Raw genomic sequence first — 970876 nt, forward strand, 5'->3', positions numbered from 1 at the left:
AACATGAAGCCACCTCTGCCAAAGTTTCATAGCTAATTTTCAGGTAAGGAGATAGTGGATGTGCCTATGACTTTTCCATTATTCATGCAGTATTGAAGCTTATTCAGACTGTTTTGAAGCTCTAAATTTCATTGTGGTCCAATTATTGCATCTTTGGTTTGTAGTAAGGTATTTCTAAGCACTCAATAACGATGCACAGGTAAATATGGTCATCTGAATTGGTTTGCGATTTCTCCCATTGACGATATTTCATTCTGCTTTATTAATTGCCCAGATTCAATTATGCCTGACAATTAGCCAACCATTATATTCTGGTCTTCTTGTCAGTTTAAAGAAGGATCATCCAGAGACTGAGGTCAAGGAAGATGGACAGTACCTTAAGATTCTAGGTTTTTGATTGGTTTTTTGTTTGTTTGTTTTTTTTAAAATGAATAATACAGAGTCTCCCATGGCAAAGAAAATAAAATTACTTGAGTTAGATAAATGCAGAAAAAATTGTTCAGGATCAAGCTAGTGTTTCTGAGATAGGCCATGCTACCAGTCAAATGCAAATCAATATTTGACTGTTAAGATAATGACAGAAGTGAAGGAAAGATAAATGCCTTATTTTGTAGTCACCGGATGTTAAATTATAATCTTGAAAAGGTTCATTTAATAGTTTGTAACAAGGTATAATTTTTATTTTCTATATGGTAACAGAGTACACATTATACATACCCTGTGTATAGCTTGATATAGTTCAGAAGTCTGTATTGCTCTTATATAGCTAAAACAACATACACTTTATAAGTAATTAATACCAACCTATGTTAGAAAGAGGAACTTTGGTGCACAGTTTGAGTGCGTGAGATTTTTTTTATGGATAAAGTATCATGTCAAGTTACACGCCAGTAGAACCTTTTCATGGCCTGGACTTGCACAATCCACTTTTCAAAGAAGCATGTTTCTGCTAACACCAAAGTGTAGGCAAAATGTCTTGATTATTATAATTGTATATGTTATTTCCATCTTCGCTAAGGCATTTTCTCTTTTGGTGCCCTGGAAGCTTGTTCTTTCAAAAGAATTATTCCTTTCATTTGAAAGGGGCTTATTGCATTTTGTAATTGTAGCAAACTCAAATGGAGGGGCCCAGCCAGAGATCCAGGCCCCATCGTGTTAGACAGAGTATTAGTGTAACAAACAGTCCCTACCCTAAACAGATAGGAAGATGATCTAATTGTTAGGGCAACTAGCCTAGGGCTTGGGAGATCTGGATTCAATTCCCAGCTCTGCCACAGATTGCCTATATGACCTTGGGCCAGTCACTAAATGTCTGGGTTCACTTTCCCATCTGTAAAATGGGGATAATAGCACTTCCTTGCCCCACAGAGGTATGAGAGGAGAAGTACGTTAAAACTGTGAGGCACTCAAATACTAGGGAAATGAGGGTCATAAATGTATCTTATGTAGAAAGAAACTGTTTACAGTCTAAGTGTACAAGACACCAATTATTATCCCCATTTTATAGATGAGGAACCAAGGCACATAGCAACTATATGACTGGGCCAGGAAGTCAGAGAGAATCCAGACTTCCTCCGCTCCAGTCCAGCGCTGTCTCCACAGGGCCACCCTTCCTCAAGGAAGCTGTACAAACAAACACTCACCTTACACCCTGAAAAATACCATTGTTTGAACAGCACTGTTGCATTAACAAGTATAAATTTCCTATAAGAATTACAGAAATGTTTCTTGGGAATACAGTTGCCATTTCTCGCTCCGCTCTACCACTGAATCTCTATCAAAATTAGTAAAGCCCAGATGTCAGTAGGAGAGCAGAAACTCCAGTGCTGGTCTGAGGGCTGAAGCAGATGGTTGGTAGAGGGGAAAATCTTCTGAGAGATCCTGCCTTCCACTGCCTTTTTCCTTTCCTTCAAAGGCCCACCTTGACTGTCCCTTCTGGTTGCAAAGGGCTGGCCGGGTAGCTCTCACCAGAGCCCATCAACATTGTGCCTCAGTCAGCCAGAGGGAGTAGCTCAGATGAAGTACCCGCATGGAGAAGTCTGATGTGTTCTCTGCAGTGCTCTCAAACGCTGCCATTTCAGAAAGCTAAGGGACCACACCTGAAAACCCCCTGGACCGGTCATTTAAACAACTGGGCCAGGCTAGATTTTCTGGTAAAAAAGATGGTCTTCTCTTCGTGATGGCTCAGGTTTGTCATATGGTTGCATCACATACTTCTGTCTGCATTGTAAAGTAGCTGCAGGCTGGGTTACAGCCCCATAGTTCCAGTGACATTAAGGTTGCTGTATTGTTTGAAGGTTAGAGCATGGGAGAGGGAGTTGAAAATCCTGGATTCCGTTCCTAGCTCAGTATGTTGCCTTGTCAAAATCCCCCAACTAATCTCTGCCTCAGTTTACCCATCTGTAAAATGGAGATAATCATCTACTGCACAGGGTATTTGTAAGGCATGTTGAGATCATGGGATGAAGGCACTCAGAGAGACAAATAAACCCTGTTTTTAGTAGTGTCTGGCAGGCTGAATAATTTGCTCTGACACTTCACATACCAGATCCAAACCCCTCCAGGCACATTTTTGTAGGCAAAGGGGAAACGTGTCAAAATTCTTTTCTCTTCATGAAGATGACAAAAAAACCCACGCATCAGTTAAGATGGAGATTCCACAAGCAGCAGTTGCAAAGGAAAACATCCAAGGAAGGATTTACTGCAGTTAAACCACTATGCCAAAGATTATAAATGGGGGAGGGCTAAGAGAACTGGACCAAAGCTAGATTTAAAAGGAATTAATACAGCTGGGACCACTGCTGCAGAGTTCAGGAGATTCCAGCTAAACATTTGTCAATACCAGTCAGACTGATCTGATGGAGAGCAACTTCCTTTTCGGTAGTAAAGGCTCTTTTCCTCCTTTTCACCTGTTAGGTGAGCAAGGAATGTACTGTCCTTCATCAAAAGGCCAACTTGCCTGTTCCACACCACCTTCCTAGACCATTATATTGGGATCATAGCCTATAGACCCAAACTAAAATGTTTTCAGCTAAACAATCTTTTTTGTTTCTACTTGATCTGAACACGTTTCTACTTAGGTATTTACTCTGGGCTATGAAGGCGGCTCCACACCATGGAAATATTTATGTTTTATGAGCACATCCTATGTCAATGTATTTTACTTCCAACACTTCATTTATCACATTTGTTTCACCCCTTTTTAGTTCTCTAGGGAAGTTGCGTGTGAATGTATGCAATTCCATAGTCACCTTGAGGTTTTAATCCACACCCTTCCAGAAGGAATATATCTTTCATCACTCACATCCACCCATACCATGATTACATTACAATGCTCAATTTGTCAGTTCAGAACGTACCGGCTCCTTCTCAGGCAGCCAGATAAATTAGTGAAGGGAGGATGAAAGAAAAAGGTTGTGGACCAAATTCATCCACAGGCCTTATAATAGGGATGGATTTGGAGCTGCCTATTTAAGAACCAATGAGTAACCTCCTGTGAAATAGCAGGGAGGAGGAGGAGGAGGAAAATAGCAGGTCCAGCAGAACAGGACTCCGCATTGCATTAACAACAAAACCACTTTGCATTGCTCTGGAGCCTTCTATCTCAGGCTAAAACTGCCACTGTAGCACTGCAGTGTAGACATTACATATACCAACAGGAGGGGTTCTCCCATCCGTGTAGGTAATCCACCTCTCTGAGACACGGTAGTTAGGTCGACCGAAGAATTCTACACGCAGTCTACGCTGGGGGTTAGGTTGGCTTACCTACATCTCTTACACCCCAGAGAAATGAAGTTATGCCGCTGAAAGTGCCCTGTGTAGACCACCCTCAACAAATGGTGAATTAAGTCTCAACATGTGATTATCCTCATTTTACAGATGGGGAAAAACTGTGGCACAAATGGGTTAAATGACTTAGCCGAAGGTGTGTAGCAAAATGTAGCAGAGACAGAAACATGAACCAGCCTTGAGATTTTAAGTTCATTGGGGCCGAGGCTGTCTTCCCTGTATATCTATGCAACATATAACACATTTCGGATTCTACTGTAGTAGCAATCATGCTTTAACAACATCCTCCCTTCCTTGGGGAAATCAGTCTTTGGAACCAGCCACTGCATGAGCTAATAGAGACAAGATGTCCTGGTTATCAAACAGTACATCCCATCCCAAACCAATCTTGTGTAGGTGCATGCACATGACACTAAATACAAAAACGTAGGCTGCCTCCCAACTCCGAGTTCGTGCTCAACTACACTTCCCAAGAGAACCAAAACAGGGCCGGTGGGCCTCAGGCAGCATTAATTTACTAATTGCTGTGACTAATGCAACTCCAGCACCATGCTCCACCTTGCCATAACATGTTCACCTGCATGGTCTCCAGTACAGCGGCTTCTTCACATTCCAGTGACTGCACATGCAGTCACCTGCTTCCATTTGCTGCCATTGTCGTCACGAGTTTGGCGACATGAACAATAGGAGGCGAGCCCAGTTCCAAGCAGCAGCATCGGAATGCTTTGATAGAGGAGAAAAGAGGAGAGTGGTGGGCAAGTGGAAAGAGAGCAGCAACCCCCGATAACATGACATCTCCAAACCTTCATCCACTTGCTGAACTCCTTTCCCCACAGTAGCAAATTTGGGGTAAGACCTTCTGGAACCTTTCCTTTGTTACTAGCTGCATCAAGCTTTGAGAAGCCACATTGCTCTGCTCATACATGCACATCAGAAAACCTGTCCCACCTGCCAGACTGAAAAAGCTAGTGAACCTGTGCCATGGGGGACAAGAGAAAAAAAGGGAACAGGATTTATTCCCGCTACATCTGGAGTCCAAGAATCCAGAGCATTCCTACCCATCTGAAATCTCAGAACCTCAACCAATGGGTTACAAAAGAAGAGTTTTAAACACCGTGTCTGAATAATCCTATTCTTGTAAAATGACAGAGGACTTATGAGCTCTGGATCGGAGGGCCACTTAAATGCCTATAAGGATGAATCCATATAGGATGACCAGGTAGCACGTGTGAAAAATGGGGACGGGGGTGAGGGGTAATAGGTGCCTATATAAGACAAAGCCCTGAATATCAGGACTGTCCCTATAAAACCAGGACATCTGGCTATCCAAAATCCATATTGGACAAGAACGTGGGTGTTGTTCACATGTCTGGATAGATGACTGATCAAGGACAATGCACGGAGGAATTCAAGGGTCTGAGTACAGAATTTGCCATACCAAGTCAGCTACTTATCTGTCAAGTGCAGTTCATTATAATTCAGACTACTCAAAATAAAACAGCTTTTTCCTAAGAAGATAGACCATGTAGGAGTCCTGCTAAACTGATCCCAGACAAAAGCCCTCCTTCCCTGTTTAATAGTTTGAAATCTATTGGAAAGAAAACAGAGTTCACTACGATCAGGGGACATTGATATTAATGTTGGCTCTCATGGTTTTCATAGGCACACCTGGCACATCTCCCTTTGTGGCATCCTCAAAGGACATTTGCCAAATCACAGACACTCTGGAATCAATAGCCCAACACATGGACTCTTGGAGAAGCACTGGCTACATGGGAGTCCAAGAGAACATTCAGAATGAATTTCCTAATTCTCTTATTCAATATTGTAGTAACTATATAAATGCAAAGCTTAGGAGACAGAGAAAGGTCTCACACCCAGCATACTCGCTCACACTAGGAATCCAACCACCACAGAAGCATCTAGGAATTGTAAATCTTATCTGTATTTCAGGTTTTCAGAGAACTCTAGGCAATTTAAAAAGGATCTGATGTTTTGTAAGAAAGGAGAAAGCAGGTTGTACCTGTCAGAAAGGGCTTGTAATATGGAACTAGCAAAGGAAAAAATTGCAGATAGACTCAGTAGATTCATAACAAATAATAAAACTGTCAATGATCAAGGAGAACAGTTCTCCAAGTAACCCCAATGTAGGTATGTTTTCAACATCCCCAAGCAAAATGTCACCAGAATTTTGCACAAAAAAGAGCCATAAGGTTGCAGTAGTAATGGGTGTTCTCTCCTTTAATTTGGGAGGAGGGAGATGGGAGGAGAAATGGACACATGGGGAGAAGAAGAGTATTTAAAGTGCACTTTCCCCTTTAGAGCAAGGGTTCTTTCCCAAGCTCAGGAGAAAAATACATTACATACGATAACCACTAGAGGGCTATGAAGAAGGCAAAATCAGGTTCCTACCACTGCTGGAGATGGCAATGGCAGATGATATCCAGGTAAGAGTTGTGCAATGTCTGATCTCACAGACCCAGGGCAGTCCAGTGCATGAACTTTACTGGTAGGATCAAGACTGGCTAGTTTAATATCTATGGCATGATATCCCGCTATTCAAGCTGCTTGAAAGGAAATCTACCAGAAGAACGTAATTTAAAATGGGAAAGTATCACGGGGATGGTGTGAAAGGGTAGGCAGTGCACATCCTTTTCGTGTGTTCTCCACCAACTTGATTACCCACTAGATCTGTCACATTCTGGGTAACAGCCAGACACTTGGGGGGGGGGGGGGAGGCATTTTTTGGTATTTTGCTATTCTATGATTTTAAACTTTGAAACCAACCAATATTTCTGCCTCTTTCCTTGCTCAAATTATAGATTCCAGTGATCACGGTCACGATCATAGTGGTGGGATGGGGGATTGAGGTTGTTTAGCGTTATCTTGTTCAAACAGACATTAAAGTGAAAAACAGTTTCTTAAGGTACCTAGAGGCTAAGATATTCTGATCCTAGACACTCTCACAAACATGGAAGCAGGGGGAGAAATGAGATAATCGTGCCCTCTCAGAAAAATAACTGCAATGTAGTTTTCTTATACATCGTGAGGGGCCACGCACATGACCATGATCTCTGGGTGTCTCAAGAAAGCCAAGGTCTCACCTAATTCTGAGTTTCCAGCATGCTATGAAACAAGAACACAGTTAAAAAGTTCCCCACTGTGTCCATCTAAAGACAGGAACAAGGGTGAGCGTACAATGGATACTCAGAGAAATGAGCGGAGAGGGAGCCTAGCAAAGATAGCAAGCATGTTGTGTTTGATACGGAATGAGTAACGCATGGCTTCTACATTCAGATACCAAAAAATCAGGTACGTCTGGCTTCTTTATCAGAGGCCATTAATCCCACTGTTCTCAGTGCCTCTGGCAGGGAGTCTCCCAAAGCTTCTTATGAAATTGATCAGGAAGAGTGCCAAACTGACAAGCAGCAACTTGTACCCTTTCTGGTTGGGAAGGGGGTTTGTTTTAAAGGTTAGCAAGAGCTAGAGAGCGCGCGCAGCGATTAGAAAGAGACATATAATACTGCAGGCAAGGGCTGTGTAGGCTCGACTCTTTAGAACTACTTACTAGGGAAACAACTGCAACAACACTGTTGCACTTGTAACTGGAGACTGACTGTCCATTAAAAGGAGGAAGGGCTCAGTTTGGTGAACTTTTACGATTTTAGAAAGGAGGAGGGGGCGGAGTGGAATCAAGCACACAAAAGAATTCTACATCAGTTCACCAAAAATAATAATTTATTCAGATGACATTGATTTGACATTATCAGAATCAAAACATTTCTCATTGCCACTGCTTGGGGAAATATACCAGCCAAAGAGTCTAGTGTAAAAATAAATATATTAAGACTTGGTAGGGGAAAAAATGCATAGCCAATCAAGTATTAGCAATAAATATACTGTTCGCCAAAATACTCTCTGAATAGTTGCACGTGCTCTGCAGGTCAGTGTGTAGATGGAGTTTGCAGCCAGTCTGACACATCTCAGAAGGGGGTGGTACTGTTGACATGAAGTAATTTGCACTGAAGACTACGATCTTCGTTTCCATCACTACTTACTTGGCATCTGGACAGTCAAGCAAAGACTGGAATCCAAAATCTCCATTCTCCAATGCATGAACAACAGACTGGGCAAACAGTGCCACCAACAATTTCAAATCTGAACTTCAAGGAGTTTGCTTCTGTTTGGAAATGGACTCAGGACTGGGTTGGGATCTGAACACTAAGCTAAGTGCCCCAGTGAGTTGAGGGCACAAGGGTAGGTCCCCCAACAGTATCTCCTCAGGAGCCTCCCAAATTATAATGGCAAAACTTGGAATGGGGCAGGAAGAAGAGACAAGAACACGGGTCCCTCATATGATTGATTGTGCCTTCTCCCTAATCACTGAACTGTTTGGAAGTTAACTAAAAACACAGAGGAAGAGATCTAAAAGCAGAAAACATCTCAGACAAAGACGACAAAGGACTTTCAGAAAGAATAACAGAAATGCAGCAACCATGTTTTCTCCGTTAAGTGAAGCTGTGAAAACAGCTGGCGCTGCAGAAGTAGCCAACAATCTTTGAGCAACAATTCAATACAAAAGAGCCATAAGGCACTAACAATATTCCACATTAATCACATGATTAAACATTTACATTCAGACATTTAAAAAAAGATCGCTGTACACTAAGCTTAAAAAAAAAGGCAATTTTCCCCATTTTAAAAAGTCCCTTTTTTCAAATTGTCAGCTACCTAAGAATTTTTCCATCCAGGCAGCAACAATAGATTGGATGGAATATTTGATCAGAAACCTTGTCAGTTAAAAAGCGTCTGTGTGAAGGTAAGAAAGGTCACCCCAGGCAGCAGACAGAAAAAAACATAAAAAGCAGCTGAGAGGTTGTAAAACCACTTCAGTAAACAACTCAATGATGCAAGTAACTTCATTAACAAACAGGTGACGGATGTTAGTCACCTTGCTTAATGCACTAGGAGGTGTTGAGATATGACACTTACGCGTAGAAGAGAATGACATGCTTTTGTAGCTGGTTTACATCTATTTTTCTTATGAGCTATCAGACTGAGAGCCCGGGAGCCCTCTGTCTGTCCAGAACGTCAGGAAAGCATGGGCAACGGTAGCCCCACTAATGTGCCTCAATCCTAACCCATAAGGATCACATATAAGGGCAGCGGAATAGATCAGACTCATTTCATTTAATCCTGGATCTGCTCTGCCGAGGAAGGAAAAATGGACAACTGTCCCAAGAGAATAGGACTGATGACACTGGTTTCTTTCAGAAATGTCAGCCAAACAGCCATCAAATGCAGACAGCAATGACTTAGGGTCACAAATGATCTGACAGCCACCTGGTGAAAGAACTTGTATCCCAGTACCAATCCTCAAAGCCATCTAAGTGGCCTCTGTTCTATCTATAAAGTTTACCACACTCCTTGAAAATTAGTGTTAAAAGATGATTATCCCACTATTCTACAATATTTGGCTACTTAAATATTCAGAAATCACAGGGTTTAGCAATAATAAATAGATCAAGCATGGAGTTAGCTTCTGATGGAGAAATTATCTGCATATGAGAGGGTTATTAACCAAGGATAGTAGAGGTTAATCTGTGTATGGATTTAGCAAAAGTATTTTCAGGACATCTGGACAGCACAAATACATCCAGTTCCAAAGAAACTTTTTGCCCATTCTTCTAAACCAAAGCAACAACGAATTTAAGAATGTTCATGAAGTGGACTTATGGCTTTCCCAGCATAACAAGGTCTCACCATTCACTAAGATTAACTCCCCATTTTCAGTTTCAAATATCTGATGCTTGCCAGGACACCCAGAAATAATTAGTAAAGATTATGGCAATGGGACCACAACACAGGAGGCAAGAGAGCACTTGCTGAATTGAAAGGCTCTAGTGGGACTACAACCATGCTGATTAATTCCTCTATCTTGGATCAGGAGCTCCATGGTGCAGATTGCCTCAATCCATTTGGGTATTTGGTATTCCAACAGCAAGTTCTCAAAGGCTGTTCAGCAAAAACCTTTTGGGCCATTCTGAATTTGTCCAAACTTGCAAGGGATAGGGGCAGGGAAAAAAAAAACAAAAAAACATAAAGCTCCCAGAATTTTGATTGGTCTCCCAGTTGTTGATTTTCCTTGGATAGTTCCTCTCAAGGGAAGCAGCAGTCACCCAGTCAGCATACGCAAGCGTCTCTCATGCAGGAGCAATCTAATTTCCCTCACTATTAAGGGTGAGATGAACAGGATTGTTGAACTTGTCTGCGGAAAGAAACAGCAGGAAGGACAATTAGTACATGTGCACACCGCTGCAATTCTATCTTCCCTCCAATGCATTTTAGAGGCATTTGTAAGCACAGAAAGCTGGAAGTAAAACACAGGAAAAGTCCAACTTTGCCGATCAGTCAGAAGGACAAAAGAGGGCTTTAGACTTTCAGGAAAGTTTTTGAGTAAGCTACGGCTCTTGACTTTCCCCTTGGCCACTGCTCTCTCTGGAGCCTACCAAAACAGCTCTTTCAGTAATTCAGAAAGGAGTCAAAGAGGAAAGCAAAGCATGACCCCAGCCCTAAGGGAGAAGCAGGTGAATTATGCAACACTCTGAGCCACTACCAACCTGAGCAGCTCAGGGTGTGAACTCTGATCTCCTAGACAGAAGCAGTGTGCGGCCACTGAACTGGGCCAGACCTATAGAGCCTGGTCACTTCGGCCCCTCGATGTCTGACTATCCCACCCACGAGCCCAAAAGAAAGGGCTGAACAAATGAACAGTTCAACATCAGGATAAAACAACAACAGGATAAAAGCAAGTGAAACACTGGAAGCCATGTGACCACACACTTGCACAGAGTGGATTTTGGAGGGGGCAGAAGCTTAACTTGGAAATCAGAGTGAAATTCAACAAAATGCACATTGCAGGCCAGACACACAACTTTTTAAATGGGTAATATCAAGTGCATCACTTTCTATCACTTATGATAGCTTCTTCACAAAAAATTAGCTGCCTACCAATCTGGCCTTGTTCATTTGGCAATCACAATTCAACCTCAGTTTTTTGATTGGTGGAAGGAACGGATATTAACATGACTGATTTAGATCACTTCCTGGCGTGCCCCAGCCTTATGCCAGCTCTATGGCTGCTGCAGAAGCAGTTTAGGATGTGAAAGTCATTACGTTAAGACTCTCACAAAAACAGTCCTATTAGTATTCTAGGGTTCAGAAATTCTTTTCAGCTGCACACTCAACATGGGTGAAAAAGTTAAAGAAGAAAAGACTTCTTACCATAAGAATGAAGAAATAGAAAACCCACATCCATCCCAGATTGTCCTGGATCAAAGAAACTAGATACTGTAAAGAAACAAAATAGGATATTTAGATCATCAATATGTGCACAACTGTGCAGGGTGTGTTTTTGGTATCACTCTTTCATTTGCACCTCCGTAAGTTTGTGGACAGTTATCACTTAAAAAAAAGCCAATCACAAATCCTTTCTCTCCGTATCTAGTTGTTCCTTGCCTGGCATAATAGGAAACTTGTTGGCTTAATCCTTCTATATAAACCCATACAAGATAGGTGAAATAAAGATGCCAGCCTGAAGCTTTATAGGTAACTAGGTGCAGTGAGGAGAGAAAGACTTACTACAGCTTCAAGGGGTGACAATTTGACTAGACTGATCACAAGATTTTATTGCACAGAACATACCATTCCGTAAGTGAATCTAAATACCCTGAGAAAAACTGAACACTCTGGGAAGATGTACACAGGGCATGCATCAGCAGCAGCTATACGAGCATTATCTAGTCAATCCTTCCAGTACCCTGTGATGTAGATAAGATGCTCAAGTTTCTGCACTGATTTACATTCTGAGCTCAACAGCGCCATGTAAACCTCAAGTAAAGGCAGAATTTATCCCTCACGTGATATTTGAATACAACTCTATTTAAAGGACCTCTGTACCTCTCTCTTACTGAGCACACTGGCACAAAAACAGGATCTTCATTTCTGAAGCACTCTTTGTGCTTCTGCTGCTTATTCACCCACCTGGAGTGACATCACAGCTATCTCCACGGAGATGACTGACTGCATGACCAGGCAGGTAAGCAGTGGCAGGCAGAACTTTTCAGAAAGAAAGACCCCGTTTTCGCGATGCTCTACTTAAGAAGTGGGTATGTGTGTGGAAAGGGGAAGATGCAGGGAGCATGGTACACTGGGAAATTTGTTTCTAAATAAGGTTTGAAAGGGGGCCATGAGGTGTTAGTAGCCTGTTAAATGTGGAAAACTAAGACAGCATCTCAGAGAGAGACAGAAAGAACGAACATTTCATTTAGCAGGGGAGAACCAGCTCAGTCAGCAGCTGGCAAATTCGTCTCTGCCTGCAATCAGCACTGCTGAGATTCACAGGCATATTCCCACAAGTGCTAATTATGAACCCTAGTCCCTTGGGGAAATGAGGATGTGGCCTCCACTCCAATCTATTCCTCGGTATTTCCTGATGTTACACTCACTCACTAGCAGTATGGGGCCCATTACATCACAGAAATGCTCATGTTCCTGCCACACCCAAAAATCAGAACTCTGTGCTTTCATGTGCATGAATTTTGGTATTTGCATAACAAGTACGTTCCTATTGCCAATGCCCTCAGCTGCCTCTTCAGTAACGGTCAGCCATCAATTCCTATAATGGCACATGAAGTGGAGAATAAAAGCAAGTGATACCAGTTTTACAGGGGGTGAAGTCTGCCCTAGATAAAGAGAATCACACTCAAACTAGCCTAATTTAAGAATCGTTATAAATGTTCTATCTAAGGGGACATTCATCTTACAAACAATATTTTGTAAATACCCTTCTTTACGTGGGTTCCTACGACCACCTTAGATTATTTAAAAACTGAAAATAATTTAAAAATCCAATTTTCTTTTCACTATTTATGGAGTTTACATTTTTTCCATTTCTCACAGCTCAGGCTATGGAAGAGTCTAAACCCCATTTCACTGTGAAAGTTCGGTGCCACGATATTTGCATTACAAATGCAGCAGCAAAGGTTTGTTTGTTAGAAAACACACACACAGTTTTCAATGGAAATTAAAAAAAGATGAATGGAAACATTTCAATTGGTGTTGGACGCTTTAAAAAAAACAAAACAAAAAAACCCTTAAAATAATCTAGATTTGGAGTAAAATGTGAATCATTGCCTCTTTAAATCGCAGCTCCTCCCAGTCCCGGAGTCACTCCCATGTAGAATTTTAAAGGCATGCTCCTTATTTCCTCAGTTTCTCTCTTGTAATCTCACCTGGCCCACTGCAGCTCCAATGCTCCCAGTTCCGTCCACAATTCCTGTGACTGTTGCCAAAGCCTCACTGTTCCCTTTGACCAGTTCCTGACGTCCCAGGTCCGCAGAAATTGCAGAGCTGATCATGTTAGAAGGGCCTCCAATGAAAAATCCTGAAAGCACCAAAAGACCATCTTCCAATGATAGCTCTACAAGGAGGCTGCCTTTGGCACAGCCTAAGTGTTTCACAGCGCAGGGATTTTCTGCCATCCAATGTCAAGGGCTGGGGATGCTCTGGAAGTCTCAGTTATGGGAACAGGTTGTAGTAGGGCACAGAATGCATTGCTCTTTGATGGGTTATTTATCCCTCATAACTGTAAATGTAGTGTTGTGGTATGCTTCTCTGTGCGTCTCTGGGGGAAAGTTGGGGGAATTCACAGAAGCCCTTAAAATAAGGGTGTTTGAAACCAAGGACCCTCACTTCTGCTGGTTAATAGAGAGTCCACATCACAGTGTGCTGCAAGGGAAGCTCCCAGGAAGCTTACAGCTTCTCGTAGTATAAAGAACGCAAGACACACTTGCCATCTGAGCTGTTCTAGTCTGCAGTGTAATTCCTTATTCTACATCTCAGCTTGTGAAAGCTTCTTAAAGAACTGTTCTAAAGGAAAAAAACATAGTAGGGTCTTCACGATCATTCCAGTTACAGTACTGGCATTTGGCTGAGACGGCAGCACAGGTGCATACATTAACAAGGTTTTATGGCAGCGTTGTGGTTTCTTTTCTGTTGCCAAGCTATTGGGGTGAAAGTGGCGTTTAGATGACGTACCTGTAATGGCCATTATGAATGCATTGATGGGTTTGCTGTTTGGAGAACCTGTCAGGGGACAGACAGGTAACAGAAGTGTTAATAAAATAATTAAGAATAATACCTAACTCTTATACAGAGCTTTTCATGCATAGATTTCAAAGCACTTTACAAAGGAGATAAGCATCACCACTCCCCATTTTACAGATGGGGAGACTGAGGCAAAGAGTGGCGAAGTAACCTGCCCAAGGTCACCCAGTTAAAGGATTCCCTTGGTGCAGCAAGAGAGCATACATGAAGATGTGAGATCTTCAACCTTATGATAGCTCCCAAATCCATTGTTTCGCTGAGCCTAGATGTGTCCTTTAATTAGTTATCCTAACAGATTGTTTCCCAATCCCATTGGTTGCTAGATGCTGGAGTGTTTCTGTAAATGGTGTGACTAAGAGCTTCTGACTTCTCATTCTTTCCTAGATCTAATCTCATTCTTTGCCTCCCCCACCAACAGCCTTTTCCTTTTTCAAGATGTTTGCACACTTCTGTGTTATTGCTTTATGGGCTGTAACTCTCACATGCTGGCCATGCTATAAAATGCAGCCAATGCAGCAGATCTAATGCCAGCTTCCTCGCTGGCATAAAGAAACCCAAGCACTCAACCCACATCTTCCCCCACTGTTAACCAGAATCTGAAAAAAAGGCTTCTTCCCAGATTCCACGATCCCTTGGCAAGTGCGACTGGCCAAGAAATATACTCTGTAGGGCAATATCCTGAACCAGAAATAGGTTCAAGGCAAAGAGACTGGCAAGTCTACATATGGCTCTTAAAGGCCTCTCTAGCCACTCCAGCCCGTAATACAATACATACTCACGGCTGTATCCAAAGAGAGACCCTATAGCCAGAAGCAAGCTGATGGCTAGCACTGGAGCTCGCTTCTGTAGCATATCGGAGATCAAGCCTTGGACTGTCCCGCCTATAGAAAGAAAATGAAAGTTTTTCATGTCCTTCAAATTAAAATATGGAAAACACCCTCTGCTGCACTTACTGAATTTTGGTCTTTTGTTCTCTCTTTACCTCTGCCCTTCTATTGCGGACAAAAATCTCACAGCCTGAGACACACACAAGGCCATATCAAATCAGGGTACTCAGGACACAGTAGCGCGGAATGTTAATGGAGTTTTTCCATTACTATGCCTCGCTCTCTCTGCATGTTTCCCCACGTACCCTTCCCGCAATCGCTGTTCAGGTCCGTGCAATGTCACATTTCGTGGCTGTCTCCTAAAATTTCCTACTGTTCCTATTAATGGCTCTGCTTCACGGATGGCAATAGCACAGCACCGAGTCTAAGCATCCCACCAACACTTTTAACACTGTTGTCTAACCCTGCTCAGCCTCGATCTAGACAACACAATGCTTACAATTCTGGCAGCTGCCAACACATTGTCTACATTAGCGTGCCCATCATTGCAATCACCAGTGGAGCTGCACTGCCGGTAATGAATTAGGAAATTTTAGGGAAATAATCCTAAGGTAAACAAGGCCACAGAGCAGCAAAGCAGATCGAGAACACATCAGAGTGTCTTGCAGGAAAGCAGAGTGAACTACTTACCCAGCCAAGAAACAGTGAAAGCAGAGCTCTAGCCCTAAAGGGAGGCTTTCTTTGTTCTGACTAGGAGGCACAAGTACAGATTTTACCACTGGCATAAACAAACAACTACATTTGACTCCACCGAAGTCAATAGAGTTGTGCCCGCTCACCCGAGTGCTGAACTGAGCCCTTTGTTTGCAGCAGTAGGGGAATGGTTGCTGGGGTATCGTCTACCCCTAATCCAGGCCTCCCTTCTCACTCAGGGATTCTGGTGGGATGTATTCCGGGTTTCCTGTCCTACATTTGTTTGAGTGGGATCCTCTAGAGTTCATAGCAAGTGAAGATTCTTATTGCTGGAAATGTACAAAGCTAGGAGAGTATCCCTTTAAACAGTCTATGAGCTCTAGTGGTACTCACTGCGTCCTAGGTTTTATCAATGCAGCCAGAGCAGCATTGTATGTAATCAGGCCTGGCATGTTGGGCAGATTTAGTCAACCTCATCGTTTAGATGCCTATGTCATTCCTCCATTTTACGTGTGTTCAGTAAAGAACAAGAGACAGCTGGGTAACCAAAAAAAGAAGAAGTTATTTGCTTGCTGTACCTACCTATGATTCCTCCCACATCGTACCAAATAGAGAGCTGGTCAGCTTCCGCCTCTTTCCATCCAAAGTTGTTGCTGAGGTAGAATGGCAGCCAGAAGAAGAAGGAGTAATTCACTAGCTTCAAGCAGGCATACGCCAGCGAATACTAAGACAAAAACAGCCAAAAAAACAGCAAGCAGTTAGCATTAGAAAAAAACACAAGCAGCAACTCTTGCTCTTCCCAGTAAGCCATTAGCTGAAACTCCCATGTTAAGTGCTTCTGCGTTTCACATGACAATGCAACATCAGGAAAACCCAATGCTAAACATCAAAGGGACAGATTGGGGGGAGGAGAAAATCAACCAGGATGTCTATTTTTAGTGCTCTTTTCATTGGACACAATGGGTTGAAATGCCAATTCTTCCACCAGCTTCACTCGAAGCATACGCTTCTGAAGAGGAAAGCAATCAGTTTATTTCCTAGATAGGAGGAAGTTAACCATGTGACACTAAGCAAGCCAGGGCTCTTCATTATTTGTGCACTATGTTGAGAAAGACTATGTCAAGCACCATAGCTTATCTGTATCACCTTGTGCCATTAGGAATTCTGCCACACACTCAAAGCACCCTACAAAGAACTCTTCGTAACACCCAAACGTTTGTATCCCAGAGCTCAAGACACAAGCTTTCGGCATGCTTGAGAGGGCACCACTACTCCCTGCAGTTAAGACTCTCTGCGGGTTCTTGCTATAGCTCTGGGGAGTGAACTTGCCTTAGCTCGTAGGAAGGTTCTCTCCATGGAGTCCTCACCTGGGGAAATGCCTCCCGTCTGGCAGCTCAGAGCCCAGTTTCAGCAGCTTTCAGGGCAGGTGTAAGGTACGCTTATTTTGTCAGGCCTTTGGCTGACCATATTGTGGCAGTAGAAGGGAGCCACGTTTGCAGAGAATTACATAGATGAGTTGCAAGAGCCATCGCTTTTTAAGCTACCCAAGACAACAGACCATGTATGTGTAATTATCTGCTTGTTTTAATATGGTAAGAGACGTAGGTGATAAAGTGATTAGCGCTAAAGACATTTTGATATAAAATAAATACTTCCGAACACATAAATATCTTTAGCAGGCTTTTGATTTGCAAGCAGAATGGTGGAGGCTTGCCTCCCTTTTAGCCTCATGTCTTACAGGGCCTAACCCTACCTGCCTCACACACAGGATTGCCACTGAAGTCAGCAGGAGTGCTGCAGGCAGGGATTTGGCCATTACCGAGCCCAATGCTTATTACAAAGCACTTCAGAATGGTAAACCAGACTGCTTGAGAGATTAGCAATTCTTAATCTTCAGAGACCTGAGAGGAAGTATAAAGACCATAGACCATCACTCATCCACATCGGGCTCCAGCTACCCATCATTCAAAGTCCAATCAACCATCACTGGAATTTTCATAAAGCAGACTGGGAAAAGATCTGCAACGCACTGGAACGCAGTGTGGTTAACATTCCATTGTGTTGTATCCCAGTCGATGAGGCGTACCGCCGATTCCAAGGACCCATTTACAAAACTGCAAGTTCAGCTATACCACAGGGCTATCGACCAATTTACACTCCCTGCCTGAGTGCATATTATCAAGCCTTGCTCAGAAAATTTGAATTATTTAGCGACCCAGACATTGCAGACTACCTGATTGAGTCTCTGGAAACTGTCAGGCTCACTTGGTGGAAGGAAATTATGGAGAAGCTTGACTTCACTCATTCTAGCCAGAAGTGCTGGAACCTGATCTGCCAGCTGAGTGCTGCTCAATGCCCTCCAGGGGAAAATCGCCCACTGGTTAAGCCCAGTGAGGTTGCAAGCCATCTACTGCATGTAGCAAAGGTTCTGTTGGAGAAGCAATCCATCAAATCAGGCACAGTGGCGGGGCATGGTAACATCTTGCCAGAATTCCTTAAGCACCTTGGAACAAAGGCGTCACAGTGGCTCACTAATTTCTAAGTACGGGTCATTAATGAGAAGAAGCTACCACACACTTGCCATCAAACAAAGATTATTGCCATTCACAAACCAGTTAAGGACCCCTACAACATGGCGAGTTACCACCCAATATCCTTGCTGTCAGTGTGTTTCAAGATGTTTGAACATTTGATCCTTCAACAAATTGCTCTGGAGGTGGATGACGCTTTGCAGGTTGAGCAGGAAGAGTTCAGGAAAGGACATAGCACCTGAGATCAAGTCTTGGCCTCGACCACCTTTATTGAAAATGATTTTCAACAAAAATCTAAAGACAAGAGGCATCTTTCTGGATTTACCTGCTGCTTATGATATGGTTTGAAACAGAGGCCTTTTGTATGGTCTCTCTCAAGTTGCCCCGTTTTGAATGGTTGACATAGTAGAGCTCTTGGTTCAAATTAGGCAGTTCAGGGTACACATGGGCAATCATTGCAGTTCCTGGAAGTGTCAGATTAACAATCTTCCTTAAGGTTCAGTTCTTTCACCAGTACCGTTCAATATGCACATCAACGACTTTACAGCAACACACTTGTGCAAGTTTATCTATGCCGACGACATCTGCTGCAGTTATCAAGCTCAGTCCTTCTCAAAAATTGACGAGGTCAATGATGAGATGAAGCTCATGGCAGACTGCTTAGTAAATGGTGCCTGCAGCCAAGCATGGTTTCTAGCATATTTCATCATTTGTAGCATGTATCATCATTGCATAATGCAAGCACGAGCCACAAGTTTAAGTATTTTCTTAAATGGACAACGCCTGTAGCATGACCCAAACCCAGTTTACCTCAGTGTGACGTTGGATAGGTCACTGATATACTGTAACCACTTGAAGAAGAGAGCAGACAAAGTTAGCGCTCAGAACAACTTGCTCAGAAAACTGGCAGGCTCAACCTGCAGTGGGACCGCCTGGATGCTTAGAACATCAGCCCTTATCCTCTGCTATTCAACAACGGAGTATTGTGCTCCTGTCTGGTGTCTCTTGTCTCACACAAGGCTGGTCGATGTGGAACTTGACAAAGCTATGCATACTGTTATTGGGATTTTATGTGCAACTCCATTGCCATGGCTGCACTACTTAGTAACGCAACACCGCCCCATCTTCACCATGAGGAGGCCTCCATCATGCTCCTGGCCAAGAACTGTGAGAACAGTGACTTGCCTCTGTACTCAGCTTCTTCAACCACCTGCCAGTTCACCTGTCTTCTAGATGTCCTTTATAGTCACTCATGCCAGCACAGGACGTGACGGTGGAATCTGCTTAGCGTAACAATTGGTCAGCGACAACAGTTGTTAATCACTCTCGTCACTGATCCAACCAACTGTCCACCAGGTTTTGACCTGCCAAGGCGCCTGTGGTCATCCCTGAACCAGTTTCGAACAGGAAAGGACAATTGTGCAGCCAACCTTTTCAAATGGGGTTTCTCTAATGATCCGCAATGTAGATGCGGTCAACTTCAGACTATATCACATATCCTTGTCCAGTGCCTGCTGGCTGACTTAGACAGCAGGCTACAGGCTCTTCACCTGGCTGATGATGATGCTATCAAATAGCTTGGCACTTTTAAGTACTCTTAAATAAATAAATAAATAAATCAGACCCTAGGCATCTCAAATTGGGCACCCAAAATCAGTGGGCACTCTTGACCTGAATCTCTCTGTGCTTCAGTTCCCTATCTGTAAGATGAGGATAATACCACCCCTCACCTCTGTGGTTCTTATGAACAAACATTAATATTTGTGAAGCACTCAGATATTGGAGTGATGAATGCATAGGAAAGTCCAGGAGAAATAATAATTCTATATTCAGAGCAGGGTTTGAATAGTGTGTAGTAAATAAGGCCAGGGACACTCATTGAACAACAAGGATAACATAAAATATTGAGTAATTGCTCATTAACTGAATGCTGTCCATCCTGTGCACTGAAAGACACAGGGGTCCTGTGGGAAAAAAGTACAATCATGTAAAGTCTATCATAATGAATACACACAAGGGCAGTACTGCCAGCCCCAAAAGTTCGACATGTATGACTCAGAGCCCGCAAAATCATGACTTCTTTAAAAAAAATTAGTGTGGTTTTTGATCTGTCTTGAGTTTTTTACTCCCTCTGCCAGCTGTGTATGCGTGTAAGGGAGGGAGAGAGTGTGATCATTCTCCCAAATTCATGGGGAAAGATAATTATGCCCCCCCACTCTCCCTACAGGAGCTCTCGCTGATTGCCTGATGGTGCGGAGCTCCCGATTTCTCCCCAAATTCTCATCAAATCTGTGTCCCCTCACCTCCATATCCTCACCTCCACCTGTGCAGCAGTCAGTTCTGGTTGCACAGGCAACCTTATTTATGACATTTCCTCACAATTATTTTACCACAGTTTTTGTGTGTGGTAATATAAATCATTCTCACCAACAACAATGCCGAGGCCTTACCAGTAGAACACCGGGTAGACAACAAGCTTGGAAAAAGCCAATGGCCTTGGGCTGGTTGCTAGTATCAGGTGCCTGAATAGAGTAATTTTGATCATCCTCATCCTCCTCATTGCTGCTGATTAAGGGTTTGTTTGCATCTTCTTCAGCACGGCCCTCCTGTTCTTCTCCAAGCTCAGGGAAGCCTAGAACACATGAGAATGTACACTAGTGACAAAGGACATCACCATCCGCTCCCCACACAAACCCCATGCTCACTCCTTTTAAGCATTTCTCCTTCTGACACCCCACTTGCTCTCCCATACCTCCATCCTCCTTTGGCTTAGAAACTCTTCTAGATGGCGTTCTGCAGAGTTGCCAGTTTCTACCCCTTGTCTTCTAGCGCTCTTGAAAGTATTCTGTCTGATCCTGGCGGCGGCTTTGTCTGTTCTGAGTGTCTGGCCATTAGTTGGAAGACACAACAAATTAGTGCATTTCCCCCTATTTGGCGGCTAGACTTCCTGTGTGTGGGTCCTGCAGACATCACCTCAGCCAGTATTTGAACACGGATGCTCAGTGTACCAGCAGCAGTTCTGACAGATGAACTAACAGAAAGCCTCCATATGGTGGATTTGCTAGAAGCTATCCTAAGCTTTCTGACCTGCAGGATATCCTTATATATATATAAACCAGCACTTCAATAGTTACCTCCTCTGCAACCTCCCCAAAACACCTGGGAGACTCCACCGGGTCCCTGACAATGCCCTGAAGATCTCTTTTCTTCATGTCACAGCTATTCACACTGGAGACTCTACCTTGCCAACCATCTTCTTAGATATGGACTGTGTCCTCTTTAGAGCCCATATGCCACTCCTTAATCAGCTGGCAGAGTTTGGCATACATGAGGCATTCTTTCCTCTCATGCAGAGGAGAGGATTCTGAGCCTACAGTTCAACACTATTTACTCCCACGGTAGCCCCTTGCAGGTTCCTCTAGTAACACCTAGTTTCCACACGAAGGGTATTTGGGAACTGGGTGCATTCTAAAGGATGGGGTTTGCACACTAGTTGGACCCCTCTTTGATACTCTGTCCATGTGAATAATGTTGACTGCACCTCGTGTGTGGCAGGCCAGGCAGCCACTGCTGGGCTACGAGGCAAGTTTAGAACTGTTTTGATTACGCGAACTTTTGGCAGTCAGAGTTGGGCATTTGATGTTACGCGGCAATGTTAACCACATTTTTAATGCCACATAGGCAGCTGCAAACCTGCTTGCTGATTAGGGTTTAAGAGGACAAGGACCACTTCTACTTACCCACTTCTTTCGGGGAAGTCAAAAGTCCAAAGAAGACAATGATTCCTCCAGCAAACTGCACCGATGCGGTCACCAGGAAGGCATACTGAAGAGAAGAGAGAATAAGAGCACTAGCTTTCACATTGTTCTTTGGCATCTCATTCTAAATTAAACATTCATCTCCATTTCGCCAACCACTCTCAGTCACACAGTGCCTCCATGCAATGAAGGTTTCTCTGGACCCCAACTTTGTGAGAGAGGCTAAGATGGCATGGCTTACTATCTCCATAAAACCTAGAAACACAGTCACTGGAATAGATGCTACTCTGTCCACCTAGCTGGAGGGGGAGCACTGGAAAACATCCTCAGGGAGGTGATGGTGGGGAAGGAGCTTAGACAATGAAACACCAGATTTTATTCACTTTTCCTTTAAGACAGGCAGATAACGAACATTATGTCTTGCAGTAACAGCCACAGCTGGCACTCACTGCTCTTCGTGGTTAGAAAGCAGAGTACATGCAAGTATCTACCATTCAGAATAAAGAATGTTCCCGGATCTTAAGCCTCCTGTTGGCAGAGGGGAATAAACTAAAATAATAAGCTATTGTATTTCTATACTATTTTTCAAGTTTGTGCAATAAGGACCTTCAAGCACCTGAGCAGACTGTTACATTTAAGTTTTCCATCAGAGTGAATATTAGAGACATGTGTAGTTAGTCCATAAATATTGCCTTGTTCCCAGGTTATTAGCTATGTAATATTGTTCTGCAAGGAGTAGGTGCATGGGGGGGAAGGAGTTGTACAGTTTTATTGGTCAAAAGGTGAAGACTGGAGTTGCAGTCAGTGGACATGCTTGAGCTGGAGCTTCCTGGGTATGAGAGAGAGAAGGCTGCCAGCAGGGGGTTCTTCCCCAAACTTGGTCCGAAACAGCTCATGTCTGACCTTTCAGCCATGATGCAAAACCCTTTTCTTTTCTCCCTGGCTTTTAGTGAGGCAGGTCTAACAACGTTTTTTGATCGCTAGACCATGGTTGGGTGGGAAAGGGCTAGTGACTAGTTGTAACTTATAATACTTGTATATTTCAATATTTTGTCAAGAACACAGAGCCAGGTACAGAAGTTCTTTCATCCTGTATAACCCGAAATAAGTAAATATGTCTACCTGAAGGAACTATTTTTACCCAAGTAAGGGTTGGCAGCTGGGGGAGGAGCTTTGTTTTTAACTACATTACTACTGTTCTCAAGCACCAGACGGCACCTGCTCAAGCCAGGCACGTATAATGCACAGGGATATCAGAAAAGAGGCACAGCTTTCTTAGACTCTGCTAAAAATCTTACAAGATGCTCGCCGAACACAGTCACAGTGACCTTACCACTGATTATTTTTATATTCCTCACCCCCACATACCCCCCCACAAATGAAGGAAAGCACAAACTCCACAGTGAGAACTACATTTCAAATTTCAGCCAATTTTGTCTAGCCCTTCAAAGAAACATTTTTTTAAATAGCAGGAAGAGCATTTTTTACTCATCCATAACACAGAAACAGCTGAAGGGATTTCACTCAAACTTTCAAAAAGCGTTCACTTTCCGGGAGAAGTCAAGAATAGACAAGTCCAGCCCAAAAGGTGATGTTTTGGGAAGCTGTGGGTGGCTGAAAACGGGGTTATAGCGAAAGTTGTTTTGCTACCTCATCTATATGATAATTTGGGTCTATTTCTATAAGAAGTCACATTAATGGCTAATCCTTGTTACGTGCTCCCTGAAACAGCAGCATGTCCATCCCCACACCTCGAAGGATGTCAGTGCTTCACCACTGCTGAACAGCAATGTCTGTCAGCCAGCTGACGGGCAGTGTTCGATTTGCTCCAAACAGCACTTTGTCCTCTCCAAGTCAGGACGATGGTAGGTCATGACGACACAGGGGAGCAGCAGAAATGGGTAAGTTTTAAAAGGATCAAATCCACCCAAATGGGTAAGTTTTAAGAGAACAGAGTCCCTCCAAAACTCATGTAATGCTCTGCACTCTCTGTCCCTCTAGAGTTGGGAAGGAAAAGAGAGGATTACTATGTTCTGTCTATCACTTGTCACCATAAAGATATAGGGAGTAGATTTCCCCCACAGATATGGGAAAGGAGAAAAACACATTGATTCCCTGCTCATCTGGTCTCAGTGGGCCAGAAATAGGGAAAGAGACCCTGGAATAAGCGAGCCCCTATGCATAATTCAGTCAGACAGAAACTCCTCACCTCATAGCCATAGTGAAGAACACAGGAGGCGAGGAATGCTCCCAGAATGTTCCCCACTGATGCACAGGCACTCCAGAGTCCAAAAACAAAACCCCTCCTGAAAGAGTATAGCAAAACGGAGGGGGGAAATGTGGTAAGGACATGGGGAAGAAAAGAGAGAGCATTAGAATCAGCTTTACTTTACATGTAATAGTATAAAATTCTCCACTCCCTCCCCACACAGAAGCAGCTTCATTTAAAATAAAATATACTGTAAAACAATCAGCTCATAATAGACATGTTTGTATATCATGTCTCATTCCATTACATGGTCGGTGGTGTTAAGACACCAGCCCAGATCCACCCCACAGGACACTTAATACGCTTATACACGTGACAGATTCAGATTCTACAGCAGGGCATAGTTTCTATCTAGCCCTTATGGCTGCATGGAGTACCTTCTGAATGGGACCAGCTGTTGCCCTATCTTAGGTGGTCTGAAACAGCCTTCAGAGATGTTTGAAAACAAACCTAATGACAACACTTTATGGGTCAGATTTTCCAATAATCTAGATGAGCAATTGTGCACTTAAGGTGTGCTCACAATTATTGCAAGTGTGTGTTCAAATTGAGTTTTATATATATCAATGGCAGAAAACATAATAATGACACCCAACTCTATATAGCATTTTTCATCCATAGATCTCAAAGCACTTTACAAAGGAAGGTCAGCATCATTATCCACATTTTACAAGGGGGAAAACGAAGCATAAAAAGCAATGCAAGTTTCAGCACAATACAACAACCTTAACTTTGACCCAAAATGAAAACTATCTTGTCAGAGTTAAAGTTGTTATATAGTGAAGAAATGTGCATTACTTTATATCTGATAAGAGTAGTTCGTTTATTATTTATTTGGGACGTATAAGATTTATATTATTCACTATTCATTTACTGCTTCTCAGTGCTTGGGTTACAATAGGTAAGTAATTGTCATCATTTAGCAGCCACCATCACAGGATTTGCTAGAGAATTTTTGGTTTGGGAATTTCAGCCAAGATTTCTGCTCAGCATCACAGATAAGCCACTAAACAAAGGAGAAATACGACGTACCCAGCTTTTCCAAACCAGTTGCCCATGATGGCAACAACACAGGGCCAGCCAGTGGACTGCAGCAAGCCATTCATAATCCATAGGCAGCAATAGAACCACTTGTTGTAGAAATGCAGCCATTCTGTGACAGTGCCAAAGACAAACTCCTGTGGGGAAAGAGGAAAACTGTGAGGCTGCTACAACTCCATGATGCATATACATCTTCAAGGCTGACCACTGGCATCAATGGAAAATTGAAAGGGAAAAAAAAGATGGGGGGGGGCAGGGGGAAGTGGATCAAGGCCTAAGTTTTACATTTAATTCAAATGACAGCATCTCCAACAACTCTGTGTTCCTAACACCATGTTCAGGCAATGCTTGGTGATGACTCAGACGCAACAGCACTACCTGCTGAATCACCAACAGCACCACCTGCTGAATCACCAACAGCACCGAAGCACGCCTCCCCCATGAGTGCGGTACCCGGCTTAGTTACAGCCCATCAACAATGATGGCTGCAACTAATTTACCATATTAAAACTAATCAGAGCTCTATGGACAAAACCCCTGTAGCACCAAATATTAAAATACAGGCAAGTCTCACTAATTCCCACTTTACTGATGTGTAAAGCCCCACAAAAAAACCTACAGTAGTTTCACTGTCTTTATCAGCGAAGACTTAATAGCAAAGGGTGCTAGGTCTCAAATTACAAAAACTTCACCAATGTGACAGACGACGACTGTACCTTTACCAGAACACGAGGGAGCATAACAAGTATAGAATCTTAAACATGTACGGCTGAAAGGAACCTCCATCCCCCATGCTGAGGCAAGATTAAGTATACCTAGAACACCCTTGGCAGGTGTTTGGCTCACCTGTTCTCAAAAACCTCCCCAGGCAACCGATAACAGATCTTAACTATGCTCATAGTTAGAAAGATTTTCCTAATATCTAACCTAAACCTCCCTTGCTGTGAAGTAAGTTAATTACTTCTTGTCCTACTCTCAGCAGATATGAAGAACAAAAATTGATCACCGTCCTTTTTAGAATTACCTTTCACTTATCTGAAGACTAACAGGTCCCTGAGACATCTGGTCTTCTCTTCTCTAGCCTAAGGCTACGGCTACACTCTCGGCAGCTAAGTCGCCGCTGTCAGATCGATCGCTCTGGATCGACTGAGCGGTCAGTAAAGACCCACTCAGTCGATCCAGAAATCGACGAACTAAGACCACCTTCGCAAGTGGCGTAGCACTGCATCAAAGGGAACATGGTTCCCGTGGGTGCAGTGCAATGAAGACAGCGTGCAGAAGAGGAGCCCAGAAGTCGACAGGAGTTATGCAAGTTTTTTGCGTAGCTTGCGTAACTGCTGACGACTGCCGCCGAATCCCAGAGGTGAGTGTAAACAGGGTCTAAGGCCCGGTCTAAGCTTAAATCTTAGGTAGATCTAGCTACGCTGCTCATAGATGTGAAAAATTCACACCCCAAGAGACATAGTTAAGATGACCTTAGCCCTAGTGTAGGTATCGTCAGATCAATGGAAGAATTCTTCTGTCGACATACCTACCATCTTGACAGGATGGATTAACTGCAGCAATGGAAAAACCCCTTCCATCGCTGTAGCAAGTGTCTACACTTCAACATCGTAGTTGCTGTTGTAGTGCTTGTCGTGTAGACATATCCTAAACATGCCCAATTTTTTTTCATAGGTCATGTTTTCTACACTGCTTTTGTTGCTTCCTCTGGATAGTGAGTCAGTTTGCCAGTGAACCACTGATAACTATTCTTTGAATGTGGTTGTTCATACAGTTGTGTACCCATCTTACAATAATTTAAAACCATTTTATTTCCCTAGTTTGCTCAAAAGAACGTCATGTGGTCTGTGTCAAAAGTCTTAGCCCTAACATACACTATCTGGGAAAATAAAGCACACTTTGTGAAGCAATATACTTGATCTATGCATGTGTTTTTACCAAACTTGCAAAATGTAATAATTCACCAATGGGTCTCTCAGTCATTGGGATGAATCAGAGGCATATTAATGTAATGTTAATGATTAAAAATCCAACAAGATAAAACACATTCACTGTTTATCCATGGAATACTGAAACTGAAGAAGTCTTTCTTTACAGATATTCCCTTCTGGCTTATTTCACCCACCACCAGCTGCAAACTCAAGCAGGTTAATACTAGTTTATTAATGTTAGTGTTTTCTTGTAAGAAAAAAGGAAGGAAGGATTTGTTTGGAAGGAAAACCATTTTAAAACATTATGTGGATTTGGAAAACAGATCTGATACAGAGAAAACAGACTGAAGAAGAAAAAGCATAGAGGCCCAGATCTGGGCCCCTCACCTTTTAGCAACTCTTCTTCAAGTCTTAGTGGGTCACAAAATCTATGTTTGAAGAAGTGTCTCCACTATCCTTACACAAATGCATACTGCCACAAAGGTTTAAGGGGGGGGAGGATCGGGAATACTCTTCTGTAGGTCTAAAACTCTGGGCATGATAAAAAAATATAGTACGTTTGGCCCAATGACAAACTTCATAAACGAACAACTATTTTTTCCACAAAATTCCAAAAAACAAGGCACTCAACAGCTTAGTGTGACACTCCCCTAATAACACTAGTTAGGAAGCACTGGGGTGTAGGGCAAATACTATTACTATACCAACCCCTGCACCCACAACCCCAGGTCAAGGTCAGACTGAGACAGATAAATTCTGCAATTCTACTCTAAACAAAAACAAAAGCCTACTGTTTTAGAGGGGAGGAGAGTGTCTAAATCACAGTAATCACTGCTCACCAAAGACAGAGACATTTTTCAACTTACCACTAACGCAGAGGAACACATGCCGAAAGACAAGACCCATCGTAAATTCAAGCGATCTCCAACTATGCCACTGACAAACAGACCCTAAGAACACAGATGAGTATGTTAAGCAAAGCCATACACTTTACATTTGTTTTCAAAATGTTTGTAAGAAGAGTTAAAGGAATGCTGAGAGCTCAAATCTGACCCCAAATACAGGTGTGTAAGAGTTTGGTGATGGTGTATGTGTTTGTTTTTACAAGATCTAATACAAATAAGTGTTTCCATGAACTTATGCTCCTTACATTTCAATGACGTTGTTTTGACAGAGGCCCTCCTGCAACATTTGCAATCCAAACATGACAACACGGTGCTAGTGCATTAGATCCAGTGATACTGATTGAATTATGAACAGAAGTGAAAATTACTAGTGTGGTTTTGGTTTAGATAACTGTAGATAAATACAAAACAAGCAGAATCGTGAAAGCTTAGATTTCTAAAAATTCGGTCTTAATTATCTAAGGTGTTATTGGTAACATAGGTAAAAATATTTGCCTAATTTTAGAAATAAGTCTTAAAAGGATGCTGTCAGGTTAAGAAAGTCATCCACTTTAGAGTGATACAATGAGTATCCCAAACAGCAAAGATAAATGTATCAGCAGAATATTTTACTTTTAATCTAGGCTCCCCTTCTCCCACATTTCTTTCAAGCCTCCTGAAGATCAAATTGAATTGCCATGCAGGGAAACACACTTCAGCATGTACCACATGCATATGGTATCACATCCACTGCTACAGCAGACTTCAGTAAGGGCCAGAGTTTTGGGCAAGGTGGCCTGTAAATGCCTTTTGCAGAGTGTTTGTTACCCTGCCTGGTACAAAATCACTTGAAAAAGCCTCCCTAAATCTGTGCAACATACCAGTGAAAAAGGCATTTATTTGATCCTACAAACCCTCCTCCCTAAACTCCTCCATTATCTGGCTTCTCGCTATAGCAGACTTCAGTGGTGGGTGTGATATGCCGCTAATGCATGGTGCTGGAAACCATGCTGGACTTTAGGAGAGCTGAAAGAGGTTGGGAGGGCAGAGAAGGTAAATTTAAAGCAGATTGTGTCCCAACTACCTCCCACCATTGCTATTTGGAGCATGTAATTCTGAAGTAGATAGATTTTTCTTAAACCTATTTGCAGATCCCTTCATAGACGTAACTCATTCAGTGTGGGGTGAGGGTAGAAATAACATAGTCAAAGGGAATCTGTTCACTTCTCAAACCCTTAGTATTAGCTAGGCGCAGAGAGCAGATCCCGCCCCTCACATGTGACGGATCATGGTCACCATCCTTCCCACACAAACTTTGGCAGCTGCGTTTAAGTTTTACTCACCACGGCATAGGAAAAGAGGAAGATAGTGTCCAATGTCCCCAGGAAAAGAGTGGCATCTTCGGCACTGGGAAATAAATGGCTACTGTTCCAGAGCTACAAAGGGAAGCAATTGCATCATGAGTCTTCCAAGGAGACAGATCTCATCCTACAATATGCAAGAAGATACCTGGCTCCAGTAACATCTTATCTTTGAAATGTTTTAGCTTCGTGATGGAGTTAGGACCAACTCTGACTTCAAATTCTATGAAAAGCACTTATTTCATGCTAGGCACCTCAACTCACCTCTCGAAGACACACGAGCTCACCAGAAGTGATCAATATTTAAGGTAACAATGCTACTGAGCTACATGCTGTTTTACATATAATGCCTCTGCTCTCAGGATCTTGCAATCTAAATTAAATGGGCAACACAGAAAATGACAACAGACCACAGATAGGGAGGAAGGAGATAAAACAGAAGAATCAAGGGGAAAAGATATCACTGTTCTTGAGAGAGAGTGATATTTACAAAGAAATCAGGTCACTTATTTTGTTCCAATTGTGTGTATCACCTGGAGTTCCGTTTTATTTTCAATGGGATCTAATATGGGGAAGGAATCAGTAGTCCAGGAGCTGAGATTTGTGACAGAACATAAGCTGAAAGCAGCAAGCTTTGAGGATGGATTTAAAGGAAGAGTAGAAGGAATTAAGGGTGTGTGGGGGGGGGGGATGTGTGTGTGGGGGGGGGTGGAAATCAACCTTAAGGGTGAAATATCCTATGTTCAACTTTCATCAACTCCATTTTAGTTTCTGCCATAGATCACGTTTTTCAGAGTAGGGCCCACATTTTAATTATGCATTTGCAAAATGGTGCTCTGATCCATGACTAGAGCCCGTAAGCACTATTGTAATAATAAATGATAAATGTTCTTCCACACATCTCATAGCCTACAGTCAGGTCAGGGCTGGCTGTATTTGGAGTGCCTCCACCCAAGTACTGGTCACAACGAGCCTTACTCAGCGTAGATGATCTGACCAGGCAGCAGCCTACCAATGTGGCTTCCATTTAGTTATGTTTTCCAAAATATGCAATGGGGGAAAAAAAGAGATGTAATAATAAAGATAAAGCCACTGAAGAAAATTATTGCTGCCTATAGAGGTCAGTAGTATCCATCTGTCAGTCTACTAATAAACTATATTGCTAGCTCTTCTCAGAACACTGAGAATATCAGGAAAACAAGGTTACTTACCAGTAACTGATGTTCTTCGAGATGTGTTGCTCATGTCCATTCCACTATAAGTGTGTGCACACCTCCGTGCCCAGTTACCCAGAACTTTTTTCCCCTTAGCAGATTCCGTAGGGCTGGCTCTGGCACCCCCTGGAGCCCCGCGCACATGCCACGGTATATGAGGCGCTGCCGGCCCTACGCCCCCTCAGTCCCTTCTTTCTGCCTACTCCGGCAGCGGGGACGGGGGGTGGGTTGTGAAATGGACATGAGCAACACATCTCGAAGAACTTCAGTTACTGGTAAGTGACCTTGTTTTCTTCTTCGAGTGCTTGCTCATGTCCATTCCATTATAGGTGACTAACAAGCAATACCTCTGGAGGTGGGTCGGAGTTACCAGTGAATTGCCCTCAGCACCGCTCTGCCGAACTGCGCATCCTCGCTCGCCTGCTGGACGATGGCGTAGTGGGACGTGAAGGTATGCACCGACAACCAGGTGGCAGCTTTGCAGACGTCCTGCACGGGTACTCTCTCCAGGAAGGCTACAGATGAGGCTTGAGCTCTGATTAAGTGCGCTGTGATGGTTCCCGGAAGCAGCACCTTCGCCTGCTCATAGCAGAATTTGATGCATGATGTAATTCACGAGGAGATGCACTGGGTGGAGACAGGTGAGCCTTTCATCTGGTCCGCCACTGCAACGAAGAGCTGCGTCGATTTTCGGAACGGCTTTGTGCGCTCGATGTTGAAGACCAGGGCTCATCTCACATCCAGCGAATGCTATCTCCTCTCCTACTCCGAAACGTGAGGTTTGGGAAAAAACACGGGGAGAAAAATATCTTGATTACAATAAAATTGGGAAACTACCTTGGGTAGGAAGGTTGGATGCGGCCCCTGCTGAACCTTGTCCTTATAGAATACTGTATAAGGTGGCTCCGAGATCAAGGCCCTAATCTCGGAGACCCTCCTGGCTGAGGTAATGGCCACCAGGAAGGCTACCTTCCATGAGAGCATGAGCAGAGGGCATGAAGCCATGAGTTCAAAGGGGGGCCCCGTGAGTCTCAAGAGGATCAGGTTGAGATCCCAAGGAGGCACCAGGTCATGGACCTGCAGATAAAGCCTCTCCACCCCCTTGAGGAACCTGACCGACATGGGATGGGAGAACAGCGATCTCCCCTCTAGTGGCTGATGGAAGGCCAAAATGGCCACCAGCTGAACCTTCAATGAGGCCAGCGCCAGACCCTGGAGCTTTAGCTGGAGCAGGTACTCCAGGATTGCCTGTATAGGCGAGAGGCTGGGCAGAATACCCCGGGACTCCGCCCAACAGGTGAATCGCCTCCACTTAGCCTGATACATGACCTGTGTAGAAGGCTTCCTGCTGCCAAGCAGAACTTGCTGGACCTGCACCGAGCAGGCTCTCTCTCCGTCAGCCACACAGCCTCCAGGCTGTGAGGTGCAGGGAGTCCAGGTCCGGGTGCAACAGGCAACCGTGGTCCTGGGATAGAAGGTCATGTCGCCTCGGGAGCTCCAGGGGTGGGGTGATCGAACGGTCCAGCAGCATGCTGAACCAGTGCTGTCTCGGCCAGGCCGGAACGATGAGTATGACGTCCACCCTGTCCCTCTTTATTTTCATCAGGACCTTGGGTAGGAGTGGAATGGGCGGGAACACATACATGAGGGCCCCTGTCAAGTCCATGAGGAATGTGTCAGAAATCAACCCAGTCTCGTGACCCCGGAATGAGCAGAACCTCGGGCACTTTGTGTTCCAGGCTGACACGAATAGGTCCAGTTGGGGAACGTCCCACTTCTGGAAGATCATGGTCATCACCTCTGGGTGCAACGACCAGTCATGGCGGGGTAGAAACGACCTGCTGAGGCGATCCGCCTCGTCGTTCCTCACTCCCGGGAGGTGAGAAGCAGTCAAGTGGAAATCGTGCCTCACGGCAAAGTCTCACAGACGGATAGCTTCCTTGCAGGGGGCCAAGGAGCACGTTCCCCCCTGCCTGTTTATGTAAAACATGGCTGTGGTGTTGTCCATCAGCACCTGCACCACTCTGCCTGTCAGGAATCGGAGGAACACCTTGCACGCTAGGTGAATGGCCCTCAGCTCTTTCACGTTGATGTGCAGGAGCCTCTCCTCTCTGACCAGAGCCCTTGAGTGCCTAGGTTGGCGCTGATGTGGACTCCCCAGCCTATGTCTGACGCGTTGGAAATTAGGGTGACCGACAGGACCAGTTCCCTGAACAGAACGCTCTTCATCACTGCCCTGGGAGTCTGCCACCAGTTTAGGGAGGTAAAGATGGGTGGGGGAACTGTGACCACCTCGGCACATATACCAAGGTCAACCATGCATGAAGTGATCTGAGCCTCAGGCGAGCTAATCTGACTACGTACACGCAGGCTGCCATGTGGCCTAACAGCTGTAGGCAGTACCTGGCTGATGTTGTGGGGCATCGGTGCGCTGGAGATGATAGAGACCATTGCCTCAAAACGTGGCTGAGGTAGGAAGGCTCTGGCCTGGGAAGCATCCAGGTTGGCCCTAATGAATTCTATGCATTGCACTGGGGTTAGCGTGGACTTCTGCTTGTTTATGAGCAGTCCCAGCCTGCTGCACATGGAGCAAGTGAGGGTCACACTCTCCTGCACTTGGGACCGGGACCTGGACCTGCCCCTGATCAGCCAGTCGTCCAGGTAAGGAGAAATTTGCACATCCTTTCATCTCAGGTGGGCAGCCACTACCGCCAGGCACTTGGTGAACACCCTTGGAGCCGAAGATAGGCCAAAGGGCAGGGCTGTAAACTGGTAGTGGGAGCCAGCCACTGTGAAACGGAGAAAACACCTGTGGCTGAGGAGGATAGACACATGAAAGTATGCGTCCTTGAGGTCGAGGGCGGCATACCAGGCTCCTGGATCCAGGGAAGGGATTATGGAGGCTAGGGAAGTCATGCAAAATCTGAGTTGTTTGACATGTTTGTTTAGATGATGCAGGTCTAATATTGGTCTGACCCCCCTTCGCTTTGGGGATTGCTGAGGAGCTGAGGACGGGCTGAGGGGCTGGTTTCTCCTTCTAAACCCCTTATTCCTATCCCTATAGGGTTGAAAAGGCCTGGGCAGAGGCCTTGGCTGCTGCTGCACCTGGGGCCATGACTGACACCTGGAAAACTGGGGCGTGTACAGGCCCAGGGAGCGAAGCGTGGCCCTGGAGTCCTTCAGACCGTGCAACTTTGCATCGGTCTGGTCAGAGAATAGGGCCGACACACCAAAGGGGAGGTCCTGAATAGCCTGCTGCACCTCCGGGGACAGGCCCGAGGATTGCAGTCACAAGCACCTTCTCATACAGATGGTGGAGGCTATGGCCCTACCCGCCGAGTCAGCAGCGTCACAGGACGTCTGGAGCGCTGCCCTACCTACCGTGGTTCCTTCCTCCACTATGGTGCTAAAGTCTGCAGCCTGGTCCTGGGGCAGGGCCTCAGTGAACCATCTGAGGGAGTCCTACAGGTTGAAATTATATCTACCCAGGAGGGCCTGATGGTTGGCAATCCTGAACTGCAGACCTGCCATGGAATAAACCTTTCTCCCAAACAAGTCCAACTTTTTATTGTCTTTGTTCTTGGGAGTGGACCCTGGCTGACCTTGCCTGTCTCGCTGGTTAGCCGCGTCTACCACCAGGGTTCCCGGGGTGGAGTGAGTGAACAAATACTCAAACCCTTCGGCCAGGACATAATATTTTTTCTCGGCCACCTTTGAAGGGATTTGCCACAGGGCCTTTACAATCTTAAGGACCCTTTCGTGGACTGGGAGAGCCACTCTTGCTGGGGCAGGCACCGCCAGCACATTAGAGAGGCTATCTTCTACCTCTTCTAACTCCTTCACCTCCAGCCCCAAGTTGGAGGCCATACTCTTGGGCAGCTCCTGGTGCACCCTGAAATGCTCCAGTGGCGCCAAATGGTCCCAGGAGACTGCCTTGTCCGGTGAGGAGAAAGAGGACTTCCGAGGCGCGTCCTGGCGAAGGGTTGCACCAGTGGAGCAGGAACTGTCTGAGCACTGCCTGACAGACCTCGACCGGTGCCGCCTCCTGGCATGCGCTGCCTCCGGTGCCGGGGATCGATGTTGGTGCCGAGAGGGGAGACTCCATGTCCTGTGCCGGAGCAGGTTGGCTCGATGATACTGACCTGGAGCAACTGCTGGGGGAGCGGCTCTGCTCTACCCTTGGAGACTTTCCGGCAGGAAATCTTCCTCCCCGTACCAGGGATCTCTACTGCCATTCAGGGGGACCCAATGTGGGTTTCCCCCATGACACCAGCCCCTTCTCCCTTGGGGGACGGAGGTGGCATAGGTAAGGCCAACAAGGCTCTTGCCGCCTGAAAAGCCTCCGGTGTTGACGGCATCGGCAGGGGCACTCTCCTACTCCCAGGAGTCGGGGGAGGCTCCCTGATCAGAGATGCAGGCACCAGAGAAGTCTCGACATGCCGGGTTCGGTGCATCTCGGTACTTGATCCTGCCTATACCGACGGCGCAGGGGAGTGTCCACGCTCCGCACACTGCTTCTTCCTCTTCAGTGCCGGCGATGTTGCACGGTGCTGAGTCGAAGCTGGTGTCGGCAGTCACGCTCGGTGCCGAGGTGAAGCAGGCCGGCTCGGACACCGGGCGGAGTGCTGCCTCCATCAACAGGGCTTTCAACCAGATTTCTCGGGCCTTTTGAGTCCTCGGTTTAAAAGCCCTGCAGATCTTACACTTCTCTTTTCTGTGTGCTTCCCCCAAGCACTTAAGGCAGCGGTCATGGGGGTAGCTGAGCGGGAAGGCCTTCCCACAGGAGGCACATGGCTTGAATCCCGGCGACTGGGACATGAACTACCCAGGAGAGAACTGGTCAGTGTGGAACACAAATGTTTGGGAAAATTAAACACTCCCCTCAGGTCCCTTCCAATCCTACACTTCTATGATTCAACCTTTAGCCAATAATTCAACATAGGAATGGACATTTCTATGGATAATAAGAACATTCAGAGTTACAGTATTAAGGATTTAAAAAAAAAAAAAAACCACCCAAGAGGTTTGGAAAGGTAATATTCAACCTCTAATTAACAGGGTTAGGAAGTTTTCCTTATGTGCAGGAATAAGGTTCCTTCCACCTTCCTCTAAAGTATCTGGTGCTGGCCACTGTTGGAGATAGGAAACCAAATGGACCATGGGTCGAATCTAATATGGCAGTTCTTGTGTTCCCAATACAAGTAGATCTATCCTGCTTGTGTTGTACATTAATGGGAGTTGCACGTTAGTTTGGAAGGGAGAACAAAGATTTTTTCCCCAAATGAGTCTAGAAATGGCAGTCCAAGAAATGTGGAATCTGAGAAAGAGAGTCAGTCAAAATCCCTCTTCCTGTCAGCCTTACCAGCCAGCTGCTCTAAAAAACCTACACCTATCAGAATAAATATTTAACTGCTCAGGGCTACCTCCTCACACTCAAGTAAGTCATTGTAGAAGGTAATAGGCCATGTTCTGTGCTCATTTACCCCTCATGGTACTCCAGTAAAACTGCATGTAAGAAAGTACAATACATCTACCTCCCTAAGGCCAAATCCTGATCCTAGTGACCACAGAGGCAAAATTCCCATTCACGTCAAAGGAACTGAGATTTTAAGGGCAATAGGAGCTGCTGGTAGTTCTGCACTTTTGAAAATCAAATTGCTTACTCAAGCGTTTCAAAGCATCTAGTTTTAGGCACCTAGATAGGAATATCTTGGCCTCTACACGTTATTAGCTTGGATTGTAGCATAGTTTTCTTCCCTCTCATGTCAGCCGTCCTTTCCAGAAGGAGATCAAAAGCACTACCACTGACATAACCTAGCCATGATGTTACAAACCCCTCTGCTTCTGAGGCGCAACTCCTTCCATTGCTTCATGCACATGCACCGAACGTTGCAGTCGATCAGTGGGTTTATTTTGCATTCTGTTAACTACCATACACAGATGTTCCTGTGGACCCAGTTCTTATCCCAATACCACAACTCCCAACTTCTCAGAAAGTTTCATTCCGTGGTGCACTACGAAAGGCTCTGCTGACCACTAGTGGTCCAGAGATTATAGTGTGGGAACTACCCTTTTAAGTCACTTGAGACTCCCCCCATGGAAGTATTCAAGTAGTAAGAGGCATCTCTGGCAAAAAATAAATCTCTTCCACATCAAAGTCTTAGATGGCCCATTCACATACTAGTATTCACGTGTCTGTATTAAAACTTGCCAGACAGGCTGATAGTCCTGACTGTTCTTACCTCATATGGCTGGAGCTCAAGGGCTGTGGTATTTAGGTAAGAAGGTGTCCATTGGCTGGAAATGCTGACTTTGACATTGCTAAAGGTCTTTCTGGAAGCATGGAGCAGGGAGTAACTGCAAGACAGAGAGTGAACACACATAGGTTTGCCAGATCTTCACTGGAGCAGAAAGCGAAAGGGACCCAAAATTCCATACACGGTCTGCTTCAGGGGACAGCCAAGAACCTATTTTTTGTTGGGAATGGAAGCACTCTAATTTGCAGTTAGATACTCTGATTGTTACTAGTGTGGGGAGGAATGCCAGGCCGAGGAGTGAGATCAGGAACTCAATTTGGAAGGAGTTGGTTTGGTTTGGTTTTTTTAAAAAGGGGGGGGGGGGGATGACAGACAGACAGACAGACAAAAACATTTGTCCAACTAATCACCACCATAGGTTCTCATCTAAAGACAGATCAGATATCCTCTCTCCTCCAGAACTCTGCATGAATCTCTGTCCTCAGAATGCAGAGCGGAGAAGGAAGCTACCAATATTAAAGGCAGAGCATTTCCCACTGGTTAGCTCTCTCATTAAATGTGCTCATTCTTGGGATTGAGGGTTTATTCACACAGGGGTGCATGCATTTTGTTATTTCAATAGACAGGAAACCCCAGCACAACACCACTGACACCGTGCCTGCCTCCACATATCACTATTACTACCTGGCTTTTTATAAAACCAAGGGTCAGATCTTCTATTTATCCTCTCCTCCTTTCCCTCCACACATCCACCTCCCATCCCCATCCCTCAAACTCAACTGGATGAAAGTCATGCAGAAAGTCATGCAGTCATGGAGCGGCCAACCTACCTGAAGAAGGTAAGCAGGAACACAGCAATGTGATGATGAGTGCAATGGGACATAAGGGACCTATTTGCAGGCTGTCTCCGCAAAAGCCCAGGGAAAGCCATCCTTTTGGCCTTGCCCCCCCCTCCAGCCCTTGGCCTCAAAGGCTTGACGACAGTTTAGATCATTTCTCTTCTCACTTAAAAGGAAGGAGGAAAAACATTTGAAGAAAAACTTAGGTACAAAACAAGATTCAGCAAGTAGCTGGAACACAGCAAGTGGTACAACGCTATTCCACTCGTTCCCAGTTAAGTCTCTTTGCCTCACCTTCAAGGTTCTGCACATCTCTGCTGCCATCTCATCAGCGTCTCCTTTCCTGGCACCAATAATGCCCAGAATAGTCTTTCTCATGCACCGAGCACCTTCATAGTCCTCCTGCAAACCCACTGCTTTCACATACACTTCCGATGTCCAGTCTGTCTAGGACAAAAGGCGCCCATCAGCTGACAGACACCCCCAAGGGTCTCTCCCCACCCCCGTATTCATATTTGCCCATCTTAGATTGCTCAGTGAATAAACACTCTTAGCACCACACAGTCTGGTCATAAGTCTGATTTGCTACTGCCATGTGACTGCCACAAACAAGTGACCTTAAAGCAACAGTTCAGCATTCAGGTATTTGTCTCTTGCCCACATCTGCTGGAGTCAAGGGTGTGATTTTTGGATTTAAATCTCTCTTCCTTCGCCAATAAGATGTCAACAAAAGACCATATACAAAAGAGCGGACTTATACAGTTGGAAAAGAGAAAGCTTAGCTCAGAAATTATAGGGTGGTGGGGTCCAGGAGATGGGCCTCCTGCCTACCAGTCCTGTGCCCTACATTCTAGTCCCTCCTTGGCCATGGTCATGATGTACGGCATTGGACAAGCCACTTAACTTCTCTGCACCTCCCTGTCCCCTGCTGTAGATTGATGCTCAGACCTGCCCAGCCTTCTACAGTTGCAAGGTATTGTTAATGAAAGGGTTCGGACCCAAAGGTCAAGTCAAAGAGTGTAACAGTTTATTTAGAGAATTACGGCTAGATTAGAGAAACCCCAGGACAGGAGAAGCGTGCCGTCCTTGCTAAAAACCAAGGGGATGGACTAAACTAGTGGTCCCCAAACTGTAGGGCACGGAGGAATGTCTGGGGGGGAAGCGGGAGGAGGGGCGCAGAAGGGCCCTGGCTAGCCCCCACAAGGGGACTTGGAGGGAGCACTACCCAGCCCTGCTCTGGCCCCAGCTCCCAGCTGCAGCTCTGGCCCCGGATCTGCTCCCAGCCCCCAGCCGTGGCCCTGCTCCCAGCCCCCACTCTCAGCTGCCAGCCATGGCCCCCTCCCCCGCACAGCTCCTGCCCGATGGAGTATGGAGGCACAGACTCATTCTATTATTGGTATGAGGGGGCCCAAGAGGAAAAGTTTGGGGGGACCACTGGACTAGACTCTTCTCCTTCCAACCCTGTCACTGGCCACGCTTGCAAAGGCCTTCACTCAACTCAATAGCAGTTCTGTGTTTGCCTGTCTGTATATAAGACAATAACTTCTGAACACAACATCCAATCAACTCTAAAATTTCAGGGAATAGTCTAGGCATCAATGGATGGACTCCTATTGATTTTGGGAAAAATCAAAAAACCAAAGAGAAGAAATGGGGGACAAATGGAGTCCCTGCCATTTGATTAGCACAGCCACAGCTTCAAGCACCTCTGCAATTGTCTTTAGATTTAAAATCAAAACCTGATTAATGGCACCCCCTAGCGCCTTCTCACATAACTTTCCTCCCCTCAGTCTCTCAATAGAGCCTAACATGTCGATAGCCTGAATGATTTATCTCCCAGAGAAAAACAATGAGGGAGGAGGGGGAGCATGTACATAGCCCGTCATGGGGGCGAAGATGTGAACAGGGAATGGGGGCAGCCAGAGCTCCTGGCATGAAGGGAAGATGGCAATGGGGGGGAAGGGAGTAATGAGGGTTCACACAGAGCCATCGTCATGAGGGAGGTTGGGGGAGCTGGTATGGGGGCAAAGGATGGTTCACACAGAGCCCCTATCTTGGAGGAGACTAAAGCGTTGTGCAGAGAGGAGGAATGGGGGGACACAGAGCACCTGCCGTGGGGAGAACGGGGAACTCTAGAATAAGGGCTACACAGTGGTCCTGGCATGGGGAGAAAGGTGGGAATGGGGCACAGGCAAGGAGTGAGATTGGGCAATCTGGTATGGGGGAGAGGGGAAGGGGAAGAGGAATGGAAGGCGCACACCGCCCCCGCCCCGGATGTGTGTGATGTGGGGTCTGAACCCCCAAGGACAGTAGGGCCTAAGCATCATGCCACCCCTGTCCTGTGGTTTAGTACGAAGGAGTCTAGGAAAATGACAGAGGCAGGTATGGGGAGAGAGGAAGTGATCCTGGGGGAACAGTCTGTGTTTGGGGAAAACCTGTGCTGTTATTCTTTTAAGGGGGGCAAGATAGCTCCCCTCTCTCCCAAGCAACCAGAGTCAACTCTGGGAAAGAGAGCTGTATACGTACATCCTGACAGCACAGATACACCAGCAAGAGGCAGCCTTCTCCTTGAGCCTGGGCTGCTTAGAGACAGGGACCAGCTGAAGGAGGAGCTGCTGGAAATTCACAGCTGGTCTGAGGGGATGAACATAGCCCAGCCAGGGGAGCTGTGAGCCTCCTGTCCCAAGGAAAGCACTGCCTGATGGAAAACCCCAGCCTTAGGAGAGTGGTTCTCAAACTTTTTGTATTGGCAACCCCTTTCAGCCAGCAAGCCTGGACTGCCACCCCCCTCCTTATACATTTAAAACATTTTTTTTATATTGAACACTATTTTAAACACTAAGTTTATAACCCTACATTTAAAACGAATTTACCTTTTCTCACCACTTCTAAATTAAAACTAAAACCCATTTTTATCGAATTATTATTCTAAGCAGAAAGGTTATTTTTTAAAAATAGTTCCTGTTCACACTGGGGGAGGTGCAAAGAAACGTCGTCAATATCACTTTTCACAGCACTTAGCACCCCATTGCCACCCTCACTTCGGTGCTGCTGCCGGTGGCAGGTTCTGCCTTCACACCTGGGCAGCAGAGAGCAGCTGCTGCAGGCCGGGCACCCAGCTCTGAAAGCAGCGCTGCCTCCAGCAGCAGCGCAGAACTGCAGTAAAAAGGGTGGTCATGCCATGCCATGCCACCCTTAGTTCTGTGCAGAACTGCAGTAAAAAGGGTGGTCATGCCATGCCATGCCACCCTTAGTTCTGTGCAGAACTGCAGTAAAAAGGGTGGTAATGCCATGCCACCCTTACTTCTGCATAATGTGTGACCTTTGCACTGTGAGGGGTCGCTCTGGGGAAGCAGGGAGCTAAAGCAAATTTTGGGGTGGCGATAGCCCCCACAATCCCCCCCACCCCCACAGCGCTGCCCTGCCTGTGTCTGATAATAAAATTATAAACTACTTTTATTTTTTGCTGATCTGTGTTCTGATTGGTCTGCAGTTTAATGCCGCTCTTCAGCTGATGACCAATCAAGCCCTCTAATTTTGTCCCAGTTCCACCTTTTTTAGTCTCAACACAACAAACCTGCACACATGATACTACAATCTCCAGAGTCCAATTTCCTTAAAGTGGCGATCATACAAATATATATTCTGTTTAGGAACACTGATCACTGCATTATACGTTTACACTGCTTTCTGAAGTAAATACATGACATTGCGACGGAAAGGGGTGTGTAATTATCTAAAATGCTAAATTTAAATTATATATTTTATAGCAGTTGCTCTCTGTTTCATGCATGTACTCGCAACCCCCCATGTAATAACCTCACGACCCCCCCAGTTTGGGAACCCCTGCCTTAGGAGGAGGGCTGGGAAGATTCCCAAACCTAAGAGAGAATCTATGAGCTAGGAAGGCCAGGTCTGAAATCCCCCAGCCCCAGGAGGGAAGGCTGGGAAGACTCCTGACATGAAAGAGGTGCTTTTGGGCAAAGCTGTATAAACCAAACCCCAGGAGAAGGGGTATATTGTGTAAATCCTCTGGAGGCAAGCGGTTTATTTCTGAAAACCTCAGTAGAGGAAACTGTGTTTGCAGGGCTTGTTCAGCCAGCAGGAGGCACTACAGAGTAGCCATCTCCTATGAGAGGGGAGCATGTGGAACTGCAATGGGGTACACAGCTCCTCATAGGGGACTGGGGTAACCTGGCATGAGCCAAGGGGGTCACACACAGCACCTAGCACAGAGAGGGAAAGGGTGTGCACACAGCGCTGCTGGCAGTGGGGAAGTTGCAAAGAGCCCATGAAAGAGGGGATGGGAGAGTGGTGCACAGGGAGCTTGTGGTTGGGAACTGAAGAATGCAAGGAGCCCCTGGTGGGTGCAAAGTTCTTGGTCTATAGAATCCATGAAGGATGAGACTCCCTAGCATAACATCCCATTTACTTCCAGCTGCAAAGTCAAACATGAAGAAAAATCCCTCTGAAGTAACTTTTAACTAAGATCGACGAGCTCTAGTACAACCCCTCCTCCCCATCAGGGCTGAATTGGTCCCTAGATCAGTGGTTCTCAGCCAGGGGTATGCAGAGGTCTTCTAGGGGGTACATCAACTCCTCCAGATCACTGTTTCTCAAGATGGGGGTTGCAACCCCCATGGTGTTGTAGGATGGGGGAGGAGGGTCACAAATGCGGGGCCAGTCTTAGGGGGTGGCAAGCAGGAGAACTGCCCGGGGCTCCATGTCACAGAGAGCCCCACGAAGCTAAGTTACATGCTTCAGCCCTGCTGCCTGGGCCTCCAGCTTCAGACAAGGCTCTCAAGTGAAAAACAAGCTCAAAGTACAATATTTACATTGCAATTGACATTTGATAATATATGGTAAAAAATGAAAAAGGAAGCACTTTTTCAGTAATCGTGTGTTGTGAGACTTTTGTATTTTTATGTCTGATTTTGTAAGCAAGTCGTTTTTAAGTGAGCTGTACGCAAGACAAATCAGACTGCAGAAAGGGGTACAGTCATCTGGAATGGTCAAAATAATATCGTACAGCCTGCAATACAGCTGGCTCTAGGAGTATTAACAGTAGCTATTGGCAGTACCTGTCAATTTTTAACTAGCTAGCACTCCCTTTCCCTCCCACAGTTTGTTTTATGCAAGTTAAAAAAATAGTGTCAATACACTGTGCCATGCAAACATTTAAAACGCAGCTGATACAAAGGATGGGTGGGGAGAGCTACGATGTAGTCCCGTCAACACCGGCTAGCCCAATCAAATTAGAAAACCATTTAGTGGGAGCAGTGTTGCAAAACAACATTCAAACCCAGCAGCACGCATTTTGAATTCCAACAATGGTTATGGAAACATTCCTCCTTTGGGCTGTGAGCCAGTTTACCAAAGAGAGTATAGTTGGAGAGGAGAAACATAGAAATCCTGTCTTCCTTGACGTGTGCAGATGCCTTCGTGATGCTTTGCATATTTGACACGACTAAAATAAAGTGGACACGTCTCAGATTTTCAGCCACACAATCCAATTTGGAGCACTTAAAACTCACCACCCAGTCTCCCTCCCTCTTTTCTGGGTTACTGGCTGCTGAATTGCTTCTCAATCCAGCCCTAGGGCAGAAAAGCAAAATATTTATGGAAACCCCACTGTCACATGGTTACGCCGCAAGTTGTTGTTCTTCTCTTCCTTCCAATAAAAGGTTCCATTAAATTAACCTCCACCTTACTTTTAAAGGTCTCCCAAGGAGACGTGTCTGGCACTAAATATGCCATGGCCACTAACTGCTGATGAATATCAAGTGGCAAAGGAGTTGGGATTATTTTTTTTTTTAAATAGGCAAACCACCTACCCTGAGAGTAGTGTAAGAAGAGAAATATACAGGGCCAACCATCTCTGATGGCAAATCCTAGCAGCAGGTTATAACTAGGGTTGGTTGGGCGATGTAAGGATACAGACAGAGTATTTATGTGTGTGCCCTAGAACAGTGGCTCTCAATCTTTCCAGACAACTGTACCCCTTTCAGGAGACTGGTTTGTCTTGCGTACCCCAAGTTTCACATCACTTAACTACTTGCTTACAAAGTCAGACAAAAATTCAAGAGTGTCACAGCACACTATTACTGAAAAATTGCCTACTTTCTCATTTTTTATCATATAATTATCAAATAAATCAATTGGAATATAAATAATTGTACTTACATTTCAGTGTGTAGTATATAGAGCAATATAAACAAGTCATTGTCTATATGAAATTTTCATTTATACTGACTTGGCTAGTGCTTTTTATGTAGTCTATTGTAAAACTAGGCAAATAGCTAGATGGCTGACGTACCCCCTGGAAGACCTCCGTGTACTCCCAGAGGTACGTGTACCCCTGGTTGAGAACCACTGCTCTATAATAGCCATTAGCCTAGCAATTAGTGCACTCACATAGGATCTGGGAGATTCATGTTCATCTCCCTGCTCTGCTGGTGCAGACCACACTATCCTGGGAAAGGGAGTCCTGGTCTTTCATTTTTTTAAAAAATAATTCAACAGGTTTTCATTCCATATTGGAACAAAGGCAAATAATGAAACCTCAAAGTTTTCCATGAAACAGAAACCGTGCTTTCTGGCCAGCCTTAGTTATAACAGCATTTAGACTGTAAGGGTCCCTTCCATCAAGGATCTCAAAGTGTTCTTCAAACATTAATGAGTTATGACTCAGCACTTGTGATGTTCAAGCAGTACTATCCTCATTTTATTGATGGGCAAAGAACACAGATCTCCTGCTTCCCAGTACAGTGGGATTATATAATACCTAGCTCTTACATAGCACTTTTCTTCATCAGCAGTTCTCAAAGTGCTTTACAAAGGGAGGTTACTATCATTAGCCCCATTTTATAGATGATGAAAAAGAGGCAGAGAGAGAGAGAGAGAGAGAGAGAGAGAGAGAGAGAGAGAGGAAATGACTTGTCCAAAGTCTCCCAGTGGGTCAACAGCAGAGCCAAAACTAGAATGTAGGTTTCCAGAGCCCCAGTCCAGCACCTATCCACTGGACCATGCTGCCTATCCCAATACATGACTATAGAAGCATATGATATGCCAATACAAAATCAAATGATTGCTTCATCAAATCAGATAACCTGCCATCTTTGTCCATCCACACCTTCTCAGCACCAAGCAATGGAAAATACCCAGTTCTTTAGAGGAAAGCTAAGCACCCCATAATGCAGCTTGCCAATAGTACTGAGTGGAAATAAAAAAACCTTCCTGACATGATCAGCTTACACTCTGAAACAGGAGCGTTACTTGACACTGCTTTAGCATACATCAATGCAAATCTTATTGCTCAGAGTTGCCCAGCCCTTTTCAATATCTAGCCAGTTTTTTTGACCCTGTGGCCTCTAAGGTATTTATAGAGCACATATCTATACCACAGTGGTCCCCAAAGATTTTATCCCATGCCCACCCCCCGCTTCAGAGAGTGGGCGCCACAGTGGCCAGGGCTGGACATCACAAAAGGTGGGAGAGACGCCGCAAACAGAGGCCGAGCCTGGGGTTGGGGGGCACTCTCTCCACACACCCCCATTGGGGCTGGCCCAGGCCCTGACGCGCCCCCACAAATGTTCCTCCATGGCCTCCATCTCCCATTTTGGGGACCTCTGCTTTACTTTACCTAAGGTGCCCTTCTCTGGAGCTTTTCAATCCCAGCTTCCTTTCTTGAAGGTGACCCGCAGTGATATGGGGAGGGAAACATACTTAATGATGTATTGAAAAAGGCCTGAGTTTTTAAAGTTTTTTCCTGACTTTTACACCTTAGGAATGAATGCCCTGTCTAGGCTGGAAGATACTATGATGACTAAAGAACTAGTGAAGTGACAGGAACCCAGTGAAAGTTAAGCCTTTAAGAGGGGATGGTATTTTAGTTAAGTATTTAAAAGTGTCCTCAGTCTATTTACACCTATTTAACTTCAACTAATTAACATTCTGAATAAGCCTTTGTTAAAGACTCAACACCCTCCTCCACCACCTCAATTAAGGTATTAAGAGTTCACAAACATGCCTGATACCTCTCCAGCCCAGCCAGTGTCCTCCAAAGCAGCTAGGGAAGACCCAAGTTAATATTCTTGATATTTCTAAAGGTGAAAAACTAGTAGAAAAGGCTTCAAAAAAATCTTTTCTGGCTCTCTCTACCTTATAAAGAGCTGATCTCTCTAAAGCCAATTGCAGGTCAGCTCTAAAGCGAGAATATTTTCTATTTATTAACACATCCAAGCTATCTAATTGCTTTAACTGCTATTGTAACAGGGAAAGATTTCTTCACATATCTACAGTGACTCCTACAGTAGAGACGAATAAACGCTAAAGAGCCAATGAATTTTCACTGCAACTTTCGAACACTTTCTTTTAACTGTATTCACTGTTCTTGACTAGTCTAACCTGAATTTACTGGGAAAAAAATCTTTCCTGAAAGACTCACGGCTAAGAAACTGGGGCAGATTATAAGTGATTGGCGTTTGAGTGCCAATATTTGCATAGCATCGTCACCTACTGTTAACTTTTTCAATAAACAACATCCATCTAGCGCTGGCAACTCCTGCCTGCCTGCCACAGGACACTGAGGTCAGCAGCCAGAGGATCTGGCACTGTCTCTGGTTTCACCCCTGCAGCCGAGGGCCTGCATTTCCGCACACAAAGGCTCTGGCAGGGCGCATTCGGAGCAGAATTGGGGCTTTTTCTCCTCAGAGAGGCCCACTCACGACGCAGTCCCCTTCTTCTCGCTGCCATTTCCAACGTGGCACACGGCTGAAGCGCAGGGCACAGACAAGCTGGGTTTTTTCCAGAAAGGCCCCCAGCCCTCCCCAACCCTTCCTGACCCGAAAACCAACCAACACACGACTCCCCGGGCGTACAGACACTAACCCCCAGAGGGGGAGAGCAAGTGACACGAAGGAAGACAGCTGGGCGCTGCTGGCTGGAGAGAAGGCGGGCAATGGAGGCCCCCACAGCAACACCCCAGCCTGGGCGAAGGAGCCCATGACCACAGCCAGGGAGGCTCAGCCAGGGGGGGGGGGAAGCAGAGGGTCCACACGGCACCTGCAGGCAGCCCGCTCCCTGAGCCCCTCCACTGCCATGGGAGGGGGAGGGGGAAGGGGGGGAGGTAGGAGTCTCTCCTCCAGCCGGGCCCACCTCCTTTTTCCAGGCGCGCCAAAGCCTCCCACCGACCCCACGTCCCCGCCGCTCACCTGCCAGCATCCCACCCTCCGCCGCCAGGCCGAAGAGCAGCGGCGGCGGCGCCTAGGCGGGAAGTCACACATGATCCCGCCTCTTCCGGGGGCCGCCCCACTCCTTCCTAGGGCATGCTGGGAGTTGTAGTCCCCGTGCCCGGCTGACTCGTCGGCCGCAGCCCGCGCTAGGAGCCGGGTCGGGTCAGCTCGGCTCAGCTCCCGCCGCCCCTCCCCCAGGCGCGCGCTGCAGGTTGCGGCGGCGGCGGCTGCGCCGAACAACGCACGTGTTGTTGTTGTTGTTTTGTTGTTGTTGTTACTACTACTACTAGCCCTCCTCCTCCTGACACCGGCCCCTCCCGCAGCCTTGCACAGAGCGGGGCCGGGGCATCGCGTCCCCCGCCTCCACTGAGCTCCCAGGGCAGGGGAGAGACGCTAACGGCACGGCACGGCACGGCACGGCAGGACTCTGTCTGCCGGAGCGATGGACAAAGCTGCCCGGCGGCCGGGGCGCTGCAAAGGGCGAAGCCAGGGTCTCTGCCCCGCGGGGTGGGGGGTTGTTTTGTGTCTGCTCGCACGGGAGTCTGTGTCGCAGGGGGACCCTCAGCTCCGCTTCCCAGGCTGGGTTTTCAAAGGCACAGGCACCCCCATGCCGAAAACCAGCAGCTCCTGCTGTGCTGCGGGGGTGACAGGTTCGGTCACCGGGCAGCCTGTGCGCCAGGAACAGAGAGCGGGTCGCAACATCTGTCCGGCCGCAGCGTTCGGCACAGCAGCTGGGCGCGCAGCGCGGCGATCTAGCGCGGGGGGGCTGCCCGGGAGGCTCCGCCCGGCCGGTGTGTGCGGTCCGCCCAGACGTAGAAACATCCCCTGGGCAGAGGCTTCCCCGCCAGTATCGGCGGGGGGGTGTCGCGCGGGGCTGCCCCAGGCTGGGCATGGAGTCGCTCTGCCGGCCTCGGGACTACATTTCCCAACAGCCCGCGAGGAAAAGGCTCCGCCGGGGCGGGCCGGGGTACAAAGGGAGCCGTACCTGGCCCCACAGGTGAGAGCCGGGGTGAGTCACAGGTGAGTCGAGCCGGGCGGGGGGATGCACGAGGCGGGGGATGGCTGCACCGGGCGCGGGGGGCGCTGGTCGCGGCGGGAGGCTCGCTGCCTGCGGGGACGCGGCACCTGGGCTCGGCCCGGCGAAGTTGGGCCAGCAGGACGCAGCTCGCTGCGATGGGCTCGAGTCAGTGGGGGAGGGAAGGGGGCAGGGGAGCCACGTGGCTGCCGTGCGAAGCTCTGGTTCGGAGGGGAAGCCGCGGGTGGGCGCCCGGTGTTTGCAGAGCCTGCACATGCAGCACGCCAGGAGCGAGCCGGGCGCTGTTCTCCGGTCTGCAGCGCTTTACGCTCGGTCAGTCCCCGGGAGCGGCCCGGAAAGAGGCTCCTGGAAAGCGGCGGCAGCAGCCTGTGGCCGGAGGGCCATGCTGCCCCCTGCCAGGATGCGCCTGGCTCTGGGCGGAGAGCAGCGCCCCGCTCTCGCCCTGGGTCTGCCGGGTGCGCCGGGGAGCTCGGCAGCGTGGATGACGGCTCCTCACCTGCGCGGGGCGGGAAGCCGCCGGCTGCCGGGTGTCCCTGCGCTTGGTCTCTGAAGGCCGGCCCCGCGCTCTCGCTCGCTCTCTCCCGTCCCCAGGCGGGGAGCGGCCGAGCCCGGGGGGAGGATGATGCCCTTCTCCAGCGCCGGCGGCTCGGAGGAAGCCTTCGATTACTTGTTCAAGATCATCGTGATCGGCGACTCCAACGTGGGGAAGACCTGCGTGGTGCACCGCTTCAAGTCCGGCCTGTACCACGAGAAGCAGCAGAACACCATCGGGGTGGACTTCACCGTGCGCTCGCTGGAGCTGGACGGCAAGAAGGTGAAGGTGAGTGGCTGGGGCCGGGCCGGCTGACCGAAGCCAGGGGGCAGTTTAAGACTCCGCCTCCTGGTCCGCAGCACTGGGGGGGATCGGAGGAGACCAATCGTCCCCTCTGAGGGCCAACCGAGCTGCGCCCCGTCCCTGGGGGGCAAGGGGGAGACAGGAAGACATGAGCTGCAAGGACTAGGAACATGGAGTGAGGTTGCGGCGAGGGGTCCCCACCCTGCACCTGCCTGACACTGACCTGCAACAAACTTCCCTGCTGCTGTTCCTGCCCAGGGCAAAGCTGAGTGCCTGCTGCCGCTTGAAGCCGTGTCTGTGCTCCTCTTGGGATGCCAAGACGTGTCCTCTAGGGGCCAGGGGCAATGTGCATAGGTGGGGTGCTGAGAGCTATTGAACCCCACTGTAAACCCTACATATGATGGAAACCACTTTAAGGCAGGGGGTGCTAGTTCCAGCACCTTTATGGAGGGCGACAGCTCTGCTCATGCCTTCGGAACCAGGTCACAGCACTTACATGGGGGGCGGGCCATCCCTGTGCCTGTCAACCCCAGTGGGTGGGGGGAAGCTCTGTCTCCTAGGTAGCGGACTAGTTGCTCATTGTCCCTTGTGTACCTCTGTAAAGTGGACCGGACTCCTCCCCGCTAATTCTGCTGCCGATCAGGGAGAAATGTTCCCCCTTCCCCCCCCCCCCCCATGGCTGTAAATATAATATTCTAATTTGCTCTAAAAGAACAGCGGGGTAAAACCTTAGTGGTGTCTGCCCGCATTACTTGTGCATGTATTTTGACTTGCATGCACAGTTAAAAATAATTTATAAATTATTTAAAAAAACATTTAAAAATAATCTTGAGGATTAATGGAAAGCAGGGGTGGGGGAGCTATTTGAAGGCTGTTTTTGGCTTGGGCCTCTCCAACTTCTGTGGTGAAGAGGATAGCACTCTGAAAGCTGAATCCAGTGACCTAGCTCCCCAAGATCGCCAATTCCTTGAAGGGCAGCACACTTCACTCTGAGAAAAGTTGAGGGACTGGGGTACTGTGGTGATGAGCACTGCAGAAAAACTTAGCACCTACTGTGCATTGAGCTTCCTCCCAGCTCAGCCCCATGTTTGGCTGTAGAACAGACTGCTTAATTTCATCCTTTTCCATACCTTGGCTGCACAAGACACAGCCTCTTTTCTTCCCTCCTGCTCCGAAGGCCATCATTTAGCCCTCTCCATAATAGTTACAAAACAGTTAGGGACCCTAATTCCTCCAGAATAGTTTCCAAGCCACATTCTAGTGTGGTTTGGTTCTGTCTGCATAGACCAGCCTGAATTGTGTTATAACTATACTGCACCTTGGTTGTAACCCAGTTTGTCACGTTTACACAGGCAAAACCAAACCGGGCTGTCAGTAGGTTCACTTAAGCACTTGGGGCCTTAGTATAGACAAGGCCTAGTAGTACTGAGTATCCTAAATTCCAGTGCAAACTCTAATGAAGTGGCATTCACTAGACATCATTGGCTTTACTTCTCTTTCTCTCCTCCTGCAGATCCAGGTGTGGGACACAGCAGGCCAGGAGCGCTTCCGGACGATAACTCAGAGTTACTATCGCAGTGCTCATGGTGCGATCCTTGCCTACGACCTCACCAGGAGGTCCACATTTGAATCTATTCCTCATTGGATTCATGAAATTGAAAAATATGGAGCTGCTAACTTGGTCCTGATGTTAATTGGTAGGCATTAAATTTGAATGTTTATTTTTGATATATAGCCTTGACCACTCCCATCCCACTTCATCTCAGGCTCTAGCTACATGAATTTTTCAAATTACAGACAACCGAATGAGTGTAGTAACTTGAGCTAAGGTGTTTTGTTTTGAAAGGAATGTCCCATCCCTGTCTATACAGCAGAACCAAGCTGGAAATGGAAATTAGGTGATTGTCCTCACAATAATTATTCAAGTACTGTTCCTTGTTTTTTGCCCCAATATAATGGAACATGCTTACTGCTGGTCTAACCAGGGGCAACTCTCTTGAGGTCAATAGACATGTTCCCACTTTCAGAAGTGGTGAATATGGCCCAATGGTTCTAACACAGATGAGTATACAAGTTGTCAATGGGCAAAAATGCACCCATCTCAAATCCCTCTCACATTCCATATGTTCTCCTTCCAGTGTCCATTCCCTATGTGCCTTACTGATGTACCCATCCTTCTACTTCCCAGGGGCACTGACCCTAGGTGGAAACATGCTGACAAGGGAAACCCTCTTCCAGTGTAGGAAGGCTGCTGCCTGTGTCTCCCCCCTTCTTCTCCACAGACAAGAAGAGAGAGGTGAATTAGTGCTGGAGAGTGGTTGGTGGGAAGCAGGGTTATTCCTTCCTTCCCTTCTCTCCTGCAGTCAGAAGTGGTAGTTACTGCTCCTTTCATCCCCAAGGGAGTTGAACTGGCAAAGTGAGGGAGCCTGCTACTTTTGCCTGTTCTGTTATCAGCACTGTGCTGACAGCAGCATATTTATACAAGCAGCAGAACACCAATATGACCTGGTCCTGTACCTTGGCAAGGCTGGGCCCTCTGGCATGCTAGTTGTGCGATCTGAGCCCATTGCTAATGTACCCTTTAACATAATCTACTCCTATTTATGAAGAATTAGGTAAGTCCTTCCTAGTACTCTCCAGAAGTGACATGAAAAACAAATTCTGACTTGCGTGTAGCTGTAGATCTTCATGTGAACAAGGGAATAGGCATCACTTGAACTCCATAGTCCTTAGTCTGTTTATGCTTTCTTTCCTGAAATGGAAACACAATCTACTATGTTCAACAAACAAATGAAGAAAGCCCTAAGGTGGCCAAAATAAAACCTTTGAGAAGTATCCAATATAGATTCATTGTCTCAGATTAAAACATTGACTCTGTATTTCAAAGGTAGGTACTGCTTAGCTTTTACTTGCTACTCAAGTTGTCTGCCTAAATCTTTACCATCTATTCAGTGTTCTGTTTCATTCTGGTGCAAATTTCTAATGCAAAATAAGCTATGATTCCTACACTCCCATTTGGAATGGGGGGTGGGAAAGAGCGAACAGACATTTAAGAGAATAAGCAGATTACCTGTATAAAGGTATGAAACTGGGGGGTGGTTTTTGTTTTGTTTTTTAAAAAGCCCCACTAGAAAAGAGTTGGCACTTGACATATGAGTTTTTAATTTGTTGAAAAGACTACTTTCAAATTGTTCAAGGATGTTGAAATTTATCACTAGCAAAATATCCTACATGCCAGGAGAACATGGAAGTTCAGGCAGGGAAAGAAAATAAGAAGCCTCTATGTATGGGTAGGTCTTATTAGTAGGCTTGGCAGAATTATTAAAAAAAAATATTGACAGATAAAATCAATAAATAATAAATATTAAATTTTCACAGTTATGGGAGGGTCAGACAATTGAGGTGTCAGACAATTATTTAATGACAGACATTGAGATTCCAAAGTTAAAGCTTTATAACCATTAAAACACATTGTCAATGAGTCAAAATATATAAATAGCCTTAAATCAAATTTTAATAAGATCTCAAGCAGTGTTTTTCTTACTCTGCCTCTCTATTCATTTCTATTATCAATGGAAATATTTTTTATTGCTGTGTGTGTGTGTATGGTGAAATTGATGTTTGACACTTACCAATAAATCTAATCCTTCCAAGCCTAGGTATTAGCTAGAGGGACCTTCTGATTTTGGACTAGATTTTTATTTATACTGATAGACTAGTTATACAGTCAATTTATATTTAAATTGTAGTTTATATTAGACTGACCAATAACGATAGGTTTGTCTCTTCTAACTTTACCCAAAAACGCCATAATTTTAATACTGGATGTTAATATCCAAGGCTGGGAAGGTAGTCTCTTACCAGAGATGAAGGCTATCAACTTTCCTATTTTCCCATAGGAGATCTGAATTAGTCCAGCAATATACACGCATTACTGCTGGGATCTCCGTATCCACCTAAAGATATAGGCCAAGGTAATTTGATAGTAGCAGAATATATATAGTTTCCATTAACGGTCTTCCAAATGTGAGAAAACAATCACACATGCGGAGACATGTTTTATAAGGAGCTATATTGTATGCCAGGTCCTCTTGGCATTTTTGTGTGATCACTTTAACAGCTAATGCTACCTAGAAAAAAAGTCACTTTAGCAATAACACCTGTATAGAACTGAACTCTAACTCACCAAAACCTCTGATAGATTCACCTACCATTTTGTAATTTAATTCTTTCCAAGTCAGTGCTCCTGCACCATTTCTTTACCGCAAGTCCAGGAGCAAGAAAATGTATTACCAAATTCATGCTGCAAATTGTTAACCTTCACCGCTTGTTGTAGTTTCCATGCATGAAACTTTCTTGGTTTCAGTATTATATATTCTGCTCTCTAGTAATCTTGTTTGGCATAATTTTGTTCCTTGGCACGAAATCCCTTTAAAAAATATAAATATAAAAAAAAATTGGGTAACTAAAGAACTGCATCATCTGCATGTTTTTTATTTAAAGGGAACAAATCGGATGTAGCAGAGAACCGCCAGGTCCTTTTTGAAGATGCCTGCACGCTGGCAGAGAAGCATGGGCTCTTGGCTGTGCTGGAGACTTCAGCTAAAGAGGCCCAGAATGTAGATGAGGTATTTACATTGATGGCAAAGGAGCTGATGGCCCGCAACACCTTGCAGCTTCACGGGGAGCATCCTCCAAACAGCGTCTATCTGGACTCCAGGCCGGTGATTGTTAGTTCGAGTGCTGAAAAGTCCCAGTGCCTTTGTTGATGAGATATCTCGGTTGTAAGAGATGTGGCGGTGTGGCTGATGATTTCATGTTTCCTGTTTGGCCTCAAGCCATCATTCTAATGTATCACTGCCTTGCTATTTTGGCCTGTAACTCACCAGGAGATAGGGGTCGCTCTTGTTGAAATGGTCAAAAGTGCTGGGTCCCCTTGAACATGGCAGCTGTTAGTACTTAAGCAAAGTCTTTGAGCTGAGAGAAGGCTCTAGATGTTGCTATCCCCACTGAAGAGAACCATGAAGACTCTGATTCCTAAAGGGGGAGCAACTGCTTTTGAACAGACTCTTTGAAGAGAGTCTTTCTGGCTATGCCAGAGGGTAACTATGACCAGGTTTTGTGCTAACTGTTTCCTTGGGGATGCACAACCTGCTGCAGGTCAAGTTCTTTGATCTTCATAAATAGCTTTACAAGACATGACACGTACTTACACTTCTGTTCACGGCAGTTTGGCTTGCAATACTCATAGGTGTTTAGATCTCCATTGGGGGAGATGCTGCCGGCAGATCTACGGCAGGGATCGCGATGTAACTTATTACTGCTATTGTGATCAGGTAGGGCATACTGCCACAGTTACCTTCCTCCTCTCACCACGCAGTTTAGCCAACATTCCTATTGCGTGCGCAGCAGCCAGAACAATGACAGGTATACCCCTGTGCCTACAGCTACCCCCAAGACCTTGTCCTAACTTCAAGGGGTGAAATGAACTGCCTTAAGTCTCCTTCTTTGGTCTTTCTGCTGACAATGACTAGTACCATAGGGCCACTTTTTTTTTGCTGCTGGATGTAGTCTCTAGTGAAGCACCTCCCCAAGCTACTAGTAAGGGCCTGAATCCAAATTAGAGCTGAAAGGCTCCCTATTATTTCTTACCAATCCCCTGCTTAAAATGAAAGACTTTTGACTAACAATCAGCATAGCTAAAGCACCTGCTGTTTGGAATGTGGCTATAGCACCACAGCGTCAGCCTTAGAACTCACAAGAGAGCTTGCAGGCATCTGTACAGTGGGTTAGACAGGTAGAATGGCTCAATCAAGTAATTGTCGGATTGTTAGACCATTAATGAAACAGGCTGGGATGCCCTTAGTACTGCAATTGGGCTGCATTTTTCAGTAAGAGATTGGCCACAAAAACTGGCCCCAATACTGGTTTCAATCAAGCTTTTGTCTTTGAAGCTCATCCACAGTAAGTGGGTGTCAATATTTGTCATGACCTTTCAAAACTGGATGCTTTGTAAATTGCTTCTGGCTTTCTCCGTCGACCCAGTATTTCTTCATTGCTTGGGGAGAAGTCTAATGAGAAATTCGCCGGGCGGGGGGGGGAGCCACTAAAATGTTCAGTCAGATTAAGTGGATACACTTCTACCATTCCTGACAGCTTTTGCTAACATAGCTCTCACTAATGGATAGGAAGTCTCCAAACTATTCCCTTTACTCCACAGTATCAAACTTCTGGTTGGAGGAGGAGAAACAGTGCCAGGTTGTAACCCTTTCTGAGGCGGTTGCTCAAGGGAAATTCTTAAACCTTGGCTCTAAAACAAACCTTAGCTGTGTCCCTCTGTACTCCACTCATGTACCTCTTTAGGTATGCTGTCATTGATCACTTAAAAGCTAGAATTCCCACGTTATTACAATCAAATACAGCTCTGGTTGTAACGGCGAGGAGTCCGAGAAGTATGTTTGACGGGGTGGTCACTGCCTTTGGAAGCTTGAGGTTCACGTTTTCTTCCCTGCTTTTGAGTACTGTGGCTGAATCTCTCCTTTACGAAAAAGCTTTGTCTGATTAAGTACGAAGAACATTAAAAGTTGGGTGTGACTAACCTGTTTGACTGAAGGCTGGTGCTTTGTTGGGTGTATACGTAAACTAAAATTTCCTTTCGCCCAATTTCTTCTAAGGTTTGTCAAACAGAGGTGTTAAAAGGTTCCTAATGTTAGCCCCCATGTCTGTCTACTAAGAGCTGAAGTAATGGGGAATTCCCCCCACTCCCTGAAAACAGGCTAACCAGGTAGCAAATATGACTGTGCTATGTTTACCTCATCAGCCCAATCCCAGTCTGCATATTCCCCATGAACGGGTAGACCTCTTGGAAAGTTACATTCTGGGTTGGTTGTCAGTGACTCTAAACACGTTGCTTCAATCAATCTATCCAGCCCCTTGAATCACTTATTCCCCCTCCACCCTTCCCTCCTATTTACCTTCCTTGTGACTAGGCACCTAGAGTCAAAGGCAGAGTTAGTTGAACTGATGGGTAATACTGCTCCCTTTGCTGTAATGTGGTGTTTTAACAATCCAAAAATCACTTCAGATTTTGGGCTGCTATAGCGCTTTCTGCCTGCCTCTCTCCCATTGCTACTTAAGAATTCAAAGGCAGGGGCACGATGTTTTTTAAATCATTCCCCCCAAGTTCTGCATGTGAGATTCCACTTACATCATCTTCCGCCTTGAAAGCAAATTTTCCTCTTAAAAAGGCATTAACACTCCTCCTCCCCCCAACCATTTACCTTTGTGCACGTTCTGGCCTCTTTATTTAGATAGCCAAAATTGATGAGGCAGTCCATTAAGGTTAACATCATACTAGAATAGTAGCCTTTCCCAGTACTTTTCTTGTGCTGATAGAGCAGCTGGAGCCTGGGTACCAACACAGGCTTCAGGGATGATTGGAGAAGCCCAGTCCCTCAATGTTCTTCAGTCCAGTTGTTAGGCTAATTACATGCTCCTACACACCTCCAGCATCGCTGCATCTACTGTGATTTCCCCAGCCAATGATTGTCCAGTGCCAGCAGCTTCTACAAGACTAGTGCTACTCTGCCAGAGTGAATAGAGCTGTCAAGGGTGGTGTCTCTTCTCATCAAGACGTTCTGCAGCATTACACCATGTACCATGGGGAGAACTCCCTGGTCTGCAGCTGTGCTTCAGCTGTCACAGATCCCCTTCCCTCTGCCTTGTAGAGGAAGGGGGGAGGAGTGCCTCTCTGCAGACTCAAAAACAATGAGTCCTATAACATCTTAAACTAAAAAGTGACATCATGCATCTGATGAAGTGGGTTGCAGCCCACAAAAGCTTATGCCCACAGAAGTTTTGTTAGTCTTTAAGGTGCTCCAGGACTCTCGTTTTTGTTATATACAGACTAACACAGCTGCTCCTCTGAATCATTGTAGACTGAGAGCATGCCAGGCTTGGGGGGAGGGCTCTTGGCAAGAAGTCTGCTGTAGCTCAAGCAGATAATCCTAACTGAGGATTCAACCTGGCATCATTTTCGGATGATCTTAAAGGCTACTCTTCCCAGGGATTTTTCAGAGTGTGATCCCCTCTCCCACACTTCCCCTGAGTCCCTACTTTTAGACTCTCTTGAAATCTCACAAGCCCTCAAGTAAAGCAATCATGGCAGGCCAGAGGCCAAGGGGCAATGTGTTTAACACCACTTTACTACACTACTGTGTGAGACTGCACAGAAAAGTGCAATAGTATTGCTAATACAGAAGCTCTACTATCCTAGGCAATATTAATGATTACAGATAGTATTTTCCACTGTAAATGAAGCCATAACCATGAAAATCTTTACTGAAAGTGAAAGCTTAGATGCTGGGCCATAAAATGGTAGCCACTAGAGGGGGAAAAAAATACTCATCTGCCAACTTAACACCATTTAGCAAGCGTCTCCCTAAAAATCATGAGTATATAGCTTGTGCCAAGGCAAGTTGATTTATTTGCTCCACCTCCCACACCTACCATCTGTAAACATAGTGTTTAATTTAGTCATTAACAAGCTGGTCGAAGGTAAAGCTAGACAAGCATGGTGTCATTTTCACAAGCTTGCTGATATTCCATGTCCTCTGTTTAAAAGCACCCTCAGCTATTGAACATATAAAGGGAGCCTAATTGTGGTAAACACCTTTAAAAATCACGTAGGACTACTTTCAGCTGGCTGTTACACTCACTAGCATCAGGCCTTTACATTGTCAAATGACTGTTTGAAACAAGCCTATGGCTATCAGTAACAACTCAACTGGAATATGGCCAATTGTAAGCATTTAAAAGTATCAGGCCCCCAAAATATCACAACTAGCTTAAAAACACAAATACTAAATGTGGAGTCCTTTTACTTGCCTTCTGGCTTTTGACGTTTTCAAGCTTTTCTCCACAACTACAAGGGAGAAAACTTTTTTGGGAGGTGGGAAGGTGGGGTTTATAATGAAAGCTGACATTCTCATGTAATCACTGTAGGACCTGCGGGCTGTCAAACATCAAATATTACAAAACTTAGAAACACTGCAACTGTTTCTGCAACAATCAGGTAAGATCAGTCAACAGGAGAGCTCAAATGTTATCCCAAGCTATGCTTTAAAAGGTTCTGTGTGGAATGATAACACTTTTATATCCCCCTACAGACATTTTTAGGGCCTGTTACACAGGGAAATTAACTAGAACAGATTACACATGTAGCACAGAGCATGAATGACCTTGAAATTATTTTCTGTAAAAACAGGTTAGGCCACAAAAACCCAGTTCTACATTACTGCTCTAAATGTTTTAGCTGAACTGGTTTTAAAATTGGGTAGAAAGTTTCCCTAATGAGAGCTGAAGGGTAATATTTTTCAAAAGCATGTAAGTGACTTAGGACCCTAAGTCCCTTTTCAAAAGCAATTTAGGAGCCTAAATCTCATTGAAAGGTAATATTTTAATTTTGTTACTAGGCAGTAACATGGCTTTATAAAGTATGATAGATCATGGGTAAACACCACCTCCAGTGAGATTTAAATTGCAATACTGGCAACTTCCTGGAAGAAGTGTTTACAATTTAGCTCTAGTTAAGGCTGTACTCCATTACAGCTGCCTGCATCAGCCTTGTCTACCGTATGAAACTGAACTATTATTGATTGGACACGGAATGCAGATTGGCTGCACGCCAAGCCGTGTTCAGCACGCCACGGCTCTTAATACCCGCAGTGTCAATTTTATCTCATTAAATCAGTGTTTGGGTTGTTTTGTTTTTTTTTAATTTAAATGAAGCGGCCATATAATTTCCTGTCTGCCACACCACAAGTGTCAAATGAATCTAAAGATTTTGCCCCAGAATGACGTTTAGCTTGCTGCCGAGTAGTCTGGGCTTTGAGTGTAATTCAGCTCGTGTTTGCACACAAAACAGATTGCCATGGTGCACAAGCAGCGTCATCCCTGTTGCCATTTTACTTGCTTGGAAGAAGGTTCACCACAACTGTGTACGTGCCTGAGGTCACTACATCATTTGAATGCAAAGAGGTTGAAAGAACCGGCACTGCAGCTGCACTGTTGCAACTGGTCCTCACAGCACAATCCCACAAGGCTCCGTCAATGTCTCAGAGTGACTAGTCTCTGCATTATCTCCTATGCTGATCATTTTCCCAGGTTTGAGCTACTGCAGTATTGATAAGTGAATGTATGCATTGCACTCTCATGCCATTTTAAGGATTATTGCTTACACAAAGATTATTATGCAATGTCATTTCATCTTACGAAATGTATGACATTTTAACATGCTAAAATGCTATTTCAAAAGAGATTAGCACCTGTCCCACTGTGGATTGCTATGGCACACACAACCCTGCTCCCAGGACCTGCACTGGAATAGGTACCCATATGGAAAAAGATGCAGGAGTGCTGTGTGCGCACTTTATACCAAGTGGGGTAGGTTGTGGGGACCCTTTGCATGATCACAAGATTCAAAAGTCAAGTGAAGCTTTGTACATTTCTATCGCATAATTCTTTAGTACAGGCAAAATTTAGTAGGGGCTAATGCCATCTGCCAGAAAGAGGAATATGGCTCTGGGATTAGTTTTTCTAATTGCAAATTTTTATTGATGGAATTATGCCTTAAAATGAGAGTTTATAACCTCTTTCATACATTTTTATCCTGACGTTACCCTGGATGTTATTAGTCTAATCTATTTCTGTATCTTAAGCTTTAAAAAAAAAAAAAAAACACTCGTAGCACATTTCACAGATACATTTTGCTTACAAGTATTTTCTCTTACCATTTCAAAATTTGTTGCCTTTCAAGCTTATTGAACTTCCTCTTACTCTTGTATGATGAGAAAGGGTACATAGAAGCCAAGGATTGATCATACCATTCATTTTTTGTATACTGCTCACCTGTTCTCTTAGCTTCTTCTCTAACATTTAATCTGTTGCATCGCTGACCAGGTCAGAATTAAGTCAGACACAGAGTTGAGTATAAACAAGTCTAGTTCTTTATTAATAATCAGATCCATAGCCAGCCAAGCTCAAGTGCAATGATACAGGAAGGCACCTCCCCTGGGGAAAAAAACTGGTGCAATTTCTTGCATTAAACAAAAATGTAGGAACTTTTTATAAGAAAAAAGTTCAGAGAAAGGAAGTGCCTACCTTGTATGGAACTGGAATTCTGCGGAGAATCTGTCTGTGGCCAGCTAGAGTCTGTTGATACACCAATAAACGAGCACCCAAAATAATCCAAGTACCTGACTGCATCTCACAGATGCAGATGAACAAACACAGTGCATGAGACTATTCAAAAAGCCAAAATCATCATCTGTCAATGCACATAGCCTATCCCCAAAGAAAAAGCATACTATTCCCTCCCTACCCCCTACATGGAACATTGGGCTCCCCTGTCCATTTCCTATGCATAGCCAAGGACGCCACCTCCCCGCCTTTATTCTCAACTCTTCCTTCTCCCCCACAAAATATCCTACAGAATCACATTTTTTGTGTTATTTTTTGAACAATAGGTGCATGTTGTAGGTGATTTGGCACCTAGCTTTCTACAGGAAAGTTAATTTGTCCATCATGTTTGGTTTTTCCTCCTCTCTCATTTCCTTCAAAACTGTTGTTAGTCTCCCTCTGCATCCTTCCCTATTTCTCCTATTCTTTCATCTCCCCCACCTAGCTCCATATCCTTTTCCCCACTCTGCCTGTCCTCTACCACCCCTACACTTCTCCCCATTTGGGTCTGTGCATTTTAATAGCTACCTCATACCTTATCCTGCACACAGACATTAACTGGATAGTTCAATGTTATGTCTACACTACAAATTACTTTATTATAAACTATATTGCTCAGGGGTATGGACAATTCACACCCACGAGCACCAGTGTAGACAATGCTAAGTCGGTGGGAAAGCTTCTCTCTTTTGGGAGGCAGGAGTTCTTATGAACCGATGGGAGAGCTCTTTCCTGTCGGCTTAGACTAGAGTCTCCACCAGAAGCGCTACAGCAGCGCAGCTGTAAACGATGTAGTGTAGATATAGCCCAAGACCAGTTTCAACTGTACTCATCTCTTCCCCTACCAACTCCCCCTCATGCACCCACCCACCCACCCAGTAAGTTTGAAAACATTTTCAGAATGGTTTACTTAAATATCTCCTGACTGCCAGTGACAATGGCACTTTACAGCATAATATGCACAGAGCCCCATAAGGAAGGAGGGTGTGGTCTACCAGGAAGTAGCACGCCCACAGTAGTGCTTTGAGTTGTCTGGGCAAACAGTACTAAGTACAAGGTATTATATAAGATGTTTACTATCCACTGGCATCATAAGCAATATTTCATGTGCATGTTGTAAAATACCCAGCTCAGCACAAACTCACAGAATTGAGCCAGTCTTAGAACTCAACTCTGCTCTGTTACCACTCAATGGTAATCCCAAGAACCCTTTTAATTTTCATAGTTTGGTGGTCTCAGAGTATTTTATGAACAAAGACAGCTCTCTTTATATATTATAGAATGTCCTGTTTTGTATAAGGCTGTAGACAAGATACAATTCTGTATTAATACTTCAATATGACTATGGCACTGCACAGTACTCCGTAATCAGTAGTAACCAGACTAGTTTACACTAAGGCCATATAGACAGAGGCTGAGATCTAGAGACTCCAAGCTTAAAGAAAGAACAGACTTCTTGTTTAATGGTTTTTGTTTGGTTTTTTATTTGGGAAAAGTGCTTCTTACAAAAGGCAGCTGCAAAACAATACATCATAGACCTCAGCAACAATTTCTTATTCCATTTTAAAAGTGAAAGGAGAGGCTGCCTCAGGGCAAGAGCAGCAGCAGAACAGATCATGGGGCATCCATGAGTTATTAAAAGAGCAGCAATAATGTAACGCAAGGTTAAAATTCCTGCATTGGAGCTTTGGTGGCAAAATAAGAGTTCTTCTCAATGGAATTCTATCTTGCTACTGCATGGCTGCTAGTTCTTCTCTAGGTAACCAGTAACTCACAACAAGTTACGCAGCTCTTCCAAGCAACCTGCATAACTCAGATGGGACATGAGGCACGAGTGCATTGAACCAACTGAGAAGTACAGTGATTTCCTGGGTAAGTTCATGGCTTGAGTGGTTATCGATGGTATAAAACTTTACGTGAGCAATGCAACTAAGGAATCCCAACTTGATGTTCTGCTGGATAACAAGATGGTCAGAACGCTCATTGGCTAACCAGATTACTACTTTTAGCCAGCCCCTATAATATACATTAGAGAGCTGGTGTATTAAGGAGTGCCAAGTTATACCCGACAGTTAAGACCACTGCCATAGACTGGGCTGAGACCACTAAACCAGTTTCATGTCCAATTGGAGGCTACACTTCATGCACCAAAAAGGGGAGGAGGGATGGTTTGAGGTTTTTTTTGTTTGTTTGTTTGTTTTTAAACACACATACAGAGTCTCCCAGCCCTTGAGATCCAACTCTGCGTTTATTTGTTTATACACATAGAAAGTTCTCCTTTCACGTACAAACACATTTTCCTTTCATGCTAAACACAGTAAAAACCTGGAACATTCGCACCTGATTCTGGTTACACAGTAGTAATAGTAATGTGCAAGTAAACAAGAGACCAAAACCACAAATGAAGATGTGTACATGAGGGGGTCGGAACAGAGCTGAAGCCAGCAACAAGTATGCATGTCTGGCCTGAAATCGGAAGTATTGATTTGAAGTCCACAGCAGAAAAAGGCCACTGGCCAATTTATATCCCCCACTGCATGGCCACTCCTCTCATTGTTGTATCTGGGCTCTTCAAGATGAGTGTGGAAGTCCTGTAAACACTTTAACCCTGGAACTGGGTGAATCCTGTCAGGAACACAGATGAAGCAACAAACCTAAGCTAACTGTTTGACAGTTAATTCATTTTACAAAAACTAACGTTTTAAAGATTTGTTATTTGTTTAAACAGAGAAAAACAAACACTCCTGGGGCAGAGGGAGGAGACAGACCCTGGGTAAAAGTTATTACAACAGCACCTGGAATTGATAGGCCTGCCTAGGAGAAACACAGGCACTGCCACAACACCACAGGAAATAGCTACTGCCTGATGCTGAGCAGACAGTCCAAACTCCACTGACAGGTGCTATAGATCCAAGTCATAATAATCTTCCAGCTCGTCGTGAAACAAGTCCCACTCGTCCTCGGAGTCTGTCAGCTCATCGTCACCGCCTGCTGCCAAAAGCATGAGCAACATCTCGCCGAGCTCAAAGGTCACCACCTCATCCTCGTCGTTCTCGAAGGGATCGCTGCTCTCCCTCTCCTCAATGAATTCCCAGAAGCGATTCCTCCGCTGAGCCTGCAAAGGGAACAAAGTTATTGCTCTTGTGTGACTGAGCGGTCCAAGGTACATATGCTCCTGGGGCTTACAGTGATAGCTCCCAGGTGTATAACATGCAAGTAGTCATGCTTCCTAACGGAATTTGCATTTACTCCTGCTACAGCTGACCGCCAACATTTCTGCCTCAAGATACAGGTGACATTAGGAAATACAATTTAAATGACTTCTCTTCCACTGTCTGCCCTCCATCACTTCCAGTCTTTGGACCACTGTCCCCTCCAATCCACTATGCATGTGGCTTTCTACATAAGCAAATCTAAGGCATTCACACTTTTTCCTTCCCTCTTCCAAAAAAGTCCACCCATTTTTTTTTTTTTTTTTTTTTAAAAGAAAGCAAAGGCAGGGAGACTTACCCGATATCTACTCGATGGTCCCACTTTCTGTCTCTGTGGCTCCTCTCGGCGACCATCGGGATATGCATGTTTGTAAAAACAGTTCCCTCCAAATGGACAGCTCCCACGGCCTTCATCAAAATACCTGCATGGCTTGTTGCTGGAAAGGAAAATATCGCAACCCTTACTCACAGCAGAGCCAGTCAGAATTCAGTATTGCATTTGCCTATCGTCCAGGGGGTATCTTTAAGTATGCACCATTTGCTGCTGACGTCATTTTATCAATAAAATACATACACAGAAATGATGTATTACACTATGTGCATACCCAACAGATGTGTGCGTGGGCAGATTCATGCATAGGGAAGCTGATGACTCACACTGCACAAGTCTACCACCTTATGGCTGTATCAATCATGTATTGGGTAGGTAAGGAAAAAGCTTGTGAGGTCAATAAGTACATAGGAAAGCTAGGTGACTGTGTGGATGCATGCATCTGTGGGTGGATAAGTAAGGATGCACTTCACACGTGTGGGGGTGGAAAGGAGGTATGAGAGGGCTTTAGATACACCGTTGTTCTCCAGGTGTGCCCTTATCTCTGCAGTCTTAACCTGACAAAAGGCTGCAGCACTCGTACCTCATTGCCTCCTTGTATTTCTGAATGAGTTTCTGCTTCTCTTCCTTCTCCTCCACCCAGTACTCACTTGGAATGACAAAGTTAGATGTGATCCGACATTCTGGGCAGGACCTGGGGAACGAACAGACTGCACTGCAAAATTCCACATTACAGGGGCACTCTGTCCTATTATAAAACATTCCATGGAACATATCCCATCTTTAAAGATGCATCATATTATACCTGGCCACTTATTGCCAGGACTTTGTACTTCTTTTTCAATCTATGTTCTCTTTTGCACAAGAAGACACCCTAAACTCTTCCTCTTCTTTCAGAACTCAACTCAGCAGCTGATCATTTTGTCTCCAAAGAACTTGGGGAAAAAAACATTTCACACAGACTCCTTTTTCTTTAGATTTAGATAAATTTATTTTTTGTAGTTTGGTTTTTGTATTTGTTTGGTCGGGTTTCTTTAGAACGCCTTAAAGAGGGAATGAGTCGTTGGCTGGCTAATGAATTAGGGCAGTGAAAAGTTAAGAAACATACATTCAGAACTGGTTAATTTGTTTTCACCATCTAATCTGGGTGCCTGAAACCTTTAAATGGTATCGAATTGAAGGCAGAACATGACTGTCATCCAAATAAGTGGATTTTGCAAACTAATCTAGATTGACTAGGTCAGAGTGTAAATACAAACAAAATGCCACCCCTGGAAGATTACTTCAGTTCTGGATTAATGTTAGTTAGGACGCATTAAATACAGTCTTTGTGGGGGGACTTGGTTGCAAGTTGTCACAAGATACTAAATTCTTCCCAAGTAACAAAGCACAATCAAGATGGGGAAGTGCCTCACTTTATAATCTTGCTCTCAAATTGTTTGGCGCTCCTCCACTTGCGGATGCATTTGAGACAGTAAGTATGGTTGCAGTTGGAGAGGATCCCAAAGCGGCGCTCACTGGGGTTGGCCTTTTCATATACCACCTCCATGCAGATTCCACACACCATGTCTTTACTACGTTGGACGGCAAATGAGAGCTCCATGTCCTTCTCATGAGCCTCAATGCAAGACTGAAGAGGAGAGAGAGAAAACCAGCTTGTAATCTTATGCATTATTAATAGGTTTAACTCATTAGATTAATCACATTTATTCTCCCACGTTCTATGCCAAAAAGGACATGAAGAGGTCTAGGCCCTCAGAAACAGTCTTTCAGGTAACAGGAGGCAATGGTCGTCTTTAAATTCAGGCTCTTTTCCAAAAACAATCTGAACCCAGGCAGAAACAGCTGAACTAAAACGTCATGAAAAGTGACCTCACTTACCCACATTTGAGTGTTTGAAATGAGTATTAATACAATTATACAGACTTTATCCTCAATGCAGACAGAGTTCTGCTCCTTTTAAACAAAGTGCTTTGAAAACAGCACTTACAGGAAATAGTTCAGTGTGCAATGCGAATCTTCTTGTTAACTAACTGACTTGCATGCAGTCAATTTCAGAAGAAAGGGAATGAATGCCAAGTGATTGCACAAGGCAAGGGCGTAATTTGAAGCTATTCAATATAAGTTGCTTGCACGCTTACCTTTATGTGTTGGGATCTCTGTGCAGCATCAACTGGATGCAGGACCTGCAACCCACACATGTCACACACATCCCCATGGATATACACGCAGTTCTCTCCATAACGACATTCTCCTACTGCAGCGTAGGGGCACAGTTGCTTCTTCATCTCCACATTTGCTTGCTGTTTCTCATACTCTTCCTCAATTACCATTCCCTGCAAGGGTGTTTCAATGCAGGAAGGGGCAGCTGGGGGAGGGAAGTTAGAGATAGTAAATGTGTTAAATTTGAGTGTTAGGGTCTGCAATGTATGGTTTTCAGCTATAAAAACTTTGGGTAAACCAACTCAGTTTATCCAAGGAGCATAAAAATGCACAAGGTTTGTGTCAACAAATCCCACAAAACCATACCCTGAAATGACTTAGTGATTTCTTCACCCTAGCAGCAAGTGAGGACATAATTTCAACTCTGATTTTCTCAACTTTCAATATAAGCAAGGCAAGGCTACCAGTGCATTAGTGGTGAGATTCAAACTTATTCAACAGAACAAGATCAACACTAAGAACACTCACCTATTCTGTAAGTGGGTAAGTACTCCTGTGGTTCAACCATATTTGTAACAACGTTTGATTCAGCACGTATGAACTGGAGTATGTCATGTTGAAACTAGATTAAAACTGCCCCTTTTGCTTTTTGAACCAGTTGAAATGTGATTTACACCAGCTGAAACAAGCTTCATTACCGGGTGGTTAAACTCTTGTGTTTCAACTACTAAAATTGGTGTTTTGTCCCTATACAGCCAATGCCGAGGCCCTGTAGAAGAGGAAGGATACTTACCAGGAGGACTAACATGGAGCTCTAAAAATATTGCCTCAACAGATTCCTATGCTCATGAATCATGTTAGCTAGCATGCTGTTGCACAGGCTGCAGTTCTTAAGCAGTTAGTTGTTGGGGTGGCTTTCACCACTGAACTCACGTGAATGTTCTAGAACAGAGGGCATTTGAACACTGCCCGTGTCTCTTACTACTTGTCTGGAAAAAAAATCTCAAATCCCCCATCTGAACTGTAAGGAGGGACATGAGCGTGGATTTGTTGAGATCATACCTTCAGAGAACTTTCATCATAGGTAAGTAACCTTTCTTTCCTCTTCATAAATTGCCTCAGCTGTTCTTCACTCTGGGAAGAAGAACTAGCAGTTTTAGCCCCCCCAGGAGTTAGCTGAAATAGTGATTAAAGTACTGAAGGACTTCTATTCCTAAACAGCCATATGATTTGTCCTTGTCATCAAGAGAACACCAAGTAAGTTTGTGAATTACATTTCAAGAAAATGCTCTGCAAGTTCCTAGATATTTCTACAGACAATGTCGCAGCAGCCCTGGTCCCAAGAGCTTTTGATTATCAGGATCCCGGCCTGGTCATAAATTGAGCTGAAAACCTTATGTATTTGTCTATTCTCTTTGGGCTGAGATGGATTCCTCTTGGGATTTCTTCCTATATATCAGGAACATACAGGGTAATTTGTGAAATGGTATAACTAAATTTCTCTTTATCATCCAAATTATGGAATAACCTCACCAATTCAGTCCTGAGGCAAGAAAAGACAATGGGTCATTTTAAATGGAAGTTGGATACCGCTTTGGTATGAGGACAAAGCCTAAGTTTATTCATACTGAACACTAAGGGGGATCAGCAATGGCATCTTGCACTTCACTGGCATTTCTGATCAACGTTAAAAGGTAAATAATGAAGACCATAGTCAACTATAGGTTCAAATGGATCTTCTGTTAGCCTAGTGAACACCAGGTCTGGGTAGGTGAAAAAAAATACTACTATTGAAGCTTAATAGATGCTTACTTTAAAGGGTTACTTTAATTGTGGAGAAAGGTAATCCAAGATTTGATATGGGAAAGAGAAAATAATCCAATAATAAATTAAGAGGACAGGATCTAAGGCTCTTTCCTTAAAGAAATGAGAAATATTTCCACTTTAGGGCACAAGATTTCCAATGGAAGGCTTAGGAGATTCTTATGTAATTTGTTGGGTTTATTTCAAAAGCAGTCTTCATCTACTAAACTTCAAAATGTAAAATGCTAGAGGAAGGAATTATGAATTTAGGTGCAGGTTCAATCGTCCATTGTGAGATAACAGATCTGGAAAAGAAGAGAAGAATCAGCTATTGCCCCTCCGCTAGAAGGAGATCCCAGAACCAGAACTATTTTATAATCTGGAACTACAAGAATTGTGTGTTGCCTCTTGCATCTCCTCTACAAGAGCCAGAGGAGGAAAAAAAAATAAGGCCTCCAACCCCATGAAGCAGAAAAGTAGGGGACAGGCATTACTGTGCTTTTGTGCAAATAGGCATTTGGTATTCTCTGCAGAAGCAAATAAGTATTCCTGGATGCCCCCACTTTAAGGTAAGTTGAACCACAAATGACTTAAAGACCAGTCACGTTGATCGTGGCTCAGCTTGCCTGCTATGGATTTATTTTTGCCTCAGGCAAGTGAAAGACAAAGGAATGACTTAATTCTCAATTCACTAATCCCAAAGCATTGCTTCTCAACTTCAAGAGCAAACTCTCCAGTTGTTCCCCCTATTCAATCCTCCATGCATCATGAGACTACATTGGGATGCAGGGACCTCCATTGGTGTGTCTAGTTGCCAGACTACATATACTCTCCTAGCTGAGCAAAATAAGAAAAATTTGGGCCAGCAGGCTGTTGAGTGAGCCTGCAAGCTGTTCTCTCACCTGCATCAAGGGAAGGAAGCAGCTTTTAAGATGTTTACAACTGAGAAATGGGGTAGATCCTGGATAGTGAAATTTTCCCCTCCACTGCTTGGTTGCCCTTCTCAGCCACCCCACAAACCAGTCTGGCACCCCCAGTTTGGCTTGCCTCACAGATTAGGAAACACTGGGTTATAGTGATGTACCTTGTGCTGGAAAATTGCCAAACTTGACTCTGAAGAGCCTTTCCTGTGAGTTTGCTACACCAACCATACACAAAGCATACAACTCAAAGATCAAGGCTTCCAAACTAATGTTGAGGAAAGGCATTACTGCATTTTAAGATATTGTGCATAGTTTTCCATGAAAGCCTGAATCTGAACTTTACAGAAACAACCTGGAAGCTCTGAGGTAAAGGTGCCTTCTCAAGTTCACTGTCAGAACATCACATGTATCAGACATATTGTTGGCAGCACATCGAGCACTATCTTTAGCAGTTTCCTGACACTCCCAAGTAACAGCTTTCATTTCTCTTGGCTAATAGTAATATTCAAAGAAGGGCAGGAACTTGGACTAAAGATGCAAATCATAATTTTGCCAACGGTCTGATAAATGGAAATCTTCATTAACAACAACAAAGGGGAACACAGCTGCCTTGACTCTTATCCATTTGACCTAGTGTCCTTGAATTACTGTCCAGAGGAGCTGATCTTATAGCCTTGAAAGACCTGATCTTCCAGTCCAAATAATGGCTGTCACAACCATTTGAGAACCAAATCAAGCAGGTCCCTGTGGCCTTGAAAAACCACATCAGGCTCTTTGCTACTGAAACTAATGACTAGCTGCAACAGAAGCTTGTTTGTAGACTCCTACACCCTAATACAATATAAGGCACCCTAATACAGTACTATTTCCTTCCTTAGATTCCCAGGGCTAGACTTTTAAAGCTATCATGGCACCTAAAAATGCAGATAAGCATCTAGTGGGATTTTCAAAGAGGACTATCTGCATCTTTATGTGCCTAATACTTTTAAAAGTCTCCTCCCAAGATGCTAAAGATTTTGTATTTTCCTGAACTGCATATACAAAAAAATCCAAAGATTGTAGTGTTACTAGCTATGTATTAAAACGCACTACTATCATTCAACAGGAAGAAACTGAGATATGTTCTCCAAGGAACATGGAAGGCATCTCCTCAGTCATGGGTTCCTCTTTCCCTCCATTTCTAAAGTGTCATTTTAATATGTAGATATTCAGGAGAAATCTCCCCTGGAGCTAGTATATTTTTGTTTGTTTGTTTGTTTTTCAAGTATTGCTCAGAACCCAGTGATTGATAAGCACATTTATAAATTAAAATAAATACCCTGAAAGAATTCCAAAGACTAGAAAGTATTCTTTTTAATAAAAGGATGGGGAAGGAGACTGGAAGAATAGAAAGTTATTTAAGAACACAGAACTAGGACGGGGCCTTCTGGATCGAGTCCAATACCTTGCTATTGCAGGCAACCCCATCATATAATTCCGTCGAGAAATTACCAAGCTCCATCTTAAAACTAGTTAGGTTTTTAGCTCCCAACTGGAAGGCTATTCCAGAACATCACTCCTCTGACGGCTAGAAACCTTCTAATTTCCAGCCTAAATGTATGACCAAAGCATACCCATTTGTTCTTGTGTCAACGTTATCCTTTATCTTAAATAGCAATTCTCCCTCCTGATGTTCACCTCACCTAACCCCCACAATGTATTTATACAGCAATCATAACCCTGGCTCAGCCTTCATTCTGCTAAGCTAAATAAGCCAAGCTCTTTCGATCTCCTCTTATAAGTTAGCTTCTCCATTCCCCTGGTCATCCTGGTAGCCCTCCTCTGTACCTGTTCCAATTTGAATTAATTTTTCTTCAACATGGGTGAGCAAAATTGAACACGATAGTCTAGATAATATCATTTAGAAGCGCTGGTAAAATCTTAATACTTCCCATCTCTACTGGAAATACCTCATCTGATGCAATCCTACGATTGCATTTGCCATTTTCACAGCTGCATCACACTGGTAGCTCAGTCATCCTGTGATTAATACATTCAGACCCCTTATCATTTTCACCTGAGGACACCCCAGTTTATAGCAGAAATTCTTGTTAGTCTCTAAGTGCATGACCCTACATTTTATACTATTAATTTTCATTCAATTTCTATTACTCCAGTCCTGAATGTCATCCAGTTCTTCTATCATCTTCCTCTGCATTGATGAGGTCTCTCAACTTTGCTAGACTCATGCTCGGTTGACTCCGAGTCTCCATAAATTGTGTCCCCTGACCAAGCATGAAGAGGACCTGGCCTCAGTAAGACCAAGCGGGTTAAGAGCGTTGGCCAGACAGCATTCCTAAACATCAAGGCACTGAAGAGGAAGAAACATCAAAACACAGCTCTGATCTTAGACTGTCAGATCCATAAGTACAAGATTATTTTTTTTTAAACTGTGTGCCCCTTTGCCCCAGTGAAAACAGACAGCAGCATATTGTCACTGTAGATAAGCACTATAAAGGGAAAATAGGTGGATTTTTATTCCTGTGGATTAACTGGTATACCCAAGCTACATGGACCAAATACTTATCTGTAGTCACCACTTCTGAAACCTCCAGAACAGAATTCACCCTGGAAGATGACTGCCTTCAAACCAAACAACACCAAAAGATGTCCTCTCTTTGGAGTCCTAACTGTGAAATGATTCTCTGTTCACACTAGCACTAGAAGCACAGTGGACTCTGTATGCAGATCTTAGGACATCAAGGGTTGCCGCAGGAACAGAAGGGTCAAAGAATCTCAGAACTGTAATGACTCAACCTCAAAGTTCCTCCCACCTCAGCCATGATGGTGTGGTGTAACACAACTACTTGTGCTCCAAGGTCTTATTTGGAGTTTTTAGGGCCCTGATTCTTGGATGCTCTACATCCAGGCAGCAAAACCTTTTCTAAGTAAATGTTTTAAGCCTGCATGTTTCCTCCTGGACCCGAGAATAAAGGCAACACAAAGATTCTCCAAGGCAGACCAGACAACAGAGGTATTTTGGTCACAAGAGGGGCACTCTCTTGAATTCTGATTTTTTGCCAACATTATCCACGGTATCCTACAAAAAGTCAATTATAGAAAGATAAACACTAGAAAGACAAAGAACCTATTATACAATTAAAAAATTGTATATGGACAACACATAAGCACCCCTTCTCTAAGGGGACAAAGAAGGAACTTAAAGGAGAACGTTCTGCAATCTACTTAGACCAATGGAAAAGAAAAGAGGAACTGAGGGACTACAGGGTCAGTCCTTCATTATATAGGTTCTGGAACATTTAGTTCTCTGCTAGAGATGCTCCATTGCCCCCAATAACTGCTGTGGAATCATTGTGCTGCCCATGCAAGAGAGTGCAAGCCAACTCAAGAAGAGAGGGATTAAAAATAATTCATGAAGAAGAATATATTCCACTTTAAAGAAAACACAAGCATTCAGACTCAATACAGCTGTCTTAAGAGGACAAAAAAACAAAACCCAATGAACAAGCATTTTGCACACTGCATGTAATTTGTGAACCCACAAAAGAAAATTACCGTTATCCCATGATCAGCTTACCACGTCCACAGTATGGCTGCCCAGGGACAAACTCTACAGCATTCACCCAGTCTTCAGCACCTGCTCCTGTAGCTGCCAGATCTGTATCTTCAACTTCAGCCTCACCAGTGCTTGCTTCGAGGGTTTCAGGGAGAGACAGGAGGTCTGAAGATGCTGAGGGATAAGTTTTTGCAGCTGGATTCACAGTAGTCACTTCTTCCCGTTTCAATGGCTTGGTATGTTCATATCTAACAAATTAAATGCAGCATGTGAAATCAGTCAGAAGTCACCAATACAATAGCTTTGTACAAAGGATTGATATGCAAGCATAGGGAGATGGAGTCACTGAGACATAATACCAGATGCACCCCTTCATATTCCAGAGCTAGGTTAGAGAAGTGACCCTTTACACAAACAGGAACAGTTTACCAACACTGCTTAAGGGGACAGTAGCTATTGTTGATTTTCCAGGAGATGAAGCAGTCCATAGCAAATTTGTGTGCTTCTTACAACAGTTTATTTCAAACATATCTGCAGCTGGCCTTTTCAAAGTATACACACACATGCCACTATTGAATATTTCCTAATTGCGGAGCATTTCATCATTTTGCCTCATTAAAAACCAAACCGCTAATTTGATTCAGTAAACATACTCCTACCCTCCCCATCCAAACTCCTTGGGCTTACATCCATGATGAACACAAAGGGTGTCACTATTTACTAATGAAAGTCTTTAATCCCCGATCCACCAAGAGACTGAAAAATGTTGCATCCTTAGAAGTCCAAGTCCTGATAGCCCTCAGGAGAGATTCTTGTTAAAAGAATTTGGCAGTTTCAGTGGAATATAGGAAAATATTGTTCAAATTTTGTTATTTTATTTTTTTCCTCACTTTAAGAGACATCCTCCGCAGAGTCTTCCACACTAGAACTTGAGGATGCAAGTCCCCTCTTTCAAAGAAGAAACATTCAGCACTATGTCCCTACCTGCAACGATCTCCGTAAGCACAGCATCCTCGCTGATAATACCTACACACCATAGCAGACTGACTTGTGGAGAGATCATGGGAGTAACGGCAGTTGTTCCCTTCCTTGCAAACCCCATGCATGAAATACCTGCAAGACAGAAGATTACTCAAGTGAACCAATGGAAAAGCGGAAGCTGTGAAGACAGAATTTTATTTTCAGATTTTACCATCCAAAGTACTAAATTAAATGAAAGCAATGTTGAATTAATAAGAACTTCAATATTAAAGAGTAATGAGCTCTTGGACCACATGCCATTGTAAAACTATAAGTAAAATTTAAATGAAGGTGATTAAAATGAAATCATAGTGAAAGGTACCCCCATTTAAAATGGACCTGGGTTGTACTTTTAAATTTAAGGTTATGTTGAGAGCTTGCAAGGTTTGAATGCCAAGTGAAAAAAAAGCAAGTGAGCCACATGCTACCCCGACACTCTGGTACAGAGGGTAGCAAAACCCAGGAGGAGGAAACGAACACCAATTCTGTGAGGAAAGTAGCAATTTCTTCTCTCAGTTTGACCCAAGTACCACGTAAGCCCATTCATTGATGGCTCTGGGCCAGGGAAAAGCCAGAGCCTGTTCCCCAGGGGGCTGAACTCTACCTGAAAAGGTACTGTTTGTTCAACCAGCAGTAACATCATCTCTAATAACGCAACCTCTCTCTACCACTGAGGCCTTCAGTGCTGTCACTGCCAAGGCTATGTCAGCAGAGTTTCTGAAGGAGCTAAACTGCAATTGGGGAGTCAGGAAGCTTGCACAAGTACTCTGCCTCAATAGTATGTTTAGGCTGCCTGTGAGTGTCATGAAATCAGCACCAATTTTGGGCCACCAGTGAATTTAAGATCGCTGAACTCCCTGGCAATCCTGCTTGTTGCTGGATGACTTGGAAAAAACTGAGTTTCCTACACCATATAGATAGCATGTGCCGGAGTGTCCCTATTCTTAGGGAAGCTCTTCAGTCAGCCTTTAAAGATAATGTTCAAAGCTAGCTTTAATATCATAAACAAAATTCACTTGAATATCATGATTATAATTAAACGCAATTAAACTTAATGCAACATTGTTCTTGAAATTCATAAGTCAGGAAATTCAAAGTTCTGACTGCGTAATAATCACATCGCACATATTTTAGAATACAGTATATATGTTACTGACTTATGCTTACATATGTCCCGCAAAGGCAACCTCATATAACATTAATGTTCAAACTGTAAACACAAGTATAAATTCATGCTCAAGATACTAGCAATTAAGTCAAAGTGAGCATTTATAAGTTTAAGTTAAGATAATCTTTAAATTTAGCTGAAAGCAATAAGCAAAACAGAACACATTATTACATCTTGAGAGACTTAACTGGAAAATGTAGTGACTCAAAATTCTTCCACTTTATAAGTAATGTTGCTTCTCAAATTTAGCTAATAGAAAACTCTTGAAAACTACACTAAGGTCAATATATTCAATATTTTTGAGAAAGTCAATAAACCAGAGATGTTCAAGAAAAAAAAGAGAGGGTGTAATCTGAGACAAGATAAGGAACCTCTCCTTCCCCACAAATTTATCATCTCATGATCGAGATGTACATGCTGGTTTGTAGCAATGAACCGTCATATGATCCTTCACCGAAGGTCAATTTAGTCATTTTACCCAGGGTGCCCAGGAATTCTAAGTTAGTCTACTGACACACTGCCTTGTACCAACAGTTGTTTCTGAAGGGTTGGAATTACATGTACATGGAGAACTAAATAATTTGGTTGTAACAGGGTTCATGATTCAAATACAGATTCTTGGCGTCCTTTCAAGTTTCAGTCATGTTCTATGAAACTTGTGTGGTCATCGAAGTCTGTGGGAGATTTTGCTGATGTGTCAAATGGAAATTAGCAGTTGGAATTAGTAGTTGAACCAAGCAGATTTATTTTGGAGCCCACCCCTCTGATTCCCAGCACAAAGGCCAGACTCCATCTTTGAGCCACTCTTCTGCCTCCCAATAAGAAGGATTGGTTTGAAAACCTGCATGACAAGAGGACAGAGGGAAAAACTGAAAATACATTCAAAACTCAGCTGAGTACAGTAGAACCACAGAGTTACGAACACCAGAGTTACAAACTGACCAGTCAACTACACACCTCATTTGGAACCAGAAGTACATAGTCAGGCAGCCGCAGAGACAAATAAAAAAGCAAATACAATACAGTATTGCGTTAAAAGTAATCTACTAAAAAATAAAGGGAAAGCAGCATTTTTCTTCTCTGCACAGTAGTGTTTCAAAGCTGTATTAAGTTAATGTTCAGTTGTAAACTTTTGAAAGAACACCATAATGTTTTGTTCAGAGTTATGAACATTTCAGAGTTACACCCAACCTCCATTCCTGAGATGTTCATAACGCTGAGGTTCTACTGTCATTTGGATGGCTAAGACTGAGGCCAGAGTGGAAAATGTGAAATGACTTGAGTCCAACTGGAAGAGGTGACCAAGAAAGGTTCTGTGTTTGTACACCTGTAACTGTTGGTTCTTCAACAACTCCATGTTAAGCACCAAAATGATTCAAGTTGTGCAATTCATCTTGTTAAGCCAGGAAAGTCCAAGCCTGTGAGATGCCAAACACCCTCAACTCCCATTGAAATCAGTGGGAGCTGAGAGAACACAGTATCTTGCAGAACCAAGTGTCAGGTTTGTACAGAAGTTTATTTAAGTTTAAGTTTTTTTATATTGAATTTTAAAAGTGATCCCTTGCGCACTGAAGAGGGCCATTTAATCCCAGAAGATAAGGCATGGCATATAGCAGAGGTCAAGACTCGTGTCAGCACAATTTGGAACAAGGAGGATGTAAACAGCCAGCTCATTCAAACTCATCTTCTGAGACATTTGTTTAGAAATGAAGATATGTCAATCAAATATTTAGCATAATAAGATGGTCCTTCTGTATTCTACAGCATGTTGGACATGAACTCTGTAGGCATTTGAAATGTCTGCAGCAATGTAAAATGAAAGCATGAGAAAAAACCAAGCCCCACCTCCCCCCCCAGTGAATGATTTTGCTTACAAATTTTGAATTGTCGGAGATAGAGTATTTGTCACAATTTTTTTTTTTTTTTTTAATACAATTATTTTCTCATCTATCTGCCACTTTCTCCCTTTTGCTTGGATAGTTGGACCTTTCCACCCCTGCTTTTGAAAGGAACACATCTTAGCATGTTAGGGCAGAAAAAAGGGTTCCCCCCAAGGGGTCTCTCTTTCCAGGAGTGAGGCCAAAGAGTGGAAATCTGCTAAAACAGGACACCTTCAGAGAACTTCTTTTTGTTTCCCTTCATTTGAGAAGTTTCTTATGCGGGTAGATATTAGCTTGCCATGTGTAATTCTCAGATTTGGTGAGGCCTATTACTTCAGACCCGTATGATCCTATAGTCAGCTCTGTTTGAGTCCAGGCAGAGAACCAGTCAGTGTTTCTTGTGGCTAGACTTTTGAGACTATGGTAGAATTCTGTGGACAAAGGTAAATTCTCAGAGGTTACCATGGCATACATAGATCCTTGTACACTGATGACAAAAAGAGGTCTAACTGATGGCTCAGTAGTTTTGCATCTGAACCAAATATGTCATGATACCAAGTGAAAGAAATTGTTCATCAAAAACCAAATGACTGAAGTCTTGAATAATAGTCTATTTACAGGTACTTTAAAAGGCTTCAACAGATAAACACTAGGGATAAAATCCTCTTCATTTCTCCCTGAATTAAACAAGAATTATCCCCCAATAAAAATCAACTGAAGGAGTGCTAAATCTCTAATCTGAAATAGTTTTGAAATATACTGGTTATTCCAATTCTCACTAGGTATCTATGACCTTAAAGCCAGATATATTCCACTGCAGCTCCCTTTGGGAGACTACGAATAGAAAATAGAGAAAAACTAAATGACTTGCCTCAGATGGTAATCTGGTCAAGTGGATTAGGCATGAGACTGGATATCTAGGATGTAATCTGTGCGCCCTGGAGTACATTCCAGCCACTGAGCCTCTTTCCCTGTGCTATTATTGCCTACCATATAGCACAAATCGAGCAATTAAAATAAATGATTGAAGTACTAACCAAAACTGAAACTCACATACCCACTACTAGATGCTGCAAGTGAAGAAACAGAGGCAAAGAAAAATAAAGAAATTGGAGAACAAACATTGGTGAGAAATGATCTAATAATGGTTACAAGTATCCATGTAGAGAAAAATGCATTCCTGCATCTGAGAAGGCCATTATCATGATGTCCAGGTTGCTGAAGTGCACCCCAGAATGCAAAGTAAGGAAGCCTTTGACATTTGCTCAAGACATGTCTACACTACAACACAGATTCAGCTCTGCTGTTGTAATGCCATATTGCAGATGCTTTCCACATTGACAGAAGAGTTTTTCCCCCATTGATGTAGGTTATTTATGTCCCTGAATGGTGGTAGCTAGGTCAATGGAAGAATTCTTGCATCAACTGAACCATGGCTACATTGAGACTGTAGTCAGCATAACTACAGCTCTCAGGGGTGTGAATTTTTCCATACTGCTGAGCAGCATAGCTGGGTCCATCTACATTTTAAGTGCAGACCAGGGTTCAGGCAATTGAATCAGAAAGGAAAGAACATTTCAAGTGCAATCACCCTAAACTTCTGAAGTATTGGCTGTTTATAACACTACTAAAAGCATTTTGAGAAAAAAAGTAATATTCAACTTCCTAAAACATACTATAGGAGATCAAGTTTTTCTCCACATCTATCAACTTCATGGATGGTTGAATGAAAGGTTAAAAGACTGATGCCCCAGCTTCACAGTGACAGTCTGCTGAACTCTCAGGAAGATGCAAATATAGAGACAGACTAAGTCCTGTAAATGTTAAGTTTGCACTAAATTTAAGGAGGACTGGTGAGAACAGCATACGTTTTACACAAAGGAACTCTACAAAAAAGGTACTAAAAACTTAAAAGCATTTGAAGGAGTTCTCAGAGGAACTTGACTGATCACAAACTGTAGCAATCTCAATGGAAATCTGAATTGAACTATGTAAACAGAAGCCACAAAGGGTCAAAGTCACAAAATTATAAAAAGATACTATGAAAACCTTTCCGTGCTTCGCCAACATGAATCCAAATACAAAGGTCACAGGTTGAATAGAAATGGAAGAGGCTGCAGCACAGCCAGTGGAACCAGTCCGGAATTCCTTCCTTCTCTTCTAGCATTTAAAATTTTTACCAGAAATCTGTACTTGCAAAAGAGGTTGTGTCACAGTTCACAACATCAAAATGGGGGAAACTGTCAAAGTAAAATCACAGAAGACAGAGTAGCTGAATTTAGTTGTCAGTTTTCAAGATCTGCACTCTTTTCCAGCCAGCTCAACATCACTCAAGCATGTTCCTGCACATTCAAATTAGTTTGCCCAAGACTTTTCTAATTTGTGAATATCCAAGGGCAGATACAAAAAAGCATTAGGCCTAATTAGTTAGTAGAATGAGGACTTTAATTATTGTGTTCTTGGGTTTTACATACAGAATTGCAATCTCTTTTGAACAATTTATGTCTTTATGTTTGAAGAATAAATGAGCTTATGAAACCTATAGCAGAGTATATATTTTATGCTGGGCAAGACCACAAGAATCCTGAACAGTATGAGCCAAATGTCCTCCTCGTCCTCCTCTTCTCCCCCCGATGCTCCAGAAGTATTTTACACTCCATCAGCAATCCACATGTGTATCACCTATCGAATCTACCTCAGCTTCACCCACTTTTCACAAGACAGTAAACACCAGCATTTTGCCTTTGGGTAAAGAAAGAATGATTGTATTATTAAAGTGCAAGGCTGAGAAAGACCAAGTCAACTAGCTAATACTCCTTGTGGATATGTATCATATTTATTATTAGGAACATCCCAAAATACTTTAAAGCAGAATAAATGCCATTATCCCCATTTCATAGATTGTGAACGTGGGCCAATACAAGTTATGCCCTAAATTTTCTGAAGTGTCCACTAATTTTGGGTACCTAATTTAAGACATTATGACGTGATTTTCAGGAGGTAGTAATAACCCACAGCTTTCACTAAAGTCAGAGTTGTCAGTGCTCAGAACCTCTGAAAATCAGGGCCTAGATGACTTGTTCTGTGCACCAGAATTTAGTGGGCACTTCTGAAAATATATAACTAAGAGAATTACCCAAAGTCACACACCTAGTCGGATCTCATGACTCCTAGTCCAGTGCCCTAGGATGACTAGTTTCCAAAGGCAAAGTTATAATTTCATAAGAACATAAGAGCTGCCATACTAGGCCACACCATGACCATCTTGCCCAGTATTCTGTCTGACAATGGCAAGGACCAGAGTTTCAGAGGCAGTGTATGGAACAGGGCAATTCTGGAGTGATCGGCCTGTCTTCCATTCCTGGCTTCTGGTAGTCAAAGAGGTTTTGGAGCATCCCAAGCATGTGTTTGTGTCCCTGACCATCTTGGCTAACAGGCATTGATGGACCTATCCTCCATGAACTAATCTAGTTTTTTCTTCAATCCAGTTATACTTTTGTTATGGGATGTTGTGAAGGCCAATACATTCCACAGGGTTAACTGCACTTGCATGAAAAAAATACTTCCTTTTGTTTGCATTAAACCTGCTGCCTATTAATTTTCTTGGGTGACCCCTGGTTCTTCTATTGTGGGAAAGGGCAAACAACACTTCTCTATTCACTTTTTCCATATCATTCATGATTTTATAAACCTCTATATCACTCTCAGTTGCCTTTTTTTTTTTTTTTTAAACTGGGCAGTCCTAATCTCTTTAGTCTCACCTCATATGGAAGCCGTTCCACACCCTTGATCATCTTTGTTGCCCTTCTCTGAACCTTTTCAGCTCTAATATATAGTTTTTGAGATGGAGCGACCAGAACTGGATACAGTATTCAAGGGTGTGGGCACACTATGGATTTATATAGTGGCATTATGATATGTTCTGTCTTATTTTCTCTTGCTTTCCTAATAGTTCCTAATGTACTGTAAGTCTTTATGACTGCTGCTGTGCAGTGGAAGTTCTCTCAGAAGCATCCACATTGACTCCAAGATCTTTTTTGGATGGGAAGAGCTAATTTTGGACCCATCATTGTATAGGTATAGTTGAGATTATGTTTTTCAGTCTGCAATACTTTAAGTTTATGAACAGTGATTTCATCTGCCATTTCGTTGCCTAGTCACCCGGTTTTGTGAGATCACCATGTAACTCCTTGCAATCTGCTTGGACTTGCTTATCTTGAATAATTTTGTACCATCTGCAAACTTTGCCATTTCACTGTTCAGTCCCTTTTCCAGGTCATTAATGGATGTGCTGAACAGCACATGTCCCAGTACAGGTCCTTGGGGGGATCCCACTGTTCACCTCTCTCCATTGTGAAAACTGACCATTTCCTATCTTTTAGCCACTTACTCATCCAGGAGAGGACATTCCCTCTTACTTCAGGGCTACTAAGTTTCCTTAAAAGCCTTTGATGAGGGACTTGTCAAAAGCTTTTTGAAAAATCAAGTATACTATATCAGCTGGGTCACCTTTGTCCACATACTTGTTGACTCCTTCAAAGATTTTTAACAGATTTCTTTATTGTAGTTTCAACCAAAGAATTATCAGATAGATAAACTCAGTCTGTTGGAGAAGGACCAAAATGACTTTTTTAAACGGAAATTATGCTTTACAAAATTGCCCTGTCCTCAAGTTAGGCTCACTGGTTGGTAATTGCCAGGATCATCTCTGGAATTCTTTTTAAAAACCAGCATTACATTAGTTCCCTTCCAGTCACCTGTTACAGGGGCTTGTTTCAGCGATAGGTTACATACTACAGTTAGTAGTTCTGCAGTTCCATATTTGAATTCCTTCCAAAGTCTTGGATGAATACCATCTGGTCCTGATGACTTATTACTTTTTAATTTATCAATTTGTTCTAAAGCCTCTTCTACTGGCACATCATCGTTGGATAGTATTTTAGATTTGCGGCTCAAGAAGTATGTGGATATCTCCCGCACATACTCTGCAGTGGATACCGAAGCAAAGAATTCATTTAGCTTCTTTACAATGACCTTGTTTTCCCCAAAGGCTCCTTTAAAACTTTGGTCGTTTAGTGGTCCCACTGCCTGTTTGGCAGGCTGCCTGCTTCGGAGGTTATTAGTTTTTGCATCTTTGGCAAGTTGCTTCTCAAATTCTTTATTGACCGGTCTTATTAGAGAATCATAGACTCGTAGGACTGGAAGGGATGTCCACAGATCATCTAATCCAGTGGCTCTGAACCTTTCCAGACTACTGTACTCCTTTCAGGAGTCTGATTTGTCTTGTTTACTCCCAAGTTTCACCTCACTTAAAAACTACTTGCTTACAAAATCAGATAAATACAAAAAAATGCCACAGCACATGATTACTGAAAATTTGCTTACTTTCTCATTTTTTACCATATAATTATAAAATAAATCAATTGGAATATAAACATTGTGCTTACATTTCAGCTTACAGTGGATATAGAGCAGTATAAACTAGTCGTATGAAATTTTCGTTTGTACTGACTTTGCTAGTGTTTTTTATGCAGCCTGTTGTAAAACTAGGCAAATATCTAGATGAGTTGATGTACACCCTGGAAGACCTCTGCGTACTCCCAGAGGGTACATGTACCTCTGGTTGAGAACCACTGATCTAGTCCAGTCCCCAGCACTGATGGCAGGACCAAGCATTATCTAGAAGACCATCCCTGAGAGGTATTTGTCTAACCTGCTCTTAAAAACCTCCAATGATAGAGATTCCACAACCTCCCATAGGCAATTTATTCCGGCACTTAACTACCTTGACAGTTAGGAAGATTTTCCTAATGTCCAACCTAAACCGCTCTTACTGCAATTTAAGCCCATTGTTTCTTGTCCTAACCTCAGAGGTTAAGAAGAATAATTTTTCCTTCCGCCTCCATAAACAACCTTTTATGTACTTGAAAAAACTGATATATCCCACCCTCAGTCTTCTCTTCTCCAAAGTAAACAAACTATTTTTTTCAATTTTCCCTCATAGGTCATGTTTACCAGACCTTTAATCGTTTTTGTTGTTCTTCTCCAGACTTTCTCCAATTTGTCCACATTTCTCCTGAAATGTGGTGCCCAAAACCGGGCACAATACTACAGCTAAGGCCTGATCAGCACAGAGAGGAAGAATTACTTCTCGTCTCTTGCTCACAACACTCCTGGTAATAACATCCCAGAATGATAATTTGCTTTTTTGCAACGTTGCACTGTTGACTCAGATTTAGCATGATCCACTATGACCCCCACATCCCTTTCTGCAGCACTCTTTTCTAGACAGTCATTTCCCATTTTGTATGTGTGCAATTGATTGTTCCTTCCTAAGTGGAATACTTTGCATTTGTCCTTATTGAATTTCACCTTTTTTACTTCAGACCGTTTCTCCAGATCATTTTAAATTTTAATCCAAACCTTCAAAGCACTTGCAACCCCTCCCCACTTGGTATTATCTGAAAACTTTATAAGTGTGCTCTCTATGCCATTATTTAAATTATTGATGAAGATATCAAACAGAACCAGACCCAGACCCTGCAGGACCCCATTCGATATACCCTTCCAGCTTGACTGTGAACCACTGATAACTACTCTCTGGGAATGGTTTTCCAACCAGTTATGCACCCGCCTTATAGTAACTCCATCTAGGCTGTATTCCTTTGTTTGTTTATGAGGTCATGAGACAATATCAAAAGCCTTACTAAAGAATATATCACACCTACTGCCTTCCCACAACCACAAGGCTTGTTACTCTGTCAAAGAAAGCTATCAATGTATACATTTACACTTAACTTGCCAGAGTTTGTGAATCTGCTTATCCTCACTAGAGTTTGGCATCCTTTAAAATTTGGGAGTCTTTTTGCCTCTATTGGCCTCCATTATGCAGCTGTTTAGCCACGGTGGGATTCTTTTGGTCCTCCTACTATCTTTTATGATTTGGGGTATACATTTAGTCTTAGCCTCTATTATGTTTTTAAGTAGTCTCCATGCTGCTTGCAGGCATTTTATCCTTTTGACTGCTCTTTTAATTTCCACCTATCTAATGTCCTCACATTTGTGTAGTTCCCCTTTTAAAACTTAAATGTTGTGGTGATATTTATTGGTATTCCTCCTGCCCCACCAACAAAAGGATGCTAAATAAAATGTAACTACATTATGGGCACTATTACCGAGCAATTCAGCTAGTTACCTCTTGGTCTAGACCAGGGGTTCTCAAACTGGGGCTTGGGACACCTCAAGGGGTCGTGAAGTTACTGGGCGGGTGAGGGGAATCACGAGCTGTCAGCTCCTGCACATGCCAGGGCTATGGCTATCAGTCCTGTGCATGGCTGACAGCCAGAACTCTTCAGAGGTGGGTGGCCAAAGAACAGCAGCTGCTGGCCAGATGCTCTGAAGGCTATGCCACCCCCAGCAACAGTGCAGAAGTAAGGGTGGCATGACATGAGGGAGGGTGGTATGGTATGGGGAAGTTTCATCATTTTTTGGTGTGGTGGGCTGTCACAGCCTGAAATATTTTCAAAGGGGGTCCCAGCAAAAAAAAGTTTGAGAACCCCTGGTTTACACCCTGTGCTCCACTTAGAACTAAATCAAGAATTGCTTCTCCCCTTGTGGGCCCAGGACTAGCTGCTCCAAGAAGCAGTCATTTATGGTGTCTAGAAATTTCATCTCTGCATCACATTCTGAGGTGACATTTAACGAGTCAATATGAGGATAGTTGAAATTACCCATTATTATAGCGTTTTCTGGTTTTGTAGCCTCTTGAACCTCCCTTTGCATTTCACAATCACTGTCACCATCCTGATCAGATGGTCCGTAGTAGATTCCGACTGTTATCTTATTATTCAAGTATGGAATTTCTACTCAGAGATTCTATGGTACAGTTCGATCATTTAAAATAGTCATCTTAACTATGCCTTTTTTTAAAAACAGTGCCACTCCTTCACTAGCATGACCCACTCTGTCATTCCTATATGTTTTGTACTCTATTTCCATTTTAAATTTTAAGTGTACCCAGCTGTGAATTGTCCGGATATAAAACAGTATCCTACTGAAGATTTTCACTTAATAGAATTATTTACAACCTTATCTCTAACTTAAAGCTCACTTGAGTAGAGAGAACAAGTATTTTTGTAACAGTGTTCCAAAAAGCAGTCAGCTCCACCTTTGAGTGCAGATAGTCTTGAATTATACGCTTGTATTTGCTTTTCCAGTAGCTCCTTTTATATAAATCAAATGTCTTATCATTAGTCAAGTTAATATGCAACATTTCCTTTCCATGGATTTGGAATGTCTTTCTAATAGATTTGCCTGTTCAAGTATATCAGTTCTGACTTCAGTGTACTTCATTCTGTTTCCAAGTAGCTCCATTTTGTTTATTCAGCCACTGCCTTCCCCCTTTCACCTCTAGAGTGATGTTGACCTCTATGAGGGCCCTGTGAAAAATGGATCTAGTTCCTCTTCTGAGGCTGTGCAATTTTCCAGCTAAGGAGAAAAAATGTCTACAATTGTTATTAGCACCTTTTGACATTTCAAGTTGCTACCTGGGGACTGTACCAATCTTAAAATTCAGAAAGCCCCACACAGCTGTCAAGTCATACTTGTTTGTATTTGTTTAGTGTCCTGGAACTCAAAGAAATTTGCAGGTTTGATGTCAACTAAAAAATAACTCAATTTCTAAATGTACAAAGTTTTAACTGAAAAATATTTTTCTTCCATTTTTTTTTTTTCTTATCCACTTGGAAAGAGATTTTTTCTATTTGTTTCAGTTTACGTTAACAAGCTAACCAAGCTCTATAGCCATTTCACTGTGCTCCAGTAAGAGATACCAGGGACAGAATTTGTTAGTTAAATTGAGTTCCCGCTGTTGGTTGGGCAGATGCTTCTAAAGCATAGATAAATGATTTAAGTTCTCAGCAAAGATGGTGAATTGAGAAGTGGGTGTATGTGCATATATGTACATACAGATAATTCAGAAGACATTACAACCCAATTCATATAATTTTTTACAGGTAGATGTCACTAGGATCAAAGCAATTCAGTTAGTAGTCCAGTGGGAACAAATCAAGTCTGAGAACACACACAAAAATTTGAAGTTAACATTACAATTCCTAAATGAAAGAATCCAGGTCACTTAGGCTTGGTCTACCCTTCAGAGTTTCGTCAACAAAAGTCAGCTTTCATCGACAAAACAATGGAGGTGTACACACTACAATGCTCCTCCCACCAACAAAACTCTCCTGCTTTGCTGGCAAAAAAAAATCACCTCGATGAAAGGCGAAGAGCTTTCTGCGGCAAAGTTATATGGACAAAGTGTCAGTGCAGAAACTGCACTTTGTTATGTCACCATAAATGGCCTCCAGAAGGTGTCCCACAATGCCAATCCTGACTGCGTTGACCAGCAGCCCTAACTCCGCAGCCCTGCGCCCAGGTACCCGTCTACCCTCTTTAAAGGCCTGGGAAGTTTTGAAATTCCACTTCCTGTTTGCTCGGCTTGGATAGTTCACATTGTTTGCTGTGTGGAGCCATCATGGTCAGCTGGGAAGATGCAATCTCCAGCATACCAGAACTGTTGGATCTGCTGAGTATATGGGGAGAGGAGGCTGTGCAGTCCCTGCTCCGCTCCAGCCGTAGGAACATCGAAGCCTACAGATTTCTCAACACATATTGGAGAAAGGCTACGAATGGGATACACATCAGTGCCATGCAGAGATCAAGGAGCTGAGGCAGGAGTACCAGAAGGCTAGGGAATCAAACGGTTGTTCTGGGGCTGTGCTGAAGACCTGCTGCTTTCATAAGAAGCTGGATGCCATCCTCAGCAGTGATTCAACCTGAACTGCCAAGAATCCTGGGATACTTCGGCAGGGCTGGAGACAGCGAAGAGTGGACTTAATCCCAAGGACAAAGTCGTGGACAAGGAGGTCAAACCAGAGGATGAGATGGGACAGGCAACAGGATCGGCGGATACCGTGGAGAGCCAGAACTTCTCAACCTTGGAGGGTTCGAGCCCGTCCCAGCGCTCAGTCTCTGGTACGCATGATGCAGGAGAGGAAAACTCTGGTAAGTGATCTTTTTGAGTTGATGCTGCAGGGTTATATGAGGTAGAGCTGTTCTTTGCTTTGTTATATTCTAGAAGAGGATGAAGGGATAGAAATGTACAAGACTGTTTGTGTGCGCCTCACACGCCCCTCTGCAACTAAGCATTGTGACCGAAAAATGTGTTAATGCACAACAAGATTTCACAGGAATGCTCCAGAGATCTCTAGGAAACTTTCCAAGAGGTACTCACCAATCCTCTGCTGAAGGTTCCTTGGCAGAGCTTTGTTCCTTCCCAGTCTTGGGAAGCTTTCCCATGCCAACTGGCAATCACTGTGCAGGGACCAAAGCGGCCCACAGGTGAGCAGCATATGGACCTGGTCTGAAGCCACACACATGCAGAAAATGTACCCTTACATCCTTGCTTACCTCAGGAGTGAGATACTGGCTTCTATAACCCCCATCCGTGGAAAATGGTAGCAGAATTTACAATTTTGTCCCTATTCACTTGCAGTAATCCCCTTAGAAAACCACCAAGACCCTTTTCCCCATCTTGAGCACATCCCCTCCACCTCCAGGCTGAATTCATTTTTTAGGCTTTCTCCAAGCTATATGCTTGCCAGGGGACAGTGAGAAAGAAGTATTTTACTATAATGATTTGATTCTGTCAACACACTAACAATCATGCTTCTGTTTATTGTTTCTTGTGCTTCCGCAGATGTGGCCTTCAGGGGAACCCCCCCCACACACCGGTTTAGTGCTTCCGCTTGATAAGGAAGCAACTGAGGAGGAGCAAGGAGGACATGTATCAAGAGGTGCTCCAATCCTCAGAGGTCGAAAAACCAAGAATGCAGGGCATTGAGACACTTTAAATGAAAATGATAAAATGGACAGGCAGAACAGAAAAGAGAGCCAGAAGCAAACTTTAATGGGCCAGGAGCGGATGATAAAAAATGATGGAGAACCAAACAGATGTTGAAATCCTTAATCACGCTGCAGGCAGAATTCATGCATGCTTGCCCCCTCGCAGTCGACAGAACTGCTTGCCATGCCCTCCCCAATCTCCTCCCACACATTCCTTCCAGCCTCTCAGCCCGTCTCGGTACCCTGTTCACTCCACCTCTTCAGACAGCTTCCAAAACGATAGCTGGACTTACAGACAACTATAAGAGCATATCTTGCCCGTCACTATTTTCTCCATTCCCACCAAGTGTTGTGTGTGTGTTGTTAATAATGATAAAAACATTATCTTTCAGAATATCAATCTTTGTCTCTTACATATGGTGGTGGTTGCTGCTGAAATTAATACACAATGGCAACTGGTTCACTTGCAGACTACAAATCACCATCAGGAATCATCCAAATTTTCATGCAAGGCGGCAAGTTAACAAAAGCATAGCAGTGTTGTATTGAAAGACACATTACTGGCGTTCATTATCAAAATGGTGCCCCAAAGCCACCCTGATTTGAATAGCTGCCCACTGTGCCTCTCTAATAGCCCCAATATCTGGTTGCTCAAAATCAGGTGCCAGGCAATCTGCCTCTACGCTCCACCCGGGGGAAACTTTTCACCCATAGCCTCAAATACTGTGCAGCACACAGTAGGCAGCTACGACCATGGGAATATTTTCTTCATTTAGCTCTAACCCACCGTAAAGGCAGTGCAAGCGTGCTTTTAATCTGCCAAATGCCCATTCTACGGTCATTTAGCACCTGCTCAGCCTGTTTTTGAAGCACTCCTTGCTACTGTCCAGGTTGCCTATGTAAGGCTTCATGAGCCACAGGAGCAAGGGGTAGGCTGGGTCTCCCAAAATCGCTATGTGCATTCCAACATCCCTCACTGGAATCTTCTGCTCTGGAAAGAAAATCCCTGCTTGCAGCTTTCTGTACAGGCCAGCGTTCCTGAAGATGCACGTGTCATGCACCCTCCATGACCATCCTGCATTGATGTCAGTGAAATGCCCATGGTAATCCACAAGCGCCTGCAATACCATAGAGAGAAGCACCCCTTTCTATTGATGTACTCCATCGCAAGATGGTCCGAGGCCAAAATTGAGATATGCATGCCATCTATTGCCCCACCACAGTTAGGGAATTCCACTGCAGCAAAGCCATCCACTATTTCATGCACATTTCCAAGAGTCACAATCATTTGTAGCAGAATGTGATTAATGGCACTGCACATTTGCATTAACGTAGCCCCAACGGTGGACTTCCTGACTCCAAACTGATTCGCAACCAACCGGTAGCAGTCTCGAGTTGCCAGCTTCCACACAGCAATCACCACGCGCTTCTCCACCAAGAGGGTAGCTCTCATTTTGGTGTCCTTGCACTGTAGTGCTGAGGCAAGCTCCGCACCCAGTTCCAGGAAGGTGGCTTTCTGCATCCGAAAATTCTGCAGCCATTGCTCATCACCCCAGACCTGCATAACGATGTTATCCCACTGAGTGCTTGTTTCCCACACCCAAAAGTGACGGTCCACCATGTGCACCTACTCTGTGAATGTCAAAAGTAATCCGGTGTTGTTTCTTCCCATGGCACACAGCAGGTCAGGCACCCCTGATTCCTGTTCATATTGGGAGTTCATGATATATGACCATCTGCAATGTGTTCATAACAGGGACCACAACGGTGAAGAGCAGTGCAGAATCCATCCTTTCAGACAGAGATGGCGGGCACACAGTAAACAGGGGCCATTGAAACAATACCACAAAATGCATTCAGAAACCCATGACATGATGGGACGTTAAAAAATTGCATCATGGGATGTTAAGCCTGCATCAATGATGCACTGCAATTCACTCCACCTTCCCACAATTCCTAGCTGGAGAAGATGGCAAGTTGCACAGTGGGATAGCTACCCATGGTGCATTGCTTTCACTGTCGATGCTAAAGCACCAACTGTAGACACGTTCCGCCAATAGGAGGAGTGTTGTGTGAACATGCACAATCGAGGTAATTATAGCGCTTTTTGATCATTGGCGTAACTTGGGTTGATAAAACTCTGTAGTGTAGACAAGATCTTAAAGCGAAATCTATTATAGTCATCACAGCACTCTCCTGGAAAGACTTATCCTTCTAAATATAGAAGGGAAACAAAATGAGTTTAATAAAGACTAGTATTCGCCTTTCAAGAAGATAGCATTCATGAAAGGATCAGGACACTCAGTAAAAACAATCTTTTAAAACAGGGGCTCTCAACCTTTCTACACTACTGTATCCTTTTCAGGAGTCTGATTTGTCTTCAATACCTCCAAGGTTCATCTCACTTAAAAACTACTTGCTTACAAAATCAGACATAAAAACAAAGTGTCACAACACACTTACTGAAAAATTGCTTACTTTCACATTTTACAACATAATTATAAAATAAATCAATTGGAATATAAATATTGTGCTTGCATTTCAGTGGGTAGTACATAAAACAGTATAAACAAGTCATTGTCTGTATGAAATTTTAGTTTGTACTGACTTCGCTGGTGCTTTTTATGTAGCCTTTGTAAAACTAGGCAAATATCTAGGTGAGCTGATGTACCCCTGGAAGACTTCTGCGTACTCCCAGAGGTACACATACCCCTGGTTGAGAACCACTGTTTTAAAACACTATTGTTTCATGAGTTCTCTTTATTAAGAAGCCTAAAATTAATTCCTGAATGGGAGGATTATAGGGTATTCACAAAGAAAAACAAAACTATATTCAAATACCGAAATGTAACTGATAAAATCGAGATATTATAATCTACCACCAAGATACCAAGACATTCACCTAGCCTTTTTGTCCACCTGTCCTCCCCTCCTCCCCACCCAAAAAAAGCTGTCTTTCTTCTGCAAATCTTATTTGGCTGCTTTCTTGGACAACAGAACAGTCAATACTATTATGTTATTAAAAAGAACAAATCCTATATGCTAGATTTGTTCAATTCCATTCCCCTTAAGAACTACCATCCTCCCACAGGGTATGCAAGAATTTACTTCAGGTAGAAATGAACAATTGTTTGTTCTTAATATGCAGAACACTTTGTACAAACTACTGACAGTGATCTAGAAAGCCATCATATCAGCTTCATTGGAAAAAGGACTGCAACACATATCCTTATCTAAAGATTAAGTTGGGGATGCCTCCAAAATACAGGGGGCAAGAGAACTAATATTCATATTGGATTGTGAAAGTGTATTAACGAATGGTGGTAGTTTTCCAGGACAAGTAGAAGAGAAACTTAATACTCTAAATATAAAATGGTACAATTTAAATGCCAATAGCTTTCAGCACAGTTAACAATATTTGTTTCTATATTTCTATCATATGGTTTGACAGTATCTATGATACTTCTTGTAAACTGAGATTAAGGGAAACATTTCATGGGATTTATTAAGAAATTCTACTTTTTATTTCAGTGCACGAAAAGTACCCCTAGATTTATGGTACATTGCTTGTAGCATTACCACCAACAACATGAAGAAACCCCACAGCAGACTTCTGCTTCTGATAATTGATCAAAGCATGAGTTAAAACAATTTTAACCCCTTCAATCTTCTAAATCTTGGTTCCAGAAATAAACAAGTGGAAGATTCACAATAATGGAACAGAAAGGGACAAACTAAGGTTCTTCACCCTGTTCACTCCTCCCTCTCCCCTCAAATCATCCAATACAATGGACACCATACTTTTAATATACATGGCTGAGTAATCAACATATGAACAAATCTCACATTTAAAGGAGAGGTGAAAACTCAGATGAATTATTTCAAACCCAAGTGACAAGAATTTTCTTTCAACCATTCTAGGCACTTCCCAGCTATGCTGATCAAACAATATCATTTACAGTAAGGAAATTCCCTAACTAGCCATAAGGTATGAGGAATCTATATTAGAGGCTTTCACTGCCCCAAAAAAATTAGCAAACGGTACTACAAGAGAATCTGCTTGAAAAACATACTCAACAAATATTCTACCTGAATTCTTGTGACAGAGTCACGCTATTACTAAAAAAGGAAGTTGCTCCAAATACTTGGGTTTGAAGAAATATTCTATCGCTAACAGAAGGTTTTACTGAGACCTTCAAAGGATGGAAGCATGTCTAAAACATCCTTTATTTGATTAGTTCTTGTTCAGTGGCAAACCAGTTTTCCTTGGAGTGCCTTAGTGGCAATTTAAATTCTCACAGAGGTGTTTATGAAAGGCATCTGACTAAATTTGTTTATTTTATGTATTTATTTTAAAAAACAAAAATGTTTTTCTATCCCACTTGTGATCTAGGGCTTGATCCTGCAAAATGGATTACTCTTATGCTTAACGTGAAGCAGGTACTTAAATGCTTTGTTGATTGGGGCCAGAGAGCTCAGCATCTTGCAAGAACAAGCCCCTGGCTGCTGACAGCAGAACCAAAAACACCGATGCACAAACACTTCAATCTCTTCCCAAGACAAAATTGCTGTGGCGCTCCCCCCTTTAGAATGAGTTGGGTGCAGTTGATTATACAATAGAACTTGAAGTGTAACCATTACTCATTTCTTTTCCACCCATTAGCATTTCACTGAATACCTAACATCCAAAAGAACACAAATCAACAGGGTGCACGGTCTTACACAGAGAAGATGTTAAGATGGATGCAATTACACTATACAATTGCGAAGCAACAACTAGACACCTTTTCATAACTAGTTACCACAAGGTGTAAAGTAGAGACAGTCCCCTACAGGCAAGTCTTGAATCTCTCTGGATAACCATGCCAAAACTTCACACAGTACAGAGCTGCAAAAGGAGAGGAGATTCTCCCAAACTGGTGGCTAATACCAGAGTTAGATTCCTCAGCCAGTTACAAACAGTGCTTCTGATTTCTCAGACTGGTTATCAAGAAGCTAAAACCAAAAAGTTACACAGCCCCCTTTACTGGTTTTCAGTCTCTGGCTCCCAGTCAGTAACTAGGTCCAGTAAAGAGGTAAGTTATTTAAAACTCTATTCCTTTTACCCAATTGTTCTCCTGACCCCCAAGGGTCAGCCACATTGCCAGATCAATATAAGTTTGGATCTTACCCAAAAAACCATGCTGCCAGTCAATCCTTTAGTAACTAAACTGAAGGTTTATTATAAAAGGAAAGAAACAAACAATAAGAAATGTTAAATGGTCAAAGCAATCAGATACATACAAATGACTGTAAATTCCATATGTATCAGATTCTCAGTAGAACTGTGGAGTTTGCAGGCTTGTGCAGAGCCTCTAGTGTACATCCAGTACCTGGATGCATCAGTCCTTTCTTTCACAGCTTCAGTTGCAGATGAGTTGATCCAGAGGTAAGACGTAGGAATGAAGACAGGATGGGGATGGTGCAGCTCCCTTTTATGTCCCTTTGTCATGTGGCTTGTCCCAAACACAGCTATGCATGCAGCACATGGCATGGAAAAGCTTTATAGTCTCCTGTCCTTAGGCATGTTCTTATATGCCCTGGTGACTCATAAGGTACAGCCCCTGGTTTTCTCACTACGTTTGAGTCCCCTGGATGGGTCATTAAGCAGGCTTAGTGCTGCCGCCATCCTGTCTGGGGCATCACCCAGAAACACAGCACAACTGAAACACCAATGTATCATACATATTTAGAACTTATAACACCGATACATATATATAAATGTGCTTATCCATTTTAGCGAATTATAACCTTTCCAATAGTGCCTAACATGGCATCTCATCCAAATTATTATAATTTTGCAATATTGATATTAAATAATATTATAAATGATCACCCCCAATCCAAATAGCGTCAAAGCAGCAACTCATCTAGAATATTTCAACCTTTTTTTTTTTTCCTCCTCCTGCTCCTACACCTCAAAATATTAAAACCTTAAGAATCTTCCCTTCTTTGTTTCAATATTACATTTGGTACCACAGATTGCGAACATCTGCCTAATAGCGGATATCCATCTGAGGTTAAACTCTTCAACATGATGCAAGAGATTAAAACATCTGTCAGTGCAAAACTACTCGCTCTGGATGTCTTAGGGTTGTGAAGTATGTCTCAGAGTATTTAAGATCAAATAAACTGCTTCTTGAGGCAAGTCTGTAATCTCCTCTGTTTAGGAAAACTATTATGTTCGGTCACATTTCATGGTAAAGTTTCAATATGTTTTTTACTTCTAGTAGAACTAATTTCAGAGTAAGAACCAAGCCTAGATTACCCCAACTAACAAGGTAAAATAAAAACCTCTTAAACCAATGGCAACAAAAAATTCTCTACTGCTGAACTCTATTTACAAATTAAACTTGGGCAAACTATTCTTTTCACATGTTTGCAACAGCTTGGAAGTGCAATGTAAAGTCTGTGCATCAAGCCTACTGAATCTGCTAGACTCAAGAAATTCACCGGGGTGGAAAAACGTCACAATCAGGTATCTAGAAAGTTACTGAAACAGAACTAAATTCCTGCCCATCACTCTTCGGCTCCACAGCTAATATCAGTTTTTCTGTAAACCCCACATTAGAGCAGATCAGGTTAGCAGTTATCAAAGGACAACTTTTGATAGCTTAATATTAACTTTTGGTTGCATTTGTCTCATAAGTTGTATAACTGTCAGGTCTATTTCTACTATACTCAGCAAAATCCTGTGGGCTTCAATACCTTTATATAAAGTATCCATTAGGTATGGTCATTAGGCTGGGCAACATTGACATTGATAGGTGTGATGCTTATATACTAGGGCAGTAGGTGCTTTCAAAATGACAGACAAGACTAGATAACTCATCCATTCATCTGAGCAAATGGATAACAATAACAAAACACACCAGATTACCAGTTGATTTAATTTCATATAATCAGCTTGGTCTTCAGAAATTAATAGGCTGCATTCTGTACATTGAAGACAAACTGTTTCCTTCTCTTCCAGTCCACTTAGAACATAGCTAGGCATGGTTCTCAGTCATTTCTCCTGCTGCTGTTTCAAATTCAACAGCTCCACACTGAGTCCATATGTGGTTAACTCTCTTTGAGACTAATGGAAGTTTCACTTCTAAATAGATAGCATGGATTATTGGGTCTACTCTAAGAACACACACAAAAATGCACCAGCCAGCCTCAATAGTCCCCAAAAATTCACAATTTGTTTTCCTACTATGTAAGCTTATCAGATCTGGGATTCCTTCCATTAGAGGGATTCCAAAGCATCTAGTACAAATAAGACAACATCTTACTTTCCAAGGAGTCAGGCATGGCTCATATTTTAAATGAGCCAGTTTTCCAGCTTGTTGATTCCCTTATAGGACCTAGCTTTCCTGGTCCAACAGTCACACCATTTTACAGCTCCCCATCATGCAGAGCTGAGATCTCCAATCCTAAATATCAACACGATTTATAGCAGCAGGCTGAAGACACTCCAGACCACATTCAAATGAGCAAACTTCTGAGATATGGTTGGCCAGCTTCCTAGCTAGCTTCTTATTACTTTCAGACAATGGTTTTAATATTTGAGGGTGCATTTTCTCCACTGGAAGAATGTGCAGGAGAAGAGACAGACAGTATGTAATTCAAAACTAAAATCTGTTTTTTATACTTCCTCCCAAGAATAGTTCTCCATTTTATCTCCCCAAGTGGTTTTGGAACATTTTTACCATAGTATATTAAATATGTCTGTTTTAATTCTAATTCAGCACATATTTTGCCTGCAAGATTAGCAGCTCCTTAATTTTACTTCTATATAACTTGACATTTTTACTTTCTAATCGATAGACTTTATTTAAATATTTAGATCAAACTCTTGACAGTTTCTCTCTTGCTAATTTCTGAAAGCCTGGTATCATTACATAATGTTTTCTAGTAAAGAGTGAGAAGTTGACTTTCAAGACAGGAAGTTATTTGTCTCTGTCAAAACACTCTTCAGTTTTTAGTGAGGTTTTTTTTGATAATCCCACTTATCACATTTCACTGTCACTTCTTTAACTATGTATCAAATTGTCACACCCCTACGTTAATGAAATAAATGTTTAGGTTCCATTTAGAATTAGGTTTTAAAGTCAGCAAAGCTGAAAAATTAGTCTCTGAAATGAAATACATTTCCCCCTCTCTTATCATAAGAATTAGAACTACACTAACATCACTCATCTCTTCTATTTTAGGGAATGGCCACACAGCTCCTTTGTCTGACGGGTGTACAAAGCCACAAGGCATATGGTGATGTAGAATGACATGATCTCCCTCTTAATCAAAGAGATGAATGCTTTTTACCTTAGCAATGTCCAACACATTATATGGCAAGGAACTGGAAAACTGAGCCCAGATATAAGCTTAAATTTTCATTTTGCTGTGTGATATTCTAGTATTTGAATTATTGCTGACAGTAGTGTGACCTGTTTTACCTCAATTATTGTCAATTATCCACCAATATTTCATATTTATTTCTACTTGTAAACACCCCTGCAATATATGGTTAAGAAATAGCCCAACCTGCAAATCTTGCCCTGTAGAGTTTACGATCTGCAGCTTTCTATACACTGAGAAAGTCTCAGCAGAATGTGTCAAACCTCTGTATTTCTCATGGTCCTGCAGAAATAAAATAAGCTTGAAGGAAGCAAAATTATATAAAAGTTCAAAGAATCATAGTTTGCCAAATATCTACATAATTTACTTCAAGAGTGAGAAACTTCCTACATTTTTTTGCACGCTATTTCTGTAGTTTTCTCCTGTGTCAAACTTCAGGCAGGTCAGTCATAAATTCAATATTTTAGTAAATTTTACATTAATCATATCTGGAACTGAGAAGGTGACTCTCCAATATTTCACGTCCTAAATTATCATCTTCTTTGGAACATCTTTATGGGTCTTCCACATTGTGTCCTGACAGCTATGTACATCCACTATTGGTGGGACATAATCCCACAAAAAGAAACACTTCATGATATCTAACCAAGCAAGAACCAGCCAACTGGCTCAACTATGGCTATGACTCCATGCAAATGCCTAGCCGCTTCAAAGAGATGCTCAGAATAATGACATTCCCACAGTTGAATCAGGTAAGCCAGTAGCCAGGAAGAATACCTTCTCCACCAACCGGCCCCAACCCTGCTACAGCAGGTTCTAGCTTTCAGTAATTTCCACTTGGAAGAACATGAAATTAAAGTGTATCAAATGTATCTTACATGAGCTGGTATTTTCTGCATGGGCAATACCTATTTTTCTCCGACCATTCCAACCTGAACGAGGTCAGAAAAGATCTGCTGGATTATCTTTTTTTAAAACAAAAACACACACACACACCAAAAACATTGGCTACCATCCCATCTAACAATCTGGATTACTCTGATGTTTGGATGCCCGACTTGATGCCTTTAAAGAGCCTGGTTTTTAGACTGCAAGCACCGTCAGCATTTTCTGACAAGTCAGACCTCTTTAACACAGCTCAGTTTGGACAACTCAAATCTCTAGTCACTTTGGGAAATCTGGGTCATTGAAATGTGTGGGGCGGGGGGAAGGGAGTGTTTTTTAAAAATCGCCTGCCTCCCTCCCCCAGCCTCGGAGTGCAGAACCAATCCCTCACTCCCGTTTACACGGCAGCGCCCGGAGAGCCGGCAGCTCCAGCCGTTTCACACCAACCCAGAAGTTAGAAGGAACCACCGGAGTGCGGGTCGGGCTGGGGTCGGGAGCTGCCCGCTTTGAGGCGGAGCCCAGTCTGGCGGGGGCCCACATCCCCACAGACACGGGGGGTGCGGGGCGACACGGACACGACGCGTCCCCGTCCAGACCGCAGCCTGGGGGGGGGACCCCGAGAGAGGCGACGCGGGGGCGGGGATGGGGAAAGAGCCGCCCCGGCTGCAACCGCTCGGGGACCGCCGGCGGGGAAAGGGGCAGCAGCCCCGAGGGGTCCCCGCCGCAGCTCCGCTCCCCTGGCAGCTCGTTACCTGCAGGTGACCTGCTTGGTCCAGCCGCCCCCTCCTCCCGACCCCGCTGCGGCCGGCGGCGCCGGGGGCGCGTCTGTGGGGCTGGAGGCCGTGGCCGCTGCTGCTCCCGGTGTCGCCGCTGTTGTTCCCGGAGCCGCAGCCTCCGCCATTACTGTTTATCCCACACACGGCGACGGCACCGGAACTTCCGGGAGCACATCCTTCCGGTCAGGCGGGGGCGGGGCGGAGGGAGGGAGGACGAGTCGGGTCGGAGGGCCTGCGGGAGCCGGCCCCGCCCCTTTGTTTTGGTGGCGGTGGCGGAGGCGGGGGGGGGGGGGGTGAAGCTGGAAAGGCGTAGAAGGAAGAGCGCGCCGTGGTACCGCCCACTCAGCAGGACAGCGCTGATTGGTGGATCGCTTCGCTAGTCACGCCCGCTCCCGAAGTGCGACGATGCGGGGGCGAGGTCATGAGTTCGGTGGGCGGGGCTCGCGGATCCACTTGGCCACGCCCACTCGCCAGCGCGTGGAAGCCGGGGGCAGAAGGTGTTCGGGAATGTCCGCAGCCTGCTTCCCCCTGCTGGGCAGCCCGAGCACCCGCCGCCTGGCTGGCTCTGGGTGGCTCTCGGGGTTGCCTCAGTCAGGCAATGGCCCCAGGAGCTGGGGCTGGGATCAGGACAGGAGTTGTAGGGCCGTGGGGTGGCTCCACTGTGGGGAGCAATTTGCAGCTAACACCCCTGTGCCCCCATGTGTCAGCTCAGTGCACGTGCTGTACAGCAACACCATGCACCCCCCAGTGTGGTGATGCCATGTTACCTCACCACACACCTGTGGCAGCCAGACAGGGACCTCCTCCCACAACATCAGGGAGGCCACGGCCTCAGTAGTGGGCACAGAGGCTCCAGGATCCTCTCACCCTAGAATTGGGGAGGCACACTGGCCTGGCCAGTGGGGAAGCTCATGCTGCTGCCACCCATGCTGTACCATAAATAGAGGCCTTCAGCCTCCAGGGCTGGCAGGCAAGCCAGTAAAATTGTCATGAGCAATAAATTCCTGCACTCAGTGAAACACTCTTGGTCACACACAAAATGTCCGCATACACAAGACACAACTGAAATGCACTCAGTGACATGCACACAGCTAAAACATTCGCAGTCTCTCTCACACACGCACCTGAAATGACAATGACCTCAGTGACCATGGGTATCTTCATTTCTTCAATGTTTATAGACTTGCTCTTTGAGTTAGCTCATAAGATGTGCAGGCTTCCTGACCTCCCCTCTCAGCTATATAGATTCAGAAACTTGGGCAAATCTCTTCATAACAGCAAGGGGATTTGCACAGCATCCCTAGGAACTGCGTGGTGCCCCTTCAGAACCTTTTTCTGACCTTTTATATTACATAAGTAATTGGAAATGTCAAAGGTATGAAATGGCTTAAAAGAAAAAAATAAAAGTTTGGCTAAAAGTTCAATAATTTAATGGCATTTGCTATTTTCAGTTACATTATTGATATTTTAATCTACAGGCTTTTTTTTCCCCCAGGAAAGGTTGCAACACTGGGGATGCCAATTCCTGTCTGCAATAAATATATTCAATTTATTGAGTCCATTTACTTCCAAGTTTTATTTTTGAAATGTGCATTGGCAATTCTGTTTCCAAAGACATCCATAAACACATTCATTTAAGACCACAGAAACAATCTTATAATCCATGATAGTTTTATAGTGCCCAAATGTGTGCTAAATTCTGCACAGAAGATATAAGAAAACATGGTCCACCCCACAAACAGTTTACTAAGTATCAAATGCAACCTAAGAAGTTCAGGTGACAAACAGGAAGGAACAGGGTGAAGAAGGATAAGAGTTACAATAATACAATTATGTGGACATGTTGTTTATGTATGTGAAAAGATTTCATAATTTGAAAAATGTGCAGCTGCAAGAGGGAAAATACTTAAATCAGGGAAGATAACTTCTTTTACCCCAATTATGCTTTGCAAGTTAGCCAACCCAGAAAGAATCTGAGTGGCCACTCACTGAGTAAACCTTTCTGCCGCAGTCCATTTATTAGTATTATTTATTATTTGTATTATCATGGCCCCCAGGTGCCCTAGTCCTGGACCAAGACCCATTGTGCTAGGTAATGTACAAACACAGAACAAAAAGACAATCCCTGCCCCCAAAGAATTTAAATCTTAGTATAAGACAAGAAACAACAGAAGGATATAGCAGATCAACAGGGGAGCACATGAAAATAATGAGACAATATTAGTCAGCATTATAAGCAGCGATCTCAGCACACTAGTAGTCTAACTGATCCCTTTCCCTAATGCAGTAACTCTAGGAACTTGAAGAACAATGAATTTCAAATTGTGTTTCCAGCTTTGCAATTTTATTGTGAGTCTTACAATATTTGATGTTTTGCTTAAAAGCCACAGCTTCTGGAGACAAATATTTGAGAATCTCAGCTTTTATTTTTTTTAAATCCCAAGTTTCTAGCCCTGGTGGCTGTGCTGAATAGCTCAAACATGTGACCCAAGTGTTTCCGAAAGACCTCAAAAACCAGAAAGCAAATAGAAACAACACCACATATATTCTTTGGTTTAAACCTCATGATTTTTTGGCACCTGTCCTATGATTTTTTATTATTTAGGGTTGGCAATACTGCCATCTCATCTTTCTGTCAAATATCTTGTTCAGGGCCAGGTTGTAATTATTCTGTGGAAAGGATCCCTTAAAATTGGTGCTGAGTTGTCAACCTCTGATTTATACACCCTCCATCTGGCACTGGGAGGGTGTCAAATTTAATTTCACTCCCTGAAGACAACAATGACCAGATTAACCGGGCTCTAACCTGGTAGGCTTTCTGTTTTAGTCATTTGATGATAATATAGTATCATGCCACTTTATTTTTATAGTTTCTTTTATGTAAGCTGTATCTCAAAGCATATGCAGAGTTAAACAATTCAGTTACAAAGTGACATAGCTATAACAGGAGAAATTAAGAGATACAGTCAAGGGAGAAAATGTTGAAATGAGACTTGAAAAGAGGAGAGTTAGTGGGATAGAAAAATGCAGGAGGAGCTGTTCTAGATATTAGGAGCTGCAGAGGAAAGGTTCTTGCATCAACAGTAGTGAGTTTGTACAAAGTGACAGAGAAGAATTTAGTGCTGAATAAGCAGAGGAGGATATAGAGAAATACAAGAGCCATTTGCTAATGAAAGTCTTTAAAAATAAGAGTCAATTTTGAGCTGGATTGAGAAATGAATATGGAGTGTGGCTGATCTGGAATTGCCTGTAATGATTTATCAATGTTATGTGTTGAATGGATTATTGTGATATCTACTGTATGTGTATACAGAGTCAATGCTTATAGCAGGTTGGACCGGAAATGCAGGAAGGAGGACAAACACAATAGCCTAGATAACAGCATCTCAGCGAAGTCCCAGGACTATTGACTTTAATGTTGCTGTTCCAACACCCCGCTAAGTCACCTAACCAGTTTAACCAGGGTTCAGAAAACACAGGAGAACAAAGAACTCATACTGGATTAAAAAGGAGTCCCTAAAGGCATGGAGGATTGGGGGGGGAGGGACCCAAAACAGAGACTATTGGGAATTTGCTGATACCCAAAGATTAGAGTGCTGGGTTAAGATAGGCCTACCTAGTGCTGCCAACTCTCAGGATTTTGTCATGAGTCTCATTTTAATCATTGTTTTCCTTAAAGCCCCACGTCCTGGAGTCAAGTGGATATGTGATGGTTTGAGTTCAGGATGTGATGATTTCAGTCTCATTCTTAAAGAAAAAGTAAGTTTCTAGCCCTTGGGCAGTGCTGAATTTGTGTCAGGGCTTGCTGGGGCTGAGCCCCGGCACCTGCTTGGCAGTTCACATCCCTGGCACCTCTGGGCTTGCCGCATCAGTTATGAAAGTAAAAAAAGTGCTTGATCCCCAGAACCTAATTGCTTGAGCCTGGCACCTCTTTCATTACAAATTAAGTACTGCCCTCATGGCTGTGGAGAAAGCTTCAAAATGTGACCCCTAAAGGCTCAAAAAGTAGAAGGCAAATAAAAAGAACACCACATCTATTATTTTTACATAATCTCATGATTTTAAAGCCAAGCTCATGCTTTTTGGTGAGCCCGACTCATGATTTTTGAACCTTTGGGGTTGGCAATGCTGAAAGTGTTCTTTTAGAAATCCTTTTCTCCAGTTATTAGTACTTTGTTGACAGCTGCAATTTCCATTCTGCAGGAAATGCTGAAGAAAGATTCTTTCTGCTTCTGAATCAAAAAAGTAGAATTTTCAAAATTTCCCATGGAAGGGGAAGTTTGAAAAAAAATCATTTAGAAATTTTGGAATCTTGCCATTTTGAAAATTTTAAAACAAAATTCATCCGGTGGGACCAAGCTCTGAGGCTCCTGGCTCAGTCATGGCTTCTGGAGCTTAGAATCATAGATGTGTAGGACTGGAAGGGATCTCGAGAGGTCTTCTAGTTTACTCCCCTGCACTCAAGGCAGGACTAAGTATTATCTCTAGACCATCCCTGACAGGTGTTTGTCTAATCTTCTCTTAAAAATCTCCAGTGATGAAGAAAACACAATTTTACTACGCAGTTTATTCCACTGTTTAGGTACCCTGACAGTTAGGAAGCTTTTCCTAATGTCCAATCTAAACCACTGTTGCTGCAGTGTAAACCCATTGCTTCTTGTCTTATCCTCAGAGTTTAACGAGAACAATTTTTCTCTTTCTTCCTTGTAACAACCTTTTATGTACTTGAAAACCGTTATATCCTCTCTCAGTTTTCTCCAGACTAAACAATCTAATTTTTTTCAATCTTCCCTGATAGATCATTTTTTCTAGATCTTTAATAATTTTTGTTGCCTTTTCTGGACTTTCTCTAAATTATCCACATCTTTCCTAAAATGTGGAACCCAGAAATGGACACAATACTCCCGTTGAAGCCTACTCAGTGTGAAGCAGAGCGGAACAATTATTTCTTGTGTCTTGCTTACAAAACTCCTGCTAATACATCCCAGAATGATGTTTGCTTTTTTTGCAACAGTGTCATATTGTTGATTCATATTTAGCTTGTGATACACATTTGTGGATCCCCCACATTTGTTTCCCTAGTACTCTTTTCTAGGCAGTCATTTCTCATTTTGTATGTGTGCAACTGATTGTTCCTTCCTAAGTGGAGGACTTTGCATTCATCCTTATTGAATTTAATCCTATTTACTTCAGACCATTTCTCCAGTTTGTCCAGATATTTTTGAATTTTAATCTTATCCTCCAAAGCACTTGCAACCCCTCCCAATTTGGTATCACCTGGAAACTTTGTAAGTGTACTCTCTATGCCATTATCCAAATCACTGATGAAGATATTGACCAGACCCAGACCAGCTTCGATCCCTGCGGGACCCCACTCCATATGCCCTTCCAGCTTGACTGTAAACCACTGATAACTACTCTCTGGGAATGGTTTTCCAATCAGTTATGCACCTACATTATAGTAGCTCTAAGAAGGTTGTATATCCTTGTTTGTTTATGAAAAGTTTATACAAGACAGTATCAAAACCCTTTCAAAAGTCAAGATATACCACATCTACCACTTCCCCCTATCCACAAGGTTTGTTACCTTTCCAAAGAAAACTATTAGATTGGTTTGTCACAATTTGTTCTTGACAAATCCATGCTGACTATTACTTATCACCTTATCTTCTAGGTGCTTGCAAATTGATTGCTTAATTATGTGCTCTATTACTTTTTCTGGTACTGAAGTTAAATTGACTGGTCTGTAATTCCCAAAGTTGTCCTTATTCCCCTTTTTATAGACTGGCACTATGTTTTCCCTTTTCCAGTCCTCTGGAATCTCTCCTATCTTCCATGACATTTTGAAAATAATCACTAATGGCTCAGATATCTACTCAGCCAGCTCCTTGAGTATTCTGGGATGCATTTCCTCAGGCTTGGTGACTTGAAGACATCTAACTTGTCTAAGTCATTTTTAACTTGGTCTTTCCCTATTTTAGCCTCTGATCTTACCTCATTTTCACTGGCATTCATTAAGTGAGATGTCCAATTGCCACTAAAGTTTTCAGTGAAAACTGAAAACAAAAAAAAGTCATTTAGCACTTCTGCCATTTCCACATTTTCTGTTATTGTTTCCCTCCCCTCACTGAGTAACGAGCCTAGCCTATCCTTGGTCTTCCTTTTGCTTCTTCTAATGTATTTGTAGAATGTTTTCTTGTTGCCCTTTATGCCTCTAGCTAGTTTAAGCATCCCAGCTCCCTGGTAGCGTGAACTGATGGAGAGCTGGAGCCTAGAAGCCCAGCGAGCCATGCCTGAGCCAGGAGCCTCAGAACTTGGGAGCTGGGACTCCCAGGGCTTCCAGGTTTCCTGCTGTGGAGCTGAGCCCCAGCTGGAGCCAGGGTGACAAGGCTCCCATCTATATGGCAAGGTTCTCAGAGCTTCCAGATTCTCTGCCATGGAAACAGGGTCCTGGACGAATCGGGGCGTCCCTGACCTTGGGGCAGGCTGCATGGCAAGGCTGCCCTGGAGCTGCATACCCTGGATGCCCTTGTGAACTGGCAGGAAACCGATGGACACCCTCCACGTGTTTCGTCAGAAGTTGATCAAAACAAGAACATTTCAGTGAAACATTTTGGTTTCGACAAATCCTCATTTTCACCAAAAACCTTGGAAAATTCCCAGCTCAGTTCTAGCTATGCATTCCTTTTCCCTAGGGTTTCTGGCAAGAACTTCCTTAGTTTAGAGTCTGATCCACTGGCTCCCAACTGACAGTCAGTTTTCTGACTGACTCCAGCTGTCACAGTCTTTTAGACTACCCACCCCACTCCTGCCCCTATTTCTGGTCCTTCTAACATTACTCACTGTATTCCCTATTCCAGAATCTTCTGTTCTCTCTGTCTAGAACATTGCTGCCAGTCTGCCTCTTACATGGGGGAGGGAGTATTCAGTACCAAAGTCATTTATTTTCCTTCAGTGATCATGAAGCCTAATGGCGTTATACTGAAGTGAGAGAGGGACTGGTCTCTGCATATTGCTCACAAAAGTACATATGTCCTCTGTGGCAAACCTAAAATATGTACTTCAGATATCTGAGGTGTAAGGTTACAAAGAGGTGTACGGTTACCAGCACATGACCAGGGTAGTATAGTGACACCTGTTCTGTTTCAGAGGCTTATTCTTCTACATGGTTTAGTTGCAGAGCTGAGCTGCAGTCCTGACTACCACAGAGAGAATAGTTTTCATTTGGTTTGGGGAGAAAAATAAGAGAAAGAAAACCACACACCAAAGGTTGTATTTTCTTAGGAATTGTCACACTTGGGTTTCCTGATATGGTGAACTGCATGCTGAGTTCACACTGAATGAGAACAGACTCAGCTATCTTTGGCTGAAGTGTCAATTTACTAAAACAGGGGTCAACAATTGGATAGTCAGCTTGGTTACTAAATTGATTTGTCTAGTAGCCTGTAAAGATTGTGGCTGTGACACTCTGAGTACCTTTCCCAGACTTGAAGAAGAGCTCCGTGTAAGCTTGAAAGCTTGTCTCTTTCACCAACAAAACTTGGATATTATCCTCACCTGGTGTCTCTAAAAAAATAAAATGATAGCCCAGATAGGTTTCTACAGTCTTTCCAAGAAGATCTTACTGAAAATAAAATGAAGCAATTGTGCCCTGTATACTCCCATGAAAGATTACATTCATTCAAGGAAAGTACAAAGCCCACTTACTGAATTTGTGGGCACACCCTGTATTTCCCTGCAGAGTGTGTACAAGTCAGAATTGGATCATGTACATATTTTTGCAGGCTCTGCATGGTTTCCTTGAGGTGTTTTATTGAAAGCAGTGGGAGGGAGAAGGAAATATTACTGCTTTCACTAATGCTGAGCTTAGCAAAAATTGTAGAAAGCTCAGTTTGGAAAGGGTAACTGCAAGGCACAAATGTTACTTTCCAAAATAATCTTCAATGATTTACTGATTACTGGGTTTTGGTGGAATCTGTTACATATTACTGATAACTTTGGTATAGAAATACCAACTGATAAGTAACTGATTACTTTAGTTACTTTTGTGTTATGCATGGAAGTTGCACAGAAAGAGTGGGGCTGTACTGGATCCCATGATATCATAATTCATACCGAATGAAAGGATTGCCAAGCAAAGTAATGGATAGTAACATGTTTAACCCTAGGCTGCAGACTAATGTCCGCTTCAGAAAAACTTACAGAGAAGAAAGAGATTGGTCCAGTGGTAGGGCAGCTTGTGTAGAACTTCCTCCAGCCTAAGAGTTTGGGATTGGATCAATGATCATAGGGGACTCTGGTAAGGTGCTTTTGGTGGTTGCTAATAAGAGGAACCTGTGATATGGATGAATAAGGTTGACTTAGAGTCACTGATCATTCTCAGGAAGGTTCGATAGGGCAGAATTTGTGTGGGCAATACTGTATATTTGTATCCTTCTATCCTTTGTTTTGCTTTTGATCGATTGTTTGTTTTGTAAAGTGGAACTTTAAATTGGGATTTAAATTGGATTTAAATTTAGATTGGAATTTCCAGACTAAAATTCATGTTTTTTGAGAAACTATAATGTCCCCTTAAGGATTTTGATGACCTCTCTTTCCCACCCTTTGTTTGTTTGTAACCTCACTTGTTTTGCCAAATCCTGATCCTTCACTGAGTACTAGATGGATGGAGCCTTCTGCCTGTACAGAGCCCAGTTGATTGCAGTGGAGCTCCATGCAGGTACTCATCTACACAGAGCTCAGGTAGGATCAGGGCCTTAGACTGTAAGATATCTGTGGCAAACTAATTCCTAGCGTAAGTGGGTGCAACTCCAGTTGAAATGAATGGGAGCTGGGACTGCTTATGACAGAATTTTAAATTCCACTGAATGTAAAAGTTTTCTGCTTCTTCTGAGTAGATTTAAAAATCTTGACACCAAAACCAACATTTAACCGATGAAGTATCAGTGTGAAAATGCAAGAGATGGCCGGAGACACCTGGACTACCGTTAACTATGCCTTTTGTCTTTAGAAAGACAAAGGGAGATGGAAGGAAAAAAAGCTGCACCTTCAGTTTAAGGGAAGAACATTTCTTTATACACAGGATGCATGTAAAGACATATCGCTGATCAACTCAAAGGTCACCCGGAGACGTTTGTAGAAGATATGAGATCCTCGCCGACCTTAAATTTGATATAATCTCTTTTGAAAATATGACGTTTATTTTAATTGTTTAGTTCTTTCTAGAGGTTTTTATTTGATTCATTTAAGATTACATTGTATTCTAGATAGATACATGTAAGCTTCTTTTTGGTAAGGGGATAATTTCATTTCTAGGTCCAAGACTGAGTCCAGCTCAGATTTATAGTGTCTGAAAGTCATTATAGATTAAGAGCTATTCAGTGGCCTTTGTGAAATGAGTTTGTGTTCTCATTAAATGTCCCAGTAGACAGGTACCCACATCAGAAAAAGCATGACCAAAACTAGCACTAACTCCAGCAGCATTCCTTGCAGAGCCTCCAAGGACTGAATGGGCATTGATACTGAACTACCTGCTCTCCACCATGTTGGCAGGGCCGTAAGGGAAGCTTGTACTGCTACTTTCTGTGCTGTCTGTGGATAAATAAGTAGAACTTAAATCTCCAGGGCTCTCTCTTTAGTGGCTTTCCTCAGCACTAAGTTCATGTTTAAAACCCAATACAAAAAACACAGGAACATGAAAAGGGAAAAAAGTGATGGGAAAAAAGGGGGAAATATCTGGCACGGAGTTAGCAAAAGAATTCTCCGGCCAGTTGTGAAATTCTCTCCTATCCCCTAGTCAGGGACCAGTTCCAGAGCCCCAGCTGCTTATGTTGTTAATGATAGACAGACTCCCCCAGCATGGAGCATGTGGCTGGAATGCAGGACAGCTCAAGCCAATTCTGTTGCAAGCCCCAGTTGTCCCACCTCCCCGCAGAGCTGCTCGTGTGACAATCCAGTGCAGACAGCAGCCCATGTACATCAGACAGACACCCAGAGGTAAGAGACTGACAATATGCCAGTCTTCCAGCACTTAATGAAATCAAATGCTAACAGTGCACAACAAAGGGCTTCTGACTGGGAGGGTTTGGGGGAGGGTTATCTGGGGAAAAGCCAGTTTAAACTAGAACTGTGCAAAACCTTTGCAATGAAACGCCATATCTTTTGTTATGAACCAAAAGGTCAGGCAGGGTTTGTTAAAATGTCTGCCAAGTTTAAAAAAATCTCTCAGTAAACCTAGGCTGAATGGTAAGTGGATGGTGGCTGAGTTTCTAGTGAACCTGAGCTAATTTAGGGTTTTTTAGCTGGTTTTGATTCACAAACAGGTGCAAGTTGACAATTTCAGCTGATGTCACACGTTGGGTTTGGGGGTTTGTTTCAAACAGGAAAGTCAGCACAAAACTCAAGGGACCCGATACCCTACTATCTTCAGAGGAGTTAAACCAGGGCTGAATTTGGCTTGTGGCTGGCAGGCTCACACAACTCAAAACTAGATAGTTTGTTCAAATCCGTGGGGATCCCAAACTGCTGAGTTTAGCACAGATCTAATAAAGAGCACATATATATTGGAGGGGGGTTGCTACCTATGGTTCATATCTGAGTCCAAACATTTAATGAAATGAGGTTTTGTTTGAGTAAGGACAGATTAAAAATGGAGTATGGACATCTGGGATTGACCCATTGTTTAAGTCAGGAGTGTCTTATATCTCATGGCAACTGCCGTTTGGTGGCCTGAGAGAGGATATCTATAAGAACTATTCCCCCTATTTGTATCAAACAGGCCAGTTCCTCCCTTACAGGTGGATTTCTGAGATTCTAGCAAAAATCATCTGCCGAGTGTGTGTGTGTGTGTGTATATATATATAATTATTATTATTAATTATTTCTATTATAGTAGTGCCAAGAGGTCCCAGCTGAGAACAGGACCTCACTGTGCAAGGCACCGCATGAACACATAGTAAAAAGACACTTCCTGTCCTGAAAATGTACAGTTTAAATAGACAAGACAGACAAAGGATGCATTATCCCATTTCACAGGCAGGAAACTGAGATACCGAGGATAAAGAGACTTGCCCAGGGTCACACAGGAAATTTGTAAGGGAGCCAAAAATTGAACCCAGCTCTCCTGACTCTCAAGTCACTGCCTTCGCCACAAGCCCAATCTCTCACTATGTAATTTGCTTTCTATTTATACATAGGATTTTTTTTAGAGTGAAGGACTAGTTTAACAGACATGAATAGAAGTTGTCAGAGAAAAGAATAGCTTCTGGAGAAGGATCGAAGAAGCTTTTGCTGGAGTTGAACTGAGACTCCCAGTCTCCAGGCCTTTGTACGTAGTAAAACAGAGATTACATAAAGTGAGGGACTAGTCAGACTTCTTGTTTCTGAGGAAGCTAGTCTGTCTCTCTGTATTTACTGTCTCTCCATCTGGCTTTCTGTTTGTCTGCGCATTTCTTTCTTTGAACATTTTAGCATACCGCTTAATACCTTGTCAAAGGCACCCAAAACCCCAGTTCATCTACACGCAGCATTTATCTGTCTGTGTTAGCCCATCCTCTACAACACATACAAGGTTTCCCAGTCTGGAGATCACAGGGGGTCAGGCTGCAGTTCATGATTAACAAGCAGTTTGGGAAATGATACAGTCACCACCTTCTATGCCACTTTCATCTGACATGTCATTGCTCTCCTGACAGTGCCAGCCTTGCACACAGAATGATTGCAAACCTGGTCTGTACCTTGGGAAGACAAACAGCTGCTGTGGCTTGTAGGATCACCCAGGTGAAAAGATTCCTGCATGGTGAGTAGTGTCCTCTGAAAAAGTCCCTGTGATGACACTGTGTTTTCTCCATCAGAATGCAGCTGAGATCCTGAATGGGCCATGTCTGGAAGCAATATAGAGCTACGTAGGGGAGCCTGAGACCTTTTAAAACTCATTTCACAGAGAGCTTCTGCTTTATGGCATTTATAGGAAAAAAATATTGGGCAAGGGAAGTTTGATGCATGAAACTGTAATAATGTCTTGGCTGAGATGGTATTTTTGGCACTGACAAGCATCACTCTTTAATATGTGCATCCTCTCAGATTATGGCAGATTTGCAAAGACCAGTTCTCCTTTCACTTACACCAGTGTAAATTGGGATTGAAGTCCATGGAGTTACACAGCTGTAAATTGGGATTGAGTTACACAGCTGTAAATTGGGATTGAAGTCCATGGAGTTACACAGCTGTAAAACTGGTGGGAGAGGCTAATGAGGCTATAATGTTCAATGTGAAATTGATTGACAATTGATGTGATAGTTCAGATTTCAGGAGAGGTGTGTGCACATGTTAATATATCAATAAGCTTTTACTACTACATATTTAGTTAAAGTAAAAAAAGTAAGTGCTAAGATCCAGGCAGAAATAAAAACCAGATTGAAACAGGGACTGTTTTTTTTTGATATATGTGTGCAGTGCCTAACACAATGGGGCCCTAATCCGTGATTGGGACCTTTAGATGCTGATGCAATACAAAAAATAATAAATAATAATCCTAGGTCTAATAGGATCCTAATCACTCTTCAAGATCTACATTACTCCTAATAAAAACGAGAGTCCTGTAGCATCTTAAAGACTAACAAATTTCTGCGGGCTTAAGCTTTCGTGGGCTGCAACCCACTGTCTGTAAGCAAGGATAGGAGGACACAGGAGGTTCTGCAGTCATCATGAATAGGTCGGATTATGAACAGGAGGCTGCCAGACAACTCAAACACCACATTCTACAAGCCACTACCCTCCGATCCCACTGAGGAATACCAAAAGAAACTACAACATCTACTTCAGAAACTCCCTAAAGAAACACAGGAACAAATCTACACGGACACACCCCTGAGCCCCAACCAGGGTTATTCTATCTGCTACCCAAGATCCACAAACCCGGGAATCCTGGACGCCCTATCATCTCAGGCATTGGCACTCTCACAGCAGGATTGTCAGGCTATGTGGACTCTCTCCTCAGGCCCTATGCCAACAGCACTCCTAGCTATCTTCGTGATACCACTGACTTCCTGAGAAAACTACAATCCATCGGTGATCTCCCAGAAAACACCATCCTAGCCACTATGGATGTAGAAGCGCTACACCAACATTCCACACAAAGATGGACTACAAGCCATCAGGAACATTTTCCCTGATGATGATATGGCACACCTGGTAGCTGAACTTTGTGACTTTGTCCTGACCCACAACTACTTCAGATTTGGAGACAATCTATACCTTCAAGTCTGTGGCACAGCTATGGGCACCCGCATGGCCCCACAGTATGCCAACATTTTTATGTCTGACCTAGATCATCGCTTCCTCGAAACTCATCCCATAACACCTCTTCTTCACCTACGCTACATAGATGACATTTTCATCATCTGGACCCACGGGAAAGAGTCCCTTGAAGAATTCCACCAGGATTTCAATAATTTCCACCCCCTCATCAACCTCAGCCTGGACCAGTCCACACAAGAAATCCACTTCCTGGACACTACAGTACAAATAAAGGATGGTCACATTAATACCACCCTATACCGAAAACCAGCTGACCGCAATACATATCTTCATGCCTCCAGCTTCCACCCTGGACACATTACACGATCCATTGTCTACAGCCAAGGCCTAAGATACAACCGGATTTGCTCTGATCCCTCAGACAGAGACAAACACCTACAGGATCTCCATAAAACATTCTTAAAACTACAGTACCCACCTGAGGAGGTGAAGAAACAAATTGACAGAGCCAGACGGGTACCCAGAAATCACCTACTACAGGACAGACCCAACAAAGAAAACAACAAAACACCACTGGCCATCACCTACAGCCCCCAGCTACAATCTCTCCAACACATCATTAAGGATCTACAACCTGTCCTAGCAGATGATTTCTCACTTGCTCAAGCCGTGGGAGGCAGGCCTCTCCTTGCTTACAGACATCCCCCCAACCTGAAGCAAATACTCACCAGCAACTGTACACCATACAAGAAGAACACTAACCCAGGAACCTATCCCTGCAACAAACCCCGTTGCCAACTCTGCCCGCACATCGACTCTAGTGATACCATCACAGGTTCTAACCACGCCAGCCACACCATCAGGAGCTCATTCACCTGCACATCTACTAATGTAATATATGCCATCATGTGCCAGCAATGCCCCTCTGCAATGTACATTGGCCAAACTGGGCTGTCACTACGCAAAAGAATAAATGGACACAAATCAGACATAAAAAATGATAACATCCATAAGCCAGTCGAAGAGCATTTCAATCTCCCAGGACACACTGTAGCTGACTTGAAAGTTGCCATACTTCTACAAAAAAACTTCAAAAACAGACTTCAGTGAGAAACTGCAGAGCTGGAACTCATATGCAAACTTGACACAATCAGATTGGGTCTGAATAGGGACTTGGAATGGTTCTCTCATTATAAGAAGTAATTGTCACTGTTCACACATTCTCACCTTCTAATCAACGGTTGTGAATAGGCCTCATCTACTCTAACTGAACTGACTTTGTTAGCACTTGCCCTCCCTACTGTTTTGTTTCTGACCCTTGGATGTATATATATACCTCCTATCTGTGGTTTTCACTTCATGCGTCTGACAAAGATCTGTAGCCCACGAAAGTTTATGCCCGCAGAAATTTGTTAGTCTTTAAGGTGCTACAGGATTCTTGTTGTTTTTGCTGTATACAGACTAACATGGCTACCCCTCTGGAACATTACTCCTCATGAAATTGTTTCTGTCTAAATTTGATCGCACCTTGGACATAGATCTCAATTTGGGCTATCTGAATTCCTGCCCATGGTGAGTGCTGGGGGTGCTGAGCTGATATTGAATAAATTCTTGGTATTCTCTTCTCAAAACTCTCCCTAAAATTGGTCTCAAAATGATTAATTCTTTTCTGGTTTGTGGCACTAAGTAGTTTATTTACTTGAAAAGTCTGAATAATTTTTTTGAAGCATTTATCTTAAAAAAATCCTGCAAATTCCATACTGCATTATCATATATGCAAAACAATTCTACATTTGCTCTTTTTACAATCTGATATCACTGAAAATATGGAATGAAACTCTCTTTTCAGCCCTTTTTGATTTTGTTGGGGTTTGGGTGTATGCAAGAGAGGCAGAGAGTTCAGGATTCCAAAGGCTGGTGTGTTAGCACCTTTCCAATCTCGTTCTGCAGGAAGAGAAAAACCCTCTGATTATGTGATGAAACCATGTTGCAAAGAATAAAAGCTTTTTTTTCCTTTCCAAATGATTTAATACTTTCAGGAGTTTTTGCTTCATGCATGGCTTTGCAGGACATGGGCCAGATCCACAAAAATTGGGACTGTCCCATAAAAATTAGTTTGGGTACTCATCCTAGTCTGATCCTCGAATTCTCTATACAGCCATTCCCACACTGCCTAATGTAGATCAGTTCAATAAATCAAGAAGTCTATTGTCTCCTTTAAATATAAATGATTTTCTTGTATTTTATTCCTAGGGGCTCATTTCAGGGTTTCATCTTCTGTGCAGGAAGCTCTGGCTGATGGGAGACCGATTGTAGCCTTGGAGAGCACCGTCGTTACTCATGGCATGTCCTATCCCCAGAATTTGAGGTTGTAGATTTGATTATTTGATACTCCTAATGCAGGAAAATTTTAATGTTGTGTCTGATGATCTATGGGCCGGTTTCTGTATTTGTAGTACACCCAAAGTCACTACAATTAGTGGGAACTGAGGGTGAGACAAGCATGCAGATTATGTCCTCTGATACAAAACAACTCCGGGCTTCCAAAGATAGCAGAACTATGTGACAAACCCAGATTTACCTGTACTATACATATCTATCTGTAGCCTCAAATCCCTGGCTTTCTTCAAAAAGTGGCAGTAAATGATGACATTGCCTTGTCTGGAGAGAGATCTCAGGCATTTGTGACTGGATGGCTTGTGGATTCCTTGCAAGTACTCACAAATTTCTTTAGCTACATCTTTTATAATGTAAAAGTTACTGGAATACAGGGATGACTTCTGCTCATCCGTACGCATCAGAACATCAACGGTAAATGCCCCTACAATGTTCCCCTGGACTCTCTCGCTGGCCGATGCTAAGACAGCACTGTGCTAAGGAATCCGCTCTCTGCAACCAATCCTTTACTTGTGGGTACCCTCTATACCTGTATTCTTCTGAGTGATAGTGCCAAAAAGGGAAGTAATCACCCATGTTTTGCTTAGCTGCTGAGCGACTGCGTAGGAAGGTTACTGTACGGAATTTTCTATTTATTTCTTATGCAGACATTGTTTTTCTCTGATGCTGTTCCTTAGAGAATGAGATCTGGCTTTGTGAGAAGAAGGCTTGAGGCAGTCTAGGGTAGGCACAAAAGCCCCAGGGGCAGAAAGACCTGCCAAATTACCATTCTGCTCAACAAGAAATGAAGCAGTCTCACAAGTTAGTACATAAAAAGCCTGCAAAGATGAAGAAGCCCCAACTTGTAGCCCTTCAGTCTCCCGCAACGGTCACTGTCTACATCTAAAGTCAGCATTATGAGGGTAGGAATCTGAGTGTCTAATGAAGACTTGGCATATGTGGCTATCCAGTAAAGGTGTATGAGCTGTGTGACTCATTAGCCAGTTGATACAAAATGTTTTATAAAAAACAATCCCACCCTTCAAGGGGATCATTTATACTAAATGCCCTCACTTTTCAGGTAGCTGACAGCACTTGGCCAGCTCCTCATGTCTCACAAAACATGGCAAGTATGGAGGTACCTAGTATAAGCACGTACCAGAGTATGTGTAATTGCTTCCTTAACATACCAAATCATTGCTCTTCATTCCTCCATGACATTCACCTTCAGCTGTTTGGTGGAGAGAAAAGCTGGCAGGGTACAGTAAATCAAGTTAATGGAAACAAATGCCTTCCACAACCTGTTTGCTTTGCCATGTGGAAAACCACTTTAAAACAAATAATCTAGTGCACAGTTTAGGAAGAGTTCTCAGTCTCCTCCACCATACCTGCCCTGGTTTACCTTTTAGGATGAAATCAACGCTGATAAATGACTTGGGATATACCGTGCTTTCTAGCTCTCTGGCTACAGAATAGGCCTGGCTGGATATTAGTGAGGGAAGATTAGACTTAAACACCTCCACCACAAATCATATCTCCTCTAATCTGTGCAAGAGAGCCAGGCAGGTCAGACCTTCAGACACCCACTGAAAACTAAACATAAAAGGGCCTGATTTTCAGAGCTGCTGAGCCTTGCCAACTTGGTAATGGGAGCTGTAAGAAGATCTGCACCTCTGGCAATGAGGTCCAAAGACTGCTGCTAGTTGTAAGATTGCAGGAAAAGAACCAGATTTAGCAGAAGTTGAGGGAATGATACAAAGTAGAACTGGAACATGGTGGCAGAGAGACCTGAATATCTTACCCACTTGATCATTTTTCTGTTGCTCTGTCTGTATTATTTCAGGATGGCCAGACAGGTGGAAGAGATCGTAAGGACAAATGGGTCAGTACCTGCAACCGTGGGCATTTTAAATGGCAGGATACACATCGGCCTCAATGATGAGGAACTTCAGTTTCTGGCAAAGAGCAAAAATTTAGTTAAGGTATCTCGGAGAGACCTTCCCTACGTTCTCAGCCAGGTACTGTATGTAGATCTTCATTGCCATCAAGTTTTCTGTATAGCAACATTATGCTGCCCCAGCATAAAGCTAGGTGGGAATAGTACTTCTCAGTGTCTTGGATATATCATATACAATTTTCTATTATTGTTAAGATGACGTGCACAGAACATGTCCCTAACGAGGTTCAACACCAGCAGAGCTAGGAAACCACAATCTGACAGCCATTTCCTCAAAGGAAATCATCCTGTGATGGCTCACAGCATGAAAAATGAGGCTTGGCTAAGACTATTCACATTACAGTGATAAAGCACTATTGTGTTGCAAATGATGGCCAGTGCAACTACCGTGATAGGCCATACACTTTAAACATGCACACAACTGGTAAAGTGACTTTAACAGCTCAGGAAAGTTGCCAGTTTGAAACCCCTGGTGACTGAAATCTGCTTATCAGCAAAGCAAGCATGGCACAAATGGCAGCAGTACAAGACTCCTTTACCGACTTGCCAAAATGCCTTAATCTTGACATAATAGGAACACTTCCAGGAATGAAGGGGAGTTCATTATTTGCCCCCTCTGCTGGGATTGTTAACAAGGGTGCCAAATATTATGGTGGTTTATTGGGGTTTTTTTTTGTTTGTTTTTTTTTTCATGATGTGGATGCCTGTCCACTAGGAATTAGACTGACATCATCTGCTCATTTCACATAGGCCAATGAACAGCAATAAGACAGCAATGACTTTAGGTTGTTATTTGTCTGGACTGGGGTCAGCTGGTGATCAGACATTACAAGGATTTTTTTAAACAAATATTTACAGTACAACCTCATGAATTTGGGGCTTCCTTCCCAATATCCTGGACAAAGATTTGTGACACAGATGCTCACCAAGATTTGTGACGCAGGAAGACTCAAGCGACTGCATCTCCATTCATGATGGGAGACTCCCTTTTCTCTTCCTGGTATTATTATGGTTCATGTGTCTGGTGCTGATCTTCTCTGGAGACCAACACCAATGCATCTGCCTGCATGAGAATCTAGAGACAATCACACCACAGTACCCATGGATAGGAACACTGTGCTAAGGAAAGGAGGCCTGATAGAGAAATGATGGATCAAATTCTCTGCTGGTGTAAATGGGCACAGCCCCGTTGACTCCATTTGGCCTGATACCTCTGGCAACAACAGCCACATAATGCTATTCTTTAGGGAACCATGTCATTTCATTACTCCACATCTCCTCAGCAATATCTAACAGCCTCTTACTCATTCTAGTCACAATCTTTCCTTTTCTTGTATGAATCATGCCTCATTAACCTTTCTATTACCAGGTAATCACTACCGCTGTCTAGAGCACAAGCTTACCTGTTACCAGCATAACGAATACATCATGAACATGGTAGCAGATGCATCACTCATAGACATTACAGATAGAAAAGTCCCATTAGACCACCCTGTCCATACACTGCACTACTCCAGTGAAAAACAGCAAGAGCCAGGATGCATTAGTTATCCTACGTTTGCAGCTCAGCAACTGTGATTTGTTCGGTGTGCCAAATGTAAGATGGTGTAAGATAGACTCCCTTACACTCAGTTAGACTTCCTCATAATCTATTTACACGCACTTACTGACATGTTGAGGAGCCCAAGTGAGTGTAATTCCCATAGTGAGAGGCCGGAAGATACAGCAGAGATCATAGTATAACTGTCTGGCTATACAAAAGAGCGGGCTCTTTTGCAAAAAAAAGCAACAAGCATCAGGGTGCAAGAATGTGGAAGTTAAGACACCCTCTGCAATGGGGAAGTTACACCAAAATAGTTTCCCCTGCACTTACTTTTCCATACCAGCTCTTGTACTGCACACATGCACACACATGCACACGCACGCACGCACACCCTGTGCTATTTGAGTCAAGCTGCGTAAGGGAATTTAAGGTATGCCACCTTACTCAGCATCTCTGAATTTCGCTCTGTTGTTTATTACTGCAAATGAATGTTTTTGGTTTTCCCTGCGTGTTTGTTAAAAAGATGACGGTACTGGTACTCCACCACCTGCAAACTGGTGGCAGCAGAATGTTTTGCAACTGCTGATAGTTCACCTATGAACATACAGTTCCCCTGGTCACACAGTGCATGGATTATGACTGGCTGTTCCATGACAGGGTTTGTCTGGTGGTACTACTGTTGCAGGGACCATGATTGCGGCACACAAAGCCGGAATCCCCGTGTTTGTGACAGGAGGGATTGGAGGGGTCCATCGCGAAGGAGAAAAGAGTAAGAGGAGCATTGCACTCCATATTCTCTCTTTGTTGTTGAATTAATGTTAAAGTTTCTTTTCTTTAAGTCCACCTTTTTCCTCTTTCCTGCTTAGTCTGTATAGGCCCATAGTATTCTCCTGCTGGGAAGAATAGAATAATCACTCCTGCCTCACTCCAAAGACGGAGATAAGTCTGCACTAAGGCTCTGACACACTAGGCTTGGTATCTGTAGCACAAAGTTTAATTAGCACACTTCTTAGAAAAATATCCCTGACTATAATGGCCAGGGAAATCATACAAGAACCCTGCTAGGAACAGGCCTGTAGACACAGAGTTGCTGGTAGCATGGTTTCAGCAAGAATGTGGTCCGGGCCTCTGATATCTCACCTGCCTTTCTTTCCAATTCTTCCTCTCCACAAGGCTCAAGCTCTTCCTCTGGAACACCTCCTATTTCTCAAGGGGGGTGGGAGCTTCTCTTGAACTTTCACATCCACCGAATGGTGTGTATACCATTTGATGTTGCTTGCTATCTACTAATTCAGCCCAAGGGGAGCTGGCTGCACCTTTTTCACTTTGTAGTAGCAGGCTTTCCTGATACAGACTATCAGGGAAGCTGATGTTATTGGAGATACTGATAAATATGCTTGGCTTTCTTTAGTCAGGTCCCTATCTTGCAAACTAAGCAGAATTGAACCCTGATCAGTGCTTAGGATTGGTGACCCATAAAGGAGAACCTAGGATGCTATAGGAAGATTAGTTTTTAGTGGCATTCTCCCTTCTGAGTCAGTATTGAACAAAATGCTCCAGCATATTGTTGGAAGCTCTGTGTTGTGCTGCTGAAATTGATGTCTTTCAGATGAGATGTAAAATCAAGACCATGATCCCTTGCAGTCAGGAAAGATCCCACAGCACATTTTGCAAGTGAAGGGGTGTGACTCATCATGTTCTGGCCAAAGTTCAAATTTAGAAAATTATATTCTGCTTATATAAAATGTGCACTTCCATTTTAATTGGACACAATATTCTTCTTCACTTCCATCTACCCAGGCAGTGGGGAGAGCATGACAGTTAGGAATGCAACTCTGTCACTAACACAAAGGCGACTTGTTCCTTAACAGGTATGGATGTGAGTGCTGACCTGACAGAGCTAGGACGTACTCCAGTTGCTGTGGTTTCTGCAGGCGTCAAGTCTATTCTGGACATTGGTAGGACGTTGGAATATCTGGTAGGTAGCACAAGTGGCTATGTGGGGTGCTGAAAATGAAGGCAGAGAATGTTGAACACCGTATTCTGATCCCCATTTTGCCAGTAAGTCACTGTCTGGCCTTGGGCAAGATACTAAGACCAAGAGCTTCAGAAGTGACTAAAGAAGCGGGGTGCTTTCGTTTTTGGGTACCCAGCTTGAGACACCTTAGATAGGCCTGATTTTCAGCGTGTGGGTTCCCAACATTGTCTGAAACTCTTAACACCCAGATCCTGAACTATGGCTGAGGAACAGACGCCACTACTCCAGGAGAGAGGAAGCAAAGCCACCTTTACAATCCTCTAGACCAGGGGCTATTTGGGCACTAGCCAGACCCTACTATAAACTAGAGCAATGCTGTCCATCAGTAGCCCCAAGGAGCTGCTCGAGCAGTTGGTACCATTGAGGCCTAAGGGAGTCCCAGTGATACCCCCTTTCGCTGGCCAGCTGAGGATTCCTTTACTCGCTTCTGGGAGAATCCTCCAGTAGTGTGGCAAGCTGGCTTTAGCAAATACTCAAATAAATTCAGAATTAAAATAGGAGGATGGGAGGCAAGGTGGATATCTCACAATCCACCAGGGTTAATATTTTATAGGACAGCTGTCAGTTCCTGAATTTTACCTCCAAAAAGATCACCCATCCCTTAAACCAGGCAAAAATCCAGACCATTTACCAGACAGGGTAGGATGCTTTTAGCATTGCTGTCTCAGGGCTAGGTGCACCTCCAACCCCATTCTTTGTCCTGATGAGTGCACCTCTCAGGTCTCAGGTCTTGTTCCTTCACTTCTGTCAGCGTGGAATCCCATGATTCCACCAGTCCTAGAACGGGCCCTGAGATACAGCACCCTGTGTATCAACTGTGCTTACCCAGCAGGTCTGACCGGGGTTAGTACCTTGCGTTCTTCCCTTCAAGAGCTTGTGACCAGTGGAAAATACAGAAACTAGATAGCCTTCTCAAACCAAAGTATCGTTTAATCCTAACAGTAGGGGGAAAAGGCATAACATAATCAAAAAAGAATTTTTAAGAAACAACAAAAAGTCTACACACATGCATACCTTACCTAAGCCCTATCCCATTTGTGTGTAGAGCTTAGGAAAGTCTAATTTCTTTAGATACCCAAAGCAGATGTGTGTGTGTGTGTGTCATTCTGTTCCCTGCAAACAGCTCCCAAGCAACTGCCTCCCTCTTTTGACAGAGAGTTTTTAAACAGTTTATAGCCCTTTGGATCTGTTGGGTCCCAGTACTGACAAATAAGCTGTATAATTTGGCTAGAGACAAGGAAGTGGGACCTTCCCAGTTAATAATTCATGCGTTGCCTCTTAACTCTCTGCAGTGTTGACCCAGAGGTGTCTTATCTATGCTGTTTCCTGCATGTTTTTCCAACAGCTTGCTATTAAATTAAACCAACACATTCATACAGTAAACATTCCAGTAACAAGGACAACACATAATATTAATAAACTTGTTACAGGCAACTTCACAATCGCAATCACCCTTGACCAGTCAATCCTCGATAGCCCCATTGTTCTTGCCAACATTGTCTAACCAAGCCAGGTTCTAAGGCCATCGCATTTGCCTCCACAGTTATGGCATCTGACTCCTTGCTTTGCAAATTGCTGTGCAATATCTAGAGCAGAAAAGAGGATGTGTAAAACGAACCAAATTCTATTCTACAGTGAGGCAATTCTCAGCTGGGTAGGTGGGAAAGTAGCCATTGTTAGTGGCTCCACCCACTGATTATTTGTTCACTTCATCTTCACTGTTGTAGGAGACTCAGGGTGTCTGCGTGGCTGCTTTTGGAAGATCAAAGGAGTTCCCAGCCTTCTTCTCCCACCAGAGTGGCTTCCAAGCACCGTGTCAGGTGCAGAATGAGGAGGAGGCTGCCAGACTTATTGGTGAGTTTGCAGTGGAGAAAGGCCCAAGCAGTGAAGTTCAGATTTGGATCAGGAGGCAGAGATTTATACAGATTGCTGTGTTTTAGTGATGTACTTTCTGTGTTAATTTCACCTGGAGAGGTGGCTGTCCTGGAGAGCATCTTTCCTGTCCCCCTGCTTTGGAAGCAGAGGAAGAGAAAAGGTTCGGCCTTTAGCTGGAACCGACTCAGCAGAAGTTACATATGGCCCTGAGTTACACAGAATTAGTGGCACTCACCCTGCATGCTCACATACATGCAGTTTGTCTGCTCTGAGGACATGGAGGAATTTCAGGTGAGCCCCTTATTAACAAAGCTGGCCTCGGGACCCCAGGAAGGACAATCACAGCTTTTCTTAAAAGGTCTCTCTGTCCCTTTTCTTTGCAAAGATGGACTTGAAAACATAAGCTGATGCAAACCGGTTGCTAGGACTGCAGGAAACATGCATCTGGTCTCCACTTCTGGAGCAGGTTGTGGAAGACAAACGGAATTCTCTTTATCTATGTGCATGCACGCACACAATTTTTTTTTTCCATGAATAGGAAAAAGTTTGATAGAGCTGCTGGAAATTTTCCAATGGAATGTTTACCCATTGATTTGCTGAAAGTAAAACGTTTCGCAGAAATGCGTCATGTCACCATTGAGGAAAATTAGTTTTGAGACAAAAATAGAAAAAAAGCATTTCAATAAGGTTGAAACATGCCATTTTGATCTTTTCAGAACAGAATGTTTCGATTTTCTGTTTCAAAATGACTTTTTGTTTCAATTTTTTCATTTTGTCATATGAAGTACAATATAAAATAAAAAAATTGAAACAAAAAGTCACAAAAAAGTCAAAATCAGAACAAAATATTTCTGTTTTGTCAAAACAAAATGGTTAAATTGATCCCAAACACTTTTTTTCATCTTCTTTTTTTGGAACTTTTGTTCCCAGGGAGTGTTTTTGTTTTCAATCCTTTCTGGAATGCAGGAATTTTGAAATTGTGAAACTCCCCACAGAATGAAATATCTGGGTCCAGCACAGCTCTGGAGTTTAGTTTGGATGTATCCTGAAGAATCATCTTACTAACTTTCCCTCCAGATCCTCGATGCAGCCCTGTCTATGATATAATTGTGGAAAGAAACTGGTTACATTGGTTACATATAGGGGGACAAGAAATTTTTTCACAATCTGCCTAGGAACATGAAGTTGGCTCTGCTCATTAAAATCTTCAGCCCTTTCTGAATTCAACCAGGATTGCTGTGATCACTGCAGCTCCTGCAAAGGGAATTCCATCCTTATGTCCCCTGTCATGGGAGAGACACCACATGGTCCCTGCAGCCCCTCCATGCCTCCACCAGCAGTGTGTGAGAAGAGGAGACAGGGCCAAGCTGCAGCAGCACTATGTGGGAATCCCGTGGCCACGGCAACTACTGTTCTGGTTAGGGACTGTGTGTCTGCCCAGCCCCAACCTGAAGTCAGAAGAGTTGGTCCTAGGAGGGAGTGTGGAGCCACATTCTCCCACTCAGTAGCCAGACGAGATTTTCTCTCCCACTCATCCCAATACTTCACTATCTTGAGGAGACCGTCCTCCTTACATACACCCCAGCTAGGAGGGCTCTCCAGTGGCCAGGGAGACCTGCCCACCTAAAGAACCAAAGGGGAATCATTCCCCAACTGACCACCCAGCCCACTGCCAGCAGCAACCTGCTCCCCACCCACCCACCCAACCATTCCACAACCAAGGCCACAGGAAACCAGCCGCTGGGTCTGGGTCAGGCCTAGGCCGCAGCCTCCGGGAAGACACATCTGCCTCCAGCAGCAGCTTCCCCCCTACTGAGCTGCTAGGCCAGCCTTTTATAGTCCCCTTTCCTGCCTTGGCTCCGCCCCTCTGTTTCTGAGCAGTTTGGCCTGAAGGGCCCTTTTCTGCCCAGCAGGGGCGTCGTGACCCTTCCTCGGGCCCAGGCTCCAAGGAAGGCCCAGCGCCTTGCTAGATGAGCTTTCTCAACTGAGGACTGGGCCTGATGGAAGTTTGCTCAGAGACCAGATGGCTCTAGCTATAGGCAAACTAGGTGAGAACATGGCTATAAAGAGGGCTGCCTAGGTGGCAGTGCCAGCAAACTACTACATTGGCTCTTATGTCCATGGAGCACTGCCAGTAGATAACCCCCATCTTGATAACATGGCGCTTGGGAAGTATGGTGCCTTAGTGATCTGCCAGACATCTGAGCAGAGCCAGAAGTCAAACCTTGCTGATCTTGGCCAGAGGCTGAGTCAGCATGTAGTGGGAATGGCCCCTCTGTCGGTAGGGTCTCTGAAGGATGAATCTGGCGGAGATATGGAAACCAAAATGCTTGCCCAACCTTTCTTGCTGGACCCCAGCATTACCCTGGGCCAGTATGTGCAGCCCCAAGGTGTGTCTGTGGTGGACTTTGTGCAGTTTGAGTGCGGCGAGGACACAGAGATACCAGAAGCGGAGTAGACACAACGTCTGGTACAGGAAGAAAACTGCCTAGTCTCACGTCTGTGGCCTTGGGCCTGGTGTTTATGTACTGGACCAGTAAGGAAATAATTATGAAAGTGGATCAATAATGCATTAATCTTATGTGCTGAACATGAAATTAAAATTTAATACAGGAAAAAAAAAAAACCACACTCCCACTGCTGCAGCACCACCGTTGGCACAGGTGTTACTACCACTCGCTCATCTAACCCTGTTCAAAGCAGGTCTGCACAATAAGGGAGCTCTTTGTGAAAATGTTGTCTGCATAGCACTGCTTTCATCACACGTACACCCCACATGAACACACACCTCTCTCCCCATCAGAGTTTACACATGCAACCTACTGGCTTGTGTAACTTACGTGTCTCCAGCCACAGAGGATGTGTGTGTTACAGCCCCCCACTACGAGGCTTGACTCTTCTTTAGCTCAATCTGCAGAGACTTGTGCTTTCAGCTCTGGAGGTTGCTGATGGCAGGGGAGATAGTTGCCATCACACATATGCGCACACATACACACTCTCTCTCACGCCCCTTGGTGCATCACAGTTTGACTTGATTATTCAGCTCACACAGACACAACTAACACCGGTCTCTCCTCGCTCAGCCAGCACCTTGGCACTGGGCCTGGGCAGTGGCGTGCTGATTGCCGTGCCCTGCCCTCCGGAGAAAGCTGCTTCAGGACGGGTCATTGAAGATGCCATCCAACAAGCTCTGAGCGAAGCCCGGTGAGAAGCACTCCAAACTCTGTCCTTAATTCAGTCTGTAGTAGTGTTCAAGTAAGGGGATCCAGGGTTTATCATAAGTACTGAACTCTTGGGCACAGCCCAGGGATGGGCGTTTTAAAAGAGAACAGCATTGCCTTAAAAAAAATTAAATGCTCCCATCTCCTCTCTTAAATCAGAAATCATAGAAACTGTAAATACATTTGTATTTCAAAAGTTAGCTCCCCCTTTCACTTTTCATACTTTCCCCTGCAACTATTAATTATGTGTGAAATTCATCCTTGTGCAGATGGCCAGAACAAGATCTATGTACTTACCTGAGCCCCGTTCTCCATAGGAGTGAATTTCACTTCATATCACTATTAACTCCTCAGGGAAGCTAAAGAAGTGCAGAAAAATACTGTTCTTTGGGGGCGAGGGAAACCCAGAACACAATTCTTAGCAGCTAAGTAAAAGGAGGAGATGACTGTCTAACTACTTTTCTTTGAAAAAGGAGTAGTAATTTAAATCTATATTTAAATTATGGTGCAGATCTCTGGGGCTCCAGACTACTCTTGCTGTGCTCCTCTCTCTAGATTAGACTGCCACAAGGATATAGTGCAGATTATCTCCTTAATCTCAGGCCTGGATGACTCCCTGATATGATTTTAACTATAGTTCTGTGTCTACTGACGCTTATTTACTCGGCCTCAGATTGCATGCAGTTATATAGGTAGATTATCTGTTAGTCACCAGTGCCGTCCATTCTGATGCCCTGCTAGCTCACTTCTTATCAAAGGGTATTTTCTTTTTGTTTGCAGGTCAAAAGGGATCACAGGAAAAGAGCTGACTCCCTTTATGCTACAGAAGGTCAATGAACTGACTAATGGAAAATCACTGGACTCCAGTATCCTTTTACTAAATGAAAAAAATATATATATTCCACAATCCCTCCCAAAAGTTTCATGGGACAGGCTGGTCACAAAATACTGTCACTGTAGTGCCAATCTGGAAATTTACAAGGGCAAATACTTTAGCATTTCAAAGCAATGTAATGCACAGAAACCGTTGTTAAGCTTGTTAATAACACTCTGTCTCTCAATTTTTGCGTTAAAAACTGGTGACTGGCAAAGAGAGGAGATGACTGAAAGCCAAGGCTCTCCTGCAATTTTCAGGATAGTACGCCAGCCACCCAAGCTGCCCAGCTCCTTCTGAGAGAAGGTGGGCCTTAGAGAGAAGACTCTGGGCATCATTATTAGATGTCACTTCAGTAGCATTTGTGCTTGAGCATACTGGAGTAGGCACATGGGGCCCAATTCCTCACTGCTTTGTGCAGTCAGTTACTCTGAAAGTGAGAGCTGAAATGCTAGCAAATCAGTGTGAGTCTACTTTGCACAGGTGAGAGAAAGGATGGTCCAGTGGTTAGGGAACGCACTTAGGAGACATGGGTTCAACTCACTAGTCCCCTGGAGACTTCCTGTGTGACCTTAGGCAAGTCACTTAAGGCCAGATCCTCAAAGGTATGTAGGCACCTAACTGTTAGGCTCCACATCTGTAAAATGGGAGATGATAGCAGTTCCTTGCCTCAGAGGAGTGTGCTAAGGATAAAGGCCTTCAAAGATTGTGAGGTGCTCATGCACTATGAGAATCTGACACACATACAATAACTAAAGTGATGTGAATCGGGACGATGAAGTCTCCCTGTGTCCTTGTCCCAACCTGCACTTCCTGTTCTCTCCGCCTTACGGAAGGGAAGTTCCCACACAGGCGTCTCCCACACCAGGCTCTTGCTGGCCTTTCTTTTTTTTTTTTTTTTTTTTTAAAAAGAATCCATTCAGACATCGCTCTGATCCAGAACAATGCCAGAGTGGGCAGCCGCATAGCTGTGGCCCTGAGCAAGATCCAAAATGCCAAGGGGAAGAGCAACCTGCCTCGGAGTGAGAAAGTAACTGCACTTAGGCCTGTGAGTCCTCTGCTCTTTTGTACATAGTGCCTATCTACAAACAGCAGTATAGATAAGTTCACAGCCAGCCTCTGACATACAAGGTAACTCTACTGCGGGATGAGGACCATCCATTCTGCTCTAAACAGCTAGAGAGTCTCTCTAATTTCCCTCAGCTGCTTTTTCAATCCCCCTCATTCTTTATTTTCATTCCCCCTTACTAAAAGCTTCTCTGAGCTGGAGACCTCAGTGATTAGCACAGTTACATTGGCCTTATTCATCAAAGTGGACTCCTGGGAGAGCACCTTGGGTTCCTACAAATCCCTTAAAGATCCTACGTTGTTTTCACATTTCCACCCTTCCTCCCATATAGTTACCCTTTCCCAACACGTACGTCAATGCAAAGTAAGGTCATGTCTGCACTACAGACTCTTTGCCAGTATAGCTATGCTGGCAGAGCCCCCTAGCATAGGCACAGCATAAACTGGCAGAAGGAGTTCTGCTGCTGGCACAGCTACACCCCTTCCCCAAACAACACTAGCTAAGCTGACAGAAGCATTCTTCTGTCAGCACAGCTTCATTACACAGTTTGTCTGGGGTTTTTCAATTGTTTTTTCCCACACTCATAACCAACATAGCTCTGCCAACAGAACTTTGTATTTTTGGTGTTGTGTGTACACGTGTGTCTAATACCCTGCATATCCTATGCAATTTTTCTTCTTCTTCTGCAGCTGGGTATAAATAGGAGTATTTCAGAGGGTAGAATTCAGAATAGATTTTCTTTTCTTTCCAATGGGGCTCTGTGGAAGGACTGTCTGGTCTGGCCTAGCCAGATAAGATCAGGCCTTCACAGTATGATTTTCATCTACTTTGAGAAGGTGGTGGGGGAGCTTGAGAAAAGCAAAGAAACCTCAGCTCTTCTTCTGTCCATTTTTTTCCTCCACTTCTCCCCCTCTCCCCCCACCATTCAGGTTGTGATTGGAGGCATCAATGTGGACTTCATAGCCAAGGCGAGGAATCCCACTATTCTGGTACTGTACCTAAAGCATTCTTAGGCACTACCATTCTCAACTACTTTCACACACATTCCAAGCCAGAGGGTGTGTGTGTGTGTGTGTGTGTGTGTGTGTGTGTAGAATATCTGTCTATGGAAGTGCAGAGTGGGTGCATAATGTGCCTTTATAAATGGGGACAGCACAATATTGTGTGTTGGTGCAATAAAGGGGTAGTCAATAGGCAAACAATACGCAAATTTCCAGGTACACCAGCTGAGGAAGGTTTTGGACTTTGTGCTCCCAAACCAAAGGGATGCAAAGCAATGAGAACAGGAACCAAAATCTGGATCAACATCTTTATGTAGAGTAAGGAGGGTTGGTATATTTTTATTTATGTGTATAGCACATGAGTGTCTCAAACTGTACACAATAGAGTGTGGGGAGTGAGTGTATAATGCAGTTATGAGTGTGTACGTGGAGAACATTCATGTAGGGGGACCGCCTGTCTGCGCAGCAACAAATCTTAAGACGCCTTTCACAAAAGCTGCGGTGTTACAGTTACAGCCAATCTGCTGAACTAACTTGCATTTGGATGGGAAACAACTTTTAGCTATAAAATAATATGTGAAGTTATAAGTCATCAGCCACTCATTCTCTCACTTTTTGCTTTTAAAGGCAGTATCTTGTAAAATCTCTGTGTGTCTCAAGAGGTTTAGCTGGAACAGAACTGTGACGTCTCCATTTCAAAGCACACCTACTTGTCTTTTAAATGTATATGTAATTTTTCATTGTTGACTGACGGGAGGTAGTGTACGGTATAGCGGAATGTGGCTTTATGCATTGATGTGAGGTTGAGTGGGACTGCTGGTTGGCCTCTCTTAAATTACAATGCACCGATTACCAAATTAGGGACTAGGAGCAAAATCCTGCTCTCAGATACGCTCCCAGATTTGTGCAGGGGAGTAATTGCTGGGGGGGGATCCAGCATTCATAGCTAGGGAGCGTGAACAAAGAGGTTATATTGCACATAAAAATGGTAAGATGTGGGCCGTGCCAGATCACTGCTGAGAGTGATTTCGAGAGCTGAGAACACACTGTTGCTGGTCCCCAGGAGTTTTATCTGGGAACTGACAGCAGAAACAGCCTTACTGCTAGCAGCTGTGAGAGGGCACAGAGGAAGAAGACATTTGTAAAATACAAGATCCCTAGTCTATTTAGGCTTTTAGGGCCAGATTTTGAAAAGAGCTCTCATTGTTCTGCTTTGCCTGTTCGTATCAGAGCACTTGCGTGATGCACTCTCATCCTGCTGTCCCTTTTAACAAGAAGACAGCTGCATTCTGTACTGGTTGTAGCTTCCGAGTGGCTCTCAAGGGTAGCCCAAAATAGAGTGCTTGAAAAATAAAGTAATCTAGCCTGCAGTGGAAAGGGCACAATTTCTTGGCCAGCTAAAGATACAGGAGGAGGCAATGCAGCTACTGTGGTATGTGGAAATTCAGGACCAGAGAAGAGTCTATTCTTTCCCCCAGGAATGCACACCGCCTTGACAAGAGGTGGATAAAGGCTCTGAATAGCAATGCAATCACAGTCGCTATCAGTTCCGCAAAATGTTTTCTCCTGCCAGCAAGCACCACCTCTGTTGTGTCTTGAATGAGCTTAAGTGAGTGGGTTTTAATCCAGTTCCTATCTCTGAAAAACGCAAGGAAACAGCTCTGTCTGGGCTCAGTGAAAGAGAGAGAGAGAGAGAGCTGAGTATCATTTGCATAATGGTCCAAGGAGATCCAGAACATGTTCCGCACGGAGTTATTTCTTTTTGCTTGTGGGAGCAGGCTGCTAGTGTTTCCATAAAGTAAATCACCTGCTGCTTTAAAAAGATGTTTCTGTTTAATTTCTCTCAGTTGCTGTACTGCTGACCAACAGCAGGGGGTAACCCCATGCTTCAAGTTTTCTGATGATCTAAGCACAAGATGGTAAAAGATTTGTAGTAGCCACCTGCTGTTTCATGAGACCAGGAATTTGAAGGGCTTGCTGTGATGAGAAGAATGAAGTAGTGAGTGAAGAATGGGGAGTGTGAGCACCTTTCAATATTCTTACTGGAGCCAGTTTTGAAATAATCTGTGTGATTGGGATTTCTGTAAAATGGATTTTTTTCTCTGCAGTGGACTCACACTGTTAGCAGGTTGCTTAACGTTAAGATAGGGGAGAGTTTTCAATGCAGTGCCTTTGACTCACTCAGACAGGTACCCTGGCTTTTAACTTCTTGATAGGACTTTTTGAGGCTGCATCTATTCCTGACAGTGGATGTCAGAGTTAAAATAGCCACACTTGGTGCTTTGAAAATCTGCTGCTGTCAGACGGGGCTATGTAAATTTGCAGCAGTCATAAAGGCAAGCACTTAAGGGAAGTAGAGGAGGGGATCCTCTACTCCTGGCTGTGCTGAAAGCAAGCAGTCATTCACAGGTAGCTTTGACAAATTTAACCTATGGGCCAGGAAGGTCAATGCCAGAGGCAATAGTAGATGAGGGGCAACAGTCAATGGTGAGGGGAGAAAGACAAAAGGGATACCCAGGTGCTTTGTTATAAAATATTTCCATTTTGATTTGGCTCAGCTGTGTGCTTCCCTATACTAACCTTTGGAAGCTCTCTGATCAGTGGGACAGCATCCGATGCATCCTTGTCAATATGTGAAGTTTTGACGGTTTGCCAGACCCGATGCTGGTGCTCACAGGGGACAATCCTTTTACATCCCAGCCTTACATGTGGGATGGGGCAGAGGAAAGGAGCAACATTTTTAGACTATGCCCAGTACAACTGAACAAATGTAAATCTCTCATTGATGGGCCCTGAGTTCTGACACCATTTCCCAGCAGGAGTGAAGTGCCAGCACTTTCTTTCAAAGTACCATAAAACAGTTTTATTTCAAATAGAGTTGAAATAAAAAAAAAAGATACAAAGATGTAAAAGATGCCAAAGGATTAGATCATTGGGGGTTGGTCATTGCAGCTAAGCAAAATGAGTATTTGCTGTTAAGTATGTATTATGGAAAAGGTAACCCAGGATATTAACAGTTTATTGTTACTGGGTTTTTTCCAGCTTCCGGTATACATGGTGCAATAGAGCATGAACTGGTAAACAAGTAGCAGGCAGAAATGCAGGTGACTAAGAGCTTGTGAAGGTAGGCTAATCTTCTGATTACAGCATTGGCCTACAATTCAGGAGATAGGGTTTAATTCCTTGAGTCTGCCACAAACAATTTCTCAGTGCCTTATTTCCCCTGTACCTGAAATGGGGATAATAGTAATTCTTTCTTCCTGCTTTTTTTTTCTCTCCCGTGTAGATTGTAGTACAATGGGGCCTTGATTTCTGTTGGGATATTTTTCCTGGAAGGCTGTAATTATTCTGTGTCAGTGTTTTAGTGAGAGAGCACATGTTGTGAGTAGCAGATTTTATTCAAGCCCACGTTTCTTTGTATGTTGTCTAGCCTCACCTTCAATCATAAGATTCTTTTGTGAGCTATGGCGTAGCGATGCATTTCTCAACTACTGTTGCTATTTTGAATAGGTAGCATTCTGCAGTGGGAACTATTCCAAATTACATTCTGTATTTGGAAATATTTCCTTGAATACAGTAAGTTGGATCTGTATTAAACCACATGTTGAAGGTGTAGCACACTGGCTAAGTTTTGTCCCTCTCTAATGGCTGATCCACACAGAGGATGAGTCTACTGCTCCTTTACCAGTTAAAGGAGTAAATCTGGTAGTTGATAGCAGTAAAAGGCATTTACTGATCTACATACAAGATACAAGCCTTCTTGTCATATCAGTTAATGGTAGGGGGCCTGGTTTTAGGTGCTGATGCTCCAGGTTCAATCCATGAAGCTGACCCAATGAGAGGATTGTTACAAAGGTACGTTGCAGGCTATTGTGTGTGTGACATCAGAAAGTTTGGTTCGGACAGTAATGCCAGAAAAGGTGGCTAGTAACTTCTCTGATTGCAGCATCTCCAGCAGCCACTGGGAGGCTGTGTGAGTTCATTTTATTAGTGATCACAGCTGTGATAGAAGAAATAGGTGGTGGTGTTCCACTGGAATTTTCTCTAAGGTGGCAAAGACACGGTGGTATGAAGATGACTGTCCGTGTATTTTCTACAGCACACTGGAGCTCTATTGCTCATGTCACTTTTATATGCAGCAAACTGCCTGTCTCTGCATCATTGTGGGTTGCATAAAGTCTGGCTATTAGTCCTTCAGTTCACCCTGTTTGTCTGTGCCTTTGCAGACCACATGTTTCCCCACTCAGCTCAACAGTATAGTTACTAGAAATATTTATGAAAGCATGACCCTTCCAGTCTGTTCTGTTAAGTCAGATGTTTGAATGAGTTCAAGTCAGCAGCCTGAAAGGGTTTTGGATGCTCTGTGATGCAACGTGAATCATTTCTTGGCAATTTTCCTTTGGAACAGCACATGATGTCGGGGACCAAACATTCTAAAGGGGAATGAAGGGAGAAGAGGTCCATGGCTCTCCTTTAAAGACGGTGGCTGTACGAGGCCCTGCCACCAGGTCTTTCAGTCAGCTTGTTGAGCAGTTTACATTGCTATGTAAGCACAAGCAGCGGTCACAGATTTTGGAGTGCCATCCTCCATTCGGGTGTGCAGAGAGAGAAGCAAATCCACTCTCAGTCGGGGTGCGGGAGGCAGCACCACAGCAGCATGTCCCAGTTTTTGTTTCATGCATGCAGCTAAGTATAACTTAACCTGGTTTCTGAACACAAGCATTCCTTGCTTCCTTGAGATCAGCAGAGTCAGGACCTGTTAAGCTACCTCATCACCTCAATTTAAGCCCATTGGTAAGGCGGTTATCACATCAGCACTATGCACGAGCGCTGGGAGGCAGAAGCAACGCTTCTTGAAGAGAGGGCATTAGCATCAAAAGTCACGGCGAAACATTTGGGAGCCCAGACGTGAGCTTCACATAGATACTACAGATGTTTACCTCTTTCACACCTTTGCAGGCTATGTATTTAGGACCAGAACATTCATTTGAAAGGCAAGAATCCAATCCACCACCTGTCCATCCCTCAGTACGTTCTCTTCCTCCACGTAATTATCGTACTGATTTTTAAAGCTATATCTTTCCAGTGCTAGGCAGAGTAATGTAGACAGATTTATTGATGGCACCAAGTGTGCGGAGTCTGAGGGTATTTGGGGATGCATGGCAGCAGTGGTGTTTCGATGGTGGGGTCTAGGTAGCAGGACTGGCAAGGAGGAAGAATGTGTGTGTCAGAGTGGGCAGAGATTGTCTTGGTGGGTGTGGGGCAAATGTGTGTCGGATGCCACAAGGACAGCAGAAGTGAGGAGGCCAAGCAACCACAATGTCTAGACATCCCATTCCACCAGCCCAACCCTCCTGGGACTCCGACTCCCTGTGTCTTACCTCCCCCACCCCCTTGCTGGCAAGCCCCTCACAGAACAGGACCTGGCCAGTATGCTGCATGTTCCCACCCAGCCAGGAACAGGGGCATTTCAGATTTCAAGGAGGGTCCAGGCCCCTAGAAGCTCTTGGATATTTGAAGGTTAAAATGTAAAAATCAGTCTATTTTGGGACCATTTGCTGGGATTTTTCCCTTTACCACCCAGCAGTACCCCCATCCCCATACTTTCCCCAAATCACCGGACAGTGCTCCCCAGCCAGCAGTACCGCCTACCCCCAAACGTCCCCCCTGAGCCCCATCTGGCAGTGCTCCCCCACACAGCAATACCTCCCACCCCCATACTGTCTGCAAATCACCTGGCAGCCCCTCCCCACTGCCATACGCCCCACAAAGGACCTGGCAGTGCCCCTCCCCACTTCCATACGGGCCCCAAAGCACCTTGCAGTGCTCTCTGCTCTCCCACCTATACTGCCCCCAAATCACCTAGCACCCTGCCAGCAGTACCCCCCATCTGACTGCCTCCCTCTCCCCACCAGGCAGCTCCTCCTCCTCTCAATCACACATTCATGGGGCCATCTGCAGAGAGAGTGGAAGGATCAGAGAAAGGGATTCCCCAAGGGTTCCCCATTCCATGCCCCACCCTATTCTCTGGGCACCCCCCACCCGGGTTAGCAGTGCTCCCTGCTGCAGGCACGTGGGGATCAGGAAGGGGAGCCCCCCTCCCACCCAGAGGTCAGTCCCGGCTCTCCTATGAGGGCAGGGCTTTGAAACAATCCTGGGGTCAAGCTTAGAGCGCTAGCTGCAGCCTGTCCTCTCTGCTCAGGCGGCCTGGCACGTGGTTCATTTGCAACCCAGGGAAGCAACACTGCAGCTCAGCTAGGGCTCCCCAGGATCACGGGACGGGGGACGACTGCCCCCTCCCCTCAAATGGTGCCCCTGGCTGTGAGCATTTCAGGTTTTTAAAGACGGGGGGATAGTGACCCTTTTGCCCCCATCTCTGGTGCCTATGGGGGCTGGCTGTGGATGTGCGTGCACGCGTTTTGGCATTCTGCACCCATGTGTTTAAAAGTGTGGTTGGAAAATAGTCCTTCCCTCCTTGAAATCTCTGGGATTTCCAGAGCAGTGATAATCCTCCCAGCCGCCACTGAAAGCAGCCTTCTGCAGAACAGGGAAACGTTTCTCTGGCTCATGAGCGAAGAGCTATAAAACCTTTTGATAATACGTGATGACACCCCAACTGACTTGAGCGAGACAGATCTTTCACCTGCTGGGTGGGGCAAGGCAAGTAGCCTGGTCTATTTCTAGCGGGAGGATTTGGAGCTGCTGTGTCTCAGCAGGCGTCAGGTGAGGTAATGGACCAGTGGGGGGAAAACAGAGTTTGTTCCACAGCCCAGAAGCCGGCCATGTCTGTGACAGGTTACCAGAGGGCTGAAAAGAAAAAAAGGGAAAAAGTTGAAGGAATGGGGAGGAGGAGAACGAAACCAGCAGCCAGGCAGATGGGAAAGAAAAGTATTCATGAGGACAGAGACATTTAGGAGGAGAAAGGAAGGTGAAAGGATATATAGATAGTTAAGCAGACACTTCTGTGGACAGAGAGAAGGATGTACAGCACGGGCAGACATTGCAAAGCAGAAGATTAATCTAACAATATCTATTACATGATTTAAGATGAAAGGATATTCCTACACTGCTTAACTGGGGGACCGAGTGGCCTGCAGGCTGGTAATGGAATACAGAGCCTTTTGCCCAAGGGCCAGTGTTTCAAGTCTGGTCTGAGTTGGTGAGCTCAGTCAGTGTCTTAGTACGGAGTTGCTTAGATCCCATAAAGAGGTCTCAGCCCAGAAGGCTAAAAGATTCAATGAACTAGGAGTGTGAACTGCCTTTCTACCTCTGCTCAGAGTTGAAGTAGATGGTAGGAGAGGAAAGCTTGCACTGCTATCTGTTCTGAAGCGAGAGGACTTCAGTCTCCACAGCTGTCAAGCCTGCAATTTCAGAATAGTCAATTCACTTTAAACATAGGCAGAGAAATTCTCTCTGTTTCATTCAACTTTCCCCATTCTACTGACTTCTGATTTACTCTTGCAGGCTGGCGGACAGACAAACGCTGGGAAAGTGAGACGATCTTTTGGAGGTGTGGGGAGAAACCTGGCAGGTGCTTAGTGGTGGGTTTTGTTTGTGGGGGCATGCAAGTAATGGTTAATTATGTATTGCAGGAGTGACTAAGCCCCAATCAGGATCAGGGCCCCATTGCGCTAGACGCTGTACAAACACACAAGTGGACACAGTCTCTGCCCTGAAGAGCTTAACGATCTATTAAGAAACAAGATGCAACAAGTGGGCATTACAAGCAATAAAAGGGAGGGCAGGCAAGGATAACGAAAATAAGGTCTTGCAGTTACACACAGTAACTATCACACAGGGCATGGCTCCAAATGAGAATTAAACAAACATCAGCCTTCCCCCAAAACTGCTGCAAACCTAATGAGCATTGCTTCGCTGACTTCCTGCAGGAGCCGCTGCAGTGGTGTGTCTTGAGGAGGGATCTAAAAGAGGAGAGGGTAGTAGCTTTAGAGATTAACTCAGAGAGGACAGTCCATGCATAAGGGGCAAACATGGAAGTATTTGTGGGAGAAGCAGACAAAGGGGCCTTCAAGGCTCTGATCATTAGGGTGACATAATCAGATATCTCCTGCAAAGTCATTGGCACCCGCAGCCCAGAGTATTTGAATTATTGGTGCCATACTAAAAGGAACTTGAAAGTTTGTTTATTTGGGGAAAGAAGAGACGGTTTAAAGAAAAAACCCTAACATGTCTCATGTAGGAGCAGAGAAGTGATTTCATCTCTGTGTTTGGCACTGGTGCGACCGCTGCTGGAATACGGCATCCAAAGTTCTTGTGCCCACAATTCAAGAAGGATGTTGATAAAATGGAGATGGGTCAGAGAAGAGCCACAAGAATGATTGGAAAACATGCCTTACAGTGATTGAGCTCATTGAGTCTATCTATTTAGTTTATCAAAGAGAAAGTTAAAGGGTGACTTGATTACAGTCAATAAGTAGCTACATGGGGAACAAATATTTGGTAATGGGCTCTTCAATCTAGCAAAGGAAGGTATAACACAATCCAATGGTTGGAAGTCGACAAATTCAGACTGGAAATAAGACAAACGATTAACAGTGCGGGTAATTAACCATTGGAAAAACTTACCAAAGGTCTGAGTGGATTCTCCACCACTGACCATTTTTAAATCAAGATTGGACGTTTTCTAAAAAATCTGCTCTCGGACTTGTTTTGGGGAAGTTCTATGGCCTGTGTTATAAAGGAGGTCAGACGAGATGAGCATAGCGGTTCCTTCTGGTCTTGGAATCTATGAACCCTGGAGTTGAGGCTTTGCTGTCAGTCCCCAAATCTTGCTAATGTACATCTGCCATCACCTCGAAACTAGGAATGGATGGCCTTAAAAAACAGTCCATACACGTGAAATATTTGCGATAGCTTGGAAAACTCATTCTCTTCCAGGAATCAGTTCTAGTCCACTGGGCTGCACCCAGGTAGCCCAGCTGGAGCAGTGGAGTGGGAAGTCTAGCTGTGATAGGCATGTCTACACAGCATTTTGGAGCAAGTCTCCCAGCTTAGGTTGACTGATTCAGGTTAGCAGGGCTCACGCTAGTGCTCTAAAAATAGCTGTATAGACAGTGATTTGAAGGTACAGCTGAGGCTGGAACTCGGGTTCTGAAGCCCATCCCCTTCCATAGGCTTCAGAGACCAAGACGCAACTTCAAAGTGCTGTCTACACAGCTATTTTTAGAGCACTACCCCAAGTCTATCGACCCAAGTTGGGAGGCTCCCTCCAAAATGCTGTGTAGACATACCCACAGGGTCCATGCATGGAAACAACAGGGGGGAAGTCTGGGTTGCACTTCTGCAGTTGGGATCCCAAGGAAGAAAGGTGGTTTCTTCTGTGCCCACCTCTCCACTTCCCCCACTACCAAACCAAACAAGCCACACAGCCAGATGTTTCTGTGGCAGAAGACCAGCATATCAATTTTTCTTTTCCCCATGCCAGACAGACTAATGGGCAGCCACAGGGAGCCCTGATAGAGTGTTCTGCTGAAGAAGTACTAGAAAGGGACCAGTGGATGAGAAGAAGGCCACCAATTTTTCCAAGAAGGACCTTCCTACAAATACTCAAAGATTTCAGGCTTCACAGGTTGGAATTTGCACTCAAGCACATGGTCCTCTGCTGGGATTATAATCTTGCTCCATTGTCATTTGTTTTTAGATTGTTTAAGCCGTCTCGGGAGGACCCCTCTCTTTATCTCAGCTCTGGGGAAGGATGAACATTCCGAGTCCATCTTGCGTTACTGCCGTCACATGGTAGGTCATGCAATGACAGTTCCTCAGAGGAACACAGATGATAATTAAACTTCTTGTTGCATGTGTATAGTCCCCTACCCTCACCCACATTTATGCAGCTCTCTCACTAGTGCCATCATTCTCCTGAATGCAGGCAGAACAAATCGACCTAGGATAATAGCCCAGTGGTACTTGCTTGCACCAGAACATTGGACCAAAACTGCCAGTACTGGGAGAGGACTGGCTGGCTTTCTTCAACCCACTAACTGTATTGTGCATCAGTGGGATGCGTCTGGCTGATAATGCATATAAATTCCAAGGGATCACTTCCATTCCTCAGGCAGAGCATCAGAAAGAAGCGGGGGTGGGATGGGGGGAGAGGGCTCTACCAAACTCTATTGGAGAGATTTATCACTTCTGTTTAATAAATAACTAATGTAGGCACTCATCTCCAGGGAGCCTTACACACATTAAAAACAAACCACCAACCAGTACTGTCCACACTGGGTGCGATGAGATTCCTCACTGATGTTGCTCAGCCCAAGATAGGGAGGAAGTGGAACTGAGAAGAGGTAGGCGGGCTGCCTGGGGGAAGAGCAACCTCAGGTCAACAGAGTGGGACAGAGAAGGGAAATGTACTCCATTTATGATTCTTCCTCCTGTTCTAGGACATGGGAGGAGTCCTTCAGCTTGAGGGGCACAGTACAGCCACCTACTGTGCAGTGATCACAGGCAGTGGGGAGCTCTACCTGGGCTTGGGCGACATGGACATTCACCAGCAGATAACAGAGGAATATGTAAGGATGCTTATGACCTATAGTCCTTCCCTCATGAGAAGGGGCCTGGATGTGTGACAGCAGCCAGCACATAGTGCACCTGTGTGGGATAATGGGTGCTCCTGCGCGCGGGGAGGGGTGGGGGGAAGGGTGCCTGGATGAGACAGCTATACATTGCAAGTAGCGGCATACTGAAATCAGAACCAAACATGTGGAAGCCTAAGTTTAGCCTCAGCCTTGGGTCAGTGAAATGGCACTGCAGCAAGCTGCTGGCCAGCCAAAGCTACTTACTTCCAGCTAGCAAGATGGAAATAGAAAACGTTCTTCGCCCAACCGAGGGTCACCAACGCTGCCCTACCCATGTCTATGCCACAGACGTCTCGAAAACGAATCCCAGGCAGCCTATCGTTCTTTGAGCTCTCAGGAACTTCATGCCCACTGACCTGGGCATGGCATTTCCCCTTTGGAAACCAAAATAAATAGCATGAATAGGGCCCCTAAAGCCCGTTTTCCTGTCCCACCTCCCTCTACTCACCCATCCTCTCTGTTTCTGCATGCTGAGCTGTATAAACACAGCTAAATGGACTCTGCTTCTCAGCCTGCTGATTATGGAAGGTTTCAGGATACTAATGGAAGTGATGATTAAGGATTGATTCAAATAAACCCTCCCAATCCCACCCTCTTCCCCCACTAATTCCACTGTTGAAAAAAATAAGAGCCTGTACTTAACAACTGATGGTGATTTGGAAGGCAAGTATACTTTACTTATCAGCAGGACCCCCAGGAGGTTCAGAATTCCTAGGGGGGAAAAAAGCGGTCATTGCACCCACTTCTATCTCCACCCTTCCCCTCCCCACACTTTGCCATCAGAAAGGAAAACAAAACCACTACATGATGGATTAATCCTCATGAGCTTTGCAAAATTATCAAGAAAAAGGCCAATGGAAACTTTGAGCCCAGCTGCTGCTGCTGACAGCTGCATTCTGGTGAGGTTTCCTTCAATGAAATACAGCAAAGGCATGCAAGAGAGAGAGAGAGAGAGTGCTGGAGTAGGGATGGAAGTCTTTGGCACGTGGCAGCAATTTGTGTAACATGTCACGCCAGCCACAACGAGCCACAGCAAGGCTGGGGACACACATTACTGCCGTGTCTCTAAATTCTGCATGTCTGCCAGTTAGGGATGCCAGTGTTGGGAGAGATGGCTATTGTGATAGGATGCATTTGCTAAAGTGGGCCTGTCATACCTTAATATTTCTATCTGAGTGACAAGAAATGCAGCTGGGCTGCTTACTTAAGTGATTTGTCCTCCGCTCTCTGCTGCCATTCACTCCCCAGGCGGTCAAGATCTGGAAGTACCATAGAGAAAGTATCTTCACCCCCTGGGAGAGAGAATGTTTGGTCTCACATCTGTGATCCCTTTGGGTGTTTAGGGAGCAGCAGAGATGTGGCACTCTGAAGAGAAGATGATCATTCAGTTGTCACTGGAGGGAAAGATGATTGCACTGAGGTGAGGCCTCAAACTTGAGAGATAAAGGCAGAGGGGAAATAAGATTCCCTGAATGGATGTGTAAAGGCCAGTTAACTGGCTATGCATAAAAAAAAAACTGGGGCATTTGAAGGCCTGCAAACCGAGTAATAGACATAAACACGGAGGCAAAGGGAGTGATTTGGAGACCCGGGAATATAGAAGGTTAAGTATGAATGTGGGAGTTTGAAGGCCTGTGTGTGGGATATGTTTGGCATGAACACAGGAGCTCAAAGGCCTGTGAACAGGTGAGCCAAGATATGGAAAAGACCACGTTTAAAGTTAGGCTCCTGTGTCTATATTTAGGCCCTTAAAAAGTGGTCTGATTTTCCAAAGTATTGAGCACCCAGAGGCTCCCATTGCCTAAATATGGCTTTTCGAGCCTAACTTTAGGCATCCCACTTCTGACAGTCTTGGCTAGAAAGTTGATCGGGTTTTGGTGGTTTCCCCATGGCCTTTATAGTGTGTAGGCAATTTCTAACTAGCTCTTCTCCCCAGATGGGTTGAATGCTAACCTCGTTTCCTTCTGACATTCAGCGCAGGCTTCATATGCAGGTAATGCATTTGGTAGGATTTCTTGGGTGGCAGGTATTCATTCTGAGAAAGGAATCTGGTGCTAGACTGTAACCATTATATGTTGGAATGTCCTCTTCTAACTCAAATCGGTCTTTTGTAAGTTTGAATGGCTGCTCTACAGGATGGTCCTGCTATTTAGTGTTGGTACCGCAATGGACTGTCACATGGGGATCTGAGAATGAGATCTGGTCCCTTGCTCCCTGATCTAGCAGAGACTGGGAGCTCTGCAGAGGCACCCCACTGGACTTCAAAGGGGAGGAAGCATCTCACTTTGCTCATTAGAGCAGCGGTAAGGAGCTTGAGGGGGTGCCACCAGTCTTCTTCCTCTGTGAGGAGGACAGACTGGTCTAACATAAGGCTTGATGGTGGAGGATGGGAAATAGAAGGGAAAGAATTGAGAATCTGGAAGACCTGCTTTCTTTAGGAAAATGCTCTTCTTGGTTCACGTCAAGCCTGCATCTAAGAGTTTCAGCAAAAATGGGTATTTCAAATACATCCTGGCTACCTGAGTCTATCCGCAAAGTGCGCTAGGTACGCAAATGTCATTCTTGTCCAGTTAGATCAAGTTGGAGCCAGCTGCCGCTGTTCTGAGCGGTTCTGTATTTTCACTAGGTGTCCAAGTTCAAGGAGAGTCTGTGCTTGGCCCCCCTGGTATGTATTGATGGGAACGTGCCAGCTGCCACCATTCAGTACGTCTGTCAAATTGCTGGAGAGCACCAGAGAGCAGGTAAGGAGAACTCGCTGTGGGTGGACCCCTTGGGGCATAAGCAGGTGTGTTTTGAAACATGGACCAACAGATGCTGAACACCCTCAGTTCCTGCTAACTTCAATGAGAGACTGAGAATTGAAGACACCAACACTATTTTGCATCTCAGGTTATCCCCCTGCCCCCACGTTTTGATTTTTAAACAGATGAAATTTGTTTTAATATGTTCTTAGTTTTTCTTATTCTGCAGCTACACAAGATTTCCATTTGGGTAATATCTAGAGCCCCCAGCACTGAAAGAAAACCAGCAAAGGTTAAAGGTGAACTGAAAAGCTATGCTGAGGCAAGCACCGACTTGTACACTATGTGCCTCCCATGGTTTGAATACTGTGGCACTCAGCAAAGCTATTCATTTTAACTTACCTTTGACATAAAAGGATTTGCCCCCTGCTCCCTGTGAAATGCCCTGGCCCCTTCTTGGTTTGCTGAAGACTCTTCACAATGCAGCCTGAGCTTTCACAATTGCTAGCCCACCTTCTTCAGAAGGAAGCTCTGCAGGGGGAGATGGTTCTCCAGACTCAGCCAGTGAGCAGAGAATACACAGAGAGTTCCTGCTGGATGGCTCACTGGCCTGTCTATAGAACTAAATGCCCTTTCCTGACCATATCGGTCATCACATCACCCGAGAGCCAGAAGCAGTTTAATCATGACTGTTGCGGCAGAAAGGGAGATTGAAGATACTTTATCCTTTCTCAGCTATCAGAGCTACCAAACATTGTACAAACCACAGTGAACATTCCCAGCAGCTGTCTGTCCTGAAGTAGAGAGATCGTTATGTCAGCTAACCAACCCACAATGTTGTTTTGAAGTGTGCTATGAGCCGACGGATGAGAACAAGGCTTCTAAGCCGTTCCTTTCAGACAGCTGGAGAGCGCTGACCTACATCTCCCCCAATCTGCGGGAACTGCGGGCAATAAATCGGACCCTCGGGCACCCTGTGCCGGCAGGTACAGTGCGGTGACGTGGTAGTGAGAGAGAAACACTTTCAGATAATCTAGATGCTGCATGGGAAGCTGCTCCCCTCCTCCCCTGCTGCCATTCCAGACTGACTGCTCCCATTGACCATTAGTCCCTCACTGGGCTGAAGCGGCACTTCCAGAAGCAACCATGCTGTTTGTCAGAGGCAGGGAGCAGAGTGCTGCCTCCAGAAAAGTTAACTTTGGTTACCAAAACAGCTACAGCAACTGGAGGTTTTACAAAGCTCCAAGAAGCTGGGAAGGCCAGCTTTGGGCAGGGCAGTGATGAAATAGCTTAGAAGCTGCAAAAACAATGAGATAGGGGTATATAGGCCTCATCTACTCTAACTGAATGAACTTTGCTAACACCTATCCTCCCGATTGTTGTTCCTTACCCTTGGATGTATATATATACACCCCCTATCTGATTTCTATTTCTTGCATCTGACGAAGTGGGTTGCAGCCCACGAAAGCTTATGCCTGCAGACATTAAATTTGTTAGTCTTTAAAGTGCTACAGCGTTCTCGTTGTTTTTGCTGTATACAGACTAACACAGCTACCCTCTGGAACTCAGAAGCTGCAGTTCACCAAGGCAGAGGAGCTAGTACCCATTGTGTGTGTTCTGAGACAACATGGATTTTCTAGGGCTAATACACAGGCTGGGTTTTAATTTCTATTTCAGTCCCTTTTGGGGATTTTGTTTTTTTGTGTGTTAAAACAAATGCACTGAACCTGAAGACCCTGGTTAATGAATGAGCCTTCCACCTGTGTCCGGATGGAGGTGCCCTGGAGGAACTATATGGAAGCCCAGGATTGGAATAGCAGCGAGGCAGTGGGTTGCACGTCAGGAGTGAGAAGCACACAGCAGAGTGGGAGCAGTGAGTGGGAAGCTTGCACAGTATGTCAGCACTGTGGCTGTCCCTGGCCCATGCTGTCAGCATTTTCCATGCGCACTGTAAATTCACAGCTATACTTTGAAAACCACCCACAAATAGGCCAACATCCTAGTGACATGGAAAGCTCAAGTCAGCGGTTTTGTGGTCTGAAGGTTTGAACTGATGTCACGGTTTTTCTTCCACCGCTGTCTAAAGAGCTGCCGTCCAGGCTGGATGATGTTATCAGGACTGCGATGATGCTGACCCGCCCCTTGCTGACACATTTGCACGGTGTGGTGGTGACACTCGGCATTCATGGCATTCTGTTGTGTGGCAGGAGAGTGGAAGGGAGTGTCTCGCTTTGCTGTGGAACTCACAAACAGGTAGGGGGCACAGAAAGACCAGCTGAGTGGCACTGAGTTCTCAGTCCTTGTGTCTGGAAGCATCGGCACAGTAGTGATTCTTCAAGACTTTGTCAAAAGGTTAAGGCTGCTGTACGCTTACTTGGCCCTGGAGGACTGGATGGCTCTGAAGATTAATAATGGAAATTGAGCCTTCCTTTCCTATGCCACTGTGTGTCGCAGGGTGGCTGGCTCCTGCAAAGGGAGCAGGTCCAGCTCGACTGTGGCAGAGCACGTTCTCCCAGTTAAGACAGCGAGACAGCACCTGGGACTATAAAGGATCAAGGAGAATCTGAAAGAGGAGAGCAACCTGGTGAGCGAAAGCTGTCTTAGAGCACAGGCTGAATCAGTCAGGAAAAGGGCAGGTGAGAGCTTGCAGGCCAGGGGGATGGTGGAAGGTCCTGGAAGGAAGCTGTAATTGGTTTCTTGTGGAGGGCTGGAGGGAGGAGAGCAGCAAGAGGCGTCTCCAAGCCAGAGGGTCGGGGCTGAAGGCCCGAGAGCAGCAGTGGGATTCGCCTGCTGATGTCAAAGCTTCAGCCAAGGGCTGGAGACAGGGGCATAGCAGAGGGACTTACCCATCTCCACACTGGAGAGCTGACCTCAGGGAAACAGTCAGAGGCCAGGGGGAGTGAGTGATGCTCCTTGGTAAAGATGATTTCCCAGCAGAGAGGCTCTGGGGGTCCCTGTTGGGAAGAGTAGGGCTCCCCTCTAGCTGGAAGGGCTGAGGTGGCTGTCCTGGCAGAAGGACAGAAGAAGACTGACAAGAAGCCTAGGTGTGCTGGAAGATTCTGGAGTGTAGTATGCGGGGTGTCATGTTGTTGGATTTTTAAAGACTCTGTACTGGGATGGGACTTTTGTTTTGGATTATTTGAAATATGTTTTTAGTAATAAACCACATTGATGGACTGGATAAGTTTGCAAGGAGTTACTGGGGACTCGAAAAGAGAAACTAAGGCAGGAAACTGTCACAGGAGGGCACTCCAGGCAGGGCCACTCTATCACACATTGATTCACATCTGTGGAGTGATCATGGAAAGCACATTTAAAATTTGCTTTCCCTCAAGTAATTAAGAATGCAAGTTTAAAACTCACTCTCCATTAACCTACATGCTAGTAAAACTCAGTTGCACAAGTTTTGGTGGAAAGTGAACCCCAAAGGGGCGCAAACATAGCCAAAGAGAATTTGATTCACTATTTAAAGCAATATTACTTGGACTTTAAGTATTGGTGCAGCTGTGGGCAAGAGCACCCCGTTTCAAATGTTGCTTCTAGATATTGGTGAGATCCCAGTAATGTCACTCCTTCTCTCCCTCTCTACAGAAAGCTGCAGGAGAGCTGTGTGCCATCCACTACCCGGCAGTCCCCATCTCCAGGGAGGAGATCGTGAATGTCTCAGGAGCAGGTGACAGGTATATTGCTAACTCCCAGAGAAAAGATGCCATTATGGGAATCCCTTTATTTTCTCCAGCTGAATTACAATCCAGAATTTTTAACACTACCACGAAGACAAATTTTACTCTGACACTTGGGAATTAGACACTAAATCCAACAGATAAGGAGTGAGGAACATCATGCCCCACAACATGTACTAAGAATGTGCTCATAACAGCTTAATGTCTCTTGAAGCCAGTTTGGCCACTCGTCCTCCTTTCCCCAGAACTGGCTTGAACATATACTACAGGATCCTAGGTACCAGCAGCACATCTGCAAGTTCTGAATTACTCTGGTCTGGACTGCCAAACTTCTTGAAGTTAGTGGCTATTGAAGTACCACTGCAGTAGTCAAAATAAAGTAAACTACCTTAAGACAAAGCTGAGTCAGTTTCTTTCCAGTGGAAGTGGGACTTAACCTTCATTGTAACGTTTGCTAAAGGTGGGGGCCCACCCAGGACAGGTGGTGTCATAAGGAAAGGAGTTGCCATACAAGCTCAGTTGATCAAGTCCAATATTCTGCCTGTGGGGGTGGCTGGCACCTTATGCTTCAGAAGAATTCTCACCGTACCTTGCCTAATCACGGATGGCATTACTTACGGACCCCATAGTGATCAACTTACATCTTCTAAGAATTTATTAGCCTCCTTATCTTGTCTAACTACATGTGATACAGTCAATTATCCAGCCCATTATTCATAAGCTGCAATAACGGACTCTGATATTTTACTGCAGTGAACTGTCTGGGAATTCTGTCTGAGGCAGATTTTTCCACATTTAATTTATCACTGATTTAGAAGAGTGATTAGCCTCCCCCTTTCTCATGCTGGAGGACCGCATAAAAAGGGACTGGTTAGTTGGTGGAAACCTTAATCATTTTGAATACTTCAGTCAAGTCTCCTCTAACTTCCTCTTTCCAGACTAACTAATCGCAGTGTTTCTGATCACTCCTCAGATGTAAATCCTGCCACATCTCTAGCTCTCAGCATTGCACTTCTCTGGACTTTTTCCAATCTCAGCCTCATTGTGACCATGGTAACTGAATGGGCCACACTGAGAATGCCACACTCAGGGCAAACTGCAAGGAATAGGGCAGACAATTCCCAAAACTGGTGGTTTATTCTATAATTAGATTCACTAAGCCAGTAATAAAACAGCTTCTATAATACCACACTTGTTATCAAGAAGTCAAACACAATCCCCTTTAAGCATTCCACCTCTTGGCCCTCCTCAGACAGTCAAGTCTAATATAGTGAGTGGTTACTGAAAACTGGATTCACCATTGTTAGGTGCACCAGTCCCAAAGGACTGGACACTGATCCCCAGGTCACCATGAATTTCAGATCTTACCCAACAATCACGCCAATGCCAATCCTTTAGTAATGAAAGGTTTCATAATAAACAGAAAAAGAAAGAAGAGAGTTGTTGTGGTTAAAAGATCAATATACATACAGATGTGTAAAGTCCTTAGGTCAGTTTCATAGCCGAGGTGGTGAGGTTGCTGATTTATAAAAGTCTTTCTGGAATCAATATTTAAAAGATTATAGTCCAAAAGGCATTCTAGGTGTAGAGTTTGTTCAAATTCTTCCATGAGACTTCCAGGGAAAATCCAGAGTAAATCTGAAGACCTCAGTCTTGTGTCTTAGACTTTTCCTGTCAAGGTTTAAGGAGACCTGAGATAAAAAGGACCAGGCCCAAAGCTTCCTTTATAGTTGAAGCAAGATGGGCACTCACAGGTAACTCCACCACGTGGGCTTTGATGAAAGGAAGCCGACAGTTTGATCTCTACTCTACGGGTCCTTTCTCAGACTGTAAGGTCAGCAAGAGAAATTTGAACTATCAAGACAAACTATCAAGACAGTTCACAGGTATTTTACTATGTGGAATTACAAGTTTCGAAGAGTAATGAGGATAATAATAATAATAATACTACACCACATGTCCCACCTAAATGATAATATCCCCTTTTGATCTCTGAATCAATAGAATACAGTAATGAAGTATTATGAAGCAGGAACAGGATTTTAACATCCACAAGCTAATTAGATCACATAGTTACACTTCTAACAAGAAATAGGTAAACACAGACAGATACACTTAACGTCTACCCTAGACTTCCATTCCTACAAATAAATGGGTTAATGATTGCTGGTTTAGTACACTTCTTTGAAATTCACATACAAGTCGATTGTCTTGATTACATTTCAGTGCCTCCTGTTAAGTTTTTATGGGTCACACACAAGCTGACCAGTCTCTCTGCGTCACACACATCTCTAAAGTGGGATGACCACAGCTGGGAAAGATACACTGAACAATGACCTGACCTCCTCTGGAGTAATTGTTATAAGTGGCCTAACATCTTATTATTTGTGCTCTTTTAAAATTTACCTAAGCTTCCTGTTTGCTTTAAATTGCGCCCTGGCCAGACGTTGTCCATGATACGTCTGATGACGACTAAGTTTTTTCTTCCTAGAGGACCCTGAAAGATGGGGACCCATTAGTGTACGTATTATTGTGCTCCCATTCAAGTTACATTGATCTGCTCTCATGAAGCTCAGTTCACCTGAGTCCATTTAGCATTTCTCAGAATCTTCTAGTTTCTACGGTAATTTCCTTCTCCTGCTGTCTAATGGATGCTCCTTCGCTCTGCAGAAATCCTCTATTCCACACAGTCCTGGGTGTAAGAACAGACCCCTTGTTGCTAGGCCTTTAAGACCAATGCTCAGACAGGCTACATCAACTGTGCTGAGAAACCAAAGTTTCATAAACCCACGGCATACAGGTGGCTGGGAGCAGTTTCAAGGGATTGAGCAATGGACTCTAACCGGAAGTAGCAAACACATTCACATCTCAGTCAGTTGCACCATCCACATGTTGTGCTGGGATCCAGCAAGATTCACTGAGCTGCAGTTAAGGGTTTGGGGAAGGTGCTCACAGCTGCTCCAGTCTCAGTCTCTCCCAGCAGGAGCCACTGGAGGGAATGGTGTAGGTAGGGGCACTGGCCCACGAGGAATTGCAGACCATTTGTACCTTACAGCTCTCTAGGAATCCTTACCCAGATGGTTGGTTCCCTTGTCAGTTTGTGGAAGCGGTTTGCTCCCTGCACTCTGGTTGCTATGACAACATAACAGTGCGTGTATGTACACAGCATTGCTAAGGAATAATCCCCCCCAAATATTTTTTTTCCAAGTCTCAGGAGCTGTTGAGAGATTGAAAGGTCATCACAAACCACAATGTTCTGTGCCTTTTGTTACACAGAAACTGAGGTAATCAGCCTAAGAAAGAAATGGAAGTTTTTCCTTTCATCCCCTAGGATGCAGTGCGAAGCACCTGGAAGCTCTTAGCAGGAGCCACTCTCCAGAGTGGAAGGCCATGCTGGGACTGAGCTACAAGATGGAGGGCTCGCCCACACAGAGCAAGGTTAGCTAAGTGCAGCCCCCTCAGGTCCATTGAGGCCCTGGTGCTACAATGCCACCTGCAGCTGCTGTAATCTTGACTAGGCAGATGAGGCCTGCAGAGACCACAGGTCCCAGCTCTACACATGCAGATCCTCAGTGGATTCTCGTACACAATACTTAGGGTCAGCAGAGAGCAGTCCCTTAGATGAATCACTGGCTGAAAGTTTACAGGATTACTTTATCCCCCTACCAACATGGCAGCTCTGTTTTAGAACTCTAAGCCCCTCCCCTGATATTAGCACTATCTCTTGCCTTTCTTTAAATATCGCCTCCATCCCCCCAGGACCTAGGACTTCCCATTCAGCCTCCCCACTCACCATCCCCTTCACTTCACCATCCCTTTTCTCCTCTTACGATCTCCATCACCTTCTCTCTTCCTTATCTTTCCTTTTCCCCTTCTTCTCCCCCCTCTTCTTCACTGCTGTTTCTTCTGTCTCGGTACTTATTTATTTAGATGTGTACAAATGCAAGAACAAGGCTTCTATACATACACCCAGGTGACCTTGATAGAACTTGAATACATCACACAGAATGCCCAACATGCAGCAGTAGAAGTCAATAGAACCAGCCACCAACAAGTCAGGCTAGAAACTCATCCCCCCATCTCACATCTTCCAACTCCAACAGTTCCCTACCTTTATCCTAACTAATCCCCACCCCTCCATAGTTAAGTGCTTGGGTAGCAAAAGACGAGATTTGTAGTCTGCAAAAGTGGCCCTATTACTGTAATTTCTTAATGTGTCACAATTAAGAATGACTTTATCTTCCTAACACCACAGTAAGGTGGGGAAGTATTATCCTCATTGTACAAGACTCAGGAGATCTAGGTTCAAAACGTGACTGTCACAGTTCTTACATGACCATAAGCAAGTGTTTCAGAGGCACAGAGACACAGAGACTTGCTTATGGTCATGTAAGAACCGTGACAGTCACATATTGAACCTAGATCTCCTGAGTTCTAGTCCAGTGCTTTAATCACAAAACAATAATTATAATATGAATGGAGCATTCTGCAATAATAATCATTTTATTCAAGAGAAACTGTTTGGCAGAGCTGGTAGAAAATACTTTCCCCTGTAAAAAAACCTTTGTAAATAAAACAACTTTCCTTCAATGTTTTACAATTTCCTGGTGGGAAATTTCAAAATGAAAAAACATTTTTGAAATTTGTATTTGATTTTGTGGGATGTTCCATCTATTCCCCTCTTTAACGAGAGGGTAAAAATCTGAGTCCATAGGAAAAGCACACTTTTCCCAACATGTTCAAGTGGAGAGAAAAGTTGAAAAGGGAGAAGTAAAGTGTGACAAAGTAGGGGTGGGGGAAAACCTCACATTTTTCCACTGAAAAGGTGTGGGGAAAAAGTACAAAAAAAAGTGAGAGAAAGAAGCACTTTCTTCCTTTTCCAGTTGAAAAGGTAGACAAGTTTGTTTTTCCAACTGAAGGGGGAAAAAGGGAATGTGTGGGAACGTTGGGGGAAAAAGTCAATAAATGGGATTTCCCCCCTTTTTTAACCTGTCTCCCAGCCTCCATCCTTTTTTCCCCCAAATAGCAAAAATGTGGGTTAGGGATCACAAAAGAGTGGAGTGAAAACAAACAAACAAACCCAAACCTTTTCAGGTTTTGAAAAGCAAAACATAACTAAAAAATGCAATTCAACATGTCTGTCATTTTGAAATTTCCCATTGAATATTTTCATCAAGTGACACTTTCCCACAAAAAATTCATTTGATAAAACCCTATTTTTCAGCAGGAAACTTTGTCCATCAACCTTTTGATCAGCTCTGTTTGTTGATGTCTTAACTTACTGCATTGTTTTTAAATTCTCTAGCAGACAAATTAGGATTGTCTCATCAACCACTTCCAGTAAAGATCCCGGCTCCTAGAAGAGTATCTGACCCTCTGAAGAAACGTATTAACCAAATTCTGATCCATTTAGTCAATGGGAGTTTTGCCATTGACTTCAGCAGGACCAGAATTTAGCTTTTTGGCCAAAATTAAGATTTGGGTGTCTTAAGTTATGTACCTGCATAAGAATGGCCTGATTTTCAGAGGTGCTGCAGGTCCTCAATTCCAACTGAAGTCAGAGGCGGCTAGGTGCTGTACTGCTCTGAAAATCAGGCCGTTCTTATTCAGGTGTCTAAAAATTAATGTAGGTGCAAAACTCTGAGTACTGAAATTTGAAAATTTAGTCTGATGTGCATGAACTATTGATAGAGGGATAAGGATCCCTTCCAACCGGCTGTGGCAGTAGTGGGGCATTCCCACTTTCTCTGTTAGGGAACTTGAGTGACATAGGAGAACAAATGCATTCATACATGCTCATAATGACTGAGACTGACTTCTCTGTACAGCTTTACGTGATTGACAGAATTCTATTGCAGGTAGGGATTAAGGATTTCTCTCCCAAACCCCACTTCTCCACACCCAGGATAGTAAATGTTTAAATGAAAGACTATTTTCCACTGACACTTGTGTTGACATCCATTTGATTGCTTCAGATAAATGGCAGTGCCATTATTGTTGCTTGGCTTTTGGAACTGCTCCATCCAATAACAAGGTTGAGGAAAGGAGTGTGGGAAGTTTTCACAAAATGATCACGCCCTATCTGACCTCTCAGTCCTCCTTCGCAAAGGAAACCCACACAACCCCTTCAAAAGACTAGCCTGGAAGCTTAAATCCATAACTTTACTAGACACTAAAAATCATAGACTCACTAAAGCCACTGGATTTTATGACTCATTACAACAGAGTCGTTAACTGCCCACATCACCTTGAACGGTCTCTTACCACCTATATTAACCCCTTATGCTAAACAATTTGTTCCACCTTGTACTTAGCTGTGACACTGGGAGTACATTTCCCAGATCTGAAGAAGAGCTTTGTGTGGCTTCAAAACTTGCCTCGCTCACAAAGAGAGGTTGGTCCAATAAAAGATAATACCTCAATCACCTTGTCTCAGCAAATCAAAAGCAATTCCACAAGGATTTCGGAGGCAGTGCTCTCTGCCTCCAGGAGACTGGGTGTAGCCAATTGTGTGCATGATAGAGGAAGGAATTACTCCTGTCAACTCCTCTGTTATGTAAGAAACATCACTGAGAGTCTCTAAAGGAAGTTCTGTCTATCTCTTTTACGTCCCAGTGGCATTACGAGCTTCTTAAATCAAGGCACTGAAGCTCAATAGTGAGCTACATATTCTGAGCTTTATTGGTCATATCTGCACTGAGTAGCCATGCAGCACTGACTAATCTCCCAAAGCCAGCAGCATGCTGGGACAGCACAAAATGAGGGGGCAATCACTGTTTTAAAGTCTTTCAGGAAGCCGGGAAGGGACCTCTCTAGGAGAGGACATCCTTCACCTTTCAAGGATAATGATTGTGATCAAGAGTCCTGAGGTTGGGCATAAAAAGAGAGGGATCTTTCAGTTTTCCTTAAGGATACCCAAACCCCTTGTTAGACCCTCATCTCCCCCATCCCAGTTTCTGCTGCTTGTAGATTGATTTGCTGTAGGGACCCGTGGCTCTTAGCTTTGTTTTGTGCATAGAAACACTTTAATCTCTCTTTGGGACTACAAGGTCTGCAGACTCAAAACCATTTCCCAGTGTCCAAAGCTGCCTTTTCTTTCTCTTCACAGTTTAATGGCAGGGATAATCGCTGGGCTACTTGCAGGGTACAACACAGATACCTGCGTCCAGATGGGCCTCCTCTCTGCCTACTTCTCCCTCCGTTCATATGAGCCCATCTCCCAGGAGATCAGTACTATCAGCGTGAACCTGGAACAGGTCAAGGCTAGGAGCTGGCCAGAGGTGAAGATGTGGATGATGGATTAGATCTTATGCTCCAGAGCTCTCTCAGATGTTACCTCCCCATTCCAATCACATCTTAAACTCTGTACTTTTTCCTTTCTGACATGGGTTTTTCCTAGACTTCTGTGATGATCTGGGCTGGCCTCTGATTATGCCAATGACGACTAGTTGTGAGTGGGAGGTTGGGTGCAACATGACTTCAGCTTTCCACCATTCATTATCAATCTCCCAATGTCACACAGCCAGTATCTGGTACTACACTTCCCAGAAAGCAAAAAACTCAGAGTGCCTAAACAGCTTGGACTGCACCTTCCTGAGAAGCGTGTATTTCTTCCTCCCATCTTCATAGTGTAGACGCCCATCAGCCATGGCACACAGCTCTATGACATGGTCTAGTGATCAAAGTGGAGCAGGGCATGCTGGGCCTAAATAGCTAGATACTTCTGTAACTTCTGCAATGTCCAAGTGCTTCCAAAACACAAATGAATGTAACCTCAACATCCCACTGAGGTAGGGAAGTACTGCTCTTGTATTACAAATGGGGACTTGAGGCACAGAGATTAAGTGACTTTCCTAAGGTCACAGTGAATCTGTAGCACAGCTGGGAATGGAACCAAGATTTCCCAGCGCCCTGTCTAGTGTTTAACCACAAGATCATCCTTCTACTGGTGGCCTTTCTGGCATCCATCTCTTCATTACTGAGGGTAGTAACAATTGGATCCATTAATATGAATTAGATACAATCCTTCAGCTTCTGGCAAGTTGCAAATGCATCCCGCTTGGTTATGCAAAGTTTGAGTACTTGATGAATAATATCTCCCTAGCCATCTAATGTCATAATCAGTTGACTACTGAGTGAATAAATCCATGAGAAATAGATTTATTCCATCCGGCACGGGGGTGCTCACCTCTCCCCTTCCTTACAAAATGGTAGGAGAGTTTGCCGCTGGCTGACCTGAAGACAGCAGGTCAGAGCCCTCTTTCCTGGAGAGAGCACCTGCCACCGTATTTTCTGTTCCATTCATTTGGAAAAAACCCCGTTTTGTCTCCTTTGTCTGTTCAGTCTCCAAGGCATAATATCAGAGAGTATCCATAAGTTCACCTACAATGTTGTTACAGACATATCACAGTGACATTAATGACCACTGTGTTAGTAGATCTCAAACGATATATTACATCGCCTTTTCTATAAATATAATGACACCAGTGTGAGAGGTGTAGTGAGGTTCTCAGGCCTGATAAGAGTTGCTGAGACAGAAAAGTCTTTATATAAAACAAACAAATAAGTTTATTAAGTACAGAAAGATTTTAAGTGATTATAAACCAGAGGAAGGCAGGTCAGATTTAATCAGGATGAAATAAAAGCAAATTGCATTCTAACCTAAGGTTAACACTTTCAGTAATTTCACAGTTTTAGATCATGCTCACCACAGGCTGGCTGACTCCTTCAGCCAGGCCCTCCCCCTCTGGACAGTCTTTCAGTTACTTGATATTGCTGTAGATGGATTGTAAGAGAGAAAGCTCGAGAGAGCCAAAACGTCTCCCCGGTCAGGTAACAAAAGTATCCATGCATGGTTTTCTCCACATCCTGAGTCAATGAGCATTCCCTTATCAGATGCTTAGGCCGGTCCATTGTTCCTGGAAGAGCTGGGTTGTTTTATGCATGCCTTAGTGAGGTGTGAACTACCTCTCTGCTGCTTAGTGTTTGCCTAGATCTGCCTCAAGCCATGAGACACACATTTGGGAAGATTACATAGCAAAGCCTCATAACCATGCACATGACACTGCAAGAAACATTCTGCCATAACGATGATGTTCAGTATGCCACGAGCATTCCAAAAACATCTTCCCTGCCATACTTTGCATTAAACGATATGCAGTGAACTATACGGGTGAACATGAATGATACACAGTCACACCATAAGAGTGTTCATCTTTATGACATCTCCTGCTTCCTTGCTGCCCTTTTGGGGTGTCTTAAATCAAAGTGCTAGCAGGGGGGCTGGATCCTGTGCTCAGGACTATGATTGAGGTCACCCCGTGTATGTGTATGAGTGCGTGAGCTCAGGGGGGTGGGGGGGAGGGTGGCATAATGAGGGGAAGCACCTTTTCCCACCACCTTTGCATACTCACTCAGGGGGCAACCTCAGCCTAACTGAAAAGTGGATGAAGCAACAGCCTTTCCAGTGGAAGCAGTGAAAGAAACACACACACACACACACACACACACCCCGATACCCCAGTGGTGAAAGTATATAATCAGTCATCTAAGGTATTTACAAATGTCTGATTGTAAAAGACGCCTTTCAGTCCAAATTAACCCCTTCCTCTCATGCACGTCTCCCCACCACCTGTGAATATTTTGCCAGCAGACCCACTTGCTAAGCTCAGTCCTGCCTGCAAACACCAAAACGTTCCATGATCCCAGCTGGGAAAGATTATGCTAGACACACACAGATACCTTTGGAAAGAGGTGGGGTGTTGCTAGTGGGAGGGCTGTGGGAGAGTTTGGAGGGAGGGGGACTTTCCAAGCAGTAGCAGCCAGGTTTGCAGGTATGAAATGAAAGCAAGAGTTTCACTGTCGTTGACACCCAGAAAGAGGGGTAGGCTGGGGGGGAGATCTTGGCTTTATAAATGGTTTCAGCCACCCACACTGAGCAAGAGGCAGCTCTGATCCTCCCTACAAGCACCTGGGCTGGGCACAGGAACAGACAGGAGCTGAGAGGAAGCCAGAGCGCAACGATGAAGGTTTATGCAGTGACCGCCATTGCTGTCCTCTCAGTGCAGCTCTCTTTCCTGGGTCAAGCTGGGGCTGGGAAAGGGATGGCAGCTCCAGAGACGCAGAGGGGGGCTGAGAGAGCGAGAAAAGTACCTCAGCCATCAGAGGGAGGAGAGAAAGTGCCAGATGGGAGCTCAGTGAGGAGTCAGCAGGCTGCCAGAGTGCAGAAGGGGCCAGGAGAAACTGGAGCCAGGGCCCACAGCAAACTGCTGAGCAAGCCACCACGAGAAAGCAGTAAACAGAAGGTCACTAGCAACCAGCAGAGCCCCCAGCTGCCGCCGCCCAAAAGCAAGAGCCCGGGATCCAGCAACCACTTGGAAGGCCACGGGAAATTCAATACTGACACAGTGAGTATAACGCCGCGCCACCACCCTCTGCCTGTGTCTTGCTTCCACTTCAAACGCGGTCCCTGCCTAACAGCTCCCTCTGGGGTGGTGAGGAGGAGACCCTGGTTCATCTCACCAGACGATGAAATTCAAACCAAGGATTAAGGTCTGGGGAGACAACCGAGAATGTCCTCTCCACCTGGCCATCCCATCCTGAAGGAGCCGACATGTTGATGTATGGGAGAGTCGTAGTGAAAGAGATCTGTGGAGGCACCAGGCTCTCTGTGCCTGCCTGTCAACTAAAGCCATCAAGTGGTTTTCCTAGTCTGTCTGATATGTGTGTGTACACAGTTCTGTAATCCAGTCTAGGTAACCTGCCTGCAGGGCTTAGAGTGGTCTCACTGAAGATCTGGGTCTGTCATTCGCTAGTTCATAATAAAATTACAGCTTCTTTTCAACACATTTGGGGAGACAGGGAGATCATCTTTAATACTAAACAGCAGCCATAGCTCAGAGAGCAGCATGAAATGGTCTGTCTTGCCAGTCAGGTACCTCGACACCCTGCTTGTAGGTTAGCCAGGGATGGGTCCAGAGCACTGACACAGCAGAGTCTGTCTCTTCTTAGAGTTCAGCATAAACAGAAAAACCCAGTTCCCAATGGTAAATGCAAGATGAAGTGCACAGAAATCCCATTTCCAGGCCATTTCTTCCCATTTAAACAAGCATGATGATCAGAACTGAGTGAATAATTGATTTTTCGGTTTGGTGGCTGAACCAAAAATATCCCCCAAAAATACTCAGTTTGTTTTGAACCCAGACAGATTTTTTCCCCCCAGTGTTCTGTTCCCTTGTCAAAACAAGACAAAACAAAAATTTTGTTCAGGTCGAATGAAACGTTTTGAATGTTGCTTCAAAACAACATTTCCTAAATGACATGTTGACACGGTTCATTTTGAAAAATGTCAAAAGGAAAACTTTAAACATCTCTGAATTTATTTTTTCAGCTGAAACTATTCGCTGACTTTGCCCCAAATTCATGAACAGTTTTGACAATTTTCAGGCAAATTTACTATTTGTTGAAAAAAATTCACCTAGCTCTAATTAAGTCACCGTTGCTGATACCATTTACCAACATATTTTGAAAACACACTTGCTTGGAGCTGAGCAACTAAATATCAACTTTAGGCACCCAAGTTTGAAAATAGCGTCTTGACAGAGCAGGCTGCGTATAACAATGTACCCCATGGGGGTTGAGCCCCAGTTCCAATGAAGGGGTGCTACTGCAGACTCTCTGAGTACCTGACTTGTATCATACCACACTGCAGTGCTCTCACATCTGCCACTCAGCTTTAAATGTTGGTATCTGTGTAACGCAGCTCATCAAACCTTGGCCCATCTATAGCTAGAGGGCTTGCTTTATACCAGCATGGATTTCCATCAGCGGCTCATCATAAGGCTGGGAGCACAGCCCCTCCTTAGCCCCTATAACATAGGCTGTGCTGTCTATCAATAGATCAGACTTACCCTATTTAGTATTAACAGTCAAAGTCAAATTAGAGTTGCCTTACGCAGGATACTATTGAAGAGAGAGAAGAAAAAGATAAACCAAGAAATACAATAAAGAAAGGCATCATCTCGATCCTTGTCTAGGTAGTGATGGCACAAACCCAGTTACAATGGGTTGTACTTGCAAAAACTAAAGGGTAGTAGATGTAACTGTACAAGCCAGAGTCCCCCTGTCGCCACCCTTTGCTTTTCTCTTTCTGTCCTCACCAGTTCAATAGCAAGTGCCCAGGAAAGAGCTGATCAACAATTTCTCCCAAAAAATGCACGTCCTCTTTCCTGGAAGGGACTCTGTCTTATATAATCCAACCCAGCTCATTGTCCATGTCCTTGCACTGGGTGTTCACCTCTAGTATCTTCAATTCACCGAGGCCTGCTCGGACTTCTTGCTCCTAGCTCGCTACATCGGAGCTCAATTCTATAGAGAAATGTGTGGTTTCTTCCTACAGGTTAATTCCAGCAAATTTCACATGGATGAAATACATACATACAATCGATATGATATACATAGAATGATAACTCCTCAGATAGACACACTGTTTTATCACAACAAACAACACCGCATCACAAGATGTGTTGCTGTACTAGCTACCTAGAGGCACTGGGAGGCACAGTATTGATGGACGAGAGCTACACCACCCGGAGAGAGCAGGGATCTAGCACCACGTCCTTCCTTCAGCCTAATTTGAATTACGGCTGTTTGGATTTTTTGTGCGTGTGCTTATTACGTTGTTTGTAAAAATGGGAACTGAAGCCCCCTGACCTTTCTAGATCCTTGTAATCTACCATATTCTGTCTGTTAAATAGAGTCAAGGAATAATTAATATAGATTGTACAGCCAGACCATTAAAAAAAAAAAACCAAACAGTGAGGAGCCCAGAAAAGGCAGCAAATGCTCATCACATTACTTCATACTCAACTTTGCAGCTTGGCTTCATTTTCTCCTGGATTCATTAAAGATCCCCCCAGCTGTCTGTGAGAGATTAAGTGGATCTTCTGAGCTCATCTAATTTCCAAACATGCTCCTGCTGTCAACTTGCAAGTGCTGGAGACAATGGCCTATGACAAGAGCAATCCCTGAGATTGAATGAGAGACACCGATAAAACTGAATGATGAACTAAATGGCTTTGCGCAGCTCAGTTTAGAAGCCAGCCACAATTAATAACTGCACAGTGGCCATACAACTTTAAACAGAAGCTCCCTTTTGTGGCTTTGGGGTGGATTTTCACAGGCACAAATGGCAGGTAGGCACCCTTTTGCCTCTGCCAAGCACCTTTCCCAGAAAAGTAGTTAGCTTTAAGATACAGCCACAGGGGTGAGTTATTAAATACGGTAGTAGCTATGCCGCCGATACCAGGTAAGATTATTATATAATTTGCTAAAATAAAACCACGAAGGAGCTGGTTTTACATGAAGTCTCTGTGGAGCTAGCCTCATTAATCTCTATTGTTGATTTTCAGCTACGCCTAGAGAAGAGGAAAACTTTATTTGGATGGATGATTATTTGCATTGCTGTAGTTCCTAGGGGCCCCACTGAGCCAGGCACCATGTACACTAACAAAAAGACAGCCACAGCCCAGATCAATTCAGCTTTTGAGGACTCTGAAACCCTCCCCCTTTAGAGAGTTTAAGAAGAAAGCAAGTACCACCAAGGGGGAGGAGGGAGGAATCAGGGGCCCAGCTGCACCTCACAGGGTTGAATTATTAACCTGAAGTGCAGAGATGGGTTTTAACTACGCCTCCAGCTGTGAAAACCCCAAACTTTGGAGTGAAGGGAGCTTCGGAATTGGATCCTGGATCCCGATGTCACAGCTGTCCCTCAGTGCTAGAGCGAGCCAAACCAGATCCAAATTTGGGGGGTGGGGGGGGGGGGGAAATGAAATCTGGATCAGGATCCACACTTTCATGTTTGTGTTGAGAGAGAACCTTCCCCGCCCCCGCCCTCCCCGGCTGTGGGGAATTCAGTGCACTTACTAGTGTAACCAACAGAAACCCGAATTAAAGTTCAGTATAGTTTGAGAGTATGGGAATTACTTGGGCTGGGCATTGGTCGCAGAGGGAGTGTGTTGGTATCATGACAGCCTCTCTCGCGCTCTCTCCTTCCAGTATTCCTGTCCTGGGATTCAATCGAAGACCTGCCAGAAACCCTCAGACTGTGATGGCTGCCTTGGCCTCTACACCTGCAAACTGCCTAGGGGGAAGTGTGGTTTGAAAGCTGTTTCCAGGAAGACAGGTACTGCACAACTCCAGCCAGCCCCCAGTGCAGCAATGAACGCATCAGGGTCCCACTACAAATGGCCGGACAATAGAGGCTTTACGCCCGTCACTTAAAAAAACCCCAACACCATTGGTACAAATGCCACACTGGACTTCTTCAAAACCTCGCCTCATCTTGCACATAGCAACTCCTCCAAGCCTCAACGAGTGAGCTACAGGCAGGGCAATAACGGGGCACCTCTGAATACCTGTGTTCAGACACTTATTACATGCCAAACTAAGGGCTTGTCTTCACTGCAGAGTTAGCTCAAATTAGAACTCAAGCATTGCCCCTGACTCAAGTTCCGTCCACATACAAAAACCCTTAACTCATGTGTGGTGGTGCTTTTAACTCCAGGGAGCTGGCCTCTCAGAGAGGATAGGCTAAAGATCAAGACCTTGTCTTCACTAGCACTTATGCAAGCAAAACTTTTGTCATTCAGGGATGTGAAAAAACACCCCGCGAATGACATAAGTTTTACCTGCATAAGTGCCAGTGTGGATAGCGCTATGTCAACAGGAGACGCTATCCCGGCAACATAGCTACTACTGCTCGTTTAGGTGGTTTTATTATGTTGAAGGGAAAGCTCTCTCCCGTTGACACAACATGGCTACTCAAGCGCTCTTCCAGCAGCACACCCATACCAACACAGCTGTGCCGCTGTAAGTTTTAAGTGTAGACTAGCCCCACATTAACACAACTCGTTAGCTGCTAACACAACCACTCTGTATAACTTGAGTGTTATTTCACAGTGTGGCCATGCTCACTTGAGCTAGCCCTTTTAAACTCAGTAGTGAAGACAAGTCCTGAGTTACCTGGGTTACAAAGTTAAGCACTCACGTTAGGAAATGCCAGAATTAAGCATGGCTGTGCCACCACCATTAGGCCCCCTTGTGCCTATGCTCTAAGATACAAGCTTTTAACTAGGTTCGTATTATTTTTTTCCTCAGGGTGACTGCTATGCTAGCTAACATGATTGTAAATGTGGTAAACTGCATCTAGACTAACTGCTAGTTTGTGTTTCAAATGGGGTTAGCCTGAGGTAAGTAAAACAAAATCCAAAACCAAACAAACCGAACCAAACGCAGAACACCACCTTTTATCCCCGAGGCTGGTCTACACTCAAAAAAATTATACTAGGGCCTGGTCTACACCTAAAACTTAGGTCAACATAGCTATATCGCTCGGGGTTGTGAATAATTCACACCCCTGACAGACATAGCTGAACCGACCTGCTACACTGACAGAAGTGCATTAGCACTTTGATCGGTAAAATTTTTGTTGGTCAGGAATGTGAAAAAACAACTCCCCGACTGACATAAGTTTTACCGACAGAAGCTCCAGCGTGGAGAGTGTGTTGGCAGGAGATGCTCTCCCGCCAACAGAGCTACTGCCACTCATTGGGGGGTGGTTTAATTATGCCGATGGGAGAGAGCTCTCCCATATAGACTGGCTACACAGATGTTACAGCAGCATGGCTGCAACAGTACAGCTGTGCTATTGTAAGATCTCTAGTGTAGACATAGCCTTAGCTACTACCTCTTGAGGATGTGGATTAATTACAGTGATGGGAAAAACCCCTCCTAGCATGGTAGCAAGTGTCTATGCTATGGCGCTATAGTGACTCAGCTGCAATGCCATGGCTGTGCTGCTGTAGCATCTGTACTGTAGACAAGCCAGAGGAGTGATTTTAAACAGATTTAATTAAACCAGTGTGAAACCCTGTGTGGAGGCTCCAGTCCAGACATACCAAAGGACGGACATAATTCCAGTGCAAGTGTTCATGAAGTCCTAGGAACAACAGCTGGATACCTTAAACAGCATATCTAGCTATTGTCATAATAAAATTTGGATATTCTAAAACCTTTTCTGTCTAGGAACAATTTTTCTGTGTAACCTAAGGTGTGAATATAAAGAAAGTAACATGGACATAACATACTCTCCCCCTATGTGGACACTCTTCTTCCAGCAGAAGAGCATCTCTTTTCAGTTTTCTTTTTGTTTGTTTGTTGCTTAGAAAGTGGGGGATTAAGTTAAACAAATAAGAAAGCCATTCCTATACTGGAATAAGAGTGTCACACACAGGGGTTTATACTGGTATAATTATACGATGTAAAACTTTTCCATGTAGACAAGTCCCAAGTAACTGCATTGAAGACTTAACTCCTAGACCACTGAAGCTATCCAGTCCTCACCCTATAACTGAGATTATAGCTAATCCATCCCTCATCAAGCTTATTTCCGTGTGTGTGTTTTCTCTGTAGGTGGATTCTACCGACGTGTATGAAACATGCGAGGTATTTGATTCTGCTAACCCTGGGATGATACAGCATGACATCAAGCTGGAAAGGTTGCACTGCAGCCTGGAGCCCAAAACTCTCTGTATTTCTTTACAGCTCTCACTTTAAATGTTGAACTACAAACTTCAAAGATGTAAGCATTCCACACAAGACACACTTCACACTGCTGCTTTTTAGACTTCCACATTCCATGAGATATAGACGTTTGAATTGCTCTTTTCTTAAGGCTACCAATGAAACCACTTCAGTGACCACTGAGCCCTGGGACTTAGGAGCCCTTTTACATTAGCCTGGCTAAATGTAGGCCACACAATAAGATGAACCCGGCTATAACCATGGCCTGCTTTATCCTGGCTCCTATCAGGGTTGTTCCACTAAAAGCTGCCTGGGTTCACAACACCAGTTTCAGTGTGTTCATACACAAAATAAAATGAATGGAGAACTCACTTAGCATTATGAACCCTTCTGGAAATTTCCCTGATTCTTCCCTCATTATGGCTCCAATACAGCAAAGTACCCAAGCACATGCTTATGTCCCACTGACATCAACTATGCCTTACTCAGCTAAGCATTTGTGACACGTAGCACCCACCCTGGGTGCGTCGTTGGCAGTGGAGACATAACTCGGGACCTTGAGTTCTAACAGCACCAGCTTCTATTAGCTGAGCTAAGAAACCCAGATTTGTTCACCAATGCCCCAGCATGCTCATCAACCTCTGTATGTGGCCCGGATGCCATTAGAGGAGGACAGGACACTACACTGCATGGTGTGGGTTACAGATGCAGTAAAGCATACGGTAAAGTGTTTGGCTGACCTGGAGCCTGTAACACTAGTTTCTCCCCATTTCTCCCTGTTTATCTATCATTACATTTCCCTTACATTTTTTTTTTAAATATAAAGAAACAGCTTTAGGTTAGTGAGGATAAACTTTTCAGTGAAAATCTCCACCGCAAGAGTCCTTCAAGATTTTTGGTAGCTGCAAAGTTCATTTGATCACTGCAGTAATTACTCTCTTTACAAGTCACAGAATAACAGAGTTGCTAGGGCTGAAGAAGACCCATAATCCTGAGCCAATCTCACTGAGGTAAATGGGACTTTTCCAGCTGACTTCAGTGGACATTGGATTGGGCTTCTCATGCCTCATCCCTGCTTTGTGTGTGTTTGTGCATGAATCACTAATATCTGTCAAGTCCTTGCAGTACTCACACACTTTTACTCCAGATCCGGAGTCTGAGCCCCGTCTGCACATGCATACGCACAGTTTCAGGATGTTTGAACTCAAATAGCTGAGGTGTCTCTCTGTGGTTGACTCTATAAGTGAGCACACTGTAAACAATCCCAAGAATGCTTGGTTTCTTTGGTTTATAATGAACAGAGGACTCTCTTCAAGCCTTTGCAAATGATGTTATAGCCAACAGTTGGATCTAACTTTTTTTTCCTGTATTGCATGAGCTGTGCACAATAATGCAAGAAAACAAATAACCAGAAAATAAATCAGTGACTTTAAATGGACCATTCATCCAACCCAATATAAGTAAGTCATCTCTTGCAAATGTCACTGATTTTCAAGTGGCAGGTGGAAGATATGTAGCTTATCTGTCCTATAAAGAATGATTGTAAGTGACACCACGTGGAATCCTACATGAAGACCCAGAGCATGGATTTGGGCAAGTCAATGGGAAAGCTGCTAAATAAAGCAAAACAGTAAATTCTGCGTGCTGGATTTATTTTAAATTAAGTGAATTTAATGCTGGTGAAAGGTGCTACGCTGACAGCGCTAGAAACAGAAATGATTTATCCACAGATCAGAGACAGCAGCAGTTCATACTGAGCAGTCCAAGACTCAACCCTGTTCTGGAGGGACAGCACCCAGCAGTGTGGGGGGAGTTCAAATCTCCATTTTCAATTGGCCCTCCATCAGCCTCTCTGCTGAGGCTACTGAGAAGGTGGGTAACAAACTACAAATGGATGGTGGTGTTCACAATGTTAGCACCTGACCACTAGAAACTGGGCTGTTACGTGACAGAGGTGGGTAAAATAACGAATGGAACAGAAAAGGTCAGTTGTGTTCTCCTATCTACCTGCTTCAAGAACAAAGCACATTCAATTTACTTTGAAACTGATGGGAGGAAACAGGTATTTTTTTAAAAACACAATGCAGAAGTAACCTTATAGTATGCAGCAGGCCCCTCTGGATTTTTGTGACATGCTACTACTGGCTCCTGTGGAAAGCGGGAAATTAAGTAGCACTGAGTTGAAGTGGAGTGTACAGCACTCCTGAGAGCCAGGTGCCGAGAGTCGCAACTTGGACACCCTGAAATGGCAGTACCCAAAGTGGAGGGGGTGATTAAGACGGCAAGTCTCTAGCAGCTTTGAGCCTGGACTGCAGGCTCAGTGGTTTCAAATCCCAGCTCTCCACACTCCACTATATGCAGAAGGCTGATGTCAGTCTTCTCACATGCACAACAAAGCAGAACCATATCATGCTCATCCACAAACAACCCCACAGGCTCTCTACTCCCTTCAAAAACCACCTGCCTTATTTTTAAATCCTCCCACCACACACTACCAGACTTGCTTCAGCCGACCTCATAAACCTGCTACCTGCTCTGCTCCCTTTTCACATCTTGCAACGACCCCCGGCTCGCATTCCTACTGCTGCACGTTTGATGCAAGAGCCTTCTCCTTTGCAGCTCCTATTGTCTGGAACAGTTTGTCTGTAGGCCTCAACTCGCCCTCATTTTATACCTCATCCAAAAACGTATCCCTTAGGCTTGCCTCAATTTCTGTCTCCCACTTCTCATCTAACTCGGTGAAGCATTTTGCGAGAGAGACTAGAATAAATTAAATAGTATTGTACTACATTTGGTAAAAAGTCAGTAACTTTGGATATATTTAGCATTACTAAACTACCCCTGCAAACCCAGTCTCCCAGGGGAAGGCTCTGTGGCACTCTTAAAGGTGCAGCTGAGAATCAGCTGGTCTTATCCCATTTTGCTGCTTCTCTACCCCTTGCTGCCATCCAGGGTTCCACTTTGCTGCTCTTCAGACCTGAATGAAGTTTGTCTGTTTACCACTGTCCCCATATTGATCACACCTGTGTATTATTAACTCACATCTATCTCACTGGGGCTGTGCTGAGAGGCCACCTAGCCTGAGGGCCCAGTTATGCTACACATTGTACAAACACAGTGAATATATGAATTGTTAGGCACCATACAGATATTAGCTAATTAATGCTCTGAAAGTCACTTGTCCACCTTCCCCGCCACTCACCCGTTCACTCTCTGCACCCCTCGAAGAGAGGGGCCAACATTTTAAGAAGTTTTGCAGGCACACCTCTCCAGAACCCAGGAATCAAAGGTCATCAGTTCCCCAGGCGCTGAGAGGGGACTTCCATATGCCTGACTCTGGTGAAATGTAGGCTGCTCTTAAACTGAATATATTAATGATCAAGGCCCTTCCATGGTCAGGGAGGCGGGGTCAGATGAACACCCAGGAATGTGGCTGCTTTTCTGAATCTAGGGCTGTCTCCCTCCCCCACAATCCACCTTCCCCAAATACCACCAACCCCCAAGTTCCCCTTACCTGCACGCATCCTCAGGAGACATCACTGCCTACCTTCTCCCTCACAGAGGGTGGATTGGGGGGCGGGGGACACGACACATGTCTCCTCTTTCCCCTGAGGAAGGTGTGGAGCTCCTCCAGGGTTTGGCCTCTCTCAGGGAGCAGCTGTTTTCAGCTGTTGCCTGGGATCAGCACCCAGGGGAGGAGGAGAGAAGAGGGAATCAGAAACCACAAGCCTCTGGCTCCTGCCCACTCTTCACAGCTTCCCCTAGTGGTGGTGGGGGTCAAACATTTTTTTTTTTTCTGTTAATTGCTGGGCCCGTACTGGGGACCAGGTTCAAAATCCCAGGTGAAACAGGCAGTCACGTGAGCCATGTACAAACCCTTCCACTCTGTCCCGCCAACGAGCTCTAGCCGCTCGGCTTTCTCGACAAGACAAGACAGCCCACAGCCGATGTTATGGATGCAGAGTCCACACAGACGCTGTGTTGCCCTGACTACGCTGGGGCCTTGTCTACACACTACAGAGTGTGGTCGACACACGTTGTGCCGGCGTACGGCCACCGCTGTCATTAAACCGCTGTCACCTGTCCTCACTATGCGCCTTGTGTCAGCGGAGTGCGTTCACCTACCCGCTCGTGCATGGACACAGGGAGCAGTGCACTGTGGGTAGCCGTCCCCCTGTGCAACTGCCCACGGGGTGCTTTGGGAAGGGTTTGTGATGCCTCCTGGGGCAGGCACAGCATCACACGATGAATGTCTCTGAATCCCATCCTGCCATGGACATCCTACTAGATTGACAGCCGCTTTTCAACTGCCCTGGCAGCCGAACTGCCACCGCTGAACACGAAACACAAACACAAGAAGTGTGAGAGTGGGGATGGAGGGAGGGGAAGAGAGTGTGTGACAGGGAGTGTGTGTGTGTGTGAGACAGAGACAGTGTGTTGGGGGACAGAGAGTATGTCCCGCACGCTGTCTCTTTAAGTACAGACTGCAGCTGGAAGCAACCAGTCCTGAGGCAGAAGCTGGTGCAGAGATAGCTGGTGTCCCTCTGTCCCCCCCAGCTCAGTGGAGACCTGTACACCAGCAGGGCGAGGGGACACCCCGACAACAGCCCCTGCCTTCCTCCCTGGCTCTGCACAGCACAGCAGGAGTCTCTCCTCGCTCCCCCAGCAGCAGCATGGCACTGCCTGCATGTCTGCCATAGGAGAGCAGGATTGATTCCCTCGGAGTTCTCCCACGGCTCCTCTCCCCACAGATCCAGAATGATTCCCTGCCCCCCACTCCCTGCAGTCCAGGCAGGATCCGGGCCGGTTTGCTGCCAGGAGCCGGCCTGCTCAGCTGGGCAGTGGCTGTGTGAGCTCTCCACGCGGAGCGATTTCAAAACTTCCTGGGGCTTTGAAGGGGAAGGGGCACAAGCCTGTGTAGCTGGAGTGCAGGGTAGTGCCGCAGAGTTCAAACCAGTGAGCAGAGCGGCCAGGGTGGGCATTGTGGGATAGCTCCTGGAGCCCAGTTACGGTGCACAGCGTCTACACTGACGCGTTGGCGCTTTAACTTTGCCGCAAAAAGCTCTACGCCTCTTGACGAGGTGGTTTTAGTTTGTCGCCAAAGCAGGGGAGTTTTGTCGGCAGGGGGAGCATTGCAGTGTGTACATCAGCACCGTTTTGTTGCCAAAAAGTCAGCTAGTGTAGACCAGCTCTGACATAAGCCTTACGCCCCTTGTGGAGGTGGGGTTATTATATCAGTGTAGTACGGCACTTGCATGGGCTGGAGAAAGTCTGTAGTGTAGACACTGACATAATTAGGTCAGCGTAAGCTGCCTTATGTCGACCAAACTGCGTAGTGTAGACCAGCCTTTAGGTGTGTGGGTGGATAAACATAACTATTCCATTTGACCACTAGATGGCCCTGTTGGCCTACATACAAAATGAGGCAGCAGGTCAAAAAAGAAAAATCTGTAGTTCTCAACAAAAATTCCCAACTCATTTTCTTTTTACATTACTCATTTTTAATTACATTATGAGAAGTTCTCCACTTACACTATACAAGGAAAGGCCTCTCCATGTGGTACAGCCACCTTGCAGAGCATAGCGGTCGCTTAGTTGGCTGGCACATCAAGTTCTCAGTAGATTTAGTGGTTCTCCCTCCACCGCCTTCCCTCATTCGTAAGCACAACCTGCACACCTTCTTCGGCAAGATCTATTTTCATATGTTTCCTCTGATTCTCCCCGGCCTCTGTCCTTCATTCTCAGCATCGCCAGCTCAATTCAGGGGTAATATGACCTTTTCCGCCAGTCCCCATTCTCACATCCAGCAGTGCCACTCGGCAAGGAGGCAGGGCATGTGTCAATGGTTAATATTTTTCCTAACCCCAATATAAATAGAAAAAAAAAAGTTTAATAGCTAAGAAATCAAATCCATTTGGAGTTCTGCAAAATGCTAATGCAGAGTATAGAGTGCTTGGTCCAGTGCATGTTACTGTAGGAGTCCAGAGGCCTCTCCAGGCTGCTCTCTTGCCATCTGTTCATCTCACGGGGCCACTTTCACACAAGAGCAAACCCTGGCCTTTCTGCCTCCAGCGCTTGGCTCCCAGGGCTGTCACCTCCTTGGGAGTTGACTAAATGGGAATGGTTGGTAACAGTTCGTTGTGTATCTGCTGAATTGTAAACTCCTTCATTTCTATGGATCGATGGCGCTCGTGACTCTTATTTCTTGTGGAGGAATTTCATTTTGCTACCTGAAGGAGATGAAGTGAGGAAAACAGCCTTTACCTAGTGAAATATACAATGGAGAAAGTCTTAGCTCCATCTCTCACCCCAGAGCCAAGTGGAGCAAGGATGGAGGTGGAGTTGCTGCCCTTGAATTACGCCTTCCCTCTCCCCGCAATACTGGACCTTGTTCCAGAGCCTCTCTCCTCTCCCAGCCCCTCCAAGGAAGGAAGTGGCTCCTCCTGGAGTCAGTCACAATAGCACTGCATGTGTCAGCCAGACAGAGGTGATTTGAAAGGCCTTCTCCCTCCTTTCCCCTTAGCTGGGAGTTAAATGCTCTGCTTTCAAAGGGCTTCCAGCCCTCTTTCTCTCTGTCCCCCTAGGTACTTATATGGCCTACGCTATTGCAATAGCTGAGCGCCTCAAAACTGTTCATAGATTTATCTTCACGACACCACTGGGAGCTCAGGGCCCAGACTTTGATCCCCCACCCAGCCATACAGCTCCCAGTACCACTGACATACAAGTGCATTAATATGTGGCCCGACACTGACCACTAACTAACTGAAGGCCCCATGACAGATCACAGGAACATACTGGGGGAAACCAGATTCAACCCTTTGGAGAGTGGCGCCACTTCAAATAGCATCTTTGTTGCCAGATCACTGAACTGCTGTCAAGAGTAACGTGCCACACAACCACTGTGAAAAGACAATGGTTGCTCTAGCATCTTACCTAGTCCTTTCAGGAATTTATTGACTCCACTCTGCTCCCCACTGGGGAGCGTTTCCAGGTACTCCTGGGCACGTACCTCAAACAGACCTGTCGGCAAAAAAACCCCACAATCCTTTTGGTTCCAAATACATAATAATACCTTGTTCTTCATTAGCAGGGCTAAAAGCACTATATTAAGGAGGTCAGTGCCACTATCCCCATTTTACAGATGAGGAAACTGCAGCTCACAGAGCAGACATTAACTTGCCCCAGGTTACCCAGTAGACCAGTGGCAGAGCTGGTCTCCTGAGTCACAGTCCAGTGCTCTATCCAGTAGGCCACACTGCTTCCTTGTGCAGACATGACTAGCCAGACTGATCATCTTTGCTTCATGGAGGGAATGGAGGAATCTTTTCAAGAGGAATCTCTTGATCACTCTGACATGGAGAGATCAGAGACTAGAATACGGGGCTCTTGGGGGAATTAACATTTGGGGGCCACATTATCACCATCTAGGAAAAACGCCTGGGTCCCTTTGACCTGTCCAATGTCCAGTGATCATTAGATCTTTTGAGGAGCTTGCTCAACCAGCACTGACCAGAGATTTGGATGAGACAGCCCCTCAAGTTAGTGGCACCTTAGAGGCCATGGGACAGTAGTTAAGACTGAAATGATAAAAGCAGCTCTGAGAACGATGGACATTTACACAAATGTCTGTATTTCCCCAAATAGCCACAACAGTCACATCCAACCCATCCAGCTCTTCCTCTACTCACCTTTCCCTTAAATGCCTATCCCTAGAAGAAGGCATTACGATAGTAAACACATATACATCAATACACTGGAGTTAACGCTAGTTCTATAACATCCCTCACGTAAACTCGACATGGAATTGAAGGGCAACCAGCTACTTATGCTGCTTAACGCATCATGAGAAGGTGTTCACAACCTAAGAGAATCCGGTGAAGCACCCCTAAATGGCCACTATTTCCCAGCATTCATTAACAAAGCTCATCATTTCAAACACTTGACAAACACTAAAAGCAAAAACAAACAAAGCACTCCTGTCAGGTAAATAATACTTTCCCCAGCTTTACAGATAGGGAAACTGAGGCAGTGAGAATTTAAGTAACTTATCCAAGACCAGAGAGAGAGAGAGAGGCTAAGAACAGAACCCAGGAGTTATTGGCTTCTAGGTCTGTATTCAGGCCACATCTCTCTCAAAAGGGGATGTCACTGCAATCTTTCAAAAGCACATGATCATTGCCTCACTCCAGAGCTACAGCCAGTGCTGCTCCGGGAGATGACGTTGTCTGATGCTATTCTCACCGCTCCCAGGAGACTGATGACAAAGATTCCACAAGCCTGCATGGAACAAGAAGAGCCCCTAACCTTTGACCACCTGTTTCCGCAGCTCCCGTTCCTGAATGAAGCCCCCAAACATCTGGGTTTCCATGAAGACCTCCAGGAAGCGTCGAAGGCTCTTGGAGGAGACGGACTTACGGAAGGCCTCCCGCTGCAGGGTCCGCTCCTCTCGCTCGCTGGGGGTCAGGAACAGGGAGTAGTGGCCCATGATCTCCACAAAGAAACGAACGAAGGCTTCAGATACCACTTCGTTCAAGGGGCTGGACTCTAAGGAAGAGGAGTGGGGGGAGAAGCAGAGGAGAGAGAGAAGAGGGAGAAGAGAGGTGACGGTGGTGCTGGTGGTGGAATTATAAGGAGGTGCGGGGCGGGAAGGGTCACACACTGGTTTACTCTGAAGTTGCGTTCCTGGCTGTGGTTCCAATCCACACCACCTTACCAGCCCTGTTTCTGATGCCTGCTGGCCTCTTTAGAAACTGCACCCTGCATTGGCCTGGGTGTGAGGAGCAGCTGCAGAGATAGAGCAGGTTAACAGGTACTTTTCCACTAAAAAGCTGGAAGTGAGTTGCCAGTGCTCCCATACAAGCACTACGTAGGTTGCAGAGCCCTGGCTGGTGATTCCACACGGTGCAGATCCTCAGTGTGCCCCTCATCAACCCCCACTCTCAGGTGCTGTTTGAGTGTAGCAGTTAGTGACGCACACTGCCAAGTGGGAGACCTTATCGCATGTTACCGATTCACCCCTGCCCACGCTGGCAGTACTGCAGGGGGCCCGCAGGCTCCACCTGGCTGGAGGGGAAGGCTTTACTCACAGGACTGATACCAAAGCGACATCCTCAGCTAGAAGGAGTGTGGCAGCTACCCTGTGGATAGGGTGGGGGTGAAGGAAGGATGTACAAGGCAGCAGGCAGAGGTGACACCATGGCAGCTAATCACATAGTCAGCAAAGGTCACTAGTGTGCTGGAAAGTTTAGCAAAGCCTCAGATAGTTCTAGCCACTGAACTGTATCTTCACTTCAAACTGGGGCCAGGAGATGAAAAAAGAGTCCCTTTTGGGGAAGTGGAAAAAGGGCCACCAGACCCACCCGATGCAAACAAGCCAACAGGCTATGGGCTTTACCATGTTTGCCATTCAGAGGGCCCTCCTCCCTGTCGCTAGCCAGCTGGTTCCTCTGCTCCAGGATGTGCTCTAGTGCCGCCTGCAGCTTCCGAGGCAGGATGGAGTCCTCGTCCTCCATCTAGAAAACACAAGCACACACGCGGGCACCTTCTTAGGATGGGGCTTGCGCTGGCTCTGGGAACCTGCATTTCTCTCCTGCATTTCTCTCTCATGTGGAGTCAGGGAGAGATTGGGCAAGGACACAGAAGGGCACGCTGACGTTTATCTGTTACGAAACCCGGAGAAGAATAACAACAACACTGGGCACTTACCCAGCACCTTCCATTCAGGGCTGTCAAACCCTTCTACAAATATTAAAGGGGTGCCTCTCCCAGCTACACACCTCGCACTGGACAGCTCTTTAACTTTTCGTTGCAGCTGTTCAATCTGAGATCATGTCTCCCAGGCTCCCACCCCTGTCTCCACTGCCTCTCTGGAGGTTAGGTGTTGCTCTGATAATATCAGGAGCAAGAGTCATCTGGTCAAGGCCAGCAAGCAGTTTGGCAGGCACAGCTGCTGGGCTGAGATCTGCCTGTGGCTCAGTGATTTCCAACCCCTCCCCGCCCCCGCCTCAGACAGTGACATGCAGGGGGCAGTGGGAGACGGACTGAGCAGTAACAGAACTGGGAGTCAGAAGGGAGGGGTTTGCCACACTCTAGCTGCTGGGCGTGGGCAGAGATATTTAAGGGCTATGTAGCCAGGGCAGCTGACAAATGAAAACTGTACTAAAAGATAAGAAACAGCCGTTGTCCTCATAGCACCTCTGTGAGGGAGGGAGGTGCTAAAATCCCCACTTTAGAGATGGGGAACTGTGGCCCCAAGAGACTAAGCCTCTTTCCCAAGGTCTCACAACAAGTCTGTGGCAGAGATGGGAGTTGAACCCAGCACTCGTGAACCAATCCAATGTCTTAACCAGAAGATTGATTTCCTGCCCTAGCCTGAATTCTTTGGGTTGTGGTTGTGATTCAGAGGAATTGGATTCTGTTTAGAAAACAAACAAAGCCACCTGATAATCAGTCCCTGGCTTCCAGGTCTAGGAATATGTTCCCGGACTCCCCAGAATTCATGCTCCTCTGCTCCAGATCAGAGGGAATCAGAATCCAAAGGCATATTAGCCTGCAAACTGATGGCCAGATTCCCACTGATTGGCTTCCCACTACGGTCCGGTAATGCAAGACTAGAGGGAGGAACATGAGAGGGACTGATGAACACAAACACTGAAAGATCCAGTAAGACCAGTCCTCATTGGACGTTGCAGATATGATCCTAGGGTGTAATGCTGACCAGTGCTTAGAGCACATGACTCTGGAGTCTATTCTCAGCTTTGCCTTTGTCCGTGGCTTTGGACAACACACTTATACGGGCCTTGTGCCTCAGTTCCCCATCTGTAAAATGGAAATGATACTTCTCTACTTCACAAGGATTAGGGAGGGTTTAATACCTTAAAATTTAGAAAGTGCTTCGAGATTCTTTGAGGTGCAACGTGCACAGAGCCCAGTGACATTACTGTTAAACAGCACCTGCCATCAAATCCTGCCTCCTGACCTGTGTCAATGCAGGTGCTCCTGGTCCAGCCAGCCAAGCAGAATAAACAAATACAGGTCAAGGCAAAAAGATATCAAGGAAGTGGAAGAAAAATCCCCATATGGAACAGCTCTACTCACCTGTCTTAGGAATCGGTTATTAACAAGATCAACCACAAGGACCTACCAAGGAGAGAATGGGGAAGTATTATTTCCTGTCACTGGAGATAATCCCAAGCCTTCCTGGCTCTCAAGGAAAGCTTCTCCCCTCTCACAGAACCACAGCAGCAGGAGGCGATATAAAATACTGGCCAACAGCAGGGCCCTTGCTGTGGTTTTCTGACCACTTCACCACAAGCCACAAAATGACAGTTTGAACTGAAAGAAGCTGTCCTACAACCCTCCTGAACATATTCTGCCTTCACCTCTCCCCCAAACATCCCAAACCCTTAAACTAGAACACAATCAGATCTATTGTCTAAGCTAAAAACCTTACAAAGAAGCCCCAGACTATATTATACAGCCAAGGATGAGTGAGTGACCAAAATAATATGGGGATTTATCGTGTGCTCCTATTCAGAATTTACTCTATCTCACAAAACAAACAATACAACGTTTAAAAAAAATTTCAAATTCATCATGTGTCACCTGTGGAACTCATCGCCCCAGGAATATTGGAAGTAATTGCTTTGCAAAGATCAGCTCTGTATGAACAGTGTTGGTAGTTACAGAACAGGTGTGAAGTGGAGAGGAAAACAAGGTCTCTGATCTAAGCTCATCTTTAAAAGATTATTTCCTTTACCACCTCACCACCAGCAGTGCCATTAATGGGCAGAAGGTCGTAGCCCACCAAAGGGGCTCCATTGTCTCTTCTGCACTGGAGTCTAGGAACACTTTGGATGCGAGGCTGAGAATGTTATGACTCGTCACTCTGTGTGTGTGTGTGTGTTTGCCCTCACACTCCACTCATCAGTCCTTTTCGGAGTTATTCATTTATTACGGGTCTGCTTATAGTGATTATTTATTTACTTATATTGTGGTAGCATCTGTGAGCCCTACTTCACAGACTAGACCCCATTGTGCTAGATACTGTACAAACACAGAACAAAAACACGGTTCCTGTTCCAGAGAGCTTGAAATCTAAGTATATGATAAAAGACAACAGTTTAATACAGTCAGTCAGACAGAAGGTCCCAGGCCCTGGACAAACTCTAAAAAAACAATTAAAATATGACAGACTCAGCAACTGACTCACCAGGTGTGCTATCCTGGCAGCAATATAACTATAACAAAACTTTTAATAATAAACCCCACCAGCAAAAATCACCACTGCAGCGATTCTACCAACTCCCTGTGGGACAGGCAGCAAAATGAAGGCCATTACGTCAGTTCCCCCTACCAGAATGTGGTACCGTCACTGCTCACTAGGTAGCAGCCTGTGTGTTTTGGAGCCCAAGGTTACAGGTTCTATTCCTGACGCAGTTCGCTGGCAACTGGAACAGCTGTATTTCTACAGCCACAGGTAGTTACAATGCCACCCTGCCTTAAAGCAATGACACAATGTAATGGGTCTAAGTGGCAAACCTTCGGGGCGAGAGGACGACACAGTGCAGCAAAGGCCATGGCTTTTAAAAACAACAGTCTCGTATGAGTTCATGGCTCACCTCTTCCACTGGTAGCTCCTTGAGGCGGGACAGTGAGCTGGAGAGCAGGCCAATCAGGAAGGGGGTTGGTGAGCACACAATGTCAATCATGGAAGGTGGCAGGACGGGGATGTAGGTGTGCTGCCAGGTGAAGGGGTAGAGGAGAGCCACCATGGCATGGCAACATTTTGACAGGGTGCTAGAAGACAACACAAAACACATAGCGGTAGAGGCAAGGGAGAAGGTGGGCGCTCAGCACTTGCAGAAAAACCAGGCCCCTTTCAGGTGTCTCAAGTTGGGCCCCCACAACTCTTCTCCCTAGTCTTTAGTTCCTGGTCTAAAGGCACATGACATGGGTTAGGATTACCAAAAGCTATTCCTCTGTCACATGACAAGGGGCAGTTTTCCACTGACTCCGGTGGCTGCTGTTACAGTGCATGCCTGGCAAGAACAGGCAGAGGTGGCTAACTGTGCAGCTTTGTTTTCTTTAGAGAATAAAGATACAATGTTGAAGGCACAGCTTCTACTGATGCTTAATTCTCTCCCAGCCCTGGGACACCCCTTTAATTAACACCATCTTCGCTTTCTGACACTCGGCGTACACCTCAGTGAAGAACAAGGCTTCAGGGAAAAGGGTATCAACGCACGTATGATGAACGGTTCAGAGAAAACGGGAAACAGACCAAAAACCCTATAGAAACCAGGACAAAATAGTATCCTATCATAAAGATCCTGGTCAGGACAGTGCCCCAGAAGGCTCAGCTGAGCCAAGAGGAAGGTGGGGAGGGACTAGAGATTGCGAGTATTGTCTACACTGCAGTTGGGAAGTGTGACTATCAGGAGTAGGCATACCCAAATTGCCTTTATCTAGCTAGATCAATAACTAGCTTCAGTAACAAAATCACTGTAGCCATGGCCGTCGGGCAGCAGCATGGATTAGCCTCCTGAGTGCAACCCTGTCCGGGACCCGGAGCACATATTCGAGTGACCAGACATGCTGCCGCAGTCTCACTGCTATTGGTTCTTGAGCTAGCTTTGATCTAGCTAGATGCGTACATGTGCTGAAATCACACCTCCTGATTGCAGTAGAGATAAACCCTGAGGGGCTAGAGTAGGGGATATATAGTTTATGCTTTTCCCATTCAAATGCTACCAGTGACTCTGCTGAAAATTCCTTCATGGACAAATTCCAAAAAGGTTTGGCCAGAGAACCCTTCAGAGCGCTGGAAAGAGAGGTGGGCGGGGCATGCGGTCAGTTTCACGGGGATATGCAGAGCATGCAGCGGGACGCTGGCTGCTCATCTGTTCTTGGTTTTGGAAACGTTTGTGTATGTCAGGGGATAGGGAGGCTCGCCATAACAAGCTGTGTACATAACGTCATTTCGGTTTTACTAGCATCCAGCTCTTGAAAGAATGGGGGAGGAGAGAAAGGCTAGTCTGGCTTGAAGGAATCACATGGCCAGGAATGCACTCACAGCTGGCTTGTGTTAAACTCCACAGGGAGAATTTACAGTGAGAAATGTGGCTCTGGCAGCTGTTGCTGACTTGTAATGAGAGAGAGAAGAGGGTTTGGTAGATGTGGCCTTGAGCTCACTCAGAAAGTAAGTAAGGCCTGATTTTTTCTCCAATTAAGTCTGGTAAATTTGAGTCCCTCCAGCATGACACTAGAGCAGACTTAGGAGAATATCATGGTTGGTCCACAGGTTTTGGCTGGTTTCCACTGGATAAATTCAATTTGGCAGAGTGTGACTTCTGTTGTTGGGCTATCAGGTGAAGAAGGACGCTGAGCAGTTTATCCAGAGGCACATGCCAGTCAGTCAGGGGATAAGTGAATTCTGATGCTTGGGGAGAGAGAGGAATCCATTTAACACTTCAGTTTAAAATCGGGATAACGGTACTGACCTCCTTTGTGAAGCACTTTGAGATCTACTAATGACAAGTGCTATATCAGAGCTAGGTTTTTTATTATTATTTAGGCTTTACCTGTGACTAGCAGGTGAAGAGCATATTCTAGGGCATTACTTCCAGGGACTTCCTTATGGAGGGAGCCTCTCTTTATAAAAGAGGCCCAGAGTTCCACTTCCTTGCCTAAAGGGACACTGTCAACTTGATTTGTTTTTAACTGACAATTGTAAAAAACCCAGACATTTCTGATGGAGCACCCTTTAAATTATGTTCCTGCCCACTTCCCGCGCTCTGTGCACATTCCAGCCTGCTGCCCCTTCACCTCCTCTTTTCCTATGCTTCTGCTGTCACTAGCAAGTCCCCTGTTGCAAGGCCTGCACCAACCATAGATAGCGATACTGACTACCCACAGAGTCCTGTCGATTGCACAAGGCAAACAATGTGAGAGAGAAAAATTGTCGTTGTTTGATCACGTTCATTCACAGCAAACTTGTAACAAGAGCATGTCTACCATTTTAAATGGGAATATAAGGCTGACTGGATGTATTTGGGGAACTTCAGCCTTTCAACTGCAAAATGGAACCTCGGTGCTTTAGAATGATTAAAATCTCGTAGGAAGACACTGGGGTCCGTTATTTGCGGAGACTGTCAATGCCTCCCTGTTGTGTGGCAGATTAGCAGCACGTCACGCTGAAATGATACTCATCCCCATTTCCAGGCTGGGAATCCTATCAGTTATCATCTGTTCACTAACCTTCTGCTTCAGGTTGAGGTTAAGGAGAAGAGGGAAAAGCAACTCTTGAGTGCTCAGACTGCCCGGGCCCTGATCAGTCTGATTTTAGACCTGGATACAGCATGGAGCATGTGCTGCTCTTTTTGGTTTGTCATCTCCTGCTGGTGTCCGTGCTGATTCTTTTAGATCTGCCTTTGACACCATTGACCATGAAGCATTGTTCACGCAGCTGCAGTCCCCAGCAGGGACACAGGAGATTTGTGACGAGATTGTCCGTCCCTTAAGGGTAATGGTGTGTAAAAGTCAGCCCACCCTATCCCATGGAGTGGCCCTTTAAGAGGGTGAAAGGTCTGATTAAATATACAAGGACCTGGAAGACACTTAGAGAAAGGAAGTGGTCCAGGAATAAGAAGCGTTTGGGAGGACATCCCATTACAGTTTATTTAAGGACACAGAGCCAGAAGCCTTGTAGAGAGAGCGGGGCAAGGCTCCCCGCTCCCCCAAGCAACTGACATGAGCTGAAAGAAGGGGAACAGCACAAAAGCTGTCTCCTTTCTCATAGTAGAGTAGACAGCAGGAGACGCCAGTGGGAAAAGGCTGGTCCAGCAGCGGATAAAGCTGGTGAAGGTCCCACAGCTGACTCATCGGCGGTTCAGTTCCAGAAGGGCGAGCTGAGGAAGTCTGCTTAGGCAGGACCACAAAATCTGACTAACAGAGCCCAGCTCCAGGGAAGAGAGCTGGGGCGGCTCCTGGGTAAGGAGAAAGGGTGGAACTAACTCATGCAGCCCTGTTCCAAAGAGCAGAGCTGGGGATTCCAGCTTAAGGAAGGACTGAAAAGGGGGAACCCTGAGAAAGAACCACAAAGGGTTGCTGGACCAGAGGCTGTTTTCAGGCACAGGAAAGAAGAGTCTCCTGGAGGAAGGAGCCAGAGATGGCTGGTTGGACTAAGCCCAAGACAACCAATATCCCTGCATGTAGCTGAATGAGCTTCTACTCGTGCTTAGGGCAGGGGCACCATTTAGGAAGGGCAGGGTTTGGCATTTGTCCTAATCACTTTGCTGGCTCCTCTTCCCTCATCCCCTCACTGGCCTCATCTTTGCTCAGCCAATAGGAATGCAGCAGTGGCAGAGCCAATAGCAGGGCTGGATGCCGTGCAGCACTTTTCAATCTTGAAAAAACAAAGAGGTTCAGCAGGTGGAAGTAAACTCCAAGCAGGTTCTGTGCTCAGTCTGCAGGTGCTGCAGCTTTCACCATGATCTGTCCCTCACCTTCACACTAACACGTTAAAAAGGCAGGAGCAAGCTCCTTATGACACTAATAGACAGCACACTAACAGCAGCCTTAAGCACATTCAGGGGATAATTATCCTCACAGACAGCCCAGTTTTGAAAGTTTCAGGCGGCAAGAGCAGCACTGAAGACAGAATGACCACCTGGAATCTTCCCCTGCTGTGAAGAAGTAAGTAAATGCTGCCTCATCATAAATATTGTTTAAATTACACTTTAAACTTCCCCATTTTTTCCAATGCTCTAATTTTTTAGTGAAAGGCAGTATCCCAGTGTGGCCATTTATTCTTCCATTTAATCCCACTTGTGAGAATCTTTCCTTTGCTTACAATGGATTTTGGTTGGGTCAAATTACAGGTAGGTCTACATAGGCTGTTACATACAAATGCTGTGAATGCCTTGATCTTACCAAATCTCCCCAGGGTTGCACTTTTCTAGGACCTATTTCCCAGAATACCTTCTGAGGAGTTGCTGGTCCTTTGTAGGTGGAGATCCAAGCTACGACTACCCTCAAGCAGCCATTTTGTAGCTGTGTGTCCTTTTCCAACTGGTAAGTAATATTAGCTCCTTTTGTACTTACTCTTTAATATTTCTCAGGGGGGCAGAGTCTCATAAACTTGAGTACCTCAGTGAATTTTATTGAAGTGATGTTTACTCTCTCAAATCCTTACAGCTACACACTAGAAACCTCCTTCCAACTTAGTTATGATAAATAAAAGAGATCCTTCAGTGAACATAAACCCAAGCCAGTCTGAACAGTTTGCAAGATTTGGCTGCCAAAATTTGTTCATTATAGATCCATGCTGCTAAGATCCATCATTTAATTACACACTAGATAGTGATTTATGAGTTTTTTAAAAGTTTGGTATCTCAACTACTTTTGAACCATCATTAATTTATTCTCCTTCATTTGTTAATTAATGCACATACTTTCTCTCTAATACTACTTTCCACCTTGACAAACTTTTAAATGTTCATCTTAATCCTGTAGTTTAGCATCAGCTCATTTATGTTAGTGGTGAAAGATCAAGTTACAACACACAATCTGAAATTTTCTTTCGTGATGGATTAGAAAGCTCTCAAAAATATCATGCCCAAGATTAATCTAGAGATCATGCAGCTACTGTGCTGGCCCTGTATATAAGAAAACCACATCAAGCCAGAGGTGCTGCACCCCCGCACCCTTAGTTCCAGCACCTATGACTTCTTTTTAAAAAAAACCCAGAAAGTTATAAAATCATAGACTAAAAAAAGATTCCGAAATCTTTTTAAATGGCTGCGTATCGACTGAAAATAGTTCTTAGACCAAGATTCCTGTGTTTGCAATCCAAACATTGGAGCACTTACTAAAAGTGAAATGAATCAAAAGTAGGCGAACTGATTGTTTTTCATTGTCTACACTTAGAGAAATGCAGAAAGTAAAGCACATAAGTAGTTACCACCTACATTAAATTTTTAAAATTCTTTCATTTGTAGTGGCCTGAATCAGTGTTGTCATTATTATCTGCCTATTCAGATTTGGGATTGGGAATATTTTGCTGTATTATCTCCTGATTGCTCTAAAATTTACAAATAAACTTAAAATATGGCTTTAAATTGGTGTTTATTTTTTCTTTATATAGGAATTAGGTACAGTGCTCCTGTCAGCTAAATTTCTAACTTATTACTTGCAAAAAATTCTAGAGTTTTCAGTTGCCTAAGATAGCCCCTGAAATAATGTTTAAAGTTGCTCACCCCTACCAAAATCTGAAATGGCACCCCTGGCTTACGGCTGCCACTAATAAGTGAGACCTTTGGAAGGAGGGTGCTCTTTGATTAAAAAGATCCATCTGGACTGGTTTATGACCCATCTGAAAGAACGTGAGACAGGGCCCACCTCTGGTACCAGGCCTGACTGAAAGGGGGCGCACCAAGGTGACCTCCATGCCCCTCACAGGACTTTAGACCAAGATTTTCAAAACCGAGTACCTGAAAGGTAGGCTCCTAAATCCATATTTAGGCTCCTGAGTAAGTGTAAGTGCTGAGTACCCAGCAGCTTCCACTCAGGACAAGGCTGCTGCTACATTCTTAGCACTTTGGAAAAATCATCCCACCTATTTAAGAGCCAAAATTTGGGTCTAAGGAATTTGACTCTGAGACATCTTTTTTTTGCCAGTTGTGGTTTTTAGTGTCTAGGACTGTCACTCTGATTTGAAAACAAAATCTCACTGCAAAGACAGTCTAATACACAATCCATGTGTGTCACTTAGCAGCCCTTAAGTACTGGTGGTTTCCCCATTCCCGCATTAAGGCCTGCACAGGCCTGAGCAACGCTGGGGAAAGATTATCTCAATAGATCAACAGATTTTTTTGGGCGGTCATTTTCTTGGGTTGAAAAGCAATGTTTACTCTTGTTGCTAGGGCAAGGAGGGTGGGGGGAGCTAACAACCAAATTCTCTCCTTTTCCACTGCCAAGCTTTGGATTGACAGATCTTTAAAAAACACACAATATTAATTCCAAACATGGAAGAGACAAAAGCATTTCACTTGCTTTACACTTGTTAGATGAGTTTTTGGCTCAGCTTAAAAACATTTCATAATTCACACAGTACTTGGCAAGAGTCCTTTCCACTTCCTTTCACGGGGACTTCAGATTTTGTAGCAATTAAAACATATAAATAAACTATATGTGTATCATTCTCTCTCTCTCCCCCTCTCACCCCTTTACATTTACACACACCCTCATAAACAAGTATATTACAGATAAACACAGTAGTGACATCCACATGATAAATTAGAGACGTGTGATAAATGCAATTTACCTCACACTTTTCAGCACCTCACCTGCACTCTGACCATTAACCCGTCTCTTCTGGACCAGTGTTTCTCAACCTTTTAAGTAGCAAGTACCCCTAACTTCTGAAAATTTTAATAAGTACCCCAACACCCAATTTTCCACTCTGAGAAATACAATCTTTTTCCCCTTTACCGCTGGATGACTGTATTTCTCATGAAGCAGTTGAGTTCTGAGTTCTGAGTAGCAGATCACAACCCCCCTGCTGTTTCTCCCCTCCTTCCCTCTTTCCATATAGGAACAAAGGTCAATGCCAGCCAATCACTATGGCCAGGTGGGAACTTGTGAGGTATGAGCGGGCACCAGCAGCCCACCAGAGTGCATAGCAGCGCTCCCCATGGCCATCCCTAGGGGCGTACGGGCCTGGGGCAAATCACACTGTGTGGGCCCCTCTTAACATTTTTATACTAGTAAAATCTGGGGTTGTCAGTTTCACTGCTCAGTTAGAGCAGTGAAATTGACAAGTGAGCCTGGCTCCAGGACTGGGCAAGCCGCTGGGCTCTCCGCCTGGCTTTCTAGGCACCAGGCTTTCGGTCAGGGAGGGGGGCTGCCACCTGGGCAAGTTTCAGGCAGCTGCCGCTTGGCTGCCAGCCCGGGAGGTGGGTGTCTGCCACCTGCTCTGAACTGGGGCAGAGGAGACTTCCACGCAGGCTGGGACCTGGGGATGTGGGCAGGCGGCAGGCAGCTGCTGCCCATCTTCAAGCCAGGGCGCGGGAGGCTGATGGCAGCCCCTCAGCTGTAAGCCCAGCTCGCAAAGCGCAGGAGGCTGCTGCCGGACTCCCACCTGGGAGCTGGGACTGGGCAGGACGTGGGCGGCTGCTGTCTGACTTCCCAAAAAGCCAGCGGCTGCTGCCCAGCTTCCCAGGACTGGGATGGCTGCCGTCCACCTCCCAGCTAGGAGGTGGGACCAGTCAGGAAGCCAGTGGCTGCCATCCACCTCCCCCAGAAGCCGGCAGCTGCCACCTGCCTTCCTTCACTGGGTTTTTTGCCACATACCCCCTGCCTCTGTCTCACATACCCCAACACGTACCACAGGTTGAGAAACTATGTTCTGGATTATTACTAGCATTCCAAACTCCTGAGCAGCTTCTACTAGCTGCTTTTTTCTACTTTTTTTTTTAAAAAAAAATCTATTTGCCAGATAAGCATTTGTTTTCTTTCCCCCAAAATGTGCAATTCCCACTCCCAAAGTAAACAGTATTTCATACTTAGTAATTTCCTTGTCCCCTGTCCCAGGATGAGTGACATTCAGCTTTGAATCAATGACAGATTCGAAGTCCAATATCTCAAAAGCTGTCACGTAATAGAAACAGGAGTTTTCCACCAATGGATAGACTCCTCACAGTGTTGCCAGGGCCAAATGTTAAAAAATCATGAGTCAGGTCCCAAAAATCAAGAGATTGGCTTAAAAATCATGGAATTTTTTGTTTCTAGTATTGCACTGGGGTTATTTTCTTTGCCTTCTGGTTTCTGAGCCTTTAAACTACTCTTGGGTCATGTTTTCAAACTTTTTGCCACAACTATGTTTTAAGCTTATCATAAAAAAAGAAAACCAAGATCCTCGTGAAATAACTGACTCCAGGAGCTGAGGTCTAAGAAAAATACTAAATATTGCAAGATTCACAATAAAATCAGGAGTGTTGGCAACATGGCACATAGTACTTGATTCTAGCCATTTTAGATTCATAGATACTGGATGGTGCAATATGATATAAGCGTTTTATTGGCACTCATTTGGGATGATCTGCCTAATAATGTGCTGATTCCAAACTTATACCAATAAAACCCTTGCATCTCACCACACATCCTCACTGGCTAGAATCATGTAAAGGTTAATCTATGCCTATGTCCCTACTGAATCCAGCCACAATGCTGCACTTATCCTACATGGGAGGAAAAACCTCCCAGAGAAAACCTTGTCATTATAAACGTTACCGAAATTATCTGTCTAATTTAGACATCTGGAATTGTCACCGGTTAAATGCAGTGTCAGTGCTTCATGCCTTGTGTAGGAATGTACTTTTAGAGGATATGAAAAAATGTATATATGTACCATGTCAGTGAATGTAACTAAACAGATCCTTCCCTCCCTGACCCAAAGATGCTGTAAAGGAACGGAAGTGAGGAGCTGCTGCCTGTATGCTACAGCCCACCCAGCTTTCCCATTGGTGTGATGAATTTGCATGAACTCTACCCTTAAACATCCCTGGACCCCTGCAAGGTGACTTATTCCTTTGCTCCCCTATAAAAGAGGCCTCTCCACTTGCCTTCCCTCCCCCAGTCCCAGGGCTGTAGCCCGGCTGGCTGGGATCTGTGAAAACAGACAGCTTGGAGATATTGTACACTACTTGAAACCCGATCGCACTCATAAGTGTCATTACTCATCTGTAGCTTTTCCGTTACTGAGCTTTGAGAACTCTCCTCTCTGAATCCTCAAGCGCTTAAGGACTGGATTGCTGCCAGGCACCAGCTGCATAAAATCTTAGAGACCTGGAATCCAGTGCTGAACTTGTGGGAGTGAATCAGTTTAAACCCCAAACCTCAAGAACCAATACTACAAAATTAGTCAACAGCATTTGAGAACCTCAGCGAAAGGGCCAAGAGACACTGAGTTCCCCCCTGAGGCTTGGCTCCTGTGGGCTAGGCTGAGAAGGGGACATTGCTTCCCTCCCAGGCAACAGGAGGGGTTCTGCTTCCTTATTGCAAAGGACTCTGCTTCGGTGAGATTCTGAGCAAAGGAACTTGCTTTCCTTGGGGCACCAGAGGAAGCTCAGTTTTTGCAAGTTCCAGAGCTGGGGTTGAGGAGTTTGGTTGCTTCCAGCATGTCCAGTAGAGGGCAGGTCACCTTGTCAGAGCTCCTGCCCTTTGTGGGCATTTGATGTACTTGTGTTGGGTAAGAAGCTGGGAAATAACAGAGAAGAACAACACTGAGGGGCCCGTACTTGCTCCTCAGTCTCTCCTGAACTATCCCTTTGTTTAAGAGAATGCAAGAGAAAGATGCGAAGACGGGTACCTGAGTTTGTCTGCTATAAAGATCACTCTTCTCTCCAGGAGCAGGGATGCAAACACTCGGCTCAGGTGCCGGATGCTGAGAGACGAGAAGAGGGACTCAAAATCAACATGCTCAAGTCTCGAGTCCAGAGGCCGCCGCAGCTCGATTACCTACCAGAAGGAAACAAAGCACAGGTCACGGCCTCAATCAGGACCCTGGCAAGCCAGGAGCCAGACTTCACCAGGACAGGAACCAGGGACCCTCACAGCCAAAAGAAACAGCGTTGGTGCTTGAGCTAACGGGGACTTTATGACAGGGAGTGGCAAGCCTTCAGATCTCGTATTTCCACAGGACCCACAAATGCATCCGGCAGATGAAGCTGAAGGCCAGCACTGGCTTGCCATCATACTTTCCCCATCCCCCTTGAGCAGTGCAGATGAGGAGGTTTGAACAGATGGATAGTTTCTCCCCGTGTGAGGCTCAGCAGATAGGGTTAATAACATGCCAAACACAAGTAGAACCAGTTCAGTAGAACCAGGAGTTCAGTTTGGGCAAGAGCCTATGTTCTAGTAGGCCACAGGAACAGTTCAGATTTGACTCTCCCAGGGCTATATCCAGAGTCCATTCCAGGTGGGTGCACAAATCCATTGCAGATTCTCCCACTGAATTAGGCACAGGGAGCTCCCTCCCTACCTCTGTGATACCCAAGTAAACTTTTATTCTTAGTCATTTGACATGGGACAGTCCCAGGGACTGGAATTTTGTTTCCATCAAGAATGGACACTGGGCAGCCCTCTGCAGGTGCCTGGGGAAGGATGGAGTCAGGTGGTATTTCTAATTCTTCAGTCACTTCAAGCAGCCAGGATCACTTTTACTATGAGAATCTGGACAGGAAGTAAAGGGAAGCAAGGTCTAACTTGTAGATTATCCACTCTGGTATCAATTACAAAGCAGACTACCTGGTGTACTTTTTTCCTTTGCTTCTATCTACTTATATGTTCCTTGCCGTAGCACTTCACTGCCATTAATGTATTTCTCCTCACAACACCTCCCCGAGAAAGGTAGTATGATCATCCCCATTTTACAGAGGGGGAACTGAGGCACAGACAAAGTGGCTTGCTCAAGGTGACACAGGAAGTCTGTGACAGAGCAGGGAATTCAAGCCAGGTTTCCCATGTCCCAGACCAGTACCTTCACCGCTAGACCCTTTTTCCTCCTGTCTAACCAGTTTCTCAACTTTGGACCTGATTCTCAGGTAGACTAAGGCCCCTTTGTGCCATTGTGGGAGCATAAAATGGCCTTAAAGTGGGTAGAAACAGCCCCTAAGAATAACTCCTGTGCAGTGAAGTTCCCTGGTACAGACAACAGACTAAGGGTGGGGCTGGGGCATGCTCCACAACAGATATCCTATATGGGTTCCCCAGAGCTCGTGAGACCACTTAAATTTACCTTCAGGGCCAAGCAATCTGTGCTGAGGTGTGTACCCCCCGCAGCACTGAATGGGCTAATGTGGCCAATTAACATACCAGACGGCACCTGGAGGGAGAGCCAGGCTTAACTGATCATGAAGCCTGGCTGGGCAGGATCAGGCTGGCTAGCATGAAGAGAGGAAGCTTGTAGCAGAAGGGGGCTAAATAAGCTTTGAACTGCTCCAATACCTAGGCGATGAAAGCCTGGGTGTAATACTAAAGTTATAGACTAGCATATGGAGAAAAGGGGAAATACCTAGGCACTGGAAACGTGTGATTATTGCCTCAGTGAGGAAACCCAGCAAGATGCACTCTAGGCCTGAAGCACACAGACCAATTGCCAACAGCATGTTTAGCTAAAGCCACGGAAAGAAGGAAAGACTGGGGACTGGGAGATTAGAAACACACTAGGCTGAGGTTACACTAGAGAGCTTATCACGGTACCGATGCAGCTGCACTACTGTAAGCCATCTACACCGACAGGAGAGAGCTCTCCCTTTGACTTAATGAATCCACCCCCAACAAGCAGCGGTAGCTAAGTCGGCGGGAGAAGCTCTCATGCTGACAGAGGGCTGTCCACACCGGCGCTTAGGTTGGTGTAACTTATGTCTCTCAGGGGGGCGGCTTATTCACACCCCTGAGCGACATAAGTTATGCTGACAAAAGTGGCAGTGTGGACATAGCCTTAGAAAGAAATAGGCTCACAGGTGGAACATAAAGTGGGGTTCCAAAAGTAGGGGTGTGATTGTCACATTGTACCGATAGACACGGAAGCACAAAAAAGCCTGAGAATGAAAAACTACATACAGTAACCTTCCTGGACCTAGAAAAAGCCTGTGATGTGAGAGAGGAACTATTATATAAAGTCGCATCCACGAGTACTGTAGGAAGCATATACAGATACATACGGAACTTCCTGCACAAAAGAACTATACAAGTCCGGGTAAGGAAAGTGTTTTCCACTGTATATTCCATTACAAATGGAACTCTACAGGGGGTTGTCATTCACCCAGCCCTTTTTAACATCATGATAAATGACCTTTCAAAGGAAATGAGCGCAGGAACAGGCATCTCATTTTTTGCTGATGACTGGATTGTATGGACCCAAAGCAGAAATCTTGGATGTGCCACCGAAAGCATCAATGATGCACTTTGGAGGAGTACACAATGGGGAAACAGCTGGGGCTTCAAGTTCTCCATTGACAAAACTAAATGAATGATCTTCACAACATGGCAGATTCAGAAGTTGTACAAATATATGAGCAGCGGATAAGAATTTTGTCCTTTTTCACTAAACTTAGGTGTGATATTTGATAACAAGCTCACCTGAAGGGACCTGTGATGGGCTGTGCCTCCTCTACTTGCCCTGAAGGGGTTCACGTAGACCAGATGGGCCAATGAACCCATTAGGCTGCAGACCAGGGGACATTTAGGTGGACAGGAAAGCCCTAATGAAGGGAAGTTCACCTATGCAGGAACAGGTGGGGCTTCTATAAAACCAGGGAGCTGGTGGCAGAAGGGGGTGCTGCCAGGAAGTGGGCTGTAGTCACTTTCCCTGGGACCAGGGAAAGAAAGAGATTTAGACCCCAGAGGAAGGGTTTGTCTAGCAGACCCAGGGGAAAAAGGCTTGGCTAAAACAGTGGAGAAGGAAAGCCTGGGAGAGGCAAGGTAGTAAGTAGCCTAGGGAGAGGTAGGAAGGTTTGGGGTAGTACAGACTTTGGCTGCCGGAGAGAGGGCCCCTGGACTAGAACCCAGAGCAGAGGATGGGCCTGGATTTCCCTACCAGCCACTTAATTAGTGGCCCAATCCAGGCAATGATTTTGAGGGCCGTCCAGAACTATTCACTCCAGTCACTGCGAGAGTGACTTAGCCAGGGCAGGGGTGTTAAGGACTGTCTGAGACACTGTGGAAGACTGTGATAGAACTCCCCGAAGGGGAAGACTGTTGTGACTTGGCCGGTGGGGTAAGCCATGAAGACGAGGCACTGCAGCTCCTGAGGAGCAGGAGAGTGGCCGCATGGCAACAGAGCGAGATGTTAAGCTGAGACGCCACAAGAAGAGGGCCTCAGGCTGAAAGTGCTAATCCCCAAACCAGCCAGGAGGAGGCGCCCCTAGCAATGAGTAGGGCCCGTGACAGGACCATATTAAAAATATTATAGATAAGTGCAAAAAGAAGACAATGGCGACAATGCTATACAGAGGGCTAATCGGATCTGTTGTTGAGTATGGCTGCTGGGCCCTTAAGTCAGCATCAAAAACAAACCTGAGAAAACTAGACTATGTCTAAGGGCAGACATTGCATATAACATGTGGTGCCTTCCTCACCACGCCTCTGCGTGTAATGCAGATAGCAGCTGGAGACATGTCTCTCACTCTGAGAATGAGGCACCGAGACTGAGCCCTTTGGGCCAAAGTAATAGGCCATCGTGAAGATTACACTAAGCTAATATACATTAATTGTTGGGAATTAAGTAGAGAGCAGGTAGAACAAAAACGCAAAATTCCTCATGTAAGTAGGGTAAGGAAGTGGATAAAGGATCTCAGTGAAAAGAAAGGCTTAACAAAAGATGCCAAAATCTATAGCTAGGTGGAAGCACTCTATCACTGGAGAACCACCTCCCTGAGACAGACATGGAACAATTTGATAAAACAAACAAAAGGAGATGAATGATTAATTTACAAGATATAGCAAATCAATACATATATGATAATTCAGGTCACTATTGTCAGATGTATACTGATGGTGCCAAAGAGGAAGGAACAGATAGTGGGGGAACAGTTTTCTGGGCGCTCACATTTGGACTCAAGAAAGCCATAAGACTAACTAACTTTATCTCCGGCTGACCTAACCGGGATATTGCCAGCACTACCTTGGGTCCTAGCTATGTGGCCAGCTGCCATCGCCATCCTGTCTAATTTCTTATCAGGGTTGCAGGTATTATACAATGGCAAGTCTGACAGCAGAAAGAATATACTTAATGAAATATTACTGCTAACAGTAACTGCGAATTGGTGCAATTGCATGTGATCATATTAATAGCATGCATCTTGATAGGGATCGCTGGCAATGAATTGGCAGACAGAGGCAAAAAATGCTATTAAGCACGAACAGATCCCCTTAAGCAAACTGGAATTTAAGCACTTACTCAAAAATGAGCTAAGGAAGGAATGGCAAGAACTGTGGGCCCATGAAATGAAAGGGAAAAAATTCCCTGAAGTTATGCCCAACAGTTGAAAATGTTGGTATAATCCAAGGCAATGAGAAGAAGAGGAAAATGGCTCTATTCAGAATTTGTGCGGTCATTGTGGATTAATTAGTAATCTATTTCCAATAAACAAACAAAAGGATGGACTATGTGAAACATGTAAGGCCCAGCAAATGATGGATCATCTCTTATGGAATTGTAAAGACTGTACCAGGGAACGGAGATATTTATATGGAAAACTCAGAATCCTTAGTATAAGATGTTTTTTGCCACTCCTGTCCAGAATACAAGGAAAATGGAGCCCAATGAAATAAGCTATTTGGCAATTCTTTAAGAATACTGGGAAAAGTGACTGACTTTCAGTCATAACCTACCTATGAAATCCACTGCGTGGCAGTCATACACTCAGAAAGTGAGTCTGCTGTGCCACAAAACCCAAGAAGATGAGAAGGAGGGGGCTGCAAGGAGAAAATCTGGGACTACTTTCTGGGAGTGAAGAGAGCAGAAGGCTCAAGAAAGAAGCCTAGGAGTGGGGAACTGGCTCTGGGATCCTCTCCTAAACAGAGAGCTCTGGCAGAGGCCAGGAGAGAGAGAAACCAGCCACGGGGAGTGAAGCAGGCTCCAGTGGTAAGCCCTGATAAAAAGGCAGGATTTGTACTACCAGGGAGAGTATCCTAGGAAGTGCTCAGTGGGGAACAGAGAAGCAGAGAGGGATAAAAGGTGAAGCCCAAGAAGGGCAGGAATTGATTTGGGTTTGTATACATTTAGTTTGGAAATCAGAGGAGAGCCCTGAGCATCCTGGCTCCTGAGAAGGGGATAAGGACAGTGGAACACCCTGAGAGAAGGGTGAGGGAAACAAGCCCCAGACGTGAGACTGAAGACCTCATTAGAAGGGCAGTACACTGTTTCTTTGTGGGACTTTGATATCCCCGAAGGGGAGAGACTTTAAGGTGACCTAGCTAGAGGGCTGAGTCATGGGAAGAGGCAGACAACCAGAGGTCTAGAGCGGTCATGGGCCCTGAACGTCCCAGAATACAGGAGCATGAATGAGTTTTGAAGACACCTGCCCCAAGCTCAGGAACAGAGGAACTGAGAACCAAACCCTTTGACTCTAAACTCCAGCCTCCATTTCACAGGAATTTGCACATTCTCACAGCCCTGCACTACAGGCCTAGGCCTAATTTGTTATCTCAGCAGGGGCTTGCTGGCCTGTCCTATCATCCCATCCTCTTCCTGCTCTGGTGTTATCCTTACTTCAGTCCCTGAACCCGGCAGAAAATTCTTGACTGTGATGGTCCGGCCCAGCGCTGGGAAAGGAGCCTCCATGACGCTCCTCATGAGGGGTTGCACCAAAGCAGGGGAGATTCCCCGTCTTTTCTCAACCTCGTCCAAGATCTGGAAGAAAGTACATGAAGCTACACATATGTATAAACAGAAGGTGAGAGGGAAACAGAGAATAAAATACAAAGGCATTTACCTTCCCTCCTTCAGCTAGCGTGTGGGGAGGCCACCAACATGCAGCATCATAATACGATGGAGTGAGCAAGAGAGATTAGCGTGGAAACCTTGGGTGAAATCCTACCTCCATTGGAGTCAATGGTAAAACTCTCCTGATGTCAATGGAGCCAGGATTTCATCCATTAGCTCGGAATTTCTTTGCTCTGGTTGTTTTAATAAAGGGACAAGCCAATGTTTCCTGGTCCATATTTTTATGTAATTTTCTTTTTAACAGTATGTTTGCAAAGTTCATGTAATTAGTGTGTATTCCCCTCCCAACACCATCCTCAAACCCCTTGACTCTGAGCCCTCCACTTTACTGATCTCCATCCTTCCAGCCTTGATTTGGCTTTCAGCTTCCCTTCTGTCCAAAGCACAGTTTCTCTCTCTCTCTTTTCCCCTCACCTTGGAGAAGAGGTTGAAGCATCCAAGGCGGCTCACGATGCAGTACACTTCAGGGAGACGCTTCCCTTTCCCACTGGGCTTTCAAGAGAGAAACACAAACGTATCAAAGAAGGTTGTTGGTACAACCTAGGCAGAGAGCAAGCAACTGCATTCTCTGTGCCGGCCATTGTGCTCAGGGCCTGATTGCTCAGGGACTGGCTGGCGAAACAAAAGAAGCGCTCATGAAATCAAACACCAGTCTGAGAAACATGAAAAGGGGCTGTATTTTGGAGTCAGGAGGTGGATTTTGAAGACAGACCCTTAAACTGAGCAGCACAGGGAAGCACAAAGCTGGAGTGTCCCCTCTGCAGGGCCTTCTGCTTCTTCGCTGAATAGATCAGAAACCCTCCTCTCTTTCCAGCAGGTGCCAGCAACAAAACAGCACAGAGGGGGGGTTTCCCCTTATAGACCCTGTTAGGAAACAGAAAGCTGAATAATTACCAGTAGCCTTCTGCAGTATCCAAACCGTCTACTTCCATCTTCACCAGTCAGGACAAATGAGAAGGTCTCACTGCAGTAGGGCGAAAGAGACCAGAAGAAGAAAACCTGTCACATTAGGAAACAGACCTTACACACGCCCACTCCACCACACAGAGAACACTTTACTCCTTTCAGATCTCCACTTTTCCCCTCTCAGGATCTCAGTTCTGTTCCCTTCTGGACTCTCCACAAGTGTCTCTGCCCCACTGGGTTTCTCTCTCTCAAAGGCCATAGTGTTTATGGTACCTATAGGGTATTTTGAGAGAGAAACACTAACAGCTCCCACATGGCTAATTGAGTTGTACGTACAAACCCAGTGTTCACGTAGGGAGAGGGAGACACCTGCCTACCTGGCAAACTGGTAGATGGGTGCCCAATCCTTAGCATCAGGGAAGCAAAACTGGGGAATGGCTTTCAACTGGTCCTCTGCTTCTCGCATGAATTTGAAGGAACGCTCGAGCTAGTGGAGAAGAGAAGGAGGGAATGTTTTCAATTAGTCACGTGGGGGATGGAACGGCTTCAAATATTTGTCCCGTGACAAATGAAGAGGTGATGACAGAGACTAAGCCTCTGCCTGGAAGATATTAAAATTGCTGCTCTACTAGCTCACCTGACCTTAGGATTTTTTAAAGTAATTTCCCCCCACCCCCCACACACCCGGTACTTTTGCATTTGTCTGTCCCTGTTGTGTCTCACTTCCATCCTGTGCTATAGCTAGGAGCTCGGTAAGGGGAGGAGGCTATCCGTGCAGGGACGTGCATGCAAAATAAAGCCTGCAGTGAACTCCTGTTACGCCGTGCTGGAAAATGCACTGCCCCATGTTTTATTTGGTCCTGTTTCTCATGTCTCATCCCAAGAGAGACCTATTGGTAATAACTTTGCTCTCCCTGCAATTACACTTTTCCATACCCTGAGAATCACAGTCCCCTGGCAATACTAGGTTGCTTCTCTTTTTTTTTTTTTTTTTTTTTTTTTTTTTGAGATAAATGGTGGAAGAATTTTTTATAAACTTTATCCCGGGGTGGGTAAAGGATCAAAGTAACCGCTTCATCTGCATTTGAGAACATCATGGACGGCAGGGGCAACCTCCAGATCCTCTATCCCATTAAACAACGGCACAGCAGGGGATTATCTTGCATTACGTTATGGCTAATGTGCCAGCTCTACTTCCCCTGAGAGTCTTCTGTTGAATCCTGCATCCTGCAGCATACCAGCCAGGAGAGCAATGGCTGCCAGACGGGGATTAACAGCCTACATGATGAAACTGCTATACCAGCAGGCCTTTCCCCATGCACCGAACCTTTAATGGAAACTGCTGGGTGACTTCAGGGACATATGCAGCCCCGGCCTGTTTCTTGTGCAGCGATACCACGACAAAATACTCAAACAGCTGCCTCTCTTGATACTCGATCAAGTCCCGCTCCAAGGTTTGGTACCGGGGGGCTTGCTTCAGGCGAGACTTCACATGCACCAGCCGTTGGCTGTGAGCTACAAAGAGAGAAAGTCATTTGAGATTGGCATTTGGACAGAGCTCCCACCATGCTTTGGAATGACTTAGCGTGAGGTCACCATCACCAGAGTGTGTTTCCTTTCCCAAGGACTGAGTTAGAGGTGGAAACATTTGGAAGCTGTACTATACAACTTCCAAGGAAAACCTGTAATGGCAGACAGCACGTAATACGAGCATTGTTTCAACACAGGTGTAGCACTGGCCAAAAGCACATGGGAGGAGGGGGCAAGCGTGCAGATGCCCAAATTGTAGCCTCTGGGGTCTATGTGGCTCAGTGATTTAATAGATAGGCTTTACAGCTGGGAAGCAAGTGACAGAGAGAGTTCCTGGGGGTCATCCTTGTCCTTATTCATCTCTATGTCAAAGCACATCTGTGCTTGATGGATAGAGATCTCTGGCAGCACCTGAAGCCCAGAACTAGAGTAGCTGGGGATACTGCAGGTCAGAATGCTGTCTGGCTGAGTAATGGTGTGATGGAGGGAAGCTGTAGGCCAGGAATGAAATGCGTTGGCAGAGGGATGAGTGAAAAAGGTTGCCTGGTGCCAGCCCATATTATTCATGAAGCTAATCAGAGCTCAGATTACGTTTTTTAAAAAAAAACAAGGGCCAAGTTCACCCAAAGATACTGGGAAAAGAAGAAAACTGGCCAACAGCCTGAAACTACCACAATGTACAAACTGTGGGACAATAAACACTCCAATCGGGAAAGCAATGAAAAGCCACCCACTGGGGAGAGACCAGACAAGATTCCCTCAGAACATTTTCCCCTTTAGGTTTATAGTTCAGTTTAAAATGAATCTCCAAAAGTTCCACCCATAAAAATAAAGTGATAACACAACTGCAAACTGAGCCTGCAGGACACTTCACAGCCAGCCATCCTGGCAGAGTGATGCCCCCGAGTTTGACAGGGGTGACAACCCTCGGTGTACTGGCACTGATCAGCACCAAATCAAGTGAATGCAAACAAAAGTTCTGTCCAGAAAGAGGCAGCCCTTTGAAAACTGTATAGGATGAATGCCTTGGACCAGATCCTCGGCCCCTCAGTTGGCTGCTTTGTGCTTCTCATAGATTCTTGGTGACACAACTGAGAGCAGCCCTATGTCTGCTCTAAGTTACATCAGGAAGTGAAACAAGGCTTGGTCAGCCTCAAGTTGGAGGGACTGGAAGTGTAACTTAGAATCCTCTTTTACCCCCACCCCACCTGCACCAGTGAGGGCCTGGCTACAGGTGGGGTTAAGGTCCTTTATTGTCTACGGCAAGGATTTTCAAAAAGCACTCAGTATCAGCCTAAATCTGCTCCCGCTGAAGCTAAGGGGAGTTTTATTACGGTCTTCAATAGGAGCAGAGTAGGCTGAGTGCTTAGTTACCGAAACCTCTCCTGAATTGCCTCAGTGCCCAAGCCAACTCCCAAGGCAGTCAGTTTAGAAACTCCCATTGACATCTGTGGGAGCTGGAACAGGCTCCAGGTTTGTTTGGGGCCTTCATGTGTCTCAGACTGAGCTTCTTCTGTGGTTCTGTGGCCTTTCTCTTGTCTTTTTTCGGAGTGGAAATGAGTCTCTTCTCAAAGTACATCAAAGAGAAGAGGAAAGAGCTAATGCACAGAAATACATAGAAATCAAGTGAGAGTTTATGAGTAACTATCTCCCATTTATGTGAGAATGGCAAACTTTTCTTACCTTTCAGTTTCTCTTCAGTGTCACTGTCCGATTCACTGTTCTCATCTGTAACTATCAGGAAACATGAAATAAAAGACTGTCTAAAAATAGTGCACGTCTTATGGATGGCAGAATTCAACTGGGCTTAACCTCTTCAGGAGGCAGAATGTATAGCACACAAGGGCTCTTTCTTCCCAGGGGTGCACAAGACAATGGAGTCTTAGTGCACCATTGTTGATATCTTCCTGTCCATTAGAGGGGATTCAGAAAAGAGCAACAAAAGTAATTATGTGCATAGAGGGATTCACTTAAGAGGAAAGCTGCAGAGCACTTAAATTGATAAAATCCTACCTTTGGTTACATGGATGTAACAAAGGGCAAAATTTTGATTTAACATGTTTTGCTTGGCTACCCGATAACCTGAGGGACATGGGGAACACAGTTAATTGCCATATTGGATCGGACACATGGTCCAGTATCCTGTCATGACAAACATCTACAAGTATCTGTGTGAATAAACACCAATAAGGGAAGGAAGATTATCATTAGGAGTGATGGAATGAAACTGAGTCGGGAGGAAAATGTCCGTATAGTAAGAGTTCTTAGACAGTGGAATAGCCTGTAGATTCACCAAGGAAGTGGTGGAAGCCCCAGGCAGTCCTTTTACACTGAACCAGACAAAGCATTAGAAAACACACGGTACATTACAGTAAAAAAAATCAAGCCAAGCAGAAACTCATAAAAAGATTCAGCAGCAACATGCTTCGGTCAATGTTCATTTACCTTTCCCTGAATTGCTCTCCGTAGACTGGGACAGCCTCTTGACGCGCTTTTTTCCCCGTCGTGCCTCATAAATGGCATTGATTTTCAACACCAGCTGTTCGGAAAGCAGGAGAGAGAAAACAGGGTTAGTACTCTTTGCCCAATAGTGGAGATGAAAATATTAACATTCCAGAGAGAATTTTCAGTGTCCTAATCCTGGTCAACAACTTTCCCACCACTAGACCCTATAGGTACTATAAACACGATGGCCTTGTCTACCCTTTGCTGACAATGAGTCCCCCTGGGTCTTTCCCTGGACCAGCCCTTCCCACTCCAGTGGATTTGAGAACAACAGATCACCTGCAAAGGTTCGAGTCAAACCGTTCTCAATACCTGTTACAAAAAGCGCATACCTAGCATTTGAAAACCTACTTAGGTTACTAAGAACCTTATTCAAAAAATGCTTTAAACACTTTATACATTTTCCACATGGGGGGAAATCAGTGCTAACTAAAGCTACTGGTAAAATGAGCATTTAAAAAAATGTTTTTTAGCACTGTCCCTTTTGTAGAGCAGGCAAGGTTGTTGATTCAAGGGGTCAGCTCGTCATCTCCCTTTGTATTGCAAGCAGAGAGTGACCCTAACAGCACAGATGGGGCTTCCCCTTGAGCAGGGAAATCCCCAGGTGGTGTGAAGTCAGCATAACCAGTTCTAGGCCATCGGCTCCTGGCAATCAGTTGGTCCAGTTGGTGTCCTGGGAGTAGAATGGGGCATGATCAGATCTTGCCAGTGGCTCCTGGAGTGTATAGGGCACCTGAGGCTAGTCTACCTTGGTTCAAAGCATTCCCGGGGTGTGGAATGGCAACAAGGTGGCAGAATGCAACTTACACACAGGGACACCTGAGGATCCAGTTCAGAGAGCTTTTAAAAATAATTTCAAACAAATCTCATCTCATCCCCACCAGCAGCACAGCTCAGTTATTGATATCTTTTCATTTTAAATGGATGCCTAGCATGACAGAACATACAGTGCAGATGGGATCTTGGGGGAGGCAGAAGAAGTGGGCAGGCCATAAGAAGCAGAAACGCTTTACATTAATAGTTTGGCTTTGTTACTATTCTAGTACATGCAAAGTTATGAGTGACCATGGAGAACAACCATCGTGTACTCAACAATGATATAGAGATGCTGGACTTACTGGCTTAGTAACAGTTTGGTCAGAAATGCTTTAAACAGAAGCCTTTAGGATAGATCATTTATTTCACATCTCCAGCTGTCTGCCTGGGTTCTCATGTTGGTGCCAACATCAATGTATCTAGTAAATCTTATTCATGGGCACATAGCACACTATTGCTCCCAGACACTCACCATAAGTTCACACCCCACAACTTCCCCGTCCATACCACTTGATATGAAATTATGTACACACATGCACATCCTGACTCTCTCTCTATCGCACACACACACACGGAAAAAATCTGCATCTCTTTTTAGGCATGAACACAAACATTGTGATGACACAATATGTACAACACAGGCATGCAAAATTAGATTTGTACACATGAGAATACATGATCAGAAAACGTAAATATATACAAGCACATGTATTTCCAAAGGAAGGGTGTCTGGTCAGAGACTAGTTACAGCCTAGCACTGCTAACCTTTGCCAGAGCCTTGCTAAGAGCAGGAAAAATAACCATGTTTTGCAACATTCAGTATGTAGTCCACAGCCTCACTTGGACTGAACCCAACTGCTCCCTGATCTAAATCTAAAATAGTGTCACGATATATGAAATCACAGTCAATCTTAAACAGGAAGTGTTGTAATAGAAAACACCTCTAACTACAGACAAACAGGATTCTACACAGCTTGAGTTCCAGCTTTGTCTCCTTTGTTTACATGGGAATCATACCCCTGCTTGGAACTCTTACAGCACATTGAGACATCTAGTGATTGAATAACATCTTGAAAGGAAATATATATTATCATCATCAAGTAATAACTATTGGACACATGGCCCTTTATGAGATCCATTGCTCTCCACGTCATTCACTAAATGTGATTGGAGAACAAGACGTAATCTTTGCAAAAAAATTCATCAATTTTCTGTCTACATTGTAATTTCATCAAAAAATCTAGTTGAAATTTCTAATTCTGAAATTTTGTTACTTGTTTTATCCCTCACAGTAATGTGGGACACGTCAGAGAGAAAAAATACGTTCTTCAGACCTTGCAGAGATCTTTGAAACTTTTTCCCATGAGAAAAAGGATGGGATGTAGAAAATTTTAAGTACTAACTGTGAAAGGTTAATGGAAATCAAGTCATACGTTAGAATTCTTGCTAAATGTTATGGGCATGACATTGGAAATTGCACCATAAATTCATCCTTATCAATGTAATAACACATGAGAAGCCAGGCTAAGGGGAAAAAAGCTTGAAGTTACCTTGGGAATCTTCCTTCTCCTCTTGCCATTCTGAGAATCTCCCAGGGAGAAGAAGGTATCATCCGGGCTGCTGGGGGTAGAGGGAGGGCTGATTTTGGAAGGGGACCCAGTTCCATCACGGCTCAGTTTCCGTATGTCCAGCAGTTTGAAACTCCGGCGCTCTGAGTTTTGTCGAAAGAAAATGGGTTTGGAAAGCAACTGAGGAGGGAGACAGAATGGAGGGGAGGAAATAAATTAACAGAGCACTCCATATAACTATATTCCTCAAGGAAACATTGTATCAACACTAATTTCAGTGAGGTGACCTGGAGCACCTGGCTAGCACATAGGCAGACATGGGTTATGAGTATGTGTTGTAGATTCTCATAGGCTCAAGAAATTTGCATGGCTACCACCCTTTATTCAGAACTATCCTGCAAGACAATTAAAGGGTCCAAGATTTCTTGTAGATTGTGACAGAATCTCAGAGATTTGCTAAGAGGCCTCACTCCAGTGTGCAAACAACTCCCAAGACTTGAGCAATCCTGAGACTGGGGTTTTAAACAAAATGAAACTAACCAAGCAATTCACCACAAACAATAGGGATAAGGAGCGTGTGTCCTGTAGGAACCTAGGAACTTGCATACCAGATCAGAACTGTGGTCCGTCTAGTCCAACATCCTGTCTCTGACAGTGGGCAGAACCAAATATTTCAGAGAAAGGTGCAGGAAACCCCATAACAGACAGCTATGGAAGTTAGTTTCTTCCTAACCACATTGGTTAGTGATTGATTAATTCCACTGGCAGAACAACAGGCTGGTATATTGCAGTATGAATGTTCAGATCCTAAATTCCCCAGACCAAAGGAGCTGGAAGCAGTGCCAAAGCAGCATACTCAGCTACTGGGGGAGGGAATGCTTCATATATCCTAGGGATCAACTCCTGGACAGTACTGGGAGAAGCTCTAGAGACAGCTACTTCAGCTAGAGATAGGGTCACTGTGAAATGAAACTGCAGGAATCATGGAGAGGAAGTAGAGGAGGGAAGACAGAAGGAAGTCATGGAAGACTTTCTCCTCACCAGTTATAATCCCTCCACTATTTTATTTAGAAAAATTACAGGGACCAAGAACTTACATGTGGCTGTGATGGTGCAGCTTTCCTTTACATTGTCAGATTTGGCCAGTGCCTACGTTTCCCCTGTTGGTATGTCACAGGGTGAGGTTGGGCCTTTAAGAGGGTCAAAGTTCAACTTACTCCTGTGATGGCAGGATTTTCAAACACACTCATCACTGGCCTAATTCTGCTCTCATTTGAAGTCAATGGGAATTCTGCCATTGATTCGACAGGCACAGAGTTAGGCCAATGCTGTTTAGATAACCCTCTAGGGCGGTCAGTTTATTCAAATGTATTTCAAATTCAGTTCTCTGGTTAAATCTGAGCAAGCTGCTTTTCAGGGCAATGAGCCCCGGTAACAACTTTTATCGCCTTCTCCTTCTTTATATTACAGCAGCACCCTGAGGGCCCCAGCAGGATCAGCTCTTTATTGTGCTGGGCGCTGTACACTCACAGAGACAACCCCTGTCCTGAAGAGTTTACTCTTCCCCCATCTCCCAGAAATGGAAAACCTTCCAGGAAGGAAGGAATTGGGGGCCAAAAGGAGCCTCTGCTTCTTCATGGCTTCCAAGAGAGTGAAGAAACTTCTCCTTTGGAGACTGGTCTCCTCTGGATCCTCCATCAACCCAATAATTCAATTTATTTATGACAAGTCTTCAGGATGGGGAGCTCCTGAGACATTCCTAGTCAGCTCTGGGTTGAGGGAATGGGGCGGGGGCAAGGCTCCAGCGTGGTTTGGGTCCAGTAAGGTCCACGCTAGAGTTGAAACTATGCTGGCTACCAGACAGGGTGCTAACGGCACATTTTTCCTGACCAATATTTTTTGTTAAGAACCTCCTGGCCATATAACCGTGTTATTTCAGTTCTCAGATACTACCTCGACAGGGGCTCCATAAGGATGAAATTCATCCCCATGCAAAGGGCCAGCACAAGGCCTATGCAGTAAGTCAGTCCCATTTTGAGAACTTGACTGGGACTTAAATGGTGGATAGGCCTTGGTATGTGCCCTTTGCACATGTTTGAATTCCACCCCAAATACCTGTGATGAAGAGATTCGATATAAATTCATACTCTGGGTTACCTCTAGGGGCTAGGGAGCTGATAAAAAAAATGCAGACAAATTATTCATAAAAACATTTCATTGACATTTCAAATTTTCTAAAAATCTCAATCACTCTAGAGCCTGGTTGAAACACAGCAACATTTTTGGAGGGAAAATGGTGTCAACATTTTGAACATTTTAAATCAGCCCTAATAACAACTTCTGCAGCTTGGATAACATGGCAAGAGCCATTGGTCTGGAAAATTGTGTTTAGATCCCTGCTATCAACATTTAAGAAACTTGTTACTAGTGTGATCTTCTATTGTCACTTGAGTTGAGTCTGAGGCAGCTTGGTCGTCTAAGGGTGGAACAGGAAACAACTGGAACTACACAGGAGGCAGACAACATGGATGCTCTTTACTGGATCACAAGCTTCCGGAAATGGGCTCAGACTATATATTTGCCTCCTTCTCTGCTCTCATTGCTAAATAGAAAGACAGTGAGAGTTGCAGGCCTTGCATGAGATGGGAAAGTCCCTAAGAAAGTAGGACCTCAAGGGGGTGCACTTGTTAAGGCCGTCTTAGCTGGCAAGGAATTCTTGTAGGAGCCTCTCAGGGAAACCACAGGGAGTTTGACTTAGTATCTGCTACCTTTAACCAATCTGATCAACAGAAATCCAACAGGATCTTCCTAATGGAGGGGGTGATAGATGCTTCACTTCATAATTCTCAGCAGCTGCAAAAACGGATTACATATTGCTCTTGGATACAGAGCCAATCAGATTGCTGGGCTTTGACTGGCGAAGCATTCCGGTACCACTTTAAAGAGGCGGCTACCTTACACGGCAGCAATAAATGGCCTTTCCCTGTTTTTAAATTTTGCGAGTGAATTTAGCACTCACAAAAGTGTGGGGCTAAAAGCACAGTGCTGAGCAAAATACAAAGCAGCCTGGTGCTGGTAAACCTTCCTCCTCATAGCTCTGCCAGTGGTCCCCTAAACCGCAACACCGCCCTGCTCTCTGGTTCTGGAGTTCCACTAGATTGAAACTGAGATGGCCATCTGGTGGGGATTCTCTGTAGACATGGGCCCAAACCAGAACCCCAAATGCAAACACCCCTGAACCTTAGAGGAGTTCAGCCCTGGAACCAAATTTTGCAACTGAGGCCCATCATTAGTTTTGTGCTGGACATGTGTAGAGATTAGCTCAGGGCACAACTCATTTTCGCTTGGAACCTAATGAGAATCTGACAAAAAGCTACCACAGTCCTTAGCATGTCTGTACATATATGAGTTTCCATCTTGGTTAAGATCAAACAGCTGCTCTGATCTGTTTGCTCTCCTCCTGATTGCTTGCATGATGGGGAGGCTACCCTGGGAACACATATTTACATAGGAAATGAATCAAAACAGCATTGTCAAAAAACAAAAATGATCCCTGGTGTCGCACGCCTCTTGCATAAAAATCTTAATGCAGCACTGACAAATTACACACCCTTAAATCTGATCACTGATTACTGAGCGAGTTCCAGATGCATGCTCCTGGCATACTGCTTGGGAACTCAACCCCAATGGGAGAAAAATGAAACAGGAAACCATACCAAAGGGTGAACCTGGGAATTCTTGTGCTCCTGGCTCTCTATTCTCGCTATTGCACCTCCCCTCAATGGTGGCTAAAACCTAAAGGATGAAATCATGGCCCCATTAAAGTCAGTAGCAAAATTCCAATGGCCTCAAGGAGAGCAGGGTTCCACCCAAAGCCTTTTAGGAACTGGACCCTTGAGTCATGCTGGTTGAGCCAGGATACCTTGGTGGGAGTGCCAGGTACAGAGGAAGTGGGGGATGCTGGGAAGGTCAGGACACATTTCTTCCCCAGGCAGCGGCTGTTCGTCTCAATGTCTTCATAGGGGTTTTCCTTTGATGGTGGATCTGCAGCAAAGAGCCACACGCTATAGGTGAGAAACGCAGAAAGTCCTTGAGGTTTCCCACAACATCTCTGATGGGATCTATGGCTTTCTCCACCCACACCCTCCCCCCTACCCCCACCCATCTGGTGGTTTAAAAATGTTTTTTCTTTAACACTCTTGCCATCCCTTCCCTCTCTCCAGCTCTGGGAGTCCAGCTGCTAACTGGATTGCATCCAACAATGATGTATACAGCCAGAGAATTATGTCACAGAAGTTAGAGATGGAAGAGACCCATTAAGTCCTCCAGTCCATTTCCTGGTCAATGGAAAAGTCATAAGGTTTTCATATACAGTGGCCCTTAATTATATTTCCTTCTCTTCATTTTTCTGATTCCTGTTCTCTCCGAATTAAAGGTCTGTGCACCATCAAAGTCCCACTTAAGCCTTCCACATACCATTAAGTGGGTCTAAAGTGGTGCAGAGGCCTGGTGTTGCCTCTCTATCAACACTAATTTGGGATGCCTTGAGTCGTAGGTGCCCATCTTGAGACAGCTAATGCCAGATTCTTCAGAAATGCTGAGCACCCACAACTCCAATTAACTTGAAAGCAAGCTAAAGATACTCCGCACCTCTGAAAAATCAGGCCCTCGGTGTCTCAATCTGCGTACCTAAAATCAGTGATGGAAAATGTAGGCCCAAGTATCTGAACGGGCTGGCAATTTATTATGAGCCTTCCCTTTCCTTATGCATCCTGTCGTGCCACCACAACGGAGAGTCATTCGTTAAAAGCCACAGTCTTTCTCCTACTCTTGTGCACATGTAGCTGAGAATGAAAATAGGAGTTCGGTAATGCTGGGGCAGGAACTACAGATTAGCTTTGGATCCTGTATATGGATTGTATTTCCTGTCTGGCTGTGCAACAGCTTGCCCAGCCAGAGTTCAACAGGAAGGGGGAACGCAGCTGGAGTCATCATACAAGGACACAACACCGCAAGACCGTTTCCACCTCTGTCCCCTATGATACGCCACGATTCTGTGAGTGACCCAGTGTCTGGCGTCACCAAGCTAACGGAGGTAAAATTACTCTGGTCTGTCAAAGAAAGCTGCAAGCAAATGTTCTGGAACCACACACTGCCCCTGAACTAAAGAACTTAGTTTAGGTATAGGTTTTTCCTGGATGTGAATTACTCCAGTTGTAATGATCTGATCAGCATTTAACACACTGGAGAGATAGATGCAGTGAGCATTAGCCCTCAGGACAAAGGGACACAGCAGTTCTCCTCCTGCTGCCAATGCTGTTTTCAGTAAGTTTGGCACCACGTCTGATCTCAATTGGTCTGGGAGGCAGCCAGGATTCCCCCACTACTACCTGCAAATCCTGCCTCCTGTTTGTCCTTTCCAGTGCTTTTCATAAACAATGCTGAGCAAGACCGGAGAGGCATGGGAGATAATCTAAACATGCCTCCCAGCCAGGCTAGACAGACGCGCACTAGCTCTGTTCGAGTGAACATGCTAAAAATAGCCGTGTGGACACTGCGGCAAGAGCTTGTCACCTGAGCTCAGGCCCAGAAGGTCCAGAGTGCAGCTAGCCCACGCCACCACCCACACTGCAACATCCACATTGCTCTTATAGCGAGTCTGTCTATACACGCGGGGAGACATATTCTAAGTGACATACAAAAAAGGGCAGTTCTAATACTGACGGCCCCAATGCCTTGTGTCTGTGTGTGTGTGTGGGGTGGGGGGGTACGTGTGTGCTCTTTTTCATACACATTGTTGTCTGTCGGTCCTCACTAGCATCCCGTGGCAGAAGAACAGACTGAACAGTTCCAAACACCCCACTCCCCAGTCACTGGTGGGGTTTTCTAGCTATATGGTCTAGCTATAGCTGTGTATCCTTTATAAAGGCTCCCCAGTCTGTGCTTTTATGAAATATAAAATTGTCGCTTTGCTGGAGCCATCCCTGTCAGCCCTCTCCTCCTCCAGATTCCATGGCAACCACACCAGGACCGCAGGGGTCAATTAAAGATCATCAACTCCAGAGAGAGCCTAAATACACAGCAAGGAAACAAAAACCCAAGTGTGTCCCACTTGCCAACTATTATCTATAACCCCCCTTCCTTCTAACCTTTTCAATCAAAAGCTAGAGAGACTAGGAATCTCAGCATGGTATTTGAGTTCTTTGCAAGCGTGGGGAGGGAGGCGTGGCTATTTGGGAATGGAAGGATTTGCCAGTGCTTTAACCCTGCAATGTGATCCCTGATATTCCAGCTGGAAGAGTGAGATTTACATAGGGGCTTTGACCAGCAGCTGTTAGGGCATCCTCTGACCTCTGGCTCCCAAACCAGCTGGGGAAAGAAGGCAAGTAAGAGCCCCCTAACTCTCTTGCAAAAGAGGCAGGCAGCTTTAAAATGTACAGCCACGGCTGACTTCTTCTGACTGGGGAAAGGACAGGGCATCTTCACCTTGTCTGTAGCAAATCCCAAGGGGATGAGTATCCTTTGCAGGACCTCTACAACCAAACACCCTGAGAGTTCACTAAGATCAAAATGGCAATGCTTAGCTGGTTCCCGAGAATATGTGGCTCTCTCCCACCCCGAACAACGTGACCCACCTCTGTAGGATGGAGAAGCAGGGCCCCCACATGGGGTGGGGAAGGGTACACTTTACTAGGGCCCAGAGGCCCTGGGGCACCCAGCCAAAGCTGTGACCCCCATGGATATGTGTGTGGGAGGGGGCCCGTGTTACAAGTTTGTACTGGGCCTGAAAAAATTATGCTTGGGCACTGATTTCCTTCCTCCACAGCTAAACTCTGCCAAGAAGTTCACTTAACTCTACCCCTGCAACAGCTAGACTCAAAGCTCTTCAGGCCAGGGGATGTGTTCTGCTCTATCTTCCATCAGTGCTGGGACTAGACGTGCTGGGGATGCTGCCACAGCCCTTGGCTTGAAGTGGTTTCCATCATATGCAGGGTTTACAGTTTGGTTCAATGGCTCACAGCCCCCCCACTACACAAATTGTTCCAGCGCCCCTGTTATGGTCTGTAAAATGCTGGGTCATTCAAAGCACGACGTGAGCGTAGAATAACAAGACAGCACGCCTGGGAATGGTGCTGATGGAATCTCAGCCATTCCCAGGCATCTACACTAAATTTGAGAGGTGGAATAAATCGGAGGGACACAAACACAAACCCAGGGATCGTGGGACCCCATTTTTTAATTTCATGGCCATCCATTCATACACTATTTTCCTTCCTGCTGGTTGATATTCTGTGCGTGATGCACCTCAGTATGCTCTTGCCTCATAAATACACTTTCTTAGGTCAACCCTAGGACTGCGACACATACTCATTGATGGTCCAAAAGTCTTTGTTAGTTATTCAACCTCTCCCCGTCCCTCTCTTGAAGCTCCTACCCAGAATGTCTTCGTAGACGTTTTCCTCAGATAAAGTGCGTGTGAGGGCCAGCTTGGTCTGAGCGTACCAATCCACCCTGCCGTTCTCAGACGACGACTGCAGCAAGTCTTCAAACTCATAGGACTTCCTGTGCCATTCAGGGATGGGGGAGAAATAGGATGGAGAACGATAGAGACAAACAGACTTTACAAGTCCAGTAACTCAATATCATTCACTAGTCTCCAGCATGTCACTCAGCCAGCAAGGTGAGCTACTGAAGAGCCAGGGCTTCACAGATCCATCCCGTACTATGGAGCAATGTCAAGACGACCAACAGTTTATACCAGAATGGGACGCGTCAGCAAATGTCAGGCTTGCAGTGGTTTATGCAGTGGGTAATGATTATACCAATACGGTCTGCAACACCCAGGGCATGTTTCCACTGCAATCTGAGGTGTGAAGGCAGCACAGGTAGACATTCCTGCGCCAGCACAGCTAAAAATAGCAGTGTAGCTGCAACAGCACAAGCCTCAGGGTGGACGGCACAAGCATGGTGGGGGCCCTGGGGACCTACTCACACTATTAGCTCGCATTGCAGTGTCTCATCGGCACTGCTATTTTTACCTCTGCTAGCACAGGTAAAGTTAGTGTGGATGTGCCTACCTGCGTTGCGATCACCTCTCCGATTGCAGCATAGACATACTCTAAGGAGTGCCTTCACGCAGTCCCACTGATCACACTGGTACTGCTCAACATGAGTAAGGGCTGTCAAAAATCAGGCCTTGTCTGAGTGGTGCCGGAGAGCAACATTCATACACTGCGTCATGGGAAGGGACAGCAGTGCGGCACCCTGGCCAGTCGAGCGCGGAGAGGTTTAACGTCCTTCCCTCTCCCAGGCCGAATGAAGTTAGGAAATTTTTATTTTTAAGGTAGATCCTCTGCTGAGGATAGGATAAAAAAAGGACAGGACATTTTTAAGGCAGGTTTGCCCCCACCCCTCAGATGTTTGGATTTACAGCAGGGGAGGAACCTCCAGCAAAGACTGAGTAAACAAGGAACAGACCTGAGCTAAAAGGGTAGTTCTACTCTGAGGAGTGAGGGTGTAAAAATGGCATGATCAGATCTCATTCTTCCTCACTGCTCAGTGGCTCCTGATCAGATGTGATCATTTTGTAAGCCAAAGGATTGTTTGGTTTTGCCTTTAAACTGGCAATATCCCAAACTCATCCTGGGATCTGAAAGTCAAGCTGGAGTCATTCATCCTCACTCCTTGTCACCGGTAATGGGGTCTCCGTGTCAAAGTCATTACACTTGCCGTCAGTGTGCTAGCACGGGTGTAAGAGCAGAATAGAGCCTGCAGGCTCATGATTACTAACATTGCTGAGAAGGAATTCATCCTGATTCACTTTCAGAGCCCAGGGTGAATGTATGGAGTTGACAGTCAGAAAAACATCCTTTTACGTATGAATAATAAACAACCCAATAAACATAGACCCCGATGATGCCACTCTTATGGAGTCTCTTTTCAGAAGCAGAATTTGTACACCAAGAGCAAATTAATCAAGAACTCCAATACCAGCATTAGTGTAATAAAGCCAGAATACCTGTGGTCAGCATTATTCTTATGTATCCCATTCCATAGTCTTCTGCTGACAGCTGATGGAGGAGGAGAAGAAGGGAGAGGAGGGGGAGGTATAGATGGCAGAGGGGGCAAGTTTCTCTTATTTCTAGCTGCCGGAATCCATCCCTCTTCCCCCTCGTGTTTGAAAGTCCGTCTGGGCTTTGGAAGTGGGTTGATGAAGGGTTTCTTCTCTGGTACCCCTGGTTCTGTGTACACATTCTCCACGTTGTGATCCTGGCATTTCACTTGAGATGTTTTCACCTCTTCCAGAGTCCCAAAAATTGGCTCACTGATTTCTGAGTCTAAGCTGAGGAGCCTCTTATTGAGTTCAGAGCCACATACACCTTCCTGGTCCTCTGGGGGGATTTGTCCCTCCTCTGCCTTCTCCTGCAGACAATGCGGGGAATAATAAGTACCTGGCAACTGCGGCTGCAGCTCTGCCGATCCTTCTTTCAAGGCCTGCTCCAGTTTCTTGACCTGACTCAATACTGAAAGATTCTCCTTCTGGACCTCCCACTTCCCACCTTTCACCTCCTTGCATTTTCCAACACTGGAATCAACCTCCTCTTCCTTCTCCTTCATTTCCACTTTCCTCTCTGTTCCCTGCCCCATGCCCTTTGACGTGCCCACTCTTCTTTCATTCTCTTTGCCTGTCCCTTTGCATTCTGACTCCCAGGTTATAAGCCTCTTGGTGTCCACCTTCCTAGTCCTCAAAACTTCCCCACTCATCTTCTCTACCACACAGGGCACCTTGTGCTCCTCTTTAACTCCTTGCTCGTCCTCCTTCCGATTGACCGGAGGAGATGGCGTTTCCTTTTTCCCTTCCCATTCGGAAATTTTGTCCTTGATACTGAAGGGCTTATTCCTCAAACCGACTTTCCCAGGTGACTGTAAGTTCTGAGTGCCTCCTATCTGCCTCCTTATGATTTTGCTGCTCTCCTGGACATTAAGATCCACAGATGGGTCACTGATAATCATTTTGGGACTCAGCATGTTCTGCTGAAAGCAGTCTAGTCTTGGATCCAGCATCAAGTTCTCCAGTGATTTCAATGGGCTTTTCACCACAGAAGAAACTTGTTCAGTTTTAGGTCCTAGACTCAGGGTGAAATTGGCACCTTGAGAATTATTTTCACTTGAAGACCCAAACCAAAGTCTTTCTAATTCCTTCACCGTGTTCGTATTATTTTTACTTGCAAGCTTGACCCTACACAGCAAAGACAAAAGAAAAGAAACATTCACTTTTGCTGATCATTTGAGGTTTGGTCATCAGTACACCAGCTCTATACGCGCTATTCAAGCAGGTGAGGTTGGCTGGGATGCTCCAATTGACGATCCAAAGACGGGCACTGCTGCAAAGCATTCTCAGGTGAGGATCCTGGGCTCTGGAATGCATTCCTTCTCGCTTTTGCTATGACAAAGCCCAATTGGACACAAGACCTGTCTATTACCTCAAGCTTTTCTCTGAGGGAGTGGAATACGGTGAGAGTGGGTGGGATTATAGCTTTTGTGGATTAAGGGTGTTCATACTGAGAACAGGTCAGCTTGTATTTTTGTTTGCCTTTTAAATAGAATAATAGAATTTTTTTACCTACTGCATTAGACAGATGCATCAAACAAAGTAAAAATGGACTCTAGTTTACTTAAAATGTAATAGCTAGATCATGATTATCAAACAGATGGGCAGACTTGGGACACTGTAGGTATTCCTCGAGTCTACTTGATAATTCCTTTCTAAATAAACTATTTGGCTTACTCATCAGGACAAGGTATCCAGTGGCTGGCAGCTGAAGTTAGCAAAGTTCAAACCAGTAATAAAAGGAGGGAAATTAACCATTGGAAAAGATTATCCAGGGATGTGGTAAATACTCCATTATTTGGACTCTTTAAATCGAGACTGGATGTTGTTCTAAAACACCAGGGCTAGTTCAACCAGGCGGTATTGAGCTAGGTTCAGCGCTACTGGGTGAAATTCTATGGTTTGTGTTACACAGGAGGTCAGGCTAGTTAATCATAGGAGTCCCTTCTAGCCTTGGGATCTGTGACAGAGAAGAAAGAACCTAACCCACAGTGATCCTCTTCACCAACAATTTCACCTTCCAAGTTTTTCCAGAGTGCCCATTAACACAATAACATTGTACTTTTATGTTTATTATTATTATTCAGGGATTAGGCTCCCATTGCACAAACACACAACACAGAAAGAGGACCTGCTTCACAGAGCACACAATCTAGGATGCAGACACTAAATGAAGATTATCAGGGCAAGAGATAAGAACCAAACCACTTAATTATACGACACCTGGCTGAATCAAATAACCATGTACTTCTACAGCACCTTGCACCCAAGGATCTCAAAGTGTTTTTATCATCATCAATTAAGCTCCAGCTGGGAAGACATTTACATTTATACATAATCTTTTCAAACCCAAAGCACTTCAAGGCACTTTGCCAATCAGTAAAGACTGTCTATGCTAGAAAGATGGCACCAGCGTAAGCACATCAATTTAAAAACTATTTAGTGACATAGGTGGAACCCCCTTTCTGTTAAACCAATTTAAATGCACTTATGCCAGATTAGTTTCATTCTATAAACTACTGGATTCATGTAAATTGGGTGAAGTATGTCTACATCAGAGACTGGCACTGACAACTAAATTGATTTACTTACTAAGGTGCAAAAACACAGTGTGTAGGCCAGCTCTAGGTTTCATGCAGGTAGTGCAGTGAGCCCATAAGCAAATGATGCACTCAGCCATAGCTCACACTCAGCCTTGGACACTAGAATCTGTGATTACTGAGGGGAAGGGAGATACTAACCAGGATATCATTGTCCCCAAGTTCCATGCTCCTTTAACTTCTGCCTAGCTCAGAAGGAGGGACTTTGGTGTAACCTCTTGGACAAAGGATGATGCCTCTAATAGGGTGGACCACTGAGTCTAGTGCACTGTCGTATCATCACAGGTTATAAGGCTTACATCATGATGTGGGATTTAAACATACAAGCTGATGGCCTAAAGTGTTACTAGCGGAGGCGTATTGATGCTAGAAGCATGCTTCAGGAAGCAATGGAAAGCAATGGCTCCCTCTCCACTCCCCTCCCTTGGGAAAAAGAAAAACAAGAATATAGGACTTTTTACCTCTCAGCTGATGTGCAGACACCGTTTTCAGACTTGCTGCTCACGTCGGCTGCCTTGCTAGCTGTCATCGTGTCAGCACCTGGCACGGCTACAGTTCACCTGGGGGAAGTCAAAGCTTCAATGATTAGAGGTATCGTGACAGACTGACAATATCCTGTAATATCCTGGACAAAGCTTATGGAATGAAAATAAACATTACTGAAGTAAATGAAACCGGACTGAATCAGGGTTAGTACCTTGGGGAGTCCATTGTATTAAAAATGCAATTGTGTGTGTGTTATTATGGCACTGTATGGACCTTCTCTAGAAGGAGGGGGATGCTAATGTACTTCCTCAGTTATCAGTCCTTTGAAGCCCCTCTCCCCCTCCTGCCGAGAGATATGCATGTACTAGTTCATATGGGATTCTCCAGGGACCAAAAGACAAAGCAAGGGAGTTTGGATAAATAGCCTGATTTTAAAGTGGCTCAAGGACTTCCTGATCCAGCAAATGGACAGGACTCCTGGTCTATGGAGGGCTCCAATCCTTACAGTCGGGTTGGAAGGACTGGGCCTACTGCGGCCCCATAAGACTGGGTGCTTGTTGTGAACTGAAGCTGTGATGAACTTGCGACCACAAAGAAAACTCCTCAAGTGCGGTGTGGGAGGGCTACTCCTGTCAGAGCCTGTGTTAGGATAATGCCTGGGGGCTTAATGACATGTGGGAAGGTTCTTCTATTGTTTTTAACATGTTTTCTTGGCAGTGCTTTTACCCTTATAATGACATACGCTTGCATAGAAAGAGCTGTGTGATTTCTATAACCATGGGCAGTCACACTGTGAAGTGTTTCCAAAGAGAAAGCAGGCAGGTGTGCTAGGGTAGCTTGTCTCAGCTGGGAATACCACAGTGACGGCAGGGAACTGTTCAGCTTGCAAATATACCAGTCGGAAGGGTCAGAGACATGGTTCTCCACCCAACAAGGCAACAACTGGGGAGCTAGATGCCTGAGAGTGGGTGCCCCTGGCTACACCACTGAGGGGGAATACAGGCGAACTGTGACAGGTAACACTGTCTGTTCCAATATGACAAACCTCCCCAGCCCTCCTTCTCTCCAAACACATACACAAAGCCTACCCCTGGGGATCCAGTAGGATCATAACAGCAAGTCACTTCAACATTCTGCCTCAGTCTCCCCATCTGTAAAATGGCGATGATAACTTTTACCCACCTACCTCCCAGGAGTGTTGTGAGGATTAGATAGTCTTTGGGGCAGGGGCTGTCCCTTACTCAGTGTTTGTACAGTGCCTAGCACAGTGGGGCCCCGTTCTAAATTGGTCCCACAGGTACTACCATAACTGGTACTAATAATTAGTCAATGCCTATCCAGTGATTTGAACATGCAATACACTATATAAAAGCTAAACATTATTGCTGTAACCCTTGAGTATCTGTCTTCCCTCAGGAGACAGTTAAAAATGGCTTTAAAAATAAAACTGTTCTCTGAGCAAGAGAATTAAGAGCCACTTATGAAGCCACTGTATCAGCAGCTTTCTTGGACTGGCACTTGGCTGGGACCCAGGTTTATTGATTAAACTGCTGTAGACACTTTGTGCTAAGGGTCCCAATCACCTGATATATTCTCACACGTGTGGGTCATTATAGAGTCTTACTGATCTTCTCTGGGGATTTAAGGGGGGAAATTCATCCCTGGGGTATATGCCCTGAAATCGATGGAGTTGTGAATGAAATGCATCCTTAGCCTGAGGTCTTCAAACTGCAGAAGTTGTTTTGGTCACTGCTCACCATTCTTTGCATTGTGAGTTTTATTCTTGGTGGGGCAGAGGTGTAAATTTATCCTCTTTGAGCACCTCTGCAACACATTCAATGTAACAGATTTTTCTCCTTATTGTCTTGTCTTGCAAACCAACGCTGGCTCTTTAAGAACCCAACAACCCCACAAGTCAGTGTCATTACTTCTCAGGAGGACATTATCTGTAGCCACTGAAAAGCATTTCAATGACAGGAAGGAGTTCATTGTCTCTTACACAATACTTTAAAACCCTGAAAGCCTCTGGAGTCTCTCCATTTGGCTGATCTATCAGATGGTCCCCTGCCATGGCTGGAGTTTGGCGGCAAGACCAATCACATCAGTACGTTAGTTGTTCCTAGTACTTTTGCAAGAAAATGAATATACAAAAGCAATTCTTATTTCCCCAGTCCACATATTGTTAGAGAGAAAGGGAGAGAGAAATAGAATCATTCAGTCTTTTGCTTTTCTGAGTTTTCTTTCCTCTCACCCCACACAGGCAACATTCTGTAAGACAGCGTGAACCTTGGATCATTTCAATGAGTACAGGTTCAGGGTAAGTTTGTCACAAACCACTGTGTCTCTTTCCCCAGGCAATAAGCCTCTCTGCTTCTCTTCCACATTTGTAGCTGGAACAACACTCGATTCACATCTAAGGACAGAGCAGCCTTGCAAAATGGTCAGGAAAATTGACCAGCCTAAGGAGAAAATATATTCGCCCCTCATTACCTGTTATGTTTAAGAATAATAAAAAACTAAAGATCATTCAATCCTCTGTCCAAAGAATGACTCACTCAGGCTAGGGCAAGTAGATTTCTGCAAAGCTGTAACAGATTGTAAGCTCTCTGGGCAGGGACCATCTCTTTGTTCTGTGTTTGTACAGCACCTAGCACAATGGAGTCCTTGTCTGTGACTGGGGCTCTGAAGAGCTACCACAATATAAATAACAGAGGCTGGGGGTGTATATATAACAGCTTCATTCAATCACCATTCTGCAGTTTCTCTTCTGGCAAGCCCTGAAATTGATCAAAACAGGATTTGGGGAGGGGGGTTCCTCTTCTTTCCATGCAATACCCCACCCAATAGACTCAGACTGAGTTTTTGCTAGCAGAGCCCCCTGTAGAAAATCAGGAGAAAAATGCCACCCACCCGCTTCAATGGTGGGGGAAATTGGTGGGGCAGGTGGGTGTAGTATCAAAAAGTCTGCTCACCGGCAGTGAAAGGGGGACAGTCCCAGTAGCAAGGGAGGGAGACACTCACTATGGGACAATAGGTAGCGCCTACCATGGGAATCTCTGGCACCCATTGGCCAGCTAAGGGGAAGGGTGCTGATTGGCCAGCATCCTCAGTTCCCAGGATTTAGCCCAGAACAGGGGCCACGTGGAGCCTATTTCAGCTCCATTCCAGCAGCCTACCCAACGCACCCAAACTAGGAAGGGGAGCCCGGCCGGACAGGTGCTGTGGATCTAGTCTGTTTAGGGGTCAGGAAGGAATTTTTTTCTCCCATGGGCCAATTGGAGGAGGACCAGAAAGGTTTTCTGCCTCCCTCGCAGCACCTGCAAGCCATAGCAGGTTAAGTAGGAACGCACATGGCACCTAAGTGAGGTACTGGGTGGTGTTCTTTACTCGTTGCACCATGCGGCCGGTTTCCAGTGAGGTTAGGAGAATAAAGTGAACGGTTCCCAGAGGTGAAAGACCTGGGATTTCAGTGATGGGCCTTGGGCTCATGGAATAGGGTGAGACCTTGTGGGCTGAGTTCCTCACCCTGCTGTACCCTATGTCCCCCCCCCCACGGGGAGGAGGGTGCTAAGACTCAGAGACAGCTGAGTCCTGGGGGGGGGGAGTAGGCTGAAGAGAGCCACCCACGTTACAGGTTATATGGTAAGGAGCCTGTTGCCCCTGCAGTGAAACCAATTAAATGCCTGGTACAGGATAATCTGGGTGATGGGTGGGTAGCCTCCCTCTGCTGTGCTAAAATTTAATAAAAAGGTGCGGCCTGTCGCTTCATTCCATGCATGTGTCTGTCCTCGCTTTGCCACTGCATCCACATCAACTAGCATTCAGCTGTGGGCAGACGGCTGGTAATGCGCAGCGTGGGCCACCCGTCTGATCCGAGCACACTGCTAAAATAGCCACTGTGGGAGGCGGGAGGAAAGGCTGAAGAAGAAATGGATCATCATTGGCGGAGCATACCTGTTCCGCCTCCCACCAAAGCCAGGAGAGACTCCTGTTCGTAGCTGCTTTCTGCACGGTGCCTGCTTTGGAGTATCGACCGCCTGGGGAGCTGAGACTGCCACCATATGAGCAGGCCTGCTCTAGGCAGGAGGGTCTAACCACAGAGAGACAGCCGAGAGCACAAATTCCCTTGCGTATTTGTGACTTGGAGCTGTGGCTAGGGCAGCACATCTCTCGCTGGCCACAGGGGCCCTGCAGCAGTGACTGGAGAACAACAGGAGGGAAGCCAGAGGAGCGGGGCACCCAGCCAGGGGAGATGTCAGGGCCAGCCAGGAAAACAGTGACTCCTGTATTCCTAAAGTTAATTCCATGACGCAGCCTCATCAGACTTCAGGCCTGATAACTAGCAGCAAATGTCCTTGGGTATGTAAACAAGGTGTGTCCATTAATCAATAATGCAGATTCAGGTACTCGGTCATTTGCATAAAATCTCCAGATCTCTGTAACTTCATCCTTGGTAAGGTGTGGTGTGTTGCAAATTTACTCTGGGGTTGTCTTGCAAAATGATGGGTGAGTATAAATTGGCCCTTCCCTGAAGCCCCAGTTCTTACCCAAGCATGTTGTAAGACGTGGGGGCAACGGGGCCACCTCCAGAATAAAAGCAGAGCAGTTCAGGAGAGTGCCCAATAGCCCAACACTTGGATAATCTGCTTGGGGCCAATTCAAAGCCTAAACAACTTGCAAAGGCAAAGAGACTGTTTGATCCTCTTTGTCGTTAACGGGGCCATCACGAGCAACTTCCTGGACTGAACCATAAGAAGGATAGTCCGTTAGCTGGGGCACTAGCCTACAACTAGGGAAGCCTGGGTTCCTGCCCCTACTGTGCCACAGACTTACTGTGTGACCTTGGGCAAGGTCCTTAGCCTCTCTGTACCTCAGAGCCTCACCTGTCTAAAAGGGATAATGCTTCCATGCCTCAAAGGCTCGTTCTGAGGATAAATACATGACAGACTGTGAGGCACTAAGATACTTCTATAGCCCCCTCTGCCGTAGCATCATAGATGAGGTCGGGACAGCGTGCAGTGAAAATGGCCTGCTTAACAGAGAGTAAGTGGAGATCCTATTGAGAGAGAGGCCATCCCTTATGTGCTTAGCACAGCCTAGGAGGACACCAGTCCTGCCACTTCCCCAAGTGAAGAAAGAACTGGACGGGACGGAGAAGAACAGGGTAATATAACGTATCGGTGGACCAAAAGAGCAGCGTGCCCTTGCGCTACCTGTCACAAAAAGAAAATGGGCACGTCCATCTCTGCAAAGAGCTAACGAGGCTCATTGAAGCAGTGAGAAGAGAAAGGTATATTGTTTCCTCCATGGAAGATATAATTTGGCTATAATCTGCAATGGTCTTGTCCTTATTAGATGCAGCCAGTGGATTCTGGTAAGTTCCTGTCTCTCCTGGCAGTGACCAGCTGACAAGCTTTAGAATGAAAGATATCGCTCTCATCACCTCACAGTCAGCCTCACAAGCACCCAGAAACCTTCCAGAGGACAATGAGCAACACTCTGCAAGGCCTAGAGGGAGACACATGGATGAGAGTTGTGTTTATGGGAAGACGGAGGAAGAACATAATGTCAGCCTGGCACATTTCACCAGCACTACAATTATTATCTTTATAAACCAAAACCCGAAAGGAGAACATGTCAGGTGTGGGAACCCGGAGGACTGAACTCAGTCAGCAGCACTCCACTACTGTGTGAACTGGGACACCAGGCGATCGTGGCCCATGGATCGACAAGCCGGGAGGCAAGATGTCAGGTCTCAGTTGGAGATCGTCACCATTACAATGCACTCAGGAGTCTTTGCCATTGTTTGGGGGAAGGAAGCAGCCATCTGATCCTATTTCATAACAAGTCAGGGAAAGGAATGTCACCCATAGGGGGTGGGGAGGAGAGGAGAAGGGGAAGGAGCTCTCAAATCTGTTGACTGGACTGTGGGAAGGATGCAGAGTCTCGGAACAGAAGATTCTCCACATATCGCCTACATGCACATGGCCTCACGATTCCCAGGGTCATGTGATAGGGGCTTCCTGCTGCCAGGCAGAGTGAGACCTGCCCCGACCTCTCTCTTCCAAACAGAGTTCCTGCCTGCTTTGTCTTTGGAAGAGGCGTTTGTTTACTGATCTGTCATTGGCATGCAGGAAATGGCCTTGAAATGAGCTGTAATCATCTGTCACCAGCAGTAGCTGTTTAGTTTTCTTCTAATTTAAGTTTTCCTTTCTTTCCTTTCTCCCCAACCTCCCACTCAAAACACAGTAGTAAAATAAAGCACATGCTTCTTTTGGATGCTGGAGGCAATGAGAAAACCAGGGCTTAACATTTTGAGAAGGACGAATGATTTTTGGGTGCCCAACTTGAGACATCTTAACAGGGGGGTAATTTTCACAAAGTGCTGAGCACCCATCTCTTGAAAAGTCAGGGCCCTCAAAGCAGTCTTGGATTGGGCTCCCAAAAAGAGGTCCCCCAGTTTCACTGGTAGCTTTTGAAAATGTAGCAGAGTATATAGAAACAAGTAACAATCACCTTAGACGACACAGGCTTTTCCCCATCCCCACCTCCTCATGATCCAGCAAGCAATACTGACAAGGAACCACTGGGTTGTGTAGGTGTTGGGGTGATGATAAGCTATGGGCTTGAGTAAAAGACTCACTTCCTAAGCATTCTGACTCCCTCACCATCCCACACTGATCAGCCATGGCAAGGGTCCCTTTTGCAAGAGCAGGGAAGTGTGATCCGTAGGAAGATCGCTTTTGGGCATTCGTTCTAGTCCAGTCCAGGTCACGTGACTAGAAGTCATCACCATCTGTTTGGTTGCCTACTAGGGATGTAAAGGGTTTACCGTTTAAATGGTTATCAGTAGTTTAAATGTTTTGAACAGCTGATATCCGTTTAAACTGGGGAAGGGGGGATGCGGAGCCCAGCGCGAGGGGGTGGCGAGCCCAGCTGCGGCTACCCCCATGCTGGGCTCCGCGTTTCCCCGCCAGCAAGAGCCACCCAGCTGTGGCCACCCTCCACAGTTCTATTTTTAGAACATTTAAACAGATTTTTGATTAAACTAATCTTTACATCCCTATTGCCTACAAGAAATAGTTAATGAGGTTTCAGCCCAGTTCCTAGTGGGTAAGTCTCCACATCCCAAAACACCACAACCATTGTATACCTTAGTGGTAGATTCCATTAAGAGGGCAAGAATTGAGAGGGCACGGAGACTAAGCAACCCTCTTATCCCTAAAAGACAGAGAAATCTTTCAGAGGAAAATGAGCAAAACTTATTGTGAAGGCGGAAGCAAGTCTGGTGTTAATCTGCCCACTCTGCTGTCAGAGCAGGTACTCGCCTTCTGCAGCTTTCTAAACACATTCCTAAAAGCTGTGGGACATTTCTAATTAGCTAAGCCACAGGAGAACCAAACAAATAGTTTAGTCAATGCATCTAATGAAGTCACGGAGTTTCTATTCACAAACATCATCAAGCAATCCAAATAAGATTTTCAGGGCTCCCTCTTTGCTACACTGCTTATGGTGCTATAAAGAAAGCACATCCCACGTGTGGCCCTGTGGTTTTACAGATGTTCACTGTATAATAAACCTTAGCTATTTACATCCTGGAAAGGGATGCCATCCACCAGCATACTAGGGGATAAGGCAATATCTTAGATGACAAGCTTTTGGGGGCAGGGCCTGTGATTTTTGTTCTGTGGTTATACAGCACCTAGCACGATGGGGGTCCTAGGCCATGACTGGGCTCCGAGGTGTTACAATAATAATAAATAATAATAATAATAATAAATATTATCTTATCACCAGAATGATGCCAGAGCGCTTCATCTGTCAGTTTGCAGAAGCTGTTGTCCAAGGAGGGCAAAAACCTAAAGAATATAGAGGGGGCAATCCCCAGTTTCTCTTTTAAGATGCCACAAAAAGGTTCCCTCCCCCCAGTCATTTACATTTGAAGACATCTAAACCACATGAATTTCTTATTCAGGTCCATAAGACACAACAACAATGCACAGCATTTATATAGTGCTTTCAAACTTCAAAGTGCTTTACAGTATAAATATCACATATCGAAGGCAACACCCAGCAGACAACAATATATAAAGAGGAGGAAGGATGCCAAGAAGACAAAATACTAACAGGAAGATCATGAGTAGAGCGGAGCCGACAACTAGGAACTTGAATTCAAACCCCTTCCACCGCACCCTGTATTCTATTTAAAGGCTATTTCCCTTTAGGGGAAAAAGAAGACATACACACAAAGCCCTCTCCATGGCCTGCGTGCTGGTTCTCAGCGTTCAAATGAGTCTCCTTGTTATGCATGTGCACGTACATGTCAGAGAATTCATTTCCTCTGGGATCTCAAACAGCAGCTCGACCTAGATTGCGTCAAATCACAGAGAAACAGAAAGGAAGTCTCCAGAATAGGGTTATTCACTCCCAGTGCTCTAAAGGTAGCAGAGCCTGGGGTGGAGGAGATGGGAGGAAGAACCAAGAGGCAAACTTCCCTTATGGAGCAAGAGCTCTCAATGGGTAGGAACTGCTAACTCTTGGAGCCCAATGCCTCCCTGCTATGGTGCAAAGCAAGGTTAATAATCTCGGTCACAAAGATGTTCCAGGGACAGAAATGCTTTATAAAGGACAGGATTATATAAGGTCCCTGACACTCGATCACAGGATATTTATGGCCGGATCCAAAGCTTATTGAAGTATATGGCAAGACTTCCATTGACCACAATGGGCTTTTATCGGGCCCATAATCAGCAGTAGCTGATCCTCAGAACTACATTGAAGGGGCTTCTCTAAATCACCTTCATTTTCTCCGTTCACCCATTCAGCTTAGCAGACCTGATGATGTGGTAATTCTCATTCTGGCAAGCTGTAAAAACCAACAGCGCTTTTCTAAGCATCAACTCAGTGCAGTTACTTGAGGGCAATGTAAAGCATTCATCTTCTTCCAAGATCTGAATGTGCCGGCTGTATAGTGCTCCTGACCTTCTGCTGACCAGGGAGATTCAAGAAACTCAGAGCAGGACTCCCGTTATCACGTTTCAGCAGGATGTTAATTGTAAATTTCCAACTCCAAGCCATACATATAAAAAAGTGAGTCAATTTATGCAACAGATGTCCCTGAAGTGTCACATGGAAACGCTCCATTTCTAGCTTCACACTCCATTTCACAGCAGGATGCCACATGATCATATCTAATAAAACAGTAATAACACAAGACACTTTTCCTATTCAAAGTGATTTATAAACCTGACAACATCTGGGCATGGTCGGTAAGTACCATTATCCATTTTATGGATGGAGAAACTGAGTCACAGAGCGGCTATGTGACTTACTCAGAGCACACAGAGAATCAGGAATAGAACTCAGGGGTTTCTGACTATAAGGCCTGTGCTCAGACCTTTAGGCAAGACACAGACAGTGTCTGTGTGTATTTATTAATTGTGTACACAAACACCCCCCACACACATACAATTTACAAAACTGACTTTAATGGCAGCTGTAACTGATCAGCACCTTTGCAAATCAGGGCTCATAGGTGTCTATACATGGATTTAGGTACCCTACTTTAAACACCTAAATTTGGAAAACTTGTTAACTTTAGGACTGAGTTAAAGTTGAGAGGAAATATCCACACTTTACTGAAGTCAATGGAGTTTTGCCATTGACTTCAGTCAGGCCAAGATTTCATGCCAGTAATTTGAGGATAACAGAAAAAATAAAACAAACATCCAAAAACATGGTAGTTATTGAAAAAAATACCAACCATTAGAAACCATTATGGTTACATTTAAAAGGAACCCAAATATATGACAGTACAGAAAACAACCTGCCACGAAAAAGGCTTCCTTCATTCTCTCATAAAATGCAGAATTCCCCCCACCCCTCTCAAGTTATACTGCCTTAAGGTGTAGGATGGGCCATATTCAGCTCTGGAACAGTGACTGTTTTAAGGTTTGATACATTGTGAAGCATGTGGGCTAGAAACTGGAGTGCCAGTAGAGATCTTGCAATGTCTTCCTCTAGCGCAGGTAACCCCCAAAATATTAGAGCGTCAAATCACATTACTACATATGCAAAGCTACTTTAGGCCTCAGTTCAGCAGAGCACTTAAGCACATCCTTAGCTTTAGTCACAGACTTAAGTTCCAGTAAAACCAGTTGGCTTAAGTGCTTATGTGCATTGCTGAAATGGGGCCTTAGGTAAAATGCAGATTTCTAAAATGTACTTCTCTCTTCCTTAAAGGCCTGGAGAGTCACCCTCATGTTACTAAGGGAGACTGACCTTCAGCTGGAAATATGAGAAATAAGACCAATAAAATGCTTTTACATTTCCAGAAATGGTTTTCTTTCTGTCAAATAGGTGGCTTCCTTATTGGAGAGTTGCGTAGGAGCACTGGTTTGTCAGGGGGCTGCACAGGAATTCAGTGTTAAATCAGAGTTAATTTTTTCTTTGTATCTTTACATCCCAGCTTCAAGCGGCGAATCTGCTCTCCAGTGTCTTTAAGTTACTGATGACCCACAAGGTGAGGTTCTCTGTGTCCGTTTCATTCTCCTCAAAAGTTGTGCCAGGCTTTGATATCTGAAAGATGGGCGGGGGAATCACTGGGACTGCAAAGGTCTGAGGTGAGGGGGAGTGTCTGAAATGTGCTGGTGGACCATGCATGCTGTGTTGCCTGTGATGCTTGGAAAAGAGCGCCTCTCAGGGCCTGATCCAAAGCCCTTGAAGCCTCTGAGCATTTTCCTATTAATTTCAGGGGGCTTTGGCTCAAGCCTCTTATAGCCTGCATTTAAGAACTGACACCATACCAACTTGGGGGGGAGGGGGGAGGGGAATTCTGCATTTTATGGGAGAATGAAGGAAGCCTTTTTAGTGGCAGGTTGTTTTCTGTACTGTCATATATTTGGGTTCCTTTTAAATGTAACCATAATGGTTTCTAATGGTTGGTATTTTTTTCAATAACTACCATGTTTTTGGATGTTTGTTTTATTTTTTCTGTTATCCTCAAATTACTGGCAGGAAATCTTGGCCTGACTGAAGACAATGGGATGGTATAGAAGTTTATTGCCTTGGCGCTTGTTTTTCAGAGGTGCTGAGCACTTACAGCTCCCATTGACTGCAGCTGGAGTTACGAGCTCTCAGTCACACCTTTAAAAATCAGGACTACAAAGTCTTGGGATGGTCTGCATAACTTATGAGAGGTGTAGCCGTAAGAGAAAGTCAGGTCATCCTAGGTGAAGTAGACGGCTTAGTTTTTCAATAAGTGTTGGTAAACTCAATTTGTAAGATGGTCCATTCTGCCTAGGCAAATTGGGGTCAAACAATAAGAACATAAGAACGACCATACTGGGTCAGCACAATGGTCCATCTAGCCCAGTATCCTGTCTTCCAACAGTGGCCAATGCCAGGTGCTTCATCGGGAATTAACAGATCTTGTAATCATCGAGTGATCTATCCCCTGTCGCCCATTCCCAGCTTCTGGCAACAGAAGCTACGGACACTTCAGAACACGGTTTTGCATCCCTGCCCATCCTGGCTAATAGCCATTGATGGACCTATCCTCCATGAACTTATTATCTAGTTTATTTTTTAACACAGCATAGTCTCGTCCTTCACAACATCCTCTGGCAGCATTCCACAGGTTGCCTGTGTGTTGTGTGAAGAAATATTTCCTTTTGTTCATTTTAAATATGCTGTCTCTTAATTTCATTTGGTGATCCCTAGTTCATGAACCACATCTGAATCTGTTGTGGACATGGGCTTGATAACATCATGTTATTCCAGGCAGCGTATGAGTCCTAAAAAAAGAAGTGCTGGAACGCACCTCTGGTACTTCTAGAACCATCACTCATAAGTGATAGTACCGGAAGTATCAGAATGTCACTCAAGCTTTCCAGAACAGCATTCCGGCGCATTGTGTCATAACTCAAGCCTGATTCCAGTATAGATGGGACCCCTTGAGCGACCCTTCTGGCCAAGTCAGGTTTGTTGATGAATGACCCCATAAAGAACTCCCTGGCTAGAAGGACAGATTGTCCTCAATAAAGAAGGGAAATAAAGAAACAAAAATGTGGTGGACGCCAACTCCTCTCCAAAGTGATCAAAACAAATTCTCATCAGGGAATGAGTGGTAGAAAAGTGAAGAGTACCCTAACTTCATCTAACTTGTCCTGCTACTGCTTTTACCCTACAATGCACTGAGCATTGAAGCATTCCCCTTCTTATCAGGAGTTAATAAACACCCTCCTGAGGGCTCATCCCCCTGGATTCTGACACCATCTGTAACCCATTAATGAGTGTGTGTTACAGGTACCCCTCTGTGCCAATTCACAGAGCATGGGAGCTGAGACAGCCACCACCTGCAGACACATCGCTTTTTAGGTCAAGCTATAGCAGCGCCTGAGTTTTACTCTGGAGATCCCTGGTTCAGTCCCCAGGGTGTTAGCTGCCACACCTCCACATAGATGAATTAAGAAAGGTACTACTGTATTTCCCAAAGCAGGGAACATATGTGCTGCACCCCCTAATCCAACTTTCTTAAAAGGAAAGCAGTGCCAGGAGATAACCAGCCAGGATACCAGTCAGCAGAGGGTCACCCAGCATCATTGTTAGGAAGAAGCCCAAACAATTTACAGCGAGGACTTGAATTTATTTATTTTTAAAGGGAGAAAACTGCTGTGTTTGTTTGTCAAGAGAATAGAAAAAGGATATTGTACTGGAGCGGCCAGGAAACAGTCGACCGTCTGCCTGCAGTTTTCCCCTTTCTTTTGTAATAGAAGGAATGTAGCTCAGAGATCCCCGCCATCCGCCCTACACGAGGGAGGAAATATGAGAGCCTGTGCACTGCAAGGGTAGAGGAAGTGTGGGGGAGGGAGCAAGCTGAGCTGATGTGGTTAAGTGGGTCATTGCACTGATGGCCAATAAAAGAAAGAAAGAAAAAAAAGAGTCTAAGTAGAACACTAGGGGAAAAGAGTCTTTCCTCTCTCTGCTTTCCTCTTTCAACTCTCTCTCTCACACACACACACAGCACAGAGCAATAACTCCAAAGGAAGTATATATCTCTGTTGGAAGATTTCAGCCGAAACCTTGAAATACAGACTTAGTGTCAGGAAGCCGGTGGCCTGTGGAAATACAGATTTTATCATCCGCAGCTATAATTGCTACCACTGCTAAAAATGAAACAATCAGAGACTCTGGGATCTCACACCCAACTATTTACATGCCTCTAAATTCCTCTCAGCAGAGCCCTTCACTAATCTGATCTTTGGCAATTTGAACAAAAAACTGTTTAGACGAAGTGCCTTTAATCTCCTTTCTCTGCCCGCAGTGAAGCATGTGCTTGCATGTGGAGGAGGTGTAGCATGTGTTTCTTGTATTTGTGTTTACTTTTTTCACTGACGTTTTTATAGCTTCAGAATCACACAGCAATTTATAGCATCAAAATAATGAAAGATCTGATCTTCTCATGCTGGTTAATCAATGAATGGTGGAAATACAGCAAGAGGACCATGTCTCGTTCTTTTGACCCACTAAAAGACTTTTGGAGGCAAAAATGAAATGAAATAAAATAAACAAGTTTAAAGGGTAAAATTTTCAGAAGCAACTAAATGACTTAGTAGCTGAAGTCCCATTTTCAAAAGTGACTTAGGGACGGATTTTTAAAGCACCTAATGGGGTTTCCAAAAGTGCCTAGATCCCATTGATTTCCCAATTACTTTAATAGGATCCAGACACCTCGGTACATTTGAACATTCCACTATGCACCTATCTGCATCTTTACCTTTAAAAATCTGATTCTTAGAAGTCTAGGTCTTGTTGATACTCAATGTGATTTAGGCTTTTAAGTGACTAAGTCACCTTTGAAGATAGGACTTAGGTTAATTACTTTTGAAATTTTACTCTAAATAAAACAAACAACAAATTAGTCAGGCTGATTCGGATTCCGGAGTGATCTGAATGCACATTCCAGTGTGTGTCTTTGTACAGTCACATGTCTTGTCACAAGTTCATCAAGGTTTGGAGTGATGCAGAATTACTACATCACAACCTCCCCCTCTAGGTTCAGTGGATTGGTTTGTTTGTTTTCTAAATTTCTCACATTAATTGGCAAGCAAGCAGCCAAACTGATTCCAAAGTGCTTGACAAATCTCACAAATTCAGTCCAAACTGTTATGGAGCCATTAGTCATGACTCCATAATTAAGGCTGCCTTGCAAAATAGTATTAAGGTGGAGACATATTCCATTGATTTATTAGCAAAGAAAAATATTTCCTTCCCCAAAACTCACATCACTTAGTAAGAGAATCCAGATTTAATTTTGTGAAAGTTTTTAAGTGATTCCATGAAATAGATTAAAAGCTAGAAACATTCAAAATGACTCATTTTGGAAATCTTTTTGCTGTTTTATTGGAATATTTCCTTGAGTTCCTCACTGCTGAAAACTTTGAAACTTGAGACTTACCAAGCATGTAGATATTGATCACTTCTCCAGTCAAGGAGATGTGCTGAATTTCAGATGTACACAGTAAAGTATTAATTTACATTTTTTGCCTTTACTTTTATTTAAGCCGAGGTGCTTTACAAACACATTTTGCCCCCAATTCAAAGATTAATAAATGTGAAGGTCAAAAAGGACCATGACCATCTTCTTGTCTGACTCCTTGCATAAGGCAAGCCATAGAATTTCACCTGGTAATTCCTGCATCAAGCCTGTATCTTATGGATGATCTCCAACATATTTTTAGAAAGACATCCAATCTCACCCATAAGGCCATCCTTCACCACATATACTTAAGTGCTGTTCTGTATCAGGCCCAAAGATTTTATTGCGCATGAGGAAGGCATTTACTACAATGAAGCCAATCCAGAATGCATTTCGCCTGGATTGCAGCCAGAACTTACAAGGTCCAGGGCAAAATGTCAAAGCAGGACCCTTCTGTAGTCTCTCCCAGCTCCAGTGATTGTGCCTGGCCACATCCTCTGAATCACCACACTGCCTCAATTCTCCCTGGATTTCAATGAAGCTAGGATTTCACCCGGAGTTTTTAATGTTCCCCTTGCCCAATCAGGCATCCACACCCAACCCATCGTTCCCCCGCGCTGACAGGAATTGCCAGAGAAACGAGCACCCGGTGACGGAGTGCTGGGCAACAGCAACTGATCCAGCGCTCTGACCACAGCTGCTTCAATCAGTTGCTCCCTACACCTGGGCATGGGAACTGTGCCAAACTGATAAGATTGAAGATAGCTTTTAACTCTCTGCAGCCTAATTGCCTCAGTAAGTCAGGAGGTACAATGGCACAGGAAGAAAGTGCCAAGGGAGGAGAGAGAAAGTGGAAGAGCTGTAGGCTGGTAGAGCCAAGGACACAAGAGGTCTCTCTCTCGCTGGGCTCAGGAGTCTTAGAGCCCCTGGATACTCTTCAAGCTGCTGCAGTCAGTAAAGATGGTGGGAATGAATTTAGTAAATAAATCACTAGGTATTTTGCCTGAAGAAGGTCTCGAAACAGTTTGTTTGTCTGGAAAGAGGCAGGAGTGGAGCACACCCCTGCCACACACCCGCACTCAGTTCAATTCAGTAAGGCCTTGTTGACAAGTACCACAAGTGTTAACAACATGTTAACCAGACAGCCCACATAGGTTTCTCTCAGGGATAAATACAATCTGCCCAGGATGAGAGACAGATTACCTTCACAATCCTTCCCCTCTCCAGGGTGAGTGTGTAACCCGCTACTGAGTGTGTGTGTGTCAGTCTCTGTGACCAGTCCACAGAGGATGGGAACCTGTTATAGCCCCGAGGTACAGAGTTTTCACCCAAGTTCTAGCAGGCATGCTTTCACCTCCGAGGTCCTCGGTTCTGTACCACTTGTGTTGGCCAAGAGCACACACTCTCAATTAACAAGATTACATAACAGTCCATCCAATTTGGAGACCCATTTCTCAACATAACTATGCACTTTAATAGGACGAAACTATAGTTAAACTTTATTTCTGCACTGTGTTTTTAAGTTATCTGTGGCTGCAAATAAAGATAATTTTGAGGCTATTGTCTCTATAGGAACTATTAGTGGATTAGACTTCAGAGGAAATTCCCCCATCATCCTCTTTTCACTAGAGGAGGCCCAAAAAGAGCTTTTGTAATGTTATACTTGATCTGCTTCTTGGCTGGTGAGAAATATGTTTAGCATTTAAATATGCATTCCTCCTGCCAGCTCTTCCATAAGTAATAAACATTCACATGTGACAGTATTTTCTTAATAAAAATCTGTCATCAGCTTCCTTTAAGCTGTGTCCACTGCATTAACATTACTCCATTTACAATCCCAAACAAAAGGGAAGGGGCAAATTCCACCATAACATATTGTGTTAACGTGGAGGTAAGTCAATTCCTAATTAAAAGGAACATTAAAAACGCAGAAAATCTTCAGACAAACCTGTTTCACAAACTTGAGAAATCACTTCTTTCAAACAACATTTCACCCAAGATCTATACACTCTCAAAGAAATTATAAATAAGAGGTCAATGTTAATTCTGACAATATATTCATGAATGTTTCTCATAATATTGTACTTTGCGGTAGGGTTAAGAAGCTTCTGTATCAAATGTATTGTTAAGATACTTATAAAATTGTGCTTTACAGAGTACTTTGTGTGGGAATATAAGTCAATGTATCAATGGAAATATAATGTCTGAAATATAATCACAGATTGTCAGCAGTTCATTTCATGTAAGTCATGAAATATCTTTCAAATGGCAAACCATCTCGGGAGCAGAACCCCAACTTCTGTAAACAGTCTTAACTCAATTGCAGGCTGTAAGATGGTGGCACGGTTCAGCAGGGGTGTTACGACCCTTCCTTGGGCCCAGGCTCCGAGGAAGGCCACAGCGCCTTGCTACACAGGCAAATGGAGCTATGACATTTTACGTTAGCGAGGAACTGACCGTGGTCACTATTGGCCTCCTCCATATTCAAGTCAAACATCCTTCCACCTCCATCCATTTTTGTCGTCTCTTTGAAGGAGTTGCTTAAGAAAAGTTGCAGAGTACAACGTTCTGTTTAATTCTGGATTATATTAGTTCATTATAAATCATATCAAAATCATCTTCCATAGAAAGGATTGTCCACAAGCGGGGAATGGAAGAGAGGCAATATAATGCTAACTTAATTCTCTAAGTCCTTACATGAAAGCAGAATAGGATTGGTGTACATCTGTGTGCCAGGCATTTGTGGAGATCACTTCCTGCATGTCTTTTATTACGGGACAAAGAAAGTCTAACATCAAGATCACGCTTGATTTCTTAACGAGCAGATCCTTCACAGAGAGACTGAAATAAAAGGAGAGTCTGAGTGAAAGCCTAACCTCTCTGAATTAGCAGAGGGATCGAAACTAGAAGACAGGAATAGCTCCAGTTCTATGTACACGAGGTCTGGGATTTTTATTTCCTTATTGGATGCTGTCTGAGGTGAAAAACCGTGATGCTCACAAGGAACGAGTCCTTTGTCTTTGATGAAGTCCACAGACTGCTCAAGTGCAGAAACGTAATCTCTCCTCACTGTTGTAAGTAACTCTGACACAAACTGGGTATAAGGCTACGGATTGCACCCAGAATTCACTGGTGTATAAAAATAAACAGCTCCTGAAATGCTGCCACCTTTTGGTTAAATTTGTGGCTATTAAAGCCAATTCCATTTTTTCCTGAGAAGCTCCCAGCTGCATGGCATCTTTGGGCAGCTAAGGAATGGAACAAAAATAGGGATTGGCCTCTCACTGCACTGGTCTACACTAGATTTACTTTCCACCTCAAATTTTCCACTGTGTAGCTCAACAGTGATAGCAATGGTTGGAGTTAGCCACCAGTATTTTTAGTACTGTATTGTCTAGGACTGCTCAGCGCTTGATGTGTTGATGACTCAACGCCAGTGCCCAACTGGAACCATGTCTACATTAGCACCACTGTTGCTGCCACTGATGGAAATGCACCAGTGGGAAATCTTAGAGAAAATAACCTAATGCAGACACAACCCCTGAGTCTTGGTTTCTTGGTAGTGGGACTCTATGCACCTACTCCATGCTTGGCAGGGCTGGAATGCTGCAGCCCTCTTGGTTGAGGGATTCTTATTGGTCAGCCTTGTGAAGGACTTGCACTGAACTGGGAGGCATTTCTTTCATCGGTATGTCTGTCTGTAACATAATAACATCTGAACGCAGCATCCAATCAATCTCAACATTTCAGGGACTGTTCTTGGCATCAATGTCCAGAACCCTATTGATTTTGGGTAAAATTGGAAAACCAAAGGGGGAAAATGGGAACACATGGAGCCATTGCGATCCGCTGAGCCGAGCAACACGGACCCCTGGTGTGTGCAGTAAGCATGGCCTATGCACGCTTAGGGTAATTTAGAATGAGATCTAGTACCCCAAAGCTGCTTCCCAGGACCTTTGAGAATTCAACTCTGGGTTACTGTACACACAGCCTAAAGTGGCCAGGCAGACTAACAGATTCTCAATTAAGGCCTAATCCAAAGCTCATTGAAATCAATGGAAAGATTTGCATTGAATTCAGTGGGCTTTGAATCAGGCCTATGGGGTCTATTTTGGCCGGATTTTGATCTGTGCAGTATAAGAGCAGAACATTACATGTGTCTTAAAAGAAGCCGTTCTCAATTTGGTGGAGGCTTTTACACTTGCTAACATGCAACTCAGTGCCCTGGATAACCCAGCAATTCACTCCTAGAAGGAATAAAATTTCTAGCTGTTTAAACCTTGAAATGTGATGCACTTTTGAATGAGTTACGTGCGCCGTATCTTTTGATTTTTAGGCGTTTTCAAAGTAAATCTCTGACAATCAAAAAATTGAGTGGAAATTCTCTTTCCTTCCCAAGGTATGCATTGGAGCATTTGTAGCACCTTATAAAGTATTGCTTGCTTGACACTGGGTATTAAGACACGTGTTTATGAATTCTAATGTTGCTCCGTGAAATTTGCCATTTTGCACCATGAAAATTGGCACTTTTTGCCATGCAAATAAAACCTACAGCATTATGACCCACCAAGCCTCCTGCATTGTTGCATTGTGCACAAATACATGTAAATTTCCCTCCTCTCCCCCCGCTATTCTGTGCTGCTTTATGGCAATGGAATCTCAACAGCTGCACATCTGTGCAGTGAAAAACTTTTCAGCAAAAGTTGCAGCAAGACATGTTATCCACCCCTTTGCCAACATAAGCTCAGTAGGTTTTTTTTCTGTCTATAGGACACGCTGATGGGTTGATTTAATCATTCACACATGCAGGTCATACACAGTGCTAGCAAAATACCAGCACTATTAGCACATCTTGCCTGAACTGCTTGTGGTAGCATGGCTCATCAGTCCGACCTTGGCAAAGAATCTCACAGGATATTAACAGGAGGGCAACATTCATTCATGTCTCTAGTGTGGAAATGCACATGTGCCCTGATTCAATAAAGTCCTTGAGTACGTGCTTAAGTCCATCCCTATTCGGGATTTAAGCCCGTGTTTAAAGTTCAGTACCTGATTATGTGCTTTCCTGAGTTGGCGATCTAAATGCTTTGCTAAATAGGAATGGACTTAAGCACTTACTTTAAGTTAAACATGAGTTTAAGTGTTTTGCTGAATCAGTGCCATGGAAAAGTGCTCCCCAAAAGCACTTCACTGGCTATATTCCCAGATAAAACGAAGAAAAGCCTTAAGCCCATACACCATAATTATGCTTGCAAATATCTATTAATTTAACACAAAGTGATTAGAACACTTCTGATATGTTAAAAGAGTCAAACATTTAATAGTCAGGAAAGCAAAACACTGTAGCTCAGACCTAAATGCCACAGATTGGAAATCCACGGTTAAGGTTCCAACACCAACCTTAATTCGAACCCCTCCCCCTTGCATGCTAGAACTGGAGCTGAGCAGAGGATGGGCATTCTACTTTGTAAAGGATTTTGACATTTTAAAATGTAGCTTCATTCCGAATCAGAGCAAAACCCCAAAATATCAAAATTCGTTGTGAAGGAAAATGTTAAAAAACAAAAAAATCGAGTCGTTCAACACATTTTGTTTTGATTTCGACTTTTTCGGGTGGAAGTATTATATTAGTGTTTCAAAACAAAAAGCTGGAATAGGCTGTTTTGACATTGTCTGTATTCCCCCTCTTCCCCTCTAAAATTCCCCTCTAAATTAAATTCCAGTAAAATTGACTTGATATTCTGAAGTATTTTGGTTTTGACAAACCCACATATTCCAACAGACTATGGCTCTATTGCGGTTCCTCCAACCAACCCTAGCTAGACCACCACTTGAGTCTCAGTTCAGCAAAGTACTGAAGCATGGGCTTAATTTTAAGCATGTGAGTAATCTCATTGCCTCCAACTCATAAACTTAAAGTTAAGCCCATGCTTCAGCGCTTTGCTGAATCACGACCTAATTATGACACGAAAGGATTTGACTCTTCCCTATGTATATGAATTACAATACAATCTTTTGCTATACAATGGTACAAATAGAAGATGCCCTCCTGACATTTGGGGAGGGTGAAGTGAGATGTTTCTTGCCCTTAGTCACCCAGGATTGAACATTTTGATCCTGACTTAAATTTGATCTCTGAATTTTTATATAAATATTGATACAGCATTTTAGTTGCTTGACTTTCAGATGTTCACTTTTAACCTTAAACTCCACATTTCAGATTTTTAAGTAAAAACCTACATCCTTCTAATAATGTTCTTTAAAATAATATTTACATTTAACATTAAAGATAAAGCTTTAACTAGCAAGAAAGAAAGAAAGAAAGACCTTCTGAAGTGTTATTTCTACATCTACCTTAAACACTATTTGCTTGAAAAGCTCGTTTAGATAAATCATAGACAAACTATTCACCACTAACTTGGGTTAAAAAAAATCAGTTAAAAACCCAAACAAGACAAACACCACCACAAATAAAAATTCCCTTGATTCATATATAAAAATATGAGGATTTACTGTAATAAACCACAATCCAGCAAGCAGGTTAAGCATGTGTTTAACTCCACACCTCGGTGGGATTACTTGCCTATGTAACCTGCATTAGTAACATAAACTACTTGTCTTCATTTTCAAGGCCCTTCATAACCTATCCCCACCCTACCTGTCATCTCTTATTTGGTATCAATAATTCGATTCCCACCTCAGATCGGCCCCAATGCCAGCCTCTGCCATCCATTTGTTACATTTCCCATCAAGCAAGTTTGTCTTTTCTCCAGTGCTGCCCCTCATGCTTGGGAGAAGTTCCACATAAACAGACACAAACCCAGCTGATCCTCCTTAAAACTCCCCTTCTCTGTGATGCCTACAAAAGACTTAACAATGGTCAGGCTGCTGGGGTGCTGGGACCACTGCCTCCCATGCGGACAAATACTACGTCATCGTTTCCTTGTACTCCCCCATTGCTTTGTCTGTATCCCTCTGTTGTCTCATACTCGGATGGTAAGCTCTTTGGGGCAGGGACAGTCTTTTGTTCCATGCTTGTCCAGCACCTAGCACAATGAGGTGCTACAATAGTACAAATAATAAAAATCATGAGCGCTCACAGAATTGAGGCCACAGTGCCCAATCCAGGTCCTCTCTGAAGTCAATAAAAAAGCTCCCATTAATGTTAGTGGGAGCTGCCTCAGCCCATCCAGAGCACTGACTGGAAATTGCTGTGTGGAGCCCTGGCCCTGGGATGCGGAGCAGATGGAAGCTTCATTGCAAACTTTTTTGTAGAGTTTGGAAACTCCACTGTGCAGATGCTGCAATGGCAACCCCATTCTTTCAGCTCAGCGGCCTCTTCTGGTCCTGCAAAGAGTATGCACCGGATTGGAGGTGTCCAATCTCAGGCAGATAACTGAAAGCTAAACAAACACAACCTGCACCCTGGAGAGATGGTCTCTGTACAACATCCAGACAGGAGTGCAGAAATGTAGCCATCAGGCTTGCAGAAACTATCCCGCAGTGCTGTGGAAGTGTAGGGAGCAGGAATAGTTTAGCTAAATGCCCTAGTGCAAAACCCTAGTCCAGAGGTCGGCGACCTTTGCGAAGGGGCGTGCCAAGTCTCCCCCTTCCCTCCCCCGCCTCCCTCCCATGTGCCGTGGGCTCAGCGCCCTGGGCACTGACTTACCGGGTGTTTGGTGGCAGTAGGGAGAGGGGGTGTCTGCGGGCCCGTTTCCTGTTCTCCCCCTTCCCCCGACCCACTGCGGAGATGGCAGGGAGTGGGAGCGAGAGGGGGAAGGCTGCCTGGCCCCTGCGCACCCGGAGTCCCCGGAAAGGGGGGAGCGACCGCCATGCGGCCCTGCTTGGGGCCGGGAGCAGCGTGGCTCTAGCCAGCAGGGCACCACTGGGCCCCGGCCCACTTAGGAGAGGGGTCAGGCTAGAAGGGGGGACCAGCCACCGCGCGGCCCTGCTTGGGGCTGGGAGTGTCGTGGCGTGCTACTCAAAATCATGCATGCCACCTTTCGCACATGTGCCACAGGTTGCCAACCCCTGCCCTAGTCTTATGAAAGGCTTGTCTACACTGGGTAATAACACTGGGTTATAACAGGTGCTAACACTTAATATGGTGTTGTTAGTTAAGGGCAGGCAAGAATCACAACCAGATGACACAGTTTTAAGCATGACAGTCCCTGTCTGCACTATGTGCGGAGTGACATTTAACATCACGTTAGTAATAACTCTGTGGCCTCTGTTACAAGCAGGTCAGACTAAGATAAACCTAATGGCTCCTTCCAATCCACAAATCTATGATGTCATTATAGACAAGTCCCAGAAGATCTCATTGCAAAGCTAAAGTCCATGCAGAGCAAAGAGGACCTTGCTTTTTAAGCTGTCACACAAAAACCCCGCACAACACTGAATTCATCTCCTTGTAATGATGAAGCGCTCAGTCAGCTGGCAGGTTCTGAGCTTGTGAAGTCTGGGTGAAGTCCGGGTACAGCACTGACGTATCTGCACTGAGCCGTCACTCCCGCACACACCCACTACGGCTGATTCAAAGGAGAGTTGCTGTGCGGTGGTAGTCGCTGCAGGCGGGACTAATCTCTCCATTACAATGCATCAGCTCTGCAGCAGGCACTGCAATGAAAGGCAACCGCAGTGAAGCAGCCTCCATGAAACCGTCCTTGTGATTGTGGGGTGGGAAACGCCAGCCTCATGAAGAGCAGCCATGAGCCGGGCACTCGATCATCAAAACAAGGGCAAACTTTTCAATCCTGAATGTCTAATGTGAGGCTCCTAAATCCATATTAATGGTCCTATATGAGCATGGCCTGATTCTCAAAAGCACTGAACATCCAAGTTCCCATTGACTTCCAGGGAATCCATGGGAGCTCACTCAGCACATCTGAAAATCAGGCCACTTTTACTGAGGTGTCAGTGCCAGAGAATCACCCGCGGAGCACCAGCTGAGTGACCCAGGTGGCATCACTGGGGGAGCATGGCATGGGAGAGTGGGACACCAGGACAGGCATGAGAGGGACAGATTGCATTCTCAGCTGGTGAGTCACAGCTGGATTGGTGGCTGAGGATCTGAAGAGCAGGAGACGGCAGAATGGGATAGTTGTGACGGGAGGCCATAGTTGGGGTGTATTTCTGACTCGTGGAGAGATGAAGCCTCTCCTTTATTCTTCTTTCTCCCAAGTCAGATTTCTAACTCTCTGTTTTTTCTGGTTGTATCTACTCTGGTAAAAATTAGATCGAGAATTCACCCCGGGCTGCAGCTCCAGCAGTGTTAGCGATGGTGAAGTTGGAGCACAGACCATGGTAAAAATGTCTGACACTTGTCTACACTACAGCTTCCACCATTGCTACCACCAGTTTATGGATCCCACTGTAGCCAGTGCAGACCAGGCCTCCAACAGCTTAATTTACAATTCCCGTTTGCCTCGTTTTGGCTTTCACTTTGGTTTTCCATCCCACACCGAACCTACCAACTGCTGAAAGTGAATTATTGTTGAAGGGGTATCTGAAGCCACTGATGTGAGAAAAGGCCCATTGGAACACTCAGGCCCAGCTGTTGCAGTCTGATCTGTGCTTGGATTTGTGTTTTTATTTTCACTACCTCTGGTTCCTCTGCTTGTGGGCCTCTCTCTTTCCCTGTCCTCCCTCCCCCATCTCTCTCGGCTCTCGTGAGGAAAGAGTTTCCATCATGGCTGGCACAGGGCCAGTGTGTGTACGGGGAAAGGCAGCACTCAAGAAAAGCCATCTTCTGTTCCCTTTCATTACATAAACATTGCTGCTACCCAGTGCATGAGAACAGAATGGAGCAAGGACATCCACAGCTGTTACGAGAACCTGAGAATCAGTGGAGGGAGGCCAGGCGCTATCCCGCTCAGTCTCCACCGAACACAGCAGCTTGCCCACAGAACTACGGCTCCCTCATCCTCACACCCAAATTGCTTCACTGTGTGTGCCCACACAGTCATGTTTAATGGACCGTCTCAGGAACTAAAGACACTAGCTAACACATGGGCCTGATTCACGGTGCGAAAGGGCCTCACTATTTAAACCTTTCTCTTAACAAGTTTAGTGAGCCTAAAGTGAACTTCAGTGGTCATGTCACACTGTTGACTTTTCTTTTAAGTCCTATGGTCAAAACTGGGCTAGATCTAACCTGGCTTCCCTAACCTCGGTGTAGTGAGCATTTTATGTATTTACTTTTTAAATGAGGATTGTGTTAAAACTGCCTCTCTTTCAAATCCAAGGGATGTCATCCATTTAAATTGCCATAGAGTCCATGTAAGCTTGGCCTCTCCTCAGTTTTGTTATGGAAAATTATTTGCATCAGAAAGGATGAAACAGAGGCTATCGGAAAATATTATCTTCCCTACAGGAAGGAGTCACACAGCATTTCAAATTTCCTGCATGAATAATTTCTTGTGTCCCTAACTTTGGGTCTTGGTCACACATGTTGTGGCAGGTTGAAAGATGTGTATAGCTCGTGCTTGGAAAAATCTTGGGGATATTCCAGAGCACCATTGTTCTGGACAACGCACCACGGCTCTTGCAGGAAAAAAAAATCCTTGTCTGTAACAGTCAGGGAAAGAATGCTAGAACCATGCTATGAACATGGCTATGGCCATCATGGTTTCAATCACAGTGTTGAAATGGCCTTGGATGGTTTGCCCTTGCATTAAAGATCTGTCTAAATGACTTCATAGCATGGCTGTCTCCCTATGAAGCTCTCAGTGAGACACTCTTCATTCTATACCAGACCCTCTCTCGTCTAATTCGAATCTAACCAGAATCCCTTCCTATTTAGCAATATGGGCAGGACAGGGTGATCGTGACCCTGACACAATGCTATGACCCCTCGGTTGACAAACCATGCTTTTATAGGATTAGATCATCCCTCCAGTGCCACTAGACTAGGGTGACCAGATGTCCTAATTTTATAGGGACAGTCCCAATATTTGGGGCTTTGTCTTAAATAGGCGGTTATTACTCCCCACCCCCGTCCCGATTTTTGACACTTGCTATCTGGTCACCCTACACTAGACACACATCTGACCTGGGTCAGAATTTCCAAATTTAGGCACCTAAATCTAGATTTGGGCACCTAAAAAAAAGAGACCAGATTTCCAGAGGTGCCGACAACCCACGACTCCTGCTGAAGTCAATATTTAGATACTATGGCCACAGGTGCTATCGAAAAACCCTGGACTGAATACTCTGTTACGCAAATAGCTAATCACTAGAGACTAGGATGAAACCAAACTCATTTGCACTTTGCTAGGCACAATGAAGGACATGTGGATGAACCCAGTTCAATCCCAGCTGTCACCTCCAGCCATAATTGTTAGAACTATTTACATATGCAAAACAAACAAACAAGCAAACAAACAAAAATCCCACAAGCAAAACTCAATGCATGCTGAACCAATGTCCTCTGACCCCATTAGCTCTCATTCACATTTTCTATGGGAAAAACACCACCTCTCCCCGACTCAATTTCAGATGAAGTATCCTCCAAGTTTGGTAGCATCTGGTGAATATCTAGGTTGGTTTATCATTCAGCTTCTCAGAGTTGAGTCACAATAGGTTGTCAAAGGGAGGAGGGAATTCCAAGGTCCTGACAGTCATTGCCTCCCCAAGGGTAGACTTGCAGTCCTTAAGAAATTGACAAGCAGGTGAATGACCAATCTTATTTCAACTTTCACTCTTTAATGCAAACCCCACCCCCTCCAGGCCTCCTCAAGCCAGCAATTGGGATTCTGGCAAAAGATGTAACAACCACTAAAACTTAAGTCCTTACACTAAGAAATGTTGTCCTGAATAGCTGGTAGCCATGCCCAACTCCGAACAGCTGAGAGCGCCTCTGAGCATCTGAATTCACCTGCTCCGATAACAGAATGAACCTGAAGAAACCTCCCAGCGAGCGCCTCACTCAACACTCATGGATTTCACAAAGGGTGAATAAGCAGACTTATCTCCTCCCAGCTGGGCCTCCATCTGGCATGGTGATGCTTTACTTTTGTTCCACAACCATCCATGAAAGACTGAAAGTGCCAATTGATATAAAAGAAAGAACCACACAAACACATGGCAACGTATCTACAGGGAGCCAAAAAGGGCGTGACATCCTTCAGGTTATTTCAAACTACTCCGAATTATCACCCATGTCTAAGCAGTTGATTTTCTGGCCCCCAAGTCACACTGATGTATTTCTTAGTTTGCAAGCTCCTTGGGACAGAGATTGTGTCTACCTCTATGTTTGTACAGTCCCTGGCACAACAAGGCCTCAGTTCTGAGCTACATAAATAAGTTATGTGCCATCAGAGCCTGATTCAGAACTCCTCACCCCTAACTCCGATTGACTTCAGCTGGAGTTGGACGTGCTCAGCACTTCCGAAAATCAGTGCCTTTAAGTAATCTATGTTTATTCTCTATTTTTTAATACAGACACTGTGGAAAGACCAATGTGACAGGCATGGTGGAAAGGTAAGAAGGAAGCTAGCATCATCGTCTGGGTCTCCCAGTGCATCTTGTGTTGCCTGTTCATTTTAGGCTGTAAGTTCCTCAGAGCAGGAACCATTTTTTCCTCTACATCTAGCACTAAGCCTGCTGTCAACCACTTGACAGAGGATGTAATCGCCCCTCTCTTTTTAACAGAATGGTCAGCATCACACTGTGCCCTTTATAGCCTGGGTATCCCAAAGCACTACACAAGGCAGCGAGCTAGAAAGTGGTAATGCCGCACAGTCATTAGAATCTGTTCAACTGAGAGACAGAGAACGATGTTTGGGACACAAAGTCTATCCCTGACTTCACAGGCAGGACCCTGGGATCTTCCGCAGCTAGTACAAAACAGGCAGAAAGGACCCAGTTTTAAGATCTCAGTTTGAAGAATGCCCTCTCTAGCAATGACCTGTTCTGCACTTGCCTTGTCAGCACTGAGCGTGCAGCCAGGAACCAGTATGATCTATCAATGCAAGTCATCCTGACCCATGGGCAAAAAGTGCTACCCGTTGAGCTATAAACCTGCAGCTTGCTTTCTTCCCTCTTTGGTCATTTTAGTGCTCTTTGTTCTCAGTTCTCAGTCTTCAGTTCCTCTAAGAGCCGCCTGTCGTCTTGGGGAATCTTTGGATTTCATCGCATTTAAATACTTCCAGCTATTCAAAGACTAAATAACCATGATAAGGACCTATCTGACATACCGAGATTTTGTATAATTTTTTAAAATTCATTATTGCCACGACCAGATGTGAAAAGACAAACGATATAATGCTGATGACAACTAAGATTACAATGAGATGCTCTCAGTGTGGAGGAAAATATTCCACTGACACAGCTAAGCGCTGGTTTGAGTAGGTGTTACTCACTTCCTGGCGGTTCAGGGATGCAGCCCACAAGCTTTATTAGAAAACTCTGTGTCAGAAGCAGGGAGATCGCTGTGCAGTAACGAACCACAATCCAGTCACTGGGGAGCCACAGAAATTATCCCAGGATTAAACACAAGTGAATGAGAGGTTCCCTGCACGTCCCCGGGACCTTTGGCTTCCTGTTGGAGCTCTCAGGATCTCCCTTCCATCTCTCTCCTACTCTGCAAAGTGTAACTAGGCTGGTGAGAGCCAGGGTGAGACCTTGTGCTTGGGAGCAAGATACTAGTGTCAGGGAATTGAACTATAGCTGCAGTGCACGAAGGCCACGCCACTTTCCTCCCACTCTCTCAAGAGCCTAGCAACCCCCCTGCTTCAATGGCGAGAGCTGCTACAGAGCCACAAGTTACTACGTTTTGCCCAGGGTCAAGTATTGTCCCTGGGCACTGCCAACCTGACCAGCAATTAACTGTGGTCTCATGAAATGCCGTGCAAAGTACTAACCACTAGGTCATTAAGCAAAGCCTATTTAGTGTTTCTGATTGGGAGATAAAAGAAGCCTGTAGGCTGTTCCTTTGAGCTACAAGTACTGGTGGGAAGATGCTGCTTCCAGATATCACACTCAGGTAGTGTGGTGATGAGCACAGTATAAATGCCTAGACTCTATCGAGGTTCTCGTACGACACCCCTCACTGTGTCACCTAGGCACTTCACAGGTTAGATTAACAGATAGAACCAGAAGCTCTGGGTCTGAAAGGCCGTGCCACTTCACAAAATTTATCCCTTCTGGTGCATTTCACAACATAAGAACAGAGGATCAAAGATAGCTGTAAGTTCTCCCCCACTCTGCTCCCAGCTGTTGTTCTGCCTGAGCCCTATGGCTAATTAATTAATGTCCTTTATTCAAAGACTGTATGACACGGAGGCAAGTTGAGCCTCTCTTCTTAGGTCAGGTGAGTTCTCTCAGGGTCACCAGCTAGGGTAGAAACCAGATGCCATGTTTACTGAGCCACTGAATGTAGTTAGTGCTGATAGCTCCATCTATAGTAATTTAAATGAGGGAGGTTCAAGCAACCCAAGAAACGAAACGCCAGCCAAACTAAAAATTATGGGCGAAATCTTGACCCCATGAAGTAATTTTGCCATTGACTTCAATGGGGCCAAGATTTCACCCTAAGACTTAGTTTAGTGAGCATTTTATTGTTGAGTTTTCCTTTACAGTCAGATTAGCACTCAACAAAGGTGCAGGATTGAAAGTATCAAAGTAAAGTTCCCTGTTTAGCAGAAAAAGACCACCCACAGCTGCCGAGCAAACTCCCCCACTTTGCCCCATCCACCTCCCTCGGCCCTGAAATAGCGACAACCTCTAAGGGTGAGATATTAAACTAGTTATGCGTCCATGTCTCTTCAGTCCTCCACGCCTGTGCTGAATGCCAGGTCAGTAGTGGGTTTTGTGACTAGACACTAGTCCACTAGGAACTGGACTGAGACTAGCAAATTTATTTCACATAGGTCGCACTGAACAACAATGAAATAGATACTGTTGAGAGTCACTGCTCATCTGGGCTACATTCAAACCAGTATCCTACAAGTGACTGGTTTTAGATCTCAATATTCTTTTGAAATTTGTTTTTGTTAAGAAATGCTGATTTAAAAATACACTGCAGACTGGTACAGAGCTAAGGAACTGCCCATAAACTGGGACTGGACGACAGGGGATGGATCACTCATAATTGCCCGGTTCATTTCATTCCCTCTGAAGCACCTGTTCATTGGGCACTGTCTGAAGACAGGATACTGGGCTAGGTGGACCACTGGTCTGACCCAGTATGGCTGTTCTTATGAGGGAATATGGTTGCAACCTTTGTTTTCTGTGTCTTACAAATAGGAACCAAATATTTAGATAAAAAATAATTGAGCAAACAAACATTTCCTTTAAGCTTTTTTCATTTCCCTTCCTTGGGATGATACACAAAACCAGCTTGCATGTTGCTACTTTTACCTAATTTTTCAAGTCCCTCAGCTTTATCCCTTTAAATCATACCTTTATCTAAAATTTCCAGCCGCGAGAAGGCAAAAGTCGTATTGTCTCTTTCCTGTATAACAGTCAGCAGAAATTAAAACAACTTTTCCTTATGCTAAGAACAAACCAAAAAAAAGTTGTTTCTTTGCAAAGAGTTTGTTTGACTCCAGAATAGGTCTTAAAGCAGCAAGGTGAAGATCAGCCATTATTACAACACTCGGCCCAGCAACTCTTTTTTATTTCTTTTATATTCACTACTGCTTCCCTCCCCTATAATTTAGAGGAAAAATTTGCTTGTCAGTTTTTCCACTTGTGAATCTGCTGCTGGAAATTTTAAGCATTATAAAGGCAATGGACTACTTACAATTTCTCCATACAAGGGAGACTGTCTTTGAGCTGGGGAAATTGTTTTCATTATTATTATTTACTTCTCCATTCTCAGAAATTCCAGTGCTGGTCTATTATGAAGGCGAGTGTGCTTTTGAAGTATGATAGGAAATAAAGCGACATTACACAAGCTTTTCCTCCCACACCCTTCTCACTCCCCCAAGTGGTTTTTATATTTTGTTTTGCTTTCAACCTTGACTTTTGAAATGATTTAGGAAACAGCTTGTACCACTCTGCTGCAACAGCAGCATCAATTTTTTTTTTTTAAATGGACAATTGTGTTGAAATGTTCAGGGGACGTTCCCCTTTTCACACACAGAAACCCAAGAGAGGGCCTGATTCGCCTCGGATTTAGACCAGCGTCACGGACGGACTTCCACTGAGTTGCTCCTGATTTACGCAGGCGCGAGCGACAGGAGAAATCGGACTCACAGACCTTTGCTCCCTTCCAAAATTAATCATCTTTCCCCATGGCCTCCACCCCATTCCTGCAGTGCAGGGTGTGCAATCAGGCAGCTCTCTCCATAGCGGCGCCCTGCAGCTAAATGCATCCTCTGGGCTGGGGGGGGGATAGAGAGAACTTTCCCCATGGCAGGTCACTGCTGGGCGGGGAGCGAGTGCAAATACTTCTCCCAGCTCCATCGGAGGGGCGAGCTGGAGACGTGGATGCGGACGTGCACGTCTCATGAGCCTGGGGTTACAATGACACTCAGCAGCTCCAGCCCCCCTAGACCGAGCCCCCCAGCCGGCGCCTTAAAACAACGAATGGTCCCTACAAGGGAAGACCCCATCATTACATTGCGGGGAGCCCGGGCGGCAGCTCTGGGGGGGGGCGGTGCTTTATTCTCTGCATCACTGCCCCCCCCATCCCCAAAGTACCTGAGGACAAAACCCTGGGCTCCGGCTGCGGCCCCCTTTTGTTAGCCCGGGGAGCAATGGCTGCACTGGGGCGGGGGGCCCGGCGAGCGGGCGCCCCCCCGGAGCTCCCAAGCCGGGAGCAGAACGGATGCCCCGACCGCCGCCCCCCCCCGCCGCCTCAGGCCAGGGGAGCTCTACCCCCGGCCCCCCGGTCCTACCTTCCTCAGTGGCTGGGCTGCGGCTCCTCGACCGGCCCTTCTCATTTTGGGTGAGTGCAGCTCCCGCCCGGCGGCGGCAGCAGCATCTGGACGCGGGGCTCCCTGGCGGGCCCCCCCCCCTTTTTTTGTCAGCGGACTGCCTCACGCTCCCCTCGGCAGGACTCTCCCTCACGCTCCCCTCGCTCGACAGCCCCGCGTTCCCGCTCCCCGCAGCGCCCGGGCCATGCCGAGCCAGTCCCCGCGCGCGGGCAGCGGAGCCGCTTCCTGCCCGCAGCTGGTTCCTGCTCCCCCTTGGCTGCTGCGGCGCTTATTTCCCCTCGATCCTTCTCTTACTTCCCCCCCCCTCCCCCTTTCCTGATTCTGTGACTATCTCTTCGAGCTCGTGACGTTCATCCCCCCCCCCCTTCCCCCTCCTGGGTCTTTCTTCCCACCCTTCCCCAGCCTGACCCATCCTGACTCCTTTCCAGTGAGCTAATCTTCAGCTGGCTGGAGACCAGGCCCCGTTACCATGGAAACCCATGGCCCTGAATACTTCACTGACTGGGGGGAACTACAGTAAACAGGCCCTTCTGCTGGGCACTTTTCCTTTTGGGGTGGGGGAGCGGGGAGGGGGTGTTAACTCTTTCAGAGCTGCTGACTTTCAAAATACTTTCTCACCTCTGTGAACTGGGGCCTAAAGTCCCAGCAGCTTTCAAAAGCCACCTTAGCAAACCAGACTCTCTCCTTTGCTGAGCTAGAGGGTCACCCTTATACAAAAATCAATGACCGCTGGCACTTGGTTAGTGTCTTTTCTCCAAGGAGCTCAAGGCAATTTACAAACCGTAACTAATAAAAAGCACTGCCCTGCCAGCTTCCGGGACATGGGACTTGGAGGAGTTGTGCCCAGCAAAATGTGGCAGGATTGGGCCCCAAGATTCACCCCAGCATTTCAGGGCATGGGTCTCCAAAACACTACAGCGCCCCATGATGTCTGCAGTACAGCAGATCACTGCATTCGGGCAGTATTTTATTGTTTTAATTAGGGGAAGTGCAGACTTTTGTAGGGTACCATGAGGAATGCAGGCGGAAAACTGGTTTTACCATTATATAGTGCTCCCCATTGCAAAAGGTGCCCCCTAGCACTTTACAAACTGAAATGCAGCCACTACCCAGAAATCACACACCACTGAAATGCAGCCTCCTCTGGTGTGGAATGGGGCAAATGTTTAGCATTGCACAGGCACACTGTGCAACTGTTTGGGACAGGACGTGAATGATATTGCCAACCCCAAGCATTCAAAACACATAAGGCAGGCCTCAACAATCATGAGACTAGCTTAAAAATCATGAGAAATAATAAAATAATATGAAACTGGGGGTGATCTTTTAATTTGTCTCCTGAGCCTTTAGGGTTCCCTTGGGTCACGTTTTCAAGCTTGTCTCTGCAACCACAGGGGCTAGAAACTTCCTTTTTGAATAAATGAAAGCTGAGAATCTCATGAAATAACAAGACTCCAGAAGCTGGGACTTTAGGGAAAGAACACCAGATATTGCAAGGCTTGTGAAAAAATCACAAGAACAGAAACCCACTGCTGCATAAGAAATGTCGGGAGACAGTATGTCTTAATCCATCCTGGTATTGGACAAAGGCTGAAAGGAGGAATAGAAGGGTAAAATGACTTGCCAAGGATTGCCAGATCAGTGGCAGAGCCAGGAATTGAACTTGACTCTCCTGAAACCTTGTTCAGGACTTTACCTACTGGACCATGCTGCCTCCCTCAACGTTAGAAAATTACCTCTGCCCTCCTGTAGGATTCCAATTCAGGAGCATTTTCCCAGCTCCCCCCTTGCTCTTTTCCAAATTCTTCCATACCGGCCAAAAGGAACATGCCAGAGAGACAGCATGGAGCAGAGGGGCAACACTTTCCCTGCTCAGGAATAGACACAGCGGAGAAGGAAGCTGCTAGCCAGCCTTTGCCCACTAAAGTGCACCAGTCTCCCTGACGCTTTGTTGTTGCCAGGGGGACCTGCCACTCTAGCCTTCAGGTGCTTCATTGAAAACCAGTTAATATAGTATAATGACTTTTTACGAGCAGCTGACTCAAGATTTTTGAATGCTTGAGGTTGGCAATGCTGACAGGATAGGGTACGCTGAGAGAGGTGGTTTCTAAATAGCGAAAATTCAGCCCATAAAGAACTTGAACTGCACCTGGAAAAGAACTCGAAGCCTTTGCAGATTCAGTGTAACGTGCTCTCTACAAAACACGTTCCGAAGTAAGGGCAAATCTACATTACAAAATTCAGTTGACCTAAGTTAGGTTGCCGTACAGCCACTGCAGTAATTATTGTGGTGGTTCAGGTCGACATGACGCCCCCTCTGTGGATGATGCGCGTCCCACCAGGAGCGCTTCCGCCAACTTAACTGGAGCTCCCCCCGCCCTGGGGCTGATAGCTCACAGCTATCAGCCCCCGAGCTGGAGGGTGAGTGGGCTCCAGCTTGAGCCTTGCGTGGTGCTGATAGCCAACAGATGATGTCAGTAATGCAGTGTGTCCATCTCTCATGGAGGTGGTATTTTTAGGTCGGTGACGTGGGTGACTTACAACATTGTAGCGTAGACACTTAGAAGGTTAGGTCGACATAAGCTGCCTTATGCCACTAATACAAAACCCAGTAATAATAAAAAGCCAGAATTTTACCTTGCCAAGTTCAACACACTGTTGCTGCAATACAATGGCATTCTATTAAGTCAATAGCAAGCTCCATTTGAGATACATTTTATGGAGCCGTGTTCCTGTTTTTCTTAGTGCAGCACTGAAACAAACACTCTGAAAAAGCATCATATATCTTACTAGGATGATGCCCACACACAATATTTTGTCCCCATCCCCATAACTTTTAGATACCAATACACTGGCATCTCAAGCACATGAAAAAGAGATTGATTCAAATAATCCTAATAATAATAATAATTCAAATATTTTTTTCTTGAAATGTAATCACATATCTCTGATTAAAGTGTTCCCCCCTACTCTGTGCTGTGATGATCCTGTTGTGTGGGATAGCAAAAAAAGATTCCTCTTCCTTCTGTGTTTGTTAGGATCAAAAAATAACGTGTATAGTAAAAGCAAGAGCAAGAACTGTATGTAAGAAAGTCAGATATAAATATCCTGGGGCAAATATAAACCATCTCCCTTCACAAATAACTGTTGACTTTATATAGAATTGTAATACATACAATAGGGGAAAAAACCAAAAGAGAGAACACTGTATGATTCCAGCTGTTTTTTTCTTTTTACAGGATATTTCAACCTATATAGAATCTTCAGTCTATAGCCTTCTATCGTATTTAAATTGAATTTAGTGATGTTGTATTACACCACCATGAGTTTGGCTCCAATTTCAAGTTCAACAAAGTGAAATTGCCTCTCACGCTTTTCTGAAATTTGGACACACAAAGTCCAAGGAAAATTAATACAGACAGGTACAAAGTCTTATCGGTACTATAAGTTTTATTAAAGCAATAAGTAAAGTTACAATTACCCATCCATATAGAAATCCTATAAAAAACCTAGGCAATAATTATAACTGTAGTCATACTCATGTCCTCAACGATATTCTAGAGTCTGATGGACCTATCAATAGACAATCATCTCTAGATGGATGGTTCCTGCTGAGGTTTCCTGTGGGGTCGTCCCTTGGGACTTCCCACTTTTACCCAACCATGGATCCCTCTTTTTATATTGTAATTTTGATCACACCTAACACTTTATACATGTGCATGACGGGATCAACCCTCTTTCCTTATCTGTACTTCCACACCCCATGAATATTGGGGGTGCCCTGTTTTTCATAGGTTGTTCGTAGTTCCTCTTATTCTCATTAGCATTTACGCATGATATGTATCCTGCAGTCAAGACAGATGTTCAAAGATGTTACAACGAGGTGTCTCGTGGTCTTGGACAAGACACTGTGGTCAATCACCTATTGGCACATCTTTACAGTAACCATGTGACCTTTTGGGCATAGGGTTATTCCTAGGTCACTCACTCATGTTTAGCATTCTTCAGCCTATGGACTAGTATGACTAAGCTAAAATCTTACAGGCCTCAGCCTGTAGACGTTCCATTTCAGCCATGCTTCACTTGTATACCTAATACACACTCATCACTCCTAAATACTTGTCAGTCCCGTACTCTATAATCGTACAACGTAAATGTATTTTGCATGCATTGATTAGATATGAAATAGCATATAAAATGACCATAACATCACCTAACACAATGATAAACGGATGATAAAATGAACTAATTGGCTACCAAACTGAGGATCTCAAAGCACATTACAAACGTAGGTCTCTGTCCTGCCAACATTTACACACGTCACTTTATGAGTTCAATGGGATTATGCATGTGGGTAAAGTTACAGTTTTGTCCTTTGCTCTTAGCACAACACAAACAATATGAAGAAACCATACAGGCACAGTTAACTCCCAGATAACCATGTTTACTAAACAGCTGCTTAGTTTTGCTAAAAAATTGGCAGCTTCTAAAACATAACACACAGGGTGTGCCAATAGAAGGCTCACAAATGATTTAAAGGGATGCTACCCTATTTCTATACACTACTTGCTCACATACATGTTTGCAGGATCAGGCCCTTAACTAGTCCCCACAACACTTTTATGAGGCAAGTATTATTTTCCTTCCACTTTAGTGATGGGGAACAAACTGTGAGGGTGAAATTCTGGTCCTAATGAAGTCAACTGGAGCTTTGCCATTGGCTTCAGTAGATCCTGGATTTCAAGTGACTTGTTCAAAGCCATGCTACAAATCACTGGCAGAGCCAGGAAAAGAATCCAGCTTTCCTGACTGTCCCTGCCAGCCCTGAGCTCTACTCATTAGCCCATATTATCGTGCCCCCCTGCCTCTGGCTGTGTAGTATTATCTTAATGATTTGGATATGGCCAAACACAAGATTGATCATTTGGAAAATGTTAATTTGGGAAATAAACCAACACCACTCTCCTTCTCTGCACACAATCCTTGCATTTTTCCCCGAAGGGACAATTGGCAACCTGAAATGCAGAGAGTGCCATCTAGCTGTGATGCTGCACAACTACAATAGTAGAGGTGGAACCCTCCTGTCCCTGAGGGAAGATGTCCATGGCTGAACGGAAGGGCATTGTGCCCTGAGGAAAGAGCTTTTGAGTGACGTCCTCCAGCCAGCCCAAATGTGGTGTGAAGAGGCTTCAGTAAATGTACCATAACCTAGGAGGAGGGGGACTGCTGGGATTAATGAAGGAGAACAATGGAAGGAGAGAAGGGTTCCTACAAGGCAATTGTCATGTCAGAGGGAGTGAATGGAGCGGTTTAGCTCCAGCAAAATTTGGTATAACACAGTCCAGTGTCTGGAAGTTGAAGCTAGATCAATTCAGACCGGCAAGAAGCTGTAGATTTTTAACATGGAGAGTAACTCACCATTGGAACAACTTCCCAAGGGCTGTGGTGGAGTCTTCATCACTGGCCATTTTAAAATCAAGATTGGATGTTTTTCTAGATCTGCTCTAGGAATTATTGGGAGGAAGCTCTATGGCCTGTGTTATACAGGAGGTCAGAGTACATCACAATGGTCCCTTCTGGCCTTGGAATCTAGGCACAGGACTCATCTTCAAACCTAGGGGTCCACGGGAAGCCAAGACCATCTGTGCAGAAGCCCTTTGCCTCCACACTGTTTCTGCCCTTGGAAAGTCCTCCCCCAGCTCCCTGTTGAAATCCCACTGCCCTGGACTCCCCCTGGAACGTACCAGAGAGCTAAGCATAGGGGCCAAGGTAAGAAGGAGCATTGGGGAGCACAATTCTCATAGCTCTGCTGAAAACACAGGGAGAGCTTCCCCTCCTCTCCCTAGGTTGGGGGAGCTCACTTTCCAGAGCCTGCCCCAGCCCCAACCCCCCGGCCTTTACAGAAGGACTCAGGCAGGAGAAGCTGGAGTGGGAGCAGCAGGAAGAACTGCTGGCTGGCCGTGGTGTTGCTGGGGCTTCTAGCATTTCTTGCCAGTGGTTGGAACAATCAGCAGCCTGACAAGTGCTGAGCCCCTTTGAAAATTCTGGCCTGACTCTCTCTGTGCCTGTGTGTAAATGGAAATACTAATACTTCCCTACCTCACAGGAGGGTGGTGAGGGGTAGAGCTGAGTGAATAACTGATTTTTCGGTTTGATGGAGAACTGAAAAATAAAATTAAAAAATTGGATCCATTTCAAACTAGCACTGATTTCCCCCCCATTTTTTCCCACACAGAAACAAAAAATAAATCCTCCCCCCCGCAAATCATTGAGAGTTGAATAAAATGTTTCAAATGACATTTTCAAAATGAAACGTCAATCTGAAACAAAACGTGGAAAGGGTTCCTTTCAAAAACATCAAAATGTCGAGATTTCTCAATTTTTTTCACCCAAAACTAGTCACCGAATTCAACCTGAATTTGCAAAAAGTTTCAGTGCCCTGAAAAAAATGCACTGTTTAGCTAATTTACTATTTGCCCAGCTCTATTGAGGATTAATTAATGTTTGTATGGCACATTGAAATTCTAATGCAGTGTAATGAGAGAGCAGTCACTCTATAGTGGCTGGGCTGCAGAACAAAATACCTGCTCTTACCACTGACTAAGCTAAAGCTCTGAGTTTTGGAGCTGAAGGTGTCTCCTCCTGGCCTCTGCAGTTCCACGTGATTTATTTGGTAGCGCGTCTGCCGTCCACAACGCACAGGTTTGCAATTTCCAGTGTCCTGGGAACCTGCTGCTCCCACTGACTTCAGTGAAGGTTTTTGGTGTCAGGCTAGTGCTTCTAAGAACTGGGGCACTTCTATGTAGGTACCTCAGTATGGATGTAGGTACCTAACCTAACCTCAGGTGCTCAGGTTTGAAAATGTTGGCCTTCGCTGAAGGCAGAGAAACCCCATCCCTGTTCCCTGTGGTTAATGACAGTGTTAAGGGCAAGAGATTAAAAGTAAACAAATGAATCTGAGATAGGCCTGGAGACTACAACATTCAGATCCAGAGCCAGATTCTCAACTCCCCCAAAGTTGGGGTGGGAGAAAACAGCATTCAGATTTAAGGAGTTTGGTTCCAGACCAAAGTGAGCACCCAGTCACTGTCTGCAGGGCTGTAATATTACTGAGTTGGGAGAGCTAAGTAAACAGCCTTTTTTTCTATCATATGAGATTAGCTGAGCTCCCAAGCAATTTACTGGAGGATTCCCCCAAAGGCTCAGTGCAGCCCAGCTTTCCAATATTTAAAACACACTTTCATAACCTTTTTTTAAAAAGACACATTTTCCTATACCCTACCAACCAGAGAGATGTAAGACTGGTGGCTAATTTCACATAATTTTCTTTTCAATACCTAGCACTTTTCCTCTATTTATTTAAACACAAACCTGGACTCTCTTTCCTACGTTAAATCAGAGGTAATTACATCAAAATGGGAATCACTTTCTCCAGTGAGCAAACAGATTGGTGTATTCTCTGTAACTTGAAGGCTTTAAACCATGATTTGAGGACTTCAGTAACTCAGTCAGAAGTTAGGGGTCCATTACAGGAGTGGGTGGATGAGATTCTGTGGCCTATAATGTGTAGGCAGTCACAACAGATGATCCTGATAGTCCCTTCTGACTTTAAAGTCTATGAATCCCTGCCCTGCTTTTATCTGAGCTACTCCTCTGCAGCAAATACTCCTGCACTTGTTACATTTGTCCAGAGCACCCCTTTACCACCACCACACACTTAAGTAATGCCCATCTTGTCACAGTTCAATCAACTAACCTTCATGTCCATCCATAGCCCTCAGGCTTTTCCAGTTATCTCCCACTCTCACATTTTCAGAGCAGACTTAATTAATTAATAATCAGAGTGTCTGTAATTGATCCAATATATATTAGATTAGAGATTCCACCTATATGATATTTCAGCTTCTTTATGGGGGTAATGACTTTTTGTTTAAATTAACACTGGATCAGTGGTTCTCAACCTGAGGGGTCTGCCAGCAGGTTTCAGGGGGTCTGCCAAAATAAACCAGAGAGCACACAAAAATAAAAATTGTTTTATGTAGCACTATTTGGACATTTTGTGGTTTTATTTTTATCAGAGAGCATGTTAATTTTCCTGCATGATATGCTGAAACCTATTGGCTTCAGCATGGCCAGCATTAGGGAGTAGGTAGCAACCAGGGCAAATGCCCGGGCCCTCACACCATAAGGGACCCCACATGGTGGGCGATGAAGGTCGGGCTTCAGCATCAGCCCGGGAGGCAGGGCTCAGGCATATTAATCTATGAACACAATATTCAGGTTTTTATTTTTGTACCTACATTGTCCTTTTCTTTTTTATATTATATGTGTGTAACTGTTTAACTATCAATTTAATACAGCTTTTAATCTACTGGATATGCAGAAATACAGTTGTTGTCGCCCAGGTGGACTGTGGAATTTTTATAGCATGTTGGGAGGGCCTCAGAAAGAAAAAGGTTGAGAACTCCTGCACTAGATGATTTTAGCTTTCTGCCCTTATGCAAAGCCGTGAGCTGTTGCAATCAGAGCTATAAATACACAATACAATAATTTGTCTTTTAAAAGGAATAAATACTGTGGTCACGTATCCTGCCTCTCGCCAATAACAGTTCAGAATTTTATAAACAACATCTTTCACTAAATCCTCTATTAATGTAAAGCGAGAGGCATCTGATCAATTCTTGGCTTGTTGATCAAAAAGATTGTTTCTTTCCCTGACATAAACCTGGATCAACCAGCAATTTTATACTTGGGCCCCACAAAGAATAAATTCATGTACAGAAGAGCTAGGTGACACTTTTCAGGTGAAACTTTTTTTCAGTGAAAAATGCAAATTCGACAACACCCAAGATGTTTGGCAAAATCAAGTTGATTTTGCTGAATTGTTTGTTGAGAAAAAAATATTCTGAAAAAAAATTGAAATTTTGTTTTAAAATTTTTTTTGAATAAAAAGTTTCCATGTTTTGGTTTGAAATGTTTTCAAAATTTCCTTTAGTTTTGTTTTTTAAAAATAAAAAAAAAGTTTTAAAACAGTTAAAATAAAAACAAAATATTTTGGTTTCGTCTAAACAAAATGTTTTCTTCAGCCCAAAATGATTTTTTCCCCTTTTCAATTGACCAAACATTTAGAAAATTTTTGTTTCCAGTTCCAATCTGAAATAAAACTTTCCCCCAAATTTTCACAGTTGCCAATGAACTACAAAATCCGTCATTTGCCCAGGTCAAAAGGAGCTACTGTGCTTCTACATACTCCCACTCTAGTAACAAGATGAAAGCAAACGAGAGAAATATCCTTGAAGTCAACACAAGATTAAAGAACAAAATAAAATGTCCAACATAAAAGTCACAGATCAGAGAATTAAAACAAAAATTCTTAAAACTTAGACTCAAAACCCATTTAAAATAATGTTTTCTGCTACTAGAAGGAGGTGCTGGAAAAAGCCATAACAGTTTTTGCCTGCAAAACAGCCTTACTCTGGACATGAGAGGCCTATGTCCCGAACTATATGGGCTAATTTCCCCCCTGCCAGCCAATCTAGCTGCCGAAATTAACAAGGGTTAGAAAATGCAAAGCACCCAGGCAGTAGTTCTCCTTTTAGCGCAGGGACTAAGCAGGACAAGGTGGACAGCGAGGGATCAGAACAAAAGCATCATTTTTAGGGACTGACTCCTGTGTACACCACATAGGTGAAGTGGGACCCGGCCAGGAGAGTTAGTCCCACCATATATGATACGGTTAAATGATATGATTAAATCCAATGATAAGCAACAATACAATTAATAGATAGCAGTGCGGGCGGTAGATACACATGTACGGCCGGCTCAACCTATGTCTAAACAGACTAGGTCCTACATTAATAACGGTCTTGAATGTACAGAATTTACTCCCAGCTACAGAGGGAGGGAGCGAAGTGGCTGGTGAAAGGATAACACGGGCAGATGGAAGGTATTAGCCAGCTGTCGCAAAAATACCCCCTGGAAACTTGCGAGCACCAACAGTGTGCTTGGTGTCCTGTAAGCCAGAGAGGAAAACGCGCTGTCTGCAAGCCCCGTAACATACAGCAGGGACTGTCCGGGTCTTCCCCTCTGCTTTGCACAGCGCCCAGCACCACCAGTCGCTGTCTCTTTAAGGGGCGGGGCCCATCGTTCTCCACGGAAGTCCGTGGGCTGCTTAGAACGTTGTGTATCGCCTTCGCTTCCCCCGCGTTCCGCGTAGAATGATGTAACAGATCGGCTCGCAGCGGGGGTTCTGCCGGTCCCTGCAGCCCCCAGCCGGTTTGGATCCGCGGCTGGGCATCGCCGCTGTTCAGCCATTTTTGCCCTCTGCGTGGGCGGCGCCTGGGAGGGAAGCGTGCGGAGCATGAATGAAACTGCCTCCAGGGAGGCAGCGGCGCCGGGGAGACGAGCGAGATGGGGAAGGTGAAGGGGCGAGCGGTTTGGCTGTGAACGGAACGCACAGGCTCGCCTCCAGCACAGCCTGGCCGCCGGGTGCCCCTCCGCTGCCAGCCACCAGCCTCAGGGCTTGCCTGGGAGGGGGTTGCGCTCTGCCTCTGAGGTGAGAACAGAGACTGTTGACCTGATTCTCGGGAGAGGCGGGTCCCGTAAGAGCAGAGTCTGATGCAGAAAGGCAAAGACGCTCACCGATGTTCCCCCCCGGCCCTTTGGTGTGACAAACAAATTCGAACCATGTAAATCCATTTTTTGAGCATCGCCTGCCTGGTTTTGTTCTCCAGTTTGTCACCAACGTTGAATCAAAACAACAAATGACAAAGGTTTGCTTTGGTGGCTGTTATCTTTTATCCCGGCTGCACTGCCCACCAATAGATATACATCTTTCTCTGCCATTTTTTTTATCTCCAGGATTATGACTGCCTGGGGCTGCATTGCAAGGATTTACCTTTTCAGTTTCAGGCCCCTCAATGTAAGGAAAAACCTGGCTTGGGTAAGATGGGGTAATAAATCTGGCAACTCCCCATCTACTGCTAAATACAGCTTGATCAAAACTCAAGCCTTGGCTAAGACCACCTTAGCGTGCTGGGGGATCACAGAATTGTCTGTTGTTGTGAGATGCCAGGAAATACCAAACCAATGTACGTCCTCATTCCCTGAACCTACCAAAGAGAAACAACCTTCAGCGGGATTCTTCTGGCGTCTTGGCTTTGCCCTTCACCTGGGACTCCGGGCTTGTGTTCTCTTGTTGAAGTTTGGCCCCTTGCTGCTTCTTTATCCCATGACCTACCTGTCTTCAGGTTTTGCAGCCCTCTGGCTCCATCTTCTGCTCAAGGCCACAGAGTCCTCGGGTCCCACTTACATCAAACTGGGCCAGTGGGCGTGCACCAGGAGAGATATCTTCTCTGAAGAGTTCTGCATCAAGTTTTCCAAGCTTCATATCAAGGTGACCCCTCATCCCTGGGCTCACACCAAACACTTCCTGAGGAGAGCATTTGGGGAAGACTGGAAGAGAATCTTCAAGTTTAAAAGCAAGGAACCCATTGGCTCGGGTTGTATTGCCCAGGTATATAAAGCTTATGCTGATGCCACTAAAATTGATGACTCCCAGGTGGAAGAACTTGTAAAGAACTCTGAAACAGAGTCTGCTTTTGAAGCCTGGGAGGTGTCTGGTCTGAGAGGTCTCCTGAGGTGGCCGTGGAAAGGGAAGGATGGAGAAACTTTGGAAGAAAGCAGTGCAGACCAGTCACTTCAGGAAGAAAATGTTGATGAAGGTATTAATAGAAATGCTACCTCTGAGGAGCAAATGCCTGGATCTCAGCTAACTACAAACACATCATCAGTTGACAGTTTAGATGGGATGGACCATCTTATTCCAGTAGCTATTAAAGTGAGTAAAATATATGCCGGCAGATGACTGGAATTTGAGATTACTGACTGAACCTGATAAAGAGTTTAGTTCTCGTGAAAAGTTAACAGATGTGGCGAGGGCCAAATGTACTGCAGGATAAGTGCTGCTTAACCTTTCTGCCCATGCAGTTATTCCAGTACTCCTCAGTTCCAACTGGTGGTACTGCTTGCCACAAAACGCTACTAATGCGCCTCAATCCTGATCCTCAACAGCCCTTGCTGTTGCACTTCTGGGACTCTCCAGAATACAGACACTCCAGTAATGCCATGTATGCATTAAACATGACCTCTAAGGCCCAATTTATTTTAAAACTGTGTATTGAGCTAGACTTCGCTCTTGGTCTTCAGTGACAACCCAGTAAATTGTCCAGCCCTTCTATGCTTCTTTTTGAGCATGAAATAAATACTCTGTTCAGGCTCCTCACATACCAATAGGTAGTATACTGCAGATGAAGGGAGGATGGTGAAAGCAGTTGTAAATTAGTCTTGGTGACATTGTAGGCTCTAAACAGAATAAATCTGAGCAGTTTAAAGCGTATTATAAAGACTTTCTTTAGTCAGATTTTGAAGCATGGATCCATGGGAGATATGGGTTGTTATCAGGGCTAATAGCAGCCCCTAAAGTGTGTTTCCATCATTAGAGGCTGGAGTGTCAATATTCAGGATCTATCATAGTTCACTAAATTGAACAGACTGGCTTCCCTATAGCATCGGAGTTATGTCCATGGGAGATGATCTGCTTACATTTGTTTCTCGCTCAGGTCCTGCATCCTGGACTAGTCCACCAGGTCCAGATAGATCTGCTTCTGATGAAGATGGGCAGCAAGATCATTGGGCTTTTCCCTGGGTTAAAGTGGCTCAGTCTGACTGAAATAGTGGAGGAGTTTGAGAAGCTCATGACTCAACAGGTGGGTATAATTCCATGCTCTTCATACACTGAAGCACAGTTGCCTCCTCCCTTTGTCATATATCCACCCACTCATTACTACCAGAAATTACAAAGTGAATCTTGCATATTGCGCAGCATCACTGCATTCTGGTGCACAGTAGTGACATCCGTACTTACACCAGGGATGTCTTCAGCCCAGGGTTTTTAGTGCTGCCTTAGTCAGACAGCCTGGTCTTTTCCCTAGGGTACAAACTGTGAGAGTATCTGACAGACCTGACCTCATCCTGGTTCAGTTCCTGACTCTGCTGCTAACTGCTTGGGTGACCTTGGGCAAGACACTTCTAATTTCTTCTTGCCTCGGTTTTCTGTCTGTAACATGAGGATAACACTTCCTTTCTCCCACCTTTTAGCATGTCTAGTTAGATTGTAAACTCATTGGGGCAAGGAATATCTCTCATGTGTCCGTACAGCACCTAGTGCAACGGGTCCCCATGTTGGCACTACTGTAATACAGATAATAAATAGTAACATGCTTTGTCACTTTTCTGTCTAATTGCAGTAGTTTTAAGGTACCTACCCTGGGGGTGCCTTATTCTGTAATATTCCTGCCAAGAAAGCTTAGCTCAGATGCACCATCTGTTTTTTTTATTGAGGTTCTTGCTTTTCAACCAGTTTTTTTTTTTGATGGAGTTGGCTGAGCCTCATTGGGCTTGAGTGTCAGGCCATGAGAGGATAGTTCATACAGGACCCTCCAGGCTTCCTGTCCTTTTAGTTCTGTAGCACCTGCACACCGTGGTCTCCCCTCTCTCTTTAGCTTGACCTACGCTATGAAGCCAGAAACCTGGAGCGCTTCCAGAAACATTTCCTGGATGTGGACTTTGTGACGTTCCCAACTCCACTTCGCCCCTTTGTAACGAGAAACATCTTGGTGGAAACATTTGAGGTAAGAGCTACAGAGGCCATGAGAAGGGTGGTGGTGCTGGAGGTTTACACTCAGTGATTGATCTTAAGTTCAATACAGAGCCCTTTCCTAGAGGTGGCCCAGGGAGGGAAAGATGAGTGGTTGGAGAGAGCGTCTCTCTATTGGCGTAAATGTGTCTGGGCCCTTTCTTCACTCTTTCCGTTCTTGTTCTTTTTTTCAGCATCCTATTCCCTGGAATAAGGGCGATAGATGTAGTCTCAGCTCAGTGTAGGAAAGGGCACAGGACTATGAGTACCAAAAGGAAACCAACACTGTTCGTTCTCTAGCAATCGTGTGTTTCTCTTTGTGTTTTCTGCCCATAAAATACTCCAGTTCTCCTTTTCTGTGTTAGGGCAGGGTGAATAGTTCAGGAGTCTAACCTGATCTGGCCCACACAAAGGGATATAGTTGGGTTTGTTTGGTCCATCTTCATTGTGGACCAGCTTTGAATCAGCTCCCAAAGCTGTTCCTTCAGCCCTAATCTGTGTGTCAGTTCTAGCTAGATATTTTCTTGTGTCCAAATCCCTCATGGCCTGTTTCACACCCACTTAGCCAATCGCTTCCCAGTCCCAAGGCTTTGCTTCTCAGGCTTCATCAGCCACAGTAAATTCAGCCTGCATTAACCCAGCCCCCCTCTCCGTGGCATCTTCATTGCTCTCCCCAGGATGGACCCTGGAATGCGTGTGGTGGAGGTGCGAGACATAGGGATCCATAGTATCTGTCTGACTCCCATTCTGTCTTTGTTTAAGGAGAGTGAGCCCATATCCCAATACCTGCACGTGGACGCTTCCTCGGAACTCAGACAGAGACTAGCCAAGATGGGCGTGGACATGATTCTAAAGATGGTAAGAGTCTGGGCTGAATATATGTGTGTGCATGCACGCGCGCGCGCGCACACACACACACACACACTGTATTGCTCTGGGAAGCCAGAGAACTGCATTTAATTAATATTTACACATTGCTCTGGAGATGTAAAAATTACACTGTGCTTTAAGTGTCATCTTGGTGGAGGCTGCAGAAGGACTTATAAATGCCCCACGGAAACCAGCTAACCTTCTAGTTCCATTTATCAAAGCATCTGCTGCTACCATTTGACAGGTAGGTGAAATATAATACTAAGCGTGAGCAAAGAAAATAAATCTGGCCAGCGCTTGCTACCAGTGCAACTTATTGTCCTTGGTTTTCTGTTGAGTTGCAACATGGTGAGCCCAGCATAAGTTTCGCAACTGGTAACTATTCAGTGGCTCTCATTCATGGGCCAAGTGAATGCTGGATTTTAAATGGAGGTTACTGGCAATGAGAAGCCTGAGTTCTGTCCAGTTGTGGCTTATTTCAGAGACTAACGCTGTTCCTGGTCTGTGATTTCCCCGTAGCCATCCTAGACTCATAGCAAATCTTCATTTTCACTGCATGCAGCTCTGCCGATGCACCCTGATTTTCACCTGCAGCAGCTCCTGCTATTTCAGCATTGAGCCAGTCCTGAGTGGAAGCTACCAACTGTGTCAGTGTGTACTGGTTTTGTGATGTGGCTAAGAGAGCATTGGGGGACAGGACTGAAACCGCCCCCACTAATGCCATTTACCATCTGGTCAGGTTTTGGATCCAGGTCTCACACCGTGGAAGATTTTATTTCAGTACCTTTGTCCTTTTCACGCTTTAAATATCACTCCCTCCAGGTGTTCGTTGATAATTTTGTCCATGCGGACCTGCATCCTGGGAACATCTTGGTCCAGGGCACTGCCCATTTCAGCGCTGGCCGCAAGGATCAGACGGCCATTGTGGACATGTGTGACACGCTGATCGTGGAGGTGCGGCCGTCCCCCTGCCCGCTCCATCTCATGCTGCTGGATGCAGGGATTGTGGCAGAGCTGCAGCCAGCTGACCTTCAGAACTTCAAGGCAGTCTTCACGGCTGTGGTACAGGGACAGGTGAGGCATCTGGAATTCTCCAGTCATCTCAATTGTCAGCAGTACGTTATGCAACCATTATCCATGCAAGTGCCATTGTGGTTTCCTGTGCAGGGGAAGGGAGGTCGCTGCCTCTCAGACACTCTCACCTGCCCTGATAATCCACAAAAGGAAGTGGGGTCACTGGCTTAGCATGGGCTCTTGTTATGAACGAGTTTAGTTAGCCCAGGGGAACAAAGGAGTTGATTCAGGGGTGGCCGCAGCTCCCCAGAACAGGGATGCCCAACCCCGCTGCCAGTTAGGGCTCCAACCAGATGGCCCTCGTTCACATAGTTTCCATAAGGTCCCTCATGATTTAAGCCAGGTTGGAGGAGCTGGTGTGGTGGAGCTCTGCTCAGCCACACTGCTCCCCTCCTCATCCTCCCATGCCCTGCCCCCGGAACGCCCACGACATGCCCCTTTCGTCTTGTACCAGGGACTGGGGAGAACAACGGGCACAAACAGCGGAGGAGCCACCTCTTCCAGGTTTCATGGAGAGTTCTTCCATGCAGGGGGGATTCTCCACTGCCCGTCTCCAGCTGCTTCATGCCTCTAGGGAACTGGATAATAATAATAATTATTGGTTATTTGTATTATCGGAGTACCTAGGAGCCCTAGTCATGGACCAGGCCCCCATTGTTCTATGGTTGTACAGCATCTAGCACAAAAAGATGGTCCCTTCTCCAATCTAGCCCTCAAGTCTTCTGTTTATCCACAGCACAGGTACAACACACACATCAGCACTCCCACGGCCCTATTGATCCACCTCACTCTTGAGCTGGAGGGTCCACTTCAGTGCAAAAGGATGTATTTTTACCTTTAGACCCAAAGTCCTTGGCCTCTCTTCTGAGACTGCCAGCATACACGGCAGCTAGTGCCAACTGCAGTATATGGGTGTCTGTCGGGAACTGTACTGAGACCAAACTCCTCTCACTAAACCACTGACGTGAAACTGCTTCCAGTCACTAGAGACACAAGCTGGGTTGGAACTAGTGACCTACCGATGAATGGCTTTCACACTATGTCCTATCACCATTCCCATGGGCCAGCCAGTCCTCAGGGTAGATGCAGATGACTGCCACCCTGAATCATCTTCTCCCAGCTGGCCCTTTAAATTACTTCCACTCAGACTGCTTGGATGAACAAAAAGGACAAAACTTGGAACATCCTTCACACCAGAATGTCCCTTTCTCACCAGGTGTCTCTGCTGGGGCAGGATTTTCTCAATGTTCCCTCATTTGTTTTGGAGGCAGAGGGTTTAGTTTCATTCACCCTGACGTGGAAGCAGTTAGTTATCAGTGCTCTTCTTAGCTCTGTCTCCCCTATTATGCAGGAAGAGGCATATTATACCCAGCCTCCTTTCCAGAACTTGTCCTGATTGGCTGAGCGAGAGGGGAGCTCTGCTCCACCCAACACTACAAGGCTCCTTGTCCCAGGTCCTAAAAGGAACAGGAACTTTGGGTTTTCCCACATATCAACTGTCACCCCAGGATCACTTCCTCTCAGTATCAGTTTCTGTCTGCCCTAGAACTTCTGAACAGAGTAGTCTGGCCCTGGAGATCTCCCCCTCTAGCCGTAAAGGGCCAGCATACCCTGTTACAGGAAGCAATTTAATCACGACAGATGCCAGTGCAAGCCTTCTAGTAAGGATATTGTGCAGCTGCATACGGATCTGGTGGTGGTACCGTGGACTAGGATTCTTATGGACATATCTCTTCCTACTTGTTTCATAGGGGGAGAGAGTGGCAGAGCTGATCCTTCATCATGCCAGGGCTAACCAGTGCCAGGATATAGAGAGATTCAAAGCTGAAATGGCGGAGCTAGTGACCAAGGCCAGGATGACCACTATAGCACTGGGAAAGGTGAGCAGACTAAATATGGTACCCAGCGCAGGACACTCCCTCTTATTGAGTACACCCCTGCTTTTAAACGGGCCCAGAAGCTTATGTCAGCCAGTTCATCAGCCATCTCCCTGGTCAGTGCTACCAAATTCAGCTCAGTCTCAGCTGATGCCCTCTGAATTATTTACCAACATCTTGATGGATAAGGCTGTCAATTGAGCATAGTAAATATTGTTCTCTGAGCAATATCTCTAATAATAAAATCTGACACTTAATATTCTTAGACTTTAAACAAACAATATGCCCTATCACTTACTTTGGTAAATCACTCCCATTCCTGCAGGGGGTAGTTTTCATGGTCTCTTGATCAGCAGAGTTAATTTTTTCTTTGTATCTTTACATCCCAGCTTCAAGCGGCGAATCTGCTCTCCAGTGTCTTTAAGTTACTGATGACCCACAAGGTGAGGTTCTCTGTGTCCGTTTCGTTCTCCTCAAAAGTTGTGCCAGGCTTTGATATCTGAAAGATGGTGGGGGAAATCACTGGCACTGCAAAGGTCTGAGGTGAGGGGGAGCGTTTGAAATGTGCTGGTGGACCATGCATGCTGTGTTGCATGTGATGCTTGGAAAAGAGCACCACTCAGGGCCTGATCCAAAGCCCTTGAGGCCTCTGGGCATTTTCTATTAATTTCAGGGGGCTTTGGCTCAGGCCTTCTATAGTCTGCATTTAAGAACTGACACCATACCTTAAAAGGACAGTGTCAGCATCACCATTTATGTTTTCCTTGCTTTTAAAAGTAAAATAAAAACCATTTGCTTTTTTCCCCGCATACATTGCTTCCTTATTGGAGGATTGCGTAATAGCACTTGTTTGTCAGGGGCCACACAGCAATCAGGAGCTGCCAGCACTTACTTTAAAGCAGAAAAAAAGTCATTTTTATTTAATAATAAGTAATTTCCCGGGGCAGGTCCTCAGCTGGGGTCAGTTGTCAAAGCTCCATTGAATTCAACTGAGCTGTGACCATTTATACCAGAGATCAGAAGAGCGTCTAAGCTCAAATGCTGGGCTTTGCAGCCTGGACGCTGTCCCCTTAAGCATTATTTTATTTCAGCTTTTTGTCTGAAACCACATAGAACTACCCCAAAAAACATTAAATGTGATCAAAGCCCCAGTAAGGGCGAATCCTGCCCCGCACTCAGCAGATGCGTAAGGCCTTATAGACACTACGATGTGCAGCAGTTCTCTTGTATGGCTGGAGGAGGCCATGGCAGTCCCTATGTGGCATAGGGGTCTGCTTCTGTGAACTAGGGATCTGTGCTCCATGGGGCTCCATCCATGGCAGTGGGGAGGGGGCACATTCCCCCTCTGATGGATGCATACTTGCCAGGTCCATGGAAGCTACTACAGCTGTCTTGGCACTGGGCAGCACTCCTAGCTCCTGCTCATCCATGGAGGGAGAAATCCTCTCCTATATGGAAGTGCAGAGCATTGTCTAGTGGGCAGACTTAGAACATTTCCTTTGAAACGATCAGCTTCCTTCTCCTCCCTTCCGCTGAATTCCAGCTAGGCTGCTTTGAAACTGAAGGGAAATGAGTGAGCTCCTGTCCCCTGTGCCCCACATCACAGCCTGGGACCTCAGTGAAAGGGGTTTGGAAACACAAAGGCACCCATGTCCATTGCAACCTCTGCACTTGTGCTTTCAGGTGAAGCTGGAGAGTAACTTTGCCGCAGTTGTCTTTGCCATCATGGTTCTGGAAGGGCTTGCCCGTTCCCTGGACCCCGAACTGGACATCCTGGAGGCAGCTAAACCACTTCTCATCAAAACCGCTGCTTCTCTATCCTAGAGTAGCAGCAGCCCCTGCAGTTTGTCTTGCATTGCTGGGTTCTTTGGCATGGACTGACTGTACTCCTTGACAGCAGAGGGGGAAACAGCCTGAAGCTGGGGACAAGCCCTCACTGCTCATCTCTGATGAGAAGCAGTGTGTTATTCCCCATTAAAATTGCTGTCAGCCATCACCAGCTAGGCAACATCCAGGTGTCAAAAACCTATCCAGCTGGCTTCATGGTACTGTCCCCCATCTTGCATATGAGAGAATGCTGTTCTATGGTAAGAAACCTCTACAGTTCGTATTAAAGTTTGAGTAAGACGTATGGACACTGAGCTATGGCTTGGTTTGACTTGTTAGAAATCAGGCCTCCTTATTGATCAGTCCCACTTTGCTGAAAGGCACTCAAACTGCAATGAGAAGGGGTCATATAAGTGGATAGATAGAAAATCCTTGGAAACGCAATTGCAAACTTCAGAGACATTTTGCAGCTGAAAGTGGTGGGTGGATTCGGACTTCCTTAGAGAGAACTTCGCTTTCAGCTTGCAGGCCTGTTAGAATTTTACATGTTTGTACAGTCTGGTGTTCTTTGTTAGCTGGGTTTGACAGGATGTTGCGTTTTCCTTCAGCAGAACTAAAGTGACGCTGTCAAGTAGGCTAGGTTCCCAAGATTGCTATAATCTAATGGATGAAGTCATCTGGGTTCAAAACATTGTTTAAAAATGTTTGTATCTTATCACTGTGGTCAGGAGTTTTAATTTAAAAAAATTAAAAGATGCCTCTCTTGTAGAACAAAACCAAGTGTGAGCTTCCCCTGTACGCTAGCTATCCAAAAGCTATAGTTGGACTGGGCTTTAAAGATCCAGGTCAATTTCAATGTCATTTCAATTCCAGGGGAGGGGATCAGGCTTTGAAGAAATAGAAGCTATAAATATTTTTAAAATAGTTGCTAAGTATCTCTTACTCTGTGGAGCCGGTGATCTTGGGTGTTCTGTGGCTGGAAGCAGATTGCATTCCATCTGACACTGTGTACAAACTTGGCATGGTTTTTCCCAAGCACCAGCAAGTTAAAGATGGATCTTAGTGTGCAAGGAGCAGAAATGCAGGCTGAAATCTGAGGTCAAGCCTGCCATTAATTTCAATTGATGCAGGATCAGGCCCTGTGCTGGTTAATGTGAATAGCAGTGAAACAAGAGTGCAGAGAAGACTCTGCTGTTAGGACTATTTGAACAGGCAATGGAGACCTGGTTTGACCTTCTATCGCCAGCATTCATTTGTCTTTAAACACCACCTTTCCTAATGCTATTTGAATGTTATCCATAAGCCATTCCATAGGCTAAAAAAACAAAATCCATTTTGGAACAGTTACTATTTTCTTGAAAGAGTAACACTCCTGGGAAGGATGTAATTGATAAATGGTGCATTTTAAATCTCCTCTTGGGTGACACGTTTTTGAGTAGTTGATACTGTAAGTACCTTTACATGAAACATGATTTTACAAAAATTTGGTTCCTTATGAGCTGTTGAGTAAAATAACTGCTGCATAACCACCAGGGAGAAGCTGCTGATTTTTATAAGACATAATATGCTGAACAATTGAGGACCAGATCAAATGGCTCATTACATAGTTTCATAGGAGAGCAGGACTGAGAGTCCATTTTTATATTGAAATGTTTGGGGATTTTTTCCTCATTCTCTCCCCCTGTAGATCAAAGTTGTTCAAGTAACTGAGTATATTAACTACTTCATCATTACTTTAGGAGTGAGTAATCTGATTATTTTGAAGGAACAACAACGTTCACCTCATTGTTACTTTTCTGAGCCATCTGGCATGAGTGGCACTGATGACCTGGTACTTGGTGTGGCCACAGAGGCCTGGTGCCACCTACACACGTGATTCAAAAGTTCTGGCTATGATGATTCCCGTGCCTGGATTCACAAGTTCAGAACAAACATTTTTAAAGTTATAAAGCAAAACTTACATATAGACATTACAAATGAGATTAATGCATGCAGCCACTTACAAGGATTTCATAGTCTAAACACTGCATTCTTATAAGACTAATACTTATTTTGAGCAATACTAATATACAGGTGAACTGGTCTGGTCTCCAGCTATGAATTTGTCAATCCTTAGCTAATGCCTGCAGTCTTGGCGAGAGCTGGCACCTGGTCTGTCAGCATCACATGTATTTAACCAATAAATACTGGAAAAACACCAGAAATAGTTACTTGTATGTAATGATTTGTCTACACAGTGCAGTAATGCAGACTGGGGGCAGGGATGGTGATTTCCAAAGCACACTAACATGTTGTGCATTAATTAGTCTGTAGACCCTGCCAACGCACACGAAAGGTTCCCTAGCACGCTTTAATGCAATACTGTTTGAAATAGTACTTTGTTAAAGTGCACTTATGTTTACAAATATTAAATTTGTTAGTCTTTAAAGTGCCACAGAACTCTCGTTGTCCTAACATGTTAGTGTGCTAATGTATATAATATACACTACTCATTGCAGTGCGTACAAAAAGTCCAAAAATCAGGCGTTTTCAGGCTATCTACATGGAACTCAAAAATTGCTAAAACTTAATCCTAAAAAATGAAATTAGTAAAGCCTGAAAAACAGAAGCCCTAGTCACAGGGTTCACTCCCTTGCCAGTGCTGGATTGTTCAAAATAATATAATTCCTTGGCTGGGCCCAGGCTTGTTTAAAATGGCTACAGCGATGGGGCTTCCACCATTCCCATGGGAAAGTAATTCACAGCTTAACAGACTGTGCTTTCAGAAAGCTTTTCTTGACATTCAAATTGCTTATTTTTATGTCCGTACTCCTAAGTATACCTCTTGTAGAAGCCTAAATAATTATTCTCCTTCTTTGCTGTTTACAGCCTGATGTTCCTTTCCCTTGGCCAAGCTATACAGTATTTTTTCTTTGACTCTGAGCGAGTCAGTCCTATAACCCCTTAATCATTATGTTACTTCACTCCCTCCAGTCAGTCTCCGAGGGGCTCAGAATTGAATGCAATATTGCAAATATGCTCTCATTGGAGTCTCACTACACGTGTAGCACATAAGGCACAAGGAAGCCAGGCAGCTGGCTGGGCGTCTTCACACTGGATATTAGGCATTAGAACCTCCAAAAAGAAAGGCCGTAAGCGACAGATACCTGAAAAGGCCCTCTGGCTGTGGTGAAGGGGAGATATCAAATAGCTCTAATAATAATTCTGCTTGTCTCAACGGCATCATTTCCCAGGCCCCAGCACATGGACTTACACAAGATTTACAACAGCTTTGAGACTGTGCTCAGGGGCCTGCTTGCCTACACTGCCGCCTTTTTATGACAGCAGCGAGGCGCGCAGCATCAAAAGGTTCTGCTCTCTGAGGTACTGCTGGAGGTTACAATGGTTTTGGCACTCTTTTTCCAGTCTTCTTTTGGAAATGGTCCTGATTTTGGAATGCTCTCCGTTTGGCATCATCATGCTTCCTCTGCTAAGTGTGAGGCTCCTGGATTTCTCATTCTAAGGTCTCTTGCTGGGATTGCATTCTGCTCCTCAGAAAATCCTACAGAAAAGGAAGTAAAGGGATGTTTAAAGTCCTACAGCCAGCTCTCCGGCTCAGTCCCATCCAGTGCCTGTTACTGGCAGAAGTGGGGAATGGGGTAGCTGTGAATTTGCCCCAGCCAGCATCTTCTAAACAGTTCTCTACATAGACTCCTGCTGTGGAAGACTGGCACACAGCATTTAGAACTAGACCGTATTCTATAGAGCTGTGAACATCTCCAGCTCTCCTTTCATCAGTTTGCACATGTTCAAATCACATTTCATATACGTATCTCCAAATAATATCACTATTTTAGACAATGGGTTGGTGCCAGTGTGGGGAAGGAAGAGTCCAAGAAGGCATTAGTGAAGTAGCCCTCACCTGCCTCTTTTTGTCTTGGTCATAGTTCCTCTGGTTGTATTCTGCCTGCAACTCCTCTCTCTGCAAGCGCTGTGCCTTTAAGAACTGCAGCCTTTGTCTCTCCTTTCTCTTCTCCTCTTCCTGCAAGGAGGACTCCTTTCTGCTCCTCTCTACCCTGTCAGTCTGGAGCTTTGCCATGTGCTGGCAGGCCCTGTTATTGTGCTCCAGCTGCTTCTCCAAGCCTTGCAGTGTTCTGTGAAGAGACCTCTGTCTGTTTCCAAAAGAAAATTTCCAGAAAGCTTGTCAGAAACCAAGAGAAATAAAAGGGAAAAGATCACCCCTGGAGGTGTTGTTGAATAAGATGTAAACCAGAGGTCCTAAAGTTTTGGACTTTGCAAAAAGTGGCATTCTATCTTCAAGGGTTAAGGGGATTAACCCCAGTGTCATGGCCAAATTCCTGCTCAAATAATTACTACAGATGGTTGGAAAATGGTCAAAAATTTGTGAAATTTTGTTTTTGTCTAAAGTTTGTGACCATCACTAACTATTACATTCTGCATCCCTCTGCTCACCTTGTCTTTTCAAGACAACATGTATTTCTTCTTCAATTCATTGCTGTGTACTGTTAAAATCACAGGGTGGCTAAACTGCAATTTATTGCCAGCTGCAGTCCAAAGAAGTCTATATGGCCCATGACTACCTTAATCTTTAAGAAATCTAACTCTGCATGCCCCAGCATATACTATTCTTTCTTTATCAGCATATGCTGAGATCAGATCAAGATGGGACTTGTCTACACAGGGAATCAATTTGAATTAAAGTAGGGTGTGAATTCAAAGTGGAATAACTATTCCTGATTAGCTCCCTGTATAGATGATGTTATTCCAGAATAAGAGTGCCTTCTTCTGAATTAGCATAATCAATGTCCAAAGTGGATTACGCTAATTCAGAAGAAAGCACTCTTATTCCAGAATGAGTGTCCATACAGAGAGTAAACCAGGAATAACTCATGTAGGCAAGCCCAAAGATGAGGACAGCTATGATCTTGCTCTATTGTATGCAATTAGGTGTTGCCCTTGTAGGCAAGTTGCCAGTGCAGACTCCTAAACTAAGTATAATTTTGACTCCCCCACCTCATAACAAAATATGAGAATATTTTCATACTAAAAGATTTCTCTGGTTACATGAGTTACCACTGGACATTCATCAGTTAATCAAATGATTAAGAAGAAGAGCATAAACTTCAGCTGCTGGGGAGGGTGGAAGGAATGTATTTCATAACCATAACGAAACCAACAGTAGTACTTAAGGGCCCAATCCTGCAAGGTGCTGAGTACCGTCTATTCCCGTGGAAATGGATGGATGGTGAGGGTGCTCAACCCCTCCAAAGCTTAGGCTCTAAATTGACAACTGTGACCAGCACTCAGACATTAGGGTCGGGGGACACTCTGTAAACATTTTAGGGGGCGAGATGGTACCAAAGCACTTGCTCAGGAAGTGTGCACTACAGAATACCCAATACCTATAAAGAGATGGACAACTCTCAGGGGTTGCTGAAATCTTTCTTCCACCCCTCCAGTTCCTCTCTGACCTCCCACCTGCACCCCACACCATTACCGCCTGCTGTCATGCATCATCTGACGTTTGAGGTCTTCTTCCTCTTGCTGTTGTTCCCTCTTCTGCTGCCTCTGCTCCTCTTGCTGCTCTCTGTGCTCAATCCTGGCTGTGTTGAAATTCATCTCTCTCGGGTTCTTTTGAGTTACACCTTTGGTGACTGATTTCTGAAAGAAAAGTCCTTAATATCAGTAAAGATTTTTTTCCTAATGTAAGATGAAGTCCTGTATAACCAGCAATGCTTTGTTTTCCAATGCCATTCCTAAGCCCTGAGAGCAACACTTACTGATTGTTGTCACAGCATCATTTCCCAATCGTGAGCATGATGGATCTGACACTAGCACATTTCGGGAGCTTTATGGAAGTGTCAAGCATGGTCTATAATAGTTGGTTGAAGGAAAATCCAGGTACTTCAAGAAATGGTATTCACGGTTCAGTAGGCAGCACTATTCCAACTTAGTCAGTATTGACCCAATGCATGGAACTGCCCTGTGTTGTTGTTACTGCAATTTTTGGATTAGAACAGAGGTCCTGATAACTTATGGATAATAAAAATCCCACAACAGATTTTACAGGAGTTTGGGGTATTAATCTATGTGTGCTGACAAATTCCAGTGTGGGTAATTACATTCTGCCTGCCTATGGCGAAACAAATTTCTCTGTGTAGTTTTGAACAGATATCATATTCTTCACTTCCTGGGGTGTAATGCTGCTATCCAGTGTTGAGCATTTGTCATGTTTCAGACAAGTGGCTGTATTTTAGTGCTGGAGAATGTTTCTTATTTGCAGTTTGTAAAAGCATATCCTTAGGGATGAAAAGCATGAACAATGAACCCTGCACAGAGTCTCTCTCTCATCGTGCAATGTTTACTTTGTCTCCTGAATATGCAGTGTACTCCTAACACAAGTGTACCTGAAGGGAGGCAAACCATCCTGTAATTAATCACTGAAAGTTTCAGATACAAGTTTTAATTTAAATAACAATAAGCTATAGTTCCTTTGCTTTAGGACATTCAGGTGGCAATTGCCTTCCCTATTTTCCTGATTGTCCCTAGACAGCTCATGTAGTGTTTATGCTGTTTTTTAATTAAAAAGTCCATGTCTGTAGCTGTAGGTATCTTTGCTAAATCTCTCGAGTGTTTTCTTATTCTTTGCTGTGTGGCATGTGTGTAAGTTAGTTTGCAAAAGCTACATCCTATTAGTGGTTCATGTTTAATGTGTTACAGCTGGAAAGATTTAAACAAATAAAGTGAAACTTAAAAAATTTAAAAGTGCTTTATAAATGGAAGATGAAAAAGTGGTGTGATCTAGTGGTTAGAACACAGGATTGAGGATTAGGATACCCTGAATTTTCATCCCCGTTGTGACAAGGCCTTGGACTAGTCACTTAACTGCTCTGTTCCTTGGTTTCCTTATCTGTAAAAGAGGAATAATTCTTCTATACCTTGCAAGGATGATTGAGAAGATTAGTCAGTATATGAAGATGAAAAGCTCCACAGAAAGGCTAAGTGTTAATATCAGTTTACAACAAAATGTCCTATTCCTGGACAATGATAGCATGCATTGATGAGGGTTTGGTGTTTGTGTGGGTGTATGTATCTTCTATTGCAGTACATGACATCATAAAATGGACAAAAAATGCTAATTGATTTATAGTAGTACCATGCCATGTGAAAAAATCCTGTGAACCTAATGGCTAGGAACTAATTGGGCAGATTATGTGTTGTAGAACAGCTGCTTTGCACCACACTACCAACATCATGCAGCCCTTAAAACAGCATAGTTTGTTCCAGGAGGATTACACCACTGGACGATTCCCCCACAACAAGGTAGAGGTACCTACACATCCAGCTGCCAGCAAAGAGTGTGACTTGGGAATGGCCAGGTATCCCTGTCCTCTTGACAATCAGCACAAGTTAAGGTGGCCCTCAGGCTATCTAATTTATGCTGGCACAGAGATGACCAAGGGTAGGGGAGTTGGCTGCACCTGAGAATTTCAGCCAGTACCCAACAGTCATCAAAGCAAAAGTGTCACCTTATACTCCTGACACTTAGCCAATCAGAGATGAGACTTCTTTACTTCTACTTAGGCCCTTATGGAAATAACCTTTCAGGAAATTGACAAAAAGAACCTTGTGCCACAAGCCAATCATGAATCTATTCAATTGATTTAAATAGATTTTTGACCAGGTATTGGATCAGCAATAACAAATGTTTGCTTTGTTCTTCCTAGAAAATGTTTGGTAATCTTAACCTGTGTACTCGGAGCGCTGTGGGGTCTCTGTATACGCAGAACTGATTCAATGGTCAAGCGGTCTTTCTTCAGTGATTGATCCACTTGGTCAAATACAGCTTGGAGACTGGAAGTGCCCAAAGCATGTGCTTTCATAGAAGGGTTCCTTGGGGGATGCTGGGCTGGAGCTTCTGTCATGCTGAACTGAAAAAGAGCTTTCAGACAAATTAGAGATAAAACAGGTGATGGACATCTTATAAAATGCTGAACAGGTAGAGAGAAAAATGTATTAATGTAAAATGCATTCAAGCAAAACCTTTCTATTACCAGTGAGTACTAACATTTCTCCCCAAGGAAATGAGCGCTTTGTAATGACCATAGGACGGTCACCACTTTGAAAAATAATCTTGTAGACATAAGAAAGGAGGAGTTTTTACGCAGTAACTGGGATGAAGCATTGACTGTGCTCACAGATACTGAGACACACTCAGTAGGATTTACTGTAGGGAATGGTGTTGGAAATCCTGGCTGTGAGGGAATACACACCTCTGCTATACCAGTTTCTGCCTCTTCTCATAGGAGGTATGACAGGGAGTGGTACTAGGACACTAAACATTTGGTGATGCTAGAGCAGGTTTTTGGCCTTTGGAATCCATTCCCAATTGCCTGCACATCTCATAGATCTCTCTTAAATGAGGAGGCCATTGATTAAAGGGGACTTCATTAAAATATATTTTAGAATGAACCTTTTTTTATAATATGAGAACAAGGGGTTACACAATGAAATTAAAGAGCAGTAATCATAGAACAAAGAAAAGCACATACTTCTTCACACAGAATATAGTCAACTTGTGAAACCCTTTGCCACAGGCAGTCCAGTTAAATACAATAGTCAGATATTGAAAAGGATAGGATAACTTTAGGACTAATAAAATTTGTAGTGCAAGCTAAGATCGGGGCAATCAAAGATGTTTCTTCAGGGCATAAGGTAGCAGCTGCAGGAGCCTGAAAGGAATTGTTCATGTTTCAGAGAAAGGTAAGCAAATCACCATAGTGCACAACCACTAGCACCAAAGCATACCAGAGCACAATTAGCCGGATGCATTATGATGTTTTCTCATCTTCCTTTAAAGCACCAGGAATGAAATACTGCCAAAGACAAGAGACCAGATAGGAAGAACCAATGCTCTCATCTGGTATGGCATGTTCTATGCATGTATGAAACAGCTAGTTGATACAATATCAATACCAGGTTCATTCTTCAGAAGAGACTGGGGATCATCCTCACAGAGTCTGCTGTTTTGTTTGTCCTTGTGCATTGGCTCCATCAGGCAGGTGTCTGGGTGGACAGCAACATCAACCATGGCACAAGCACCTCCCATCAAACCTGCTGAAGCTGTCTCCTGCTGAGAGCTCTGGAAACAACATCAAAATACTGAGTCAGTGGGGAGTAGAATGTCAGTAACATGAATTTACAAAATAAGCGACCGTATGGTCTTGCTTTTATTGCACTAATCCCATTGTTAGTGTAAACTAGCCCTGGCTGATACTATTTGAATGCCTGGGGAGCCTTTAGCTACGGGAAAATGTTGCTTGCAGGTGAAGAGCAGCCATTGTTGACACAGTAGTGACTAACTTCACTGTGGTTTTGGCATGGATAAAAGCATTCAAAACTTCTTATTGAAACTAGGGTTTCAGAAGGATAATAAAACTGATTTCTTTATTCAAGGAATAACTCAAGTCTTTAAACACAGGAGTTTCTGCCCATTTCTTAGGTTTGTCTGCATCCCAAAGCTACTGCACTGGTAATGTGTCTGCATGTGAGGGACCCAAAATTGGAGTAACAGACCAGGAATAAGGTGCATTGGCAGAAGTGCTCTAGTGGGAGGTGAGCTAAATCAGGACTGCATTCATTATTAAATTGTAAAATCTCTTTTGTTGTGTAAATTGTCATAACTCCAGTGATTTCAAGTTACTGAGTGAGGTTCTCTAGCTTGTTTTACGAAGGAAGTTCAACTAAATGATCATAATGGTTCCTTCTGGACTTAAAATGTATTAATCTATGAATGGAGCTATGACAATTTATATCAATTGGGGATCTGCCCCTAACACTCAAGCCAAGGAGTATTTAAACTAAAACCAAAACAAATAAAATACAAACCTGGAAATCTGAAGGACTGTTTAGTATTACAAAGTGCTTGTGTATAAAAAAAAATATCTTCACCTGATTTTTGGTTTAAAGATCTTTGGGGGACCAAATTTGTTAAAGCCAAAGAGGCTCATCAGTGTGCACAAAAATATTTGCATATATTTATACAAGCAATTACCATGATTTACACATGGCCAGTTAAACATGTTGCCTGTTAATTGTACAGACATCTGATGCAATAAATGTTATCTTTCTCTGTATGTGCATTTAACACTGTATTATTTCATATATTAATGCAGGACAACAGTAACCAAGCAAATAAAATGTTAAGAGTGAAACATGCAAGTTACTCTGCAACCAATAGTCAACAGGCCCATGAAACAATAAACATGCCAAAAATACCCAAGTGTGGAAACAATATAGGCCAGATTCTCTGTCTTAGTTCTATCCCCTTTTTTCATGGATGGTACTTCCTTAACAGGGTGAGCAGGGATTTCTTGTATAGGGGATTCCCTGAGTGGTACAAATCCACCTCTGCAACACCCTCTCCTGCCTGTACCCACACTGTACAGAGGGTATGCCAAGGCAGGATGAGGTGCGGCTAGTTTGTATTGTGCTCCAGTGATCCTGAACAGGTGGAATGGCCACTAGGAGTCTGTTCCAGCCAGTGCCAGAGAATTAATGAGACTCCAGCTATCCCCTGGATCAAGGGCTCAGAAAGGGAGTAGAAAGCCATCGATGATTTCCCCATCCTCAGCAGAGCTCAGGTATACATGATAATCTAGCCCAGTATTTCTAATAATTTTTTGCCACAGAGAACAAGACCACCAGATATTACTGCAGCTGTAGCAAAGGATGTTGTAATACCATAATCAGTGTGAAGCATTCTCTACCTTAGGTTTTATAACGTCATTTCCCATCTCCACACAGGATCCTAAATCTTTAGGGGGACTTTCTTTCTTTAGTCTCTTCTTTTCCTTTTTATCTTCCTCTCTGGAGACCCTTTCTGAAATGGAGACTCTCCCTTTAGACAGCTGCTCTTCTATCTTCCTGCTCAGCTCTTCTTTGGTCAGGTTTGTTCCTGGAATCAGGACATCTTCTGGTTGTGCTCTGTTCACTGTGGGCCTCATGGGCATCCAGGCTCCAAGGCAGCCTTGGCAAAGGGAGGGACAACGAGAGCTGCAGCAATGATATGACTGAATCTTTGTGGAACCCTGCCAGAAAACTGGATCTAAGTGATCCTGTCTGCAATGCCCTGAAGCTCTGTAACCAGGTGTCACAATGTAGGGATAGTCTGAGCTTGATTCCACCACCATTTGCCTGGCTGTTAATGGCATCTGAAGTTCTAGGACGATGCGTTCACTCAGGAGCAGAGGGATCCGTAGAGCTAAGTCAGAGGACACCTTCTTAGTCTGACCATTCCAGAAATTCACCAGCACTTCGCTGTTTTCACTGGCTACAAACAGAAACAAATGATGAACAGCATTTTAGAAGCATGCCAAAGCATGTCTGATTAACCTTTTGGAGATGAAACAAGATCCTGTACTACAGAAATCAGGAAAAATCCTGGCCTCACAGATGTCAATACAAAACTCCCACTGACTTCAGTGCGGCCAGGATTTCACCCAATATGCATCTGGAGAGTAGCCTAAATATTCCAGGTACCCAAGAGGCCCTAGAACTCTTTTTCTCTTTATGTCAGAAGTGGCAACACCTGGCTCCACAACAGATTACATTTTTTCAAGTCCCCATTCACAAAGCAGCCCTATAGGTTGATTCATAGAGCAGCACTAAGTTTTAGCCTTGAATAGGAAAAGATTATTTAGCAGCAGCACAAGGAAAAGAGATGGAAACAAGAGAGGACGAGGGAAAGCAAATTACAGATTGTGTGCTCCTTGCGTCAGACACTGTGCTTTCCTCTCTGGAGCACATTTGAAGATGCTACACTAATATAAATAATAATAGAAAAAAATATACTGTACCTAGCCATGCTTCTTTGCTCTCTGCACCCTTTAGTACAGTGCCTGGGCCATATCGTTCACCTTTAGCCTCCCATGGTGCCAAGACTCTGTCTCCTGGCACTAGTGGCCGTCGCCTGGCATCTTCATAGTGGATAATGTCGAAGAGGGGTGTTTCTTGCATGCGAAACTGCACCTTGCCTTTCAGCAACCAACTCCTTTCAAACTCGATTAAAAAACGTTCTCTAGATCCCTGCAGGATTAAACCATGCAGTATGCATGACAAACAGGTGAGTGCCACAAATGACCAAACACAGGCTGGCAGCTGCAACACTAGGGAGAGGGAACTGGAAGAAATTCCATGAAATAGCACATGGTCAGTGAACCCATTGAACCTGGAACACTATTTTTTTTTACTCATGTCCAAATCAGTCTTTAAGGATGGTTAAAGACCTTGAAGATTACAGGGGATTGCCAGGCAAAGCCCTCCCCTCCCTTCGCTCTTGGACCTTTCCAGTATTGTGTTCACTGGGAGAAGTAGCACAACTGCTATGCTAAAGGAAGAACTCTATCACCCCAATGGAAAAAAGGGTAAACAAAACAGACTACTGTTTGCTGCGTGGTTAGTTACATAGAAATAAAGAGACAAATTGGTAAAATGCCCCCAATGCCATAATTTCTACTGCTTTAATTTGAGCAACCACAGTAGGAATGGGGAGTGATTCAGGTAATTCCTCTGCTCCACAACTAGCAAATTGTTTGGAAATCTCAATGTTAAATTCTATAAGTGCCAAGAAGCCAACATCCTTTTCTCCTGTTTTCCCCAAAACAGTCTGCTTCCCTACTGATTAAAATGACAGAGGGCATGGTCTTTCCCACTGTTAGGGGTGGGTCACTGAGTTAACAATACTGATATAGAGCAGTTATTTCAGCCAGCCTGGCCCCTAGGATCTTCATCCTGAACTCAGACACACCATCCTGCAAAATGTTTGATTTCCGCTGGCCCAGATAAAATAACCTCAGAAGAGCTTTGATAGCCTTCTCCCTTTCCCTCACAAAACAATGACTTATATGAGCTTTATTGAAGATTTCACGGGGGTGATGAGGGGGGGGTGAGACTCAGCATAGTGGAATGATACAAAAGGTTTGCTATATTCACATTTGTTTCATTTAAGTGATCCTTAGCTCAAGGCTCAAGCCCTGGTTCTATACCCAGCTTTTTCTTGTATGGCAGGGAAGTATTCAGCTGACCATAAAAGATTGCGGATTACACATTTCCAATGAGAAGAAAGCCAAGGAGGCCTGAGATTATGTCATCTTAAAAACCAAACAGAATTCATACCAATGAAATTCTTCAGTGAGCATTCCCTGCTCCAGAAAACCTGCCTTTAATAGATAATACAGAGATCTGCTCCTTAACAAAAGCACCTTTGTCCACTTGCTCTACAAGCACCATGCAGCAGTTTACAAGCATTCAATAAAATCTAAACACTAAGCACATTTTTATCATTCTAATGCCTATTTTAACAATGCTAGCATACAGGTGAGCCAGACTGTATGTAATGTATTCCCAGCAATGTATTTGTCAGTGTTCCACTGAGGCTTGGAGTCCTTGGCATGAACTGGTATCTGGGGTTTCCTAAACATGTTGCTCTTTGAACAAAGAGCACCATAATGGCATATTCCATTTAGTCTGCAGAGGAGAAGAATGAGGGGGAATTTGATAACAGCCTTTAACTACCTGAAAGGGTGGTCCAGGGAGGATGTAGCTAGGCTGTTCTCAGTGGTGGCAGATGACAGAACTAGGAGCAATGGTCTCAAGTTGCAGTGAGGGAGGTCTAGGTTGGATATTAGGAAAAAACTTTTTCACTAGGAGGATGGTGAAGCACTGGAATGGGTTACCTAGGGAGGTGGAGGAATCTCCATCCTTAGGGGTTTTTAAGGTATGGCTTGACAAAGCCCTGGCTCAGATGATTTAGCTGGGGTTGGTCCTGCTTTGAGCAGGGGGTTGGATTAGATGATCTCCTGAAGTCCCTTTCAGTTCTAATCTTCTATGATTCTATGATATTCTGGCCCTTGTAGGACCGAAGGGGACGTCTTGGGGGCCAGACCACCCCACTGCAGGAGTTCTGCTGCAGACAGAGACCCAGGAACAACAAAGCAGCCACTGAAAGAGAGGAGAATCAAAAAAACCTACCCCAGCAGACATGCTTGTGGAGGAAGGGATTCAGGAGAGGAGCGTTTTAGTTTGTTCAGTTTTATTGCAGGTATTATTTAGCTGATAAACTTTGCTGCCAGCCTGGAGCTGGGTAAAGGTGATATAAAGGACTTGCTGGCTGTGACTGGCTCTGGTGGCAACTTGTTGTGTGCACCAAAAATGTGTCCCTATGATTGCAGGACTCCTTGCTGTAAACAGCTGAGAGTCATTGAAAAGCAAAGAACAACCCCAGGTACCAGTTCATGCCAAGGACTCCAAGCCTCAGTGGAACACTGACAAATACATTGCTGGGAATACATTACATACAGTCTGGCTCACCTGTATGTTAGCACTGTTAAAATAGGTATTAGAATGATTAAAATGTTTGTAAACTGCTGCATGTATTAATCTCACTTGTAACATTTGTATCCCATATTGTAAGGTAATATTTAAGCATTTGTATTATAAGCCTCTTTGACTGTGTAAATCACCAGACAGAAGGTGTTATGTCCTGCCTCAAAAGGAAGATCCATCCACATTAGATGAACTACTGTGAAACATCAAAGAGGACAAAAGACTTTGTTTACATAATTCCCCTGCTTATGACAAGGAATGCACGCAATTTCCTTCCATCCGCTGAGTTTGCAGCTCAAAGTGCATAAAAGGGAAGGGTAAACTGACTATTGCTGTGATCTCTGACCATCTATCACAAAAGTAAGCTTATCTGAGTGGCAAGATAGATTGGGGTATCCAAGGGTACTGTCTGCCTGAGGAATTTACACTTGATAATTGGTTAGTGAAATCTACGTATAGAACTTGCAATCAGTTTGGGGTTTGTGTCTTGTTTCCTAACAGTCCACCTTGAGGTTGATACCCACGATTGTGAGCCACTGCACGGCATCTTGATACCCAGACAGTAATAGAGAGATAGCCAAAGGAGATCCTTTGGGATAGCCAAAGGAGAACCATCCTAGCAAAGCCCAAAGTGAGGGATAGGGAGAAAAATCACACGTGACCCAAGGGGAAATCATTTACAGCCACAGTTTACATTAAAGACTTACCTTCACCTCTTGGGCAATGTGGCCCAGATAATAATATCCATCAGTCTCTCTCCTAGCCAGGACTCGGGCCCCCCTCAGCAAATGGGGAGCTTCTGGGGACCAGTCCATTAAATCTCCCTTTGTCATGGTTGTCAGAGGTGTAGTAGGGGAATTTGGGCTCCATCCACACACAGGAAAGCTGTGGAAACAAGACGGTAAGTTCTAGGAAGGGATGAAGATTCTCACAACAGATAATGCAAATGTCTGCAATTTATGAAAATTAAAGGCAAAGAAAACCCACAATAAACTGTCTTGGTTTCCCAGTTGTTTCCATCACTAGGTTATCAAATTGACCTACTACTCTAATGGTTCTGGCAATCCCATGCTCCACATTTTGAACTTACTGTGCTCTGGGATGATCCATCAGCAGAGAACAAGAAGGGTATTTACTGATAGCATTGCAACAGTGGATGCTTGAGGTGCACCCTGGGTTTACCTGGAAAACAGGGGAGAGGGAAGAAGAAAATGAAACTAATTTCTGAATGAGGCTAAACCGTTATTTTATATTTAAAGACTCAATTAATACTCAGCAAAATTCACTGATCTATCTTGGTTCTTAACCACACTCTTCAGTGTAGTATATGAGCTCTTATAATGTACAGTTGGTTTATCCATTTCAAGCCATCTAAAGGCTTAAAAGGAGAAATGTTAAAAGATTAGAAAATAAATACAAAACAAACCAAGGCTGTGAACATGATAGCTAAATCACTGGCTGTTTCTTTAGTCCGTGTCCAAGTGCACTGCATAACTCCTTTATTAAGATGTGATCCACATGGTGAAAAAAATCTGTGAATACCTATGCTAAACAAATGCTAAGTGTTATTAGTATTTCACTTACTAAATGAACTGCTTAACATTACCATTTTTTTTAAAAGGACAATATTCAATGTTACCAGCTGATGGTGGACCAAATGGCAATGGGAGCTCTAAAAAGATATTTGGACCTACTATAGCTATCACTGCTGCACAAATGTGAAGCATGGTAAATGTGAAATAAGTGGCAGGAGTAAGGTATACTTTTTTTGCAAGGGATTCCTCCAGGACCTCCATCTCCTTCCCCAACATCATGGCTTCTATTTCCAAAAGCTGGAATCAGTTCATTTGAAAGCCTATCTGAACCACTTCACTGGCCAAATTCAGATCTGGTGAAGTCAATGGGTTTGCACCCATGTACATCTGAATTTGATATCTAGTACTGGTCTCAGGTATTGGTGTTCAAGAGCACTGTGAGATGCTCTTTTTCCCCTGAGGTAGAGCATACTGCATGCACTAAACTTCCAAGTATGAGTCTAAAGTTGTGAGTAGTACAGAAAGGGAGAAGGAGAGTACCCGTTAGAACAATTGTGTGTGTGCAATCTTGATATTTCTGATACAATCTTTCACAGAGAATCTGAATTGATTTCCTTTCTTTATTCACAGGCAGCTCTGTTTGCAGATACCAGACAAAATATGTAGTGGCTAGCTTTCCAGTTTTTTCCTCTGCTCTAGCTCCAGTTTTGTGAAATGTTGTTGACATGAACTGGGATTACCAAATATTCATTTAATCTAAAATTGCTGTTATTGATTTACCTCTCCTGAAGCTTCAGAGGGATGGGATGTGATCACTTGAAAGGATCCTCCAAACTGTCTGGCTACTTTCTCCATTGCTTTTTGTGTGCTGCTGTCATAATCACCTGACTTTTCTACCAAGTAAACAGCGTGCACTGGGCGAGCTTCCCCAGTCTCTGAAAGAAGGCTACAGATTTCCTCTGAAGCACTCTCAGAGAGTGTATCGGTGACCAAGTATACCGCCTGGCAGGTGGGATCTTCAAATGCCACAGCCAAAGCACTCCCAACATCTGCACCGTTCCCACATTGCAGAGCTCTAATCCAGGCGGCTGCTTCAGTGATTCTACTGAGCGAACATTTGACCAAACTATTGCACCATTTTACCTCCTGCACAAAAATGAAAATTTTTAATCCAACACAATAAACATCGATTCATTAAGCAAATATTTTATAACACAGAATTTTTAAAAACTTGATAAAACTGAGAAATGGATTAGCTAGTTGAGATTTTGGTAAATGGTCTGACATATGTGAGATCTTGGACTTGATTCCCAGCCTGCTCATTCTCTGGGGTGGAGAAAGGAATTCCTCACATTTCCTGGAAAAGAAATAGGGGTGGCATTCTATGATCTTTAAGGGTGAGGAGAGTTTTGAAGCTCCAAAGAGAGTTGTAAAGGATTTCCTTGGAGGAAGATGGAAGGGGAATAAGAGGAATTTATACCCATCAAGAGCTGTGGTAGAAATCAAGAAATTTCCGTGGGTAAAAATGAAAAGGAAATATCAGGCTTATGATGGTATTTTATGAGAATCTCTATGTAATCAGATTCCAAAGGCCAAGGTCATCCCTGTTTATCTCCACCTCATGTTTTTCTGTGTACCCATCTGTATAACTTAATATGGTAATTGTGAGCTGACTGATTTTAGTTAGTGTTTAAATTATGCTGAATTATTCTAACTCCTTCTGTTCTAGAGTTATTTCAGTCATGGACAGAGAGAAAAGACCAAATCTTAGTGAAGTTATGGCAGGAAAAACAGCAAGTCTTGGACATGTCCTGGATGTGTAGGGCTAGAAAGAGAGAAGTTTCAAAGATAATATCTACATTATGGGGCTAGAATGACAGGAAGGATGGTACTGTAATCAATAGTGACAGATAATGGGAAGAAATGTCAGGAGTTTAGTTTTGGCTATGTTAAGTTTAAGTTGGTGGAGACATCCAAGAGAAGAGGTCAGAGAGATGTGTTCCATGTTCCCTCAACTAAAGGAAGATATGGTGACATGGTAGTGGGAAAGCCATCTTTCACTGTTCTGGAAGAGAACCACGTGGATGAGCAAAGTGTGAAAGGGATGACGAGGATCAGGCAATAAGAAAGCAAGTATAAGGAAGCATGCATGAAAGACCCCAAGGCATCTATCAGTAAAACCCACCCCTTTCCATTTGTTCCCAGAGCTCAGAAGCCAACATTGCTACTGAATAAGAATGCTCTCCCAGATTACAGATTTTGGAGCATTGCCATCCAAATGAATGGACCAACCATCACACTAGATGTTAGAATTCATTTATTTGACACTGCCACAACGATCAGCTCTAAACAGGAGCAGGATTTACCCAGGCTAGCTGTTGAACCAAGTACTCAAAACACAAGAAATTATACAATGGGGAATAATCCTGTGCTGGCAGGGAGAGGAACTGGATAATCTGCTAGGCATTTTCCATTATACTTATTTCACTCCACTGGGGACCATTAACTTGTTACAGCCACCTCACCTGGCAGAGGTCACAATGGTTAATTGCTAAAATTCAAACACAGCAACAATGATGTAAGCATTGTTTCCATTTATGTCACCTTACTATGCTTTCTCATGAAACCTTAACCTTTTGCTCAGCGATGGCTGTGTAGGCATTACCTTGCTGGCAAAGCTTATGATGTTGACCATGGACTCTGTTGGACTGTTGGTCATCAAGAAGAGAGTCTTTATGAGACAGTCCTTCAAAAAATCCTGCTTGGAGGACATACTTTCTAACATACTGACCACAAAGGTGACATTCTGGTCTTGGAGATCACCAAACAAAAGTAAGGTAGCAGAGCAGGGATGAGAAAGCACCGACATGGCAAAAGCACCAAGACCACAAGCTGCCAAAACAAACAGACCATTTATGAAAAGAACTGGCTTTACAAAGGGCTTTTGGTAGAGGGTGAATCCAATCTACTCCCAATACCTGGGCTAAATTAGGAGTCATATGTCACTCAGTGTGTTTACTTTCCCATAGTTCTCCAACTGCTTTAAAAAAAAACCCAACCCAATGCTTTGTCTACATCACAGCATTTGATCATAGTAGTAGCATGCGGTCACTCAGATGATTGAGCTTACACCAATTACAGCATTACCCTGAGAACTTGTAGGGAGTAATTTTCACAAACTGTTAGCCAGCAGACATCAACTGTAGCATCAATTTGTGTGTGGATCAATGTCACTTCCCATTAACTGAGGGACATTACAGTTAATTCATCATTCTCAGGCAAATAAATCCTCTTAAAAAACAATTCCCATTGGTGCTATCACTAGTTTAGCTGCATGGGCTAGTAAAACCAGCAGGAACCTTAGTTAAGGAAATGATCTGGTGGTTTCTAGCATTTTAACAACCCTGTTAATTGCTCAGCAGTTGCCAACTCTCACAATTTTATCATGAGTTTCACATTACCTGGTGTTTTTTCTTAAAGTCCCAGTTTCTGGAATATGACTACAGGAGGCTCCCAGCTTTCATTTAAAAAATAAAACCAAGATTCTAGTCCTCAGGCTTGAAAATATCACCTGAGTGTGACCAAGAGGTTCAAAAAAACATAAGGAAAATAAAAATTGCCCAAAATGTATTATTTTTCTTTAAATCTCATGATTTTTAAACCAATCTCATAATTTTCAGGGGGTGAGGGCCTTAGTAATGACTTGTGAATATCTGGGGCTGGCAATCCAACCTTCTCCTCCATGCCTATGCTCTACTTCCCCCTAAAATTTGCTATCGCCCTGTGACCCCGCTGTTGCCATCGACCCCTGAGCCCTTTCTGTCTGGAGCACCTGGTGGTGGCCATCACTGCCCGGCCCTGCTTTCGGCTCCCCGAACGGCCAGGCACTGGAGGTATTTATGTTTGGGAGATGCAGAGAATGGAGCGCTCTGGGTTCTGCCCCCTTCCATCCATGGATTCCACGGAGCAGGACAGGGGTGTGTCTGTGGTCTCTCTTCTCTCCATCCCCGGGCAGGGGTGTGTGTGTGTATTGGGGTCTCTCACCACTCCCGCAGGGGTGTGTGTGTGTGTGTGTGTGTGTGTGTGTTGGGGGTCTCTCCCCCTCCCACAGGTGTGTGTGTGTGTATGTTGGGGGTCTCTCCCCCTCCCTGCAGTGTGTGTGTGTGTGTGTGTGTATTGGGGTCTCTCCCCCCCGCAGGGGTGTGTGTGTGTGTATTGGGGGTCTCTTCCCCCCCCCCGCAGGGGTGTGTGTGTGTGTTGGGGGTCTCTCTCCCCGCAGGGTTGTGTGTGTGTGTGTGTGTGTGGGGGGTCTCTTCCCCCCCGCAGTGTGTGTGTGTGTGTGTGTGCATTGGGGGTCTCTCCCCCCTCCCCGCAGTGTGTGTGTGTGTATTGGGGATCTCTCCCCCCCGCAGGTGTGTGTGTGTGCGCATTGGGGGTCTCTCCCCCCTCCCCGCAGGTGTGTGTGTGTATTGGGGGTCTCTCCCCCCCGCAGAGGTGTGTGGTGCCCCGCCCCGCCCCGAGCAGGGTGCCTAGGGATGCTCCTCCCCCCCCCTCACTTACCCGGGCTCCCACTCGCCCGCCGGAATCTGCAGTTCAGGGGAGGATACCGTCGCCTGGTAACCAGACGCCGCAGATGGAACCATCTCGGGCCCTGGCCGGGGGGGAGGTGGGAGCCTTTTTTCTGCACGTTCTTTCATACAGACTAAGTTAAAGAAGAAAGGCGCCGTCACCATCCCCCATCCCGCCCCCGGGGGGTTGTCAGGTTTCCTTCACGGCTCTTTACTCGCCTTAATGAAGGAGTTCAGCTCACGGGACCCCCCCTCTCGGGACGTGGTAGCGCCTGGGCCGGTACCACTCGTGGAAAAGGGGGAGGATAACAATAATTATTTACTTGCTAAAAGGGTGGCTTTTCTCCGCATTACTGGCACCGGGCGGGCGTCACTGCGGGGAAGGATCCCCGCCGCAGACCGAGGCGCTAGGCCTCTCCGTGTCTCTCTCGTCCTTCCCTCCGTGGTTACAGTTGGTATGTGCCGGCTGGGGCTCGGGCCAATCAGAGCGGCTGTTGTTGGGAGGTCACACGCTCCCGTTCCCCCCCGCCGGCGCAGGTGACATTGGGGAAGGGGCCGCGGCGCGCGGTGGCAGTAGCGCCATGCTCCGGTCGGTGGTGGGCCGCGCCGGGGGCGGCCTGGTTCGGATCCTCCGCGGCAGAGACGGCAGGGGAGCGGCCGGGCTCCGGCAGTGAGTGGGGCCGGGCCGGGGCCGGGGCTGGGGCTGGGGTTGGGCCGGAGGCGGCGGTGACGGTCTCTGTGTTTGCCTCCCTTGCAGCGCGGGGGGCGGGGCGCACGCCTACCGGCAGGCCCCGACGCTGTCCGGCTGGCCGGTGATACGGGGCGAGCTGCTCAGCTCCTTCATGTGGTTCTGGATCCTGTGGAACTTCTGGCACTCCTCGGAGGCGGTGCTGGTGAGAGGCGGCCGCCCGGGCGGGGGCGGGAGTTCGCGGCGGTGCTGGCCCAACACGGGCGGCATCCAGGCTTAATGTGCTCCGGCCCTGGTGCTACCGAGACCCCGCTGCTGGGGGTGGGGCGTGGCGGCGGCGGTGGGTTGCCCGCGTTGCCTTTCCAAGATAAGGGGCCTGTTTTCTTAGTACCCCGGTCCCACTCTTCCTGATGTTCACAATAAGCAGTGCGCTCACCTACATTTGCCAGCGGGATTTCTTGCTGCTTTTGGCCCCACTCAGCAGCTCCGGATCTGTTGGTGCAGAGATAAAAAATAAGGGCTGTCCCTGGCAATCAGGGACTGTTGGGAACCAGGAGACCCGAGGGTGCTGGATGTGGTACAAACACCAAACCAAACCAATCCCTGCCCATCTTCCATTGCTGAGAGGTGGGGTGCCTAGAAAATCGTAAGAACGTCCTGGGCTCCACAAAGCCTGAGTTAAGCACCAGAACCAGAACCATGAATGGGAGAGCGAGGAGGCACCTTTCCGCAAAAGCCCGCATGCTACATGTTGAAGTGTTTAAATTAGCCGATGGAAAATGCTAACTTCCCTGGGAGTGGTATGTTAAGTCCCACCCCTTTCTCAGCTAGGGATCTGCAGGGAGGCACCTATCTCTGCTTAGTGATCCATGAATGGGAACCTCTCTTCTGAAGTCAAGGGGCTAAAGTGCCTAAACTGTTTCTCATCCGTGTAAATTAAGCATCTGCCTCACTCCACACAAGATGGCCTGAAAGAAGAGGTGGCCACATGGGTAGTTGATCCCACTGGTTAGAGCATTCACTTTGGATATGGGGGACCCTCTGTGGATAATGTTAGTCATAGATTCCAAGGCCAGAAGAGACCATTGTGATCATCTAGTGACCTCCTGTGTAACACAGGCCAGAGAACATCCCAAGAATAATTCCTAGAGCAGATCTTCTAGAAAACCATCCAGTCTTGATTTTAAAATGGTCACTGAGGGAGAATCCACCTTGACCCTTGATATTGTTCCCAGAGTTAATTATTCATGACTGTTAAAAATGTATACCTTATTTCCAGTCTTTGGAATAAGGGGACTTGCCCTCGGGTCTCCCATCTCCCAAATGATGTCTTAACCTCTGGACTGCAGATTCATTCTTACAATTTCTTGTTTCCTGGACCACTGACTGTTCCATTTTAGAAAAATATTTAAATAGTTATTGGGCCAGAGAGGGAATGACCCTGTGGTCTGTTGGTTGTGGCACTTGCCTGGAGATAGGAGACCTTAGAGCTAGTCTCCCTAGTCTAGTCACTCTTTCATTTACCCACTGTGGTACAGCTTCAGCAGGAGAGATGGAGGGAGCCCTACATCAGAATATCCCAGAGCTTGGTGGTTGGAGCGCTCCCCTGAAAGGCAGGAGACCCTCTGTTCAAATCCTTTCTCCCTCTCTGGCAGTGATGGGGAGGGGGTACTGGAGCTGGGTTTCCCACATCCCAGGTGAGTGCTCTAACTTCTAGTCTAAAAGTGAAGGTGTTCACCACCACCTTCAGCTCCTCCTTCTCCATCTGGATTTTGAATGGAACCAGTCCAGTAGACACCCTTTAGGTATGTTTACTAGATTGGGCCCCACATGTGACTGAAGTGCCAAGTACCTATCTGCCCCTGGTTTGTGAATCGCTGTGGCGATTAGGTGTGCAGATGCCTAGAGGGAGGCAGGAATGCACATGCTCAGAAGCAGAAATTTAGATGCTGAGGGAACTTTTACCCTGAAAACTTCGATGCCAGGTGAGTTTAGATGATCACAGGGTTTGGCAGCAGTTTTGTGGGTCGCAGTGGAGCCAAAACTGGGATTTAGGTGTCTAAGTACCTTTGGTGGATCCCACCTTCCTAATCTAAGTAAAGGCAATTTAACCCTCAATCCAATGCCTTTGTCATCCCAAACCACCCAATGCAGGGGGAAATGGATGTTCTAACACCTCAACTTGTTCCATTTGTAGAAAGCATGTGCCCCTAGCATCCATTACACTAATCAGGTATTCAGGCTCCCTTCCTGAGGTAGTATTTCAGCAGTTACCAAGCATTTTCCCTGCATGACCCCATTTTCTCATGTATTGCTTCCTGCGATCCCAGACATTGTGGAGGAGACCATTTCAAAATGGCCACTTCCATGCAGCATGACCTCACACATTGTACATGCAAGGTTCCACCATATAGATTTTGCTTTACAAGATGGCATCATCCACACAGCATGACCTACACACACGTGTGTGAGGATACGCTGTGGAAGATCCCATTTTGTAGAGCAAAATATCCTCCATGTGGGGCAGACCTTGCACATATTGTGTGTGTGAGGTCACATTGTGTGGAGGATGCCATTTTGTAAAATGGTGTCCTCTGCACACTCAGGACTGCCGTGACCCTCAATATGGGAACTGCTGTAGAAAATGAAATATTCACTATTACTTGAATGTTTTTTCCTCTGTTGCAAGGGTCACTTTCCTTATCCAGATCCTTCAGAATGGACAGATGAGGAGTTGGGGATCCCTCCTGATGATATGGAATAGCTCCAGCTACCAACGTGTACGTTTTCTCGAAACTTTCCCTTTTCCAGTTGATCTCTAGACATGTACTTGTGATAGCGTCAGAACTCTGGCCCCTGAATTGATGCAGACATACAGTGAATACTGAGCAAGATTTTCCCATAGCACAGTTATCAAGTTCAAGATGAGTCCTTAGGTGTTTGTACTTGTCCTGTTTGTCTTGCTCACTGTATTTCTGAACATAAAGAGGGATATCTGCTAGTAAGATTTACTGGCAGACTTCAGGAGCCTTTTGCATTCTTTTGTTAATGTATTGACTTACAGAATAGGGAAATTTTTTTTGAATCTTTTCTTAGCTATGCTGTTTCCATTATCCCCTTATGTCTGTGACTTGTGTTGAGTTTAGAGTGCTTTGTGACTACCCTTACATAGTTTTGAGGATATGCTGTTTTATTGAACAGTACCCTTTCAAATTCCTGGTCAAAGACAGCAGTATTTTCACTTATCACTAAATCTGTCAGTAGTTTTGTGAGAGCCATAATCTACTTCAAAGTTTGTCCCACTACATGTATCCTTTGCCACTGCTCATGTTTTTTTAATAAAAGTTCAAGAATAAACTGAAGCTTTTTGCACTGAATTCTCCATCTCTACAACAGTTTCCTGATGCCCTGAGTTAGTGTACCCTTGCTGGTTTTCCAGCTGGAACCACCAATTCTGGATTCATTCTAGTGAAGTAGAGCTGAAAGGTTCTAGATCCCACTCCTAATCCTAAATCCACACATGCCCCTAAAACTAGTTTTAATCCTAAACACAATCCTGTTCAAAGTTTAGTTGTATTCTTATTTAGGATTTGTCTGGGAGGTAAACTGACCTCTCAAGTCTCTTCGAGAGGGCACCTGAGTTCCTAAAAGATAGTAAGAGGTACTATGCACATCGAGCAAGTGCCTTCTGCTGCCATGCCAATGCTAGGAACTACTGATCCATGGGAGAAGGATGTTACTATCCCTTTTTAAAGTGTAATGGAGATGCTGATTAATTTCTCCCCCCCAACCCCTCTATTGAAGCTCTTCAGTTAAACTCTCTTCCCTTCCTTCCCAAGTATCAAAAAGGTGAAAGTATTTGCTGTCAGACCCTTGTTTCCATCTAAGGCTGCATAAAAGACCAATTTGTTTAATTAGAGGTGGGAATTCCAACTGTTGCATTTAAGGAGATCTTTAAAAACCATTGGAACTTTTAATGTAGGTGCTTTTTGCACTAGAACATTATCATGGGAAAGCAAATCCCTGTCAACAAAGGCTTACCTAGACTGTTTGTACACTTCTACTGATATGAGAGGGACTCTAAGAGACTGTTTGCCAATGTTATTCCCATCTCTCACTTGCAGGTTCTATGGTGGGGCTGCTGAAGAAGTTGAGGCTTTGGCACTTTTACTGTGTTCCAGTAAATCACCTTATAAATAAAAACTGAAGTTACAAGCTTGTGCTTTAAGATGTTTTTGTTGACTCCATCACTGTTCTACAGAAACCTTTTGCAAAATCCTCTCTGTATGGGGAAAGGAAAGGAAAGGGCAGTTGAATAAATTCTCTTCTGTATACTTTTTGTTCTCCTGTTAAATATGCTCATGGAGTTGCTTCACAATTTTATTTTGAATGGGTCTGTGCTATGCTAAATAAACTGTGGGTGCAGCTGAAGATGTGCAAATACCATTGAGCAGTAAGTGTAACAAAGACAAATCCATGTTCAGAGAGTGGCTTCATCAAGGGGAGACAAAGCTTTTAACAACTTAGCATTAGTTATATAAAACTATCTACCCAGGTTGCCATCTTTTCTAAAGTAGAGGAAAAAATGTGAAGTATAGAAGGAACTATTAGGTATCAACACCAAAAGTAATTAATCCTAAAATGAGCTGTACTGAAGCTAACTGTGTACATTTTCTACCCTAAAACCAGCCCCTAATTGTGGAAAACTCTTCTGATCTTGAAAGATCATAAGTGGGCTATTTTAAAAATAAAAAAGAACTTCTGATTAGAAAAATGCAAAGCAAGCCCAGAGCAGCTTTCTGCTGCAGGCAAGAGAGGATGTTGCTACCCATCAGACCCAAAGCATGTGTCTAAACGTGAATTGGGCACTAGCCTAGGAAGGAGACTCAGGTTCAGTTCCCTGCTCCATTAGTCTTCCAGTTTAATGTTGATCAAATTATTTAGCCTCATTTCCTTATCTTTAAAATGTTAATACTACACTACTGCCGTGGTGGTGTGAGGATAAATACTTTAAAGACTGCAGTGCTTTGAGATCTATCAATGAAAAGTGCTATGTAAAAACTAGTGCATGTGTTCTGAATCCTTGATTTTTACCTTCCTCAAAGGCAGTGGGTAGATTCTAACCTACATTTCTTGGAACAAAGGCAAACATCTACTCTAGCAGAGGTCAGTAAACAGGAGGGAGAAACAGCCCTTTGGCCCAAGGTAAAATAGAGTTCTCCTGACTCCCACTCCTATGAGTGATTATCAAACCTTAGGGTAACAGGTGAGAAGGTGTCTTGTGGATTACACCCTTAAAAATAAATCTCACCTGAGATGGTTCTTCATGCAGTCAATCTTTATTATAGCAGTTCTCATATTCACATCAAGTACATAGAACTTTTGCCTTTCATATAATACAGAGTTCTTTAAATAACTTTACACAGAAATAGTTTTCTTCAATTTCAGCTATCAAATTTAATGTTTTCTTTAAGTCTCCATGCTCTAACCAAACTGGACAATATTTCCCATTGTACAAATTTACATGAGAAAAAACTTCAAAGTACAAATGAAGGGACTTGAGCAGAAAGGGGTAACAAAAGTAGAGGGGAGGGAAACAAGCAAGAAAAATAATTTGTATTAGCAATTACTGTGGACACTGGGAAGGGAAAGAAGGAAAGTTGCAATGGTGTGTGTAACAGAAAACTGAAAATAAACATTTTCTTATGAGTTAAAAATAAATACAAGTTTTAAAACAATTACTCCATTGTAGTTTTTAAAAGCAGCTAGAGAAATCTAACACAATTGTTTTAAGTAACCAGATTGGACCTTCTACAGTGAAGAGTCAGACCCTCACAAAACGTCTGGTGATAAAAATACAGCTTAAAGGAATGTTGTGTTAGTTAGCACAGAGTTCAAACTGTAGGTTGTACATTTCATTGCACTAAGTGAAAAAAAAATCAGATCTATATATGATTTCCCTTTCCTCTCCTTACTAGAGTATTCTGTTGCTCAAACAAAATATGAGGCAACATCTTTATATATATATATATTTTTTTTTTTTTTTAAGTCCTCCCCCTTGCTTTTCCCTAGGGGGTCCAACTACTGCGTGCTACACTTTCATCAACTTTTTAATAAAACATTGGTATTGAATCCTTTGTGGAGAAAAGACCAGTGCACTAGGGAAAGCAGCATAATCTTGAGTGAGGAAGGGACAAACTGTGCAACTACCGCACAAGCGATTAAACATAAGTATACCTATTCCTTCAAAACAAGTTGGTGTAATAGGAGAAAACAGTGGCCAGCCTGCATGCTTGTTTTAACAAAAAGAATGTGGAGGACTCCATCAGGAACTTGATGGCCATCTTCATAGTTCTGGAAAAAAATCCACTGCCCAGTGCACAGGGTGCCACTCATATTCAGAGGAAGGAGTCTTCTCAATCAGGCTATTCCAAAGGCTGGAGTAGGCTCTGTACCTCCCCTTAAGAGGATCCACACAGCAGATTCCTCAGGGCCCCCTGCCAGTGCTCCACCCTCAAAGGATGTTTGAGCCAGCCCTTCCAAGTGAAGCATAGCAGACTGACTAGTTCCATAGGAGTCTCCAGGGCTGCAGAACTAGGGGCAGGATTTACCTTCTTAGCCCTACCAAGGGGGATTTAGATTTTTTAAAATGGCATGATTTAGATAAGCATATATTAAATCATGACAGTAGATAAGACATGCAGGTTGGCCACTGCCACGTTTCAGGTGGGGGGGGGGGGGTAACAAGGCTCAGAAAGGAATGATGTGCATGTCTTTTTTTTAAAAAACAGTTCACAGCTTTGAATAAAAAGCACATTTATTGCACTTACATTTTATTTTAGACAAAGTTATTTAAATTATGCCCACCCTCACAACCCCCACTATCCCCAAAATACCCACCACCCCAGTTTGGTCCATTTTGCCCCTATCCGCCCCCCTCCCCCCAACATCTCTGCCCAGATAGGCTTCATTGCTTGTCATGTCCTAACGTTTTACTGAACTTCCAAACACACAAAACAAATACATTGGGTCCAAACAGGGTGAGCACACAAATGCAATGGTATTTGTCAAAACAAACCAACCATTATTTAAAACTCAAACAACAATGGTACATAGTTCTTGGCTTTGTGTCTTTCTAATTCAGAAGTAAATGTCATATAGGCTTATTCTAACCTACAATTGCTGCAGGTGTGATAAGCCAGACAGAAAGACTGGATAGTACATGTAGGCTGTTAGGGCATCTGGATGAGTTGAACATACTTCTGCTATGACACTGTAAAACACATGCCTAGGCAGTTTAAGAGTTCCCAGACATTCCCACCCACCCTCTCCCCTTCACAAAACAGGGAAATAGTTGTGGTTTTCATAAAAGTAGGGAGGATACTATTTTTTTTTTTAACTACTTTCAGTGCCTAGGTTGGGGGAGAGAGAAAAGTTCCAGATAATTCCTGGGCATTTAAGGAAAACATTACACCCTGGTTTATAAAAGGAATTAAAAAGGGGTTAAAGGAAGTCTAATATTCTGTATTAATTCTGCATTTAATTGCACCAATTTACATAAATCTGTTATGGCCAAAGTCTTCCACCAACAACAAAGGCAGGGAAAACACTTGAAAAACATTAACAACAAAGACCATTCTCTTTTCCTTATGGACAGGCAGGTGAAATATGACACTAGTATTAAGGTACTGTCAGGAGCAAAGATAAGTTTGAAATACAAACACATCAGATCCAAACATACCTGTGGCCCCTTAATTGACAATATACTCATCTCCCAAGATAAACTAATTACACAATATATGATCATTAAACAGTGGCTGGGGTGTAGAGGATTAGCAGTGTATCAATATGAGTGAGGCCTGACGAAGAACTAAAGAAACCTGCTGATAGTTCATTAAACAATGTAACCCTTGGACCAGGAAATTAACTGAATGCCCTGATGTACATTGGTACTGACAGTCAACCTTCTATTCTAGATCTCACTTTTCATGTACTGCCTCTCTCAGCAGTGCTCTAGATATACTGACTTTAATCTCTCCTAACAGCTCCATATTACATTTCCCTAACAAGATGCTTGATCTTTGGAGGGGACAAAAGGGCTTTTTATTAATTTTTTAAAAATGCAACTCATTTTATTTTCTGCAGAGTAGTTTCAAGTTGCAGATTTACTCAGATGTGCAAATGTCTCATATACACTTTATTTTGGATACAAACACCAGATATTTCTGTAAATTCTCCCCTCCCCAAAGCCCCAGATATCTTTTGCTTAAGTTTACAAACTCCAAAATGGCTAACTTTTGTGAAAGGTCTATATTTGCATCTAAATATGAAGACACTGCATTGGAATTAAACCAAAGCCACTGCTCTAGTTACAAAGCACCTAGTAATGTATATATTTTGTTGTTAAGTCATGAAGGCACAAGATCATTTGGCAAATTGCAAAGGTAACTTCTGGGAATCCTCATGTATACCATTTAAGAGAGTTTCTGGATATCTTTTCTTTAAAAGTATATGCTAGCTTTCACTTCCTTGGTTTGTTCAAAGCAGCATCCCCATCCTGCTATTTTTAAAAAACTGCCCCTTCATTCCACACACTTATGACTATTACTATTCACTGCTCTCATGGTGCTGACTAGCTTCTATATTAGCATCTTTAAAATCTAAAGACAAACAAAATGTTTTTACTCCAACTGTCTCAGCACCTGCTTTTGATGAGTTAATTTATGAGATGGGAACTAATAAAGCAATCAAGAAAGTGTGTGTGAGAGAGAGAGAGAGAGAGAGAAAACAAACAGGCTTAGTAAACCTATCACTAGCAAAACTGTAGTAAATGGAACTTTATATTTTTGATAAACTAGTATTTATAAAGAAAATAAAAACCAAACCACTGAGACACAAAACATTCAGTATCTTCAAAGTGATGCCCTGATAGTCCATTTATGTAACTGGTTTTCATCTGAATCTTGATTCTATCTAAAAGGTTAACTATATTTTACCCTGGTGACATTTTTTCAATGGACGGAAAGATATTTGTCTACGGTACTCTGAATAGTTTGTGCTACACATGCTGCACTTACAGCAAAGAACGGGAATATTCAATAAAAACCTGCAGGCTGGAAAGGTGTGAAATGTTTGCACACTTCAGCTCTTAATTGAGCTCTCCATTATACAGATATCTTCAAGAACTACAGATGCTTCAACTGATATTAGATCATCTTTTTTTGGGGGGGGAGGGGGGGGGCATGGACCTTGTCTTCAAAGTGTAAAGCACTGTGTATATTGACAGCACAATACAACTATATAATCATCAGTATGTTTTTACCACTGGACATTTGCATAAAGATGTGATCTTTGTTAACAGTTCAGACTTCTCACTGTTTATTCACTTCATGTCATAGTAGGCCAAATGTTGTCCTCTAAGAGTACGTGTAGCTCCTACTGACTTAAGAAAAAGTCACAAAATGTGATGGCCGAATCTGACCCAAAATAATATGCATTATCAATAATTGCCAAAGAACTCTATTATGAGAAAGGATGATTGCAGGTAAGGAATAAAGCAAGCAGGAACAGATTAACTCAGTGACCTGCAAATGTTTTGTGAAAAATGAGTGGCAGGACTATACTGAATATAGGGACATTCAGCATTTAACTGATGCTAAGATACCTTAAAAATACTCAGGCCCCTAATGTTCACACCATTTGACTTCAATGCCACCATTATGCTCCAGACAATAATACTACAGGGAAAAATCCTGCACTGACAGGGAGATATGGGACTAGATGGATAGATAGGACAAGTATTCTCTAATTTCTCTGTATGGTGGAGGTGGGGGTGTTTCACAACTAATGTACTCCACAAAAGCATGGAGTTGGACTACAGGTGCTCAAGTGGTGGTTTTGAAAAGGCTTATTATATGCTCATATATATTGGAGCTTAAAGCAGCGTAAGTGCCTAGATAATTTTATATCCCAACAGGTATAAAAATATTGAATAACATTTCCAAACCTGGCATGTGGGTTAAGCCCTAGGGCATTGAGCTGGGGCATCACAGATGAGCTGAAGCTGTGTGGTCTGAACAGAGAGCCTGAACTTATTTTTTTAAAGAGTTAATTATTTCGTTCACACCTTTGCTATCTGGGGTTTTCAATGCATGTCTCGGTTACTGTCTCACTGTTTACCAAACATCTGCAAGGCACCTTTAAAATTGATCCTATTTTCATGCAAAACGTCCTTAGTAATTTCTGAAGGAAAAGAAAGAAAAACAATTATTTAGAAACCAAATTTTCCCAAAGTTTTGCATGAGGATTAAGGTGGTCTTTGTATAGATAGAAAGATGGACACAAATATAAAGCATTACAGCTACTTTACAGGAAAAAAACTTGGAAGGTAACAGAAATGAAACCTGAAAGACTTAACTAAACAACTGTCAGACAACATACATGTTGTTCAGGGGGCGGGGGAAAACAAAGACCATGTGTGACTTATAAAGTGCTTTGCATGGACAAGGATAGCAATTTTCCTTGTGCTTTTCCTAGGGGCTCAAGAAGCATTCTGTAGACTAATCGGTAATGAAGCATTGCAAAATAAATTAATTTAAAATGATGATAAAAATAATTCCTTACTGTTATATTTTAACAAATACTTCTCTGCTAGCATGAAAATATAGAAGGAAACTAGGATTTTTAACCAATACAGTGAAATGATCATTCTTAATCTTCCAATACATACTCTGGCTATAACTTCCTATAGGAGCATATGTAATTTTCAGTGTGCCTTACATTTACAAACTAGGTCACAGACTAAAAAAAGGTAGAAGGATGAGTGCAAAACATTGAAATAGTAATGACTTCATTCTCTTGGAGTTAATGTTTGTAAAATTTCTCAACTGTTGCTGACAACTTGGTTCCTAGTTTCCTTCCAGCTTGGTCTGTCAATTGCTTCAGATAGCGCTGTATTCTAACCATTATACTAACAGGGCGCACTGGGATTTCACTGCACTGTGCACTGCTGCTCACTTTGCTTTCTTCTCCACACTGGAAAGTAGATACTACTACTGAGTATTTTAATTCCTGTCCATCTCAGGAAGGAAAAAACCCAATAGCATCTGAAGGCCCACAGAAGAGAAGAAAAAAGTTGTGCTTTTTGTTTGTTAAAATGCATCCTGTACACAAAATCAATTCTATTCATGTAGCAACATGAATTGCTTCATCCTTGTAGTAACTTTATATCCCGCACTATTGCTGTCTGGCTAATATTTGTGGAATTAACATGAATACACAGTATTTCAATTATATTTCTCACTTCAGATTAATCAGGACCCCTTACCCCCCGTAAATATTGACAAACAGACTACCTGTAATGCTGTAGAAATACATGGTTTTAAAAGCATGTTCTACAACCGATATGTATTCTTTCCTAAACCCATAGGCACCCTTCTGTACACAGTAAAGGTCCCTGACTCAACTAGTGAGGGAGAAGCAATGTGTTCAACCAATGTTGTGTGCATTTATACACATTTAACTCATGTGTCTCATGATTTTATTTACCAAAGATTAGTGGCATCAATTCTCCTGCCTCACGTACAGTGGGATAGGGTAGACATCAATCAAACTCTGAAGACTACCATGTAAGCTTGAATTTCTTTCTAATATGATTGACTTGCCTCTGTGCAAATAATTTACGTTAAATACCACATATCAGAGAACTCTGCAAACAGATCACATCACAAGATATTCCACTAGATGCAGTGGTTCCCAATCTGCAGCCCACGGGCTGGTCACAGCCCAATCAGCACACAACTGCAACCCATGTGACATCCTCAGGGTCATACAGGTAGTACATATATATTGTGTGGATGCAGCCCACATAACACAGAGAGCTGCATGTGGCACACAATGGTAAAACAGATTGAGAATCACTGAACTGGAGATAAACAATGTGCTGAACTTTTATGAATTTTTCTTCTGACTTGGTAACTCATCAAAAAGCTACCAACCATTTGAGGAAGGCTTGGAGGACAGGGAAACTAATGCAGATATTGCCACCTTTATCCTAGTTTGCAAACTCTGGAAAAGGGAAAGAGGGAGGGACAGGAGCAACAGAATCAAACAGAGGGAAACAATGAGAGGAGAAAAGGTCAGCGTGGATCCAGCAAGTACCATTTTTGTAGTTACTGTTTTGTTTTTTTAAATCTAACAACTTGCTATTAGGACAAGATGCTCAGCATTTACACACAAACACTTATCAAAGAACACTGAGTCAACAGGATAAAAATCCTTTTAAAAAAGCTCTCTAAATACCAAAACACAATTTGCAGAACGTCTAATTCTAGGGTGGGTTTGGTTTTTTTTGTTTTTTTCCCCCATATTTTCATTCAATTCAACCTGAGAACTTTTTTTTTCCTGCTATGAAAACCTTATGTATTGGTAAGGTATCTGGTATTAACCTGCACCCTCATTTAAAATAGAACTTTTAAAATAGGTACATACACCATTCATAGTCTGTATTAACAGTTTTACAGACTTCAGATGCAATTGTTGCATCTCTGAAAAATACACTGAATCAGATGATACAAAGAAAAATTGAGAACTTGCTACATTATTTTTTTTGTTAACTTTAGTTTGTTGCTGGACCAACGAGAGGAGCTTCCCAACACTTCTGAAAGATGCCCTGTCTGAGCGCACCAAGAAAGTATTGGAAACAAGAAAAGGGTGGTTTTTTGGATAGGTGATAAAGTAAATTTGAAAAATGGTGCAGCATCCCCTTTTCCTCCGGATTAATGTCTCCCCAAGCCACCTCCCACCCCGCAAAGTATCCAATTTGACTGGGATAAAAGTCCATGACATAGATGGATTAAAATGTTTGATATTTTGTACTTAAATGAAAAGGGGATACTGCATTTTGTCCCATATATCAGTAAGCATGCCAGGAAAAAATAAATCAGAACAGAGGATGATTCTTTTGATTAGCTCTCTCATTAGATGTTCAGCCTCTGATGATTCGTTGTTAGAGGGAGAAAGCCGACTGGCAGACCATCCAAAGCAAGTCTCCTAAGCTGCAGCAGCAGTTCCATCTCTTATGCCTGAGCACCAAAGTCAAAATGCGCATGCCCTCTCCTCTGGAAATGATGCCAACGGTACAGGCAGCCCCTGCGGGTCTCTGAATACATGTGGTATTTTCTGTTGAAGGAGAAACACTGGCAGCAGAGAATTCTGGATCCTAAAAAGATTACTTCCCCCCCGCCCCTTGTGTTGGACCAGCAGTTCCATTCTGCTCCGCTCTAAGCTTATGAATATCTTTTCCTAAATTGCTTTAGGTTTTGAGGAGCAGACTAGAGCTCTGATGTTAAGAAACTGTAGGAACACAAGACTTAAATTATAGAGTGGGTGCTGCCATGGTGCTGTGGCTACTTGAACGCTGCAAATTCTCCTGTAGAGGGAGGACAAGAGGGAGGACAAGAGCTTGGTTTAAAAAGGTGATCTCAAACATCAGCTAGAGATTTCTGCAGTCTAGCTGAACATGTCAGATGTTAAAAAAAATGCAACAGTTAAAATTAAGGCATAGAAAGATCATACTTGTAGTGACAGAACATCAAGTATAGTCACAGCATATTTTACTGAAGTAAGGTTTCCTAAAAGCAAGCCATGCCCATTTTGCTCAGGGCAGAGGTCTAAGTATTCCCAGGAAGAAAATGTTTCATCATGTATTTTAAAATAAAATGTTGCATTAGAATTTAATTTCTAAGCTTCCGACTGTCAGATACGTACCATTTGCTGAAAAATGATATTTGTAATTATGGCAGTTTGAGAGCCCAGTGTCAGTCTGTAAACCAGTTTTATCTTGCTTGAAAACTGTTTTAATAATAAAAAGCATTACTGTGCTTACACATGAGTCTTTACTGGTTACATATTTAAGTCCTTTTGATTATTAAACCAATACTAAAGTACACTAGAAACTGGTTTATAGAACAATGCAGCAATCTAATGGCATAGGAACCCGAGATGTGAGCTTGTCTGTTTTTATTCCTGGGACAGAAAGCAGAGTGGTGGTAGTACATTCACTCAGCAAGGATGGGTGCCTAGCCAGAGTATGAAAGAACCCTAGTGGCCATTTTAGAATTATTTAATAATAGGTAATATTTCTATACAGTGCCTCCTCATGACACGATCTCCAATCACTTCACATACACATTTAATTAAGCCTCAACACCCTGTGAGGCAGATACATATTCCCACTTCACAGACAATGAAGTTGAGGCACAGAGATTAAGATTGTTGCCCAAGGTCACACAGGAAGTCTGTAGCAAAGCCTGGAATAGAACCAAAGCCTCCTGCCCCCAGATACTGTGCATTAGCCAAAAGACTTTCCTTTCCTCCCCACCAATGAATTCTACTTTGGCAGGCTTTTCATGGAGGATTTCTAGAGGTGCCTAAATAGAGGCGCTTGAGTGAGGAAAAGAAACTGGCCTAGAGTCTCCATTATTAGGTTCACAAGTTATGGGACAAGTTATGCCACTTTTCTGCAAGATGATACCTGTCCAGAGGAACTTTCGGAACCCTTTTCTAATAGTGGATGATTGGTAAATGCACAGAATAGAGTGTTTGTTCTGCTCAGCAAAGGTATTCTGTACACTGCTACACTCAAACAACTGCGCACTATCTTGGTATCCTTCTACCTTCTGAAAAACAGCCCAAATCATCTAAAGAAAAAGAAGTACAAGTAGTGTCTTACATTTATACCCCGAATACGGGAAACAAATCAGAAATATAGTCACAAGTAGCATTTAAAAAGAATTACATTAGTTCAATTCAAATTGATACTCAGTCTCCCAAAACAGGTAGAACAGCCTGCTTTACAAAGGAAGGAACCAAGGAGAGTGAACAAAAGTCTCTATGTGAGGAGAAAGTGCACAGAGAGTACTCTTCGGAATAATTTATACAGGAGTGCACGTGCTGAGGAACTCCCTAAGGACACAGGGGCACATAAGGGAGACAGAGTTGGAGAAATTAATCAAGGATCTTGAATAGGAGGAAAGTATCATGGGAAGTAAGTGTCAGAGTGCTTCCAAGGTCTCTAAATAAGGTGGACTGGGATAGAGAAAGGGGCTTTATTGTAAACTACAGAACCATGTTTTTAAGTAGTAACAATGGAAAAAGCATTTCACGTTAGCTTTCTCCAGACTAACCGTTTGCGAGATCAAAAATAATTCCTTTAGCGTGGCTTTTACTTCTTTATATCATTCTGGGAATCAACATTAAAGAATAGCGATAAGCTTGGAGGACGAAATTCATCCGTGAGCAGAGAGCCAGTACAAGTTTGGTGCACTGCTTAAACCCCATTTAAGGCTTATTTTGAAGGCTTAACTGGGATGTGAGCAACGCATAGGCCTTGCACCAGCCCCTCTGCCCAAGGATGAATTTCACCCTGAGAACAGCAGTAGGGACATCATACCAAAACAAGGTTCATTTTCCTCACTTTAAATCTTCCAGCAGCACAACTGTTGATTTAAGGCATTGGGTGAGGGGAGCACAGGAAGAGAATTGTATGGAGAACTTCTCACCCAGTTATGACATTTTAAAGTAGTCATCTCTGGGGCGTGAACAGGTTTACAGTGTCCCTATAATCTTTGAAAATCACGCATGGGAAACTTGCAAGTAAAGTATGCCCTCTGATAGCCTCTTTACTCCATGGAGGCATGTAACTCAAAGGTAATTCTGTTAAATGAAGTGTTTTATCCACATGCTCAGTTTATTGTGTTAATACTCTCTTAACCCTACCAACAGATCAAACCCTTGCTCTCAAACACTCAATATATTTAATGTTCCAGAGGGGTAGCCGTATTAGTCTGTATACAGCAAAAACGAGAGTCCTGTAACACTTTAAAGAAATTCAATTTGTTAGTCTTTAAAGTGCTACAGGCCCCTCGTTGTTTTTGCAATATATTTAATGTTAGCTTTAGCTCTCTCTCTGGCATATATAACAGCATCTTTTAGTACAACTCATGGCCTCATGTTTTTCTACTTTTTTTGAAAGGGAAAAAGGACAAAAGGTTACAAAATTAACCACAATACTGAAGAATGACATTCACACATAGCCACACTTTCTTAACATGTTCTATTTAATTTGCTTTTCAGTCTACTTTACTAAACTGCTGATTAAAGATTAATTTATAAACAAGAGATTGCTCCCTCTTTACTCATCTTGTGCCCATTTCAGCTTATAGTTCAGTTTTTACTTGTTGCGATGGGACTTCAGAAGATGAAAGATGAACTACTCATATGAATGGGCAGGAGATCAGAGCTAGAAGGTCAAAAATATTTCTTCTAGTGACTGATGAAATGCATAGCAGATGCAAAAAAGGTCAATATTGTCAGTCATTTTTCAGTCTGCCTAAATCTATATCTTAGTGAAGTGACATTTATAACAAGCTGGTCTTAGTCTATCCTTATTAACTTTCAGGTGCTAACCTGATCTCAGATAATAAATTTTAACTGAATGGGTGACAAATTTAATGCAGATTACATGCTGGCCCTGTAGCGGTAGGTAATCGAGGTCATTTTATTCTAAAATTTGATAGACTACATGTAAAAAAGCTCTCGTTTTGCAAGTGTATTGGCTCCATACAGCCACACTGCAGGAGTCATGTGTCCAGCCGTGGGGCCACAGAACTCTCTTGAGCAGTAAGTAGTTGGCAGGTAAGAGCAAATTCCCTTATCCCAACATTTCAAATGCTGGGGATATAAAAACTTGCGTCAGCCCATCTTTATCCTCCAGAAGCTCTGTTTGCAGAGTGACTTGACAAGCACACACCTCCAGTTCTTGAAAACTAGCAAATATGCTGCCATGTGAAGTAACTTGAAATGTGGGCTCACTATCCTGCTGGGACAAGAGATCTTGACTCTGAGGAAGAGCAAATGGATGATCTTCAGACAGAGCCATAAGCTCTGAGAACAAGACTGTTGTGTCCAGGCCAGCGTGAATAAGGTCACTCTAGTTCTTTCCTGCCAAATCTTATACAATGCTCTGGATGTGAGAGGAAACACGGAAGAGAATTTTCCCCCTCAGCATGTAAGAAAACATCTAATTGTGGATTTCTGCCTTCCCTCAATCAGAACTTCTGACACTTGTTTTGACTTGCAGCAGACAACTCAATTTCCAAATTCCATAGAGGACTTGAATGAACACTTATGATGGTCCCCATTTGTCTTAAGTAGTTGGCGAAGGCATTTTCATACTTGTTAGGTGCAGAGCAGATGGACCCACTTTGCTTCAAATGCACAATTCCCAAAAACTATTCTAAAAAGAAGCGACCAAGCTCTTCCATGTACGTCCTATAACAAACAACAATCATATGGTCTGCACTAGCTGCCCTCCTCTCTGGGAGGAAGGATTTGAGATCCAACTTATGGATCTTCAACTGTAGCAAATTTATTTGGACTCCTAAGGATTCCAAAGGCTATGCACGGCTCCAAGATCCTCTATGTACTTAACGCAGATTTGATATAGCACTGTCTGAGAGGCAAGCTGAGAAGGGGATGGATGCCCTTCTTGATGCACACTGGCAGTACCCATTGCAGTAGAGAGTATTTGACCTACTGTGAGGAAAACATTTCCACACCAGCTGCAGCTACCTCTACCTGGGTCACATTCATATACTTGCAAAAGAGAAGGGGGGGGGGGGTGACACAGGTGCAGGTCTCCATCAGGCCTCATGCATACAGATAAAAATCTCACAGGATAATCTAGCATGGCCCATCCCACAGGACCAAAGCATCTAGGTCCACTGCCTGGGTTTGATTTTGGAACTGGCCTGGGGGTAGGTAAGCTAGAGTTCCTGTAGAATTTAGGTTGCCATCTATAAAAGTTAGAGTCTGCACAGAAACCAAGGTTGATTTCACTTTGTTTACCCTCAGATCAAGAGATCTGAAGAAGGAGCAAGTCTCACAGGGAACAATTTCATAGTAAGACTGGGCTCTAATGAACTGGTTATCCAGATACAGATACACCTGTAAATTTTGTCAACACAGATGAGTTGCAGTCACTACTAGTTACTTGGGGAATACCCTGCAGGCTGCTACCTTGTACAGGTTGTTTCCCCCCATAAACCTAAAGTAGTCACTGTACTTTTGCCTTATAAAGATACAGAAGTAGGCATGTTGAAAGGATAAGGACCCTGAACCAATCCTGAGGATAGAGAATAGGGACTGGGTTCTCCCCAAAGAAACCATGCATAATTGAACTTCCCTGAGCTTTTTTCCCCTCTGTGCATAGGTCCAGGATAGACGATGGGCACCACAGAAGAAAGCCCTGATATCACTTGGAGGAAAGAAGGAAGCAGTTAAGATAGTCTCATCAGAGGATGAGGTAGAAAGTTACACTTCTGAGGATTTGATTTCACATCAGGAAAATTAGTGATCCCTGGAATTCAGGGGGAGGTGGCAGAGGGATCCCTGCTAAATCCTTCACCTTCTTTGGAGGAGATTTTTGGGAGAGTAGGAAACCATGGCCTCTTGTTACCATTCCTCACTGAAAAGACCACTGACACAGGTGGTTGAAGACCATAGGGTAAAATTCCCCCAAGTGTACAGTATTCATATGGAGAGAAGACTGGGTAAGATTTAAACTTTGGAGCGTCCCAACCTGACACCTGAGGCTCCAAAGATGTTCCTGAACCCATACTGGGCTCCCCTGGAGGTGGAGCTGCAGTAGAATGGCAATGAACTCTCCTTTTTTGGTTCCAAGAAGTCCACTGCACTGAGCTTAGATATAGTAAGAAATGTGGGCCCCACATATCTGAGGATGGTACTGGGTTTTTTCAGAACTGTGGTTCCCATGGCATCAAGTGCTCATCTGCTCAACACTGAGGGGAAGATTGCTCCTAAGAATATCTTGCTTGAACAGATCTGACATACTCAAATATGGAGTAAGCTGGGGGTGAGTACGATCATGATTCTGTGTTCTCTGACAGTTCAGCTCTGGAGCCTTCAAAGGATATTGGCTCCTGGTACTTAGATGAGATGGAAGGGTGCCCGGACATGGATGACTGATCCAGCTGGCCCAGATCCAAGCAAGTTCTACTCGGTCGCCAAGATCCAGGAAAGCAGACACAAATCTGACTGAGGGATCCTTGTCGAAGCACCTTTTTTCTTATCAAGATGCCTCTTGGGTCTGCTGGAGTCACAGCTGCTTACCCTGTATCCTTGAACATTCCTTGCAGGATGAGTTTATGAGAGGACAAGCCCACGAGGATACCTTTTTGCCTGGAATTCTGCACTGTTGCTTGCTTTGAAAGCATGGGAGGCATAGCAGCCACACCGCTTGCACCTGGGGAGGCATCCCAACCTTCAGTTAGTGCCCTTCCCCAAAGCACAAGAGGCACTTTTCTTGACTATCTGAAGCAGGGAATTTCATGGGCTAGAGAAAAAAAACCTTTTAAACTCTAGTTTTAAGATAAGGCTGCCAAGGTGAACTAAAAGCACCAAAAAATGGTTAAAAATGTTAAATAAAAGAAAAGTTTTTAATCCTAATCCTAACCCTCATAAAGCCACAATTTACAACTGGAGTTGTTTGTCTAACAAAATGGGGAGAGAGGGAGATGGGGCTTGTTCTGTTACTATTCCAGCAAGTGGATAGAAAGGAACCAGGGGGACTACCAGAGTGGTAGGCGATTACTGTCAGCCTATGAAATGTAAGAATTGTTCACACCTCTCCCTGCCCTCAGATACCAACTACAGCATTAAAATGATCTGTGATCACATGGGTAGGCACTCTACTCCCACAGCAGGGTCTGGCATGCAGGATAACTTTTTCTGTTCCCCCTCATCTAACAGTAAAACATACTGCCAGCAATACTGCTCACCTCTCTACCAATTATACAACCAGAAGCAGTAGGAAACATTTTCCTTCTCTTGAAGGCCTAACCAGAACAGCAAAAGCTTGTTTCTGACAGAGAGCAATTGATCACAGTAAACAGCTTAATATTTAAAAGAACTATAAAATATGCAAGAACACAGTTGAAATAGGACTGGAATATGACAATGCAGACATTGACAATGTTACAGTTTTAATGACTTCCACCAGAGGTCAGTGTAACGTGACTACTCTGTGATTTACCTGTTCCAGATGAATAATCAAAAAAAAAAAAAAAAAAAGGGCATGAGCGGAGGCTATGATCTTAGCAGGGTTTCTAGTTTGCCTTGGTAGGTACTTGCAGTCAACCCAGTAACTTCTATATAAAAGCAAAAAATTCCCTCCAGAAAACAGACTATTTCAGCAACATTAACTAAAATAAAGTAGTGAAATAATAGTAAGTCTTTTTTTTTTTTTTAAACTGAAATTCATGGTAAAATATTGATTTCCCACCAAAAACAACTTTTCAAGTTTGCTGCTTTGCTTTTACAAAATAGGTTTTCCCATTATGGGTGTTAACACATTTTTGTACAGCAGACACATATTAGGTTATGTTCTCCAGAGTCATCAAGTTTTTTAAAATAAGACTCCTTCTAATTTGCAGGATATGGGGATGATTATTAGTGATGCATCTGCTGTTCAGAGGCAACAGCAGACATCCGAAGTTTATTCTACATTGTAAATATGAGAGATTTGTTAAAGGTTTTAAAGTAGAGCTGGTCAGATCATCTAGACCAAACCCAGATACCCTCTCTGGTAAAAGGTATTTTCCAACCAGCACTTTTAAACCATAAATTTAAAAATAAAAGTCGCACACTGGCAAAGCCTTCCTTTGCATTCTGTGTTGTGTTTGCTCACCTTTGCTGACTACACCAAGTTTTGGTTGTGCTTAGTCCTGCAGCTAAGCTTTTTGCCATCTTCACACATCACCAGCAACATCACTAACTTGAGACGCTAAAACCTGTTGCTCATAGATACTGACAATTCAATTGAAAAAAATATACAGTTTGAGTAGTTTAAACGTTAAGATAGTGCTGACAGATCAACTACCCCAAACAGTAAAAGAAGGAAAGATGGCACAGAAAGCAAAGCAAATGCAAGGTATGATTCAATGACCCAAATAGGTTTTTCATTTTGTTTGAAGTGACTTTTCCCTTTTCTCTTAGGTGACCTTTTAATCCTTTTGTGCTGGCAATTCCCAGGGCATCCATTGCCCACAACAGTCTTCATGCCAGGAACATACAACGCCCACCCTTAACAGTGAGTGTTTACTCTCTCAGTGCACCTTTAAAGAGAACAGCATGTAGGAATTCAGAACATACACACACTTGTGCATGCACACATGGGAACCGACCAGAAATCACACACGCACATGCTTTCAACTCCTTTTCAGTGTACTGGAAACCCACCGTATCCCCCTGCCTGGATGGGTGTTTTTGGAGAAGCACAAGCATACAGACTAAAATCCTCCGTCTGGAAGCCAGCCCGGTTTAATGAGGGCTCAGATGCACTGCGGTGAATTTTTGGCAATGACCGAGCCAGAAGCTCAATGGAGGCAAGAATCTAAAACAAACAGAAAACAAGAGAAGATCAAACCTGGTGCTGCAGAGTGGCAACAAAACCACGAAGTCAAAGGCAGAACACTGAAGAGATACAAGCAATGGGTGACTGAAGTTCAATTAAGCCACCACTTTTTAAACAGTTTAACATTTTGCACTCTAGTTGTTGTTATACTTCCTGACAAGGCTGAAAAAACACATCTCTGGAGAAACTGCATCACTTTTCCCCTTAAGGAATATACTGCCTCTTCCTCAGTGGGTCTGATGAAGGTGACAATATGACTGCCTTTTTTTACCTCCTTGTTTATGCACCAGCATCCATGATTCACCAGGAGTGAACATAGCTTTGGAAACAGTCATTCAAACCACTACTGCAAAGCCTACAGAGAGAGCTCACCTTTTTATATTTTTAAGTGTTGAGCTCATGTACTTAAAAAAAATTAAATAAATACAGCTAAAAAGGTTTATAATCCAAAGATATTTTCCCAGATAGGGATTGGTAGGTCAAGTTTTGCAACAAAGCTACTTGACAATTGCCCTTTCTAGTGTTCTGTGTGATATAAATATTTCAGAGAATACATAGTAGGTACTAAAACTGAGAAGTTAATGCAGCATCCACATGCCTTCTTTAATCAATGCATGAATGTTCTCCCAACTACATACAAGTCATTTTAATATTTATTTGTACTAAAAATGCACTTTGCTAACTACACACACCAACTATGTGCTAAATTACACAATCTTACTTAGTTAAGTCTTCAGATGGAACTCATGTCCTAGTTCAAAGGGAAAATCTTGAAATGGTCATCAAGTACATACTATAGCTGCATTTGTTAGACCAGGATTTCTCAACCCATGAGTTGTGACTCAAAACTAAGTTGCCAGAATGTATCAAAGGGTTGTGTGGGAGGCCAGAGGAAAGGATGGATGTTGCATAGCCCATCTCACACTCATCCCACAGCAGCAGCTCCTATGGCTCTGGTCCTGTGGGGCTGGCTAGGGTTGGTTCCCCTTTCTGGGATTTGTGACCTGGAGCATGGAGTCACAGTGATGATCAGGTTTAGCCTGGCCACCCTTCCATCATGACAGGGAAAGAGCCAGGCCAAATTTGAGTGAGAGGTTCTGTGACCCCATGCAAGAGGTCATAGTACCACTCTCACAAATTTGGCCTGCCAGACCCCCATCAGGGCTGCAATGCCCACAGCAGGGAGCGAAGCCTAGCCAGTTTGTGAGACAGGAGCTGCCACTACGATATACACACCATGCAGTTACTTAATACATGTGTATATCAAATATTGTGGGGTAAGAAATATTTCATAAGTCAGATTTCTTTTGCATTAATGCTATTTACTGGGTCACGGCAGGCCATCAAAGTTTACAAATGAGCCCAATATGGTTGAGAACCACTGTGTTAGACTACGTTTTACCTGCCACCTCAATCCAAAATGGGAACATTTCTTACTTGTGGAAAGAGGGGTCGCTCATCTCTTTTCTTCTTCAAGCACTCTGCCATTAGCCTCTTCATGGCTTTTGGACAGTTACTTCGCACTTTACTGAGATCTGGAGACAGGTATCCTCGTCCCACCATAAAAATTATCTTTTTTTTTTTTTTTTTTTTTTTTAAAAGAAAAAGGGAAAGGGAAAATTCATAAAACAAAACCATGTAACAAATCAGAAAAAGAATTACACATACTTAACTGTCTTTTTTTCTGGAACACGTATATTCCAGCAGTAGTTCTTTACACATATGTAGAAGTATCTGGTATGGTACATTCCACAAAATTTGGGACTAATGACTTTGCTGATCTACTTGGTAAATCATTTCAGTAGAGGAGGAGTTATGCTCTTCCTTCCTTTCCCTTTTTAAAAAGGAATTAAGAGAGAACCATAAACGCTAGTAGACAATACAATTTGCAGGAATATAGATAAGGAACAATTCTTCCACGTCAAAAGAGGTTATAATAAAAAGAATAAATGGCTCTGTTGCCGGACTAAAGGATACATATTCTGTGCCATTTAATGATTTTGGGCTTACCTATTTTATCCAGAAGTCAGTGGCAAATTCACACCTTAGGACAATTAAAGAAACATATGGCACCTCAGACCTAGAAATCTCACCTTATGAAATGTCCCTGCTTTTCCACATACTTTTCCATCATAAATTCTCCTCATTCTCTTTGGACTACTTTTTCTTAATATATTGGGAAAGGAAGATTGCCTCTCTTCTACTGAACCAGAGTGCTATAGGTCTGCTTTGACAGCTTGTTTGGAAATAAGATGTTGCATTTTCAATACCAATTTATTGAACAGGGAAGGCCTGCATTTCAGAAAGAACTAAAACTGAAGCACACAACTCCACCTCCACAAATATCTAGTGGGAAGGCAAAATATAATTCTGGTGCATCATCTTTTAGACATATGAAGCAGCCACTATTATGTCAGGCCAAGGTTAAATATAATGAAGCTTGAACATTGCATCTACATTGCTACTAAAAACCTCTTCAAACTAGTCAAAGATCTATTCATGATGAAACAGACAATCACTATCTTCTCTGAATAACTAACCAGATGGATCCAGAAGAGGTGTTGTGCCTTTACATTTAAAGAAACGTAATTATTTTATGTCTTGTATGGGAGGCAAATACGTTACACGTCAAATTACATATGGAGGTTGCTTATGCTAACATACTCTACTGCTCCTTCTTCAATATTTTGAACCAATGTGCTTCTGCCCTCCCTTTAGGAGATAGCCTGAAGCTCCCCCACAACCTCTTTAGAAATTCCCAAGCACCAACTATGTATCCTATGTAAAGATTTTTCTACTCTACTCCTTGCTTCTGCTGCAAAGACAGAGACTTCTCACCATCCAGGAGACAGCATTCTTTAAACTACAGTGAATATTTAACATTGAAATTATTGATAATTTGTTTTTGTTTTCGAATTTCAATATTAAGGGTTTAATTAACATTAAGGATTTTACTTTTGTAAAAAGTTACGAGTAGGGGAACATCACAAGAAGCACAGTAGTCCGAAGGCCTGCATAATTTATATACAGGCATGCTGAAGTTCAATGGCATGACAGAGCTAATAAGCAGGAGTGACAGATTTTGCCCATTGTCAAACTTGGAATTCACTTTTCATATCATACCTAAACTTAATAATTTGTTTTCTTCATGGCCTAGATCAGTCAAAACGTACAGTGCCTTATTTACATCCTTTCCAGTCAATGGACTGAGGAAGATAAACTCAAGGCATTTCTCTGCATTTTACACATCAGCTGCACCTGTGGTTAAAATTGGTTTCAGAAATCAATAGTCAGCGTCCATGTCATCTATCACCAGGCAGACAAAACAGGATTCATGAGTCAGAGCTGTCAAAAAGTTCAAACGAAACAGTACCAAGTGCAACTTGTAAGTGGTAACAACCTGCTGGCTGGGAATGTGGGCATTTTCTCTTCTTTAAAAGATGTAAAATGCAGAAACAAGAAGGCGAATGAGTCACTTAACATCTGATGAACTCTGAAGCGTTCTGACATATATGGAAGCAGCCTGTCGCAGGGTGCCTCTGTCACTACCCAGGAAACCTTGCTGCCTGGCCAGTTCAGTTTGTTTCTCAGTCACAAACACACACCGGGATTTTATCTTTCACAAGGTATGTATTCGTTCTCCTCTTACACAGTAACAGTGTGCAACACAGGCTTACAGCAAGGATAGGCTTCCTTGTAGCACTCACTCCCCAGCCCAGGCTCACCCTCTGAACTTCCTTCTTAGCTGCCCCTTGCTGACTTTTTCCTCCCTTTATATTCTCCCCAATTACCTTGTTAGCCTAGTGATTGTCACCCAGGTGCTCACAGTCCCCCATCAGAAAGTGTGTAGCTGCCCTCAGCTTGGCCTGAAGCCCTCTTCCAGCAGCAGCACTGTCAGTGATCAGGGTGCTGCTGATAGCATCCTGTCACACAGCTATATAAAATTAAGTTATCTGATGAACATTGCTATGACTGCATTTCTCAAGTACTGATACTATAAAAATAGGGATGTGGACACAAACAATGCAACAAATGGCATAAACCAGACCTTAGACTGTATTCACTAAAGGCCATGACACACATCCCATTTCCACATTAAATTGGAAATTTATGAAGCAAGTAACATTGTTACATGGAGACATATTATATTCCCTCGCCACTGTGTGACTTATTGATTAGTTGTTCACAATTAAGCAATCTTCTTCCAGGCTACACACTCTTTGGAAAGTCATGTGTTTTCACGCATGAGATGAATATAGGACACTTAATCTGTTGGCCACCTTTCCACTTCCTCAGTTCTTTTCCTGGATTATTCCTTAAACCTATGTTAATTCGAAGTAATCAGGAAGGAGGAAGGTGGATAAATGTGAATATATGGATGATCACCTGCCTTTTGCAGAACTATCATTAAAACTAAACTAGATTACTGTAAGTAAAGAGTTCTCTCTTAAATCAGATTCCTGACAGTTTTCATAATTTGAAAACCCAAATCTGCAGTAAGAAAAATAGAAAAGGATTAAAAGAAGTAGAAGAATGGTGCTAGGTGGTTGACGTGGGTCTACACTGAGCAGAAAGGGCAGCTGAAAAACATTAGCAGGTTCATTTCACTAGTCTAAATTATTCTATGTTTCAGTTAACACCTACAACAGACAAGAGAGAAAGTGCAATTAAAATCTCCCCAAACTCATGCTCTCTTTACCTGGTCCCTGTTGTTGATGTTTGAGTACGGTAACTGCCCAGTCATCAGCTCATAAAGAACAATCCCAAATGCATATACATCTGATTGAAAGCTATATGGGTTTTTATCTTGCATCCTAATTACTTCTGGTGCCTGTACCATAAAAGGAAAGAGGATTATTCTTCATTTTACCATATGTCAGGCTGCCATCTTACACACCAAACATGAAACTTCTGCTTTTTAAACTATAAACAAACAATGAAACAACAAGTGAGGTGCCATGCAAAGGTTGTCTTTCAGTTTTAGGCTCCTATTACTCAATGGCCAAACACGTAGACTTCCATACTCTTTCTCCTCAGTACTGACTACCCAATTTTCTCAGTTATTTGCTGTCCCAGAGGTATCTGTTAATATCTCCTATCTTTGGAAATACGTAATTGGATTTGTTCAGGTTCATTGCTGGAAACAGATGCTCCAGAAGAGCTGGGACTAAAGCATTAACATGGTGGATCTGAACATGAATTTTTAAATCCATTGGCTATCAAACCAGGTGAGCTCATTACTGTACTATGACAGGCAAACTGACACTTTACAGACTGAGAAGCAATTTTGAAACTGGAATTACAACAGTGCTAAAACCACCATGACCACCACCAAAGTTTTAAGATGTGTGTGTGGATGGGTGGTGAACCTGGGCTAAACAAAACTCCTTAAATAAGTTTCTTCTGAAAAGGTAATCAATCTGAATAATCTATATGGCAGTTTCTGTACAACAGCTACACTTGAATATATCAAACTTAAAAGCAAATTATGTTTAAGTGAACATGTGAGAACATTTCAGATTTTGCTGATTTAAAAAAAAACATATTTAAATAAGTGTTAGAAGTACTAATTTAGTTGATCTTGACCTTGTCATCTTAAATCAGATTTTATATGTCTGTGCTTGAGGGGTGGTGTTTAGAGACCTTTGGTCAAAATGGAAACAGTTTGAAAAAACAGGAACTGATGCATCAAAGGCCATCTACAGCCAAGTAATTTGAAAGAAATACACCATTCCCCTTTACTTACCATCCATAGAATGGATCCAGACAATTGTTCAAACTGATGGGACCCACTCCATCGCGATTTCACTGTGGCAAGACCAAAATCACCTATTTTTACAGTGAGATCTTCATGGAGAAATATATCTATGGAGGAGATGTAAAGGAAAAGAAGCACTGATCCTAGTTTCCTTTCAGCACAAACACATTAAATGACCCTCTGCCTGCAGTGTTAGGTGTACCAGTTTGTATCATCCACACACAATACAATTTTAAAGTTATCAAGTTCTCCTATAGGCCTACATTGCAAGTAGCCAGCATCTGTGAAGTCCTATCCCCTAAAGTTAGCTATAATGATTAGATTAGTACTAAACAGACTATGGACCAGATGATCATATTACAAAGTCAAATTCTTAAAGAGCTGCTGGAAGCTGTATGGAGTTGGAAGTCTGAATGAGCTGTCAGGATCCTTCCATGCTCATAAGAGGAATTTATCTGAAGAGAATGTTGATACTTCAGCAAAACTTGCTTTTCGTTTGTGACCGTATTACGAGGCACAATGAGTATTTCTTATTTTGCTCTCAGCACTATTCCCCCATCCCCAATGTCAACTCTCCTCTAACATTTCTGAAAAGATTCACATGTGAGCTGGTTTTCACTTGAAGTTCATTTCTGGCAGAAGAAAGAGAATTGGTATCATGTTCCACGGTCACATCTTTAGGAAAGGATACTATTACTCTTGAGGTCTCTGTGGATGATTGATTTGGCGTGCAAGTAACTGAAAAGAAACAAAGAGCATTTTGGAATAGGTGGGCTAGAGGATGTTTCATTCATCAAGAGCTCAAAAGTACACTCTCTAGTCTAGTGAAGCACAAGCAGCTTACGTGTTAAAAATGCATGTATTGTCAAAGCAGTAAATATTCAGTTACCCTTGACAGTCCTCTCAAACCAGGAGCAGTTTTGCAGAAAGAATTGGATTTCCAGTGTCAAATCTGGCATTGCTGAAGAACAACATAACCAGCCATTTTGCAGAAATCTCATTTTTCAATTGTGCTTAATTAATTCAACATTCAAAGCCAGCATCAGGGAAAGTCAACCAAACCTTATGAAATGGCCGTCAGTGTTGAATGGCTCCACCTTCCAGCCTTCATGGTGAAGTTGCGACACCAAGTCTTGACTGAAAGTGTCGTATTCAGCATAGCATCTTTTCCGTTGGTCCTATTAACTTTAGTCATTTTGGCATTTTTCCAGTCATAGGGTGAATCCTCTGCCTTACTAGTATTTTGATTTGTAGAAGTACAGAATATGGGTCCAATAAGCACTTATTTACCCAAATAGTCCTACTGACTTTGTTGGGACTACTCATGTGAGTAAGGATTACTCACACACACATCACAGGAACAGGTCCTGAGCTCTTTAGGGTTGATATGGATAGCTGTATTATTCAAATACTGAATTCTATTTAATTAAATATCTTTATCAGAATTGGAGGTTGATGTGTTAAGTTAACTGTAGAGAACCTGATCGTGAATGCTGGTGAGAAGATCCGCCTTCTCTGTTATACTATGGAGTTCTGCCTCAAGCATTTGGGGTGATAAATGCCAGTAAGATAATGCAGAACCCATATTTACAGCCGTCAACACAAGTCAACACAGGTTTTTCACTGAATGCATGAAAGGTGATTGTGTTCTGAACTACACACAGAAAACTTGTGAATTCTCAAAATAATCAACAGATTTACAGCCCCAATATTATCATCTTACTCCTATTTCAGGTAAAAATCTCAAAGTTAGTAAGTCTCAAGTTAAAGATCATGATGATTCCTGATTTGCTCCTTTGCTTGTCTTTAAACCTGACATGTCTCAGAGTTCACAATTAAACCTCGGCATCCCACCCTTTTGATAAATATTCTTCCTTCAGTCCTGAAACTCTACGTTTTATATTAAAATTGATCATCCACTGAAAAAGAAGTGTTGGCAATAGCCAAAGGGTTTGCAGGATTTGGTTTTAATCAAATACTCTGGATATGGATTTTCAGATTTCTGCTCATTTATTGTTCCATTCTTCTAAGTGCTGCCTCCATGAGTAAGGCTTTCAGGCGGATTTCTCTGTCTTTTTGAGTCCGGGGCCTGAAAGCCTTGCAAATCTTGCACTTATCTTTTTGATGAATTTCTCCCAGACACTTCAGACAGCTATCATGGGGGGTCAACCAGTGGGAAAACCTTCCTGCAGGAGGCACACAGTTTGAAGCCCAGTGACTGGGGCATGCCCTGCTCCTGGCAAAGTCCCAGCCAGGACTATCCTAAGTGCTAACTAACACTATTAACAGTACTTAAAATCCTATCTACCTAACACACACAACAACAAACGATTGAAGTTGAGAACAAGGGGAACTGCTCACTTGCAATGCAAGCAGGAGCAGTTCCAGCAACCTTCATAGGCGGAAAGAAGGAACTGAGGGAGAGTAGGGCCAGCAGCACCTCATATACCATGACGTGTGTCCGGCTCTAGGGGGCGCCGAAGCTGGCTCTATGGGGTCTGCTAAGGGGAAAAAAGTTCTGGTAACCGTGCACAGAGGCGTGCACACACCTATAAAGGAATGGACATGAGCAAGCACCCAAAGAAGAACCAGATTTTCAGATTTCTGCTCATTTATTGTTCCACTCTTCTTAATACGAGAACTACAGGTGTTTTGATAAATAGACTGATGAGACTAAAGTTAGACAGACTAAAGTTTATCTAACTACTTTTAAATTTTGTTAAGTACCTTTATTTCCTGCTGAAATATTACTTCTTGAATCAGTATTCCTTGTTGAGTAACATATCTCCATGCTTCTAACAATAGTACATTAGAAAGCTTATTTTACTCTTTTCCTGAGCTGCAATAACTCAATACTGTCATAAAATGATGTGATACATCAGGATAGTACTCTGGCTGTTGTAAATTGATATTAACTTGATTTTGCATTTCAAGTGCAGAGCAAAAAAAAAAAAGAATGAAATGTTATCTCAAAGTTCATTTGCAAACAAGTGATGCAATACTTACTCCATGCCTTGTGCAGTCTGCCGTGCAATATCAATGAGTTTGATCATCTCAAATTTGGTCTCAATGATATGCAGATGGTGATACAAGCTGGAGCCCTCGCACCACTGTGTAACAATAGCCAACTGTGGCTTTGTTGAATAACCCATGAAAAGTAGGATATTCACATGTCGTGTTTTCCTGTAGAAGAAAATTTTCACTGGAAATCAATGAAAGCACTAATGGAATTTTCACAATCCAGATGTTGTGACTGCCTTTAGATGTACTAATTAACAAACTCAAGTTTCATCAAGGAAATATCACAGCCCGGGTGTGTACTCTTTTCTAAACTTCTTTCATTAAATGGAAGGATTTAAACACTTCTGATGACAGGTCAAGAATTGCTCACTGTCCTTAGAAAGGAAAAACTACGAATAGGTTCAAAATATTTCTGAAAAATGCAAGTTATAATTTCTGCTTCTGAATATTATGATAGAAGGAAAATGTGTGGTGTTCTGAATAAAATATACAGGAGTTTTAACTCCTGAAGTGTGTAAATGCATATTGATGATCTAACGTCAGCAAAAAGATAATTTACACATTCTTACCTGAGCACTCCTACTTCATTTTTGAAGGCCTGTAATTGCTGAGGCGTGGGTGCTGTAACATTCAACATTTTCACTGCCACATCACCTTAAAAATAACCATTTAATAAAAAAAAATTAAGATGCATATAGTTTACATAGAACACTCGAAGAAATGCAACATAGATCATCACTCTCTCACACACACACACTTTTGGAAATCTTTATTCAATAAGAGATGGATACCTCAGGCTCACTAATAATTAGAATTAATCTTTAGCATGATAATTACTTTATTCATTAAAATTAGCAAGAGATTGGTTTCTTAACTTGCTAAAGTTCCAGTATAGCACATTTGATCTACTACTTTGTTCAAACCAAAAATTAAATAAAAGTCACCTAGACAACTTCCTCTATCAAGGCAGGGTACAGCAGTTTGCCACAATGGTTACATACCATGCCACTTTCCCTTGTAGACTGTTCCAAATGATCCAGACCCTATCCTTTGTCCGACTGTAATCTGCCCATCTGGTATCTCCCAATCATCACTTGAGTCCCGTCGACCAAGGGTTTTCTTTAAAAAGAAATGCACTGTAATAATCTTCATTAAAACAGGATTCTTCCTAGCTAAAGGCTACCTAGGTATCTTTCTAAACCTGAAGTATTAACAGGTCATTTATCATCATGCAAAATTTATTTTCATTTGATTTCTAGAACAAGTACTTAGCAATATTTTATTTATAATTTAATCTTTACTCTTAAGAGTTGTGATATTTTCAAGATGAGCACAAGTACCTCTCTGTACTTTGGCACAGAGGTGCACTAAATAATTTCCTATCATGGAGGCATTCATCACTGACTCAGATTTTTGGTAGATGTCACTAGTAAAACTGAGATATTACTAATAAACCAAAAAACTCACGAGTAGGTAGGAATGTGAAAGATAAATAATGGTTAAATTGTGAATTTTTAAAACCCAGTAAATTTCAGGGGATTGGGTTAAATTTAGAATCAGGACGCTAACATTTGTGAAACACTAAGAAATTTTTTTAAAGTTTTTCCCTCGAGAGAGTTTGGCACCACACTATGAAACATATACAGTCTTTTGGATGCACCTAGAAAACAAGTATGATTTACAATGGTTTACAACTGATTCATACATCAGTTCAAGTAGCCTAACGTTGTCCTGTTATCTTATTTTTTGGCTTAATGTGTATGATAGCAAATACCAGTTTCGCCAGAATAATTCTACATGGCTTTGGTGAATGAATAAGAATGCCTAATACAAATGCACAAAAATGTAGCTGATCTGCTCCTTACCATCCTATTCCTGTCTTCTGAGGATGAGGATGACTTCCTCTCTCGTTGTGGTCCAGGGGACTTCTGTAAAGCTTTCACATTGGTAAGGGAACCAGGCAAGGAAGCAGGCGGGGTGGCAGACAAACCTGTGGTGGAACCTAAATTGGAGATTACATACATGGAAGAATTTTTATATAAAAAAATTATAAAGACAGTTCATATATTAATTTATAGTAAAAAATATTAAGTGCAGGAATTGTGTTTAAGATGCAGTATCTCCAAACACAAATGTAAATGTTAAGAGTACAGAAACATGTGCACTTAGGAATACTGTATTAATATCTGAATTAGTACTGAAGTCTTATTCAGAAGCCAGGAAAGGCCAAAATTTAATCTACAGCAAACATCCCTGTATGCTACAAAATCTTCAACGGCTTGTTGCTGATTTATTAAAAGGACAGTCTCTTTGAACAAGAAAAACACCATTACAAATTATTTTTGATGTATCCAGTTTCTTTGATAACAAAAATAAAAATTTAATACTTTAGTTAACAGAGCCAGCTTCCCAGACTTGCTGTTGCCAACTTTTTAGGGACCTGACAATTGCAGGGATGCAACAAATTGGGTTTAAAATGGATTGAGTATAAAAGCTAGGGATGTTTTCTAGTTGAGTCCTCAAGTGCAATCTCAAAAACATTTGGCTGTTTCAAAGCTAGCTGCTAGCACAGAGCACTTATTTCCAAGCAGCATACTAGAGTGCACTGGGGATTCAAAAGAACAAGTACTTCAGTTAGCTACTTGAGTTTTATTCTATTAAATACAAAAACAGCAGTCCATCTGCCTAGCATCCAGTGTATGTAAACAAAGCTACACAGAAAAATGTCACTAATGATAGGACTGCATTTCAGAGCTTCAATGCCTATTTACATATAGAACACTTCAAACTACGTAATACTTTTAAAAATATCCTATAATTATTAGTAGCAAGGTTAAACTGACACTCCCAACGTGAGGGACATAAAACAGGGCCACTTGTTAGTTAAGTTTGTGCTGCTCTGCTAATCATTATATATCACCATGCAAGACCTCCAGTGTTTCACAGATGTTCTCTATTACAGTGGTGCTTAGGGAACTGGTACAAGACACTTATTTTTCCTTACTTAGATTCACGTAGCAGCTCCATTCTTGTTAGAAAGGAGACTTCTACTGAAGCAGTATTAAAATTCCAATTCATAACCGCTGAACTAGCTCAGTGAATCCCACTTTTCAGGGTATATCAGTCTGCCAGACTGAGACCTTGGCTGCTACTGTCCTTTCAATTAGGCTTGATCTCACTGCGCTAAACCCCCGAGTTGAAAAGGGGAGGCAGACAAATGGGACACACAGGCCATCATGAAAACTTATCATAAAGGTTGGGAATGAGTAGCTAGAATATTATCACAAAGGTGTGAAGCACCAGTACTAATAAATGTGCCAGGTGTCTTACCTAAGCAGACATGTACCAATAATTGGAAACCACTGGTTTTGCGAAGGTGGGGTTTTGTTTTGTTTTTAATTCTAATACTTTAATATTTCCTCTTTTTTATATTAATATTATAGTAGCTAGGCTTTGTGCATTAATTTTACCATTTTTTTGAATTACAAATATTTCAGCTTAACTGTCTGACATTTAAAGGACAGATGCAATGTTCCTACAATGTTATTAGATTATAGATTTTTAGCTGTAATGTCAAAGCTCAGCCAGAATGGTTTCTTCCTGAGAGAGATAAATAGGTTCTTCTACTCAACTTTAAACACAAGATACAGAAATATCAACACAATACTCATCCTTCCATGAGAATAAGGCAGAAGGCTTTAGTTAATCTGTTGTAAGTGATCTAGAAGCCCTGTTTTTCCAGCAAGTATAGTCTGACTACTTCAGATTCTGTTGGCCTGAAACTTGTACACCAAGTCATCAGCCTGCAATCTGAGGATATATTTAATACACTATATTTAATGAATTCTGATTTGTTTAGTCATTTCTGTTAGATGAAAACGGGGTTGCAAATGCCTCTTTTCTAAAAGATTATTGGAACAATTTTCCAAGTGTTTAGTCCATAGAATAAATTGCCCTTAATATTCTGAAACAAAAATCTTTGAAACAGCCAGGATAGTACCATTTGAAAAACATATACAGTATGCACTGGACTATCCATTACTATCTATCCATCCATCCACACACACATTAATATTCTATGCTATTGTTTAATACTTGGTATCTTTGGTATATGAAATCCCAGTGAGTACTCTGGGATTTTGTGCAATACCACAACAGATCCACTGACATCCTCAGGCCTGATAAGAAGTCAAAATGAAAGGGTCTTGTTTAGCAATTTTAGTACACAAACAAGTATTGACTTCAATGGGATTATGCAGAGAACTGCAATAATTGCATTAGTGTCTGATCTGGTCCAGTTTATCTAGACCCCCAACTTGATGTCAGTGCAACTCTCTGAAAACATATGAATCATAACAAGTTGACACTGTATGTGATTGCCAAAAGCCTAAGACCTAACAGAATATCAAGGGAAATGTTTGCAATTTGCATTTTATTTCTTACGGTACTTTTTTAAAATAGAGAATGTTAAATATAGAAAACGCCTAGAACATTCAATTGACAGTCAAGGAAATTCCAAGTTAAGGATGTCACTATGTCCTTAGCCTCATTTCATTGCAATCTGAGATCCCTGCAATAAACAAGCTATGTTAGGGACAGTATGGAAACCTTAACTCTGAAATTCCTTGCTTTAGAAGCTTTATGTCAAATTTAACATACAGCAGTTGCATATGTATAAAGGTGGAGGTGAGTATGTGTGAAAAGCACATTCAAAGCATTCCAGCCAGGCCAAGCAAAAAACTGAGGTGTTTTTGTAAACTCACACACTTACATACACACGGTGTGAGGGTGAGGCACAAACAGCATCTGTGGTATTACTTATTTTGTTTTGGGTGAAAACGAGAAAGAAGAGCCCAACTACCTCTGAACACTGGGCCAGGCTCAAAATCAAACACTATTTCACTGGGGACAGAATGTAGGAGGGGACTGGGAGTCCGGGATTGGTATTTCCGAAGACAGCGCATCAGCTGGTTCAAAGGGGCTGTTAGAGAGAAAGAGACGGGCAGGCAGAGACAGGAAGACAGACACACAGAAGAAATGAAAGAAGTTATGGGAAATAACTAGGAGGCTTTGACTCCAATTCATGGATTGCTTCTGTACTTTGAAGGAAAAACCTTCTCCAATTATTAAAAATGTACTTTCAAGAATGGGAATAGCCAATTGTTCTCAGATGCCAAGCAGACAGCTCATGACCAAAGTTAAAACTGACATGATAATACGACATTTAAATGCTGGACATAATGGGCAAAACTTGTTGAAAGCCACAACTACCAAGACATACAAGATAGTCAAAACTGGCAACTTCTTTATCAGTAAAAGTTCATGGATTTAAGGGGAAGTGGGGGGGAAGGAGCGGTACTATAGCCAGCCTAAGGAATGATAGCTTCTGAACACACAAAGCAGTAGCCAGCTACTAGTTAACAGATACAGATGACAGAACCAAAGTCAGCTGTAGCTTACGGTATAAGATCTTATTAGCCACTGAACTACAGAGATCAGGCTAACTAAGACTTTTCTGGGGGTGAAGCAGGTTAACAGGAGATATCAGGCCTGTTCATTATTTGGAGCTGGGTGAATGGTCACAGGCATCTCCTCTTTATTAGGAGTCAGCTATATCATCTCAAGGGACTAAGTACAGCAAAGGAGACGTTTACACAAGGCTTTGACAGCCAATGCTTAGGGTTCTTCTTGGGGAAAGCAGACTTCACAGTAGTGATTGTTGGCTCATGTGTGACACATGAAGAAAAATGATAATTCTGCCTTTTGTCATTAATTTTGCTTTAAAAAAGAGTTAAGGCTGTCTACAGTAGTGCTGTTGAAAGGCACACAAGAGATCAGGCTTTAGTTTGAAGTCATAATTACTTGTTCTCCAGGTTAGCAAAGGCATGCAATACAGCAAAGCAGCAGCTTCAGCTGGGGAGAGGGGAAGAAGCAGCTCAAGTATCTCATGCCATTACGAGACACAGCAGTTTATATGGCCAGTTCACAAAACATATTGACAGACTTCAAAGGAAGTTCCTGATGACTCCTTAGGTGGAAGGGTAGTGGTTGGCATAAGGGGCTTTGAGAATGGGATGGGAGGTTTTAAGTGTATGTTGAGGGGAATCCTCAATGCTCCATCAGGAACAGAGGGGATTCCCCTTCTCTAGAAGTAAAATTATTTTAAAACACTGGCTACTACTTCACAGCCTTTCCTCCTTCCCTCTCTCCTACTCCCAGAATGACTGGTGAATGACTGAAACTCTTATCAGACAGACGCTAAATATCATAGATAAACAAATGTAAATAAATTTCACTGCTCTCTTCACATTTCTCTCTGTGTCTGTGTTTGGAGGAATGAAGTAGTACAAAGGGGAGGGGCTAAAGAAATCATGTAATTACATTTAGTAAGAGAAGATAGTTCTAAGACTACTTACCTCCCTCTCCTCGTAACCCCTGGTCTCTAATCAAGTCCTACAAACAAAAGCACAAGTGTATGTGTCTAGTTCATATGTTATTATTTGTATCACTGTATTGCCTAAAAGCCCCCATCAGAATTGAGGCTTCATCACACTGAGCATTGCCCAAAAACAAAAGGCCAGCCTTTGCCCGAAGAGCTTACAATCTAATAATTACAGTAACATGCAAAGTATATATATAATAATGTATGAAACGTTACAAAAAACAACTTAATTTCAAATAGTGTAGTCCAACACTAACCTGAAGTACAGGCTAGTTAAAATAGATGCATACTTGTAGGTATTGATTTAGGCCTGCAATTAGTCAACATGAAAGGGGAGAAATTGAACCAAATCAGGAATAACCTTTCCAGTTATGTTGTTTGAAACACAAAATGCTCTTAAATGTCATGTCAGAAGCTGGGACACCAATTTCTTAAACTGAGGATACCAATTCACAAAACCTTTGTTTAATCTTTTCCTGTAACAAGGTACCTGATATCTACACCAATGGCACTCAGTTATTTTCAAAGATGTTGATTGATTTTATCACGTCTCCTTAGGTTGCAATGTGGTATGCACTGATTGTGTTTGCTACAAAATATCCAAAGACCACAACTCAGCAATTTTACAAGTAGTAGTAAACCACAAGTTTGAACAGAGAAAAGTCATGCAAATTCTCTTCACACATCACTTTTCACCAATAAGCTTTAAATGTTTGAATCCGGAGACCTAGTGACCCCGTAGGTTAATGTACTAACCTTTTGCTCTCACTTAGATCACAGGTTCAAGGAGTTTGCTTATTTTTATGTTTTGGTAGCTTTGCTGCTAAATCAAAACCATTCAGCTGACAGCTCAGTGATTTTCAGAGGGCAGGCTAACGGACAGGTCAGGGCACTAAAAGCCAGGATTCAGGCGTTAGTACCCCAACACATCACCAAACTCATCCATTTCATCCTCACCTATAACAATTTTAAATTCAACAACAAATGCTTTGTCCAAACCGTGGGAACAGTCATGGGTACTAGAATATCTCCTCAACATGCCAACCTCTTCATGGGCCACTTTGAGGAAGAATTTCTGGATAAATGCACCATGAAACCAATGATATGCCTGGGATACATTGATGATATTTTCATCTTCTGGACATAAACTCCCTCACAGATTTCCACTACAACTTCAACCACCACCACCCATCCATTGCACCTTCTCTAGAACATTCCCACACTAGTATCAACTTCCCGGACACCACAATCAGCTTCAACAATGGAACCCTACAGACAACTACACACGTAAACCCACTCCACCTACCTTCATAGGTCCAGTAACCATCCCAAACACACCAAGAAATCTGTTATCTACAGCCAGACACTCAGATATCACAGAATATGCTCTGAAGAGAAAGTCTAGGATACACACCTTAACACACTTAAAACCACTTCACCAAACCAGTGGTTCTCAAATTTTTTAAATGGAGCCCCCCGTGGACTTCTGTCTCACAATCGCACCCCCCTTCCCCTGAATTGTGCCCCCCTTTCCCACTTCTGAAAAGGGAGGCCCTTTCAGGGAAAAAAGGGGGGCGCTTCCTATGCTGTAGACCCTTTTTTCCCTGAAAAGGGGGAGTTCGGGGGAAGGAGGAGGTGCTTCTTGCACTGTAGGCCCTAACAATCGCACTCCTCCTTTCCCCGAACCCCCCTTCAGAAAAAAACAGGGCCTACAGCACGGGAAGCGGGGCAGCAGCAACACAAGGACCAGTGGCAGCAGGGAGCAGCAAGCACAGGTAGCAGTGCAGGAAGTGGGGAGCGGGTGCAGCAGTGCAAGGACAGAAGCAGTGTGGGGAGTGTGCCTGGCAGTGGCAGGGGGCTGGCTGCTGCTGCAGGAGGTGGGCAGCAGTGGCTGCTTCCGTCTCCGGGGAGCGTGGAGCTGGACTGGCTCTGTTCCCTGCTCCGCACACCCCTATGATCCATCTCATGCGCCCCCACTTTGAGAACCACTGCACCAAACAAGGACACTCCACCAGAGAAGTAGATGGGCCATCCATATACTCTGAGAGAACCTGCTTCAATAGGGAAATAAAGCTCCCTCCCACCACATACCCCTAGTTGTTACCTACCACCCCACACTGGGACCCACACGGGGTATCATTAAAAAGTTACAACCCACACTCAGTGGAGACCACATCCTGAAAGAAAACTTTTCTGAACCCTGTTTTATTGTCTTCAAACACACCTCCAAGCTCCTCGCAGACAAGGACACACTAACTCAAAGCAGCACCAGACCCTGCCAGAACAACAGAATGCAAAACAAGTAGATATCTCCATTGCTACAATGATCAATACTCCTTCCAAGATCCTACAGGCACCTATCACAACATGTAGTGTACCTCATCCAGTACACTGAATGCCTCCATATCAACTATGTAGGTGAAACCAATCACTACACTCTCAAATGAACTCACAAAGAAAAATGATAAAAAGAGAAAAAACACCGTATCACCTGTGGGTGAACACGTCTCACAAAAAGGTCACTCTATATCTGACCTCTCAGTCCTCAGCCTCAAAGGAAACATCTATACCTTCAAAAGACGAGCCTGGGAGCTTAAATTCATGACTTGGCTAGACACTAAAAAATCATGGACTGAATAGACACACTGGATTTATGTATGGCCTATTACAACAATCTGTACGCCATTAAACCTTTGCCCCCTGTCCCTGCATTTTCCCCTCCTTCCCCCCCCCACGACTGGAAAGATGTTAACGGGCCAGTTCACCTTGAATGATCCCTTGAAAATGTGTGTTAGCTACTTATGCTAAACAATCTGTTCCACCTTGTATTTAGCAGTGACACTCTGAGTACATTTCCCAGACCTGAAAAAAAGCTCTGTGTAAGCATGTCTCTCTCACCAACAGAAGTTGGTCCAATAAAAGATATTACCTCATTCACCTTGTCTCTCTACGATACAGGTATGTGTTAGAAAAACTAGCAAGATACTGGTGAGATTAGCAGTTTGCATAGCGCTGGCCAACATTATGCCTACTTCGAATCAATGTACTTGTCCTTCATTTTCATAAGTGTTAAAATTCAGCCTCCAAAATGTCAAAGGATACAGACAAAAAAATTCAAGACAATCACATTGTAGAAAATTATTGGAGGTTCAAGGAGAATGTTAAGGGTCATACATGCAGGGCAATAAGTCATTTCTGAGATTCAAAGCAGCATCTGGTAATTTCATATTCAGTTTATTGCAAAAACCACATCTTCCAATGCCAGAAACATTATTCCCATTGTAAGTGATACAAGAAATCAAACATTTAAAAGAACATTTTCAACACTTGGGAGGTCTTGCAACAGTTATTACTGGCTTTTCAGGATCATCATTATGGGGCGGTGGTAGCAATAATAGTTCAGGCATTGATCTTAAAACTGAGAAATTGTTTGTGGCAGTGTGCTTGCGTGGAGAATTGGGAATATGATTGTCAAGTGGGATTCAACTCTGACTTGTAAAAACTCTTCTCTTGTTACTTAGGATTTAGGAAGATTTGAAGACAAATAAACAAGAATTTCTTTAGAACAATAGCATTTGTGTGTGTATGTTACGAGCTCAGTGGCATATATTAGGAAAGCTGATCAACTCCACTGTTACTGATCAAATGTATATTGATACTTACATCAATATTGACAGGCTCTATTGTATTGATGTGCACATTGGGTGCTGAAGACGAGCGATCTCGTTGCCCAAATTGATTCCGATGGTCTTCATCTGCTGGTCGGAAGGGCTGTGGGATTGGAATGGATTTTGAAGGAGAAGGACTAGGGAGAATTGGTGGTCTGAGAAACAAAGTCAAGGAAAAAGAGGATTTAGGTGTACAAATGGCTTCAAATATCCTATAGTAGGTGTGACAAATCCTTTTCTTTTTAACTATGATATATACAAAATGTCATTTCTTTAGTAGGCCAGTATAAAGACCTGATCAAAACCAATTTATATATAATTGTAACTAATCCCTGCTGTATGAGCTCCCTAATTACAAAATGGCGAAATAAAATGTTCTGGGGATAAAGCATAAACAATCTTTACTGCATCTAGCTACCTGGGTCAATCCCTTGATGCTGGGAATCAATGAGGCCAGATGCACATTGCAGAGGATGGGCTACTCCACAGCTTCTTATAGTAAGAAGCAAATGTGATACCCCTTTTTTAATGGTAACCCAATGAGAACTAAAGTTAATGTACTACATCAGTGTCCTGTGTTTGAATAATCTCACAGAATAAAGTACATATAAGAATAGGATTACTGTGCAGTAGAGATGGACTGAAAACTATCAGTTAGCAAAAGTAACAATTAATGTTACAGCTATCATTGTAATTGGAATTATTAGTAGCAAACTAAAAATAAAAATACTAGCTTTTAACCTCTGAATTCAGTAAATCACTTTGAACATTTAAATATTTTAAAACATTTATAAATGTTACAATTACTGAATTGGAGTTTGGTTTTGAAACATACAGTTCAGAATATTTAGATCAGTTTTTGAGGAAAAATAGCTGTTATGGGTCATTAAAATGCAACTAAACCTTAACCTTTGATTGTAGAGTCCTGTGTCATTTACTGAACAGAGAAAGTATCTACTTGTGCTTATCTTTTTATTAGTAAAAAGTAGGGTTGTCAAGCAATTAATTGCGCTGTTAACCAATAATAGAATACCATTTATCTAAATATTTTTGGATGTTTTCTCCATTTTCAAAAATATTGAATTTCAACACAATTACAATTGTAACTGCAGTGCCATGCGAATGCCTGTTCTCACTTTCAGGTGACATTTTAAAGAAGAAGCAGGCAGCATTATCTCCTGTAAATGTAAACAAACTTATTTGTCTTTGCAATTGGCTGAACACGAAGTAGGACAGAGTGGAGTTGCAGGCTCTAAAGATTTACATGGTTTTGTTTTTGACTGCAGTTATGTAACAAAAAAAATCTACATTTGTAAGTTGCATTTTCACAATCGAGATTGTCCTACAGTACTTGTATGAGGTGAATTGAAAAATACTATTTCTTTTATCTTTTTTACAGAGCAAATATTTGTAATAAAAATAATATAAAGTGAGCACTGTACACTTTGTATTCTGTGTTATAACTGAAATCAATATACTTAAAAATGTAGAAAAACATCCAAAAATGTTTATGATAAATTTAAATTGGTATTCTATCATTGTTTAATAGTGCGATTAAAACAGCAATTAATCACAATTAATTTTTTTAATTGAGTTAACTCAAAACAAATTAATCACTTGAGTTAACTGCAATTAATTGACAGCCCTAGTAAAAGGGCAAGATGTCACTTATCCATCTACTCTGGTTAAAGGTAGTAAATCAATATTTGCCTCTTATTCAATTCAAGGTCAATCACTGCTGGGTCTGTTAGTAAGATTCAATGAATTTAGGAAAAAAGCCAATGAGAAAAGCTTGCTTTTCTTCTTCAAAGGTAACTTTACACTTACAGCACACTTGATAGCAAGTAATAGTCAATTTGAACTTACTGCAAACATGTCTTCTCATAATAGAGCAGTCCTCTAGTCTTGAGACTGATAGATGAGTTAACCACAGTCACAAAGGCTAGGACAAGGAAGGGATTTAGAAGTGGGGACAAAGCAGCATGGAGCACCAATGAGGTCCTATCATAAGTCCCCTTAAAATAAATTCTTTCTAATCTTTTTTTGTTCACTGATGTTTAGGGGAAATAGCACCCTACACAGAGAAGGTGGTGGTCTTTTTTTTTTTTTTTTAACCCAAGGAGGATACTTTGAAGACTACTTACTGGCAGAGCCATATTTATTCCATTTTTCATTAGTGATTGTACACAGTTTAGCACAGGCCCTGGAAATAATTTATTTCAACTAAATTATCATGCACTCACTACCCTTCTCCAAAAGCTAAGCAATGGGGAATAAGGGAAAAGCTAAGCAATAAGGGGAAAAGCTAAGCAAGGGAATAAGGGACCCTGAGTTTTCCCATCTAGGATAGCCTGCATCATATTTACTTTAAGGCAGTGATACTCAGAACTCAGTGGTTCAGAAGCCAAATTAGCAATCAACATTACTGCAGCTTTTTTAGGTAGTGTGAATTCATTGTTTCATTTACTATTTTTATTTTCACAGCAAAATGACTAACCAAGTATTCTACAATCGGTTAATAATACTGGTTAATAACTAAATCACACAATGTTTTAATATCATATACTGCAAAGAGCTGCAGCAGACATACTACAGAGCCACTTGCAGCTCCCGCGCCTCAGACTGAGGATCACTGCTTTAAGAAGATGTTTATTAATATTCTTGGTCAAACGCTCTGGATTCTGAGTTCAAGTCTCGAGGGGAGGAGTGAGGGTAAAAAGAGCTTCACTTTCTAAAGGGGAGTAGACCTCTAAGGAGGCTTAAAGGCTTTCCTGGAGCGTTTTGTTGTTGGGTTTATTTGTTTTAGTTTTGGAAGCCTTTTCTCTGGTGTGGGAGGACTGCAAAGAATCTAAGCAATTGCTTAGATTATCTTTAGGGGGGACTCTGATGTAGATGTAGGAGAAAGAGGTTGGCTAAGAAGAGGAGTGCAGGTGCAGGCTCCTTCCAAGCATGATCTCCTGAAAAGAAGTGAGTAGCTGATTATGGGATGTAACATGACGTCAGCTGTATCTCATTAAGGAGTATCTCCAGGCAGATAGGCACCCTGAGAGGGGCACTCCTGACGGGTCATAGGCTACCAGTGTTGAATGTGGCACTTCTGGATTTGAGTGACTAGTCAGAAGATTGGGGGCAGTGAGTTCTATGGCACAGCAGGTTCCTGGATTCAGGGTGGACTCCTTTCAGCCACGGTCTGGCTGCAAGACCCACAGGCCCTACCTTTGTTCATGTCTGCACTGGGCATTGCTCCACTATCTGTGGGGCCCTGGCCAATTCATCCCCTCAGATGACAACATGAGAAGGGACTTCAGCCCATTCACTTGGCATTGCTGAGGGACCATTCATTAAGCAGTAACGTCTAACAAATGTGGGGGAAGGGGAGAAAAAGAGAAGCGCAGCAGAAAGGATAGTCATTATACTTTGGGGTGTGACCTTATCTGTGTGTGGGGTTGAGGTGCAGCTCTATCCCCACAGCCTACAGTCTGGGTACAGACTGCTGATAGGGAGGGGAGGAGAAAAGCAGCAGCAGGGGGGAGAATGGAGAACTGCTCACAAAATCCAAGGGGCAAGCAGCCTAAATCAAAAGACGAGCTCTTTACTGTGGCGCACACACAGCAGACTGGGGCTGTTATGCACTTCCAGGGCTCATAAAGGGGGGAGTAGTTTGTGCGCCAAATTATGAGAGTCTACGGCTCCTCTGGCCTTTGTGGGTGTGGTTAAACACCTGTTTCCAGGCTGTATGAGAAGGGAGTTCTTTCTGGGCATACTGGGGGGTTTGCCACATTATCCAGCACAGTTTCTTCCCAGGCCCATATACATATCTTCCACTGTAAGGACCTTTAAATCAGTCATAAATAAAATATTCATGGCCTACATGGCAAATGCCTGGCACATCCCTACCCCCTAAAAGACACTACTGTAACTCCTATAATCATAGAAAACAGACTGTGAATTTCTACAGTGCATTTGTGCTAAGATGATGAAGTCCTGTTCTGATTCCTATTTTATTGACATCACCCGTAGGAATTTCTGTTAGCAAGAAAAGTAAGGTTCAATCTCCCAAGGAAGGAGAGCATGCCTAATCTATTGCACTAATGAAACAGTCCAAGATTTAATCTTTTGCTCACTGTCATAAAGATCAACACTCCCATGGACTTCAAGTGGTGCAAGTTGAAAGCCACTAAGAATAAGAAGGCAACTTGGATATATGACTGTAAATGACCATTAGTATTTCACAGATTTTACAGAACCACAACACCCATCCTCTCCTCACACAGCGTCCCCAAAATATTGAGAAGCCTGAAACAATTTTTAAAAAAAAATATAATTGCCTTCTAAAATTCAATTCACCATACAAATACCAAAGGCATTCAAGTCTTAATATGGACTGTCCATGTTTCCTTACACCCATTATTGTGACTTTCCATGTGCTTAAGGCTTTGTCTACCCGGAAAAGGTTATCTCACTATAATTATATAGATATAATAAAAGTGAAAGATTGGGTCCAACACTGCTTTATCTAAAGTGCCTTAAGCCACTTTGTCTGTGAGAAATAGCATCCACACAGAACTATGATTTTTCAAAATACGCATACAGTTTTCTGGGCATATATCTCAGGGTAGAATTTTATGGCACTAAGTTCCGTGCATTATAAAGTTATTTATTATAGCAGATTGTGAGATACCTACTGGAATTTTGGGACTTGGGTCAAACTCCCATGATTCCTTCCACTGTATCCCACAATTAGCCTGTTGTTCATTAGCCAGCACCACTTTTCAAAGTTTCAAACTGATTTTCAAACTACAGCCAGACAGCATGCTGAGCATAGCAACCCTAACCATCATTAACACAAACAGGACACTCCAGATGTATTAGCAATCAAGCAGGTGGCTTTGGAGGACATGGAAGATCATAGAGCCCCATGTTTTTCATAAATACGAAATAACACAAAACAAAACACTGTGTAAACGAAAAGAAAATGAAAAAACTCACCCCGTAGCAGCAGCTCCTGTCCACAGGCGAAGGCCTGGCTCACCACTCTGGGTGTTGTGACCTAGTAAACATAGTCGTAGTACCCCGAGTAGGGAGCCAAGCCCAGCCCCTGTAGGGCAGGAGCTGCCACTGTGGGGTGAGTGCAGGGCAGACTTGCCCAGGGTCTCCCACTCCCTGCGGGCAAGACACACACACACCCTTAGGCCAGACCCAACCCCTCTCCCACCTCCACCCCCAACATGGATAAAATGAATACAACAAAAAATTCCCAAAAAATAAAATGATAAAAAAATAAAAAGAATTTCATGGGGATCTAAAGTGCATCACCGCTACAACCACCACAATGCCATGCAGGTACTACTAGAAAAGGAGCAGCTACTTCCGCAGCTATTTCTTCATGACATTTTCTGGGATAGGTGTCACTCGGGGCAGCATTACTTGTGGCCCCAGCCAATCAGCGCTGACTGGGGCAGGCTGGGACAGTGCTGCAAACCTTCAGGATGCAGAAGGCCTTTCCTAAGAATCTGTGGAGAACTCAACCTGGAGTTGTAGTTCTGGACCACCACAGTGAGAGTCCCCTCTTCACATGGAGAAGTATGTGGCCACCGCCATATGGAAGATCACCATCTCCAACTGTACCTGTCATAGCTAACCAGGTCAGTGTCTCTAAATTGGCTGTACAGAGACTTTTGGAACATTATTAACAACTAGAAAGGATGCCTCAACCAAACGTCCCTGTGGTCCAGGGAACTAGGTCACAAAAGCATTGTGCTCGTACTTTGAGAGCAGGATGCAGTAGAGGAAAATATGTGTAATATAGTGAATGAAATGAATACAATGTAATGTATATGGCTTGTGAATTAATTTTATTAGGAATGGATGTTGTTAGGAAGAGCTGGCTGAAAAATTTAATTGATATAAGTGCAATGGTAAACAAAACTACTGATTTAACACAAAAGAAAGTGCAAACTTAAAAAGAATTAAAACAGTACAGAAGTAACCAAAGTATAGACTGAATGCATGTTTGTTAAGATAGGGCCTCAAAAACGTATAAGTGGGGATCATTGGTGTTCTCCTTGTCTTAGGAGTGGAATGGTGTGGGGAACTCTCTCTTTCTTGCAGTTGGGGAATGAAAGGGGGCTCCCGTCCCAGTACACTGTGTTCTTAATAGGCTGCAGGACAGGATTAGGTTAGAGCTTTACACAAGAGTACAGCACCACATTGGTTTCCAGCAAACTTGTCTCTTTCCACATAATGTCCAACATCCTTTCCTGCAAGTCTCTTTCTCTGGTCAATCAGTCCATGTGCTCTCTTGACAATTTCTCAGCATATGCCCTGTTGTCCTCTCTCTCATTGCTGTCCTGCCACACAAATCCTTCACTCCATTCCCCTAGGGTTTTTTGCCCTCTGCTGGGACTCATTCATGAGGTCACCAAACATCCTTCTTTGTCCTCTTTCTCTTCCCTCAGAGGTTTGCCAGGAGCTCAGCTACTGATAACACCCCATTCGATGTGAGCTGTTCCATGTCACATGCTAGGAGAACAGAGAAACCATATAAGTAGTAACTATACCAATAGAATAACCACCATGCCAAAAATGACGTTATTTCTCTCCAAATTTTCTCACTTTTGGAATTCCATTTCCTTGCGTTCTTCCCAGCCTGGGGTACGCTTGGATATAATACTTTTGTGAAGTCATTTTTCCTCTAGCAGGGGTCCCCTGCAATATGATATAGCAGCACCTTTCAATTAAAACTATCCTTATACTTTGTCTGTGTGTGCATGTTTGTTTGTTTGGGGATGGGAGAATGGAAGGCGTGTGTGTTCTCATGGGACAGGCTAGTAATTGTTTGTACTCCCCTGTAGCCTGCCCTTACATTGGTGGATATTACTCTCAGGCATATCCCAAAGAGGCAAAGTAGGGTCCTGTTCATAAAGCAAAGAGACGACCAGGAAGATATGTAGTACTGTTATTGTTCCCTGAGCTGTTCCTGGAGTGAAAAGGAAGCATTATCTACATGACATGTTTCATACATGTGTACCTACATGCATTACCTACATGATGTGTGTGTCAAATTATATCATTATCTTTGCTTAAAATTCTTATCTGTAATGCCATCTGATAAACACAAAGCACATTGAAAAATAAACAGAATTTTGCAGCTGTAGTGCATGTCCTGCAGTGGCTTTAACAATACAATGTGCTGCAATAAAGGAGTGCTTCGTGAAAAAATTACATGCCTTTTTATAACACCTGCCACCATAAATGCCTTCAAGTTGTATATAACACGAAATGCTTGAAAGAACCTCTAGTGGCCAATTTATCGTGTTTACCTTCACATATGTGAAAAAGGTCAAGGCAATGACTAACCTGTGGTCTTACATGAATTTTCTATTTCTTGCTTTTTCTTTCTCTACATTACCTTGGATGCCATGTGTTCTTGTATTTTTCTCTGCCATCTAGTCACTACCTTGTGTGCAGCCACACGGGTACTGGGGGGTGGGAGTGGAGATGGTTGAGGGGTAGAGAAATTTAACATCAAGCAAAATAGGGAAGAGGAAGTGTGGTGTGTTTCGTCTGTGGGCATGGGATTAAATATTCTGTGTGGGAAGAAAAGCTGCTTTTAACAATTTGTATTTCCAGCTTCCATGCTGTGGGGACCAGAGAAAAGCTGAGTAAGCCAAGGAGTAAGGGTGTTGCAAATTGATGGACACATCTGCCATCTGCTATAGCAACATCCACCTAACATGGCGGCACACAGCCAGATCCAAGAGCGAGGTTTCCAAATCCCCCTTAACAGGCATCCTCCTTAATGGAATGGATAATAGTAATATAGCACTTAATACTTACTGGATGAGCTCCCCTCTGCAGATTCTCACTCTAGCTCACTGGCAGGGTGTCTGGGGGTATATCAAGTTGGGTCTCTGCTAAAGAGATCTTGTCTGCTCAGGGGAATTTCCTCCTGGTCAGTGTCCAGGGTTGCCTGGGTAGTTTCCGAAGGCACGTCCGTTTTATTGCGGGCCACGGCTCAACTTGTCAACATATACTGGGGTTCTGTGGTGGCCTCTTGGGCAAAGATCCAGTCCAGCTCTTCATAGCATGCACATATGATGGAAGCATTAGCAAAGGTCTTGTTTTTGTCTTTAGTATTTTCAGCATTTCTGAATCAGCTGTTTGGCTTCGGCCCAGCACTGACACATGTCCCAGGAGTACCCCTTCTCCTGCATTTGCTCGCTAGCTGATGGTAGAGCTTGGCATTCCGCTGACTACTGGACAGATGAGAGTAAACATGCTCTTCTCCCCAGAGGGCAAAGCGGTATAGCGCTCCCGGATGGGAACATGCAGAAGTACAGGGCATGGTGGCTATAAAGGGTTTGGTGTCTGTGACTATACCACGAGCTGGCATCGCAAACAAATGCACTTGGGTGCCAGCACTTAAAGAAAGGGGGGACATCCAGTCAAGAGGACCCCAAGGCATCAGTAACCAGGCAGGCCAATCGAGATGTGAAGTAATGTGCATGTGGGGATGGTAGTGGGAGGACTGCCTGAAGCGGTGTTGTTCATCTGAAATGGAGATGTGTCCATACAAACCTTACACTTGTGTAACTCATTCTGAAATAAAGTTATGTTGCTTCAAAGCGGATTAGTTACAGCTGGATACGATGCAAGATAAAGCAAAAAGAGATAATGTGCGTGTGGATGCAAAACAATTTATGCTGAAAAAACCAAAAGATATATCAAAAAACTTTCCAGTTTAGACCAGGTCTACATTACTATAGGCAAAAAGTACAACAACTAAGGCCCCTATCCTGTAAACAGTTATGCACATACTTCACTTTAAGCATTTGAACAGTTCCATTGAAATCAATGGTACAACTGGTGAACTTAAAGTTGAGCACATGTGCGAGTATTTGGAGGACGGCTGCCTAATTACTCAGGTGTGCGGAGAGGCTGTGAAGCAATATTCTGAACACCTCAAGGCAAACAGTACTATAATGTCATGTCATTAAACAGCATGAGTAAGGTCCTACCCAATAGAATCTGAAGGGGGCACTGAAGGGTACGATCCAGATGCGCGAGTGGTCTCTCCTAAGGAGGCCTCCTCCTGCGATATTGGGTGGTGTTCAAAGAACTTGGAGACAAACAGCAAACTGTGAGGCAAGAACAAAAACAAAACAAAAACAAACCTAACTTGTGCAAAACCCAGAAGGTTCACAACATAATATGCACAAAAGGAAAAAGCCATGTATCAAATTCTAAATTTTAGAATAAAGAATGCACTGGCAGACTAACCTGTAAAATTTTCACAAGTTGTTAGTTAACTGCAAGGGAACAAGAGTTATTACCTTGGACACCTTTTTGTCTAAAGTTATTTTGAAATCTTTGAGTGCTAGAAATTGTAAAAACCTAGTTTCTAAGCAGTGTAGCATGCAACTTATTCTTTCATGTTAAATCACAGTCATTTATAAAGAAGATTGTGATGTAACCTTATATGGAAGGTGGTGGTATAATATTAAAAAGGGACTTTCAAATGGGGCTATGACTAGGATAAAATGACGCATCCACATCTCTTGGTTCATCATCTAGAAGTCGCCTGGGGAATTGTGATGAATGCAAGCATAAGCAAGAAGTAAAACTATATTTGAAAAACATATGGAAGCTTTCCCCAATGGGGAAGTCTTTTTAAATGGCTTTACTTGGCTCTGTTGAAACTGAATGGTACAAAGTAAGATCACTACAGATTGAGCAGAAACTTTGGTTAGGAGATCAGGTATGGAACAAATTGAGTACAAAAATTCAAGACCAAATGGTACTGAAGCATTCCACACTTTTCTTGATTCTGCTGGACACTTTTTGCCCAGGTATACAAAAACCACCAATAGATCTTATTTTTCAACCAAGCCTGCAGTAAAACAAATGGCAATTTTACCTAATTGATCAAGAAAGTCCAATGTTATTCAAGACCAAATTAACCGTAACTGGTCTATGATAATACACCTGCATCTAAACACATTTAAGTGAGACACTATCCTTCCCCTGATAAGGAATCTTTGATTGGATAATAGTATCTGTCACTGGTGCAAAGTTTATCTTTCTAAATCAAGATTTCAGCCTCCTTTTCATTTTCTAAGAAATAGCACTGAGATAATAAGAACTATATACTCTTACCACAACAGCTTCGCTATTTTATTTTCTCAGACACTTCTCTTGACTTTCTCAAATACATCTGTCAACTAGTTCTTGTGTCATATAAAGAAACTCAACAAAAGTCTGAATTAAAAAAACCACAGGAGTTTTGATTACTTACTCAAGCTGGTCATAATTAACACACATCAGTGGCACCTCTGTACTACAGCGCTGGTGAAATTTATAACCACAAGTCTGGCATCGGAATCCCTGGAAAAGCAGCTTTCGACAAAAGTCACAGAATGCTAAAGTGAAGAATGTCTTTCGTACCTGTGGTGTCAAAAATAAACAGTTAGATAGGACACTTTTGTAATCTGACAGGGCTCTATGTTTCCATTAAAATATTATTGTCATCTTGCCCTGGAACATATACTTACAACTCTTTTTTTTGATCTTGCAAATATAGTTTTATACACAATAAGCAATAAGTTATTTTAAACACAAAGATCTTATATTTGAAGTAATCTTAGTTATAAAGAATTAGGGCCTCCTCTCAACAGCTTATCAGACTAATATAGACACGATACAAAGTACATTGGGTAATAAAAATGGAAAAAGAATTTAGGCTAAAGTTTTCAAAAATTGTGTGGCTAAAGTTAGTCACCTAAATCCATATCTAAGCATCTAGATAGAAGTAGCTAGATTTTCAGAGGTGCACATAACCATGCTTCAGGAGCACAGAGGCATTTGGCACCTTTGATCACATCACTTTATTTAGCTGCCTAAATATGGATTTAAAGCAGCTACCCTTAACATTCAAGTTTGAACATTTTGATCTTTAGCCTCTAAGATTTCCACCATCAGCATTAATATGCATCACTCAATGAGCAATAAAGAAAATTGCTATGGGACTGTGAAGCAAAAGTCAAAAGTACCCTGTGTCAGAACTATAAATAAAGAATCCCTACTTCAAAGATATATGACTCTTATAGGCATTTAACCTTAAGAAAAATTAAAAAATATATAGGTGAAAGAAAACACGTCAAAGATATTTAAACAGAATGCCTCAAAAAATCTTGTAAACAGTGGATTTGAGGCCTGTTTTAGAGGGTTTTGTTTGTTGTTTTATCTTTATCAGCAGCAAGATGACCCTCCTCCTCAAAAATCAGAGGATTGGAAATATTTAAATAGTTTATAATTCGGCTTGGAGGGTTTAGATTTTTATCCATAAACGTCAATGTCACTGCCCACATAAAACGGATGAAAAGCTATTTCCATCAACAATGATCTCAATTTACAAATAGGCAAAGTAAAAAAAAAAAAGTTGCTTGAGAACTTTATTAGAGTTTGATTTAAGGATCTTTACCTTGTATATTTTGACATATGATGTTGACAATTTGTGTCTTAACAGTCATGAAACTTTAATTTTCTGAATCTCAACATCTACTACCATTAGATAATTATTGTCTGACCCATCCCATTGACTGAAGACAATTTCCTGCAACTGTGAAAATTTAACTTGATAAAGATCTAAAAAATAAACATCGCTATTATCCATCAAAATTATTAAAAAAGAAAAATCAAATTCTGCCCAACCTATTTACAATTTTGTTTACTAAAACATGGAAATGTTTGTAGTTTTTAAAAAAGAAAAAGTACACATGGCACCACACTACAGGATACAAAACTTATATTCTATTTTGGCTCTCCACCTTAGAAGCATGACTAGCTTAAAATTAACACAAGAAGGATTTCCTACAAGTAACAATCAAAAGTTTAAAAGGATGCTGTCCAGAAATTTTTATAATAGCTTTTTGCAATCATTTAACAGTCCACTGTTTGCATAATGCATCCTAAGCCTGAAAATAAAATAGCTTTCATTTAGATTTTGCCCTTTTCCAGGTGATAAATGTTATTTCCAAGACCATGTATGGACCTGGAATGATCCAGAGGGGTTCTGTTTAACAGCTTCCACTCATATAGCATCTTATCAGGTCAAAACATATTTGTGCACCAGCATCACTGATGATGTCACCATAGCTCTGGGAATATGGTTCGTTAGTTAATTGCTGCTGCAGAGTCAGCAGGGGAGCACAGAACACATTTTATAGATACAGCTATACAAAAATAGTGGATTATTATTACCACTCTGCAATGCAGTGGTGATTTAAAAACCCTACATTCATAGATTTCAGAGGGTTTCTCCTACTAGAATATGAAAATGTTAAGGAAGGTCAAGTTGTGTTTATTTTAATGTCAATTATCTCAATAAGATTTGGTTCACTTGAGCCTTTTCAACTGAAAACCTCTCATGCAACAACCTTCCCCACCACAGATACAAATGTTTGTTCAAAAACAAAGTTATTTTGATTTAAAATGTTCAAAAGTAGATTTAACTCTAGTGAACATTTTAGACAGTTCATAATAAAGGTACATACAAAATTGTGTGTGGTAAGCGGCACATTCTCCAAGACTTCCACGTGCAACTCCTCTCCTGTGAGCCAGGAAATGTCAGTGTCCCAGCCAATAGGCTTCTTCTCTCTGAAGTGTAAACAAGCCCTTTATGGTTACCAACCTGCAAGCCCTTGCAAACGTTTTGTTATGCTGGAGATGTGAAAAGTTGTTATCGAGGGGATAGTGGTATTGTGGGAGGTTTGCTGTCCAGTCTTCCACTGTTAGAAATTTAAATGGCAAGAAATTAATCTGAGTTTACCCCCAAATAATTGCATCACTCTAGGACAAAAGATGCACTCTTTTCTTTAAACCAGCTTCAGCAAAGACAACGGCAAAGAATGGCTGACCACTTGGGTCCAAATTGATGGGTACTTTTCTATCCAGTCAAAGAAAAAGAATGCTTGTGTGACAATTTGTCCCCATGTCGTATGCAATGTTGTTGTAGCCATGTCGGTCCCAGGATATTAGAGAGACAAGGTGGGTGAAGTAGTATCTTTTATTGGACCAATTTCTGTTGGTGAGAGAGACAACCTTTCGAGCCATACAGACCTCTTCTTGGGAAAGATACGCAGGATGTCACAACTAAATACAATGTCAAACAGATAGTTTAGCATAAGAAGTTAGCACATATTCATCTTGAATGGTCCCTTAGAACACGTGCTAATTACTTACACTAAACAATCTATTCAACCTTGTATTTAGTTGTGACACCCTGAGTACATTTCCCAAGAAGAGCTCTGTGTGGCTCGAAAGCTTGTGTCTCTCACTAACAGAAAATGGTCCAATAAAAGATATTTCACCTCTCTCATTTATCCCCGTAACAGACTTTCAGAGGGCTTACTAATTCAGGGAATGGTAGGATTTTAAATAGAAGTTTAAGGATGGAAACTCATTTTAAGAGCTATTCATGTAAATCCTGCAACCAACTGAGTTTTACTTTGAAACCCTGTTCAAGTAAAACCAATTAAAAGAAGTTAAAAATTCAAAACAACCCTACTTTATAGTTTATAATTAGATGTTTTCACATAGTTTAGCAGCTAAAACAGCCCTCACAGATAACAGCCTGTTGTATTCTGTTAAGTGTATCCTAGGAGGAGTGGTGTTTAAAAGATTTCCCCATAAACTTTTCATGTGTCATAACCGTCTAGCACAGTTTTGTGGCCATCACCCCATATTTTGTGTTGGCCCAAACCATCTTAGCACAAACTAAATAGTTTATTCTGAATTTATTGAGATTGATCTTTACCATCACAGTGTTGGATGGAATTGGCCCATTCCGGTATACTCCTAGAAAGAACCCCGATAGTGTAAAAAAAAAAAAAAACCCACACCACACAAACCATACCCATCTTGTATTCTGTAAACAGCACAGCACTCTGGGATAAGACCCCTCATCATCAGAGCTTTCTTTAGACTGTCCCGGACTGTCACTCCACATCTTGCTGGAACCTGCAAGGTCAAACATAACAAGCATTAGAGGAAGAGATTATAATTTACTCTCATCTAATGTTCCAGTCCCTAAAGAGTATACAAAATGTTCAAAGCGCCACAATTTTCACTTTTACAGAACTTCTCAGAATCCTAAATAATAATTTACCAAAGTACTTTGCACATAGTGGACATTGTGTAAACTGCATACAAACCAGACTATTATGAATTCCATATCAAACCAAGCTCAGCTGGACATGCTTCCACCTAAATTTCTAATGACGTTTCAGAGAGAAAACTTGACCTGACTACGGGTGACCTTCTTTCCTTCTCATTTTGCAATAGAGATGGCACATAGATAGGTAACTAAAAGCTATTTATACATATGATCATTTGAAGAGGTTGTACTGCAATTAAGTGGAGTGATGTGTCATTTGAAACTAAAAATAAACAGGCAATATGATGAACTAGCTTGAACTGGACTACGTGCCATATGTTTATAAAATTCATTATGATAGATAATAAAATAAGATACAAAAATCAAAAATGGAAAATACCAACTTCAAATCTAGTCATTTTAAAAAGAAAAAAAAAGAATAGCAGTGTCAGGTAACATCCGTCCTTGAGACCCAGCCAATGTTTGTGATTCTACAGACACATTTTCCTATTTGTAAAAAATATTTTTCTTTCCCCTTTTGCATTTTGACTCACATGAGCAAACAGGAGTAGCTGAATACAGAGGAAACAGATTAAAACTGACCAAACACAAAGTATTGTGAAATGCACAAACATTGAATATAATTTTTCCTCTAATCTCTTCCAGTCACCATGATCATAGGTGTTTCCAGTTACAGTAGGTAAGCTTTAAAAACCCCCAAAAAACAAAACAAAACTGTGATTTTTAGTTGACAGCGTTGTTTAAGCAATCAAAAAGGATACGATATATTAAGGCGGCTTAACATATTAAATACTGCCATTTTAATACAGAACACAGTGTTTCCCTTTGCTCATGTATATACCAGTTCTTTCCCTTCTGCTCATTCCTGCTATTTTACTTTTTGTACAATGAGCCTTTCCAGACTAGGAAATTCCTCAGCCTTAACCAACCAAAAAACCAGTCAGACCACCTGAAATGTAATTATTTATAACTTCCCAGGGGCCTGATCCAAAGTCCACTGAAATCAATGGAAATCTTTCCACTCACTTTAAAGGACTTTGGATCGGGGTCAGTTAAGCAGCTAACACTTAAAAATTCTAGGTGTCTATAGAAGCCTGTGTCTCCTACTTAAGGATAACTATGACAATCATGTTTCAATTGTCCTTGTGAATGCCACTTTACTGATGACAGATTATATATTGCATGTCTACGACTCTATGTGTATGCTCTCCTAGTAGAAAGAAATGGAAGAGACCTTCTTGGTGATGGTCTCTTAGGGCTTCCACTACTACTTCTGCAGAAACTATTCTACAGACAAATGTGTAAAGTTTCTCTCGCTATTCAGCCTAGACTTGCCCTTCCACAAATTCACTCCATTCTTTCAAAATATACCCTTTCACCAACCTCCCCCTCCATAGTGTTTACACCCCACCCTTCAATTATTTGTAGAATTATGTTCTCCTCCCCAGGCCCCACATAGTTGTTACTTAGCCAAACTGTTACAGGTGGGGCTGGTAGCACAGCCTATTATTAAGGTTGTCAAACATTTTCCATTGTAAGACCCTGTTTTCAGGTGCTTATAACATTGCTAAACTTCAACAGTTTGGGTTGAAATTTTCCATGCTGGGTGTCTGTCTCAGACTGATTCTTGTTGGAAAATTTCAGCCAAAATGGTTTAGCCATTTCCAGCTAGGGAAAAAATACATTGTGCCCACGTTAAAATTTTTTTTTTTGAGACCTCTTCTTTGAAATGCTCTAGCTTTGGACCAGGGACATGAAATTTGGCAGGGAGCAGCCTTTATACCAGGGCTGTGCCTTTTGCCATCCCTGTGAAAACTCACCCAAATTAGGCCAAGTTATAAGCCCCTGAAAAAAAAAATCACAGTTCACACACCCACTCAAGGCGCTTTCCTCACAGTCTTCCCCAGACATGAAGTATCTACATTTTGTAGCAACTATTAATTTTATTTCACTCCTCAGTTCCTTTTGAGAAATTAATAAATATTAACTAAATCTTATTGCAGGACTGACGCACTGCACGGTTAATGTTTTGCCATGATGAAAATTGACGATTTATTCCTACTCTTATTTGAGTTTAGTCATCCAGCACTCTCATAATATTTCATCCACTGCCTTCTTCATTCTATTCAGCATAATGGTAGCCAACGCTTGGCCCAGATTTAATAGAAGTAGCTCTCTCGTTCGTGCACTAAGATCACCCTTTTTTTGGCAAATGCCATGCTGATACCATCTTTCCAGTCTTGTAGCACTTGTCTTTCACCCATATTTTGTTAAGAGATTTGTTAGCTATTCAATCAGAATTTCACCTCCTACCTTTAGTACCTCTGCTTGAATTCTGTCAACCCCAGCAGCTCTCCCCTGTTTGAAACCTTCGATAGCTGCTTTAATTTAATCAGATGTTAGTGGTCCCGCTTCTATTTCTAATTTAGCGTTGGCATTTCTCTCAAACCTGTGCAGCAATCATCCAGCTAGAACAGGTTCTGAACAAAATATTCACTCTTTGACAGATAATTGAAAATGCTACTGCTTGACAAAAGCCCATCTTAAATCAACTTTATCAAATTTAATAAAGAATTAAATGGTGTCCACAGAGAGACTCTGTGGAACATGGCTAAGGGATAACAGACAAGCTGATCAACATAAGGAGTTCATATGATGGAAGTAGACATGCAATTAGATCAGATACAAGCCTGGCTGAGTGGTTCGATATTGTGACTGGTGTTAGATAAAGGAGAGTGTTAATACCAATCCTCTACATTAGCAATAGAGTGGGTGATAAAGCAGGCAACAAAAGGCATGTGTGTGGTGCACAATAGGTTAGCAGAGATGAGTTACACAACCTTGAGTTTGCCACCGACATTACTGTACTAAGTATGATGTGGAACGGAATGATTGCCTTTATACCAGAAGTAGAACAGGAAGCAGCAAAAATTGGATTGAAAACAAAAGCAGAGAAACCAAGATTATGAAGGTAAGAAATTGGATAATAGATGCAAAGGTGTATATAGAAAATAAATCAAACAGGTAACAGAACTCTTCTATCTGGGGAGCATGATGATATATGAAGGTGACTGCGATAAAGATATTCATATAAAATTAGGAAAAGCAAACACCACTTTTAGAAGGTGGAACAACATCTGTTCATACAGAGGTCTCCAAACTAAACTAAAGCCCAGATTATACTATGATTGTACTGAGACCATTATTGAACGGAGCAGACAGGCGGCTAACAAAAAAAGAGACCGGAGGCTGCCCATCACAGATGGCTGAGGAAGATATTACACATTATATGGAAAGAAAATAGCAAAGAAAGAAGTCTCAGGTGGTTGGGACATTTACACCATATGGAAAATGGGAGACATGTTAAGCAACCATTGAATTGGAGAATACAAAAAGGGAGGAAGGCCAAGGAAGAACTGGCAGAAGACAGTGACAGGATACTGAAAGAACTGGCATCACCTGGGAAGAAGTACTACAACTAGTGGGTGACTACAATCAATGGAAGAATTGAACTGCCCCATGTGTCAGTAGCACAGGACACCCTAAGGACTATGGTAAGGTCATCCAGCAATAGCCTGGACAGATCGACAGCATAAGATCTACTGAAGGATTAGTGCAGTAAAATCAATAAGTTACAGGTGCATTCTACCCAGTATGTTCACATTACATATATCAGGCAAATTATAACCAACAGTATTCAGGTCCATTTTACAAGTCTTCATTGCCACAGATTGCCACAGATTGCAAGAGAACTCCATTTTCAATATTTGATTGATAAATATGTGGGGAATTGTAATTGGATTAATCTGATTAGGTTCTGTCAGTCAAAGACAGGGTGGATAGTGGTAAGAAACTAATTTATTCAGCTGTCTGAAACTTCCAAGGAGGAAGAGTTCCTCACACTTGACAAATGAAACTGGTAGGACTACTTGAATGCCTATAGAAACTCAATGGTTACTCTGTAGCAAACTTTGAGGCAAATCAAACTCACAACACAAATTGCAGAAAGTAATATGCAAATGTGGAGTCAAAATAAGACAAATATATCATGGATAACTTAATTATCTAAAGCTTGCTCAAAAAAATTTAAGAACACAATATCAGAAAGGATCCAATTATGTACTGCATAAAAGTAACCTATGCCAATCACTTATACTGGCAAAAGGTAAGATCTGGTTCTCCCAGTTTCCACACCCCTGGAGAAAAAGAGCAGATCAAATGGTCCTTTTACTGTAATTAGAGGGCTGGTGTTCTAATTTAAGGAGAGGTGTGACAAAAGTCAGAACTGAGTAAAACAAGGTTACTTACCAATAACTGATGTTCTTCGAGATGTGTTGCTCATGTCCATTCCATTATAGGTGAGTGCACGCCACCGTGTACGGTTCCTGGAACTTTTTTCCCCTTAGCAGACCCCGTAGGGCCGGCTCTGGTGCCCCCTGGAGTCCCGCGCACATGCCATGGTATATGAGGCACTGCTGGCCCTACGCCCCCCTCAATCCCTTCTTTCTGCCAACTCCGGCAGTGGGGACGGGGGTGGGTTGTGAAATGGACATGAGCAACACATCTCGAAGAACTTCAGTTACTGGTAAGTAACCTTGTTTTCTTCTTCAAGTGATTGCTCATGTCCATTCCATTATAGGTGACTAACAAGCAATATCTTGGAGGTGGGTAGGAGTTTCCGGTGAGCTGCCGTCCGCACAGCTGTGCCGAATCCCACGTCCTCTGTCGCGTGCTGGGCGATGGTGCTTGAGCTGTGATTGTGCGCTGTGATGGTTCCTGGAAGGGACACCCTCGCCTGCTGGTCCCAGAACTTGATGCATGATGTAACCCGCGAGGAGATGCCATCTCCTCTCCTCCTCCGAACTGTGCGGTTTGGAAAAACATGGGGAGAAATTTATTTCGGTTACAATGAAATTGGGAAACCACCTTGGGCAGGAAGGCTGGATGCAGCCTCAACTGCACCTTATCCTTATAGAATACTGTATAAGGGGGCTCTGAGGTCAAGGCTCTAAGCTCGGAGACTCTCCTAGCTGAGGTAATGGCCACCAGGAGGCTACCTTTCCTGAAGGCACGAGCAGGGGGCTTGAAGCCATGGGTTCAAAGGGGGGCCAGTGCATCTCGAGAGGACCTGGTTGAGACCCCAGGGAGGTCCCAGGTCACAGACCTGCGGGTAGAGCCTCTCCACCACCGTGAGGAACCTGACCAACATGGGGTGGGAGAGCAGCGCTCTCCCTTCTGGAAGAACATCGCCACCACGTCCGGGTGCAACGGCCAGTCGTGGCAGGGTAGGAACGACTTGCTGAGGCTATCTGCCTCGTCGTTCCGCACTTCCGGGAGTCCTTGCAGAGGGCCGAGGGGCGCTCTCCCTCCTGCCTGTCTATGCAAACCATGGCTGCGGTGTTGTCCGTCAGCACCTGCTCCACTCAGGCTGTCGGGAATCGGAGGGATACCTCATACACTAGGCGAATGGCCCTCACCTCCTTCACATTGCTGTGCAGGAGCTTCTCCTCCTCCGACCAGAGCCCCTAATTGCCTGGGTTGGCGCTGATACAGGCTCCCAATCCTACAGCGGAAGCGTCAGAATTTAGGGTGACCGACTGGACCAGTTCCTTGAACGGAACACCTTTCTTCATTGCCCGGTGAGTCTGCCACCAGCAAGTAGGCCAAAGGGCAGGGCTAAACTATTTAACTGTTGTCCAACCCCCTGGAGCACCCCTGTTAGGGGACTGAGGACAAGCTGGGGGGTTGATTCCTACTTCTGAACCCCCTATTTCTGTCCCTATTTCTATAGGGTTGAAATGGCCTATACGGACGCCTTGGATGCTACTGCGCCTGGGGCAATCTGCCTGGAAGCCTGGGGCGTGTACAGGTCCAGGGAGTGACGCGTGGCTCTGGAGTCCTTCAGACCGTGCAGCTTTGCATCGGTCTGATCGGAGAATAGGGCCAACCCATCGAAGGGGAGGTCCTGAAATGACTGCTGCACCTCCTGGGACAGGCCCAAGGATTGCAGCCACGAGCACCTTCTCATGGCAATGGCGGAGGCTATGGCCCTACCCGCCGAGTCAGCAGCATCACTGGTTGTCTGGAGCGCTGCCCCAGCCACCGTGATTCCTTCATCCAGGATGGCGGTAAGGTCTGCAGCCTGGTCCTGGGGCAGGGCCTCAGCAAACCGCCTGAGGGAGTCCCACAAATTAAAACTGTATCTACCCAGGAGGGCCTGATGATTGGCAATCCTGAACTGTAGGGCTGCCGTTGAATAATTTTTTTTCCCAAACAAATCCAGCTTCTTGCTGTCTTTGTCCCTGGGAGTGGAACCTGGCTGACCTTGCCTGTCCCTCTGGTTGGCTGCATCTACCACCAGGGTTCCCGAGGCCAAGTGAGTAAACAAATACTCAAACCCTTCGGTCGGGACATAATACTTTTTCTTGGCCACCTTTGACGTACAGGCAACCGAGGAAGGGGTTTGCCACAGGGTCTTTACAATTTTGAGGACCCTGTCGAGGACTGGTAAGGCCACCCTTGCTGGGGCAGCCGTCGCCAGCACATTGAAGAGGGTGTCATCGGCCTCCTCTAACTCCTTCACCTCCAGCCCCAAGTTAGAGGCCACCCTCTTGAGGAGCTCCTGGTGCGCCCTGAAATCCTCCAGTGGTGCCATATAGTCCCAGGAGACTGCCTCGTCCAGTGAGGAGGAAGAGGACTGCTGAGGTGCGTCCTGCAGGTGTTCCCTCACCTGACGAAGGGATGCACCCGTAGAGGATCCCTCCATGGGGTCCAACTCCTCGTCCGAGGAGTGGTGTGTATGGGCCTTCTCCTGAGCCGGAGGCACAGACCGAAGCCCCGCTGACAGGATGGATTGTGGCCCCTGTCCCAACTGGATTCCCCATGGGGCCCAATAAGGCCATTGCTGTAGCTATTGAACCTGGGGCCGAACTGGGGCTGACGGCGCCACTGGCTATGGCGCCTTGTGGGGGTGTCGGCTGTCCCAACGACTGTCCCCCCTGTGGGACCCCGAGCCACTAGACCTGCAGTGCCGTGCATGGCCTTGGTCCCGGGTTCTGCCCGGTGCCAGGGACCATTCTCTTGACCCCTCCAAGTGAGAGGATGACAAGGACCGCCTCCATCGCTGTGAACGATGCCGGTAAGTATAGGTGTATTCCAAGGAGCTCAAGGTACTGGAGCGCCATCTCGGCACCGAGGACTTATGGTGACCTTTGGTGACCGAGACCGGCGCTGCTCCGAAATCCACGGTGCCAACCCTGACTCCGGCGACTGGGTTCCGTGTCGGGGACTGCACGATGCGGGATCTTCACATGGTGACCAGGTTCCGCGCCGCCTCGGTGCAGGGTGGCCTCCCGGTGCCGAATCCTGCGACGGTGACCGGGTTCTGCGACGCCTCGGTGCGGGCTGTGCGGTGCTGTGGATGCAGAGCCGGAGCTGTCTGAGCATCACCTGGCGGACCTCAAACGGTGCCACCTCTTGGCCTGCGCTGTCTCCGGTGCCGGGGACTGATGTTGGCGCCGAGAGGGAGACTCTGCATCCTGAATCAAAGCTGGCTGGCTTGACTACACCGACCTGGAGCGACTGCTGGGGGAGCGTCCTCACTCTACCGCTGGTGGCCGTTCAGTGGGAGATCTTCCTCCCCATACCGGGGATCTCCACTGCCCTTCGGGGGGACCCAATGCAGGTTTGCCCCGGGACACCGGCCCCTTCTCCCTTAGGGCGGGGGGGGTGTGTGTGTGAGGTGGCGTGGGCAAGGCCAACAAGCCTCTTGCCGCCTGAAATGCCTCTGGTGTCGACAGCATCGGCAGGGGCACTTTCCCACTTCCAGGAGTCAGGGGAGGCTCCCTCCTCGGAGATGCAGGCACCGGAGAAGACTCGATGGGTCGTGGCCGGTGCATTTCCGCACTCGACCCTGCCCATACCGATGGCGCAAGGGAGTGTCCACATTCCGCCTTTTCTTCTTCGGCACCAGGGACATTGCTCAGTGCCAAGTCGATCCCGGTGCCTGTGGTGCACTCTGCACCGAGGTGACGCTCGGTGCCGTGGAGTGGGACAGCTTGGACACTGGGTGGAGCACTGCCTCCATGAGCAGGGCTTTTAACTGGATCTCTCAGTCCTTCTGGGTCCGCGGTTTAAAAGCCCTGCAGATCTTACATTTATCCTTCCTGTGCTCTTCCCCCAGGCACTTAAGGCACCGATCGTGGGGGTCACTAAGCGGAAAAGCCTTCCCATAGGAGGCATAGGGCTTAAACCCAGGCAACGGGGCATGGCCCGGCCACCCTATGTCCCTCAGGGACTTCCTATCTAACTACACTTACCACCACTTAACAACTACTTAAAACTAAAGTACTTCGAATAACAAAGAGTTCAAACAAGGGGAATGGCACTTGCAGAGAGCAAGGCTAGTTCCAGCAACCCTCACGGGTGGAAAGAAGGAACTGAGGGGGCATAGGGCCGGCAGTGCCTCATATACCGTGGCATGCACACGGGACTCCAGAGGGCACCAAAGCCGGCCCTACGGGGTCTGCTAAGGGGAAAATAGTTTCAGGAACCATGCATGGTGGCGTGCACTCACCTATAATGGAATGGTCATTAGGAATCACTCGAAGAAGAACTAACAAGCACTGTTGTACCTAGGCAGAACAGAGCTTATATTCCTGTTTAGTTTCTGGAATTCCTAAATGCCTTGGGGATAAAAGAAAAATCTAGGAAACAGTCCCATGTTGTCCGGTATTCTGTAAATATTGCATTGCTTTTGTTGTGATTCACTTGTGTTATTTTAAATACACAAACCTATGATACAGTATTTATATACACACAAAATGGTGGTGATCTGTTAAAGATTTTATCGGTATAAGTGTGCAATGATTACTTTGCAGATCTTCAGCAATATCATAACATCTTTATACACTGGTCTTGAGAAACCCCACTAAACTCTGATGAACAGAAAAACTTTCTGTTCAAGCATAATGTCTGCAGAATCTAAGCTTTCATTATAAAAAAAGTTTCTATTCTTTACGGTGGAAGAAAATCTTCCAAACAAACAGCATATATCTACACTAGAAACGTAAGTCAACCTATATTAGGTCAACTTACAGCCACCGTAACAATGATTGTGATGGTTCATGTCCACCCTAACCTCCTGGGGCCGGTGGTGCACGTCCTCACCAGAAGCACTTCTACCAACCTAAGAAAGGCACTGTGGTGAGCTGAGGGCTCAGACTCTCAGCTCCACTGGCGGCTCCTTGCCAGAGCCCAGCTGTGCCACAGACTCCCAGTGGGCTGTCCCCACCCCTGCTCTTTGGAGGGAGAAGCCACCCCTGGGTTTTTTGCCCCGGGGAGCAGGGTCCAGCTGCCATGGCTTGTCTCCAACCTCCGCTAGGAGAAAGCCACCCAGCTCTCCAAGGAAGCAGGTAGCTTCCTGGCTTTCTTGTCAATTTCACAATTCCTGCTGGGAAATTGACAAGACATCCAACAGCATTGTAAGGGAGGCAGTGTCTACACAGACACTGTGCCGCCCTAACTACACCCGCATAAGCCTTAGGCCACCCATGGAGGTGAAGTTATGATGTTGGTGTACTAGAGTACTTACATGGGCGGGAGGAAGGCTGTAGCATAGACACTGACATAATTAGGTCAACATAAGCTGCTTTATATCGACCTAACTGTGTGGTGTAGACTAGCCCTGAGTGTAAACTGATGTAGTGCTGTCCTAAATCTCCAGACAGCCCAAAAGCCTCGATTCTCTCATAAGGTTTCCCCAAGCAGAAGAGAGTGAAAACTATGGGAAGTGGCAAGGGCAAGCAGCACTGGAGGGATCTGTTAGAGGCCACCACCTCGTTTGGTGGAAAGATGGTAGTAGGATGTCCATGCTCTATCACTACCTTTGCAGAAGTCAAGAGACTAAATGGGGGAAATGGAGTGAGAAAGTATGTTCCTTCCCCCTTCCAGTAGCCAAAGGAGGGTGGGGCAAAAGAGATAGACTTTAAATTCAGATTAAGACCAACAGACAATACAAAAAAAAAAGGAAGTCTCAAGTAAGTTTCAGAGACACCACTGCTGGTTCAAAATGTAGCAGCCTCACCCATTTCCAGCAGCCTGAGGTTGGCAGGAGGAGGGGGAAGCAGTTGGCTTTGACAATAGGGCCTCATGTCTTTCATCTCATTCTGAAGCTCGGGATGTTGATCTGTCCCTAAGTGTCCTGATCCAACAGCCACTGAAGTCAGTAGGTGCCCTTTCACTGTCTTCACTGACTAGTGGATCCGGCTCATGATGTCTGGTAAAGTTTCCAGGCCCCAAGAGTGGATCCCTCAAGGGCTATATGTTAGAATGGAGGTGGGCAGAGTTTGAAGAGATTGATGGGATGAATTAGAAGAGGGACAGTATATATTTCATAAACAATCTATCCAAAAGGGATTAAGGTTAGTTAAGTGTGAGATCCCCCCAATGTAAAAACTGATAAAAAGCAAAAGTCTGCTAAATTACATGACACCTCTTAACCAGACAGCATATTTCCACCGATGAGACTGACTCCATATTTTCACAAGGAACTTCTTTCATCCCCTAGCCCAATACAGCTTAATCTTCTTGGCAGTATAGTACAAAACCTCAATAAGCAAATATTCAGCATTGACATGTACATATGTTAACCATCTGATGGGTCACTAAAGGCATGTCTATAGATCAAGGGAAGGTGTGACTAGCACAAATAGGCATACACCATGCTTTAATTTAGCTTGCGTGGGTAACAGTAAGCTAGATGTGGTGGCATGGCTAGGAACCCACATACATACTTTGGTTCCCCAGCCAGTTTAAACTCTACTCACTAGTCCATGCCACCTTGTCTATACTACAGTTGTTACCTGGGATAGTTAGATCAAAGCTAGCAGGGATATGCCTACTCATGCTATAATTACACTTTGAAGTGCTGTGTAGGCATGTCCTAGAGGAAATATAAGGTCATCACTAAAGTTTTGTTTTATGTGAGGAGATTAATATTAATGTGTAGCACTTCCTTATCTGCTGGAGAGTGAAGAAAGTTTTTTTGTCAATGCTGTGTCTTAAAATCAGTGGGAATATGCTGGGTGGTCATTAGCATATAGCTAAGAGGAATCCCATAACTTGGCATTTCCTTGCTATTAAAATGGGGAGTGGGGGGGATGTCATTTAACCAACCAACCAACCAACCAACCAACCCTTAACCTCTTTTAAACTAAGTTTGTCTATGGAATTTCTTGGCTTTTTAAAATGGTAAGTGTAGGTGGAGTGATAATACCCTATTACAGAATACAGTACAATATACTAAGTGTAGCCCCCACCCCAACGGGGTTGCAAGAATGCTGTGCTACATGACATTTCGTAAGTTACACAGAGTGCTAAGTGTCTTACACTTCAAAAACATGACTGAAAGCATTTCAGCGGCTAGGATCTATAGTCTGGGTCCTCACAAGCACGGAGATGCACAGCTCAAAGAGGATAATTTAGCAGAGCTAGGAAAAAGGTCCTATTCTAGGCTCAATGGTGTAACAAATAGTTCCTATCTTGTCCTGTAAGGGGCATCCCAAGAAGGATTAGGGATACTCAGATTTAGCACCTTCTGTCTAAATCTAAAAATGGGAGACAGCAGTTACCTTTACCAGAAGCATCCCTTCCTTCCCTTCAAGATAAAATGTCCATCTTTACTGAGGACATAAGTACTTCCTCAATCCCCTACTGCAGTTTTAGTCCTAAATATTACAGAGGAATTTAAATTATGGGAAATGGCAGCCAGTTAAGGTAAAGAAAAGCTGAATATGATAGAAGAGATAGGAGAGAACAATTGTTAATATTAACTTTAACTGCAACCTAATTTCTTCAAATGTGCATTCATCACTACCTGGCTATATGTAAAGCCTAAGCAAGCCAGCCTTTTATTAACAACAGGGTGCACTCCGGTTTGGTTCAAACCAAAGTGATTTAAATCACCAATTTTCATCATGATTTAAACCATTTGTTTTAATTGTTTTGCCTTTGTGCTTTAGTTATTTCCCTACCGTTGGTTGCTAACCCTTAAAACATGTTCATTTGCAACTAAGTATACCCTTTATATTAAATTTGGTGCTTCTTTTTGTTATCTAGGAGGACCCAATATATTTATACACGTTTATGTAAGCCAATATATAGTTTAACTTATTCACAGTCTTCATTTTTACATTTTTTATTGCTAGAAAATGATGAATGATACATTTCTTATTTACTACATGATTTTTTTTTTTTTTTTTACTTGTGATGTCTATCAAGCTCTATTTGGATGAAAATTCACATTCAATTAAAAATGCATAAAACAGCATTTTAATTTTTATTAAATAAAACTACCTTATCTGTGTTGGATATATAGGGAAAAAGTTTTACCAAAACACATTTGGATCTAAAACTGATTTATTAAACAAAGGAAGTATTATCTGTAGTTAGTGAACTGAACTGATTGTTTCTGGTCACCATGTCCTTCAAGATTTTAGAATTAGTAGATCTTACCTCCTCACACTTAGTTCTTGTTCATAGATGGGAAGAAGAAAACAAGCTTTCATGGTTTTTCAACTCTCAATCAGTTTCTTAGCAAAGAACTAGCTGAATATACTGAACCTAAAAAAAACAACTCTCTCTACACCTGCAGAAGAGGCTATTGCTATCAAAAGCTGGTTCAGCACATCATCAAACTCTGGTTCCAGATGCTCAGCCAGTGACTTCCAGCAGTTCAGTGGTTAGACTTTCTTTAAAACTTGGCCACAAACATTTACTACTTATTATTTTTGTATTTAATGTAAATCATTTTAATAGATTATAAATTTGGGCCTTAACATAGGTTGTATCATGAGGATGAAGGCAATCAGACCTAGCAGTCGGAGGAGGAGTCGGGCTGAGTCATGTACTAGGAAGTCAGAGTCCACGAGGGGCCAGAGGGCGAACTGAGAGTCAGGTTTCAGGAGGTAAGCAGGGTCAGGTTACCCAATTAGGCTGGACACCAGGTTACAGATAGCAAATAGTGAAGTTGAGGACAAACCAGGATTGGAAGCCAGAATCTAGGATCTATTGCAAGCAGGATTTGGAACAGAGATAGGCAGATGGTCTGTGCTATTGCTCAGATAACTCCCCTTCTTGATTTATATACTGGTATTGGCCAATCAGGGAGTTGCTGGGGGCTGCTACTTCAGTCTTGCTGGGTGGTAATTCCTGCTGAGCCCAGCCTCACAGGGCCTTCCCATGGGAGCCCAGCCTAAGCCTGATGTGGCAATATGCAGGCGTCAACAGGCCAGAACTCCCATAGTCTGAGCCCTACAGGTTCTAACATCAGGCCCCCCTTCAGTGCTGACCCAGGCTTGTCCTGGGTGAACCTTATTCCAGGGGTGCATTAATCAAAGGGATTTATTAGAATCATAGATTAGGGTTGGAAGGGACCTCAGGAGGTCATCTAGTCCAACCTCCTGCTCTAAGCAAGACTAACTTTAGCTAAATCATCCCAGGCAGAGCTTTGTCAAGCCACAGCTTAAAAACCTCTGAAGATGGAGATTTCACCACCTCCCTAGGTAACCCATTCCAGTGCTTCACCACCCTCCTAGTAAAAAACTTTTTCCTAATATCCAACCTACACCTCCCTCACTGCAACTTGGAGACCATTGCTCTTTGTTCTGTCATCTACTACCATTGAGAACAGCTTAGCTCCATCTTCCCTGGAACCCCCTTTCAGGTAGTTAAAGGCTGCTATCAAATCCCCCCTCATTCTTCTCTTTTGCAGACTAAACAAGCCTAGTTCCCTCAGCCTCTCCTCATAAATCATGTGCTCCAGCCCCTTAATCACTTTTGTTGCCCTCCACTGGCCTCTCTCCAACTTGTCCACATCCTTTTTGTAGTGGGGGGCCCAAAACTGGACACAATACTCCAAATGCAGCCTCACCAATGCCAAATAGAGGGGAATAATCACTTCCCTCGATCTGCTGGCAATGCTCCTAATGCAGCCCAATATGCTATTAGCCTTCTTGGCAACCAGGGCACACTGCTGACTCATATCCAGCTTCTTATCCACTGTAACTCCCAGGTCCTTTTCTGCAAAACTGCTGCCTAGCTCGTTGGTCCCCAGTCTGTAGCTGTGCATGGGATTCTTCCATCCAAAGTGCAGGACTCTGCACTTGTCCTTGCTGGACCCCATGACAGGACTTGCTTTAGCTCTAAGATTCAAACAGCTTGGCTTATTTAGCCTAACCTAAGGCTGAAAGGAAATAGGATTGCTCTCTATAAATATATCAGAGGGCTAAATACCTGGGAGGGAGAGGAGTTATTTACATTAAGTGCCAATGTGGACACAAGAACAAATGGATATAAACTTGCCCTCAACAAGTTTAGGCTTGAAATTAGATGAAATTTTCTAATCATCAGAGGAGTGAAGTTCTGGAACAGCCTTCCAAGGGAAACAGTGGGGACACAAAACCTAACTGGCTTCAAGACTGATAAGTTTATTGAGGGGATGGTATGATGGGACTGACTATAATGGCATGTAGCCCATCTGCAACAGCTTGTGGCAGATGTGTCCAACGGCTGGTGATGGGACACTAGATGGAGAGGGCTCGGTGTTACTACAGAGAATTCTTTCCCAGGTTTCTGGCTGGTGGGTCTTGCCCACATGCTCAGGGTCTAACTGATGGCCATATTTGGGGGAAGGAATTTTCTCCCAGTTCAGACTGGCAGAGACCCCGGAGTTTTTCACTTTCCTCTGCGAAAAGGGGGAACGGTTCATTTGCCGGTTTAAACTAGTGTAAAGGGTGATTCTCTGTAACTTGAAGTCTTTAAATCACAAGTTAAGGACTTCAGTAACTCAGCCAGAGGTTAGAGGTTTATTACAGGAGTGGGTGGATGACATTCTGTGGCCTACAATATGCAGGACGTCAGACTAGATGATCATGATTGTCCTTTCTGACCTTAAACTCTGAGTCTATGAGACTGGATCAGGATTTTGGATAACAAGATATAAAACCTTTTGCCTCTAAATTGTATTCTGGCTTATGTATGCTGAAGTGGCTAAAAGGCTAACTATCTAAGGGGTGTTTGATGATTTAAAAACTGAGCTTTTGGTGTTTATCCAATTCCCAATTAACAAGTTTGCGGACGACACTAAGCTGGGGGGAGTGGTAGATACCCTGCAAGGTAGGGATAGGATACAGAGTGACCTAAACAAACTGGAGGATTGGGCCAAAAGAAATCTAATGAGGTTCAACAAAGATAAGTGCAGAGTCCTCCACTTAGGAAGGAAGAATCCCATGCACAGCTATAGACTGGGGACCGACGAGCTGGGCAGCAGCTCTGCAGAAAAGGACCTGGGGTTAACAGTGGATAAAAAGCTGGATATGAGTCAGCAGTGTGCCCTGGTTGTCAAGAAGGCTAATGGCATATTGGGCTGCATTAGGAGGGGCATTGCCAGCAGGTCACGGGAAGTGATTATTCCCCTCTATTCGGCATTGGTGAGGCCGCATTTAGAATATTGTGTCCAGTTTTGGGCCCCCCACTACAAAAAGGATGTGGACAAGTTGGAGAGAGTGCAGCAGAGGGCAACAAAAATGATTAGAGGGCTGGAGCACAGGACTTATGAGGAGAGGCTGAGGGAACTGGGCTTGTTTAGTCTGCAAAAGAGAAGAATGAGGGGGGATTTGATAGCAGCCTTTAACTACCTGAAAGGGGGTTCCAGGGAGGATGGGGCTAGGCTGTTCTCGGTGGTGGCAGATGACAGAACAAGGAGCAACAGTCTCAAGTTGCAGGGTGGGAGGTCTAGGTTGGACATTAGGAAAAAGTTTTTTACTAGGAGGGTGGTGAAGCACTGGAATGGGTTACCTAGGAAGGTGGTGGAATCTCCATCCTTAGAGGTTTTTAAGCTGAGGCTTGACAAAGCCCTGGCTGGGATGATATAGCTGAGGTTAGTCCTGCTTTGAGCAGGGGTTAGACTAGATGACCTCCTGAGGTCCCTTCCAACTCTAATATTCTATGATTCTATGAAATACAAGTCAGAAAAGCCATATTCACAACTGACAGCAATTGGCATCTTGTTGCTGGTTTCAGCTGATGCATGCAGGACTGCACAGGCATAAAGGCTGAACTACCTTCACTTTTAGAAAAGCATTAACAGGCGTGAGGCTTATACTACAACTTTCTCTGTTGTATGTTCTGTAGACAAGAACTTTATTCACCAGAGTTGTCAGTCTAGCAGCTTTCACAAACAGTAAACTCATTTTTATTGAAGTCTCAATGTAAAGAAATACATTTATAAGTGCAATTGCTGAGCTGTTAGGAAAGTGGTGCAGAACTGCATGGGAAACTTCAGACTAAGAGAGTGAGGAGTGACGGTAAGAGTGGATACAATGGACAAACAAAATGCGATCAGCTGTTTACAATACTCAGTACACTAATCAGTTTAGTTCATTGGAGGTCTTCCTGACAGATTTACGACTCATTCGTCATGGATCGGTATTTCTTATTTTCACTTTTGGCCAAAGAAACTAACCAATAAGGATGGTTATTCTATGGTATCATGAATAACGCTCATTAACTCTCAATTGGGCTCTTTTTCAAAGTTTTCCAAATACCAAATGCACACTTTCAGAGGTCCTCAAACTCCTTCACTGTATGGACTAGATTTTAGATACATTTTCTCATGAACCATCGTCCAAGACATTACTCATCATCCTTATGGGCAACTACAGGAGTTAAGAGTAAAATATTTTTAAAAACATTACCCTTAGAATATCTTTTTTAGCTCTCCTTCATGCAACCAAGTTTTTTGTAGGTGTTTTTTTCCCCAAGCATTAAAAGGTTAATTTAAAAAAAAGTTAAAAGTCGTTTCAGGCACTAAAGCAGCTCAAGTTTCCATGCCATTTTTTGTGGCTTCAGTTACGTTTTCCTATTTTTAAAGTGTTCCTCCATCGGTGGTGTGCAAAAGTCGCACAAAAAGCTAGAAAACTAACTACACACAAAAACACTGTTAAATGCACAACAGTAAACAGTTCAAAAAGTACAGAAAATACTTCTCTAATCTTGCATTTTTTCCTCAAATAGTAGATCCATGACCTAGCACAGGTGTCCACCCTCCACACCAGCTCTCACTTCCCCAGGCAACAATCTGAGGAGTGGGATAAGGACAGCAACAGCAGCAGCATGAAGGAAGCAGTCTGAGATAGTGAGCAGACAGTCAGCAGCCTGGAAGAGATGGTGGCCCAGTCACAGGGAGAGAGGTGCCAGCTGGGATTGCAGGAGGGGGCAGGACTAGGAGAGTGAGGGCATGGGGCTGGAGTTAGCTAACCAGGGTAATGATTGGTCCACAAAACAGACAAAATGTAGCTGGGTAGGTCACCTTTGGAAAAAGTTTGGGAACCATTGTTTTAGGTGATACTTTTAACTATCAGACAGACACGGTGGGTGAGGTAACGTTTTTTATTGGACCAACTTCTGTTGGAGAAAGAGACAAGCTTTTGAGCTACACAGACCTGGAAAGCTTGTCTCTTTCACTAACTAAACTTGGTCCAATGAAAAATGTTACCTCACCCACCGTGTCTATCTGATATCCTGGGACCGACACGGCTACAACACCACTGCATACAACTTTTAACTACTGACGTTTAAATTACAAAAAAAAGTCAAGCTTCTGCCTGAAATTTAAGTTGACAGTTGCCCCATAAAGAACAAATGTACATAGTTGATTATTTTCTCTCCCCCCGATCTGTTTTGTTCCTCTGTATCCCATACACATGCTTCCTCCTCTCCCTTGAAGATACTCCCCAGCTACTTACTTTCTACTCCCTTGGACATTTCTCTACTACCAAGCAATTCCAGTTACATTAGCAGGTCCTGGCAGCTGCAGCCTCAGGATAGCCAGTTCCTCACCTACTACTCCTCTGTAGCAATAACCCCAAGTGGATGCAAAAAAGGCTGGCTCCACTTTGTTTCCTTCCTGCTCCCTTCCTGCTTTCACTAGTGCCAAAGCTCTTATTGGTAATGAAGAACCTGGAATGTTTTGTAGAAGTAATTGGAAGCAAAGAGGAACCAGCATTAAGACCTCCATCTGTCTGTAAACCACCAGCAGTTCAGAGACCACAATTTGGAAACCAACATTACCTGCAATACACATTATATAGAAATATAACACTAATCTTCCACTCCCAAAATAAATATACAGTGAAACAGCATTACTCAAAACTAAGTGAGGGAAAAAGCTATGCTGACTATATTTGTTTAATTGACAGCCAGAGGATGTTGTGAAGGTCAAGATTATAACAGAGCTCAAAGAAAGAACTAAATAAGTTCATGGAGAATAGGTCCCTCAATGGCCATTAGCCAGGATGGGCAGCAATGCAAAACCATGCTTTGACGTGTCCCTAGCTTCTGTTTGCCATAAACTGGGAATGGGTGACAGGGGATAGATCACTTGATGACTACCTGTTCTGTTAATTCCCTCTGAAGCATCTCGCATTGGCCACTGTCGGAAGTATAGCTGTTCTTATGTTCTTATGACTTAGATTTAATTTTTGATAACTATTCTCGACATCCATTTTTGTATCACTCTTGAAGAATTAAAGTTTTGTCCCTTCTGTTGCATGTAACAGAATGTTAACACTGAAGATTCATTGTATAAAACAATTCGTGTATCAAAGTTGAAATAACTGGCAGACTTTGGCAGAATACAAGAATTACATTACACTTCTGGCTTTATATGGACAGATACGTTTTTTGGCGTCCAGGTTTGATTAAAACATGGAAAGAGGGAGACAGAGGCACAAAATAATTAAGGTTATGAGCATGTATGCAGGGCTGACTCACCACTGTTCTCTGTTTGTTGGGTAGGAAGACTCTAACAATAGGTTTTTGTGGAGACTTGGGATTATTCCGTGACAGATCTGTGGGGTTCTGATAAACTGAAAGGGATAAAGGTGCTACAGAGAGGCTAGAGGAGGAAGATGATGTAACTGTGTCTGTTGATGCAGAGCTGGAGACAGAGAAATCAGTTCCATTCCCCATGGATTCCAACAACTGCTGTTCTCTTTGTTGTAGAGCATCTAGCTTGCTGGTGTACTCTTCATAGGCCTGTAGAGGGGAAAAGGTTATTAAAAATCATTTAGGTATCTTGGATGCATAAGCTGCACTGAGTGTGAATTTGTAGCCGTAACACCTTAGGCAGTAATTACTGGAGACCCAAGTTACACAAAATTAAGCCTAATCAGTTCTTCCCAAAAACGGGAACTACAGGCAGCTGCTATTGATTTGTTAAGACAAGCTGATACTGAACCAATACCTCATATTTTGATGGGTATAAAACCATCATGACTATCAACTCCAAAACAAAAGCTCCAGAAAATCCTCTGAAGATACTGCTGCACTTAAAACAAAGTTTGCTGGTTACTTCATTGAACTATGCTACTATCTGATTATTCCCTTGGAACTAGAAACAAACATATGCAGTGTAAGAATAAGAGGGAAACAGAAGTTTGCACCTGGAGTATATACATGTTTTAGTATTTCATCATCATCGAGAAATTACAATTTGAAAAGTTGCTAATAACTGTAGAATAAAAGCGTGAAGCTCAAGTTACAAAAACTAGTTGTGCACTACATTAAACATGATTCTTACTTTTTAAACTGTCGAGCAATTTTAAAAAATAGTTCTTATTTTCACTCTACGTTGTTATGCCCCCTCAGGGATTCATGAATAGCATTTCTTTACCTCCTGATTTGGTCTCACTTTTTTCACCATTGCTGGCTGACAAACTACCCTGTTTACTCCTCGGTTTGGATGCCAGCACAGCTCTTAAAACATACTTTAGTTAGAATGTGCATCAACTCAGAGATTTTCAGCAGGACAAACAACTGCAAGGACAGAAGACAGTTTTTAAAAGACTGTATTCGGTAAGCACATGGTGAGTTAAATATTTTCAATCCAGTGCATTTCCACCAGATAATTAAAGCTAGCTCAAAATTTGAATCCAAACTATTTGACAGTGTCCCTTAGTTAAAAAACTGAACACCATCCTTTGAATAGAACAGTTTTTAAATCTGGCTATAAAAAGATGTTTTAATAGACGTGTACAAGAATGGAAAAATCATTCACTGGGCTGTGGATTTTCCAGCCTGATGAAGACAAGAAACCCTTAGAACAAATATGAAACCTGCAATCAGGCTCATTTTCAACCAAAATATGTACTATCATTAGCCTAGCTTGATTTGCAACTAGAATGTTGAACTCTGCAGCCACCTCACTCTGTTGGGTGTGTTAGTTAATACCAGCATTAACATTCAGATTAGTTGCAAGGATTGTCTGAGTTTTGGGTTTTAAAAATGTATACACAAGTGCATGCTCTGCATTTTACAGAGAAACAGAGAGATCTCTGTCCCAACAGCTTGCCATCTAAATAGATTGAAAAGGATAGAGGTTTTCCCCTTCAACCCCCACATCAGATATCAAGACTGATGTCAAGATGCATACTGCCTGCTTTGAATATTAGAGGAGCTTCTTTGTTGTAGAAACATTTAAAAATTTCCAACTATGCCCAGGTGTGGAGAAGGCATTAGCTTTCATTAGAGAGGAAAATTAACACTTTCAATGAGCCTGTCACAAGCACTGCATTTTTGTATTTCTCCTTCAAAGCTGCATTTGCAGGTTCAGCTAACCATTCTGCCTTCGTTGAGCAAACAGTGGTCTTCCTCTTCCTCATTATCAGCTTTTACCAACTGTTCAGGATGGAGATGTGTTCTGAATCTGTAACATCATTCCTGTGCTAATAGACTGACAAAGAATTATGACATCACTGTGGGATTAAGAAGAAAAGCCAATCAAGAGAAAAACCAATCAAATTCAAATACTAAATCTCAAAGAACTCAGAAAAACTGAAAAGGAGATGATATAACATTTATATACTGGAAACGGGTCTAGCGCTTCACAAACAGACTCCAAATTCTGCCCTAAATTATGCTCAACTGTCAAAAACGGTTATTCCAGATTTACGCAGGTGTAACTGAGGGCAGAATTTGCCTCTGTGTATAGAAGATTTACTTTTAATACATGTTTCTCTCTGGCTTCCTGAAAAGTGGAATGTTTTGCCATATATAATTCCAGTAAGAGTTATACACAGAGAATTATCTTAGGCCAAACAAATGTTAAAAATCACAAGCTTCTCCTATTGTTTTGCCAATATACTTTTCCAAATCTATTCTTATTTCCTTTTTTCATAAACATTAGCTCAAATAATGTTTTGTAACACACACACTATCACATTGTTGCAAGATATTTGCGAGCTTAACTTAGTTCCCGGACAAAATTACACATACTTTTGAAAATACGCACACTGTTTATTCTGGCAATCTAAGATGATGATATCGCAAACCCAAATTGCATTCAAGTGAATGAATTACGAAGTATAAGTGACAGACATTGGTAAGCTAACTTTGGGCTCCTTCCCACAGAAGTCAAAGGGGAAAAATACCAATTAACTTGAATGGGAGAAGGTACAAGGCCTGTTAGATTTTAAACTGTTACGAATAGAGTAATAGAAGAATTACCAAAAATGTGGTATAGTAGAACCTCAGAGTTACAAACACCAGACTTACGAACTGACCAGTAAACCACACACCTCATTTGAAACTGGAAGTACACAATCAGGGAGTGGCAGAGACAAAAAAAAAAAAAAAAGCAAACAGTAAAATGCTGTGTTAAACAAACTACTAAAATATAAAGGGAAAGCAGCATTTTTCTTCTGTATAGTAGTTTCAAAGCTGTATTAAGTCAATGTTCAGTTGTAAACTTTTGAAAGAATAACCATTATGTTTTGTTCAGAGTTACGAATATTTTAGAGTTACGAACAACCCCCATTCCCGAGATGTTTGTAACTCTGAGGTTCTACTGTACATGGCTGAATTTTAGCAGTTTGTTTCAAAAGTTTTATATAAGCAGGAAGCAATAACAGGAAGGAGAGCTAATCAGAACATTTTCAATTAAATTTCCTTTTGTCAAAGCCAAAATGTTTTGGAGACATATGGGTTTTGACTGACAGCTACATGTAATAGTTAGATACACAGCTGCAGCATAGTGGAAAAAACACAAACAATCCTTCTACTATACTTCAATTTGGTAAAGATATACAACTATTACAACAGAAAAGCTCACCTATGTTAAACATCAGTTAGAGGAAGAGAATTCACCTCTATTGAAAGTTGTAATAAACTGCACTAATACGAAAAGCAGATTTGCCTGTCTATACTAGGGAGTTCCACGGGTGAAGTTACACCAATGACTGGGCACCAAGGGCCCTAAGAACAACAAATCTAGACAGTCTAGACAAGGCCTTAATAGTCAAAATTGACTTCTGCTCCTTCTTTTGCTTATACTAGTTGATTTAGTTGCTGAAAAACTAATGCTTTAAATAAATGGAGTCTCAGATCATATCTCCACTGTATAATAAGGAAGACCTAGTTAGCTGAATATTCTGTCAACATAATGCACAAAGTTAAAATTGTAATAGGGTTTATAAAATATCAAAAACAATTAGGCTGAAATCTGTTGTCTTTGCTTTTCCATGGAAGCAAGTAGTATTCTACAAGACAATTTGTGATGTTTGCTTTTACCTCCATATACAGCCAGGAAAAATGTAGAACAGTGAAATGTGCAGAATTGAGGTCATGTAGCACTTAAAAACTAGTTTTTAAAGCCTTTATGCTTATCCAGCATCTAGCGCTGGTGAAGTGTGTTCAGATCACTCCCTTTTCACAAGGAACCTGGCACCTGTGTATCTACACCAGCTGGAGTCTGTGGAAAGCCTTATTACGCAAGCTAACCTACAGGGAATTTTAGTAATCTAATCTTGTTATGACAGAAATGTGGATAACCATTTCAGAGTCTGACTGGTCACAGAAATGGATGCAAGCTGTCTATTCTCTGACTGGTAAAAACTAGCAACAGAACTTAAATTTCTCAGAAAAGAATCTGAAGGACACTCAACTTTTTACTGAAGCACAAGATAGAAATCCTCCCGAGCATGGTGTCCTCGGATCTTCTCTGAGAGAAGATTTTTCAATACCGCATGACATTACTGGTATCCAAATTCATTGCTACATGAGTAACTGCATAAGCACCCTTGGCCTAAGTTTCCTCTATCTGTAAGAAAGAGGTAATACTTTCCCGAGCCCTTCAGGGGTACAGCACTGGGAGTCAATTTGTGCTCGTCAAGTGCTTTAGGCTCTTGGATGGAAGGTGCTATGTAAGTGTAAAATATTCCTAAAACTACTTTTTTTTCCTACCCAATATTCTACCATATTTTCACTACATTACTAGTACATAATGAAGGTCACAGAACAGAAATTCAAGCCGGCAGGAACAGACACAAGAAGCAGCCACAGCAGGTACTGAAGGAGGGACTGTTGAACACTAAAGATGTCACTGAAAACTGTTAGAAAGCTGTCTGATCTGTACATTGTTCCCTTTGCTGACTCCAGCCCTCTCCCTCACCGACTTCACCTTAGCCTCAACCCAGCTCCCTTCCATGCTCACTCTCCTTCATCCTCTCTCCTCCCTTGCCCTATCAATCTCCTCCCCAACCCATTCCCCACCCCTACCCCACCCCACCGGTCCTTCTTCCTTTCTCTGTTTTTCCATTTAGAGAATCTCCTCCTAACAAAACCCCACTGCAAAAAAAAAGAATTTTTTTAAGTTATGGAATTCACAGCTATCAGCCTGCTTGTATGTTATATCCCTTTTTTCTACCCTGTGGGTGTCTTGTCTTTTTAGACTGTAAGGTCTTTGGCACAAGGACAGTGTATTATTCTGTACAATGCATAGCATAAGGGAGCCCAGTTTTTGATTGACCCCTGGGCACTGCTGTTATGCTGCTAATACTACTAAAAATATTACTAAATTTGAATTAAACAGTTGTCCATACAAATTAAGTGCATTCGATAATACATTATTCTTGATATATTATGCTCATTTGCTCAGTAATTCACAGCAATGCTCATTTGCTCAGTAATTCACTGAGGATCCCAGTTAGTGTGAATTTGTGAGATTCTACTATATTTTACACAATTAAATGAAAATGTTATAATGTTTAGAATCAGACTTTAAGGCAATAAGGGACTATCATGATCATCTAGTCTTGAACTCCTGCATATTGCAGGCCCGAGAACCTCACCCACCCACTCCTATAATAGACCCCTAACCTCCGGCTGAGTTACTGAAGTCCTCAAATCATGATTTAAAGACTAAGTTAGATAATACTCCATTTACACTAGTTTAAGCTTGCAAGAGACCCATGCCCCAAGCTGCAGAGGAAGGCGAAAAATCCCAGGGTCTCTGCAATCTGACCCGGGGAAAATTCCTTCCCAACCCCAAATATGGCAATCAGTTAGACCCTGAGCATGTGGGCAAGAACTATCAGCCAGACACCTCAAAAAGAATTCTCTGTAGTAACTCAGAACCCTCCCCGTCTAGTATCCCATCACCAGCCGTTGGAGACATTTGCTGCTAGCAGTTGCAGATCGGCTACATGCCATTGTAGGCAATCGCATCATACCATCCCTTCCATAAACTTATCAAGCTCAGTCTTGAAGCCAGCTAGGTTTTTTTTCCCTCACTGCTCCCCTTGGAAGGCTGTTCCAGAACCTCACTCCTCTGATGGTTGGAAACCATCTAATTTCAAGCCTAAACTTGTTGATAGCCAACTTATAACCATTTTTTCTAGTGTCCACATTGGCGCTTACCTTAAATAACTCCTTTCCCTCCCTGGTATTTATCCTTCTCATGTATTTATAGACAGCGATCATATCTCCCCCTCAGCCTTCTTTTGATTAGGCTAAACAAGCCTAGCACTTTGAGTCTCCTCTCATAAGGTAAGTTTTCCATTCCTTGGATCATCCTAGTAGCCATTTTCTGCACCTGTTGCAGTTTGAATTAATCTTTCTTAAACATGGGAGACCAGAACTGCACAAGTATTCCAGATGAGATCTCACCAGTACCTTGTATAATGGTACTAACACTTCCCTATCTCTACGGGAAATACCTCTCCTGATGCATTGAATATTGAAAAATTTAACAAGTGGGCAATGGAGGTTGGCATCATGGATCAATCTGAGACAAACTCTATATTCTGATGGTGAAAGAGGACAAGAAAGGTGAGGACAGGCTACGAAGAGCCTTGAAAGCGAAGACAAGTAATTTATATTTGATGCAATAGAAAAAAGAAGCAAAGAAAAATGATGACATGGTCAAAGTGATAAGCTAGGAAAAATATATTTGCAGGAGCATTCTGAATAGACAGGAATGGGACAAGATTGCATTTATCAAGGACAGAAAAGGATATCTCAGTAATTTACACACAATAAAACCTGGACAAAAATTTCAGCTGTGTGGATGGAGAGGAAACGTCATATTTTAGGTATGTTATGAAGAACCAATCTGCAAGGTTTAGACATACCCTGGTTGTGAAAATCTAAGGAGGTCTGAGTTGAAGATGATGCTCTGAGTAAGGGCTTGAGCAACAGGCAGAATGGTGGTACACAGGTTATCCACATTGTTTTCCATTTTCAGTAGATGTCTCAATGGTATGCATATTTGTTGAGCTGCTTATAATTTACTTATCAGCATTTCCTTATCTCCCTTCTAAACTCTTTCTTATAGGTAAAAGGTTTCCTAGAGTATTTTGCTTAACTCACATGCATTTGCTGAAATTTAACATGTTTGTCTTCCATACTTCGGCAACCATCCTGTTTCGAATCAGACTGTGGAATCCATTTTCTACATTTTTGTACTTTCAACCTTGCAATCAACACCAAGCTGTAGTTTTGGCTACTTTATATCCAGCACTATGACACACTAGAGTCTCAGACCATTTGTGTCAAGGCATGTCTAACAAGCTAGAAAGGGCCAACTACTACTCCTGCACCAGGCTAAAACAAACAAGATGATCAGAGTAACCTTAACATGTTTACATATAGAAATGCACGGTTACGGCAACCAAATAACCTTACCTCTGCAATGCAGTGATTCTGATTAAAGTATTTTAGTGTTTCTGGTCCCAGATTAGATATCTCTTTCATATGTTTAAATATCAGTTTTAATCTCATGTGTCTTTAGACCCTTGAGGCATCACTATAGGGCAGAGTTAAGGTTATCTGAGTGCCTTAAATATGCATTTTCTTACCTTAACAAATTTGGATTTCTTTTTAGTGTAACCTTAACTTCTAATTTCCTGGTCGAATTACAACATCGTGTAATGTTTTTATTCTTAAACTTACTGATATGATCGAGTTAAGGTTAAGAGAAAGTAACAGCTTTTTGGTTTGAGAATTCTCTTAGTTTTTTTAAAAACTTCATATATGAACAACAAGCAAGAAACACAACGAGAATGCGATCATGTGATATTTATGATTTGTTAAAATAGAATATCAATAATTTTTTATTATTTAACTTTTAAGAGCAGTACACCAAAGAAGTGCAAAGCAACCTAAGCGTAATGTTGAATCTAGCCCTTAAACTGCAATGGACTTATCAGAGTGCTGTGTTAATAAGATCAGTGCTACGTGAATAAAGACTGAGAGCTCAATCCCTGAGTCCCAGTGACCATGCCTGAAGGGCTCTCCCTGTGCTCCTACCCAAGGCAGTTTTTCCTGAACATGCAATGGAGCAAAGGCAGATAACTAGCTCAGTAGTCTGAAACTACAGAATCTTTAAAGAGCAACAACAATTGGGGCAAATAATCTAGCAAGAATAACTCACTACATGTCCAATCTCCCTCATACAAGTGAGTCATTACAACCAATAAAACTGTTGCACACAAGTCAGATGTAGAGGAATTCTACTTCAATAAGTCTAGAACTCCTATTTTTGTTCTCCCTAAGTGAATGGTCTTACATTTTGCAGTTTTAGATTCCATTTGCCAAATATCAGTCCATCTCAATTCTTCCATTTCTGTATTGACCTTAACTGCACCATTCAGCAAGTTTACTTACCATGCATCTTACTATAATATATTTAGAACATTTACCTAGATTACGCTTGGATTTTCTAGCATCATGCATTTTGTGCCCTAAACACCTTCTCTCCCAGCTGTTACAGTGATAAAAATTTGGACATTAGTGACTTTTGTGAACTACTGAACACTCCAAATAAAGTTTTTAATGTAGTTTAGCAATTTAGATAAATTTATGTCATGTAATTAATGTAATTTAGAGTGGCACATGAATGTAATGAATTAACCATTTCACCACTGGAAACTTATACTTATTAACGCTTATCATACTACTTTTGCATTTGATTTAATCATAGCAAAACCACACCACAATTGACAGTATCTCCTTATGAGTGGAACAAGCTGTTTCACATCAGGATTGAGGTGCGCTGATACGGCACAGCAAGGTTAATACAGTGACTTGTATTTTGTTCATTATATCTATTTCACACTCCCAAAAAATAACCATGTTCTAAACAGGGAAGACATCGTTTGTGTTTAACTGTAAAGGGCACTGTGCAAATATTTGAATAACTAGCTAGAGACCTGACCCTGAGAAAGAAAAAGATAGAAGTACCTCAACAGGATCTTTATTTTTAATAACAAAATGCCAAAAGGCAACAACTACAGTTTACCATTAAAAGGATTCTAGTTAGCCCATAATGGCTTCAATACCTACCAACAGACCGAAACTGAATGAGTGATACCAGTGCACCTTTTTTGAAAAAGATGCAGCAGGTGTCTGAGGCCCTTTAGTATGGTTTCAAATGGTTCTGCACCCATGCAACTTCAAGAGTGGAGACCGGTGGAGGAGTACACACGAAACAGCAGGAGATTTAGCTTTAATTATCTTGATACTATCTTTCAATTTAAATGTGGTCTAAAAATATTACGAACACTCAGGAAACAGGGGGATGGATTAAATGAGTCCTTTCCAACCCTAAAAAATTTATGATTCTATGTGAGTCTATGAAGGAATATTGTAAGTAAAAAAAAAAAAAAAACTTGAGTGGCTCTTTTAAGTTTTGAGAGTGGTGCTATATACATATCCACACCCACACACACTCAGAATACAGAATGGAATGCTGCCGTTAAAAGTTTATGTTTTACTCTAGTTGTAACAGTGCACCTGCTTCAATGATTTACTGACTTTCCCTCAGTGGTGCATATATTACCCACCAAGCACCCTACAACTTGTCCTGACAGAGGGACAGACTCACTCTAATATGTCTTTTCCCTCTTTAAGGATTAGAAGCATAATTTGTTTTTATATAATCAAAGAGGAAATAGTTCTCTATTAAAAGTATTGCTATTAGTCTTTTAATGGGCAATTACTTTATTCTTGAAAAATATACAACATATTACACTAACTTGACGCTTACCTCCAAGTATATTGATGGTGGGTTATGCTCTCCTCCAAACTTGTCTAGCAGCGCCTCTATGTGTTCTTGCGTTAATTTAATCATCTGTTTGATATTCCACACCTAAAATATAAAAATGTATATTTTATAAATCACAAAAGGGAAGTCTGGGACAGGTTTCTAAAAAATTAAAAACCACGAACTCGCATCTTAGTAGCTAAAAACTAAGTTAATCTCTAAGGCTGAAAAAAGTGAGACTCCATATTTTACTGAAATGACTGTAGAATCTGTCCTAGATCCAAATGAATAATTTTTTGCAGAGCTTTGCTGACAGAAGTCCTTAATGAAAATACTGTTTCACAGTATCAGTAATGTCAATCAAAAACAGTGACTGGTGATTATTATGATCAATGAGGACAGTCTTAGTTCTGTTCCCAGTCAGAAATTAAACTGAGCAAAGACACCTTTTCATTTTGAAATGCAGGAACCACTGAAAACAAACATCTCTCCCATACATTGCTTTTCATAAGGAGATCTCAAAACACTTTACAAACTAGTATCTCCATTTTACAGATGGGGAAACTGAGGCAAAGAGGTGCAGTGACTAGTCTACGGTTACATGTGCTACAGTACAAAATGGAAATCTGATTACACGAGAAAACTAATCTATGTTTTCAAGGTTTTATTAAGCTGTTAGAGTTGCTATAATGACACTTTTGCAAACCAACAAATTTCAAACGTTCAGTGGTAAACTGGTAACTACTGTAATCACATGATCTAGATATTTCTAATGTACCACCACACTATTTGCATGCCCTGATCTTAAACACATTGCACACTTGGGATTCTATGCTGCCTCAGTTTGCAAGTTTTTCCCACTGAAATCAAGGAGTTTGGTCCAGTTCTGTCCTCAAACTATAGGCATTCAGAGGACTTAGGATACCACATTGTGAAATAACTCAGATTGCTATTCATACTCTTTGCAACATCTTGAAAGAACCAATAATAACCAGTTTTAGTAATATGAGATGAATATGAGTGAACTACACACTGAGTGCCACCTTACACTGTAAAAGTCACCACTATGCAACTTTCAGTTGTTGAAGCTGAATCAATACAATAGTAAGTTCACTTACAGAAAAACAAGGTACTTTGATCCAGTAGAAGTCAGAATTTTTCACATGTTGGACCAACAGACTCTGGCCTCCAGAAAAGAGATGTAATTTTTAGAAAAATAAAACTATTTGCTATCAACTTAATGTGATGTAAACTAAGGAAGATTTAATTTCAACAAGCCAGAGGAAACAATACTTATCTGTTCTCTGAAGGTACCATTTATAAAAGCATCACTACTCAAAATTAAAAACAACGAGAGTTCTGTGGCACTTTAAAGACTAACAAATTTAATATTTGTAGACAAAAGCTTTCGAGAGACTTCAGCTCTCTTCTTCAGATGCAGTAATATAGAAAATAGGTGTAACAGAGGCATTTTATAGATATCCAGGTGCATTGAGAGCATTATAGACTAGTAAGAAAGTAATATAACTCAAAATTCAAAAGCCATCAGCTCCAGGATGGAGAATTGCATACTGCTTCTTCCAGTGGAACCTCAGAGATTCCCGTGACCTGTCAGTGAAAGAAAATACAAATCCCTCAGTCTGTAGGGAGAGAGAGGGGTGGTGGTGATTGTTAAAATGTATACCTTTATGGAAAAAGAATTCAACATTATACCATAAGGCAAGAGGGAAAAAATCTTTCTGCAACACAGAACAAACATATAAGAAGTTCAAAACATACCCGAGTAACTCTCATTTTGATAAAGATATCTCAGTTATTTAGCAGTAGCTATTAGGGATGGGGACAAGAGAGTTAGAAAGCCTCTAGTCCAGTACAAGTTTGAAGCACTGAGGATAAATCTTGATTCTTGCCATGAGGCCAAGTTCAAGCAATAATAGTTTGTAAAAACTATTTGTACAGAAATATGTTCTGTATATGTACAGAACTCTGTGGCTGCCTTCCAAATCTTATGAATGTAAACTCACTGAAGGCTGGCGGTAAAGGCCAACTTTTTCTCTGAACTCACAAACGTTTGTTAAAGTGACCATGAAATTGTGTGCCCGCCAAGAAGCAACAATGTGAGAGCTGTGCAATGTATACACATCAAAAGAATCAGAAAGCTGAATATACTCAGTCATCTAATCTGTTCCAGGTAAGACTAGGGACTTTTACTTGGGAAATAGATGGAATAAGATCCTGCTGGTTTGGATGTATGTTGGAAAAGGAGCTGGCAGGATGATTAAGGTGGAATCCCAGCACCACCTATGGAAGATAGTTGGAATGAGTGCATACCACATTACCCTTAAAGGACTATTGGCAAGTGGATCTGTCAACAGAGCCGTAAAGCTCACTCAAGACACAAGCTGAAGTCACCGGTACCAAAGGAGAACTTTCATTTAATAAGTCTGCTCACATATCAAGTGGCTGTAAAGGAGGTTACACCGAAGTTTAATCATCACATTGACATCCAACATGGGCACTTGATCTTATAAATGTAGTACCACAAAATATGCTGATAGGAGATGCACAAAAACTTACCTACTTCCACTGTTAAATAGGGCTTTAGGTATCCTAAAATTAAATAGTGATCACACACTTCACAACCCACACCACACTTTCAGTGAGCATGAGAAATCCACTCTACCACTATGGCTGGGGACCCTACTGATCTATATCTCCACTAAGCTCTTGGGAGGGTCGGAGATTTTCAAGAGCACGTAAGTGACTTAGGAATCAAGTCTCATTGGCTTTCAATGCACTTTTCATTTTTAAGTCATTTAGGCACTTTTGAAAATCCTACCCATGGACAACCACCTCATGGAGTGACTTAGAACTCAACATCCCTCTCCTACATCAACCGTATCACATATATAAATGGTTGAGGAAAGAATCTCCAGCTGACAAAGTGGTCTAATCTGGTTGTCCCCACACTACAAGAAGTTTCCACATTTCCTCTCTGTGGTGGCTGGAAGGTGATTACTTCCTCCCTTCCTACAAGGATAGTTTCTACTTTTCATCCAGCAGCTACTACTCTGAGCTGCTTTTTTCTCTCTCCCTCCTTCCAGCTCTACCGCTCTAGCACTATTATGATAAAAGAAACAGAAACATGAAGAGGAAGAGAGGGCTACTCTATTTAGCAGCTGGGAGGCAAATAGAGAGAAGCCTTTCAGAGCCAAAAACTGGAGTTAAAGCCTTGAGAAAGCCCAAATAGCTGTCAAATGTACTCAAAGGAATCAAGGCAGGTGGGGCACATATTAAGTTCTAAACCATGCCTTTTCACATTGAATCATGGACCTTTTCTATTGGAACTGTTAGTCTCCCTAGATGGTTGGAAGGTGTCTTCCAGAATAATTGACCTCTTAATCTCTACCCCTCAGGAGCATTACTTACAGGGGGAAAGATACATTAACTCCTTCCCCATCCAGTGAGTAGAGAAAGCATCATTCAACAGGGGACCATTAGATGGTTTGTGCAGAACTCCAAAAGTGTGTTGCTTGCAGACAGATCTCTCTGATATGTCCCCATTCATGAAAGATCTAGCCCAGGGTTCTCAAACTGGGGGTCATGACCCCTCATGAGCTTGCAAGGTTATTATGGGGAGGGGTTGGAAGTTGTCAGCCCCCACGTACGCCCATAAGAATGGCATGGCATGGGAGGGTCCATCACCTTGTAAGGGGGTCATCAAACTCTGAAATATTTGGAATGCCCTACCCCATCCCAGAAGAACTGCCTAACATAGGAGACAACACTACTTCTAACTTGCACATAGAGAAACTCCTATCTGTTTGTTTAGTATTCATTTTTGGGAATACTAGGTCAGTGAAAGTTCTGGCCCTTACCTCATGAACCTTATCTCAAAAAGGTGCATGTAGAGACTGTCCTAGAGAGAACAGCTTCTTGAGAATGAAGCCCCAGGTACGTATAACTCAACTCAAGCAGGAAGCATGTGATTACTTCAATTTGGATTTAATTGAGGGAATCTGGAAACCCCTTCCTAACTGCAGCTAGTTCCTGAACAAGTCCTGGAGGCAGGACTCCAATATCTCTTCTTTGCTAGGTCCACATCATCGATACTGCACTGATGCAGAAGGCCTTGAGTCTACTTGGACTTCCATACCATGTACTCCAATCATCTATATGGGAAAAGTTGGAATGTTGGGTCTTTAAGAAGGAAACCTATTGCCTACAGCAGCACAAACAGATGTGTGGGTTCCTTCCAATTGTCCAAACAGCAAGTAAATGCATATGAGCCTCTTATGGCCCTAGCTACCCAAGAGATCATCTCATTCTCCATTACAGCTATCTTCTGCCACAATAATAAAACTGTTGATCAATAAAGGCTACTCAGTCATGGGCGACAGAATCTTTGTAAGAGCTAGCCCAAAACTATAGAACTCACTGCCAGATAGAAGAATAAGCACCAACTTTGTGACTTTGCAGGCTAAATGCAACATACATCTTTGTGCTCAAGCTCTCTTGTAACAGCATCTACACCCCACCACACTTTTTCTAGGGGCTTGTCTACACAGAAATTTAGTCTGCACCAGAGGGGTGTAAATTTTAGTCCTCACTAGCTGTCATATGCTACTGGCTCCTATGTCGGCAAGCACTAAAACTTTCCTAGTGCTCTTTAACGTAGTCTACATTAACTCACCCTAGGGAACTTTTAGTGCACCCCAGCTGGGTCCAGTTAGTGTGTGACATATGAGGATTAAAATTTACACCCCTCTGGTGTGCACTAAAGTACTGTGTAAACAAGCCTTAGGATAATAAATACAACATGCATGCAAACAAGCCCACTTTCCTAGAAGTGGAGAGAGAGATGTTGTTCTTACTTTTGGGAGGGTGTAACGGTTCTTGGGATAAGGAGGACAGAGTCACATTGTTACCCCCCCTGCTTTCAGCAAGAGGGAGTCTTTCTTGAGGTAGCTGGGCATCAAGCTCTCTGACACCACCAGCCTTTCAACCACAAGCACTCACTCTCCCTAAATTTGTAGAGACCTGCGCGGATACGAAATTTGTATCCGCATCCAATCCACGATTCGCAAAAATGGTCTGTGGATATGAAGTGGACATCCATGGATTTGCAGGTAAACAATAGGCGCACCTCAATCCCCGAATCCCTTTGAATCACTCCCCCGTCATATCCAGTCACCGACATTGGCTACTCTTAGAAACTCCAGATTCTCTGCAACCAAAGGTTCAGTGTACCCCAGTTTACCAATTTTACCTTAAACCACCAACTCCTGTATAACACACAGCACTTGGGAGCACTTAAATAAGCTTATTTTGTTTTATTATAAGAATGATGAACTAGAACTAGAAGCAAGCGTGGTAGAATCCACCTTGTGCAATAACGATGGTTCTTCGAGATGTGTTCCCCTATGGGTGCTCCACTCTAGGTGTGCCTGCATCCCTGCACCGTTGATCGGAGAACTTCGGTAGCAGCATCCATTAGGCCTGCACATGTATGGTCTCGCTGCATGCTGCGCCACAAAGCTAGTCAGCACACACGGGCTAACCATCCTCAGTTCCTTTACCACCACAGAGTCATAAACAAGAACTCCAAAGTAGAGTGGAGGAGGGTGGGTTGTGGGCACCCATCAGGTTACGGATCTCAAAGAACCATTGTTCCAGCACAATGTGAGTAACTATTTCTTCGAGAAGTGTTCCTAAGGATGGCTCCACTGTAGGCGACTCCCAAGTAGTATCCCTTTTGGAGGGCTGGGACTTCAGGGTCAGGTCAGTTACAGATGGCAGTACTGTGGTGCCAAAGATGATATCAGAGGCAGAGTCCCCAGTGATCCCATAGTCTTCTGCAAAAGTGTGGACTGATGCCCATGTTGCCACTCTGCAAATCTCTGTGATAGGGACATCCTTGAAGAAGATGACAGATGAGATCGATCTTGTGGAATATGTACATATTGAGTCTGGGAGGGGATCACATTATGAATTTGATAGCACTGTTTGATGCAATTCAAGACCCACTTAGAGAATCCTTGGGCTGATATTACTGAGCCTTTGGATCTTTCCCAACACAGACAGATAAAGTCTAGGAGGCTTCCTGAAGGGCTTTGTCCTATCAAGGTAGAAGGCCAGAGCTCTCATAACATCTAAGATATGTAGTATAGCCTCCCTATTGTCTTGGTGAGGCTTGGGATAGAAAACTGGAAAGTGGATCGATTGATTCATGTGAAACAGGGAGGTTAACCTTGGATGTGGCCTGAGTGTCACTTTGTCTAGAAAGAATACTGTGCAAGGGGGATGTGCCATCAGAGCTGCTATCTCTCCTATTCTTCTGGCAGAGGTAATTGCTTTCAGGAAGGCTATTATAATTGATAGGTATGTTAATGAACAGGTGACCATAGGGTCAAAGTGGGGCCTATACAGGGAGATTCTGATAGACCAATAAAAGGGCCAAAGACCACTTGATAGTGTAATATGGATCATCATAATTGTTGCTAAAAGCCAAAATTGGCAGGCCTTTCTGCAGGCCTGTGCAGCAGCCCTAGCTTTAGCATGACTAAGCCAGGAGGGGCGGGGAGCCTTTTTCTCAATCCTATCTGACTCTGCACCCCCCAATGAAGTCTTGTGGACGTGCTGGAATCCATGTTTTAGGAGAAAAGCAAGAAGCTTATCTATGCGTGCCCTCTAGATGTTTGTCAGGGCCTCAGGACATGCAGATTCTGCAGGGACACATCTAGTTAATTAGTACTCTAAGGCGACCTCTTGGGTAGCTTGTGAAACTGCTTGCCCAACAAGTTTTTCTTGAAGTGTTATTGTCTACTAACCAGGACAAATGGGGGGAGAGCTTTGGACTCTTTAGGATTTCTTCTTGGATAAAGATTTTGGGTTCCCCCCACTGCAGCTGGAAGAATTGGCCAATCAGAAAGCCACTCTTGTGCCACTCAAAAGCCACCCCAAACTTCGGTAATTGAGTGTTGGCTTGGACCCTGCTGGTAGTGAGTCTCATAAGGAGCTAGGGAGAGGAGTACTGCAAGACCACCTCCTCTGGCTCACTGTCCAAACCTGGCTAGATAGCGGAAGGGCATGGCATAGTTGAGGGGATATCCCCTGTGCCCAGTAAAAGCTTGGTGCCGCGATGTTGGTACCAAGACACGGGGATTCAGGTGCTTCCTGTATGCCCAGGTCTCTGGCATGATGGAATTACACTGGTACAGATCATCCTGGTATCAATGTCAGAGGAGACTGAGAGCTTATCTATACAAATCTCTCTGGTGCTGGCTGAGCTGCCACTGGCAGTACCAAGGTAGACTTGCATACCAAGAGCGTCTTCTTGTGCTTGTTCTTATCTCTTGGTACCAAAGGGTCCTCTGTCAACAGTACCAGTAGCCGACGGTCACTGTGCGCTGGTGCTGAACTGTGGTCTCGGTGCCAGAGGTGCAGAGGATACTGAGCAAGATGAAGCTCGCTTATGGCTATTCCTAGGCTCCCTTATGGGACTTCCTGACCTCTTCTTGGAGGACTTATGAGAGGAGTCCCCAGCCTACTTTTTCAACCCACTCCACTTAGAAGTTGAAGGTTGTGGGGAAGTCTCACGTCCTCCGGGAGACTGAGGTTGAAGAGCTGCCTCCATGAAAATAATCTTCTGGAAGAGCTTTCTGTCCTTGTGCTGGCAGAGGGTGCACTTTTGCTGTATGTGACCCTCACCAAGGCAGCAAATGCACTGAGAGTACTTATCCCCTACGAGGATTGCCTTGTTGCAAGTGCAGCACCTCCTGAAGCCCGGCCATACCCTGCTAAGGGGGAAGAGTCCCTGAGGGGGGAAAAAGATGGGAAACAATTTTTTTTTTTAAAAGGGAAGAAAACGAACAAAGAAATAACCACTAGAACTAAAACCAGAACTGGGAAAATTATCTAACTGGGAGCTGCAAACAGAAGAACAATAGCCTTAATGGACTGCTAATGGCTCTGTCTCTAGCAGGGGCTTTTGAAAAGGAACTGAGGACGCACCCGCAGACTAGCCTGGAGGCGCATCATGAGGAGAGACAGCGAATGTGCGGGCCCAACAGACACTGCTATGCAAGTTCTGCGATCAGCAGCACAGAGATGCAGGCACACCTACAGAGACGCACCCATAGGGACACGACTCAAAAAAGATAAAAAAGGTCACAATATAAAACAAAATCATAAAATGCAAACCTGGGTCTAAACTTATCAAAAGTTACCCTTCCTATTTAACAAAGTAGATTCCCATCTCCTTCCAAACTTCATTCTGTTGGTTTCTTAAGAACAACTATCTAAAAGTTCATGAAAACATGCCCACTGCACACAGGATTTTCCTCAGTGAATGGATGGAGTGTTTTTCCCCGTTTTACCAAAACCAGCCTTCAGTTTCTAATCAGACAGGGTGAACACCTGCTTCTTGTAAAGTTTGTTTGTTTTTGTTTTTATCTTTAAGTGGTTTCATTTGCTTGGCTTGCCTCTGGTGGCTTCCCATTCAAAGTCTTAGAACTGCACAATGCCAAACAATTGAGCTTGTATTGCATCACCAGCCAAACCGAGGGGAAGGGAGAGTGGGGAGGCCAATTCCCCCTTGTCCAAATGGGCCATTACAGAAATACATTATCTCCTGGCGATTAATTTTTATTCCAAGTGCATAAAGCATACTTTCAATACATTATTCCTTAAATGATATCTGTACATATACATCTTGCAATGATTATGAATCTTAAGTTACAAGTTTTGTGTAGATACCTTACATGTTACTGTTTACAGAAAAGTTCATTAGCAAGGGGTCTCTATGCCGGAGGCACTCATAATATTAGGGTATTAGGCTAGGGCTGTCAAAATATTTCACAGAAATGCATCATTGATGCCAGCCCAAAAGACAACACCCAGAATTATTAATGTTGTTCTCTTATAAGAAACCTGTGATACATCCAGTGGTTGCACTACATCAATCCACCCCCCACCCCACTTAAATGTTTGCAGAAGTCTAGAGAGCACAGCCAGTCACCTTCCTCAGGAAGCTGCATAATTATAGATGCATTATTTTCAATTTTTTCCTACCAGAAATACTGAATCCTTTATATTCAGGATGCCCTTGCCTTTTATTCAGAAATACCGCAAATGATGAAACTGTTTCTCTTTCACCTAGTGGCATGAGCTGAATGGTATTCTTTGCCAGGAGAAATTAAACTTCTGGTAGTCTTCAAGAGATTATTTAAGATCAATTCTGTAGGCCCACTTGACAATGCTGGAGATCCAGAGCCTTTAGTATGAGATGTCCTTTAAGTCTCTCCTCTCCCCTTCCCTCCCCCTTTCCAATAAGGGAAGTACACTAGCTAACTCACAGAAGCCCAAGGAATCCAGCCCAACAGCTCAGTGACATTGGTACAAGGGCTTTACACCAAAAATGTCTCTAGTGTGCTCCATGCTGAAAAAGGGGACAAGCCGAAAAATTCACTGTAACAAATAAGAATGCTTAAACAAGCTTTTCAGAATGCCCTGCAGGTCACAAATGTTTGTAAATGTTCCACAGAGCTATGCTGGGACTACGAGATAGGTTCTGCAGAAATCCCTTGATATAGGACCATCTGAAATAACTATATATGAACATGGTAAAAGTGTTTTTTCAAAACTAAACTGAAGTGTGGAAATGCTGCACCAATGCAAGGACAACCCACGCAACCAACACTTACATACAACCCATGTCCCTATAATAGCATACTTGCTTAGTACAGATGGAAGCAAAGACTTCCAAAGAGACATGCTGTACCACAGACAAGCCGCAAGAAAGCCTGACAGCCCTACATATCTGAGAATTTGGGATGGGGGAAGAGGAAAAACCATGTTCATTTATGTTGTAGATAATACTTCATGCTTTGTAATGCAAACTTTGTGTCAAACTATCAACACTTATCCTAGTACAGGCATTTATTTACAATTGTTTATTTTGAGATTATTTTCCTGCAGTATGCCAAATGAATTTATTTTAAGACATGTAGAACTGGATTTGAAGACAGCAACTGGAGCAACTGCTGTAGGTGAGTGGTAAAGCCAAAAACTGACTTTGGCCCATATGGGAGGCAGAAACAGGAATGTGGTAACAATCACTCTATTGAGGCTGAATCAGGTTTTGACTCCTCTTCCCAGCTAGTGCTTCAAGGAAGCTGGCATAGGCCAACATGAACATAAGGAGAGCTAGAAGATTCAAGGGATTCCAGACCTGGTCATTCTTATCCATTGTGAATGGTTGTGTTATTTTTAAATTTTGTAAGTAAGCACTTAGGAGCAAGGTAATCAAAAACAACAAATAAAAGGAATGGTCTGCTTTTCCTGAGGCATGGGGCACAATTAGGACACTGAAAGATCTTATAGCAACTCTAGCAAAGACTATGTTCTTTCAGAATGTCTGGAATATAAAGTTTTCTGGCATACCCTCCCAGCTTGCTCTACTGGAGGTATATTCGAGGAAGAATCAACTACTTGTTTCCTTACCCCTGAATAGAATATTTAAATCCTGGAGAATACTGCACACACTAAAATAGTTATTGTGCCCAGGATTTCTGGAGGAAAGGGAAGAGACAGAAGAAACTCTTACTCCATTAAATTAATAGAAAAAAAAATCCTGCCCAGACTGAAGTTTAGAAGTCGAAAATGACCCTAGTGAAAGATGTAAAGGGACCTCCAAGAAGGGAAATTTTTTCCAGTTGCTTCTTCTCCTTTGTATTTAATATTCTGGTGAAGTCAAAAAAAGCCAATTCTTATCCACCTATAATCAGTAGTGTTGCTGATGTCAGACAGCAACTCATCGCTATCCTCTTTACTAATCTCTTTGTCCCCAGTAAGACAAAACCTGACATTTACTGGCTTGCTCACAAAGTTTAAGTATTATAATGAAGTGTGATGTTAAGTGCACAGGAATGCTCGCCAAATATCTGCAAAATATAGTTGTTATACTCATGAATTGTCAAAATAGATTCAGAACATTATGTTCATAACTGTAAAAGCAAATTATGAAATAAGACAGTTTGCTCCACTATCTCCATTCCTCCCCCATCAGATTGAAACAAATGTCTGAAGGGAATGTGATTCACTTAAGAATCAGGAGCCAACAGGAGCCCTACTGAGACAATGGAGGGCAGTTCTTGTGGGAGTCCTAGTTTAAAAAAATTTTTTTTTAAATCTACATATTCTGTAACTAATGATTTGCTTACTCTTGTTATAAGAATTATTTCCTATCAAGGCTCCTGGTGATAACTACTTAGGCTTTTATTTTGGGCGTTATTTTGTTAGATCTCCACCATACAGTTATAGGATCATCATTCAGTTTGTAATTTTGCTTTTTTCTTAGTTTAAATCTGAAGGCAACTGGGGATGAAGGCAACTTGGTGCGCTTTACTCTTAAGCTGGATGTCTACAACATTGTTGGGTAGTTCATAACAGAATTATACCTTTCTGCATATCAGTCTTATGCCCTTTTGTTATTTCCATGCTATTCTTTTTTACAATTATAATATAGAAAAAGTTGAATAAAAAAAACCAGTGAGAATAAAAGTGATCATATTTGCTAAAGTGATAAAATTACTACTTTTGTAGCAGTTTGCAATCTTTACTACCCTCCTCTTATCTGAGAATATCACATTTATTGAAAATGCTAGCATTTATCATTTCAACATATCCAACTAAAGGAATTAAAGTATCACCTCCATATTCTGACATTCTCTTAACAGAAGAGTCTACTTCTGAGTAACATCATTACAGGAAAGGTTACAGTGGCTGAAAACTTTTCATTGTTAAATAGAAGATTGTGTATAGAACCATGAACAGTAGATGTCTATATTTCTTCCATTTTCACCACCCCGCAACCCACACAGTTGTAGTCTAGTGTTCAATCTACTCAGTTTCACTAAATATTTCCTGTATTTCATTGAACATGTTCATTCATTTAATAGGCTCTCCAATAGTGTAATGATGAGAACCACAAATGCCTAGATCAGGGGTGTCAAACATCCGACCCGCGAGCCGGATATGGCCCACCAACCTTTTTGGTCCAGCCCCTGGCGTCAGAGAGTACAACACTGCGAGATCTCACAACAGCGCCCGCTGCCGCCAGAGAGTACAATGCTGCACTGCCACGAGATTTGTGTACTCTGGTGGCAGTGCGTGGAGCGCTGAGAGACACAGCGCTCCCAAAGGCGGGAGAGGGACAGGGTGGTCTTGGGGCATCGTGCAGCGCTATAATTCTTAATCATTGGTCGATTCTTTTAATCGTAAAATAGTAGTAGTTGAAGAAGTGAATTTACTGCAGTTTTTATAGCGCTGATATCTAGCAAATAAAATATACTACTACATAAAAATGGTTGGGCCTAGGATTTCGATTTATGGTATGTATGGCCCACTTGAAGTACATTTCATTCAAATCTGGCCCGCCACAGCAAATGAGTTTGACACCCCTGGCCTAGACAACCTCACCAGAATTTAATCATTTTATTCACAATGGTTTGAATACCACATATTTAAATTTTACTCAACATCTGTGAACTTTAAAAGTCTCATCTACTAGCTTGGGGAGGTGCTCTTTTTAAATAAAGTTATTCTCAACTACTTCAGTAAAATCATACATACGGGACAAAATTGTCAGTTGATTAAGTTTTTCTAATTTGGTTGAGAAAGAGCAGAGCCACAATTTTTGCTCAAGAGGACAGTTGCCAAATGAGACTCAACAAGTGAGTCAAAGTCAAACCTGGCTTCAAATTCACCATTGTAGAGATTATTCACCTGTATGTCCGACTTTCCCCCCACTAAGGCCTGGTCTATGCTACAGACTTTTGTTGACCAAAGTCAGGTTTTTGCATCAAAACAGTGGTGGTGTACACACTGCAATGCCACCCCTATCTCCCTCCACCGACCCAACTCCCCTAATTTTGCGAAAAAATAAAACCACTTTGATGAGAGTCATAGAGCTTTTTGCGCCAAACTTGTAGCGACAGGGAGTCAGTGTAGACACCACTTTTGGTTATGTCACAGTAAATAAAAGTGTCTCACAATGCTCATCCTGACTACTCTGGCCATCAGTTTGAACTCCACTGCTATGCAACCATCTGCCCTTCCCCCTTTAAAGTCCCAGGAATTTCTGCAGTTCCACTTCCTGTTTGGTCAGCACAGAGAGCTCACATCTCATCTTCCCAGCTGACCATGGCTGCTCCATGTACCACACGCTCTCCCACTTAGGGGCATACTGGAACTTCTGGATCTGATCAGTATTTGGGGAGAGGAGGCTGTGCAGTCTGAGCTCTGCTCTAGCTGAAGGAACTTTAAGACATACGGTCAAATCACTCTGTAGTCCCATGTGAAAATCAAGGAGCTATGGCAGGGGTACCAAAAGGCTAGGGACTCAAACCATAGCTCTGGTTCAGAGCCAAAGTCCTGCCACTTCTATAAGGAGCTGAAAGCCATCCTTGGAGGTTACCCCCACCTCCACTGCCAAGAGATCGGTGGATACCTACGTGGGCCTGGAGGCAGTGGACATCGTATTCAACCCCGATGAAGAAGTCATGGACAAGGAGGTTAAGTTGGAAGATGATGTAGAGCAGAGGACAGTGTCATTTGGTGACACTGGGAGCCAGGAACTCTTCTCAGGGTTCGAGCAAGTCCCAGGCTCCAGCTCTGGTGTGCCAGATGCAGGAGCGGGGAGCTTGGATAAGTGATTTTTTTTTTTTTAGCTGATGCTGTTCGGTTACATGAAGTACAGCTGTTCTTTGCTGTATTACATTATACAGTTGGTTGAAGGGATATAAATGAACAAGAGTAACTGTGTTTGCATGCACTTCCCATTCCCCTGTTCAGCTAGGCAGTGTGGTGAAAAAGTGTGTTAATGCACACTGAGATTTCATGGGAATCCACCAGAGAGATCTCTAGGAAACTTTCCTGGAGGTACTCGTCAATCCTCTGCTGGAGATTCCTCAGCAGAGCTGCTTTGTTTCTTCCCCTATTGTAGGAAACTTTCCCATGCCAATCAGCAATCACTTGTGCAGGGACCAAAACAGCCACAGGTGAGCAGCATAGGGACCCAAGTTTGAAGCTGCTTGCATGGAGGAGATGCACCCTAGCATGCCTGCTTACTCTCAGGACTGAGATATTGGCTTCGATGGCCCCCACCTGTGGAAAATGTGGCACAATTTGAAATTTTGTCCTTGTCTACCTGAATCAATACCCCAAGCAACCACCCACAACTTTTTTCCCAGCTTGATTTCCCACTTCCCCCGGCACAACTCACCATGCCCTGGGTTGATCGTTAGTTGGGTGCTTGGCAGGGGACAGGTGAGAAAGAGGTGTATTTTACAGTAATAAACCAGTGCTGTTGTTGCACTCACAATCATGTTTCTATTAATTGTTTATTGTGCTTCTACAGATGTGCCCTCGAGGGGAAATCCCTCCACACCTGCTGAGCACCTGGGGCTGATAACAAAATGACCATAGAGAAGAACAGAGGAGCTGTTCCAAAAACTCCTTCAATCCTCTGAGGTGGAAAAAAAATAAAAATGGGCATGGAGACACCCTCTGTCTGTAAATCATACAACGGATAGGCAGAAGAGGAGGGAGAACCAGAAGCGAGTGATATCAGGTCACAAGCTCATGATAAAAGCCATGGAGGAGCAAAAGGAACTGCTAAAGTCACTAATAATGCCGCAGACCGAATTCATGCATGCTCACCCCTTTCGCAGCCAATAGAGAACTCTTTCCATGCTCTTCCCAAACCTGCTTACCAAACTCCCATCCCTTCTCAGTACCCCGTTTGCCCCACCCCTTCAGACAGCTTCCAGAACGATAGCTAGACTTACACCCAGCTATCATAGTTCACATTGCCCCTCACTGCTTCCTCCCCTCCAGCCCAGCTTTGTGTGTGTATTGTGAATAATTGTTATTTAATAAAGACATAGTCTGTGACGAACAAGCAACGTTTATTTGTCTCTTGCACACGGTGGTTGCAGCTCACATTGATACACTGTAAGCTGGATATCAGTCATAGCATGGCACAGTGCTTTTTTTTTTTTTTTTTAAAAAGACATCTTATTGTTGCTGATTGTCAAAATGGCTCCTCAAAGCCTCCATGATTCGAATGGCTTTCCATTGTACACCTTTAATAGTCCTGACATCTGGTTATTCATATTCAGACACAAGGCTATCTGCCTTTGCCCACTATCCAAGTGGAAACTTTTCACCCATAGCTTCACAAATATTATGGAGCACACAGCAGGTGGCTATAACCATGGGAATTTTTTCCTCATTTAGATCTAACCTGCCATGAAGGCATCACCAGTGTGCTTTTAATCTGCCAAATGCACATTCAACTGTCATTCAGCACCTGCTCAGCCTGTTATTGAAGCGCTCCTTGCTGCTATCCAGGTTGCCCATATAAAGCTTCATGAGCTATGGCATTAAAGGGTAGACTGGGTCCCCCAGGATCACCATGGTCATTTCAACATCCCCCATTGGAATCTTTTTGTCTGGAAAGAAAGTCCAAGATTGCAGCTTTCTATACAGGCTACTATTCCTGAAAATGTGCACGTCATGCACCTTCTCTGACCAACCCTTGTTGATGTCAGTGAAATGCCCATGGTGATCCACAAGCGCTTGAAGTATCATCGAGAAGTACCTCTTTCTATTGATATACTCCATCGCAAGATGGTCTGGGACCAAAATTGGGATATGCATGCCATCTATTGCCCCACCACAATTAGGAAATCCCATCGCTGTGAAGCTATCCACTATTTCACACCCACTTCCAAGATCCACAGTCCTTCATAGCAGAATGCGATTAATGGCCCTTCACACTTGTGATAACACAGCTCCAACGATGGACTTCCCAACTCCAAACTGATTAGCGACCAAGAGGTAGCATACTGGAGTTGCAAACTTGCACATGGCAATCGCCATGCACTTCTCCAGCAAGAGAGCAGTTCTCATTCTGGCGTGCTTGTGCCGTAGGGCAGGGGCGAGCTACACACAGAGTTCCATGAAGGTGGTTTTCCACATTTGAAAGTTCTGCAGCCACTGCTCATCATCCCAGACCTACATAATGATGTGATCCCACCACTCAGTGCTTGTTTCCTACGCCCAAAAGTGGCGGTGCACCATGTGCAGATGTTCTGTGAATGCAAACAGTAATCTAGTGTTGTTCGTTTGCATGGCACACCTCAGGTCAGGCGCCTCAGATTCCTGTTCTGATTGGAAGTTCATGATATATACAGCCGATGCATTCAGAACACTGACAACAACAGTGGAGAACAGTGCAGGATCCATCATTTCAGATAGAGATGGCAGGCGCACCGGAAACTCAGACCATTGAAAAATGCCACAAAACACATTCGGAAACCCATAGAATGACAGGACGGAAATCACTGAATCACGGGACATTGAGCCCACACCCATGATGCACTGTGATCCTCTCCACCTTCCTAAAACTCCTAACGGCAGAAAGTGGCAAACTACACAGTGGGATAGCTGCTCACAGTGTACTGTTCTCACTGTCAGTGTCAGAGCACCAAGTGTGGACACGCTTTGGCAACACAATGAGTGCTGTGTGGGCAGGCACAAGCATTGTAATTACAGTGCTTTTTGATCAATGCTGTAAAACTTGCATTGACAACACTGTAGTGTAGAAGTGTAGACAAACTCAAACTGAAACAGTCATGTCAGTGGTGGATAGCCACCCCCGAACAGCATTTACACACACATTTCAGAAGCAAGAACTAACCCAACGGAACACCTATATAGGGCCCTATGAAATCTGTTTTATTATTGTGGCTTAATGTTCAAAATTGGATTGCAATGGGAAACACTGATTTTACAAAAGAGTCCTACAATTTAAAGAAAACATCCATACAGTATATGGCGAATAACACATTTTAAATCACTTTTTAAAGTAGGACTCGGTAACATGACCAAACTGACATTGTTGAACAGTAACACAAGAAGTCCAGAGAAGTAAGAGCCTCTTACAGTGTAAATTTAACTGAATTCATATTTGATTAAAACATTTTTAAAAACGCATTAAACATAAAACAATTCATCGTTGCAGCAGTCATTGTTGCCATTTTAAACTAAACTCAGTAACTTTCAAGCTTCCTATATTTTGAAGAGAGGCTTAAATTAATTTCAAATTTGATTGAATAATTTCAAATTATCAAATCAACAGTTTATAGCTAAGTGGCATTACAAATTGACAATCTTAAATGTCATTATTTTTGCCATCTCTGGCAGACATCTCTAACGTGGTACCTTATGGTTAGCCTTTTAGTATTTTCTTCAGAAAGTGATTTCTTCTGGTCTGTAAGTAGATTTTTATATTTACTAAAGCTTCTTTCTGTGTCTACAGAGCTGATGCGGAAGATGATGTAAGTTAGGGCATCCTCTGGTATTTAGGCACTTGTCCCTTCATAATGCAGATATACACATTCTTGTGTGTACATGTGTCTTTGAGGAGGGGGACTCTGATACCGCATAAAGGAGCATGAAGAGGTTCTTCAAATAAACCTGTGCTCACTTGGGCACTGAATATTTTTATTGACACAGCGCCCCGAGGGACTTTCAGCTTCTCTGAGACATTAACATCACATTGAGGGAAAAGAACCTCAGCTCCGGATATGAAACTGACACTGCAAGGAACAGATTTCTCAGAAGCTGCCCTTAAATCCTAGATGCTAGCCTTTCTCCCATAACCCCCTGGACACTCCCCTGAGCCCTAGCCCCATGGATCCTCTCCCCAACCCACTTGTTTCTTATCTCCTCAGGCTGCACATAGTTCAGCAGTGTAGTCTGCCTTGCCCACTTGCCACTGTGGCCCTAGTGCCGGAGAGAGCCTGGATTCCATGTTATTGTTTTGATTCTGTGATTCAGTCTGTGTTCTCATTGACATGGATTTCATAGAACCCTACTTATACAGCTCAAACTGTATTAATTATGTTGATAAAAACTAAAATCACTCTCTCCTGAACTACAAGAAGTTTTCTGCTTCACTCTTGCTTCCAAATTGCCAGTTCACAGAACTACAGTGATCACAAAAGTATAAGAGCAAACTTTTTCTAGATACCTTAACATTTAAAGATGATGGGCACCTCAATTGTTTGACAATGTGAATTTAAGAATCAAGGGGTATCAGCCCACAAAGGGATTTGTCCCATGTTTTGCACGTATCCCAGCATGAGCTATTATTGCATTTTGAGGTCTCATAGGTCTGATTTAGTAGAACACCACAACGGATAGCTAGAGTTATTCACTGAGTTGTGGTTAGAGAAAGTTTGATACCAACGATTAAAGCCTTCCAGTCTCTTAATTTTGAAATGTTTGTGATATATATATATATATATTGTGATATAGATATTTCTAAATACTATTTCTAAATTCTCAATATATATATAAAAACTGAATAGTAGTATTTAGAAATATCTTTTTTCACCCACAGATCTCAAAGCACTTTATAAAGAAACAATTACTACCCGCCATTTTACAAACAAGAAAACAGGCACATGTGAACTTGCCCGTGGTCACAAAGCAGGTCAATGTGAGAGCTTGATATAGAGCCCAAGTCTCTCAACTCAAAATCCCAGGCTTTATCCACTGGACCATGGTGCCAATATAGTTTAATAGCAACATGGGAAGCAAATTAATAAGTGTAAAAAGCAATATTATCATTTCATTATCAATATCATTATCAGCAACATTTATCAAAAATTAAGTTATTTTCAATATGCCGTAGAAGGTAGAGAATGCAATAAACATTCTAGAAGATAATCTAGAACAAAATTTCCCCCAATGTGTGCCATAATATTCCTCCTTTAAGCAAAAGAAACACTTTGGCCACCCCTAACTTAAGGAGTGCAATGGCCTATCCATTGGGGCAGCGGGCAGTGGGGGTGGGTGGAGACAGAAAAAACGTTCAGTTGAGAAATTTTTTAATCAAGTATTTATTTTGTTTTTGTTTTTGGGATGAACAAACTGGAAATTAATTTAGTACAGAAAATCTAATGTGAGGACTTTGGATCTGAAAAACATGACCTATAACTACTGAATTCTAGTCTGAATGAGAAAGTCATTCACACCAAATTTCTACCAAAGCGTAATGCTAAAAAGACAAATAGTTAGAAGAATGTTTACTAGCTGTAGCCAACACTTTTGTAAACCTTAGTTTGTACACCCTAGTATGAACAACATTTTGAAGGCTACTTCAGATCAGAATGTTCTAGCCAATACTGTGCATATATAAATTTGAATAATTCCCTGCAGTTACTAGTTTAAAAACATACATTATGATTATTCCTACTGAGAATTGTGTTGTAAATTTTTTGCAACACCTTCAGCAGAGAACTGAAGAAAAAAGGCACCTGCTTTTCAAATACATGTGGTCCCTCTCAATCTTCTCAAAAATAACTGTAAGTCATAGAAATTAATATAGTAGAACCAATATTAACACGGGGGGAAATTACTCAAGTATTTATTAAACCCTAAAGACTGATTTTGCACAACTCTTCAAACACATTAGTAGAAAAGGGGTGGATAAGAGAAGATGAAGTTTTTTATTCTAATTTATGAAACGTCTGAACTTGTTAAATAAGGAGAACATTTTACGTCAAGGAAAGTTATAGACAACATTAAGTAAAATATATGAAAATGTCACTGACTCCATGCTCTATAGGAATCAACACTTTCTGATGCAGCAGTTCAAATACCGTTTTAATAACTAAAATTACCACTTTTCAGCAAGTTTAAGAGTTTCAATTTACCTTACTAATGACATTGTTTCAGAAGCTTCAGCATGCTATACACTAAAACAATATGCTGTAAAAATAATAGCTAGTATCCCTCTACATAACAGAATTCTTATTTTAAAAACTCACTGACAACTGCGCTATGGAACGTATTTTGATGGTAAATACATTTTGGTGCATTAATTAGTACATTTCTTTGCTTGTTATTGGATACTTTAGAGAAAATTATAATGCTTCAATAATAAAAGGGTATCTACTAACTCCTTTCATTTATTTTTGCCACGGAAGATGTCACAGAGATACTCCATCTCACCAAGGACCTGTAACTGATTGCTCTTATTTTTTCAAGCCAAAAGCCACTGATTTCTAAGCTTCAGCTTTCAACAAAGAGTGAATGTTGATACATGGACAATTTCAATGCTAGCATCTTGTGTCTTGCAATTAAGAAAAATACAGTGAATAGCATCATCATAGAGTACTTCTGCTGGGAATGCATATTGCATTAACTTTCATCATAAGAGAAAATTCATTCACTCCCAAAACATCTGTTATGTAAACTTACACTTGGCAGGAAAATACTCAAAAAGAAGAAAAAAGTTTCCAGACTAAAGTAGTACTAACTGAAGTATCACTCAATTAAAGGTGGCTTCTCACTAAGGTTGGGTGGAAAATGGATTTTTTATTCCAGGGGAAATGCTGCGAGTTTGAAAAAAATAAAATCTGTTCCAACAGAGAACAAAAGCAAAAAGTTTCAAAATTTCCAGCAAAACAATTTGGAGGAAAGGTTGTTTTGGGTCAACTGAAAACTTGATTATGGAAAATTTTAAAAAATTGAAGTAATTTAAAAACTGAAAACAAAGACATCATGTTCCAAAAAGGCTGAAACAGAACTTATTCTCCCCAGCCATTACAGTGGCATCAGGAGTCCAATAAGTCTGGGCATCTCTGCTGAGACTTCCTGAGTCATCTATTTTGAATTTGTTCATCTGAAAGAACAGAATCTGGTTGGAATGATTTAATAAGTCTGGAAATACTCCCCAGTAACAAGAATGTAGCCTCTCCTCCCAGCTGCTAAACACTTCCAACCATCATGGCCAACCCATGATGCTTCCCACCTGAGTGATCCCATGCTCCGAAAATCCATCCTCAAATGAACCAGCCTGAATGCCTAATGCCCCAGAAGCTCACCTGAGAGTGCAGGTTATAAGAAAACGGCTGATGGGAATGAAATGTAGGATGTAAGAGACAAATATCCTCTACAAACGCACACGTCCAGTGTCTACAGGTCCCGATGCCTCTAGAAAGCATGCATTTCCTACATGCACCTTTCTTTTGTAAGTGCATGTACAGCTCCAAATACACTTATGAATCCTACATGATTTTTCAGATGAAATGAGCTCTTGCAATTACTACCTTCTGCTGCAGCGAATTCTTTCCCCCAAACCACGTATATAATAAGTATATAAACAAAACTTTTTGTTATATACATGTAATTAACTTTGTTTTCTATACCAAAGCAAGTATTAAAGATCGATACACTTTATTATGGCAGGCTTTTTATCTCAATGATTAGGGCTACAGAGCTAACATTTCAGGCAAGAACTTCAAGATTTGATAAGAATTATTCATAAAGACTTAACAACATCTGCATAAAGGTTTTTGGGGGTTTTTTTGTTTTTTTTTTTTTTAAATCCTAAATCTTGAACTTGTAAAGATATTACCTGAGCTTTGGCCCTTAACTACATCTCATAGTAAGGCATTATGCTTTCAGTATAAATTACCTACTCTACTAAAATACAACGGAAGTATTTCAATACAAATTTACTAAATAAATAAGTCTTTTCCAAATTTGAAAAACACTTTTGCTCCCCTCCCGCTTTTTTTAAGTTTAAAAAAACTACAGAATAGCCCAAAAAAGAACCTTACAAAGAAAGCTAAATTTCCTGTAATGTGTCAGTAAATTCATCTTCGGTTTTCTCATGAGCTCAAGACAACCTTCACTCTGACTCTGAAACTAATCTAGATATTGACTCAAAAAAAAAAAAAAACCTCAGCTTCAGTTGCTTTATGAGACTGTATAGTAGGTACTTAAGAATGCCATTGTCTTTAAGAAAAAAGATAATTCTTCTATACAAATCTGTAATTGGGAACGTGACATAAAAAAGGAGGTTGTTAACAATTAAATAGCTATCCTTTTCAAGTGCAAAGTCGCCCCTCACAAAATGTGTTGGTAGGGAAGTGGAATTGTCTCCTGTTTCAGATCTCCCCAAAATATGCATGAGCTGAATATTGTCAAGTATAACATCACAAAAATGAATATATCAGGGCTGAATTAAGAAGTGCATTCATAATAGTTTCTCATTATAGCAACTAAATGTATCTGAAAGATGCTTCTTTATCTGTTAAAAATCTATTCCGTTTAAGACCTATGTACATTTGTAGATGAGCACACTACATGTATAAATCTGGTTCCCACTGTTCTATTCGTTGGGTTTTTTTTGTGTTTGTTTTGTTTTTTTACTTAAAACAAAAATATCTTTGGTCCAACAACAGTAGCCACATAATAACAAAATGTGATGCCTCTCTCTTTACATACACATCACTTTCTCTATTTTACACGATCTGTAGGAAGAGAGAGAGCATGCGCATTCACTCTGATGTTATGGCACTTAAATCTTAAACTGAACTGTAAATTCCTTTTTTGTACTGGAAATAAACTCTCAGTTTTAACGATCTATAAGCAAAATTTTGACTGTTGACATTTGTACTAGCCCAGAATGGTAAAATAATGCTACCAGAACTACAGTGTTAGAAAAAAATTATGACTGTTTACAGAAAAGAAGAAATATCTGACTGACAAACAGAACAGTGAGTTGTGAGATAAAGATTCTTATCCCTGCCTTAGACCCATTCCTTGAGTTTTCCCATCTGTAAAGTGTACTGTAAACAAAAAAAATATTTCCCAGGGATTATGTGATGCACAAAACTGATATGTGTTTGTGAAATACTGAAACCTTTGGTTAGAGCATGCTATAAGTAAATATGAAAGCACTTTTACCATTGGGGTAGGAATATGGCTTCTGTTCAGCCACTGACATAGCTGAAAGTAAAGAGCCTAAAAGGAGAGTATAATGATCCAGGGCACCTAGATGCCCGGCTCCCAAATCATTCACGTGCTTTTGAAAGTTTTATCCTCAGCAACTGATGCACCAGACCAGGAATCAGGGCTCTCAACCCAACTCTAGAACTGATTTGCTGTGTGACGCTGGCCAAGCTGCTTTTTCTCTGTGCCTAAATCTTCCAAAACCTTAAAATACTTTGCATATCTACAGCATGTTCTATCCCAAGCGCTGAACAAGTTTTGCAAAAAGTGATTTAAACCTCAACACCGCAGCAAGAGAGAGATTATTGCCTCCTTTTAACCATCCTGTGTCTGTTTCCCAATCTGTAAGAGATGTGCCCAAAGTCTCACAGTCAGATACGAATTTGCACCCAGGTAATCTTGCACTCCAACCCAGGAGCAGACTCACCCACCTCGGGCTGCAGCAGAGATTAAGCTCACAATCCCGCAGACACACACAGGGGTCCCGTCCCACTGACCTCCAAATCGTCAAGAGCCGACCCGCGCTTTGAGATCCTCAGGTAGAAAATGAACCGACTGCAAAAGCCTACTACAGCTGATCAGATGGACCCCGGCCGGGGGCAGACCCCGAGACAGACCCCTTGACGCTGCACCTGTCAGCGGCCCGACACCAAAGCGAGGCGCGCGCGCACTTCTCCATGTCTCCGGGCTGCACCGGGAGGCCAGGCGGGAGCCACGTCCAACGAGCCGGGACTCGGCCGAGACGTGTCCCCCGCCGAGCCCCGGATCCAGGCCCCGCGCCGGAGCCACCGGGCGCCGCCCGCACTTGTTGAGCAGGAGGAGCGTCCGTGCCGGTGGGAGGGGGGCAGCCTTAACCCTTGGGAGCCAGGTGCTGTCGCCAGGGCCCGGCGCAGAGCGGCCGGGGTGACCCGGAGGAGCGGCAGCAAGGGAGGCGGGCGCAGCTGAGCTGAGCAGCCCCGCTCCCAAGCCGCATCAGCGGAGCAATGCGGGGCGGCCCGGGCCGGGCCTGGAGACGGCCGGGGATGCCCCTCCGCCGCGGCCTCCCCCTGCCAGGACCGACACCGCCTCCGCCCCCCACCCTCTCCCGGTGTATGAGGGCGACACCCCGTCCCGCCGCCGCCGCGCCCTCCATCGGGGTCCCTGGGTAGCCCCGGCCTCGCCGTGCGCACCCCGCTGCCGGGCCGCCCAGCTGAGAGTCCCCTCCCCGGGGCCGGGGCCGCGCGCCGTGCACCTCCACGCCGGTGGCGGCAGCTCAGGCCCAGGGGTGGTGGAAGCCCCCGGCGAGCGGCTCCACAGGGTCCCCACGTATCCCGCGCGGCGGCGGCCCCTCTTCCCCCTCCGCTCAGGGCTCACCTCCTCCGGGATAGCCGGCTCGCCGCCGCTGCCCGCCGGGTACGCGGCCCCAGCTCCGGGCGGCGGCTCAGGCTCCATGTCCCCGTTAAAGAGCGAGGCCCCCTCGACGCTACCGCCGCTGCTCAGCGCCGCCATCTTGGGTCGAAGCGCTGGAGGAAGGGGAGAGGAGGGGGAAGCGGCGGCGATCCGTAGTGGGGGAGCGGGAGGGGGGAGACCACACAAACCAGAAGAGCTCCCAGCGGCCCGCGCCACGACACGTCACACCCAGCCCGTGACGTCACCGAGAATAGTCGCCTCAGCCACTGCGCATGGGCCGCTAACGTCACGGGGAACACCTTGACGTCACGGCGCGACTATACGTCATCCAGGGAACTCAGAGGGCACGGGACGTAACCCCGCCCCTTTCCCGTAAGCCCCTCCTCCTGAGCCCTCCATCGCTAACGTGCATCAGCCGGGTCCCGACGCTTTCTAGCTCCCCCGGCCATCCCCACAGCCCTCTGCGCAGCACCCCCACCTCTGCCCCAGCGCCCTTTCCCCTATTCTCCTCTGTACACAGAGCCTCATCTCCATAGCCCCCTGCTTCCAGCCTTCCCTCGGACTTTCTCCTCTGCTCACACAGAGAGACCCCCCTCAAGACTGTTGTCCCTTAGCTCCCCCCAGACAAGCCCCTCTCACCCTTGTCCTGTCTTCCTTCAGGCAGAGACTGCTTCCACTTCACACCTGCTCTCCCCTAGCCATGCAGCCATTCCCCCACTGTCGTCTTACCCTCCTCAAGGCAGGAAATCCCACTAATAGGGTGTTAGCTTGTTGACACTTCACTCTTCCAACCTAGCAATTAGTAGTATAAAGCACAGAACTAGCAACAGCATATTTTCCATCTAAAAATACACCCTTAGCAAATCCTGCAAGGGCAGAAAGCACAATGACAAGTCACTGGTAGGAGCAGAGTACTAACTTCTGCTAGAGCAGGGTCTCACTTAGGAGAGGGGATTCAGAAGATTAAACTCTGGCTGCCTGCTCTAGGAAGACAGTCTTCCAAGAGAGGAATGGGGGTTCAAAAGCAACAACAATACATCAGAATGTGCTACTCGTCTACTAACTGGGTACACCACAAAGCATGAAACAGCTAAAAAAAAAAAATCCCGAACCCCTTTGTACTGAGAAAATATTACATTAAAAAAGTCATTTGTAAAGAAGAAGAGTGCTTTCCTAGGGAGAATTTAGGCCAATTTTTTCAGCTGTGTCCATTGATTCTGGGGTGCCCAACCTGATTTCTGCTTAGGGTCTGATTTTCAGAGGTGCTGAGAGCCTGCAACCCCCAATGACTTTTTTTTTGGAAACTCAGGCCCTAGATATCTCAAGTTGGACACCCAAGGTAAAATCCTGGCCCGATTGAAGTCAATGGGAGTCTTGCCAGTGATTTCAGTGGGACCAGGATTTCACTTCTGAAATTAATGGCCAAAATGTGGATATAAAAAAGGTGGGTAGGAGACAGGTAGATGTGAGCCCTTTCAAATTTACAATCACAATTCTGGAGATTTTCATACATAAAATATTCTCTTCTAAACTATAGTATATTATAGAACCTTAAGACATTGATCTTGCCGTAGAAGCCAGTGGGGCTACATATAGGCACAGGGGGCTGCCTATGCAGATCGAGTTGAAGGATTGGGGCCTACGGGTGCATGTTTAAGTATTAAATATTAGAAGAGTCCAAAATTAAGATTGCACATATAAAATCATCTTTGACCCCTTTACAGTACTGTCCCTAATTACATAAACTATTTCCCACACTGTTGTCAGAAAAAATGCATAGTTATTTGTATTTGCATAGTTAATTGTTATATTGTTAAATTGTTAACATTATTAAAATAAATTTCCAAGAGAGATAAAAGTCTAAATTAACAATATACCAGATTATGATCATGAACAATTTATGTACAATAATGGGAATATATTGCAAGATGCTACTGTCTAAAATGTATTAAACTAGGATGTATCATTTGAGAAACATTATGTAAGCATGTATGTGAGACATCTTTATAGATATGCACAAAAGGAACAGTTAAAGGGACTCTGCTAGCTTGAAAAATCAAAGTTTTCAGACATAATTGTAACTAGCGTAGATACATTTAACACCTAAGATTATTAAAACAGAAAGGAGTTAAAAACAAAACACCTTTAATTTTTTCAGTTTGTTTATTGACAGCACTTTGGGCCTGATCCTCCAAACATTTATGCCCATGCTTAATTTTATTTATGTGCGTAAATATTTGCGGAATCCAGGTTTTAGTTGCTGTCTTACTGAAAATATTCTCATGATATACTCAAGAAAGTAACAGAAAAACCCTATGCATATTTTTAAAAGGATTACCAAAAATACAACAAAACAAACGAACAAATCAAGCCATACTATTTAAAAGGATGTTCTGTCACAACCTGGAATATTTTAAATGAGTCAATTAAAGAGATTCAAGTTGACAGCATCCCTTTGAGGGGGCATGGGCATCCTTAGCTTTTGCACTGCCTGACATTTGACTGCTTAACCATGCAATCTTCTCATTCTATTAATGTAGTTTTAGGATGCTGAATACTGTATAAAATTTACTCTGTGTACACACACACACACACACACACACACACACACACACACACACACACACACACACACACACACACACACACACACACACACACACACAGTAACTTTTGATTTTACATGGCACCTTTCACACTCAAGTTAGTGCTTTGTAAAAGCAGTTGGAAATGAGTTAGGTTCTGGTAATACCATAACTGTGAAGTAAGTGTAACAGCTATTTATTGTATGAGCCAATAGCTCCCATACAGTCTGGAACATTAGATCGTGTTTTATTAAGAGGAGGAAATTTGGCCACAGGTCTGGGCAAAGCCTACGCCGTTCAAAATGCCACATAATATTTAAATCCCACCTGGACAGCCACCAGAGTTATACAGAAGGGATTTGTTTAACAAGTCATCTGACCCACTACATCTTAACAACACAGCATCACCCTCTTAGAGCAATACAGTATCATCACTGAATAGGAGCACAAATTCTTGTATCACAGGTGGCCCAAGTGCTACCACCAGCTAACCACCACTGTATATGAGAACCAAACATAAAAACTAAGTTACTTGCCAAGTCTGAAACTTTATGCCTAACAAATCTGTGTTCTAGACATACTGTTGAAAAGATAATAATCAACAATGCCCTATGTGGGATAAGAATCTGAAGTTGGCAAAAAGTGTGCACAGACTGTAAACAAAACACAGATTAGGAAATAAGTGTAACAATGAAGATTAGAATGTTAGAGAGATTTCCCTGTACTTGTAAGGAAATAAAAAGAAGTGCAGTATTAAGTACTTATCTGGCCACATTCCTTAAGTAGCTGATGTTAATGGAAAAGTCACTGGATTAAATTCATCCCTGGTGTAACTCCTTTTGCTTCAATAGAATTTACCACAGGGATGAATTTGGCTTCACTGTGCAAATCTTAGTCATAATCTATGTTTTATTCTCTAAACAATTTACAGTCAGGGTATAAATCTAACACCAGCACCAGTAGCCTACCCTCAATCTACACTTTTTTTAGTACTTTTTCAACTGCCTTTAATAATTCCACATTGCTTTGTTCTTGTGCATTTGATTTTATCAGGAGGTTTGTATGCACATGGAGAGTGTTAGTCATACTATGTTATTATTATTTATTATTTATACTGTGTAGCACATTAAGGGCTGCAAGAATGAACCTTAATGCTGCCAACTGAGAACCAGACCTAGGATTAGAGCCAAGAGTTACCACCTAATACACATTGTGTGTATGAGGTGGGGTGGGGTAGGGTGGGGTGGCGGTTGTTTGCTTGTTTTGTTTTTAAATTAAAAAAAAAAAGAGAGAATGTAATGCTGGTAAGAGATGATGGACTGAGAAGAATAAAAGCAGAAATCTACTATTCACACTGTATCTCCTGACTCTTTGGGAGAGGCCACATCTATTGATGAATGTAATTCACATTTCGTGGCCCCCTTTTACACTGCGTCATCTTTGGTTTCTCTGTTTAGCCTGTCAGAAAGGAGGCTAATCAGAGTTAAATGTAACAGTGCTTTTTGATGATGTGGAATTTTGTTCACTAGGGATCGACACCAACACTCCATTTGCAGAGGCTACCAGACAAACATTTTCTGGTACTTCCAGTCACTATCAACATAAGTCAAAGTCAAATTAATGACCTAGTTGTGAAAGACTCTGTTTTTCCATTGCCCAACTCTTAAACCATCCAGACCTCTGGATGAGTCATTCACAGATGTAGTATAGACAGTCTAACTGGTATAATAGCAAGTAATTTGTATTTGTAAATATAAAAACCGGCCCCTTCCCAAGGAATGTGTACTTATGCCATTTTGGCATCAACTTTTTAAAGTTTTTTTCAGAAAAAGATTAAATTCTGATCAGAAAAATAAGTTGGTTAGGTAGTTAAAGGGCACAGACATCATTTAGATTACCCAACAGAACCTTTACTGATCAAATCAACACATGTATTTTAAGAGAAAATGTTCAGCCAGTAGAAAATAAGACAGTTTACTTAACAGTGTCTAGCCCAGTGTGGAAATATGAACACATCAGCTGTCCTTCTACAAAGAAATCAGATTACTTTGCTGGGATGCTCAAAAGAAATTAGTGTTCAGTAGTGTGAAAAGGCTTCTCAGTCAGATCTAAGCTAGGTCTTGGTTGCCATTTCCTTTCCAGAGAAGAGAGCATTTTAAAATAAGTAAATGATAAATAAACAAACACCCACCCACCTGTATGGTACATATGCATAACATAAATCTTTCAGCTTTTTATCCAAATGGTTAGGCCAAAGCTTAGGTTTTTATGTAGGTTAATATATTGGGTTAGACAGATGAGGCTAGATTTTTAAGGTATTTAGGCACCTAAAGATACAGACAGGTGCCTGGCTGAATTTTCAAAAGCCCCTAGGCTCTTTTGAAAATCCCATTACCCACCTCTCTGCCTCTTTAGGCTTCTAAATACTTTTAATCCAGCCCACTGTGCCAAATCATGGTCATTTTCTTCACACAATGCCAATGAAGTTCACTGGTGGTTAGCAAGGGATGCAGGAGTTGCTCCATGCCTTTCAGCATTTGCATTTTCCCAGCACACATTTAAAATGTGCAGAACTAGTTTATCAACTGCAATGAAATCATTACAAATAAGCCTTCTAAAAATATATCAATAAGTACATGGCACTTTTAAATGCAAGAACATGGAGCTAAAAATACATTACCGTGTATATCCATCCATCCATTCTTCTCTGGAGATTACTGTTTGTGCATCATGTCCAATTCTGAATCCCAAGAGGAAGGAATCCAGGATGGTGGTGGAACTCAGATACTGCTAATAGGATTTTGCAACTACCTTCTCTGTAACCTTGCCCAGAAAATTTGAGACAGGGCAATAGTTAGCCTGATTACTGGAATGCTACCATATATATTTTAATACTGGACAGAATTGTGTGTACTTCATAAAGGTAGCTTGCCCTCCAGGAAGAATGAGTGGACACTCCTGAGGAGTGGGCACAGAAGCCCTTCACTTGCGTTCACCATCCATTAAAGGCTTGGGGGTCCCACTCATACAATGTAGCTGTTACATCTTTCAAAGCTTTCAGGAGATCCCTGTCTGACTGCTCCGAAGTTAGACAGTGAGGAAAGCCTGGATGCTTTGCTTTTTTCTGTTATTGTTTCTCTGTTGATCTTGTTGCTATTTTCTTAGCAGAACGTGATGACAGTTCTTCACATCCTTTGAAGCCTTTAGCTGAAGTATCCTGCAGTTCTGCAATGCTGTTGAGCCTCAGACTTTTGATGCTTTTCTTTTATGTCCTCTGTATGGAAATGAACTGATATTTGGCTGGGAATAATTGACTGGCAGCTGAACAGTTCTCACTAAAGTTCTCTTCTCAGTCCATGCTCTCTCTTTCCCCTCAAAATGCACAAAATGCTGCCTAGTTCACATATGCTTCTTGTTACAAAGACTTGATACTGCTTCCATTCAAGCCAATGAAAACATTCCCATTAATTTTTCACTGTATAGGATCAAGCCCTTAATGCTTAGGGAACTAAAGAACTATAACCCAGACCATTTAACAATATAAAACATTTATATCACAAATAAAATGGCCTTAAATCATTACAAAAGTTACATTTTCCTCAAACCAAAGTACAATTTCTCTACTGCCCAGTGACTTTGAAAGGCTGCACTTCAGAACCCAGCTTTCAGAGGTTTCACATTAGTAGTTAAAAGATTTAAGTTAAAAACTAAATGTTAAAAATGACACCTGTGTGTTTTATACTTGAAATTATCAATATTCTTTATGTATAAACATTCTATTTTTTTTTAATTCTTTGGACTATTAATTTAGAAAACTTCAAAGCTTTTCCTCTTTAATATATATGCTTTTTATATTTATTTAAAAGAAAGAAGGAGAGTCCATAAAGTTCTTAACTCAGTTACCATTCTTATATTTTAAGGAATAATTTTCTAAATAACCCCCTTTAAAAATAACTTTTAATTTGTTATTTTTGGGAGTGGTAAGAGGAATATTTACCCAGCCACAAGCTTTTCACTTGACCCAGATTGAAAATAACTTTGCAGAATCATTTCTAGTAAAACATTACTATGAAATACAACTCACACATTTACAGTGACCTTTGGAAAGCAAAAGCCAAAACATCTCCCTTTCGATGGACTATGCACATAAAGGATGGTCTTGGCAGCTAGGACGGTGGTCAGATTGCACCATATGTTACATAAAGGGGATGGGCCTGGAGCACATGTCATTAGCTACATGCCCTGCATGTTTTTCAGCAGACTCACAAAACAAAAACCACACACACCAATCCACTTCCTCTTCTGCTATAAGTGATTTCAAGTTCCAACTGTCTATGTGCTGAGCCTCAGCCTATTATCTCCTGCCTCTGCACCCTCCTGTAATCACTTACGCTGTAGAAATATGAGACACTTGAAAAGTCTAAGCACTTATGCAGTAACACAGGTAACTTCAAAACAAGCCTGATGGAGGTGACACATCAGGATTCATTAATAGAAACAGTTGAGTCCTGAAGTCATCATTAAGGTAAGAGAGGGAGGAGGCAGCTATGGGAGAAGGAGATAGGGAGGGTTGGATAGACTAGAATAGAATATTAGCTGGAGAGAGAATGAAGCAGCAATGGGAGTCACCTGGGGAGGGGGTAGAGTGGCAATGTATATGGGAGGCTATGCAAAATGGGAAAGTGAGAGAGAGAGAGAAAAAGAAAAAAAAACAAACAAAAAAAAAGCAGATGCACTACCTGCTTTGTTTTTCTGAAATGGGGATCAAATGCCATACTTGATAGAATCAGCCAAGACTTGTCTGTTAGCTTGCATTTCTAGTTATGCTCCTCATAGCTTTGATTTATGCAGTCATGCAGATATCTGTTTTTTTAAAAAGTCTAGCATTAACAACTCAGATGTCTCAGCATTTTAAGTGCTGAATGGTTGTAGTTTCTAGTATTATACTTCCACTTTAGACAGTCACATTTCATATCCTACAACCACTTAACTCAGCACAAAACATAGCTTAAAGAACTCCCTGGGCAGCAGGAACGGGCATTTCAAGGATTCCGTGTAAAACAGTTTCATCTGGTGTTCAGACATTTATACAACTTGGTCTTAGAAATTTCTTCCACAATTCCCAGGCTTGAATTTTCTGTCTTTGTTTCCTTGAGCTTTCCTTCTGACCCCAGCACCTACTGTAATTTGACTTTTTTTCCCAGCACTTTCAAGGAAGTGAGGTCCTTCCTGCATCTCTGAACTAATGTTAACAGATGAGCAAGTGTATGCACCTGCTAACTCAGTTTATTTGTTCAGTTTTTAGCTCTTTCGCAGAACAGCAAAAGTTATTAGGGATTATATGGGTCTGGAGTTACGAAGCTTTAAGACAAAGAAGAAACTAAATCAGTACAGTGACTCTCATACAGAAACTGCAGCTTTGGAGTGGGGCAGTGAAATAGTGTCCAATCAATGGGCATTGCTATAAGAGATGTTAGGGGTATGGTTTTTATGACTCTCGCTGCTATCTCAGCTGGGAATTCTTTGCAATCATTCCACGTTAAAGTAGCTGACTGGAAGTGATCCTTGTAGCTCCTGTCAGGGAGAGTGGACATTTCCTCCCCACTTCATCTTCAGAGGCTGGCCTTCTAGCCTGCCCAGCCACCTTATCTTCACTGTTTTATTTTCAGAGTCCTCTGGAGTAACAGAGTATCACATGATAAGAGCAAAGAACAACAGTGTGTCACAGTGATGGGGCAGTCTGCCCCCTTAGGGATAGTGATGCTTAGGGGTCAGCCCATCTCTGGTTACATGGCAAGGCCCTTTAAGATTTTAGGAGGTTTTGATGTAGGCAAAGCGGTATTGTGGGAGAGGAAGCTATACCAGAGAATACTAATATTTGGGAGAAAGTCACTTACTGTTTAAGGGCCTGGGACCAGGAGACTTGTAGAGTGGGTAGAGCAAGGCGCTCCTCTCTGCACTGGTGGAGGAGAAGGGGACTAGCATGTATGCTGCCTCCTCCCACACAGCAGGGCAGACATCAGCAAGAGGAGGTCTGCCTGTTGAGTCTTCTTAACCTGAGGGTGCAAAGATTAATTGGGGGTCAGCTGGAGGAGAATTTACAACTGACTTACATTCCCAGCTAGCTGCAGGAGGTGGACTGGGGCCTTCTGGCTTAAGGAGACTGAAAGTGACTGCCTAAGGGCTTGTCTTCATGTACACGGAGCCATCCCTAGGGTCTGACGAATCAGAGCGACCGCCTTGGGCCCCATGCTTTGCTCCAGGACCTGGCAGGAGGTTGGCAGCTACTGCCAGGGTCCAGGCTTTGCCCCGGGCCCCACACCTCCCTAGGAATGGCCCTGCATGTACAGCAGCTCAGCTGCACCTGTGCACCTATAGTGCTTTAGTGAAGATACTACTATGCCAATGGGAGAGCTTCTCCCATTGCTGTAGTTAATCCACATCTCTGAGAAGCAGTAGCTATGTCGGTGGAAGATCTCCCATCGACATAGCGCTGTCTACACTGGGGGTTCGGTCAGTATAACTACATTGCTCAGGGGTGTGGATTTTTCATATCCCTGAGCGACATAGTTATACCAGTATAAATCTGTAGTGTAGACCTGGCCTAAATTACAACCCAGATCCAGGGAGGAGAGCTGGGGACTCCTGGATTAAGGAAAGTCAGGGAGTGACCATTTTAAAGTATAACCCAGGCCACAGAGAGGGGGTTGGGAGGCCTCCTGAACAGGGGCAAGAAAGCCAACCAGGTCTCTTATATGGACCCAGATGGGGTGTGAATGGGGGCTACTAACAAAATGAGTTATGCTGTACAGAGAGATGTAATAAATCAGACCCCACGAAGGGGATACATGTATTGAACCAGTCTAATTTAGATAATTGACTGAAAAAACCCAAGGGGGAGCAGAGTGCAATTCATAGATTCTAAGACTAGAAGGGACCATTGTGATCATTTAGTTTGATCTCCAATATAACACATGCTATAGAAGGTCTCCAAAATAATTCCTAGAGCAGATCTTTTATGAAAAACGTCCAATCCTGATTTAAAAATGGTCAGCAATGGACAATCCACCACAACCCTTGGTAAATTGTTCCAAAGGTTAATTACTCTCCCTGTTAAAAAGCTATGTCTTATTTCCAGTCTGAGAGGTTCTCAAACTGGGGGTTGGGACCCCCTCATGGGGTCATGAGGTTATTATGGGGCGGGTCGTGAGCTGTGATCCCTTATGCACGTCGTGGCTGCAGCTGTCAGTGCCGGGCATGGCTGACAGCCAGAGCTCTTCAGAGAGAGCTCTTCAGAGAGAGCCGGAGAGCACCGGCTGCTTGCTGGGGATTCGAAGGCAGCACCGCCCACAGCAGCAGAGCAGAAGTAAGGGTGGCATGTCATGGGGGGAGGAGGGGTCATTTTTTGGGGGGAGGTCGGGTCATCACAGCCTGAAATATTTTCAAAGGGGGTCCCAGAAAAAAAGTTTGAGAACCCTCTAGCTTCAGCTTCCAGCCATTAGATCGTGTCACACCTTTCTCTGCTAGATTGAAGTGCCCATCATTAAATATTTGTTCCCCATGTGGGTATTATAAACTGTGATCCGTGCACTAGCAGGGCTGTGAGGGGTCACGCTGGAGGGCAGTGCACCAGACAGTAATTTTCTTCAAAGGCTGAACAAGGATCCTTATTAGAATAAAGAAAAGCCTATTATCCCCCTTTTCTGCTTCACTGCAGAGTTTCTACCTAAAGCTTTCCCCAGCCTGTCCTGCCCAGCTTCCTACTACAGAGTTAAAGCAGCAGCACTCATACTCTCAAACAGGTATTTTCACGTGAAGGGCCATTGTCCTTCCCCAACCCAGTGAGTGCCAGTTTGCAATGCCTGGGCTTTTACCCCGTTTATGGGTCAGGGAGCCCCAATCCTGATGTACAGGTTTTCCCTGAGCTGGAGAATCCCCCAAATAAAAGGGCAGGAATTCCCCAGCACAGGAGGAAAACCAGTCTAGGAGAGGGGGAGGCTTCTTTAGCACAAGCAAGGGATTGCTTCAGCACATGGAAGTCACATGCACTAGAGGGGTGGAGCTTACCTATATGTGTTCCATGCCCCCTACTTACCTGCCTGATGCCCTTCCAAGGTCCACCAACGTCCTGTGCTTCTCCCTATTATTCTATTACAGTTATTCCTCAACACACAGCCCTAGCTCCATGTTATCCAGACAGAAACTTCCAGTTGATGGATATGTGTCAATGAATGTTGTGTTAAGTGGTTTGGCAGAATTGGGTGTTCAATTTTAGCTGGGGATTTCATTAGTTTTTAGTATTTGTTCTTCCGGGATGCATTGAATGGTGTTTGGTTTTTAGTGGAAGTTGTATATTGTGATATATGTATATTAAAGTTGAGTACTGAGGGGGTTAATGCCACAATTAATAGTCTGTCCGTGGTAAAAAAGACTTGCTTCCATTTAGATTCTCCTAAGACACAATCTGCTTGTCTAGCATGTGGGAATCAGGCAACTGACTGAAATACTCTCTTGTTATCATTTCTACGAGTATCTGAGAATACTTGAGATGCAATAGACCACAGGCAATGTTCAATGATTTCTCAAAGGCTTTTGATGTTGTGGATTGCTTGAAGCCTTCAGTTACACTAAAGGCTTCTGGACCTGAGTATTCCTGTTCTAATTAGATATGACTTCTCCCTACAAAAGACAACAATTTGTTTCAGTAAATGAACACAACTCCCAGATACTCCCTAGTGGGGAAGTTCTGCAGGGCTCCATCTTAGATACATTTTTTATTTCTGGTTTTGTAAACCAATTACATGTTTTGTAAATATTCTAATATCCATCTGTCCTCAGAAGGCATTGTTTATTATATTGAGAGCTTTTACTTGATGGCATGTTGGGCTTAACTAACTGTTTGATTTTGACAATATCCAGAGAGAATGCACACCAGTGTCTATGTCTGGATCATTGTCAGGCAACCGAGCAATGCCTTGAAAAAGGACACAGTGAATAAGCAGGGTGGCTAAGAGTAAAAACAAGCCAACAGGCTATGGAGTGCTACAGTCAATAATGACTATAAGATTCTCAGGTTTTTGGTTGCTGTTTTGTATTTAATTTTATTCATTTTTTTTAAAGTGTGAGTTTAGTGTTTTTGATCACTGCTAGACTGAAAGTCCATCCATTATCTCTTGTCTTCCTATTATTAGTATTACCAGAGTGCCTATTTTGATTGTAAGCTCTTCGGGGCGCGAGTGGGCGAAGAGATTGTCTTTTTGTTCTGTTTGTACAGTACCTAGCACAGTGGGGTCCTGGTCCATGACTGGGGCTCCTAGGTACTACAATAATATCAATAACAATAAAAACAGGTACAGAACAGCCAGGCAGTAGCAACATGAGCTTCCCCATGCTGCATCTCAGCCCCAACCTTATAGGGGCCACCTTTTGGGTAATGGGATAGGTCAGTCTCCATTTGGATTCAGCCTGTGGTTTCTCTCCTGCATTAGTTGTGATCATGGTTATTGTGACATGAACACTAGCCTGCTGAGAACATCAATTCAATTTATGCAGCTTTCTGAAAAGCCATCAGATGCTAGCATCTTTTGGTCACGGTTAGAGTATAACTATATAATTTAAGTTTGTGTGAGTATTTAGGCCTGTGTATCTGCCTGAGATGGTATTCTGGGCCTGCTTTTGGGGCCAGTGTGCCTGCCTAAAAGCTAAAACCTCTGAAATACACATGTTCACCAAGAACAAAAATATAGTGTGTTCCTTTTGCCTGCTCGCAATTAAATGGGTTTTTTTTAATTACTGTACCAAAAAAAAAAAAAAAAAAGGAGTGTAGTTCAAATGTTTCAAGGCATAGTAAAATTATAATATATAAATGCACAAATGAGGGAAAGGTCTGACTCCTCTTCAAGACAGACACGAGAGCAAGGCCAAGCAACTGGCTAAAGAAGCAAGGGAAGTGTTAAAAAGAAACATAATCATAGAGCCATAAACTGACCATGGCCAAAATGTGACTCAGCTCCCAGCCCCTCCCAGGGGTACAAAAGGGTTGTACTAAAGCCTCTAGCCGCCCCCCCCACAACAGAACATGACCATATATTGGAAGGGGTGGTACTGGCGGGGGGGCAAGGGGACTACAGGAATTAAGGTTACCAAGAAAAAGGAGGGGGAAAGAGGGTTTCGTTAGCATATGAAACCATGGTCAGGGAAAGAGGGAGTTTTATGGGCATATAGAATTGTGGTTTGAGGGGAAGGGAGTTCTACTGGCTTATAAAAAAATAAGCCCAACTCATGTGACGGGCTTGAAGGTACAGTTATGGTTTTAAGTTTGTAACCCCCAATAAATCTGTGCTAAGTGCTTGCAGATTGGACTCTGGGCTGTTGCTTTCCGGCAAACTGTGTGTGGGAACTGAAAGGGGACAGGGCAAGGGAGTCCTAACAGTCACTTATTGACCTGAGCTAGATTTGTAGTGGCAACAGGAAAATACTGTATGACCCATAATCTATCCCTCTGAACCATCCGATGTCCCTGTTTGAGTTCGGGAACTATGGCAGCCTTAACGTTGAACTTCTCGGCAGTTGGTTTGTGTGCCATTGATTAGTTAAGCTTTCTTCAGTATGCTGTTAAGTTTTTAAGTTAACATTAGCTAGATGAAATTCAATTACTGCCTTTAAAGAATGGAGACTTATTTCCAGAGACCACTTCTGCCTGTTTTGGTGAATGGTTCACTCAGGTGAAGAAATTTCCATTCAGGCCCATCCATCTTTGTTTTGTATGTTCTTGGTAGTTCTTTTAAAAATGTGACCTATGATTTAATCTTCTGAAAACAAAATAAGGCCCAAGTTCAGCAGCTGATGTAAGTAAGGCAGTGTCTACATAGATACTGTGTTGCCCTAACTACACCCACACAAGCCGTAGGCCTCTCCTGGAGATGGAGTTCTGAGGTCGGTGTAGCAGGACACTTACGTGGACGGGAACAAGGCTGTAGTATGTACACTGACATAATTAGGTTGACCTAAGATGCCTTATGTCGACCTAACTCTGTAGTGTAGACCAAGCCTTACTCTAGTCATCCAACACCTGTCTCCCATCCCACCTAAACCCCAGTAGAACCCATGAACTGGGGGAAGAGAAGCATTCCTCCACCTGTCTCATCTGTGGGGCCTGATCAGGTCGGAGTGCTCAGAGGCGTTATCGAATTGAGCCTCATTCAAAATTGAGGAGGGGGGGGCGTGTATCCTTATCATTGAGGTAAAGATTTTGTCACGGTTATGTTAGTAAAACTCCCAGTCCGGTCACAGGTAACAAACAAAAATTCACGCAGCCTGTGATCTGTCTGTGATTTTACTAAAAGTAACTGGGGGGTTGGGTGCGGGGCTGGGGAGGAATGACAGCTGGAGCCCCACCACCAAGGTGGGGGGCAGCCGCGGGAGGTGTGCAGCCCCAGCTCCAGCCACCGGGCAGTGGCCCTGGCTGCAGCCCCGACTGAAGCAGCACAATTCTGGCTGCAGCTCCAGCTGAAGCCATGGGGCAGTGGCCCAGAGCCCCTGCTCCAGCCCCAGCTGAAACCGTGGGGGCAGAACCCACAGTCCCAGCCATGGCACAAGGGTGCACAGCCCCAGCTCCAGCCTCCGCTTCAGCCGCTGACAGCTGAAGCCAAAGAAGTCATGGAGGTCTGGAAAAGTCACAGAATCCATGGCTGCTGTGACATATCCTAGGTGCTGGAATAATTTTGACAGTGAAGGTGCTGAAAGCCATTGAACAAAACTGTAAACCCTGTATATGATAGAAACCACTTCAAACGAGGGGGTGCAATAGCACCCCCTGCACCTCTAGGCCCAGCACTTATGTCCCTTATAACTTCTAGCCCACTGGTTAGAGCATTCACTTGGGATGTGGGAGACCCATATTCAATTCCTTCCTCTGGCTGCGGGGGGAGAGGATTTGAACAGGGATCTCCCATCTCTTAGGAGTACCCTAACCACTGAGAACATTGGATATTATGATGTGGGGATAGGGGTCTCCCCCATCTCTCCTGGTGAAGCTGTTCTAGTGTGTATAACTAAGTAAAGACTCACTGGAGCAGGGGAATCCTGGGTCTTCCACTTCCCAGCTGGATTCCCTTATCACCAGGCTATAGAGTCATTCTTTCACTTTCTGGCCCAATGACTATTTAGGTATTTATCCAAAGTGGAACAGCATCAACGGGGGAGATTGTGGAGAGCATTATGTCAGCGGGAGATACTCTCTCATCGATATCTTGTGGCCACACAAGCGCTTATGCCGGCAAAACGTATGTCACTCAGGGGTGTGTTTTTTCACACCCCTGAGTGACAAACGTTTTGCTGGCATAAGTGCTAGCATAGACAAGGCCTGAGACATACACATGGCTGAAGTCAGACACTTAGGCACCCAAGGAACTTTTACAGAGAATATTTAGGTGCCAAATGAGTTTGGGGACTTACAGAGTTAGGCAGCAACTGAAAGTGAGTTTTGTGGATCACAGTAGCATCTAAAGCTGGGGTTTAGGTGCCTACGTCCCTTTGTGAATCTGGTCCTTATGCAGTCCTTAGTCTTAGTAAAGACAATGGCTGATGCTGGGTGGTCAGCATTTTAAAAAAACCAGGCCACTTCTTTAGTTGCTTGGATATAAAGCCTAACTTAAGTCACCTGCTTCTGAAAATCTTGGCCGGAGTGACCCTATGAATCTGTATCCAGGCAAGAGCTGTAATGAAACACTAGGGACTTTATATGTTTACTTTTATCTTTGTTGCAATGAAACATTGCTGCAAAAAGGTGTTGCAGCTGTGTCAAGTTTCTTAGGTTTCTCCAAATTGAGTGCAGTGTGCTTCTGACGCCGCTAAAAGGTCTATTTACTGAAAAAGCCCATAACACAAGCAACATAGCAGAATGGGACTTACTAAACTCCATCAAATATTTACAAATGGTTTTAAGAGCAGTGGGATGAAGAACTTCAGATTTAGACAAAACATCATAATGGATATTAGCTCCCCCTTTCTTATCCCTTGGAGAGATTTGTTTACAGACTCAGAGCAGCTAGAGATGGAAAAGCCCTATTAGGTCAGCCAGCCTGTCTCCCCCCCCACACACACACACAAACACACACACACACACACACACACAGTGTAGACTTGTTCCCTATACTGTATTTTACAAAGCTTTGTCCTGTCTAGATTTGAATGAATGGCTCAGGCCAAAGAGGTGTAATCCACTCCTCTCAGGAACCCACAGTCCACGTAACCACCTTAGAAAGTTTCCCCCACTATTCAGCCTAAATTATCCTTCTCACTGTCATTAAATTGTTAATACTTGTAGAGTACTATGATTCAACAGTGGCAGCAGAACTAGCAACCCATTACTCTGATTTCTTTCCCCTTGGACAATTCGAAACAACCCTTCAGCTGCCTTGGTGTTTATAAGTTTCAAATATTTGCCTACAATTCTCTCTCTATTTAGTTAGCATTACACCACATTTTAGCTACATGGCTCTTTTTATTTTGTGATCATAAATTAATCTTTTCAGAACTAATCATTTTTATTCAGTTTTCCCCAACACAGATTGGTATTGAAGGGGGAAAGAAAGTGTGCAGGGGGCAGGAAATAAGATATCAGTGCAGCCTTTATGCCTCTCTCGCCTCCAAGTTAAACTGGCACAGAAAGGTCAGTCTTAAGGCTGTGGCCCAAGATGTACCAACCTCGTCTAATTCTTAGGTTATGTAAACCATTTGTTTCAATTTTTGCTCCCCTCTCTATTATTACCAAGTCTTGTCTTTAATTAGACCCTTGAGTCTAAGACTGTTGTATAGAAATGTCATGGAAGTAGTTTTGGAGACAGGAAACAGCCTCCAGCTTTTCTAGATGTTACACAGGAAGGATGCCTGCCTTTACACTCGAGATTCTCAGTCCAGAGGACATAGGCTAATCCTTGTCTTCACTGCTTAAATAAAAAGTGTATATTTTACCTCAGGGTAACTAACAAACAAGCTAGCCTGAGGTAAAAACACAGTGAAGACAAGGCTTTAGTTTTACCACAAAGTAAACTAGGTGAGGTCAACTCTCTAACCCTGCCTGGGATTGATCTTGCCTAATTTATCTCACGGTAAAAAAGTGCCTTATCTTCTCTGTTTTCACCTTGGGATAGCTCACAAGCATTAGCTGCCTAGAGGCTTTTAAAAAATAAATTCACCTTTTTTAGCAATGAAGATAAAGGCCTAACGGATGTTCTCTGATAAGCTGTGTTGCTTGGAGAGCTCCAGTCCAAGAGCTGTACAAGAAGTGTCCAATGACCACACAAAGGAATAAAGTTTTAGGGGCTAAAGGTGACATTCCCTCCACATTTGTGTGTGTGTTTAAAAAAAAAAAGTACAGTAGAACCTGGGTTACGAACACCTCGGGAATGGAGGTTGTTCATAACTCTAAAATGTTCGTAGCTCTGTACAAAACCTTATCGTTGTTCTTTCAAAAGTTCACAACTGAACATTAATTTAATACAGCTTTGAAACACCGCTATGCAGAAGAAAAATACTGCTTTCCCTTTATTTTTTTTAGGAGTTTACATTTAACACAGGACTTTCCTGTGCTTAATTTGCTTCCCCCCCCCTTTTATCTGTGGCTGCCTGATTGTGTACTTCTGGCTCCAAATGAGGTGTGTGGTTGACTGGTCAGTTCATAACTCTGAGGTTCTACTGTATACAAAACTATCAACTCAAATCACTAAGGGAATGTGTATTTACACTTAAAAGTTGCAGAGATATTTACCATTTAAAGCAAAATGTTTGAAAATCAGCTTTTTTCACTTGCCAGCAAAGTCCAGAGTGAGCAGACATTGGAAGGGAACATCTCTAATACACCTAAAGTAGAACAGTGAATGCAGAGCTCCATGCAGCTCGTTTCAGGTGTTGTTCATGTCATCAACTCTTGCATGTACCTCTGAAATCAGGGTTGAAGTATATATTCCATTGTACACTGTGGATATGCTCCAGTTACAGCCATCAGTAGCCAGCCATTGGCATAGCTGCACAAGTGCAGGCCCTAGTGTAGACAGGCAAAGCTGCTATTTGCACAAGTAGGGGCTTATCTGCTTTGAAATGGGGCTCCACCAGTGCAGATAGCATCTTAACCTCAGAACACTATTCTCAGTTTATAGATGGGGAAACTGAGGCACAGTGAGGCTGTACACAGCAACTCATTGGCAGAACTAAGGACAGCCACTCAATTCTGTGCCCAAACTAGTAGAATAGAATACACTGCCCCTTAGGGTGAATGATTTTAAAGCTAACATTTATCACAAATGCAGCACACATGCCTAGGGTATGAAAACAGTTCTACTTGTTCTTTTGTCCCTACTATGACTGGTATATTACACAAGTTATCAATAGTCAATTTGCCCCATATTTTCAATAATAAGGGTGCTAGCAATGGCTCACTCACAACAGTATTTATTTTAAATTCTTCACTATTTCCAAAAGAAAGATGCATTTATTAGCCTATAATATAATAGACGTCTGCATGGATATGTAAGATTTGAAAAGACAGACATCACTGGATCCAATAAGGTAGGGCCATACAAGGTCAATTATTTTTCTCAACAAAAGTCTTCAATGTGTCTCTGTTAAAGGGAGTACTTGCCCTGTGGTGCCTTCTTCTGGCTAAATACAGCTTGCCAGCACCCTGCCTCAGTTTCTCCTTCAGTCAGGGCCCCTTAAAAAGACCATATAGGCCAGATATTCAAACATTCCCCCTTCTGGGGTCCATTTTGTTCAGTGCTGCATGAAGTCTTTCAAAAAGAAAACTCAAACATATGAAGTCTTTATTCTGGTTTCAAGGGGGCTCTGTCCCTCTTCTCTGAGGGCCTGTCCTCTCTTTAAAGTACATTTCATTTATCCCAGTCCCAAGCAGGACACAGCTACTCCTTCCTGAGGTTGTGTCTTCCCTTCAGAGTCCAAACCTTCTACTTTAGTTCCAAGCCGGGCACAGCTTCCCCTCCCTGAGCATGTCTTCCAGCACCTCTTACCTATGGTTTGGTCTTCTCTACAAGCCCTCCTAGCTGGTGCTTTTCCCTTGCAGACTCAGGAGCCTTCTTACTAGCTGCAGTTTCTGCAGGCATATGCTAGCCACCTGCAGCTGTCTCTTCTCCCACCCCCTTAAAAGGCCCAGTTGCCTTCATGTAAGCCTTATTGAGCAGCATAGGTGTACTGACCCTGCTCCCTTTTAAAGGGGCCAGTCACCCTGTGACTCTCTCATTACGATACAAACAACTAAGTTTTAAAGAGCCCCATGAAACCTCTTTCAGAACATTGCTACCATTCAAAATATTCTGCCTGAACTCAAGGTTGCTGTTACTGTCATCATTCAAAAGTATAAATGCCTTCTAAAGATCAAGGCTGGAATTTCAGATACAGAGAAATGTATTTCTTTATACTTTGTAAGGTTTTGCTAGATCTCAAGTCACACTTCCTTTGACCATCATTCCTCACTTGAAATAAACTGACATTGACCCTCTTACCTCATGATACAACTTGCCCAAGATACCTTGATAAACCTGTTCAGGACACAGATGAAAGCAGACATTCGGTCCTCAGTTACTTACTCAAAGGTCAATGAACAGAGTTTGTCACCATCAAGAGTTGGAGCACAGAGGTAACATTATCTCAGGAATGTATTATTGAAATATCAAAGCAAGGTACTTTCCCTATAAAAACCACTGTAGATCTGAAGTCTAAGAAAGTTTATACAAAGGGGAACCTCACTACAATAAAAAACCCGCAGCCCCAAGTCTCAGACATTGGGTCAGCTGACTCGGCCTCACAGGACTCAGGCTGCGGTGCTAAAAATTGCAATGTAGACATTCGGGCTCAGGCTGGAACCTGGCTTTTGAGACCCACCCCCTCACAGAGTTTCTCCAGCCTGAGCCCAAACAGCTCCACTGCAATTTTTAGCCCTGCGAGCCTGAGTCAGCTGACCAGGGGCAGCTGTGGCCAAGCCCCCGGTCTTTTATTGCAGTGTAGATGCACCCTTGGAATCTCTCTCTGTCTCTCCTAAGCTCTCCATCTGTAAAATGAGGGAAGTTACACTTTCCTACCCCACAGAACCCTTGTGACGATAAATGTATTAAACAGTATGACGTGCTCCGATACTACAGTAAAGGGGACTATATAAATATTTCATATAAAGATTTCCATTAGGATAAGATATGGGGCTGCTGGGAGGTGATTTCTGGGGTTACCCATGCTTTGAAACTCACTGTCCTGCAACCTCAGTTCATAGCCTGAAGTTTATTAATCTTGAAGGTGTGCTGCAAGAACCATCTCTTCTCCCTGCCCTCAAGGAATTGGGGAGGGGAAGGGAGAGAGGTTTGAGGGGAGGGTAGTGGTTGTTTACATGTAAGTGCTGGAGTTGGTTTATTTTATTTTTTAGAAGTTTGCCAAAGGTGGCCAGAGCTTGTGATGGGTGCTCATTTGTATACTGTAGTATGAATTGGAAGTAATAAATTATGTAATATTAGTTGAGATTTTAAATGCTCAGAAGTTAACAAAAAGTTAGTCTCCTCCTCAACTGTATCTCAGCACCCTAAACACACACAAACACGTGTGTTTGTACGCGCATGCGGAAGAGAAAAAACCTAGCTGGTTACTGTTTGCTAGGGAAAAACCCATAAAATAAGGATTAACAAACAAGATACACACAAAACCTTATGTACAGTTATACACAGCACTACAGCTGCACAAGGAGCTGAGGGTACACTGCAGGAGCCATATCACTGAATTTTCTATATAAAACCTCAAGTCTGACAGGACTTTGAATGCACAGATCTACATGCCAATATCTACTGGGCATCACCTGCTGAAGCACACCTATCAAGCTACCCCCACTCTCAAGTGCATCTGGTATAGGTACACAGGGAAGAGTATGCCTCCCACTCCTTTTTACATTCACTGTGTTTCTGTATATTTCGGGGTATGCAGGTGTTTATTTCAGAGGTGTCTTCTGGAGATTGAAGGCTTATTATGTACTACATTCTCCCCCACCTTGCACATAAGCCTTTTAGCAGGAGAGGGCCAAGTTAAATTCACTTGCCACATCCTGGAAGGCAGCCAAGGGAGTACTGTTAGCAGCAGATTGTGTGGGTGGGGAAAGGGAAAGAGCTGGGTGTATAGGCTTGCCATGATATTGGAAGAGAAGGCAACAGTATGTAAAGTGGGAAGAGGAAAAGAAAGGCACACCTAAAACACAGGGAGCAAGAGGAACAGATGTGGATGTGTCTTCTCTTGCTGGACTCACATAAAGGGAAAGAACAGACAGGAAGAGAGATAAAAGAAGGGTAAGAAGACCCAGGGTTGCTAATATTGATAACACTGCAGAAGCCTAGCTATAAAGGTGCTCCCAATACCAATGAGCTAGAGTTGATTTCCTCGTGGAGTAATACATACACGTCCTTACAGATGAACAAACATCCTTGTCTGATTGCCTTTGGGAGTAATACATATTAAACAGAATAATTCATTTGGTAGGGATGAGAACTTGGAAGCAACTTAGAATCCTCATACCACAATTTCTATCACCTGTAGATCTAATTACACACAGTACAATGAGAGTACTGTGGCAGGCAGGGGACTAGGAAGTGCCGTCCAGTGCATAATGCAAATGAATTGTTTCTAGCATTAAATAAAAACAACTGCCAAGGCAAAGCGTATGGCAGGTGAAGCTGCTTGCATTATAAATTGATGTTCCAGGCTACACAGTAGCAGAAGACATCATTCTGACTGAGTCTGAACCAAACAGCATTGGGATAAATTTAAGCAGGTAAGGTATACTTAATGAAGATGGAATGTGCCATGTTTTGGAGAAAGTGAAAAGCCAGAGAAACAAGGACTGAAAGCAGCAGATGTGTACACCAAAAATGTAGACCAGTTTTTTATTACTGACTCAAGTAGAAAAAGGCTCCCACAGCAATTGAAACCAAACTCATCATCATGGGTTGGAACATACTTAATGATTCCCATATATACAGTCACTGATGGAAAAAAAAATCATCCCACAAAAACCTGAGTGCTCAGAGAGACCTAGTAAAAACAGAGTTCAATTCAGAGTTTAATATCTGGCAGATTGCATACACCCACTCTGCACATGAACTCAGCTGCATGCAGAGACGCCTTTGGCTGGCATTTCCAAAGTGGCACTATTTCTTCTTGGTAGCTCTCTTTCCCTCTCCTTTCTTGGGTTTTCCTTTACCACGGAGCTTCTTCAGCCGTCTCATCTCTTCCTTAAAATCTTGATGTTCGTCTCTGGATGGAGGAAGGAGAGGGAAGAGAATTAAATTTAAACTCCTTCCAAAAGAACTAAAGTGCAGTGGGTTCCAGCTGCCAATATTTCCCACTCAGAATGGTAGTTTCCCATCTTGAAGAATGGAGAGATGTACATAAAGCAAGATGAAAAGTAAACTAAACATTATACAACATGTACATTATCCTAGTGTTTTACATCAAGAGGCAAATAAACATGATAATTTGCATTACAGCAGCATCTTCAATTCAAGAATCTTAAAGTACTTAGGCATAATTCCTTAATTTCTATTATCACCAACGTGAGGTTTTAAAAGGTGGGAGAAACCAAAACTTAGAAGTGAAGAGACTTGCTCAAAGTCACAGCAAGTCTGTGACAGAATGAGAAATAGGATCTTGATTTCCTGACTTTGTCTTGTTGTTTATCCAATGCTCTCCAGCCCCCAAACCCATACTTATTCTCAGACAAGTCTGATGGTTCTCAGATGTGCTAGAGGCCTATATTGAATCTTGTTACATTTACTATTGCAAACACACAGAATAATTTGAAAGATTTGCTTCAGTACTTACGGAATTAACAAGGTTGCCTTTATCAGCATCAAATGATATATATTTCTTACATTGTATTTACTGATCCATTGTGCTCAAAAAGGGAAGTAAAATATAAAATCAACAAGAAGCAAGAATCAGAATTTTCCTCTTCTAAGCTAGCTCAGAAGTCTGATTTCATGTTGTAAGGCCAGGCAGGGATCATTAGCTCCTGAGGAGAGAGGGAGCGTGGGCTACAGTTATACCTGGGCTTGCTCTCTATTGATTGGTTCTGGAGGAAGCTACATCCACCAGTGGGATTCTTTATTATTTATTTGTATCATCATAGCGCCTAGGAGCCCCAGTCATAAAGCAGAACCCTCCTGCGCTCAGTGATGCAAGAAGCAGTAAAAAGTGAATGGGGTGGGAAGGACTGGATAAAACATCCTGGGGAACCCTTTAAATAAATTCCATTCTATCTCCCATTCAAATGGAACTTGGCAGTGGAAAGTGTAGGAAAATCTGGTAGCGGCACCTCAAGTTTGTTTAAGGCTGCTGCACTGCTATTTTTAATACTTCAGAAAAACTTATGAATTATTCTCAGGCCTCCTTGATCTCTATCTACATGTGTCTAATGCCTACTGCCTGCCACGGTATTTGTTTCTGAATAGCATGCCTGAGACATTGCAGACCTCTCTGAGCATACACAAGAAACAAAACTTAAGGGAGCACAGCTTATAGTTTGGCTTTTTGTGCCAAGAGGAAGTTACTCAAGGAAATGTTGTTTACACTTCTTCCCAACAGTGCAGGCAACACCTGGATGGTCACTATATCCTAATAGCAATAGAAACTAATCCTACCTATTACAGAAACTCCTATAAATTCCATGCCACTTGGCCAAAGCAAGGACTGAATTTAACTGCCTCAAAAACATCTACAAATAATCAGTTCACTGTTTTCTTACTCAAAATTGTAACACTCATTTAGAAGCTTGAATATATTTTTCTAGTCGATTTTGTCCTCCTATATTTGAAAAACAATTTTCTGCCATTTTGGATGGTTTAAAGGTGACCTTTTTTTTTTTTTTTAAAACTTAAAAAAATTCAGCCATCACCAAAAGCTTCTGTCCTAAATTTCAAGGTTATGTGCTGAAGTGGCCATAAGCACAGGATAAGTGTATTTTAGCAGTTGGTGTGTGTTAACATGCTATACTTCTTTTGCAACTCCTTGAAAGACCTGGACACCCCATAATTGCTGCCTTAGCTTCTGTTCTGCAGACAGACACCACATCCATCATTCATCAGATTTGCAAAGCAATTCCTTCCTAATGGATAAAGAAGTCCCCTCCCCCAAACTAGAAATGCATGTCCCATATTGACATGCAATTGCTTAACTATACCCATTGGTCTACGAACTCTCACCCACAAAAGGCTCACTTCACCCAAACAAGAAAAACTACATAAACAACCAGTTCACATTTTTACTCTCTTCTTCCCACACCAAACAGCAAAAAAAGTGCTTCTTTCTCTATGGACTATCTTCTGAACTACACCTTTTGAATAGTTCTGCTGCTTCTTTAACAAACCCCTAATAGAATCCACAACTCCTTGTTGCCCAGTCCTTCTCTCCCCCACTCCCATTACACAAATGAATCACCTGTAGAGGCCAAAGGAGCGGAGTGTCCTCATGAGGGAGTAGTAGGTGTTGTGAGGGGGATACCAATCATATACCTCCTTCCGTTTGGCGAGGGGCTGCTCGCTGAACAGCTTCACTACTTTCATGGACGAACTGTCTGTTGGCCTGATAACTTCTCCAAATATCCGGGCACTCAGGCGGGCCATTCGCAAGGCATAACTGGAAAGACCAGACATCTCCAGGCAAAGAATGGACACGCACACATATACACACTTCCCTACAGAAGGAAGAGGAAAAACTACAGCTCTTTGAGATGTTCCAGGACCGCAAATATTTGCCAGTGTGATCTTGTCTTCTACCCCTAAATCACACTCAAAATTTACATGCGGGGGGCTCATGCTTGAGCCCCATTTCCCATTGCAACACAGTTGACTACCCCAACAGCAAGGTCATTAGCATAACAGGAAAACACATATGTATGTCTGAGGTTTGTCATCCTAGCTCTACATAAAATCAGTCTAATTCCTAATACGCAGTTCTCCATATAGAGTCATCACTTAATTTGGTAGTCACTGCAGAGAAGCCATGAATTAAATGGCATGGAGACTCAGGCCCAGGTCCACAAAAGATATGTAGGCACCAAACACCCACAGATTTCCATAGTTAGATGATTCATACTTCCATTTCTTTCTCCCATCGCTTATATCTTCGGATAGCAAGCATAAGCACCACATATTTTTTCTATCAGTTTTCCCTCATATCTGAGGCACTTCCTCACCTATATATTCTTTTTTTGGGGGGTGGGAGGGAGGTAAAGGAAGAGGAAAATCCAATTTTCCATTTTTGCCTTCTCTTTCCTGAGACCCAATTCCCTCCAACAAACTTCCCTCCAACCAAGGACACCCCCTCCAGGGTTCCTCACCTTTGCTCCATCAGCCAGCCAAATGGAATCTCTAGAACAATAAGATGCTCTCAGAAAGAGCAGCTCCAAACTTTTAACCATTGCTGCCAGACCACAGGAGCAATTCTCTCTCCCCACCCCAATGAACTGTTTGACATTTTTCTTCAGCTCCCTTCCTGTCTTCACATTTCTCTTCTCCTTCCCCATTTCTTTCCTCATCTTCTTCCCTATTTAAATTTGTTCTTCCCCACAGAATGGCACTCAAGCTGCTACCGTCCACTTGATGAACCTGACAATCCTTGTTAGTTTCACTCTACTTGCTGGGATCAATGGGGAAGCAGCTACACAAGAAGAGACAAATGAGAGAGGGAGGGAAGGAAAAGACTAGCCCTTTTATTTGTCTCGCCTTCAGCAGCAGATTGCTCCTTTGATACTCCTGTTTATAGCTGTCAATCCTACAGAAAAAGGAATAGCACATACACAGAAGAGGATTAGATCTGCTTCTCTCTATTATTGCAGTCAGCTGAACTGGGGAAGCATTGTATATAAAGCACAGAGATACAATCCTCTGCTTGGGATATTTCTGCAGTGGCGTTTCAGAAATTGGTTTTCTGGGATTAATGAATAAAATCATATGGGATTCCCATGATCCGGTAATGACTTTAAACCCCATGTGCTGCTCATACCACACCTGTTTGGTGAATATGGTGATGGTTTAAATCTCCAGCGCTATCACCCTTCTTTCATGAGCACTAGATTCACTTTAAAGTTTAAAACCCTTGTTCTTTTTTTAAACGCATTTCACAGCTGTATCCAGAAACCAACCAGAGCCAAGATTAGCATAAAATATTAAAGAGGTTTATAAAAGCAACAGTGAAGACAATAATCAGTCAGACAGCGCCAAGTAGATTAAACTAAATTAATTGGGAACATTTTGTTTAATAACATTATCTTGAAGTAAATATGACCCCACCTATGAACTTCTACATAGTGGAGGAGCTGGTGTGCAATTGCTTCCTTAGGTTTGCTCTCATTCAGGCTAAATAGCTAGATGAAATGGGGAGGAAATGAGTCCAGCACCCAACTAATAACGAAGCGTTTTGAGTCAAAAAAGAATATGAGAAGAACCACAATGGGAGGGCAAGCAAAGTGTCAGAGGCTTTAAGGCAAAGCAATGTCCTGATGTGAGAAGAAAGCAGCTCTGCAATGGCTGCAGTCCAGCATCTCAGTTTATCATAACCACGTGCCACACATGGTAGAGTTAGCTTAAGCCTCTCCTGTGTTACAGCAGCTCTCATTCTCCAGAAGCTGGAGAATATCAGAGCCATGCTGAATCACAGCAACGGCCCTTTCTGAACAGATATCCTGAAGTCCTGCATTTGTAGGTCAGACCTAAAAAAGGAGCATGGGACTGATTATTATTTTGCATTGATCACTTTCACAGATACCAATGCACTCTACTATGCCACAATCAACCCTTTCCAATCTGCCTTTTCCACTATGCCAGGAGAGAGGCAACCACTTTTAGCTCCTAGATGATGCAAAACAGCAGACTTGTGATGGGCTTTTCATTGAATAGTCCCTGCTGGGATCTTCTAAATAGCCTAATCCAAGGTCGGAGTCTTTAGCTAATCCTATCCAATCTAAGAATACCTGAGATTAAAGGAGTAAAAGTTGAAAACTCCCTCAAATGTCTGAAGAGCTATCCAGAGACTGTCTCCTTGGTGACCTGAACCTCTGTGAGAAACAGTTGGAAAGTCTAAGCATAGGTGGTGAAAGACTGATGACAGTTTTTGCTTATTATGATGATGATATTTTTTGCTGGTCTTATTTTAAGAGGTGCTGATTGCTCATAGCTTCAAGAGAATTCGTGGGTATTTGGTACATCTGGAAAAAAAATCAGTGTTTTACTTCTCTGTTTTCTTTTACTTGTTTTATAGTCCTCTGAGCTTCTGTATATATTTGACAGGTATACTGGCCTCTCTCTCTCCAATTTTTGCTCATTGATAGACTTGGGAATTGTTCCCTTTTCCCTCTTTAGAAATTACTTTTGATTTTCATTGCTGAATAGGAAAAGAAAACAAGTTCAATCAGTGAGCAAAGTTTATATATGTAATCAAATTAGTCTCCAAGTTTTATTAAGGATGAACTGGCAGGAGGGTGCAAAATCTGAATTATGAACAATTCCAGGAATAGTAACATTTTATTAATACCTGATGTCAAAATAAGCTAAGCTAGTTAATGAGAACCCCAACACTAACACCCAGCAAGCATGCTCTATTTCTGATGGTTTTCACTCAACTAAATCTAACATTCTTTTGAAATATCATAACATGAAGTAAGGAAAAGGAAGGTAAAAGCAACAGCACTTGGAATAGAGCCAGCCTAGGGAGCTACAGACTCCCACAGCAGGAGCAGCACCAGGGGCTGGCCCTTATGTCAGGATGATAGTGATGTCATCAGACTGACTGTTTTCAGTATAACACTGAACACTGTTTTCTGTTTGCTGACAGGTTGTTTGCGCTGACCTCATTCCATTCCTTCCTCACTATCCTTCCCTCTGCCCTCCCTATTCCTATTCCTCTTCCTCTTGAATGCCACTCTTTCCCACTCCTTTGCTCCGATTAATGCCTCTCCCCCTCATTCCACCCTAGCCCTCAGAGTACAGTCTTTAAAAAGACCTGCACACCCCAGGATTATTTCTCCCTTATTAATATAATTTTTAACCAGACCGTGTCTTTAGAGAGGAGACAATGCAAGAGAGGGCCAGAAACAGGAGAGCATGAGTGACCCCCATCAGCAATAACCACCTGTCTCCTTCCAACAGCGTCTGATAAAATATGAACGAAGTTTCTAATGTCACAGTACTATCCATTCTAAGGGGCCTGCTTTATTGTCAAGTGCTTTCCATGAAGAGGAAGGACGCGAGCAGTCTAGCTAGGGGAGACAGTTTAGATTTTGACGAAGAAGAATAAAGGGGTTGGGTTAGAATACTAACGTCATTTACCAGAAATGCTTTCACTAGTTTTTTTTTTTTTTTTTTTTAAAGTCAAGGTCAATGTATTTTTATTTCAAACAGTGAAATGTCACGGCCCCATCGGGAACTCACACGGCCTTGAGGTGCCGGGTCCGCTGGACGCCCTGGAGAGCAGCGAGGGCAAAAGCCCGCAGTAGTCAGAGCGAGGACGGGGCACCACGTCTCTGCGCCTGGGAACCCCCGAGACACCGCAGGGCCCCTAAACGCACCCCCCGCACTCAGTCACTCATGATGGGGCCCGCCTTGTATCCCGCACCGCGCCTGGACGGGCTCCCCTCCATCGCCCCCAGCGTGCACAGGAGGCCCCGACGCACCCACACTCCGCCTTCCTACAGACTCCGCACCCCTCCCCCCCCACACACACACACACACACACACACACACACACACACACACACACACACAGCAGCCCCTCCACCTTACCAGCCCCCACACAGATACCCTCTCCCCCCCCTCACACTCACACTCACGAGACCCCCGCCCCCTCCGGTGTGACCAGTCTCCCAGGCCCCCGCTCCCCCTTAATCAGGCCCCCACCCCGGCCTCTCACCTCTTCTGCCCTGGGCTCCAGTCAGTGCCCAGCAACGCCCACATCCGGCGTCCTAGCCTGAGTCTGTCTTCCCCCGCCGGAAGTGTCCCACACGCTAAGCTGTCCGGGTGGCAGCAGCGGGCCCTCGTGCCGCCGCTGGCGGTAACCACGCAACGCAAGGCGAGGGAGGTAGACGTGCGCATGCGTCCTGTGCCCCCCACCGGGTGACGTCAGTGTACGGCAGGTGTTGCAGTGCTGAGGGTGGGAGGCGCTGCTCGGAGCCTGGCTGGTTCCTGGTCGGCGCGTGCCTGCTGCTGGCCCGGCCGGACGGGAGTTAAGGGAGCGGCTGGGTCTCTCCCGCGGAGGGGGCCGTGCCCTGGCCTTGGCCGAGAGGCGGGGGACAGGCAGCCACTGCTGCTTTCCAGGGCGGGCAGATGGTGTTCAGTCAGCTGGGGGGGCGGATGCAATACCCCGCCTGCAGCGCTTTTGGTGCATTCATTTAGAAGGGGGCAGAGGGGTGGTTTGCACGATGCTCAATAATCCGCGCTTTGCCCCATGGCATCTGCCAGCCTACAAGCTAATCCCTGCGTTCCAGTGGAGGCCACTGACCTGAGGCCACGCTTTTAAATATGTGATGCACCTGCTTGGAACAGCCACCTTACCACAAGGGATAATGAATGAATGAGCAAATACATGACACAGAACAATCCCACGCGGGCAAGGCTCAAACGCGATGGCCTAACTAACAGGTGCTTTCCATTTCGAATTTCCTTTGCAGTGTTGGCTGGCCTAAAAAAGTACCCACGATAAAGGTTCCGTTTCTGGTTAGGTTTTCCCGCAGCGTAATCACCGTGGTGTCTGCTTACTTGAAACCCAGCAGGATAATTTTAGGCAAGGGACATGGAATGCATTAGGCTAAAGTTAGAACTGCTACACTACAAAAGCTGCAGTATTTTGTGCTTCACAATTCAAACAGAGCTTCTGATCCATTGTGCCAGTGGCTCCATCAGGAAGCAGGCTTGTTGGAAAGATTTTCCCCCTTTTGAGTCTGTCAGTGTTGTCTCTCTACTGCAAGCATGCACATGCTTAAATTTATGCACAAGTGGTCCACCAGGGGACTGAGTAAATGTAAGCACGTACATACCGGTAAGTGCAGAATCAGGGCATATATTCTGTTTGCAAATCAATAGTTCTTTTTATCAACAAAACAAAAACCACATGTTTAGTCTTAGACTAGTAGTAAAGTAAAAACTTGTTTTCTACTCATTATTATTATTATTACTATATGTATTTGTTAGTTGTCATTATGGTAACATGCAACGAACACAGGATTATGACCGCATTCAACTAGTCACTACAATTATATAAGAAGACAGTTACAATAGTCAATAAAGCACAAATGTAGTTTGCACTTAGTGCCTGTTATATTACACCTGGAAAGTAAGGTAATTTTTACAGTCTGTGAAGCTGTAGTGGTCTGAGACCCAGTCATTTGAGAAATTGCCTCTCTCTGTTTAGCTCCCATCAAGAAGTTTAAGACCTGCTAGTTTCTAGACTTTATGGAACTAGTGGAGTAGATTATTGGTAGTGTACTCCTGCCTGCAGAACTTGTTCTTCCTGTAGACTTGTCTATATTAAGTACAGTAGTACTTACTGTAGGCAAAAAAGTGTAGTAATGTGAATTGCCTACGATAGTGCTAAGCACTGTTCTGACAGCCTATCAGGTCTGTGGCACACTACTCATCCACATACAGAATTGTTCCCAATGGTCCACAAGTGATCATGCTCCTGTTTCTGGTACTATTGGATTACAAGATCATTAACCATTTGGTAAGATGAATGGGCTGGAATGGAAAATTCTTACCACCTGGGACCATTGCTAATAATATAATACATGGGTGATCACTTGTTTGGTACTTGATCATCAGCTCCTGTAGTTGCAGAGAAAGGGTCTCTTTGCTTGGTTGTTTGCTGACCAAGATGGAAGGTGCTGATGACAGGAAGTGGTTCTATGCCCATGTTTCCTTGGCATTCTCCTATATTCCTCATCCACCTCCATTCCAGCACAGGATGATGGACACAGGAAGATATGGGATGAAGAAACATTGGGTTCACATGGCTTACACTTCACCCCATTCCCTGAAGTTGATGGTGTTCAGAGCACAGGGTAGGGCTACTTGTTTTTAATCAGGCTTTTATTTTTTATGTATGCAGTTCTAAGCAAGGTAGTAAACAGCGATACACAAAGTAGGCAACATCTACACTTTGGTGGTTGAGTGATGGAATAAGTGAATAGGTTCCCCTGTTTAGGGGGTCTAACAACCTCAGACAGAAGATGTGATGAAGAAATCAGGAGAGGGATACAGCTTGTAAAAGATATATTCAACAATTTCCAAAGACTTCAGTGTTGTCAAAATTTAAAACTACACATCTGCACTAGAATGATGAAGTGCTACACATGGTCAGCTCTTCTATACAGATATCAGATCTGGATATTTAAAAAGGACACAGAGAAGAATCAGAGCATTCAAATTTTGGTGTTATAGAACTGTTAAAAAATTAGCTGGATAATCAAAACTATGAATGAAGAAGTGATGAGAAGGATGAATTTAAAAAGAGTACAGTTACTTGAGACCCTAGGTAAAAGACATCTTTTTGTGGGCATATAGCTTGCCGATCACAGAGTGACTTACTTTCAGTACTCATACTATCAGGCAAGGTCACAGGAAAACCAGGAAGAAGAAGAAAGAGAGCCAGTTACGCTGGAGATGTCATCTGATGGACTGGTATCCAAAGAAGGGCGGAAGTTTTACAACTTTGTCATGACTGCAAAAGATGGAAGTTGGTTGTCAACTGCCTCTACATTGGAGTAATCTCTTGAAGAAGATGCAGTACTATAGGTGTGCATGGCGCTTTATAGACAAATAAAATGATGTGTCCCTGCTCTGAGCAGTTTATAATCTAAATTAGACTGACACAGTAAGGGATGAAAAGACTAAAAAGGAGGAGGAATGGGAGGTATTGGAGGGTGACAACAAAGAAAGATTGAAAGATATGCTGAGTGTTATGAACATGTCTTTATAGAACTTCTTTGGCTTTTGGTTCTTAATAAAGTAATATTTTTGGCTTTGTGGACAATGTCTAGGATGAGGGTTAGTAGTACAAAGCTGACCAAAAGAAGTGAGTCTTGAAGAGGGATCTGAAGGAGAGCGAATTTAAATGGGGCATAAAAACAGGGTGGATATTCTAGGCATGGGAACTGTTTGTAGGAGCAAGAGATGTAGGGAGTATCAACACACACGGCACTGGCAGAGTAGAGTGTAGGAAGGAGTGGTTAATCAAATATTATGGTAAAAGTACAGGGCAAACCCTGTGTGTAGAGTATGGGGAAATAATATTAATTATAGGGATAACTATTTGGCTTTAATATTTTTTGTACATTTTAGGTTAAACACAAAGGGGCCTGGATGGTAGGATTCTGAACACAATATGCATTATGGAGCCTGTCTCAGTCTATCCATTAGAAGACAGTAGTACATCCACCAGTAAGTACAATAGATGTGTGCACCCCTTAGTTTGAATCTGAATTTAAATGAGTAATACATGGTAATAAATCCCAGTCCACTGTGGATGGGCTAAATGTCCCTAACCCTATCAATGTGCTTATAGCAGATAGTTCATGCTGTAGAAGGCACATCATTAAGATGGTTCTATTTTAAATATTGAAATTAGAGGATGCATTTTGACTCAAGTAGAGGGATCCTTAGGTCATTGTGTTAATTTGCATTGAGTATCAAGTACAGTCTTTTTAAAAAAACCAAAACATTATTTCTGATTTTTGTGTGTGTGGTCATGATTAATTTGTGAACTTAAACTGGGCTGTCTTCTCCAGTTATTCATGCTAGGCCCTGAGAACAACTAGTAATGCAAATCCCACTATGGAAAATGTGTTGTACTAGGAGGTTGCCAGTCTTTGGGTGAGATAATATCTTTTATTAGACCAACAATCTTTGGGTGGGTGTTTGAAGGATATTGTGGCTTTAAGATAACTCACTGAAGTCAGTGCTTCAGAAGCAAATCCGCAAGGAAGCTGCTATAAACTTGCCACTTTGGCCCCATTAGAAACACTGTGCTAGGGGATACAAGACTAGCATCAATTTAAATGAAAAATCTAAATTATTTTTTCAAAGCCTGTCTGTGTCTTGAGCTCATTGCTTTCCAGGCCAGTGGGGCTGTGGAGATAGCATGCTCACCTCCTGGGGAAAGAGAGCAAGCGCTCTTTATATCTCTAGTGCTGTCCTCTGACAGATGCTTGAACTGGTATTGACTGTACGTGAGGGAACTGCATAAAGTCCATTTGGAATGGATTAGTTGATCACCACAGTACAGGGTATATGAGGATGAATAGGGACAAATAAAGTGAGATACAAAACATCCCCTGTCCTCCAAATGTATGTCATCTAGGCTGAATGATTCATAGTTCAAATGTATGTCCTAATGCATGGACATAGGTTTAAACAGAATATTTAAAATTTAAGGAAGGGAGTGTTTCCTTGTGGTTAGATCAAGGGCTCGGGAAGAGGAGGTTACTAACTGGTATTGGACGTTCTTCGAGATGTGTGGTCCCTTTCTGACATCACGCCATGTGCCTGAGTCTGGAAGTTTTTCCAAGCAGTGTCTGTTGACCAACACATGTGCAGCATCTTCCCTCATACTCCTGACCGAGGATATAAGAGGCAGTGTGGGTCAATGCCTCTCCAGTTCCTCCTCTTACTGCAGTGTGATAGGGTCCAAAGCCAAGGGGAAGGAGGTGTGTAGTGGAATACAAATAGGGACCGCACATCTCGAAGAACCTCCAGCCCCCTTGGAGTGCTGGTCCCTATGTGAATTCCATACGTGAGTGATTTGCAAGCAGTGATCAGTGTGGAGGTGCTGCTGCTGGTTTAGCAGCCCTGCTTATAAGCTTGGTCCCCCACAGCAGATCAGCAGCTGCTCCATTCGTACCATGCCTGCTGCTTGTTTAAGTCCCTGTTGCAGTCCCTTCTCGCTTCTGGCTTAGATTCCCAGCTTTGCTGCACAACTCTGGTTAATCATCTGGTTCTGGCATATAGCTTCTGTCTCTCCAGAACTGATTCCTGGCTCTGCTTCTGGCTTACATCTCTGGTTTATCCTCCAGTTCTGGCATTTGGTTTCTGTCCCTCCAGTACTGACCTTTGACTCATTTCTTGGACTTTGCCTGCCATGCACCCAGCTGTAACTGTTAGGCTGAACTCTTGCTTCCACCTGCCCACGGCCTTGTCAGCTACAAGTGGAGAGGCATATTTGAGGTTTGTAAAAGTCTTTGACATCTGCAGATCAAAGGGGCTGTTACGTATTAAAGTATTATTGTTACTTTATCAGCATTTTATATTATGTGCAACAACACTTTTAAAAAGTAGCAGCAACAAAAGCCTGTCATTTTGACCAGAACAAAATATTGTCATGGAAAAGAAAGGAAAAATTAAAATGACAGAATCCACTGAAAAGAAAAAGACGTAATGGAGACATCTGGCTCTGTACTGATAAAAGCTCTCACAGTTCCTATCCCATCATCCCTTGCAGAGCTCATCTGAAAGTATATCAAGGTTTTCCAAAATGAAGAAAACCAGCTGTCCACGTCTAACTATGTTTGACCAAGTGTTTAAAAAAAGTGTTCCAGTGATAAAATCCTCAGGAAGGTAACCATTTCTCACACAAAAAGTCCAAGAGGATTCATCAGCCCTGTTGAGTTATAAACAGAAGTGTGCCATCAGCAGTCTCAGGGGTGACCTGCAAATGCATATTAAACTCACCATTCTCCCTGCTGTATTACATAACGTTCTCTCTCTTTTTTTTTTTACGGCACAGACTACTTGAGAATTTACTCCCCTGACAAGTTAATATCCCTCCTGGAATGTTTAGACCCTTATAAAAGCTGTCTGCATAGCTCTGTTGGCAGCATCTTGCCTCTTGCTGAGAAGGTTTTGGGTTCAATCCCACACTAGGCTTGGCTTCACTATATTTAGTGCTGACACTGCAGTGCAGTGTATTTGGATTGGGGTGGGGATTGTTTCTGCCTTCTTCGAGATGCCATTCCACTGACCAGACATTAAACTGAGCTCCCTTTGTCTTGCCCTGCTGTGCCAGATTCTATGGAATATTTCCAAGAGAACCAGGTTGAGAGAAACATGTTGACTAGGACATGGAGTTCTCTCAGTAAAACAGATTCCTAGCACCAAGACCTGTGCATCAGCTGGGGTTGAGCTCCAACTCCTGCTCCCTCCTCCACAGGTGCAGAAGGCCCTGCCTGAAGCACCAGTGGTTCAGCGCCATGGAGGGAACAGAATTTTTTGAGACCGCAGCAAGGGGTTGTGCGCACCCCAACATCTCTATAGAACCCAGCTCCGAAAGAGTTCTCAGACAAACATATGCAGTGGTTGTTTGGATGCAGCACAGTAACAATTGAGCTGTTGTTGCACAGAATCTCCAACATTGACCCCATGTGTGCAGGACTACAAAGGTTACTGTAGAAGCACAAAGGTAGAAGTGGAGGTGTGGGGTAAGAAGGGAGATCTCCTCCCCTGGCTCCCACGGAAGCCCCCAATGGCTAGCCCAGCTCTCCAGGCTAGGTAATGAGAACAGGCATTTCCCCAAAATGCCTGGTAACTGCTGGTTTTGCTTTCACAGTCACTGTGCTATGAGTATCTAACATATTGTTGTAAAAACCTGGGGTATCTCAGAAGAATGACCATACTGGGTCAGACCAATGTCCATCTAGCCCAGTATCCTTTCTTCTCACAGTGGCCAATGCCAGGTGCTTCAAAGGGAATGAACAGAACAGGTGATCAAGTGATCCATCCTTTCAAAAGTCTGAAAGGTGCCATAGGAAAATGCTAATCTAAACAAAAGATGTCTTGCTATAGGTTTACAATGCCTCATTTTCCATGTCAGCTTTATAACTATAATACATCAGATTTCCCATTGAAAATTGCAGTAACTATGGTGTGTAAGAAACTAACCATTGTTGTGATCTCAGTTCATTGTTGGTTTAGGAAGTAGAGCTGCTGAGACCATTTGGAAAGCCATTCTAGATAGCAATTCTGCTGCAATACATATTTGCTTTCCTTAATAATAATATAAGAATGAGAGAGAGAAGGAACCGGTTGCATAGAAACTAGGTCTCCTTCTGTAAGAGTTCATCTCTACCTGCTGCATATTCCCCACCTAAAGTTATAAAGTCTCTCTTTGTGATCTAATCATTTCCACAGCAACCAACTGTGATATCACAACACTCTTAGGGATTCAAGTGGCGGAGAAAAAGCTGCAGGAATAGATGAACTCTGAAGAACCAAAGAATGCATTTTCATGCAAATTCCTTTATTGATAAAGAAAGAAGAGTCAAATACAAAAGCGTAGGAGATAGCAGCAGATTTGTTTCTAAATAGAATGCTTTTCATCCTGGATGTCAGCTGCTCTTAAAGACATTTTTTTTCACTATTGAGAGAACCTGCTCAGCTGGGACTCCACTGCCAACGAAGATACATGAGGATTGTTGACCCCAACCTCATCTTGGAGAGTATATGGTTTTGGGTAAAATATAATCTATTTGCTAACCATACAAATATAAATAATAATAGAAGTTATTGAAGCTGTAGCAGCAACTAGAAAAACCCAAATATATGTATTAAAATAGGCTTGGCTATAGGCTTTTAGTATTAAGCATTAAGGGTTTAGAGTGAGGTCCAATTAGGGTGACCAGATGTCTTGATTTTATAGGGACAGTCCTGATATTCAGGGCTTTTTCTTATATAGGCACCTATTACCCCCTGATTTTTCCACACTTGCTATCTGGTCAACCTAGGTCCAATAGAAATTGGCATAAGCTAATACAAGTATTCTGTGTTAGCAAAATGTATCTTGCGATAGTTTAGAAGTGTATTGTGTGATAATTAGGTAAACTACAAACAAATATATGGTTGCACCTTAGGGTACCTTTGCAATTAGGTATCCATGCAGCTAACTGCATTCACATAACTAATGGGACATTGATGCAAATAGCTTGTCAGAAGTTTAACTCTGGTTAGCTGGAATACCACATATGGCAGGGGCCGAAACCTTATGAGATATAGTCCTGAACATGTGTGAGTGAAATAGAAAAAGGTATACAAAAGATGTGGTTATCCAGCCTACTGTTGGGGCACTAGGGAAAGCCTGGCACAGTGCCCTCTTGTGATCTCCATTTACAAGTTTATGGAGACCATTAGAAACAAAGGTGGGAGGAAAAATAAGTACGCACAATGTAAGACTAAGTATGAACAATGCAAGAAACCACTTTACTGTACTTAATCTTATATATATATTGATTTTTCCTGTGATTTCAATTATTTGTCTGTATTAACTGAAGCTCATAACATTTGTGTATGCTTCACCATTTTCATCTTCTTAATTAACCAAGTAGCCACCTGAAAAAGAACCTGTTATTCATGACAAGTGCCTGTTGCACCTCTATAACTTTTATAATTGTAATAATTGATCAGGCTACAGGATGAAGGCCTCTCTTCTAAGTCATGCTTTAGAATTAAAGAACTTTTTAGAGAACTTGCTTTTCTGGGCAGGTGCTACTTTTTGGTTTTGTTAACTGGTTTTCCTTCCAGTCCCTCCTGTGATTTTTCCATGATCCTCTGTTAATTACATTTAAAAAACAAGCAACAAAAACCTTGTCTTTCTTTTGTTGCCAATAGCAGCAGCAAATTGAATTGGCAACTCGGAGTTGGCATAGGCATGATGCAGATGTGATACTCATTCCTAGGAGAAAATGTTAAGTTTAGGCTATGGCTCTGTTTCTCAGTGGACCAATGCATGAAATATCATTGATATGATCTGTGGCCATATGGAAAAAAAATTGTGTCACGGTAGCCATCGGTGACAGCCATTCAGCTGTGGGGTTGTGCAGAATGACCTTTCACCAGATGCAGTCTAACAGCAGTACAGATGTGCCTTAAGTATAAGACTGCATCTATGAACCAAATACAGATGCGCTACAGCAAGGCATGAATTATTCTGTGGGATTTTCTAACAGGCTTTAATATGTTTAATGTTAGAAATAGTAATATAGAATTTAGATTTGTATGAGTATTTAGGCACGTGTATTTGTTTAAGATCAAATTTTGGGCCTGCTTGCCCGCTTGAAAGCTGAGGTCTTTGGGATGCATACGTTAACAAAGAGACTGTGTTACTTTTGTCTACTCACAGCCAGATAGTTTTTCTTTATTATGAGGAGAAGAGATAAGGGATGTAGTTAAAGTATTGCGGGGTGCAGTGGAGTTTGATATATAAATGTATAATTGAAGGACAGTTCTGACTCTCCCCAACCAGGCGCCAAGACAAGGTCAAGCAATCAGTTGGGAAGGGCAAGGGGAATGAGGGGAGTATAAGGAAGAAACACTAAAAGCCAAAGAAAAGGTGGCCATGCCTGGGACATAACATCATTCCCTACCCTTCCCATGGGGTACAAAAGAGGAGGTACGGAAGCCCCTGGCCCACGACCCTTCAGAATGGAACATGACCATACATTGTGAGAGGTGGTACAAGGGGTGGGCATTACAGATATAATTAAGTTTACCAAGGAGTGGGGAAGGCGCTACTGGTGTGAAGAGCTGTGGTTTTATGCTTGCTTGTTAACCCCAATAAATAGCTGATTGCCTGCACTTTGGCCTGCTGCTTTCGGTCTGCAAAACAAGGACCAGGGAAAGGGCTGGGGGAGCCCTAACATTTAATAGCTGTGTATATATAGCTTTAAGTGCAGGAATCCCTTCTCACCATACATGGTTATGATAGGAAACCAAAAAGCCTGAGTCTTCCCTCTTCTTCTGCCCCAGTATCTTACCTCTCCTATTATTCCAGGTTCTCATTGCCATTTCGATAAGAAATAAATAATTTCAATCAGCAAAATAATAGCCCCTCTTTTTAGTGAACCCCAGCAATGCTGAATATTTAAGAACCACCTTCTTTGTGGTGGCCTTCGTAGGCAAGAACCTTCTCTGTAACTTTTTCTATTCATCTCAACGTCACCTTCATGGTTGCAGTGCCTGTGGCACTGCTACCATAGGAAGCAACTAAGGAAGAGTGACTGGCTCTTGAGGAGGCAAGGCTTTTGATTTCAGGTTGATGTAAACCGGGAATAGATATTCACTGCACAGGAAAGCTTGGGTTGAACTATAGGCTTAGGGCCCTGGGGAACAAGTTTGTGGGAGGAGGCTTACATAGAAACAGTAAGAACAGAATATCTAAGTGGGTGATGCAGGGGAGAGGAAAGTCTTCTAGTCTAATTCACAGGAGGGAAAACTCGAAAAGAAGAGGACATGGACCGCCCATCTGGCCAGGTAACAAAGAGGTTGCATACAAGAATCACTGATGTAACCGCAAGATGATACCCACAACACAAGAAATGGAGCTGAACCCCTGCTCGTGGGATAATGTGCCTTTCTGTTGAACTATTGGACTGTACCCTAAGGACTTGGTAGACGGTACACCATAATTCCTTCCTTTAAGACTTATGCCTATCGTATTTGGACACTTTCTTTTCTGTGAGACTTTGTAAAATCTCCACGGTCATTAGCTGTGTGCATGAATATTTAGAGGGAACTCATTAGCTGCTTTAGGGCCTAGTATCTAAAGCAGTGGTTCCCAACCTTTCTGGCTCGAGGGCCACAAATATAATTTTTACAACCCTGAAGGGCCACCAGCCTATCAACTCATAAAAAATGTATTGACGTATACCCCATTAAGGACTGCAAATCACTACCTATTTAAAGTAAACATTTTGATGCTACTGTGCTCATTTTTACATTCACTATTTTACACCTACAAATTGCTCTCAGTCTGTCACACACTCACAGACAAAGCACTAGTGTAGATGAGTGACTGTCACTGCACACTGAAGCACGTGGCCTGGCAGCTAAGACATGGAGGGTGGCCTGCTAAGTGCAGCCAAACCGGAAGGCCCTGATTTTTAGAGTCCTGCCCCTCCTCAAGCATGGTAGGTCCTGGCTGCTCTGCCCCCTCCCCCACCTCACTGCAGCCAGATGGAAAGGGTTCAGCGAGGAAGTTGCCTCCTTGCTGATCTCCCGTCCCCCTGGCTGCAGCAGGGAAACTGCACGAGTCCTGTAGCCCTGTGTGCTTCAACTAAGTCCCTAAGCAGTGGCTCCTTTCTGCAGCCAGGGGGATTGGAGATCAGTGCTCCCCTCCCTCCGGCTCTAGCAGGGACCCCAGCACCTAGGGACCTTGGCAGAGCACTTTCCTCTCTGCTGCAGCCAGAGAAGGAGAGCGCCGATCTCCCATTCCCTTGGCTGTAGCAAGGAGCCTGCACCGGTCTTGTAGTCCCACGGCAAAGCGCTCTGCCTGAGTCCTTAGGTGGTGGCTCCCTTGTTCAGCCAGCAGGAGGAGAGGGGCAGGCCACTTTAAAAAAACCCCACGGGCCACTTTTGGCCCCTGGGCCGCAGGTTGGGAACCACTGATCTAAAGTCTCTACACAGTGTTTGTCTTCAGGCTATTGTTATACTTAGGATGCTAAAATGTATCTGAAAAAATGGTGTGTATCATGACAATCTCCTTAGAAGTAGAACAATCATTTCCAAAATATTATGCAGCTTATCATAGTGCCTATAAGTATGATAATTTATTCTTTTTTCAATGCATATGTTTCCAAGTCAGCGTTTCTCTGGAGAGTCATGTTGTAATAATTGGGCCTACACATTTACTACAAATGAACTATAAAAAATGAAAGTTCATAAAATGTCACACAATCTATAACAAATGTTGATGGGAAAAGGTGCAAGAAAGGGACATACTGAATTGGACCAAACAAAAAGGCCTACTGATATAATTTAAGGACTGCATTAAGATCATGCCTGGTAAATAAGAACAGTGAGAGACTGAAAATCAAGGAGCCAAAACTGATGTGTCAGAAATTAGGCCTAATTGGTGGACTAAATAATGAGGGGATGGGCTATGCTATCCATTTCTCCCTTTTGGGGTCTTTAAAGAAAGAGATTTTGGGGAGAAAAAAGTGGCTACTAAAGCTCTAAATATTATCATAGCTGCCATCTCCCCACCACCTGAGACCCCCTGTACTACTTTGTCCTAATCCTAAAAGATGTCCTCACCAGATCACACCAGAAAGGGAGAGGCAGATGACATCGCCATCTGCTGGCTCCAGCTGAATCTCAAACTCCATCTGCTGTGTGAGACTTCATCTCCCCCACCAAATGTGAGTCTGCTTAGCCAGAGAAGACTGCCTATTTTGTAACACTGCTGTAAACCTGTGACCGGAAAGAGGCAGCTAAAAACAATGCCCTAAACAACTTGATGCTGGTACAAATTAAGCCAGGGTCCTGAAGTGGCTGATAAGACCCTGTGCTGTGCCTGTATTTCTCTTAACAGTGAGGTTGCAAGTGAGAGACAACACCAGAGACAGAAGCTGAATTTTCTGTCTTTTCTGTTCTTTTTTCTCCTCTTTTGTGTGTTTTTCTTGTGTCTTCTAGGAAATGGGATCAGACTTTAACAGCAACAATGGCAGATCCAGCCTGTCTCTTCTAACTTCACTTTTCCCCAAAAAGGACAGCTATTATCTTTTTTGACACTATCTAAGACAGCGGTTTTCTACCTGTGGTCCACGGACTATGTCTAAGATTTCCAAAGGGGTCCACACTTCCATTCAAAATTTTGTAGGGGTCTGCAAATGAAAAAAGATTAAAAATCACTGATCTAAGAGACTGTCAAACAAGGGGTTTTTCCTTCTAAAAGCTCTCTTCAGCTGAAGGGAAAGGGAACAAGGAATGTTGTTAAATTGAAAGCCTTTTTTCATAATTTACGCTTCAAATGCTTTAACTGGTTTTCCTTCTTTTCTGTGTCTTTCATGAGAGATTAAAGGGATTTTAATTTTTTTCCATGTTACTAAGCACGCTGAGGTCTGTATACCAAACCTCAAACCTTGTTCAACACTTTTTAATGTTGGACAGAGTTTGGGTCATGTTAATGCCTTTGGTTCTTTGGGTCCCTTTATTCCATTTAAATCAATGCAACAGTCATTGAGTTGTTTTCTGCTGGTGGTGAAATTTTCTAGAGAACTTATCCTTTCCTTTAAAATAACATTGTTTCTGTCTCTGGTTGCATATATAACCTTCTGAATGGCTCCATCCCCTCATAGCTCCTACATGCCGACTGGACTGTATGTGAGCAGTCCCCATAGTGTGACTGAGTATGCTCTGGCCCAGGGCTGTAGGGATTGAGCAGGAATTTCCCTGCACTTGCTCCTCTGAGCTGCTGGGGCTCCTGTGGGATCGGACACCAGAACTGAGAACAGGGAGACAGTCTCTCCTGTGCTCTGAGTGCTTCTGCTGCCAGGCAGCATGGAGGAGGAGGAGAAAGCTACTTGACTCCAGTGCAGAGAGGTGAGGAAGAGGAATGGGTGACAGCAAAAAGAGCCCAAGGGAGTGGGTTGGGGAGAAGAAATAGTAGCAGGAACCAGCAGCTGGGAGCAGAGGAAGGGGGACAGAGAGAGGTGGGGACAGAAGCTGAAGGGATGGGGGGATACCAGCAGAAGGGGACAGGGAGAGGCTGAGGGAGGGTATGGGGCAGAAAGGTCTGTACCCACTGGAGCACAGTCTTCTACAGAACCTGGAAATGAACCTACTACTCATGCGTCTCAACATTCCTTTGCTGTCTAGTATATAGTTTTGCCAGTGAAACCTACTGTCAAAGCGTGAGTTGCCATCTTCCTCAAGTGGCAAGTCCACACATAGACCTTCTACTGCTACCAGTTATTCCATTAGTTCTAGTGGTAGCGGTCTATCCTGTGGCTCTAAAGGGCTGAACCACACGGGTGACCCTTGTGGTCCACACGATGCAATTTTTTTCAATTTTTAATTTTTAAGAACATAAGAATGACCATACTGGGTCAGACCAATGGCCCATCTAGCCCAGTATCCTGTCTTCCAGCAATGGCCAATGCCAGGTACTTCAGAGGGAATGAACAGATCAGATAATCATCAAGTGATCCATCTCCTGTCGCTCATTCCCTTCTGGCAAACAGAGGCTAGGGACACTTTAGAGCATGGTTTTGCATCCCTGCCCATCCTGGGTAATAGCCATTGATGGACCTATCCTCTATGAACTTATGGCGTTCTTTTTTTAACCCTATTATAGTTTTAGCTTTCACAACATCCTCTGGCAAGGAGTTCCACGTGTTGACTGGGCATTGTGTGAAGAAATATTTTCTTTTGTTTGTTTTAAACCTGCTGCCTATTAATTTCATTTGTTGATCCCTAGTGCTTGTGTTATGAGAAGCATTTACTTATTAACTTTCTCCACACCAGTCATGATTTTATAACCTCTATCATATGCTCCCTTAGTTGTCTCTTTTCCAAGCTGAAAAGTCTCAGTCTTATTAATCTCTCCTCATATGGAAACTGTTCCATACCCCTAATCATTTTTGTTGCCCTTTTCTGTATTTTTTCCAATTCCAATATATCTTTTTTGAGATGGGGCGACCAGATCTGCATGCAGTATTCAATATGTGGGCATATCATGGATTTTTAAGGAGACAATATGATATTTTCTGTCTTATTATCTGTGTCACAGGGTAGGTCCATCCCATCCCTCTGTGGGGTGAGTTGGGGAGTATGGCAGCCCCAGAGTTAGAGCTTGCCTGACTGCCCGGGGGATCAGGACTGTGCAGCCCAACAACCAGAGTCAATATGGCTGCCCTGGGAATCAGGACTGTGCGGCCCAATGGCCAGAGTCAAGGGGGTCACTACTGGGGGGGTAATGGCCAGGGTATGGGGACCTGGCCCTCCCTACTCCACCAAGTCCCAGCCTAGAGCCCTGGCAGTGGCAAGATCGCTTACCACTGAGTCAGTGGGGAATCTGTCTGCAACACACTGACTCTTCCCAGGAGTCACTGCTGTTTCCCCGCCTCTCGGCTGCTTCCTACGCTGTCTTCTGGTGTGGTGGTCCACAGATGGTTGGGGCTTCCTGGCTCCTCAGCACACATAGTCCCCCAAGACTTTGACTCTGGTTGCGGGGTCTGGATACTCTGAAGATCCTGGTTCTCTGCGTCTCTGGCTGTGTCTGATAAGGGCTGCAACGGTTCCTCCACCATATGTCCTTCCTCCTCAGCGGTCAGTCTGGAATGAGCTGAGCTGCTCCTTTCTATACTGAGGTAGCAGTTGGAACATGCCCAGTGTGGTCTGCGGGATGGGACTTCCACCGCCCATAATGGTTAACCCTTTCATGGCCAATGCAGGGTACGTCCACCCCATCACAGCCTGGTACTGAAGTTAGGCTTACTGGCCTGTAATTGCCCACGATCACCTCTGGAGCCTTTTTTAAAAATTGGAATCACATGAGCTATCCTCCAGTCATCTGGTACAGAAGCTGATTTAAATGATAGGCTACGTACCACAGTTAGTAGTTCTACAATTAATTGCACATTTGAGTTCCTTCAGAACTCTTGGGTGGATACCATCTGGTCCTGGTGACTTATTAGTTTAATTGATCAATTTGTTTCAAAACCTCCTCTGATGAGACCTCAGTCTGGGACAGTTCCTCAGATTTGTCCCCTAAAAAGAACGTCTCGGGTTTGGGAATCTCGCTCATCCTCAGCCATGAGGAACGATGCAAAGAATTCAGTTTTAAAAACTGTTAGAAGAACATTCTTAAACTTGCAAAGTCCAGACTTAGAAGTTAGAAAATGCCAAAATTAAGGTTGCCCGTGCCCCATGATGATTAGGGCTTCTTTGTGAGAGGTTAATTTTAGCCATTTTTGAGCGCTGTGTAGATGTCCAAAATCAGGGTTTTTCAGGGCTCTTTGTATATACAGTAATGATGTATGTTGTATACATTACTTATTACAGTTGTGTATCCTGTAATGAGTCTATTAACACGGGAAGAGCAGGGTGGCAACAACCCCCGACTCCTGTTTGTGTCCATCCGACAGGCCACAACCCCTACAGTGAACTCCTGTGTTAGGCACTGTACAAATTTTAAATAAGAGACAGTCCCTGCCTCAAAGAACTTACCATCTAAATAGACAAGACAGAGAAAGGGCAGGGAACTGAGACACTAATTGATTTACCCTCTGTCGCACAGCAAGTTTGTGACAGAGCTAAGAATTGAATCCACGTCTCTTGAATCCCTGTCCAATGCCTTGACCACAAAATCAGCCTTCCCTTCTGTTCTAGATCCCATCTTATAGAATCTGTGCTAGGTCTTGTATTGCTTATGCACTCAAAAACCTCAGGTAGATTTACTTCACAGGAGCCTTTGGAGCTTGCTGTCTTTGGAGAGCCACTAAAGCCCAAGTCTGGTAGCCATTAGGTCTTGGTGCAAGTTGGATTTACATTGTAAATTCTTCAAGGCAGGGAGTATCTCTTCCTCTGTTTCTATGGGGCCTGGCCCTGCTTTTGCCTGCAGTCCTAGTCACTGCCTAATACAAATCATTTATCTGGTTTTGGTTCAGATCTTGTTTTATGTTTGAATCTCTGAATTACGGTGGCTAATGATCAGGGCTTCTTCTCAACATAGTGTAATAATACTAAGAGTCCCAGTGACTGCAGAAGACAGTTTAGATACACAAAGGCTGCAGGATGGAGCCCTGCTGAGTTAAACCTCATCCGTTGTCAACCTAATAGCACAAAGGATTTCCAGAGAGAAAAGGGAAATATTAAGGCTCAGCTGTTCTCGCCATTGAATAAATTGAGTTAGCAGCACAGATCCCTGTAAACAGGAACATGCATTGAGCTGTTTGTTCCCCTCCCCCACTAGATGGCACTGAACTCTCTTTCTGAAAAAAGAGAAGAAGCAAGAAGAGGAAAAAATATGGTGGAGGTCATTTTGATTTGAAAATATGAAAAAAAGCAAATTGCAATTGGTTCTCCAAGTAACTCTCTCCTTCCCCCACCCTGACCCCAAAACGCCTGACCAATAGGGCTTCTCTCTGTAACTGACGCTTTCTTGCAAGGTATTAGGCTGTTGTGGCTAGAGGATGCTAAGGAGAACTGAAGCAGTCCTGCAAGGCGAGGGAGAACGGACTGTCACTATCTGTAAGATAACATCTGTAGTGAGGGCTAACCAGTAATACAGGCTGCTTGTCGCAACAAATTTGTTCTGAATGGAATCTGGACTGTTCCTTCAGACACGGCTTTTACACAATGATAAGGCATTGGTGCACTATCTTCATAGAAATCGTAATCGACAAAAATAAATCCCTCGACTTTTCATTTTAATAATTTCCTCAAATTACATCTTTATATCCAAACTCATTTCAAATTGCTGTACTAATCCCTCTCCTGAGGCACCCCAATACACTATAGAGAAACATGTGTACATGGCATCCAAAGGTGCCGGTGCACTTTTCTTCTTTAAGATCATTTTCCCAGTTTACATTTGTCAGAGGATTTTCCCCTGGTGAGGTGAAGACAGGGTGGGAGGAAGAGAATTTAATGATGATCTGTTTATGCTGAGATGGAGCTGTCTGTAATAATCTTGAGAGGAATCAGAGAAAATGTTTGTGAGGTCTCCATTGAGCAGTGCTCTACCCCTTCAGAGAAGAATGAGACCGGGAAAAACGCTTAATTTTAAGAGTTAAACCAAAGTTAATCTGAAACCCTACACTATATTGAAAGTGACTTGAGGGAGGATATAGATTGCTGTCTGACAGTGCTACAAATACAAGCAAAAATATAGAGTGCCACAGGTTTGCCTTTGAAAGGAAAAAAGTAAAACCTGGATCTATGTGGATCCTGCCAATTTTTGGCCTCAAGCCCTCAAACTTTAGGACAAAATAGAGAACAATCTAGCCTCTCCAACTGTGCAAAAAAAAAAAAAAAAAAAAATCCAGCCTCTGATGCATCCTGGAACAAATGTCACAAAAGCCAAAGTCTGGCACCTGGATTCTGCTGGGTCCTGCCAACTTTTGGCCCTTTAACCTCAGATTCTAATGTCTAAATAAAAAACGAGTGTGGACATTCCTACTTCAGATTATTCCTGTGGTCCCTAATGCATCTTGGCTCCATATCACTGGAAAAAACCCATAGATCTAATAACTGGGTAGTATGGATTTTTAACCCCGATCTCCCAATTCCAGTCTCAATAGACAAAAAACTTTACAGCTCCTAATGCACCACAAAATCCAGAGCTTGTGTCACAGGGTCCACTCACTGCTGGGGTACCTCCTCCTGGCTGTTCCAATGCCCCTCCTCACACCATGCTGCCCCCGCTCTGAGACTCAAGGTATTCCTTCATGACTCAGCTCTCCAGCCAGGTCACTACAGTCTTCCCCTTTCAGGGTATCAAAGTCCCAATGGATGACTATCCCAAGGAATCTTCTGCTCCACTGTCCAGTCTGTGCCACTTCCCCAGTGGTTGGTATGGGAACCCAGATCCACTCTCTACTCCAGGGACCCTACGTCTAGCAACTGCAGCCTGCTCTCAGACCCTGTTACTCTTTCCCTGGACTCCTTCCTACATCTTCTGGCTCACCCTCTCTAGGTTTACTAACCCTAACTCCCTCCTCCCACTACATCCTACTTAACTCCATAGCCTCAAGCACATCTCCCTTCTAGGAAGTGACTGCAGGCAATTTCCCCTGCAGCACCTATCTGCTGCCAACTTCCTGGCGTTATGGCAGCCCCGCTTGTTACTAGGCTCCATCATCCACCAGCCTTTCAAGGCCTGGCTCTTCCCTAAATGCAGCCTGTCACGTTAATTAATCTAATTTAACCTGCTTCACCTTATGTAGGGTGAACACCCCATCCCACCTTGTTTCAAAATGGTGCAATAACACCATAAAAACATGCATTTAGCACTTGGTTCCTGCTCAGGGTTTTAGAACCCCAAAATTCTACCAGCAGCAGGAGTATAGCTGCTGTAACTGTACTGTAAAAATCCAGACACCCATGCATCCCTGCTCAATAATACTGAAAAGACACTTATCCAACACCTGGCACCTGCTGGATCCTATTATTTTTGGCCCCATGCGAACACATTGTACCATCAAAATAGACAACACATGTTGCTCCTCTTACTTGACCAGCAAATTCCAGATTCTTACACATCCCCATGCAAAAGCAAGATAAAAAGACATAGCTGACATCTGGGTTATTCAGGATCCGGCAAATGTTTAGCCACAACCCTCTAAACTCTACTGCTTAAATAGAGACTCAAAGTGCAGCTGTTCCTAATCTGGCTCTTTCTAGACACCAGCCAATTTTCATACCATAACATTGAAATTTGGCAGTGGAACTAGTCTAGCAGATGTGGATGATAACATTATAGGTAGGTTTAGGTGACCATGACCAACTTTCCATTGTGATTTTCCAACCACCCCAAGTGATTTAGACATATATTCTATTAATTTTCAGCACGATTTAATGGAAGATGTGTGTATAAATCCATTAGACTACTTTGAAAATCTTAGTGCACTGGAGTCTGGATTTACTGGTCAAGCAGGAGAAGCTACATGTATTGTCTCTTTTGCTGGTATAATTTATTTTGGTTTGTGGCCACATCTGGTAGGATCCAGCTGGATTAAGATACTCCATCCACCTTTTTGTGATGCAGCTGCATAGCTTTGCAACAGGATCTGGATTTTTTGGTGCCCTAGAAGCTGCTCCATTTATTTTTCTATGTAGATAGTAGAATTTGAAGAGTTGGGGTTATAAAATTGGCAGGATCCAGTTACCAGATCTGTGTTTCCCAGTGCTGTTGGGGCCATGCTGCATTAGAATCTCGATGGTTCTAGTAAAATGGGAAAGGCTGCACTTGCTGTTTGTTTTCATTATACAATTGGGGTATAGGGGCCAAAAATTGTAAGGACCCATTTGGATCCAGGATTTTGCAATACTTCTGCTCTGGGGTGCATCAGGTTCTGGATATTTTGGGGCAGTAGGAATGCCTGTATTCGTTTTCTATTCACGCCATGGAATTTGAGGGACAAAAAATTGAACAGATTCATGTGCCAGGTCGGGGATTTGGTGGTGCGCTTGCTCCAGGATGTGCCTGGGTCCAGAATTTTATGATGTAGTAGGAATGACTGTACTTGCTTTCTGCTTAAACATTAGAATTGAGGCTCGCGGCCAAAATTTGTCTGGAGCCAGCAGGTGCTGGATCCGGGTTTTTGCCGAGCTCATGCCCTGGGATACTCCGGGGGATTGATTTTGTTGGGTTAGTAAGAAATGGCTACACTTGTTCTGCATATTTGGTGGCACCACTGGGGGCAGGGAGGGGGGGTCAAAAATCAGCAGGGTACAGGTAGAGCCAGGTTTGATCTTTTCCCTCTTAAAAGAGAGCCAGACGTAGACGTTTCCCTGTCTGTGAAGTGGTGCAGTTTATCTTTAAGGAGGCTAGAGAAATAAGAAATGAGTCTCACGTTGCATGGGTGACATCACTGGGTTTTGGCTCAGTGCTCTGTATTCTCTGGCTGCAGGCTTTCGCCAAGGCTGCAGGGCTCGGTGTTTGAACAAGGGATGAGTCCCAGGTGTACAGAAGATTGGATTCGCTCTTGTTTGGTTTGAAAAGGGTGAAACGAGATGTCTAAAGCTCGGGGACTCCAGCTCGCCTTCTGTTGCTCCCGATCTCGGCGAGATGGGTGAGTTCTTCCCGTTAGGAAAGACGGGAATGGAAATCTAAGCACACACACACACACACACACACACACACAAAAGATGTCTGAATATATAAGGGCTGATGCCGGGGATATGATTCGCAGGAAGCTTCTGAGCTAGAGATCGTGGCTCCTGTGGGCAGATCAGGCCCTGTGTCCCAGCAATGGTGTGGACCGAGAGCTGTTGACAACTGTTAGAGGCTGTTTTCCTCTCCCCTCTCGCCAACCGCTTGGGCTGTGTGGTGCCCCCTCCCCTCCCCATCCTCCTTTTAATCAGCCGTCGCCCGGCCCGCCCGCCTTCATTTTGCAGATGGGAAACGTGCCTGTGTATTAAGGAAGCCCTGGTGGAAGAGGACGCTTTGCAACACCAGGAGGGAGGCGGCGGCGGGGGACGAGGGGGGGGGGCCGGCGGATTAAACCCCCCCGGCGGCTGGGATGTAGGACTGCTTCCATCGCCGCCTGCAGGAAGCGGGCACGGTCCATGGTGCTGAATCGTGCCTCCCTCCCCGCCCCCACCCTCCAGCCGCCTGACACACTCCGGGGCCCCCGGCGCGGCTGCCGCGTTCCTTCGGACGGCGGAGCAGAGCCGCCCGGCAGCCGGCGGTGAGTGGCTGCTCTCCGGTTTCGGCGGGGCGAGGGGAAGGAAAGCGTGCCCGCCCGTGCCTGGCCTGCCTGCCCGCCCAGACAACGCCAGGCGCCGGCGGCTGGGACAAAGGCGGAGGAGGCTGGTTTTGAAACAAAGATGTCAGGGGCTGCACGCCGACGGTGAAGCCAGCTCAGGGCAAGACCCCTGCGAGCCCGGATCGCTAATCAGGGGAGGAGGGATCCCCCCCCAGGATTGAAATTAAACCCACACCTTCCCCCCCCGACCCTGCTTTACAACAACCCCGCCAGCCGGAGGGTGCTCCTGGCGGGCTCCGGACAAAGAAAAGGCCAGTCATCGCTGCCGGCAACCAGACCTCGCTGGCCGCTGCACTTTACCCGCCTGCCCCGCTGCTCGTGGCAGGCTGCCGGCCCCAGGCACGGCCCTGACAGAGATCCAGCCTCCCGTCTTCGGCGGCGGGCCGGAGCCAGCCCGCTGCATGGACTGACTGCTCGTGACGGCCCTCGCCTGCGGGACCCGGCAAGGGACGGCTCCTGCACCCCCGGCCGACTTCCATGCGCCTGCCGCGGCGGCGGCGGGGGACGGGCCACGCCTCCGTCCAGGCCGGGTGCGAAGCGGCAGGCTGAGAGTTCCTGGCCGTCGGCTCTCCCCGGTTGCCTGCCCCGAGCCGTCGGAGAAGCGGATGCGCCGCCCGGGTGGCCGCCGGGCCCCAGCCGCTTGCAGCGCTCGCCCGGGCTGCTCGGAGGTGAACCCCGGCGCGGTCGGGATCTGAGGCCGGTGACTCCCCGCCGCTGCTGCCGGAGGCGTTTGTTTTTCTCCGCGCGATCTCCCGCTGGAAGGGCTTGGCTGGCCGGGAAGATGCCCATGGTGCTCTTGTGAAGGCGAGGCATGGCTGCGGGAAGGTTACTGCTCTACGCGGGCCTCTCGCTAGCTCTGTGCGCCCTGGGCATGCTGGCCGTGGCCATCTGCTCCGACCACTGGTACGAGACGGACGCCCGCAAGCACAGAGAGAGGTGCAAGAGCTTCACCACCCGGAGGAACGACCCGGGCTTCATTTACAACTCCAACAATAACCTGCCGCTCCGGGCCAGCAGGGCTCGGCTGGACCGCTGGGAAGGGAAACTCCTCCTGGCCAGGAACAGGAGGCAGCTCTTTGCCATGAGCGCCGCCGACGAGTGCAACAGACAGTACAACTCCACCAACATGGGGCTCTGGAGGAAATGCCACCGGCTGGGCTTCGACCAGGAGCTGGAGGAGCTGATTGCCAAAGGTAAGGGGTCGCTTTGCAGAATGAATGAGCCGAGCTGCAGAGCCCCACGATCCCCCCATTCCCGGCCCCGAACCCCTCCTTGCAATGGGCTGGCTCTGGAGCTTAAGGTTCCGATGTGTTGTAATCTCACAAACCATTCCTTAACCATTCCTTAACCTGGGCGTCCCGCTCTCCATGACTGAGCCTGCAAGGGGAGGGAGTCGGGAATGCCACGATTCCATATTTGCGGGGAGGGGAATCTGGCTGGCTGGCTGGCTCAGGTTTTCATAAAGCTGCTCTCTGAGCCCCTGCCTCGAATAATCAACAACATTCATAATTGGCGGATTAGACCACCCTTAGTTTGACCCTGCTGGCTCAGCCCAGTTTGTGTGTTTCTTTTGTTACCCTAGGCGGTATCTGTGTGTTTTTCGCTATTCCTGATGACCAAATCCACACCACACTGCAACATCAGCTCCCAGTTACACAGTTTGCTTTAAACACACAGGCTTCCTCTAACGTTGAAAGGGGAATAAACAAAGGCAAATGCCAGAGAGCAAGAGAGAGAATACAGCCTGCTGTTTATTCCAAGGTAGATATTGGGATATTTTCAATGTGCCAAAAGTGATTCGTCAAGAAGGGGCTGAAGAAGAATCGTTTTCTCCCAAGAAGGAGACACATCTGTTTGCCAATAGCATCATTGTGCTATTCTTTTTATTTTTCCTGAGGAATTGGTAAGGATGATGGCCAATTTGCCTTGAACGTTTCTTTTGATCCAGAGCCCAGCACAAACAGCTGTGTACAAACACCAACTAAACATTCCTTCAAAAAAGATTTGTGTTTTTGCAAGATGATTAGGGTTCCAGTTGAGGATTACAGCATCCTTGCTGCCCAGGGCATGCTATCCCCTACAACAAACCAGCCTTTCTCTCCATGGTTCTTATGGTGCATTCAGAGGATTACCTATCAACATATTTTCTCCACAATGAATCCATTGCTTCTTACACTATATAATCTTTACAAATACTTGTGTTTTTAATATATTAGCTATCCAAACCTCCCTTGATTCTGTTTGCCTGTTCTACTCCCCTTTACAAACACTACATGCAGAAATATTGAAGGAGCTAATTACAGGTGCAAAAAAAAATCACATTTATGAATATAGAGTTTAGTTCTGTTTATTTTAAAGTGAACCGCAAAAGGTCAATAACCCAACATGGGCATGCAAAGTATAAGTGGGTAATGGAATATGGAGCCTTTCACCTCTGGATTGCCAGTTCAAATCTAGCCCAGGTTGTTTGTGATTGTCATTACTATGTAGTGGCTTTTCAGTTGCTTATGTGAAAGATTGGAGGCTTCAGTCCATTTTGTAATGGACAAGAGACCACATCCAAAATCTGTCATCACATTTGGCACCCTGGCTGGCAGTCACAGCAGCAAAGCCCAGGTTTCCTTTAATTCCTCCAGGTCAGGATTGAGGCATAGTAGTGTGGCAGTGCAGGGTTTGCTCGCACTACAGTTTGTGCACTGCCTGGTATATAAAAATAAAGAATTTCAGTCTCCAGGCCTGACAATCCAGCACATTTCACCAACACTGAGTCTATTTAAAATGTAGTTTAAAAGATTAGAAATTCATTTCATTTTAAAACAAAACCATATATTTAAAACAATTCTTCCTTTGTCTGCCTGCTATGTCCTGAGTTCAGGAATCTGTATTTCCCCTCAGAGTTGTTGAAATCACTTAACATCTAAACCAGTCTAAGGACCGCTGTTTTAGGTTGTTAATGACAGAGGAAACACACAACTGCAAACCCAGGCAGGTAAATATTTGCAGAAAGAGTTGATTTTCAGATGATCTAGTTTTAATTTTTGTGTGTGTGGTCAATGTAGCCTAAACATGTGGAGGCAGATATTCAGATGTAGGCAGGTGTCCAGTTTATGGACTCAGGTACCTAATGCATGCCTGCAGCGTGGATATATGGTCACACCATGGTCAGCTAGGCATTTGTCAATGTTTGTGCACAAATAGCAGATTTGTGTGTGCCTTTCCGGTAGATGTGCACCATTGCATGCATGCAATTGCTTGCCATTCAGTTTGAAAATCTGGTCTATATTGTGATACGACGTGTGAACTTATTATGTCTTTATCTTTTAAAGCTTTTCAGTACACCTTTAGCTTTTTCTGTGTGGGTGAAAGGAGGGAAGTTCTTTTAAGCCAAGTGTCAATATTACCGTGAAATGGGGGATTATTTTGAGTGAGGATACATCTATATAACAACTCTGAGTCATTATGCAGAGTAATACTTACTCATTATCTTTAAAAATAGGGGGTTGCATTGCCGTAGCACTTTAAGAATTAAAACACAGCAAAGTAAAGACTACAACAAGTTAGCAATGTGAAGCGTTAGCTTACTCCAAGATGAATCCTCAACCATCATACTACAGTGTAGCTATCTTTATATGATATCTCTATATGATTCAAAATATCAAAGAACTAAAGGATTTTTCTCCAGTTACCATGAAGTAATTTAAAAAAAAATCCATTAGAAATCTTTGTAGCCAGCCATCTCTGAAAAAGGGAGACAATATAGATGTTTAGAGGCCACCCTTATATGGTCACCCAAAGAGCGTCCCAGTTCCATCTTCTGAGGACAGATATTTCTGCATTTCTCTAGGTTCCATAGTAATATTGTGGATGTGAAGTAAGAATATTGTCCACTGCTGTCAAATGTAGAGAACAGTGTTTGGTCCAAAACGAGGCATGTTTCTAGGCTCCACTCAGATATGAGTAAGCTCCTATCACAGAAGCTCCTCGAGTAGTAAAAACTGGATGTGTAGGAGTTGGACACAGCATGCCATGTGGGAACATGAAGGATTCTGAATGATCTCACCATGCCTGCAGTACTCAAATACCACAAGTGGGCCGCATTTGCACTCTGGTTGAAATCCCCCACTTGGGCAGAGTGACAGCACCACATAAGACCTTTTTTGAGCATGTAAGTGGTGCCTCAGCCATGTGCTGCCCCTCTGCACAAATGTTAATTGCAGCCAGTTGCCTGTTTATGAATTGTATAAACCAATTCCAGTTCCAAATATTTCATATAGCACTGTACATAACTGAATGTACATGCTGTTAAGAGTTCTTCTCAAAGGTGGATGGGATATTAATAATTTACTTAATTTGGGCCAAATCCTGCATCTTTCCCCAAGCAAAACTTCCACTACTGTCAATGGTAGTTTTGCCTGAGAAGGGACTGCAGGAATTATGCCATAGTGAATAGACAATTAAGATCCCGTCTGTCTTTTACGATATCCTGCAAGTGTTCCAGCTATGGGATTACCACTGATGTTGATGAGTGGTGAAAGAGCAGATCAGATGCATGACGGGGCACTATGAAGGACTTTGAAATATTCAGACATCAGTGTCTTTAAAAACAATCCTATTTCTAGAGTTCTAGAACAAGTCCCTAATTCTTTTCTTTATTATTTTTGCTTTTTTGAAATATATCAAAATCTTATGTGTGGCTTTGCCTCAACTGAAAATGTTCTACTTCAGATTTCTTTTAGTACAACAGTGGTAAACTACGATGTATATAAACAGCTCCTCATATTTAGATTTTTCCCATTTATTTTTATATCTTTCCGTAGAATCCAGCTGAAGATTTCTAAACAAAACAATTGGATTAGCATGCAATGAATTAAAAGATATTTCCACAATTAAGCCCAAACACAAAGGAGCTGACAAATGTGGCAGATCAAAGGTCTAAGAACATTTTACGACTGCAACAAAATGGGGCAATTATTTTGTACTCTTTATTTATATAAATAAAAAGAATAATGAAGACAACAAAAATGCAGCCAATAAAAAGCATATTGCATTCAAACACACAAACCTGGGGCCCAATTTGCTCACTTTTACTCACGTGAGTCACCTTTTTTCACATGAACAATCCCATTGGAGGACCACTCTAGGGAGTAAGGCCCACTTACAGGAGTAAGCCCTTGCAGGATTGGGTCTCTGATTCCGTTCTGTCTTCGGCTGTAATCTTTCCCATTGACTTCAAGGGAGGCAGGATTTATCATTGATATTGAAAGTCTTTCAGGTGCCAAAATAGCAGGAAAGTAACTTCATTTTAACTCAGTTGAACAATTCCAGGAAGAATGAATTTTAGAGCACTGTTGCTGCACTCACCGTGGACCTAGGAGTCACTATACCATCTAGGACAAGTGGTCCATCCATCAGCAGCGATTCTCTAGTGGAAAGCAAAAAACAAGCAAGCAAGCAAAGAACCATAATGCACAGAATTGTTAATTCATTGTGGTACCTGGTTGGGAGAGGGAGGAGTTTACTTCCTGCTTTTGCAGTAATCATCTTACACCCTTATTGTGTTAGACTCATAATAACCCAAAAGGAAAACAAAACCCATTGAGTCTATATCAGATGGCAACTTTGCCCAACTCCCTCTGTATTGAGCAGTAAGGGAAACGACCGGGAGAGAAAAAAAGATTAAATCATTTCATAATAAAGCTACAATACAACATATGAAGAAGTTTACACAATAACCTGAGATCATTCCACTTAGACAATTACCGCCCAGAGGACCTTTCATCTTGTGTTTGGAAGACTGCCAATTAAAACTGTCTGGTCTGGTCTCCGCTTGCTGCCACTGGAATCCAATTATAGAAAAAATGGCAATAACTTTAATTTTTTGCCCCCAAATATACACAACAGTCATATTAAGTTTTATTTTTAAAAACATTTTATTGTGAGTATATTTAGCCCATGCCAACACGGAAACAAAAATAAAATCGAATTCCCATGCAGGCTAACACTACTACAAAAAATGTGCAAGGATTCTGGGATGAATCTGTGTTTAGATTTGTCAGCTGCATGGCACAACTGAATGAGAAAAGTATAACAAGACCACTCCAGCTGTCACTAGAGATTATTTATAGGCAGTTGGAAAAGTCTGAAGAGCAGCTACTGCAGGTATGTATAGGAGTGAAAAGATTTATGTCCATTAAAAAAAATGGCAGTATCCTGCAGTTATTTGAAAATGACTTTTTTAATCACCGTGTTTTGCCAGGTGAATGAGGACATAAGTTTTCATGAATCCTTCACAAATGTAATGCTATTTTATTTAAAAAGAACCAAACAGTTATTTTATTACTCCATCCAGCTGTCACTGGTTATGAAGTGGACTTTACTGAGGGCTTGATCCTGCTCCTGTTGAAGTCAGTGGCAAAAGTGCCATTGATTTCAGTACTGCAATCCCCTTCAAGTTTCCTCCAAGGTTAAAGTTACCTCTGTGCACATGGCCAACGCAAGGCCCATGCACTGCATAAATACTACTTACGGTTACATCCACATTGCACACCACTTGCGGAGGCATGCATGCAGTGTACGTGTAGCTACACGCTGTGGTGAATGGCAGGCTGTGTCCATGTTGTGGTCTGTAGCTATATGCAGCAGTGATAGGCTCTGGCAGGGGGAGACAGTGGGGAAAGGCTCCCGTAGTGGAGAGCTGCAGGCATCTTTTCCAACTGCTTTCCTCTGCCAAAGCCTTTTCCTGTTGCCAGAGTCTTTCCCTGTGGTGGGGAAAGGCTCCGGCAGTGGGGAGATAGCAGAAAACTACACTGCTAAAAACAGCAGCATAGACATGGGCGGCATTGTTGGGCATGTAGAGATCTATGCAGGGTACATACCCAGAGGGTTCAAGTGTGTCTTTACTCTACTTGCCTATGCAGTGCCTCACCATTTGCACAGCTATTTATACCCATGTTAGGGGGGCATGCCGCATTCGTATTCGACGCACTGCCATAAGGAGACATGCCCTAAGGCTCTATTCTGAGGATTTAAATGAGACTTAAGTGGTGCCCAGACCTTGTGCAGGATCTCTGTGGGGGAGTGAATTTCATCCTAGATAGGTACTGAGCATCCACAATTTCCATGGAAGTAGCTTTCTTTAGTCTATCAATTCATATTTAAAAAAACAAACAAATGATCACAAGGTCTGTTTTCAAGAGATTGTAAATATATATCCACAATATATAGACATTTTCCATTTCTGAGATAGTTGAATGTACCTATAGTTGAAATCAGTGGGTGTAAGTTTGGGCTAGATTTAAAAATAATAAATTGTAGGTGCATTACATTTTAACAGAACTATATTTAAAAAAAAAAAAAAAGCGTTATAACTGATAAGAACAACTCCTTCTGAAGCATTTAAGATAATTAGTTCTATTATATGAATCTCAAAATGCTAAATACATACACACACACACACATATATATATATATGTATGTATGTAAGTATATGTATATAATTTTACAGCATCACAATTGCTTTTAATCATGATATTTTAAAGAACCGATGTCAAAGTCAGCTGTCAGTTTTCAAGCAAAATAACTAGCGAAAACAAATGGAAGTTTTGCCCAAGTAAGGATGATAGGATCATGGCCAATCTCAACTAACACTGAGATTTCCAAAGATGCCTGTGGGGCTGTAGGCCCTGTTCTCGTTCATTTTAATTGGGCATCCAAATCTCTTTGAAAATCTCAGTCTAAATTTCTATCCTTCCTCTCTCTGTTGTTTATAACATCCTATTAAATATAAGGAGGAAACATGTAATTCACAAACAGCTGTGTCTCATTTTACCATGAAAAAATGGGTTTATTTTAGGTATTTGAATGGAACGAAAACAATCCGAGCTGTTTGGGTTCATCATCAACAGTAGCAGCAAAAAACCAAATGTACATATTGCTTTTTCATATACAAAAATCTTGCTTTGTGGCCCAACATTAATACCGGTGCACCTCTAGGAATGGAGTGATTTAGTTAACTGCTGCAGAGCTAACAAAGATAGAACAAGACATTGCATTTTGTAAGTCCTACAAAAGTAATGGTAGTGGTTTATATTTGAATCTCTCAGTGATTGATTGCTACAATAATAAATAAATAATAATAAAAGCTAATGAGATTATGCTGGAATCCTGATGCACAATACTCCCATTTAAGTCAAAGGAGTTTTGCATTCAAAAGGAGTAAAGGATGGAGGTATCATTTAGTTTTTAACATATGAATATAAAAAGAATCCATATTCCAGAACCTAGGTTCTGGTTGACAGACAGTTCGAAATACAGTCCAATTAAAACAAAAGGAACAGTAGCAAATCAGCACCTTTTCTCTGTAGAAAAGAATCAAGATCACAAAACTGAAAATTCCCCATTTCAGTTCTCGAAAGACCTGGATGCCTCCACAATAAAAAGCCAGGCCTCACCCCACCTGAATCTGCCCAAATCTCAGTTCTTCCCTGACAGCTGCCCAAGTAGATGAAGAAAGGATAGTCTTGTGGTTAAGGATGAGTTATGAGATCTGCATTCAATCCTTAGTGCTGCCACGGTCTTTTTGTATGCCTGTAGGCAAGTGACAATTTCTCTTACCTCTGCTCCATAGCAGTAAAATTGGGATATTATTATTATTATTATTTGAATTACTGTAGCACTTGGGGGCCCTAGTCATGTGCCAAGGCCCATTGCTATTGTTGTACAAACACAGAACAAAAAGATAGCCTCTGCCCCAAAGAACTTACAATCTAAGTATAAGACAAGAGACAACAGATGGATACAGACAGTTGGGGGAAGTACAAGGAAACAGTGGGACAATATTGACCAACATGATAGGCCATGGCCTCAGCACACCAGCAGCCTAATCATTGTCAAGTTTTTTGTAGTAGTCACAGAAAAGGAGTGTTTTAAGGAGGGTTTTGAAGGAGGAAACCGAGTTAGTTTGCAGATGTTTATGGGGAGTTCCTGCTAAGCAAGAGGGGCAGCATGGGAGAAAGCATGAAGGTGCTTATTTGAAAATTTAACAAGTTGGCAATGGAGACTGACACCATGGCCCGATTGGAGACAGAAGTTGACATCTTAATAGTGAATGAAAGTGGACAGGTAGGGTGGGGTAGGTCATGACAAGCCTTGGCAGTGAAGACAAGTAGCTTATGTTTGATTTGATAGAGAATGTGGAGCCAGTTGAGGGATGCAAAGAGAGGTGTAACAGCCAAAAAGGTGGGCTTGGAAAGTGATCTTTGCAGAAGCATTCTGAATGATACAAGCAGGGCAAGGTTGCATTTGTCAAGGCCAGAGAGATGCAAGATGATGAGAGCCTGAATGAGAGTTTTAGCTGCATGGATGGATAACAAAGGCTCTATCTTAAAGATGTTGTGCAGAAAGAATCAGCAAGATTTAGGCATAACCTGGTTGTGAAGGCCTCGAGAGAGCTCAGGGTCAAAGACAATGGTTACAGGTATGAGTGACAGGCAAGATAGTGGTGGTGTCCACAATGATCGAGAATGAAGTAATAGGGAGGACTTAGGGGAAGATGAAAAGCTGTGTTTTAGCCATGTTAAGTTTGAGCCAACAGCTAGACATCTATAAGAAAATGTAGGGTCCAACTAGCTCAGTATCTTGTCTTTTGACAGTGGCCAGTACCAGAAGTTTTGGAGGGAATGAACATATCAGGGCAATTGCAAATGATTCCTCCCCTGTTGTCCAGTTCCAGCTTCTGGCAGTCTGAAGTCTAGGGACATCTGCAGCATGGGGTTGCATCCCTGACCATCTTGGCTAACAGCCATTGATGGATGTATCCTCTGTGAATTTATCTAATTCTTTTTTTAACCTAACTATGCTTTTGCCCTTCGCAACATCCCCTGACATTGATTTCCACAGACTGACTGTGCATTATGTGAAAGAAGTACTTCCTTTTGTTAGTTTTAAACCTGCTGCCTATTTATTTCATTATGTGATCCTGATTCTTGTGTTATATGAAGGGATAAATACCACTTCCCTATTCACTTTTTCCATACCACTCATGATTTCATACACCTCTATCATATCCCCTCTTAGTCATCTCTTTTCTAAGATGAACAGTCCTAGTCCTTTTAATCTCTCCTCATATGGAAGCTGTTCCATACCCCTTATCATTTTTGTTGCTCTTCTCTGCACCTTTTCCATTTCCAGTACGTCTTTTTTGAGATGGAGCAACCAGACCTGCATGCGATATTCAAGATGTGGGCATACCAGGCATTTATATAGTGGCATTATGTTTCATTTTATGTTTTATTATCTATTCCTTTTCTAATGAGTACTAACATTCTGATAGCTTTTTGACTGCCGATGCATATTGAGCAAATGTTATCAGAGAACTATCCACAATGACGCCAAGATCTTGCTTGAGTGGTGTAGGCCGGCGGCATGGTCTGGCTGGGGTGTTGCGACCCTTCCTCGGGCCCAGGCTCTGAGGAAGGCCCCAGCACCTCCCTTAAGGGGGAAATCAGTGCCTGTTCACAAGTCCGGGGGGTAGGGTTGATGAGTAAACCCTCCCGCTCGCGTCACGGCTTCAAGAGGTTGAGGTGGTATGCCTGCTTTTTCTTTCGCCGATCAGGTTGAAGGACCTCATAGTTCACCGAGCTGACTTGCCTAATGACCTCATAGGGTCCCTGCCACCGGGCCAGTAGCTTGGACTCCGCCGAGGGTAATAAAACGAGGACTCGGTCACCCGGCTCGAAGGAGCGGGTCCGTGCTCCCTGGTTATACGTCCAGGCCTGGGTGTTCTGGGCGGCCTGCAGTCTTTCCTGGGCGAGCGTCCCGGCCTGGCGAAGGTGTTCCTGGAGGTCCAGGACGTATTGGAACATCCTCTTGGCCGGCGATGGGGTCTGCTCCCAGTGTTCCCTCATGAGGTCCAGGATCCCCCTCAGCTGGCGGTCATATAACAGCTCAAAGGGGGAGAACTGTGTAGAGGCCTGGAGAACTTCCCGGATGGCAAGGAGCAGGGTTGGGATCAGTTGGTCCCATCACCGCAGGTCTTCTGGAGGGAATTTCCTGAGCATATGTTTCAAGGTCCAATTAAAACGCTTCACTAAGCTATCAGTCTGGGGATGGTATATCGAGGTCTGGAGCTTCCGGACCCCGAGGATGTCACATACCATCCGAAATAGCCGGGAGGTAAAATTTGTCTCTTAGTCCATCAGGAGCTCCCATGGTAGTCCCACCCAGGTGAACACTTTGACCAGTTCTCCAGCCACCGTCTGGGCGGTAGCATTTTTCAGGGGAATGGCCTCCGGGAAGCGGGTTGCATAGTCCATCAGGACCAGGAAGTACTGATACTCGGCCACACTCCATTCCAAGGGCCAAACCAGGTTTATAGCCACCCACTCGAATGGGGTCCCAATAAGGGGGGAGGCACGAGGGGGGCCCGCAGAACTCCAGCCGGGGTCACCAGTTGGCATTCGGGGCACGAGGCACAGTAGTCCTGGACCTCCTGGTGTACTCCAGGCCAATAAAACTGGATTAAGATCTGGGCCAGAGATTTATCGAGGCCCAGGTGGCCTGCGGCCGGGATGTCGTGGGCGAGTCTCATCACGGCCTTCCGGTGGGCCCGCGGCACTAAGAGCTGGGCACGAGTGTTCCGAGTCCGGGTGTCCTGCTCCAGTCGATAGAGCCCATCCTGCCGTAACTTGAACCGTGGCCACTGGGCCACCCGTTGGGGGTTGGTCACCACCCCATCTATGGCAGCTAGTTGCTCGTAGGCCCGGCTGAGGGTGGGGTCCTCCCGCTGGTCACAGCAAAAGTCGGCACCTGTCTCTTCTGAGTGAGGTGGGCCACTTTCCGCTGGCAGGGTTCCTCCTCTCTGGGTCCCCGTCTTTCCGGTTGGCTCCGCGGTGGGACCCACCTGGTCATTTCCAGCCTGCAGCTCCGGGGGCCCTGGGTCTTCCGCCTCTGGAGGCCCCTCGTCTGGGTCCTCTTGGATGCCCACCCATTGAAGGACCCCCGCGAAGTCAGGCCAGTCTCGGCCTACGATCACTGGATATGGGAGGTGCGGCGCCAGTCCCACTGGCAGCACCTGGGTGACCTGTCTGATGGTCATGGGGACTGACAAGGTTGGATAAAATCCTAGGTCCCTGTGGATGCACTGGAGGCCGACCTGCCCCAGGACCCTCCCGTCCTCGGGGACCAGCCCCTGCAGGATGAGGGTCTGGCCACACCCGGAGTCTACTAGGGCCTCCAGATGCTGTCCGGCTATGCCAACCGTGATTGTCGTTTTGGGGCAGGGAAGCAGTCTCTTGCCTCCAACCCTCAGGCAGGGCGAGGCAGGTAAGCAGTCTATTGCTGCAGAGGATAGCACTTCTTCCCGGGGTTGGTAGGGAAGGGGGAAGGAGGACGCAGGCCCACCCGACTCCACTGCGTCCCAGCCCAGGGCCCTGTCAGTGGCACAGCCATTGCCACTGAATCAGCGGGGCTCCAGCTGCAACACGCTGATTGGGGTTAGCCCCTGGCTCAGCCGCTGTCTAGCTGGCTGTCCCTGGGCCACTTCCTCCCCCTGGTCCCCGGGAACTTAAGTGCTCCCCGTTTCCTCTGGGTCGCTGGGATACTCGGCAAGCGGCAGGCCCACCAGTCCCTCCTCGTCAATCGGTGGCAGGTCCGGAAACTCCTCTGCGGAGGGCAGCTCCTCTAGGTCACAGGGTTCCCGTGGTTCCCCCGGTCCGTCGGGCTCATTCAGCTCCTGGGGTTCCCCAGCATCAGGCAGCTCCTCCAGGTCAGTGCCGGCCGTGGGAAGTAGTTCCCTCCCAGGAGCCTTGGGGGGCTCGGTCCAGCTGCTAGGGTTTGGCGGCCAGTCCAGTCACTGGGGCCCGGTGGTCCTATCCAGTCACTGGGGCCTGGCAAGCTGGGCAGATTTTGGAGGCTCCGCTCTGTGGGGCAGTTGCTCCGATCGGCTGCTCGGTCAGGGTCAGGCCTAGGCCGCAGCCTGCGGGAGGGCACGTCTGCCTCCGGTGGCAGCTTCCCCTTTACTGAGCTGCTATGCCGGCCTTTGTACTTCCCCTTCCTGGGTAGGCTCCGCCCCCCTGTTGCCGGGCAGTTTGACCTGTGGGGCCCGGTTCTGCCCAGCAGGGGCATCGCGACCCTTCCTCGGGCCCAGGCTCTAAGGAAGGCCACCGTGTCTTCCTACAAGTCGTAACAGCTAACTTAGACCCCCATAATTTTGTATGGGTATTAGTTGTGATTATGTTTTCCAATGTGCATTACTATGCATTTATCAATATTGAATTTTGTTGCCTAGTCACCCAGTTTTATGAGATCTTCGTAACTCTTCTCAATTAGCTTTGGATTTAACTATCTTGAGTAATTTTATATCATCTGCAAGTTTTGCCATCTCACTGTTCACCCCCTTTTTCAGATCATTTGTGAATATGTTGACCATCACAGGTCCTAGTACAGATCATTGGGGGACCCCGCTATTCACCTCTCTCCATTGTGAAAATTGACTATTTATTTCTACCATTTGTTTACTATCTTTTAACCAGTTACTGATCCATGAGGACCTTCTGTTTTATCTCATGAGTCCTTAATTTGCTTAAGAGCCTTTTTTGGTGAGAGACCTTGTCAAAGTTTTTCTGAAAATCCAAGCACACTATATCCACTGAGTCACTGTTGTCCACATGCTCATTGACACCCTCAAAGCATTCTAATAGATTGGTGAAGCATGATTTCTCTTTACAAAAGTGGTGCAGGCTCTTTCCCACCATATCATGTTTATCTTTGTGTGTAATAAACTGTGTTCTTGACTATAGTTTAAACCAGTTTGCCTGATGTTGAAGTTAGATTCGCTGGCCTGTAATTTTCAGGATAGCATTTGGAGTCTTTTTTAAAATTTGGTGTTACAGTAGCTACCCTCCAGTCATCTGGTACAGAGGTTGATTTAAGTGATAGGTTACATACTACACTTAGTAGTTCTGCAATTCCATATTTGAGATTCTTCAGAACTCTTGGATGAATACCATCTGGTCCTGGTGACTTATTACTGTTTAATTTTATCAGTTTGTTCCAAAACCTCCTGTATAAACACCTCCAAGTGGGAGAGTTCTTCAGATTTGTCACTGAAAAAGAATGGGTCAGGTATGGGGTTTTCCCCCATATCCTCTGCAATGGAGATGGATGAAAAGAATTCATTTAGTTTCTCTGCAATGGCCTTGTCTTCCTTGGGTGCTCCTTTAGCACCTCGATCATCCAGTGACCCTACTGACTGTTTGGCAGGCTTCCTGCTTCTGAGGTACCTAAAATGTTTGCTGTTAGTTTTTGTGTCTTTAATTAGTTGCACTTCACATTTTTTCTTGGCCTGCCTTGTTATACTGTTATACTTGACTTGCCAGAGTTTATACTCCTTTCAGTTTTCCTCACTAGTATTTGACTTCAGATTTTTAAAGGAAGACTTTTTGCCTGTAACTGCTTCTTTTACTCTGCAGTTTAGCCATGATGGTATTTTTTGGTCCTTACTGGTTTTTTTAAATTTTTGTTTGGGGAATACAGAGAATGAGAGGTTAAACAGATAAATAAGATAGGGGAGGAGAGTGGGCACAAGGGAAATGGGGAGATAGGATGGAGTCATAGGGGCAAGTGGAGGGGCTAGAGGAGGAAAGCAAATGAGAAATTTCTGCATCTGTGACTCAAGAGAAGGAGAAGAGAGTTCTAGGAGGAGGGAAAAAGGGGAAGGGGAAGGTTACATTGTATTTTGTCCATTTTCTCTTGAAAGAAATTAATGAGATCCTGTGTGGAGAGAGAAGTCAAGGCAGCAAGAGAGGGGGATTCAAGGAATGAGTCAAAGGTCTCAAAAAGGCACTAGGATTGGAGGTGTAAGTTGGGCAATGCTGAAGAACCAGGTGATCGTTCGACAGGGAAACAGAGAGACTAGAGAGTGAATGAGAGTAGTGCTTGGTGAAGACCAAGTCAAGCATATGGGTCTTTTGGTGAGTGGGAGAGTTGAACCAGGGTTGCAGGTCAAATGAAGACGTGAGGGTGAGGAAATGTGCAGCTAAGGATCATCAACATGGAGTGGTTTGTCTGGTGTATTTGGAGTGAACTTCTGTACATCTCTGTAAGACAGCGGGCCGTCCCTCCCTGTCCGTCTGGGAGGGAGGCCTCCTCTCGCTCCGGTGCTCCTGTGTGGGCAGAAAACCGGCTGGGGGGAATTAGCTAGTGGGCCGGGATTCTGGCCCCTAATGCCGCTCACCAGCACTGAAGCACTTCCCTACCTGGGCTCTCTGGCAGGGCGGGCAGGGTTGGATGCACATTGCAGGAGCCAGTGAAAGAGCAGGGTTGCTATGGCAGCAACAAGGAATCTGCACAGTTCCTGGGACAGCCCACCAGGTCACTTCCTGGCTTAAATAGTAGGTGCAAGCCAATCAAGCGTCCCCAAGCCTTGGGAGCCCTGATAGGACTTCCTGTGAGGCCAGGACTTCCTGTGGAGCTTGACCTTCCAAGATTAGTGAGGTGCTGCTTTGTCTGTTTGATGGAGACAATGGAGTTCAGAGAGCCAGGGCCCCACAGCCGAAACTGGGGAGCCTCACTCTCAGATCCTTACATGATGTCTTCTGTACCCACTTCAGTCTCTGAATTGATTTAAGGGGTACCCCTATGTAGAGCACATTGCTGTAGTGCCTTCAAGTGACAAAGGCATGGGTGTGCATAGCAAGGTCCACATCAGGGAGAAACGGTGCTGAGAGTTTAACAAGACTCATGAATTGCCAACATGACTGCAAACTGACAGTCACCCACCTTCAGGGGCTGACAGAATCTTTACCATCTCCTCCAATAGCTTCCCCCAACAACCTTCCTTAGACTGGGTCTTAGCCAGCTCCTTTACCTCTGTGTAGTCACTATCGTACACAGGGAAGGAAACTCAACCACATCCTCTGGGTTGGATGAAATGGAGAGCACAGACTTATTAGCATCTGGAGGATTTCCCAGATCTGATAACAACAGTAGTTGGTGTCAAGTTAGGGCCTTTCAGCCAATTGATTATTGAAGTCTATTGTGCAAATGACATTAAAAGATAAATACAAATTCAGCTACATGTTCACAATGACTAGTTCTTTGGGGTGTTTCAATTTTTGAGTGCCCACCTTGAGATTCTGAAAATTAGGTCCCTTTAAAGTAAGTCCTGAACACCTTCTGGAAATCAGGTCCTTCGGAGGTGCCTCAAGTTACCACCCAAAAATAAGTGCACCCAAAATCACTAGTCATTGTGAAAACGCAGGCCAGCCATATTTGACTCCGAAAGGCTCTGCAGTTTATTGGGTTTTTAATTAAACAGCTTTTTTAAAAACCACCTCAACACATTTCAACAGTATCTGATGGAACAGAATGCATGAAAGAACTAGAAGGAGCCAAACAGAGAGATTTGAAAAAAAATCCTTCCGCCTAAATATGAATGGCATTGACCCTGTTTCTTCAATAATTAATACATGTTTTCAAATGTCTGAAGGCTTCCTTTTAAATAAAGAAATTTCATAAAAACCCATCTCAGATGCCGCCCCTTTCTGCCTCTAGGGCAGTTTAATAATCTAACGTTGTAACAGAAACTGACAAAAGAAAGAAAATTAAAAGTTAAAGGCCATATTCTCATCTGGTGCAAATTAGGCTTGCTGCATTGATTTCAGTGAAGCAACACTTATCCATGGTAGATCCAGCCCAAATTATCTATTTTAGGTATTTATATAGCTCTCATTACCATAATCTCAACACTGAGCAATCTTTAATGTATTATCCTCACAACATCTCACAGAGGTAGAGATTACCCTATTTTATAGATGGGGAAGCTAAACCCGGAGAAACTAAAACCTGGGTCTACACTAGGATTTTACATTGATGTAAAAAATTAATGTGTGAAAAATCCACATCCTTGAGAGACGTAGTTATACTGACCTGCCCCTGAAGTAGACAGTGCTAGGTCAACGGAAGAATTATTCTGTCAACCTAGCTACCTCCTCTCGGGGAGGTGGATTAACTATGCTGATGGGAGAACTCCTCCCATTGGTTTAGATAGTATCTACACCGAAGGGCTGCAGTGGTGCAGCTGTGCTGCTACAGCATTTTAAGTGTAGACAAGCCCTAAGTGGTTTGCCCAAGGACTGTGTGATTCAGTTAAGTTGCAGGCATGAGATGGTTGTTGTAGAGCTGGGATTTGAATCCAAGTCTCCCAAATTCTACGTTAGCCCTAATCACAGGACTATCCTTCCTCTCTATTTTAAGATTTGAGAATGTATGCAGACTCGTGATGCCTTTTTTCTTTGCAAAGACACAAACTAAGGAGGCAGCTTCAGAACTGACTTTGTTGGCTTTGCATCTAAAATGTAATGTTGGTTAAAGGGAGGGTAGTGGAGGTAGGTTATATTTAACAATGCTCCCAGCTTGTAAGGAGAGAGTAAAGAATGCACAACTTTGGAGAGGCTCACTCTGTGTATCTGACATTCTAATCCCATTAAAAAGACTCATTTGTTTAAAAAGGTTCGCAAGGTGGTTAGGGCTTGAGGCAATTCATGTCAAACTTTGAAAAAAAAAATCTACTAAGGCATAGTTTTATATGGAGGTGACCTTCAAGGAGCACCTCTCAGTGTGTTTGGCAAGGAGTGGTGACGATTCGCTTTTCCCCCTGAGGCAGCACTGAACCACTGCCCCTGGAGAGGGTTGGAGGCACTGTGCTGCTGACTGTGCCATCCAATGTATGAAATGTAAATCTAAATATCTGACCACCTGTGGTCATGCAGGATCTGATGGCACATTTTGTAAGAGAAGGGATGTAAGGCCTATGTACAAATTCTAACTCAACTAATTATAATCCCTTAAGAAGTTTGTCCTGCTGTTTCAAGGAGATACAATAGTTTTCTTCACTTCTTATCAACTCATGCAATGTTGCATTAGACTGTTAAATAGCTACCCCATTTCACTCCACAAATGGCTGCATTTCAGTGTTGAGTATAATGATCCCTATGTAGGACTTTCCTACTTCTTGGGGTGTCTTGTGGCTTAATTAGTTAAACACTTAGGGTAAAGTTTTCAAAAACATGTAGGTCGCTTAAGCAACTAAGTCCCATTTTGAAAAGTAATTCAAGCAGTTAGGACCCTAAAAACTCCTAAATCAGTGGGATTTAAGATCTTAATGTCATGATTTTCAAAAGTGACTATTGATTTTACGTGCCTCAGTTTCTGAGTGGCCAACTTTAGACACCATAATTGGACCTGATTCTTAGAAAGTTTCTCAGTGCTTCCTGAAAATCAGGCCCATTTAAAGTTTGTCACATGGGGCACACTAAAATCCCATCACTTTTGAAAATCTTGCCTTAAGTACCTCTGTCACTTTTGAAAATGGGATGTCAGGTCTTAAGTCACTGAGGCATTTTTGAAAACATTAACTTGGGGCATCCTTTGATGAAAAGTGTTACAACACCACAAGAAATTATCATCTTTCTGAAAAAGTGAACAAAGCCTGAATTCAGTTACAAGGGCTTTGCTTACTTGAAAATGCTTTGTAGCAGGCTGGACCCGATGGGAGGAACCCTCATCCCCAATCCATGTTGCAGAGCCGTGGTATACATGTAAGGTCTGATGCCAATACCTGCTGCATGGTGTGTGGGAAGGAATTTCAGGCAAAGCCAGCTGCTCAACTCTACTGCAGGGGTTAGATTCCATGGATCTGAGATGTGCAGTATTTCTTTTGCATTATGGCCCTGCACATTCATGTAGGATTTGGGATTAGAACCAGGAACATATTTTCTGTCTCTCTCCTCCCCTCTTTTAGTTAACAAGAACTTTGCTAAGCTGCTTTTGCTTCTTATTGCCTCTGTTCTGTAACAGCAAACAGCTGTTTGTTAAATTCTCAGCCACAGGTACACATATGCTGTGGGAGTGACTAGTCACTCCTTGTTATCTCACTGCTTATAGCACAGTGGCCACTTACTGCTTCCCAAGTGCCCCCTCATAGCTAGGGTTGCCTCTGTTTCCTCTTCAGTTTAGAGGGCCCCTTTAAGAACTCACTAGTCAAAGATAATTGAAACAGTCCCCACAAGAGATCCCATTTATTTTCTCTTCTGGGTACACACCAGCCTTCCAGGCCCAACCCATAGTTCATTCTCTCTCGCCCAGTCATCCAAAATAACAAACTTTCATGGTCTTTATCCCAGTTTCATCTGGGCACAGCCCCTCCTCCCCAAGGGTCAGTCTGTTTGTCAGCTTCCCAGTAGCTCCTGTCTGCAGTTTCTTTTTTTCCAGAGGTTCTCTCAGTTGGTGCCTTCCCCCTACTAACTCAGAAGTCTTCTTACTACTCCCTACAGGGATAGCTGCAGTTTCATAAGCTTTTTCCAGCGTATTGCCAGGCTTTCTGCCTCTGGTAGCATCAGCTCTCCTCCCCCTTCTCTCTCCCCCCAACCACACCCCTCCCTGCAGCATCCTACTGTCTTTTATAATGGAATCCTCTCAGGGGGAGCTCATCTTGTAATTAGGGGTGCTTGAGCCCCAGGCTGTCCAGCCCACGGGCAAGCCACCCTGTAACAATGCTCCTTCACTTTTTCATGAAAAGTAGTTCATTTACAATAAAATAAAGCAAATAAAAACCATGGTGTTTTCATACTTTATTTAAGTCCTCAGTATCACAGGTAGGAAACAGAATCAAAATCGGATTCACACACGTTTAATTTAGGAAGGATATTTCAGTTCAGAAGATACCCAGCCACCTGACTGGTGATGCCTGGGGGTGCTGCATCCTACAGTAAAGGACTCCTTCACAGAGTGAGCTGGGCCTGTGAGGTTAAAGGCACCAAGCGCTGGCTTGTGCCTGTATTAAGCCACCAAAATGCCTAGAACTGGAATTGACCCCTCCTATTAGATGGACTGCCCATTCACAAAGTGAGAGAGATTTTCAGGGAGCAGGAAGGCTGTCTAGCATAAAGGCCAAGAAGGTGGTACACTGGGGAAGCTTGCCAGGATTCAGGTGATTCCCTATGATGAGAGGGCGCTGGCGAGCGATGTACATGGAACAGAATATGTTGGGGGGCTCTCCAGGCCTGGAATACTGAAGAAGACTAGGTTGGGCACAGGAAGAGCAAAACAGGTGGCTGAATGAGTCAAGGAAACTTCAACCTAGCCCTGAGGCCCAGGAGGCAGGTGAGGGTAGAGATGATTATTTATGAGCTCCTGCTGATCAGGGAAGGAACTGGTATCTAAGAGGGCCAAGTTAACGGCTGATGTTATGAAATGACAATGGCATACCAAATCAGCCTCCCAGGATCTGTACCAGATGAACTAGAGAGCATGCTGATAGAGACAGGAGGCTAATGGAGGGAGTGTAGAGGGCTTGGGCTTTATCTCTGCGGCTCCTTTTTTGTGTCTAAAAGCAGGGAGGAGCTACTCTTTGTGAGCGGGGTCTTTGGTACCTCCACTTTTCCAGGGCTGCTTATTGGGCGGAGGGAACCTGGCTGAGTCAAATTCAGAGGAAGCTGCTCTTTGTGGGGGTGGCCACAGAAGTTCAGATTGGTGAGGTCTGTGCTGGGGTGTGGGGAGAGGAGTAGTATGGGGTCCCTGCTGCGTGAACTGCTCTTTGTAGATGGTGTCTCAAATGCTCTGAGAGTGGGGGTGGGACAGTGGCACAAATGGGAGGCTAGAAGCTTCTTTTTGTTGTTACAAATGAGGTAGAAACGGTTTTATATGGGACATCTCAGAACCTGAAACTGGGGATGTTAGCTTTTGGGCAACCACTTGTGTCAAATTGGGGGAGGAAGAGGATGAAATGCTCTTCACTGGCGGACAGCGTCAAATGGTAAGGGAGGTTCATTTTAGTTTGGGCTCTGGTTTAGTTTGGACTTTTGACAGCGTCAAATGGTAAGGGAGGTTCATTTTAGTTTGGGGGAACTGCGATACAGGGGTGGCTTCCCGCAGTTTATTCCTTCCACCCCCAGTTCTCCTGTCTCTGGATGGGAACCTGGGCTCTGCCATCAGTGGTATTCCCACAGATTTTGTGCTACAACAGTCTGGTGGTACACACACTTTCATGTACATCTTGTTCACCATTTAACGTTATAATCCTGCCTGCGACGCAGCAACTAATTGTGTAGTCAATGACTTTAAATGAAGAAAAAGCAGGAGGAGCAGATGAACTCTTTAGAAACAAGATTCTGTTTCCTTACGAATATCTCTAGGAATAATAATTTTTAACCAAAAAAAGACAACGAGGAGAAGCACAGAAAAATTATAGCTAAGGAGAATTTCTCTAAGCAGAAAATTTTCCAAAGGTCTTAGGCATTGTCAGGTTTTTAGACCCAACCTCTCTCTCAATTGCTTTAGCTCTGCTTCTAACAAAGAGTTGATGACATTCCTTCCATAGTTCCAGTGCGGCATTTGACGGTGTTACTGTACTTAAATTGGATTACCGTTTTTGACTCTGCTGGCACTGGGGTCATTTGGACTGTTTTACTTTATCTCCTCCCGTTGGATTCTTGCATGGCAATGTTGGGAATTTTGGAGCTGCACTTTGAGGCCATGTGTATAAAGTGTTGTTGCTTTATTGCTGTGCTGGGATGCTGCATTGTGTCTGGCACCCAGAAAACAGGGTTGGGATACCATGTGTTCAGCCTGGGCACACGATTTATGCACCCGTATCCAGCATCTGGGGCCTAAAACAAGTATTCAGGCTCCCAAATGGCATTTGGTTACTTATCTTAGACGCTCATATTTCAAAATTAGGTCCGAATGGCTAGATTTTCGGCCTGTGTAAATTGGCATAGGTCTGCTGACTTGAGTGCAGCCAATTTCAACCAGTAGAGGATTTGGTCCTTAGTCTGCTCACTTATCAGTTGTGAACACTTCTCCTCCATTAAAATTACTTCACCTTCTTGACTTTGAAATACCAAAATGGAGCCAGCTCATTGTCCGGAGGCTTAGGCTGTGTTCAGGTATCAGTCTAGATCACTTCCCTCCCTCTGAATAAGAGCACATAATGCCAAGTTGTGTTGGAAGAAACCAAGCTCAGGACAGCTCTGGAGGGCATGGCAAGGACTTAGGAGCAGTTGTGAAGTGAACAGGTGAGAAGCTGAGGAACTGGATCTACAATATGTATTAGGCCACCTGTGAACCTTGTAATGTAAGAAATGTCCCCAGTGGGTTCTACTGTCAAGCCCCCCCACCATGCATTCTGCAATTTCACAGCTGTGGGTTTTGCCGTGGACTCCACCCTCACTGCAAGGTAGGGCTCCTGAATCTAATTTTTTCCTTCAGCGTAAGTGTTTCTAGCTATCACGGTTGTGAAGATGACCTTGAAAAGATGAGCTTAGTGTAAACTGATGCGGGGTTGCGTGCATGAGTCTGCATGCTACCCGAAAGAGCAGCTTGGAAAGAAACACAAACGAGCCTCAGACATCTCGGGGTGGGGGTGGTTGTTAATTCTGAACCCTAATGATCAAAATAGAAATGTTAACTAGCTCACTGTGGACCATTTAAGCAGAAATATCCACCTTTATCCCACAATCCCATATTGCCTCCCCGGGGGCCTGGAATCCCAAGTGCTCCCCGTTTAGCCACCAAATCCTCCGGCTTGGGTCCTGATAGCTTCTACCAGGCAGTTACTTGCTATCAGTGCAAAAGTCTGTGGCATACAGGAAACCTAGGCGCAGGGTCGAATACGCTGAATTTAGTATCAAAATGAAAAACACAGGGGCTGCTGTCCAGATTGTGTTATTCCTTTTCATAGTTAATTCATCAGCAACTGCCATTCTTTTAATTTAAATGAAGCTGCAATACAGTTTCCAGCTTTACACACAAGAGTGCTATGGAATCCAGTGACTTTGCAGCCGGATTTAAGTCCAGCTGGCCACAGAGTACATGGGGCTCTTTGTCTGTAAAGGCAACCTAGGGAAGGAGCAGTATTTAGGACTGGAGCCAAAGCTCATCCTAACTCAGTGTTTTTCAACTGGTGGGTCATGACCCCCAGGCCAATCGGGGGTTGTGAGGCATTGAAAATATATTAAAACCTAAAGCACAGCACAGCCTTGCTGTTCAATGTCAAGTGTTTTCTGTCAACCTCTCCAAACATACACAAGTAAATTATATAATCTTATTATTATTCATACATTTTTACTTTTATAATAAATATAAGGGGGTTGCAAAAATGTTTGACTTCAAATGAGGAATTGCCAACCTGAAAAGGTGGAAAAGGACTGCCCTAAATCAGTGGGGGCTGGCTTCAATGGGTTTTTGATCAGGCCCTTAAGAAGCCTCCAAAGGGATGAAAGTATAATATGAGCAGAAATAGAAGGACTGGATACTCTTGCAATGTTATCGCTTGATTTTGAATTATGAATCACTTGGTAGTGGTGGGAGAAATCCATCTGCCGTGGTATCCAATTCTCAGTTTGTTCACCTTTGCAAGTTTGAAGGCACCATGGATAAACAGATGTGATTACTCTAAGGGATAGCTTTGATGTTCAGCGGATCTATCATTAATGTATAGTAAAAGTTCATACCTCTGTAAAGTTGTCCAGCGGTATACTGCCAAGATCAGAGAGACTTTGGGATATCAGTCAAATTAAAGCCAGAGGGAAAGCCTTAACCAACATGCCCAACTTGTTTAAAAGACAGTCTACATTCTGGGTTCAAGAATATCAACATGTTTAGCTTGTTAGAAGAAAACTCCCATATATCTCTTCCCTTCCCCCATCTCTCCTGTACCATTTTGGTACATAAACCTTCCAACCCCATGGCCCTTTCATTATATGTCCCTTAGGCCAGAAGCTGCGAGCACATAGCCAAGTTAGAGTCTTATCTTTAACACATACTCAGCTGGTTACATGATCTGTGAGATAGTGGTGTTTCCATCCTTCTGGCACAGGAGGTCTTCCCTTGCTGGTAGCAGGGTTTTGGTCCTTTGTCCCATCTGTGCTTGTGTTGGACTGCTTTGGCCAGTGATGGGGTATTCCTGAGTGCCAAAAATAATAATAAGGAGACTAAATCAGAAGAAACAGCCTCATGTGACAGTGTCATAGCTGTTTTGACAGATGATTCCACCTCACCATTATGCCGTGGATATGCTGGGGAGGTGTGGGTCAAATTCCCATTTGCGTGCAAATTCCTGGAATTCTTTCAAGGCAAATTGTGATCTGTTTTAGAGGAATACAGTGTCTGGAATGCCGTCTCTTGCAAAAGGGGCCCTCAGGTTGCCAGTCAATATTTGCTTCTTGTATCAGGCAGGGTTTGATCTCCCAGACATTTGAGTAGTAGTCCACTGTAATCAAATACTGCTTTTGGGTGAGTCTTCTCTGGAACATCTCTGGTGCTGGGCTTATGCCTATTGGCATGCAGAGAAATCTATAGCGATCAAATGGTGTTGCAAAGGTTGAGGGCATGCTGGACTCATTATCCAAGCTTATGTGCTAAAACACATTCCTCAGCTCACAGACTGTAAAAAGTCTGGTTTTGGAAAGTTCTGGCAAGTCATGTAATCAATTATGGGCAGTGGAAAGTGGCATCTTTTCAATGCCTGCATTAGTGGCTTTGGGTATATGCAGATGCATAATGTGTCTGATGGCGTCTTTACCACCAGCATGCTGTGTACCCTGGTTCTACTGTCCTCTACAGGTGCTATGATACCCCTGTGCTGCAGACTTTCGACTTCCTTGTGTACTGGATTATGTAGTGTCATTGGAATTTTCCTTTATAGTAAGCACATAGGTTCCACTGTGGGGTCTACTTTAAGTCACAGCTTTCCTTTGAGTCACCTGTCACCTTTGAAAACATCTCCATGTGCTTTTAAAATTGTCTTCATTGTCCCTTTTGCTTCTTGCACCGCAGCTGTAACATTCTGATGCTGCACCCTGATCAGATCCATGGCTTGTGTTGCTTGTATACTCCAAAGAGAGATCTGTGGTGCTTATCATCCATCATCACAGACTTCATTTGGTATGGTCTCTTATTTTTTGGGCTAGTGACTATGGGGTCACCATGACAGTTCCTAGCAAATGCCCCTTATTGGGGCATTAGGATGGTCTCTACACAAATGCGAGGAGTATGGGGGAATAAACAGGAAGAAATGGAAGTATTTGTACATAAACTAAATTATGACTTAATTGGCATCACAGAGAGTTGGTGGGATAAGTCTCATGGCTGGAATAGTCATATAGAGTGGTATAGTTCAGGATGGACAGGCAGGATAAAAAAGGAGGAGGTGTTGCATTATACATGAAGAACATACACACTTGTTCTGAGGTCCAGAAGGAGGTGAGAGGCAGACCAGTTGAAAGTCTCTGGGTAAAGATAAAAGGGGTAAAACAGGAGTGAAGTCATGATAGGGGTCTATTATAGATCACCAAATTAGGAAGAGGAGGTGGACAGAACATTTCTAGAACAAACAACAGAAATATCTATAACACAAGACTGGGTAGTAATGGGGGACTTTACCTATTCAGACATCTGGTGGAAAAGTAATATGGCAAAACACACATTTTCCAGTAATTTCCTAAAATGTATTCAGGACAATGTTTTGTTCCATAAAGTGGAGGAAGTAACCAGGAGACAGTCATTTTAAACTTGATTCTGACCAACAAGGAAGAATTGGTAGAGAAGCTGAAGGGCTACATGGATGAAAATGATCATGAAATGATAGATTTCATGATTCTAAAGGAAGGAAGGGGTAAGAGCAGCAGAATAAGGACAATGGACTTTCAAAAAAGCAGACTTAAACAGACTCAGAGAACTGTAGGTGAGGTCCCATGGGAAGAAAATTTATGGGGAGAAAAAGTTCAGGAGATCCAGCAGTTTCTTAAGAAGACAAAATTAATGGCACAACTGCAAACTATCCATATGTGAATGACAGATGGGAAGAATAGTAAGAGGCCAAGATGGCTCCATCAGGAGCTCTATAATGGCCTGAAAATCACAAAGGAATCCCACAAAAAGTGGAAACATGGACAAATTGCTAAGGAGTAGTACAAATAAAAGCACAAACGTGAGGACCAAATAAGAAAGGCTAAAGCACAAAATGAGTTACACCTAGCAAGGAACATTAAAGGCAATAAGAACAGGTTCTTTAAATATATTAGGAGCAGGAGAAAGATGAAGGAAATTGTAGGTCATCTATTTAATGGGAAAGGAGAGCTAATAATTGATAACATCAAGACTGAGGAGTTTAATGCCTATTTGGCTTCAGTCTTCACTAAAAAGGTTAATGGTGACCAGATGCTCAATCCAATTAATATTAACAAGGGGGATGGGACACAAGCCTAATAGGAAAAGCAGAGGTTAAAGAATATTTAGATAAGTTAGATGTATTCAAGTCAGCAGTTCCTGATTACATTCATCCTAGGGTACTTAAGGAAACAGCTGAAGCAATCTCAGAACCATTAGCAATTATTTTTGAGAATTCATGGAGGATGGGTGAGGTCCCAGAGGACTAGAGAAGGGAAAACATAGTACCTATCTTTGAAAAGGGGAACAAAGAGGAACCAGGGAATTATAGACCAGTCAGCATAACTTTGACACCTGGAAATATACTGGAACAAATTATTAAACAACCAGTTGTAAGTACCTAGAGGATAACATGGTTATAAGGAATAGCCAGCATGGAGTTGCCAAAAACAAATCATGCCAAATCAACCTAACTTTCCTTCTATGACAGGGTTACTGACCTAGTGGATTGGGGAAGGGAGCAGTAGATTTGCTTATATCTTGATTTTAATAAGGCTTTTGACAAAATCCCACATGACATTCTCATAGGCAAACTAGAGAAATGGGATCTAGATTAAATTACTATAAAGTGGGTGCACAACTGATCAAAAGATTGTACTCAGAGTACTTATCAATGATTTGCTGTCATACTGGGAGGGTGTAGCTAGTGGGATCCCACACGGGTTAACCCTGGGTCCAGGACTATTCAATATTGTCATTAATGACTTGGATAATGGACTGGAATGTATGTTTATAACACTTGGCAGATGGGAGGGGTTGCAAGCAGTTTGGATGATAGGATTAGAATTCAAAATGACTATGACTAATTGAGGAATTGTTCTGATTTCAACAAGATCAAATTCAATAAAATAAGTGCAGAGTACTACACTTAGGAAGGAAACATCAAATGCCAACTACAAAATGGGGAATAACTGGCTAGATGGTAATATTGGTGAAAAGGATCTGGGGGTTATAGTGGATCACAAATTGATTATAGTTGCGTAAAAGCTAATATCATTCTGGGGTGTATTAACAGGAGTGACATCTGTAAGACCTGGGAAGAAATTGTTCGCTCTCTTTGTTACTAGTGACGCTTCAGCTGGAGTACTGTGTCCAATTCTGGATGTCACACTTTTGGAAAGAGGTAGATAAACTGGAGAGACTCCCGAGAAGAGAAACAAAAATGATAAAAGGTTGGGAAACGTTTTAGTCTAGTGAAAAGGTATGTTTAGTCTAGTGAAAAGAAGTCTGGGTTCGTTTAGTCTAGTGAAAAAAAGTCTGAGGAGGCACCTTATAACCGTCTTAAAATATGTTAGGGGCTATTATAAAGAGGGCTCCGATCAATAGTTCTCCTTGTCCACAAAAGGTAGGACAAAAAGTAATTGGCTTAATCTGCAGCAAGGGAGATTTAAATTAGATATTAGGAAAAACTTTCTAATGATATGGGTAGTTACACTCTGGGATAGGCTTCCAAGGGAAGTTGTTAAATCCCCATCCTTGGTGGTTTTTAAAAATACGTTGAACAAACGCCTGCCAGCAATGGTCTCAGTTTACTTAGTCCTGCTTCAGCACAGGGGCCTGGATTTGACAACCTCTCAAGGTCCCTTCCAGTCCTACATTTCTATGATTGCTGTGAGGGGAATCCAAGCTTTTGTGCTTTGGATTCCCAGGGGCATTTTAAGCTCCTGGAGCCTGAACGGAGTCCAGCCACTTCACCAATCTCAGGGCACAGACCTTTTATCTGGCATACTCTTCTGAATGCTGGAACCCACTGTCCAGTTACCTAGCCCTTCTGGGAGCAGCGCTGATATCTTTGGCTCCCGAGTATGCAAAGACACCCCTTTTCTAGGACTCCACCCAACAGGTCCAAAGCTTCTGTTTTACAGTTTTACTCCCTCTGGGGCATGCAGCAGTTGTGAAGCATTAGTGTGCATACACTTTATACAGACTAACAGCTTTATGCTTTTATATTTAATCATGTTGAATCATGTTTAATCATGCATTGGAGAGTACAGATCATACGAAACAACAGAACATCCTAAACACAATGTCCCTCATTAGCTCACCTTTTCATTGGATGATTATCTGTGTTCTGGCTGATTGGCCGGCCTGCCAGCAGGTAGGCAGGGTCCTCTGCCTCTTTGCTGACCCTGCCCCTGCAGCAGCCTCCTTCATCTTAATCTGGTGCAAAATAGCTCTCTCCACCAGTTGCCCTTTGTGAGTCCCTTTATAGATACCAGTTGGGATCATCTGCTTCCTTTGTTCTTCATTTTGGTAATTTTCTATTAGTTCCAAAGACCCAAACTCCCCTACTTCAGACAAGTGGAGGAAGCATCTTCTGTCATGCAGAACAAACCTATTGTCCAAAGATGTTTTATTCTGAACAGATGCTTGAGTGCTGGTTACTCTCCATTGTCTCTGGCCTGGCACAGACATGACATGTCCCTGTTAACTCCTGGGGATCTGCATACATAAAGGCTTCTTTCCAGGACATAATAATTTCATGATATAATTTCATAAAATCATTAAAAATTCAGAAGTGGGACTAACAGAACCCCCAATTCATCACAGTCACATTTTCCTCCAGGCTGCATTATCCTCTCATTGTACATTGTTATATTGTGCTTACTCTTTGTAACAGCTGTGTTCAAGTCCAATTCACCCCCAAGGAATCACGGTGCAGGAGGCACCATTATCCAGCTGAAATCGCACAGAGTGTTTCCCTATTAACTTTGTTGCATGCAAGGAGGTTGGTCATGGGTGGAGGGTATAATAGACCAGGTAGATCAGGTAGCCGACAACGACCCGCTGTGTGTAGCTGTATGTACTAGTCTGTTCACACATGGCTCTGCCTCTGTCATAGCTATTGTATATCATTTAATTAGCCCGAGAGAAGAATAGTATCTGTGCTTAACATGGCCTTCATTTTGGCCAGATTTGGGATGGTATGATTTGGAAAAAGAGAAGCCAAAAAGGCCTCTTTGAGTCAAACCATGCTCCCTTCCTCAGACCCTCAACAATCTAAGCACATGTGGTGCACAGATGTCTATTTCAGAAGGGTCAGATATGACATGTAGGCCAGATTTGGCTGATATGATATATTTCTGGAGCCCACGTGACATTTTCAAAATCTAAGCTTTCATTAAAAAACAAGCAAACAACCCCTCCCAGTAAGTTTCTAGCCCCTCGTGTCTGTAAAGAAAACCTTCCAAATGTGAACCGAGTGTAAGCACTGCAGTGATAGCCGCCCGACTGTGCAGACAGCCTGAAAAAAAAGATGCAAAGGGGCTAGTACCACTGTTCCTCATTAATCTGACTGGAGCATCAACTTTAAAGCCCACCACACATGACCCTTCACTTTCACTGATTATTTCAGTGGAGGAAATGGAGGTCAGAATGCCAGGGTAGCCCACTAGGGTGGGAACAGAGAGTGGTGGAAAGGAAGAAATGTAGAAAAAGAGCAGAAAACACTCACAGAAACAGAGAAGAGAAAAAGAAACAGAAGAGAGAAGGAGAAAGGAAGAGACGAAATGGGCAGAGACAGTGGAGGCCTCACAGAGAGCAGATTTTCTCCTGAGAGATAAGTGTGACAAGCAGGCACTGAACAAATAATAAGTGATATAGTAACTAAGCATTCAGTTACTACACCAAGGCCATATTCTCCCCTTGATCTCTTTGCAAAACTTTCTACTGACATCAGTGGGTGTTCCACTATGGAGCATATAGTCCCCATGCCAGCCCACCGACCATCCTGAAACATAGAATTCATCTGTCTCCTCTGAAAGAGTGTGACGCCCTTGGTCTATTTTGCCTCTGGAAGCACTCAGAGATGCACCATCACCATATCACAGGTGGGATAAATTGCCATTGTCTTGACAAATCTCTGATCGACCCTGTGACTTTTGTGAGGAAGCTTTCCCCTTTAAACTATGTTCAAATAGAAGCTCTGTGAGGGCAAGTCTTGTTGCAGAGCAGTAGGTCTGTTCCTCTGTGCAAGAGCACCTCTGATCAAGTTTTCCTCCATGATCTGAAGCAGGAACCAGAGCGATCAGGAAAGCCCTGCATATAAATATCTTGTTTAGTTAGTCTAATAAAGGTATTACTAACAGCCCTGCTTTGAGGATTTATTGGGGGATTTCAGTAAGACAGTGTTAGCAGTGGAATTATATTCATTCTCTGGTAAGAGCTTGTCTATGCGAAAGAAAATAACGTTGATCCAATCCGAGATATTTTACAGGATCAATGTAATATTCTCCTGCATAATCACAACTGAGGGATTACAGCCCTGCCCTGGGAGTGACAAAGGACTGCTTGACAGATCACAGCCTCATTCATTCTCATTGTTTGAACTATTAAAATATAATAGAAATTTTAGAAGTGCACATACATACATATGTATTTTAAATAAACCAGAACGCCTTCAGGCAATAGGGATGATTTCCAGTCCGTTGTTTTTAAGCAATATTATGAACTGCATTTATTTTTCACAACCAAGCTACAGGCTCATACTGTGGCATCTTGGTGTGACCTTGAGATACTTCCCCCTGAAAGCCAGGAAGAATATGTACATGAAACGGGAGAAGAGATCTGCAGGGGGCAGTGAGGAGGAGAAGAGAAATCAATATACAGCACAAGCTATATAGTCCAAACACCATGGGGGACATTGACTAAATTTGGGTAAATTGAGCTTTTGGATAATCCAAAAATTTCTCCGGTGGGGGGGGCGGGTGCGAGTACTTCAGATCACAGTGAAAACGGGGGAATTTAGAGCATATTATAATATGGAGAATAATTTATAATACAGCAAGACTTCCCCATTGGTTATGCCTTCTTCATTGGTAAAAAAATCTTTACATTTTTTAAGGGCCCAATCCTGCCCTCATTGACTACAATGAGAGTTTTGCCATTCACTTTGAAGGATGAGGCCCTGTATCCTTGTGGCCATATCTCTCTTTCTGAACTCACCCAAACAATCCCGTTGACTTCAGTGAGACTTACTCATTTGAGTAAGATAAGCATGTGTGCGAGAAAGAGAGATTGTTTTACCGTGTGTGATTGACTGGTTCCCTTGGATTTGCACTATCGTGTATATATCTCAATGAAGGACAGAAAGGGAAACCTGTGGGTGAGGAACAGCATGACGGCTTGGCTTTTGATAACATCACAGTCCATTTGAACTCCAATCTTGTGGTTTCAGATGACTTCAACTCCAGGACTGTGAAAGTTATTTTTGAAAAAAATCTATTACAAGTGACGTTTAAAATTAGACTGGACAAAGAACATAAGAATGGCCATACTGGGTCAGACCAATGGTCCATCTAGCCCAGTATCCTGTCTTCCAACAGAGGCCAATGCCAGGTGCTTCAGAGGGAATGAACAGAACAGGTAATGATCAAGTGATCCATCCCCTGTCACCTCTTCCCAGCTTCTGACAAACAGAGGCCAGAGACACTTCAAAGCATGGTTTTAGGAAAAGTATTAGGAAAAAATACTGCAGGGAACATTCTGGCCCTGGCAGGGGATGCGTTAGATGACCTAATGTAGCAATTCATTTTCAGCTTCTATGAACAGATTGTAACTAGCCCTATGCATCTGCATAGAGAAATAAGGGAGAGGACACAAGAAACTTGCCCATGCCTTGTGACTCGCCATCGCATGGGAGCTCAGTCTGGAGAGCAAGGGCCTTGCCCTGCACAAAGGGGGCAGGAAGGAACCAGAAGAGGATAGGATTCAGGCTGTCTCAACAATGAACACTAGCTAGCAGAGCTGACTTGGCCTGGAGGGAGCAGTGCATGTAGTATCTTTTCAAAGTCCACCTTGACTTCCCATGCTCATGGAAGCACCGTGTTTATTCAGGAGGTCTCACTGGGCCTGCGAACCTCAACCATCCCTACTACAAGACTGTTTTCACAGCCAGCATCTATTCCCTATAGTTCCATGAATTGATCGGTTTTTGTTGCCTGAAAAATAACTGGCTACATATTGCTGATTATTTTTATAGCACATGATTACTTTTGCACTGTGTATGCCAGCAGGGGGTGAAGTGAATACAGCACCATGGATGGCATCGTTATTCATGGACAAGCTGGGAATGATAGAATTGCCAAGAAAAGTTAGCAAAAATAATCATGGTGCCTTTGTTACCTGAAACAATCAGTAATCAGATTACTTTTTAAAAATGCGATGCTGAGAAATAATCATTTACTGTATCAGCCCCGATCTTCGCAGCTCTTCTGATTTACTTATATCCCTGCAGTTCGTGGTTGCCTGTCAGTTATTCTGTTGGTGAGCCTGTAGAAAATCCATATTAAAAAAACATTAGGGGGTCTGTCTTAAACTCAGAAAAACCATGAAAATCAGAGTAAATCCACGCTGATACTCTGCCCTTCATTGCATAAGTTCAGGATGGGCTTTTATCCCAGATTTTCACTCTTAACTCTTAGTTTCCTGGCTCTTTTGCATTTACTCAGATCCTTGGTATTTTTAAACACACATACACACATATAACACTATGCCCCATTATGATTTGCATTTTAAAATAGTTCTCACTGTTTATCTATTTATTTCCATGATAAACTCTGATGGCTGCAGCTGGGCATCCTGAGGGCCATGTTCACTGAAGCCATCCCACAGCAAAATCTTGAAGATGGTGCACAGCTTTTATTTCGTTCTGCTCAGGCAAGACTCCAGCTGAAGTCAATGGCTGAAATCCTGGCTCCATTGAAGAGAATGGAAAAAACTCCTTTTGACTTTGGTGAGGCTAGGCTTTCACTGACTGTGTTGTCTGTGGAGGGGCTGAATAAAAACAGAGGAAGGCCTTCTGAATTAATCCTCCCAGCACAGGTCTAACCCTTTGAGTCCTGGGTTGGATTTTCCCTGTGGTAAATCAGGAGATAGGCCTAGAGGTAATAATGTATATAAAATGTAGGTGATCTGCAACATGTCCAATTCAAAATACATATATTGATATAATAAAAGCATCTCATCAACTGTCTTTCCAAATTTTATTTTGTTGGGGTAAGTACTTTTCTGTGAGTTGAGTAATATCTTTAATTTTTTTTTCTTCATTATTCTCATGGGTCAAAGAGGCAAGTGGGTAGATTTGGTGCCCAGGCTGATAAGTTTTCAGGATGTTTTTTCAAGGCTCTTTTAATTATATATATATATGAAATCAAAGAGATTTCATTTTTGTAATATAACATAAAATAACCTGAGAATTTACTTCAAGTAATACAAACCCTTTACATATGGGAATGTTGAGAGTCTCTTAACTAAAATGGTCCATCATGCCTCACCTTCTCTCTTAATTCTCTCCACAAATCTTACTTCACCTGTGAAAGCTACAAATGCTAATGTTCCCTTTAAATAGACAGCATCACTCACAGAGAGTATCACTCACAGAGAGCCTAGAACTTCCAAGATGCCTGGTGTACCAATTATCTGCATAGTCTTATTGATGCTCATCCTCTTCTGTCCCCTTTCCTAAAGTATCTATAATCATATCAAGTTATCTTAACCTGAAGCCTGATCCTGTGAACTCTGCTGAGTGTAATGCTTCCACAACAGGATTATTCACTAATGTAACTGCTACACTGTTAATGAGGAGCTAACATCAAGCCATTCGATTGTAAACTCCTTGGTGGTCTGATTCTCCACTCTTGTTACACCAGTTATATGTAGGTGTACCACTACTGAGATCTGGCTAAATATAAAATGATATTCATGTCATCCTTATACCATGCTATTGTGGTAGTATGTGAGTGTACACACACATGGAAACACGCACAGTTTGGCTGGAATAAGATATGCCATGTATTATTAGCCACCTGAATGAGACATTATTAACATCTGTAATATGCACTCTACAACTTTAATAATAATTTAAAAAAATCAAATATCACTTTAAAAAAAATTACTTGGTAGGGATTGGTTTCAGGTGCTTATTATTTCAAGTAGATAAAGTTAGACATCTTGGGAGGGTGTGTGTGTGGGGGGGGGGAGGGTTGTCCTTTCAATTCTGTGGAGTTATTCAGCAAGATGGCTGATACAGGAGCAAGATGTATAAATCAGCAAATGCTGCAAGAGGAACACTTAATTGAAGCTTTATCAACCGCCTGCAGAACCTGACTTCAGACCAGCACAGAATGAACCACAGTCCTGAATGGGAGGGAGCCAACAGTTTTCACTGACTACTAAACCCATGTGCATAGAAAGGATTTATTTACCCAAAGGGGGCAGAACACTGCTGAGCTGGGATGACTTGAACGATTCTGTTTAATAAATGTAAATTGCTAATTTCAGATGCAAACCACTATCTACATTTGAATTTGATAAGTACATACTTGTGTGCAATCTGAGTGATCTGAGATTTAATTTAAGAACATGTTACTGATATTATAAATCTATGGGTGATAGTAGCATGATGATGGTGACAAAACATATGGCAGAATAACAGCACATTCTAAGACTACAAAATTGAATTCTCTGCATTCTTATACTTGCTGGTTGATATCAATACAGTATATATAGATTGATTTATATTTATTTTGGATAGCTACATCACTTTACCATACATCTGTAAGTGTATATCACAAAAATATGTGAGTATATCAAGAGTATAAAACCTTGAGGTCTGACGTTGAAGGAAGAGTTGACTGAGTAACATTTCACAAAGCTAAAAACAATTATGAGCCAAATCAGGTGGGAGAAAGAATTTAAATTAAAAATTTGAATGAGAATTGGGAACTATTTAAGAAACTACTTTATTAAATGGACACGCCACAATTCCACAACTAAAAAAGAAGGCTGCACTGGTTTAAAAATAAATCAAGATGATTTAAAGGAAAAGTGAAAGCACCTATAATTTTTTTTAAAAAAAAGTATATATAACAAATGTAAGAAAAGGAAATTTGATAGTAAATAATGTAAATCAGATGCTAAGAATTGTAGAAAATTTATAAGGGAAGCAAAAGGACACAAAGTGAACTCTACTGGCAGCAAAGTTAAGGAGAATGAGAAGGAGTCTTAAATATATTAGGAACAAAGGAAATCCTAATAATGGTATTGGTCCATCATTAGATGGAAATGGTAGAGTTTTCAATAATAATGCAGAAGTAGGAGAAGTGTTCATCAAATATTTCTGTTCTATAGTTGGGAAAAAGCCAGGTGATGTATTTATGTCATATGATGAAGAAATACCCTCCATTCCAACAGTAACTAAGGAGGATATTAATCAGCAGCTACTAACGCTAGATATTTTTAAATCAGAAGGTCTGGATAACTTGCATCCAAGAGTTTTAAAAGAATTAATCAAGAAGCTCTTAGACCATTAATGTTGATTTTTAACAAGTCTTGGAACACTGGGGAAGTTCCAGAGGACTAGAAGAAAGTTAACATTGTTTCAATAATTAAAAAGGGTAAACAGGATGACTCTGGTCATTTTATACCTGTTATCTTGACATCGATCCAGGCAAAATAATGGAACAGATGATATAGGACTTTTTAAATAAAGTATTAAAGAAGGGTAACATAAATAATGCCAATCAATGTAGGTTTATGGAAAATACATCCTATCAAACAAATATGATATCTTTTCTTGATGACCTTACAAGTATGGTTTATAAAGTTAGTGTTGATAAAATATAGATTTCTGTAAGATATTTGACATAGTACTGCATGATATTTTGATTAAGAAATCAAAATGATACAAAATTAACATGGCACACATTAAATGGAATAAAAATTGACTATCTGATAGATCTCAAAATGTAACTTTAAATGAGGAATCATCATTGAGCGGCTGTGTTTCTAGTGGGGTCCCGTAGAAATCAGTTCTTGGCCCTGTGCTATTTAACATTTTAATCAGTGAGCTGAAAGAAAACAAAGTCATTACCAATAAAGTTTGCAGATGACATAAAGATTGGGGAGTGCTAAATAATGAAGAGGACAGATCACTGATTCTGAGTGACCCTAGATCGCTTGGTAAACTAGTGCAAGCAAACAATATGTGTTTAATATGGCCGAATGTAAATGTATACATCTAGGAACTAAGAATGTAAGCCATACTTACAGGATGGGGGACACTATCCTGGGAAGTAGTGACTCTGAAAAGGGTCATGGCGGATAGTCAGCTGAACATGAGCTCCCAGTGCAATACGGTGACCCAAAAGGCTAATGCATTCCTGGGATGTATAAATGGGGCAATACTGAGTCTGAGTAGAGAGATTATATTCATTTAAAAATTGCCAGTGATGGAGACTACACCACAACCCTTGGTGTGTTGGTCCAGTGGTTAATTACCTTCACTGCTCAAAAGTTGCATCCTTATTTCTAGTCTGAGGGCTTGTCTATTTGGTGGGGTAATGTGCTCTATGGGGTGTGATTTCTAAAGTGCATTAAGTGGTCTGCCTAAACCCTTCTGATGTGCTTTAACGTAGTGCTGTTTGAAAGAGTACTATGTTGGTGCATACTAGTGAAACTTTAGTGTGCACCAGCATGGTCTATATAGACCAATTAATGCACAACAAGTTAGTGCACTTTGGAAAATCACATCCCCTGCAATACCTCACCATGTAGACAAGCCCATAGACTAGAGAGATAACCCTGGGACCAACATACCAAGGGCTGTGGTGGTTTTCCATCACTGGCAATTTTTAAATCAAGAGTCGATGTTTTTCTAAAAGATCTGCTCCAGTTTATACAGGAATTAATTGATGGAAGTCCTCTGGCTCGAGTTAGACAGGGGGTCAGCTTAGATGATCACAGTGGTCCCTTCTGGCTATTCATTTAGAAAATATGAACCTATGAACATTAAGGAGTAGATTAAGAACTACAACAAAATGAAAGGCTGACGCCAACATTCCCAGGGTTTTTCTAGAGGGATAGGAGTGGGGGTGGGCCACAAATAAGATCATTGTAGAAGCACAGATTCTGACCATGATTTTGGTAGCTGGGTTGATCTAGTGCCATAGCAGTACAGTAATCCTGATGCTCTGTGAACAGTGGGCAATATTCTGCTGTCTCACTGATATAAATCCAAAGTAACTCTTAACTTCAGATGAGTCATGCTGAATTTACACTTGGGTAAGTGAGAGCAGAGTCTGGTTCAGTGAGTCAGCGTTGTCCTGTGGCATTGTCAGATATCCGCCACCATTTCTGTTCTCTGTGGGTGACAGAAGCAGGGAATGAAAGGCTGAGAGAACAGAAGGTAGAAAGGAAGGATAGACACCAGAAGATAGGTGAAAGCCAAAGGAGAGAGTGGTGGGGAACTCTATATCGCATATATGTATAAAAGAAGAAACGAGTTATTTTCCATTAGGGAGAGAAGGAAACAATATTAGACAGGGAGGAAGGCAGAGAGGGAGAGACTGAAAGAGAAGGAATGAATGAATAAAGAATGTGGAAAGAGAAGAAGAGCAAGAAGAGAGAGAAAGGCCTCTTAGGGATAGTGAACTTCCCTCATTGTTACCATGAAATACAGGAATAAATAAATCATTATCTCCCCGTAACTTATCTCCCAGCACAATGTAAACGAAGAGCAGAATGTTGTCACAGCAGGGATTTGATGCTGAACTGCAACATTACACCTAACCAACCCCTCCCCGCCCCCATCAGACCATTATGAATTATATGCCGAGTGCCTTGAATAGCTGGGGAAGGGCTATTCCGCACACTTTGAATGGACACCTCTGTTTTCTTCTGCAGGTCATGAAATGCAGCCCTCTACTACATCCCCCAGCTCAGCTCACAATCTACCACTCTATGCTAACTCCTTAACCAGACTTTCCTAGTGATATTTCACTTGACACTGAGCTCCTTTGCATCTTGCAGAGTTTATTTAAACACACTATATCATATAGTTATTTAATTTAATCCTATTTGAATATTACATCCTATGTTATACCATAATATTAAAATAGATATCAATGCATTATTTTAATTAAAAAATCTTCCTTTACTCCTTTACCTAGCCTCCAGGCTTCATACAATAGGCATACAGTCAGATTTTCAAGGACTCAGCACCCACTATCAGGGGCAGATTTTCAAAAGTGCTCAGCACCCAGCAGCTCCCGTTGTGACACTTCTGACGAGATTTTCAGGACCAGCAATCAGGTCCCGACTGAGGGAGTTGAAAGCCTGAAAATTGGGCCCTGTACCATTCCCCAGCTGAATGTATTATGGAGCACTGGTGTAGGGGCTGGTGTCCCATGAGGAGAATAAAGTCATAGTTGTGCTCTGCAACTTATGAAGGGGGTGAAAACCAAGCCCCTACTCTCCCTCACCCATCCCCCCCAAAACTGAACCCAACCCAGCCTTTTAGGTGAAAGAATAAATGTGCTGAATTCCTTCCTTTAGCATTTGGAACATTCAGCAATAATGCTACTTTCATATGGCTGGTCAGTTTAAAAGCCTATTAGCTTCATGCAGTACTGTTACTGTAGGGCATGTAGTTTAATTTTCAAGCCCCAGTTTGGAAGAGAGAGCAGGCATAAAAACAATTAAATCAAACAAAGGCAACACAAAAGTGAAAAGGAAACTGGAGCGTCTGCAGCCATTTTTGCTAGCTGTCTGCTTGGAAGAAGAAAAGATACTCATTCCTCAAGGGTAAAATTCACCTCTGTGCTGAAGGTCTTTGCACCACTTAAGCACTCAAACTAGAGTTCTGAGACTTAAGATGTTCACAGGCCTCTGTGCTGGTCCTCTATATATTTCCCCCTATCGTCACCCAATATGCTAGCAGTCCAGAGAAATTCACATTTCTGACAACAAAGGGTAAGGTGAAAGACATTTTCTTGCTGGTATATTTAGTTTTCTATGCCAGCCACCCAGGTACCTACATTATTACTGCTTATTGCTGGAGAATGGATGCTTTAAAGGACTAGTCATAGAATACAAAGCATTTCACTTACTGATTGTCTTACAAATCACATTAACAGTGGCCAAAGTTATTACCATAAGTGAAGTGTGTTGTCTCAGTCTGATTATCAGCAAATAAATGTCTCCCTCACCAAATCATGGACACAAATGGCACCCTTTTTGGAAGTCTTTAGTAGAGCCAGGGTCTCTGCGGCTGGACATAAACCTCTGCAGAAGTACCAAATTAGGAAAACATGTCACAAGTTTCATGCTTATTTACAGGTTTCTTTTTCCAGAGAACAAGAATAACGAAGCTATAGAGGGCTATTGCAGCAGAGTGTGAGTTAGAGCAACCCTTGGGGGCTGCTTCAACTTATGCCAGGGACTGCTTCAGTCCCCAGGCAGTCTCAGTATCCAGGAGATGCGAAGGTGGCATAAAGCCATCGTTGCAATCTCTGCCTCCATCTTGGCTCAGCCAGAATAGAGAAGTGGAGCCCTGGCTGTGCTTCTCACATCAGTTTTTTTACCTTGTGTTTCTGTGCAACAAAATACTCAGCACTTGTGCTGTGCAGGATCTTTCCCACTGGGATTAAAGAGAATGGCTGACCGTCTTGTGCCTTTCTGAGCCACACGTTCACATGAAAAGGTTATATTTGTAATCTTTCTGCCAGTTGGAGTCGGCAGCAACAAGGGCCGGGTTCAATATCTAGGGATTCCTTTCAACAATACAACACAAAACTGGCTCGAGCCTCCACCCAGTCACCTGGGACAATTACATCCCACCCCTTGGGTGCCTCTAGAGGCCATGCTTCCCCTCTCGCAAGCACAGAGACTGAGTGTAGAAAAGAGACTTTTAATAAAAAGGGGAAAAGGAACCCAGCATTAACTTGGGAAAACGCTGCAAGCAGGATCCACATGCATAAAACCATGAACAAAACACCCATCCCAGTGTACATGGGGCAGTTTCCTTTTGCTTCAGGTTCTTAGGTCCAGTAACAAAAAGTTCCTTTAGTGTGCCCCTCCCTTCACAGCGTCTCACTCATAGCATTCAGGCACAACTGAATGCTGGCTGTCCAGAGACAATTGTGTCTACCTACTGACAGCTTAAAAAGGTAGGGTGGAGGGAGATGTCCCCAGAGGCAGAGAGGCTCACAGACAGGAGCACCGTTTTCCTAAGAGTCACAGAGGATAATGGGGGCATGGTTCTTCTTCCACTCACACTGAGGTAAATCAAGAGTAACTGCACTGACCTCACTGGAATTACAAAGGCATGGAGTGGTAGAAATGAGAGGAGAATGAGACCCCGGAGGTGTGCTGAGAGGCGGAAGGAGCTGATCAGCCTCCACTCCCACTTGCAAAATGGACACTCGGCACTTGTGGTTCTCAGAGCTGCAGCTTTTAGGAAAACAGGAGGGCTTCAGCATGCTGGAGGAATCCTAGAAAGGACCCGCTGGTGAGGAAGTGACCATTTAAGATCATCAGGAAACCCCCTGCCCCCAAACGCATTAATACTGCACGATGGTTGCAAAAATGAAGCACTCAAAGCTCAGGGAGCCTGATTCTTATGCTAAGATCCCTTTATACTGCTCTGGCAGAGCCTAGAGGCCAGGCACTGAAAATATACATAGTAAGAGACAGTCACTGCCTCCAGGTATACAGTGTAAATGGAAAAGACAGACAAAGGGTGGGAAAGAGGGTAGTACTATTATCTCCATTATACAGATGGGGAACTGAGGCCCAGAGATGTTAAATCCCAGATCCACAGAGGTATTTAGGTACCTAACTTCTATGGAAATCAATGAAGCCTAAATACCTCTGTGGATCTGGGTCTGTCTTGCCTGACGTCACAGGTGAAGTCTGTGGAAGAGCTGGGAATTCAATCAAAATATCCTGAGTCCCCCTCAAGTGCATGTGTCACAGGACCATCCTTCCTCTCTATGTAATACAAATAATGCATTATTCCACGAGGTAATACATTGTAAATCTGAGTAATGTCTCAGGTTTTACATCGAACAAGGGAATAGTAAATACTACAGCTGTACAACATGGCTGGGTTAATATTGTTGGATCATTCTTAACTTTTGGCACATCCTGACTTTTGACAAGCTGATCTTGCAGCCTTAATGTTACATAAATGCTGGATTCTTGCATTTAATTTTCTAGGGTTTTTTTTTAAAGGAAAAAGAAAACAGGACAAAAATGGAAAAAAGTAATTTAAGATCTGGACATAATCAACTTTCACAGTTTATAAGCTCTGTTATAAAAGCTTGTAAATATCTTGCTCCACTTCTATTCATCCTGTGCAGTTTACAATCTCTCTTGACTTTTGCAATGGGTCATTTAAGCTCATTGGTCTGTATCAAAGCTTGAAAACCCTATAATTAAGCTCAATTGGCATCCATTCTCCACAGCTGTGTATTGTGTCACAGCAAACATCAGACAGACGGACAATTATTCTCGTTTTTCATTTCTAGCTTTATTTTTCTTTTCTGCTATTTAAAAATGCAAAGAAAAGTAAATTCAAACAGAAATCTTCATTCAAATAAAGTTCAATTGCTGTTGTAGTCAGAACAGTGAATTTGAAAAAAAAAAAAATGACATCACTGGGGTACTCTCTTTCAGTGGCTTCCAGTTCAAATGTACTTAGTTATCAAGGTGATTTTTTGGACCAGCTAGCCCTTTAAACTCAATTTGGGATCTGGAAGTCAAACCGTGTCCTTTTTGGCTCATGCATAATCACCCATAATAAAGATTCTGCAAACAGAATATAGCTGACAAGTTGGTAGTTGAGACATGAGGCAAAAAAGAATCTAGCTCACTGGTTCTTCCATAGTTGAATTAGCTCTGCCATGCTAATGGGTAAAAACTTAATTATGTCTGTAAAGCAAGCAGAGATGGAATGGGCTGAAGACAGTCATAGAGCAGATCGATTAAGCAAGAAGGGACCATTTTTGTATAGCCCATTGTCTCACAGATGCACTTTTTCTTAGTCAGAAAACTCCAGCCCAGCTTCATTCATGGGTATACACTGGCTTCCACCAACATAACCTCTGGGAGAAGTGCCTCAACAGTAGAAACTCCACCAGACAGGGTTTGTAGTAGCAGAAGGCAGCTTCAGTTACACCTCCTTTGGAAGACGGGGGGCTTCAGGGGCCCATAGGATTGGTGCCATCTTGGGAAGGGGTCTTGGTCATGCTGCCTGAGAGGTGGGCTGATTTAGCAGATCTCCTGTGAATCCTCACCGCAACTGAAATCTGCTCTCTTCCCTGGAACAAATCCTGAAGCATCCCCTTCTGCCCTGTTTTTGGGTGAATCCCCTGCAGGTGCAAAGGGATGAGCTGGCCTAGAGAGATGTAGTCGGTTTGGGTGAATCCTGCATTGCAAGTTGATCCTCTTTCTTTACTGGGCATTGGAACTGCCGCAGCTATGGCCCTGGACCCTGAGCACTGTTCCAAGATTCCTGTAGGGTGCCTTTGTATATCTAATGCATGTGTTCTGCAGACTGACACAGTCTATGGCAGAAGCTGTCAGCGTTCTGTGCTGCAAGTTGCCATACTCCATTTTTCTGGGGCGAGGCGAGGACATTGTTTCAGCTTTCCCTGAAATCTTGCTACTCTTCTACTGGGTGCTAAGGCTGACCTTTAACATTAGTTTAACCCGATTCTCATGTATGTAACGCATTGAGCAATTGGGGGAGAAGTGGCAGGACAGTCTTCTCAGACATTGGTCCCCTTACATGAGTTTCGAGCATTTCCCATTGGCCACACCTTGTTTGATGGACATAAGCTAGAGGTAGGTATTATTATATTTCTGCATTTTGCTCTGTTCAGTTTCTGTTTGGAGAAATCCAAGACCTTGGGTTTTGCCTCAGCAGCAATGGCTCTTAGTTATTATCTTTAAAATCAACTGAACTGCTGGATGTAGCTATGGCTCCTTTCCTGTTACGGTAATGCTTGAAATACAGAGCGTGGCTCCATTCATCCCCAAAAAGATGCAATTGCTTCCCTCTGGGTGTGGATCTGTGCCTGAGCTCTGAGCAGCCACAACTTTTTCTTTGTTCTAGTTCACCCATCCATCCACAAAGGCCTTCTGTTGCATGTCAGCCAAGGAGGACAGAATGGGACTCCCTTTGGAGCCTGGCAAAGCCACTTCTAGATCAGCCAGTGGGAGAGTGATTGTGACCGACATGATGTTCACTTCTGATGGTCTGAATGCACAGATTTCGCTAGCCTGCAAAGTGAGAGACCAGGACTGAGAATTCTTTCTTTGTAGTCTCACTCCTATTCTTCCCAGATTTTTGATCCCACTCCTCTCCCTTCCCTCCTTTTCTGTGCTTTTCCCATTCTCTGGTTCTGCCCTCATCCTTGTGAACTATCCTATTACGTAATGCACCCTCCAGCTGTTGCCCATTCTGCACCCACCTCTTATCTTCCTGTGTGAATAGCAAATTGAACCTTACAAGGCTTCTGATCTTAGAAGCACCAGTCAGAGATCTCCTTGTAAGTGTCACATTGATGGCTGAACACAAAAGCAAGCTCATATCAGTGTAGCAAAGGATCAGATCAAAGGAAGGTTGAGGGGAAGCTGCCAGTACCATGTACCTGCATATACTGACTGACTGCAAGGTCTGCAGCTAACATATGGGATTCAAACTGCTTTTCTTTGGCATTCCAAGATATATGGAAGCACCAAGGATTTGTATAATTTTATACTGTGTATTTGGGGGGGACACAAATCTAATGGGACACATCCTGGTAAGGGAGCTTTGGTTCAAGCTGACAAATCCTGAGAATGGCCAGGATGGTGTGGGGAGGGCGTCGAGTGGCTCACAGCCTCACAAGGGGATGGGGAGCTCATGCAAAGTGTTTCCCTACCCTTCCTACCAGCTCGGTGCAGTTCCCGGCCCTTCTTTTACTCAGACAACAGCAAATACTACTGAAATTGTGGGTTATACTATAGTAACTCCCATGCAACAACCTCCTGGAAGATCCCAAAGATAGGGAGTGAGCAACTCAGCATGGGACCCTAAATCTTAGTAGGCTGGTGGGTGGGGGTTTAGAAAGGTCTGGAGTTTCTCCTCCCCCAGTTGCCCCTGGGTTAGGTGTACGAGAGATGCGAGACCCCATTCAGAGCTGTTAGCTAATTGTTAGTTCCTCACCTTTTTCCTGGTTGAGTTTCCTATCTGTCAGTCACCCAGTGCAATACAATGGCACATGTAGGGATGTCAGGAGAAGCATTGTCTCCCAGTCATGTCATTCCCCAGCAATCCACTGATCATGGAGAGTGAAATCATAGACAGAAGGATTATACACTCAGGGAGCAGTCAAGGATTCTGTAGGTGTAGCCTCTGGTTGTTCCTTGGACATCTAGATGGGCTCTGCACCCACACAGAAGGTGGGTCAGGATTTGGCCCAGTTAGATTTTTTTTTCCCTCTAGGAGCCACACATTGTGGAGATGTCAGGAAATTTGCCAAAGGCCCCACTTCTGATTTGTGTAGCATACTTTGATGCTGCTGTCATTGAGGCTTTCTGCATCTGTGTATGCATTCAGTATCAGTTAGATAGATTTTCAGCTCAGAAATATGCAAGATCTGGGAAAAATCATCCAAAACACTATACTACTCAAAAGGAGGGAGAAACATGGAGAATAGTAATGCTAATAGTAATAGGGATGATAGTGGATAATATAGTAGACATCAGTTTGTAATACTGTATGACCACAAAAAAAAAAAAAAAAAGCCAATGCAAGTTTGAGCTGCATATTTGGAGGCATTGTAGAAATATAGGACTGGAAGGGACCTTAAGAACTTATCAAGTCCAGCACCTGCTGCACTGTTATAGAACAGGATAGTAATAGACGTATTCTATACAGCTCTGATGCATTTACACGCGGAGCATCACACGCAGCTCTGGGCACCATTTTACCAGGAACATACAAAGTGCTAAAATTGACTAGGGATGACTAAGACGGCAATGTGCTAACAACCTCCAAATATTTGAAGGGTGTTAATACTAAAGAGAGAGAGGTATTATTTAATGTGATTCAGGGTGGGTATGTAAGAGACCAGGGCATAGGCAGTCTGGCGTAGTAGTCGCTGCTGGGTTGGTGTCAAGGACAGTCACAAAGCAGGAGTCGGCAAGCAAGGATCGGAGTAATCACTAGAGCCAGAATCAGTAGGCAAGAGTCAGGCTGGGGTCACAGTCAGAGATAAGTGGTAGTTACCAGGTTGGAATCAGGAGGCAAGTCAGGTGGGGATCAGAGACTGGGGAACAATAAGAGGCCTGGAGTCACAGCAAGCCACAAATCTGCATGGCTGCCTAAATAACCCTGGAGAGTGGCCCAGCAAGTTGAATAGTGAGCATATGCCAATCAGAAGGCCACTGGGTGCTGTCCCTCCAGTCCCTTCGGGTGGTACTTCCTGCAGCACCTAATCTCCACAGTGCTCCTTGGATGTGATTCTTCTACATGACCCTCCTAGGAGTGATGTGGGAACATCAGTTGGCCCAGGCTCTGCCACCTTGAGTTTCAATCCCATGGACCCTTACAGGATATAATGAACGATGAGACAAAATTAAGGGCCAATTTAGACTGACTAGCAGGAAATATTTCCTGCCATTGAGATGTATAATATTTTCATGCTGCCTATGTTAGGGTTTTGTTCTCTGGCACTTTTCACCAAAGGATTTGAGCAGCTGCGGAGCCCTATCTCCAGGGAAAACCCATCACTTCAGACTTTAATAATTAGATAAGACAAAACTCTAGAAAAAAGTACTGTAAGGCACAATCCTGCACTTGATGGGCTAGAAGATGAACAAATAGCACTATTCTGTCCATGACTTCTGTGAGTTTGTGATATATCTATTTGTCCTTTTGAAACTAAGTTCTATGTGATTAATAGCAAAGCCTTTTCATTTTTCCACCATCCTTTTTACTTCCACTTGTTCTGCTGCTTTAAACTAAAGTAGGTTCAGCTGGGCTAGGGGGGAGGCAAACCCTCTTATGTTCCTCTAGGGGATAATTGATTGATCAAAGGGCAGAAGTACTGTATGTGTTTGCAATTCTAGCCAGACATGACTTCAACCATTTAGCTAGAGTTCTGGTGTCAGTAGCCAAGAGCACTGAGGTTTTGGTATTATCCATTTTTATTTGAGTTTCTTTCTCCCTCAAATAGGCTACATATTGCTTTCCTTTATTTGTTCTGATGCAGTGCTGAAGGCCATTCACAATGAGAACAGAATGGATTTAATGCAGGTAAAGATATTCCTGTATACAACTCATGCTAAATATTTTCAGAGCACATATTCAGCATGTGTGTGCGCAATGTTCCCGGGAATTTTGAGGGGGACAAAATGCCAGAACAATGATCAGAATGTTTCCCCCTTGGCTTGTGGAAGTTTGCCTTGCAGCTTTTTGATGGAACGAGAAGTGTGAGAGAGACGGAAGCAAGCCCACTGCATTGGTTTGTTGCATATCCTATATTTTTGAACACTCATCTCATTTTGCCTGATGACCCATTTTACTTTAGCTGCTTGGTACATGCTTACTACTGTGTGGAAAAAATAGCATACGGCCCCTAGATGTTAATTGCATCTGTCTAGTGAACACTGCAAGTCAAATACTCATGAGAAGATACATGATTGTACCTGTTTTTGTTTTGAAGAAAAACCCATTTAACTCAGCACTGTGGTTGCATTGCCAAATCCTGACCACGTATTAGCAGTATACAGCATAGGAGCCACTTGCGGCCCTCAACTCAAAGACCTGTGTTAAGAAGGAAATGTATATTTGATTACAAATAGAAAATGTGCTCCCTGAGCTGCACCCAGTAATTTTTAAACTGAAGCAAATCAGCTGTCACTAGTAGGCACCTCCCTCTCACTTCCCCTGCAATCTCAGGAGCTGCTGGACTGAGCTCTGACTCTGAGTGGCAGCTATCTGCCTGGCTCTCTTTTGCTGGCTGCCTGCTGCATCACAGGAGAGGACAAAGTCAAGAGTAGGTCTAATTGCTCCATTGCCTGCTTCTTTGCCATGTCATGCCATGAGAGCCCCAGGGAGGGTTGGACAAAAGCTCAGCTTGCTCTGCCTGAGCCTAGGGGGGTAGTACCTAGCAAAGGAAGAGTTCCTCACAACAGCTACCCTGGACAACTGAGGTGAAGAGAAGCAGAGAACCTACAACCCGTTCCAGCTCCCTGGTTTTTTGCCCCACATGAGAGCAAGCCAATTGGCAACTCTCACCTCATCTCGTAAACCCACACTGGCATGGGGACATAAACCACCAGCCAGGATTAACAAAGCACAGCCAGCACTGTCTGCTCCAATTTGGGATAATGGGAGGCAGCTGTGCTCTTCAGTACACATAAGGGAGAGCAGGTGGGTTCTGCTATTCTAATAAAATGGCTTCTCCTCAGCAGAAGTAGGCTTCCCTCCCAAAGGCTGTGCAAGTTTTGAGCTGGGTACACCCTTGACAGGCAATTGGAAAGGGTTGCTCAGGGACCCAATTTCTGCTTAGGGGGAATTCTCTCCAGCCAGACTGAACAAAAAATTTATTTTAGAAATCAGGGCCTAAGAGTCTCCTTTGTGTTACTGCTCCATTGTGCTGTTCTGCTTCAGCAAAGGGGCCATGCAGCTCATTTAACTAGTTAACTGGTGATTTCCCCAGCCCAGGAGAAGCCTAGGCTAGTATAAACCTGATGTATGTCCCTCCTGTAGGTGGTTTTGCTAAAGTGAAGGGGGCATGTCTGCCAATGCTTCTGTGCCTTGGCTAGCCTCAGCAGCAGGGAACAGAAAAGATGGATGGAAGGAGCAGGGTGCTGGGAGTGAACTGGGAAGACCAGTTGCACCAGTATAGCTGAAATGCCAGTGCTTGGGTTCCATGCTAGCAGTGCAGCATCCACAATCAAGATGCAATGGGCGTGAGCCTGCTTTGAGTAAGTGCAATGGCAGCAGTGTTTGTGCACCATTGTGGATGCTCTTGTGTGGATACAAGGGGTGTTAGTTGTGTGGCAGGTGCTTGCAGTAAAACTCTTAATGCAGCACAGGAGCTACCATTGTAGTTGTGACCCCCATAGTCATTCCAAATCTCTCAAGGCTCTTAACTGCCCAGCGTGGGAGACAAATAGCTCACAGGAGCCTGCAGGCAGCAGAGCCTCCTCCCCTCCTTCTGTTCTTGGCTCCTTCCAGGGAGGCAGCTTGTGGAATGGTCATTCTTTGGGAAATGAGGGGTGCCATATTAACTAGTTTGTACAAAATTAGACTGGCTTGGGTACTTAAGTGTAGTGTGCGGAGTAATCCTGCTTTGGTTGGGAGATGGATTAGATAATCCGATAGGTCTCTTCCATCTATTTCATCTAGGATTATAAACCTGGGTTTGTGATCAAAAGAAACTCTTAATTGGTATTTAAGTAAATATTTCCTTCAGGAAAGTTAATGTTCTTATGTTTGTTCAACCAATATTAGAGTGGGCTACAAAACTGGCTTATCAATTCCCATGCAGAGGTGCTAGAACTAGGGGTGCTGCTGCATCCTGTCTTGAAGTGGTTTCCGTCATATACAGGTTTACAGTTTGGTTTGATAGCTCTCAGCACCCCCTCCGCCAGTAAACACATTTTTCCATCCCCTTTGTTCTCCTGTTAAGTTCCCCTGCTTATTATGCCATTGCATTCTCATGAGATGGCTGCTGCTACCAGCAATTGGCTCATAATTGCTGACACAATTGAAAAACCCTCTTTTCAAATACACTTCCTAGTTTAGTTTTAGGGGAAACGTCTTCTCAGGGTGTGAAATTTCACAACTGGAGGGCTGAATTCAATGGGTTTCTCTTCTTTTTGATTGTGTCAGGATAGCCTGTCCCTTTAAGGGCCCTGGGGCCAGCCAGCTCTGTTCAAGTGGCCATAGCTGTGCTGTAGTTAGCTGCCTCCTAGCCTAAGGGGGCTGGGTTAATTGGGGTCAGGTGACACCCGGAAACACCTGGGGCTCATCAAAAGGCTGAAGAACCTGAGTGTGGGGGGAGGTTGGGCTTTGGAACAGACTCGGGAAGGGCTGTAGGGAAGCAGCCTGGGATTGTAGAGTAATAAAGACTGAAAGGGGCTGAAAGCCTGTGAGAAGCCTTTAAGGAAAGTGCTTGGGAGTCAGGGCTCTCTCCCAGAGCCAGAGGTACTTAAAGCTAACCCAGAAGAGATTGGGTCCTGAGCTTGGAGGTGGGCTGAAGAGGTGCCTGAGCAGGGTGGAAAACCCTTTTGGTTGGACTCTTGTTACCCCAGGAGGGTGATTAGTCTCTGAGAGAGACCCACCTACATGGCTGAACCATGCAGGAAGGAGAAAACTCAGGTGAGGGGAAATTGTCTGGGAGTGCCTATAATGCTGTACTTGGTCAGCAGGGGGTGTTAGAAGGCAAGCATGCCAGAGGGCAGTGGTCCTCAAACTTTTTACCTCATGCTTTCCCCTTCACCTTGTCTATGCCCTCTGCCCCCTCTTAGCTGTGGTTGGGAGTTGTGAGTGGGACTGTGGCTGGCAGCCAGGGGCCAAGGCAGAGGCCACGGGTGGGGGTGGGTCTATGGCTGGAAGCAGAGCCACGGTTGGGGCCCAAGGCTGTGGCTGGAGGTGGGGCTGGAAGCGGAGCCACGGCTAGGATTTGGCGGCAGAGCAGGGCTGGGTGGTGCTACCTCCCTGCTACCTGTGCACTGGCCTGGGCCCTGCTGTGCTCCCCTTCCCCTCAAATGTTCTTTGGTGTGCCCCACAGTGTGGGGACCTCTGTCCTATGGCATTGCTATACTAGGAAACAAACTACACGTAATGACAGATAGGGTTGCAACACACCCTATCCGCCCAGACCCTTAAAAGCAAGGAAACGAGACGTTAAGGGGAAAGATTTGTGCATTCCTTGTCACCTGCATACTTCTCCAATGCAGTTGAAAATGCACTCCACAAGGCTTTCACTTCCGTCTTCACCAGCTACCCAACAGCAGTGGTGTAGTCAAGAGAAAAGAGAGTTTATCCACTTCTCATTGGGGGAATGTGGAGTTTAGTGTAGTTTATTGACTTATTTTATTCCAATGCCCAAAAACAACACATACCCCAGCTTCATCAAACTTGCATCTAATACGAAACATCAACAGTGACTTCATGTGTTTAATATAAACAGATCGGCACATCTCACTGTGCCATCTGTGCACTTGGGAGCTATTCTGCTTTTAACGCTGCTGAGGTCACTGTTAAGGTTTTGGCAGAGTGTGCTGTTGCCGCACAGTAATAGGCCTCTCACCCAACAAGGCCAGTGGTGTGCGGTCAACAAATGTGCTCTGTCTGCTTCAAGTCTGTATTTATTTGTGAGCCGATAAAGCAGATTAAACAAATAAGAGATTCATTAAAATTTATTGTTCACTTAGGCCCCAATTCAGCAAAGCACATAAGCATGTGCCTAATTCCACCATTGAAGTTTATAAACTGCTTATGCCCCTGAGCATAGAGTTACTCATGTGTTCAAGCATTCTACTGAAGCAGGGCCTTATTTGTGCAGACCGAAGGAAATAAAATCTGGAAGTTTGCAAATTATAGGCTTAGCTAGTCTATGCAAGCATGTGCTCCGGTTATCTCTATGTTCCCCCCCTTCTCACATCTTGTCCTTATTTAGGCCTGTATCCTACAAACACTTATGCATGTTCTTAACTTTAAGCATGGTCGGTAGTCCTGCTAGCTTCAATGGTGCTACTCATAGTGGTCAAGACAAGAAAAAGAAACAAGAAAGACTAAAAACATGGATAGAAAATAACAATGAGCGTCTACTTGGAAAAATACAAGCAACTAGTTGTGCATCCAGGGCAAAATATTCAGGAATATATAGTTAGTGGAGAGCTGGAGGGGAGCCTTGGAATAGAAAGAGACCTAGGGATTTGAGCTGGTTGAAACAGGGGAAAACAATTGTGCAAAAAATTTTGTTTCACAGAATTTGAAATAGACCCATTTTCTTAATTTTGTAAGAAATTTCCATGACACGTTAACTGAAATGTTTTAACTGAAATTGTTTTTGAAATAGCTACTGAATCGAAAAATGTGAGATTTTTTTCCCCCAAGAAGTGTGGGGTTTTAACAAAAAATGGAAAAGTTCACAAAAAATTGAAAGTGTTGATAAATGTCGACTGTTCTGTGAAAAAATTTAGCTTTCGAAAAAAGGTCATTTAAAAAAAAAAAAAAAAAATTGGGGTGAAAAACATTGCTAAACTCTACTATGGATGATAGTGGACATTAAGAGAGACCAAGGAATCACACTATGGAGCTATAGTGATGATGATATATATGTTATCTGACTGCATAGGATTATTGCGTTCAGTTCTGGGTATTACAATACCAGAAAGATACTGAGCAGCTGGAGGGAAATCAAAGAACAACAAAAATTATCAGGAAATTGGGAAGATTAGCTTTTTTAATCTTTCCTCATAAATTAAATATATAGTACCAGATTTTACTGCCCTTACTGATGTTGAATAATACCTGCTCTGCAAGTAGTCCCAATGAAATCAGTTCTCTCCCATTGACTATATATAAGAAAGGTCCTACTTGGCATGAGTAATGGCTTATAGTTTTAGAAAGAAGCAGCTGAGAGGGAGGATGTAATACTCTATAAATCTCTGAAGGGTGTAAACACCAACGAGGGAAACTAGGAGCAATGGGATGAAATTAAGAGAGAGAAAATTTAGTCTGAATATCAGGCAGAATTCCTGTCTGGTTGTAGAACAGATTCCCAAAATAAATGGTGGAAATCCTGTTGCTTGGGTCCCTTGAAACTTTGTTGGAGGAACTACTATAAACTACTGCAGAAGACACCCCTAAATTGGTAAGCAGATAGACTGGATGGCCTAATAGGTGTTGTTCATCTTAACCTTCTCTGATTACTGTAGGGTTGACAGAATACAGAAAAAAAAAATTCCACAAATATTTTTTTTGGAATTTAATAAGCATACTTTATTTTAATTATATTCATGTCCCTTTCATGTTGGCTCAAGCATTACTGGCACAAGATGCATGAAGAAAGCTAATTTGTAGCTTGAATGGTTGAATATTTGACAAAAGTGAATTTCACATTGTACATTGAAATGTAAAATTTGTTATTTGCACTGTTAGTTACATGAGTCACAAGGAGTTGTTTCTGTACCCTGGACGGACGACTTATATAACCAGCCAACAGACTGAGAGTTGCAAGTATTGCAGTCAAACATATAATTAAAAATGCATGTTGGATTTGTTAGCTGCTTAAACTCTGAGGTACAGTTATATAAGTTACAGAAGTTCATTGCATAAGTTACACCATGAATTGCAAATTGTATATTCAGTTGTAACATTTACAGTTTGAGATATTTGCAGGCCAAGAGTTATTCACTGAAGATTTTTATGAATCATTTTGAATAATGAATAAATTTGAGAATTTTGCAGTCTGTTAGCAGACAGTTAATGGATAGCAACTTACTTGACAAGTTTTGCTCCTTTTATGTTGTGAATTATTCACTCAGCTGTAGATTACTGACCTAAGATAGATTCAGATCGGTGAGCTAAATGAGAGACTGGGTATCTCACTGTCAATCTAGTCTGATGAATTTATTTCTGTGTGTAAATAGCAATATAGGACTTTTTCCTGCCTTGGAGGCAGTAATACCCTGCAGGTGCTTCTCTCCATAAACCTTTTGTCTAACACTTCAGTTCCCTAATCACTGTGGCAATGGATCATTCTGGAAGGGCGATACCCCCTTTACTAGGAAATGATGAACTACTCCCCTCACCCCCCATCCCCTCCAAAAAACCCACCAGAATTGGAGTTTGAAGGTTTTGTCAGTGAACCTTTGACTTTTTATGCAGGGTTCAAATCCAGCCTAACGTGTCAGTAAATGTGGTGATCTTGAACTCACCTCCTAGTAGGAAGCATTCACCACGGCTTAGTTAAAGCAGCAAAGCCTCCCTAGCATAGATGCAGTTATAGTGGTATAAAACTGCTTATATTGGTATTGCTCATTCCAGTTTGGGAACCAAAATAAGCTATAGTGGTATAAAGCACTTTATTTCAATATAATTGCATCCCCACTAGGGCTGTGTCAGCAAAACTCACACTCCTTATCATCGTAGTTATCCGGGTAACACTTTTTAATTGAAGACCAGCCCTAAGTATCTATGTTTCAGGGGCTTTTTGTCAATTTTAATGAAATCTTTGATGACGTTCTTTTCTGTATGAGAAGCTTATAGCACTGTGTGTGTTCACTGGGGACAGGGTGCCCAGGCTGCTGAATTCTGTTCCCAGATTTGCCATTAAACTTGCACTATAACCTTGGGTAAGTTACTCAGGTGGAGAGAAGCTTTCATCTTTGTTTCACAGTTCTGTAGTGTAGCCTTTTCTTTAAAATGAATTTTGTAATGTTGTATTACACTACTTGAGTTCAGCTCTGGTGGCTACAGTCTCAAGCTCAACAGAGTTACCTCTGCCACTTCTTTCAAATCTAGAACTTACAGGAACACATGAAGACCAAGAAAAAGTAACACATACATTCACAAGAACAAGGTCTAATATCTTTTATCAGCTTTATTAAAGTTACAAATATCACAGCGTATACAAATCCTTGATATGTCCATGCGCAGATTATAGCGACAGTCATACTCACATCCTCCTAGATCGTGTTAGGGTCTGATGGGGGTCTCATGAATGGATCAGTAGAAGACGGATGGTTCCTGCTGGAGTTTTCCTGTAGGAGGATCAGTTTTCCCAATCTGGTCACCCTCTTTTTGTAATGTGATTCTGACTGCATCTGCACACGTGCAATGATCAATCTTCTACTTCTATCATCTCGACATCATACAACAAACGAATGATAAAATAGAATCATTGGCTACAGTAGTGCAATGTTTGCAATGGCCACAAGGCAATGCTCTCTAAGTCCAGTGACTGAAGAGTGGTTTATAACAGCGGTCTAGATCTTTGGGTGACTCGCCTGGATAAACTTTGGGTAATGACTCCATGGACCTCACCGCAGCTCAGGTTTGTATGCACATGTGCAGATGTTGCTTTAAGTCACCTTTGTGCTTCCCAGCTGCAGTGGTCACTTTTCACCAGATCAGTCCTACCGTGCTGGTTGGAGAAGGCTTAAAGGCCACTCTGACTTGTGCTGGCTGCCTGTGGCGCCAAGAAGCTGTAATGTCAACCAGGGATCGCTAGAGCGTAGGGATACCCAGGGCATTCCTCCCTTCCCCTGGCCACAAGCTCTGTGCTGGCCACAGTTATACAGGAGATGTCACACAAGTTTGTTACAGAGTTGCTGTCCTCTACAACAGAGGCGGTACTCCTGGGACTGGCTTGGCTGATCAGGTCAGTTTTGTACCAGCAGAATGGCATAAAACTGCCTTCATAGAAGGGAGTACTTAGCTCCTGGTCTCAGTTTACTTATCGATGAAATAATTTTATAATAATGTGTTACCGGAGATGTGCTTTGGGATGCTTAATTAAAATTCTGGGAGATGCTAAAATGAAAGGCATTAAATAAGTGTTCAGTGGTGTTACTGAAAAGCACTTTTCACTTTAGGACCCCCCACGCACTCCCACATGCAGTGACAGCAGAGGACTGGGTTTCTTTAAGTGTTGGGCACATTTTTGAAATAATGTGGAAATTACACACGCAGTATCCATTAGTGCAATTAATAGGTTGCTTTCCATATTTTAACTGCAACACTGGGAAATATATGCCTGACCTGACAAAGAGATGGCCTGTCCATAACTTGAACCATATGAAAACATCCTGTCTTTACAAATTATGTTCACTTCCTCTGCAGATGTCTGGGCTGTGCCTGATCTGAATGAAGAATGGAATTTTTCCTGGTGTTGAGTTCATAGCTGATGTTGGGCTGGTGGGTAAGGAAATGGGAATATTCAGAAAGTGGTGTGTGTGTGTGTGTGTGTGTGTGTGTGTGTGTGTGTGTGTGTGTGTGTGTGTGTGTGTGTGGGACAAAAAAATAGGAAAAGAGAAGCAATTATCTCTAATGATTAAGTAACATGTCTTCCAGTATCATATGCAATCTAGCAAAATTTGGGTGTGTAGATTTTTAGCTTCCCCTAGCCATCTCTAAATTGACTGATCAGCAGTTATTTAGCAGATAGTTGCAAAACTTGCTGACCTTGACTGTGTTAACCAGGGGTCACATTTCATAGGTCTCTGCTTTGCCGAAGTCCCCTTTGCACCATTCCAGCTATGCAAAGGAGACTTAGAGCAGCCTCAAGTAGACAGCTGCAGATTTCCCTAGTGTGGGGAGATCCTCAGCTGATACAGGTGGCCTTACACCAGCCACACCTTCAATATTTTGGGGGCAGGGCTTAAATCATGTGGCAGATCCTCTGCTGGTGGAACAATCCTTATGGGATTGCTCCAGGTGATGTATGTTAGAGCAACTCTTGAACTGCTTTTATTCTCTGAGGGCGTAAGGATGGAGAGTGGAAAGATGGTTTAGAGCCACCCTCCTCCCTTCCCCACAAGATAATTTGAATATAAACTTAGCCCAGTTGAAGATCTATACCTTTATAATCCAGTCACTGGAATTAGAGGAGATTGGTTTGTGGCCATTTCAGACATTGCGTAATAGGACTACAAAGCAATGACGGACCTGCCACTAGAAACATACTAGGTCCATTTCTAATATCAATAATTCTGTCATGATAGCTGAACCAGGAGTTCTCTAATTCCAGTAGGTCAGAACTGCAGAGTGGAATATTACCTTAGGGAAAAAAATGTTCCCAGAAGACCAACACAAAATAAAATAGAGCTTTTAAAACAAAACCACAATAGTTTCCTCTCCCTCCATTGCTACAGTGGAACTATCTGTTGTCATAGTCAGTGCTCCAGTGCAAGAAGCATCTTCTTTAAAGATTAGAGGACAAGTAATGTTCAGCCAGGCTGATTGGCTAAATATTCCTTGGTGCTTTATAACCATACCAACGAACTCAGTTTCTGAATAAACTGATCTGTATGTCTTCTTGTTCCACTGATATTTCTTCCTCCTTCCATTTTGATTAATTTATTGTAGCTATTGTAAGGAAAATCACAGTTTCCCTTACTGTTGGCTTTCCCATCTGTCCCTCTTATAATATTTTATTTATCTGGCTTTCACCATGATGGATAACAAATTGGTTAAAAAAAATTAAATTAATGCAAATCCATTAAACGGGAATCACTGTTCCATATCTGCAACAGAATGAAAGGAGATGCAATTCATTACCAGGCAAAGTAAATTCAGAAGCATTTTCCATCCTTCAGGAATAAACACTATTTAAAGAGTCCTTTTGTGCAGTCTCAGTATGAAACAGCACAATTCCAGTGCCACAGAAGCAACTCTGTAGCTCTCCCCAAACGGTACTATCCTGGGACAGGGGAAGGAGGAAAGGGTGAAATGTGGAATCGAGATGGATTATCCACGCCATTGTATTAGATCAGTTGTGAGGCCTGGGTGTAATTTCCCAGGTGCGTGGTGGGGAGGTCACAGCAGCAAAGCACACAGAGGCTAGTATGAGTTTGAGTAGACTTGAGCTTTGAACAGCTCTTTGCCTCTCCCCTTTTCCCTGTTTCTAAGAAATCCAAACAATTCCTTGTATATTACTACGGTTTCTGCTCTTCCTCCTGAGATCTGTTTCCCTAGTCCTGAGCTTCTGTTTAACCCTTGACTTTCATTACTGGTGTGAGAGTCTTCTCCTCTGCAGCTCTTGCAGAAACAGCCTGCCTGTGCCTTTCTGCCTCATTGGCTTTCCATCTCATTTCAATGCTCGTCTGAAAACATATGTTTCCCCGTTGCAATGTCTCTGAACTCCTTTCCCCATCTGCTATTATTTACCTCTACAAGGAATTTTGGGATAGAATTTGCATGGTACACGTTGTCCAAAGTAAAGTTGTGTTTCATTGTACCTGCTGGGGATAGCTATTGGTTGTGGTAAAAAATGCAAAGTGTTTACATTAGACATTAACAACTTCTTGTTTTCAAATGTGTCACTTCCATTGGTGATGAGTACAGCATGAACCCGTGTCTCCTCCCCCCCCCACATGTGGTAGAGGATACATCTGTATGCCCATATTTGAAATTTACATTCAGAGACCCAAGACATTAATTCAAACCCAGTCCAGGTAGCAATGCAGGGCTATGTGGTGGAGGGCTTTGCTTTCCTGGGCTTTTCAGCATAGCTACAGTCATGCAAACTGCCAGCATGAGCGCATTGCACTAAATGAAAGTGGAGCGTGCTCTGGGGCAACTTATCCCACTTCAAAACCAATCTAAAGTTATGTCTACATGGCTCTACAATTCAGACTACAGGGGTACAAACTACAGTGCACCCAAAAGTGCGTTGTAACTGAGTTGTAAGTGCCCTGCATGGATGCTGCTAGTGCGAACTACCAGCTCTCGAGGACTACTTTTATCTACACTCTTATAGAATATTAGAAATGTATGGCTGGAAGGGACCTCAAGAAGACAGCTAGTCCAGCCCCCTGCACTGCGGTGGGATTAAGTATACCTGAACCATTCCTGAGAGTATTACATCCAGTTTTGTGGTTTCTGAGTTCCTATGCAGCCAATGTGGCTATCCTAAGCTGCAGGGCATCCACAAAAGAAAAAATGCACAGAAAACAGACATATGAGTATAAATCATGAAAGTAAGGATAGTTCCCGAACTAGGTAACAAGACACCAGTTTATGATCTGAATAGCTATTTAAGTATTTTCGAACCCCAGTGGAAGATGCTTTTCATTGTGATTTATTCTGTGGAATCATTGGGTGACAGTGTTTCTTTTATATAGTTTAAAAAAATCATATAGAAATTGTCATTTCTTCCTCCATTGCTCAATCACTGTTGTCACTGCCAACTTCAGCTGCAGTTTACTAGAATGGATCAGCATCTCTGAGTAGCTCTTAAACTAAGGAAAGATTAAACATCCAGCTATCACAAAAGCTATTTGAGCTAGGAAAGGGGCTGAAAAAGAAAAGGACATTAAGAACTCGTAACCTGGCAGCGCTGCTCATGCCACTGCGAAAAAAAGAGACAGGCAGCCACCTTGAAATGAGCTTTGACTTTTTGCCAAAATGCTAGAGGGAAAGAAACCAGGACAAGCTGCGTCCATTCCCTTGAACACTACTCGGCCATAGTTAATTATGTGATAGCTTTTTAGTGTAACATTTTAGTCATCTACAGTCTGTGAGCTATCCTGTTCAGAGCTTTAATTCTCATAGGGTGCTTTGTTTGCCCTTTTTTGGGGGTGGGGGAGGGTGGGGGGAATGGTTGTCCTGGAAATAGGAAGAGTTCTGCCTGAGAAGAGCATTAGTTATATAGGAGTTGTATACTGAAAATTAAGGGGGGGAAGAGGGGAAGGAAAGAGGCCTCAGATTGTTGCTTTACTGCACCCTCTAATCTCTAGCTGAAGCAGCCAACACAATACTTCATATCGATTCATATCATTCACTCATAAAACAATCTGCTCTGCTTTCTGAAAAGAACATTAGTTCAGTAGCACTGGCAGAGCTTGGATGGAAGTTAATTTTAATGGTAGTTCAGAGCCTGGATTATTTCTTTTTTAAAAGGATTTTATTCAGAAATGGTGATTTTTATTGCCAGCTTATTTTATAGCTGTCCAGTTCTGGTACATGCTAAGTATTGCGGTCCATGCTAAATTATTTCTTTTTGGGTGAGGAGAAGAAGTTATGTTCCTTGTCTCCAAGAGACCTAGCAATCCACTTGCATCTACTGTCTGTTTTATGGCTGTAGTTTGTGGCCCAGAGAGGGTGTGTTTCAGGAATAGTAAGTGAGTGTGGGAGGGTATGTTTAGAGGTTTTAACCTCACAGCTTCATGACAAGTCACAGTTTGTGACTTCATGTAATCCTTGCCTCAGAAGGATTGGTCTGCCTGACTGGACACGACACAGCTTCCAGCAGGAAAGTGCGCATATCTCTTCCTCTTGCAGGATCCTTATGCCTCACCAGGCCCCTTGGCACAGCACTTACCCTCTTACCAGGATCTTTCTGCCTGACATGGCAGACATGGCATAGCACTATCTCTACAGCAGAAATGCCCAGCCCCTCTTCTGCTGCTTCTGTCTGACAGGGCAGTCCCCTTCCCTCCCTCCAATAGGCTTGTGGTATAGCAGGCAGCAGCATCCTCCAGACAAAGACAGGAAAGAAGCCACGAATTTAGCACTGTCTCCCTCCAAAAATATCTCCCACCAAGGGCATCCATGGTGACAGTAATCTTCTTCTTTGCACAGTTGAGACAGGGATCCTTCTGGTCCAGAAAGCAAAGAGTGTACAGCACTGCTAAAATGTAGCCACCTCTGTGGTGGACAGTACCAGTCAAGAGGACATACATGCTAAATATCACTACCATTAAGGCAGTATATACTAAGATTTTAGCCTTTGGAGAGCCAGTGGTGAGCTGCCTAGGAGCTATCTAGTGCTGAAATACTTGATTGCTGTGCTATTGCAGCATGGGATGAGTAAGGCCCGGTCTACATCTAAAATGTGGGTCGACTTAGCTACGTTGCTCAGGGCTGTGAAAAATTTCACACCCTGAGCACTGAAGTCAGATCAACCTAAACTCTGGTGTAGACATGGCTAGGTTGATGGAAGAATCCTTCCGCTGACCTAGTTGCTACCTCTCAGAGGGCTGGATTACGTACATTGCCAGAGAAAGCCCTTCCATTTATGTAGGAAGCATCTACACTACAGCGGTGTTGCGGCAACTGTGCCACTGTAGCGGCTGTAGGATCGGCTGAGCCTAATTTGCAGTAAACCCCTTCATTGATTTTATAGGACTTTCTTATGGCACAGGATTAGGGCTAAAGAAGAGTCAAAAATTCAGGCTGGGTTTTATAATATTCAGAATAGACAGTCAGTTACTTAAAAGTTAGGAAATGCCAGAATTAACCACTTTAATTTGGTCCCCGTGCACATGTGCAATATGATACAGTCTTTAATTACCTGTGCACATACTGTTTTTTCCACAGAAGCTGAGGGCTGTTGTTTAGCCACTCTCCTTCTCCTCCTTTCAGCAGGAGAAGCTAATTCTTGAACTATAAAAATGACTGGAGACTTTTGCAGAGTGTGGTCCATGCATTGGAGTGGTCATAATTCCCTTCCAGAGGTCAGCGATAATAAACCTGCACGTGTCCCCAAGAGAGACACCTAACTTGCGTAAGAGATTGCAGACAGGGTTGAGCATGGTGAGGCTGCTTAAAGGGGGTATCTCCTTCTGCGGAGTTTTAATATTAATAATATTTAGTGTTGGGTGCAGCTCTATTCTTTTACAGATATGAAAGTATTCCACCAAATGAATATAATTAACCTTGTTTTATAGACAGGAAAATGGAAATACAGAGAAATTAAAGAACTTTTCTTGGATACTTTGTAAACTCTTTGGGGTCAAGGACTGTATTTCTGTTCTGTATTTGCACAGCACCTAGCGTCATGGGATCCTGGTCCATGACCAGAGCTCCTAGATGCTGCAATAATACAAATAATTAATAATAGGCAAACCTATAGCAGAGCTGAGTGTGTAACAAAGGAGTCCTATCTCCCAGCCTCCTGTTTTGAACCAGCATGCAGTGCTGCCTCTTGATACGGAAATCTTTGGTGAAGGAGGCATAACACAACCTTCCCCAAACCTTGCCGCTTAAACAACATGCAAAGCTGTTAGACTGCCTCTTTATTTCATATTTATTTTGGCTCTCTGTCTGAATACACCTAGTTAGCATTGAATTCCATAGCCATCTGGCTAGTATGTTAAAGGGCTCTTTCTCTCCCCCTAATCTCCTCCGCCCTCTATCTTTTCGTGTTGTGTGTCATGTGTCTTTTGTCTTGTCTTTAGGAAAGAGGAGATGTTTGCTTTAGGCTGGAATATCCTGCCTTGGAAATCTTTGGTTTAGATACCAAGGGATTTTCCCTTTCTGTCCTACTAACTCACTCATCGATATTGAAAAAATCATAAAATCTTTGGGGTTTTGTATTGCTGAGATATCTTTTCTTTAATGTAATAAATTACAAAGCGCTGACCTGCAGACTTTCATTCTGTGCATGCACTTGGTGGGGAAGTGGGGGTTTTGTTTGCAACATGGATTCAGTTAGATTAGTGCATGTTCAATTTGTTCCGATTTTGGCAGCCTCATCTTGGCATAATCTGCCAAAACCATGTTGAATGCAAGTATGTTTCAGGAAGAAAACTATGTATCATCCATAAGCCTGGAATTTAGAAACCAGCTCTGTTTGTAACCAGTGAGCTGTAGTCAGATCATAGGAAGAGGATGTTCTCAGTGAACATATACCCCAGAAATAGGAGGCTCACCATATTGCTTTCTTCTATTTTGTTCCCTCCTCCCCCTTCTCTTCCACAGAGCACTATGCATGCCTCTGATTTTGTTGTTTACTCCCTTTACACCACTCTCCACCCTCAAATGTTACCACTGCAACACCCATCCTTTTAGCCATCAAGGCTGGAGGCAGTTCCTTCTTAGCACATCTATGCTAATCATAATTTGCCAGAACAGTCCAAATCAATTCCAGTGCTCCTTGCCTAAGTAGATGACCATAAAAATTGAACCCAGGTCTCTTGCATGTCAACACAAAGCACTAATGGGTAGGTCACTGGGCCTGTCTTTTCTCTAATCATATATCACTTCTGATGAGACATGGGACCAATCTTATTTCTTTTTCCTTCCAAAGAAGAAACTCTCTGTACGAAAGGTAATAATGTGCACCTCAGCTGTGCTACTGCTGTAACAATCTACTGTTCATTGTCTCCTTTTGCATTGGGCTAGTTGCAATGTTTAAAAACGGGAATTGACTTGAGCAAAGTTTACTTGTTAGACTTGTATCCCGTCAGCCCTTTTGTAATGCTGCAGCTGATGGTTCCTCTGATGGCTGGAATCTCTGGACAAGATCAGCAACAGCTGTCTCTCTGGATTGTCTTTCTTTGTTGTCATTAAGCCTTACATTGCAAAACCCCAGGGAATCAGGAAGCAATGCTAATGGTGTGGTTTGGTTTGGTTTTTTTAGTGTTTTGGATGTTTTTCAAGGAATGGGTTATTCCATTAGGTTGAGGTGTCCCCTTCACACTCTCCATCAGAAATGCTGATGGCCATTAGAGATGTATTAGGTCTCCCCTTGGGTCTTCTGCTGACTTTGCCTTCAGTCAGTTGGAACCCTGTCCTGTTTGGAACTCCGAGAGGCCAAACAAGGCAACTGCCAGAGTGGGAGGGAAAAAAATAGGGGATATAGGTTAGCATCTCCTTGGTTCTTTTTCCAACCACTATGGTTTTTATGGCATTCTCAGGCAGCATAGAAAATCCATGTTGTAATAAATCTCTGTACTTTACTTGCTCTATGAATAAACAGGGATCGTCATCTTCTCATGTGGAGAGTTCCTGAATCTGTAGTTGTGAATTTATGGGGGAAAATAATAATAGATTTGTTCACCCCTCTTTGCTGGTATTTAAATAAAGGACTAGTGTCAGCATCGCAACAAACAGCCTATTGTGATTAGAGGTGGCAGTGTTGCCTACTGGTTAGAGCATGGGACGGGGAGTCAGAAGGCCTGAATTCTGCCGATGGTTTTGTGTATAACCTAAGGCAAGGTAATGGTACCGACCGTTGTATAATGCCTTGGAATCGTCAGATGAAAAATGTTACATAAGTGCAAGGTATTGCTATAGTAATAAAGCCCACTACAACAAAGGCACAATTACCTGATGACCTCGAGTTCAAACAAGAATGATTTCTGGGAAGTTCTCTGGCCTGTGTTATGCAGGATGTCAGACTAGATGATCACAATGCTTCTGGCTTTAGAATCTATGAATGTCACCTGCTGACCTCAGAGACGGTGATTGGCTCTCCCAAAGGGGGATGGCTCCCCTCAGGACGAGGCTCAAGAAGCAGGTCTTGAGTTTAGCCAGGCCAATACATCTACGGGCTGTGAAAACAAACAAGGCAGGTTAAAGTCACCTAATCCCTTTAAGTGCAGAGCTGGAGGGGCAGGAGTTGTTCTTACTGTTTGGTACATATCTCTTGGATAAAACTTGTTGCTGCCATGAATAAGGTTCTTTCAACCAACCGAACAGCTACTCTTTGAGGATCTCTTTTAACTTATAAACCTTACCTGACAGGCGACAGAAATGCTCAGTCTGTCTTGCTCTGGCCAGCAAATGTATTATAGTGAAGTGAGCAGGAGAGGGTTTTCACACAACGACCCTCTGATATGATTTGACATTGCAGACAATGGGATATGAGAAGTGGTAGATTACTCACACAAATGACATGAGTCTGTTCCATGGACAAGGGACTGTTTAATTGCAAAAAGAGCACTCCCAAGACTGCTCTAACCTCTCAGTAGGCACCTACTGGATACAAAATTTTTCATCCCTGAATAATAGACTTTCCGTCCATTTAAACATATGTCAGCTCTTTCAGTCTGGTCTAGTGTGATATATATTTTTATGACAAGTTATACCTTTCTTGGCATTTTAAAATAAGCTATTGATGGTATTGCGGATGCTGGGTTATTTTCTGGGCTTGCTTTCAGTTTTGCTATCTAGTCATGTCATCTGGGCTGCCTTCTGCTGGCCAATCCATTTTGATTTGATACGTTAAACTTGTATTATGTATACATATGTGTTAAATAAGGTAAATGCCCTATTCTCTGCTATGACTAAGCTGTCCTCAGCCATAGTAGAGAGCAGCAGCCTCAAGGAGCTGGTGACTGCAAGTCCTGGTGGAAGTTGAAACAGTGAGGAGACTAATCTAACTTCCACCACAGATATAAGGTCCATTATGGACGTTCCACCAGTGGAGGATCAAGAGTATCTCTTCCTGCCCATACCATCTCCCTCCTGGGATTAGGGGGATGGCTGGCCCAGGAGGTGGTGGAACTGTCCTTGCCAGCTTTCTGTTTGTCTGCGTAAGGGGAATTCTCCTTTGACTGTCTCCATTTTAAGATCTCTTTGTGCTGTTACTCAGTGCAAAGTGCCCATAGCACACTGGAGAATCCAGCCCTAAAATTTGTAAATACAAATAAGTGTGGTGCTTACAGATTCTGTGAGCTGCATTCACAAAGATGTGCTGCTGGAAATTCAGCTCAGGGGGACTATCACTAACCAAGCCCTGCGGACACAAGGGCATTTGCTATTGCAGAGTTCGTCGTGGGATAAAAGAGGACAGCCTGGTCAAATGACGCAGCTGGAAAAATACCTTTTTTTTTTTTTTTTCTTTTTGGATGACCTCTCCTCTTTAAAATCCCTCCTCAAGATTGGCTTTGTGCCTGTAGGGAAGCGACCATCCATGATGGCTAGACAGAGTGGTAGTTGGGGAGAGTTGTTTTTAACAGTCCAAACGTTTCAGAATGATCAAACTGTGCACTAGGCAACCTAGGATGCCGCTGTGTAACTTGGCAATCTCCTTGCTCTCCCTGTCCTTGTACGCCACCACCATGTTGCATCTTGTTTCTCTTTAGCTTGCAGACACTTCACGGAAGGGACTGCCTCTTTTTGTCTGTCTGTGCAACACCTAGCACAGTGAGGCCCTGCTTCTGATTGAGGCTGCTGGCTGCTGCTCATTGTAACTCAGATAACAATCCGTGAACCAAGGCCTTATGTGGAAAGGGCAAGGTCAAACAGGAAGCCAAGATTCTTCCTCCCTACCTCTGAGGGGGCCTTTTACAGAGGAAGAGGGAGCATCCTTATGATTTATGATCTCATCTCACCAGCAACACCTGCTTTTCCAGGGTTTATGACAAGGTAGCTGTGAGGTATCTAGCTGGCAGTGTCTTCCAAGCAGAGACAGAACTTGCACAGTTCATGGGGCAATAGATGTGTATTATCAGCTACTCTATTCAATTTTTAGAAATGAACTTGCCCACTGCCTTAAACTGTACGTACATATAACAACTGTAGGAGACCTCCATGTGAGTGGATGGTCAGTACTCTTGATAATGCCCAGCTATAATGGCAGCCCAGCCACTACACTTGCATTAAGCAACTGGGATACACAGGGGGCAGAACAAAGAGTTGTGAGTCTTGGGGCACCCAGAAGACCAAGTACATGCTCCTAAGAAAACAAGTCAAACTCTCCCAGAGGGGAAGAATGTGTTCAAAGCCCATGGGTTTCACAGTTAAAAGGCCTGGAAAGTCCAGCATAAAGATTGTCTATCTTGCCTAGAAAGAATGTTGCAAACTCATTGCAGAGATCAGTGGAAAGCACTATTTATGGGCAAAGCAGTCTGCATTAATCAGCGTTTTCCTGCTTCAACAATGCTACATTCATTGCATGGTGGAAAAAAATCAATCTGGGTTGAATTCTGACATTAGGCTGAAAAAAATGTCTGAGATTTCCTATTACATTTACCTTACAGGAATGCCATTCTTCTGGATGCTATGAATTTCTGCAGTGATAGGTTGGAACCCTTTTATTAAAACATGCAAAAAGCTATGGAATTCATACGAAAGTCATGTAACTCCTAGGTTATTTAATCCAAACAAATCCTGCCTCCCAAACTTGATCCCAAACTTAAGTTAAGAAACAATTCTGGAAAGAAATATTTTGTCTAAATGCCATCTTTTGAAGGCACTGGAGAAGATATTTAGCGTAGATGTTTGTCTACGCCAATTTTTTTTGTTTTAGCCCTATGAATTTCCACATATGAAACCCATGGGGACTGTCTACTGAGCTCATGACCTCTTCCAATGTGAAACTCATAACTTTCACCAACATAAGGTGAAGAACATAAATTCTACCTGGAAATATGATGAGTGTTATTTAGGCACATGCTGCAGTCCACATGAATGTTCTTTTAGTAAGGTGAGAATTCTCTAGGGCTTTGGCTCAGACTGACTCTGTCAATGTGACCTTTTGGAAGATGGGCAGAGACATAATGCACACTGCAGTTCTGGACTATGGGCTGTAGAGCACTTGAATTATTCCCTTTGTCATGTTGTGCTTCTGCTGCTAAGTCACTGGAGTGAAATGCTGAAAAAACATTTGCCAAGCATGCTGTCCAGCATGGCAATTTGTGGAGTTCCCAAAAACCAGCAGCAGGGAGACCCAGAGAGCCAGCAGAGAGGAACACATTGCAGGGAAAGAGGAACATGTTGGAGGGAAAGGCAGATTTATGTCTTGGAGCAGCAGAGACAGTAAATAGTTTTCCAAGGTACAGACACATAGGTAGCCTGAGACTCCATTGCACACAGTTGGCCAGGTCCTCAGCTGGTGTAAATCAGTGATGTCAATAGATCTGTACCTATTTACATCGTATGAAGATCTGGCCCAATATTCCCAGCCACTCCCTTAGAAAGAGGGCTTGTGTCTGCCTGATTCTGTCTTAACTTACACCAGTGTGAATCTGGAGTAACTATTGGAATCAGAAGAGTTACTTGAGTATAAAAGCAACATAACTGTGAGGAGGGTCTGGCCCAATGTATTTAAATGTGGAAGAACTAAACAAGGAGATGAGCAGAGAGATAGAGATACTGACACTATGCCTGTGTGTTAAGGACTCAGTAAAAAGCTCAAGGCCTGTAATCAGTGCTGTGATTGGAGAGAAGCTGCTCATACAATGAGATGACTTCCTAGACCAGGGAACACAGTTTTCCATCCAATATTTGGAGGCTAGAGAACCGAGGACAAACCTCTCCATGTCCATCCTAGCCCGACTCTCACCCCCTCCATGAATACTCTAATCTGGCTGGCAGTGCTGTTCATTGAGTTGTTGGATCTTCAGTGAGTCTTTACTGGTAATTGCCGTCTCAATGACTTTATTGATCACTTAATTTCTGTCTCCAAACAAGCAGGCATAAATAATTTTCAGCCCTTTTAACCTCTTCATCTCTCCTTTCTACCCTCTTTCCACTACGTAAATAGGTGGACAAAGAGATTAACAAACGCAAATGGATGTCTCTCCACCCCTCCAGTGCCCCATGGCCTGGAGATTCTTATTTCTGCTATTTATAACAAAGTATTTCATAACCATCGTCCTTGCTTCAGCTTCCCTGAAACTCCCTTCCCTTGGTCCCTTGAGAGAGTGTGAGCTCATCATTTCCCAGTGCAAATTCAGAACTTGGTCTCATACTTGGCTTCTTTTCTTACCATGAATAGAATATTTATCCTTCCATCAGCTGAACCTTTACAGAGAGCTGCAGTTTGCCAGCTGTGGGTATGTACTACATGAGAAACAGCATTGGCAAAAGCTGTCTAGGCCCTTTCTATCTCTTTCCTCCCCCTTGAAATTCAATTGCCTACTTGAGACATATACACAACTATAGCTAGTCCCCCTCATCAATTTCTAGCTGTCTCCTTCTCCAATTGACCACTATCTGAACATTTTGCTCTAAACTAGAGGATCTGGGATCCTCTTCATTTGAAAATAAATTGGGAAGAAGTACTTAAGAGAAAGAAGCAAGTGGAAAAGAAACCCACCTTCCTCCCCTCTACTTTGGCGTTCTTATCAATGACTGCGGGAGAGAAGGAACTGAGGAGAGTTCACCCTCGCCTGCTGGTTAGCCTCGTGGCTGAGCAGGGGGGCCAGTGCATGCGTGGGCTGAATGGACACTGCTACCAAAGTTCTCCGATCAGCAGGGATGCAGGCAGAGCTACAGTGGAGCACTCATAAGCAGACACATCTCAAAAAACCCTCGTGACTTCACAAGGTGAGTAACTTCTTCCTCTTCGCAGTACAATACCGAACTGGCTCGAGCTCCCACCCAGGAACCTGGGAGAACTAAACACCACCCCTGGATGCCTTGAAGAGGCAATACTTCCCCTCTCGCAAGCATTGAGTCGGTACATAACACAAAAAAACTTTTATTAAAACGAGAGGGAATTCAGCATTAATTTGGAAAAACCCCACAACAAAGATTCAAAATTATGCAAACAGTAAGTAAATACCTGCTCCACAATATCCTGGGCAGTGTCCTTTACCTCTGTTTTCCACCTTGCGGTGTGAAAGTCCAATGGACAAATGTCCCTTTAACACCCCCGCCCCCTTTCCCTCCATTCCATCTCACTCACAGTTTGTTATATGCTGTCCCATAGCCCAAGGGGGGGGGGAGGTTCAGGTGGATTCATTTTCCTGCCCCTGGGTGTTGTGGTGAGGGTGGCTGAGTGATGCCTCTGCCATGACTCACTGCTGTCACTGTTTCTAGCTGCAATGTCCTGTTCTGAAGTTCCACCACCTAGCTCAGTCCTTAGTGATTTTGCTAGGTAGTGGGGAACCTCACTACCGCTGGTGCTTCTGTGTTGTCCTTCACCGCAATGTTCTGCATTCCACATCTAAGACTCACCCCCTAGGCTAGCTTCTTAATGATTTCAGCTCTAGTGATCACTGAGAAGCAAGGACTCTCAACTGAGTCTATTCATCTCTGTCTTTAAACAGTGGGGGGAGGGACAAATGGCATCTAAAATCCTTTAAACAGAGCCTAAAACACAAGTTAGAAATGCCGGACCCAACTTCCTCCTGACTTTCACTTGGATTTTGCATCATTATCAGTGAGTGGGGTTCAAATAAGTGTTACCACCCCCGTTAGGGCATATTATGTACAGTTCTGCTGCCCTTTTGCCATATAATAAGGATAACAACATTTTATTACCCTTGCATCCAACACTTAAATGAATTTTAACCCAAAATAGCCAAAACTGGTCACTTTGGAAAAACAAAGTAGGTGTGTATGTGCAAATGTGGTCTGTTCTTCAAGTCTTTCCCCCCAGTTCATCAATAAATGGCAGGGGAGAGCTCATTCAGATTACTGGCTTACAGATACTAGTAATATACTGGCTGTGTATGTGCCCTGTACAGGATGGAATCCAACATACTCTCGTGTCTTGTGAATGTCTCATCCTTCAGGTCGGTGAGGTAATATCTTTTAGTGCAGATAACAGAAGTTGGCCCAATAAAAGATATTACCTCACCTGCCTTGTCTCTCAAATGTCATGGGACTGACATGGCTATAACAACACCGCATCATCTGTCAGGTGGCTGGTGGCCTCAAACGAGGATAAAGCCCTATTACTCCTGAGTACAATGGAGCTTCTCCTTTAGATAAAATGGTGGATGGTGGCATCCCTCCACAGCCGCCTTAGTTGTTCACTGTGTTAACTGATGCCCCATAAAGCTTCTTACAAATAGAACAATGCTTAAGTAACACAACAGAGGGAGAGGGCGGTTGAAATGTCCCCCCTGCCTTGGATGCTATGACGGGAGTCTGGCTTAACACTTCCCAGCCAGGACCATGAACATGTCCCTACAGTACGGGCCTAATGTGATTGTGATGGTGGTGAGTGTGTTGGGATGACAGGAAACCCGAGACTAGTGCATTCCACCAGTGTCTGAGAGTGAGATGCTGATCTATAGGGCTCGGAGATGAGAGCATCTTTTTGTATCTGCTTTATGCACTGCTCCTCCTGGAGACAAACACCATCTTCACCCAACATCCTAGACATTTATACATGCGGAGGTCACCTGACAGTATGACAAAGAACCAACTTAGATATGTAATGATACAGCAATGCTGGAGTGCAGGTGTCCAATGGACAAAGACTTTCCTGAGTACAGAATGTGGGTCAAATCATTCGCTATTAGCTTCAAACATACAATCAAAACATAAAAAGATATGACCATTGCTTTTGGTCCTGAATCAATGAAGATGATATAACTTTGTTCAGAAAGGGTCGGAGGCATTGGCACAGGTGACAGAGGAGAACAACCCCAACAAACTTTGAAATAAAATGAATACTATGCTTGAAACTGCCAACGCAAACATTCTGAAAAGTCAGTGTCAGACTGCACCATGGCGAACTGAGAAAGTGGTTGAGCTGGTGGAAAAACGACAGAGTGAAAGAGAATGGCTTGGAGATGGAAGAACATAGGAGAGAATATAAGGAATTGAGCAGACAGATTTAAAGGCAGGTTAGATGAGAGGAGCGAATATATCAGGGCAAAATGTACAAAACTTCAGAATGATAAAGACAGTAATAATACAAAAGGGTATGTTCACAGCGGTCAGACTTCTTACCAAAAGGTTTTCCTGTGCTCAAACAGAATAAAAGATCATGATGGCAAAGTTCTCATTGAGGGTGATTGTTTTGGAGTATACTGGGCCCTTTGAGGCCTCCTGCTGGAGGCCTTGCAGTCCTGCCACACCCTACCCTGGAAAAGGAGCAGTGAATGAGAGTCCTCCAGGCCTGCCTAGAGAGGCTGCAGGGAAGCAGCCAATCAGAGCACAGCAGTCCCAATTAAAAAGGCACTGCAGGGCCTGAGCAGATCAGTTGTTGGCCGGGGCCAGAAAGGTGAGGAAGGAGGGGAGTTGAGCTCTTCAGCCGAGCGGTAAGGGTGAAGACGGAGGGGCTACATAGGAAGTGGCCCAGGGAATAGCAGCAGCAACTATTACAGGAAGCAGTACATGGCTACTATTTATAGGGTCCCTGGGTTGGTTCCCAGACCAGTAAGCAGGCTGGGTCCCTTCACTGGCAGGATGGTCTAAGCCTTCCAAAGGGGATAAGGCTTGTTTAGAAGCCCCAGTGAAAGGTAGGATTTGAAGAGTCTCCAGGAAGAAAGCCCTGATACACTGCTCTATAGACCAGGGCAGGACAGACATGGACTTAAAGCTAGCCCAAAAGGGGCTGAGGAGTGAGTCCAGAGAGAGGAGAAAGATGGAATAAGGGCACAGGGACAGACAGGGTTGGGTCTTTAACCCTGGAAAGGATTCCTTTATGTGTTTAAACTGTGTGTGACTCTGCGGATGGACCACCTCTTTCTCCTGTCATAGTCACCAATCAGGGGACAGAAGCCAAACCATGTGATTAGGATGCTCATTCTCACGGAAGGAATGATCAATAATGAATACATGTGGTCATAAACTATAGGCTGAAATCTGTTCACATAAGATGTTTGTCTAATAATTTTGAAGAACAGTTGTAAAAAATGAAAGCCAGAGCAAAGGGTGAAAATTGTGGAGTAAACTGCTTGCTATGAACAGTTCACCCAGCTGTATCTACAAGACAAGAATGGGAAAGCTGCCTGGAGCTGATTAAATCTAAGAACATGCACTTCAATCTTCTTGGGGAAGCTTATGGTACCGTAGTACATGGTAGCAAACATAATAGAACAAGCAAACGATGGATCTACACCTGCCCTCTTCCAAAAAATTAAAGTACACAGTGGGAGGTTATAAGTGCTTTCAGCTGATTGGTCTTTGTCAATCTAAAGGAGACATTCTGGGGAGTTTCTGTCAGTTCAGTGCTCGAGGCTAAATCTGGTGTGACGTTTAGATTGTCAGTGTCACATTTAATCCAGAACAAATTAATCCTAGCGGCAGAGCTCTCAGCAATTGCCATGTAGGATTCCTGGCCCCCCCATGCTTCAGAAGGGCAGTTTATGGAAGGTGTGGGTATGAGAGGAGATCCTGTGTCATTAAGCATTGTGCCTGAATAGGTTCATAATAAACCCATTCCTAACTTTTAAGGATGGTCTTCACAATGTGGTGCCCTGAGAGTGGGGAACAATGAGGAATCCTCCAGGCTTCAGTGGGATAAGGAGGACTCAGTCACTGTCACCATAAAAACAAGACCTTTCCCCACTGATTTGACCCCCATCCATCAAAGCTAGGATCAAGGTGGCATCAGTGCCATCGCTGCAAATTGATGTTCTTGATGCTCCTGAAGATTTTGAGAGATCATTTTCTGGAGCAGCACCTTCTGTCGTGCCACTGTCCGATAACCACGTTGTGGCCTGTGCGGTGCAGGAAGTCAGGCTAGATGATTGTAATGATGCCTTCTGGCCTTAACATCTATGGCGCTGCCGCTGGAAAAGTCAACTTGGCCTCTGTGGTCAGAGTACTCTGGTCACTTTTGAGACAAAAAATATCAGGACTGACATTACCAGTTCCTGATGAAGTTTTGAACCTTTGTGTCACTTCTCAGACTGGCCAAGGGGACATATTATTTCTTGGGCTCGTTACACAATGTTGAAATATGCAATTTTTTTTCCTTCTAAAAACGATCAGCCAATTTAGTGCTAATGAAAGGTACTAGCCTGAGAGCCTTGGAAATTGAAGCCCTCTATTCATCCTCGGAACAGATTCATCATGGACAACAGCAGTGTGAGCATCTCTACTAATGTGCCTCAACACCTTTCTTTACTGCCTCTATGAGGCGAGAGGACAGTTTATTCCCCATGCCCATCATTGGTCTCTCTGCTGACACTGCCAGCAGGTGTGACACTTAAAGGGCAGGTCAGATAATGGGGGCGCAGGTTCACTAGCACTTGGACTGAGACCACAATATTGGAATATGCTTTGAAAATAGAAGAGAGAGAGGTGAGCCAAGGTGTACAGGTGGTATCCCTGCCATGCCATTGTGTGATGATTCTAGGGTGACCAGATGCCCTGATTTTATAGGGGCAGTCCCAATATTTAGGGCTTTGTCTTATATAGGTGCCTATTATTCCCTTACCCCTGTCCAGATTTTTCACACTTGTTATCTGGTCCCCCTAGATGATTCTCCTTGTAAACATTTGTGGAGCAAGGAAGTTATTATGGAAAGACAGTAGAGCTACATGGAGAATGGGAGTGGAAGTGAGCCATGTGGGTGGAGCAGTAAGAACGAAAAGCAAACGGTGAGGACTTCCAATGTTTGTGCTGCACTAACTTTGGAAGATGCTAACAATCTGGGTTGTCACTAATAACTTTATTGCATAACATTTTACTCACACTGTGAATCCACGGTGCATCATTTCAGTTCATGCCAAGTAACATTTATGACCTGAGGCAGCTTGAAACCTAGTTTTCCAGAGGCAAAAGGTGAAAGCATATTTTACCCTTTTGGAGCCAGGAGGCAGAAATCTTGACATCAGCCTATGGGCTGCTCTGACTTATGCTACTGTGGAAGATTGGTGTAGTCAAGTGCTGCTCTGCTCAGGCCCTTGACACACCCCTTCCCTGAGTCCTACCTTTGCCTGGGGAATGAGGGGGGAGGTAACTGGCACATCAGCTGCCTCCTTTGTGTTTATGCCAGCAGGGAGTTCCCCTCCACAAGGGGAACGTGGGATGTACTACATCTCCAAATTTAACGGTTCTGAGGTCATATTGTCTTTATAGTGGCCGTCGATACTGTTCAGTTATGCTGCACAGATTTCAAGATTGTTGAAAAAGAGAGCTCTCAGTATGATTTTTTTTCCCCCACAGACATTGGCCTCAGTCATTTGAACTAAATGTGAATCTCCATGAGCTGTAGCAATATTAAATCTTTATGTGTCAAGGGATGGAGTGGAGACGCTGCACTCAGTGGATGGAAAAGAGAGGGCTAAGTCTCTTTTGTCTCTGAAAATAAGAAAAGCACAGTTGTGTGCCCTCATGAGTGCCGAGATTTTCAGGGAGCCTTCCATGAGGAAAATCATTCTGGGCCCAGCTGTAGTAAATGATGTCACTAGAGAAGGGATGTACTCAGAGGACTTGGAGCCAGTTTACACAGGAGCTAGACCCTCTGGGGGGGGAGGGTGAAGGGAGCAATCTCTCTTGTGAAGCACTTAAACATTGGCTTCACAAAGTCATCTTTATGTTGACCTTGTTTAGAAACTTGGACAAAGGAAACCCTTTTGGAAGTGTAGGGGGTAATTCTCCTCTCTCACCAGTTTCACACCAGTGCAGTTCCATTGACTGCAGTGGAGTTACTTTAAATCTACACTTGTGCAAACAACATCAGAATGACAACTTGAGTTTGTCTCTGGCTACAGGAAACTTTTTGTAAATGTGACCAGGAAACCTTGAGTGTACTTGTTTCAGCTCATCTGCCCTGTCTGTAGGACCTGAAGTAGAGATCTGTAGCTTGAAAGCTTCTCTCTTTCACCAACAGAAATTGGTCCAATAAAAGATATTACCTCACCCACCTTAGAATCCTAGAAGATTAGGGTTGGAAGAGACCTCAGGAGGCCATCTACTCCCAACCCCCTGTTCAAAGTGGGACCAACCCCAACTAAATCACCCCAACCAGAGCTTTGTCAAGCTGGGTTTTAAAAACCTCTAAGGATGGAGATTCCACCACCTCCCTAGGTAACCCATTCCAGTGCTTCACCACCGTCCTAGTGAAAAAGGTTTTCCTCATATCCAACATACACCTCCCCCACTGCGACTTGAGACCATTGCTCCTTGTTCTGTCATCCGCCACCACTGAGAGCAACCTTGTCTCTGTAATATCCTGGGACCACCATGACTACAACATTGCAAATGTCTGTTAGTGACAATCAGTAGAAGGCAATCACAGTTGTACATCCTTTCCGTAGGGAGTGTGTTCCACCAGTTGTCAGTGTTGTATAGTCTGAAATAATTCAGGTGTGTTGGGCAGTTAATCAAGTGTGGCTCTGACATATTCTGAACTACATTCTCTGTAGTGTTTTAAGTTCAGTAGGCACAGGAGGAATTTACTGATATGATATTCTGCTTGCCTAACTACTGCCAAATTTATTTTCATCACAAATGCTATATATCTTAGTTAAACAATTACCATTGCAACCACAGGCCTTTGTTGAGGAACACATCCCTGTTCAGGACAAGACTTAAGCATGTGCTTAAGTCCCATTGTCACCAATGGGATTTAAACATGTGTTTAAGTGCTGCCCTTAACTGAGGTCATAGTTTCTTGTTTGCCTTAGGGTTTGATGCTGCAAGGAGCTGAGAGCCCTTAACTCTCAATGACTGGAATGGGAATGGAGGGTGCTCAGCACCTCACAGGAAGTTACCATAGCCCATTAGTGTTGATTGTATTACTTTAAAAATATTAATAAATGGAATAATATCCTTTTTTTAAATGTGTGACTCTGTGTTCTTTGCTGCTGCTCTAGGCAAGTGCTCTCTCTGGACAGGTATCTGATAACATGAAGATTATTTCCAGACAAATAAGCAATTTCCATCTTTCTGCCACAGCTTCTGAACCATGAATATAGCTGAGCAAAAGTGGATAGAATGTTTTTCCAAACTAGCATGAAGACATTAAGTTCATCACTAGGAAGGCTGCAATTTAAAAAAGAAAATCTTTCCACAGTAGCTTGCTTTTTTTAAATACTATTCTTGGTTTGAAACTTTCATTCTGGGCGTACATTTGGTGCCCAGATGGTGCAGGCACACACAGAAACCCATCACGCTGTCAGGGCAGGCGGATACATATGTAAATATTTTGCCTTTTTCCCTATAATATTTGGCTTTGTCTAATCTAATTGCTGTCAAAGGCAGAATGCTAAGAACACTTAAGAAAAGCAAACAGCGAGGACCTCCAATGTTTGTGCTGCACTAACTTCAGAAGATGCTAACAGTCTGGGTTGTAACTAATAATTTTGTTGCATTACGTTTTACTCACACTGTGAATCCATGGTGCATTGTTTCAGTATGTGCCAAGTAACATTTATGACCTGAGGCAGCTTGAAATCTAGATTTCCAGAGGCGAATGTTGAACACACATTTAATTCTTTTGCAGCTGAGAGGCAGGACTCTTGACATCATGTACTAATGTCTTTTGTGTTGATGCTCATGGTGGGTGCTCCATTTCTGGCCCCAGTATGGGGTTGCATCATTTTCTCATTTGTTTTATTGATGTATCAGTCAGAGAACAACAGTTAGCAAAGTCTGTGTCTGTCTCTCTCTCTTCCTAATGGTAAACTGAGCATAGCCAGCACACTGAGAACGCCTACTTATTTATTAAGGACCTGATCCAAATCTCACTGAAGTCAATGGAAAGTTGACTTCAGTTAGCTTTGGATCAGACCCTAATTGCTTGGCAAGACGGTCTGATGAAAGAAATGTTGGTAGGGGTGCAAGAGAAAGGGATATCGGAAACCCTCCTTGCATCATTGAATTTCTATGTGTTTCTGATCAGAAGCAAGCATTGGCTAAGGCATCAGTGGTGGGGAGCCTGTGGCTAAAGCAAACCCATTGCTTCCATGGGCGTTACCTTCCCTGAGAGGTTCCTCAGGAGACCAAAGCTTGAGTAGGGATTGTTGTGGGGAGAGGGGAATGGCTATAAAAAGGAAATGTTGTATCTCCACCATGAAATCAAACAAAAAAGTAGTGTCACAAATGGCTGCCTTCCATAGACTGTAGATGAAATCTCAGCTACATGATAAACAGGGTACAATGCCAGACATTCATGTCTGAGTTTCGTTTGTCATTTTTTGGTCATCATATGATGTCACTGCATTCTGCTTCCGTTCTTTTCTATTCTGGTTTTTATACCATAGTCATCGTGATATCTGAGCACCTTCCAGTGGAACTTTAAGCTGCATGACAATCATCTGTATTGTGTGGTACTCTCTATCTTGTTCATCTCCCCAGGGGAAAAATCACTTGAGAATTGTTTTTTTTATAAATATGTATATTGTGTCTGCTGTGCTATGCTTTTTATTACTGAGGGACAGCTCAACAAAGTGTGCCATCCACATCTTAAGTGGGATAGACTTAGTGAGTCAAAGACAGCTCTAACAACCCCACTAGAGTCAATGGAGTTTCCCAATGAGTTAATTTGACTCCCCCTCTTTGTTTTCTGGTAGTAAAGGGTCTTGGCTGGGAGAGCACATTCCTCTTGTTTAACATTTTATTTCTTTTTCTTTTTGCCCTTCCCAGGAGCAATTGATCAGTGCACGTACATCAAGTACCACTACTCCTCAGCAACAATTCCCAAGAACCTCACCTACAACATCACCAAGACAATCCGCCAGGATGAATGGCATGCCTTGCGTAAGTGTCTCCCTCTTTTTTCTTTCTTTCCCCTAGTGTGCACACAAAGGGCGGTAGTAATCAGTAAATGTGAATTGGGACTTTGACAGACAACCCAATCAGAGACATCTCATGTGTGGATAGTCTTCATGGCAGATAAGCCAATTTGCTGCTAGTACCCACAGCTCTTTGGCTGACTGGAAATTTTGCTTTAGCATGAAAGCATGAAATGTGTGAGGGAAAAACATTCATATGCAGAGGTTAGTATTGAATTAAATATGAACATGAATAAAATAATCAATATTTGTAATTTTTATTTCAATAAAATCTTTTGCATTTGCATTTTTTCCATGCATTTCATGCTGCTGCAGAATTTTCAGCTTCCAGCTGTAATTCAGTACTAGCAAATAGCAGAAATTGGTGGGTTCTCTCATAGAATATGTGGTTCTATCTCCCTCCCCCGCCTCTTGGGTGGGAGGCACTGTTCAGTGACGCTGCTTGCCTTTGAGAGTCTGGGAAGAGATATGTTGCTGTTTAAAGGCATAGGGAAGAATCCTGGCTTCTGGTGGCTATTGACCACCAACTTGTAGCAGTGACTAAAGCAATAAGACATGATAGGGAGGAGTTGCCTGGAGATGCTGGATTGGCTTATAGATTCTCTTCCTCCTTATGGACTTGGAGATGGACAAAGGGTTTTCACTGACAAAATGGAAAAATTAGGATTTCACATGAGAGGGAAGATGCTAACAGGAGTGCAATACCTTCAAGAATTTCGTTAAAATTTATCTATATTTGACTATCTGGACCCTGAAGCATCAGACAGAGTCTGGCCTTAGGGACATGGGAAACAATTTTTCACTGAGCCCAGCCTTCCCACAGACTGGGAGGGGCACTTGAAAACAACAGCCACATCATTGTACTTGAGTGAATGGGGCGCTCAAAGCCAGAAGAATGTCAGGGGCCTTACTTGTTTCTCAAATATGGACTCTAACATGAGTTGTGGGGGCTCAGTACCTCTTAATATCTGGCCCCAAAATCATTGTCCCTCACTTCCATCCCCTGTAAATTTCAAGCAGCTGCTAACTGCTTGCACCGAGGTGGAAGAGTTCTGGGCCTCCATCTTTCTTTATGGATATGTCAGTCCTTCCCCATCTGATGCTTCAGGATTCAGCTAGTCAAATACAGACAAATTTTAAGGAAATTCTTGAAGGTGTTAAAGTTTTCCTATTTTAAATTTCCTGATGATTTTATTGGAGTGTGTGTGTGTGTATGTGTGTGTGTATGTGTGTATATATATATATAATTGGATTGTGTGTTGTACTTTGGAAATTCTACTCTATTTTGAGCAGCAGTGATTATCTTCTATCACCACCTTCTGGGAATCTCACAAATTAAGGCAGGAATTATTGGTTGTTTTTTTTTTAAAGACATCTTTTAACTAAGCAATGTTTAGGGTTATGGGTTATTGTGAGGTTGTACGTGTATTTTCTTTCAACTGAAGTGTAATTGCTGACATGTCTGGTCATATTGGTCCCTTGGAGTGCTTCCCCCTTTCTGTTCTCGTGCTAAGCTCCGTGAGAGAATGCAAAGTGTCAGCAGCTGACTGGAATCTTTAGTAGCACATTTTCCAGTCTCTGAAGTGGCAGTCTAGACACAGAGTGTTTACACATTTACATATCCGATTTGGTCTGAGGCACTTTCAGGGTGAGACTGTTGTTTATTTCCTTACTGTGGAAAGTACAGGGAGAGTGTGTGTGTGGGCACGCGCATGCATGTGTGCATATTCCTGACCTAGATTTTTTTGATGCTTTATGAATCAGATAAGTGTAGGTAGATAGCTATATCTGACTGAGGTATGAATCTGTGTCCCTCTCAACAAAGATGGGGAAGGAGAGGCACCCCTTGATAAATCTGTGTTGTCTATAGATCGATTTGTCTTATGCAGTGGCTTTAGCTTTATGGGGTTAATGCATAGCCATTGGAGGGTCTGAAAGGTCACTGTATTTAAAAATGAACTGATGTCATATGTATATTTTACTACGTAGAGGCAGGTGTGTTTTGCGGCTTGCTACCTTATTCATTGACCACCTCTCCGTTTTAAAGGAGGGAGATGGCTAGGACAGCTTTCATTAGCAATCTTCTTTTAATCTCTTTTTGGGCTGCAGGAGGCATTCCCTCTTCAAAGAGCTTCTGGAATCTTCATAAGGTGGTCACTAGCTTAGGCAAAGGACAGCACAATAAGTTTACTCACACAAACCCTCTGCCCATATCCCCCTCCATACCCATGGACAATATATCATACAGCTATGCTAGTTTCATCCATGTCACAACTTCCAATTCTGGTTCTCGCAGCTGTATGGGATACACAGGCCATAGCAGGTACGGGGCAGGCCTTCATTAAAGATGTTGTTGTCCATGCGAATGAGGATGGATTGACGGAGTCCCCTCTTCTTTATCCTACCTACACCTACTGGCTGAGATCCTCAAAGGGCTATGGTGACAATAGGCATAGAACTTATCTGATTAGTAGAGTTACAGCCCTAACAATATTTGGGCTTATACTTTGTGTTTACCTTTGGCCTGGTGGACATACTCAATTTTTAATGTTTCCTTTGCCAGTGTAGCTGGGAGAATGATTTAATTTTTCAAGAGGACAGCAGTGAACCCTGGGTTAATAGGAACTTGGCAAGCCAGAAAACAACCAACCTCACTAACATACCAAAGCCAGAGATCTATAGATATCCTATTAATCTCTTAGGAGTATAAGCCTTTGCAAATCAAACGTTTTGAGAGACCAGAAAATGGATTGGAGATTCCGAGGCACTGTTCCCTCTGAGGGTATGTCTGTACTGCAATCAAGGGGTGTGACTGTACCTTGAATAGACATTCCTGAGGTAACTTTAATCTAGCATGTTCAGGTACTGGAACGGTGAAGCTGCAGCAGTGTAGGCTAGCTCTGTGAGTAACTACCCAGGTTTCCAAGCGGGCGTGTACAGCTCGCACTAAAGCACATGCTACCACAGCGTCACGGCTCTGATATCTAAGCTTGCTAGATTAAAGCTAGCTCAGATATGTCTACACAAGCTGCAATCAGGCAGTATAAACATACACTTAGGCTTTGTTTACACTACAGGGTTTTGTCGACTCAGGTTATACCGCCGATTATAAACTGCTTTAATTGCATCGCTTGCATATGTTCACACAATGCTCCTTCTGTTGGCAAAGCACGTCCACAGTTGCTGCTCTAGCATTGGCAGTGAGAGCAGTGCACTGATGGCATAGAAGATTAGGGTTGGAAAGGACCTCAGGAGGTCATCTAGTCCAACCCCCTGCTCAAAGCAGGACCAACTCCAACTAAATCATCCCAGCCAGGGCTTTGTCAACCCGGACCTTAAAAACCTCTAAGGATGGAGATTCCACCACCTCCTAGGTACTATCCCATTGTGCAACTCACCACCTTCTGCAGCTAGGAGTTGTGGGAAGGTGTAGTGGTTCGCAGTGCATCATGGGTGCAGGCTCAACCTCCCATGATGCAGTTTTTTCTGTCCCATCATTCCATAGGCTTCCGATTGCATTTTGTACCATTTTTCAACAGCCCGTTTACTGTGCATGCACCATCTCTGCCGGAAAGGATGGATCCTGCACTGCTGTCTTCTGTTGTGGTCATTATTATGAACACAACATGGCTGATCATGCAGTAACTCCTGAGCTCTGAATCTGAATAGGAATCCCTGGTGCCTGCCCTGCTGTGTGCCAGGGAAAGAAACAAGAACAGATTACTTTTGGCATTCATAGAACAGCTTGCTACAGTGGACCATCAGTACCGGGTTCAGGAAACGAGTACTGAGTGGTGGGATCATATTGTGATGCATGTATAGGATGAAGAGCAGTGGCTACAGAACTTGAGGATATGTAAATCCATCTTCCTGGAATTATGTGCAGAGCTCGCCCCTGCACTGTGCCGCAAGGACATGAAAATGAGAGCTGCCCTCTCGGTGGAGAAGCACATAGCAATCACTACATGGAAGCTGGCAACTCCAGACTGTTACCAGTCAGTTGCAAATCAGTTTGGAATCAGGAATTCCACTGCTGGGGTTGTATTAACACAAGTGTGCAGGGCCATTAATTGCATCCTGCTACGAAGGACTGTGCCTCTTGGAAATATGCGTGAACTAGTGGATGGTTTTGTAGCAATGGGATTCCCTAACTGCGGCAGGGTGATAGATGGCACGCATATCCCAGTTTTGATCCTGGACCATCATGCAACAGAGTACATTAATAGAAAGAGGTGCTTCTCTATGGTATTCCAGGCACTTGTGGATTACTGGGGTCATTTCACTGATATCAGCGTGGAGTGTTTAGGGAAGGTGCATGACGCTCACATTGTCAGGAACACTGGTTTTTTCAGAAAGCTGCAAGCAGGGGCTTTTTTTCCAGACCACAAGATTCCAATGTGGGGATGTTGAAATGCCGATAGTGATCCTGGGAGACCTGGCATACTCCTTACTCCCATGGCTCATGAAGAAACCTGGACAGCAGCCAGGAGCTCTTCAACAATAGGCTGAGCAGGTGCAGAATGACCATTGAATGTGCATTTGGCAGATTAAAAGCTCACTGGTGCTGCCTTTATGGCAGATTAGATCTAAATGAGGAAAATATTCCTGTGGTCATAGCAGCATGCTGTGTGCTGCATAATATTTGTGAGGCTAAGGGTGAAACGTTTTCCCAGGGGAAGCTCATGGAGGAGGATTGTCTAGTGGCTGATTTTGAGCAGCCAGATACCAGAGCTATTATGGAAGCACAACGGGGGGCTAGTCGAATCAGGGAGGCTTTGAGGAACCATTTTGACAATGAGGACTAGTAATGTGTCTTTCTGTAAAGCATTCTGCGATGCTTTGTTAACTTGCCGCCTTGCATGTAAATTTTGATGACTGCATACTGACCGTGATTTGTAGTGTACAAATGTGCCAGTTGCCACTGTGTATTAATTCCAGCAGCAACCTCCCTGTGTAGGAGACAAATGAAGATTAATTTTCTTTCAGAGAATATTTTTTTATTAAATAGCAACAAACCGCACACAGAAAACGCTTGATTGAAAGGGAGATAATACTGTAGGGCAGCCTCCCAATGGAGGCACTCACAGCTGTGTATAACTCTAGCTATCATTTTGGAAGCTGTCTGAAGGAGTGGAGAGAATGGGGTATTGCAAAGGGTCAGGAAGATGCAAGGAATGTGTGGGAGGAGTTTGGGGAGGGCATGGCAAGCGGTTCTGTATGGGCTGCATTGGGGCGGGGGCGTGAGCACGCATGAATTCTGCCTGCTGTGCAATTAGGGACTTCAGCATCTCTGTTTGCTCCTCCATCACTTTTATCATCCATTCCTGGTCCACTAAAATTCACTCCTGCTCCTGCTTCCTCTCCTCCCTGTCTATTTTCATATTTTCTGAAACTGTCTCTCTTCATGCCCTCTGTTCTTGTTCTGCCTCTTGAGAGGTTTGGAGCACCTCCCAAAATATGTCCTCCTTGCTCCTCTGGGTCACTTCCTTAGCTGGGGGATGTGCTCTGCCAGTGTGTAGGGGGTTCTCCTGAAGGCCACATCTGCAGAAGCACAAGAAACAATAAACAGGAGCTTGACTGTTAGTGCACTCACAGGATCAAATCATAATAGTAAAATACTATTTTACTGTTCCCTGACAAGCACACAGCTCAGCAAATGCCCAAAACATGGTGAGTTTGACTCGGGGTGGAGGTGGGGGCATTCAAGATGAGATAAAGGGTGTTGGTGGTTTTCTAAGGGGATCACTGCAAACGACTAGGGCCAAGATTGTAAATCCTGCCAACGTTTTCTACAGGCAGGGGTCACAGAAGCTGATATCTCACTTCTGAGGGTAAGCAAGGATGCAAGGGTGCATCTCTTGCATGCGCGTAGCTTCAGACGAGCTCCATATATAGTTCACCTGTGTGCCGCTTTGGTCCCTGCACTAGTGATTACCGATTGGCATAGGAAAGTTTCCTTCAATGGGGGAAAGAACAAAACAGCTCTGCCAAGGAACTTTTGGCAGAGGATTGGCGAGTACCTCCAGGAAAGTTTCCCAGAGATCTTTCTGGAGGATTCCCATGAAATCTTGTTATGTATTAATATACTGTTCCTCCCCACCGCATTACTGCACAGGAGAATATGAAGCACATACAAACGCAGCTAGTCCTATACATTTTTATTCCTTAACCTACTTCTAGCATATAAGAAAAAAAAGGACAGCTCTACCTCATGTCACTGAGCAGTATCAACTCAAAATCATCACTTACCAGGGCTCCCATCTCCTGCATTGTGTGTGCCAGAGCTGAAGTGTTGGGACCGGCTCGAACCCTCTGGGGTTGAGAAGAGGTCCTGGCTCGCCACTGTATTAGATGACTCTGTCGCCTGTCCCATCTCGTCCTCCAACTCCACTTCCTTGTCCACCACTTTGTCCTCAGGGTTGAGTCCTCTGGCTGCAGATTCCAGCCCTCCCCGCCCCAAGTATCCATGGGTCTCTTGGCAGTGGAGCTGGGGTTGTCGCTGAGGATGGCGTCCAGCTCCTTATAAAAGTGGCAGGTCTTCAGCAGAGCACCAGAGGGACGGTTCGACTCCCTCACCTTCTAGTGTGCCTGCCTCAGCTCCTTTATCTCTGCATGGCACTGATGCATGTCCCGTTCGTAGCCCTTATCCAACATACCACGAGAAATCTGCCCGTAGGTATCGAAGTTCCTACGGCTGCAGCAGAGCTGCGACTGCACAGCCTCCTCTCCCCACAGAGCCAGCAGATCCAACTCTGGTGCGCTCCAAGCAGGACAGCATTTGTTGTGTGGAGCCACCGTTGTAAGCTGGGGAGATGCGATGTGGGCGCTCCATGCTGAACAAACAGGAAATGGAATTTCAAAAATTCCCAGTCTTTTAAAAGGGGAGGGGTGGATGCCTGTGTACCTGGGTGCAGGGCAGGGGAGTTCAAACTGTTGACCAGATTGGTCAGGATGGGCATTGTGGGACACCTCCTTGCGGCCATTTACAGTGACATAACCAAGCGCAGCGTCTACACTGACACTTTGTCGATCTAACTTTTCCGCAAAAAGTTCTATGCCTCTAGTCGAGGTGGTTTTATTTGGTTGGCAAAGTAAGAGTTTTGTTGGTAGCAGTAGCACTGAAGTGCACGCCCCTCCACTGTTTTGTCGACGAAAGCTGACTTTTGTTGACAAAACTTTGTATTGTAGACAAGGCTTTAGATTTGAAAAAGCATGCCCTAAACCAGGGGTGGGGAACCTTTTCCCTGTCAAGGGCCATTTTGATATTGCTACCTCCATTCGCGGGCCATGTCACCGATTCCGCCGCCGAATTCCCCCCGCCGCCGCCGAAAAGGCGCAAACGGCCCCCCACGGAACCGCGCCGCCGCCGACTCCACCCCCCCCGCCGCCAAAATGCCGCCGCCGTTTCCGTCTTTTCGGCGGCGCGGTTTTACAGTGTCCGCGGGGTGCCGTGGGCCAGTAACCACCTCCGAGCTCCCGCCGCCGCCGAAAATGGGCAGACGGCGGCAGGGTTTCGGCGGCGCGCACTTCCCGCCCGCCCGCCCGCGGGCCGGATCAAATTCTTTCGCGGGCCGAATCCGGCCCGCGGGCCGGAGGTTCCCCACCCCTGCCCTAAACCCTGCCAATACCTGATTTGTAAAAAAGAAAAAGTATGTTTAGTGTAGACAAGGCCAAAGTCAATACTGAACCAGTGCCCTAGCATGGTGCTAAGGAGTCCTGTGCGGCTGTAGTTTCTCTTTTCTAGATGAGACATAAAATCAAGGCCCTGATCACTTGTGCTCCTTAAAGATCTCATGTCCCTTTTTGTAAGAAAGGAGGTGTTTATGTCAGACTTGTCTCATTTATCCATCACCCTTCGGAAACTTTTGGGGATTCTGATAAATTGGACCTAGTTCTGAACCACCCCAGATTTTGGCTGTGCAAAACCAAAACTCTGACAAAGATGTTTTGCGAAACCAAAACCGTTCATGGTTTTAGCCACATCTAGCGTTGATGTCCTGGCCAAGTTTTAACTTTATTAATTATGATCTGTCCTGCTATTTTTTCTCTGCAATTTTAACTGGCTACAGTATTCTTCAGTTCCTGCCCTAAATGGGTGTGTAGTATTGCTATGCTTTGTTAATCAGAGGGGGCTACATTCCAGTGGAGGCTGACTTGATTCCTACTTGATAATAACTACATCTGACGAAGTGGGTTGCAGCCCATGAAAGCTTATGCCTGCAGAAATTTGTTAGTCTTTAAGGTGCTACAGGACTCTCGTTGTTTTTATGTAATAAGTGTCTGTAAAGTATTAAAGAGCACTACATACAGGTAAATTATTATTATATTACGTGATATACATGAATAATACAAAAATATTTAGGGGCAAATAATACCTGAGAGCACAGGGGTCCATGGTTCAGCTATGAAGAAATGACTTGACAGTGGACATCCTAGGGCAGCACCTACTCTTGTGTCGTTCGCATTTAGGATTCTTGTCCTAGAGGCAAAGGATAAAGAGAATAGGAAATTGTAAAGCTGTAAGAAGCAAACAGATCTTCAGGATTGTCTCTTTCTAATGGATCCACTTCCCCAACCCACCCTGAATCAGTCAAGGCAATAGCATGTACTTGTACTTCAGGTGTAGCAGTCTCACTTATAGCTATGCACATCTGCCACAAGGAATCCTGGGTTTGGTTTTGGTAGCTACTATCCACAGAAGCCAGATTATATTTCTGTGGTGGATGGAGAAAGTATTCCATTGCTTCTCTTTCCATGGCTTCAGTCCAGCCCATGGCAGTAGCGTCCAAATGTGATGGTTATCAGATACCTGTGGAGCTTGGGAAGTGAGTTGCTAAACAGTTTCACGTCCTTGAAACCAGCGCCACAATTAGCACTAAGCGGAGAAGCCAAGAAGTGACTAGAGACGGAGACTGAGCTCCTCTCCCAAGTTCAGCGCTGGTTCTTGCTAGTCAGGGTTGAAGGAGAGTGACAGAGCTGCGTGGGAGAAGGCTGGGCTAAGGCTCCCTGTGCTTTATTCATTCTGTGGCTACAGAGAGGTAGAGGAAAAAGAGGTAAAAGTATGGTTCAGTACCCTAGCTCTAACCTTCCTCCAAAATACACTCTGTGCCTTAGTCGGAGCCGTTGCTCTCCCTTGCCATCTCTGAATCACTATGCTATGATTTCCCTTCCCCCTCAGATGAGAAGAGGATTGCTTTGACTGGAGTTCGGAAGGAATTCTATTGCTCATGCTACCTTTGCGGCAGCTCTCCATGGTCTCATAACAGAGTGTTAAGTGAAGGAGTGAGGGAGAGAGGAGTCCCTAGTGGTATTCAGTAGCCCATTTTTCTCAGCCTGACAGCCGCAATGGACTCTCCAGCACATTCTTCTTGAAGGGTGGGAGAAGGTGCGGGGTTATTCGTTTGATGCAGGGGTCCCCAGTGACAGCAGTCAGCACAGCGAAGCATGTACGTCTATAGCTGTGCTTTGAGTGATGCACCAGAAACACCCATGGGGGAGGCTGGATCCAGAGGAATGGCTGGGGCCAACCTTTTCATTTTTGATTTGCTTTTTTCATTTCTGTTTGGGATTTTCGAGATGGAACCCTTTGCTTCAAAGTGATTTGCCTGTGGCAGTGAGAGCCAGGGAAATAGGACTTGACTTCCCTGCAATCAGTTCCTCTCAACAGTCTCTTGTTAAATAGGAATGGCAGGGAGTATGACTGTAGATTTGCCAGCTTCCCCCATCAGGAGATAAATGTTCATCTAATTAAACAAAATGACTATCTGCAATAGCTGGGAGGGGAAGAGAAGAGGGAAGGAAAAGAACATTTTGTCCATCAACTTTTAACATGTATAGCTGTCTTTCTGGAAAATCCAAGCATAGTGATACGGCTGAGGTACTGTAAGTATAATTTGCCAAATACTGTGCTGTGGTTAAGGCCCTGTGTACTGCACGGCAAGGTGGAGAGGAATTCTGCAGTAGGGTTACTGGATTTTAAAGATCTTTGGCAACCTCATTTAATTTTTTTTTTTAAATGGAGGTTGTTATTGAATTAAGTCTGAAAATAAATAATTCAGTTAGGAAAGTAGCCCCTGTGCTATTTATTTTATTAAACTCACTATATGTTTGGTAGTGGCATACTTTGGTTTAGCTTAAATCGGTTCCCAGTTGACTTAAATTAAGCCAAAATAGGTCTGATTTAATCAAAATAAGTGTGTCCCCACTTTGGCTGGCACCGGTTTAACTAACCTGGTTTAAAATCATGCCTTTTTTGGTAAATCCAATAATAGATATAGCCCAAGTTCCATAACATCCAGCCATATGACTGTCAAATGATTTTTAAAAATGGCAATTCATTTTGAAATTTAAAAAAATAGTCACGATTAATCGCAATTTTAATCGCACTATTAATAATAAAATACCAATTTATACTTATATGGATTTTGGATGTTTTTCTACATTTTCAAATATATTGATTTCAATTAGAACACAAATACAAAGTGTACAGTGCTCACTTTATATACAAGTACGGTAGTACAATCTCTTTATTGTGAAAGTGCAACTTACAAATGTAGAAAGTTTTTTAATATAACTGCACTCAAAAACAAAACAAGGTAAAACTTTAGAGCCTACGAGTCAAAGCATGAAGGGGCATTCAAATGTTTAGCATATCTGGCATGTAAATACCTTGCAATACCAGCTATAACAGTGCCATGCAAATACTTGTTCTCCCTTTCAGGTGAGGTAAATAAGAAGCGGGCAGCATTATCTCCCATAAATGTAAACAAACTTGTCTCTTAGTGATTGGCTGAACAAGAAGTAGGACTCAGTGGACTTGTATGAAGTGAATTGAAAAGGAATGTTTCTTTTGTTTATCTTTTTAAAGTGCAAATATTTGTAATAAAAATAATAATATAAAGTGAGTACTGTACACTTTGTATTCTGTCTTGTAATTGAAATCAATATATTTGAAAATGTAGAAAAACATCCAAAATATTTATAATAAATTTAAATTAGTATTCTATTATTATTTAACAGTGTGATTAAAACTACGATTAATTGTGCCTTTTTTAAATCTAATTAATTTGTTTTGAGTTAATTGCATGCATTAACTGCGACTAATTGACAACCCTATATGGGACAGATCCTCAGCTGGTATAAGTAACTGGAGTTATGCCAATTTATATCAGCTGAAGATCTGGCATTATGTATTTCTCCTTTCTTGAAAACTTCTGGAGACCTAAGTCTGGTGTACAGTGGTAAAGTGTGTGAAACACTGTGGTTGTTTTGAAGGCCAAATTCTACACACCATTGAAACAACTTGGGAAAACAATGTGTCCAGTTTGTGTACCAGCTGTACCCTTCTCTAGTGCTCCTGCAGAATGAGGACCAGCATATAAAATACCTTCTTGTGGCACTTGGGGGACTGGGGAGTAGCTACTCCTTTGGTTCCATCTCACTGGAGCAGAAACAACTACCAGCTTACTGGTATACCATTAGGAGCCCTCAGAAAGCTTTTGGAAATGTGATAAGCAACAGAATCTGGTTTGTTTCTAGGATCTGTTTTGCAACTTTTGGGTATTGGTCATGCTGAAGACAGCATGTTCCATGAGATGGACAATTAAGGCCAGAGTGTCAAAGATATTTAGGCACCTAGAGATGCAGATAGATATCTAATGGGAGTCGGGCATCTAGCTTGCTGACATACTTTTAGAAACCCCGCTAGGCACCTCTCTGTATCTTTAAGCATCTAAACACCTTTGCAAATCTGGCCTTAGTCTGCTCTGTTATGGCTGCTCCTATGTTTCTGTGCCCTAATCTAAGTCCACAAAAAATAATGAATAAGACCAACACAACTGTTTATGACAACACTTTACACGTCTATCTGTGAATCTCAGCATATTTTGTGAATATTAATGATTTAGCTTCACACCGCTCCTGTGAATATCCTGGCCCCCATTTTACAGCTGGGGAACTGAGACACAAAGAGGTTAAATTACTTGCTTAAGGTCATTCAAGAAGTCAGTGGCAACACAAGGAATAGAACCTAAGCCCTAGTCCTGTTCTTTAGCCATAAGCCATTATTTGTGCCCAAAACCTGCTCTAAGGAGGGCAGGTAGCCAAATAATGTAGGAAAGGGAGGAGAGGAGAGGAAGTATTGTATCCTGATATAATTTTGTTTGGTAAGGAAATACTTAAAAAAAAACCCAACTACTCTGGTATGATGACATTTTATTTTTGCCTTCATTTCCATGGCTGACTCCTTTTGGTCTAAACAGCTGCATGTGCTACTCTCATTTATTTCTTCCTTTGAAAATATTATTAGTCACTGTTTTGGTGTGTGTACACTCTATATTATTATTTTTATTATAAAACATTTCATTAAGCAAAATAGTACAGACATTAGAAGGACTTTGCCTTCCAAGCACTGTCACCCCAAACATACCTATTTCTGGTTACTTAGCCCCAGACAGGACTGCAATCCTTTGGGCAATCCTTTGCAATAGTCTTCTGCATCATATCGCTTAGGGCAGGAAAGGAAGGCCTCAGGAGATCACAGAGAAAAGTATTTGAATCTAAAAGCTTAAAAACAAACAAATTCCTGCCATATGTTCCTCGCTAATAAGATTTCTTCTTTGTGAAAACAAAACAAACCCCCCTAGTGATAGCTGAAACCGTAGGCAAATGTTACGCATAGCCCAGACTGTTTGTAATCCAAAACACTGATGTGTGTCCCCTCCAGAGCTCATATTGTTTCACATGTAGACATGTAGGCCTCCCAGATCAGAATCAGATAAAACATGCTTCCCTCTCTCCAAAGATCTTTGTTCCTCTATTTCACAGGGCTCCATTTCCCTCTGCACTAGACATAACTCTGTAATTTTAAGCCTTCTATTTCAGCCTTCCTGTGTATCACAGGCCTGAATTTATACTTTGGAATAAACTTGGTCAAAAGGGGGAAAAGTGTTTGTTTTCCTCCAGGCCTTGCTACTGCCACTATGCCTTTCTGCCACTGCCATCTAGGTCTTTCCTGTCAACAGTGATGGATGAACAGCTGTGTTTTGGAACATGTAGCAGGTGTTCCATCTGGACACAAAGTGACTGTGGAATTGCTATGGAAACTGATCTCCTTTCCCTGAGCAGCTTGGAAAGAAATTGTGTCACCAGACTGCTTTAGAGAGAATCAACTTACAAATAAGTAGCTGATGCATCCCAAAAATGTTTAGAATATCCTGTTTATTTGGAAACAGTTCTGGTACCATGTCATCTCCTTTGTATGTTTCTCTGCCCTCCATGATCATTACTACTAAGGACATTGGCACTGAGCATATAGTTCTGTTGTGGCCAATTCGGTTGTCAGGAGCAAAGGAACCATTATGCTTTGGCATGTTAATTGGAATGGTAGCTGCCTCGTCTCCTTAAACTAATAATGTAAGCTCATAATAATCCTATATATGTGGCATCATCAAAGCCATCTGCAAAAAAAACTTACTGTGATGTCAGAAGCAGAAGATTGTGGTGTTGGGCAGAGGGGACAATCATCAGGAGAAAGCGAAGAATTAACAGAAGATGGAGATAATATTTTTATTTACATAGCAACTTCCATGCTAGGATCTTGAAGCACTTTACAAGCATGAATGGGTCCAACCTAGTGGTTTTGAACCTGTGGTCCGCAGACCCCTGCGGGTCTGCAGACTATGTCTAAAGGGTTCATGAAAGGTTGTCGTTACCATAGAACAGTGGTTTTCAACCTGTGGTCCGTGGACCCCTGGTCTAATCCTCACATTGCCTCTGTGAGGTAAAGGAGAGGAATATTATCATTATTCCTCATTTTAGGTTCTGCAATTTCCTTCACCACTTGCTTAAGTTCCATTGAAGTCAAGAGGGATCTGGATGGATCTTCTTTCGGAGCTCACCTATGATACTGATGCAGTAGCCAGCAAGTATTACTAGAGAAAAGACATAGGGCTTCACTTCCCAATCCCCAGAAGTTAAACATATCTGCATCCTTTCCAGCCCCTGTCAGTCGAGGGAGCAAAATGCCAAGATTGCCACAGAGACTCATCTCTTCTCCTTGACAATGCATAGGCAACACCACTCAGCTTTTGGGCTGACCTGAGCTGATAATTGTAAAAGCAAGGATAAAGTGTATGGCTGTCTGTCATATCCAATGATGATGTCACAGCATCACATGTTCTTATGAGGTTTTATAGGTTGATGCATGAGGAGTAAGATCATGAACAGACGTTATATAGCAATATGAAGGTTCCCACTGAAGACTTGGCATGAGACTTGGCCTCCTTTTCAATTAGTTTTTCACATCTGTTTTCCTCAAAGTGTTTACAGTCTTTTTTGATAGTTGCTCCCCAGTGAGGTCTTCTCCTTGGCTATGTCTTCTGAAGTTATTTATGCTGCATAAGGGCAGATTCTGGGTAAGGGTGTCTTTGAAGTATTTTTGCTGACTACCCCTCTTGCACTTTGAGTTTCAGCTCACTATAGAAAACTTTTCTGGGGGAGTCTATCATCAACCCATTCACCTTTATGGTTGCCAAACTATGACATCATCACACCAGTCAATTCCAGTTGATTGACAACATATAATTCCTGAATGCACTGCTTATTAATATGGGATGAGACAGACTACTAGGAAGGTCAGTCATTTGGCAGGTGTCCATAGTCTTTCAAGGTCTGGTGGTCTTTTGAGTTCTATAATACTGTTTTCAGAGCAGGGTTTGAATAGTGTGCAACAAATAAGGCCTAGGGTCACACATTGAATAATGAGGATAAAACAAAATATTGAATAGCTGCCCATTAAGTGAGTGCCGTCCATGTGATGCACTGAATGTGGCAGAAGTCCTGTAGAAAAAGTAGTATGTGTTCATGTAATTAAAGATGGTGTCATAAAGCCTACATACAAAGGGGCTGGATTGAGGTTGCACAGGCAACCCTAATTCTGGCATTTCCTAACTTTTGAGTGCTTGACTTTTCAACCTCACTAATGTTCTTTTTAATATATTTTTCTATGTGTAATATTTGTGAATACTCTGATTCTGTAAACCTCCTGGCTGCCAGGGCTGGTTCCCTTTTTCTCTCCTACATGTCATAGAAGAAGGAACCTTTTTACTTGAAAGGTTGAAAACAAACGTAGGACATTCAGGGAGATCCTCAGAATTTTAGCAGCATTGAAAGTGACCATCCCTTTCCCCAACCTTATCTGTGATATTCTGCATAGGAATATTAGAGACTTCTTCCTGTTGCAGTGTGGAGATGTTGACAGGTAAAGCATACCATCACTAATCATTTCAAATCATTCAGCCAGTCAAAATATAGCTTTATTAATATGCATGCGGCACTCTCTCTGTCTCTCTAGCTCTCTCTCTTGAGAGAGACAGAGAGAGAGAAAGAGAGGCGTTTTTCTATGTCTCTTGGCTAATCAAGAGTGATGTCTGGTGCATTCATAGGGTGAGAACACTGCAAAGTACAAACAGGATGATCTGATGGGTCTTTTCCATCTCTGACTTCTATAATTTTTTATTTATATACCAATTTAATGCCTGGTTTATAATGATTTATATCCCAATTTATTTATACACTAGTCTGATGCCACACCCCACACTGTTTATGAGATGAAATCTGGCTGGTTAAATATTTCAAGGTGATTACATGCATACCGGTTTATCAATGAGAAGCAAATATTGCCGGGCTTCAATACAGACAGACTTTATAGCAGAATATTTTGGAGGTGAGGCTCTTCTGATCTGCTCAGATAAAGGCATGTGACAATCTTAATAAAATATCACAGTACTCATTATGAGATATATGGCTACAAACTAGGAATCAACTAACCTGACTTTGACTCGGTAAAATCTTGAAGCTGAATCATGTAGGTGTTTTTAAAAATCCTGAGAGCCACAAGGCAATGGTTGCCATTTTAATTACTCTATTGACATCAAGCTAACTTGAATTTTAAAGAGACTATGAATTACTGCATGGAGCTGATTCTCATGTACACTACCACACCCTTTACACCAACTTGGCAGTGTAAAGACGTCTTAAATATAATGCAGTTTATGCCCATGTTAAGGCCCCTTTACAATGTCAGAAGGATAGAAAGGGGCCTGAGTATAAATGAGAATCAGGCTCGATGTGTCCAGTACCAACACGGAACTACAAGGGTTTATTCAAAATTTTTTACCATTGTGTTTTGCATTCCATTAGAAAAGTCCTTATTGGTCTGCCATTTTGGTTAACACTGGAGCTAAAGTCAGAGGAAAGGTTTTAACTCTAACAGCACAAGAGATTTATTCCATTGATGTTCCATTGTAGGACAGTTAAAGGGCGTGTTAAGACTTACAGTTGTGTTTAGATACGTACTAGCAATTTTTATAAATGAATCCACTTGAATGGCATGTAATCATTGTGCAATTACTTGTCTAAATATCTGCCAGTAAAAGCATTGCTATGTTGTCAGTGCCTCACTAGTGTGGTAAATATTCCACTGTGTTGCTATTGTTTCACGTTTGTGTCTATGAACTGTATGTTTTCCTCAAAATCTTGCTTTGATTTATCTGATCCTTTTTCATGTTCTTAAATAAGTTAGGCCACACTGACACTAGAAACTTTTGCTGGTATAAAGATGTCACTTCGGAATATGATTTTTATAGTGTTTCTATACCATCAAAAATCCTAGTGTAGACACAGTCCTACCAGTAAAAATGTGCTATTGCCAGTATAGATTGTTTTGTTTGGAGGACTATACCAAGAAAAGCCCTGTTTTGTTGGTATCAGCTATACTAGGAGGCTTTTCTGTCATGGTTACACCTGTATAGCTATACTGGCAAATCTTTTCTAGTGTAGATTAGCCCTAAAACTCTTATTAAAATTGAAGAAATAAGGTCTATAGAAATGCTGGGTCAGATTCTGATCTCAGCTAATGAGACAGAGAGGAGCTCAGTGGATTTGCTCTCCATGAATATCAGTGTAACTGAAAATCTGACTCCTGTCCTATACATCTAATGTAAAGCATGCCAATTTTACTGTTTGTTTGGTAATCGGTGTGAAACTATTGTTGGTAATATCCCCAAGAAAGCTCATCTGTTGCATTTGGACTTGTTTTTGAGAGAAATTGTTGGGGCAAAGGGTTTGTACTAATAGGGCATGTGGTGAAGATCCTGCTGGTAGTGAATGTTATATGGCATCGGCAAGACACAGGATCATATTAGGTCATCTAGTCCATGCCCCTATCAGTGTAAGTTATTCCCCACCCTGTACTCCAATGCTTTGTCCAGCTCACTTTTAAATGATCCGTATGATGGCGTTTCCACTGCTGCCTGTGGAAGACTTTTCACCACCTTAATAGACCTCACTTTCCAGAGGTCTTCCTTTATATCCAGCCTATGTTTGCCTTAAAAATGCTATTTCTTCTAGTTACCTTCCCTCAAGCGTTTTCCTCCCTTCTTGTGTTTTACACCCTTTAAATACATATAGAGAATTATTTGTCATAATTTAGTGATTGTTTAGGGGATGGTGGTATAATCTGATGGTTACAAGAACTGAAAACACTACAGGAGTCTATTGGGGAAGGGAAGGAAAACAGGCATTGCAAGTATAGCATTTCTTTCTTTGGGTTACTCTGCATTGCTAATGCAGCCCTGATCATTTCTCCCACCCTGGAAGCCTCACATCACAGTGGAACATCCTTCTGGCCCAGGCAGATTAGATAGGAAAGTCTTCAGAGGCCATCCATGTGACTTCTCTATTGGCCTGGTGGATCACAGCTGAACTGTGCAGGTTATTCCCTCCTCACCTCCAGGGGTTGAGTGTGTCGTCAATGTGGGAATAAGAAAGCAGGAACATAAATCAGCTGCAGGTCTGTCCCGCATGGGACTTCAGAGCTCAGCCATTCCAGCCAGCTCAGATATAGTTTATTCTTAATGGAGATTGAGTGTGTGTGTACCTGGGCATCATGACAATTCTAACAGCCAATTTGATTCTTTCCATCACTGGTGTACACTAGAGTTGACTGATATCTTTGTCACATATATAAAATCTCCATCATCTCTGTCTCTATCAGCCTCTGTCTCTATCAAGTTTGCCCTTAGCTTCTGTTTAGCTTTTGATATTTTTTAAAAAACATCCAGAGTCCTGTAGCACTTTAAAGACTAACAAATTTAATTTCTGCAGGCATAAGCTTTCGTGGGCTGCAACCCACTTCGTCAGATGTTTATGTTTAAAAAACATAAATCTCATCTAGGGATCCTGAGGGGGGAAATCAATGGGAGACGATGGCTTACTGACAAATAAGAGAAACTTCTCTGCCATACACAGCTAAGCCTGTGAATAATTCAGTAGGGTCCTAGTCTCCTTTTTCCTCCCTTGTGGCTAGCCTTATTAAAATTGTATGGGAGGGCAGAAGGAGGCGGCTGATTGGTTCTGTCATTTATCTGATAAAATCTGTAGCTCATGTATTAGCCCAATATCACTTCTTCCCCTACCCATCACACACATTTCATATTAGCAGAATCTTCCCTTTGGTGTCCATTCTGCTGCATGGTGTGATCATACATCTGTTCGCAACCAAACTTTACATGTACCTCTCATGTCAAATCATGTTGCCATGAAGAAAGGATGTTATCTACGAAAGCAGGGCACTCTGTAGTCTTCTTATCAATATGAGGAGAATCAATAATGAATCCACACTCACAGGGATCCTAATGTGGGGGGAATAATAAGGCTGGGAACTAGGTGATTGATTCTGCTTTCACTTACACTAGTGTAAGTCAGGAATAACTCCATTGAAATAAAGTAGTTACTCTGGTATAAATACAGTGTGAAATCAGAATCTGGCTCCAAAAGGTTTTAATGGAATTTTCAGGAAAAGAAATCAGCCTTCTGAGGTTTTAGATATTTTGATTTTTAGATCTCATGAAGGTTGACTGATTCCAGAATAACACAAGCCTCGTTTATTAATAATAATTCATATGTATAGAGAAACTTCCATCCAAGGATCTCAAAGTACTGCACAACTATTACTCCACACAACACGCCTGTGAAGTAGGTAAGGTGTAGAAAGTATTAATATACCATAAGTATTACTATGCCTACTTTACAAATAGAAAAACAAAGACACATGTTAAATGACTTGTCAAAGGTCACATGGTGACTCAGTGGTAGAGCTAAGAATGTAACTCCGGTCTCTTGGCACCCCTTGCTCTAAGTGCTAGACAGTTCTGCTTCCTTTAGTGTCATAGGGGACAGGTCTACACTTACAGCAACATGTATAGTGCAGACAGTGCACACCCAGTTAGCACAGGAATAAATAGCAGTATAGACAATAATCCCTACATGCCTGAGCCCTAGGGCATGTACCCTATATGTCTCTGTACACGCCAAGCAGTGTCTCCCAAGTCTACACTGCAATTTTTAGCAGTGTAGTGTACCTCTGCCTCTCGACTACTGAGGCCTTTCCCTGTTTCAGTGAAAGACTCCAGCAGCAGTGGGGAGGCAGCAGGGAAAGCCTTAGCTGCCACAAGTGTCAGCAAGTGTAGACAAGGTCATAGATTCTATGGCCGTTATGTTCTAGAACATATCCCAGAAAAAGACCACGGTATAATTCTGTGGCAGTTAACTGGGTTCTTAAAGATAACTTTAAAAAAGTCAATCAGTTGCAAGTGAATAATTACCGGTCGCAGAATAGACTCCATTACATATATTACTAGTGATTTTTTTCCCTAGAAAAAAGACCCAAGATTTTCTAAAGTGGCTAACAATTTTTGATGCTGAAGAAGGCTGGTGCTCAACAACTTCTTAAAAACAGGCCTTTTAAGGGATCTCAAATTGGCACCCAAAATTACTAGTCATTTTTTTAACTCTTCTCCATTAGATTGTGGATTAATTTTAGGTGTTTTTTCTGCCGTGTGTGAATCACACATTGAGCCCGTGTCCCAACTCATTGCCATGTGACAACTTCACTTATGCTCAGGGCAAGAATAACATAATTGTACTGAAAAGGACCTGCAAGTAATTTGCATTATTGTTTGATGTGAAAAGTTTTACCTATTTACCAGATTACTTCTCAGAATGTGGTCTCTGACTACAAGCAGTTATTTTAACCAACCTGAAGGAAAGCTTTAAAAAGATGTCGACACCTCATGGTCGACACCTCATGCTATATATATAGTTTGTTTATATATATATATATATATATATACACATACGCGTACATCTTCAAAGAAAAAATTTCCAGTATACTATCGGCCAGGTTCTTGGTCCCGGATGGCACAGTACAGGGCAGTTCAGCTGTCAACTTGCATAGGAGAATTCCAGGCTGGCATAGAGCCAATTCAGCCTGCCGTCTCCTGGGTTCCCTCCAAAGCCAAAGTGGGCATATTAAAGGCATACGAAGAGTCGTGGAGGTGGGGTGACAGGAGTGCCTCTGCAGTCTCGTGATTCCTGGCTGCTTGTGCAGCCCTTAGGAAGCTGTTACTAGTAAGTGTAAGTTAGAGCAGTTCTCTATTTGCTGTAATGTATGCCTGGGGCTGAAGTCGCCCTAGGATTATCCTAGCGTGTAGGGTCCTTGACTGAGCAAAGCATAGCTGGACCTGAGCACTTGGGTCTATATATTTACTGTATTTCCTACCCCTTATTTTTTATTACTAAGGAGTTTTGCATGAAAGCTAGATCTTGTTTTCTGAAGTATTCATTCACTCCTGTTCTCTACTCCCCATCTGAAGCCTTAGTCATCTGTTTGTGACCTCACAGTTTGATGCCGTGGAAATAATTAGGATGATGTCACATTCAGTAGATTGTGGTTTCAGAGAGGAGTAGACTAATTTTCAAGCAGCATGATCCAGTGAATTTTTAAGAAGGAGAAATTCTTTTCATGCCAAAACCCTTCATAATAGAGAACAAGGGATGAGAAATTCAGAATATATTTGACATGGCAGTGGGATTGTTTCTCAGCAGAATGCTTCCAACGTTTTCCAGGAGACATAAGTGGCTATGGAAGGGGCTGAATTGACAGCTCTGTTAATTGAAGCTCTTTGTTGACAGACCAGATATAGCCCAGACAGTGGCAGTGCAAGCCTCCTCACAGTGCATAGATGGATTAAATGAGCTAATCCATCTCTTCTCTAATTCCTACGACTCTGTGATTAATGATTTCCCCTTTGCATTCTGCATGCGGTGGCACCTCCTGAGCAAAAGGAGAAGACAGAGCTTCAGAGAGAACGTTTTCTCCATTTTATTGGGCAAGGGGTCAGAGGACTCCTGCAGAAATCTTTGCTTTTATCACTGCTTTGGGCAGATCAAATGTTCCATCAGCAAGGGGTACAAGCAAAAAAGACCACGTGTCATCTGTTTATTGGCTTCATGATGAGTTCTTGGCTGCCCACTCTTTACAGAGCATCAAAGTTGGTCCATCTTGGTGCTGTATTGGACAATGGGAAGAAGTGGTATTTATAGTCCCAAAGGTCAGCAATGTCACTGTGAGCTGGAGGAAAGAAGATCAGAAGTTGGCCTGTGGGAATGAGGGAGTGGGTGGGAGAGTGAGTGATGAGGTAGATCAAGAATAAAGCATAGAGGAAACACTCATGTTTTCAGATATGTTGGTAAATTAGAGAGACATAACTCCTGTCTTGGGCAGTTGTCTCATAGTACAGCCAACGACAGGGATATTGCTATTCTACAGCCCCTTCAGTCCCTAATACTGGCCACCATGAACAGTGAAAATGGGCTCCTGTACAAGTGTGGTAGTACAAGTGAGGAGACATTGCCTTGCGTTGCAATCAAGTTATCCCTTCTGGAGGATGTGTGGGATGGCACTGGTGGGTTATGTGAGGGTAACAGCAACGGGGGGCTTTCAAGAGGAGATACTCAGTTACTGTGGTGACGAGGGCTATAATCTGACTAGATAGACTGAGGAGAAGTAAGGATGGATAATAGAGAATCCCCAGGAAAGTGTCTCAGAAGAATAAAAACGTGATACCAAAATGCCCTTTTGTGTGTAATAACATTTTCTCTGTCCTGCTGGTTGTACCCTGATGCAGACACTATAGACCACGAGGTTGTTAAACAAATCCCTGGTATCCTGGGCACCACTGAGACTGCAGCCAGAAGCCATCTCCTCTGCTGTTTTCGTTTTGCACTGAAGTCTGGTGGCAGCCGAGGCTGGCATGAGTTTGCCACCACGCAGACGTTGCTTTTCTTTAATTTACTTTTCAACCTGTGTGTGTCAGCCTCTTGGCATAACCCGGATAAGCGACAGGAAAGGTTGAGCAAACAAAACGAGCCTTTCCCTAGATCGATAGAAATCAATCTCTTCGTTTTGTCTGGATGACAAAACAAAAACAGCAATTAAAATTACACTTGATGCCGGTAGCTACTGGACAGCCCCCAAAACCAAGGCACCGGAGGGGGAAGGAGCGGAGACACAACATCCTGGAGAATTCTTGCCGGAAGCCCATTCATGGCAATCCAGTGAGGCTGAGAGTGCAGCGCTATACACACAGTATTCTTTTTCCCTAGCACATAGAAAGTACACACAGGCTATATTTATATTGCACATCACTGGCGGCAGCGTGTAGTGTATGTATAGCTACACGCCACAGTGAAAAGCAGGCTGCATCCATGTTGCTGCGGTGTGTAGCTACACTGTCAGTGAAAGGCTCTGGCAGAGGGAGACTGGGGGAAAGGCTGAACCTTTCCCGATGCCTCCCCCCTGCCAGAGCCTTTTCGCCTCTGCTGGAGTCTTTCATTGCGATAGGGAAGGGCTCCAGCAACAGGGAGCTGCCGGAGCCTTTCTCTGCTGCCTCCCCCCTGCTGGAGTCTTTCCCTGCTCTGGGGAAAAGCTAGTAGCAGGAGCTGCCCAGACCTTTCCCAGCTGCCTCTCCTCTGCCGAAGACTTTCCCCCGTGGGGGACTCTTTTCATGTGCTGGGGAAAGGCTTCAGGAGGCAGGGGTAGCACTACACTGCTTTTTAAAGCAGTGTAGATAGGGAGGCATGGCTTGAATGAGAACGCAGTGTGTTGTGTGTGTACTTGCATAGATATCCACACCTGTCAGGGAGGTCTTTGCTTGCTTAAGCTATGCCTCACCAGTTATGCTGCTATTAATACCCGTGCTAGGTATTCACGTATGCATGCCCATAGTTGTGCATCTAACATCCTGATCTGTAGCTAAACCAATACATCAGGGCCTGGTGTCATTATTTTGTTGTTTACTAGTGGACTGTGACAGCTGTTGCAAGACCATATGGGGAAACATGGGATGCCGGTGTACTTGTCTTAATAGACCACAGTGTGTGGTGCAAAATTGTATGGAGGCGTGGGTTGGGAATGCATTATTATCCCAGTCAGCATCTCGTACACTAATCTGTAGTGTGGCATAAGGGCTGCAGCAGTTGTCCACTCACATAGCACACATTTGGTAGGCTGGTTTATACAGAGGCCTGGAGACACTAGCCCAGTACAACTTATAGCCATCAAACCACGTGATCAGCCGTACAGAGGGTGGGGTGTTAGTGCACTCTGTGATGCACTATTTCGTGGCAGCATGACTATGCCATTGATTCGCAACTAGCACACAGCTATATTTTGTACTGCTTGCTACCGGTAATACAGGAATATGGAGCGCTGTGTACACAAAATCACATGCACAAGTGTGCCTGTCGCAGGATCACTGGCACCTTTAAGTGGGAATGGGATCCAGTGCACCCGGACTGATTATCCGCTGCCCAATTGGGCTTAAGGGAAGGCACCCTGGGTCTTATAAAGGGGAAGAAAGCTGCAGGTTGTTGGGAGATACTTTATAGATGCTGCGAGGTGTAAAAAGGCTCTTTCAGGGCCTTGAGTAAGCAGGGAGTCGACCTTACTGCGGAGGGCCTGTGGAGAAAGCCAATCTCCAGGGAGAGGTGCTGGGAGAGCAGGAAGACAGACCCACGGGGAGGAAGGGCTGCGCCCAGCTTGGAACTGGTGCAGAACAGTGTTTGACCTTTAAAGGGATGACTGATCTCACGGAGGAGGGGCTGGGCCCAGCAGAAAGTGGGATGAAGACTGTGTAGGTTTGAGTACTGTTTTGGAAAGACTTTGTGCAGCATTTAATAACTGCGACCTCGGAAGGGGAATGTTTTGAATGTCAGGACTATGTGGACTTTTTAAGTGGCCCTGAGTGAAGGGGAAACTGTGGCAGGCCTAAGCAGAGCCATGCTGGCCAGTGGAGGGTGGGGGAAGTACTACAGGGCAGGCACAGCCTTGATATGGTGTAGTCAGCTGGATCCAAACTCCCCTCTCCCATTAAGGGAGGGAGGGAAGGAAGAAACAGCAGAAAGTCACAGATACTGTCCTCAGCAGTGAGATGACCACACTGTCAAGTTGGTGTATAGAGCAGGAGCATCAGGAAGTTACTTGGGTGTGGCTGCCAGAATCCCCTGGGATGGAGGGGAGTCAATGAGAACCTGCTGGGGAAAAAGAGCTTTGAGGGAGAAAGCCCTGGGAGGCTGTGCTCAGAGCCCAGAAGAATCCTGCAATAGGCCCTGAAGCAGGAGAGATGGAGAAGGACAAAGGGGAAAGTCTCTCTGTAGCCTAAACGAACTGTTTTTGCTGTATTTGCTTATATCTGATCAATCAAACTGTTCCTGGAAAGAGATTCTGGGTGTAGTAAGTGGGTCCGGTATGGGCTGGGAACAAGCCAGCACCTTATAGTCCATAAGTACCAATGTATTTGTGATAATGAGAAGGACTTACAAAGATGCACTCATATATTAGCAACATATTCTATTAACAATATTAGCCAGCAAGCAGCTATGCTGGAGGAGTCACTGGCCACGCAGAAGAATGAGCTATAAAAATACATTATACCATATTCACTAGAAAACAATAGCCCTCATGGCTGCAGTCTCTACCTATCAGATAAAAAAAAATCTCGGGAGCATTAAGAAGTGTCACACATGAGCTTGCAACCAAAGTGGAATACTACTGGTGGAAAACATCATAACTAACATTCGATTTCTTTGTTTTCCAAAGGAGTGAAAACTAATTTTCAGTTGTCCTGAAATCAGTGTAGTGTTTTGTTTCTTGTGCTGTGAAGATGGCATCCTCAATAAAAGTAAAGCAGACACAGCTGGGTGTGAGCATTCTGGTGGGCTTCTGATGTGAATGAATGGGCACCAAAACAAAACACTGGCTCCCACAATAAGATGAGTTGGTTGTTTTTATTAAAAAAAATGTGAAATAATGTATTGCTAATGAAAGCGAGGATGGATAGTACTGCCTGCATACTGCAGGCAGGAACTGGGCAAGCTTCCCAGTTAAAGCTGTGCCAATGCACTTCAATCACAACTTACAAAACTGTTGTTCTAGTGACAGGCAATCCAGGACTGGTGTAGCACAACGCTTTTCCACTGAGGCTCAAGCCTGGCCTGCAATTATTCCTGCTCTGCCTGAGATGCATCTCAGTCCTAACTGTACTCACTCTCTTCGAGATTGCCAGTTGTATCAGATGGCATGGTGGTCTGGCAATGTGTTCTATTGAAGGTGTCAGGGTGGATTCATTTTAATCATGATTTAAATCAGCAAGAAGGAAACCTTGATCTAAATAATCAATTTTTAATCATGTTTTGCATTTGTACTCTTTAGTTATTTTCTTAAAGAAAGATTGATTCTCATTGGTTGTTAACCATTAAAACATGTTGCCTTGCAGATAAATATAATCTTTACCCTCAATGTTGTACCTTTTTTTTTGGCTAACCAGAAGGATGCACTATATCTATACACATTTATATAAGTAGTTATATAATTTAATGTACATGCATTCAGATTTTTAATTTTTACATTTTTTATTTTGTTCAAAAATGGTGAATGATGCATTTCTTATTTAAGAGATTATTAATTTTTTACTTGTGATTTGTATCAAGTCTATTTGGATGGAAATTAAAAATAATTAAATGTACAAAAACAGCATTTTAACTTTTCTTATAAACTAAAATTGTGTGAAATGTGCTGGATACATAAGAAAAAAGTTTATCAGAACATTTTTTGCATTTAAAAACTGATTTATTAAACAAAAAAAGTATTATATATAGTTAGCGATTTGACTGGCTTGTGTCTGACCACCATGTCTTTCAAAATTTTAGAACTAGTAGATCCTATCTTCTCACACCTAGATTGTATTGGTAGACTGGAAGAGGGAAACAAGCTTTCCTGCTTTTTCAGCTCCCAGTTGGTTTCTTAATTTTGAATGAACTAGTCACTGAACTGAATTAGTTGAATAAACTGAAATGAAAAAGATATTTTCTGGGCTCCTGCACAATGGACTGCTGTCAAAAACTGGTTTAGCACGTCAACAAACTCTGTTTCTAGGTGCTTAGCTAGTGACTTCCACCAGTTCAGTGGTTTGACTTTCTTTACAACTTGGCAGCAAACATGTACTACTTAAAATTTTCTGTATTTAATGTAAATGATTTTAATAGATTAGAATAAGTTAGGCCCTAACATAGGTTGTAGATTTAAAATTAAATTTTAAATAGGTTTGTTTTTAAAAAATAAATCTATATTTCATTTACATTTAAACATTCTGATTTTTTTTTTAAATTCACTGATTTTTATCCACCCTGGAAAGACTGTGGTGAGCCTACTAAACTTTTTTCCATTTGATAACTAAGACAAGATGTCAGCTTAGGGCCCTGATTTTTGGGTTCAACTGAGCAGTCTTTAGCACAGGGCCCAGGGTGTGCCTCCATTTCTAGGGGTAGGCAGAGGGCAGTTTGGCCCCTGGCACAAGTTGGGGACGCTCTCACTTGCACTAAGTGGTAATGGCGCAGAAGAGGCTATTACACCTGCTAGGGTTCACTGGAGTCCAAGAGCTCACTGGCCATATCCCCAACACATCCTGGTGGTGGGGGCTCTGAGGGAATGGCAGAAAGCCAGCTACTCCAGCTTTATGCAGTCCTGCATTTTCTCAGCTGCCTGCTCAGAGCAGCTTTATTCATGCTTTTGCAGCCCAAGTGATACAAAGGGGCTGTATCAGGACTGTGCATCTGGCCTTACGTCTCTAGAAATGAAAGACTTATGCCAGGTGTAGTCAATTATTTTTTTGTCCATGTCCAAATTTCTCGGTCAAAGTCTAGTCAAGGTCTAGACTCCGGAGAAACATTTTTCACACTGCAAGTGCCCCTGTTCAACAAACACATACAATGCTGTGCCTTACTAATATACCCCCATGCTTATGTTTTTAGGGCATTAAAGGGAAAAGACAATCAAACCACTGTATAAATTAAACATGGTCGAGCTTTTCGACGTTTTAGCAAAATAAAATCGTAAGTGATAGTCCACTCTTTTTTAAATGAGAGGAGACTCAAAGAGCTTGGCTTCTTTAGCCTAACCAAAAGAAGGCTGAAGGGAGTTATGACTGCTCTGTATAAATACATCAAAGGGATAAATACCAGGGAGAGAGAGGAGTTATTTAAGTTTAGCACCAGTGTGGACACAAGAACCAATGTTCTTGTATAAACTGGCCATCAGGAAGTTTAGACTTGAAATTAGACGAAGGTTTCTAACCATCAGAGGAGTGAAGTTCTGGAACAGCCTTCCAAGGGGAGCAGTGGGGGCAAGAAACCTAACTGGCTTCAAGACTGAGCTTGATAAGTTTACAGACGGGATGGTATGACAGGACAGCCTAATTTGGCAATTGACTGATCTTAGATTACTAGTGATAAATATGCCCAGTGGCCTGTGATGGGATGTTAGATGGGGTGGGTTCTGAGTTACTACAGAGAATTCTTTCCTGAGAGTCTGGCTGGTGAGTCTTGCCCCTGATCGCTTTATTTGGGGTCGGGAAGGAATTTCCCCCCAGGGCAGATTGGCATAGGCCCTGGGGGTTTTTTGCCTTCCTCTGTAGTATGGGGCATGGGTCACTTGCTGGTGGATTCTCTGTATCTTGAAGTCTTTAAATCATTATCTGAGGACTTCAGTAACTCAGTCTTAGATCAGGGGGTCTATTACAGGAGTGGGTGGGTGAAGTTCTGTGGCCTGCATTGTGCAAGAGATCAGACTAGATGATCATAATGGTCCCTTCTGACCTTATAGTCTATGGGTTTTCGGTGTCAACTTTTTTTTTTTCTGCCATGATTAAACACAGTGACATTAAATGTCGAAAGCACCACAGGTGGGACTAGAGCTTTCAACAGTGTAAATAAGTCTATGACTGTACAGTGGAAAATGTAATTTTTTTTAAAAGGGACATACTCTGTTTTTTATTGGTGGAAACAATGATAGCTCAAATTAAACAAATAAGGAATTAAAGAGACCCCGTCAGTCATTAATTCACAGTACAATATATTGGAGACTGCATTGTGAGAGAATGAAAGGATGAAAATAATTTAAAAAATAACAATAATGATAATAAGTAAATAAAAAGATTTCACGTTCTGTTCAGAAGCATTTGGCGGTCTGATTTTGATTCATGGTCCACCTATTAAATATCCCTGATTTATGCACCATAATCCATTGTGCTCTGGAACGTCTTGCCTATCCTGTGGTATTCGTTGCTACCTTCTCATATGATTTTTTACTGTAGAGATTTTTTACAAAGAGAGAGTGTGTTGGAGATTATGAGGTAGGAGAACAAGGGGGCAGGGAGAAAGGGGTATAAAAACTTACGGAGCAGTATTACATAAAGACTGTGGGAGGTGGAAGGTTGTGATTGTCATCAAATCAGACAAAATCCCAGCATCTCAGAGGCAAATTGTAATGAGCCTAGACTTGACAGAACCCGCCTCGTAAAATATTAACTTGTCTAATTACCCTGTTCTGCCAAGGATTCTTTGAGGCAGTTAAAAAATGGCCACCTCTCCCTTAACTCCAGAGAAATGACAGGGAGCATGCTGGGGAAAGTGTGGCAGAAAAGGAAGAAAACAAAAGACACTATTAGAGATTTGATGCAGAATGTATTCAGCACAGACTATTCCAGGGGCAGTTGTTTTGTTTTTTTAAATAGAAGTTATTTTTAGCTTTTCAAATCCCTACATGAAAATGTCTTCAAATGTTTCAGCCTTCCTCCTGTATTAAACATCTGAGCTGCAGTAGCACATGTATAGAATTTTTGTGACTTCTTTTCTCTTCTCTTCCTCAATAAAATAGATTAAATTAAATTATGTCCCCTCCAGCCTCCTCCCCCAGAAATTATTACTGTTGTTATCCCTGTTATTACTGGGGAGGCAACAAGATAGAACCATATAGCTCTACTGGTCCCCTTTCCTACTCCAATGCAAAGCTGCATGGGGAAGTTCTGTTGGGGTAAAGGAGAGGTTTAATACACCGCATAACTACTTCATTCTCATTGCTGCTTCAAAGAATGGCTGGTCCCATTCACTGCAAATACACTGAGTCCTTAGCACTGAACACCCTACAGCTATGATTCTGTTTTCTGTGATTAATCTTCAGAATAGCACGCAGAGCTTTAGCTATGCATCTGTCATTAACGTTAATGGGAGTTCGGCAACTTAATCCCTGTTCACTGGTTTGAAAGTGATAATTTTCCCAACCAAGTCCTGAAGAAGGATAGGATTTTAGTGGCAGGTGAACCAGTTGGTAACCCATCTCCAATTCCTTGTAAATCTTTTGTCCATGATGTTGATCTTGGTTTCCATTTTCTTCCAAATTACTTCATTTTGGTGATGATCTTGATCTTGACAGGAAGGAGAAGGCAGGATGGCCTCCTTCCATGTGCTTGGACACTTCTGTCTCAAGAGCAAAGGGCACGTGCCAGATATTCCAGGCTAAATTTTCAAAGGGGCCTTAAAACCCACAGTCATATTTTGCACTCTCTTTTGCACAAGCAAAATTAATGGCTGTTTAGGAAAAAATGGCCTACATTTAGGCAGCAGTCTGAAAGGTATCATGAGAGATCCTAAGATTTTAATGTCAATAGAATGGAAAGTTTTATCATGAGAATGGTTTTGACCAATATTAGATATTTCTTTTTAAAACTATATTAAATTAAACATTAAATTTTCAGCCGTAACTAGTGAACCAGGGGTGTTTAAGGGGCCTGATTTTCAGTGCTCAACACTTCTCAGCATGTATTGTGAATAAGATTGTGAGAATTTGGTGTTATGTGTGCGCAGACTTTGTGGTAATCTGCCTCCTACAATCAGGAGTTGCCTGATAAGTGTGGTCTCTTGGAGAGGCTTCACTGTAGTTGTTTTCTCTTTCTGTCAAAGAACTATGCAGTCCACAAAGAAAATGCTGTCATTTTATCTCATGGATATTAGTGTAGTTAAGCGACAGTTGCTCACTGGACTGTGCTGTGGGGTTGCATTTTGACTGGCCCAGAGAGCTTTAGAAAAATAGAAACCAGCAGACTAAGAAAAATGCTTTGCCATATTTACCTGAATTGCTGATTTTTTTTTTTTTTTGGTTGATTGGCTAAAGTTTTATTTTTGTTGTTTGTAATCAGTTTCCTCACCGCGTGGATATAAATTAGTGGATATAAATGCTGGCAGAAGGTGTCAGCTTAGTGAGGGGCTTTGGAGACTGAACTCACGTAGAGTGGGATTTTCAAAGGCACCTCAGTGATTTAGGATTCCAAATCCCACATAAGGTTCGAAAATCCCACCCTTAATGCACAGAGCAGGTCGCAATACAGCATGAGTATCATGTCAAATTGCCCTGATGATATGGAGAAATCCTTGGCAGGGGTGAGTGAAGAACTCCATCTCCTGGCCTGTTCAATACTTAGCTTCTCTGCTGAGACTGCCAACATGAGTCTCCCCCAGAGATCTGTTGTTGACATTTTAGAAGGGGGTCCCTCAAAATCCCACCCTCCAAGTTGGTGATACATGTGACATTCACTGGGTAAATTAGTCCTCCCATTTTTTTCCACCCCCTCCTTCTAAATCTATCAGTTTTATACTCTTTCCCATCCCACAACATCCACCGATCCTCCCCTTCCCAGTCTCCCCATGTGTCCCTGTATCCAGCACATTGTGAAAGTTCTTTTAGCTGGCTGCTGTATTTGACACATGGTCCTTGCAGCAGCTGAAGTGGTGGCAGGTAGGTCGTCCTGTGGCCTCTGGAAGTGGGGAGGTTTGCAGGGTGGGGAGCAGGTTCCCTCTGGAGGTGGGCGGGGCAGTCATTTAGGGTTGGGACCCCTTTGGTTGCTGAGATAGGCAACTCTTCCCTGATTGCTGGAGGTCTCTCTTAACTGGTGGGAGGGGGCAAGGTAGGGGAGCAAATCTCCTCTGACTTAAGTGAGGTGGCATGCTTGTTTCTCCTTGGCATTGTTTGCAGGCTCCAGCTGCCTCCCAGTATCAGCTTTTTAAACTCCAAACTAGGGCTGGGCTGACGGGCACCCCTGGGGAGAGAGGCAGTCTGTAGCCATCCAGTCAATCCTGCAGTAGCATGGCCCCGACTTTTCTTCTCCTCCTGGAGCAGCTAGGTAGGGATTGAGGAAGATTACATGGTGCTTTTCGGTGTGCCTTTATCTACACTAGTGGAGGATCCAGGAGTGGCGTTCCCCTTGCAGCAGCTGCCACAGCAATGGGAGAGTATATCTGCACCACAGATGCTGCCTTAGTGAGCAGCAGCTAGATCAATCTCAGCTCCAGAGAGGACTGAAACAAGCCAAGTTGGTGTTTGCATTTTTGGGGGTAGGTTGTGGGAGAAATTTTTGCTACTTTTCCTCACTCCCAGCCTGAAACATAATCTCTTTCTGTCCACCATGATTACACCTGTAGGCACAAAGCTGGTCTAAGGATTTTATGAAGGGTGAGCAACATGAAATTTGGGGATACAACTGCAGCTGAACTGACTGATAATGCAAAGGCTCATCTGTGCCAGCAATTGCAGGATTTGCAAGTGCATTGGGTGCACATGCAGATTTTCCAGGCTAAATTTAGGCATTTGGAAATATGGCCCTTAATTTGCATTGTTATCATATCACAAGTGAAAATGTAGTTGCTGCGTGGTGGTTTTCATCACATTCTTGAATGGCAGAGAGTGTTAATGAGATTCATTTGCTGAGCTGGATGGGATGCTAGGACTGGAATACCACAGGATGCTGCAGAAGAGGATGAAGGTTGATTTTCAGAGCTCCTATGGGGCCAAGCATGAAAACACCAGGGCGTATTTCAGATGAGGATTGAGGTTTATGTTCAGAAGTGCCTCTGGGTACAGAACTGAAATAACGGGATGATGCGGATTAAGATTGAGATGATTTGTCAGAGTTGTGCATCTAGAAAGAAATCAAGCTGAATCACTGCTCCCACTCTCCAATTGTAGTTCAAGCTAGTGCCTGAGTCCATTATTTCCAAGGTCTGTAACCTAACCTATCGCAATTAAACCAACTAACAAAATTCTTCACAAAACACAGTACCCTCAAACAGACTCTGGAAGCAGCTAGGGGGGATGAAGGAAAGGCAAAACAGTGAGAAAGTACAACTCTCATTGTAAATATTAGTTGTGGGTATACTGAAGGAATTCAGTTAGACTGAGTCTTTGTGTCACTTCCCCTCAGCCGTGTCCTTTGCAATCCTGCAAACTCCACCACCACATCTAATGATGACTTTGACTTTTATGCTTAGTCCTTAGGCATCTGCGGATGTTTTCCCAGTGGGGTTAATTCTCCCCGATACTGCCAAGACAGATTGAATCAGGAGTCAGCTGTTGGAGGGGAGGCAGTGGGGTGTTACTTGCAGAGATATATGTTACATATTTGAAAAATCTGCATATAGCAGCTCCCTGAGCTGATCTCTTTATCTCTTTCTTTCCTCATTCCCTCTGTCTGTCTGTCTCTCAGACTCATATGTACACACACAGCACCACAGCGTCATTTCAAGATCTTGGGGTCCAGTCATTCTGGGATCCGCATGCATGTATCTCTTGGGATATTCAGGCCGCCAGTGCTCTATGTAAACAGCACTCAAACTTTTAATATATGCTAACATCTGATAGAGTTGCAGAGAGCTGATTCAGTATTACAGAATCACAACATCCTGATAAGGGATAGACAAACCGAGGTGGCATTTTGAAATTTGGTGCTTTGCAAATCATTCTGTGGGTTTGCAAAACTTGTCTGAGTTCATTAACCTCAGTCATAAAGGTATATTAACTGTAGATATAGCTTTTGGCACACATACTTTCCTCAAAATCCAGTAACTGGCAGGGTATCCGCATGGCTGAATTATTTGTGGTTATTCCTGGAGTTGATTTCTTAATACTTGTTCTAGCTTGACAATACAGATATCTAGTTACGTTTTATTTACAACAGGCATGAAAAAAACCTTCCTTTAGTTACATCAATTACAGTGTAAAATGCAAACAGTTATCACAAGATTCTGGTATCTGAAGAATACCAGTATCATTTATTTATCCCAATAGTACATTTCTTATAAACACCAGTGCATTGGCAATTCATTTTTCATTTGATTGCGCTTTTGTTTTGGTACTGTTTATAATAAATATATATTTGCAGATTACATTAACAAATGTCTGTGACTGGGAGGGAATTTTGAGGTTATTACTGATACACCGTGTATCACCATGAAGGTCATTCCCTTCTTACAGAAAAGACTGTAAAAGAATCTAGCTAAAGTTTTTTTTTAAATATATTAGCTGTGTAACAAATTGGAAGTTCTCAGCTATGGTTAAGTATTAATATTAATTCTCAAATTTCTAAATCGCATACTGTAAAATTGACTCTTAAAATTTTAATCTTAATTCAGCTTGTAAAAGCTGCTATCAGCAAATATTTTTACACTTATATATGCTCAAAAACAAAACCATACACACTCTGTTGCAAACCAAAGAATGTGTTTTATTCTGTAAATTAGTGTAACAAGAGGGAAGTTATTTTTCATGTACATTCACTGCCAGGATTGGGGATGTAGTGGCACCACCTACATGAAACCCCCCTGTCTCCAGACGCTGCCATAAATAAATGGGTCTAGCCCAGGAAGGAGCCGGGCCAAGCAGACTAAGAAATGTGCTGAATCAGTACAACCTCCAGTAGCAGGGTTCCTATGGATCTGGGCCAGATTTTAAAGATGACCACCTCACTTGGAATCTTTGGCATGACAACAGTTCTTCTATTTGTCTTCCACTTCCTTCAGAGATGAATCCTTCCTCTGGCCCATGTATTCCATGTGTGTTTGGCTTGTGGTGCTGTTAGTTAGGATACAGCACTCTTAGAGTTGCTGAGAGTAGAACAAGGATGTCTTGGTGACAATAGGCATCATCCTTTAACAAATGTTGCACTGGAATCCTGGCTTGGAAATCTCATGGTGTGAACCCAACTGTCAAGAAAGCTTTCCTGCCTCCCCTTCTCCTTTCTGAAGAATCTGAGAGAACCAGATTCTGTGTTGTCTGAAAGGAACAGAAGGAGAGAGGCTTCTGTGGTTGATTTAATTTCCATGGTAATTAGTTCCCATCTCTACCATCTTAACTGGCCATCTCATGCCAGTAAGGAGAACAGTCTGTACTTTCCCTGGTGATAGAGAACTTCAACCTTTCATTCAGAGAGATTACACATTACAGTGATTTTCCCATGTGGGATATGATAGAAGAGAGAGAAATGTCAGGAGTATATTAAAGGCCAACTTACTCCATTTATACCATAGCATTCAATTTTTAATTTCCTGGGGCCAACATTAATTTTGTTTTTTCATTAACACCTTGTTAGATCTCTTTTTCTAACCACACTCACTATATTAGTCATTATATTAGACCAAATTCAGACCTGCAGGAAGTAGATATAACTCCCATTGACGTATTTGGTCCATTGTTTATAAAGGTTTGTCTGGCCATGGGGGGCTATCGTCATTCTGTGGTTGAGAGGCAAAAGACTGAGCAGTGTAAGGACATGTTTGTGACTGTTAGCTGCAGTCCTGTAGGGGACGTTCAGAAGTTTTCTTGGTGTGCTATCCAGGAGGAGAAGTAGAATTGATATTTACCAGACTTTGCACTGGGGAGCTCCTTAGCTGATTGCTGTTAATTTAATTATTGGAGCTTTGGTTAACCCTTTGTTGCCAGGAGGCAGAATTTCCTCTTACACTAAAAACTAATGAAGAATTCATGAGCAATGAGAAGCAATTGCTCTTGGCCAGGGAGTGCCCAGGGGATTAATTTGTAATAAGGGGCTTCTTAAGGAGACTTGGTTTAAACACTCCGAGTACTCGTACACTGTATCAAAAGTATTGGGTTTGGAGTCGTAGTTAGGTGTCTGGAGATGAATTAGAAAGTTAACAGCTTCATCCACAGAGCTTTGTTCAGCTGCAGGAGAGGGGGAGTGCCAATGTATTCTCGGAAGCAGCTGGGATCATTTCAGATCAGTTTTCACTGAACTCTGTTCTCACGATTTCATTCCTCGTCCGGTGAAATGCTAGCCAGAAGCACTATGCAGAACAAAATCTCATTGGCTGCTCAGTGATCTTGAGGGCAGGGCATTGCTGCCTAGCAACTCCTGAGCGCTTTCACCTATGTTCACATTATACCACAAAAGCCTTCTTCAGAGGTGCCTTTTGCCCTCATTCTCTTTTTATTAAGACTCGTTTTCCCATTCTACAAGCATGTGATTATGGGTTCTCACAGGCCAGCCCAACATGAAGGCAGATCCACATGAAAATCTCAGTTTATTCAGATTGTTTTTTTCCTTTACCCTACCCATAGTGTAACTACCACTGTAGCATCTTATATTGAGATGGGAGGGTGAAATCCCCACTGAGATTACCAAAACTCAGTGAATTAAGTCACAGAAGGAGCTGCAACCTCCAATTTCAATCATATCATGTTCTTGGATATATCATGTTATTGGAGAACTTGAGATCCACAAGTGTGAGGAAGAGTCCCACCAAGTCATTTTGTGTAGCAAGGCACTGTGTTTAGATCTGAGCTTTTCATTGTATTGTTTTTCGTCTTTAGTCCCTACTCATCACAGCCTTGTAGTACCAGTGTTCTTTCATTACTAGGAACTTCCTTTCATTTTGCAATAGGGTGGTGTAGGGATCACTGATAGATTCAGGATAAATGTATCTAACAAACAAACAAAAGCTCTGTGGGCATAGCCATCTCATTTCCATTCACTAGAATTTTCATCTCTCTCCAGTAGGCTTTGTGTGGACTGGGAGACATTTTTCATATTCCCAACGTCTACCTGTAGACACACACAGACCATTATTGCTTGTCCTGTGCCAAAAACTGTAATCTTTTCCAGCTGACCTGTGGATGGGATAAAATGTAAATCAAGGCAAAATTATTTGGCTATTTCCAAGACTACCATTGTTTCATTTGAGTACTGTGGAACTCAAGGGGACTGGATAGCTCGTGCGATTACTAATTTGACATACAAGACCTGATTTTGAAATGTAATCTAGAATGAACTCCATGGAATCAATTAAGTTACACTGGTGTACAAGTAATGTTAGTGAGATCTGAATCAGACCCATAGTGCTTGAGTAATTGTTGCTCTGTGGACGTTTTATACCAACTAGACCAGTCTTCCTGGAAAATACCCCTGAGTACCCAATACTCAGATTTAGAGACAATTCGGCTAGCTCTTTACCACCTCTGCAACAGCTCCATGTGTTTTGCAGTGGAGTGCGGATGGGCTGGAGGAGGTGTGGCTGGGATGGACCTGTGCCCTGGCAATTCTGCATTCCTGTAAAAGCCTGTAAGAGTCACTGAAGCGGGAGCACAAAAGCGGGAGCTGATTTTGTCTGTATGGGAGGCCATATTGACCTTGCAGCCCCTGAATAAAGGAGGTGCAAACTGCTTCTGTCTGTGCCAGCAAGTGCACCAGCTCAGAGATGAATCTGGTTTGTAGTCTCCCTAGGCCTCTGGCTTGAATCTAGCCCAGGACAGTTGTGACTGAAGGTAGTTACCATTTACTAGCAGAGTGCTGCTTAGTGGCCTGAGTGTAAAGAGACTGGAGATCATGGGCTGGTTTCCATTGGACAGCTAACTGCTTCACACACACCACCTGCACAATGGACCCCAGTTGGCAATCTCAGGAGAGATGTCAAAAATTGAAGGGATCAAGAGACTAAGGGAAGGTCTACACTGCCGGCACAATTTGGCGGCAGTCGACTTCCAGATCGATCGAGCGTGTCTTCACTGCCACTCAGTCGAACCGGAAAAATCGATCTGATGGCGGCGAATTTGCTGCTGTCAGTGTGTACATAGCCCAAGATATTTTTGAGCCCTTAGGAAAGCTGCCTCTTGGTCACAGTTGCGGCACAAAGCTGCCTCTGTTATGTGAAGAAACAGGGGACACCATTTTCAGTCTGACAGTTTCACTAGCACTAAAAATGTACATGCACATGTGCGCACACTTTTAATAGAAAACAGAAGTATCAGAAAGCAACAAGACGTCTGTGTTTGCCTGATAAACCCTATTCTGTGTGCGATGCTAATACCACTGGAAAAGGGTTCATTGGTTTCTGCTAGACTAACTGAAGACAATACACTGCTGACTAACTAAGGTATAAGTGAGATAGAAGGGATATACATCCAGATATAAGGGTAGGTGCTGCATGGGAGAAAGAGAGGTTCTAGAGTGTGGGCCGAGCTGTCCTAAGATAGGAACCAAGCCTGAGGAGAATGCTTGAGCTGAACTTTGTGTTATCTAATTGTTGATTAAACAGTGTGTGGACTTCGTTAAGCTGGTTGGGAAAGGCACCTGCTTACACAAAAACATGCTGTTTGAGGTTAATTGAAGTAGGCTGCAGTACGGTTATATGACCCCTGTGACCCTCATGAAAATGAGATGTATATCAGAAGCCTTGAGCTTTTGAACATCTTTGGAATAGGATTGGATTGATGGATACAGAGGTGGGCATCCATACAACACTGGAGCTGATATCAGGTCTGGCCTGTGAGTACTCCCATACAAGATGCTGAAACATCTTTGGTTCATCACTGGCCAGATGGCGATGCTCTTAAATCCTGTGGAATAGTTGACTTTGGAGGGGACTGCTTGTGGAATAAGGTGCTACTCAGTGTCAGTAAGGGTTTCATGATTTGAAGGCATCATCTACATCATCACTCGTCAGAAAGTCTCAAATCTGTTTGAAAGTTTTGGGGCAGGCACGGAGAGAGGGGGGAGGCAAATTCTGGTTAGTCCTGTAAAAAAAAAAAAATTAGGTAGGGACAGGGATTGCCTTATTCAGGGCTATCCATTGAAATCTCTCTATTGGCACTTATAAAACAAGATATCTGTGGCATTTCTTCCATGAAGTACTGAAGAAGTATTGGGGGGAGAGGGACAGGGAAGAAAACCTCCTGTTAATCTAGTACTTCTCCAGAATCGATTGGATCCATCTCTGTTCTAGTATTTTACTAGATCTTATCCAGCACTTTTGCTTAATCACTCTTATTAGATTGTCTACTAGACAGCAGGGCATTTGTTTGTATTTCCAACATTTTATGGATGAAAATGATTGCTTTCTGTATTTCTAATATGAGCCCAGTAGAGCAAGGACCTTCCCCCTTGACCCAAACACTCATGGATGGCGAATGTCTGTTGGTGAATGACTGTGCATTATGCACTCCTCATTTTATTCTACGTGCTCTTTTCCTTACAGAGCTGATATTTTGTTTTGAGCACAGAGCTGGGATTCCTCCCACTGTCTTTTTAATACTTCCTGCTGTGATTTCTCAGCCAAAGCTAATGTACTGTTGTTGAATAACAGCAGTTACTTACAAAAGAGAGTGGGAGAGGGTGAAGAGTGACTGCAGCAGTGTTAGGTTTAGCAGCATGGTATATTTACTGTGAACCGGATTTCTTTAGTGGACACATGAAAAGTGAATGGACTTTAATTGCCCCCCATTTTGTGTAGAGCCGCAGTGCAGCACTTAGGAGGATGTTTGCTAATGTGTGTGTAACACTGATCCACACAGGGATGTTGGCAGAGGGGATCAAACTTGGGACCTCTGAAGATAAATACATGAGCTTCCACTGAATGCGTTAAAAGACACATATCTCTTAGCCAAACCTGTAGGCTCATCATTCTCTAGAGGGTCTAGCTAGCCACTACTAGAGGGGGACACAGCACCAGTCTGACCAAGGAGAGGTTACACATGTTACCTGGAAAATTCATTTTGGGGAACCTGGTTAACTGGTTGATGATAATCCTTCAACTTCTTTCTAAAGGTGTCCATCAGAATAGGGGGACTGTAACCTTTTTTTTGGTATCGACACATGCTCTGTAGAGAGAGAAAAAAAATTCAATGATAAATCCCAGTCAGGTTAGAAATTAAATATGCAGAGTGGGAGACTAGATAAATCACAGGTTTGGCAGTGGAATACAGAGCCTGTCTCCTCAAGGTTCCTGCACTGATCAGGGCAGTTGTAATTGAAAGCTCTGATAGTCTGAGCCCTGTTTGGTGGTCTCCGAAATAATTTGATGGTATGTATCTAGTTCATAGTGGAGAGATGTCCATTCACAAACAGTTATCTTTACTGGCAATCATAGCAGACAGACCAAGAGTACTGAATAGGGAAGGAGATTAAAGTACTCTCTTGGCTGTGTAAGTGGTCCGTTCAGTAAGGTGTATTGATAGGGTGGCATGTGTGTGGGAAAGTGTTTGCTGCTGCCGACGATGCTGCACCAATTTTGTGGATAATTAAGACTTCTACCTCCAGGGCTTTCAATCTGCCAACTTCCACTAGCACCAAACTAACAAGGAGAAGGAAAAAGAAAACAATTCTCAATTAATTTATGAGGAGAGGAAAACTCTCTGGCTTCAGCTTTCAGAATTCCCAGTTCGGGTTAATTTTGTGTGAAATGCTCCATATTAGAGTATGTTTTCACCATTGACTGAGATAACATATGACTATTTAAGTAACCTTAAAATTGGGACATTAAAACTGAAGGAATATGGGAAATATTTTAAGCGATTTAAGTGTTAGAGAAAAATATGCCAAATTGAAGATCTTTAGCCACAGGACAAATACAGCATAGACAGTAACTCTACAAGCTCCCCATATACAACACCCCAACATGCTGAAACCTGATTTGGGGGGAACCCTTTCAGTTCTGTATATCTATGGTACTTCCATGGCCCCTATTACCATAATAACTTTACAAAACCCTTCTCAGATATAGTAGTAGTAGTATTATCAGTATAGAAGTAGTATTATCCCAATTTTATAGAACCATTATTCATGAAAATTTGATACCAGGTCCTTGTTCCTTGATTTTCCCAGGAATGCTGAGTGCTGACTAGATAGCACGTGTGAAAAATCAGGATGGGGGTGGAGGGTAATAGGCGCCTATATAAGAAAAAGCTCCAAATATTGGGACTGTCTTTATAAAATCGGGACATCTGATCACCCTAAGTGCAACATGCCTAAATATTTTTTAAAATTTGGGCCTGCATCATCCAGTATGCATGTGACAAGTTGTGGGTGCTTCAAATATGCATTGTAGAAATGATCAGAAAAAAATGGTTTTTTTCCACAATGGAAAATTTTGGCCAAAAAAAAAAGAAAAAAAATTATTTTCATTGACATTTTCAGTGGAAGGTTTTGACTTTTTGTTTGAAAAACAAACAGCCCTCCTCCCCCTTCAAACAATATAATTGTTGAGTGAGAACTGAAATATTTTTGGTTTTTGGCCCTCTTTTGTCTGAAAATGTTCAGATGATAATTAAAAAATTTAGTTTCGTTTTTCCGATTCAAAAACTCCAAGGAAAGCAGCCACTTTCCACATAAAATTGTTGTTAACTCAAAAAACCAATTTCCTGTTTAAAAACATTAGAAAAATTTTGATCAGCCCTAGTGAATGCTATGTTGAGTTAGAAGGTATCCGTTTTTACAGTCTCTTTCCTGATTGCACTAAAAGCCTGAGCTCTGAAGTGTTCTAGTACTTTCTAGTAAGTTGTAATGGTAGAGTATAAACTGCTGGAGTCCCAGTGCTATGCCAAATAAAGACTACACATACTTTGCATAAGGTCAAAACGTTACCCTCTTCCTGGGATTTGGCTCTGTTATCAAAGCAATTCAGGATAATACAACATAAATTCAAGTCTGAGTCTTCTCCTCAGGTTTGGCTGCTTCTGGGCTCCTTAACTCAGGACCTGTCACAAAATTTACCTCCTTCTGTCAGAGGGCTACTCCTACTTCCCTTATATCCAGGGTGGAGTTTAAAATCTGCCTCTTCACGAGTGAGAGATCAGGAATTAACCAGTGGCTCCCTGTAGGAATCCAGGGCCTGATAGCAAGATGATGCAAAACCACCCTGTTCCAGAGAGACTTAGACTTGACTAGTGGCTTAGGAGCAAAAGCACTCCTGTGTTCTAATCCTTGTTCTTTCTGCGGCCTCAGCCAAATCACTTAATTTCTCTGAGCTTCTTCATCTTTAAACTTGAGATAATAACACTTATTTACCTCGCAGGGGGGTTGCAAGGATTAGTTAGTTAATGGCTGGGAAGTGCCAAGTGCTATTAACAAAACAAAGCAAGAAACATTCTGAAACAGACATAAAATTCTTGCCTTTTGCTTCAAAGGAGATTTTCCAAACACCATAAAGACCCTGCTTTCTTATGAAGTGGATTAGTTTACTTCTTGTGGTGTTAAAGAAATACATGAAATGTTATGAAAGGGTGGCAGGCTCTTTCTAAGGCGGGATTGCTCAGCTTGTCACTGCACGAGGATAGCAGGCTCCCGCCCATGAGATGCACCTGCCAAGAGCAGCCCATGTAGCTCTCTTAATTTAGTCTGTCAGGGTTTCACTCAAAATAATTACTTACATCCTTCCTTTTTAACACTCTCTCTTCTGGCAGAGCCACAGAAAGAGTAAGAAAGGAATAGACTTGTCTCGATATGGCAATGAGGGGTGAGTAGAGATAAGGGAGGCAAAGGACAGAAAAGGATAGAGGAGAAGCCTACAGCTGTGAGGAGTGAGATATGGAGGCGGGGAGAAAGAGGACACAAAGGACAAGACAGTAAAATAGAGAAACAGAGAGCATCAGTGGCAGAAACTGGAAATAAACAGAGAAAGGCAGCGAAAAATGGTGGAGAGGGAGAAGGATGAAGAGTCAAAATGTTAGAGAAAGCAAGGGAGAGTGAAAGACCTAGAAATAGAAAGAAAGTGAGAGAAAGAAAAGGAGTTTTTTTCTTGCTGTTTATCTGATTCAGTAATGAATGTGATGCAGAATTTGCCTGATGAAGAGGCAGTGAAGATCCTGCTCTGCTCCCCACTCTAGCTTCTGATTAGAATGTGCTAAAGAAGGGCATCTGTGTTCGGAGCCGAGAGGGACTGTCTTGCTCCCTACCACACCTTGCACCCTGAGAACAGTATTGCCTTCTTTACTGCTGGTTCTTTGCTACCCTTGCTGGGCTGCCGTCATTCAGTTAACGCTCCATTGAAATTAATGTTATGCCATTCCTGGGATCGACCACACAGCTGTTCCATTCCAAAGGGACATACGTGGGATGTTTGGCAACACAGCCTGAGGTACATTCTGTCTGGACCTATACCTGAAACACCTAGCAGTAGTTACATGCTTAAGAAGGAGCACGCATCTCCCAACAAACCCCAAAGGCCTGTATACTGCACATCGCATCCTTCATGTCTGCACAGCAAAACTGAGGTTAAGAAGCTTGGGCTCATGCCTCTGAACTGCTACCTTCAACACTGACACCTTGGGAGGCTTTAGGGACGTTTCCAGACAACATTTCATTATGTTCTCGTGCTCCCCTGCAATCCCTCTCCCCACTGCACTCATTAACACTCTCTGTAGGCAGCAGCATATGCTTCCCCACTGTAGGTATTGCAACAATCTGCGATCAGTGTGTTTGCTGCTGCGATAACAATGCAGTACAGGATGAGGGGCCAGCTCCAGCTCCCAGCAAAGTCAGTAACTGAGAGGTGCAGTACAAAAGGCTCAGCCCGGGATAAGGAGGAGGTAAAGGTGACTTGCACCCCAGCATCAGTGAGAGTGGCCCTGGGAGCTGCTCCAATTTATGGTAACCTCCCCAGGGCTGTCTGATCTTTCAGTGCTGCAGCCACTCTCCTTTCCACTCCCAACATATGCCTTCATGTCTCCCGTGTATCCCCTATACTGGAGCTTGCAAGGAGGGGAAGCATAGAGTTGCTTCCATTGGCCATACCCCTCCAGATGCAGTGTAAAGGTACTACGTGTTTCTCACTGCCTCCATTCTCTCTCTCTAAAATTGGGATGATAACACCTCCCTAGCTGACAGCAGACTTGCAAGGATGAAGACACTAAAGATTGGGAGGTGTTCAGTAGTTGGGGCCATATAAGTACCATGGACACAGAATTAGAGGGGTTCCCCCCAGATCAGGTTTTCAGCATGCTGGATGGTTATGTGAGGACAGCTTGTAGAGTCACTGCCTGTGTTGTACTGTCCTGTGGCTAGGGGACTTCAGTTTGGCATATTTCTCTAATACTAAATCACTTAAAATATTTCCCAGATTTTTTCAGTTTTATGTCCCAATCTTAGAGTTTCTTAAATAGTTACTTTGAGCTCAGAACAATTGGAATAGTCTTTCTAAACATTTTAGAGTTCAACCAGTTATGTTCTGATGCAGAACTGCGTCTGAATTCTAAGGGCCAAATTCTGCCTTCACTTACATGAGTGCTTCTTCCTTGGACATCAGTGAGAACTGGAGGCATGTATTGAAGAGCAGAGTTTGGCCCCTAATATCTATTTTTACTTTTAAAAATTCCATCTCCACGATATGGTTTTTAAAAACCACTTTTTGTTGAACCTTTACAGAAACAGTGTTAATTCTCTTCTCCTCCCACTGCTGGTTGTATTGCAGTAATTAACTAAAATAAACACCACAGTTCTCAGAAATAAATCCACTTCAAGGTTGTACTACTAATCTGCAATGCGTATACTACTTTAAGAGCATAATGGAATATCTGATGGCTAGCCTATGTCTGATACTGAAGGGGCAGATCAGCTGTATCAAAGATCACCTCTTCTTCCAGAACTCGCCACAGCAGTTGTCCAACACACTGCATCTGACAAAACCCAGGTGTAAACTTGGGAGAGCCATAGATTGATTTTTTCCCCACAGTTGAGAAAGCTCTATGTCAAAGGCCTTGGAACACCCTCCTGTGGGAAGCCAGAAAGCATTCAAAGTCTTGCTATTTTCATATCACACTACAAGACTCATCTTTGCCAAAGCCTTCTCCAGAAGAACTGAAGTAATGGAAAAACCCAGTTACAAGTTTAAGGCAGAAATCAATGCTTAACCACAGATTGTCCCTTCTGAACGGATCTCTCTAATCTACGAACTATGCCTAGATGCTATGACAGGCTCTTTAGAAAGGCCAGGAAATAGATAGATCAATGACACTGGTGCATGGACACAGTAGAAAACAAAATGGGGACACATTGGCTTTTGCAGCTTCAGAAGTGCATTGCGAAAATTCAGTGTTTTCCAAATGGTAAAGGGCAAAAAACAATGGAGACAGAAATGTTGTTCTTTTCCAGTGTCTCAGTGGTTGCTATAAACAATGAAGATTTTAAAAAACAAAAATGAAAGAATCAATTTAATCCCACTGGTAATTTGCTGTCATGTTCCTCAGAACGGTTTCTCATCCAAATTAGCATAATCTGCAATGGCAGCATGAGTCTAAAATATACTATATAAGTTTGACTAGAGCTTGACAGCAGAGTGCCACTGGAGAGAGAGAATCTGAGTACTGGATTTGTGATTGCTAGTAAAATCTTGGCATTTTTAAATTTAAAGGGGGCATTGGAGCATCTACACTACTGTAAATGTGAAGTAAGCCAACTGAAGTTAATGGAATTACTCTGGAGGGCCATCTAAAGTAAGATTAGATCCTGGCCTGTTGCATTTAATTTTTGGTATTTTATGTAAGTATGGCCTACAGAGAGGAGCACTCAGTTTGGTTGGAAATGTCCCTTAAGGACGAATTCATTAAAGGGCAGCTCTATATCCTAGTAAAGAGGATAGGAAGGAAGTTGGTTACATACAGGTAGGAACCAGTGAAGAACTTTCAAATGAAACAGTGTCATCTAAATATAACACATGAAAGCAAGCAATTGAATATTGACAAAATGTACAAGTGCTCATACACAAATGCTAGAAGTCTAAATACTAAGATGGGTGAACTACATTGCCTGGCCTTAAATGAGGATATTGATATAATAGGCATCATGGAAACTTTGTGGAATGATATAATCAATAGGACATGGTAACAACAAGGTACAAAATATATAGGAGTGACAGAGTAGATCGTGATGGTTCTTTATATTAAAGAAAGCATAGAGTCAAATAAGGTAAAAACCTTACATGAAACGAACTATAACAGAATCTCTGTGGATAGAAGTTCCATAGAAATTGAATAAAAAGAGTGTAGCAGTAGGAATATACTACCACCACCTGAGCAGGATACTGACAGTGACCGTTAAATGCTAAGGGAAGTTAGAGAGGCTAAAAGTGCAATAGTAATGGGTGATTTCAACTATCCTCATGTTGACTGGGTAAATTTTAAAATTTCTGGACACCATAAATGACTGCTTCTTGGAGTAGCTCCACAAGGGAAGAGGCAATTCTTGATTTAGTCCTAAATCCAATTCTTGATCTGGTCCAGGAGGTAACTACAGTTTGGTAATAGTAATCATAATATAATTAAATTTGACATCCTTGTGAGAAGGATAGTACCAAACAAACAAACAAAAGAAACCCACCATAGTAACATTAAAAAAGGGAACTGTACAAAAACGGGGATGCTTGTTAGATGGACATTAAACGGAGCTGTGACAAGAGTTAAATACCTACAAGCAGCAAGGGGACTATTTAAAAACACTGTAATAGAGGCTCAGATTAAATGTATAGCCCAAATCAGAGCAGAAAATATGAGAACCAAAAGAATGCCACCATGGCTAAAAAGCCGAGTAATGGAGGCCATTAGAGTCAACTTTGAAATTTGGAAGTCAAATCCTAGTGAGGATAATGAGAAGACTCATAAACTCCGGCAGGTTAAGTGTAAAAGAATTATAAGGCCAGCCAATAAAGAATTTGAGAAGCAACTTGGTAAAGATGCAAAAACTAACTAAGATTTTTTTTAAGTACATCAGAAGCAGGAAGCCTGCCAGACAGGCAATGGAGCCACTAGACAGCCAACATATTAAAGGAGTGTTGAAGGAAGTCAAGGCGATTGCAGAGAAGCTAAATGAATTCTTTGCATTGGTCTTCACTGCAGAGGATATGGGAGAGAGAAGCACATCAGAGCTATCCTTTTTCAGTGACAAATCTGAAGCACTGTTCCACAGTAATGTGTCAGTTGAAGAGGTTTTGGAACAAATTGAAAAATTAAAAAGTAATAAGTCACCAGGACCAGATGGTATTCACCCAAGAGTTTGGAAGGAACTCAAACATGAAACTGCAGAACTACTAATTGTAGTATGTAAACTATTGCTGAAACAAGTCTCTGTATCAGATGACTGGAAGGTATCTATGTAATGTTGACTTTTAAAAAGGGTTCCAAAGGTGGTCCTGGCAATTTCAGGCCAGTGAGTCTAACTTCACTATTGGCCAGACTGGTAGAAACTATAATAAAACCAACAATTATCAGACACATAGATAAACTTGATTTGTTGGGGAAGGGTCAACGTGGCTTGTGTAAAGGGAAGTCATGCCTCACCAGTCTTTGACAAGGTCCCTGACCAAAGGGTCTTAAAGAAATTAAGTAGTCATGGGATAAGAAAGAAAATTGTCTCATGGATCAGTAACTGATTAAAAGTTAGGAAACAAATGGTAGGAATAAATGGTCAGTTTTCACCAGTGGAAAAAGGTAAATGATAGCAGCAGTGGAGGGGGGTTCATGCAAGGATCTGTACTGAAACCTGTACTGTTTAACATATTCACTAATGATCTGGAAAAACGAGTGAACCGTGAAGTGGCAAAGTTTGCAGATGATACACAATTATTCAGGATAGGTAATTCCAAAGCTGACTGTGAAGAGTACAAAGAGATCTCACAAAACTGAGTGCCAGGACAGCAACAAAATGGCAGAAGAAATGCGAGGTTGAAAAATGCAAAGTAATGCTCATTGGAAAAAAAGAATTCCAACTATACATATGTAATGATGTGGGGTCTAAATTAGCTGTTCCCACTCAAGCAAGAGATTTTACAGTCACCGTGGATAGTTCTCTGAAAACTTCTGCTTAATGCATAGCAGCAGTCGAAAAGGCTAACAAAATGCTAGGAACTATTAGGAAAGGGATAAAAAAAAAAAGAGAGAGAAAAAATCATAATGCCACTATATAAATCCATGGTGCCACCCACACCTTGAATACTGTGTCTGGTTTTGGTCGCCCCATCTCCAAACAGATACAGTGGAACTGGAAAAGGTTCAGTGAAGGGCAACAAAGATGTTCAGGAGTGTTGAACAGTTACTATACGAGAAAAAACTAAAAAAGTTAGCAAAAACAACGAGAGTCCTGTAGCACCTTAAAGACTAACAAATTTCTGTGTAAATTAAGTCTTTAAGGTTCTACAGAACTCTCATTGTTTTTGTTGTATACAGACTAACATGGCTACCCCTTTGGAACTTTAAAAAAGATTAGGGCTGTTCAGTTTAGACAAGAGATGACTGAGAGAGTATATGATAGAGGTCTATAAAATCATGAATGGTGTGTAAAAAGTGAATAAAGAAGTGTTATTTGCCCTTTCCTACAATAGAAAACCCAGGGGTCACATGAGGAAATTAATAGACAGCAAGTTTAATACAAACAAGAGGATGTTGTGAAGGTCAAAAATTTAACTGGGTTCAAAGAAGAACTAGATAAGTTCATGGAGGATAGGTCCATCAGTGGCTATTAGCCAGGATGGTCAGGGATGCAACCACATGCTCAGGATGACCCCTAAGCCTCTGACTGCCAGAAGCTGGGGATGGAGAAAGGAGAGACAGGGGTGGTTCACTCTTACTGTCCTTTTCTGTACACTCCATCTGAAGCTCTGGTACAGGCCAGTTTCCTGGACAGGATACTGGGCTTTGGTCTGAACCAGTATGGCCATTCTAAGGCATTTACATTTGGCCTTATTAACAACAGGTTTTGTTTGCTTGCACCCAGTTGATCAAGCAATCCAGCTCGCTCTGAATCAGTGACCTGTCCTCTTCATTATTTGCCACTCCCCCAGTGTTTGTGTCATCAGCAAACTTTATCAGTGATGGTTTTATATTTTCTTCCAGGTCATTGATAAAAATGCTAAAGAATGTATGGCCAACAACTGATCCCTGAAGCCCTCACTGAACATATGATAATGATGATTCCCCATTTATGGTTACAATTTGAGCCCCATCAGTTTGCGAGTTTTTAATCCATTTAATATGTTCCATGTTAATTTTACATCATTCTAGTTTTTAAATTACAATGTCATGCAATTCCAAGTCAAATGCCTTACAGAAGTTGAAGTATATTACGTCAACACTATTACCTTTATCAACCAAACTTGTAATCTCATTTAAAATATATATATTTGATAAAGGTAATAGAGTTGACGTAATATACTTCGACTTCCGTAAGGCATTTGACTTGGAATTGCAATATATATATATGCAATTCCAAGTCAAATATTGCAATATATATATGTATAATAAAATTAGTTTGATAGGATCTGTTTTCCATAAACCCATGTTCATTTGTATTAATTACATTACTCTTTTTTAATTCTTCATTAATCAAGTCCCATATCTGCTGCTCCATTATCTTGCCTGGGATCAATGTCAGGCTAACAGGCCTATAACTACCCAGATCACCCCATTTACCCTTTTTAAAAATTGGCACAATATTAGCTTTCTTCCAGTCTTTTGGAACTTCCCCAGTTCTCCAATACTTATTGAAAATCAACATTAATAGTTCAGAGAGTTCCTTAGCCAGCTCTTTTAAACTTTTAACATGCTCTTCTATGCAAGTTATCAGCCCCTGCTGATTTTAAGATGTCTGATTATAGTAGCTTCAGTTTAACATCCTCCAGAGATACTGTTACCATCTAGTAATGGATTAATACCATTGTCTTTTTTTGTTCCTAATATATTTAAAAACTCCTTCTTATTGTCTTTAATTCTGCTGGCCATAGATTTCTCCTGTGTCCCTTGTTATCCTTTATCAATGTTCCACAATTCCTAGCTTCTGATTTATATTCATGACTATTAACTTCCCCTTTCTTCCATTTGTTATATATTTTTAAAAACATTTTTTACAGTTGCCTTCACTGCTAAACGAGGTTGATTTTTTAACCAGTATGGCCTTCCCGGTGATAGAGGTGATATTAAACTGCAGAGTGATGCAATACATTTAACAAGTACCTCACCTGGCCTCTGCCCACTAATTTGTTTTTGTGGGACTTATTCTAACATTTCTCCCCCTATACATCTTCAAAAAGTTGCCACTAAATGAATAAATAAACAAATAAATAAATAATCAGCCTGCCAGAGTAATATTTCCTCTTTCCTTGCAAATGTGGGATTTTTCCCTCCAAAGTTACCAATGTCCAAAGCCCAGAATGGACAAGGTTCAGTCCTCAGCCAGTAATGGCTTTCCTATACGTAAAACTAACACTGTCACAAATTTAAAGTCTTGATATCTTGTGGCCCTGCAGGGCTAGAGACTGGAGTTTTATACCATTGGGAAGAGAAGATCCCTGGCTTCACCATGGGGTCAACACTTGCTTCTGGCTCTTAGAAGGACTGAGATAACAGATTATAAGACTGTGATATTTATAGGTATAAGAAAGCGATTTTCGGTTATTTTTTGCAGTATTAGTGGCTCCCTCTGAGCCCTGTACAACTGAGCTTATGGTAACTAAGGCACCTGGCTTTACAGGCAGAAGGCTATGAATAACACAGTTCCAATAACAGTTTACAAAACTCTGAAATGTTCTTAAAATAGTTTTTATGCAGCATATGTGGCACATAGAGAATATGCATGATGGTGTGCAGTAGAAAGGTTATCTTGGTCTGAGCTGGGATGATCTGCACAACTCATGGTTCTGCCACTCATGACTGATGTGCCCACCATCCTGAATGCATGCAGATAAAAGCTGTCGACCACACCTGTCCCTCCTCTGGCTCTCTCTGGAGCTATATAATCGAGAGAAGTGAGAGTGAAGGACTAACAGGGCTCTCCGCACAAAACTGTAACAGATTTAAGTTAAATCAGATGTTGAGTCCAACATACTCAGCAGCACTTTTAATGACAAATTACAATTACTTTTATTCCCAGTAAACCAGCATCCTTGCATTTCACACATAGTGGCCAGTAGGTCACTAGAAATCCAGTTCAGCCTTTTTCCTGCCTCCATTGGACACGGACAATAAATTAATTTAATCCTTTCCTTGAGGCCCTGTCTGTTCTGTTTAATAGGCACTTTCCTTTGTGCCTATTAAATATGAAAGGACATATTTACTTGAGGTGTTTTCCAGCCCATAACTTTCAACCTTCACCGGGGGCAAAGCCACAAAGCCTGTTAGAGGAAGGCACAGAAACTGAGTTCAGGTCCTTGTCCTCTTTATTCCAACTGAATTAGTCACTAGGTAGAAGTGGGGAAGAGGGATACCTCTCTTTAAGTCTGACGCTAGTGCAGGTTTCAGTCCCTAATATTGACCTTTTGGATCAGAAACAAAGAGATCTGATCTGGAGTTTTTGTGCCATGCACTGCTGAAACATTTCAGACAGCCTATAGATCTTTTGGGACATCTATTTATTTTTGCAGGGAAACAATCTGAAATATTTTTCTCCCTGTTTCTCATTGTTCTTTTATATAGATAGATGATAATTTCTGAAGTCTCAGTGGGGTAATTCATACAAATAGAAGGTCAGATTCTGTGCCATGCCTTCAGGAGGAGGGAATACAAAGCAAAGTTTAAATAATCTTTGCACTTCTGGATTCTGGGTTGCTGTAGGGGCCTGACCTGCATTGGGGTCTGCTGTAAATTATGGTAGCCCCCCTGATCCTTGCCTATGGTTTGCAGTGGAAACCAGAATGGCCATTGCGATCTGCATTATAGCACCACCCTCTCCCGCACCTGGCTCCATCAGTGATATGATTCCCATGCTAGAGGAATTCTCCTTTAGCCTCTTGTGGGCTGCTTAAATACAATTCCTTGAACATACAAACCAAGAGCAGGTGCTGGGATTCCTCCCACCGCATGAAAAACAAAGTGAAACCAAAGGAGGAATTTCTATAACAAAACATACTATGCTTTGAAAGTGTGGGAGATCCAGTATAGGATTTTTTACATTACTTGGACAATGTGATCTCCAGATCTCCTGGAGAACCCTGTGTGTGGGTGTGTGGGTGTCTCTTTCTCTTTCTCTCTCTGATGGCTTTCCCACCAATTCCTCCTCCCATCAGTTATTGAGTCTAGATCTGTTGTGCTTATATATATTCATGTATCATGAGTGGGTTTTCATATATATATGGAACCCACTCATGACACATCAATTATTTGAAATCCGCTTTAAATAATACTGTAAAGACACTAAACAGTGACTGGAAAAAGATTCTTATCTCTCAGCCAGATGCTGCTGGAGCTGCCATGTTGGTGTTTATCTCGTTAACCTCAAGTCATTTTTCCTCTTTCGTTTTTCCTTAGTAGGAGTTACACACAAGTTCCACTAGATGTCACTGTTCTAGTTCTTCTACAGGCAGTAACAAAGAACTTTTCTCTTCTGAAAGCAAAATTGATGCAGTTTAGTAATAATGTAGTCTGGGGATGGTGGGTGCTCGCACCGTCCCCCAATAGTTCTGATTCAGCAGTATACAAAATGTCATTCTCTTGGTTTCCCTGGAATCAGGTGATAAAACTGCTTCCTCCTTGGATTTTCTTGCTGATTTCCCACATGGTTTAGATTGGTCAGGGAGAAATCAAAAGGCAACAGCATCACCACCTTGTGATTGCTGAAACGTGAACACTCCAGGCTACGGTGCCATATTTAAGATAATTGGAGGGAGGAGGCGGAAACCTTTGACATGTATGGATTGCCCTCCCCCTTTCTTCTTCTGGTACTACATTTCTTGAACAACAAGGCCACCAAAGGTTAGGCAATACCCTCTGAACCGCCGGTACGGATGGAAAATTAAAACAAAACCCCTTTTTTGAAGGGGCATTGCACGCTCTTCTCTCCCCGTTAGGCTGCTGGCCCTTTGATTTGGTTTATTCCATCTTTTTCTGCCCTTTTCAGATTGACATCTTTAATTTCTCTCAACCTTCTCCCTGTGTCTTCAGCTTCCTCGCTGCTTCTGGTATTAATTGATTTCACTTAACAATTCCCTTCGCAGCAACCATAACTAGCAGCCCCAGTGCTGCTCCTAAACTGCGTTTTCTCACGTGGCAGCACTGGACCTCAGTGCCTGTCGTATTCACAGACAGAGTTCTCGTGCCAGTCGGGCACGAGGGGGTACATGCCCCTGCTGTTGAGCTTTCCTGCTCTTTTGAAGCACCACTGGTATAACAGTAGAGCTGTGGTGAGTCTTTTCCACAGTGTTAGATGTATGCCATGCCATCCATTAACATTTCTTGCAGGCCAGCCCATAGTGAATGAGGTTCCCAGGCCATTTGATAGCACGATTTGAAATGGTTCTGTCCAATACAGGTCAAGGTTGATTCCTTTACTGGCCAAGGCTAGAACTTTGCAATTCTATAGCAGCTGTAAAGCCAAGGGCCTCGAAGCCCTTTATGAACATGAATCACGTTTAGCCTCATAAAACACCCTCATTTCCCAGATAGGGAAACAGAGGCACAGAAGTTAAATGTCTTGCCCAAGAACACATAGTGAGTCACTGGCAGAGCAATGATTAAAATGGAGGCGTGCCTCACTCCCAGCCCTGTGGTCATTCTTGTAGAATCAGATCATACTGCCCCTCTCTAAATGACTCTTTCATCTGCCCCGAGGAAACTCTGTGAGCATATTCATTAGTAAATACCCATCAACTGCTTTTAACCTGAATTCAACCTGGGACCTAGCTCCCGTATTCTCCTCTTTCTTCCTTTTTCCTCTCTCCTTCCTTGCCTTTACGCTATCATCCACTCCCCCTTCCTCCCTGTTTTACTTCTGTCCTTCCGCACCTATCTTCTCTCTTGCTCCCTTCTTTCCTTACCCTTCGTCTCTCCCTCCCCTCCACTCCCCTTCTCCAGATGGTCAGCCCTGTGCCGCCAATAATGGGAGGGACTCGCAGGCTGGCTCAGTTTGCAAGCAGCTGCTTTCTCTCCCTGTCTTTCCTTCCCCTCCTCCTTCCGACTTTGGGAATAACAGCGCTGACATAAAACTGAACCTTCAATGCAAGATAATTAACCGGGATTAGGCTGCAGCACCCATGCACTGGAGGGACGCCAGTGGGAAATGAACTGCAACAAAAGAGAAAATACAGATGTCACTCTTCACCTCAGCTCTCCCGATTCAAGAGGGGCAGAGAAGGAAGGGCTTAAAGCCCCCTTGGCTCCCTGGCATGGCTCTTTTTGTGGTCCACAGATAAGCTAATTCTTTATCGTATGCAGACTGGATTCCGCATAGATGAGTCCGTTTATTGTTACAATCACCACATTCCCTGTCTCCCTCGCCTGTGCTTTTGTTATCTGTTTTGTGATTTTAAGCGTCTGCATTCTGCTTCCCATTGGGAGTCACCCGAGTGCCTCTCTCATTCTCTTTGGCAGCTGGGCTTTAAAGGCCATAGAAAACATTGTCAGTCCCAGGAAACAGAAAGGCACTAGGCAGATGAGCCAAATAGAGAAGAGGTGGGTTCTTTGCCTGCCTGGATTTGAGGCAAGTGCCCCAGAAAACATGCACCTAACCCATTGATCCTTTCAGACAGGCTGAGAGAGTCACCCAAAGCTGTGACGCTTCCTCACAGTCTCCTGCGGTGTGTCTGGACAAGAAAGTGAGGTCCCCTCCCAGTTTGTGTGCAGATGCAGAACAAAACGCTCTAGGTTGGTTGGATTTTTTTTTTTTTTTTGGCCAGACATTTGCTGCCGACACACAGGGAGCATGGAGTTTGCAGAGCATAATACTCACTCTCGTTTCATTGCCCCTGTAGCATGCCGGTTGGATTTTCCAAAGGTTTTGCCTTTGCACCCTCAGTCTGGCTTCTGCGTTCCATAGGAGAAAGGTTGTAACAGTGAAAACCTCTTCAGCAGCTTATTGTGTTGGAGGGAATAGACAGCACAGCCTTCCCAAATGGAATGGTGGCTTTTACTGGTGAGAGAGCTGCCTTCCAGTGAAACACACAAATAAATGTGTGGTGGCCAACTCAGATATTTCCATTTCCCTGATTCCATCTTATCCCTAATTTCTGCAGCAGTGAGAATTTTCCCCCATGGCTCCATTTGTAGGAAGTAATAATACATAGTGCTTTGTGTTCCCAAAGCACTTTGCAAACATTAATTAAAAATTCCTCACAAAACTACTTCCCTACTACTGAGGTAGGGAAGATTAACCACATTTTACAGATGGTAAAACTGAGGCACGCTTAGATTAGGTGATTTGCCTAAGGTCACGTAATAAATCGGCCAAAGGCAGGATTAGAATTCAAGAGTTCATGGCTCTAGGTTCCATGCTTTAGTCCTTTACACCAGTCAGGCAGGTAAGGATTTTTTGCAACCCTGACTGGAAGATTGGGGGATGCCAAATTCCCTAATCCATAATGCTTAAAATTCTCCACTTCTCTCCCTTCCTCTCTCCCCCCCACCCAACTAGAAACCTCCTGGGCTTCTAAGTTAGAAAGAGCTGGTTGGAAATTTTTCAACAAAACATTTTTTGGCAGAAAATACTGATTTGTCAAAAGCAAAACTGTGCAAAAGGGTTGGTGTTGGATTTTCCTGTTGAAAAAAAAAATGTTGAAAAAACGTTTTGAAAGTGTCAGCACATGATGATTTGACATTTTCAAAATGTCAGAGTTCTAGTTTTCAGGTCACAATGTCCTTTTGTTTTGAAATTTAAGTTAATAGATAGTTTTTAAAAATCGAAATGAAACACGTTGAAGTCATTGAACCAAATCATTTGAATTGACCTAATCTGAATTTTTTTCCCCCCAGATTTTCAGTTCATGAACATATTTGAGAGTTCAATTTTTCATCCCAATTTGGGATGGGAACAATTTTTGAAATCTTGAAAATTCTCACAGGAAAGGAAAACTGTTTCCTTCCCAGCTCTGCTTTCCACTCCCCTCACCTTTTCCTGCAGCTCATGTGACCCTCTTTCAGCTAGGGTTCTGTACACAGCCCTATCAGACAAGCCCAGGGAATGGCACCTAACACATGGATTTACTCTACAGTGTTGGATTTGTAGAATTTGTATTATTTTGTTTTGGGGGAGGAATTACTTTATGATTCTCTCCTTCCCCCATCTTCCAGCCCAGATTATGGAGATCCCACTTTTGGGCAAGAAGGTCTGGATGTGGCTGCGCTGCAGCTTGTTGCCGAAGATCTGAGCATTGGCCAGTGAAGATCACTCATAGATTCCACGGCCGGAAGGGACCTTTGTGATCATCTAGTCTGACCTCCCGGATCACACAGGCCATAGAGTTTTCCCAAAATAATTCCCAGAGCAGCAGTTTTAGAAAAACATCCAATCTTGACTTAAAAATTGTCAGTGATGGAGATGGGTCAGAGATACTGCGACCCCCCTGGTAAATTGTTCCAGTGGTTAATTACTCTCACTGTTCAAAATTTACACTTTATTTTCTGTCTCATGAGCCATGTCAGGTACTCTCTCTCTCCTTGTTCTCACACACTAGCAGTGGCTGAGTGGCCCCCAGCATTTTCCAATCCAGGGTTTCATTTAAGGCCAGACTGAGGTTTACGCCTTATCCTGAGTAAGGGCTGATGCATAGCTACTCTGTCTCAGAAGCAACACAATTCTTCCTTGATTCCCCCCTTGCTCTGTGAGGCAAGTAATCAGCTCTTGGCCCTCACCACAAGCAGATTACATCTCCTGCTCCATGCTGGGGCACTGAGAAGGAGGGGGCAGGAGAGCAGAGTCAAGGCTGTGTCCACTCTCTCTGCCCACCCACACATGGTGATGGGGAGAATGAAAAGAAGTGGCCCAGCAGAGCTTGATCTTCCCCAGTACATAGAGCCACACAGGAAGTTAAGGAGGGTCCTTAATATCCCCTTACTCTTCTAGATGGTCACAATCTTGCCCTTAAGTATTAACCACCAGCAGGGAGGGAATTTCCCTGCAGTTAATGACCAGCTTTCCCTGCAGATAATGACTAGAGTTGCTCAGGACCTTTAGCCCAGTCAATCATTAACTGCTAGGAAATTCCCAACCAGGAGTCATTATTGCTATTATAAGCCAAACAAGACACTTTTTTTTTTTTACTGTCTGTTGCATCTTGAGCTCAGTGGTTTGGGTTGCTGTGAGCTGTGTACAGTGTATCAGTCTTGTTCCAGCAGTAGAGCAGCCTTGGGAAAGCAGGACTTCATCCTCAATACTTTTTGAAGTTCATATTTAACTTTGTGTCCTGTCCATCCATCTCTGTTGGTCCATTCATTGTGTAATGTGTACAGGTTATGCCTTCGCTTCCTGGAGGAGTTCAAGGTGTGCATCACCTCGATCATCTCAGTGGGATGTTATAATTAACATGTCCAATGACAATCATTTAAATGTCAACGTTGTTAACTATTCCACTACTGATCTAAGCACATCAGGCAAGATCTGCATAATCTTCTGTTAGTGACCTCTTATTTTGGTGCTATGAGTGCATGTTAGGGGGGGAGAGCCACCATTTTTTTTTAATTGGAGCTCCAACCAGACAAAGGGGAGCAGCACAGGAGAGAAGGGAATTAGGGACCATCCCACACCATCCCCAAGTAGCAAAGGCTGAATTTGTTGTGCAATGGATTTGAGGCCAGTTGTTTTTCACCTTGGCCCTAGAGAGTGCTGTTTTCCCTCTGCTGGCTCAGGCAGAATCACTGTGTTGGTTACACTCCCTTCACATTTCCAGGCTTTTCTTTATAACCTTGAGGTCTAGACTCTTTTTATTTTAATGAAATCTGAGATTCTGATTTCATCACATGAGAATGGAAGAAGGACCCCACACAAATACCTGTTGTGTCTACGCCTTAAGTCAGTCCTTTCTAAGGGTGTATCCGAAATCTCCCCCACCCCGAGGGAGAGCCCAGATGGAGTAGCCCAGCAGAACACTCATGTTCATATGCTGAACAACTGCAGAATCTGTGAGTGATGTCTCATTTTGCTGGCTCAGGGCAGAGCTTGGTTGGTGAGGGAGTATCATCACTTTTTTTTCTCCAGCTGTACTCCTTTATTTCCTTGCTTTATGTGATAGATCAACACATTGTTGTCACTTAGCAACATTAACTGTTTCTTCTGGGCAAGTTTTTTGTTTTTGGAATTTCTGTTTTTTAAACATTTAATTACTATTTTTGTATGCAGGTGAATAAAGACACAGTTAAGTTTGTTTTTTGTTTTTTGTTTTTTTTAACTAAAAAGGGATGTAAAGGCTCATCCAATTATTAAATTTAAAAACTGAACCATTCTGCCTAAGCTCATAATTTCTGGAAACCAACATTGATATTTCTCTAGTAGCTTTGAAATTGTCCTGGGGAAAAAAAATCTATTAGTGAAAATGCATGGTTTACAAATGATCCATTAGCCCAGTAGTTTTGCTTTGTTCATTGAAAGATTTTAATCATGATAAAGGCTGTCAGAGAGTATCTTCAGTGTCTTTTTTACATCAGCTTCAGTAGTGGAGAATCATATCTGGTTTTCAAATAATGACAATTTGTTAAACATTTCAATGTCCCTACCCTTGAAAACTGCCTGTGGTTGCACTAACTAGTGTCAAAATTTCTCAGTTCTATCCCCTGGCATTTACAAAGCACTTATCACTGTGGTATTCAAGTGCTGTACATAGATTAAAAAACAGCAGGGAGGCTGTCTTGCAGTACTCAGTAAAGTTTACAATGCTTTAAATTTTGTGCTGGAACGGTTTTACTGGGCTGAGAGAGGAACACAAAGAAACATTAAAAACTTTGCAAAAGAATTTTAAAAGTAGTCATTTTAAACAGGGCCTGATTAAAGCAACCCAGGGTCCTAAGCACACCACAACACAAGGCCCCAGTGGCCCTATCCCACTGTCCTGGTCCCACCCCACACTTAGAGTAGTGATGGCTGGCTCCCTCCTCCTCTTTCAGACAGGCAAATGCAACAGCATGGCATCCCCTTCTCCCTCTTCAGAGAACTCTCCTGGCATTCTTTTGTCTTTGTAAATGCTCAAGTCTCTACCTGGTCCAGACAGAAGGGTTACCATACGTCCAGGTTTTCTTGGACATGACCTCTTGTGGTAGTCCACTCTACATCTGGGTGGATTTTTGAAATAAGAGTCAAAGTCTAGGGTTTTGCAGTTCAGAAAGAGCCCTGATTGGTCCACTTCCCGATTGGTCCCTTCCCTGCATCCTCAGCTGATTGGTCCATTCCACTGCAGCCCTGGTTCCCAGCCCTGACTGATGGCTGGTGCTGAGTCCTGGTCTTGCGCCCGCCAGCTGCCCTCCCACTGTGACAGGGAGCGACACTGCCCCCCACCTCCAGTGAGTACCCCTACTGTAGGTACCCCGCCCAGTACACACACACCCCTTCAGCATCCTCCAAATATCTTCTCCAGCAACCCCAACTGTACCCCTCTGCACCTTCTCCCCTCCCCAACATCCGCTCTTTGGGAACCTGAAATAAGGCAAACTTAATTAAACGAAGTACTGGCTCATAGATGTCTATTGTTCTCACTGTTGACGGAGTTCGCCCTGAGACATCATCTTGCCTCGGGTGACAAGTCTCACTTCAACAGTTTTGCAACAATATTTTACATATCTCTTAAACTATTTTGTGTACAAACATCTTGGAATAACCACAACAATCTGCTAGTGTTTAGCTTTCAGCAGAGACAATACATGACCCCCTTTGCTTAAACATTGAGGAATAACACACCTGCATGGATAGGCCTGGGCATGTCTGTGTCTTTACTCAAGTAAACCTACACCATCCCTGACAGGTGTTTGTCTAACCAGTTCTAAAAACCTCCAGTGATGGGGATTCCTCAACCTCCCTTGGAAGCCTATCCCAGAGTTTAACTATCTGTATAGTTAGAAAGTTTAGAAACTCCTGATATCTAACCTAAATCTCCCTTTCTGCAGGTTAAGAGGATTACTTCTTGTCTTACCTTCAGTAGACATGGAGAATAATTGATCACTGTCCTCTTTATAACAGCCCTCAACATATTTGAAAGCTGTCATCAGGTGCCCCCTCAGTCTTATTTTCTTAAGACTAAATATACCCATTTTCTTTCATCTTTCCTAATGGGTCAGATAGGTTTTCTAAATCTTTTATTATTTTTGGGCTCTCCTCTCAACTCTTTCCAATTTGTCTACTTCTTTCTTAAAGCATGGCACCCAAAACGGGACACAATACTCTGGTAAAACCCTGGCAGGACCCTAGTTACAACCCAAACTATGAGGAGGCCTATAGCTTTTCCATAATAACCCAGAGCCAGGACTGGATCCCAGGTTGTACGGCTCCAAAAACACAGACCTCGAGCTGAAGGAAAGTATCCCCCACTGGTAAAGAGGTTTATGAATCTACTAGTTCCTGTAAATTAGTGGAACTGGCCCTTAGCTTAAACAGTAGCCAAAGCAGCCATGACCATTGTTTTGTTCACCCTCTCTTGCACCTAAATTCTTGCCCTGTCTTGTGTTTTTGTTGATGTTAGATTGTAAACTCTTTGGGCCAGGGACTGTGGTTGTACATTTGTGACATTCTAGGATGTAAGTAATAATGATGATTATACTAGCTATCTAGATTAAGGATAAAGATATTAAACACGGGGATGTCTTTCTGAGGTCACTGTGTACTAGTTTATATTTGGCATTTTGATACTGTAGTGATGAATGCTCTACAAATACCTTAGACAGACAAATTGATAGATAAATCTTTAGCACTAAACCACTAACCACAAGAAAACCAGGTCAGCTGAATTTTACAGTTATTGCTGAACATATCATTCCTCAGAGACATTAAAGGACATCTGTGGCCACTAGGGGATGTCCCCAGGTTCCTTGCCTTGCACTCACCCACTCTCCGGTCTGCAGCATCTGGGCATTCCGCCCCATCCGTCCAGTTGTAAGAGGCTCAGCCCTCCAGCTGAGCCCCCCAGACAGTCTGCCCCGTCCAGAGCTATCACCAAACACAAAAATAAATGAACAAACAGAATAATCAGTGGTCTCAGCGGTGTGGTAAGGTTCTCTTTCTTCAGAGGGCATCTGGTAGGCGATGGCCCCAATTGGGCTCACTGGCTAACATGGAAGAATTGTCCCATTAAAAGTGGATCAGCACCAGGCCCTCTTTTCTGCAGGGAGGGGGCCCATTGGGCAACAGTCATCTGAGGAGTGTTTGACTTCAACTGGTCCTTCTCCTGAAGCTGAGGATTGGTGATCTGGTCTTCCACCAACTATACTGTGCTCTCCCCTTGTAATCTACTCCCTCCAAATCTGCCATTTATCAAAGGTGTGGTGAGGCGGGACTGACTGACTGCGCCCTCAACAGCTTATTAACGTTGTGTTGCCCGGTGTGGAATTTGTATACCCCATCACAGTGCTCATCCTCTGTTAAGTCACCACTTTGCTATGTGGACAATTGTCTTTAAATTCTAAGCTCTGATTCTCATGATGAGCCAATTGTGTTCTGTTAGAACATACCTGCTGTGCAGTCAGACATGCCAGATACATCCTAACATTAAATTGATTTTGGAGGAGACCAGTGGCAGAGGAATTAAGGATCAGAGACTCAGTGCAAGTGAAGGGCCCTATATAATAATGTTCATGTAATACATTTTCTGACTGTCCCCCTTTACTCCCCTCCCCGACTTCTACTTATTAAGATATTATAATTGGATCAATGGACTTGAGGGCAGGAGGCTGTCTGGATCCCAGGTTTCTGGATAGAATTGGCTGAAAAGATGAGGTGGACTCCTGCTTTGTATTAAAAATTGCTGCTAATCCTTCTTTTCCATTAAGAATCTGCCACTGAAGAACAAACTTATTTCCGTGTGTTTTGACAGAAGATGAACAATTACATTTACAGAAGCAATTTGAAAAATTGTAAAAGCTGCCAACACAATGAGAAGAGACTCTGTGTGCCTGTGTGCACAGAGATTTCATGTTTTTGCAGGTGCCTTTGTCTTTCTGTGCATGTATGTACAGGCAGGTTTGTAAGTGTGTGCAGGGCTGAAAGAATGTCTGGAAAGTCATTAGTCAGGTTGTTTTATTATATACCCATAAATGAGTGGTTGCTTAGTGGTTGGCAGGAGGTGGCAGGAATGATTCAAGACAATGAGCCTGATTGTCTGTTCTCCCGTGCCTTGTGCAGTCATTTGCCCCGGTACAGAGTGGCTCTAAAGTGCTACCGTTCTGACCTGGTGCCATTTTGCACTGGTGTGAATGACTATAGGAGATGTGAGGCAACCGAGAAACAGGCCCGATGTGTTAGAATTAGGGCATCCGACAAGACAATTTTTCTCTGTAACTAATTATGGAATGTTTGGTTTCCTAAAGGAAGAGCTCTATGCAACTCCAGAAGGAGCCAGACCAACAAATAAAAAATGAAACCGTTCAAACAGAACTGTGCATGCAGCTCGATTATAGTAGAAAAAGCTGCTGAATCACCAAGATCCATCAGTAGTGATCATTACATACATTGAAATGGGCACCTCTCTACTTCTGCTGTTATGTTTAGCCAACACACCAACTCCTTGCTCTACCTTATGCCCACTCCACTAGCTCAGCAGTCCCCAAGACCCACTCTTGCCATTCTCCAGTCCGAACATGCTCGCTTCACCCACAGTGTTCATTCCCCCACTCTCCAGCTCCTTCCAGCAATGCCTGTCCGACCCTGCAGTGTCCATTCTCCAACTCTTGAATGTCTCCTGCAACTGCCCACTCCCTTTCTGCCTGCAATGCTCAGCCCTCTCAATCCTTCACTCCACACTCCCGAGGAGCACTCTGCCCCCTCTCCCCTCCATCGCCCTGCAATGCGGGAAAAGAGGCAATGAAAGAAAGGGTTGAGAAGCACATCCTCCTCGTTCTTTTCTCTGTTCAGGCAGCTACTTGCTGCTCCTCCCTGCATCCTAACCATGACCGTGGCTCGCTCCCTCTGTAGATCTAACCCCTCTCACCTGGGGGAGGGACAGGCCTATAGTCCCCCTTACCCAGGGAAGTAAAACGGGCTGCCAGATTATCACAAGGGCTGTTAGGTGCACCGAGCATAGCAGCAGCAGCGTGTTCCTTCATCTCCTCTTTTGAATCATATCCCATAGTGGCAATGCATGTCCCCTCACTCAGCTTCCCCTCCCGCAGTCAGTAACTGGTACCTCAGGTTGAGGGTACCAGCTGAGCTCGCTCTCCTGCTCCCCACTCAGTTCCAGCATCAGCTATGACTTTTCTTTCTTTGGTCCAGGAGAGGCCCGGGATACTCACTTTCCCCCTGTCTCAGAGCTTCTCAGTGTACCAGCCTTGGAGATCATAGTCTTACAGCCCTAAGCATATCCTTGTGTGTGAGGGAGGGTGTATGGTTACCTGTGTGATATGTTCAAGTGTGTGTGTGTGTGTTTGCACGCACACATAGATGTGTACATGTGTCAGGATTGGCATGAATGCAAGCACTTGGGATCTTGTGCTTGTTGGGTAGGCATGGTAGATTGGGAGTAAAGCTAGTAAAGAGAAAGGATGGTATTCTGTTTAATGCACAGTACTGGGAGGGAGGAGATCTGGATTCAGTTTCTGGCTTGTGTGACCTTGAAAGAGTAATTTAATCTCTGTGTGCCTCAATTGCCCATCTGTAAAATGGGAACAGCACTTTCCTGCTGTATCTCAGAGGTATAATGATGGTTAAATTTTCATTATTATTTGTAGAGCACTTTGAGATCCTGGGCTGAAAGATCCTATGTAAGTGCAAACATTATTATACTTGGTGGCAAAAAATGTGCTGTTTGAGCAATCAGTTTCTTACAAGAACACAAGTAAAGATTACATCTTTTCACCTCATTTGAAAGAGGCAGTCAGTAATAGCATGAAACAAACGTATCCTAGAAAATTCAAGCACAGTCATCTACAGAGCATACGCTTGAACTTTTAGCCTTTTATCTTTCCTTTTCAGTTGAGATTTTCCTCCCAGTATGCCCTACAGACAGCACCCTTGTGTGACACTGTACTCTACAACCATGACCGCTGGGGGAAGTGCCCCCCTCCCAGGACCCAAATCCTGGTATTCTCTCAGCAGTGGACCTATATTAAAGGGTGGGTATTAGGGGGAAGGATATTATTTGTCATCATATATTGTAAATGGGTCTAATACAGTTTGTATATGGGAACAGTAATGGCTACTGCTGCTGTGGTGTTGTTGCTTCAGGGTGAATGCAATAAATAAGGATTTTAGTGGCTGATCTGACGATGTAGATGGGGGAGAGGATTTCATTTGATCTTACTGTGCTCCCACTGGAAATCTCCCTTCTCATCTCCATGGAATAAAATATGGATTTTTGCAGATTCTGGCATGCAGAGTATGAGCATGTGAGATTCTGTGTTCCACAAAATCTTACCCATATTACATACTATGATCTATAATAATATTTCACATTCACATAGCAACTTTCATCTCAGGATCTCAAAGCATGTCCAGATATTAATTAAGCATCACAGCACCTCTGTGAGGTAGGTGAACATTATTCCCATTTTACAAATGCAGAAACTGAATGCAGAAAAGGGTTTTTTTTTGCCCAGAGCTATACAGTGAATCAGTGGCAAAACACTAGTTCTGACCTCTCCTGTTCTATTCTCTAGGCCACACTCTCTCATTGAAACATAAGCAGGAAGAGCTCCAACTTCAGGTATTTGTTCCTGAGCTCAGAACCTCTCCTTTCCTTTTCAACCTTTTCAACCTTTTCTCTTCACAAGGTACCTGGGCTTCATGTCAAGCATGTCAGAGCCTGCAAAGCATGTGTTAAGGAAGAAATCTGCAAGGGGATAAAATACAGCTGCCCTGCTTATTATAATAAAGGAGTGTGTTTAATGTGTGGTCTATGAACAGAGGCCAGAAAAGAAAGACATCTTCTTCTAGCATGTGTCCCTTTTGCACCCTAGAGACCCATGCCATAGAGGAAGCTGCTATGTCACTTCCTGACCCAGAGTCAGGTGCACCTGTCACATGAGGCAGTGAGACATGGGATTGGTATTTTATTATTATTTTTTCTCCTCCTGAATCATCAACAAATATATGATTAGTCAGAATCTTCTTCCATGTGCTCTGAAGCTGTTGTGTGTACTCTAAATGGCTGTACTCTAAATGGGCTTGTTTGTCCATCTCTTCATATCTGACTGTACACAGAAAGGACAAGTGGGGTTTCTCAGATGGTTAAGAATTAAGCGTGCTTTTCATGTGCCTTGTAGATTTCTCCAGGAATGCTTTGTTTCTTGGCTGTGTTAAGAAAGTTCCACTCAGTTTTTAGTGAAGCGTTTTAGTAGGGTGAAAAATATATGGGCCAAATCCTGAAGCCCTCACTTATTTCCTACTGAGGCAAACTCTCACTGAAGTCACTCAGAATTTTGCTCAAGTAAGAACTTCAGGATTTGGCCTGATATTTTGGGGGTCTGCAAACTCTTCTCTTGTGTTTATCTGTCTAGTCCTATTGAAGTTAATAGGAAAATGTGCATGTATAAGGATTGCTCATGTGAATAAAATGTCACAGAACTGACTGTGTAGGTGGGTTTGCCCCCAGAATATATCTTCTTCTCTTTCATGTTGAATGAAATAGTGAATCTAGTTAATATGTCTAATCTCTCTATTTGCCATAATCTCTCCACATAATCTGTCCAATATCCTTAATCTCTCCCAATGTAATCTCTGTAATCTTGCTATATAATCTAATACCCTTAACATCTCTAGCTAATCTGTTTTATCTAATCTCACCATTCTACCCAGTCTCGCTAACCTTTCTCTATTATCTAATATATACAATTTTCTAATCTCCTCTCTCTGTCTAATCTCTCTGTTTTATCTATTCTCTGTATCTAAATCTCAGGTTTTCCTGAAGCATCTGTATTACCTTGGTGTATGGTTGCCCCTTTGGCCCAAGCGATAAAACCAAAACTTGGGACTTTGCAGGGTTGTTTCTGTTTGGATGAGAAATTGGTGAAATGCAGCAGGTACATTCTTGGGGTACAATCATGTTTATTTACAAAAGTCCTGTTTCCCTGAACACAGTAGAAACAAGCAGCAGTTTCTGTGCTTGGAAATCCCCAAGTCTGCCACCCCTACAACAGTGCGCCCCAGTAGCTCTGTCATCTGCTTCCTTTCAGGGTCTCTCTTATGACTCTTCCTGTTGGCCTTTTGTCTGCAGATATAGACATATGTATGCAGATATATACATAGCGATTGCACCCAGGAATCCCTCAGGACACACAGTTTACCATGTGGCCTATTGCCTGAGGTGGTCCCCCTCCAATTTTTTCAGTTGCTTTTACTACCTAAGGGGGCCTGATTGCTCTTTCAGTTAGCCTGAATCAGAGTGTTTGGCACAGCCTTTGGTTTTAACAAGGTCTGCGATTGTCTTTGGATCTAAGATCCACCTGCTGGCAGCCATTTGCTCTTTTCAGTGGTGTCTAATCCTGGAAAGGCTGTGCTAAGTGCTCTGCGTCTATGATCTGCAGCAACCTCCAGTATATCCACCCCCACATTCTGCTCACACAGGTCAGATATTTCTCTCTGCAACAGGCACAGTAAACGTCCACAGATGCAGAAAGGTTAACCAGGACGGAGCGTCTCACAAGAGTGGATGAGGTACGGAGGCCCAGTCTGTGTGCTTTTTTCCTCAGGTCTCTGCTGGAGCTATACCTCCCCAGAGAGGATTTAGGGAGGGACTGTGTATCAGGGAGCATTCCTCTCTGAGCTTTCTAGAATGCATATGTTTGCACAGGTATGACCATCCTTTAGGCATACCCACAACATCTACACTACAAAGAGGGGCTGGGCAGTGTGTAACCCTAGAGGCCTGTGAAAGGAGCAGCTCCTGCACTTCCCGCCAAGTGGAGATGCTGCACTGGGACTGGCCTTTGCACATTGCATCTCCTCCCCCACGTACCCATGCAAGGACCAACCATCACAGTCTGGCCATACATGTGCAGTTATACTGCTTACAAGTCAGACAGCCTGAGATGGATGGCGAGAGCCTTGCTTCACCAGTTTTGTTGCTAATCCTCCACAACACACCCACACATTGCAGACTCTGCTCTGAGATTTGACTGGAGTTGGGAGGAATAAAGACCAACGCCGTCCACAGAATATTATTGTTCATATTTTCACTCCATGCTTAGTGCAGTAAGATGTAATGTTAGTGGAAGGCAAGTGGTTCTGTGACAGACTTCGTACCCACCACAGAGGTGCAGCGTAGTCTTTTTCAGGTAGTTAAGAGCTGGCTGAGCTGGTTGGGTCACCGTCCAAACTAACTGTTCCTCCAGTGCCAGTTTTGGGAACCAGCTGTAAAGAGGAGGAGGCAGCCTGTTTATCGTTCTCCTCAGCATAAGAACCAGGGGCCAGGCCAATAGGCGTGCACACTCTCTCACACGCACGTGCTTCTCCCAACATTGTAAAGTGGGACGCAGGGCCACTCGGGGTTGGCCTGGCTACCTCTTGGTAGATGGAGACAGAGGGGCGGACAGGCCAAACCTTTGGGTAACCCTGAATGACAGGAAATATTCAGCCTCCACGAGGACGGGTTTTTGGAGGTCAAAGTGCCACCGTCCCACAAACCATGGGACTGCTCGGAGGTCTGCACATACGCACCTCTCCTACCTTGCCCTCCCGCTCACAAGTGGGTGAGTTTCAAGCAATAGGAAATGGGTGGGAATTAAATCAAGAAAACAATATCTTAACAGGAGCAGAAGTGACTGCTGTATTTCAAATATGTTTCAATTATAAATCCCTGTTTTCAGACAGTCATAGTTTTGTGAAGCATTCTCCATTTGGGCTGAAATTTTTCAGGTATGGTCCCCGCCCAAAGGTGCATTTTTGTTTGTTTGTTTGTTTCTTTTTCCTTTCAAGTTTGAGCAAAATTACTTCAGCTGTTTTTGATGGGAGTGAAAGAAAAAACTTCTTGTGCCTTTTTTATTTATTTTTTTAACAGTCCTTCAGTAGAAATGGCCGATGCTTGAAAGTTGCAATTTGGCTTGGAAATAGTCTTCATTAAGGAGCAGTGCATGGCCTTTTTCTAGAGGAAATTGGATTTGATTTGACAGAGTTATTAGCATTTGAAAATTGCATACTGAGCCTACACATTAGAGTGTTTTTGCTAAGTTTAAGTGCACACCTCAGGAATGAGACACTGTGCATGAGTGAATAATTTAGCCCTGCAGTCAATTGACTAGGTCCCAGAATAGCTTCAAACCAGCATGGACAACTTCATATATGGTTTGAGACACTCACGATAAAGATGTATCCTCCTTTTGCTCCTGCTGCCCTACCTGTTATAATGCCTCCTTAGCCCAAGGAAATGTACATAGTTGTAGGAATCAAGAAGGCATGAATCCTGTTTCCAATTCTTTGTGCTTCATAACTTTCTGCACTTTACAACCTTTATTTAGTGAGGCTGGCTTTTGCTGAATTGGCTGGAATTTGGAAGTTGCAGGTCAATATGGAAACAGACTCCACGCAGGAGCAGCAATTGGCCTTGTTCCTGTGGAAACTGGTTTTCATTTGACCAATTTAAGAGTTTTGAACATCACATACTGAACCTGTCCAGCAGAGATTTTGGCAGACTCATTAACTGAGCACCTAAGAGAGGATGTGCTGCACAAATGTGCCTCTCTCCCATAGTTAAACGCATACTAAGCTATTTAATCTCCCCTGAAGTGCTACTCACTAACTCAGACATACTTTTTAAACAGGTGGGTGGGCTGAAATTTTGGTCAAGAATGGCAGAATTTTGGTAGTATTTAGCAAAGCTGTTTTAGATTAAGGAACTGTACTGAAATTTGTTCCCAGCCGGAAGAATTTGAAATCCTTGGAGATTTAAGATTCTTCTTTTGATTTTTCTACTTTTGGCTTGAACAAACACCCTCCGAAATTAAATGCAAAAATCTATGGTAAGGGGACATTAAGGATGTATGATTGAGGATTCCAAAGTCACATATACAGCCTTAACCCTGCTCCTTCTATTGATCCATTGCATCAGGGTCACAAAGATGTGATGCTGCTGCTTTGTGATGTCAGTGTGCTAATGCGAGGCCTTGAGTGGGGGATGGGAAGGTAGAGTGCAGTACAGGGCTTTGGGGAAATGTCATGGTCTTCTCATTCTCTTCTGCACATAAGACTCCTGGATCCATTCTGTCCCCTGATTGGCCTCTGCAGTAAATCTTCGATGTGCACAGAGTAAAGGCAGGAGCCCGTCACCAGCTGGTAGGCTTAGGAGGCGCTTTGCAGCCAGTGCTGGAAGACGATAATAATGAGGGGGATAAGGGCTTGTTTTGGGGTTAATAGATCCTGACAGCATAATTTCCCCTGGTAAAAATAAAAGGGAATATATCTTACAGATATTGCAAAATCAATAGCCAGCTTCCAATAAGACCCTCTCCATGGAGCTCTTTTCTTTCTTAAACTGTGCATTTTCTATTTGCAGAGAATGGGTCCTCCACAGCCGTGCTAGTGCCTGGTGACCTTCTATTCCCCCTTCTTTTACAGCTCCATCTCCAGGGCTTGCATCTTAGCTACCAGCCTTGTGGAGAAGGACAGGACTTTATTTAGGGTGTGTAGGTAGGAGAGTAATGGGGAGTGTTGGGGGAAAGCGGAGGTTCGCAGTCATATTCTCAGAATCTGGGGCTTAGAACTTAACTCTTGCATGTGGACGCACCCAGACAGCACTAATGAATACTTGGTATTTGGACAACCTAGCATCAAGTTGTTTTTAAAAAAAATACCAACAAACAACTCTGTAGCTGCGTTTCGTACCTCGTAAGTCCCCAAGCATAGTGGCTCTTGCTAAGTGCTCTGTGGCCACCACTCCAGAGGAAGACTGCAGCCTGTGTTAGTGACCTGAAATAGGGGCAGAGTTAACTTCACCTTTCCTGCTTTCCCAAGGTCAGAGTTTAGATTCTCTGAGTGAGCCACTGGCAGCTGCCCCGGATAAGTCACAGAGCCCGTTTAGAGTGATTTAAACAAAATACGTTTTTATTGGCAGTTTGACAGTAGAAGAGAGAGAACCGTAAATTAAAAGATAGTTAAACACATAGAGCACATGCCTAAATGCACACGATAGGATGTATCATTAGACTGGCACTAAATGGACAGTTACTGTACTACTGGGTTAGGATTCTTCTGTTGACCCAGTCTGTAGTAGGTGTTAGAACCCTTCTGGGAACTGCTGGTGGATTCTTGCTCACTTACTGTTTGAAGCAGGTGGGGATAAGGTTGGGGGTACCTCTCTGATCAGACAGGGTCACAGCTGAACAGTCCTGCCCAGGAACATCTATGGGAGCACACAAGTGTGCAGAAGAAGGCTTCAGCTGGAATGTATGTGATATTGTTATTAGTTTGTCTGTGAATAAAACCAAATCCCAGTGAGAGAGAAGTTGAGTTTTTACCTAATGCCATGTGTGGACTGTGTTTTGGAAAAGCTACTTGCTCAGTGTTACCAAATATTGAAGGATTATTTGGATGTATTGAGTGGTAGAAACAAGACTGGTGACAGAGGAAAGAACAGTGAGACAGGGTTCTGAGAGGAAGATTGTGTGTGCCGGTAATCCTCACCTTTCAATTATAGGGTTCTTGTCCTTTTCTCTGGAGATGTTGCCTTTATACAACATGTGTATTTAGTCAATATCTTGTTCTCTCATTAACAGGAAGAAAGGGAGCATCACAGTTTCTGTGTCTTCCTATACAAACATATTTTTATTTCCTCCAGTCTGCTGATTTCCTATTCCTTCTCTCTGCTTTTTGACACATAATGATAGTTTCCCATTTCCAAGTGAGGAATGTGGTTAAGGCATTGGACTGGGACTCAGTTTGTGCCAAATCCAGGAATTTTTCTGTGTGACCTTGAGCTTGACCTCTTGGGACCTCAGTTCCCCATCGGCAAAATGGGGATAATAATACTTCCTTTCTCCCATCTTTTGTCTGTCTTGGTCATTTAGTCTTTAAACTCTTCAGGACATGGACTCTCTCTCTCTTACTATGTGTATGCACAATGCCATCCCCATCTTTGCTGGGGTATCTAGTTGCTATTGTAATATATATAGAAAGAGAAGGGACTTTTTCAGATAGAGATTTCTCTCTAAAAAAGTGCTGCTGTTCTATTGTGCCAAATCTTTCACCCCTATTCTTTGTAGTGCAAATGACTTGATAAAACACTTAGTTGAATTTCCTCACCAGGCAGACTGTGGGAGACCTTTTACACACAGAATAGCTCAAAACAGAGAAATGTATCTTTTTAAGAATACTAATTATTAAAATTATCAGTATTTCAGCACTGGCTAGAACTAATTTCAGATAGGATGGACACCAGGCCATTACAGGCTTTTTCAAAGTAAAAGTATATTTCTAGCTCGCATGGAAGAATCCAGCTAATTTAAAGTGATATCAAATACAGAGCAACATTAATGACTTTATGCATAAGAGCCTAATTTGAATAGCAAAGGCAAATACTTGTTATTTTTTCATAGCACCTTTTTGCGGGAAGATCAGGAAATGGATGCATTAGAATTCCACCTCTCCATTGTGAGACATAAACAAGAATCAGGAGGCTGCAGGCAATCTGTATGTTCACAACAAATATCAGGCCAGGCAGAGAATACCTGGTGTCACCTATTAATTGTATCGTGATTTCCTCAGTAGAAGTAGCTAATAAAATAATCATAATATTTAATAATAATAGAATTCAGGTCTCCTGATGTCTAGTGCAGCACCATATCCACTAAACCATGCTGTCTCCCCTATGTTACTCTTGAGTCTCAGTAAAAATGTGCCATGGGATCTTCCATCTGGACAACACTTAGAGATGGCCAGGCAGGAGGATCTCGCTCATTGCTGCTTGTTTCTAGTAATTCTGAAAGAGCCATTTGAGTCTCTACACAATAGTTAAAAATGTGTTTTCCAATTTGAGAGGATCTATTTGTTCTGCAGCAGCAGGCAGAGTTGTGTTGCTGGAGATGAAGTGGTTTAGTACTTTACACTGCAGCTTTCAAGGTGACCTTCACATTTTAAGAAAACATAATCAAGCAGCCTTATGTATTTATGGTTTATAAAGCATATGTGTACAAAATGGTTTACCAACACCTAAAAGACAAAGTCCCTTCCCCAAGCAACCTCCAAGTGAATTTCTTATTATGCTGGATAACAATGTAATGTCATGCAGACTTGCCTGGTGTGGAAATCAAAGTTGATAGATTCTGTGAAATAAGGGCCTAATCCAAAGTCCTTTGAAATGAATGAGAGTTTTCCCATTCACTTCAGTGGGCTTTGGATGAGGCCCTAAACATATTGTGTACTGAATGCAGCTATAAGCTGAATAAGGGGTATGTTCAGAAATTGAAAATATATCTCAAATCCCTATCCGCAGCCAGTCTGTGAAGACCTGTCATGACTCTTCACATCATCTGCTCAGTGTACCACCCAGCCTGTCCTGTGCTGCTGGCATGACTCTTTCCACTGATGACTGCTGCAGCAGACGGACTGCCTATGAGTATTAGCATATGGTGTTTTCTCCATTGTTACATCGTTTTCTAAATACTGCCCTTGTAAGATTCTCTTTTTGCATCCCATGCATTATGAAATACTGTCAAATATACCCGCCATGGCTGGATACCGGTGATTGCAGTTGAAAGAGTCTTAGTGCTTTGATTTCATGGCATGTCAATAGAATGCAGTAGCACTTGTATGCGGAGTGTGGTATCTTGAAAACCACGGTATGGTTCCTGTCAGTAAGTGCTGATTTTTTTAAATGGCACCCACTGTACTCAGCAACTCTTTTGAACAGCCCTGTGTCACAGTTCAGGGCAACTGCGCCTGTATTCCCCTGAGTGGTCCAGCAAACACACCCAACCCTCAAGCTTCCAGCTCCCCAGCTGTTGTCTCTCCTGGGTGGAGACCCTCATCTCTCTCCCTCCTGACAGGGATATTTCCAGGCTTCACAGTTCCCTGCCATCACTGTGTATGTCCCAGCACAGGCAGATTGCCCAAGGAAGGACACCTGCTTGCTTTCTGCTCAGTGACAGCTCACAGGTGTAATTGCTATAGTTATAAGTACCACACAGGTCTTCCTATGCAAGCCTATTTTATTCTAAGGGAAAAAGCACTACAGAGAAAACATGTAAAACAAAGAACCTACACGCATGCTATTAAGCCCTACCAGCCATTAAACCAGCCCTAATATAGATTCTGGCAGGAGCAATCCTTCAGTACCCCATCCAAGTAGATTCCTTGTGGTTACCAGTTCATCACAGCTTCAGCTCAGAACAAGCACCCAGTCTTATGGGACTTCAATAGGCCCAGATCTTCCATCCCTCCCCAAAGGATTAGGGCCCTCCATGCACCAGGGATCCTGTCCATTTGCTGGATCAGGAAGAAGGCCCTGTGCTAGTTTAAAGCCAGGCTGTTTATTCCAAAACCCCTTGCTTTTTCTATTAGTCCCTGGAGAATCCAGGTTGAACAAATACATGCACACTGGTTATGGGCATAGATAAAGCTTCTCTGGAGATGTTACAGCCTGAGTGAATGTATCTGATCAGCCTGTGCTGTTCTCCTATTTACCTTTCCCAGGGAAATACATACAATTCCACCATAATACATACACCACTGCATTTTTAGCACAATGAACTCCAGAGATGTTAAAACTAATTCAATAAGGTTTAACTTAATTCAATAAAGTTCATACAGGATATTGCAGGAAATTGTCAGTCTGTCATACCCTGATTGACCTTGGGATTTTCAAAGCTGTCCAGCATCTATTGCATGCATTCCAATGTACGGGACCTTAAACACAGCCTCTCCAGAGCTGACTGGCTGACTAGCATGAACTCTCTTCAGACACTACAAAGCCAGGCCAGCACATCACTGCTCTGCTCTGGTAGTAGGAAGATGTAGCTTGGGTTTTCCGCGTTGCCTGCCCACTTCGTGCACTGCTCTGAAACGCTTTTTATCCAAAGGTTTTGGCAGAGGAAGACTATAGACTATTTGTAAATCTCTCCAGGACCCCGTGGAATGAAATACATTTTGTTTATGTAAGATTATACTATTATTATTACGATTTTATGATTGTTTCTGCTGTAGAAGTAAGCGCAGGGCTGCATCGGGAATAAAAATAAATAAACCCCAAAGCACTGAGAAAATCGAAACAGTGTATGTGGGACAGGACATTTGTTCTGGCGCTATCCAGACCCCGTGCGTTTCCCCAAAAGGGAGACCATGTATCATTGGCCTTTGCTGTCTTGCAGCCTCTTTATTTTTCTTTTTACATTTTAAATGAATATTTATCTTTTTATTTGACATTTATTGACTATTTCATATTTAAACATGCCTAATAAATCTTGAAATGTAACCATTGTGGGAAGAGCAATGGGGCTTTTCCAAGTGCAGATCCCTTCCCCTCCGAAGGCTGTTGTCAGCATATTCCATATAGAAACAAACAAAAACAAACTCAGGCAGTGTCAGTAAAAAGAACTGTGCCCTGTGTCAGTAAATGCGACACACTGTCCACACTTCCCACTGGCAGGGCGAGGCCGAGGGCTCTGCTGGGAATCCAGTGCCGCACCAGGCTCTGTGTCAGAAGGCTGACTGGTATGGCCTTAACAAGACACCCGTGACTAACACCAGCAAATGCAGCAGTAGCAGTGAGCTGGCAGGGAAGGCTCAATCTCCCCATGGATTTAGGGGCTGCTACTGCTCGGTACCTATAGTCCCGAGTCTGTCAGGCTGTGCTAGAAGGCGTTGATGACATAGTCTTTGGCATGGCAGTTTCCGTCTCTTTCACAGTTTGTCTCTTTGCAGATTTCATATCTTGACCTGACATTGACAGGTTCTTGCTTCCTTTAGACTGTCTCCAAGCTGTTACTTATCTTTCCCTATCAAAATCTTGCTCTTTGCTTTTGTTCAGTTTTGAGACATCTCTCTCTGAAGATAGGTTCCTAGAGTTCCTGTGTCCCTTACGGTTCAGTAATAGAACCTGCTTGGTGCAAATAGCTTCCTTTGTGCACCTCTTTACCTCCGCTCTGACCATGCATAATTTCCTCTTTGCACACACAACATTGTACTTGGTATGACTGGACTATCCCTTGGAATACTTTTGAACCACTAGATTTCCCAGTGTCACAGCCTCCCCAGGCATTTGGCACTGATAATGGGTCTGCTGAGCAGTCGCACTAATAAAACAGTGCTTAATGGGGATTTAAAAACAGTGTCATTTGTGTCACACGGAAATATATTTCTGTCCTAAATTCATTCCTTGGGCAAGTCCTGGGGAGGTTTAACAACGACACTCATCTTAAATTTTGTGGGAATGTCTTGATCTTGCAGGTCAGTTTGATATTCTGCAAATCTACTTTGTGGGACATTAATAATTCCCAAGTTTAATTCAAGTAGGAAAAAAATTGGGTGGCATGATCGTGAAGTAGCTTTATGTCATGAAGTAGCTATACAACCTCACCCCATTCTGATGCATTTTCATCACAGGCCTTAATTTTCCAATTTGGGCACTTAAATTAGGTGCCTAGATCTGCATCTGAGGGCTCAGACTTGCACTTGGCTGCCTAAAATGGTTATTTTGGTGCTTAGATGCTGTTTTGGGAACCCATATGTAGAGCTGAGAGTAAGGTGAGAAGGATTCCATCCCACAAAGAACAACATGCAAATATCCTATGTATTTTAGAAATAGGGCTACAAGCAAGTACTTTAAGGTCAAAATGAGACCCAGCACAAACACGGAGATGAACGTCCCCCAGGTGCTGAATGTCTTTGCTTATAGAATCTATTATCCTGCTGGCTCTTCAGTGGACAGCTAATAAAACCCTATCCACAGAGCTCATTGGCTTTTGGCTGACATTCGGTGGTGGATAAATTAGTGCACAAACTATGGGGTGCTAGCCAGAATCTCATGGAGTGGGGGATGCACATGTGCACAGGCACCCAGGGAACGGTGTGATTAAAAAGTACACCAGGCTCTGCAGGGCAAGACAGCTCCTGCACATCCACCCTCTTCTGCACACATGCACACCATGCAAAATGGGAGTATTGGGTCAGGAATGGTGTAGAGAGCTGATCCACAGTATAGGAATGAGATGCTCAGCAGCCATTGTTCAAGAAACCCAGCGCTCCAGCTAAGATCATGGGCTGTGCCATACTGCTACGTCTCTCCCTCCCCTGCAGGATAGGTATCACAGTGAGCTGAGTAAGCCCCATGAATCTCCTCCCAGGTCTGCCTGTCTCACTGCACAATCCTGCTTGTAGTTATGTGTGATTTGTAGATGATATCAAGACCGGGTGGGGGGCGGGAATTGCTAAACCAGCTGTAGTTTTAAAGCACAGAAAATTAAATAAAGCATGAGTCACCCGAAGGAAAGGGAGAACAGTACTGAAGTGGGAATGTTCCTTATAATGTATATTAGAGTAAATATTAATATTGAATACACTAATAGTCATTAACATTGTAGGTGAGTGGGGGTGGGAGAACCTGTAAAGCTTTGGAAGTTTGTGCACCTGAATCCAAACCCCAGGTCTGAAAAATCTCAGAGACTTTGGGGTGAGGGTTGGAATCTGAGCCTGCACCTAAATTTTGCAACTGGTCCCAGTCTCTATAATAGGTTTAATCAAAAACCCAGGACCCAAATCCCATGCATTCTGAAAAGTGTGAAATCTGGAGCTGAGTATTGTAGCTCAAAATTTTCCTTACACAACTTTGAAGTTTGTTCCCTAACTCTTCCTCTTCCTGTGACCTATAAATAGACCCCCTTTTCCTAATCCCGGCTCAGGGCACTCCAGCAGCCTCCTTTCCAGCTAAATTAAATCACTGCACCTCACTCAGTGCCATTCTGGAGAGCACCCTCTAGTGCCACTGATGTGGGAAAGGCTCTGCAAAAACGTTTTGTTTTCTAATAGCATACTAAGAGGAAGTTTAGGAGACTCTATTCTGCAGCATAGCTGCAAAATGTCAGGTAGGGTGGTAGTGGCAGCTATATGGATTATTCAGTTTTACTGGTTAGCTCATGTTTTGTCAGCAGAGCTATTATCAAAGCTTCTGATAAAATAGTGTAGCAAAATATACTGGTGATGTGTATGTATTAAAGCTAAAAGAGGACTGGCATTGCTAATGGGAGTAAAAGGTCTATATGTTCATCCTTATCCTCCACAGACATTCCTTTCAATATAGGAAATAAACCTGAGCATGTCAGAAAATTTCAAGGCAAATTCTTTCAGGGTGTATAATTTGATCATGTGCAGGACTCAGGAAGTCTCCCTGTTCCCTCGCTCGCCCCATAAAATATTGCACAACTGCTGGTGTACATTATTAATCTTCCTCTGAAGGATCATGAATGGGCCTCTGCTAGAAGTGGGATTCAGACTTTTGAGGAACTAAAGATCTGATACAGATAGATGGTCAATCATAAGGAAACAGGAGCTGAAGCAAATGGTGAGTCATTCATTCCTCTTCTTGGGAATGAGAACACTGACAGCTTGGTTTCATTTATCACAAATTTTTATTTTCTTGATCACCCTTGTTTAGGATGTCCAGATGGCAAGATCTGAAAAATCGGGATGGGGTGGGAGGTAATAGGCACCCATATAAGACAAAGCCCCAAATATCGGGACTGTCCCTATAAAATTGGGACATCTGGCCACCCTACCCCTGCTTCTATCATGAATCTTTCCTTGCCAGCCAATGTCTCCGGTCTGCCACTCTGTCCACAAACCAGAACACTGGCTGTAGGACCAGTACACCTGAGGGACTGCCTGTTGTCTAATCTCCTGTCACGCTGATTAAGCTCACTGGGGTTAGTCCATCTGACTATCAGACTGATATGTTATAATATCAAGTGGACAGGAATTTTACCCTTTTCTGTGAACAGCCAGAAACTCTGAAATGCTCTTCTCTTGAACATACACCAATATATATCTCTCTGATATCTTTCAAGGCACGTATTCAGACAGTTTTGGTTTCTTTTGAGTTGCTTTGGGGATTGTATTGTTTCTTATGGAATTGTAATGTAAATAGCTAATGTGCAGAAGTGGGTGAAGAGTGGGGAAAATATTCACACACATTTTGGTAAAATTCAGAAACTGAATTTTGTTTCACCGTATGTGTTTCCATTTCATACTCATTTCTTGCAAATATATAAACAAACTTTCATGGAAATGAGTTTTGAGCCTGCAGACAAAATTTGCTTTGTTATAAAACACAATTCATTTTGGGAAGAAGCAGAAGTAACAGACTTCCTGGTTTTCCTAGTCACTTTGTCCAAAACCCCTTCTATTTCTTTATTACAATTACACACCTTCAGTCCAGGGAACAGAAACAATGACATGTGAGTAAAATGACCAATCACACAACAGTAATAACTAACACATAGTAAAGACATATGGTAAGCAATCCATAGGTTGAAATTTGCAGTAAACATTCATCAATTTTGAATTAACAAACACATTTGTAAAAATCAGTCTGCCTGGAAAAAAAGAGTCAGATTCATTGAATAAAATCCATGTTGCAGATAGTTTATCCAGCTCTACCAGGGTCTGATCCAACACTCATTGAAGTTAATGGAAAGACTCTGGCTGACATCAGTTGTCATTGCATCGGGCTCCTAGTGACTTCAGTGGGTCTTTTGCTTCTAAGCCACTCAGGCTCATTTGAAGATCCCACCCCATACACTTACTGCCTTAGGCTAGATAGACCTGCTCAAGTGAGACTAGGTTGGCGACTGGTGCGTGGCCCACAGAGTATATAAACTCTAACGCTCTACAGCTAACAGAAATATTTTGGCTCATGGATTGAGCACAAGTCCTTCTCTTGGGGCAGCCGGACTGGGCACTCCGAAGTGTTAACATGAGGGGGTGGAAAAGAGCTAACAGTGCACCTGTCTAATTGTAGCTGGTGGTTGTCAGAGTGCTCAAAACAACACAAGCTCTAATGTGTATGCATCCGTTTTCTGCAGGAGTGGTTAGAATTCATCAGCTCCTTAGTATCCTATGAAAGGAGAAGGTCCTCAAAGAGCACACACTACAAACAGGGAATGATATTAGAGGTAATATTTTTGCTTCAAGGCTTTCTTCAGGCTGTGAGGCAGAAAAAATAAGAGAGCAAGGTTAGAAGAACAGCTAACATTGGTTGTGCTTTTTCAGGAGTCAGAAGAAGGTCTGGCAGCAGAAACATTTCTTGCAACCTTATCTGCTATTTCTAGGAAGCATTTTTATGAGCCCATAACATTTTCAGTTTTCAGTTGCCACAGCATCCATCTTCCTTAAAGCTGTGTTTTCAAATCCGGGGGCGGGGGAGAGAAAGGAGGGACTGAGGGAGAAAAAAAGATGGTTTAATTTGTAGCCAGAGGGAAAAGGATTATCTCCAGAATGGGTTCAGAAGTGGGAATGTAATGATTCTACAGCCTATTAGGAGGCAGACCTTTGTAGAGATGCAGGGTCCTTGAAAATTGCCCTCTTTGCTGACTGTGCTCTGTGGCACAGGGAGAGCGTTCCCCTAGAATTGTGCAGCTGCATCTATTATGTACCTCTGATGAGAAGATACTTTCGTTTCCAAGCATTTTAGGTCCATGGCTTCATTACTGACTGGTAACAGTGATGTCAACTCTGGTAGTATTTTTTCCAACGTGGACATCAGTCCACTGTGAAATGAAGTGAGACCACCAGCTCATTTCATATGGGCAATGGGATAGCCGTCAGTCTGTAGCTACTTTCATTTGGCTTTCATTTACTAGTGAGATGATTTGGATTCACACTGGTGATCTAAAGATGAAAGGCTTTGTATCCTATTACCATTCCCCTGATCTATCCAGTCACCCATTATGATGTTACTTTCATGGATATAATTCATAGATAGGGGTTTTCATTATATGAAGTGATGATGTGGATACAGAATGGTTACATAGGCAAATGTTAAGGTGATCTCCCCTTCTGCTGCACGTAATGGAGTGATTAAGAAGAATAAAAGGATTATAAATCGCAGAGATAGGTCCAGCTGCAAAATCTAGATCTGGATGGCAAACATCTCAGTGTTTGGTGGTGTTTGGTTTGGATTTATCTGTAATAAATGATAAAATAAGTCTGATTCTCATAAAAAGTTCAGGAATGAAGATCTTGGGAGAACTAGAGAAGAACATATACTTGGAATTCTGTGAACCTGATTTTCCCCTGCCTTGTACAGTCATTTATGCTCATGCAGAATGACTGCAGTGTGGATATAAAATGCTGCTAGGTCAGAAGTCACCACGCATACCTAGAAAGTACTTTACACGCTCGTTGTGCCCGCGTTGCACTGGTGCAAGTGATGATACAAAGTGCTAGGCAGTGGAGATCAGGCCCAGCACCGTTTGCACAGTATAACTGCTCAGTATGTTTCGGTTGCATTTCTAAAACCATACAGACTCTCACTTAATGCCTGCAAATTCTCCTTATACTCTTTCCCCAGGCTGCGTAGTTTATTGGCTAACATGCCTGCCTTCAAGCTTTAGAGGTTTTGAGTTCAAATCCTGTTTGGAGTAAAGTCCTTCAGTGAAAAATACTCTCTCTCTGTTTTCCTCAGTGTGATATAAAGGACTACATTCTCTGCACGTAGTTATTCTTATCAGCCCAAAACATGCTGCACCGGACTAAAACATTTCAATAGCTCTTTGTACAGTGGAAGAAAAACATACGACGTGAAGTCTGATTTTCCAGAAATATTGCATGCCTGGTGAGAGCTTTGCTGCACAGGAAAGTGGGGAGATGTACTTTCAGCTCTCTATCCATTTGCTTCTGGAGTTCTTTCCCCCTCCTTCTCCCATTCCCATATCATTCTGTGCAGACGTGTTAAACAGGCATTCCACCGAACTCAATGGAAGGGGAGGGTTTGCTTGTGTATATTCTGCAGCCCAGGAAGTGAGTGCTCAGCTGCTAGATGGGTCTGGTATACAATTGGCAGAAGGGAAGCAGTTAATTAGCCTCTTTTATGCCGATGTCAATATGTTTCTATTTCAATCATGGGTCCATGTTGGTACCCTCAGGTGGCTAATTTACATGAAATTTCATGTGAGTGTTAAGCTTTAAACAACATCCTTGGTAGCCTAGTGAATAAGATTGCTGGTGCCTTTTCTAGAAAAGACTGAAAATTCAACTCCTTTTGGGATTGTTTTCACTAACACCACCACCAACACAAAGATATTAATACCTGTCTTTCTCTCCCTGTAAATTAATAAATCCTTATCCCTGGTGGGTTTTTTTTTCCAAACAAAAGAAATGATCCAAAATATTTAAGATGTACAAAGTCAAGATGTGCTATTTATAAAAAGAGTCAAGTTAGATAAGGAATGATTGATGATAGTCATATCGCTCCATTCAGTCAACTGGACTGCCCATACAAACTGATTGTATGTGCTGTATGCATGCGTGCAACAAAAGGGATCACTTTGCCCAGCACTGAAATTAAGCCATCTCTGAGGTGAAATGCATCGGTTGTTTAACAATACACTACAACAACACACAACAATTTAGAACAGGCAGTGAAAAATATCATATCCAGATGAAACTGGGAGGAGTGGGGACGAGTTTAGGTAGGTAGAATGTAATTTACTCAGATTGGACTTCAGGCAGCAGAACCACCCTTACTTTTGTGACCAGTTCCATGTGATCTTTAATGACCACAAATGCTGAAATTTACATTGTAATGAGCTTCTGCCCTATGGAAGTCAGTGGAGCTACATCAATTTACATTAGCTGAGAATCCGGCCCATAGAACGGAGCAACTTTATTCAAGTTAAAAAAAATACATTAAAAAATTCTAACACTTACCTCGGTTTGGCAGGAGTGGGAAACCTATTCCCCACAGAACTCCTCTCCCACAACTATCTCTCCCTTCATTAATTACTCAACTCTCCCGATCATTATCATCCTAGCAACAAGGTATACTAGTCTAACTCTGCCTAGAGGTAGATCACCACTGTGCTGCTCCACTTTTACACTGGTGTAAAGTAATGCGGTGGGGAATGAGCTCCCATCTCACTGTTAATATGGTCCACATGGAAACAAAGTAGCAATCCTGTTCTAATGGGTGTTATCATTAGTACTACCACCAGAGAGCATTCAAAACACTGTGGCCCGAAGTCTGGATCCCAGCACAAAATCCAACACAAGTGGATGGTCAGTGGATTTGAGGTCTTAGGAGTAAAGATTTCTCCTCAGCAGCAGAGCTTCTCTGTAGTTGCTGCTGTAGCCTTGGAAATACCCTTGCAGCAGGTGTTCTTCCTCTCTACGGGGGAGAATGACTGATAGACCCAGGTAGTTGGTTCCATTGTCCCAAATCTTCCTTCCTGCCCCAGTCCAAATCCTCCTGTGTACTGTGGCACCCTGAGCCTCTGCAAAGCTTTTCTACGTGGGAGGGCGGGTCGTCTCCAAATCCTGTCTGTCTTTTTGCAGCAGATATGTCTGTTTTTACTGGGGAGGGCCTTCTACAGCCACAGAGTGTAGCAGGATGTGATCTTGTGTGTCCATGTAACCCACTGGTCAGTGTGTGTCATGTCTCCCCACTCTGTGCCCAGTGCACAGAAGATATGAATATGTAAGAACTACAAGCTAGTAGCCTGTGAATAGCTGTGTATTAATACATCTATTTTCCAGACAGGGAAACAGGCACAGAGCAGCTGAGTAAATTGCACAAAGTCACACAGCAAGTCAGTGGAAGGGCTGAGAAGAGAACCTGAGATTCCTGACTCCTTTGCTGTCCCCTGTTCTAACTGCTGTAAATGCTCCCTAAGGAGCTAAGTTAAATCAGGCAATTTAGGAAACCTCAACATTAGCCAATTGCTTTTTACAGATAACGGAGGCTATGTCTACACTGCCGAGTGAAGTCGACTTTCGACTTTCAGCAGCCGATTTTTAGAAGTCGCAGCAGTGTGTACACACCATGTTGTTTGCCCAGGTCTCGTGCGTCCACACTCACCATGCTTATTTCGACTTTCAAAGCAGTGCACTGTGGGTTGCTATCCCACAGTGCAACTAGCCGCGGTGGCTGTTGGATTGAGTGTCATCGTCCCATGATGCAACGCTGCTTCCCCCTCCCTTCTTCCCCCAAACAAACAGGAAAAGTATTTTCGCGCCGTTTTTTTACTTCGCGCGCTCGCCATTGCTATGGAGACATGGAGCCACCTCAATTCTGCAGTCCGTGGAGCGCAGGTTATGGTTCAGGGAAACAAGCACAGACTGTTGGGACTGCATTGTTATGCAGCTGTGGGATGATGATCAGTGGCTGCAAAACTTTCCTATGCGAAAGGCAACTTTCCTCGAACTGTGCTCGGAGCTGGCCCCGTCCCTGAAGTGCGTGAATACTCACTTGAGACAAGCTATGACGGTGGAGAAGCAAGTTGTCATCGCTCTGTGAAAGCTGGCAACCCCCAACTGTTACCGCTCGGTTGGGAATCAGTTCGGAGTCGGTAAATCTACAGTGGGCACTGCCGTGAATCAAGTGTGCAGGGCCATCAGTAGACTTCTGCTATGAAGGCTAGTGACTTTGGGAAATGTGCAGGACATAGTGGATGGGTTTGCCATGATGGGGTTCCCAAACTGCGGAGGGGGCCATTGATGGGATGCACATCCCTATCTTAGCACCTGCCCCCTAGCAACCGAGTACATAAACCACAAGGGGTACTTTTCCATGGTCCTGCAGGGCCTTGTGCATCACTGGGGTGGTTTCACCGACATCTGTGTGGGGTGGTCTGGGAAGGTGCATGATGCGCGCGTATTTTGTAATTCAGGGCTGTTCTCTAATATGCAGGCAGGCACTTTTTTCCCCGACCAAAAAATTCACATCGGGGGTGTGGAAATGCCCATAGTGATCCTGGGGGATCTGGCTTACCCCTTGCTCCCTTGGCTAATGAAGCCCTACACCGAGCAGTGACAAGGAGTGTTTTAATAAGAGGTTAAGCAGTTGCAGAATGGTTGTAGAATGTGCCTTTGAGCGTTTAAAGGGTAGATGGAGGAGTCTCCTCACTAGGCTGGACATGAGTTAAAAGAACCTCCCTTCTGTGATATCTGCTTGCTGTGTTCTTCATAATGTGTGTGAAGCAAAGGATGAGAGGTTCCCCCAGGGTTTGGCTGTGGAGGCAGAAAGACTGGATGCCAATTATGAGCAGCCAGATGCCAGCACTACGCTGAGAGCTAACCGCGGAGCGCTTTGCATTAGGGAAGCTTTGAAAACCAGGTTCTGCAATGAGATGCAGGAGTGATTTCTGTTCCTGTATGTTGTTTGCCTTTGCTGAACATTGCTCCTCCCCAGTCGATGTCTGTACCCTCCAAATCCCTCCAGAACAAGATATGATTTAATAAAGAAATATGTTGAAATGATGCAAACTTTTATTTATGAACATTCAAGTCACGGGGGAAAGGGGGGAGTGTTCATTCACTGTCTCAAGGGGTAGTGTGGTAGCTTGCCGGAGTAGAGGCGAGCATGTACTGCAGCCTGGCCAATCTCCTCCGAGACCTCTTGGGGGTTGGGGAAGGGCAGGGCATCAAAGCCCTCGGTTGAGGAGCATTTTGGAGGGGCTGCAGTGGGACTCTGTCCTGCCTCCGCTCCTCCTGAAGCTCCACAAGCCGCCGGAGCATGTCTGCCTGGTCCTGCATGATTCGCAGCATCTCCTGCATGGTACTGCGATCATGCTCCTGCATTTCTCTGCGACTCTTTCTGTCCATGTCCATAGTCTGGGACAAGGTCAGCTGCCACATTCTGGGCTCTGTCTCTGCGGCTGCGGAGGCGTTCATGAGCTCGCCAAACATGTCATCTCTTGGTTTTTTTTTTTTTTCCTCTTTCTAATCTGCGATAGTCTTTCTGCAGCATTTCTTGAGGGTGGGGCCAAGGCCGAGGTGTCTACAGAAGGAAAAAAATATTCACAAGCAGAGTGAAGAAAATGATACAACTGCAACAATGTATAAAATACTCCCCTTGCAGTGCACAGGGCAAACCCAGACCCTCATTCCATTCCTAACATCCCAGAAAGGTCGGATCTCTGTGCCGTTACAGAGATGGGAAGCCAGGGGATCTGCAGACAGCGTGAGGGGGGGGGGGGGTGTTATATAGTCTCTGCTTAAACCAAATAAAAGTAATCAAAGTGACTTGGTAGGACAGTACAATGGGGAATACAAAGGTACAGGGCATCTGCTGTATAGCTCTGGTATTTTAAACATGCGCCGTCTTCCCTAGGTGACCATGAGCAATATCAGTCTCCTGAGGGTCAGGCATGAGGAAAGGGAGGAACCAGCTGTGATGATGCAGGCTCCCTTGATTGCAGTGTGGTGTGGCAAAGTATCCTACCGTGGAGGGAGGAACAATGCAGCCCTCCCCAGAAAACTTTTGCAAAGGATAACAGATTACCTACATGAAAGTTTCCGTGAGATATCAACTGATGATTATCGGAGCATATCTCATCACATAAATAAACTGTTCCCTGGGTAACCCCCCAGTACAGTCACTGAAACGCCTGAAATCCCCTTCCTGCTCCCCCCTCAATGTAAAAGGACAGAAATGCTAAGAAAAAGAAAAACTCCCCAGACGTACCTTCCCCGCAATCATTTGTGCTGTCCTGTGTGCTGCTGGACCGCTCTGGGGTCATGAATATGTCCCGACTTTCTGGGAGAATGGACGACCCACTCTCCTGCACCCTGCTCTCTTCAGCCTCCTCCTCATCCACAGAGTCCTCATCATTGTCCATGGACTGTGACCTAGTGGAGGTATCAATGCTGTGGGGTGGCATTGTGGTGGGGTTGCCACCGAGAATTGCATGCACCTCATCGTAGAAGCGGCATGTTTTGGGTGAGGAGCCAGAACGGCTGTTAGTTTCCCTGGCTTTCTGATATGACTGACGCAGCTCCTTGATCTTCACACGGCACTGCTGTGCGTCCCTGTTGTGTCCTTTCTCCAGCATGCCCTGGGATATCTTCCCATAAATGTCCAGATTCCTTTTGCTGGCTCTGAGCTGAGCCAGAACGGACTCCTCGCCCCACAGCCCGATGAGATCTAAGACCTCTGGTCAACTCCATGGTTTGGGCTTTGCAGTAGCCATGAGGAGTACAGCAACAAAGCTCTCTCCACGCTGGCAGAACAGGAAATGAAAATTCAAATATTCCTGGGGCTTGAGGGGAGGAGATATTTCCAGGTAGCGTGACACAGTACAGCACAGTGCAAATGTCTAGAGCGGTCACAAGGGGGCATTGTGGGATACCTCCCGGAGGCCAATAAATCCGATTTAAGTGAAGTTGTGTCTACACTGACACTAAATCGAACCAATAAATTCGAATTAGGCGCTAAGCCACTTGCAGAGGTGGTCTTATTAAGTCGACTTTTGCCGTGACTTAAGTCAACTTAACTGTAGTGCCAGTGTAGAAGCAGGTGTTCGGAGATCGATGTAAGTGACTTTACGTCAACCTCCCTCGCCAGTGTAGACAAGGCCACAGCTAAGGACCTCAATGTACCATATGAGCTGCAATAAATTACAGCCAGAAGTGAGTTGAGGACAATCCCTCTCTGAACACCATAGCTTCCATTGTTTTCACCCAAACCCTTAGCAGTGTTTGTGTGTGTGTGTGAGTGCACACGCATGCCTGTATTAACAGGATAGTCCAGAAATGAAGAAGATGGAGGGGGCAAGCAGAAGGGTATAGGAACACTGTTATCTCTGTTATTCATAAAGTGTGGAGAAACTGCTGATACATCTGTGGTGTTTGGCAAGATATTTGAGATTTTCTTTCTTCTGTCTTGAGGGATATACAATTCTGAAGGGCTAAAATGGGATGGGTTATCTATCTATCTAATCAATCAATCAATCATGTAGGTGCTTACATGACCTCCATCAACACAGTATTTGAGCCTCTCCTAATTAATTAAAAATAGAAACAACATTAACCATCTGTTTTTTCTCTTTCACCCTCCACAGACTGTACAAGAAATAGTTAGATTAGTTTGTGTGGGTGTGTGCATGGCAGTTGGCATGTGTGTGAATTTGTGAATGTCTTATAGACGCACAGCCAAATCAAAGAGATATGCTTTGCATTTAGTTCTGAATGCAATGAGGCCTGTGGTCATTCTTAATTCTTACAGGCACGTCTTTCTTAAGCTGTGAAAGTTCTTCCTCCCAAGAGCCTCCCGCTATTGGTCAGCCATTTTATTGTTTGAGTGGAATGTAGCTGTCATGGGAGGTCATAGTCACGAATGGAGAGGTGATCCCTCGGGTATCTAGTCCCCGTCTCAGGAAGGAGTTTGAATATCAGGACAGAAAAATTGAACTGGATTCTGTATTTAAAGAGGAGCTAGTGATGTGTTCATGGTGACCTGTGTATACAAGCAGATTGGTTGCTGCATTTTGCACCAGGGTGTGTGGCTTAATTCCTAGATATGATGAGATGCAATAATCCAGTCTGAGGGTCATGAATGCCTGAATCCCTGTAGCCAGGTCTATGTCTGATAGGATGGGGTGCGACTTTATAGCCAGTGGCAGATGGAAGTGTGGCTTTTTTCCTACCATGGCTATTTGGGTATCCAGTAGCACTGAGTCCAAACAGATCCCATGGTGATTGTCCATCTTGACAGTCTGAAGGCAGATGCCCTGAATAATGGGAACAGCATAGAGAAGGCAAGTTTTTTTAACTGCTTTCCTCTTCCTACAAGCATCACCTCAGTCTTGCCTGGGAAGCTGGGGTTTGGTGCTGTTTATGTTTGATATAAAGGGAATATAGAGCTGGGTGTCATCTGCATGGTGCTGGCACTTCAGCCTCTCTTCTCTCATTATCAGTCCCAACAACTTCAGATAGATGTGGAATATTATGTTCCTATCTGTTGTCTTTTTTTTTTTTGCATCCAGGAGGGAGGGGCTCAGAATCAGAAGTGATGGCTTTGATTGCTGCTGTTCTTCTGCTCCCAGATGCAGGAGATCCTCCCAGTGAAATAAGATAAATCCTTGCATTGAGAGGTGCTGGGTTCTGGAGCTGAGTGGTGGTAGTCTGGGTTTATTAAGTGATTTATGAACTGGAAAGTTCTTCAGGGCATGATTTTGCTGTCTCTACAGTTAGAAACCAAAGGTTTCCTAGATGAGCTGATGGAAACACTCTGACATGGTGAAGGGAAACTTCAGTATCCACATGGGTAATGCCATTGATCCAGTTGTCCAAAACCTCGAATACAAACTTTCTACTTCGAGTTTTTCACAGGTGATTTTTTGATTCACACACACAGTCAGCCATACCCTGGACTGGATCCTGCAAAAATCACCACCTTAATATGGTCAGACCTCATCCTCCTCTGGGTGAAAGTCAGAATTCTTCCTCTTGCTAGACAGGAAGAAATGACCACCACAGTCCATCCCTGGAAATTCTTGGAGTCTACCAAATTCTGGAATTTCCTTATAGAAAAATCTATCTGACCAAGAGGTCACAAAATAGAAGAATTAATGAAGCATCACTACTGCTCCCTGACTTGCAATAAACACGCCAATAACCCTTCTAGCCCCCAGCCCATATAGATCATCATGGTTTTCAGTTGACTTTCAACAGAAAAAAACAGGAAGGAAGAAAACTCATGACTAAGTGGCAGGAAATGCAGTTTAATACTGACCGATTCAAATACAAAGAAACTCTATAAACCTGTGCCACTTCCATGAAGGAGGCAAAAAGATCCTGCTTCTCTTATTGAAGTCCTGTCAAAAGTAGGAGTCAGGACATACAATTTCACTCTAACAAGAGGCTAGGATCTGAGGCAAAATTCCTCTACACACAGAGAAGTTAAGGGACACAGCCAAGTGAAAAATCATGGGCCATATTCTGTGTTTGTGTAATTCCACAGAGTTATGCCATCAGAGAATTTGGTTCTATATTTAAAACAAACAAACAAACAAACAAATGTCCTTATCTGTGTTACCAATAGTAATCTTAGATTATTAAAATGAATATTTAAAAATCTACTTCACTTTGCACTGTGTACACTGATTGACTCCATTGTGCATTTTTCTCAGCTGAGCTAATGAGAATAGTTAGTTGGTTTCACTTTTTTCTAACTAGTCATTTTCTAGTCAATTTTGCTCTCAGGTATTTACAGTAACTTGGGCTTCCGTTTTTTTGAGTTAATTAATGTAATTTTAGTGAGTTGTTTTTAGCAGTTTTGGAGTTTTATATAGATGTCCAAAAATCATGATTTTTCAGGGCTTTCTATTTGTATATACTGTAGGGAGTAATCTCTTTGTAATGTTCCCTAGTGTGCTTTAACATAGTACTGTTTAAAACAGCACTACCTTAAAGTGCACCAGGGAACCTTTAGTGTGCACCAGTAGGGTCTACATGGACCAATTAATATGCAACACATTAGTGCCCTTTAGAAATCCCCCCCTTGTAGTCCCCATTACCTTTGTGTCAACAAGCCCTTAGATACAAGTAACCATTTCTGATGTTTTCCTGTGTTTGTTGGATAAACACTGATATTTCTTTTCTTTTCTTTTTCATCTGGGTATTTTATTGGTGTTTATCAGTTAAAACCAAAAATCAGAAGCCCTGGATATAACATAGAGATGTAATCGCTGCAGCAGATTTTTAGTTTAGATTTGAAATGTTCCACTGTTGTGTATCTTTTTTAATTAAAATATAACTTGATGGAAACATTTCTATTTGCCTGAGGTTTCGTAAAAGTTTTATAGAACCTAATTTTTGGACTAAATATGACTTACCAGCACCCCATTAATTTACTGAATAATGTGGTCCCTGACAGGAATGAGGAATTCTGGTGACATTACTAACCACAAAACCAAACTCGTGTCACCAAAACCTCAAATGAAACTTTAAATATGTTTTGTGCAGTGGTTAATTTGTAATGAAAGAGGAGCTGAGGCTCAAGCAATTAGGTGCCAGGTTCTCAAGCAATGTTTTTATATTCACAATTGATGCAGCAAGCCCATAGGTGCTGTGGTTATGAACTCTTAAGCTTAGAGGTGCTGAGGCTCAGCCCTGGCACAAATTAAGCATTGGTTTTGTGTATTGAAGAACCACAAAGTATCCACTTGCATTCGCTTAACAAAACGTTTCACTTCTATTATGAACAAAGGTAAAAGGTTCCAAGCCGTTTAGAGATCAATACAGCCAACTGCACTAGTCTCAGAAGTCATTACCTCTAGCAGCTGAGCAGCTCTCAGAACAGATCAGAATTAGTTGGCTAGGTTGAGGGCTCAGAAATGGTTAATAATCTTCACCTTTATTGGATCTTAAACACTTCTGGATAGTAAAAACAAAGCATTACGAATGGACTCCAGTTTAGCCCATGTGCAAATATTCCAGAGCTCTTTAACATGTGGTGTTTATATTTTGGAGGTATTTTATGAAATACTGAATGTGGTATGCATGATATGCACAGTTAATATTAAAACTCCCCTAGTCTCAGTTGTAGCACAGCTTGGTGCTCTCCCCTACTGCTTTGACTAAATCAAGTTTAATAGCCAATCTCGATTGCAGGATTGTATCTTACCTTTGCCTAGGAGATGGACTTAATATTGGAAAAGTTTCCTTCCATCTCCTGTATGTAGAATGAACCCCCACAGGCCACGACAAAAGAGCCTAATAAAGGGCATCGTAAAATTGCATTAAGTATGATGGGCCTGATTCTCCTCTTACTTACACTAGAGTAAATCAAGAGTAGCTGAATGGCAATCCTAGGAGTTAGATGAATGTAAAACGAGTGTCAGAAGAGAATCAAGTCTGTTGCCCTTAGAACAAATGATGGAGCTAAAAGAGAGTATTAAATACTAAAGGTAATGATTTAAGGGAATGTTTGCAAGAGTCAAAGCAGATGACCGGAAAGGTCTTTTCTGGCTCTACCATCCCTGATCCTCTTTTGAAGAGATGATTGTTGTGGGGCACTTCAAATGTTAATTTAAGTGAGAGGATGGAATGAGACAGACTTCCTGAACTACCTTCAGTCTTAAAATATCAGAGTCTATCTACTCTCTGCTCTAAATCTATAGAATTAGTCCCTCACAGATAGACAGGAAGAGACCTGAGGTTCAGAAGTAGGTGGATGGTGTGGAGAAAGAGGTTACTAATGTAAGAGGAATACAGACTGAAAGGTTTACAAATGACAGATACAAATAGCCCAGTGTAGATCAGGGACACTGAAACTATGACCTGCTTGGGGAGCTGCACTGGCAATGTGCTGGTAAACACTCCTAATTTACCTCAAATAGAAGAGATGGCAAGCGTGCACATCTGTAATACAGAATCGTGGCTAGGTCTGGTCAAAAATTATTTCAAAACTTTTTTTTCTGTGGAAAATTCAGGTTTTGACTAAACAAAAACTTTGGTAGAAAGCATCTGCTTTCCTGCAAACATTTTGCTTTTTGGCCAAAAGTGAAAAAGTAAAAATTGAAACGTTTCAGCCAAAACCTGAAAATAGTTTAGTTTTGGGGTTTTCAGTTGTTCAATGAGGGGTGGGGAAGGGGGAGAGTTTTTTTTAATGAAAATTTTGATCAAAACTTTTTTTGGTCAAAATTTGCCATCACCCCCCTGGCATCCCCATCCATCACCCCTCCTCCCCATTTTTTGACCAGCCTTTATAGCCTTTGGAGATTACAGCCTCAGAATATGATGTTCCACTTTGGTCTGAGCAATGTGCCTGCAGTGTTGTGCTGTAGGGAGATCTGTCAATATTATGTGTATACATGGGCCCAGAGGTGTGTCGGTAGGTAGACTGTCCATATGTGCATTGTACTATATGCTGCTAAGTTAGGGAAAAGTCAGCAACTTTTCAGTGACACGATGTCTTCTCCAAACTTCTGCATCACTGACTTTGTATATCCAAGACAGAGCTCTTCAGGGAAATGAATATAAATGTGCCTGTAGAACTGGATCCTATTCCCATTAGGATTTCAGCATGGTAATGAGGCCTGAGGTGCTAAGGTAATAAAATACCCAAAGGGACCAGGTGCTTGAATTTCTTTTCTTTTTTCTTTTCTTTTCTTTCTATAGCTGAGTCAGACTGAGAAAACAACCAACCAACCAAAAATCAATAACCCTTTTTTTATGAGATTATGTTGATGAGAGGGATAATGTTGATGGGACTGGCCTCTATCATGGCAGGAATGCAGAGGGATTTCCAGGTCCCTGTGAACAAGTCATCAACAGCATATAACCCATTGTTCAGTGAGTGTCCTACGTCCCCCTCTAGTGGCTCATCCACAGAGGATTAAGAGTGCTATGGCTTCCAACGAATGGATTTATTCCTTTCGCTCAAGTGATAGTGAATGCTGCTGACGGTCCTGGATTCAGACCTTGATACCAGCCCAAGCAGGGTTGACTATACTCAGATCAGCTTCCTTTCTTCCTTTCAGAGGTAGGACAATGAATTGACTGTTTGGGAAGCAGAGTGGGGACAATGCTAGTGGGAACACAGGAATTCCATAGGGCTGAACTTCAAGCTGGGGTAATTTTCTGTGACTCTTTCTTTGTATCTATTAGGTTGTTTTAATTACTGGTTATGAACATTCTCCTTTGGGGAAAAAACCCATGCTGACTGCACTTGCATTTCTTGTCTGCTGAGTCATTGCACCAGTTTTCGTGGGGTAACAATCTCCGATGAGGTCTTTGTTGCAAATGACTATCCTAATGAATCTGTGTGCAGGGGGTTGGACTAGATGACCTACTGAGGTCCCTTCCAACTCTCCGGTTCTATGATTCTATGTACTTTTCTATTTATGGAAGGGTGTGTGTATGTGAATTTGTCTCTATTTTTGAGTGAATTGCATGTTTCTTCTGGTGTGCTTGGAGCTGGTTTTGTGTTACTGTGTGTGGGTATGTGTATTTCTTTGTGTGTCTCAATATATGTGTTGTCTCCTGATGTTTCTGTCTATGAACTCTCTGAGCAACATTTTGCGCTGTGTCTCTTATAGATGCAACCCAGTATTTTCAACCCAGAGGAGGAAATCAAGGATAGCTCCAAATTTCAGTCATTCCAGAGAAATGCCCTTAATTACAGCAGCCTGTCCTGAGATGGGGCACTGCTGACCAGAACCCCCATTGCAGACCAGCCTGTCCACTCTGACTCCCGGCACAGCCCCTTCTACCCCAAGTGTGCCAATGGCTGTCCTATGCCATGCGACGCAGAGGGAATTCTCCATCAACCAGTGGCATACAGCGACCACAGCGGGGGCAGAAAAATCTCACCATAGGTCTGGTTCTTTGGGGGAGTGGATGGATGTGGTCACTAGCTTAACGCTAGCCCTGGCTGGAATTGTTACTGCCTCATTGCTGCTGATTGGTTGATGTGAAATAAGATGGCGGTCTTAACAGGGCAGGTTTCTACATCGCAGTCAGCACTAATTTCCACTCTCGTTGGCAGCCTCAGCAGAAAGAATTAAGCTCTGACTGAAGTTGAAGAATGAAATGATGCTGCTATAGCAGCAGACTGTTCTGGTCAGGGCAGAGGCGCATTGGTGGGGCAGCCCGGGGGAAGTTTGCTCCGCTGTCGCTCAGGCTAGACCTATTCTGTGAATAAAGGGCTCAGTTCTCCAAACAGCTGAGCACATTCTGAGAGAGGCTAAGCACCCTGGAAACTGCAGGTGCTCAGTAGTTTGCGGAGGCACTCAGCAGCTTGCAGAATTAGGCACAAAAGAGGTCTGGCAATCAGGTCCTCTCCCCAAACCCCAGAGTGGTTTAAAAAGAAATGGGCGCCTGTTTCTTCCTGTCTCCATTTGTAGATGTATGTGTTTAAATGATGTTTGTGACTCTGATTGTGTGTGAGTGGCAGCTGAGAAACACTAACAAGATGCCTAGTTTTTAATACAATCGCTTCATCAGGAGAATGGAGGAGGAGATAATGAATACTGTTAAAAAGGGACGAGCTCTGCCATTTGTTTTGCTTCATAAATATTCATGAACTCCCTCTCCCATCTCCTTGCCCTTGGCCTGGTTCTGTTAACTGGGAGCCGTTAGCGGTGGATGAGGCCCGAACCTCACAAACCCTTTGGTTCATACCTGGTGCGTTACATGGGGAAGTTGTGGAAATGGACATTGCTGATCTTCACATCCCCGTGGAACGATTCCTAACATGTCTTAAATGACCATGCAAGGAACCAGCAGATACAGGGCCAGAATCTCAGCTGGTGTAAAACATCCCAGCTCATTGGAGTCACTGTAAACATGCCAGTTGCTCCTGCAGATCTGACCCATAGCTTTTAATGAAGGGCTTGTTTACAATGAACGGTTTACACCAGTTTGAACTAACGTGTGAATTAAATCAATGTAATTAAATGGATGTAAACTCCCATGTGAACATTCTTATTTCAGTTTGAGACTGGCTTGTTTTCCTTTAAGTCAACTGGGAACAGGTTTAAGCTAAACTGAAATAAACCACTTTCAGACAGAAATAAGTGTCTGCACATGGGCTCTGCACTGGTTTGACTCAGAGCTGTTCTACACTGAAAACATACATCGGCACAGCTAAATCTTTCACAGGTGTGACAAGCTCCACACCTCTGAGAGACATAGCTGCGTCAACCAGCCCCTGGGTGGAGATAGTGCTGGACTGACAGAAGAATTCTTCCATCGACCTAGCTACCAGGGAGGTGAATTAACCACAGTGACAGGAGAACCCCTCCAGTTGCTGTGGTAAATGTCTACACTGCAGCACTGCAGCCTCGCTGTGGTAGCACTGTAGTGTAGACACTTACTAAAGCAACGAAAGGAGTTAGTCCATCACTGTTGTCAGTCCACCTCCTTCCACCGACATAGCTGTGTCTATCTATGTTGCACAGGGTGTGAATTTTTTACACAGCTGATTGGTGGCCAGTACCGGGAGTCCCTGAACTGATGACCTGCCGCCGGCCCTGGGGTCCCCAGACAGCTGATCAATGGCAGGGTGCTGTCCAAGAAACACTGAATGCCTTCTAGGACAGAGGGCATGCTAGGAAACTGTTCAGAGGCAATGGGTAACTTGTATTAGAAAAGAGAAGTTAGCTAATATAGAAGTGTAAAGCCTGACGTTGCATTTTCGTGTTATTTCCTGTGTAACCGGTATGTGTTTGCTTTCCCTTCCTATTTCATTTTTGAATCTGTGATTTTTCTATTTAATATTTTTTTCTTTATTTTACCCCAAGCAGTTCTCTATTGTGCAAACTGTGGGAAGTGTGTGTGTGCCAAAGTGAACTGATATTTGGGGGCAGGTTTCACTCCTTCGTAGGTGATGAACCAGAGGGGAAAAGTCCAAGAGTCTGGTAGTTAAGAACACAGGGAAATAGATTTGGGGAGACTCTGGACTGGAAGGTGTTGTTGAGGTCACCCTGCAAGAAGTAACGGGGCTGGGGGAAGCCACTGTTGAGACCTCTATACTTGTAGGCTGGCTACTGGTGTCTGAGCTCTGAGTCATAGGAACATAGCTTTAAGGCATCCAGAGTTACAAAGCAGGCGATGACAGAACCCTTTGCTGGTCTGGGTAATCCCTAAAATGTCACAGAAACCCCTTGGCCAAGTGTGGTTATTTTACTTATAGCTCAAATTAAGTACTTGCTTCCAGTGTAGGTATCAAAGGCAGCTACAAAACTCCTGCCTCTGCTGAATGAAAAGGCTTTGTAATACTTTGTTCTTCTGGCTTTTGGTGTCTCTGACAAGTATCTCATTTAGATTCTGTCTGAGGGATCCTCCCTTCCCCCACATTGAATTTTGCTTTGGGGTTCTCTAATTCAAATTGCTCACAAGGCTGCAAATTTACCTGATAAGTTTGGACATGGAAATTTTAATGATCTGCTAATTCCTCATAGAAAACATTTTGTTTAGAAGTAAATCTGATTATTTTGTATGTTATATTTTCCATATAGCTCATTTTCTCATTATTTCTTGCTGGGGAAATTTCCATAAAAATAGGATCATTGTTTCTTCAGAGTTCATCTGCTCCTGCTGATTATTCGCCTTTTGAAATCATAAGCCTCTCTTTGTGACAACACAATTAATTGCTGTGGAAATTATTATGATGTCACAAGGAGAGGATTGGAACTTCAACTGGGAAATGAGCAGCAGGGACAGATGAACTTTTCAGAAACAAACATCTTCTTTCTCTGCAAATGTCCCTAGTGATAAATAAACAAGCTAGAGAGAAATGCAGACAATATGTGATATATATAAACAAAAATTGCTTCCAAGGAGAATATTTTTTTAAATTTCCCCTCAAATAGCAGCTTCTCGTTTAAAAAAGTAGGGAAGGGCGCTATTTCCCTCAGGCCCTATTTACACTGAGATCAGAAGCTGGTTACCTGCAGCCATGTTCCAACACAGTGGACTTAATTCATCACTGCTGAATCCAGCACTGGTAGAAACTATGTTTGAGGGGGCACAGTATCACCCTGCCAGGGGTGGGTACCTTTGAAGTATAGCATGGGCTCCAATGCAGCCCGTTGGTGGAGGCTCCCTGGGATACATGCTGGACCAGCATACATCCTGGTTGCCTTGGTGAAATCCAGGTTCTCCTGCAGAGTAGGCACCCTGCTACTTTCTGCCACCAAGTTTCCATCAGCAGATGTGAATCAAATCCTGTGATTATTAGCATAATGATATAACAAAAAGCAGTTTTGGAAGTCTAATCGAATGCATCCCTGTACTCACACCCTACACACCATTGTAATAATCTTGTACAAAACATGCCTTGTAAGGTATCACTGGAAAACTAATAACTTGCTGGTCAATAATATCATGGTGAAACATGTTTAGCAACATTATATGTAAAATTATGAACAAAAAATGAAATTACGACTGACATGTTTACCAGACAAATCTGGGGAGGGGGTAAATTTGTTTCTCAAAGACAGAAGACAAGCTGATGTCTCTAGCCAGGTGTCATCAAAGTTGATTGACAATCTCTGGTAAAGTGGTCATTCTTTGGCAACGGAGTGGGGGGCAGGAACAGATCAGTCTGCATTTTAACAAACAACAATATGGAACCTCTTGCACCATGAGACTCCATTTCTCTGTCCTCACAGCTGGAAGGAACATTATCTAGGGGTAACTCTCAGGAAAATGCATTTCAGAGGGTGATTGGACTAAAAAAGTGAGGATAAAAACACCCCAGGGATTCTCTCTTTCTCTCCCTCATTCTCTCTTTCACCTAAGAAAACAAAGGAATCAGACTGTGGTCTTTGGGAGGGGTTCTGACCTGAGAATTTGGTAAGCTTTGTTGCTGGGAACATGTGGTAAGGATTTTACCTTGAACTGAGTTTAGTTTAAGTTTTAGTTACTAGGAAGCGTTTTATCTTTATTTCTCTTGTAACCATTTCTGACTTTAATACCCTATACCTATACTTTCTTAAAATCTCTCTCTTTGTAGTTGAATAAACTTGTTTTATTCTTTAATCAAAACTAATCCAGTGTTGTGTTTAAACTGAACTGTTTGGGTAGCTCCAGTTAAAGGAGGAAACTGTTGCATATTGACCCCTTACAGGAGCAATGGACCTCTAATATTTGAACTGTCCAGGAGAGGGCTACACAGTGCAGAATACATGTTTTTGGGAAAATTCAGAACTTGTAGTGTATTAGGCTCACCCTGCAAGTCGTAAGCAAGACTGGTAGAAGCCAGAGTGTGACTGGAGTGTTGTTGGCAGACTTCAGCTGTACATAGACACTCAAGGTGCGATCTACATGTTTTTGGCTGGTTATGTGTCCGAGACTGGGAGCTACAGCAGCAAAGCATTGTGAGGCACCCAAGTGCAGATGATGACACAACCCTACACTAGTGTGGATTACACCCCAGAATATGGCAGGAGAATTCACTTGTAAACTTAGATCCTTGGTGGGAAAAAATAGGTTTTTGGATCACAAGTGCCTTTTTGGCTTCTTTCTGTGTTCATTTATCCTCTATACGGACTTTTCTTTCCCTGTCTGCCTCTTTTTTTAGTTTGAGCTGTCTCCTGAGCCTACTAAATAACACCAGTGATGATGCTAGCGTTAGTGCTGTGTTTCACTAGGAACTGGCCTGAGATCACCAACTCATTTCACAGAGGTCACCAAATGCTAGCAATTTTTGCTCCCTTCCAGTCTGACCTGGAGATGAATTGATAATCTAGAGGTGAAAATGTCTAGATTACATTATCACTCTGTTAAACTATCCAGTTCTCCAAATCTCAGCCTTGCAGGATGTGGGACAGATCATCAAAATCAGGACTGTCTCAAGCTATTGAGAACGGGTGGAAACTTTCAAGCCATATCATTCTTTGTTAAAGCAGATTGCACTTTTGAATGTCAGGGTGAAGCAACAAAATGACCAGCTGCTTGTCTGAAAGGAAGATCATGGTCATGTCATTTTAAAAATACTGTAATTTATGTTCATTTATTTATTTTGGCTATTTAGGGATTGCTGATTCACCACCACTTTTTAATCTTTACTCTGGCTCCCCTCCCCTGCTTTCCTTCCAAATATTTTATAGAAAAGCTGCAAATTACAGGATGTCTAATTAGGAGGCTTTGAGGAAAAGATGACAAAGAATCAGTCGCCATGGAGACACAAGTTGCTAGCTGGTTTACAGCCAGCTAGACAATGCAGGAGACTCTGATAAGCTATTCTTGGGGACAGTGGGAGTAGGTGAAACAGGGAGGCTGGCATGCAGCATGTTACAGAGGGGCAGAGCTCTCTGCTGTTAGAAAGGCTTGTGTTGAAGTACCCTGGTGCAGAGAGGTGAGTACACTGGCTTTTCATCTCAGGAGATCAGATTCATATCCTGATTTTAGGCATGATCCAAAAGCCTTTGAAGTCAATGGAAAAACTCTCATTAACTTCACTGGGCTTTGGATCGTGCCTTAGGTCACAAGTGAAATTAATTTACTGGTCTCATGCTAGACCCTACACACAGAGGTAGACTTGAGCCATAAAATCTAAATCCAGATTTCAAAAGTTTAAGGAAGCTCAGATCTGGATTTTTGGTTCAGCCATGATAGAAATAGGGTTAGCTGCAAAATTCAAAAGTAGGTTGTGATTCTCCTCCAAATTTACAGAATTGTTCAGATCCAGAATTTTTGGTTCAGGGCTATTTTTATATGTGAGACATTTGTCCCTAGCAATTTGCCATGATTGGCAGCCTCTGCTTAAGAAAGGCCGCGGATTGGAATAGCAGGGAGGGCTGCAGATTAGGTCTGAGCTATATTGAGAGAGGTCTATTACTACATGTGGGAAAATTGCATGGTACCTGACTGGGTTAAAGTGTATAACAGGCTTTGACTTCAGACTGGGAAATGAGTCCTGAAGATTTCAGACCTTTTGTTTTGAAGGAGAAGGTTCTCAGTTCTTGCCCATTTCTGGAGTTTTAAGAATCAGATGATTCCTCTGAGTTTTGACATGACTTAACCACCTGGGACATGATGTGAGACCATCACCACAAAAAGTCATACGTGGTGACATCACACCTAGCCATGTTTCATAGCAATACTGTGTGTGATGGTGTCAACTCACTGAAAACATAAAGAAAAACAGAACCCTGGGAGGCAGGGATAGTTCTGGTGACATTTTGGCACAGTTGGTCTGTAACAGTAGCCTGTAGCATGATATCACAAGCATTTCCGGTTAGAAAACCTGGTGTGGTTGGTGCAGTGCATGGTGATGAGTAGCTGAAGAGATGGGTAGGTAAAAAGTGCAGGTGCATGGGGAAGGATAGTTAAAAGTGCAGGTGTCACATACACATGGTCAAAGGTATCTGAACTCCAAACCTTAATGAGAATGAGAGGAGTTGGTGAAGAAATTGTCTTGGCATGACGAGGCTTCCCCATGATCAGAGATACTGGAACCTCAACCCTTCACAGAACAAAGAGGCAAGTGGGTGATGGTCAGATCTTCTGTGTCTTTCTCTTGAAGATCTCTTTGAGATGAACACTTTCTTACCAAATCAGTGGGTGCAGATAACTGCTGAACTGATAAAACGGTGGGCTCCCTTCTTAGCTCTCTGACCCCTCTCAGCCCAGGAGTTTGCAGTACAGTCGCCAAGCCTAGTCTAGCTATGTGAGCAGGCATACCCCAATTGTTCCTAGGGTGACACACAAACTCACCTCAAGAAAGGGAGGACAGTGTCAGATGAGGATTTATATGGATAAAATTGCTCCTACACCTCACTTCCCAAAAGAACAAAAATCCCCAGCATCTTGTCCATATTCCCAGCTGTGTGTATTGCATAGTCTGTAGAAGGAGAGTACTTGAGCCAGGTAATTAAACATGTCAGCTCTTTATCCAGGTGAGTATTATATTAAATTATGTACAGTAAATATTTTTGGAAGGTGGAATTCTAAAGAGGAACTTACTGATTTATGGCAAACTGCCAAGCTGCTGATAGAGGGTGGGAGACGTGCTCAGAATCCAGGATAAGCCTGGGTGTGATGTGTGCGTCCGGGGTAGAGAGGTTGATTTTTTTCATGACAAGGGCATTCCGGAGTACCCATAATTCTGAAACAAGCCCTCGCCTTTTTCAAGTAAATGTGTTACAGAGAAAAAATTCTTAGCTGCCCGTGTTTTCCACATGCCTGTTGAATCAATAATGGGTGTTGTGGAAATGCTTGGTCAGCACTGCTGTCTCAGCTATTCTTGTAAATGGCAATAATATGGATGGCAATGCCAATGCTGTCAAGGAGCCTGTAAACAGGCAGTTGGAGACAACATTTGAGATCCACAGGGAGGCTGGGGGTGGGAAATTCATATTTCTTTATCTAGGAAAAAACTGCTAATATGGGAGACGTAGATGTGGTTAGGCTCATGTACACTGTGTCATGCAGATGTCAGATTTCTGCGCGTATGCGTGACTCAAGAAATGGGCGTGTGTTGCATGATTGTGTGTCACTGAGCCACTGTAGGTTTGTGTGTTGTGTGCACGTGTATATGTACATATGAGCCCATCATCTGGATCATTTAAAACAGTACTGGACAAACTCTTGGAAATTGTTCTGTAAGGAAAAATCCCATTCTGGCAAAAGATCGTCTAGATACCTGAAAGTGATTTTCCATCTGAAACTTCTTCTGTTATCTGAAACTATTTTGCTAAGGTGTATGATTTATCAATGGACATATGTTGCATCTGTGTATAGAGTGTGTTGCAGAGTTTTGTATGCTAAGCATGTCCGTATGTGTATTTGATGTCATGCGGTATGTGGCAAGGATGTGTGATGATTACTATGTGCTTAGCTGTGTATGTACGTTATATAGTGAATTGCAGATTGTGTTCAATGTTATGCATATGTGCGTAAGAATGTTGATATATGTGAGTACAGAAGGCATATTATCTTTTATAATGTGTATTATTCAGCTATCTTAGAATATTGTGCATGCATGCATATATGGTGTAAGTTTCAGAGATGAGTGGTTACCTTATATGGTGTAAGTTTCAGAGATGAGTGGTTACGTTCTACATATATGCATATAGATCAGTGGTTTTCAACCTGTGGTCCGTTGACTTGTGGGGGTCCACAGACTATGTCTAAGATTTCCAAAGAGGTTTTCACCTCCATTCAAAATTTTTTAGGGATCCCACAAATGAAAAAAGTTTGAAAACCACTGATATAGATGTTCCCAAGACGTGTGTATATATGCATGCTGTATGTTGAAGTGTAAGTGTGCTCTGTAGTGGTGTATACATTATGTGTTGCAGAGATAGGTGAAGTATCTGTGTATGTACATTATAATTTTCAGAGATATGTGATTACGATGTGTGTAGTGTCTGTTATCTGTTGCAGCTATGGGGAAGTAAGTCGTACATAGCCATGTATTTATGCTGTGAGGTGTACAGATGTCTGAGTATATTTTCCTAGGGCATTCTCCTTCTCTTTTCAGCTGAGGAAGTTAATAAATTTCCTGACAGCTTCCCAAGGGAAAAGAGAGATCTGCTGTACTTCAGTGTATGGCATTATGTTCTCTGGAGGGGGTCATCACTTCGTTATTTAAAGATGGTTCTTCATTTTGCAGCGTAAGGTCATTTCATGTTTAAATGATGAAACACCATCTCACCCATACATATTTTCATTTATAGTGTCCATTGCCACTCTTCAGTTGGGAGAGAGCCCTTATCTGTCCCTAATGTGGTTATCACAGCTGAAAAGAAGCCAAAGCAGGCTAGTTTCCTATCATGATACCCCCATCTATGGATGGCACACAAACCCAGACTGATCCATCTCCATTGATGTACAGCTAGTGATGAGGGATCCAAGAAAAATTCAGAGGTTTGGGACACAGAAGCACCCAAAAGTTTTGGATGCTTATGTGAACCTTTTCAAAATTTCTTGTTCTGTAAATTTGAGCTAAAAATCTCATGAGGACAAGCTTTCTTGTGAAATTTTCCAGTATTATCTGATTCCAGTTGGGCTAGAAAATAACCTATATCGGGACAAGTATTCAAACCAGTCTTTAAACGACTTCATGCAAATTTTGTGCACGTCATCACTCACATAAATAGATTGGGTTAATTGCACATCTAAACTCTCACTTTGCATGCACAAATACCTGCTTACATAGGCAAAGGTGTCTGCACCATTTTAAAGGATAATATGACATTTTGACCTAATCAAGTTTTAGCATTTCATTTATTTTTTTAAAATGCTCCCCTCCCCACCTGATAGCATGACAATTACGTACTCCATTACATAATTCCATTCCATTCTTTAGCTATTTTTACAGTGCCCCTGTTTTTTACCTGTCTGGGACAGTTGCAGATTCCCAGACTAAATTTGCATTTCCACTTTCCCTGTTCCACAATATTCTAGGCTACTGAGGATCAAGTCCAGGAGTCAGATTAATCTGCTGACTTCACTTGAGTTGTACTAGTTTAGGCTGGCAGTGAATTTGGCTCCAGGTCACTAATAAGAGCTCAATCACAGGAGCTCTAACCTAGCAGGGGGCTTCATGACACTCTTCAGGTGCTTTTTGAAGGCAGAAAGCAAGAGACAGATTTTGGTTATGATGCAGTTAAACTCTATTTAATTTAAAAGTGATTATAATTAGTGGAGAAAATCTTGTAAATTAGGCAATTATATACTTCAGTTCCCTTTCAGCCTCCCTCTTTCTTCACTCCCCATCTTATTTTCTACTTTGGAAATCAGAAGAGCAAAAAAAAAAAAGGACACATTAATCTAGGACTCTGATTTGACACTCAGCTCCTGGGTCAACTTCCTTCTGGCCAGCTCACTTCTTCCTGAAACAACAGAGGAATTTAAAACCTGGAATGCGCTTGTGCTATTGTGATTATTTAAAAGTGAGGATGCGAATGTGGGCATTTGTGTTATTTCCTACCTCACTTTTTATATACCTACTCAAGTCATCTCAAGCATCTCATAATAAGAGACGAACTGACATCTTACAGTTTCTGTTGCAGCATGAGGATGTCTGTGAATGAAAGCATTACTGACCGAAGATACAAGGCTCTCTTTTCCTAAGGGTGTTAAGTGGTATCACAGATGTCAGTCAAAGTCTATCCGTATAAAATGCAATACCTCTGTGCAGCATGCACAAAGATAGCTGTACAGAACAAGGAGTGATGTGCTAGCTACTAGAAGGTTCTACTGACCTTCCATCAATTGGAGTTCTCTGCAATGCTGCTGACCTGTGGCTTCAGAGACATGGACTGGTAATCAAAACTAATCCTCTTGCATGCCAGTGAAGAGAAAAGAGGTCATCAAGACAATATTTTTATGGGGTGATTTGAGCTATGTCCTAGGGTAAAACCAGTGAGCAGAGAGGGAATGGGGAGAATATAGTAACTCAGAGTTAAGGCCATCAACTTTTCCCATCACAAGTGGGTAAACACATGGAAATAGAGCAGGAGTGGGTGGGGCAGGTGGCAGTGGAGAGGAAGCAAGGGGGATAGGTGGAAATTGAGAAAGAATGCGTGGGACTTGTGGAAATGGAGTAGGAACGGGTTTGACATGTGAAAACAAATCAGGAGTAGGTGGAACAAGTGGCAACAGAGCAAAAGTGGGTAAGGCACACAGTTTTTTAAAGAGTAGATTTGTGCTTCTGAGTAGTTTAGAAGTTTTCCTATCTTTTGCTTGGCAGTAATGTCCTTTCTGGAGCAACCAGTGGGAGGTTCAAATCCAGAGGTAATGATAGCATGAGGGGAGACAGTCAGTAGCATCTTACAGCTCAAATAGGGCTGAGGGAGGGAGGCTTTTTAAAAACTGTTTAAATATACTGTTTTCAAACATAGAATCAGGAATGAAGATGTCATCTGATATCATATTGCTTGGCAACAATGCGTTGCGGAATCCTCTGTGGTGACAGTGTAAAAATGCTTGTTTCACAATTTTTACTCTCCTTTTGCTTGTGGGTGGCTGGGAGGGGTTTTTACTTCAGAATCTGCCAGTGTGGCTCCCTAATCATCTGGAGGAGTGACAGTTAATTGACATAAGACTCTCTCCTCCCTCAGAGATGGGGACAGCTGTCTGTGCTGCACTACCAGCGCCTCCTGCTGGTGTGGAGAGAGAAAGGTGAGGATGAGGAAACAGACATAAATGTCCTGCAGCCATGGCAAGCTCATGTATACCTTCTCATTCTGGTCTTCTCCAAACTGAGAGTTGGGTGTTGGCAAGGCCATCAGGAACCTCTAGCCAAAATCAAGAGGGCTGGTGGGGTTATAAATAAAAAGTGGAAAGTGGCGAAGAGAAAGCAGGAGGAAGAAGATGAGAAGCAATAGTGGTATTATTTTCTGCTCCTTGATTGGGTGAACAAAACTTTTAAAACAATAGTGTAGGAGGGTGGCTTGCTCCAGGGGTTGGAGAGCCTGAGGCTCCAGCCAACCCTGATTACTGGATGAGCCCCACCTGAGGGGGTTCAAGTGCTAAAGAGAAGCAGTGGGGGAGGCTGCTCAGGTAGATCAGAGATTGCTAGGAGTGAGCAGGCTCCAGCAGAGTCCTTGGATCTGGGGTTGATTCCAGCCAGGAAGGGCTGGGAGTAGCCGGCTAAGACAGGAAAGTCCCTGAGCAAGCAGGGGAAAGAGTGAAAAAGCTCTCCAGGCAGGGAGGCCTGGGAGTAGGAAGAGAAAAGCTTATTTGTTGGACTTTAATTTGGGACTGATTTTATTTTCTGGTAATAAACCGAGATCCCAGGGAGGGGTATTTTGACGGCAGAAAAAGTGAGTGGAATCTGTGTAAGGAGCACTGAAGAAGAGGATAGAGGCAGGGTGCCACAGAGTGACCTCTGGCCATAAGGGGGTACTCAGTAAGTGGCTTCCCTTTGACACGGAGGATAGAAAAATTCTGAATAGGAAATCACACATTTCTAGTACCAGGTTTTGGACATTTGTGAAACTTTGGACATTTGCAAGCTTTTTTAGGTACAAACCAGTAAGTTATTCAAATAATACAACAAATAGTAAACAATATGACTCCTTTAATAACAGTGACGTGCATTTGTTCACCTTTTCTATTTACAAAATTATTAGTACAATTTTTGTACTATTCAACCAGCTCTACCATAGGCAACCTATATACTACTAGGTAGGATGGAGCAGAGTTATTTAGGGATTTTGATTCTTTTGTGGTGCCTCTGCTATAAACACCCTGATTCACATACAATAAGGCTGCTAGGGTATCCGGGTAGTTGCTTGAAAATGAAACCACTTGCTTTGCGCAATGATTGAGAAAAACAAACATAAAGGGATTTAAAAAAAAAAAAAAAAAAAAAAAGCACCAAAAGAATTACCAACAAAACAAAAGGTGGGGGGGGAGGGGGGGAGACGTGTGTTTACTTGAAACCAGCAGCTGCATTTTGACCCTTTGTTGAATCATCAATATTCAAGCCAGAGAGAGGAAGAAAGAGAGACAGGCTGCTTACAGCCTGCTGTTGCTATGGGAACCAGAGGAGAGACAAGAGAAGCAAAAGACTGAGGGAGAAGACAACTTCTGAATAAAAACCAGGGTTTCCCCTCCCACACCTGTCCCCCGATTGCTGTTTGTATCTCTCTGTTCTAGGGATGTGGGGCATGATGGCTTTGGTAGGGTGGGCGGAGGCAACACTTCATCCTGTAGAGTGGCTGGTTCTCCCCACATCCTTTCCATACCACCTCCTTTGCAAACAAAATATGGAGTTGTGTCTCACACTTGGTCCCAAAAAAAAGAGACTGCAGCATGAAATCTCTCTGCCCACCCCTTGAGGGACAGGAAGAAGTGTAATTATTTTAATTTGAACTGTTGCTTTCAGCCCTTTTGGATGGGTGGTGGGGAGTGGAGGGTGAGAATTGAATTTTGAACTTATTTCCCTTCCATCCAGAATGAGTTTGTGGATTTGCAGCTAATTCTGAGAGTCTTTCTATCACCCTCCTCCTGTTTTTCTTTTTTGTTCCCTTCTCAGCCTCTCTCTTGGATTTTTCATCTATTTCACAGACATTCTTGATGTTCACTTTTTAACAATATATACACTTGTCCTGCCCTCACCTGTCAGACATAGGAGGATTTGGATTGGAACAACAATAAGCAAAGAGTTTTGGATTTGAAAATATTCTTGTAAAATCGTGGGGTTATTTTCCCCTTAAAACACTAAACCAGTCCATATGTATTTCCCCTTTTGTCACAGACTACTCCTGACTGGTTTGTAATGCTTAATGACTAGTTGAGGGGAGACTGAGTCACTGAGTTGCGATTCGGCACATCCCAAATTATCATGGTTAGTAATTATTTCATTAACATGCATCATCATATAGAAAAGAATTTGTAATCAGGGCTCCCAGCCTCCAGAAGCTGCATTTCCGCACAGAGCCAGGACCAGACCTGGCAGACTCTAAACAATTTTTTCCCACCCACCCAACTCTGCAAAATATACCCCTGCAAAACATGTGCTTTTCCAATTCAGATCTCCCACCCACCACACAATTCCATCAACTCTGGGCTGCAGCACTTCATCTAAGGATCTCAGAATCCTATACAAAAATTTAGTCAGTTTAGCCACTCGAAAGCCCTGTCAGTGAGGGAGCTCTGATCCCTATTTTGGAGATGGGGAAACTGAAGCACAGAAGGGTGAAATGATGTAGGTCATACAGGTTTTCTGTGGCAGAGACAGCAATAGAATTCTGGAAGTCTTCCAATTCCTCTGCCTTCACTATGAGATTATGCAGAGTTGCCACCCTTCCCACTTTTCACTGGAAAGTCCCAGTTTTGATGGGGCACCCTATGTCGAAAAAATTCTGCTTAAATGTCCAATTATGCACATGCGTGCGTGCACACGCGCGCACACACTCTCTTTTTCCTACCAGCTCTTGTGTTTAGCTGGGTCAATAAAACTCTCAGAGGAAACAAACAGTTTTCTTTTCTAGTGAATCAAGGCTGTAATTCCCACATCTGGGCTCACCCACTTCTTTGAAATAAGTCTTCCCCTGGTTTTGCAGAGGTCCTTCAACAGCTGTTTCTCCATCTGTAATGGAATAAATTATGGCCGAGGAGCGAGATTGATGACTGATGTGATAATTCAATCATTGGCTTTTGATGATCTATTAATCACCCTGTGATGTCTTCTGATCTGTCTCTAAGTGCCTTTGCAGCACTGGCATTGCTCACTGTCTCTCTTGGTCTATGAATAACCCATACGTTTGGAGGTCAGTTTGGGTGTGACGTCATCCTGCTCTGCAAGCAGCTTGCGTCATTTCAGCCTATTTTAACCTTTGACTTTCAGACATTTCGAAGCAGGAAGGGTATCACTGGGTGAAAATTTAAAATTTTTTTGATGCCCTTCCCTTTAAATGGGGAGAGAGGCAGTGAAAGGCTCATTAATGATTCCCTGGGTGGTGACCCCATGTTGCCTTTGATTGCTATATCTCACCTCCACTGCTGCTCTGATTTCCTTTGACCTATTGCCACCCTGCTCTGATGAATTCCACCTTCACCTCTTCCCACAGTGCCATTTCTGTTTCTCCCCGCCAGCTTCCAAAGCAGGTCAGATTCAGATAGGTGAAATGCCAGATGGAGTTAGGACCTGGCCCAGACAGAATAGTACAGGAATGCTCCTGTTTGCCCAAGGTCTTGCAGGACATACCGGAACTGGATTTATACTCTCATTTTGTTAAAATGCACAGGCCCCAAATCTTTACTCTGTCCAAGCTGAGCTCAGATGTAATGAAGAGTAGTGGCCACTGGGAGCGGTTTGTCCACGGGGAGACAAGCTGATGGAGGTGGCTACTCTGCCACCACCAGCTTTAGGCCAATGCAGATTCCAGTCAGGAGTCAGGACCTGCAGCGGAGGCTGGCTGTGGGCTGCCTGATTGATTGGAAGAGTCAACAGACTGGCTTTTAAGCACAGCAGCAGTGCAGGATCTGCTCAGAGCATTTACCCATAGCGGTGATAGCTCTTATGCCTAATTGTTTCCAGCCTTGCTCCTGCCTTATTCCAGTCCTGCTCCACTCTTGTTCCAGCTCTGCTCCTGCCTCGGCCCCCACCCTTCACGTGCCTTGCTTCACTCCAGGTGACCCAGTCCTGACCCTCCACTCTCATTCCAGACTTTTGACTCCAGCTCTGACATTTGGCTCTGGCAGCTAGCCTCAGACTCCAATTCTGACCCTGGGCTCTGATGTCTGGCTCTTGACTCCAGCTGTGAGCCTGGGTTCTGGTATCTGGCCTTTCGCTCTGGCTCTGACCCTGGGCTCTAATTTCTGGCACCTGGACTCTGACTCTGGCTGTGACCCTAGACCCTGGCCACGGATTCTGGTTCTGACCCCGGGCTCCAGTTTCACACTACTGATTCATGTTCCGACCACTAGGCACAACCATACACGTCCAGGTCACTGACAATTGCTCTTAGACAACTGAAGTCTCCAATCCAAATCTCGTCGGTTTAATGTCACTTTGTGCCACTTGAGCGGTCGAAGTGAACTTGGTGGATCAGGTGCTGGGCATCTGCAGGTCTCAAGGGCAGCCAAGACAGGGCTAGATTCTTGCCTCCTGAGAAGGCGCTTATAGTTCATTGTGCACGAAATAGTAGAGCAAAGTAAATGGTACTGTCCGCAGGGATAAAAAGGGTCTCTTCTTTAAGATACACACTGTGAGTGAATGTAGTGTTCATTAAAGCACCGGGGAGGAAGGGTGGTAACAAGGATTACAAGCAGGAGTTGGGTAGACCGGTACACTCTTCCCACATATAATATTCTGCTAATGCACTTCAGTTCTGACTGGCTGCACTCTCTCCTAATCCACTCCTGGGTCTTGAGAAGAGTCTGCTGTTCATGTTAGGTTCTGATGTGGCATTTGGAGGTGGATGAATGTTCACTAGGGCCTAGAATCATAGAAATGTAGGGCTAAAAGGGACCTTGAGAGGTCATCTAGTCCAGCCACTTGCACTGAGGCAGGGCCAAGTAAATCTAGACCATCCCCGGTGGGTTTCTGTCTCTAATCTGTTCTTAAAAGCCTCCAAAGATGGGGATTCTGCAACCTAAGCCTATTCCAGAGCTTAATTATCCTTTATAGCTAAAAAGCTTTTCCTAATATCTAACGTAAATTTCCCTTGCTACAGATTAAGCCCATTGCTTCTTGTCTTCCCTTCATGGACATGGAGAGCAATTGATCACAATCCTCTTTATAACAGCCCTATTAGCAGGTCCCCCCTTCAGTCTTTTTTTTCTCAAGACTAAACATGCCTAGTTTTTTAACCTCTCCTGGTAGGTGAGGTTTTCTAAACCTCTTATCATTGTGGTTACTCTTCTCTGGACTTTCTAGAGTTTGTCCACATCCTTGTGACACCCAAAACTGGAATGAAACTCCCAAACTTATTTTACTCAGTTAAGATGTGAATTCAGGTTCCCAAGGGCCAGTACCTGAACACACAATACCACCTATCTTTCATAAAATACATGTTGTTGAAAATTCTCCACTAAATCTGCCTCTCTTTTAAGAAAAGCACTTCTCGACATGTATTGAAACATTTAACTTGTCAAGTAAATAGGTTGTGTTGAATGGAAAATTGCTTCATGTTGATGTTTAGTGATTATACCATGCCATGCAAAATAATTTATATTCTAGGTGTGATATTTCCCACAATGCTAGAAAAATTGTGGAAAAACCTTTGAACTGCAACCCAAAGAGCTGAAAATTGTCCCATTGTAAAGGAAAAATGGCAAGTTTGGAGGGTTTTCCATCAGGCTTAAAAAAGCACTTTGCCCAAACAATAGAAGGCTTTTTACACTCTCTAGACAAATTTCTGCTAAAAACTCAATGGCTAAAAAAGGAGATAATATGGATTTACACAGTTCTAAATTATACAGAATTTTGCCTGCTGTCTCTACCCACTACCCACTCACCAGCTATACTGTAACATCAAGGCTTAAGAAAGGGCCTGATTTACCGCAGTGTTACTCTAATTTTATGCTGGTGTAACTACTGATTTCATTGAATTTACACCAGTGTAAAAATGGAGTGACCTAGTGATGAATCAGGGACCTGTGTTTGTGCATCCAGCCTACTCTTGTTCCTGTTCCTCGTCCCATCTACTTTACTCTCTTTCCAATTATCCTGCCCACAACTGCTCCATCTCCAAATGTCTGACCTGCTCTTCTTCCACCTAAGCCACCTTCTACTGCTTTGTTCCTATGTGCCCTGGCCTGCTCTGCTCTGCTTACTGTTGTACCAGCACCCTCTGCTCCAGTTTCTTTCCTAACCTTCCTGTACAATTAACATCTCACTAAGTCATCTGCATTGTTGTTGGACAAATGGTGGGGGAGGGAGTGGCTTTCTGCCTCACCATTCCCTGGTTCTAGAAGGTAACCAGAAGCTAGTGCCAGTTAGAATACCCTAAAGCTGTTGTGCGAGGCCACATTTCTGGCCGCATGCTCCAGTCCCATCCCATCCCACCCCCTATATCTTGTGGGGGAGGGGGAGAAGCAGGAACTTGGGGCACAGAACTGACCCTACATCATCCAGGGACTCACCTACACAAAAGGAATTGTGAGCTGGCTGTTCAAGCCAGTTTTCCATCCCCATTCTGCCACTGCATCTGGCCCTTAGTTTTGTTCTGGTACTGCAGCAGCATGGCGAGAACTCAACACAACCCTCCAATCCATCAGTTTGTTGCATACCAAGATTATAGTGCAAAAGGCTACTGACCTCCATAAGATACATGTTCTGTGTGGCCAGCTTGGTCAGTACTACAGCAGTATGTACTATGTATTCTTGGACTAGACAGGATTCATAATATTGGCCAATACTATGTAATGTGCCACAGAGGTTCTCAATCATTTTCATAGTGTGAACTGCATTTTAATATAGAGAGTGCCTTATGGATACCTGCCTCCAATTCACCATCCTGCATATCATCTCCCCTTCCAATCACAATTACAGAACTTAACTTTGCCTTCTATGGAAATATAATATTAGGAGAGTATTTATTGTATTTTTAGCTGTGTTGAGTGGGAACTAAAAGCTGGAACCAAGAGGGAGAGCAGCTTGCTCTCCAAAGACGATCAGCAAGTGCTCAATAAAGCAGCCTAGTCTATAGATTGCATTTGGAGAACCTCTGTGCTAGAATTGGCCACCTAGAGCACTAGTGCTGCAGTTAGAATTCGGGGACTTTGACTCTCCAGCACATACACCTCTTAGAAGACAGGAATAATCACCGTAGTGGTGCTTGTGGTGAGCCTGCAACTTGAACTTTACAATGCAGAGAAACCAGTGTTAGGATTAGCACTTTCAGCCTGAGGCTTGGTTTATGCTTAAAAGTTAGATCAACATAGCTATGTTTGAAAGGGATGTGTGAAAACACACATGCCTGACAGATATAGCTATGCTGACCTAGTCCCCTGTGCAGATGCAGCCCTGTCGACAGAAAAATCCTTCCATCAACATAACTACCTTCATTCAGGCTACGGCTACACTGATGGCGGCAAAGTCGCCGCCGTCAGATCGATTTCTCTGGATCAACTGAGCGGTCAGTGAAGACCCTCTCAGTCGATCCAGAAATCGACTTACTAAGACCACCTTTGCACTGAAGATGGCACGCAGAAGAGGAGCCCAGAAGTCGACGGGAGTTACACAAGTTTTTTGCGTAGCTTGCGTAACTCCCGTCGACTGCTGCTGAATCCCGGAGGTAAGTGTAGACTGGTTCTCAGAAAGGTGGGTTCCTACACTGATGGAAAACCCCCTTCTTGTCATATAGGCTGAGTCTACACTGTGGGGCTATGCTGCCATAGTGCGGCCATATATCTATGCCATTATGTTTTCCATAATGTAAACACAGCCTATATCTACACTAGAAATGCTAGGGCAGCATAGCTGCAGCTGTGCTGCTGTAGCGCTGTAATATAGATACTTACTACAGAGATGCGAGGGGTACCTCTGTTGTTGCAGTAAATCCACCAGTCCAAGAGACGCTAGCTAGGTTGACAGAAGAATTTTTCTGTTGACCTAGTGTTGTCTACATTGGGGCTTAGGTTGACTTAATAAGTCTCTTGAGGGCATGCATTTTGTACACCGGTGAGCAACACAGAGAGCTTGACCTAAGTTTTACATGTAGACCAGGCCACAGCCTCATAGTACCGCAGGATCCCCACACCAACATTGAAAAGTGCGCTCATACACTTCAAGGGCCTGATTCTTCTCTGATTTACTCTGTTGAAGTAAATAGAGTTACATTGGTGTAAGTAAGGGGAGAAGCAGTCCCATAGTGTAGTAAGCCTGCTATACTAGTTGCACCAGTGAAGGGATACAAGCTGGATATACGCATTTCTAAGCGCATGTCAGCTGATCACCACAATATCATTTAGGTGACTCCTGATCAACGCAGTAGGCCTCTAGTGCTGGGATCAGAACTCATATCCCAGCCATATAGTGTAGTAGAATTCCCTCAGACCAGTGCCCCCATTTTAAGGGAGGAATTCACTATTTTATAATGTAGAAGGTTGTGGACACCCATGCAACATTCTTGAGGCAGGAATTCACAGAGTCTGCAAAAGGTGATATCAACAATACAATATGTTAATGATAGATTGGAGCTGTCTGCTTTTAGCGCAGCAACAAGATGTACCCAAATATCTGAGTAGCTATAAAAGAACCACCCAAGTAGCTATAAAAAGAGATGTTGATTTCTCTTCGAGTCCCATGTAAGCACCAAAACCGGCAAAACATAAAATTAAAAAGAAATAGCTGAAATTAACCAGTTTATTAATTTGTGATAGGTATGTATGAAGCTGGGAAACCTAGATTATTGCCAGAACATGTTGGAGCTTTTTAGTTTTATATAAAGGAAGTGACGGATGTGATCTGTGGTGTGTAGTTCATTTTAATAGGACACCGTAGGATAACTTCAATGAGACTTTTGAGAACAGGTTCACAATCCCAGGATCCCATCTCTGAAGACATAAACTGTAAAGATTAAAAGTATTTGTCTGCAGTGAACAATGCCATTATGCTAATTCGTGCCACCCTCCCAGAGGCAGTGTTTTTTTCAGTAATAATGTTTTCGTTAGCCCAGTGACATAGTAACACTGTTTTGAATTACAATGGGAGAAGCAGAGGTTTGGGAGCAACCAGAAGAAATGAACTTTTCCAGCTCACCCCCAAGTGGAGATTGCCAGGTATCCTTCTCTTCTGCACCATAGTTAATTTTGCATCAGTATTGACAGTAACTGCAGGAGTGGTGGCACTAGAAAACAGAGAAACAGTTGTCTGAAATGGACAAGGTGGGTCATAGCTACCTATGCCTTGAAGAGTACACTTGCCAGTCTCACAAGTTACCCAAAAGGGTGATTTATTCACTTCCTTAATGTATTCCATACACTGTAACCTTCCTCATCAGTGTCAAAACCATTTTCTTTATTTTCATCAGCATCAGCACCCTCATCATCGTTAGCATTAGCCCCTTCATCTTTCTGCTCCTCTTCCACCCCTCTCAGGGCACTGTTTGAAGAATGATAGCTCTCCAAGCACTAACCAGAAGAATTCAGGCTCCCACCTGGGCCAGAGATCTCTGAGCATGTCCAATTCTCAATTGTATAGTTCTAGGAACACTAAGCCAGATTCTTGGCCCTGCTCCAGCCCCTTTCTACCACTCTGGTAGCATAAAGAGCCCAGAAAGCCTCTGTAACAAGCATGTGGGTATTGCTGCATGACATCTTCTCAGTGGTGCTGTGTATAGAAGTAGTTTGTTGTGCTCAGTTCATTTCCTAATGGGCACAAGCCCATACCACTTCTTCTTAATGGCCTCAGTGGAGTGATCAAGGACTAAATGGGCATGGAGATGATATACCTTGGCCTCTAGAAATGGTCCCTCCCTTTCCGGGTTGAGGTATGTTGGTGAGGCAGCGTGAGGAAGCCTGTGCTGCTAATGTCTGTGCTGTGTACAATCTGGAGAGAGGACTTCCATGTGTGACACTTTTCACCAGCATTAATTCACTAAAAATGACATTTTTGTAAAAAGCAAGATGCTGACTCACAGCATCTCTACGCTGCTGCTGAGGGCGTAAGGCTCAATACTGTCACCTACTGGGTATGCTTTTAACTCACATCGCATCAGACCCTTCTTGCAATGCATTTCTCACTTCTTTAAGCATCAAAATTAGAAACAAAGAAGGTATCCAATGAATAAGCTTCCCAAGCATATTCTCGTGGGCTCCTGGGAGAGGATGATTTAACTGCCATATGACATCCAGGACTAGAGTCTGTGAAAGATGAAATGACACACAACAGAAGGACACATTTGTATTGCATCACCGAGAGCAATGGGGGTAAGGTTGGTTGCTATCACTTTCTACATAAGTAGCAGATGGGAATGTTGGAGTTGGAGGTAGGGTTAAAGAAAGGGAAATAAGCTAGAAATAGGTGACCACTTATTTTATAGAGCTAGAATACACAAGTAAGGCAAAAAGGTTAAAAAATTGTAGTAACACACCATAAAATAGTGAGCGAATATTAGACCAGCCTAACATCTTGACTCACTGCACTGGGCTAAATTGTTGAGCTTTCCCTCTGCCTCCTTGGCAAATGCCTTGCCTTGGTTGAGATGGTGGGCAACAAGAGTCCATAGTTAAACATCTGGTACTTTCTACTGCAGATAGCAAAGTGTTGACAACAGGCTCTCAAATTTCTCTTTACACAGACAAAGGATTTGCTGAAATGTTTCAGAGCATGATCCATGCCTGGCTGTCTCTCTGCTAACCCTGTGATATGGATCTGAAGTATCCTCATTCCAAAAGTGAAATTACCTAGAGAAAGATGGTATGCTGAAAGGCATCTATACTTTAGAAGGAACAGAGCAGTGGGGGGTAGGAGAGTGCTCCTTAAGTCTGAGCCACTTCAGCAAAATGTTGCTTTGGAAAGGCTTGCTGTTAATGTGTGTGTGTCAGGAGACAGATAGATGGACGGCAGGAGAACTAGTTTCACCGAGAGAAATAGATGGGGAAGCAGACCCAGGGCTAATACATCCTTGATGCAGTCTCCCTTTTGAAGTCAAGGGATTTAAACCAGTGATGAATGATTCAGAGAGAGAGACAGCGGTAGAGAGAAATAGAAGAGGAGGGAGAGATCTTTGTTTCCCAGTTGTAGAAGGAAGGACCATCTTATTTTCAAAAAGAAGTGTTCTCTGTGATTGGTGGGATTCCAGGTAGGCTTCAGAGCCCCAGCTCCAGTCCAGTCTGAATGTCTACACCACTATTTTTTGTGCTGTATTGCGAGCCTTAGTGCGTAGACTCAGACTCTGAGACTTACTGCTGCATGCTGCCACTTGCACTGTAGATGTGTCGTATCTTGTTATTCTCTGTAATATATTGAAAGGAGGTGCCAATAGGTGCTCCTATTTATTGGACAGAACCAGAACTGCTTCCCTGTGTTTCCTAGACCGCTGACTGCTTACAACTACCTTGCCTCACTGGTAACGGGCCTGTCCTTCTTGGAGAAAAAGGATCTGGCTTCTGGTTTCAGTGATTCCTTGTAGTTTTGAGTGGCCAGCATGTGCAGCAGTAATGACAATTGAAAAGTCCAAGGTGGACACGGATATTTTTACAATATATAAAAGCCCTCTTAGGTGGGGCAAGCTCAGTGCCAGTTTCTACTGACTTATTCTCAAAGACCAGGCTCCGGTTTGGCTCACCTTGTGGTAGAACAGCTAAGCACAACTGAGGAATATTCCAGTTTAAGCTGGACCAGTCCATCCAATGTAGCAAGTCTGGTCATGGCTGCTGAGGAAGGTTACGAATGCTGACATTGCCAATCTCCTCATTTCCTGAACATAGAGGAATAAATGGAAATGGAAGCGAAGCAGAAACTCAGATGCAATCTGGTTAATTTTAATTTAATTTAATTTTAATTCCCTTCTTATAACTGTGGAAAATCTAAGAGGGTATAGTCATTTTAATCAAGTTGGTCAGTTACAGGGTATGTTGAAACCCTATGTGCACTTGGTCTGTGTCTCTATGGGTTCATTCCCACTCATCCCTCAAGATCCCCACCCTCTAAGAGAAACTTTTATCATTTCAGCCTGACATGAGATGAAGGAAAACTGCTTTAGTCTTTGTTTTATTTTGTTTGGCATTTCTTCCCCACCTCCTTCCCCAGGAAAATAAAACCTAAAGAATGCTAGCGACTAATTTTTGTCAGGGTATTTTGCTTTTAAAATCCCTGCTCATTTTCTGCCTTGATTACTTATTTGTCAGGAATTTTTTCCTGTATTTAACAGATACTCCTTCAGGAGGTCATCAAGAAGACCCACTCCTCTATTTAAACTGGGAAATAATTTGAAATAAACCCTGAATTCTTTAATTTTTTCATGAACTCTTCATTTCTTTTTCTTCTTTGCCCCGTCTCTTCTCTCCAGGATTATAAATTCCCTGCATAATTGATCTCTCCTTGCCTTGCTTTTCACAGATACATAAAAGATCCCCAGCTGCCCAGCATTTTATTTTCATTTTGAAGGCCTCTATAAAATTGCATTCAACAATATACGGCGTCACTCTTGTGTAACAGTTTATAATCTGTTTTATGGACCTTAAAACCATTCAATACCCTGACTCCCTAAAGATAGCTGCTGAAGTTAAACTGCATGCAAAGACTTGTTCTGTGAAGGAGCTGTCCTTTTCTTTTATATGTTTGTGTGTTTATTTATTTAGTGTCAAGGTCCCTGACCAAAGGTGAGGACAAGGTTCATCACCAATGGCACTTAAGCAAAGTAAGGGGTCATGGGATAAGAGGGACAGTCCTCTCATGGATGAGTAACTGATTAAAATATGGGAAACAAAGGGTAGGGATAAATAGTCAGTTGTCACAGCAGAGAGAGGTAAATAGTAAGGTCCCCAAGACTTAGTACTGGGACCAATGCTGTTCCAGATGATACAAAATTACTCAAGGTAGTTAAATCCAAAGCTCTCTGCAAAAAGTTACAAAGGGATCTCACAAAACTGGGTGAGTGGGCAACAAAATGGCAGATGAAATTAAATGTTGATTAGTGCAAAATAACGCACATTAGAAAACATAATCCTAACTATATACAAAAAATGATGGGGTCTAAATTAGTTGTTATTACTCAAGAAAGAGATCTTGAAGTCATCATGAATAGTTTTCTGAAAACATCTACTAAACAGCCACAATCAAAAAAGTTAACAGAATATTAGGAACCATTAGGAAAGGGATAGATAATAGGACAGAAAATATCGTACTGCTCTATATAAATCCATGGTATGCTTACACCTGGATTACTGTGTACAGTTCTGTCCACCCCATCTCAAAAAAGATACATTGGAATTGGAAAAAGTACAGAGAAAGGCAACAAAAATGATTGAATATGGAAGAGCTTCCGTATGAGGAGAGATTAAAAAGACTGGGACAGTTCAGCTTCAAAAAGAGATGACTGAGAGAGGATATGATAGAAGTTTATAAGATCATGAATGGTGTGGAGCCAATGAATAAGGAAGTGTTATTTACCCCTTCATATAACACACGAACCAGAGGTCACCCAATAAAATTAATAGGCAGCAGGTGTGAAACAAACATAAGGAAATACTTCTTCACACAACTCACAGTCAACCTGTGGAACTCATTGCCAGGGGATCTTGTGACGGCCAAAAGTATTAAAAAAAAAAAAAAAGATAAGTTCATGGAAGATCGGTCCATTAATGGCTATTAGTCAACATGGTCAGGGACATGGTCAGAGACCCTGTGCGCTGAGGGTCCCTAAACCTCTGATTGCTGGAAACTGGGACTGGATGACAGGGAAAGGATCACTCAATAAATTGCCCTGCTCTGTTCACTCCCTTTGAAGCATTTGGCACCAGCAACTGTCAGAAGACAGAATATGGGGCTAGCTGGACCACGTCTTGACCCAGTATAGCTGTTCTTATGTCAGAACAGGCATAAACCAGCCAACTTCTCCCAAAGTTCTGGGTTCCAGTCCCATGTAGGTGGCAGCTGGGCTGTGGCAGACAGCAGGACAGGCAAGTGCACCTGAGGCACTCAGTACTGCTTCTTGTGCACTTCAAGATGTCACCACACACAAGCTGTAGCCAGACTCTCATCGGGAAGGTTGTGCAACCTTCTCAGAAACTGATCATATCAGCCTGTTCACTGGGCATTAAACAACATGGTGTGGGCTCCACCCCTTCCCACATTCTACAAACTAAATAAAAGGCCTCATGGTCCCAGCTATGCCAGGCCCGGATCCATAATGAGCTTTAAGGATGTGAAATTGATGGGGTAAAAACCCATTTAATTCTTTGTTATCCATCAGTAGCCCAGCATTCATGCTATTGTCTGCTACTATGCTTTGAACTAACAACATAGGTGTTATTGGCTATTATTATCATTTTTATCATGGTGCTAGTGTGCAAAGTACCTTATAGACAGGTTTGAAGACAAGGAACCTGTCCCAAATTACTTACAATATTAATAAGGGTTAATATTTCAAAGGGACTCTGTCAAGGTTATTTTAAAATATATATCTCCTTCCCCCACAACCACTCTCTGTTGTTTCTAATAATTTCTTAGCAGCTCCATCGTAACTCTGTTTTCTTTACTAGATTTATCTTTCCTTCTGCAGCTTCTCATGTGGTTGCATTTCTGCTGTTTAAAATGGCTGACTTTTTCTTACTTCCTTGGTTGGGAGAGAGCATGGTCTTGTGGTTGAAGCACAGAAATGGGAGACTAGGAGAGCTGGATTTTACTGCTGACTTTGCTACCATGCTCTCTGTGTGACCTTGAGCAAGTCACTTACTATTTTTATTGGTCAAATTCAACACAGCTATAAGGAAGAACAATGCCACTGACTTCAAAGCTCACTTACACCAGGGCTAAATTTAGTGTTGTCCTTTAGTTTCGTCTTCTACCAAATGGGGATAGTAATACTTACCCATCTCAGAGAAGTGTTACAGTATTGCCACCCCCAGGCCTTCAAAAGTCATGAATCAGGTCTCCAAAATCATGAGATTGGCTTAAAAATCATCAGATTTTTAAAAAACGGGGATCTTTCTATTTACCTTCTGGGTTTTGAGCCATTATGGTTCACTTTTAACAAAAGCAACGGCACCAAAAAGCTGAAATTCTCACACAACCACATGACTCCAGGAGCTTGGGGCTTTAAGGGTGTGTCTTCACTGCAGTTAGACACCTGTGGCTGGCCTATGTCCACTGACTCAGCCTAGCAGGGCTTGAGCTAAGGGGCTGTTTAATTGTGGTGTAAAGGTTCGGTCTCGGGCTAGAGCCCGAACTCTAGGACACACACACACACCCCCGAGCCCTGCCTTAGCCCAAGCCCGCGTCAGCTGACACGGACCAGCCGCCGGTTTTAAATTGCAGTGTAGCCATACTCTAATAAAAACCCCAAAGATTGTGAGACTCACGATAAAATCATGAGAGTTGGCAGTACTGTGTGACAATGAGGAGGATGAATTTGTTAATGTGGAGAAAGTGTTTTGAGGTCCTTGGGTAGCAGGAGCTGTAGAAAGGCGAAGGATTATTGTACCATGTGCAACACCAAATGAGAAGCCTCCGACTTTTCAAAGCTTGTCTGAAGTCAGACTGCAAGGCAGTGAAGTGTCAGTAATGATCCCTGAGCAAGTGCTTGTATCCTAAGCTGTGTGCTCACGGCTTTATTTATCTTTAGACTGACTATATGTTTTGCCATTGTGGTTTCAATTAAATAACTTTGTGATGGGATGTATGGGTTTAAAGAAGAAACTTAGCTGAAGAAAACAATCTCCATCAACATTTCAAGTGCGTCTATGTTTGAGCCTGGGAGAATGACAGCGCTCCTCAGTGTTGTGGCATCTTAAGAGTCTTCTACTAAGAGAGGTGTATTTTCTGGGCTGGAATATAGCTCCCCAATCCCCAGTATCGTCAGTGGGATTCCCATGGTTAAAACTTGCCACATTGGACATTTATGCCTAAGAACTGAGGCCTGGTCTACACTGACCACGAAATTCACCAGCAGTCGACTGGAGAGAGACAAGCTATGTCGGGTAGCTTGTGTATCTCCCATCAACTTCCTAAATTCTAATGAGCGCGGCATCCCCGCTACGCTGCGCCGAAGGGAAATGCCCTCCCGTCGACGCAGCGTTACTCTTTTTCCGGGGGGTAGATTTATTAAGTCTATTTCTGGATCGATTAAGCAGGTCTCCACTTCTGCTCAATCGATCCTGAAGAATCAATCTGACAGCGGTGAATTTGACACCATCAGTGAAGACATACCTTGAATCTTGTTTGCGTGTGTGTACTGCTAATAATTTCACTGACTGCCCCCGTGGGATGTCTGATCTGTCCAGGTGGAACCATTGTGCCTGCCTTTCTGGAGATACCTCTTCCACCTCCCAGGACTGGAGTCTGAGGTTTCAGAGCCCAAGCTCTCAAGTATGAATATTTTTTTGTCTTGAGTGGAAAGATGCCCTGGTTTCTGCTTCATTCAGGGCCTTATCCATTGACTTCAGTGGGCTTTGGATCAGGCTCTTAGAATCCAGAGAAAGAAAATGATTATAGCTGCGGGGACAGGCAGCCTCTGCAGAATTCCTTAACTGCACTTCGAGTAAAAGCCCAGCTAAGATGATGGGAGACCGAGAATCTCTTTCCCTCCATCCTTTCAAATGCAGATCTTGAGCCATGTCCCTCTCCCCTTCCCTCTAGCCCTCTTCTCTGCTGTTCATTTTCATGCCAGGTCACATCTTTCCAAAAATCCCATCTGCTCATCAATAGCATTCCAGTGCAGCGTGTTCTCCAGGGATTTGATGTTGGTTAATGGCCTCAGCATCATCCCTGGGCTGTGGGAGGAAGAAGGCAAAGGGGAGAGAGGCTGTGCCAATCAGAGATTTAACTAGTGAGTTCTAAGGGTTCTTTTTAAGAGGCCTGTGCTGCTTCCAACTGACCAGAGCAACAGCAGCACTTGCCCTATATGAGGTTTCCTCTCACTGGATTATTGACTTGTAGCTTTCATACAGTTTTGTTTAAAGAACAAACAACCAAATTGTCCTTTCCTGACTTTTCACACCCCTCAAATGCCGGAGGTCAGAACTGAGGTGAGTTTGGCACATTCATAGAACTAAATGCAATCAAGACTTGGTGGGGAGTGAAAGAGAGGAATCAGGGGGTGGGGGGAGGGCTAATATCTCACCAACAGAAGCAAATTCAAGTCTATGCTAAGTGGCAGCATGCCTAGAAATCCAGAAAAAAGGTTTTGAGGAACCAATGAGTATCGCCAGAGTCCATTTCAGGGAGACCTTCCAAGATTCCTATTCCCATTTCCCTTTTCATCCATGTTCTACAGTCAGAAGGATTCCTGACCTTGACCTGTCTGAGTCTCAGACAGACTTTTAGCACTTAACCTTTCTTTTGTCTCTGAAGTTCATAGATAAATCATGACCTTGTGTTTGGTATCCACCTCTAATGGATTCTGGGTACCATTCATGTGAGTTGATTCATTGTACCATTTCACCTTTGCTAATTTTGAGTCCAGTTGTATGTGGTCCTGCTTGTTGTTGCAGGTGCTGGAGGCTGGAGAAATGTATTACCAGGTTTTGAGAATTTTCCTTTAGGCATAAAAATCAAATATTCATAAGTCTGTACCACTGGATCGTACTCCATTTCTGAATGTCTCCTTTGTCCCTGAACCGTTTCTCTATATCCCACTCACTTCTGTTTCATCACCTTCGGATCTGTTTTACATGAGTCCTGAATACCCACAACTGCTCTTCCCTATGTCATAAGTCATAGAATCAAAAAAATGAGAGACAGAAAAGACCGTCCCCTACATGTGGTATACTGCAGGATTGTTCTCTACTGTATAGTTCCAGGGTTTTGCCTAGTCTAGTTTAAATGTCCAAAGCAAGAGGTCTTCCAGTAGTTCCTTTGGAAAGCTATTACACGTTCTATCAGACATCAATGCTAGAACATTTTCCTGATAATCAGCCTACATTTTCTTTTGCTCAGTTTCATCCCTCTATTCCTAGATATTCCCCCACCACACAAATGCAAACAAACATACACACCACAAGTGACAATCTAAACAAATTCTCTTCCTTCCTGGTGTCTGCATGCTTCATTTACTTGTACTTTTAGATGGTTACCCGTGCAGGGACTATTTTTTCATTCTATGTCCGTACAGCACCTAGGACAGTGGGGGTCGTGGTCCATGACAGGGGCTCGTTGATGCTAGCACTATACATACAAATAAATAATAATAATGAGTATCTCTTCTTGTTCATCATTTAGTCAACCTTCAAATATAGCTCTTTTAATTTTCCCTAATAAATATAATAAGCCAAGTAATAGCCCAATTCACCCCTTAACCATGCTACTGAGTTTTTCTGAATGGCCCCAAATTTGACATTTTTCTGTGTATCCTGGGTGCAATCTCACCAGTGTCCTCAAAATCCCTGCTTTGTTTTCCTGTCTCTTTTCCCCCTTTGTTACATTTCATTGTGTCTTGCCTTTTCTTATTCTGTTTTTCTGTGTCCGTCCCACTCCTGTTCTGTTTCCTTGAGTCGACCTGAGAGTGCTTCATTTCTACATTTCCTACCCTCTGTCACTCCGTTTTCCTGATTCCCATCAATATCTTCTTCATGCCCACCAGTTTTGCCCATTCCTGCACTTTTTTTCCTCCTGTTCCTATTCCTGCTCCATGACCCTCCATCTTACACCACTCACCTTCCCTCTGTCCTACCCACTCCTACTTCGTTTAACCTTTTCATTTTCCTCGAGGCTTAAAAATGCAAATGAGCTTCTGAGTTCTTTGCTCTTCAGCTTTTTCTATTTACTCAAAGAAAAACATAATCAGGTATAACATAGGAAGAACCCACTTCAGGGAACTAGAAAGAATAAAATATTCACTCCAGTACATATATTTATAGTAGAACATATGTGTGTGGCATGTATGAGAGAGAAAGAGAGAGAGTGAATCTGCTTAAACCCTTCTCTGCTGCTAAAAATGCTCTCTGAAGCCCCATGGGTAATAGAAAAACACATCACTTGGAATGATGTATCAGTGTTTCCTTTATACTGGAGAGTGACTAGAATGAATGGAGGACAAGACTTGGCAAGTTCCTCTGTATCAAGTCACATTGTCTTAAATGCTGGGAAGGAGGCATGATTTAATTAGCTGATCAGTGCAGATTATCAGTGTTATTTATTTAATTACTGTACCCTTTGGTGTGACAGAGGCAAGCTAGACATATCCACAGGAGTTAGCTAGAGAACGATATATGGTGATGGTGAAGGCAGGGGGGGTTCTGCTGATCAAGGAGGTGAAGAGTCGGCATTACTCCTCTTTCTTCTTCACGTGGGGAGACACCCCAGTGCACAGAAGAATTTGTCATGTTAATGGCGGTGACATGAAGGGCTTTGGATTGTTCAGACACATGCATCTGTTTGGCTGCTGTCACTTGAAGGATGGTCCAATACAAACTCTGTTCCCTTCTCCCTCTCTCTCTGGTGCTCACTGCCAAATTTCCCAAGAAGGAGCATTTGTAGGGAAGTCACAGATTTTGTTGGCAGGCTCCATTTCCTTTGGAATAAAAATTCAACTAAAAAGAGAGAGAGAGAGAGTGTGTGTGTGTGTTTTAGAGAAAGCATATATTTATACTTCTCCCCCTTATCCTCTCTCCTCAAGGTATCTTCCAGGCATTTCATTTCATTCCAGCCTCAGTTGTGCTTTTAGCCGAAACGTTAACATTTCCTGTTCAAAAATAGGTTACACTAATTTAAAGAGAAGAAATATCACATTCATGCTCTAATGAATTACATGGGAGCTTCCTAGGTAAGAATATCTTGCGACTCCAAAGCAATTATGGGCAACCATAGATTACTGTGTAATTCCTCTTACTATATTAGATCCTCAAGTAGCTCCACTGTAATCTGCATTGTGCATTAGAAGGCAGGTAAAGATGAAAGCATGACACTGTCATGGACAATAATTAGTATGTAATTACCAAGTTACAGAGGAATTACCTCTTTGTAATAAATGCACCGATGGCATATACAATCACTCAGCATAATTATAGTGTCAGTAGAAATAACACAACAACACAGCAGATAGAAACAACCTCCTCACCCTGCTAAAACCAGCCTCCCTGAATCAGTCTCCTCTGAAACAGCCTCTAAGTAAACATCCAACAAAGTAAGGTTCTGTAGGACCAATAGGAGAAGTGAATTCCAGTGGTGCAGGCCCTGCTCCCAACCCCCAGTTAAGAAAATGTAAGGATGGTCAGTTTAAGAGTCCTAGGTGTTCTCAATTGTCAGGGAACAGTACAAAGGGAGGGGTATCTATAAGCCAGTGCGCAGGACCTAGACCATAAAAAGTCATTCAGTACTCCAGGACAAAGGGTTCTCTGGCTAACCAGCCCACAGGGTTAGTTTGAAACTGTGCTATTACATGAATGAAGTTTTAAAAAACTCTCACACCAATTATTTTCTTTGTGGCAGACCCCCTCCTTTCCCTTCAAGCTTTCACATATAGGAGATTGCCCACCTCATCTCTTTTGGGGTACTTTTCTTTCTCCACACATGGCTTGATCCTCCCCTCCCTTGATGTTGTCATGGCACCTGCCTCTTAGATCAGGAGAGCTGAACAGGTGCTGTCCACTGAGGTCATGGTCACTCCATGGATTCACCTGCAGAGATCCTCTGAGAGTGCTTAAGAGGTCCGGGTGTGCTAGACCCAGTACCCAGTTCATACCCAAATGACCTGCCACAGCACATTAACTCTTTGAAGTGACACCACCCTGTTGGAAATGCTATTTCTGAGTCAGGGTCAACATCTTTAACTTAATGTTATTCTCAGAAGCCTTGTCTCTTGGACATTCCCCTTCTGGAAACAAAGTGAAAACCCTTCTGATATAGTAGCTCCCACTCATGTCTGGTTATAAAAATATCCATCTTCCCCATGGTTTGTGGGTTTATCCCTGAATTTAGACAGCCTTGATTATTCATGGGGCTACTGGTAGCATTTGCTGTCGATTTACAATTGCCCCCTTCTTCCTTGATTGGTCCATTTTCTGCCACTCATCCTGTCTCCCACTTGCTTACCTTGTACTCTGCCCAGTATGGAAGCCCTGCACATGAACCTGAAAAAGTCCAGTCCCTGGAGTTAACATCACTTCTCACAGCCCTGCTTCAGGTTTGATTATCTAAAGCTTATACTGTCATATGCTACAGCTATGTATATGGAGATGCCAAATCAAGTCAGCTGCAGAAGCCAGCACTGGTGCCAAAAAAACCCCAGCACTGAGCGTCTCAGTTTCTTTAGGAGAAAATGTGCTGTATGCATCTATACACAACTAGGCTCTGAATCACTGTCACCTAAAGGCACCTATGCACAAGCAGGCCCGTGTACACATGTGCACCCTTCCAGGTTTTGACAGCTCATCACTATCAGGAGATTAAATTATACTGTGGGGAATGGTGTGAGGGAAATAGCCTGAGACCAAATTCTCTGATACTGACTGCTTTCCTGCTAGAGATGTTTATGCTAATTCTCTGCTTCCCTCACTCAGTTTTTTCCCCTGTAGTAGTTAGGTGCATAATCTAACAAAGTTAGCATTTTGGGAGTGAGATTCCCAGATCATTAGCAATGAAAAACAAGCCACTTGGATTAGCCCTCATCTCAGGAGAGGCTCCATGGGCCTGATTTTCTGAGGTGCTAAACAGTCATACCACTAGTCAAAATCAATGGGAGCTGAGCCTGCTTGGTGCCTCTGAAAATCAAGCCCTAAATGCATTGCTGAGTTAGGCAAGGACATTTTTGCCCTATTCCACAGTAAACAAAGAAAGCCACCCGTTTATTTCTCTCCTCATACATTCCTTCTATTTTCTTCCCTTCCCCATCTCTGTTCTCTTCCCTCTCAGTCACATTGTCTCCTTCATATTTGTCCACCTCAAAGCACTGAGAATCACATGGAGGGTCACGGTGCAATCATGCACTGGACTTCCACTTCTGGACATGTGTAGTTGGATCCTGGTCTCTGCTGCAGCCCCTTTGCAACTCCAGAACATGGAACCCCTGTGCTGTAGAACAATGTGCTGTAGTGGTGGCAATATTGGCTAGCTGGCCCGATTTCCAAACGGTGCTGGACTGGCCTTTATGGCTCTGTGGATATATATATACCCACAGGATGTGGTGAGAGACAGTGAGCAAGGATGCTGAGGAGGAGGAAAGAGAAGAAAGTGGAAGAGGAATGGGGGCTATCAAGGAGGGAGAGGGGAAAGAAAGAGGAAGGGGAACAGAGAGCGAGGAGGAAGAGAGAAAAGGGTAGAAAGAGAGTAAAGGCAAGAGTGAGACAAAACAGAGGAGAAACACACAGAGATCAGGGATGGGGGAGTAGAAAGATGAAAGGAGATAGGAGTGTTATAAGGGAGAAGAAAACAAGAGGGAATGTGGACCAGAGAGAGGGGAGAGGAGAAGAAATGTTTGTTCAGTTAATTTCCTTCCCAGTAGAATAACCCTGCTAGGAAAAAACCAGTCATTTAATAGACAGCATGTCAGCTTGAAATAACACACCCGAATTAATATTACATTGCATATGATTTGCTAAATTCTATCCCCTGGAGGACATCTTCTGGTGGAAACAAATTTGAGGTTTGTCAGAATGAGGCTCTCTCTTTGAAGGTAAAATTGCTCTGTCTTTAATGTGGCATACCTAGCATTGATTCATAAGCTGACAGAGGCACAGGCTGGGGTGGGGATGACAGGTCTTTTCCATTATCCCGCTTGTGTGCCAGAGAGGCATGTGTGGATTCATTCTCTCTGAAGCAGAATATGTGCCAGGGACAGGGGAAGAAGCGAAGAGAAGGGAAGGAGGGGAATAGGAAAAGATAAGAGGGTTAAAGAAAAGAGAAGTAATGGGAATGGAGAAGTGAAACGAACAGAGAAGGAAGCCTGCCCTCATCTTTTCTTATCCTTTCACTCATATCTGCTTTTCTCCTCCCATAATTTTTCTGGCATTTCTTCCCATTCCATTTGCTTCTGTCCCCATATCTGCCTCCCTTTTCATCTGTCATCTTTCTCTTGCTTTCACTATGCCCTAATCTCCATCCTTACATGCCCACATCTCCAGTTCATAACCACCCAGCACACATCCCTTCTGGCCTCTCACATGCTCTCAGGACATAATCCTGCTCTCTCTCAGACATACTCCATGCCCCTCTTCTCTACCCTTTTTCTCTCTCTGGGCTAGTCTTCACAGTTAACCCAGACTCTTACTTGGATCTTGCTCCTAACCTGGCTCCTGTCCACACACAAAATCTCCTCTCCTGAGTGTATTGGTGCTTTCCATCTAAACTAGGTGACTTGTATGGGGCTGTAGACTAAAGATCATTTTCACCTGGGCTAGTAATCTGGCCATTTTGCAATGAAGACACAGGCTAAGACACTCAAACGATGATAGTCCTCCAACGCCTTCCGATAATCCCCGCTGTTTGCCCAGAAGGACAAACAAGTTCTCCTACAATTCACTAAGAAAGAATCACAAAGAATCTAAACTGATTGCAATGCCAGGAACCATGGGATATGACCCCAGACATTCTAGCACCTCAATAGGTGAATGCAGCACAAGTGTGGATGCAGCTGAATCAACACACTTAAATATGGCTTTGCAGTGTGACCACTCACCCCAGCTAAACTACCAGGTGCTCAGACCTGGGTGACAGTCACCCAAATTAGCTCTGCAGTGAAGACACACACACACACACACTGACTCTCCTACTCCCCTTTTTACACTCCTGAGCTCATTAACATCTCCTTTTCCCTCACACACTACCAGCAGACACATACCTTTCCTCCACCTTGCAAAGGGAGATTCTCCTTTATCACACATGATTGAGTCCTTTGTCTCTGGAGCTAAAGGTCTTGAATTATATTTGGTAAAGCTGAATGTCTGTGGCTTTGCTTGTGTTTGAAGTGGCGATGTATTTACTGTATACAGATACAGATTGTTACTAAATATTTAAAGTAGGAGTAAATTATTATATCTGGTGCAAATGAATTCCACAGGCTAACTGTACTTTACAATGTGTAAAAAAAATATTTTCTATTATATATTTTATTTATTATATATTCTATATATATTTTATAATTTTCTGCCTTTTCCTTTCATTGCACGTCCCCTTTTATATATTTATAGAACTTAAGGCCAGAAGGAACTTTTAGGCTATGTCTACACTGACGGTGGCAAAGTTGCCGCTGTCAGATCAACTTATCTGGATTGATTGAGCGGTCAGTGAAGACCCGCTCATTCGATCCAGAAGTTGACGCTATTAATCCACCCCGCAAGTGGTGTAGCACTGCGTCGACAGGAACGCGGTTCCCGTCGGCGCAGTGCAGTGAAGATGGTGTGCAGAAGAGAAGCACAGCAGTCAATGGGAGTTACACAAGTTTTCTGCGTAGTGTGCATATCTCCTGTCAACTGCCACCGAATTGCCGGAGTAAGTGTAGACCAAGCCTTAGACAATCTAGTCTGATCACTTGCATATCACAGGCCAATAAATTTCACCCAGCTGCCTCTGTATTGAGTCCAGTGACTCGTGTGTAGCTAAAGTATATCTTCCAGAAAGGCATCCAGTCTTGATTTAAAGACATCAAGAGAAAGAGAATCCACCGCTTCCCTAGGTAGTTTCTTCTACCAATGGTTAATCACCCGTACTGGTAAAAAACTGTGGCTAATTTCTCATTTAAATTTGTCTGGCTTCATCTTCCAACCATTGATTTTTGTTACAGCTTTCTCCACTAGATTAAAGAGCTCTTTCTCCCCATGAAGATGCTTATACGCTGTAAGCAAGGCAGCTCTGTTTTCTTATTGATAAACTAAGCTTTTCAAATCTCTCACTGTAAATCAGTTTCTTCAGCCCTGAGATAATTTCTGTGGCTCTTTTTTTTACCCCCTCCAATTTATCAACAGTGTTTTGAAAATGTGGATGTCAGAACTGCGTGCAGTATTCCAGTCAGAGTCTCAGCAGTGTTATATACAAAGTAAAATCACCTCCCCACTCCTACTCCCCCTATATGCCCAAGGATTGCATTAGCCCTTTTTGGCACAGCATTGCACTGGGAGTTCATATTCAGTTGCTTGTCCATTATGACCCTAAATCCTTTTCAGGATATTGATTTGCATTAAATATATTCCTATTCTTTAATTCTTTATCAGTTGAATCCCATCTCAGTTTTTCCATTAATTTTACCCAGGACTGATGTCAAACGAACTGGCCAATAGTTAAATGGGTCATCCAGCTTGCCATTTTTTAATATTGGTACAACATTAGCACTTCTCTAGACTTCTTGAATTTCCCTGGTATTCCAAGATTTTTTAATAATTGACATAAAAAAGCCAACAAACTCCTCAGCCAACTCTTTTAGGTCTCTTGGATGCAGATTTTCCTGGCCTGATCATTTATAAATGTTTATCCCTAGCAGATGTTGTCTAACATCCTCCTTAATTACTAATGGATTGGAAAGTATTTCATTATCCACAGATGATACTAGTACATCATCCTGCTTCTTTCCAAATACAGAACAGAAATTTTTATTGAACACGTGCATTTTCTGCATCATTATTAACAGTTTTACCATCTCCATCTAGTAATTGACCTGTACCATTACTAGGTTTAATTTTGTTCAGAATATACTTAAAAACTCCTTTCTTATTGTCCTTAGCCCTACCAGTCAGGGATTTTTCCCCCTGATGTCCTTAGGCTCCCTTTATCAATTTTCTGCACTTCATAACTTCTAGTGATTGCTATTTATTTTCCCTTTCTTCCATTTGTTATATATTGCTTTTTTATTTCTAATTGCTGCCTTCACTTCACCACTGAACCAGGATGGGCTTTTAGGATGTCCTCTCTTTTGATTGTAGAATTGTGGGTTATTGGCCATTTAATAAATTCTTCTTAAGGAACTTCTAATTTTTATTCACATTTTGTCTGTCCAAATTTCTCTTTCCATTCAGATTTTCTCATAATTTTCCTTAGCTTTGGGAAGTTAGCCCTTTTGAAGCATCAACTATATATATTATTGGTTGAGACTGTCCTCTTTGCCCATATTGAATGTAATCAGGTCATGATCACTGGTCCCTAGGCAACCACTAACTTCCAGTTCAGTGATTAATTCATCTTTTTCTTTTATAAAAAGAAAGAGTAAATAGGAACACATGATTTAACTTCTCTATATTATCCATTGTTTGCATACTGCTATCATGTCTCCACTTAATTTTCTCCTTCCTAAACTAAATAGTTCCAATCTTTTCAATCTTTTTTCATCCATCATTTTTATATCTGAGCCCTCTCTCCCTCTGCTATATCCTTTTAAATGTAGCATTAGCAGAACTGAACACATTATTCCAAGTGGGGGAGTATCATCAATTTCTATAATGGCATTATCATATTTTCAGTTTTATTCTCCATCCCATTCCTTATATATCCCAATCTTTTGTTTGCTCTTTTGACTGCTGTTGTCCACAGCTGTCCACAGTGGTTACAGTATATTTAGACCCCACTAATGTGTATGGCTAGTTCAAATGATTCCTCCCAGTCTGAAATACCTTACATTTGTCAACACTGAATTTCATTAGCTACCATTGTGCCCATTCACCTAGTTTTGTCGGATTCATGAGAAATTCTTCAGTCTTCTGCACTCCACTGAACTACATAAATTGTATCATCTGCAGATTTTGCTACCCTACTTTTTGCTCACTTTTTCTTGATAATTAATCAATACATTAACACTGCTACTCAGGGTTTAGATTCTCGCAGATTATTTCCCGGAGCCTCCCACCCATCATGCTATAAAAATTCCAGGGCCCAGCATGGGTGGGTCTTAGGGTTCCAGGCTTCAACTGCACGGCTATGGGGGGAGGGAGCTCAGGGCTTCTGTCCTTAAGCAGGGTGATGGAGCAAGGAGCTTCAGCCTTCCCTGCAGGGCAGCAGGGCTCTGGGCTTCAGCTGCGGGGAGGGGAGTCTCAGGGCTTTAGCCTCACAGAGAGGGGGGCTTTAGCCCCATGGGGAGGGGACTGAGGCTCCCCACGGATTTGAAAATATTTACCGGAACTCCACTCCAGACAGCTCTGGCTAAATTTAAGCCCTGCTACTACTAATATGAAACCAAAACAGAATCACAAAACTCAAAACCTTTCAGTCTTGAAAAGATCCTGCAAGTTCAAAGGCAGGGGAGGAAAAAATTATTTTGAGGCTCAACAAAAAGGTTCATGGCAGTGAAGTCAGTTCAAATGGCACCCAGCTGGTTTCTGTTCTGAAAGTCAATCTGATTTAGGGCTTGTCTACACGAGATCTTACTGCGTGGCAAGCCAGGGTGTGAATCTACCACACACGAGCTTGCTGCGCAGTAACATCTCATGTGGACGCTGCTATAGCACACTTGGACGCTGTCTACACTTACCTCCGAGATTCGGTGGCAGTCGACAGGAGTTACGCAAGCTACGCAAAAAACTTGCGTAACTCCCATCGACTTCTCTGCTCCTCTTCTGCGCACCATCTTCACTGCACTGTGCCGACAGGAACTGTGTTCCTGTCGACGCAGCGCTACGCCACTTGTGAAGGTGGTCTTGGTACGTCGATTTCTGGATCGACTGAGCGGGTCTTCACTGACCGCTCACTCGATCCAGAGAAATCGATCTGACGGCGGCGTGTAGCCATAGCCTAAAAGTCCCAGAGTGCAGCTTGGCTTTTACTACTTGTAAAGCGTAGTGGGCTGTAGATTCACCCCCACTGGCTTGCTATGCAGTAGCATCCCATGTAGACAAGCATCAGCTCGGTCTCATTCCGTTCTGTCACTGGAGAGCTCCCCACCCCTTCCCTAACAGTTAACTCGAGGAAGTTCAATAAAAACTAGATAAACACAGTGTGAGATCAACTGAGTGCGCTTTCCTGCTAATAAACCCAAATAGACATCCTCACAGCATGACACCAAATATTGATCTACGCATTATCAAGAAAATGGGCCAAAATCTGCTCTCAGTTACTTGACTAAATAAAGCTATATTAATGTAACCAAGAGCAGAATTTAGCTAAAGTTTCAAAATTTTCAAACCTTGGTGCCTATAGCTAGGTGCCTACCTAAATATGGATTAAGAAGCCTACATGAAAATGGCCTGATTTTCAGAGGTGTTGAGTACACATAGCTCCCTACTATGGAAGGTTGTCTGGCTGGCTTTCAGCAAGCTGGGGATGCAGTGATTTGCTGAGTGGTAGAAGTGTGATGGATGTCACCCTTTGCTGAGTGTGTGAATTGTCGTTCAGACAGGAAGGCACTTGCTTTTAGTCTTTATTCTTTCTTTGCTTGGATTTATGTGGGCAATTGTCATCAGCACACTTTTTGGATCTGAAATGGGGTCTGCAGAGGGCTTTCTCCATTGAAAGCTTTGACGTGTATTCAGTCAATCACTGATATAAGCAAAGGAAATCTATACAGCTCGGCTTTAAAGCTGACATAAAAGGGAACTTCAAATGTTTAGCATTAATCTGAGGAATTTCATTTGTGGGACTCATGACTGCATATAAATAATTTTAAATAGTTTGTCCTATATCACATCAACCTTCCTCCCCTCCCCTTCCCCCATGGACTTGTGAAAAGAAATGTGAGAAAAATACCCCCTGGTGCATCTTCCTCTGCTTTCACTTGCAATCAGCAAATAAAGCCGCACTTGCATCAGTCTTGATGAGCTGATAAACAAATCTATCAAATTTGCCAGTCTGTTGGAATCCCAGGCTGTCTAACAGTAGAGGAAGGTAGGGGTTACAGCAGGATGGAATTTGCTGTGACTGGGAGCTGAAGTACAGTAATAAATATACTGCTGCTCCAGCAGTGCAGAGCTGCCAGGGCTGGGAGGAATTGGGAGGCAGGGGGAAGCAGCAGTGGGAGACCAGAAGAAATATGGAGGAAGGGGAGGAGGAAGCAGCAGGAGTCCTGGAGGGTGTTGAAGAGAAGACAGCAGCAGTACATGTCCAGGAGCTTGGAGAATGAGGAGAACAGAGGAAATGGGAGGTTGTGAAGAATGTGGATCCAAGATTCTGATCATGCATTACATGAAATGAAAAACAGACACATTTGGGGAAATAGGGTTATAATTTTATCATGGGGTTTTAGTAACTAGACAAAGCGCTCAACCTCCCTTTGGAATTGTAACCCCTTTAATTCACAGTTGCCTTTTTGTGTCTGTGTGTGCACACACACATACAAAGATGCACACACACCAATGCCTGCCTATTCAACCTGGCTTTTAATGAGGGGGAATGAGTGGGGGATCTTAGTTTTGTGAGTTGGAGAGGTATTGGGTGACACTGTGTCTTCTTAGAGTTTTTGTAAAATGTGTTTTAGGTATGAATTATGCATGTACTTGATAAGCACATGTACTTCTTTTAGTCCCTATTGTATTCCACTGTGGGTAATGCATGTGCACCACGCATTTGGTGCTAGAGAATTTGAAAGTAGTGTCTATTGGTCCACGCATGCACCCTGGCTCACCTCATGTCTCTCCAGTTCCTTCTCACTGCTGCATGGTCCAAGTGGGAACCTCTCTGTGTCCATAGCTTCAGCTTCATCCCATAAGATAAGATTTAGCTTTGTAAATAGTTTTAGGGGTTTGTATAGTTTATGGTTTAGATCAGTGGTTCTTAACTTTTCCAAACTACTGTACCCCTGAAGCCTGAGTCCCACCCCCACGGGGCTGAGGCATGTAACTTAGTTTCATGGCGCCCCTGTGGCTCCAGGCAATTGCCTTTCTTGCCACCCCCAATACCAGCTCTGCACTTGCGACCCCTCTAAACCCCCAGGTTGAGAAACACTGGTTTAGATTAATCTTTGGGGAAACACGTCCCTCCCCTCCCCCCAATTCCTCATGCGGGTACTGGACTATGCCCAGGATTCTAGGCTTTAAACTTGGAGCTTCCTGCCTGCTGTCCTTCTCAGTCAGTGCTAAGCACCAATGCTGTCTGTACTGCCTTGGGGAAGTTCACATCACAATGACATGCAGTAGCTGCCTCTTGTTCCTTAGTCACACCCGAGAATGACGGGAACTCCACCGTGAAAAAAAACCTAATGGAAAAGCCCATGAGACCTCAATCAGACCCAGACTGGGGATTCCCCCTGTATGTTGGCAAGGAGTGAGCCTATTCCCATAGACTCCCTGGCAGGATCTTCTTAGGAACCCAGGAAATGCTCTCATATGCGTGAAGTCTTCCTCAAAATTCACTTTGAAGAAGTCAGATTTGGTTCTGCTTAAATCCAGCATCTCAACCCAAGAAGTCTTAGTATATCCTAAGTCCCAGAAGCTTGACAAGAAAGAACACAAACATCAGGCTCTATTGATCCGTTGGTACCATCAACCTCAGCATTTCCCAAACTTTGGTATCTGCCAGCACCAACAAAGACCGTTCACCATCTATCTGTGGCACCACCTTTGACCGCACCCTCTCCGGCTCCGATGGCCTGAGCAGAGACAATTCCTCTCATTCCAAGGGGAACTGGGTCCTGTGCCCCTCCACAGGACATCTTTGCACTCATGGATCTGGAATCCATGGGTCTGTTCCTTTCCAGAGATGTCATAACACAACCTGAGGAGTAGTCCTCTCAGAGAAGTTTATCACTCATGCCTTTCTCAAGATACAACTTTCCTTCAGCAGCACTGGTAGTACCGCCTCTGGAACAGGAACCAGCTTTCTTCTCGTCAGGAAACTCCAGTTCACAGGAATCTTTGTTTCCTTACCCCAGATATCCTCCACTGCCCAAAAGACTTACACCACCTTGGGACCAACCTCTGCATTTAGCTTGGAGTCACTGGTACCCCATGCCATGGGGACCTCTACGTCCTTCTTTTGATCCTTCTTTCTGGCCATATTGGGGGCCCTAGAATGAGTACTCCCCTGCAGTATTGGTCAGGTTTGCTAGGGAGTCACTCCTCACTTCTACTCAAAGGAGGCACTCAGATCCCCCCTTGGATCCTTCTGAAGAGGAAGATCAAGAATCACTGGATCTGGTGATTCTGCCGGAACTAGCAAGACTGCCAACTTCATTTCCGGACAAAGCAGTAACTCCTATGTCTCCCTCTCCATCACCAATGAGGTCAGGTAGTTACAGGATCTTCTTTGCAGAGTTATTAGTGAACTTCAGATTCCTCTTGAAGAGGTCCAGGAATCCCAGCACAAACTCCTGGACATACTCCACCCATGTGGATCCAAAAAAATAGTGCTTCTTATTAATGAGGTTATAATTGAGCAAGCTAGGGCTGTTTGGCACACCCCTGCTACCTGCGCCGCATCCAAGAGGGCAGAAAAACTCTATTATTTGCTGGCCAAAGGGGCTGAGTTTTTGTTTTCTCATCCAACTCTTTGGTAGTCAAAGCAGCTTCCAAAAGAGGTAAACAGCAACCCCTCCAGTTTACCTCTGCAGACAAAGAGGATAAGCATCTAGACCTATTGGGGAGAAAGGTCATCTCGTCATCTAGCCTCCAGTTCAGGATAGCCAATTATCAGGCACTACTAGCCAAGTATAACTTCCTGAACTGCTCTGAGTTGGCGGATTCACTGATAGTCTTCCGCAACAGGACAGAGCTTGTTTCCAGGTGTTCGTAGATGAAGGCAAACTAGTAACACATTCTCAAATCCACAGCTGACGCCACTGACACCTCCTCTAGAACCATGGCTATGGCCATTGTTTTGCACAGAGTCATGGCTCTATGCATCAGGGTTCCCTAAGGAAGTTCAGAATACTGTGGAGGACTTCCCCTTTGATGAATCACAGTTATTCAGACAGAAGATGGATGAGTCTCCCCATACCTAAAAGGACTCTAAGGCTACCTTCTGCTCTCTGGGGGTATATAAACTTGCCCCCAAGAGGAGAATCCATTGACAATTGTCTAGACCTAGACCTAGGGCTCAACAGGGTTTCACGAGAAGCCCTATGAAGCACCATGCAAAAGACAGAGGGTTCAAAGGACCCACTTCCCTACAGGCTCAGCATCCCAATCTCAATCCCCAAGACCTCAAGAGATGTGAGTCACTAAGTCTAACATTGCCTGACCTTCACACATTTTTGGAGATCATCTAGCACTTTTTCTCAATACCTGGAGTACAATAACAGACCAGTGGATGCTGAATGTCATCTGCTCTGGCTATATGATCGAGTTTGCATCTCTACCTCCACAACCCCCTTTCCCTCTCTCTTTTGGGAACCGATCTCACGAGAAAATTTTAAAGCAGGAGGTGGACTCCATATTACACCGAGGGGTGATAGAACATGTCCCTCCTCAATACAAAGGGAGCGGCTTTTACTCAGCTCACTTCCTTATATACAAAAAGAAGGGTGGATGGAGACCAATTCCCAAGCTTTGCCACCTCAACTTCTTCATTCGCAAACTTAAGTTTTGAATGGTGACACTGGCCTCTATAATACCATCCCTAGAAAAGGACATGTGGATTACAGTGCTCGATATGAAGGATACCTATTTTCATGTCAATATTCATGCCTTCCACAGATGCTTCTCAGATTTGTGGTGGGCTCCGAACATTTTCAGTACAGAGTACTCCCTTTCGGCATAGCAACTGCCTCCAGAGCCTTCACCAAAGTGTTTGTGATAGTGCCAGCTCATGCCAGATGCCTCGGTCTCATTGTCTTCCTCTGCCTCAATGACCAGCTCCTTGCTGCCAAGTCATGCCAGGAGCCCCATGTGTCAATTCTAATGATGCTACATCTCCTCTCTTCTCTGGGGATCAGCATAAATGCTGAAAAATCTGTTCTCTCACCCACATGGTCTCTGGACTTCATAGGGGCCACCCTGGATTCCATCACTGCAAGAATGTACTTGCACACGGACAGGTTTCCGACCATGAACAATATTATAGCCCATATCCCAAACAAGCCTCAAGTGCCAGTCAGGACATGCCTGTTTCTCCTAGGCCATATGGTCTCCTGCACACACCTCTCCATTTGCAAGACTCCACCTTTGTTGTCTTCAAGCATGGCTCCAGTTGGTATACTCTCTGAACTATCACCCCATGAGCTTCATTATAACAGTCCCTGCCAATGTGGTTTCTTCCCTACTGTGGTGGATGAATCCGCAACAGGTATGCATGGGTGTCCCCTTTTTCCTCTCCTCTCCGGATGGGACCATTACCATAGTAGACACATCTCTTTTTGGTTGGGGAGTCCATATGGACAACCCCACAACACAAGGTTCCTGGATGCCCTGAAAGTCCAGGATGCACATCAGTATTCTGGAGTTATGAGCAGTATGGAAGGCATATGAGGCTTTTCTTCTCCATCTGCGCTCACCATGTCCTGATACTGTTGGACAATGTTATGACCATCTTCTACATCAACAGGGAGGGAGGAGCGAGATCTGTCTCCCTGTGTTCAGAAGAGGGCAGCTTGTGGAACTGATGAGTCAGCACCCAAATCATCCTATCAGCTGCCCACCTTTCTGGGAAATGACATGTGTTTGCTGACTCCTCAGCTGACATTTTGCAGTCAATCATAAGTGGGAATTCCATGACTTGGTGCTGCACAATATCTTCAGTCTATGGGGAATCCGAACCAGGGATCTGTTCGCCTCCATAGCAAACAGAAAATGCATCACATGCTGCATTCACCATTCCCAAGGAGATGCTCTGCATCTTACTAGATTAGATCAACTGAACTATGCCTTCCCTCCACTACCGCTCCTGCCAGGAGTTCTATGCAAAATCCAACAGGACAGGGCATGGGTTATCCTGATCACCCTCTACTGGCTCAGAGAATTTTGATTCCTGAATCTCCTGCACATGTCATACCAAATATCGATCCTCCTCCTGACATTTCCCGAGTTCCTGACCCAGCGGAACGGCAAGATCAGGCACCCCAATCCATGTTCACTTCAACTCAGGGCTCAGTTTTTGGATGGACATTGTCCTTAAAATGCTCATATTCTGCAGCCATACGAGACATGTTTTCCAATAGTTGGAAAGGTTCCACTAGACGCTGTTATCTGGCTAAGTGAAGACATTTTTCTTCTTGAGTGCATCAAAAGAATATTTTTCCAGAAAATACAGCTATCCTTCTCATTTTAGACTGTATCCTTTTTCTAAAGACATCAGGCCTATCCTTATGACTTTGCCCGGCAGCAATCAGTGCATACCATCTTCCTCCTCAGGGGTCCTTGGTCTTCTCTCACCCACTGACCACCAGATTTTGAAAGGGTGTAATTAGAACTTTGCCGCCTATTCACAAGCCCGCCTCTCAGTGGGGCTTGAACCTTGCACTCACAATGCCACTCTTTGAACCCCTAGCTTCCTGCTCCGTGTCTCTTCTCTCCTTAAGGTCGCATTCCTTGTAGCCATCACCTCAGCCAGAAGGGTACGCGAGCTTGGAGCCATAAAGATAAGGTGGCCTCATGTTTATAAACCAAATTCATCCTCAGAGTCATTTCAGAATTTCATTTGAACCAATCAATCCACTTGCCTGTTTTCTTCCCTAAACCACATGTCTCCTCAGAGGAACAGAGACTCCATGCCCTCAGTGTCCGGCGGGCCTTGTCCTTTTACCTACACTGAACAAGACCAATGAAGAAGTCCGAAACTATTCATCGCTATAACAGAAAGAATCAGGGGACATGCACTCTCCCCTTACAGGATCTCCAAATGGATATCTGACTGCTTTCTACTTTGCTATCAATTATTGAACCTTCCCCCACTTCATGGGGTAAGAGGTCATTTCACAAGAGCACAAGCAGCAACTATGGCATCACTTCAGGAGGTATTCCTCCTTGATATCTGTAAAGCAGCCATGTAGGGCTCTATCCACACCTTTACGAGACACTATGCCCTAGTCCAGGACTCCTCTGTTGATGCCTTCTTTGGAGCAGCTGTCCTTCACTCAGTCCTACTGTCTACCTCCTCACACCCTCCACCTACTCAGGAACTGCTTGTTAATTACCCACAGTGCAATACAACAGGAATCATCAGTTGAAGAAGAAGAGGAAGTTACTTACCTGTAGCTGGAGGTTCTTTGAGATGTGTGGTCCCTATCTGTATTCCACTACCCACCTTCCTTCCACTCTGCTATGGATCTTCTCTGATTCACGGTGGAGAAGGAACTGCAGAGGCAGTCGGTCCGCCCCACTCTTTATCCCTTGGTTGGAGGCCTGAGGTGAGTCAGTGCACATGCTGGACCAACAGACACCACTTTCAAATTCTCGGTCTCTGGACGAATGGTGCACATGTGTAACACACAGTGGAATACATACAGGGACCACATACATCTCAAAGAACCTCCAGCTACAGGAAAGTAACTTCCTCTTATAGATACATACATATACACACACTTATACACAGTTCGCTCTATACATTTATATCTACATTTGAAGTGGGCCAGAGCTACAATATTCAGAGTCTGATGTGAAGTTCTCCAAAGTTTAAGGGTATTTGGCTCCAGCCTTATGGTTTGAACTTATCATTCAAATGTATGTAACATTAAACACACACCAACATTTAAGGAGAGAGATGACATGAGAGTGCAACACTCAGAATAGCCAGAATTACCACAGTTTCTGTGAACAGGGAAATCACGTAACTGAAGAGGCTTATTTCACTGATAGGAGCAAACTTGTGTTGATGACTTGGGTGAGGAGACAGAGAAAGAAAGAAGCATTTAAAGTGACATTTCAATCAGCATTTTTTTTTAAATTGAGAAAGTAGAAAGAGAGGGGCAGAAGAAACAAAACAAAAAGCCCCTAAGAAGCACTGTGGCGTTAATCTAACCTTCAGCGTGACTGAAAGCTCCACAGGCAGGTGAGCAGAATTATTGATGTTTGAAGTAATTACTTCAGCAGGCGCTGCTATCAAAATTCATAGTGATTGATTTCCCACTAGTCATCTTATCTCTCCTAGGACAAGTACACTGAAAAGCAGCTTATAACCTCTTCCTAATAAGCTGTGGCACGTCACTGGAGAAAATGGCGTCATGCTCTTTTTGTTTTGCGTTCATTGCTGTTAAAGGTTGAATCTTTAGAATTTTTAAGCTTACCAATCTCTCTCTTTTCTCCTTGAGATCATCTGGCAATGGAGCCATGCTCTCCCTTCCCTAGTGCTCCATCACCATCCACCCTAGCACACTCTTAACCAAATGAGACTTTCAGGCAGTTTCTTTCAATAACATCAGGGAAAACCCAGATTTAAACACATGCAGCCAACAACTTTTTTTTTGTTTTAAACTGTCTCTCAAATATTTAATGTTCTATCAAAGCTGACTAGGAGCTTCTTAAATCTAGGCACTGAGGCTTACTAGCCAGGTGTGTAATTACAGGCTTTATTGATGATGTCTGTGCTGCAGGGGCATCCGTTCAGTACTAACTTAACCTCCCCCCAAAATCCTGTCCTAGCAAACAGCAGCCCAGCATAAAATCAGGAATGGATGTTGGAGGGTGGGATGGCAGTGGTTGTTCCAAAATACCACTCAGATATCTTGAAGAGATGACCCAGGCCATACCACTTAGCTGGAGCAGTGGAGGATGGCGGCATTGTGATGAGAATACAGTTTAAGGCTTTTCATGCTCCAGGTATCCCGAAGCAATGAGTTAGTGTCACAGGGTGCAGCAGCAACTGATCAGGCAAACACAGCATCCATCCACCCTGTGCCGAGAAGCAGCTCTCATGCAGCCTTTGGACATCAGAACCTGATTTACCGAGAGGAGATATCGACCCTGGGGCCTAGGGTTAATCTCTTGATTCCATCTCTCTTTATAAAAACAGCCCTGGGCAGGAGGGCAACACCAGTGAGATGGAACCTCAAACAAAACTGACTTTCCTATAGAACTTCAGTGACTCCCCCTTTCCCTCTCCTCCACCTCCCATCTGTAGTTGTTCCCTGGTTCTGCACCCCCACCATTCCTGGTAGGCTTCTCCCCCACTTCAGCTTCTATTGGTTAGAGCTTTCCTGGCGCCATCCTAAAGTCTGTGAGCTGTCCAGCACCCCCTGAGTTGTGCTGTCCTTTTGCACAAAGCAGAGCTAGCCTGTTTTGTGAAGCTCTGTGTACGACGTTTGTTGATGGTGAGAAAAGAATCACTGATTCTACCCCGCCCCAGGATCCAAAATCTCTGCTGCCATCTCTGCCTACCCCTCCCTGGGGGCTGCAGGCTGCCAGTGCGCCTGGAACTAGCAGGAGCGGAGAGAGGATCGGCAGAGAGGCCACTTAGTTACTTGGCACCCAGCACCACAGCATCTTGGAGGAGGAACTGCTGCTGTCTGCCCACAGTCCAGCTGCATACATAAAGATTATAGCTAGGGGTTCAGGCACACACGGCAGAGCTGCCAAGTGTATGAGTGTCACACCTGATGAGTGATGCTTGTCAGACTTGATAGACTCAGCCCTCAAAATTCAGATGTGGATTTGGGTTTCTGACACTCCAGTCCTCATCTGTTCTGAGATTTGGGTTCAGTCCATTGTAAAGATGGGGTCATTTGTGAAATCCAGATGTCCTCAAAGTCTAGGGATACATCGCACTGGGGTTTTAGTTTGGGCCCATCTCGGATACTGTAGCACATCCAGTAGTTCATGAGAGATTTGCAAGTTTCCTGCAATACTGAAGCACACTGGATAGTGAGTGGAGGACAAAGTGGGTATAGACAGAGCTCCAAATCACTTGGCTTTTCATCAATTTGTGTCAGGAGCCACATATCAGAAAGTGTTTTCCCTTTCATTTCAACTTGTTTCTTTTGTGCGGAAAGCTGGAGTGCTCTCTTGTTCAGATACAGTCACTCCACTCTGCCATCTGGCACAAGTGCATGGGAGGCGAATTATACTGTTTAGCAGGAACCAAAAAGATAATTTGCCGGAACAGTTTTATGAAAAGAGAGCGAGAGAGAGAGAGGGGAAATGGGGGGTGGGGGAAGCCATTTTCTATAAATGGAAGGAAACCTGCCGAATAAGAGCACTTATTATGGGAAAGGTGAGCTTATGTCTGACAAGCTCAGGTGTGTCAGACTGCTTTTGAGCAGAGCCTGGGGGAGATGGAGGTAGGAGGAAAAGCATTCGGATTACTGTGAGGGATGAGCCAACCCATTTGTACAAATAAGAACGGATCTGAACCTTCACAAAGTATTAAAATTAGGTCTTTTCACATTTGAAAATATTGGATCCAGTTTTCCCTTCATCGTTTATGTCTGTGTCCGTGTGGGCGGGTGGATTTCCTTACAGGTGTCTCTGGCTCAGATTCTTGGCTCCACTCCATGCCCTTTGCATAGGGAGTGGAAACCTCTCTCCAGTCTCCTGCTAGCAATACCCTCAGTGTGGGGCAGTCCTCAGCAGGTGTATAGCTTGCACAGGCAGCTCTGACACCCCTCTCTTCACAACCCCTGGTGCAGGGGGCATGTTGGGTGCAGAGGGGCAGGTGGAAGGAGTGGCCATGTGCTCCGGCAACCCCATATGCTCAGGCATACAGTCCCTAAGAGACCAAAGCTGCAGCACCCTAGTTGTTATTACCTGTGCAAGAATCAACGATCAGGGAAAGATTTAGGGGGTCATAAGCAGTTCCCTGACAGGCACCTACCACTCTCGCATCCAACAAAAGCTGGATACAGCAGAGAATAGGGCTCTCTCTCTGTGTGCCTCTTTATGCGTGTGGATTTCTTTGCTTGTATCTCTTTGTGCATTGGTGATCTCAGGCGTATGTGACATGTGCAGTCACACAGAACACTGCTCTGCTCTGGGCCCCACACCACAATCTGCCAGCCAATATGCCAACCCCAGTTCCACATCCATCGCCTGTCAGACTCCAGTGCAGTGGGCCACAGCAGAGAATAAACTCCCTAACTGCCCTCCCTGAGTGGGCTTCCGTTCCAGTGCCTGGTTCCCTAGTCCAGGCCGAGTGATCATCAGAGCCCACAGCGACTCACAAAGATGAGGGAGCAGATGCTCACAACAATGCAAGTTGGCTATATTAAGGGATGAACTGACTGAGCGTTATTTGACTTAGATGCACACAGATGGAGGGACCTGGTCTTTGGTAAAGAGAAATCCAGACAAGGCTCCAAATGTGTTACTTTGCAGGAGTTTCTGAAGAACCTTGTCTATATGTTTTTGTGTCTCTGCATGTCTGTCTGAATAGGAATCTGTATGTCTGAGCTCTCACTGATTTTGGCACGGTTGGAAGACCAAGCATAGCATGCAGACCGGATGGTTTCCCTTTGGGGTGTGCAGCTTTACTTTGTCTGTAATTGTTTCTGACGTTTCACCTGTCACACTGCAAGCTTCTTCCGAGGGGGGAGGAGGGATAAACATTTGGGTTCCAGAATGTGGAGCTGGCACACTGTGTTCCCTGTCGACAAGAGATCAAATATGTCAGGATTCAGGAGGAAAGTCAAAAAGAAAAAACGGAAAAGAGAAAAAAAGGGTGGGGAGGAGGGGGAGGAGAGAAATAGGAACAATTGCCTGGAGACAGGTGGACAGATGCCTAGCAAAGCAGATAGACAGACGGCTGTGGCAGAAAGACAGCATGCTCTTTGCTGTTCTCAGGCTGTAATTATCAGCTATTTAGGCAATAACCCCAAGCAAACTAGTTATTATCAATACTTAATGACTCTGAGGTGAAGCCCAAAGCAATTAATGAATGACCTTTGAGAACTGGGGGCTGACTACAATGAGCACTGATTTTGAGAGGTGGTGCTTGTAAATTAGTTTTTTTCATTAAATAGAAAAGGGAAGGGAGCTTATGTAGAGCAGAGCGAGATGCTGGGAGCAACCACTGATGACATCATCTCTGCTTGCATGCCCCTTGCCTTCAGTGAAGGGGTCGCTGTCTGAATTGATAGTATCCCCCTTCTGAGAAATCAAAAATACTCAGCTCTTAGGTCCCAGAAGGCAGACCTCATTCTTATCTATTGAGGTACTTGTATGGCATTACAGTCATGTCTGAGCACCTTATAAACGTTTCAGATTTATCCTCACCACAGCCGCATGAAATAGGACGGCTTGATTATTCCTATTTTCCAGATGGAGAACTGATGTGCAGAGAGCCAGAGTGCCTTGTCTGAGGTCACACAGGAACTGAATGCAGAGCGCTTGAGTTTAAATGCAGTGGCTTAACCTCCAGACCGTTTTCCCTGCTGAGTGAATCCCTGTGGGTGGGCACTTGGAATGGCATTGAAAAGGTCTGAGGGAGCTGCTCACAAACTGAGAGAAGCTGGTGGAATGGTGGGCAGTAAAACAGGGCATCCTGATCACAAAGGAATCCTTTGAAAGAAAGAAAAAGAAAACCTGACATTTTATCACACCATATAGACTGTCTTCCTCATATGCACATCCCTGCCCACAGTCTCTGCACTAACATATCTACATCCAAATGTGTGCATTCACCGCACGCACATACACCTCTATCTGGGTATCATGAGCCAAATTCCCAGCTACTGCGAATTGCTATAGCTGCACTGAAGTCAATGGAGCCGTGCTGATTTATACCAGCTGAGGGTCTGCCGAGTGGCTTCTGAAATTTGTGTGTAGCAGCAGACAGCATCAAAAGCCTTATTTAGTAACCAAATGCCATACACCATCCTGGCGTGCACAGTGCTTTATTAGCTAGTGCTAGGCACTCCCAAGCCAGAAAATGTAATACAATTTCCAGTCCCATGCTCCAGGCTAGTAGGCGATGCTGCAGAAGCAGACCCAAACTCAGCTTCTCTGGGAAAGATTTCCTAATGTTGATCAACAAAAATTAGTATAGCCAGCCAGGCCTGGTTAGCTGGGAGAACAGTGGCTGTGATATGGATGACTGAGGTGAGGAGCTGAGGGTAGGATTTTTTACCCAAGTTGGGACACTTCTCTCTAGAGGTTGGGAGGTTGGGCACACAATAATGTATATGAGTCTATGTTGAAAATTAATAGCAAAATGTGATGTTTCTAACTGGCTGTCTCAGGCACACTGTTGGAATCATTCATATTAACATGGGAGACCACAAGACACTAATTTAACCATAAATTCCTTTATTAAGTCCAAAGGCCATATGGTATTTTACAGTTTCTCTAAACATTCCTGACAACCTAAAAGTAAGCAATTACCATACTCAATACAGTAACAAAGTGTTCATAAGCATGTGATCAGTGTACTTACAAATAGGCCAGACTTAGGAAAACCATCTCAACCTGGCAGGCTCCAGCATGTTCAGGTTGGGTCTGCCATAGACCCTTCAGATTTATGGCTCTCTTTATATCCTTCAGCTAACTTGCTAGCTTCAGCAAAAACCCAGTTTGAAGCAGTTTATTCTTGTTACTTTCCTTTCTCAAAGACCTTCCTTTCTTATCTCCTCGTCCATCCTTGCTTAACAGCAGAACAGTGGAATTGTTTGCGCTTGTTCTTTTAAGACAGTTTTCCTTTGTCTTGTTACTGCAGCTTTTCACTGTATCGGTTACTTTTTGAACCAGACATTTTCCCCACAATATAAGTAATAAGTAATATATTATTCTCACAGCCTTCTTTTACTTGCTATTTGGGCCCTTTTACTAGCCACAAACCATAAAGCAAATATATTACTTTCTTAACCAAAGTTAAGATAACTCTAATTCTTTTAATTGCATAACAACAGACGCCATACAGCTTACCTGGGCAAAGTCAGGAAGTTGTGCTTGTGAGTTGTCTCTGAGCTAAGAAGATCACTCTGACGTTAAGAGGGAAGATATTTTGAAGATGCTGTGGATATCAAATGGCTGCTGTCAGTTCTGTCAGAGACCCAAACGCTTTTATTTTGTTCTCAACCAGCGAACACTTCCACCTTTATTTTGTGTAGTTTCATATAAACTGTGCCCCAAAAACTTTATGGGGTTAAATAACTGAGTCAGCACTCAATAATAACAGCCAGGGGAGAGAGAAATGAGGCAAGGGAGCAAAGCTATGTTTTCAGCTGAGATCTGAAAAAGGAGAGTTGATCAGATGGAAGAATACTGGAAGACTGCTGTAGCTGTAGTGATGAGGTTGTGAGAAGAGATGGGTGGGACTGGGAAAGGGAACAGAGAGAGACTGGGGCCCAGTTCTTAACTCATTGAAGTCCAGAGTTGCGCTTATGTGAATGAGGGCAGAATTAGAACTGTGAGGTAAGCTAGGTCAAACAAACTTTTACAAACGAGGAGCCAAATTCTGTTCTAAATTACGTGGAGACAACCCATTTACTTCACCAGGAGTTGCACCTGTGTAACTGAGGACAGAATTTGAGCCAAGGAGGTAGATTATGAACTAGAGAAGCCCTTACTACACCCTAGAGCTGTGAGTAAAATGTGTAACACATTTCCAGCAGATGTTTTGCTAAACTGGGTGAGTAAAACTTAGTAGGGGAGGAGATGGAGGGAGGTACCCACTGTGCAGAAATCAGGCTGAGTAAAGTTAAGTATTTGGGCTCTGTGACCCACTTTGTGTTATTTCCCTCACCCTGCAGCTTCCTCAGGGCCTAAAAGTGAAGCTTTAAAACTGACTAAATTGATGCCATTGAGTTTTTTTTTTTTTGACTGTACACATTAGTAGAAAACAACCAAACTGTGGCATATTAAACATAGTGCTTGTGCCATGGGCTAGAACCAGAGCTGTGTTCTCTATTTCATGTGGTGACTTTCAAAATCCCTTTGGCCTTGTGCGCCACAAACCACTGGAGATGCTTGAAAACCAATTGTTTTTCCTTACTGATTTCGTCCTTTTTTTCAACAGGTGTATTGCTTTCCTCTGGGTATTGTGAATGGAGCTTGACATTCAGAGGGCTCTGATTGTTTATTTCTTGGTTTTGTACCAATCCCAGTGATGATGTCAGTACAACTGACTGTGATTTATTAGGTCCATGCTGTTGCTGGATAGAGGTAACACAACATACTGGTTTTGTATTAGTCCATCCTTAAATGTGGTATTGCATTACACAATTGATGCATAGGGGTGTGTTACATCTCCATCAGAAGCAACCAGCTTAGGCCAGTGATAGGCAGGCAACAGAATATCAGATGAGACGGACCACTGGCCCTTTCGATTATCACAGTACTTATATTCATAAAGTTGTGTTTTCAGCTCCACAGTGAAAGAGATCATTTAAAAAAAAAAAACATGCTTAGCATAGAGGAGGTGCTGTCACAACCCCCTCCCCCCTCCCCCCTCCCCCCCCCCAGTCTGTACTAGCTATCAGAGATCATAGTACTCCTTGACAGGAGACTTGAGTGAAATATTTGTAACTGGAATGTCCTGGAGGTATCCCCACCAGATTGCTCACCAGAACTTTGGAACAAAGAGGCTGCCCTTGAAGAATCCATCCCAGGCCGATGCTGAGCCTGCTCCACAGTGGGACAAGACTTCAGAAGTTTAGTGATTGATGTGGAGATGCTCATGGTGTTTGGGCAATGATTAATGAAATTCATAGATAAATGCCTCGCTATCAAGTTTCAGTGTCTTGATTTAAAGAGCTTTCAGAGTCTTGGGACAGTGGTTCTCAACCTTTCCAGACAACTGTACCCCTTTCAGGAGTCTGATTTGTCTTGTGTACCCGAAGTTTCACATCACTTAAAAACTACTTGCTTACAAAATCAGACATAAAAATACAAAAGTGTCACAGCACACTGTTACTGAAAAATTGCTTACTTTCTCATTTTGTCTGTATGAAACTTTAGTTTGTACTGACTTCACTAGTGCTTTTTATGTAGCCTGTTGTAAAACTAGGCAAATATCTAGATGAGTTGATGTACCCACTGGAAGACCTCTGTGTACCCCCACGGGTCTGTGTACCCCTGGTTGTGAACCACTGTCTTGGGAAAAATAACTGCTAAATAACCCAAAACCATACAGAACTCCCTGCTTAAATTGGGGCTCATTATCAGCTCACAACTCACCCTAGGTATGCTGAAAGGTTTGCCAACTTTTGGAGCAAACATAGACCCAGTTGGGAGCAATGGCTGATTGATCCTTTTGCACTGAAGCTACATAAAACTTGTTGTTTTATATGTCTCCTCCTCTGACCCCCCTCCGCAAAGAAAGAAAAGAAAAGCAACCAAACAAGTAAAAGACTTGTTTAGAGTAAGCTGAATTTTTTAGGTTTATTTGATACCCAAATACAAAATGAAAATCACGGTGTATGAACCCCGTATAAAACTAGGCTGGAAAAAAATTGGAATTGCTGAGAAATGAAACCACCATGTTTCCTACAACTGTGCTTGGCAGCTTCCTTTAATAGTGTTTGGTTTTTTTTTGAAGAAGAGACTTGAGGTGTGTCCCTGTTTAGTGAGGTGATGATTTTAAATGTTGACTGTACTGACTGGTTGACCTTTGTGAATTCTCACTCTGGTCTACCCCTTCTGCAATTTTATTCCGAGGAAGAGAATGAAAGCTCTCACCAGAATCACTTCAAGACACATTCTCCGTCCTTCCCTCCACCCCTCCCCTCTCGCTCTTTGTGCTGCATGTTCTCTTTTTGCAAAGTAATTTCATGGCTTGTGCATTTAAGATTCCATCAGAGCGTTGAGCCTTTGATCAGGCAGGCAGCCGCCCTGCTGGGATTTCATTGGCAAATCACAATTCTGTTAATTAACACAATGTGTTTTTATATCACTAAACTGATTCAAACTGGGTCCCTGCGATTTTTACCTCCCGATTTACCTAGGTTGGATATTCTTGACTCCCTACAAGTCCAGAGAAACAGAAACATTGAAAGGCAGTCACTCTGGTACCCTCCCCTGCTGCTGCAGATCTTCTCACCACCATTTCAGCAGTAGGGAATTGTATCTCTCCCACAGGTTTACTTGCACATTAGTACAAATCAGTAGGAACTGCAATGACAGGGATTTGCTCTGTTTCTTCCCAGTGCTTGGTAGAGGGGACTGGCTGGTAAAAGGGGAGTGATAACTGTAGCGATAATCACTTTGATGTGTTTCGGAAGCTCTGCTCAAAGGGAAAGGCAAGTAGGTGTTGAAATCCAGTGTAGGTTCTTGTCCTCTTTATGCCAAGTAATTACACCATCTCTTAGATAGTTTTCTATGTGTCTAGCAGCTAAGCAAAAAAAAGGGTAACAATGCTCACCTATGGCAGTCAGAGGCCAGCTCTGGGGGGAAATTTGGTTACATTCCTGCTGCACTGAGCTAGCCTGTTGGGTTATTCATGGCAGGGTGAACAGCTCTGTAGAAACAGTGAGTAACTGTTGTGGGGTTTGGTTCCCATAGTGCCACGGAGAGAACATTGGGCTTTGCTTTTGAGGGGGGTTGTTGGAGGGGAGGGCATGGGGAGTTGGGGAAGGTGCACTTCCTTCAGAATCACCCATATTTTTACCCCTCTTTACTTCCCCATCACCCCTTGAACCTGCACCAAAGACATCTCGATGGGGATGTAGCTTTCTTAGAAACATGCTAATGACACTGAGACTGGGCAGAGAGGTCACTAGAAGGCAACACGAGCCACCTAATTCACTACCGAAAGCTAAGCCAATCACCTCCATACTTCTGCCTATCCATAAAAGTAAGACTCTGCTCTGGAGATAATCTGTCTCAACCCCGCTGGCATAGATTAATTTCTTATAAACTGTTTCAATCTGTTTGCAGGGTTCAGATTGATTCTTTGCATACTTTTACAGTTTTTAGGCCTTTTTAAAGGCACATGGGGGCCTTAAAAACTCATTGACTGCTTGACAAAATTAAGTATTTGCAGCTAGATACCCAGATACTGCAGGTAGTGAAGTTATTTCCTTTGTTCAATATAGTGAAATACAAAGGCACACTGGAAATACTGATGTTACCAAAACTGTTATCTCTGATAAAATTGATAAGGGCAATCACTCTATAAGGGCAGGTTCTTCCCAGGGATATATCAGCCCATCACCACCCCCCACTCCCTGAGTGATAAGTGCTTCACAAAATGACCCCCTTGTGTATCTACCACAAACTTACTCCAATTACCTTTTTGACTACAAAATTAATTTTCTGTAGTCTAAATAAATCTGATAATTAGTTTGAGTTAAAAATTAATTTAAAATAGACCCTTTGAGAAATTTAGCATCTGTGCCAGTCTTTTTCTTGTCTCGAATTATTTTAACAATGGAATAACTCAGACACTTCAAAATTCCCATATAGTTTAAATTAATTGAAATCTTGCACATAAGGCTATATGTGAAGACATTAAGTTGTAATTAAGGAAAGTTATTAATGATCATTGTATCTAATTGCTGTGGTTATGTAGGCTTCTGACAGGCTCAGGTCTACAGCTCAGATAAGTCTTGCGTGGTGCCATTGTGACATCAGAAGTAACTCAATAAATCATCCTCAGTAAAGGCTCTTAAGCAAAGTAAGCAGTCATGGGATAAGAGGGAAGGTCCTCCTCTGGAACAGTAACTGGTTAAAAGATAGGAAACAAAGGGTAGGAATACATGATCAGTTTTCAGAACGGAGAGAGGTAAATAGTGGTGTCCCCCAGGGATCTGCACTGGGACCAGTACTGTTCAACATATTCATAAATGATCTGGAAAAAAGGGTAAACAGAATTTGCAGATGATAGAAAACTACTCAATATAGTTAAGTCCAAAACAGACTGCAAAGAGTTACAAAAGGATCTCACAAAACTTAGTGACTGGCAGATGAAATTGGTAGTTGAAATGGCAGATGAAATTCAATGTTGATAAATGCAAAGTAATGCACACTGGAAAACATAATCCCAACTATACATATAAAATGATGGGATCTAAATTAGCTGTTACCACTCAAAAAAAAGATCATTGTGGATAGTTCTCTGAAAACATCCACTCAATGAGCAGTGGCAATCAAAAAATCTAACAATGTTGGGAATCGTTAGGAAAGGGATAGGCAATAAGACAGAAAATATCGTATTGCCTCTATATAAATCCATGGTATGCCCACATCTTGAGTACCGATTGCAGATCTGGTCACTCCATCTAAAAACAATTTTTTTTTTAATTGGAAAAGGTGCAGAAAAGGGCAACAAAAATGATTAGCCGGCTGGAACAGTTTCCATATGAGGAGTGATTAATAAGACTGAGACTTTTCAGTTTGGAAAAGAGACGACTGAGGTGGGATATGATAGGAGTCTATAAAATCATGACTGGTGTGGAGAAAGTGAAAAAGGAAGTGTTATTTACTTCTCATAATACAAGCACTAGGGGTCACCAAATGAAATTAATAGGCATCAGGTTAAAAACGAACAAAATGAAGTATTTCTTCAAACAACGCACAGTCAACCTGTGGAACTCTTTGCCAGAGGATGTTGTGAAGGCCAAAACTATAACAGGTTTGAAAAAATAACTAGATAAGTTGATGGAAGATAGGTCCATCAATGGCTATTAGCCAGGATGGGCAGGGAGGCAAAACCAAGCTCTAAAGTGTCCCTAGCCTCTGTTTGCCAGAAGCTGGGAATGGGTAATGGGATGGATCACTTGATGATTACCTGTTCTGTTCCCTCTGATTCCCTTTTAAACATCTAGCATTGGCTGTTGTCGGAAGAGTGGATACTGGCTAGATGGACCATTGGTCTGTCCCAGTATGGCTGTTCTTATGTTTTTATCCTTCCTCTATAGCTCATCTGCATGCTACAGTTCTACAGGTTGTAATGACTCTGTGGCATTGGGAATACAGGATATATGTGTCAAGAGTTTTCATTGGTAGATTACTTATCCCAGCCTTCTGTGCTCTTTCAAGATTCTGTGGCTGCAGACTAGTTTGAGCTGGTCATGCTCTCTTGGCTCACTGTTCACTGAGGCAGTACTGCTGGGGAAACTGAGGCAGGAGTGGAGGGGCAGCCTTTAAATTGCAGAGATATTAGGAGTTAGGGACTGGGCTGACCCCATGCACTCCTTCACTTGGGACTGGTCTCACTAATACAGCCCGCTAAAACCCACAAGTTAATTGCGACTTAAAGACCAGATTCACCAGTTTGCTTTGCTCTAGTGACGCAAAACATGTAAACCCAGCTTACCTGGCTGGTGCACTCTGGCTGTTTTATGTTGCTGCTTTCAGGTACTACTGAATCTACCCTGAAAAAGTTAGGATTAAAAAGAATGATTTAAGGTGGTTATTACATATCAGATAATTAGGAATGTCACATGTTCGCATTCTCTTCGAGTTTTTTGTAAGTATTCGTGTGTGATATTTTTAATAATTTGGAAAAAAATAAGAAAATTTCCAGACAAAAAACTTAGGTTAAGATGGAGTGAAATTTGAGAGTATATACCAGTAATTCATGGGTAAAAAAACTTTTGAGGGATGTTGTAATTATCCCAGAACCAAGCATTACAAATTGAAAGTTAAGATTACACTTATAAGAAATCCACATATGTTTTAAGGCAAGACATGCACAGTTAAGGCACCCAAACAACAGTAATTCAGCCCTATAGTGATGCCACATGGGGGGGAAAAAGAATGTGGTTTTTTAAAATATATTTAATCTACTCTGAGACCACAAACATTGGCATGGTTATTGCATAGTGTCAACAGCAATCATTAGGTCTGATCATTAGTAGCACTGGCCTCCCTAATTCCTTCTCTTGGCCATGTATGAGATCCAATCTCTGACTACAGATCCTCAGAGGGATGAGATCTTGTAAGTGACCTGGAGGATGTTGATATGTATGTGCTATACTGAGAGAGGGAGAAGGTAGAGGGGAGGGAAATTATAGGGTATAAGAAGAAGGATAGAGAAGTTGAGGGGTAAGTATGAAGGAGAAGGATGGGTGATGGAAATAATAAAGAGGGTGAGGATGGAAGAGAGATAAAGAGGAAGAGGATAGGGCCAAGAAGGGGAGATATGCCGGGAGACAAAGATGTGGACATGGAAGGAAGGGAGAGAGTAAGAAGGGCAGGGAGATGGAGGTGGGGGGAAGGGTTATATGTACTGTCCCAATTGTATACATTTTCATAGATAAGATGTGTGGCCAGCTCTCTATCTAGATGAACATGAGTTAAAAAAGGAAAATGAGCCCATTGGACTCTGCTGTAGTGACTCCATTCTTGTGGTCACCAAGTGTTTGGCAAGATAGACTATGTTAATGGACACATTACTGCCCATCTGCCTTCTGCTCCCCTGCTAACAAGCAAGGCAAGAAGAAGATAAATCATTACTGCACCCCTAACAGAGTGCAGCAGAGGTGAGTGAATTCCAGCACTTGCATATATTTGCTTTCCTGGAGATTTTTCTCACCTCTCACACACCATCCAGGAGGAAAACGGTTCTTACCCAGTCAAAATATGTTTTCCTCCATTTACCATCAGTGCATGTACCTCTCTCCTGCTCTGCATGAGCTGAGACAATTGTTTTGATATGCAGAGGGAATGGGCATGACTGCAATCTTATCATTCCCTCTTGCTATTTCCTATTGCCTTATGAGATCAAACAGGTTAACAGAATTGGGGATCTCCTAACCACAGCTGCAAGGAAATGTGTCAGAGTGTTAGCAATACACAAAGGACATTTCCTTCTATCTCTCTCCTCCCCCTTCCAAATGTACCCTTCATAGCTTCAATCAGTACAGCAGATTAGGAGAGACCCGGTAAAATGCTAGGAATTGAATGAAACGCCCAGTAAAGTTGGATTGAAATGCTTAATGAAAAGAGAAAAAAAATCTTACAAGGATTTTTAGCTCTCACATTAATGGAATAACTCGTGGATAGGCATAAAACATACCTGATAAGGTCATTTTAGAAATAAAATATATGAAAAATCACTTCTTCCTTCACTAACATGCCAAAGTCCTATCAGTGGTTGGAAGAGAAACATTACCATCCTGTTTCCACTCAGAAAGTGTTGGGATAGGTGCAATATAAACATGTACAAAGAAAACTAGAAGGGTAGACAGACCCAGACATATCAGTAGGTAATGCTGCAAACATCTCCAGTGACGTGCTGCACTGCTCTTTTTGCTGCCACACTGTGGAAAGACAGAGGGCAAGTGTCTCTTCTGTAGTATGGCCATTTCATGCCAAAAGTCTGCGTTGTCTGGCCATAAAGCTGGTTTAACTAGCCCAAGGAGGCTCACAACAATGTAAGGTGATCCTCCAGTGAAGTAGAGCGAAAGTAGGAGATCTTATTCTTCTCACTCTCCCTGCTTTCTTTGTAATGGGGGGGGGGGGGGGGAGGAGTGTATGACTGAAGAAAGGAGGCATGGTCAGAATATCCCATTGCTATGCCATGCTCATTTTGGCCATTGCCGCTTACTGCAAGTTAGAGTAGACCTGTGGTTGCTCTAACACACTGCAAGGGGAATGACCTATATATAGCAACAGTAGGATTCAGGAGAATGGAAAGGAGGACTTTACAATACCTTTGCACACCGCTCCAACTTGTGTTTTGTGCTCTCTGGCCACACCTAACAATCTGGATCAAAATCTTGGACTCGGTCTTTGACAGAAGTAAGTGAAGGAAGAAATGTGATCTGGTGAACTTTGTGACTTCTGAGTTCACCCAGTGGACCATCACCCAATGACTTAAACAGGATGCCCATTCCCCTCCACAACTAACAATCACCTTAGGTGCTGCTGTCATAAGATCCTGTGACCTGGTCCACGGTTATAGCTATATCTCCAGACTGTTAAACTAATTAACACTTTGTTCCAAGACACAAAAATCTATCACTTGCTTTATAGTCATGTGGTAGTTATTGACCATTTAACTATCTGGCCATTCCTATATAATCGTGAGTAATGACACATTAAATAGCATATCAGTGGAATTACTCCAGATTTACACTGGTATAACTGAGAAAAGAATATGATCCCATGAATAACTGCATTGCATCTTTCCTCTCAGGAAAAAACAGAGGGCATGTTGCATGGTAAGTTCTTCTAGAATCACTGAGTGTAATCGTGAAGTATTGGTGCTGTAGAAGGTGTTTATTAGGGTATTGCACAAATACCAAGTGATGTGAACATCATACATGCATACATTAATGTCACATTCAGGTTCAGTAACATTTATATCTGTCTACTCTTTCACCACCTCTTCTTACATGCTTTAGAACACTGACAAGTCCTGAATTCTGATTGATTGATTGATGAGGTGCTGAGTGCAATGTATTGATTTTCTAGATAGAACCTTTTGTCCTAAGATCACAGTACACTCTACAAACTTCAGTGACTGTGCACAGGGACTTCAGTTTCTGGGTGAATAATAGACAGCAGCAACAGTACACAGGAGTTCAAGATAGAAAGTGAAGAACACAATGTGCATTTGAAGGTAAATGGGAGATTTTTTTTTGTTAGATAGAATGTTATCTGAAGTGGAATTTAGCCTGAACAACAGGGCTAACATACCTATAGACTTGAAGAAAGCGTAACAGGATCTTTAATATCTATTTTATTTCTCATCCAAACGTTAGCGTCTTCAGCATTTTAATGCCGCATAACACCATGATGGGGCATTGGATCAGCACTGACTCAAAAGGGCAGAGCAGAGTGCTACCTAATGTGTCAACAATAGCACTTCCTGCAGCATGCTGAGGTTTTCTTAAAGGATTCTGTAACAGGGTGGCAGGATCCAGGAGCCTGTATAGAGATGCAGGCCTTTCATTTGGTGCATCCTGTTAACAGGCGTTTCAATCCTGTGTAAAGCCGCTGGAAAAAAATTGCCGGTTGATTATCATTCTTCAGGAAATGTCCCACTGTTGTACTGGCCCTCAGCTGAGCTTTTTCCAGTCATAGCAATGGGGGCAGCACTCATGTAAACTGGGCTCGCATGTTTTTACCATGATGTCATCTAAATTTGCTGACCACAAAGTGGTAAAAATGCCTGATGGCACTAGCATTCCGACTATGGGTGGATGACAGAAAGGTTGGCCGTGTGGTAAATGGACGGGGCAGTCATACGGAGAGAAACGGAGTGTTTGGTAAGCCAGGCCTGTTCAAACAAAATGTATTTTAATACAGCCAAACACAAAGTTATACATCTAGGAAGAAAGAATGCAGGCCATACCTACAAAATGTGGGACTGGGTCCTGGAAAGCAGTGACTCTGAAAAGGATTTAGGGGTCATAATGCACAAGCAACTGAACATGAGGTCCCAGTGCGATGCTGTGCAACAAAGGCTCATGCAATCCTTGGATAGATAAAGAAGAGAGGAGGAAGCAGGAATAGGGAAGTGATTTCATCTCTGCATACAGCAGTGATGAGGAGACCTATATTGGAATACTGTGTAGAGCTCTGCCATCATGTTTTCAAAAGGAGGTTGAAAAATTGGAGAGGGTGCAGAAAAGAGCCACAAAAATTATTTGTAGGCTGGAGAAAATACTTCACAGTGAGAGACTTGGGGCTTGTGGATACAGGGAAATAGCCCAGAGTAGCTGTTGTGGTTCAGCTTAATCCACTTAGAAGTGGTTAAAGCTAAAGTGGGAAAAGGCACTTTTAGTGCAGAATGAGAGTGTCCACACAAGGAACTAGTGCACAATAGCTATTGCACTTTAAATTCATACCCTAGCTTATTTCCAGTAACTTCCCCATGGAGAGAAGCCCTTGAAGAGCTCAGTTTGTTTAGTGTATCAAAAAGAAGACAGAGGTGACTTGATTACAGTGTATAAGTGCCTTCATGGGGAAAAAATACTGGGTACTAAAGGGCTCAGAGAAAGGTATAACAAAGATCAATGGCTGGAAGGAGAAGCCAGACAAATCCAAATTAGAAATTAGCCACAAATATTTACTGGTGGGGGTGACCAGCCATTGAAACAAACTACCAAAGGGTGTGGTGACTTCTCCATCTCTTGATGTCTTTAAATCAAGCCAGTGGATGCCTTTCTGGAAGTTCTGCTTTAGCCAAACACAAGTTATTGTGCTCTGTACAGGGGTAACTGGGTGAAATGTAATGGCCTGTGCGATACAGAAGGTCAAACTAAATGATCTAATGGACCATTTTGGCCTTCAACTCTGATTCTATGACATGTTAGTGATGTGCTGTCCTAAGCTACCTTCCAAGACACACTAGAGTAGAGTGTTATAAACTTAGTGTTTTCTTGTTCTTGGTCACACTGAAATACTGTTAGAATCCCCCTAAAGAGCAACTCCCTTGTCACATGACATGCTGACAACTAGCATCAATGTGGTACTCTATAAACATTTTGTCTAATTGCTTCCCATAAGGAATCCTCTCTAAATTTGCCAGTCCCCTGTAAGAAGAGACCATTGGAGAGCATCTCAGGCTTGGCTGGGCTTGCCAGGAGCCTAAGTCTTTCTTTCTGAGCATGTGTTTGCTGGGGCACATACAGCTGTGAGAACAGCAGTATTCTTTTCATTTTCACTCCATGTAACATCTGTGCAGGGTTGCTTTTGTGTGTGTGTGTTTTGGATGGTTGGCTGTTTCTCTCCTTCTTGCCTCTAGCTGCTTTGGCTCCTGAACTAGCTTTTACCATGTTGCAAATTTATATTCCTTCTGCTTTCGGCAGGCCCATATGTAGAACTGTCAAAATGTCACTGGCATCAATTGCGAAAGGGTAGAGCCACGCTGTAGTCAGCCAGTTTATTAACAGGGAAATGATTGGGGTTTGAAGAAGGGGAGGGGAGGGCAAAGGGGAATCCATTTTCCAGGCACCTGCTTCTCCCGCTGCACATTCTTTTCTTATCACCTAGAAATCCAGAAAGGCTTTACCAACTGCATAGCAAAAATCCTTGGTGAAGGCTGCTGGAAATACAAAACCCCTTCCTAGTGAGATCCAGTGTGGCTGAGTAGGGGAAGTCAGACACAGATGAAGTAAGGAGCTGCAGTTCACATGCTGCAATTAGACGAGGCATTCATGTATAGAAATTAGAAATGGACTTGAGCTGCAAAATTCAGGTCCTGGTAAGGACCTAGATTTTCATTGCCCCTGAAGTTTGAAGGCATTGGATTCATGGTTTTGGTTTGGCCCATTATAAAGAGTTACGAAATTCAGTCAGGATTCAGATTTTGTACACCCCCAAAATTTGCAGGTGTTTGGCCCCTGCTCATCTCTACGTATAGAGATGACATCTCCCTGCCTTCTTATTTCTTTTCATTTATACGCTGCTTCAGATTTAATTAGAGAGAACAGAACTATGCAAGAAGTCAACAGTGAAAATCAGTGGATGCTCCCCCATATCCTGCTGCAGTTTACAACAAACTTTTTATCTAGCTAAGTTAGCTCTATTGGCCCCTGTTACAATAGTATCTGAGCATCTTTAATGGATTTATTCTCACACCACCCTGCTGAGATAGAGATTATCCCCATTTAACATATGGAAACCAAGCCATTGAGAAACTGAGTGACTTGCTCAAGGTCACGCAGGAAGTCTGTGGGAAAGCAGGGAATTGAACCTGGGTCTTCTAAACCACAGGCTAGCATTCCACTCGCTGGACCATCCTTCCGCTTCCTCAGCCCCTCTTTTTGTCCCTTGGCTTTGTACATTTTTGTTTCCTTTAAAGTAAACTGTGTCCAGCTGATAGCCATGGAAACGGAAGAGCTCTCTTTGTCCACAGAACAGGCAGGAGCAATGTAAATTCCCACATGCACCAACAACAGGCTTCAGCTGTCACCTTCCTGAGGGGTCGTTGAGTTGCCACACCTAGGCCGCCCTGCTATGGCTGCCAAAGTGCGGTATGGACAGTTGTCTATTAGCAATTGTATGGAGGCCCCACAGCTTTTTTCACATAAGGCACTGCACAGCCCTCAGATGATGGCTTACAGTTACTACCAAACTGCCCTTGAGTCAAACCAGTGACCTAGAGGTGAAAGACACCAGAGTCCATTACCAATCCTCTGGGGCATCCAGTCCTAGCTTGTCTCTGTTTATCCCTTTTCTGACATGGCAGTAAAGGCCCCCTGGGTTGCTGATAATGCACTGCAGAGGATAGAATGTATGTCTATCCTTTTCTGTAGGAATGATTTTGAAAATGAGGTTGAAAAAAAGGAAATGAATATTAATAACTGGATTGTCCTGGGGATTCCCGAGTGGAGATGAAGCCCATTGTGTAGTGGAATTAGAGCGAATACCACATGCAGGTGGCCTTTTGTTGCTCTTTGAATGGTGCTGGTAGGTGAAATTTTATTTCATCCCTCAGGATAAAAACCAAAAGGGGATTCTAAGGCAGATCACAGAGAAAGTAGGTGAAATGCCCCCCTCACAAGAGGCAGAAACTCCCCCTTTCTCCTCCCTGTTCTTTCCCTTCTTTCTATACACAAGTCGGAAACCTAAGATGAAGGAGCCCAGGGCTGTGTGTCAGTGGTGAGGAGATGGGGTGTTGGTCTGATGTTCACTCAGTCAATCACTTTTGACAGGGAGGAGTCAAAGTGCGACAGGCCAGGGGAAGGTGTGTGCGAAGTGGGAATATTTCCCACCTTCATCCTAGCTGGCACATCGCAAAATAGTTTCTGTAGCTCCACAGACGTAGTGATTTGGTCTTACCCTCTCTCCCCAGGTGCCAGTCACCACACCAGAGTATTTAATGCTGAACTAACCCCAGATTCAAGTTACACACTAGGTTCCCGGCTCTACGAAGGGCTGAACCCAAACCCCAGATCCTCCCGCACCTGGACTTTGTGGGGGATGAAATTTGAATCTAAATGCAGATGTTGTGGCACAGGTCTGTCTCTAGTGGCCACATGACTTGACTCAGAACCAATCCAGCCCAGCCTTCTAAAGCCCTCTTGACTTGTCTATTGCCAGATTGCCCAGTTAATATGACACCTTGGAGGAGCTGAAAGTGCTTTACAGAAGTAGGTAACTATCATCCCCACTTTAGATTGGGAAACTGAGGCACAAAGTCGGTAAGTGAACTTGCAAAGGGCAGCCCAAATGGAGTAGGCTTATTGAATTCAGTGGGACTATCTGCAAGTGTAAGTGCTACTCACTGGGAGTAAGGGTTGTTGAATCAGGCCTGACATGGGGAATATAATCCATGTTTTTTGACTTCCAGTCCCATACTCAAACCACCAGACCATGCTGCCTCTTATGGAAGCTGAAATCCTCATACACGGAACATCAAAAATCAAAACGTGGATTTCTGGCAATTAAGCAGCCATCCGCCCCTCTCCTCTTCATCCCAAGTGGGATTTTAATATACTTCCAATTTCTCTTTTTTTGAAAAAAAAATTAGTAATCATTTATAGTATGAGTTCTTTTCAAGAAAACGGAGAAGCATTCAGCACTGTTATACATTTTCCCCTTTTTTAAATGGTATCTATTTAAATGCAGATTTTCTGGTTTCCTGTGTGGAGTTTGGAAGCTATGCCTTTCAATTTAAATGTTAATAGAAGAGTAAACTTCAAAATCAAAATTTCTCCATGAGGGAAAGTGGTTTTTTTTTTATTTAATATATTTCTATACTTTCTCCCTCCTTCTCCCTCCCTTTCTTCCCTCCCTCCCTCCCCACTTCTCTTGTATTAAATAGTCTTTTTTTCTAAATAAGAATACACTTTTCAAAAATCCTAAATTAAAATGTTTAATGCCGGGATCTGTGGAATGAGGATGTTTGAGCAGAGCCCTGAGGTGCTGATAAAGCCAAGATATCATCCTTCTGCCTCCAGCCTTTTTCATCCCAGCCATTATCAAATCTGCTGCTCTGAATGCTTTATGGCAGCATTATTCTTGGGTTGGCACTGCATAATATTCCACCAGTTGCTGGGGGGGGGGGAAGAGACACAGAGAAAGATATAGATATATAGATATAATTGCTCTTTCTAAAATGAGCAAGAAGATTGTTGATGGTAGGTGAGGGAGGGTAGCAGTGGAGGAAATTCCATTGGTCTGAAAGTGATGGTATGAAATGGAACAGCAGAGATGGTGCTACAATGTCTGTCCCTTTCCATCTCTCCCAGGGCCCAATCCTGGGAGATGCTGAGTACTTCCAACATCATTTATCTTCAGTAGGAGCTGAGAGTGAATCTGCATTTTGCGAAAAGTTTTCATTACCTCTTGGGATGAGGCCCTTCCATACTATCATATTCACCTCCTCCTCTTTGTCTCCCTCTCATCTTTCTTATGAATTCCCTTCTTTTTTTCTTATTTCTTTCTTGTCTTCCCCTCCTTTCTCCCTCTTCTCATAGCTTTCTTTTTTCCATGTGTTGGATCCTTACTTTCTTTTTTCTTTCTTTCCCTCTCTCAAAGAGGAAGAAAGAGAAAAAGCTCTTTTCCATTTTCTCTTCCCCTTTATTTAGTGCCTTATTAACCTCTGCCATCTTTTGCCAGCAGTGACTCAGATAGACTCGGGTTCAACATGTGATAGCCTGAGATTAAATTTTAATCAACTCCCATGAATTCAGAGAGCGAAGTACTTCCAACATTCAAGATCCCATCTTAATAGTAATCAGAACAGTGATTAGGTAGCACCTCTTTCCTCTTAGTCAAGGAATTCTAGACGGGGAACCCATCAGTTTCACTCCAGTGGGATCACTGCAGAACAAGGCACTCATATGCCACAGTGATGGGTGCAATACAAGACCCAGAATAGAATAGCAGTCTCTTGTCCTGTCTGGACAGGGTGCTCCCTCCACAGAGAGACATTTGTAGACTGAATGATGATACATCTAAAAGGACAGTATGCTATTCTGTTGACAAGTGGGAGAAGAGACGAGGCCCTCACCCTCTGGGTTATTTCCCTCCCTTCACTGGCATGGGTGATCTGCGGACTTCTTCTCATGATCGGGTCTTGAGTGAGCTTGAACAAGGCAACTGGAAAAAAAATTAGCCAATTCTCATTTTTTCTCAGATTAATTTAGATGGAATTGTTTTGGGGATGTTTTGGCCCCACTTTAGGGTGTCTTCCTCCACAGTGATCACCTGGTTCTCATGTTTAGGGTCTCAGAATTTCCCCTTTGATCTGATGTGCATGAAGATTGGAAGCAGGTTTTTCTAGCCTTAAACCACCACTATATATTCATCAGACTGGACTAAATTACACATTCTTCTCAATGGGTTATAGAACTGAATTAAAAATGAGAGACTAGTAATGGGATACAGAGCATTTTTGCAGCTAGGTAACTTCTTCACATCCATTTACATGGCCTTATCACATTGTTTCCTGAATGCATCACAAGCAATAGTGAATCTATTTCCACCCCCTGTAAGATGGGGAAGTATTATCCACCTCTTACAGGTAAGGGACTGAGGAGCAGAGAGATGAAAGATCTGATTTTCAGAGGTGTTGAGCACCCACAACTCCACTTAAGTCGCTGGGAACTGTGAGTGCTCAGCACTCTTGAAAATCAGGTGACTTGGCCATGGTCACACAGAAAGTCAGTGGCAGAGCCAGGAAGTGCACCCAGACCTTCTGAATCCCAGTCCAGTACTTTAACCACAAGATCCTCTCAAGTCCTGCTTTCCTGACTGGAAATTGCCCTGCCATCTCCTGCCTGGGCTGTTTATTGGTTCATGTGCATTGAGTTGATAATCTAGGGAACAGAGTTCCCAGTCTAGAAAACAGACTCCCTAGAGGATAGATGTTCACATTGCAGAAACCAACTTCACAAATTACACAAAGGACTTGGTTCTGGGAGGTGCTAGACACCCTGCTCTCCTCCCTGCCCCACTCCATGAGCTTTCGAACACCCTCACCTCCCACCAACTTAGTGGAAGCGAGGCAGCTCAGCACTTCACATTAAGTTCTCAATACCTCACAGAATTTGGCTCGAACTGGCACCTTTGTTGGTTGTCTCAGTAGAGAGCCTGAAGACCGAATGGCTCTAGAGACAGAACTCACCACTCACCCAAGAGGTGGCTTCTCCGGCTCGGAGTTGAGGCACATTGGCAGGGCGATGTGGTGAAGCTTGCATTAATGCCACCTAAGCTTTTCCCTGTTGGTAGATAAATAGAGGAATTCAGTCTTCAGAGCTGTCAATCCCACACCTTTCCCTAGCACTAAATTCACTTTAGAAGAAAGAATGTGTTCTTTGCTCTGAGACCCCGAGCCTATTCCAGCTTTCTTCCAGACCATTAGAGAACACAGAAGAATTTCCATTTAAAAAGCCAGGCTTTCTGCCCAGCCTCTCGTGCTACCAGCAGAGCTGGAAATGCTGTGGGACATAGGCAGCGCAGTCATCCCTGGGAGCAAGGACGGGAGCGCACCAGGGTCTCCAACAGCAATCCTACGGTCCAATTTAAAGGGCTATTGCCGAGCTGCAATGCATTCCTCCTTGGCCAGCAGAGCGGAGCCTGTGATGTGGTTCCTCAAAGGTGAGACAGTTTAAAGTGAAACGTGATGGGTATAAAGAGGTGGGAATCCTCAGAATTATTCAAACGATCAAGAAGTTTTTGCCAGGAGGGAAATGAAATAAGTACAGATCAAAAAAGCACTTCTTTGATGTGAGTAGATTCCACAATTCAAGCTGATGATGAGCCACGGTGCTTGTGTCTCAGATTCTTCACTAGCCCCAGCATCCGTGAAAGCTACATAATGGAAGGTCTCTTGGCACTTCTAGAGCTGGGAGGTATTTGCTTTGGGTAGCCTTCGCTGGGAGCTGCAGGAAGGTCTTAAAGCTATAAATGTAAAGAGAGAGAGGCCAAAAACGTAGGTGCCTCAAACCCTCTTGCATATTTCTTGGGAGGGAAAAAATTGTTAGGCCAATTACAAACATACTTTGCTGGGAGTGAAGCCAAGCCAGAAAACAGTCCCAGGTGATCAGATACCACAGTGATAAATGCCTAGAAAGGAAAATTGGAGAGAAAGGAAAATGTCGGCTTTGGAATTTCACTGGATAGACACAACGGATCAGCTTTATGTGCTTTCTGAGGGGGAGGGAGGAAAAACTCTCCTGCATTTCCTCCCCCTCCAAAACTGGAGTCCCTTTTGGGGCTTTGGACCTGGATCAACCAAACAGGTCTTACTCTGTCATGGGGGTTGTAAGGACAAAGCTGTGTGGAAGATGTTCCCTTGTTTCTGCTAGTCTACTGTAGCTCAGAGATGAGTAGTAAAGCAGTGGATAATAACATAATTTTCCCTCCCTGGCCAAACCTTTTCATTTTGGGAAGGGGTAAGAGGAGAGTGGGATTGGAGGGGGCTGAAACAAAAGACAAAACCATTCCATTTGATAATATTCATATCCCTCTTTTACCAAGACGAAGCACAAGGCCTCTGCCTTCAATTGTAAAACTCTCTACGTCAGTGCAGAACTGCATCTAATCTCCCTTCAATTTCAGCTGTACAGATTCAGCCTTTGTGCATTGACCTTTCTAATGTCCATTATCAGAAAGTCTCTTGAAGACAAATCCTTCTCTCCAGTTTCTGATGAGACACTTTTTGCCTTTTCTTTTTTTCCCCTCTCTTGTACAAACCAGGTGCCTTTTTTCCCTTCTTTCTTTTTTTGTTGCGCCAAAGGGCTCTTTCATTTCCACCGTGTCTCTGATGCCTCTTCCCGTACAGTCACTCCCTGAACTACAGAACAAAAGCCACAAGTGAAAGTGGAACCTGATATTCAGGCCGCAGGCAGGGCTGCCGGCTGCCTCAAATTTCTCAGGGCCCCCTGCTTTTGACAGCTCTGGCCCATGTCCTTTGAGAAGAGGTTGCAGAACTTTAGCAAATCCCAAAGGTAGTCTTGATCAGGAACCTCCCACCATTTGGAAGCATCGTGATGAGAGCATGGAGGGGAGTCATGGCAATGTGGAGTTTTTATTCTGAAGCAAAAGTCTCTATAATTATGCCAGTTCTACTCGTGCCTTATTATTCAGCATCTGTACCGGCAGTACATGGGTGACATCCACTTCTCTCTTTCTTTTACGTCAAATATAAACAGTGTAATCATTCAGTACTCTCCATGCTTCGCCAAAATCTAGCACCTAGAGGAAGAGCAGCTGTCTGAAGCTGAACCCAGGCAAGGCTGAGGTGGTTCTGGTAGGGAGAGAGGAGCACCTCAAACAACTTGCCTCCTTTAGTAAGGGCAGCTGCCTTCAGATAGTTTAGTCAGCTTCAACCTTTGGGTCTCTTTGGACGCCTTAATGCTATGGGATGCACAAATAGCCTGCTGAGGGAAAAAAACGGGGACTTATATTTGCACCTAACCAGACGACTAAACCCTATCCTAAGAGACACAGACCTGAACACCCACAGTGATCCATGCACTTGTGACATCCAGGCTTGATTATTGCAATTCATATCTAGGAATGAAGCCACATCACCTGAAAAAGCTCCATCTGATAGAAAATGCAGTAGCCCATCTGTTAATCACACAGATCATCATGAACATGGCTCCCTGGTGCTCCCATTTCTGAACTAGTTCCCCACTGAATACAAAGTCCAGTTCATTGGCTCTTTTCTGAAGTTCAGATTCTTCCTTGGGATTGGCCTTGGGTGCATGAGAGATTGCTCCCTCCATGACCTCACACAGTTGCTATATTCCACAGGAAAAATGAAACTGTCAGCCAAAATAATGAGGCTCAAAGAGCGCAGAAGGCAGAACTTTCATGGAAGCTTGACTTAGACTATGGAACTCACTGCCACGAGAAATAATGACCAGGAGACTCAGCACATTCAGAACTAAATGCAAAATTTGTCTCTTTGATTTCTTTTCTTTCATAAGATCTTTGCAGATTTATACATACACATAAAACCCCAAACAAAAGAACCTTATAAACTAATCAAGCTGTTCGTCCTGCAAGATGGAAAGGAAGAGAGGAAGAGAAATTATTGTCATTTCTATTTTTAAATAGTTGTGGAAATGCTCAGGTGCTCTGGTGTAAGCACCTTGGCAGACAGACAGACAATTCCCCAGGGCACAAATTAAAAACTTGTTAGAATTTCCATTATAATAAGCCCACCCCACCATATCTGACAGGGCTCAGACTGAGTAGCATGAACCACAACCAGGAACAAATGTTTGTGAAGTGTCTACATTAGTTAACATGTGTTAATGCCCAAACACATAACACATGTTACAACATGACAAAACTCTAGTCTAGACAAGACCTTTGTGTTTTGCAGGTGAAACCTTAAGAAAATGTGGTCCTGTCGTCTGTGCATTGCCATTACAGATCCCATAAAACTTTTTGTAAAAGTAAGAGTTCCTCTAAATCCTTCTGTGCAAACATTTTCCATTTTGCCCGTGTTATCTGCCTGGCTACTCTCTCCCTTCCAGAAGTGGCTGCATTTCAGTGGGTTTGAGTATACATTTCTGAACCACTTTGTGGTAAAGATGCTGTATATAAATGTAAACTATTATTATTTATATTAAAATGGGTTTTTCTTGTTACTGTTGCTAAGTAGAAACCCTTACATTGCAAAATGAGACTCTAAGAGCAGCAATTGTGCAAAAAAGAAACTCAGAGGTGAATGCATTTTGGCCGTGTTTCAGGCAGACTGGAAGTGTTTCTTCCATTATCTTGCTGTTCACAGAATGGAAAACCCCAAACCAGCATTTAAGCTGTGAGATGAGCAAGCCACAAAACACACAGTTAAAATTACCTCCAGTAATGCTCAGTTACCCAGTGTGATTGGGTTCTGCTGGTGATGGTTCTAAATCTGAGGGCAGTATGAAAATTGCTGTTTCACGCATCTCCAGCTTTCTATCTTGCTAGCAATGTGTTCTGGCGTCGAGGAAAGAGGAAGGACTATCCTCTGTGGCTTATTCCCTTAGCAGAAGTTTGTAGTTTAGAGTTCTGTGGGCCAGATATTCAGTTGGTGTAAATGAGCATAGTTCCATTGAAGTGCGGGGAGGGGAAAGAGGGTAGACAGTGCAGCACAGAATATCTGGCACATTCCTTACAGCAGCTTTACCCTTCTTGTTGATTTGATAGCAAACACTGAGCGCAATTCTGAACTCCTGAAGTTAGTAGGATGCTCTTGTGATTAAAGCACTCACCTAAGACTCAGGTGATCTAGGTTCACTTCCTGGCTCTGCCACAAGCTTCCTATGTGATCTTGGGCAAGACTCTTAATCTCTCTGTCTTGGTTTCCCATCTTGAAAACAAAGCTCATATTTTCCTTCCTTACAGAGATGCTGCAAGGAAAAAATGTCTAATGTTTGTGAGGTATTCATCTCCTATGATGATAGGGAGGCAAATAGGTATCAACGGGAGGAAGGACTGAGCCCTTATTTTAGAAAGACAACTTGTGGTTTCAAAGAAGAGAATGAAACATCACTGGTCAAAAAGGCACTCTGATTTTTTCAGGTAACAACACTGATTCAAAACACGTCCCATTTGTGGTTACTGGGGTGTGACACTACCTCCACACTATGATGCTCAAACCAGAGCAGCATAACAGCCACAGATGGACAGATGTTATGGAGAAAGCAGAGGGAGGGGCGTTTGCAAACTCACAGCAAGAAGATTCTACTGCATGCTAGTTGGAAAAAATAAATCTGCATCAGCTTCTCTTTTGTTTCTCATTACGCCCAGGAAACCTGTAGAGTAAACATTCCCCAGCTGAGGCCTGTAGTGCTGTTAGGAATCGCATGGAATCTTGTGAGATTTTTTCGATCTCTCTTCCCAGCATTGTGCATGAGGTCGATAGCTCTCAACCCTCTCATCTCAGCTTCATGCCTGAGACTTGAGGCTATTCCATCCCTTCTTTTCCACACTATTAAACCTGAGGTTTCGGGCTCTCGTGGACAGCCCACACCAACATCACGCATGATGGCCTTCCCTGCCCCTCCTCACCTTCCTTGTGCCCAGTGTGCTGTTGGCATTGCTGCCTGCCATACACACCAGCAACACTGTGCCTGGCTGTGATGTTTTGGGGATCAGCCAGACCAGCAAGGGGTTCTGTCACCCCCTGAATGTAACTTTGGGTGCCTTAATGCTATGCTGCTGTGCACAGAGCTCTGACATCAGTAGCCAGCCCGCAGCACAAAGGTCTACCACCAGCCTAGTTACTCCTTGTAGTGGCCCCAACAACCTCCTTCAATCCAAGGTCTCCCCAAATCTATTCACCCCAAGTCCTTAACTACCGGACACTGGAACTTTTGCCTTCTGCTTCGTCACCCCTGAAGGCATGAAACCTTCCCCCAGTTGTCAGTTCACCTTGGGATATACACTCCACGCAGTTTGCACCTCAGAGACCTTCTTGGGGTTAACATAAACAAAATGTTTATTCAATAGAAAAATCCTAGATTCAAAGATGAAATAGGCAGGAAAGCAAACACACACAACTTACACAGGAAATAAACATAAAGACACAGCCTCAGGCTTTACATTCCTATATTAGCTCAATTCCCTTTCCTAATAAAGCTCCCTGTTGCTGCTGAACAGTTTCCCAGAATGCCGCCTGTCCTTGAGGAGATCTAGTGTTTCACAGACAGCAGCCCACATAGATGCTGGCCCTCAGTTTCTGGATTAAAAAAAAACCTTCATACACAAGCTTCTTGTTAAAAAAGCCTGCATACATTCAGTCATAACCTGGACACGTATCTCCTAATGCAGTGGTTCCCAACCCATGGGCCAGGCTCTTTCAAAGTGGCTCGCTGTTCCCCTCCCACCGACTGCAGAAGGGAGTCGCTGCCTAAGGACCTAGGCAGAGTGTGTTGCTGTGGGGCTACATGACCAGTGCAGGCTCCTTGCTGCAGCCAAGGGGATGGGAGATCAGCGCTCCTTGCCCACTGCTGTAGCAAGGAGCATGGCAAAAGCACTCCACCCGGGTCCATAGGCACTGGGGTCCCTGCTGGAGCCAGATGGAGCAGAGATCAGTGCTCCCTTCCCCTGGCTCCAGCAGAGAGCAAAGCCCCCCACCCGATATTATTTTAGTTCAGTAAAATCTCTGATCTGAAGTCAGGATGGGCTAGCTACTGCAGCCACAGCTAGCCCAGTCAATCACAGATGCTCGGGTGGGATTCATAATCACCATTACACCACTTTTGTGTTAAATGCTAGGTTTATATATATATATATATATATATATATATATATATATATATATATATGCAATATTACAAACCTCAAATATTTTTGTTTAAAAAATCATGAGTCAGCTGCCCCCAAAATCATGAGATTTTAAAAAATAATAAATGTTGGGTGCTTTTTTATTTTCCTTCTGGTTTTTGAGCCTTTAGGTTCATATTTTAAAGCTTTTCTCCACAATCATGATGGCTAGAAACTTACAGAAAAAGAAAGAAAGAAAGGAAAAAAGAAAGCTGAGATTATCATGTAATCAAATGACTCAAGGAGCTGGGACTTTAAGAAAAACAAACAAACAAAAAATCCCACCAGGGAACAAGCCTAGGAAATAAGTGCCCCAGTAAGAAATAAACCACTTGTGCGTTTAGAAACAAAAAACTTCATTATCGAAGCTTTCAACAAAACTGCACAAAAAAGGAAAGAGAAATGCATTTGTTTTCTGGAGCAGCACCTCCACCAGGGTAGGTTGTAATTTAAATTCTCAGCCACTAGTTTGTCAGGAACCAAGGAGCAAGGGCTTGACCAATCTCTGCCATCCCTTCACAGAGTGAAGGCATAATCCCCAGGGATGCATATATAGATCCTCAGCAGGGACAGAACTAACATTAAACAATCATTGGACTAAACAAGGTGATTCTCATGCCTTTCCATATCATAGCCCTTTATATTAACAACAGAAAAATGACGTCAAGGCTTCCCTCTCCTCAAGCCTGAAGAAAGGGAGAGTGGTCCTGACTCCCATGTTGAGAACCTGTGCTCTAGTGAGCCATTGAGACTAGCAGCCAAACAGCTGATGAATTTGAAGCTGGATTATACATTATAGTACTTACCAAATAAACACAGTAATAACCAATTTAATGACAGCATATAACCACAATCCTAAAAGATGTAATTAGCTTTAAGTATTATCATATGTAGCATATAATAACATGACATTGATTATACTGTAAAAATGGATTCATGAGAGTGCTACAATCTGTGCACCTGCGGCAGTGTCAGGAACTGGGAGGCGTACTCATAATGCCATGCACGACATGCCATATGTGGACGTGGGGAAGCAGCGAACCTGAAAGAACATGGCTAGCATGGGACACACGCTACGCTATTGCAGCTTGCAGTGGTTCAGTCACACTGGCACAAGTTTCAGCTATGCATTTCTCTAGTGTAAACGCACCTTTGGTTGATTAGGTTTCACTCTCCTGAGACATCACAATCCTATTAGTTCTCTAGTCATCCTGAGGGTCTTCCAAGAAAAACTAGGGTGGGACAAGGCCTGAATTTTAAAGTGTAAAAAACAAACAAAAAACTTCTAAAAAATCAGAATTTTTCAGGACGTCTTTAAACACCATAAGGAAGGGAACAAACACAGTTTAGTTTACTTTTTGAAGATAACTTTACACAAGAAAAATTGCCAAAGATAACCATGTTTGGGCAAAATTCCATCACCTTGCTTCTGTGTCCTGTTTGTTGACATGAGAGACCTCCCATGCCCACAACCAGGGGAGATTAATGAGGCCGTTAGGATGCAAAGCAAAATTGATTCCCAAACCTTCTTTCCTTGTTGAGTAGCATTTAGACAAAACAGTACTAGTAATAATACCGCTCCTACAGGTCTGTGCCTAAGGGAGACAGACTTCCATTCTCTCACCTCCTCTTTTCTAAATAGCCAGAGGGTGCTGATTCAGTGATGCACTACATTATATACATTAAGTACTGTCCAACAGCAGAATCACTTTGAATAGACTTGTTTTTAACACTGACATCCTGGAAGCTCTGACAGGTAAAGAGAGCCAGGGAGGTATTGTCAGACAGGCAAAGGCTGTTTATGAAACCACCTTTCCCATCATTGCCATTTGCAAGTGGTGCCCCTCTGGGGGAGGGGGTACGACAGGACAGAAACCAAACTGGTTTGGAACAACATGGAAGTTTATCTTTAATTTGTAGTTCTTCCTGATAAGCTTAATGGGAGGGCTTGCCAGCACCTGCCAGATCCCAGGATGTGTGAGAAGCCTAGGCCCACGGCATTAGTTGTCCTTGTTATCCATTGTGGCAAAGAGAAACAGAGAATTGGAGCTGGTCTGTGGGACCCACTATTGCTGGGCCAGGTTTCCCCTCACCCCACCCAGGAGAAAAGCTGTCATTAACCCAATGGCTGATTCACTGTTTTCAAATCCCCCTCTTGCGTCCCTTCCTCCCACATGCATTCTGTTATTTGAAAGAAGAAGAAAAATCTTCTGCAAGTAAAATTTGCTTGAAGTGGGAGGGAATGTGTTTGTGGTGCTGACTTGGGTGGAATTTTTCCTCTGTGTGGTGAGCATGGCAGCGTGTGAGTGCCTATGTGTACACGCCCGCCCGCGCCTGTGTGTAGCTGAAAATAGTCAAATGTTGAAAGTGCCCCCACTCTGGGTATCCGATCTGCATGCGTCAAGGAGCTCACTGACTCCAGCAATCTCTGCCGTTTCAGTAGCCATGTGGACTCTACTGCTCTGCATTTCACATTGGAAATAGCTGTGAAAATGTTTGATTTTCTCCTGTGTACAAGCAGGAGATAGTAGTGCAACTATCCCTCCCTTTCTGATGAATCCTGCTGTGGGACATGGGAACACTTTAATTTGAATGTTTTTCTTCCACTATATTTTCCTCATATAAAATGCTCAGGAGTGTTGTGTCATTTGCTAAAGCAAGCCATAATGCTGGCAGGTACTGTGCAGGCGTGGGACATGCACAGTTGTGCTGAGGCGCCTCAGTTCTAACCTGCAGTGTCCAGATGCTTTATTCCCAGATACCTGCCCTCCCTCAGCTCTGCCACTGCTCCTCAATCCTGACTGCAGCACCCAAACACCTCCCCATCAAAAAGTCATTTGAAACGTTCACCATCTAAAGCCAAGAGGGGAAAGAAAGTGTCATGCCATGATTCTTTGTATTTGAGGTACTTATATGGCCCTCATCACCATGGTAGCTGAACACCTCACAGTCTTTAATGTATTTGTCCTCGCAACGCCCCTGTGAGGTAAAGTAGTGCTATTATCCCCACTTTACAGATGGGGAACTGAGGCCTGGGGAGACTAGGGATATGTCTACAGTGTGCACTCCTTATGACGGTGTGTAGAGTACATACTCTGCATGCCCCCAGCATGGGTATAATAGCAGTGTGGCCGGTGAGGCACTGATAAGGCGAAGTAAGACACACTTGAACCCTGTGGATAGGTATCCCACGTGGCTCTCTACATGCCCAAGCAGAGCCTCCCCTATCTACACTGCTCTTTTTAGCAGTGTAGTATCTTACTACCAGAGCCTTTCCCCATCACAGGGAAAGTAGTCGGCGGGGAGTGGGAGAACTCGGGCAGCGGAGAGGCACCAGGGGAAAGTTCCGGCAGTTCTCTGGTGCTGAAGCCTTTCCCTGAGGCAAGGAAAGACTCCAGGTAGCAAGGAGACAGTGGGAAAAGGTTCTAGCAGTTCCCCACTGCTGGAGACTTTCCCCACTGCCCTCCCCCTGTCAGAGCGTTTCAAACTGATGCATGTAGCTACAAACCGCAGTGTGGACGCAGCCTGGGCCATGTAGTTATACATACCCTACACATCACCACCAGGGGCGTGCAGAGTAGACATACTTTCAGTGACTTGGTCAGGGTCACACAGGAAATCCCGAGTCCCCAGTTAGCTCGCTAACCACAGGACCATCCTTCCTCTGCATCATCATGATACAAATCCTCCTGGGCCAACCACTGACAAGGCTGTGCCAAAGGAGGCAGATGTTTTGGGTTAGCGTTTTCATGAAGGTCTAACCATAATAACTGGTCCAATTTCACAAGCTTCCTGTTGTTCTCTCTCACTTTGCAGACCTGCGCAGGATGACGGCTGGCTTTATGGGCATGGCTGTGGCCATCATCCTTTTTGGATGGATTATCGGGGTGCTGGGGTGCTGCTGGGATCGAGGCCTTATGCAGTATGTAGCAGGGCTTCTCTTCCTTATGGGAGGTAAGTGTGTTGTTTTCAAAGAAATGTCTTCTGCCTTTCTGCATCTTATATATGGTTTCAAGGTTGTCTTAAATACCAGGGTGTCTGATTTGATTCTAATCTTCCACTGATGTAAATGAGGAGTAACTCAGCTAAAGCCAGTGGTGTTTGTGTAAATAAGATCAGTCAAGCCCCGCAGGCAGAGCTGGCTGAATGATTCACAGTAAATAGTTTATTTATCAGATTTAGCCCTTTTTTCCCCCACGTGGCTCTTTGATGAAGAGATGACGATTTCAACAGATTTGCTTCTTGTTGCTCACTTGTGTCATGTTGTGGTGCAGACAGGAGTAAGGAGCACAGACAGGCATGTCTGGTGTCGGCAGAGGTAAGTGCGTTAGCAATGATAAGCTGGAAGTGACACAAATAATCATTCCCCTTCTGGGTATAGTGAGACCAACAATATTAACACTCTCCATGCCTATCGACACAAACTTGTATTCAACAAATGCTCTGTGCAGACACATTTCAACCTGTGGATGCTTGTAAATTGTTCAGTGTGAGGATTCAGTATTTGCAATTTTATGGAAAATAGGTCTGTTGAATTAACTGGATATCATTTTTTTATGAGATTACAAGTTTGGCTGATCAAGGTAACTGTGTTGATGTGACATGCTCAGATATCTGTAAGACGTTTGACTTAGTACCCCTTGATATTCTGATTTAAAAGTAACAGTATACAAAATCAATATAGCACAATATTAAATGGGTTAAAAACTGGCTCCCTGATAGATTTCAAAACAGGGTTGTTAATGGAGAATTATCACTGACTGGGGCGGTTTCTATGTGGGTGGCATAAGGATGATTTCTTCGCTCAATGCTGTTTAATAATTGTATTAGTGATCTGGAAGAAAACAAATAATGACTGATAAAGTTTGCAAATGACACAAAGATTGGTCAGTGATCAGTAATTATGGGGACAGAACACTTATGCAGACCAACCTGGATCGCTTGGTAAACTTAGGACATTCAAACAACAAGCTTATAATACAGCAAAATGCAAGGTTATACATCTAGGAATAAAGAATATGGGTCATATTTACAGGAGGAAAAGCAATGATTCTGAAAAGGATCTAGGGATCAAGGTGGATAACCAGCTGAATAAGAGCTTCCACTGCAATGCTGTGGCTACAAGGACTAACAGGGTTCTTCAATGTATAAATGGGAATATTGAGTCAGAGTAGGGAGGTAGTGTTACCTTTACACAGAGCATTAGAGAGACTATTGCTGGGATACTGCATCCAGCTCCAGTGTCCATGCTTTTAAACGGATTTTGAAAGATTGGAGGGTGGTCAGAGAAGAGCCACAAGAATGATTTTAGGTCCAGAAAACAAGGCTAGAAATAAGACTGTTTAGCCTATGGAACAAAAGATTAAGATGTGACTTGATCATGGACTAGAATTACCAAGGAGCAGATATCTTATACTAGAAGGTTCTTTAACCTGGCGGACAAAGAAAGAACAAGATCTAGTGGATGGAAATTGAAGCTAGGCAAATTCAAACTGAAATAAGATGCATTGACTGTTTTATTAAATCTGACAAATCCTGTCAACATAGTGAGGTGGTTGTAATATAGATGTGTTGGTAAGAGTGAACTTTTTTCTGCTCATTTGTAGTCACATGACATAAGCCAGGGTTACAAAAGGTTATTCCCCTGTCATGTGACATAAATAAGTAGCTACTAACTCTTCTGGCTACTGTTACATCTTCCCTCATTTTTTAAAAGTCAAATACAAATGAAATATCACCCCCCAAAAAACAATCACAATCTGAAACAGTCAATTAATATAATAGACTAATAGAGACATCTAAGCTGGACATTAGACATCTGTCAGTAACTACCATCTCTGAACCTCTGGCTTTCTCATCACATGGTTTCTTCTTGGAGTATGTCTACACTTCTGGGTCTGCTTCGAACTCCACAGGTCGATGCAGCTGCATCAGCTGAGCGGGCAGTGGAGACCTGCACAATCGGTTCCGGAAGTGCTCTCCGGCCGATACAATAAATCCACCCTCCTGAAAAGAGTAACACTGCGTTGACAAAAGGGCGTTTCCTGTCGATGCAGCGCAGTGGAGATGTCGCGGTAAGGGGACATTAGTAAGTTGATGGGAGATATAGTACGTAGCTTGTGTATCTCCCGCCCGGCAGTGCAGACCAAGCCTTGTTCTCATACTACTCATACATACTTCTGCAGAGGCCAGGTTAGCCCCTGAGATAAATCCGCAACTTGGAGCCTATTTATTGCTCTTGGTGTTTTTCCACTGACAGTGATTTGATGGGCAGGTGTTAATTCTGTCAGCACATGAGCACTGTCAGGTAGCTTTCTGGTTGTCCTCCAAAAGCAGAGAGTCGGTGTTCTCCATAGTTTCACTTAGCTGTTATAAGAACTTGCAGGGCTAAAACCTGGGACCAGGTGGGTTTTGAGCCACTGATGCAGCTGCATCACCACTGGAGGGGTTAGGCTACATTCCCACAAGCAGACCCTGTGAAGCTAGGCTCAGCAGGCAGTACCATCCAGCAGGGTCTGAGTGGCGGCCCCTCACAGCCCACCCACTGGCCAATGCCAGTATTTAAAGTTTTTTAAACCAGGAAGCCATCGTGAGGAGCTGTCTGAGCAATGACACAGACTGCCTGCTTCTGCTCCAGACCTTGCTTGTGATAGATGCTAGACTTTGGCTTCTGACCCTGGTTTGTCCTTTACTTCACTATTCAATTGCTGTTGGTAACCTGGTGCCTGACCCTGATTTCCTGGTATCCTGACCTGGTTTGACTCTGACTCTCCTATCTGCCTGCTGCCACCAACTTGGTGTCTGAGCCTGACTTCCTGGCATTCTGACCTGGCTTGCTTCTGACCCCAAAGCTTGTCTGCTGGTCTCCCCTTACCAGCTGACCAAGGCACATTGGCTGTCCAGAGCCCAGACCTGATGGCTGTCTTCTGTTCCTCCTGTAGAAGTGACCTTCAGATGGTTATGACATATGACCTTTGTGCAGATGACAGCATACCTTGGGAGGTTGGCAGCCAGGGGCTGTTTGAGAACTAACCTTCTCTTCCACTTGCAGTGGGGATAATTGTAGGCATTCTTTGTCATATTTCTTCTGTTTTCATTTCCAGGCACACAGCTCTTTTGTAACTGCTTCAGGGTTAAATGTCTTTAGCTCAAGAGGCTTGTTAGCTGTCTAAGGATTTTGTCCCCCTGACCAAAATTCTCTAAACTAATCATTTTCATGAAGCATTATGAGGTGTATTGTGATAGTCTAACAACGCCAAATATGCATACCTGGAATTGGCCTGGGCTGCTGCTGCTTTTCTTTTTTTTTTTAAATGAGGGTCTATTATTTTTACTGAATTTTCTGCTAGCCCATGTGATTTTGCAAAGTAAGGACTTGATATAGTGTGCTTGACCTAATAAATCAAAAGAATTGCCGAAATGAGTCACTGGGGAATTGTGGGCCATTATCTGTTATTAGCTCATCTGGAATCCCATGGCAAGTAGATGGTGATTTACAGTGTGTTATTATATTGTTATTCAGTGTGTTTTGCAACAAGTTAAAAAGATTCACTAATAAGAAGTCATCTTTCCTGTTTAGTTCACATGTATCTATACCAACAGAGATCAAGAATCTCTCATGGCCTCCAGGGTTATTTTGCAGTCTGTTTCCTGTATTTATTGCTGATTTCACACTTGGATACCTTATCTCTGATGGCAGTATTTGCTTGGTCATAATAGGGGTTTTTTAGCCTCTCTTCTAACACTTCTAAATACCCAGATGGGCACTGTGGAATTTGTATTTAGCATTTCTCACCTCATGCTGTTCAATCTAAGAGACTTTTCTTTGGCATGCTGCAGAACATTATGCCATCTCTTGTTGTGGCATTGATCATTTTTTATCATAAACCCACAGATCATCAATTGTTACTTCCATCCCATACAGAGCTTCAAAGACGTGGGGCATGATGGGAAAAATCCTGGCCCTTCTGAAATTAACAGCAAAACACCCATGGACTTCAGAGGGGCCAGGATTTCACCTGATGCTTTCATACACACCAGGCTGTTGAGAACTGTCCCAAGGGAAATTTGTTTAAACATATATATATATACCAAAGAATTATGAGAGGCACGGAGTTTTACACGTTGTATATTGACTCAGACCTGCCAAAAAACTTGATTTGCATCAAAACCTGAAAATTTAGGGAGCTAGACATGAACTCTTTATCATTTCTCAGAGGTTAGCACTCATGTTTGATGGCCTTACTCAAAACTTTTGAGATCTAAATCAATGTGAACTCTTACATTGTCAATGCATTCCAGTTCCCTCAGCAATGCATCAAGTTATTAAGAATATATTTTGTACCCTGGACAGTTAGGATGACCAGATGTCCTGATTTTATAGGGACAATCCCAATATCCAGGGCTTTGTCTTATATACGTGCCTATTACCCCACCACCACCCTGTCCCAGTTTTTCACATTTGTTATCTGGTCACCCTATGGACAGTAGACAAGCTAATCACCCATTTAATCATCTGGATTTACAGCCTACTCTTTACCCTAGGCATACATGGGGTTTCCTCTTCCACTATTTCAAACTCTGCTGAGTTGTAGTTCTTACACAGATGTGCAAATCCTCTATCTATCTATATATATATAGTGTGCGTGCATGTGCACACACTCAGTTTGATGACATTGCACTCAGCTCTATTTTGAAATTCACTTCTTTCTTAATTTAGTTCCAGTGTCAATAACAATCTATTGCAGAACTTTCCTTTGTACATTTATTAAAAGACCCAACAAAAGAACTCTATTATTGTCAACTTCATGATCTTCATCAAAGCTCTGTTCTTCAGCTGTACATTCATAATTGTATTTTGCTTTTGTATTTCTTTGCAAAAACGAACACACTTTTGCAAAATAGTTGTTTTTTATTGCATGACATAGCACCCTGTGTGATGGACACTTTTGCATCATGTTATTACAGTCACTTTTATTGCAAACTAATCTGATCTTTGCCATTTGTTTACCCTTTTATTATCTCCTTATACCTTAATATACACTCTAATTAGAGAGAGAAGCACTTTTGTTTTTTCATTGTTTGTTAACACTGTCATTGGAGAAGCACAATTTTCACTTGTTTTGCAAATTTTCACTAAAAAGTCACATCTACGTCTTGCAATAACCTTCCTTTGGGCCAGATATCAGTTTTACCTTCAATAATTCAGTCTATCGTTTGCAAATAGACTAATTATTCCACTTGCTAAATTTCCATGTTCACACAATTTAGCTTTAGCATGCAATTCTGTCACAAAATGATCAGAGGTCTCACCTGGCAGCTTATTCCTTGTCTTTGTCAAGTGCCATTCCTGGGTGAAACACAGGCCTCAGGACATTTTTGAATGACCTTGTCTAGCAAATTTGAAGTACCTTCTTGCTCCTACTGGAAATTGTTATCAGTCTCCAGGGCTTATTGGCCTACCCCATGTAGCAGTGTGGATTTCTTCCTGTCTAATTTCTCTGTATTAGTACTTACTTCTAGGAACACGTGGAGGTGCTTCAACTCCTTCCCCCAGTGATCTGCCAGTCTGAGGGCTTCAGGAGCTTTCCCTGGCTCCAGCTTCACCACAGGTTTAGTTTTCTTCTGACATCATATAGCAGTGCTGCTAAGAGACTAATCATTATTGTCTGGCTCTAGTCAGCTGACATGGGTCAGGGTTACAAATGCTTTACATATCCCTTCCCCACATCAGTGATCGATACCCACTCTCTGCTAGTATGGTAGTGATAAGCAGACAAGGAGGATGTGTGTGTGTGAAGAAAAAGAAAGTAAAGGATCAGAATGCAGGTTGCCAGCACAATTTGGTGTTTTATTCCAGATACATAAAGCAGGATGTTTGTTAAAGAAAACACCCAACCAGGTATAAGTGTATGAGATTCTACTCACATCTGTTTCTGCCATCTAGTCTGGGAAGAGGGTGGGGACAGTGGAAACAACCCTTCTCTTGCCCAAAGCAACATCTGAGTAGTGCATTTCCCCTGCAATACAACCGTGTGTAGCATGCCAGTGTGCGATAGTGCCAAGTGGCTTCCAAAAAATCACTGGTGCAATCCAAGATATCAGTGAGCAGGATGACACCGAGGGAAATAAATCACGTGGCAAATGGAAATCTCAGGTAAACTTATTCCTGTGTATGTGGGGGAGAGAAAGAGAGTACACCAGTGCGAACAGTTTAGGTAGGTTATATATCAGAGCTGTTGTGTGTATCAGTCTGTCTCTTTGCCACGCATATGCATATTCTCCTCTGGCTCACCAAGTAAAGGCTTGTCTTCTAGGTGTCCAAGGTTATGCATTGTACTCCCTATGGCCGTGCGGTGCATATCTGCAATTAAATGACAACTGCAGTGTCTGTCTACGTAGCCATGGATGGTTACCTGCTGTTGGGTCCTTTGGATCCTGAATTTAACCTACCCTTTAGCTTGTATATGCTGGTGAAAAATAGGGCCTCTGTTCCACTTGTCTATGGGTTCCTATCTCACAAAAATAATAATTTTACTGCTGATTGATTTGTCAAACAAAATGTGGGGATTTAGTAAAACAAGCATGTGGCAAAGCTCTGTGATTGACCTCTCCAAGGCAGTTATGAAGTACCTTGATAGCAGCTAACAAGGGAAGGCAAGAAGGAAAAAAAAAAAAAACAGACACAGGATGAAACTCCATGGAGTTCAGCTGGAATGGCAGGGGCTAGTGCAATTTCTTTTTTTAGTAACTTTTTATATGGCAAAATGGTCTTGGGCCATGTTTATTCTTTTTGTTGTGTCTCTTATAGAGGTCACAGCAGAAGCAGTTGCTATAGTGAAGGTTGAAAACACTTTCCATTATGAGATTCTGTTTTACATGCCTATAACTTTCCATAGCATTCTTGTTTGGAAATCCAGTTTCTCATGGTTGTTTTCTTCTCAAAGATGAATAATTTTGGAAAGCTTATACAAAATCTGTTCATCCATTTGTGGGTGATGGCAGATGCATACACTCACACACAAATAAATCTGGCCACACCTTTTGAAATAGAACTACATAACCAATGGCTGAAATACAAAAATTGAAGAGGGGCATAAATGTAGCCATCACTGAGGAATAGTGCCTTTCCTTGGTTTGCACATAATAGCTGTGGTTTGACCAAGTTGGGAGCATTTGCAAATTACATGCTCAGCATGCTCATTTGAATTTGTACATGACATTGGGAGATGTTCACTTAAAAATGGGCAGAGGGTGCGTTCATGTGTAATGCCACCCTCACATAATTAACACCTTTATGTGGTTTTGCCACTAGAGGGGGACAAAGAACTACTCTGTATTTGCATGTCTTGTACATAGGCCTTTCAAAACTGGTTAACCGAGGAGTGAGGCTTTGCCTGCTGCCCCAACCACAGACCATCCCCCCTGCCCTTTTATTACCCCCTTAATTTTGTTTGGTTTTTTTTTTTACTCTTTTTCATTTTAAAATTATTTAAAGCCTTCAAGTGGCATAAGTAGCTTAAATTGATCTGAAGTCTTGGACTGGTATAAGCTGTTTAAAGATTATCTAAAGCCATAGCTTGTTTTAAGCTGCAAACAAAAATGGAACTGGCGAGCTAGCCAAGGGTTCTTACGTTACCTGAAGCATTTTTTAATCTGTGTCCTGATTAGCGGATATATATATATCCAGGTATGGAAATGCATATTTGTCCTGAGAGACTAGCAGTCACCAGTCACCCATTGGCCAACTGGTGCCTGTCAGCTATGGAACGGGGGATTTTATTTCTTTAGTTCCTTTTTTCACCGAGAAAATAAAAATCTAGGAAATTAAATAGTTATACGTCCTCCTCCCCACGGCCCTCTCCCCCCTCAGTTTTAATGTTAAGAAATGCAAATGTTAAGGTTGATTGTGTAACAAGATGATACAAGACAGCGTCATAATACATATGCCCAAAGGACACAGTTAAGGTAGCACATTAGTCAGAACATTTTTTTTTTACTTCCGAGTCCTTCACTCTGCAGCCCTGCTGTTGCGCTTCACACAGGTTTTGCATTTTAAAAAATAATATCACCCAGTTTCAAAAGCAGGCACTTTGAAAAATGAATGTGAAACACTGCTTTCACCGAGGTAGCTTCTGTAAATCACTTGCTATCCTCCGCTGTAATGCTCTTTTGTAACTTCCTACAAGAATACTCCTCAAGGAGGGATCACAACACACATCTCTGCACCTCCTAAAGGGACTGTGTGTCCTCCTTCTGGCAGAAACATGAGGTGTTCGCTAAATGATTTGCACAGTACATCAGTGTGACGGAGTCCCACAGGAAGAGTGCTGTGGAACCACTTGGGGTGAAGCCAGACAGGACTCTAGTGCAGTGGGTCTCCCTCAAGGCGCTCATACCAGTGCAGCCACCTCCCGAATCTGACCTCACAGCGTTCAACACTCCTGTTCCGCCATGAGCTTCCTTCAATGAGTCCCCCTGGGATGGGACACCTGGGGAGTTCTTACACACCTCACCCGGCCTTGCAGTCAGAAACGATTCACAGCCAGAGTGGAAATCAGAAGGGTTTATTAGTTTTCAGGAACACAGCGTAGAATAGACTTTGTTAGCAGATGAATCAGAAAGTTACAGCAACGACCATCTGGGGAAGTTCCAGAGCCCCATTCTTGGGCTCTGCTCCCAGGGAACCCCCACAGGGGCTGTCCCTTCCCGCCACTAGCTTCAGACACGCCACCTTGCCTCTCCCCAGTCTTTTGTCTCTTTCCCGGGCAAGGTGGTCACCTCTCCTTGTTTCTGCTTGCCGCAACCTGTTGGCTCAAGGGAAGAGGGGTCCTGGCCATTGTCTGTGTATGTGCAGCTAGAGGAAGGCCCGCCTGCCCTCTAGTGGTCTCTGCAATCGATCACACACCCTGGTCCCATCACCGAAATACATGAGTAACACATAGGGGAAACTGAGGCACACACGCAGTATTCCAAGAAAACATTAAGACTGTCTCCACTTCATCACAATTAGAAATGTAGCCTAATCTTTATGCCGCTACTAACAGGCACAGCTCTTTAAAGTGAAAACGTAAGGGTTTATGTCTACATGTGGAAATTGGGAGGGGATTGAAGCAACGGTGGAATGCAGACCAACCCCAGAGTTGTAACACAAGCGGTATTTACTTAATGTTTTTAACAGACGGGATGGATCGGTAGCTGCAACTGGAGAATTTAGTGTCAACTCCATAGCATTTGATTGCCATGGAAACATTAACAGTTGACTTCAAAGGCTTTCCTTTTATAGTTCATCGCTGCTGCTCCTAGACATGCACTCACACCCCAGAGAAAAAAGACCAATACACGTAGTTATGGCACCTTTGGATCTGATCACAGAAGAACACTGGCTTTTTTGTGGCACAGAAATCTGACAGTAGCAGTGTATGTATGTGAGAGAAAGAGTGTGTGTGTGTATACAACTGTCACGGATCCACAGAATCGGTGCTATGACCCCTAGCTTTGGAACAGCCCCTGAGAGGACCCCCTTCAGTGAGCCAGACCCCCTAAGGGTCTCACTCTTCCTTGAGGGTAAGCCTCACAGCTTCACCGCCTCTTTAGGCTGGATCCTGGTCCTTCAGCACCCCTGCCTCACACGGTGACCTCTGTTCAGCGAGTCCCATGGAGGCAGACCCCTGATGGAGACTTGTACAATCTTAGGGAACAATGCACCTCTGACAGCATCTGCAGGGACATTCACCCAGCATTCTCAAAACAGAAGGGTTTCTTAGTCAACTGGAACACGGCATAGAAAGTACTTGGTTAGCACAGAGTAAAGAAAGTTACAGCATGGTCCATTCAGTTTAGCCCAGAACCCCAACCCGCTCTGTCCCTCAATGTCCTCTTTGTTGAAGTTCCCAGGCCAGTGCCACCTGGCCCCTCCTCAGTCCTTTGTTGTTCAGCTGGTCAAACATGGCTGCCTTCCTATGGCAGGATGAGCCATCTCTGGTCATTAGTTGCTAGTGTCCCAGCAAATGTCCCAGTGTTTGACTTTTCCATTGTCTACATGGACTCTCCAATGACATGGGCCCCAAATTTGAGACGTTAGTCACACCTGTCTGGTAGCCTGCCCAAGAGTAAATAGCCCTTTGTTCACCTCCTAGGTGGCAATGCAGCATATGGGGGAAACTCAGGCACACACAGTGTTTATTCACAATATTTACAGAAAATTCCCACTCCATCACAACAACCCATTGTTCTTCACTTCTGATTGGGATAGGCTTGCTTTCCTCAACTTGGCCTACATTAGATTGCTAAATCAGTTCATCCTGATTTTTTAGTACAAGGCATTTTTTTATAGCTCTCATTTTGTTTATTTTTAAAGTAAATCGAATAACTGGAGAGATTCCTAACGGCTCACTCCCCAGGCCAGCATGCACCGGGAGAGATGTGGAGGCAGCACATTCAGCCCTCTGGGGGGATGAGAAAGCAGGTAATGCTTTGTGCTGCTCACAAGCAAATAATCTGGCCTTTGGATGGCTCTGGAAAGAATCTATGTAGCCCCCTTTTTCTGGGAGGACAGTAGCTCCACTGTGAGGTCTAGCAGGAGGTGAATTGAAGCTGGACAAAATGTGTGGAGCAGGCTCTGATAGGAACACAAAGGATTGTCTTGGGCCTGGTTCACACTGGGGACTTAGTTCGATTTAAAGTCCCTTAATTCAAATTAATTACTCCCGCGTTTACACTGGCGCCACTGTTAATTCGAATTAAGGAGCCTGTAAAATCAAATTAATAAGACCACCTCTGCAAGTGGCGTAGCGCCTACTTCGAATTTATTAATTCGAATGAGTGTCAGTGTGAACGTAATGCCAGTAACAGCCATGAAAGACAAGCTGCGAGGTTTTAAAAAGTTCTGTAGTTGTTCTGTGTTCCTTGATAATGTCACCAGGGCTTTGATCTGCTGCTGGCATTTGCATTTCAAGACCAGAGGAAGATGGTCAAACAAAACTTGAGTTTACTGGGGTTTTAGCATCCTCAGCCACAAACAGAGAGACAGGCAGTGCCTGGCTAGTAGAAGGAGGGGTAGAGCTGGCAAGACAGGAACTACTCTCTGTGGAGAGAAAAAGGGGACTGAATGTGTATGTGTAACAGGTAAGGCTGTCAATTAATCGCAGTTAACGTAGGTGGTTAATTCAAAACAAATGAACACGTTATTTTTTTTAATGCATTAATCACACACCAGGGCGCCCCTCCTCCTGCCACCCGGCTCCACTGCTGCTCTCGCCTCCTCCCCACTCCCATGAAGCCCCCCTGGCTAAGCTGCTCTGGATAGGGAGCCTGCCTCCTGTCTGCTGCACCAAGCGGGAACAGGGAGCCCTATGCCTGGCTGCTCTACTTTGCTGCTGTCTACAGCTGCTTGTGCTCTTCCCACCCCTTCTCCACATCTTGGAGCTGCCCGTGGCCAAACTGCTCGGGACCAGTCTGGCAGCCTCCTGTCTGCTGTGCAGAGCCAGAGGGGGCAGGGGAGATGTGGGGGTGTCCCCATCACCCTGGCCGTGTACCGGGTCTCTGCTGAACTGGGGTGGGGGCACTGGGAGCTTGTCTGTGCTGCTTCTGCAGTCTGAACAAGCATTCAGGCAGGTGAGTGCTCTGCTTAAAGAGACAATGTGCTGAACACACACACTTCCCCCCAACACACACACCCCTCTGCAACACACACTCACATATATACCCCAACACACACACTTCTCCCCAACACACACACACACACACTTCCCCCAACACACTTACCTGCAACACACACAGGCACACACACACACACACTTCCCCCACAACATTAAAAAGTATTTAAATAAGTGGTATTCTATTAGTGTTTAGCAGTGCAATTAAAACTGCGATGAATCGCGATTAATTTTTTGTAATCGTTTGACAGCCCTAGTAACAGGGCCTGTTTTGGAACTCAGAAATTGACTCAAGAGACTCAGACCCACTTTCCCAGGCACCCTTACAATCTGGGCCTGTCTTGCCTATTCTCGATGGCCCTACTATGGGGTGATAGAGAAGTCAGTCACACATATGGTACTTGTGTGGAGTTGGGCAGCTTCATGGTAGATGAAAGTTTTAGCCCCCTGCAACATGTAGAAAGGATCTCAATGCCATGTAATCCTTTAAAAGGCTGAAAATAAGGGATCAGGAGTGCTGTTGCCCACTCTGAAATTCATGTGATACCATTTTCATGCGTTTGTCCTGTCTCTCAAAGGCTTCATTTACAGGACAAAGAAAATCTGTTTGATGTCTGGATAATTATATCCCTCAGGACAAATATAAAAGATTCCATTTCTAACAGAATGGCTTGTATTGGGTCATCTACACAGCAAGGTCCCCCAGTCCAAGTCACACAGTGGCCAAGAAAATCATTATAACCTGACAAGTGTTGGAGGTGAAGTGAGGTGAGGGCTGAAGTGAGGTGGTGGGTCTCAGTACAATTCCTAACAGACAGACGTCCAAAGCATACAACAAACACCACCACAAGTGGCGCCAGATGGCATCTTTGATAGCATCCAGAGCAGAGGAACAAGAATTAAATGGACATGGAGATACCACCACCATCTCATCCCTTGAATTGTTCCCTGCAGAGTAATTTAGAAGCATCAGCAGAGCAGTGTGAGAGAAGCTTGCACTGCTTCTCTATATGCTGTGCCTCTTCTATAGACAGAGAAAGGACTTCATTCACCACAGCTGTCAATCTGACAACTCTCGCCAGCTCTAAATTCGCTAGAGACTAAAATATTTTTAAAGAAAAGATCACAAAAAGTTATAAAGAAGTCTGTGCGACAATGGGAAGCTGCAGTCGTAATGTCCAGTGCTGAAGGCAACTGTGATGAGATCATCCTGATGAATTTCCCATTTGTGATTAATTGATCACTGCTTAGAATGCTTTGCCTTGCTCAAGATTTGTTAGGCCCACCTGCTGAGTAAGTGAATCTCAGTCCAACACCTTTCCTGCTGCGGATGCAGCTCTGTGACAAGTCCAAGTTCCTCTTTGTAATAATGAAGGTCAGTTCATATTAATTGAGAGCCCATAACAGGGGTTCCTGCCAGTGCTGCAATTTGGCATCAATCTAACAATCTGGTTATATGGAAGGCCTCAGATGTGATGGAATGGCAGGAGTGTGAATCAGATATTGGACGAACGCGCTGCAGCAGCAGCATAAACAGTCTGGGAGATCAGACGTGCAGTGATGGAAGGAATTATTTCCAGAGAAAAATTATTTAATTGTTACATTCGCTACCATTACCTATATCACCCACCACCACTAACGGGACATACTAAATTAACATCCCACCTCGAATACTGGCCCAGTTTTTTGCTGCCTCTGGTTATGTGGTTGCAGGGCTGAGAGGCATCATGTCGGTCTCATGGGTGTTGTCAGTCATGTTATTACTGCTGGGCTATCTTGGAATGGGGTGGGCATGGTCGTCACCTTGCCCCATAGTGCTCCACGTGCTATTTAGTCACTGAACAACTCAACACTTTGAGCATCCCCTGTTCTATTCTTTTCTAGATTCCATCTCATCAAAACACAATGCGGCTGCCGCTTCTGAAGAAATAACACAAGACAGGATGTGCAGTAACAGTGTGGCCCCTGTCTTGTGTGTGGAACACATGAGAGGGCGTGCAAGGCGTAGCCAAAACTGATTTTTTGGCAGGGCCTGTGGTTTACATGAGTGCGCACAAGCCTTGTGTAACAAGTGAAACAGAGGCTGATAAAACCGTGGGATGAATTCCTTAAAATCTGATTGGGTGGGCCTGCATTCAAAGAATGTGGACCATGGTCCACCCAGGCCCACCCGTAGCTATGCCCCTTGGATGCACTGATACAGGATAGGGTGCAAAATTACAGTACGCATCATTGGTGCAAACATACACAACAGGATGCACAGTGATTGTAGAGTCTCATAGGCAAATCTTGGGGGCCATAATATACAACAGTTTGGAGCTACTGTATCCTTTATATTTGCCATAGGTGCAGCAATACACAAAGAGCCTTACTTGGTGTAATTAGGTGTAGCTCAATGAAGTGCATTGATTTGCGCCAGCTGAAGATCTGGCTCGGCGAGGTGTACAGTTATGGTGCAGGATACATGTTCCCCGGCTGTAATAATACACTACATCTTGCGTAGTTACAATTCAGTACACATGCACTGCTGCTGAAATAATACACAACAGGATGCATGGTTACAGTGTTGTACTATGTATGCCTCCGGTGAGCTGTGAAACATGAGGCCAAAGGCCAAATAAATGCAAGCAGCACCCAACCAGCAGATATATGACACTATAGCAACATTACTACACACCCTGCTGTTTACTGTGGTTCTTAGTTTTAAAAATGTGTATTAAATTCCAATCCATGTAGGTTTATGGTCTCCTAATGACACAACATGGAAACCCTGTCAGCCAATCAGATTGCCCCTTCCACCCAAGCCTTTTTATAAGGGCAAATTTAAAGTAAAACCTTTGCATTCTGCGACCCATCTCTTAGCTGAAGATGATGCGCCAGTGTATAATTAAACAATAATTTATATTCTGTGCAAGTGTGCACAGAGCAATAAAGAGCTGTCAAGAGCCGGGTGCCACTGAGGCGTTCAATCCATGTACAGGAGTTCACTGCAAAGCTGCTTCCTCAGAAGGGAGTTTGTCACCTCTGAGCTAGGAGGCAATGTTGTTTTTTTCTTTAATAATTTCATGAGTGTGATATAATTTAACTAGTTAATGGGACATCTGCCACAGGATCAGGCCTCATTTTGTTATTTGTTAGTTTCATGTACCTCGAACAAAAAAAGCTTGTAGGGTAGAGAGAGGCTGAAGATGATGTAGCTTCTGTTGGGAGGTGGGTTTTTTCATCTAGCTCTATAATAAAAGACCTGAAAATGACTACAAGACTAGTACACCCTCCAAAGAAATTAATAACCACAAATAACAAACAACAGCAACCAACATCTGGATACAGACCCACAGAAACACTTTAAAAAATGAAACTCACATTTCATTGAGAATTGCCTGGGTTAAAGGGACACCATCATCTTCAAATCAGACTTCTGGGGGGCTCTTTTTACCGATTAAAGTTGCAATGTAACACCTGAGTTTCTTACAACTGTAAGAGATCAGAGGAGGAGAAAATCTCTATTTTCCCCCCGTTTGGTTATCTTGCACATTGGAAAGCACAGTCTGTTAATGGGTATATCTACAATGCCGGCAATCAATTGAGCAGCAGTGGAGACCCACTCAATCGATCCGGAAGTCGATGGCATTAATCAACCCACGCAAAAAGAATAATGCTGCATCGACCGAAGGGCATTTCCAGTCGGCGCAGCGTAGTGTAAGTAGAAATAAGGAAGTCGACAGGAGACAGGCAAGTTACTCTACATAGCTTGCGTATCTCCCATTGACTGCCGTTGAAATTTGCCTGGCAGTTTAGACCAACCCTCAGTTTCCTCGGATTTTTTTGTGGGGGAGGGGAAGGGCAGGGAAGAGGATGAATCTTTCAATCAAACACACAAGAGATATTTTTAAAAACCAAGAGGAAAATGTGATTGTAGAGCCACATAAATTTTGAGGGGGTCTTAGGGGCAGGTGTATCATCAGAAACTACTTGTACCTATATTTATAAACTGACTAGCTTTCAAATCAATGGTGTCCCTGTAAGGTGAAGGAACCAATTCCATTAATATTTTCATCCTTTATCTAAGACCTCAGCCAAAAATACTAGCCACAGGCATGTTTAAACAAAGTTCTTGTTAACAGGATTCTGGCTCAGTGTGGTAGCATACAGAGATTCCTCTAGCTTTCCAGCTTAGCCCTCACACAGATTTAGAGGGCAAGGAATTGACGTATGGCTGGGCCACAAAGCCCCAGCAAGCTCTCAGAGCAAATACAAGGGACTCTCTAAAACTAGTTACTTGGTAACCAGCATGGAGGAAGGTATGTGGGAAAGCAGAAGTGCAAGTATGGGGCAAAACTTAAACTGATTCAGCATGGCTCGTGCTGGCAAACTGCGCTGTTTGTGTTTAAACCAGTTCAGTACAACCAGTTCGCTTCCAAATGGTGCAGTTCTCTAGTGCAGACAAGGCCTAAAAGATTTTGTTGCTGAACTAGCTAATCCATTCCATCAGATTACATGGCCATCCTGACCCCTGAGGAGAGGGAGGCTGGGTTTTTGGGTATGAGATCCACGTTGGCAGATCATGCTGTAGATTATCTAGAAGGGTTTGTCAAAAGCACAATTTGGCCAGCATGGTAATCAGATGATAACAAAACCTCCTTACCTGAATGTCTCTACAACCCTGCTTGATGAAATCATGCTTAAAAATGGCTGTAACTAGCTCCACACAGTACTGCTTCCAGTTTGGAGAGGGCAAAAGTGGACTCACAAACCATATTCACAGCTCAGGCATGGTTTTTCTCATCTGCAGCTCTGAATAGCCTCCAGGAAAACTTATCCAAACGGGATCCCCAGGAGCTGTAATTTTTATTATTTGTATTGCAGTAGCATCTAGAGGCTCCAACTGAGATGGCGGGTGCCACTGTGCTATACATTGTGTATAACAAAGGGATGGCCCCTGCTCCAAAAAAGTTTAGAATCTACCTATAAGATGAGAGATATATGTAATAGCCCTGGTCAACTTGCCCCTGGTGGTTACTCACCAGGCTGTTGTGTTTGAACCCACACTCTGGGCCTGCGTGCTTTAAGCTTCCTTTGGTCTGAGGAGGCTCTGGCCTCTCTGACATACTTCCTGGGCACAGATTCTCTGCCAGGTACCCCTCTTCTGGAAGTGGGACCTCTTGGCCCGGCTGCTGTAGGCCCCCAGTGCTGACCCCTCAAAACACCACAATGCTTAAGAACACCCTGTCGCAGAATGCCAGCTTTGTGGGCATTCTGGTTTATAATTTACTCCTCCAGGGACATGTGATCCTTGAAGCAAACAGACACAGACATTGCAAATGGTTTCTAAAAAACAATCGCTCTTTGCTTTAGAAGCACAGGAGATATGCAGATCTATGCAAAATAAGAAACACCTGTATATGATTCCTACCCCCACTTTACTCACCACTCAAGTGTTCCCTGGGATTTGATCAGGGTTCTGGGACTTCTCTCCTTCAGCACATACTTTTTTTCCTGTTCTGGTTAGTGAGAGAGAGTTGCTGTGAGCAGACCTAGTTCTGCTATTACCTCTTTCTGATGTAATAGTGAGACAAATAAATTAATGTGCAGTAACAGGTATTGTACCTCCCTCCATTATCAGGACAACATTTTCAAAACCAGATTGAAAGAAAAGGCAACTGTCTGTTTAGGAGTAGCTACTGGATGTCAAATGGAGCAACTTCTGTGATGCAGACACCTCCTTAGAGGAGATTTGTTGTCTTGCCTGAGAGAAGCATTTGCCAATGAACTGTGAATTTCCTTTACCAGAAATATTGCTGTGGCTTTGTCTCATTCATTAGTGTTTCACTTGGAATGATCCCACCTCCCCCTCACAAATCTCAGCCTGGATTTCTCTGCCCCCATCAAACAGAATTCAGTTCATTCCACTCCTGTCAGCAGTGCTGGAGAAGTCGGTCCTTCCCTCCCCAATCCTGCTTGGATGCCAATGCATCCCTGGTGGACTGTTATTACTGCCTGTCATTCATATTCTATCTGCCAATTCCTTGGAGGGGAGAGTTAAACCTCAGCCCATCTGCATTCAGTTCTGATTGGATAATTATCCAAAAGCTGCAGGAAGTGTTTTTGATAAACAAATAAAAATTCTGTATTGCCACTGCTGTCCTGGGATGCTGACTCATTAGTAAACATGTAAAGGAAGTATGACTGTTTGCAAGAACTTATCAGAGGAATTCTTTAAGATTTAATTTTTTGTGGGCAAGAGACCATTGCAGTGAATTGTTTGTGAAATTTGACAGTCCTGGAGGCTCTGAAGACCTGAGTCTGTAGAGTAGGTACAGTACGGACACACTGGCCCAACAGCATGTCTACCCCTGACTTGGAGAGACCACTTCTTGGTGTAGTTCAAACTCAATGCCCATTCAGTCCAACAATGGTGCCAATCAGGAGTATGGTTTTATGTGCTATGGGTATCTGTTCACTAGGTATTGGACAACAAACCCTGGCTCATTTTGCACTGGTCCCCAAACAGCCCTAAAATGTAGCAGCAGTTGGTCATTTTTGGCACCCCTGGTACCTCTGACATCGAGAGGCCTGATTAACTGTAAGTGGGGCCTCGCTAGTTCCGACAGCTGAATCTGAACAGCTTGTGGGATACACATACTGGACATAAAATTTTCTCCAGCCAGCATGATTCAGCATTTTTTGTGTCTTGGTAAGTTACAACAAATAGTGAGATAATAGCATGTCATTGGTGGATGCTGGTAAATTGGTGTTTAAAATATTGCACATGACATCTCACATAACCAAGGACAGTGGAGGGGTGTGGTGGGAACCAGCCATGCACCAGCAAATTGTTGTGTATGCTGCTCGTTATTTATTAGCTCAGTAAAAACACTGAGTCTGACCCAGGGACAGAAAGAGCATTATTATAGTAGTTTCACAATCATGGCTCATTTTACTCTCTATTGTTTGTAACTTTATCCTCATAATTATTTATTATTTGTTTTGTTGTGGTGTCTAGAGCCAAGATCAGAGCCCCATTGTTCTGGGTATTGTACAAATACAGTCCTAGCCCTGGATAGTTTGCAATTGAAATAGCCGAGACAAAGTGTAGGAGAAAGGGAGTACTTCCTTTCTTTTAGTATTTAGCAACCACATGGTTTCAAATTGGCAACACAGATTTTCCCTGATATCTACCCTCACAATCTTATGTTTCTAATGGAGCTGAAATGATCACATTCCTTTTTATCAAAGAAGGGTCTCTCTTGCCATTTTGTAACCACAGCCCTTTGAAACAAGCTAAGGAGCTTGGTTTATAGCACACTAGCTCTTCTAGACACCTTCCTCCCATCACGATATAATAGCCAGGATGGCCTGCCACACAGAGACTATTGCATTCTTACCCACACAGCCTCCTTTTACAAGAATAATCTGGTTAACATGGGAGGATGTGAGGGAAGGGACTGGAGTTTCTAATCAAACAAGTGGGCTGATTTCAGAATGAAGAGGGAGGGGAGATCTTGCTGAGTTCTGGAAAAGAGGCCTGCTGTTGATTTTCAAATGGTGTGAGACTTCTCTAAAGATGACCTCAGAGCCTGGGGCCTCGTTGCAAGACATTTGGAAAGATCTGGAACACTTAATCCGGGATGATCTTTAGGTATCTACCCTCTGGGGCAGGGATCATCTCTTCATCTATGTCTGTTCAGTTCAGAACCCTGCACAACGGGGACCTGATCCTAATTGGGACCATAATATAAATGCTTATTAATCAGAAATGTCTGCTCACCATGTACAGAATTTGGCCAGGAGGCAAAGTTCCCCTCAACTCCCCCTTCTTTAGAAGAGAAAATGGGGCTAACACCTTCCTTCTCACACTGAGGTGAAAAATTGAGCTCCTCTCATTCTCCTGTGCTTTTGCAAGGAGCTTTCTGGGCCAAAGGACACCATCATTGCCATTAGAGGAGTGAGTCTGACAGGCTCACAGCTGCCAGCAAGGCTGGCTTCCCACCGTACAAAGGACACAGAGCAGGCTGGATGACCTTCTGTCATGGGCCGGAGTGCAGACTGAATGGCCAGACTTCTGAAGGCGTTTGCTGGCGGCTGGCTTTGTGGGTTTGTCTAGAGAGAAGCCAAGCCAATGTTGATCATGCTGATATATAGTTCCAGATGCACTGGGAGAGGGACTTCATTCTTTTGCAGAGGAAATGCATGGGGCCAGGTCCTGTGTGGGAGGCAAGAAGATAATACCATCATCAGCAGAAATAGATTGACGCTTTTGGCCTCCGTTCATCAATCTTCATTTACCTCAGAGCAAGGACGTGTTCAGAGCATCTCTTCCTGTCAAGAGGGCTGTGAAACCTTTAGCTTCAGCTTAGCAGTTTGGATCCAACAGTTCCCAACTCAAGAAAGCCTGATGCTCGCTTATAGTAAGTCTCTGGCAGTGTGTACACTCCCAGAGTGATGCAAAGCGGCCTCGGTGCAGATGAGAATCAGACCCCCAAAAGTGTCAGGGAGACCAGTTTTGATCACCTTCAGTTTTAACTTTTTCCGTGGACCTTCCTGCCAAAGGAAAACATTCAGAGTTATGTTCGCAGCGTTCCATTCTGTATGGCGCTGGCCAGAGCACTCAATGCTTTGCAGCACTGGAAGGGTTAATGGTTAGCATGTCTGGGCATTTGCATGAAGAAAATGTGAGCCAGAACTAAGTATTAATATGGGGGCAGCAAGGAAAAAGGAGTGACTCTTCTAGCAGCTTGATCTTTACAAGAAGGGTCCCCTCCTACCACAACCCACCCCATGCAAGATGTGCCTCCAACTTCTAATGAATGTGGGATTTCCTTGCTGCTGTTACACAAGCAAATGAAGTGTCTGTAGTGAATTTGGAGATGGACCGCTAAAAATAGCGGTGAAGATTCAGGTCCCAGGCTAGCAACATGAGTACGTTCCCAGGGTCCCCAGCGTGCTTGTACGGTCTGTGCTGAAGCCTGTGCCATTGCTATTTTTAGCCCTGCTAGCGAGATTAAAGTTGGTGTGGATATGTCACCCCATATTGCAATAATTTCTGATTGCAATGTAGACATGCCCAAAGAAGGGGGAAGGGAAACAGGTAGAGAGAGAGGAAGTGACTTGCCGAGGATCACATGGGAGGTCAGTGGCAGAGATGGGATTTACATGGAGATCCTAGACTTGTTTTGCTTTAGCCACTAAAAGGGATTTTGGCATACTGGCATGTCTCTGTGTGCCAAAGATGTCTATTAGTAGGTGTCCTCCCAAACACCTTGTCTAATTGGCTTCAGACATTCCAGAAGTATTCTACTCTAGCATAATTCAACCCATGTCCTCAGAATGGAGTGTGTAAAATGCACTGCTTAGCTACAACTAACGATGGCAAAGAAGAAGAGGAAGAAAAAGAGGCAAAGGCAAGAAGGAGGGAGAAGAGGAGTAGTAAGAGAAGAATGTGGGAAAAGAGAGAGAGAGAAAAATATAATAATAAAAATAACATGGCCCTGACTGCATTGGGGGGGTGTAAGGAGGAAAATTAGACCCCTGGTTCTACTGTGATTTTGGCGATCATCTCTAGGGAGAGGTGCTCAGATTCTGTGGTGATACATTATAGGAACATACTATAGACAAAGCGGTCACTCCTGTGAAATTTCAAGAGGTCTGGATTTAATTTTGGTGAAGCTGGGGGTTGGGTCAAAGAAGAAAATCAAGCTCATAAAGGGGGAGCAGCTCAACTAAACCTCAACTAAAATGAGACTCATGTCTTTCCATAACACTTAGCCTCTCCCAGAGCTACACACACACGCTTCACACTGAGGTCATAAAGCAAGTAAGTATTCTTATCCTCTTCTGCAGATGGAAAACCGAGATGGCAAGTTTCAGGACTTGTCTGCACTTGAAGTGTTACAGCAGCATAGCTGCAGCTGCACTGCTGTAGTGCTTCAGTATAGACACTACCTATGCCGATGAGAACTCCCATCGGCATAGGTCATTCACCTCCCAGAGAGGCGGTAACTAAGTCGATGAAAGAATTCTTCCATCGACCTAGTACTGTCTACACTGGTGACTTAACTACATCACTCAAGGATGTGGATTTTTCACACCCCTGAGCAATGTAGCCAGGCTGACCTAACTTTTTAGTGTAGACCAGGTCTCAGTGACTTCCCCAGTATTACAGAGGGAGTCAGAGTCAGGGTTAGAACTACGAGGAGGATGGATGTTCCATTTTGCGAAGGATTTGGAGATTTCAAAATCTGGCCTTGTTCACAATCGGAGTGAAAACCAACAATTTTAAAATTATCTGTGAAGAAAAATGCCAAAAAAGTGTTGTTTCAGGTGGTTCAAAACATTTCATTTTGAGATAATAGAAATGTTCAAATGTTGTGTTATGTTATGTAATATATTGCAAAATTTTTAAAAATAGAAAAGTCATGTACAATGAAAAATGGAAACATTTCATTCAGAAAATGTTAAAATGGGAAGTTTTGACACTGTCAAAACTCCCCCCTCCTTTTTTTTCTTCAAAACAAAATACCAGTGAAATTGCCCTGATTTCACAGTGATTTATTTTTGATGGAACTGCATATTTCAATAAAAGTTCTTCCAGCCAGCTCTAGACAGGGCCAGTGCTAGAGCTCAGCAATTCCTGGCACTCATTGTTTGACCGTGCCTCTTCCGGTAGCCCCCAGCCTTTTAGATATTACCTTATTGATCATACTGCCTCTTTTTCAGACAGCTGGGGAATGCTACTTTGATCATTCTAACCTTTCTTTATTCTTTCCCTCCCTCCTTCCCTCTTTCTTGTCCTGCTCCAGGTACCTTCTGCATCATTTCACTGTGCACATGCGTGGCTGGAATCAACTTTGAGCTCTCACGCTACCCCCGCTACCTGTATGGACTTCCCGATGACATCAGCCATGGCTACGGCTGGTCAATGTTCTGTGCGTGGGGAGGCCTGGGCCTCACTCTCATATCGGGCTTCTTCTGCACCCTGGCCCCTTCTGTCCAACCTGTCCCCAGGACCAACTGCCCCAAATCCAGACCTGAGAATGGGACAGTGTGCTAAAATAAATAACAAACAAATATATATATATGTATACGTATACATACATATATATATATATATAGCTATATTTATCTCAAACTGATGCCAGTGCCAACGTAGAGCTCAGTCCAACATGGCACCTGCATCTCCACAGGACTTTGCGTTGCTTCGTTCTTTCTCACAGAGATGGGAAAGCTTTTCTGTAAACATGGCTCTTCCATCCGATTCTTAACTTCAGTATCATAATTTAAAGGTCAAGTGAAAATACTGTTGCATCTATCCACAGCCACCAGGGTCAGGGGGGTTGGGAAGCAGGTTATCTGGGGGATGTGAAACCTCAATCTGTACAGGACGTGGGGAACCAAAAACTCCCAACTGCAAACCAAGAGGAGAATACAAGCAACAAGCAAAGAAACAAATCAACCATTTGAGTCACCTCTAGAATGTAACCTCCTCGAGGCCATTTTCAAACCCCTACCCCCTTTAAAAAAAAAAAAAAAAAAAAAAAAAAAAAGTCCCATCATTATTTTTCTTCCTGCCTAAAAATAGAGGACAAAATTGACAGAACGGGGGGTAGGGAAGCATTTTCTCTTTGCCTGCCAAACTTTAAAAAAAAAAGGAACAACAACAACAAACAAAGAAGAAAAACCACGAGGACATTTCAGTGGATATTCTAACAATGCCGTTTTAATCTTCCAGCTGCCTTACATCCAGGCTTAACACAGAGGCTGAACTGCTCACAGAGACGCAGTGGGGGGCCTTTTGAAAATGCTGTGATACATGTGTGTATAACTCTATTTTCCCTTCTTTTTAAAAAAAAAAAAAAAGAAAAAGAAAAAGAAAAATTTAAAACATTGAAATGTGATCGTCTATAATACATCCATGCTGTGTTTGTAGCCCAAGAAAGAGGCACCAAGACTGCAGAAGTGTGAAGGAAGGCACAAGTTTTGAGACAGTCTGTCTCCTTCGCTGGATTTTTTTTTTTAATGGAACAACTGAAAATTCAGGATGGTGCATACCAGGAAAAAACCATCCGTGGGAAGGGAGGTGGGAAGCCTTTACTGTTGGTTTTCCTGGGTATTTATTTGCGTGGGATTTGTTTTATTTTCCATTTTGGAAATTAAAGACCAGTGGGCAAAAGCCATTGCGGAGGAGAAAGGGGAACAAGTCTTTGGAAGGGAGAGATAAGTGGTGCCTCTTGTTGTGTCCATGTATGCCAAATAAGACCTTCCCACATCTTGTCATTGGAAACTGCCCCATTTCACCGGACATCTCTTCTTTCCATTTGGGAGAACTATCTATACAGATGGAATAGAATGGGTCAGATGTAGAGAATGAAAATCCATTCCCCTGAGCTCACGTCTTGTATGATATAGTTGTGAATCCACAATTAGAACTCTCTCTCTCTTTTTCTGTGTGTGTGTCTCTCTTTTTCCTGCTTCTGTCCTATCTGCCATCCCTTTTCTACTCTGCTCCTCTCATTGTGCAGGTCATAGATCCCAGAACAGCTAACTTAGCAGCTAAAATCCAACTGGAGAAGAATAAGTCAGCCAGGGAAGTTAAATTTCACCTGTAATTCCAGTAGTTCCTACTATGGAAGGAGGAAATGCAAGGAAGGAGGCACAATGGAGTAACTAAAGTGGAGTCAGATAATGCTCTCACTGAATAGCCATGTGAAGCAGTGTACAGAATCACTCCCTTGAGGCATCTACTGACAAATGTTCAGGGAAGGAAGAAGGGACATGAAAAAACAGTTGTTAATTCAGGGCCAGTTTCTGCATCCCTTTGTTACATGAATAGTTCACGTGCCACATCTCCTAGTTGGTCGATAGATAACAAACTTCCATGGCATCTAAACAAAAACAATTGGGAGAAGAGGCAATCCATTTGAAATAGAATTTGCTCCAGAAAAAAGGACATGTTGACTTCCAGACCTACAGTGCTGGAGGGAGATAATATTTTGCTTACTTTTAAAAAGATAGTAATTCTCATACAATATGATTATAGAGGCATTGTCAGTCATTCCCTATGCCCTCTCTCCTTTCCCTTCCCATAGGTCTTTTTTGTTGTTTTTGTTTTATTAATCTGGCCAAAAGAAATGAAGACTCTTGGGGGCATTTCAGAGTAGGATTGATTTGTTTATCTTTTATTCTCGCTAAGCTGCTTGATTTTTTGTTTGCTTGATTTAACTTTTACATATTCCACAATCAAGCAAATCCAAGCTGCCAAATGAGTGTGTTCACACTACAATGCCACCTCCTGTGGGTGAGTTTTCGTTCATTTCACTCGCAAATGGAGCTGGTTGAAACATTTAAAAAATTGAATAGAGTTTTGTTTTCTAAATGGACCAATTTTTTGGTTTTTAAAATTTTTTGGCAGTTTTTAAAAATTAAAGTGCTTTCAAAAGATCATGTTTTTTGTAAATAAAATTGTTTGATTTTTCAAAATTCCTGCCAGATGACTAATCTGAGTAATTAAAATTGGTAGAAGGGGGAAAAACAAGAAAACATGGAAAATTAAAAATGATAACTGAAAGCAAAAAACAATAAATGAAAAACAGAAATAACTTGAAAAAATGAAAAGCTTTTACAGAAAATGTTTGAAAAATGTTGACATTTTTGAGAAAACCAAAATATTTTTTGTGATTTTTTTTTAATAAAACCATGTTGGGTATGTTAGGAGAACCCTTATATGCAAGTACTTATGCAAGTACTTGTGCAAGTACTGATGTGCCTTGGGTAGGATCAAAGTGCACAGAGAGTACCTGCTCCACTTCACCATCAGCTGGCATGGCCTAAAAAGTACCATGCAGCACACACATTGTGGTGTGATCAGTGACAGCTCAATGGGTTTGTTTGTCGATGGATTTTCAAAATAAGCATAGTGACAAGATTTAAAGAGGCAGAAATCAATTTTACTGTTCTGTGAGATCCTGGGTCTTTTCTTTCTTCCTGCACCTGGGATAAAAATAGTCCTGCCTTTATGATGATGTACTTTGAAGTTGGCAATTTACAAATGTATGTGAGTTCGTGTATATTTGTGTGTGGGACGGGAGGTACGTTCATTTTGCTTTAAAGAAGAAGAGAAGTGTCAAACTGGAGACTTAGACCAATTCTCTGATTATCTACTCACTAGCCTATACCTTCCAAGACCTGCCCTAGGGGTGGGTAATATGAGTGGGTAATATGGGTATGTAAAAATCTGTGGGGACAGCCATTGAAATGACAGGTGAATATTTATCCTTAATTGCTTAATTTTTAAGGTGTGCCAAATTTTGGCTTGTAGAAAGAGCCATTTGTCCAGAGGGCAGTTCTCCCACCCTCCTTCCCAAAACCAGGACAAGAACCCTATGGAGTAATCAGAATCCCAGACACAGAGTGCAAGGCACCTATGTACTTATTTATACATGATCAGGGATCAGAGCCTTTGCCATGTTTTCTATTGGCTCAGACTGGAATACTAAATCTCAGTATGCTCAATCTTTGGTCAAGGGTTGTTTTAAAATCCACACCTGAAGCCAGATCCAAATGTCATGAGTACTGTCTAATTCTATAATGGGCCAGAGCAGAACCGCCAAATCTGAACCCACTCTGAAGTTTAGGAAAGCTTTGAAGTGTGTTCCTGAAGCTGTATCCAGATTTTGTGAGTTGGCTCATCTCTAGTTTCTAGGCTTCAGAGGTAGTTCTAAATCGATTGACAGTGATCTCAGTTTTAAGGACCGAGGCTTGATCCTGCCATGTGCTGAGCACTCTAACCTGATCCAGCAAAGCACTTAAGCATGTGCCTAACTTTAAGCATGTAAGTAATGCCATTGACTTCTCACATGCTTAAAGTTGAGCATGTGTTTAAATGCTTCACTGAATCAGGCCATAATACTTAGTATCTTGCAGGATTGATCCCCCGTTCTTCTTTCTCCATCCCCTCCCATTGCTGATGTGATATTCTTGTCCCTGCCTAATATACTGATGGATGTTTGGATTCTCTTACTGGAAGCTTGATAATTGTGGGGTCCAATATTTGCCTGACTGTCTCACAAATTGCCTTTCATGTATCACTTCTAAGACATGAAACCTTTATGTTCCAGAGATCCACAGAGGAACCTACTTAAGTGAACACAGATGTCATGAAACTCTACTCATAGTGAAATACAATGAATTGTTTCAATGCACTGCAGTGTGCAAAATTCAGTTTTACTTATAGTGAATCTCCCATTACTGTGTAGTGAAGTTTTTCTGTGGATACAATGAGTTAATTATAAGAGGGTTCTCCTGTTCATACATACCAGGGGGAGTTTATGTGTGATTGTACTACATGGCAGGATTCCATGTACTCTATATCCTATGTACTGTATATGCCACTTTCTTAAAGCTAAAGCTGGTTGAGTGTCGAAATACCTGACTCATACCAGTCCACCTGTATATATCATTCATGCCCTCTCTCCCCCCATATACACAACTGATCTCCCCATATTTAGTACAGTCCCATGGCTAGTATTTTTAAAACATTTTTTCAGGCATAGTCCTCCATGGCTCTGATCCTGATTTGCCTACAACCCCGCAAGTGAACAGAGCTATTCTTGATTTTGACAGGCAGTTCTGGGTAGTGAAAAGTGACTCCAACTACTCTGAAAGAGCAAAACCAAATTCCTCTCAGTGGAAGTTCTTCACACTCTCAGCAGAGAATCATTAAAGAATGCACAGATTTTCTTGCTTCACTATGGGTGCAAACAGTTTAGGGCCAGTTCTATTCTGACTTGTTATCCTACTGGTACATTAAGTAATCAGTAGAGTAGAAGACCTTAGTTAGAGTGAGGGCTGATGGACAGGAGAGATCCTGTAGGTCTCAAGCATTACTGGGAGACTGTGTCTTTATGGCTCTCTCTCCCCATTTTGCAGTACATCTGATCCTGGCTACACTGATAAGAAGAAAATCACTGTAATTTGTCCTTAATTCTTGAGTGCAACGTGTGAAATGGAGAGGAAATAACGAGTTACCAACTGTACAGCTTAAACAGAGACATATTATTTGAGCTATTTTTTCTTCTCTGTGCATCTGTAGCAGGCCTCAAGAAACACATACAACCTACACTGATTTGCTTGTACCCAAATTGAAAACTCTTTCATGTCCCATACAGTTTGCATGCAGAAAAGTGCTCATCCAAGCAGCAGAGGAAGGCTTGAGGTGAAAACCTAAAGACAGCTTTGGAAGATTGCCAGACTCCACTGAAAGACAGAGAGTAGAAAATGTCCATGAAGCACAAAGAGCATATAAAGACTAGTGCTGGGTGAATCTCCAAAGGTAAGGAGTCTAGTTTCAAACAAGGAACCTGAAGTTTGATTGAAAACTCCAAACTATCTGAACCTCTTGGTTCTGCCAGACTGAGCTGGAAATCTGATGAGAACAGACTTTGTCTCAAAACTTCCAGCTCGGCTGCTTCCGGTCCCAGATCATGGGCCTGATCCAAAGCCCGCTGAAGTCAATGAACCTTCAATGGACTTTGGCTCATGCCACGTGAAATCAACTTTTCTTGCAGTATTTCAGCATAGTCCTGGCCAGAGCTGAAAGCTCAAATGCCTGTCCACACATTTCAGAATGCAAAATGTTTGGTTCTAGAAAGAGGCAATGGTTCAGAAGCCTTTTTATGTTTTCTGATTCATTGTGTCCATCTCCAATACACACACACACACACACACGAATGTGTCCTTCTCAGCCATAGCTATGATGTCACTCCTGGCAATACTATAAGAAGGCAGGAAGTGTGCTCCAGCTGCCTCTGATTAATGGCAAAATTCCTATTGACATCACTGCAACACAAGATGGAGCCCAATATAGTATATTGTATTAATAATTACAATATTCCCTGCAGGTAACAATGACGAACTTGGAGAACAGGGAATAGGTGACTGCATGGGTTTAAATTGTGCACACAATAAGCCATAGGGGGGAATGCATTTGTTGGTCTCATCCTACTTTCCATTAAAGCATCTCTAAATCACCATACAATTTAATGCAATTGTCTGTCCCAACTTAGGAGAATCTCAGCATGGAAACAGCTGGGGAAGTTGTAGGTCACATGCTCAGGAAGGGCCCAGAACAAGAATAACAGGGGTTGTTGTAGGTCATTAGAATTGATGTGTGTTGGCAGAGTTGTATGGGAAAACAGATGCAGTGCTTGACAGCAGTTTCATTATCTCTGTAGCTTGTCTTATCAGTCCCTCACTTTCAGGAGCAGTAGCCTTTTTCTTTTACCACTGCAGAGTTGTAGAAAACAATTTCAGTAGTTTCCATGTGCAGTTTATATATACAAGAGATATATGTCCCTATGCTGCAAATATGGAATCTCTGTGTGCTGTATAGAGAGACAATACATGGCAGGAGGCAGCATGTCTTTTTTCTATTCTTTTGTATTAACTCAGGAGTTGCAAAGCAATTCAAATTCCATCTCTTGCTGTATTATACCCCTCCATTCACATCTGGGCACTGATCATGTACAGAGTCACCTGCTGAAGAGTAATGAGGAAGCACACAAAGCACAGTGGAAACATTCGAGCTGCCTACAAATGGAATTAGGACAATTTGTGAGTCCCCCACTGTAGCGTGTTTGGATACTAAAGAGCTGCCAGTGTTGTAGTGATCCCTTATAATCTAATCCCTGAGACTGAGAGTCAGGACTTCTCCCTGTCAAACCTCTGTGTCCAAACAGTCCTGAGCTGTAAACAATGCACCCAAAAAGCTCTGATTTGCCCACAAGTCCCTGCTGTCTTCCAGTACCACAAACACCAGTGATAACCCAGCCATGAGTGCTGTGTATGGTACAGAAGAAAACTGCTCAATGGGGTGTGTAGGGGGAAGCAATGTGAAGGTCAAAGACCCATCAGGAGGATAGTGTTGGTGTTCACAGAATCTCACAGAACTCCTTACAACCAGCTGCTCCTGACACGTGAGAGGTTTCCCTAGGAATTAAAGGCTGAGGCAGAAAGCCAGTTTTGTTTTGTTTAATTCAGAAGAATAATTCTGTCCAGGTCAGCCCCAATTTGAAAAGTTTATGATTGCCTTAGGTGAAAATCACTGCTGAGTGGAGGGGCAGCACCGCACCTGTGCACCATTGGAGCATCACTTCAGACTTCAAAATAGGACATAAGTGGGACTTCAGTGGTGCATAGGCCTGGATCTCATGCAGTCTGTCTGAGCAGGATGAGTTACACCCCTGGAGAGCACTGAGCAGCAACAGTAAGTGACAGCAGATCTCCCAAGCCAGTGGAAAGGCACAGTGACAAACTATTTCTTTTAACTTTTTTAACTTCTTTTAAAATTTGCTACGTTTTCACCAGGTCAGAAATTCTCAACCAGTGATGATAACTCTACAGTCTACAGATGAAAGGTAAAGCCTTCAAAGGCATCTAAGTGACTTAGGAGCTTGTCACATTTTCAAAAGTGCCTTAGGCACTTAGGAGCCTACGGGGATGTGTGGAGGAGAGCTGGAAGATGTACATTCTATCTTGAGGAGAGATACCTGAGTTAGCACTGACCAAGCTAATGTGCTAAAAATAGAAGCGTAGTCACGGTGGCATGAACAAGGACGGGCTAGTCTCCACGAATACATACCTAGGATCTCGGGTGGGATCGTACTCAGGGCAATTAGCGTTTCCTGCTGCTCAGACCACGATGGCGACACTCTATTTTTAGTGCACTACCTTGATCTGAGCCAGGCTGGGTACATCTCCTCAAGCTGGAATTTACACCTTCCAGCCCTAGTGCAGACATACTCTGAGTCACACTGAGACTGACACTCCCAAGTGTCTAAATCACTTTTGAAATTGGGTCTTAGGCTCCTAAATCACTTAGGCCCTTTTGAAGTTTGTACCCAAAAAGTCAATTTTACCTGTCAATATAAGACTGCATTTTTAGCAAGAGTTTTTGGCAACAATGTAGATCATAAGGGAAACAATCAAGTCATCAGAACCAGGAAGTAAAAAGTGCAGCTGCAGACTCTGTTCAGTTTGGGTATATTGAATAATTTATAGCTCCTGGGTGCCAACAACAATCACAGACACCTCGTTTAAACTGATACTATTTTTACTTGGCAATTTCCATCACTTAAGTGTCTTTCTTCCTGTATTTGTTCTTTGATCTCCTACAAATTTTTTCTCTCTGTTGTGATATAAAATAGCAAATCTGGGGACTTTTGAAAGTATTTTGCTGTAGCAACTTAAATTATTTGCAAAGGTTTTGAGGTCTAAGCGTGACATACATTGTAAAATTCAAAGCTGTTAGATATACCCAAAGTGGGCCTGAATTGGCAGCCCTTACTCAGGCAAAAATCGATGGGAGTCTTGCCTGAGAAAAGACTCTGGGATTGGGTGCTCTTTAAGAGAGAGAGAGAGAGAGAGTGTGTGTGTGTGTGACAGATGGGGATTATATTTACATGTGGGCCCGCTTTATGTATCGAGTCCATAGTAGGGACTGATTCATCACTCTGTTGCTCCAGCTTCAACCAATGGAGTTATGCCGAAGTATAGCTAGAGTAACACAGTGGTAAATCAGGTCCATAGATAGATACACATATACATGTATATATGTAAATATATGTATATATGTAAAATTATGAACAATGTCCATATATTCATGATTGCCTGGAATACCCTTAGACTGATGTATAGAATTTTAGGCCAGGGCCTGTTTCTATGTTGCAATCCTTATATATCTCAGATTTAAAACAAAACAAATTAGAAAATACGTTTCACATTGAATCCCTGATCCTGCAACTGCTTGTGTGTGGGCAGGGTATCACAGTGAAGTCAATGGCACACATTGATCCACTCACAGAATCAGGGCCTATCTTTAGTACTGTTGGAACTAAATTTGAAACTCAGTGGCAGCCACCCCAAAAAAAGAAAAAGAGCAAGCTGAGTGTTAAAGGGAGGGCCTGCCTCCATCTCTAGCAATGGATTATAAAACCTATAATTAGAGATGGGCTCAACTCACAAAATATTGATCTGGATTCAGATTTGTAAGTCTGGAGGTGTTAAGATGTGGTCTTTTTACTTCAGGCATATCTTTCCTCATAATGACACCACACCGTAATCCCAACTCTAGAAACCAGTGAACCTATGCTAGGGAGTGAACACATGTCTGTCATTAACTAAGCCACTCAATGAATACCTCTCTTGCTCCACTCACAAAATGACCTGAAAAAGGACATCCGTCTGCCTGTAAACAAACATTTCAAAATTCCTCTTAAAGGCATATTTCTGTCAGCTTAATATTTCTTTCAAATCCTAAATATATGGAATTGCAAACAGTTCAGACAGGATATTGTGCATAGCTGGATGTTGAAAGTAAGGGGGGATCTGTTCTCTCACTGATGTGCACAGGATGAGCTATTCACATAAAAAAATAAAGCCCATGAATCAATGGAAGAATAGATTACACATTTAATCAGGCAATATTTGGACAGTGATGCAGCGACCCTGGGGATATATCCCAGTTCAACTGCTTCCTGCCACTGCATGGCAATAGAATCAATCAAACAAAGAGATCAGGCATTGACAGAGAAAAAGGGTCACCTGTTTGATCCAGTATGGCAACTCCTGTGCTCTTGCATGCTTCAATAACTTTATTTATATCAATAAGACCAACAGACCGGGTGGGGCTGGGAGAATTAAACCGAGTTCTGAAAACTCCTGATAAGGTTAACTTTAGCTGAAGTGGCACTGCATAGTCACTGCTATCTGCACTGCTAAAGTTCAATCAATGACTTGGTGATCTTTACTCCCCTCCCTTCTTCACCCCCACCACTAAAGCAGTTGTAGATACTGTTAAGATGGGGTTGGAGAAGCTTAGATGGGTTGAAGTGACCCATATTGTAGCAGATCAATAATACTGTAGCACTCCTGTGGGGGGAACTCATGCTGGCAAGTGGCAGCTGAAACTGAGTTCTACTAGGGGATCAAATGTCATTCTTTACTGCAATTCTTCGCCTGTCCCCACCATTTTCATCCTGATCTTCCTGCGAAGCCCTTCTTACTCTTTTTAGGGTCAGATGTGGATCTCTCTTTTTCACTCTCTCTTCCTTCTTGTGCATGAGAGTGTGGAAATGTTTCATGTAGAGAGAAGAGCTTTTTTCCAATGAGTCCCATTTTCATACCAACGTGTGCAGTGTGTGACTGTTTTGCTATCCAAGATGTCTGTAAAAATGTAAAAATGAAATAAAGGATTAAAAAATGAACTTGGGAGGGGAAGGGATTTGAGCATAAACTGAACATAAAGATGCAGCATCAGTTCTCTAAGGAACTTTTTCAATCCATCCTTGAAATCTCATCAGTATTCTCTCTTCCTCCCTTTGTATCAGGGATGGAGGAGATCTAGGATATTAAAATCTTTGCGGTTGTTCTTCTAGCTGTAGCACTCACTGGTTTCAATGAAGGGTTTGCATGTTTTTGAGACTTTTGCTGTCAGAGGAAACCCCATTTTTAAAAGGATGTAAAGTCAATGTGTGTGTGACATTATATGTTGTGGGGAAGTTAAAGAAGGGTGGTCCTTTTCCCCATTTCATTTCTGTTTTTGTTTCTAGTGGCAGTCCCCATGACCTGATCATTTGTAGCGTTCTTCACCAGTGCACTGACTTTTGCCAGGAAATATGCTTGCCAAGAGTGAAATCCCTTCTCCCCAAGTAGTAACCTCAGGATATATCCAGACAAAGCCACAAATCCTGAAGCTTTGATTCTGGGTTGTCTTTCTGCTTCCCCTTCGTAAGACTATTCCTTCTCCTAATAGAAGCCATAATCATTATTCTGACCCTGTGGCAAGAGTGAGTGGCAGCCTCCCATGAGAACACTATATCACTTTGGTACCAGCTGTAAGTCAGGGGCTTGGGGAAGTGCCACCCATCTGAAGGTTAAAGCATCACTGAGACAAGACTCCTAGCAGCCCTGAAAAGTGAAAAGCCCAAACTTTGCAGATCCCCACTGCACTATTTTCCCCTTCTCATAGAGTGCAAAGCAGTTGCACAATGCTTCCATTCAGAGCTGGGAGCATTTTGCGCAACGTACTGTGGGGACTAAGGCCCACAACGTTAATCTTATCCATCCACAATATATGCATCACTCTGGCCATCTACCCTGGAGGCGTTCTCCTGCCAGAGCTAATACTTGCCCTAGTCACATGCTGCACCATTGTCCAAAAGTTATTCTGAAGATTCCATTCCCTTTCCCCTTCTTCATATTCTCTCTTCTGTAAGGAGAAAACTTCCTTTTGCTAGGAAGGAAGGAATGACCCAAATAGCCTCTCCAAGCTCTGGTTAGGATCCAATTGCCATCACCCACCACTGCCACTAACAACTTGAGATGCTTGGCATAACAAATCAGTCAAATGCCTGTGAACTGATATACGTCAGCACCTTTCTTATGACATTGTCAAGTAAAATGATACAAGAGGCTGGTACAAGACATTGGTCTTGTAGACACTGTGGGTCGGTCAGAGGTTTAAACAGGCAATGCTAAGCTTCATATAAATGCAGTGCACACATAATTAAAATATAGGTGACAATGAATTTATACACTATGAATCAAGGCTGGACTTAAAAGATCTAAAATGGCATATTATTCAAACATATCAAAAGGAATGTATTGATACGTAGCATTTTTCCTCTTCAGAGTGCTTTACAAATATTAATAAGTCCACACCATACCTGTGTGAGGCCTGTAAGTGTTGTTATACTCATTTTACAGATGGGAGATTGAGGCAGAGCGTGTAATGGCCTGACTTTCAGTAGTACTGCACCCCCACAACTCCTATTGACTGCAATTGGCATTTTATGTGCTCCACACTTCTGCAAATCCAGACCACAAGGGATTTGTCCTGATCTACCCAGGGCGTCAGCGTGAACTCTGGGATTAGAGCTCAGGATTTCCTGGCTCCCAGTTCTGTGCTCTCATCACTACCATTCCCTGTAAGGCCCTGATCCAGCAAAGCACTTCAGCACCTACCTAATTTTAAGCACGTGAATCCCATTGATGGGACTACGCATGTGCTTCAATTCTTTGCTAGACCAGGACCTACATTAAAATACACTAACCCACAGCATATTTTACACATCAAGAAGATATGTCCATTTTTTATGATGTTTCAAGCATTGTCAAATACATTTGAACTATATGTGCAGTTAACCTGGTATGAAGCAACCCAGCCATGTGGGACTTCAGATACAATCATTCACTCAGCCAATCGCCATACAGTTTGGTTTTCTTTACATAGTGAAATCCGACCAGTTGGAGGTAAACAAGGATGGCGTGTCCTGCATGGTTCTTACTTCTGTGCTGTCGCCAGAGGCAAAGTGGGTCCTGTGGCTCATTGGTGCTAAAAATAAAATGAATAAATAACTATTATGTTAGGTTGTTCTGATATGATGTGAATAAACGTGTTGTTTCATTTTACAATTAATGCTACATTTTACCAAATCTATTGTACTGTCCGTTCCTTCTCGTAAATAATTACAGAAAAGATGAGCGGAGCTAGTTTTAAAAAAAAATCTATTGTTCTAGTCTAAGGCCCTGATTCTGTAAACACGTACGCATGAGTATCGGTGTTTGCAGGATCGGGGTCTGAGACGTTAATTTTAAGGGCGGGGTTGCGGGTGGGAAATGAAAAGGAGAATTGCCAAGTTCCTGTAATTTTGGAATGACAAAGGACGCAGAGAGCGTTGCAGGACTTTGCCGAAAACCTGGCTGCATCTTGCAATTTTCTGTTTTTCAATTGGCAGAAAATACTGTATTCCCATCAATTAAAATCTTGTCTGGTTATTAATTAAACAACTTGTTCATGGACAATTAAAAATAAATAAGTAAACTGTCAATTGTGGAATGTAAACTGATTAAATAATTAAATAAAAGGAATCATGTTGTGTGTTTTAAGCTGATGTGTCTACTTATGTCAGGATGGAGGAGGCGGGGCTTAACTCACTTCCTCCCCTGACAAATGGGAGAGAGACTAAAAGGGATGGGGTTTGAAGGGGGCGTGGTGTTAGTAGCAATGAGCAGCATAAAAGCGATCAGCTATTTTTGAATAATAGGTGTTCATTGTGTGGACATATTCTGCTCAAATAATCTTCCAAACATGAATCATTTCTGAATCTGCTTATTTAGGGAAAGGTTCTTCTGCTCCCCAGGGGTAGGTGAGCCCTTGGAGCTATGAGCATCCCCACACACTTTAATCACAACATCTTCTGCTGAATCTATTTAATCTACACAAGGCTCACTGAAGTGTAAAGAGAGCTGTAGTTTAGACTTCCAATGAAAAGTTTATGAACCCCAACATGAAAATAAATTATATTCATGATTATTTTTTTTAAATGTAAAGGAAATTCAGAATCATTGTAGAACGTAAACACTCCCCTGCAGTGTAGTGAATCCAAACACTATGACATTGTGATAGGACATGAGAGCCGGGAAGTGCAATTTGTAATGTTTAGGAAACATTCAGAAAGTAAATAGATTGGAGAGAAGTCAGAGCACTTACAATCGTCTACACTGAGCAATGAGTTCAATCAGTTTAGACTTCTGAAAACCTCTCCTTCTCACCAGGCATGCTCAGAGACATCAGTGTAGTCACTTAATACTGTTCCAACATCTCATTTGCATATCTACTCCAACACTAATCACTTAGACCTAAGTTTTCGAAAGTGTCCACTAATTTTGAGTGCCCAGTTTGAGACAGAGCTTGGGTGTCTCAAGTCAGGCACCCAAAAATCAGTGGATTCCTTGGCAAACGTACACCTTAAAACCTACCTTTAGAAAAGTAAAAATAAACAAAGAGCAACACTGACCAGACTAGTTTCAACTGAGTGAAAAATCAAAAAGTAAAGAAAAGTAACAAAGATTTAAAAAGTCATTCAGTTTTTATCATCTAAAACTGTTACCGAACATACAGGTAAGAAATTTTAAAAATACAATTATCTTGACGAGTGGCCCTTCAAATATCAGAATAGTCCTTTCACTTTCTGTCCTCAGCTACCTTCTGCTGTTGATCCACTGAAGATAAGACAAAGAAATCTTAGGATGTGCTGAGCACTTTCAGTAGCACAGCAGGTGTGTTCTAGCTGTCACCTTCCTGATCATTCTCAGAAGTTTGCTAGCAGTCAAGTAATGGTTGAGGGGTGGAACAACAGCAGTCAACAACCTGAGGGTCTTCTTGTAATGGAGTCCTGCCTGTGGTCGATGAGGTGTTGTCTAAAGTATCAACATTTACTGAGGCTATGTCTTCACTGATGGCAGCAAATTCGCCGCCATCAGATCGACTTATCTGGATCGACTGACTGAAGACCTGCTCAGTCGATCCAGAAATCGACGTATTAAGACCACCTCCTCAAGTGGCGCAGCGCATTGAAGACAGAGCGCAGAACAGAAGCACAGAAGTTGACGGGAATTACTCAAGTTTTTTGTGTAGTTTGCATAACTCCGGTCGACTGCCACCAAATCTCCGAGGTAAGTGTAGACAAGCCCTGAAATAAGAAGTAAAATGAAAGGATTTTGAATTGAAGAACGTAAGACAGCATTCAGTGGTCAAATGACTAATCGCAATGAGCATAAATAGTATCACCTTTTCTCTCTTGCTAACAGTTAGCCAAGTGTGAATTTACTTCAGTGGCCTTGTTGGGACGCTAAATGCAAAAGTAAGAGCTTTAAACAAGAGGGTCCAGCTCCTCTAAGGTATTTAGGTATCTAACTCCCAGTGAAAGTTTAGGCACCTATAGGGTGCCGCAGAAGTTTTGTGCAGTGCATTGGTCCTGAATCTGGTACTTAGGTGTCTAAAATTGGGGATTTAGGCACCTAACTCCTTTTGTGCAGTCAGGCCCTAAATAGCTTTGAGGATCTGGGCCTAAAGGATTTGTCTATTCCTGACCAATGCACAATGAATACAACTTGTGGGACCACATTTTTATAACCTGCTTGTGCCTGCAACTCAGGTACTTAGATTGCTAAATGGCCTAAACAGAGAGTATGGGGGGGGAGTGAAAGGGGAGCAAGGGGGTGACCAAGTGTGTCGGAGGATGGCAAAAAGATCAAGGTGAAGGAGGGTGGGAAGAAGTCTGTAAAGTGCTGTGTTAGTCCGGGAAATGATTAAAACCTGATCCCTTAGCAGAGGTTTTTTCTCACTGCCAGGATTGCAGAGAAACCCTGCCATGGAGGGTATGGATGAAGGCAGGCTCAGCTGTTGATAGTTCTTATCAGGAAGGAGGAAGATGAGTATAAGAAAGAAGAGGCAGAGGAGATGTGTGTGTGCGTGTGTTCAATTAGCATGCAAACACTCTAGCACAAAAAAGCAGGAGAAGCCTGGCAGGAGGAAACCTTTCTTTTTAATGGGTCTCAGCCCTCTGGCTGCAGACTTTTAAAAGGAACATTATGGCTTCAGGAAAGCTTCATGCATAAACCTCCAGATGTGAGGAAGTCATCTGCTTTGTGCTGAATTTTGGCCGCATTGGCTGCATTGTTTTTGCCAGTAGCAGGTGGTCAGAAAGCATAGAGCAGACTCCTTCCACTGCAGGTTGACAACAGACTGGCTGTATCCTTATATGCTGAGTTCAAAGGCATTACTAGCTTGGAGTGGATGTTCTCCCTCTGACTGAGCAGTGGCACCAGACATAAATACCACAGCACTGTACATACACCTAGTTAGAGGCAGTCTCTGTCACAAGGAACTTGCATCTAAATAGACAAGACAAAGGGTGAGAGAAAGGAAGGCTTATATGAGCCCTGTTCTACAGCTGGGGAACTGAGATACAGAGAGGTGGCACCGGAAGCATGCACCAGAGCAGGGAACTGTTCCTAGACTGACCTATTAAGCTACCTCAGCAGAGAGGGCAAGGGCTGAGTTGACCACGGAGACTGAACTACCCCGCAGGTGGCAGGGTACACTGTGGGAAAGTCACATTGCTACTGCTTGTGCGGTTTCAGTTTTGTGGATGTGGCAGGGACTTCAAGCTATAGGACGGTCAAGCTATCATTTACTGTAAAACTAGCTGTGTAAGCAAACTGTGATACGAATACCATCTATTCATAACCGAGGTTGCTAAACAGGGACGTTTTGGGGAGCGGGTCAGAGGAGAAGAATCCACCTCCCTAGTTTCCTGTGGGATATTATGGGGCAGTCAGTTGTCTGGCAACTCAAACTGAACATTTCAGAGGAGACTCCAGGACCACAGAACTTGAGTTCCTCAAAGCTGCTAAATGATTTGCTCTGCCTCTGGACTATATTAACACGACCCCTGATCAGCCATACAAAATGCAGCCCCTCCCTTGCATAGCAACGCTTGCAGATGTGTCCTTACCAAATTGAAGGGAGGACCCTGGTGTGTCTCTAGCTTGCCGAAATACAACTGCTTCCTTTCGAAAGGCTTGATAATCTCACAGTGGCCTTTCTTGTCAGAAGCACATGATAACTGAAACTGACTGGGGCAGCGTGGCATGAGAATTCTGATAATGAAATGCTTTCATAGCTAGACACTCATTATTCCAGTGCATTACTGGGCTCCTCCCCAGGGACTGTCTAGAGAGCGTCATGGTTGAGCTATTTCCTATGGAGACCAAAACTAAGCCACCTAAAAAGCTACCTTTACTAAAATTTTCTTTCCTGCCCTACCCTGAAAAAAAGTCTTTCTCGATTTGCTTAGAAAGAAAGCTGAATAAATGTGACAGTGTTATCATGCTATCATCAGCCTATAACCCACACCAAACAGAACTGATGGACTAACTCCCACTCTCTGTAAACCCTGAACGACTCCACTGGCTCCAGGGATGCTATGCCATTGTAACTGAGCTCAGCGTGGGGCCTGGTGGCTTTCAAGGCCAGTCAAGACTGGACCCTATATCTTCCTTTCAGAAGGAAACGTGAATAGCGCAGGATGAGAAAGAGGCTGAAGAGCTTTTATTTGGTAAATGGAAAGGCGTAAGGAATAACTACCAGGTTCTCAGTACAGCTTGGACATGTCCTCTGCACTCACCGTCTACAGTGACGTCCATTGATGCACCCTTGCTAGCCTCTCTCCTGTCAGTGATCTGACCCTGAGCCACATGAGGAAGAAACAGGATCTCTAGGGGCTGGTAATTTGTAGAGACCAGCTACCACTATGCACCTCACATAAGGATCTTGGACTTGCTTCATTTCTGCAGCGGCAGCAGGGCGCTGGCCAGTCTGTTCCAGAATGGCTGCCTGACAGGTGTGTTGAGATATGTCTCCTACATACAGCACAGCCTATGGTGAATACAGCATCGTGTACAATAGTGTGTACCCAGTTAATCTGGGCTATATCAATCCTTGTACACCCACAGCATATCTACTATGCAATCTCACTCTCTCTCTGCTATTCTGACCCCAGCATACCCCACATATGTGTGCGGAGGTTGACGTCAGATCTCTGCCATCATGAGCCAAGCTCTTCTGTGACACTGAACATGTATTTCATTTCTGTTCTTTTGCTTGCCAATTCATGGCCGCGTCTTCCAATCCTCAGATCACTTTTGAAACCTCCTCAGAGCTACGGTTTAAAGCACCTGTCCCCCACAGCCGACCCTTAATGCCATTCGTTCACTATTACTCACTATGTCATACGCATGATGGAGGGGAGGGGGATAATCTGTATGCACAGAGCAATGCAAGAGGTCATCACAAATGTGCCATTTAACAGAATCAGTGATTTGAAGGCATGGCCTATGTGGGGATTAGAACCCTTTCCCTGGGCAAGAGCTGAAGGATCAGACACTTTGTCACATATTGTTTTCTACCAGAAGTGAAAGAATCGTTAACGTTCATGAAAATCAGAGCTGATAGCAATGGCAAGAGCTACAGACTGTGTAATGTAGGAAGGTGCTATTCCCACTCCACCCCCTAGCTTTGCTCATTCTCCTCAGTTTTGACCTGCTGCAGCAACTCCCTGTTCTCTGGGACTGTGAGTGAGTTTGTGGGTTTGTTCAAAGCCCGAACTCAAAGTGAAAATCAAATCCAGTAAATGAAAGCCAAGGGGACGATTTTCAGGGAATCACAGCCACTAAGTTTTAAATGGCTCTGATTTCAGCTTTAACACTGAGCCATGCAGCCAGGAGAGTAGGGATGGCCGGGAGATGGGACCACAGACTGGATGGCTCAGAAGACTGGTAATGGGTACCTAGAACCTTTCATCTGTAGATTGCATGGCCACTGCACAAAGCACTGTTGGAACTGTGTTGCTGGCAGATTCATTCAGACAAGAGATCACAGCCTGAATGACTACACACTCTGTTATCATCTCACCGTTCAAAATGATCCCTCCAGGTCAACACAGAGGAGCAAAAGAGTGCCTGCCCCAAAGGGATGTACAGTCCAAAAGGACAAAGACAGTCAAAGGGTCAGAGAAAGGGAAAGCAATCAGTGTAATGACAGGCACATATATGTCTTGTTAGTTACACATTTGCTCACACCACAGACCCAGGAGAGAAGGGAACACTGCAGCCCCTTGTGATGATTACGCAAACATGGGAATGAGTATGTTAGCACCCATGCACATACATCCCTAACTATACAAGGTTAATGCAAAGCCAAACAAAACATCTCTCTTCAGAGCAAGCCAACTCTCCGTGTACCACAGTTCTAATTCCTCACTGACATCCTACATTCTAGCTGGAAAAGGAGGAGGAAGAGAATGAAAAGAAAAAAATATCAGCCCAGAAATCTGCTTGCCCAGTGAGGACCCAGATACTTCTTGCATGCCCAATGAAATTATTGTGCATAGGCAATAATGGCCAAGCTCCAGGTCCTCACAGACAGTTAGCCAATCCCAGCTGGCTTGTTAAAGCTCCAGAATGGCTTCTCTCTCTCTCTTGAATAGGCTGAACTTGTGATAGCTGAGGTCTCAGTTTTGCATCTCAGGACACCCCATGAGGAGCAGAGACATCGGGGAGGCATGGAAACATTCATAGTCAGAGCTGAAATCCATTTTGTACATATATATGTTGGCTCCTTACTGAAACTTAATGGGGTTTTTTGTTTGACATCTCTCAGTACCAAAGGACAGGGGAAGGGTCGATGAGAAATCAGGATCCTGAGGCTGACAGACCCCAGGGCCTGTGGGGAGAGGCCAACACTCCAGGTCAGCCTGATTGATGGGACGGACAGGCAAATAAGGGAGCCAGGAGGCCGGGGTCCCATCCTCAGTGTGAGCTGGAGCTGCCTATGCAGAGCGAGCTGAGCTAAGGAGACAGCAGCATCCAAAGCCATAGCAGCTTGAGCCAGAAAAGCTGCCCAGGGAGCAGAGCTGTGCTGGGAGCAGAGCCAGAGCAGCAGCAGTCAGAAGGGCCAGAGAAGCTGCCTAGGGAGGTGAACTGGAGGCAGAGCAGCGGCCATGCTGAGAAAGAGTGGAGCTGGAGCCGTCTGGAACTGGGTGCGGTGAGCAGCTGGGCAGTGCGAGGGGGCCCTGGGAAAGGGCCCAGCACAGGGAGATGCCACCAGCCAAGCGCCTCACAGGCCACACTGGGAGGGGGATCGTGACCCCGATGGGGAGCCCATGTTGGGGAGAAGGGCCCTGCCACCTAGAGCCTGCGGGCGTGTGGACACCGCCAGAGCAAGTGTCCGACCCACGGCATCCCTGCAGCGCAGTCAGGGACTGGGCAGGAGGCCTGTGACGTGTGAGAAACAGACTGTGAATGTCCCTTATGTCCCAGAGGTGCTGTGTGTGGTGTCTCTGTGCCCAAGGGCCGGCGTTAGGTGTTTTCCTTTAACCTTTCTCATTTTTCCTTCTTTTTAAAAACTGATTACTGTTTAATAAATTGTATTGCTTTGAACTGTATGCAATGATCAGTGGGGCAGGGAAGCCTCCAGTGCAGAGAGAGTATCCAGGAGTGCAGACACCCTCGCCCCTGCCCGAAGTGACCATGACAAGATTGGGGGTCAAGCTCCCCGGGAGCCCTGGGCCACGCAGAAGAGTGGGAGGGATCCTCTAGGCCAGGCAGGCCTCTGGGTAAAGGGAGTGGGGGCAAGGACTCAGATCCTTTTGCTAGCCAACTCCTCCCGGGTAGTGTATGAGCCAGGAAAGTTCCTCACACTAGCGGGACCATTCCCTCGCTTACACATAGTTTAACTGTTCACACAAGCTAAACATGGAAACTGAAAGCTTCCTCCCAGATGTGGACAGGAGCTCTCTAGGGAGAGGCAGCACAGGACTGGGAGCCAGCCCCTCCCAAATTCTAGGTCCTGCTGTGACACTGATGTCTTCGGTCGCCTTGGGCAAGTCATGCTACCTCTCTGCCTCAGTTTACCTACTTGTAAAATGGTGGTACTTGTACTCCTCAGAGAGGTATTGCAAGGGTTTAGTGGTTTAGTGTTAAAAAGATGCTTTGGAAATGTAGTTGCTAAGTGGTATTATTACCATTACTTAGTTGCTCTCGGTTGTAAAAACTCTGCCTTCTACATCAGTATTGAACCTTTTTAAAAGGCTGTATTTGTAGGATAGAAGCCATAGTGAATTAGTACACCTGCCTTTCACCTTTTCTGGGGAGGCAGGTTCACATCACACCTAGATGTGAAGTAAATACAATTAGTGGGCTTAACCTATTCATGAGTTTAGTGGATGTTTATCAGGTCAAGAGAGGCATAGGACTGGACTCAGGAATGTGGAACACCATGCATTAGGTGCATTGATAGAAGTGTGGGGCCCGGGACCCAGACATCTCTGGCAGGGTGCTGAAGTTCAGGACTGGAGTGCTTTGTCAGTGCACAGTAGAGAAAGCTTTCCCAGTATCTGCCTACATTGTGGCTGGCTCTAGATTGTACTATTGGACCCTAGCTGACAAGTACTTGGCTTGTGAAAGTTTGCCCCATATAATTCGAAAGGGGGGAGGGGGAGAGAACAACAGTGCATTTTTGCCTTTAATAGCTCTTTTTTCTCATTTTCTCCTGAAGTGTCTGTCAGCACCTTAAATAAAAAGCCTTTTATCTTCTCACCACTGTGTGCACCCCGTCACAAATAGCAAATGCTGCGGCAAATGAGTAAAGGCCTTAGCTAGCCGCTCTGCCCTGAAGGATGTCACCTCTGTGCGGACTCCTTGATTCTCCCAACCTGGGTCATGGTCCCTTTGCTGTCCTATTCTCTCATGCCAGCTTTGAAAATACTTCTTTGGCTTGTGAAGATCAGGGCAGGCTGAAGGCACGGGCCAACCCCATCCCCTTCTGGCCCATTGCACCGTCTCCATACCAGTGAAAATGGCCATGAGGAGGCGTGAGTCCAATCCTCTTAACTCATTTCAGAGCCTACAGTCCATGTTGAGAGTTCCCAGGCTAGTCCTCCACCCATTTTTTCTCACTGGTGAGGCTGCAGCCTTGAGGAAGACTGGCTGGAGAGAGTCACCACCCAAATTCTTTCCTCTTGTCCCATCACAGGATAGCCTTCACCTCCTGTGAAGGGGTGAGAAAAGCAACGTAGCAGTTCTTTGCAGGCTCAGAGCAGGGAGTGAAGGAGTCCTGCAGTGAGACAACAACTTGTGTGACAATAAATTCAGACGTTGGAATTGGATCTTCAGTCAGTCACAGCACTCAGCTGGTGCAACATTCCTGATCTCATAGTAAATGAGAAATCAGGGGCGCCTTATGCAGTAAACTAGTGCTGTCTTTTTGCATCCTCTGACTAATCCCATATAATTACACTAGCAGTGGAGAACAAATACAGACAATAATATGTAACAGGTCATTTGTCATTTCTTTATTGCTGCAAACACAGGAAAACAGCTCTGGGCAAGTGTGGACCAAACTGAAGCTGCAGGCAATAGAAATGAAGGGAAAATGACAAGGAAAAATTCATCCTTCCAGAATCAGATGCATACATTTCTCTGCAGAACATTTCTCTGCCCTTTTAAATGTACAGGGAGTCAGAACTGAGTCTTTCTGCAGCCTGATCCAAGAAAACCCAGCAAGCAAGAGAGAGCTTACCCTTGCTCTAGCCAGGAGGAAGAAGCAAACAATCCTTAACTTGCAAAGTCTCTTGGCAGTTGTATATAGTCCCTTGTTTCCCATTTCCTCCTTTCTTCCTGACCCTGTGGCTGGGTAGAGCAAATTCTTCCTTTCCTGCCTCATGGTCCTTTTCTTAGCATTTCACTGGCTCCTTTTAATTGTCCTGTTTTAATGACCACCCTCCCTAGTTTGACCTCTTATTGGGAAGTGTCACAAACTGCCTTAATATTTGTATTATGTTTGTAATATGATAAAAATCCACACCCACACCCACCTGTCACGAAGGTGTCCGGGGAACAGCACCCCCTCCAGGAGCTACTGGAGGGAGCACACACATATGAGTCTAATTATCCCCAATCTTAGCAGGTGTTGTGGGATATCTTTCCAGCGGTCTGGTGCTCAACCCTCCAGCCAAGGCCTGTGGCATCTGCTCCCCTCTCGGGATCCTAGGCAAAACCACCAAGCAGCCCACAGGCAGTAAATAGGGCTAAACAAAAGACAGGAAAATAAATTCTTTCAGCAGCTCCCTTCAGGATATGGGCCTCTCTGACATCCGAGGGGGCTGGGAGTCTCACAGGCACTTCAGGATCCCACGGGGTTCCAGTGTAAATATCAGTCCTGTTTCCTCTTCAGTTCGGGTCCTGCACTCTCCTTCTGCAAGGGCCGAGGGTGCTGCAGGCCATCAGTCCTCTCTTCAGAGCTGGAAAGGCTCAATAGTCTGTTTGTTTCCCAGGGTTGTCCCAGTCTGAGAGGAGTTCCCTCCCGCTTAACTCCTGCTCGAGTCCTAGCTTGATTTGCAGCTGCATAGGGACAGGCCAAAGCAACTCCTTAACCCCTTCTATGCTAGTGTGGGGTTTATATAGCCCGTCATCCCACCCCCCAAAAACTCAAATTTAAAAAGCTCGTCTCTAAGGCAATCGGGGTCATTCATTCAGATTACTGTAAAGTAGACCGGAACAGGGTCAAAGAAAGGCATAGTGGGGAACAACCTATCTTCATCAGGCTGGTCAATGGGAGACTGGGGGAAGGGGGACAATTGCCCAGGGGCCCAGAGATTTAAAAGGGCCCCGGGTGGATGGGAGGATAGATTCGTATCCTCCTCTCCTCCACACAGCCCTTCCCCCGAGGCCTCTGTCATTTGCGCTCTTTGCCCTCCCTTGAGCCAAGCTTATTTATTATGCACCATGCAGGTTCCCAGGAGGTAGGATTTGCTACTTAGCTTCCCAGGTTCATCAGTAATCTCCCTGGGGAGTCCAAGGGACCCGGGAAGCTGAGTAGCAGATACCACCTCCTCAGCTGCCCAGGAACCAGCATGGCACATAATAAATAAGTAAAAACTTCCAGCAGAAGCCCACTCAGACCTTAGGCATCCCTTTCTAGGGGGGCCATGGACTGCTCTGCCCCTGGCCCACAATTGCTGTCAGTGGGTCTGTTCTTCATTCAGAACTACATACAATACTCATCTCTCTGCCTTAGCTTTTTCTCAATAAGAGCTTTATCCACACACGCAGAGTGGTGCCTACTTTATAACACTCTAGGTAAAGACAGAGATTTTTCTTCAGGCCAAACCATAGTGAAGAGTTTACATATTCATCTTTGATAAATGGAAACAACTTCCAGGAGAAGATAAATAAGTAAAAAGCAATACAAAATCGACGTGATTAAAATAGGTATGTTAGAGGAAGACATTTTTGATACACCAAACCAATAAAGAAGCATAAATGTTACATCACACACGACACCTCAAGAAAACTGTTCCAATGTACTGAATGTACTTTCAAACAGTTTCAATTTGGAAGAAAAATGACTCTCTGCCAACATTTCTTTTACCAGAGAGAGAAAGGATTTTATGTTTGAATATTCAATGTGGATTAATGGGAGATGTCTGTATTAAATCTTATTGGACCCCACTTCCAGGTTTGCATGCCCACTGTTGTATGCACAACTGGCTGCTCAATTTATATATGCAATTGCGGGTGCAAAATAGGGGTTCCCACATTGGCACCATGAAATCATTTGTAGGCATGCGGAAACCACTTGAAAATTCAGCCCATTGATGTCAGTGAGAGTCTATCCATTGACTTCAGTGAGGTTTGGATTAGGCCCTAAATTAAGCTTTGCTCTTTGCAGTGGTGGGTGTGGAAGACCTGCCAAGAAGACACTTTCGGCTTCTTGGTCTGGCCCCGGTGTCACTTAGGGCAGCCTACATACCTAAGGACTTTTGGATCACTGTAGCAGCGCTCAGCTCCATCACATCCCTGACGTGCCTCTGGCTTGCTCCTTGCACCGAGAAGGGGGGTGGCACCTGGTGCAGGAAGAGCCTCCACCAATTTTATACCAGCTGAGAGTTTCTCTTCACAAGGCAAATTCTCTACCAATCATTTATGGGCATAACCTGGCCACTTTGTGCTGCCTGAGTGGTGCAAACTGGCCAGATCCTACCAGAGAATCCTGAGCTTAGAATATGATTTCCTTGAAGGGTGTAAACCTTTCTCAGAAAATAACAGATAAAAAAGTCTCTGAGGAGAACAATCTGCTCTACAATTATCCATCATTCATGATGAGCTTTGAATTTCATTTGCGTGCAATTATTGTGTATATATATATATATTTTATTGTGCTCGGTTCACTTAATGAGTGCTGCAATTGTATTGATAGCAGGAAACAGATTTTCAAAAAGATGATTAGCTAGTTAGATGACATCTTGAGCATGCTTTCTGTTTAAGAGGTAATAGCTATGTCCTGAAGTAAATAAACTTTGAGGATGAAGACTGTGATGGTAGTTAGTCCAGAATGCAGTTATTACCAAGTTAAGAGGGTACACCTCCACATTAATATTATGTTGAAATACCAAACCCCTTAGCCCATTTGTCTTATCTTGCATGGGAATGCTAAAGGGGTGAAGAGGGCACAAGGAGATTAAATCTGGATGCAAAGTGCTGAGAAATGCAAGACAGAGAGACTGCTAGCCAGATCTAGTGTGTTACACTTGTCCAGTAGACTCCAATAGAATCCTTCAAATGGTCTCTGTTAGTTTCTGCTAGAAGACCTGTATGCTCAGGAACCAGCAGACCAAGTAAACGTATTGCTTTGTTCCAAAGTCTAGTTACTGATAGGAACCAAAAGGAAGAAACGGACAAATTTGTGCTGGAATTTCCTTTCAGTTTAGTGATGCTGGCAGTGCTCCATGCCCTAGACAGGGTGCACCTGGATGTGGCCACAGCCCCACGCAACTTGCACACTGACTAACAGTGGCAGGACAGCACTGTGCAGAGTGCTGCTGTACTGCTAAGTATCACGTGACTAGCATGGGGAAGTGTCTTTCCTAATGAGATGATGACTAGAATGACCGTGCAAGTGCATGTGTGAAGCTACTAGGCGCGGCCAGTATGAGCAATGATGTTTTGAGAAATCTGAGCAGTCAGGCTGATCTGAGTGCTTCTGTAGTTAATAAGAGCGTCGGCACTTTCTCCCTTTAGCGAGCCTGCCTCCTGAGTGCTTGCTAAACGTTACATGATGTCAGAAGTTATATTGAACCACAGAAGGAGAAATTGCTTTTGCAGCACAAATTGAAAGGAAATGCTGCAGGAGAATAGTGTCCTTGTAACCCACACTTGGAAATTCTCATTATCATGGGGGCCATTGTACAGGTAACGATATGTCTCCATGAGTTGACCCCAGCGAGGTGACAGGTACTGTCGCCTCTCTGCCGAGTGGGAGCGGATTTCGAGGCTTCAGTTTCCCATTAGAGGAGAAATCAGTGACATGGAGTCTGTGTACTTCCTTAGTGTAACTTGTTTATTTACACAATATACACCAGTCCTGGAACACAGGTGTCACAAACAACATGCAGGCAAATCCTTCATTCAGATAGCTCAATCTCAGCACCAATGCCCAGGAAACAATTCTGTCCCACTGAAGAACTGAACCTAGCTGGAGAATTAAGGCAGAGAGCAAACACTCTTGATGTTTGCCACAGCTTCCCTTAAGGGGCCCACATCATAAGCGAACAACAATGTAGTATTTCTTTAAAGACTGTACACTGATGTTCTCTGTGAAAAGGAATGTGCAAGACTGTGTGTGACAGTGTCATCTGGTGTCTCTTTCTATACCAATACATTTAAAGGTGGGGAAGTAGAGGATAAAGAACATTTTGCCAAGATTATGGATAACTTTGGGAGGTGTTGGAACTGTAGATAAAAATGTACTTATGATGAACAATTCAATTTTTTTATTCATAATATAAGGCAATATATGAACTTTCTGCTCCATTCACGACAGACTTGAAGTTCAAATATGTTAATTAGGGAGCTATGTCCACCTTTAATGAAAGACAGGCTTGTATGTGGAAAATAGAATGACCACAGGTGGTGCAAATTGCTGCAGGAAGCTGATTTAAACTTAACCCAAGCTATAGGCATTTGCAGAGCCAATGATAAAGCAGATTCAGGCTGTTACAGACTGAGGAATCACAGAAGATTAGGGTTGAAAGGGACCTTAGGAGGTCATCTATCCAACCCACTCTGCTCAAAGCCGGACCAACCCCAACTAAATCATCCCAGCCAGGGCTTTGTCAAGCCGGGCCTTAAAAATCTCTAAGGATGGAGATTCCACCACCTCCCTAGGTAACCCATCCCAGTGCTTCACCACCCTCCTAGTGGAACAGTTTTGCCTAATATCCAACCTAAATGTTCCCCACTGCAACATGAGACCATTGCTCCTTGTTCTGTCATCTGACATCACTGAGAACAGCCTACTCCATCCTCTTTGGAACCCCACTTCAGGTAGTTGAAGGTTGCTATCAAATCCCCCCTCACTTCTATAGACTCATAGATTTTAAGGTCAGAAGGGACCATTATGATCATCTTGTCTGACCTCCTGCACAACACAGGCCACAGAACCTCACCCACCCACTCCTGTAATTAGACCCCTAACCTATGACTCAGTTACTGAAGTCCTCAAATAATGGTTTAAAGATTTACTGAAGACTTACTTCTCCTCTGCAGACTAAATAAACCCAGTTTCCTCAGCCTCTCCTCATGAGTTATGTGCCCAGCCCCCTAATCATTTTCGTTGCCCTCCACTGGACTCTCTCCAATTTGTCCACATCCTTCCTCTAGTGAGGGGCCCAAAACTGTACACAGTAATCACCAGTGCCGAATACAGGGGAATAAGCACTTCTTTCGATCTGCTGGCAACGCTACTATTAATGCAGTCGAATATCCCATTAGTCTTCTTGGCAACAAGGGCACACTGTTGACTCATATCCAGCTTCTTGTCTACTGTAACCAGGTCCTTTTCTGCAGAACTGCTGCTTAGCCAGTTGGTCCCCAGTCTGTAGCAGTGCATGGGATTCTTCTGTCCTAAGTGCAGGACTCTGCACTTGTCCTTGTAGAACCTCTTCGGATTTCTTTTGGCCCAATCCTCCAATTTGTCTAGGTCACTCTGTATGCTATCCCTACCCTCCAGCGTATCTAGCACTCCCCCCAGCTTAGTGTCATCTGCAAAGTTGCTGAGGGTGCAATCTATCCCATCATCCAGATCATTAATGAAGATGTTGAATAAAACCAACCTCAGGACTGACCCCTGGGGCACTCCGCTTGATTCCAGCTGCAACTAGACATTGAGCCATTGAGCCTTATAGTCCATTCATCCTATCCATACTTCTTTAACTTGCTGTCAAGAATACTGTGGGAGACAGTATCAAAAGCTTTGCTAAAGTTAAGGTATATCATGGCCACTGCTTTCCCCACATCCACAGAGCCAGTCATCTCATCATAGAAGGCAATCAGGTTGCTAATGCATGACTTGCCTTTGGTGAATCCATGCTGACTGTTCCTGATCACCTTCCACTCCTTCGAGTGCTTCTAAATGGACTCCTTGAGGATCTGCTTCATGATTTTTCCAGGGACTGAGGTGAGGCTGATTGGGCTGTAGTTCCCCGGATCCTCCTCCTTCCCTTTTTTTAAAGATGGGCACTAGGAGAGGCAGGTATCTGAATTGAAAAACCCATGGTTTCCTCCCCATCCAGTCTGGAGAATCTTAAGGTTCTATATATGGAAGTGAAAATACTTGCTTGTTTGTTTAAGCCCTAGAGAAGTTAGATATTTGCAAAGTGCTGGCCTATAGTTATTGCCCTTCCAAATGAATATTGCTTAAAAAGGCATGAAGGTCATGTGAGCAGTTCTGCAGTCTGCTGTCTTTGTGTTAAACGAGGTTCTTTGAAGGGGCTGTTGCAACTCAGTCCGCTCTGTGGTAATGATGTACATTCAGATAGGAATAGATGTGTGGATTTCACTTTGGGCAGCTGGAGATTCCTAAAGCTAGGAACCAGTATCAGCTAATGACACTGACCTCCTTGATAAAGCGCTTTGAGTTCTTCTGATGCGTTAAGTATTATGATTATTAAAGAGGTATCTTGGGATTCCTCTGCATATGGGATACTCCAGAACGGGATTGTGCTCCATCAATGCTGGACTGTTCACCTGGTATAAATTAGAGCAGCCCTGTGGCAGCTCTAACTTATGCTTGAGACCCTCAGCCTGCTCCAGGATCAGAGGAGATGGGTTAGAGCCACCTTTGCCTCCCTGCCCACCTCAGTTGTGCTGTGCCAGAGCTGAGGTTCCAGGCCTGAATGTTCTCTCTAATATCTAGGTGACATCTTGTCCAAAATATGTCTCATATGAGTGCAGAGCCTTCTGAAATGAATCCCCACTTTCGGAATAGACCTGCTACAGGATTGCCATTTGGGTGATGCAACATAGCTGTTTAATGGGGTTTCCACTGTAGTTCAAAAGCCATGAATATTTCCATATTGTTTATTTCCCTAGGGAAAAGTTAATACAATCTGAGAACCAGAGAATATTCCTGAGTCGTGGCCTAGTGTTAGGAGGGAGTTGGCAGTGGGGCAAGTGGTGTTATTTGCTGCAGTGCTGTGTCAGGAATATCCCTTCAAGTTTCTGGGTTGGGGAAGGTAAAGAAATCTTCCCAGTACCTGTTTTTCTAACACAAGCGCAAAAGGAGAGTGTGGAAGAGATGTTAATCCCAAGCACATTTTCTCTGAGTTACCCAGCCAAAATTCTGCCAGTGGAACTCATACAAACTTGATACAATCAGACTGGGTCTGAATAGGGTCTTGGAATGGTTATCTCATTACAAGAAGTAATTGTCACTGTTCACACATTCTCACCTACTAATCAACGGTTGTGAATAGGTCTCATCTACTCTAACTGAACGGATTTTGCTAACACTTACCCTCCCCATTGTTGTTCCTTACCCTTGGATGTATATATATACCCCCTATCTGATTTGTTTCTTGCATCTGATGAAGTGGGTTGCAGCCCACGAAAGCTTATGCCTGCAGAAATTAAATTTGTTAGTCTTTAAAGTGCTACAGGACTCTCGTGGTTTTTTCTGTCGACGTAATGTAGATCATTCTCTAAGCCAATGGAGCAGGCATTAACTACAGATGTGGCTAGCCTGGGGACCAGCAGCCTTGGGCAGTGTCAGAAATGAGGGCAAGAGAGCCCATCATGAACCTTTTCTGTTCTTGCAGTCCAGAAAACCTCTCTGCTTGGCTTCACGAACTGCCTGTTTTCTCCTCCCTCATCCCAGGTCATGAGTTGTATTGGAAGGTGGGAGCTAGGGAAGAAGGGGTAACAAGCAGACCCAGCAGCTGTGAAGAGGATAAACACACAAATTGGGAGCGGTGAGGAGGGAAACACTAAATGGGAAGCCCTCCAGCGATGCAAATCTATTAAGGGGTCCCACCTCATGTAGGGAAAACAGCTGCCTTTTTCTGCAGCCCAGCCTATTTCTATGGCTCTGCAGTGATAGAAAGGCTCCAGCCTCTCAGGGAGCATAGCTGGAGGAATGTGTATGCTTACAAGACCAGAGTTCCCTTCTAACAGCCTGATCTGGAGAGCCACCTAGTGGGCCCTCTTTCAATCCTGAAAAAGATTTTTGCCTTCAGAGACAGGGGACTGGTCACCTTATTCTAAATCAGGCCTGGTTTTAGAGATTCTGGTGGCCTGAATGAGACTGGATTACAATCCCACTAATTGGGCCAGAGACAATGGGAGAGTTTGAAGCTGGGGTTTCTTTACCAACAAATGAAAGCTTGAGTATTTTGTGTCAGAAGCAAGAAGCACCTCCTTTTCCTGTCTAGCTGAATATTAGTAATGTACAAGGAGAGGTAGATAGTAATCAGGAACTCTGCTGCCTTTGCTTGGTTAAGAACATAATCGTATTCTGGCCTATCAAGCATGCAACGCCTACTGAAAGCTGAGTTTGGCCCACTGGCAGTACAAACAGTGGTTTCCATTTCCGCCTATGAGAATCATGCAGGGAATTTGTTGAAGAAGTACAGTCACCACTGGGTTGGAGGGGGCTGTGGTACCAGTGTGGGAGCCCTTGGTTGTAACCCTAGAATGTCCCACCCCCAACACACCCTTGGCTGAATCATGAATATAAGAGATCAGGGTTTGGCTTACCCAGCACATTGGTAATATGATACAGAGATTTCCTTTTTCCATCACTGCAAAGATGAAAGAAGGGAACAAACTGATGGGGATGGGTGTGTGAGTGCAAGGCTCATAGCCTTGGCTCTTCCAGTTACCCAGAGATGCTCCTGTATACCCTTGTGTATTTCTGGTGTAAGAAACTACTGAAGATTCAGCATGGTGTAACTTACTCGGCTACACTAGAATTACCCACTGAAGTGGCAGTGCTCACTTTCCACATGCAGCTCAGAATCAAACCCATGTCTGTTGCCTTCAGATCCTGAATTTGAATCTACAGTGTTCAACAGTGACTTTCTGTGGAACTTGTGTTTATAATTCAGGGTGCTTTGGAAAATCCCACCCAAAAGTACATATCAGATAACGAGTTCAATGGCCTATGTGAAACGAGTAGGTAACCTCAGACCCATTTCAGTGGACAGGTCCAGGTCACAGAACTACCACCACGGTTGCATTAGTGCCATGATTGGTGGTCTTAGAACTGAAGGACATTGACCAGGTACTGGGGAGAAGCTTTCCATTGCCTCTGCTCCTGCTGAAACGTCTGCATGGCTAAAGAAAAGAATCAAGATATAGAGATGTTAATCAAGCATCTTTGACACGCAGTGAATTTATGTAAGTTAAAAACAAAGATGTCCCTGAGGCAGTCTCATATTTTTCAGGCTTCTTCTGCAGGCAAATTTGGCAGTGGAGGTGCAAGCTGGCTGGTAGGATGAGAAAAACATTACCCTTCAAACTGGGTCAGACCTAAGTAGCTGGGGATGAGGCATCACCCTACAATCACAAACAATCTGTGGGATAATTTCAGGTGACACATCTCAAGCTCCCATAACAAGCATTTTGACAAGCCACACTTTTGAACATTGGCTCCCTTCGACCTACATAAATGCTCCAACAATCAGAAGAGAACAAAATATTTATTTCAGCTTCCTTCAATCTGAAAAGGCCCCAAATGCAGAACTGTTTGGCTTAGATTAAAAAATGACTACAGTATAGAAGCCAGAGGGTGTTTTAGATTGACCCTTTATCTTGGCCTTTACTGCACCTGCTGTGTTACCAATAAACTTTGACTTTATGTGAAAAATAATAGAATGTTTGGAAGAAGGTACTTAGTATATTTAGCAGCACAGTAGGTGTGATCTACCTTTAGGGCGATCAGATGTCCACAGCCAAAAAATAGGACACATATTTTTGCCAGGAGGGATTTCAGCATGGACGCTGCATCAGTGCATAAGCAAAGCCAGATAATAAGGCAGGCATAAAAATCTGTTTTCTTTAGTGTTTCTAGTGGGTACAGCTCACTTGAAAGCATCAGCTAGAAATTCTTAAGATAGATTCTCAGCTAGTGTAGGTCTGCACAGTATCATTGAAATCCGCTGATTTACACCATCTGAGGATCTTGCTTCCCATGTGATTACCTTAAACAAAGAGCATCTAGCTGAAAGCTAACTTTGAGTAGATACAAAGACTTATTTTTTTATGGAAGGCCCTTTTCCAATTTTATTCTAAGACCTTTTCCCTAGTGTTATTTCAAACATTATTTTACTCTTTGGGCTAAAATTTCTCATGCTTACATTCAGCCCAGATGTGTTTTCTAGTGTGTGAACTTTGATATGTTTCCATTTGGCTATTTCAGAGATGTCCCGGCATAGAAAATTCTTCAGATGTTAAGTATTTTCCAGGTTATTTTGAGTGTGTGTTTACATACTCAAAAATGGGTTTATTTTAAAAGTTCACTCTTGCCATGGGAGGAATCTTCATTAAGCACACATGCACTTGACATGTTTGAAGAGATATGCATAGGAAATAAAATTATAAGCATGTGAAAATTATTTCTGACATCATAAAGTGTCCCTGCATTTTTAAAAGGTATAACTGCATATCATACTTTCACAAAACAGGGAGAATGAGATGGCAGTGTTAAAAAGGAGGACAATTGGCCACATTGCCTTAAGACAGGCAAAAAGTAGGACAATCCTATAAAAAGTAGGACATTCAGTCATCCTGTCCTACCTGGATATAACTGGAACAGTCAGCAGCACACCAAGTATGATTCTGTAAGCTCTGACTCGGAAAAAAAATGTTTGGGTTTTGGTGGATAACAGCAGAACATGAGCCAGCAGTGTGACACTGTGGCCAAAAGGGCTAATGCGATCCTTGGATGCATAAACAGAGGAATCCTGAGTAGAAATATCGGTTAATTTACCCTGTATTTGGCACTGGTGTGACTGCTGCTGGAATACTGTGTCCAGTTTTGGTGCCCACCATTCAAGAATGATGTTGATACATTGGAAAAGGTTCAGAGAAGAGCCATGAGAATGATAAAAGGATTTGAAAACATGTCTTATAGTGATAGAGTCAAAGAGCTCAATATATTTAGGTTAACAAAGAGGAGGTTATGTAGATAGTCTATAAATATCTACACGGGGAACAATATTTAATAATGGGCTCTTCAGTCTAGCAGACAAAAGTATAACATGATCCAATGGCTAGAAGCTGAAGGTATACAAATTCAGACTGGAAATAAGGTGTACATTTTTAATGGTGAGAGTAATTATCCAGCAGAACAATTTACCAAGGGTCATGGTGAATTTTCCATCACTGGCAATTTTTAAATCAAGATTGGATGTTTTTCTAAAGGATATGAACTCAGAATTCATTTGGAGAAGTTCTCTGGCCTGTGTTTTACAGGTCAGACTACCTGATCACAATAGTATCTTCTGGCCTTGGAATTTATCAACCTATGAATAAGTGGACATACTTAGAACATTCAACAACACAACAGGTGCATTGTACAGAGATGCATCTGGAATAATTAGGAGCAAAGATGTATGTTGTACCAGCATGTACCTGAAATGTTCATCAGCAGCTAATCAAACCAAAATTCCAGAGACAATTTGTTCCAGAGTATAAAATGAAACATTAGGTATCTCACAGCAGGGGAAAGAACTCAAATATTTTGGTCTGTTTTTTTCTGTACACCCAAATGCTAAGGGCAGAATGCCTCCTGGATTCTCACCTACATCAACTTGGCTTCTCCATGACAGGCTTTTTGAACAGCCAAAGACCTATGGCCACTCTCTCATGTGCATTGTCCCCGACTTACAAGAGAAATGAATGTTATATTGTACCTGGGAGCTGGAAAAGCAGTGGAGGGAAGGATTCCCTTCTCCCAAGAGGCACAAAAGCCCCCAGGATATGGCCTGTGAAAAAAACAATTTGTCTTAGAAATTGTACCAGCAGCTACATCTGCTGTACCAGGGTCTTGTGTGTCCCAGCTGGTGCCTTTGAAGCCTTTGCACACCTACTACATAATTGGAATTTGGCATTTTGCTCTTTTGTTCCTGGATATGCATGATGATATTATGGGTGAGCATAGGAGGAGTCAGATAGCAGATGGACTAAGCAGACTCCATGTTGATGTTCTTATGCATGAGAGACACTGCCAGCTAGGAGAAACCCTCATAGCCCTGGGAGTTCCTGTTAACAGGAGAAGACTTGTACTGAGGCATAGGGCTGATTTTCAGGGGCAAGTGTAGAGGGTACATAGTATGACTTGCTCAGGAATGGCATGTGACATGAGCACAAAGGGCAGCTGGGTGGTAAGGGAGGAGGTCCAGGGTGAGTGAAAATTGGGTGAGAGCCACTTTGCCCTGGAAGGGGATTTTAGCAATTAGAAGAGTTTTGTACCTATTGGGGAACATACACCAAACAAGACATGTGCATAACAACTAAGTAGGCACAAACAGTGAAGTAACTTGCCCAGGGTCACACAGTGGGTCAGTGGTGGAGATGGGCATAGAACCCAGATTTCCTGACTCCCAGGCCAAGGCTCAGTTCACATAGCGACACCCTGAAAAAAACCCTCTAGTCATAAATTCCATTTTATACTCTGGAACAAATTGTCTCTGGAATAAAAGGTCTGTTTTGAGTTGATTAACTGGTGATGAATATTTCTGGTACAACACACATCTTTGCTGCTAATTATTCTGGCTACTTCTCTGTACAATGCGCCTGTTGTGTCATTTAATGTTCTAAGTATATCCACTCATTCATAGGTTAATAAATTCCAGGGCCAGAAGGAACCATTGTGATCAGGTAGTCTGACCTGTGAAACACAGGCCAGAAAACTTCTCCAAACTAATTCTGAGATCATATCCTTTAGAAAAATATCCAATCTTGATTTAAAAATTATCCATAACGGAGAATTCGCCATGACCCTTGGTAAATTGTTCCAATGAACAATTACTCTCACCATTAAAAATGTATGCCTTATTTCCAGTCTGAATTTGTCTAGGTCCAGCTTCCAGCCATTGGATCACGTTATACCTTTGTCTGCTAGACTGAAGAGCCCATTATTAAATATTTGTTCCCCATGTAGATATTTATAGACTGTAATCAAATCACCCATCAACCTTCTCTTTGTTAAGCTAAAAAGACTGAGCTCTTTGACTCTATCACCAAAAGGCATGTTTTCTAATTCTTTAATAGTTTTCATGGCTCTTCTCTGAACAGTCTTCATTTTATCATCATCATTCTTGAATTGTGGCACCAGAACTGAACACAGTATTCCAGCAGCAGCTGTACCAGTGCCAAATACAGAGGTAAAATAACCTCTCTACTTCTACTCAAGATTCCTGTTTATGCACCCGAGGATCGCATTTGTTCTTTTGGCCACAGCATCACCCTGGTAGTTTATGATCAACTGATTATCCGCCAAAACCCCCAAATCTTTTTCATAGTCAACTACTTCCCAGGATCGAGTCTCCCATTCTGTAAGTATGATCTACATTCTTTGTTCCTAGATATATACATTTACATCTAGCTATATTAAAATGTATACTGTTTGCTTGTGCCAACTTTACCAAGCAATCCAGAAGAAGAGACTTTAAACAGTACCTTAGTCTCCAAACAGACTCCCATTATTAAGAGAGAGTTGTGGAGTAGGACAGGTATACAGGAGGGGAGCTGAGGGCCAGTCGCAAATTACAGTTGCAGTATTATTTCATTTTATGTCTCAGAAAAAGTATTTTAATGTATTTAATTCAGGGGTTCTCAGACTGACAGCAAGAGCCCTTCAGCCCTTTATGTCTCAAAAAATGTAAATCTATTTTAATTCATTTAATTCAGGGGTTCTCAGACTGACAGCCAGAGCCCTTCAGCAGCCGCTGGGCAGGTGCTCTGAAGGCAGCGCCAACCCCAGCAGCAGCACAGAAGGGTGGCATGTCATGGGAGGGGGTAATGGCATGTCATGGGAGGGGTAGTCACTTTTTTGGGGGGTCGTCATAGCCTGAAATATTTTCAAAGGGGGCCTAGAAAAAAAAATTGAGAACCCCTGATTTAACTGGGTTTGAATATCTCCTAAATAGGCCCAATTCATCCAGCACCGTTCATATTAGTGGAGTAGGGTGATCTTGTAGGGTTGCCAACTCTAACAATTTTATGAGTCTAGCAATATTTGGTATTCTTCTTAGGGCCTGACCTCCTAGAGGCCTCTGATTACCCGAGAATCTCAGCTTTCATTTAAAAAAACCCCAAGTTTCTAGCCCTCATAGGAGAGTGGGCAAAGCTGGAAAACATGAACCCTAAAAGCTCAAAAACCGGGAAGCAAATAAAAAGAACCCCACTTGTATTATATTTTAAAAGCGCGTTATTTTTAAGCCAATCTCATGATACTTTGAGGCTTGCCTCAGGGTTTTTGAATGCTTGGCATTAGCGCTATCGAGGTAAGGATATCCAGGCCACAGCCCCATGAAAAACAGAGGGCATGGGGTCGTGTTAAGGCTCCTAAGACGAGGAGTGGTAAGTGATACCCTGCTGGAAGGGTGAAATCCTGGCCCTTCCCCCATTGAAGCCAAGGGCAAAACCCCCTCAGATTTCAACAGGGACCTTCAGGCTTCGTCCATCCTACGCTTTAGAGCTGATCGACTCCTAATTGGCAGCAGCTGCCCGACCCAGCCCCTCCTTGCAGGGCTTTGGCGCGGGCCGCACACAGGGCGCCCGTTAATATATAAACAAACCAGGCGGCCCCACAGCTGGCCTGGCCTGTGGGTTCAGCCCAGTCGCTTGGTCCCCGCCCGCCCCGAGGCCCCGCGCGGAACCGAGCGCTGCGGGAGCGGTTTCCAGCGGAGACCGAGACCGAGGGCGAGGCGCGGCGCGTCCCGGCGACAGGAAGGAGGAGCAGGCGCCGGCGCCGCGCGTGGCCTGCAAGGACCGGCCGCGCTGCCTCGTCGGTCCCCGGCTGAGCGTCTGAAGGCGCCCCCGCTCCCCCGGCTGCTCCCGCCCGCCAGGCACAGGCTGCAGCCGCTGCAGGCCGGCCGGTGAGAGGGGGCCGGGCCCAGGCGGGGGAGGTCGCGCAGCGGGACTAGGGAGAGGAAGGGCGCAGAGGCGGCAGAGCAGGCCCCGGGCGAGGAGGGAGCGGGCGGGTGGCAGGGGGCGGGCGGCGCAGGACGAGGGGGGAGCGGGGCGGGCGGGCGGCCGGCCCAGAGAGCACAGGGGGAGTCTGGGTCATTGACCTAGCTGTGTGCCCAAGTGTGTGGCGGTGCCCAGTCGGTGGGGGCCGGTAGCAGCAGTAGCTGGTGGGGCATGTGCAGGCCTTGAGGGGGATGCGGAAACACACGAGCATTTGTACTGACCTGCCAGGGGAGGGAGAGGATTTCCTCCACCTCCCCGGTTAGCCATGACTAGGTGACCTTAGGCCTTGTCTACACGCACAAAGAATTCGGACTGATCCGAATACAGCCGCTGCTGTAATTACAGTGCTGGTGGCTGATGCCCACGCTGTGCTCCTTGGCTCGGTGCAGCGCGCCCTGCCCAGCAGCACTTCCACCGACCTGTGGGGAGCTGAGACCCGTCTTTCAGCTCCCTGCCTGGAGCCCACAGGCTCCTGGGCTCTGTGTGAGCTGCCAACCCCCAGTCCCAGCTGGGCACCAGGCTCGCATCAGCCCATGTCCTGGCTCGCAGCCAGGAGCTGGGTTTCAGCCACCCAGGCTTACAGCACCCTCCTGGACTTCTTTCTGGGCGTGGGAACCAGTTGTCTAGGCTTTCGTGTCAATTTCGTGGTGAAAGAATGACCACCCCATCACTGATATAAGAGGGCGCAGTGTCTACATTGACATGGTTGCCCTAACTATGCCCCCAGAAGCTTTTATTTTGTTGAAAAAACAGGGCACTTTTGTTGGTGGAGGGGTGATTGCAGGGTGTACTCCAGCAGTGTTTTGGTGACAAAAGCTGACTTTTGTCAACTACACTCTCTAGTGTAGACCAGGCCTTAAAATAGCCTGAGTAACAAACATGCCTTCCACAACTGGAAAACTGTGTAGATGGACCTTTTCCTCTATGAATAGGTACTTACAGCTCTTGGTCAGTGTGTAAGTTTCCTTAAAGGGAAAAGGAGGAGGGATTTTAGAAGTAATAAGATTGAATTAATCTTCTTGGAAGCCTCAGTGTGATATGCTAACAACAAGTTCTCCTCTTCCATCCTCTTCCTGCATTGCCTGGTGAAGATAGGCATGGCTGGGGTGGTCAGAATGTTTGAAACCCTCAAGAATCACTGGAAGAAAACCACAGTTGGGGTCTGCTTGTTCACCTGGGGAGGAAACTGGCTCTATGGAAAACACTGGTAATTATTACCTTGCTTAAAGAAGTATAATAACAAGGAGCCTTTGTCTGTATTTTTGCTAAATCTTTCAATTTGGCACTTGGACAGTGATGAAGTTGGGCAAACATCTGTAAAACTTGAGAAAGGTGGTTATAGATAGAGCTGGTTGCTTGGGAACCTTTAAATAGAAAGGTTTTGCGAACAGCCTACTGGGCAATGACAAGACTGTAATTTCCCTGTGAGGTTTTTACAATGGAATGGATGCCCAGAGAGAAGCTGCAGCAGCTTAGCTCTAGGAAGTGTAGGTGGGTACTGCAGTTACTCTGATGCATCAACAGGGATTAATTTTATTTTTTTAAATTACTTGTCCCTTAAGAAAAGTAATTGAAATAGTCTTAAATTTCCAGACAGCAGGAACCCTTTTTTCTGTTAAAACTGTTCTCTTCTATGTAATTGGCTCAGGGTTTTTTGTTTTTGGGGGGGTTTTTTTTTTTTTTTTTTTTTTTTTTTTTTTTTTTGAAAGCACCATAATTTTTTTAAGTGATATTTGTTCTGTCTTCCTTTTTTTCCCCCATATTCTGAGACTGCACTTTGCCCTGTTGGAGAAACTCTCATTTAAGCTCACCTATGTTTTTTTTAAAAATATATTTTCAAAGCACAGGAAGCCTTTTGGGGTGATGGTGGTTCCCTTTCCATTCAGCCATGTCCTTAAGAAGACTGCTTCCAGAGTAATTCATCCAGTGGCTCCTCTGTCATAAATTTGGGGCGGTTCATACAGTACCTTAAAGAGACAGACTAGTGGAGTAGTAGGGATCACCTCTGAATTAGGTTGGAGCAGGGAGATTTTCTCTTCCAAGTTGTAAAATCCAGTCTGTTCAAACAACAACAAATATTTGACTATGTTCTAGCAATTAATAAAAGTATAGGTCCTGGCCTGCAAATGGTTCCTCTAGTGCAGATTTCTGTGCCCCTGTGGATATCGGGCATGCCACTGCGTCCTTGTGGAGTGCTACTAAGTGTATCTGATTGCACAATTCAGCTCAGCTATGGTAGGTTTTTTCCCCGTGTTGTTGTTGTTGTGAATGTAGTTCTTATGAAAGATGCCAGAGTCACAGCCCTTGGAAACTTTAGTTCTGTAACTAGTACAGCATTGGCAGCGGCATTTAAACTTCCCTGCCTTGCTTTGTCATTGTGCTACCAACATAACTGGATGGGCCACCTTCAGGAAGGATTTGGTAGTTCAGGCTTCATGCCCACTCAGTTTTTGACCTTCCTACTGGTAGTTCCCTTGACACTGTGTGGATAGAGCACTAATGGTCATCTAACTACTGTATCTGACACTACTGCAATTACTGCCTTAATTTGTATGTTAAAGTACTATTTCCAAGTGCCCATCAATAAGCACATGTTTGATTTCAGCATCAGCTGAACTTTAGTTCAAGTGATTGCATACTAGATTTGTCAGCATCCGCCATAGCCAAAATATTGTTTGTCTCCTGGAATAAGATCTCCCACTCCTTCCTCACCAACTAAAACAGCACTAAAGCGTGCTGCATATGTAGTATGGTATCCACTGTTTCTCCAGTTTCTGTTCTCTGGAATAAATTTTCCCCATAGTGGTCTAAATCCTGGACTGGTTTCTGAAAAGATTTAAACAGACTTGTATTTCAGTCTCTATTTTTAAAATTACTGGTAACTAGGGATGTAAAAATTAATTAAACATTCTAAAAATTGATCATTTAAACAGTTAGCACTGGGGGAGAGGGGTAGCCACAGCTGGGCAGTTCTTGCTGGTGGGGGAAGTGCGGAGCCCAGCATGTGAGGTAGTTGCATCTGGGCTCTGTGCCTCCCTGCCCCCATGGGGAGCCAGCCTAGCTATGGCTACCCCTCTCCCCCAGTGCTACGCTACCTCGGCACTGGGCTCCATGCTTCCCCGCCAACAAGAGCTGCCCAGCTGCTCTTGCTGGTGGAGAGCCAGCCCAGCTGTTGCTCCCCTCTGCCCCCTAGTTTAAACAGTAATCAGCTGTTTAAAACGTTTAAACAGCTGATTACCATTTAAACAGTTAACCTTTTACATCCCTACTGGTAACATGATTTCACTACAATGCAAATATAGTCAAAGGATTCTGAACTGTTGTTGCTTTAGGGGCTGCAGTTCATTCCATCATCTTTCTGTGTGTTAAATCAGTGAGACAAGGGCTTAAGTGTTTCTTTCCCCCCCCTTACGTTAAAATTACTGCCAAGATCTCTGTGGAAAACTTTGGAAAACAAATCTGCTTATGCTGTGTATTCTGTTTTTTATTTCTTGTTCCCTGTTCTTTCTCTCCCTAGGGATATCTGCATTAAATAAGAATCTTTGTTTTGAAGTGTCAATCTGCTTTCGCTTCTTCCTTTATACCTAAATCTTGGGGCATAGTTGTCTTCAGGGGAGTTGCACCAGCAGAACATTTGGCCCATAATCTTTTCTTTGTGATAATGATTGGTTATTGTTGCACTGATTGATACCATAGAGCGTGACGACTTCAAATGCAGAATAAACTGACAGCAGATGAACTAAGGTTCTGATTTAATGTACGTTACTCCAATTTAAAAAAAAAAAGTCAGCTACATGAAATTATAAGTAGAAGTGTCTCAACACGTGGCTTTTCAGGATTTTTTTTCCATGAGGTGTCAGAGTCTGAGGCTGTTCTCTCCTTTCCCTTCCCCAGAGGTAGCACACAGAAAAGCAGACCTCAGGTTCCTACGAGAGAACTTTTCCCACTCATCTGGGTGCCCAAAGAAAACCATGTTCAAGCAGTGTCTGCTGCGCTGATGGGAGGGGAAAGCTGTGGAGAGCCCATTGAGAGTGCCTGCACACTCCCTCCCCACATACAGTGCAGTGGAGCAGTCCTCTGCAGCAATAATCAGGGAGGATTGTGAACAGGACAGGGATATGTGCCCAGTGTGTCAACATAGTGCATGATCCACTGGCCTTCAGAAGGTGAATTCAGTACTCCTCCCCTGGCCTTGTAAGAAGAGTAGTGGGCGCAGAGAATTCCATTTTTCAGCATGCAACTCCTCCCTCACCCCAAGACACATCGGTCCATTTATGTGAGCTGTATTCCTTTGGGTTACAGTAGCACAAAAGGCCCATGTGGGAGATCATAACTTCCCTGTGCTGGGCACTTACATGCGCATAGTGAGATGCATCCCTGCCTTGAAGAGCTTGCAGCCTAAAACAGACAAAGGGTGGGAGGGGAAACAAAGGCACAGAAAGAGACAATCACTCTACTGCCTTTGTCCCACAGGGTATATTCTGGGGTACTCTTTTCTACTTACTTTAAAATGTGAACATTTTGCGTATGGTATATTTTGTGCTTTAAATTGCAACTGATTTTCATGTGGATGTTCCCATGTAATTACATGTAACTAGTGTAAACTAAATTTTACTTGTTTTTAAATTCATTCTAAATAGTGAAATTTAATTGGGCAATTATTTCAAGTTCTGTAGGATATCCTACAGATATGTGATTATGTTGAACAAAGCACAGGAAAGTATACTGTGGGAAATCATGCCACACAGGCAGGAGAGAATGGATGAGGAAATGCCTGCTAGGTCCTTTTATCTCTAATCTATATAATTCTGTTTAACTCTTACAAGGCATTGTTAAGGTTGGTAGGTCTGAGAACTTCATATTTTTCTCCACTTACATCTCTGAAAAGTATCTCAGATTCTCAGTGTCCTAGTCTCAGAATCTCTCTGTAGATTATATATAATTTTTACAGGAAAAGACAGTCTAATAAGGACTTGAAAAATTTACCTAATCCCAACACAGACTAGCCCAGGTGAAAAATACATATTTGGCACATCCCCTGAAATTAAAAGGAATAAAACAGTTGTGTGCTATTTATTGTGTGTGTGATTACTATAAATTTATCCTTCACCTTTCTACTTCTGTTGTAAAAATATGACTTGCTAGCACTTTCCCCCCTTTAAATGCCTTTCCCTTTAAATCTCTTCTGGGCTTCAATCCACCGTCCTGCTTTCCAAGCATTTAAAGAAATTATGAGATTGCTTTAGAAATCATGAGATTTAAAAAATACTAAATTTTGGAATCTCTTTGCTTGCCTTTGGAAATCTTGAGCATTTAGGGTTTGCGTTTTACATTTGTGCCACAATGATGAGAGCTAGAAGATTAAATTTTTTTTAAAATGAAAGCTGAGCTTTTCACATAATCATGGCTCCAGGGAATGAGGCATTATGAAAAACACCATCACAAAACTCTCAATACAATTATGAGAATTGGGAACACTAATTCTGCGTCTCTTTTTCTCTTCTTTTCTATAATCATGCTGTATCTTTCCTTACGTTGTTTTCAGCATTTTTTTCTCTTCTTTCAATTCCTTTATATCTCTTTCCCTACGTTATGTTCCTTACCTCCTCCATATTTTCACTCTCTTCTTTCTTCTACTCTAAAATATCCCTCAGCCATGCTTCCCTGTTCAAGTTTACTGTTGTGATCTCTCCCGTGGCCACTCCCACTTACATTAAATTGTCATCTCATACCCATTAAATGCTTGAAAATTTTACTTGATGTGTGAAAGCCAGAGGACTAAACGCACTACCCAAAAATGTATATGAAAAATAAGGTGGATGGACTGTTATCCAGGAGCAGCATCTAGCTGACAAGCCAGTTGGATCCTCCACCAGTGGTTGGGAGTCCTAGTAGGATCCTGGCTCTAGACCCTGTTCACCTAAACCACCTTTCTTATTGGTTTTCCTTCTTATAACAGACCTTCCTGGTTGTTGCCACAGAGAGTTGGGGGTGGGGATGTCTCTGTACTATAAAGAACTACTTAAATAGAATGTTGTGAGATTCTTTAATCCTGTTTTAAACATTCCTCCTCCTCCACCACCCCCCTCTCACTCCCCTATTTGTTGAAGGGTCTCTTGTATAGGCCATAGAGCCACACCAGATGTTTTCAAGCACAACCTTCTCCCCTCTTCTTTCTGTCTCTGAATGCATCTGCCTGTTCACTGTCAGTTTTGGCTCCACCATGCTTTTCCTGGCAAACACACTTCTGCAGGATCCAAGGAAGGGGCTTGCATCATCAAGGAAACAATGAAATTGACTATACGCAAAGTCAAAAGCACAACATAAATAAACAGGAAAAAAATAGTAGGGAGCTTTAAAAAAAACCAGCCCCTCTAATCTCTTTCAGTTTCAGTAATGTTGGGATTACTTGTAACAAAAATAGGCATAGAAGTGTGAGATCTTTTTTTCCCCCAATTTGATGCTCCTTTAACCTCCCTATGCTTCAGGTTTTCCTAGCTACAAAGTGGGGATAACACTTTCCTACCTGATGTGGTTTTTGTTTGGATTATTAATTCATTTGCAGAGTGCTTTGAGTTCCTTGGTTGAAAGATGAAACATAACTGCAAAGTGTTGTTGTTTTATCTCAAAACAGTATTTCTTGTGCCTGAAAACAAGGCTTGACATATAGCTATTTATTGAGCTCTGTGGAGAACTGCTGCTGGGGCGGGAGACAGAGAAGACAAAAAGCAGGGGTGTGAATTATTTATTTGTGTACTTAGTCTAATATTTTCCCCCATCACTCATCAGTATGCCAGATTTATGTGGAAAGGAAAGATGGATATTCCTAGGAGTATCTTGAGCCTGATGGGACAGTAGCCTTTAAAATACCCCTTTGCTTAAAACTTTAATTCTCTTGTTTTATTATTATTACTTATTGTTTCTGATTTCCTTGTAATCCATTCTGGCTTAGAATTTTCTTGTTTTATCTTTAGTGTATTCTGGTTTGAAATACATTGTTAAAAATAGACAGCTCCATGTCCATCTATAGCACTGTGTAAATACAATAGAAAGGAATGTTAATCCTTAGGAAACTAGCTAACTTTTCTCAGATGGACATCATGTGGGAATGGTCTAATGGTCCAGGGTTTCTTCATAAACATCTAGGGCAGGGGTGTCAAACATATGGCCCGTGGGCCACATGTGGCCTGCGAACCTTTTTGATCCGGCCCGCGTTCAGCCAGTGTAAGCGAGTCGTGCTGACGCATTTCTCTGCGTATGGCATTGCCACTTCAAGAGAGTCTTAAAGTGGCAATACCTTCCTCCGCAGTACTCTGCTGCCAAAAAGCGGAAGATGCCCAGAATGTTTTGGCGGAGCGTATTGCTCCTAGAAATCCCTTGAAGCGGCAATGCAGTCAGTCCGGCAACAGGGTCCCCTGTGAAATCTCGCCGCCGAAAAGGGGAGGGTATTGCATGGCCCCTGTGAAGTGCAGTTTATGTGAATTTGGCCCGTCCCCATCAGCGAGTTTGACACCCCTGATCTAGGGGCTGCTTTCCCTAGAGTGGAGGATGTGTCTTGTGGCTGCTTGGAAGCAGGGACAGGTCAGGATCCTTGTCTATGGTTATTCCTCTAGTGATGGAATCTGCTGTAGCCTCTGGGCTGTGTCAGAATGTAGAAGCATTTTTCATGCACCCGTGTTCCCTTGCTGACGTACTGGTTATACTGGGGACCACTAGAGGTGCATTTAGCTCCTTATACCTGGTATGCAAGGGAGCACTTGAAGGGCTTAATAGAGGAAATGAATGTAGATTATTTTGCCTGTGAGGTTTGGCTGTTGTTGACGTCTGAGGCTAAATTACTATGCATGAGGCGTACTTGACTAGACATATCTACCCTTTTAGAACAGATTAAAGGTTTAGTGAAGTCTTGTGCTTCTGTTTCTGGCACTACTGGAGTGTCTGACGAAAAGGCTTGCTTTAGCTTGACATCAATTCATATTAACCTCTGACTTCCTGGAATTAGCTGTCTGAGGCTCTGCTTGTTCATTTGCAGCTGAAGGAAGGTTTTTTGCTCCCTTTGGCTTTTCCATCCTTTCAGATTTTCTCAAGACTCTGCAGAAAAAAGCTCATTTAGTTTTTGCCATTTCAAGGTTCATCCCTTTTTGGGTGAGGATGCTGTTGTTCTAGCATTCAGCCAGAGCCATCCTAGATTTGCTTAGGGACAGAAGAACTCTGAAGTACCTGTTTATGGCCAATCCTCCCTGCAGATACACACATGACTGTCTGACTTTGAAGGCTGCACATGCAATCTAAGGCAAGAATTTTGCACTTGGTCGTCTTAATTTCTCCATGGTTGCACCCCTTTCCTGTGAGAAAATTGGCTTAGTCCTATAGTGGATGGGCCCCAGAACTTACCTTTGGGTATGAAGAAAATGCCCCTTTTGTTTTACTGCTGGTAACAGAAAAAGGAGACTGGAGCATGGTAACTCTCCACCACTCTAGTCAGATGGCAGAGGATGGTGAGCTATGGTAGCTCAGTTTAAAGGTCAAAGAGCTAGTATCTCGGCCTTGCTGGGCAAACACAATTTTTAAATGCACCATTTGTCCCAGGGAGCCACAGTGGGTCAGTGTGCTAGCCTTCCGCCTTCAGACACGTTAGTTCACATCCTGATTGATTTAGGTCACAAGTGAAAATGAGTTCGGCATGGGAGGTCCCCCCCATTTGTGAATATCACAAAATCTAAATATTCTAGTGTGGTGGATGTTGCCTCTTTGAGAGAGGCACTGAACTGGAATAGCTGAGGTATTGCAGGTGAAAAGTAAAATATATAAGTAAGATGTGAGAGATGAAGAGGAAGGGGTATAATTTGTACCATACCTGGCCTGTGCCAGACTATAGCCCTACTGCTGTTCTTACAAAACGCTAATTTCTCATAAAATACAAATGCTTGAAAAAATCCAGGTTCTTGCATTCAGGATAGAGGCTGCTTCAGCAGCACAGGAAAAGTAAAGGCAGGATCCAATCTTGCTGCATACAAGTGTTTCCATTGACCTTCCCTGGAATTATGCCAGCTTACCCCTGGGTTTCTTTTTGTCCTGTGCATATACTGTCAAGTATCATATTTAAGGATGTGCTCAAGGTGCAAGGTGAAAGCTTAAGGTAAGTACTCTGTGTGCATGCAGCTATGTGACAATCCCACACTTTTGTTGAAAGTCAAATAGAGGTTTACGTGAGACTTTAGTTACAAAAACAAGGTGATATAGATTAATCATCTTTGGAAGTGGGAAGAGGACAGGATATATAACCTCATCTGGTTGTATTACTGCATGGTAATTGTTGGAGTCATTTCACAAGATCAAAGAAACTCTGTGATTTGGCTGGCCTAAGTGGTTATGATCTCAAAAGGTCTGGAACCCACTGGTGACAGATTGCCTCTTCCTTACATTCCATCTCCGCAGTTAGGTTTACTGAGTTGGTATTGGTACTAGTTTCTGAATTGGAACTCTCCAAGACTGGCAACGGGGTCTGACTCGACAGCTTTTGTGGGTACAACATACAAATCATCTGTTTGAATGTGAACAGGTGCCTTTTCCAACCTGCTGTATAGACATACTCCATGCAAAACGTAACATCCAAACTCTGCCCCATCATGGGATTGGCTTCACTCAAAAAGAAAACAAGTATAACATAAAAGTCAGTTCAAAGTTTCTACTCAGGTTTGGCTGCTTCTCAAAATACTTTTCAGCTCACACCCCAGGTCCTCTCTCCCACTTCCCCTATATCCAGGTGGCATAATGAGTCACCTGCTTAAGTGAGTTCTGTCAAACTAAGTTTGCTAAACCCTTTCCTATCATGATTGACAGTTGCTTAACAGAGTGGGTGTTTCAGGCAAATGCTGCCAGGCTGTTACACTGATGCTTTTGATCAGCTGTTGAATCATAACTGACAGGGTGGGTCTTTATATTTATTGCATCAAAGTGGTGGGCACTATGTATAATACCTGTATTAAATAAGTGGTGCATTTTCACCTTCCATATGTGATAAACAAAGAGCTAACTTCCATCACAGAAAATATTGGCAAGGTTCACAGGGCTTTGGCTCTCATTGCCAGTAAGCTAAGTGTCATTGGTAGCGTTAATTTGATTGCTGCACTTTATGTGCCTGCCAGATGATGATATGGTTTGTCACTTTTTTGAAGGTTCCGTCCTGAGCAGCTGCTGCATCTCTTTGATATTAACTTCATTAAAAATATTGAGCATAAACGCAAAGTCTGGGGAAGCTGATTCAGACTGAGCATCTGATTTTCACATCCTCCCAAAGCCAAGCTTATAATAGAAACACTGATATTCTGGTCATGCCAAATGGCAGGAATGCTGCAGTTATCAGGAAAAGCCAAAGCCCTCTTTGATATAACAAACATCTTTTAGGAGCTGCTGTTCTGGTAGTTTAGTTGTTAAGTGCTGACCCTGTGCTTGGTGCTACATAAGGCACAAAGGAAGATGTATTACTCCCCTTATTTATTTATTTATTTTTTTAAAGTAAAATATTGGCCTTGTTTCTCAGTTCTGACTGAAACTGGGGGTGGAGAGCACCTCTGTATGTCCAGGATTCTGGAGGTATGAGTAAGAGGAGCCCCAAGGGATAGTCTAATGTACATGGTGCTACAACAGCTCTCTGTCGTCCGGCAGGGCAGCCCAGACTAGCCAGAGTGCGATGGACTCCGGCCATGTATCCTTCCTTCCCTAATAGGGTCCTTGTGCTGCGGCTTGGTAGTGGTGGGCTTCTAGAATCAGGGCCATTATCCATATGTGCAACACTATTTTAAAAAAAAAGGGGGGGGGGAGAAAAACCCCAAAAACTAATTTACAAAAGCAATAAATAGTATTTTCCCATGTGGGTTCTTCTAATAAAATCCCCTCCTGCTCTGTCCACCCTTCCAAGGAGTTGCATCACTGTGACCTTTCTTATTGGAGAATTGGATGGGACTCCTCAAAGAGCTGGACTTTGAGACACTTTTTCCCCTTTTTTCTTCTCCCTTCACTTTCGCTGGCTAACCACACTAGCCCAGTTGTAAGCAATGTAATGGTTAATTTCAACAGTGGGAAAGCAGCACTGGATAAGCCAGCAGATGCTGTATTTTAAATTTGTTTTTCTGTAAGGCATAAGCTGTGTCCGTAAGCCTCGAGGAAAAGTCCAGGGTAGAAATTGCTTCATGGTTTACCTGTGGATATGACCATAGTTATAAGAAATGTCTATGCACTCTTTCAGGCAATATGGTAGATCAGTCATCTGGTAAATATGTAACTTCTCTCTGCCTTTCTCCTCCTTATAGGAGTAGTATTATATTAACTGTTTCATTACTTCACAATGTGGTGCTGGTAAATACAATACAGAAAGCAATACAAAATATTTCATATTTAACTGATCATTCTTCGAGTGATGTCCCTATAGGTGCTCCACTGTGGATGTGGTAGCACCTCCTGTGCCTGGGTTTGATTTTAACGACTGACGCCTCCTTGATCAGCTGGGGAGTGCACCTTCACAACCATACAATCCAGAGCAGGTGGTTTCTTACCGAACCCACCCTGTACATCAATCTCCTGGAACTATTATGTGGTTCTCAGTGCCTGCCGACACTTTCTCCCTCTGATCGCACATTGCACCATCAGAGTCATGACGGACAACATTGACTGCATGTTTTACATCAACAGGCAAGGTGTAGCAAGATCCCACTCTTTATCCTCGGAAGCAGTGAAATTATGGAACTGCTTTATTCAGTATGGCAATATCTCCTCCATATACCTCCCCAGACAGCAGAACACCACTGTGGACTCATTGAGCAGGCAATTCTCCCACGATCATGAGTGGGAACTAAACACTAGAGACCTTTAGCACATCTCCAGCCGCAGGGGATTTCCTACCATAGGTCTCTTTGCCACACTGGAAAACACCCGCTGCCCTGAATTCTGCTCGAGAGCAGAACTGGCATATGGATCCCTGGGCAACGCATTCCTCATCAAGTGGGACAACTCCCTACTCTGCCTTTCTTCTCTTTTTCTCTCCTGTTCCATGCCTTCACAGGATACAAGAGGACTGAGCCCAAGTCATTCTTATCACTCCGACATGGCAGCGACAGACCTGGTATACTTACTTCCTTTGCACGACAGTGTGCCGACCAATCTTTCTTCATCCGACTCCTTTCTCAGAATGCATATCGTGTTCTCCTTCCCAGTCCACACCTGCCCCACCTGAAAGCCTGGCTCCTTCAGGGTTCTAGGGTGAGGAAATAACCTGTTCAGCAGCAGTTAAACAGATTCTCTTGACTAGCACACACACGATACGACTAGATGCACTTACCTCCAAAAATGGACTAAATTCCAGTGCTGGTGTGCTTCCCAGCAGGTTGATGCAATGAGTGCTCCATTACCACTTATCCTGGACTATATTTTACATCTTAAAGTCAGGATTATCCACTACCTCCATCCATGTGCATATGGCAGCCATCAAAACCTTTCACTGCCACATGGACAGCCACACCGTCTTCACATACCCTCTCACAAACCGTTTCCTGAAAGGCCTCCAAAATCTTTACCCTCACATATGGGATCCAGCCCCAGGCTGGGACCCTGGCCTCGTCCTACGCTTTCTTACTAGACCTCTGTCTGAACCAGTGGCAACATGCTCCTATGATAACTTCTCTATCAAAATGGTATTTCTTATTGCTAACATCTCTGACTGACCAGTCGGTGAAATTGGAGCCTTTAATGCATACCCTGTACACGCTTTTTCATAAATACAAAGTTACGCTATGTTCACGTCCCAAACTTTTACCCAAGGTACCATCCTCTTTCCATCTCCATCACTATATCCACCTCCCTGGCTTCTTTCTGAAGCCTCACAGCAACCAACAGGAGACAGAACTTCACACCTGGGACATCAGACGAGCATTAGCTTTCTACCTGAACAGAACTAAACCTTTCTGAAAATAGCCACGTTTATTCCTTTCAACTGCCGAAAGATCCAAGGGCACTACCATCTCTGAAGAACACCTTTCCAAGTGGTGTTTGCAGGTTATCCATCTGTCCTATCAGCTAAACAATTGACAGCCTCCTCCTGGGGCTAGAGCACATTCCATCCGTTTGCTCTCCACCTCTATTGCTTTTCTCAATAATGTCCCCATTGCTGACATTTGCAGAGTGGCCACATGGGGATACTTTTGACCTTACTGTATACCACATTTGCCCTTACTCTGTGCCAGACACCATGCCGTTACTCAAGACACCTCGGTAGACACTCTACTAGGACACGCTGTCCTGTCATCTGCAGTAAATGCTGCTAGAAGCTCCAGACTTCCAATTAGGGGCACTGCTTTCTAGTCCCACACACTGGAGCACCCATAGAGACATCGCTTGAAGAAGAGAAGGTTACTCACCCTGTGCTTTAACTGAGGTGCTTGGAGATGTGTCTATGGGTACTCCACTAACCACCCACTTCCCCTCTGCTTCGGAGCTGCAACATAAGTTCTGCAGCAGAGAAAGAACTGTGGGGTGGTCAGACTGCACAGTGCTATAGATACATCCTGCTCACAACATGAGGGGAGGTGCGCATATGCAGTCTGACGAGCGTTGCTGCTGATCTCCGATCCCAGGCATGGGTGCTGCTGCACACACAGTGCAGCATAGGGAGACACATCTCAAAGAACCTCAGTTACTGCATAGAGTGAGTAATCTTCTCTTCTTTACTAGCTCAGATGGCCAACACCCATGATCTGATAACCCGGTATGCACAGAGACTGAGTCATGTTTTATGGATAGAAGACTGAAATGTTACCCATTTATCTGCTGTTTTTTGAGACGTATGGTTCAAACTATGACAAACTTCACTTGTAGAAGCCCTCAAAAACCTATTTTTCAGAGCTTTGGTTCTGCCCTATGGAATGAATAAGGGCTGCAGATGAATTATGGAGGAAAAATACTGGTATTTCTCCCAGGTTTTGTTTTCTTTCTTTAACAGTGTGGATAATTCTGCAGTATCCCATTCCTCTCACTGGACATTCACAGAAGTTAAGTGTGCTGCTTCCAAAGCGACAGAATACACACCAGTCTGTTAGTTTAGCTGAAGGCTCACATTTCGCTATAATACACAGCACAGAGATAATTTTGTAAAAGGAATAGAACAAAGAACAGACGTTTAAGTGATAGTAAATCAGAATATAAAAAACAGGTATGTTACATGTAAAACAAAAATGCTTTCTCGTGACTGTCAATTTCCGCAAGTTACTATCTTTGACTAGAGAAACAAAGACATTACCTCCCATCTTCATAGGCTCAGAGGGCACTGAACCCTGAGTCCCCTCAGCGATGGATAACTAAAGTATTTTTTCTCCCCTTACATTACCCAATGTCTATGGTCTGGCTTCAAGAGCCAGCAAGGCTTCCTTTAGTGCAGATTCTGTCCCCCAGGTGTGATTGTTAAATGGTCTTCTCTCCTGCTCATTTAGCTTGATGGCTTTGTTTACCTTGTATGTAATGTACTTCCATTGTTCTCTGCCTGTAATCAAGCTGGTCAGACAGATAAATACATGTTCCTTTGTCTAGGGCAGGCTGGGTTTTACGCTCTGGCTCCCAAACACGTTTTAAGAACAATTTTGAGTGTCAGTAATTCTTCACACTAACCATACATACATCACACAATAATATTAATCACCAATGTATCCCTGGCTTTCATAAAAGACCTTGCTTGATACACTTTTATAGTATAATAGTATTGTATCAACTGATTGTATTCAATTATTTGTTCTTTAGGGTTCAGACCTTCTGTTCTCCCCTGGGGGTGCCTGATTGTCGCACATGAATGTCCAAATAATATGGCCTTAAAAACTAGACCATACTCATCTGTTGACAAAACTTTTTGTCTCTTAACAAGGTACTATCTTCCCTTGGGCTGAAAATTGGTTTGGACGGATTCATCTTGCTCCATCCCCTCAGAGCCATCAAACGCAGGCTTTGGTGGATCACAAGAGGCAGTGAATTTTAAAGTTGAGGTTCTCCACCAATAATGGACTGCTACCTCATTCTAGGAGGTCAGCACTGGGTCTGAACAATAAGAGCGTGCCATCTGATAACTGCTGTGGTTGGGCATGCCATATGGGGAGAATTGGTATTGGGGATAGCCTAGTCTAAGCCATAATTTGCTCACTGATCTGAGACCTGAAAGTGGGGCTGAAGTATCTAGTGAGTGGTGCAATATGGACTTCCTGGGCTATATTAATAACTTCATGGTTTACTGTTTGGAATTAGCCTGGCACTCAGTATAGCAAGTGTAGGCAAACGTCAGACATGCAATCCATTTCTGAGCTGGAGTTCCTTTAACTATTATTCCTTAGTAAAATTTCTGCAATTAGTCACAAATCTGTCACTTCTGGAAGTAATGTTTCTGTTTCTTACTACAAATGATTTATTACTTTGGTTTTAAAAAGTAAACATTAGGTTAAAGGAATGCTGCTGCCTCTGAGGAAAACTTTGATAAATATTCCAATTAGGGACTATTCAGAGCATATATTATTTATATGCTTTCTCTCTTCTTAGTCTTCCTTTTGTCTTTTTGTTATTATGAAGGCTATTTCCATGGCATTTGTGTTGGTTGCTTAGTTAATTCATCTGTTTCCCCTAGTTTAGTCCTCACCTGAAATCACCATTCCTCTGCTTTTGTGGCATCATAACTGTCTGCTACAGTAACTAATGGTGATGTGGCAAAGCAGACCATATGACTCCAAATGAGGGGAAAACAGAATGATTGTGAAATGTTATGAATCAGTGATCCTGTTTTCATCCAAATGTCTTTAACAAGGTGTCACGTCACGTTCTGGAGTGCAATCCAGACCAGTAGTAGGTTGTCACCACCTGTCCTGTAACCCGGAGGGCCTTAAAATGCCCTACTGCTGGATGCGCCTAGACAGCAGACAAGCATGCAGTTCCCTGAGTGTGTCTGTGGTGTGCCGGCCTGGTTCAGCACTCTGACACCAGCAGCATGCCTGCAACACAACAGCCCCACCTTGGTTTCCAGCAGCCTTAGTTACTACTTGCTGGGTGACTACAACACATCCCCAGTCCCAAATTTCCGCAGAACTGTCCATCCTGAATGGCCAGTGCTCTCCTGGAGCATTCAGAGGTCCAGTGCTTCTTCAAAGAGACAAACACAGAGCAGTATAATGAGTATGTCAGGCCTGACAAGAGTTGCTGACAGAGTAGTGAACCACCAATGGGTCGCTGTTTCACACATTACCTTGTGTTCTTTTCAGCACATTAGGTCAAATTATGTAGGAGAGATGCCAAAATTTTGTGCACAGACTCCAGAAATGTGCTGCCTTGCTCACCAATTTTTTTCCCTTGCTGCCCCCAGTCCTGTCCAATCAGTTAAGTATCCTTTGCAGTATTTGTTTTGATATTAATTTCAATTTTTTTTGCATTCACTACAGATTTTAAATTTTCACTGTGCTAGAAATTTTTGTATTGACAATGACTTACCCTTCAAAAACTATGGTGAATGCTGGAGATGCTTTTGGTGCTTAGAAAGGTCTGGGAGATGGTTTTGGTATCGATGGGGCTTTTGGTACTGTGGAAGGTGATGCATTATCTCATCCTCTTTTGCATAGGGGCAGAAGTGACTATATGGGGATAAGGGATTTTACTTCTTTTCCCCATCCCAGCAAATTTTATTACTAGCTAATTGACCACTACATCCTGACCCATTATCCACCACTACATTCACTAATCACAAATATGTACGTTTAGCCTGATATTTCTGCCTAAACGATCAGTGATGAAATAATGAGTACTGATACTTACATTACAAGACTTCATTGTTACACCTCACTAAGATGTATGGAGTAATTTACATCTCTCCAAGTTATAGTTTCCGGCTGCCTGAAGACTCAGGCAGATATCAGTTGCTGTATTAGCTTAAGTTCAGTTCACAATCTGAAGGTTTTATTCACAACCATAATAGCTAGAGATTTAGGGCCCTGTAAATTTCATTACTAAAGACCAGGGCTTCAGGTATAGTAAAGGGGGAAATAGATTGGAGGGGGGGGGGGAGAGAGTGTGTGTGAAAGCAAAATTATCCTTACGTAGAATGTTTTCCATATGGTGTTAAAAAGGTCTTTAAAGGCTTGATATTTTACTGGATGTCAGAGCAATAGAAAGGGCAGATGCATATGTTTTTTTTAAAAACTAACTGTTTCTGCCTTAGCTCCTTAAACTTACATTATTTAATATCCATTCTCTCCTTTCTCTTTCCTGATAGTGATAACCTGCTAAGGAGAGCTGCATGCCAGGAAGCCCAGGTAATAGCACTAAATGTGATAAAATGGGGATTTTAATCTAATTTTATCTCAGTTGTGCAGGACTTCTGAGATTCTCCCAGCATGTCTCATCTATGTGACAAAATGATGATGTCTTTGTGACTTCGTAGCAAAAAACCAAATAGGGTGAATGAAGCCCCCTCCTTTTCAAAGATTGGTGTATCTAATTGTACCTGGAATTCAATGCCGTAATAAACAATGCAGTTGCATCATTAGGATAGTTCTTGGGACTATTCAGTTTGCATAGTTCTCCAGTTATGAGATTTAATTATTCCATCTGTCTGTAAAGTGATGGTGAAAAGAAGATGGATCGACAGGCTGAAGATTGAAATTTTATATATAGCACAGAACAGGTACAGCGTGGGCAGAGGCCATGCAAGCTTTTTTGTGATCTTGACCTAGACAGATCATCTCCTGGAGCTGATAGGGTAGTCCACTGTCCTAGCTCATTCAGTCCAGGGTGCCAGTTGTGGTGGCTGATTTTGTAATATGCCTACTTGTCCACCAGGTGGATGAAGATACATCAACTCTTTTCACATTGGTCACTAAGGGGAATATTATTTCTAGTGAAAGTCTGCTTGGTTATCCTAGGGGAGCATTGGACTCACTGGTTTCTCTTTCCACATTTACTTCTGCCATCTGGGGTCTCTAAGGCCAACTAAATGAGGACAGACTCCTCTACTGTAGTGTTCCTGAAAGGGAATCCTGCTCTTACCAAGGACCTTTCAATGGTGTGGGTGCTGTTTCCCTGGGACTGTGCTACAGCATGCATTGTACACCCCTTTCTTATTCTTCTGTTGACACAGTAGATATTTCAAGAGTCTTTCTGTCCCCTTGCCCCTGCCAGCTAAAGCTTGTTCTGATCTTGCTCCCCAAATGCCAGAACCTTGACAAGGGCCCTCATAGGGGTCTGAACTACCACCTGTCACTGTAGTATCAGCCCACCTAGAGGTGAAGATGTAAATTATTTTTCTCTTCAGAGATCTTGACCCAAGATAACCGCTCAGTAATGAGGCATGTGGAGAAACCCCAGTTTAGACTAGCTGGAGGGGAAGAATGGTCTCAGCAGCACAACCCAGGCTGTGAAGCGTCTCACCAGAAGAGAGTATGTGGAGCTCAAGCCTGATCAAAGTATAAGAGAACCTTTTCAATATCCAGCCTTTCCCCATGAATGCTACTCACAATACATCAATGTATTTCCCCACATTTATACATTCAGATTCTCCCATAATTCTGATAGCAATCATCAATTGCCCTAGACTCTTAGGCTTTCTCTAGTCTTGCTCAATGCTTAGAAAATAAAATAAGTACCTTTATATGTACCTCCAATAAATAGCTGTTAATACCTCACTACCTGAAAGATGCTGTCAGACTGGAGAGAGTTCAAGGAAGAGTAAAGATGAATAAGAGGTTTGAAGGATTGATTTGCTTTATAAGGAAAGTGTCAGATAAATATGAAATTAAAAAATTAGCGTTAACTTAAGTTTGGTTAGGGACGTGTATATGCGTTGTAAAGAAAAGGCCCTGACTGGCAAGTATAAGGAAGGCCTTGAAAATAGTAAGTTGTAAGGCCAGAAGGAATGAAGTATGGAAGATGTCTGGTTCAAAGAATAACTAATGAGACAAGGGGAAGTTTCTAAAAAGCAGGCCTCTGACCAGTAGGGGTAATTGCAGATGATATTTTAAAAAAAGGGAATCTGTCTTAGAATGAGCCAACATGGCCCTTCCCACCGTACACACCAGTGTTAAAGCCTATCTGAATCCAGGTGCAGTGGGAAAACTATTGAGCAGCAAGAAGCAAGGGAAGAAAGGAGATTGTAAATCTTACCTGGATTAAGACTGAGAATAAGGGTGAACGATCTCAAATTGGTTATTAGCTGAAGTCAGTACTTAACAATGACATCACCTGTTTGTTAAAGGGTATAAAAAGTAAATCTTAAACGGTTCATTGCTAATACTTGCCTGATTACGCTGGAGCCAACCAATAATGGGTCTGAGCAACCCTGGGTTTATCCCCTTTGGGACTGTCTTGATCAAATGCTTATAAATTTTTTTTGTTACTGTTTGGTTGTAGTCAATTGCTGCCTATTTACACTTTTTAAGCATGTTTAGAGCAATTGTATAAAAATTGGCCTTTGGATTTAATAAAGGAATTTATGGTTAAATTAGTGTTTGGTGGTTTCCAAATTAATACTTATAATTTCAAATATTATTAAGGTTTCTTTTGGAATTATCAAAAGAACTAAGTGTGCATAGTGTCAGAAGGGTGTCATTGCAAAGAGGGTGAGTTGCTCTGTGTGGAACAAGTAGATAGAACTACCGTAGGAGTAATAGATTTGAAATTAATGAAAGGTAAATTTTGCCTGTGTATTGGGAAAGTCACAAAAATGGAATATGGTAGATAATGGATTAGTCTTGTAAATGAAAGGGTGGAAACACCATCGTTTGATCCACTTTAAAAACTGCAGTGGATAAAGTGTGGGAGACTATCCTGCAAGGAAATGTTCTGCATTGGAAAGGTAATACACTAGGTGGATGAATAGTTCTTCTCAACCTCTAATTTCCATATGTGCATTATCATCAAAATGATGGTGGTGCTGAGTGTGATGTGAAAACATGTATTGAAGCACCAGTAAGTGCTGATAATATGCTAGATGCTAATTTTTAAAATATATATTCTTCATTGAATTCTTAAGCATATTGTAAGTCCTGTACATACAGATTTCAGGAGGGAGCAATCTTCATGCTAAAGTGACCAGTACATCTACATTTGAAGCAAAGACTCCATCAGGTTATGGTGACTTGAACATTCATCACCTTGTGATGTCATATGGCCGTCTAAAATTCTACTTTACTGGACCCACCACACCAGTTTAAAACCTTTTACAAATCCTTCTCGTGAATAAGTTAGCTGTCACTGATGTGCATGTGTTCGTTTTCAAATGTGATCTAATTGGCTGACATTGTTCTGAATCTTACTGTTATTGACCTCTGAGGATGTGTTAAGGAACTTTCTGTTTTGTCACATTGCTCTTCAGCTGCTTCCTCTATAAAACAGGGATAATAATACAGCTTAGAGTAGTGTAGTATTTGTGAAGCATTTTAAGATCTTTGTATGAAAGGTGCTATATAAATGAACAGTAAAAGAGGTGGTATTGGGATTCCAGAGTCATTGGAGGAAACACAGAACCTTGATTTCTGCTATTGCTAGGTAATCTGAAAGAGAAACCGACTTTCTCAAGTTTTGTCTTAAAATGTATTACATCATTTAAAAATCTGCTTCTGTGTTGTTTCCATGATGTTGGAATTTTAAACAGTTTTTTTTTTTTTTTTTAAACTCTGTTTGTTTTTATTTCCCCTCTTTTTAAAACAGGAATTTGCTACAGAAATACCCCCAAGTATATCACACAAAGAAATGATTGAGTCATTAGTCATAAATCATAGGAGTGACAGGTTGTTTGTTTAGAACTAGTAAATATATATCACATTTTCCCCAGAGTGAATAATTAATTATTTTTAACAGCTGTAACATACCAGGGGATTATTGATGAGGGCACTTATTTTCCCTGATTTCCCTCAAGAAACAATTGTAATAAAATTAAGCAGTGGCTTTTCCCAGCTGTTTTTCAAATAAAATGTAAGAGCTGAAAGTTTTGATCCCCCCACTTCATCTCCCCCAACAACCACTCTTATATACCCTTTTCATTTCCCTGCTTTTCCTATTGCTTGAAAAAGAAAATTGAATTTTAATGTTAGTTTTTTTAACTGAATAATATTTTTTTAGTTCAGATTCCCTTGATAAAGGTGATAGTTGGAGTTAATTACTACTTTGAACAGCTACTGATCACTAAAATATGAGGTTTTTTAATGTATAGTGGCCACCTGGTTAAGGATCACAAAATGCTTTAAAGAGGTTCCCTTGTAAAAGAAGGCAGGGACCATCTTCTTGTTCTGTGTTTGTACAGCACCTAGCACAATGGGATCCTGGTCCATGACTGAAGCTTCTAGGTGCTCCTTTAATACAAATAATAAAAAGCAATAATAATAAAGGCTGTAAGAGTTTGGCATGAGAGTGATGCGGTTTTCCAGTGAGCTAGGAAGGAGTTTGACAGAGATGGAGCAACACAAGTGAAAGCACAATCTTCCCTGGTCTAGTCCCACGATGAAGAATTGTGGGAAGGAGACACAAAGGAGTGAAGTGGTATGAGAGGCTGAAAGAAGTAAGTCCATGAAAGAGCTCTTAGAATCAAGAGGGCTATTTAGAACTGGGTGCAGAGAAGGATAGGAATCCACTGATGGAATCTGAGAACACAGGCCTGGGAAGGTGCTGATCCCTGAGAGCGCAAGTAGTCTGGCTTTCATGTTCCTTCCCCCTTCAGATGAAGGCTTAGAAAATACAAATTTAAGGAGCATGTACAAGATGAAGTACCAATGACCTAATAAGTGATTACAGCCTCAGTAAAGATTTCAGCAAAGATAGGGTCAAAGCAAGGGCAAATTCTGGCTGTGCCATGGAGTTGGTGATAGGCAGATGTCCAAGGAATATGTAGGAGGGAAAAGAAGTTTAGGGTCAAGAATAACTCCCAAGATTTCTGTCCGTGGCAGCAAAATTAAGGTCTGAAATGAATGGTGGTGGGAGTCAGAGACATACGACAAAGAGGACTTTTTGCTTAGGAGGACATCAGCCTTTGAAATTCCCTGCGTCACTGGAATGAGGAATCACTCAGAATAGTGCTCTGCTAATGTGAGAACCTATGTGATAGGCCTGATGGGGAAGGCATTTGTATGTAGTGTGGGGTGAGAGTATGATGGTGGTGGTTGTTTCGATACATTATTTAAAACTGTAATGACAAGTGACTGAGGCGTGGTCTATACTGCTGTCAAAATTCGGCGGCAGTCAACGGGAGTTTCGCAAGCTACACAGAGTAGCTTGCATAACTCCCGTCGACTTCATAACTTCTATTTAGCGTGCTGCCTCCGCTGCGCTGATGGGAAATGTGTACCTGTCAACACAGTGCTAAGGTTTTCGGAGAGGTGGTTTTATTAGATCGACTTCTGGATCAATTGAGTGTCTTCACTGCTGCTCAATCAAATTGGATAAATTGATCTGACAGTGGTGAATTTGCCACTGTCTGTGTAGACATAGCCTTAGAAGAGAAACTACTCATTTCCCCCTTTTTTCCTTTTGATTTAGGTGTTTGGCAACCAGCTGATTCCTTCCAATATCCAGGTGAAGAAGGCAACAGTTTTTCTCAACCCAGCAGCTTGCAAAGGGTAAAGTTCCCCTTATTCTCCATTCCCCAAATCCCACACACCCCTTCTTTATTCTTCTAAGCTGTCCTTCATTGTGAGGGCCAGCCATCCTGTCAAGCTCAAGTTTGCCTCCACTCCACTGAAACCTGGTGTTATCTAATGCTTACTTAAGTTATTTGCACCAGAAATGTTGGATCAAGATATAGACAGTAAAGAAAATGTTGTTGTTTATGTTAAAAGAATGAATCTCAAACCATGTTAAGCTTCCTCCATTGTTGCTTTTCTTGTTTTCTGCTTTTGGGCCATCCTCCAGGTGGCCTTGATTTCCTCCCCAGCAACAATAGTAACCATACCCCATCTAGCAAGAGTCTTTCACATTTGATATGGTCAGAGATAACCAGTGATCCTGATGCATGGAAACCAGCCTTTGGGGGAGGGGGACCTGCCCAATACCATGGCTGGCTGAGCATGTTATACATGCTTACATAAGACACAGAGCTTGGCTTCTAGAGGATGCCAGCAGTTGTCTTGAAAATTGTATTGGTAAAAATGGTCTGCTTGCTGGTGATGTATGTGTCTTTGCCTGCCAACTGGCTATGCTCCCGCTCACATATGTGGAGGGATTCAGTGAATAATATTAAAGGACGATTGTTACCTGTTGTGATCTGTCCGTGCCTATGGTAGCCACCTGAATAGAATTGTGGAGTTTGCAGGCTTGTATAGTCCCTCTGGTATACATCCAGTACCTGGATGGGTCTCAGTCCTTTGTTTCACAGCTTCAGTTCAGTTGTAGATGAGTTGATCCAGAGGTAGACGGTAGACTGAAGACAGACTGAAGACAAAATGGATGTCGGGCAACTGCCTTTTATGTCCTTTGGTCTTTGCCATGCTGCTTGTGGAATTTTACAGGAATAAGATGGAGTCCAGAGTCACATGAGTAAGTCTTGGTGACTCCTCAGGTATATCCCTGGCTTTTCCCCCTGGGCCCCTTGTACCTGTGAATTTCTTAATGGGCCATTAAGCAGGCTAGTGCTGCAGCCATCCTGTCTGGGGTGTCATCCAGACATAGCGCAATTTGAAATACAGATATATCGACCATATCCATAACTTCCATTACACATATAACACATTAACATAAACATTATCATCTTACTTAGCACATTATAGCCTTTCTAACAGTACCTGACATGGCATATCTCATATGAATTATTGATTTTGACATATCAATGTTAAATAATATAATAAATGCTCCCCCTACCCCCAGCCAGCCAGCGTGACACCTGTCCTGGAAGTACTTTGTCTCACATGTTTTGTTTTATGGAGATGGGGTACAATAGCAACAAACCACGCATCTTTGAAAAATGTACAGTGTCCATAATGTAAAGTCTCTGTTTTCTATTCCCTGGACTCTGCTCCTTGCAAGTAATGTATAATTAATGGCACAATTACTTTATTAAGCAGTTATAGGCATAAAATGCATGAGGGTTTTACCAAAACAAGCTCAGGTAAAGTTTTTTGTTTTTAAACTTACTAAATAATATATAGAACCAAGTAGCTTTAAAAATATTTCCCCTTTAAAACTAGAATTTTCTTCCTTCATAACTTTAAGGCATGGTGCTTCATAACGCATTAATTGTATAATAAATAATAAATTACTCTTCAAGCTCTTGTTTTGATTATTACTAATTATTTTTGGAACATGTTTAAAAAACTCTTTGCATTTATGAAGACTGCATAAAAAAGTTGACATACTTCAAGAATCAGTCTAGAAAATTAATACATTTGGACCAAAACAAATCCCAGCTCTTGTGACTGACTTTTGACACACAGGCTGAAATACTTGTTCCACAGTACATGTACTCTTTTTTTTGTTTGATTTTCTTTGCTTTGAATTGTCACTGTGCACCACCTCCCCTCCCCAATGATTAAATTATTTCCCCCTTACTTTATTCAGAAAAGCGAGAAACCTTTTTGAAAAGAATGCTGCCCCCATTTTACACTTATCTGGCATGGATATAACCATAGTTAAGGTAAGAGCTGATCTGTTACATTAACCTGTGTAATGCTGAGACCTTGAACTGATGCTTAATAATGAGTTTTTCAAATTCCAATTAATTTACAGACTGCTTCAGTGGCTTTTCATATTCAGCAGGGTTGACTCAGGATACATGTGCGTGCATGCATGTGTGTAAGGCAACCCTTCTACAACTGATATCTGAAAGGAGACTCTCTCCCAAATATTTGAGTGTCAGATGGTAATACAAACACACACAGTCCACGCGGTTGTTGGAATTGCCAGTTCTGCCTCAACATGTAAAACTCGCATGTGAGGAACTTTTTCAATGCTGTAGAGGGCTGCAGATTGATTAAAAATAATCTTGCATACCTTAATGGCTCCCTAAATAATGAAATGTTTTGCTCTCCTGAGGAGAAGGCTAAATTACAAAGGGGATGAATTTTCAAAGAGCCTTCACTGGGAAGAAAATGAAAAACAAACTGTTTCCGGAAACTCCTTGAGACTGATATGGTGGCTGTTTGAATATTCATTACACACTGGCAATAAAAACTGCTCTTTGGTAGATATATGTACTCTTATGTATACAGCTTTCTGTCTTGTAGCTTTATTGATGAGGTTGTGGTGTTATTTCCATGATAAACCCTCTATTTTTATTGGTGTTTATTGTACTAAAAAATATAGTGTCGGCTTAAGAAGAAATTCTATGTATTGTATTTATTTTATGAGTCTCTTGTCAAACTGCAGCTGTGCTGCTTTAGATTTCACAAGTTGAGCAGAGTGTGACTGGGCCAGTATTTGGATGTGAGACCACTACAGGTGCTGCAGGAAGTAGAGTTTGTGGTTCAGAAGGCGGCATTGTACTTTCTTGGTCAACACTGAACCACTTTGCCATCATGGTAAGAGGCACTATTCTGGATGCGCTGCCCTTTTGCAGGAGACAAAACCACAGTCCTTAGCACTTCTGGCCATTAAAGATCCTGTGACATTTTCTTTTGCAAGGAGTAAAAATCCCGATGTTTGTGTTTAAATTCTTTTTAGACTACAGGCAATCAATCTTAGTTCTCCATGCAGTTTTAGTTGAATACAGCTATATTCTAAATACATCTATCTAGGTTCACTGTGGCACGTGAACTTGTTCCTGTTGTGTAGTTCCTGTGAAAGAGGAGACTTGTTTTACTCATCAGTGAAGTGATTTCTGTACATGTAGTGTAGCGTGTGTGTAATGTTTTGATGAGACCAACAGTAGAGCAAATGGTATGCATCACAAACTTCTCTGTGGACATGCGACCATAGGCATGGTAAACTGAGTTTCTGACCCTTGGTCTCTGTTGGTATCTCAGACAGATTACGAAGGACAAGCAAAGAAGCTGCTGGAGTTGATGGAAAATACAGACCTGATCATTATTGCAGGAGGGGATGGAACTGTACAGGAGGTACTATAGGAGCTTTCACCTGGCTTGTATATAAAAAGTCTCAATACCATATTGGGGATAGAAAGATGGAGGGTTGTGTAGCTTAATTGCAGAATACTCTAGTTCTGATTTGAGACATGTTCATTCCAAAACCTCAGTTTTCAGACATAACTTTCTGGTTTGTGTATAGAATATCCGCAGACTAGTCTTAACTCAGAAGTGATGGGAGTGTGGTGGGGGGTGTCCTTTTACAGAGTTTTTTTTATGCTCCTGTGAAAAGCAGTTGCTTGGGAAAGCATTTTCTGATTTTTTTTTTTTTTTTTTTTTTTTTTTTTTTTTGGCCCGGTAACTCTCAAGTGGTTTCATTGTCAAAGTTAATCCATAGCATGTTTATAGCCCTCAGCAAGGGATATGTGCTTTGCCCAGGGCGAAAAGGACATAGTCAAAGAGTGTTTAAACCGTTACAAAGGATTCAAAATAAGGTGCTGTTTGTGTGCAGTAATTTCATATTATGTGGGTGATTAACCACTGGAGCAAATTACCAAAGGAAGTAGCAGAGTCTCCATCTCTTCATGTCATCAGATCAAGACAGGATGCCTTTCTGGAAGAGATGTTTTAGTCAAACACAAGTTGTTATTGAGCTTAATACAGGAGTAATGGGTTGAAAATGTATGGCCTGTGTTACACAGGAGGTCAGACTAGATGATCTAATTATAGTCCCTTCTGGCCTTAAAATCATGTGTTAAGTGCACACTGAGTGTCATCATAACATGTGCACAAACATCTGGTTCTGTGCATCTTTAAAGGCATATGCTGACTTCACTCAGTGATTGTACATTCAAAACCCTGCCATTTTTCTCCCTGACGTACAAAAAATGCACACTTTTCTGTGTAAGAAACTACAGCACCCTCCATAAAACATTGGAGGCCTCATAAAAGTGCATCTATTCTGAACAGCAGATGTATGCATTTCATAGTTTCTACTGTAACTGCACAAAAGAATCCAAAAGCCAAATATTTTCACTATCTTTCAGGTCATAACAGGATTCCTCCGCAGAGCAGATGAGGTGAGGGTTTGGATTTTTTTTATTAGTATCTGAAGGGAATATCCCAGGCATCCAGTTGAGCCACCTGGCCTAAGTGAACGCCTGCAGATAATCCAAGGCCAACTTGCTGTTTAATAAGTCAGCCATGCTAGTATCTTGGAGTTTTGCCCACTTTCTTTCTCTTTCCCTTTTTCAGTGAGTGGAATGGCTCCCCGTCCAAACTGTTTTGGGGCTTCCAGTAGCAGGGCAGGGAATGTGCAGAAGCCAGACACAAAGCTTTCAAAAGCCTGTGGCCCAGTTGTGTCTAGTTTTTTGTTTGGCAAAAGACTGGGGAAAAATCTACAAGCGATTTTCTGTATTTGCAACTTAAAACTGAATTCGGTGTGGCTGTGCTCCTGCTCCTTTTATGATCACTTAATGTCAGTATTCAAGCAGTGACTTTCTACTTATGTAAACGGTTGCAGACTGCAAATTTTAAGGGCTCATACTAGAGTATTTCCACTGGAAGTGATTTTTAAAAACCAGGGATGGGACACTGCTAATTAATAAAGCAGGTGAGCAGTGCTCTGAAAACCTCTTGGCAGAACCCTGGCCAAAAGGCAATGAAATGATCCAGACAAGGATCTGATGACATCTTGGCAATTAGAATTATGCCTGTTTACACAATTACTTTATCTGAATATGACCAGACAAAAATTTTATATTTAAACTTTGCAACAAGCCAGTAATGAACATTGTCAACTTAAAAAATGGACGACAACATACTTTTCGCTTCAATTTTTTGTACTTACTATTGCTACAGTTGACCCATATGTTCCCTATAACTGAAAGAGAGTGTGTGTGGGGGGGGGGAATGACTATTCTGTTTTCTCCATTTGTTTACTTTGCGCTTTTGACAGCACATTGGAAGATAGTGCGTTGTGATGCCGCTTATGCTAATTTGTTGTAGCCCAGAATATTCTGCATACTGCATTATTCAGCAGGGAGAGAGAGTTCATTGTAGCATAATCAGATCTCACTCTCCATTTCATAGGCCAGTGAATTCTCCTACCCCACAGATTTTGCCTCTACAGATTTTGCATGTCAGTCCACATGCTAGAGGTAATGGTTTCCTGCAAATCTGCCTACCTGCTTGTGCTTTGCCTTTGCTTTGTGTATGGAGTGTGTCTTAACAACACTTCTGCTTATAGAAGTGCTAAAGAGATGCCCTCTTTAGTAAAGTGGGAAGGCAAAGCAGGAACAGTAGGCCTTCAAAGAGCCAGTATTACAAGCTATAAAATGACACTGGATAGAGTGAGAGGAAGGTACTAGGCCGTGCAAGGGCTTCCAAGTGAGGGGATAGCAGGTAAAAGTAATGGCAAAGGGATACAGTTTAGCTGATGTGGAGTTGCAGTGTCACGGTGCTGCAAGCTTCAGTACCCAGCAGAGAGGGAGTTGATTGTGATATACTGTCGTTTACATGGTTTTGCTTACACACTTCAAGGAACACAGTTTATTGTGATGTGATGGTGTGTACTAACTTGCTCCAGCAACAGGGCCTTTATTGCCCCATTGGACAGAAAACAATATAGGTAGTGACTTCCACAATCAAAGCCTCTGCAGTATCAGTTCATACATTTTTGTTGAAGAAATATCTGTCATGCAAGTTTTCTCTGTCAAGAGGGTTTCTGCAAAGATAAATGAAATGTAGTGCATCAGTGCTTCAGGTGCCACCTTCAGTTGCAGAAAGATGGCAGATTGCTGATATACACTAACTAATGTATGGATTCTATCTGCCAACCTATGTGTAATAATGCTCCTAATGATTACAGAAAGCTCCTTCGTAGCCAGTTGGCACTGGTGGGTTCAGAGATTCCGATGCCATGTTCTGAGTCGTGTGTTAGTCTCGTTTGAGGAAGTGCCTGACTGCTTACTACCACAAGGGTAGAATATCAGACACAGCTCTGCTGTCCACAAGGAAGCTTAGTTCAGCTGATGCAAATGTGAATTTACTTTCCTCATGTTTCCAGGCTACTTTCAGTAAGATTCCTATTGGATTCATTCCTCTTGGAAAGACCAGTACCCTGAGCCAAACTCTTTATCGTGAAAGTTTGAACCAAGTCCAGTAAGTTTTTGCATGTGAGAGGGAGGGGAGGTTTGCTTTTCATTTTTGAGGGGGAAGTGCCGCTTGGTAGTTTGGATTTTTCAGCCTTTTCTTTTATTATCTTTCCTCCCTTCCCTCTGAGTTACACAGTAATTGGTGGTCGTAAGGGCCTGACAGTTCATTGGGAAGTTGAATGAGCACATGAGTCAATGAAATTTAAAGGCAAATTTAAGAGTCATGGAAGGCAATATTTTTTCCTTAGGATGCACAGTTTATCCTGTGGAACTCCCAGCCTCAAGATACCCTTAAAGCCAAGAGCCTCGCAGGATTCAAACAAGGATTGGGCATTTATATAGATAATAAGACTAGCCAGAGAGACATTAGACAAAACAACCCAAGGGTTTTTGAAAGAATACAAGTTCTCCCACTTCAGTGTATGTCAGTATTTGCCTAATAGGTGCGGGGAAGAAACTTCCCCAGTATATAGCACAGTATAATCCATAAATGCCTACTGCAAGGCTTTTTATGCTTTCCTCTGAAGCATCTGGTCACCAAGAGATAGGATAGTGGACAAAACAGACCATGGATCTGATGGGATCAGGCAGTGACTATATTTCCATTATGTTTCGCTATGTTAAACATACATTTATTTATTTGTCTTAATTTTTTTAATCAACAAACTTTTTCTTCCTCTCCCCACATTTTTCTACCTTCCAATTTCTCCCATAATAATGGCGTTATTCCCTTCACTTTTAGCTCTGTTCACTCTGTCACTAACTCATTAGCATTCTGCTTTATGGAAGCTTTGCTGGTATCTGTCATACACGGTGCCCACAAGCCAAACTGGTATAACATCTGATCCATCATTAAAACTCCCAGTGTGCTTTGCAGCTCAACAAGATGGACAATACTCTAATCAACAGTAGGATAAAAATAATTTGTTTTGGGCTTTGAAGAAGCCATTTGAATTGAGAGATCTTATTGTCCGTTGACAATAAATTCAATAGGTGAGGACCACAATATATTGGTGGAGTTGAAAAGAGTTTGTCAAGGAGCTGCTGAACAGCCCATGTTAGTTACAGAACCTGTGTGCAGACATAAAAACAACGAATAGTAACCTTTTAAATAATTGGATATTAGTTCCTCCTTTGCTTACTGGCCTTTGATTCTGAGTTTAAAAGCCATAAAGAGCGAGGAATAGACAAAAAGGTTCCTCCTTCTGCTTTAAGGGACTGATTCAAGGCCCACTGAAGCCAAAGGAAAAGCTCCTATTGACTTCAGTGGATATTGGATTGACCTGAAGTGTTTTTTATATATGCAGCTGTTACAGGAAATGTGCACAACCTTGAACTTAAGTCTGTCTTGGTGACTAAAGGAGAATACATACCTTAACAGGTGTTTAACAGGCTCTGTGTACAAATCTTAAACAGTTTGTTGACAAAAGTTTTGAGGCTATGTGTCATGGGTTACAATTTACTCTGGGGGATGAGTAGCAACCAGGATGAGTAGCAACCAGAAACAGCAGCATGAAGGCTGAGTTAAGATGCGTGATGATAATGGGCACAATATAAGGCTAAAAGGGCATAAAATAGATTAATTTAGTATCACCATGTACATTGAATCCCTGCATCATTTTATACCATCCATGAGAAACAATATTTTTAAATCTCTCCCATATTTTATCAAAAGTCACTGTCTTACCTTCAATATCAACAAAATCTAAGACAGAATTTTGTCTTGTGCAGGGAAATAGTTATTGTGCTTCCTTGCCCAGATAAATGCATTGATATACTGCAAGAGCAGCACTAATATGCAGTTGTATTTAGACTGAGATCAGTCCTATGTACAGCTCCCTGCACATTCTCTGCTTGCCAATAGAAAAGAGGTAGGGAATATAGTAGGTGCATGCGTCTCCAGAATAATTGGATGATGAACCTCTCTGAGAAAGTTACTCTGGCTTTTATCACCCATTACTGCTGACTCCTTTTGCGTCTCATCCCATAAGAAAATGACACACTATTTAGATTCTAAGATCTTTGGGGCTGAGACTGTCTTACTGTGTGTTTGTGCAGTGCCTAGCACAGTGGGGCTTTTACCTTGATTGGTCTCTAGATGCTACTGTAATATACATTAATAGTTTAAAAACCCACACTACTTTCTGTGCCCTTCTGGCTTTTTTTTGTTTTAGACACATCGCTGATGCTACATTGGCCATTCTGAAGGGAGAGACAGTTCCACTTGATGTACTGCAGATCAAGGTAAAAAAAAACACCCCTCTTTTAGATGGCACTCTCCACTCACAGCTTTAGGTTGAAACAGTATTCTTAAGGCTTTTCTGTTTATTTCTCATGCACTTCTGGCCCTTCCATTCTCTGTAGTTTGGGGCATCCTATTAGATAATTTTTAAACCAGAATGCTCCCCCTCCAATCAGTGATGTCATGACTTTGTGCTTATGACATTAGCCATTATAGTGGAAATCCTTTCATTTCACCTCCTAATGGATTGCAGACAATAAAGTGGGATGTTTGAATGTTTACAAATGTTGAGTGGCTGAAAGTTCTTGATGAATGCATAAATTGCAAATACTGGTATTTCTGGAGGAATGGGATAATAATAGCTGTCTGAATTGATTTAAAATACATATTGTGTAGATACTGCCATCCTGGAAAATCTGAAACTGAAAAACCTCTGACTACGCCTGTCATCTTTTTTGAGCACCTCCTTTTTCTGTTGTATCTGTTCTGTTGGCAAACAGCTGTCTCTGCAGCCATTGCTTAGTGCATTGTGCACTCCTTGCTTTGGGCTACTGGCATCCACAAACTGAAATGGTCCTTGCTGGATGTGCAGTCGAAGCCAACCACTGGCACCTTGGAAACCTTCAGCTATGATTTCCTCTGTTGGAGCAGACAGAATGTACCACTTGAGCTTTTTTCAGCCCTTCTTGCTGTCGGTTATAGGACACCCTTGCTATGAAATTTCACCTCTGGGATTGGTTATTAGTTGAATCACTCTTTTTGCAACCATAAAACAATGTAAATGTGCATTCTTTGTTTTTCTTTTGTTTTTGTTTTGTTTTGCAGGGAGAGAAGGAACAGCCTGTGTTTGCAGTGACTGGATTAAGATGGGGATCCTACAGAGATGCAGGAGTTAAAGTTAGCAAGTAAAAAAATAGTGTGTGTTTTGTAGCTGTGCCTTTTTTTAATATCCCTTGATATTCCCCATCCTAACTCTTGCTGTAAGGTCCTTATGAGCTTTTACTCCAATAGAGGACAAACCTAGACCTGTTCCATAGCATTTTACAGTGATAAAATGTAAGACATTTAAATATTCCCTTCTATCTGCATTTGGCATTTTACTTTCTGCTGACCTGATTTTGCAAATATTAACTTCACACTTGCCCTGTTATGTCCAATTCTGGAAGTTCTTTCACAGACAAAGCCAATGGAAAAAGCTTTTTCATGAGTACAGTCTGAAAGAAGTAATTGTACATTGTTTTCCCTTGGGACTGATGAAACCAAACACACACTCTCTGTCTGTAATTCAACTCCAGCAAAGACTGTTTTTTCTGATCCCTAAACTAATAAATACTGATTTCACTCCAAATGAACATTTCATGCATAACTGTCTGCAATCAAAATGCCCTACGTGCATGATGAAGACACAGCATGGCTGAAGCAGCTTGTTTTCCAGGCTATTGAGGGGGAATAGCATTGAGCTAAACCATACCTGTTGAGTGCCTGGGAAGCAAAGGGATGTAGTAGTTCATAAATGAACCATCTCAGTCAGCAAATGAAGAGTAGGAAGTTAGCAAATGGGGTGACAAGACCTGACTTAGATCAGAGTGCTCGTCACTAGGGGGATGGGAGGATTCAGCAGTTGGTGATGGTACTGAGGTGCTTGCCACTGTGTGACAGGAGTGCCTCTTAGATGTAGCCCCAAGTTTCCCATGGCCAATAGCTAATGGGATGCATTCTCTTCTCCCGTAAACACCCACTAGCCTTCCTGCCTGTGGCTAGACTCCCATGTCTTCACTCATTGTGACACTTTGCCACCCCCCGATCTTTCCCCTGCAGTGATCTCCTTCTGCAGGATTTGGTCTTCCTCAGACTCCATATTGTACCGGAGGCACAGTGAGTAGATAAAAGGGAGGACACCAGCTAAGGCATGGCACAGGTGGAGTTAGCCACAAGTTCAGCAGGGAAAGGACCATAAGAGTAGTAACTGGCTCCAGGGACGTCTGTGGACTGCCTGATGGTTATCCCTCATTTCCAGTCTAGACACTATCCCGTGGGACCACCATGATGTTGTCCATGGTCTTGTGTGGTGCTGGTCATGTTGGAGGGGGTTAGTAGACAGACAAGTCAGTGGTTTGGTAGTAACAGTGTTGGCAGGATCCTGGTTGAGGCTTTATAGAAGCCTTTATAGTTTGGGTCTCCTACTCCCCAAAGCTCTTGGAGTTCATGTGCTATGTTGACCTTCTGGGCATGTCATTTAAATATCATCCAGTACTTTATGGTAACTGTAGTTTTATTATTTAAATACTTACTTGGTCTGAGAGCACTTTCAGGCAAGTGAACATCAGTAGCATCCATTCCTTTAATTCTCAAGCCATGAATTTCACTTTCTCCGTCCCATCCTTTCATGCAGCCTGCTGAGATGCATCCCGCCAGCTGTTGGGAACCTGTCATTATGAATTGTCAGATAAATAGTAAAAGCCTGGGGCTACTTGCAATGCAGGTTTTGTACTGCATTTTCCTGATCTGTATAACTCAGCAATAGCACATGGGACTTGATACACAAGTCTAGTCCTGATTTGCCACTGACTTGATATGTAATGTTGGGCAAGCCACATCACTTCTCTGTGCTGCAGTTCCCCCTTCTGTAATATGATAGTGATACTCTTTCACAGAGCACTTAGAGATTAATGGATTAAAAGTGCTAATGATTACCTATTGCTGCTATTATGTTGTGGGAGCTAAACATCTTGTGATGTAGACGTCATTTTCGTTGTATATTGAAGTTCAAGTGCACAAGGATAAACTTCAGTGACAAGCAAGTGTATGTAATTTGGCGTGTGTTGCATCAAGATATAATTTATTTTACCCCAATGCACCCTGAGTTTTCTCATGAATGCTGCCTCCATTTTTTTCAGATACTGGTACCTTGGGCCTCTGAAAACCAAAGCAGCTCACTTTTTCAATACACTGAAGGTAAAGTATTATTGCATAACTCGATAACAAAAAAAGCAAAGTATACCTAACAAGGGCGAAAGAGACAGTGTGCATTATATGTAGAGCAATATTCCACACATTATAATTACATTGAGGAGTTCCAGTAACAACATAAACTGAGAAAGAAGTTCAGCTCATTTACATAGCTAGAAAAACATACAGCATTAATTGTGGAGCTTGGGGTGTTATTTCTTACTAAACTGGGAAAACACACTGTAAAATTCCTTGTCTGAATTTCAAACTATGTTCAAAGTCACTAGAGGGTGCTATTAACCACTTTTGAAGCTAGAGAGAGGCTATGGTGCAGCTGATAACCATTAGAGGGTGCTCGATCACCTTTCCACAGTTGTCTTCAGTCTTCCTTATGGTACTGTTTCACTCTGATTTATTCATCTGACATTAAAAATGTCTCTAATTAGACTGCATATGAGTGTTGATAATCAGACAGAGGCTTCTAGGTGTGATAAATTGAACATGAAGGTTAATTGCTTATATCTCAGTTTAAAGTTCTCAGATGCTTTAAGGAACTATATGAAGCTTAAAATCTATTAATGTGACCAAGCGCTACAATGGAATTTTCAACCTGCTCAGAGGTAGGGGAAGGGGCTCTATATTGTGAGTTGCATGATCCAAAACAAGCTTGTAACTTTTTGGCTGACGATCCTAATCATTGTCCTGTGCAAAGAACAGATGTACCTTGTGCATGTGGGCTGTCAGCTGAATTTCTGTCGTGTTAATTTCAATACCAAACCAGCTGTTGGCATCATTTATTCTCCCTGAAGGCCCTCTGGCTATGTATTTAGTCTTTCAGAAGTTAGTTTGAAAAGGAAGTAAATGGTGTCCCCAGTTTTAGCCATTAGCAGTATTTGAGTAGCTAATGCTTTATTTTAGCTTTTAAAGTTCTGGCATTAGAATCAGAAATATCGGTGGGTAACAGTGCGCTGTATGTTAGCGCTTTGCCTCTCGAATGCTTTATAAAGTTACTGTAGCTGCATCGGTGACCCTCCAGTTAGTTCTGTATGTGGCCATGCAGGAGAACCTGATTTCTAGTCCAAATCTCTTTCTCTCATGCTCCTGCAGCAGAGGCAGCACACACTCAGCCTCTGCTGGGGAGGAAATACGCCTCATGGCTCTGCCAGGGAGGACTAGCTGAATAGGCTCTGGAGTCTTGTGTAATCCTCCCCAGCTGGGAGAATGTCAGCTCCCATATGGGCATATGAAGGTTGGAGAACTTTAAAGTGGGCTATGGGGGGTGGGATCATCAGGCTGTGAAGGGAATGTAGCTGTCACCTCCCACTCTCTCACACAGAATAAGCAGATGGTTGCTCATCAGAAGGCCATTTTTCTTCCTCCTTTTTGGGTAAATCCAAGGAATGGCCTCAGAAACATCAAGCTTCCCTTACGTATTTGGGCCCAACCAAGAGACCCCCTGAGGAGCCGGAAGAGAAGCTATCCAGACCCCCTTTGTATGTGAGGATTTACAGAAGGCTTTCACTGTACTGGGCGTCACCTCAGAAGGGTAAGCAGCATGTGTGGAGGCATAGACTCCGAGATGGGCTTTATTCAGCAGTGCAACATCCAATAAGGCTGTTTCACAGAGAAACCACTGGAGTGGATCCTGTCTGTGTGCACATTTATCCTTGGATTCCACTGCAGCATGTAATCACTGTCCAGGTTTTATTTCTGGTTTCCATACTTTTTCACTGTGTCTGCCATCCCAAAAGCCCTGTCAAGCTGGTTGCGTGGACGCTACCTTTGTGGTTATTGCTAGCTTGGAAATAGTGGCATTCAAAAAAGGGACAGAAAAGCACTTTCTAAGCTCTGACCCTCTCCTAGCAAACAATACATACAACAAGAACTTGAGCTATTAGCTGGGCCAGCAAGTGCTCAGACACAGTGGTCAGGAACATGGTACAAATGCCCAAGTAGACAGATGTCAAGCACTTTGTGGAGGCAATGTACAGGCACTTCTGGCGATAGTGAGGCCACTTTCTAGCAGTCCCTGCATCCCTCCATGGCAGTCTCAGAGGAAGCATATTTTTGTTGGTTGGGTGGAGAGCAAGTACCGACAGGACTGAGAAACGCTCATTGAAATAGTGAGGTTTGGACCATCTTGATATCCTAGATTTGGCCTGCTGCCCTGCCCTGTAGGAGAACCGAGTTAGAGTTCTTGCCACTTAGTCCCTGGGCCAGTAGGGGGAGGGAGTGTCACGAGTGCGGCATGTTCAGCCCCTGAGGGAAGTGCCTTGCATGCTCCACTGATTTTGATGGGCTTCTAACTCCCATCCAGTTCTTCCTGGCCAGAAACCCTACAAACGTAGGGATGAGCTAAAAGCAGGACTAAATGGTGAGTGTAGGCTGTTGCAGGGAAAGGGAGAGGTTGTCTATGGGAAATAAACATTAGCACAGCATCTTAAATGTCACAGCTTTTGGGTTTTGTTGGAGTAGAGGCTACATCCCTTTAATAGATTCCTAAGTGCTCCTGTTCTGTAAACCCAAGAGACCTGCCAATCTGGGGTGACTAGGGACTGCTGTTAAAGCTTTTGTGCAGTGTAAATAGTATTTTGAGCTGCTAGTGGGTGAACTTTACTTTCCAGCCTTAGCCCCCACAGCTTCCCTTCTCTGTCACTTTTTAAATTTGAAGGAAACAAAGCCTATGGAAATAATGGGACAGAGCAGTTTTAGCTGGCACTGGTCTTTCATATTTCACAGCAGTGGAATGCTGGTCTGTGTAATTCACTTTCTGACTAATGGTCTCTTCCTTTCTGGATTCTTAGAAATCCCCCAGGAGGCGACCCAAGAGGCCTGGGAAGAAATGCAGCTGTCCACTCTTGAACTCTCCATCACGACTCAGAACAGGCAGCTTGACCTGACAGTAAGAGTACAGTCTAAATAAATCCATTTCCATGAAGAGCTCTCCTTCCTTGCTGAACTCCCATCTTCATAGCTATGCAGAGTAAACTGTCTTTTTGAGTACGGGCCTGCAGGAGAATCGGAGAGGGCCAGTTTTAAGGGTCATTGTAAAGATTGTGGGGCTCCTGCAAGACTGGATTGCAGAATCCAGATTGGGGCAGAGAAGGCAGTGTGTGTACCAGGAAGTTTTCACTAACCAAATTAAATCCTAAAGCTTTCCTGGCAGGGGATAGGCACCTCCTCTCCTTGCCCCATGGGAAAGTGGAGATATTATTTACTGATGCTGAAATGAAGCAATAAACCTGGATGTGTGCCTGGAGTGTTGGCCCTATCCTCCTGCCAACTGCAGAGTGAAGGACTCCGAAATGTTGGCACTGAAACAAGGACGGTGGCCATTTTAAACTCAAGAGGATAGGAGCTGGTCATTTTTATTTATTTATTTGGGGGGGGGGGGAAGAGAGGCAAATTACACTCCCTGCGAGAGCCTCCTTGGCACACTATGTGGCTGTTTATTTCAAGTACCCCAACACCATCTCTGGCTGGAGTCCATGTTTCACAGCAATGAAATCACAGCAAAGATTCCTGGGTTGATTTAAGTCTTTAGTTCTGATGGAAATGTCTGGACTGATCAAAGCCCTTTGTTTCTAGGACTAGATACAGGCTGCCAACATGTCTACAAGCTGTCATGGGGTTGCATACCTGTACACTAGGAACTGGACTGAGAGCATCCAACTCATAGCTTTGGTCACTACTGAGCTGGACTGGATTTGAACCTGTGACCTAAAGTGAAGAACTCTGTGCCATTACCATAATCCGGTCCCTGTGGCCACCTCTTCATTTCCCTTCACTTTTGCCTTTCTGTGCAGCAACAGCAGCACTAATGGCACTTTACTAGTCAACAAGGAGGGGCATGTGGCCACCACCGTGTCACCAGTGCAGTCGCATGAATTAGCCATCTTTTGAGTGAGTGGCTGGAAGAACAAAACAGTTTATAGAAATGCAGCTTCACCCCCATTAAACAAGCATCTTCATATCGTGTCTTCTCCCCGTCCACCTGGATCCCCTTATGTCCTCCATGCTTTTACACTCATCCCTGAAACCACATATAATGGTCATGGTCCCTCCAACCTGAAAGGCCTGGAGAGAAACTTTTCTTTGGATTCTACCACATAGCTTGTTAATCAGCCATAGGCATCTCGGATGAGTAACATGAGTCATTCCTTCCTCCCTCCCACCTCAGAATCCGGCCTAATCTACACTAGATAGGGTTGATTGGTTTAGCTGTGCAGGTATAGCTATATCATCCAATCCTAGTTAAGATTCAGTTCACACTGGCAAAAGTGCTTTTTTCAGTGTAGCTAATACCAATTCTGCAGATGAAATAGACTATACTGGCAAAAGAACTTCTTTGCCAGTCTAGCTGAATCTGCACTAGGGCTTTTGCCATAATGAAATGTTGTGTTTAAAAAAAAAAAAAAAATCATCATATCCCTAACCAACATTACTGTAAGAGCAAACATTCCTACTATAGGCCTGGCGTAAGTGCATGTAGCAAGTGAGAAATCAAGATCACAGATCTATTGAGCCAGGAATTTAAAGGGTCAATGTCAGATATACTTTGACCCCAAATCTATGTTTTCTACAAATAAGCTTTTACAAAATTAAGGACCAAAAGAGATGCTTCTGTTGTTCATATTTTTAACTCCAGTGGATATCATTTTTTTTTTAATTTTATTTTTTTAAAAAGGAATAAACATTTCCTCTTGTAGTGGTTGCTGGGCAAATGTTGCAGTATTGTGCTAGTGCATAAGAACCTCAGGGTATGTCTTCACTCACGGCGTTGCTGTTGGCGCTGCCGGATTGGTTCTTTAAGATCGATTGAGCGGCAGTGGAGACCTGCTCAATCGATCCGAAAGTCGACGGCATTAATCCACCCCCACAAAAACTGTAACGCTGTGTCAACAGGAGGGCATTTCCCATCTATGTACATATAGTAGCTTGTGTATCTCCTGTTGACTGCTGCCGAATTTTGCCACGAGTGTAGACCAGGCCTGAAAGACGTTGACTAGGAATTATTGTGAACTGAAGTCAAACTGAATAACCTACTTTCATTGTCCTAGTTGTTGCATGGAATGCAAAAAGAAAACAATGGTATAAACAGTAAATTGATAATAAAAATTGATTTAATGTTTGTTAAATAATATGATGTGGTGGTTGGTACAGAATAAATGGTAGGTAAGGAAATATTAGGTATCCTGTTTAACCTGATCTTGACCATTTAAGGCAGGAAAAAATAATTTCCTCTCATCCCTTAGAAAATACAAACAAACCAATCCTCTTTTCTGTGGGACAGTTTGGGATGTGGAAATGGGCTATCTCCTTAAAGGAGGCTTCAAGCGCATACTGCAGTATGGTGGGTGTGATGCTGCAGAAACACTAACAGTTTGAATTTTAAATTTTTTCTGTAGCGCACAGAAGACTTCATGAATATTTGCATTGAACCAGATACAGTCGGCAAAGGAGACTTCATAAATAGGGGGTGAGTATAGGGAGGCTGCCATGGGATGTCAGATTTTCTAGATGAGTTACAAAACTGATTGTGTTTTCTTGGCTTTTCTGTGGCTTTTCTGCTGCAAAAGCCTCCAGGAAGAGATGGTGAGGACAAAAGTGGGGAATATTTTGAGGATTGTGGGTTGTGTGGTTTTTTGTTTTTTTTTTTAAATCCAGGTTTGTTTGTTTTCTTGTTTTGGAAGCAAAAGCCAATGTGTGGCTAGAGCTCTCCTCCCTACCTTCTATGATTTCTGCACCCTCCCCCCAATACTGACTGACCATTATTATTGGTATAACACCATCAAGATGCCAGGTGCTTTCAAGAAAATAACATCCCTGTCCCAGAAATCTTGCAGTTTAGATGGACAGTGGGGGGATCAGATATAGCAGATTAAGGAGACAACACGAGTGATGGTTAGCACATGCCTTTGTTAGTGGCAGGATTCAGTTTTTAAGGTGAGAGGTAAACATGTTCAGTCTCTTAGCTCGCTAACACTTCTCTGAAGTGAGGTCTCAGCTGAAAAGGCCTCTTGGAAGAAGTGCATTGTAAGAAGGGACTTGAACCAATAGAGCATGGGCAGACCAGAGGATCCAGGCATGGGGGCCTGGTACATGGAAGGAGCTCTGAAGCCTTCTCACCTCCTTACTTACCACCTTTCCCTGCTTGTGATGCTTTCCTGTGATATGCTCATTTCTGCTACTCTGTAAATGAGCCACTAGGAGGTGCTGGATGCTGATCTGAGCTTTTTTCCTACCTCCTCTAAGCACTCTCAATACCAAGCTTATCACATTACTACTCCTTGTTGAAGTGGACTGGAGTCTCCTGCAATATCAGATTCTGCTTATTCCAGCAGGCTGGTCTTTTGGTTGCAGCTGCTGTTTTCCAGTCCTAGGGCCCCCTCTAGTGAAGCCAGATGGAAAGGTGTGGAAATGTCATAAGCAGCTTTTAGGTGCCCCATGATTACTGCACATCTGTATCTTGTTTACAATATTAACAGCAGTAGCAGGCAACTTATTTGAGCACTCCACATTACCTTAATGGGAATATCCTCTTCAGACTTAGAAATACATAACTGATCAGGTGGCTTTGGGTATATCTACGCTGCAGCCACTGCATTGTGCTCCACGGACTGATGCAGCAGGATCGATTGAGTGGGCAGTGGAGACCTGCACAATCGATCCCGGAAGTGCTCTCCCGCCGATGCAATAAATCCCCCTCTGTCACCCCCAAAAGAGTAAGGCTGTGTCGACTGGAGGGCATTTCCTGTCGGTGCCGTGATAAGGGAACGTTAGTAAGTCGACAGGAGATATGCAAGTTTCAGTACGTAGCTTGTATATCTCCCATTAAGGACGCCGGCAGTGTAGACCAGGCCTTTGAGTGTAATTTGCAGTAGCCCCGTTGACTTTAAGTTTGAATCTGTGCTGTAAAGACTTTATAGAAGGGAAGGTTTATGACACTGTCACCATCGGCAGCAAAAGAAATCTGCCTTACCAGGAGAGGGAAACAGAGGAGACTGTGCTCTTGTGTGGGACATCTCACCACCAGGAAGGTATGAGCGAATATATGAGAATTCAGAAAGAGAAGGATCTTCCATTCATAGTGAGTCAACAACATACCCAACACAGACTGTTGCCCAGATGGACTGGATACGTGGTTACCAGTGATACCTCAATTCTGTGACTGCAGTTACACATTCATGCAGAAAGCCTCTGAGGGATGTAAACTCACGCAGCTGGCTGCATGCATCTAACAGCTCTTTTTTAATTTAGTCCCAGAATTGTGTAGGTAAATCAAAAAAGAGAGACTAGAGGAAGAGGGTCTGCTCAGCCCTCTAAAGAAAAGATTGATTTTAAAAAAGCCAGAGGTGAACCAGACCAGGCCATTGGGAGGGACTGAAAATGCCACCTGAAGGCAAAGCTCTCAAAAAAAACAGCACCATCAAAGCCATTTCATCAGAGTCCCTACTGCCAGCCACCAGAGCAAAGGAGCTGGTCTTCGGAAGCATTTATGAGTAATCATCTTGTGTAGAGGAGTTTTGTCCCTTTTTACCTGGATAGGGTGCTATGGTGGAGGTGTTTGTGGAAGTGTATTTCTTCAGGCATAGAGGTGACTCTCAGGACTGATAGCGTGTCCCTCTCTGCAATCTATGTGAAAAACCGGAAGATGGGTTGAGATTGAAGGCAAAGTCTATAGTGGACGCTTTGGAACCTAAAAGGAGTGCTGGAGGCTGTGGCATCAGATTGCAAAGTGAGATTTAGGTCATCCCATGTGCTTTGAAGAGTCCCAGGATTGTAGATCTGAGACGTGCAGAATAACAAGCTTCTGCAACTAGGATGAAGTCAATATTTAAGATGATGTGGAGAAGTACAGGCGATTACATCATAGCCCCACTTCAAACTGCTACTGTGTGGGGGAGGAAAGAGGAGATATGCCATGTACCACTACTAATTTTCTGCCCCACTCCCCAGCTTGAGCACTGTATAACATTATGAGGGCCATCATCTAAGGCCAGGAGCTTGGTTACCAGGTGGAGTAAGGCAGGCATTTCTCCATTGTACACTATTGTGCGTTATGGTGCGGTTTGGGGTTCTTCATAATGGTTCAGCATTGGCCACTGCTGGAGACTAGGTAACAGATAGATAGATGGATAATTGTTCTCTTGTGGTATGTTCCAGCAACAGCAGGTATGGCCAACTGGTGGTGTGATTCAGGGAGTAGCCTTTTGCCTCTGTGTTTGTAGTTTTGAGTATATAGCAGGATATCGTTGTCAATTACATCTTATTCTGTTTACCGATCTGTCTGCGGCATGTGGGAACAGAAAAGGGCACACAACGATCAGTTCTTTTGGAGCCTGGGGGTATTCACTCTAGTACAGAGGGACAGCAAAAGGCCTGTGTGCCACTGAAGCCCTCCAGAGGTGGCACAAGTGAATGGGACTTAAGGAATGCATAGACCTTGTGGTGGTTCTGTGGATTGGGATGAATCTAACCCTTGATAAATTAGCAATACAAATGGATCAGAGTATTATGTTACCAATTATAGGGGAAGGATGATCCAGAGCAGTGTTTCTCAACCTGGGGGTTTAGAGGGGTCGCAAGTGCAGAGCTGGTATTGGGGGTGGCAAGAAAGGCAATTGCCTGGAGCCACAGGGGCGCCATGAAACTAAGTTACATGCCTCAGCCCCATGGGGGTGGGACTCAGGCTTCAGGGGTACAGTAGTTTGGAAAGGTTAAGAACCACTGATCCAGAGGCTAGAATGCTGGCCTGGGAAGTGGGAGACCTGGATTCGTGTCCCTGCTCTACCACAAATGTCCTGAGCAAGATGCTTAGCCACTCTGTGCCTCCATTCCCCATCTGTACAGTGGGGATGATAGTACTTGCCTAAATACACTGTAACCACATAAACACATGAAAGGTTCAGGTGCTCACATACTAAGGTAATGGAGGTCATGTAACTACCAACAAAGTACAAGAAGCAGTTATAGGCAAAAAGGCATCCTTTAAAAAGTGCAAGTTAAATCCTATTGAGGAAAATAGAAAGGAGCATAAACTCTGGCAAGTGAAGTGTAAAAACATCATTAGGAGAGCCAAAAAAGAATTTGAAGAACGGCTAGCCCAAAGACACCAAAAGTAACAGCAAAAATATTTTTAAGTACATCAGAAGCAGGAAGCCTGCTAAACAACCAGTGGGGCCACTGAATGATCAAGATGCTTAAAGGAGCACGCAAGGAAGATAAGGCCATTACAGAGAAACTAAATGAATTCTTTGCATCAGTATTCACGGCTGAGACTGTGAGGGAGATTCCCAAACCGGAGCCATTCTTTTTAGGGGACAGTTCCGAGGAACTGTCCCAGATTAAGGTGTTAGTAGGGGAGGTTTTGGAACAAATTGATAAATTAATCAGTAATAAGTCACCAGGACCAGATGGTATCCACCCAACAGTTCTGCAATTTCACATTTGTGTTCCTTCAGAACTAACAACTGTGGTATGTAACCTATCATTTAAATCAGCTTCTGTACCAAATGCCTGGAGAATAGCTAATCTGATGCCAATTTTTTAAAAAGTCTCCAGTGGTGATCCTTGCAGTTACAGGCCAGTAAGCCTAATTTAAGTTCTAGACAAATTGGTTGAAACTATAGTGAAGAATAGAATTATCAGACCTAGATGAATATGATTTGTTGGGGAAGAGTCTACATGGTTTTTGTAAAGGGGAAATCATGCCTCACCAATCTACTAAAATTCTTTCGGGGAGGGTCAAGCATCTGGACAAGGGTGATCCAGTGGATATAGTGTACTTTTCAGACAGCCTTTGACAAGGTCTCTCACCAAAGGCTCTTAAGCAAAGTAAGCAGTCATGGGATAAGAAAAAAGTTCCTCTCCTGGATCAGTAACTGGTTAAAAAGATAGGAAACAAAGGATAGGAATAAATGATCAGTTTTCAGAATGGAAAGTAGTAAATAGTGGTGCCCACAGGGGTCTGTACTGGGATCAGTATTCAACATATTCATAAATGATCTGGAAAAAAGGCTAAACAGTGAGGTGGCAAAATTTGCAGATGATTTAAAAAATACTATAAGATAGTTAAGTCCAAAACAGACTGTGGCAAGTTACAAAGGGATCTCACAAAACTGGGTGACTGGGCAAGAAAATGGCAGATGAAATTCAATGTTGATAAATGCAAAGTAATGCATATTGGAAAATATAATCACAACTATACATATAAAACGATGGGGTCTAAATTACTTGTTACCACTCAAGAAAGATCTTGGAGTCACTGGGGATAGTTCTCTGAAAACATCCACTTAATGTGCAGCGGCAGTCAAAAAAGCTAACAATGTTGGGAATCATTAGGAAAGGGTTAGATAATAGGCAGAAAATATCATATTGCCTCTTTATAAATCCATGGTACGCCCACATCTTGAATACTGCATGCAGATCTGGTTGCCCCACCTCAAAAAAGATGTATTGGAACTGGTAAAGGTACAGAAAAGGGCAACAAAAATGATTAGGGGTATGAAACAGCTTCCATGTGAGGAGAGATTAGTAAGACTGGGACTTTTCAGTTTGGAAAAGAGATGACTAAGCGGGTATATAATAGAGGTCTACAAAATTGTGACTGGTGTAGAGAAAGTAAATAAGGAAGTGTTATTTACTCCTCATAATACAAGAACCAGATTAAATAAACAGGCATCAGGTTTAAAATGAACAAAAGGAAGTATTTCTTCTCACAACGCAGTCAACCTGTGGCACTCTGCCAGAGGATGTTGTGAAGGCCAAGACTATAATAGGGTTCAAAAAAGAATTCGATAAATTCATGTAGGTAAGTGCCTGAATGGCCATTAGCCAGGAGGGGCAAGGATGCAAAATCATGTTCTGAAGTGTCCCTAGCCCCTGTGTGCCAGAAGCTGGGAATGGGCGATGGGATGGATCATCTGCTGATTACGTGTTCTGTTCTTTCCCTCTGAAGCATCTGGCATTGGCCACTGTCAGACAGGATACTGGCTAGATGGACCATTGGTCTGACCCATTTTGGCCATTCTTATGTTCGTGAGAGAGACTGATAAAATTTACAAAAGTGACTATTTGATTTAGAATAGGTAAAACTAATGCGTTTTGTACTTCCAAAGATGAGTGAAACTAACAAAACAATCTTTGTTTTACATTGTGCTGGTGATGAAACTGGAGGAGCTTTTGTCAAACATTAGCTTAAGAAACCTAGTGCATCAGATTCTAGCTTCTGTATTCAATCACATAACTTTACTGAACATTTTTGGAGGCCCTCAGTAATTTTGGGAGGGTTGCTGCTATACAAGACAGACAGGAACAATACATTGCAGGAATGATGTGGCTTTTGCATGTAAGTGGACATCACAAACCCATCCTATAAGATGGCACAGTGGACAGAAGCTGCTCAGGAAAAACCCAGAGCATCACTAAGCTGGGGATGCTAAAAGTGCCTTGAGAGTTGTGTGGCAGAGAAGCAATATCTACATCCAGGGAGCACTAAATGTCCCTCATGCTTGCAGCCACCAAGACAGTCATACTTTCTTTTGAAAGGAGGAAATGAAATTAACGAGCACCCTCCTGTATGACTTGTGCCCCTAATCATGGTTGCTTTTGTTGGAAGCTAATCTTTCTTTTTCCTTGTTTGGTTTGAACAGAAGTCAAAAGATGCGGGATCCTCAGTTGTGTCCTGAAGGAAGTCAGTGCGTCCAAGCCAGCAGATGCATCTTGCAGCTTCCAGAGGTGAGAAGCCAGAAGTTGTGGAAAGCTGAGTCACTTTTTTCTTAGTGTGACATGTTAAACCCCGACTCCCAGGATTGACAAGTGGTCATAGTGTCCTCACTGTGAATGAGGCAAGCCATTGCCAATGCAGCAAGTGAGAAAGATGATCCAGGAGACCCACGATTTAAACCCCAGTCAGGGATCACTACTCTAGATGTCTACGGGCAAATGTAAGAACTGTGTGGTCTAACTCCAGAAGCAGCTCATTCCTTTCCAGCCAGCAAAAAGTCAACACGTGTGCAGTGTGGGCAGAGTAGAAAAATTACCTAATCTGCCTCCGGGAGAAAGAGGTCCATATCCTGGCAAGATGGCCCTTCCCAGGAGATGAGAGAATCTTTGGCACTCTGCTCTTCTGGTAAAGTCCTCACCTGGGCAACCAGACTGAATAATGAATGTTTTCATTAGCCAGCATCCTAGTTCTCAGATGGCTCCAACAACGTCACAATCTGTGGCTTTGAAAATCTGGGCAAAAACTGTCGGCTTAGGGGCTGGATACAGTCGTGCATAAATGGGAGGTATGTTAACAAAACAAACTCGGTTTACTCCCTAACTGCTGATGAGGTCTTTAGTAACAGAAGGCAAGTGCATGATTTATGTACAAAGTTAATGCCAGTCCATCAATGCAGTAATGTGTTTATCACTGGTGATTTTGTATGTGTCAGTATAAAAACAGAGGGGGGAGTGGGATTGTTTTGAACCAAGAAAATCACTTTAATTTTTTTTCCAACCTCAAAGTTAGCCACTTCACATCTCTGTGCCTGCTTGTCAGTGTGATAGTAAAGAGCTGTGCCTACTGATTGTTAGGGGTGTGGGTGAATACAATTAAAAAATACAAAGAGGTATTTGTGAGGTAGCATTTATACAAACACTGACTCCACTGCAAGTCCAGAAAACTCAGCCCAGCTGTAACTTCTAATTCCAAGGGCAAAGAATCCTTAAATCTAAACAATGCAGATCATTAAAGAGATCTAGCATTTAATTACTGCCAAATTGCCAATTAGTTACTAAGGAAGTAACATTTTACCTGGCAGTTGGTTAATATGTTATGTGCAGCCAGTAACAGCTTCCTATGTACTGGTAAGACTAAACAGGCTGAAAGGCAGAGGGCATCAGCTTGGCTAAAACCCAGCAACGAACTAACTCTGCTCTTAAGTGGAGACATAAGTGGGCCCAAGTACCACTGTTATAGCATCACTGTGACAACTGATTCATTTTGACCTACGCTTGATTCTACACAGGGCACTGAGGGTTCCTTTGGCATAGACAATGAGGAGTATGAAGCCATGCCTGTGGAAGTGAAGCTGTTACCCCGGAAGCTCCAATTCTTCTGTGACCCCAGAAGGAGAGAACAGATGCTCCAGGCAGCAGTGCAGTGAGAATTCATGTCAGAGGGACCAACATTTGCTGATTTTTCAGGGGCACTCAGGAGAGCATTCACCTGATTAAGCTCCTCAAATCATTAGTTACTTGGCTGGCAAACACACAAGGTATTGACATCTTGGTCTAGGGAGTGGCTGACTTGGCAAGTACCCCAGAGGTAAAAAGTGTAAATTTGACTGTGAAACACAGATTAATTTAGTGGTACCTAAAGAAGCCATCAGGGTTCCATTTACAGGTGGAGTGCTGTAAGCCAGATGCTACCATTCTACTGCAAGTCTGTTATTAAAGTGAAATGAAAACACACTTCTGTGGGTTTGAGAGTTTAGAGGCAAGTTACGTGTGTGCAGAGCTGAGAATTCTGGGACTTGCGGAAAAACTAGGAATAAGATGCTGCTGGCATTACTGGAAGGGCAACTTATGCAATTCATTAATTGCTACATAGAATAAATATGTGGCTCCGCTAGTCTGGTCTCTCTTCTCCTTGTCAGTGATGGATGCTTCAGAGGAAGGAATAACTCCCACAATGCACCTACATAATAGTCTTACTGTATTGTGGGGAGGGAAATACTTTTGACTTCTGCTTATGCTCCTTAAGTGTTGGAATTTAAACTAATTTTATTGTAACTAGAGAACTTCCAATACTGAATACCCTCCACCAGGGAACCTCCTGCCTTGAGCCCATTCCCATATTTAAGAAGAATCTGCTTCATTCATATTTGAAGACCATCTCTGCAAAACGAACTCTTTGCTGGTTCCTTGAGTGGTCGGGTTTGCATTGCAAATATTTATTTTTGAATCTTCAAACAATATTCAGCACCACAGAATTCTACCAGTGTATAAAATTATTCCTTTGATTCTGCTTGGGTATGTTGCTTTTTAGTAAGTGCTCCTTTTGTTCCTGCGGTAGCATAGCACATAAGGGTCAGTTCAGTGCTCCTTTTTCTCTCTCCTTACATTCATAGCCTGTTGTTCCCCTCCTCTTAAGTGGCTCCCATCATTCCTTATAGAGAAGGTGTTACTTCTACTCAGCCCCTGATTATTTTTGTTGCCCTTCTCTGAGCTTTGTTGTGCTGTTTACAAGCACTTGAAGTCATGCCACTGCTTAATACAAGGATGTTATTTTTCTATCTGTTAACCTTCTTATTAATATGTATTCTGTTGGCCTGGCCCTGTTTGAGTAAAGTCAGTCTTGGAGTTTCTGGTTGTGATGGTTAGTGCTAGGTGCCCAGCCATGTATAACATGAATGTTAGGTTGTCCCTTCTAACAGGCATGACGTTGTATTTGTCTATGCTGAATGTTATCAGCCCTTGTGTCGTCAGGGTACAGGGTCTTAGAGGAACTTCCTCCCTGGCTGAATGACATGTTTGCTGCTGCCTTATCTTTCAAACACCTCTATAGGAACATGCTTTTCAGTGTAACAGGTCCTGCTAAAGAAGGGCAGTTGTAGGGCTACGAAAATATGGATTTTTCCCTCTGGCTGGGTCCAGATTGAGCACTGTCCGCTTGAATGTGCCACCCACCAGTTGGGAGTGAAAAATCATTGATTGATAATAGAGAGACTAGATTACCTGATAGATCTGCATTGCAAGCTAAGTTAATAGGGAGTGGGTGGTATTTTGTTCTAATGTTTTGCTATCAGTTCCCTTCTCCTCACTATCCTGAAGGTGCTATGGAAGGAAGGTATGTTTTTTTAGGGTGGTGGAAAGTGCTGACTTGTCTGTCTCCATTAAGTAGTAGCACATAGCAGGGGAAGTACTGCTTATCCAATTCACCCTACCTCCCTAAGTCTTGCCTTGGAGGGATCGCAGCAGCAGAAGAAATGAGAATGCAGGATTTAGTTCCACTCATCCTAGAGTTAACAGCACCATCTCATGCACCACAGCGCCTATTATACAGGGGTAGTTGAGGTACAGCATCCAGTGAATTATCAAGATTTCCTAATGCTGTGATTCCTGTTTTCATCATGAACTAGTACTGAATAATTATAGTCTAGTGACAGAAAAACAGGAAGTCAGTCCTGTTAAAATATGAGCTTTAATAGTTTAAAAACAAAAACAAATGAAAGCCTGCTGTTTTAGTGTGCATGTGCCTTTTGGACCCTGTACACAGATCTTTAAAAGCCAGTGCTGCTTTTCACGCTGAGAAACACAGGTGTCACTGTAACGGTTGCAGCTCAGTGGCTGCTCTGGAAATCAAGTGCTAGTGCGGGTAGTAGAGGAAAGAACTCCAGCCTTCCTCAGAGACAGCAGCACTCTCTCCTGCTGCACTGACCCATCCATCAAATGGATGGTTAAAGCAACATGGTTTAGTAAAATAAGGAAACTAGCTGAAAACAACCCCACTGCAGAATCTTGCTACACAGGTGGTTCCTGTTTTATTTAGAACACATGATAGCAGAGAGAACTAGGGGCCCTCTGTTTAGGGTGCAAGCTTTGGATGTGGGAGAATTGCATTCAATTCCCTGCCCAGCAGCATCTTCCTGGGGGATCATGGTGACATGACTTTCTCTCTCCCAGCTGTAAAATAGGGTGATAACATTTCCCTTCCTCCCAGGGCTGTTGAGAATACACTAAAGAATGGGAGGTGCTCATAGTATGGGGTTAGAGCTATTTAAATACCATCCATCAATAAATAGCATGGCTCTATCTCAGACTAAGCTCTGTGGGACAGACATAAGGTGAAATCCTAGCCACTAGTGACAAGAGTGGAGCCAGAATTTCATCCAGGCTGTTACAATTATATACAGGACTACTCCAAATGAGGCCTGATCAATTGGGATGCTTAGGGGGGACTGTAATATAAATAAATAATCCAGGCTTACACCTCTAAAATCTTCATGACCTGCCAAAAGTGTTGAGTAATACTTTTGGAAATGTAATTAGCTTTCACTGTCCATTCTCTCACAGCCTACTGAAAAGGTGAAGCCCACCCCTGCATGCATGCATAGGAGGGACTCTTAGGTATGTACAAAAGAACCCACTGCTATTTCAAAGGTCAGACTGCTCCTGTAGATTTCTAGGGCAAGGGATTGCTCTCTCCTCAGCTGAGTAGGGGCTGCTATTAAGGTGAAGTTAGACTCCTGTTGGCCATTACAACTCCATCACATGGCAATAGCAACCCCCTCGGTTGTGAGGGGAGCAGATGGCATACAACTACAAATGCTAACAGCCCTAGTCACACTGAAAAACCTCAAGGCACCACTTTAAAGGCAAAGTACTTTTACAATTTCAGCAGAAGAGGCTTTGCCACTAGCTCCCCCTGACGAAAAAAAACAGTGCAACATCTTGCACCACATCTTTCCCTCCTTTTAATTAAAGGAGTCAACCAACCAGCTTACTGTTAACTACATTATCTTCCTCTGCCCCCACCCCACAATACACTCCTTTATCAAGACCTTCTACTGCACTGGGTTTAAAAAAAATATGAAGACCTGCAGAGCACTACAAAGGGTTGCAATAATTCTTAAGCATAGACTTTTGAAGGGGGAGGGGAGGAATTCAGGCTCATGGTGTACAATAGTGCTTTGTATTCAAAGGCAGAAGCCAGCAACTGCCTCCTTAGCAGTTTTTAAACAATCCCTCTATACCACACGATGGGGCTGTACACATCTACCCTATGAAAAACCCTAAGGTTGCAGAACGGCCACTGCTTTTACTAGCAAGAAGCCAGGCATGAGGAGGAGTTACTTCAGAGAGCCAAAGTAGGGGAGTCACAGCACTGCTCCATATTTAGGCAACAGTTTCCCTCCACTGGGGCCTAAGGAAGCCCGTTTTGTCTGGATATTTCTCACCTCCTGCAGCATCTGCCTTTTAAGAGAGGCTAAGGGAAACCAGATTACAGAGGAAAGCAGACAGCCCTGTCCAGCTGGGATGCAACATGGATTCTTTTACCTTATTTATGCCATCACGTTTGCTGCTCTGCCTTTTATGCCACTTCAAGCAATGTCATCTTGTAGAGCTGGTAGTGTATGAACCCACCCCGTCTTGCTACAGCTCATAAATTCAGGTTGCAGAGGGCTGTAACCGCCCCAGGATACGAATTAAACACCTGCTCCAATCAACAGCACTACTGATTGCGGTGGGAGCAGGAGAGAGCTCTCAAAAGTAGAGCAAAACTCCTCATCAAGTAACAAAAAGGAGGTTCAAGTTTCAATGCCTTTGTTTATTCCTAAAATAGGTTACGGAAGCCCTAGTAATGCAGGTCTGCCATACCTCCTCCTTGGAGAAAGAATCTTCTTTGAGGGGGATGGCTAGAGCATAGGCCCCACTAGAAATGAGGGGGAAGGGAACCACTGGAGGGCAGGGTCAAATGTGGATTGCAGTGGGCAATTCTGCTGGAAAAGGGGGGTGGGGGGAGAAAAAGCCATGCTTAGCAGTGACCTTTTAATTGCACCCTGTTCTGTTCCAGTTCCTCAGTCTTCAAACCCTCATCTTGTAGCAAGAATTAACGCAATACAACTGCAGAGCATAAACAAAAGTATCAGCATCTTTTTCTTCCATAGGAAAGTAAGCAGAGGGAACAGACTCCACTTTGCTTACCCAGCATGTGGTGGCTGTGAAGTGCTATGTGTTACACAAATGAAAACAGCACAAGGAAGGTCTTGATTTGCCTGTGCCAGGTTGTTTCCCTCCTTTCCCCCAACACAGGCTCTTTCCTCCCTTGGGTTAGGTAGAACCCTCAGGCTCAAGCAAACATAGCTGAGATGTCTGCTGGAGAGAAACTCCTGGAGAGATGGAATGTGCCTGCCTCTCACCACTGAAGGCACAGACACTAAAGCAGTGATGCAAGGCAGGAGATTCTTGGACGGGGGGGAGAATTTAAATAAATACATGGTTAAAAAAAGGAAGGGGGGAAATGTAGGGTGAGCAGGCTGAACCCTATCCAGCTACAAATTAATCCAGAAGAAAGAGGGACTGGGGTGTCCATACTGCTGCTGGCAAGAAACGCTTCCATAGTAGCTACAAGGCTGGAACATGGCTTACAAGAGTGCCAAGGTGCTGAAAAAAGTCCAAGGAAAAGGGCCGCGCGATCAGTATGGTCCCTGTTCAAACAAGGTACTTAAGCATATGCCTAACTTCAAGCATGTGAGTAAACCTATTGAAGTCAACAAGCCAGGGTAAGTCAATGGTACTGCCTGAGGTCCAGTAAGAACCTCAGGTGCTGAAAGGCAAATAGTTACTCCTAGGAGTTAGCATCCCACATTCAAGTGATGCAAGGGGAGGAAGGCATGAACACAGCCAGCCTTTCAAATGAACAAACAAGGGGCACTATGGTCCAGCAAACTGTCACTGGCCCAGGCCCATGGCTGAGGAGTGAGAAATTCCTGTGCTGAGGAGAAGCAGAGCTAAGGGGCAGGAAGAAAAATCTGTTACTAAGACCCTCCCCACCAACACACACATCCCCTCTCTGGCAGCTAAACCAGAAGAGGACTCCAAGCTGCAAGGCAACTCATTGCAAATAGTAAAGCCAGCTAGGCATGAGGGCTACAGCTTCCTGCACCTCATTGAAAAACCAGTGGGCTGTCCGAGTGCTAGATAGTGGACAGCTGCCTGAAAAGATGATCCACTCAGTGACTGCTCAAGCAGAACAAGAGCTGGTAAACTGGTGCCAGGGCTAAGCACAAACTGATACAAACTCATGGCACTGGAATAAGAAGACAGGAAGCTGAATTAAGTAGCAGACTACACAGATTCCACCCCTTTGGTTGATGAAGTTAGCAATCACAAGAAGAAAGAGCTGATGACAAATTAGAGCCAAGTATTTCCCATATAGCTTTACCAACAGCACTCAGCCCTGCCCTGAGAAGAGACTGCAAATCACAGCAACCGCTGGGTGCCTGTGTGATACTGGTCACTGCTTGGTAGGATCTACTTCAACACTTTCCTGCTATTTTAACCAAAGAGGGATCCATGCAACGAATAAATGAATTGGGAGGCACCATTCTCCCCGGCTCCAGGCATAAAATGGGGAGAATACACTCTAGATCATTCCACCTTTCAAATGCTAGAAGTAAGAACATAATACTTTCTGCCATCCCATAACGCAAAGTGATCCTGTTGCACATCCAGTCTTAAGTCTTCTGCTATAGATGGGGAGGTTGGTTTGATTCCAACTCAACGGCTGAATGAGTGAGCAAGCGGGGTGTACGAATTCAATTCTGCATAATTAATTGAACTGACCTCAATGAGAGATGCAGTGGGTGGAGGATATTTAAAAGATTGGGGAGCACTGTACAATACTCAGTTGGAGGAGGCATTCTCCACAGTCAACTCCTGAAGGCTCAAATATGCATGATTTCACATTGGTCCCCATGAGAAAAGGTGCTTTCCTGAAATCTCCAGCCCTCAAAAATCTAGACTAGTCATAAACAGTTGCCAATGTCAATTGTGAGGGTTGGTGAAAAGATGCCATTGGTCCTATGGATATCAGGGGAAAAAAAAAAAAAAAAAAACCAAAGCTTGAGCTGTCACTCCTGGAGAAAGGAAAATAAAATCACATTGTGTTTAAAACGATAAATACTTTTTTTGTATAAAGTCATTAAATAAGTGCGATCCTTCCAGTGACTGGGTGATGGGTTCAGTGATGCTCCAAAGCACTGTTCCATAGTCTTTAAAAAGCCATCTCTCTGCTCCCTGTCTCTCTTGACCTCAGTTTAAGTACAGCAGGGGTTATCAATGACTAGCATGACATCAATGCCATATACTTCCAGCAGGTCCATTAGGAAGCTTCGGTCACCTTGTGGATCCAGGCCCATGCCCCGGGCATGGTCAGCTGTCAAGGTCTTGTCCTGGCTGGCTGACACCTCCATTAGTGTCTGAAATATCCGATTGTTCTGCTCCATGAAAAACCTGCAGGAGGACAGAGCCAATGGGGAAGAGGAGATGGAGTTGAGAAGAAAAATGGAAGACAGATTCTCTACACCATCCTCAGAGCCTCAAAGAATATTTGAACCACTTTAAACACATTCCCCCCTTCCTTCCACCATGGTATTGCACAGTCCTATCCCCAGAGGATCAGACAGGTCTCCCTTTGTGATTAGTCAATACTGAGCCTTTTACTCAAGAGCCATGCTTCAGGCTGGCTTCTTCAAGCTAGGCACCAGCCAGCTAACACGCTGTATGGAGCAAGAGACCATTAGCAGAAATCCAACCTGTTTCCCCCATAATGCACTGTGAGACCTGAGGGAACAAAACTGGCAAGCTAACCCAATTGATGTCTGTCTCCATTACCTGGTCCTGAGCCTCCACTTTCCAGCTCTGACTAATCTTCCCCACCAAACAAGGAACAGCACTTGGAGGTGGAAGCTCAGCTGGCTACTTCCTGCATCCCCTTGCAGGTACAGTACTGTTATCTGGTCCCATATCCTCTCCAAACATAGTCCAGTTTTAAATGACTCGCGCAGTGAGGCTTCCGCTCTGGGCAGCAGGCTGTTCATAGTCCAAAGCATCTCACTCTTGGGAAGCTCTTCCCAATATTCACCCTCAATTTTCCTTTATACAATTTCATCATGTTATTCTCACGTGTATCATCCCTTTCACACCACAGGACATGAGCACTAATAGTGTCTGGTGAAGGGCTCCGTAGGAGAGGCCAGGGTCTTACCTCTTTAGCACTTCAGCTGACACGTATTTCTCCACTCACTTCTAGTTCCTCAGTCTCTCAGACTGCAGGAAGTACACAAGCATTACCCAACCCTTCACTCCAGCCTCCACCGCAACCACCACAAACGTAACCCCCCAGCCGACAAGCAGAGGCACAGTTTGCTCCCCACAGCCAGAGCACCGTTTGCATCTCAACAAGGTCTTCAGCCTCTCCCAGCATAGCCAGGAATTCTGAAGTGGATCTGATGACATCAGTATTTTAGAAACAGAGATTTCTTCCATTTCCAATCCATGCTTTAAGGATTCCCACATCCCCTCCGGACACCTCCAGCCCCCCAAACATCTCCTTATTTGCAGGCTAAGCTAGTGCACTATGAAACCAGGGAGACACGACTGGACTCTATGCTGCCATTTGTGCACAGTTCTTCAGTGTGAAACCACATTTTAAAGAATCCCCAGAACCTGGTGGTGGTTCAGTGGTGCAGGGAGCAACTCACAAGATAAAGAGGTCCTCTTCACAGGAGCTGCAGTCCCCATCCACCTCCTGAGAGTACATCAACATCTGTCTGGGAGAAGGAAGGCAAATCAAACGTCTGTATAAGCAATGAACCCCAGAGCAACAGCAGCAGCAAACAGGATTATGTCTGACGACATCACCATTTATGTGAGACAAAGGTACCAAACCCAGTTCCTTCATCTCTAATACACAGGCAGCAGCAGAGTCCTATGGACAGGGCACTTGGCTGAGATTCAGGAAATCTGGGTTCCAGTCCCAGATCTGCTGCCAACCCATTGCATGACCCCGGGCAAGTCACTTGATCTCCATGCCTGTTACCCTTCTCACCCTTTATCTGCCTTGTCTATTTAGAATGATCAGGACTGACTCATGCTATATGTTTGCACAGTGCCCAGCACAAAAGGTGCCCTGATCTCAGCTGGAGTCTCTAGGCCCTACCATAATACAGTAGAACCACAAAGATACAAACACCAGAGTTACGAACTGACCGGTCAACTGAACACCCTGTGAAACCGGAAGTAAGCAATCAGGCAGTAATGGGGAGTGGAGGGGGAGGAAAAGAAAGCAAATACTATACTGTGCCTGTATTGCATCTTAAAAGTTGGCACAGCTGGGTTTCCTGTCCCTAACTCCACTTGCCATGTGAGGGGCAGCCACTTACAGGTAGGCGGTGAAGACGCTGAGGTTCACAGGCACTGCTGAAAGCCCCTGCTGCCAGCCCACGACAGCCTGACTGGAGCATGCAGAGCAGAGAGATCAGCTTGCAAGCTCAGTCGGAGGTGCCTGAACGCAGGAAAGCCTGAACTGCTGAGAGCTGTTGCAGCCAGATCCTGGAGCTGGAGTGGGAGCCAGAGTTTGACCTTTTGCCTGCACGCTGTGCTCTGGAGGAGTTTTAAAGGGCCACAGCCTGTGCACCGATGCGGCCTAAATTTTGCCCATGGCTGCACTCCTGGGTCCTGCCAGCACCTCTGGGAGTGCAAAGAGCAGGGGAGGGAGGGGCACTGGCAGCGGGCTGGCACCAACCTCCTGCCACATGCTGCCTCGAGCATGGCAAGCAGTGCACAGAGCAGAGCGAGCCATGAGGAGAGGCGGCTGAGGGCTGGGGCTTGTAGTGCCAAGGTGGGGGGCAGACCCCCTCAGTTCAGCCCAAAAGGCAAGAGGAGGGCAGGGAGCTGCTTTGCAAACCAGGCAGTGCTGCCAGGTACCACCTTTGCAGAGCTCTCTCCCAGCCTCAGCTGGAAGACACTGACTGCAGGATATTGCGCCATAATGTTTCGTTCAGAGTTACAAACATCCTCCATTCCCAAGGTGTTCGTATCTTTGCGGTTCTACTGTACAAGCAACCACCATGAACGTGCTGAATGAGAGGGTCACAAGGGTGAACCAAAGCAGCAAGAAATCTGGAAAAATGAAGAGAAGATAATTCAAAGAAAGTGAAGACATAGATACTGGTTCCATCACTCCAACGCTCAGGTCTCCTCAACTACCTCTGGTCGTTGAGCCGCCGATATTTTTCCTTGTCGGCACTGTTAATCTTCAGGAGTGGCTGCAGGTGCTCATGGTGCGTCTTCACATTCTGGTTATCCACGTAGACGTCATAGAGATCTTGCTTCTCCTCAAAGATCTTTTCCGTCGTGCCTGCCGGGACCAGAGGAAGAGGAAGATTTTCAGACAGGTGTCCCGCTTTCCTTGCGGGGTGGCCCTTCTCTCTTGCTTCCTTGTTTGATGAGAACAAGACATAGCCACACCCAGCCACATTACGTTTGGTGAGTCATTGTTTGATGGGAGGAGGACACGGCCATACCCACACATGTTAAGATCTCTTCTCTTTTATCTCACAGTCTCTCTCACCATCAGGAAATCTTTTTAAGCTTAAGTTTTAAAAAGAACCTGTTGATCCCTCAGAAAATGCAGCTTGAGGTGAAGCAGTAAGGAAGGAAAGAGGCTGTTGTACTTACAGGCCACATAAGACACTTCTGTCTCCAGCATTTCTATGTCTGCCACATTCACATAGAAGAATGGCTTGGACTCTGGAACGGTCCCCCCAATGCCAGGCAGTGAGACATTGGCTAGGCAGCAACAGCAATACACTGTAGGTGAGAGAAAGGGATAATGTGATGCTCTCAGCAGGGTCCAGAATGACCCCCCCTTGTTGTTCACTTCCCCATTTGCTCCTAAATGCTCCTCCACACAGTGTTTATTGCACAGCATAGCGGCATCTGATCGGCACGGAAATGCTTACGTTTCACTCTGCCTCTCCCATTGGGCACCACGTTATTGAAGTTCCTGGGGGATGTTTAGCTATCTCCCCCCGCACCCAGCTTGAAGGTCAGGCAACAGCATCTGCTGCTGCCACACGGAGACAAGAGTTCAGGTTCATAGCTCTGCAGGCCAACAAGGCCTGGGAAAAGCATGTGTAACCCTTGAAGAAGTGGGGTTATTTTGCAAAAACCCTGCCATCACCTTGCCTACTAGGGGGCTTGCGAGGACGGCACTGCATCTATCTGTATCAGCTAGAAGGAGCATACGTGCGCATGTGTAAGTCCCTATCCCTTCAGGGGTGGGAAGGCAGAGGTTTGACCTGACGCCATACCTCTATAGCAGACAACTCCTACTGGTGGTGGTGAAAATATCAAAATGCGTTTGCGTAGCAGAGCGAACTTCCAGAGGATGAGGATCTGCTCTCCGAAGAACTTAATGAACTGAGACATACAGCCTGCGGGGTGTGTGATCTGCGGGCCAGAGGAAGAGATCGGCTCATGAGAGATGCAACAGGAGCACACAGAGAGAGGCTAAATACAGAAGCAGAATATGGGAACAAGGCATAGATACACACAGCCCATCACCACCCACCATACTGGTGAAACTAGAGGTACAGGAGCAAGAGCAGCTCACTGCAGCAGGGGATAGTTGCTGCCTGTGATACCCAGCCTACCTTGTGCAGTTTAGGGCTCAGCCCATGAATGCTGAAATGCATGGAGAAAACTCCACTAACCTGGCCAGCAGAGAGACTTGCTATAAACAAGTGGGCTAGTCCTGAACCCATAAGGAGAATCAGTGCACTACATGTTCATACAAGCTTGATGGCACCTGCCTCACCTTCATCTCTGGATACATGTATCTGTGGATGGAGGGCAGCCAGTGGACAGGTGGCTGAGATGTGGGGGTACCCTTGCCAGCAGGGAGAACCCCCTTCTTGTCATCATAAAATGCCTCCAGGTGGGAATAATGACCTGGCATCTCCAGCTGGTGTCTGGAAAAGACAAAAAGTAAGAAAGATATATGCAGTGTGCAGATTCCAAGGGCCCTGTCCCAAGCCACACATATGTCTTGTAGTCCGTGATTCAACCTTGGGTGCCTCTGATTTCACAGGCCGTAGCACCAGCATCATGCACCTCTGTATCTTTCAGTGCATCCAAGGTACGGGGGCAGGGCTGAGATGGTCAGTCCGCACTCTTCTACTCCATGCATGGTAGATTTGGTTCTGGTTTTTAACATTTAGAACAAATTCAAACAAGATGGTGTTTTCCTGCAAGTCCTCTTTTACCCTTACATAATTCCCTTAGCATAATCTGATCCTGCAGTCCCACTGGACAGCGCTGTGTAGACACAGCAGAAGCACATATGTAGCCAATATCAAAACCCCCCTGTTGCCTCTAAAAATCTTTCAAGAAGCCTTTAGCAAATTGATGTTTTAAGGGACGGGAGGGAAATCAACAATTACTTTGTTCTAATACATGTTCAAAACAAGCAATTCTCCAGCAGATTTAAAAAAATGTGTTACACCATGAAGTGGTCCTGTTTTACTAATTCAAGTTTAATTTCTTTCCTCTGTCGTTATCCTCAGTTCCAGTAACGCACTCACACACAAAGGTGTATGGGGAATTACTCTTTCAAGGAAGGAGGTCTTAATTTGGCAACATATCCAAGTCTCAGGTCAAAGCCAAAACCTATTACTGCACATCCAGGGAAAATTACTTTTCAAATGACACCCAAAATGATTTTCAATGTAGCTTGGGAAACCTTCACATCCAATTATCCAAACAAACATTCAGACCCTTCAGTACAGGTGTACAGACAGCCAATCCTGTATCCCACAGCAACTTACCGGACCTGGTTCTCCAAGAAGTGCATATATCTATAGAGCAGGGTGTATGAAGGGGAGAGAATCCCCACAGACTTCATGCGGGCACCACGCTCTAACTCGCTCTCCACAGGCATGTTTGCAAAGCAGGCCAGGCCGAAGCAGAGCCCTTTCCGGAAATAACTGGGGACAAATATTCAACAAAAAAATAACTAGAAGGTGGGGGAGTGCAGAGAGAGGCACAGAAATGGCAAGGTATAACAAGCAGATCCTAGGAAGGACCATGAAAAATATCAATCTCCCATTCAACTCCCCCTGTGCACATAGGCCTCTGCCATTTTAATCAGGTTTTCTAAATCTACTGAGAGCATGGGTCTACATTACATGGCATTCAAAGAGCTGGCAGCCCCCAGTGCCTCTGCTACCACTAAAGGCCTTTGCTAGCACTGGTGCAGCGGAACCTGTGTTAGTAATGAAGGGGAATTTTCAGAAGAGAGGCCAGGGTAGAAAGCTGGGCCCAGAGAGCATAGTGTGGTGTTTCCCAAGAACAGTAAGATTCACACACCACACTTCATAAAGTGATTCAGACCAGCTGTCTAATGATGGTGTGTTTGGCTCCCACGCTATCTCCCAGACTTGTGGAGGATGGAAGCACTGCAGATGAAACACATCCTCTGGCCGAGCAGAGGATGGAGTCGACAAACTCTACAGAGAGCAACTGTCAGTCTTCCTTGGACCAAGAGAAGTTCACTGCAGCTTGGGGCCTTTGAGAGCGGAGAAGTATGATGGGAAAGGGGTGAACCAGAATTCCCACTAGGAGGAGGGAGGGAAGAGGATGTGAAACGGAGTCAGGACATTATCACCACCCACCATCTAAAGGAGACAGACAAGTCTTTTTAAACTTGTTCTCTTTTGCGTTCTCTCTTCAAACCACAAACAAACTCCCCTTCCCCCAGTTTTGCTCTTTTCCATCTGGCAAAGAGGTTGCTCCATCCCACCACGCCTCCTCTGCTGATATTCCTAATGGAGCATGAAATTAGCAATTCCGGTTGTTTTCTTGTTTGTGCCTCATGCATTAGTGTCAGTTGACTTCTGGAAACCCAGTCTGCTCTTGTTGGCAGGCTGGCCTCCAGAGCAGAAATCATTCTACACTAGGACCTACATAAACAGCAGATATTTGATACAGTAGATGCTAAATACCTAAAAATTCACTCCAAATCAGTTAGTTTTACAGCATGTCAATCTGGGGGGCCTTAGTTGACAGGCAGTGTTCATTGTTAATGCTGTGGACTAAGGGAGGAGGACGTGTGTGTGTCTGGCTAAGGAGGATAGGAAGGAGCAGCGTAGCCCAAATATACTCACATGAAATCTGACTGGATTTTGTGCGACCCACTTGCCATGGATTTGAACTCAACACCTTCCAAGTCAATGTCTTGGGGCAAACACCATTCCACCAGATTACCTGTGGGGCAAGGGAGCGACAATTTTTCATTGGTGTGGAAAAGCATCCCACCCTTTACTGAAAATAAAGCAGCAACAAGTCAGCAGCAGCCAGGTTTAAGCCACTTGGGTACCAAACAGCAGTGTACCGGTAACAGTATTTTAAAAGGTAAGTTTTTGGAGCAATGCAGGATGGTGATTACATGGCATTACAGTGAGACGGGTCTCTCCAGTACCTGAGACCGAGCACAGATGCAACCTTACCACACTCCATCTACTACCCACGACAGAGACATGCTGCATTGAACACCAGTTCATTGCATGGGTCTCAAGAGTTATTTCAGAACCTATTTAATATCTTGCAGACTTGCCCCTCCAAACCTTGTCAGGCAGCGACTCCAGCAGATATATATACCCAGATATTTGGGCAGGGCAGTGAAGGAGGGGCTAATTCTACTGATGTCGTGCTGTGAGAGTTCTGTGGACAGAAGACTTCAGGCTCCAAAGCGGAGAATCTGACCCCACTCCTCAGTATTGTAGTGCAAAAGCAGAGCAAAGGGACGGACATAAGATTAAATAGCCGGGCATTTGGTAACTGCATCATGCTGCCATGATAAAGTCTTGGATTCAGAAAGGATTTTAGAAATCCTGTTCAAGAGAGGCAAGAATCATAAAAGTATAGGACTGGAAGGGACCTTGAGAGGTCTTCTAGTCCAGTGCCCTGCACTCAAGGCAGGACTACGTAATAACCAGACAATTCCTGACAGGTGTTTATCTAACCTGTTCTTAAAAACCTCCAGTGATGGAGAGTCCACAACCTGCCTAGGCAGTTGTTCCAGTGCTTAACTACCCTGACAGTCAGGACATTTTTCCTAATGTCCAGCCTAAACCTCCCTGGCTGCAATTTAAGCCCATTGCTTCTTGTCCTGTCCTCAGAAGATAACAATTTTTCACCCTCCTCCTTGTACTAGCCTCCTATATACTTGAAAACTGTTATGTCCCCGTCCCCCCCCTCCTGCCCCAGTCTTCTCTTCTCCAGACTAAACAAATCCAATTTGTTTATAGTCTTTCCTCATAGGTCATGTTTTCCAGACCTTTCATCATTGTTGTTGCTCTCCTCTGGACTTTCTCTAGTTCGTCCACATCTCTCCTGAAATGTGGCACCCAGAACTGGACACAATACTCCAGCTGAGGTCTAATCAGCATAGAGCAGAGCAGAAGAATTACTTCTCTCATCTTGCTTACAACACTCCTGCTAATACATCCCAGAATGATGTCCGCTCTATTTTTGCAACAGTGCTACACTGTTGACTCCGATTTAGCTTGTGATCCACTATGACCCCCAGATCCCTTTCCACAGTACTCCTTCTTAGGCAGTCATTTCCCATTTTGTATGTGTGCAATCAGTTGTTCCTTCCTAAGTGGAGTACTTTGCATTTGTCCTCATTAATTTCACCCTATTTACTTAAGACCATTTCTCCAGTTTATCCAGATCATTATGAATTTTAATCCTATCCTCCAAAGCACTTGCAACCCCTTCCAGCTTGGTATCATCCATTGTCTAAATCATTTAGAAGTCCAATCTCCAAGGAGAAAGGAAACTGCATCCCCTTCCCCTTCCTGCCAGGCTCATGAAGGGGTATTAAAAAGCCCAGGCCAGAACTTTGTATGTAGATTTATGGCTGAAGTGAAAGTCCTATGATCACAACTGATAGGGAGGAGTGTACACACACCACAGAGTAAACAAACACCAGCCATGCTCATGTCTGTGGAACCTTACTGCTTAAAAAACAGAGATATGTAAAAATACATGCACGCCACATATATGGCCATGATATTCATGTGAAAAACCTAAGTAATGGGTTAACAAGTTTGTCATACACCTTTGACTGCTTCACCTGCACTCTGCCCATTAATCAATCTTTGCCAGGGCTTCTACCATTCCAAGTCTCTGAGCAAATCAGCTCGCTGTGTTTTTTAGTATATAAAAACTTGTTACAAGAAGGATTTCCTTCTGTTCACTAGTCTAAGGCTCAGTACACGCAATCTTTAGTCCCAGACCAATGATATTTTAATGGTTCAATAGCCCACAAACCATCAGGTCTACAAACATCTGCCATATGCCACGGGAGAGCTGGTATTTCACCTCACACCCAAAGTATGGGTGGGGAGACTCCACTCCAGTCTTATCTTTCTTGATGTCTCTGCTTAGGTAATGGATCATGTCTCTGGAAACCCATTATCTTCCTTGGTAAGACTGGTCAAACAGGAATCTCAAAGCCAACACCCTAATACAGCTTCCATGGAACACTTCTCAAGGTAATTAAAATATCAGGAGTTGACTCAAATGTTTCATGGATTTCCCAACCTCCAAATTCTACAACACAATAATTGTTCCAGCAAATACAAAAGTGCACAAATACAGAAAAGATTAAGACTGAATAAATTGACGATTGACTGTTACCTCAAACAACCCCAACCGGAAAGAGAGTTTAATGCCTGAAATAGAAACGAATATCTGAGAAGTCTGATCTGGGGAGGGGGAGGAGATATGAGAGAATAGTTTTTGAGATGAAAGATGATCCATACAGAAAGACAAAAAATATTACAAGTCAATCCAATCCTAAACCCTTTCACAACAGATTTGTGGGCTACACATAGATTTTGGACCAAGACAAATACGGGGTTAGGGATGGGATTTTTCTACCAAAAGTTATATTAGTACAATCCCTAGCGTGGACACAGTTGTACCAGTATGAAGGCACCTGATCTCAGTATAGCTTATTCCCCTTCCCAAACACGATACATGTATAACATCATCCACACTGGGATGTGTGGGGTGGATGGACCACTTTATAGCAGGATAATTAAAACAGTACAACTTGTGTGTTTAGACAAGGCCTTACACTTGGCCAAGACTTTCAGAAACAAGCGCCTAAAATTTGACACCTAAGTAAGTAGGTGATTTTCAAAACTAGCTGAGCACCCAGCAGCACCCATTTGGGTCAGGAGGAGCTGTGGGGTGCTCCACATTTAAATAAGTGTCTAACTTTAGATGACCCTTTCTGCTGCATCATCTTTATCCAGACACTTTCATTCTGTTCAGAGATGGGGAGGCCAGTTTTAGACTGTCTTGTCAACAATGTCACCACACAGCTAATGTAAGTCGCTACAAAACCAAGCAAGAAAGTGGGGATAAGGGAGAGCTTTTTCCATTATAAAGGACTCTCCTGCAGGCTCTGGTTGATTTCAGTACAAAGGGGATTTCCCATTTTATGATGGTAATGCCCAGAGACCCCCAAGCAGGGCTCTACTGTGTGAGATGTACAAACAGATATGAAGACAGGAACAGGTACTTCAATAATGGTTTCTTTTAAGTAGTGTACAAGGCTGGTGGAGGAAGCCACTAAGGTAACGCCAGTCCACACCTTTCCCCTGTGGGTTGTGTTTAGAGCTATATGTAGCCACTTTTTATTTATAACTGTTTTTAAAAAAGACCGAAGATGATCCTTCCATGAAGAGTTTAAGGAAGTGGATCAGGGCTCCCTTGACCACAAGTTGCGGTTAAGGCTAAGTTCCCCCACAAGTTCCTCTTTCAAACCTAACTGAAAGTCTATTTCTTATAATGAATCAACTACTATCTTCATCTGCACAGTTAATAGTAATATGTTACCATTCCACAGCACCTTTCAGCCGAGGTATCTTCAGTTAGTTAAGCCTCAAATATTACTGTGGGTATTGGAAAGTATTATCTCCATTTTACAGATGTGTAAACAGACAGAGGTTAAGTAATATGCCCTAATCCACACAGCAGGTCAGTGGCAGAGCAAGTGGAACTAGAACCTTGTCCTGTGCTTTAAGCACTGGAGATCATCACGCTCACACCTGAATAAACTCATTTAGTTGCATGGTTTTCTAGGATCTTTCATTAAAAAGAACATTAGCCACCAACACCTGTACTCCTGGAGCAGTCCCCCATCACCAGTTTGCCCTGTGTGACGTGGCAGTCGTGCAGCAAGCAAAGAGATAAAAATCAGCCAAGCTAGACGCCAGAGCAAACAAAGGAGCGACTTCACACAGGCAGGAGGGTAGCTGACTGCATACAGGAGGGAGGGGGAAGGGAGAAGCCTCGGTGAGAGCAGGAAGCCTATCCCATTCCATGACGATGCACAAAGCAGCTCCCAGGCTGGGGAGGACATTCCAAGCAGCATCCAAACAACTTGAACTTTAGAGCACAATCAGAGGCTTCAAAGAGAGACGCTCAAAGGTTCCTTGAAGATCTGTGGTAAGCCATTTGCCAGCACCAGGATAAGTTAGAAACAGCATCAGCAGCTTCTGGAATGAATGAAGCCAGAGAAAGTTTCCCTTGTAACTTTCTGCACCATCCCTCTTATTTTTGGATGCTCCCAGAAGCTACTGTGACACCAGCATTTAGCCTCTTTATTAGAGTAACCCTTTGTTCATGGGGGTGGGGGAGAAAAATCACACACTGACATGAAGATCTAAGTGTCAGTGAACACACTTTTAGCTCTATCCCAGCAGTATCTGCAACACAACATTGCAACTCTGGGCTTGTGCCTGAGAACCAGAAAGTGAAACTGAACAAGGCTTAGCTCAACTTGGAGAATGAAAGAAATACAAAAATGAAACAAACTGCTTAATAGTGGTGAATTGGGCTTTTTAAAAGCAGTTATTGGTTCACTTGAAGGCCTGATCTTGCAGGTGTAGGATTGGTAGTCTGGCCATACAAAGCCAGCTGAAGGGCTTTAGTAAGCTACAGTGTTGTTGTTAACACAAGAAGTGAGCGTGGTCCTCTCTTTTTCTTTTTTAAATCCCTGATCAGTTTTATGCTGATTTTATTCCTTTACATTTTGATCTCCATGACCAGGACTTGCTGCCCTGTGTTTCTTCTCTTTGCTTTATGTAAGATAAATAAAACTGAGGAATATTGAAATGTGCACTGCCTCAGCCCAGTGACAGCTACATCCCTGCCAACAAATTCATACGCACGGGATTTATCCAGCGTGGCCAGCAAGCTGTTATTTCTTCCAGGAGGCTCAAGACACTCCTAATAGCCAGATACATCCTTGTACAGGGAATATCTACACTAGGAAGTTCTTCAGCTTTTTTTAGCTGCAGTAATGCTACCCAAGGGTTAGCTCGAGCACAGACGTGACACAAGCACTTTCAACTCTGTCTTAACATTTCTGGGTGATTATGGCTTTGAAGAGATGGAAGGGGACAGGAGTCCAAAGAAAGCAAGACACTGAAGTGGATAACGCCATTAGCACTCCATCATCCAGCATCTGATCTGTGAATTACCCTGCACACAAGCATGGGAGCTGCCTCTGACAGCTATACCAGGAGCAGTGATTCAACCGTAACGTCTAGTCTACACTACAGGCTTTTATCAGAATAACTACATTGCTAAGGGTGTGAAAATCCACACCCCTGAGGGACGGATTTATACAGACCTAACCTGACATGTAGATTGTGCCATGTCGGCGGAAGAGCTTCAACCACCCGACATAACTACCGATTCTCAAAGCGATGGATCAGTGGAGATGGATCATAAGGCAGCTTACGTCGACCTAACTCAGTAAGTGTCTACACTAAACGTAGCTCTCACCAATGTAATTCATCCACTACACCGACTCAATAACTTCACCTCTCCGGGAGGCGTAGCGCTTAGGTCGATGTAGTTGGGTCAATGCAATGTCAGTGTAGACACTGTATTGCTTACATTGACTGTTGCTGCCTTTCAGAAACCATCCCACAATGACCCACACTGGCAGTTAAATTGGAGCAAGCACTCCTGGGGTGGCCGCCCACGGCCGACACAAGGAGTGTAGTGTGGACATGTAAAATCAGTTCAATTACTGCAGTAGCTGTAACATAGGTCAACTTCATTTTGTAGTCTAGACTTGCCCTCAGAGCGTCTTTATTAAAGCGCTGGAGTGGTGTAGCTGTGCCAATGCAGCCTTTTAAGGGTAGACTTGCCCTAAGTCTCAAACTTATTACCAAGATAGTTAGCTGTCCACCATGGTCAGGTAAGCAGCGAGAGACACAATTTGACCTGCTCCTCTTATTTCTTTTAGAGAGTGCCATCAGGAAACAGTAAGGGGGCAGCCAGCACTGAGCACAACATTCCAAGGTGCCAAACGTTAACAAGTTCAACAGAAGTGCCCCTCAAAACACGTGGGACTGCATCTCTCTCTTTAGCCTGATAGCGCTCGCCTGTAGGACAGATAGGAAGAAGAAGATAAAGAGGAGGGTTGCTGTGAGATCTATCTGGACTCCTTCCTGTTTCTGGATAGCCAAGCAAGCCACAACAAAATCCACCTTTTTCCCTCTGCAGCTGACAAAATGACCAACTGTGGCTTCTCCTTTTGAGTTTGGATTTTGGTGATCCAAGCATTCACAACCTATAGGCTTAATTACTGTAATTCTTTCTACTTCGGTATGAAACAGCTGATCTTACAAAAGTTCCTGGTGGCTCAGGACACAGCAACCTATCTGTTGTGCAAAGAAGGCCTCTGATAGCACTTCACCCCCAGTGCTCCACTCTTCACTCGCTCATGGAATTCCTGGTCAAATTCAAGATGTCAGTTCTTTACCTTCAGAGCCCTCCACAGGCTTAGCACACCCACAACACACTGCATGGTCATGACCTCTCCTGACAGCCAGATTCCCATGGTGTTATGAGACTGCCAACCTCAAGAGCAACAGTTGTATGCACATGAGATCGAACTTTCTAGCCTACTGGGGAAGAACTTTCTCCCGGAAGAAGTCAGGATACCCATGAACCATCAGCATATTCTGAGCAAAATGCAAAACTTACTTCTTTGACACAGCCCTTCTGCCATAACCCACCCTGACCCTTTCACACAAAGCCACAAGAAGCTGGTCATTGCTGACCAAAGGGACAGATATACGTAAGTGATGGCTGCTATATAAGATCCTAGATCGAGGCAGACAGAACAGCAGGACGGCATGGAATATGGCAGGTATGCTCTAACCTTCCATCTATTCCAACAGGAAGTTAATAATGAACAGCACCAGAAACAGCCATGGGCTAGCAATGAAGGGGTTAGCATTTTCTGTAATCTCAGTCTCATGATTCAGCATTGCTTAAAGCTTAGGTCAATAACAGAAGTGAAATGATACCAAGTTTGTGTAGGTCTGAGCGAGATCCAAGTGTGTGGTGAAAGACAGTTGAGAGAGAAGTTCACCACCCCATGAGAAAACAACATTCATCTCTTGAGCACCGAACACAAGAAACATGGAGTCCCTTGTGCAGACAGAACTCAAGACAGGTATGAAGCAATAAATATGTGGCAGAGCCAAGCTCTGTTGGGTACAGTCAGCACAAGTCCGTGCTCTACGTGCCCATCAGGGGAGGTAATTTACCTCTTCCACACAGACACTATTGCTACTGGACTTAATTTTCTAAAGTTGTTTGTTGTAGAGATGTATGAAAAATGATTCCCCTCCCCCCCTTTGAAAAGTTACATCTGGACAATGGAAGTCAACTTTGACTTTCTCCTTAAACTGCATTTTCAGTAATGCCCTGTGAATTACATTGTATAAGTGGAAGCACTTAAGTACAACCCACCACAGCACCAAAGACAAGATGTCCTGGTGTGTTACCTGCCATTACCCAATACTTATGTACAGCTGGAAAATAGTTGAGCTTCTGGAAAAAACACTTTTCACTCTGCGTGCCCAACTCACAAAAAGGCAAAGGAGTTTTAGGAAAAACTGAGGTTTGCCCAGGGAGGATCATATTTAACATCACACTTGTTTGGCACGCCAAACCCCACCCCCTTGACTATACTATGGAGGTCCACTACACTGAGATAAAACCGAGATCACCTTTTTGATAGTAACCTTATAGAAAGCCACCTCCTGCACTACCAGAAAATTAAATCCTAATGCTAACCCCTCTTTCTCATATGCCCTCTTCTCCCAATCACTTATTCTGATGTGCCAATACACTTACACACATACATCCCTGCCCAGCCAGAATCAGTAAAAAGGCAATGACTCTACTGAGAATGGGACAAAGCTCTTGAACTCTTATCCCAGCTTTGTCACCGTCTTGCTGCATGGCCATCAGACAAGTGAGCCTCTCTCTGTGCTTCAGTTAGTTTCCTCATTTGTACTACTCTACCTATTTCACAGGAATTCTGAGAGGATGAATTCATTAGGGTACGTAAAGCACTTTGGGATTCCTAGAAGAAAGGTGCTATAGAAAAGCTGAGTACTAATTAATCTTCACAGGTCATAGGATGAGGAAGGGAAAGCAACACAAAGATCTCAGAGTTGCATGAACGGAAGTAACTAGCACACTGCTGCACTATAGTTGGCAAAAAGAATACAAACCACAGGAAAACAACATGCATGCTGGGGAAGTGGTCAGATACCATAGCGATAGATGGCAATGAATATAGCCACCAACACACTGGAGATGTGCAGCAAATGACTGTTTATAGTCAGGATTTGATGAGTTAGGCTTCCATGGCTCACTACCAACCTGGGGACATGCAGTATAGTATTTTCCTGTGAGACAAGCCTGCAGAGACCCTCCTCAGATCATCACAGGAATAAAGAGTGCTGAACTGGGGAGAGCGTCCCATGTCTTTTCCATCACCCCGTAAAGATACATCAGTGGGTGGCAGGGAGGGTTTAAAGAAAGAGGAGGACTGTGGCAATAGAGCAGTGTTGTCTGGGAACCTGCTGAAACCCCCCAACTCATCACAGTTGTGATCAGGCGGCTATGTCAGGGAGGAAGGGGCAGGAGAAAGAGATTCCCTCACAGCTTCTCTCTCATCCCCCTGCAGGCTGGAGCCCTAGATGTGTGTGTGGGGGGCGGGGTGCAATGTTTCCCTTGAGAAGGGGCCCGCCGAGGCCTCTCCTACTCATGACAGCAGTGACCGTGCTCCACCTGAGAAGGGTGGCTGGAGAAAGCCCTGGAATTCGTGTCCCTCTCACCCCTGCTGGCACCTCCCCGCTCGGGGGAGGGCCGGGGAGAAGGAGCAGGGGGCAGTTCGGGGAGGCAGCCTTGTCCCGGGACCCTGCAGAAGCCTGCCCAACTCGTGACAGCGGTGACCAGCCGGAGGAGCGGGATTCCCACGGCTTCGCCCTCATCCGCTGCAGGCCCAGCGCGGGGCAGGGAGGCGGCGACGGGAGGCAGCGCTGGATCCAGCCGAGGCCTGCCCAGCTCATCACAGCGATGCCCGGCTGCTGAGCCCGGGGTGGTGGACCGGGGGGGGGGAGGGTCACGGTTTCTCCCCCCACCACAAACACACAACACACACACACGGGCAGCGCACGAAGGGGGCGCAGCACCGCCGCGCCACCCTTACCGGAGCGGGGATCAAAGGTGACCACGAACACCGCCACGATCTGGTCCGCCTCCGGCCCCTCCAGCGGCGGCCGCGCCGGCCCCGCGCCGCCCTCCGGCCCCGGGACCAGGCTCCAGCCGCTCCGCTCCGGCGGGGGCCGCGGCAGGGAGACCCCGGGTCCCTCGGCCCAGAAGAGCAGCGGCGCCTCGTCTGCCGGCTCCACCATGGCCCCGGCCCGCCGCCGCTACCGCCGCCCCGAGACCGGCTGCTGCTGCTGCGCCGCGCGGAGTCAGGCGGGAGCCGGGCGGGCGCCGCGCCGGGCCGGGCAGCGCAGGGAGGGGGCGGGGCTAAGAGCGCTCGAGGGGCGGGGACGGCGGGCTGTGGAAACGCCCCTCGCTCGGAGCCCGCTTGGGCCGGCCGGGCCGTGTCACCGCCAGTCACGTGACAAGGGGGCGCGCGGGGGGGGGGCGTGTTTGGAGTCGCAGCGGGGCAGCGGCGCGAGGAACGTTCCGAGGCACTGCCCTGTTCCCCTCCCCCCCCCACCCCGCGTGCCGCCGGGACTCGGGAGCCAGCTGTGCGCGCGCCCGGGGAGAGGCAGCTTCCCAGCCACCAATCCCTTACCTAGAACCTTACCTAGGCCCGGGGTGTCTTTTCAGGGCTTGTGGCTCTTGGAATCGGTGGGGCTGGGGTAATCGTCTGACGTGGCAAGTATTGACCGAGGGCCCGTCTCGCCTAGGGTGACCAGATGTCTATTTAGGGCATTTTCTTCTACCGGCACCTGTTACCGACCACCCCGGTGCGGATTTTTCACACATGCTGTCTGGTCAGCCTGTCCTCACCTGGTAGCTAAGCAAACTCTCCACAGCTTGACAAGGAGAGCAAGTGACACTGCCCACAAAAGAACAAGAAGATGCGTCAGCTCCTCAGCCCTTCAGCACGACGGGGTTAAAAGGACAGAGAGGAAAACAGGCTTAGGTCCTGACCCTGCAAACTGCTTTCCATCAGTGCGGTGCAGTTTACAGGACTGGAGCAGTGGTTTTCAACCTGTGGTCCATGGACCTCTGGAGGTCCGCAGACTATGTCTAAGGAGCCTGCGAAAGGTTATAACCATAAAACAGTGGTTTTCAACATGCGGTCTGCAGACCCCGAGGGTCTATAGACTATAGCTAAGATTTCCAAAGGGGTCCATGCCTCCATTTGAAATTTTTTGCAAATGAAAAAACAATTGAAAACCATTGCCCTAGATGGATTAGACATACTGGGTGCTATTAAGAAGTGAATGCTGTATTGTGGTATGATGCTGATGTGCTAGTGCCTAGAATATTTTTATTATAGTATTATTGTGTATTGACATTTATGTTGGTATATGTATACCTTTCCCTATTGTATTAGGTACCATTACTTAAACTTAGGCCTTGTCTACACTAGCACTTATGCCAGCAAAACTTTTGTTTGTTTAAAAAAACACCATTGAGTGACATAAATTTTGCTGGCATAAGCACTTGAGTGGACGCTCTACTACTGACATAGCTACCACCACTCGTTTAGGTCGGTGGTTTTATTATGTCGGCAGGAGAGCTCTCTCCTGTCCACATAATGTGGCTACACAAGCATTTGTGCTGGCAAAACTTATGTCACTTGGGGGTGTGTTTTTTTCACACCCCTGAGTGACAAAAGTTTTGCGGGCATAAGTGCTAGTGTAGACAAGGCCATAGAAGTACATCAGTTCCCGCAGGGAAGAAGAACTGAGTTCTCATCCTCTTCCCTCAGAGATTAAAGTCACTTTGTTAAGAGGAATTCAATCTACATTGTTCATTTCCTAGAGCATGCAGCTGGGGCCACAACTCAAAGATGAGTTTTATACCCCAAGAGTGGAGAAACTGCCGGCTCTCAAGTGGCTTGGAGTTTATGCAAGTCAGTGTCTCTACTGAGATTAGTATCCTCACAAGCTGGAACCTAAACAGTCAGTTTCAGCCTCCCTGTTAAATGCAGCTGGCATAGTGAGATGCGCAGTCAGATAATTATAAATGTGGGTTATTTATACTGTACCATGAGACATGTTTGTTTTTCAGTGCCATGCACTGTACGTAGTGTAGATAGTTTTCATAACACAAAAACGAGGGGTTACCAAATAAAATGACTAGGCAGTAGGTTTAAAACGAACAAAAGGAGTATTTCTTCACACAACACACAGTCAACCTGTGGAACTCCTTGCCAGAAGATGTTGTGAAGGCCAAAGCTATAATGGGGTTCAAAAAATAACTAGATAATGTTCATGGAGAATAGGTCCAACCATGGCTATTAGCTAGAATAGTCAGGAATTGCTGTTTACCAGAGGCTGGGAATGGCCAACGGGATGGATCACTTGATGATTAACTGTTCTATTCATTCCCTCTGAAGCACCTGGCATTGGCCACTGTTGGAAGACAGGATGCAGGGCTAGATGGACCATTGATGGACAGCATGGCTGTTCTTATTAAATTATAAAATTATTTTGATGCTATTATTTTTTGAAAAAAACAAAGATATCTGTGCCACTGATCCAAATATTAGACTGTCATTTGCTGCACCGTTTCTGCACTATATTGTCTATACTAATTTATGCCCTGATCCTAAAAGTGGATGTGTGCGGGCACCCAATTACACCAACCCAGAGCCCAACTGAAGTCAATATATGGACTTCTGCACACATCCACTTGCAGAATTAGTGCTTAAGGTTGTAGTTTCTTTGGGGCTGTGCCTTGTGACGTTCTCTGTATTATGCACAATACTGAGCACAGTTAACACTCTAGTCCATATATACTGATAAGAATAATAATTCATAAAAAGGTAACCAGAATAGACATAGTTTAATGAAGTATAATCTGGCTAGAGCAAGGGACAGGGACCCAAGACCTAAATTTCTGGCTTTACTGCTGATTCATTTAGGGAATTTGGAAAAGTCTGTTTCTTGAAAAAGTCACTTAATCTTCCTGTGCATTATTATGCCTAACTTTATAATCCTGCTATAGAAGAATCTAGAGGCCCTAGTGGAAGCTCTTTCATCCAAATTGGGCAGCATTCCCAATTAACAGTAGATGTCTTTTCTGAAGAAATGCTACTCTCTGGGCAGCTGTGGAGCTGTGGTGAGCACGTCATACTAAATCAGCCCATGGAATTGAGCAGAGACAATGTCTGCACTGGGGTAGAAACAGAACCTATTGCCTGCTCAGTGTCAGTGCCCTCAATAGCTAAAAGATGCTCATCATGGATAGTTGGCATGGAAGTTGCAAGCTCACCATTGCAACTCAGTGATGATGACTGAAATGTACTACAGCTATAGAGGGATTGAAAGCCATTTTCAGAGGAACAAAGAGAATCAGAATAAGATTGAAACACAAAGATCTAAGAACCACCAAAGCAATCAGCTTGAATGTAATTACCATCCTCATAACGCAGTCATCCTTGTCATTAAATATCATTAGGCTTACATCAGTTCCCTTGGAGACTTTCTGATTAATTGGATTACCCAGTTAAACAGGCCCCAATTGAAAGGAAGGTATTGTCATAAAATTGTTAACAGTCTAACTTTTTTCCTATTGAGCTGATCTGAATGTGCAATAAACCATTCAAAAGCTCATGATCCATAGATGTCAAAAGTGGCTTTGGTTTCTCAGACTGGTCAAGTGGTGACCAGCTGCTATGAACTTCACATAAGGTAGATTCAATAATGAGAAGGCATGCTGTTTGCATCACAAAACTTATACAGAAGTTTACTTAGCAAAGCTATACATTGTAGCAGCATGTGGTATTTTTGCCTATAGAGGTTTCTGTTGAAGGTGACTTGTAAAAGGGGAAAAAAGTGGTTTGTTTTGCTGCTGAATGAGGCATAAAGAAAGACCCAATCCTGCAGATATTTACACACATTTAGCTTTAAGGTCCAAGTAGTCCCATTGACTGCAAGAGGCATACTTACATACTTAAAGTTACATACATGGTGAAGTGTTTGCAGGACCAGGAAAAAGTTTGAAATTATTTTTTTTTTCACATTAGAAATATCAAATATTGAATTCCATTTTTGTTGGAAAAATTCCTTCCAAGGCTAGAGAGCTAGTGGAGTTATAACTTCTTAAGAGACAGAAACTTGAGCACCTGAAGAACTGAAACAATTTTAGACAGACATACCATTTAAAACACAAAGCCAAATTATCTAGTGGAGTAACTTCATTGAAATCAAGGAAATTAGGCCAGGAGAAAATTTGGCCTCTATGTTATTTACACATATTTAACTCAAATTATTAAAAAAACAATTGGGCAAAAAATATTGTTTGAAATAGATTCAAATATCCCCATACATCTAGCAGAGGGCTGATAAATCTTTTAGCCAGTTCTACTGTCCTCCAAAAAGTTCTCCAGCAAAAAACAGGAAGAAAAGATTTATTTCTAATATAACACAACAAGCAAAGGAAAACATCCTTTTATGCCTCTGTTATATGGTAAAAAGAAACAAAAAACAGGCACAACCCTTCCCCATCCCTCCCCCTTTATTCAGGTCACATTCCAGGTATCCTCTTGGGCACCCTAGCTGACTGTTGTAGTAGTATGGCCTGGGGAAAGAGGTGATCTCTCAAGTAAGTCATTCCCAGGCTATTTATGGCTATATAGGTCATAACCAATTCCTTAAACTCCACCCAGAGTCAAATGGGCAGCCAGTGCTGATCCCAGCACACTGGTGTCATGTGCTCCCAGCAAAATACTTCATGCAACAAATAAGCCCCTGCATTCTACACCAGCCTCAGTCTCTGAATGCTTTAAGGAGTAGCCCCACGTAGAACTCATTGCAATTGTCTAATCTTGAGATAACAAAAGCATGGATAACAGTGACAAGGTCCACATCCCAGAGGAAAAGTTCACAGTCTCCTAGTCAGCTGTAGATGGTAAAAAGCTGACTGGGTCATTGCTCCGTTATCCTCTCATAGCTCTTTAGTGGCCCATAAAAAATGAGTTGCTAGTTTGTCTCGTTTTTCATCACTGGTACAAAAACCTAAATCACCACCTCTTGTATTAGTAGTCAGCTCAGATTGCTAGGACTGCATGATCCACTACTGACCTCCCCTCTTACTCCTACAGGTGGCCCCTTCAGGCCCCCTTGGGGACAAACGGGAGGGAAGGGGGGTTGGGAACACATGTGCTGCTTGTGCTATACCTGTTGTGTGGCAGAGGATTCCCTTCCCATTTTTTATGCCTGCCATTCTGGCAGCTTTCCCCAGCACTAAGAAAAAAGGCCACTTTAGTTCCCAGTTCATTAAAATTCTATATTCCCCTTCAAAAACATGCACTTCACACTAGCACACAAAATCCTTGGTTTCTCAGGACAGCCACAAAGAGAAGGGCCATTGTCCCACTCCTGGGTGAGAGATGAAAGGCTCCTCCCCTCAGTGGGAGATCTATCACTGTACATTCATAGATTTAACAAGGTTCTTTCATCTTTAGCAGCTCAAGCACTTGGGACTGGAGCTGTGAATCTTTTCCTTGACCTTGTGGAGGCCAGTATACAGTCTTTCCTCCCACTCCTCCTGGAGGTCTAACACATTCTAAATAAGGCTATTGAATCTCTCCAGGTGGGTTACAGCACTTGTCCAAAGCAATGTACTACTCAGTCAGAGAGTCTAAATGGCGACTTTAGAAGCTGAGACTTAGTTTGCTCCTGTAGGCAAAGGACTAATAATTCACAAAGATAAGGGCTAAATATCTGATCAGTTTAGTGCAAAATAAAACAGACAAGCTTTCAGGAAATGCAGCCTCTTCATTAGGCTCTGGGAAACTGAGTGCGGGACAAGAATTAGGAATTGAGGAGAAGGTGTGTAGGAAAGTGTCACTGTCCCACAGGGCTGTTTGCACACATGGGCTCTGCTATACCGCCCTCATGACATGACAAAATGAAATTGCCTTTGACTTCAATAGGAGCAGGATGGGCCCCAGCAATTGTAAACAGGTGGTGCTGAGTTCTAATTGTCACCTGTTAACAATGGTGAAGCTGAAGGTTGGTAGTTATAAATGCTGTGGGAGACACAGTAGCTGCTAGTTTCTCACTAAGAATGGGCTTTGCTAGAAAATATTTGATAACAGTCTGAGTGTCTCCTGCTTTTACAGCTGTATGTAACATAGTACTTTCTCTTAGAGATGTAGCACAAAAGAGCTAGTGGGAGTCACTACATCTAACTTATTAAGTAGCATAATTTGATTTGTGTATCTGTTGTGGGAAGTAGATGGACTATTTAGTAACTTTTTTGGTGGAGGGGCATACCTTCTAGCACTTATCCCAATCTCATTTACACAGGTTTAACACCAAAATAACACTTGGTTTGGGCTATTCCTGATTTACACCAGTGAGAGCAGAATCAGGATTTATTTAACAAAAATTGAAATAAGGTTTGAATGGATTTATTTTTTTGTAATTCCAGTAGGTTTTTCTTTACCTGGTATAATCAAATAAGATCCTATATGTGTGGGATTAAGGCTAGGAATCTGATATTGTTCTCTGAAATAATGACTCTCCTGTGGAAGAAACGGGGTGGCTACTTACAATCTGTCTTGTAAATAACACTGTTCCCCCTCGTTCTCAGAAAACAGGCTAGTATCAATTGTATTCATTCTGTGTCTTTCTAGCTACAATGATTGACTGGGACAAGAGTGATGAACTTATTCAGAGACTGGATTTTTCCAGCTGCGGTGAAGAGATTGAGCTGGAAGAGGACAGTAGTATACAAGAAGAAGATCCCTGCAGTTCAAGCCCCCAGAAGAGCTGGGATTTTCATAGTTGGAGAGTTAATAGTCCTCTTAAAGTCACCCCCAAGAGAAAAGTAAATGACCTCTCTCTGACTCAGACTAAAGTATGGGTGAGTCCCACTGTAGACTCTGCTTCATCCCTCAGAAAGAATGCTAGTCCTGCCAGGGAGTGTCCTGGGACGCCACTACATTATGTCACCTGGAGAAAACTGCAGCTGTGTGACACCCCAAACACCCCCAAGGTAAGGAAATGTCTTTACATCCCTTTGCAAATAGGCTTTGTTAAATACATTCCAGGAATGACATTAGACAGGTGATAAGCAGGGGCTATTGCCTACAGTGTGAACTGTGCTTGTTTGGCTGCCACCTGGTTGGTTCTCCCTCCTTCTTCACTCCCGGTCTGTATGTTTCATCCACTTTCTCATGATAAACCCTAGAATATGAGGCCTTGAGGGCAGGGACTAGTTCTGTTTGTGAGCCTCAAATGTCTGTTTTCCCACAAACACTTGGGGAGTATCTAGACTGGCATTAACAAACATGCTAACTACCTTGAGTTAATCAGCAATCAATTAACTTGGCTAAGAAGACAGCCTTTTAATCTAGACATACCGTATTTCCCCATGTATAAGATGCTCCCATGTATAAGACGCACCTTAATTTTCGGGCCCGAAATTTGAAAAAAAATATTATGGTAAAAAAATCTAAAACCACTGTATAAGACGCACCCAGTTTTTAGACCCCAAATTTTTCGAAAAAAGGTGCGTCTTATACATGGGGAAATACGGTACCCTTTTGCCTTGTCTGCACTAGCAGTTATGCTGGCAAAACTTTTGTTGCTCAGTGGTGTGGAGAAAAACACACACACGCACCTGAGCAACATAAATTTTGCTGGCATAAGTGCTAGTGTAGATAAGGCTTTAGTGTTGAGAACCCCTTAGGCATTCTGTGTATCCAGGAAGCTCCCACGTAAAACAAAGCTTAAACTCAGTACAAAGGGATGCTCTTTCGAGTGGTCAATATTTAGAACTCTCTCCCACGGAGGTAGATGAATTGTCTGCAACAAGATTCGAGGAGAAAACAGACAACTATTTGGGCGCACGCAGTACTTTGAGGCAAGATGCTGAAGTTGATTACGTATTCCTAATTTCTAGCTCATTCTTTCGACATAAATGGAACTTGCTGTTAGCAAGAGCTGGCTTAAAGAATGGGAGATTTTCATTAATCCTATTTTCTATTCTTTACCAAATCTGAAACACTTCCAACCCGTTTCTACTGTCCAGCGACACTGATACTTTCTCGTATACACAAAGCTGAACTGTTCATCAAAGCTGGGGTTGGGTTGGAATCTTTCTCATGGCAAACTACCTTTGTATGCGGCCTTAGGGGGGTGGATTTAGGGGAGGAATGTGGTTGGAAGCACTAATTTGCCTTCCTCTGGCTCACTGATGAAAGATAACTTTCTACTTCATGCAAGTCAGCTGATGTGAGTAGGTCACTGATGAATTTTGGTCCTTATTTTCTGTGCCCGTAGAACTTCCTGAATGGATCCATTATAGCCCAAGGTGATGTGGTGTATCAGTAAAATGGACAGTGCTTCTCTCCTGCACTGGTGGAGGCCTGGAACTCATATCCTTAGAGGACTTTTATGCATGTGCTGTAGCTGCACAGATTTCTCTTTGTAGCTATGACTCTCAAAGGCCAGCCAGGGTGTCTCACCATTATACGTAATATTTCTTTCTCAGTTGATTGGCAGCTAGGTTACTCCTTTGGTTGAATGGAGCATGGCAGACCCAGGCCCTTTAGTGCCTCTTCATAAAGTTCTTTTGGGATAGGATCTGGATTTCCACCTGGCCAGTAGATCCGGGGACTACATCAAATGTCTCCTGCTTCTGATTTTGGATCTCCTTGTATGTCATAGATTATGGGTCTGGTGAGGAACGGATATAGTGAAACTAATGGTGCAGAGAGGGGATGGACAAATTAAACGGCTATCTGGGATGATATTCTGGTGTCCCATTTCTGACTTGCAACATTCCTCATTTGGACACTTTCTATTCATTGGAGCATTGAAGAACTGGAGTTGGAGATTCCTGGAGAGGCTTGGTGTAATGAATCTTTCTCCCAAGTGTTAGATGTTAGCAAACCACATAATCTTAAACAGCCTGACTAAAATCTTTCCACAATTGCATACGTTTATTTTCTTGTCCTTAGCTAGCCAGAGGCTGATACACAGGTTCTGGTGAATCTTTAGTGTGAGGCTAGAAACTTGTCTCCATCTATATGGCAAGCTCCATAGCAATGACTATTGAATCATAAAAAAAGTGATTCAGTGCAATATGGCAGTAAAACCTTAGCTAAATAAACCCGTCACCTTCTAGTAACCAGGCTCTTATCTTGAGGAGCGGCCAGCTACAAAGACTCAATCTTGAGTGATTATCTTGTTGCATTTTGTCCTGCTAAAATCTAATGGGTTAAACTTAAAAATCTCAATCAGTCTATCTTATCGAAGAGAAGATTGAGAGGTGACTTGACTGGACTAGAATGAATCTTCACGGAGAGAAAATACTAGGTTCTGAAGGGGACCTTTAATCTAGAAAAGAAAGGAAAAACCTGCCTCATTCAAATAAGAGTGTGTGCCTTATTTCTAACCAGTGAGGGTGCTCAACCCCTGGGAAGAGGTGGAGTCTCCCTCTGCCATCAAATAAAGACTGGGGATGCCTCTCTGGAAGATACACATTGGCCAAACAATATGAGGCTCACAGAGGGTAATTGTGTACAATCAGATGTACAGAAGCTCAGACTAGATCTAATGGTCACTTCTGGCCTTAAACTTGAAATTTCCCAGTTCTCATTGATTCAGCCTGGATGTCTGAGGACTCAATAGCCATTGCTTTGTATTCTGGTTACTGTCAAAATATAAATACTAATAGCAGTAGAGAACATGTTTTAATGAACTCTTCCTCTGAGCATTGCTTTTTGCAAAGATGCTAGAAGGAAACTTAAAGCTGTGTCTTTTCTAGTCGGGAAGATCAGACTGACTAACTTGTCCTGACCAAATTGTGATATAACTGTTTGGGACTTGACAGAACTAGGTCTTCCAGGTTGATTAAATTGACAGTCCTGTGCCCATGACTTACGTATTGGGGAAGAGGAACAGGCTTCTTAGACAACACTTGCTTCATAAATGGCGCTGTAGTCCTCTCCCGTGAAAGCAGGGAAGAATTCCAAAAAGCCCAAGCCTCTTCAGAGGGATAAAGCAATTAGCAGATAGCAAAACCACCTTTTGGTGGGTCAGATACTGTAGACCGAAACTGGCAAAGTATTGCTTTCTGCCCGGAACAAAATAGAGCTGCTGCCTAAACAGCATAGGACACTGCCCCTATAGGACACTTGTAATTCATGTTGTTTTTATTTTTAAATCCAGAGTCTCTTAACAAAGACTGCTTTTCCTTCAACCGTGGGAAAATTCCCCTCCAAAGGTCCCCGACACTTGAGATTTACTCCTGGTGCTGATCCAGATGATTCTGCCCAGGCTTCGCTGGTCAACATTAACCCATTTACACCAGAGTCGTATCGACAGATGCTCTTCCCTCCTAGTGGCAAGAGGAAGGCCAGAGGAGAGGTGTAAGTGTGCTGCAGCTAAACAGAGAAGTGGGAGGAAGGGAGTGGATTTAAACAAAATAAAAAATTAAGCCGTGATTGAAGAATTTGGTATTTCTTCCCCCACTTCACTCAGCATGGGATGAAACAACTAAACTCAATGGAATGGAATCAAGCATGCAGAGCAAACCCTATTGGGGAGGTGGGGCTGGTAAGCTAAATGTGGAATAAAAAAAATCATGGCTTCCTTTGACTGGGGCTATGAATGTAATATAGTCCATACTAGATACAAATATTTTAGTATGTTAACAAACAAATGAGACCCGAATTCAGACTGTGGTGGGAGAAGCCCCACCTGCCTCTTTCCCAAATCATGAAGGGTGGAGTCTGGTATAACGTCCTCTACGCCCACAATTCAAGCGCTAGGAAGGCTGGTGTATGCTCAGACAACATTGCACATAAATGGCTCCAAGCTGCATAATCTTGACGGCTATAAAAAGTCAGGTGCAGATCTTATCAGGTTGGGGCCCAATCTGTAATACACAGGGAAACTTGATTAGAGCAATGTTCTGCTCGCTTTCTAAGGTCCCAAACTGCATCCAGACATACTCCGAGCAGAGTGTTACATAAACATGGTGGCAAAGCCCATCATGGCTGTTCTTTTAGTGCTCCCCCAATTTTAAGCTCTGGGAGAGCTGTATGGATAGTACAGTGGTGGCAGGCTATCAATTAGCGGGGGTGGATGTGATCTGGAAATTGGAATGTGGAAGCTTTCTAAACTGGAACATGAATTTATTAGCTCAGGACAGCAACCTTTTCTGGCCTAATACAAAGAAACTCACCAATCCTCTTGAAGCACCTTATAAATATTTTACCAGACTTGTGTAGTTTTGAAGCTGCTCTTTAAAAATGCAAACATGTGAAACCTAAGTCTTGTGACTGCTGCACTAGGATAATGTGTGTCCAGGCTCACTTGCGGCTAAATGTCTCATTTTAGGGGCGATCCCACTGTAAGCGAGGACAAGGTGGAGCAGGGGCTGCCAGCCAAGGTGAGTGTCTCTGCATAGTTGCCTAGTACAGAAAAATTGCAGCTTACGTTATCGATGTGAGTACAGATATAGTATGCTATTGTGTAAATCAATAATGCAAGGAATAAAAAATTATACACCCAAGTTTGAACAGCAGAGAATCCAAGAAGAACCAAATATGATTCTTTCAGTCTAATGACTTATACCAACGTAACTTGATTTGACAAACTTACATTTGGCCAGATCTGAAATTTTTTCAACTAGTCCTAGAATTCTCACTGGTCCTGGCCAACATGCCATTCTAGAGAAGTTCATGTGATGGCCATGAGTCATGTTCCTTCATGGGTAAAGTAATAAGACTCCTGTAAATATGGACTAACTCTTGCTATCTCAACATGGCTGGAAAGAGTAATCCCATTGCTACCCCTATTAAACAGTGTTCAGTAAGCTAGCAAATGTGAATGGAACCTTTAAATTTCCAAATTCCAAACAATTAGTCTGTAGCCTTAAGAAAATATTTATTGTAACTTAACACTGAGCTAAAATGTGTTAAGAGTGAACCACTGAGACTGGTGGTTCTGTTGCAACAGCTGACATCACTAACATTTGAAATAGGATAGTGCATTCCTAAATGCTGCTTAGGTGTTAATTTCCATCACCTCCTTCAGCAGGAAAGGGAATCTTGCAGGTGATCATGGTAGGTAAGTGAAAGGGACTTGCCTCATCTCAAAATATTTTGAGTAGTACTTACATAGCACATTATCAGCTGCTTGCACAGAACTCCGCTGGTAGTTAAGTCTGAAAGCCTCCCTGTAGCACAGTTTTTTTTATCTGTAATAAAGTTAAGTAGCAGTGAGTCTGTGGCAGAGCTGAGAAGAGCCTGGACCCCACTCATTGCTAAACACTTCACTTTTATTTATCATTAAGTATAAACACAAGCTGTGCCTACACTAGGAGCGCTTTACTGGTATAAAGCATCCTGCATACAATACTGGCCAACTTCCTAGAGTGGACACAGCTATAACAGCAGAACTGTACCATATAGTAAAACTATCCCCCAGGAGCAAAACAAACTACTGGAGGAAATGCACATTTCACTCATGTAAGTGAAGCTATGCTGGGGGCTTCTGCCAGCACAGCTAAGTCGGTCGGGGTGGCCCCCCGACCGTGTTGGCAGAAGTCTGTCGTAAAGACGTAGCTATAGCGGATCGCACTGGGTGCCAAATTACACCAGCTGAATGCTTCTGACTTAACTGAAGTTGAATCAGTTTCCACCAGCTGAAAAATCTGGCCCCTCTTCTGTTAATAATTTAGGCTCTAATCTTGATGATCAAAAACACACCACTTATCTGAATTAGTCTTGGATTTATTTACTCAATATTTTTCCTATTATTTATTACAACAGACTTTGGTTAATTGTCACATAGGGGAAAAACTAAACAATTGAGCTGCTTTAAAAATCAGACAAAGCCAGAATTGGTTCAGGGAGTGCTAAAGAAAACTCAGATCTCCATTCAAATGAGATAAAAATCTCAATTCTTTTACTCTACCTTGGAGGCTCTTCCTACTTTACAGCCAATAAGTGAATGCAGCTACAAGTATGCTGGCAGTGAAACTGGTTTAGCATTGCCTGGGTTATGCTAAAGAAGGGAGAGGTGGTGTTCTCTGCCTGTGAAGGCCAGTTATGCAGCTAAACTTTGCCTTGGGTCTTGGAATCTCTCTTGCAAAACAAAACAAATCTAGTAACACTGTGTGCCATAGTCATACAGGGAGGTATCAAGGATTACCATGGACTACCAGGCTTGTTAAAAGGAAGCCTCTGAGTAGCTTGCCACTTAGCAATAGCACTGGTTTCACAACAGTCAGACAAAACTACTTGTCTGGGGTGAGTAACTCTCTGTAATGGGCCTACTACTACGTGTGGACATAGAGGCTTGCTGCCTGGTTGATGTATTTTCAATAATCTTTCCAAGATTAAAAAAAAAAAAAATGCAATAAGTTGGGTACCTGTAGTGCTTTTTATGCTTAATGGGAGGGTGAGGGGAGTGCACATCTTAACTGTCCTGTACAGCATCTCCCACTTATGATCACAAATACCTGAGGTAACCACAGTCATTGCATATGTGGGAAGAAATTGTGTTGTGTAATATTCCCCTCCCTACACCTTCCCCCCTCCCAAAATATTCATGGACTATTCTTGCTCTTCATTTAATTTCCCATGTTCTCTGTTCCCCTTGGCTATCCTGTCCAGCTGTCTTGTCTCTGTCTCTTCTCCCTTGGAAATTCCTCTAGTGATGGTGGCAGATACCTCTGGTTTCCTCCCCTCCTCTTGTGTATCAGTGACTACTAATATAGGCACACAGGTTGACTATTTCCCAATTACTTTCCTAGGTTCTTAATTGTGTGAAAAGAATGGCCTGGGCAGGTGTAGTAGCTGGAAACTTGGACAGGCAGTACTGTGACTGACTAGCTTGTCATAGACCTTCAGCAAATACTGTGAAGACTAGTGAAAGCTTATCGACCACAGTCTGAACTGCTGCAGTATTGCATTTACCATAGGCAAATATACAGCAACCATGATGAAATAAGGTGGACCTAGTTTGAGGCCTGCTAGCCAAGACACTAGAACTGTCCTGTAAATTCAAGACCTGCATTAGCTCTCTCTTAAACAAGAGTGCCACATGTCCAGCTCCTGTCTAATTATTAAACTCTGCAGACAGGTAGACCCTGCACACCTATCCCTATGCTTCTGAATTTACCTTCTCCAGATAATGGCTATGTTCTGACCAGCCCTCCAGGGATCTTCTGTCTGAAAAGTCCTTCTCTGGAGGACAAGGATGAACAGTTCAGTGGTACAGGACTTCTTTGACCCATCAGATATCTGATTTCCATATGACTCTGCTGTAGTTAATGACTGAAGTCTAATAACATTACCCTCTTCTGCTTCTCCACATACAGGATGGCTGTCGTGGCTGTGGGTCACAATTGTCTAACGGTGCATAGCGGTAGTAGCCTTGAGAGGTCTATGCCGTGAGGCCATATATGCACAGTTAGTTAGAACACCATCCCCAATTCCTGACCTGCATGAACTAACTGCAGTACTAGTGAGTCAAGTGGTGGAGTGAATTCTTAGACCAAACAGAAAGTAGCTATGTAAAGTGGTAATCCATGGCCATGGAGCCTCTAACAGGTGATGCAAGGAGGCCATTGCAGAGAAGCAGGCCGAAGTTCTGTTTCTGAATGCTTGAATAGTTGAGTGCCATAGAAATGAAGATGGAGCTGAATGGAGATACTACATGTTAGTTTTACAGGGCCCTGCAACACTTACGACCACCCTTGGTGCATGATGAGGCCTTAACTTTTCTTTCCCTTGTTGCTTCTCTTTGTCTAATGCCCTAGAGATGTCTCTTGAGAGACAGCAACATGGTTTCCCGCTACAAGAAGGAATTCCTGGAGCTAGAAAGAATTGGAGTAGGGGAATTTGGCTCTGTCTACAAGTGCATCAAACGCCTAGATGGATGTGTGTATGCCATCAAGCGCTCGAAGAGGCCTCTGGCAGGATCCTCAGATGAGTGAGTGTACGATCTGGAAACTACAGTGGTAAAAACGACACACTGTGTCAGCTGGGGTATTTTTAATGGAATGCTAGGCATATCTTTGAGGGGTGGTGGAGGAGGAGAGGATAAAGTAGGAATACATGTTAAAAGTTTCCAAAGATATGCTTTTGAGATCCTTTGACATCAGTCTCCAGAGCAAAACTTAGAAGGAGGAGTAGACTAAAACAGTGTTCATATTCAGAATTCATAGAAATGTAAGGAGAGGCCATATGGGCTGACTGGCCACATAACTTTGCACCCTGGATTTCATAAGAACATAATGGCAATACTGGGTCAGACCCATGGTCCATCCAACCCAGTGTCCTATCTTCCAACAGTGGCTGGTGCCAAATGCTTGAGAGACTGAACAGAAGGGGGCAATTTATAGAGTGATCCAGTCCTAGCTTCTGGCAGTCAAAAGTTTGGAGACTCCCAGAACATGGAGTTGCATTCCTGACTATCTTGGTGAATAGCCATTGAATCATAGAATCCTAGAAGATTAGGGTTGGAAGGGACCTCAGGAGGTCATCTAGTCCAATCCCCTGCTCAAAGCAGGACCAACCCCAACTAAATCATCCCAGCCAGGGCTTTGTCAAGCCAGGCCTTAAAAACCTCTAAGGATGGAGATTCCATCACCTCCCTAGGTAACCCATTCCAGTGCTTCACCACCTTTCTAGAGAAAAATATTTTCCTAATATCCAACCTATACCTTCCCCACTGCAACTTGAGACCATTGATCCTTGTTCTGTCATCTGACATCACTGAGAACAGCCTAGCTCCATCCTTCCTGGAACCCCCCTTCAGGTATTTGAAGTTTGCTATCAAATGCCCCTTCACTCTTCTTCAGACTAAATAAGCCTAGCTCCCTCAGCCTCTCCTCGTAAGCCATGTGCTCCAGCCCCCTGATCACTTTTGTGCCCTCCACTGGACACTCTCCAACTTGTCCACATCCTTTCAGAACTAATTAGATAAGAACTTGTATAATTCTTTTTTTGAACCCAGTTATGCTTTTGGCCTTCACAGTAGCCCCTGGCAGTGAGTTCCACAAGTTGAGTGTGTGATGTGTGAAGTAATTCTTCATGTTAGTTTTAAACCTGCTTATTAATTTCACTGGGTAACCCCTGGCTCTTGTGTTAGTGAATAAGGAAGTGGTGTTTACCCCTTCACATTTCTTTACATCATTCATAATTTTATATATTTCTATCATATTCCCCCTCCGTCATGTCTTTTCTAAGATGGATGGTCCCAGTCTCTTTAATCTCTCCTCGTATGGAAACTGTTCCATACCCCAATCATCTTTTGTTGCCCTTGTCTACTCTTTTTCCAATTTTTAATATACTTCTGTGAGAGGGGGGCAACCAGAACTGCATGCAGTCTTCAAGGTATGGGCATACCATGGATGTATATAGTGGCATTATGATATTTACAGTCCTATCTATCCCTTTTCTAATGGTTCCTAACATTCTTAGCTTTTTTATTTCTGATGCACATTGAACAGATGTTTTCAGAGAACTATCCACAATGATGCCAAAGTCTGTCTTGAGTGGTAAGACCTAATTTAGACCCTATCATTTTGTATGTATAATAGTTGGAATTATGTTTCCAGTGTGTTACTTTGCATTTATCGACACTGAATTTCATCTGCCATTTTGTTGCCTTGTCACCCAGTTTTTGAGATCCCTTTAACTTTTCACAATCCGCTTTGGACTTAAGTATCTTGAGTAATTTTGTATCATCTGCAAACTTTGCCAGGTCACTGTTTGTCCCTTTATTCATATCATCTATGAATACGTTGACCAGCACTAGACCCAGTACAGATCCTTGTAGGAACCCACTATTTACTTTTCTCCACTGTTTATTCCTACCCTTGTTTCCTATCTTTTAACTAGGTACTATTCATGAGAGGATTTTCCCGCTTGTCCCATGACTGCTTACTTTGCTTAGGAACCATTGGTGAGGAACCCTGTCTCAGACTTTCTGAAAGTCCAAGTACATGAGATCAACTGGATCACCCTTGTCCACATGTTTGATCCCTCTCTCCCCCTTCAGAAAAATTCTAATTTGGGGAGGCATGATTTCCCTTGACAAAAACAGGATTGACACTTCCCCCAAAGTATTGTGTTCATTGATGTGCCTGATAATTCTGTTCATTACTATAATTTAAACCAATTTGCCTGGGACTGAAGTCCAGCTCACTGACCTGTAATTCCAAGGACTGCCTCTGGAATCTTTTACAAATTGGCATTACATTAGGGATCTACCACTTTACTAACTGGTAGACCATCTCCAATCCCATGCAGCCATCTGGCGAACCCCACTCTCTGTTACTAACGCTTTGTGAAACCTAGAAGGCATGTAATATTGATACTCCATGAAGGTTTGGGTCTCTTTGCTCATGTTATCCTTTGCTTCTTGGCTAAAAAGAGCTTCTTATGCAGTTCTGGCAGTGCCACTTTTCCTTAGTTATTAGGGGTTGAAACACAGGACCCTTCTTTTTTTTTTTTTCCCTCTGGCATAAGAGGGTGTAACTTCACAGGAATCACCTGAACTTATGGTTTTGGGTGCAGGTGGAGCAGTGCCCTCGTGATAGAATAGACATGTAGGGTAACAAATGTCAGATGCTGCCCTGTTTATGCTGAGACTGCACAAGTAGAATCTGAAGGTACTGCTAGCTTTTGGGTTTACCAATGAATTGCCAACCTTGCTTTAGCTCTGACATGCCTAATCAATGCTCTATTAGTGGCTGCTGTGGCTTTGTGTCCATACAGATTATTTCCACGTCCTCTCGACTGCTTCTTATATTAGTCTCAAGATGCTTCTCTCCATAAGCTTCTGAAAATGCCCCTTCCTAAGGATAGGATGGGACTTGTTTTAGAGCCAATGAATGCTTTTCAATCTGCTAAAAAAGTTGCTGTTCAGCGTAAATGCACATCTTTCCCTTCCTCCTCAGGTGCTTGTAGCTCTCTGTCCTGGCCTAACTGGGGCTTCAGTGCCCTGCCAGAAACCCTAGTTCAGAACTGGCCTCATTTCTAGAGGGTCATCATTGTTCCTTCTGTTTCTGTCTCTAGGCAAATGGCATTGCGGGAAGTCTATGCCCATGCAGTGCTTGGACACCACCCCCATGTTGTGCGCTACTACTCTGCTTGGGCAGAGGATGATCATATGATCATTCAGAACGAACACTGCAATGGTAAGCATCCCTGTATTAAGAGCATAAATGTCATGGGGCATGTGCAAATGGGGGGGGAGGGGAAGCAGGAGCACCCCCTCCCTGTCCAATAGACCAGGAGACCAAGCTCCTCTGGGTCTGGGGCAGCCAAATTTGTATTCCCTTGCGTGCCCCTATGTCAGGGTGATATCTGGTTCCTTGTAGTGCTTCAACTCCATCTTCTGCTGGAAATCAACTTTAGTCAGGTTGCAGTCAGTTTCTGAACTATTAGGTTAACCTTAAACACCAATGTTAACTCTAACGCTTTGCCTTGAGCCAGGAAGGTACCAGCGAGCCCTTGTGATGGGGGAACTTCACAAGACAAAGGGTACAGGGACAGCTTTAAATATGAACTTTAACTGCAGGACACAGTCCCCATGGCTCACTCCATAGCATGCGCTCATCAACTTCAGGAATCTTTTTACAGCTTCCCCTTATTGCTGCAATACGGCGGATCTGGGGCATGCACCCCTGATGCCATCGCTGTTTAGGAGTCCACCCCTGAGCTGTACACCATCAACTCTGGTGTACTGCAGTAACAGCAGTTTAAAAGGAGCTACTCTGGTACAAGTGGAACGTACACAGAAAGCAAAGTCTCTTCCTCTGACTAGTGCAGGGCCTCAGAGGCAGAATCCATAATGAGGGGAAGAACTCCCAAGCAGCCTGTTCCCCGACCCCATTCCAGTTGGCCGGAGTTTGGGGACGGTCAGCAGGGCATGGGGGAGTCCTTATCTGGACATTTGGGAGCACTATTGCCAACATCTGGTTCAGTTTAATAGCTCATGAGGTCTGAGACCTCAGAGGTGCAATGTTCTTTTTGCTGTGGAGTCCTGTTAAAAGTTGATTGCAGTAACAAAGGACACTTGATAGTCACCATTATAACACCACGCAACTTTCTTAGTAAACTAAGACGACACCCGGGACTAGCGTAAGGGGGGTGCAGCAGCATAGGATTAAAGAATGTGCAGAACACTGCACAGCATGCTGTGTGTAAATGGAGTGCAATAAAACAGCGCTGTTTGTACGAGTCTTGCCACCTACCCTGCTTGAAATCACTGAGTTCTGCAGCTTAGACTTCCTTGCTCCTTGATCTGCCAGTCTTGATTAAAAAGTAGATCTAAAGAGCTGGAGAAACCAACCTTCTGTGCAGTGGGAAGGGTTATACCAGATGGCTGGTATAGGCGGTAAGTCAGTTTCCTAAACTTCGTATGTCTGTCCTGACAAGGTTTGCCACCCCTCGTGTAGTTCTTCAGTACTTGGCGTTAATGGGTATTGGGAGCTCAGCTGAAAATGAGTTCAAGCATCTCACTTCATTAGGAAAAATACTTGCATGAAAATCTGAATATTTCCCTCAGGTGGGAGCCTTCAGGACGTGCTGCTGGAAAATGCTAAGACTGGGCAGTACTTCCAAGAAGCCGAGCTAAAGGAGATCCTGCTGCAAGTCTCCATGGGGCTCAAGTACATACACAGCCTTGGCCTGGTACACATGGACATCAAACCTAGTAAGTACATCTTTCTGTCCTTGTCTGGTCCCTCTCCCCTCATGCTGCTTGTGTCCAGTCATCTGCGTGGTGGTAGGTTGGAAGGTAGCTTTCTTCCTACTCCTCATGGACTCTAGATTTGCAGTCGAAGGGAAGAGTTGTTGTTGTTGTTCTCACTCTGTGCCACTTCCCCCCATCCGCCGCCCGCCCCCCCAAGAACTCTATTGATCATTCTGGATCTGGAGGACTGCTACGCTCTATGTAACTGTTCTAACTGTACTTGAATGCTCTTCCAGTGCTCCCTCTTCTGGTTTCTTGTGGGTAGTATGGAAACAAGAAATGCAATAGTACCGCAGTTGTGCTATAGAGTTCAACTGTGGGAAGGGACTTCTTAGTGGTAATATTCAAAATGCTATCTAAGATCATTGGATTCTATGCAAACACCACATTTTTTTCCAAACAAATGTGTGCATATAGTAAAGAGCAACAGTCTCTATCTTTCTTTGCAGATTAGAGTCACATTCTTACAGGGACTCCCATAGAGGAGGTACTCCTGAAAACAGATACTAGTGGAAACTCAAATGAGCATGGGAAGGGCACATTTTACAGATGTGCTCCAGGGCTTCTTCCTGTGAATCAGTGCAAATCTTTAAATGTAACGGGTTAACTACCAAAGTACGATCCACTGAATCTCTACCTGTTCTATTCTAATCATATAGTGTATACAACTCAAAACTGAATCCACATGAAAATGGTACAAAAGTTGAGTTTCACAACTTTGTATTTGACAGGTAATTGTACAACTTTAAATAAATGATGTTTTAACATCCAATTCATCAAAGGGCAGGGAGATAATAGGGGAAAACATGCTACTCAAAGGGAGAATTAACTTAGCATCAGTCAGCTTTTGCTGGTTGAATTATTTGAACAGAGTGAACTGATTGCCATCTTTGCAAAGATGGCACACAATTCAGAAACCATGTTCTACTGGCCTGTGTCCTATATGCAGACTTCAAAAGTTTTGTAACTTGCTTGCAAGATAGTTGGAAAAATTGTGGGTTGACATGATCCTGCAGCTTTTACTTGGGCAAGAATTCTGACAACAGGAGCTTGGCCTATAGGAATTTGCTTGAATGAGAACTATAGGGTTGGATTATTGGCCGGAGATTCTCCAGACATGACATGATATACAAGGTCTCATAAATCTGGTGTGAGGTGATCCTCTCTAACCAATAGGCATATTAATTCTCACTGGGGGAAAAACTCTCTTGTCATGTGGAACACAAATAGAACATTGCTCCAGATTAAAACACACCCACAACTGGATGGTTGGGGGGGATCCAGAGCAAAGGAAAACTTTTAAACTACAAAGAAATAAATGAAATTAGTAACTTGACGCTTGGCTTTTGCTGAGCTCCCACAGCTTCCATTGACTGCTTGGAGTTGCAGACACTCAAATTCTGAATTCAGGCCCTTGATACCCACCACTGCAGTAACAGTTCAGTACCTTAACTAGAGTAAGCAAATCTATAATTAAGCAAACATCCCGTGTGTGTCTCGAATTTTGCTATTGTACTAAAAAAAAGTAGTTGGGAAAGTCTCCTTTTACAGTTGGAAATCATGGTCCAGGGTTTTTATTTTTATTCCCTATTTCTAACCCTGGCCTATATAAAAGTGCTCAGTTTCAGATTGGCTGGCAAGCAAGCAGGTCAGGACTTCTTTGTTCCTTATCTGGCTAGTCTCTTGTCGAGTAGTGTATTGTGCCAGCTCAAGTGCCCTGCATCTTGGTGGTGGTGGTGACGTTGTAGAAAAGAAAATCCATTTCCTTTGGGTCTACCTGGAAGATCCTGATACCTGTATTGTATTGGAATCTTTCCTAGTGAAGTGAAAGATTAAGACTCCTGCTCAGAGTACGTAATCAGGCCAACAGATAAGTAACCGCCACCTCTACTACTCTAAACTGGGGAGGGAGGAGATTTTCTACTTTAAGAACCCCAATCTGTTGACTAATAGGATCCCTGCAAGAGCATGTCATTATGAATAGTCAAATGTTCAGCTACATCTAAGCCTCTGCCTTGCAGGTAACATCTTCATCTGTCACCAGCTGGTGACCGATGGCTCTGCTGCTCAGGAGGAGAGTGACAGTGAAGATGATGGGTTCTCCTCTAATGTGGCCTACAAAATCGGTGGGTTTAATCTGACTCATGGACTGTTTAATTACCAACTTATTTCTAAAGTTGCTCTTAAATACGCAGTATCTCTGGCTATAAGGAATGTCCCTCAGTCATGACCTGCAAAACTTGGTCCTGGAGGCATAGAGCAGAGAGACACATTTCACCAAGTGTATATTGTCACAAAATGGGGCACTATGATGAATCCAGTGAAACTGTTTTCATTTTGGATTAAATCCAGACTTCAGATCTTGGGGGTCGAACAAGGAGCTGGCTCACTAGCTCTCTGAGCCCCCATCTATGTTTTTGGCCTCTTGGAGCTCCTTTAAGGTGCACACCTAGCAGGACTTCCCAAAGAAAGCAGATCTCTGTGGGCTGTCCGCTGGATTTCTGGTCAGTTTCTTTTCCTATTAGGTGATCTTGGCCATGTGACATCGATAACTAATCCCCAAGTGGAGGAGGGAGACAGTCGTTTTCTGGCCAATGAGGTTCTGCAAGAGGTACAGCTGCCACTTACACTCTTATCTTCCCCCACATGGATGTGTGGAATGGGAGGGTTACAATGGAATATTGGGTTGTCTTTATTACCCTTGCTTATATGTTTCCTTCCTGGTTCTCTCCTTACCTGTGTTCAACTTGGTTGAACTCTTTGAGGCAGGAATCCCTCCGTGTTTCAGTAAAGCACAATTGTATGGTGATGTGAAAATATTTAAATAGACTTCACAATTGGGTCTCTGATAGTCCCTCTCATAGCCAGACTACACCTCAGTTTATGGGATGGGAAGGAAAAGATCAGTAATCAGTTTGCTCCCCACTGGGAGCTTCTGCATTTTAGATGAACTGGATCCATAATTACATCTAAAGCACCTTATGGGCTCGTGTCATTAACATGTAGACAAATGTGTTCAACAGGCAGGATTTCCCTTCCTTCCCTCCATGGGGATGGTCTCCTACCTAATTCCCTTCGTTAGACTAGCCTCATCTTTGCCACTCTGGCATAAACCAAAATAAAGGCCACCATCCTGTCACAAAGGGAAAATGTTAGTGGCTATGGACTAATGGATGTGGCCCAGATACTTCCCAAATGTCCCTTGTGGTCAAATGTATTTAGTGTCTGAATCCAATTGGTCAACCCATCACTCCAATGTTACATCAAGTAGATGGACAGGCTAGATAATCTAGCAGTAGCTCGACTTGCTACCATGTTGTTGTGAAGGTCAAAGGCATAGATTGGCTAGCTGAAGGTGTCCTCCAGCCATCTTGCTGTTGCTTCTCCGGATGTGGGATAGGAGTTCCTCAGTATTTGGGGGATACTTCCAGCTGTGTACAACCTGTTAAAACTAAACAGTGTGTTTTGGAACAGTGGAAGTGGCCCATATTTTGTCTCTTCAGAGTCAAAGCAAAGAGTAATGAGTGGAATGGTGAAGGTAGTGCCGGGTAAATGCTTTTTCTAGAAGTCCCTCCCTGAGTCTGTACTCTTACCATAATGAACTATCTTACTACACCAAACACTGGGAGAACGTGCATGTAACTGGCTCTTTTCCACAGCAATACTGCTATCTGCAGAAGGCAGACATCTTTGCCCTTGCGTTAACAATTGCTCTAGCAGCAGGATCAGGACCACTGCCTCGCAATGATGCCACGTGGCACCACATCCGCAGGGGCAACCTTCCGCCAATCCCTCAGCAGCTCACACGTGGCTTTCATGAACTCCTTAAGGTGAGTTCTTCAGGGTGCAGTCCAGAAGGGGAAGGGATGCCTCTGATTTGCACTTGGTAATAAGAAACTGTAAACCTCCACTCCTTCCCCACTTCCTCTTCTAGCTCATGGTTCACCCTGACCCAGTTGCAAGACCATCTGCCACGGCTCTTATTAAACACCCAATTCTTCGGCCCTCTCTTGGAAAAGCCGCACAGCTCCAGAAGCAGCTAAATGTGGAGAAATTTAAGACTGCCATGCTGGAAAGGTAGGGTCCACTTGGACATGAAGAGGAGAAGCATTGCCAGACCATGGTGCAATGAGCTGATTGCCTTAATGCCATAGCAATTGCTCACCAACCTTTGGCTTGGGGTGGTAGAAGTACTGGAATTTTGAATAGTGGATCTCTAGGGAACTTAATTCCCAGTTGCATAGCTACAGAGAAGGGCTCTGTGCCACAGTTCACCTGTAGCTCTAAGAAAGCAGCAGTTCACCTCCAGCTTCAGTGCTGTGCTGGATGGATCAGCTGATGAATCAAGGACTAGCCTGCCTTCTCCCCTAGTGAACAGGATTATAGGTCCAGTCAACTAAAAAAAATTTTCTCAACCTTTCTGAAACCAGGGACCAGCTTGCTGTCTTCCTAAACTGTGTGTCAAGGAAATCTCAGGAACCAGTGCTGGTCCAGAGACAAGTTGTTGAGAAAAATTGAGCTACAACATAGAATCAGTATGTGGGGTAGGGGAATAAATACTGAATTGCCCTGCCCAGAAGGAAGTGCTAATATCAAATCCATGCAGATTACACTTCTCCCTTTCCCTCAACAGATGCTGCTGTTAGTGGCATTCTTAGAAGGAGGGGGTGGCAGCTGAGGTTATGGGATGAGGAGAGATGTTGGCCCTCACCACCAAATAGGGAGGGGAAAGATAAAAGGTAAACTCTTCTCTCGCCAGACAAGAGAGCATGCACACTCTGGAAAAGCAAAGCAGAATCAAAGAAGGGAATCTCCTACAGATGAGAGCATCACAACAAATGGAGACTAGTGTTGTTGCTTTTGACAGACTGGATTCTGGGTGGAATAAACAGACTTGCATTACAGGACTGCTTGTGATCTAGTAATATCCACCCACCTCAATCTTTGAAGGAAAAAATAGATTGGGGACCCTTGGTGTTAGTGACAGACTGGGAAACAAGTTTATCACAAATTACCCTAAACATCAGGTCAGCTGCCAGAAAACCTAACTTATGGAGCAGAAGCTTTAGCTGGAGCCACTGAGATCCCTAGGGACTGAGCGGAGAGCTGGGAGCACTATGAATTTTCACAATCTTGCCACTGTACTGCAGCGACATTACCATAGTGATCTAGGTGTGTTTCCTGTGTAAACTGGGGTATAGTGCTTGTCTAACTTTGAAAAGCACTTTTTAGCTATGGATGGAAAGCACTGACTTGTCAGTCCTCACAAGCTGCAAAGACTATGGCAAGATCTGATTTCTCTTCCTTCCCTTTTTCTCAGGGAACTGAGAGCAGCCCGTCTTGCTCATACCTTCATGAGGGACCAGCCCTTGGGATGTGCCAGATTACAGTCTGAAACCTCGTCCAAACAGAACAGCAACAAGCGCCTGGTAGGAGGGAAGAACTCTCGCTCATTCAGCTTTACGTGGGGGGGTTACTGAAACCCCATCACCCAAACTTTTCAGGTTGTCCAGTGTCCCTGTGGAAGCAGAAGACCCATACAGACCAAAGTACCATGCTAAAACTCCCGGTGGTATTCCTTGCCTATCCCTCACTCAGAAAGCTTCATGCTGCCATGACTGGAAGTGACTAGTATATACATCTGACCCCTTCTCCACCCAATATAAAGTACAATGCCTTTGGTCTTATGTCTCTTAAACCAGTTACTTCTGATGCAACAGCTAGCTGACCCTAGGTGTTTTGGTTGTATTCTAGGCTAGGGATAAGCTTGATTCCCTTCTTCTTCTCTCATGGTCTCCTAGTTTAGCTGCACCTTTATTTATATATTTGAAACTGTTGTGGCCTTGACATTCTGCCTGTGTAAGTACACTGGAAAGGGGCATTGGCAGGTGCAGAGAGGAGATAGGGTCTTGAGTTATGGATGGACTTACCACTTAGCTCCTGGTGGAGCAAGGGGAGTTGAGCATATCACTGAGTCAAGTTGGGATTTGAGCTTTGAGGAGACAAGCTTGTTAAGACAGCAGTCCTGAGGTATTTGGAATCTATGTGAAGTGAACTAAGTGGCATTTTGCTGTGGGAATTAAACACAAGGCAACTCAGTGTCTTTACTTTCAAATGAGTTTCCTGCAGACTCTAAACAAATTTTTTCCCTAACTTCTAGAAACATCCATAGCCAATGTGGTTAGGCTTCTGCAGGCTAGCTCCTGAAGCCTGATTGTGTGATCTATGAGGGCTTTTTGCTCAGTATCAAAAAGCTGGCCCATAGGAGACAACTCTTTAACTTAGTGGTGGGTGGGTCTGTATCTCCACTTTCCCTTCTGCAGAGTTACAGATGAAACAGTTGCCTGTCTGCAGGATTTGTCTTTCAGCAAAGTGGAGGGAAGGTAGAAGTGATTTTTAGAATCCTTCAGTTTGGGGATTGCATATGTAAAGTGTTTAAAATTTAAAACTCAAAATAAATCATATACCCCCTGTTAAATATAACTTCATGACATTGTTTGTTATTGGATATCTTCTAACTCAAATGCCTGGGAGTTAGAGCTATGACTGAGGCAGTATTTCTAGAAAAAGATTCTAAGCCATCAACTATTTTGTTTGTATTTTATTTAATTTATTTAACTTCACTTCCAGCTGCCGGACAGCATCAAGTTTTAAGCTGTTGAGTCCTTCCCCTTTATTTTTTAAAGTGGAACATGCAAATAAAGATTTTACCATTCTTTTTATCCAAGACAAGTGTGTGTGGGATTTTTTTAGGGTGGGGAAGTGTTCAAAAGTGAGTCTTAAAAGACCAGACATGTTCAAAGTACTTGTCAAGCTAAAATGTGTGTGCAGAGCACTGGATGATAGAATCTTTCAGCTCTAGGCCATCAACTCAACTCTGCCCAATGAGTTGGCTACTGTATGGCGGAGGAAAAAGAATTTGATTTTGCTTTTTGTCGTCCCGTGTCCGTCTGTCCATCCCCCATCTGCTAGGGGACAGGTGGTGGCTTTTGTGATATGGACAGAACTGGTACCCTTGCCAGTAATTCCAAGAGGAGAGTAAAGATCTGAATGGAAATACTGAACCACCTCCAACCCAAGACCACCTTTTAGTTGGTATTGAAAAGTTAGTCAGTTAGTTGGAACTGAGGCACAGTAGCCAGAAAAGCTATTTATTAACTGGCCCCACCAAACATGGTCTGTTCAAAAGTCTGTGTTTTGTCAAAGAAAGAACACTAACTCCATTTCAAAAATATTAATATTAACACCTGTCTTCACAAACTGATTCACACAAACCTGGTCCTTGGCCCAAAGAGCCTGTTATCTGTTAGAGGTAGAACAGTTCAGGAAGAGTAGAGATTCAGAGTGAATTTAGATTTTCTTTCCTACTTCAAAGCAAGCTGCCCCACTTATCCTGTAGTAAAAAATGTTCATGGGCAGGAGGTTCTTCAGTACAATATACAGCTCACTTTAAACTGACAACTTGTCATATTTCCACTCTTTTTGGAAGCCGAGCAACATAGCATTGTGTAAATGAAGAAACTGCCAAGTACTTCATAGATTTGATATCACAACCACACAGTTACTGACTAATCAATACAAAGAATAGGAATGCACAGAAAACTAATGTGATAGCGTCACAGAACTTGATAGAATACTCCTATGTTTCTTGTAGAGTTGCCGGGCATATTTGATTTGTGAATTTGGCCTCTTCTCAAAATGTAATCTTTCATGAAAATACTTAACTTCTGAAAACAGGCAATTTTGAAGAGTTACTTTATATAGAAAAAATGTTGGGCATTTTCCTTAAGAAAGCCAATTCTCACTGGTATTAGTCAAAATAAGATTTCTTAAACTGAACTTTTGGAAACTAACTTTTTTGTGGGTTTTTTGCACAAACTTCACTGGTTTCCAGATTTTCCATAGTTGGACTATTACAAAAAAAGAATAAACCACTTTTCAAACTTGCTGAATCTTTTATTTTCTTCCTAGTAATGATCAAATAGTTTAATGGCACTTCTATATCTGGCATTTAATGTAGTGGGCTTCCTGAGACTAAAACTAGTGACTTTTGAGGTGATCAGTCTACCTGATTAAAAGATACTCTAATAGTAACGCTACCAGCATTTTTGAGGTCTCTCCTGCTAAAAAGTTCAAGTGAAGGCTTGCTGAGGATGAAGCATGATGAATGTTGACTCAAAACTTGTGTGCTGATAGAAGAGAGATTGGTGATTGTGGGTTAGGAAAAGAGTGTCGGTGCTTTATTTTAAGCATTTTTTACTTTAGTGTGTTCACTGTGACTAATAAGCCTCTTGAGGGAATGGGTAGTTAATTCTGTGGGAAAGCGAACATTGTTCTTGAAATAGAAATGTTCTGCAATTAGTGCAGTGTTTGTGGTACTAGTCCATGTGAGAAACTTAATTTTCAGCTGTACAGTTAGAGAAATCTGTGTAAGGATGAAAGTGCATCCTTAGTGCTCACTCTGTGGTTATGCTCTAAAATATGATTTCACTCCAGCATAACTTGGCAGAAAGCTACTTTGGCTAAAATGCAAGAACATCTAGAAACTCAGCTGTCAAAACAATTTATTTCAGGCTTTGCTAATGTAAGCTAACATCCAATTTTATCATTTAGGGGGAAAATAGCAATCGTAGTTGCAGAACTTAAATTAAAAAAGGTCAAACTTGACAAATGGCTGCACGCACTCTGCTTAATCCAAACAAAAGTGGCTTAAACTAAAATGATGTAAATCATAAGGTTAGAAGGGACTGTAAGGGTCATCTAGCCTAACCTCCTGCCACGATGCAGGATTTGTTGTGGCTAAACCATCCAAGAAAGATGGCTATCTAGCCTCCTTTTGAAACACTCCAGTGAAGAAGTGTCCACAACCTTCCTGGGCAGTCTCTTCCATTATCCTACTGCTCTTACAATAAGGAAGTTTTTGCTGAGATTCAATTTAAATGTGCTATGCTACAGTTAGAACTCATTGCCTCTTGTCCTGTCATCTTCGGCAAGAGAACTTTTTTTATGGCAGGCTTTCAAATATTGAAAGGTATCATTTTCCTCTTTTCCAAACTCAATGTACCTAGTTCTTTCCGCCTTTGCTCATATGGCTTGCATTCCATCCCTTTGGTCATCTTTGTCACTCACCTCTGGATCTTTTCCAGTTTCTGTACATCCTTTCTATACACTGATGAACAAAAGTGGACATGCTACTCCTAAACAGGCCTAAACAGCACTGAGTAGAGCGGTACTATCCCCTCCCATGACTTGCATGCTATGCCTCCGTTAGCACAACTTAAAAATGCATTTTTTTTCTTTGCAAGAGCATTTACATTGCTGACTCAGATTGAGGTTGTGATCCACCACAACTCCCTCATCTGTCTCAGCAGTGTTGCTGCCAACCAAGGTATCCCCCATTCTGTATTTGTGTGTTTGGTTTTTCTTCCTGAAGAGTAGTATCTTAATTTATCTTTGTTAAATTTCATTTTGTCTATATCCCAGTTTATCAACCTCCTCAGTTTTAGGCCTATCCTCCAACGAGTTAACCCTTCCTGGCTGTGTCATCTGCAAATTTGATCAGTATGCTCTTCCTTCATACATCCAAGTAATTAATAAAGATGTTAAACAGTGGACCTAGAACAGATCCTGGTGGAGCCACCCTCCCCCCCCCCCCCCCCCGCCTTGTCAGCTCTCCCTCTAATGTATCATTCCCTTAATAGTTTTTGTTTAAGCAATTATGTATCCATTTAATGGTAGTTGGGCCAAGCACACATTTCTCCAGCTTACTTATCAGAATGTCATATGGGACTGTGTAAAAAGCTTTGAAGTCTAGGTATGTTATGTCCATCACATTCCCCTTATCCACCAAACCACTTACCCTGTCGAAGGAGGAAATCAAGCTGGTGGGGCATGATTTGTGCTTGGTAAATCCATGCTGCCTGCTAGTGATTACCCATTCATCCTTCAGCTATTCAGAAGTTGGATGTCTTACACATTGCTCTAGTAGCTTCCCCAGTATCAGTCAGGCTGACTAGCTTATAGTTCGCCAGCTCCTCCTTTTCCAGTTTAAAGATGGGCACTAGGTAAGCCCTGCTCTAGTCTACCATGACTTCTCCTGTCACCCATGAGTTTGCAAATATTAGTGCTAGTAGCTCTGAGATTTCTTCAGCTAATTCCTTTAGTACCTGTGGGTGAACAACATCCAACCCTGCTGCTTTGAATTAATTCAAACTGCTCAGAAGATCTCTGGTCTGTTCTTTACTTATCCTAATCTGCATCCCTTCCCTTTTGTTGTCTATAGTAACTGTGGATTGTCTGATCATGTTTTTTTTTTGTGTGAAGAATGAAGCGAAGTAGACAGTGAGCAGCTCTTTCTTTCTATCAGCTTCTGTTCTAGGCTCATCTTCTCCAGGGACAGTGGACCTAAGCTATCCTTGATCTTTCTTTTTTGTCTGACATATTTGAAGAATATCTACTTGTTATCCCTAACATTCCTTAAGCACTGTATCTCATTCTTTGCCTTGGCTTTCCTGCTTTTGTCCACACACACACACACACACACACACACTATTCATATGTATACTTCCTTGGTAACAAACCCCTCCTTTCATTTCCTCTATGTATCCCTTTAGCTTTTCATCTAGCTACAAAGCACCTTCACCTGCAGCTCCAGCCACACATTGGCCTCCTGATCTTTCCCCTGCAGTGGAATAGCTTTTTGATTGAGTCTCTAGTACTGCATCTGGGGGGGGGGGAAGTGCTAGCTGCCTTTGACTCCTTTTCTTCCTAACTGCCTGAGCAGCTTGAAACCTGCCTTTCTGAAATCCAGGATCCTTGTTGTGCTGTTCCTCATCTCCTTTCCATCAGAGCTTGAATTCACTTCCTCCCCAGGTCCCGACCACCTTCCTATTTGCAATTCATTTATTCCTGTTGGTCAAGACCAGATCCAAACTGGATGACCCCTTACAGGTTTCCTCAACTTGCTGAAGCAGACAGGTCTGAGAAGAAGTGCCTGACAAGGTTTTAATGCCCTGCTTTCCACTTGTTTTAAGGTGATGTGAGGGATAATCGGCGGAGCTCTTCTCCTCAATGGTTACTAATGTACATTGTCACACGGAGGGGGGGACAGCGGCTCAGACTCACAAAGCAATCTTTATAACTGTAACGAAGTGTCACTGTCCCACCGGGCAGCGCCTGGACGCAGCCGCCCGCAGGTCCCAGCACAGCGCTGTTGTGGGTTCGCCCCTCGGTCAAGCTCCACGCCTGGTGCAAGGAAACCTGGTGCGGGGGCGGTGGGGGCGGGACCGATCCTCAGCCCCTTGCAGCGCCGGCTGGGGTGAGCCGGTCAGCGGCAGCACCTGTGAAAAACCGGGACGGGGCGGGGGTAAGAGGCGCCTATAGCAGCAGCAGCAACAGCCCCCCTCCCCCATCGGGACAGCGGGTGCCCCTGGCCAGCCCCGCTCCACCTGCTCCTAGGCCAGACCGAGCCGCGACGGGCCGGGCTCAGCCGCTGGCACCAGGGGCAGCCGCTGAGTCCCGGCCTCGCCCCGCGGGCGCAGCTAAGCGCGGCGGACTGGAGCTGTGAGTCCCGCCTGTGCCCTAGACAGCTTCGGCGTCAGCGCAGCGCCGAGCACCCGCCCCCTCCCTGGGGCGCGCGGGGGAGGCTACCTGCGGGGAGGGCAGGCGGGAGTTCCGCGCCCGGGCCCCTCCCCCGCCGGAACTGCAGCGGCCGGGTCGAGTTTCCAGCCGGACCCTTTCCGCCGTCCCCCCCGCCCGCCAGTCGGAGCGTGTTTCCGCTGCCGACTCAGGGGGCGGCTCCGTCTCCACAGCCCCGGCCCTGCTCCTGCTGCCGCGCCCGGCCCGCTGCCGAAGCCAGACCCGCTGCGCCGGCAGAGCCGGAAGTCGCCCGGCGGTGCCCCGCCCCCTCCCCTCCCCCGCCGTGGGGTGAGTGTGCGAGCGACACCCGGCTCGGGGGCCCTGCAGCCCGGCGTCGGGGCCAGCCGGAGCCCAGCGGCCCCCGCCCCAGTTGGAGCTGGGGGGCTCCCCTTCCCCTCCCCCTCCCAGCTGCCCGGCGTGTCACCGCAGGGGCGGCCCCTGGCTGGGGTCTGGGGTCTGTCAGGGGTTCGGGGAGCTCCAGCGAAAAGTCTCTCGGCCTGTCCCCTGCAGCGACCCCCCCTCCCGGCCCCGGTGCTCGCCCGTCGGGCTGCGTGACACGTGCAGCCGGCCCGGCTGCGCCATCCCAACAGCGTCAGGCTTTGGAGCGGGTTTGCCTCCCGCGCCAGGGTTTTGTGGTGCGGCCGGGTCTGCATCCCCCGCCTAGGTAGCTATAGCTGGGCCGTTTGGGGGGGAACTCCACACCCGCGAGCGATGCAGTTGGACCGACCCACCCTACTCTGTCGATGGAAGGGCTTCTCCTGTCGACTAGTTGCCCTCTCTCAGAGGTGGCTTGGTATAGTAATATCGGCACTGTAGCATCTTAAGGCCTTGACTACACTAGCACTTATGCTGGCAAAACTTTTGTCACTCAGGGATGTAAAAAAACCCCATCTCCTGAGCAACATACATTTTGCCGGCATAAGCAGTTGTGTGTACAGCCCTTTGTTGGCAGGAGAACGACTCCCATGGACATTGCTACCGCCACTCATTGAGGTGGTTTTATTATGTCGGTGGGAGAGCTCTCTCCTGTCGACATAAGGCGGCTACACAGGCACTCTTGCAACAGTACAGTTGTGCCACTGTACGTTTTAAGTGTAGACTAGCCCTTAGTGTAGAGCTGCCCTGTGTTTTGAATGAGGCTATTAAAAAGTAATTGTTTAGTTAGGTCTGAAGTGTGCTGCCTATGGGGAGGAGAGAGGGATAGAAAGTGGCAGAATCAACAAACAATTTTAATTGGATCTGACTGGTAGAAGAAATTGAATGCTCATGTTCTGTTGCTTTTTTCCACCTTCCTATGTTCTCAGATACACAGACTAATCACAGAGAAAGAAAACAGCAGAAATGTTGCGCAGGCCAATAATACAGGTAACAAGTTGTTGTTTTTGGGTTGTTACAAATTTTTAGATCAGTTTAATGATGTACAATCTAGTGCATGAGCCATGTAAATATTAACATAATTAGCTATGTGCAGTGTTGTTCTAACTCTACCTTTAAAAGATAACTGCATGCAAAATCCACCATCTTAATACACTAAGTACCCAATCCTGCAAAGACAGAAATGTGTGCCTAACTCTGCCTGTGAGTATTCCTATGTCCTTCCATTTTTGGACTTGGAGGGCTTTAACCAGACATCCTAACTGTAATTTTTTTTCTTCAAGATCGTAAGGAAAATAATATAGTAAGCAACATTTCTTTTCTTTCTGTATCAAAGTAATCAAGGCTTTCACCACTCTTCCCACCCTACGCTAGCTGAATCTTACTCTGGGTGCCTGTTGCAGGTTATCTAATGTAATACATTGTATCGTTTACAAATGGGTGTTTCTCCCTGTAGGGGGCTCCAAAACAAAATAGTTCCTGTCACCACTATTGAATGAGTGAGACTGTTTTCCTTGCTGCAGTAATCAAACATTGGCTAATTGAACACATTCTGTAGATCTGTAAAACCATGACATTCAGCAGAGTCCCTTAAGATTCCTCAGTAACTGGCTCTTACTGTTCTCCCTTAGCAAGAGTTTTCACAACTAAAAGCCTTTTCTTACAGAGGTATGACCTGAGATGGTACTTGATCCCTTTACACCTACTTTTGCAAACTTACACAGTATGATCTATTTAATGCTTTAATACAGAAAGTACAGTATCATAGTTGCTCCAGAAATTTTCTCTCATCCCAGGACTGGAACTGCCATGAAGGTCAGTCGCTTTCTTTCCATTCCAGCCCCACTAATTGGTTGAACCACAACCCAGAAGATAACAAAGCTCTCCACCAAAATATTTGCAAAAATTTTTCTGTCATAGACATTAATCTTGACTCCACAGTTCTCATTCATTTCACCATGATACTTAACTGTAGCGTTATATCATATTTCCAGTTTAAATGAATAATTCATGTCCATCAAACCATACTCTCTGGTAAAGAACTTGTACAGCTTTCCAGTGTGGGTAGAAAAAATCACAGGGGATAATTACAGTACAGTATGGAATACTTACAACATCATATTAAATTCAGTTGTAACATATTGGAAAAGTTCTTCCTACGTAAACCACCCCCATGCCATGCAAACACACATACTGAAAAGCTGAATCCAGTATTAGGAAAAATAAAAGTTTCCCTTTGTGTCTGTCAGACCTTATGTTATTTCTTCCACAAATCAGATATACCGTGCCTCATTTCTTTTATAAACACTGCAGAACCTATAGGGGAAAGACAAACTGATTTTTTGTGGGAATATAACCGAATGTTCCAAGACTTTATTTTCTGGCCTTAATTTAACAGTCACTATAAGCCAAATGAAAAATGGTTCTACAAATCTGATTGGCATATACAGGGCATTAATTCTAGATATCTTGTACATAGAAAGGGAACTGCCTCAGCAGTTCAATATGCCAAAGCATTTTCATTTTGAATTTTGCAATATCCTCTATTTTAACATCTTTGTCACTAGAAGGACTGTGAGCCTGTCCTTTTCACTCCTTCTGCCACCACCCTTTGGAGTAGGAAATTTACCTTACCTACAATCCTTGTTTATGGACCTTTGTGCAGATATACTCCCTGGCTTTCTACAGCTATTGCTGCTTTCTTCCTCCTCTGACGTGATGCTTGCAAGCATTGAGTCCTTCCTTCCCTTTTCTCCCACGTTTAGCTACAGTGATTCTCAATTTTTTGTAGCACTTAATTATTTTTAGCTTTGAAGGATGAATCGGGGTCACTGAGCCCCTTATGTCAGTAAAATCATATGTAGTGTTGCTGATATGCACATGTCCTGTCTGTACTTGTTAAGCAGAAAAATAACAAATATCAAAACCAAGTGTCTGTAAATATATTTTCTACTGCAAATCATATAGAAACAGTGATCATTGGGCAGGACATTTCCCAAGGGTTACTAGCTGAAGATGTCTTCATGACATTAGCTTTTCCTGTCCAGCCACTAAGTCTTGATTCAGCAATGCACTAAAACACGACTGCTTGACTTTAAATAGCTGAGTAATCCTTCATTTTGTTGAATTGGACTCTAATTCAGAAAATGCCTGAAACTCAACCATTATTCCTTACTGTTAACAAAATCTTTTCCAACTATCAGAATCCTGGCGTTCAGGATTGACTGGCCTGGAACCTTAAACATCTGTCTGTCCCTCTAGGTGCTTCGTCAGTTTGTGAGACACGAGTCTGATTCAGCCGCCTCTTTGACACTTGAAAGATGTAAGTAGTTGTGTGTTTGAGAGTGTTAGTGCTAGTGAAATGTGCCTGATGGGTCTGCCCAGAGATGTATTATGTCCTCTGCCCACAGAAGAGGCTCTTATACAAGTATAAGCACTCAGTAACCATGGTGATGAGCATGCTTTCAAAGCCTGGATAGATATCAGCTTCCCAAGAGTGACCCAGCAAATACTCCTCACCAAAGAGTGAGAGTAAATTCTGTCTCTAGGCCCATTCAGTCCTCTTCCTGTGTGCTAAGACTGCTAACAATCAAATGTGTGGTGCCGTTAGTAAACGTTATAAGAAGTTCCTATTACTATTGTGCAAGAACAAGAAAATATTCCTTTTTCTTCAGGAATCATTGTCAGCTTTTACTTTTTACTTTGTGTAATGTCTTATTTCATTCTGACTGGTTTTTTAGTCATGCTGCTGTTGACCACATAAGGCATTTAAGGGAAACTTAATGCTTGATCTTATCTGATCTTATTTCTGCAGTGATGTCCTCAGAAATGTGTCTCCTTATGCAATCCAACCAATGAAAATAGAAGGCAGGTAGCTGCAATTAAATAATAATTTATTATTTTACAGTGCCCAAAAGTGTGCTAGGCACTTCATGGCACAGCTATAAATGCCCCTTCCAGCTTATTTTCTAATTTTATATATAATGAATTGAGTGGGGATAACAAAATAGTAAAGGGAATGGGCCAAAGAAGGACCAGGGTTATAGCGATAAATTGAGTAGCTGTGCGTTTTTAAATATGTGTACATCTTGGAGGTACAAAAGATCTCTTCAGGACTGTCTTGCAGACCATCAAGGGTAGAAGTTAATGCTTTCTACCACTGGAATTCCAAATGCTAATTTATAACCTTGGTAGGCCATGAGAGATTGGACATAAAAATTATTCTGTTTATCATTCTTATTAGTATGCCATTCTGATTACTATCTTGTTTTATCCCCTTCCTTTTGATTCAGACATGATTTTTGTAGTGATAAATAGGCAGAACTAGAAACAATACCATCTGAAAGCTTGAAATCCTTTTTAAATGGTATAAAGCATTTGTTACTAACTTGTGGTCAGTGAAACAATGGCTGTTTAAAACCCTGTTGGAATTAAAGTTAAAAAAAAAAATGGAAATAATGAAAACATAACTTTAAGGTATTTTAGCTGTGACTAAGGCTGGTTGTAATGATGAAAAAAGAATTATTGTGGCTTTTCTGTGGTAAAAATACAAAAGTCAAGATTTTGTTTTTTAAAATTGTGCACAAAAAAGAGTATTAGGACCAGGAATAGAAGAAAATGAACGATGTGAGCAGATACTTTACCCCGTAATGCGGGCTCCTCAGTGATATTGGTTAGGACTAGCATAGGCATCATCAGAAATCACAAAATCTGGATTTCTTGGGTTTTGTGACAAACTACTATCCTGACGTGTAACTTACTAAGGTTAGAAAAGCTGAAATTGATCCACGTAAATGTTCTTGGGACCAATAATCTTTTCTTAGCAGTGATAATTCTTTCAAGGATATGTCCTTTTGCACCTCAGTCTGATGTTTTCTGTCCCACACATTTCAGCCCTGAATCGTATCCAGTTACTTGGTCGAGTAGGACAGGATCCTGTTATGAGGCAAGTGGAGGGAAAAAATCCTGTTACAATTTTTTCTCTTGCAACCAATGAGATGTGGCGATCGGGGGAAAGTGAGGTGTACCAGGCAGGTGAGTCTGTTTAGTTATTGGAGTGGAATAATGTGCTTTTTACTTGTTCTAATGCTGTTTTATCATTAAATAATACCAATCTAGATCCTTTGCTGTCGTAAATCCATTTAGCTATATTGAAGCCAATTTATACTAGCTGAGGTGCTTACTTATCATCTGCATCTAGGAAGCACTTCAGTATTTCTCAAAGGCTTCTGTTGAATAGTGATTTGTGGCAGACTTTGCTAAGAAGGAAGGAGGGAATCTCCAGCTATTGCTTGTTGATCATTTCACTTAGACTTTGTGCTGATGAGGTAGATATCATTCTCCCACTGAAGTTGAAATGATGAGTACATTTTTGTTTAGAAGCCACTTTAAATTTGTAACTGCACACTTTTTTCCTTATCTGTTTCCAATGTGCAGGTTGCAGGGAGAAATAATTATATGTAATATGAGCTGTGGTTTCTAAGCAAGATACACAGCATGTGCTTTCTTATTATATTTGTATCATTTTGCATGGTGTTTCTGGCTGTGACAGGAAGAAGAGTGGAAGTTTCAGTAACAGTACATTTCCATTTCTCAGATTGATCTCTTGACTTCCTAGCTGAGGAGCATTTAATTGTTGAAACAAATCCACCACAGTTTGTTGTATTAGAGAGGATATGGCATCCTTCAGCACATTTGTAATTCATTATTCTTCCTGTCGTGTAATTTAGGTGATGTCACCCAAAAGACAACATGGCACAGGGTCTCTGTGTTTAGGCCGGGCCTGAGAGATGTGGCATATCAATATGTGAAGAAGGGGTAAGTGGGATAAAAAGAGTGCTTGGGGATTAAATGCCTTAACAATCAGTTAATTTAATGTGAATCAGGCACAGTGGGGGTGGTTCAATGTAGATGTTAAAATAGAAGCATGTCGTGCTTAAAGCATTTAGTGCACAAATATTACAGACAAATGAGGCAAGATCTCTGAACTCTCAATAGACAATTTATAGGATAAATGTAATGATGTAATTCCACCTGTGAACTGAATTCTTTTGTTCACGTTAGTGCTCGAATCTATGTGGAAGGGAAGATAGACTACGGTGAATATACAGATAAAAACAATGTGAGACGGCAGGCCACAACAGTCATAGCAGGTAACGAACTTTATATGTCAAGCCATCTTGTTTTTTGACTTCCAGAAGGGAAAGGGAACATAGAAATAAAGCTTAGTTTATCCTTCCTCTCCTCTTCATTCCTAAACTTCATAATGTGGAATTTTGAGAGAATGCATTTATGGTTGTACTTTTGGTTCCTGGTCTGTGCTAGAAACTGTCATCTGACATGGCTTATGAAAAGAATTAGGCAGGAAAGAGGTAGCAAACATTTGTGGATTGCTGAAAAGTTTGCTGACACAAAGCAGAAAATTGTAGCAAGTGGGTGTTGTGTGTTTTCTCTACACTGACACATTGCAGAGAGTTGGACGTGTACACTGCTCTACAAGATGGCCCTTGTTTAAAAGTTCAGTCTCAACTTCAGCAGGGAACATTTTTGTCTAAGCCTTTGATTTCAGGCTTTCCACTAACTGTTAAGGTCTTCTCCATGTGAAAGGAGTGTCATGTAAATATAGCTAGATAGGGAATTTGGCAAGCAGGAGTGTGGTGGCCAAGAATAGCAGAAAAGAGGGAGGTAGCACAGTGGTTCCTTCGGCGGGGAACAATCATGAAGAAAGATGGAAAGTTCAGAGGCTCGTCCTCTTTGCTTCTGTAAATGGCAGCGATTTTTTGTTTTTAGTTCTGTGTCTTATTGGAGAGAGCACTATCCTGAGACTTTAGGAGTTTTGTTTTTAACAATGAGCCAAAAAACCTGAGTTATAAAGGAAACATTCTTGTTTCAAAACTGTAAATAGAAAGTTGGACCAGAAGTGAACAAAACATGCACTTTTATTTTTACTTTTCATTTTTCCCGAAGAGCAGTCGTCTTGAAATCATAAATCCACTTGTTCAGATGGCCCAGCATGCACTGCACTAGTGATATTGGCCCTTGTTATTGGCACACTTCCAGAGAGCCTGCCTATACGGATAAAGCAAGTCTCTTTTTTCTTTCAATGGTTCTCCAAAGTTTTTTTTTTTTAAATAGCTCTTTAAAATAGGGTTATTGAGAATTTTAGAGACCACTAGAAGTTAAATATGGACTTCCCTTAGCATAGGCAGACTTCCTGCTCCACACTGATTACGGGGGATGATATCATCAGCTCATTGCATTTTGGAATATCCAGCAGAAGCAGGAAATTAGCACTAATAATAGATTTATAAAAGGGATGAATTCAAAATAATTTTTTTGAAAACTGCCTCTAATGATGTATTTGGCCATTAACCTTGTTAAAATCTTACGGACACATGCTTGAAAATACCTATGTCCACCTTGAAAGGGTCTCTTGCCTGGGAAAAACAGAGAAGCATCTGTATCCATCAGTGTTTTATTTCATGGGGTATTTTGTTCTGATACTGAAAAAGTGCAAGCCCCTGCATTTTATTTTTAACTTCCCTACAAAGTAGCATGTGTGTGTGTGTGCTTATAGATATGCACAGCAAGACAAAATACTATCTGATGCTGAAAATGAACCTCTCGGTTGTATTTCCTTTCAGATAACATTATTTTTCTGAGCGACCAGATCAAAGAGAAGTTGTGAGATGTTTAGTGCTTGGACCCCAGCCCTTGCTATTGCTTTCATTTTACAGTGTTTCCTAACTCTGAAATAATGCATATTGCTGTATTTTCTGTTAAAAAATTAAAACACCTTTTTATATGACATGGGGAACAATTGTATTTTTTTTTGGTTTTTCTCTTCATCGGGCTTTGGCCTCTGAATATGTTTCTTTTACTACTTTTCTGCCCTATCCTAAGGGAGAACCCATGGGGCTATATGAGTTTGAGTCAATACATTTATGATTAGATGTTACATTTCTGAGTCAGACTGTATTTATCACAGGCTGCCATAATCTTTGGTTATAATTTTAATTCCAATCCCTTGAAAATGTACTTAGATCTGTGCCCTACCTATTTTTGTCCACCAGGAGGAGCTATAAGTGCACTACTGGATGACTTTCTTACCCATTTAGAGGGTGTAACATTTAGAGGGTTGCATTGTAGACACTTCCAGTCTTTGGAGGGAAAATCCAGAAGTCTCAGTTCCATTTAGGGTGGGATGGGGTAAGGTGTTCTCTGATGTTGTAACCCTGGATTAGCTGTCAGAGCAGGAGTTTCATTATTGCCATATCTGATAAAAGTAATCCAAGTAAAAAGGACACTAGTTTTATTATAAAATGTAGCTATAGAGACAATGACATTCGTGCCTATGATCCTGACTGGGAGGGGGCAGGGGGGACCTGGATGGTGGAAATTCTTACCTCCTAAACTGGAGGAAGAACTCGTGTTTCACCTCTTTGGGTGCAATGTAAAACTTTTTGTTTTGTGGATCTTCCTCTACAAAATTGTTAGTGAGATTATTCCTTTTTCTTATGTTTCTCCAAAATGATCCTAGTAATGTGATCAATTTTGGGGCAGTTGTCCATTCCTGGACTGGAAAGCTACAATTTACGTTGTTGTATCTTGTTTCTGGATTCCTGCAGTGATGGGTACACTGGAAATGCTTAGCTAGTTACATAGGTTTGTGTTTATGTGGTGCCCGTGGCATCTTTTAAAATTAAAATGAAATGGAGAATAAAAATTTAAATATGTTATCTGCTGGACCATTTCCTCACAAACTCTCGTCCCTGCCCTTTCCACTGTTGTCTGCATCCAGAACTAAGTATGTTGTGCTTTTCCTGAGGCTGAGAAGAGAACAAATATTTTGCAGTCATATGTAGACTGAGGCTCTGAACCACAGCAGTACCCAGGCTGTTCTAGCAGTAGCATATAGCACCACCTCAAGTTCCTGACTTTCCTGGCTATTGAATTTTTATTCAGTGTTCATGTAAATAGGAAATGCTCCATTATTTCTGCATGGTCCTGTGCTGCTTCCAAATCATGCCAGCAGCAGCACAGTCACACTGGCAGGTGACAAGGACTTCATGCTTATCTAATAAACTTCAGAAAAGCAAGTGGGTGTGGGGAGGTAGAGCTTGCCAACTGGATGACACACAAACATGCTAACTCAGCTTCTGATCTCTGGCTGAACTGAACTCTAGCTTTTGTGCATCAGCACTAATACCAGATGACAATCTTCTACGCCAGACTCTTGGTGTCTAGAAGGAATGCCAGCGATAAGCAGAGTCCTCTAGAATTTAAGATAAAACGTGTTTGTTGCAAAAAGCTGATAAAATGACCTTTTGGTTAATCCCGCAGATGAGCCAGAGATTGACTTCTTTCTCAGAGCTGGATAGTCCCATACAAATGATGCTAGAGTGAAAATCTATTCTAAAACTGATGACTTAAAGCATCAGTGACAGTGATGAATGTTAAAATGGAAACAGTCATTATTGCATATCCCTTTATTTGGGATTAAAGGCAAGAGGAGTGTGAAAACTGTATTTGGCTAGTCATGTGGCAGTGCGTTTGACAGCAGAATAGTAAAAAAATGGCACATCGTGTCAGTTATCTACAGTTTTTACTGATTTCTGATCCATTTCCAGATTTGCTTTAAGGTGTTTCCCTTTAAAGCCCTGAATGTGGTAGGCTCTAGCCATTTTAGTGATCGCTTATCTCTCCACAACCCACCTGGACATCTGAGATCAACTGGGATGCTGCTGCTGATGGAGCCTTCTGTAAAACATGAGACTTCAGAATGGTGACTTCCTAGTAGAAGGCTCTCAGCAGTTCAACTCATACTGGAAATGAGCCTGAGGCTTGTCTACTATGTAAGACTCATCTCTGGGGGCAGAACTTCCTTCACTAATGGTCACTGACAATGACCCACACACTGACCTCTCTACCTACAGCTCTGGATCAGGAGAGACTGAACTAGCACAAGTTGTGGGATTACCTACCAAAATGGAACAGATTTGTTCATGCTACAAATTATTTTAACTTTTCCTGATTTTTTTTTTTGGTTACACTATTCTCAAGTTTGTTCCTCATCAACCTTTAAAGGGGATTTCTGATGTAGTAATAGCTGCATAGATGTGTAAAATGTATTATTTGAAATGCACACTATACGATGGACTAGGACATATGAAACTGGATATTGCAGTAGCAATGGATGCACATCCACAACAAATATTTTCAGCAAAACTGTGCATCCCTCCTCCTGCCCTCTCAGATTTGCAGACTCTGGGCAAACCGAAGGTAATACATAATGGGAGAATTTTGATCAGTTAAAAGAGACGGGGACATGCTGTGAAATCAATGCATACACATGAGTTGTTCTCTTATTTTTTGCTCTGTGAGATGACATAAACAAGAGGAGGTTGACCCAAGTTAAGGGTTTAACAAATTGATCAGCTTGCTTATAGGTAGGCAACGTGTGTTTCAGTGTTGTCCTTCAGTGGATGGCATTCAGCTTTCACTTGTCCTAATTAATCTCTTGGGTAACCTGGATTAGGCAATCTTGATTATTGGCACCGATCAGATCTCCTTTTAGAAGTGTTTGACCTTGAAGAGGAATTACTGTATAGCAGGTAAGAGATGATTCCACTGAAGCATGAGCTGTGTTTCTGTAGTGAAGGGCGTTGCAATAGTTTGCAGTAGTGTTGTGAATGTTTGAGATTGAGACAAAGTTGTAAGATTGCAAACCAGGTCACTTGCACGCAGTCTCTCCGTTTCTAGTCTAGAGTGGGGGCCATCCCCCCCATACTTGGTTTTGGCTGTAATGCTTCAATTAAAGGAAAGCTCTGGGCACTGTGCCTAATAAAGCATTTTGAAAGTTCATGTGGCAAAGAATGCTTTTAACCTTTACAAATGTGTGACTTATATTCGAGAACATAGCTCTAACTTGCTCAATTTCACATATGGGATAACATGAGGGGTGCTAAAAAAATAGCTGGTAATGAAGTGGGTCTGATTTCTTTGGCAGAAATGTCTTCTCTAGCTTCTGTTTCGTGATTCATCACTTCTGATGATAATTAGTGTAGCAAACTGAATAAAGAGAGATTGGATGAGTTGGGACTGGTAAAGGGATATTGAATCTTTTACCACTTGGTCTTTGGGTTGAACCTAAGCCAGGTGAGTACTGTCTGAAAGACATTGCCTTGTGATGACTCCCTAGTGGCTTGTGTGAAATTGGTGTTTCAGTCCAGTTCCTACTAGCCATCATGAGGACAAACATCACAGTTGGCTGTCTACTTGATATAAGTCTCAGCAGAGAGCTCATGAATTTCATATGCAAGGAAAACTGTATTAACCCTTAGAGAAGTCCACGGAGGTAAAAAGTGAGATACCTTAGTTAAAGCTAGCTCGTGTTCCTGTCAGTGTACCTGTTATGTCGTGTAGTAGAAGACTTTCTTCAGTACTGTGAATCTCACCTTTCGTATTTGTATTCTTTCACTTGGCCACATTGGGATAAAGTCTGCTCTCACTCTGCTGCAATGCTGAAGGCATTGGGGTAATTACGGTGTAAAATCAAGTAAAATTTGCCCGGTACGTTATATTATTATTTTCCCTTCTCCCAATAGATATGACAACAAAATGTACATCCAATGAGTTTTTCCTAATGTCCAATGTGAGAATATCTATTTTCAGCCCTAGTCTAGTGGCCTTGTATTGCCTTCCATCACCCATTCTGCTTCAAAGGAAAATGCAGCTTTTCCCCTCCCTATGGCCCAATTTATACACAGAACAGCCTCCTTTTTTCTAACTCCGCATAGGCCAGAGATCAGTTTTTGCTAAGTATACCATCCAACAACACTCTTATATGTCAGACAACCAGATCAGATAAGGTTCTAGAAGATGAGGGAAAGGAAACAATTTTACACAGAGAAAACCATAAACTAAAAGATAAAAGTGAGCCTTGCTGAGTAGGATGGAAAGCATTGATAGATTGGTCCCAACATGAAAAGTATGATATGTTGAAAAATAACCTGGATTTACAGCATGGTAGAAACTAGTCCAGCCTCTGACCCAGGTCAGAGGAAACAGAAATGTGAGGGGGAAGATTCAAGGGAGTGTGGGGGATGATCATGTCTGTGTTATAGTCCTTACCTCTCTTATAGCGTCCTTGTTCCTGTAGGTGGAAATATTTGCCTTGACTGTTTTCTTAATGGCCTGTCTGTCTGCTCATAAAAAGACACACAGTATATTCAGTTTTGGGTATTAGTTGCTGTTCCGTGTGCCAAAATACTGGATAATTTATATTCTCTGGAAGGATCCATTTCCTTCATTCTTTACCTGCTCTCTATTTCTCCCTTTCTAACACTGGGTACCTATTGCCTGTTTCTAGCAAATGCAGTTTCTTCCCCAAGAATTGTTGTTCTACAGCCCCAATCTTGCACATGTGCGTAGGTGCTCCCATATAGTGCTAATGATTTTATACAGCACCTTATATTGTGTACACATTCGTTGTATTTCTTCACTACCAGAGAGAGGCCCTTTCCATCCAGTATAGTCAAAATAGCAGTGACTTGACACGAAACACTGATTTTAATAAAACAGCAGGCACAATACATATTGGATAGATGGGGCACCACAGATTCACTGCTCTTGCCGCAGTGCTAGTTGGACACCCTGAAGATATTAACAGAAGTGGTACAGCTTAGGCAGTGTGCTGGAAGCTTCCCCTGCCACCAGTTTGCTTCAGCTCCAACTTGGCTGGCCACCCCTGGGTAAAAGGGGCGTTCATTCTCCAAACCCATTCAATCAGTGGCCTTTCTGCTAAGACGGCTCGTTGCGGGTATTGTTTTTTATGTGACTCCCTGTCTTCTAGATTTCGATCACTTAACTCAGTTCTTACAGGCAGACGAACAGCCATCTGATGGTAACAGTGGAGGTGAAAGGCACTATAGCCAATGGTCAATCCCTGAGCCACTCAATCTCTCTACTTCTTATTTTGCCACTTGTTTTTACTATGAATTGTTCTCCCTTTCCTTTTATATTGGTTGCCTTTTGAATACTCCTGCAGTTGTGACCTGCCCTCCTCCACGCTAATTGAAAGTTAAGGAGATTCAATTATAAGAGAACAGTAATTGACACAGAGGAGGATATAATATGGTAGAAGAAGCAAGATTTGGGTAGGGAGACATACTTGTGCTTGCTATTGAAAGAATGGCAAGGATGGGAAAAGCAACACACTTATTTACCCAAAGTATTCGATTTCCTGACAGTTCTTTAACAGAGGGTAATGGACCTATTGTGCAGTTTGTTAATCAATTAAAGTTTCCTTCCCAAAAGAGGCGTTGAGGTGCAAATTCACTCCTCTGTCCCTGATCAAACACAAGACCTTGCCTAACCCTGGATTTTCTGCACATTCACTAAACAAAGAGTCATAGCCACAGTAGAGCATCCACTTTCTCGTTTTAATGTGGTTTTCTTATTTCTGTTATTTACACAGCAAATACTACTGTCCTTTACATTTCTCACTCAGGCAAAACGTTTAGTGCCCTAGTCCAAAGAGTTTATCTCTCAACAAGTAATTTTAGAGGGATTTAATTTCAGCCAGCAAAATGGTAGGAGTCCCTTTTGTTAGAAAAGGGTTTATCATCCAAAGAGTGTAGCTGCAGAGGCATTTAAAACAAGAGAACTTCTAATAAAAGAATAAATAGACATTTCTGGATGAAGAATTGCACTTTCAGGTTTCAAGACCTACATCTTTCAGGGCTGGCACACTGTTATTACTTTGACAACACTGTATTCCAATGCTAGGACACAACTGAGTTTTAACGCCAGGTGGTAACCCCCATGGTGCTAGTAATATGGCTTCAGAAGTCTTCCGTATGGTCAGATGCTTGTACTGTACTGAGGTGCATGATGTATAACAATTTAAAGGCGCTTATTCTAACGAGATCTTTTGTAGAGAAGGTTGGGAATTTTCCATCCATGTTCTTCAGAGGAAAATGCAACTTCCACAAAATTGAAATTTTCCATGGGCTTTTGCTGAAACTTTTTGATTTTCCACTAGGGAAAAGAGAAATTAAATATCTTGTTTTTAGGTTGATCCAAACTGAAACCATTTGGTTTGCTGAACCAACCAAACACTTTGTGTTGGTCTGTGTGACATTTTATATGCATCTTGCTTCAGCTGCTGTGGTGCCTGATGGGAGTTCCTTATGCCCCCATTCTCTATGGACTGAGCTACATGGCTGAATGATGTCTCCCAAGATGCACCACTGTCTGCCCTCGAGTTGACTCAAAGTGGTCATGCCTCATGGGAGATGTAGTCTAACCCAGAGGCCTGACCCAGAAAGTAGAATAAGGGCATGAGAAACTCAATTTACAACTGCCGGGATGCTCTGCAGCAGCTCATCAAGATGCAGATTAATATTGAACTGATGAGAATGTTTCAACAAACAAACAAACAAACAAACAAAGCATTTTGATTCAGGATTTTTTTTTTAAATTTGCCTTGAACATTCCTTTTTGATACTTCAGCTCTTTGTCCCAGCTCAGAGTGAAAACAGATTTTAAAATCTTGGAATTTCCATCCAGCGGGAAATTCTAATTTCCTACTAGTTCTAATAATTTGTATTGCTGGTAACTTGTTCAGAGGGAAGAATATCAACAAGGATATTCTCTGCAATTTGTCTATCTAATGTTTGGACTGAGTATTAAAGTAGTGTTTGTACTCCTAAAATGTACAATTTTTCTGCATTTTTACAATTCACATTCTAATATCTCACATTTTTTCCTCTAGAATTTTGTGTACTCAGTAATATGAAACAGATTAGAATCAGATAATTCCTAAGATTACAATATTCAGTTTTTAATCACATCTGAAGACGATAATGCCTTATGAATATGAAAACAGAAACCTCTAAGGGTTTCTTTTAAGTTCAACTATAACAGTTATCAACATGTGATTATAACTGGGTGCTAGGAATCTCATAAGGCTTCCCAATTGTATGTATTTATTTATACATGCTCCGAGTTTGAAGAAATGTCCGTGTGTGCACTGTGTGGGAAATGCTACTTGTTTGCATCAGGTGTCAGGAAGCCTTTGATTAGTCTAAGCACTGAGAACAATTGGATGTTTTCTTTCCTGTGTCTTTTCACATTTTTTGTTCAATTGAATTTATAGCCTTTGAAAGTAAGACGCTGGTGTCACTGGCAAACTTAGGTATAGCATAAGGACTCGCAGTAAGCTTTCCTCAGACTGATTTGCCAGTTTGCCTCAGTTCTGTTCCTGCTGTGTACCTCATTCTAATTTTGGACCTTGATGTGGCTATATCTAAACAAATATTGAGATACTTAGGTTGCCCCCATAATCCTAGTTTCTGGACACCTTATATTTCAACTTTGAAATGCATCAAGCCTTGTTATTCCACACTTTACTCTCTCAAGTGAGTGCAGATTAGACAGTGATTTCTCTTTTGTTCATGAGATGGACAAGTGCAAACTAGGATAAGTCCAAAATAATTTTCATGTGATCTAAGCAAAGCTTAGACTTAAGTATACAGAAATAAGAGGCTAGTGAATCCACTGTTCCACCTAGCATCTCAGTTTTTGTTCAGCTAATTCAACTTAACCTTTACATGATTGAAATGAGCTTTGATTATCATTTCTGTATTATCCTAACACTGAAAACCTCCAGTTATGGATCCTATTGTACTAGATGATGTACAATACAACCAAAAGACAGTTCCTGCCCCAACCGGTTTATAATTAAATACAAGACAAGAGACAGATACAGACAGATGATTTAGACTAAACACTGATTCAGATGTTTTTCTCTATTTCTGTATGTTGATAGGCTAAGTCAGTAGTTTTCAACCTTTTTTTGCATTTGTGGACCCATACAAATTTAGAATGGAGGTGCGACCCTCTTTGGAAATTTTAGACATAGCCTGTGGATCCCCAGGGGTCTGCAGACCACAGGTTGAAAACCACTGTTCTATGGTAACAACCTTCCGGGGACCCCTTAGACATAGTCTGCAGACTCCCCCAGTGGTCCATGGAACACAGGTTGAAAAACTCGGGCTAAGTGTTCACATGTGAGCAACTAATTGCATGCTTAATTGCTGTTAAATAGTGGACATTTATTTGAAAGCATTTGGTATCCGCATCTGATGCACAGCTAGTTTTGTACTAGGCCTCACTTGCTGTGTAATCTCTTGATAATTGCCCATTGAAAAGTTGCTTATTTTATAGTGTCCTACTTTCACTTTTTGAAAAAGGAAATCATTTTAGGGAAAGGTGACAGACTGATGATTCTGGAGACTGAGTCATAGAATTTAGAAATGCGTTAGATTATCCAATCTCCAGGCAAGTGCAGAAATATTCCCTATAATACATAGTTCTCTGAAGTTCTGTCTACATGATGGGTATGATACAAGCAGTGACAGTGCAAGTTCACCATATGTTCCCTCCTAGTGTGCTTTAGTTTTGTTCTGAGGTGTTAGTTCAATCCTTTGGCTCATTTAGTTCTTGGCCTCCCCTCAGGCTGCCAACCAGGATCAACTGGATTGAAATAATCAACTAACTTCATGCAGGCCACAGAACAATTGTCAGATGCCAGTGACTCAGACTCACCTTTGCCCTAGAGGAAGACTAATTCCTATACTTTATCAGTGCTGTAAACCAAACTGCCTCTAATCTGACCTCTGCTTCTGATCCCTTAGTTTTGCCTTTTATATGCTATCACCGAAACGTCACGGTTTAACTTGTCTCTGTTCTGTGTAGCTGTTTATGCCGCAGAACTCCCTCCTGATGTACAGGACCTATGTTTTATATCCCAGGGATTTATAATTCACTCACTAGTATTCTTCTCTGATGCAACAGTATTTGCTTTTGCTATTAATGCAGAAAGTGTCAGCTGTGCTCTGAGGTAAATCACCCAGTTAACAACCAAGACATGCCTAAATAAACAGTCAGTCATCCCTTAATGTAGACATTGCTCTCATTCTTAAACTTCACCTATTTGTTCTCCTTCCTCCCCTCCCACTGCTATTTGCTAGGGTGGAGTAGGAATGAGGGAGATCCTGGGGCATAATTGTGCATAAGGATCTTTGGCAGGAAGAAAGTTAATTTATTGCTTTATTACTGCAAACTCTCTTCAATTTATGCCTTAAGCCATTTCACATTTGGGTGATAGTGAACATTTAGGTTTGTGACATCAGATATAAAATACCACCCAGGAGGCTGCATGAGAGAAGTGAAGAGAAAGGCAGGGTTCTTCAAGTCTGGATTGATGCAGGCTTAGCAGAAGTAACAGCTGCTGCTGTAAGGCAGGAAGGTAAAGATAGTTTATGAGGTGGGGGTAATTTAAGTGCTACAAGCCAGTGTATGTCTACATTTCATATTTATAGGTCAGTACCACCCAGAAACTCATCAGGATCAGGCCCCATTGTGTTTGGTACTGTACAAATGCAAAGACACAATCACTGACCTGAACAGTTTGCAACTGAAGATGATTGACACATGAAACATGTTGGGGGGATGGGATGCAATACAGTGAATAAACAATGAGAGTTCTGTAGCATTTTAAAGACTAACAAATTTAATTTCAGCAGGCATAAGCTTTCGTGGGCTCCAACCCACTTCCTCAGATGCAAGTAATAGAAATCATACTGGGGGCAACATATACATATCCAAGGGAAGTGACAACAATGGGGGAGGTGGATGAAGGCAGGATACTTGAGGCCTAATTACAACCATTGAGTAGGAGGTGAGAATGGGTGATCAGAGGTAATTACTTCAGTGTATGCAGGTGATATGCATGGCTAGTTCTCTTAACCTAGTAAACATTAATTGACTAATTTCTTACAAGTCTCATGGCAGAGGTTGAAGTGTGGGGGCGGGATGGCTTATGGATCAGTGCAGAGTGGGTGTTTTGTGTGGAAGAAAGCCTCAAAGTTTTTGTGAGAGATGCCGATAAACGGACAGATGAGGTTGGCATCTCTAGCAAGTGGCTGGGGTTAAATAGGAACAGGCACAGTGACAAAGGGCTTTGCAAGCAAAGACAAATACTTGAACTGTTTTGTGTTAAGAGCTGGCTGGAAATGGAATCTCTGCAGGAAATTTTGGCATTTCAAAACTTGTCATTCCACAGCTGAATGAAGAATCTAGAGCTCCCACAAAATGAAATTTTTGAAACTACCTTTTTTAAATGTTTTGACTTTTCCATTACTTTGTTTCAACTTTGTTATAATTTATAATGTTTCAATAACTTCCCATTAAATGTTATAAATACATTTCCATTAAACAATCATTTAGCTGAATCAGCAGTTTTCCACTCATGGACAGTTCCTTGAGAAACCTTTTGACCAGCTCTAGTAGTATGCTGGTGGACTAATTCCCTGGCCCTGGAATGATCAGTGCCATACTAGAGTCTGTTTTGCTTCAAAGCACAGTTTGTTAGTTAAGCAGAATGGTTCCCAGGAATGGATTTCTCTTTTCTCTCTCTCAGCCCTTCTGGGTCCTTGACCTGGCCACAAGAGTCTGCCTGGTCCCTGCAGTGTTCACTTTCCAGGACATCTGTCTGAGAGTCTCCCAATAGCTGGGTTCTTTGTCTTACTCTAGCTTCTACAAAACCCTCCTTGCAGTTTTCCAGCCCCACTGGCCACTTGCTGGTGTAGTGCCCAAAACTGCAACTGCCAGATTTTTGCCACCTGTAATAGTTTCTGGCACATAATTTTTGGCTCTACACCAACCTTTCAATGGGGCCTGATGTTCTTGAGTCTATCACTGGACCTTTATCCCCACAGGCTCACCTGGGAGACAGTTGATCTGCCACAGGTGGGGCTGGCCAGTCGCTCTTTAAAGGGGCCAGTCACCCTATGACATGTAATTTCACATCATTTAAATGTTTACAAATATATGGTGAATTGGAGACTCAGGGTTCTATCCGACAAAGCGCTGGGTGCCCTGGGGGCCTGATCATGCAGCACAGCACTCAACCATGGGCTTAGCTTCAGCCTCAGCCTGTACCTGGCAGGTTTGAACCACCAATCGGAGCAAGGGAGTGGGAGTGCATAAACAGTTTGCAGCCTCCCTCCGCCTTGCAACTTGCAGATCACTCGTGACAACTGGAACGAGAGTGCAGGTGGCTCGGGGACGTGCACAGCACACCCTTGTGCTGTGAAGATGGCTCTAGGCGAACTGTGGAATGAGACACAGGGGGGCTGGGCCTGCTGAAGGCTCCCTGCTCTGCTTCCCCCAATGGGGCGGGCCTTCCTGCGCCCCAGCCCCAGCCAGCTGTGGGGCGTGTCTTATTCTCTCACTGCCCGGTTTTGATTTTTGCTTCGGAAGGGCTGGGCGGGGCTTCCCCCCGGCTGTATTCTTGTCGCTATTGCATTGGCTACAGCACCCGTCAGTCCCACCGCTTTGCTGGCCCAGCCGCGCGGCTGGAAGGGTGGGGGGCTGAGGGCTCAGCGGGTTCCATTGGCCACAGGGAAGCAAACCAATAGGCCGCGGCAAGGCGGGGCCCGGCTCCCCATTGGGGGAAGCAGGGCAGGGGCCCCCCGCCCACATTCCACAGCTGGAGAGGCGTGGGAAAGGCTGCTGGCCGCAGGCTCGTTCCTGACTTCTGATTGGGCGGAGTCTTCGCCACCAGCCCGCTTCCCTTCAGTGATTGGCCGTTTTCATGGAACGGGGCGGGGGGGGGGGGGTGAGTCGGTGGCTGGTGGCACTCGGGGTCTGGAGCAGCTGTGGGGAGGGTCTCCCCAGCTGACCGAGGACACTTACCATCCATTGCAGCCGGACGCGCACGCTCTGCTCCGCTGCCGCTCAGCTGTGTGTAAACAGGGCGGGCAGCGCAGCGCTGCTGCGCGTCTGTCTCGAGTTGAATATATCTGTGTCCGTGTCTCTCGCTCTCCTCTCGCGGGTGGGTGAGGCAGTGTTAAGTGCCAAGAGAGGGAGCGCTTTGCGCACATGGAATAAGGCTGCCCTGTGTGAGCCCGGTGCCCAGGGTGAGGTGCGCCCAAATACACCCTCCCCCCTCACCCCAGCTCCCTGGGCTCGGTTGTGGTTCGAACTGGCCATGGAGGTGTTGGAAAATGGGGAGCAGAACCTGTTGCATTGGGATCGGAAACTGAGTGAGCTGTCAGAACTGGTGGACTCCGATGCCCTGCTGTACAACACGGTGAGAAACAGCAGCGCTGGGCTGTTCGTCTAATAGGGACACTGAAGGGGGGGGTCGTGTTTGGGAAAGGGGGGAGGTGTGCAATCACTCTAAGGTGGGGGGCCGCCGCTCTCTTGGGGGTGCGGAGGAGCAGGAGCTGGGCTTGCCCACATCTGTCCTGAAAAGTTAGGCTGGTCTGTTAGCAGGAGTGCTTGTGCGTACTCCGTGTAGGAGGCGTTCAGAAATCTTCCTTGGGCAATTATGGATGTGCATGAAAAGTCAGAGTAATGCCACTTCCTTTCCCTGTCAGTGCTTTTCTTTGGCATTCCAGCCCAGTGGCTGAAGAACCCCAGGGTAGAGCTAGGCCCCATTTGGCTTATGCATTTGGAGGAGCCCTAAAACTGCTTTACAGTTCATAATGGCAGAGGGGGGGTGGGTGGAAGTTTGGAATTTTAATCGGGTGGTAACTAGAAAAACAGATGCAACCAGGACATTGTTGAAATGCATTTTCCTTTCTTCATGCCTTTCTAAACCAGAATGACTGTGAACATACAGGGAGAACCCTTACAGTGCATGAAGGTGCTGTTGGACCCTAAGCCATTTTTAAAAATGTGACTTAAATTTCATATTTTATTTAAGCTGCAGAGGCAGATGTGGGTGTGTAATTTATGGTTTGGATTCCTCTCCTTCCCCCCCTCCCCCCCAGTGCAAATTAAGAGGTTTGTAAAGCTTTAACTTAAAGCAGCAGTAAGAAAATAACAGATTTAGGGAATTTACCATAATGGGTGTATTCTTTGGGTGAAATCCAAGGCTCTGAAATTCTGAGGAATTGGTTTCTGCCTTTTGCAGCCCACCACCATTAGAGGTTACACTTGAAAGGGAGTTGGAGCTCTACTTCCTGGAAGATTTTTGTGGTGGACAAGGGGAGAAAGAAGACATCATCATCCTCTGAAAAAGGCACTGTTAATTGTTACGAAAGGCACAGTTGCAGCCAGATGTATGATTTACTTCACTGCAGTGTGCCAAAAAAGCCGCTTCACCAAAAATAAGGCCAAAAGCGGATGTTCCTGAGGCACCATGGGAAAGGGGGAAAATGACGTTCATCCAGGCAAACAATGCAGAATTATTAACACAGTCTTCCACAGCCAGATCACAGAGAAAAGTATTTTCTACTGAAGATCTTATTTTTATAGTGGCTGGCAACCCCTTGTTGGGTGGAAATGATCCAGGTTTTGACCTGAATTCTACAAAATATAGAAGAAAAATAGGTTTGTGTGATATGTACCAAGCGATTCCACCGTCCAGATTACTTTATATTACTAGTTGTTGCAAAGCTGAGAATTTGGAATTGACCAGCTGTTTAATAAGCTTTTAGTTTGTTGGGTTGCAGTGTTGTTGTGGCTGTGTTGGTCCCAGGACATTAGAGAGATGGAGTGGGTGAGGTAATATCTTTTATTGGACCAATCCAAAAAAAAATTATTTGGATACAGTTTAGGAAAGCATATAAATGCCTGTTCTCAGTACAACAGTTCATAGCTGCTGGCTACAGAAACCCTCACTGTAAACATGCATCTAACCCTGCCATGTGAAACATGTACAGGGACTCTCCTATGCCAAGGCTAAGCAATCTCTCTGGTAAATTCTTTCTTATAGGCTTGTCTTCCTTAGGGAAAAAAAGGTGTGTTAATTGACGCGTTAAAACGACAATTACCTTGTTTACACAGGGATTTTAGTGTATTAAAAACCTAGTGTGTAGACAAAGATAGTGGTAATACTAATGTGCTAGTTAACCCACCTTTTTTTCATAGTGTGGACATGGCCTTTGGTTAATTTTCAAATTGTGCTTGAATTTTCAGATTCCAGTTTTCTTGCTTTTAGTAGCAACTGTTGATGAAGCTGTGGGCACAGTTGTCTGAGTTCTTCCCTGGAGGTATATTGTATAATCTCTGGAATCCTGAGTGCCACTCTTCACCACTGCCTGTAACATCCCTGTTACCGCAGCCTTGTTTGTGGCTGGGGCTCCCTTTCCCATTGAAGCCTATCAGTGCTGCTTAACGTACAGAAGAAGCTGCTGTTGTGTCACAAGGATCTCTTTTGTTCCTCCCCTCCAACCCTGATCTTGTCCTGCAAAGGCAGAATGTTTCATCACTTCCCATCAGTCCTGGCAATGAGAGATGGAGATCATTAACTGAACTCTTTTCTGTTCCATGGAAACGTAGAGCCCAATCATTTGGTTACCATGCTGGTTTCCAATATTAACCACTCTCTAAGGTGGGAAATTACTGTTTTGCAGCACAAATGTTATTTTAAGCCTTTAAAACAAAGATGTTAAGTCTGGAGGAGAGTGTCTTTAAAGGGTCAACAAAAATTTAACTATATTTGCCAACCTCCGTCTATTTCTACTGCCCATCTTAAAAACAAAACGAGGAAATACCCAACCGCAACCAAACCAGTTTTAGGCCTCCAGCTATTAATTGTCTTTAATACAGATGTTTTGTCTGCAGCCCTGAAAGTACATGCCCACCTGGGTCTCTGATATCAGGTGAAAATGAGTAAGGTTTTCTTGGGTGTGGGGGTGGTGAGGGTTCATTCAAGTCCAATGTGTGTCCACAGAACAAAGTAATAAAACTTGACACAATTGGTAATTCTCTCCTCAAGAGAAGCCCAAGATTGTAATTCCAGGTACTGCTATAGGTCAGGGCTGAGGTGTTCTGGTAGAGCTGCGTGGGGAAGCTTTACCTGCCCTGTCCCTGGCTCTAGGCAGTCCAATCAGTGCCTCATTTTTTGTGAGTACGAAATATACCTAGTTAAAAAGGGAGAGAATAAGAGGTTTTCATTTGACACACCATAGTGCCACTTTGCAAAACTTCACAATTCTGCATCACAGGAAAGGTTTTATGTTAGTCTATGTGCAGAAACATGAATAAACATAACAGCCCTAACTCTCTGTGTGCTGGGCTGGGTGGCCTGAGGGTCCTGTTGCAAGTTCCAACGCTTAATGCAGCTAGAAGGCAGGCTGTCTGTTATATGCTATAACTGTCTTTCTTTCACTCCCATTTAACTGCTTTGTCATTGAAATTTCTTATGCCTTGCACAATTTATATCTTCAGAGAGCGCTGGTGGAAAACTGTCATGTGTTAGGTTTTTTTAATGAGATAGCAAGAGCTCGTTAGTGACAGGAAGCTCTGTGCTGTCCTGTTGAAGGGCCTGCTTTAAAAATAAATTAAAAACAAAAAATGAAAAGGAATGTTTTGAATGAAACAAGGGACCACACGGAGAATGTTCCGCTGGATTTTATAGCTATATTTGGGATGCTTCCTCCCAGTTACTGTTTGGATCGTCAACAGTGACAAAGATTGAATTGCCATTCTAATTCACATTGTCAGCCAGAAGTAGTTCCCTAATTAAATCCAGAGCTTGGGTAAGAAATTGTGGCCACCCAACATACACGTGTTTTCAAAATCCGGTTATTGGCTGCTTGAAATGTGTATAGCTTGTGAAACAAATGATGTTCTGGCTGTGCAGTGGTCAGAAACAGTGCTCCCGCCTCTGTTGTATTTAAATGGAGAGTGCTCTGCTTGTTGTGCGGCAACTAATCCTACCTAGGCATTCGCTATTAGGAGGAGGCCTCTGAAGAGACCATCTGAAACCCAAACAGAGGTGTGAAATTGACATATTTCTGTTGTTGAAAGAATTCTGAGGAAAGCCATCAATAGAAGGAGAAACAAAAGCAACCAATAGTATGAATGATCAAGTGGGTATGTTTCAAGAAGAGAGGATGGTATGATTATTTGACTACTTATTTTTCATAGTAATCCCTCACAGGGAAAGAAAAGCATCTATTCCTACTGTCACAGACACTATTATTTGCAAAGTACAGTTTCTGTGGAGGAATATATTGTGCCTGCTGTAATGAAGTACAAACTCCACAACTACCTTTAACAGAGCTTTTCAGCTGAGTAAAAACTGAGCATTTTCCCGGTTCAGACTTCAGATCCTATAGGATTCAGTGGCTTAGCTACTCCTGCTGCATATGCATTTTTCTTATGTCGTGCATCTGTAAATAGCAACGTGCTCAGTGAGGAGACTATCATGCCCGGTAGACCACCTGCTGTCACATTTATGTGCCTTCAGCTGTGTGTCTGTTTAATTGGATGAACGCCATAGATTGTATTTGCTTGATCACTTCTCTCTCAAGTGATATGCTGAGCCTCCCATGTTCCCTACTCAATTTCCAGTGCAATATTATTATAAAGGCTGCTTATAAATCCCAGTCTGCAGCAGACACCTCTGTGCTAGTGAAACTGGCATACCACCTTGTGACCAGGCATCCGATCCTCTAAGCAGAGGATGTGTGTGCATCTAGGAAAGAGGTGAACAGCCTCTGAGAGAGGTCTTGAATAGGCACAATCTTCTATTCATGTGTGATGGACACAAGTAAAAAAAATGTGATGGGAAAACTTATGGGCAGTCAAACGCTTGGCAGTGTGTGCATATATAATATATAAAAAAGATAATTCTGTCACTGAAACATTGCCTGAGAGACAGCTACCTTTATATATTTAAAAATGCCTTAATCACCCCAGCCCAAGCAGTGCAAGATTCAAATTATTAATCAGATCTGTGTAAACAATATGTGTTGAAGTGTATTAGTACATTACACAACTATTTTAAAATGAAGGTTCCACTGTAGCTAAATTGCCAGTACCCAGATTCAGCTCCTTGGGGCTTCTATGGCTTTTCTTGCCACACCTGATGATCTCAGCAGTGCCTAAAGCACCCTAAGGAATGCTGCTCCCTGCCTCACTATAGGCGTTTGTGATATCCTCTGAAACAGAGCCCTGAGGAGCTGAATTCAGATCTTGGCAGGCAACAGGCAAAAGACAGTAACACGTAACTGAAGTCCACGTAAGCTGACCTGCAGTTGATGCCATCCCAGCAGGGTTGAGTGCCTCACTGATAAATACCAGGTCCTGATACAGATGGATAAATCTATTGACAAAATGCTCTTTGAAATGTCAACTACCTGTTCCATTTCTAGAAGGCAATCGAAAAGTAAATGGTTGTTATAAAGAACTTTTAAATGTCAAAGGCTTATCCAGTACCGATGCGGCAATCTCATTCCCATTTTGCTGTTTTTTAACCTCTTTGTCGTTTGCTTTTGCTTCTGTACGGCGACAGAATGCAGCTGGATTTAATATTGATGTTCAACTAGAACATCAGCATCTAAAGGTGATGCATGTAGAGCAGAACTGCAGGTGTGTTTGGCTATATGTAGAGGGTATGTTGGGCTGCACTGAAATGGTTGACTTAAATGTTTTAGGCCTAAATTTTCAGAAGTGACTGGTGATATTGGGTATCTGAATTCTTGCGTACTCAACTTGAGACACTTTAAAGGAGCCTGATTTCTCAGAAAGTGATGAGTACTTGCCCTCTGAAAATGGAGCCTTTAAAAGATTGCAAGTTGGGCATCCAAAAATGGAAATGCCCCTAATCTCTAGTCACTTCTGAAAATCTAGGCCGCCTTGTAGGCTTCAGTGTGGCATTTGCATGAGTTTGTAAATCCATGAGGACACTACAGGGGATGCTAGGGATACTTCAACTTCAGAACACTTGCAGAGCATGGACCTGTGGGGCATATGCAGTCAGTTTGCATGTGCAAAGGAATGCATTGTCAGCTCTGGAGTCTCAGCAGGTTGTTCATGCTTACCTCCTTTGATGTGCCCAAACAAAACGAAACCTGAAGTTCAATAATGTCAGAGTTCAGAATCGTGATTGTCCTCTAAGAAGAATTTGGGAAACTTTGATCTGTTCTTATCTCTTCAGATAAATTGTCCATTTCAAGGTAATGAATCTCATCAGGAATTTGCAATGACTCATTTTCTCTCTTTTTTCAAACACTGATCACTGTCTGCTTAATATTCATTTGACTTCTGCAGAAAGAGTACATCTGAATGGGCTTTCTTGGATTGACTGTTTTTCTTTTTTTTTAAATGTGTGGCACTTGGGGCTATTTCATTTGTTAATTAAATCTGATATGCTGCTTAGTTTTACATACACATTGCAAATCAATGTTTCCCCAGCATGTGTACCACTGGGCCTGAAGTGAACTTTATTGATTTAAGATATTTTATTTCTTTTGACAGGGTAGCCAAGTTATGGCTTCTGTGGAAAAACAGAACTCCATGTTTCTTGTCTTACATTAGCCCAGGATTTTATAGGCATTAACTTTTTTATTTAATTTCCTTTTGATTTTAAGAGTGCTGGTACATTTATTTAAAAGTGCAGTTCCTCGTATTGCACATTTGGTTTTAACTCTGCCTGCTTAAGGAGTTGACTAAAGACTCGACATTTCTTCTCCTCTGTAATTGGGCATGAAGGCAATTCTGTAGCTTGGTTTCCATCCTAATGTGACATCACTAATCAGATCTTCTAAAGAATAAGCCAAGGCTCTCCAGTAAAAAGAGAAGTGAAGAGCTGATATTTCAATATATATTTTAAAAGGCACACGTGTTAAACAACTTTGAGACAGTCTTTATAAATTATGAAGAAGCTGAAACAAAAACCAACAAAAATACTTGTGCTCTACACTTGCCATTTAAAAAAAAAAAAAAAAAAAAAAAAAAGAGGAACACAGTTGTTTACAAGAGATTTGCTGAATATCTAAGTTATCGCTGATTTTAGTAAAAGCTGACCGAGAGATGCACGTGGTGGTTTGAAACTTTACCCATGCCATCGTATTTCCTGTCAGTTAAATTTAGAAAAATAAGTGTATTGGATTTTCTCCACCTGGGCTTCTTTTGGACTGACGTGTAGCTGTAAACTTAATGTGCTGAATCTGTAATGCTGCTTGGACTTGGGTGGAGAAGAGGGGTGATCTGTTCTGGGAATGACATTGGGGCATGGTGGATGAAAGCAAGTGTGCACGTGTAGCACAGAAAACACTCTTTTTATGCCTCGTGGAAGCCTCTAGTCTGCAATATCCCAGCTAAATCCTTCTCAAGACTTAGAAGGAGCCTCTTGAAGATATATATAAAGGTATATTGCTATTCCAGGCAGAGGGCAGTGTGAGATTGTTTGGACAAATAAATGTATCATTCATGTTATTACTAAAATTGGGGTGTCCTATAGCTGGGAACAGAGAGCTTTTCATTTGGTTATGCTGTGGGAAGAGAGTACAGCCTCAGAACTCCTCACAGATCTCTGTACCACACTTTAAAAAGACCTTTCATGGTGGCTTTTTCAGCCCTACCCTAGAAAAGGTGGCAACTGTGTGCCTTCTACTATCCTTTCAAATAGATTTGGAATAAAACTGGGTTCTTCTCAATCTTTTCTTTTCATGAGCATCGCTATCTTCTAGCAGTAATGACAGACGGCTACCAGGCAGATGACTACCCCCAACCCATTTATTGGATAGTTTTAACTTGGTTTTGCTGTTTTCTGGCTGTTGTTTCTTTATGCGTATTAATACTCCTGGAGCAGTTATCATGTTATGTCTGTCTGTCTTTCTCTCCAGATAGAGCCTCCAAGCTCTTGGTTGTCTAGGATTTCCTTGCTTCCTGGCAAACAGAGAAGTGCACAGTTGTTCTCGAGATATTCAAAACGACCTGTGACCAAACCCCCTCTCTCTATCCCCTCCTCCCCCCAACTTCTGTCTCTTCCTTGTCTTTTAGCTTTTCTTGGTTGCCTGCTGCATCCTGATTGCAGCACAACTCACTGGGATAGGACACCTGTGCCCAAGTCCATTGACCAAGACTCTGCAGGTAGAGTAACTTATTCTGGAATAGAATCAGTTTTATTCCAGAATAGCTAATAGAGTGTTCTGCTATAGTTATACTGGGAAATTTCCCTGTGTAGACAAACACTTACACTTCTCAAAAGCTAACCTAGATATAAGGCATTCTCAGTGTAATGACAGCAAGAGAAAGAAAAGTGAAGAACTTACATCCCATAAAAGTAGTCTCCCCTCTCTGACTACTTCAGTCATCCTATTAGCATCATACATCTGTTAGATATCAATTCTCTTTGCTGCTTCCAGAGATCTCCTCTTATTGAGCCATGATGCCCTCTCCCTCCTGGTTCCAGGGCAGCAATCTTCACTTTTCAAATCAGATTTCTTCTGGTACCTAAACGCACCTAGTTATGGATTAGCTGCTCTCCATAGGAGAGGCAAAAGATCCTTGTATGATTAGTAGCCACATTTTAAAAGCTTAACCAGGCTCCAGTATCACCTTTCCCAGGCCTCTTGGCTACGATTATCTAGTTTGTCCAAGCTCCATGTAAAAATCCCCTACACAACTTGCCCTTTGCCAAGAAATACAAATAATGAGCAACAAGGCCCCAAGCTTTCTCAGTTCAGGGGAGGGAGCCTCATCTCTGCCTTCTCTTTAGGTCCTTTCTCTCACTCAGTAACAGGTAAAAGAGTGAGAGAAAAGTCAGCCTCTCTGGAGGCCACTTTACTGGCAGAGATCATCATGATTCTGTGGGTAGCAGGGACTGAGAAAATCAGCCTTAGGACTTTCAGTGATGGAGCTTTTAATTGTCTCTTGCCGTCTCTTCAAGTCTTGGATCTCGTTTAGAGCTTCCTAAGTCTTCCAAATATATATATTTTCTGAACTGGGGTCCTGTCCTCTGGTTCTGCTTCTCTGTCTGGGAAGGCTCCCTCCACAGCACCTCACTACTTTGTGGGAGACAGGGTGGCATGCAATGGAGAGAGTCTCGGTGACCAACTGGCTGGCCCCTACTGCTTGTTCCTCGCAACTGCTCAAAAGTAAATGCTTCTGTGTTGAAATTGCAAATTGAGAGAGAGAATAGAGTGGAAGAGTAAAAACTGCATTCCTCCTTGGGCATGTGGAATAGGCAACAGGAAAAATCCAGTGGGTTAAGAGCAAATTATCAAATGCTGTTGGGATTAGGCAAGTTCTGTTTAAGCTGTAAATGAGGGACTGAGCAAATATAAGGGATGCATATTAATGATGATAGTTTTGGCCTTGTGGAGCTTTCTTTGGCAGCAGATGTGTTATTTTTTCATTTGATTCAACATTTCTGACTCAAGTAATGTACAATAATGAAGGTTGGTGACAAAATCAGATAATAAATGAATATAAAATATATATATTTTTTGTCTTCCTTTCCCCCCACCTTTTGTATGTTCTTGTCATCTTAGACCCTAAATCAGGGGTGTCAAACATCTGGCCAGTTTTTTTGAGACGTGCTGCCGCCCAAAGTGAGGGCATTGGCACTTAGAGATTTCTCTGCCTGCGGCATTGCTGGTTTAAGAGTCCGGCATCAACGCTTTAAGACATTTCACGGACTCAGAGAAATCTCTTAAAGCGGCAATGCACTCAGTCCGGCAACACGGTCCCCCGTGAAATCCCACTGCCGAAAAGGGCTGATGCTGCGCCGCCGAAAAGGGGAAGATGGCCTGAATTTTTCGGCAGAGGGTATTGCATGGCCCCTGTGAAGTGCAGTTTATGAGAATTTGGCCTGTCACCATCAGCGAGTTTGACACTCCTGCCCTAAATCCTTTAGGGTTGGAACTGTATCTCTTTCTGTGTTTATAAAGTGACTAACAGCGTGGAGCCCTGATTCAAACAGGAGTTTGAGCTACACTAAATATAAATATTAAATATGAGGGGGATGGAGGTTAAGGTCCATCTAAAATGAGGGACACTTCTCATCATGAGGCCAAACTGAGGGGTCGGAAAGGCACGGAGAGGAAAGAAACAGCATAAATAAAGGATGGGACACTAGCTAGCTAGGACGGACTTATAAGAATAGAGCTGTCCCTGCCGCTGCCTTTGGTGTAAGTGAGTTACTATGAGGATGCCAGTGACCATTTAGTGCCTTCCCTGCAGCTCGGAAGTCAGTAACTTTTTTGCCATCTACCAGCTTTAAATCGTCTGTATGTGATCCTGCTCTTCTGTGATTGGTACCGGTGAAAAGCAAAAATCTAGTGGAGGGGAAACAGATTTTTAATGCCACTTTTTCCCTTTTGTCTGCCAAGAAAGGATGTTCCCATGCAGTTGCATTGGGACATGCCGCCTCATTTCGCACAAACTGGTGAAGTTCTGTAGTAAGAAAATGGAGTCCAGATGTGTTATTTTGAAAGCCTCTTCTCTGACTTCATGCTGCCCATGGGAGTGAAGCTGCAGGTTGCTCTTTTCTTCCGACTACTAGTTTTTGTCCAACATCTGAGAAATAAAGCCAGTTTGTGCTCGTGAGATCCTCTCCTTACCACAGAAAGGGATAAAGAGAAATGCACCTAGCTGTGTTTTTCTTGTATGGTTGGGGCTGCAGATGCTGGGCAAGATCCTGTCCCCCAGCTTTGCCAGCACGACTCAGATCTGTCTGTAACACCCCGGAAATATTTCACTCCTGGCTCTTGCTTTAGCAGAGATGGCCATCAGAGGTAAGGTGTGCTGGAATGATGTGGGCAAAGTGTCCATTGTTGTTGGGAGGACCCAGCTCTCTCACTTGCATCAAAGATGGTGTGAGTGTTGCTGCTGACTTAAATGAGAGCAGGAGCAGGGCCTTCACAAAATGCTTCCAACTTACTGAGCTGGTGATGCTGAGAGTCTGAGACACTTTTGAAAGAGGCAAAACACAAAAAGCATGGACGACGAAGTATTTAAAGAGACAAGGTGGGTGAGGTAATTTCTTTTATTGGACCAGGCTCTCTTGGTCTGAGAGACCAGTTTTCGAGCTTACCCAGAGCTCTTCTTCATATCTGGGAAACGTACTCAGGGCTGGTCTACACTACAGAGTTTTGTCGACAAAAGTCAGCTTTTGGCGACAAAACAGGGGAGGTGTGCACACTGCAATGCTCCCCCCGTCGATAAAACTCCCCTGCTTTGGCGACAAAATAAAACCACCTCGCCGAGAGGCGTAGAGCTTTTTGCCTCAAAGTTAGAGTGACAAAGGGTTGGTGTAGCTGCGGTGTGCCGTAACTGCGCTTCAGGAGCCATCCCACAATGCTCACCCTGACCGCTCTGCTCACAGCGCACTGCTCCCGGTGTCCATGCAAGGGCTGGTAGTGTGAATGCACTCCACTCACACAAGGAACATAGTGAGGACATGCAACAGGGGTTTAATTACAGAGGTGGCCCTACGCCGGCATAACTTGTGTCGACAAAACTCTGTAGTGTAGACAAGGCCTCAGTGTCACAGCTAAATACAAGGTGAAACAGATTGTTTAGCATAAGTAGTTAACACATATTTCAAGGGACCATTCGAGGTGAAGTGACCCATTAATACCACTCCAGTCATAGGGAGGAAAAGAGCGTGGGGGGGAAGGGAGTGGTGGTTAGTGCGTTATGAATTGTAATTATTAGCCATAAATCCAGTGTGTCTATTCAGTCCATGGTTTTCAGTGTCTAGCAAAGTTAGGAATGTATGCTCCCCAGCTTGTCTTTTGAAGGTGTTGTGCAGAATGAGGACGTGGAGGGCAGATATAGAGCAATCATTTTGTAAAAAGTGTTCACCCTTGAGCGATATGGTGGGTTTTTTTTTGGGGTGGAGGGTGTTAAATCATTTTTCTGTGTAAGTTCATTTGAGAATGTAGCGATTGTCTGCTTTCACCCACATAGTTGTTGTTATGGGGTACCTCATCCACTGCACTGAATGCCCCATGTTCTGATAGGCGTATATGTATAGGACCCATGGCTCTTGAAAGGTGCGTTGGTCATCTTAGCAGTGGAGATATGTCCACAGGTTTTTCGTCTGTTCTTACTGGGTCTGGTGCTGCTTTGAGTGGTGCGTCCTGGCCTGTGCAGAGCTTGCTTCTGATGATGATCTTGGAGAGGCTGGGGAGTTGTTTGAAGGCAAGAAGAAGGGGTTCAGGAAAGATTTCCTTCAGGGTGCCCACTGAGTATGGATTGTAACGGTTTAATGATGTTCTGTGTGGGTTCTAATGTGGACGGATAGGTGACAACTAGTGGTGTGTGGTTGATGGGGGTTTGGGTGGCCCGTTCTGTGATACAATCTATTTCTCTGGTGGAGTATCTTTGTTTGGTGAAGGTGGTTTTAACCAAGCAATTTTTGCGTTAAGGTGTGTATCCCAGACTTTCTCCTCTTCCAGGATCTTGCTTCCTAGCCTTGGGTACCCTTCTTAGCCACAGACCCAGCTTCTGAACTAGCCATTGCAGGACGCTAGAAGTTTGGCAGATGTTAGCTAATGCACTTCGTGACCATTTTCATTTCATTTTAATTTGGTAGCCTTTTGAGATTCCCCAGTGGTGGTGTCTTACTCTTATAGAAGCCACATGGCGAGACGCTAAATTCCTGGAGTCTCTCATTGGTTGTAAGTCTTGCTGTCCTCAGTAGGACTGATGATGAAATCCAAATAGAAACCTGTTTAGTCTTCCTACTCCAGAGTTTGGAAGCTGCAATGTAAGGCCTTATAAGAGAGGAGGGAGCAAAAAGAAGATCCTCTGAATCCTGTACTGTTGTTCTTGTCAGTTTTTGGCCTGATTTGGACAGATGTGAATGTGGAAAGAACCTTCTCTGTACTAGTTTTCCTCTCCAGAGATTTCAGTGCCTAGTGAAAAATTGCTTTGTTAGTAAAAAATACTGAAAATTGTTACCCATCCTCAGAACTAAAACTAAGCCAGTTCAAGAAAACAGTGTCAGATTAAGAGTTATTCCACTCCTACTTACTTGACCACAGAAGCAATCACTGTGTGTGATATGATAGTTAATCTGGAGAGGATAGTGATATTACAGGCAGGATTATGACCTCATATGAGAAATTGGCATTAGGCAGGAGATGCTCTTGAAGCACCTGGCTTTCTTGCAGATGTTCTTGCTTATATAGAATGAAGGCAGGGGAAATTGACTTCTGTATTGTACATTATTCAGTGAAGAGTTAGTTACTCTGTAAAGAGACAGTTGCTGGCTTCCTGCAGAACATATGCCCCTCATTTTGGTAATTCTATCTGGCTGGGCTAGTCACCAGTATTGATTGTATGTCTGTCTCTCTCTCTCCTTGAGTTTCTTACCGCTAGAGTTTCCTTCCCCGGCCTCCTTCCTCCTTGCAATTCTCTCTCTCTCTCTCTTGTTTTTCCAGATAATAGAAACAGACTTCTATTTAAAAAAAGAAAAAAGCTGTAAATTGGTGCCTAATCTCTGTCCTCTGTTTTCTTTGTGAAAGGTTGAAGTGGGTTAGAAGAACTAACTTAAGATGTATGTTTTCAGTGGCTGTATTCCATTTGCCCTTCCCCCTCAACATGACTCATGGAAACATACTCTTCTCTCAAACTTTTCAGAACAAAGCTTGCATTTCCTCTGGCCCTGCTCATTCCAGCCGCTGACTCTCCCCTCAGGGAAAAGAACACCAGAAACAGATAGGAAGGGTTCATGAGCACGGTTAACATATGACAAAAACGCTTTAGTCAAGCAAGAGAAGGGAGCAAGCTGGAGCCCGCAGAAGGCCTCCAGATGTGAGTTTTCATTATGTGTTAACCCTGCCCCTGGAATGCCCAGCCAGCTCACTCCACTGACAGCTGGAAAGTTTTGCTCCTTCATAACTCCCTAAAGGAAAAACCACTGCAGAAAGTAACTTTGACGTATTGTTAGAAAATGATTGAGTGTTGGTGGAGTGAGACATTTGTTGTCTTCTCTTGTCGTGCTGCTTTGGAATTTTGTCCATACTACATCCTATTAGTCCTTGCTCCTTTCAGTGGAAGCTTAATTCTGGGGCAGCTAGAATGTTGTCCCACACAGAACTAGGAGAAGAAACAAAGTAACTTTACCTTTGTCATTATGCTGTGTGGCTTGTAGATGGTCATTTAACAGAATAGCTCTTGCAGCTGAAGGAGCTCACAGGGCACTTGCTCTTACCCCGAATTATTTTGTTGTTGCTATACAGTCAGTTCCCCCTGTTTGCATGGATCTTTCACTCAGTCCCAGGGAGGAGAGAGAGATTTAAAAAAAGAATACTAATAGGAAAATGTGACTGAAACCTGAAAAACTGCCAGGGCCAATATAGTATCTGAAACTTTTTTAACTCTCCTCTAGAAATTAACTAGATTTTAAATCAATAGTGTCCCTTTAACTCTTGTTTAAAGATCTAGAAGAGAGGCATGGGGCGGAATCCAACACGCTAATCACATTTACAGATACTCTGAGGGCAAAGAGGTTATGAGTAAGGCAAGAAATAATAAGAGATTAATTGTGGAAAACTCACAATGCTTCAGGCAGCAGAAGGAAAAATAATTGAAATAGTTATTCTGTGAGAGAGACTTGGAAAGCAGTAGCGTCAAGAGAAAAGCCAGGTGGATGGCAAATTAAACATGAAATTGCAATGGCAAAATGCTCAGTTTTGGGAAACCATACAGAGGTATTGTATCATGGGCCTGGGGACCTGCTAATCCCACTTGGTGCTACTGTAACTGCACTTTGAGTATGTGTTTTGATTCTTAGCCTCTCGCAGATGTTCAGGTGCCAACTTGAGGCAATTCAAAGCAGAGCAACAAAAATTAAGTAGTTTTAGGGACTGGTTTATGAGGAAACTTTAAAGCGTTCCCTATGTATTGTGCTGGCAGGTATTTTGAAGGGGGTATGAAGATGACTTGACCATAACTGCTTGTTTAAAAAAATAACACAGCAGTGATGAGCTTGAGGGTTTTTTCTCAGTTTCATTTATGATTAATTATATAATGTAATTTTCAGTGTTGATACAAAAATAGACAGTCTGAGGCTCTGCTGAAACTGGTTTCTGCTGTCGTCTTTATAATATTGCAAAGAGAATGAATGATTCATATTTACAATACAACATACATTTTCATATTAGTCTCTTAACAATAGCCATTTTAATCTCTTGTGAGTCTTGAATACCAGCACAGTCCCACATACAGAAAATACTGTCATTGCTCATGAAGAGACTCTGGAATCCAGAGGACCAATTTTCGACTGATGTCCTCGGTAAAAATAGTTTCCCCGCTCTCATAGCCCTAACCCAAGTAGAGAATAGCACCTGTGAAAAAAAGGGGAAATTGATAGAAGTCAATATAAATTAGAAGTTATGAGATGCAGAAAAATAAGGGAAGCTAAAGACATCGGGGAAAAATCCATGGCCGGCAGCACTAAGGGCAATTAGGAGTTGAAGTGTATTGGGAGCAAAAGAAATCCTAGCAGTGGTATAGGCCCTTCATTAGATGGAGATGATAAAATTCGTAATGATGCAGAAAAGGAAGAAGTCTTCAATAAATATTTTTGTTCTGTACTTGGAAAGAAGCAGGATGATGCACTCGTATCATGGTTCACACACACACAAGTACTTTCCAGTCCACTAGTAACCAAGGAGGATGTCCAACAACATCTAGGGGTAAACCATTCTAAATCAGCAGGCCCTGGTAACTCGCACCTAATAGTCCTGTTGAGTTGGCTGGGGAGAATCTTGCCTGCTGATGTCAGATTTTAATAAATCCCAGAATGCTGGGGAAATCCCAAAAGATTGGAAAAGTGCAAATATTGTGCCAATATTTAAAAAGGGCAAACAGGATAACACAAGTCTGACATCAATCCAGGACAAAATAATGGAGAAGTAGATACAGGATTCAATGAATAAAGAATTACAGATTAATGTCAGTCCGTGTAGTTTTATGAAAATAGCTTATGTTGAACAAACCTGATTTCATTCTTTAAGATTTCATATTTGGTGGATAAAGGTAACAGCATAGATGTAATATATTTAGGCTTATGTAAGGTATTTAGCACATAACATTGTGATAAAAATTAGTACTATACGATAGCAATATAAATGGGTTTAGAATTGCCTGAAGGATAGATCTCATAGCAGTAATTGACAGGGAATCATTGAATGGGGATGTTTCTGTTGGGCTTTTGCAGGGATTGGTACTGGGCTTGTTGGTCAACATTTTCGTCGAGGATCTGGAAGTAAATGTAAAATCACTGCTGGTAAAATTTGCAAATTACACACAGATTGGCAGACTTGTAACGAATGATGAGGTCAGGGAAGTCATATAGAGCAATCTGGATTTCTTGGTAATCTGGGCCCGTTCAGCTTTTAATCGGTATAATAAGGTGCTTGAGTGCTTTTGCTGAACTGGAGTCTGGGTTTATGTTCATGGCATATACACACACATGCTGGAAGGTTGCAATGTAACACTATGTTACTTCTTAGAATTCAGAACCTTAACAGGCAGGAGCAGAGAGGGGGGGAAAAAAGCAGGCTGCTTCCTAAGGAAGCCAGGAACAACTTCCCCAATATACTTCAAGCTGGCTCTTTCCAGACTGACTTGGATTTGCAGGGCTGATGCAAGCAGGACTAGGAACCTTCATCCTCTCCCCCGGCTCTTAAAGTAAAAGCTTGAAATTGCAACAGTCCTCAATACACTACAAGGATATCATCTATTTCAATCTGCTTCTGTTCTTGCTGGTACCTCTGAGCACATGCACAACACTGTTATGTGGGGATAAGAGGGTAAGCAGACACAAAGAGAGGAAGAGGAAATGGAGAAAGGTAAGACTACAAGCATAAGGGGACTGGCTCTGCCATATGAAGACAGTATATGAGTTCAGGGCCAAGCTTGGTACATTGTTCACTGTACTACTCATGTCGTCTGGGAGAAATGCCAAGGCAGCATAGTCAGCCCCTGGGTGACAGGTACTATATACCTCGTTGCTCTCCGGCAATTGGTTAGAGCAGCATCAACAGTCCCTAGAGGGAGAAACAGCCAGTTACCCTCAACATTTGCTGCAACGTGCTGGGGGGGAGGAAGAGAAGGCAGATAAAACTCTAAAATGAGGGATGAGAAAAGGGGTGTGTGTGTGTGTGTGTGTGTGTGTGTGTGTGTGTGTGTGTGTGTGTAAAATGTGGGGGAAGGGAGTGGGGGGAGATGCTCGAAGAAGATAGCGAAGTGGCCTGCTTTAATTTCAGGTTAAGGGAGATTGTGGGGGTTATGTGAGAGTCTCCTCCTCCTTCATCTCCAAATGACACTAAACCTCATAGTCTGAGCCTTGTAACATCCCTCCCGCACTCGAGCAATGTAAGTTACACCGACCTAAGCGCTGGTGTGGAGAGCATCACTCACCAACATAGCTACCACCGCTCGTGGGGGCTGGAGTAATTGTCCTCTCCCATCAGCTTACAGAGTTTGCACTAGCAGCACTACAGTGGTGCGGCTGCATTGGTGCTGCTGTAAGCACTCATGTATAGCCATGGCCTTTTTTTTTTTTGGTAACCTAAACTCATTAGTCCATACAGGACACAACCTGTGTGCCAAAGTATGACGGGGGTTAGAGAGAGAAAGGAAAGTGTGCACTGGAGATGGGAGGTAGAACATTTGACATTCAGAAAGGATGGGCAATTTCTTTTCCTGACATGCTTCATATTCAAGAGCAGTTAAGACAAGTGACCTTCCCCTCCCCCACCAGCTCTCTGATTCTGAAGGAAGAATATTTTAAAGCATAAGTTTCCTTGGATAGCATAGCTGAAGGGACGGGTGTTGAATCTGCATGAGCTCTTCTGAACTATATAATCTGTTTTTAAATGGTTTATATTTCACATGGAGAGGGGGTGATTTGAGGTACCTCCTGCAGCTGCATCAAATGAGTTCATAGGTGGTTAATACCACTTCATGTTCTGCTGTAGATATCCCCCATCACGTCTTGAGTTTATGGTAGATACAGAATAATTCTGCCCTCTACTCAGTGTCTGTTCTAAGGAAACAATCTTTTGAGATTCCTCCCCTCCCCACCCCCCCAAATCTTCCCCCTTACTCCCAACAGTCACCCCACATTCTCTTGTCTGTGGTCTCCACTGCCACCCACACCCTTCTTAGCAAATGAGCATGAATGCACAATGAGGACATCTGCTGTATCTACCAATCCCGTGATGGAAAAGGAGGGATTTGGCCTTGTCTGTGTGTCAATACACTTCTATCAACTGTACAAACACAGGAAGTTTTCTTTCCAGTGTGTGCATTTTAAATTTCTCTTGATTGTTTCTGTCCTTGGAAATGTATTGTGGGCAGAAAGAGGGCATCATCCTTTTTAAATGTGTGCTTAATGCAGGCTAGAAAATCAGACATGTTACTTGAAAGATGCCTTGAAAGCTGTTTTGGAAACAGCAGTTCTGAAAAAACTGCATTCAGCTTCTCTAAAGTTGAAAGCAAAGCTCCTCCTCTATGTTCGATTCCCTCATTGTAGAGGGCTTGGTGTATGTACACCGTGCTAGTGTGGGGGAGACCTATGTTCAAGAACTTGTTTCATTGTCCCCCTCCTGCCTCTTAACACCCTGGAAACTGAATGCAGCACACGGTAGAAGTAATTGAGACAGGCCTTAGTGAGTTGGTTGGGATTCAAGCTGTTTAACTTGCAGATCCCTATAGCTGAGTTGTGATTGACACACAGTAGGCACATATTCCTGGAAAGCACCCTCATCCTTAATCTCATTTCTGTCTATCATAATGGGGTAACTGAGCATCTCAATCCTCATCATACTTATCCTCTCAAACTAAATACAGTTGTCCCCAGTGTGCAGGTGAGGCACAGAGAGAATAAGTGACTTGCCCAAGGTTACATGAGAAGTCTGTGGTGGAGCAGGAACTTGGTTTCCCATGTCCTAGACTAGCTTCCAGACTATCCTTCTCATAAGGGAAGAGATGTACCCACTGTGACAACTGAAACTAGGATTGGGGAATCTGGGTATAAAAGTAGAAGGAAAAAGACACATTAAAAACACGAAGGTTTTTCAAAAGTAACTAGTCATTTAAGGTATCCAACTTGAAACACTTTAAAGGAGCCCTGTTTTCAGAAGGTGAAGTTTTCAGAAGGTTTCAGAAAATCAGGCCCCCTTTAAGGTGTTTCAAGCTAGACATCCAAAAATTAAGATCCTCCAAAATTACTAGTTAGTTTTGAAAGTCAGGCCAAATGTAGGTGCCTAAATAAGGACTAAAAGCTGAACTTCTGACATCCACTCTTGAGTCTTAGCCACATAAACTAAACTTTCCAGTTTAGTCCAGCGAAGGTAGCAGAATGTGTGTCACCTAGAGAGGTGAGAAACATGTCAGAGAAGATGAGACAAACATGGATGTGCAGATTCCTAGATAGAAATGGGGCACAGAGGTCTGGAGGCCTACATGGGGAAAGGCTTCCATGCTTCTGATTTGCAAAACATACAAAAAAGAACTTTCTCTGTGGAAATGGTGATCAAGACTCTAAGCTGGTCCCAGAGTTCAGACAGCAGTAGACTCTGAAATGACTGTGAGCTGGAAGTATGCGGTGTAGTTGTAGCCGTGTGGATCCCAGGATACTAGAGATGCAAGGTAATATCTTTTATTGGACCAACTTCTCTTGGTGAGAGACGCAAGCTTTTGAGCCACACAGAGCTCTTCTTCAGGCGTGGGAAAGGTACTCAGGGAGTGTCACAGCTACATGCAAGATGGAACAGATTGTTCAGCTTCAGTAGTAAACACAAATTCTAAGGGACCGTTCAAGGTAGAGTTACCACTTCTACAGTCATAGGACAAAAAGGGGAGGAGATTACAAAAATTGTAACCCAGTAACCCCAGTGGATTACCTTTCCCAAACCTGAAGAAGAGCTCTGTGTACCTTGAAAGCTTGTCTCTGTCAACAATAGAAGTTGATCCAATGAAAGATGTTATCTCACCCACCTTATCTCTCTTGAGAGCTGGCAGGGTATTAATATTCATACAAGCTGACCACATTCAAATGGCTTCAAAATTCCTGTATCTGGCATTGTCGCAAGTAGCAGCTCTCAAGATGGAGCCGGATTTATCTGGGTTAGGTGTACACTCGTGGACATGATTCTCCCTGTTGGAGCTCACTGGTGTAGTGGTATAACTTGGGTCAAGATAAAGCTATGTGTGTTGTCTCATATCAATAAAATAATGCTAGAGCTTGTTGTTGATTTTAACACGGTTATATTAACAGTTTTTGGGTTAAAAAAAAAAAAAAAAAAAAGCTGCCAACCCTCTAACCAGAGACTCAAGCAATTACTACTGTGATCCAAAGAAATGCTGAGGCCCCAGCTTTCTGTAGATACGAGGATCAAATTATTTCACCTTGGCCAGAACACGTTGCTGATTAGGTCAGTCAAGGACACTGTAAACTAGAATAATTCCTTGATTTTCTTTTCCCTTTTTCAGGGGCAGGGTATGTGATTGCATCACCCATCCAAATATTTTCTTGGAAATTGCCTGCAAAATGCTGTTTCCAGTTAGTGATGCAATTCTTTGGGGGAGACTGGGCCAAGCTAAACAGAAGTGTTTTCTTGCTTTGGGATGAGTGAGAGGAGTCCCTGAACAGTGACATTGAAAGCAATATATACCCATACATTTAGCTGCAAATATCCATTTGATCTTCAGAGCCTTTTCTTTACTTGAAAAACAAGAAGTGTAGCTATTTTGTTGGAGGTGTTCCTTTAAAAAGTGAACATTTCCATGTATCTGTCCCAATAATGGAAAACAGGGATAAAATGTAGACTTTACCATACTATGCAGGATGCAGCTGGGGCCTCTTTTCTATTTCATACTCTTCTCTTTCCTCTCTGCTTTTAAAGTACAGCCTCTGAAAGCTGTGATCAGACTTGTAAGAACTCCAGGGACTTTATTACATTTAAGTTGGTGGTGGGGAGGCTCTGATAACAGACTCCTTGCCAGCTGGCCCCAACGTGCAGTAGTTGTGTTGGAGCATAGTGATGTTACCTCATGACTTGGTGCTGAGTCCAGCTCACCTTACTTGTGTGAGCAGTCCCAGCAAAGTCAAGGGAACGTCCAATAGCGTGAGTAAGATGAGCAGGATTTGGTCCCATAAGGCGAAATGTTACAATGTGACGTGCTATTTTATTGCCCCAAAGAGGAAGCCCTCAGCAGCCACAGAAGATTATCTGTATCCTGATGGGGTGTTTGACTGATGCAAGGCTGACATGAGTTAATTAGCACGAGTAACAAATACATCAAAAAGAAAAAAATATGAGAACCTAAAAGTTCAGGCCTGACTTTCCCAAAGGCTTTGAAAAGTGTGTCTAATTTCTCCACAGGTTTGTGTTTCTTATCATTAATGGCATATGTGTTGTGTTCAGTATCTTGTAGCATCAGTGCACCTCACCCAGGGTACCTGGCCTTCTGAGGCACTTTGCTTTCAATGAGTATGTTGTGTTACAGGTCTCCAAATGCTGGAGGGTCCCAATTAGCTGGGAATTCTGATAGCATCTTCCATTTAAAAAAAAATTGACCAGTGACATTCTCTCTTTTTTTGTTAAAATCTACATATAATCTGACCCATCCCCATTTGCAAAATATATACCTGCCAGCATCTGAAATGTTTAAATAGTGCAACACCTTCTATCTGCATACACTGACCTGGGAGAGTTTTTTAGATGGAACAAAATGGAGGGGGGGGGGAATTAAAATTTTATTTGAAAGAGGAAAAATGAGCATGTATGCCTAGTTTATAAATAAACATTCAAGTACGATTAAATGGGCCATTCAGGACGAGTGAAAGGACGCAGAGTAAATGACTGGAGTCTTACTTGCAGCCTGGGGCCAGAATCAGAGAGTGAGGCCAGATTCGTATTTCCAGTGGTATGTATTATGAAATAACTGACTCCATATTGAGGTTATACTGGGCTTTCCGCGCCAAGCTCTGTGTGTAAATTGCTTTTCCCCTTGTCTCTTTCCTTTTTGCAAACTTCATGCAGTTGTATGTATAGGTGCCATTCTGGAAAGTGTGACCTACCTGTCAGATTGGCAGAGGCAGACTGAACAACCTGCATTGCTTTGTTTGGTCAATGATTAGCTGATAGATTAACCCAAACTGGCCCAGCCAGTCATTCTGGTTAAGAAGCTGTCTAGCAGGGAGGGATGAAAAGAATTAGGAGATGAAAAGGAAGATAGGAGTGCCTTCTCCATCCATGCTTAAAAGTGATGTGAACAGCAGCCCTCCAGATACGTGGTGTATGTACTCTCCTAGGGTTCAGGAACTGAACACACTGTCGGTCATTAGAAATCTGGCTCTGTTGATTTTGGAACCATGGAAAAACTGGTATGTTAAGCAAACTTTTTAAAGTTCATTTGTAACACAGGATGGGGAGGAACCCTACAGCCCAAAGCAAACAATCATTTGATCTTACTGTTTTACTGTTGAATAAAAGAAGTAAAGATAATGAAGAACTGTGTAAAATGGTATTTTACACTGCTTTTGGAAATGGCAGAAGTACAAAGGAGATGCACCTTTGGGGGGTGGTGTAGCACATGTAGGACTCAACAATAGAAATGTAATGTTGAAATTATAGACCTCAGCGCCTCCCCCCTTTCCCCTCCAAGGAAAACCTTAACAGTCATTTTAAGTGAATGTCTTGGTGTAATAATGTTGTCTGATTGTTTAAATTTTAGTGTCATTTGATGCCAGATGACTGGCCAGATTTGGTGCTTATGCACTGCCTTCCTCCTGGGGGACCTGGAAATAAATTTCCATATGCAGAAGATTGTTTATCTCATGGTGCCTCCAGACTAGATCTTTCTTCTAATCGAGGGTAACACTGAGGTAATGAAGCTAGACGCTTTCCTATATCATAAGAACGGTATGGACTTGTACATAAGAATGAGTGAAGATGGGCATCCTTACTAAAGGGACATAAATTAGCACATTGTGGGGTCCCACTAAGTGGAATGTCATATGAATAAGAAGAGAAGGATGTGGAAATGTTTAATGTTCTGGGATTTCTCCACATATTCACTTGTGTGTAATACTTAATAAAAGGTTTTAAAAAAAAAAACAACAACAACCCAGCAACAAAAAACAAACCCAAAAACCTTTCTTTTCCTTTTCCAATATTCATTTTCTCCTGTCTCGGTTAACAGGAGTCACAAACCAGCATTAATGTTAGACTAAACATACTCATGTGTAAGTGCACTGCTGTCATGTCTTAGCTGGAATCTGAAATCTGTGTTTCCAAGCTGTGTATTTCTAGCAGAGGTTCTCTTTTTAACTCAAGAAGAAGAGATCTTTGGTTTTGGAGTAGGAGGACCTGAGTTCTAACCCTGCTGTGGCCGTGCTGTACAGCATAGTGACAACTCTTACTGTGCAGTTAGTGAGAGAAATGAGTTGGGAATACTTGCTATTAGGCTTGTTTCAGACAGGATTACTGTGCATGGAGAGGCTCATAGAGAATAGTATGTTAGCAGAACTGTGACTTATGGGAGGTCAAGAAAAAACTGGACTAGTCAGGCTACTTGGCAAGAGAACCTCTACCTTCCTTTTCACTGCTTCCTGGAAGCACTATGATGTGTCACGTCTGTAGCCGGAAATGAGCCAGGTGCTATCTGCGTGGCATGTGGCAAATTGGTGACTAGAAGGCACTTCAACTCAGGGCTATGACCTGTTAGCCCCTCCCCTTCAGAGATGTCTGCTGTGCTTTTTAAATGTCTGCTGGTGTACGCGCTAGGAGCATGGACAAAAAGTAGACGCTCCCCACGGCAGGAGGATTTGAGTGCCCTCTGCTCTTTCTAAGGCTCAGGGGTGATGGCTTGAGGGAGGAGAGGCAACATTACTCTTCTGAAAGTGAAATACAGTCTAGAACAAAACATCATGTAGCCTGGGGCTGTTCCAATGTCTTCACTCAGCTCAGGCACGGTTTCTTAATTGTGACTTGCAATGCTCACAATATTGTTATTGCGATACGTGCAGTACGGTGGTACAGTCACTGAAAATCAATAGAGCCCCTGGAGTGGCTAGCATAGAAGCGGAACTAATTAAGAGGTGGCGAGCACTCATCTGGGCATACCGTAAGCGTGTCCATTAGGGCATAGCTTTTAGAAAAACATCTAATCTCTAATTAAAAATTTCCAGTGATGGAGAATACCCTGTGGTAAATTGTTCAATGGGTTAATGACCTTCATGTTCAAAATGTGTGCCATATTTCTAGTCTGAATTCAACTACTGGTTCTTGTTATACCTTTGTTTGCAACACTGAAGAGACCTCTATTATCAAATTTCTTTTCCTGATGTAGGTACTTATAGACAGTAATCAAGTCCCCGTTTAACCTTCTCTTTGTTAAAGAACTTGAGTAAGCCAACCTCTGACTCATTTTCCCCATCCGGAAAATAGGGATACTTACACGCCTCACAGGTGTGTTGTGTGGATTAATTATTGAAGATGCAAAGGCCCTAGTAGTGTTACAATGGAGCTTCTGCTACCATATGTGTCTTATGGCTTTTGTTTTTATTGGCTGTGGAAAAACCAATACAAATGAAACTTAATGGAGCCCCATAGAACTGCGCACAGCCAGGATGCATTAACTGTTGCTGTAATGGGAAGTTCAGTACCATTTATAGAACACGCAAAGGAAAAGGTGTTATGCACAATGTGTTTCTTATAACTGCACTCACTGCTGTGGATACAGAACTGAAGTAACTGCTACTGAATGGGCAGCTTCTGTGAGATTCCTTCCCATCGCATAATTTATGGCACCTGTTCTTGGAGGAAGACTCCTTTTCTGTGACTTTAAATGTTCACATTACAAATATTGCTGTAATGAGTGGATCCCCAAGTTGGCAGTCTTGATGGAAGGCAAAGATTGAATGGACACAAAGACTGAACTGTCTTTTCCTAGGTAGATAGTCTCCTCTGGCTAGAAAGCAGGTGCAGAAAGGAAGCTCTCACTGCCAGAGTCTCTGCTGTATGTGATTTGTTTGTGAATCCACCTTCAGTTTTCCATGCTTCACACCCACAACTTGAACGTGCTTTATCCTTCTCAGTGTGTGCTTGTGTTTGCAGCACTGTCTGTGGAAGTGCCACGCTGTTGTGGTTGCAATATGCAGCGATCTGGTGGCTTTCCTTCTATATTTATTGGGAAATCTGTAGATGCCAAAGTCTGGAGGGACGTTACAGCTGAAGTGGAAACTTCAGATGCAATTGTAGTGTCAGAGAGGGTCTCTGGGGAGGAGTCTGTTCAGAAACAATCCCGTTTCATTTTTTTTAAAAGAAAAAGGAGATTTTGAGAGGCGTATGGGAGGAAATGAAGCATCAATTTCCCCTGCAAAGTTGGAATTTAGTTTTTAAACCAATGTAAAAAAAACGACACAATGCTGGAGAACAGCTGGGAGGAAATGATGGAACCACATACGATATATTGTTGGTTTCTTAAACAAAATATATCCTGATTGACTATAAAGGCCAGAGATGCAATGCAAAGGCTATCCCTGAGGGGAAAAAGCAAGCAAGCAAGAATGGTAACGAAGGCTATATATCTATACAAGAGGAACTTTGGGGGCAATATTCCATCAGTGCAACGGCTATGCTAAATATAGCACCATCGTTGGCAAAATTTCCAGGGAAGACCAAAGGCCAAAGATTGCTGGGTGTTGTCTGCAGGGCTGTGCAAACCCAGCAACTAGAATCTTGAAACAATTAGGGGCTGGCTAATAGTGTGACTAGAGGACTAATTTTGGAGTGAGAAACTGCATGTTTATAACCCTGACCTATGAGATGAAGTCCAGTCTGATGGCTCCTACTATTTTGTGTCTGTGTGTTGTCTTTTGGTTCTGTTTAGTCTGCATTTTTATTATTTATGTAACTCAATCTTTCAGTTGAAGAATTCCACATGGGTTCCCCAGGTGCGTTAGCCACCAAGACATACTCTCACCCATTGCAGTCAGGCAGCATTTGGCTTCTTGAGCCCTAAAGGAGATGTTGCCAAAGTATTTTTCATAACTTGGCAGAGTCTCATTGTTTTGTTATAAACCTCTTGGAATTTTAAAATTGAAAGCTGTTTTCTTACCTCCATTTGTTATTCCTTCAGTCTTGCTCACGCTGGTTTATTGGGTTACTTGCGAGTACTGGAGTCCTACTCTCTTTAGAAAAATAGTATTGAAACTTCTGGGTTTTTGTAGCATTCTCTAAGAGTTACACTAATTTTTCCCAAAAGATGGGGGGGGGGTTGGTATAAAACCGATGGTAAGATAACGAAGATTTTTGGATCCTCTAATCTTGGAGACGTCTCTTCACAGCCCACATTATAAAAGTTGGACTTGAACATGAGACTAATAATAGTGCTGGTTGTCTGGGAGTCCCTCATTATAATAGCCTGCCTTGGTAGCTGCCCCCAGCATGTACCTTACAATTAAAAAAATAAATACAGATGGGCTGAGACAGTGGAAGCAGAAGTGGCCAGTCACAGGAAGATGTGTGCACTCAGTCCCAGACCTTCCTTTTTGCTGGAGGGTATGGAGTGGTGTGTTAAACACCACCTGGAACCCTGCCAGTTCTCCCGCCCCATGGAATGCATTCTGTCTGGGCATCTCAGCAATCAGGGAACCAGGGAGGGGAAGGTGGAGGCAGGCAGGCATTCCAATGCTTTTCTTTTGCCCGTGAGGAAGAGAAGTTACTTTCCAGATTCCTAATCTTTAGTATCTGCTATCTCTTGTTACTAACTCAGATTCTTCTTTATCTCCTTGCAAATCTGGTGTAAGTAAACCCCCTGTTCTCTGAGTTCCCAGGACTTTCTGGTTTGTTTTCTCACCCTCTCTTTATTTCATTTATTTATTTTATTTTATTTTTACAGCACAGACTTTTTTTTTTTTTTTGGTCACTTAGCTTGTTTACCTTAGGCTGAATTAATGAAAAGAGTGTTTCAGCCGTTGTTTATGAAAAGTAAATTAACCACACCTCATCTTAAATGGGAGTTTGTTGGGCTCAAAACTTGATCTAGCTCTCTTTCGCTTTGTAATCTGCTAGCACAATCTATTCTTTGTTTGTGTGGGAGGGATATTTTTAAAACAAATTCTTTAGTGTTTAGTTTTGGGATGGGGGAGGGAAGAGAAGAGCTGAGCTGAAGCCAGCAGCCCAACCCTTGAGACCCTGTTAAAAAGAAAAATGTGTGAGTATACTGTTAAACTAAAAACTGTCAGAGAAATGAATTTTGGTTTCATCCTGCCAAGGGGCCATTATAAATCTATGCATTTTTAATGCACATATCACTACAGGGTGAGTCTTAAATGCTGGAGGTGGTGAGGTTGGGGCTAGTATGGGACTGGGTTAGGGCTGTGGCTTTATTGCAATGAATTGTGGGAAATACCATAGACACTTTTTTTTCCAAAGGTCTCGGAACAACTGTAGAGAATACACGTTGCGGAGTGTAGTCTCTTTAAAGCTAGCCTGTGTGCATATTTGAGAGGTTTCTCTTTGCCTGGCTCCAGGCTCATCACCCACAGAATACAGGTTTTTCTAGTGGTGGTGTTCAGATTTAAAAAAAAAAAAGGCTGTTTGCTTAGCTTGTATGTATATTTAAAAAAAAAAAAAAAGTCAACACCCTGAAGATGCCATTCTCGATGCAGACTTTGGCTGTGGTAAACATGCATATAATTAGGATGGAGGAGGTTACTTATCTTAACTGGAGGTTGTTCGAGATGTGTGGTCCCTATCTATATTCCACTGAGAGGTTTACGCATGCGCGCCATGCGTCCAGAGCCGGAGTTTAAAAGTAGTAGTGTCCATTGGTCCGTGCATACGCCCTTGCTTCATGGTTTTGTCCCCGGTAATAAAAGGGCGCGGTGGACCAACCGCATCTCCAGTTCCTTCTCCATTGCAAATCAGCAGATCCACAGCAGAGGGGAAGGAGGGCGGGAAGTGGAATACAGATAGGGACCACACATCTCAAAGAACCTCCAGTTACAGGTAAGTAACCTCTTTTTCTTCGAGTGATGGTCCCTACTGTATTTCACTGAGGGCGACTAGCAAGCACTATCGAAGTCGGAGGAGGGTATGAGGATGAAGGAGGCATCCACCATTGAGTCCTGCACCAAGCTGTAATGAGTAGCGAAGGTGTGAAGTGAATTCCACATGGCCACTCTACAGATATCCTGAAGCAGCACATCATGGAGGGATGTCATAGTTGAAGCCTGGGCTCTCGTTGAGTGGGCCCACACCCTTGAGGGTGACTGGAGGCTGCATAATAGATAAGTGAGCATAATGTGTCCTGAGGTCCACTTCAAGATTCGTTGTGTGGAGATTGTCTGCCCCTTAATTCTTTCAACTATTACAACAGTCTGGGGGATCTCCTGATCAGTTTCATCCTCTGTAGGTAGAACGCTAAGGCTTGATGTACATCTAGGGAGTGGCATCTGTGTTTCTCTTCTGAAGATTGAGTTTTTGGGAAAAAAACAGGTGAGTGGATAGGCTGAAAAACGTGAAATTGGGAGGCAACCTTTAGCAGAAATTTGGGATGTGATATTTTATCCGTACAGAAAGTCATGAAAGGAGGGCCTGCCGTCATGGCCTCAAGCTCACCAACCCTCCTCACCAATGTAAAACCACCCAAAGGGTGACTTTCATGGACAGGATGGACAGTGAATACAAGATGCCAGCAGCTCAAAGGGTGGTTTTGTTAATGTAGATAGCACCAGGCTGAGATCCCATTGCAGTGTTAGATTTTACATGTGGGGAGGTTCTAATGAGGCCCTTCCAAAACTTAACAATCAAGGAGTGGATAAAGACGGAGTGCACCTCCACTGGGTGGGGGTGAGTGTGTGTGTGTGTGTGTGTGTGTGTGTGTGTGTGTGTGTGTGTGTGTGTGTGAAAGGAGATAATTGCTGGTAGGTGGACTTTGAAGGCATCAGGTCTTGCCCTTAGTTCTATCAAGGACAAGAGGTTCTCTAGGAACAGGAATCCCCACCGCTTCTCAGGAAAGTCTTTTGTGTTTCACCAAGGAGGTGAAGCGTGTCCACTTGGCTCAGTAACTATGCCTAGTGGAATCTTTCCTGATGGTGGAAGGATATTTTGTACATGTGCTGAGCATCCAAATACCGTGCTCTGAGGTGAAGCACCAGTGAATTGGGATGGCTGATGCGTCCGTTGTGTCAGTAGGTCAGCGAGAGTGGGGAGCAGAATTGGGGGGCATGCAGACATGCGAAGGAGGTTAGGAAACCAAAACTGCCTGGGCTAGTGCGGGGTTATCAGCATGCCTGTCGCTTTGTCCTGTCTTATCTACTGTAGAATGTGCAGTAGGAGCAGGAGAGGAGAGAAGGCATAATTGAGTTGATACGACCAGGGGAGGACGAGGGCTTTGTCCTGACAGTGCTGTCGCAGACTCCCTCTTAAGAGTATGCATAGCTTCTGCGTTGATGGTTAACAGAGTATTGAGGTCTGGCAGCTCTGATCTTGGGCTGTGTCCAGGCGTTAGGTTCCAAAACACTTCCTTTTGGACCCCAGTTTATATAGTAAAACGTGAGTCTTGCTTAGCTGTACCTTAACCAATCATTTTAAACTAAAGTACAACAAAACGGTAATTTTTGCCCGTTACGAAACAGTTCTTTAACTAATCATAGCCCACCACCTTAGTTGATTTAAATCTTGCAAAATTAGTTTTGCAACAGACAGAAACAATCAAAGAATTAGACAGAAATCATACAGATAAACAATAGAAAAGTAGGGACCATAAAGGCTAAACAACAAAGTATAGATTTCACAATCACAACTGTTGGTAAGTGATTCCTTGCCAGACAGAATACTATCAAAGTTTTCTATAACCATCTTGAGAGCTGTTTCTTTATCTGAAAATGGTGGGTACTATTAGGACAGTAGTGCCTTCTTAACAGCCTGATGTTACATTTTGATATAATTTAGATGGAATGTGAGGATGTGACTCTTTGCTTCTTAGCTCATGGCTAGTGCTGTCCTAATGGTGGCTGCTGTTTTTACTGCAGAAAAAGGCCTCAGACCTTAGAGGAGGGTCAGCAACATAGAATTAAGATCTCAGCTTCTTGTCCGGTCTGTGCCGCCAGGAGCCAGTCATCGAGATATGGGAATATAAAGACCTCATAACAGTTGCCATCACCAAAAAAACCCCATGGTGAATGTTCTGGGAACCGTGGTAAGTCCAAAGGGAAATGGTGTACTGGAAATGTTGTGAGCTGACCATAAACCTGACGAACCATCTATGGTCCCAATGAACATCTATATGAAAGTAGGTAAACCACATGCCTTTTTCTATGGAGGAGATGGTTGCTACTAGTGTAACCATCCGAAACCTTGACTTTTGGATGAACCAACTGAGAAGGCGAAGGTCCAGGATAGGCCTCCACCTGCCCTTTTTCTTGGGTATCTGGAAGTAAGTTGAATAGAACCCTGTTTCTTGATATTCTGAGAGACATGATCTATCGTTTCTCTCTGTAGTAAAGAGTATACCTCTTGGGTGAGGATGCTGTCGTGAATCTGGTCCCTGGAGAGTGATTGGGATGGAGGCTGTGGATGAGGTAGCATACTGAACTCAACTGTATAGCCATGGTGGATGACTTTTAGCACCCATCTGTCCGTTATTGCACTCCAAGCTGAAAAGAAGAATGCTAGTTGACCCCTGAAGAGGGGGTGGTGGGGGTGCTCATATGGCAGTAGGCATTGTGGTTGACAGCTCTCTAGAGTTCTTCAGAAATATCATTTCTGTGGTGGTTTTGTCTGAGAGGAAGAAGACTGTGAAGGTGGTCCCAGAGGGTGTGATCTGTGAGTTTTCTGATGCTTGCCTGGCAGTTCATAGGGTCTCTGATGGAATAACTGCGTGATCCTGTAGCGTGATGGAGGTGGGCGGTGGAGCCAGCGCTTCAGTGCAGGCATGTAAATGCCCAGGAAATGCAGAGTAGCTCTGGAATCTTGAGAATGTGGAGAGAATCAGCTTTCTCTGGTACGGTTTGGGAAGGACTGGCAGATACTGCATCTGGATGCGACTTGGCCCTCTCCCAAGCAGTAAAGGCAGCGTTGATGTATGTCACTGACTGAGAAGGAATGCGGACAGGAGGCACAGATTTTAAAGTTGGGCCTTCAATTTAGGGGAGTGGGGTTATGGAGACAAAAACAGGCTTCCAAACTATTTTTTTCTAAAACTACAGGAAACTACCTAAAAATAATAAAAGCAGTAAAAATCTGCAAAAACTAACTATATACAAGGTTACTACAGAAAGTGAGTCACAAGCAAATGGACACCAATTGTTCCAGCCTAGACCATACGATGGTGAGAAGGAACTGGAGATGCGGTCGGTCCACCTTGCCCTTTATCACTTTGGACGAAACCATGAGGAGAATTCAGGGAGCATGCACGGACCAACAGATGCTACTATTAATAAATTCTCCAGCTCCGGATGCATGTGTAAACCCCTCAGTAGAATACAATAGGGAACATCACTTGAAGAAGAAGCAGAGACTTTCATCTCTAAACATCCACTTTAATCATGGCCACTTAGATAATGACTGAAAGTTGAGACTATCTGGTGGTTGGTTGGTGACCTGTGAAAAACGAGTGTGGGGTGTCTGCCCTGCTTTCCATATCACTAAGACCACCATCATCGTAACTGGCACCACTTGTGGTATTCTCAGTAGAGACTGACTGAGCAAGGGACCTACAGGTTTTCCGCATAAGGTGAAACTCTGATACATCCATAGAGGGAAGCTTGTCCTGTTTCTGCCCCCGCTCTTTGGTCACATGGATGGTTTCAGTCTCCAGGGATGTGAATCCAACGCATTTCATGAGCACTAAAGATTGAGGGACGGGAGAATGGACAACATGTTCCCCTTATCTCTTTTGGTGCTAATATTTTTTTGTCGTATCCATCATTTTGGGTCTCTTTACCACCTAAGTTCTTAGCAGGTCACTCACTGCCATTTTCAGTGCTATAGCTCTCCTGAGTGCTGCCTGGCAGCCTCTATGCATTTCCTTTTAAGTCTGTTTTTGTTTAGTAAACAAACTAACTTCAAAGTGCGTGAACAGGCCCTTTGAATCTGCATTGCAGTTATTTCAGATGTGGCATTCCTCCTGGGACAGAGGACTGAAATGCAAAGGCTTGGTCTATAATCCATTTGCCTATTTATTCCTCCCATTGTAGCCATTATGGTTTATGATGTCAGTGCTGACTAATAATAGGATGCCCTGTCTACAATGGAGCCATTGAAGGGGCACTATGAAAAGTCCCTTTGGGCACTATTCTCATAGCTACAGCTCCATGTGCCATCCCCAGTGAGTGCTTTTTGTTAGTTTGAGATGTAGGATACTGCACATGCATAAGTGCCACCTTTCTAATATTCATCTCCATTTCTTGAAATTTTTCAAAGTGTTTGCTTGCAGACTGGGCCAATGACCTACTTAAAAATATTAAAGTCTGGAGCACTAAAATTTTAAAACCATACCAGGCTGCCCTCATTTTTCTCTTTCATCTTTTTATTTTTAAAAGGGAATCTAATTTGAATTGCAGTTCTAGGGAGGGGACTTCCAGTCTGAACTGATATTCCAAGTTCCATCCTGACCTTTTCTGATTGGCTTACATACCCCTTCCCAGGGGAGTAAATAATAAGATGCGCACATAACTTTAGCTACCACATCAGCTGCCTGGAGTCTTACCTGCTCATGGGAATGCCCCCGTCACGAACCAGAGATTGGAACATCTTAGGAAGGGGCTCACCAGTAATATCTCCCACCTCTACTCTACTCCCACCCTTGCGATTAGTAAAATGCTGTTTAGCGTGGCTATGTTGAGTAGTTGGATAATCTATTCAAATCCCTATCATCTCCATCTGTTAGTAGGCATTTCAAAGCCACATTGCGTGTCCCCATAAAACTTAAGTTGGAGGAGGCTTTCTGTTTTTGGATCCCTCCATAAAATGGGTCATTTTTATGTAACACACTCTGTTGATCTTGCATAGTGTAACTAGATAATTTTTGTCACACAAACTAGGACACTTAAAATGGTGGTTGGTGTAGAGTAATCCTTTGCTAATGTTTCCATAAGGGAAATACTGTTTTTCCTCACTCTCCACTTCTTTCCTTGAATCTCAGGCATAGTGTTACAGGTCTGGGCATACCCGTGAGCAGGTAAGACTGCAGCACAGGTGGGATGGGGTTGTGGAAATCCAAGATATGCTGGCTTCTATATAAGGAAATACATCTTCACACAAAGCACAATCAACCTGTGGAACTCATTGCCAGGGGATGTTGTGAAGGCTAAAAGTTTGAATGGGTTCAAAGGAGAATTGGATGAATTCGTGGAGGATGGTTCCATCAATGGCTGTTAGTAAAGATGGTCAGGGAAGCAACCCTATGCTCTGGGTGTCCCTAAACTGCTGACTGCCAGAAGTGGAGGCTGGACGACTGGGGATGGGTTGCTTGATAATTGCCCCATTGTGTTCATTTCCTCTGACGTATCTGGCACCATCCCCTGTTGAAAGCCAGGATACAGGGCTAGGTGGACCATTGGTTTGACTTAATATGGCCATTCTTATGTTCTTATGAGACTGGTTCAGACTAAGTCCAGTCACCCTATTCTTAGGAAAGACCTGATTTTCAGGGATGTTGAGCCGCCTGCAACTTCAGTTTAAATCAGTGGGAGTTACGGGTGTTTAGCATCTGTGAAAATCAGGCCTTAGGAGTCAGAGAATATCTTGAATTCATAATACACAGAGAATGCAAGGTCAGTTAGATCTTTGGTTTACAATATCATCTTCTAAAGGCTGCCTGTGAAATGACTAAAGTAATGTGAACGCTTATGTATGCAGAAATCCTTTCAGTCCGAAGTGCTTTACAAACTAAACACAGGAATCACTGCAGGTATTGCCGTCTGTTTTGTTTTAATTGATTTGATGGGAAAAGCAGAGTAATGGTGGGGTTTTCAAAGGTGACGAACTGCTCTTGAAATTCAGTGGGTTTTGGGCACCTAACTCCCTTCACCGTCTTTGAAAATCCCAAACTAAAGCGATCATTTTCTAATATTCTAAACAGCTGCATTCTGAGAACCTATTTCTGACTGTTCTGAATTTCAGTGGTTTGTGGTCACTGATACAACGTGCTCTATTTGCAGGCAGTTCCATCCCTCTCAGTAAGTAGCAGTTTCAGGATCACTTCTCCTCTGCTTGGAGGCTTTGCTTTCTGGATGAGCGTTTTTTCTCTTGTAACTGAAAGAACCACCTTGATAACACACATTTGCCTGTAGATCTTACGTAACCGTTTTCTGGGTAAAGTCTCCTATGAATTTCAAATATCTTGGGAGTCCTGTAATGTTTTGTTTCTCTTTGAGTCCAGATGGTCTGTAGCAGATGTCTGCAGGCTGCAGAACAGTTAGTGTGTGTGCGTGCGTGCGTGTAAAAATCTATCGTAATTATACAGTGATCGGAGAGAGACACAGCCTGGACGGTGGCACTACAAGGTTCCCCTGTACTATTCTGGTAATGTGCCTTTAGCCTTCACCTAGCGCCAAACACACTTAACGCTTGTTGCAGATTGGTCTACGGTGGTGTGAACTGCAGCGCGCTCTAACTGCTTAGGTAGACTCTGCTGACGCAAACTAAAAGGTACCTAAATCGCCTTCATGTAGTCTTGTGTCAAACAAGACTTACATCAATGCAAACTAATTACTCCAGTCTCATTCAATCCTGTATCTTTCAGTTCCCAAACAAACACTCCCCCCCCCACACCTGGCAGGCACTCTTTTGCCTGTCCAGACAGATTTGTTGTCTCTCTTCCGTCCAATGTTAATCTGATCTCCTGGAGAACTGACTGTTGAAGAGAATGGTACTGGATGCTATACCAGTTTGGTGGTGGTCCATTCAGGGATTCATACATTTATCTATTGCTGCTGGTATAAAATGTGTACTTGGTAATCAAAGCGGTGGTGGAAAATCACTCTTTTTTTAAATTTAGTATCTGTTTGTTTCCATCATCGTTCCTTCAGTCAGGGAAGACGTCGTGGGGGATTAGCTGGGTTTTATTAGAACTAGTCCATGTTGTCCCTTAATTTCCTAGAGTTTGATGGTCATGTTGAGTCCCTCTCTCGCCGTTGGTGGCTAAGCGCTCTGCTTTCACAGAATTCCCAGCCCAGGCGCTAGGGAGGAGGCCAAGATGAAGTATCTAACCCTAGTTGCTATCTTGAGTGCTCATATAACTCCCGTCACTGTAGTATCTGAGCACCTCACAATCTTTAATGTGTTTCTCCTTGAAACACCCCTGTGAGATAGAAAAGTATTATCATCCCTGCGTTACAGATGGGGAACTGAGGCACAGAGACTAAATGCTTGCCCAAGGTCACACACAAAGTCTGGTGGAGCATGGACTGTTCCTCTCGTGAGTCCCAGGCCAAGAGCCTAACCAATAGACCATATTGCTTCTCTTACAATCACTGAGCTACTGGAAACAATGGTTTTCTTTTTTAGAGGTCTGGTAGGTTGATAACTGAAGCCCCAGGTTAATGGCTGGCTTCTGAGGAAGATCTGTTGGTCATGGCATCACGGCCTGGAACCAGCAGCAGACATCGTGTGAGGGCTTGAGTGACAAAGGGTCTGAATAGAGAGTAAGAACTGGGGCTAGATGTTTCAGAGGTGCTGAGCATCCACTGTTCAATCAGATTTGTGGGGGCTCAGCATTCATGGAAGTGTAGATCCTAATGCAGAAAATAAGGTGAAAATAGAAAATTTGTATGCATTGGAGGATCTCTAAAAAATACAACTATTTGTTGTTGTCATATTTCACAATGACAAATAATTATCTTCTCTCTCTCTTCTCCCCGCTCCCTCCCCAGGCACTCAGCTGCTTCTGAGTAACTTAAGAGCATGAACAGACTTTAACTGTGGCTTCCTTCCTGAGTCTGGGTTTTCATTGGCCAGGATACATGAGTGATTATATGTGCATGTGCTTATGCAGTGTCTGCAACTTCTTCCCTCCCCTTCTTTGTCACCTCCAAGCCAGCAAATCTTTTTGGTCATCTCAAGACCACCCTTGCTTCTGTAGATAAGATTAATTTAATAACAAAGCTGTGAGTGCCAGTGAAATAAGACATGTGTTCTACATTTGTGCATGTGTGTGGGGGAGAACACCAGTGTATGTGTCAGCTGGGGTGCACTTGTGCTTTCTCAACACTGCAGACCTACTCTGCCTTCTAGAACTAATCTTGCCCAGTGATAGATTTTGCAATGAAGGCTGAAACTCCCTTTACCTAGGTTTCCCCTCATTCCTACTGAATAACTTGGTTTGTTTAGACAATTCCACCCTAATTTATAAAAATTAGGGAAACTTTCACACTAAAGCAAAATAAGAGATTGGGTTTTTTTTTTGTTTTTGTTTTTTTTTAAATTACTTAGCTAATCTCGTGTGTGTGGTTTAATAAGAGTTCTCTTGCTTGTATTTAATCCACCATTGAAATGGCGTGTCCTTTATTATTATCTCTGCATTGGAAATCTTTCTGATTGTGCAAACTGTGACTTCACTGTTAGACGGGGATGATGTGCTGAGGGGGGTTGGGAGGGAAGCCCAAATATACACTGCTTTGGTGATTAGCAAGCCTGGTAAGAGAAACTATGAAATATGTGACTGATAAATGGGTTCTTTGATTTCTCTGAGCCTTGTGGCTCCCATTACTGCCAAAATCTGTGCTCCATAATGTGTGCTTTATTTAGCAACTGAATACACAATGTTGCCGCCTGGTGTGTTCTGACAGGGGTCTCAGCCATGTGTGTTTGGGCTTCTTCATAACTGTAATTTCTCCTCTCTTCCTGACAAGAAAATGAAAAATATCAAATACGGGATAAAGAGTATCTTGTGTTTATGGGTTTCGGATCCCTTGACTGGTATCCGCTGAACCTCCGAAATAGCCTCAGGATCTTGTCGTACTGTCTCCTCTGTGCCCCCTTTTGAGCCATTTATTGAATCACAACCACCAGTCAAACAGAACATGGCACAGGAATTCTTGTGGCGCACTGCTCTTTCAATAGCTGATGGTGACCTCCCCTAAGTGACACATACCTGTCTTCCCCTGCGGCTGGGAGCACTCCACCCTGCATAGCATTTTCAACTCTTAATGCCAACCGGGGCAGTGAGAAACTTGGAGTGAAACTCAGGTGGCCTGTATGACAGCACAGAGCCCCGACAAACAGACTAATAGCTTGGTCCTTACACTAAAAAACAGTCCCCCCGACTCCTCCTTTTTTTTTTTAATTATTCCTAAAGGATATGCCTGCTCATGCTCTTGACCTTGGCTGTCAGGTTTATTTACCAGGTACACCATTCAGAGCCTGATGGGAAGTGAGTGAATTGCAATGTGTAAACATGAGCAGCCTTTGGCCTCAAACCTTGATTCTTGAACTGTGTTCCCTGCATGGGATTTCTGATAAGGACATCAAAAAAGCTGGTGAATTGGAATGAGAACGGAATCAGCTGGTTTCCCAGCTCTGAGGTGTACAGGAGTCTCCGGAACATATTGCTGGGTCACATGGGCAGCCTCTGCTTGTTACAAGAAGCCACCTTGGTTCAGTGTTGTGTGGGGATGGCTTGAGGAGCCTGACCAAATAGCACGGGTTGAACTACAGTGGGCTGGAGGAAATGAATATACTTAATGTGGTTTGTTGCAGAAGGGAGTTGGGAGGAGGAAGGGGCATCAGTGGTTGTTCTTGTCAACTGTCACTTTTTTCATATTCCTCTCATCTTCCTCCGATATCAAATACCATTAAGGGATTCTGCCAGTGTTCTCTTTTAACACCTCCCTCCCAAAATTCTTCCTTAGCCAACGCCAGACCAAGAGTTAAAAACCCAGCTGTTTTTAATATAAAAAACTATTCAAAACACATGGGAGTAGTCGTCCATGTATGCTTGGCTTCAGCATATGTGATGTTGCAATTATGGAGATTGGGGGGGGGGAAAGGAGGAGGGGAAGCTCTAGTTTAAAAAAAAAAAAAAAAAAAAAAAAAGTTTTTCCTAGTCTTCTTCCTCCTCCCCCACACCCCAGCCCGTTACACCCTTCACTGCTTTCACAAAGAAAACTCTAGCTGCATGTATGGGAGTGTGCTTGTTTGGTCAGTCATCATAGGACAAATTAGAATTTGCTCTTCAGAATCCTACACATGACTCTTCATTGTGACACTTATTGACATCCATTGGTTTAGGGGAGCAGGAATCTAAATCACTGGGCCTCTGTCTTTTTTTTTTTTTCTTTTCCCCCACTCCCTTTTGTGGCTAGAAAACGAGAGGGGGTGTGTGTTGGTTTTTTTTAAGTTAGATAGGCTAGAATGAAAAGTTCTTGCAGCTTTAACCACGCCGTTGCTACAGATTGATTCCATAACAAGTGGTATTAATGACAAGATGCTTACTTGGCAAAAACATACATTTGGGGATGGAAGAGATGCTTTCATAATCTTTGCATGCTGCTCATCTTTTTCCCCCCTCTAAGTGGTGTTTTTCTCCATTGCTGTTGCTTACGTGGCCTTGCCTTCTAGTCTCTTCTCTCATGGTTCCAACTCTGCTCCCACATTTTCTCAAGGCACCTTGGAGCTGAGCATGCAGCTCTAAACTTCCCTGAATGTTCTCTAAATTCCACAAGAAGATAGACCTCTTTTGCACCTGTTCTGGAAGGAGGCCAGGCTATACTGTCTCTAGAAGTGAAAGAAACTGATGCTTCAAATGTCAATCTCTCCATATCACTTCTGATTCTGTAGCACACGAGGAGAGAAGGGAGGCACTTGGGTATCAAGATGCAGGCTAGAGTAGTCCTGGGGCTGCCCCCCTCTGGAGGTGATGCAGCTGATGGAAGAGGACTACTCTGCACTGGGAGGGATTCTCCAAGTTGGAGGTGCAGCCTCTTCGTGGCAACAAAGCTGGTGCAAAGTGGCCACAGTGCAAGGGTGAATTTCCCCTGATAATCGTTGTTACAGTATTGTGCAAGGATAAACAGCAGGGGAAACAGAAAAAGAAGAGCAAATGGTCATATCACTAAATTATCTAAGGAGATGTGCTAGTTGAATACTAAGCTTCATAGAGAAGATCTAACTTTGCCACTTTGTGGTCAGAAGTGCTCTTTCACCCATGGTTGCCCTGTCCTGTGATGCAAAGGTTCCCACCTGCCCCTTTGCTCTCTGGGAATGAATGGCTATTCTGCGGCCTGAGCTTTCACTTGTTAAACCTGTCCTTTGCTTTGTAAAGTTGACTAAACAAGTAGCAATATTTTCTTGGATTGTAACTTTCCATTAATCCCAGGAAATTTGAATGCAGGCTCAAAATGTTTAAAAACAAACAAAACTGAGTCAAATAGTACATATTCTTTTCATTATGTATGGTGTAGTTGTAGCCTTTGGTTCCAGGATATTAGAGAGACAAGGTGATTAGAGAGGTGATATCTCTCATTGATAAGCCCCTCAGAACACCATCATTGCCACCATGGGTGTCACTTCCCTATGCACCAACATCCCTCATAATGACGGCATAGCTCCCTGCCTCAGATATTCACGAGATTGGACAACCCTCAGATATCCACCCCAAACACATCACCAAACTCATCCATTTCATCCTCACCCATAACAGTTTTACACTCAACAACAAACACTTGTCCAAGCCACAGGAACAGCCATGGGATGGCTCCCCAACATGCCAACCTCTTCATGGGCCACCTTGAAGAAGAATTTCTGGATAAATGCACCACGAAACCAATGAAGTACCTGAGACACAACGATGATATTTTCATCTGCTTGTCAGACAGCTTAAATTCCCTCATAGATTTCACCACAACTTCAACAACCATTACCCATCCATTAAACTATCTCTGGAATACTTCTACACTCGCATCAACTTCCTGGACACCACACTCAGCTTCAGTGATGGAACCCTACAAACAACCATCTACAAAAAGCTGACGGATCACCACACCTACCTTAATAGATCCAGTAATCACCCTAAGTGCACCAAGAAATCAGTTATCTACAGTCAGGCACTCGGATACCACGGAATATGCTCTGAGGAGAAAGTCCAGGACACACACCTTAAGACACTTAAAATCGCCTTCACCAAACAAGGACACTCCACCAGAGATGATTGTCCGTTCCATGATGTCACCTACCACCTCATACTGGAACCCATGTAGGGTGTCATCAAACAACTACAATGCATACTCCATGGGGACTACTTTCTGAAAGAGATCTTTCCTGAACCCCCACTTCTGGCCTTCAAACAACCCCCCCAGACCTCTCCAAGCTCATTACCAGAAGCAAGCTCCCGTCAGACCAAGGCACACCAACTCAAAGTGGCACCAGACCCTGCAGAAGGACAGATGCAAAACCTGCAAACATATCTCCACTGTTACAGTGATCAACATCCCCCCACAACACACCTTTCAAAATCCATGGATCCTACGCATGCCCATCACAATACGTGGTGTACCTCATCCAGTGCACTAACTTCACCCACCTAGTTGTTGTTGGGACAACCAGACAATCACTATGCTCTTGAATGAACTCACATAGGAAAATAAGACAAAAACACTCTATCACCTGTGAGTGAACACTTCCTTCCCCCTCCCCTCCCTTCTCTCTCTCTCTCACTCACTCACGCACAAAGCCATTCACTCTGTTCTGACCTCTGTCGTCGTCTTCAAAGGAAACCTGCACAACACTTTTAAAAGATGAGCCTGGGAGCTTACATTCTTGACTCTGCTAGACACTAAAAAGTGTGGAATAAACAGAGACATTGGATTTATGGTTCACTACAACAGTCTGTAACCCACTAACCCCTCTTTGTCCTATGACTGCAGACGTGTTAGTGGGCCACTCTACTTTGAACTGTCCCTTAGAATATGTGCTAACTACTTATGCTAAACAATCTGTTCCATTTTGCATTTAGCTGTGACACTTGGGAGTATCTTTCTCCGACTGGAAGAAGAGCTCTGTGTGTCTCAAAAGCTTGTCTCTCTCACCAACAGAAGTTGGGCCAATATTATCTCACTCACCTAGCTTTTCATTGGACATTTGTCTGGTCTTACCCCCCCAGTCACCTCTTTTGGGCCTCTGTGACCATAAGAATGTTTCCTTTTGTTTGGTTGTTTTTTTGTAGATTTGGTAAAAGTTCACAAATTACTTGACCCTAGAAAAAAGTAACACTGCTTTCAATCTTTTTTTTTTTTTTTTTTTTTTTTTAAAGGTGTGGATTAAGATATAGGGTGGCTATTCTAAGTGAGAGAGCATTGTAGGGATGTTGATTTCATTAAATGGATGTATTGCATTGCTTGTCTGTCGCATCTTTTTGGAGAGAACCAATTTCATGCGCTGGTGCACAGCATACTATACAGCCATGGTTGTTACCATGGCCTCCTGGGATTCTTGAAGTACCTATCACATAGAGCTCAGCACTGTTTCTGAGAGCCAGAGGCTTTTGGGTGATTCCAAACACATTTCCAAACCACTTCACGGTGGGATGGAATTAGGAGGACCAGCTGAATTGATGAAGCTGCAGTGCTTGTGACTTCCTGCCCATAAGGGGGAGAAAGAGTTATATACTCCAAATTCAGCAGTCCTGAGTTAGTCTTTGTCCCAGGTATTGCAACAGACTAGTACACCCCTCTGGTGTCCACAAGAGTTTTGGAACAGTTGTTACTTGGTTACAAGGCTTTGAACAAAGTTGCATGTCACAACACTTATCCAATGGTTTGGGGGTGGTGATGGTGGGAGGTTGGTAGTGTGGGACCGGTAGCCACCAAAACGTTGGGCTGTGTGTGCAGATGATGGAAGTCAGTGTTAGGGCTGCTTGAGAGGAATGGGGTGTCTTGTGTTGGATCACAAGCAGTGTGAACCTTTTGTGTTGCGAGCACCATAAGCTAGTTATTTAGTGAGAAGTTCAAAGGTTCTTGTGATTTTTTTTTTGGGGGGGGGGGGGAGTCAGTCTGCCTCGTTAGATTACATACAGGTGATGATATAATCCAAAAACCAGCTCCACTCCTTAATTCATGATATGTAACTTGTAATGCCCATCTCAGCAGCTGGGACACTGAACACAAAGTCCTGTCAGTGTTCTTTCTCCCTGAACCTAGATAATGACTATCTCCCTGATAGAGAGGGCAGCAGTTTACACTGGGAAGGGTGTGTAAAACATGGCTGATGAGATCATCTGGAGGCCATTTGATCCTTGAGCTCTGATGTAGGCTATGGACTAATGTCCAAAATGAGGTGTCATGTCTATGGATTGCTTCAGCTTCCCCACCTCCTCCGCATTCTTAGGCGATGTACACACTACCACTTGCATCGCTATAAATTATGTTGCTCGGGGATGTGAATAAGCCATCCTCAAGCAATGTAAGTTACACTGCCCTAAGCGTATGTCGGCAGGAGAGCTTCTCCCACCGACATAGCTACGGCTGCTTGTGGGGGCTGGAGTAATTAAGTTGACGGGAAAGCTCTCTACTGTTGGCAGAGAGCATCTGCATTAGCAGCGCTACAACAACATCGGTGTTCTAGTGTAGTCAGAGCCTTAGATGACTACTCTTTTCTTGTGTCTTCCTTCAACACTCTGCCACCACCGCCCAGTCAAGTGACTGTTCATTGATTTGGGGAGGGAGGATTTTAATTTTATTTTATTTACCCAACAGCTTTGATCATTGTGCATAAGAATGTTACTCAGGCAACATTTCATAGAAAACTGGCTAAGTGTTTAAAAAATGGGTGTCTAAAGATTATTATAAGTCCATATTTAGGTTCCTAGAAAAGTGGCCTCACTTTTGAAAAGCACAGAGCACTTAAATAAGGGGTTAGGAACCTAATTTTAAGTGCTCATTTTTGAAAATCTCAGTCTTGATATTTTTATTTTAAATGAGTAGAGAAAATATAATTGTAAACCAAAGGCTAATAAATCATAGTGAAATAAAAATCTCTCCTTTAACAGATTGGATCTGAAAACAAATTCTTGACTATTTTATAATCCTGGGCAAATGAATTATAGGACTAAGGTTCCATGGAAAATTTCTAATTATAAATGATGAGAGTAAAGTTAGTCACCAGAAACCCCAAGACGCAACTATAGCTCCCATAAATCAGAGATTTACTATTTCAAATTTGAAACAGCAATAAAAAGATTTAATTCTTAAATATGGAAAAGCACTTTTTTTAAAATAAAGGAATTTTAAAATGTCATATCAGTCATCAAAACAGGAAGCAGTAGCACAGAAGTTCTACAGAGGGAACAAATATCAAACAGTGCTTCCTACCTATGATATTCAACATCTTTCTCTGAGGGTCTCAGTTAATTAGGCTGACTTAATCCTAAAAACGCTCCTGGGAGGTGGGTGTTACTCCCATTTTAAAGGTGGATAAAATGAGTCAGAAAGAGTAAGTAACATTCCTGAAGTTGCATATTGTGCAAGCAGCAGAACTGGGAATAGAACTTGAGTCCTGACTCTCCTCCTGGAACCACATTCAGTACAGTCTGTCTTATGTCTTGTGGGCGTGTGGTTTAGAGCTGGGGTCTGGGAGAGGAGATTTAAAGCACTCTCTGACCATGGGGGTTGGGATGAGACCTTCAGGGTGAGCAGGTTGTCCAACACTGGCCTACTGTGTTTTTTTTTTTTCTTACACCTTCCTCTTAAGCATCTGTTGCTGGCCATTGTTGGAGACAGGATACTGGACTAGATGGACCGGTATGGCAATTCCTATGTTGCTCTGACTTCTGGTTTCTATTCCCAGTTCTCCCACTGTCCCTTGCATCTAGCCTTTCTGCCTCATGTTTAAAATGGGCATAATACTCATAATACCTTCTGCAAAGGAATGGTGTGAGACTCACTCACTGTTTGCAAAGTGCTTCTCTGGGCCTTTTGTCCAGCACTGTGCTGTATTAAATGCAAGGGCTGAAATTAACTTTTTTGGGCTTTAATTTTGTGGGGATGAGGAACAGGAAATAGTATCTGTCCAAGCTATCATGAAATCAAGTACTGAATACATTGGTCTTGTCAAACATTATTGTAGCATTAAAATCCAAACACATCAAAGAGGATACGAGAATAATCAAGTGGCAATAACTTAAGCCAATTATGCAGCTACAAAACATTTTGTTCTTGCTGCCTAGTGCAGTAAACCAGCCATTAAAAACAGACTTAGTGAGCCACAAAGTTGTAGGTGGGAGATTTCAACTTTTTAAAAGCTCCTTGAATTGTTTATCCATTGTTTAGCCCAAAGCTGTTATCTGAAAGTGCTCAGCAGATAGAGGATCCTCATGTATCTTTAAATGTAAGTTCCTTCCTTGCAGATGGAACACCACCTAGACTTCATCCAACAAATTCTCATCCCAGAAGAAACATTTATTGCTGGCTTCATGCACACATAGTATGGCTGGGAAGAGGATAGCTGCTTCTGTTCCTTCCTCATTGAAGGTCATATTTTTTAAACTGGTCTAAGAGAGCAATACTTTCTTTGCCTGGATGCTTGCTCTCATTAGAGAGACCAATAACTGAGTCAGATGTAGGCTAACCTGCCCTCCGTGTCCGGGATGAGTCATGTTGGCTAGAGGTGGTGTCGGGAACTTTGCCTGGCTGTTGCCTGTTCTGAGGCTAATAAAGACTCAGTCTCCGGAGCTGTCAATCCATCACACTTCACAAGCAGTAAAATCACTCTTAATAAGAAGTTATGACCGCAGTGTAACTAGAGAGGGGGCTGGTGCATTAGAAAAGAGTCCCGGCGATATTAGCCTGACTTCTCAGGTGGAGAGCGTAAGAGCAGCCTTAAGAGAAGAATGAGGTGTATTCCAGTTGTCCTGGTGGACAATAGGAGACAAACAATAGTAGCTGAGACAAGAGAACAAATGTCTGCCCACTGGCATAATCCAGTCACTGGGTTCTCACATAGCAGAGCTAAAACCAAATGGAGATCTGTGAGGGATTCAGATGGGATTCTTCCTGGAGGGCTTCCAGCCCACTGACTCAAAGCTGTGGAGCTCAGGCCTGGGTGACTCATCCGTCCATGATCCCACTCTTAAAGAAAGAGGGTGGGAGGTAACAGAAATATCTGCACAACCCATGTAAAACTAGACTAGACTCAAGATTCCTGCACTGGTGGGGGGAGAAGGATTTCTTGATTTCATATGATTCTAACTAAATGGCTGGGAACCAGCAATGCCATCCATTTCCCTGCCTGGGAGGATGATCCCCTATAAAGGGATGTCTCTTTGCACAACCGGGTGGGGAGAGGACACAATCTAATTCATGTCTTCTCCTAATGCAAGGACTCAGTGAGCCGAGTGCAGACAGAACATGAGCTTCCCCAAAGTGGTGGGGGGAGAGGGACCATGAACCCACCTCTCTCTCTGCAGCAGCCCACAAACTTATCACTGAGCTAGGCCCAGTGCCTCAGAGAGCTCTCAGTGGAGCAGCGTTCCTCTTCACTGCACTCTATCGAAATCCTGAATGACTATGGTTTTGGGAGAGAATTAAAAAAAAAAAAAAAGACCCAAATCTTACATATGGCCACTGAGGACTCTTGTTTTCTTGGAGCTGGTGAAAGCACAGAATCAGGGCCCTCCCTTTTTAGGGGGAGGGAGGGAAGAGGGCAGTGAACCAATATGCTAATTAAAGAATCCCCGTGTTACTTCCTCAGAGGTGGGTTGAAAACTAGAACCACACATCTGGTCGCTGGCTGTGTGTTAGTGTTTTGCCACGGAAGGATGTGTATAGGGGTGTGCAGCAAAAAGCTGCATTGTGAGATTTACCCAGCACAAACGTTGTCATTTCTAGCTGTGTAACCTGAGTGGGTTGGGAAGATGTGCAGACTGAGCTACCACGTGAATCCACCAGCTCAGACTTTCCTCGCATTGGTTTGCCAGATGACACAACCAGAACACTAGTCATTTAGTGGATTTTTCTTCTTGCATCCAATTTTGTTATTAAATGTTACAATTAGTAAGTACTGGTGTGAAGTCTGCCTTAACCGGCCTGGTTAAGTAATCCAGATTATTAAAATGCATTCTCCCATCTCAGGGGCCAACTCCATATTATGCTTTTGGCACCCCTGCAAAGAAGGAAATTTCAAGTCTGTCTGAAGACTGGCTGATAACAAATTTCATAATAAAGTAAAATGTAATAGTGGGTGATTATCTTGTTTTTGTACAGTTTTGTTTTGTTTGAATTTAGCACTGGTGGAAGTTGCCAGAGTGACAGGTTGGAAAATTGAGATCCTCTTTTCATCCACAAAGCAGATCTATGAGCCACGGCAATGCAAGTCTCCTTATGCTGTCCCATCAATTTCCTTCAACCTGATCTGGAAGGACCTCTTCCAAGGACCTATCCCTCTGCTATATTTTCTGCCATGTTAGGAAACAAGTCTTACACACTGTTTTAAAAAGCTTTTGTAGCTAATTCAGCTCTACTGCCAATGTGAGCTTTGTTTCAGCTAAAGGTGAGAACGTAGTCAAGTCTCCATGCCTGCTGGTTCCTTGGAATAGCTGTTCACATTAGAAGTGGTGGGTAGCTTTTTGTAATGTATGCAACTGTCTTCTAGTAACGCGAAGTCTCAGTTAATGTAGGTCGCTGAATGGCCATTGGAGGGCAAGAAGTGACTGACTGTTTTATTTTCATAAGATTTTAACAGTGTAATTTAGGGGCCAACTTTAATATTCAGGAAAGACAGTTTGGAAGAGGATGTGATTCCTGCCATTGCACCCCTCCTTATAATAGACCAGAATCATGCTTTTTATAGTTAAGGTGGGCTTTATTCAACCCCCAACCCCCCCACGGGTGCAGCACGTGTACAACATATGTCCTTGCATCCATCTGGGCAGTTTTGTGTGCCTGATACCCTTCTGGGGAGGGCAGGCTGTGGTCCCACTACCATTGTCCCTCAGGGCACCACCCGGGAGGAAGCAATTGAACTCCATCTAGGAGATGTGCTCAATCAGTGCTTCTCTTGGATGTCCTGGCTCAGCCCCCTTCCCAACCCATGCTGCCTATTTTCTGGCTTGCTCTGGACCAATGGGAGAACATGGGTTGCGGGTGGCTTGTGCTACTTGTCCATAGGTTGGATCTAGCAGCTGAAGTGAATCCCAGTCCACTGTTGTAATAAATTCCTTGTACGAGAGAGATTCTGTTGGAAAGAATAAACTTTTTGACAGGGCAATAGTAATCTGTCACAGTTTAGCTTTTAATTAATCACAGTTTAGTTATGTAAGAGCCATTAAAAGAATTCAGTGGAGGGGGCAAAATTGAGAGGTCACAATTCTTACATGTGTGGATGTGACCTCTCAATTCCCCTTCCCCCGCACTGGATGCTTTCAAATGTATTTTCAGAGTACAGTGATGCTTCCTGTACCTATTGGTATCCTATCACCTTAATCTGCCTTTAGCCAGGTACTTGTGCTGTTCTGGCCTGGCTTTGGGATGTCATGTGGAGAAGTCAGGGGGCTCGTGAAGTTAACGTAAGCAGAGTCTCTGTTTAGTGCAGAGAGATGAATTTAATCAGACATGGAAGGCCCTGGCCCTGGGGCAGATCTGGAGAAAAGGTGCTTTTATCCGACAAAAAAAACCAGGCAGATGCCATGGAGAACTGCAGCCTGGAGCTCCAGCTGGTCCATTGTCACAACCTGAGAAAGCAGAATTTGACTAAGTGAGAATTTTTTGTAATACTGTGATGATTCCTATCTGTGCCTAGGGCCTGGTCTACATGAGAATGTTTTGTCGACCAAAGTCAGCTTTTGTCGACAAAACAGTGCTGGGGTACACATTGCAATCACTCCCACTTCGACAAAACTGCCCTGTCTTTTGGACAAAATAAAACCACCTCCATGAGAGGTGTAGCGCTTTTGTCGGCTTAATGAGGGCGATGCAGTGTCAATGTAGACACTGTGTCTCCTTACATCAGTTGTCTGGGGCTCCAGCAGAGCAGTGAAATTGACAAGAAAGCCTCCCTGAGAGCTGAGCAGCTGGGCGAGGAAGCCCCATGCATCTCCACTCATTTCTGGCAGGGAACTCAGCTCCCGGCAGCTCCCAGAATGGGGAGGGGAGAAGACGGGGGCTGATTCCTGGTGGGGAATAGTGAGGGGGGGGAGACCAGGTTCTCAGCTCCCTACGCTGCTCCATAGGTTGGTGGAAGTGCTCCTGGTGAGGATGCACTCCACCGACCCAAGGAGGGTAGTGTAGACATCAGCCTACTGCGGTGGCTGTAAGTCAACCTATGTTAGGTCGACTTATTTTTCTAATGTAGACAAGGCCTAAGTTTCTTCTACACCTGGCATGGCTACCTAGTGCGGGAGGAAAAGGATTAAATCTGCTCTCAGGGCAGAACAAGAGACTTAGGTGGGTGGGTGTCACTTAGCTGTCTGGGCCATTGAAGAAAAGGTGGAAACTAACCCAAATCAACAGAGGGTCCAGCAAGACAGAGACGCCCCAGAGACTGAACAATCCACATCTAACATCTGGCAAGCAGGACATGTGAACTGATCTGGAGAACAAAGGGGAAATAGTGTCAGGTGACGGGGAGAAAGGCTGCCTTTAGGAAGAACTCTAGAGCTCTCCCCTTGGTGGACGAAGGGACAAGAGATGAAGCCAGAGATGGAGTCCATCACAGCTTGGCTGGCTCATCATGGCTTTGGTTTGACCAGGATGGACTATGGCTTAACTTCTGCTTGACTGTGCCAACTAAGGACTTTGAGATTCTGTAGGTCAGGTGACTAATAAATTGTTGCAAGAATCTGGCTTGGCTGCATTCTCTTCAAGGAGCCACAGAGACAGACAGGAATTGCTTGTGCAGAAGGCCCAGTTTGGGAATCATGGAGGCCACAGGCTTGCCCCTGCAGAACTGTGTGGGTCCTTGGGGCTCAGCATAGTAAGGGGGTCACTGGTTATAAACTGAGGCATAGACCAGACTCTCTGACAAAGGTCTATCTCTAAAGTTCCATGCGCTGCTGGATCTGGATTCCTCTCCTGTTTGCTTACCATAGGTCTGCAGGAGTTCAATGCTCCCAGCAACTACTGGGGCATAGGCAAGAGTAGATCAGAGCAAATGTCCTAAACAGTTTTAGAACAAAAGCAATGGGGCTGTAATTCTCCCTTTTCATAAATTTGAAAATTGTAAGTTTCCTTTACTACATTGTTTAAAAAAAAACCCCAAAAAAACCAACCTATTTTCTTTCAGCAACTTTTATAGAGGTGAAAAGAAAACAAACAAAAATCACCAAGAAAAATATGAGGAGATCCTTTTAATATGTAGGGAAGACATTTTAATCTTACAAGTTGACTCATTGTTCCAACACTTCTCTGTAGAAGGTACAGACACTGCTGTTGCAGTTTATGCTGGTGTGTGAGTGTAGAAGGAGGTTGACAATCACAAAAGAGCTAATTTGCAGAGCCACAAAAAAAGATAATTTTGGTGCAGTTATTTTAAAGAACTCTGTTTGTACTGATGAGAGCTGCCAGACTGAAAGTCCTAAATACAGAAGTTCGTTCTTTATTAACAGTCAGGTATATCTAGGGCTTTGGCAGTTTAAGATTTTCCATGCTGCCCCCCTTCCATCCCAGTGGGCATCAATCCAGGGGTGAGAGAGACTGTACTTATTCTGTCCTAAACCTCTCCCCTGAGATTGTCACTAGGGTACCAGTAGTGGTGGGTTTTATTCTGATGCACTTTCCATTTGTAACTGAACTAGGGTGACCAGATAGCAAGTGTGAAAAATCAGGACAGGTGTGTGTGTGTGTAGGGGGGAATAGGAGCCTATGTAAGAAAAAGCCCCAAGTATTGAGCCTGTCCCTATAAAATCAGGACATCTGGTCACCCTAAACTGGACAGAGCCCATGAAATCAGTTCATGTAAGCACTATAAGGGGAGGCTTTCAGAAGCCCAAAGGGCAGTTAAGTGAAAGTCAACCATCTAACCACGCTTTTTTGTGCCTTTTGAAAATCAACCCCATAATTGTAGCTGAAATTCCTTTTGTTTTTGATTCTGTAGGAATGCAACAGCTTTCAATGAGGACTTTAATTTCCTTTAAAAAGAATTCAAGTTGGCCTTTAACAGGTGTTCCCTGTAGCAGTGATTTTCAATTGGACCAAAAGTATCTGTAGTTTGAGTAAGAGCACTTTTTTGAGCTGGTTCCTACTGAATGAGGCGAGACCCAGCTCTCTCAAATTGTCTTTCTCTGAAGTCTGAATTGTGTGATCTGAACCAGAGCAGCTTCTTGAGTGAGGATCCACACCTGACTAGCATTCTGAGTTGTATCACAAAATCATTAAGAACAAGATTAATACAATTGTAACAAAGTTACAAAACTTTTTTTTAAACCTAGAAGCCATGTATTTCATGTGCAACATTTCTGCTCTTGGTGCTAATTCCTCCTTTCCCAAGATCCTGCTGATTGCTTGCACTCCAGCTGTCAGTGCAAGTTAAAAGCCTACATTAAGAGAAGCATGTTAAATTTTCCTTCTCCAGTGCAGGGTGGTCCTCCTCTCAGGTTTTGTGAAGTGAAATGCTGTGCCTTCATTTTTTTTTTTTTTCTTCAAGTGGTCCAGGAAAATTCCCCACTTGGGAAAGCTGAGGTAGAAAGTGTCACATTTGAGGCAAATGAAGTCAGATAATGACTACAAAGTTGCTGTGATACCACAATACCATAGAATCATAGAACCTTAGGAGATCTTCTAGTCCATCCCCAGGTCCTAAGACAGAACCCAGTAAACCTTAGACCATCCCTGACTGGTGTTTATCTAACCTGTTCTTAAAAACCTCCATGTTGAAGAACATTTAATAGATTTGCTCAGGCTCCTGAGATGGGGCTAGTCCTGAGGCTGCTTTGATACGTCAGGTGGCCAAATGGTCTGCAGCCATATTGCGTTGGGCTTTGATTTTGGTAATTTATGACAGCCCGGTAATGTGAGACCAAGCTAATACTTGGATGGGATACCATCAAGCATGGCTTCCTAGAATTGCTATGATGAGATGGTGTTGGTGATTCAAGAGGTGCCTCTCTTCCCAGGGTTGTACAAATACAAGCCAAGGGCACTGTACTGCTGGAAAAGCCATCTCATGGATGACATGTGGACCCAAAGTCCTGGATGGATGCCCCCAACATGCTACATAAACTCCAGGGCCCAGCTGGGCTCCTGGCTTCAGCCACTGGGTGGGTGTTTGGGAGGCAGGGACGACCTTGGAACTTGAGCTGCGAGGGGGAGGAGAGGAATGGAGGTTTGGGGCTCCAGACTTCAGCTACCAGGTGGGGAAGGAGGGACTCGGGGATCTGGGTTGGGGGGGAAGTGGGAGGCCTCTGGGCTTCTGCCCTGTGGGTGCCGGGGTTCTGGACAGGGAGGGAGCCCGGGGCTACAGCCGTGTGGGGGGTGCTGGGCCTCGGGGCTTTAGCCCCGCGGCTCCGCTCCCGGCTTCAGTTCCGCTGGGATGCTGAGGGCTTTAGAACTGTGGGGGCGCCAGGGTACTGAGTACCAGGCTTCAGCCCTGTGGCTCCAGCTTCAGCCCTAGGGACAGTGCTGGGGTGCGGGGTTCCCTGCGGCTTTACTCCTGGTTTCAGTCCCCCATGGACACTGGGGCTTGGGATGCTGGGCTTCAGCCGCAGGGCCCTATGGACCCCTGAAAATGCCTTGCCCCCCCCCAGAGCGGGCCGCTGATCCCTGGATGAGAACTGCTGAAATAGATGATAGTGTCCCATGGGTGGGGGTGGGGGTCAGAAATGGGAGATGGTTGGTCACTGGGGTGCTTGTTTTGTATCCTCATGACTCAAGAGTCAGACTAAGCACACGCAAGTGTAGAGAGAAAAATGTTCCGAGCCTGCCCGTAAGAAAATGCAAACAAATATGACTGACGCTCTCCATGAGCGTGGAGGGGAGGAGAGGAAAGGGAGCAATAAGCACTGTGGAAAATCCATCGTTAAGCACGGTAATGCTTTTCATAGGATGGCCCAGGCTTGTGTCTTGTACTTGGTCAAGTGGCACTTTCTGTCTTTGAGTACAGTTTGACAATGGTTGTAGGCCTACTGACGGCAATTCCAGGCCCCAGGGCAGAGCAGTAAATGGTCCTCCTAGAAAGGAATGGCTGAGGTCCGAGTGGGCTTCTGCCGGAAGTTTTTACTTATTTATTATGTGCCATGCAGGTTCCCAAACAGCTGAGGAGGTGGTATCTGCTACTCAGCTTCCCAGGTCCTTTGGACTCCCCAAGAAGATTACTGATGAACCTGGGAAGCTGAGTAGCAGATATCACGTCCTCAGCTGCCTGAGAACCTGCATGGCACATAATAAATAAGTTTGGCTCAGGGGAAGGTGGGGAGCACGAGCGGCGGGAGGGGTGTGTGGAGGAGAGGCGGATATATATCTATCCTCCCATCCGCCCAGGCCCTTTTAAATCGCTTGGCCCCTGGGCAATTGCTCCACTTGCTCCCTTCCCTCCCCCCCATGTCAGCAGGCCTGAATAGTTGAATACCTTGTCCAGTCAATAATGACATTTTGATTTTGATGGAGATAGGAGAGGCAAATTAAAAAGGCCTATTTTTCAAGCCTGTTTCTCCAATGGTGGAGAATTATGATGTATACCTACTATTGCAAATATTTACAGGCAGCCTGGGAAGTGATGCACTAATGAGTCCTTGGCTCTGGAAATTCATGTAAACAGTGGTTTGAAGTGGTCATGACACTCTCTTTGGGTCAGCTAGTACTGGCCCTGGAGTTTGTTCAGTAGCATTATCATTCATGGCAAGTAAAGATAAGGGTATGCATTTGTCCCTCTTTTAATAGCCTTGTCACTAGCCAGCTTGCTGTCTTAGCATAGTCAATGACTTAATTCCTCCTTTTTTCTGCTACCCGTTAGTCTAATAAAACCTTTTCTTGTTCCCAGTGGCCAGCAGGAGTCTGTTAATGCTGACATAAGGTCCAGGCCTGGAAGTTGCTGAGCTGCCCCCAGAAGGTTCTTTGCAGTCCAAATTTCCAGTGACGTTAGTGGGATTCAAGACCAGTCAGCACTTTGCAGTACCAGGCTTTAGGTTGCAAGCTGTCCTGTAGCTATAAAATGAGTGCATGTGTGAGGATAGCTGCAGCATTTCCATTACTGACCACGCATAGCTGACTAGTTAGTTAAACTTTTAATTTATGTTACAGGGAGCCAAATCTTGAATCTGTGTTTCCTTGTGCAGGAGAGAGAATAAGAGCCAAAGTCAACATTGCCTGCAAAAACAGAGCAAATAAACCAGGGACTTAATTTCCACTTGCAAGATATTATGGCCTAATTAATAAAAGGTTCCTGTATACATAAGCTATTAATGTAGAATGCCTGATTGCTTGGAAGAAGTTACATTTCCATCTTTGTTCTGCTTACTTTTTGGTGTGTGAAAGAGAGCCCCCTGGGTGTGTGTGTGACTAATGGAAACTGTCATGCTTGTCTGTATATGCCATGCTGCTGTCTGGAATTGTTTCCTGAAAAGCAATTACTAAATATGAACAAGCATCCTGGGAACAAAGGGTCTAGCTTCAGAACATGGCTACTGATTTTATTTTCTGATTTCGGGTGGAATTGACCAGGGGCTCTTTCCTAGTTGTCTTAGACATTTATAAGGAGCCAATCACCACAGCATCTAGGCATTTTAAAAGGCCTGCTCCTTCACTGATATAGATCAGTACAGATCTCTGCTATTGTACACCAACTAAAAATATGGTCCCGTGTATATGGTCTGCTCACTTAAGGTAAACTATAAGTGTCTGATACAATTGGCTTCTGATGAGACATCATGGTTAGATGATAGCTAAATCTCTCCCCTAAGTTAATGTACATACATGAGAACATTTTGTTCTATCTTCAGTGTGGAGCAGTGCTTAGAGCAGGAGTTTGGGTGGCAGGACTTCTGGGTTCTGTTCCTAACTGGCCCAGACACATGGTGCAGATATGTAATTTTGGTGCGTGCATCTCTCTTGTTGGCAAGAGACACCTGTTGGATAAGAGTTCTTCCCTCTCTCTCCCCCCAGCACTTCACAGAGCTCCTGGATGAGTTGGATGTCCTAGGCCAGCTCCTGAATGACCCCTTCTTGTCTGAGAAAAATGAGATGATGGAAGTGGAGCTGTCTCCAGCGTCCCCAGCTCCCCTCATCCAGGCAGAACACAGCTACTCCCTGTGCGGCGACTCTCGCCCCCAGTCGCCACTGACCCACGTTTCCACTGACGACAACTTCAACCAAGGTAATGGTGCGGTGGATGCCTTTTGATGCTGACCTTTGTGAATACATCACTGTCATGTGCATTAGTTATGAATTGTGCAATATCATAACTGCACACATCCAGGATGGTAATACTTTGCTAAAAGTAAAATGTGAACATGTATGAGAACAAATTACAATGGCTAAAAATAAATCAGAAGAAATGTGTTTGTAATTTGGTTTATAAATCTGCAGATAGCAGAAACTGAGCTTGTCACCAGGCAGAGAAATTCCACTCAGCTGAAGCTACTGATCAGGAACCACTGGAATTCAGAATTTTAAGAAATAGGCTTATCAAAAGGGAATGAAATTCAAGAAAGCAAATTTAGGGGAAGAAGGCTACGAGGTGAGCTCTTTCCTATGAGCATAGACGAAAGTTAGGGATTCATAAACCACACCATCCAAAAATCTTCAAATTAAGCTGCTTTAAAGCAAGACTTTTAAATCCATTGCAGAGCACCTGAAGCTTTTGGATTCTCAATAGCATTGAAAGAAATAACCACTAATTTTTGTGCCTAATCTATGTATTTAAGAATTTAACTTCAGATGGACAAGTCTGAAAATCTGGGTCACCGCAGTTAAAGTTCAACATGCTGCTATTCACTGGAAACAGGGTGGGGGTGGGGAAACGAGACAAGAAGCATCCAGTATCATTTCTCTATGGGCTACATGGAGATGTAAGAATAGACAAGAACCTTTCTGAGAAATGGAGGAGGAGGGAGGAAAATAAACCAAATGTTAGCTAAAGCTTGCAGGAAAAAGATGAAGTAGCAAAAAAGCGGAATGGGTTAATGCTGGAATGAGTAGTTGTGAGTAAGAAGGACTTCTATAAATATATAAAGGGGGAAAAAACACTAGTGAGGAAGTAGGCACATTAATAAACAAGGAAGGAGATGTAGTCAGTGGACCAAATTCTCAGCTAGTGGACATGGACATAACTCTGACAGCTGAGGATCTGCCCAACAATTCTAAAATTGTTGAGATGCTGAACTACTTTTAGAAATTAGCTTCTTACAGGGAAAAATGGGGGAAAGAGGTGTGGACAACTGAAGCAATAATGAAGACCTTGTGAATATAATTAGACAGCTGTAAGTAGGTACAGCTCTTACAGAGTGGTTGGGTGCGGGGGGGGGGGGGAATGGAGGACTGTGGGTCAAGGTATGATGAGCATTAGCAGTTTTTCATAGTGGTGTTGCTGGCATAGCCACTGATTTACAGAGCAAGGATAAGAGAGAAACATGGGGGTAGGAAGAGAGGGAGGAGATTCAGCTCCAGCCTGCCTGTTCTGGTGGGGAAAGCATCTGCCTGTGAAAATGCCAGCAGGTAAGAGAGAGCCAATGACAACCAGTGGCTGGGAAGAGGAGAAGGGTGCTGGAACTTTTTGTAAAGGTGAGGAGGCCAAGTGCCGCCGGGGCCGCCGCCCCCCGCGGCTGCTCCACTGGTGAGCCACCTGCCCTCTCTTCTGGTGCCACAGCAGCCCCCTTGTGGGTGAAAGATGTAATTGCAGCACCTCCCCAGCAAAATCTATTATTCTGCAGGGGAAGAAAGAATCTGCAGGGGACATGAATTCTGTGCTTATGCTTTTTTGTTAAAAGTTGGGGGGCGGGCATGACCCCCTGCCCCCTTTCCCCCCGCCAGTGTCAGTGGAAAGGGATAGGATAGGGACTGTGAATAACTGGTGACTATTAGAAATAAAAGCCATGATAGACTTTCACTCCTAATAACTGGTTTACATTTCAAGGCTATTTTTGTAATGAAAACCACTATAATCTTAAGCTGCATTTAAAAAAAAAAAAAAAAAAGGAGAGAGAGACTAGTACTTAGGTCAATAGCATTAGCAGTCTAAGCTGTTTATAACGATTACAAAAAGCTGACTGAGGTTCCAAAGATTCAGGTTTTGTGGTTCTTAACTCTAAAATAACCTGACCAGCCTTTCTAAAGTCATTCAAAGGCACTGGCTCTCATTGAGGACAACTGAATTAAACCAGGGAAGAGTTTCTAGATGGAACAGTTTTGAAATGATACTTTCCAAAAATGTTACTTACCAAAAATCTCCTATATTTCACTCAAGTCTCCAGGCTGCCTTGTCTGATTATCTTCACACTTTTTATATGTGGGAAAATTTCTCTTATGGCTAGACAACATACTCAAGAAATTTCAGATAGAAAGCATCTTTTTCAGGAAGTTGTTGTGAGGGAAGAGGTCTGGGCTTTGTTAGCTACCCTTATGGACAAGTCTAATGAAATGTAATAGGGATGAAATCCTAGGAGTTTAAATAGGGTTCAAAATGTTTGTTAAAAATCTATAGCATTTAATAGATTGGTTTAAAAATAGAAAATTAGAAAGCTTTTCATGTTCTGTTAAATTATATGAACATTCCCATAAGAGCTGTTAAGATCATAACTGTGGAGTCACTAGCATGGCTCCATGGTAGCTGTTAAACAAAAACAGACAGGAGATATTTGAGGAAAACTTGTTTAACAATCAGCATGGCTGCAAGATGTAATGCTTGGGGTGTTAAATACATTGACTAAGTGCTGAGCTAATTGTCCTGATGACTTTTTTTTTGTTTGTTTCTGGGGAAGAGAATTCTAGAGAACTGTGGAGAATATGGAGAAAAACTTTTTCACTAGGAAGGTCGTGAAGCACTGGAATGGGTTACTTAGGAAGGTGGTGGAATCTCCATCCTTAGAAGTTTTTAAGGCCTGGCTGGACAAAGCCTGGGTTGGGATGATTTAGTTGGGGTTGGCCCTGCTTTGAGCAGGGGGTTGGACTAGATGACCTCCTGAGGTCCCTTCCAGCCCTAATCTTCTATGATTCTAAGGGGTTAAGAATTGAATGTGTCACCGATCTTCAGTGAAGTGTGGTGGTGAAGCGCAAGTGCTGATAATTGCGGTCCCATTTTAACTTCAGTTGGTGGTGGGATAATAGGGCAAATACTAACAGAGCATCTGCATACACCTAACAGATAACAGAGTTAGGATAATCAAATTCCAGAATAGATGTTCTGAAACAATCTTGCATTTTCTGGGAGATGCCCTAGGTACTAGATATGTGGGGGAAAAAATCAAGAGATGAGGTCAGATAAGAGGCTGAGTGGAAAGAAATCACATTCTCCAAAATATTAGCTACTGAGCAGATGACTTCACTCCTACTGCTGTGTATTTGCATGTACTCCGTGGAGATGAGTTGTGATCCTATTAACACTGGAGAAAATCCTGCAGGAGTGGAGCAGAAGCCCGTTACATAGAAGACTTCTGCATATACATGCACAGGGAATCAGTAATGGTGAGGAAAAAGACAGCTTAGAAAAAAAGTACAGGCCAATCTTATCAGATTTTGATACAATTTAAAGGTCCAACAGCTTATTTTCTAAGACTTCGTATGTGACACTCTCCTCAGGGAACCCAGAACCGTAAGCCACCGTGTTGCTCATCTGCCTCAGCAAATGAGAGCTTTGCTGCTGTTAAACTATTTGACAGCTTCGTGACACTCCTGTCTGTCTGCCTTCCAGCAAACTCCTCTAAATGCTGCCCGTCAAAATCTTGCCTTGCAGGTAACAATCAGTGAACTCCAGTTCCCGAGTTCCCCAGAGATGTCTCTGCAGTCTCCAGTCCCTCTCACTGGGCACTCACAGGAATTAAGTTTGCTGCCTCCACGGAGACAGAGCACACACCAGCCTGTTAGTTTTGCTGAGGACTCCCACTTTACTTCTGTGTAACAGCACTGAGATGATTTTGTAATAAAACAAGAATAAGTTTATTAATACAGAACACAGATTTAAGTGATATCAGGCAAGACTAAAAGATAGAAAAGGTTACAAACAAAACAGAAATACTCTTTCTAGTGCCTGAAACTTAATTTCTAGCAAGCTATGCCTTGTCTAAAACAGTTTCTGACTTACATCAAGTTTTCAGCAGCTCGTGCCTTCCAGGACAAGAGGATCCACCATTCACAGGGTTTGAGGGTACTGTTCCCTATGTCCTCTAAGTGATGGATCACTAGACTTTATCTTTTTGCTCCCCTTATGTTTCCCCATTGTCTTGGCCTCAATAACCTGGAAGACTTCCTGGGGGGTGCAGACTGTCCCTTGGTGTGCTTCCTAAGTTGTTTTCCTCCACCACTTTGTAGCTTGATTGCTTTGTTTACCTTTATATATAAATGTACTTTCGTTGTCCATGGCTTACAAAGATTGACCCAGACAGGTAAATCCACAGGCCTTTGTCTAAGGCAAGCTTGTTTATCAAGTCTGCCCCCAAAACACATGTTAAGAACATATCTCTAGCACACATACCTAACTCTTTACATACCATCCGTACATACATCACGCAGTGATATTCATGATCAGCATGTCATCCGTTTTTATATGATCTCTTATTCAATGCACTTTTATACAACATAATATTGTATAGTCGATTGATTCAATTGCTTATTCTTTGGGGTTCAGATCTCCTGTTCTTCTCCTGGGGTGCCTGGATCATGTCTGCCACACACAGATGCTTGTGGGTGAAGGCAATAACTTAGCTTGCTTTTTTGACATTTAATACACCGTCCTAGCGATTAACATTTATGGTTCAACCCTGCAAGGTGCTGAATGCTTTCTACTCTTGCTGAAGTCAGTGCATGCTGATTGGTGGGAGAGTGGAAGGAACATTTTTGGATAAAAGGGGTTCTCAAACTTTTTTCTGGGACCCCCTTTGAAAATATTTCAGGCTGTGATGACACCCCCTCCCCCGCAAAAAAAGTGATGACCCCCATGCCATGCCATGCCATGCCATGCCACGCCACCCTTACTTCTGCATTGCTTCTGGGGATGGCGCTGCCTTCAGAACACCTGGCCAGCAGTCGCTGTTTTCTGGCCACCCAGCTCTGAAGGGCTCTGGTAGTCAGCCATGCATGGGGCTGACAGTCACAGCCATGGCATGCACAGGGGCTGACAGCTTGCGACAACCTCTCCAAAATAACCTCATGACTCCTTGAGGGGTCCCAACCCCCAGTCTGAGAACCCCTGGATAAGACCCTTAGCCTGTAACACTAAGAGTGCATCTATACTGCACACTCTTTATGGCAGCGTGTGGTGTACGTACGCTGCATGGCCCCTAGCACAGATATAAATAGCAGTGTAGATAGCGAGGCACTGTTTAGGTAAATAAAGACATACCCGAACTCTTAGGATATGTGCCCAGTGCAGCTCTCTACGTATCCAAGTAATGCCTTCCCTGTCTGCATTGCTATTTTTAGCTGTGTAGTGTCCTGCTGCCGGGAGCCTTCCCTACCTCAGGGAAAGCTTCTGAGGGGGGAAGCAGTGGGGAAAAGGCTCCAGCAGCTCCCTGCTGCTGGAGTCTCTCCCCATTGCCTCCCTGCCACTGGAGCCTTTCCCCACTGCTGTGTATAGCTACGCTTTTCACTGTGGTGTGTAGCTTCACATATCCTACATGCCCCAGTGGCGTGCAGTGTAGATGTAGCCTAAGTGAAAGTAACATCTGTGCCTTCAAAAGGAAGAAATAACTACCAGTTAGTCATCGTACCACAAGTAACAATTCTATCGCACATGCCTTGCTGCCCATTACTTTACCAAGGTTGCTCATTAAATTAAATGTTCGGATATAGATGTGGCTGTAAACTAACTTACTGAGCATCTTTTATTTAGGGTTTTTTAAAAACTTGGTGTATTTTAATTATGTAATTCTAGCTAATCTGCCCACTTAGCATTCAGTCAGTTACCACTTCAGTGTTATTTTTACTTGAATTGAGAGTGGGCAGGTGACTGTTCAATCCCTCACTGAAGGCCCCCGGCCTTATGGTGAATCATGGCTCTGGTGAATCATTAAATATCATGTAGCTACTCCAAGGGAGGACACCTGCATAAAAGGCATGGTGGGGGCGGTGGGGGTGGAGAGGTTAAGCAGTGATGTAGAGGTTTTTTTTCCCCCCCTCACCCCCCCACAGATCCAATTTCCTAAAGGATAAAGTTGCCTTTTTTTTTTTTTAAATAGCCTTAAAATGGAGGCTCGTTTCCCTAGTAACAGAGATTCTAATTTAATTCCACTGGAAATCATGTTGCTGTTCTAGCAGCAAGTGACAAATTCTGACTAGAGATGAAGAGGAGGAAGCCCCCTCTGTCCACCCGCCTGGGGAAAGGGCTGTAGAGTTTACTGAATTTCTGCTAGAGGGAATCCCTCAGTCATGCTACCAAAGAGCCCTCGGTGATTGGCCTATCTAGTTTGAGGCAGGGTCCCTGGTGAGTGTAGTACACAGGAAGGGGCTTGAGTGCAGAGGTTTCTGCTTCACTCTGTAAATCAGTTCAGGGCTATAAGGTTTACCGCTATATGATATGCAAATGGGGACAGAACCAAACTGAGCTCAAACCTGCTGCTTTAGTGCTTAATGTCTGAATTCAAAAGTTCTTGTTCTATTGAATGGATTGTGCAGATCAAATGGCTATATCAAAAATGTCTCTCACAGGGAGTAGTAGTGATATAATATCTAGCTCTTGTATAATGGGTTTCGTCCATAGATCTTAAAGGGTTTTACAAAGGAGGGCAGTATCATTATCCCCATTTTACAGATGGGGAAACTGAGGCAGAGAGCAATGATGTGACTTTTCCAAGGTCACCCAGCAGGCCAATGGCAGAACCTAGAAAGAGAACCCAGGTCTTCTGAGCCCTAGTCCAGTGCTCTAATCACTAGGACACACTCAGAATGAGGAACAGTTGAAGAAAAGTAGAAAATTTGGAGTTTGGTGAAAGATTTTTAAACATTTACATTTAGAAGATATTGAGGGATCTACTCCTGTTTTTATCTGAAACCAGGGCTCCAAAGGACTTCTCCTGGTCCACAACATTCATAGCAAACATGGCTTTTAATTTTTCTCTTAAATTATAGAATTTGAATGATTATACTGATTATTGCAAGGACAATAATAATAATTATTACATGGGGCCAATTCATTTCTGATGAGAGTCCAACTAAGTGGCACACATCAGGGGTGAATTTGGCCCGCCATCAGGAGTATTTAAAAATATTTCCATAACTTAAAAAAGTACGAGTTACAACTATAATTGATATGGCTAGATCTTCAAGAAGTTCTAAGTTTTATATAACCTCCAAACTTAAAGGCTTGGTTTACGCTGGCGACTTAGGTCGACTTAGTCATTTAAGTCAACCTACTTACACCTGCATCTACACTAGCACCACTGTTAATTCGAATTAAGGTGCCTGGAAAATTGACTTAATAAGACCACCTCTGCAAGTGGCGTAGTGCCTAAACTGAATTTGTTTAAATCGATTTCGTGTCAGTGTAGACACAACGTTAGACTCCACTGCTGCAAGCACTTAAGGACATACTTTACTTATGTCAGTAGTCCCATTGACTTTGCATGAGTAATGTTAAGCAGAGACTTAATTATTTGCAGGATCAGGGTCTTATTTAACACTACATTTTTCTATTTCATAATTCTTTAAAAATTCACTGTATGCTAAGTATTTTTCTTAATTTCTCTCACACAACTTTTTCTATATATTTGTAGGTTATCTACAAAACTGCATGTTCTTTCAAAAGCTTCAATCCAGGGATCTTTGAAAATATCGGTGTAATGCATAGCTTAGCTATTTTGCAGCATATGAACAAGGGATGCTCGGTGTCTGTTGGAATTTTCAGAATCTATTATGACATTAAGTTCTGCATAAAATTTGTAAACTACACTGGGTATCTTCAGGGAGAATCTGTAAAAACAATTTTTTATTTATAGATCTGTAAACCATTTACTTACCATTTGCTGACTATATTCTGTTGCTTTCCTAACTTGGCAAATAAGAGCAAAGGGTAAGAATTGGCTGCATTCTGCCTAGACAGAGCACATATATGCCTGGGGAGATATGTAGACAATAGCATGAAAACAAGAGCTGATGAGCTGTAACTATGCCTTACGCCCCATTATTGGCTTCCTGCATTGCAGTTTATTTCAACCTTAAGCACAAGTCCTGGTCTTGGGGAACAGTTGCAGAGGCCTGGTAGGATTCTGAATAGTTTCTAAGCAGGAGACATTTCTCTGGGGGGGATGGGGATAGAGGCCCTCACAGCATATTAAAATCTTCTGGGAAGTAGGTCCCCTTCGGGAGTTTAAAAACCTCAAGGAAAGGCCTTAATTGCAACTACAGCTAGATGGGGGCAACTACTTCTTCCCACCGCTTCCCAAAGAGCGGTAGGAGATAGAAACACAAGATTGAGAGGCACCATGGACCAATGCATAGTGCAGCAGATCAGGAGATGGAGGAACCTGGGTTCTGTTCTGGACTGTGTCACCGACTTGTGATGTGACCTTGGGCAAATCTCTTTGCATCTCCTTCCCCTCTTGCCCTTTCTCTATCTTGTTTGCTTAGATTGTAAACCTCTTCAGGGCAGATGCTGTCTCTTACTATGTTTTCTATGTACAACACCTAGCACAGTGGGGCCCTGATCTCTATCGGGGCCTGTAGATGCTAATGTAACACACATAGCCATACTAAAAGAGATCAGTGTACAGCAGGAACCTGGAGACTGAGGCTTCAGCGTCTTGCTTGAGTTTTATATTCTCTGGGGAAAATGAAATACTTTGTTGGCAAACTCTATCTTGAGAGCCTGGGGAGGGAGGGAGGGAAGCGGGGGGAGGAGCCAGGGTGAAGGGAGAAGAGGAGGCAGCGCTGTGAGCAACTGTCTAGCCGTTCATTTGATACCATTTTATTAAACTGTGGCCTGGTGGCTGTATGTTCCTTCCCCTGATGGGCTGTGTATCTGAGATTATCCTTGGTCCACGCCTGCCTTCCTCCCTGTGCTTCTGTACCCAGGAATGTTTTGATGTTGCTTCTGGACTTGAAGCAACTTGCTGGTGACTGAAAGTGAGACTTGGCATGTGTGGCAAAACTCTATATTGCAATTTTATAGTTAGAGAGGCTGAAGCTGGGTTGCCCCAAAATATCTCATCCTGCTTTTGCCATTAAAAAGAGCCCAATGGAGAATAAAACAAACTGTGTCCTTTCCCATCCTCCAGAGATCACTGTAGATAGCCGCTGCTCATCCAGCATAAGCAGCTCTAAAAAACAAACCAAGGCCCTGATCCTCGATACTATTCTGTGCAGAGGGACACTGCTCCTGGTCAGAGTCTCATTGACTTCAGTGGGGAGGGAGATCTGCAGATGTAGTAGCCAGAGTGCATGGAGACGCTTGTAATATCAAAGCCCAAGTTAATCTCCATTGTCTAATACAAATGGGCTCCTGTCGCATGTGTTGTCAGTTATTTTCTTTAAATACTGGTTGCATAAAATGGGGCAAATTCTTCATTGACATACATCTGGTCCAATCCCATTAATTCAGAGCAAAATGTGGTTATTTTTGGAAAGAAATGAACCACAGCTCATTTTGAAAAGGATGCTGTTAAAGCATCAAGGCTAGTTGCCTTCAAATTTGATCTTTTTTGCAAAGTGTATGTAATTCTTTCCCACTCCAGCCCCCCACCCTCCAATATAAATGCTTCACTGCTCACTTCTCAGAGATGGAAAGGGAACTCTAGCAATGGTGCAGTGCTTGTGAATGGTCTGAGATGGGTGACTAGCAACAGTATTTGTCTTTGTCTACACTACAATTTGCTGTTTGTGTGTTCATAGATTTTTAAGGTGAGAGGGGACCATTATGATGATCTAATCTGACCTTCCGTATAACGCAGGCCAAAGACCCTCACCCAGTAATCTGTATGTGAAGCCAGTAACTTCAGTTTGAGCTATAGCATCTCTTTTAGAGTATTGTCAAATCTTGATTTAAATATTTCAAGTGATGGAGAATCTGCCATATTCTTAAATAATTTTTACAGTGGTTAATTATTTTCACTATTAAAAATGTGCACCTTATTTGTAGTCTGAATTTGTCTAGCTTCATCTTCAAACCATTGGATGTTTTTGTGCCTTTTTCTGCTACATTAAAGAACTGTCTACTTTCAGAAATCTCTTCCCCAGGTACTTATAGACCATGATCAAGTCACATCTTAACCATCTCTTGGACGAACTAAATAGACTGTTTCTTAGTCTCTCCCTATAAGGCATGTTTTCCAGACCTTGAACCATTCTTGTAACCCCTTTTCTGATCACTTTCAAATATTGGAACATCCTTTTTGATGTGTGGACACTCGAACTGGATGCAGTATTCCAATAATGGTTTCATTAATGCTGTATACACAGGTAATATCACCACCCTACTCTTGCTTGAAATTCTCCTGCTTGTACATCCAAGAATTCTGTTTGTAGTCTTCAGTGATGGCCTCGACCTGGGACCTCATGTTCAATTGGTTATCTACCACAAGCTCGAAGTCCTTTTAACACACATTAAAACAGGTTTACAAATTTGTAGACAAGCCCTAACCAACCAGTGTGCTGTGGAGAGAGAAATTCAGGAAGAAGACCAATTTTTAGTTTCATTGCAAAGGTTTATTAGTAACCAAGGATATATGGAATTTGATTTTTTTAAAAACAATCTTTTGTAAGGCACTTCATAGGATCAGCTTTAAGGCTGTTATTCTAGGGTAATGGTCCTGGTCTTAACTCTCGCTATTCTGTTAAACAAACCTTTTTGCAATCTTTGCCACTCTCCAAACCCATTTCCCCCCTACCACTTTGCTGGAAAAAGCCCCAGTGTTAGTCAAAGCCTGAGGAGAAAGTCCAAACTCCTGCTGGTCATGATACATTTTATGGGGGGTGATTTATTGGATAATCTATAGAAACAAAAGAAGGCTCCATTATGGTCTGCCTAATACATGCCTGAAGGTCAGGTATTGCCTCTATCAAAGCACCTGGCTCCTATGAGATGCCATACAAATACATATTTCTTTAAAAAAAACAAACGCAATCAAAACCCCGGCAACACTGAAATCGAAACTTCAGGATTTTTTTTTATCTCAGCTGTTGGTTACACTTGCGTGAATTCTCAGTCTGAGGAACAGCTCAAGGAAGTCTGTAACCCTCATGATGTTTCCAGCTTGGAATTTGTAATAAGATGATGGTTGTGTGAATAAAATAAACAGCATTCCCAAATCAGAGAGGAAACGGACCCTGCTCAAAGTGGGCAGGGGAGGTACATTGAATCCAGATCTGACATTAACAGTTTTAAGAGTGACAAGTATTGCAGTTGCACTTAGTGTTTTCTGTTTGCAGAAATTCTACTGCTTTTGAGAGGGATCCCTTATACTTAAATGGGAAACACCAGCAGAACTGACAACCTCTCCAAAGAGAAGACAGCTCTGTCAAGTGATCACTATACTTCTGTCACTTCCCCCCTTTCTCTGTTTAATTTTCCCATTTTGCCAGCCTGAAAAGTACCCAAGTGTCTGGTAATCAAACAGTGCCTCTTTTGTCAGGACTGCTTCAGTGGCTTTGGTTTCATTATCTTTGGTGGTAGCTGTGGGACGGTAGGGGGGGGAACCATCTGGAAGTCTGTAAAAGAAACTATTTGTAGATGAATGCCGCCTCTCACCTGACGGGGGTGGGGCAGAGGGTGGCGGGATTGGCGTCTAACATTACAGACTTAATAAACGGGGCTTGTGTCTGCCTCTGGTTGTGTTGAGTAGGGGTAGCAGAAGTAATGCTGAGAGACCAGGGTCTGTGAGGTGGGGGAGGGACAGGGAGCACAAGGAAACAGTTATTCATACAGACTGAGGCCAGCTACCTTTCAGAGGCTGGAAAAGAGTGTAAATCAGGCCACTGAGTTAGGACATTGTACTCTGCTGTGAGTGGCGCCTTCAGCAGCATGTGTGGGCTTTTAAACAGGCATGGGCTCTTTGAAGAGTAAAGGGCACTGCTTGGTTCACAGAGTGGCTTCTCCTTGTTTTCTTGCAGTGGAGATGAGGATAGGTATTTTTCCTTTGAAGTTTTGAGTCTGCTACAGTGTGAGCTTCACCTCCTAATTTAAGCTGGTTACCTACTGTCAGATGTCATCAGCCTCCGCTATTTTTTTTTTTTAAATTTTTTTTAAGGGACAATAAAATTGACTGTAGGGGATTGTGAAATGAGGGGACTGTAGTATTCAGGCAAGTCCCAAGCTGCATACAGCTCTGCAAACATTTCTGTCCCGCCTTTTGATGCCATCTTGCTGTTCCAGTTGTAGGGGTCCCACCTACCCCTGCCAATGCACCTGATGTCTAAACAGCAATGCTACAGATTGCCTATTCAGACACAGTGGGTGGTCATTTTAGGAAGTGGACAAATGTCCGCCAGAGGCTAGGTTAAAATCGAAATGGCTTTACTAATGACTTTAAATCCATGTGTAAAATCAAGTCTCTGGAGAAAAAAAGTTAGTGCGCATTATGCTTCCTAGCCCGAGGCTCATTATTGTACGGTATCAGTCCATGGTGGTCTGGATGGGTCCAATGAGAGCCCTCTGTTACAATCCCTGATGAAGCTGAGGCATAATGGAAGTCCACTGTTTCAGAGAACACTGCTGGCCCCTGGGAGTTCTCGCAGCCGACAGGGAAGGGGTTAGCAGCAGTGCTCTCGGTATAATCCTGTCTTCTGGAGCTAGGGTTTGGAAGACTTAGAGATTTTATAGCAAAGATGACCATGAAATGTTTTCACATGCACTGATGCATTCTGCTCCAGAGCAGTGGGGACTGGCGGAGGGAATACCTGTAGCTTTCTTGGATCTGATGAGAGTTCCAGGGTGCCTTTAGAGATTTGGAGGCCAAATATATAATATAGCCGGTTCACCACCACTTAAGCAAACCTGCCCAGGAAGGTGGTTGATGTAACAGTGCAGGGGTGGGTGGGTGGAATGGAAAGAAATAGAGGGAGGTCAGGTGGGTACATTTCTCAGTTCCACCCTTTCAAAGAGTTGATTGAATGGAATGGCATCTTTCCCTATGTGTGCATATGAGATGACTGTCAAGAAAAGAGCCAGATGAAGTTCCTCATGATGATCTCCTGGTTAAGTATAGTATGTCATTTATTGCTAAACTGTCTCTGCCCTGATGAGTATTTGGTTGGTTAAACTGGCTTTTCAAGTCTAGAATAACAACAAATAACTTCTGCAGAACTAAGTGGCTGTTACTGAGGCTGGGTTACCACCAAAGTCAGATTCCAATGCAGCAAAATGACTGTTTTTAAGAATGATAAATGTCTTGCTCTGTCATGGCAGCCAAGCCCTTGTGAAGTCAGGGATTAGAACTGTTACTAATCACCACGTACAGCCTAGAGGGCAGGGTCTCCTGCTTGTGTGATGTCCTACGTCTCAGGAGAACACTCAAGGCTGCTTCTTCAGTTCATTCTGAATATAAATTAACATAGTGCCTTTCCTCTCAAAGGATCCCTAAGTGGCTTACAAACTACAGCACCACTAAAATGTGGCCACCTCTGGGGAGGAGAGAAGTAACAAACTAATGCACAGAACATTGCACAACAGTTGAGGGAAGGGAACATTTTGGCAGAGTTCATAAAAAAAGATTTGCTTTGATGAAAAGTGCCCTGGGATGTTTAACGTTCAGACAAAGCAGAGAGTATTGTTTTAAAGGTCTCATCTGAATGATCCACACACAGTTAATTAATTCCATTTCAGTGCAATGGAAATTTCATTGTGGTGGGGAAAGTGTTGGGGGCGGGGGGAGAGAAAGAGGGGACTGTCGGGGGGGGGGAGGGTTGAGAACGTATAGTGTCCTCTATCCTGATTTGAAATTTGGGCAGTATTGCCTTTGTCTCTGGATGTTTTATATTTTTTAATTGCCTGGAAAACTTCAGGCATAGGCATTTAAAAAAAGAAAAGATTCGTAGTCCTCACTATACAGTTACTCTTCCTGGCACGGCTGGGGTGGCTGTTAGAAGTTTCTGATTACAGGAAATATGTTTTCATTTTTAACCCTCCTGGGTATGTCTATTCAAATGATACCTTTTCTTGCCAGCAGTGTAAATTAGATTACAACCACAAAGCAATGATTAGCATCAAAGCTAGATGTTGTCTCCCTCTTTCTAGTTACTCAATTGCCAACAGTATTGTGTGCAGTCTTGATATCAGTGGGCTACATGAACATGAAGGCTGCTCATTTGTTTTATTGCCATTTGCAGCTGAACTCCAGTAACTTTGTTCCATCTAAATATATCCCCCCTGTAGTCCAGATGTACAAGCTGTTTGTCACGGTTGTGTTTCATATTTCTAGCTCAAAGTGGCTGTCTTTCAGTGCCAGGTGAAGAGATACTGCCTTCATACTATTTGTGAGTGGCATGCTATAAATCAATTTATTACAAACTGAGCTTCCATTAACCAGGAATATATATGCATGCAAAGGCTTTTTGCTTTTCTGTGGCTTCCATGTGTGCAGTCAGCATGTGTGTGGAGTCAGGGTGAGGAAGCAGCAGAACGAACAAAACCCTTTGCTTGCATACATAGTCATGCTACCTAGCTCAGTTTTTAACTGATTGATTTATCTAGCATGCCTCTCTCAAGCCACCACCCCGAACCAGAAACGTGGTCCTGGAGGGATGAAGAGCTTACACAACTGAACATCAGTGGTAATTTCTTTAGGCAGGATGCAATGATCAGAATTCATATGTATATGGGGTGGTGATGGGCAGGGTTATTTTGAGTTCTTGTGTTAAAAGTGGGGTCCTTCTGAGTTCTCACCCTTAAACTCACGACTCTAGAGCAGGCTAGCTCATTCTCCAAGGCAAGCCAAGCATGGCTTTCCCCAAAGGCTCTCAGGTTCTCAGGTTCACCACATGCATTGACCAGAGCGTTACCGGAGAGTCGGCCACCCCCACCAAATCCTCACGCTCAGTGCAAAGAATCTAGCTTGGCCAGCTAAATACCATCGAGCTTCCCTTGATGGCTAAGCTTTCAATAAATAGGGCCTTATAACAGCTCGGCCAACACATGATGTGCGTTTAATTGCTACTAGTCCAAGTACACCTCTTATGCTGTGACTCCCAGCTGCTCTGGGGAGTAAACTGAAATAATCACAATGACACCAGTGCTCTTATGAAATCGCCAAAGCCATCACCCCCTTCTATGCTAATTAAATAAAACACTGGCGAGAGAGAGTTAATTTTGGAAGAGCAAAAGCCTCTTGGTTCCTACATAGTGTCATGCAGTCTCTGCAGTTGTGTTATGACTGCAAGCACAAAAGAGAGTAAAAGTCTGCCCAAACACTGGCCCAGTGAGAGGAACAAAACTGACATTCCCCTGTGTGGAATGCTACTCCCAGGCTGCTTTCTGCGATGGCTTGTTTAGTCTTGTTACACTGTGTGTTAATAGCTTCCAGCAATATGTGGTAATTATTATCTTTCCCTTTTCCCTCCCCTCCTCCCCCTGCCTTGTCTCACCACTTCTCCCCATATCCTGGGGCTAAGGTTAGGTTACAGTTACAAAATGGCTCAGTTGTCTGCATGGAGCAATAAACTGAAAATAGGTGCAGGGTTCTGTTAATAAGGAGTTAAATGCCGTCTGTTCTGGTTTTCTTTTGTCAGGGGATAGGTGGAGTTGGTTTCATTTTTGATTTGTTTTATGTTCTGTCTCTGATCTAAATGTGCGGTGTTCACTTTCTTTCCCTGCCAGCTGACCTGGAAAATGAGGACTGGTGTCTGAGTGCGGAATTGACGTCAGCGACAATAAAAACTGAACCTGTGCTGTGTGAGGCGCCAGGCCTTACCCCCTCTCTCAGTCTCACCATCACACCTGCACCACTGGAAGATGAAGAACCGCAGCTGCAGACTGATGCTATGGTAGTTGCAGACATTTTATTCTCCCGCCTGTCCAGATAGATGCAGGTTCCCATTGCAGTATAGCCTTTTTGGTATCAAGGTTGAGAATGCCAGACATGCAGTGCATTACGGTTTGGTGTCATCTTTTGTTTGCCGATGTCCAACAGTGCTGTGGGTGCTCATTTCCAAGAGAAGTAATTTGAGTGCAGTGCATATTACCTGTTGGTCTGAAATGTCATCCTGAGAAGTAATCTCTTATTTAACTAATTATTCCAGTAAGAGAAGCCCCAGCAATTGTTTTTCAGGCAATGGTCTCATTTACCTGAGTTAATAAATTACAGAGAAGCAGTTTTAAAAAAAAAAAAAAAAAAAAAAAAAAAATATTTGAGCAGAGTGGGGCGGGGGAATAGGTCTTATCATTTATAGAGAAGATGCCCTTCTTTCCATCTAAAATTGTATTTATTTTTTAAAATTCTTTCTATAGATGAAACCTCTGAGCCAAAAGGTTCTTCCAGAGATTAAATTGGAGCCACATGAAGTGGATCAGTTCCTGAACCTGTCTTCTAAAGAAGGTTTGTTAATTACTAGCCCAAGATGCTGGACTGATAGCCAGAATGCAGAATGATCATAGTTTACTCTGTTGAACTATTGGGCTTTCTAGCTGTCTTTGCTAATCTCTGGTCCCAGGTTGCTGCCTCCTAGGGATTTAGTTCAGGCTGCTAAAGAGACCAGCCTCTTTGACTCACTTATACATTTTTCCCTTCCTCTTTATAAAGAAAATGATCCCTTCCATCTATATAGCATATTACTAATTGCACAGTTACTGGATAGACCTAGAGTCCTTGAGACCTAGTATTACTTAGCCTGGAAAGAAGGCACATTTGAGGGGACTTCATTGAGATGTTTGGAATTATGAAGAGCACAGCAGAAACTGACTATTCCTCCCTCTTATCTTAAGAACATAAGAATGGCCATACTGGGTCAGACCAATGGTCTGTCTAGCCCAGTGTCCTGTCTTCTGTCAGTGGTCAGAGCCAGGTGCTGCAGAGGGAACAAAGAGAACAGGGCAGTTATCAAGTGATCCATCCCCCATTGTCCCAGGGTCTGGCAGTTAGAGGTTTAGGGACATTTGGAGCATAGAGTTGTCCCTCACCATCTTGGCTAATAGCCATTGATGGACCTATGCTCCATGAACTCATCTAGTTCTTTTTTGAACCCTGGCAATTTTTTGGCTTTTGCAACATCCTGTGGCAATGAGTTCCACTGGTTGACTGTGCGTTGTGTGAAGAAATACCTTCTTTTAATTCTTTTAAAAATGCCGCCTTGTTAATTTCATCGGGTGACCCCTAGTTCTTGTTTATGTGTAGGGGTAAATAACACTTTCCTATTCACTTTCTCCACACCATTCATGATTTTCTAGACCTCTAGCATATTCCCCCAGTCATCTTCTCACATGATGAAGGAAAAAGGAGATGACTGAATGAAATTACAAGGCAGTAATTGTAAATACAGCTTCATGTGGCATGTAGTCAGCTTGTGGAATTATTTGGTACAAAAGCTCAAGAAAGTCCTATGCTTTGGCCAGCCTTCTGAAAGAGTGGATGCTTTTCTGGCCATTAATAACATCGCTATGACAGCTATAGGCATTTATTGAGATAAATAAAACTCCTGCTTTAGGCTGTGAAGTAATTGGCTTGGGGGCGTGAGAGCGGCAGCAGCAATGACTGACTTCAGCCTAATGTAGAGCAGTGCACAACTGGCTGGTTGCATTCATGGGATTTCCAACCAACTCCCATGTATCGGGTAAGAGGTATGATAGTAGGCAAAGGGGACTGATCATGTGTGTTCCTATTTTTATTCCCTCCACCCCGTTTTTATCTTTTAAACTGGAATTAGCAATGCATAAAGGGGATGGCTAATAGAATCCTGAGTCTTCTTATTCCCACGCATGAACATTCATATTTGGTTGAAGTCAGTAGTGCTCCAAAGACATTCTCACTTGGGACAGTGGCTAGATGGCCCATGTACAACGCTTGTCCTACCGGACGAGCATCCATGTCCGAGAGAACTCTTCTTGCATTTGGTACTAACTGGAACCTATGTTAGTAGTCTCAGCCGAGGTGCAGTGGACTGAAGAGGCCGTGCAGACTGAGCTATTCTCTCACTCATAGAGATGGCTGGCACTGTGTGGGAAAAGTTTATACAGTATTGCTGTTAACTGTCCTGTATTACTCTATGAACGAACAAAGAATTTCAGTGATGAGGGTTATCTGTTTGGGACTTCCCAGTAGCATTAAGCTATTAAACCTTCCAATTAATCTGCTGTTAGACTGTCAACTCTTCAGGGCAAGGATTGACTCTTTCCACCCCTTGTGGTGCCACTGAAAACAAAGAACAAATAATTGTTATTAATACACAGTGAAATTAGAATTGAATTAGCAATGAAAAGAGATTGTAGATTTTCTTCTGACTTAGCAAAATTGAAGCACTGTTGGATGCTGTCTCCATTAAATACTGCTTCATAAGTTAAGGTGACATGGCATATTGGAGAAGTGCACTTTGTACCACAGAGCATTTTGGGGGAAGTAGAAGTCTGCAGACCAGGGGAGTTTTTTAACACTGCTCCCTGAGAGGGGTGACCCTGGGAAAGGCCACTTTGTTGCCTTGCTGGTACGTTTCAAGCCCTTGACTAAGTGTTGTACATCTGGAAGGCTGGGGCAGTTCCACATTTACAAGTCTCCCATTAAGAATCCTGCTCAGCCCAGGCCCTTCAGAACAAATTGTTTTCAGTGCTAACTTGCCTCTAGTTTTAAAGCTGCTTCTATTTGTTGGTTCTCCTGGAGCTTCCAATTGCTTCCTGGTTAGGATAAACACCTTCTGTTTTGTTTCCCCCTTCCCCATCAGCAGTGGATCCCCTGCACCTGCCTCCAACCCCTCCCAGCAGCCATGGCAGTGACTCCGAGGGAGGGCAGAGCCCAACCAGGTCCCTCCCGCCGTCAAGCCCTGTCCAGCTACAAGCCACGGCTAAAGTGACATCACGCATGGCTTCAGCACTTTCTAATTCACCTCTCCTGACAGCACCACATGTAAGTCCTGCTGACTTTTCCCACTTCTTTTATTGTTTCCTGGTGTTTATTTTTTCTGTACTTCTGGTTTTTATCTCTTTTGGTGAGCCACACCAACTCTGGTTGAAACTCCAAATCCAGTAGTTGGGCTTTGGCTTCCCCACTGATTGTCTGGAGCTGGAATCTGCAATGAAATGATGATGATACGTCTTATATAACAAGTGTTTCCTTTATACCTTCTTGCAGCTGCTACTCTCCTCTGATAGATAATGACCCATGCAGTGTCTTCCCACTTTGTCTTTAGGCAGTAGATGATCAACTTTAGGGTGGGATTTTCATAAGTGCTCATCATTGGGCTAGCTCTTCTCCTATTCAAGCCAATGGGACTTCTACCATTGACTTCAGTAGAAGCAGAGTTTGGCCCATAACGAGTGCCTTTGACAATTCCACCTCACAGGCTTACTCTTGTTCTTTTGGATGTTTTACATTTGTTCTCTGTCCACAACGGAATAGAGCAGGAAAGGGTTGAGGTAATAGGTCAAGGGAGCAATCTCTGAAGCAGGGGTGCCCCTCCCCTCCGCCTTCTCTAGGGTTATTTCACATACTATTAAGCAGATGTAAGCACATTGTTACCAAGGCCCTTACAGCACAACTGTGCTAGGATCTTGGTAGATTTCCTGTTTTCTTTGCCTCTCCCCACCCCTCATCTCTGTGGTATATGCAGAAGCTGCAGGGATCAGGGCCACTGATCTTGACAGAGGAAGAGAAGAGGACATTGACAGCAGAGGGGTATCCTATTCCTACAAAACTTCCCCTGACAAAGGCAGAGGAAAAAGCACTGAAGAAAATCCGCAGGAAAATAAAGAACAAGGTAATTTTAACCTAGCAGCTCTGCTGGTTGGTTCCCTCCCATGTCCCATACAAAAATGCTACAATAGTTCTACAACAGTGATCCATAATGCTGTAGGATACTATTGTATTTTTTTTAATAAAGGTACTCTTCCTTCTATCCCATGATGCATACCACTTCAATTGCCTATCTAGACAGTACCTATCTGCCCATCCAGGTACTTATATGGCTCATCACCATAGCATCTGAGCAGCAATGGGAGCTAACACGGTTGTAAAGATGTTAATTTATGCCTACACTTGGTGCTAGTGGTATATGAAGTCATGTTAGCTAACTCCATTTAAAGAAAGCCAACTCTTTTTTCCTTGTCTAGACAAGGCCTCTGTGGCCCCTCTACCTGGTGCAGGAGCATTCCACTCACCATTGCCATGCTTCTAAATCCTCCTGTGCATCACAGACCCATACTCTTCGTTCAGTACAATTCCAGGGCCTTAAATTAGCTGTTTTGTGCCAGGACTCTGAAATGTCCCGAGTGCCTTGCTTTTCCTGCAGCAAAGGGAATGGCTAGCAGGAAGGGCAAGTTTTCCAACCTGACAACCTAAATAGTCTTTGCACAGATCTTGCACGCCCTCCGGTATTTTGCAGGTGAAGGTGCACTGAGTCTTGTATGTGCAGTATAGCCATCCAGTGTTAAAAATATGGAGCCTGGTGTGTTTGTAAACACCCGTTCCATTCCCTGCCCTTGAATTTTTTTCTCCAAGAGAAGTCTGAGTGTTGATTTAGTGTAAAAGGTAAAGCGAATAAGAGCAATTACTGCTTTTGTTAAGACTGTATTTGCACTAGGATGTGGAATTGGCAAGGAAATTCTAGTGCAGATTGCCAAAGGAAAAAAAAAATAGAGTGGCACGCAGAGTTGGATTCAATAATGCCAATGTTTTAAATCAGGTTATTGGTTTACCTGTGGCTTCCTTTTGCTATAAAGATGTTTTGTGTGGTGTTTTCCCGTCCCTCTTAGATCTCTGCCCAGGAAAGTAGGAGAAAGAAGAAAGAATACATGGACAGCCTGGAAAAAAAGTAAGCCAGCCTTCTTCCCCTTTCAAATGAACCAATGACACAGTTGCTGAGATGGGAGGGTTGAGACAGAATGTTTCCTGCAGAATGTGTCTCAGTTGCCACCTAGTGGTGGTTAGAGGCAGAATTTGTCTCCAGGAAAGAGGCCAGGTTGTTTTTTTTTTTTTGAGTTCTACAGATAGTGTATTATTTATGGTTAACGTTAGGCAAACATTACTGTGTCAACACTTGGTGCTTTGCAGTAGGTCTTCTGATGTTAACATAGCATTGAAGCTGACTAGAAACTGGTTCCTAATTTCTGAGATTGGTTTGTCTCACATAGCCAGAATGATCAGCTGTTCTGCCGTACCAGGAAATCCTACTTTTGCTGAGGATATCCTTGTGCCTCAGATAAGTATCTTGAAGCCAGGATTTTGGCCTGCTTTCAATATAATCCACGATCTTGCCCCCTAGCAAGCAACCTGCTGTGCTCCGCTTCCTGTTTTACAGCTGCCAAGCTGTTTTTGTGCAAAACCTTCTTTTTACACCTGCCGCAAACTAATTGTGAATGTGCTGGTATAAAAAGGGTCCAGTACCATGCTAGCAGATCTAGTTAGTTGCATTTTAAATAAGCCAAGACACATTAATATATGTCCATGGGAGCACTGCAGTAGTGGATATGCGACGTGGCAACGTAGCATGATTTTCATGGTTTGCTCGGCAGGTGGTGTCCAGGCGAAGCTGGGCTCTGAATGAATAAATTATTTTTCTGAAGATGGTGGGGACAGAGGCAGGAATAGGCAGAGGAGGAGTTGAGAGTGTCTGGGGGGAGTGAGATTAAAATTATTCCCTCTCTCAAGTATCCAGCATCTTTCCTCATCTCTCCTTGTGCCTTTACCCAGATGGGCCTGACCCCCATCTGACAAACTCCTGGAAATCCCTTTGGTGAAGCCCCCAACTCAATTTCCATCCGCTCCTTCTGTCTCCTGCTGAGATAGTTCTGCACCCTCAGGGCAAACCCCTTGAAAGCCTTTTTCCCATCCACCCCACCACACACCCAAACACGTGGCAAAGTTCTCCCATGTGCACCTTCCCCCTCCACTGAGACACTATGATGGCAGTCTGGTTTGTCTGTCTAAGAGCCTGCTCATGTTACTCTCAGCACCACTATGGCACATGATGCAGTATGATCTCTTTGGCGATGCGGTTTCCAAAGGCAGCTTGGAAATGACACATGTTCCTTTGAAATATATCTCCTAGCTTATTCACATTGTGAAGGTAAGATGCCTGGGCTGTGCAACCTTTCAGGGGGTGTCGATGCTGTCAGGGACACCGTGTCAGAGATGTGGTTCGCATAGAATGGTTGTCTGTGTCTCGTCCTTGCAGTCACAGCTGTGAAGCATCATTTAACATTAATAGGCACCCTATGGGGGAGGGGAGATCGGGTCCTGCCCCCAGACGTGAAATGAGGGTGTGTTGGGTCCTGCCTCTGGGGACTCAGAAGCCCTGGGGGAAGGAGTGTGTGTGTGGGAGGGAGAGAGTCGGTCCTGCCTCTGGGTAGTGGTAAGCCTTGCTGGATGGTGGCAGAGCAAGCCTGCCCTGCACTCACCCCCCAACGGCTCCAGTCCCACACGGCGGGCCCTGCTCTGGCCCATTGGCTCTTGCCACATCATGCAGGCAGGGCCCCTTCCTGGCCCTTGTGCCACCAAATGGCCTGCCCCAAGCTGGGCTGTGCGGGGTGAAAAAGTGGTCGGGCCACGGCTCTGGTGGCCACCTCGGCTCTGTGGCCTATGCTTGCGATGATTAAATGCACACATGAAGCAGCACTGTTTGGCAGAGCTGTTGTGGCAGGCCCGTATACCACATACCTTAGAACAGTGATATTTATTGGCACAGCACTGTTCCTGGAAAGAGAGGGTCTTCCGGGTAACTTTCAAACACAGGGCACTGCATGGTGGGACAGAACTAGGGGGCTCATCAGGACATCCTGTCTATGCCAAGAAGTAGTAACTGCAGCCAGTACTGAATGAGCTGAACCTACGCTAAGAACTCCTTCCAGACATTACAACCAGCAGGTGCCACTGATACATGTAAAATGCCTGGGGGAGTGGTTGCAGGGCCTTTCACAGGTGGGGTGAGGTCAAAGACATCAAGATGTGCAAATGTTTGCAGCAGTGCTTTGCCACCTAGTAAAGACAGGACCTTACTACTCTCCACGAAGGTGCTGTTTTCCCCCTTTTGTTGAAGTATAATGGATGTCTGGTTTTACGTTTTGCCTTTCCCTCCTTGTGCCTTCCTCAGGGTTGAGACCTGTTCAAATGAAAACAATGAGCTGCGTAAGAAAGTGGAAGTCCTGGAGAACACAAACAGGTAGGATCTGAAAGGGCAACTGGAACGTGCTTACAAAATGAAAAGTGGGAAATCTGAAAAATAAGGGATCAAATGCCAGAGGAGTGGACAAGGACTTACGAGAATCGGATCCGTCCAATCTGGTTAATGACAAAGATGGGGGAGGTAAAATAAGTAAAAAGACTGGCATGGTGGCCAAGTGTTCAGCATAATATGAGAGACGTTGGGTTTGATGCTTAGGTCTGGGTGTTCTTCCTAGGCTGGTAAGAGTTATGAGTTCTTCATGTCACTCTTCAGCAAGCTTCTGGACTGATCTAGGAGTGATGCTGATGGGCTAGAAAAGAAGTCTCATCAAGCCCTCTTCTGCTAATGGAAGACCGGTCTGATGCGAGACCACGGCAAGGAGAGGCCCTAACTTGGAGTGTAAGACTGCAGTGGAGCGCTGATGTCTAGATCTAGAGCCCTTAGTAGTTAGTTCTTCTGAGATTGCTATTTATCATTATATCTACCAGACATCTTCCTAAGGCGTCTATCAGTTTAGCAAGGCAGTTGCTTTTGAGAGAGAGAGAGAACCAATTTCTCACCCCTCTCCCCTTACTTCTAAGCAGTTGTAGGTGAATCCAGGTGGTTTACTCCAAGGACAAACAGCTGAGACCATTCCACAGCTTAGCTTTGATGGAATTTCAGATAAAAGGAAGACTGATATTTATTTAAAAGATTCGGCCCCTTGTGCTTCGTGACTTAAAGCTTATAAGACTTGTGCTCAACCTGTTCTCTGATGCTGGCAAATCCCACTGAGCATGCCCTGTCCCAGTTGAATACGTACCAGATGAGTGTGGTGTGTACACACAACACCTACACAGACACACAGCTGTGGCACTGAAGCGTGGAGGGAGATGGTTGCTGAAGTAGCTGAGCTTTAAAGATAAGGCCTAGGACCTAGAAATGGACCTAGAATTTGTCTGGCAGCCAATGTATTGCTCACTGAGCGGCATGTGCTGTTTCTAATCTCCGGATCCAATCTCTAATTTCATGGAGACAGACCCCGTATCACTGTAATTTGCTGGAGACTGTCTCCCACACACTTCTTGTGCATAAAGACATCTGCTGCTTGTTTGAAGAGAGCCAAGCCATTTCTCCCCCCTCCTTTTCCTATCTCCCCACTCTGCCTTACACACGAGAATATTGGCATTACTATATAAGATCAGACCCCATCTAATCCAGAAGCTGTTTCTGATAGGGGCAGATACCAGCTATTTCAGAGGAAGGCGTAAGAACCAGGAAGTAGGTAGTTACAGATTCCCCTCCCCTTAACAACCCACTGAAAAGACTCTCACCCAGTAGCCCTTGTTCCCAGGGAAGATAGTTTCACATGTAATCACAGCCTTACCCAGCATTAGACACAGCAGGCTTTCCAAAAATCTTGCTCACGTCATCTCTCCGTCATGCCCAAGGTTGCCTTGTGTAATAAAGAAAAAAGCTCTATTTTTAATAAAATTCTTTATAAACGTTTTCCCAACTTTCCGATGCTCTTAATTCTGATACTAAATCCTGACACAGCATCTGTTTGTTTAGGTGATGTTATCCCCAAATCCTTTACATCCCAGCTGTGCAGAATTAGTTGCATAGTTTCCCTTCATCAGTCATGCTTTTCTTGATGTTATTTGGCTCTGTCTACACTGCACATCACTGACAGCATGTGTAGGGTCTGTGTAGCTACACACTGTAGTGAAAAGCAGGCCACGGTGTGGCATGTAGTGACACGCATCAGTGAAAGGCTCTGGCGCGGTGGGAGGCAATGGAGAAAGCTGTTGGAGCCTTTCTTTGCTGCTTCCCCCACCTGCCAGAGTCTTTCCATGCTGTTGGAGTATTTCCCTGTGGCCCACGCAACCTTAATTCTGCCGTTTGTACGTGCGTATCATGATACAGTCTTAAATTACACGATCATGTAATTCACTGAATGAGGAGGACCCCTGCCTCATTCAGTGAATGGGTAGTTATTTACTATTTCTTTTGTATCTTCCTCATTCAGTGTGTGGCCCCCAAGCCTTTTTTTTTTTTAATGCACACCATCTAAACTACACTGAAGCAAAAATCAATAATTTCCTTAGGGGTTTTTCTGTGGTGCCTTCACTATAGTCCTTCACAACATTAATTACACTACACCCCTGTGAGGGGAGATGGCGTTATTCCTATTTTATAGATAGGGAACTGAGGCACAGAGATTTATTTGTATTAATGTAGCACGTAGGAGCTTCCATCATGGACCAGGATCCCCTTGTGCTTGGAGCTGTACAGACACAGCACAAAAGGATGGTCACAGCCCCAAAGGGTTTGCAATCCAAGTAGAAGACAAGAGACAACACATGAATACAGACAGATGGGAAAGTACAAATGAGACAGTGTTGGTCTGCGAGGTAGGCAGTGGTCTCAGTACGTCAGCAGCCTAACTGTTCGGTTTCTTGTAGGCATCCTGGCAAAGGAGGGTTTTTTGAGGTGGATTTGACAGTGGACAATGAGGCAGCTTTGCTGATGTTTACAGGGAGAAACGCTCAAGTGCATGGGGCAGCACAGGAGAAAAATACTTATTTGAACATGGAAGCTGGCATCAAGGGCCAACTGGAGGCAAGCATTGATAGCTCAGTGGCAAATGAAAGATGAAAGGTAGGGTGTGGGTAGGCTATTAAAGTTTTAAAAAAGAATTAAGAGCATCAGAAAGTTGAGAGTAAAGACCAGTAGCTTATGTTTGATGTAATAGAAAAGCGGAAGCCAGTGGAGAAATTCAAAGGGGGGTGGGCGATGACAGTCAAAGCAATGGGCTAGGGAAACGATCTTTGCAGTAGCATTCTGAATAGATCTGAGCACAGGAAGATTGTTTGTCAAGGTCTGAGAGAAGGATTGTTGTAGGATTTGAAACATGGGAGGATGAGAGCTTGGACAGGACTTTTAGCCATGTGGATGGATAAGAAACAACAACAAACAAAAGCAAGCCATGCCGCTTTCCAACCTGGCAAAGAGAGAGCCCTTCTGAAGTTACTGGTTTTATACAGTAAAATCTGGTTGCTCTTTATTGGATGCTAAGAATTGTCCATTGAGACACTGCTACTGCTCCCACTGAAATCAATGATAAAACTTCCATTGACTTCCATGGTGCAGGGCCAGGTCATAAGTGAGTGCGTGAGATCAGAGGCATTGCAAGAGATAAAGGCAGAGTTGCCAAGTCTCATTGATCTGCATAATAACTCCTTCAGAATTAGTAAAATTATTTCCATGGGTGATGGAGGATTTGGCTGGTTTTTTCAATGACATTTTAAAAATCTTTCTTCTTCTTTGAAATCTTTCTCTTTAAAACTGACACAGCTTAAGAGCCCTGGAACAACCACTTGTTTTTAACAGAGTTGGCCAACATTTTTGCACCGACAATTTTTTTTTTTTTTTTTTTTTGGTGGAAAGAAAATGGCTTTTTGACCCAAATGAAAATGTTTGTGGAAAATTTTCCTTCTGGTTGAAACTTTCTGGTTTTTGATGAAAACTCTAAAAATGTCACTCATGGCTTTTTCCTTTCTGATGGGGGAAAAGAAAAAGAGAGGTGTCTGGAAATGGAGGATAGTAAAGGACCACAATTCTTCAAGTTTTCAAATAACGAAAATGGAAAACAGTTTTCGTTTTGTCAAAACACAAATACAAATAAGACATCACGGGCTGGACTGGATTTGCCAGCAAGCCTAGAAGGGAGAGGGAATCCCTCAGTTACTTTACAGCTTTCCTGTGAGGCACTTCCATTGGCAGGGAAAGCGTGAAAGCATATTCACACCTCCTACCAGGAGGTGACCCTCTAATTGAATATCACTAAGAAATGTGTCAGACAGAGTGAGAGTAATCCAAGGGTGCAACCCCCTTATCTACACTGCCTCAAGATTTCATTGTCTCCTGTTAAAATTCAGCCATAGGCAATATGTTTCACTAAAAGCGTTCTTGACCTTCCTTCAGACATTCAGCAGAGGCCTCTTGGTAAAAAATGCCCTTGTTCTTAAAGCCACAAAGCTGCTTTTTCTCCAGTTTTCATTAGCACATTTCATGCCAGCAGTAATAACACTGAAGGCAACTTTTCTGTGGGAGGGGAGGCCTTTTTGAACTTTAACTATCTCTTCCAGCTTTTTGGACCAAACTATAGAATAGAAGTATGGAAAAGTGTTCCATTTGGAGGTAACAGGGGTAGCCATGTTGCCTCCAAACAAATGAATCCAGCCTCCTCTTCCCTCAGTTCCTTTTTCTTTTTTTGAAAATGCATCATGAGTATTTAAATTCCCAACACTGACTCCTTGGCTGTAGAGAAAGAGACAGTGGCCCTGATTCTTTGCTCATGCCAAGGTAAATAGGGAGTAACTTCATTGACTTCAAAAAGGCTGCTCCTCATTTTCACCAGTGTAAATGATGCCCAGTTTAGAGATGTTTGAAGATTTTTATTATCATCATCATGTGATGGAACTTATGTATTTGTTTACTTTCTGTACAAAGTACCTTCACCTTGTGTAGTTGGTAAATACCTTGGGGCAAATCTTACTCCCCACTTCCTGGGCCATGAAGGGTCCAAGATATGGTGGAACCTGTATAGTTCCACTGCTTGGGGGGAGAAAAGACAGATTTGAGGAGCATAGCATCTTGGAGTCCAGTTCCTTGGCGACTCTCTGCACAGCAAGACTTAGGCTAGACAGGGAAAGGCAAAGAGGGGAAATTTAGTGGATATGCCAATGTGCAGATCCACCTGCCATTTCCTTCCCAACAGCCATCTCCAACTTCTCCCCAAATCCCCCAGAGCAGCAGGAGCTGTTGCTATCTTAAGACTGCAGTAGCAGGCCCAGAGCTGGAAGGAAAATTTATTTCTGGAATGCTGGTGCACCAAGTCCAGCTACTGTGGCTTGGTACCTGGGGAGCATTTAATCTTCTGTAACTACAGTGATTATACATGCCGAGGTTCAAAAGACATTCCCTTGAAATGTGTACACTGGTGTAGAACATTGAGAGAGCCATGCACAGTGTGTATTTACCTTGTAAGGAAAGCTGCTTATATGACACACGTGCTGTGTAAGTGCAGTATTGTTAACTAGTTGGTGTGGCCTCTTTCATCTGAGGTGAAGTGTCTCTCTCACATAACTTCCTGGGGTTGCTTCTGCCGTAGGTAAGGAACAGAAGGAGGGTAACCACTTGTTTTATTTTACACCCAGATGTGGAACAAACCATATTTTCAACAGCACATTAGACACCCTTTTGTAAGTTGAAAAGGATCTGCTGGCCCAGATAAATCTGTGCTGGGAGTATTCCTTGTACTAATTTCAGACTCCTCTCCTGAAGTCCTTGAAATCATTCTGCTTCAATTAGCAATGATAATTGATGAAAAAAGTCTATAATAGACAGGTGAGTGTATATAAAACTGTAAAGGCACCTCTGGGTCTGTCCTACAATTGGCCTTTAATAACTTGGTTTTAAAATAACACTTCCTTTTCCATCTCTCTTGCTCCAGCATTTTTAACATCACAGCCTTAAAGCTGTTGTGAGTTGCCAGATGTACTTGTCATGAAGCCTCAAGTTCTCTTCTATGAAACACAGATATGGGACTGAGCTGAAAAGTTAGGACCCAGATACAATCTTCTCCAAAATGTGTGTGTGTGTGTGTGTGTGTGTTTGAAGTAGGGTACTTGGTTTAGTCCAACGCTTTTGAAAAGCATTTATCAGAATAAAGGGGGAGCGGTTTGGAGAGACCCAAATCAATAATGGAACGTGACTGAGCAGGCTTAAAAATAGACACTTAACTATAGTTTGAGATCAGTTTCTACTTCACCTTTAAACTGCCAGTACTCAAATTCATGGACTGTTGCCCCCGCAGCAGTGATCATAACTTTAATCAGAGAGCCAGGAGGGTAGAAAAAGCTGTTCTTGGTTGGGACTCCTATGTTTGTCCAGCACCCAGCACAGTAAGGCCTCAGTTGTGTTTGGGATCTCTGAGAATGATTGTAATAATAGCAACATAGGTGTCTATGGTTTCATCAGCTCTAGGAGGACAGAAGACTTAATGGGTAATCTTAGGAGGAAGTAACAATAAATACTTTATTTAAAACAAATGTATGGGAAGATAAGTCTGAACATATTAAAGGTTTTGAGATTTTAAGACATTTTATTTGCAAAAGCCTTCCAGATTACCTTCAGGGCAGATTTTCAGAAATGTGTGCCCACAGCTACACAATTGGGTAGGGTAATTGTGGAATTGATCTTGCACCCATTAGAGTCATTGGCAAAATTTCTATTGTATCCATGGCACAAGATCAGATCAGATGTGCAGCTGGTGATCTCTGAATGTAACTCTGCATGCTGTTGAAACCTTCATGGTTATCCTCCTCCCATTCTTCTGAAAATCTGATCCTTCCTGGATGAACTAGGAGCTTCAAAAGTAGGAAGTAAAACAGTTGGTGGGAATGTTTGGGAAAGAATGAAGCTGATATCCGTTATGGAAAAACAAAATTATTCCTTGAAAGGTCTAATGTGAACGTGCACTATATTTTGGAAAATTAGTGCAGCCATTCCTTGCCTCTAACTTTTAAGGAGAAGATTTTAATTAGATGCACCTGCATGTAAATGCTTACTGTTAGTAAGACATAGAAATCAAAGTGAAAAGCTGTCTGATCGGAACATAGGTCTGCTAGTTAATATTTATGGCTGTGTTACTCTTGACATTCCAGAACGCTTCTGCAGCAGTTACAGAGGTTACAAGCCATGGTTGCCGGCAAAGTGTCCCGTTCCTGTAAAGCGGCCAGCACACAGACAGGGACCTGTCTCATGGTGAGTGACTCAAAAGTTGGGGGCCACAAGACAACAGTTGTTAAAACCACTCTTTCCAGGTCCAGCTCTGTTGGATAACGGTAGTGCAGGATTGGGAAAAGAGGTGGGAGCAGCAGTAAGCTTCTTGTTAGCAGCTGGAAGCTTTGGGAAGTCATGAACACTGAGACAGCATAGGATATGTGTGGATTTTTGTTGCTTAAGGGTACTCTACCTATTCTGTTCAGCCCATCAATCTGAAAGTTCACAAGCTGGGAATCAGATGTCCTGATTGTATAGGGAGAGTCCTGATATTCGGGGTTTTGTCTTATACAGGTGCCTATTCTGTCCCGATTTTTTTCATACTTGCTGTTTGCCCACCCTAGTTGGGAATTTTCTCTCATCAAGAATTAACAGTGGAAATGCATCATAAAGTTCAGGATTACTTTGCCTTTTGCTGATAGATCCCACCTTGCTGAAAAGAAGCATAATCAATTTGTGGCCATCATAAGTATGGGATCTTCTGATCTAAGAGGTTCAACAAAGAAAAGTGCAGAGTCCTCCACTTAGGAAGAAGGAATCCCATGCACAGCTATAGACTGGGGACCGACGAGCTGGGCAGCAGCTCTGCAGAAAAGGACCTGGGGGTAACAGTGGATAAAAAGCTGGATATGAGTCAGCAGTGTGCCCTGGTTGGCAAGAAGGCCAATGGCATATTGGGCTGCATTAGGAGGGGCATTGCTAGCAGGTCACGGGAAGTGATTATTCCCCTCTATTCGGCATTGGTGAGGCCGCATTTAGAATATTGTGTCCAGTTTTGGGCCCCCCAATACAAAAAGGATGTGGACAAGTTGGAGAGAGTCCAGCGGAGGGCAACAAAAATGATTAGGGGGCTGGAGCACAGGACTTATGAGGAGAGGCTGAGGGAACTGGGCTTGTTTAGTCTGCAAAAGAGAAGAGTGAGGGGAGATTTGATAGCGGCCTTTAACTACCTGAAAGGGGGTTCTAGGGAGGATGGGGCTAGGCTGTTCTCGGTGGTGGCAGATAACAGAACAAGGAGCAACGGTCTCAAGTTGCAGGGAGGGAGGTCTAGGTTGGACATTAGGAAAAAGTTTTTTACTAGGAGGGTGGTGAAGCACTGGAATGGGTTACCTAGGGAGGTGGTGGAATCTCCATCCTTAGAGGTTTTTAAGCTGCGTCTTGACAAAGCCCTGGTTGGGATGATATAGCAGAGGTTAGTCCTGCTTTGAGCAGGGGGTTGGACTAGATGACCTCCTGAGGTCCCTTCCAACTCTAATATTCTATGATTCTATGATTCTAAGAGACATCTCTCTCCCCCAGACATCCTGCCGCAGCCAGATTGTTGGGGACATTCACACTTGGTATAAAAGGTGTGGGGGAAGGGGGGTTGGTGGAGTGTCTCTGTGTGGGCCCCTTTCCTTTGGAATGTACTCCTTGGCATAGCATCAGACTGACCTTCCAGGCCTGCTACAAAGTCCATCTGTCTGAGCAGGCGTTGGCAGGGGGTGTGAAATCTGTCCTTTGAATTGTTGTTGTACATGCACCTTTGATTTAGAGCATCATATATATTGACAAAAATAGCCTGGAATATTTTTTTTTTTTTTTTTTTTTTTAAAGTATAGCACCGGTGGGACCTACCATTGCTTCTTAATTCCCATGTATTTGTTCTCAAATAGTGAAATCGCTTTTATTTTTTTTTGCTTCCTTCCTTTTCCAGGTGGTGGTGCTGTGCTTTGCAGTCATTTTCGGCAGCTTCTCTCAGAGTTATGGGCCCTACCCTTCTGCCACAAAGATGGTGCTGCCCAGCCAGCATTCCACACCAGAGTCCTACACGGCCTCCATTGGTAAACTAACGCAGTGCTGCATTTTACTTGGCTATGCACTACTCCCCCACCCACACCTCAAGATCCCCGTTTCGTTCTTTGGGGAGTCCAGTGCCTATCTCTACTCTCCCCTCCCAGTAGCTGTGTCCTGGTGGAACCTCTACATTGTGGTTGTCGTTTTTCTGGCTGAGGGCTGGATGGGACTTCTCCTTTGGAGCTTCTCAGCATACCTTCTTTTGCAATCTGAAAAGGGGCATTACTGACCATCAAGAAATGTTCCTTTCTCCCCCGCCTCTTTGAGGAGAAGAACAGTGGGTTCCCACACACTGGCCTCTTGTCTTGCTCCAGGGCCATATCCAAAACAATGATAAAGCTTGACTTCTGAGGTGCTGGTGTTTTTACCTGATAGAAATGCAAGTGTCTGGAGTGCGTTGGAAAAGTGCGATAGCTGGGTTACCCATGTGATTGGTGAAGTATGTGATGGGGGGCTGGGGGAGGCCATTGCTCCTCAACCTACTTGACAGTTCCAGTTAGGTTTCCGTGTTTCATCTGCAAGAATCAAACTTGTAGCTCCCAAAAGATTCCAGATGAGCGTGGCCTCGGTTCACTTCCAAGTGGCCAAGTATTCACGTGGCCAAAAAGCCTCCAGCACCACTGATACCAATTGCATCTCCGTTGGCAGTGTCAACGGAGGCCAAGGACTGAGTGGGGCACTGGGATGGAATTAGATGCTAGCTATCTCAGATAACTGCTTTGTTACCATGGCAACAGGCTCTATTTTATCTGAGTGTTCACCCTGGAAAGCATCCCTCCAGCTGAGGCACCGTGGCTGGGCTAGTGAGGAAGGGATCTTGCATTACCAGTGCTCATACTGCACTTGCAATGGGCACATGGAGGGCTGTCAGTGCAACATCTTTCCCCACTTCCAAAATTACAGCTAATCACCCTTGGTAGCGAAATCCTACAGCTCGATGTATTGTGTTTATATTTGGTCATTTTCAGTTCCCGACATGACCAGTGCCCTTATATCTGGGCTCACCGTGTTTCTCATTTAGTTTCTGCCTCCCCTATTTGTACGCAGTACGGTCAAGAAGCCTGCTAATTTACGATGAGCCCCACCAGCTGGAGGAGCAGTACACGCCGATCTCCTTTGCAGATCGCAGTGACGTCTGGGACGGGCGCGTGGAGGCCTCCAAACACACAGCACTATCTCTGGAATCTGTGCCAGGGATGCAGCAGGACAAAATCACACACTTTACAATAGCCAATGAAACAAGGCTAGAGAAATCGATGTTGCTGGGGCGGCAGCCACACAGGTGAGTGAAGAGGAAGCAGGCCTGAGCATGAGTTGCATGGAATTCCTTATTGCTTGTTGCCTGCACCATTCTTTGTGTTACTGTTGTGCACAGAAGCCCCTGGTCAAGATCAGGGCCCCATTGTGCTAGGCACTGTGTGAATACATAGTGAGAGACAGTCCCTGCCCGGCGGTGCTTACAGTCTAGATCGACAAGACCAAGAGTGGGAAGAGAAACCGAGGCATGGAGCGGTGAAGTGATTTGTCTAGAATTAAGCAGCAAGTCAAAATTAGAATCTTTGTTTCCTGACGCCCAATCCTACGTCCTATCCACTGGACTGTGTTTCCTATCCAAGACCACGTGCTTGGAAATCAGCTAGCTGTGGGGTTCTGCTGAGCCAGATGTGCTTGGAAATCAGCTAGCTGTGGGGTCCTGCTGAGCCAGATGTGGGCTCCTTTGACTTATACCAGCTAGAGGTTGATAGTCTTTTCAAGACAATGGTGGTAATATAGATGTCATTAGGACTGTTACTCTGCCTGTATCAATGAGCTACTGATAGGAGGTTGTAGCAATGACACTGATCACAGCCCTACAGGACTTTGTGTAATCGATCCTGTAACCGTTCAGGGCAACTGCACCTGTATTCCCCCTCACTAGTTCAACAAGGGCATCCATGCTTAGGCTTCTGGCTCCTCAGCCATTGCCTCTCTTGGGCGTCTCTCGCTCACCTGACCAGGGTATTTCCAGGTTGCACAGTTCCATGCGTACACTGTGAATTCCCCGACAGTCAGACTGCCTAAGCAGGCCTGCTTGATTTTAATCCTCCGACTGAACAGTGAAATTACCACAGTGTAGTTACCACATGGCTCTTTCTAAGCAAGCACATTTATTCTTAAGGCAAAAACATTACAATCTATTCAAAACCATTAAAGAACCTACTTGCATGCTAATAAGCTTACCAGAGATCATCCCAATTCCAAGAAGAGCTCGGCTGGTGAAACTGCCCCCACGGCTTTTCCTGTGGCTAGAAGTTCATTACTCCTTTTGCTCAGAACAAGAACACCCATGGATCTCAGAGTTACTCATTTATGCCCTTGTGGCCTTTGGATCCCAGGAATAGGTAATTTGTAGACAAAAGTCCCCTCCCCAGGGTGAAGCTTCAAAAGATCAGGTCTGCAAATGCCCGCCTCCATTCCCCCCACCTCCAAGTATGTCTGAAGAAACCTACTCAGCTAACTTTTCTCAGCCCATTGATTAAGAGAGTCCTTGGAAGCCCATAATACTTCCCAACATTTCTATTAGTCACATTTCCTAGACAGGTTACGTATAATCCCACAATAACACATACACATTAGCATTTTTAATACAAGGCGCTCCTAAGATACTTAAACTTAATTCAGTAAGTTTCATCCACTCTTTTTCAGGAAATTGCCATATCTGTCAGACATCTGTGTTTGTGTCTGACATGCATGTGCACATATACACACACACGTGCATAGTGTTCTACAAATAATAACTTCCTTTGAGGGAAAATAGCAGTAAAATATTGCCCGGGGAAGATGCTTTGCCCACATGCCGAAAGCTGTGGGGAAGTATGCATCATCAAGCAATCTAAAAATATGCATGCCATGGGGCATTGCCATTTGCTCAGCAACATAAGCTTATGGATTGCTAACATTTCTGACGGTGGGTTCTGTGGAACTGGGTGCTTTTCCCACTCAAGATAGCTTTGTATCCTGGATCCTGATAGTTTGCTGCAGGGCAGAGCTGTGAAGATGGAGTATGAATTGCTAGAAGGGTCACCTTGACCATGTTGCATGGAATTCCTTGTTCAATTCTTCTCCTTAAAATAATATGAGATTTGGTGCTCCTGGAAAATGAGACTACCTCTGGTCTGAAGAACTGATGTGTGATGTCTTTCCTTCACTGTACCTCCGGCTGCCCTGCCACCACCCTGCTGTTTAAGACCTGGATCTCTCCTCAACAGACCCTTTCTATTGTGCCAGACAACATAGCGATGGGTTTTTATTTGGATGTTTATCTCTTAAAGAGCTAGGATGAGACAACGCCCAATCCCCTCCCCCAACATATCTGTCTTAGGTCGTAAGCCAAAATTAAACCCAGGACCGAAAAAGTGACTAATTCAATGTGTTACCAAGCTCCAACCAGCGAGTTCCTGATAAATAGCAGGCACTGTATTAGCAGTAGCCAGGTTCAGTGAGGCATGTGCTTTTTGCATGATTGCATACAGGTATAACACATTTTTATTTTTCTCCTCACAGAGTGAGCTCAGAGCTCGAAGTGAATGAAACCCTGAAAATAATTGAAATTGATAGACGAGTCAATGCCACGTCTTAAAAAAAAGAGGCCTTTTTTCATTATCCTTCCTTCTTTCCAACCAAAGCCCCACCCCTTCCTCTTGACTTATCACCATCAGTGAACCAAAGGGCGCAGAAGAAAGAGAGTCTGCCAACCTCTGCATTGGGTGAAGAGGCTGTGATTTCAGCCAGTTGTTCTTGTTCTGTAACTTCCTCTTCTACTTTTGCTGCCATCCCTGACTGGTAACACAAGGGAGGATGTGTATCCTAATGGCAGCTGGTGCAACAATGTACAGCTGGTTGGTTTGTGTGTGTACCCTAATCAAGGGGCAGAGACATTGAATGGAAGGGTAGAATAAATGAATTCATGGGGCACATGGGTGGTAGGTCACTTGGGAGAAGGAAACTGAAAGCAGTAAGAGATACAATGTGACACTGCTCAGGATTTGGCCACCGCTCCATCCATCACTTTGGCACTGGAGCTTTATGGGGAGAGAAATGTATTCGCAGTTCCCATCCTTCCCACTGAGGGCAGGGAACAGATGTTAATCCTACTGAGTCAACGGCACAGACAGGAGAGTCTGTTCAATGGCAGTGTTGATTTTTTTTCCTTCTCCCTCTTCCCTTTATCTGCCCTTTTATCACTTTAAATTTAAGTTTCCTTACTATTGCCATCCTTATGAAGGATCCAAGCAAAGTCCAGTCGGTCCCTGTGTCTTCTTGGGCCTTGTCTACAATTGCACCAATTTAACTAAATCAGTTTAGAAATTGATTGAGTTTAATCTGTGTGACTCCCTTGTGTGGAATTTCTTAAATAAGATTGACTAGTATATTGTATCCATTTAGCTTAAGTTGATTCCTTACTGGCATCAGCTAAATCAATACCAAGCTCTCTCTCACCAGAATAAGAGTGTCCACATTATGAGATTGCATGGATTTCATTAAATTAGTTTCTGAATCCATTTAGATACATCGGTGCAGTTTTTTTGAGGTAGATAAGGCCTCATATTGCTCTAGGTTCTCCCTCTTCTCCCCCATTCTCCTGTTACTGTTGTAAATAGTATTTATTAGCTTTCTAAGATTTCCCTCTGGCAGCCAGACTGAAGAGAACCAAGCTCCCAAGACCATACAAGTGTTCTTGGTGAACTTTGAAATCAAGAGGGCAAAAATTGGCTTTTTAAAATTAAACTTAGTTTCCCGCAATGATTATTAGACTGAAATAAGACTCCCCTTCCTCTTCCCTTTTAGTAAAAGTACAAGGAATTAAAGCAACTGCTTAGGAAAAAATGTTGTCCTAATTAGACACAGTTCAGGTCAGTGCTGATGGTCTCCCTCTCTAGTTATTATTTATTATTACAAAACTACCTGGAGGACCCAACCAAGGTCAGGTCCCGGTTGTGCTAGGCACTGTACAAACATGGTGAGAGACTGTCCCAGTCCTGAAGCACCTACCCTGATAGACAAGACAGAAAAAGGATGGGGGGGAGAGAAATCGATACACAGAGAGAAGTGCCTTGCCCCAGATCACACGCCTGGTCAGTGGTAGAGTCAGGAATAGAATCCAGGTCTTCTGCCTCTCAGTGCCATTCCCTATCCACTAGACCACACTGCTTCGAAAGCACCATGTTGATGTATCTAATACACACTGCTTCTAGTGCTGTGATTCTCCCTCTCCCAGTAGTCAGACTGTGCTGAGGGCAAGGCTGCCCTTTCCACTCCCCACCATTCTTTCTGCGATCCAGCCAACCTGCCAGTGATTGCTTCCGGATTTTATTTGGTTATTACAACGGGGTGCTCTGAGTTCCCAGTGATGGCTTTGGCCTAACAACCTGAATAGAATAGAATAGTATGACTACTTTTGCAATTTATTGCAGGAAACCACCATTAAAAAATATAAAAATAAAACTAAAAAAACCCCAAAACACTGCTCCTTTTTCACAGCATAGCCTTGTGTTTTATATCATGTACAGTAAATATTTCCTCCTGGTATTCTATTTCATAAACTGGTTTTTTTCCAGAAAAATGGTATTGTTTTTGTATTTTAGTATAGTCTCTGCAATGCTTCATCTTTTCCTGTTTTGATTTTTCCTTTCTTCATCTCCCTTCCTTTCTTCACTAGCCCATCTGTTCACTATGGGCCTGATCCAAAACCCAGTGAAGTTAATGGAAAGAATCCATTTGGCTTGAGCAGGCTTTGGATCAGTCCCCATTGTAGCATGATCAGAAACAATATTCAGATGGGCAAGTGTGGGACGTGTGCCCCGATTCCACTAGCAGATAATGGGATTTGGTGTGTTCACCTCTTGTGTGTATCACTTTCTGGGTTAAACCCCGTTTGCCTGTAAAGGTGCCTTTTTTATTTTATTTGTTTTACACATTGGTGGCAATGAGAGGGAAAGGCCATTGTGAGCAACTTCACAGTAGATCCTTTCTTTCATTGTGGGTCTGTACCACCCCTGAGGCATATCCCCTCTTATGAAGGGTCAGCCACAACAGGCGTGATAATTCTCTCAGGCTCCAGTACGCACAGACAAGCGTCACACAAGTGTCCTTTTGGGAACCATGGTTTACGGTGCCTACGTTATAAGTCAACGATGGAAAGAAGAAGGAAATGGTGGGTGTGAGCAGGGGAGTGTTTGAACTGAGACACAAGTGGAGTCTGCATTATTTTAACCACCTGAGGTCAGCAAAGTGAAGGGAAAAATGTATGACCTGTTAGACTGACTGCATTGGCGATTGCAGGACATCCCAGTGCAACCAGGTGGGCATGAGTCAGTGATTAGCAAATTCATGAAGGACCTGGTTTACAGAGCATCCCCAGTTCCCCTTGACTTTGAGTGAAACTGGGGGGGGGCTCAGTCCCTACATTTCTACGTCTTGGAGATTGTTTAAATAGCTGTGTATCCAACGTGAATGTGGCGCAGGTGGAGGCTGATCTGTCTAAGCTCTCTTGGGCCCATTACCCTACTTAATGCATGCGTGCCTCTGCTCCCAGTAAAGAGACACTGTTAACATTACCACATTTTTAAAAAAAAAATCTGAATTCCGTCCATGTTCCTAATAATGGTATTAAAAGAGTGAATTTCCCAAAACGGTTACTAATCCCTATTAAAGCTGTTTGTTTGCTTTTTGCAATTTGTGCAGCTTGGGCGCCCCCACACTATTTTGGGGGTTTTACATCTTCATCGATCTGGGCCTTCGTCTGAGTCAGGCTACTGGAGTAGACGTTCTGATCCATGCTTGAATCACTATGGAGTATGGCAACTCCGGTGTTCCTAAGACCATAAAAACAGCCTAACATGTTTGGTATTTAAAATGAAATTTTAGCTGTTTTTTTCCCCTGGATCTCATAAAGTAGCACAATGTTTACATTACAGTCACTGTTGGGGAATATTCCTTTAAAATGAATATTTCTATTGAACCTGACAGTGACTGTCTAATGTTAATGAAATGGGTTTCTTCTGTAAGTCCTTTTTCTAACAATCGGTCACTTGTTCGCTCTGGGTGAAATTCACTCCTAGGCATAAGGTCGGCACAAGTCATGCACCACTTAAGTCTCTAGAAACCATGTAAGCCCCAAGTTCAGCGATCCTTAGGGACTTGCACAGTATATAGCCCTTGTGTTGATCCTCTGCACAGGCATGAATTCCACCCTGAAATATGCCTACATGGATTCTAGGAAGTTAAGCTATGAAGGAAAGTAGGGTGCATACGTATACATGAAATCAAGCATAGGCCATGTGACACTTCTAATCGTTGAGTAGATAGTGGGGAAGGGGCAAAAGATGGGGTTGCTGTGCTATTTCTATTTCTACGTTGCAGGTTCACTTTTGTTCAATATCTGTACCGTGCAGATTAATATTCTAATATGTCCCAGTTCCTAGGCCAGACCTCGGATGGCAGTCTCTCCATTTACACAATTTACATGGAGCAGCTCTGATTTATACCTGCTGAGGAACTGGCCCCTGTTGCTGGGCTGGGCTTCTCCCCAGCTCCAAAGAATGCGCTGCCATGCCCAGTCTCTTTCAAGGAGATTTATTTTCTTAATCAAAGCAAGTAAACAAACAGAAAAACAGTCTTAACTCAGTCCTTGCTTTCGTGTTCCAGCTCCATCCCGCTCAGGGGCCTCTGGCAGGTTCCCAGTTCTGTTCCCCCTCGGGGGTAGTAGACTCAGGACTTTCTTCCTGAGCACCTGCCCCCCTTGCTCCAGGGGACTCCCCCCCCCAGCTGGAGTTAGCTCCACTCTGGTGTGACTTTCCCTCCCCCAGGGCACAGCCTGTCTCAATCAATTTCTCCTCCAGCTGCCCACTAGCAGCCCTTCATACGCCCAGGTGTCTTTAATTGACTGGACTGGACCACTAGCTATGGTCCGGGGGGGAGCTGGACTTAGTCTAGCCACAGGAACCAACTGCCCTGTGACACCCTATATCTTTATCTGCATAAAAATATTTTTAGATTAAAATTGAACCGCCTGCTTGTGCCCCCCTCTTTTTTGGTAACTCCTATAGAAACTGACTTTCAGCAGTGGCCATTGTCTAGACACGGTTACAGTATAGGTCAAATAAATGAGTAATATTAATTGCCATATCAAGAGGGATTTCCTCAGAGTATTTGGGCTCTAGGTTCTAGCTAGTGCCAAGAGGCCATTGCCACACCCCTCAGAACAGAAGTATATTTAGTATTTTTACTCTCTCAGTGATTGAAATATTTCATTCTCAAAGCACTAATTAGAAAGGGAATGATTTGCATTTTGAAGGTGAACCAGGAGGTCATTGCTTTGGTAATTGGGAATAAAGCAGTATATTTTAGAGTGCTTTAACTAGTATATTGCTTAGTTTAACTAGTATATTGCTTCTATAATGATGCAGCTTTGCATTGTAGTTGCACTTACTATTTATCAGGGTTAAGGACAAATGACTGTTGGGGTTTGAGGATAAAGTGGCCATGCAGAAGTGCATTATATACATCAGTAAATCGTATGTAGGGGTTCAGCTAATGAGGCAGTGTGCACACCCAAAAAATCTTAATACCCAGTAGATGCACCATGGACATTGTCTTAGATTGTGGGTGAGATCCAGGTTAACATTGCCTTATCTCAGTGATAAATTGTATTCAGACATCCTAGATGTGAGACAGGAATTTGTTTTTCCATATGTATATCGCAGGAAGCCTGCTTTTCTTTATAAAACACAGACTTGGTTTTGCCTCCTCTTTTCTAAGCTTGTGTTGCCGTGGGTCTTGTAAGAAACTTCCATGAGACTCAAATGGCCCTGTGTTTTGCTTTAGTTACTGCCACTAGTCTCTGCTGTGACCTACAGCCCACTTCCAACCCATCCCTCAGAGAGAGTAAAATATGGAGATATTGAGTAAGGGAAAGCTGAATTTCCAAAATCGCCTGAGAGGGGATGAAATAGTTCTGAAATGGAGGGACTCCACAGCAAAGAGAAACTTTTCCAATTCTCGATTCCTTAAGCCAAGAAGGAAAATCTTTGTTTATATAGATAGTTTCCTCCCCCACCCCTCCATCTTATCTTCTCTCCTTCCTTATTTTTATAATTATGTAGCCTTGTACATGGAGAACAGTGGGTCTGACTTTTTCAGTGTATTTCACTTTTTCATGCAACATGGGTAAAATATTTTGATCTTTTATTGTTCCTGTAATGGGGTGAACAAGGAGGGACAGAGGAACAGAAGTGCGAGAGTCAGAATGAGAGTTCTGCTTTAAAATATCTGTGTTCGTGTCTGACTTTGGCCATAGCTGATTCTGGTATAGTGATGCTGAAATAATGGAATCCCATCTTTTCGATTTGTATAGTTAACAAGATTGTGTATTTGTGTATTGAGTGATTTCAAGATTGCAGGAGTTGTTTGCTTAAAATTATAAGCAGCACTAAATAAGGGCTTTGGCACACATTCCACTTGGTTCAATAGAAAAGTCATAAGTTTCTGTCTGAGCCACAGTGCAAATGGTATTAGCATTGGTAGGACAGCCTTTCAGATAGGCACTATCAGCCCTTACAGAATGTGTCTACTACCCTGAATGAAGATGTGTGTCAGTAGAGCCTGGACTGAACACCAGCCCTGCTGTGGACAGCTCTGGATAAGTACAGAGAAATGTACCTGGTTTTACCCTACTTAGTCTTTCAATGTCACTTTTGTTTCACTTTTGAATTACAGCTTCAGCCACTCTTTTTAGGGCTGTGAGTTATAAGGCCATAAGAAGTGTAGTCTAGGAGTGACAGTTCAAGGAATATAATTAGTCTAGATAGTCTTCTGGTACAAGAGCTAAAGGATCCTTCCTGTGAACACTGGTCCTCTTAATCACCTGTTAAGATCAATAAGAAATGAATGCAAAGAATTTTCTTGGGCATTTAAAAGGCCATGCAATATCAAATTGAAGTTGCAGATATATTTCTGTCCCCCCTGAGACTGGTTGAGTTTTCCAGAGGACAAATTATCTGGAGTCCTCTCCTTTAAAATGAAATACCTACCTGCAGAGGGTCAGAAATAATGTCTTAGGCTGTCCAAATCATTGTCACCCTGCAGTATGCATCCCTGCATCATTTCAATGACTCTCTCTGAATGTGTGCAAATACGGATTACATACATATTAGTGGTTTGCCCACATGCATATTAAACAATACTATCCAATGTGAAAAAGATGGCAGTTATTTGGGCCTGTGCAAGAAGAAAACCCAACAAAACCCCTCAGTAAACTGCAACAGAGCCTCTTTGACTTTGCTGATGTTTGTTTCTTTGCCAAATGTAACTCTGGGGGGGGTGCATGTTAGTTAAATATTCTCTTTTTTTTTGTAATTACTTCCATACATGCACTGTTCATCTGGATATGTTCCCACCTGGTTGTCACACTGCAAACATGTCTCTTGGTGTAAAGAAATTGTTTGTTTTCCTGTAGAATTAAGCAAACAATTATTGGAATAAGAAATAGCAAACTAAGTGCTTTTGTAGGATATATCTGTATGTAGTTAAGTAAAACTAATGTATGTTATGCCTTTTCATTTCTTGCAAATAAATATTTTACTTAGAAAAAAGCAAAAATAGCTCCTTTGTCTTCCTGTTTGTTTAAAATCTGATCTCTTGTATTTTGCAATCACAGGTCCATGTGCTCTGACATTTTTTTAACCTGATTATCTAGCATGTGATTGAGGTGAAAAGATTAAAAGCAGTGATATGTGTGTATGTTTTACAGTAACTGTCTGCCCCTTTCTCTTACCAACATTGCTGAAACTGGAGAATTGCTTTTGTTAATCATAGTGGGGGTGGAGAAGGGATGGTAATATTTTGCAATATTAATAGCGTTTTTATGGAATAACGCAACACAGCTATGTTAATACTAAATTAATAGATATATAAAAATCTAGGTTCTGGTAATATTGAAGGTCTGTCTTGACTTTGGGGATCAGATCCTCACCATTGTAAATTGACAGAGGTCCACTGGTATGCACTGATTTACAAGAGCTGAGGATCTGCCCTTGAATATCCATTGCTTCTGAAATGAAGGCTCCATATCCAGGTTGATGCTTTGGCTTTGACATATTCTGTGTTGAGTGGGTGGATGGGTCAAGAACTCCACTCCCTGATCTAATCTGGCCATTGCAGGCTAAAGCATCCTTGACAAAATCTGGATGAAATTGGAGATAAAGGTCCCTGCACATGGGCAATGACCTTTCTCCTGTTTCCAAGGGTCCTCCCCAGTTTGAAGTCTGTCTCTTGACACAGATGATATGGTACAGGGGAAAATGCCCTTTTGTTCTTGTGGTCTCTTTCCACCACAATTTTCAAATGGAGGCTGCCATTTTGTTTTAATTGTATAAAAATGGTCATTCTTGCTTCATGTAAGAAACATTATTTCCCTTCCAAAAGGCCTAAAGTGAGGACTTCATGCCCTGTAGGAGCATCCAGCCCAGAATCTGGTACAAACCTATCAGTATTGCTCTTCAATGAGAGAGGATCAGAAGCTTCCATTTCTCCTTTCCTAGCTGAGAACCTCGCTATGGTTACACTGTCCATACTTGGAGCTTGGGGATAGACCTGTATCATCTGAATATGAAATTAACATTTCCAGTGGAGGTCTTGCCATTGATGCCGCTATTATTTATATTGCAGTAGCTCCCAACCAGGATCAGCGCCCCATCTTTGAGTACAGTACGCGCACACGCTGTGTACGCAAAAAAATTACTACTTAAAGAGGGAAGAAGGCAAAGGATGGAAGAGTGGAAGCTATAGAGGGGATACTGAAACAGAGGCATGCCTGGATTTTATATGCCTCTGTTTTGAGGCACCCTTCTTGACACCCCAGGCATCTGATTTTCAGAGGGTGGGAGCTTTTAGCTATCCTGCTGGGTAATTAATATAGCTAAACATTTTTGAAAATCTTGGCCAGAGAGATTAAATGACTTGCCCAATGTCATGCAGTTCTCTGGCAACAACTAGGATAAGAACCCAGCTCTTCTGGATCCTGGCTCCCAGACAACCGCCTTACAAGGCCATCCATGTGTGGGTTGGATTCTCCACTGGACAGAATGAAAAAGTGACATCGATTGACATACACTTCTCCCCAATTCAGCCTCCTATACTATTCACATCTAATAATAGTACAGCAGAAGAGCTCTTCTAAACTAAGGATCCATGGGGTGGCAGCTGGCTCCCTTGCCTCGGATTGTATAGCACACAGATGTATGCTCCCAGTAGCATAAAAGCACTGTCAGAAGTGGCTTTAATCAATGGCATGAGCAGCTAAGATGAGTATAGGATCCCACCTGAAATGCCTGCCTAACTGGCCATTGCATCCGAATTAAATAGCTTGTTCTGCCTTCCCTGGATGGGGAGGAAAGGGGGTTATACCATGTCCTTGTGGGAGTCCTAAGCATTCTCCTCTGCTTTCACCATTCTCTCTGAGACCACGTTGCAATGACCATCCTTTACCTACTGCCACAGCTGTCCCAGTTCTCTGAATAGAGAATATCAGATGCCAGAATTATCAATCCAGGATAATTTTTACAAGCATGAAATTGTGCAGAAAAATCCTAAAGGAAAATCATCTGGGCTGTGACTAATTATGGCAGTTCTCCTGCTGTCTTAAATAGTTACAGCTGAACGCTGGCCCTCTGGAAAAATAGGGCTTGGGAATAAAAAATGCAAAGTGACTATTAACAATATTGAATTGAACAACAATGGTCATCATTGTTAAGACACTTAGCACAGCATGAGGTAAGCGCTAATGCATGCAGTTTGTGGTTATAACAGATAATCTCATGGTCCAGTATTAACTCCTAGGATGCAACTATCATGTTCACATCCTATCACCCTCCAATACATACTATCTTTTGGAAATATGTTATTCTTTTTATTCAGGGCCAGATCCTGATACCTTTACTCACATCAAGTAGCACTGTCTGCCATGATTAGTGCTAGGGATGTCAATGACAGAGGATATCTGAATCTGCCACTGACAGTTTGATATCATTTGACTAATAAGTATCTGTCCCTGTTATGGATACTATACCTGCAGTAGAGAGAAATGGAACCTTCATCAGCCACTGATTTTTCACAGTGTATTAATGAGTTCTTTTTTCTAAACAAATAAACAATAAAAATAAAAAATGGGCATTTAAAATTCATCTATTGTGAACACATCTGCATCTCTGCCATGACTAAGGGTATTCAGGGAGGCAATGTTGCCTACTGGGTTGAGTACTGGACTGGGACTCTTGACTGGGGTCTATTGCCAGCTCTGCCCATGGCCTTCTGGGAGACCCTGAGGTGTAGTCACTGCACCGCTGAGCCTCAGTTTCCCCATCAATAAAATGGTGATAATGATGATAACCTCCTTTGCAAAGTTCTGAGATCTACTGATGGAAAGCACTATGTATGAAGCAGGTATTATTATTAGAAATTATTGCATTTTAAAAGTCCATTTTATTTGTTGTTAAGTATGCTCTTTAAGTTTTGCATTCCTCTCAACTAGGACTTTGAAAACTAATGAAATCAGTTTCACTCTGGTTCTTAGTGCTTAGTTTGGGCTTCAAATACTGCAGGGGGGCATCAACTTGTTTTAAAAAAGAGGTGTGTTAATTCAATTTTTTTAAGTTGCAAAATTTTTATAGATCTCAAGTTATATACAAATTTTATTTTTACAAAATTGGAATTGTGTGTTCCCTATAAGGAAAAAAGTCTCAATTCTTGCTTTTATGTTTTAAGGGGCATATTGTTTTAAAGAGTAAAAATATAACCCTTGTAGGATAACGTCAAATTTATTCAGATGCCCTTCTTCCATTTTCTAAAGGCAATGTTTAAAAATGTTCAGCAGCTGCTTAATTTTAAAAAAATTTAAATTCTAGAATTCGTGTCTGGGGCGCATTATTGTTTTTACTTAGTCTATTTGTATTATGGTAGCACTGAGTAACCAAGGATCAAGGCCTCGTGCTAGAATTTGTAGAGACAAGAGGCAAGTTGTGTCCCTACAGAGCTATCGGTCTAGGTGTCGGGATGCAGCAGGCTGATGCAACAGAAGGAACTGTGGGTTGGTACCAACAAAATCAACTTAGTTTAGCAGAAAGTCAGAAATCATAACTGTCCACTTGTCTGACTAATGCAACCATAATCACGGTGTCAAAACTACTCTGTCCAATGGGGTACTAATCTGATGTTGGACCAGGCCGATATATCTCAAGCATTACCCTGAAGAGATTGCTTGACCAGAGAGTGAGTTGTGTGCCTGAACCAAGAGTGCAGAATAGAAACCTACGCTAGCCTGGGTAAGTCTGTCCTGTGTTAGGATTGGGGAAGGAAGTTGACTGCAATTTAGAACTCTTTAAAAAAAAAAAATGGCTCCTTTCCCTGGAGAATGGAAAGGCTTTTTTGTGTCTCTCTCCTCCTGGTGAAAATTTACCCCATGCACAAAATCTATGCATCACTGAAGCTTTCAAAATAGGCCTTCAGTGACACTAACATAGTGCAAAGGCCTTTCCCTGGCCCTCTGTACAGGGATGAATTGAATCCTTTCGGAGCATTTCCTGTTTCATGCATACTATCCACCCAGCTCTTCAAGCCATGCATTGCAGCCATAAACCTACTGCCTAAAAGAGGACTTAACATAACACCTGCTGAAGCCCATCAGTGCTCCCAAAACCAGCCAGAAGAGTCACTTCAGAATGATGCAAGGTACTTACTTTATCCCAAAGCCCTATTGCTGCCAACTTGTGAACTCAGATACCCGCAGTTGGAATCCAGCACCTTTTGCCAGCACAACACGCCCAGATGTTGCCAAAGACTGGTAAGGTTTTATTCTTGTGTACTGATCTTTTCCCATTTAGTCGAGTCACAGTGAGTGAAGTCTACATAGACAGCTATGAATACATGTTGATATTTGCAGGATGTTTCTGCTGTTTCTTTTAAAAATTGACATGTTTCAGGTGTAATTGTGTAAGCAAAGCCTTATCTTACTAACCTTCAGATTCACTCATCATAGTTAATAATAAGGCAGAATGTATTGGAAGCTGATTTAGCACCATATGTTGCAAATTAATCATGCAAATTTCAGCGGCAATAGCAAAAACAGGTGATCCCATAGTACAGATTAGATTCATTGGTGGCAGGGGCAGTTGTTCCTTCAGCAGACACAGCATAGGGAAAGCGCAAATTGCCTCCCCTCTGTCCCTAAACTGCTCCCCAGCCATGTTGCAGGATTAATTCCCTGCGATGCCTTGCCCCTGCACCCTCCAATTCTACCCATGGGATAGTTAGCTGTACTGTTCTGACTCCAAGTTACTTGGTGGAGCATTGCAAGAGGAGTCTTTGGGGTATTTATACCATTCTGGGTTTGTAGAGTGTAACAAGCACACTGCATTTTACCCAGAAGTGACGTGGAAGGCAATGCAGTGGTGTGTGTGTGTGTGTACACACAGTGTAGTTGTAATACGCTTTCACCAGGTTGCCCTACTTACAAAGTGAGCAGCCCCATTCAGCACCAACTGAAGCTTCTAATTAGCCTTTTAGGATCACCTCAGCTAGAGTGCATTGCAAAAGTCTCCACCACAGAGTGTGATTTTTATACAGCAAGTGATCCCAAGGATTCCCTTAGAATTCTCTTTGTCAGTATAACAGTATTTATCACACTGTCCCTCTTTTCTTATGGGGAGCAGGGATGGTGGTGTTTTTTGTTGCAGTGGTGGTTTTTTTTTTTTTTTTTTTTTTTTGTTGTGTCACATTGCCTTCGAGTGGCTCTGGATTCTGGACTCTGAAAGCTAAGCGCTGGTTGGTTGTATTCTTCTGGGATACAAACCTTCACCCTTCACATCCTCAAATTAATCTTATTGTCACTGTTATCCCAGGTGTTTAAATGGTCCCATGTTGACCTCCTCCCAAAACTCTTTCTTACATTGTGGCTGGCCAACAAAAGGGTGAGGTGGGGAACAGAAGCAGGTGTTTCATTTGTTAATGGGCTCTATGACGGAGCCAGGTATTTGATTCAGTAGTGTACTAAAAACTGACTGCATGGGGAAAAAATTGAAAGAGATTAATGCATAAATAAACACTGAGAGGATTAGGGCAGCATCTGATGCTCTTGGCCACTTGACCTCCCTCTCATGAAGGCATTTTTTATGACTAGAAATAGATGAGGCAAGGTTAAGGCAGGCAAGTGTCACAAGCTGCATTTCTGATTTATTTTCTAGAGGTATCTAAAGAGGACTTGTTAGGAATGTTTTCGATCCCTTTTTCCATGGGTGCAATATATTATTTAAAGTACTGGTTTTTTTTCTGCTAGTGCAGGGACAACATGATACACTGCCACATAGGGAATCTGAGTTCAGGGTCCAAGCGCAGTCCCTTACTTTCCGGACTACACTGGGAATACTGTCCAGAGAGGTGGGGCACATCGTTTATTGCTGAAGGAAGAACTTCCTGATGGATCTCGTTGTGCTGAGTACTGTGAGCAGCATTGATTTATGTTGGAAGAACATCCAACCATCTTTAGTTGGAAAGAAGGGCCAAACTAGGATTGTCACAGGAAAGGGCATCTCCCCAGTTTAGCAAGCACTCACTGCCATGCTGGGTCTCCTTTAAAAAGGTTTATTGTGCAAAGATAAGCAAATAAAACTTGCTCACCTTTTGTCCTAGTGTTTCATAGGGTTACCTTCCCCTCTTGTTCTAGGGAGGTATTAACGCAATTCCTTTGTGGTTCTATTCCCTCAGGCACAGCCTATCCCAATAACCATTACACTCTGATAGCTCTTTATAGCGTCCAGTGTAGCCCTGCCCCCTTTAATTGGCTCCTTTGGGCCTACCTACTCTGACATAGGGGCACTGGACCTGGTCTACTCTCAGGGACTGGCTGGTCTGAGGTGTTTTGTCTTCCAGGACAGAAAAAAACATATGCCCACACCCAAAACAACTGGGGACAGCCACCGATTTGGTACTCCTGAATGTTGGCAGCCAGCCAAGTTTGGCCACGAGTATCCTATTGTCATTGTCAAAGTGCTTTCACAAGGTACAGTGTTCGGGACCATTCCAGTTGAACAATGTAATATTTGTTTATAAGAAAAGAGGATGCAGGAATGAAGAGCAGATTATGAAGGGGCATCTGGAGGTACTCAAAGGTACCTGGCACGTATAGTAGTTGTTGAAGGATCTACATTGTGGAGAAACAAGACACATTGATTACTATTTGTATAGTGCCCAGGAGTGTGCTAGACACTTCACAATACAAATAGAAAGACAAGGTCCCTGTCTGAAGAATTTACAAGCTAAAGTCCCAATCCTGTGCAC

The 970876-nt window shown here is 43.5% G+C and overlaps 17 protein-coding genes, 2 long non-coding RNA genes and 1 pseudogene across 44 annotated transcripts; 12 read left to right on the forward strand and 8 right to left on the reverse strand.

Annotated features, from left to right (window-relative positions):
• Positions 1–7505: 7505 nt before the first annotated feature.
• SLC37A3 (solute carrier family 37 member 3) lies at positions 7506–46870 on the reverse strand. Its single transcript, XM_067536076.1, has 16 exons — positions 46777–46870; positions 37859–38007; positions 37556–37730; positions 36711–36825; positions 29237–29329; positions 27876–27959; positions 25067–25212; positions 23975–24071; positions 21748–21832; positions 20458–20639; positions 16059–16200; positions 14736–14837; positions 13888–13935; positions 13083–13234; positions 11074–11139; positions 7506–10057 (listed from the first exon to the last, which is right to left on the reverse strand). Exons 3-16 carry the CDS (start codon positions 37654–37656, stop codon positions 9965–9967), a joined length of 1506 nt encoding a protein of 501 aa, XP_067392177.1. The 5' UTR covers positions 37657–37730; positions 37859–38007; positions 46777–46870; the 3' UTR covers positions 7506–9964.
• A 555-nt stretch (positions 46871–47425) lies between these two features.
• RAB19 (RAB19, member RAS oncogene family) lies at positions 47426–55266 on the forward strand. Of its 4 annotated transcripts, none has more exons than XM_067536085.1 (4): positions 47426–47794; positions 48425–48653; positions 50182–50365; positions 50857–51084. In XM_067536085.1, exons 1-4 carry the CDS (start codon positions 47688–47690, stop codon positions 51042–51044), a joined length of 708 nt encoding a protein of 235 aa, XP_067392186.1. In that variant the 5' UTR covers positions 47426–47687; the 3' UTR covers positions 51045–51084. The 4 variants fall into 4 exon arrangements, with proteins under 4 accessions (XP_067392186.1, XP_067392187.1, XP_067392185.1 ...); XM_067536086.1 differs by lacking the exon at positions 50857–51084 and adding an exon at positions 53172–55266 and having other exon boundaries at positions 47694–47817; XM_067536084.1 differs by lacking the exon at positions 50857–51084 and adding an exon at positions 53172–55266 and having other exon boundaries at positions 47773–47794; positions 48425–48647.
• A 6869-nt stretch (positions 55267–62135) lies between these two features.
• On the reverse strand, positions 62136–97103 carry MKRN1 (makorin ring finger protein 1). 3 transcript variants are annotated; one of them, XM_067536091.1, is made up of 8 exons: positions 96881–97103; positions 72879–73007; positions 71916–72142; positions 65591–65817; positions 64865–65079; positions 64100–64143; positions 63417–63555; positions 62136–63021 (listed from the first exon to the last, which is right to left on the reverse strand). In XM_067536091.1, exons 1-8 carry the CDS (start codon positions 97027–97029, stop codon positions 62937–62939), a joined length of 1215 nt encoding a protein of 404 aa, XP_067392192.1. In that variant the 5' UTR covers positions 97030–97103; the 3' UTR covers positions 62136–62936. The 3 variants fall into 3 exon arrangements, with proteins under 3 accessions (XP_067392192.1, XP_067392190.1, XP_067392191.1); XM_067536089.1 differs by having other exon boundaries at positions 64033–64143; positions 96881–97098; XM_067536090.1 differs by lacking the exon at positions 64100–64143 and having other exon boundaries at positions 96881–97102.
• A 9637-nt stretch (positions 97104–106740) lies between these two features.
• On the forward strand, positions 106741–152215 carry LOC137145422 (uncharacterized). Its single transcript, XM_067536142.1, is given in 20 exon segments — positions 106741–106795; positions 106798–106900; positions 108598–108701; positions 112415–112529; positions 114381–114555; positions 116695–116806; positions 117909–118015; positions 119803–119929; positions 123034–123154; positions 123952–124037; positions 124969–125093; positions 126044–126103; positions 133580–133646; positions 135777–135871; positions 136519–136647; positions 139340–139454; positions 140303–140440; positions 141541–141707; positions 143046–143134; positions 150246–152215. Coding segments are annotated over 20 exon segments (2286 nt in total). The 3' UTR covers positions 150442–152215.
• On the forward strand, positions 121130–122498 carry LOC137145487 (elongation factor Ts, mitochondrial pseudogene; annotated as a pseudogene).
• A 12981-nt stretch (positions 152216–165196) lies between the features above and the next one.
• On the reverse strand, positions 165197–250247 carry DENND2A (DENN domain containing 2A). 2 transcript variants are annotated; one of them, XM_067536252.1, is made up of 20 exons: positions 250235–250247; positions 207730–207828; positions 204576–205796; positions 202992–203119; positions 199479–199600; positions 195539–195736; positions 193113–193206; positions 192351–192401; positions 190465–190652; positions 189515–189624; positions 189126–189195; positions 188646–188723; positions 187998–188138; positions 182091–182239; positions 172342–172519; positions 170819–170860; positions 169116–169233; positions 168026–168265; positions 166655–166741; positions 165197–165948 (listed from the first exon to the last, which is right to left on the reverse strand). In XM_067536252.1, exons 2-20 carry the CDS (start codon positions 207795–207797, stop codon positions 165917–165919), a joined length of 3315 nt encoding a protein of 1104 aa, XP_067392353.1. In that variant the 5' UTR covers positions 207798–207828; positions 250235–250247; the 3' UTR covers positions 165197–165916. The 2 variants fall into 2 exon arrangements, with proteins under 2 accessions (XP_067392353.1, XP_067392352.1); XM_067536251.1 differs by lacking the exon at positions 250235–250247 and adding an exon at positions 239081–239412.
• Positions 249245–259716, forward strand: ADCK2 (aarF domain containing kinase 2). The gene is made up of 8 exons (XM_067536253.1): positions 249245–250958; positions 251740–251886; positions 252682–252810; positions 253578–253673; positions 254508–254759; positions 256511–256639; positions 257026–257079; positions 258320–259716. The coding sequence occupies exons 1-8, from the start codon at positions 249984–249986 to the stop codon at positions 258458–258460; spliced, it is 1923 nt and encodes a 640-aa protein (XP_067392354.1). The 5' UTR covers positions 249245–249983; the 3' UTR covers positions 258461–259716.
• CUNH11orf16 (chromosome unknown C11orf16 homolog) lies at positions 257009–273686 on the reverse strand. Of its 3 annotated transcripts, none has more exons than XM_067536256.1 (8): positions 273556–273686; positions 270322–270550; positions 269233–269795; positions 267440–267605; positions 266212–266405; positions 263961–264124; positions 262369–262614; positions 261105–262004 (listed from the first exon to the last, which is right to left on the reverse strand). In XM_067536256.1, the coding sequence occupies exons 1-8, from the start codon at positions 273679–273681 to the stop codon at positions 261995–261997; spliced, it is 1698 nt and encodes a 565-aa protein (XP_067392357.1). In that variant the 5' UTR covers positions 273682–273686; the 3' UTR covers positions 261105–261994. The 3 variants fall into 3 exon arrangements, with proteins under 3 accessions (XP_067392358.1, XP_067392357.1, XP_067392356.1); XM_067536255.1 differs by having other exon boundaries at positions 262365–262614; XM_067536257.1 differs by lacking the exons at positions 261105–262004; positions 262369–262614 and adding an exon at positions 257009–257135.
• A 5767-nt stretch (positions 273687–279453) lies between these two features.
• On the forward strand, positions 279454–283854 carry NDUFB2 (NADH:ubiquinone oxidoreductase subunit B2). The gene is made up of 4 exons (XM_067536176.1): positions 279454–279621; positions 279709–279844; positions 282329–282419; positions 283764–283854. Exons 1-3 carry the CDS (start codon positions 279533–279535, stop codon positions 282401–282403), a joined length of 300 nt encoding a protein of 99 aa, XP_067392277.1. The 5' UTR covers positions 279454–279532; the 3' UTR covers positions 282404–282419; positions 283764–283854.
• Positions 283855–284965: 1111 nt separating this feature from the next.
• Positions 284966–393552, reverse strand: BRAF (B-Raf proto-oncogene, serine/threonine kinase). 5 transcript variants are annotated; one of them, XM_067536175.1, is made up of 20 exons: positions 386807–386988; positions 362579–362680; positions 353029–353292; positions 333937–334040; positions 332576–332678; positions 330319–330467; positions 329042–329161; positions 320017–320176; positions 316328–316364; positions 314773–314892; positions 311777–311913; positions 310913–311030; positions 310481–310565; positions 309897–310073; positions 307582–307628; positions 306879–306997; positions 305832–305963; positions 302570–302704; positions 300958–301111; positions 284966–293068 (listed from the first exon to the last, which is right to left on the reverse strand). In XM_067536175.1, the coding sequence occupies exons 1-20, from the start codon at positions 386939–386941 to the stop codon at positions 293046–293048; spliced, it is 2421 nt and encodes an 806-aa protein (XP_067392276.1). In that variant the 5' UTR covers positions 386942–386988; the 3' UTR covers positions 284966–293045. The 5 variants fall into 5 exon arrangements, with proteins under 5 accessions (XP_067392276.1, XP_067392274.1, XP_067392273.1 ...); XM_067536173.1 differs by lacking the exon at positions 314773–314892; XM_067536172.1 differs by lacking the exons at positions 284966–293068; positions 314773–314892; positions 386807–386988 and adding exons at positions 293129–293490; positions 393512–393552.
• Positions 393553–407087: 13535 nt separating this feature from the next.
• On the reverse strand, positions 407088–415518 carry MRPS33 (mitochondrial ribosomal protein S33). 2 transcript variants are annotated; one of them, XM_067536040.1, is made up of 3 exons: positions 415372–415518; positions 410905–411160; positions 407088–408723 (listed from the first exon to the last, which is right to left on the reverse strand). In XM_067536040.1, the coding sequence occupies exons 2-3, from the start codon at positions 411117–411119 to the stop codon at positions 408618–408620; spliced, it is 321 nt and encodes a 106-aa protein (XP_067392141.1). In that variant the 5' UTR covers positions 411120–411160; positions 415372–415518; the 3' UTR covers positions 407088–408617. The 2 variants fall into 2 exon arrangements, with proteins under 2 accessions (XP_067392141.1, XP_067392142.1); XM_067536041.1 differs by lacking the exon at positions 415372–415518 and adding an exon at positions 414894–414914.
• A 22036-nt stretch (positions 415519–437554) lies between these two features.
• LOC137145368 (transmembrane protein 178B-like) lies at positions 437555–441602 on the forward strand. Of its 2 annotated transcripts, none has more exons than XM_067536061.1 (2): positions 437555–437904; positions 441529–441602. In XM_067536061.1, exons 1-2 carry the CDS (start codon positions 437583–437585, stop codon positions 441537–441539), a joined length of 333 nt encoding a protein of 110 aa, XP_067392162.1. In that variant the 5' UTR covers positions 437555–437582; the 3' UTR covers positions 441540–441602. The 2 variants fall into 2 exon arrangements, with proteins under 2 accessions (XP_067392162.1, XP_067392161.1); XM_067536060.1 differs by lacking the exon at positions 441529–441602 and adding an exon at positions 438389–438518.
• Positions 441603–485796: 44194 nt separating this feature from the next.
• LOC137145367 (transmembrane protein 178B) lies at positions 485797–713839 on the forward strand. Of its 5 annotated transcripts, none has more exons than XM_067536059.1 (4): positions 485797–486098; positions 513405–513518; positions 685726–685863; positions 713729–713839. In XM_067536059.1, the coding sequence occupies exons 1-4, from the start codon at positions 486077–486079 to the stop codon at positions 713785–713787; spliced, it is 333 nt and encodes a 110-aa protein (XP_067392160.1). In that variant the 5' UTR covers positions 485797–486076; the 3' UTR covers positions 713788–713839. The 5 variants fall into 5 exon arrangements, 2 of the variants coding, with proteins under 2 accessions (XP_067392160.1, XP_067392159.1); XM_067536058.1 differs by lacking the exon at positions 713729–713839 and adding an exon at positions 708365–710032; XR_010917638.1 differs by lacking the exons at positions 685726–685863; positions 713729–713839 and adding an exon at positions 680164–680354.
• Positions 713840–745138: 31299 nt separating this feature from the next.
• AGK (acylglycerol kinase) lies at positions 745139–793475 on the forward strand. Of its 3 annotated transcripts, none has more exons than XM_067536198.1 (16): positions 745139–745402; positions 746588–746703; positions 762781–762820; positions 768033–768112; positions 770046–770121; positions 771449–771541; positions 772555–772587; positions 774576–774670; positions 776838–776907; positions 777731–777810; positions 779803–779860; positions 781253–781400; positions 782659–782756; positions 785263–785333; positions 791509–791593; positions 792871–793475. In XM_067536198.1, the coding sequence occupies exons 2-16, from the start codon at positions 746594–746596 to the stop codon at positions 793006–793008; spliced, it is 1275 nt and encodes a 424-aa protein (XP_067392299.1). In that variant the 5' UTR covers positions 745139–745402; positions 746588–746593; the 3' UTR covers positions 793009–793475. The 3 variants fall into 3 exon arrangements, with proteins under 3 accessions (XP_067392299.1, XP_067392300.1, XP_067392302.1); XM_067536199.1 differs by having other exon boundaries at positions 746592–746703; XM_067536201.1 differs by lacking the exon at positions 772555–772587.
• Positions 793476–794891: 1416 nt separating this feature from the next.
• On the reverse strand, positions 794892–816274 carry DENND11 (DENN domain containing 11). Its single transcript, XM_067536197.1, has 9 exons — positions 816024–816274; positions 806578–806677; positions 805240–805398; positions 804231–804384; positions 803725–803863; positions 803090–803221; positions 802619–802769; positions 801112–801180; positions 794892–799861 (listed from the first exon to the last, which is right to left on the reverse strand). Exons 1-9 carry the CDS (start codon positions 816226–816228, stop codon positions 799666–799668), a joined length of 1305 nt encoding a protein of 434 aa, XP_067392298.1. The 5' UTR covers positions 816229–816274; the 3' UTR covers positions 794892–799665.
• Positions 816275–822031: 5757 nt separating this feature from the next.
• Positions 822032–842475, forward strand: WEE2 (WEE2 oocyte meiosis inhibiting kinase). 2 transcript variants are annotated; one of them, XM_067536186.1, is made up of 12 exons: positions 822032–822136; positions 822651–823012; positions 826195–826394; positions 827368–827419; positions 830798–830970; positions 834063–834184; positions 835558–835704; positions 837765–837869; positions 838269–838354; positions 839403–839573; positions 839678–839820; positions 841064–842475. In XM_067536186.1, exons 2-12 carry the CDS (start codon positions 822656–822658, stop codon positions 841221–841223), a joined length of 1716 nt encoding a protein of 571 aa, XP_067392287.1. In that variant the 5' UTR covers positions 822032–822136; positions 822651–822655; the 3' UTR covers positions 841224–842475. The 2 variants fall into 2 exon arrangements, with proteins under 2 accessions (XP_067392287.1, XP_067392288.1); XM_067536187.1 differs by lacking the exon at positions 822032–822136 and adding an exon at positions 822245–822413.
• Positions 842476–846733: 4258 nt separating this feature from the next.
• On the reverse strand, positions 846734–847457 carry LOC137145444 (uncharacterized). Its single transcript, XR_010917656.1, has 2 exons — positions 847393–847457; positions 846734–847082 (listed from the first exon to the last, which is right to left on the reverse strand). It is a non-coding gene; the product is annotated as an uncharacterized lncRNA (long non-coding RNA).
• On the forward strand, positions 847180–855562 carry SSBP1 (single stranded DNA binding protein 1). Of its 3 annotated transcripts, none has more exons than XM_067536184.1 (7): positions 847180–847305; positions 848685–848745; positions 851017–851077; positions 852649–852789; positions 853485–853572; positions 853819–853907; positions 855399–855562. In XM_067536184.1, the coding sequence occupies exons 2-7, from the start codon at positions 848722–848724 to the stop codon at positions 855440–855442; spliced, it is 447 nt and encodes a 148-aa protein (XP_067392285.1). In that variant the 5' UTR covers positions 847180–847305; positions 848685–848721; the 3' UTR covers positions 855443–855562. The 3 variants fall into 3 exon arrangements, with proteins under 3 accessions (XP_067392285.1, XP_067392284.1, XP_067392286.1); XM_067536183.1 differs by lacking the exon at positions 847180–847305 and adding an exon at positions 847528–847668; XM_067536185.1 differs by lacking the exon at positions 847180–847305 and adding an exon at positions 848026–848044.
• A 10066-nt stretch (positions 855563–865628) lies between these two features.
• Positions 865629–866485, forward strand: LOC137145477 (uncharacterized). The gene is made up of 2 exons (XR_010917668.1): positions 865629–865724; positions 866243–866485. It is a non-coding gene; the product is annotated as an uncharacterized lncRNA (long non-coding RNA).
• Positions 866486–867497: 1012 nt separating this feature from the next.
• Positions 867498–957414, forward strand: CREB3L2 (cAMP responsive element binding protein 3 like 2). 3 transcript variants are annotated; one of them, XM_067536042.1, is made up of 12 exons: positions 867498–867916; positions 921575–921785; positions 937362–937528; positions 937992–938079; positions 940412–940593; positions 941297–941443; positions 942438–942496; positions 944774–944842; positions 951556–951655; positions 953370–953496; positions 954557–954791; positions 957053–957414. In XM_067536042.1, exons 1-12 carry the CDS (start codon positions 867815–867817, stop codon positions 957126–957128), a joined length of 1563 nt encoding a protein of 520 aa, XP_067392143.1. In that variant the 5' UTR covers positions 867498–867814; the 3' UTR covers positions 957129–957414. The 3 variants fall into 3 exon arrangements, with proteins under 3 accessions (XP_067392143.1, XP_067392144.1, XP_067392145.1); XM_067536043.1 differs by having other exon boundaries at positions 940415–940593; XM_067536044.1 differs by lacking the exon at positions 867498–867916 and adding an exon at positions 897695–897750.
• Positions 957415–970876: the final 13462 nt, after the last annotated feature.

This window comes from Emydura macquarii, unplaced genomic scaffold, assembly GCF_026122565.2.
Source record: "Emydura macquarii macquarii isolate MOO-44397 ecotype Brisbane River unplaced genomic scaffold, CSIRO-AGI_Emac_v2 contig_3530, whole genome shotgun sequence".
Lineage (NCBI taxonomy): Eukaryota > Metazoa > Chordata > Testudines > Chelidae > Emydura > Emydura macquarii.

Bases quoted from the DNA above. Each gene is read 5' to 3' on its own strand.
- NDUFB2 (XM_067536176.1), top strand. From the start codon at position 279,533: ATGCTCCGGTCGGTGGTGGGCCGCGCCGGGGGCGGCCTGGTTCGGATC. The intron at 279,622-279,708 runs GTGAGTGGGGCC...CCTCCCTTGCAG, and splicing joins GGAGCGGCCGGGCTCCGGCA to CGCGGGGGGCGGGGCGCACG. The intron at 279,845-282,328 runs GTGAGAGGCGGC...CTCTGTTGCAAG, and splicing joins ACTCCTCGGAGGCGGTGCTG to GGTCACTTTCCTTATCCAGA.
- CREB3L2 (XM_067536042.1), top strand. From the start codon at position 867,815: ATGGAGGTGTTGGAAAATGGGGAGCAGAACCTGTTGCATTGGGATCGG. The intron at 944,843-951,555 runs GTAGGATCTGAA...TTGACATTCCAG, and splicing joins GTCCTGGAGAACACAAACAG to AACGCTTCTGCAGCAGTTAC. The intron at 951,656-953,369 runs GTGAGTGACTCA...TTCCTTTTCCAG, and splicing joins AGACAGGGACCTGTCTCATG to GTGGTGGTGCTGTGCTTTGC.
- ADCK2 (XM_067536253.1), top strand. From the start codon at position 249,984: ATGACTGCCTGGGGCTGCATTGCAAGGATTTACCTTTTCAGTTTCAGG. The intron at 251,887-252,681 runs GTGGGTATAATT...CTCTCTCTTTAG, and splicing joins AGAAGCTCATGACTCAACAG to CTTGACCTACGCTATGAAGC. The intron at 252,811-253,577 runs GTAAGAGCTACA...TCTTTGTTTAAG, and splicing joins TCTTGGTGGAAACATTTGAG to GAGAGTGAGCCCATATCCCA.
- AGK (XM_067536198.1), top strand. From the start codon at position 746,594: ATGGCTGGGGTGGTCAGAATGTTTGAAACCCTCAAGAATCACTGGAAG. The intron at 770,122-771,448 runs GTAAGAGCTGAT...TTGGTATCTCAG, and splicing joins TGGATATAACCATAGTTAAG to ACAGATTACGAAGGACAAGC. The intron at 772,588-774,575 runs GTGAGGGTTTGG...TCATGTTTCCAG, and splicing joins TCCTCCGCAGAGCAGATGAG to GCTACTTTCAGTAAGATTCC.
- MRPS33 (XM_067536040.1), bottom strand. From the start codon at position 411,119: ATGTCTGGTCTTTCCAGTTATGCCTTGCGAATGGCCCGCCTGAGTGCC. The intron at 408,724-410,904 runs GTGATTCATTTG...TCCTCCATCCAG, and splicing joins CGCTCCTTTGGCCTCTACAG to AGACGAACATCAAGATTTTA.
- CUNH11orf16 (XM_067536255.1), bottom strand. From the start codon at position 273,681: ATGACAAAGGGAGATTTAATGGACTGGTCCCCAGAAGCTCCCCATTTG. The intron at 266,406-267,439 runs GTATTGATATTG...TTTGTCTGAAAG, and splicing joins TCTTCTGAAGAATGAACCTG to CTCTTTTTCAGTTCAGCATG. The intron at 262,615-263,960 runs GTAATGGTGTGG...TTTTGGAAACAG, and splicing joins ATGATGCATGACAGCAGGCG to ACAGAGGTCTCTTCACAGAA.
- RAB19 (XM_067536085.1), top strand. From the start codon at position 47,688: ATGGAGTCGCTCTGCCGGCCTCGGGACTACATTTCCCAACAGCCCGCG. The intron at 47,795-48,424 runs GTGAGAGCCGGG...TCCCGTCCCCAG, and splicing joins AGCCGTACCTGGCCCCACAG to GCGGGGAGCGGCCGAGCCCG. The intron at 48,654-50,181 runs GTGAGTGGCTGG...CTCCTCCTGCAG, and splicing joins TGGACGGCAAGAAGGTGAAG to ATCCAGGTGTGGGACACAGC.
- DENND11 (XM_067536197.1), bottom strand. From the start codon at position 816,228: ATGGTGGAGCCGGCAGACGAGGCGCCGCTGCTCTTCTGGGCCGAGGGA. The intron at 803,222-803,724 runs GTATGGCGTCAG...TCTCACCTACAG, and splicing joins AGGAGTTGTCTGCTATAGAG to TGTATTGCTGTTGCTGCCTA. The intron at 801,181-802,618 runs GTAGTTGAGGAG...TCCTTCTCCCAG, and splicing joins CGGCGGCTCAACGACCAGAG to ACAGATGTTGATGTACTCTC.
- SSBP1 (XM_067536184.1), top strand. From the start codon at position 848,722: ATGTTGCGCAGGCCAATAATACAG. The intron at 848,746-851,016 runs GTAACAAGTTGT...CTGTCCCTCTAG, and splicing joins TGCGCAGGCCAATAATACAG to GTGCTTCGTCAGTTTGTGAG. The intron at 851,078-852,648 runs GTAAGTAGTTGT...CACACATTTCAG, and splicing joins CTCTTTGACACTTGAAAGAT to CCCTGAATCGTATCCAGTTA.
- SLC37A3 (XM_067536076.1), bottom strand. From the start codon at position 37,656: ATGGCTTTCCCTGGGCTTTTGCGGAGACAGCCTGCAAATAGGTCCCTT. The intron at 21,833-23,974 runs GTGAGGAGTTTC...TCTTCTCTTCAG, and splicing joins TTCTTCACTATGGCTATGAG to TATGCCTTCCTGGTGACCGC. The intron at 10,058-11,073 runs GTAAGAAGTCTT...TTCTTTCCGCAG, and splicing joins TCTATTTCTTCATTCTTATG to ACAAGTTCAACAATCCTGTT.
- BRAF (XM_067536175.1), bottom strand. From the start codon at position 386,941: ATGGCGGCGCTGAGCAGCGGCGGTAGCGTCGAGGGGGCCTCGCTCTTT. The intron at 362,681-386,806 runs GTGAGCCCTGAG...TTTATATTTTAG, and splicing joins AGCCGGCTATCCCGGAGGAG to GTGTGGAATATCAAACAGAT. The intron at 332,679-333,936 runs GTATGGTTTGTG...TTTACACTTCAG, and splicing joins GTTTACAGAATACAAGATGG to AGAGAAGAAGCCTATTGGCT.
- LOC137145368 (XM_067536061.1), top strand. From the start codon at position 437,583: ATGCTGGCCGTGGCCATCTGCTCCGACCACTGGTACGAGACGGACGCC.
- DENND2A (XM_067536252.1), bottom strand. From the start codon at position 207,797: ATGACAGCTAGCAAGGCAGCCGACGTGAGCAGCAAGTCTGAAAACGGT. The intron at 189,196-189,514 runs GTAGGCAGGTGT...GCCCTACTGCAG, and splicing joins CCCATCTACCAGTTTGCCAG to TGAGACCTTCTCATTTGTCC. The intron at 188,139-188,645 runs GTGAGGGGAAAA...ACTTTCTTCCAG, and splicing joins GCTTCAACCTCTTCTCCAAG to ATCTTGGACGAGGTTGAGAA.
- WEE2 (XM_067536186.1), top strand. From the start codon at position 822,656: ATGATTGACTGGGACAAGAGTGATGAACTTATTCAGAGACTGGATTTT. The intron at 834,185-835,557 runs GTAAGCATCCCT...TATTTCCCTCAG, and splicing joins TCAGAACGAACACTGCAATG to GTGGGAGCCTTCAGGACGTG. The intron at 837,870-838,268 runs GTGGGTTTAATC...TTTTCCTATTAG, and splicing joins TAATGTGGCCTACAAAATCG to GTGATCTTGGCCATGTGACA.
- MKRN1 (XM_067536089.1), bottom strand. From the start codon at position 97,029: ATGGCGGAGGCTGCGGCTCCGGGAACAACAGCGGCGACACCGGGAGCA. The intron at 72,143-72,878 runs GTAGGGACATAG...TTAATTTGTTAG, and splicing joins GCTTACGGAGATCGTTGCAG to ATATGAACATACCAAGCCAT. The intron at 64,144-64,864 runs GTGAGGCACTTC...TTCGTTCCCCAG, and splicing joins TTTGAGAGCAAGATTATAAA to GTCCTGCCCAGAATGTCGGA.
- LOC137145367 (XM_067536058.1), top strand. From the start codon at position 486,077: ATGCAGGAAGGAGAAAACTCAG. The intron at 486,099-513,404 runs GTGAGGGGAAAT...TGCCCTTCCCAG, and splicing joins GCAGGAAGGAGAAAACTCAG to GAGCAATTGATCAGTGCACG. The intron at 685,864-708,364 runs GTAAGTGTGTTG...GTCCTGCTCCAG, and splicing joins GCTTCTCTTCCTTATGGGAG to GTACCTTCTGCATCATTTCA.